This window comes from Accipiter gentilis, unplaced genomic scaffold (assembly GCF_929443795.1).
Source record: "Accipiter gentilis unplaced genomic scaffold, bAccGen1.1, whole genome shotgun sequence".
Classification (NCBI taxonomy): Eukaryota; Metazoa; Chordata; class Aves; order Accipitriformes; family Accipitridae; genus Astur; species Astur gentilis.
In genome coordinates this window covers 4,088-1,127,038 of record NW_026060824.1, presented here as the reverse complement: position 1 = coordinate 1,127,038, position 1,122,951 = coordinate 4,088, and the positions used below count along the sequence as shown (strand labels likewise).

At 50.5% G+C, this 1,122,951-nt stretch overlaps 33 protein-coding genes and 1 long non-coding RNA gene across 47 annotated transcripts; 18 read left to right on the top strand and 16 right to left on the bottom strand.

Moving 5' to 3' along the window:
* Nucleotides 1-19,244: 19,244 nt before the first annotated feature.
* On the bottom strand, nt 19,245-22,917 carry LOC126036798 (uncharacterized). Of its 7 annotated transcripts, XM_049797004.1 has the most exons (6): nt 21,374-21,499; nt 21,167-21,286; nt 20,787-20,957; nt 20,414-20,455; nt 20,160-20,244; nt 19,245-20,055 (listed from the first exon to the last, which is right to left on the bottom strand). In XM_049797004.1, exons 1-6 carry the CDS (start codon nt 21,403-21,405, stop codon nt 19,690-19,692), a joined length of 816 nt encoding a protein of 271 aa, XP_049652961.1. In that variant the 5' UTR covers nt 21,406-21,499; the 3' UTR covers nt 19,245-19,689. The 7 variants fall into 7 exon arrangements, with proteins under 7 accessions (XP_049652961.1, XP_049652958.1, XP_049652957.1 ...); XM_049797001.1 differs by having other exon boundaries at nt 19,245-19,797; nt 20,002-20,055; nt 20,787-22,917; XM_049797000.1 differs by having other exon boundaries at nt 20,787-21,286; nt 21,374-22,917.
* Nucleotides 22,918-75,907: 52,990 nt separating this feature from the next.
* Nucleotides 75,908-89,812, top strand: LOC126036793 (electroneutral sodium bicarbonate exchanger 1-like). Its single transcript, XM_049796992.1, has 23 exons — nt 75,908-76,054; nt 76,507-76,642; nt 76,859-77,019; nt 77,952-78,137; nt 78,246-78,334; nt 78,456-78,613; nt 78,992-79,079; nt 79,585-79,731; nt 79,904-79,995; nt 80,329-80,503; nt 80,640-80,773; nt 81,311-81,556; nt 81,661-81,766; nt 82,683-82,844; nt 83,578-83,691; nt 84,031-84,192; nt 84,803-85,054; nt 85,871-85,939; nt 86,483-86,656; nt 86,756-86,893; nt 87,369-87,469; nt 87,988-88,092; nt 88,363-89,812. The coding sequence occupies exons 1-22, from the start codon at nt 75,937-75,939 to the stop codon at nt 88,073-88,075; spliced, it is 3,096 nt and encodes a 1,031-aa protein (XP_049652949.1). The 5' UTR covers nt 75,908-75,936; the 3' UTR covers nt 88,076-88,092; nt 88,363-89,812.
* On the bottom strand, nt 89,299-91,625 carry LOC126036860 (proline-rich protein 22-like). The gene is made up of 3 exons (XM_049797073.1): nt 91,527-91,625; nt 91,056-91,454; nt 89,299-89,337 (listed from the first exon to the last, which is right to left on the bottom strand). The coding sequence occupies exons 1-3, from the start codon at nt 91,623-91,625 to the stop codon at nt 89,299-89,301; spliced, it is 537 nt and encodes a 178-aa protein (XP_049653030.1).
* A 12,564-nt stretch (nt 91,626-104,189) lies between these two features.
* LOC126036805 (maestro heat-like repeat-containing protein family member 6) lies at nt 104,190-108,142 on the top strand. The gene is made up of 8 exons (XM_049797018.1): nt 104,190-104,261; nt 104,532-104,669; nt 105,271-105,447; nt 105,912-106,067; nt 106,527-106,628; nt 106,939-107,041; nt 107,287-107,343; nt 107,599-108,142. The coding sequence occupies exons 1-8, from the start codon at nt 104,235-104,237 to the stop codon at nt 107,802-107,804; spliced, it is 966 nt and encodes a 321-aa protein (XP_049652975.1). The 5' UTR covers nt 104,190-104,234; the 3' UTR covers nt 107,805-108,142.
* Nucleotides 108,143-115,073: 6,931 nt separating this feature from the next.
* Nucleotides 115,074-127,257, bottom strand: LOC126036787 (electroneutral sodium bicarbonate exchanger 1-like). The gene is made up of 22 exons (XM_049796985.1): nt 127,111-127,257; nt 126,510-126,645; nt 126,133-126,293; nt 125,017-125,202; nt 124,820-124,908; nt 124,541-124,698; nt 124,075-124,162; nt 123,423-123,569; nt 123,159-123,250; nt 122,651-122,825; nt 122,381-122,514; nt 121,598-121,843; nt 121,388-121,493; nt 120,310-120,471; nt 119,472-119,585; nt 118,972-119,133; nt 118,108-118,359; nt 117,227-117,295; nt 116,510-116,683; nt 116,273-116,410; nt 115,694-115,794; nt 115,074-115,173 (listed from the first exon to the last, which is right to left on the bottom strand). The coding sequence occupies exons 1-22, from the start codon at nt 127,226-127,228 to the stop codon at nt 115,086-115,088; spliced, it is 3,096 nt and encodes a 1,031-aa protein (XP_049652942.1). The 5' UTR covers nt 127,229-127,257; the 3' UTR covers nt 115,074-115,085.
* Nucleotides 127,258-133,946: 6,689 nt separating this feature from the next.
* LOC126036791 (electroneutral sodium bicarbonate exchanger 1-like) lies at nt 133,947-146,120 on the bottom strand. The gene is made up of 22 exons (XM_049796989.1): nt 145,988-146,120; nt 145,387-145,522; nt 145,010-145,170; nt 143,894-144,079; nt 143,697-143,785; nt 143,418-143,575; nt 142,952-143,039; nt 142,300-142,446; nt 142,036-142,127; nt 141,528-141,702; nt 141,258-141,391; nt 140,475-140,720; nt 140,265-140,370; nt 139,187-139,348; nt 138,349-138,462; nt 137,849-138,010; nt 136,985-137,236; nt 136,104-136,172; nt 135,387-135,560; nt 135,150-135,287; nt 134,568-134,668; nt 133,947-134,046 (listed from the first exon to the last, which is right to left on the bottom strand). The coding sequence occupies exons 1-22, from the start codon at nt 146,103-146,105 to the stop codon at nt 133,959-133,961; spliced, it is 3,096 nt and encodes a 1,031-aa protein (XP_049652946.1). The 5' UTR covers nt 146,106-146,120; the 3' UTR covers nt 133,947-133,958.
* Nucleotides 146,121-152,822: 6,702 nt separating this feature from the next.
* On the bottom strand, nt 152,823-165,005 carry LOC126036788 (electroneutral sodium bicarbonate exchanger 1-like). Its single transcript, XM_049796986.1, has 22 exons — nt 164,877-165,005; nt 164,263-164,398; nt 163,886-164,046; nt 162,698-162,955; nt 162,573-162,619; nt 162,294-162,451; nt 161,828-161,915; nt 161,176-161,322; nt 160,912-161,003; nt 160,404-160,578; nt 160,134-160,267; nt 159,351-159,596; nt 159,141-159,246; nt 158,063-158,224; nt 157,225-157,338; nt 156,725-156,886; nt 155,861-156,112; nt 154,980-155,048; nt 154,263-154,436; nt 154,026-154,163; nt 153,444-153,544; nt 152,823-152,922 (listed from the first exon to the last, which is right to left on the bottom strand). The coding sequence occupies exons 1-22, from the start codon at nt 164,980-164,982 to the stop codon at nt 152,835-152,837; spliced, it is 3,114 nt and encodes a 1,037-aa protein (XP_049652943.1). The 5' UTR covers nt 164,983-165,005; the 3' UTR covers nt 152,823-152,834.
* Nucleotides 165,006-171,700: 6,695 nt separating this feature from the next.
* Nucleotides 171,701-183,888, bottom strand: LOC126036789 (electroneutral sodium bicarbonate exchanger 1-like). The gene is made up of 22 exons (XM_049796987.1): nt 183,742-183,888; nt 183,141-183,276; nt 182,764-182,924; nt 181,648-181,833; nt 181,451-181,539; nt 181,172-181,329; nt 180,706-180,793; nt 180,051-180,200; nt 179,791-179,882; nt 179,283-179,457; nt 179,013-179,146; nt 178,230-178,475; nt 178,020-178,125; nt 176,942-177,103; nt 176,104-176,217; nt 175,604-175,765; nt 174,740-174,991; nt 173,858-173,926; nt 173,141-173,314; nt 172,904-173,041; nt 172,322-172,422; nt 171,701-171,800 (listed from the first exon to the last, which is right to left on the bottom strand). Exons 1-22 carry the CDS (start codon nt 183,857-183,859, stop codon nt 171,713-171,715), a joined length of 3,099 nt encoding a protein of 1,032 aa, XP_049652944.1. The 5' UTR covers nt 183,860-183,888; the 3' UTR covers nt 171,701-171,712.
* Nucleotides 183,889-190,576: 6,688 nt separating this feature from the next.
* LOC126036842 (electroneutral sodium bicarbonate exchanger 1-like) lies at nt 190,577-192,808 on the bottom strand (the record flags this gene model as incomplete). The annotated part of the gene is made up of 5 exons (XM_049797058.1): nt 190,577-190,676; nt 191,198-191,298; nt 191,789-191,926; nt 192,026-192,199; nt 192,743-192,808. Coding segments are annotated over 5 exons (567 nt in total), but the record flags the coding sequence as incomplete, so codon positions are not given.
* Nucleotides 192,809-209,469: 16,661 nt separating this feature from the next.
* LOC126036785 (electroneutral sodium bicarbonate exchanger 1-like) lies at nt 209,470-221,666 on the bottom strand. The gene is made up of 22 exons (XM_049796983.1): nt 221,520-221,666; nt 220,919-221,054; nt 220,542-220,702; nt 219,426-219,611; nt 219,229-219,317; nt 218,950-219,107; nt 218,484-218,571; nt 217,829-217,978; nt 217,569-217,660; nt 217,061-217,235; nt 216,791-216,924; nt 216,008-216,253; nt 215,798-215,903; nt 214,720-214,881; nt 213,882-213,995; nt 213,382-213,543; nt 212,518-212,769; nt 211,636-211,704; nt 210,919-211,092; nt 210,682-210,819; nt 210,091-210,191; nt 209,470-209,569 (listed from the first exon to the last, which is right to left on the bottom strand). The coding sequence occupies exons 1-22, from the start codon at nt 221,635-221,637 to the stop codon at nt 209,482-209,484; spliced, it is 3,099 nt and encodes a 1,032-aa protein (XP_049652940.1). The 5' UTR covers nt 221,638-221,666; the 3' UTR covers nt 209,470-209,481.
* Nucleotides 221,667-228,355: 6,689 nt separating this feature from the next.
* Nucleotides 228,356-240,554, bottom strand: LOC126036786 (electroneutral sodium bicarbonate exchanger 1-like). Its single transcript, XM_049796984.1, has 22 exons — nt 240,408-240,554; nt 239,807-239,942; nt 239,430-239,590; nt 238,314-238,499; nt 238,117-238,205; nt 237,838-237,995; nt 237,372-237,459; nt 236,720-236,866; nt 236,456-236,547; nt 235,948-236,122; nt 235,678-235,811; nt 234,895-235,140; nt 234,685-234,790; nt 233,607-233,768; nt 232,769-232,882; nt 232,269-232,430; nt 231,405-231,656; nt 230,523-230,591; nt 229,805-229,978; nt 229,568-229,705; nt 228,977-229,077; nt 228,356-228,455 (listed from the first exon to the last, which is right to left on the bottom strand). Exons 1-22 carry the CDS (start codon nt 240,523-240,525, stop codon nt 228,368-228,370), a joined length of 3,096 nt encoding a protein of 1,031 aa, XP_049652941.1. The 5' UTR covers nt 240,526-240,554; the 3' UTR covers nt 228,356-228,367.
* Nucleotides 240,555-247,243: 6,689 nt separating this feature from the next.
* Nucleotides 247,244-259,442, bottom strand: LOC126036784 (electroneutral sodium bicarbonate exchanger 1-like). The gene is made up of 22 exons (XM_049796981.1): nt 259,296-259,442; nt 258,694-258,829; nt 258,317-258,477; nt 257,201-257,386; nt 257,004-257,092; nt 256,725-256,882; nt 256,259-256,346; nt 255,607-255,753; nt 255,343-255,434; nt 254,835-255,009; nt 254,565-254,698; nt 253,782-254,027; nt 253,572-253,677; nt 252,494-252,655; nt 251,656-251,769; nt 251,156-251,317; nt 250,292-250,543; nt 249,410-249,478; nt 248,693-248,866; nt 248,456-248,593; nt 247,865-247,965; nt 247,244-247,343 (listed from the first exon to the last, which is right to left on the bottom strand). Exons 1-22 carry the CDS (start codon nt 259,411-259,413, stop codon nt 247,256-247,258), a joined length of 3,096 nt encoding a protein of 1,031 aa, XP_049652938.1. The 5' UTR covers nt 259,414-259,442; the 3' UTR covers nt 247,244-247,255.
* A 6,689-nt stretch (nt 259,443-266,131) lies between these two features.
* On the bottom strand, nt 266,132-278,303 carry LOC126036792 (electroneutral sodium bicarbonate exchanger 1-like). The gene is made up of 22 exons (XM_049796991.1): nt 278,171-278,303; nt 277,569-277,704; nt 277,192-277,352; nt 276,076-276,261; nt 275,879-275,967; nt 275,600-275,757; nt 275,134-275,221; nt 274,482-274,628; nt 274,218-274,309; nt 273,710-273,884; nt 273,440-273,573; nt 272,657-272,902; nt 272,447-272,552; nt 271,369-271,530; nt 270,531-270,644; nt 270,031-270,192; nt 269,167-269,418; nt 268,286-268,354; nt 267,569-267,742; nt 267,332-267,469; nt 266,753-266,853; nt 266,132-266,231 (listed from the first exon to the last, which is right to left on the bottom strand). Exons 1-22 carry the CDS (start codon nt 278,286-278,288, stop codon nt 266,144-266,146), a joined length of 3,096 nt encoding a protein of 1,031 aa, XP_049652948.1. The 5' UTR covers nt 278,289-278,303; the 3' UTR covers nt 266,132-266,143.
* A 6,260-nt stretch (nt 278,304-284,563) lies between these two features.
* Nucleotides 284,564-1,005,039, bottom strand: LOC126036843 (electroneutral sodium bicarbonate exchanger 1-like). Its single transcript, XM_049797060.1, has 26 exons — nt 1,004,803-1,005,039; nt 897,884-897,952; nt 719,060-719,141; nt 718,220-718,354; nt 717,620-717,755; nt 717,243-717,403; nt 716,125-716,310; nt 715,928-716,016; nt 715,645-715,802; nt 715,180-715,267; nt 714,528-714,674; nt 714,264-714,355; nt 713,757-713,931; nt 713,487-713,620; nt 712,721-712,966; nt 712,511-712,616; nt 711,427-711,588; nt 710,591-710,704; nt 710,091-710,252; nt 709,227-709,478; nt 708,335-708,403; nt 707,619-707,792; nt 707,382-707,519; nt 706,788-706,891; nt 285,002-285,106; nt 284,564-284,731 (listed from the first exon to the last, which is right to left on the bottom strand). The coding sequence occupies exons 1-25, from the start codon at nt 1,005,010-1,005,012 to the stop codon at nt 285,019-285,021; spliced, it is 3,477 nt and encodes a 1,158-aa protein (XP_049653017.1). The 5' UTR covers nt 1,005,013-1,005,039; the 3' UTR covers nt 284,564-284,731; nt 285,002-285,018.
* LOC126036859 (electroneutral sodium bicarbonate exchanger 1-like) lies at nt 385,475-397,619 on the top strand (the record flags this gene model as incomplete). The annotated part of the gene is made up of 21 exons (XM_049797072.1): nt 385,475-385,607; nt 386,074-386,209; nt 386,426-386,586; nt 387,517-387,702; nt 387,811-387,899; nt 388,021-388,178; nt 388,557-388,644; nt 389,150-389,296; nt 389,469-389,560; nt 389,894-390,068; nt 390,205-390,338; nt 390,876-391,121; nt 391,226-391,331; nt 392,248-392,409; nt 393,134-393,247; nt 393,586-393,747; nt 394,360-394,611; nt 395,424-395,492; nt 396,036-396,209; nt 396,309-396,452; nt 397,554-397,619. Coding segments are annotated over exons 1-21 (2,979 nt in total), but the record flags the coding sequence as incomplete, so codon positions are not given.
* On the top strand, nt 403,543-415,319 carry LOC126036794 (electroneutral sodium bicarbonate exchanger 1-like; the record flags this gene model as incomplete). The annotated part of the gene is made up of 21 exons (XM_049796993.1): nt 403,543-403,630; nt 404,336-404,482; nt 404,949-405,084; nt 405,301-405,461; nt 406,392-406,577; nt 406,686-406,774; nt 406,842-407,053; nt 407,432-407,519; nt 408,025-408,171; nt 408,344-408,435; nt 408,769-408,943; nt 409,080-409,213; nt 409,751-409,996; nt 410,101-410,206; nt 411,123-411,284; nt 412,009-412,122; nt 412,461-412,622; nt 413,235-413,486; nt 414,300-414,368; nt 414,912-415,085; nt 415,185-415,319. Coding segments are annotated over 21 exons (3,075 nt in total), but the record flags the coding sequence as incomplete, so codon positions are not given.
* On the top strand, nt 422,428-435,395 carry LOC126036858 (electroneutral sodium bicarbonate exchanger 1-like; the record flags this gene model as incomplete). Its single annotated transcript, XM_049797071.1, has 22 exons — nt 422,428-422,518; nt 423,224-423,370; nt 423,836-423,971; nt 424,188-424,348; nt 425,279-425,464; nt 425,573-425,661; nt 425,783-425,940; nt 426,319-426,406; nt 426,912-427,058; nt 427,231-427,322; nt 427,656-427,830; nt 427,967-428,100; nt 428,638-428,883; nt 428,988-429,093; nt 430,010-430,171; nt 430,896-431,009; nt 431,348-431,509; nt 432,122-432,373; nt 433,187-433,255; nt 433,800-433,973; nt 434,073-434,216; nt 435,330-435,395. Coding segments are annotated over exons 2-22 (2,979 nt in total), but the record flags the coding sequence as incomplete, so codon positions are not given.
* Nucleotides 441,316-454,282, top strand: LOC126036857 (electroneutral sodium bicarbonate exchanger 1-like; the record flags this gene model as incomplete). Its single annotated transcript, XM_049797069.1, has 22 exons — nt 441,316-441,406; nt 442,112-442,258; nt 442,724-442,859; nt 443,076-443,236; nt 444,167-444,352; nt 444,461-444,549; nt 444,671-444,828; nt 445,207-445,294; nt 445,800-445,946; nt 446,119-446,210; nt 446,544-446,718; nt 446,855-446,988; nt 447,526-447,771; nt 447,876-447,981; nt 448,898-449,059; nt 449,784-449,897; nt 450,236-450,397; nt 451,010-451,261; nt 452,075-452,143; nt 452,687-452,860; nt 452,960-453,103; nt 454,217-454,282. Coding segments are annotated over exons 2-22 (2,979 nt in total), but the record flags the coding sequence as incomplete, so codon positions are not given.
* On the top strand, nt 460,194-473,150 carry LOC126036856 (electroneutral sodium bicarbonate exchanger 1-like; the record flags this gene model as incomplete). Its single annotated transcript, XM_049797068.1, has 22 exons — nt 460,194-460,284; nt 460,990-461,136; nt 461,602-461,737; nt 461,954-462,114; nt 463,045-463,230; nt 463,339-463,427; nt 463,549-463,706; nt 464,085-464,172; nt 464,678-464,824; nt 464,997-465,088; nt 465,422-465,596; nt 465,733-465,866; nt 466,404-466,649; nt 466,754-466,859; nt 467,776-467,937; nt 468,662-468,775; nt 469,114-469,275; nt 469,888-470,139; nt 470,955-471,023; nt 471,567-471,740; nt 471,840-471,983; nt 473,085-473,150. Coding segments are annotated over exons 2-22 (2,979 nt in total), but the record flags the coding sequence as incomplete, so codon positions are not given.
* Nucleotides 479,071-492,038, top strand: LOC126036855 (electroneutral sodium bicarbonate exchanger 1-like; the record flags this gene model as incomplete). Its single annotated transcript, XM_049797067.1, has 22 exons — nt 479,071-479,161; nt 479,867-480,013; nt 480,480-480,615; nt 480,832-480,992; nt 481,923-482,108; nt 482,217-482,305; nt 482,427-482,584; nt 482,963-483,050; nt 483,556-483,702; nt 483,875-483,966; nt 484,300-484,474; nt 484,611-484,744; nt 485,282-485,527; nt 485,632-485,737; nt 486,654-486,815; nt 487,540-487,653; nt 487,992-488,153; nt 488,766-489,017; nt 489,831-489,899; nt 490,443-490,616; nt 490,716-490,859; nt 491,973-492,038. Coding segments are annotated over exons 2-22 (2,979 nt in total), but the record flags the coding sequence as incomplete, so codon positions are not given.
* Nucleotides 497,959-510,926, top strand: LOC126036854 (electroneutral sodium bicarbonate exchanger 1-like; the record flags this gene model as incomplete). Its single annotated transcript, XM_049797066.1, has 22 exons — nt 497,959-498,049; nt 498,755-498,901; nt 499,367-499,502; nt 499,719-499,879; nt 500,810-500,995; nt 501,104-501,192; nt 501,314-501,471; nt 501,850-501,937; nt 502,443-502,589; nt 502,762-502,853; nt 503,187-503,361; nt 503,498-503,631; nt 504,169-504,414; nt 504,519-504,624; nt 505,541-505,702; nt 506,427-506,540; nt 506,879-507,040; nt 507,653-507,904; nt 508,718-508,786; nt 509,331-509,504; nt 509,604-509,747; nt 510,861-510,926. Coding segments are annotated over exons 2-22 (2,979 nt in total), but the record flags the coding sequence as incomplete, so codon positions are not given.
* LOC126036853 (electroneutral sodium bicarbonate exchanger 1-like) lies at nt 516,847-529,813 on the top strand (the record flags this gene model as incomplete). The annotated part of the gene is made up of 22 exons (XM_049797065.1): nt 516,847-516,937; nt 517,643-517,789; nt 518,255-518,390; nt 518,607-518,767; nt 519,698-519,883; nt 519,992-520,080; nt 520,202-520,359; nt 520,738-520,825; nt 521,331-521,477; nt 521,650-521,741; nt 522,075-522,249; nt 522,386-522,519; nt 523,057-523,302; nt 523,407-523,512; nt 524,429-524,590; nt 525,315-525,428; nt 525,767-525,928; nt 526,541-526,792; nt 527,606-527,674; nt 528,218-528,391; nt 528,491-528,634; nt 529,748-529,813. Coding segments are annotated over exons 2-22 (2,979 nt in total), but the record flags the coding sequence as incomplete, so codon positions are not given.
* On the top strand, nt 536,535-548,680 carry LOC126036852 (electroneutral sodium bicarbonate exchanger 1-like; the record flags this gene model as incomplete). Its single annotated transcript, XM_049797064.1, has 21 exons — nt 536,535-536,667; nt 537,133-537,268; nt 537,485-537,645; nt 538,576-538,761; nt 538,870-538,958; nt 539,080-539,237; nt 539,616-539,703; nt 540,209-540,355; nt 540,528-540,619; nt 540,953-541,127; nt 541,264-541,397; nt 541,935-542,180; nt 542,285-542,390; nt 543,307-543,468; nt 544,193-544,306; nt 544,645-544,806; nt 545,419-545,670; nt 546,483-546,551; nt 547,094-547,267; nt 547,367-547,510; nt 548,624-548,680. Coding segments are annotated over exons 1-21 (2,970 nt in total), but the record flags the coding sequence as incomplete, so codon positions are not given.
* On the top strand, nt 560,267-562,996 carry LOC126036821 (uncharacterized). The gene is made up of 6 exons (XM_049797029.1): nt 560,267-560,461; nt 560,836-561,032; nt 561,132-561,252; nt 561,377-561,463; nt 562,041-562,145; nt 562,439-562,996. The coding sequence occupies exons 2-6, from the start codon at nt 560,875-560,877 to the stop codon at nt 562,727-562,729; spliced, it is 762 nt and encodes a 253-aa protein (XP_049652986.1). The 5' UTR covers nt 560,267-560,461; nt 560,836-560,874; the 3' UTR covers nt 562,730-562,996.
* Nucleotides 668,401-680,730, top strand: LOC126036851 (electroneutral sodium bicarbonate exchanger 1-like). Its single transcript, XM_049797062.1, has 22 exons — nt 668,401-668,434; nt 668,526-668,573; nt 669,030-669,165; nt 669,382-669,542; nt 670,473-670,730; nt 670,809-670,855; nt 670,977-671,134; nt 671,513-671,600; nt 672,106-672,252; nt 672,857-673,024; nt 673,161-673,294; nt 673,832-674,077; nt 674,182-674,287; nt 675,204-675,365; nt 676,088-676,201; nt 676,540-676,701; nt 677,311-677,562; nt 678,372-678,440; nt 678,984-679,157; nt 679,257-679,394; nt 679,873-679,973; nt 680,495-680,730. Exons 1-22 carry the CDS (start codon nt 668,401-668,403, stop codon nt 680,580-680,582), a joined length of 2,991 nt encoding a protein of 996 aa, XP_049653019.1. The 3' UTR covers nt 680,583-680,730.
* On the top strand, nt 689,133-989,360 carry LOC126036799 (uncharacterized). Of its 2 annotated transcripts, XM_049797006.1 has the most exons (10): nt 689,133-689,643; nt 690,034-690,155; nt 690,527-690,612; nt 690,774-690,896; nt 691,259-691,455; nt 691,555-691,675; nt 691,800-691,886; nt 692,464-692,564; nt 692,862-692,931; nt 989,342-989,360. In XM_049797006.1, exons 2-9 carry the CDS (start codon nt 690,035-690,037, stop codon nt 692,926-692,928), a joined length of 903 nt encoding a protein of 300 aa, XP_049652963.1. In that variant the 5' UTR covers nt 689,133-689,643; nt 690,034; the 3' UTR covers nt 692,929-692,931; nt 989,342-989,360. The 2 variants fall into 2 exon arrangements, with proteins under 2 accessions (XP_049652963.1, XP_049652962.1); XM_049797005.1 differs by lacking the exon at nt 989,342-989,360 and having other exon boundaries at nt 692,464-692,568; nt 692,862-693,410.
* Nucleotides 695,247-699,197, top strand: LOC126036803 (maestro heat-like repeat-containing protein family member 6). The gene is made up of 8 exons (XM_049797015.1): nt 695,247-695,318; nt 695,589-695,726; nt 696,328-696,504; nt 696,969-697,124; nt 697,584-697,685; nt 698,017-698,119; nt 698,365-698,421; nt 698,677-699,197. Exons 1-8 carry the CDS (start codon nt 695,292-695,294, stop codon nt 698,880-698,882), a joined length of 966 nt encoding a protein of 321 aa, XP_049652972.1. The 5' UTR covers nt 695,247-695,291; the 3' UTR covers nt 698,883-699,197.
* On the top strand, nt 699,561-981,507 carry LOC126036835 (U3 small nucleolar RNA-interacting protein 2-like). Of its 3 annotated transcripts, XM_049797047.1 has the most exons (7): nt 699,561-699,571; nt 699,760-699,822; nt 699,937-700,048; nt 700,147-700,226; nt 700,346-700,419; nt 700,517-700,837; nt 981,480-981,507. In XM_049797047.1, exons 3-6 carry the CDS (start codon nt 699,967-699,969, stop codon nt 700,656-700,658), a joined length of 378 nt encoding a protein of 125 aa, XP_049653004.1. In that variant the 5' UTR covers nt 699,561-699,571; nt 699,760-699,822; nt 699,937-699,966; the 3' UTR covers nt 700,659-700,837; nt 981,480-981,507. The 3 variants fall into 3 exon arrangements, with proteins under 3 accessions (XP_049653004.1, XP_049653005.1, XP_049653003.1); XM_049797048.1 differs by lacking the exon at nt 699,561-699,571 and having other exon boundaries at nt 699,761-699,822; nt 700,010-700,048; XM_049797046.1 differs by lacking the exons at nt 699,561-699,571; nt 699,760-699,822 and having other exon boundaries at nt 699,829-700,048.
* LOC126036893 (T-cell activation Rho GTPase-activating protein-like) lies at nt 906,194-908,475 on the bottom strand. The gene is made up of 7 exons (XM_049797110.1): nt 908,326-908,475; nt 907,931-908,092; nt 907,737-907,846; nt 907,197-907,392; nt 906,852-906,969; nt 906,546-906,694; nt 906,194-906,289 (listed from the first exon to the last, which is right to left on the bottom strand). Exons 1-7 carry the CDS (start codon nt 908,473-908,475, stop codon nt 906,194-906,196), a joined length of 981 nt encoding a protein of 326 aa, XP_049653067.1.
* LOC126036850 (uncharacterized) lies at nt 908,953-909,396 on the bottom strand. Its single transcript, XR_007505403.1, has 3 exons — nt 909,358-909,396; nt 909,200-909,253; nt 908,953-908,995 (listed from the first exon to the last, which is right to left on the bottom strand). It is a non-coding gene; the product is annotated as an uncharacterized LOC126036850 (long non-coding RNA).
* On the top strand, nt 963,184-974,956 carry LOC126036797 (electroneutral sodium bicarbonate exchanger 1-like; the record flags this gene model as incomplete). Its single annotated transcript, XM_049796996.1, has 21 exons — nt 963,184-963,262; nt 963,968-964,114; nt 964,579-964,714; nt 964,931-965,091; nt 966,022-966,207; nt 966,316-966,404; nt 966,526-966,683; nt 967,062-967,149; nt 967,655-967,801; nt 967,974-968,065; nt 968,403-968,577; nt 968,714-968,847; nt 969,384-969,629; nt 969,734-969,839; nt 970,756-970,917; nt 971,642-971,755; nt 972,094-972,255; nt 972,869-973,120; nt 973,937-974,005; nt 974,549-974,722; nt 974,822-974,956. Coding segments are annotated over 21 exons (3,012 nt in total), but the record flags the coding sequence as incomplete, so codon positions are not given.
* On the bottom strand, nt 981,451-982,750 carry LOC126036837 (U3 small nucleolar RNA-interacting protein 2-like). 4 transcript variants are annotated; one of them, XM_049797050.1, is made up of 6 exons: nt 982,740-982,750; nt 982,489-982,551; nt 982,263-982,374; nt 982,085-982,164; nt 981,892-981,965; nt 981,451-981,794 (listed from the first exon to the last, which is right to left on the bottom strand). In XM_049797050.1, the coding sequence occupies exons 3-6, from the start codon at nt 982,342-982,344 to the stop codon at nt 981,671-981,673; spliced, it is 360 nt and encodes a 119-aa protein (XP_049653007.1). In that variant the 5' UTR covers nt 982,345-982,374; nt 982,489-982,551; nt 982,740-982,750; the 3' UTR covers nt 981,451-981,670. The 4 variants fall into 4 exon arrangements, with proteins under 4 accessions (XP_049653007.1, XP_049653009.1, XP_049653010.1 ...); XM_049797052.1 differs by lacking the exon at nt 982,740-982,750 and having other exon boundaries at nt 982,263-982,301; nt 982,489-982,517; XM_049797053.1 differs by lacking the exon at nt 982,740-982,750 and having other exon boundaries at nt 982,263-982,298; nt 982,489-982,508.
* Nucleotides 1,005,040-1,010,095: 5,056 nt separating the features above from the next.
* Nucleotides 1,010,096-1,032,346, bottom strand: LOC126036862 (electroneutral sodium bicarbonate exchanger 1-like). Its single transcript, XM_049797075.1, has 9 exons — nt 1,032,312-1,032,346; nt 1,013,822-1,013,850; nt 1,013,211-1,013,346; nt 1,012,834-1,012,994; nt 1,011,718-1,011,903; nt 1,011,521-1,011,609; nt 1,011,242-1,011,399; nt 1,010,807-1,010,863; nt 1,010,096-1,010,123 (listed from the first exon to the last, which is right to left on the bottom strand). Exons 1-9 carry the CDS (start codon nt 1,032,344-1,032,346, stop codon nt 1,010,096-1,010,098), a joined length of 879 nt encoding a protein of 292 aa, XP_049653032.1.
* Nucleotides 1,032,347-1,110,601: 78,255 nt separating this feature from the next.
* Nucleotides 1,110,602-1,111,792, top strand: LOC126036892 (electroneutral sodium bicarbonate exchanger 1-like). 2 transcript variants are annotated; one of them, XM_049797107.1, is made up of 3 exons: nt 1,110,602-1,110,749; nt 1,110,849-1,111,000; nt 1,111,557-1,111,792. In XM_049797107.1, the coding sequence occupies exons 1-3, from the start codon at nt 1,110,603-1,110,605 to the stop codon at nt 1,111,612-1,111,614; spliced, it is 357 nt and encodes a 118-aa protein (XP_049653064.1). In that variant the 5' UTR covers nt 1,110,602; the 3' UTR covers nt 1,111,615-1,111,792. The 2 variants fall into 2 exon arrangements, with proteins under 2 accessions (XP_049653064.1, XP_049653066.1); XM_049797109.1 differs by having other exon boundaries at nt 1,110,849-1,111,004.
* The last annotated feature ends 11,159 nt before the right edge of the window (nt 1,111,793-1,122,951 follow it).

Sequence of the window (1,122,951 nt, the reverse complement as noted above, 5' to 3'; positions counted from 1 at the left end):
ACATTCCCCCGTCTCCAGTAGGCTGGGGGTGGGCAAGATCTTGGGAGGCGACGTAGCCAGGAAGAAGAGGCATCTAGGTAGCAAGTAAATCTTAGGTCCCTTCAGATGCTGGGGACCCTGCGTTCATGCAGCATTGGGCAGACCCCAGATGGATTTTCCCTTGGCACGCTTTACGGTGGAGAAGCGGAGAAGTTCCTCCTTTTGGTCATTCACGGTATTATGCAACTTTTCTTAGAAGAAAACACCTCTGTGCGTAAAGGATGTTCACACGCGGACTTCTCGCTGCACTTTAGGTAACGGCAGGGCCGCGCAGGTGGCGTAATCGCTGGTACCAAGCAGGAGCTGCCTGGAGGCTCCTCTGTTACAGTCAACCAGCTCCGTTTATCCTGCGGCCAAGGGACATGTGTAGGGACGCAGCCTGAAGGCCACGCTGCACGTACAGCGCAGCACAGACCTGCACCCGCTCAGGGTAACTGTTAGGTGGATCCCTAACTCCTGGAGGTACAGTGATCTCCCAGTCAGGATCTCTGCACCAGGCTGTGAAACTGCACGGTAACTCGGGAACCGGAGAAGGTCCAGATCTGGAGGGGATGGTTAACCACAGGGCCTCACGTTGAACCTCCTCTAAGCTCGTCCTGTGCTTACAGGGTTCTCGAGCTTCTCGGGCATCTCCCAGACTGGCCGGTTACTGCCAGCTCCCTCGTTCCTACGTTCCCCTCCCTGCCTGCCTGCCCCACTTTGGCCCCTGCAGCAGCACTCAGCTGAGCACCCTCCGTTGCTCCTGGGGAAAGAGCGTCCTCCTTGCTCTCCGTGGCGTTCCCCCAGCACATGGTGCTGTAGCAAGGACAAGGCAGTCAGATACAGACACAGCCTGTTGAACAGAGCGTCCTGCACGCAGTGCTTCCGATAGAGCAGCTCAGGAGCAATGAGGTGAGCTGGGTGTGCTGCCTCTCACAAAGAGCATTCTACATCGGCGACCTTCCCCGTTGGACCCTCTGCAGCCTCTCTTTTTCCCGGTGTTGTAGGTGTTAGGTTGTGTGGTTAAAGGTTCATCTCCACAAACGCAGAGGAGGACAAAGGAGCAATGGCAGGCAGGGGAACCCCAGTGACCTAGGCAGAGGCAAGGGAGCACCCTGCTGTGGCTTTTGCCAGGGCTGTCACAGGAGAGGGCTCGACCACATTGCCTGGGTATGAGGCTCACCAGACAAGTATTGACTCTCCCTTGCTCACTTCACAGACTGACGGGGGGAATGCGCTTCTGTGGCCATGCCCTGCCTCTGAAGCCCGGCCGTAGACAAAAAACCGGCTCAAACTGTGAAGGTTACCAGGCAACACGTGACTGGGTGCACGTGTGCGGCAAGGTCTGTGCGTGTGAATGTCTGAAACTGAGTTCTGAGCTGTCAAGCAGAAGCCTGCTTCTTGCTACACGCAGCCAGCGTGGGCTGGTTGTAAATTTGGGTAACACCTGGAATAATCAAAAGTGGCGTGTCCCGAATCCTACAGTTAGTAAAGAGCTAGGAGAGAGAAGCCTTAATTTGGAGGCTGATCAGGCATTGTACTGCTCACATAGACAGATTAGGAAAACTGGGGGCGTGGGGTTCCAGAAAGAAGAGGTGGTGTCAAAAAGAAGGGTTCCCAGAAAGAAGAAGGGATCTTGAAGAGAAGCAAGGGACCCAGGAAGGAAAAGGTGAAGATCCTGGCTGGAGGAAATATCCTGGAAGTGGCGGAAGATCTTGGAGACCAGAGAGCCGCGTGGAGACAAGTGCCAGGGGATGCCCAGGGACCTTGACCAGCACCCTGCGAAACTGGTAAGGGCAAGCAGCTGCACAGCAGGAACCAAGGTGACGTTCTGCCTGACCTTCCCGGACCTGCAGTAGCTGGGATAGGGGAGTTGGATCAAGCAACTGCAGGATTCAGTAGGAATGCATTTCACGAAGGTAAAGAGGACACAGCAGTGGCTTGGAAATGCTGGTTGGTTTAATGGTAAAACTGGAATTATTCTGTGAACTGTGCATTCCTTTTAATATGGACTTAATTTAAAATAGCTGCTTTGAAGTTGTTCTGACTTCACCTTAATCGACACCTGCAATCTTCATCATTTTATCTCCTCCAACAGCCAAACCATACCCTGCCCCTCCCCACCCCCTGCAAAAAAAACCCCAAAACCAACCCAGGAAAAGAAAGACTTCAAGGGCAAGCTAGGCAGCAAAGTTGTGCGAGATTGGTCAAACTGCTCAAAGTTTGCCGAGAGATTGGAGCTTGCAATTCAGATGTACGTCGCTCAGCGTGGGGAGGGTAGTACGCACCTTTCACTGGAGTCAGAGGGAAAAACGGGGAGAAGGGAGCTGCAGCGTAAAGAGTAAAGGACCTGACATTCTTAGGAAAACTCTCCTTTTTCTTTCCTTTTCCTTGCTCCTTCGCTTCCAGATCTCCGTGGTCGCAGTTTGTGCTGCCTCACCTCCAGCACAGCGTGCAGAATGAAACGACGGTCACAGAATTCGTCCTCCTGGGGTTCTGCAGCACCCCAGCCCTGCAGCGCTGCCTCTTTGGCCTTTTCTCTGCCCTCTGCTCTGCCACTCTGATGGGAAACGCACTTGTCTTTCTGCTTATCTGCCTGGACTACTGCCTCCACAGCCCCATGTACTTCTTCCTCTGCCACCTCTCCATCGCGGACATCTGCTACGCCTCCAGCAATGTCCCCCATATGCTAAGGAGCCTCCTTGGACAAGGCAGAACCCCCTCCTTTGCTGGGTGTGGGGCACAGAGCCATCTTTATTTAATCTTTGCACTTACAGCGTGCGTGCTGCTGGCCGTCATGTCTCATGTTCGCTACGTGGCAATCTGCCGTCCCCCGCGCTATGCCCTCATCGTGATCTGGAGGCTGCGCCTCACCCTTGCCACATTTCTGTGGGCTTTGGCGTTCGTATTTGGTACACTGCAAGCCTCTCTGGCTTTACACCTGCCTTTCTGTGGCCCCTGCGAGGTTGTCCACTTCTCCTGTGAAATTCTTGCTGTCTCAAAGCTGGCCTGCCCTGCCGCTCCTGCCAATAAAGTCCTGATCTTTGCTGTTTGTGTGTGCTTCTTCCTCTTCCCTTTAGCCTTAATCCTGATTTGCTCCCTGGACAGCCTGGCCACCGATCTGCGCATCCGCTCTGTGCCAGGATGGCACGAAACCACCTCCACGTGTGGCTCCCACCCGACCGTGGTGGGTGTCTTTTATGGAAACGCCATCTTCGTGTACGCGGGGCCCGGGAGCGGTAACTCCTCTGGGAGGGAGAAAGTTCTTTCCCTTTTCTACAGTCTCGTCAGCCCCAGTTTGAACCCCGTCATTGACAGTCGGAGGAACAAGCAGGTGAAGGAAGCCTTGCTGAAGCTTCAGAGAAGGAAGAGGGTCTTTCATTCCGTCTAGCTGGCGCTCTAGGCTTTCACCTGTCTCCTGTCTTTCTGCTCTGTCTTCTTGAGCTCTTGGGGAATGTTAAGTGGTTAAAACGTAACACAACACATGGGTATTCAAATGCATTTGTCTCTTGTTTCTCTGTGCAGTCTGATGAATATCATGACACAAAATGACTCATTCCTTGTATTGCAAATAACTAATTCTTGTTCCTCAGATGCAGCCGTCCTAGACAGGTAGTATGTTTCACCGGAACTGTTGACCCAAGTGGAAAAAACAGTCTTCTCGGTTCTAGCTAGCAGTCAGGATAAACTACTGTGTAGCAGGGTTTTTTTCTGAATCTACCCATTGATCCAATAAGATATTCTTTTTCCTTACCGTATTTGTACCTCTTGTTATCCTCAGGATGCTAGAGCTTCAGCTCTACTGTTAGAAAGAAAAAGAGAGAAAACATGATGCTGCTAATGGGCTTTGCCTCTCAGGAGGGTGAACGAGCCTGTGAAGGGTTTTCTTTCTGCACACTTTTGAGCCTGACACCTCTCATGCAGGAATGTTCTCTATTCTGGAGAGTTTTTGCTCAAAGCAGAGCTGGCTTCTGCCCAGGCACTAAGTTTTCCAAGCGGGAAGGGTCTAGGGGTGCGTGGCTTTAAATAGCTGCCTGGATCCGCATCATAGCTTGTGATTTCATAATGGTCCCTATTGTGTCTCTGGAGTTGGTGCACACTGGGTGCCACTTAGCTCCTCCCGTGAGGGCTACTCCATCAGTCCCTGGGGAATCGGGCCCCTGACTGACCTGGAGGTTCAGTTGTCCCCAAAACCCAGTGACTGACGTGAGGATGAACCCAAACGGGGGTTACAAAATGACACTTCTGGAAGAGTTACAGGTAGCGCGGCCGGGGCTCAAAAGTGCAGTTTTGTGGGTTGGGGTTTTTTTTTCCATTTTGGAAATCACTTTTTTAGACAGGAACCTCAAGAACAAAGCGGGAGGTGGGTTTTTTTTTTGTCTGAAACACTCATCCCTCTCCTGCTGTATTAAATACGTCCAGACTCTCGTGTTATACAGTACAGGTGATGTTATGGGCTGTTTTATTTGCGTATGGGAAGAAAAACCTCCTACAAGTCCGTGGTTTTAGGGCTGTGCCTGAAGGAGGAGGAGGCACGCAGAGGCGTGATGGCTCGTGGACTCGTGTGGATGCAGGGGTGGGTGATGTCTGGGAGGACGTAAGGGAGCTCTCCACCCCCAGCCCCAACTTTTCCCTTCTTGTCATTGCTAAACAGAGACATGACGAGGAGGCAGTGATTGACCGGGGAAGAAGGAGCAACGCTGTCAGTATTTGCTATGAGAAGGAGGAGTTGGAAGGTGAGTCTCTGCTGAGATCCTGGTGGAGGAGCCACTAGCCCAGCGCGTTTTCCCATTGCACAAAGTCTCTCCAGTGTGCCTTGTTGGGTGTCAAATCATGTGCAGCGAAACGTGCCGCGCTTCTCAATAAAGCAACACAGTTATTGTCACATTTTTTACTATTATGGCTTTTTAAATGGAGGGAAAAAGCCTCCCGGGAGGCCACGGTGTGAGTTGTAGCCACGGGGCTTGATAATTCACGGCTTTTTTTCTCGCAGAGGTTGCTCCTGGCTTGGAGAGGTCAGGAGAATCATTTCAGGGCTGCAGACACGGGGCTGTGATTTTCTTTTTTTGTTCTGGAGTTCATTGCAATGGGACTGATTTGATCGTCTCTTGTCGCCTCGTGCCATACAGAGCTTTTGAAAATAATTAGCTCGTGTTGCTGCTTAATGAGCAAGTCTGAGTGTTGTCCAGCCGAAGCTGGAATTTGAGAAGAGGTCCGATACTTTCAGGGCACTTTTAGATGACCCGGAGCCAACACTTGTTGTTGCTGTGTTGTTGCAAAGCTCGAGTAAAATAGGCTTGGAAAAAAGGACGTCCAGTGAAAATAACATTAAGGGAAGCTGGCGTTGCTCCTGGGATTGAACCGTGGCTTAGCAAGGCACCGGCCACCTCAACTATTGCCGCAATGCCGAGAGCGCTGCAAAAACCGCTGCTTTTTCGCAGGCCACCGGACCCTGTACGTGGGCGCGCAGATGCCACTGGTTAGGCAGAGCCACCGGCATCACCGACGCCACAGCCAGAAGCATCGGGAAGGGGAACGGGAGAAGGAGTCTGCCCCGACAGAGCAGGGCTACCACTGTAAGTCCCACCGCGGCATTCGCTAAACTGGGGGCAACGTGGGCACTGGGGCCTTCTGCAAGCACGTCCCCGTGGCTAGTTTGAGTGAGTTGCTGTTCTTCCGAGGGAAAGTGGCCTTATTGAGCAACACCCTCTTTTTCCCAAGTTTTACTTTCTTTTTTTTTTTTTCTTTTTTTTTTTTCTTTTTTTTTGTTTTTTTAAGTGCAGTTAAATGCATAATGGGTTTAGGCTCGTCTTCCTTAGAGGGATCCTGGCTTTAAAAATGGCAATGTGGGGAAGGAAAGCAGCCCATCCTTATGCAGAGGTGGACCAGATGCTTCTCCTTCTTCACGGCTCTGTGCAAGCCCAGAGAGACGCAGAGGAGAGGGCCCAGCCCAGTGTTTATGGCTGCACTGGTGCTGATGGCCACTTTGCACGTGAGGGTGACAAGCTGTGTTCAGGCGCGGTAACGGGATGGGTCTTTGCCTTCTGCCCCCAGGCTCCCCGTCCCAGCGGGTGCAGTTCATTCTCAGGACCAAGGAGGACGAGCAGCACATCCCTCACCACTTGTTCTCCGAGCTGGATGAGATCTGTGTAAAAGAGGGCCGAGATGCCGAGTGGAAGGAAACGGCAAGGTAAATCCCTGCTGCTTTGGCTGCGGTGGGAGAGGAGTCCCCGCACTGGCAGCGCCCGTGGGCTCTGCTTTCTCCTCTCCAGGACGCGAAGCTTTTGCAGCTGCAGGTGGCGGCACGAGGAGCCTTCTCCTCTTGCCACCCCGTGGCTCTGTCAAAGGGGCTGCAGAGCTGGGGCTGTTTTCGTGCAATGGGGCTGATCGCACCCGATGTCCGCAGGTGGCTGAAGTTTGAGGAGGACGTGGAAGATGGCGGCGAGCGCTGGAGCAAGCCCTACGTTGGCACGCTGTCCTTGCACAGCCTCTCCGAGCTGAGGAGCTGCATCAGCAATGGGTCGGTGCTGCTGGACGTTCGTGCCAACAGCATCGAAGAGATTGCAGGTACCGTGGGCACTGCATCTCTCCGGGAATGGCCGAGCTCAGCTCACCACGGTGCTCTTCACTCCCAAATCAAACCCTGCCCCAATGGCACGTCCTTTTCCAGAAGTGCCACTGTGTTTTTCTCATGAGCTGTTTTTGGATGTAGACTGGGCGTGCAACAGTCGCACTGTTTTTTTATTCCAATATGGGGTCCTTTTGAAAGCAGTTTGTGGAGTTGGAGAAGCCACTAGAGAATATTCTGCAGCCAAAAAGGAGCGTGTGTCAGGGCTTAGCAGGCTGCTCTTAGAAATACGGAGTCTGCGTAAGAGCTGAACCACCTTAAAGGAACTATTTCTTACAAGCTGTTTCCTCGCATTCTTTGTTTTACTTTTGCCTTAACATCCAGCATTTAAGAGTTTTAAGGCAGAGTTTCTCTGGCGATGACCAAGCAGTGTATTTCTGTGGGGAAGATACTTGAAGTTAATTGCAAAAGCCACTTTGGAGAAGTTATCTTTGACTGGCAGCAGGTCTCCATTCAGCCCTTTCAAGGGCTGGAGAAGTCGGAGCCGTTCTTAGCATGTTTCTCCCTGGGCTCAGCAAATTGCACTCGATCAGCACGGGAAACTGGGAACGTCTGTGCTATAGATTGCTTATAATTTGGGTAAACGTGTAGAGTCAGAAAGGCCAGGTCGGGCAAGAAAATTGCATTATTTAGAATGGGAAATATTTATCTTAGCGGAATGATGAATAAGCACTTGGATGATGTTTCTTAGCAAAAGAAAATTCTCGTTTTCACTGCAAAGGCTGAACATTATTAAAAGGCCTTGCTATGCAAGGCTGAGCGGGCATTAGGGTGCAGCCTGTGTGGCACAGCCTTCCCTGGGGGCTTTGGGGGTCGGGACTTGTTGGGGTTTCTGCTCTGATGGCTTTGTTTCCCTTTGCCATCCTCAGATATGATCCTGGCCCAGCAAGAACAGTCCACGGAGTTTGACGAGCACGTGCGGGCGCAAGTTCGAGAAGTCCTTCTGAGGAAGCACCACCATCAGAACGAGAAGACAACCAACCTTCTCCCTGCTGTCTGCTCGTTTGCTGATGTGAGCAAGAGGCAGTCGGACCTGCACCTCCTCTACAAGCCAGGTGAGGGTTTCTGCAGGGCTGTGGCCCCATTAGACTTGCCCAGGCAAAGGAGAAGCGTCCCAGTTGCTCCTTGTCCATCTTTCTGAGTGTCTTTCTTTTTCCTACCAGCCCAAACAATCACCCCTTGTCCTTCTCCCACCGCTGCGGAAGCTAAAGATGGGGTGACCCGTGAGAGCAGAGCTATGGATTTAAGCAAGGTGAGACACTCGTAGCTTTCTTAACGCCTTTAGGGCCAGATTTGCTCTTGCAGAGTGTGCTGCAGAGCGCTGTGGGCTTTGCTTTTGGGGTAATTGCCTGAAAATCGCTTGTCGTGCCCAGGCGGAGCTGCACTTGATGAAGAAAATTCCCACCGGGGCTGAAGCATCCAACGTGCTCGTAGGAGAGCTGGATTTCCTTCACCAGCCCATCGTGGCATTTGTCCGCCTGAGCCCGGCTGTCCTCCTCTCAGGCATGACGGAAGTTCCCATCCCAACAAGGTGCGAATGAGAAGCGCAAATTTCTTCCGTAAAAAAGACACCCAACCAAACATCAAGTTGCAGGCATCAGTTTGGTGTCCCAAGGGAACAAGGCTAGTGGGAGGGGGAGCAAGCACGTTTCCCCCACCCACGTCTCCTCGCCTTCATTTCTCCATTCCCTGCTGTAGCTTTTAAACCCATCGGCCAATTGTAATGAAAGTTGGCCCCCAAATTACATTTGCCGTCTGTTTTGAAGAATTTCAAATTCATCGCGGCATCGCTGAGCCTACGTGTCCCGTCTTGAGCCACGCTCTGGGCTGGGAGCTGCCAGGGCTTTCCTTGGGTGCTCTTGGAGCAAAGACACCTTCTTCTCTCTCTCATTTTGTTTTTCTTGCCCAGGTTCCTGTTTGTTTTGCTTGGACCAGAAGGAAAAGCCCATCAGTACCATGAGATCGGCAGGTCCATGGCCACTATCATGACGGATGAGGTGCGACAAGATGAGATAGCTCCGGGTCATTTTTGCCTTTCTTCAGCTCTCCCTGTCTCTGAAGTAGTGAGGAAGAGGATTTGCTGTCCCAGCTGCCCGCAGCTCTCCAAATAGCCCAGCCCTCTTTCTCACCCCAAAGCAAACACGCAGATTTGCATCACCCCACATCCTGGAGGCTGAAATCCCGCCCGGGGTGCATCCTGCACCTCATCCTTCTCGCCGGGGTCCCCAGCACGCTGTCCCCAGTGGTGGCATTGCCAGGGCCAGTAAAACTTCTCTTGCTCTTTAAGCAGAAGGGTATGGTGTGCCGTGGGGGACGGGGGCCTCGTGGGGGAGATGATTACAAGTGCCGTGATGCGCAGATTTTTCCTTTTGGGGGAATATTTCCTGCCCTTTCCAGCAGGGAATTTTGGTGAAAAAGCCTTGCGTTTAGCCAAGAGCTTATTGCACTGGTTAGGACATCCGAGCTGGGTTGTCCTCTCACCAGGTTGTCTTCTATTGGCAGGTTTTCCGTGACGTTGCCTATAAAGCCAAGAACGGGGCTGACCTCGTGGCTGGCATCGACGAGTTTCTGGATCAGGTCACGGTCTTGCCGCCAGGAGAGTGGGATCCATCAATCCGAATCGAGCCCCCGAAAAACGTCCCTTCGCAGGTGGGTGCCACATCGGCGGGAGGCATGAGGGGGATGGGCAGGATGGCTGGGGATGCTGTTCAGGGGCCCAAATTCACAAGGTCCCACTCTGACACAGTCACAGAGCCAGACCAGAAGCAAAACAAGCCAGTGGTTACAAGTCCATAGCTTTATCTCACTTCCATTTTAACAGGAAAAAAGGAAGATGCCAGGAGCTCTTGATGACAGTGCTTCTCACAGCACGCTGGAGAAACACAGTGGCCCTGAACTGCAGCGGACGGGAAGGTGGGAGCTGTAATAGTTTGGGGTTTTTTTCTGTTTGCCTCTCAAATCTGAGCATGCACCTTCCCTTCTAGCAGGTCTTTGGGGTTAGCTGGTTCAGTGAAGGGGCTCCACATTGCCAGCTTGGTCCCCTGGGCTGGGCAGGGGGGAGATCTGGGCAGCTGGGCTCAGCCCCAACCATCACCGTTGCACGCAGGTTTTCTTGATTTGGGCTGAAGGAGAGTGCTTCTTTTTAGCCACGAAAGTTACTCTATGCTTGTGATTGCCCTTCTGCAGCAAAGCAAAGTCGACGTGTTCCTCCAAGAGAACAGACTCTCTTCTTTTTCCTTCCTGCAGGCTCTTTGGAGGTTTGACCCTGGACGTGAAGCGGAAAGCCCCGTGGTTCTGGAGCGACTTCCGGGATGGTCTGAGCCTGCAGTGCCTGGCGTCCTTCCTCTTCCTCTACTGTGCCTGCATGTCCCCTGTCATCACCTTTGGGGGACTGCTGGGGGAGGCGACCAATGGCCACATAGTGAGCACCTCTCTCTGTTGGGGGGGATGGGGGAGGGTAAAACTCAGGCCAAAGTCCCTGCTGCAGTGAACCGGCTTTGGTTTTTGTTTCTCCCTAACGATTTATTTACTCACGGCCGCCTCTCTTCCCCGGACAGAGTGCCATGGAGTCGCTGCTGGGCGCGTCCATGGCCGGCGTGGTGTATTGCCTCTTTGCCGGCCAACCTCTCACCATCCTCGGCAGCACCGGACCCGTCCTGGTGTTTGAGAAGATCCTCTACAAATTCTGCAAGTAAGGCAGGCTGCCGCAGCTGGGTGCTGCGAGAGCCTTCAGAAGGGGGCAGTGATGGAGAAAAGATGCTTTTCTTTTCTTTTTCTTAGGGGTAGTTGCTAGATTTTAGTGACAGTCCTTTTGTTGCGATGGCTTTGATGGGAGATAAACCACCCTTATTGCCATAAGGTTTATTATTAAGCCCCAGCTTGCTGGCAGCAGGTGACTGGGTGCAAACCCAGCTGGTTTCAGTGTTAGGGCGTCAGGGTGATGTGGGAGAACACCACCTGGCCCAAGAGGGACCTGACCTCAAGCAGCCTCCAAGGTGTTAACACGAGATCCGTGTTAAACAGTGGTAACTAAATAATTGGCCTCTCCTGCTGTGGGTCTACACCCTGCACCACAGCCCCGAGGCTCTCTGTAGTAGTACATGGAAACTGCATTTCCCATCCGCAGCCTTGACACGCTCCAAAATTGCTCCCCGTTTTCCCCAAAGGCAGGCATGGCTCAGGGCCTCTTGCTGGCCTTTCCAGCCTTTGTTTCATTCTGCTTTCCCAGGGAATACACGCTCTCCTATCTGTCTCTGCGGGCGTGCATTGGGCTGTGGACTGCCTTCTTGTGCATAGTGCTGGTGGCCACCGACGCCAGCTGTTTGGTGTGCTACGTCACCCGCTTCACGGAAGAAGCCTTTGCCTCCCTCATCTGCATCATCTTCATCTACGAGGCTCTGGAGAAGCTGAGTCACCTGCGAGACACCTACCCTGTGCACATGCACAGCAAGCTGGACTTCCTCACCAGCTACTAGTGGGTTTTTTTCCCCCTGAGAAAGCTGCTGCCCCTTGGCAGGAGCTCTGGGCTGCACCTCCATCACCTTTCCCTTACCCCTGTCTTGGCTTCTCTCCTCCCAGCTGTAAGTGTGAGGCACCGACCCATCCCAGCAACGAAACGCTGCGTTTCTGGGCGAGCAACAAGATCAACGTGTCTGGCATCGCCTGGGAAAACCTCACGGTGACCGTAAGTGCCCCGAGCCACTGCTTCCTCGCGCCGCGTCCATGGGGTCCAGGGGCATTTGCCTGGTGCAAAAGTCAGAGCCCTTCAGGGAATGATGGGCTTCAAACTGTGCTAGTGCTGCTCGGAAAAGTCCTTGCCTAAATGTAGCGTGTGGTTTTAAGCCGCTTGGTCCTGGGGAGGAGAGTCCACCTTGTCAAGTCTACCTGGTCCCCAACGTTGTGGGTAGCAAGTGTCCCCGTCAAGCCTGTTGCAGGACAGTATTTCTGACTGGGAGGAAGGTTAAGTAGTGGGTGGTTTGATTATTGTAGAAGTTGTAGGACTTAAGTTCATGCTTGAAAGGTAGTAGCTGGCCTCCTTAATGGGTTCCTAGTAACTCCAGGCCTTGCTTTCTCGTTCAGTGCTGTCTGTAGGTACGTGCATAAATTTGCTTGTCTGAGCAGCCTCTCAGGCTGTTGTTGCCGGAAGCAGAGCCCGGGCCTAGGGCGGCAGGCTCTTATGGTGGCCTTCATCCCCTCTTGGCCAGGTTCTGCGAGCCCTCCCCTGGGGAGGGACGATCTGTCTCTTCTCCTCCTTTCCTACCATGGTTGTCTTTAGCCCTCCTTCCCTCTTCCCTCTCTCTCTATCCCCAAGAGTTTCCAGTGTTTCCTTCCCCTCTGGTGTCTTCTTTAGCCACGATTGCTCGAATGGCAGGCAGAGGATGTGCCAAGGGTGCGTGGTATGGTGTCCCCTCACATCTCATTTCTCCGCTCTGTAGTTCGATGTGTCACTTGTTCAGCTGCTGCTGCTCATTAAATATAAATCTCTATTGGCAGGAGCAGTTACAGGGTCGTGGATCTTGGACCAAGATCCTCAAAACCCCCAAGCTATGCGAGGTTTCCCTGCCGCACGTGCACTGCCTTTGTGTCCTGACGCTCTGTTTCTCCAGGAATGTCGGTATTTGCGTGGGGAGTTTCAAGGACCTGCCTGTGGACGCGACGGCCCCTACACCCCTGACGTGTTCTTCTGGTGCTGCATCCTCTTCTTCGCCACCTTTGCCCTGTCAAGCTTCTTGAAGAAGTTTAAAACCAGCCGCTACTTTCCAACCAGAGTAAGTAGAAGATGGTGGCCAGTGTCCATCTCCACACTCATTTCCCAAAATGGCTTTCCTGGAGCACTAAGCAGTATTTGCCCTGCCTTGGTCAAGCTGGGAAACGTTGGCCTTGCAGGCCAAGCTCTCCAAGAGCTTGGATGTCCTGCACTCATTTCCATGAGTGCAAAATCATCGTAGCATTTCCCACCTGCCTCGTGACCTGCCCCAGATTGAAGATTTTTGGGGTTTGATTTTTTTTTATTTATTTTTTTTTTCCCTCCTCAGGTAGTAGGAAGTCAGGTTTCCCAAAGTTTTGGGGGTTGGGGTTGTGGGATTTTTTCCCTACCTTCTGTGCATTATGTGCTCGAGCGGAAAGTAGATTCGAATGAGGAGCTTCCTTTTGAGGACTAAAGGATGCCTCAGTGCCTTGTTGCCATTGTAGCTGTGAGTGTAGTTGTAGTGGCAGACATGTGTTTTCTTATTTTTAATATTATTATTATTTTTAGGTTTTGACTTAAACCAACTCTTGTTGGCCTAATTAAGCTTTTTTTATTGTCTGACCCCAGATCTCACAGGGACAAACACAGCAGCAGTATCTAAGCAAGGGATCAGGCTGCATGTGCTCAGAGGGGTGGTGGGATTTGGTTAAGCAGCCTTAATGTTGTGGATGTCCGCAACTCTTGCATCTCACGTTACGGCCCTGTTTGCCATGCCCCTCTCACCTCTGGTTTCTTGCTCCAGGTGCGGTCCACAGTGAGCGACTTTGCTGTTTTCCTCACCATCGTCATCATGGTGCTCCTTGACTTTGTGGCTGGGATCCCATCGCCGAAGCTCCAGGTCCCCCATGCGTTCAAGGTAATGGGGTGTTTTGGCACGTGGGGGTGCCACAAGGTGATGCCGGGGCAGGGCAGGGCTGAGTCTGGAGGAGATGCTGGTGGTGTGACCATCTCCTCTTCCACCTCCAAGTGCCTTGCTTCCTCCTGGAAACGAGAAGATGGCCCCAAAACTAGATACCTACAGGGGAAGTATCTAGAGGTGCTTGCAAAGAGGAGACTGGCACTGCTGAAGCCCCCGGGAGAGGGGGACATGAAGCCAGGGCTGGGAGGTGCTCTGACACAAGGAGGGAGGGGAAAATGAAAGCCAGTGGAGTGCCTGGGCTGGGAGACGATGCTGATGCGTGGGCTTTGTTGCAGCCTACCAGAGACGACCGCGGGTGGTTCATCAACCCCATAGGACCCAACCCTTGGTGGACGGTGTTGGCTGCGCTCGTCCCAGCTCTGCTCTGCACCATCTTGATATTCATGGACCAGCAGATCAGTGCCGTTATTGTGAACAGGAAGGAGCACAAGCTGAAGGTAAGGGCCTGCGAGAGATGACTCCAGCCCCTTCTGGGCTGCAGGTCTGGGGGAAGCTGTTATTCCCAATGCTTTCTGAAGGCATTGGTTTGGGACAAGGTCCGGCTGCGTGGCAGGATGCTCTCCTGGATTAACGATGATGCAGGGAGCAAGTGACAGGGCAGTTCAGATGAGCAACCTTTTGGAGGAGCAAATTAATCTTGGAGCAATAGAGAAGTGCGTTTTTGTTTTAAAATGGCAGCAGCAGCAGGTGTGGGGAATGAATTGTTTTGATGCGCTGCCAGGGATAACTCAGAGTCACACCTTCCTCGCAAGTGGTAGAATTTTCTTTATGAGTGGAAAAAATGGTTTGGTGGTTTTGGGTTGTGGGTTGTTGTATTTTCGAGAAGTATTTATCGCACAAGCTCTGCATATCCATTGTGTCTGAACTCCTGCCAGATTTTCATGCCAGGTGCTTGTGCAAAGCCTGCATACACGCTTGCTTGTTTCCATTTCTTGTTTTGAATTCTGAAGAAGTTGACTTGTGCTCGAGCAGGGTTTGAGTCTGACTTGCGACGTTATCCTTGCTCTTGTGCTATGGGATGCTCTGTTTCTTGTTTTCCTGCCTGCAGAAAGGATGCGGGTACCACCTGGACCTTTTTGTGGTGGCCGTGATGCTCGGGGTGTGCTCTGTGATGGGGCTGCCCTGGTTTGTGGCTGCGACCGTCCTGTCCATCACCCACGTGAATAGCCTCAAAGTAGAGTCTGACTGCTCAGCTCCAGGAGAACAACCCAAGTTTCTGGGGATACGAGAGCAGAGAGTCACTGGCTTGCTGATCTTTGTGCTCATGGGCTGCTCCGTCTTCTTCACTTCTGTGTTAAAGGTGAGAGGAAAATGCAAACCACCCAACAACCGCGAGCTTGTTGGAGGTTACAGAAATACAGTCCCCTCTCTGCAGGCCTGAGTAGTTAGTTGTGGAGCGGAGGAGGAGGAGGAGGTGATCCCAACCCTTGGGGCTTGACCCACGGTGGGAACCAGCCTCAGTTAGGCTTTGCAGCCCTTCAGGCCCCCGTTTGGTGTGCTCGAGGCGAGCGAGCAACGCAACTGCTTGAATTTTTGGGTGTCTTTCAGGCCCGCCCATGTTTATGGGTTACAGTTGAGCATATTCAGACCAGCACATCTGCTGTCTTTCAAACAGGCAGCCCTTTAGTGGCTGCAATTTGCTCCCCAAATGCCCGGGAGCAGCCGTTCCCAGGAGGTAAACACATTGAGGTCATCCCCGTGGGCTTCCTTGCACGTTCCTCCCACAAAGTAATCTCGTCTCTAGGCTAGGAGGAGGCCTGTGGCCTTTGCCTGTTGCCCCAAGAATAGGCAGAAGTGTTTCTTCTACCGCCAGAGAATGCGGCATAGGGTAGCACGGGTGAAATCGCCTGTTTTCCTCCAACCTTTCTGGAAAATAGGATTATTCTGAGGAGAGGTAACTCCCAAGTTCAGCCTAAAGCAGAGCCTTAGCTCACTCGTGCGCACAAAATCTTTAATGGTTAAAATCTGACCCATCTCTAAGCCTGAATGGAAGCTGGAAAGCTTCAAGCAATTTTAGGCAGTGCCTGTGGAAGAGGGTGGTAATACTGAAAATGCAATACAGAACAAGAAACGATTGCATTCTTACTTTTTTTTTTCTTTCCCCCCCCCAGTTTATACCAATGCCTGTGCTTTATGGCGTCTTTCTCTACATGGGTGTGTCGTCGCTCAAAGGAATTCAGGTACGGACTGTTTTACAGCGTGCAGCGTGGCGGCTCCCTGGTATTTTGTCTCTGTAGCAGCAGGGAAAAAAGCAGTGGCATGGGAAAAACTTCTCACAGAGCAAGCAATGAAACTCTTTTGTGTAAGAAAAAGATTGGTGGAGGCACAGGAGGTATATGGGGCTGGGAGGACCAGGCAAGTTCAGCGCTCTCTGTTGCAGGGTTTAGGGCAGGTCAGTGTTTGGTTACGTGAAAGCGGGGGAATTCAGTGCAAAGGGAATGCAGTTTCTACCACTGGTGGAAATCCTCGCGGGGGGATTCAGTGGGCCGAGAATTGCTAATAATGGAATGGCATGGAATAGTTGCCGTTTGGTGGGCAGCTCTCAGGGCCAAGCCGGTTTATAGATGGAGCGAAGGGAAAATGGGTGCTGCTCCCAGGAGGAATGCGGTGGGATCCAGGATTTCTGACGGCAAGCGAGATGCTGCAAAGTGCCTCCACGTCTCGAGAGGGCCAGAAACTTGCCGCAGTCCCAAGGTGGCAACCTTTCCCTTTTATTTTGCAGTTCTTTGATCGCTTGAAGCTGTTTTGGATGCTGGCGAAACACCAGCCGGATTTCATCTACCTGCGGCACGTGCCCTTGCGAAAGGTGCATTTCTTCACGGCGATCCAGCTGACCTGCCTCGTCCTGCTCTGGACCATCAAGGTGTCCCGTGCCGCCATCATCTTTCCCATGATGGTAAGAGCTGCCACCGCTCGGCAGCGGGGTGTTTGCAGCGTTGGAGTGAGAGGTGGCATCGTCTCTGAGCTCACCGCATCTTCCCTCTTATTCATGAAGGTTTTGGCTCTCGTCTTTGTCCGGAAAGCAATGGATTTCTGCTTCTCAAAGCGAGAGCTCAGCTTTCTGGATGACCTTATGCCAGAAAGTAAGAAGAAGTTGGACGATGCCAGAAATGAAGCTGGAGAAGAAGAAGAGGTAAGTCTTGCTGTGTCCTCGGGGCTGGACATCTCCGTGTGGCTGTGAGATTGCCTGTTTCTCTTATAGCTTGTCTGGAAATGTTGGGGGAAGATCAGCACTCAATCGAAATAGATCCCAATAGCCTGTAACTTTTGTAACCTTTGTTTCCTCAAGTAGCAGTGAGCTGAACGCTTGAATACAGGTGTAATTTTTAAAACGAGTCGTTTTTCACAAAGGTCATTATCATTATGATGATTATTATTAGATGATGATGCTGCTGCTGCTGTTGCTGCTGCTGCTGGCAAGATTTGCTCATAATCGAGTTTTGAACACACAATCCCCCTGCCCCGAAATCTTTGGAGTGAACGGTTTCTCCCCTGCTGCACTAATACCTCTAGCTGCCAAGGGGCAGAAGCAGAGGGCAGACTGCTAAGTTTGTGCTGGGCATTCAGCTTATCTCCACTTGGATCAAAGACAGAGAACGTGATTTGTCCCTTTTTTACATCAGGAGTCCAGGAGGGTGATGGAAGCTGCTGCTGCTGCTGCAAGTTCAGTTCAGCTGAACGTGGGGAAGACCAGTGACGTGGATATCCCAAAGCAAAGCAGTGACAGGTAAAGCCCCACCAAGCGCCAGGACCCCCGGCAAGATTAGCTTGAAGGTGTTTGGCAGAGTTTTCTCCCCTTGCCTCTTTGTGGGGCATCCCACAGAAACCAGCAGGCAGCTTGGTGGGAAAATCAAATTCGGGGGCAGGGCTGCAGAAGGTGATTGCAGGGCTCTGACCGCAAGCAGAGTGGCTGCAGCACTCGCGTTTGACCCCCAAACCTTGCCTCATCAGTGCCTTTACGGTAGCTGGAGATCCTCATACTTAACACATGAGGAGTTGCAGGCGTGATCTGTACCAGCAGTGGCTTAGGAACCCGGACCGGGGCTAAGCCCCAGCAAGAGCCTTTGCACAGAGCTGTTGCTCTGCAGCTCCCCGGCTTGCCTCCCAAAACTCCTCATCCAGCAAAACCTCCCACGCTTATGCGGAGCTTTGATTCTCGGGGCTCCGCTGTTCCTCTTGCTGATGCTAATGCCCTTGGCATCAGTTCCCATAATCACGGATTGCTATGCAAAATATTTATTGCAGGACCGATCCTTCTGAGATTGTTATCCTGGATGAAATGTCACAAACGACCGTATGGAAGGCTCTCACTTTGAAGACAGAAACCCTTTGAATCCAGGGAGGAAAAAGGTAAAGGATTGCACGTGAACGTGACCGTGCTCCTCTGCAAGCGACGGCGCACGCCTACGCTTTTCCCACGCTTTGGCCGGCAAAGCTGAGCAAACGGCCTGTCCCTGGGAACAGGCATTGAGGACCGTGGCATGCAAACCAGCTCCTCTCTGCTGGGGTGGTCCCCCAAACAGGGCTGAATGAGCAGCAGCTGGCAGGTCTTCCACTGATGATGCTCTCCCTCTTTTTCTCTTCCCTTCGCCTTTCTCCACTCCCGCTTTTCACGTTTAGGAATCTTGACTTTGAAGGAGAGGAGTGAGAGCGTGACTTGGGGATGTGCCAACGCAGACAGAGGGAGAAAGCGCTTTGTTTCAGTTGGAGGATTCCCATTAAAGCCATGCAGATGTTTTCAGTTATCCTTGGTGTGCTTCAGGCATTCAGTATCTCTAGACCAGCAAGATGAGGTGAAGGTCACAGTCAAGGGGAGTTTGGTGGTGTTAAGTCTGTGTGTGTACGTGCGTGTGGGGGTGTGGGTTTGTAGTGGTAGAGGGACTGCTACTGCTTTATCATTCAGTGCTCTTCTTTTAATACCTAATTCCTCCTCTTTTTTTTTCCTCTTTTTTTCAGATGTAAACTGGGAATGTCCAAAATAATTTTCTGTTATAGTTGATGCATTCTCCACTTTCTTCTTGATCACGACCAGGTTTTTGGTCTGGTTTGGGGTCCTGGCTTTAATTCACTCTTATGTCTCTTACTGGTACGAGAGGGATGCCCTCTGCGGCAGGGCAGCATAGAGAGCGTCCGAGCAGTTGGCCTAAGGTGAAAGAAAAGCATTTGCTCCCTGCGCTCCAGTTTTACCTCTCTTGGTTGGTTTGGTTTTTGTTGTGGTTTTTTTTTTTGCTTTGGCTCTGCCATCAGCCTGGGAGCTGCAAAATGCAGAACTGCCACCTTCTTGTCCCCTGGCTGTAAACTGCATCTAAGGGAGCACTTCAGGTATTTGATTTTGCATACACCGTATGGTCACAGGAGCGGCCAGATGAGACCTGGGGCTCTGTGTCCCTGGGCTGCTCCCTCTGTTGTTCCTCCACTTTCCTTCTGTATTGGATCTGGCTGAGTTGGAGTTCCTTTACCCCACAGCAGCCCTCGTAGTGCTGTGCTCTGTACTGGTAGCTAGAAAGCTGTTGATAACACAGCAGTGTTTTGGCCATGGCAGACAGCCAGAGCACACCCAGACACCCAGGCATCTTCAACGTGGAGGCCACTTCCCACCTCGGCTGGCCAACGCAACGCGCTGCCTACCTTCTTCAAGGACGTCAGCAGTTTGATGCTGACGAAGCCCATCTTGTTCTTCTGGACATGTTTCAGGATGAAAGCATCCTTGGCCAGGTTCTCGTCAGAGAGGTGGAATTCCACCTGGGACACAACCCTCCTGGCCAGCTACCAGTCAGGGACGGAGTAGCTGCAGTCCAAGAGATCAGCCCCCAGAACATCGCTCGCAGGACGACACCGTCCTCCCCGCAGAGGGCTGCCAGGGGCTGTCCAAAGAGCGCCCTGCTGCAGCCAGAGCCCGCCTGCCCTGGCGCCTGGGCAGCAGCCGGGGTCCTCCGCAGAGCAAAGGGCCAGGGCAGTCCCATCCTCCTCCTCCTCCTCCTCCTGCTGCTGATGCTGTTCCCTTCTTCTGAAAAGGAACATGGAGCAAGAGCGCGTCAATGGAGACAGCCGGGCCAGCACTCCTGGAGCCTGCCCTGCCTGCAACACGGTGCTGAGCGGTGAGGCAGGATGGGCAGGGAGCCAGCAGCTGGAACCACAGCTCCAGCTCAGCGTCTCCAGCTCGGAGGCTCCTGAGAGCTGGCGTGCCACCGGGACAACCTGTCCCAGCCCTCGCCCTGCCCTCCTCCAAGCTGTGGGCAGCAGGAGAGGCTCTGGGTCCCCGTAGAACCACGTCCAGCAGCTGCTGCCCAGCGGGTGCCCTTGCTCGTCCAGGTGACGTCCTCCCTTGGGGTGCCGCACCTGCATGGCGACACTCAAGGGACAAGTGAGCACAGCTCAACCATTTGCAGGACAATGCGTTTCTTTCCAGAACTCACCTGGTGAGCGGCAAAGTCCCCCAGCTTTGACAGACGGGGCTGTCGGTGGCCCTTGCTTGGGGTGATCCTGCAAGAAGCGGGCTGCGCTTAGAGAGCAGCCCCGCAGCAGAAAGGGCCACCGGCAAGCTGCCACCCGGCACCAGCAGCCTGAGCGCAGCAGAGCTGGGACCCCCTGCCCTCCCGGGCTCTCTGCCCCACCGGGCAGGTTTCCCCCCAGTGCAGCCAGTGAGGATGTGCTGGCATTCCTGGTGCCTCCCCCACCCATTCTCACCTCTGCCTGGTCCTCCATCAGCCTCTCCAGGCTCCTGGCACTGAATGACCTCCACTGGGCAAGAGAGAAGGAGCGGAGGAAGGTGAGCAGCGATGCCTCTGCTGCTCAGCTGGAGGACCAGGGCTCGGGGACAGAGCCCAGACCGGAGAGACACTCACGGCGTGGCGGCGGCTCAGCTCCTTCTCCAGGGGTCTGAGGGAGGGGAGACGGGTCACGCGGGCTCTCTTTGCTCCTCCTGGTGTCCTGTGCACCGGCAAGGGACAGGGAGAGAGCTGGCTGAGCCCCAAGCTGCCCCTTCTCTCCTTTGAGGCAGCTCTGCCCGAGAGCTGCCCGCAGCCGCGAGGGCACCTCTCCCCAGCTAGGGAGATGTGTAGCCCCCCCAGCTGCGCCTGCAGCATCCCCCCCGGCTTACCCCAGCAGTGTGCCCACCCACAGCTCCTTCAGTGCCTGGGAGCTGCAGAAAGAGAGGAGAACCAGCGTCAGGCCCCGCTGCCCCCCAGCCCGTGGGGAAGGAAGGATTCAGGGGCAGGACGAAGCCCTGCGGGGCAGGACAGAGACACTGCCCAAGCCCTGGCTCCCCGCGTCCTGCCAGAGCAGCTGCTTTTGCCCTTCTCTTCTGGGGACCCAAAGGGCACCAGGGGATGCAGGACCTGGCAATGCCCCCATCCCTCCCTGCCGGCGTGCTTCCCGCTCCCTGCCCAGGCTCTGCACGCAGGGCAGAGGATGGCGTGGGCACGGTTGGGAACCTCTCCTGCCCGGCCATGGGACGTGGCACCACGACTCACCCGAAAGCGGCAACGCAGGAGCCAGTGGGCCAGATGAGGATGATGGAGGTCCTGTCCTCATCGCTGCCTTCCTCCTCCTCTTCTTCCTCCCCCGCCGCCTCCTTTCCGCCGCTCAGCACCCACAGCTGGTCCAGGGCCAGGCGGAGCTGTGGGCGCAGGGTGGTGCCACGTCTGCAGAGAGGAGAGGCAGGCGGTGAGCTGGAGGTGGCCTCCTGGGGGTCCCCCCGGGCAGACCCCCGTCCCCCACCTGCCCTTGAGACGGACATCGATGGGTGCATCCAGCACCACGGTCCCGGGGCCTGGGGCTGGTGCCGGGGTGTCCCTGCCCTGGTGCCAGGGCCAGGGGTGGGGGAAAGGCAGCTGGGCTCTGAGGGTCTTACCGCAGCTTGGCGACCACCACTTCCTCCTGGAGGAGGAGAAGGCGCCTCTCGCTCCTCTTGCGGCCCCGGGTCAGCCGCACGTCCGCGCTCAGCACCGGCTCGGCGTCGGTGAGAGCCTCCCTGCAGAGCAGAGAGCGGCGGGCATGAGAAAGGCCGCCGCGGGTCCCGGCCGTGCCCGCGTGTCCCCGAGGCACAGGGAGAGCCCACCTGGAGCCGCAGCAGCAGTTGGCCTGGCCCATCCTGCCCGGGAGAGGAGGACCCTCGCCGTGGACCAAGGACGCGGGCCAGTCGGCGACAGCGGGGATGGGAAGCGAGGTGCCGGTGCCGGCTCAGTGCTGCTCGGCCAGATCCTGCCTCCTCCCAGCGCTCCTGCGTGCCAGCACAGCTCCGTGCTGCTGTCTCTGGTGGCTGTGGGCTCCAACTGACCAACATTCTGAGCCCAAGGGACGAACATTCTGAGCCCAACGGAAAGTGGGCGGGGCACTGGGGGGAGAGTTCTCTCCAGTATGGCCGGCTCTGCCTGGCACTGGGGAGCCCCGGCCGGGCTGGACGGACCCAGCAGAGGGGAAGGACCACCTACCTCCACCTGTTGCCAATGCTTTCCCTGCTGCAGCCCGGGGTGCACTTGGCCGCCTTTGCCCCAGGGGCACTTTTCTGGCTCGAAATCGGTCAACTTGGCGTCCACCGTGAGCCCAGGTGTCTGCACAGCTGCTTTCCAGCTGGGTGTCCCCCAGCACTTACTGGTGCAAGGGCTTGTTCGTCCGTGCCCAGGTCTCCAGGACTTTGCTCTTCCCCTTGTTGAACTACATGAGGTTCCTGTCAGCCCCTTTCTCCAGCCTGTCAAGATCCCCCTGATTGACAGCAGGACCCTCCGGCGCGTGAGCCTCTCCTCCCGCTTGTGTGCCACAAGCTGCCAGCTGCCCGAGGGTCCACTCTGCCCCATCTCCCAGACCAGGGAATGTGAACAGGTCCGATGTGGGGCAGCGCAGGGGGGCAGACATGCACTTTGGTAGGCCATCACTTGTCACAGGAGGTTCAGAAATTTAGGGGGAAAATCCGTATTGGTTTGGGTATTGTTTACACAGTGCTTCCCCTTTGTATTCCTGCAAGCTCTTAAAAGGTGTTCAAAATGTCTCCTTTGTCATTTGAACGTCACAGCTCTTCACAGTGCTGATGTTGCGTGTAACATTGGATCGGGTTGTACTCTCGCATAGATCGTTAGGTAGTATGGAGCCGAGATTATTAGGTAGAAGATAGCAGATTATCTGCATTAATTGTGCTAACGCCAGCGACAGGAGGTTGCGTCTAGCTCTTGAGCCGAAGGATGAAAATCCAAGGTGTCTATTGAACTCAGTGGGCTATTGACCAGCAGAGTGAATTCACCACGTTCAAAAAAGAAAAGGTACATGAGAAAGGCCTATTCCATCTTGACTGCTACAATGCCTGTTTTTGTGAAGATAAATTATCCATGCCCCTCCTGCCACCCCCTTCCAAAAAAAAGGATAGAGAAAAAAGATTCAACTGCTAGAGCAATGGGGATTTTAATAGCCAAGTAAATTTCCCTAGATCATTCCCATTCAATGAGCCACTTTGTCTGCCTCTACTTGGTACCAACAGAAGACTCTACCTGTGCCCTGCTATGGAAGATGTAGAATTCCTCTCTGATCCAGAACTTTCCACCTACAAGCAAAACCGTGGTGAAGTTTTCCTCCACCTCAACCACCCCCTGGTGCCTCTTCCCCAGGGAAAGTCTTTCCTCTCTCACTCTGTGATCATAGCTGGTCACGGGCAGTGCAAGCCCCAAGCCTCAGCCACCGCCCGAGGCCACCAACCCCCTTTAGCCATAAGCAAGCTCTCAAACTCCTTTTTGGCTGCAGGAGAAGCATTGTTAGTAGAAATGGACGCACACGGCACAGTCTATTCCAGAATAGCCACAGCGGTTAAAAGCTTTCCGTGTCCTGGATTGGTGGTTTTTAGGACCAGCTCCTGGGTGCTGTTGCACGAGGCTAGCGATAGCTCTATTTCATGCAGGTAATTCAGGCTTAATCCTTTGTCCCCACAGGCCCAGCAGCACAGAAAGTCACCGTGGGCTGTGTTTGAGCAGCCCGCTCCACTGGACTTGTGGCAAATGGCCGCATCCCTGCTCTTCTGTTGTCCGCGTAGGGTCCTGGTCAATACAACAAGCTATTTTCCCTGGAAATGACCATCGTGGCTAAAGACAGACTCCTCCTTGTGGACGCCAGCCAAGCTGTGGGAACGTCTCTGGCACCCATGCTGTGCCAGCTTTCAATCCCCAAGAGGCTGGAACTGAGGTGCGTCCAACAGGAAGAAAATTTGCAATTGTTACTGAAAGAGGGGAGCGACCACCGGCACTGAAGAGCCATTCATATCCTGCCGAAAGCCACAGGGAAATGCAAGGTGTGGTGAGCTTAGGCAGGAATACTCCTGTCCGAGGAGCAGCACACTTGGTTACTAAGGCTTTATCACACTTGGGTGATAAGGCTTTATCCTCGGCTTTGCCGCTGTGCTGACCGCTGTGGCTGCTGCCTGTTCTTTCCTGCCATGCTGGCTGCACCCACCTGTGGGGCTGTCCTTGGGAAGGGCACCAGAGCCGAGAAAGCCCCTGGGAGAGGGGCGGGGAGAAGCTCTTCTCCAGAGATTTGCCAGAAGCTCTCCAGAGCATCCCTTTTCCAGCCCATGAGATGCTCTGTGTGACAAGGGAAGGTGCCTGTCGGTCCAAGGGATGAGGCCCTGCAGGGCTCCCATCAGGGTCCTTTGACCTACCCATCTTCCAGGGGCTGGGGGTCTCACGAAGGGCAGAGCCCTGTCCCCCACCTGCCGCTGGGACAGACATTGGTGCATCCAGCCATTAAAACCTGCCGAGGCCAGCTAACTAGGAAAAAGAGAGGAGCCACACTGCGCATGCCCAAAGGGCGGGCACTATGTCAAGGATAATGTAAATAAGTATATGATTAGAACAATATAAGCTTGCCTTGCTGTAGGTAACGGTATGCTCACTAGGAGGAACTACCCCCCCCCCGCCCCGTGCATCCAGCGCTGCAATAAAGAATGCCTGCTTTCTAAAACTCCAAAATCGAGCCTCAGAGTGTTTCTTCAAAGGGATCCTTCATTGTGCATGATCAGGTGTAGGCAGTGCTAAGATAATCAGTTGCAATTATTTTTGCGTATATGTGTACTAATCTGATTAATATGCAATTAGTTATTCTATATAACCTGTTAGTGCTAAAGCTGATACGGTATGCACGCTAGGTGGAACTATACCCCGTGCATCCAGCGCTGCAATAAAGAATGCCTGCTTTCTAAAACTCCAAAATGAGTCTTAGAGAGTTTCTTTGACCGGCTTTTCGGTATCATTATAGAATAAGTAATTGCATATTAATCGAGTATTAGTATACATATACATAAAAATGATCGCAACTGATTTTCTTGGTACTGCCTACATCCGATCATGCGCAATGAAGGATCCCTTTGAGTCGAAGGGCTGCTTTTGCGACCACCGACTCATTGAAGTTCTTGCTGGCTGTCCTTGAAGTCTTTATTCTTGTCCTTGTTCTTTGATCTTGAAGCTTAATGCAGTTTCAATCACATGTGGTCAGATTTCAGCATTGTTCTCATCTAGCAAACAGGAACATCACATCATAAGAGCAAAGAACTGCAAAACTTACGAAGATTTACTAGGTAATCACTTGACTACACTCTTGTAATTATCTCCCCAGTTACCCTTTGCCTCTTGTTTCAACCATAATGTTAATGCATGATCATTTATCAAATCTCACTTAGACAGTCATCTAGCAGCAAACCAGTTTTCATCGAAGGTACAAAATACTAAAACCATAAAAGTTTGAACAAACCACATGAAATGTATGGACATATGCTATCAAGTTCAGTTATACACATTCGATTTCCAAAGTTCTTCCCCCAAACTATTACCGGGAGTCGCTTGTCTCGCACAGTTTCTATCGGGTTGAAGTTCCCCCGCTTCGAATTAAAGGTCCAGTGTTCTTTTCTTCTACAGCACATGCCCAAGGCGGGGGGTGGGGGGGGTGGGTAAGTCTTTTGGTCGTGAACTGAGTCGGTGGTCTGATCTGCCCCCGCTGCCTTTACCTTTCCTCCGGTTATCCAAGATTTTTGCTGACTTTGTGCCTGTTAGCAATTTTTCAACTTCTCGGCACCTCCTGGTGTAATAAGTAATTATAGGTAATTTGCTGATCAAAGAAGTTAAGCAAGGGAAACGAACTTGTTACACCAGATGCGAGAACATCCTGTTTTGACAAGAAAAACTTACCTACAATGTTATTTACTACCGTGAGAACGGAACCTTACAGTCTAGCAGTTGTTTAAAAAAAAATGATATTGGGCTGCAGTATTCTGATACCATGACAACCTATATCCTTGTTTAAATTTATGTAAAATATGTAAGCTTTTGATATACCTTGTGAATTTACCAAAAGTGAGCATAAATCCTGAGGAAGTCACGATTACGGAAGAAGGCGAGGGATGTACTGAAGATGGGAGACCGACCTCGGTGAAAATAAAAGAGACTGCTCAGCTTGCCTAATTTTGCGAGCCTTGGTGGAGCTGCGACTCCCCGGCCGCCCAGCGCGCTGCTTTGTTTTCCTACCTTAATAAATATATAGTGAATACAATTTGAACTCGATTTGTTTCAATTCAAATATAACGCTATAAAAGAAGCTGTCTTGTTTTTCATGGCGCGCATTGTGGTAGAGCAGAAGCTCCCCGTGTGCCAAGCACTGTTTGCTTGCCTTTATTCATTTAATAAATTGTTAACTTTGTTTGGAATCCTGTTTGGGACTAAATTCATTTATAACAGTGACTCCTTTGGAATCCAGTAAGATGAAGGCTTGCTGCACCTCTGCTGAGAGAAGCCTCTTGACTGAGGTGAGCACCATTGCAGCCCTTCGCCGCTCTTCTCGGCATCTGCTCCCTCCCTCTTTCGGTTTTTTTTTGGTTTTTTTTTTGGGGGGGGGGGGGCGGGGTTTGAGGGGCCGCAGGGCCGGCTCCTGGGAGAAGCTGCTCGAAGCTCCCCCGGCTCGGAGCCGGCCCCGCCTCTGGCCCAGGCCGAGCCCCTCAGCGACGGCGGTAGCGCCTCTGGGAGAAGAGATTTCCGAAGGGGAACGCCCCGTGAGGGAGTCGGGGGAGTGGGACGTGAGAGGAACCCCTCTGCGGATCCCGAGGTCAGGGAAGGAGGAGGAGCGGGGGAGGAGGGGATGCCCCCGCAGCCCGCGGGGAGGCGGCAGGCTGTCCCCCCCAGCCCGTGGAGGGGAGCGGGGGAGCGGATGTCCCCCAAAATGGCCGCGGCTCCCGCGCTGGAGCAGGCTGTGACGGAAGGACTGCACCCTGTCTGTGGAAGGGACCCGCGCTGGAGGAGTCTGTGAGGAACTGCAGCCCGCGGGAAGGACCCACGCTGGAGAAGTTGGGGAAGGGCTGTCTCCCGCGGGAGGGAGGGAGGGAGCCCAGGGCGGAGCAGGGGCCGAGCGCGGAGTCCTCCTCCCCCTGAGGAGGAAGGAGCGGCCGAGACAAGGGGTGAGGAGCCGACCCCAGCCCCCGTCCCCGTCCCCTGTTCCCCTGCGCCGCCGGGGGGAGGAGGTGGAGAGAACGGGGAGTGGAGTTGAGGCGGGAAGGCGGGAGGGCTCCCCGGGGGGAAGCTGTTCTCAGGCTGGGTTTTGCTTCCTCGTAGCCTTGTTGTGACTTGATGGGTAGCAGATTACAGGGATTTGGTTTCTTCCCCAGGTTGAGCCTGTCTTAAGTGGGGAGTGACCCCTCCCTGTCCTTCAACTTGATGAGCTGTAAGGCAGGTATTCTGTTCTTGAGCGGTGGGGGGGGAGGAGATCTGACTGAAGGGTGCTAATTGTACTTTGTCAGTGGAGCTAGACTTGCAGATGAGGATGGGTTCTCTGAATGACATGCAAGAGGCGCCTGGCGACTCTTGGAAAGAAATGTACAAAGACCATCCCTAGAAATATTTTGGCATTTGAACGTCTGCTGGGAAAAGTTGAAATTTCAGCAGAAAAGAAGTATGTTTTTTGGATGCAAGTCCTTCAGTGATCTCTCAAGTCTGTAATTTAAGCACTAAGAAACTCAACGATTAATATTGTATGGATTTGGTGCTTTGTTTTGTGGTTCGTTCTTTGGCTTGAAATACAGCCACGCCACTACATGCTAAGCTATAAGTGAATGTGGAGAGGATGGTTTTTACTGAGATGTGAAAACTCCCTGTTCTGTAACCAAATCTTTTTATGGGAAGCATTGTGGTCTTGGGCTTGGAATGAGCTGAAAGGTAGTGCTTATTTCCACTTGGAGCTTTCTTTTGGGTTTTCAGGCTTAATCCCAAACTGGTGGTGATGCAAAGGTGAAAAGTTCAGAGAGCATCTTTGTTTTGCAGACTGCTGAGAGGCTGGACAGTAGGCCTAGGAATGTGTTTTGCTGACTGTCTGGTTTTGCATGGTCTAAATGACAGAACTGCTTGTGGAACACCGTTATCGGTGGGCTGACCGGCAACCTCAAGGAAAGGCCAAAGCCGAGGATCCTCAGTGACCCTAGACCTCCTGAAGAAAGCTCAGCGGATGAACTACCAGCAGTGGACAGTCCTGAGGCATTGGTGAAAACATCTTTCAGGTCTGGCGGATATGAGCTTACTTTGTTTATCCTCGAGAGGATATGCTTTTAAGATTAAGTCTGCAGCGTGGGTTTGGTGGGAGAAATCAGTCCCGAAGGATTCCGCGGTGCTGCGTATCTGTACTGAACAAGAGTGAAAACAGAGGTCCATAAATAATACTGGCTGGACTTGTCCTTTACTTCTCCAACCTCATTAGCCTTCCCAAAAGGTGAAGAACTAGACAGATATAAAGTCTGTAAGTAGTCAAAATGGTCAGGAAAGACAGCTCATTCTAGGAAGATGTCTTTGAAGGTTGGCACTGTTTCTTCTGAAAGTGGTTTAGTGATGAAGACTTGCGCTTTAGGTCAGATGATGTGCTTTATTGATGCGAGGGAGAGCTAACCCTCTTCCTGTTGATGTGATGTCTTGAGAACTGTCTAGCATTAATTTATTTTGCCAAGGAGAAGGATTCTGGCCAGGGGCTTGCAAGCAAGCGGTCGCTGCTGTTGTAAAGTGCGTGATAGATCCTACCTCTTACTTAATCATGTGGACATACAGTTGTCCGATGTTTCTTGGAGGCATGTTTTCTGAAAAAGATTTTCTCAAAGTGAGGTAAACTGGAGAAGCCGAGTGATCTTTGACCAAAATGTGAAAATCGGCGTGCCCAGCAAAAGCGGAGCGAGTGGCAGAATTTATTTTTTCCAAGTGTTTTTCGAGCCTTTTTTTGGTCGCTGTTGAAAACCTATGCTCTACTTTTATAGTAAACACACATGTGTGCAAGCATGAAATGGTTTTTGCTTTGGATAAATTTCTCTTGACTACAGTGATTTTGATTATACCTTAGTCTGTCAAACTTATTTCAGTCTTCGTCTAAGTGTGATTTTGAAGGCGCTGAAGTTCGAGTCGTTGTATTAGGTGGGAATTTCAGATACCTTGTTTATACTGCTTGACATTTAAAAACACGTTACCACAAAGTGAGTTTGTCAGTCTATATAAATGAATCCTGTAATTCCCTGGGGCGTTTTCATCCTTTAATATTTCCATTGAAATGATTCAGGACAAGTGTTTCAGAACCTTTGATGGTTTTCTGGTTTTCTGGTGAGGCGTGGTATTGAATGGCTTTTAAACACTTTGTGTCTCTGGTATTTAAAATGTGTAATTTCAAGAGCTCTAACTCTTTTTCAGCTTTCACTTCTCATACCAGATTCTGGGTACCTGCAGTCCTTAGGTTGCCGTCGTCACGATAATTTCAACCTTTTTATATGGCAAAATAATGTCGGAGCGTTTCAAGTGGCATGATTTGATCATGTGAGTAGGGGTGACTCCTGGAAGCAGTGAGCTTGTACATAGCATGAAGGGTTGGAAAATGTAATTAAGCAAAATAGTTTTGCTCATGCCGTTTAAATGTCTTTATAAACATTACCGAACCTTTGTATTTCAGCAGTAGAGCAATTACTGTACAGTGTGGCATTTTTGGAGGCTTTTATAGATGGGAATCCAAACAAATTGTTGTTACAAAGTAGATTTTAATTGTCTAGTTTCATAAAGAAAGGAAGCCCCGTGCGCGCTTGAGCTGTGCAGGGGAGTGGAAGAGAAGAGGGTACGTTGCAATTACTGTCTAAAGACACGAGAAAATAAAAACACTGTGGTGTTTTTACTGAGTTTGGGATCTTGTTGGTATTATGGTGCAAACTGGGGCTAAGGAGGCAGTGGCAGCTTTTGTATGATGGGCTGCATGTTTGATTCCTCAAGGTCTTCTGTGGGTGGTGATCTTCAAGTGCTTCCGTGACAGAGTTTGCCTGGTGTGCCTGGCAAGCATGGGCTTTCCTTGTTTCTTGTTTACTAAATGGTAGTGGAAGATCTTGCTACCCTGTTGCCTTTTGGGGACTGAAATGTGCTTTCCAAGTTGTCCAGTTCAGCATGTCTTAATTGGGAATCTGTTGGCTGAATCTCAGGGGGTGCGTGGGGCCACGTTGGGCTTGCATGAACTGATTTTACAGAGAGAAAAACCAGGCCTTGCTTTCGAACGTGACTGCTACGAACTGTAAAATCCAGCGACTCCCTTACTAGTTCTGATTGACTGCTGTTGGAGCAGTGTATGGCAAAACTATCCCTTCCATGCACAGCTAGAGAGAGAATGCCTGTCCAGTGTCAAAGGAGTGACGCTTGCTTGTGATTGCGTATCTGTTTATGTGAATACATACAAGCAGCATGAAATCCCAGCTGCCACCTCTTGTATTAGATCTTGTTTTCTACTGTGCGGTACTTATTGTTCTGTAGCTTGGAAAATTCGGAGGAGATCTATGTTTGATTTTGTTCTGCTTCCAGATCTGAGCTTGAAACGCATTTAAACATGGAAGGAGGAATGTGACTATTTCAATCATTTCGGTTGTACTTTTCCTGCGGTAATAATCCATCTTTAAGATGTAAAGCAAAACCCAAATGAAACGAACCCCCTCTCTATACCTCTCTCTATATTGCAGTGAGCAAGCAGTTGTAAGTAATTTTGTGTCTTGACTAGTTCTACTACTCCAGTGCTTAAAATGTAGATTTAAAATCCATTCTCCCTGGCATTTAGTCTTGTTTGCCTAGTAAAGGCAGGGGAGGCCCCAACTTGAATTACATTTGAAAATACAGTGGAATATGGAGAATGGTGGATTATCCCCTTTTGACAAGGGAAAAAAGTACCATGAGACACATAGAAGTGATTAGCTTCTTGGCCCACACTTTATGCAACAAACCCGATATACTGTCTTTCTTTGCACCAATATGCAAGTTCACAATTACAGGGGCTGTGATTCCTTTCTTTTTGAATAGCTGTGCGTGGATCAGCATCCATGTACGCACAATCGTTGGCAGTGGCTGTGGACTGATGCCAGTGTGGAATATTAGGTGGTGGGCGTACAGCCTTGGGAGGGCTGCGTGATCTGGCTGTTGGCTGGAGATGTCAGCGGTTGCTGACACTGAAGCCTGTAACTCGGAAACTCTCTTCCCGGATCTGCTTTTTGATCTGCTTGGTCCCTCTAAAGAGTAGTGGTGCTATTGGTCTTGGTAAGAATTAACAGTGGTAATTACTGAGCTCTTTGGGAGACTGTGTAGTAACTTTACAGGCTGCTTTAGCTTCCGTGTGCTGCTGCCTGGCAGCGCTACCCAAGCAGGCATTTTGATAATGCTGGGCTGGCACCCAGCAGGGGGAGCAGAGAAACCAGGGGCAGTTTGGGTGCTGTTCTCCCAATACCACCTAGAAGTTTGTGGAAGTGCTTTATATTGGAGGATAGGAGAGAAACTGCTGCGTTTGTCCCCAGACTGCTGCCTGGAGTGAACCAAGTCACCAGGGTGGCACTGTTCCAGCGGAAAACTCGATGTGTCCAAGATGTCATCATTTCTGCTAGACTTGTTTGGTTTTGATGTACGGGAGAGACGGGCTGTTCTTTTGAGTCCAAAGACCTGGGACACTGGATTGGGGTGTATGACTGTGGTGGTGCTTATGGGATGTAATGGCTGTGCTGGCTCTTGTGGGAGGAGAGATCCCATGGTACAAGGTGACGGTGACATCCAGGGAGGAGTGGAGATGCTCGTCTGAGACAAAATGTTCAGTGCAAGCTGCCATTCTGTGTGACAGCTGAAGTTGGTCTGGAATCGTGGAGTAGTCCAGCTGGCTCCATCTAGCAGGTGGGGGCTTGGGGCAGCAGTGATTCCAAAGTGACGAGTCAGGGTAGCAGGCAGCTGAACAGTCAGCAGGCGAGGCAAAGACCCTCTGTCCTGTACCAGACAAGCCTTACGGGATACCTGTGTAGCTATACTGAACTAGGAAGTGATATAGATCATCTGTCACTGAGGCCATATGTCCTGGGAACCAGAAAGGCAGATTGAGTTCCTTCAAGGTCAGAGTGTTTTTAAGCTCAAGTCTTGCATGGGTTCTTAATTGCTGTCACCTTTTGTATTGGTTTTGTTTGGCAAGGTTTTGGTAGCGGGGGGGGGTTACAGGGGTGGCTTCTGTAAGAAACTGCTGGAAGCTTCCCCTGTGTTCAAGAGAGAGCGAGCCCATATTAGCCGGCTCTGAGATGGACCCGCCGCCGGCCAAGGCCGAGCCAATCAGTGATAGTGGTAACGCCTCTGTGATAACATTTTTAAGAAGGAAAAAGTTGGGACGGAGAGAAACTGCCGCCGGAGTGAGGAGTGAGAACATGTAAGAGAAACAAGCCTGCGGACACCAAGGTCAGTGAAGAAGGAGGGGGAGGAGATGCTCCAGGCGCCGGAGTGAAGATTCCCCTGCAGCCCGTGGTGAAGACCCTGGTGAGGCAGGCTGTCCCCCTGCAGTCCAGGGAGGTCCACGGTGGAGCAGATCTCCACCTGTAGCCCGTGGAGGACCCCACGCCGGAGCAGGTGGGTTCCCGAAGGAGGCTGTGACCCCGTGGGAACCCCGCGCTGGAGCAGGTTCCTGGCAGGACCTGCGGATCTGTGGAGAGAGGAGCCCACGGAGCAGGCTTTCTGGCAGGACTTGTGACCCCGTGGGGGACCCGCGCTGGAGCAGTGTGCTCCTGAAGGACTGCACACCGTGGAATGGACCCATGCTGGAGCAGTTCGTGAAGAACTGCAGCCCGTGGGAATGGCCCACGTTGGAGGAGTTCGTGGAGGACTGTCTCCCGTGGGTGGGACCCCACGGTGGAGCAGGGGAAGAGTGTGATCAGCCCTCGTCCTGAGGAGGTGAAGCGGCAGAAAATAACGTGTGATGACCATAAACCCCATTCCTGTCCCCCTGTGCCGCTGGGGGGGCTTGGTGGTGAAATCCGGGAGGGTAGTTGTGCCCGGGAAGAAGGGAGGGGTGGTGGGAAGGTGTTCTGAGATTTCATTTTACTTCTCATTACCTTGCTCTGGTTGATTTGTAATAAATTGAGTATGTTTTGCAAATTGAGTCTGTTTTGCCCGTGACGGTAATAGTGAATGATCTCTCATGTCCTTATCTCGACCCGCGAGCCTTTTGTTATATTTTCTCTCCCCTATCCAGCTGAGGATGGGGGAGTGATAGAATGGCTTTGGTGGGCACCTGGTGTTCAGCCAGGGTCAACCCATCACACCTTTCAAAATACTTTGATCTTGAGACTGGTAGCACCCCTGCTAACCTTAATAGCTGCTTTTCCTATGTCAGCTGCAAAGTTTCTTTATCTTTCCAAGGACGGTTTGCTTTGCTTTCCTTATCTGCTCCTGTTCTGCTTTGGGAGTCTTAAATCGCCCTGGCAGCTAATCTTCCTGTCTTTCGGGTTCGGTTGTGAGTGATGTAAAGTGTTGCTCGTGCCAGCTACTGGCCATTTGATCAACAGGATAGAGAGGATGCTGCAGCGCTCCAAATGCAAAAACTTCAGTCACAGCACCGCGTGCTGGGAGTCAGCCCACGAGGCTCAATCATGTGGGTCAAGGTGGCACCAGTGCGAATAAGGGGTATGAGCCGGCCTTCCCCCTACCTTGCCTGAGTCCTAGCAAGAGCCCATCTCTAGTGACCTGGTGGAGAGGGACCTACAGGACTCCTTTAGCACCTCTCATGTTTTGACACTCTCTGGGCAGCACCGAAGCTTGGCTGTAGCTACCTAAGCTAGTATGCGAGGTCTGAAAATCAGAGAGGGAGGTGATGCTCTGCGGGAGAGCTGTGACCATGACTGCCGAAGAACAGGAGTTGAGGGCTAGTCGTGGGGTAGAATAAAGCCCGCCTTCCCTCCCAGGTCTCAGTATTTGTTTATTGCCTTTTTCTTTTGGATTTTCTTCTTGTTTTTTTAAAGAACACACAAAAATGAGAGATGAATCTCACTTGCCCTAACTTGTTAAAAAAAAAAAAAGACATTTTCTCCTTGTTTTTTGTACCCATCTACTGCAGATTCAGGTCTCGCTAAACATTAAAATGTAAGCAGTCTCTCTGAAAACCACCCTTCTCAAGATCTTTTTCAATCCAGACTTGTTATTAGGCACTTTAGTTGGATTAAACTTAAATTCATCGGTGTATTCAAACCTGTTGCTTCTTCCTGTTCTTTATTGGTAGTCATTATGACGAATAAGAAGGGAAAAGTGTTCTGTTCATTAAGGAAATGGCTCCCATATCATTTGTCTCTCTCGTCTCTTCTTTTAATTGTGCCTCCCATCTAGGTGCAAGTCATGCTTTGTGAGAGCTGTGCACTATTTTCTTGGTAGATTGAGTTTTATGAGTCAGAGGGGGAATGATCAGAGGAGAAAGAGATTTATCCCAGTTACTGTTCAAAGGCTGCATTCTCTCTCTCTTTGCGTATATCGACAGGGGTCAAGGAGGAAGGTGTTCTTTCAGGCAGTTGAAAGAGAAATGGACTTGTCTGTCTTTTGGGTTGGGGTTTTTTTTGGTGCCCCAGTGTTCTTGTTCTTCATAGGGTAGATGTATTACTGATGACAAGCAAAGCCAGAGATTCTGTCCCTGTAAATATCGGACACATGAAAAGACCCAAGTTGAGAAATTCAGATGGACTGTGGGTGTCCTAACAGAGCTGTGCCTCAGAAAGGCAGGGAAGAAATCCACTTCCAAGATGGGAATGAGAGTTTGAGCTGAAGCTCCATGGCTAAAGAAAGTCCTGGTAGTAAAGAAGTCCTGCTTTGAGGACTGCCCAATGCCTGTCCTTGACCACCCTTCTCTGCCTGACGTACGTCACGTGAATCTGGTACCATAATAAACTCTGAGCATTTGTTTTGCAGCTGTGCAAGGCTTCCAGGTCTGTCTTTGTAAGCATGCAGATCACCCCCAGTCCTTGACATGGATGATGGTACCCCCACCACACACAGAGGACAAACATATTTTTAAATCCAGATGGTGGTATACCTCTCCAACCACGTGAGTCTCAAACGTCCGTGCAGCACTCCTGTGGGCATACAAGGCTGTTCCTGGGTCTGTGTTTAGTTGCTTGGCTTACCGAAGTTGCTAGCCCAGTCTTCCTTGCAGGTTTTCAGAAGAAACTGTATATGGTCAGGGAGTTGTATATAGGAAAAGACACTAACTTAAGGATAGCCTTTATTGTGATAAGGAAGTGTTTAATAATGCACTACATAGTTGTCTCCACCATGAGCAATTAAAAGCCTCTAGATACTAATATCAAACTGGGATGCCTTGCAATTCCTGTTGACATAATTTTTAGCCTGGTTTCCTAAGGAAAACTGGCTATCCTTTTCCAAAGGAAATTGCTGTATATCTCTCAGTCAGCCTTCCCCTTAAGTTCTTAAGCATAGCTGAACCTGATCAGTAGCTTAACAAAATGGTAGGCATCTCAAAGGTATTGTTGTGGTTTAACCCCAGCCAGCAACTAAGCACCACGCAGCTGCTCACTCACTCCCCCTCCACCCATTGGGATGGGGGAGAAAATTGGGAAAAGAAGTAAAACTCGTGGGTTGAGATAAGAACGATTTAATAGAACAGGAAGGAAGAGACTAATAACGATAAGGATAACACTAATAAAATGACAACAGCAATAATAAAAGGATTGGAATGTACAAATGATGTGCAGTGCAATTGCTCACCACTCGCCGATCGACAGCCAGCTAGTCCCTGAGCAGCGGCTCCCCCCCGCAACTCCCCAGTTCCTATACTAGATGGGACGTCACACGGTATGGAATACCCTGTTGACTACTTTGGGTCAGCTGCCCTGGCGCTGTCCTGTGCCAACTTCTTGTGCCCCTCCAGCTTTCTCGCTGGCTTGTCATGAGAAGCTGAAAAGACCTTGACTTTAGACTAAACACTACGGAGCAACAACTGAAAACATCAGTGTTACCAACATTCTTTGCATGCTGAACTCAAAACATAGCACTGTACCAGCTACTAGGAAGACAGTTAACTCTATCCCAGCTGAAACCAGGACAGGTATTTAGTTCCTCTCTGCTTTGTGAAAACTGCTGGTAGGATAAGAAAGGGTCCCAGTGAAGGAATGGATAGGAGAGAGAGAAGCTGACTTCCCAGAGTTGCTGTCTGGCTGAGCAGTGCTAACATTGTCTCTATGTAATCAGCACATCTGTAGCTGTGAAGGAGGCGCCATATGTGACCACACAAGCAGGCAGGGCACTATTTGGAGGAAAAGCCCAAGGAGAGCAGAGCAGCAGGAGACACAGCAGATCAGAGAATGTGTTGCTGTGGGGAAGGTAGGAAAGCTGTAAAGCACAAGTGCCTAAGAAAGCAGTCACAGCTTGTGCTGCAGCTTTGAGTACTCGAAGTGCTGCTAATGAAAGGTACATTTGTCACTACTGTTATGCTATAAATCGTGTCTAATCACCCTGGTGGAGTGGACCACATCTCTTATTTGGGTAGATGAAGTGAATTCTATGCCATGACCCCCTGGCCTCTTGGCATGTGGTGACACCCAGTGTGGTCTTTCTGTGCACATGCAGAGGTCGAGGGTTTCCTGATGTGAACTGACTGTCCTGGCGTGTCACCTAATGGGGAGGAGCAGCTGGGTTTTCAGGCAGAATGGCACTGGAAAGGGGCTGGTGGCCACCTGGCCTATTCCTCCAGCCTGCAGCTTACCCTTGAAGGGCACTTGGGAGGAGGGGAATGTGGGCTCTTGTTCTGGCAGTCTGTGCATGTCCTGTGGTCCATAAGTTGCTCATCCTGTTATTGAATTAAGGCTGTCATGGTGTATATTTGATTCCCAATGAGAAAAGGGGATAGTGGCTTTCTTAGTCTTGGCAGTCAGAGAGAGTGTGATGAGCTGAGCTAAGTGTCTTTGATGAATTGCTGAAGCTTTGAGTTCTTTAATTTGCATAAGCAAGAAGCATTAAGAAGGCACTCCAAAGGAAATTCCTATACAGTTTCATCTGCTTTTAAATGGCTGGCTGATGGCAATGAAGTTACGTGGTACGTTGTACTGTGATGCTTTCCTAAAAGATGTGGTAAAACATTCTCCAGATCCAATCCAATCAAGGACAGATTTGGTTTGGCTTTGAGACCACAAAACCTGCAAGTAAGAGTTCAGGAATATTTTGAAGGGAACAACAACAATAGCAATCATGCAATGACCCAAAATAATCTTAAGGCTGATGGATAAGAGCTTAATCTTTGCTAAGGTCCTGCGTTTCTTCTTTGTGTGAAGAGCTTTGAAGGAGGAGGAAAAAGGGATACTTAGCTCCAGTTAATTGAGTATGACAATCAGATCTGGAGAGAAACCTGTGTTCCATCTTGGGAAAACACTAGCCATTTATGCATTGAAAGATCAAATTGAGATTTGTTTTTTTGATGAAACCCAAGAGAGAATCTGTTCTAAACATTTACCTGGGACACATTGGAAATCCCCATACCTGTTGCAGGTGTCATGCATCCAATGGATTGAATTGTTGATTCCCCCAGGAATGCTATGACTACCAGCTATGGGTTGCTTGGAGTTCCCTGTTTACACTCCCTGCTCTGTGTATCTCTCTGTTGACCCTGTGCTTTCTGGTGAAGGTTTTGTCTGGTTTGCCTCCCCATGCAGAATGTTTTTTTGTAACTGCTGTATTTTGCTGGAGATTCTTTTGCCAGAAATTCTAAAGTCCAGCCTATCAGTGCCTTTGCAGATAGATAGCAAGGTGTAGGTAAGCTGCCGTGAACTGTCAACACCCCTTACCCACCTAACTTGCTAGTGGCTGTTCTTTATCTGGTTTTTGCCTGTTAGGCTGCCAACTGGCAATTTCTAGAAACTCTTTTATGTAATAGAAGGGTCTAATTTGGAAATTATCGCACTATCCATCTGAGTACTCAGCACATGCTGATGTCAGAGCCGCTGTGCCTGTAGTTTGCAGATGGGGACAATTATTTGTAGTTGTAATAATTTTTGGATCTGAATCTACTGAAGTGTTCACAGCGAGACTGCTAAAGCTATCATGTGTTAGCTGGTTTCCACGTGAACTTTAAAAATGGATCTAAACTTTATAAATTGACTCCGGTTGTTTTGAAACCAGGCCTGTAGTTTAAATTTGCTGTCAGTGCAGCACCAGTACTCTGGCAAAGAGCAATCTTGTATCTTCTTTTGGTGGAAAGGCCTTTATTCTGAGGTGTGGCAATTGACCCAGGAATGTGGGGCTTTGGGTCCCCATTTGTGCCCAGGGCTTCCTTCTGTTACGTATGTAGCTTTGATCTGTCTCTTCTTTCATGTGAGCTCTTGCAGTTCCTTGTCAGAGCAAATTTTCTCTCAGCTCAGCTGAGAAAGGGCTAGACCTGAAGGTGTGTTTCTTTTAAATGACAGCTACTGAAGAGCATTTCCTGTGCAAAGGAAAACTCTCAGAAGCTTCTTTTGCTTCCTCTTAAATGATGTGCGCAAGCAGCATTTAGATCCGTGTGAGCATCTGTAGTTGGAGTTTCTAAGAAGAAGGTAACATTTCTCTTTCCAGTACTTGGAACCTCAGGACTGATTTTTGTCATGTAATTGTCACCAATAGTATCTGCTCCTGAATCAAAAAGATGCTTGTTATCCTTCCGGCTGCTTGTAGCAGTTACAATTAAGTCTGCCCTAATTCCAAGCAGTATTACTCATAATAAAGTAATACTCAGATTCATTCTGAAGATGTTGAGAAAGTTGGATTCCTCTTCTGGCACTGTACCTCCTTGTGAGAGTTTCTTCGCTTCCTAAAGAGTTTTAAAGTTGCTTCTAATATAATTACCTGCAGTGTGTGCAGTACTTGAGTAAAAGAATGAGAGAGTGTAGTAGTGTAAATGGGGTGGGCCAAAATTGGTGTAAATTGGCATAAAACTCAGTTGACTTCTGTGGAGTTATACTGATTTACTGCAGGTGAGTGTGTGGCTTGGTATTTCAAAGCAGTGCTCGTGCACTGAAACGTGCCTCTTTGTTGATTAATGTTGGAAGTCTGCTAAACTTGGCAGAGTGTTTTTGCTGAATCATGAGCGATGCTGTTGAATGATGTGTTAGTCAAAGTGGCCTGGGCTAGATACAGCAAATTCCCATCTGTGGAATGCCCACTGGCTTTCACAAAAACTCCGGGAAGCTCGCAGACTTGGAATGAGTATGGCCTTTAATTGGGCTTTGCGTGTTTGTTCATTGCATTAGTTCTCAGAAAAAACCCAAAAGTGCTTAGTGCTTTTCTGCTTTATAATTTGTTATATAATATAAATAATTGTGTTATCCTGATACATCAGCTCTTCTGCTAGCAAAACTGTCTTAATTTCTTACAAAAACTGCTGTTTGGTATCAACAGAATACAGGCTCCTTAGTTTTGTGTTGCAGCAGAATATCAACCGTATTACTCTCTTTTTTCCAAACTCATTTCATTTTTTTCTGAATTGAGGTTAAACTCAGATTTGTCATCTTCTGTATGTCATTCTTTTTGAAGCAGCGGTACAATAATGAGTGAAAATTTTATAATAGCAGAAATTGATTCAATCTATTTTACACAGATCAGTTTCCGCCCTGGTCGCCCGTGCCCCAGCATGGCTGCGTTATAGCCTATGCAACTGTGGTTTGTGCTGTTTAACGTTAATGACCTGGATGATGGGGCGCAGCGCAAAAGAGGGGGTGTGTTTGGTAGACCTGGTGGGTGTGTTGCCATCCAGAGGGACCTCCACAGGCTGGAGAACTGGGCTGAGAGGAACCTCATGCAGTTCAGCAAGGGGAGGCACAAAGTCCTGCTCCGCGGCAGGGAAAAACCCCATGCCCCAGTATGTGCTGGGGGCTGACTGACTGGAAAGCAGCTTTGCTGAGAAGAAGCTTGGGGTCCTGGCGGACAACAACTTAGACTATGAGCCGGCAATGTGACCTTGCAGCAAAGGTGGCGGCCAACAGCATCCTGGGTGGCATTAGGAAGAGCGTCACCAGCAGGTCCATCTTCTGCTCTGCTCAGCACTGGTGAGGCCACATGTGGAGTGCTGGGTCCAGTTCTGGATTCCGCAGTGCGAGAGAGACAGGAACATACTGGAAAGAGTCCAGCAAAGGATCATGAAGAGACTGGAGCATCTGACATGCAACAGGAGGCCAGGAGAGCTGGGACTGCTCAGCCTGGAGGCAAGAAGGCTTGGGGGAAGCTTATCAATGTAAATACCTGACGGAAGGGAGCACACAAGATGGGGACAGGCTCTTTGCCATAGTGCCTAGTGACAGGACAAGAGGCAGAGGGCAAAAATGGAAATTCAGGAAATACCATTCAAACATAAGAAGCAGCTCTTTTTTTTTTCTTAAGTGGTTATTGGGTTGGATTTGTTGTTGTTTTGGTTTTTTTTTTACTGTGAGGTGTAGCCAGACACTGGCAGAGGTTGTCCAGAGAAGTTGTGGAATCTCCATCCTTGGAGATATTCAGAACATGATGAGACGGAGTCCTGGGCAACCTGCTGTAGCTGACGCTGCTTTGAGCAAGGGGGTTGGACGAGATGATCTCCAGAGGCCCCCTCCAGCCTCAGCATTTCTGTGATTCTGTAGTGGGAACAGCGAAGCTGAATTATCACCCTGTGAGTAAAATCCTAGCATCTGATCTGCATTGCGGATCTGTTGTCTGCATTGCAGATTTTTGTTGCATTGTCTGCACGCATCTGCTGGGTGGAACTCCCTCCAACATCAGTATGAAGTAGAGGTCTGCAGTGCAGATTGACAGCTGGGATTTTTCTCTGGAGCATTTCCCCATCTGTGTTTGAGACAAACCAGGATAACATTTTCACTTTTTTCCTCTGTAAACGGAGTGTTTTGTGAGTTGAGTGTTCCATAGAGAAGTTTATTAAAAGGCAAGCTTCATCTCCCAGTCCTCGAAAAAAAGTGGCACTGAGTTCACAGCTCAGATGCTAGGAAAGAGGAAACTCATGTGACAAGATACTAATACAGGTCTGCAAATGTAATTTAAATTTGTCTGAACAAGTTTCCTCTAAGAAGGGAGGGGAGGTGCAAATGACAGAGACAACTTCCATAGAGAAGCAGTGAAAACTTTTTTATCAGTTCATTGTGAGTTGGGTAATGGTCTTAGTGAGATTATCTGTAGCCTTAGCAAGCATTAGTTCATTTCCAGGGTCAGCCAAATGCTTTGATCTGTTTTGAATCCAAGCCTGGTCGCAGAGGTTGCTGCTTGTTGCTTCTGCAGAAGCATTTCTGGGGGTCCTGCTGAGCTTTCTCTAGGTCTTAAAAAGTGCTGCTTAAATATTGATCTTTGCAGAGATACTAGACTAAGGTGGCATCTATTTTTAACCAGTACTCTCTACTAATGTTGATGTCAACAGAGAACTTGGCCTAAAATACTACATGAGAAATTTTCCAGTGTATTTCCTCCAGCCCTGAGATAAGACAAAGTGATAGGAAAGCAAATAAGCCTGTTCTCTTATTAATCTTTCAATTGCTGAATTTCTGTGTCTGTTGATGTGCAAAATGTGATTATACTTTTCCTTTGTCTTGTCAAAGGTGAAGTCATCTTAATGACACTGCTCTGTCCACAGACACTTTCTTGGGAACTACCTGTTAAATACTTTCAGTAGCTGGCTTCTAAAATTCTCTGGTTTTGTTTGGTTTTGTTGGCCCAGGCATGGCCTCAGATGTGAGACCAGATTCTCTGCCAGTTTTATCCCTGCAGTTTTATCAGAGTACCTGCCTTTAGCAGGGCTGTACCAGTATATGCCTAAGGCAACTAAGATGTCACAAGCTGAATGGCATTAGCTAATGGAGTGCAATTCAGATGGAGAGCAAGGTAATCAATCAACCAGTTCTCTGTTCTCTTCTGAGTGCCTTCATACTTCTGTGGGAATTTCAAGGACTCTGGTGATAGAAACAAAGCACCAGAAGCTAACTTGACTCAAAATTTCAGATGGGTAGCATGAATAGCGACCATCTGTGGTTTGTTTTTTTGGTTTTGAACAGGAGATCTTTTCTGGAGAGGAGGTGAAAGAAACAGGTTTGCTATGTGACCACTGGCTTTGTTGAACTCTGAGACAAAATGCTGGCTTTTGAGGGGCAAGTATGTGCAAATTTTAGAGTAAGTCCCCATGGCTGTAGCTCTGGCTAGACAACTGCACCCATGTTCATGCTGTTTGACATCCCCAGTACAGAAAGGCTGAGTGCTGCGAGGGATCCTTGCTATTCCACAGCACCTGACTACGGTCTGCCTAGTCTTGGAGAGCATTTGTGCCATACTTGACTTCTCTGTAACCATGCGGACCCCAGGGCCACCTCACTGTTACCTTTGTCAATGGCTCTGCCCCATGTCCTCCTTGGCTGTTCTCTGGTGACCACGGAGGGATTATTTTTCAGTGGGATGTTACTAGCAGGACAGGAAAGGCAGGAGGGGTTCAGCTGTTTTGTGAGGGACAGCCAGAGCTGCAGGTAAGAGAGCTGAGGTGACCTGCGGTGACCTCGTCGTGGTCATGGATAACCAGCTGGTTCACATGCAGGGGTCTAGCTCCTGTGCCAGTTTTATGTTGTTGCATTGTGAGATTTTGCGTGATATTTTTTAAAATTTTTTTTGGGTTTGTTTTTTTTGTGATTCTTACTGAACCAAGGCCTGTCACCTCAGGCTGTTTCTGGCAGTGTGACACCAGCATCCCTTGACAGGACTGGATTTGCAGGGCTCGGCTGTGGGCTACATGAGCTGGCACAAAGTCTGGAGTAGTGCCAGGTCTGGGATGAGCTGCCCAGTCCAGAAGGAGAGGGTTGTGGTCATCATCCTCTGTCTGCACCAAACTCACATTACCCTGTGGCCTTCCTTGCTCGGCACCCGCCTGTTCAGTGTCAGCATTGGAGCGTGCAGGTGTGTGAAACTACAGCCCTCTGGCTTGTCCTCGACTTAGCGATGAAACTAACAGTCGCTTTCTGACAGAAGGCCATCCTTGGCTGGGCTGGGCATGTCCACGGGTTCCCTGTTGTGTAGCATCTACTGGAGGATAGTGTCCATTTGTGTGGCAGTTAGCATTTTCCTGGGATGACTGCCATAAGCATTCCATTTATGCTAGCGTCACTGATCAAGTCTGCGTGTTTTAGGGCTTTTGTCTGTCCCGAACTTGTAAGCAGTCAAGACCCAGGTGTTAGTTTAGTCTTGTGAAGCCCAGTGGCAGTTACCTGACCAGCAACCTCCTTGCTTGGTGCCCGTGTTGAGATGACATCATGACTGGTTACGGTGAGGCATCGTTGCATCTAGTTTTCTGGGTCACACTGGCTATAGCATCGTGCTGACCTGGCCATGTAACTACAGTGTTTTGGGCTATGCCTCTTCTCCAGGTGTACATTGACTAGTGATGCTTCAGGTGGCTTGCGTCCAGAAGATGCATCCAAACTACATATGAGTGCCAACTGGAAAGTGCATCAAAAGCCTTCCAGCGTTACTGGAAGCGTTTTTCAAAGCGTTACTGCTTGTCGAACAGAGGCTGGTGCCTTGCTGCAGCCTAGCAGTGTGGACATATGGCCAACTTAGCCTGCAGAGCGGCTCTGAGAAGATCGTCTCAATAGAACCAATGGAGAATTGAGAGAGGATCGCTGCGTTCATTTTATACCTATTTCCTGAAATTTCTTCTTCTCAGCTTTATTCTTCTTGGTCATATATTCTTAAAATGAAACTCTTCTTTACGGGGTAAAAAGACCAGTTCTGGCTCTGTAGTTTCCAGGCAGCATGGATTATATAATGAAATAACCCAATTTAGAAGTATGCAAGTATATTTAGAAGCATGCAAGTAAATGTCTCGTAGCTAAACTTAATATAAAGGTACAGCTAATTGGAAGTAGTATGTTAACACAGAGAATAATGGTGTACTTATTTCCCATTTCACAAGGTAGAAGACAGACTTCAGTTAAATGAAATTGCAATGAAAATGATTATTATTTTGTTGTATTTCTGAGGAAGAAAGTATACCTTGGAAATTTCTCAGGTGATTTTGGAACTTTCTTCTCTTGTGGGTGTTCTTTCAACTTTAAAACATTTTCATCAGAACTTTTTGATGCCTGTAAAAATAGTAATAACGTAGGAGACTAGCAATATTAGATAAACAATTGCCAGTTAAATCAATCTCACTGTTAAAACACAATATGAAAATGTACACTGCAAAGCAGCATGAAAAAAATGCATAGAAAAATGGCAATGCATGATTTTCAGAATCATGTGCTTTGTGGTTTTTACATGCCTGTTTAGTGGTTTGTCCTAGTCCTTACCAAACAGTCGTGTAAGGAACCAGCTTTGCCAAGGACCTTCCCTGCAACACTCTCCTTGGGATACCTAGTTTGTGACAGCAAAAATGGGAATGCCATGGAAAGGAAAATGAGGAATGAGAGGAGGTGGATGGTTTTCTGTGTGTGTGCATGTGTAGGTAGGGAGAGCCCTGGACCATTTCCTGAATGTCAGGCCAGGATCCTGCTGAGAGATGCTGGTGGTCCTGCAGGATAACTCAGCCCTTCGTTCTTCAAGTGCTCTGTCTGTGAGAAGCCTGGAAAAGGTGGCATATGTTGGAAAAGCAGGGCGTGCGGTACCAAGTACCTGCTTTTTTTTTACCCTGATAGGAGAGGAGGATTTGTGGCCTGTCACAGACTGCAAGTTTCCTCTCTAGTGTCAGCAAGTGGGAATTTTGCTCCTTCCAGGGCAATATCGTAGGTTGAGACCTATGAACACACTGCAACAACTCAGCCGGGAGGGAAGCCTGAAACCATACTGAGGGACAAAACTTAGCTGCTAGAAGAAGCATTAGAAACTGGCAGTGAAGTTTGTCATGAACGGGTCCAGTGAGGAACCGGCTATGTTGTGCTCATCTCTGAGGAGATGCAAAACCCACAGCTGAATACTAAGCAAAAAGGGGGAAAAAAGGAGGAGGAAGAAAAAACCAAGCAGCATCGTTTGGAGGAAAGCACGTATTTTTCACTCTCATGTAGAATACAGGAAGTTGGTTTCAAATGTTTTGTTGTTGTCATTACCTCTTTGATAGGAGTAGTTCATGCTGCTACAGGAGAATCACAATTAACACTGATGAGGGTGTGAGGGTAGCGTCCATGATAGGAGGCAGCGCATTCCCCTCTCTCTGTGTTGGCTTGCAGAGCCTCGCTCCTCACTGAGGGCACACAGGCTGCCACACTGCTCTGAGCGTGGAGGCGGGTGATTTTGATGCTGAAGGTCATGCCCAGCTCCTCTTTCATGTGCCACAGGTCTGTGACTAGCTGATGAGTGTAGCTGCCCATTATGTATATGCAACGGGAGAGAAGAGGGCTGTTTTGCTGGGGCTCTACAAAAGCTGTGGACAAGAAGACCCAATGACAGAGGAGCGATAGCTCTGGTAAGCCAGACCTCTACGCAGTGGCTGATGTTAGTGTTTATCTGACTAGTGGGTAGCTGGAAGTGTTGTCAAATGGCAGATAAAACCCTAAAAACGTGCACTGTGACCATCCTTTTAGGATTCGTTGCAAGTAACCATGGGGCTAGGGATGCAAGAAGTCCGTTTTTATTTCCCTGTTGTTCAGTTCAAGAGTGAAATCAGGAATAACTTTTAAGTGAGAGTCAAATGGACTGCAAGCCTGTAGATGAAATACAGGGATGGAGACTCTGACCTTGTCTATCCACAAAATAGCAGTGATTTAGAGATCAGTTTATGAACTTATTACTTGCATCTATTTCATTGAATTCAGTAACTGATGTGTGCAGCATTCCCTTTCTAGCACACCTGGGTGGAAGAAGATGTTATCATGCCAGTTCAGGCACTCCTGCAGCAGCAGGAAATCACGAATAGAATAGCTGTTGTTTTCTTCCTTCGCTTCCTCTAGATGAACATCTGAAGTAAGGCAGAGGGGCATCTTTCCACGCTGTCATTCTGTGTATTTCTCTTTCTTCAGCCTGTTTCCATTGTACTTTAATTTTGTGCAGAAGTGATGGCTTGCCCATGACCCCTGGCTGATGGTTGTTCTCTCATTTGGCCCTTGTCAGGGCAGAAGCAGGCGTACTGTGATTGCTTTACTCACCACGTTAGGCTATCAACCAGCATTTGTTCATCACTTGTGCGCTTGCAGATTTGAAGTTGTCATTCCTTCCATTTGCCACAGTTCTGTTTTCTTTTTTTCTTTTTCTTTTTCTTTTTCTTTTTCTTTTTTTTTTTTTTTAAAGCTTCTGGCACGGGACACAGCCCTCGCTATACTTTAAGTAATCCTCTCTGCACCCTTCCCAAAATTCATGGCTATTATTCAAGAAAGCAAAGAAGGGCTCAATGAACAACACTGAGGCAGAAGGAATGAAGTCCTGACAGTTTATATTTAATGGATGGCATTTTTAAAAATTCCTAATTAAATACCACAACCTTTTCTCATTTCAATTGTTGGCGATAGTTTTGCAGTAGCCCAGTGTGAATTTACTGTTCTCAGGCAAGAGAGGAGCCCTGTTGGTGGGAGAATTGTGCGGGTGGTGTAACACATCGATCTTCCAGCTCACCTTCCTGTTATTCAGATGCCAGAGTTTGTGATCAGTTGTATACAGCAAGTTGCCTATATTTGTGTTTCACATTTTGGTGGCACTTGCAAGATACCTACTGCTATGTGTTAGTCTTGTATTTTGCCACTAGTATGAAATTGCTGCTGAGCTGATTCATCCTTGTGGAGAATGAAGTCATATATGTAAAAAGTAAATTATTTGGCATGTGCTTGACTTGCTACCCTGACTTTTTATGATGTTGTGAGTCAAATTCAGAGTGTTTGTCCTCACCTTCAGTGATCTGGATTGGCTGTAGTTCAAGCTGCAAACGAAGGCTGTGGTCAACAGCCTTCTGGACAGTGGAGCTTTTTCTACAAGTGTACCAGTCTGTATAGAAAATGGAAGTAACGTTAGCTTTCAAGGGTTTTCTGCATTTTAATGGAAACTTACAATTCTGGACAAATCCTGTGTGCAAAGGTGGCTGGGTTAAAATCTAAGAGTGACTCCTAGGCAAACAAGAACAAGGGGAAGTTTGACAGAAACTGGTCCAAATTCATGCAAGCATTTGGATGAGTTAGCACATTTTATTTTTTTTTAATAAACTTGAGGAGATCTTCTTGGCCTCGTTAAGGTATCTTTCAAGGTTGTTAGTTCCTGCAACACAGAGGTTTCTGTAGTCGTCCTGAGCCCTTTCAAGCATGGGCTCTTTGGCTGAGCAACATTAATTGAGGAGTGAGGAGTTTGTGGAGTCTGCTATTAATAGCTGAGTACTAATAAGGTGATCCAGGAGAATGTAATAGTTTATGAGGTTGGGGGGAAGCGGGGTATAAAAGAGGTGCAGGAGGGGAAAATATTCCTCAGGAGAATCATTCTGATTTAGATAAATGGTTCTCATTCCACCTCCCAAAATGTGGGTTAAATATTCAGAACAAGTAATTGTGAAGTAATGGACAAAACCTGACATGCACCTGCTGCATCATGTCTACCTCTTAATGAACAGTAAATGATGCAGCTGCTTTGCCACACTGGGTGTGTTTAGCTACAGAAGTGGGGAGATGGCAATAGAGAGCTGTGATGAGGCTGTGGTAGGTTTCTGTTTTTAACAAAGGCTGCCAAGTGTCAATGTGTAATTTATGATCATTTCAAGAAAGGCTGCTTTTAGATTGAATATAGATGGGAAACAGGTGTGTCCTGTGTGGCAGATTTATGCCCGAAGTCCTGTACTTTTAAGAATATAAGTGAAATTTGAGAACAAGTAATTCTTAAACCATATTTACTCTGTCCACTGTAAGTTAGGAGTAAGTAGGTGCGTATCAGAGTGATAAAGGAGAAGTCAGATGCTGTTAGCTGGTTTTACTGAATGAACCTAGTCTATAGCGTCTCTCTTGGTTCTTCTCCTGGAAGAAGAACCTAGTGCTCTCTTTTTGGCATCTGCATGGAGATACTGTTGCATTTGTTTTTTCCTTGATGGCAATTTTGTTGCCCAGTTGACAGCTTAAGATAATTTCTTCTCTAAGCAAATTGCCTGCAGTTTGCCAAGGGCAGGACTGAGGTTTGTGTGGGAAACCATCTTGGTTGTTGTTCATTGCTGATTCTGTTTGGTGTCAGAGGTCTTTGCTGTGCTGGAGGTCTCACTTTCAGGACAGAGTGACAATTAGAGCAGTCAAAAATTCCCTCCTCCTTTTGAGGTTCCTCGCATGTTGATGCAGCTCCCCAAACGTTTTCCAGAGGCGGGCAGCCATATAATTTGCTGGAAAAGCAGTAAGGTAACCTTCCAGGTGCTTTCTACATTGCTTGTCTTCTCATATCTCTGAGAAGGGATTTGATGGTGGGGAAAAGAAAGCAGACTAGAAGCAGAGAGTACGTGTCATTTTTGCATAGCTTTTTTTTGGTACTGCGGTTCTAGAAGAGGGCAGGGTGTGGTGTGTCAAAGCCAGGGCAGATAAAATGTTAGTACACAAACTTCCTAATTTGTCTTTCCTTCCTGTACAAATAAGCCAATACTTTATCATGCATGAACACAGCTAATGTTGATGAATGGTGAAACCGTGTAGCATGGAGGCAGCAGTGTTTTGGGATTACCATATTCCCCAGTGGATATCTGCAAGTGCTGCAAAAGAAAGAAACAACACGGAGAACATGTAGGATGTGACTGATGCGCCGTTATCCCACGTGCTGCCGAGCAGAGACAGTCTGTGACTTCTGTGTCCAGAGGGACTGTTTATTAAGGAGAAAATGTACAATTGTTTTGTGTCTCCTTCAGGTGGCTTGGATTACGCGGCTTTGCGTGCTCACAGGAGCATAATTCCTCTGGGAATGTCCACCCAAGGAGAACCGATGTGGATGTGCAGAGCTCTGAGGTATCCTGGGAGTTGTGAAGTGGCAGGGCTGCAAGGCAGCAGGAGCATGTCTTTGCTCCCACATGATGCAGAGGGCTGCATGCAGAAACAGAATAGCAAATTATAGATCTTTGTGGGTCCCAAGCAGCGTGAAAAATCTGCCCGTTGTCCTTTTAGGCAGTAGTGGGGTGGAGGAAGAGATCTCCATAGCCATACCTGGTCTATGTTTTTTTTCCATGTGGGCAATGAAAGGATATACCTTGGCATTTTTGAAATCAGCGTTTTCTACTTGTGTGTTTTTCCATCCAGCCTGAATTTTCAGTGATATTAAAGCATCTCTTTACCTTCCCTGGTAATGGAAAAGAGTCTACACTGGCACATATCGCATTGTGCCCACCTCAGGAACATTGCGCTTGGTGAAAAACCTATGATGTAAATGAGCATCCGACTGGTGGATTTACAGGCGAGGGATGTTTTGGAGTTGCACATACAACTGGACTGCTGTAAAACTTAGAGATGTTTTAAAAGTAAAAAAGTGTTTTTAAAACCTGAAATCAGTTGTTTGTTTTGAGTGGGCCCATGTTTAGAGATGGGAATATTGAGTACAGTGTAAACCAGTTGGAATTACAGAAATGAAGGGTCTCACCCAACTGGCTTACCAGTGGTGGAGATGTAAGGATAAAAATGAAACAAATTGCCAGTTAACCTCTTAACAGTTTGTTGTACGTGTGACAGACAAATCACTGATCTACCTGTGCTGATTCCCATTTCTCTATGATTCATGTACAAAACCTCACACTGCAGAGTGCGTGAAAGATGGTCAGCCTTTCAAGCCATATCACTGTGTAATCTTTGTATTAATCACAGAGCAATAACTTGAAATAACATTCAGGGTAGGTGAAAACAGCCTTGGACTCTAGCCTTTCTGTTGTCATCTTCACCTCTGGAAAGAAACTAAAACTATAAGGTGTGTTGCAGTGAAGCTTACACCTTGCAGTAAAGTGAGTAGGTGTATACCTGTTTTCTCATGTTGAGATATGTTTCTTCAGCTATGAAATGACTAACTGATCATTTGAAATGAACACATGCATATGTATTTTAGAATCTGAGGTATGTAGTTACAGGACAGTAAGTTCCATGCTGGTGGATAGCAGTGTAAAGATAATATACAGCAGGTTTTTCCAATAGCTCAGTTAACTTTATGACTAGAAAACTTGCTTCCAACAATTACGAACTGAGATTCAGAAGAAAAAAAGCCATCAGTACAGTGTGAAGTATTTTCAATGCTAAACTGTGTGCATGTGTTTTTCCTTTGGAGGCAGGGCTACAAACCATGCAGAAACACACCAGCATACTTGAAGAGCTGCTGACATTTACTACTTCCTGGTAATTTCTTCTGGAGAAACAAACAAACCCCCCATGAAGCCAAAACACACCCTAAGGGGCAATACACTTGTATTTGTCCAAGTATGTACAAGTGGAGAAGGACTGTTAAGTACTCAGCTCAAAGGAGTCCTCTTAGCTGCAGATTTTTGAAAACAGTTAATAAAAGCAGCAGCTCTTGCTCTTGAGAAGAGTACTGTCCAGTTTCAGAAGGCAAATCCTCTTCTGCTTTCTCCCTTCTCACCCAGTAAATTCACTGTATCACGTGCATCTTAGTCCTGTGTTTGTCTGCGCTGTGGATAGAGGATGCAGCACCCATCCTGGATGCACCAAATGAGACTGTTTTAGCCACCTCGTTAGCCTTTGCACAGGCATTGTCTCACAAAGGCCAGATTCTGTAGGTGTGGGTACCTGTGGGAATCCTCTGTATACCTAAGGGTTGACCAGCTGATGTTGCCAATGAGATGGTATTCAAAGCAAGCTGTGATGAAAATAGCCCTACTAAGATAAGTTGCTCTAAATGAGTATGCGTATATGAAGGAATGAATACTGATAAGCAGTGCAGGTAATTAAGAAAGTGTATAAGAAAGGTCTCTGTGCATACAGAGTGTCTGGCACAGGATGCACGTTAGGCACCTATCCATCAGGTAATTTTAGCAGAGCTTGAACTAAAGCAGACTCCTTTTATTTTCTTTAAAACACTGAGCTTTGTTTTTGTTAATACATCCGCCAAGGTTTTGATTAATTTTAGAAGTCCTGATCTCTAACTTGCCTAGTTTTTCAAGCTAAGGAGAACAAGCTTAATCTATGACTATTTACCTTCTGCAACGTGGTAATACTTTCTACATCAGCTTTTATGGTATGCAATTTGATTATGGAACAGCTGCATAACAGGTTGACTTAAAATCAGTTTTACATGAAGAGGACAAGTTTAGGAGTACAGATACGTAGAGCATATCCATGATGTTTTGCTAACTGAAGGGGACATGCAAGAGCATGCTGTGAAATACCATTCACAAAGATATTTCTAAGTGTACCAAGGCGAAATCGTACCGTACTCAGTGAGCAACCTCAAGTAGGATCCATGGTTCTAGTGCGAGGCAGAGGGGCATATGTGTAACAGCGATGAAATCGTACCCCAAGAAGTTATAAATAATAAGGAAGTTTGGTTAATTGGTGTAAACGGTGAATATTGGCAAACATAACTGCAATACTCTGTCTTGGGAAACGGAGAATGAAAATAGCTCTGGTGCTATTTTGTTGCGAGTTTCTTTGACCTGTGAATCAGCCTGTTGAGCTACAAGACAGCTCTGGAGTAAATTATTGGAATTAAGTTTTTTCAGTTTTTCCCTGGTCCTGTTCAGAGCAGAAGGGATGAGATATATACATAGGTATGTATGTTAGAGTTTTGATAAAATGCACTTAAATCTTGAGCCTGTTAAAACATTTGGTCTCGTGGGGAGCAAAGCTTGGGTCAGTTAATGGGTTCTTGGGTTAGATGATGTCTGTCTGGCATTTGATTGCATTACTTGAAAACCAAATGCATGATTTATTTATCCGCTGTAGAGAAGGAGACATACAGGAACATAGGAAGGCCGAGAATTACATGGACCGCGAAGTATTTTATTTGGGCTTTTGTCCAAAAAAGAAAGTGCCTTTTCAGTAAACTGGTAAGATGTAAGGGCTCAAAAAATCATCGAGAGGGTAAGTCGACCAGACTGAGTGGAATTCTACCAATGATGCGTTCTGTGGTAGCTCTAGTAATATAAGAGGTAGGGTACCCATGTATCAGTGCTATTTTTATTTCTTTAAAAAGATGCTGTTGCCTCGTACTGGAAGGAATCCAAGTCCCATAATGGCCCAACATTCCAAAAGTCGAGGTGGGGAAGATCTGCTAGTGCAAGTAATTAATGAACAGGCAATACCTGGTGAGGGTGTGTTGGTACGGCTGGTGGAAAGCGCTCTCTGTGTGTGCAGTGGACAGTCTCAGCAGTACCCCGCTTCTTTGGAGGCAGAGAACTACGCTGTCGCTCTTGGCATCTGTTTTGTCTGGGGTGTTTTTAGAGGAAACGCGTTTCAAAGTGTACTGCCCTGCTTGCACGTGCTGGAGAGGTAGCTTATGGCTGTTGCTTCCTTGGTAAGGAGAAGGAGGCAGCAGTGCTGTGCGTGGGGTAGGTGTGTAAGCAGGGGGTGAGCTGGCAGCAGGGCTCCTGCCTGCGTACTCCAGCCCCAAGTGTAGCCCTGGCCACAGGTGTCCAGATGTAAGTGTGGGGGCACAGCACGGAGGGAAGGGCCTTGCCCCTGTTGCTCAGAGCCCTTCTGCAAACCCCACGTGTCCCCCACGTCCTGTCCCAGACTGCTTCCCACAGGGAGAATCTTGCCGCCCCGCTCCTTCCAGAAGGTGGAAGGGGAGTGATAACGGAGACTATAGTCGCTAATACAGACTTGCCCAGTGAGTCGTCATTGCAGGCGTCTTTGCGCCTCGCCCTGTTTGGCAGCCCCTCACTGCAGAGCCCCTCGCCCTGCTGCAGAGCCCCTCTTCTGCCCCCTCCCAGGCTCCCGCGCCTTCCAGCTCAAAACTCCTGTCTTCTCTTCCAGCCCCAGCTCCTGACACCGATTTCCAACACTCATCGCCCAGCTGTACTTAGAAAAATGTCGTTTAGAAAAGAGCCCCGCAGCTTAAAAAAGAGGACAAGGCTGAGAAAGATGGACCCATTGTAGACTTTGTCAGGCCCTTTATTTATCCTGTGATTGAGGTTGGGGTGACAGAGGTGTCGAACTCTGCAGAAGAACATTGCTGCTGTGGCAGAAGGTGCTTCAGAGGTAGGAGGCAGCTGGAGCCCGCACGGGCAGCATTTGGAGAGGGCCAAGGGAAAAGGTGCTGGAGAAAGAAGGATGTGTTTCTGCATCTGGTGACCTCTGTGGGATTGTGCTTGTTGTCACAGGGTCATTTACGGTGTTGTTTCAAGGATGGGGTCTTCATGCTTTTAGTCGGTTAGGAAGCCAGCGGTGCTTTAGCTTACATTTCACCTCTTGTTTTTTCTTTCATACTGTCCGTGCAGAGAAAGCGCAGGCTGGATTTAAACTGGGGCTGCTGTTTTCTCCTGGAGATTGGTGAAACTTTCCTTGAACAGAGAGCAAAAGGAATTTGTTGGAACTTTTGCAATAGCAGTGATGTGTCAAGGTTAGAAAAAGTCTAACCATGCATCAGGCTCCAGGGTCTGGCGGTACAGGAGAAAAAAGTTTGCCTGAAAATCAAAAATGTTGTCTCTGGAGTGCAGGAATGCATTTTCCTTTTGACTGTCGTGGGAAATGCAAAGCCAGGAACTGGCCCAGCAGTAAACTGATTTGGGGCTCGATTTCTTCACCCTTACACTGAGCACCTTATTTCAGAGGGCCTATTCGTGAAAGCAGCAGTAGTGCTCACGGAGGAGGATGCTGTTCTGTTCAGTAGAGGGGGCAGAACCGTCCCTTCTGAGGCTGCTTGAGCTACTGCTTGCTTTGTAAAGCAGCACAGCAACCTTCCTTCCCCTCTGCTATCTTCTTTCTTTCTTTCTTTATTAAATAAGTGGGATTTATTTATTAAAAGTGAACCGAAGGATGTGCTGTGAACACCAGATTAACATGGCTATGCAAACGAAGGCCTCTGGTATTTGATAACTTACCTAGTGAGTGTGATTGCCTGGTCACCAGCTGTTAGAGTGAATCCTGGCGGAGAACAGGCAAAGGGGAAAGTCATCACTAGATTAAATAAGAAAGAAGCAAATAAAACCATCAATAACTCGCTAACAAAATACTTACCTCCCTGTCATCCTCAGGAATCCATTTCTTGTAGTTCTGCAATTCACTGTTTTCTCTAGCTGAAGAAATGGTGTAATTATATTAAAAAAAAAAACTGCTGAAAGGATATATCCATCAAATAAAATGTACATAGAATGTCTTCATATGTAATGGTTTTTTTTACCCAGGAATATGAAAGGTACCTTCTTCTAAAACAGCATGGTTGTAGATTAGTTCATGTATTCCTAAATACAGCTAAGTAAGCTGTCAACTTAAAAGATTTGTCTAAGTTAGTAGCATTTCTCTTAAATACAGCCTGTTAATGTTAGCATAAATGAACGGAAGGAGATAAAGAATGCTGTGCGCAACTGTGACACAAGCTACGCTCAGGTGAGACTACTAAAAGAATTAGTAGCCTCAAACAGGAAGGGGGGAATTGATAGCATATTTCCATACATTCTGTATGGTATGTCTAACTATTTTGATGGTTTTAATATTTTGTACCAGCTGTGGAAACTGGTTTGCTGCTAGGTGACTGTAAAAGTGAGATTTGGTAAATAATTGAAGTTTGATTTCACCGGAGCTCTGATTCTTAAAGTCGCTTTCCTTCGCCGTTTTTTAAAATGATGGCTGCATCAGCCGGACAGATGGCACTGTCGAGGGGCTGCAGCTGAGCACCCCCGGTGCTGCTCCAAGCCTGGATGACTCATCTCTCCAAGGCAGCTGCACCCAGGAGCGCTCTGCCACCTGCTCTTCCAGACCCGGCGTTTCTCATTCAAACTGAGATGACGCGTCGTGTTGAGCCACGTGCAAGTAATTTCTATAGGATTGGCTTAACATGCAGTAGTGCCGTCTGCCTGCGCACGGTTGGCTTCCACCGCTGGTCAATGGGAGTCTCTGCTGGCAAATAAAAATGGAATTGAATAGAAGGGAATTGAAAGTCAAAAGGGCCCTGTAATAATTTTAGAGTGCCTGAGGCACCACGCTGAAGCCCTGGCATTATAAATAAGGGTAATGCACTAGAGACTGAATTGCAGTCAAAGCAGCTGTAAGAACGTGGAGTGTGTGCTGAGCTTCTTTAAGGTGCGTGGAGTTAGATTATGATCTGTAGGCAGTGCAGGCAAATCAATATTTGCTCACCGATGTATGTAGTGACCTTAAAGCCTGTGATTAGAAAGGCCGAAGGGATGTGGGGAATGTGAGATGAAGGCTCCAGAGCCAGGAGTGTGAGAGCTGTATTGGAGCAGCCCGACCCTCTGGTTTTCTCAAAATGTTTCCAGGGGCTGAACAGTGGAAGGGGCTGACTGTCGTCCCGGCTCACGGCGTCTCATCTCCTGGACCGTCTGTGTGATGATGTAGTCTGCTGACCTCTTGCTGCATTTCACAGTAATTACATCTACCTAAAATCTGGCGTTTAAAAAAACCCCAAACAAGCCCCTGTTTATGAATATGGTTGGTGGGAGGATGGGAAGAATCCGAATGTCCTGGCTGAGCTCACTGTTCCTGACATAAACTGGAGTAAATCCAGTACTGTCACTGGGCCCGTGAGTGTTAACAGCAGCTCATGGCAAATTGCACGGGCTGCCCCAGAAGGGCTGGAGCTGAGTCGGAGGGTCAGGCAGGGGAAGCGTAAGGGTTGGCCTTGGTGCCTGCTGAAGCTGGGCAGATGCTGTGGGCCAGCCTTGGGACAGCTGGTACAATGGGACGGCTTTAATAGCTCGATGGTGAGGCGTGATGGCAGGGAGGAGAGCGAGCGCTTCTTGAGTTGGGACTCAGTGTCTGATTTCAAGTGCTGGTGGCTGAATTTACCAGCTCAATGCATTTATTCCCTAATAACCCTCTCAGCCACCATAGGCTGCATGTGTCTTGCTTTGTGCCATGTGCAGGATGACAATCCCTTTTTCTGCAAAGGTAAATGGGCTTGGGAAGAACAGCAGTTAAAGGATGCCACTTACTGCTGCGTTTTGGGTGCAGACATATCCACAAATCTTGCTCCCACCAAATTGTAGCATGCATGGAGAGCTTTACTGGTACATGGGTGTAAATCTTCAAGCCCCCAAGCTGAAATGTACCATTTGATAAAGTTTCCAGGCACTTTCTGGCTGGTGCAGTGATTTGTTTTTTTTTTTTTCTTTCTGATTTTTTCTCCCTCCTTGCTGGTCTTACAGCTGCCCAAGGTGCAGCCAGAGAAGTGGAGGAGGGTCCCTGCCTGGCCTGCAGCTCCCTCCCTCGCCATTCTTAGGGTGATTGGGGGTTATTTTGCTGTGTCAGTGAGGCAAAGCTGGGCTCTCCGGGTCTGAGTGCGCTGGGACCCGAGGAAGACCGTGATGGTCTTGAGGCTTTGAAGGGCTGTGCACCGAGCCCTGTCCCCGCTGGAGGGGACGCTGGTGGTGTTCAAGACGAAGGCCTTGCAGCCCTTGTTGTCATGCGTGTCCTTGTCCCCCCCGGCCCCCAAGGTCTGTTGTTGTCGCAGGGGCTCTGTGCTGCTTTCTGCGTGGGGCCGTGTCCGTGAGTCCTGCAGGGACCTGTCTGTCCTGGCTTCCCCACCCCTGGGGAAGGGGAGAGGGGAGTCGTCCGTGTCCCGCCCCACCATTGCCTGCCCCGCTGGTGGTGACTGGGCCCTGGGGGTGGCTGGGTTCCCCTCGTGGCTTGCTGGCTCGGATTGGGGGCTCAGTGGGGCTTTTGCACCTCTTGGGTGCTGTTTCTTGGTGCGCCCTGCTCTCCCTCCCCGTCCCACACAGGCACGGAGCGGTTCTGGAGAAGGAGCTTTTAATTGAAAAGACAAGAGAAAAGGTCCCATCCAAGATGGTCTAACCCCTCCCTACCCCCCTCCCTGGCCCCCCCTTCGACAAATACCCCCCCCCCTCCACTCCCACCCCCCACTCCCCCCATCTCCATCCCTCTCACCCCTGTCTAATCCCCATCCCCCCCTCACACCCTCACATTGGCTGCCAGAGCCCTGCGCTTGCTGGGTGGCATTGGCAAGGAGCTCTGCGCCTGCCTCTTCCTCAGCTTGCCTGCCGTGGCAGGTGGGGACGGTGGCAGGTCCATCCCCGCATCCTGCCACGGCTCCTGGGGCTCCATCCCGCCGCCGTTGACTATTTTGAGGCTCAGCATGGCGTCGCTGAGCTCAGGGATGCAGTAGTCGGGGGTGAGCATCTCCTCAGGCAGCGAGAGCGAGCTGAAGTCGCAGTCGGGGGTGTCTGCGCTGGTGCCACCAGCGTCCCCAGGCATGGGGCTGCTGCTGGGAGCATGCTGGCTGATTGCCAGCCCGCCCAGGGAGCAATCAAAGAGCATTAGGGCCTCTTGGAGAGCCACTTTCTCAGCCACGGCAAGGGCATCTCCAAGGGTTTGGCTGGGGGGGACATCGCTGCCTGGGGGTGCCCCCGCAGGGGTGGCCGCGCTGGAGATGTTGATCTTCGCCAGCTGCCCCTCGATGTGCTGGTAGCTGGGGATGGCTGTCAGCAGCAATGGAGGGTCTGGGGCCACCCCACTCCTCTGATTTTTGTAGGGTGCGAGGTATCGTGGTTGGCCCTGGGGGGTCCCTGTGGCTGCCCAGGCCAGGGGGGCCTCGCAGCCCCCGGGACCCCACAGGGCAGCACCCGGCAGAGAAGCGGCGCCTTGGCCAAGCGTGGCGGTGGCCGGTGGAGGCAGGTCGGTGGTTGTCCACTGGATGCGGAAGACCCGGGGGTCGAAGAGGCAGCCACATGGAGCCCTCTGCAGACCTGTGTGGGTGAGGGGGAGCCGTGCTGGGCCGGGGGAACTGTCCAGGGGCACCCGCCGAGCCAGCCCCGATGGCCGACATCCCCCAGCTCTGGGCCAGGGGCGTGGGGAGCTTGTGGCCGGGGCGATCCCCATGGGGTGAGCCGCTGTGCCGGTGGGACGGGGTTGCAAATCGGGGATGGAGACTCACATCGGGGAGGTGAAAGGGGAGAGGTGGCCCCAAATATTTGGGGAATTCTCTGCAGATGGGTTTTACTGGGCACGCGCCGCCCAGGCGAGGGCAAGGATGCTCACCGGGGCTTGCTGAACCCCCATGCGAAAAGTGCCGGGGGAACGGGTGTGATGGGGATGGCGAAGGTGCCAAAGCAGACTGGGGTGCCATACCTGCTGGTGGTGCCTGGGGGGCCCGGGGTGCAGGGAAGGGCTGCTCCCACGCAGGCAGGCGGCACGGGTTGGCTGAGCCTAAGAGAGAGAGACAGGAGCGATGGCCGGCGGTCACCTCTGCTCTTGCCCCCCAAGAGCGTCCCTGGGCTGCAGGGCTTGGCGTTGGTCCCTACCTCGAGGGTAGAAGGTTTTGGGGAGCACGAATGGCTGGAAAAGCTGGGGTGCCGGCGGGCCCCAGGGCCCAGGCAGTGGGAGCTGCCTTGGTGGCTGCGCCATGGTCCCTTCTGGCTGTTGGCTGCCAAGGACTCTTTGGTGTCTCCGTGGAAGGAATGCGGGGGCTCCCTGTGTTCCGCCCCACCCCCAAGAGCCTCCCCAGCTCCTCCTGGGGGGGAAAGGGTTAAGGGAGGCTGGGGTGCTCCCAGGGCCTACAGGCGGCTCTCGGGGTCTGCGGGTGCAAATGCTCTTTGCTTTCAACAGTATTTTTCCGGTGGGGGAAGAAGAAAAAGTTGATTCAGCCGAGCCGAGTGGGCACCAAGCTGCAGCCGCAGCCTCCTTGCGCCAGATGGCAAATGCGTTTGTGACCGTTGCCTGCGCTTCTGTTCGCTGCGTTGACCGGAGCGAGGTAGAAATAGGAAAAAGGACGTCGAGGGCGTGAAGGAAGGTCACGCGGTGTCGCTCGGTGGCACGCTTTCCCCCAGCCCTCGCTCCAGTAGTGCTGTCAGGTCTTTCAGTCTCCTGCTGGGAAAAGCAGCAGCTCTGGATCCCCCTGGGAGGGGGCGGCGCTTTCCCTGGGTGCATGACACCCAGGAGGAGACGGTACCCGCCGCCGCGTGCTCCCTGAAAAGGACTGGATTCTGCCCAACGTCCGGTGTCGGGGCGCTGGGGCTGTTTGCGCTCTACGGGATCCCAGGGATGGGGTTAGTACATCCCCTCCTCGTGCTTGGAGGATTCGGCGCTAGCAAGGACACCCCAAGGGTACCAAGGACACAGGCCTCTCGCTCCCGCTGTGTGAACAGTGTGTGGCCTGGGGGAGTCGGGACAACTGCCGTGAACCGGAGGCCAAAGATCTCTCCTGGCCTGTATCCTGGTAATCAAAGAGATTGCGCTCTGTTCGTGAGGCACCTCTGGCTGCAAGATTGTGCAAGGCCATGTGCTGCGTAACTTGTGGCAGGGACCGATGCTGGGGGCGTGAAGGCAAGCGCGCTTCTAAAAGCATAAAACTCCGTTTCATTTCAGAGCGCAGCTGAGCCACCCCACTCCTCAAGACTCTGCCATCTGCACCGACCACTGTGGCTGGGACCGGGCAGTGCTGCACATCCCAAAGGCCACCAAGTCACACCCGTGTCCCTGCTGCTTTGCCGGGAGCTTCTGCAATGCAAGCTATGTTCTGGGGGCTGATCTCTTGGACTGCAGCTACTGCATCCCTGACTGGCAGCTGGCCAGGAGGGTTGTGTCCCAGGTGGAATTCCACCTCTCTGACGAGAACCTGGCCAAGGATGCTTTCCTCCTGAAACATGTCTAGAAGAACAAGATGGCCTTCGTCAGCATCAAACCGCTGACGTCCTTGAAGAAGGTAGGCAGCGCGTTTCGTTGGCCAGCCGGGGTGGGAAGTGGCCTCCACGTGGAGGATGCCTGGGTGTCTGGGTGTGCTCTGGCTGTCTGCGGTGAGGTGTACGGGGAGGTCCAGGCTCTGCTCAGGCCGCCTGTGTCCCAGCAAAGTGCTGGTGGTGCAGAGCTGGGTCCTGCTCTCTGCCTTCAACATGCTGCAGCAGTTCTCCACCCAGGGAGGGTGGCTGGGGAAGTTGTGAGCAGTCCTCAAACCCCAAGCCCAGGGCTGGGTTCGCCTCTTCTGCCCGTGGTTCCCCCAGGCTGCTTTGAGAGAGGAGAGCTCGTCCTCCAGCGCTGAGGCTCCTTTACGTTTGGGTTTGGGGCTTTCTCTTTTCTTTTGTTTTTCCTCCTCCTCTTGAGCAGAATAACCCTCTGTGGCCCCCGAGAGCTGCGGGCGGTGGCGGTGCAGCTGCTCAAGGGGACGGAAAAAAAAGGAGTTTCTGCCGGCTGTCCCCGCAGGGAAGGGACCCGCAGCCGCCGGGGGTCTCCCTCCCTCCCTCCCTCCCTCCCAGCCTGGCATGGGTGGCGGGCTGCGACACAGTCCTGCCCGGGCGTTCTTGGCAGCCCCCGGGGCAAGAGGCCCTGGAGGGAGCTTCAGGGAGGTCGGCAGTGGCGTTTCCAGCGCAGACGCGTCCCGTTGGCTCTCCTGCTTTCTTCCCTCGGCTGGGAGAAAGGAGGACGTCCTCGACAGCAGGTACCTGTCGGTTGCCTGAAACCAGGTTTCTTCACGCAGGCAGGCAGGCAGGCATGTGTACGGACTTCAAATCGGCAGGTGAGCGTGTTGAAGCTACAGCCTGCAGTTTGGTGCCTGCCGGTAGCAGTGAGTTCCTAGGAGACCCTCAATTCGGATGGGACGGGGGGTGCTGCTCTTTTCCTGCCCTCTTTCACTGACCGTGAAAGCGGTCGCTTTCGAGGGGCTACTGCGCTTGCACTCGAGTGTAATGGGAGTAATGGGAGCTGTAAAAAGTGCTCCTGTTTCCCTGCCATGTGTGGATTTCGTGCTTCAGTGGGAAAAGAGGCTGGTTTTACTGACGGTGTTTTGAAATTTTATTTAAAGTGTTCAGCTGAGAAGCTCTCGAGCCTCTGTAGTGGTTTAACCCCAGCCGGCAGCTAAGCCCCGCACGGCCGCTCGCTCGCTGCCCCGCAGTGGGAGGAGGGGGAGGATCGGAAGGGTGAATCAACTCGCGGGTTGGGATAAAGATGGTTTAACAAGTAAAAGCTGTGCACGCGAGCAAAGCAAAGTCAGGAATTCAGTCACTGCTTCCCATTGTCTGGCAGGTGTTTAGTTTGCAGGAAAGCAGGGTTCCATCACGCCTAACAGTTACTTGGGCATGTCCCCCCTTCCTTCTTCTTCCCCCAGTTATATTGCTGAGCGTGACATCCTGTGGTCTGGAATATCCCTTGGGTCAGTTGGGGTCACCTGTCCCAGCCTTGTGCTGCCCCCCCCCCCCCCCCCCCCAGCTTCTTGTGCACCCGCAGCCGACTCCCTGGTGGGGTGGGGTGGGGTGAGGAGCAGAAAAGGCCTTGATGCTGGGTAAGCACTGCTTTCAGCACAAATCCAAAACGTAGCCCCGTGCAAGCTACTGTGGGGAAAATTAACTCTCTGCCAGTCAAAACCAGCACAGCCGTGGAGCTCTGTACGCAAAGTATGTCCTTCTTTCTTGGGCTGTCTGCTGGTAGCAATGTGCCTTTTGCTGGCCTGGCAATCTGGCGCTCAAGTGTGGATGTGGAAAGAGTCTTTGGAAACTCTCAGTGGCAGCAGTTGTTTGTTGTGCTCTTGGGATTTTTTCTTTCACAAGGTTCCCCTTGCGCTGCCACTCCTCTTTGTGATGTGTTTGTGACAAACCTGTCCTGTTTGGAAAGAAGAGCGTGCCTCTGCTGCAGGCAGAGGGGCTGAGCAGGCCTTTTAGGATAACTGCTGCTCTCAGTTTCTAGAAGGCACTGTAGTGGCAAGCCTGAGAAAGGAGAGTGAAGGGAGAGTGTTTTAGTCTGTGGTACTGCTGGCATGCAAGGCAGAGAAAGGAAAGCGGCCTTTGGGTGTGCAGGGGACAATGAATAGGAGGGTTGTGGGAGGTAGCAGTTGTGTGGTAAGGCTGCAATGGGAAGTTTGAGTTAGCAGCCAGCAAAGTAACTAAAGCACAGGGTGCTGAGCAGCCTGGTCAGCTGGGGAGGATGTAAATCAAGTGAGGAGGATGGTCCTTTAGAAGTGAAAAAGAGACTTTCCCTGAGGGTATTGCCCTGGAGGAATCTGCTTGTGTCTGCTAGTCAGGCAGACAGAGATGGGCAAGTGCTTTTGTGAGTGGGCAAAACCTTGACCAGCTCAGTTGAGGAGCTCTGGAGCTTTTAGTTTGAGAGGGGACTGGGAATTGCCGGAGGCTGGGATCTGTAATAATTCCAGAAGTTTGAGCTGCTCTGAAAAAGGAGCTGGAGCTGCTTAGGTGTAAGGGTTGTATTTTTAAGCAGGTGCCTCTAGATTGGGTCCTGCTGAAGGAGTGTTCTGTAGGGCTCAAACTTGGTCTGAAACTTTATGAGTTGTTGTTGGGGTGTCAGCCTCTGATAAAAAATGAATAATGATAGTATTCATAAGTATTAATAAAAAAGCAGCGGCTCAGCATAATCTGGCTCCCTGTGTATGTTGTTGCAAGGGTGTGATCATCATCAGACAGCAGTTCAAGGTTGATGCCCTCAGAGCCTTTTGGAAAATGTTCTGAACTGTTGAGGTGAAGTCTCTTTTCAGGTGGTGGCACCCGTGCAGAAACTAGGACTGAGATCCTTTTGAGCCAGGAAGTATCCCTGCATCAGAGGAACAGAACAGTGTCGTGGCATCCCGAAAGGGCTGTTTTCATGCCAGTGAGGTTGCAGCAGGGCTAAAATGCCATAGGCAATGACTCAAGCCTCTGCCTAGAGAGTGGTTTTATGAGTGTGAGTGAATTTGCTTTGGCAATGAGATGTGCACAGGCATTGCCAGGGCCTGGCTTTACTCTGGAAGTGACTGTTGTTAGCTGCTGCAGAATTGAAGAGACTGTGCTATGAACACCACGCCAATTAGGCTGTCTCCAGACCTGAAGCTGCATTAAATCTCGTGCCACACTAGTCTCCTTTTTCCTTTGGAGAAGTAGGCCGAGTCTTTGAAATTCTGCTGCATGACTTTATTTTGGGATGAATTGAAACGCAGTTGTTTCTTTAGCTTTGCTTATTAGCATTCTGCTGGAATAGCGTCAGATCTAGGAGGATTAACCTTCCTCCTTGTTTTGTTCTCTGTGTTGATTTTGGAGAGGAAGGTGTGTTGTCTGTCTTGTGGTGTCGTGTGGTGTTCAGAAGATGCTTGAAATGTTGCTCTTGTCTGTGACCAAGCTCTTTCCCTCAGCGTAATCCCTTTGGACAGCGCTGCCAGTAGTGTGCGTACGTTTCTGAGCAGCCTGCAGGTGTTTGATCTCCTGATGGTAGAGAGAGCACTGCATTTGTTTGAGTTTGGCAGCCTGTCATCGCCCCTTGCTTTCTTCCATTCTTTCCACCCTCTTCTCCTCATTGCCGCTTCAGCATCCCTTCCTGAATCGTACTTTTGTGTCCCTGGTGATTCATGAAGACTTCATGACCACAGCGTGAGTCTTGGGTGGGTGATATCTGTCCTTCTGCTGTGGCGTGCTGTGTAACTCCTTTCATTAACGTGTTCCATATTAAGCAAGGAGAGGGCCTTTCTGAAGAGGAAGGAGAGTTCTCATCTCTGACCGAGTTCTGGCTGGGGCCCCTGAATGTGGAGGATATGAGAATGGCTGGCTGGGGCCCCTGAATGTGGAGGATATGAGAATGGCTGCCTGCCAGACCATATACCAGAGAACACTTGCATGCCGTAATTCCTTACACTCCACCCTATTTCCTTATTTCCAAGTGACACTTGTGCGACATTTGTTTACTTCTGAATGGGTTCAGCTTTCCTTTGAGACTTTCTCTCCCTGTGCATTTTATTGTTGGCCGATACCTGGCAGTGAACAACTTTTGAGAAGCTGGCTTACAAAAGATGTAGTTAATAGTTGGGAAGCTGTGGAAGCCGAGGGACGTTCTTTTAATGACGCCATTACTTTGTGGCCAAGCTTGGTGACAGCTGATGAGTTCTGTTGTTGTCATCTTCTTCCTGAGACAGAAGAAAGCCCCTGCCGTTCCCAAGGAAATGAGACCAATATACTGCCTGTTTAAAAATGCTCCTGTTAGTTAAGTTGAAACAAATCTTCAGAGTACAGTAGTAGCATTGCAAATATTATTGAAGAAAATGTGCTGATTGTAACTGATACAGAAAATTATTGGTTAATTTCTCTTTCTTTTTCAATTTTGAAAATACTGAAAGGTATTCCTAGAAAAAGTTTCCCGTTTATAAAGCAGGCGTTTGTTGGGGCTGAATTACAGTTCCTTTGTAACTGAATTGGGTCAATATTCCGAAAAAGGGGAATATGTTTATTTTTGAAACAGGTCAATACTGCATGTGTTGTGCTGGCAAGGAGGAGGCTTCTTAAATGTAGAACTTGTTAAATTTAAAAGCACACCTCCACTCTCCATAGTATTGCTTCTATGTTAATTCAGGGTTAAGATATTCGTTCACTTCAGTTTCTGTGAATCTGTTAGGGCAGCGTGCTCTAAGGTGATGGGAGGGAGCAGGGGGAAGAAGGGGAGGAGGAAAAGCAAAGTATCTGGAACCTGCTCTTCCATGACTCCTGCAAACTGTAATGTTATTTTTTTTTCCCAAGCCTGAAAACTGTACTTGGCGGTGGGATTGTGGCTATCTTGTTAATATTCTTCCTTCCTTTCTTGTTTTGGCCTCTCCAGGAAGCGATTCGAGTAATCCTCAGTAGTCTTGATGATTTACATCCATTTTCTACAGACCACTATCTTTCTGTGTACCCTTTCTTTCCTACTTGTAAAAGAAAAGGTCCAATGACTTGTATCTGTTGGGCGTTGCTTAATTTGACATTCCTGCCCAGTAGTGCGCAGATCTTTAGCTGGAGTACGACTCCTCTGAGCTTTGCAGTTTTACATTAGCTGAAGATCCTCCTCAGTTGTTGCCTTCACCAGAGAACTGATGTATGTAAAAAGAATGTTTTGCAGTGTTTTCAGATGGCCACCCCTGCGTTCCAAATCTGATTTAGCCAGAGAAAACGAACGTGCATATATAAAGTCCCAGGAAGCCCACGTAATGCGATTGCAAGGAAAGCTAGTGCGTTGTTTCAAAAGGTTAATAAAACGTAAAGCGCTCCTTACAGGCGCAGCAGCGTTGGCCCTCTAGTAGAGAAGACCGCAGTAGTTTTCTTGTAAGGTACATTAGGATTAAGTATTGTAGTTGCTGTAGTGTAAAGGGTTACGGAGAAGTTACTCTCCTGAGGCTGTTGTTGCAGAGAAAAGTAAGTTAGTGGAAGGAGAAGCCTTTTCAGTCCTAAGGTGTGTCAGTTTGTGAATCGGATCAGGCCCTTCGGCATCATCACCTCCCGTGATTCCGAGTGCCCAGGAGTAATGAACACCCGCGTGTTTCTGCCTCCAAGGCATCCCTTTCCAGTCTCGGCAGACTGCGTTATTGCCACCCCTGGTCCTAGCAGGCAAGAACGAGATCATCCTCTTTCTCTGTCAGAAGCTGGTAGGTATGAGAGCAACTTATTCCTGTTACTGCCAGGAAGAGAAAGTAGCCCAGAGCATCGTCAGACAGGAGGCACCCAAACAAAGAAGCCTCGTTGTTGGTTTGCTTCGCTAAAGCGCAGCCAGTTTTGCCTGCGTGCTTGAGGAGGGTTTGATTCACGAGCTTGTATCTCTGGAACTGGGAAGACCATCCACCTGCTCAGGCAGCACCGGGCCCTGCGGAGAACTGCAAGCTCAGAGGCCTGGCGTGATGAGTTGTCCTGCAAGTCTGTGTGTCGGGCTCCTCGCTGTAGCATACCTCTTAGTTAATCGCCAGCTGTGGGAGTCCTTGAAGCCAAACTCAAACGAACAATTTCATCCCTTAAAGGAACCGACTGTGTCATCTAGGCAAATCTTGGGCTCCATCTCCGGTCCTCAGGATGCAAATGGAGTAAAAGTATTCATGTTACCTGTTTCTTCCTGAGGTCAGAGGCACGTAAGGAGACTGCTGCCTGGCGTCACGCATTCGTGCATGCATGAGCTCCTAGGTGTGCGAACTGCACCCCCAGGAAGGAACGTCTGTAACTGTGGTGTTTGTCATGTCAGTTATCTTTTGTCCTCCCATTTTGAACTGTGAAGTGAATGTAATGACGCTAGTCCTGTGAATCCTAGTCCTTTTCAGGTTTAAAAATAATATTTAAAAGAATTACTTTTTAGTTAGGAAAGCTGATGAGGTTTTCTTCACAGGGTTGGGAGAGCCTGGCATGTTGTTTTTTGCGGGAAGATGTCAGGACTGAAGCCAGATGCAGTTAAGGAAACACAATGCTATGAATGCAAGCAACTGATGGGAGAGTGTCACCTGGATGAGTGTTTCTTGTAATGTGTTACTAGCGTATGGTGTCTCCTCACATCTTATTTCTCTGCTCTGTAGTTCGATGTGTCACTTGTTCAGCTGCTGCTGCTCATTAAATATAAATCTCCATTGGCAGGAGCAGTTACAGGGTCGTGGATCTTGGGCCAAGATCCTCAAAACCCCCTAGCTATGCGAGGTTTCCCTGCCGCACGTGCACTGCCTTTGTGTCCTGACGCTCTGTTTCTCCAGGAATGTCGGTATTTGCGTGGGGAGTTTCAAGGACCTGCCTGTGGACGCGACGGCCCCTACACCCCTGACGTGTTCTTCTGGTGCTGCATCCTCTTCTTCGCCACCTTTGCCCTGTCAAGCTTCTTGAAGAAGTTTAAAACCAGCCGCTACTTTCCAACCAGAGTAAGTAGAAGGAGGTGGCCAGTGTCCATCTCCGCACTCGTTTCCCAAAATGGCTTTCCTGGAGCACTAAGCAGTATTTGCCCTGCCTTGGTCAAGCTGGGAAACGTTGGCCTTGCAGGCCAAGCTCTCCAAGAGCTTGGATGTCCCACACTCATTTCCATGAGTGCAAAATCATCGTAGCGTTTCCCACCTGCCTCGTGACCTGCCCCAGATTGAAGATTTTTGGGGTTTGATTTTTTTTTATTTTATTTCTTCTCCTCAGGTAGTAGGAAGTCAGGTTTCCCAAAGTTTTGGGGGTTGGGGTTTTCGGTTTGGTTTTTTTACCCTACCTTCTGCGCATTATGTGCTCGAGTGGAAAGTAGATTCGAATGAGGAGCTTCCTTTTGAGGACTAAAGGATGCCTCAGTGCCTTGTTGCCATTGTAGCTGTGAGTGTAGCTGTAGTGTCAGACATGTGTTTTCTTATTTTTAATATTATTATTATTATTTTTAGATTTTGACTTAAACCAACCCTTGTTGGCCTAGTTAAGCTTTTTTTTATTGTGTGACACCAGATCTCACAGGGACAAACACAGCAGCAGTATCTAAGCAAGGGATCAGGCTGCATGTGCTCAGAGGGGTGGTGGGATTTGGTTAAGCAGCCTTAATGTTGTGGATGTCTGCAACTCTTGCATCTCACGTTACGGCCCTGTTTGCCATGCCCCTCTCACCTCTGGTTTCTCGCCCCAGGTACGGTCCACAGTGAGCGACTTTGCTGTTTTCCTCACCATCGTCATCATGGTGCTCCTTGACTTTGTGGTTGGGATCCCATCGCCGAAGCTCCAGGTCCCCCATGCGTTCAAGGTAACGGGATGTTTTGGCACGGTGGGGGTGCCACAAGGTGATGCCGGGGCAGGGCAGGGCTGAGTCTGGAGGAGATGCTGGTGGTGTGACCATCTCCTCTTCCACCTCCAAGTGCCTTTCTTCCTCCTGGAAACGAGAAGATGGCCCCAAAACTAGATACCTACAGGGGAAGTATCTAGAGGTGCTTGCAAAGAGGAGACTGGCACTGCTGAAGCCCCCGGGAGAGGGGGACATGAAGCCAGGGCTGGGAGGTGCTCTGACACAAGGAGGGAGGGGAAAATGAAAGCCAGTGGAGTGCCTGGGCTGGGAGAAAATGCTGATGTGTGGGCTTTGTTGCAGCCTACCAGAGACGACCGCGGGTGGTTCATCAACCCCATAGGACCCAACCCTTGGTGGACGGTGTTGGCTGCGCTCGTCCCAGCTCTGCTCTGCACCATCTTGATATTCATGGACCAGCAGATCAGTGCCGTTATTGTGAACAGGAAGGAGCACAAGCTGAAGGTAAGGGCCTGCGAGAGATGACTCCAGCCCCTTCTGGGCTGCAGGTCTGGGGAGAAGCTCTTATTCCCGATGCTTTCTGAAGGCATTGGTTTGGGACAAGGTCAAGCTGCATGGCAGGATGCTCTCCTGGATTAACGATGATGCAGGGAGCAAGTGACAGGGCAGTTCAGATGAGCAACCTTTTGGAGGAGCAAATTAATCTTGGAGCAATATAGAAGCGTGTTTTCGTTTTAAAATGGCAGCAGCAGCAGGTGTGGGGAATGAATTGTTTTGATGTGCTGCCAGGGATAACTCAGAGTCACACATTCCTTGCAAGTGGTACAGTTTTCTTTGTGAGTGGAAAAAATGGTTTGGTGGTTTTGGGTTGTGGGTTGTTGTTTTTTGGAGAAGTATTTATCGCACAAGCTCTGCATATCCATTGTTTCTGAACTCCTGCCAGATTTTCATGCCACGTGCTTGTGCAAAGCCTGCATACACCCTTCCTTGTTTCCATTTCTTGTTTTGAATTCTGAAGAAGTTGACTTGTGCTCGAGCAGGGTTTGAGTCTGACTTGCGACGTTATCCTTGCTCTTGTGCTATGGGATGCTCTGTTTCTTGTTTTCCTGCCTGCAGAAAGGATGCGGGTACCACCTGGACCTTTTTGTGGTGGCCGTGATGCTCGGGGTGTGCTCTGTGATGGGGCTGCCCTGGTTTGTGGCTGCGACCGTCCTGTCCATCACCCACGTGAATAGCCTCAAAGTAGAGTCTGACTGCTCAGCTCCAGGAGAACAACCCAAGTTTCTGGGGATACGAGAGCAGAGAGTCACTGGCTTGCTGATCTTTGTGCTCATGGGCTGCTCCGTCTTCTTCACTTCTGTGTTAAAGGTGAGAGGAAAATGCAAACCACCCAACAACTGCGAGCTTGTTGGAGGTTACAGCAAAACACTCCCCTCTCTGCAGGCCTGAGTAGTTAGTTGTGGAGCGGAGGAGGAGGAGGTGATCCCAACCCTTGGGGCTTGACCCACGGTGGGAACCAGCCTCGGTTAGGCTTTGCAGCCCTTCAGGCCCCCGTTTGGTGTGCTCGAGGCGAGCAAGCAACGCAACTGCTTGAATTTTTGGGTGTCTTTCAGGCCCGCCCATGTTTATGGGTTACAGTTGAGCATTTTCAGACCAGCACATCTGCTCTGTTTCAAACAGGCAGCCCTTTAGTGGCTGCAATTTGCTCCCCAAATGCCCCGGAGCAGCCGTTCCCAGGAGCTAAATACACTGAGGTCATCCCCGTGGGCTTCCTTGCACGTTCCTCCCACAAAGTAATCTCGTCTCTAGGCTAAAAGGAGGCCTGTGGCCTTTGCCTGTTGCCCCAAGAATAGGCAGAAGTGTTTCTTCTACCGCCAGAGAATGCGGCATAGGGTAGCACGGGAGAAATCGCCTGTTTTCCTCCAACCTTTCTGGAAAATAGGATTATTCTGAGGAGAGGTAACTCCCAAGTTCAGCCTAAAGCAGAGCCTTAGCTCACTCGTGCGCACAAAATGGCAAAAAAATGGTTAAAATCTGACCCATCTCTAAGCCTGAATGGAAGCTGGAAAGCTTCAAGCAATTTTAGGCAGTGCCTGTGGAAGAGGGTGGTAATACTGAAAATGCAATACAGAAAAAGAAACGATTGCATTCTTTCTTTTTTTTTTTCTCCCCCCCCCCCCCCAGTTTATACCAATGCCTGTGCTTTATGGCGTCTTTCTCTACATGGGTGTGTCGTCGCTCAGAGGAATTCAGGTACGGACTCTTTTACAGCGTGCAGCATGTCGGCTCCCTGGTATTTTGTCTCTGTAGCAGCAGGGAAAAAAGCAGTGGCATGGGAAAAACTTCTCGCAGAGCAAGCAATGAAACTCTTTTGTGTAAAAAAGAGATTGGTGGAGGCACAGGAGGTATATGGGGCTGGGAGGACCAGGCAAGTTCAGCGCTCTCTGTTGCAGGGTTTAGGGCAGGTCAGTGTTTGGTTACGTGAAAGCGGGGGAATTCGGTGCAAAGTGAAGGCATTTTTGTTTCAGTTGGAGGATTGCCATTAAAGCCATGCAGATGTTTTCAGTTATCCTTGGTGTGCTTCAGGCATTCAGTATCTCTAGACCAGCAAGCTGAGGTGAAGGTCACAGTCAAGGGGAGTTTGGTGGTGTTAAGTCTGTGTGCGTACATGCGTGTGGGGGTGTGGGTTTGTAGTGGTAGAGGGACTGCTACTGCTTTATCATTCAGTGCTCTTCTTTTAATACCTAATTCCTCCTCTTTTTTTTTTCCTCTTTTTTCCAAATGTAAACTGGGAATGTCCAAAATAAATTTTCTGTTATATTTGATGCATTCTCCACTTTCTTCTTGATCATGACCGGGTTTTTGGTCTGTTTTGGGGTCCTGGCTTTAATTCACTCTTATGTCTCTTACTGGTACGAGAGGGATGCCCTCTGCGGCAGGGCAGCATAGAGAGCGTCCGAGCAGTTGGCCTAAGGTGAAAGAAAAGCATTTGCTCCCTGCGCTCCAGTTTTACCTCTCTTGGTTGGTTTGTTTTTTGTTGTGGTTTTTTTTTTTGCTTTGGCTCTGCCATCAGCCTGGGAGCTGCGAAATGCAGAACTGCCACCTTCTTGTCCCCTGGCTGTAAACTGCATCTAAGAGAGCACTTCAGGTATTTGATTTTGAATACACTGTATGGTCACAGGAGTGGCCAGATGAGACCTGGGGCTCTGTGTCCCTGGGCTGCCCCCTCTGTTGTTCCTCCACTTTCCTTCTGTATTGGATCTGGCTGAGTTGGAGTTCCTTTACCCCACAGCAGCCCTCGTAGTGCTGTGCTCTGTACTGGTAGCTAGAAAGCTGTTGATAACACAGCAGTGTTTTGGCCATGGCTGAGCAGTGCTGGCACAGCATCAAGGCTGTCTCTCTAACATTCCCCCGTCTCCAGTAGGCTGGGGGTGGGCAAGATCTTGGGAGGCGACGTAGCCAGGAAGAAGAGGCATCTAGGTAGCAAGTAAATCTTAGGTCCCTTCAGATGCTGGGGACCCTGCGTTCATGCAGCATTGGGCAGACCCCAGATGGATTTTCCCTTGGCACACTGTACAGATCCTGCCTGTGGAGAAGTTCCTCCTTTTGGTCATTCACGGTGTTATACAACTTTGCTTAGAAGAAAACATCTCTATGCATAAAGGATGTTCACACGCGGACTTCTTGCTGCACTTTAGGTAACGGCAGGGCCGCGCAGGTGGCGTAATCGCTGGTACCAAGCAGGAGCTGCCTGGAGGCTCCTCTGTTACAGTCAACCAGCTCCGTTTATCCTGCGGCCAAGGGACATGTGTAGGGACGCAGCCTGAAGGCCACGCTGTACGTACAGCGCAGCACAGACCTGCACCCGCTCAGGGTAACTGTTAGGTGGATCCCTAACTCCTGGAGGTACAGTGATCTCCCAGTCAGGATCTCTGCACCAGGCTGTGAAACTGCACGGTAACTCGGGAACCGGAGAAGGTCCAGATCTGGAGGGGATGGTTAACCACAGGGCCTCACGTTGAACCTCCTCTAAGCTCATCCTGTGCTTACAGGGTTCTCGAGCCTCTCGGGCATCTCCCAGACTGGCCGGTTACTGCCAGCTCCCTCGTTCCTGCGTTCCCCTCCCTGCCTGCCTGCCCCACTTTGGCCCCTGCAGCAGCACTCAGCTGAGCACCCTCCGTTGCTCCTGGGGAAAGAGCGTCCTCCTTGCTCTCCGTGGCGTTCCCCCAGCACATGGTGCTGTAGCAAGGACAAGGCAGTCAGATACAGACACAGCCTGTTGAACAGAGCGTCCTGCACGCAGTGCTTCCGATAGAGCAGCTCAGGAGCAATGAGGTGAGCTGGGTGTGCTGCCTCTCACAAAGAGCATTCTACATCGGCGACCTTCCCCGTTGGACCCTCTGCAGCCTCTCTTTTTCCCGGTGTTGTAGGTGTTAGGTTGTGTGGTTAAAGGTTCATCTCCACAAACGCAGAGGAGGACAAAGGAGCAATGGCAGGCAGGGGAACCCCAGTGACCTAGGCAGAGGCAAGGGAGCACCCTGCTGTGGCTTTTGCCAGGGCTGTCACAGGAGAGGGCTCGACCACATTGCCTGGGTATGAGGCTCACCAGACAAGTATTGACTCTCCCTTGCTCACCTCACAGACTGACGGGGGGAATGCGCTTCTGTGGCCATGCCCTGCCTCTGAAGCCCGGCCGTAGACAAAAAACTGGCTCAAACTGTGAAGGTTACCAGGCAACATGTGACTGGGTGCACGTGTGCGGCAAGGTCTGTGCGTGTGAATGTCTGAAACTGAGTTCTGAGCTGTCAAGCAGAAGCCTGCTTCTTGCTACACGCAGCCAGCGTGGGCTGGTTGTAAATTTGGGTAACACCTGGAATAATCAAAAGTGGCGTGTCCCAAATCCTACAGTTAGTAAAGAGCTAGGAGAGAGAAGCCTTAATTTGGAGGCTGATCAGGCATTGTACTGCTCACATAGACAGATTAGGAAAACTGGGGGCGTGGGGTTCCAGAAAGAAGAGGTGGTGTCAAAAAGAAGGGTTCCCAGAAAGAAGAAGGGATCTTGAAGAGAAGCAAGGGACCCGGGAAGGAAAAGGTGAAGATCCTGGCTGGAGGAAATATCCTGGAAGTGGCGGAAGATCTTGGAGACCAGAGAGCCGCGTGGAGACAAGTGCCAGGGGATGCCCAGGGACCTTGACCAGCACCCTGTGAAACTGGTAAGGGCAAGCAGCTGCACAGCAGGAACCAAGGTGACGTTCTGCCTGACCTTCCCGGACCTGCAGTAGCTGGGATAGGGGAGTTGGATCAAGCAACTGCAGGATTCAGTAGGAATGCATTTCACGAAGGTAAAGAGGACACAGCAGTGGCTTGGAAATGCTGGTTGGTTTAATGGTAAAACTGGAATTATTCTGTGAACTGTGCATTCCTTTTAATATGGACTTAATTTAAAATAGCTGCTTTGAAGTTGTTCTGACTTCACCTTAATCGACACCTGCAATCTTCATCATTTTATCTCCTCCAACAGCCAAACCATACCCTGCCCCTCCCCACCCCCTGCAAAAAAAACCCCAAAACCAACCCAGGAAAAGAAAGACTTCAAGGGCAAGCTAGGCAGCAAAGTTGTGCGAGATTGGTCAAACTGCTCAAAGTTTGCCGAGAGATTGGAGCTTGCAATTCAGATGTACGTCGCTCAGCGTGGGGAGGGTAGTACGCACCTTTCACTGGAGTCAGAGGGAAAAACGGGGAGAAGGGAGCTGCAGCGTAAAGAGTAAAGGACGTGACATTCTTAGGAAAACTCTCCTTTTTCTTTCCTTTTCCTTGCTCCTTCGCTTCCAGATCTCCGTGGTCGCAGTTTGTGCTGCCTCACCTCCAGCACAGCGTGCAGAATGAAACGACGGTCACAGAATTCGTCCTCCTGGGGTTCTGCAGCACCCCAGCCCTGCAGCGCTGCCTCTTTGGCCTTTTCTCTGCCCTCTGCTCTGCCACTCTGATGGGAAACGCACTTGTCTTTCTGCTTATCTGCCTGGACTACTGCCTCCACAGCCCCATGTACTTCTTCCTCTGCCACCTCTCCATCGCGGACATCTGCTACGCCTCCAGCAATGTCCCCCGTATGCTAAGGAGCCTCCTTGGACAAGGCAGAACCCCCTCCTTTGCTGGGTGTGGGGCACAGAGCCATCTTTATTTAATCTTTGCACTTACAGCGTGCGTGCTGCTGGCCGTCATGTCTCATGTTCGCTACGTGGCAATCTGCCGTCCCCCGCGCTATGCCCTCATCGTGATCTGGAGGCTGCGCCTCTCACCCTTGCCACGGTTTTGTGGGCTTTGGCGTTCGTATTTGGTACACTGCAAGCCTCTCTGGCTTTACACCTGCCTTTCTGTGGCCCCTGCGAGGTTGTCCACTTCTCCTGTGAAATTCTTGCTGTCTCAAAGCTGGCCTGCCCTGCCGCTCCTGCCAATAAAGTCCTGATCTTTGCTGTTTGTGTGTGCTTCTTCCTCTTGCCTTTAGCCTTAATCCTGATTTGCTCCCTGGACAGCCTGGCCACCGATCTGCGCATCCGCTCTGTGCCAGGATGGCACGAAACCACCTCCACGTGTGGCTCCCACCCGACCGTGGTGGGTGTCTTTTATGGAAACGCCATCTTCGTGTACGCGGGGCCCGGGAGCGGTAACTCCTCTGGGAGGGAGAAAGTTCTTTCCCTTTTCTACAGTCTCGTCAGCCCCAGTTTGAACCCCGTCATTGACAGTCAGAGGAACAAGCAGGTGAAGGAAGCCTTGCTGGAGCTTCAGAGAAGGAAGAGGGTCTTTCATTCCGTCTAGCTGGCGCTCTAGGCTTTCACCTGTCTCCTGTCTTTCTGCTCTTTCTTCTTGAGCTCTTGGGGTATTTCTCACGGAATGTTAAGTGGTTAAAATGTAACACAAGGCATGGTTATTCAAATGCATTTGTCTGTTGTGCAGTCTGATGAATATCATGACACAAAATGACTCATTCCTTGTATTGAAATAACTAATTCTTGTTCCTCAGATGCAGCCGTCCTAGACGGGTAGTATGTTTCACCGGAACTGTTGACCCACGTGGAAAAAACAGTCTTCTCAGTTCTAGCTAGCAGTCAGGATAAACTACTGTGTGGCAGGGTTTTTTTCTGAATCTACCCATTGATCCAATAAGATATTCTTTTTCCCTACCATACTTGTACCTCTTGTTATCCTCAGGATGCTAGAACTTCAGCTCTACTGTTAGAAAAAAAAAGAGAGAAAACTTGATGCTGCTAATGGGCTTTGCCTCTCAGGAGGGTGAACGAGCCTGTGAAGGGTTTTCTTTCTGCACACTTTTGAGCCTGACACCTCTCATGCAGGAATGTTCTCTATTCTGGAGAGTTTTTGCTCAAAGCAGAGCTGGCTTCTGCCCAGGCACTAAGTTTTCCAAGCGGGAAGGGTCTAGGGGTGCGTGGCTTTAAATAGCTGCCTGGATCCGCATCATAGCTTGTGATTTCATAATGGTCCCTATTGTGTCTCTGGAGTTGGTGCACACTGGGTGCCACTTAGCTCCTCCCGTGAGGGCTACTCCATCAGTCCCTGGGGAATCGGGCCCCTGACTGACCTGGAGGTTCAGTTGTCCCCAAAACCCAGTGACTGACGTGAGGATGAACCCAAACGGGGGTTACAAAATGACACTTCTGGAAGAGTTACAGGTAGCGCGGCCGGGGCTCAAAAGTGCAGTTTTGTGGGTTGGGGGTTTTTTTTCCATTTTGGAAATCACTTTTTTAGACAGGAACCTCAAGAACAAAGCGGGAGGTGGGTTTTTTTTTGTCTGAAACACTCATCCCTCTCCTGCTGTATTAAATACGTCCAGATTCTCGTGTTATACAGTACAGGTGATGTTATGGGCTGTTTTATTTGCGTATGGGAAGAAAAACCTCCTACAAGTCCGTAGTTTTAGGGCTGTGCCTGAAGGAGGAGGAGGGCCGCAGAGGCGTGATGGCTCGTAGATTCACGTGGATGCAGGGGTGGATGATGTCTGGGAGGACGTAAGGGAGCTCTCCACCCCCAGCCTCAACTTTTCCCTTCTTGTCATTGCTAAACAGAGACATGACGAGGAGGCAGTGATTGACCGGGGAAGAAGGAGCAACGCTGTCAGTATTTGCTATGAGAAGGAGGAGTTGGAAGGTGAGTCTCTGCTGAGATCCTGGTGGAGGAGCCACTAGCCCAGCACGTTTTCCCATTGCACAAAGTCTCTCCAGTGTGCCTTGTTGGGTGTCAAATCATGTGCAGCGAAACGTGCCGCGCTTCTCAATAAAGCAACACAGTTATTGTCACATTTTTTACTATTATGGCTTTTTCAACGGAGGGAAAAAGCCTCCCGGGAGGCCACGGTGTGAGTTGTAGCCACGGGGCTCGATAATTCACGGCTTTTTTTCTCGCAGAGGTTGCTCCTGGCTTGGAGAGGTCAGGAGAATCATTTCAGGGCTGCAGACACGGGGCTGTGATTTTCTTTTTTTGTTCTGGAGTTCATTGCAATGGGACTGATTTGATCGTCTCTTGTCGCCTCGTGCCATACAGAGCTTTTGAAAATAATTAGCTTGTGTTGCTGCTTAATGAGCAAGTCTGAGTGTTGTCCAGCCGAAGCTGGAATTTGAGAAGAGGTCCGATACTTTCAGGGCACTTTTAGATGACCCGGAGCCAACACTTGTTGTTGCTGTGTTGTTGCAAAGCTCGAGTAAAATAGGCTTGGAAAAAAGGACGTCCAGTGAAAATAACATTAAGGGAAGCTGGCGTTGCTCCTGGGATTGAACCGTGGCTTAGCAAGGCACCGGCCACCTCAACTATTGCCGCAATGCCGAGAGCGCTGCAAAAACCGCTGCTTTTTCGCAGGCCACCGGACCCTGTACGTGGGCGCGCAGATGCCACTGGTTAGGCAGAGCCACCGGCATCACCGACGCCACAGCCAGAAGCATCGGGAAGGGGAACGGGAGAAGGAGTCTGCCCCGACAGAGCAGGGCTACCGCTGTAAGTTCCACCGCGGCATTCGCTAAACTGGGGGCAACGTGGGCACTGGGGCCTTCTGCAGGCAGGTCCCCGTGGCTAGTTTGAGTGAGTTGCTGTTCTTCTGAGGGAAAGTGGCCTTATTGAGCAACACCCTCTTTTTCCCAAGTTTTACTTTGTTTTTTTGTTTTTTTGTTTTGTTTTTTTTTTAATGCAGTTAAATGCATAATGGGTTTAGGCTCGTCTTCCTTAGAGGGATCCTGGCTTTAAAAATGGCAATGTGGGGAAGGAAAGCAGCCCATCCTTATGCAGAGGTGGACCAGATGCTTCTCCTTCTTCACGGCTCTGTGCAAGCCCAGAGAGACGCAGAGGAGAGGGGCCAGCCCAGTGTTTATGGCTGCACTGGTGCTGATGGCCACTTTGCACGTGAGGGTGACAAGCTGTGTTCAGGCGCGGTAACGGGATGGGTCTTTGCCTTCTGCCCCCAGGCTCCCCGTCCCAGCGGGTGCAGTTCATTCTCAGGACCAAGGAGGACGAGCAGCACATCCCTCACCACTTGTTCTCCGAGCTGGATGAGATCTGTGTAAAAGAGGGCCGAGATGCCGAGTGGAAGGAAACGGCAAGGTAAATCCCTGCTGCTTTGGCTGCGGTGGGAGAGGAGTCCCCGCACTGGCAGCGCCCGTGGGCTCTGCTTTCTCCTCTCCAGGACACGAAGCTTTTGCAGCTGCAGGTGGCGGCACGAGGAGCCTTCTCCTCTTGCCACCCCGTGGCTCTGTCAAAGGGGCTGCAGAGCTGGGGCTGTTTTCGTGCAATGGGGCTGATCGCACCCGATGTCCGCAGGTGGCTGAAGTTTGAGGAGGACGTGGAAGACGGCGGCGAGCGCTGGAGCAAGCCCTACGTTGGCACGCTGTCCTTGCACAGCCTCTCCGAGCTGAGGAGCTGCATCAGCAATGGGTCGGTGCTGCTGGACGTTTGTGCCAACAGCATCGAAGAGATTGCAGGTACCGTGGGCACTGCATCTCTCCGGGAATGGCCGAGCTCAGCTCACCACGGTGCTCTTCACTCCCAAATCAAACCCTGCCCCAATGGCACGTCCTTTTCCAGAAGTGCCACTGTGTTTTTCGCATGAGCTGTTTTTGGATGTAGACTGGGCGTGCAACAGTCGCACTGTTTTTTTATTCCAATATGGGGTCCTTTTGAAAGCAGTTTGTGGAGTTGGAGAAGCCACTAGAGAATATTCTGCAGCCAAAAAGGAGCGTGTGTCAGGGCTTAGCAGGCTGCTCTTAGAAATACGGAGTCTGCGTAAGAGCTGAACCTCCTTAAAGGAACTATTTCTTACAAGCTGTTTCCTCGCATTCTTTGTTTTACTTTTGCCTTCACATCCAGCATTTAAGAGTTTTAAGGCAGAGTTTCTCTGGCGATGACCAAGCAGTGTATTTCTGTGGGGAAGATACTTGAAGTTAATTGCAAAAGCCGCTTTGGAGAAGTTATCTTTGACTGGCAGCAGGTCTCCATTCAGCCCTTTCAAGGGCTGGAGAAGTCGGAGCCGTTCTTAGCATGTTTCTCCCTGGGCTCAGCAAATTGCACTCGATCAGCACGGGAAACTCTGGGAACGTCTGTGCTATAGATTGCTTATAATTTGGGTAAACGTGTAGAGTCAGAAAGGCCAGGTCGGGCAAGAAAATTGCATTATTTAGAATGGGAAATATTTATCTTAGCGGAATGATGAATAAGCACTTGGATGATGTTTCTTAGCAAAAGAAAATTCTCGTTTTCGCTGCAAAGGCTGAACATTATTAAAAGGCCTTGCTATGCAAGGCTGAGCGGGCATTAGGGTGCAGCCTGTGTGGCACAGCCTTCCCTGGGGGCTTTGGGGGTCGGGAGTTGTTGGGGTTTCTGCTCTGATGGCTTTGTTTCCCTTTGCCATCCTCAGATCTGATCCTGGCCCAGCAAGAACAGTCCACGGAGTTTGACGAGCACGTGCGGGCGCAAGTTCGAGAAGTCCTTTTGAGGAAGCACCACCATCAGAACGAGAAGACAACCAACCTTCTCCCCGCTGTCTGCTCGTTTGCTGATGTGAGCAAGAGGCAGTCGGACCTGCACCTCCTCTACAAGCCAGGTGAGGGTTTCTGCAGGGCTGTGGCCCCATTAGACTTGCCCAGGCAAAGGAGAAGCGTCCCAGTTGCTCCTTGTCCATCTTTCTGAGTGTCTTTCTTTTTCCTACCAGCCCAAACAATCACCCCTTGTCCTTCTCCCACCGCTGCGGAAGCTAAAGATGGGGTGACCCGTGAGAGCAGAGCTATGGATTTAAGCAAGGTGAGACACTCGTAGCTTTCTTAACGCCTTTAGGGCCAGATTTGCTCTTGCAGAGTGTGCTGCAGAGCGCTGTGGGCTTTGCTTTTGGGGTAATTGCCTGAAAATCGCTTGTCGTGCCCAGGCGGAGCTGCACTTGATGAAGAAAATTCCCACCGGGGCTGAAGCATCCAACGTGCTCGTAGGAGAGCTGGATTTCCTTCACCAGCCCATCGTGGCATTTGTCCGCCTGAGCCCGGCTGTCCTCCTCTCAGGCATGACGGAAGTTCCCATCCCAACAAGGTGCGAATGAGAAGCGCAAAATTCTTCCGTAAAAAAGATACCCAACCAAACATCAAGTTGCAGGCATCAGTTTGGTGTCCCAAGGGAACAAGGCTAGTGGGAGGGGGAGCAAGCACGTTTCCCCCACCCACGTCTCCTCGCCTTCATTTCTCCATTCCCTGCTGTAGCTTTTAAACCCATCGGCCAATTGTAATGAAAGTTGGCCCCCAAATTACATTTGCCGTCTGTTTTGAAGAATTTCAAATTCATCGCGGCATCGCTGAGCCTACGTGTACCGTCTTGAGCCACGCTCTGGGCTGGGAGCTGCCAGGGCTTTCCTTAGGTGCTCTTGGAGCAAAGACACCTTCTTCTCTCTCTCATTTTCTTTTTCTTGCCCAGGTTCCTGTTTGTTTTGCTTGGACCAGAAGGAAAAGCCCATCAGTACCATGAGATCGGCAGGTCCATGGCCACTATCATGACGGATGAGGTGCGACAAGATGAGATAGCTCTGGGTCATTTTTGCCTTTCTTCAGCTCTCCCTGTCTCTGAAGTAGTGAGGAAGAGGATTTGCTGTCCCAGCTGCCCGCAGCTCTCCAAATAGCCCAGCCCTCTTTCTCATCCCAAAGCAAACACGCAGATTTGCATCACCCCACATCCTGGAGGCTGAAATCCCGCCCGGGGTGCATCCTGCACCTCATCCTTCTCGCCGGGGTCCCCAGCACGCTGTCCCCAGTGGTGGCATTGCCAGGGCCAGTAAAACTTCTCTTGCTCTTTAAGCAGAAGGGTATGGTGTGCCATGGGGGACGGGGGCCTCGTGGGGGAGATGATTACAAGTGCCGTGATGCACAGATTTTTCCTTTTGGGGGAATATTTCCTGCCCTTTCCAGCAGGGAATTTTGGTGAAAAAGCCTTGCGTTTAGCCAAGAGCTTATTGCACTGGTTAGGACATCCGAGCTGGGTTGTCCTCTCACCAGGTTGTCTTCTATTGGCAGGTTTTCCGTGACGTTGCCTATAAAGCCAAGAACGGGGCTGACCTCGTGGCTGGCATCGACGAGTTTCTGGATCAGGTCACGGTCTTGCCGCCAGGAGAGTGGGATCCATCAATCCGAATCGAGCCCCCGAAAAACGTCCCTTCGCAGGTGGGTGCCACGTCGGCGGGAGGCGTGAGGGGGATGGGCAGGATGGCTGGGGATGCTGTTCAGGGGCCCAAATTCACAAGGTCCCACTCTGACACAGTCACAGAGCCAGACCAGAAGCAAAACAAGCCAGTGGTTACAAGTCCATAGCTTTATCTTACTTCCATTTTAACAGGAAAAAAGGAAGATGCCAGGAGCTCTTGATGACAGTGCTTCTCACAGCACGCTGGAGAAACACAGTGGGCCTGAACTGCAGCGGACGGGAAGGTGGGAGCTGTAATAGTTTGGGGTTTTTTTCTGTTTGCCTCTCAAATCTGAGCATGCACCTTCCCTTCTAGCAGGTCTTTGGGGTTAGCTGGTTCAGTGAAGGGGCTCCACATTGCCAGCTTGGTCCCCTGGGCTGGGCAGGGGGGAGATCTGGGCAGCTGGGCTCAGCCCCAGCCATCACCGTTGCACGCAGGTTTCCTTGATTTGGGCTGAAGGAGGGTGCTTCTTTTTAGCCACGAGAGTTACTCTATGCTTGTGATTGCCCTTCTGCAGCAAAGCAAAGTCGACGTGTTCCTCCAAGAGAACAGACTCTCTTCTTTTTCCTTCCTGCAGGCTCTTTGGAGGTTTGACCCTGGACGTGAAGCGGAAAGCCCCGTGGTTCTGGAGCGACTTCCGGGATGGTCTGAGCCTGCAGTGCCTGGCGTCCTTCCTCTTCCTCTACTGTGCCTGCATGTCCCCTGTCATCACCTTTGGGGGACTGCTGGGGGAGGCGACCAATGGCCACATAGTGAGCACCTCTCTCTGTTGGGGGGGATGGGGGAGGGTAAAACTCAGGCCAAAGTCCCTGCTGCAGTGAACCGGCTTTGGTTTTTGTTTCTCCCTAACGATTTATTTACTCACGGCCGCCTCTCTTCCCCGGACAGAGTGCCATGGAGTCGCTGCTGGGCGCGTCCATGGCCGGCGTGGTGTATTGCCTCTTTGCCGGCCAACCTCTCACCATCCTCGGCAGCACCGGACCCGTCCTGGTGTTTGAGAAGATCCTCTACAAATTCTGCAAGTAAGGCAGGCTGCCGCAGCTGGGTGCTGCGAGAGCCTTCAGAAGGGGGCAGTGATGGAGAAAAGATGCTTTTCTTTTCTTTTTCTTAGGGGTAGTTGCTAGATTTTAGTGACAGTCCTTTTGTTGCGATGGCTTTGATGGGAGATAATCCACCCTTATTGCCATAAGGTTTATTATTAAGCCCCAGCTTGCTGGCAGCAGGTGACTGGGTGCAAACCCAGCTGGTTTCAGTGTTAGGGCGTCAGGGTGATGTGGGAGAACACCACCTGGCCCAAGAGGGACCTGACCTCAAGCAGCCTCCAAGGTGTTAACACGAGATCCGTGTTAAACAGTGGTAACTAAATAATTGGCCTCTCCTGCTGTGGGTCTACACCCTGCACCACAGCCCCGAGGCTCTCTGTAGTAGTACATGGAAACTGCATTTCCCATCCGCAGCCTTGACACGCTCCAAAATTGCTCCCCGTTTTCCCCAAAGGCAGGCATGGCTCAGGGCCTCTTGCTGGCCTTTCCAGCCTTTGTTTCATTCTGCTTTCCTAGGGAATACACGCTCTCCTATCTGTCTCTGCGGGCGTGCATTGGGCTGTGGACCGCCTTCTTGTGCATAGTGCTGGTGGCCACCGACGCCAGCTGTTTGGTGTGCTACGTCACCCGCTTCACGGAAGAAGCCTTTGCCTCCCTCATCTGCATCATCTTCATCTACGAGGCTCTGGAGAAGCTGAGTCACCTGCGAGACACCTACCCTGTGCACATGCACAGCAAGCTGGACTTCCTCACCAGCTACTAGTGGGTTTTTTTCCCCCTGAGAAAGCTGCTGCCCCGTGGCAGGAGCTCCGGGCTGCACCTCCATCACCTTTCCCTTACCCCTGTCTTGGCTTCTCTCCTCCCAGCTGTAAGTGTGAGGCACCGACCCATCCCAGCAACGAAACGCTGCGTTTCTGGGCGAGCAACAAGATCAACGTGTCTGGCATCGCCTGGGAAAACCTCACGGTGACCGTAAGTGCCCCGAGCCACTGCTTCCTCGCGCCGCGTCCATGGGGTCCAGGGGCATTTGCCTGGTGCAAAAGTCAGAGCCCTTCAGGGAATGATGGGCTTCAAACTGTGCTAGTGCTGCTCGGAAAAGTCCTTGCCTAAATGTAGCGTGTGGTTTTAAGCCGCTTGGTCCTGGGGAGGAGAGTCCACCTTGTCCAGTCTACCCCAACGTTGTGGGTAGCAAGTGTCCCCGTCAAGCCTGTTGCAGGACAGTATTTCTGACTGGGAGGAAGGTTAAGTAGTGGGTGGTTTGATTATTGTAGAAGTTGTAGGACTTAAGTTCATGCTTGAAAGGTAGTAGCTGGCCTCCTTAATGGGTTCCTAGTAACTCCAGGCCTTGCTTTCTCGTTCAGTGCTGTCTGTAGGTACGTGCATAAATTTGCTTGTCTGAGCAGCCTCTCAGGCTGTTGTTGCCGGAAGCAGAGCCCGGGCCTAGGGCGGCAGGCTCTTATGGTGGCCTTCATCCCCTCTTGGCCAGGTTCTGCGAGCCCTCCCCTGGGGAGGGACGATCTGTCTCTTCTCCTCCTTTCCTACCATGGTTGTCTTTAGCCCTCCTTCCCTCTTCCCTCTCTCTCTATCCCCAACAGTTTCCAGTGTTTCCTTCCCCTCTGGTGTCTTCTTTAGCCACGATTGCTCGAATGGCAGGCAGAGGATGTGCCAAGGGTGCGTGGTATGGTGTCCCCTCACATCTCATTTCTCCGCTGTGTAGTTCGATGTGTCACTTGTTCAGCTGCTGCTGCTCATTAAATATAAATCTCTATTGGCAGGAGCAGTTACAGGGTCGTGGATCTTGGACCAAGATCCTCAAAACCCCCTAGCTATGCGAGGTTTCCCTGCCGCACGTGCACTGCCTTTGTGTCCTGACGCTCTGTTTCTCCAGGAATGTCGGTATTTGCGTGGGGAGTTTCAAGGACCTGCCTGTGGACGCGACGGCCCCTACACCCCTGACGTGTTCTTCTGGTGCTGCATCCTCTTCTTCGCCACCTTTGCCCTGTCAAGCTTCTTGAAGAAGTTTAAAACCAGCCGCTACTTTCCAACCAGAGTAAGTAGAAGATGGTGGCCAGTGTCCATCTCCACACTCATTTCCCAAAATGGCTTTCCTGGAGCACTAAGCAGTATTTGCCCTGCCTTGGTCAAGCTGGGAAACGTTGGCCTTGCAGGCCAAGCTCTCCAAGAGCTTGGATGTCCCGCACTCATTTCCATGAGTGCAAAATCATCGTAGCATTTCCCACCTGCCTCGTGACCTGCCCCAGATTGAAGATTTTGGAGGTTTGATTTATTTTATTTTTATTTTTTTTTCTCCTCAGGTAGTAGGAAGTCAGGTTTCCCAAAGTTTTGGGGGTTGGGGTTGTGGGATTTTTTCCCTACCTTCTGTGCATTATGTGCTCGAGCGGAAAGTAGATTCGAATGAGGAGCTTCCTTTTGAGGACTAAAGGATGCCTCAGTGCCTTGTTGCCATTGTAGCTGTGAGTGTAGCTGTAGTGGCAGACATGTGTTTTCTTATTTTTAATATTATTATGAATATTATTATTATTTTTAGGTTTTGACTTAAACCAACCCTTGTCAGCCTAATTAAGCTTTTTTTATTGTCTGACCCCAGATCTCACAGGGACAAACACAGCAGCAGTATCTAAGCAAGGGATCAGGCTGCATGTGCTCAGAGGGGTGGTGGGATTTGGTTAAGCAGCCTTAATGTTGTGGATGTCTGCAACTCTTGCATCTCACCTTACGGCCCTGTTTGCCATGCCCCTCTCACCTCTGGTTTCTTGCTCCAGGTACGGTCCACAGTGAGCGACTTTGCTGTTTTCCTCACCATCGTCATCATGGTGCTCCTTGACTTTGTGGTTGGGATCCCATCGCCGAAGCTCCAGGTCCCCCATGCGTTCAAGGTAACGGGATGTTTTGGCACGGTGGGGGTGCCACAAGGTGATGCCGGGGCAGGGCAGGGCTGAGTCTGGAGGAGATGCTGGTGGTGTGACCATCTCCTCTTCCACCTCCAAGTGCCTTGCTTCCTCCTGGAAACGAGAAGATGGCCCCAAAACTAGATACCTACAGGGGAACTATCTAGAGCTGCTTGCAAGAAGGAGACTGGCACTGCTGAAGCCCCCGGGAGAGGGGGACATGAAGCCAGGGCTGGGAGGTGATCTGACACAGGGAGGGAGGGGAAAATGAAAGCCAGTGGAGTGCCTGGGCTGGGAGACAATGCTGATGCGTGGGCTTTGTTGCAGCCTACCAGAGACGACCGCGGGTGGTTCATCAACCCCATAGGACCCAACCCTTGGTGGACGGTGTTGGCTGCGCTCGTCCCAGCTCTGCTCTGCACCATCTTGATATTCATGGACCAGCAGATCAGTGCCGTTATTGTGAACAGGAAGGAGCACAAGCTGAAGGTAAGGGCCTGTGAGGGATGACTCCAGCCCCTTCTGGGCTGCAGGTCTGGGGAGAAGCTCTTATTCCCGATGCTTTCTGAAGGCATTGGTTTGGGACAAGGTCAGGCTGCGTGGCAGGATGCTCTCCTGGATTAACGATGATGCAGGGAGCAAGTGACAGGGCAGTTCAGATGAGCAACCTTTTGGAGGAGCAAATTAATCTTGGAGCAATAGAAGTGCGTTTTTGTTTTAAAATGGCAGCAGCAGCAGGTGTGGGGAATGAATTGTTTTGATGCGCTGCCAGGGATAACTCAGAGTCACACCTTCCATCCAAGTGGTACAGTTTTCTTTGTGAGTGGAAAAAATGGTTTGGTGGTTTTGGGTTGTGGGTTGTTGTATTTTGGAGAAGTATTTATCGCACAAGCTCTGCATATCCATTGTTTCTGAACTCCTGCCAGATTTTCATGCCACGTGCTTGTGCAAAGCCTGCATACACCCTTCCTTGTTTCCATTTCTTGTTTTGAATTCTGAAGAAGTTGACTTGTGCTCGAGCAGGGTTTGAGTCTGACTTGCGACGTTATCCTTGCTCTTGTGCTATGGGATGCTCTGTTTCTTGTTTTCCTGCCTGCAGAAAGGATGCGGGTACCACCTGGACCTTTTTGTGGTGGCCGTGATGCTCGGGGTGTGCTCTGTGATGGGGCTGCCCTGGTTTGTGGCTGCGACCGTCCTGTCCATCACCCACGTGAATAGCCTCAAAGTAGAGTCTGACTGCTCAGCTCCAGGAGAACAACCCAAGTTTCTGGGGATACGAGAGCAGAGAGTCACTGGCTTGCTGATCTTTGTGCTCATGGGCTGCTCCGTCTTCTTCACTTCTGTGTTAAAGGTGAGAGGAAAATGCAAACCACCCAACAACTGCGAGCTTGTTGGAGGTTACAGCAAAACACTCCCCTCTCTGCAGGCCTGAGTAGTTAGTTGTGGAGCGGAGGAGGAGGAGGTGATCCCAACCCTTGGGGCTTGACCCATGGTGGGAACCAGCCTCGGTTAGGCTTTGCAGCCCTTCAGGCCCCCGTTTGGTGTGCTCGAGACGAGCAAGCAACGCAACTGCTTGAATTTTTGGGTGTCTTTCAGGCCCGCCCATGTTTATGGGTTACAGTTGAGCATATTCAGACCAGCACATCTGCTGTCTTTCAAACAGGCAGCCCTTTAGTGGCTGCAATTTGCTCCCCAAATGCCCCGGAGCAGCCGTTCCCAGGAGCTAAACACACTGAGGTCATCCCCGTGGGCTTCCTTGCACGTTCCTCCCACAAAGTAATCTCGTCTCTAGGCTAAAAGGAGGCCTGTGGCCTTTGCCTGTTGCCCCAAGAATAGGCAGAAGTGTTTCTTCTACCGCCAGAGAATGCGGCATAGGGTAGCACGGGAGAAATCGCCTATTTTCCTCCAACCTTTCTGGAAAATAGGATTATTCTGAGGAGAGGTAACTCCCAAGTTCAGCCTAAAGCAGAGCCTTAGCTCACTCGTGCGCACAAAATGGCAAAAAAATGGTTAAAATCTGACCCATCTCTAAGCCTGAATGGAAGCTGGAAAGCTTCAAGCAATTTTAGGCAGTGCCTGTGGAAGAGGGTGGTAATACTGAAAATGCAATACAGAAAAAGAAACGATTGCATTCTTTCTTTTTTTTTTCTCCCCCCCACCCCCCCAGTTTATACCAATGCCTGTGCTTTATGGCGTCTTTCTCTACATGGGTGTGTCGTCACTCAAAGGAATTCAGGTACGGACTCTTTTACAGCGTGCAGCATGTCGGCTCCCTGGTATTTTGTCTCTGTAGCAGCAGGGAAAAAAGCAGTGGCATGGGAAAAACTTCTCGCAGAGCAAGCAATGAAACTCTTTTGTGTAAAAAAGAGATTGGTGGAGGCACAGGAGGTATATGGGGCTGGGAGGACCAGGCAAGTTCAGCGCTCTCTGTTGCAGGGTTTAGGGCAGGTCAGTGTTTGGTTACGTGAAAAGCGGGGGAATTTGGTGCAAAGGGAAGGCAGTTTCTACCACTGGTGGAAATCCTCGCGGGGGGATTCAGTGGGCCGAGAAATGCTAATAATGGAATGGCATGGAATAGTTGCCGTTTGGTGGGCAGCTCTCAGGGCCAAGCCGGTTTATAGATGGAGCGAAGGGAAAATGGGTGCTGCTCCCAGGAGGAATGCAGTGGGATCCAGGATTTCTGACTGCAAGCGAGATGCTGCAAAGTGCCTCCACGTCTCGAGAGGGCCAGAAACTTGCCGCAGTCCCAAGGTGGCAACCTTTCCCTTTTATTTTGCAGTTCTTTGATCGCTTGAAGCTGTTTTGGATGCCGGCGAAACACCAGCCGGATTTCATCTACCTGCGGCACGTGCCCTTGCGAAAGGTGCATTTCTTCACGGCGATCCAGCTGACCTGCCTCGTCCTGCTCTGGACCATCAAGGTGTCCCGTGCCGCCATCATCTTTCCCATGATGGTAAGAGCTGCCACCGCTCGGCAGCGGGGTGTTTGCAGTGTTGGAGTGAGAGGTGGCATCGTCTCTGAGCTCACCGCATCTTCCCTCTTATTCATGAAGGTTTTGGCTCTCGTCTTTGTCCGGAAAGCGATGGATTTCTGCTTCTCAAAGCGAGAGCTCAGCTTTCTGGATGACCTTATGCCAGAAAGGAAGAAGAAGTTGGACGATGCCAGAAATGAAGCCGGAGAAGAAGAAGAGGTAAGGCTTGCTGTGTCCTCGGGGCTGGACATCTCTGTGTGGCTGTGAGATTGCCTGTTTCTCTTACAGCTTGTCTGGAAATGTTGGGGGAAGATCAGCACTCAATCGAAATAGATCCCAATAGCCTGTAACTTTTGTAACCTTTGTTTCCTCAAGTAGGAGTGAGCTGAACGCTTGAATACAGGTGTAATTTTTAAAACGAGTCGTTTTTCACAAAGGTCATTATCATTATGATGATTATTATTAGATGCTGCTGCTGCTGCTGCTGGCAAGACTTGCTCATAATCGTGTTTTGAACACACAGTCCCCCTGCCCCGAAATCTTTGGAGTGAACGGTTTCTTCCCTGCTGCACTAATACCTATAGCTGCCAAGGGGCAGAAGCGGAGGGCAGACTGCTAAGTTTGTGCTGGGCATTCAGCTTATCTCCACTTTGACCAAAGACAGAGAACGTGATTTGTCCCTTTTTTACATCAGGAGTCCAGGAGGGTGATGGAAGCTGCTGCTGCTGCAAGTTCAGTTCAGCTGCACGTGGGGAAGACCAGTGACGTGGATATCCCAAAGCAAAGCAGTGACAGGTAAAGCTCCACCAAGCGCCAGGAACCCCGGCAAGATTAGCTTGAAGGTGTTTGGCAGAGTTTTCTCCACTTGCCTCTGTGGGGCATCCCACAGAAACCAGCAGGCAGCTTGGTGGGAAAATCAAATTTGGGGGCAGGGCTGCAGGAAGTGATTGCAGGGCTCTGACCGCAAGCAGAGTGGCTGCAGCACTCGCGTTTGACCCCCAAACCTTGCCTCATCAGTGCCTTTACGGTAGCTGGAGATCCTCATACTTACACATGAGGAGTTGCAGGTGTGATCTGTACCAGCAGTGGCTTAGGAACCTGGACCGGGGCTAAGCCCCAGCAAGAGCCTTTGCACAGAGCTGTTGCTCTGCAGCTCCCGGGCTTGCCTCCCAAAACTCCTCATCCAGCAAAATCCCCCACACTTATGCGGAGCTTTGATTCTCGGGGCTCCGCTGTTCCTCTTGCTGATGCTAATGCTCTTGGTGGCATCAGTTCCCATAATCACGGATTGCTATGTAAAATATTTATTGCAGGACTGATCCTTCTGAGATTGTTATCCTGGATGAAATGTCACAAACGACCGTATGGAAGGCTCTCACTTTGAAGACAGAAACCCTTTGAATCCAGGGAGGAAAAAGGTAAAGGATTGCACGTGAACGTGACCGTGCTCCTCTGTAAGTGACGGTGCACACCTACGCTTTTCCCACGCTTTGGCCGGCAAGGCTGAGCAAACGGCCTGTCCCTGGGAACAGGCGTTGAGGACCGTGGCATGCAAACCATCTCCTCTCTGCTGGGGTGGTCCCCCAAACAGGGCTGAATGAGCAGCAGCTGGCAGGTCTTCCACTGATGATGCTCTCCCTCTTTTTCTCTTCCCTTCGCCTTTCCCCACTCCCGCTTTTCACGTTTAGGAATCTTGACTTTGAAGGAGAGGAGTGAGAGCGTGACTCGGGGATGTGCCAACGCAGACAGAGGGAGAAAGCGCTTTGTTTCAGTTGGAGGATTCCCATTAAAGCCATGCAGATGTTTTCAGTTATCCTTGGTGTGCTTCAGGCATTCAGTATCTCTAGACCAGCAAGCTGAGGTGAAGGTCACAGTCAAGGGGAGTTTGGTGGTGTTAAGTCTGTGTGCGTACGTGCGTGTGGGGGTGTGGGTTTGTAGTGGTAGAGGGACTGCTATGGCTTTATCATTCAGTGCTCTTCATTTAATACCCAATTCCTCCTCTTTTTTTTTCTCTGTTTTTCAAATGTTAACTGGGAATGTCCAAAATAATTTTTTGTTATATTTGATGCATTCTCCACTTTCTTTCTTGATCACGACCGGGTTTTTGGTCTGTTTTGGGGTCCTGGCTTTAATTCACTCTTATGTCTCTTACTGGTACGAGAGGGATGCCCTCTGTGGCAGGGCAGCATAGAGAGTGTCCGAGCAGTTGGCCTAAGGTGAAAGAAAAGCATTTGCTCCCTGCGCTCCAGTTTTACCTCTCTTGGTTGGTTTGGTTTTGGGTTTGTTTTTTTTGCTTTGGCTCTGCCATCAGCCTGGGAGCTGCAAAATGCAGAACTGCCACTTTCTTGTCCCCTGGCTGTAAACTGCATCTAAGGGAGCACTTCAGGTATTTGATTTTGAATATACTGTATGGTCACAGGAGCGGCCAGATGAGACCTGGGGCTCTGTGTCCCTGGGCTGCTCCCTCTGTTGTTCCTCCACTTTCCTTCTGTATTGGATCTGGCTGAGTTGGAGTTCCTTTACCCCACAGCAGCCCTCGTAGTGCTGTGCTCTGTACTGGTAGCTAGAAAGCTGTTGATAACACAGCAGTGTTTTGGCCATGGCTGAGCAGTGCTGGCACAGCATCAAGGCTGTCTCTCTAACATTCTCCCCTCCGCAGTAGGCTGGGGGTGGGCAAGATCTTGGGAGGCGACGTAGCCAGGAAGAAGAGGCATCCTGGTAGCAAGTAAATCTTAGGTCCCTTCAGATGCTGGGGACCCTGCATTCATGCAGCATTGGGCAGACCCCAGATGGATTTTCTCTTGGCACACTGTACAGATCCTGCCTGTGGAGAACTTCCTCCTTTTGGTCATTCACAGTGTTATACAACTTTGCTTAGAAGAAAACATCTCTATGCATAAAGGATGTTCGCGCGCGGACTTCTTGCTGCACTTTAGGTAACGGCAGGGCCGCGCAGGTGGCGTAATCGCTGGTACCAAGCAGGAGCTGCCTGGAGGCTCCTCTGTTACAGTCAACCAGATCGGCGAGTGGTGAGCAGTTGCACTGCGCATCATTTGTACATTCCGATCCTTTTATTATTGCTGTTGTCATTTTATTAGTGTTATAATTATCATTAGTAGTTTCTCCTTTTCTGTTCTATTAAACCATTCTTACCTCAACCCACGAGTTTTACTTCTTTTTTTGGATTTTCTCCCCCATCCCACTGGATGGGGGAGGGAGGGGGGGGGGCAGTGAGTGAGCGGCTGGGTGGTGCTTAGTTGCTGGCTGGGGTTAAACCATGATGGAGACAGTCACAGCAGCACAGAATGGATGCTGAAAGGGACCTCTAGAGGTCATCCAGCCCACCTCGGCTGCTCGAGCAGGGCCAGCTGCAGCAGGCTGTGACTCTGCTTCTCGAAGGTTCTATTGGCTGCGTTGCTCCCACGTTGTGGAGCTCGCATGGGAAATGGGCAATGAAGAGGGATGAAGTTTCCAGGCACTTTCTGGCCGGTGCAGTGTTTTTTATTTTTATTTTCCTTCTGATTTTTTCTCCCCCCTTGCTGGTCTTGCAGCTGCCCAAGGTGCAGCCAGAGAAGGGGAGGAGGGTCCCTGCCTGGCCTGCAGCTCCCTCCCTCGCCATTCTTGGGGTGATTTGGGGTTATTTTGCTGTGTCAGTGAGGCAAAGCTGGGCTCTCCGGGGCTCAGTGTGGTGGGACCCGAGGAAGGCCGTGATGGTCTTGAGGCTTTGAAGGGCTGTGCACCGAGCCCTGTCCCCGCTGGAGGGGACGCTGGTGGTGTTCAAGACGAAGACCTTGCAGCCCTTGTTGTCGTGTGTGCCCGTGTCCCCCCCGGCCCCCAAGGTCTGTCGTTGTCGCAGGGGCTCTGTGCTGCTTTCTGCGTGGGGCCGTGTCCGTGAGTCCTGCAGGGACCTGTCTGTCCTGGCTTCCCCACCAAAGGGCTGCTCCCCCTGGGGAAGGGGAGAGGGGAGTTGTCCGTGTCCTGCCCCACCGTTGCCTGCCCCGCTGGTGGTGACTGGGCCCTGGGGGTGTCTCCGTTCCCCTTGGGGCTTGCTGGCTCGGATTTGGGGCTCAGTGGGGCTTTTGCACCTCTTGGGTGCTGTTTCTTGGTGCCCCCTGTGCTCCCTCCCCCTCCCACGTGGGCACCGAGCGGTTCTGGAGAAGGAGCTTTTAATTGAAAAGACAAGAGAAAAGGTCCCATCCAAGCTGGTCTGACCCCTCCCTAGCCCCCCCCGCCCACCCCCCCTGCCATATGCCCCACCCCTCCTCTCCCACCCCCCACTCCCCCATCTCCATCTCACCCCTGTCTGATCCCCCTCCAACCCCCCACTCCCCCTATCTCCATCTCACCCCCGTCTGATCCCCCCTCACACCCTCACATTGGCTGCCAGAGCCCTGCGCTTGCTGGGTGCCATTGGCAAGGAGCTCTGCGCCTGCCTCTTCCTCTTCTTGTCTGCCATGGCAGGTGGGAATGGTGGCAGGTCCATCCTGGCATCCTCCCAAAGCTCCCGGGGCTCAATCCCGATGACGTTGAATATTTCTAGGCTCAGCATGATGTTGCTGAGCTCAGGGATGCAGTAGTCGGGGGTGAGCATCTCCTCAGGCAGTGAGAGTGAGCTGAAGTCGCAGTTGGGGGTGGCTGCGCTGGTGCCACCAGTGTCCTCGGGCACGGAGCTCCTGCTGGAAGCATCCTGGCTGACCCCCACTCCATCCAGGGAGCAATCAAAGAGTACTAGGGCCTCATGGAGAGGCACTTCCTCAGACGCTGCAAGTTTACCTACAGGCTCCCCAAGGGCTTGATTGTGGGGGTCAGCGCAGGGGCTGGGGGGGACGTCGCTGCCTGGGGGTGCCCCCACAGGGGTGGCCATTCCGCAGGTGTTGATCTTGGCCAATGGCCCCTCGATGTCCTCGTAGCCGGGGATGCGTGTTGGCGTCGCTGGGGGGGCTGGGGCCATCCGTCTCCCCTCTCTGCTGGTGCCAGCAGAGTCCCCAGGCATGGGGCCACTGCTGGGACCATCCTGGCTGACCTCCACTCCATCCAGGGAGCAACCGAAGAGCCTTAGGGCCTCTTCCAGGAGCATCTCCTCTGACACTGCAAGGTTGCCTGCAGTGTCCCCAAGGGCTTGGTTGTGGGCAGCAGCGCAGGGGCTGGGGGGGACATTGCTGCCCAGGGGTGCCCCCACAGGGGTGGCCGTGCTGGGGATGTTGATCTGTGCCAACTGCCCCTTGCTGTGCTGGTAGCCAGGGATGGACACTGGCAGCTCCAGAGGTCCTGGGGCCACCCCACACCTCTGATTTTCATAGGGTGCAAGGTATTGTGGTTGGCCCTGGGGGGTCCCTGGGGCTGCCCAGGCCAGGGGGGCCCCGCAGCCCCCGGGACCCCACGGGGCAGCACCCGGCAGAGAAGCGGCGCCTTGGCCGAGCGTGGTGCTGGCCGGTGGAGGCAGGTCGGTGGTTGTCCACTGGATGCAGAAGACCCAGGGGTCGAAGAGGCAGCCACATGGAGCCCTCTGCAGACCTGTGTGGGTGAGGGGGAGCCGTGCTGGGCCAGGCGGACTGTCCAGGGGCACCCGCTGAGCCGGCCCCGATGGCCGACATCCCCCAGCTCTGGGCCAGGGGCGTGGGGAGCTTGTGGCCGGGGCGATCCTCATGGGGTGAGCCGCTGTGCCGGTGGGACGGGGTTGCAAATCGGGGAGGAGACTCGCATCTAGGAGGTGAAAGGGGAGAGGTGGCCCCAAATATTTGGGGAATTCTCTGCAGATGGGTTTTACTGGGCACGCGCCGCCCGGGCGAGGACAAGGATGCTCACCGGGGCTTGCTGAACCCCCATGCGAAAAGTGCCGGGGGAACGGGTGTGATGGGGATGGCAAAGGTGCCAGAGCAGACTGGGGTGCCATACCTGCTGGTGGTGCCTGGGGGGCCTGGGCTGCAGGGAAGGGCTGCTCCCGTGCGGGCAGGCAGCATAGGTTGGCTGAGCCTAAGAGAATGAGACAGGAGCGATGGCCGGCGGTCACCTCTGCTCTTGACCCCCAAGAGCGTCCCTGGGCTGCAGGGGTTGGGGTTGGTCCCTACCTTGAGGGTAGAAGGTTTTGGGGAGCACGAATGGCTGGAAAAGCTGGGGCGCCGGGTGGCCCCAGGGCCCAGGCAGTGGGAGCTGCGTTGGTGGCCGCGCCATGGTCCCTTCTGGCTGTTGGCTGCCAAGGACTCTTTGGCGTCTCCCTGGAAGGAATGCGGGGGCTCCCTGTGTTCCGCCCCACCCCCAAGAGCCTCCCCAGCTCCTCCTGGGCAGGGAAAGGGTTAAGGGAGGCTGGGGTGCCTCTGGGGAGGCACAGATCAACATCCCCAGCACGGCCACCCCTGTGGGGGCACCCCCGGGCAGCGATGTCCACCCCAGCCCCTGCGCTGCCGCCAACAACGAAGCCCTTGGGGACACTGCAGGCGACCTTGCAGTGTCCGAGGAGATGCTCCTGGAAGAGGCCCTAAGGCTCTTCGGTTGCTCCCTGGATAGAGTGGGGGTCAGCCAGGATGCTCCCAGCAGAGGCTCCGTGCCCGGGGATGCTGCTGGCACCAGCACAGACACCCCCGACCGTGACTTCAGCTCGCTCTCGCTGCCTGAGGAGATGCTCACCCCCGACTACTGCATCCCCGAGCTCAGCGACGCCATGGTGAGCCTCAAAATAGTCAACGGCGGCGGGATGGAGCCCCAGGAGCCGTGGCAGCATGCAGGGATAGACCTGCCACCATCCCCACCTGCCACGGCCGGCAAGCGGAGGAAGAGGCAGGCGCAGAGCTCCTTGCCAATGCCACCCAGCAAGCGCAGGGCTCTGGCAGCCAACGTGAGGGTGTGTGTGTGTGGGGGATTAGACAGGGGTGAGAGGGATGGAGATGGGGGGAGTGGGGGGGGTGAGAGAGGAGGGGTGGGGTATATGGCAGGGGGGGTAGGCAGGGGGGGCTAGGGAGGGGTTAGACCAGCTTGGATGGGACCTTTTCTCTTGTCTTTTCCATTAAAAGCTCCTTCTCCAGAACCGCTCCGTGCCTGTGTGGGACGGGGAGGGAGAGCAGGGGGCACCAAGAAACAGCCCCCAAGAGGTGCAAAATCCCCGCTAAGCCTCAGATCCGAGCCAGCAAGCCCCGAGGGGAACCCAGCCATCCCCAGGGCCCAGTCACCACCAGCGGGGCAGGCAACGGTGGGGCGGGACACGGACGACTCCCCTCTCCCCTTCCCCAGGGGGAGCAGCCCTTTGGTGGGGAAGCCAGGACAGACAGGTCCCTGCAGGACTCACAGACACGGCCCCACGCAGAAAGCAGCACAGAGCCCCTGCGACGACGACAGACCTTGGGGGCCGGGGGGGACATGGGCACACACGACAACAAGGGCTGCAAGGCCTTCGTCTTGAACACCACCAGCGTCCCCTCCAGCGGGGACAGGGCTCGGTGCACAGCCCTTCAAAGCCTCAAGACCATCACGGCCTTCCTCGGCTCCCACCACACTCAGCCCCGGAGAGCCCAGCTTTGCCTCACTGACACAGCAAAATAACCCCCAATCACCCCAAGAATGGCGAGGGAGGGAGCTGCAGGCCAGGCAGGGACCCTCCTCCACTGGTCTGGCTGCACCTTGGGCAGCTGCAAGACCAGCAAGGGGGAAGAAAAAATCAGAAGGAAAAAAAATCACTGCACCGGCCAGAAAGTGCCTGGAAACTTCATCCCTCTTCATTGCTCATTCCCCATGCGAACTCCGCAGCCTGGGAGCAACTCAGCCAATAGAACCTTCGAGAAGCAGAGTCACAGCCTGCTGCAGCTGGCCCTGCTCGAGCAGCCGAGGTGGGCTGGATGATCTCTAGAGGTCCCTTTCAGCATCCATTCTGTGCTGCTGTGACTCTGTCTCTGTCGTGGTTTAACCCCAGCCAGCAACTAAGCACCACCCAGCCGCTCACTTACTCCCCCCCCACCCAGTGGGATGAGAGAGAAAATCCAGAAAAAGAAGTAAAACTCGTGGGTTGAGATAAGAATGGTTTAATAGAACAGAAAAGGAGAAACTACTAATGATAATTATAACACTAATAAAATGACAACAGCAATAATAAAAGGAGTGGAATGTACAATTGATGCGCAGTGCAATTGCTCACTACCCGCCAATCGACACCCAGCTAGTCCCCGAGCAGCGATTCCCCCCCACACTCCCCAGTTCCTATACTAGATGGGATGTCGCATGGTATGGAATACCCTGTTGGCCAGTTTGGGTCAGGTGCCCTGGCTGTGTTCTGTGGCAACTCCAGCTTTCTCGCTGGCTGGGCATGAGAAGCTGAAAAATCCTTGACTTTAGTCTAAACACTCCTCGGCAACAACTGCAAACATCAGTGTTATCAAGGTTCTTTGCATACTGAACTCAAAACATAGCACTGTACCAGCTACTAGGAAGACAGTTAACTCTATCCAAGCTGAAACGAGGACACTTTTAACCACTTAACATTCCATGAGAAATACCCCAAGAGCTCAAGAAGACAGAGCAGAAAGACAGGAGACAGGTGAAAGCCTAGAGCGCCAGCTAGACGGAATGAAAGACCCTCTTCCTTCTCTGAAGCTTCAGCAAGGCTTCCTTCACCTGCTTGTTCCTCCGACTGTCAATGACGGGGTTCAAACTGGGGCTGACGAGACTGTAGAAAAGGGAAAGAACTTTCTCCCTCCCAGAGGAGTTACCGCTCCCGGGCCCCGCGTACACGAAGATGGCGTTTCCATAAAAGACACCCACCACGGTCGGGTGGGAGCCACACGTGGAGGTGGTTTCATGCCATCCTGGCACAAAGCGGATGCGCAGATCGGTGGCCAGGCTGTCCAGGGAGCAAATCAGGATTAAGGCTAAAGGGAAGAGGAAGAAGCACACACAAACAGCAAAGATCAGGACTTTATTGGCAGGAGCGGCAGGGCAGGCCAGCTTTGAGACAGCAAGAATTTCACAGGAGAAGTGGACAACCTCGCAGGGGCCACAGAAAGGCAGGTGTAAAGCCAGAGAGGCTTGCAGTGTACCAAATACGAACGCCAAAGCCCACAAAACCGTGGCAAGGGTGAGGCGCATCCTCCAGATCACGGTGAGGGCATAGCGCGGGGGACGGCAGATTGCCACGTAGCGAACATGAGACATGACGGCCAGCAGCACGCACGCTGTAAGTGCAAAGATTAAATAAAGATGGCTCTGTGCCCCACACCCAGCAAAGGAGGGGGTTCTGCCTTGTCCACGGAGGCTCCTTAGCATACGGGGGACATTGCTGGAGGCGTAGCAGATGTCCGCGATGGAGAGGTGGCAGAGGAAGAAGTACATGGGGCTGTGGAGGCAGTAGTCCAGGCAGATAAGCAGAAAGACAAGTGCGTTTCCCATCAGAGTGGCAGAGCAGAGGGCAGAGAAAAGGCCAAAGAGGCAGCGCTGCAGGGCTGGGGTGCTGCAGAACCCCAGGAGGACGAATTCTGTGACCGTCGTTTCATTCTGCATGCTGTGCTGGAGGTGAGGCAGCACAAACTGCGACCACAGAGATCTGGAAGCGAAGGAGCAAGGAAAAGGAAAGAAAAAGGAGAGTTTTCCTAAGAATGTTGCGCAGGAGGAACCGCTGCACCGGCTCACCAGCGCCTGGTTCTGCTTCCCCAGCATGAATGACACGTCTGTCCAGGGCACCTCCCCCAGCACCCAAAACAGACTGCACCCCTGCACAGCGCAGCCCACCCTGCCTGCACCCCCCCATCACTCCAAACCACGCTACACCCGCACAGGGTGCACAAACCTGAACGGCACCACCCAGCTGATCACTGCGCCCACCCCACGGCTGGACCTCCCAGACAAGTGGCCCCCAGCCCCTCACTGACCATCCCTGACCCGTCACTGACCCCATCATTGACCCCAGCACTGAGCCCATCATTGACCCCATCCCTGGACCCATCCCTGGACTCATCATTGACCCCATCCCTGACTCCATCCCTGAGCCTATCATTGACCCCAGCACTGAGCCCATCATCATTGACCCCAGCACTGACTCCATCCCTGGACTCATCCCTGGACCCATCCCTGACCCCATCCCTGACCCCCTCATCGACCCCATCCCTGACCCATCACCAGACCCCTCTCCCCCTCCCCTTTCCCCCTTCCTTCCTTCCTTCCTTCCTTCTTCCCCCGCTCCCCCGTTCCCGTCCCCTTCCCGCCCGTACCCACCTGCCGGCCCCGCCGCCGCTGCCGTCCGCCCTGCTCCCCGCCGCCGGGCCGAGCTCGCCGCAACGGCCCGACCCGCAGCCTCCCGCTGCCCACCGGCCTCTCGCCTTGTTACTGATTTGGTATTGATTTGTTACTAGCTAGAATTAATCATATTCGATTGTAATAGGAATATAGAATTATATAACTCTCTTGCATTTTATACATTCAACCAACTACCAACAGCTGCTGTGAAATCCTCTGTATAACCTTGTACCAAGGCCGGAGGAATTGGCCAAAATCATCTAGTAGGAACATTTAGAACTTAGATAACAAGCTTAAGATTTAAGATAATTTGGATATAGTAGGAGTGTATTATAACCTAGACGAATGTATAAGATGTCAGAATCTCAAATTAATGGCAACTGATCAGTTCTTTATGAAGCAACTTGTAGTTATCTGCCAAGAAACAGTTAGTTACCTGCCAAGGGCCAAACTGCGCAGAATCACCTGAAGGAGGTCAAGAAGCGGACAAGTGAGGAAGACTATGAAAGACCACCAGAGGACTCTAGAAGACCACCGGAGACCTTCCATGCGCATGCGTCAAGGACATTAACATATGCTAATCACTTCCCAGAAAGCTAATGAAGATGCATAACATTTCTCGGAAATCTAATGAATATGAATGAATAAGTTCAATATAAGGTGTGTTGGAGCGGCGGAGGAATGCACGTAAGTCGACCCAATATGAGTGATAGAAGTGATTCAACTTTATTTGCACGGATAGCTCACATTTATACAGTTTGCGATAATTATGCCTACTAGTCCTAATAGGATTGGTACATTGCTAATGTTTATTCATTACTAAAACACACCCACTTGTGATTTGCAGCTATGCGTGTTCCGTAACTTTCTCATGGGAACTTCTTCAAAAGTTACCTACGAAGTTATGCCAAGGTCACACCGTCCCCGTCTTTCTCCTGATAACAGCGAGACCAGCTGTTGTTTTTCTCCCGATATCAGTAAAGCCAGCTATTTTCGGCCAAGGCCTAGTCTTGTTGCTCCAGCTGACATTCTTTCACACAGAACGCTGCTCGCACAACTTTTCCACAGGCCCATGTCCTTTTTCATCAAGCCAATTCCCAACAGAAGGTGTATGATTTGGGTGTTCAGGTGGGCGTGGTTTTTTGAGAGGACTCACCCGCGCACCCGGCCGTCAATAACGAAGGGTCCGCTTATCTACACTAAATCGGTGTCGCTAAGTTCTTTCCTCCGAGTTTTTCGGCAACAGCCTCCCCTCCCGCCCGTCCCCACGCACCGACCCCTCTGTGCCCACGCCACCTCGCTCCCGGCCCCACCACCCCGGGCGTAGCGCGTCCCCCAGCACCCCGGCCCGGGCCCCCGCGCCCGCTCAGACGACCCAGCAGGCCCGGGCTGAGCCCAGCGGGGGCGTAGGCCCCGGGGAGGGGGGGAGGGGGGACTCCCCCCCTCCCTCGTGCCAGCGAACGGCCGATGGAACCCTGCCGCCTGCCGCGGCAGCCGTAACCAGGGCAAGCCAGCAGACCCCAACGGTCGCAGATCGCTGTGGCTGAGCGCACAGGAAGGCCTCTGGTGTCCCGGTGTGCCCACCTGCCTTCGAGCGAGGGGAGCCCGGCGGGCCTTGTCCTGCGCCTCGTGAGGACGAGGGAAGAGCCTCGGCGTGCCTGAGGGGCTGGGGGCTGCTCCCCGGCTCGGCCTGGCCATAGGTGGGGGTGGCACCAGGCCCTGGGAGGGAAGGGACAGAGGACAGAGGGGTGTCTGCGACAAGGGGGATGCCCCCATACAGACAAACCCCAGCCCCATAGCGGGAGGAGGAGGAAGAGGGAGCCAGTCCCGTCCCCCCAGGGCGAGGAGGGGTCCACGTGCTCCGGGGCAGCCAGAGGGCTTCTGGGGAGGGGGGATCAGGGGGCTTAGGGGAGTGACATTGGGGTACTTTGCGACACCCTGTGGCAGCCAGCCCTGCTCCCGCAGTGTCTGGGAGGACAGTGTTGGGACAGGATGGGAGCGAGGAGCCCCTGAGCACAGCCACCTCTGCCCCCACCACCCCTGGGGTGGCAGGGGGTCCTCCTCACCCCTTTCCTCCCTCCCTCCTGCAGGATGGCGGAGAGACCCCCTGGCCACGTTAGGCAGGCCTGGGTGGAGAAGGCTGGAGCTGCCCCGGCTCCCAGATCCAGGCCAAAGCCCCATGAGATGTCCGAGGTCCAGCTGCTGCGGGCAGGTGAGTGTGCGGGTGCTGTGGAGCAGGGGGCTCCCCAGCCTGCCCTGCCTTGTCCTGGGCCAGGCTCACATCCCCCAGCCAGGCTGGCATCAGAGCTCCCACGGCGCAGTGGCCAGGAAGGGAGCTCTGTTCTGGCGTTCCTGGGACAGGGACTCTCCCTGTGCCCTGGTGCCAGCGCATCCCTTACCAGACCACAGCAGGGCCCCCTCCCTGTGCTGCCCTCCAGCATCACACCCTCTCTCCTGGGGCACGCAGGGGACACCGGTGTCCCAGCCTTGAGCAAGGGCTTGTGGCATCCCTGGGAGCTGGGCAGAGGGCTCGGGTTTTCCCTGCTGCTTGCCCCCCAGCCCTTCCTGCTCTCTCTTGGCCAGATCTGTGCTGCTCTGCCTTGGCTTTGCCCAGGGAGGAAGACAATACCCTGGACATCATTCGAGCCTTCCTCAGGAGCAGACCAAAGGTATCCGTGGCCACTTCTATGAGGCTGTGCCCGTGTCTCCCAGCCTGTCTTTCGGCCCCTGTCCCGTGCTCAGAAGGTGCTGGGGGCTGTGCTGGGCCCCCCACCTGGCTGTCTCTCCCCCCTGACGCTGTCTGTCTGTCTGTCTCCTCCCTGGCTGGCAGCAAGAGGCCCAGAAGCTGAGGTTTCTGGCCTCCATCTGCACCGTCTGCAGCACCACCAGCGTGGACTCCGCTGTGTGGGACGTGCTTTACTTCTGCCAGCCGGAGGTGGTGGAGACCATCGAGGTGAGGGGGCGGCCAGTCAGGCTGAGGCAGGGGCAGGGGCAGGGGCAGGGGCAGGGGCAGCAGGCAGCGACACAGCCCCGGGGGCAGATGAGAGCTTGGCCAGGCAGGGGGCTTGCGGATGAGCACTGCTCCAGGTCTCCATCCTTGGAGATGCTCCAAAGCCACCTGGGCGGCCTGGCTGGATGTTTGCAGGTCCCTTGGCCAGCCTGTGGCTCTGTGACGGGCACAGCCCTTCCAGCCATGGGGCTTGGGACCACTGGGTGCCAGGATGGGGGCACCTGGGCTCTGCCAGCCCCACAGGCTCTTGCCGGGCGAAGGAAACTGCCCCATCCTGAGCTGTCCCACGCTGCTGTGCTCCCCAGGTGCTGCTGCAAGAGGAGCCCGCTGGCCCCCAGGGCATTATGGTGCAGCAGCAAGCCATGCTGGCCATCATCTCCATGAGGTACCTGCCCCAGCCCCCAGCTTGGTGGCCCCGATGGCACCGGTCCCAGGTGGGGGGCATCCCCAGTCCTGAGGCAGAGAACGGGGCAGGGGGTGCCACAGGGTTTTCCCCGCAAAGGCAAGTGCCAGTGTGATGGAGGGTTGAGGGGTCCCCCATGGCATGGGGCTCAGCTCAGGTCTCTAAGCCCAGGGTCTGCCTCCTCCTCTGTCCCCGCAGCAGAGCGGGGCTGCTTCTGCAGGAGAAGAAGAACAGCCTCCTGTATGCCTGCTTCTGCAACATCTTCCACCTGCCTCCTCAGGAGGACACTCGGGGCCCTGATGCTTCACTCTACTCCAAGGTGTGCCAGGGGGTGAACCACGGGGAGTTCCCTGGCTGCGAGGCCCCTTCCTGGGCACCGCAGGGCCATGGCCGTCCCCTGCCAGGCTTCCAGGGCTGCCCCCAAGACTCTGTCCCCCTCACAGACCCTGGCCACGATGGACAGCATGCTGCAGGTGCTGGTACGCAGTGCCGGCACCCTTGGCATCGTGGAGCTGCAGAACATCTTGGAGGTCTGACCTTGGCACAGGGTCCCCATGGGCAGTGACCCCTGGCTTGAGCGGTGCCCACCCCCAGCACCTGGTGCAAGGAGGGGGGCAGGGAATGTCTCTCCTTACCAGCCATGCCCCCCACCCACCCCCCTGCCTCCTGGCTCCCGCCAGAGCCCCTTCTCCTGCCCCAGCCCACGCCACCTCTGCAGCCTTGCCCGCTGCCCGTCCTCCCCAACACTGCCTCCCAGATGGACCTGCCTGTCTGGCAAGGGGAGCCCAGCCCTGGGGCTTTCCCCCTCCAGCTTCACCATGGGCCATATCCCAGAGCCCCCACCACAGGTCCCCAGTGAGGTGGTCACCCCAAAGCCTTGGAGTCCTTGGGTGGGAGGCAGAGGGATGTTTTTTGGTGGGGAGTGAATGGAAGGCAGCAGAGGCAGCAGCAGAAGCGGGATGCAGTGACCTGCCTGCCCGCAGCAGGTTGCTGTGAGGGGCAAGAAGGACACATGCCCCATCCCAGGCACTGCCCCAGAGCAAGCCTGGCTGTGCCATGCTGTGCCATGCCACCTCCCTGGCACACCAGCAGCTTTTCTCCTCCCAGCTGCTGCTGCCCTTCACCGATTCCCAGCTGGCAGAGGTGCAGGAGAGGGCCATGGCACGGATCGCCAGGCTGGTGAACTTCATCACCACCTACTCCCTGCCGCAGGTACCGAGCTCCTGGTCTGGGCAGCCCCAGTGCCCTGTCCCTGTGCCCCTGAGCCCCGGCACCTCCCAGGGAAGCTGGGCACCCAGCCAGCAGGTCGGGAGCAGGGGTCTTTGCCCTGCCCCTGTCCTGTCGATGCTCTCTCCCAGGGCAGGGCAGGGCAGGGCAGGGCAGGGCTGCCCCGGGCACAGGCAGGAACCTGGGTCCGGCAGCCCTGCCCTGCTCTTGGCTGCTGCCTAGCTGCTCTGGGAGCAGCTGGGGCTCCCGTTGTGCTCACACTGCCTCTCTTCCCCCAGGTCTGCCCCTGCTTTGCCCAAGCCACGGTCCGCAGGCATCAGTGCTCCAAGACACATCAGTTTGTAATGCTGGGGAAGCTGGTGGGGCACCTCACCCTCTGTTGCACCTGCAAGGACAAGGGGATGCGTCCTGAGGCTGCAGAAGCTCTCTATCACCTGCACACGTTTGTCCTGCAGCAGAGAAGTAAGACAAGCTGTGTCGGGCTGGATCCCCCAGGCACGGGCAGTCAGGGGCCACTCTCCTTGACGAGAGAAAGCCTTATCCAACCTGCCTGCCTGCCTGCAGTCTGAAAAGTCATTTTGCCTTGCCCCCGCTCACAATAGCCCTGGACCCTCCCTGGGTATCTGCTCCCTGGACCTGTCTGGTGCCCTTTTTCTTGGCCAGCAACTTTTCTGCCCAATGCTCTCAGACTGCACTTCCACTTCTGCACCCTCTCTCTAAGCACCCCGTTTTTGCTCCCCCCCAGGCAGGTGGCCCTGGCTGCATGGCACAGAGCAGCTGCAGCTCCAGGAGGACTGGCAAGCAATGAAGCCCTGGCAGCTTTTGAAAATCAGCCACACCCGCAAAATCTTCTCCGTAAGAAGTGCCTTTGGCTCAGTGTGAGTGAAGGGACACCCGATGCGTGGGGATGACAGGGGCTCACGCTGTTCCTGAGCAGGGGCTAGGCAAAGGCCCTCAGGGAGCTTCAGTCCCCTGCGGGACCCTGATGCCCACCATCAGTCTCCTCCCCAGCGCAGCCTGGCTCCGTGCCCCGCTCTCACTGCACAGTCAAGATGCTCTGGGTGATGCTCTGGGTGAGGCAACAAATCTCCCCTCCTCTCCTTCATCCTGCAGATGTTCACAAAATACCTCCAGTCCTCCGACCAGGCAGACATCATCCTCATGGCTATCAAGAGCTTGAGACACCCAAGCGCCTACAGCATCAGGCTGGCTGCCCACATGGTGGATGTCCTTGTGGCGGACCGTGCCTTCCAGCCGGGGCAGGTGAATAGCCCATGGGTGGCACAGCTGATGCTCCAGCCCACTGGGGGACTGTTCCTCCCCTGGCTCTGTGCCTGGCTAGCACTGACGCCGTCTCGAGCTGGCATACCGCACTAGGAACGGAAGCAGCTCCCAGTAGGAGCTGGGGAAATGGCCGCGCTCACCATGCTGACATCCCCACTCCCGCCCGTGTCTCCCCTCCAGGTGCTGAACGTCGTGTGGGCCATCTACAGAAGCCGGCCCTCCGTCAGGGCGGTGGTAGCCCGCAAAAGCCTGGACAGGGCCCTGGTGGTGCTTGTGCGCAAACACCCCAGGGAGTTGGTGGCCAGCCTGCTGCAGTGCTCCCCGACGTGCACCCGGTAAGGGGACCACCAGCCTTTGGGGGCTCCTCTCACACGAGGAGAGGGGCCCCAAGACCCTCCCGAGGGATTTCAGCCCGGCCATCCTCTGGGGTGTCCCTGCTGACAGAGCCCCGTGTCCCTGCAGTGTCGCCAGGGCCATGTGGAGGGCGATGATGTCTGACCTCCGGGCTGCGGACAAGGTGCTGAGGGAGCTGCTCAGCTTGCTGGTGAACCAGTCACTGCGCAAGACCTCCGCCTCCACCAAGGACAACCCGCGCATCCTCTCCCTGGCTGTGAGTTGCTGGACGAAGCCTTGCTGACCTCCGGGGCTGATCTCAGCTGTCCGGGGCCCCTGCTCCCCTTCCCTGCCCGCCCCAAGGCTTGACCTCCCCAGGGGTGAGGGGACATCTCAGCGTCCGGGTGTCTTCTGCAGGCAACCAGGGCGATAAGCGAGATCCTCCTGCAGCCTGTCTGCCTGTGGCAGGTGGAGGCAATTTTCCCCCAGCTTTTCCTGGCGCTGCTTTTCCAAGCGTCATTCACCACGGAGCTGACGCTGCAGGAAGTGCACATCTTCTGGACGGAGCACCGACAGGATCAGCTCACTCCCATCAGGTGCTCCATCCCTTTCCTCTCATCCCTGCCAACCACCCGGAGCCAAGCCAGGGTGGGAGCTAAGCATTTCTCCTTGTGCAGGTCTGCGGTGCAGTCCCTGAAAGTGCTGCTCTGCAGCATGGGCTTTGAGAGCCAGGTACTGGCCATCGAGGCGCAGGGTGGCTGGGACACCCTGCTCAGCTCCCAGACCCACCTCATGGGAGTGCGCATTATCGCCAGGTGAGAGCCCCTTCTCCCTGCTCCTTGGGGACAGGGTACCCCATGCCACCCCCTCCCTTGGGGCTGATGGCAGTGGGGTCCCCATTACTTGGAGAAAGTGGTACAGACTGGCGATGTCCAGGCTGGTGCAAACCCCCAAAAGATGTGCCTGCCTGGCTCAGGCCTGACAGTGCCTCCTTCCCCGTCAGGGAGATGATGAAGATGCCAAGGCGCCTGCGCTCCGCCATCTTCTGCCATCTGGTAGAGCTCCTCCGGACAGAGGACCCCACCTGGCAGATGGTCGCTATGGTCTTCTTCATTGAGGTGAGCCTGATGGCACCAGTCCAAGCTCCCCCCGATGCTCGGTTCTCCCATGCCCACCACTGTGGGGAAAGCTGGGGCAGTGGGTGGGCTCTGGTTGGTACCATGGAGGAGCAGATGAGCAAGCAATGTGCTGTGGTGTGGGGCACGGGGACTCTCTGCAATCCCTGCTGCCTCTCTCTGTCTGGGCTTGGTCTTGCCCTGCGTCCTTGTCCTGAGCTGATGGTTGGAGCCAGCACCACACCTCAGCAGCTCCCACTGCCTGTGTTTCAGATGCTGGACTTTACCAACATCAGTGAAGAGCTGGTCCGTGCCCTGGAAATCTTCCCCATTTATCTGCAGAGCCAGTGCCTGGGGATGCCCAGCCTGGTGCTCAGGGCCATCCTCAGGCTCACCGAGAGGCCTGACACAGTGAGTAGGGGGCAGCCGGGACAGCAGCCCAGGGTGGAACAGTGGGTAACGTGGCAGCTCAGGCTTTCCTGGGCATTGTGGGCTGTGCTGGCTGCTGCCAGCTCTCCTGCCTCCCCGGCCCTCTGCCCCATGGCTGTGCCATGCCAAGGAGAGAAGCAGCAGTGCTGACGGGAACGGGCTCCCACTGCCAGCACGTCCCAGCAGGGATGCTGGCGGCAGAGCAACCGGCCTGAGCGTGGGGTCTGCAGGGCCTGGCCGTGAGGTGTTGAGCCCCAGGGTGAAACACAGCAGCCATGGCAGGGGCTGCTGGCAGCTTGGGCAGCTTTCCAGGCAGCGCCAGTCACCCACCAGCCTATCCAGGGGGGTCTGGTGGAGAAGGGGGCAGCCGAAGGGCTGGCAAGGAGCCAGTGCTGTCTGTCCTCCCCCTCTGTGCCCTGCTCTTCCCATGGGCGTGCTGGTGAGCCCCGTCTGCCGGGACCTTGCCCTCGTAACCTGCACTGCCTGCAGAGAACCCAGTGGGGAGGCCGGTGTTCGTGGAGAGGGTTTTCACCCCTGTGATCGGTGGCTCCTTTACAAAAAGGAGGTGGCATGTCTCACACAGGAAAGGAAAGCCCTTATCCTGCTGCCGTACGTTCTGGACCAGCTGCTGGATGATGACAGTGATGCCAGCGCCGCGGCCCTGCCCGTGCTTGGCAACATGCTCTGGCTGCTGGAGGGGAAGAGACTCAGCCTCACTGCCCTGGCACTGGCTGAAAAGCTCCTGCTGCTTTTCAACAACGTAAGGCTGGGGGAGAGCCCCATGTCCCCCTTCCTGGGCACCTCCATTCACGCCTCCCACTGCAGCCCCTGTGCTCTGCAGGGGGATGCTTTGCCCTGCAGTCCCCAGACCCCATTGCTGCCCTTGGTGGCTCCGTGCTGTGTCACAAACCCCCCACCAAGGACTCACTCCGGCTCGGCCTCCCTGCCGCAGCGGGGGACAGTGGTGGCAGGATGGCAGCAGGCGTGCTGAGCCCCACCAATGCACACCCTGCTCTGACAGCATCCTCCAGCCTTCTGCAGGGCCTCCCTCTCTGGCCCTCAGCCCCGGAGACCCCAGTCTCCCTGGGCAGACCATCTGCATGCCGCAGCTCGCTGCCTTTTGCAGCAGGGCTGCCTGCAGCCATTTTGGGGATGTCTGTCTCCATGTCAGCCCCTTGCTTGCCATGGGCTTGTGGCTGAGGTCCTCCTCCCCTCTTCCCCCAGGAGCTGGACACGGTGCGGGAGCTCTCCATCCATCTCTTCCAAATTGCAACGGGGCTCGTGGTGGGTGCTGAAAAGAAGAAGATGAAGAAGGTGGTGTGGGACAGCCTGCTGCCGCTGCTCTTTCACCTGCATGACCAGGACGAGAGTGTGGCCAAGGTGGGATTCCCAACCTGACTGGTCCTTTGGGGAGGGCAATGCTGACACTGCACTGTGAGGTCTAGCTTGTTGAGTCCCTAGGAACAGGCAGAGCCCCCCTCCCTGCCCACTGCTGCCTTTTTCCTCCTGCTGCCTGGTGGATGGGGAGGTGGGTCCCTTTCCCACCCAGCTCCCTCCACACAGCCCCTGGCATGGGTCCCTGCAGCCCCAGAGACTGGACTACGGCTCCGCAGCAGCCTGGGGCCACCAAAGCTGAAACGCTGAAGCCCCGACAGGCTTCCAGCCAGAGAGGGTGGCTGCCCTCCTCTTCCCCTGGGGTGCTGAACCTGCTGGCAGCATCAGTCCCCAGCTGGTGCGTCTTCCCTGCATGGGCCAGGACAGGCTCTGAGCCCCACCAGGAGGGAGGACACAGGGTCCTGTGCCCCCCATGGTGGTGGTAGCATCTGTGCTGCTCACCAGGCCTCCCAGGAAGCCCTCCGCAGCGCTGGCCAGTTCCTGAAGTGGAGGCAGCTGGTGCGACTGGCCGAGACGGCGCAGGCATGGAGGATCTGCGAGTGCTTGGTAAGCACAGCCCGAACACCCCTGGGATCTGCCCTGGGTAAGCCCTGCCCGTGCCCAGCAGAGGGGACCAAGGGCAGTGTCCCCACAGCTGCATGCACCCTCCTGGAACAGGCTCTGCTCCAGGCTGTCCTCACCTCCGGGGTCCCAAAGGGGACCCCGCCACCAGGATGGCACCCTAGCATTGCCTGGGAGCCCTCTGCTCCCTCCAAACCCCAATGCAGAGAGCTGGGGAGAAGAAGGGTGGTCCTTGGTGGAGGGATGGCCCAACGGGGGGGCCATCCCTGTGCCAACTCTCCACCCTTCTCTCCAGCTGGCCAGGAAGAGGAGCAGGGCCACGTACTACCTGTGGAAGAGCCAGACCTACCTGCGGAGCCCGCAGGAGTCCCTGCGGCTGGAGGCTGTCAGGTTCATCGGTGAGCCCCTAGCCCCAGGGTCCCTTTCTCTGCCAGGGTCCCTGTGTCCCAGTGCAGGACCTGTGGGGCACCCCTTCACTCTCTCCCACTCCTGCCTGCACAGGTAGGGCTGGCAGGAGGCTCATCCATCCCCTCCCCGATGCTGCACCCTGGGGTCAGCCCTCCCCAGGGAACTGCGTGGCCAGACAGGCTGGCCGGTGGGTCCCTGATGGCCAGTGGGTCCCTGACATGCTGTGTCCCCCCAGGACTCCTCGGACGGGATGTGGATGAGCACGAGAACGAGCACAAGTACATCAGAGAGAGTGAGTGAGGGCAGCGGGGAGGAGGAAGGACCTTGGCATGGAGCTCCCCCCCCAGCCTGGGCAAGGGGCGCTCTGCTCCCAGCACATCTGTGGGAAGAGGGGTGTTTCGGGAGGGGCGTATTCCTAACCAGCAGCTTCCAGCTGAGCCATCTGCCCCCTGGTTCCCTCCTGGCCCTGGGAATCATGAGGTGCAATGTGCCCTGCCTGGAAGGGATACGGGGCTGTCACCTCACCTCTGCTGCTTTGTCCCCACAGTCCTTCAAGGCCCAAGCAAAGACACCAGCCCCTTGGTCTCCTCCCTGGCAACTCAGACACTCCTCATCCTGGGACGAGGAAGGCTGAAGTCGAGGTTTAACCTACCACGGCCGAGTTTACAGATGACGAGGGCACGGATGAGGTCACACTCAGTCCCCAGCGAGGACTCTGCTCAGGCAGAGACAACGCTGGAGCCCCAGCCCTAGGATGCTCTGCAGGCTGGGGTATCTCCTCTTCCTGAGGTCTAACAGGAAAGGAGACACCTCAGCTGGAGGAGGACCCGGCAGCCTCCGGAGAGTGGCAGGACAGCCACTCTTTCCAGTGCTCTAGGACAACGCCTGTCCACGCGCTTCATCTTTGCCACAAAGCACCAGCTGCTCTGCTGGGCTGTTGAAACAGAGGGAAGGAGAAGGCCACGCCAAAGCTGAAGCCAAAGTTGAAAGTGAAGCCTTCCCTCCCCTCTGCGGGGCCACGCCGGGGCGAATCCCTTTTTCTGCCTCCCACCGTCCAAGGATCCTGTGCTGCTTTGGGCTGACGTGGCCGAGCTCGGGAGCTACAAAGCCACCAATGCTCTGACTCCAGCAGCATCCTCCCCTCCACGTCCCCAGCAGGAAGGGCAGCTCTGCCTCCTGCCCGCACCGCAAGCTGCGCAGCCACTCCTGCCTGGGGATGTCAGAAGTCACAAGAGCCAGCAGGCCCGGGGGAGTTGTGGTAGCAGAGGGCCCTGCTTGCCACAGCACTTTGCCATCTCCTTCTCCAGGTTCGGGCACCAGGATGTCATCACGGGGCCGGACAGCCTGAGCCGGGAGTGCTGTGTGACGGCAGGGGGCCGGGACGGTACCGTGCGGCTCTGGAAGATCCCGGAGGAGTCGCAGCTTGTGTTTTACGGGCACCAGTAGGTCTGGGGCGGGAGAGGGGGCTGCAGGCAGGGGGGTCAGGCTGGGGCAGCGGTGTGCAGGTGCCAAGCATCACTAGGAGCCTGCCGGCACTGTGGGGATGCTGATGCCCCGGTGAGCCCTTGTCTCCTAAATAGGATCCCAAAGCATGCTCATAACTGATGGCAGTTGCCCCTTCTCTTCACAGGGGCTCCATCGATTGTATCCAGCTCATCAGTGAGGAGCACATGGTGTCAGGCGCCGATGACGGGTGAGCACAGGGCCGGGGTGGTGCCTGGGGTGCGCAGGCGGTGCCCCCCTCGGCCCCCTCGCCCCTTCCCTCCCTGGCAGGTCCCTAGCCCTGTGGGGGCTAACGAAAAAGAAGCCGCTGGCACTGGCCCGGCAGGCACATGGCATGCAGGATGCCCAGGGCCTGCAGCAGCCATACTGGATCTCAGCAGTGGCCGCCCTGCGCAACAGGGACCTCCTGGCTACAGGTGTGTGGCAGCTGCTTTGGAGTGGGGGTGTGGAGAGGGGGGCGTCCTGCTCCCTTACCTGGGTGGGAGTGCATGGCAGTCTTCTCTCTCTGCCCCAGGCTCCCAGAGCGCCAGCGTGAAGCTCTGGAAGTGCGGTGAGGGATTTCGGAAGCTGGAGCCCCTCTGGGACATCCCGTTGGTATGGATGGGGAGGTGGGGGATTGGAGCTGGGCTTGGGGCATCTCTGGGCAGGGGCTCCCCTCCCTGGGCGGCAGGAGGAGGCTGCCAGAGCCCCTCACCCTGCCCTGTCCCCTCCAGGTGGGTTTTGTGAACAGCCTCAAGTTCTCTGCAGCCGGTGACTTCCTGGTGGCTGGCCTTGGACAGGAGCACCGGTACTGTCCCCCCTCCCTGGTGCTGCCCAGGGGCACAGCCCCCCCCTGCTCCTCCAAGGGCTCGGCGGAGGGTAGCCCCCATCTCTCTCATCTGCAGGCTTGGCCGGTGGTGGAGAGTCAAAGAGGCCAAGAACAGCGTCTGCATCGTCCCTCTGAAGCGGAGGGCTGCAGCCCCCAGTCCCGAAGCCCCTGACAGCCCTGAAGCCCCCGACAGCTCCTAGCCCCTGGCCCCAGAGGCGCTGGAGCCAGGTCACCAAACCCCTGTCCCTGGAGCTGCGCCCCGAGTCCTTTGTGCAACCATCTTCCTGGAGCCGGAGGACGTGAGCAGCCCCCTGATCCTGCTCCCCCCCTATCATGATGTGGCTCTGCCCTCTGCGAGGGTCTGCCCCTTTCCCTCAGGTTCAGCCTGACCTGAGCTCTGGAAGAGTCTTATTTAAAAAAAAAAAACAAACCAAACCCACTTTATTTACATAAATTGCAAAATAAAATAATCACACTTTTGCTCACACTAAAACTCTACTCTTAAAAACTCGGTTGGGCTCAGCACAGCAAGGAGCCACAGCAAGGTCGTTGCTAGCAGAGCCTTGTGCTCTTAACACAGCGTTCCATTTTTATAGCTCTCATTTTTATAGCTTAAACCATGATAGAGACAGAGTCACAGCAGCACAGAATGGATGCTGAAAGAGACCTCTAGAGATCATCCAGCCCACCTCGGCTGCTCGAGCAGGGCCAGCTGCAGCAGGCTGTGACTCTGCTTCTCGACGGTTCTATTGGCTGAGTTGCTCCCAGGTTGTGGAGCTCCCATGGGAAATGGGCAATGAAGAGGGATGAAGTTTCCAGGCACTTTCTGGCCGGTGCAGTGATTTTTTTTTTTTTTCCTTCTGATTTTTTCTTCCCCCTTCCTGGTCTTGCGACTGCCCAAGGTGCAGCCAGACAAGCGGAGGAGAGTCCCTGCCTGGCCTGCAGCTCCCTCCCTCGCCATTCTTAGGGTGATTTGGGGTTATTTTGCTGTGTCAGTGAGGCAAAGCTGGGCTCTCCGGGGCTGAGTGCGCTGGGACCCGAGGAAGGCCGTGATGGTCTTGAGGCTTTGAAGGGCTGTGCACCGAGCCCTGTCCCCGCTGGAGGGGACGCTGGTGGTGTTCGAGACGAAGGCCTTGCAGCCCTTCTTGTCGTGTGTGCCCGTGTCCCCCCCGGCCCCCAAGGTCTGTCGTCGTCGCAGGGGCTCTGTGCTGCTTTCTGCATGGGGCCGTGTCCGTGAGTCCTGCAGGGACCTGTCTGTCCTGGCTTCCCCACCAAAGGGCTGCTCCCCCTGGGGAAGGGGACAGGGGAGTTGTTCCCGTTCCCGTCCCCCCCCCACCATAGCCTGCCCCGCTGGTGGTGACTGGGCCCTGGGGGTGGCTGGGTTCCCCTCGGGGCTTGCTGGCTCGGATTTGGGGCTCAGTGGGGCTTTTGCACCTCTTGGGGGCTGTTTCTTGGTGCCCCCTGTGCTCCTTCCCCCTCCCACATAGGCACCGAGCGGTTCTGGAGAAACAGCTTTTAATTGAAAAGACAAGAGAAAATGTCCCATCAAAGCTGGTCTGACTCCTCCCTAGCCCCCCTGCCCACCCCCCCTGCCATATACCCCACCCCTCCTCTCCCACCCCCCCACTCCCCCCATCTCCATCCCTCTCACCCCTGTCTAATCCCCCCCCACACACACACTCTCACGTTGGCTGCCAGAGCCCTGCGCTTGCTGGTTGCCATTGGCAAGGAGCTCTGCGCTTGCCTCTTCCTCCGCTTGCCGGCCGTGGCAGGTGGGGACGGTGGCAGGTCCATCCCCGCATCCTGCCACGGTTCCTGGGGCTCCATCCCACCGCCGTTGACTATTTTGAGGCTCAGCATGGCGTCGCTGAGCTCGGGGATGCAGTAGTCGGGGGTGAGCATCTCCTCAGGCAGCGAGAGCGAGCTGAAGTCGCGGTCGGGGGTGTCTGCGCCGGTGCCACCAGCGTCCTTGGCCACGGAGCTCCTGCTGGGAGCATCCTGGCTGACCCCCACTCCATCCAGGGAGCAACCGAAGAGCCTTAGGGCCTCTTCCAGGAGCATCTCCTCGGACACTGCAAGGTCGCCTGCAGTGTCCCCAAGGGCTTCGTTGTTGGTGGCAGCGCAGGGGCTGGTGTGGACATCGCCGCCCAGGGGTGCCCCCACAGGGGTGGCCGTGCTGGGGATGTTGATCTGTGCCAGCTGCCCCTCGCTGTGCTGGTAGCCAGGGATGGACACTGGCAGCTCCAGAGGGCCTGGGGTCACCCCACTCCTCTGATTTTTGTAGGGTGTGAGGTATCATGGTTGGCCCTGGGGGGCCCCGCAGCCCCCGGGACCCCACAGGGCAGCACCCGACAGAGAATCGGCGCCTTGGCCGAGCGTGGTGCTGGCCGGTGGAGGCAGGTCGGTGGTTGTCCACTGGATGCGGAAGACCCGGGGGTCGAAGAGGCAGCCACATGGAGCCCTCTGCAGACCTGTGTGGGTGAGGGGGAGCCGTGCTGGGCCGGGGGAACTGTCCAGGGGCACCCGCTGAGCCAGCCCCGATGGCCGACATCCCCCAGCTCTGGGCCAGGGGCGTGGGGAGCTTGTGGCCGGGGCAATCCCCACGGGGTGAGCCGCTGTGCCGGTGGGACGGGGTTGCAAATCGGGGAGGAGACTCACATCTAGGAGGTGAAAGGGGAGAGGTGGCCCCAAATATTTGGGGAATTCTCTGCAGATGGGCTTTACTGGGCATGCGCCGCCCAGGTGAGGGCAAGGATGCTCACCGGGGCTTGCTGAACCCCCATGCTAGAAGTGCCGGGGGAACGGGTGTGATGGGGATGGCGAAGGTGCCAAAGCAGACTGGGGTGCCATACCTGCTGGTGGTGCCTGGGGGGCCTGGGCTGCAGGGAAGGGCTGCTCCCGTGCGGGAAGGCGGCACAGGTTGGCCAAGCCAGAGAGAATGAGACAGGAGCGATGACCGGTGGTCACCTCTGCTCTTGCTCCCCAAGAGCGTCCCTGGGCTGCAGGGGTTGGGGTTGGTCCCTACCTCGAGGGTAGAAGGTTTTGGGGAGCACGAATGGCTGGAAAAGCTGGGGCGCCGGGGGGCCCCAGGGCCCAGGCAGTGGGAGCTGCGTTGGTGGCCGCGCCATGGTCCCTTCTGGCTGTTGGCTGCCAAGGACTCTTTGGCGTCTCCCTGGAAGGAATGCGGGGGCTCCCTGTGTTCCGCCCCACCCCCAAGAGCCTCCCCAGCTCCTCCTGGGGAGGGAAAGGGTTAAGGGAGGCTGGGGTGCCCCCGGGGCCTACAGGCAGCTCTTGCGGTCTGCGGGTGCAAATGCTCTTTGCTTTCAACAGTATTTTTCCGGTGGGGGAAGAACAACAAGTTGATTCAGCCGAGCCAAGCGGGGACCAAGCTGCAGCCGCAGCCTCCTTGCGCCAGATGGCAAATGCGTTTGTGACCGTTGCCCGCGCTTCTGTTCGCTGCGTTGACCGGAGCGAGGCAGAAATAGGAAAAAGGACCTCGAGGGCGCAAAGGAAGGTCACGCGGTGTCGCTCAGTGGCACGCTTTCCCCCAGCCCTCGCTCCAGTAGTGCTGTCAGGTCTTTCAGTCTCCTGCTGGGAAAAGCAGCAGCTCTGGATCCCCCTGGGAGGGGGCGGCCCTTTCCCTGGGTGCGTGACACCCCGGAGGAGACGGTACCCGCCGCCGCGTGCTCCCAGAAAAGGACTGGATTCTGCCCAACGTCCGGTGTCGGGGCGCTGGGGCTGTTTGCGCTCTACGGGACCCCAGGGATGGGGTTAGTACATCCCCTCCTCGTGCTTGGAGGATTCGGCGCTAGCAAGGACACCCCAAGGGTAGCAAGGACACAGGCCTCTCGCTCCCGCTGTGTGAACAGTGTGTGGCCTGGGGGAGTCGGGACAACTGCCATGAACCGGAGGCCAAAGATCTCTCCTGGCCTGTATCCTGGTAATCAAAGAGATTGCGCTCTGTTCGTGAGGCACCTCTGGCTGCAAGATTGTGCAAGGCCATGTGCTGTGTAACTTGTGGCAGGGACCGATGCTGGGGGCATGAAGGCAAGTGCGCTTCTAAAAGCATAAAACTCCGTTTCATTTCAGAGCGCAGCTGAGCCACCCCGCTCCTCAAGACTCTGCCATCTGCACCGACCGCTGTGGCTGGGACCGGGCAGTGCTGCACATCCCAAAGGCCACCAAGTCACACCCGTGTCCCTGCTGCTTTGCCGGGAGCTTCTGCGATGCGAGCGATGTTCTGGGGGCCGATCTCTTGGACTGCAGCTACTCCGTCCCTGACCGGCATCTGGCCAGGAGGGTTGCGTCCCAGGTGGAATTCCACCTCTCTGATGAGAACAAGGCCAAGGATGCTTTCCTCCTGAAACATGTCCAGAAGAACAAGATGGGCTTTGTCAGCATCAAACTGCTGCCGTCCTTGAAGAAGGTAGGCAGCGCGTTGCGTTGGCCAGCCGAGGTGGGAAGTGGCCTCCATGTGGAAGATGCCTGGGTGTCTGGGTGTGCTCTGGCTGTCTGCCATGGCCAAAACACTGCTGTGTTATCAACAGCTTTCTAGCTACCAGTACAGAGCACAGCACTACGAGGGCTGCTGTGGGTTAAAGGAACTCCAACTCAGCCAGATCCAATACAGAAGGAAAGTGGAGGAACAACAGAGGGGGCAGCCCAGGGACACAGAGCCCCAGGTCTCATCTGGCCGCTCCTGTGACCATACGGTGTATGCAAAATCAAATACCTGAAGTGCTCCCTTAGATGCAGTTTACAGCCAGGGGACAAGAAGGTGGCAGTTCTGCATTTTGCAGCTCCCAGGCTGATGGCAGAGCCAAAGCAAAAAAAAAAAACCACAACAAAAAACAAACCAACCAAGAGAGGTAAAACTGGAGCGCAGAGAGCAAATGCTTTTCTTTCACCTTAGACCAACTGCTCGGACGCTCTCTATGCTGCCCTGCCGCAGAGGGCATCCCTCTCGTACCAGTAAGAGACATAAGAGTGAATTAAAGCCAGGACCCCGAACCAGACCAAAAACCTGGTCGTGATCAAGAAGAAAGCGGAGAATGCATCAAATATAACAGAAAATTATTTTGGACATTCCCAGTTTACATTTGAAAAAAAGAGGGGAAAAAAAAGAGGAGGAATTAGGTATTAAAAGAAGAGCACTGAATGATAAAGCAGTAGCAGTCCCTCTACCACTACAAACCCACACCCCCACACGCACGTACGCACACAGACTTAACACCACCAAACTCCCCTTGACTGTGACCTTCACCTCAGCTTGCTGGTCTAGAGATACTGAATGCCTGAAGCACACCAAGGATAACTGAAAACATCTGCATGGCTTTAATGGGAATCCTCCAACTGAAACAAAGCGCTTTCTCCCTCTGTCTGCGTTGGCACATCCCCGAGTCACGCTCTCACTCCTCTCCTTCAAAGTCAAGATTCCTAAACGTGAAAAGCGGGAGTGGGGAAAGGCGAAGGGAAGAGAAAAAGAGGGAGAGCATCATCAGTGGAAGACCTGCCAGCTGCTGCTGATTCAGCCCTGTTTGGGGGACCACCCCAGCAGAGAGGAGCTGGTTTGCATGCCACGGTCCTCCCTGCCTGTTCCCAGGGACAGGCCGTTTGCTCAGCCTTGCCGGCCAAAGCGTGGGAAAAGCGTAGATGTGCGCCGTCGCTTGCAGAGTAGCACGGTCACGTTCACGTGCAATCCTTTACCTTTTTCCTCCCTGGATTCAAAGGGTTTCTGTCTTCAAAGTGAGAGCCTTCCATACGGTCATTTGTGACATTTCATCCAGGATAACAATCTCAGAAGGATCAGTCCTGCAATAAATATTTTACATAGCAATCCGTGATTATGGGAACTGATGCCGCCAAGGGCATTAGCATCAGCAAGAGGAACAGCGGAGCCCCGAGAATCAAAGCTCCGCATAAGCGTGGGAGGTTTTGCTGGATGAGGAGTTTTGGGAGGCAAGCCGGGGAGCTGCAGAGCAACAGCTCTGTGCAAAGGCTTTTGCTGGGGCTTAGCCCCGGTCCGGGTTCCTAAGCCACTGCTGGTACAGATCACGCCTGCAACTCCTCATGTGTAAGTATGAGGATCTCCAGCTACCGTAAAGGCACTGATGAGGCAAGGTTTGAGGGTCAAACGCGAGTGCTGCAGCCACTCTGCTTGCGGTCAGAGCCCTGCAATCACTTCCTGCAGCCCTGCCCCCGAATTTGGTTTTCCCACCAAGCTGCCTGCTGGTTTCTGTGGGATGCCCCACAAAGAGGCAAGTGGAGAAAACTCTGCCAAACACCTTCAAGCTAATCTTGCCGGGGGTCCTGGCGCTTGGTGGAGCTTTACCTGTCACTGCTTTGCTTTGGGATATCCACATCACTGGTCTTCCCCACGTTCAGCTGAACTGAACTTGCAGCAGCAGCAGCTTCCATCACCCTCCTGGACTCCTGATGTAAAAAAGGGACAAATCACGTTCTCTGTCTTTGATCAAAGTGGAGATAAGCTGAATGCCCAGCACAAACTTAGCAGTCTGCCCTCCGCTTCTGCCCCTTGGCAGCTATAGGTATTAGTGCAGCAGGGAAGAAACCGTTCACTCCAAAGATTTCGGGGCAGGGGGACTGTGTGTTCAAAACACGATTATGAGCAAGTCTTGCCAGCAGCAGCAGCAGCAGCAGCATCTAATAATAATCATCATAATGATAATGACCTTTGTGAAAAACGACTCGTTTTAAAAATTACACCTGTATTCAAGCGTTCAGCTCACTGCTACTTGAGGAAACAAAGGTTACAAAAGTTACAGGCTATTGGGATCTATTTCGATTGAGTGCTGATCTTCCCCCAACATTTCCAGACAAGCTGTAAGAGAAACAGGCAATCTCACAGCCACACGGAGATGTCCAGCCCCGAGGACACAGCAAGCCTTACCTCTTCTTCTTCTCCGGCTTCATTTCTGGCATCGTCCAACTTCTTCTTCCTTTCTGGCATAAGGTCATCCAGAAAGCTGAGCTCTCGCTTTGAGAAGCAGAAATCCATCGCTTTCCGGACAAAGACGAGAGCCAAAACCTTCATGAATAAGAGGGAAGATGCGGTGAGCTCAGAGACGATGCCACCTCTCACTCCAACACTGCAAACACCCCGCTGCTGAGCGGTGGCAGCTCTTACCATCATGGGAAAGATGATGGCGGCACGGGACACCTTGATGGTCCAGAGCAGGACGAGGCAGGTCAGCTGGATCGCCGTGAAGAAATGCACCTTTCGCAAGGGCACGTGCCGCAGGTAGATGAAATCCGGCTGGTGTTTCGCCGGCATCCAAAACAGCTTCAAGCGATCAAAGAACTGCGAAATAAAAGGGAAAGGTTGCCACCTTGGGACTGCGGCAAGTTTCTGGCCCTCTCGAGACGTGGAGGCACTTTGCAGCATCTCGCTTGCCGTCAGAAATCCTGGATCCCACCGCATTCCTCCTGGGAGCAGCACCCATTTTCCCTTCGCTCCATCTATAAACCGGCTTGGCCCTGAGAGCTGCCCACCAAACGGCAACTATTCTATGCCATTCCATTATTAGCATTTCTCGGCCCACTGAATCCCCCCGCGAGGATTTCCACCAGTGGTAGAAACTGCCTTCCCTTTGCACCAAATTCCCCCGCTTTTCACGTAACCAAACACTGACCTGCCCTAAACCCTGCAACAGAGAGCGCTGAACTTGCCTGGTCCTCCCAGCCCCATATACCTCCTGTACCTCCACCAATCTCTTTTTTACACAAAAGAGTTTCATTGCTTGCTCTGCGAGAAGTTTTTCCCATGCCACTGCTTTTTTCCCTGCTGCTACAGAGACAAAATACCAGGGAGCCAACATGCTGCACGCTGTAAAAGAGTCCGTACCTGAATTCCTCTGAGTGACGACACACCCATGTAGAGAAAGACGCCATAAAGCACAGGCATTGGTATAAACTGGGGGGGGGGAAGAAAAAAAAAAGTAAGAATGCAATCGTTTCTTTTTCTGTATTGCATTTTCAGTATTACCACCCTCTTCCACAGGCACTGCCTAAAATTGCTTGAAGCTTTCCAGCTTCCATTCAGGCTTAGAGATGGGTCAGATTTTAACCATTTTTTTGCCATTTTGTGCGCACGAGTGAGCTAAGGCTCTGCTTTAGGCTGAACTTGGGAGTTACGTCTCCTCAGAATAATCCTATTTTCCAGAAAGGTTGGAGGAAAACAGGCGATTTCACCCGTGCTACCCTATGCCGCATTCTCTGGCGGTAGAAGAAACACTTCTGCCTATTCTTGGGGCAACAGGCAAAGGCCACAGGCCTCCTTTTAGCCTAGAGACGAGATTACTTTGTGGGAGGAACGTTCAAGGAAGCCCACGGGGATGACCTCAGTGTGTTTAGCTCCTGGGAACGGCTGCTCCCGGGCATTTGGGGAGCAAATTGCAGCCAGTAAAGGGCTGCCTGTTTGAAAGACAGCAGATGTGCTGGTCTGAATATGCTCAACTGTAACCCATAAACATGGGCGGGCCTGAAAGACACCCAAAAATTCAAGCAGTTGCGTTGCTTGCTCGCCTCGAGCACACCAAACGGGGGCCTGAAGGGCTGCAAAGCCTAACCGAGGCTGGTTCCCACCGTGGGTCAAGCCCCAAGGGTTGGGATCACCTCCTCCTCCTCCGCTCCACAACTAACTACTCAGGCCTGCAGAGAGGGGACTGTTTTGCTGTAACCTCCAACAAGCTCGCGGTTGTTGGGTGGTTTGCATTTTCCTCTCACCTTTAACACAGAAGTGAAGAAGACGGAGCAGCCCATGAGCACAAAGATCAGCAAGCCAGTGACTCTCTGCTCTCGTATCCCCAGAAACTTGGGTTGTTCTCCTGGAGCTGAGCAGTCAGACTCTACTTTGAGGCTATTCACGTGGGTGATGGACAGGACGGTCGCAGCCACAAACCAGGGCAGCCCCATCACAGAGCACACCCCGAGCATCACGGCCACCACAAAAAGGTCCAGGTGGTACCCGCATCCTTTCTGCAGGCAGGAAAACAAGAAACAGAGCATCCCATAGCACAAGAGCAAGGATAACGTCGCAAGTCAGACTCAAACCCTGCTCGAGCACAAGTCAACTTCTTCAGAATTCAAAACAAGAAATGGAAACAAGCAAGCGTGTATGCAGGCTTTGCACAAGCACGTGGCATGAAAATCTGGCAGGAGTTCAGAAACAATGGATATGCAGAGCTTGTGCGATAAATACTTCTCCAAAAAACAACAACCCACAACCCAAAACCACCAAAACCTTTTTTCCACTCATAAAGAAAATTCTACCACTTGCGAGGAAGGTGTGACTCTGAGTTATCCCTGGCAGCGCATCAAAACAATTCATTCCCCGCACCTGCTGCTGCTGCCATTTTAAAACAAAAACGCACTTCTCTATTGCTCCAAGATTAATTTGCTCCTCCAAAAGGTTGCTCATCTGAACTGCCCTGTCACTTGCTCCCTGCATCATCGTTAATCCAGGAGAGCATCCTGCCACGCAGCCTGACCTTGTCCCAAACCAATGCCTTCAGAAAGCATCGGGAATAAGAGCTTCTCCCCAGACCTGCAGCCCAGAAGGGGCTGGGGTCATCCCTCACAGGCCCTTACCTTCAGCTTGTGCTCCTTCCTGTTCACAATAACGGCACTGATCTGCTGGTCCATGAATATCAAGATGGTGCAGAGCAGAGCTGGGATGAGCGCAGCCAACACCGTCCACCAAGGGTTGGGTCCTATGGGGTTGATGAACCACCCACGGTCGTCTCTGGTAGGCTGCAACAAAGCCCACGCATCAGCATCGTCTCCCAGCCCAGGCACTCCACTGGCTTTCATTTTCCCCTCCCTCCCTGTGTCAGAGCACCTCCCAGCCCTGGCTTCATGTCCCCCTCTCCCGGGGGCTTCAGCAGTGCCAGTCTCCTCTTTGCAAGCACCTCTAGATACTTCCCCTGTAGGTATCTAGTTTTGGGGCCATCTTCTCGTTTCCAGGAGGAAGCAAGGCACTTGGAGGTGGAAGAGGAGATGGTCACACCACCAGCATCTCCTCCAGACTCAGCCCTGCCCTGCCCCGGCATCACCTTGTGGCACCCCCACGTGCCAAAACATCCCGTTACCTTGAACGCATGGGGGACCTGGAGCTTCGGCGATGGGATCCCAACCACAAAGTCAAGGAGCACCATGATGACGATGGTGAGGAAAACAGCAAAGTCACTCACTGTGGACCGTACCTGGGGCGAGAAACCAGAGGTGAGAGGGGCATGGCAAACAGGGCCGTAACGCGAGATGCAAGAGTTGCAGACATCCACAACATTAAGGCTGCTTAACCAAATCCCACCACCCCTCTGAGCACATGCAGCCTGATCCCTTGCTTAGATACTGCTGCTGTGTTTGTCCCTGTGAGATCTGGGGTCAGACAATAAAAAAAGCTTAATTAGGCGGACAAGGGTTGGTTTAAGTCAAAACCTAAAAATAATAATAATAATATTAAAAATAAGAAAACACATGTCTGACACTACAGCTACACTCACAGCTACAATGGCAACAAGGCACTGAGGCATCCTTTAGTCCTCAAAAGGAAGCTCCTCATTCGAATCTACTTTCCGCTCGAGCACATAATGCACAGAAGGTAGGGAAAAAATCCCCCAACCCCAACCCCCAAAACTTTGGGAAACCTGACTTCCTACTACCTGAGGAGAAAAAAAAATAAAAATAAAATAAATCAACCCCCCAAAATCTTCAATCTGGGGCAGGTCACGAGGCATGTGGGAAATGCTACGATGATTTTGCACTCATGGAAATGAGTGCGGGACATCCAAGCTCTTGGAGAGCTTGGCCTGCAAGGCCAACGTTTCCCAGCTTGACCAAGGCAGGGCAAATACTGCTTAGTGCTCCAGGAAAGCCATTTTGGGAAATGAGTGTGGAGATGGACACTGGCCACCATCTTCTACTTACTCTGGTTGGAAAGTAGCGGCTGGTTTTAAACTTCTTCAAGAAGCTTGACAGGGCAAAGGTGGCGAAGAAGAGGATGCAGCACCAGAAGAACACGTCAGGGGTGTAGGGGCCGTCGCGTCCACAGGCAGGTCCTTGAAACTCCCCACGCAAATACCGACATTCCTGGAGAAACAGAGCGTCAGGACACAAAGGCAGTGCACGTGCGGCAGGGAAACCTCGCATAGCTAGGGGGTTTTGAGGATCTTGGTCCAAGATCCACGACCCTGTAACTGCTCCTGCCAATAGAGATTTATATTTAATGAGCAGCAGCAGCTGAACAAGTGACACATTGAACTACACAGCGGAGAAATGAGATGTGAGGGCACACCATACCACGCACCCTTGGCACATTCTCTGCCTGCCATTCGAGCAATCGTGGCTAAAGAAGACACCAGAGGGGAAGGAAACACTGGAAACTCTTGGGGATAGAGAGAGAGGGAAGAGGGAAGGAGGGCTAAAGACAACCATGGTAGGAAAGGAGGAGAAGAGACAGATCGTCCCTCCCCAGGGGAGGTCTTGCAGAACCTGGCCAAGAGGGGATGAAGGCCACCATAAGAGCCTGCCGCCCTAGGCCCGGGCTCTGCTTCCGGCAACAACAGCCTGAGAGGCTGCTCAGACAAGCAAATTTATGCACGTACCTACAGACAGCACTGAACGAGAAAGCAAGGCCTGGAGTTACTAGGAACCCATTAAGGAGGCCAGCTACTACCTTTCAAGCATGAACTTAAGTCCTACAACTTCTACAATAATCAAACCACCCACTACTTAACCTTCCTCCCAGTCAGAAATACTGTCCTGCAACAGGCTTGACGGGGACACTTGCTACCCACAACGTTGGGGTAGACTGGACAAGGTGGACTCTCCTCCCCAGGACCAAGCGGCTTAAAACCACACGCTACATTTAGGCAAGGACTTTTCCGAGCAGCACTAGCACAGTTTGAAGCCCATCATTCCCTGAAGGGCTCTGACTTTTGCACCAGGCAAATGCCCCTGGACCCCATGGACGCGGCACGAGGAAGCAGTGGCTCGGGGCACTTACGGTCACCGTGAGGTTTTCCCAGGCGATGCCAGACACGTTGATCTTGTTGCTCGCCCAGAAACGCAGCGTTTCGTTGCTGGGATGGGTCGGTGCCTCACACTTACAGCGGGGAGGAGAGAAGCCAAGACAGGGGTAAGGGAAAGGTGATGGAGGTGCAGCCCGGAGCTCCTGCCAAGGGGCAGCAGCTTTCTCAGGGGGAAAAAAACCCACTAGTAGCTGGTGAGGAAGTCCAGCTTGCTGTGCATGTGCACAGGGTAGGTGTCTCGCAGGTGACTCAGCTTCTCCAGAGCCTCGTAGATGAAGATGATGCAGATGAGGGAGGCAAAGGCTTCTTCCGTGAAGCGGGTGACGTAGCACACCAAACAGCTGGCGTCGGTGGCCACCAGCACTATGCACAAGAAGGCGGTCCACAGCCCAATGCACGCCCGCAGAGACAGATAGGAGAGCGTGTATTCCCTGGGAAAGCAGAATGAAACAAAGGCTGGAAAGGCCAGCAAGAGGCCCTGAGCCATGCCTGCCTTTGGGGAAAACGGGGAGCAATTTTGGAGCGTGTCAAGGCTGCGGATGGGAAATGCAGTTTCCATGTACTACTACAGAGAGCCTCGGGGCTGTGGTGCAGGGTGTAGACCCACAGCAGGAGAGGCCAATTATTTAGTTACCACTGTTTAACACGGATCTCGTGTTAACACCTTGGAGGCTGCTTGAGGTCAGGTCCCTCTTGGGCCAGGTGGTGTTCTCCCACATCACCCTGACGCCCTAACACTGAAACCAGCTGGGTTTGCACCCAGTCACCTGCTGCCAGCAAGCTGGGGCTTAATAATAAACCTTATGGCAATAAGGGTGGTTTATCTCCCATCAAAGCCATCGCAACAAAAGGACTGTCACTAAAATCTAGCAACTACCCCTAAGAAAAAGAAAAGAAAAGCATCTTTTCTCCATCACTGCCCCCTTCTGAAGGCTCTCGCAGCACCCAGCTGCGGCAGCCTGCCTTACTTGCAGAATTTGTAGAGGATCTTCTCAAACACCAGGACGGGTCCGGTGCTGCCGAGGATGGTGAGAGGTTGGCCGGCAAAGAGGCAATACACCACGCCGGCCATGGACGCGCCCAGCAGCGACTCCATGGCACTCTGTCCGGGGAAGAGAGGCGGCCGTGAGTAAATAAATCGTTAGGGAGAAACAAAAACCAAAGCCGGTTCACTGCAGCAGGGACTTTGGCCTGAGTTTTACCCTCCCCCATCCCCCCCAACAGAGAGAGGTGCTCACTATGTGGCCATTGGTCGCCTCCCCCAGCAGTCCCCCAAAGGTGATGACAGGGGACATGCAGGCACAGTAGAGGAAGAGGAAGGACGCCAGGCACTGCAGGCTCAGACCATCCCGGAAGTCGCTCCAGAACCACGGGGCTTTCCGCTTCACGTCCAGGGTCAAACCTCCAAAGAGCCTGCAGGAAGGAAAAAGAAGAGAGTCTGTTCTCTTGGAGGAACACGTCGACTTTGCTTTGCTGCAGAAGGGCAATCACAAGCATAGAGTAACTTTCGTGGCTAAAAAGAAGCACTCTCCTTCAGCCCAAATCAAGAAAACCTGCGTGCAACGGTGATGGTTGGGGCTGAGCCCAGCTGCCCAGATCTCCCCCCTGCCCAGCCCAGGGGACCAAGCTGGCAATGTGGAGCCCCTTCACTGAACCAGCTAACCCCAAAGACCTGCTAGAAGGGAAGGTGCATGCTCAGATTTGAGAGGCAAACAGAAAAAAAACCCAAACTATTACAGCTCCCACCTTCCCGTCCGCTGCAGTTCAGGGCCACTGTGTTTCTCCAGCGTGCTGTGAGAAGCACTGTCATCAAGAGCTCCTGGCATCTTCCTTTTTTCCTGTTAAAATGGAAGTGAGATAAAGCTATGGACTTGTAACCACTGGCTTGTTTTGCTTCTGGTCTGGCTCTGTGACTGTGTCAGAGTGGGACCTTGTGAATTTGGGCCCCTGAACAGCATCCCCAGCCATCCTGCCCATCCCCCTCATGCCTCCCGCCGACGTGGCACCCACCTGCGAAGGGACGTTTTTCGGGGGCTCGATTCGGATTGATGGATCCCACTCTCCTGGCGGCAAGACCGTGACCTGATCCAGAAACTCGTCGATGCCAGCCACGAGGTCAGCCCCGTTCTTGGCTTTATAGGCAACGTCACGGAAAACCTGCCAATAGAAGACAACCTGGTGAGAGGACAACCCAGCTCGGATGTCCTAACCAGTGCAATAAGCTCTTGGCTAAACGCAAGGCTTTTTCACCAAAATTCCCTGCTGGAAAGGGCAGGAAATATTCCCCCAAAAGGAAAAATCTGCGCATCACGGCACTTGTAATCATCTCCCCCACGAGGCCCCCGTCCCCCACGGCACACCATACCCTTCTGCTTAAAGAGCAAGAGAAGTTTTACTGGCCCTGGCAATGCCACCACTGGGGACAGCGTGCTGGGGACCCCGGCGAGAAGGATGAGGTGCAGGATGCACCCCGGGCGGGATTTCAGCCTCCAGGATGTGGGGTGATGCAAATCTGCGTGTTTGCTTTGGGGTGAGAAAGAGGGCTGGGCTATTTGGAGAGCTGCGGGCAGCTGGGACAGCAAATCCTCTTCCTCACTACTTCAGAGACAGGGAGAGCTGAAGAAAGGCAAAAATGACCCGGAGCTATCTCATCTTGTCGCACCTCATCCGTCATGATAGTGGCCATGGACCTGCCGATCTCATGGTACTGATGGGCTTTTCCTTCTGGTCCAAGCAAAACAAACAGGAACCTGGGCAAGAAAAAGAAAATGAGAGAGAGAAGAAGGTGTCTTTTCTCCAAGAGCACCCAAGGAAAGCCCTGGCAGCTCCCAGCCCAGAGCGTGGCTCAAGACGGGACACATAGGCTCAGCGATGCCGCGATGAATTTGAAATTCTTCAAAACAGACGGCAAATGTAATTTGGGGGCCAACTTTCATTACAATTGGCCGATGGGTTTAAAAGCTACAGCAGGGAATGGAGAAATGAAGGCGAGGAGACGTGGGTGGGGGAAACGTGCTTGCTCCCCCTCCCACTAGCCTTGTTCCCTTGGGACACCAAACTGATGCCTGCAACTTGATGTTTGGTTGGGTGTCTTTTTTACGGAAGAAATTTGCGCTTCTCATTCGCACCTTGTTGGGATGGGAACTTCCGTCATGCCTGAGAGGAGGACAGCCGGGCTCAGGCGGACAAATGCCACGATGGGCTGGTGAAGGAAATCCAGCTCTCCTACGAGCACGTTGGATGCTTCAGCCCCGGTGGGAATTTTCTTCATCAAGTGCAGCTCCGCCTGGGCACGACAAGCGATTTTCAGGCAATTACCCCAAAAGCAAAGCCCACAGCGCTCTGCAGCACACTCTGCAAGAGCAAATCTGGCCCTAAAGGCGTTAAGAAAGCTACGAGTGTCTCACCTTGCTTAAATCCATAGCTCTGCTCTCACGGGTCACCCCATCTTTAGCTTCCGCAGCGGTGGGAGAAGGACAAGGGGTGATTGTTTGGGCTGGTAGGAAAAAGAAAGACACTCAGAAAGATGGACAAGGAGCAACTGGGACGCTTCTCCTTTGCCTGGGCAAGTCTAATGGGGCCACAGCCCTGCAGAAACCCTCACCTGGCTTGTAGAGGAGGTGCAGGTCCGACTGCCTCTTGCTCACATCAGCAAACGAGCAGACAGCGGGGAGAAGGTTGGTTGTCTTCTCGTTCTGATGGTGGTGCTTCCTCAGAAGGACTTCTCGAACTTGCGCCCGCACGTGCTCGTCAAACTCCGTGGACTGTTCTTGCTGGGCCAGGATCATATCTGAGGATGGCAAAGGGAAACAAAGCCATCAGAGCAGAAACCCCAACAAGTCCCGACCCCCAAAGCCCCCAGGGAAGGCTGTGCCACACAGGCTGCACCCTAATGCCCGCTCAGCCTTGCATAGCAAGGCCTTTTAATAATGTTCAGCCTTTGCAGTGAAAACGAGAATTTTCTTTTGCTAAGAAACATCATCCAAGTGCTTATTCATCATTCCGCTAAGATAAATATTTCCCATTCTAAATAATGCAATTTTCTTGCCCGACCTGGCCTTTCTGACTCTACACGTTTACCCAAATTATAAGCAATCTATAGCACAGACGTTCCCAGTTTCCCGTGCTGATCGAGTGCAATTTGCTGAGCCCAGGGAGAAACATGCTAAGAACGGCTCCGACTTCTCCAGCCCTTGAAAGGGCTGAATGGAGACCTGCTGCCAGTCAAAGATAACTTCTCCAAAGTGGCTTTTGCAATTAACTTCAAGTATCTTCCCCACAGAAATACACTGCTTGGTCATCGCCAGAGAAACTCTGCCTTAAAACTCTTAAATGCTGGATGTTAAGGCAAAAGTAAAACAAAGAATGCGAGGAAACAGCTTGTAAGAAATAGTTCCTTTAAGGTGGTTCAGCTCTTACGCAGACTCCGTATTTCTAAGAGCAGCCTGCTAAGCCCTGACACACACTCCTTTTTGGCTGCAGAATATTCTCTAGTGGCTTCTCCAACTCCACAAACTGCTTTCAAAAGGACCCCATATTGGAATAAAAAAACAGTGCGACTGTTGCACGCCCAGTCTACATCCAAAAACAGCTCATGAGAAAAACACAGTGGCACTTCTGGAAAAGGACGTGCCATTGGGGCAGGGTTTGATTTGGGAGTGAAGAGCACCGTGGTGAGCTGAGCTCGGCCATTCCCGGAGAGATGCAGTGCCCACGGTACCTGCAATCTCTTCGATGCTGTTGGCACGAACGTCCAGCAGCACCGACCCATTGCTGATGCAGCTCCTCAGCTCGGAGAGGCTGTGCAAGGACAGCGTGCCAACGTAGGGCTTGCTCCAGCGCTCGCCGCCGTCTTCCACGTCCTCCTCAAACTTCAGCCACCTGCGGACATCGGGTGCGATCAGCCCCATTGCACGAAAACAGCCCCAGCTCTGCAGCCCCTTTGACAGAGCCACGGGGTGGCAAGAGGAGAAGGCTCCTCGTGCCGCCACCTGCAGCTGCAAAAGCTTCGCGTCCTGGAGAGGAGAAAGCAGAGCCCACGGGCGCTGCCAGTGCGGGGACTCCTCTCCCACCGCAGCCAAAGCAGCAGGGATTTACCTTGCCGTTTCCTTCCACTCGGCATCTCGGCCCTCTTTTACACAGATCTCATCCAGCTCGGAGAACAAGTGGTGAGGGATGTGCTGCTCGTCCTCCTTGGTCCTGAGAATGAACTGCACCCGCTGGGACGGGGAGCCTGGGGGCAGAAGGCAAAGACCCATCCCGTTACTGCGCCTGAACACAGCTTGTCACCCTCACGTGCAAAGTGGCCATCAGCACCAGTGCAGCCATAAACACCGGGCTGGCCCCTCTCCTCTGCGTCTCTCTGGGCTTGCACAGAGCCGTGAAGAAGGAGAAGCATCTGGTCCACCTCTGCATAAGGATGGGCTGCTTTCCTTCCCCACATTGCCATTTTTAAAGCCAGGATCCCTCTAAGGAAGACGAGCCTAAACCCATTATGCATTTAACTGCACTTAAAAAAACAAAAAAAAACAAAAAAAAAAATAAAAAAAAAAAAAGAAAGTAAAACTTGGGAAAAAGAGGGTGTTGCTCAATAAGGCCACTTTCCCTCGGAAGAACAGCAACTCACTCAAACTAGCCACGGGGACGTGCTTGCAGAAGGCCCCAGTGCCCACGTTGCCCCCAGTTTAGCGAATGCCGCGGTGGGACTTACAGTGGTAGCCCTGCTCTGTCGGGGCAGACTCCTTCTCCCGTTCCCCTTCCCGATGCTTCTGGCTGTGGCGTCGGTGATGCCGGTGGCTCTGCCTAACCAGTGGCATCTGCGCGCCCACGTACAGGGTCCGGTGGCCTGCGAAAAAGCAGCGTTTTTTGCAGCGCTCTCGGCATTGCGGCAATAGTTGAGGTGGCCGGTGCCTTGCTAAGCCACGGTTCAATCCCAGGAGCAACGCCAGCTTCCCTTAATGTTATTTTCACTGGACGTCCTTTTTTCCAAGCCTATTTTACTCGAGCTTTGCAACAACACAGCAACAACAAGTGTTGGCTCCGGGTCATCTAAAAGTGCCCTGAAAGTATCGGACCTCTTCTCAAATTCCAGCTTCGGCTGGACAACACTCAGACTTGCTCATTAAGCAGCAACACGAGCTAATTATTTTCAAAAGCTCTGTATGGCACGAGGCGACAAGAGACGATCAAATCAGTCCCATTGCAATGAACTCCAGAACAAAAAAAGAAAATCACAGCCCCGTGTCTGCAGCCCTGAAATGATTCTCCTGACCTCTCCAAGCCAGGAGCAACCTCTGCGAGAAAAAAAGCCGTGAATTATCAAGCCCCGTGGCTACAACTCACACCGTGGCCTCCCGGGAGGCTTTTTCCCTCCGTTTAAAAAGCCATAATAGTAAAAAATGTGACAATAACTGTGTTGCTTTATTGAGAAGCGCGGCACGTTTCGCTGCACATGATTTGACACCCAACAAGGCACACTGGAGAGACTTTGTGCAATGGGAAAACGCGCTGGGCTAGTGGCTCCTCCACCAGGATCTCAGCAGAGACTCACCTTCCAACTCCTCCTTCTCATAGCAAATACTGACAGCGTTGCTCCTTCTTCCCCGGTCAATCACTGCCTCCTCGTCATGTCTCTGTTTAGCAATGACAAGAAGGGAAAAGTTGGGGCTGGGGGTGGAGAGCTCCCTTACGTCCTCCCAGACATCACCCACCCCTGCATCCACGCGAGTCCACGAGCCATCACGCCTCTGCGTGCCTCCTCCTCCTTCAGGCACAGCCCTAAAACCACGGACTTGTAGGAGGTTTTTCTTCCCATACGCAAATAAAACAGCCCATAACATCACCTGTACTGTATAACACGAGAGTCTGGACGTATTTAATACAGCAGGAGAGGGATGAGTGTTTCAGACAAAAAAAAAACCCACCTCCCGCTTTGTTCTTGAGGTTCCTGTCTAAAAAAGTGATTTCCAAAATGGAAAAAAAAAACCCAACCCACAAAACTGCACTTTTGAGCCCCGGCCGCGCTACCTGTAACTCTTCCAGAAGTGTCATTTTGTAACGCCCGTTTGGGTTCATCCTCACGTCAGTCACTGGGTTTTGGGGACAACTGAACCTCCAGGTCAGTCAGGGGCCCGATTCCCCAGGGACTGATGGAGTAGCCCTCACGGGAGGAGCTAAGTGGCACCCAGTGTGCACCAACTCCAGAGACACAATAGGGACCATTATGAAATCACAAGCTATGATGCGGATCCAGGCAGCTATTTAAAGCCACGCACCCCTAGACCCTTCCCGCTTGGAAAACTTAGTGCCTGGGCAGAAGCCAGCTCTGCTTTGAGCAAAAACTCTCCAGAATAGAGAACATTCCTGCATGAGAGGTGTCAGGCTCAAAAGTGTGCAGAAAGAAAACCCTTCACAGGCTCGTTCACCCTCCTGAGAGGCAAAGCCCATTAGCAGCATCATGTTTTCTCTCTTTTTCTTTCTAACAGTAGAGCTGAAGCTCTAGCATCCTGAGGATAACAAGAGGTACAAATACGGTAAGGAAAAAGAATATCTTATTGGATCAATGGGTAGATTCAGAAAAAAACCCTGCTACACAGTAGTTTATCCTGACTGCTAGCTAGAACCGAGAAGACTGTTTTTTCCACTTGGGTCAACAGTTCCGGTGAAACATACTACCTGTCTAGGACGGCTGCATCTGAGGAACAAGAATTAGTTATTTGCAATACAAGGAATGAGTCATTTTGTGTCATGATATTCATCAGACTGCACAGAGAAACAAGAGACAAATGCATTTTAATACCCATGTGTTGTGTTACGTTTTAACCACTTAACATTCCCCAAGAGCTCAAGAAGACAGAGCAGAAAGACAGGAGACAGGTGAAAGCCTAGAGCGCCAGCTAGACGGAATGAAAGACCCTCTTCCTTCTCTGAAGCTTCAGCAAGGCTTCCTTCACCTGCTTGTTCCTCCGACTGTCAATGACGGGGTTCAAACTGGGGCTGACGAGACTGTAGAAAAGGGAAAGAACTTTCTCCCTCCCAGAGGAGTTACCGCTCCCGGGCCCCGCGTACACGAAGATGGCGTTTCCATAAAAGACACCCACCACGGTCGGGTGGGAGCCACACGTGGAGGTGGTTTCGTGCCATCCTGGCACAGAGCGGATGCGCAGATCGGTGGCCAGGCTGTCCAGGGAGCAAATCAGGATTAAGGCTAAAGGGAAGAGGAAGAAGCACACACAAACAGCAAAGATCAGGACTTTATTGGCAGGAGCGGCAGGGCAGGCCAGCTTTGAGACAGCAAGAATTTCACAGGAGAAGTGGACAACCTCGCAGGGGCCACAGAAAGGCAGGTGTAAAGCCAGAGAGGCTTGCAGTGTACCAAATACGAACGCCAAAGCCCACAGAAATGTGGCAAGGGTGAGGCGCAGCCTCCAGATCACGATGAGGGCATAGCGCGGGGGACGGCAGATTGCCACGTAGCGAACATGAGACATGACGGCCAGCAGCACGCACGCTGTAAGTGCAAAGATTAAATAAAGATGGCTCTGTGCCCCACACCCAGCAAAGGAGGGGGTTCTGCCTTGTCCAAGGAGGCTCCTTAGCATATGGGGGACATTGCTGGAGGCGTAGCAGATGTCCGCGATGGAGAGGTGGCAGAGGAAGAAGTACATGGGGCTGTGGAGGCAGTAGTCCGGGCAGATAAGCAGAAAGACAAGTGCGTTTCCCATCAGAGTGGCAGAGCAGAGGGCAGAGAAAAGGCCAAAGAGGCAGCGCTGCAGGGCTGGGGTGCTGCAGAACCCCAGGAGGACGAATTCTGTGACCGTCGTTTCATTCTGCACGCTGTGCTGGAGGTGAGGCAGCACAAACTGCGACCACGGAGATCTGGAAGCGAAGGAGCAAGGAAAAGGAAAGAAAAAGGAGAGTTTTCCTAAGAATGTCACGTCCTTTACTCTTTACGCTGCAGCTCCCTTCTCCCCGTTTTTCCCTCTGACTCCAGTGAAAGGTGCGTACTACCCTCCCCACGCTGAGCGACGTACATCTGAATTGCAAGCTCCAATCTCTCGGCAAACTTTGAGCAGTTTGACCAATCTCGCACAACTTTGCTGCCTAGCTTGCCCTTGAAGTCTTTCTTTTCCTGGGTTGGTTTTGGGTTTTTTTTTGCAGGGGGTGGGGAGGGGCAGGGTATGGTTTGGCTGTTGGAGGAGATAAAATGATGAAGATTGCAGGTGTCGATTAAGGTGAAGTCAGAACAACTTCAAAGCAGCTATTTTAAATTAAGTCCATATTAAAAGGAATGCACAGTTCACAGAATAATTCCAGTTTTACCATTAAACCAACCAGCATTTCCAAGCCACTGCTGTGTCCTCTTTACCTTCGTGAAATGCATTCCTACTGAATCCTGCAGTTGCTTGATCCAACTCCCCTATCCCAGCTACTGCAGGTCCGGGAAGGTCAGGCAGAACGTCACCTTGGTTCCTGCTGTGCAGCTGCTTGCCCTTACCAGTTTCGCAGGGTGCTGGTCAAGGTCCCTGGGCATCCCCTGGCACTTGTCTCCACGCGGCTCTCTGGTCTCCAAGATCTTCCGCCACTTCCAGGATATTTCCTCCAGCCAGGATCTTCACCTTTTCCTTCCTGGGTCCCTTGCTTCTCTTCAAGATCCCTTCTTCTTTCTGGGAACCCTTCTTTTTGACACCACCTCTTCTTTCTGGAACCCCACGCCCCCAGTTTTCCTAATCTGTCTATGTGAGCAGTACAATGCCTGATCAGCCTCCAAATTAAGGCTTCTCTCTCCTAGCTCTTTACTAACTGTAGGATTCGGGACACGCCACTTTTGATTATTCCAGGTGTTACCCAAATTTACAACCAGCCCACGCTGGCTGCGTGTAGCAAGAAGCAGGCTTCTGCTTGACAGCTCAGAACTCAGTTTCAGACATTCACACGCACAGACCTTGCCGCACACGTGCACCCAGTCACGTGTTGCCTGGTAACCTTCACAGTTTGAGCCGGTTTTTTGTCTACGGCCGGGCTTCAGAGGCAGGGCATGGCCACAGAAGCGCATTCCCCCCGTCAGTCTGTGAAGTGAGCAAGGGAGAGTCAATACTTGTCTGGTGAGCCTCATACCCAGGCAATGTGGTCGAGCCCTCTCCTGTGACAGCCCTGGCAAAAGCCACAGCAGGGTGCTCCCTTGCCTCTGCCTAGGTCACTGGGGTTCCCCTGCCTGCCATTGCTCCTTTGTCCTCCTCTGCGTTTGTGGAGATGAACCTTTAACCACACAACCTAACACCTACAACACCGGGAAAAAGAGAGGCTGCAGAGGGTCCAACGGGGAAGGTCGCCGATGTAGAATGCTCTTTGTGAGAGGCAGCACACCCAGCTCACCTCCTTGCTCCTGAGCTGCTCTATCGGAAGCACTGCGTGCAGGACGCTCTGTTCAACAGGCTGTGTCTGTATCTGACTGCCTTGTCCTTGCTACAGCACCGTGTGCTGGGGGAACGCCACGGAGAGCAAGGAGGACGCTCTTTCCCCAGGAGCAACGGAGGGTGCTCAGCTGAGTGCTGCTGCAGGGGCCAAAGTGGGGCAGGCAGGCAGGGAGGGGAACGTAGGAACGAGGGAGCTGGCAGTAACCGGCCAGTCTGGGAGATGCCCGAGAAGCTCGAGAACCCTGTAAGCACAGGACGAGCTTAGAGGAGGTTCAACGTGAGGCCCTGTGGTTAACCATCCCCTCCAGATCTGGACCTTCTCCGGTTCCCGAGTTACCGTGCAGTTTCACAGCCTGGTGCAGAGATCCTGACTGGGAGATCACTGTACCTCCAGGAGTTAGGGATCCACCTAACAGTTACCCTGAGCGGGTGCAGGTCTGTGCTGCGCTGTACGTGCAGCGTGGCCTTCAGGCTGCGTCCCTACACATGTCCCTTGGCCGCAGGATAAACGGAGCTGGTTGACTGTAACAGAGGAGCCTCCAGGCAGCTCCTGCTTGGTACCAGCGATTACGCCACCTGCGCGGCCCTGCCGTTACCTAAAGTGCAGCGAGAAGTCCGCGTGTGAACATCCTTTACGCACAGAGGTGTTTTCTTCTAAGAAAAGTTGCATAATACCGTGAATGACCAAAAGGAGGAACTTCTCCGCTTCTCCACCGTAAAGCGTGCCAAGGGAAAATCCATCTGGGGTCTGCCCAATGCTGCATGAACGCAGGGTCCCCAGCATCTGAAGGGACCTAAGATTTACTTGCTACCTAGATGCCTCTTCTTCCTGGCTACGTCGCCTCCCAAGATCTTGCCCACCCCCAGCCTACTGGGGAGCGGGGGAATGTTAGAGAGACAGCCTTGATGCTGTGCCAGCACCGCTCAGCCATGGCCAAAACACTGCTGTGTTATCAACAGCTTTCTAGCTACCAGTACAGAGCACAGCACTACGAGGGCTGCTGTGGGGTAAAGGAACTCCAACTCAGCCAGATCCAATACAGAAGGAAAGTGGAGGAACAACAGAGGGGGCAGCCCAGGGACACAGAGCCCCAGGTCTCATCTGGCCACTCCTGTGACCATACAGTGTATTCAAAATCAAATACCTGAAGTGCTCCCTTAGATGCAGTTTACAGCCAAGGGACAAGAAGGTGGCAGTTCTGCATTTTGCAGCTCCCAGGCTGATGGCAGAGCCAAAGCAAAAAAAACAAACCCAAAACCAAACCAACCAAGAGAGGTAAAACTGGAGCACAGGGAGCAAATGTTTTCTTTCACCTTAGGCCAACTGCTCGGACGCTCTCTATGCTGCCCTGCTGCAGAGGGCATCCCTCTCGTACCAGTAAGAGACATAAGAGTGAATTAAAGCCAGGACCCCAAACCAGACCAAAAACCCGGTCATGATCAAGAAGAAAGTGGAGAATGCATCAACTATAACAGAAAATTATTTTGGACATTCCCAGTTTACATTTGGAAAAAAGAGGGGAAAAAAAAAGAGGAGGAATTAGGTATTAAAAGAAGAGCACTGAATGATAAAGCAGTAGCAGTCCCTCTACCACTACAAACCCACACCCCCACACGCACGTACGCACACAGACTTAACACCACCAAACTCCCCTTGACTGTGACCTTCACCTCAGCTTGCTGGTCTAGAGATACTGAATGCCTGAAGCACACCAAGGATAACTGAAAACATCTGCATGGCTTTAATGGGAATCCTCCAACTGAAACAAAGCGCTTTCTCCCTCTGTCTGCGTTGGCACATCCCCGAGTCACGCTCTCACTCCTCTCCTTCAAAGTCAAGATTCCTAAACGTGAAAAGCGGGAGTGGGGAAAGGCGAAGGGAAGAGAAAAAGAGGGAGAGCATCATCAGTGGAAGACCTGCCAGCTGCTGCTGATTCAGCCCTGTTTGGGGGACCACCCCAGCAGAGAGGAGCTGGTTTACATGCCACGGTCCACAATGCCTGTTCCCAGGGACAGGCCGTTTGCTCAGCCTTGCCGGCCAAAGCGTGGGAAAAGCGTAGGCGTGCGCCGTCGCTTGCAGAGTAGCACGGTCACGTTCACGTGCAATCCTTTACCTTTTTCCTCCCTGGATTCAAAGGGTTTCTGTCTTCAAAGTGAGAGCCTTCCATACGGTCATTTGTGACATTTCATCCAGGATAACAATCTCAGAAGGATCAGTCCTGCAATAAATATTTTACACAGCAATCCGTGATTATGGGAACTGATGCCACCAAGAGCATTAGCATCAGCAAGAGGAACAGCGGAGCCCCGAGAATCAAAGCTCCGCATAAGTGTGGGGGATTTTGCTGGATGAGGAGTTTTGGGAGGCAAGCCCGGGAGCTGCAGAGCAACAGCTCTGTGCAAAGGCTCTTGCTGGGGCTTAGCCCCGGTCCAGGTTCCTAAGCCACTGCTGGTACAGATCACGCCTGCAACTCCTCATGTGTTAAGTATGAGGATCTCCAGCTACCGTAAAGGCACTGATGAGGCAAGGTTTGAGGGTCAAACACGAGTGCTGCAGCCACTCTGCTTGCGGTCAGAGCCCTGCAATCACTTCCTGCAGCCCTGCCCCCAAATTTGGTTTTCCCACCAAGCTGCCTGCTGGTTTCTGTGGGATGCCCCACAAAGAGGCAAGTGGAGAAAACTCTGCCAAACACCTTCAAGCTAATCTTGCCGGGGGTCCTGGCGCTTGGTGGAGCTTTACCTGTCACTGCTTTGCTTTGGGATATCCACATCACTGGTCTTCCCCACGTTCAGCTGAACTGAACTTGCAGCAGCAGCAGCTTCCATCACCCTCCTGGACTCCTGATGTAAAAAAGGGACAAATCACGTTCTCTGTCTTTGATCAAAGTGGAGATAAGCTGAATGCCCAGCACAAACTTAGCAGTCTGCCCTCCGCTTCTGCCCCTTGGCAGCTATAGGTATTAGTGCAGCAGGGAAGAAACCGTTCACTCCAAAGATTTCGGGGCAGGGGGACTGTGTGTTCAAAACACGATTATGAGCAAGTCTTGCCAGCAGCAGCAGCAGCAGCAGCAGCATCTAATAATAATCATCATAATGATAATGACCTTTGTGAAAAACGACTCGTTTTAAAAATTACACCTGTATTCAAGCGTTCAGCTCACTGCTACTTGAGGAAACAAAGGTTACAAAAGTTACAGGCTATTGGGATCTATTTCGATTGAGTGCTGATCTTCCCCCAACATTTCCAGACAAGCTGTAAGAGAAACAGGCAATCTCACAGCCACACGGAGATGTCCAGCCCCGAGGACACAGCAAGCCTTACCTCTTCTTCTTCTCCGGCTTCATTTCTGGCATCGTCCAACTTCTTCTTCCTTTCTGGCATAAGGTCATCCAGAAAGCTGAGCTCTCGCTTTGAGAAGCAGAAATCCATCGCTTTCCGGACAAAGACGAGAGCCAAAACCTTCATGAATAAGAGGGAAGATGCGGTGAGCTCAGAGACGATGCCACCTCTCACTCCAACACTGCAAACACCCCGCTGCTGAGCGGTGGCAGCTCTTACCATCATGGGAAAGATGATGGCGGCACGGGACACCTTGATGGTCCAGAGCAGGACGAGGCAGGTCAGCTGGATCGCCGTGAAGAAATGCACCTTTCGCAAGGGCACGTGCCGCAGGTAGATGAAATCCGGCTGGTGTTTCGCCGGCATCCAAAACAGCTTCAAGCGATCAAAGAACTGCGAAATAAAAGGGAAAGGTTGCCACCTTGGGACTGCGGCAAGTTTCTGGCCCTCTCGAGACGTGGAGGCACTTTGCAGCATCTCGCTTGCCGTCAGAAATCCTGGATCCCACCGCATTCCTCCTGGGAGCAGCACCCATTTTCCCTTCGCTCCATCTATAAACCGGCTTGGCCCTGAGAGCTGCCCACCAAACGGCAACTATTCCATGCCATTCCATTATTAGCATTTCTCGGCCCACTGAATCCCCCCGCGAGGATTTCCACCAGTGGTAGAAACTGCCTTCCCTTTGCACCAAATTCCCCCGCTTTTCACGTAACCAAACACTGACCTGCCCTAAACCCTGCAACAGAGAGCGCTGAACTTGCCTGGTCCTCCCAGCCCCATATACCTCCTGTACCTCCACCAATCTCTTTTTTACACAAAAGAGTTTCATTGCTTGCTCTGCGAGAAGTTTTTCCCATGCCACTGCTTTTTTCCCTGCTGCTACAGAGACAAAATACCAGGGAGCCAACATGCTGCACGCTGTAAAAGAGTCCGTACCTGAATTCCTCTGAGTGACGACACACCCATGTAGAGAAAGACGCCATAAAGCACAGGCATTGGTATAAACTGGGGGGGGGGAAGAAAAAAAAAAGTAAGAATGCAATCGTTTCTTTTTCTGTATTGCATTTTCAGTATTACCACCCTCTTCCACAGGCACTGCCTAAAATTGCTTGAAGCTTTCCAGCTTCCATTCAGGCTTAGAGATGGGTCAGATTTTAACCATTTTTTTGCCATTTTGTGCGCACGAGTGAGCTAAGGCTCTGCTTTAGGCTGAACTTGGGAGTTACGTCTCCTCAGAATAATCCTATTTTCCAGAAAGGTTGGAGGAAAACAGGCGATTTCACCCGTGCTACCCTATGCCGCATTCTCTGGCGGTAGAAGAAACACTTCTGCCTATTCTTGGGGCAACAGGCAAAGGCCACAGGCCTCCTTTTAGCCTAGAGACAAGATTACTTTGTGGGAGGAACGTTCAAGGAAGCCCACGGGGATGACCTCAGTGTGTTTAGCTCCTGGGAACGGCTGCTCCCGGGCATTTGGGGAGCAAATTGCAGCCAGTAAAGGGCTGCCTGTTTGAAAGACAGCAGATGTGCTGGTCTGAATATGCTCAACTGTAACCCATAAACATGGGCGGGCCTGAAAGACACCCAAAAATTCAAGCAGTTGCGTTGCTTGCTCGCCTCGAGCACACCAAACGGGGGCCTGAAGGGCTGCAAAGCCTAACCGAGGCTGGTTCCCACCGTGGGTCAAGCCCCAAGGGTTGGGATCACCTCCTCCTCCTCCGCTCCACAACTAACTAGTCAGGCCTGCAGAGAGGGGACTGTTTTGCTGTAACCTCCAACAAGCTCGCGGTTGTTGGGTGGTTTGCATTTTCCTCTCACCTTTAACACAGAAGTGAAGAAGACGGAGCAGCCCATGAGCACAAAGATCAGCAAGCCAGTGACTCTCTGCTCTCGTATCCCCAGAAACTTGGGTTGTTCTCCTGGAGCTGAGCAGTCAGACTCTACTTTGAGGCTATTCACGTGGGTGATGGACAGGACGGTCGCAGCCACAAACCAGGGCAGCCCCATCACAGAGCACACCCCGAGCATCACGGCCACCACAAAAAGGTCCAGGTGGTACCCGCATCCTTTCTGCAGGCAGGAAAACAAGAAACAGAGCATCCCATAGCACAAGAGCAAGGATAACGTCGCAAGTCAGACTCAAACCCTGCTCGAGCACAAGTCAACTTCTTCAGAATTCAAAACAAGAAATGGAAACAAGCAAGCGTGTATGCAGGCTTTGCACAAGCACGTGGCATGAAAATCTGGCAGGAGTTCAGAAACAATGGATATGCAGAGCTTGTGCGATAAATACTTCTCCAAAAAACAACAACCCACAACCCAAAACCACCAAAACCTTTTTTCCACTCATAAAGAAAATTCTACCACTTGCGAGGAAGGTGTGACTCTGAGTTATCCCTGGCAGCGCATCAAAACAATTCATTCCCCGCACCTGCTGCTGCTGCCATTTTAAAACAAAAACGCACTTCTCTATTGCTCCAAGATTAATTTGCTCCTCCAAAAGGTTGCTCATCTGAACTGCCCTGTCACTTGCTCCCTGCATCATCGTTAATCCAGGAGAGCATCCTGCCACGCAGCCTGACCTTGTCCCAAACCAATGCCTTCAGAAAGCATCGGGAATAAGAGCTTCTCCCCAGACCTGCAGCCCAGAAGGGGCTGGGGTCATCCCTCACAGGCCCTTACCTTCAGCTTGTGCTCCTTCCTGTTCACAATAACGGCACTGATCTGCTGGTCCATAAATATCAAGATGGTGCAGAGCAGAGCTGGGATGAGCGCAGCCAACACCGTCCACCAAGGGTTGGGTCCTATGGGGTTGATGAACCACCCACGGTCGTCTCTGGTAGGCTGCAACAAAGCCCACGCATCAGCATCGTCTCCCAGCCCAGGCACTCCACTGGCTTTCATTTTCCCCTCCCTCCCTGTGTCAGAGCACCTCCCAGCCCTGGCTTCATGTCCCCCTCTCCCGGGGGCTTCAGCAGTGCCAGTCTCCTCTTTGCAAGCACCTCTAGATACTTCCCCTGTAGGTATCTAGTTTTGGGGCCATCTTCTCGTTTCCAGGAGGAAGCAAGGCACTTGGAGGTGGAAGAGGAGATGGTCACACCACCAGCATCTCCTCCAGACTCAGCCCTGCCCTGCCCCGGCATCACCTTGTGGCACCCCCACGTGCCAAAACATCCCGTTACCTTGAACGCATGGGGGACCTGGAGCTTCGGCGATGGGATCCCAACCACAAAGTCAAGGAGCACCATGATGACGATGGTGAGGAAAACAGCAAAGTCGCTCACTGTGGACCGTACCTGGGGCGAGAAACCAGAGGTGAGAGGGGCATGGCAAACAGGGCCGTAACGCGAGATGCAAGAGTTGCAGACATCCACAACATTAAGGCTGCTTAACCAAATCCCACCACCCCTCTGAGCACATGCAGCCTGATCCCTTGCTTAGATACTGCTGCTGTGTTTGTCCCTGTGAGATCTGGGGTCAGACAATAAAAAAAGCTTAATTAGGCGGACAAGGGTTGGTTTAAGTCAAAACCTAAAAATAATAATAATAATATTAAAAATAAGAAAACACATGTCTGACACTACAGCTACACTCACAGCTACAATGGCAACAAGGCACTGAGGCATCCTTTAGTCCTCAAAAGGAAGCTCCTCATTCGAATCTACTTTCCGCTCGAGCACATAATGCACAGAAGGTAGGGAAAAAATCCCCCAACCCCAACCCCCAAAACTTTGGGAAACCTGACTTCCTACTACCTGAGGAGAAAAAAAAATAAAAATAAAATAAATCAACCCCCCAAAATCTTCAATCTGGGGCAGGTCACGAGGCATGTGGGAAATGCTACGATGATTTTGCACTCATGGAAATGAGTGCGGGACATCCAAGCTCTTGGAGAGCTTGGCCTGCAAGGCCAACGTTTCCCAGCTTGACCAAGGCAGGGCAAATACTGCTTAGTGCTCCAGGAAAGCCATTTTGGGAAATGAGTGTGGAGATGGACACTGGCCACCATCTTCTACTTACTCTGGTTGGAAAGTAGCGGCTGGTTTTAAACTTCTTCAAGAAGCTTGACAGGGCAAAGGTGGCGAAGAAGAGGATGCAGCACCAGAAGAACACGTCAGGGGTGTAGGGGCCGTCGCGTCCACAGGCAGGTCCTTGAAACTCCCCACGCAAATACCGACATTCCTGGAGAAACAGAGCGTCAGGACACAAAGGCAGTGCACGTGCGGCAGGGAAACCTCGCATAGCTAGGGGGTTTTGAGGATCTTGGTCCAAGATCCACGACCCTGTAACTGCTCCTGCCAATAGAGATTTATATTTAATGAGCAGCAGCAGCTGAACAAGTGACACATTGAACTACACAGCGGAGAAATGAGATGTGAGGGCACACCATACCACGCACCCTTGGCACATCCTCTGCCTGCCATTCGAGCAATCGTGGCTAAAGAAGACACCAGAGGGGAAGGAAACACTGGAAACTCTTGGGGATAGAGAGAGAGGGAAGAGGGAAGGAGGGCTAAAGACAACCATGGTAGGAAAGGAGGAGAAGAGACAGATCGTCCCTCCCCAGGGGAGGTCTTGCAGAACCTGGCCAAGAGGGGATGAAGGCCACCATAAGAGCCTGCTGCCCTAGGCCCGGGCTCTGCTTCCGGCAACAACAGCCTGAGAGGCTGCTCAGACAAGCAAATTTATGCACGTACCTACAGACAGCACTGAACGAGAAAGCAAGGCCTGGAGTTACTAGGAACCCATTAAGGAGGCCAGCTACTACCTTTCAAGCATGAACTTAAGTCCTACAACTTCTACAATAATCAAACCACCCACTACTTAACCTTCCTCCCAGTCAGAAATACTGTCCTGCAACAGGCTTGACGGGGACACTTGCTACCCACAACGTTGGGGTAGACTGGACAAGGTGGACTCTCCTCCCCAGGACCAAGCGGCTTAAAACCACACGCTACATTTAGGCAAGGACTTTTCCGAGCAGCACTAGCACAGTTTGAAGCCCATCATTCCCTGAAGGGCTCTGACTTTTGCACCAGGCAAATGCCCCTGGACCCCATGGACGCGGCACGAGGAAGCAGTGGCTCGGGGCACTTACGGTCACCGTGAGGTTTTCCCAGGCGATGCCAGACACGTTGATCTTGTTGCTCGCCCAGAAACGCAGCGTTTCGTTGCTGGGATGGGTCGGTGCCTCACACTTACAGCTGGGAGGAGAGAAGCCAAGACAGGGGTAAGGGAAAGGTGATGGAGGTGCAGCCCGGAGCTCCTGCCAAGGGGCAGCAGCTTTCTCAGGGGGAAAAAAACCCACTAGTAGCTGGTGAGGAAGTCCAGCTTGCTGTGCATGTGCACAGGGTAGGTGTCTCGCAGGTGACTCAGCTTCTCCAGAGCCTCGTAGATGAAGATGATGCAGATGAGGGAGGCAAAGGCTTCTTCCGTGAAGCGGGTGACGTAGCACACCAAACAGCTGGCGTCGGTGGCCACCAGCACTATGCACAAGAAGGCGGTCCACAGCCCAATGCACGCCCGCAGAGACAGATAGGAGAGCGTGTATTCCCTGGGAAAGCAGAATGAAACAAAGGCTGGAAAGGCCAGCAAGAGGCCCTGAGCCATGCCTGCCTTTGGGGAAAACGGGGAGCAATTTTGGAGCGTGTCAAGGCTGCGGATGGGAAATGCAGTTTCCATGTACTACTACAGAGAGCCTCGGGGCTGTGGTGCAGGGTGTAGACCCACAGCAGGAGAGGCCAATTATTTAGTTACCACTGTTTAACACAGATCTCGTGTTAACACCTTGGAGGCTGCTTGAGGTCAGGTCCCTCTTGGGCCAGGTGGTGTTCTCCCACATCACCCTGACGCCCTAACACTGAAACCAGCTGGGTTTGCACCCAGTCACCTGCTGCCAGCAAGCTGGGGCTTAATAATAAACCTTATGGCAATAAGGGTGGTTTATCTCCCATCAAAGCCATCGCAACAAAAGGACTGTCACTAAAATCTAGCAACTACCCCTAAGAAAAAGAAAAGAAAAGCATCTTTTCTCCATCACTGCCCCCTTCTGAAGGCTCTCGCAGCACCCAGCTGCGGCAGCCTGCCTTACTTGCAGAATTTGTAGAGGATCTTCTCAAACACCAGGACGGGTCCGGTGCTGCCGAGGATGGTGAGAGGTTGGCCGGCAAAGAGGCAATACACCACGCCGGCCATGGACGCGCCCAGCAGCGACTCCATGGCACTCTGTCCGGGGAAGAGAGGCGGCCGTGAGTAAATAAATCGTTAGGGAGAAACAAAAACCAAAGCCGGTTCACTGCAGCAGGGACTTTGGCCTGAGTTTTACCCTCCCCCATCCCCCCCAACAGAGAGAGGTGCTCACTATGTGGCCATTGGTCGCCTCCCCCAGCAGTCCCCCAAAGGTGATGACAGGGGACATGCAGGCACAGTAGAGGAAGAGGAAGGACGCCAGGCACTGCAGGCTCAGACCATCCCGGAAGTCGCTCCAGAACCACGGGGCTTTCCGCTTCACGTCCAGGGTCAAACCTCCAAAGAGCCTGCAGGAAGGAAAAAGAAGAGAGTCTGTTCTCTTGGAGGAACACGTCGACTTTGCTTTGCTGCAGAAGGGCAATCACAAGCATAGAGTAACTTTCGTGGCTAAAAAGAAGCACTCTCCTTCAGCCCAAATCAAGAAAACCTGCGTGCAACGGTGATGGTTGGGGCTGAGCCCAGCTGCCCAGATCTCCCCCCTGCCCAGCCCAGGGGACCAAGCTGGCAATGTGGAGCCCCTTCACTGAACCAGCTAACCCCAAAGACCTGCTAGAAGGGAAGGTGCATGCTCAGATTTGAGAGGCAAACAGAAAAAAAACCCAAACTATTACAGCTCCCACCTTCCCGTCCGCTGCAGTTCAGGGCCACTGTGTTTCTCCAGCGTGCTGTGAGAAGCACTGTCATCAAGAGCTCCTGGCATCTTCCTTTTTTCCTGTTAAAATGGAAGTGAGATAAAGCTATGGACTTGTAACCACTGGCTTGTTTTGCTTCTGGTCTGGCTCTGTGACTGTGTCAGAGTGGGACCTTGTGAATTTGGGCCCCTGAACAGCATCCCCAGCCATCCTGCCCATCCCCCTCATGCCTCCCGCCGACGTGGCACCCACCTGCGAAGGGACGTTTTTCGGGGGCTCGATTCGGATTGATGGATCCCACTCTCCTGGCGGCAAGACCGTGACCTGATCCAGAAACTCGTCGATGCCAGCCACGAGGTCAGCCCCGTTCTTGGCTTTATAGGCAACGTCACGGAAAACCTGCCAATAGAAGACAACCTGGTGAGAGGACAACCCAGCTCGGATGTCCTAACCAGTGCAATAAGCTCTTGGCTAAACGCAAGGCTTTTTCACCAAAATTCCCTGCTGGAAAGGGCAGGAAATATTCCCCCAAAAGGAAAAATCTGCGCATCACGGCACTTGTAATCATCTCCCCCACGAGGCCCCCGTCCCCCACGGCACACCATACCCTTCTGCTTAAAGAGCAAGAGAAGTTTTACTGGCCCTGGCAATGCCACCACTGGGGACAGCGTGCTGGGGACCCCGGCGAGAAGGATGAGGTGCAGGATGCACCCCGGGCGGGATTTCAGCCTCCAGGATGTGGGGTGATGCAAATCTGCGTGTTTGCTTTGGGGTGAGAAAGAGGGCTGGGCTATTTGGAGAGCTGCGGGCAGCTGGGACAGCAAATCCTCTTCCTCACTACTTCAGAGACAGGGAGAGCTGAAGAAAGGCAAAAATGACCCGGAGCTATCTCATCTTGTCGCACCTCATCCGTCATGATAGTGGCCATGGACCTGCCGATCTCATGGTACTGATGGGCTTTTCCTTCTGGTCCAAGCAAAACAAACAGGAACCTGGGCAAGAAAAAGAAAATGAGAGAGAGAAGAAGGTGTCTTTGCTCCAAGAGCACCCAAGGAAAGCCCTGGCAGCTCCCAGCCCAGAGCGTGGCTCAAGACGGGACACGTAGGCTCAGCGATGCCGCGATGAATTTGAAATTCTTCAAAACAGACGGCAAATGTAATTTGGGGGCCAACTTTCATTACAATTGGCCGATGGGTTTAAAAGCTACAGCAGGGAATGGAGAAATGAAGGCGAGGAGACGTGGGTGGGGGAAACGTGCTTGCTCCCCCTCCCACTAGCCTTGTTCCCTTGGGACACCAAACTGATGCCTGCAACTTGATGTTTGGTTGGGTGTCTTTTTTACGGAAGAAATTTGCGCTTCTCATTCGCACCTTGTTGGGATGGGAACTTCCGTCATGCCTGAGAGGAGGACAGCCGGGCTCAGGCGGACAAATGCCACGATGGGCTGGTGAAGGAAATCCAGCTCTCCTACGAGCACGTTGGATGCTTCAGCCCCGGTGGGAATTTTCTTCATCAAGTGCAGCTCCGCCTGGGCACGACAAGCGATTTTCAGGCAATTACCCCAAAAGCAAAGCCCACAGCGCTCTGCAGCACACTCTGCAAGAGCAAATCTGGCCCTAAAGGCGTTAAGAAAGCTACGAGTGTCTCACCTTGCTTAAATCCATAGCTCTGCTCTCACGGGTCACCCCATCTTTAGCTTCCGCAGCGGTGGGAGAAGGACAAGGGGTGATTGTTTGGGCTGGTAGGAAAAAGAAAGACACTCAGAAAGATGGACAAGGAGCAACTGGGACGCTTCTCCTTTGCCTGGGCAAGTCTAATGGGGCCACAGCCCTGCAGAAACCCTCACCTGGCTTGTAGAGGAGGTGCAGGTCCGACTGCCTCTTGCTCACATCAGCAAACGAGCAGACAGCGGGGAGAAGGTTGGTTGTCTTCTCGTTCTGATGGTGGTGCTTCCTCAGAAGGACTTCTCGAACTTGCGCCCGCACGTGCTCGTCAAACTCCGTGGACTGTTCTTGCTGGGCCAGGATCAGATCTGAGGATGGCAAAGGGAAACAAAGCCATCAGAGCAGAAACCCCAACAAGTCCCGACCCCCAAAGCCCCCAGGGAAGGCTGTGCCACACAGGCTGCACCCTAATGCCCGCTCAGCCTTGCATAGCAAGGCCTTTTAATAATGTTCAGCCTTTGCAGTGAAAACGAGAATTTTCTTTTGCTAAGAAACATCATCCAAGTGCTTATTCATCATTCCGCTAAGATAAATATTTCCCATTCTAAATAATGCAATTTTCTTGCCCGACCTGGCCTTTCTGACTCTACACGTTTACCCAAATTATAAGCAATCTATAGCACAGACGTTCCCAGTTTCCCGTGCTGATCGAGTGCAATTTGCTGAGCCCAGGGAGAAACATGCTAAGAACGGCTCCGACTTCTCCAGCCCTTGAAAGGGCTGAATGGAGACCTGCTGCCAGTCAAAGATAACTTCTCCAAAGTGGCTTTTGCAATTAACTTCAAGTATCTTCCCCACAGAAATACACTGCTTGGTCATCGCCAGAGAAACTCTGCCTTAAAACTCTTAAATGCTGGATGTTAAGGCAAAAGTAAAACAAAGAATGCGAGGAAACAGCTTGTAAGAAATAGTTCCTTTAAGGTGGTTCAGCTCTTACGCAGACTCCGTATTTCTAAGAGCAGCCTGCTAAGCCCTGACACACACTCCTTTTTGGCTGCAGAATATTCTCTAGTGGCTTCTCCAACTCCACAAACTGCTTTCAAAAGGACCCCATATTGGAATAAAAAAACAGTGCGACTGTTGCACGCCCAGTCTACATCCAAAAACAGCTCATGAGAAAAACACAGTGGCACTTCTGGAAAAGGACGTGCCATTGGGGCAGGGTTTGATTTGGGAGTGAAGAGCACCGTGGTGAGCTGAGCTCGGCCATTCCCGGAGAGATGCAGTGCCCACGGTACCTGCAATCTCTTCGATGCTGTTGGCACGAACGTCCAGCAGCACCGACCCATTGCTGATGCAGCTCCTCAGCTCGGAGAGGCTGTGCAAGGACAGCGTGCCAACGTAGGGCTTGCTCCAGCGCTCGCCGCCGTCTTCCACGTCCTCCTCAAACTTCAGCCACCTGCGGACATCGGGTGCGATCAGCCCCATTGCACGAAAACAGCCCCAGCTCTGCAGCCCCTTTGACAGAGCCACGGGGTGGCAAGAGGAGAAGGCTCCTCGTGCCGCCACCTGCAGCTGCAAAAGCTTCGCGTCCTGGAGAGGAGAAAGCAGAGCCCACGGGCGCTGCCAGTGCGGGGACTCCTCTCCCACCGCAGCCAAAGCAGCAGGGATTTACCTTGCCGTTTCCTTCCACTCGGCATCTCGGCCCTCTTTTACACAGATCTCATCCAGCTCGGAGAACAAGTGGTGAGGGATGTGCTGCTCGTCCTCCTTGGTCCTGAGAATGAACTGCACCCGCTGGGACGGGGAGCCTGGGGGCAGAAGGCAAAGACCCATCCCGTTACTGCGCCTGAACACAGCTTGTCACCCTCACGTGCAAAGTGGCCATCAGCACCAGTGCAGCCATAAACACCGGGCTGGCCCCTCTCCTCTGCGTCTCTCTGGGCTTGCACAGAGCCGTGAAGAAGGAGAAGCATCTGGTCCACCTCTGCATAAGGATGGGCTGCTTTCCTTCCCCACATTGCCATTTTTAAAGCCAGGATCCCTCTAAGGAAGACGAGCCTAAACCCATTATGCATTTAACTGAACTTAAAAAAAAAAAAAAAAAAGAAAAAAAAAAGAAAAAAAAAAAAAGAAAGTAAAACTTGGGAAAAAGAGGGTGTTGCTCAATAAGGCCACTTTCCCTCGGAAGAACAGCAACTCACTCAAACTAGCCACGGGGACGTGCTTGCAGAAGGCCCCAGTGCCCACGTTGCCCCCAGTTTAGCGAATGCCGCGGTGGGACTTACAGTGGTAGCCCTGCTCTGTCGGGGCAGACTCCTTCTCCCGTTCCCCTTCCCGATGCTTCTGGCTGTGGCATCGGTGATGCCGGTGGCTCTGCCTAACCAGTGGCATCTGCGCGCCCACGTACAGGGTCCGGTGGCCTGCGAAAAAGCAGCGTTTTTTGCAGCGCTCTCGGCATTGCGGCAATAGTTGAGGTGGCCGGTGCCTTGCTAAGCCACGGTTCAATCCCAGGAGCAACGCCAGCTTCCCTTAATGTTATTTTCACTGGACGTCCTTTTTTCCAAGCCTATTTTACTCGAGCTTTGCAACAACACAGCAACAACAAGTGTTGGCTCCGGGTCATCTAAAAGTGCCCTGAAAGTATCGGACCTCTTCTCAAATTCCAGCTTCGGCTGGACAACACTCAGACTTGCTCATTAAGCAGCAACACGAGCTAATTATTTTCAAAAGCTCTGTATGGCACGAGGCGACAAGAGACGATCAAATCAGTCCCATTGCAATGAACTCCAGAACAAAAAAAGAAAATCACAGCCCCGTGTCTGCAGCCCTGAAATGATTCTCCTGACCTCTCCAAGCCAGGAGCAACCTCTGCGAGAAAAAAAGCCGTGAATTATCAAGCCCCGTGGCTACAACTCACACCGTGGCCTCCCGGGAGGCTTTTTCCCTCCGTTTAAAAAGCCATAATAGTAAAAAATGTGACAATAACTGTGTTGCTTTATTGAGAAGCGCGGCACGTTTCGCTGCACATGATTTGACACCCAACAAGGCACACTGGAGAGACTTTGTGCAATGGGAAAACGCGCTGGGCTAGTGGCTCCTCCACCAGGATCTCAGCAGAGACTCACCTTCCAACTCCTCCTTCTCATAGCAAATACTGACAGCGTTGCTCCTTCTTCCCCGGTCAATCACTGCCTCCTCGTCATGTCTCTGTTTAGCAATGACAAGAAGGGAAAAGTTGGGGCTGGGGGTGGAGAGCTCCCTTACGTCGTCCCAGACATCACCCACCCCTGCATCCACGCGAGTCCACGAGCCATCACGCCTCTGCGTGCCTCCTCCTCCTTCAGGCACAGCCCTAAAACCACGGACTTGTAGGAGGTTTTTCTTCCCATACGCAAATAAAACAGCCCATAACATCACCTGTACTGTATAACACGAGAGTCTGGACGTATTTAATACAGCAGGAGAGGGATGAGTGTTTCAGACAAAAAAAAAACCCACCTCCCGCTTTGTTCTTGAGGTTCCTGTCTAAAAAAGTGATTTCCAAAATGGAAAAAAAAACCCCAACCCACAAAACTGCACTTTTGAGCCCCGGCCGCGCTACCTGTAACTCTTCCAGAAGTGTCATTTTGTAACGCCCGTTTGGGTTCATCCTCACGTCAGTCACTGGGTTTTGGGGACAACTGAACCTCCAGGTCAGTCAGGGGCCCGATTCCCCAGGGACTGATGGAGTAGCCCTCACGGGAGGAGCTAAGTGGCACCCAGTGTGCACCAACTCCAGAGACACAATAGGGACCATTATGAAATCACAAGCTATGATGCGGATCCAGGCAGCTATTTAAAGCCACGCACCCCTAGACCCTTCCCGCTTGGAAAACTTAGTGCCTGGGCAGAAGCCAGCTCTGCTTTGAGCAAAAACTCTCCAGAATAGAGAACATTCCTGCATGAGAGGTGTCAGGCTCAAAAGTGTGCAGAAAGAAAACCCTTCACAGGCTCGTTCACCCTCCTGAGAGGCAAAGCCCATTAGCAGCATCATGTTTTCTCTCTTTTTCTTTCTAACAGTAGAGCTGAAGCTCTAGCATCCTGAGGATAACAAGAGGTACAAATACGGTAAGGAAAAAGAATATCTTATTGGATCAATGGGTAGATTCAGAAAAAAACCCTGCTACACAGTAGTTTATCCTGACTGCTAGCTAGAACCGAGAAGACTGTTTTTTCCACTTGGGTCAACAGTTCCGGTGAAACATACTACCTGTCTAGGACGGCTGCATCTGAGGAACAAGAATTAGTTATTTGCAATACAAGGAATGAGTCATTTTGTGTCATGATATTCATCAGACTGCACAGAGAAACAAGAGACAAATGCATTTGAATACCCATGTGTTGTGTTACGTTTTAACCACTTAACATTCCCCAAGAGCTCAAGAAGACAGAGCAGAAAGACAGGAGACAGGTGAAAGCCTAGAGCGCCAGCTAGACGGAATGAAAGACCCTCTTCCTTCTCTGAAGCTTCAGCAAGGCTTCCTTCACCTGCTTGTTCCTCCGACTGTCAATGACGGGGTTCAAACTGGGGCTGACGAGACTGTAGAAAAGGGAAAGAACTTTCTCCCTCCCAGAGGAGTTACCGCTCCCGGGCCCCGCGTACACGAAGATGGCGTTTCCATAAAAGACACCCACCACGGTCGGGTGGGAGCCACACGTGGAGGTGGTTTCGTGCCATCCTGGCACAGAGCGGATGCGCAGATCGGTGGCCAGGCTGTCCAGGGAGCAAATCAGGATTAAGGCTAAAGGGAAGAGGAAGAAGCACACACAAACAGCAAAGATCAGGACTTTATTGGCAGGAGCGGCAGGGCAGGCCAGCTTTGAGACAGCAAGAATTTCACAGGAGAAGTGGACAACCTCGCAGGGGCCACAGAAAGGCAGGTGTAAAGCCAGAGAGGCTTGCAGTGTACCAAATACGAACGCCAAAGCCCACAGAAATGTGGCAAGGGTGAGGCGCAGCCTCCAGATCACGATGAGGGCATAGCGCGGGGGACGGCAGATTGCCACGTAGCGAACATGAGACATGACGGCCAGCAGCACGCACGCTCTAAGTGCAAAGATTAAATAAAGATGGCTCTGTGCCCCACACCCAGCAAAGGAGGGGGTTCTGCCTTGTCCAAGGAGGCTCCTTAGCATATGGGGGACATTGCTGGAGGCGTAGCAGATGTCCGCGATGGAGAGGTGGCAGAGGAAGAAGTACATGGGGCTGTGGAGGCAGTAGTCCGGGCAGATAAGCAGAAAGACAAGTGCGTTTCCCATCAGAGTGGCAGAGCAGAGGGCAGAGAAAAGGCCAAAGAGGCAGCGCTGCAGGGCTGGGGTGCTGCAGAACCCCAGGAGGACGAATTCTGTGACCGTCGTTTCATTCTGCACGCTGTGCTGGAGGTGAGGCAGCACAAACTGCGACCACGGAGATCTGGAAGCGAAGGAGCAAGGAAAAGGAAAGAAAAAGGAGAGTTTTCCTAAGAATGTCAGGTCCTTTACTCTTTACGCTGCAGCTCCCTTCTCCCCGTTTTTCCCTCTGACTCCAGTGAAAGGTGCGTACTACCCTCCCCACGCTGAGCGACGTACATCTGAATTGCAAGCTCCAATCTCTCGGCAAACTTTGAGCAGTTTGACCAATCTCGCACAACTTTGCTGCCTAGCTTGCCCTTGAAGTCTTTCTTTTCCTGGGTTGGTTTTGGGGTTTTTTTTGCAGGGGGTGGGGAGGGGCAGGGTATGGTTTGGCTGTTGGAGGAGATAAAATGATGAAGATTGCAGGTGTCGATTAAGGTGAAGTCAGAACAACTTCAAAGCAGCTATTTTAAATTAAGTCCATATTAAAAGGAATGCACAGTTCACAGAATAATTCCAGTTTTACCATTAAACCAACCAGCATTTCCAAGCCACTGCTGTGTCCTCTTTACCTTCGTGAAATGCATTCCTACTGAATCCTGCAGTTGCTTGATCCAACTCCCCTATCCCAGCTACTGCAGGTCCGGGAAGGTCAGGCAGAACGTCACCTTGGTTCCTGCTGTGCAGCTGCTTGCCCTTACCAGTTTCGCAGGGTGCTGGTCAAGGTCCCTGGGCATCCCCTGGCACTTGTCTCCACGCGGCTCTCTGGTCTCCAAGATCTTCCGCCACTTCCAGGATATTTCCTCCAGCCAGGATCTTCACCTTTTCCTTCCTGGGTCCCTTGCTTCTCTTCAAGATCCCTTCTTCTTTCTGGGAACCCTTCTTTTTGACACCACCTCTTCTTTCTGGAACCCCACGCCCCCAGTTTTCCTAATCTGTCTATGTGAGCAGTACAATGCCTGATCAGCCTCCAAATTAAGGCTTCTCTCTCCTAGCTCTTTACTAACTGTAGGATTCGGGACACGCCACTTTTGATTATTCCAGGTGTTACCCAAATTTACAACCAGCCCACGCTGGCTGCGTGTAGCAAGAAGCAGGCTTCTGCTTGACAGCTCAGAACTCAGTTTCAGACATTCACACGCACAGACCTTGCCGCACACGTGCACCCAGTCACGTGTTGCCTGGTAACCTTCACAGTTTGAGCCGGTTTTTTGTCTACGGCCGGGCTTCAGAGGCAGGGCATGGCCACAGAAGCGCATTCCCCCCGTCAGTCTGTGAAGTGAGCAAGGGAGAGTCAATACTTGTCTGGTGAGCCTCATACCCAGGCAATGTGGTCGAGCCCTCTCCTGTGACAGCCCTGGCAAAAGCCACAGCAGGGTGCTCCCTTGCCTCTGCCTAGGTCACTGGGGTTCCCCTGCCTGCCATTGCTCCTTTGTCCTCCTCTGCGTTTGTGGAGATGAACCTTTAACCACACAACCTAACACCTACAACACCGGGAAAAAGAGAGGCTGCAGAGGGTCCAACGGGGAAGGTCGCCGATGTAGAATGCTCTTTGTGAGAGGCAGCACACCCAGCTCACCTCCTTGCTCCTGAGCTGCTCTATCGGAAGCACTGCGTGCAGGACGCTCTGTTCAACAGGCTGTGTCTGTATCTGACTGCCTTGTCCTTGCTACAGCACCGTGTGCTGGGGGAACGCCACGGAGAGCAAGGAGGACGCTCTTTCCCCAGGAGCAACGGAGGGTGCTCAGCTGAGTGCTGCTGCAGGGGCCAAAGTGGGGCAGGCAGGCAGGGAGGGGAACGTAGGAACGAGGGAGCTGGCAGTAACCGGCCAGTCTGGGAGATGCCCGAGAAGCTCGAGAACCCTGTAAGCACAGGACGAGCTTAGAGGAGGTTCAACGTGAGGCCCTGTGGTTAACCATCCCCTCCAGATCTGGACCTTCTCCGGTTCCCGAGTTACCGTGCAGTTTCACAGCCTGGTGCAGAGATCCTGACTGGGAGATCACTGTACCTCCAGGAGTTAGGGATCCACCTAACAGTTACCCTGAGCGGGTGCAGGTCTGTGCTGCGCTGTACGTGCAGCGTGGCCTTCAGGCTGCGTCCCTACACATGTCCCTTGGCCGCAGGATAAACGGAGCTGGTTGACTGTAACAGAGGAGCCTCCAGGCAGCTCCTGCTTGGTACCAGCGATTACGCCACCTGCGCGGCCCTGCCGTTACCTAAAGTGCAGCGAGAAGTCCGCGTGTGAACATCCTTTACGCACAGAGGTGTTTTCTTCTAAGAAAAGTTGCATAATACCGTGAATGACCAAAAGGAGGAACTTCTCCGCTTCTCCACCGTAAAGCGTGCCAAGGGAAAATCCATCTGGGGTCTGCCCAATGCTGCATGAACGCAGGGTCCCCAGCATCTGAAGGGACCTAAGATTTACTTGCTACCTAGATGCCTCTTCTTCCTGGCTACGTCGCCTCCCAAGATCTTGCCCACCCCCAGCCTACTGGAGACGGGGGAATGTTAGAGAGACAGCCTTGATGCTGTGCCAGCACCGCTCAGCCATGGCCAAAACACTGCTGTGTTATCAACAGCTTTCTAGCTACCAGTACAGAGCACAGCACTACGAGGGCTGCTGTGGGGTAAAGGAACTCCAACTCAGCCAGATCCAATACAGAAGGAAAGTGGAGGAACAACAGAGGGAGCAGCCCAGGGACACAGAGCCCCAGGTCTCATCTGGCCACTCCTGTGACCATACAGTGTATTCAAAATCAAATACCTGAAGTGCTCCCTTAGATGCAGTTTACAGCCAAGGGACAAGAAGGTGGCAGTTCTGCATTTTGCAGCTCCCAGGCTGATGGCAGAGCCAAAGCAAAAAAAACAAACCCAAAACCAAACCAACCAAGAGAGGTAAAACTGGAGCACAGGGAGCAAATGTTTTCTTTCACCTTAGGCCAACTGCTCGGACGCTCTCTATGCTGCCCTGCTGCAGAGGGCATCCCTCTCGTACCAGTAAGAGACATAAGAGTGAATTAAAGCCAGGACCCCAAACCAGACCAAAAACCCGGTCATGATCAAGAAGAAAGTGGAGAATGCATCAACTATAACAGAAAATTATTTTGGACATTCCCAGTTTACATTTGGAAAAAAGAGGGGGAAAAAAAAGAGGAGGAATTAGGTATTAAAAGAAGAGCACTGAATGATAAAGCAGTAGCAGTCCCTCTACCACTACAAACCCACACCCCCACACGCACGTACGCACACAGACTTAACACCACCAAACTCCCCTTGACTGTGACCTTCACCTCAGCTTGCTGGTCTAGAGATACTGAATGCCTGAAGCACACCAAGGATAACTGAAAACATCTGCATGGCTTTAATGGGAATCCTCCAACTGAAACAAAGCGCTTTCTCCCTCTGTCTGCGTTGGCACATCCCCGAGTCACGCTCTCACTCCTCTCCTTCAAAGTCAAGATTCCTAAACGTGAAAAGCGGGAGTGGGGAAAGGCGAAGGGAAGAGAAAAAGAGGGAGAGCATCATCAGTGGAAGACCTGCCAGCTGCTGCTGATTCAGCCCTGTTTGGGGGACCACCCCAGCAGAGAGGAGCTGGTTTACATGCCACGGTCCACAATGCCTGTTCCCAGGGACAGGCCGTTTGCTCAGCCTTGCCGGCCAAAGCGTGGGAAAAGCGTAGGCGTGCGCCGTCGCTTGCAGAGTAGCACGGTCACGTTCACGTGCAATCCTTTACCTTTTTCCTCCCTGGATTCAAAGGGTTTCTGTCTTCAAAGTGAGAGCCTTCCATACGGTCATTTGTGACATTTCATCCAGGATAACAATCTCAGAAGGATCAGTCCTGCAATAAATATTTTACACAGCAATCCGTGATTATGGGAACTGATGCCACCAAGAGCATTAGCATCAGCAAGAGGAACAGCGGAGCCCCGAGAATCAAAGCTCCGCATAAGTGTGGGGGATTTTGCTGGATGAGGAGTTTTGGGAGGCAAGCCCGGGAGCTGCAGAGCAACAGCTCTGTGCAAAGGCTCTTGCTGGGGCTTAGCCCCGGTCCAGGTTCCTAAGCCACTGCTGGTACAGATCACGCCTGCAACTCCTCATGTGTTAAGTATGAGGATCTCCAGCTACCGTAAAGGCACTGATGAGGCAAGGTTTGAGGGTCAAACACGAGTGCTGCAGCCACTCTGCTTGCGGTCAGAGCCCTGCAATCACTTCCTGCAGCCCTGCCCCCAAATTTGGTTTTCCCACCAAGCTGCCTGCTGGTTTCTGTGGGATGCCCCACAAAGAGGCAAGTGGAGAAAACTCTGCCAAACACCTTCAAGCTAATCTTGCCGGGGGTCCTGGCGCTTGGTGGAGCTTTACCTGTCACTGCTTTGCTTTGGGATATCCACATCACTGGTCTTCCCCACGTTCAGCTGAACTGAACTTGCAGCAGCAGCAGCTTCCATCACCCTCCTGGACTCCTGATGTAAAAAAGGGACAAATCACGTTCTCTGTCTTTGATCAAAGTGGAGATAAGCTGAATGCCCAGCACAAACTTAGCAGTCTGCCCTCCGCTTCTGCCCCTTGGCAGCTATAGGTATTAGTGCAGCAGGGAAGAAACCGTTCACTCCAAAGATTTCGGGGCAGGGGGACTGTGTGTTCAAAACACGATTATGAGCAAGTCTTGCCAGCAGCAGCAGCAGCAGCAGCAGCATCTAATAATAATCATCATAATGATAATGACCTTTGTGAAAAACGACTCGTTTTAAAAATTACACCTGTATTCAAGCGTTCAGCTCACTGCTACTTGAGGAAACAAAGGTTACAAAGGTTACAGGCTATTGGGATCTATTTCGATTGAGTGCTGATCTTCCCCCAACATTTCCAGACAAGCTGTAAGAGAAACAGGCAATCTCACAGCCACACGGAGATGTCCAGCCCCGAGGACACAGCAAGCCTTACCTCTTCTTCTTCTCCGGCTTCATTTCTGGCATCGTCCAACTTCTTCTTCCTTTCTGGCATAAGGTCATCCAGAAAGCTGAGCTCTCGCTTTGAGAAGCAGAAATCCATCGCTTTCCGGACAAAGACGAGAGCCAAAACCTTCATGAATAAGAGGGAAGATGCGGTGAGCTCAGAGACGATGCCACCTCTCACTCCAACACTGCAAACACCCCGCTGCTGAGCGGTGGCAGCTCTTACCATCATGGGAAAGATGATGGCGGCACGGGACACCTTGATGGTCCAGAGCAGGACGAGGCAGGTCAGCTGGATCGCCGTGAAGAAATGCACCTTTCGCAAGGGCACGTGCCGCAGGTAGATGAAATCCGGCTGGTGTTTCGCCGGCATCCAAAACAGCTTCAAGCGATCAAAGAACTGCGAAATAAAAGGGAAAGGTTGCCACCTTGGGACTGCGGCAAGTTTCTGGCCCTCTCGAGACGTGGAGGCACTTTGCAGCATCTCGCTTGCCGTCAGAAATCCTGGATCCCACCGCATTCCTCCTGGGAGCAGCACCCATTTTCCCTTCGCTCCATCTATAAACCGGCTTGGCCCTGAGAGCTGCCCACCAAACGGCAACTATTCCATGCCATTCCATTATTAGCATTTCTCGGCCCACTGAATCCCCCCGCGAGGATTTCCACCAGTGGTAGAAACTGCCTTCCCTTTGCACCAAATTCCCCCGCTTTTCACGTAACCAAACACTGACCTGCCCTAAACCCTGCAACAGAGAGCGCTGAACTTGCCTGGTCCTCCCAGCCCCATATACCTCCTGTACCTCCACCAATCTCTTTTTTACACAAAAGAGTTTCATTGCTTGCTCTGCGAGAAGTTTTTCCCATGCCACTGCTTTTTTCCCTGCTGCTACAGAGACAAAATACCAGGGAGCCAACATGCTGCACGCTGTAAAAGAGTCCGTACCTGAATTCCTCTGAGTGACGACACACCCATGTAGAGAAAGACGCCATAAAGCACAGGCATTGGTATAAACTGGGGGGGGGAAAGAAAAAAAAAAGTAAGAATGCAATCGTTTCTTTTTCTGTATTGCATTTTCAGTATTACCACCCTCTTCCACAGGCACTGCCTAAAATTGCTTGAAGCTTTCCAGCTTCCATTCAGGCTTAGAGATGGGTCAGATTTTAACCATTTTTTTGCCATTTTGTGCGCACGAGTGAGCTAAGGCTCTGCTTTAGGCTGAACTTGGGAGTTACCTCTCCTCAGAATAATCCTATTTTCCAGAAAGGTTGGAGGAAAACAGGCGATTTCACCCGTGCTACCCTATGCCGCATTCTCTGGCGGTAGAAGAAACACTTCTGCCTATTCTTGGGGCAACAGGCAAAGGCCACAGGCCTCCTTTTAGCCTAGAGACAAGATTACTTTGTGGGAGGAACGTTCAAGGAAGCCCACGGGGATGACCTCAGTGTGTTTAGCTCCTGGGAATGGCTGCTCCCGGGCATTTGGGGAGCAAATTGCAGCCACTAAAGGGCTGCCTGTTTGAAAGACAGCAGATGTGCTGGTCTGAATATGCTCAACTGTAACCCATAAACATGGGCGGGCCTGAAAGACACCCAAAAATTCAAGCAGTTGCGTTGCTTGCTCGCCTCGAGCACACCAAACGGGGGCCTGAAGGGCTGCAAAGCCTAACCGAGGCTGGTTCCCACCGTGGGTCAAGCCCCAAGGGTTGGGATCACCTCCTCCTCCTCCGCTCCACAACTAACTACTCAGGCCTGCAGAGAGGGGACTGTTTTGCTGTAACCTCCAACAAGCTCGCGGTTGTTGGGTGGTTTGCATTTTCCTCTCACCTTTAACACAGAAGTGAAGAAGACGGAGCAGCCCATGAGCACAAAGATCAGCAAGCCAGTGACTCTCTGCTCTCGTATCCCCAGAAACTTGGGTTGTTCTCCTGGAGCTGAGCAGTCAGACTCTACTTTGAGGCTATTCACGTGGGTGATGGACAGGACGGTCGCAGCCACAAACCAGGGCAGCCCCATCACAGAGCACACCCCGAGCATCACGGCCACCACAAAAAGGTCCAGGTGGTACCCGCATCCTTTCTGCAGGCAGGAAAACAAGAAACAGAGCATCCCATAGCACAAGAGCAAGGATAACGTCGCAAGTCAGACTCAAACCCTGCTCGAGCACAAGTCAACTTCTTCAGAATTCAAAACAAGAAATGGAAACAAGCAAGCGTGTATGCAGGCTTTGCACAAGCACGTGGCATGAAAATCTGGCAGGAGTTCAGAAACAATGGATATGCAGAGCTTGTGCGATAAATACTTCTCCAAAAAACAACAACCCACAACCCAAAACCACCAAAACCTTTTTTCCACTCATAAAGAAAATTCTACCACTTGCGAGGAAGGTGTGACTCTGAGTTATCCCTGGCAGCGCATCAAAACAATTCATTCCCCGCACCTGCTGCTGCTGCCATTTTAAAACAAAAACGCACTTCTCTATTGCTCCAAGATTAATTTGCTCCTCCAAAAGGTTGCTCATCTGAACTGCCCTGTCACTTGCCCCCTGCATCATCGTTAATCCAGGAGAGCATCCTGCCACGCAGCCTGACCTTGTCCCAAACCAATGCCTTCAGAAAGCATCGGGAATAAGAGCTTCTCCCCAGACCTGCAGCCCAGAAGGGGCTGGGGTCATCCCTCACAGGCCCTTACCTTCAGCTTGTGCTCCTTCCTGTTCACAATAACGGCACTGATCTGCTGGTCCATAAATATCAAGATGGTGCAGAGCAGAGCTGGGATGAGCGCAGCCAACACCGTCCACCAAGGGTTGGGTCCTATGGGGTTGATGAACCACCCACGGTCGTCTCTGGTAGGCTGCAACAAAGCCCACGCATCAGCATCGTCTCCCAGCCCAGGCACTCCACTGGCTTTCATTTTCCCCTCCCTCCCTGTGTCAGAGCACCTCCCAGCCCTGGCTTCATGTCCCCCTCTCCCGGGGGCTTCAGCAGTGCCAGTCTCCTCTTTGCAAGCACCTCTAGATACTTCCCCTGTAGGTATCTAGTTTTGGGGCCATCTTCTCGTTTCCAGGAGGAAGCAAGGCACTTGGAGGTGGAAGAGGAGATGGTCACACCACCAGCATCTCCTCCAGACTCAGCCCTGCCCTGCCCCGGCATCACCTTGTGGCACCCCCACGTGCCAAAACATCCCGTTACCTTGAACGCATGGGGGACCTGGAGCTTCGGCGATGGGATCCCAACCACAAAGTCAAGGAGCACCATGATGACGATGGTGAGGAAAACAGCAAAGTCGCTCACTGTGGACCGTACCTGGGGCGAGAAACCAGAGGTGAGAGGGGCATGGCAAACAGGGCCGTAACGCGAGATGCAAGAGTTGCAGACATCCACAACATTAAGGCTGCTTAACCAAATCCCACCACCCCTCTGAGCACATGCAGCCTGATCCCTTGCTTAGATACTGCTGCTGTGTTTGTCCCTGTGAGATCTGGGGTCAGACAATAAAAAAAGCTTAATTAGGCCGACAAGGGTTGGTTTAAGTCAAAACCTAAAAATAATAATAATAATATTAAAAATAAGAAAACACATGTCTGACACTACAGCTACACTCACAGCTACAATGGCAACAAGGCACTGAGGCATCCTTTAGTCCTCAAAAGGAAGCTCCTCATTCGAATCTACTTTCCGCTCGAGCACATAATGCACAGAAGGTAGGGAAAAAATCCCCCAACCCCAACCCCCAAAACTTTGGGAAACCTGACTTCCTACTACCTGAGGAGAAAAAAAAATAAAAATAAAATAAATCAACCCCCCAAAATCTTCAATCTGGGGCAGGTCACGAGGCATGTGGGAAATGCTACGATGATTTTGCACTCATGGAAATGAGTGCGGGACATCCAAGCTCTTGGAGAGCTTGGCCTGCAAGGCCAACGTTTCCCAGCTTGACCAAGGCAGGGCAAATACTGCTTAGTGCTCCAGGAAAGCCATTTTGGGAAATGAGTGTGGAGATGGACACTGGCCACCATCTTCTACTTACTCTGGTTGGAAAGTAGCGGCTGGTTTTAAACTTCTTCAAGAAGCTTGACAGGGCAAAGGTGGCGAAGAAGAGGATGCAGCACCAGAAGAACACGTCAGGGGTGTAGGGGCCGTCGCGTCCACAGGCAGGTCCTTGAAACTCCCCACGCAAATACCGACATTCCTGGAGAAACAGAGCGTCAGGACACAAAGGCAGTGCACGTGCGGCAGGGAAACCTCGCATAGCTAGGGGGTTTTGAGGATCTTGGTCCAAGATCCACGACCCTGTAACTGCTCCTGCCAATAGAGATTTATATTTAATGAGCAGCAGCAGCTGAACAAGTGACACATTGAACTACACAGCGGAGAAATGAGATGTGAGGGCACACCATACCACGCACCCTTGGCACATCCTCTGCCTGCCATTCGAGCAATCGTGGCTAAAGAAGACACCAGAGGGGAAGGAAACACTGGAAACTCTTGGGGATAGAGAGAGAGGGAAGAGGGAAGGAGGGCTAAAGACAACCATGGTAGGAAAGGAGGAGAAGAGACAGATCGTCCCTCCCCAGGGGAGGTCTTGCAGAACCTGGCCAAGAGGGGATGAAGGCCACCATAAGAGCCTGCTGCCCTAGGCCCGGGCTCTGCTTCCGGCAACAACAGCCTGAGAGGCTGCTCAGACAAGCAAATTTATGCACGTACCTACAGACAGCACTGAACGAGAAAGCAAGGCCTGGAGTTACTAGGAACCCATTAAGGAGGCCAGCTACTACCTTTCAAGCATGAACTTAAGTCCTACAACTTCTACAATAATCAAACCACCCACTACTTAACCTTCCTCCCAGTCAGAAATACTGTCCTGCAACAGGCTTGACGGGGACACTTGCTACCCACAACGTTGGGGTAGACTGGACAAGGTGGACTCTCCTCCCCAGGACCAAGCGGCTTAAAACCACACGCTACATTTAGGCAAGGACTTTTCCGAGCAGCACTAGCACAGTTTGAAGCCCATCATTCCCTGAAGGGCTCTGACTTTTGCACCAGGCAAATGCCCCTGGACCCCATGGACGCGGCACGAGGAAGCAGTGGCTCGGGGCACTTACGGTCACCGTGAGGTTTTCCCAGGCGATGCCAGACACGTTGATCTTGTTGCTCGCCCAGAAACGCAGCGTTTCGTTGCTGGGATGGGTCGGTGCCTCACACTTACAGCTGGGAGGAGAGAAGCCAAGACAGGGGTAAGGGAAAGGTGATGGAGGTGCAGCCCGGAGCTCCTGCCAAGGGGCAGCAGCTTTCTCAGGGGGAAAAAAACCCACTAGTAGCTGGTGAGGAAGTCCAGCTTGCTGTGCATGTGCACAGGGTAGGTGTCTCGCAGGTGACTCAGCTTCTCCAGAGCCTCGTAGATGAAGATGATGCAGATGAGGGAGGCAAAGGCTTCTTCCGTGAAGCGGGTGACGTAGCACACCAAACAGCTGGCGTCGGTGGCCACCAGCACTATGCACAAGAAGGCGGTCCACAGCCCAATGCACGCCCGCAGAGACAGATAGGAGAGCGTGTATTCCCTGGGAAAGCAGAATGAAACAAAGGCTGGAAAGGCCAGCAAGAGGCCCTGAGCCATGCCTGCCTTTGGGGAAAACGGGGAGCAATTTTGGAGCGTGTCAAGGCTGCGGATGGGAAATGCAGTTTCCATGTACTACTACAGAGAGCCTCGGGGCTGTGGTGCAGGGTGTAGACCCACAGCAGGAGAGGCCAATTATTTAGTTACCACTGTTTAACACGGATCTCGTGTTAACACCTTGGAGGCTGCTTGAGGTCAGGTCCCTCTTGGGCCAGGTGGTGTTCTCCCACATCACCCTGACGCCCTAACACTGAAACCAGCTGGGTTTGCACCCAGTCACCTGCTGCCAGCAAGCTGGGGCTTAATAATAAACCTTATGGCAATAAGGGTGGTTTATCTCCCATCAAAGCCATCGCAACAAAAGGACTGTCACTAAAATCTAGCAACTACCCCTAAGAAAAAGAAAAGAAAAGCATCTTTTCTCCATCACTGCCCCCTTCTGAAGGCTCTCGCAGCACCCAGCTGCGGCAGCCTGCCTTACTTGCAGAATTTGTAGAGGATCTTCTCAAACACCAGGACGGGTCCGGTGCTGCCGAGGATGGTGAGAGGTTGGCCGGCAAAGAGGCAATACACCACGCCGGCCATGGACGCGCCCAGCAGCGACTCCATGGCACTCTGTCCGGGGAAGAGAGGCGGCCGTGAGTAAATAAATCGTTAGGGAGAAACAAAAACCAAAGCCGGTTCACTGCAGCAGGGACTTTGGCCTGAGTTTTACCCTCCCCCATCCCCCCCAACAGAGAGAGGTGATCACTATGTGGCCATTGGTCGCCTCCCCCAGCAGTCCCCCAAAGGTGATGACAGGGGACATGCAGGCACAGTAGAGGAAGAGGAAGGACGCCAGGCACTGCAGGCTCAGACCATCCCGGAAGTCGCTCCAGAACCACGGGGCTTTCCGCTTCACGTCCAGGGTCAAACCTCCAAAGAGCCTGCAGGAAGGAAAAAGAAGAGAGTCTGTTCTCTTGGAGGAACACGTCGACTTTGCTTTGCTGCAGAAGGGCAATCACAAGCATAGAGTAACTTTCGTGGCTAAAAAGAAGCACTCTCCTTCAGCCCAAATCAAGAAAACCTGCGTGCAACGGTGATGGTTGGGGCTGAGCCCAGCTGCCCAGATCTCCCCCCTGCCCAGCCCAGGGGACCAAGCTGGCAATGTGGAGCCCCTTCACTGAACCAGCTAACCCCAAAGACCTGCTAGAAGGGAAGGTGCATGCTCAGATTTGAGAGGCAAACAGAAAAAAACCCCAAACTATTACAGCTCCCACCTTCCCGTCCGCTGCAGTTCAGGGCCACTGTGTTTCTCCAGCGTGCTGTGAGAAGCACTGTCATCAAGAGCTCCTGGCATCTTCCTTTTTTCCTGTTAAAATGGAAGTGAGATAAAGCTATGGACTTGTAACCACTGGCTTGTTTTGCTTCTGGTCTGGCTCTGTGACTGTGTCAGAGTGGGACCTTGTGAATTTGGGCCCCTGAACAGCATCCCCAGCCATCCTGCCCATCCCCCTCATGCCTCCCGCCGATGTGGCACCCACCTGCGAAGGGACGTTTTTCGGGGGCTCGATTCGGATTGATGGATCCCACTCTCCTGGCGGCAAGACCGTGACCTGATCCAGAAACTCGTCGATGCCAGCCACGAGGTCAGCCCCGTTCTTGGCTTTATAGGCAACGTCACGGAAAACCTGCCAATAGAAGACAACCTGGTGAGAGGACAACCCAGCTCGGATGTCCTAACCAGTGCAATAAGCTCTTGGCTAAACGCAAGGCTTTTTCACCAAAATTCCCTGCTGGAAAGGGCAGGAAATATTCCCCCAAAAGGAAAAATCTGCGCATCACGGCACTTGTAATCATCTCCCCCACGAGGCCCCCGTCCCCCACGGCACACCATACCCTTCTGCTTAAAGAGCAAGAGAAGTTTTACTGGCCCTGGCAATGCCACCACTGGGGACAGCGTGCTGGGGACCCCGGCGAGAAGGATGAGGTGCAGGATGCACCCCGGGCGGGAGTTCAGCCTCCAGGATGTGGGGTGATGCAAATCTGCGTGTTTGCTTTGGGGTGAGAAAGAGGGCTGGGCTATTTGGAGAGCTGCGGGCAGCTGGGACAGCAAATCCTCTTCCTCACTACTTCAGAGACAGGGAGAGCTGAAGAAAGGCAAAAATGACCCGGAGCTATCTCATCTTGTCGCACCTCATCCGTCATGATAGTGGCCATGGACCTGCCGATCTCATGGTACTGATGGGCTTTTCCTTCTGGTCCAAGCAAAACAAACAGGAACCTGGGCAAGAAAAAGAAAATGAGAGAGAGAAGAAGGTGTCTTTGCTCCAAGAGCACCCAAGGAAAGCCCTGGCAGCTCCCAGCCCAGAGCGTGGCTCAAGACGGGACACGTAGGCTCAGCGATGCCGCGATGAATTTGAAATTCTTCAAAACAGACGGCAAATGTAATTTGGGGGCCAACTTTCATTACAATTGGCCGATGGGTTTAAAAGCTACAGCAGGGAATGGAGAAATGAAGGCGAGGAGACGTGGGTGGGGGAAACGTGCTTGCTCCCCCTCCCACTAGCCTTGTTCCCTTGGGACACCAAACTGATGCCTGCAACTTGATGTTTGGTTGGGTGTCTTTTTTACGGAAGAAATTTGCGCTTCTCATTCGCACCTTGTTGGGATGGGAACTTCCGTCATGCCTGAGAGGAGGACAGCCGGGCTCAGGCGGACAAATGCCACGATGGGCTGGTGAAGGAAATCCAGCTCTCCTACGAGCACGTTGGATGCTTCAGCCCCGGTGGGAATTTTCTTCATCAAGTGCAGCTCCGCCTGGGCACGACAAGCGATTTTCAGGCAATTACCCCAAAAGCAAAGCCCACAGCGCTCTGCAGCACACTCTGCAAGAGCAAATCTGGCCCTAAAGGCGTTAAGAAAGCTACGAGTGTCTCACCTTGCTTAAATCCATAGCTCTGCTCTCACGGGTCACCCCATCTTTAGCTTCCGCAGCGGTGGGAGAAGGACAAGGGGTGATTGTTTGGGCTGGTAGGAAAAAGAAAGACACTCAGAAAGATGGACAAGGAGCAACTGGGACGCTTCTCCTTTGCCTGGGCAAGTCTAATGGGGCCACAGCCCTGCAGAAACCCTCACCTGGCTTGTAGAGGAGGTGCAGGTCCGACTGCCTCTTGCTCACATCAGCAAACGAGCAGACAGCGGGGAGAAGGTTGGTTGTCTTCTCGTTCTGATGGTGGTGCTTCCTCAGAAGGACTTCTCGAACTTGCGCCCGCACGTGCTCGTCAAACTCCGTGGACTGTTCTTGCTGGGCCAGGATCAGATCTGAGGATGGCAAAGGGAAACAAAGCCATCAGAGCAGAAACCCCAACAAGTCCCGACCCCCAAAGCCCCCAGGGAAGGCTGTGCCACACAGGCTGCACCCTAATGCCCGCTCAGCCTTGCATAGCAAGGCCTTTTAATAATGTTCAGCCTTTGCAGTGAAAACGAGAATTTTCTTTTGCTAAGAAACATCATCCAAGTGCTTATTCATCATTCCGCTAAGATAAATATTTCCCATTCTAAATAATGCAATTTTCTTGCCCGACCTGGCCTTTCTGACTCTACACGTTTACCCAAATTATAAGCAATCTATAGCACAGACGTTCCCAGTTTCCCGTGCTGATCGAGTGCAATTTGCTGAGCCCAGGGAGAAACATGCTAAGAACGGCTCCGACTTCTCCAGCCCTTGAAAGGGCTGAATGGAGACCTGCTGCCAGTCAAAGATAACTTCTCCAAAGTGGCTTTTGCAATTTACTTCAAGTATCTTCCCCACAGAAATACACTGCTTGGTCATCGCCAGAGAAACTCTGCCTTAAAACTCTTAAATGCTGGATGTTAAGGCAAAAGTAAAACAAAGAATGCGAGGAAACAGCTTGTAAGAAATAGTTCCTTTAAGGTGGTTCAGCTCTTACGCAGACTCCGTATTTCTAAGAGCAGCCTGCTAAGCCCTGACACACGCTCCTTTTTGGCTGCAGAATATTCTCTAGTGGCTTCTCCAACTCCACAAACTGCTTTCAAAAGGACCCCATATTGGAATAAAAAAACAGTGCGACTGTTGCACGCCCAGTCTACATCCAAAAACAGCTCATGAGAAAAACACAGTGGCACTTCTGGAAAAGGACGTGCCATTGGGGCAGGGTTTGATTTGGGAGTGAAGAGCACCGTGGTGAGCTGAGCTCGGCCATTCCCGGAGAGATGCAGTGCCCACGGTACCTGCAATCTCTTCGATGCTGTTGGCACGAACGTCCAGCAGCACCGACCCATTGCTGATGCAGCTCCTCAGCTCGGAGAGGCTGTGCAAGGACAGCGTGCCAACGTAGGGCTTGCTCCAGCGCTCGCCGCCATCTTCCACGTCCTCCTCAAACTTCAGCCACCTGCGGACATCGGGTGCGATCAGCCCCATTGCACGAAAACAGCCCCAGCTCTGCAGCCCCTTTGACAGAGCCACGGGGTGGCAAGAGGAGAAGGCTCCTCGTGCCGCCACCTGCAGCTGCAAAAGCTTCGCGTCCTGGAGAGGAGAAAGCAGAGCCCACGGGCGCTGCCAGTGCGGGGACTCCTCTCCCACCGCAGCCAAAGCAGCAGGGATTTACCTTGCCGTTTCCTTCCACTCGGCATCTCGGCCCTCTTTTACACAGATCTCATCCAGCTCGGAGAACAAGTGGTGAGGGATGTGCTGCTCGTCCTCCTTGGTCCTGAGAATGAACTGCACCCGCTGGGACGGGGAGCCTGGGGGCAGAAGGCAAAGACCCATCCCGTTACTGCGCCTGAACACAGCTTGTCACCCTCACGTGCAAAGTGGCCATCAGCACCAGTGCAGCCATAAACACTGGGCTGGGCCCTCTCCTCTGCGTCTCTCTGGGCTTGCACAGAGCCGTGAAGAAGGAGAAGCATCTGGTCCACCTCTGCATAAGGATGGGCTGCTTTCCTTCCCCACATTGCCATTTTTAAAGCCAGGATCCCTCTAAGGAAGACGAGCCTAAACCCATTATGCATTTAACTGCACTTAAAAAAACAAAAAAAAAGAAAAAAAAAAAAGAAAAAAAAAAAAAGAAAGTAAAACTTGGGAAAAAGAGGGTGTTGCTCAATAAGGCCACTTTCCCTCGGAAGAACAGCAACTCACTCAAACTAGCCACGGGGACGTGCTTGCAGAAGGCCCCAGTGCCCACGTTGCCCCCAGTTTAGCGAATGCCGCGGTGGGACTTACAGTGGTAGCCCTGCTCTGTCGGGGCAGACTCCTTCTCCCGTTCCCCTTCCCGATGCTTCTGGCTGTGGCGTCGGTGATGCCGGTGGCTCTGCCTAACCAGTGGCATCTGCGCGCCCACGTACAGGGTCCGGTGGCCTGCGAAAAAGCAGCGTTTTTTGCAGCGCTCTCGGCATTGCGGCAATAGTTGAGGTGGCCGGTGCCTTGCTAAGCCACGGTTCAATCCCAGGAGCAACGCCAGCTTCCCTTAATGTTATTTTCACTGGACGTCCTTTTTTCCAAGCCTATTTTACTCGAGCTTTGCAACAACACAGCAACAACAAGTGTTGGCTCCGGGTCATCTAAAAGTGCCCTGAAAGTATCGGACCTCTTCTCAAATTCCAGCTTCGGCTGGACAACACTCAGACTTGCTCATTAAGCAGCAACACGAGCTAATTATTTTCAAAAGCTCTGTATGGCACGAGGCGACAAGAGACGATCAAATCAGTCCCATTGCAATGAACTCCAGAACAAAAAAAGAAAATCACAGCCCCGTGTCTGCAGCCCTGAAATGATTCTCCTGACCTCTCCAAGCCAGGAGCAACCTCTGCGAGAAAAAAAGCCGTGAATTATCAAGCCCCGTGGCTACAACTCACACCGTGGCCTCCCGGGAGGCTTTTTCCCTCCGTTTAAAAAGCCATAATAGTAAAAAATGTGACAATAACTGTGTTGCTTTATTGAGAAGCGCGGCACGTTTCGCTGCACATGATTTGACACCCAACAAGGCACACTGGAGAGACTTTGTGCAATGGGAAAACGCGCTGGGCTAGTGGCTCCTCCACCAGGATCTCAGCAGAGACTCACCTTCCAACTCCTCCTTCTCATAGCAAATACTGACAGCGTTGCTCCTTCTTCCCCGGTCAATCACTGCCTCCTCGTCATGTCTCTGTTTAGCAATGACAAGAAGGGAAAAGTTGGGGCTGGGGGTGGAGAGCTCCCTTACGTCGTCCCAGACATCACCCACCCCTGCATCCACGCGAGTCCACGAGCCATCACGCCTCTGCGTGCCTCCTCCTCCTTCAGGCACAGCCCTAAAACCACGGACTTGTAGGAGGTTTTTCTTCCCATACGCAAATAAAACAGCCCATAACATCACCTGTACTGTATAACACGAGAGTCTGGACGTATTTAATACAGCAGGAGAGGGATGAGTGTTTCAGACAAAAAAAAAAACCCACCTCCCGCTTTGTTCTTGAGGTTCCTGTCTAAAAAAGTGATTTCCAAAATGGAAAAAAAAACCCCAACCCACAAAACTGCACTTTTGAGCCCCGGCCGCGCTACCTGTAACTCTTCCAGAAGTGTCATTTTGTAACGCCCGTTTGGGTTCATCCTCACGTCAGTCACTGGGTTTTGGGGACAACTGAACCTCCAGGTCAGTCAGGGGCCCGATTCCCCAGGGACTGATGGAGTAGCCCTCACGGGAGGAGCTAAGTGGCACCCAGTGTGCACCAACTCCAGAGACACAATAGGGACCATTATGAAATCACAAGCTATGATGCGGATCCAGGCAGCTATTTAAAGCCACGCACCCCTAGACCCTTCCCGCTTGGAAAACTTAGTGCCTGGGCAGAAGCCAGCTCTGCTTTGAGCAAAAACTCTCCAGAATAGAGAACATTCCTGCATGAGAGGTGTCAGGCTCAAAAGTGTGCAGAAAGAAAACCCTTCACAGGCTCGTTCACCCTCCTGAGAGGCAAAGCCCATTAGCAGCATCATGTTTTCTCTCTTTTTCTTTCTAACAGTAGAGCTGAAGCTCTAGCATCCTGAGGATAACAAGAGGTACAAATACGGTAAGGAAAAAGAATATCTTATTGGATCAATGGGTAGATTCAGAAAAAAACCCTGCTACACAGTAGTTTATCCTGACTGCTAGCTAGAACCGAGAAGACTGTTTTTTCCACTTGGGTCAACAGTTCCGGTGAAACATACTACCTGTCTAGGACGGCTGCATCTGAGGAACAAGAATTAGTTATTTGCAATACAAGGAATGAGTCATTTTGTGTCATGATATTCATCAGACTGCACAGAGAAACAAGAGACAAATGCATTTGAATACCCATGTGTTGTGTTACGTTTTAACCACTTAACATTCCCCAAGAGCTCAAGAAGACAGAGCAGAAAGACAGGAGACAGGTGAAAGCCTAGAGCGCCAGCTAGACGGAATGAAAGACCCTCTTCCTTCTCTGAAGCTTCAGCAAGGCTTCCTTCACCTGCTTGTTCCTCCGACTGTCAATGACGGGGTTCAAACTGGGGCTGACGAGACTGTAGAAAAGGGAAAGAACTTTCTCCCTCCCAGAGGAGTTACCGCTCCCGGGCCCCGCGTACACGAAGATGGCATTTCCATAAAAGACACCCACCACGGTCGGGTGGGAGCCACACGTGGAGGTGGTTTCGTGCCATCCTGGCACAGAGCGGATGCGCAGATCGGTGGCCAGGCTGTCCAGGGAGCAAATCAGGATTAAGGCTAAAGGGAAGAGGAAGAAGCACACACAAACAGCAAAGATCAGGACTTTATTGGCAGGAGCGGCAGGGCAGGCCAGCTTTGAGACAGCAAGAATTTCACAGGAGAAGTGGACAACCTCGCAGGGGCCACAGAAAGGCAGGTGTAAAGCCAGAGAGGCTTGCAGTGTACCAAATACGAACGCCAAAGCCCACAGAAATGTGGCAAGGGTGAGGCGCAGCCTCCAGATCACGATGAGGGCATAGCACGGGGGACGGCAGATTGCCACGTAGCGAACATGAGACATGACGGCCAGCAGCACGCACGCTGTAAGTGCAAAGATTAAATAAAGATGGCTCTGTGCCCCACACCCAGCAAAGGAGGGGGTTCTGCCTTGTCCAAGGAGGCTCCTTAGCATATGGGGGACATTGCTGGAGGCGTAGCAGATGTCCGCGATGGAGAGGTGGCAGAGGAAGAAGTACATGGGGCTGTGGAGGCAGTAGTCCGGGCAGATAAGCAGAAAGACAAGTGCGTTTCCCATCAGAGTGGCAGAGCAGAGGGCAGAGAAAAGGCCAAAGAGGCAGCGCTGCAGGGCTGGGGTGCTGCAGAACCCCAGGAGGACGAATTCTGTGACCGTCGTTTCATTCTGCACGCTGTGCTGGAGGTGAGGCAGCACAAACTGCGACCACGGAGATCTGGAAGCGAAGGAGCAAGGAAAAGGAAAGAAAAAGGAGAGTTTTCCTAAGAATGTCAGGTCCTTTACTCTTTACGCTGCAGCTCCCTTCTCCCCGTTTTTCCCTCTGACTCCAGTGAAAGGTGCGTACTACCCTCCCCACGCTGAGCGACGTACATCTGAATTGCAAGCTCCAATCTCTCGGCAAACTTTGAGCAGTTTGACCAATCTCGCACAACTTTGCTGCCTAGCTTGCCCTTGAAGTCTTTCTTTTCCTGGGTTGGTTTTGGGGTTTTTTTTGCAGGGGGTGGGGAGGGGCAGGGTATGGTTTGGCTGTTGGAGGAGATAAAATGATGAAGATTGCAGGTGTCGATTAAGGTGAAGTCAGAACAACTTCAAAGCAGCTATTTTAAATTAAGTCCATATTAAAAGGAATGCACAGTTCACAGAATAATTCCAGTTTTACCATTAAACCAACCAGCATTTCCAAGCCACTGCTGTGTCCTCTTTACCTTCGTGAAATGCATTCCTACTGAATCCTGCAGTTGCTTGATCCAACTCCCCTATCCCAGCTACTGCAGGTCCGGGAAGGTCAGGCAGAACGTCACCTTGGTTCCTGCTGTGCAGCTGCTCGCCCTTACCAGTTTCGCAGGGTGCTGGTCAAGGTCCCTGGGCATCCCCTGGCACTTGTCTCCACGCGGCTCTCTGGTCTCCAAGATCTTCCGCCACTTCCAGGATATTTCCTCCAGCCAGGATCTTCACCTTTTCCTTCCTGGGTCCCTTGCTTCTCTTCAAGATCCCTTCTTCTTTCTGGGAACCCTTCTTTTTGACACCACCTCTTCTTTCTGGAACCCCACGCCCCCAGTTTTCCTAATCTGTCTATGTGAGCAGTACAATGCCTGATCAGCCTCCAAATTAAGGCTTCTCTCTCCTAGCTCTTTACTAACTGTAGGATTCGGGACACGCCACTTTTGATTATTCCAGGTGTTACCCAAATTTACAACCAGCCCACGCTGGCTGCGTGTAGCAAGAAGCAGGCTTCTGCTTGACAGCTCAGAACTCAGTTTCAGACATTCACACGCACAGACCTTGCCGCACACGTGCACCCAGTCACGTGTTGCCTGGTAACCTTCACAGTTTGAGCCGGTTTTTTGTCTACGGCCGGGCTTCAGAGGCAGGGCATGGCCACAGAAGCGCATTCCCCCCGTCAGTCTGTGAAGTGAGCAAGGGAGAGTCAATACTTGTCTGGTGAGCCTCATACCCAGACAATGTGGTCGAGCCCTCTCCTGTGACAGCCCTGGCAAAAGCCACAGCAGGGTGCTCCCTTGCCTCTGCCTAGGTCACTGGGGTTCCCCTGCCTGCCATTGCTCCTTTGTCCTCCTCTGCGTTTGTGGAGATGAACCTTTAACCACACAACCTAACACCTACAACACCGGGAAAAAGAGAGGCTGCAGAGGGTCCAACGGGGAAGGTCGCCGATGTAGAATGCTCTTTGTGAGAGGCAGCACACCCAGCTCACCTCCTTGCTCCTGAGCTGCTCTATCGGAAGCACTGCGTGCAGGACGCTCTGTTCAACAGGCTGTGTCTGTATCTGACTGCCTTGTCCTTGCTACAGCACCATGTGCTGGGGGAACGCCACGGAGAGCAAGGAGGACGCTCTTTCCCCAGGAGCAACGGAGGGTGCTCAGCTGAGTGCTGCTGCAGGGGCCAAAGTGGGGCAGGCAGGCAGGGAGGGGAACGTAGGAACGAGGGAGCTGGCAGTAACCGGCCAGTCTGGGAGATGCCCGAGAAGCTCGAGAACCCTGTAAGCACAGGACGAGCTTAGAGGAGGTTCAACGTGAGGCCCTGTGGTTAACCATCCCCTCCAGATCTGGACCTTCTCCGGTTCCCGAGTTACCGTGCAGTTTCACAGCCTGGTGCAGAGATCCTGACTGGGAGATCACTGTACCTCCAGGAGTTAGGGATCCACCTAACAGTTACCCTGAGCGGGTGCAGGTCTGTGCTGCGCTGTACGTGCAGCGTGGCCTTCAGGCTGCGTCCCTACACATGTCCCTTGGCCGCAGGATAAACGGAGCTGGTTGACTGTAACAGAGGAGCCTCCAGGCAGCTCCTGCTTGGTACCAGCGATTACGCCACCTGCGCGGCCCTGCCGTTACCTGAAGTGCAGCGAGAAGTCCGCGTGTGAACATCCTTTACGCACAGAGGTGTTTTCTTCTAAGAAAAGTTGCATAATACCGTGAATGACCAAAAGGAGGAACTTCTCCGCTTCTCCACCGTAAAGCGTGCCAAGGGAAAATCCATCTGGGGTCTGCCCAATGCTGCATGAACGCAGGGTCCCCAGCATCTGAAGGGACCTAAGATTTACTTGCTACCTAGATGCCTCTTCTTCCTGGCTACGTCGCCTCCCAAGATCTTGCCCACCCCCAGCCTACTGGAGACGGGGGAATGTTAGAGAGACAGCCTTGATGCTGTGCCAGCACCGCTCAGCCATGGCCAAAACACTGCTGTGTTATCAACAGCTTTCTAGCTACCAGTACAGAGCACAGCACTACGAGGGCTGCTGTGGGGTAAAGGAACTCCAACTCAGCCAGATCCAATACAGAAGGAAAGTGGAGGAACAACAGAGGGAGCAGCCCAGGGACACAGAGCCCCAGGTCTCATCTGGCCACTCCTGTGACCATACAGTGTATTCAAAATCAAATACCTGAAGTGCTCCCTTAGATGCAGTTTACAGCCAAGGGACAAGAAGGTGGCAGTTCTGCATTTTGCAGCTCCCAGGCTGATGGCAGAGCCAAAGCAAAAAAAACAAACCCAAAACCAAACCAACCAAGAGAGGTAAAACTGGAGCACAGGGAGCAAATGTTTTCTTTCACCTTAGGCCAACTGCTCGGACGCTCTCTATGCTGCCCTGCTGCAGAGGGCATCCCTCTCGTACCAGTAAGAGACATAAGAGTGAATTAAAGCCAGGACCCCAAACCAGACCAAAAACCCGGTCATGATCAAGAAGAAAGTGGAGAATGCATCAACTATAACAGAAAATTATTTTGGACATTCCCAGTTTACATTTGGAAAAAAGAGGGGAAAAAAAAAGAGGAGGAATTAGGTATTAAAAGAAGAGCACTGAATGATAAAGCAGTAGCAGTCCCTCTACCACTACAAACCCACACCCCCACACGCACGTACGCACACAGACTTAACACCACCAAACTCCCCTTGACTGTGACCTTCACCTCAGCTTGCTGGTCTAGAGATACTGAATGCCTGAAGCACACCAAGGATAACTGAAAACATCTGCATGGCTTTAATGGGAATCCTCCAACTGAAACAAAGCGCTTTCTCCCTCTGTCTGCGTTGGCACATCCCCGAGTCACGCTCTCACTCCTCTCCTTCAAAGTCAAGATTCCTAAACGTGAAAAGCGGGAGTGGGGAAAGGCGAAGGGAAGAGAAAAAGAGGGAGAGCATCATCAGTGGAAGACCTGCCAGCTGCTGCTGATTCAGCCCTGTTTGGGGGACCACCCCAGCAGAGAGGAGCTGGTTTACATGCCACGGTCCACAATGCCTGTTCCCAGGGACAGGCCGTTTGCTCAGCCTTGCCGGCCAAAGCGTGGGAAAAGCGTAGGCGTGCGCCGTCGCTTGCAGAGTAGCACGGTCACGTTCACGTGCAATCCTTTACCTTTTTCCTCCCTGGATTCAAAGGGTTTCTGTCTTCAAAGTGAGAGCCTTCCATACGGTCATTTGTGACATTTCATCCAGGATAACAATCTCAGAAGGATCAGTCCTGCAATAAATATTTTACACAGCAATCCGTGATTATGGGAACTGATGCCACCAAGAGCATTAGCATCAGCAAGAGGAACAGCGGAGCCCCGAGAATCAAAGCTCCGCATAAGTGTGGGGGATTTTGCTGGATGAGGAGTTTTGGGAGGCAAGCCGGGGAGCTGCAGAGCAACAGCTCTGTGCAAAGGCTCTTGCTGGGGCTTAGCCCCGGTCCGGGTTCCTAAGCCACTGCTGGTACAGATCACGCCTGCAACTCCTCATGTGTTAAGTATGAGGATCTCCAGCTACCGTAAAGGCACTGATGAGGCAAGGTTTGAGGGTCAAACACGAGTGCTGCAGCCACTCTGCTTGCGGTCAGAGCCCTGCAATCACTTCCTGCAGCCCTGCCCCCAAATTTGGTTTTCCCACCAAGCTGCCTGCTGGTTTCTGTGGGATGCCCCACAAAGAGGCAAGTGGAGAAAACTCTGCCAAACACCTTCAAGCTAATCTTGCCGGGGGTCCTGGCGCTTGGTGGGGCTTTACCTGTCACTGCTTTGCTTTGGGATATCCACATCACTGGTCTTCCCCACGTGCAGCTGAACTGAACTTGCAGCAGCAGCAGCTTCCATCACCCTCCTGGACTCCTGATGTAAAAAAGGGACAAATCACGTTCTCTGTCTTTGATCAAAGTGGAGATAAGCTGAATGCCCAGCACAAACTTAGCAGTCTGCCCTCCGCTTCTGCCCCTTGGCAGCTATAGGTATTAGTGCAGCAGGGAAGAAACCGTTCACTCCAAAGATTTCGGGGCAGGGGGACTGTGTGTTCAAAACACGATTATGAGCAAGTCTTGCCAGCAGCAGCAGCAGCAGCAGCAGCATCTAATAATAATCATCATAATGATAATGACCTTTGTGAAAAACGACTCGTTTTAAAAATTACACCTGTATTCAAGCGTTCAGCTCACTGCTACTTGAGGAAACAAAGGTTACAAAAGTTACAGGCTATTGGGATCTATTTCGATTGAGTGCTGATCTTCCCCCAACATTTCCAGACAAGCTGTAAGAGAAACAGGCAATCTCACAGCCACACGGAGATGTCCAGCCCCGAGGACACAGCAAGCCTTACCTCTTCTTCTTCTCCGGCTTCATTTCTGGCATCGTCCAACTTCTTCTTCCTTTCTGGCATAAGGTCATCCAGAAAGCTGAGCTCTCGCTTTGAGAAGCAGAAATCCATCGCTTTCCGGACAAAGACGAGAGCCAAAACCTTCATGAATAAGAGGGAAGATGCGGTGAGCTCAGAGACGATGCCACCTCTCACTCCAACACTGCAAACACCCCGCTGCTGAGCGGTGGCAGCTCTTACCATCATGGGAAAGATGATGGCGGCACGGGACACCTTGATGGTCCAGAGCAGGACGAGGCAGGTCAGCTGGATCGCCGTGAAGAAATGCACCTTTCGCAAGGGCACGTGCCGCAGGTAGATGAAATCCGGCTGGTGTTTCGCCGGCATCCAAAACAGCTTCAAGCGATCAAAGAACTGCGAAATAAAAGGGAAAGGTTGCCACCTTGGGACTGCGGCAAGTTTCTGGCCCTCTCGAGACGTGGAGGCACTTTGCAGCATCTCGCTTGCCGTCAGAAATCCTGGATCCCACCGCATTCCTCCTGGGAGCAGCACCCATTTTCCCTTCGCTCCATCTATAAACCGGCTTGGCCCTGAGAGCTGCCCACCAAACGGCAACTATTCCATGCCATTCCATTATTAGCATTTCTCGGCCCACTGAATCCCCCCGCGAGGATTTCCACCAGTGGTAGAAACTGCCTTCCCTTTGCACCAAATTCCCCCGCTTTTCACGTAACCAAACACTGACCTGCCCTAAACCCTGCAACAGAGAGCGCTGAACTTGCCTGGTCCTCCCAGCCCCATATACCTCCTGTACCTCCACCAATCTCTTTTTTACACAAAAGAGTTTCATTGCTTGCTCTGCGAGAAGTTTTTCCCATGCCACTGCTTTTTTCCCTGCTGCTACAGAGACAAAATACCAGGGAGCCAACATGCTGCACGCTGTAAAAGAGTCCGTACCTGAATTCCTCTGAGTGACGACACACCCATGTAGAGAAAGACGCCATAAAGCACAGGCATTGGTATAAACTGGGGGGGGGGAAGAAAAAAAAAAAGTAAGAATGCAATCGTTTCTTTTTCTGTATTGCATTTTCAGTATTACCACCCTCTTCCACAGGCACTGCCTAAAATTGCTTGAAGCTTTCCAGCTTCCATTCAGGCTTAGAGATGGGTCAGATTTTAACCATTTTTTTGCCATTTTGTGCGCACGAGTGAGCTAAGGCTCTGCTTTAGGCTGAACTTGGGAGTTACCTCTCCTCAGAATAATCCTATTTTCCAGAAAGGTTGGAGGAAAACAGGCGATTTCACCCGTGCTACCCTATGCCGCATTCTCTGGCGGTAGAAGAAACACTTCTGCCTATTCTTGGGGCAACAGGCAAAGGCCACAGGCCTCCTTTTAGCCTAGAGACGAGATTACTTTGTGGGAGGAACGTTCAAGGAAGCCCACGGGGATGACCTCAGTGTGTTTAGCTCCTGGGAACGGCTGCTCCCGGGCATTTGGGGAGCAAATTGCAGCCAGTAAAGGGCTGCCTGTTTGAAAGACAGCAGATGTGCTGGTCTGAATATGCTCAACTGTAACCCATAAACATGGGCGGGCCTGAAAGACACCCAAAAATTCAAGCAGTTGCGTTGCTTGCTCGCCTCGAGCACACCAAACGGGGGCCTGAAGGGCTGCAAAGCCTAACCGAGGCTGGTTCCCACCGTGGGTCAAGCCCCAAGGGTTGGGATCACCTCCTCCTCCTCCGCTCCACAACTAACTACTCAGGCCTGCAGAGAGGGGACTGTTTTGCTGTAACCTCCAACAAGCTCGCGGTTGTTGGGTGGTTTGCATTTTCCTCTCACCTTTAACACAGAAGTGAAGAAGACGGAGCAGCCCATGAGCACAAAGATCAGCAAGCCAGTGACTCTCTGCTCTCGTATCCCCAGAAACTTGGGTTGTTCTCCTGGAGCTGAGCAGTCAGACTCTACTTTGAGGCTATTCACGTGGGTGATGGACAGGACGGTCGCAGCCACAAACCAGGGCAGCCCCATCACAGAGCACACCCCGAGCATCACGGCCACCACAAAAAGGTCCAGGTGGTACCCGCATCCTTTCTGCAGGCAGGAAAACAAGAAACAGAGCATCCCATAGCACAAGAGCAAGGATAACGTCGCAAGTCAGACTCAAACCCTGCTCGAGCACAAGTCAACTTCTTCAGAATTCAAAACAAGAAATGGAAACAAGCAAGCGTGTATGCAGGCTTTGCACAAGCACGTGGCATGAAAATCTGGCAGGAGTTCAGAAACAATGGATATGCAGAGCTTGTGCGATAAATACTTCTCCAAAATACAACAACCCACAACCCAAAACCACCAAACCATTTTTTCTACTCACAAAGAAAACTGTACCACTTGGATGGAAGGTGTGACTCTGAGTTATCCCTGGCAGCGCATCAAAACAATTCATTCCCCACACCTGCTGCTGCTGCCATTTTAAAACAAAAACGCACTTCTCTATTGCTCCAAGATTAATTTGCTCCTCCAAAAGGTTGCTCATCTGAACTGCCCTGTCACTTGCTCCCTGCATCATCGTTAATCCAGGAGAGCATCCTGCCACGCAGCCTGACCTTGTCCCAAACCAATGCCTTCAGAAAGCATCGGGAATAAGAGCTTCTCCCCAGACCTGCAGCCCAGAAGGGGCTGGGGTCATCCCTCACAGGCCCTTACCTTCAGCTTGTGCTCCTTCCTGTTCACAATAACGGCACTGATCTGCTGGTCCATAAATATCAAGATGGTGCAGAGCAGAGCTGGGATGAGCGCAGCCAACACCGTCCACCAAGGGTTGGGTCCTATGGGGTTGATGAACCACCCACGGTCGTCTCTGGTAGGCTGCAACAAAGCCCACGCATCAGCATCGTCTCCCAGCCCAGGCACTCCACTGGCTTTCATTTTCCCCTCCCTCCCTGTGTCAGAGCACCTCCCAGCCCTGGCTTCATGTCCCCCTCTCCCGGGGGCTTCAGCAGTGCCAGTCTCCTCTTTGCAAGCACCTCTAGATACTTCCCCTGTAGGTATCTAGTTTTGGGGCCATCTTCTCGTTTCCAGGAGGAAGCAAGGCACTTGGAGGTGGAAGAGGAGATGGTCACACCACCAGCATCTCCTCCAGACTCAGCCCTGCCCTGCCCCGGCATCACCTTGTGGCACCCCCACGTGCCAAAACATCCCGTTACCTTGAACGCATGGGGGACCTGGAGCTTCGGCGATGGGATCCCAACCACAAAGTCAAGGAGCACCATGATGACGATGGTGAGGAAAACAGCAAAGTCGCTCACTGTGGACCGTACCTGGGGCGAGAAACCAGAGGTGAGAGGGGCATGGCAAACAGGGCCGTAACGCGAGATGCAAGAGTTGCAGACATCCACAACATTAAGGCTGCTTAACCAAATCCCACCACCCCTCTGAGCACATGCAGCCTGATCCCTTGCTTAGATACTGCTGCTGTGTTTGTCCCTGTGAGATCTGGGGTCAGACAATAAAAAAAGCTTAATTAGGCGGACAAGGGTTGGTTTAAGTCAAAACCTAAAAATAATAATAATAATATTAAAAATAAGAAAACACATGTCTGACACTACAGCTACACTCACAGCTACAATGGCAACAAGGCACTGAGGCATCCTTTAGTCCTCAAAAGGAAGCTCCTCATTCGAATCTACTTTCCGCTCGAGCACATAATGCACAGAAGGTAGGGAAAAAATCCCCCAACCCCAACCCCCAAAACTTTGGGAAACCTGACTTCCTACTACCTGAGGAGAAAAAAAAATAAAAATAAAATAAATCAACCCCCCAAAATCTTCAATCTGGGGCAGGTCACGAGGCATGTGGGAAATGCTACGATGATTTTGCACTCATGGAAATGAGTGCGGGACATCCAAGCTCTTGGAGAGCTTGGCCTGCAAGGCCAACGTTTCCCAGCTTGACCAAGGCAGGGCAAATACTGCTTAGTGCTCCAGGAAAGCCATTTTGGGAAATGAGTGTGGAGATGGACACTGGCCACCATCTTCTACTTACTCTGGTTGGAAAGTAGCGGCTGGTTTTAAACTTCTTCAAGAAGCTTGACAGGGCAAAGGTGGCGAAGAAGAGGATGCAGCACCAGAAGAACACGTCAGGGGTGTAGGGGCCGTCGCGTCCACAGGCAGGTCCTTGAAACTCCCCACGCAAATACCGACATTCCTGGAGAAACAGAGCGTCAGGACACAAAGGCAGTGCACGTGCGGCAGGGAAACCTCGCATAGCTAGGGGGTTTTGAGGATCTTGGTCCAAGATCCACGACCCTGTAACTGCTCCTGCCAATAGAGATTTATATTTAATGAGCAGCAGCAGCTGAACAAGTGACACATTGAACTACACAGCGGAGAAATGAGATGTGAGGGGACACCATACCACGCACCCTTGGCACATCCTCTGCCTGCCATTCGAGCAATCGTGGCTAAAGAAGACACCAGAGGGGAAGGAAACACTGGAAACTCTTGGGGATAGAGAGAGAGGGAAGAGGGAAGGAGGGCTAAAGACAACCATGGTAGGAAAGGAGGAGAAGAGACAGATCGTCCCTCCCCAGGGGAGGTCTTGCAGAACCTGGCCAAGAGGGGATGAAGGCCACCATAAGAGCCTGCTGCCCTAGGCCCGGGCTCTGCTTCCGGCAACAACAGCCTGAGAGGCTGCTCAGACAAGCAAATTTATGCACGTACCTACAGACAGCACTGAACGAGAAAGCAAGGCCTGGAGTTACTAGGAACCCATTAAGGAGGCCAGCTACTACCTTTCAAGCATGAACTTAAGTCCTACAACTTCTACAATAATCAAACCACCCACTACTTAACCTTCCTCCCAGTCAGAAATACTGTCCTGCAACAGGCTTGACGGGGACACTTGCTACCCACAACGTTGGGGTAGACTGGACAAGGTGGACTCTCCTCCCCAGGACCAAGCGGCTTAAAACCACACGCTACATTTAGGCAAGGACTTTTCCGAGCAGCACTAGCACAGTTTGAAGCCCATCATTCCCTGAAGGGCTCTGACTTTTGCACCAGGCAAATGCCCCTGGACCCCATGGACGCGGCACGAGGAAGCAGTGGCTCGGGGCACTTACGGTCACCGTGAGGTTTTCCCAGGCGATGCCAGACACGTTGATCTTGTTGCTCGCCCAGAAACGCAGCGTTTCGTTGCTGGGATGGGTCGGTGCCTCACACTTACAGCTGGGAGGAGAGAAGCCAAGACAGGGGTAAGGGAAAGGTGATGGAGGTGCAGCCCGGAGCTCCTGCCAAGGGGCAGCAGCTTTCTCAGGGGGAAAAAAACCCACTAGTAGCTGGTGAGGAAGTCCAGCTTGCTGTGCATGTGCACAGGGTAGGTGTCTCGCAGGTGACTCAGCTTCTCCAGAGCCTCGTAGATGAAGATGATGCAGATGAGGGAGGCAAAGGCTTCTTCCGTGAAGCGGGTGACGTAGCACACCAAACAGCTGGCGTCGGTGGCCACCAGCACTATGCACAAGAAGGCGGTCCACAGCCCAATGCACGCCCGCAGAGACAGATAGGAGAGCGTGTATTCCCTGGGAAAGCAGAATGAAACAAAGGCTGGAAAGGCCAGCAAGAGGCCCTGAGCCATGCCTGCCTTTGGGGAAAACGGGGAGCAATTTTGGAGCGTGTCAAGGCTGCGGATGGGAAATGCAGTTTCCATGTACTACTACAGAGAGCCTCGGGGCTGTGGTGCAGGGTGTAGACCCACAGCAGGAGAGGCCAATTATTTAGTTACCACTGTTTAACACGGATCTCGTGTTAACACCTTGGAGGCTGCTTGAGGTCAGGTCCCTCTTGGGCCAGGTGATGTTCTCCCACATCACCCTGACGCCCTAACACTGAAACCAGCTGGGTTTGCACCCAGTCACCTGCTGCCAGCAAGCTGGGGCTTAATAATAAACCTTATGGCAATAAGGGTGGTTTATCTCCCATCAAAGCCATCGCAACAAAAGGACTGTCACTAAAATCTAGCAACTACCCCTAAGAAAAAGAAAAGAAAAGCATCTTTTCTCCATCACTGCCCCCTTCTGAAGGCTCTCGCAGCACCCAGCTGCGGCAGCCTGCCTTACTTGCAGAATTTGTAGAGGATCTTCTCAAACACCAGGACGGGTCCGGTGCTGCCGAGGATGGTGAGAGGTTGGCCGGCAAAGAGGCAATACACCACGCCGGCCATGGACGCGCCCAGCAGCGACTCCATGGCACTCTGTCCGGGGAAGAGAGGCGGCCGTGAGTAAATAAATCGTTAGGGAGAAACAAAAACCAAAGCCGGTTCACTGCAGCAGGGACTTTGGCCTGAGTTTTACCCTCCCCCATCCCCCCCAACAGAGAGAGGTGCTCACTATGTGGCCATTGGTCGCCTCCCCCAGCAGTCCCCCAAAGGTGATGACAGGGGACATGCAGGCACAGTAGAGGAAGAGGAAGGACGCCAGGCACTGCAGGCTCAGACCATCCCGGAAGTCGCTCCAGAACCACGGGGCTTTCCGCTTCACGTCCAGGGTCAAACCTCCAAAGAGCCTGCAGGAAGGAAAAAGAAGAGAGTCTGTTCTCTTGGAGGAACACGTCGACTTTGCTTTGCTGCAGAAGGGCAATCACAAGCATAGAGTAACTTTCGTGGCTAAAAAGAAGCACTCTCCTTCAGCCCAAATCAAGAAAACCTGCGTGCAACGGTGATGGTTGGGGCTGAGCCCAGCTGCCCAGATCTCCCCCCTGCCCAGCCCAGGGGACCAAGCTGGCAATGTGGAGCCCCTTCACTGAACCAGCTAACCCCAAAGACCTGCTAGAAGGGAAGGTGCATGCTCAGATTTGAGAGGCAAACAGAAAAAAACCCCAAACTATTACAGCTCCCACCTTCCCGTCCGCTGCAGTTCAGGCCCACTGTGTTTCTCCAGCGTGCTGTGAGAAGCACTGTCATCAAGAGCTCCTGGCATCTTCCTTTTTTCCTGTTAAAATGGAAGTGAGATAAAGCTATGGACTTGTAACCACTGGCTTGTTTTGCTTCTGGTCTGGCTCTGTGACTGTGTCAGAGTGGGACCTTGTGAATTTGGGCCCCTGAACAGCATCCCCAGCCATCCTGCCCATCCCCCTCATGCCTCCCGCCGATGTGGCACCCACCTGGAAGGGACGTTTTTCGGGGGCTCGATTCGGATTGATGGATCCCACTCTCCTGGCGGCAAGACCGTGACCTGATCCAGAAACTCGTCGATGCCAGCCACGAGGTCAGCCCCGTTCTTGGCTTTATAGGCAACGTCACGGAAAACCTGCCAATAGAAGACAACCTGGTGAGAGGACAACCCAGCTCGGATGTCCTAACCAGTGCAATAAGCTCTTGGCTAAACGCAAGGCTTTTTCACCAAAATTCCCTGCTGGAAAGGGCAGGAAATATTCCCCCAAAAGGAAAAATCTGCGCATCACGGCACTTGTAATCATCTCCCCCACGAGGCCCCTGTCCCCCATGGCACACCATACCCTTCTGCTTAAAGAGCAAGAGAAGTTTTACTGGCCCTGGCAATGCCACCACTGGGGACAGCGTGCTGGGGACCCCGGCGAGAAGGATGAGGTGCAGGATGCACCCCGGGCGGGATTTCAGCCTCCAGGATGTGGGGTGATGCAAATCTGCGTGTTTGCTTTGGGGTGAGAAAGAGGGCTGGGCTATTTGGAGAGCTGCGGGCAGCTGGGACAGCAAATCCTCTTCCTCACTACTTCAGAGACAGGGAGAGCTGAAGAAAGGCAAAAATGACCCGGAGCTATCTCATCTTGTCGCACCTCATCCGTCATGATAGTGGCCATGGACCTGCCGATCTCATGGTACTGATGGGCTTTTCCTTCTGGTCCAAGCAAAACAAACAGGAACCTGGGCAAGAAAAAGAAAATGAGAGAGAGAAGAAGGTGTCTTTGCTCCAAGAGCACCCAAGGAAAGCCCTGGCAGCTCCCAGCCCAGAGCGTGGCTCAAGACGGGACACGTAGGCTCAGCGATGCCGCGATGAATTTGAAATTCTTCAAAACAGACGGCAAATGTAATTTGGGGGCCAACTTTCATTACAATTGGCCGATGGGTTTAAAAGCTACAGCAGGGAATGGAGAAATGAAGGCGAGGAGACGTGGGTGGGGGAAACGTGCTTGCTCCCCCTCCCACTAGCCTTGTTCCCTTGGGACACCAAACTGATGCCTGCAACTTGATGTTTGGTTGGGTATCTTTTTTACGGAAGAATTTTGCGCTTCTCATTCGCACCTTGTTGGGATGGGAACTTCCGTCATGCCTGAGAGGAGGACAGCCGGGCTCAGGCGGACAAATGCCACGATGGGCTGGTGAAGGAAATCCAGCTCTCCTACGAGCACGTTGGATGCTTCAGCCCCGGTGGGAATTTTCTTCATCAAGTGCAGCTCCGCCTGGGCACGACAAGCGATTTTCAGGCAATTACCCCAAAAGCAAAGCCCACAGCGCTCTGCAGCACACTCTGCAAGAGCAAATCTGGCCCTAAAGGCGTTAAGAAAGCTACGAGTGTCTCACCTTGCTTAAATCCATAGCTCTGCTCTCACGGGTCACCCCATCTTTAGCTTCCGCAGCGGTGGGAGAAGGACAAGGGGTGATTGTTTGGGCTGGTAGGAAAAAGAAAGACACTCAGAAAGATGGACAAGGAGCAACTGGGACGCTTCTCCTTTGCCTGGGCAAGTCTAATGGGGCCACAGCCCTGCAGAAACCCTCACCTGGCTTGTAGAGGAGGTGCAGGTCCGACTGCCTCTTGCTCACATCAGCAAACGAGCAGACAGCGGGGAGAAGGTTGGTTGTCTTCTCGTTCTGATGGTGGTGCTTCCTCAGAAGGACTTCTCGAACTTGCGCCCGCACGTGCTCGTCAAACTCCGTGGACTGTTCTTGCTGGGCCAGGATCAGATCTGAGGATGGCAAAGGGAAACAAAGCCATCAGAGCAGAAACCCCAACAAGTCCCGACCCCCAAAGCCCCCAGGGAAGGCTGTGCCACACAGGCTGCACCCTAATGCCCGCTCAGCCTTGCATAGCAAGGCCTTTTAATAATGTTCAGCCTTTGCAGTGAAAACGAGAATTTTCTTTTGCTAAGAAACATCATCCAAGTGCTTATTCATCATTCCGCTAAGATAAATATTTCCCATTCTAAATAATGCAATTTTCTTGCCCGACCTGGCCTTTCTGACTCTACACGTTTACCCAAATTATAAGCAATCTATAGCACAGACGTTCCCAGTTTCCCGTGCTGATCGAGTGCAATTTGCTGAGCCCAGGGAGAAACATGCTAAGAACGGCTCCGACTTCTCCAGCCCTTGAAAGGGCTGAATGGAGACCTGCTGCCAGTCAAAGATAACTTCTCCAAAGTGGCTTTTGCAATTAACTTCAAGTATCTTCCCCACAGAAATACACTGCTTGGTCATCGCCAGAGAAACTCTGCCTTAAAACTCTTAAATGCTGGATGTTAAGGCAAAAGTAAAACAAAGAATGCGAGGAAACAGCTTGTAAGAAATAGTTCCTTTAAGGTGGTTCAGCTCTTACGCAGACTCCGTATTTCTAAGAGCAGCCTGCTAAGCCCTGACACACGCTCCTTTTTGGCTGCAGAATATTCTCTAGTGGCTTCTCCAACTCCACAAACTGCTTTCAAAAGGACCCCATATTGGAATAAAAAAACAGTGCGACTGTTGCACGCCCAGTCTACATCCAAAAACAGCTCATGAGAAAAACACAGTGGCACTTCTGGAAAAGGACGTGCCATTGGGGCAGGGTTTGATTTGGGAGTGAAGAGCACCGTGGTGAGCTGAGCTCGGCCATTCCCGGAGAGATGCAGTGCCCACGGTACCTGCAATCTCTTCGATGCTGTTGGCACAAACGTCCAGCAGCACCGACCCATTGCTGATGCAGCTCCTCAGCTCGGAGAGGCTGTGCAAGGACAGCGTGCCAACATAGGGCTTGCTCCAGCGCTCGCCGCCGTCTTCCACGTCCTCCTCAAACTTCAGCCACCTGCGGACATCGGGTGCGATCAGCCCCATTGCACGAAAACAGCCCCAGCTCTGCAGCCCCTTTGACAGAGCCACGGGGTGGCAAGAGGAGAAGGCTCCTCGTGCCGCCACCTGCAGCTGCAAAAGCTTCGCGTCCTGGAGAGGAGAAAGCAGAGCCCACGGGCGCTGCCAGTGCGGGGACTCCTCTCCCACCGCAGCCAAAGCAGCAGGGATTTACCTTGCCGTTTCCTTCCACTCGGCATCTCGGCCCTCTTTTACACAGATCTCATCCAGCTCGGAGAACAAGTGGTGAGGGATGTGCTGCTCGTCCTCCTTGGTCCTGAGAATGAACTGCACCCGCTGGGACGGGGAGCCTGGGGGCAGAAGGCAAAGACCCATCCCGTTACTGCGCCTGAACACAGCTTGTCACCCTCACGTGCAAAGTGGCCATCAGCACCAGTGCAGCCATAAACACTGGGCTGGCCCCTCTCCTCTGCGTCTCTCTGGGCTTGCACAGAGCCGTGAAGAAGGAGAAGCATCTGGTCCACCTCTGCATAAGGATGGGCTGCTTTCCTTCCCCACATTGCCATTTTTAAAGCCAGGATCCCTCTAAGGAAGACGAGCCTAAACCCATTATGCATTTAACTCCACTTAAAAAAAAAAAAAAAAAAGAAAAAAAAAAGAAAAAAAAAAAAAGAAAGTAAAACTTGGGAAAAAGAGGGTGTTGCTCAATAAGGCCACTTTCCCTCGGAAGAACAGCAACTCACTCAAACTAGCCACGGGGACGTGCTTGCAGAAGGCCCCAGTGCCCACGTTGCCCCCAGTTTAGCGAATGCCGCGGTGGGACTTACAGTGGTAGCCCTGCTCTGTCGGGGCAGACTCCTTCTCCCGTTCCCCTTCCCGATGCTTCTGGCTGTGGCGTCGGTGATGCCGGTGGCTCTGCCTAACCAGTGGCATCTGCGCGCCCACGTACAGGGTCCGGTGGCCTGCGAAAAAGCAGCGTTTTTTGCAGCGCTCTCGGCATTGCGGCAATAGTTGAGGTGGCCGGTGCCTTGCTAAGCCACGGTTCAATCCCAGGAGCAACGCCAGCTTCCCTTAATGTTATTTTCACTGGACGTCCTTTTTTCCAAGCCTATTTTACTCGAGCTTTGCAACAACACAGCAACAACAAGTGTTGGCTCCGGGTCATCTAAAAGTGCCCTGAAAGTATCGGACCTCTTCTCAAATTCCAGCTTCGGCTGGACAACACTCAGACTTGCTCATTAAGCAGCAACACGAGCTAATTATTTTCAAAAGCTCTGTATGGCACGAGGCGACAAGAGACGATCAAATCAGTCCCATTGCAATGAACTCCAGAACAAAAAAAGAAAATCACAGCCCCGTGTCTGCAGCCCTGAAATGATTCTCCTGACCTCTCCAAGCCAGGAGCAACCTCTGCGAGAAAAAAAGCCGTGAATTATCAAGCCCCGTGGCTACAACTCACACCGTGGCCTCCCGGGAGGCTTTTTCCCTCCGTTTAAAAAGCCATAATAGTAAAAAATGTGACAATAACTGTGTTGCTTTATTGAGAAGCGCGGCACGTTTCGCTGCACATGATTTGACACCCAACAAGGCACACTGGAGAGACTTTGTGCAATGGGAAAACGCGCTGGGCTAGTGGCTCCTCCACCAGGATCTCAGCAGAGACTCACCTTCCAACTCCTCCTTCTCATAGCAAATACTGACAGCGTTGCTCCTTCTTCCCCGGTCAATCACTGCCTCCTCGTCATGTCTCTGTTTAGCAATGACAAGAAGGGAAAAGTTGGGGCTGGGGGTGGAGAGCTCCCTTACGTCCTCCCAGACATCACCCACCCCTGCATCCACGCGAGTCCACGAGCCATCACGCCTCTGCGTGCCTCCTCCTCCTTCAGGCACAGCCCTAAAACCACGGACTTGTAGGAGGTTTTTCTTCCCATACGCAAATAAAACAGCCCATAACATCACCTGTACTGTATAACACGAGAGTCTGGACGTATTTAATACAGCAGGAGAGGGATGAGTGTTTCAGACAAAAAAAAACCCACCTCCCGCTTTGTTCTTGAGGTTCCTGTCTAAAAAAGTGATTTCCAAAATGGAAAAAAAAACCCCAACCCACAAAACTGCACTTTTGAGCCCCGGCCGCGCTACCTGTAACTCTTCCAGAAGTGTCATTTTGTAACGCCCGTTTGGGTTCATCCTCACGTCAGTCACTGGGTTTTGGGGACAACTGAACCTCCAGGTCAGTCAGGGGCCCGATTCCCCAGGGACTGATGGAGTAGCCCTCACGGGAGGAGCTAAGTGGCACCCAGTGTGCACCAACTCCAGAGACACAATAGGGACCATTATGAAATCACAAGCTATGATGCGGATCCAGGCAGCTATTTAAAGCCACGCACCCCTAGACCCTTCCCGCTTGGAAAACTTAGTGCCTGGGCAGAAGCCAGCTCTGCTTTGAGCAAAAACTCTCCAGAATAGAGAACATTCCTGCATGAGAGGTGTCAGGCTCAAAAGTGTGCAGAAAGAAAACCCTTCACAGGCTCGTTCACCCTCCTGAGAGGCAAAGCCCATTAGCAGCATCATGTTTTCTCTCTTTTTCTTTCTAACAGTAGAGCTGAAGCTCTAGCATCCTGAGGATAACAAGAGGTACAAATACGGTAAGGAAAAAGAATATCTTATTGGATCAATGGGTAGATTCAGAAAAAAACCCTGCTACACAGTAGTTTATCCTGACTGCTAGCTAGAACCGAGAAGACTGTTTTTTCCACTTGGGTCAACAGTTCCGGTGAAACATACTACCTGTCTAGGACGGCTGCATCTGAGGAACAAGAATTAGTTATTTGCAATACAAGGAATGAGTCATTTTGTGTCATGATATTCATCAGACTGCACAGAGAAACAAGAGACAAATGCATTTGAATACCCATGTGTTGTGTTACGTTTTAACCACTTAACATTCCCCAAGAGCTCAAGAAGACAGAGCAGAAAGACAGGAGACAGGTGAAAGCCTAGAGCGCCAGCTAGACGGAATGAAAGACCCTCTTCCTTCTCTGAAGCTTCAGCAAGGCTTCCTTCACCTGCTTGTTCCTCCGACTGTCAATGACGGGGTTCAAACTGGGGCTGACGAGACTGTAGAAAAGGGAAAGAACTTTCTCCCTCCCAGAGGAGTTACCGCTCCCGGGCCCCGCGTACACGAAGATGGCGTTTCCATAAAAGACACCCACCACGGTCGGGTGGGAGCCACACGTGGAGGTGGTTTCGTGCCATCCTGGCACAGAGCGGATGCGCAGATCGGTGGCCAGGCTGTCCAGGGAGCAAATCAGGATTAAGGCTAAAGGGAAGAGGAAGAAGCACACACAAACAGCAAAGATCAGGACTTTATTGGCAGGAGCGGCAGGGCAGGCCAGCTTTGAGACAGCAAGAATTTCACAGGAGAAGTGGACAACCTCGCAGGGGCCACAGAAAGGCAGGTGTAAAGCCAGAGAGGCTTGCAGTGTACCAAATACGAACGCCAAAGCCCACAGAAATGTGGCAAGGGTGAGGCGCAGCCTCCAGATCACGATGAGGGCATAGCGCGGGGGACGGCAGATTGCCACGTAGCGAACATGAGACATGACGGCCAGCAGCACGCACGCTGTAAGTGCAAAGATTAAATAAAGATGGCTCTGTGCCCCACACCCAGCAAAGGAGGGGGTTCTGCCTTGTCCAAGGAGGCTCCTTAGCATATGGGGGACATTGCTGGAGGCGTAGCAGATGTCCGCGATGGAGAGGTGGCAGAGGAAGAAGTACATGGGGCTGTGGAGGCAGTAGTCCGGGCAGACAAGCAGAAAGACAAGTGCGTTTCCCATCAGAGTGGCAGAGCAGAGGGCAGAGAAAAGGCCAAAGAGGCAGCGCTGCAGGGCTGGGGTGCTGCAGAACCCCAGGAGGACGAATTCTGTGACCGTCGTTTCATTCTGCACGCTGTGCTGGAGGTGAGGCAGCACAAACTGCGACCACGGAGATCTGGAAGCGAAGGAGCAAGGAAAAGGAAAGAAAAAGGAGAGTTTTCCTAAGAATGTCAGGTCCTTTACTCTTTACGCTGCAGCTCCCTTCTCCCCGTTTTTCCCTCTGACTCCAGTGAAAGGTGCGTACTACCCTCCCCACGCTGAGCGACGTACATCTGAATTGCAAGCTCCAATCTCTCGGCAAACTTTGAGCAGTTTGACCAATCTCGCACAACTTTGCTGCCTAGCTTGCCCTTGAAGTCTTTCTTTTCCTGGGTTGGTTTTGGGGTTTTTTTTGCAGGGGGTGGGGAGGGGCAGGGTATGGTTTGGCTGTTGGAGGAGATAAAATGATGAAGATTGCAGGTGTCGATTAAGGTGAAGTCAGAACAACTTCAAAGCAGCTATTTTAAATTAAGTCCATATTAAAAGGAATGCACAGTTCACAGAATAATTCCAGTTTTACCATTAAACCAACCAGCATTTCCAAGCCACTGCTGTGTCCTCTTTACCTTCGTGAAATGCATTCCTACTGAATCCTGCAGTTGCTTGATCCAACTCCCCTATCCCAGCTACTGCAGGTCCGGGAAGGTCAGGCAGAACGTCACCTTGGTTCCTGCTGTGCAGCTGCTCGCCCTTACCAGTTTCGCAGGGTGCTGGTCAAGGTCCCTGGGCATCCCCTGGCACTTGTCTCCACGCGGCTCTCTGGTCTCCAAGATCTTCCGCCACTTCCAGGATATTTCCTCCAGCCAGGATCTTCACCTTTTCCTTCCTGGGTCCCTTGCTTCTCTTCAAGATCCCTTCTTCTTTCTGGGAACCCTTCTTTTTGACACCACCTCTTCTTTCTGGAACCCCACGCCCCCAGTTTTCCTAATCTGTCTATGTGAGCAGTACAATGCCTGATCAGCCTCCAAATTAAGGCTTCTCTCTCCTAGCTCTTTACTAACTGTAGGATTCGGGACACGCCACTTTTGATTATTCCAGGTGTTACCCAAATTTACAACCAGCCCACGCTGGCTGCGTGTAGCAAGAAGCAGGCTTCTGCTTGACAGCTCAGAACTCAGTTTCAGACATTCACACGCACAGACCTTGCCGCACACGTGCACCCAGTCACGTGTTGCCTGGTAACCTTCACAGTTTGAGCCGGTTTTTTGTCTACGGCCGGGCTTCAGAGGCAGGGCATGGCCACAGAAGCGCATTCCCCCCGTCAGTCTGTGAAGTGAGCAAGGGAGAGTCAATACTTGTCTGGTGAGCCTCATACCCAGGCAATGTGGTCGAGCCCTCTCCTGTGACAGCCCTGGCAAAAGCCACAGCAGGGTGCTCCCTTGCCTCTGCCTAGGTCACTGGGGTTCCCCTGCCTGCCATTGCTCCTTTGTCCTCCTCTGCGTTTGTGGAGATGAACCTTTAACCACACAACCTAACACCTACAACACCGGGAAAAAGAGAGGCTGCAGAGGGTCCAACGGGGAAGGTCGCCGATGTAGAATGCTCTTTGTGAGAGGCAGCACACCCAGCTCACCTCCTTGCTCCTGAGCTGCTCTATCGGAAGCACTGCGTGCAGGACGCTCTGTTCAACAGGCTGTGTCTGTATCTGACTGCCTTGTCCTTGCTACAGCACCGTGTGCTGGGGGAACGCCACGGAGAGCAAGGAGGACGCTCTTTCCCCAGGAGCAACGGAGGGTGCTCAGCTGAGTGCTGCTGCAGGGGCCAAAGTGGGGCAGGCAGGCAGGGAGGGGAACGTAGGAACGAGGGAGCTGGCAGTAACCGGCCAGTCTGGGAGATGCCCGAGAAGCTCGAGAACCCTGTAAGCACAGGACGAGCTTAGAGGAGGTTCAACGTGAGGCCCTGTGGTTAACCATCCCCTCCAGATCTGGACCTTCTCCGGTTCCCGAGTTACCGTGCAGTTTCACAGCCTGGTGCAGAGATCCTGACTGGGAGATCACTGTACCTCCAGGAGTTAGGGATCCACCTAACAGTTACCCTGAGCGGGTGCAGGTCTGTGCTGCGCTGTACGTGCAGCGTGGCCTTCAGGCTGCGTCCCTACACATGTCCCTTGGCCGCAGGATAAACGGAGCTGGTTGACTGTAACAGAGGAGCCTCCAGGCAGCTCCTGCTTGGTACCAGCGATTACGCCACCTGCGCGGCCCTGCCGTTACCTAAAGTGCAGCGAGAAGTCCGCGTGTGAACATCCTTTACGCACAGAGGTGTTTTCTTCTAAGAAAAGTTGCATAATACCGTGAATGACCAAAAGGAGGAACTTCTCCGCTTCTCCACCGTAAAGCGTGCCAAGGGAAAATCCATCTGGGGTCTGCCCAATGCTGCATGAACGCAGGGTCCCCAGCATCTGAAGGGACCTAAGATTTACTTGCTACCTAGATGCCTCTTCTTCCTGGCTACGTCGCCTCCCAAGATCTTGCCCACCCCCAGCCTACTGGAGACGGGGGAATGTTAGAGAGACAGCCTTGATGCTGTGCCAGCACCGCTCAGCCATGGCCAAAACACTGCTGTGTTATCAACAGCTTTCTAGCTACCAGTACAGAGCACAGCACTACGAGGGCTGCTGTGGGGTAAAGGAACTCCAACTCAGCCAGATCCAATACAGAAGGAAAGTGGAGGAACAACAGAGGGAGCAGCCCAGGGACACAGAGCCCCAGGTCTCATCTGGCCACTCCTGTGACCATACAGTGTATTCAAAATCAAATACCTGAAGTGCTCCCTTAGATGCAGTTTACAGCCAAGGGACAAGAAGGTGGCAGTTCTGCATTTTGCAGCTCCCAGGCTGATGGCAGAGCCAAAGCAAAAAAAAACAAACCCAAAACCAAACCAACCAAGAGAGGTAAAACTGGAGCACAGGGAGCAAATGTTTTCTTTCACCTTAGGCCAACTGCTCGGACGCTCTCTATGCTGCCCTGCTGCAGAGGGCATCCCTCTCGTACCAGTAAGAGACATAAGAGTGAATTAAAGCCAGGACCCCAAACCAGACCAAAAACCCGGTCATGATCAAGAAGAAAGTGGAGAATGCATCAACTATAACAGAAAATTATTTTGGACATTCCCAGTTTACATTTGGAAAAAAGAGGGGAAAAAAAAAGAGGAGGAATTAGGTATTAAAAGAAGAGCACTGAATGATAAAGCAGTAGCAGTCCCTCTACCACTACAAACCCACACCCCCACACGCACGTACGCACACAGACTTAACACCACCAAACTCCCCTTGACTGTGACCTTCACCTCAGCTTGCTGGTCTAGAGATACTGAATGCCTGAAGCACACCAAGGATAACTGAAAACATCTGCATGGCTTTAATGGGAATCCTCCAACTGAAACAAAGCGCTTTCTCCCTCTGTCTGCGTTGGCACATCCCCGAGTCACGCTCTCACTCCTCTCCTTCAAAGTCAAGATTCCTAAACGTGAAAAGCGGGAGTGGGGAAAGGCGAAGGGAAGAGAAAAAGAGGGAGAGCATCATCAGTGGAAGACCTGCCACCTGCTGCTGATTCAGCCCTGTTTGGGGGACCACCCCAGCAGAGAGGAGCTGGTTTACATGCCACGGTCCACAATGCCTGTTCCCAGGGACAGGCCGTTTGCTCAGCCTTGCCGGCCAAAGCGTGGGAAAAGCGTAGGCGTGCGCCGTCGCTTGCAGAGTAGCACGGTCACGTTCACGTGCAATCCTTTACCTTTTTCCTCCCTGGATTCAAAGGGTTTCTGTCTTCAAAGTGAGAGCCTTCCATACGGTCATTTGTGACATTTCATCCAGGATAACAATCTCAGAAGGATCAGTCCTGCAATAAATATTTTACACAGCAATCCGTGATTATGGGAACTGATGCCACCAAGAGCATTAGCATCAGCAAGAGGAACAGCGGAGCCCCGAGAATCAAAGCTCCGCATAAGTGTGGGGGATTTTGCTGGATGAGGAGTTTTGGGAGGCAAGCCCGGGAGCTGCAGAGCAACAGCTCTGTGCAAAGGCTCTTGCTGGGGCTTAGCCCCGGTCCAGGTTCCTAAGCCACTGCTCGTACAGATCACGCCTGCAACTCCTCATGTGTTAAGTATGAGGATCTCCAGCTACCGTAAAGGCACTGATGAGGCAAGGTTTGAGGGTCAAACACGAGTGCTGCAGCCACTCTGCTTGCGGTCAGAGCCCTGCAATCACTTCCTGCAGCCCTGCCCCCAAATTTGGTTTTCCCACCAAGCTGCCTGCTGGTTTCTGTGGGATGCCCCACAAAGAGGCAAGTGGAGAAAACTCTGCCAAACACCTTCAAGCTAATCTTGCCGGGGGTCCTGGCGCTTGGTGGAGCTTTACCTGTCACTGCTTTGCTTTGGGATATCCACATCACTGGTCTTCCCCACGTTCAGCTGAACTGAACTTGCAGCAGCAGCAGCTTCCATCACCCTCCTGGACTCCTGATGTAAAAAAGGGACAAATCACGTTCTCTGTCTTTGATCAAAGTGGAGATAAGCTGAATGCCCAGCACAAACTTAGCAGTCTGCCCTCCGCTTCTGCCCCTTGGCAGCTATAGGTATTAGTGCAGCAGGGAAGAAACCGTTCACTCCAAAGATTTCGGGGCAGGGGGACTGTGTGTTCAAAACACGATTATGAGCAAATCTTGCCAGCAGCAGCAGCAACAGCATCATCATCATCATCATCTAATAATAATCATCATAATGATAATGACCTTTGTGAAAAACGACTCGTTTTAAAAATTACACCTGTATTCAAGCGTTCAGCTCACTGCTACTTGAGGAAACAAAGGTTACAAAAGTTACAGGCTATTGGGATCTATTTCGATTGAGTGCTGATCTTCCCCCAACATTTCCAGACAAGCTGTAAGAGAAACAGGCAATCTCACAGCCACACGGAGATGTCCAGCCCCGAGGACACAGCAAGCCTTACCTCTTCTTCTTCTCCGGCTTCATTTCTGGCATCGTCCAACTTCTTCTTCCTTTCTGGCATAAGGTCATCCAGAAAGCTGAGCTCTCGCTTTGAGAAGCAGAAATCCATCGCTTTCCGGACAAAGACGAGAGCCAAAACCTTCATGAATAAGAGGGAAGATGCGGTGAGCTCAGAGACGATGCCACCTCTCACTCCAACACTGCAAACACCCCGCTGCTGAGCGGTGGCAGCTCTTACCATCATGGGAAAGATGATGGCGGCACGGGACACCTTGATGGTCCAGAGCAGGACGAGGCAGGTCAGCTGGATCGCCGTGAAGAAATGCACCTTTCGCAAGGGCACGTGCCGCAGGTAGATGAAATCCGGCTGGTGTTTCGCCGGCATCCAAAACAGCTTCAAGCGATCAAAGAACTGCGAAATAAAAGGGAAAGGTTGCCACCTTGGGACTGCGGCAAGTTTCTGGCCCTCTCGAGACGTGGAGGCACTTTGCAGCATCTCGCTTGCCGTCAGAAATCCTGGATCCCACCGCATTCCTCCTGGGAGCAGCACCCATTTTCCCTTCGCTCCATCTATAAACCGGCTTGGCCCTGAGAGCTGCCCACCAAACGGCAACTATTCCATGCCATTCCATTATTAGCATTTCTCGGCCCACTGAATCCCCCCGCGAGGATTTCCACCAGTGGTAGAAACTGCCTTCCCTTTGCACCAAATTCCCCCGCTTTTCACGTAACCAAACACTGACCTGCCCTAAACCCTGCAACAGAGAGCGCTGAACTTGCCTGGTCCTCCCAGCCCCATATACCTCCTGTACCTCCACCAATCTCTTTTTTACACAAAAGAGTTTCATTGCTTGCTCTGCGAGAAGTTTTTCCCATGCCACTGCTTTTTTCCCTGCTGCTACAGAGACAAAATACCAGGGAGCCAACATGCTGCACGCTGTAAAAGAGTCCGTACCTGAATTCCTCTGAGTGACGACACACCCATGTAGAGAAAGACGCCATAAAGCACAGGCATTGGTATAAACTGGGGGGGGGGAAGAAAAAAAAAAGTAAGAATGCAATCGTTTCTTTTTCTGTATTGCATTTTCAGTATTACCACCCTCTTCCACAGGCACTGCCTAAAATTGCTTGAAGCTTTCCAGCTTCCATTCAGGCTTAGAGATGGGTCAGATTTTAACCATTTTTTTGCCATTTTGTGCGCACGAGTGAGCTAAGGCTCTGCTTTAGGCTGAACTTGGGAGTTACGTCTCCTCAGAATAATCCTATTTTCCAGAAAGGTTGGAGGAAAACAGGCGATTTCTCCCGTGCTACCCTATGCCGCATTCTCTGGCGGTAGAAGAAACACTTCTGCCTATTCTTGGGGCAACAGGCAAAGGCCACAGGCCTCCTTTTAGCCTAGAGACAAGATTACTTTGTGGGAGGAACGTTCAAGGAAGCCCACGGGGATGACCTCAGTGTGTTTAGCTCCTGGGAACGGCTGCTCCCGGGCATTTGGGGAGCAAATTGCAGCCAGTAAAGGGCTGCCTGTTTGAAAGACAGCAGATGTGCTGGTCTGAATATGCTCAACTGTAACCCATAAACATGGGCGGGCCTGAAAGACACCCAAAAATTCAAGCAGTTGCGTTGCTTGCTCGCCTCGAGCACACCAAACGGGGGCCTGAAGGGCTGCAAAGCCTAACCGAGGCTGGTTCCCACCGTGGGTCAAGCCCCAAGGGTTGGGATCACCTCCTCCTCCTCCGCTCCACAACTAACTAGTCAGGCCTGCAGAGAGGGGACTGTTTTGCTGTAACCTCCAACAAGCTCGCGGTTGTTGGGTGGTTTGCATTTTCCTCTCACCTTTAACACAGAAGTGAAGAAGACGGAGCAGCCCATGAGCACAAAGATCAGCAAGCCAGTGACTCTCTGCTCTCGTATCCCCAGAAACTTGGGTTGTTCTCCTGGAGCTGAGCAGTCAGACTCTACTTTGAGGCTATTCACGTGGGTGATGGACAGGACGGTCGCAGCCACAAACCAGGGCAGCCCCATCACAGAGCACACCCCGAGCATCACGGCCACCACAAAAAGGTCCAGGTGGTACCCGCATCCTTTCTGCAGGCAGGAAAACAAGAAACAGAGCATCCCATAGCACAAGAGCAAGGATAACGTCGCAAGTCAGACTCAAACCCTGCTCGAGCACAAGTCAACTTCTTCAGAATTCAAAACAAGAAATGGAAACAAGCAAGCGTGTATGCAGGCTTTGCACAAGCACGTGGCATGAAAATCTGGCAGGAGTTCAGAAACAATGGATATGCAGAGCTTGTGCGATAAATACTTCTCCAAAAAACAACAACCCACAACCCAAAACCACCAAAACCTTTTTTCCACTCATAAAGAAAATTCTACCACTTGCGAGGAAGGTGTGACTCTGAGTTATCCCTGGCAGCGCATCAAAACAATTCATTCCCCGCACCTGCTGCTGCTGCCATTTTAAAACAAAAACGCACTTCTCTATTGCTCCAAGATTAATTTGCTCCTCCAAAAGGTTGCTCATCTGAACTGCCCTGTCACTTGCTCCCTGCATCATCGTTAATCCAGGAGAGCATCCTGCCACGCAGCCTGACCTTGTCCCAAACCAATGCCTTCAGAAAGCATCGGGAATAAGAGCTTCTCCCCAGACCTGCAGCCCAGAAGGGGCTGGGGTCATCCCTCACAGGCCCTTACCTTCAGCTTGTGCTCCTTCCTGTTCACAATAACGGCACTGATCTGCTGGTCCATAAATATCAAGATGGTGCAGAGCAGAGCTGGGATGAGCGCAGCCAACACCGTCCACCAAGGGTTGGGTCCTATGGGGTTGATGAACCACCCACGGTCGTCTCTGGTAGGCTGCAACAAAGCCCACGCATCAGCATCGTCTCCCAGCCCAGGCACTCCACTGGCTTTCATTTTCCCCTCCCTCCCTGTGTCAGAGCACCTCCCAGCCCTGGCTTCATGTCCCCCTCTCCCGGGGGCTTCAGCAGTGCCAGTCTCCTCTTTGCAAGCACCTCTAGATACTTCCCCTGTAGGTATCTAGTTTTGGGGCCATCTTCTCGTTTCCAGGAGGAAGCAAGGCACTTGGAGGTGGAAGAGGAGATGGTCACACCACCAGCATCTCCTCCAGACTCAGCCCTGCCCTGCCCCGGCATCACCTTGTGGCACCCCCACGTGCCAAAACATCCCGTTACCTTGAACGCATGGGGGACCTGGAGCTTCGGCGATGGGATCCCAACCACAAAGTCAAGGAGCACCATGATGACGATGGTGAGGAAAACAGCAAAGTCGCTCACTGTGGACCGTACCTGGGGCGAGAAACCAGAGGTGAGAGGGGCATGGCAAACAGGGCCGTAACGCGAGATGCAAGAGTTGCAGACATCCACAACATTAAGGCTGCTTAACCAAATCCCACCACCCCTCTGAGCACATGCAGCCTGATCCCTTGCTTAGATACTGCTGCTGTGTTTGTCCCTGTGAGATCTGGGGTCAGACAATAAAAAAAGCTTAATTAGGCGGACAAGGGTTGGTTTAAGTCAAAACCTAAAAATAATAATAATAATATTAAAAATAAGAAAACACATGTCTGCCACTACAGCTACACTCACAGCTACAATGGCAACAAGGCACTGAGGCATCCTTTAGTCCTCAAAAGGAAGCTCCTCATTCGAATCTACTTTCCGCTCGAGCACATAATGCACAGAAGGTAGGGAAAAAATCCCCCAACCCCAACCCCCAAAACTTTGGGAAACCTGACTTCCTACTACCTGAGGAGAAAAAAAAATAAAAATAAAATAAATCAACCCCCCAAAATCTTCAATCTGGGGCAGGTCACGAGGCATGTGGGAAATGCTACGATGATTTTGCACTCATGGAAATGAGTGCGGGACATCCAAGCTCTTGGAGAGCTTGGCCTGCAAGGCCAACGTTTCCCAGCTTGACCAAGGCAGGGCAAATACTGCTTAGTGCTCCAGGAAAGCCATTTTGGGAAATGAGTGTGGAGATGGACACTGGCCACCATCTTCTACTTACTCTGGTTGGAAAGTAGCGGCTGGTTTTAAACTTCTTCAAGAAGCTTGACAGGGCAAAGGTGGCGAAGAAGAGGATGCAGCACCAGAAGAACACGTCAGGGGTGTAGGGGCCGTCGCGTCCACAGGCAGGTCCTTGAAACTCCCCACGCAAATACCGACATTCCTGGAGAAACAGAGCGTCAGGACACAAAGGCAGTGCACGTGCGGCAGGGAAACCTCGCATAGCTAGGGGGTTTTGAGGATCTTGGTCCAAGATCCACGACCCTGTAACTGCTCCTGCCAATAGAGATTTATATTTAATGAGCAGCAGCAGCTGAACAAGTGACACATCGAACTACACAGCGGAGAAATGAGATGTGAGGGGACACCATACCACGCACCCTTGGCACATCCTCTGCCTGCCATTCGAGCAATCGTGGCTAAAGAAGACACCAGAGGGGAAGGAAACACTGGAAACTCTTGGGGATAGAGAGAGAGGGAAGAGGGAAGGAGGGCTAAAGACAACCATGGTAGGAAAGGAGGAGAAGAGACAGATTGTCCCTCCCCAGGGGAGGGCTCGCAGAACCTGGCCAAGAGGGGATGAAGGCCACCATAAGAGCCTGCCGCCCTAGGCCCGGGCTCTGCTTCCGGCAACAACAGCCTGAGAGGCTGCTCAGACAAGCAAATTTATGCACGTACCTACAGACAGCACTGAACGAGAAAGCAAGGCCTGGAGTTACTAGGAACCCATTAAGGAGGCCAGCTACTACCTTTCAAGCATGAACTTAAGTCCTACAACTTCTACAATAATCAAACCACCCACTACTTAACCTTCCTCCCAGTCAGAAATACTGTCCTGCAACAGGCTTGACGGGGACACTTGCTACCCACAACGTTGGGGTAGACTGGACAAGGTGGACTCTCCTCCCCAGGACCAAGCGGCTTAAAACCACACGCTACATTTAGGCAAGGACTTTTCCGAGCAGCACTAGCACAGTTTGAAGCCCATCATTCCCTGAAGGGCTCTGACTTTTGCACCAGGCAAATGCCCCTGGACCCCATGGACGCGGCACGAGGAAGCAGTGGCTCGGGGCACTTACGGTCACCGTGAGGTTTTCCCAGGCGATGCCAGACACGTTGATCTTGTTGCTCGCCCAGAAACGCAGCGTTTCGTTGCTGGGATGGGTCGGTGCCTCACACTTACAGCTGGGAGGAGAGAAGCCAAGACAGGGGTAAGGGAAAGGTGATGGAGGTGCAGCCCGGAGCTCCTGCCAAGGGGCAGCAGCTTTCTCAGGGGGAAAAAAACCCACTAGTAGCTGGTGAGGAAGTCCAGCTTGCTGTGCATGTGCACAGGGTAGGTGTCTCGCAGGTGACTCAGCTTCTCCAGAGCCTCGTAGATGAAGATGATGCAGATGAGGGAGGCAAAGGCTTCTTCCGTGAAGCGGGTGACGTAGCACACCAAACAGCTGGCGTCGGTGGCCACCAGCACTATGCACAAGAAGGCGGTCCACAGCCCAATGCACGCCCGCAGAGACAGATAGGAGAGCGTGTATTCCCTGGGAAAGCAGAATGAAACAAAGGCTGGAAAGGCCAGCAAGAGGCCCTGAGCCATGCCTGCCTTTGGGGAAAACGGGGAGCAATTTTGGAGCGTGTCAAGGCTGCGGATGGGAAATGCAGTTTCCATGTACTACTACAGAGAGCCTCGGGGCTGTGGTGCAGGGTGTAGACCCACAGCAGGAGAGGCCAATTATTTAGTTACCACTGTTTAACACGGATCTCGTGTTAACACCTTGGAGGCTGCTTGAGGTCAGGTCCCTCTTGGGCCAGGTGGTGTTCTCCCACATCACCCTGACGCCCTAACACTGAAACCAGCTGGGTTTGCACCCAGTCACCTGCTGCCAGCAAGCTGGGGCTTAATAATAAACCTTATGGCAATAAGGGTGGTTTATCTCCCATCAAAGCCATCGCAACAAAAGGACTGTCACTAAAATCTAGCAACTACCCCTAAGAAAAAGAAAAGAAAAGCATCTTTTCTCCATCACTGCCCCCTTCTGAAGGCTCTCGCAGCACCCAGCTGCGGCAGCCTGCCTTACTTGCAGAATTTGTAGAGGATCTTCTCAAACACCAGGACGGGTCCGGTGCTGCCGAGGATGGTGAGAGGTTGGCCGGCAAAGAGGCAATACACCACGCCGGCCATGGACGCGCCCAGCAGCGACTCCATGGCACTCTGTCCGGGGAAGAGAGGCGGCCGTGAGTAAATAAATCGTTAGGGAGAAACAAAAACCAAAGCCGGTTCACTGCAGCAGGGACTTCGGCCTGAGTTTTACCCTCCCCCATCCCCCCCAACAGAGAGAGGTGATCACTATGTGGCCATTGGTCGCCTCCCCCAGCAGTCCCCCAAAGGTGATGACAGGGGACATGCAGGCACAGTAGAGGAAGAGGAAGGACGCCAGGCACTGCAGGCTCAGACCATCCCGGAAGTCGCTCCAGAACCACGGGGCTTTCCGCTTCACGTCCAGGGTCAAACCTCCAAAGAGCCTGCAGGAAGGAAAAAGAAGAGAGTCTGTTCTCTTGGAGGAACACGTCGACTTTGCTTTGCTGCAGAAGGGCAATCACAAGCATAGAGTAACTTTCGTGGCTAAAAAGAAGCACTCTCCTTCAGCCCAAATCAAGAAAACCTGCGTGCAACGGTGATGGTTGGGGCTGAGCCCAGCTGCCCAGATCTCCCCCCTGCCCAGCCCAGGGGACCAAGCTGGCAATGTGGAGCCCCTTCACTGAACCAGCTAACCCCAAAGACCTGCTAGAAGGGAAGGTGCATGCTCAGATTTGAGAGGCAAACAGAAAAAAACCCCAAACTATTACAGCTCCCACCTTCCCGTCCGCTGCAGTTCAGGCCCACTGTGTTTCTCCAGCGTGCTGTGAGAAGCACTGTCATCAAGAGCTCCTGGCATCTTCCTTTTTTCCTGTTAAAATGGAAGTGAGATAAAGCTATGGACTTGTAACCACTGGCTTGTTTTGCTTCTGGTCTGGCTCTGTGACTGTGTCAGAGTGGGACCTTGTGAATTTGGGCCCCTGAACAGCATCCCCAGCCATCCTGCCCATCCCCCTCATGCCTCCCGCCGATGTGGCACCCACCTGCGAAGGGACGTTTTTCGGGGGCTCGATTCGGATTGATGGATCCCACTCTCCTGGTGGCAAGACCGTGACCTGATCCAGAAACTCGTCGATGCCAGCCACGAGGTCAGCCCCGTTCTTGGCTTTATAGGCAACGTCACGGAAAACCTGCCAATAGAAGACAACCTGGTGAGAGGACAACCCAGCTCGGATGTCCTAACCAGTGCAATAAGCTCTTGGCTAAACGCAAGGCTTTTTCACCAAAATTCCCTGCTGGAAAGGGCAGGAAATATTCCCCCAAAAGGAAAAATCTGCGCATCACGGCACTTGTAATCATCTCCCCCACGAGGCCCCCGTCCCCCATGGCACACCATACCCTTCTGCTTAAAGAGCAAGAGAAGTTTTACTGGCCCTGGCAATGCCACCACTGGGGACAGCGTGCTGGGGACCCCGGCGAGAAGGATGAGGTGCAGGATGCACCCCGGGCGGGATTTCAGCCTCCAGGATGTGGGGTGATGCAAATCTGCGTGTTTGCTTTGGGGTGAGAAAGAGGGCTGGGCTATTTGGAGAGCTGCGGGCAGCTGGGACAGCAAATCCTCTTCCTCACTACTTCAGAGACAGGGAGAGCTGAAGAAAGGCAAAAATGACCCGGAGCTATCTCATCTTGTCGCACCTCATCCGTCATGATAGTGGCCATGGACCTGCCGATCTCATGGTACTGATGGGCTTTTCCTTCTGGTCCAAGCAAAACAAACAGGAACCTGGGCAAGAAAAAGAAAATGAGAGAGAGAAGAAGGTGTCTTTGCTCCAAGAGCACCCAAGGAAAGCCCTGGCAGCTCCCAGCCCAGAGCGTGGCTCAAGACGGGACACGTAGGCTCAGCGATGCCGCGATGAATTTGAAATTCTTCAAAACAGACGGCAAATGTAATTTGGGGGCCAACTTTCATTACAATTGGCCGATGGGTTTAAAAGCTACAGCAGGGAATGGAGAAATGAAGGCGAGGAGACGTGGGTGGGGGAAACGTGCTTGCTCCCCCTCCCACTAGCCTTGTTCCCTTGGGACACCAAACTGATGCCTGCAACTTGATGTTTGGTTGGGTATCTTTTTTACGGAAGAATTTTGCGCTTCTCATTCGCACCTTGTTGGGATGGGAACTTCCGTCATGCCTGAGAGGAGGACAGCCGGGCTCAGGCGGACAAATGCCACGATGGGCTGGTGAAGGAAATCCAGCTCTCCTACGAGCACGTTGGATGCTTCAGCCCCGGTGGGAATTTTCTTCATCAAGTGCAGCTCCGCCTGGGCACGACAAGCGATTTTCAGGCAATTACCCCAAAAGCAAAGCCCACAGCGCTCTGCAGCACACTCTGCAAGAGCAAATCTGGCCCTAAAGGAGTTAAGAAAGCTACGAGTGTCTCACCTTGCTTAAATCCATAGCTCTGCTCTCACGGGTCACCCCATCTTTAGCTTCCGCAGCGGTGGGAGAAGGACAAGGGGTGATTGTTTGGGCTGGTAGGAAAAAGAAAGACACTCAGAAAGATGGACAAGGAGCAACTGGGACGCTTCTCCTTTGCCTGGGCAAGTCTAATGGGGCCACAGCCCTGCAGAAACCCTCACCTGGCTTGTAGAGGAGGTGCAGGTCCGACTGCCTCTTGCTCACATCAGCAAACGAGCAGACAGCGGGGAGAAGGTTGGTTGTCTTCTCGTTCTGATGGTGGTGCTTCCTCAGAAGGACTTCTCGAACTTGCGCCCGCACGTGCTCGTCAAACTCCGTGGACTGTTCTTGCTGGGCCAGGATCATATCTGAGGATGGCAAAGGGAAACAAAGCCATCAGAGCAGAAACCCCAACAAGTCCCGACCCCCAAAGCCCCCAGGGAAGGCTGTGCCACACAGGCTGCACCCTAATGCCCGCTCAGCCTTGCATAGCAAGGCCTTTTAATAATGTTCAGCCTTTGCAGTGAAAACGAGAATTTTCTTTTGCTAAGAAACATCATCCAAGTGCTTATTCATCATTCCGCTAAGATAAATATTTCCCATTCTAAATAATGCAATTTTCTTGCCCGACCTGGCCTTTCTGACTCTACACGTTTACCCAAATTATAAGCAATCTATAGCACAGACGTTCCCAGTTTCCCGTGCTGATCGAGTGCAATTTGCTGAGCCCAGGGAGAAACATGCTAAGAACGGCTCCGACTTCTCCAGCCCTTGAAAGGGCTGAATGGAGACCTGCTGCCAGTCAAAGATAACTTCTCCAAAGTGGCTTTTGCAATTAACTTCAAGTATCTTCCCCACAGAAATACACTGCTTGGTCATCGCCAGAGAAACTCTGCCTTAAAACTCTTAAATGCTGGATGTTAAGGCAAAAGTAAAACAAAGAATGCGAGGAAACAGCTTGTAAGAAATAGTTCCTTTAAGGTGGTTCAGCTCTTACGCAGACTCCGTATTTCTAAGAGCAGCCTGCTAAGCCCTGACACACGCTCCTTTTTGGCTGCAGAATATTCTCTAGTGGCTTCTCCAACTCCACAAACTGCTTTCAAAAGGACCCCATATTGGAATAAAAAAACAGTGCGACTGTTGCACGCCCAGTCTACATCCAAAAACAGCTCATGAGAAAAACACAGTGGCACTTGTGTGGCACTTGTCCTTGGAAAAGGACGTGCCATTGGGGCAGGGTTTGATTTGGGAGTGAAGAGCACCGTGGCGAGCTGAGCTCGGCCATTCCCGGAGAGATGCAGTGCCCACGGTACCTGCAATCTCTTCGATGCTGTTGGCACAAACGTCCAGCAGCACCGACCCATTGCTGATGCAGCTCCTCAGCTCGGAGAGGCTGTGCAAGGACAGCGTGCCAACGTAGGGCTTGCTCCAGCGCTCGCCGCCGTCTTCCACGTCCTCCTCAAACTTCAGCCACCTGCGGACATCGGGTGCGATCAGCCCCATTGCACGAAAACAGCCCCAGCTCTGCAGCCCCTTTGACAGAGCCACGGGGTGGCAAGAGGAGAAGGCTCCTCGTGCCGCCACCTGCAGCTGCAAAAGCTTCGCGTCCTGGAGAGGAGAAAGCAGAGCCCACGGGCGCTGCCAGTGCGGGGACTCCTCTCCCACCGCAGCCAAAGCAGCAGGGATTTACCTTGCCGTTTCCTTCCACTCGGCATCTCGGCCCTCTTTTACACAGATCTCATCCAGCTCGGAGAACAAGTGGTGAGGGATGTGCTGCTCGTCCTCCTTGGTCCTGAGAATGAACTGCACCCGCTGGGACGGGGAGCCTGGGGGCAGAAGGCAAAGACCCATCCCGTTACTGCGCCTGAACACAGCTTGTCACCCTCACGTGCAAAGTGGCCATCAGCACCAGTGCAGCCATAAACACTGGGCTGGCCCCTCTCCTCTGCGTCTCTCTGGGCTTGCACAGAGCCGTGAAGAAGGAGAAGCATCTGGTCCACCTCTGCATAAGGATGGGCTGCTTTCCTTCCCCACATTGCCATTTTTAAAGCCAGGATCCCTCTAAGGAAGACGAGCCTAAACCCATTATGCATTTAACTGCACTTAAAAAAACAAAAAAAAAAGAAAAAAAAAAGAAAAAAAAAAAAAGAAAGTAAAACTTGGGAAAAAGAGGGTGTTGCTCAATAAGGCCACTTTCCCTCGGAAGAACAGCAACTCACTCAAACTAGCCACGGGGACGTGCTTGCAGAAGGCCCCAGTGCCCACGTTGCCCCCAGTTTAGCGAATGCCGCGGTGGGACTTACAGTGGTAGCCCTGCTCTGTCGGGGCAGACTCCTTCTCCCGTTCCCCTTCCCGATGCTTCTGGCTGTGGCGTCGGTGATGCCGGTGGCTCTGCCTAACCAGTGGCATCTGCGCGCCCACGTACAGGGTCCGGTGGCCTGCGAAAAAGCAGCGTTTTTTGCAGCGCTCTCGGCATTGCGGCAATAGTTGAGGTGGCCGGTGCCTTGCTAAGCCACGGTTCAATCCCAGGAGCAACGCCAGCTTCCCTTAATGTTATTTTCACTGGACGTCCTTTTTTCCAAGCCTATTTTACTCGAGCTTTGCAACAACACAGCAACAACAAGTGTTGGCTCCGGGTCATCTAAAAGTGCCCTGAAAGTATCGGACCTCTTCTCAAATTCCAGCTTCGGCTGGACAACACTCAGACTTGCTCATTAAGCAGCAACACGAGCTAATTATTTTCAAAAGCTCTGTATGGCACGAGGCGACAAGAGACGATCAAATCAGTCCCATTGCAATGAACTCCAGAACAAAAAAAGAAAATCACAGCCCCGTGTCTGCAGCCCTGAAATGATTCTCCTGACCTCTCCAAGCCAGGAGCAACCTCTGCGAGAAAAAAAGCCGTGAATTATCAAGCCCCGTGGCTACAACTCACACCGTGGCCTCCCGGGAGGCTTTTTCCCTCCGTTTAAAAAGCCATAATAGTAAAAAATGTGACAATAACTGTGTTGCTTTATTGAGAAGCGCGGCACGTTTCGCTGCACATGATTTGACACCCAACAAGGCACACTGGAGAGACTTTGTGCAATGGGAAAACGCGCTGGGCTAGTGGCTCCTCCACCAGGATCTCAGCAGAGACTCACCTTCCAACTCCTCCTTCTCATAGCAAATACTGACAGCGTTGCTCCTTCTTCCCCGGTCAATCACTGCCTCCTCGTCATGTCTCTGTTTAGCAATGACAAGAAGGGAAAAGTTGGGGCTGGGGGTGGAGAGCTCCCTTACGTCCTCCCAGACATCACCCACCCCTGCATCCACGCGAGTCCACGAGCCATCACGCCTCTGCGTGCCTCCTCCTCCTTCAGGCACAGCCCTAAAACCACGGACTTGTAGGAGGTTTTTCTTCCCATACGCAAATAAAACAGCCCATAACATCACCTGTACTGTATAACACGAGAGTCTGGACGTATTTAATACAGCAGGATAGGGATGAGTGTTTCAGACAAAAAAAAACCCCACCTCCCGCTTTGTTCTTGAGGTTCCTGTCTAAAAAAGTGATTTCCAAAATGGAAAAAAAAAAACCCAACCCACAAAACTGCACTTTTGAGCCCCGGCCGCGCTACCTGTAACTCTTCCAGAAGTGTCATTTTGTAACGCCCGTTTGGGTTCATCCTCACGTCAGTCACTGGGTTTTGGGGACAACTGAACCTCCAGGTCAGTCAGGGGCCCGATTCCCCAGGGACTGATGGAGTAGCCCTCACGGGAGGAGCTAAGTGGCACCCAGTGTGCACCAACTCCAGAGACACAATAGGGACCATTATGAAATCACAAGCTATGATGCGGATCCAGGCAGCTATTTAAAGCCACGCACCCCTAGACCCTTCCCGCTTGGAAAACTTAGTGCCTGGGCAGAAGCCAGCTCTGCTTTGAGCAAAAACTCTCCAGAATAGAGAACATTCCTGCATGAGAGGTGTCAGGCTCAAAAGTGTGCAGAAAGAAAACCCTTCACAGGCTCGTTCACCCTCCTGAGAGGCAAAGCCCATTAGCAGCATCATGTTTTCTCTCTTTTTCTTTCTAACAGTAGAGCTGAAGCTCTAGCATCCTGAGGATAACAAGAGGTACAAATACGGTAAGGAAAAAGAATATCTTATTGGATCAATGGGTAGATTCAGAAAAAAACCCTGCTACACAGTAGTTTATCCTGACTGCTAGCTAGAACCGAGAAGACTGTTTTTTCCACTTGGGTCAACAGTTCCGGTGAAACATACTACCTGTCTAGGACGGCTGCATCTGAGGAACAAGAATTAGTTATTTGCAATACAAGGAATGAGTCATTTTGTGTCATGATATTCATCAGACTGCACAGAGAAACAAGAGACAAATGCATTTGAATACCCATGTGTTGTGTTACGTTTTAACCACTTAACATTCCCCAAGAGCTCAAGAAGACAGAGCAGAAAGACAGGAGACAGGTGAAAGCCTAGAGCGCCAGCTAGACGGAATGAAAGACCCTCTTCCTTCTCTGAAGCTTCAGCAAGGCTTCCTTCACCTGCTTGTTCCTCCGACTGTCAATGACGGGGTTCAAACTGGGGCTGACGAGACTGTAGAAAAGGGAAAGAACTTTCTCCCTCCCAGAGGAGTTACCGCTCCCGGGCCCCGCGTACACGAAGATGGCGTTTCCATAAAAGACACCCACCACGGTCGGGTGGGAGCCACACGTGGAGGTGGTTTCGTGCCATCCTGGCACAGAGCGGATGCGCAGATCGGTGGCCAGGCTGTCCAGGGAGCAAATCAGGATTAAGGCTAAAGGCAAGAGGAAGAAGCACACACAAACAGCAAAGATCAGGACTTTATTGGCAGGAGCGGCAGGGCAGGCCAGCTTTGAGACAGCAAGAATTTCACAGGAGAAGTGGACAACCTCGCAGGGGCCACAGAAAGGCAGGTGTAAAGCCAGAGAGGCTTGCAGTGTACCAAATACGAACGCCAAAGCCCACAGAAATGTGGCAAGGGTGAGGCGCAGCCTCCAGATCACGATGAGGGCATAGCGCGGGGGACGGCAGATTGCCACGTAGCGAACATGAGACATGACGGCCAGCAGCACGCACGCTGTAAGTGCAAAGATTAAATAAAGATGGCTCTGTGCCCCACACCCAGCAAAGGAGGGGGTTCTGCCTTGTCCAAGGAGGCTCCTTAGCATATGGGGGACATTGCTGGAGGCGTAGCAGATGTCCGCGATGGAGAGGTGGCAGAGGAAGAAGTACATGGGGCTGTGGAGGCAGTAGTCCGGGCAGATAAGCAGAAAGACAAGTGCGTTTCCCATCAGAGTGGCAGAGCAGAGGGCAGAGAAAAGGCCAAAGAGGCAGCGCTGCAGGGCTGGGGTGCTGCAGAACCCCAGGAGGACGAATTCTGTGACCGTCGTTTCATTCTGCACGCTGTGCTGGAGGTGAGGCAGCACAAACTGCGACCACGGAGATCTGGAAGCGAAGGAGCAAGGAAAAGGAAAGAAAAAGGAGAGTTTTCCTAAGAATGTCAGGTCCTTTACTCTTTACGCTGCAGCTCCCTTCTCCCCGTTTTTCCCTCTGACTCCAGTGAAAGGTGCGTACTACCCTCCCCACGCTGAGCGACGTACATCTGAATTGCAAGCTCCAATCTCTCGGCAAACTTTGAGCAGTTTGACCAATCTCGCACAACTTTGCTGCCTAGCTTGCCCTTGAAGTCTTTCTTTTCCTGGGTTGGTTTTGGGGTTTTTTTTGCAGGGGGTGGGGAGGGGCAGGGTATGGTTTGGCTGTTGGAGGAGATAAAATGATGAAGATTGCAGGTGTCGATTAAGGTGAAGTCAGAACAACTTCAAAGCAGCTATTTTAAATTAAGTCCATATTAAAAGGAATGCACAGTTCACAGAATAATTCCAGTTTTACCATTAAACCAACCAGCATTTCCAAGCCACTGCTGTGTCCTCTTTACCTTCGTGAAATGCATTCCTACTGAATCCTGCAGTTGCTTGATCCAACTCCCCTATCCCAGCTACTGCAGGTCCGGGAAGGTCAGGCAGAACGTCACCTTGGTTCCTGCTGTGCAGCTGCTCGCCCTTACCAGTTTCGCAGGGTGCTGGTCAAGGTCCCTGGGCATCCCCTGGCACTTGTCTCCACGCGGCTCTCTGGTCTCCAAGATCTTCTGCCACTTCCAGGATATTTCCTCCAGCCAGGATCTTCACCTTTTCCTTCCTGGGTCCCTTGCTTCTCTTCAAGATCCCTTCTTCTTTCTGGGAACCCTTCTTTTTGACACCACCTCTTCTTTCTGGAACCCCACACCCCCAGTTTTCCTAATCTGTCTATGTGAGCAGTACAATGCCTGATCAGCCTCCAAATTAAGGCTTCTCTCTCCTAGCTCTTTACTAACTGTAGGATTCGGGACACGCCACTTTTGATTATTCCAGGTGTTACCCAAATTTACAACCAGCCCACGCTGGCTGCGTGTAGCAAGAAGCAGGCTTCTGCTTGACAGCTCAGAACTCAGTTTCAGACATTCACACGCACAGACCTTGCCGCACACGTGCACCCAGTCACGTGTTGCCTGGTAACCTTCACAGTTTGAGCCGGTTTTTTGTCTACGGCCGGGCTTCAGAGGCAGGGCATGGCCACAGAAGCGCATTCCCCCCGTCAGTCTGTGAAGTGAGCAAGGGAGAGTCAATACTTGTCTGGTGAGCCTCATACCCAGGCAATGTGGTCGAGCCCTCTCCTGTGACAGCCCTGGCAAAAGCCACAGCAGGGTGCTCCCTTGCCTCTGCCTAGGTCACTGGGGTTCCCCTGCCTGCCATTGCTCCTTTGTCCTCCTCTGCGTTTGTGGAGATGAACCTTTAACCACACAACCTAACACCTACAACACCGGGAAAAAGAGAGGCTGCAGAGGGTCCAACGGGGAAGGTCGCCGATGTAGAATGCTCTTTGTGAGAGGCAGCACACCCAGCTCACCTCCTTGCTCCTGAGCTGCTCTATCGGAAGCACTGCGTGCAGGACGCTCTGTTCAACAGGCTGTGTCTGTATCTGACTGCCTTGTCCTTGCTACAGCACCATGTGCTGGGGGAACGCCACGGAGAGCAAGGAGGACGCTCTTTCCCCAGGAGCAACGGAGGGTGCTCAGCTGAGTGCTGCTGCAGGGGCCAAAGTGGGGCAGGCAGGCAGGGAGGGGAACGTAGGAACGAGGGAGCTGGCAGTAACCGGCCAGTCTGGGAGATGCCCGAGAAGCTCGAGAACCCTGTAAGCACAGGACGAGCTTAGAGGAGGTTCAACGTGAGGCCCTGTGGTTAACCATCCCCTCCAGATCTGGACCTTCTCCGGTTCCCGAGTTACCGTGCAGTTTCACAGCCTGGTGCAGAGATCCTGACTGGGAGATCACTGTACCTCCAGGAGTTAGGGATCCACCTAACAGTTACCCTGAGCGGGTGCAGGTCTGTGCTGCGCTGTACGTGCAGCGTGGCCTTCAGGCTGCGTCCCTACACATGTCCCTTGGCCGCAGGATAAACGGAGCTGGTTGACTGTAACAGAGGAGCCTCCAGGCAGCTCCTGCTTGGTACCAGCGATTACGCCACCTGCGCGGCCCTGCCGTTACCTAAAGTGCAGCGAGAAGTCCGCGTGTGAACATCCTTTACGCACAGAGGTGTTTTCTTCTAAGAAAAGTTGCATAATACCGTGAATGACCAAAAGGAGGAACTTCTCCGCTTCTCCACCGTAAAGCGTGCCAAGGGAAAATCCATCTGGGGTCTGCCCAATGCTGCATGAACGCAGGGTCCCCAGCATCTGAAGATTTACTTGCTACCTAGATGCCTCTTCTTCCTGGCTACGTCGCCTCCCAAGATCTTGCCCACCCCCAGCCTACTGGAGACGGGGGAATGTTAGAGAGACAGCCTTGATGCTGTGCCAGCACCGCTCAGCCATGGCCAAAACACTGCTGTGTTATCAACAGCTTTCTAGCTACCAGTACAGAGCACAGCACTACGAGGGCTGCTGTGGGGTAAAGGAACTCCAACTCAGCCAGATCCAATACAGAAGGAAAGTGGAGGAACAACAGAGGGAGCAGCCCAGGGACACAGAGCCCCAGGTCTCATCTGGCCACTCCTGTGACCATACAGTGTATTCAAAATCAAATACCTGAAGTGCTCCCTTAGATGCAGTTTACAGCCAAGGGACAAGAAGGTGGCAGTTCTGCATTTTGCAGCTCCCAGGCTGATGGCAGAGCCAAAGCAAAAAAAAACAAACCCAAAACCAAACCAACCAAGAGAGGTAAAACTGGAGCACAGGGAGCAAATGTTTTCTTTCACCTTAGGCCAACTGCTCGGACGCTCTCTATGCTGCCCTGCTGCAGAGGGCATCCCTCTCGTACCAGTAAGAGACATAAGAGTGAATTAAAGCCAGGACCCCAAACCAGACCAAAAACCCGGTCATGATCAAGAAGAAAGTGGAGAATGCATCAACTATAACAGAAAATTATTTTGGACATTCCCAGTTTACATTTGGAAAAAAGAGGGGAAAAAAAAAGAGGAGGAATTAGGTATTAAAAGAAGAGCACTGAATGATAAAGCAGTAGCAGTCCCTCTACCACTACAAACCCACACCCCCACACGCACGTACGCACACAGACTTAACACCACCAAACTCCCCTTGACTGTGACCTTCACCTCAGCTTGCTGGTCTAGAGATACTGAATGCCTGAAGCACACCAAGGATAACTGAAAACATCTGCATGGCTTTAATGGGAATCCTCCAACTGAAACAAAGCGCTTTCTCCCTCTGTCTGCGTTGGCACATCCCCGAGTCACGCTCTCACTCCTCTCCTTCAAAGTCAAGATTCCTAAACGTGAAAAGCGGGAGTGGGGAAAGGCGAAGGGGAGAGAAAAAGAGGGAGAGCATCATCAGTGGAAGACCTGCCACCTGCTGCTGATTCAGCCCTGTTTGGGGGACCACCCCAGCAGAGAGGAGCTGGTTTACATGCCACGGTCCACAATGCCTGTTCCCAGGGACAGGCCGTTTGCTCAGCCTTGCCGGCCAAAGCGTGGGAAAAGCGTAGGCGTGCGCCGTCGCTTGCAGAGTAGCACGGTCACGTTCACGTGCAATCCTTTACCTTTTTCCTCCCTGGATTCAAAGGGTTTCTGTCTTCAAAGTGAGAGCCTTCCATACGGTCATTTGTGACATTTCATCCAGGATAACAATCTCAGAAGGATCAGTCCTGCAATAAATATTTTACACAGCAATCCGTGATTATGGGAACTGATGCCACCAAGAGCATTAGCATCAGCAAGAGGAACAGCGGAGCCCCGAGAATCAAAGCTCCGCATAAGTGTGGGGGATTTTGCTGGATGAGGAGTTTTGGGAGGCAAGCCCGGGAGCTGCAGAGCAACAGCTCTGTGCAAAGGCTCTTGCTGGGGCTTAGCCCCGGTCCAGGTTCCTAAGCCACTGCTCGTACAGATCACGCCTGCAACTCCTCATGTGTTAAGTATGAGGATCTCCAGCTACCGTAAAGGCACTGATGAGGCAAGGTTTGAGGGTCAAACGCGAGTGCTGCAGCCACTCTGCTTGCGGTCAGAGCCCTGCAATCACTTCCTGCAGCCCTGCCCCCAAATTTGGTTTTCCCACCAAGCTGCCTGCTGGTTTCTGTGGGATGCCCCACAAAGAGGCAAGTGGAGAAAACTCTGCCAAACACCTTCAAGCTAATCTTGCCGGGGGTCCTGGCGCTTGGTGGAGCTTTACCTGTCACTGCTTTGCTTTGGGATATCCACATCACTGGTCTTCCCCACGTTCAGCTGAACTGAACTTGCAGCAGCAGCAGCTTCCATCACCCTCCTGGACTCCTGATGTAAAAAAGGGACAAATCACGTTCTCTGTCTTTGATCAAAGTGGAGATAAGCTGAATGCCCAGCACAAACTTAGCAGTCTGCCCTCCGCTTCTGCCCCTTGGCAGCTATAGGTATTAGTGCAGCAGGGAAGAAACCGTTCACTCCAAAGATTTCGGGGCAGGGGGACTGTGTGTTCAAAACACGATTATGAGCAAATCTTGCCAGCAGCAGCAGCAACAGCATCATCATCATCATCATCTAATAATAGTCATCATAATGATAATGACCTTTGTGAAAAACGACTCGTTTTAAAAATTACACCTGTATTCAAGCGTTCAGCTCACTGCTACTTGAGGAAACAAAGGTTACAAAAGTTACAGGCTATTGGGATCTATTTCGATTGAGTGCTGATCTTCCCCCAACATTTCCAGACAAGCTGTAAGAGAAACAGGCAATCTCACAGCCACATGGAGATGTCCAGCCCCGAGGACACAGCAAGCCTTACCTCTTCTTCTTCTCCGGCTTCATTTCTGGCATCGTCCAACTTCTTCTTCCTTTCTGGCATAAGGTCATCCAGAAAGCTGAGCTCTCGCTTTGAGAAGCAGAAATCCATCGCTTTCCGGACAAAGACGAGAGCCAAAACCTTCATGAATAAGAGGGAAGATGCGGTGAGCTCAGAGACGATGCCACCTCTCACTCCAACACTGCAAACACCCCGCTGCTGAGCGGTGGCAGCTCTTACCATCATGGGAAAGATGATGGCGGCACGGGACACCTTGATGGTCCAGAGCAGGACGAGGCAGGTCAGCTGGATCGCCGTGAAGAAATGCACCTTTCGCAAGGGCACGTGCCGCAGGTAGATGAAATCCGGCTGGTGTTTCGCCGGCATCCAAAACAGCTTCAAGCGATCAAAGAACTGCGAAATAAAAGGGAAAGGTTGCCACCTTGGGACTGCGGCAAGTTTCTGGCCCTCTCGAGACGTGGAGGCACTTTGCAGCATCTCGCTTGCCGTCAGAAATCCTGGATCCCACCGCATTCCTCCTGGGAGCAGCACCCATTTTCCCTTCGCTCCATCTATAAACCGGCTTGGCCCTGAGAGCTGCCCACCAAACGGCAACTATTCCATGCCATTCCATTATTAGCATTTCTCGGCCCACTGAATCCCCCCGCGAGGATTTCCACCAGTGGTAGAAACTGCCTTCCCTTTGCACCAAATTCCCCCGCTTTTCACGTAACCAAACACTGACCTGCCCTAAACCCTGCAACAGAGAGCGCTGAACTTGCCTGGTCCTCCCAGCCCCATATACCTCCTGTACCTCCACCAATCTCTTTTTTACACAAAAGAGTTTCATTGCTTGCTCTGCGAGAAGTTTTTCCCATGCCACTGCTTTTTTCCCTGCTGCTACAGAGACAAAATACCAGGGAGCCAACATGCTGCACGCTGTAAAAGAGTCCGTACCTGAATTCCTCTGAGTGACGACACACCCATGTAGAGAAAGACGCCATAAAGCACAGGCATTGGTATAAACTGGGGGGGGGGAAGAAAAAAAAAAAGTAAGAATGCAATCGTTTCTTTTTCTGTATTGCATTTTCAGTATTACCACCCTCTTCCACAGGCACTGCCTAAAATTGCTTGAAGCTTTCCAGCTTCCATTCAGGCTTAGAGATGGGTCAGATTTTAACCATTTTTTTGCCATTTTGTGCGCACGAGTGAGCTAAGGCTCTGCTTTAGGCTGAACTTGGGAGTTACCTCTCCTCAGAATAATCCTATTTTCCAGAAAGGTTGGAGGAAAACAGGCGATTTCACCCGTGCTACCCTATGCCGCATTCTCTGGCGGTAGAAGAAACACTTCTGCCTATTCTTGGGGCAACAGGCAAAGGCCACAGGCCTCCTTTTAGCCTAGAGACAAGATTACTTTGTGGGAGGAACGTTCAAGGAAGCCCACGGGGATGACCTCAGTGTGTTTAGCTCCTGGGAACGGCTGCTCCCGGGCATTTGGGGAGCAAATTGCAGCCAGTAAAGGGCTGCCTGTTTGAAAGACAGCAGATGTGCTGGTCTGAATATGCTCAACTGTAACCCATAAACATGGGCGGGCCTGAAAGACACCCAAAAATTCAAGCAGTTGCGTTGCTTGCTCGCCTCGAGCACACCAAACGGGGGCCTGAAGGGCTGCAAAGCCTAACCGAGGCTGGTTCCCACCGTGGGTCAAGCCCCAAGGGTTGGGATCACCTCCTCCTCCTCCGCTCCACAACTAACTACTCAGGCCTGCAGAGAGGGGACTGTTTTGCTGTAACCTCCAACAAGCTCGCGGTTGTTGGGTGGTTTGCATTTTCCTCTCACCTTTAACACAGAAGTGAAGAAGACGGAGCAGCCCATGAGCACAAAGATCAGCAAGCCAGTGACTCTCTGCTCTCGTATCCCCAGAAACTTGGGTTGTTCTCCTGGAGCTGAGCAGTCAGACTCTACTTTGAGGCTATTCACGTGGGTGATGGACAGGACGGTCGCAGCCACAAACCAGGGCAGCCCCATCACAGAGCACACCCCGAGCATCACGGCCACCACAAAAAGGTCCAGGTGGTACCCGCATCCTTTCTGCAGGCAGGAAAACAAGAAACAGAGCATCCCATAGCACAAGAGCAAGGATAACGTCGCAAGTCAGACTCAAACCCTGCTCGAGCACAAGTCAACTTCTTCAGAATTCAAAACAAGAAATGGAAACAAGCAAGCGTGTATGCAGGCTTTGCACAAGCACGTGGCATGAAAATCTGGCAGGAGTTCAGAAACAATGGATATGCAGAGCTTGTGCGATAAATACTTCTCCAAAATACAACAACCCACAACCCAAAACCACCAAACCATTTTTTCTACTCACAAAGAAAACTGTACCACTTGGATGGAAGGTGTGACTCTGAGTTATCCCTGGCAGCGCATCAAAACAATTCATTCCCCACACCTGCTGCTGCTGCCATTTTAAAACAAAAACGCACTTCTCTATTGCTCCAAGATTAATTTGCTCCTCCAAAAGGTTGCTCATCTGAACTGCCCTGTCACTTGCTCCCTGCATCATCGTTAATCCAGGAGAGCATCCTGCCACGCAGCCTGACCTTGTCCCAAACCAATGCCTTCAGAAAGCATCGGGAATAAGAGCTTCTCCCCAGACCTGCAGCCCAGAAGGGGCTGGGGTCATCCCTCACAGGCCCTTACCTTCAGCTTGTGCTCCTTCCTGTTCACAATAACGGCACTGATCTGCTGGTCCATAAATATCAAGATGGTGCAGAGCAGAGCTGGGATGAGCGCAGCCAACACCGTCCACCAAGGGTTGGGTCCTATGGGGTTGATGAACCACCCACGGTCGTCTCTGGTAGGCTGCAACAAAGCCCACGCATCAGCATCGTCTCCCAGCCCAGGCACTCCACTGGCTTTCATTTTCCCCTCCCTCCCTGTGTCAGAGCACCTCCCAGCCCTGGCTTCATGTCCCCCTCTCCCGGGGGCTTCAGCAGTGCCAGTCTCCTCTTTGCAAGCACCTCTAGATACTTCCCCTGTAGGTATCTAGTTTTGGGGCCATCTTCTCGTTTCCAGGAGGAAGCAAGGCACTTGGAGGTGGAAGAGGAGATGGTCACACCACCAGCATCTCCTCCAGACTCAGCCCTGCCCTGCCCCGGCATCACCTTGTGGCACCCCCACGTGCCAAAACATCCCGTTACCTTGAACGCATGGGGGACCTGGAGCTTCGGCGATGGGATCCCAACCACAAAGTCAAGGAGCACCATGATGACGATGGTGAGGAAAACAGCAAAGTCGCTCACTGTGGACCGTACCTGGGGCGAGAAACCAGAGGTGAGAGGGGCATGGCAAACAGGGCCGTAACGCGAGATGCAAGAGTTGCAGACATCCACAACATTAAGGCTGCTTAACCAAATCCCACCACCCCTCTGAGCACATGCAGCCTGATCCCTTGCTTAGATACTGCTGCTGTGTTTGTCCCTGTGAGATCTGGGGTCAGACAATAAAAAAAGCTTAATTAGGCGGACAAGGGTTGGTTTAAGTCAAAACCTAAAAATAATAATAATAATATTAAAAATAAGAAAACACATGTCTGACACTACAGCTACACTCACAGCTACAATGGCAACAAGGCACTGAGGCATCCTTTAGTCCTCAAAAGGAAGCTCCTCATTCGAATCTACTTTCCGCTCGAGCACATAATGCACAGAAGGTAGGGAAAAAATCCCCCAACCCCAACCCCCAAAACTTTGGGAAACCTGACTTCCTACTACCTGAGGAGAAAAAAAAATAAAAATAAAATAAATCAACCCCCCAAAATCTTCAATCTGGGGCAGGTCACGAGGCATGTGGGAAATGCTACGATGATTTTGCACTCATGGAAATGAGTGCGGGACATCCAAGCTCTTGGAGAGCTTGGCCTGCAAGGCCAACGTTTCCCAGCTTGACCAAGGCAGGGCAAATACTGCTTAGTGCTCCAGGAAAGCCATTTTGGGAAATGAGTGTGGAGATGGACACTGGCCACCATCTTCTACTTACTCTGGTTGGAAAGTAGCGGCTGGTTTTAAACTTCTTCAAGAAGCTTGACAGGGCAAAGGTGGCGAAGAAGAGGATGCAGCACCAGAAGAACACGTCAGGGGTGTAGGGGCCGTCGCGTCCACAGGCAGGTCCTTGAAACTCCCCACGCAAATACCGACATTCCTGGAGAAACAGAGCGTCAGGACACAAAGGCAGTGCACGTGCGGCAGGGAAACCTCGCATAGCTAGGGGGTTTTGAGGATCTTGGTCCAAGATCCACGACCCTGTAACTGCTCCTGCCAATAGAGATTTATATTTAATGAGCAGCAGCAGCTGAACAAGTGACACATTGAACTACACAGCGGAGAAATGAGATGTGAGGGGACACCATACCACGCACCCTTGGCACATCCTCTGCCTGCCATTCGAGCAATCGTGGCTAAAGAAGACACCAGAGGGGAAGGAAACACTGGAAACTCTTGGGGATAGAGAGAGAGGGAAGAGGGAAGGAGGGCTAAAGACAACCATGGTAGGAAAGGAGGAGAAGAGACAGATCGTCCCTCCCCAGGGGAGGTCTTGCAGAACCTGGCCAAGAGGGGATGAAGGCCACCATAAGAGCCTGCTGCCCTAGGCCCGGGCTCTGCTTCCGGCAACAACAGCCTGAGAGGCTGCTCAGACAAGCAAATTTATGCACGTACCTACAGACAGCACTGAACGAGAAAGCAAGGCCTGGAGTTACTAGGAACCCATTAAGGAGGCCAGCTACTACCTTTCAAGCATGAACTTAAGTCCTACAACTTCTACAATAATCAAACCACCCACTACTTAACCTTCCTCCCAGTCAGAAATACTGTCCTGCAACAGGCTTGACGGGGACACTTGCTACCCACAACGTTGGGGTAGACTGGACAAGGTGGACTCTCCTCCCCAGGACCAAGCGGCTTAAAACCACACGCTACATTTAGGCAAGGACTTTTCCGAGCAGCACTAGCACAGTTTGAAGCCCATCATTCCCTGAAGGGCTCTGACTTTTGCACCAGGCAAATGCCCCTGGACCCCATGGACGCGGCACGAGGAAGCAGTGGCTCGGGGCACTTACGGTCACCGTGAGGTTTTCCCAGGCGATGCCAGACACGTTGATCTTGTTGCTCGCCCAGAAACGCAGCGTTTCGTTGCTGGGATGGGTCGGTGCCTCACACTTACAGCTGGGAGGAGAGAAGCCAAGACAGGGGTAAGGGAAAGGTGATGGAGGTGCAGCCCGGAGCTCCTGCCAAGGGGCAGCAGCTTTCTCAGGGGGAAAAAAACCCACTAGTAGCTGGTGAGGAAGTCCAGCTTGCTGTGCATGTGCACAGGGTAGGTGTCTCGCAGGTGACTCAGCTTCTCCAGAGCCTCGTAGATGAAGATGATGCAGATGAGGGAGGCAAAGGCTTCTTCCGTGAAGCGGGTGACGTAGCACACCAAACAGCTGGCGTCGGTGGCCACCAGCACTATGCACAAGAAGGCGGTCCACAGCCCAATGCACGCCCGCAGAGACAGATAGGAGAGCGTGTATTCCCTGGGAAAGCAGAATGAAACAAAGGCTGGAAAGGCCAGCAAGAGGCCCTGAGCCATGCCTGCCTTTGGGGAAAACGGGGAGCAATTTTGGAGCGTGTCAAGGCTGCGGATGGGAAATGCAGTTTCCATGTACTACTACAGAGAGCCTCGGGGCTGTGGTGCAGGGTGTAGACCCACAGCAGGAGAGGCCAATTATTTAGTTACCACTGTTTAACACGGATCTCGTGTTAACACCTTGGAGGCTGCTTGAGGTCAGGTCCCTCTTGGGCCAGGTGATGTTCTCCCACATCACCCTGACGCCCTAACACTGAAACCAGCTGGGTTTGCACCCAGTCACCTGCTGCCAGCAAGCTGGGGCTTGATAATAAACCTTATGGCAATAAGGGTGGTTTATCTCCCATCAAAGCCATCGCAACAAAAGGACTGTCACTAAAATCTAGCAACTACCCCTAAGAAAAAGAAAAGAAAAGCATCTTTTCTCCATCACTGCCCCCTTCTGAAGGCTCTCGCAGCACCCAGCTGCGGCAGCCTGCCTTACTTGCAGAATTTGTAGAGGATCTTCTCAAACACCAGGACGGGTCCGGTGCTGCCGAGGATGGTGAGAGGTTGGCCGGCAAAGAGGCAATACACCACGCCGGCCATGGACGCGCCCAGCAGCGACTCCATGGCACTCTGTCCGGGGAAGAGAGGCGGCCGTGAGTAAATAAATCGTTAGGGAGAAACAAAAACCAAAGCCGGTTCACTGCAGCAGGGACTTTGGCCTGAGTTTTACCCTCCCCCATCCCCCCCAACAGAGAGAGGTGCTCACTATGTGGCCATTGGTCGCCTCCCCCAGCAGTCCCCCAAAGGTGATGACAGGGGACATGCAGGCACAGTAGAGGAAGAGGAAGGACGCCAGGCACTGCAGGCTCAGACCATCCCGGAAGTCGCTCCAGAACCACGGGGCTTTCCGCTTCACGTCCAGGGTCAAACCTCCAAAGAGCCTGCAGGAAGGAAAAAGAAGAGAGTCTGTTCTCTTGGAGGAACACGTCGACTTTGCTTTGCTGCAGAAGGGCAATCACAAGCATAGAGTAACTTTCGTGGCTAAAAAGAAGCACTCTCCTTCAGCCCAAATCAAGAAAACCTGCGTGCAACGGTGATGGTTGGGGCTGAGCCCAGCTGCCCAGATCTCCCCCCTGCCCAGCCCAGGGGACCAAGCTGGCAATGTGGAGCCCCTTCACTGAACCAGCTAACCCCAAAGACCTGCTAGAAGGGAAGGTGCATGCTCAGATTTGAGAGGCAAACAGAAAAAAACCCCAAACTATTACAGCTCCCACCTTCCCGTCCGCTGCAGTTCAGGCCCACTGTGTTTCTCCAGCGTGCTGTGAGAAGCACTGTCATCAAGAGCTCCTGGCATCTTCCTTTTTTCCTGTTAAAATGGAAGTGAGATAAAGCTATGGACTTGTAACCACTGGCTTGTTTTGCTTCTGGTCTGGCTCTGTGACTGTGTCAGAGTGGGACCTTGTGAATTTGGGCCCCTGAACAGCATCCCCAGCCATCCTGCCCATCCCCCTCATGCCTCCCGCCGATGTGGCACCCACCTGGAAGGGACGTTTTTCGGGGGCTCGATTCGGATTGATGGATCCCACTCTCCTGGCGGCAAGACCGTGACCTGATCCAGAAACTCGTCGATGCCAGCCACGAGGTCAGCCCCGTTCTTGGCTTTATAGGCAACGTCACGGAAAACCTGCCAATAGAAGACAACCTGGTGAGAGGACAACCCAGCTCGGATGTCCTAACCAGTGCAATAAGCTCTTGGCTAAACGCAAGGCTTTTTCACCAAAATTCCCTGCTGGAAAGGGCAGGAAATATTCCCCCAAAAGGAAAAATCTGCGCATCACGGCACTTGTAATCATCTCCCCCACGAGGCCCCCGTCCCCCATGGCACACCATACCCTTCTGCTTAAAGAGCAAGAGAAGTTTTACTGGCCCTGGCAATGCCACCACTGGGGACAGCGTGCTGGGGACCCCGGCGAGAAGGATGAGGTGCAGGATGCACCCCGGGCGGGATTTCAGCCTCCAGGATGTGGGGTGATGCAAATCTGCGTGTTTGCTTTGGGGTGAGAAAGAGGGCTGGGCTATTTGGAGAGCTGCGGGCAGCTGGGACAGCAAATCCTCTTCCTCACTACTTCAGAGACAGGGAGAGCTGAAGAAAGGCAAAAATGACCCGGAGCTATCTCATCTTGTCGCACCTCATCCGTCATGATAGTGGCCATGGACCTGCCGATCTCATGGTACTGATGGGCTTTTCCTTCTGGTCCAAGCAAAACAAACAGGAACCTGGGCAAGAAAAAGAAAATGAGAGAGAGAAGAAGGTGTCTTTGCTCCAAGAGCACCCAAGGAAAGCCCTGGCAGCTCCCAGCCCAGAGCGTGGCTCAAGACGGGACACGTAGGCTCAGCGATGCCGCGATGAATTTGAAATTCTTCAAAACAGACGGCAAATGTAATTTGGGGGCCAACTTTCATTACAATTGGCCGATGGGTTTAAAAGCTACAGCAGGGAATGGAGAAATGAAGGCGAGGAGACGTGGGTGGGGGAAACGTGCTTGCTCCCCCTCCCACTAGCCTTGTTCCCTTGGGACACCAAACTGATGCCTGCAACTTGATGTTTGGTTGGGTATCTTTTTTACGGAAGAATTTTGCGCTTCTCATTCGCACCTTGTTGGGATGGGAACTTCCGTCATGCCTGAGAGGAGGACAGCCGGGCTCAGGCGGACAAATGCCACGATGGGCTGGTGAAGGAAATCCAGCTCTCCTACGAGCACGTTGGATGCTTCAGCCCCGGTGGGAATTTTCTTCATGAAGTGCAGCTCCGCCTGGGCACGACAAGCGATTTTCAGGCAATTACCCCAAAAGCAAAGCCCACAGCGCTCTGCAGCACACTCTGCAAGAGCAAATCTGGCCCTAAAGGCGTTAAGAAAGCTACGAGTGTCTCACCTTGCTTAAATCCATAGCTCTGCTCTCACGGGTCACCCCATCTTTAGCTTCCGCAGCGGTGGGAGAAGGACAAGGGGTGATTGTTTGGGCTGGTAGGAAAAAGAAAGACACTCAGAAAGATGGACAAGGAGCAACTGGGACGCTTCTCCTTTGCCTGGGCAAGTCTAATGGGGCCACAGCCCTGCAGAAACCCTCACCTGGCTTGTAGAGGAGGTGCAGGTCCGACTGCCTCTTGCTCACATCAGCAAACGAGCAGACAGCGGGGAGAAGGTTGGTTGTCTTCTCGTTCTGATGGTGGTGCTTCCTCAGAAGGACTTCTCGAACTTGCGCCCGCACGTGCTCGTCAAACTCCGTGGACTGTTCTTGCTGGGCCAGGATCATATCTGAGGATGGCAAAGGGAAACAAAGCCATCAGAGCAGAAACCCCAACAAGTCCCGACCCCCAAAGCCCCCAGGGAAGGCTGTGCCACACAGGCTGCACCCTAATGCCCGCTCAGCCTTGCATAGCAAGGCCTTTTAATAATGTTCAGCCTTTGCAGTGAAAACGAGAATTTTCTTTTGCTAAGAAACATCATCCAAGTGCTTATTCATCATTCCGCTAAGATAAATATTTCCCATTCTAAATAATGCAATTTTCTTGCCCGACCTGGCCTTTCTGACTCTACACGTTTACCCAAATTATAAGCAATCTATAGCACAGACGTTCCCAGTTTCCCGTGCTGATCGAGTGCAATTTGCTGAGCCCAGGGAGAAACATGCTAAGAACGGCTCCGACTTCTCCAGCCCTTGAAAGGGCTGAATGGAGACCTGCTGCCAGTCAAAGATAACTTCTCCAAAGTGGCTTTTGCAATTAACTTCAAGTATCTTCCCCACAGAAATACACTGCTTGGTCATCGCCAGAGAAACTCTGCCTTAAAACTCTTAAATGCTGGATGTTAAGGCAAAAGTAAAACAAAGAATGCGAGGAAACAGCTTGTAAGAAATAGTTCCTTTAAGGTGGTTCAGCTCTTACGCAGACTCCGTATTTCTAAGAGCAGCCTGCTAAGCCCTGACACACGCTCCTTTTTGGCTGCAGAATATTCTCTAGTGGCTTCTCCAACTCCACAAACTGCTTTCAAAAGGACCCCATATTGGAATAAAAAAACAGTGCGACTGTTGCACGCCCAGTCTACATCCAAAAACAGCTCATGAGAAAAACACAGTGGCACTTCTGGAAAAGGACGTGCCATTGGGGCAGGGTTTGATTTGGGAGTGAAGAGCACCGTGGCGAGCTGAGCTCGGCCATTCCCGGAGAGATGCAGTGCCCACGGTACCTGCAATCTCTTCGATGCTGTTGGCACAAACGTCCAGCAGCACCGACCCATTGCTGATGCAGCTCCTCAGCTCGGAGAGGCTGTGCAAGGACAGCGTGCCAACATAGGGCTTGCTCCAGCGCTCGCCGCCATCTTCCACGTCCTCCTCAAACTTCAGCCACCTGCGGACATCGGGTGCGATCAGCCCCATTGCACGAAAACAGCCCCAGCTCTGCAGCCCCTTTGACAGAGCCACGGGGTGGCAAGAGGAGAAGGCTCCTCGTGCCGCCACCTGCAGCTGCAAAAGCTTCGCGTCCTGGAGAGGAGAAAGCAGAGCCCACGGGCGCTGCCAGTGCGGGGACTCCTCTCCCACCGCAGCCAAAGCAGCAGGGATTTACCTTGCCGTTTCCTTCCACTCGGCATCTCGGCCCTCTTTTACACAGATCTCATCCAGCTCGGAGAACAAGTGGTGAGGGATGTGCTGCTCGTCCTCCTTGGTCCTGAGAATGAACTGCACCCGCTGGGACGGGGAGCCTGGGGGCAGAAGGCAAAGACCCATCCCGTTACTGCGCCTGAACACAGCTTGTCACCCTCACGTGCAAAGTGGCCATCAGCACCAGTGCAGCCATAAACACTGGGCTGGCCCCTCTCCTCTGCGTCTCTCTGGGCTTGCACAGAGCCGTGAAGAAGGAGAAGCATCTGGTCCACCTCTGCATAAGGATGGGCTGCTTTCCTTCCCCACATTGCCATTTTTAAAGCCAGGATCCCTCTAAGGAAGACGAGCCTAAACCCATTATGCATTTAACTGCACTTAAAAAAACAAAAAAAAAAGAAAAAAAAAAGAAAAAAAAAAAAAGAAAGTAAAACTTGGGAAAAAGAGGGTGTTGCTCAATAAGGCCACTTTCCCTCGGAAGAACAGCAACTCACTCAAACTAGCCACGGGGACGTGCTTGCAGAAGGCCCCAGTGCCCACGTTGCCCCCAGTTTAGCGAATGCCGCGGTGGGACTTACAGTGGTAGCCCTGCTCTGTCGGGGCAGACTCCTTCTCCCGTTCCCCTTCCCGATGCTTCTGGCTGTGGCGTCGGTGATGCCGGTGGCTCTGCCTAACCAGTGGCATCTGCGCGCCCACGTACAGGGTCCGGTGGCCTGCGAAAAAGCAGCGTTTTTTGCAGCGCTCTCGGCATTGCGGCAATAGTTGAGGTGGCCGGTGCCTTGCTAAGCCACGGTTCAATCCCAGGAGCAACGCCAGCTTCCCTTAATGTTATTTTCACTGGACGTCCTTTTTTCCAAGCCTATTTTACTCGAGCTTTGCAACAACACAGCAACAACAAGTGTTGGCTCCGGGTCATCTAAAAGTGCCCTGAAAGTATCGGACCTCTTCTCAAATTCCAGCTTCGGCTGGACAACACTCAGACTTGCTCATTAAGCAGCAACACGAGCTAATTATTTTCAAAAGCTCTGTATGGCACGAGGCGACAAGAGACGATCAAATCAGTCCCATTGCAATGAACTCCAGAACAAAAAAAGAAAATCACAGCCCCGTGTCTGCAGCCCTGAAATGATTCTCCTGACCTCTCCAAGCCAGGAGCAACCTCTGCGAGAAAAAAAGCCGTGAATTATCAAGCCCCGTGGCTACAACTCACACCGTGGCCTCCCGGGAGGCTTTTTCCCTCCGTTTAAAAAGCCATAATAGTAAAAAATGTGACAATAACTGTGTTGCTTTATTGAGAAGCGCGGCACGTTTCGCTGCACATGATTTGACACCCAACAAGGCACACTGGAGAGACTTTGTGCAATGGGAAAACGCGCTGGGCTAGTGGCTCCTCCACCAGGATCTCAGCAGAGACTCACCTTCCAACTCCTCCTTCTCATAGCAAATACTGACAGCGTTGCTCCTTCTTCCCCGGTCAATCACTGCCTCCTCGTCATGTCTCTGTTTAGCAATGACAAGAAGGGAAAAGTTGGGGCTGGGGGTGGAGAGCTCCCTTACGTCCTCCCAGACATCACCCACCCCTGCATCCACGCGAGTCCACGAGCCATCACGCCTCTGCGTGCCTCCTCCTCCTTCAGGCACAGCCCTAAAACCACGGACTTGTAGGAGGTTTTTCTTCCCATACGCAAATAAAACAGCCCATAACATCACCTGTACTGTATAACACGAGAGTCTGGACGTATTTAATACAGCAGGAGAGGGATGAGTGTTTCAGACAAAAAAAAACCCCACCTCCCGCTTTGTTCTTGAGGTTCCTGTCTAAAAAAGTGATTTCCAAAATGGAAAAAAAAACCCCAACCCACAAAACTGCACTTTTGAGCCCCGGCCGCGCTACCTGTAACTCTTCCAGAAGTGTCATTTTGTAACGCCCGTTTGGGTTCATCCTCACGTCAGTCACTGGGTTTTGGGGACAACTGAACCTCCAGGTCAGTCAGGGGCCCGATTCCCCAGGGACTGATGGAGTAGCCCTCACGGGAGGAGCTAAGTGGCACCCAGTGTGCACCAACTCCAGAGACACAATAGGGACCATTATGAAATCACAAGCTATGATGCGGATCCAGGCAGCTATTTAAAGCCACGCACCCCTAGACCCTTCCCGCTTGGAAAACTTAGTGCCTGGGCAGAAGCCAGCTCTGCTTTGAGCAAAAACTCTCCAGAATAGAGAACATTCCTGCATGAGAGGTGTCAGGCTCAAAAGTGTGCAGAAAGAAAACCCTTCACAGGCTCGTTCACCCTCCTGAGAGGCAAAGCCCATTAGCAGCATCATGTTTTCTCTCTTTTTCTTTCTAACAGTAGAGCTGAAGCTCTAGCATCCTGAGGATAACAAGAGGTACAAATACGGTAAGGAAAAAGAATATCTTATTGGATCAATGGGTAGATTCAGAAAAAAACCCTGCTACACAGTAGTTTATCCTGACTGCTAGCTAGAACCGAGAAGACTGTTTTTTCCACTTGGGTCAACAGTTCCGGTGAAACATACTACCTGTCTAGGACGGCTGCATCTGAGGAACAAGAATTAGTTATTTGCAATACAAGGAATGAGTCATTTTGTGTCATGATATTCATCAGACTGCACAGAGAAACAAGAGACAAATGCATTTGAATACCCATGTGTTGTGTTACGTTTTAACCACTTAACATTCCCCAAGAGCTCAAGAAGACAGAGCAGAAAGACAGGAGACAGGTGAAAGCCTAGAGCGCCAGCTAGACGGAATGAAAGACCCTCTTCCTTCTCTGAAGCTTCAGCAAGGCTTCCTTCACCTGCTTGTTCCTCCGACTGTCAATGACGGGGTTCAAACTGGGGCTGACGAGACTGTAGAAAAGGGAAAGAACTTTCTCCCTCCCAGAGGAGTTACCGCTCCCGGGCCCCGCGTACACGAAGATGGCGTTTCCATAAAAGACACCCACCACGGTCGGGTGGGAGCCACACGTGGAGGTGGTTTCGTGCCATCCTGGCACAGAGCGGATGCGCAGATCGGTGGCCAGGCTGTCCAGGGAGCAAATCAGGATTAAGGCTAAAGGGAAGAGGAAGAAGCACACACAAACAGCAAAGATCAGGACTTTATTGGCAGGAGCGGCAGGGCAGGCCAGCTTTGAGACAGCAAGAATTTCACAGGAGAAGTGGACAACCTCGCAGGGGCCACAGAAAGGCAGGTGTAAAGCCAGAGAGGCTTGCAGTGTACCAAATACGAACGCCAAAGCCCACAGAAATGTGGCAAGGGTGAGGCGCAGCCTCCAGATCACGATGAGGGCATAGCGCGGGGGACGGCAGATTGCCACGTAGCGAACATGAGACATGACGGCCAGCAGCACGCACGCTGTAAGTGCAAAGATTAAATAAAGATGGCTCTGTGCCCCACACCCAGCAAAGGAGGGGGTTCTGCCTTGTCCAAGGAGGCTCCTTAGCATATGGGGGACATTGCTGGAGGCGTAGCAGATGTCCGCGATGGAGAGGTGGCAGAGGAAGAAGTACATGGGGCTGTGGAGGCAGTAGTCCGGGCAGATAAGCAGAAAGACAAGTGCGTTTCCCATCAGAGTGGCAGAGCAGAGGGCAGAGAAAAGGCCAAAGAGGCAGCGCTGCAGGGCTGGGGTGCTGCAGAACCCCAGGAGGACGAATTCTGTGACCGTCGTTTCATTCTGCACGCTGTGCTGGAGGTGAGGCAGCACAAACTGCGACCACGGAGATCTGGAAGCGAAGGAGCAAGGAAAAGGAAAGAAAAAGGAGAGTTTTCCTAAGAATGTCAGGTCCTTTACTCTTTACGCTGCAGCTCCCTTCTCCCCGTTTTTCCCTCTGACTCCAGTGAAAGGTGCGTACTACCCTCCCCACGCTGAGCGACGTACATCTGAATTGCAAGCTCCAATCTCTCGGCAAACTTTGAGCAGTTTGACCAATCTCGCACAACTTTGCTGCCTAGCTTGCCCTTGAAGTCTTTCTTTTCCTGGGTTGGTTTTGGGGTTTTTTTTGCAGGGGGTGGGGAGGGGCAGGGTATGGTTTGGCTGTTGGAGGAGATAAAATGATGAAGATTGCAGGTGTCGATTAAGGTGAAGTCAGAACAACTTCAAAGCAGCTATTTTAAATTAAGTCCATATTAAAAGGAATGCACAGTTCACAGAATAATTCCAGTTTTACCATTAAACCAACCAGCATTTCCAAGCCACTGCTGTGTCCTCTTTACCTTCGTGAAATGCATTCCTACTGAATCCTGCAGTTGCTTGATCCAACTCCCCTATCCCAGCTACTGCAGGTCCGGGAAGGTCAGGCAGAACGTCACCTTGGTTCCTGCTGTGCAGCTGCTTGCCCTTACCAGTTTCGCAGGGTGCTGGTCAAGGTCCCTGGGCATCCCCTGGCACTTGTCTCCACGCGGCTCTCTGGTCTCCAAGATCTTCTGCCACTTCCAGGATATTTCCTCCAGCCAGGATCTTCACCTTTTCCTTCCTGGGTCCCTTGCTTCTCTTCAAGATCCCTTCTTCTTTCTGGGAACCCTTCTTTTTGACACCACCTCTTCTTTCTGGAACCCCACGCCCCCAGTTTTCCTAATCTGTCTATGTGAGCAGTACAATGCCTGATCAGCCTCCAAATTAAGGCTTCTCTCTCCTAGCTCTTTACTAACTGTAGGATTCGGGACACGCCACTTTTGATTATTCCAGGTGTTACCCAAATTTACAACCAGCCCACGCTGGCTGCGTGTAGCAAGAAGCAGGCTTCTGCTTGACAGCTCAGAACTCAGTTTCAGACATTCACACGCACAGACCTTGCCGCACACGTGCACCCAGTCACGTGTTGCCTGGTAACCTTCACAGTTTGAGCCGGTTTTTTGTCTACGGCCGGGCTTCAGAGGCAGGGCATGGCCACAGAAGCGCATTCCCCCCGTCAGTCTGTGAAGTGAGCAAGGGAGAGTCAATACTTGTCTGGTGAGCCTCATACCCAGGCAATGTGGTCGAGCCCTCTCCTGTGACAGCCCTGGCAAAAGCCACAGCAGGGTGCTCCCTTGCCTCTGCCTAGGTCACTGGGGTTCCCCTGCCTGCCATTGCTCCTTTGTCCTCCTCTGCGTTTGTGGAGATGAACCTTTAACCACACAACCTAACACCTACAACACCGGGAAAAAGACAGGCTGCAGAGGGTCCAACGGGGAAGGTCGCCGATGTAGAATGCTCTTTGTGAGAGGCAGCACACCCAGCTCACCTCCTTGCTCCTGAGCTGCTCTATCGGAAGCACTGCGTGCAGGACGCTCTGTTCAACAGGCTGTGTCTGTATCTGACTGCCTTGTCCTTGCTACAGCACCATGTGCTGGGGGAACGCCACGGAGAGCAAGGAGGACGCTCTTTCCCCAGGAGCAACGGAGGGTGCTCAGCTGAGTGCTGCTGCAGGGGCCAAAGTGGGGCAGGCAGGCAGGGAGGGGAACGTAGGAACGAGGGAGCTGGCAGTAACCGGCCAGTCTGGGAGATGCCCGAGAAGCTCGAGAACCCTGTAAGCACAGGACGAGCTTAGAGGAGGTTCAACGTGAGGCCCTGTGGTTAACCATCCCCTCCAGATCTGGACCTTCTCCGGTTCCCGAGTTACCGTGCAGTTTCACAGCCTGGTGCAGAGATCCTGACTGGGAGATCACTGTACCTCCAGGAGTTAGGGATCCACCTAACAGTTACCCTGAGCGGGTGCAGGTCTGTGCTGCGCTGTACGTGCAGCGTGGCCTTCAGGCTGCGTCCCTACACATGTCCCTTGGCCGCAGGATAAACGGAGCTGGTTGACTGTAACAGAGGAGCCTCCAGGCAGCTCCTGCTTGGTACCAGCGATTACGCCACCTGCGCGGCCCTGCCGTTACCTAAAGTGCAGCGAGAAGTCCGCGTGTGAACATCCTTTACGCACAGAGGTGTTTTCTTCTAAGAAAAGTTGCATAATACCGTGAATGACCAAAAGGAGGAACTTCTCCGCTTCTCCACCGTAAAGCGTGCCAAGGGAAAATCCATCTGGGGTCTGCCCAATGCTGCATGAACGCAGGGTCCCCAGCATCTGAAGGGACCTAAGATTTACTTGCTACCTAGATGCCTCTTCTTCCTGGCTACGTCGCCTCCCAAGATCTTGCCCACCCCCAGCCTACTGGAGACGGGGGAATGTTAGAGAGACAGCCTTGATGCTGTGCCAGCACCGCTCAGCCATGGCCAAAACACTGCTGTGTTATCAACAGCTTTCTAGCTACCAGTACAGAGCACAGCACTACGAGGGCTGCTGTGGGGTAAAGGAACTCCAACTCAGCCAGATCCAATACAGAAGGAAAGTGGAGGAACAACAGAGGGAGCAGCCCAGGGACACAGAGCCCCAGGTCTCATCTGGCCACTCCTGTGACCATATGGTGTATTCAAAATCAAATACCTGAAGTGCTCCCTTAGATGCAGTTTACAGCCAAGGGACAAGAAGGTGGCAGTTCTGCATTTTGCAGCTCCCAGGCTGATGGCAGAGCCAAAGCAAAAAAAAACAAACCCAAAACCAAACCAACCAAGAGAGGTAAAACTGGAGCACAGGGAGCAAATGTTTTCTTTCACCTTAGGCCAACTGCTCGGACGCTCTCTATGCTGCCCTGCTGCAGAGGGCATCCCTCTCGTACCAGTAAGAGACATAAGAGTGAATTAAAGCCAGGACCCCAAACCAGACCAAAAACCCGGTCATGATCAAGAAGAAAGTGGAGAATGCATCAACTATAACAGAAAATTATTTTGGACATTCCCAGTTTACATTTGGAAAAAAGAGGGGAAAAAAAAAGAGGAGGAATTAGGTATTAAAAGAAGAGCACTGAATGATAAAGCAGTAGCAGTCCCTCTACCACTACAAACCCACACCCCCACACGCACGTACGCACACAGACTTAACACCACCAAACTCCCCTTGACTGTGACCTTCACCTCAGCTTGCTGGTCTAGAGATACTGAATGCCTGAAGCACACCAAGGATAACTGAAAACATCTGCATGGCTTTAATGGGAATCCTCCAACTGAAACAAAGCGCTTTCTCCCTCTGTCTGCGTTGGCACATCCCCGAGTCACGCTCTCACTCCTCTCCTTCAAAGTCAAGATTCCTAAACGTGAAAAGCGGGAGTGGGGAAAGGCGAAGGGGAGAGAAAAAGAGGGAGAGCATCATCAGTGGAAGACCTGCCACCTGCTGCTGATTCAGCCCTGTTTGGGGGACCACCCCAGCAGAGAGGAGCTGGTTTACATGCCACGGTCCACAATGCCTGTTCCCAGGGACAGGCCGTTTGCTCAGCCTTGCCGGCCAAAGCGTGGGAAAAGCGTAGGCGTGCGCCGTCGCTTGCAGAGTAGCACGGTCACGTTCACGTGCAATCCTTTACCTTTTTCCTCCCTGGATTCAAAGGGTTTCTGTCTTCAAAGTGAGAGCCTTCCATACGGTCATTTGTGACATTTCATCCAGGATAACAATCTCAGAAGGATCAGTCCTGCAATAAATATTTTACACAGCAATCCGTGATTATGGGAACTGATGCCACCAAGAGCATTAGCATCAGCAAGAGGAACAGCGGAGCCCCGAGAATCAAAGCTCCGCATAAGTGTGGGGGATTTTGCTGGATGAGGAGTTTTGGGAGGCAAGCCCGGGAGCTGCAGAGCAACAGCTCTGTGCAAAGGCTCTTGCTGGGGCTTAGCCCCGGTCCAGGTTCCTAAGCCACTGCTCGTACAGATCACGCCTGCAACTCCTCATGTGTTAAGTATGAGGATCTCCAGCTACCGTAAAGGCACTGATGAGGCAAGGTTTGAGGGTCAAACACGAGTGCTGCAGCCACTCTGCTTGCGGTCAGAGCCCTGCAATCACTTCCTGCAGCCCTGCCCCCAAATTTGGTTTTCCCACCAAGCTGCCTGCTGGTTTCTGTGGGATGCCCCACAAAGAGGCAAGTGGAGAAAACTCTGCCAAACACCTTCAAGCTAATCTTGCCGGGGGTCCTGGCGCTTGGTGGAGCTTTACCTGTCACTGCTTTGCTTTGGGATATCCACATCACTGGTCTTCCCCACGTTCAGCTGAACTGAACTTGCAGCAGCAGCAGCTTCCATCACCCTCCTGGACTCCTGATGTAAAAAAGGGACAAATCACGTTCTCTGTCTTTGATCAAAGTGGAGATAAGCTGAATGCCCAGCACAAACTTAGCAGTCTGCCCTCCGCTTCTGCCCCTTGGCAGCTATAGGTATTAGTGCAGCAGGGAAGAAACCGTTCACTCCAAAGATTTCGGGGCAGGGGGACTGTGTGTTCAAAACACGATTATGAGCAAATCTTGCCAGCAGCAGCAGCAACAGCAGCATCATCATCATCATCTAATAATAATCATCATAATGATAATGACCTTTGTGAAAAACGACTCGTTTTAAAAATTACACCTGTATTCAAGCGTTCAGCTCACTGCTACTTGAGGAAACAAAGGTTACAAAAGTTACAGGCTATTGGGATCTATTTCGATTGAGTGCTGATCTTCCCCCAACATTTCCAGACAAGCTGTAAGAGAAACAGGCAATCTCACAGCCACACGGAGATGTCCAGCCCCGAGGACACAGCAAGCCTTACCTCTTCTTCTTCTCCGGCTTCATTTCTGGCATCGTCCAACTTCTTCTTCCTTTCTGGCATAAGGTCATCCAGAAAGCTGAGCTCTCGCTTTGAGAAGCAGAAATCCATCGCTTTCCGGACAAAGACGAGAGCCAAAACCTTCATGAATAAGAGGGAAGATGCGGTGAGCTCAGAGACGATGCCACCTCTCACTCCAACACTGCAAACACCCCGCTGCTGAGCGGTGGCAGCTCTTACCATCATGGGAAAGATGATGGCGGCACGGGACACCTTGATGGTCCAGAGCAGGACGAGGCAGGTCAGCTGGATCGCCGTGAAGAAATGCACCTTTCGCAAGGGCACGTGCCGCAGGTAGATGAAATCCGGCTGGTGTTTCGCCGGCATCCAAAACAGCTTCAAGCGATCAAAGAACTGCGAAATAAAAGGGAAAGGTTGCCACCTTGGGACTGCGGCAAGTTTCTGGCCCTCTCGAGACGTGGAGGCACTTTGCAGCATCTCGCTTGCCGTCAGAAATCCTGGATCCCACCGCATTCCTCCTGGGAGCAGCACCCATTTTCCCTTCGCTCCATCTAGCAACCGGCTTGGCCCTGAGAGCTGCCCACCAAACGGCAACTATTCCATGCCATTCCATTATTAGCATTTCTCGGCCCACTGAATCCCCCCGCGAGGATTTCCACCAGTGGTAGAAACTGCCTTCCCTTTGCACCAAATTCCCCCGCTTTTCACGTAACCAAACACTGACCTGCCCTAAACCCTGCAACAGAGAGCGCTGAACTTGCCTGGTCCTCCCAGCCCCATATACCTCCTGTACCTCCACCAATCTCTTTTTTACACAAAAGAGTTTCATTGCTTGCTCTGCGAGAAGTTTTTCCCATGCCACTGCTTTTTTTCCCTGCTGCTACAGAGACAAAATACCAGGGAGCCAACATGCTGCACGCTGTAAAAGAGTCCGTACCTGAATTCCTCTGAGTGACGACACACCCATGTAGAGAAAGACGCCATAAAGCACAGGCATTGGTATAAACTGGGGGGGGGGAAGAAAAAAAAAAAGTAAGAATGCAATCGTTTCTTTTTCTGTATTGCATTTTCAGTATTACCACCCTCTTCCACAGGCACTGCCTAAAATTGCTTGAAGCTTTCCAGCTTCCATTCAGGCTTAGAGATGGGTCAGATTTTAACCATTTTTTTGCCATTTTGTGCGCACGAGTGAGCTAAGGCTCTGCTTTAGGCTGAACTTGGGAGTTACCTCTCCTCAGAATAATCCTATTTTCCAGAAAGGTTGGAGGAAAACAGGCGATTTCACCCGTGCTACCCTATGCCGCATTCTCTGGCGGTAGAAGAAACACTTCTGCCTATTCTTGGGGCAACAGGCAAAGGCCACAGGCCTCCTTTTAGCCTAGAGACAAGATTACTTTGTGGGAGGAACGTTCAAGGAAGCCCACGGGGATGACCTCAGTGTGTTTAGCTCCTGGGAACGGCTGCTCCCGGGCATTTGGGGAGCAAATTGCAGCCAGTAAAGGGCTGCCTGTTTGAAAGACAGCAGATGTGCTGGTCTGAATATGCTCAACTGTAACCCATAAACATGGGCGGGCCTGAAAGACACCCAAAAATTCAAGCAGTTGCGTTGCTTGCTCGCCTCGAGCACACCAAACGGGGGCCTGAAGGGCTGCAAAGCCTAACCGAGGCTGGTTCCCACCGTGGGTCAAGCCCCAAGGGTTGGGATCACCTCCTCCTCCTCCGCTCCACAACTAACTACTCAGGCCTGCAGAGAGGGGACTGTTTTGCTGTAACCTCCAACAAGCTCGCGGTTGTTGGGTGGTTTGCATTTTCCTCTCACCTTTAACACAGAAGTGAAGAAGACGGAGCAGCCCATGAGCACAAAGATCAGCAAGCCAGTGACTCTCTGCTCTCGTATCCCCAGAAACTTGGGTTGTTCTCCTGGAGCTGAGCAGTCAGACTCTACTTTGAGGCTATTCACGTGGGTGATGGACAGGACGGTCGCAGCCACAAACCAGGGCAGCCCCATCACAGAGCACACCCCGAGCATCACGGCCACCACAAAAAGGTCCAGGTGGTACCCGCATCCTTTCTGCAGGCAGGAAAACAAGAAACAGAGCATCCCATAGCACAAGAGCAAGGATAACGTCGCAAGTCAGACTCAAACCCTGCTCGAGCACAAGTCAACTTCTTCAGAATTCAAAACAAGAAATGGAAACAAGCAAGCGTGTATGCAGGCTTTGCACAAGCACGTGGCATGAAAATCTGGCAGGAGTTCAGAAACAATGGATATGCAGAGCTTGTGCGATAAATACTTCTCCAAAATACAACAACCCACAACCCAAAACCACCAAACCATTTTTTCTACTCACAAAGAAAACTGTACCACTTGGATGGAAGGTGTGACTCTGAGTTATCCCTGGCAGCGCATCAAAACAATTCATTCCCCACACCTGCTGCTGCTGCCATTTTAAAACAAAAACGCACTTCTCTATTGCTCCAAGATTAATTTGCTCCTCCAAAAGGTTGCTCATCTGAACTGCCCTGTCACTTGCTCCCTGCATCATCGTTAATCCAGGAGAGCATCCTGCCACGCAGCCTGACCTTGTCCCAAACCAATGCCTTCAGAAAGCATCGGGAATAAGAGCTTCTCCCCAGACCTGCAGCCCAGAAGGGGCTGGGGTCATCCCTCACAGGCCCTTACCTTCAGCTTGTGCTCCTTCCTGTTCACAATAACGGCACTGATCTGCTGGTCCATAAATATCAAGATGGTGCAGAGCAGAGCTGGGATGAGCGCAGCCAACACCGTCCACCAAGGGTTGGGTCCTATGGGGTTGATGAACCACCCACGGTCGTCTCTGGTAGGCTGCAACAAAGCCCACGCATCAGCATCGTCTCCCAGCCCAGGCACTCCACTGGCTTTCATTTTCCCCTCCCTCCCTGTGTCAGAGCACCTCCCAGCCCTGGCTTCATGTCCCCCTCTCCCGGGGGCTTCAGCAGTGCCAGTCTCCTCTTTGCAAGCACCTCTAGATACTTCCCCTGTAGGTATCTAGTTTTGGGGCCATCTTCTCGTTTCCAGGAGGAAGCAAGGCACTTGGAGGTGGAAGAGGAGATGGTCACACCACCAGCATCTCCTCCAGACTCAGCCCTGCCCTGCCCCGGCATCACCTTGTGGCACCCCCACGTGCCAAAACATCCCGTTACCTTGAACGCATGGGGGACCTGGAGCTTCGGCGATGGGATCCCAACCACAAAGTCAAGGAGCACCATGATGACGATGGTGAGGAAAACAGCAAAGTCGCTCACTGTGGACCGTACCTGGGGCGAGAAACCAGAGGTGAGAGGGGCATGGCAAACAGGGCCGTAACGCGAGATGCAAGAGTTGCAGACATCCACAACATTAAGGCTGCTTAACCAAATCCCACCACCCCTCTGAGCACATGCAGCCTGATCCCTTGCTTAGATACTGCTGCTGTGTTTGTCCCTGTGAGATCTGGGGTCAGACAATAAAAAAAGCTTAATTAGGCGGACAAGGGTTGGTTTAAGTCAAAACCTAAAAATAATAATAATAATATTAAAAATAAGAAAACACATGTCTGACACTACAGCTACACTCACAGCTACAATGGCAACAAGGCACTGAGGCATCCTTTAGTCCTCAAAAGGAAGCTCCTCATTCGAATCTACTTTCCGCTCGAGCACATAATGCACAGAAGGTAGGGAAAAAATCCCCCAACCCCAACCCCCAAAACTTTGGGAAACCTGACTTCCTACTACCTGAGGAGAAAAAAAAATAAAAATAAAATAAATCAACCCCCCAAAATCTTCAATCTGGGGCAGGTCACGAGGCATGTGGGAAATGCTACGATGATTTTGCACTCATGGAAATGAGTGCGGGACATCCAAGCTCTTGGAGAGCTTGGCCTGCAAGGCCAACGTTTCCCAGCTTGACCAAGGCAGGGCAAATACTGCTTAGTGCTCCAGGAAAGCCATTTTGGGAAATGAGTGTGGAGATGGATACTGGCCACCATCTTCTACTTACTCTGGTTGGAAAGTAGCGGCTGGTTTTAAACTTCTTCAAGAAGCTTGACAGGGCAAAGGTGGCGAAGAAGAGGATGCAGCACCAGAAGAACACGTCAGGGGTGTAGGGGCCGTTGCGTCCACAGGCAGGTCCTTGAAACTCCCCACGCAAATACCGACATTCCTGGAGAAACAGAGCGTCAGGACACAAAGGCAGTGCACGTGCGGCAGGGAAACCTCGCATAGCTAGGGGGTTTTGAGGATCTTGGTCCAAGATCCACGACCCTGTAACTGCTCCTGCCAATAGAGATTTATATTTAATGAGCAGCAGCAGCTGAACAAGTGACACATTGAACTACACAGCGGAGAAATGAGATGTGAGGGGACACCATACCACGCACCCTTGGCACATCCTCTGCCTGCCATTCGAGCAATCGTGGCTAAAGAAGACACCAGAGGGGAAGGAAACACTGGAAACTCTTGGGGATAGAGAGAGAGGGAAGAGGGAAGGAGGGCTAAAGACAACCATGGTAGGAAAGGAGGAGAAGAGACAGATCGTCCCTCCCCAGGGGAGGTCTTGCAGAACCTGGCCAAGAGGGGATGAAGGCCACCATAAGAGCCTGCTGCCCTAGGCCCGGGCTCTGCTTCCGGCAACAACAGCCTGAGAGGCTGCTCAGACAAGCAAATTTATGCACGTACCTACAGACAGCACTGAACGAGAAAGCAAGGCCTGGAGTTACTAGGAACCCATTAAGGAGGCCAGCTACTACCTTTCAAGCATGAACTTAAGTCCTACAACTTCTACAATAATCAAACCACCCACTACTTAACCTTCCTCCCAGTCAGAAATACTGTCCTGCAACAGGCTTGACGGGGACACTTGCTACCCACAACGTTGGGGTAGACTGGACAAGGTGGACTCTCCTCCCCAGGACCAAGCGGCTTAAAACCACACGCTACATTTAGGCAAGGACTTTTCCGAGCAGCACTAGCACAGTTTGAAGCCCATCATTCCCTGAAGGGCTCTGACTTTTGCACCAGGCAAATGCCCCTGGACCCCATGGACGCGGCACGAGGAAGCAGTGGCTCGGGGCACTTACGGTCACCGTGAGGTTTTCCCAGGCGATGCCAGACACGTTGATCTTGTTGCTCGCCCAGAAACGCAGCGTTTCGTTGCTGGGATGGGTCGGTGCCTCACACTTACAGCTGGGAGGAGAGAAGCCAAGACAGGGGTAAGGGAAAGGTGATGGAGGTGCAGCCCGGAGCTCCTGCCAAGGGGCAGCAGCTTTCTCAGGGGGAAAAAAACCCACTAGTAGCTGGTGAGGAAGTCCAGCTTGCTGTGCATGTGCACAGGGTAGGTGTCTCGCAGGTGACTCAGCTTCTCCAGAGCCTCGTAGATGAAGATGATGCAGATGAGGGAGGCAAAGGCTTCTTCCGTGAAGCGGGTGACGTAGCACACCAAACAGCTGGCGTCGGTGGCCACCAGCACTATGCACAAGAAGGCGGTCCACAGCCCAATGCACGCCCGCAGAGACAGATAGGAGAGCGTGTATTCCCTGGGAAAGCAGAATGAAACAAAGGCTGGAAAGGCCAGCAAGAGGCCCTGAGCCATGCCTGCCTTTGGGGAAAACGGGGAGCAATTTTGGAGCGTGTCAAGGCTGCGGATGGGAAATGCAGTTTCCATGTACTACTACAGAGAGCCTCGGGGCTGTGGTGCAGGGTGTAGACCCACAGCAGGAGAGGCCAATTATTTAGTTACCACTGTTTAACACGGATCTCGTGTTAACACCTTGGAGGCTGCTTGAGGTCAGGTCCCTCTTGGGCCAGGTGGTGTTCTCCCACATCACCCTGACGCCCTAACACTGAAACCAGCTGGGTTTGCACCCAGTCACCTGCTGCCAGCAAGCTGGGGCTTAATAATAAACCTTATGGCAATAAGGGTGGTTTATCTCCCATCAAAGCCATCGCAACAAAAGGACTGTCACTAAAATCTAGCAACTACCCCTAAGAAAAAGAAAAGAAAAGCATCTTTTCTCCATCACTGCCCCCTTCTGAAGGCTCTCGCAGCACCCAGCTGCGGCAGCCTGCCTTACTTGCAGAATTTGTAGAGGATCTTCTCAAACACCAGGACGGGTCCGGTGCTGCCGAGGATGGTGAGAGGTTGGCCGGCAAAGAGGCAATACACCACGCCGGCCATGGACGCGCCCAGCAGCGACTCCATGGCACTCTGTCCGGGGAAGAGAGGCGGCCGTGAGTAAATAAATCGTTAGGGAGAAACAAAAACCAAAGCCGGTTCACTGCAGCAGGGACTTTGGCCTGAGTTTTACCCTCCCCCATCCCCCCCAACAGAGAGAGGTGCTCACTATGTGGCCATTGGTCGCCTCCCCCAGCAGTCCCCCAAAGGTGATGACAGGGGACATGCAGGCACAGTAGAGGAAGAGGAAGGACGCCAGGCACTGCAGGCTCAGACCATCCCGGAAGTCGCTCCAGAACCACGGGGCTTTCCGCTTCACGTCCAGGGTCAAACCTCCAAAGAGCCTGCAGGAAGGAAAAAGAAGAGAGTCTGTTCTCTTGGAGGAACACGTCGACTTTGCTTTGCTGCAGAAGGGCAATCACAAGCATAGAGTAACTTTCGTGGCTAAAAAGAAGCACTCTCCTTCAGCCCAAATCAAGAAAACCTGCGTGCAACGGTGATGGTTGGGGCTGAGCCCAGCTGCCCAGATCTCCCCCCTGCCCAGCCCAGGGGACCAAGCTGGCAATGTGGAGCCCCTTCACTGAACCAGCTAACCCCAAAGACCTGCTAGAAGGGAAGGTGCATGCTCAGATTTGAGAGGCAAACAGAAAAAAACCCCAAACTATTACAGCTCCCACCTTCCCGTCCGCTGCAGTTCAGGCCCACTGTGTTTCTCCAGCGTGCTGTGAGAAGCACTGTCATCAAGAGCTCCTGGCATCTTCCTTTTTTCCTGTTAAAATGGAAGTGAGATAAAGCTATGGACTTGTAACCACTGGCTTGTTTTGCTTCTGGTCTGGCTCTGTGACTGTGTCAGAGTGGGACCTTGTGAATTTGGGCCCCTGAACAGCATCCCCAGCCATCCTGCCCATCCCCCTCATGCCTCCCGCCGATGTGGCACCCACCTGCGAAGGGACGTTTTTCGGGGGCTCGATTCGGATTGATGGATCCCACTCTCCTGGCGGCAAGACCGTGACCTGATCCAGAAACTCGTCGATGCCAGCCACGAGGTCAGCCCCGTTCTTGGCTTTATAGGCAACGTCACGGAAAACCTGCCAATAGAAGACAACCTGGTGAGAGGACAACCCAGCTCGGATGTCCTAACCAGTGCAATAAGCTCTTGGCTAAACGCAAGGCTTTTTCACCAAAATTCCCTGCTGGAAAGGGCAGGAAATATTCCCCCAAAAGGAAAAATCTGCGCATCACGGCACTTGTAATCATCTCCCCCACGAGGCCCCCGTCCCCCATGGCACACCATACCCTTCTGCTTAAAGAGCAAGAGAAGTTTTACTGGCCCTGGCAATGCCACCACTGGGGACAGCGTGCTGGGGACCCCGGCGAGAAGGATGAGGTGCAGGATGCACCCCGGGCGGGATTTCAGCCTCCAGGATGTGGGGTGATGCAAATCTGCGTGTTTGCTTTGGGGTGAGAAAGAGGGCTGGGCTATTTGGAGAGCTGCGGGCAGCTGGGACAGCAAATCCTCTTCCTCACTACTTCAGAGACAGGGAGAGCTGAAGAAAGGCAAAAATGACCCGGAGCTATCTCATCTTGTCGCACCTCATCCGTCATGATAGTGGCCATGGACCTGCCGATCTCATGGTACTGATGGGCTTTTCCTTCTGGTCCAAGCAAAACAAACAGGAACCTGGGCAAGAAAAAGAAAATGAGAGAGAGAAGAAGGTGTCTTTGCTCCAAGAGCACCCAAGGAAAGCCCTGGCAGCTCCCAGCCCAGAGCGTGGCTCAAGACGGGACACGTAGGCTCAGCGATGCCGCGATGAATTTGAAATTCTTCAAAACAGACGGCAAATGTAATTTGGGGGCCAACTTTCATTACAATTGGCCGATGGGTTTAAAAGCTACAGCAGGGAATGGAGAAATGAAGGCGAGGAGACGTGGGTGGGGGAAACGTGCTTGCTCCCCCTCCCACTAGCCTTGTTCCCTTGGGACACCAAACTGATGCCTGCAACTTGATGTTTGGTTGGGTGTCTTTTTTACGGAAGAAATTTGCGCTTCTCATTCGCACCTTGTTGGGATGGGAACTTCCGTCATGCCTGAGAGGAGGACAGCCGGGCTCAGGCGGACAAATGCCACGATGGGCTGGTGAAGGAAATCCAGCTCTCCTACGAGCACGTTGGATGCTTCAGCCCCGGTGGGAATTTTCTTCATCAAGTGCAGCTCCGCCTGGGCACGACAAGCGATTTTCAGGCAATTACCCCAAAAGCAAAGCCCACAGCGCTCTGCAGCACACTCTGCAAGAGCAAATCTGGCCCTAAAGGCGTTAAGAAAGCTACGAGTGTCTCACCTTGCTTAAATCCATAGCTCTGCTCTCACGGGTCACCCCATCTTTAGCTTCCGCAGCGGTGGGAGAAGGACAAGGGGTGATTGTTTGGGCTGGTAGGAAAAAGAAAGACACTCAGAAAGATGGACAAGGAGCAACTGGGACGCTTCTCCTTTGCCTGGGCAAGTCTAATGGGGCCACAGCCCTGCAGAAACCCTCACCTGGCTTGTAGAGGAGGTGCAGGTCCGACTGCCTCTTGCTCACATCAGCAAACGAGCAGACAGCGGGGAGAAGGTTGGTTGTCTTCTCGTTCTGATGGTGGTGCTTCCTCAGAAGGACTTCTCGAACTTGCGCCCGCACGTGCTCGTCAAACTCCATGGACTGTTCTTGCTGGGCCAGGATCATATCTGAGGATGGCAAAGGGAAACAAAGCCATCAGAGCAGAAACCCCAACAAGTCCCGACCCCCAAAGCCCCCAGGGAAGGCTGTGCCACACAGGCTGCACCCTAATGCCCGCTCAGCCTTGCATAGCAAGGCCTTTTAATAATGTTCAGCCTTTGCAGTGAAAACGAGAATTTTCTTTTGCTAAGAAACATCATCCAAGTGCTTATTCATCATTCCGCTAAGATAAATATTTCCCATTCTAAATAATGCAATTTTCTTGCCCGACCTGGCCTTTCTGACTCTACACGTTTACCCAAATTATAAGCAATCTATAGCACAGACGTTCCCAGTTTCCCGTGCTGATCGAGTGCAATTTGCTGAGCCCAGGGAGAAACATGCTAAGAACGGCTCCGACTTCTCCAGCCCTTGAAAGGGCTGAATGGAGACCTGCTGCCAGTCAAAGATAACTTCTCCAAAGTGGCTTTTGCAATTAACTTCAAGTATCTTCCCCACAGAAATACACTGCTTGGTCATCGCCAGAGAAACTCTGCCTTAAAACTCTTAAATGCTGGATGTTAAGGCAAAAGTAAAACAAAGAATGCGAGGAAACAGCTTGTAAGAAATAGTTCCTTTAAGGTGGTTCAGCTCTTACGCAGACTCCGTATTTCTAAGAGCAGCCTGCTAAGCCCTGACACACACTCCTTTTTGGCTGCAGAATATTCTCTAGTGGCTTCTCCAACTCCACAAACTGCTTTCAAAAGGACCCCATATTGGAATAAAAAAACAGTGCGACTGTTGCACGCCCAGTCTACATCCAAAAACAGCTCATGAGAAAAACACAGTGGCACTTCTGGAAAAGGACGTGCCATTGGGGCAGGGTTTGATTTGGGAGTGAAGAGCACCGTGGTGAGCTGAGCTCGGCCATTCCCGGAGAGATGCAGTGCCCACGGTACCTGCAATCTCTTCGATGCTGTTGGCACAAACGTCCAGCAGCACCGACCCATTGCTGATGCAGCTCCTCAGCTCGGAGAGGCTGTGCAAGGACAGCGTGCCAACGTAGGGCTTGCTCCAGCGCTCGCCGCCGTCTTCCACGTCCTCCTCAAACTTCAGCCACCTGCGGACATCGGGTGCGATCAGCCCCATTGCACGAAAACAGCCCCAGCTCTGCAGCCCCTTTGACAGAGCCACGGGGTGGCAAGAGGAGAAGGCTCCTCGTGCCGCCACCTGCAGCTGCAAAAGCTTCGCGTCCTGGAGAGGAGAAAGCAGAGCCCACGGGCGCTGCCAGTGCGGGGACTCCTCTCCCACCGCAGCCAAAGCAGCAGGGATTTACCTTGCCGTTTCCTTCCACTCGGCATCTCGGCCCTCTTTTACACAGATCTCATCCAGCTCGGAGAACAAGTGGTGAGGGATGTGCTGCTCGTCCTCCTTGGTCCTGAGAATGAACTGCACCCGCTGGGACGGGGAGCCTGGGGGCAGAAGGCAAAGACCCATCCCGTTACTGCGCCTGAACACAGCTTGTCACCCTCACGTGCAAAGTGGCCATCAGCACCAGTGCAGCCATAAACACTGGGCTGGCCCCTCTCCTCTGCGTCTCTCTGGGCTTGCACAGAGCCGTGAAGAAGGAGAAGCATCTGGTCCACCTCTGCATAAGGATGGGCTGCTTTCCTTCCCCACATTGCCATTTTTAAAGCCAGGATCCCTCTAAGGAAGACGAGCCTAAACCCATTATGCATTTAACTGCACTTAAAAAAACAAAAAAAAAGAAAAAAAAAAGAAAAAAAAAAAAAAGAAAGTAAAACTTGGGAAAAAGAGGGTGTTGCTCAATAAGGCCACTTTCCCTCGGAAGAACAGCAACTCACTCAAACTAGCCACGGGGACGTGCTTGCAGAAGGCCCCAGTGCCCACGTTGCCCCCAGTTTAGCGAATGCCGCGGTGGGACTTACAGTGGTAGCCCTGCTCTGTCGGGGCAGACTCCTTCTCCCGTTCCCCTTCCCGATGCTTCTGGCTGTGGCGTCGGTGATGCCGGTGGCTCTGCCTAACCAGTGGCATCTGCGCGCCCACGTACAGGGTCCGGTGGCCTGCGAAAAAGCAGCGTTTTTTGCAGCGCTCTCGGCATTGCGGCAATAGTTGAGGTGGCCGGTGCCTTGCTAAGCCACGGTTCAATCCCAGGAGCAACGCCAGCTTCCCTTAATGTTATTTTCACTGGACGTCCTTTTTTCCAAGCCTATTTTACTCGAGCTTTGCAACAACACAGCAACAACAAGTGTTGGCTCCGGGTCATCTAAAAGTGCCCTGAAAGTATCGGACCTCTTCTCAAATTCCAGCTTCGGCTGGACAACACTCAGACTTGCTCATTAAGCAGCAACACGAGCTAATTATTTTCAAAAGCTCTGTATGGCACGAGGCGACAAGAGACGATCAAATCAGTCCCATTGCAATGAACTCCAGAACAAAAAAAGAAAATCACAGCCCCGTGTCTGCAGCCCTGAAATGATTCTCCTGACCTCTCCAAGCCAGGAGCAACCTCTGCGAGAAAAAAAGCCATGAATTATCAAGCCCCGTGGCTACAACTCACACCGTGGCCTCCCGGGAGGCTTTTTCCCTCCGTTTAAAAAGCCATAATAGTAAAAAATGTGACAATAACTGTGTTGCTTTATTGAGAAGCGCGGCACGTTTTGCTGCACATGATTTGACACCCAACAAGGCACACTGGAGAGACTTTGTGCAATGGGAAAACGCGCTGGGCTAGTGGCTCCTCCACCAGGATCTCAGCAGAGACTCACCTTCCAACTCCTCCTTCTCATAGCAAATACTGACAGCGTTGCTCCTTCTTCCCCGGTCAATCACTGCCTCCTCGTCATGTCTCTGTTTAGCAATGACAAGAAGGGAAAAGTTGGGGCTGGGGGTGGAGAGCTCCCTTACGTCCTCCCAGACATCACCCACCCCTGCATCCACGCGAGTCCACGAGCCATCACGCCTCTGCGTGCCTCCTCCTCCTTCAGGCACAGCCCTAAAACCACGGACTTGTAGGAGGTTTTTCTTCCCATACGCAAATAAAACAGCCCATAACATCACCTGTACTGTATAACACGAGAGTCTGGACGTATTTAATACAGCAGGAGAGGGATGAGTGTTTCAGACAAAAAAAAACCCCACCTCCCGCTTTGTTCTTGAGGTTCCTGTCTAAAAAAGTGATTTCCAAAATGGAAAAAAAAAACCCAACCCACAAAACTGCACTTTTGAGCCCCGGCCGCGCTACCTGTAACTCTTCCAGAAGTGTCATTTTGTAACGCCCGTTTGGGTTCATCCTCACGTCAGTCACTGGGTTTTGGGGACAACTGAACCTCCAGGTCAGTCAGGGGCCCGATTCCCCAGGGACTGATGGAGTAGCCCTCACGGGAGGAGCTAAGTGGCACCCAGTGTGCACCAACTCCAGAGACACAATAGGGACCATTATGAAATCACAAGCTATGATGCGGATCCAGGCAGCTATTTAAAGCCACGCACCCCTAGACCCTTCCCGCTTGGAAAACTTAGTGCCTGGGCAGAAGCCAGCTCTGCTTTGAGCAAAAACTCTCCAGAATAGAGAACATTCCTGCATGAGAGGTGTCAGGCTCAAAAGTGTGCAGAAAGAAAACCCTTCACAGGCTCGTTCACCCTCCTGAGAGGCAAAACCCATTAGCAGCATCATGTTTTCTCTCTTTTTCTTTCTAACAGTAGAGCTGAAGCTCTAGCATCCTGAGGATAACAAGAGGTACAAATACGGTAAGGAAAAAGAATATCTTATTGGATCAATGGGTAGATTCAGAAAAAAACCCTGCTACACAGTAGTTTATCCTGACTGCTAGCTAGAACCGAGAAGACTGTTTTTTCCACTTGGGTCAACAGTTCCGGTGAAACATACTACCTGTCTAGGACGGCTGCATCTGAGGAACAAGAATTAGTTATTTGCAATACAAGGAATGAGTCATTTTGTGTCATGATATTCATCAGACTGCACAGAGAAACAAGAGACAAATGCATTTGAATACCCATGTGTTGTGTTACGTTTTAACCACTTAACATTCCCCAAGAGCTCAAGAAGACAGAGCAGAAAGACAGGAGACAGGTGAAAGCCTAGAGCGCCAGCTAGACGGAATGAAAGACCCTCTTCCTTCTCTGAAGCTTCAGCAAGGCTTCCTTCACCTGCTTGTTCCTCCGACTGTCAATGACGGGGTTCAAACTGGGGCTGACGAGACTGTAGAAAAGGGAAAGAACTTTCTCCCTCCCAGAGGAGTTACCGCTCCCGGGCCCCGCGTACACGAAGATGGCGTTTCCATAAAAGACACCCACCACGGTCGGGTGGGAGCCACACGTGGAGGTGGTTTCGTGCCATCCTGGCACAGAGCGGATGCGCAGATCGGTGGCCAGGCTGTCCAGGGAGCAAATCAGGATTAAGGCTAAAGGGAAGAGGAAGAAGCACACACAAACAGCAAAGATCAGGACTTTATTGGCAGGAGCGGCAGGGCAGGCCAGCTTTGAGACAGCAAGAATTTCACAGGAGAAGTGGACAACCTCGCAGGGGCCACAGAAAGGCAGGTGTAAAGCCAGAGAGGCTTGCAGTGTACCAAATACGAACGCCAAAGCCCACAGAAATGTGGCAAGGGTGAGGCGCAGCCTCCAGATCACGATGAGGGCATAGCGCGGGGGACGGCAGATTGCCACGTAGCGAACATGAGACATGACGGCCAGCAGCACGCACGCTGTAAGTGCAAAGATTAAATAAAGATGGCTCTGTGCCCCACACCCAGCAAAGGAGGGGGTTCTGCCTTGTCCAAGGAGGCTCCTTAGCATATGGGGGACATTGCTGGAGGCGTAGCAGATGTCCGCGATGGAGAGGTGGCAGAGGAAGAAGTACATGGGGCTGTGGAGGCAGTAGTCCGGGCAGACAAGCAGAAAGACAAGTGCGTTTCCCATCAGAGTGGCAGAGCAGAGGGCAGAGAAAAGGCCAAAGAGGCAGCGCTGCAGGGCTGGGGTGCTGCAGAACCCCAGGAGGACGAATTCTGTGACCGTCGTTTCATTCTGCACGCTGTGCTGGAGGTGAGGCAGCACAAACTGCGACCACGGAGATCTGGAAGCGAAGGAGCAAGGAAAAGGAAAGAAAAAGGAGAGTTTTCCTAAGAATGTCAGGTCCTTTACTCTTTACGCTGCAGCTCCCTTCTCCCCGTTTTTCCCTCTGACTCCAGTGAAAGGTGCGTACTACCCTCCCCACGCTGAGCGACGTACATCTGAATTGCAAGCTCCAATCTCTCGGCAAACTTTGAGCAGTTTGACCAATCTCGCACAACTTTGCTGCCTAGCTTGCCCTTGAAGTCTTTCTTTTCCTGGGTTGGTTTTGGGGTTTTTTTTGCAGGGGGTGGGGAGGGGCAGGGTATGGTTTGGCTGTTGGAGGAGATAAAATGATGAAGATTGCAGGTGTCGATTAAGGTGAAGTCAGAACAACTTCAAAGCAGCTATTTTAAATTAAGTCCATATTAAAAGGAATGCACAGTTCACAGAATAATTCCAGTTTTACCATTAAACCAACCAGCATTTCCAAGCCACTGCTGTGTCCTCTTTACCTTCGTGAAATGCATTCCTACTGAATCCTGCAGTTGCTTGATCCAACTCCCCTATCCCAGCTACTGCAGGTCCGGGAAGGTCAGGCAGAACGTCACCTTGGTTCCTGCTGTGCAGCTGCTTGCCCTTACCAGTTTCGCAGGGTGCTGGTCAAGGTCCCTGGGCATCCCCTGGCACTTGTCTCCACGCGGCTCTCTGGTCTCCAAGATCTTCTGCCACTTCCAGGATATTTCCTCCAGCCAGGATCTTCACCTTTTCCTTCCTGGGTCCCTTGCTTCTCTTCAAGATCCCTTCTTCTTTCTGGGAACCCTTCTTTTTGACACCACCTCTTCTTTCTGGAACCCCACGCCCCCAGTTTTCCTAATCTGTCTATGTGAGCAGTACAATGCCTGATCAGCCTCCAAATTAAGGCTTCTCTCTCCTAGCTCTTTACTAACTGTAGGATTCGGGACACGCCACTTTTGATTATTCCAGGTGTTACCCAAATTTACAACCAGCCCACGCTGGCTGCGTGTAGCAAGAAGCAGGCTTCTGCTTGACAGCTCAGAACTCAGTTTCAGACATTCACACGCACAGACCTTGCCGCACACGTGCACCCAGTCACGTGTTGCCTGGTAACCTTCACAGTTTGAGCCGGTTTTTTGTCTACGGCCGGGCTTCAGAGGCAGGGCATGGCCACAGAAGCGCATTCCCCCCGTCAGTCTGTGAAGTGAGCAAGGGAGAGTCAATACTTGTCTGGTGAGCCTCATACCCAGGCAATGTGGTCGAGCCCTCTCCTGTGACAGCCCTGGCAAAAGCCACAGCAGGGTGCTCCCTTGCCTCTGCCTAGGTCACTGGGCTTCCCCTGCCTGCCATTGCTCCTTTGTCCTCCTCTGCGTTTGTGGAGATGAACCTTTAACCACACAACCTAACACCTACAACACCGGGAAAAAGAGAGGCTGCAGAGGGTCCAACGGGGAAGGTCGCCGATGTAGAATGCTCTTTGTGAGAGGCAGCACACCCAGCTCACCTCCTTGCTCCTGAGCTGCTCTATCGGAAGCACTGCGTGCAGGACGCTCTGTTCAACAGGCTGTGTCTGTATCTGACTGCCTTGTCCTTGCTACAGCACCATGTGCTGGGGGAACGCCACGGAGAGCAAGGAGGACGCTCTTTCCCCAGGAGCAACGGAGGGTGCTCAGCTGAGTGCTGCTGCAGGGGCCAAAGTGGGGCAGGCAGGCAGGGAGGGGAACGTAGGAACGAGGGAGCTGGCAGTAACCGGCCAGTCTGGGAGATGCCCGAGAAGCTCGAGAACCCTGTAAGCACAGGACGAGCTTAGAGGAGGTTCAACGTGAGGCCCTGTGGTTAACCATCCCCTCCAGATCTGGACCTTCTCCGGTTCCCGAGTTACCGTGCAGTTTCACAGCCTGGTGCAGAGATCCTGACTGGGAGATCACTGTACCTCCAGGAGTTAGGGATCCACCTAACAGTTACCCTGAGCGGGTGCAGGTCTGTGCTGCGCTGTACGTGCAGCGTGGCCTTCAGGCTGCGTCCCTACACATGTCCCTTGGCCGCAGGATAAACGGAGCTGGTTGACTGTAACAGAGGAGCCTCCAGGCAGCTCCTGCTTGGTACCAGCGATTACGCCACCTGCGCGGCCCTGCCGTTACCTAAAGTGCAGCGAGAAGTCCGCGTGTGAACATCCTTTACGCACAGAGGTGTTTTCTTCTAAGAAAAGTTGCATAATACCGTGAATGACCAAAAGGAGGAACTTCTCCGCTTCTCCACCGTAAAGCGTGCCAAGGGAAAATCCATCTGGGGTCTGCCCAATGCTGCATGAACGCAGGGTCCCCAGCATCTGAAGGGACCTAAGATTTACTTGCTACCTAGATGCCTCTTCTTCCTGGCTACGTCGCCTCCCAAGATCTTGCCCACCCCCAGCCTACTGGAGACGGGGGAATGTTAGAGAGACAGCCTTGATGCTGTGCCAGCACCGCTCAGCCATGGCCAAAACACTGCTGTGTTATCAACAGCTTTCTAGCTACCAGTACAGAGCACAGCACTACGAGGGCTGCTGTGGGGTAAAGGAACTCCAACTCAGCCAGATCCAATACAGAAGGAAAGTGGAGGAACAACAGAGGGAGCAGCCCAGGGACACAGAGCCCCAGGTCTCATCTGGCCACTCCTGTGACCATACAGTGTATTCAAAATCAAATACCTGAAGTGCTCCCTTAGATGCAGTTTACAGCCAAGGGACAAGAAGGTGGCAGTTCTGCATTTTGCAGCTCCCAGGCTGATGGCAGAGCCAAAGCAAAAAAAAACAAACCCAAAACCAAACCAACCAAGAGAGGTAAAACTGGAGCACAGGGAGCAAATGTTTTCTTTCACCTTAGGCCAACTGCTCGGACGCTCTCTATGCTGCCCTGCTGCAGAGGGCATCCCTCTCGTACCAGTAAGAGACATAAGAGTGAATTAAAGCCAGGACCCCAAACCAGACCAAAAACCCGGTCATGATCAAGAAGAAAGTGGAGAATGCATCAACTATAACAGAAAATTATTTTGGACATTCCCAGTTTACATTTGGAAAAAAGAGGGGAAAAAAAAAGAGGAGGAATTAGGTATTAAAAGAAGAGCACTGAATGATAAAGCAGTAGCAGTCCCTCTACCACTACAAACCCACACCCCCACACGCACGTACGCACACAGACTTAACACCACCAAACTCCCCTTGACTGTGACCTTCACCTCAGCTTGCTGGTCTAGAGATACTGAATGCCTGAAGCACACCAAGGATAACTGAAAACATCTGCATGGCTTTAATGGGAATCCTCCAACTGAAACAAAGCGCTTTCTCCCTCTGTCTGCGTTGGCACATCCCCGAGTCACGCTCTCACTCCTCTCCTTCAAAGTCAAGATTCCTAAACGTGAAAAGCGGGAGTGGGGAAAGGCGAAGGGGAGAGAAAAAGAGGGAGAGCATCATCAGTGGAAGACCTGCCACCTGCTGCTGATTCAGCCCTGTTTGGGGGACCACCCCAGCAGAGAGGAGCTGGTTTACATGCCACGGTCCACAATGCCTGTTCCCAGGGACAGGCCGTTTGCTCAGCCTTGCCGGCCAAAGCGTGGGAAAAGCGTAGGCGTGCGCCGTCGCTTGCAGAGTAGCACGGTCACGTTCACGTGCAATCCTTTACCTTTTTCCTCCCTGGATTCAAAGGGTTTCTGTCTTCAAAGTGAGAGCCTTCCATACGGTCATTTGTGACATTTCATCCAGGATAACAATCTCAGAAGGATCAGTCCTGCAATAAATATTTTACACAGCAATCCGTGATTATGGGAACTGATGCCACCAAGAGCATTAGCATCAGCAAGAGGAACAGCGGAGCCCCGAGAATCAAAGCTCCGCATAAGTGTGGGGGATTTTGCTGGATGAGGAGTTTTGGGAGGCAAGCCCGGGAGCTGCAGAGCAACAGCTCTGTGCAAAGGCTCTTGCTGGGGCTTAGCCCCGGTCCAGGTTCCTAAGCCACTGCTCGTACAGATCACGCCTGCAACTCCTCATGTGTTAAGTATGAGGATCTCCAGCTACCGTAAAGGCACTGATGAGGCAAGGTTTGAGGGTCAAACACGAGTGCTGCAGCCACTCTGCTTGCGGTCAGAGCCCTGCAATCACTTCCTGCAGCCCTGCCCCCAAATTTGGTTTTCCCACCAAGCTGCCTGCTGGTTTCTGTGGGATGCCCCACAAAGAGGCAAGTGGAGAAAACTCTGCCAAACACCTTCAAGCTAATCTTGCCGGGGGTCCTGGCGCTTGGTGGAGCTTTACCTGTCACTGCTTTGCTTTGGGATATCCACATCACTGGTCTTCCCCACGTTCAGCTGAACTGAACTTGCAGCAGCAGCAGCTTCCATCACCCTCCTGGACTCCTGATGTAAAAAAGGGACAAATCACGTTCTCTGTCTTTGATCAAAGTGGAGATAAGCTGAATGCCCAGCACAAACTTAGCAGTCTGCCCTCCGCTTCTGCCCCTTGGCAGCTATAGGTATTAGTGCAGCAGGGAAGAAACCGTTCACTCCAAAGATTTCGGGGCAGGGGGACTGTGTGTTCAAAACACGATTATGAGCAAATCTTGCCAGCAGCAGCAGCAACAGCAGCATCATCATCATCATCTAATAATAATCATCATAATGATAATGACCTTTGTGAAAAACGACTCGTTTTAAAAATTACACCTGTATTCAAGCGTTCAGCTCACTGCTACTTGAGGAAACAAAGGTTACAAAAGTTACAGGCTATTGGGATCTATTTCGATTGAGTGCTGATCTTCCCCCAACATTTCCAGACAAGCTGTAAGAGAAACAGGCAATCTCACAGCCACACGGAGATGTCCAGCCCCGAGGACACAGCAAGCCTTACCTCTTCTTCTTCTCCGGCTTCATTTCTGGCATCGTCCAACTTCTTCTTCCTTTCTGGCATAAGGTCATCCAGAAAGCTGAGCTCTCGCTTTGAGAAGCAGAAATCCATCGCTTTCCGGACAAAGACGAGAGCCAAAACCTTCATGAATAAGAGGGAAGATGCGGTGAGCTCAGAGACGATGCCACCTCTCACTCCAACACTGCAAACACCCCGCTGCTGAGCGGTGGCAGCTCTTACCATCATGGGAAAGATGATGGCGGCACGGGACACCTTGATGGTCCAGAGCAGGACGAGGCAGGTCAGCTGGATCGCCGTGAAGAAATGCACCTTTCGCAAGGGCACGTGCCGCAGGTAGATGAAATCCGGCTGGTGTTTCGCCGGCATCCAAAACAGCTTCAAGCGATCAAAGAACTGCGAAATAAAAGGGAAAGGTTGCCACCTTGGGACTGCGGCAAGTTTCTGGCCCTCTCGAGACGTGGAGGCACTTTGCAGCATCTCGCTTGCCGTCAGAAATCCTGGATCCCACCGCATTCCTCCTGGGAGCAGCACCCATTTTCCCTTCGCTCCATCTAGCAACCGGCTTGCCCCTGAGAGCTGCCCACCAAACGGCAACTATTCCATGCCATTCCATTATTAGCATTTCTCGGCCCACTGAATCCCCCCGCGAGGATTTCCACCAGTGGTAGAAACTGCCTTCCCTTTGCACCAAATTCCCCCGCTTTTCACGTAACCAAACACTGACCTGCCCTAAACCCTGCAACAGAGAGCGCTGAACTTGCCTGGTCCTCCCAGCCCCATATACCTCCTGTGACTCCACCAATCTCTTTTTTACACAAAAGAGTTTCATTGCTTGCTCTGCGAGAAGTTTTTCCCATGCCACTGCTTTTTTCCCTGCTGCTACAGAGACAAAATACCAGGGAGCCAACATGCTGCACGCTGTAAAAGAGTCCGTACCTGAATTCCTCTGAGTGACGACACACCCATGTAGAGAAAGACGCCATAAAGCACAGGCATTGGTATAAACTGGGGGGGGGGAAGAAAAAAAAAAAGTAAGAATGCAATCGTTTCTTTTTCTGTATTGCATTTTCAGTATTACCACCCTCTTCCACAGGCACTGCCTAAAATTGCTTGAAGCTTTCCAGCTTCCATTCAGGCTTAGAGATGGGTCAGATTTTAACCATTTTTTTGCCATTTTGTGCGCACGAGTGAGCTAAGGCTCTGCTTTAGGCTGAACTTGGGAGTTACCTCTCCTCAGAATAATCCTATTTTCCAGAAAGGTTGGAGGAAAACAGGCGATTTCACCCGTGCTACCCTATGCCGCATTCTCTGGCGGTAGAAGAAACACTTCTGCCTATTCTTGGGGCAACAGGCAAAGGCCACAGGCCTCCTTTTAGCCTAGAGACAAGATTACTTTGTGGGAGGAACGTTCAAGGAAGCCCACGGGGATGACCTCAGTGTGTTTAGCTCCTGGGAACGGCTGCTCCCGGGCATTTGGGGAGCAAATTGCAGCCAGTAAAGGGCTGCCTGTTTGAAAGACAGCAGATGTGCTGGTCTGAATATGCTCAACTGTAACCCATAAACATGGGCGGGCCTGAAAGACACCCAAAAATTCAAGCAGTTGCGTTGCTTGCTCGCCTCGAGCACACCAAACGGGGGCCTGAAGGGCTGCAAAGCCTAACCGAGGCTGGTTCCCACCGTGGGTCAAGCCCCAAGGGTTGGGATCACCTCCTCCTCCTCCGCTCCACAACTAACTACTCAGGCCTGCAGAGAGGGGACTGTTTTGCTGTAACCTCCAACAAGCTCGCGGTTGTTGGGTGGTTTGCATTTTCCTCTCACCTTTAACACAGAAGTGAAGAAGACGGAGCAGCCCATGAGCACAAAGATCAGCAAGCCAGTGACTCTCTGCTCTCGTATCCCCAGAAACTTGGGTTGTTCTCCTGGAGCTGAGCAGTCAGACTCTACTTTGAGGCTATTCACGTGGGTGATGGACAGGACGGTCGCAGCCACAAACCAGGGCAGCCCCATCACAGAGCACACCCCGAGCATCACGGCCACCACAAAAAGGTCCAGGTGGTACCCGCATCCTTTCTGCAGGCAGGAAAACAAGAAACAGAGCATCCCATAGCACAAGAGCAAGGATAACGTCGCAAGTCAGACTCAAACCCTGCTCGAGCACAAGTCAACTTCTTCAGAATTCAAAACAAGAAATGGAAACAAGCAAGCGTGTATGCAGGCTTTGCACAAGCACGTGGCATGAAAATCTGGCAGGAGTTCAGAAACAATGGATATGCAGAGCTTGTGCGATAAATACTTCTCCAAAATACAACAACCCACAACCCAAAACCACCAAACCATTTTTTCTACTCACAAAGAAAACTGTACCACTTGGATGGAAGGTGTGACTCTGAGTTATCCCTGGCAGCGCATCAAAACAATTCATTCCCCACACCTGCTGCTGCTGCCATTTTAAAACAAAAACGCACTTCTCTATTGCTCCAAGATTAATTTGCTCCTCCAAAAGGTTGCTCATCTGAACTGCCCTGTCACTTGCTCCCTGCATCATCGTTAATCCAGGAGAGCATCCTGCCACGCAGCCTGACCTTGTCCCAAACCAATGCCTTCAGAAAGCATCGGGAATAAGAGCTTCTCCCCAGACCTGCAGCCCAGAAGGGGCTGGGGTCATCCCTCACAGGCCCTTACCTTCAGCTTGTGCTCCTTCCTGTTCACAATAACGGCACTGATCTGCTGGTCCATAAATATCAAGATGGTGCAGAGCAGAGCTGGGATGAGCGCAGCCAACACCGTCCACCAAGGGTTGGGTCCTATGGGGTTGATGAACCACCCACGGTCGTCTCTGGTAGGCTGCAACAAAGCCCACGCATCAGCATCGTCTCCCAGCCCAGGCACTCCACTGGCTTTCATTTTCCCCTCCCTCCCTGTGTCAGAGCACCTCCCAGCCCTGGCTTCATGTCCCCCTCTCCCGGGGGCTTCAGCAGTGCCAGTCTCCTCTTTGCAAGCACCTCTAGATACTTCCCCTGTAGGTATCTAGTTTTGGGGCCATCTTCTCGTTTCCAGGAGGAAGCAAGGCACTTGGAGGTGGAAGAGGAGATGGTCACACCACCAGCATCTCCTCCAGACTCAGCCCTGCCCTGCCCCGGCATCACCTTGTGGCACCCCCACGTGCCAAAACATCCCGTTACCTTGAACGCATGGGGGACCTGGAGCTTCGGCGATGGGATCCCAACCACAAAGTCAAGGAGCACCATGATGACGATGGTGAGGAAAACAGCAAAGTCGCTCACTGTGGACCGTACCTGGGGCGAGAAACCAGAGGTGAGAGGGGCATGGCAAACAGGGCCGTAACGCGAGATGCAAGAGTTGCAGACATCCACAACATTAAGGCTGCTTAACCAAATCCCACCACCCCTCTGAGCACATGCAGCCTGATCCCTTGCTTAGATACTGCTGCTGTGTTTGTCCCTGTGAGATCTGGGGTCAGACAATAAAAAAAGCTTAATTAGGCGGACAAGGGTTGGTTTAAGTCAAAACCTAAAAATAATAATAATAATATTAAAAATAAGAAAACACATGTCTGACACTACAGCTACACTCACAGCTACAATGGCAACAAGGCACTGAGGCATCCTTTAGTCCTCAAAAGGAAGCTCCTCATTCGAATCTACTTTCCGCTCGAGCACATAATGCACAGAAGGTAGGGAAAAAATCCCCCAACCCCAACCCCCAAAACTTTGGGAAACCTGACTTCCTACTACCTGAGGAGAAAAAAAAATAAAAATAAAATAAATCAACCCCCCAAAATCTTCAATCTGGGGCAGGTCACGAGGCATGTGGGAAATGCTACGATGATTTTGCACTCATGGAAATGAGTGCGGGACATCCAAGCTCTTGGAGAGCTTGGCCTGCAAGGCCAACGTTTCCCAGCTTGACCAAGGCAGGGCAAATACTGCTTAGTGCTCCAGGAAAGCCATTTTGGGAAATGAGTGTGGAGATGGACACTGGCCACCATCTTCTACTTACTCTGGTTGGAAAGTAGCGGCTGGTTTTAAACTTCTTCAAGAAGCTTGACAGGGCAAAGGTGGCGAAGAAGAGGATGCAGCACCAGAAGAACACGTCAGGGGTGTAGGGGCCGTCGCGTCCACAGGCAGGTCCTTGAAACTCCCCACGCAAATACCGACATTCCTGGAGAAACAGAGCGTCAGGACACAAAGGCAGTGCACGTGCGGCAGGGAAACCTCGCATAGCTAGGGGGTTTTGAGGATCTTGGTCCAAGATCCACGACCCTGTAACTGCTCCTGCCAATAGAGATTTATATTTAATGAGCAGCAGCAGCTGAACAAGTGACACATTGAACTACACAGCGGAGAAATGAGATGTGAGGGGACACCATACCACGCACCCTTGGCACATCCTCTGCCTGCCATTCGAGCAATCGTGGCTAAAGAAGACACCAGAGGGGAAGGAAACACTGGAAACTCTTGGGGATAGAGAGAGAGGGAAGAGGGAAGGAGGGCTAAAGACAACCATGGTAGGAAAGGAGGAGAAGAGACAGATCGTCCCTCCCCAGGGGAGGTCTTGCAGAACCTGGCCAAGAGGGGATGAAGGCCACCATAAGAGCCTGCTGCCCTAGGCCCGGGCTCTGCTTCCGGCAACAACAGCCTGAGAGGCTGCTCAGACAAGCAAATTTATGCACGTACCTACAGACAGCACTGAACGAGAAAGCAAGGCCTGGAGTTACTAGGAACCCATTAAGGAGGCCAGCTACTACCTTTCAAGCATGAACTTAAGTCCTACAACTTCTACAATAATCAAACCACCCACTACTTAACCTTCCTCCCAGTCAGAAATACTGTCCTGCAACAGGCTTGACGGGGACACTTGCTACCCACAACGTTGGGGTAGACTGGACAAGGTGGACTCTCCTCCCCAGGACCAAGCGGCTTAAAACCACACGCTACATTTAGGCAAGGACTTTTCCGAGCAGCACTAGCACAGTTTGAAGCCCATCATTCCCTGAAGGGCTCTGACTTTTGCACCAGGCAAATGCCCCTGGACCCCATGGACGCGGCACGAGGAAGCAGTGGCTCGGGGCACTTACGGTCACCGTGAGGTTTTCCCAGGCGATGCCAGACACGTTGATCTTGTTGCTCGCCCAGAAACGCAGCGTTTCGTTGCTGGGATGGGTCGGTGCCTCACACTTACAGCTGGGAGGAGAGAAGCCAAGACAGGGGTAAGGGAAAGGTGATGGAGGTGCAGCCCGGAGCTCCTGCCAAGGGGCAGCAGCTTTCTCAGGGGGAAAAAAACCCACTAGTAGCTGGTGAGGAAGTCCAGCTTGCTGTGCATGTGCACAGGGTAGGTGTCTCGCAGGTGACTCAGCTTCTCCAGAGCCTCGTAGATGAAGATGATGCAGATGAGGGAGGCAAAGGCTTCTTCCGTGAAGCGGGTGACGTAGCACACCAAACAGCTGGCGTCGGTGGCCACCAGCACTATGCACAAGAAGGCGGTCCACAGCCCAATGCACGCCCGCAGAGACAGATAGGAGAGCGTGTATTCCCTGGGAAAGCAGAATGAAACAAAGGCTGGAAAGGCCAGCAAGAGGCCCTGAGCCATGCCTGCCTTTGGGGAAAACGGGGAGCAATTTTGGAGCGTGTCAAGGCTGCGGATGGGAAATGCAGTTTCCATGTACTACTACAGAGAGCCTCGGGGCTGTGGTGCAGGGTGTAGACCCACAGCAGGAGAGGCCAATTATTTAGTTACCACTGTTTAACACGGATCTCGTGTTAACACCTTGGAGGCTGCTTGAGGTCAGGTCCCTCTTGGGCCAGGTGGTGTTCTCCCACATCACCCTGACGCCCTAACACTGAAACCAGCTGGGTTTGCACCCAGTCACCTGCTGCCAGCAAGCTGGGGCTTAATAATAAACCTTATGGCAATAAGGGTGGTTTATCTCCCATCAAAGCCATCGCAACAAAAGGACTGTCACTAAAATCTAGCAACTACCCCTAAGAAAAAGAAAAGAAAAGCATCTTTTCTCCATCACTGCCCCCTTCTGAAGGCTCTCGCAGCACCCAGCTGCGGCAGCCTGCCTTACTTGCAGAATTTGTAGAGGATCTTCTCAAACACCAGGACGGGTCCGGTGCTGCCGAGGATGGTGAGAGGTTGGCCGGCAAAGAGGCAATACACCACGCCGGCCATGGACGCGCCCAGCAGCGACTCCATGGCACTCTGTCCGGGGAAGAGAGGCGGCCGTGAGTAAATAAATCGTTAGGGAGAAACAAAAACCAAAGCCGGTTCACTGCAGCAGGGACTTTGGCCTGAGTTTTACCCTCCCCCATCCCCCCCAACAGAGAGAGGTGCTCACTATGTGGCCATTGGTCGCCTCCCCCAGCAGTCCCCCAAAGGTGATGACAGGGGACATGCAGGCACAGTAGAGGAAGAGGAAGGACGCCAGGCACTGCAGGCTCAGACCATCCCGGAAGTCGCTCCAGAACCACGGGGCTTTCCGCTTCACGTCCAGGGTCAAACCTCCAAAGAGCCTGCAGGAAGGAAAAAGAAGAGAGTCTGTTCTCTTGGAGGAACACGTCGACTTTGCTTTGCTGCAGAAGGGCAATCACAAGCATAGAGTAACTTTCGTGGCTAAAAAGAAGCACTCTCCTTCAGCCCAAATCAAGAAAACCTGCGTGCAACGGTGATGGTTGGGGCTGAGCCCAGCTGCCCAGATCTCCCCCCTGCCCAGCCCAGGGGACCAAGCTGGCAATGTGGAGCCCCTTCACTGAACCAGCTAACCCCAAAGACCTGCTAGAAGGGAAGGTGCATGCTCAGATTTGAGAGGCAAACAGAAAAAAACCCCAAACTATTACAGCTCCCACCTTCCCGTCCGCTGCAGTTCAGGCCCACTGTGTTTCTCCAGCGTGCTGTGAGAAGCACTGTCATCAAGAGCTCCTGGCATCTTCCTTTTTTCCTGTTAAAATGGAAGTGAGATAAAGCTATGGACTTGTAACCACTGGCTTGTTTTGCTTCTGGTCTGGCTCTGTGACTGTGTCAGAGTGGGACCTTGTGAATTTGGGCCCCTGAACAGCATCCCCAGCCATCCTGCCCATCCCCCTCATGCCTCCCGCCGATGTGGCACCCACCTGCGAAGGGACGTTTTTCGGGGGCTCGATTCGGATTGATGGATCCCACTCTCCTGGCGGCAAGACCGTGACCTGATCCAGAAACTCGTCGATGCCAGCCACGAGGTCAGCCCCGTTCTTGGCTTTATAGGCAACGTCACGGAAAACCTGCCAATAGAAGACAACCTGGTGAGAGGACAACCCAGCTCGGATGTCCTAACCAGTGCAATAAGCTCTTGGCTAAACGCAAGGCTTTTTCACCAAAATTCCCTGCTGGAAAGGGCAGGAAATATTCCCCCAAAAGGAAAAATCTGCGCATCACGGCACTTGTAATCATCTCCCCCACGAGGCCCCCGTCCCCCATGGCACACCATACCCTTCTGCTTAAAGAGCAAGAGAAGTTTTACTGGCCCTGGCAATGCCACCACTGGGGACAGCGTGCTGGGGACCCCGGCGAGAAGGATGAGGTGCAGGATGCACCCCGGGCGGGATTTCAGCCTCCAGGATGTGGGGTGATGCAAATCTGCGTGTTTGCTTTGGGGTGAGAAAGAGGGCTGGGCTATTTGGAGAGCTGCGGGCAGCTGGGACAGCAAATCCTCTTCCTCACTACTTCAGAGACAGGGAGAGCTGAAGAAAGGCAAAAATGACCCGGAGCTATCTCATCTTGTCGCACCTCATCCGTCATGATAGTGGCCATGGACCTGCCGATCTCATGGTACTGATGGGCTTTTCCTTCTGGTCCAAGCAAAACAAACAGGAACCTGGGCAAGAAAAAGAAAATGAGAGAGAGAAGAAGGTGTCTTTGCTCCAAGAGCACCCAAGGAAAGCCCTGGCAGCTCCCAGCCCAGAGCGTGGCTCAAGACGGGACACGTAGGCTCAGCGATGCCGCGATGAATTTGAAATTCTTCAAAACAGACGGCAAATGTAATTTGGGGGCCAACTTTCATTACAATTGGCCGATGGGTTTAAAAGCTACAGCAGGGAATGGAGAAATGAAGGCGAGGAGACGTGGGTGGGGGAAACGTGCTTGCTCCCCCTCCCACTAGCCTTGTTCCCTTGGGACACCAAACTGATGCCTGCAACTTGATGTTTGGTTGGGTATCTTTTTTACGGAAGAATTTTGCGCTTCTCATTCGCACCTTGTTGGGATGGGAACTTCCGTCATGCCTGAGAGGAGGACAGCCGGGCTCAGGCGGACAAATGCCACGATGGGCTGGTGAAGGAAATCCAGCTCTCCTACGAGCACGTTGGATGCTTCAGCCCCGGTGGGAATTTTCTTCATGAAGTGCAGCTCCGCCTGGGCACGACAAGCGATTTTCAGGCAATTACCCCAAAAGCAAAGCCCACAGCGCTCTGCAGCACACTCTGCAAGAGCAAATCTGGCCCTAAAGGCGTTAAGAAAGCTACGAGTGTCTCACCTTGCTTAAATCCATAGCTCTGCTCTCACGGGTCACCCCATCTTTAGCTTCCGCAGCGGTGGGAGAAGGACAAGGGGTGATTGTTTGGGCTGGTAGGAAAAAGAAAGACACTCAGAAAGATGGACAAGGAGCAACTGGGACGCTTCTCCTTTGCCTGGGCAAGTCTAATGGGGCCACAGCCCTGCAGAAACCCTCACCTGGCTTGTAGAGGAGGTGCAGGTCCGACTGCCTCTTGCTCACATCAGCAAACGAGCAGACAGCGGGGAGAAGGTTGGTTGTCTTCTCGTTCTGATGGTGGTGCTTCCTCAGAAGGACTTCTCGAACTTGCGCCCGCACGTGCTCGTCAAACTCCGTGGACTGTTCTTGCTGGGCCAGGATCATATCTGAGGATGGCAAAGGGAAACAAAGCCATCAGAGCAGAAACCCCAACAAGTCCCGACCCCCAAAGCCCCCAGGGAAGGCTGTGCCACACAGGCTGCACCCTAATGCCCGCTCAGCCTTGCATAGCAAGGCCTTTTAATAATGTTCAGCCTTTGCAGTGAAAACGAGAATTTTCTTTTGCTAAGAAACATCATCCAAGTGCTTATTCATCATTCCGCTAAGATAAATATTTCCCATTCTAAATAATGCAATTTTCTTGCCCGACCTGGCCTTTCTGACTCTACACGTTTACCCAAATTATAAGCAATCTATAGCACAGACGTTCCCAGTTTCCCGTGCTGATCGAGTGCAATTTGCTGAGCCCAGGGAGAAACATGCTAAGAACGGCTCCGACTTCTCCAGCCCTTGAAAGGGCTGAATGGAGACCTGCTGCCCGTCAAAGATAACTTCTCCAAAGTGGCTTTTGCAATTAACTTCAAGTATCTTCCCCACAGAAATACACTGCTTGGTCATCGCCAGAGAAACTCTGCCTTAAAACTCTTAAATGCTGGATGTTAAGGCAAAAGTAAAACAAAGAATGCGAGGAAACAGCTTGTAAGAAATAGTTCCTTTAAGGTGGTTCAGCTCTTACGCAGACTCCGTATTTCTAAGAGCAGCCTGCTAAGCCCTGACACACACTCCTTTTTGGCTGCAGAATATTCTCTAGTGGCTTCTCCAACTCCACAAACTGCTTTCAAAAGGACCCCATATTGGAATAAAAAAACAGTGCGACTGTTGCACGCCCAGTCTACATCCAAAAACAGCTCATGAGAAAAACACAGTGGCACTTCTGGAAAAGGACGTGCCATTGGGGCAGGGTTTGATTTGGGAGTGAAGAGCACCGTGGCGAGCTGAGCTCGGCCATTCCCGGAGAGATGCAGTGCCCACGGTACCTGCAATCTCTTCGATGCTGTTGGCACAAACGTCCAGCAGCACCGACCCATTGCTGATGCAGCTCCTCAGCTCGGAGAGGCTGTGCAAGGACAGCGTGCCAACGTAGGGCTTGCTCCAGCGCTCGCCGCCGTCTTCCACGTCCTCCTCAAACTTCAGCCACCTGCGGACATCGGGTGCGATCAGCCCCATTGCACGAAAACAGCCCCAGCTCTGCAGCCCCTTTGACAGAGCCACGGGGTGGCAAGAGGAGAAGGCTCCTCGTGCCGCCACCTGCAGCTGCAAAAGCTTCGCGTCCTGGAGAGGAGAAAGCAGAGCCCACGGGCGCTGCCAGTGCGGGGACTCCTCTCCCACCGCAGCCAAAGCAGCAGGGATTTACCTTGCCGTTTCCTTCCACTCGGCATCTCGGCCCTCTTTTACACAGATCTCATCCAGCTCGGAGAACAAGTGGTGAGGGATGTGCTGCTCGTCCTCCTTGGTCCTGAGAATGAACTGCACCCGCTGGGACGGGGAGCCTGGGGGCAGAAGGCAAAGACCCATCCCGTTACTGCGCCTGAACACAGCTTGTCACCCTCACGTGCAAAGTGGCCATCAGCACCAGTGCAGCCATAAACACTGGGCTGGCCCCTCTCCTCTGCGTCTCTCTGGGCTTGCACAGAGCCGTGAAGAAGGAGAAGCATCTGGTCCACCTCTGCATAAGGATGGGCTGCTTTCCTTCCCCACATTGCCATTTTTAAAGCCAGGATCCCTCTAAGGAAGACGAGCCTAAACCCATTATGCATTTAACTGCACTTAAAAAAACAAAAAAAAAGAAAAAAAAAAGAAAAAAAAAAAAAAAGAAAGTAAAACTTGGGAAAAAGAGGGTGTTGCTCAATAAGGCCACTTTCCCTCGGAAGAACAGCAACTCACTCAAACTAGCCACGGGGACGTGCTTGCAGAAGGCCCCAGTGCCCACGTTGCCCCCAGTTTAGCGAATGCCGCGGTGGGACTTACAGTGGTAGCCCTGCTCTGTCGGGGCAGACTCCTTCTCCCGTTCCCCTTCCCGATGCTTCTGGCTGTGGCGTCGGTGATGCCGGTGGCTCTGCCTAACCAGTGGCATCTGCGCGCCCACGTACAGGGTCCGGTGGCCTGCGAAAAAGCAGCGTTTTTTGCAGCGCTCTCGGCATTGCGGCAATAGTTGAGGTGGCCGGTGCCTTGCTAAGCCACGGTTCAATCCCAGGAGCAACGCCAGCTTCCCTTAATGTTATTTTCACTGGACGTCCTTTTTTCCAAGCCTATTTTACTCGAGCTTTGCAACAACACAGCAACAACAAGTGTTGGCTCCGGGTCATCTAAAAGTGCCCTGAAAGTATCGGACCTCTTCTCAAATTCCAGCTTCGGCTGGACAACACTCAGACTTGCTCATTAAGCAGCAACACGAGCTAATTATTTTCAAAAGCTCTGTATGGCACGAGGCGACAAGAGACGATCAAATCAGTCCCATTGCAATGAACTCCAGAACAAAAAAAGAAAATCACAGCCCCGTGTCTGCAGCCCTGAAATGATTCTCCTGACCTCTCCAAGCCAGGAGCAACCTCTGCGAGAAAAAAAGCCGTGAATTATCAAGCCCCGTGGCTACAACTCACACCGTGGCCTCCCGGGAGGCTTTTTCCCTCCGTTTAAAAAGCCATAATAGTAAAAAATGTGACAATAACTGTGTTGCTTTATTGAGAAGCGCGGCACGTTTCGCTGCACATGATTTGACACCCAACAAGGCACACTGGAGAGACTTTGTGCAATGGGAAAACGCGCTGGGCTAGTGGCTCCTCCACCAGGATCTCAGCAGAGACTCACCTTCCAACTCCTCCTTCTCATAGCAAATACTGACAGCGTTGCTCCTTCTTCCCCGGTCAATCACTGCCTCCTCGTCATGTCTCTGTTTAGCAATGACAAGAAGGGAAAAGTTGGGGCTGGGGGTGGAGAGCTCCCTTACGTCCTCCCAGACATCACCCACCCCTGCATCCACGCGAGTCCACGAGCCATCACGCCTCTGCGTGCCTCCTCCTCCTTCAGGCACAGCCCTAAAACCACGGACTTGTAGGAGGTTTTTCTTCCCATACGCAAATAAAACAGCCCATAACATCACCTGTACTGTATAACACGAGAGTCTGGACGTATTTAATACAGCAGGAGAGGGATGAGTGTTTCAGACAAAAAAAACCCCCACCTCCCGCTTTGTTCTTGAGGTTCCTGTCTAAAAAAGTGATTTCCAAAATGGAAAAAAAAAACCCAACCCACAAAACTGCACTTTTGAGCCCCGGCCGCGCTACCTGTAACTCTTCCAGAAGTGTCATTTTGTAACGCCCGTTTGGGTTCATCCTCACGTCAGTCACTGGGTTTTGGGGACAACTGAACCTCCAGGTCAGTCAGGGGCCCGATTCCCCAGGGACTGATGGAGTAGCCCTCACGGGAGGAGCTAAGTGGCACCCAGTGTGCACCAACTCCAGAGACACAATAGGGACCATTATGAAATCACAAGCTATGATGCGGATCCAGGCAGCTATTTAAAGCCACGCACCCCTAGACCCTTCCCGCTTGGAAAACTTAGTGCCTGGGCAGAAGCCAGCTCTGCTTTGAGCAAAAACTCTCCAGAATAGAGAACATTCCTGCATGAGAGGTGTCAGGCTCAAAAGTGTGCAGAAAGAAAACCCTTCACAGGCTCGTTCACCCTCCTGAGAGGCAAAGCCCATTAGCAGCATCATGTTTTCTCTCTTTTTCTTTCTAACAGTAGAGCTGAAGCTCTAGCATCCTGAGGATAACAAGAGGTACAAATACGGTAAGGAAAAAGAATATCTTATTGGATCAATGGGTAGATTCAGAAAAAAACCCTGCTACACAGTAGTTTATCCTGACTGCTAGCTAGAACCGAGAAGACTGTTTTTTCCACTTGGGTCAACAGTTCCGGTGAAACATACTACCTGTCTAGGACGGCTGCATCTGAGGAACAAGAATTAGTTATTTGCAATACAAGGAATGAGTCATTTTGTGTCATGATATTCATCAGACTGCACAGAGAAACAAGAGACAAATGCATTTGAATACCCATGTGTTGTGTTACGTTTTAACCACTTAACATTCCCCAAGAGCTCAAGAAGACAGAGCAGAAAGACAGGAGACAGGTGAAAGCCTAGAGCGCCAGCTAGACGGAATGAAAGACCCTCTTCCTTCTCTGAAGCTTCAGCAAGGCTTCCTTCACCTGCTTGTTCCTCCGACTGTCAATGACGGGGTTCAAACTGGGGCTGACGAGACTGTAGAAAAGGGAAAGAACTTTCTCCCTCCCAGAGGAGTTACCGCTCCCGGGCCCCGCGTACACGAAGATGGCGTTTCCATAAAAGACACCCACCACGGTCGGGTGGGAGCCACACGTGGAGGTGGTTTCGTGCCATCCTGGCACAGAGCGGATGCGCAGATCGGTGGCCAGGCTGTCCAGGGAGCAAATCAGGATTAAGGCTAAAGGGAAGAGGAAGAAGCACACACAAACACCAAAGATCAGGACTTTATTGGCAGGAGCGGCAGGGCAGGCCAGCTTTGAGACAGCAAGAATTTCACAGGAGAAGTGGACAACCTCGCAGGGGCCACAGAAAGGCAGGTGTAAAGCCAGAGAGGCTTGCAGTGTACCAAATACGAACGCCAAAGCCCACAGAAATGTGGCAAGGGTGAGGCGCAGCCTCCAGATCACGATGAGGGCATAGCGCGGGGGACGGCAGATTGCCACGTAGCGAACATGAGACATGACGGCCAGCAGCACGCACGCTGTAAGTGCAAAGATTAAATAAAGATGGCTCTGTGCCCCACACCCAGCAAAGGAGGGGGTTCTGCCTTGTCCAAGGAGGCTCCTTAGCATATGGGGGACATTGCTGGAGGCGTAGCAGATGTCCGCGATGGAGAGGTGGCAGAGGAAGAAGTACATGGGGCTGTGGAGGCAGTAGTCCGGGCAGATAAGCAGAAAGACAAGTGCGTTTCCCATCAGAGTGGCAGAGCAGAGGGCAGAGAAAAGGCCAAAGAGGCAGCGCTGCAGGGCTGGGGTGCTGCAGAACCCCAGGAGGACGAATTCTGTGACCGTCGTTTCATTCTGCACGCTGTGCTGGAGGTGAGGCAGCACAAACTGCGACCACGGAGATCTGGAAGCGAAGGAGCAAGGAAAAGGAAAGAAAAAGGAGAGTTTTCCTAAGAATGTCAGGTCCTTTACTCTTTACGCTGCAGCTCCCTTCTCCCCGTTTTTCCCTCTGACTCCAGTGAAAGGTGCGTACTACCCTCCCCACGCTGAGCGACGTACATCTGAATTGCAAGCTCCAATCTCTCGGCAAACTTTGAGCAGTTTGACCAATCTCGCACAACTTTGCTGCCTAGCTTGCCCTTGAAGTCTTTCTTTTCCTGGGTTGGTTTTGGGGTTTTTTTTGCAGGGGGTGGGGAGGGGCAGGGTATGGTTTGGCTGTTGGAGGAGATAAAATGATGAAGATTGCAGGTGTCGATTAAGGTGAAGTCAGAACAACTTCAAAGCAGCTATTTTAAATTAAGTCCATATTAAAAGGAATGCACAGTTCACAGAATAATTCCAGTTTTACCATTAAACCAACCAGCATTTCCAAGCCACTGCTGTGTCCTCTTTACCTTCGTGAAATGCATTCCTACTGAATCCTGCAGTTGCTTGATCCAACTCCCCTATCCCAGCTACTGCAGGTCCGGGAAGGTCAGGCAGAACGTCACCTTGGTTCCTGCTGTGCAGCTGCTTGCCCTTACCAGTTTCGCAGGGTGCTGGTCAAGGTCCCTGGGCATCCCCTGGCACTTGTCTCCACGCGGCTCTCTGGTCTCCAAGATCTTCCGCCACTTCCAGGATATTTCCTCCAGCCAGGATCTTCACCTTTTCCTTCCTGGGTCCCTTGCTTCTCTTCAAGATCCCTTCTTCTTTCTGGGAACCCTTCTTTTTGACACCACCTCTTCTTTCTGGAACCCCACGCCCCCAGTTTTCCTAATCTGTCTATGTGAGCAGTACAATGCCTGATCAGCCTCCAAATTAAGGCTTCTCTCTCCTAGCTCTTTACTAACTGTAGGATTCGGGACACGCCACTTTTGATTATTCCAGGTGTTACCCAAATTTACAACCAGCCCACGCTGGCTGCGTGTAGCAAGAAGCAGGCTTCTGCTTGACAGCTCAGAACTCAGTTTCAGACATTCACACGCACAGACCTTGCCGCACACGTGCACCCAGTCACGTGTTGCCTGGTAACCTTCACAGTTTGAGCCGGTTTTTTGTCTACGGCCGGGCTTCAGAGGCAGGGCATGGCCACAGAAGCGCATTCCCCCCGTCAGTCTGTGAAGTGAGCAAGGGAGAGTCAATACTTGTCTGGTGAGCCTCATACCCAGGCAATGTGGTCGAGCCCTCTCCTGTGACAGCCCTGGCAAAAGCCACAGCAGGGTGCTCCCTTGCCTCTGCCTAGGTCACTGGGCTTCCCCTGCCTGCCATTGCTCCTTTGTCCTCCTCTGCGTTTGTGGAGATGAACCTTTAACCACACAACCTAACACCTACAACACCGGGAAAAAGAGAGGCTGCAGAGGGTCCAACGGGGAAGGTCGCCGATGTAGAATGCTCTTTGTGAGAGGCAGCACACCCAGCTCACCTCCTTGCTCCTGAGCTGCTCTATCGGAAGCACTGCGTGCAGGACGCTCTGTTCAACAGGCTGTGTCTGTATCTGACTGCCTTGTCCTTGCTACAGCACCATGTGCTGGGGGAACGCCACGGAGAGCAAGGAGGACGCTCTTTCCCCAGGAGCAACGGAGGGTGCTCAGCTGAGTGCTGCTGCAGGGGCCAAAGTGGGGCAGGCAGGCAGGGAGGGGAACGTAGGAACGAGGGAGCTGGCAGTAACCGGCCAGTCTGGGAGATGCCCGAGAAGCTCGAGAACCCTGTAAGCACAGGACGAGCTTAGAGGAGGTTCAACGTGAGGCCCTGTGGTTAACCATCCCCTCCAGATCTGGACCTTCTCCGGTTCCCGAGTTACCGTGCAGTTTCACAGCCTGGTGCAGAGATCCTGACTGGGAGATCACTGTACCTCCAGGAGTTAGGGATCCACCTAACAGTTACCCTGAGCGGGTGCAGGTCTGTGCTGCGCTGTACGTGCAGCGTGGCCTTCAGGCTGCGTCCCTACACATGTCCCTTGGCCGCAGGATAAACGGAGCTGGTTGACTGTAACAGAGGAGCCTCCAGGCAGCTCCTGCTTGGTACCAGCGATTACGCCACCTGCGCAGCCCTGCCGTTACCTAAAGTGCAGCGAGAAGTCCGCGTGTGAACATCCTTTACGCACAGAGGTGTTTTCTTCTAAGAAAAGTTGCATAATACCGTGAATGACCAAAAGGAGGAACTTCTCCGCTTCTCCACCGTAAAGCGTGCCAAGGGAAAATCCATCTGGGGTCTGCCCAATGCTGCATGAACGCAGGGTCCCCAGCATCTGAAGGGACCTAAGATTTACTTGCTACCTAGATGCCTCTTCTTCCTGGCTACGTCGCCTCCCAAGATCTTGCCCACCCCCAGCCTACTGGAGACGGGGGAATGTTAGAGAGACAGCCTTGATGCTGTGCCAGCACCGCTCAGCCATGGCCAAAACACTGCTGTGTTATCAACAGCTTTCTAGCTACCAGTACAGAGCACAGCACTACGAGGGCTGCTGTGGGGTAAAGGAACTCCAACTCCGCCAGATCCAATACAGAAGGAAAGTGGAGGAACAACAGAGGGAGCAGCCCAGGGACACAGAGCCCCAGGTCTCATCTGGCCACTCCTGTGACCATACAGTGTATTCAAAATCAAATACCTGAAGTGCTCCCTTAGATGCAGTTTACAGCCAAGGGACAAGAAGGTGGCAGTTCTGCATTTTGCAGCTCCCAGGCTGATGGCAGAGCCAAAGCAAAAAAAAACAAACCCAAAACCAAACCAACCAAGAGAGGTAAAACTGGAGCACAGGGAGCAAATGTTTTCTTTCACCTTAGGCCAACTGCTCGGATGCTCTCTATGCTGCCCTGCTGCAGAGGGCATCCCTCTCGTACCAGTAAGAGACATAAGAGTGAATTAAAGCCAGGACCCCAAACCAGACCAAAAACCCGGTCATGATCAAGAAGAAAGTGGAGAATGCATCAACTATAACAGAAAATTATTTTGGACATTCCCAGTTTACATTTGGAAAAAAGAGGGGAAAAAAAAAGAGGAGGAATTAGGTATTAAAAGAAGAGCACTGAATGATAAAGCAGTAGCAGTCCCTCTACCACTACAAACCCACACCCCCACACGCACGTACGCACACAGACTTAACACCACCAAACTCCCCTTGACTGTGACCTTCACCTCAGCTTGCTGGTCTAGAGATACTGAATGCCTGAAGCACACCAAGGATAACTGAAAACATCTGCATGGCTTTAATGGGAATCCTCCAACTGAAACAAAGCGCTTTCTCCCTCTGTCTGCGTTGGCACATCCCCGAGTCACGCTCTCACTCCTCTCCTTCAAAGTCAAGATTCCTAAACGTGAAAAGCGGGAGTGGGGAAAGGCGAAGGGGAGAGAAAAAGAGGGAGAGCATCATCAGTGGAAGACCTGCCACCTGCTGCTGATTCAGCCCTGTTTGGGGGACCACCCCAGCAGAGAGGAGCTGGTTTACATGCCACGGTCCACAATGCCTGTTCCCAGGGACAGGCCGTTTGCTCAGCCTTGCCGGCCAAAGCGTGGGAAAAGCGTAGGCGTGCGCCGTCGCTTGCAGAGTAGCACGGTCACGTTCACGTGCAATCCTTTACCTTTTTCCTCCCTGGATTCAAAGGGTTTCTGTCTTCAAAGTGAGAGCCTTCCATACGGTCATTTGTGACATTTCATCCAGGATAACAATCTCAGAAGGATCAGTCCTGCAATAAATATTTTACACAGCAATCCGTGATTATGGGAACTGATGCCACCAAGAGCATTAGCATCAGCAAGAGGAACAGCGGAGCCCCGAGAATCAAAGCTCCGCATAAGTGTGGGGGATTTTGCTGGATAAGGAGTTTTGGGAGGCAAGCCCGGGAGCTGCAGAGCAACAGCTCTGTGCAAAGGCTCTTGCTGGGGCTTAGCCCCGGTCCAGGTTCCTAAGCCACTGCTCGTACAGATCACGCCTGCAACTCCTCATGTGTTAAGTATGAGGATCTCCAGCTACCGTAAAGGCACTGATGAGGCAAGGTTTGAGGGTCAAACACGAGTGCTGCAGCCACTCTGCTTGCGGTCAGAGCCCTGCAATCACTTCCTGCAGCCCTGCCCCCAAATTTGGTTTTCCCACCAAGCTGCCTGCTGGTTTCTGTGGGATGCCCCACAAAGAGGCAAGTGGAGAAAACTCTGCCAAACACCTTCAAGCTAATCTTGCCGGGGGTCCTGGCGCTTGGTGGAGCTTTACCTGTCACTGCTTTGCTTTGGGATATCCACATCACTGGTCTTCCCCACGTTCAGCTGAACTGAACTTGCAGCAGCAGCAGCTTCCATCACCCTCCTGGACTCCTGATGTAAAAAAGGGACAAATCACGTTCTCTGTCTTTGATCAAAGTGGAGATAAGCTGAATGCCCAGCACAAACTTAGCAGTCTGCCCTCCGCTTCTGCCCCTTGGCAGCTATAGGTATTAGTGCAGCAGGGAAGAAACCGTTCACTCCAAAGATTTCGGGGCAGGGGGACTGTGTGTTCAAAACACGATTATGAGCAAGTCTTGCCAGCAGCAGCAGCAGCAGCAGCATCTAATAATAATCATCATAATGATAATGACCTTTGTGAAAAACGACTCATTTTAAAAATTACACCTGTATTCAAGCGTTCAGCTCACTGCTACTTGAGGAAACAAAGGTTACAAAAGTTACAGGCTATTGGGATCTATTTCGATTGAGTGCTGATCTTCCCCCAACATTTCCAGACAAGCTGTAAGAGAAACAGGCAATCTCACAGCCACACGGAGATGTCCAGCCCCGAGGACACAGCAAGCCTTACCTCTTCTTCTTCTCCGGCTTCATTTCTGGCATCGTCCAACTTCTTCTTCCTTTCTGGCATAAGGTCATCCAGAAAGCTGAGCTCTCGCTTTGAGAAGCAGAAATCCATCGCTTTCCGGACAAAGACGAGAGCCAAAACCTTCATGAATAAGAGGGAAGATGCGGTGAGCTCAGAGACGATGCCACCTCTCACTCCAACACTGCAAACACCCCGCTGCTGAGCGGTGGCAGCTCTTACCATCATGGGAAAGATGATGGCGGCACGGGACACCTTGATGGTCCAGAGCAGGACGAGGCAGGTCAGCTGGATCGCCGTGAAGAAATGCACCTTTCGCAAGGGCACGTGCCGCAGGTAGATGAAATCCGGCTGGTGTTTCGCCGGCATCCAAAACAGCTTCAAGCGATCAAAGAACTGCGAAATAAAAGGGAAAGGTTGCCACCTTGGGACTGCGGCAAGTTTCTGGCCCTCTCGAGACGTGGAGGCACTTTGCAGCATCTCGCTTGCCGTCAGAAATCCTGGATCCCACCGCATTCCTCCTGGGAGCAGCACCCATTTTCCCTTCGCTCCATCTAGCAACCGGCTTGCCCCTGAGAGCTGCCCACCAAACGGCAACTATTCCATGCCATTCCATTATTAGCATTTCTCGGCCCACTGAATCCCCCCGCGAGGATTTCCACCAGTGGTAGAAACTGCCTTCCCTTTGCACCAAATTCCCCCGCTTTTCACGTAACCAAACACTGACCTGCCCTAAACCCTGCAACAGAGAGCGCTGAACTTGCCTGGTCCTCCCAGCCCCATATACCTCCTGTACCTCCACCAATCTCTTTTTTACACAAAAGAGTTTCATTGCTTGCTCTGCGAGAAGTTTTTCCCATGCCACTGCTTTTTTCCCTGCTGCTACAGAGACAAAATACCAGGGAGCCAACATGCTGCACGCTGTAAAAGAGTCCGTACCTGAATTCCTCTGAGTGACGACACACCCATGTAGAGAAAGACGCCATAAAGCACAGGCATTGGTATAAACTGGGGGGGGGGGAAGAAAAAAAAAAGTAAGAATGCAATCGTTTCTTTTTCTGTATTGCATTTTCAGTATTACCACCCTCTTCCACAGGCACTGCCTAAAATTGCTTGAAGCTTTCCAGCTTCCATTCAGGCTTAGAGATGGGTCAGATTTTAACCATTTTTTTGCCATTTTGTGCGCACGAGTGAGCTAAGGCTCTGCTTTAGGCTGAACTTGGGAGTTACCTCTCCTCAGAATAATCCTATTTTCCAGAAAGGTTGGAGGAAAACAGGCGATTTCACCCGTGCTACCCTATGCCGCATTCTCTGGCGGTAGAAGAAACACTTCTGCCTATTCTTGGGGCAACAGGCAAAGGCCACAGGCCTCCTTTTAGCCTAGAGACAAGATTACTTTGTGGGAGGAACGTTCAAGGAAGCCCACGGGGATGACCTCAGTGTGTTTAGCTCCTGGGAACGGCTGCTCCCGGGCATTTGGGGAGCAAATTGCAGCCAGTAAAGGGCTGCCTGTTTGAAAGACAGCAGATGTGCTGGTCTGAATATGCTCAACTGTAACCCATAAACATGGGCGGGCCTGAAAGACACCCAAAAATTCAAGCAGTTGCGTTGCTTGCTCGCCTCGAGCACACCAAACGGGGGCCTGAAGGGCTGCAAAGCCTAACCGAGGCTGGTTCCCACCGTGGGTCAAGCCCCAAGGGTTGGGATACCTCCTCCTCCTCCGCTCCACAACTAACTACTCAGGCCTGCAGAGAGGGGACTGTTTTGCTGTAACCTCCAACAAGCTCGCGGTTGTTGGGTGGTTTGCATTTTCCTCTCACCTTTAACACAGAAGTGAAGAAGACGGAGCAGCCCATGAGCACAAAGATCAGCAAGCCAGTGACTCTCTGCTCTCGTATCCCCAGAAACTTGGGTTGTTCTCCTGGAGCTGAGCAGTCAGACTCTACTTTGAGGCTATTCACGTGGGTGATGGACAGGACGGTCGCAGCCACAAACCAGGGCAGCCCCATCACAGAGCACACCCCGAGCATCACAGCCACCACAAAAAGGTCCAGGTGGTACCCGCATCCTTTCTGCAGGCAGGAAAACAAGAAACAGAGCATCCCATAGCACAAGAGCAAGGATAACGTCGCAAGTCAGACTCAAACCCTGCTCGAGCACAAGTCAACTTCTTCAGAATTCAAAACAAGAAATGGAAACAAGCAAGCGTGTATGCAGGCTTTGCACAAGCACCTGGCATGAAAATCTGGCAGGAGTTCAGAAACAATGGATATGCAGAGCTTGTGCGATAAATACTTCTCCAAAATACAACAACCCACAACCCAAAACCACCAAACCATTTTTTCTACTCACAAAGAAAACTGTACCACTTGGATGGAAGGTGTGACTCTGAGTTATCCCTGGCAGCGCATCAAAACAATTCATTCCCCACACCTGCTGCTGCTGCCATTTTAAAACAAAAACGCACTTCTCTATTGCTCCAAGATTAATTTGCTCCTCCAAAAGGTTGCTCATCTGAACTGCCCTGTCACTTGCTCCCTGCATCATCGTTAATCCAGGAGAGCATCCTGCCACGCAGCCTGACCTTGTCCCAAACCAATGCCTTCAGAAAGCATCGGGAATAAGAGCTTCTCCCCAGACCTGCAGCCCAGAAGGGGCTGGGGTCATCCCTCACAGGCCCTTACCTTCAGCTTGTGCTCCTTCCTGTTCACAATAACGGCACTGATCTGCTGGTCCATAAATATCAAGATGGTGCAGAGCAGAGCTGGGATGAGCGCAGCCAACACCGTCCACCAAGGGTTGGGTCCTATGGGGTTGATGAACCACCCACGGTCGTCTCTGGTAGGCTGCAACAAAGCCCACGCATCAGCATCGTCTCCCAGCCCAGGCACTCCACTGGCTTTCATTTTCCCCTCCCTCCCTGTGTCAGAGCACCTCCCAGCCCTGGCTTCATGTCCCCCTCTCCCGGGGGCTTCAGCAGTGCCAGTCTCCTCTTTGCAAGCACCTCTAGATACTTCCCCTGTAGGTATCTAGTTTTGGGGCCATCTTCTCGTTTCCAGGAGGAAGCAAGGCACTTGGAGGTGGAAGAGGAGATGGTCACACCACCAGCATCTCCTCCAGACTCAGCCCTGCCCTGCCCCGGCATCACCTTGTGGCACCCCCACGTGCCAAAACATCCCGTTACCTTGAACGCATGGGGGACCTGGAGCTTCGGTGATGGGATCCCAACCACAAAGTCAAGGAGCACCATGATGACGATGGTGAGGAAAACAGCAAAGTCGCTCACTGTGGACCGTACCTGGGGCGAGAAACCAGAGGTGAGAGGGGCATGGCAAACAGGGCCGTAACGCGAGATGCAAGAGTTGCAGACATCCACAACATTAAGGCTGCTTAACCAAATCCCACCACCCCTCTGAGCACATGCAGCCTGATCCCTTGCTTAGATACTGCTGCTGTGTTTGTCCCTGTGAGATCTGGGGTCAGACAATAAAAAAAGCTTAATTAGGCGGACAAGGGTTGGTTTAAGTCAAAACCTAAAAATAATAATAATAATATTAAAAATAAGAAAACACATGTCTGACACTACAGCTACACTCACAGCTACAATGGCAACAAGGCACTGAGGCATCCTTTAGTCCTCAAAAGGAAGCTCCTCATTCGAATCTACTTTCCGCTCGAGCACATAATGCACAGAAGGTAGGGAAAAAATCCCCCAACCCCAACCCCCAAAACTTTGGGAAACCTGACTTCCTACTACCTGAGGAGAAAAAAAAATAAAAATAAAATAAATCAACCCCCCAAAATCTTCAATCTGGGGCAGGTCACGAGGCATGTGGGAAATGCTACGATGATTTTGCACTCATGGAAATGAGTGCGGGACATCCAAGCTCTTGGAGAGCTTGGCCTGCAAGGCCAACGTTTCCCAGCTTGACCAAGGCAGGGCAAATACTGCTTAGTGCTCCAGGAAAGCCATTTTGGGAAATGAGTGTGGAGATGGACACTGGCCACCATCTTCTACTTACTCTGGTTGGAAAGTAGCGGCTGGTTTTAAACTTCTTCAAGAAGCTTGACAGGGCAAAGGTGGCGAAGAAGAGGATGCAGCACCAGAAGAACACGTCAGGGGTGTAGGGGCCGTCGCGTCCACAGGCAGGTCCTTGAAACTCCCCACGCAAATACCGACATTCCTGGAGAAACAGAGCGTCAGGACACAAAGGCAGTGCACGTGCGGCAGGGAAACCTCGCATAGCTAGGGGGTTTTGAGGATCTTGGTCCAAGATCCACGACCCTGTAACTGCTCCTGCCAATAGAGATTTATATTTAATGAGCAGCAGCAGCTGAACAAGTGACACATTGAACTACACAGCGGAGAAATGAGATGTGAGGGGACACCATACCACGCACCCTTGGCACATCCTCTGCCTGCCATTCGAGCAATCGTGGCTAAAGAAGACACCAGAGGGGAAGGAAACACTGGAAACTCTTGGGGATAGAGAGAGAGGGAAGAGGGAAGGAGGGCTAAAGACAACCATGGTAGGAAAGGAGGAGAAGAGACAGATCGTCCCTCCCCAGGGGAGGTCTTGCAGAACCTGGCCAAGAGGGGATGAAGGCCACCATAAGAGCCTGCTGCCCTAGGCCCGGGCTCTGCTTCCGGCAACAACAGCCTGAGAGGCTGCTCAGACAAGCAAATTTATGCACGTACCTACAGACAGCACTGAACGAGAAAGCAAGGCCTGGAGTTACTAGGAACCCATTAAGGAGGCCAGCTACTACCTTTCAAGCATGAACTTAAGTCCTACAACTTCTACAATAATCAAACCACCCACTACTTAACCTTCCTCCCAGTCAGAAATACTGTCCTGCAACAGGCTTGACGGGGACACTTGCTACCCACAACGTTGGGGTAGACTGGACAAGGTGGACTCTCCTCCCCAGGACCAAGCGGCTTAAAACCACACGCTACATTTAGGCAAGGACTTTTCCGAGCAGCACTAGCACAGTTTGAAGCCCATCATTCCCTGAAGGGCTCTGACTTTTGCACCAGGCAAATGCCCCTGGACCCCATGGACGCGGCACGAGGAAGCAGTGGCTCGGGGCACTTACGGTCACCGTGAGGTTTTCCCAGGCGATGCCAGACACGTTGATCTTGTTGCTCGCCCAGAAACGCAGCGTTTCGTTGCTGGGATGGGTCGGTGCCTCACACTTACAGCTGGGAGGAGAGAAGCCAAGACAGGGGTAAGGGAAAGGTGATGGAGGTGCAGCCCGGAGCTCCTGCCAAGGGGCAGCAGCTTTCTCAGGGGGAAAAAAACCCACTAGTAGCTGGTGAGGAAGTCCAGCTTGCTGTGCATGTGCACAGGGTAGGTGTCTCGCAGGTGACTCAGCTTCTCCAGAGCCTCGTAGATGAAGATGATGCAGATGAGGGAGGCAAAGGCTTCTTCCGTGAAGCGGGTGACGTAGCACACCAAACAGCTGGCGTCGGTGGCCACCAGCACTATGCACAAGAAGGCGGTCCACAGCCCAATGCACGCCCGCAGAGACAGATAGGAGAGCGTGTATTCCCTGGGAAAGCAGAATGAAACAAAGGCTGGAAAGGCCAGCAAGAGGCCCTGAGCCATGCCTGCCTTTGGGGAAAACGGGGAGCAATTTTGGAGCGTGTCAAGGCTGCGGATGGGAAATGCAGTTTCCATGTACTACTACAGAGAGCCTCGGGGCTGTGGTGCAGGGTGTAGACCCACAGCAGGAGAGGCCAATTATTTAGTTACCACTGTTTAACACGGATCTCGTGTTAACACCTTGGAGGCTGCTTGAGGTCAGGTCCCTCTTGGGCCAGGTGGTGTTCTCCCACATCACCCTGACGCCCTAACACTGAAACCAGCTGGGTTTGCACCCAGTCACCTGCTGCCAGCAAGCTGGGGCTTAATAATAAACCTTATGGCAATAAGGGTGGTTTATCTCCCATCAAAGCCATCGCAACAAAAGGACTGTCACTAAAATCTAGCAACTACCCCTAAGAAAAAGAAAAGAAAAGCATCTTTTCTCCATCACTGCCCCCTTCTGAAGGCTCTCGCAGCACCCAGCTGCGGCAGCCTGCCTTACTTGCAGAATTTGTAGAGGATCTTCTCAAACACCAGGACGGGTCCGGTGCTGCCGAGGATGGTGAGAGGTTGGCCGGCAAAGAGGCAATACACCACGCCGGCCATGGACGCGCCCAGCAGCGACTCCATGGCACTCTGTCCGGGGAAGAGAGGCGGCCGTGAGTAAATAAATCGTTAGGGAGAAACAAAAACCAAAGCCGGTTCACTGCAGCAGGGACTTTGGCCTGAGTTTTACCCTCCCCCATCCCCCCCAACAGAGAGAGGTGCTCACTATGTGGCCATTGGTCGCCTCCCCCAGCAGTCCCCCAAAGGTGATGACAGGGGACATGCAGGCACAGTAGAGGAAGAGGAAGGACGCCAGGCACTGCAGGCTCAGACCATCCCGGAAGTCGCTCCAGAACCACGGGGCTTTCCGCTTCACGTCCAGGGTCAAACCTCCAAAGAGCCTGCAGGAAGGAAAAAGAAGAGAGTCTGTTCTCTTGGAGGAACACGTCGACTTTGCTTTGCTGCAGAAGGGCAATCACAAGCATAGAGTAACTTTCGTGGCTAAAAAGAAGCACTCTCCTTCAGCCCAAATCAAGAAAACCTGCGTGCAACGGTGATGGTTGGGGCTGAGCCCAGCTGCCCAGATCTCCCCCCTGCCCAGCCCAGGGGACCAAGCTGGCAATGTGGAGCCCCTTCACTGAACCAGCTAACCCCAAAGACCTGCTAGAAGGGAAGGTGCATGCTCAGATTTGAGAGGCAAACAGAAAAAAACCCCAAACTATTACAGCTCCCACCTTCCCGTCCGCTGCAGTTCAGGCCCACTGTGTTTCTCCAGCGTGCTGTGAGAAGCACTGTCATCAAGAGCTCCTGGCATCTTCCTTTTTTCCTGTTAAAATGGAAGTGAGATAAAGCTATGGACTTGTAACCACTGGCTTGTTTTGCTTCTGGTCTGGCTCTGTGACTGTGTCAGAGTGGGACCTTGTGAATTTGGGCCCCTGAACAGCATCCCCAGCCATCCTGCCCATCCCCCTCATGCCTCCCGCCGATGTGGCACCCACCTGCGAAGGGACGTTTTTCGGGGGCTCGATTCGGATTGATGGATCCCACTCTCCTGGCGGCAAGACCGTGACCTGATCCAGAAACTCGTCGATGCCAGCCACGAGGTCAGCCCCGTTCTTGGCTTTATAGGCAACGTCACGGAAAACCTGCCAATAGAAGACAACCTGGTGAGAGGACAACCCAGCTCGGATGTCCTAACCAGTGCAATAAGCTCTTGGCTAAACGCAAGGCTTTTTCACCAAAATTCCCTGCTGGAAAGGGCAGGAAATATTCCCCCAAAAGGAAAAATCTGCGCATCACGGCACTTGTAATCATCTCCCCCACGAGGCCCCCGTCCCCCATGGCACACCATACCCTTCTGCTTAAAGAGCAAGAGAAGTTTTACTGGCCCTGGCAATGCCACCACTGGGGACAGCGTGCTGGGGACCCTGGCGAGAAGGATGAGGTGCAGGATGCACCCCGGGCGGGATTTCAGCCTCCAGGATGTGGGGTGATGCAAATCTGCGTGTTTGCTTTGGGGTGAGAAAGAGGGCTGGGCTATTTGGAGAGCTGCGGGCAGCTGGGACAGCAAATCCTCTTCCTCACTACTTCAGAGACAGGGAGAGCTGAAGAAAGGCAAAAATGACCCGGAGCTATCTCATCTTGTCGCACCTCATCCGTCATGATAGTGGCCATGGACCTGCCGATCTCATGGTACTGATGGGCTTTTCCTTCTGGTCCAAGCAAAACAAACAGGAACCTGGGCAAGAAAAAGAAAATGAGAGAGAGAAGAAGGTGTCTTTGCTCCAAGAGCACCCAAGGAAAGCCCTGGCAGCTCCCAGCCCAGAGCGTGGCTCAAGACGGGACACGTAGGCTCAGCGATGCCGCGATGAATTTGAAATTCTTCAAAACAGACGGCAAATGTAATTTGGGGGCCAACTTTCATTACAATTGGCCGATGGGTTTAAAAGCTACAGCAGGGAATGGAGAAATGAAGGCGAGGAGACGTGGGTGGGGGAAACGTGCTTGCTCCCCCTCCCACTAGCCTTGTTCCCTTGGGACACCAAACTGATGCCTGCAACTTGATGTTTGGTTGGGTGTCTTTTTTACGGAAGAAATTTGCGCTTCTCATTCGCACCTTGTTGGGATGGGAACTTCCGTCATGCCTGAGAGGAGGACAGCCGGGCTCAGGCGGACAAATGCCACGATGGGCTGGTGAAGGAAATCCAGCTCTCCTACGAGCACGTTGGATGCTTCAGCCCCGGTGGGAATTTTCTTCATCAAGTGCAGCTCCGCCTGGGCACGACAAGCGATTTTCAGGCAATTACCCCAAAAGCAAAGCCCACAGCGCTCTGCAGCACACTCTGCAAGAGCAAATCTGGCCCTAAAGGCGTTAAGAAAGCTACGAGTGTCTCACCTTGCTTAAATCCATAGCTCTGCTCTCACGGGTCACCCCATCTTTAGCTTCCGCAGCGGTGGGAGAAGGACAAGGGGTGATTGTTTGGGCTGGTAGGAAAAAGAAAGACACTCAGAAAGATGGACAAGGAGCAACTGGGACGCTTCTCCTTTGCCTGGGCAAGTCTAATGGGGCCACAGCCCTGCAGAAACCCTCACCTGGCTTGTAGAGGAGGTGCAGGTCCGACTGCCTCTTGCTCACATCAGCAAACGAGCAGACAGCGGGGAGAAGGTTGGTTGTCTTCTCGTTCTGATGGTGGTGCTTCCTCAGAAGGACTTCTCGAACTTGCGCCCGCACGTGCTCGTCAAACTCCGTGGACTGTTCTTGCTGGGCCAGGATCATATCTGAGGATGGCAAAGGGAAACAAAGCCATCAGAGCAGAAACCCCAACAAGTCCCGACCCCCAAAGCCCCCAGGGAAGGCTGTGCCACACAGGCTGCACCCTAATGCCCGCTCAGCCTTGCATAGCAAGGCCTTTTAATAATGTTCAGCCTTTGCAGTGAAAACGAGAATTTTCTTTTGCTAAGAAACATCATCCAAGTGCTTATTCATCATTCCGCTAAGATAAATATTTCCCATTCTAAATAATGCAATTTTCTTGCCCGACCTGGCCTTTCTGACTCTACACGTTTACCCAAATTATAAGCAATCTATAGCACAGACGTTCCCAGTTTCCCGTGCTGATCGAGTGCAATTTGCTGAGCCCAGGGAGAAACATGCTAAGAACGGCTCCGACTTCTCCAGCCCTTGAAAGGGCTGAATGGAGACCTGCTGCCAGTCAAAGATAACTTCTCCAAAGTGGCTTTTGCAATTAACTTCAAGTATCTTCCCCACAGAAATACACTGCTTGGTCATCGCCAGAGAAACTCTGCCTTAAAACTCTTAAATGCTGGATGTTAAGGCAAAAGTAAAACAAAGAATGCGAGGAAACAGCTTGTAAGAAATAGTTCCTTTAAGGTGGTTCAGCTCTTACGCAGACTCCGTATTTCTAAGAGCAGCCTGCTAAGCCCTGACACACACTCCTTTTTGGCTGCAGAATATTCTCTAGTGGCTTCTCCAACTCCACAAACTGCTTTCAAAAGGACCCCATATTGGAATAAAAAAACAGTGCGACTGTTGCACGCCCAGTCTACATCCAAAAACAGCTCATGAGAAAAACACAGTGGCACTTCTGGAAAAGGACGTGCCATTGGGGCAGGGTTTGATTTGGGAGTGAAGAGCACCGTGGTGAGCTGAGCTCGGCCATTCCCGGAGAGATGCAGTGCCCACGGTACCTGCAATCTCTTCGATGCTGTTGGCACAAACGTCCAGCAGCACCGACCCATTGCTGATGCAGCTCCTCAGCTCGGAGAGGCTGTGCAAGGACAGCGTGCCAACGTAGGGCTTGCTCCAGCGCTCGCCGCCGTCTTCCACGTCCTCCTCAAACTTCAGCCACCTGCGGACATCGGGTGCGATCAGCCCCATTGCACGAAAACAGCCCCAGCTCTGCAGCCCCTTTGACAGAGCCACGGGGTGGCAAGAGGAGAAGGCTCCTCGTGCCGCCACCTGCAGCTGCAAAAGCTTCGCGTCCTGGAGAGGAGAAAGCAGAGCCCACGGGCGCTGCCAGTGCGGGGACTCCTCTCCCACCGCAGCCAAAGCAGCAGGGATTTACCTTGCCGTTTCCTTCCACTCGGCATCTCGGCCCTCTTTTACACAGATCTCATCCAGCTCGGAGAACAAGTGGTGAGGGATGTGCTGCTCGTCCTCCTTGGTCCTGAGAATGAACTGCACCCGCTGGGACGGGGAGCCTGGGGGCAGAAGGCAAAGACCCATCCCGTTACTGCGCCTGAACACAGCTTGTCACCCTCACGTGCAAAGTGGCCATCAGCACCAGTGCAGCCATAAACACTGGGCTGGCCCCTCTCCTCTGCGTCTCTCTGGGCTTGCACAGAGCCGTGAAGAAGGAGAAGCATCTGGTCCACCTCTGCATAAGGATGGGCTGCTTTCCTTCCCCACATTGCCATTTTTAAAGCCAGGATCCCTCTAAGGAAGACGAGCCTAAACCCATTATGCATTTAACTGCACTTAAAAAAACAAAAAAAAAGAAAAAAAAAAGAAAAAAAAAAAAAAAGAAAGTAAAACTTGGGAAAAAGAGGGTGTTGCTCAATAAGGCCACTTTCCCTCGGAAGAACAGCAACTCACTCAAACTAGCCACGGGGACGTGCTTGCAGAAGGCCCCAGTGCCCACGTTGCCCCCAGTTTAGCGAATGCCGCGGTGGGACTTACAGTGGTAGCCCTGCTCTGTCGGGGCAGACTCCTTCTCCCGTTCCCCTTCCTGATGCTTCTGGCTGTGGCGTCGGTGATGCCGGTGGCTCTGCCTAACCAGTGGCATCTGCGCGCCCACGTACAGGGTCCGGTGGCCTGCGAAAAAGCAGCGTTTTTTGCAGCGCTCTCGGCATTGCGGCAATAGTTGAGGTGGCCGGTGCCTTGCTAAGCCACAGTTCAATCCCAGGAGCAACGCCAGCTTCCCTTAATGTTATTTTCACTGGACGTCCTTTTTTCCAAGCCTATTTTACTCGAGCTTTGCAACAACACAGCAACAACAAGTGTTGGCTCCGGGTCATCTAAAAGTGCCCTGAAAGTATCGGACCTCTTCTCAAATTCCAGCTTCGGCTGGACAACACTCAGACTTGCTCATTAAGCAGCAACACGAGCTAATTATTTTCAAAAGCTCTGTATGGCACGAGGCGACAAGAGACGATCAAATCAGTCCCATTGCAATGAACTCCAGAACAAAAAAAGAAAATCACAGCCCCGTGTCTGCAGCCCTGAAATGATTCTCCTGACCTCTCCAAGCCAGGAGCAACCTCTGCGAGAAAAAAAGCCGTGAATTATCAAGCCCCGTGGCTACAACTCACACCGTGGCCTCCCGGGAGGCTTTTTCCCTCCGTTTAAAAAGCCATAATAGTAAAAAATGTGACAATAACTGTGTTGCTTTATTGAGAAGCGCGGCACGTTTCGCTGCACATGATTTGACACCCAACAAGGCACACTGGAGAGACTTTGTGCAATGGGAAAACGCGCTGGGCTAGTGGCTCCTCCACCAGGATCTCAGCAGAGACTCACCTTCCAACTCCTCCTTCTCATAGCAAATACTGACAGCGTTGCTCCTTCTTCCCCGGTCAATCACTGCCTCCTCGTCATGTCTCTGTTTAGCAATGACAAGAAGGGAAAAGTTGGGGCTGGGGGTGGAGAGCTCCCTTACGTCCTCCCAGACATCACCCACCCCTGCATCCATGCGAGTCCACGAGCCATCACGCCTCTGCGTGCCTCCTCCTCCTTCAGGCACAGCCCTAAAACCACGGACTTGTAGGAGGTTTTTCTTCCCATACGCAAATAAAACAGCCCATAACATCACCTGTACTGTATAACACGAGAGTCTGGACGTATTTAATACAGCAGGAGAGGGATGAGTGTTTCAGACAAAAAAAAAACCCACCTCCCGCTTTGTTCTTGAGGTTCCTGTCTAAAAAAGTGATTTCCAAAATGGAAAAAAAAACCCCAACCCACAAAACTGCACTTTTGAGCCCCGGCCGCGCTACCTGTAACTCTTCCAGAAGTGTCATTTTGTAACGCCCGTTTGGGTTCATCCTCACGTCAGTCACTGGGTTTTGGGGACAACTGAACCTCCAGGTCAGTCAGGGGCCCGATTCCCCAGGGACTGATGGAGTAGCCCTCACGGGAGGAGCTAAGTGGCACCCAGTGTGCACCAACTCCAGAGACACAATAGGGACCATTATGAAATCACAAGCTATGATGCGGATCCAGGCAGCTATTTAAAGCCACGCACCCCTAGACCCTTCCCGCTTGGAAAACTTAGTGCCTGGGCAGAAGCCAGCTCTGCTTTGAGCAAAAACTCTCCAGAATAGAGAACATTCCTGCATGAGAGGTGTCAGGCTCAAAAGTGTGCAGAAAGAAAACCCTTCACAGGCTCGTTCACCCTCCTGAGAGGCAAAGCCCATTAGCAGCATCATGTTTTCTCTCTTTTTCTTTCTAACAGTAGAGCTGAAGCTCTAGCATCCTGAGGATAACAAGAGGTACAAATACGGTAAGGAAAAAGAATATCTTATTGGATCAATGGGTAGATTCAGAAAAAAACCCTGCTACACAGTAGTTTATCCTGACTGCTAGCTAGAACCGAGAAGACTGTTTTTTCCACTTGGGTCAACAGTTCCGGTGAAACATACTACCTGTCTAGGACGGCTGCATCTGAGGAACAAGAATTAGTTATTTGCAATACAAGGAATGAGTCATTTTGTGTCATGATATTCATCAGACTGCACAGAGAAACAAGAGACAAATGCATTTGAATACCCATGTGTTGTGTTACGTTTTAACCACTTAACATTCCCCAAGAGCTCAAGAAGACAGAGCAGAAAGACAGGAGACAGGTGAAAGCCTAGAGCGCCAGCTAGACGGAATGAAAGACCCTCTTCCTTCTCTGAAGCTTCAGCAAGGCTTCCTTCACCTGCTTGTTCCTCCGACTGTCAATGACGGGGTTCAAACTGGGGCTGACGAGACTGTAGAAAAGGGAAAGAACTTTCTCCCTCCCAGAGGAGTTACCGCTCCCGGGCCCCGCGTACACGAAGATGGCGTTTCCATAAAAGACACCCACCACGGTCGGGTGGGAGCCACACGTGGAGGTGGTTTCGTGCCATCCTGGCACAGAGCGGATGCGCAGATCGGTGGCCAGGCTGTCCAGGGAGCAAATCAGGATTAAGGCTAAAGGGAAGAGGAAGAAGCACACACAAACAGCAAAGATCAGGACTTTATTGGCAGGAGCGGCAGGGCAGGCCAGCTTTGAGACAGCAAGAATTTCACAGGAGAAGTGGACAACCTCGCAGGGGCCACAGAAAGGCAGGTGTAAAGCCAGAGAGGCTTGCAGTGTACCAAATACGAACGCCAAAGCCCACAGAAATGTGGCAAGGGTGAGGCGCAGCCTCCAGATCACGATGAGGGCATAGCGCGGGGGACGGCAGATTGCCACGTAGCGAACATGAGACATGACGGCCAGCAGCACGCACGCTGTAAGTGCAAAGATTAAATAAAGATGGCTCTGTGCCCCACACCCAGCAAAGGAGGGGGTTCTGCCTTGTCCAAGGAGGCTCCTTAGCATATGGGGGACATTGCTGGAGGCGTAGCAGATGTCCGCGATGGAGAGGTGGCAGAGGAAGAAGTACATGGGGCTGTGGAGGCAGTAGTCCGGGCAGATAAGCAGAAAGACAAGTGCGTTTCCCATCAGAGTGGCAGAGCAGAGGGCAGAGAAAAGGCCAAAGAGGCAGCGCTGCAGGGCTGGGGTGCTGCAGAACCCCAGGAGGACGAATTCTGTGACCGTCGTTTCATTCTGCACGCTGTGCTGGAGGTGAGGCAGCACAAACTGCGACCACGGAGATCTGGAAGCGAAGGAGCAAGGAAAAGGAAAGAAAAAGGAGAGTTTTCCTAAGAATGTCAGGTCCTTTACTCTTTACGCTGCAGCTCCCTTCTCCCCGTTTTTCCCTCTGACTCCAGTGAAAGGTGCGTACTACCCTCCCCACGCTGAGCGACGTACATCTGAATTGCAAGCTCCAATCTCTCGGCAAACTTTGAGCAGTTTGACCAATCTCGCACAACTTTGCTGCCTAGCTTGCCCTTGAAGTCTTTCTTTTCCTGGGTTGGTTTTGGGGTTTTTTTTGCAGGGGGTGGGGAGGGGCAGGGTATGGTTTGGCTGTTGGAGGAGATAAAATGATGAAGATTGCAGGTGTCGATTAAGGTGAAGTCAGAACAACTTCAAAGCAGCTATTTTAAATTAAGTCCATATTAAAAGGAATGCACAGTTCACAGAATAATTCCAGTTTTACCATTAAACCAACCAGCATTTCCAAGCCACTGCTGTGTCCTCTTTACCTTCGTGAAATGCATTCCTACTGAATCCTGCAGTTGCTTGATCCAACTCCCCTATCCCAGCTACTGCAGGTCCGGGAAGGTCAGGCAGAACGTCACCTTGGTTCCTGCTGTGCAGCTGCTCGCCCTTACCAGTTTCGCAGGGTGCTGGTCAAGGTCCCTGGGCATCCCCTGGCACTTGTCTCCACGCGGCTCTCTGGTCTCCAAGATCTTCTGCCACTTCCAGGATATTTCCTCCAGCCAGGATCTTCACCTTTTCCTTCCTGGGTCCCTTGCTTCTCTTCAAGATCCCTTCTTCTTTCTGGGAACCCTTCTTTTTGACACCACCTCTTCTTTCTGGAACCCCAGACCCCCAGTTTTCCTAATCTGTCTATGTGAGCAGTACAATGCCTGATCAGCCTCCAAATTAAGGCTTCTCTCTCCTAGCTCTTTACTAACTGTAGGATTCGGGACACGCCACTTTTGATTATTCCAGGTGTTACCCAAATTTACAACCAGCCCACGCTGGCTGCGTGTAGCAAGAAGCAGGCTTCTGCTTGACAGCTCAGAACTCAGTTTCAGACATTCACACGCACAGACCTTGCCGCACACGTGCACCCAGTCACGTGTTGCCTGGTAACCTTCACAGTTTGAGCCGGTTTTTTGTCTACGGCCGGGCTTCAGAGGCAGGGCATGGCCACAGAAGCGCATTCCCCCCGTCAGTCTGTGAAGTGAGCAAGGGAGAGTCAATACTTGTCTGGTGAGCCTCATACCCAGGCAATGTGGTCGAGCCCTCTCCTGTGACAGCCCTGGCAAAAGCCACAGCAGGGTGCTCCCTTGCCTCTGCCTAGGTCACTGGGGTTCCCCTGCCTGCCATTGCTCCTTTGTCCTCCTCTGCGTTTGTGGAGATGAACCTTTAACCACACAACCTAACACCTACAACACCGGGAAAAAGAGAGGCTGCAGAGGGTCCAACGGGGAAGGTCGCCGATGTAGAATGCTCTTTGTGAGAGGCAGCACACCCAGCTCACCTCCTTGCTCCTGAGCTGCTCTATCGGAAGCACTGCGTGCAGGACGCTCTGTTCAACAGGCTGTGTCTGTATCTGACTGCCTTGTCCTTGCTACAGCACCATGTGCTGGGGGAACGCCACGGAGAGCAAGGAGGACGCTCTTTCCCCAGGAGCAACGGAGGGTGCTCAGCTGAGTGCTGCTGCAGGGGCCAAAGTGGGGCAGGCAGGCAGGGAGGGGAACGTAGGAACGAGGGAGCTGGCAGTAACCGGCCAGTCTGGGAGATGCCCGAGAAGCTCGAGAACCCTGTAAGCACAGGACGAGCTTAGAGGAGGTTCAACGTGAGGCCCTGTGGTTAACCATCCCCTCCAGATCTGGACCTTCTCCGGTTCCCGAGTTACCGTGCAGTTTCACAGCCTGGTGCAGAGATCCTGACTGGGAGATCACTGTACCTCCAGGAGTTAGGGATCCACCTAACAGTTACCCTGAGCGGGTGCAGGTCTGTGCTGCGCTGTACGTGCAGCGTGGCCTTCAGGCTGCGTCCCTACACATGTCCCTTGGCCGCAGGATAAACGGAGCTGGTTGACTGTAACAGAGGAGCCTCCAGGCAGCTCCTGCTTGGTACCAGCGATTACGCCACCTGCGCGGCCCTGCCGTTACCTAAAGTGCAGCGAGAAGTCCGCGTGTGAACATCCTTTACGCACAGAGGTGTTTTCTTCTAAGAAAAGTTGCATAATACCGTGAATGACCAAAAGGAGGAACTTCTCCGCTTCTCCACCGTAAAGCGTGCCAAGGGAAAATCCATCTGGGGTCTGCCCAATGCTGCATGAACGCAGGGTCCCCAGCATCTGAAGGGACCTAAGATTTACTTGCTACCTAGATGCCTCTTCTTCCTGGCTACGTCGCCTCCCAAGATCTTGCCCACCCCCAGCCTACTGGAGACGGGGGAATGTTAGAGAGACAGCCTTGATGCTGTGCCAGCACCGCTCAGCCATGGCCAAAACACTGCTGTGTTATCAACAGCTTTCTAGCTACCAGTACAGAGCACAGCACTACGAGGGCTGCTGTGGGGTAAAGGAACTCCAACTCCGCCAGATCCAATACAGAAGGAAAGTGGAGGAACAACAGAGGGAGCAGCCCAGGGACACAGAGCCCCAGGTCTCATCTGGCCACTCCTGTGACCATACAGTGTATTCAAAATCAAATACCTGAAGTGCTCCCTTAGATGCAGTTTACAGCCAAGGGACAAGAAGGTGGCAGTTCTGCATTTTGCAGCTCCCAGGCTGATGGCAGAGCCAAAGCAAAAAAAAACAAACCCAAAACCAAACCAACCAAGAGAGGTAAAACTGGAGCACAGGGAGCAAATGTTTTCTTTCACCTTAGGCCAACTGCTCGGACGCTCTCTATGCTGCCCTGCTGCAGAGGGCATCCCTCTCGTACCAGTAAGAGACATAAGAGTGAATTAAAGCCAGGACCCCAAACCAGACCAAAAACCCGGTCATGATCAAGAAGAAAGTGGAGAATGCATCAACTATAACAGAAAATTATTTTGGACATTCCCAGTTTACATTTGGAAAAAAGAGGGGAAAAAAAAAGAGGAGGAATTAGGTATTAAAAGAAGAGCACTGAATGATAAAGCAGTAGCAGTCCCTCTACCACTACAAACCCACACCCCCACACGCACGTACGCACACAGACTTAACACCACCAAACTCCCCTTGACTGTGACCTTCACCTCAGCTTGCTGGTCTAGAGATACTGAATGCCTGAAGCACACCAAGGATAACTGAAAACATCTGCATGGCTTTAATGGGAATCCTCCAACTGAAACAAAGCGCTTTCTCCCTCTGTCTGCGTTGGCACATCCCCGAGTCACGCTCTCACTCCTCTCCTTCAAAGTCAAGATTCCTAAACGTGAAAAGCGGGAGTGGGGAAAGGCGAAGGGGAGAGAAAAAGAGGGAGAGCATCATCAGTGGAAGACCTGCCACCTGCTGCTGATTCAGCCCTGTTTGGGGGACCACCCCAGCAGAGAGGAGCTGGTTTACATGCCACGGTCCACAATGCCTGTTCCCAGGGACAGGCCGTTTGCTCAGCCTTGCCGGCCAAAGCGTGGGAAAAGCGTAGGCGTGCGCCGTCGCTTGCAGAGTAGCACGGTCACGTTCACGTGCAATCCTTTACCTTTTTCCTCCCTGGATTCAAAGGGTTTCTGTCTTCAAAGTGAGAGCCTTCCATACGGTCATTTGTGACATTTCATCCAGGATAACAATCTCAGAAGGATCAGTCCTGCAATAAATATTTTACACAGCAATCCGTGATTATGGGAACTGATGCCACCAAGAGCATTAGCATCAGCAAGAGGAACAGTGGAGCCCCGAGAATCAAAGCTCCGCATAAGCGTGGGAGGTTTTGCTGGATGAGGAGTTTTGGGAGGCAAGCCCGGGAGCTGCAGAGCAACAGCTCTGTGCAAAGGCTCTTGCTGGGGCTTAGCCCCGGTCCGGGTTCCTAAGCCACTGCTGGTACAGATCACGCCTGCAACTCCTCATGTGTAAGTATGAGGATCTCCAGCTACCGTAAAGGCACTGATGAGGCAAGGTTTGGGGTCAAAAGCGAGTGCTGCAGCCACTCTGCTTGCGGTCAGAGCCCTGCAATCACCTTCTGCAGCCCTGCCCCTGAATTTGATTTTCCCACCAAGCTGCCTGCTGGTTTCCACGGGATCCCCCACAAAGAGGCAAGTGGAGAAAACTCTGCCAAACACCTTCAAGCTAAATCTTGCCGGGGGTCCTGGAGCTTGGTGGGGCTTTACCTGTCACTGCTTTGCTTTGGGATATCCACGTCACTGGTCTTCCCCACGTGCAGCTGAACTGAACTTGCAGCAGCAGCAGCTTCCATCACCCTCCTGGACTCCTGATGTAAAAAAGGGACAAATCACGTTCTCTGTCTTTGGTCAAAGTGGAGATAAGCTGAATGCCCAGCACAAACTTAGCAGTCTGCCCTCTGCTTCTGCCCCTTGGCAGCTATAGGTATTAGTGCAGCAGGGGAGAAACCGTTCACTCCAAAGATTTCGGGGCAGGGGGATTGTGTGTTCAAAACTCGATTATGAGCAAATCTTGCCAGCAGCAGCAGCAACAGCAGCAGCAGCAGCAGCATTTAATAATAATCATCATAATGATAATGACCTTTGTGAAAAACGACTCGTTTTAAAAATTACACCTGTATTCAACTGTTCAGCTCACTGCTACTTGAGGAAACAAAGGTTACAACGTGGGATCCAGGCTATTGGGATCTATTTCGATTGGATGCTGATCTTCCCCCAACGTTTCCAGACAAGCTGTAAGAGAAACAGGCAATCTCACAGCCCGACGGAGATGTCCAGCCCTGAGGACCCAGCAAGCCTTACCTCTTCTTCTTCTCCGGCTTCATTTCTGGCATTGAGACGGGGAACCAAAGGAACCTTAGTAGATATAGTAGATTTATGAATGTAGATGGGAATTGTTTAATAATTATCTAGCTTATAATGAAGTTAAAGAAGTTTCAATAGAGGTAGATACGGCCCAAGGGGATGAGAAGTGATGTTTAACGTTTGCATTGTTGAGGCTGACTGGGACAGGAGATAGTCCTTGATAAGAAGCGGCAGTCAACTCCAAGAACCAGCCAAGACTGGCCTTAGGATTTGGACAAATGCCAAGAGACAACTGAGTCTGCGCAGGGACAGAAGGTTAAGGGTTCAGCGTGAAGAAGACATATAGCCTTCATCTTCACGACCACCAGACAACCACCATAAGGAGGCACTGCACAAGCGCAATTGAGAGGAGACTATGGAAATGACTTCCTAGAGCTAATTTTAATAAGACGCGGGGATAGATAATGCCTATGTATAAGCATACTGCGAAACTCTATGTATATGTAACACTTGACTGTATAAATTTAAAGTGAACTGCCAAATCAGGTGCGCATGACCTTGGTGGGACTACCCCCCGTGCTGCCCAGCGCTGAATGAACATACCTACTGATTGTGGAGTCTGTTTTCCGCACATCAGCATCGTCCAACTTCTTCTTCCTTTCTGGCATAAGGTCATCCAGAAAGCTGAGCTCCCGCTTTGAGAAGCAGAAATCCATCGCTTTCCGGACAAAGACGAGAGCCAAAACCTTCACAAATAAGAGGGAAAATGCGGTGAGCTCAGAGATGATGCCACCTCTCACTCCAACGCTGCAAACACCCCGCTGCCGAGCGGCGGCAGCTCTTACCATCATGGGAAAGATGATGGCGGCACGGGACACCTTGATGGTCCAGAGCAGGACAAGGCAGGTCAGCTGGATCGCCGTGAAGAAATGCACCTTTCGCAAGGGCACGTGCCGCAGGTAGATGAAATCCGGCTGGTGTTTCGCCGGCATCCAAAACAGCTTCAAGCGATCAAAGAACTGCAAAATAAAAGGGAAAGGTTGCCACCTTGGGACTGCGGCAAGTTTCTGGCCCTCTCGAGATGTGGAGGCACTTTGCAGCATCTCGCTTGCCGTCAGAAATCCTGGATCCCACCGCATTCCTCCTGGGAGCAGCACCCATTTTCCCTTCGCTCCATCTAGCAACCGGCTTGCCCCTGAGAGCTGCCCACCAAACGGCAACTATTCCATGCCATTCCATTATTAGCAATTCTCGGCCCACTGAATCCCCCCGCGAGGATTTCCACCAGTGGTAGAAACTGCCTTCCCTTTGCACTGAATTCCCCCGCTTTCACGTAACCAAACACTGACCTGCCCTAAACCCTGCAACAGAGAGCGCTGAACTTGCCTGGTCCTCCCAGCCCTATATAACTCCTGTGCCTCCACCAATCTTTTTCTTACACAAAAGAGTTTCATTGCTTGCTCTGCGAGAAGTTTTTCCCATGCCACTGCTTTTTTCCCTGCTGCTACCGAGACAAAATACCAGGGAGACAGCATGCTGCATGCTGTAAAACAGTCCGTACCTGAATTCCTCTGAATGACGACACACCCATGTAGAGAAAGACGCCATAAAGCACAGGCATTGGTATAAACTGGGGGGGGAAAGAAAAAAAAAAAGTAAGAATGCAATCGTTTCTTTTTCTGTATTGCATTTTCAGTATTACCACCCTCTTCCACAGGCACTGCCTAAAATTGCTTGAAGCTTTCCAGCTTCCATTCAGGCTTAGAGATGGGTCAGATTTTAACCATTAAAGATTTTGTGCGCACGAGTGAGCTAAGGCTCTGCTTTAGGCTGAACTTGGGAGTTACCTCTCCTCAGAATAATCCTATTTTCCAGAAAGGTTGGAGGAAAACAGGCGATTTCACCCGTGCTACCCTATGCCGCATTCTCTGGCGGTAGAAGAAACACTTCTGCCTATTCTTGGGGCAACAGGCAAAGGCCACAGGCCTCCTTTTAGCCTAGAGACGAGATTACTTTGTGGGAGGAACGTGCAAGGAAGCCCACGGGGATGACCTCAATGTGTTTACCTCCTGGGAACGGCTGCTCCCGGGCATTTGGGGAGCAAATTGCAGCCAGTAAAGGGCTGCCTGTTTGAAAGACAGCAGATGTGCTGGTCTGAATATGCTCAACTGTAACCCATAAACATGGGCGGGCCTGAAAGACACCCAAAAATTCAAGCAGTTGCGTTGCTCGCTCGCCTCGAGCACACCAAACGGGGGCCTGAAGGGCTGCAAAGCCTAACTGAGGCTGGTTCCCACCGTGGGTCAAGCCCCAAGGGTTGGGATCACCTCCTCCTCCTCCGCTCCACAACTAACTACTCAGGCCTGCAGAGAGGGGACTGTTTTGCTGTAACCTCCAACAAGCTCGCGGTTGTTGGGTGGTTTGCATTTTCCTCTCACCTTTAACACAGAAGTGAAGAAGACGGAGCAGCCCATGAGCACAAAGATCAGCAAGCCAGTGACTCTCTGCTCTCGTATCCCCAGAAACTTGGGTTGTTCTCCTGGAGCTGAGCAGTCAGACTCTACTTTGAGGCTATTCACGTGGGTGATGGACAGGACGGTCGCAGCCACGAACCAGAGCAGCCCCATCACGGAGCACACCCCGAGCATCGCGGCCACCACAAAAAGGTCCAGGTGGTACCCGCATCCTTTCTGCAGGCAGGAAAACAAGAAACAGAGCATCCCATAGCACAAGAGCAAGGATAACGTCGCAAGTCAGACTCAAACCCTGCTCGAGCACAAGTCAACTTCTTCAGAATTCAAAACAAGAAATGGAAACAAGTAAGCGTGTATGCAGGCTTTGCACAAGCACCTGGCATGAAAATCTGGCAGGAGTTCAGACACAATGGATATGCAGAGCTCGTGCGATAAATACTTCAAAAAACAACAAGCCACAACCCAAAACCACCAAAACCTTTTTTCCACTCATAAAGAAAATTCTACCACTTGCGAGGAAGGTGTGACTCTGAGTTATCCCTGGCAGCGCATCAAAACAATTCATTCCCCGCACCTGCTGCTGCTGCCATTTTAAAACAAAAACACGCTTCTATATTGCTCCAAGATTAATTTGCTCCTCCAAAAGGCTGCTCATCTGAACTGCCCTGTCACTTGCTCCCTGCATCATCGTTAATCCAGGAGAGCATCCTGCCACGCAGCCGGACCCTGTCCCAAACCAATGCCTTCAGAAAGCATCGGGAATAAGAGCTTCTCCCCAGACCTGCAGCCCAGAAGGGGCTGGAGTCATCTCTCGCAGGCCCTTACCTTCAGCTTGTGCTCCTTCCTGTTCACAATAACGGCACTGATCTGCTGGTCCATAAATATCAAGATGGTGCAGAGCAGAGCTGGGATGAGCGCAGCCAATACCGCCCACTAAGGGTTGGGACCTATGGGGTTGATGAACCACCCGCGGTCGTCTCTGGTAGGCTGCAACAAAGCCCACGCATCAGCATCGTCTCCCAGCCCAGGCACTCCACTGGCTTTCATTTTCCCCTCCCTCCTTGTGTCAGAGCACCTCCCAGCCCTGGCTTCATGTCCCCCTCTCCCGGGGGCTTCAGCAGTGCCAGTCTCCTCTTTGCAAGCAGCTCTAGATACTTCCCCTGTAGGTATCTAGTTTTGGGGCCATCTTCTCGTTTCCAGGAGGAAGCAAGGCACTTGGAGGTGGAAGAGGAGATGGTCACACCACCAGCATCTCCTCCAGACTCAGCCCTGCCCTGCCCCGGCATCACCTTGTGGCACCCCCACGTGCCAAAACATCCCGTTACCTTGAACGCATGGGGGACCTGGAGCTTCGGCGATGGGTCCACAAAGTCAAGGAGCACCATGATGACGATGGTGAGGAAAACAGCAAAGTCGCTCACTGTGGACCGCACCTGGTGCAAGAAACCAGAGGTGAGAGGGGCATGGCAAACAGGGCCGTAACGTGAGATGCAAGAGTTGCGGACATCCACAACATTAAGGCTGCTTAATCAAATCCCACCACCCCTCTGAGCACATGCAGCCTGATCCCTTGCTTAGATACTGCTGCTGTGTTTGTCCCTGTGAGATCTGGGGTCAGACAATAAAAAAAGCTTAATTAGGCCGACAAGAGTTGGTTTAAGTCAAAACCTAAAAATAATAATAATGATATTAAAAATAAGAAAAGAGATGTCTGCTACTACGCCTACACTCACAGCTACAATGGCAACAAGGCACTGAGGCATCCTTTAGTCCTCAAAAGGAAGCTCCTCATTCGAATCTACTTTCTGCTTGAGCACATAATGCACAGAAGGTAGGGGGAAAAAAACAAACCGAAAACCCCAACCCCCAAAACTTTTGGAAACCTGACTTCCTACTACCTGAGGAGAAAAAAACATATAAAAAAAAAATCAAACCCCAAAAATCTTCAATCTGGGGCAGGTCACGAGGCATGTGGGAAACGCTACGATGATTTTGCACTCATGGAAATGAGTGCGGGACATCCAAGCTCTTGCAGAGCTTGGCCTGCAAGGCCAATGATTCCTAGCTTGATCAAGTCCTAGTTTCTGCATGGGTGCCACCACCTGAAAAGAGAATTAACCTCAACAGTTCAGAACACTTTCCAAAAGCCTCTGAGGGCATCAACCTTGAACTGCTGTCTGATGATGATCACACCCTTGCAACAACGTACACAGGGAGCCAGATTATGCTGAGCCATGGCTTTTTTATTAATACTTATGAATACTGTCATTATTCATTTTTTATCAGAGGCTGAGACAGCAACAACTCATAAAGTTTCAGACCAAGTTTGAGCCCTACAGAACACTCCTTCAGCAGGACCCAATCTAGAGGCACCTGCTTAAAAATACAACCCTTAAACCTAAGCAGCTCCAGCTCCTTTTTCAGAGCAGCTCAAACTTCTGGAATTATTACAGATCGCAGCCTCCAGCAATTCCCAGTCCCCTCTCAAACTAAAAGCTCCAGAGCTCCTCGACTGAGCTGGTCAAGGTTTTGCCCACTCACAGAAGCACTTGCCCATCATCTCTGTCTGCCTGACTAGCAGACACAAGCAGATTCCTCCAGGGCAACACCCTCAGGGAAAGTCTCTTTTTCACTTCTAAAGGACCATCCTCCTCACTTGATTTACATCCTCCCCAGCTGACCAGGCTGCTCAGCACCCTGTGCTTTAGTTACTTTGCTGGCTGCTAACTCAAACTTCCCATTGCAGCCTTACCACACAACTGTTACCTCCCACAACCCTCCTATTCATTGTCCCCTGCACACCCAAAGGCCGCTTTCCTTTCTCTGCCTTGCATGCCAGCAGTACCACACACTAAAACACTCTCCCTTCACTCTCCTTTCTCAGGCTTGCCACTACAGTGCCTTCTAGAAACTGAGAGCAGCAGTTATCCTAAAAGGCCTGCTCAGCCCCTCTACCTGCAGCAGAGGCACGCTCTTCTTTCCAAACAAGAGGACAGGTTTGTCACAAACACATCACAAAGAGGAGTGGCAGCGCAAGGGGAACCTTGTGAAAGAAAAAATCCCAAGAGCACAACAAACAACTGCTGCCACTGAGAGTTTCCAAAGACTCTTTCCACATCCACACTTGAGCGCCAGATTGCCAGGCCAGCAAAAGGCACATTGCTACCAGCAGACAGCCCAAGAAAGAAGGACATACTTTGCATACAGAGCTCCACGGCTGTGCTGGTTTTGACTGGCAGAGAGTTAGTTTTCCCCACAGTAGCTTGCACGGGGCTACGTTTTGGATTTGTGCTGAAAGCAGTGCTTACCCAGCATCAAGGCCTTTTCTGCTCCTCACCCCACCCCACCAGGGAGTCAGCTAGGGGTGCACAAGAAGCTGGGGGGGCACAAGGCTGGGACAGATGACCCCAACTGACCCAAAGGATATTCCAGACCACAGGATGTCACGCTCAGCAATATAACTGGGGGAAGAAGAAGGAAGGGGGGACATGCCCAAGTAACTGTTAGGCGTGATGGAACCCTGCTTTCCTGCAAACTAAACACCTGCCAGACAATGGGAAGCAGTGACTGAATTCCTGACTTTGCTTTGCTCGTGTGCACAGCTTTTACTTATTAAACGGTATTTATCCCAACCCGCGAGATGATTCACCCTTCCGATCCTCTCCCTCCTCCCACTGCGGGGCAGCGAGCGAGCGGCCGTGCGGGGCTTAGCTGCTGGCTGGGGTTAAACCACTACAGAAGCTCGAGAGCTTCTCAGCTGAACGCTTTAAACAAAATTTCAAAACACCGTCAGTAAAACCAGCCTCTTTTCCCACTGAAGCACGAAATCCACGCACGGCACTGGAACAGGAGCGCTTTTTACAGCTCCCATTACTCCCATTACACTCCCGTGCAAGCGCAGTAGCCCCTCGGAAGCGACCGCTTTCACGGTCAGTGAAAGAGGGCAGGAAAAGAGCAGCCCCCCAGTCCCGTCCGAATTGAGGGTCTCCTAGGAACCTAGGAACCTCCTGGTTTCAGGCAACCGACAGGTACCTGCTGTCGAGGACGTCCTCCGTTCTCCCAGCCGAGGGAAGGAAGCAGGAGAGCCAACGGGACGCGACTGCTCTGGAAACGCCACTGCCGACCTCCCTGAAGCTCCCTCCAGGGCCTCTTGCCCCGGGGGCTGCCAAGAACGCCCGGGCAGGACTGTGTCGCAGCCCGCCACCCACGCCAGGCTGGGAGGGAGGGATGGAGGGAGGGAGACCCCCGGCGGCTGCGGGTCCCTTCCCTGCGGGGACAGCCGGCAGAAACTCCTTTCTCTCCACACACAGCCGCACGTCTCCGCGGTGCCCGCCGGCCTCCGCCGGACAGCCACCAGCGGCAGGCAGTCCCCTGCTGCCCCCGCAGCCCCGGGGGCGGCAGGGAGGGGCCGGGGCTGGCCGGGCCTGCGGGGGGAAGGCCGGGACCCGGCGCCCCGGCCTGCCGCGAGGGGAGATGCCGCCACCGCCGCCGCCACCGCCGCCGCCTCAGCCCCGCTGCCGGCCTGCGAGGCCCCCGGGCAGCCCCGGCGCTGGCGACCGCCGGGCAGCCCACCGCTCCACGGACGGGGAGGAGCCCCCGCCACGGCCACCGGCCCCGCCGCGCCCGCCGCCCGCCCTTGCCTCAGGCGGGGCCGGGCCGGGGCTGCGGCCGGAGCGGAGCCGAGGGCAGCCGAGCGCAACCGAGAGGAGCCGAGCCCAGCCGAGAGGAGCCGAGCCCAGACGAAGAGAGGAGCCGAACCGAGCCGAGGGGAGTCGAGCCCAGCCGAAGGGAGCCGAACAGAAACGAGATGAGCCGAAGGGAGCCGAGCCCGGCCCGGGCGCCCCGCCCTCTGCTCCAGCTCCCCACGCTGCTCGGCACTGGCTGCTGCTGCTGCTGCGCTGCAGAGGCAGCTGCATTTTGGGGCTTGGAGCGCTTGGGGTTCCAGCGTGAGCCCGAAGCATCAGAGGAGTTGGCCTGTACCTCGTGGCAGGTCTTGCAGCTGCTTTCAGGGGGGTCTGGGCTCTGCCCAGGCCTCTCGAGTCAACGTTGACTCTGGTGCCTAATGACAGTCTGCTGGCAGTGGCCCTGGGAGCTCAGCCCTTTCTCTCCCCAGTTGCGATGATGTCAGCAAACAAGGACTGTGGTGGTTTCAGCCCAGCCGGCGACCAAGCACCATGAGGCTGCTCGCTCGCTCGCTCCCCCGTGGCTTTGTCCCCGCGGCAGCTGCAGCTGCAGCAGGATCGCGCCGCTTTCCATCCCCAGCGTGCGGGGCAGGGCTGCCCAAACGGAGCCCGAGGGGTCGCGGCCCGCGGGCCGAGACCAGCGGAGAGCCGCCAGGGAAACCGCCGCCTCCGTCCATCGCACGGACGGGAGCCGCAGCAGCCGGAGAACACTCCCGAGTCGTGCCGCTCCCAGGGCAAGCCCAGGCACCGCTTCACGCGTGGGACGTGCCGTGCCGTCCCGAGAGCGGGGCTAGCGGTCAGGATGCTGACCAAGCAGGAGCTCTCCTTCGGCGGGTCCCGGGACATCCCTGCTGAGCTCAGCCGAACCCTCCTTGCTGGGCAGCAGCTGGCAGGACAAAGAAACCCTGGTGGGCGCAGGACAGAGACACGGCGAGAGCGACCTGCCCTTCCCGGGAAAGAGGAGTCAGCCACGGCTCTCCCGGGACTGATGCCCCATGCCCACCCATGCCTTTGCACCAAACAGGCTGGAAAAGGTCCCTGGCTGCTGACCCCAAACGCGCTCCCCCGCAGGAGCTCCCCGGACCCTGCTCGGGGCACCAGGGCTGGGCTCAGGAAGGAGATTTTTCCCCCGGGAAGATTGGCAAAGCAGTGTCGAGGAGCGGGGTTGCTCAGCTGCGCTCTGAAATGAAATCCAGTTTTATGTTTTCACGAGCGCGGTTGCCTTCACGCCCCCGGCATCGGTCCCTGCCACGACTTACAAATTGGCAGCCAGAGGTGCCTCGCCAACAGAGAGCAATCTCTTTCATTAACAGGATACAGGCCGGGAGAGATCTTGGGCCTCCGGTTCACGGCGGTTGTCCCCACTCCCCCAGGCCACACACCGTTCCCACAGCGGGAGCGAGAGGCCTGCGTTCCTACCGAGGGTGTCCTTGGGAGCGCCAAATCCTCCAAGTACCAGGACGGGATGTACTAACCCCATCCCTGTGGAGCACAAACAGCCCCAGCCTCTCCTCATCGGACGTTGTGCAGAACCCAGGCCTTTTCTGGGAGCACGCGGCGGCGGGTACTGTCTCCTCCTGGGTGTCACGCACCCAGGGCAAGCGCGGCCCCCTCCGACGGGGATCCAGAGCTGCTGCTTTTACGACCGCGTGACTAAAAGCCCTGACAGCACTCCTTGAGCCAGGGCTGGGGGAAAGCACGCCACCGAGTGACACCGCGGGACCTTCCTTCGCGCCCTCAAAGCCCTTTCTCCTATTTCTGCGTCACTCCAGCCAAGGCAGCGAACAGAAGCACGGCCAATAGTCACAAATGCGTTGGCCACCTGCCACAAGGAGGCTGTGGCCTCGGCTTGGTCCCCTCTCGGCTCGGCCGAATCAACTGGTTCTTTTTCCCCCACCGGAAAAATACTGTTGAAAGCCAAGAGTATTGGCACCCACGGCCCCTGAGAGCCGCCTCTAGGCCCCAGGGGCCCCCCAGCCTCCCTTAACCCTCTCCCTCCCCAGGAGGAGCTGGGGAGGCTCTTGGGGGGGGGGGGGGGCGGAACACAGGGAGCCCCCGCATTCCTTCCTGGGAGACGCCAAAGAGTCCTTAGCAGCCAACAGCCAGAAGGGACCATGGCGCGGCCACCACGGCAGCTCCCACCGCGTGGGCCCTGGGGCCCCCCGGCGTCCCAGCGTTTTCAGACTTTTGTGCTCCCCGAAACCTTCTACCCTGGAGGTAGGGACCGGTCCCAAGCCCCGCAGCCCAGGGACGCTCGTGGGGGCAAGAGCAGAGCTCACCGCCGGCCACGGCTCCTCTCTCTCTCACTCTCTTAGGCCCAGCCAACCTGTACCATCTGCCCGGGCAGGAGCAGCCCTTCCCTGCAGCCTGGGCACCCCTGCCATGGGGGCCCCTCCAGGCCCCCCAGGCACCACCAGCAGGTATGGCACCCCAGTCTGTTCTGGCACCTTTGGCATCCCTGTCACACCCGTCCCCCCGGCAGTTTTCGCACGGGCGTTCAGCAAGCCCGCGGGAGCACCCTTGCCCTCGCCTGGGTGACGCGTGCCCACTCAAGCCAATCTGCGGAGAACTTCCCAAATATCTGGGGCCACCTCTCCCATTTCACCTCCTAGAAGGGAGTCCCCTCCCCGACGTGCAACCGCGTCCCACCGGCACAGCAGCTCCCCGCGCGCCTGGCGCAGAGCTGGGGCATGGCTTGGTGGGTGCCCCCAGAGAGTCCCCCCGGCCCAGCACGGCTCCCTCTCACCCACACAGGTCTGCAGATGGCTCCGTGGGGCTGCCCCTTCGACCCCCGGCTCTACCACATCCAGTGGACAGCCACCAACCTGCCTCCACCGGCCAGCGCCACGCTCGGCCAAGGCGCTGCTTCTCTGCCAGGGGCTGCCCTCTGGGGGCCCTGGGGCTGCGGGGCCACCCTGGCCTGGGCAGCCCCGGGGGGACCCCAGGGCCAGACACAGTACCTTGCCCCCTACCAACGCCAGGCAAGAGTGGTGGCCCCAGCCCCTACGGCGCTGCCGATCTCCATCCCCACCTACCAGCACATCCAGGGCCAGTTGCTGAAGATCGACACCTCCGGCACGGCCACCCCTGCGGGGGCACCCCCAGGCAGTGACATCCCCCCGGGCAGCAACGTCCCCCCCAGCCCCTCCGCTGCCCCCCACAACCAAGACCTTGGGGACACTGCAGGCGACCTCGAAGTCACTGAGGAGATGCTTCTGCAGGAGGCCCTCAGACTCTTTGGCTACTCCCGGGACGTGGTGGGGGCCAGCCAGGATGGTCCCAGCAGCAGCCCCATACCTGGCAACCCTGCTCACACCAGTGGACAGGGGACAGGGGTGGCCCCGGCCTGCCCAGTGCTGCCGACATGCAGCCCCAGCTACCAGCACATCGAGGGGCAGTCGGCAGAGATCAACACCTCCGGCACGGCCACCCCTGCAGGGGCACCCCCGGGGAGTGACATCCACCCGGGCAGCGACATCCCCCCGGGCAGCGATGTCCCCCCCAGCCCATCCGCTGCCCACCAGAGTCAAGCCCTGGGGGACACTGCAGGTGATCTTGCCGCGTCCGAGGACATGCTTCTTGAAGAGGCCCTCAGATTATTTGAGTGCTCCACGGACGCGGTGGGGGCCAGCCAGGGCTGTCCTAGCAGCAGCCCCGTGCCTGGCCACCCTGGGGGCACCAGCGGAGAGGGGACAGGGGTGGCTCCAGCCTGCCCAGTGATGCCGATATCCATCCCCGGCTACCAGTACATCGACGGGCAGCTGGTAGAGATCGACACCTCCGGCACGGCCACCCCTGCGGGGGCACCCCTGGGCAGCGACATCTCACCGGGCAGCGACGTCCCCCCCAGCCCCTGCGCTGCCCCTCACACACAAGCCCTGGGGGACATCGCAGAGCTCCTTGCAGTGCCTGACCAGGAGCTTCTTGAAGAGGCCCTCAGGCTCCTTGGGTGCTCCCTGGACACGGTGGGGCCCAGCCAGGATGGTCCCAGCAGCAGCCCCGTGCCTGGGGACACCGAGGGCACCGGTGAAGTCACCCCCGACTGGGACTTCAGCCCCTTGTCGCTGCCGGACGAGCTGCTCACCCTCGACTCCTGCATCCCCGAGCTCAGCGACACCACGCTGAGCCTCGACGTATTTAACATCGTCGGGATGGAGCCCCAGGAGCCGCGGAAGGATGCGGGGATGGACCTGCCACCATCCCCGTCTGCCACGGCAGAGCAGCCGAGGAAGAGGCAGGCGCAGAGCTCCTTGCCAATGCCACCCAGCAAGCGCAGGGCTCTGGCAGACGACATGGGGGTGTGAGGGGGGATCAGACGGGGGTGAGATGGAGATAGGGGGAGTGGGGGGTTGGAGGGGGATCAGTCAGGGGTGAGATGGAGACGGGGGGAGTGGGGGGTGGGAGGGGAGGGGGGTGGATTGGTTGGGGGGGGTTGAGGGGGTGGGTGGGAGGCGGGTGGGGGGTAGGGTGGGTTTAGAGCAGCTGTGGTGGGACCTTTTCTTTTGTCTTTCCCATTAAAAGCTCTTTCTCCAGAACCGCTCCGTGCCTGTGTGGGACGGGGAGGGAGCCCGGGGGGCACCGGGAAACAGCCCCCAAGAGGTGCAAAAGCCCCGCCGAGCCCCAGATCCGAGCCACCAAGCCCCGAGGGGAACCCAGCCACCCCCAGGCCTGAGTCACCACCAGCGCGGCAGGCGATGGCGGGGGGGGGGGCGGGACGGGAACGGGAACAACTCCCCTGTCCCCTTCCCCAGGGGAAGCAGCCCTTTGGTGGGGAAGCCAGGACAGACAGGTCCCTGCAGGACTCACGGACACGGCCCCACGCAGAAAGCAGCACGCAGCCCCTGGGACAAGGACAGACCTTGGGGGCCGGGGGGCACACGGACACGCACGACAACAAGGGCTGCAAGGCGTTCGTCTTGAACCCGACCGGCGGGGACAGGGCTCGCTGCAAAGCCCTTCAAAGCCTCAAGACGATCACGCCCTTCCTCGGGTCCCACCGCGCTCAGCCCCGCAGCCCAGCTCTGCCTCACCGACACAGCAAAATAACCCCCAATCACCCCAAGAATGGCGAGGGAGGGAGCTGCGGGCCAGCCAGGGGCCCTCCTCCCCTTCTCTGGCTGCACCTTGGGCAGCCGCAAGACCGGGAAGGGGGGAAAAAATGAATCTCTCAAATCTCAGCACCAGCCAGCAAGTGCCTGGAAAGCTCACCTCTCCTTATTGCCCATTTCCCATCCCAGCTCCACAACCCAGGAGCAAGGCAACCCACGGCACCTTCGAGAAGCAGCCTCACCTGCAGGGTGAGGTCCCCCAGCACCGGGGGGTTGGGGGGGCTGAGCCCCTTCCTTCGGGCAGTCCCAGGGGTGCCGCTGGGGCAGCGGGAGCCGCTCCGGACCCCGGGCAGGCGCAGTCCCGTCGGCGTCAGCACGGCGCAGCTCCCGGTGCCGCTGCTGCTCAGCGTCTCGCCCCGCACGCCGACTCGCCCCAAGCACTGGCCTTGCCCCAAAACTGGCCCTGGAGCCACTGCAACACCACCGCCCGCAGCTCTCGGGGACCACCGAGAGCCCTTCTTCTGCTCGAGAGGAGGAGGAAAAAGGAGAGAACAGAAAAGGAAAAGCCCCAAACCCAAACATCAAGGAGCCTCAGCGCCGGAGGACGAGCTCTCCTCTCCCAAAGCAGCCTGGGGAAACCGTGGCCAGAAGAGCTGAAGCCAGCCCTGGGCTGGCTTTGAGGCAACCAACTGTTCACCGCTTCCCCAGCTGTTCACCCTCCCTGGTTGGAGGACTGCCGCAGCCCATGGAAGGCAGAGAGCAGGGCCCAGCTCTGCACCACCAGCGAGTGCTTTGCTTTGCAGGGACACAGACAGCCTGAGCAGAGCCTGGACCTCCCCGTCCACCTCACCGCAGACAGCCAGAGCACACCCAGCCACCACCGCTCACCACCCAGACTGGACAGACCAGGGAGTCGTGTTTAAGGCGAAATTCCCTCGCGCTAAATTCGGGTGAAACGACACCAAACGACCGGTTAAAGATTGTAGTTAGGACAGAAGCGAACGGAACTGGGGAGGCGTGGAAGCAGGGGGCAGGGTTTCTCACCACAGGAATTGGCATAAGACTACTTCTCTAAACGCTGTAACCACAGACATCAATTCAGGGAAGCAGTGATAGCATATTCCCATACATTCTGTACGGCATGTCTAAATATTTTGATGGTTTTAGTGTTTTGGACCAGCCGTGGAAACTGGTTGGCTGCTAGGTGACTGTAACAGTGAGATTTGGTAAAGAATTGTTAGATTTCTTATCCTAAGGCTATGATTGAAGACAAAAGTATAGCCAAGCCATTAACTAGTAGAGGTAGTTACTCAGAAGTTTTGCAGTTCTTTGCTCTTAGGACTAGATGTTCCTGTACGCTCGATGAGAACAGTGTTGAAAGTGGCCACATGTGATTGAAGCTGCGTTAAGCTTCAAGAGCAAAGGACAAGAATCAAGACTTCAAGGACAGCCAGCAAGAACTTCAAATGGGTCGGTGGTCGCAAAAGCAGCCCTTCGACTCAAATGGATCCTTCCTTGTGCGTGATCAGGTGTAGGCAGTACTGAGATAATCAGTTACAATCATTTTTACGTACGTGTATACTAATCTGATTCATATGCAATTCGTTATTCTAACTAACCTGTTAGCGCTGAAGCTGTGGCATGCACGCGAGGTGGAACTATCCCCCGTGCATCCAGCGCTGCAATAAAGAATGCCTGCTTTCTAAAACTCCAAAACGAGTCTCAGAGAGTTTCTTCGACCGGCTTTTCGGTGTCCTAAGGAGATCCCTCCCGCTGAGTCACGAGGTTCCGAGCAGACCCCCTGGCTTTCTAGACTCCTCCTCAGAGAAGGGCCCAGGGGCGGCTGGATCCACTCTTAGTCTCAGACTTGGTCAACCGTTTATATCTTGAAACGGATGAGGTCTAGGGATTGTGGAAAAGGAAAGAGAGAAGAAGACAGAGAGAGAGAAAGGAAAAGAGAAAGATTTCACCAGTCCTGCTCCAGCGTTGGTTCAGTCAGCCAAGGTGTCCAGTCAGCCTAGGGGTCCAGTCCCGGTGTTCTCGCACGCCCGGGGCTTCAGTTTGTGTCCTTTTATCATCCTTGCCCCTCCTTCGGGCGGGCACCCAAACTCCTCAGGTTAATGAGCAGCTTGTGAGCCTTTGGGCTTGGGGGTCATTTGGGGAGTAACTTCTCCTTGCCTGCAGACATGGCCATTGTTTATCTTTGTACCAGAACAGCTGATCAGAACAGGGAGCTGGGCAGCCTCCAGCACGCCCTCCCCCTCCCGTTGCTGAGGTCTGAGCTGATGGGCTTTTCCCCTTGGTTCCTTGCTGTGCAGGCTTTGTCTTCAAGCAGAACTTGCCCCACCACAGCGTTTGAGACGGTAACTCTTGCAGTCTCTCACAACACCCAGGCATCCTCCACGTGAAGGCCACTTCCCACCCCGGCTGGCCAACGCAACGCGCTGCCTACCTTCTTGAAGGACGGCAGCAGTTTGATGCTGACGAAGCCCATCTTGTTCTTCGGGATGTGTTTCAGGAGGAAAGCATCCTTGGCCAGGTTCTCGTCAGAGAGGGGGAATTCCACCTGGGACACAATCCTCCTGGCCAGCTGCGGGTCGGGGACGCACTTCTCGCAGTCCAGGACATCAGCCCCCAAAACATCGCTCGCAGCGCAGAAGCTCCTGGCAAAGCAGCAGGGACACAGGTGTGAGCTGGTGGCCTTTGGGATGAGCAGCACTGCCCAGTCCCAGCCACAGCGGTCGGTGCAGATGGCAGAGTGTCGAGGAGCGGGGTTGCTCAGCTGCGCTCTGAAATGAAATCCAGTTTTATGTTTTCACGAGCGCGGTTGCCTTCACGCCCCCGGCATCGGTCCCTGCCACGACTTACAAATTGGCAGCCAGAGGTGCCTCGCCAACAGAGAGCAATCTCTTTCATTAACAGGATACAGGCCGGGAGAGATCTTGGGCCTCCGGTTCACGGCGGTTGTCCCCACTCCCCCAGGCCACACACCGTTCCCACAGCGGGAGCGAGAGGCCTGCGTTCCTACCGAGGGTGTCCTTGGGAGCGCCAAATCCTCCAAGTACCAGGACGGGATGTACTAACCCCATCCCTGTGGAGCACAAACAGCCCCAGCCTCTCCTCATCGGACGTTGTGCAGAACCCAGGCCTTTTCTGGGAGCACGCGGCGGCGGGTACTGTCTCCTCCTGGGTGTCACGCACCCAGGGCAAGCGCGGCCCCCTCCGACGGGGATCCAGAGCTGCTGCTTTTACGACCGCGTGACTAAAAGCCCTGACAGCACTCCTTGAGCCAGGGCTGGGGGAAAGCACGCCACCGAGTGACACGGCGGGACCTTCCTTCGCGCCCTCAAAGCCCTTTCTCCTATTTCTGCGTCACTCCAGCCAAGGCAGCGAACAGAAGCACGGCCAATAGTCACAAATGCGTTGGCCACCTGCCACAAGGAGGCTGTGGCCTCGGCTTGGTCCCCTCTCGGCTCGGCCGAATCAACTGGTTCTTTTTCCCCCACCGGAAAAATACTGTTGAAAGCCAAGAGTATTGGCACCCACGGCCCCTGAGAGCCGCCTCTAGGCCCCAGGGGCCCCCCAGCCTCCCTTAACCCTCTCCCTCCCCAGGAGGAGCTGGGGAGGCTCTTGGGGGGGGGTGGGGGTGGAACACAGGGAGCCCCCGCATTCCTTCCTGGGAGACGCCAAAGAGTCCTTAGCAGCCAACAGCCAGAAGGGACCATGGCGCGGCCACCACGGCAGCTCCCACCGCGTGGGCCCTGGGGCCCCCCGGCGTCCCAGCGTTTTCAGACTTTTGTGCTCCCCGAAACCTTCTACCCTGGAGGTAGGGACCGGTCCCAAGCCCCGCAGCCCAGGGACGCTCGCGGGGGCAAGAGCAGAGCTCACCGCCGGCCACGGCTCCTCTCTCTCTCACTCTCTTAGGCCCAGCCAACCTGTACCATCTGCCCGGGCAGGAGCAGCCCTTCCCTGCAGCCTGGGCACCCCTGCCATGGGGGCCCCTCCAGGCCCCCCAGGCACCACCAGCAGGTATGGCACCCCAGTCTGTTCTGGCACCTTTGGCATCCCTGTCACACCCGTCCCCCCGGCAGTTTTCGCACGGGCGTTCAGCAAGCCCGCGGGAGCACCCTTGCCCTCGCCTGGGTGACGCGTGCCCACTCAAGCCAATCTGCGGAGAACTTCCCAAATATCTGGGGCCACCTCTCCCATTTCACCTCCTAGAAGGGAGTCCCCTCCCCGACGTGCAACCGCGTCCCACCGGCACAGCAGCTCCCCGCGCGCCTGGCGCAGAGCTGGGGCATGGCTTGGTGGGTGCCCCCAGAGAGTCCCCCCGGCCCAGCACGGCTCCCTCTCACCCACACAGGTCTGCAGATGGCTCCGTGGGGCTGCCCCTTCGACCCCCGGCTCTACCACATCCAGTGGACAGCCACCAACCTGCCTCCACCGGCCAGCGCCACGCTCGGCCAAGGCGCTGCTTCTCTGCCAGGGGCTGCCCTCTGGGGGCCCTGGGGCTGCGGGGCCACCCTGGCCTGGGCAGCCCCGGGGGGACCCCAGGGCCAGACACAGTACCTTGCCCCCTACCAACGCCAGGCAAGAGTGGTGGCCCCAGCCCCTACGGCGCTGCCGATCTCCATCCCCACCTACCAGCACATCCAGGGCCAGTTGCTGAAGATCGACACCTCCGGCACGGCCACCCCTGCGGGGGCACCCCCAGGCAGTGACATCCCCCCGGGCAGCAACGTCCCCCCCAGCCCCTCCGCTGCCCCCCACAACCAAGACCTTGGGGACACTGCAGGCGACCTCGAAGTCACTGAGGAGATGCTTCTGCAGGAGGCCCTCAGACTCTTTGGCTACTCCCGGGACGTGGTGGGGGCCAGCCAGGATGGTCCCAGCAGCAGCCCCATACCTGGCAACCCTGCTCACACCAGTGGACAGGGGACAGGGGTGGCCCCGGCCTGCCCAGTGCTGCCGACATGCAGCCCCAGCTACCAGCACATCGAGGGGCAGTCGGCAGAGATCAACACCTCCGGCACGGCCACCCCTGCAGGGGCACCCCCGGGGAGTGACATCCACCCGGGCAGCGACATCCCCCCGGGCAGCGATGTCCCCCCCAGCCCATCCGCTGCCCACCAGAGTCAAGCCCTGGGGGACACTGCAGGTGATCTTGCCGCGTCCGAGGACATGCTTCTTGAAGAGGCCCTCAGATTATTTGAGTGCTCCACGGACGCGGTGGGGGCCAGCCAGGGCTGTCCTAGCAGCAGCCCCGGGCCTGGCCACCCTGGGGGCACCAGCGGAGAGGGGACAGGGGTGGCTCCAGCCTGCCCAGTGATGCCGATATCCATCCCCGGCTACCAGTACATCGACGGGCAGCTGGTAGAGATCGACACCTCCGGCACGGCCACCCCTGCGGGGGCACCCCTGGGCAGCGACATCTCACCGGGCAGCGACGTCCCCCCCAGCCCCTGCGCTGCCCCTCACACACAAGCCCTGGGGGACATCGCAGAGCTCCTTGCAGTGCCTGACCAGGAGCTTCTTGAAGAGGCCCTCAGGCTCCTTGGGTGCTCCCTGGACACGGTGGGGCCCAGCCAGGATGGTCCCAGCAGCAGCCCCGTGCCTGGGGACACCGAGGGCACCGGCGCAGCCACCCCCGACTGGGACTTCAGCCCCTTGTCGCTGCCGGACGAGCTGCTCACCCTCGACTCCTGCATCCCCGAGCTCAGCGACACCACGCTGAGCCTCGACGTATTTAACATCGTCGGGATGGAGCCCCAGGAGCCGCGGAAGGATGCGGGGATGGACCTGCCACCATCCCCGTCTGCCACGGCAGAGCAGCCGAGGAAGAGGCAGGCGCAGAGCTCCTTGCCAATGCCACCCAGCAAGCGCAGGGCTCTGGCAGACGACATGGGGGTGTGAGGGGGGATCAGACGGGGGTGAGATGGAGATAGGGGGAGTGGGGGGTTGGAGGGGGATCAGACAGGGGTGAGATGGAGACGGGGGGAGTGGGGGGTGGGAGGGGAGGGGGGTGGATTGGTTGGGGGGGGGGTTGAGGGGGTGGGTGGGAGGCGGGTGGGGGGTAGGGTGGGTTTAGAGCAGCTGTGGTGGGACCTTTTCTTTTGTCTTTCCCATTAAAAGCTCTTTCTCCAGAACCGCTCCGTGCCTGTGTGGGACCGGGAGGGAGCCCGGGGGGCACTAGGAAACAGCCCCCAAGAGGTGCAAAAGCCCCGCCGAGCCCCAGATCCGAGCCACCAAGCCCCGAGGGGAACCCAGCCACCCCCAGGCCTGAGTCACCACCAGCGCGGCAGGCGATGGCGGGGGGGGGCGGGACGGGAACGGGAACGGGAACAACTCCCCTGTCCCCTTCCCCAGGGGAAGCAGCCCTTTGGTGGGGAAGCCAGGACAGACAGGTCCCTGCAGGACTCACGGACACGGCCCCACGCAGAAAGCAGCACAGAGCCCCTGCGACAACGACAGACCTTGGGGGCCGGGGGGACACACAGGCACACATGACAGCAAGACCTGCAAGGCCTTCGTCTTGAACCCGACCGGCGGGGACAGGGCTCGCTGCAAAGCCCTTCAAAGCCTCAAGACGATCATGCCCTTCCTCGGGTCCCAGCGCACTCAGACCCCTAGAGCCCAGCTGTGCCTCACTGACACAGCAAAATAACCCCAAATCACCCCAAGAATGGCGAGGGAGGGAGCTGCGGACCAGGCAGGGACCCTCCTCCGCTTGTCTGGCTGCACCTTGGGCAGCTGCAAGACCGGGAAATTTCGGGAGGGCGGGAGGGGGGCGCGGAAATCAGAAGGAAAAAAAACCAACCAATCCCCAAAAAAATCCCAAATCACTGCACCGGCCAGAAAGTGCCTGGAAACTTTAGCCCTCTTTATTGCCCGTTTCCCATGCTAGCTCCACGACCTGGGAGCAACGCAGCGAACGGCACCTTCGAGAAGCAGCCTCACCTTTCCGTGTCTGGCTTTCAGAAGGTGCAGGGTGAGGTCCCTGTCGGGGCGGTCTCCCAGCACCGCGGGGGGCGGCGGGGGCGGGGGGGCGGGGGGGCGAGCCCCTTCCTTCAGGCAGTCTCAGTGGTGCCGCTGGGGCAGCAGGAGCCGCGCTGGACCCTGGGCAGGCGCAGTGACGTCAGCAACAGAACGGCGCAGCTCCCAGTGCCGCTGCTGGTCAGTGTCTCGCCTCGCACACTGACTCGCCCCAAGCATTGTCCTTGCCCCAAAACCGTCCCCTTGAGCAGCTGCACCGCCACTGCCCACAGCTCTCGGGGGCCACAGAGGGTTATTCTGCTCAAGAGGAGGAGGAAAAACAAAAGAAAAGAGAAAGCCCCAAACCCAAACGTAAAGGAGCCTCAGCGCTGGAGGACGAGCTCTCCTCTCTCAAAGCAGCCTGGGGGAACCACGGGCAGAAGAGGCGAACCCAGCCCTGGGCTTGGGGTTTGAGGACTGCTCACAACTTCCCCAGCCACCCTCCCTGGGTGGAGAACTGCTGCAGCATGTTGAAGGCAGAGAGCAGGACCCAGCTCTGCACCACCAGCACTTTGCTGGGACACAGGAGGCCTGAGCAGAGCCTGGACCTCCCCGTACACCTCACCGCAGACAGCCAGAGCACACCCAGACACCCAGGCATTCTCCACGTGGAGGCCACTTCCCACCCTGGCTGGCCAACGCAACGCGCTGCCTACCTTCTTCAAGGACGTCAGCGGTTTGATGCTGACGAAGGCCATCTTGTTCTTCTGGACATGTTTCAGGAGGAAAGCATCCTTGGCCAGGTTCTCGTCAGAGAGGTGGAATTCCACCTGGGACAAAACCCTCCTGGCCAGCTGCCAGTCAGGGACGCAGTAGCTGCAGTCCAAGAGATCAGCCCCCAGAACATCGCTCGCATCGCAGAAGCTACCAGCTGTCCCAAGGCTGGCCCACAGCATCTGCCCAGCTTCAGCAGGCAGCAAGGCCAACCCTTACGCTTCCCCTGCCTGACCCTCCGACTCAGCTCCAGCCCTTCTGGGGCAGCCCGTGCAATTTGCCATGAGCTGCTGTTAACACTCACGGGCCCAGTGACAGTACTGGATTTACTCCAGTTTATGTCAGGAACAGTGAGCTCAGCCAGGACATTCGGATTCTTCCCATCCTCCCACCAACCTTATTCATAAACAGGGGCTTGTTTGGGGTTTTTTTAAACGCCGGATTTTAGGTAGATGTAATTACTGTGAAATGCAGCAAGAGGTCAGCAGACTACATCATCACACAGACGGTCCAGGAGATGAGACGCCGTGAGCCGGGACGACAGTCAGCCCCCTTCCACTGTTCAGCCCCTGGAAACATTTTGAGAAAACCAGAGGGTCGGGCTGCTCCAATACAGCTCTCACACTCCTGGCTCTGGAGCCTTCATCTCACATTCCCCACATCCCTTCGGCCTTTCTAATCACAGGCTTTAAGGTCACGACATACATCGGTGAGCAAATATTGATTTGCCTGCACTGCCTACAGATCATAATCTAACTCCACGCACCTTAAAGAAGCTCAGCACACACTCCACGTTCTTACAGCTGCTTTGACTGCAATTCAGTCTCTAGTGCATTACCCTTATTTATAATGCCAGGGCTTCAGCGTGGTGCCTCAGGCACTCTAAAATTATTACAGGGCCCTTTTGACTTTCAATTCCCTTCTATTCAATTCCATTTTTATTTGTCAGCAGAGACTCCCATTGACCAGCGGTGGAAGCCAACCGTGCGCAGGCAGACGGCACTACTGCATGTTAAGCCAATCCTATAGAAATTACTTGCACGTGGCTCAACACGACGCGTCATCTCAGTTTGAATGAGAAACGCCGCGTCTGGAAGAGCAGGTGGCAGAGCGCTCCTGGGTGCAGCTGCCTTGGAGAGATGAGTCATCCAGGCTTGGAGCAGCACCGGGGGTGCTCAGCTGCAGCCCCTCGACAGTGCCATCGGTCCGGCTGATGCAGCCATCATTTTAAAAAACGGCGAAGGAAAGCGACTTTAAGAATCAGAGCTCCGGTGAAATCAAACTTCAATTATTTACCAAATCTCACTTTTACAGTCACCTAGCAGCAAACCAGTTTCCACAGCTGGTACAAAATATTAAAACCATCAAAATATTTAGACATACCATACAGAATGTATGGAAATATGCTATCAATTCCCCCCTTCCTGTTTGTGGCTACTAATTCTTTTAGTAGTCTCACCTGAACGTAGCTTGCGTCACAGTTGCGCACAGCATTCTTTATCTCCTTCCGTTCATTTATGCTAACATTAACAGGCTGTATTTAAGAGAAATGCTACTAACTTAGACAAATCTTTAAGTTGACAGCTTACTTAGCTGTATTTAGGAATACATGAACTAATCTACAACCATGCTGTTTTAGAAGAAGGTACCTTTCATATTCCTGGGTAAAAAAAAACATTACATATGAAGACATTCTATGTACATTTTATTTGATGGATATATCCTTTCAGCAGGTTTTTTTTTTAATATAATTACACCATTTCTTCAGCTAGAGAAAACAGTGAATTGCAGAACTACAAGAAATGGATTCCTGAGGATGACAGGGAGGAGGTAAGTATTTTGTTAGCGAGTTATTGATGGTTTTATTTGCTTCTTTCTTATTTAATCTAGTGATGACTTTCCCCTTTGCCTGTTCTCCGCCAGGATTCACTCTAACAGCTGGTGACCAGGCAATCACACTCACTCAGTAAGTTATCAAATACCAGGGGCCTTCGTTTGCATAGCCATGTTAATCTGGTGTTCACAGCACATCCTTCAGTTCACTTTTAATAAATAAATCCCATTTATTTAATAAAGAAAGAAAGAAAGAAAATAGCAGAGGGGAATGAAGGTTGCTGTGCTGCTTTACAAAGCAAGCAGTAGCTCAAGCAGCCTCAGAAGGGACGGTTCTGCCCCCTCTACTGAACAGAACAGCATCCTCCTCCGTGAGCACTACTGCTGCTTTCACGAATAGGCCCTCTGAAATAAGGTGCTCAGTGTAAGGGTGAAGAAATCGAGCCCCAAATCAGTTTACTGCTGGGCCAGTTCCTGGCTTTGCATTTCCCACGACAGTCAAAAGGAAAATGCATTCCAGCACTCCAGAGACAACATTTTTGATTTTCAGGCAAACTTTTTTCTCCTGTACCGCCAGACCCTGGAGCCTGATGCATGGTTAGACTTTTTCTAACCTTGACACATCACTGCTATTGCAAAAGTTCCAACAAATTCCTTTTGCTCTCTGTTCAAGGAAAGTTTCACCAATCTCCAGGAGAAAACAGCAGCCCCAGTTTAAATCCAGCCTGCGCTTTCTCTGCACGGACAGTATGAAAGAAAAAACAAGAGGTGAAATGTAAGCTAAAGTACTGCTGGCTTCCTAACCGACTAAAAGCATGAAGACCCCATCCTTGAAACAACACCGTAAATGACCCTGTGACAACAAGCACAATCCCACAGAGGTCACCAGATGCAGAAACACATCCTTCTTTCTCCAGCACCTTTTCCCTTGGCCCCCTCCAAATGCTGCCCGTGCGGGCTCCAGCTGCCTCCTACCTCTGAAGCACCTTCTGCTACAGCAGCAATGTTCTTCTGCAGAGTTCAACACCTCTGTCACCCCAACCTTAATCACAGGATAAATAAAGGGCCTGACAAAGTCTACAATGGGTCCATCTTTCTCAGCCTTGTCCTCTTTTTTAAGCTGCGGGGCTCTTTTCTAAACGACATTTTTCTAAGTACAGCTGGGAGATGAGTGTTGGAAATCGGTGTCAGGAGCTGGGGCTGGAAGAGAAGACAGGAGTTTTGAGCTGGAAGGCGCGGGAGCCTGGGAGGGGGCAGAAGAGGGGCTCTGCAGCAGGGCGAGGGGCTCTGCAGTGAGGGGCTGCCAAACAGGGCGAGGCGCAAAGACGCCTGCAATGACGACTCACTGGGCAAGTCTGTATTAGCGACTATAGTCTCCGTTATCACTCCCCTTCCACCTTCTGGAAGGAGCGGGGCGGCAAGATTCTCCCTGTGGGAAGCAGTCTGGGACAGGACGTGGGGGACACGTGGGGTTTGCAGAAGGGCTCTGAGCAACAGGGGCAAGGCCCTTCCCTCCGTGCTGTGCCCCCACACTTACATCTGGACACCTGTGGCCAGGGCTACACTTGGGGCTGGAGTACGCAGGCAGGAGCCCTGCTGCCAGCTCACCCCCTGCTTACACACCTACCCCACGCACAGCACTGCTGCCTCCTTCTCCTTACCAAGGAAGCAACAGCCATAAGCTACCTCTCCAGCACGTGCAAGCAGGGCAGTACACTTTGAAACGCGTTTCCTCTAAAAACATCCCAGACAAAACAGATGCCAAGAGCGACAGCGTAGTTCTCTGCCTCCAAAGAAGCGGGGTACTGCTGAGACTGTCCACTGCACACACAGAGAGCGCTTTCCACCAGCCGTACCAACACACCCTCACCAGGTATTGCCTGTTCATTAATTACTTGCACTAGCAGATCTTCCCCACCTCGACTTTCGGAATGTTGGGCCATTATGGGACTTGGATTCCTCCCAGTACCAGGCAACAGCATCTTTTTAAAGAAATAAAAATAGCACTGATACATGGGCACCCTACCTCTTATATTACTAGAGCTACCACAGAACGCATCATTGGTAGAATTCCACTCAGTCTGGTCGACTTACCCTCTCGATGATTTTTTGAGCCCTTACATCTTACCAGTTTACTGAAAAGGCACTTTTTTTTTTTGGACAAAAGCCCAAATAAAATACTTCGCAGTCCATGTAATTCTCGGCCTTCCTACGTTCCTGTATGTCTCCTTCTCTAAAGCGGATAAATAAATCATGCATTTGGTTTTCAAGTAATGCAATCAAATGCCAGACAGACATCATCTAACCCAAGAACCCATTAACTGACCCAAGCTTTGCTCCCCACGAGACCAAATGTTCTAACAGGCTCAAGATTTAAGTGCATTTTATCAAAACTCTAACATACATACCTATGTATATATCTCATCCCTTCTGCTCTGAACAGGACCAGGGAAAAACTGAAAAAACTTAATTCCAATAATTTACTCCAGAGCTGTCTTGTAGCTCAACAGGCTGATTCACAGGTCAAAGAAACTTGCAACAAAATAGCACCAGAGCTATTTTCATTCTCCGTTTCCCAAGACAGCATATTGCAGTTATGTTTGCCAATATTCACCGTTTACACCAATTAACCAAACTTCCTTTATTATTTATAACTTCTTGGGGTACGATTTCATCGCTGTTACACATATGCCCCTCTGCCTCGCACTAGAACCATGGATCCTACTTGAGGTTGCTCACCGAGTACAGTACGATTTCGCCTTGGTACACTTAGAAATATCTTTGTGAATGGTATTTCACAGCATGCTCTTGCATGTCCCCTTCAGTTAGCAAAACATCATGGATATGCTCTACGTATCTGTACTCCTAAACTTGTCCTCTTCATGTAAAACTGATTTTAAGTCAAGCTGTTATGCAGCTGTTCCATAATCAAATTGCATACCATAAAAGCTGATGTACAAAGTATTACCACGTTGCAGAAGGTAAATAGTCATAGATTAAGCTTGTTCTCCTTAGCTTGAAAAACTAGGCAAGTTAGAGATCAGGACTTCTAAAATTAATCAAAACCTTGGCGGATGTATTAACAAAAACAAAGCTCAGTGTTTTAAAGAAAATAAAAGGAGTCTGCTTTAGTTCAAGCTCTGCTAAAATTACCTGATGGATAGGTGCCTAACGTGCATCCTGTGCCAGACACTCTGTATGCACAGAGACCTTTCTTATACACTTTCTTAATTACCTGCACTGCTTATCAGTATTCATTCCTTCATATACGCATACTCATTTAGAGCAACTTATCTTAGTAGGGCTATTTTCATCACAGCTTGCTTTGAATACCATCTCATTGGCAACATCAGCTGGTCAACCCTTAGGTATACAGAGGATTCCCACAGGTACCCACACCTACAGAATCTGGCATTTGTGAGACAATGCCTGTGCAAAGGCTAACGAGGTGGCTAAAACAGTCTCATTTGGTGCATCCAGGATGGGTGCTGCATCCTCTATCCACAGCGCAGACAAACACAGGACTAAGATGCACGTGATACAGTGAATTTACTGGGTGAGAAGGGAGAAAGCAGAAGAGGATTTGCCTTCTGAAACTGGACAGTACTCTTCGCAAGAGCAAGAGCTGCTGCTTTTATTAACTGTTTTCAAAAATCTGCAGCTAAGAGGACTCCTTTGAGCTGAGTACTTAACAGTCCTTCTCCACTTGTACATACTTGGACAAATACAAGTGTATTGCCCCTTAGGGTGTGTTTTGGCTTCATGGGGGGTTTGTTTGTTTCTCCAGAAGAAATTACCAGGAAGTAGTAAATGTCAGCAGCTCTTCAAGTATGCTGGTGTGTTTCTGCATGGTTTGTAGCCCTGCCTCCAAAGGAAAAACACATGCACACAGTTTAGCATTGAAAATACTTCACACTGTACTGATGGCTTTTTTCCTTCTGAATCTCAGTTCGTAATTGTTGGAAGCAAGTTTTCTAGTCATAAAGTTAACTGAGCTATTGGAAAAACCTGCTGTATATTATCTTTACACTGCTATCCACCAGCATGGAACTTACTGTCCTGTAACTACATACCTCAGATTCTAAAATACATATGCATGTGTTCATTTCAAATGATCAGTTAGTCATTTCATAGCTGAAGAAACATATCTCAACGTGAGAAAACAGGTATACACCTACTCACTTAACTGCAAGTTGTAAGCTTCACTGCAACACACCTTATAGTTTTAGTTTCTTTCCAGAGGTGAAGATGACAACAGAAAGGCTAGAGTCCAAGGCTGTTTTCACCTACCCTGAATGTTATTTCAAGTTATTGCTCTGTGATTAATACAAAGATTACACAGTGATATGGCTTGAAAGGCTGACCATCTTTCACGCACTCTGCAGAGTGCAAGGTTTTGTGCACGAATCATAGAGAAATGGGAATCAGCACAGGTAGATCAGTGATTTGTCTGTCACACGTACAACAAAGTGTTAGGTTAACTGGCAATTTGTTTCATTTTTATCCTTACATCTCCACCACTGGTAAGCCAGTTGGGTGAGACCCTTCATTTCTGTAATTCCAACTGGTTTACACTGTACTCAATATTCCCATCTCTAAACATGGGCCCACTCAAAACAAACAATTGATTTCAGGTTTTAAAAACACTTTTTGAGTTTTAAAACATCTCTAAGTTTTACAGCAGTCCAGTTGTATGTGCAACTCCAAAACATCCCTCGCCTGTAAATCCACCAGTCGGATGCTCATTTACATCATAGGTCTTTCACCGAGCGCAATGTTCCTGAGGTGGGCACAATGCGATATGTGCCAGTGTAGACTCTTTTCCATTACCAGGGAAGGTAAAGAGATGCTTTAATATCACTGAAAATTCAGGCTGGATGGGAAAACACACAAGTAGAAAACGCTGATTTCAAAAATGCCAAGGTATATCCTTTCATTGCCCACATGGAAAAAAAACATAGACCAGGTATGGCTATGGAAATCTCTTCCTCCACCCCACTACTGCCTAAAAGGACAACGGGCAGATTTTTCACGCTGCTTGGGACCCACAAAGATCTATAATTTGCTATTATGTTTCTGCATGCAGGCCTCTGCATCATGTGGGAGCAAAGACATGCTCCTGCTGCCTTGCAGCCCTGCCACTTCACAACTCCCAGGATACCTCAGAGCTCTGCACATCCACATCGGTTCTCCTTGGGTGGACATTCCCAGAGGAATTATGCTCCTGTGAGCACGCAAAGCCGCGTAATCCAAGCCACCTGAAGGAGACACAAAACAATTGTACATTTTCTCCTTAATAAACAGTCCCTCTGGACACAGAAGTCACAGACTGTCTCTGCTCGGCAGCACGTGGGATAACTGCGCATCAGTCACATCCTACATGTTCTCCGTGTTGTTTCTTTCTTTTGCAGCACTTGCAGATATCCACTGGGGAATATGGTAATCCCAAAACACTGCTGCCTCCATGCTACACGGTTTCACCATTCATCAACATTAGCTGTGTTCATGCATGATAAAGTATTGGCTTATTTGTACAGGAAGGAAAGACAAATTAGGAAGTTTGTGTACTAACACTTTATCTGCCCTGGCTTTGACACACCACACCCTGCCCTCTTCTAGAACCGCGGTACCAAAAAAAAGCTATGCAAAAATGACACGTACTCTCTGCTTCTAGTCTGCTTTCTTTTCCCCACCATCAAATCCCTTCTCGGAGATATGAGAAGACAAGCAATGTAGAAAGCACCTGGAAGGTTACCTTACTGCTTTTCCAGCAAATTATATGGCTGCCCGCCTCTGGGAAACGTTTGGGGAGCTGCATCAACATGCGAGGAACCTCAAAAAGAGGAGGGAATTTTTGACTGCTCTAATTGTCACTCTGTCCTGAAAGTGAGACCTCCAGCACAGCAAAGACCTCTGACACCAAACAAAATCAGCAATCAACAACAACCAAGATGGTTTCCCACACAAACCTCAGTCCTGCCCTTGGCAAACTGCAGGCAATTTGCTTAGAGAAGAAATTTTCTTAAGCTGTCAACTGGGCAACAAAATTGCCATCAAGGAAAAAACAAATGCAACAGTATCTCCATGCAGATGCCAAAAAGAGAGCACTAGGTTCTTCTTCCAGGAGAAGAACCAAGAGAGACGCTATAGACTAGGTTCATTCAGTAAAACCCGCTAACAGCATCTGACTTCTCCTTTATCACTCTGATACGCACCTACTTACTCCTAACTTACAGTGGACAGAGTAAATATGGTTTAAGAATTACTTGTTCTCAAATTTCACTTATATTCTTAAAAGTACAGGACTTCGGGCATAAATCTGCCACACAGGACACGCCTGTTTCCCATCTATATTCAATCTAAAAGCAGCCTTTCTTGAAATGATCATAAATTACACATTGACACTTGGCAGCCTTTGTTAAAAACAGAAACCTACCACAGCCTCATCACAGCTCTCTGTTGCCATCTCCTCACTTCTGTAGCTAAACACACCCAGTGTGGCAAAGCAGCTGCATCATTTACTGTTCATTAAGAGGTAGACATGATGCAGCAGGTGCATGTCAGGTTTTGTCCATTACTTCACAATTACTTGTTCTGAATATTTAACCCACATTTTGGGAGGCGGAATGAGAACCATTTATCTAAATCAGAATGATTCACCTGCGGAATATTTTCCCCTCCTGCACCTCTTTTATACCCCCCTTCCCCCCAACCTCATAAACTATTACATTCTCCTGGATCACCTTATTAGTACTCAGCTATTAATAGCAGACTCCACAAACTCCTCACTCCTCAATTAATGTTGCTCAGCCAAACAGCCCATGCTTGAAAGGGCTCAGGATGACTACAGAAACCTCTCTGTTGCAGGAACTAACAACCTTGAAAGATACCTTAACGAGGCCAAGAAGATCTCCTCAAGTTTATTAAAAAAAAATAAAATGTGCTAACTCATCCAAATGCTTGCATGAATTTGGACCAGTTTCTGTCAAACTTCCCCTTGTTCTTGGTTGCCTAGGAGTCACTCTTAGATTTTAACCCAGCCACCTTTGCACACAGGATTTGTCCAGAATTGTAAGTTTCCATTAAAATGCAGAAAACCCTTGAAAGCTAACGTTATTTCCATTTTCTATACAGACTGGTACGCTTGTAGAAAAAGCTCCACTGTCCAGAAGGCTGTTGACCACAGCCTTCGTTTGCAGCTTGAACTACAGCCAATCCAGATCACTGAAGGTGAGGACAAACACTCTGAATTTGACTCACAACATCATAAAAAGTCAGGGTAGCAAGTCAAGCACATGCCAAATAATTTACTTTTTACATATATGACTTCATTCTCCACAAGGTTGAAGCAGCTCAGCAGCTATCTCATACTAGTGGCAAAATACAAGACTAACACATAGCAGTAGGTATCTTGCAAGTGCCACCAAAATGTGAAACACAAATATAGGCAACTTGCTGTATACAACTGATCACAAACTCTGGCATCTGAATAACAGGAAGGTGAGCTGGAAGATCGATGTGTTACACCACCCGCACAATTCTCCCACCAACAGGGCTCCTCTCTTGCCTGAGAACAGTAAATTCACACTGGGCTACTGCAAAACTATCACCAACAATTGAAATGAGAAAAGGTTGTGGTATTTAATTAGGAATTTTTAAAAATGCCATCCGTTAAATATAAACTGTCAGGACTTCATTCTTTCTGCCTCAGCGTTGTTCATTGAGCCCTTCTTTGCTTTCTTGAATAATAGCCATGAATTTTGGGAAGGGTGCAGAGAGGATTACTTAAAGTATAGCGAGGGCTGTGTCCCGTGCCAGAAGCTTAAAAAAAAAAAAGAAAAAGAAAAAGAAAAAGAAAAAGAAAAAGAAAAAGAAAAAGAAAAAGAAAAAGAAAAAGAAAAAGAAAAAAGAAAACAGAACTGTGGCAAATGGAAGGAATGACAACTTCAAATCTGCAAGCGCACAAGTGATCAACAAATGCTGGTTGATAGCCTAACGTGGTGAGTAAAGCAATCACAGTACGCCTGCTTCTGCCCTGACAAGGGCCAAATGAGAGAACAACCATCAGCCAGGGGTCATGGGCAAGCCATCGCTTCTGCACAAAATTAAAGTACAATGGAAACAGGCTGAAGAAAGAGAAATACACAGAATGACAGTGTGGAAAGATGCCCCTCTGCCTTACTTCAGATGTTCATCTAGAGGAAGCGAAGGAAGAAAACAACAGCTATTCTATTCGTGATTTCCTGCTGCTGCAGGAGTGCCTGAACTGGCATGATAACATCTTCTTCCACCCAGGTGTGCTAGAAAGGGAATGCTGCACACATCAGTTACTGAATTCAATGAAATAGATGCAAGTAATAAGTTCATAAACTGATCTCTAAATCACTGCTATTTTGTGGGTAGACAAGGTCAGAGTCTCCATCCCTGTATTTCATCTACAGGCTTGCAGTCCATTTGACTCTCACTTAAAAGTTATTCCTGATTTCACTCTTGAACTGAACAACAGGGAAATAAAAACGGACTTCTTGCATCCCTAGCCCCATGGTTACTTGCAACGAATCCTAAAAGGATGGTCACAGTGCACGTTTTTAGGGTTTTATCTGCCATTTGACAACACTTCCAGCTACCCACTAGTCAGATAAACACTAACATCAGCCACTGCGTAGAGGTCTGGCTTACCAGAGCTATTGCTCCTCTGTCATTGGGTCTTCTTGTCCACAGCTTTTGTAGAGCCCCAGCAAAACAGCCCTCTTCTCTCCCGTTGCATATACATAATGGGCAGCTACACTCATCAGCTAGTCACAGACCTGTGGCACATGAAAGAGGAGCTGGGCATGACCTTCAGCATCAAAATCACCCGCCTCCACGCTCAGAGCAGTGTGGCAGCCTGTGTGCCCTCAGTGAGGAGCGAGGCTCTGCAAGCCAACACAGAGAGAGGGGAATGCGCTGCCTCCTATCATGGACGCTACCCTCACACCCTCATCAGTGTTAATTGTGATTCTCCTGTAGCAGCATGAACTACTATCAAAGAGGTAATGACAACAACAAAACATTTGAAACCAACTTCCTGTATTCTACATGAGAGTGAAAAATACGTGCTTTCCTCCAAACGATGCTGCTTGGTTTTTTCTTCCTCCTCCTTTTTTCCCCCTTTTTGCTTAGTATTCAGCTGTGGGTTTTGCATCTCCTCAGAGATGAGCACAACATAGCCGGTTCCTCGCTGGACCTGTTCATGACAAACTTCACTGCCAGTTTCTAATGCTTCTTCTAGCAGCTAAGTTTTGTCCCTCAGTATGGTTTCAGGCTTCCCTCCTGGCTGAGTTGTTGCAGTGTGTTCATAGGTCTCAGCCTACGATATTGCCCTGGAAGGAGCAAAATTCCCACTTGCTGACACTAGAGAGGAAACTTGCAGTCTGTGACAGGCCACAAATCCTCCTCTCCTATCAGGGTAAAAAAAAAAGCAGGTACTTGGTACCGCACGCCCTGCTTTTCCAACATATGCCACCTTTTCCAGGCTTCTCACAGACAGAGCACTTGAAGAACGAAGGGCTGAGTTATCCTGCAGGACCACCAGCATCTCTCAGCAGGATCCTGGCCTGACATTCAGGAAATGGTCCAGGGCTCTCCCTACCTACACATGCACACACACAGAAAACCATCCACCTCCTCTCATTCCTCATTTTCCTTTCCATGGCATTCCCATTTTTGCTGTCACAAACTAGGTATCCCAAGGAGAGTGTTGCAGGGAAGGTCCTTGGCAAAGCTGGTTCCTTACACGACTGTTTGGTAAGGACTAGGACAAACCACTAAACAGGCATGTAAAAACCACAAAGCACATGATTCTGAAAATCATGCATTGCCATTTTTCTATGCATTTTTTTCATGCTGCTTTGCAGTGTACATTTTCATATTGTGTTTTAACAGTGAGATTGATTTAACTGGCAATTGTTTATCTAATATTGCTAGTCTCCTACGTTATTACTATTTTTACAGGCATCAAAAAGTTCTGATGAAAATGTTTTAAAGTTGAAAGAACACCCACAAGAGAAGAAAGTTCCAAAATCACCTGAGAAATTTCCAAGGTTTACTTTCTTCCTCAGAAATACAACAAAATAATAATCATTTTCATTGCAATTTCATTTAACTGAAGTCTGTCTTCTACCTTGTGAAATGGGAAATAAGTACACCATTATTCTCTGTGTTAACATACTACTTCCAATTAGCTGTACCTTTATATTAAGTTTAGCTACGAGACATTTACTTGCATGCTTCTAAATATACAGTTGGGTTATTTCATTTTATAATCCATGCTGCCTGGAAACTACAGAGCCAGAAGTTTGGGTTTTTTCCCTGTAAAGAAGAGTTTCATTTTAAGAATATATGACCAAGAAGAATAAAGCTGAGAAGAAGAAATTTCAGGAAACAGGTATAAAATGAACTCAGCGATCCTCTCTCAACTCTCCATTGCTTCTATTGAGACGATCTTCTCAAAGCCGCTTTGCAGGCTAAGTTGCCCATATGTCCACACTGCCTAGGCTGCAGCAAGGCACCAGCCTTTGTTCGACAAGCAGTTACGCTTTGAAAATCGTGGGCTTTTGATGCACTTTCCAGTTGCCACTCATATGTAGTTTGGATGCATCTTCTGGACACAAGCCACCTGAAGCATCACTAGTCAATGTACACCTGGAGAAGAGGCATAGCCCAAAACACTGTAGTTACATGGCCAGGTCAGCACGATGCTATAGCCAGTGTGACCCAGAAAACTAGATGCAACGATGCCTCACCGTAACCAGTCATGATGTCATCTCAACACGGGCACCAAGCAAGGAGGTTGCTGGTCAGGTAACTGCCACTGGGCTTCACAAGACTAAACTAACACCTGGGTCTTGACTGCTTACAAGTTCGGGACAGACAAAAGCCCTAAAACACGCAGACTTGATCAGTGACGCTAGCATAAATGGAATGCTTATGGCAGTCATCCCAGGAAAATGCTAAGTGCCACACAAATGGACACTATCCTCCAGTAGATGCTACACAACAGGGAACCCGTGGACAAGCCCAGCCCAGCCAAGGATGGCCTTCTGTCAGAAAGCGACTGTTAGTTTCATCGCTAAGTCGAGGACAAGCCAGAGGGCTGTAGTTTGACACACCTGCACGCTCCAAGGCTGACACTGAACAGGCGGGTGCCGAGCAAGGAAGGCCACAGGGTAATGTGAGTTTGGTGCAGACAGAGGATGATGACCACAACCCTCTCCTTCTGGACTGGGCAGCTCATCCCAGACCTGGCACTACTCCAGACTTTCTGCCAGCTCATTTAGCCCACAGCCCAGTCCTGCAAATCCAGTCCTGCCAAGGGATGCTGGTGTCACTCTGCCAGAAACAGCCTGAGGTGACAGGCCTTGGTTCAGTAAGAATCACAAAAAAAACAAACCCAAAAACAATTAAAAAAAAAAAAATCACACAAAATCTCACAATGCAACAACATAAAACTGGCACAGGAGCTAGACCCCTGCATGTGAACCAGCTGGTTATCCATGACCACGACGAGGTCACCGCAGGTCACCTCAGCTCTCTTACCTGCAGCTCTGGCTGTCCCTCACAAAACAGCTGAACCCCTCCTGCCTTTCCTGTCCTGCTAGTAACATCCCACTGAAAAATAATCCCTCCGTGGTCACCAGAGAACAGCCAAGGAGGACACGGGGCAGAGCCACTTACAAAGGTAACAGTGAGGTGGCCCTGGGGTCCGCATGGTTACAGAGAAGTCAAGTATGGCACAAATGCTCTCCAAGACTAGGCAGACCGTAGTCAGGTGCTATGGAATAGCAAGGATCCCTCGCAGCACTCAGCCTTTCTGTACTGGGGATGTCAAACAGCATGAACATGGGTGCAGTTGTCTAGCCAGAGCTACAGACATGGGGACTTACTCTAAAATTTGCACATACTTGCCCCTCAAAAGCCAGCATTTTGTCTCAGAGTTCAACAAAGCCAGTGTTTAGCTCAATGTGGTCACATAGCAAACCTGTTTCTTTCACCCCCTCTCCAGAAAAGATCTCCTATTCAAAACCAAAAAAACAAACCACAGATGGTCGCTGTTCATGCTACCCATCTGAAATTTTGAGTCAAGTTAGCTTTTGGTGCTTTGTTTCTATCACCAGAGTCCTTGAAATTCCCACAGAAGTATGAAGGCACTCAGAAGAGAACAGAGAACTGGTTGATCGGATTACCTTGCTCTCCATCTGAATTGCACTCCATTAGCTAATGCCATTCAGCTTGTGACACCTTAGTTGCCTTAGGCATATACTGGTACAGCCCTGCTAAAGGCAGGTACTCTGATAAAACTGCACGGATAAAACTGGCAGAGAATCTGGTCTCACATCTGAGGCCATGCCTGGGCCAACAAAACCAAACAAAACCAGAGAATTTTAGAAGCCAGCTGCTGAAAGTATTTAACAGGTAGTTCCCAAGAAAGTGTCTGTGGACAGAGGAGTGTCACTAAGATGACTTCACCTTTGACAAGACAAAGGAAAAGTATAATCACATTTTGCATGTCAATAGACACACAAATTCAGCAATTGAAAGATTAATGAGAGAACGGGCTTATTTGCTTTCCTATCACTTTGTCTTATCTCAGGGCTGGAGGAAATACACTAGAAAATGAGTGAGTGGCTGGGTGGTGCTTAGTTGCTGGCTGGGGTTAAACAATACCTTTGAGATGCCTACCATTTTGTTAAGCTACTGATCAAGTTCAGCTATGCTTAAGAACTTAAGGGGAAGGCTGACTGAGAGATATACAGCAATTTCCTTTGGAAAAGGATAGCCAGTTTTCCTTAGGAAACCAGGCTAAAAATTATGCCAACAGGAATTGCAAGGCATCCCAGTTTGATATTAGTATGTAGAGGCTTTTAATCGCTCATGGTGGAGACAACTAAATAGTGCATTATTAAACACTTCCTTATCACAATAAAGGCTATCCTTAAGTTAGTGTCTTTTCCTATATACAACTCTCTGCCCATATACAGTTTCTTCTGAAAACCTGCAAGGAAGACTGGGCTAGCAACTTTGGTAAGCCAAGCAACTAAGCACAGACCCGGGAACAGACTTGTATGCCCACAGGAGTGCCGCACGGACGTTTGAGACTCACGTGGTTGGAGAGGTATACCACCATCTGGATTTAAAAATATGACTGTCCTCTGCGCGTGGTGGAGGTACCGTAGTCCATGTCAAGGACTGGGGGTGATCTGCATGCTTACAAAGACAGACCTGGAAGCCTTGCACAGCTGCAAAACAAATGCTCAGAGTTTATTATGGTACCAGATTCACGTGACGTACGTCAGGCAGAGAAGGGTGGTCAAGGACAGGCATTGGGCAGTCCTCAAAGCAGGACTTCTTTACTACCAGGACTTTCTTTAGCCATGGAGCTTCAGCTCAAACTCTCATCCCCATCTTGGAAGTGGATTTCTTCCCTGCCTTTCTGAGGCACAGCTCTGTTAGGACACCCACAGTCCATCTGAATTTCTCAGCTTGGGTCTTTTCATGTGTCCGATATTTACAGGGACAGAATCTCTGGCTTTGCTTGTCATCAGTAATACATCTATCCTATGAAGAACAAGAACACTGGGGCACCAAAAAAAACCCCAACCCAAAAGACAGACAAGTCCATTTCTCTTTCAACTGCCTGAAAGAACACCTTCCTCCTTGACCCCTGTCGATATACGCAAAGAGAGAGAGAATGCAGCCTTTGAACAGTAACTGGGATAAATCTCTTTCTCCTCTGATCATTCCCCCTCTGACTCATAAAACTCAATCTACCAAGAAAATAGTGCACAGCTCTCACAAAGCATGACTTGCACCTAGAAGGGAGGCACAATTAAAAGAAGAGACGAGAGAGACAAATGATATGGGAGCCATTTCCTTAATGAACAGAACACTTTTCCCTTCTTATTCGTCATAATGACTACCAATAAAGAACAGGAAGAAGCAACAGGTTTGAATACAACACCGATGAATTTAAGTTTAATCCAAGTAAAGTGCCTAATAACAAGTCTGGATTGAAAAAGATCTTGAGAAGGGTGGTTTTCAGAGAGACTGCTTACATTTTAATGTTTAGCGAGACCTGAATCTGCAGTAGATGGGTACAAAAAACAAGGAGAAAATGTCTTTTCTTTTTTTTTTTAACAAGTTAGGGCAAGTGAGATTCATCTCTCATTTTTGTGTGTTCTTTAAAAAAACAAGAAGAAAATCCAAATAAAAAAGACAGTAAACAAATACTGAGACCTGGGAGGGAAGGCGGGCTTTATTCTACCCCACGACTAGCCCTCAACTCCTGTTCTTCGGCAGTCATGGTCACAGCTCTCCCGCAGAGCATCACCTCCCTCTCTGATTTTCAGACCTCGCATACTAGCTTAGGTAGCTACAGCCAAGCTTCGGTGCTGCCCAGAGAGTGTCAAAACGTGAGAGGTGCTAAAGGAGTCCTGTAGGTCCCTCTCAACCAGGTCACTAGAGATGGGCTCTTGCTAGGACTCAGGCAAAGTAGGGGGAAGGCTGGCTCATACCCCTTATTCCCACTGATGCCACCTTGACCCACATGATTGAGCCTCGTGGGCTGACTCCCAGCACGCGGTGCTGTGACTGAAATTTTCGCATTTGGAGCACTGCAGCATCCTCTCTATCCTGTCGATCAAATGGCCAGTAGCTGGCATGAGCAACAGTTTACATCACTCACAACTGAACCTGAAAGACAGGAAGATTAGCTGCCAGGGCGATTTAAGACTCCCAAAGCAGAACAGGAGCAGATAAGGAAAGCAAAGCAAACCATCCTTAGAAAGATAAACAAACTTTGCAGCTGACACAGGAAAAGCAGCTACGAAGGTAAGCAGGGGTGTTACCAGTCTCAAGCTCAAAGTATTTTGAAAGGTGACAGCAGTTAAGAACCCATGCAAGCCTTGAGCTTAAAAACACTCTGACCTTGAAGGAACTCAATCTGCCTTTCTGGTTCCCAGGACATATGGCCTCAGTAACAGATGATCTGTATCATATCTATATCTATACCTATATCATATCTATATCTATATCATATCTATATCTATACCTAGTTCAGTATAGCTACATAGGTATCCCGTAAGGCTTGTCTGGTACAGGACAGAGGGTCTTTGCCTCGCCTGCTGACTGTTCAGCTGCCTGCTACCCTGACTCGTCACTTTGGAATCACTGCTGCCCCAAGCCCCCACGTGCTAGATGGAGCCAGCTGGACTACTCCACGATTCCAGACCAACTTCAGCTGTCACACAGAATGGCAGGTTGCACTGAACATTTTGTCTCAGACCAGCATCTCCACTCCTCCCTGGATGTCACCGTCACCTTGTAGCATGGGATCTCTCCTCCCACGAGATCCAGCACACCCATTACATCCCATAAGCACCACCACAGTCATACACCCCAATCCAGTATCCCAGGTCTTCGGACTCAAAAGAACAGCCCGTCTCTCCCGTACATCGAAACCAAACAAATCTAGCAGAAATGATGACATCTTGGACACATCAAGTTTTCCGCTGGAACAGTGCCACCCTGGTGACTTGGTTCACTCCAGGCAGCAGTCTGGGGACAAATGCAGCAGTTTCTCCCCTATCCTCCAATATAAAGAGCTTCCACAAACTTCTAGGTGGTATTGGGAGAACAGCACCCAAACTGTCTCCCGTTTCTCTGCTCCCCCTGCTGGGTGCCAGCCCAGCATTATCAAAATGCCTGCTTGGGTAGCGCTGCCAGGCAGCAGCACACGGAAGCTAAAGCAGCCTGTAAAGTTACTACACAGTCTCCCAAAGAGCTCAGTAATTACCACTGTTAATTCTTACCAAGACCAATAGCACCACTACTCTTTAGAGGGACCAAGCAGATCAAAAAGCAGATCCGGGAAGAGAGTTTCCGAGTTACAGGCTTCAGTGTCAGCAACCGCTGACATCTCCAGCCAACAGCCAGATCACGCAGCCCTCCCAAGGCTGTACGCCCACCACCTAATATTCCACACTGGCATCAGTCCACAGCCACTGCCAACGACTGTACGTACATGGATGCTGATCCACGCACAGCTATTCAAAAAAGAAAGGAATCACAGCCCCTGTAATTGTGAACTTGCATATTGGTGCAAAGACAGACAGTGGATATATCGGGTTTGTTGCATAAAGTGTGGGCCAAGAAGCTAATCACTTCTATGTGTCTCATGATACTTTTTTTCCCTTGTCAAAAGGGGATAATCCACCATTCTCCATATTCCACTGTATTTTCAAATGTAATTCAAGTTGGGGCCTCCCCTGCCTTTACTAGACAAATAGAATAAATGCCAGGGAGAATGGATTTTAAATCTACATTTTAAGCACTGGAGTAGTAGAACTAGTCAAGACACAAAATTACTTACAACTGCTCGCTCAATGCAATAGAGAGAGAGGTATAGAGAGGGGGTTCGTTTCATTTGGGTTTTGCTTTACATCTTAAAGACGGATTATTACCGCAGGAAAAGTACAACCGAAATGATTGAAGTAGTCACATTCCTCCTTCCATGTTTAAATGCGTTTCAAGCTCAGATCTGGAAGCGGAACAAAAGCACACATAGATCTCCTCCGAATTTTCCAAGCTACAGAACAATAAGTACCGCACAGTAGAAAACAAGATCTAATACAAGAGGTGGCAGCTGGGATTTCATGCTGCTTATATGTATTCACATAAAAAGATATGCAATCACAAGCAAGCATCACTCCTTTGACACTGGACAGGCATTCTCTCTCTAGCTGTGCATGGAAGGGATAGTTTTGCCATACACTGCTCCAACAGCAGTCAATCAGAACTAGTAAGGGAGTCGCTGCATTTTACAGTTCGTAGCAGTCACGTTCGAAAGCAAGGCCTGGTTTTTCTCTCTGTAAAATCAGTTCATGCAAGCCCAACGTGGCCCCACGCACCCCCTGAGATTCAGCCAACAGATTCCCAATTAAGACATGCTGAACTGGACAACTTGGAAAGCACATTTCAGTCCCCAAAAGGCAACAGGGTAGCAAGATCTTCCAGTAGTGTCTAGTAAACAAGAAACAAGGAAAGCCCATGCTTGCCAGGCAATCACTTACCCTCAGACACACCAGGCAAACTCTGTCACGGAAGCACTTGAAGATCACCACCCACAGAAGACCTTGAGGAATCAAACATGCAGCCCATCATACAAAAGATGCTACTGCCTCCTAAGCCCCAGTTTGCACCATAATACCAACAAGATCCCAAACTCAGTAAAAACACCACGGTGTTTTTATTTTCTCGTGTCTTTAGACAGTAATTGCAACATACCCTCTTCTCTTCCACTCCCCTGCACAGCTCAAGCGCGCACGGGGCTTCCTTTCTTTATGAAACTAGACAATTAAAATCTACTTTGTAACAACAATTTGTTTGGATTCCCATCTATAAAAGCCTCCAAAAATGCCACACTGTACAGTAATTCCTCTACCGGTGAAATACAAAGGTTCGGTAACGTTTATAAAGCCATTTAAACTGCATGAGCAAAACTATTTTGCTTCATTACATTTTCCGGCCCTTCATGCTATGTACAAGCTCACTGCTTCCAAGAGTCACCCCTACTCACATGATCAAATCATGCCACTTGAAACGCTCCGACATTATTTTGCCATATAAAAAGGTTGAAATTATCGTGACGACGGCAACCTAAGGACTGCAGGTACCCAGAATCTGGTATGAGAAGTGAAAGCTGAAAAAGAGTTAGAGCTCTTGAAATTACACATTTTAAACACCAGAGACACAAAGTGTTTAAAAGCCATTCAATACCACGCCTCACCAGAAAACCAGAAAACCATCAAAGGTTCTGAAACACTTGTCCTGAATCATTTCAATGGAAATATTAAAGAATGAAAACGCCCCAGGGAATTACAGGATTCATTTATATAGACTGACAAACTCACTTTGTGGTAACGCGTTTTTAAATGTCAAGCAGCATAAACAAGGTATCTGAAATTACCACCTAATACAATGACTTGAACTTCAGCGCCTTCAAAATCACACTTATACGAAGACTGAAATAAGTTTGACAGACTGAGGTATAATCAAAATCACTGTAGTCAAGAGAAATTTATCCAAAGCAAAAACCATTTCATGCTTGCACACATGTGTGTTTACTATAAAAGCAGAGCATAGGTTTTCAACAACGACCAAAAAAAGGCTCAAAAAACACTTGGAAAAAATAAATTCTGCCACTCACTCCGCTTTTGCTGGGCACGCCGATTTTCACATTTTGGTCAAAGATCACTCGGCTTCTCCAGTTTACCTCACTTTGGGAAAATCATTTTCAGAAGACATGCCTCCAAGAAACATCGGACAACTGTACGTCCACATGATTAAATAAGAGGTAGGATCTATCACGCACTTTACAACAGCAGCGACCGCTTGCTTGCAAGCCCCTGGCCAGAATCCTTCTCCTTGGCAAAATAAATTAATGCTAGACAGTTCTCAAGACATCACATCAACAGGAAGAGGGTTAGCTCTCCCTCGCATCAATAAAGCACATCATCTGACCTAAAGCGCAAGTCTTCATCACTAAACCACTTTCAGAAGAAACAGTGCCAACCTTCAAAGACATCTTCCTAGAATGAGCTGTCTTTCCTGACCATTTTGACTACTTACAGACTTTATATCTGTCTAGTTCTTCATCTTTTAGGAAGGCTAATGAGGTCGGAGAAGTAAAGGACAAGTCCAGCCAGTATTATTTATGGACCTCTGTTTTCACTCTTGTTCAGTACAGATACGCAGCACTGCGGAATCCTTCGGGACTGATTTCTCCCACCAAACCCACGCTGCAGACTTAATCTTAAAAGCATATCCTCTCGAGGATAAACAAAGTAAGCTCATATCCGCCAGACCTGAAAGATGTTTTCACCAATGCCTCAGGACTGTCCACTGCTGGTAGTTCATCCGCTGAGCTTTCTTCAGGAGGTCTAGGGTCACTGAGGATCCTCGACTTTGGCCTTTTCTTGAGGTTGCCGGTCAGCCCACCGATAACGGTGTTCCACAAGCAGTTCTGTCATTTAGACCCTGCAAAACCAGACAGTCAGCAAAACACATTGCTAGGCCTACTGTCCAGCCTCTCAGCAGTCTGCAAAACAAAGATGCTCTCTGAACTTTTCACCTTTGCATCACCACCAGTTTGGGATTAAGCCTGAAAACCCAAAAGAAAGCTCCAAGTGGAAATAAGCACTACCTTTCAGCTCATTCCAAGCCCAAGACCACAATGCTTCCCATAAAAAGATTTGGTTTCAGAACAGGGAGTTTTCACATCTCAGTAAAAACCATCCTCTCCACATTCACTTATAGCTTAGCATGTAGTGGCGTGGCTGTATTTCAAGCCAAAGAATGAACCACAAAACAAAGCACCAAATCCATACAATATTAATCGTTGAGTTTCCTAGTGCTTAAATTACAGACTTGAGAGATCACTGAAGGACTCGCATCCAAAAAACATACTTCTTTTCTGCTGAAATTTCAACTTTTCCCAGCAGACGTTCAAATGCCAAAATATTTCTAGGGATGGTCTTTGTACATGTCTTTCCAAGAGTCGCCAGGCGCCTCTTGCATGTCATTCAGAGAACCCATCCTCATCTGCAAGTCTAGCTCCACTGACAAAGTACAATTAGCACCCTTCAGTCAGATCTCCTCCCCCCCCACCGCTCAAGAACAGAATACCTGCCTTACAGCTCATCAAGTTGAAGGACAGGGAGGGGTCACTCCCCACTTAAGACAGGCTCAACCTGGGGAAGAAACCAAATCCCTGTAATCTGCTACCCATCAAGTCACAACAAGGCTACGAGGAAGCAAAACCCAGCCTGAGAACAGCTTCCCCCCGGGGAGCCCTCCCGCCTTCCCGCCTCAACTCCACTCCCCGTTCTCTCCACCTCCTCCCCCCGGCGGCGCAGGGGAACAGGGGACGGGGACGGGGGCTGGGGTCGGCTCCTCACCCCTTGTCTCTGCCGCTCCTTCCTCCTCAGGGGGAGGAGGACTCCGCGCTCGGCCCCTGCTCCGCCCTGGGCTCCCTCCCTCCCTCCCTCCCGCGGGAGACAGCCCTTCCCCAACTTCTCCAGCGTGGGTCCTTCCCGCGGGCTGCAGTTCCTCACAGACTCCTCCAGCGCGGGTCCCTTCCACAGACAGGGTGCAGTCCTTCGGTCACAGCCTGCTCCAGCGCGGGAGCCGCGGCCATTTTGGGGGACATCCGCTCCCCCGCTCCCCTCCACGGGCTGGGGGGGACAGCCTGCCGCCTCCCCGCGGGCTGCGGGGGCATCCCCTCCTCCCCCGCTCCTCCTCCTTCCCTGACCTCGGGATCCGCAGAGGGGTTCCTCTCAGGTCCCACTCCCCCGACTCCCTCACGGGGCGTTCCCCTTCGGAAATCTCTTCTCCCAGAGGCGCTACCGCCGTCGCTGAGGGGCTCGGCCTGGGCCAGAGGCGGGGCCGGCTCCGAGCCGGGGGAGCTTCGAGCAGCTTCTCCCAGGAGCCGGCCCTGCGGCCCCTCAAACCCCGCCACACACACACACACACACACACACACACACAAACCAACAAAAAACCGAAAGAGGGAGGGAGCAGATGCCGAGAAGAGCGGCGAAGGGCTGCAATGGTGCTCACCTCAGTCAAGAGGCTTCTCTCAGCAGAGGTGCAGCAAGCCTTCATCTTACTGGATTCCAAAGGATTAACAAGGAGCCAGCCTTCCCCCTACCTTGCCTGAGTCCTAGCAAGAGCCCATCTCTAGTGACCTGGTGGAGAGGGACCTACAGGACTCCTTTAGCACCTCTCACGTTTTGACACTCTCTGGGCAGCACCGAAGCTTGGCTGTAGCTACCTAAGCTAGTATGCGAGGTCTGAAAATCAGAGAGGGAGGTGATGCTATGTGGGAGAGCTGTGACCATGACCGCAGAAGAACAGGAGTTGAGGGTTAATCATCATCAGAAATCACTCTCCAGCCCATTAACAAACTAAACATTGCACAGGCTCATAGAAGTACACGGGTGACTGTCGTTACATCTGCCTCCATATTAGAGGGATCAGCACTGTAAAAATACCTGCAGTCAGCAAATATTCATGTTGCATTTATGAGCATTTTCATTCCAGTACACACAGTATGAAACAATATTATCCTGGTAGGAAGGCTAGGTAGGTATTCCAGCAAGGAAGACTGCTTTGCTGCTATATTAATACCTTATATTATAGTGCAATAATCCTGTGCTCTACAGAGTCTCAGACTGGTTCATTGGAGGGGGAGGGGGAAGTGTATGGCTTTAAACAGCTTGCAGTATTGGGTCAAAGTAGGCACAGATGTTGCAGCAAATCCTTGAAACAACATAAACTCACCATGCTCATCTGAGCCTATCCAAAAACGTATTCACCGTGGCCATGTAATAAATAATTATAGGTAATTTGCTGATCAAACAAGTTAAGCAAGGGAAACGAACTTGTTACACCAGATGTGAGAACATCCTGTTTTGACAAGAAAAACTTACCTACAGAGTTATTTACTGCCATGAGAACGGAACCTTACAGTCTAGCAGTTGTTTAACAAAAATGCTGATGTTGGGCTGCAGTATTGTGATATCATGACAACCTATATCCTTGTTTAAATTTATGTAAAATATGTAAGCTTTCGATATACCTTGTGAATTTACCAAAAGCGAGCATAAATCCTGAGGAAGTCACGATTACGGAAGAAGGCAAGGGGTGTACCGAAGATGGAGACCGACCTCGGTGAAAATAAAAGAGACTGCTTGGCTTGCCTAATTTCGCGAGCCTTGGTGGAGCTGCGACTCCCCGACCGCCCAGCGCGCTGCTTTGTTTTCCTACCTTAATAAATATATAGTGAATACAATTTGAACTCAATTTGTCTCAATTCAAATATGACACTGGCGTAGGACATTCCCTTCTTCTCAGTCTTTTCGTTCTCCTTCAGGGGCCCAGTCGTTAGCAAGGCATGCCTTGTACAGACAAAGGATCTCTTATTTCACAGGACCTCCTCTTAAGAAAATCCCTCCTCAAGTCCATGGCTTCTCTCTCAAGTCCATCCTCTTTTGTTACTGTGAAATATGTTCATCTGATTCGTGTTAATACAAACACTGCTAATTGTTTAATTATTGCACAATTTACCAGAAATTTGTACAATGTAAATATACATATTCATAAGGTTATTCAATACAAAAACATACATATGCATAAGTGAGGCGGAGTAATTAAAAAGGCTCATGTCAGCAGTTCTAAAATGTATATGTCATCATTGCGCATGCTCAGATTTGTCTTTGGTAGTTGTTTACTTCTTCAGGGGTTCTACCTTCCTCTTCCTCTTCTGTCCTTTAGATGAACTTTAGTCATCTACGCATGCTCTCTTCTTACTAGGCAATTATAACAGTTTTATGGTTGCTTCTCATACATCTTATCTTAGACCTATATTTCAGTTCTTGTTATCACTTCCTTGGTTAACGCATCCGTCCTTGACCAGTACCGGTCCCTGACAAACTTAATCCCTGACAGACACCCGTCCTTGGTAAGCAGTGTTACAAGAATCACATGGTTACGAGAACAAAGGCAGGAGTTCGTATCTTTGCCAGGCCTATCTATTCAAGCAACAAGATTTTGTGATTGTTCATGGTTCCTTCTTACAAACACCAGTCTTTGTCTCATCTGTAAAGTTATAGAGAGACAATCATTGAGCAATTAGCAGTTCGTTCTCTATATCAATACGTCCAGAGTTCCTTCGCTTTTTGCCAAGCCAAAACCGGTTTTGTTGTTAACTATCCTGGAGGAGAACTGAGGCATTTGGATGTGTGCTGGGCCTCAGGGATTGCAGTGCTGGGGATCTCGATGGGCCATTTGTGGTATGCATCTGCTGAGGGGGAGGTGTCTGTTGTGAACTTGTTTGGGTTCTGGTGACCGCAGCTGGTGCTGTGCAAGGTGTCGGCTGTCACACAGCATGTCTGCTGCCTGGTCAGAGACAAGTTTCTAAGCACCCACACAACCAGGAGATGGAGAAGAACACGCCTAGTATGAATATGTAATGGACGTTAGACTATAAAAGAAGCTGTCTTGTTTTTCAGGGCGCGCGTTGTGGTAGAGCAGAAGCTCCCCGCCTGCCCAGCGCTGTTTGCTTGCCTTTATGCATTTAATAAATTGTTAACTTTGTTTGGAATCCTGTTTGGGACTAAATTCATTTATAACAGTGACTCCTTTGGAATCCAGTAAGATGAAGGCTTGCTGCACCTCTGCTGAGAGAAGCCTCTTTGTTACTGATTGGTTATTGATTATGATTATGTTATTTGTTATTGACTAGTTAGTAGCTTTGATTTATTATTGATTTGGTAGTTGTTAGAATAGCTCATGTTTAATAAGAATATAAAATGGTAAGAAGTAGTTTAGCAAAAGTATCTCTATTGTATTTTGCACATTTAATTAACAACCGACAGCTGCTGTGAAACCCTCTGTATAACCCGGTACCAAGGCCGAAGGAATTGGCCAAAATCATCTAGTAGGAACATTTAGAATTTAGATAATAAGTAATAAGAGCATATAGAAGCTTGGGAGCATGCAGAATGTGCTGTATACAATCACAAAAGAATAAGTATTGTCTAAAATTAGTTAACCATAGAAACTTTGACCAATTTGTTAGTATTACAGTGTTTTGTCTTAAGAAACTAAGAGAGATCGTTATGGACCTAGTTCTGTTGCTTAGAAACCCCACTTTGGTCAAGATTCCAGTTAGTAGAATTAAGTAAAATCAACCAATGAATGTTTCAGTATAAGAATATTGATGAAGTGGTGTGACTGAGGGCCAATCATTTGAAAGGTTAAATTTAAGAATTAACGTTGAATGTATTTTATGTAATCAAATACATGATGGCGAAAGTCGTACTGCGCAAAACCACCTGAGAGGTCAACGATCGGACAAAGTGAGGAAGACTATGAAAGACCACCAGAGGACTCTAGAAGACCACCAGAGACCTTCAATGCGCATGTGTAAAGGACATTAACATATGCTAATGACGTCCCAGAAATCTAATGGATATGTATAACGTTTCTCGGAAACCTAATGAATATGAATGAATAAGTTCAAGAGAAGGTGTATGATTTGGGTGTTCAGGTGGGCGTGGTCTTTTGAGAGGACTCACCCGCGCACCCGGCCGTTAATAAAGAAGTGTCTGCTTATCTACACTAAATTGGTGTTGATAAGTTCTTTATTCCGAGTTTTTCGGCAACATCATGACTGAGGTGAGCACCATTGCAGCCCTTCGCCGCTCTTCTCGGCATCTGCTCCCTCCCTCTTTCGGTTTTTTGTTGGTTTGTGTGTGTGTGTGTGTGTGTGTGTGTGTGTGTGTGTGCGGCGGGGTTTGAGGGGCCGCAGGGCCGGCTCCTGGGAGAAGCTGCTCGAAGCTCCCCCGGCTCGGAGCCGGCCCCGCCTCTGGCCCAGGCCGAGCCCCTCAGCGACGGCGGTAGCGCCTCTGGGAGAAGAGATTTCCGAAGGGGAACGCCCCGTGAGGGAGTCGGGGGAGTGGGACGTGAGAGGAACCCCTCTGCGGATCCCGAGGTCAGGGAAGGAGGAGGAGCGGGGGAGTAGGGGATGCCCCCGCAGCCCGCGGGGAGGCGGCAGGCTGTCCCCCCCAGCCCGTGGAGGGGAGCGGGGGAGCGGATGTCCCCCAAAATGGCCGCGGCTCCCGCGCTGGAGCAGGCTGTGACGGAAGGACTGCACCCTGTCTGTGGAAGGGACCCGCGCTGGAGGAGTCTGTGAGGAACTGCAGCCCGCGGGAAGGACCCACGCTGGAGAAGTTGGGGAAGGGCTGTCTCCCGCGGGAGGGAGGGAGGGAGGGAGGGAGCCCAGGGCGGAGCAGGGGCCGAGCGCGGAGTCCTCCTCCCCCTGAGGAGGAAGGAGCGGCAGAGACAAGGGGTGAGGAGCCGACCCCAGCCCCCGTCCCCGTCCCCTGTTCCCCTGCGCCGCCGGGGGGAGGAGGTGGAGAGAACGGGGAGTGGAGTTGAGGCGGGAAGGCGGGAGGGCTCCCCGGGGGGAAGCTGTTCTCAGGCTGGGTTTTGCTTCCTCGTAGCCTTGTTGTGACTTGATGGGTAGCAGATTACACGGATTTGGTTTCTTCCCCAGGTTGAGCCTGTCTTAAGTGGGGAGTGACCCCTCCCTGTCCTTCAACTTGATGAGCTGTAAGGCAGGTATTCTGTTCTTGAGCGGTGGGGGGGGGAGGAGATGTGACTGAAGGGTGCTAATTGTACTTTGTCAGTGGAGCTAGACTTGCAGATGAGGATGGGTTCTCTGAATGACATGCAAGAGGCGCCTGGCGACTCTTGGAAAGACATGTACAAAGACCATCCCTAGAAATATTTTGGCATTTGAACGTCTGCTGGGAAAAGTTGAAATTTCAGCAGAAAAGAAGTATGTTTTTTGGATGCGAGTCCTTCAGTGATCTCTCAAGTCTGTAATTTAAGCACTAGGAAACTCAACGATTAATATTGTATGGATTTGGTGCTTTGTTTTGTGGTTCATTCTTTGGCTTGAAATACAGCCACGCCACTACATGCTAAGCTATAAGTGAATGTGGAGAGGATGGTTTTTACTGAGATGTGAAAACTCCCTGTTCTGAAACCAAATCTTTTTATGGGAAGCATTGTGGTCTTGGGCTTGGAATGAGCTGAAAGGTAGTGCTTATTTCCACTTGGAGCTTTCTTTTGGGTTTTCAGGCTTAATCCCAAACTGGTGGTGATGCAAAGGTGAAAAGTTCAGAGAGCATCTTTGTTTTGCAGACTGCTGAGAGGCTGGACAGTAGGCCTAGCAATGTGTTTTGCTGACTGTCTGGTTTTGCAGGGTCTAAATGACAGAACTGCTTGTGGAACACCGTTATCGGTGGGCTGACCGGCAACCTCAAGAAAAGGCCAAAGCCGAGGATCCTCAGTGACCCTAACCTCCTGAAGAAAGCTCAGCGGATGAACTACCAGCAGTGGACAGTCCTGAGGCATTGGTGAAAACATCTTTCAGGTCTGGCGGATATGAGCTTACTTTGTTTATCCTCGAGAGGATATGCTTTTAAGATTAAGTCTGCAGCGTGGGTTTGGTGGGAGAAATCAGTCCCGAAGGATTCCGCAGTGCTGCGTATCTGTACTGAACAAGAGTGAAAACAGAGGTCCATAAATAATACTGGCTGGACTTGTCCTTTACTTCTCCAACCTCATTAGCCTTCCCAAAAGGTGAAGAACTAGACAGATATAAAGTCTGTAAGTAGTCAAAATGGTCAGGAAAGACAGCTCATTCTAGGAAGATGTCTTTGAAGGTTGGCACTGTTTCTTCTGAAAGTGGTTTAGTGATGAAGACTTGCGCTTTAGGTCAGATGATGTGCTTTATTGATGCGAGGGAGAGCTAACCCTTTTCCTGTTGATGTGATGTCTTGAGAACTGTCTAGGATTAATTTATTTTGCCAAGGAGAAGGATTCTGGCCAGGGGCTTGCGAGCAAGCGGTCGCTGCTGTTGTAAAGTGTGTGATAGATCCTACCTCTTATTTAATCATGTGGACATACAGTTGTCCGATGTTTCTTGGAGGCATGTTTTCTGAAAAAGATTTTCTCAAAGTGAGGTAAACTGGAGAAGCCGAGTGATCTTTGACCAAAATGTGAAAATCGGCGTGCCCAGCAAAAGCGGAGCGAGTGGCAGAATTTATTTTTTCCAAGTGTTTTTTGAGCCTTTTTTTGGTCGCTGTTGAAAACCTATGCTCTACTTTTATAGTAAACACACATGTGTGCAAGCATGAAATGGTTTTTGCTTTGGATAAATTTCTCTTGACTACAGTGATTTTGATTATACCTTAGTCTGTCAAACTTATTTCAGTCTTCGTCTAAGTGTGATTTTGAAGGCGCTGAAGTTCGAGTCGTTGTATTAGGTGGGAATTTCAGATACCTTGTTTATACTGCTTGACATTTAAAAACACGTTACCACAAAGTGAGTTTGTCAGTCTATATAAATGAATCCTGTAATTCCCTGGGGCGTTTTCATCCTTTAATATTTCCATTGAAATGATTCAGGACAAGTGTTTCAGAACCTTTGATGGTTTTCTGGTTTTCTGGTGAGGCGTGGTATTGAATGGCTTTTAAACACTTTGTGTCTCTGGTATTTAAAATGTGTAATTTCAAGAGCTCTAACTCTTTTTCAGCTTTCACTTCTCATACCAGGTTCTGGGTATCTGCAGTCCTTAGGTTGCCGTCGTCACGATAATTTCAACCTTTTTATATGGCAAAATAATGTCGGAGCGTTTCAAGTGGCATGATTTGATCATGTGAGTAGGGGTGACTCTTGGAAGCAGTGAGCTTGTACATAGCATGAAGGGCTGGAAAATGTAATTAAGCAAAATAGTTTTGCTCATGCCGTTTAAATGTCTTTATAAACATTACCGAACCTTTGTATTTCAGCAGTAGAGCAATTACTGTACAGTGTGGCATTTTTGGAGGCTTTTATAGATGGGAATCCAAACAAATTGTTGTTACAAAGTAGATTTTAATTGTCTAGTTTCATAAAGAAAGGAAGCCCCGTGCGCGCTTGAGCTGTGCAGGGGAGTGGAAGAGAAGAAGGTACGTTGCAATTACTGTCTAAAGACACGAGAAAATAAAAACACTGTGGTGTTTTTACTGAGTTTGGGATCTTGTTGGTATTATGGTGCAAACTGGGGCTAAGGAGGCAGTGGCAGCTTTTGTATGATGGGCTGCATGTTTGATTCCTCAAGGTCTTCTGTGGGTGGTGATCTTCAAGTGCTTCCGTGACAGAGTTTGCCTGGTGTGTCTGGTGTGCCTGGCAAGCATGGGCTTTCCTTGTTTCTTGTTTACTAGACACTACTGGAAGATCTTGCTACCCTGTTGCCTTTTGGGGACTGAAATGTGCTTTCCAAGTTGTCCAGTTCAGCATGTCTTAATTGGGAATCTGTTGGCTGAATCTCAGGGGGTGCGTGGGGCCACGTTGGGCTTGCATGAACTGATTTTACAGAGAGAAAAACCAGGCCTTGCTTTCGAACGTGACTGCTACGAACTGTAAAATGCAGCGACTCCCTTACTAGTTCTGATTGACTGCTGTTGGAGCAGTGTATGGCAAAACTATCCCTTCCATGCACAGCTAGAGAGAGAATGCCTGTCCAGTGTCAAAGGAGTGACGCTTGCTTGTGATTGCATCTCTTTTTATGTGAATACATATAAGCAGCATGAAATCCCAGCTGCCACCTCTTGTATTAGATCTTGTTTTCTACTGTGCGGTACTTATTGTTCTGTAGCTTGGAAAATTCGGAGGAGATCTATGTGTGCTTTTGTTCCGCTTCCAGATCTGAGCTTGAAACGCATTTAAACATGGAAGGAGGAATGTGACTATTTCAATCATTTCGGTTGTACTTTTCCTGCGGTAATAATCCGTCTTTAAGATGTAAAGCAAAACCCAAATGAAACGAACCCCCTCTCTATACCTCTCTCTATATTGCAGTGAGCGAGCAGTTGTAAGTAATTTTGTGTCTTGACTAGTTCTACTACTCCAGTGCTTAAAATGTAGATTTAAAATCCATTCTCCCTGGCATTTATTCTATTTGTCTAGTAAAGGCAGGGGAGGCCCCAACTTGAATTACATTTGAAAATACAGTGGAATATGGAGAATGGTGGATTATCCCCTTTTGACAAGGGAAAAAATTACCATGAGACACATAGAAGTGATTAGCTTCTTGGCCCACACTTTATGCAACAAACCCGATATACTGTCTTTCTTTGCACCAATATGCAAGTTCACAATTACAGGGGCTGTGATTCCTTTCTTTTTGAATAGCTGTGCGTGGATCAGCATCCATGTACGCACAATCGTTGGCAGTGGCTGTGGACTGATGCCAGTGTGGAATATTAGGTGGTGGGCGTACAGCCTTGGGAGGGCTGCGTGATCTGGCTGTTGGCTGGAGATGTCAGCGGTTGCTGACACTGAAGCCTGTAACTCGGAACCTCTCTTCCCGGATCTGCTTTTTGATCTGCTTGGTCCCTGTAAAGAGTAGTGGTGCTATTGGTCTTGGTAAGAATTAACAGTGGTAATTACTGAGCTCTTTGGGAGACTGTGTAGTAACTTTACAGGCTGCTTTAGCTTCCGTGTGCTGCTGCCTGGCAGCGCTACCCAAGCAGGCATTTTGATAATGCTGGGCTGGCACCCAGCAGGGGGAGCAGAGAAACGGGAGACAGTTTGGGTGCTGTTCTCCCAATACCACCTAGAAGTTTGTGGAAGTTCTTTATATTGGAGGATAGGGGAGAAACTGCTGCGTTTGTCCCCAGACTGCTGCCTGGAGTGAACCAAGTCACCAGGGTGGCACTGTTCCAGCGGAAAACTCGATGTGTCCAAGATGTCATCATTTCTGCTAGACTTGTTTGGTTTTGATGTACGGGAGAGACGGGCTGTTCTTTTGAGTCCGAAGACCTGGGATACTGGATTGGGGTGTATGACTGTGGTGGTGCTTATGGGATGTAATGGCTGTGCTGGCTTTTGTGGGAGGAGAGATCCCATGGTACAAGGTGACGGTGACATCCAGGAAGGAGTGGAGATGCTCGTCTGAGACAAAATGTTCAGTGCAACCTGCCATTCTGTGTGACAGCTGAAGTTGGTCTGGAATCGTGGAGTAGTCCAGCTGGCTCCATCTAGCACGTGGGGGCTTGGGGCAGCAGTGATTCCAAAGTGACGAGTCAGGGTAGCAGGCAGCTGAACAGTCAGCAGGCGAGGCAAAGACCCTCTGTCCTGTACCAGACAAGCCTTACGGGATACCTGTGTAGCTATACTGAACTAGGAAGTGATATAGATCATCTCTCACTGAGGCCATATGTCCTGGGAACCAGAAAGGCAGATTGAGTTCCTTCAAGGTCAGAGTGTTTTTAAGCTCAAGGCTTGCATGGGTTCTTAATTGCTGTCACCTTTCAAAATACTTTGATCTTGAGACTGGTAGCACCCCTGCTAACCTTAATAGCTGCTTTTCCTATGTCAGCTGCAAAGTTTCTTTATCTTTCCAAGGACGGTTTGCTTTGCTTTCCTTATCTGCTCCTGTTCTGCTTTGGGAGTCTTAAATCGCCCTGGCAGCTAATCTTCCTGTCTTTCAGGTTCGGTTGTGAGTGATGTAAAGTGTTGCTCATGCCAGCTACTGGCCATTTGATCAACAGGATAGAGAGGATGCTGCAGCGCTCCAAATGCGAAAACTTCAGTCACAGCACCGCGTGCTGGGAGTCAGCCCACGAGGCTCAATCATGTGGGTCAAGGTGGCATCAGTGGGAATAAGGGGTATGAGCCAGCCTTCCCCCTACTTTGCCTGAGTCCTAGCAAGAGCCCATCTCTAGTGACCTGGTTGAGAGGGACCTACAGGACTCCTTTAGCACCTCTCATGTTTTGACACTCTCTGGGCAGCACCGAAGCTTGGCTGTAGCTACCTAAGCTAGTATGCGAGGTCTGAAAATCAGAGAGGGAGGTGATGCTCTGCGGGAGAGCTGTGACCATGACTGCCGAAGAACAGGAGTTGAGGGCTAGTCGTGGGGTAGAATAAAGCCCGCCTTCCCTCCCAGGTCTCAGTATTTGTTTATTGCCTTTTTCTTTTGGATTTTCTTCTTGTTTTTTTAAAGAACACACAAAAATGAGAGATGAATCTCACTTGCCCTAACTTGTTAAAAAAAAAAAGAAAAGACATTTTCTCCTTGTTTTTTGTACCCATCTACTGCAGATTCAGGTCTCGCTAAACATTAAAATGTAAGCAGTCTCTCTGAAAACCACCCTTCTCAAGATCTTTTTCAATCCAGACTTGTTATTAGGCACTTTACTTGGATTAAACTTAAATTCATCGGTGTATTCAAACCTGTTGCTTCTTCCTGTTCTTTATTGGTAGTCATTATGACGAATAAGAAGGGAAAAGTGTTCTGTTCATTAAGGAAATGGCTCCCATATCATTTGTCTCTCTCGTCTCTTCTTTTAATTGTGCCTCCCTTCTAGGTGCAAGTCATGCTTTGTGAGAGCTGTGCACTATTTTCTTGGTAGATTGAGTTTTATGAGTCAGAGGGGGAATGATCAGAGGAGAAAGAGATTTATCCCAGTTACTGTTCAAAGGCTGCATTCTCTCTCTCTTTGCATATATCGACAGGGGTCAAGGAGGAAGGTGTTCTTTCAGGCAGTTGAAAGAGAAATGGACTTGTCTGTCTTTTGGGTTGGGGTTTTTTTTGGTGCCCCAGTGTTCTTGTTCTTCATAGGATAGATGTATTACTGATGACAAGCAAAGCCAGAGATTCTGTCCCTGTAAATATCGGACACATGAAAAGACCCAAGCTGAGAAATTCAGATGGACTGTGGGTGTCCTAACAGAGCTGTGCCTCGGAAAGGCAGGGAAGAAATCCACTTCCAAGATGGGAATGAGAATTTGAGCTGAAGCTCCATGGCTAAAGAAAGTCCTGGTAGTAAAGAAGTCCTGCTTTGAGGACTGCCCAATGCCTGTCCTTGACCACCCTTCTCTGCCTGACGTACGTCACGTGAATCTGGTACCATAATAAACTCTGAGCATTTGTTTTGCAGCTGTGCAAGGCTTCCAGGTCTGTCTTTGTAAGCATGCAGATCACCCCCAGTCTTTGACATGGATGATGGTACCCCCACCACACATAGAGGACAAACATATTTTTAAATCCAGATGGTGGTATACCTCTCCAACCACGTGAGTCTCAAACGTCTGTGCAGCACTCCTGTGGGCATACAAGGCTGTTCCTGGGTCTGTGTTTAGTTGCTTGGCTTACCGAAGTTGCTAGCCCAGTCTTCCTTGCAGGTTTTCAGAAGAAACTGTATATGGTCAGGGAGTTGTATATAGGAAAAGACACTAACTTAAGGATAGCCTTTATTGTGATAAGGAAGTGTTTAATAATGCACTACATAGTTGTCTCCACCATGAGCAATTAAAAGCCTCTAGATACTAATATCAAACTGGGATGCCTTGCAATTCCTGTTGGCATAATTTTTAGCCTGGTTTCCTAAGGAAAACTGGCTATCCTTTTCCAAAGGAAATTGCTGTATATCTCTCAGTCAGCCTTCCCCTTAAGTTCTTAAGCATAGCTGAACTTGATCAGTAGCTTAACAAAATGGTAGGCATCTCAAAGGTATTGTTGTGGTTTAACCCCTGCCAGCAACTAAGCACCACGCAGCTGCTCACTCACTCCCCCTCCACCCATTGGGATGGGGGAGAAAATTGGGAAAAGAAGTAAAACTCGTGGGTTGAGATAAGAACGATTTAATAGAACAGGAAGGAAGAGACTAATAACGATAAGGATAACACTAATAAAATGACAACAGCAATAATAAAAGGATTGGAATGTACAAATGATGTGCAGTGCAATTGCTCACCACTCGCCGATCGACAGCCAGCTAGTCCCTGAGCAGCGGCTCCCCCCCGCAACTCCCCAGTTCCTATACTAGATGGGACGTCACACGGTATTGAATACCCTGTTGACTACTTTGGGTCAGCTGCCCTGGTGCTGTCCTGTGCCAACTTCTTGTGCCCCTCCAGCTTTCTCGCTGGCTTGTCATGAGAAGCTGAAAAGACCTTGACTTTAGACTAAACACTACTGAGCAACAACTGAAAACATCAGTGTTACCAACATTCTTTGCATGCTGAACTCAAAACATAGCACTGTACCAGCTACTAGGAAGACAGTTAACTCTATCCCAGCTGAAACCAGGACAGGTATTTAGTTCCTCTCTGCTTTGTGAAAACTGCTGGTAGGATAAGAAAGGGTCCCAGTGAAGGAATGGATAGGAGAGAGAGAAGCTGACTTCCCAGAGTTGCTGTCTGGCTGAGCAGTGCTAACATTGTCTCTATGTAATCAGCACATCTGTAGCTGTGAACGAGGCGCCATATGTGACCACACAAGCAGGCAGGGCACTATTTGGAGGAAAAGCCCAAGGAGAGCAGAGCAGCAGGAGACACAGCAGATCAGAGAATGTGTTGCTGTGGGGAAGGTAGGAAAGCACAAGTAAAGCACAAGTGCCTAAGAAAGCAGTCACAGCTTGTGCTGCAGCTTTGAGTACTCGAAGTGCTGCTAATGAAAGGTACATTTGTCACTACTGTTATGCTATAAATCGTGTCTAATCACCCTGGTGGAGTGGACCACATCTCTTATTTGGGTAGATGAAGTGAATTCTATGCCATGACCCCCTGGCCTTTTGGCATGTGGTGACACCCAGTGTGGTCTTTCTGTGCACATGCAGAGGTCGAGGGTTTCCTGATGTGAACTGACTGTCCTGGCGTGTCACCTAATGGGGAGGAGCAGCTGGGTTTTCAGGCAGAATGGCACTGGAAAGGGGCTGGTGGCCACCTGGCCTATTCCTCCATCCTGCAGCTTACCCTTGAAGGGCACTTGGGAGGAGGGGAATGCGGGCTCTTGTTCTGGCAGTCTGTGCATGTCCTGTGGTCCATAAGTTGCTCATCCTGTTATTGAATTAAGGCTGTCATGGTGTATATTTGATTCCCAATGAGAAAAGGGGATAGTGGCTTTCTTAGTCTTGGCAGTAAGAGAGAGTGTGATGAGCTGAGCTAAGTGTCTTTGATGAATTGCTGAAGCTTTGAGTTCTTTAATTTGCATAAGCAAGAAGCATTAAGAAGGCACTCCAAAGGAAATTCCTATACAGTTTCATCTGCTTTTAAATGGCTGGCTGATGGCAATGAAGTTACGTGGTACGTTGTACTGTGATGCTTTCCTAAAAGATGTGGTAAAACATTCTCCAGATCCAATCCAATCAAGGACAGATTTGGTTTGGCTTTGAGACCACAAAACCTGCAAGTAAGAGTTCAGGAATATTTTGAAGGGAACAACAACAATAGCAATCATGCAATGACCCAAAATAATCTTAAGGCTGATGGATAAGAGCTTAATCTTTGCTAAGGTCCTGCGTTTCTTCTTTGTGTGAAGAGCTTTGAAGGAGGAGGAAAAAGGGATACTTAGCTCCAGTTAATTGAGTATGACAATCAGATCTGGAGAGAAACCTGTGTTCCATCTTGGGAAAACACTAGCCATTTATGCATTGAAAGATCAAATTGAGATTTGTTTTTTTGATGAAACCCAAGAGAGAATCTGTTCTAAACATTTACCTGGGACACATTGGAAATCCCCATACCTGTTGCAGGTGTCATGCATCCAATGGATTGAATTGTTGATTCCCCCAGGAATGCTATGACTACCAGCTATGGGTTGCTTGGAGTTCCCTGTTTACGCTCCCTGCTCTGTGTATCTCTCTGTTGACCCTGTGCTTTCTGGTGAAGGTTTTGTCTGGTTTGCCTCCCCATGCAGAATGTTTTTTTGTAACTGCTGTATTTTGCTGGAGATTCTTTTGCCAGAAATTCTAAAGTCCAGCCTATCAGTGCCTTTGCAGATAGATAGCAAGGTGTAGGTAAGCTGCCGTGAACTGTCAACACCCCTTACCCACCTAACTTGCTAGTGGCTGTTCTTTATCTGGTTTTTGCCTGTTAGGCTGCCAACTGGCAATTTCTAGAAACTCTTTTATGTAATAGAAGGGTCTAATTTGGAAATTATCGCACTATCCATCTGAGTACTCAGCACATGCTGATGTCAGAGCCGCTGTGCCTGTAGTTTGCAGATGGGGACAATTATTTGTAGTTGTAATAATTTTTGGATCTGAATCTACTGAAGTGTTCACAGCGAGACTGCTAAAGCTATCATGTGTTAGCTGGTTTCCACGTGAACTTTAAAAATGGATCTAAACTTTATAAATTGACTCCGGTTGTTTTGAAACCAGGCCTGTAGTTTAAATTTGCTGTCAGTGCAGCACCAGTACTCTGGCAAAGAGCAATCTTGTATCTTCTTTTGGTGGAAAGGCCTTTATTCTGAGGTGTGGCAATTGACCCAGGAATGTGGGCTTTGGGTCCCCATTTGTGCCCAGGGCTTCCTTCTGTTACGTATGTAGCTTTGATCTGTCTCTTCTTTCATGTGAGCTCTTGCAGTTCCTTGTCAGAGCAAATTTTCTCTCAGCTCAGCTGAGAAAGGGCTAGACCTGAAGGTGTGTTTCTTTTAAATGACAGCTACTGAAGAGCATTTCCTGTGCAAAGGAAAACTCTCAGAAGCTTCTTTTGCTTCCTCTTAAATGATGTGCGCAAGCAGCATTTAGATCCGTGTGAGCATCTGTAGTTGGAGTTTCTAAGAAGAAGGTAACATTTCTCTTTCCAGTACTTGGAACCTCAGGACTGATTTTTGTCATGTAATTGTCACCAATAGTATCTGCTCCTGAATCAAAAAGATGCTTGTTATCCTTCCGGCTGCTTGTAGCAGTTACAATTAAGTCTGCCCTAATTCCAAGCAGTATTACTCATAATAAAGTAATACTCAGATTCATTCTGAAGATGTTGAGAAAGTTGGATTCCTCTTCTGGCACTGTACCTCCTTGTGAGAGTTTCTTCGCTTCCTAAAGAGTTTTAAAGTTGCTTCTAATATAATTACCTGCAGTGTGTGCAGTACTTGAGTAAAAGAATGAGAGAGTGTAGTAGTGTAAATGGGGTGGGCCAAAATTGGTGTAAATTGGCATAAAACTCAGTTGACTTCTGTGGAGTTATACTGCTTTACTGCAGGTGAGTGTGTGGCTTGGTATTTCAAAGCAGTGCTCGTGCACTGAAACGTGCCTCTTTGTTGATTAATGTTGGAAGTCTGCTAAACTTGGCAGAGTGTTTTTGCTGAATCATGAGCGATGCTGTTGAATGATGTGTTAGTCAAAGTGGCCTGGGCTAGATACAGCAAATTTCCATCTGTGGAATGCCCACTGGCTTTCACAAAAACTCCGGGAAGCTCGCAGACTTGGAATGAGTATGGCCTTTAATTGGGCTTTGCGTGTTTGTTCATTGCATTAGTTCTCAGAAAAACCCAAAAGTGCTTAGTGCTTTTCTGCTTTATAATTTGTTATATAATATAAATAATTGTGTTATCCTGATACATCAGCTCTTCTGCTAGCAAAACTGTCTTAATTTCTTACAAAAACTGCTGTTTGGTATCAACAGAATACAGGCTCCTTAGTTTTGTGTTGCAGCAGAATATCAACCGTATTACTCTCTTTTTTCCAAACTCATTTCATTTTTTTCTGAATTGAGGTTAAACTCAGATTTGTCATCTTCTGTATGTCATTCTTTTTGAAGCAGCGGTACAATAATGAGTGAAAATTTTATAATAGCAGAAATTGATTCAATCTATTTTACACAGATCAGTTTCCGCCCTGGTCGCCCGTGCCCCAGCATGGCTGCGTTATAGCCTATGCAACTGTGGTTTGTGCTGTTTAACGTTAATGACCTGGATGATGGGGCGCAGCGCAAAAGAGGGGGTGTGTTTGGTAGACCTGGTGGGTGTGTTGCCATCCAGAGGGACCTCCACAGGCTGGAGAACTGGGCTGAGAGGAACCTCATGCAGTTCAGCAAGGGGAGGCACAAAGTCCTGCTCCGCGGCAGGGAAAAACCCCATGCCCCAGTATGTGCTGGGGGCTGACTGACTGGAAAGCAGCTTTGCTGAGAAGAAGCTTGGGGTCCTGGTGGACAACAACTTAGACTATGAGCCGGCAATGTGACCTTGCAGCAAAGGTGGCGGCCAACAGCATCCTGGGTGGCATTAGGAAGAGCGTCACCAGCAGGTCCATCTTCTGCTCTGCTCAGCACTGGTGAGGCCACATGTGGAGTGCTGGGTCCAGTTCTGGATTCCGCAGTGCGAGAGAGACAGGAACATACTGGAAAGAGTCCAGCAAAGGATCATGAAGAGACTGGAGCATCTGACATGCAACAGGAGGCCAGGAGAGCTGGGACTGCTCAGCCTGGAGGCAAGAAGGCTTGGGGGAAGCTTATCAATGTAAATACCTGACGGAAGGGAGCACACAAGATGGGGACAGGCTCTTTGCCATAGTGCCTAGTGACAGGACAAGAGGCAGAGGGCAAAAATGGAAATTCAGGAAATACCATTCAAACATAAGAAGCAGCTCTTTTTTTTTTCTTAAGTGGTTATTGGGTTGGATTTGTTGTTGTTTTGGGTTTTTTTTTACTGTGAGGTGTAGCCAGACACTGGCAGAGGTTGTCCAGAGAAGTTGTGGAATCTCCATCCTTGGAGATATTCAGAACATGATGAGACGGAGTCCTGGGCAACCTGCTGTAGCTGACGCTGCTTTGAGCAAGGGGGTTGGACGAGATGATCTCCAGAGGCCCCCTCCAGCCTCAGCATTTCTGTGATTCTGTAGTGGGAACAGCGAAGCTGAATTATCACCCTGTGAGTAAAATCCTAGCATCTGATCTGCATTGCGGATCTGTTGTCTGCATTGCAGATTTTTGTTGCATTGTCTGCACGCATCTGCTGGGTGGAACTCCCTCCAACATCAGTATGAAGTAGAGGTCTGCAGTGCAGATTGACAGCTGGGATTTTTCTCTGGAGCATTTCCCCATCTGTGTTTGAGACAAACCAGGATAACATTTTAACTTTTTTCCTCTGTAAACGGAGTGTTTTGTGAGTTGAGTGTTCCATAGAGAAGTTTATTAAAAGGCAAGCTTCATCTCCCAGTCCTCGAAAAAAAGTGGCACTGAGTTCACAGCTCAGATGCTAGGAAAGAGGAAACTCATGTGACAAGATACTAATACAGGTCTGCAAATGTAATTTAAATTTGTCTGAACAAGTTTCCTCTAAGAAGGGAGGGGAGGTGCAAATGACAGAGACAACTTCCATAGAGAAGCAGTGAAAACTTTTTTATCAGTTCATTGTGAGTTGGGTAATGGTCTTAGTGAGATTATCTGTAGCCTTAGCAAGCATTAGTTCATTTCCAGGGTCAGCCAAATGCTTTGATGTGTTTTGAATCGAAGCCTGGTCGCAGAGGTTGCTGCTTGTTGCTTCTGCAGAAGCATTTCTGGGGGTCCTGCTGAGCTTTCTCTAGGTCTTAAAAAATGCTGCTTAAATATTGATCTTTGCAGAGATACTAGACTAAGGTGGCATCTATTTTTAACCAGTACTCTCTACTAATGTTGATGTCAACAGAGAACTTGGCCTAAAATACTACATGAGAAATTTTCCAGTGTATTTCCTCCAGCCCTGAGATAAGACAAAGTGATAGGAAAGCAAATAAGCCTGTTCTCTTATTAATCTTTCAATTGCTGAATTTCTGTGTCTGTTGATGTGCAAAATGTGATTATACTTTTCCTTTGTCTTGTCAAAGGTGAAGTCATCTTAATGACACTCCTCTGTCCACAGACACTTTCTTGGGAACTACCTGTTAAATACTTTCAGCAGCTGGCTTCTAAAATTCTCTGGTTTTGTTTGGTTTTGTTGGCCCAGGCATGGCCTCAGATGTGAGACCAGATTCTCTGCCAGTTTTATCCCTGCAGTTTTATCAGAGTACCTGCCTTTAGCAGGGCTGTACCATTATATGTCTAAGGCAACTAAAGTGTCACAAGCTGAATGGCATTAGCTAATGGAGTGCAATTCAGATGGAGAGCAAGGTAATCAATCAACCAGTTCTCTGTTCTCTTCTGAGTGCCTTCATACTTCTGTGGGAATTTCAAGGACTCTGGTGATAGAAACAAAGCACCAAAAGCTAACTTGACTCAAAATTTCAGATGGGTAGCATGAACAGCGACCATCTGTGGTTTGTTTTTTTGGTTTTGAATAGGAGATCTTTTCTGGAGAGGGGGTGAAAGAAACAGGTTTGCTATGTGACCACATTGAGCTAAACACTGGCTTTGTTGAACTCTGAGACAAAATGTTGGCTTTTGAGGGGCAAGTATGTGCAAATTTTAGAGTAAGTGCCCATGGCTGTAGCTCTGGCTAGACAACTGCACCCATGTTCATGCTGTTTGACATCCCCAGTACAGAAAGGCTGAGTGCTGCGAGGGATCCTTGCTATTCCATAGCACCTGACTACGGTCTGCCTAGTCTTGGAGAGCATTTGTGCCATACTTGACTTCTCTGTAACCATGCGGACCCCAGGGCCACCTCACTGTTACCTTTGTCAGTGGCTCTGCCCCGTGTCCTCCTTGGCTGTTCTCTGGTGACCACGGAGGGATTATTTTTCAGTGGGATGTTACTAGCAGGACAGGAAAGGCAGGAGGGGTTCAGCTGTTTTGTGAGGGACAGCCAGAGCTGCAGGTAAGAGAGCTGAGGTGACCTGCGGTGACCTCCTCGTGCTCATGGATAACCAGCTGGTTCACATGCAGGGGTCTAGCTCCTGTGCCAGTTTTATGTTGTTGCATCGTGAGATTTTGCGTGATATTTTTTAAAATTTTTTTGGGGTTTGTTTTTTTTGTGATTCTTACTGAACCAAGGCCTGTCACCTCAGGCTGTTTCTGGCAGAGTGACACCAGCATCCCTTGACAGGACTGGATTTGCAGGGCTCGGCTGTGGGCTACATGAGCTGGCACAAAGTCTGGAGTAGTGCCAGGTCTGGGATGAGCTGCCCAGTCCAGAAGGAGAGGGTTGTGGTCATCATCCTCTGTCTGCACCAAACTCACATTACCCTGTGGCCTTCCTTGCTCGGCACCCGCCTGTTCAGTGTCAGCATTGGAGCGTGCAGGTGTGTGAAACTACAGCCCTCTGGCTTGTCCTCGACTTAGCGATGAAACTAACAGTCGCTTTCTGACAGAAGGCCATCCTTGGCTGGGCTGGGCATGTCCACGGGTTCCCTGTTGTGTAGCATCTACTGGAGGATAGTGTCCATTTGTGTGGCACTTAGCATTTTCCTGGGATGACTGCCATAAGCATTCCATTTATGCTAGCGTCACTGATCAAGTCTGCGTGTTTTAGGGCTTTTGTCTGTCCCGAACTTGTAAGCAGTCAAGACCCAGGTGTTAGTTTAGTCTTGTGAAGCCCAGTGGCAGTTACCTGACCAGCAACCTCCTTGCTTGGTGCCCGTGTTGAGATGACATCATGACTGGTTACGGTGAGGCATCGTTGCATCTAGTTTTCTGGGTCACACTGGCTATAGCATCGTGCTGACCTGGCCATGTAACTACAGTGTTTTGGGCTATGCCTCTTCTCCAGGTGTACATTGACTAGTGATGCTTCAGGTGGCTTGCGTCCAGAAGATGCATCCAAACTACATATGAGTGCCAACTGGAAAGTGCATCAAAAGCCTTCCAGCGTTACTGGAAGCGTTTTTCAAAGCGTTACTGCTTGTTGAACAGAGGCTGGTGCCTTGCTGCAGCCTAGCAGTGTGGACATATGGCCAACTTAGCCTGCAGAGCGGCTCTGAGAAGATCGTCTCAATAGAACCAATGGAGAATTGAGAGAGGATCGCTGAGTTCATTTTATACCTATTTCCTGAAATTTCTTCTTCTCAGCTTTATTCTTCTTGGTCATATATTCTTAAAATGAAACTCTTCTTTACGGGGAAAAAACCCAAACTTCTGGCTCTGTAGTTTCCAGGCAGCATGGATTATATAATGAAATAACCCAATTTAGAAGTATGCAAGTATATTTAGAAGCATGCAAGTAAATGTCTCGTAGCTAAACTTAATATAAAGGTACAGCTAATTGGAAGTAGTATGTTAACACAGAGAATAATGGTGTACTTATTTCCCATTTCACAAGGTAGAAGACAGACTTCAGTTAAATGAAATTGCAATGAAAATGATTATTATTTTGTTGTATTTCTGAGGAAGAAAGTAAACCTTGGAAATTTCTCAGGTGATTTTGGAACTTTCTTCTCTTGTGGGTGTTCTTTCAACTTTAAAACATTTTCATCAGAATTTTTTGATGCCTGTAAAAATAGTAATAACGTAGGAGACTAGCAATATTAGATAAACAATTGCCAGTTAAATCAATGTCACTGTTAAAACACAATATGAAAATGTACACTGCAAAGCAGCATGAAAAAATGCATAGAAAAATGGTAATGCATGATTTTCAGAATCATGTGCTTTGTGATTTTTACATGCCTGTTTAGTGGTTTGTCCTAGTCCTTACCAAACAGTCGTGTAAGGAACCAGCTTTGCCAAGGACCTTCCCTGCAACACTCTCCTTGGGATACCTAGTTTGTGACAGCAAAAATGGGAATGCCATGGAAAGGAAAATGAGGAATGAGAGGAGATGGATGGTTTTCTGTGTGTGTGCATGTGTAGGTAGGGAGAGCCCTGGACCATTTCCTGAATGTCAGGCCAGGATCCTGCTGAGAGATGCTGGTGGTCCTGCAGGATAACTCAGCCCCGGATTGTCTTTGTTCTTCAAGTGCTCTGTCTGTGAGAAGCCTGAAAAAGGTGGCATATGTTGGAAAAGCAGGGCGTGTGGTACCAAGTACCTGCTTTTTTTTTTACCCTGATAGGAGAGGAGGATTTGTGGCCTGTCACAGACTGCAAGTTTCCTCTCTAGTGTCAGCAAGTGGGAATTTTGCTCCTTCCAGGGCAATATCGTAGGTTGAGACCTATGAACACACTGCAACAACTCAGCCAGGAGGGAAGCCTGAAACCATACTGAGGGACAAAACTTAGCTGCTAGAAGAAGCATTAGAAACTGGCAGTGAAGTTTGTCATGAACAGGTCCAGCGAGGAACCGGCTATGTTGTGCTCATCTCTGAGGAGATGCAAAACCCACAGCTGAATACTAAGCAAAAAGGGGGAAAAAAGGAGGAGGAAGAAAAAACCAAGCAGCATCGTTTGGAGGAAAGCACGTATTTTCCACTCTCATGTAGAATACAGGAAGTTGGTTTCAAATGTTTTGTTGTTGTCATTACCTCTTTGATAGGAGTAGTTCATGCTGCTACAGGAGAATCACAATTAACACTGATGAGGGTGTGAGGGTAGTGTCCATGATAGGAGGCAGCACATTCCCCTCTCTCTGTGTTGGCTTGCAGAGCCTCGCTCCTCACTGAGGGCACACAGGCTGCCACACTGCTCTGAGCGTGGAGGCGGGTGATTTTGATGCTGAAGGTCATGCCCAGCTCCTCTTTCATGTGCCACAGGTCTGTGACTAGCTGATGAGTGTAGCTGCCCATTATGTATATGCAACGGGAGAGAAGAGGGCTGTTTTGCTGGGGCTCTACAAAAGCTGTGGACAAGAAGACCCAATGACAGAGGAGCGATAGCTCTGGTAAGCCAGACCTCTACGCAGTGTCTAATGTTAGTGTTTATCTGACCAGTGGGTAGCTGGAAGTGTTGTCAAATGGCAGATAAAACCCTAAAAACGTGCACTGTGACCATCCTTTTAGGATTCGTTGCAAGTAACCATGGGGCTAGGGATGCAAGAAGTCCGTTTTTATTTCCCTGTTGTTCAGTTCAAGAGTGAAATCAGGAATAACTTTTAAGTGAGAGTCAAATGGACTGCAAGCCTGTAGATGAAATACAGGGATGGAGACTCTGACCTTGTCTATCCACAAAATAGCAGTGATTTAGAGATCAGTTTATGAACTTATTACTTGCATCTATTTCATTTCATTCAGTAACTGATGTGTGCAGCATTCCCTTTCTAGCACACCTGGGTGGAAGAAGATGTTATCATGCCAGTTCAGGCACTCCTGCAGCAGCAGGAAATCACGAATAGAATAGCTGTTGTTTTCTTCCTTCGCTTCCTCTAGATGAACATCTGAAGTAAGGCAGAGGGGCATCTTTCCACACTGTCATTCTGTGTATTTCTCTTTCTTCAGCCTGTTTCCATTGTACTTTAATTTTGTGCAGAAGCGATGGCTTGCCCATGACCCCTGGCTGATGGTTGTTCTCTCATTTGGCCCTTGTCAGGGCAGAAGCAGGCGTACTGTGATTGCTTTACTCACCACGTTAGGCTATCAACCAGCATTTGTTCATCACTTGTGCGCTTGCAGATTTGAAGTTGTCATTCCTTCCATTTGCCACAGTTCTGTTTTCTTTTTTTCTTTTTCTTTTATTTTTTCTTTTTCTTTTTCTTTTTCTTTTTTTTTCTTTTTTTTTTTTAAAGCTTCTGGCACGGGACACAGCCCTCGCTATACTTTAAGTAATCCTCTCTGCACCCTTCCCAAAATTCATGGCTATTATTCAAGAAAGCAAAGAAGGGCTCAATGAACAACACTGAGGCAGAAAGAATGAAGTCCTGACAGTTTATATTTAATGGATGGCATTTTTAAAAATTCCTAATTAAATACCACAACCTTTTCTCATTTCAATTGTTGGCGATAGTTTTGCAGTAGCCCAGTGTGAATTTACTGTTCTCAGGCAAGAGAGGAGCCCTGTTGGTGGGAGAATTGTGCGGGTGGTGTAACACATCGATCTTCCAGCTCACCTTCCTGTTATTCAGATGCCAGAGTTTGTGATCAGTTGTATACAGCAAGTTGCCTATATTTGTGTTTCACATTTTGGTGGCACTTGCAAGATACCTACTGCTATGTGTTAGTCTTGTATTTTGCCACTAGTATGAAATTGCTGCTGAGCTGATTCATCCTTGTGGAGAATGAAGTCATATATGTAAAAAGTAAATTATTTGGCATGTGCTTGACTTGCTACCCTGACTTTTTATGATGTTGTGAGTCAAATTCAGAGTGTTTGTCCTCACCTTCAGTGATCTGGATTGGCTGTAGTTCAAGCTGCAAACGAAGGCTGTGGTCAACAGCCTTCTGGACAGTGGAGCTTTTTCTACAAGCGTACCAGTCTGTATAGAAAATGGAAATAACGTTAGCTTTCAAGGGTTTTCTGCATTTTAATGGAAACTTACAATTCTGGACAAATCCTGTGTGGGTTAAAATCTAAGAGTGACTCCTAGGCAACCAAGAACAAGGGGAAGTTTGACAGAAACTGGTCCAAATTCATGCAAGCATTTGGATGAGTTAGCACATTTTATTTTTTTTTAATAAACTTGAGGAGATCTTGTTGGCCTCGTTAAGGTATCTTTCAAGGTTGTTAGTTCCTGCAACAGAGAGGTTTCTGTAGTCATCCTGAGCCCTTTCAAGCATGGGCTGTTTGGCTGAGCAACATTAATTGAGGAGTGAGGAGTTTGTGGAGTCTGCTATTAATAGCTGAGTACTAATAAGGTGATCCAGGAGAATGTAATAGTTTATGAGGTTGGGGGGAAGGGGGGTATAAAAGAGGTGCAGGAGGGGAAAATATTCCTCAGGAGAATCATTCTGATTTAGATAAATGGTTCTCATTCCACCTCCCAAAATGTGGGTTAAATATTCAGAACAAGTAATTGTGAAGTAATGGACAAAACCTGACATGCACCTGCTGCATCATGTCTACCTCTTACTGAACAGTAAATGATGCAGCTGCTTTGCCACACTGGGTGTGTTTAGCTACAGAAGTGGGGAGATGGCAATAGAGAGCTGTGATGAGGCTGTGGTAGGTTTCTGTTTTTAACAAAGGCTGCCAAGTGTCAATGTGTAATTTATGATCATTTCAAGAAAGGCTGCTTTTAGATTGAATATAGATGGGAAACAGGCGTGTCCTGTGTGGCAGATTTATGCCCGAAGTCCTGTACTTTTAAGAATATAAGTGAAATTTGAGAACAAGTAATTCTTAAACCATATTTACTCTGTCCACTGTAAGTTAGGAGTAAGTAGGTGCGTATCAGAGTGATAAAGGAGAAGTCAGATGCTGTTAGCGGGTTTTACTGAATGAACCTAGTCTATAGCGTCTCTCTTGGTTCTTCTCCTGGAAGAAGAACCTAGTGCTCTCTTTTTGGCATCTGCATGGAGATACTGTTGCATTTGTTTTTTCCTTGATGGCAATTTTGTTGCCCAGTTGACAGCTTAAGAAAATTTCTTCTCTAAGCAAATTGCCTGCAGTTTGCCAAGGGCAGGACTGAGGTTTGTGTGGGAAACCATCTTGGTTGTTGTTCATTGCTGATTCTGTTTGGTGTCAGAGGTCTTTGCTGTGCTGGAGGTCTCACTTTCAGGACAGAGTGACAATTAGAGCAGTCAAAAATTCCCTCCTCCTTTTGAGGTTCCTCGCATGTTGATGCAGCTCCCCAAACGTTTTCCAGAGGCGGGCAGCCATATAATTTGTTGGAAAAGCAGTAAGGTAACCTTCCAGGCGCTCTCGACATTGCTTGTCTTCTCATATCTCTGAGAAGGGATTTGATGGTGGGGAAAAGAAAGCAGACTAGAAGCAGACAGTACGTGTCATTTTTGCATAGTTTTTTTTTGGTACTGCGGTTCTAGAAGAGGGCAGGGTGTGGTGTGTCAAAGCCAGGGCAGATAAAGTGTTAGTACACAAACTTCCTAATTTGTCTTTCCTTCCTGTACAAATAAGCCAATACTTTATCATGCATGAACACAGCTAATGTTGATGAATGGTGAAACCGTGTAGCATGGAGGCAGCAGTGTTTTGGGATTACCATATTCCCCAGTGGATATCTGCAAGTGCTGCAAAAGAAAGAAACAACACGGAGAACATGTAGGATGTGACTGATGCGCCGTTATCCCACGTGCTGCCGAGCAGAGACAGTCTGTGACTTCTGTGTCCAGAGGGACTGTTTATTAAGGAGAAAATGTACAATTGTTTTGTGTCTCCTTCAGGTGGCTTGGATTACGCGGCTTTGCGTGCTCACAGGAGCATAATTCCTCTGGGAATGTCCACCCAAGGAGAACCGATGTGGATGTGCAGAGCTCTGAGGTATCCTGGGAGCTGTGAAGTGGCAGGGCTGCAAGGCAGCAGGAGCATGTCTTTGCTCCCACATGAAGCAGAGGGCTGCATGCAGAAACATAATAGCAAATTATAGATCTTTGTGGGTCCCAAGCAGCGTGAAAAATCTGCCCGTTGTCCTTTTAGGCAGTAGTGGGGTGGAGGAAGAGATCTCCATAGCCATACCTGGTCTATGTTTTTTTTCCATGTGGGCAATGAAAGGATATACCTTGGCATTTTTGAAATCAGCGTTTTCTACTTGTGTGTTTTCCCATCCAGCCTGAATTTTCAGTGATATTAAAGCATCTCTTTACCTTCCCTGGTAATGGAAAAGAGTCTACACTGGCACATATCGCATTGTGCCCACCTCAGGAACATTGCGCTCGGTGAAAGACCTATGATGTAAATGAGCATCCGACTGGTGGATTTACAGGCGAGGGATGTTTTGGAGTTGCACATACAACTGGACTGCTGTAAAACTTAGAGATGTTTTAAAACTCAAAAAGTGTTTTTAAAACCTGAAATCAATTGTTTGTTTTGAGTGGGCCCATGTTTAGAGATGGGAATATTGAGTACAGTGTAAACCAGTTGGAATTACAGAAATGAAGGGTCTCACCCAACTGGCTTACCAGTGGTGGAGATGTAAGGATAAAAATGAAACAAATTGCCAGTTAACCTCTTAACACTTTGTTGTACGTGTGACAGACAAATCACTGATCTACCTGTGCTGATTCCCATTTCTCTATGATTCGTGCACAAAACCTTGCACTCTGCAGAGTGCGTGAAAGATGGTCAGCCTTTCAAGCCATATCACTGTGTAATCTTTGTATTAATCACAGAGCAATAACTTGAAATAACATTCAGGGTAGGTGAAAACAGCCTTGGACTCTAGCCTTTCTGTTGTCATCTTCACCTCTGGAAAGAAACTAAAACTATAAGGTGTGTTGCAGTGAAGCTTACACCTTGCAGTTAAGTGAGTAGGTGTATACCTGTTTTCTCATGTTGAGATATGTTTCTTCAGCTATGAAATGACTAACTGATCATTTGAAATGAACACATGCATATGTATTTTAGAATCTGAGGTATGTAGTTACAGGACAGTAAGTTCCATGCTGGTGGATAGCAGTGTAAAGATAATATACAGCAGGTTTTTCCAATAGCTCAGTTAACTTTATGACTAGAAAACTTGCTTCCAACAATTACGAACTGAGATTCAGAAGAAAAAAAGCCATCAGTACAGTGTGAAGTATTTTCAATGCTAAACTGTGTGCATGTGTTTTTCCTTTGGAGGCAGGGCTACAAACCATGCAGAAACACACCAGCATACTTGAAGAGCTGCTGACATTTACTACTTCCTGGTAATTTCTTCTGGAGAAACAAACAAACCCCCCATGAAGCCAAAACACACCCTAAGGGGCAATACACTTGTATTTGTCCAAGTATGTACAAGTGGAGAAGGACTGTTAAGTACTCAGCTCAAAGGAGTCCTCTTAGCTGCAGATTTTTGAAAACAGTTAATAAAAGCAGCAGCTCTTGCTCTTGAGAAGAGTACTGTCCAGTTTCAGAAGGCAAATCCTCTTCTGCTTTCTCCCTTCTCACCCAGTAAATTCACTGTATCACGTGCATCTTAGTCCTGTGTTTGTCTGCGCTGTGGATAGAGGATGCAGCACCCATCCTGGATGCACCAAATGAGACTGTTTTAGCCACCTCGTTAGCCTTTGCACAGGCATTGTCTCACAAATGCCAGATTCTGTAGGTGTGGGTACCTGTGGGAATCCTATGTATACCTAAGGGTTGACCAGCTGATGTTGCCAATGAGATGGTATTCAAAGCAAGCTGTGATGAAAATAGCCCTACTAAGATAAGTTGCTCTAAATGAGTATGCGTATATGAAGGAATGAATACTGATAAGCAGTGCAGGTAATTAAGAAAGTGTATAAGAAAGGTCTCTGTGCATACAGAGTGTCTGGCACAGGATGCACGTTAGGCACCTATCCATCAGGTAATTTTAGCAGAGCTTGAACTAAAGCAGACTCCTTTTATTTTCTTTAAAACACTGAGCTTTGTTTTTGTTAATACATCCGCCAAGGTTTTGATTAATTTTAGAAGTCCTGATCTCTAACTTGCCTAGTTTTTCAAGCTAAGGAGAACAAGCTTAATCTATGACTATATACCTTCTGCAACGTGGTAATACTTTCTACATCAGCTTTTATGGTATGCAATTTGATTATGGAACAGCTGCATAACAGCTTGACTTAAAATCAGTTTTACATGAAGAGGACAAGTTTAGGAGTACAGATACGTAGAGCATATCCATGATGTTTTGCTAACTGAAGGGGACATGCAAGAGCATGCTGTGAAATACCATTCACAAAGATATTTCTAAGTGTACCAAGGCGAAATCGTACTGTACTCGGTGAGCAACCTCAAGTAGGATCCGTGGTTCTAGTGCGAGGCAGAGGGGCATATGTGTAACAGCGATGAAATCGTACCCCAAGAAGTTATAAATAATAAGGAAGTTTGGTTAATTGGTGTAAACGGTGAATATTGGCAAACATAACTGCAATATGCTGTCTTGGGAAACGGAGAATGAAAATAGCTCTGGTGCTATTTTGTTGCAAGTTTCTTTGACCTGTGAATCAGCCTGTTGAGCTACAAGACAGCTCTGGAGTAAATTATTGGAATTAAGTTTTTTCAGTTTTTCCCTGGTCCTGTTCAGAGCAGAAGGGATGAGATATATACATAGGTATGTATGTTAGAGTTTTGATAAAATGCACTTAAATCTTGAGCCTGTTAGAACATTTGGTCTCGTGGGGAGCAAAGCTTGGGTCAGTTAATGGGTTCTTGGGTTAGATGATGTCTGTCTGGCATTTGATTGCATTACTTGAAAACCAAATGCATGATTTATTTATCCGCTTTAGAGAAGGAGACATACAGGAACGTAGGAAGGCCGAGAATTACATGGACTGCGAAGTATTTTATTTGGGCTTTTGTCCAAAAAAAAAAAGTGCCTTTTCAGTAAACTGGTAAGATGTAAGGGCTCAAAAAATGATCGAGAGGGTAAGTCGACCAGACTGAGTGGAATTCTACCAATGATGCGTTCTGTGGTAGCTCTAGTAATATAAGAGGTAGGGTACCCATGTATCAGTGCTATTTTTATTTCTTTAAAAAGATGCTGTTGCCTGGTACTGGGAGGAATCCAAGTCCCATAATGGCCCAACATTCCGAAAGTCGAGGTGGGGAAGATCTGCTAGTGCAAGTAATTAATGAACAGGCAATACCTGGTGAGGGTGTGTTGGTACGGCTGGTGGAAAGCGCTCTCTGTGTGTGCAGTGGACAGTCTCAGCAGTACCCCGCTTCTTTGGAGGCAGAGAACTACGCTGTCGCTCTTGGCATCTGTTTTGTCTGGGATGTTTTTAGAGGAAACGCGTTTCAAAGTGTACTGCCCTGCTTGCACGTGCTGGAGAGGTAGCTTATGGCTGTTGCTTCCTTGGTAAGGAGAAGGAGGCAGCAGTGCTGTGCGTGGGGTAGGTGTGTAAGCAGGGGGTGAGCTGGCAGCAGGGCTCCTGCCTGCGTACTCCAGCCCCAAGTGTAGCCCTGGCCACAGGTGTCCAGATGTAAGTGTGGGGGCACAGCACGGAGGGAAGGGCCTTGCCCCTGTTGCTCAGAGCCCTTCTGCAAACCCCACGTGTCCCCCACGTCCTGTCCCAGACTGCTTCCCACAGGGAGAATCTTGCCGCCCCGCTCCTTCCAGAAGGTGGAAGGGGAGTGATAACGGAGACTATAGTCGCTAATACAGACTTGCCCAGTGAGTCGTCATTGCAGGCGTCTTTGCGCCTCGCCCTGTTTGGCAGCCCCTCACTGCAGAGCCCCTCGCCCTGCTGCAGAGCCCCTCTTCTGCCCCCTCCCAGGCTCCCGCGCCTTCCAGCTCAAAACTCCTGTCTTCTCTTCCAGCCCCAGCTCCTGGCACCGATTTCCAACACTCATCTCCCAGCTGTACTTAGAAAAATGTCGTTTAGAAAAGAGCCCCGCAGCTTAAAAAAGAGGACAAGGCTGAGAAAGATGGACCCATTGTAGACTTTGTCAGGCCCTTTATTTATCCTGTGATTAAGGTTGGGGTGACAGAGGTGTTGAACTCTGCAGAAGAACATTGCTGCTGTAGCAGAAGGTGCTTCAGAGGTAGGAGGCAGCTGGAGCCCGCACGGGCAGCATTTGGAGGGGGCCAAGGGAAAAGGTGCTGGAGAAAGAAGGATGTGTTTCTGCATCTGGTGACCTCTGTGGGATTGTGCTTGTTGTCACAGGGTCATTTACGGTGTTGTTTCAAGGATGGGGTCTTCATGCTTTTAGTCGGTTAGGAAGCCAGCAGTACTTTAGCTTACATTTCACCTCTTGTTTTTTCTTTCATACTGTCCGTGCAGAGAAAGCGCAGGCTGGATTTAAACTGGGGCTGCTGTTTTCTCCTGGAGATTGGTGAAACTTTCCTTGAACAGAGAGCAAAAGGAATTTGTTGGAACTTTTGCAATAGCAGTGATGTGTCAAGGTTAGAAAAAGTCTAACCATGCATCAGGCTCCAGGGTCTGGCGGTACAGGAGAAAAAAGTTTGCCTGAAAATCAAAAATGTTGTCTCTGGAGTGCTGGAATGCATTTTCCTTTTGACTGTCGTGGGAAATGCAAAGCCAGGAACTGGCCCAGCAGTAAACTGATTTGGGGCTCGATTTCTTCACCCTTACACTGAGCACCTTATTTCAGAGGGCCTATTCGTGAAAGCAGCAGTAGTGCTCACGGAGGAGGATGCTGTTCTGTTCAGTAGAGGGGGCAGAACCGTCCCTTCTGAGGCTGCTTGAGCTACTGCTTGCTTTGTAAAGCAGCACAGCAACCTTCATTCCCCTCTGCTATTTTCTTTCTTTCTTTCTTTATTAAATAAATGGGATTTATTTATTAAAAGTGAACCGAAGGATGTGCTGTGAACACCAGATTAACATGGCTATGCAAACGAAGGCCCCTGGTATTTGATAACTTACTGAGTGAGTGTGATTGCCTGGTCACCAGCTGTTAGAGTGAATCCTGGCGGAGAACAGGCAAAGGGGAAAGTCATCACTAGATTAAATAAGAAAGAAGCAAATAAAACCATCAATAACTCGCTAACAAAATACTTACCTCCTCCCTGTCATCCTCAGGAATCCATTTCTTGTAGTTCTGCAATTCACTGTTTTCTCTAGCTGAAGAAATGGTGTAATTATATTAAAAAAAAAACCTGCTGAAAGGATATATCCATCAAATAAAATGTACATAGAATGTCTTCATATGTAATGTTTTTTTTTACCCAGGAATATGAAAGGTACCTTCTTCTAAAACAGCATGGTTGTAGATTAGTTCATGTATTCCTAAATACAGCTAAGTAAGCTGTCAACTTAAAGATTTGTCTAAGTTAGTAGCATTTCTCTTAAATACAGCCTGTTAATGTTAGCATAAATGAACGGAAGGAGATAAAGAATGCTGTGCGCAACTGTGACGCAAGCTACGTTCAGGTGAGACTACTAAAAGAATTAGTAGCCTCAAACAGGAAGGGGGGAATTGATAGCATATTTCCATACATTCTGTATGGTATGTCTAAATATTTTGATGGTTTTAATATTTTGTACCAGCTGTGGAAACTGGTTTGCTGCTAGGTGACTGTAAAAGTGAGATTTGGTAAATAATTGAAGTTTGATTTCACCGGAGCTCTGATTCTTAAAGTCGCTTTCCTTCGCCGTTTTTTAAAATGATGGCTGCATCAGCCGGACCGATGGCACTGTCGAGGGGCTGCAGCTGAGCACCCCCGGTGCTGCTCCAAGCCTGGATGACTCATCTCTCCAAGGCAGCTGCACCCAGGAGCGCTCTGCCACCTGCTCTTCCAGACCCGGCGTTTCTCATTCAAACTGAGATGACGCGTCGTGTTGAGCCACGTGCAAGTAATTTCTATAGGATTGGCTTAACATGCAGTAGTGCCGTCTGCCTGCGCACGGTTGGCTTCCACCGCTGGTCAATGGGAGTCTCTGCTGGCAAATAAAAATGGAATTGAATAGAAGGGAATTGAAAGTCAAAAGGGCCCTGTAATAATTTTAGAGTGCCTGAGGCACCACGCTGAAGCCCTGGCATTATAAATAAGGGTAATGCACTAGAGACTGAATTGCAGTCAAAGCAGCTGTAAGAACGTGGAGTGTGTGCTGAGCTTCTTTAAGGTGCGTGGAGTTAGATTATGATCTGTAGGCAGTGCAGGCAAATCAATATTTGCTCACCGATGTATGTCGTGACCTTAAAGCCTGTGATTAGAAAGGCCGAAGGGATGTGGGGAATGTGAGATGAAGGCTCCAGAGCCAGGAGTGTGAGAGCTGTATTGGAGCAGCCCGACCCTCTGGTTTTCTCAAAATGTTTCCAGGGGCTGAACAGTGGAAGGGGCTGACTGTCGTCCCGGCTCACGGCGTCTCATGTCCTGGACCGTCTGTGTGATGATGTAGTCTGCTGACCTCTTGCTGCATTTCACAGTAATTACATCTACCTAAAATCCGGCGTTTAAAAAAACCCCAAACAAACCCCTGTTTATGAATAAGGTTGGTGGGAGGATGGGAAGAATCCGAATGTCCTGGCTGAGCTCACTGTTCCTGACATAAACTGGAGTAAATCCAGTACTGTCACTGGGCCCGTGAGTGTTAACAGCAGCTCATGGCAAATTGCACGGGCTGCCCCAGAAGGGCTGGAGCTGAGTCGGAGGGTCAGGCAGGGGAAGCGTAAGGGTTGGCCTTGGTGCCTGCTGAAGCTGGGCAGATGCTGTGGGCCAGCCTTGGGACAGCTGGTACAATGGGACGGCTTTAATAGCTCGATGGTGAGGCGTGATGGCAGGGAGGAGAGCGAGCGCTTCTTGAGTTGGGACTCAGTGTCTGATTTCAAGTGCTGGTGGCTGAATTTACCAGCTCAATGCATTTATTCCCTAATAACCCTCTCAGCCACCATAGGCTGCATGTGTCTTGCTTTGTGCCATGTGCAGGATGACAATCCCTTTTTCTGCAAAGGTAAATGGGCTTGGGAAGAACAGCAGTTAAAGGATGCCACTTACTGCTGCGTTTTGGGTGCAGACATATCCACAAATCTTGCTCCCACCAAATTGTAGCATGCATGGAGAGCTTTACTGGTACATGGGTGTAAATCTTCAAGCCCCCAAGCTGAAATGTACCATTTGATAAAGTTTCCAGGCACTTTCTGGCTGGTGCAGTGATTTGTTTTTTTTTTTTTCTTTCTGATTTTTTCTCCCTCCTTGCTGATCTTACAGCTGCCCAAGGTGCAGCCAGAGAAGTGGAGGAGGGTCCCTGCCTGGCCTGCAGCTCCCTCCCTCGCCGTTCTTAGGGTGATTGGGGGTTATTTTGCTGTGTCAGTGAGGCAAAGCTGGGCTCTCCGGGTCTGAGTGCGCTGGGACCCGAGGAAGGCCGTGATGGTCTTGAGGCTTTGAAGGGCTGTGCACCGAGCCCTGTCCCCGCTGGAGGGGACGCTGGTGGTGTTCAAGACGAAGGCCTTGCAGGCCTTGCTGTCATGCGTGTCCTTGTCCCCCCCGACCCCCAAGGTCTGTCGTTGTCCCAGGGGCTCTGTGCTGCTTTCTGCGTGGGGCCGTGTCCGTGAGTCCTGCAGGGACCTGTCTGTCCTGGCCTCCCCACGCCTGGGGAAGGGGAGAGGGGAGTCGTCCGTGTCCCACCCCACCATTGCCTGCCCCGCTGGTGGTGACTGGGCCCTGGGGGTGGCTCCGTTCCCCTCGGGGCTTTCCCCGGCTCGGATCTGGGGCTCAGCGGGGCTTTTGCAACTCTTGGGTGCTGTTTCTTGGTGCCCCCTGCTCTCCCTCTCCGTCCCACACAGGCACGGAGCGGTTCTGGAGAAGGAGCTTTTAATTGAAAAGACAAGAGAAAAGGTCCCATCCAAGCTGGTCTAACCCCTCCCTAGCCCCCTCCCCGGCCCCCCCTTCGACAAATACCCCCCCCTCCACTCCCACCCCCCACTCCCCCCATCTCCATCCCTCTCACCCCTGTCTAATCCCCATCCCCCCCTCACACCCTCACATTGGCTGCCAGAGCCCTGCGCTTGCTGGGTGGCATTGGCAAGGAGCTCTGCGCCTGCCTCTTCCTCAGCTTGCCTGCCGTGGCAGGTGGGGACGGTGGCAGGTCCATCCCGATATCCTGCCACGGCTCCTGGGGCTCCATCCCGCCGCCGTTGACTATTTTGAGGCTCAGCATGGCGTCGCTGAGCTCGGGGATGCAGTAGTCAGGGGTGAGCATCTCCTCAGGCAGCGAGAGCGAGCTGAAGTCGCAGTCGGGGCTGTCTGCGCCGGTGCCACCAGCGTCCCCAGGCATGGGGCTGCTGCTGGGAGCATGCTGGCTGATTGCCAGCCCGCCCAGGGAGCAATCAAAGAGCATTAGGGCCTCTTGGAGAGCCACTTTCTCAGCCACGGCAAGGGCATCTCCAAGGGCTTGGCTGGGGGGGACGTCGCTGCCTGGGGGTGCCCCCGCAGGGTTGGCCGCGCTGGAGATGTTGATCTTCGCCAGCTGCCCCTCGATGTGCTGGTAGCTGGGGCTGCAGGTCGGCAGCACTGGGCAGGCTGGGGCCACCACTCTTGCCTGACGTTGGTAGGGGGCGAGGTACTGTGTCTGGCCCTGGGAGGTCCTTGTGACTGCCCAGGCCAGGGGGGCCCCGCAGCCCCAGGGCCCCCACAGGGCAGCCCCTGGCAGAGAAGCAGCGCCTTGGCTGAGCGTGGCACTGGCCGGTGGAGGCAGGTCGGTGGTTGTCCACTGGATGCGGAAGACCCGGGGGTCGAAGAGGCAGCACATGGAGCCCTCTGCAGACCTGTGTGGGTGAGGGGGAGCTGTGCTGGGCCCGGGTGACTGTCCAGGGGCACCCGCCGAGCCAACATCCCCCAGCTCTGGGCCAGGGGCGTGGGGAGCTTGTGGCCGGGGCAATCCCCACGGGGTGAGCCGCTGTGCCGGTGGGACGGGGTTGCAAATCGGGGAGGAGACTCACATCTAGGAGGTGAAAGGGGAGAGGTGGCCCCAAATATTTGGGGAATTCTCTGCAGATGGGTTTTACTGGGCACGCGCTGCCCGGGCGAGGGCAAGGATGCTCACCGGGGCTTGCTGAACGTCCATGCGAAAAGTGCCGGGGGAATGGGTGTGATGGGGATGGCGAAGGTGCCAGAGCAGACTGGGGTGCCATACCTGCTGGTGGTGCCTGGGGGGCCCGGGGTGCCCGGGCTGCAGGGAAGGGCTGCTCCCGCGTGGGCAGGCGGCACGGGTTGGCTGAGCCTAAGAGAATGAGACAGGAGCGATGGCTGGCGGTCACCTCTGCTCTTGCCCCCCAAGAACGTCCCTGGGCTGCAGGGGTTGGGGTTGGTCCCTACCTCGAGGGTAGAAGGTTTTGCAGAGCACGAATGGCTGGAAAAGCTGGGGCGCCGGGGGGCCCGAGGGCCCAGGCAGTGGGAGCTGCATTGGTGGCCGCGCCATGGTCCTTTCTGGCTGTTGGCTGCCAAGGACTCTTTGGCGTCTCCCAGAAAGGAATGCGGGGGCTCCCTGTGTTCCACCCCACCCCCAAGAGCCTCCCCAGCTCCTCCTGGGGAGGGAAAGGGTTAAGGGAGGCTGGGGTGCCCCCGGGGCCTACAGGCGGCTGTTGGGGTCTGCAGGTGCAAATGCTCTTTGCTTTCAACAGTATTTTTCCGGTGGGGGAAGAAGAACAAGTTGATTCAGCCGAGCCAAGCGGGGACCAAGCTGCAGCCGCAGCCTCCTTGCACCAGATGGCAAATGCGTTTGTGACCGTTACCCGTGCTTCTGTTCGCTGCGTTGACCGGAGTGAGGCAGAAATAGGAAAAAGGGCGCGCACCTCGAGGGCGCGAAGGAAGGTCACGCGGTGTCGCTCGGTGGCACGCTTTCCCCCAGCCCTCGCTCCAGTAGTGCTGTCAGGTCTTTCAGTCTCCTGCTGGGAAAAGCAGCAGTTCTGGATCCCCCTGGGAGGGGGTGGCCCTTTCCCTGGGTGCGTGACACCCCGGAGGAGACGGTACCCACCGCCGCGTGCTCCCAGAAAAGGACTGGATTCTGCCCAACGTCCGGTGTCGGGGCGCTGGGGCTGTTTGCGCTCTACGGGACCCCAGGGATGGGGTTAGTACATCCCCTCCTCGTGCTTGGAGGATTCGGCGCTAGCAAGGACACCCCAAGGGTACCAAGGACACAGGCCTCTCGCTCCCGCTGTGTGAACAGTGTGTGGCCTGGGGGAGTCGGGACAACTGCCGTGAACTGGAGGCCAAAGATCTCTCCTGGCCTGTATCCTGGTAATCAAAGAGATTGCGCTCTGTTCGTGAGGCACCTCTGGCTGCAAGATTGTGCAAGGCCATGTGCTGCGTAACTTGTGGCAGGGACCGATGCTGGGGGCGTGAAGGCAAGCGCGCTTCTAAAAGCATAAAACTCCGTTTCATTTCAGAGCGCAGCTGAGCCACCCCGCTCCTCAAGACTCTGCCATCTGCACCGACCGCTGTGGCTGGGACCGGGCAGTGCTGCACATCCCAAAGGCCACCAAGTCACACCCGTGTCCCTGCTGCTTTGCCGGGAGCTTCTGCGATGCGAGCGATGTTCTGGGGGCTGATCTCTTGGACTGCAGCTACTCTGTCTCGGACCGGCAGCTGGCCAGGAGGGTTGTGTCCCAGGTGGAATTCCACCTCTCTGACGAGAACCTGGCCAAGGATGCTTTCCTCCTGAAACATGTCCAGAAGAACAAGATGGGCTTCGTCAGCATCAAACTGCTGACGTCCTTGAAGAAGGTAGGCAGCGCGTTGCGTTGGCCAGCCGGGGTGGGAAGTGGCCTCCACGTGGAGGATGCCTGGGTGTCTGGGTGTGCTCTGGCTGTGTGTGGTGAGGTGTACGGGGAGGTCCAGGCTCTGCTCAGGCCGCCTGTGTCCCAGCAAAGTGCTGGTGGTGCAGAGCTGGGTCCTGCTCTCTGCCTTCAACGTGCTGCAGCAGTTCTCCACCCAGGGAGGGTGGCTGGGGAAGCGGTGAGCAGTCCTCAAACCCCAAGCCCAGGGCTGGGTTCGCCTCTTCTGCGCGTGGTTCCCCCAGGCTGCTTTGAGAGAGGAGAGCTCGTCCTCCAGCGCTGAGGCTCCTTTACGTTTGGGTTTGGGGCTTTCTCTTTTCTTTTGTTTTTCCTCCTCCTCTTGAGCAGAATAACCCTCTGTGGCCCCCGAGAGCTGTGGGCGGTGGCGGTGCAGCTGCTCAAGGGGACGGTTTTGGGGCAAGGACAATGCTTGGGGCGAGTCAGTGTGCGAGGCGAGACACTGAGCAGCAGCGGCACTGGGAGCTGCGCCGTTCTGTTGCTGACGTCACTGCGCCTGCCCGGGGTCCGGAGCGGCTCCCGCTGCCCCAGCGGCACCCCTGGGACTGCCCGAAGGAAGGGGCTCAGCCCCCCCAACCCCCCGGTGCTGGGGGACCTCACCCTGCAGGTGAGGCTGCTTCTCGAAGGTGCCGTGGGCTGCCTTGCCTCTGGGTTGTGGAGCTGGGATGGGAAATGGGCAATAAGGAGAGGTGAGCTTTCCAGGCACTTGCTGGCTGGTGCTGAGATTTGAGAGATTCATTTTTTCCCCCCTTCCCGGTCTTGCGGCTGCCCAAGGTGCAGCCAGAGAAGGGGAGGAGGGCCCCTGGCTGGCCCGCAGCTCCCTCCCTCGCCATTCTTGGGGTGATTGGGGGTTATTTTGCTGTGTCGGTGAGGCAGAGCTGGGCTGCGGGGCTGAGCGCGGTGGGACCCGAGGAAGGGCGTGATCGTCTTGAGGGTTTGAAGGGCTTTGCAGCGAGCCCTGTCCCCGCCGGTCGGGTTCAAGACGAACGCCTTGCAGCCCTTGTTGTCGTGCGTGTCCGTGTGTCCCCCGGCCCCCAAGGTCTGTCCTTGTCCCAGGGGCTGCGTGCTGCTTTGTGCGTGGGGCCGTGTCCGTGAGTCCTGCAGGGACCTGTCTGTCCTGGCTTCCCCACCAAAGGGCTGCTTCCCCTGGGGAAGGGGACAGGGGAGTTGTTCCCGTTCCCGTCCCGTCCCCCCCCCCGCCATCGCCTGCCGTGCTGGTGGTGACTCAGGCCTGGGGGTGGCTGGGTTCCCCTCGGGGCTTGCTGGCTCGGATCTGGGGCTCGGCGGGGCTTTTGCACCTCTTGGGGGCTGTTTCCCGGTGCCCCCCGGGCTCCCTCCCCGTCCCACACAGGCACGGAGCGGTTCTGGAGAAAGAGCTTTTAATGGGAAAGACAAAAGAAAAGGTCCCACCACAGCTGCTCTAAACCCACCCTACCCCCCACCCGCCTCCCACCCACCCCCTCAACCCCCCCCAACCAATCCACCCCCCTCCCCTCCCACCCCCCACTCCCCCCGTCTCCATCTCACCCCTGACTGATCCCCCTCCAACCCCCCACTCCCCCTATCTCCATCTCACCCCCGTCTGATCCCCCCTCACACCCCCATGTCGTCTGCCAGAGCCCTGCGCTTGCTGGGTGGCATTGGCAAGGAGCTCTGCGCCTGCCTCTTCCTCGGCTGCTCTGCTGTGGCAGACGGGGATGGTGGCAGGTCCATCCCCGCATCCTTCCGCGGCTCCTGGGGCTCCATCCCGACGATGTTAAATACGTCGAGGCTCAGCGTGGTGTCGCTGAGCTCGGGGATGCAGGAGTCGAGGGTGAGCAGCTCGTCCGGCAGCGACAAGGGGCTGAAGTCCCAGTCGGGGGTGACTTCACCGGTGCCCTCGGTGTCCCCAGGCACGGGGCTGCTGCTGGGACCATCCTGGCTGGGCCCCACCGTGTCCAGGGAGCACCCAAGGAGCCTGAGGGCCTCTTCAAGAAGCTCCTGGTCAGGCACTGCAAGGAGCTCTGCGATGTCCCCCAGGGCTTGTGTGTGAGGGGCAGCACAGGGGCTGGGGGGGACGTCGCTGCCCGGTGAGATGTCGCTGCCCAGGGGTGCCCCCGCAGGGGTGGCCGTGCCGGAGGTGTCGATCTCTACCAGCTGCCCGTCGATGTACTGGTAGCCGGGGATGGATATCGGCATCACTGGGCAGGCTGGAGCCACCCCTGTCCCCTCTCCGCTGGTGCCCCCAGGGTGGCCAGGCCCGGGGCTGCTGCTAGGACAGCCCTGGCTGGCCCCCACCGCGTCCGTGGAGCACTCAAATAATCTGAGGGCCTCTTCAAGAAGCATGTCCTCGGACGCGGCAAGATCACCTGCAGTGTCCCCCAGGGCTTGACTCTGGTGGGCAGCGGATGGGCTGGGGGGGACATCGCTGCCCGGGGGGATGTCGCTGCCCGGGTGGATGTCACTCCCCGGGGGTGCCCCTGCAGGGGTGGCCGTGCCGGAGGTGTTGATCTCTGCCGACTGCCCCTCGATGTGCTGGTAGCTGGGGCTGCATGTCGGCAGCACTGGGCAGGCCGGGGCCACCCCTGTCCCCTGTCCACTGGTGTGAGCAGGGTTGCCAGGTATGGGGCTGCTGCTGGGACCATCCTGGCTGGCCCCCACCACGTCCCGGGAGTAGCCAAAGAGTCTGAGGGCCTCCTGCAGAAGCATCTCCTCAGTGACTTCGAGGTCGCCTGCAGTGTCCCCAAGGTCTTGGTTGTGGGGGGCAGCGGAGGGGCTGGGGGGGACGTTGCTGCCCGGGGGGATGTCACTGCCTGGGGGTGCCCCCGCAGGGGTGGCCGTGCCGGAGGTGTCGATCTTCAGCAACTGGCCCTGGATGTGCTGGTAGGTGGGGATGGAGATCGGCAGCGCCGTAGGGGCTGGGGCCACCACTCTTGCCTGGCGTTGGTAGGGGGCAAGGTACTGTGTCTGGCCCTGGGGTCCCCCCGGGGCTGCCCAGGCCAGGGTGGCCCCGCAGCCCCAGGGCCCCCAGAGGGCAGCCCCTGGCAGAGAAGCAGCGCCTTGGCCGAGCGTGGCGCTGGCCGGTGGAGGCAGGTTGGTGGCTGTCCACTGGATGTGGTAGAGCCGGGGGTCGAAGGGGCAGCCCCACGGAGCCATCTGCAGACCTGTGTGGGTGAGAGGGAGCCGTGCTGGGCCGGGGGGACTCTCTGGGGGCACCCACCAAGCCATGCCCCAGCTCTGCGCCAGGCGCGCGGGGAGCTGCTGTGCCGGTGGGACGCGGTTGCACGTCGGGGAGGGGACTCCCTTCTAGGAGGTGAAATGGGAGAGGTGGCCCCAGATATTTGGGAAGTTCTCCGCAGATTGGCTTGAGTGGGCACGCGTCACCCAGGCGAGGGCAAGGGTGCTCCCGCGGGCTTGCTGAACGCCCGTGCGAAAACTGCCGGGGGGACGGGTGTGACAGGGATGCCAAAGGTGCCAGAACAGACTGGGGTGCCATACCTGCTGGTGGTGCCTGGGGGGCCTGGAGGGGCCCCCATGGCAGGGGTGCCCAGGCTGCAGGGAAGGGCTGCTCCTGCCCGGGCAGATGGTACAGGTTGGCTGGGCCTAAGAGAGTGAGAGAGAGAGGAGCCGTGGCCGGCGGTGAGCTCTGCTCTTGCCCCCACGAGCGTCCCTGGGCTGCGGGGCTTGGGACCGGTCCCTACCTCCAGGGTAGAAGGTTTCGGGGAGCACAAAAGTCTGAAAACGCTGGGACGCCGGGGGGCCCCAGGGCCCACGCGGTGGGAGCTGCCGTGGTGGCCGCGCCATGGTCCCTTCTGGCTGTTGGCTGCTAAGGACTCTTTGGCGTCTCCCAGGAAGGAATGCGGGGGCTCCCTGTGTTCCGCCCCCCCCCCCCCCCCAAGAGCCTCCCCAGCTCCTCCTGGGGAGGGAGAGGGTTAAGGGAGGCTGGGGGGCCCCTGGGGCCTAGAGGCGGCTCTCAGGGGCCGTGGGTGCCAATACTCTTGGCTTTCAACAGTATTTTTCCGGTGGGGGAAAAAGAACCAGTTGATTCGGCCGAGCCGAGAGGGGACCAAGCCGAGGCCACAGCCTCCTTGTGGCAGGTGGCCAACGCATTTGTGACTATTGGCCGTGCTTCTGTTCGCTGCCTTGGCTGGAGTGACGCAGAAATAGGAGAAAGGGCTTTGAGGGCGCGAAGGAAGGTCCCGCGGTGTCACTCGGTGGCGTGCTTTCCCCCAGCCCTGGCTCAAGGAGTGCTGTCAGGGCTTTTAGTCACCCGGTCGTAAAAGCAGCAGCTCTGGATCCCCGTCGGAGGGGGCCGCGCTTGCCCTGGGTGCGTGACACCCAGGAGGAGACAGTACCCGCCGCCGCGTGCTCCCAGAAAAGGCCTGGGTTCTGCACAACGTCCGATGAGGAGAGGCTGGGGCTGTTTGTGCTCCACAGGGATGGGGTTAGTACATCCCGTCCTGGTACTTGGAGGATTTGGCGCTCCCAAGGACACCCTCGGTAGGAACGCAGGCCTCTCGCTCCCGCTGTGGGAACGGTGTGTGGCCTGGGGGAGTGGGGACAACCGCCGTGAACCGGAGGCCCAAGATCTCTCCCGGCCTGTATCCTGTTAATGAAAGAGATTGCTCTCTGTTGGCGAGGCACCTCTGGCTGCCAATTTGTAAGTCGTGGCAGGGACCGATGCCGGGGGCGTGAAGGCAACCGCGCTCGTGGAAACATAAAACTGGATTTCATTTCAGAGCGCAGCTGAGCAACCCCGCTCCTCGACACTGCTTTGCCAATCTTCCCGGGGGAAAAATCTCCTTCCTGAGCCCAGCCCTGGTGCCCCGAGCAGGGTCCGGGGAGCTCCTGCGGGGGAGCGCGTTTGGGGTCAGCAGCCAGGGACCTTTTCCAGCCTGTTTGGTGCAAAGGCATGGGTGGGCATGGGGCATCAGTCCCGGGAGAGCCGTGGCTGACTCCTCTTTCCCGGGAAGGGCAGGTCGCTCTCGCCGTGTCTCTGTCCTGCGCCCACCAGGGTTTCTTTGTCCTGCCAGCTGCTGCCCAGCAAGGAGGGTTCGGCTGAGCTCAGCAGGGATGTCCCGGGACCCGCCGAAGGAGAGCTCCTGCTTGGTCAGCATCCTGACCGCTAGCCCCGCTCTCGGGACGGCACGGCACGTCCCACGCGTGAAGCGGTGCCTGGGCTTGCCCTGGGAGCGGCACGACTCGGGAGTGTTCTCCGGCTGCTGCGGCTCCCGTCCGTGCGATGGACGGAGGCGGCGGTTTCCCTGGCGGCTCTCCGCTGGTCTCGGCCCGCGGGCCGCGACCCCTCGGGCTCCGTTTGGGCAGCCCTGCCCCGCACGCTGGGGATGGAAAGCGGCGCGATCCTGCTGCAGCTGCAGCTGCCGCGGGGACAAAGCCACGGGGGAGCGAGCGAGCGAGCAGCCTCATGGTGCTTGGTCGCCGGCTGGGCTGAAACCACCACAGTCCTTGTTTGCTGACATCATCGCAACTGGGGAGAGAAAGGGCTGAGCTCCCAGGGCCACTGCCAGCAGACTGTCATTAGGCACCAGAGTCAACGTTGACTCGAGAGGCCTGGGCAGAGCCCAGACCCCCCTGAAAGCAGCTGCAAGACCTGCCACGAGGTACAGGCCAACTCCTCTGATGCTTCGGGCTCACGCTGGAACCCCAAGCGCTCCAAGCCCCAAAATGCAGCTGCCTCTGCAGCGCAGCAGCAGCAGCAGCCAGTGCCGAGCAGCGTGGGGAGCTGGAGCAGAGGGCGGGGCGCCCGGGCCGGGCTCGGCTCCCTTCGGCTCATCTCGTTTCTGTTCGGCTCCCTTCGGCTGGGCTCGACTCCCCTCGGCTCGGTTCGGCTCCTCTCTTCGTCTGGGCTCGGCTCCTCTCGGCTGGGCTCGGCTCCTCTCGTTTGCGCTCGGCTGCCCTCGGCTCCGCTCCGGCCGCAGCCCCGGCCCGGCCCCGCCTGAGGCAAGGGCGGGCGGCGGGCGCGGCGGGGCCGGTGGCCGTGGCGGGGGCTCCTCCCCGTCCGTGGAGCGGTGGGCTGCCCGGCGGTCGCCAGCGCCGGGGCTGCCCGGGGGCCTCGCAGGCCGGCAGCGGGGCTGAGGCGGCGGCGGCGGCGGCGGCGGTGGCGGCATCTCCCCTCGCGGCAGGCCGGGGCGCCGGGTCCCGGCCTTCCCCCCGCAGGCCCGGCCAGCCCCGGCCCCTCCCTGCCGCCCCCGGGGCTGCGGGGGCAGCAGGGGACTGCCTGCCGCTGGTGGCTGTCCGGCGGAGGCCGGCGGGCACCGCGGAGACGTGCGGCTGTGTGTGGAGAGAAAGGAGTTTCTGCCGGCTGTCCCCGCAGGGAAGGGACCCGCAGCCGCCGGGGGTCTCCCTCCCTCCCTCCCTCCCTCCCAGCCTGGCGTGGGTGGCGGGCTGCGACACAGTCCTGCCCGGGCGTTCTTGGCAGCCCCCGGGGCAAGAGGCCCTGGAGGGAGCTTCAGGGAGGTCGGCAGTGGCGTTTCCAGAGCAGTCGCGTCCCGTTGGCTCTCCTGCTTCCTTCCCTCGGCTGGGAGAACGGAGGACGTCCTCGACAGCAGGTACCTGTCGGTTGCCTGAAACCAGGAGGTTCCTAGGTTCCTAGGAGACCCTCAATTCGGACGGGACTGGGGGGCTGCTCTTTTCCTGCCCTCTTTCACTGACCGTGAAAGCGGTCGCTTCCGAGGGGCTACTGCGCTTGCACGGGAGTGTAATGGGAGTAATGGGAGCTGTAAAAAGCGCTCCTGTTCCAGTGCCGTGCGTGGGTTTCGTGCTTCAGTGGGAAAAGAGGCTGGTTTTACTGACGGTGTTTTGAAATTTTGTTTAAAGCGTTCAGCTGAGAAGCTCTCGAGCTTCTGTAGTGGTTTAACCCCAGCCAGCAGCTAAGCCCCGCACGGCCGCTCGCTCGCTGCCCCGCAGTGGGAGGAGGGAGAGGATCGGAAGGGTGAATCATCTCGCGGGTTGGGATAAATACCGTTTAATAAGTAAAAGCTGTGCACACGAGCAAAGCAAAGTCAGGAATTCAGTCACTGCTTCCCATTGTCTGGCAGGTGTTTAGTTTGCAGGAAAGCAGGGTTCCATCACGCCTAACAGTTACTTGGGCATGTCCCCCCTTCCTTCTTCTTCCCCCAGTTATATTGCTGAGCGTGACATCCTGTGGTCTGGAATATCCTTTGGGTCAGTTGGGGTCATCTGTCCCAGCCTTGTGCCCCCCCAGCTTCTTGTGCACCCCTAGCTGACTCCCTGGTGGGGTGGGGTGAGGAGCAGAAAAGGCCTTGATGCTGGGTAAGCACTGCTTTCAGCACAAATCCAAAACGTAGCCCCGTGCAAGCTACTGTGGGGAAAACTAACTCTCTGCCAGTCAAAACCAGCACAGCCGTGGAGCTCTGTATGCAAAGTATGTCCTTCTTTCTTGGGCTGTCTGCTGGTAGCAATGTGCCTTTTGCTGGCCTGGCAATCTGGCGCTCAAGTGTGGATGTGGAAAGAGTCTTTGGAAACTCTCAGTGGCAGCAGTTGTTTGTTGTGCTCTTGGGATTTTTTCTTTCACAAGGTTCCCCTTGCGCTGCCACTCCTCTTTGTGATGTGTTTGTGACAAACCTGTCCTCTTGTTTGGAAAGAAGAGCGTGCCTCTGCTGCAGGTAGAGGGGCTGAGCAGGCCTTTTAGGATAACTGCTGCTCTCAGTTTCTAGAAGGCACTGTAGTGGCAAGCCTGAGAAAGGAGAGTGAAGGGAGAGTGTTTTAGTGTGTGGTACTGCTGGCATGCAAGGCAGAGAAAGGAAAGCGGCCTTTGGGTGTGCAGGGGACAATGAATAGGAGGGTTGTGGGAGGTAACAGTTGTGTGGTAAGGCTGCAATGGGAAGTTTGAGTTAGCAGCCAGCAAAGTAACTAAAGCACAGGGTGCTGAGCAGCCTGGTCAGCTGGGGAGGATGTAAATCAAGTGAGGAGGATGGTCCTTTAGAAGTGAAAAAGAGACTTTCCCTGAGGGTGTTGCCCTGGAGGAATCTGCTTGTGTCTGCTAGTCAGGCAGACAGAGATGATGGGCAAGTGCTTCTGTGAGTGGGCAAAACCTTGACCAGCTCAGTCGAGGAGCTCTGGAGCTTTTAGTTTGAGAGGGGACTGGGAATTGCTGGAGGCTGCGATCTGTAATAATTCCAGAAGTTTGAGCTGCTCTGAAAAAGGAGCTGGAGCTGCTTAGGTTTAAGGGTTGTATTTTTAAGCAGGTGCCTCTAGATTGGGTCCTGCTGAAGGAGTGTTCTGTAGGGCTCAAACTTGGTCTGAAACTTTATGAGTTGTTGCTGTCTCAGCCTCTGATAAAAAATGAATAATGACAGTATTCATAAGTATTAATAAAAAAGCCATGGCTCAGCATAATCTGGCTCCCTGTGTACGTTGTTGCAAGGGTGTGATCATCATCAGACAGCAGTTCAAGGTTGATGCCCTCAGAGGCTTTTGGAAAGTGTTCTGAACTGTTGAGGTTAATTCTCTTTTCAGGTGGTGGCACCCATGCAGAAACTAGGACTTGATCAAGCTAGGAATCATTGGCCTTGCAGGCCAAGCTCTGCAAGAGCTTGGATGTCCCGCACTCATTTCCATGAGTGCAAAATCATCGTAGCGTTTCCCACATGCCTCGTGACCTGCCCCAGATTGAAGATTTTTGGGGTTTGATTTTTTTTTTATATGTTTTTTCTCCTCAGGTAGTAGGAAGTCAGGTTTCCAAAAGTTTTGGGGGTTGGGGTTTTCGGTTTGTTTTTTTCCCCCTACCTTCTGTGCATTATGTGCTCAAGCAGAAAGTAGATTCGAATGAGGAGCTTCCTTTTGAGGACTAAAGGATGCCTCAGTGCCTTGTTGCCATTGTAGCTGTGAGTGTAGGCGTAGTAGCAGACATCTCTTTTCTTATTTTTAATATCATTATTATTATTTTTAGGTTTTGACTTAAACCAACTCTTGTCGGCCTAATTAAGCTTTTTTTATTGTCTGACCCCAGATCTCACAGGGACAAACACAGCAGCAGTATCTAAGCAAGGGATCAGGCTGCATGTGCTCAGAGGGGTGGTGGGATTTGATTAAGCAGCCTTAATGTTGTGGATGTCCGCAACTCTTGCATCTCACGTTACGGCCCTGTTTGCCATGCCCCTCTCACCTCTGGTTTCTCGCCCCAGGTACGGTCCACAGTGAGCGACTTTGCTGTTTTCCTCACCATCGTCATCATGGTGCTCCTTGACTTTGTGGACCCATCGCCGAAGCTCCAGGTCCCCCATGCGTTCAAGGTAACGGGATGTTTTGGCACGTGGGGGTGCCACAAGGTGATGCCGGGGCAGGGCAGGGCTGAGTCTGGAGGAGATGCTGGTGGTGTGACCATCTCCTCTTCCACCTCCAAGTGCCTTGCTTCCTCCTGGAAACGAGAAGATGGCCCCAAAACTAGATACCTACAGGGGAAGTATCTAGAGCTGCTTGCAAAGAGGAGACTGGCACTGCTGAAGCCCCCGGGAGAGGGGGACATGAAGCCAGGGCTGGGAGGTGCTCTGACACAAGGAGGGAGGGGAAAATGAAAGCCAGTGGAGTGCCTGGGCTGGGAGACGATGCTGATGCGTGGGCTTTGTTGCAGCCTACCAGAGACGACCGCGGGTGGTTCATCAACCCCATAGGTCCCAACCCTTAGTGGGCGGTATTGGCTGCGCTCATCCCAGCTCTGCTCTGCACCATCTTGATATTTATGGACCAGCAGATCAGTGCCGTTATTGTGAACAGGAAGGAGCACAAGCTGAAGGTAAGGGCCTGCGAGAGATGACTCCAGCCCCTTCTGGGCTGCAGGTCTGGGGAGAAGCTCTTATTCCCGATGCTTTCTGAAGGCATTGGTTTGGGACAGGGTCCGGCTGCGTGGCAGGATGCTCTCCTGGATTAACGATGATGCAGGGAGCAAGTGACAGGGCAGTTCAGATGAGCAGCCTTTTGGAGGAGCAAATTAATCTTGGAGCAATATAGAAGCGTGTTTTTGTTTTAAAATGGCAGCAGCAGCAGGTGCGGGGAATGAATTGTTTTGATGCGCTGCCAGGGATAACTCAGAGTCACACCTTCCTCGCAAGTGGTAGAATTTTCTTTATGAGTGGAAAAAAGGTTTTGGTGGTTTTGGGTTGTGGCTTGTTGTTTTTTGAAGTATTTATCGCACGAGCTCTGCATATCCATTGTGTCTGAACTCCTGCCAGATTTTCATGCCAGGTGCTTGTGCAAAGCCTGCATACACGCTTACTTGTTTCCATTTCTTGTTTTGAATTCTGAAGAAGTTGACTTGTGCTCGAGCAGGGTTTGAGTCTGACTTGCGACGTTATCCTTGCTCTTGTGCTATGGGATGCTCTGTTTCTTGTTTTCCTGCCTGCAGAAAGGATGCGGGTACCACCTGGACCTTTTTGTGGTGGCCGCGATGCTCGGGGTGTGCTCCGTGATGGGGCTGCTCTGGTTCGTGGCTGCGACCGTCCTGTCCATCACCCACGTGAATAGCCTCAAAGTAGAGTCTGACTGCTCAGCTCCAGGAGAACAACCCAAGTTTCTGGGGATACGAGAGCAGAGAGTCACTGGCTTGCTGATCTTTGTGCTCATGGGCTGCTCCGTCTTCTTCACTTCTGTGTTAAAGGTGAGAGGAAAATGCAAACCACCCAACAACCGCGAGCTTGTTGGAGGTTACAGCAAAACAGTCCCCTCTCTGCAGGCCTGAGTAGTTAGTTGTGGAGCGGAGGAGGAGGAGGTGATCCCAACCCTTGGGGCTTGACCCACGGTGGGAACCAGCCTCAGTTAGGCTTTGCAGCCCTTCAGGCCCCCGTTTGGTGTGCTCGAGGCGAGCGAGCAACGCAACTGCTTGAATTTTTGGGTGTCTTTCAGGCCCGCCCATGTTTATGGGTTACAGTTGAGCATATTCAGACCAGCACATCTGCTGTCTTTCAAACAGGCAGCCCTTTACTGGCTGCAATTTGCTCCCCAAATGCCCGGGAGCAGCCGTTCCCAGGAGGTAAACACATTGAGGTCATCCCCGTGGGCTTCCTTGCACGTTCCTCCCACAAAGTAATCTCGTCTCTAGGCTAAAAGGAGGCCTGTGGCCTTTGCCTGTTGCCCCAAGAATAGGCAGAAGTGTTTCTTCTACCGCCAGAGAATGCGGCATAGGGTAGCACGGGTGAAATCGCCTGTTTTCCTCCAACCTTTCTGGAAAATAGGATTATTCTGAGGAGAGGTAACTCCCAAGTTCAGCCTAAAGCAGAGCCTTAGCTCACTCGTGCGCACAAAATCTTTAATGGTTAAAATCTGACCCATCTCTAAGCCTGAATGGAAGCTGGAAAGCTTCAAGCAATTTTAGGCAGTGCCTGTGGAAGAGGGTGGTAATACTGAAAATGCAATACAGAAAAAGAAACGATTGCATTCTTACTTTTTTTTTTTCTTTCCCCCCCCAGTTTATACCAATGCCTGTGCTTTATGGCGTCTTTCTCTACATGGGTGTGTCGTCATTCAGAGGAATTCAGGTACGGACTGTTTTACAGCATGCAGCATGCTGTCTCCCTGGTATTTTGTCTCGGTAGCAGCAGGGAAAAAAGCAGTGGCATGGGAAAAACTTCTCGCAGAGCAAGCAATGAAACTCTTTTGTGTAAGAAAAAGATTGGTGGAGGCACAGGAGTTATATAGGGCTGGGAGGACCAGGCAAGTTCAGCGCTCTCTGTTGCAGGGTTTAGGGCAGGTCAGTGTTTGGTTACGTGAAAGCGGGGGAATTCAGTGCAAAGGGAAGGCAGTTTCTACCACTGGTGGAAATCCTCGCGGGGGGATTCAGTGGGCCGAGAATTGCTAATAATGGAATGGCATGGAATAGTTGCCGTTTGGTGGGCAGCTCTCAGGGGCAAGCCGGTTGCTAGATGGAGCGAAGGGAAAATGGGTGCTGCTCCCAGGAGGAATGCGGTGGGATCCAGGATTTCTGACGGCAAGCGAGATGCTGCAAAGTGCCTCCACATCTCGAGAGGGCCAGAAACTTGCCGCAGTCCCAAGGTGGCAACCTTTCCCTTTTATTTTGCAGTTCTTTGATCGCTTGAAGCTGTTTTGGATGCCGGCGAAACACCAGCCGGATTTCATCTACCTGCGGCACGTGCCCTTGCGAAAGGTGCATTTCTTCACGGCGATCCAGCTGACCTGCCTTGTCCTGCTCTGGACCATCAAGGTGTCCCGTGCCGCCATCATCTTTCCCATGATGGTAAGAGCTGCCGCCGCTCGGCAGCGGGGTGTTTGCAGCGTTGGAGTGAGAGGTGGCATCATCTCTGAGCTCACCGCATTTTCCCTCTTATTCGTGAAGGTTTTGGCTCTCGTCTTTGTCCGGAAAGCGATGGATTTCTGCTTCTCAAAGCGGGAGCTCAGCTTTCTGGATGACCTTATGCCAGAAAGGAAGAAGAAGTTGGACGATGCTGATGTGCGGAAAACAGACTCCACAATCAGTAGGTATGTTCATTCAGCGCTGGGCAGCACGGGGGGTAGTCCCACCAAGGTCATGCGCACCTGATTTGGCAGTTCACTTTAAATTTATACAGTCAAGTGTTACATATACATAGAGTTTCGCAGTATGCTTATACATAGGCATTATCTATCCCCGCGTCTTATTAAAATTAGCTCTAGGAAGTCATTTCCATAGTCTCCTCTCAATTGCGCTTGTGCAGTGCCTCCTTATGGTGGTTGTCTGGTGGTCGTGAAGATGAAGGCTATATGTCTTCTTCACGCTGAACCCTTAACCTTCTGTCCCTGCGCAGACTCAGTTGTCTCTTGGCATTTGTCCAAATCCTAAGGCCAGTCTTGGCTGGTTCTTGGAGTTGACTGCCGCTTCTTATCAAGGACTATCTCCTGTCCCAGTCAGCCTCAACAATGCAAACGTTAAACATCACTTCTCATCCCCTTGGGCCGTATCTACCTCTATTGAAACTTCTTTAACTTCATTATAAGCTAGATAATTATTAAACAATTCCCATCTACATTCATAAATCTACTATATCTACTAAGGTTCCTTTGGTTCCCCGTCTCAATGCCAGAAATGAAGCCGGAGAAGAAGAAGAGGTAAGGCTTGCTGGGTCCTCAGGGCTGGACATCTCCGTCGGGCTGTGAGATTGCCTGTTTCTCTTACAGCTTGTCTGGAAACGTTGGGGGAAGATCAGCATCCAATCGAAATAGATCCCAATAGCCTGGATCCCACGTTGTAACCTTTGTTTCCTCAAGTAGCAGTGAGCTGAACAGTTGAATACAGGTGTAATTTTTAAAACGAGTCGTTTTTCACAAAGGTCATTATCATTATGATGATTATTATTAAATGCTGCTGCTGCTGCTGCTGTTGCTGCTGCTGCTGGCAAGATTTGCTCATAATCGAGTTTTGAACACACAATCCCCCTGCCCCGAAATCTTTGGAGTGAACGGTTTCTCCCCTGCTGCACTAATACCTATAGCTGCCAAGGGGCAGAAGCAGAGGGCAGACTGCTAAGTTTGTGCTGGGCATTCAGCTTATCTCCACTTTGACCAAAGACAGAGAACGTGATTTGTCCCTTTTTTACATCAGGAGTCCAGGAGGGTGATGGAAGCTGCTGCTGCTGCAAGTTCAGTTCAGCTGCACGTGGGGAAGACCAGTGACGTGGATATCCCAAAGCAAAGCAGTGACAGGTAAAGCCCCACCAAGCTCCAGGACCCCCGGCAAGATTTAGCTTGAAGGTGTTTGGCAGAGTTTTCTCCACTTGCCTCTTTGTGGGGCATCCCGTGGAAACCAGCAGGCAGCTTGGTGGGAAAATCAAATTCAGGGGCAGGGCTGCAGAAGGTGATTGCAGGGCTCTGACCGCAAGCAGAGTGGCTGCAGCACTCGCTTTTGACCCCAAACCTTGCCTCATCAGTGCCTTTACGGTAGCTGGAGATCCTCATACTTACACATGAGGAGTTGCAGGCGTGATCTGTACCAGCAGTGGCTTAGGAACCCGGACCGGGGCTAAGCCCCAGCAAGAGCCTTTGCACAGAGCTGTTGCTCTGCAGCTCCCGGGCTTGCCTCCCAAAACTCCTCATCCAGCAAAACCTCCCACGCTTATGCGGAGCTTTGATTCTCGGGGCTCCACTGTTCCTCTTGCTGATGCTAATGCTCTTGGTGGCATCAGTTCCCATAATCACGGATTGCTGTGTAAAATATTTATTGCAGGACTGATCCTTCTGAGATTGTTATCCTGGATGAAATGTCACAAATGACCGTATGGAAGGCTCTCACTTTGAAGACAGAAACCCTTTGAATCCAGGGAGGAAAAAGGTAAAGGATTGCACGTGAACGTGACCGTGCTACTCTGCAAGCGACGGCGCACGCCTACGCTTTTCCCACGCTTTGGCCGGCAAGGCTGAGCAAACGGCCTGTCCCTGGGAACAGGCATTGTGGACCGTGGCATGTAAACCAGCTCCTCTCTGCTGGGGTGGTCCCCCAAACAGGGCTGAATCAGCAGCAGGTGGCAGGTCTTCCACTGATGATGCTCTCCCTCTTTTTCTCTCCCCTTCGCCTTTCCCCACTCCCGCTTTTCACGTTTAGGAATCTTGACTTTGAAGGAGAGGAGTGAGAGCGTGACTCGGGGATGTGCCAACGCAGACAGAGGGAGAAAGCGCTTTGTTTCAGTTGGAGGATTCCCATTAAAGCCATGCAGATGTTTTCAGTTATCCTTGGTGTGCTTCAGGCATTCAGTATCTCTAGACCAGCAAGCTGAGGTGAAGGTCACAGTCAAGGGGAGTTTGGTGGTGTTAAGTCTGTGTGCGTACGTGCGTGTGGGGGTGTGGGTTTGTAGTGGTAGAGGGACTGCTACTGCTTTATCATTCAGTGCTCTTCTTTTAATACCTAATTCCTCCTCTTTTTTTTTCCCCTCTTTTTTCCAAATGTAAACTGGGAATGTCCAAAATAATTTTCTGTTATAGTTGATGCATTCTCCACTTTCTTCTTGATCATGACCGGGTTTTTGGTCTGGTTTGGGGTCCTGGCTTTAATTCACTCTTATGTCTCTTACTGGTACGAGAGGGATGCCCTCTGCAGCAGGGCAGCATAGAGAGCGTCCGAGCAGTTGGCCTAAGGTGAAAGAAAACATTTGCTCCCTGTGCTCCAGTTTTACCTCTCTTGGTTGGTTTGGTTTTGGGTTTGTTTTTTTTTGCTTTGGCTCTGCCATCAGCCTGGGAGCTGCAAAATGCAGAACTGCCACCTTCTTGTCCCTTGGCTGTAAACTGCATCTAAGGGAGCACTTCAGGTATTTGATTTTGAATACACTGTATGGTCACAGGAGTGGCCAGATGAGACCTGGGGCTCTGTGTCCCTGGGCTGCTCCCTCTGTTGTTCCTCCACTTTCCTTCTGTATTGGATCTGGCGGAGTTGGAGTTCCTTTATCCCACAGCAGCCCTCGTAGTGCTGTGCTCTGTACTGGTAGCTAGAAAGCTGTTGATAACACAGCAGTGTTTTGGCCATGGCTGAGCGGTGCTGGCACAGCATCAAGGCTGTCTCTCTAACATTCCCCCGTCTCCAGTAGGCTGGGGGTGGGCAAGATCTTGGGAGGCGACGTAGCCAGGAAGAAGAGGCATCTAGGTAGCAAGTAAATCTTAGGTCCCTTCAGATGCTGGGGACCCTGCGTTCATGCAGCATTGGGCAGACCCCAGATGGATTTTCCCTTGGCACGCTTTACGGTGGAGAAGCGGAGAAGTTCCTCCTTTTGGTCATTCACGGTATTATGCAACTTTTCTTAGAAGAAAACACCTCTGTGCGTAAAGGATGTTCACACGCGGACTTCTCGCTGCACTTTAGGTAACGGCAGGGCCGCGCAGGTGGCGTAATCGCTGGTACCAAGCAGGAGCTGCCTGGAGGCTCCTCTGTTACAGTCAACCAGCTCCGTTTATCCTGCGGCCAAGGGACATGTGTAGGGACGCAGCCTGAAGGCCACGCTGCACGTACAGCGCAGCACAGACCTGCACCCGCTCAGGGTAACTGTTAGGTGGATCCCTAACTCCTGGAGGTACAGTGATCTCCCAGTCAGGATCTCTGCACCAGGCTGTGAAACTGCACGGTAACTCGGGAACCAGAGAAGGTCCAGATCTGGAGGGGATGGTTAACCACAGGGCCTCACGTTGAACCTCCTCTAAGCTCGTCCTGTGCTTACAGGGTTCTCGAGCTTCTCGGGCATCTCCCAGACTGGCCGGTTACTGCCAGCTCCCTCGTTCCTACGTTCCCCTCCCTGCCTGCCTGCCCCACTTTGGCCCCTGCAGCAGCACTCAGCTGAGCACCCTCCGTTGCTCCTGGGGAAAGAGCGTCCTCCTTGCTCTCCGTGGCGTTCCCCCAGCACATGGTGCTGTAGCAAGGACAAGGCAGTCAGATACAGACACAGCCTGTTGAACAGAGCGTCCTGCACGCAGTGCTTCCGATAGAGCAGCTCAGGAGCAAGGAGGTGAGCTGGGTGTGCTGCCTCTCACAAAGAGCATTCTACATCGGCGACCTTCCCCGTTGGACCCTCTGCAGCCTCTCTTTTTCCCGGTGTTGTAGGTGTTAGGTTGTGTGGTTAAAGGTTCATCTCCACAAACGCAGAGGAGGACAAAGGAGCAATGGCAGGCAGGGGAAGCCCAGTGACCTAGGCAGAGGCAAGGGAGCACCCTGCTGTGGCTTTTGCCAGGGCTGTCACAGGAGAGGGCTCGACCACATTGCCTGGGTATGAGGCTCACCAGACAAGTATTGACTCTCCCTTGCTCACTTCACAGACTGACGGGGGGAATGCGCTTCTGTGGCCATGCCCTGCCTCTGAAGCCCGGCCGTAGACAAAAAACCGGCTCAAACTGTGAAGGTTACCAGGCAACACGTGACTGGGTGCACGTGTGCGGCAAGGTCTGTGCGTGTGAATGTCTGAAACTGAGTTCTGAGCTGTCAAGCAGAAGCCTGCTTCTTGCTACACGCAGCCAGCGTGGGCTGGTTGTAAATTTGGGTAACACCTGGAATAATCAAAAGTGGCGTGTCCCGAATCCTACAGTTAGTAAAGAGCTAGGAGAGAGAAGCCTTAATTTGGAGGCTGATCAGGCATTGTACTGCTCACATAGACAGATTAGGAAAACTGGGGGTGTGGGGTTCCAGAAAGAAGAGGTGGTGTCAAAAAGAAGGGTTCCCAGAAAGAAGAAGGGATCTTGAAGAGAAGCAAGGGACCCAGGAAGGAAAAGGTGAAGATCCTGGCTGGAGGAAATATCCTGGAAGTGGCAGAAGATCTTGGAGACCAGAGAGCCGCGTGGAGACAAGTGCCAGGGGATGCCCAGGGACCTTGACCAGCACCCTGCGAAACTGGTAAGGGCGAGCAGCTGCACAGCAGGAACCAAGGTGACGTTCTGCCTGACCTTCCCGGACCTGCAGTAGCTGGGATAGGGGAGTTGGATCAAGCAACTGCAGGATTCAGTAGGAATGCATTTCACGAAGGTAAAGAGGACACAGCAGTGGCTTGGAAATGCTGGTTGGTTTAATGGTAAAACTGGAATTATTCTGTGAACTGTGCATTCCTTTTAATATGGACTTAATTTAAAATAGCTGCTTTGAAGTTGTTCTGACTTCACCTTAATCGACACCTGCAATCTTCATCATTTTATCTCCTCCAACAGCCAAACCATACCCTGCCCCTCCCCACCCCCTGCAAAAAAAAACCCAAAACCAACCCAGGAAAAGAAAGACTTCAAGGGCAAGCTAGGCAGCAAAGTTGTGCGAGATTGGTCAAACTGCTCAAAGTTTGCCGAGAGATTGGAGCTTGCAATTCAGATGTACGTCGCTCAGCGTGGGGAGGGTAGTACGCACCTTTCACTGGAGTCAGAGGGAAAAACGGGGAGAAGGGAGCTGCAGCGTAAAGAGTAAAGGACCTGACATTCTTAGGAAAACTCTCCTTTTTCTTTCCTTTTCCTTGCTCCTTCGCTTCCAGATCTCCGTGGTCGCAGTTTGTGCTGCCTCACCTCCAGCACAGCGTGCAGAATGAAACGACGGTCACAGAATTCGTCCTCCTGGGGTTCTGCAGCACCCCAGCCCTGCAGCGCTGCCTCTTTGGCCTTTTCTCTGCCCTCTGCTCTGCCACTCTGATGGGAAACGCACTTGTCTTTCTGCTTATCTGCCCGGACTACTGCCTCCACAGCCCCATGTACTTCTTCCTCTGCCACCTCTCCATCGCGGACATCTGCTACGCCTCCAGCAATGTCCCCCATATGCTAAGGAGCCTCCTTGGACAAGGCAGAACCCCCTCCTTTGCTGGGTGTGGGGCACAGAGCCATCTTTATTTAATCTTTGCACTTACAGCGTGCGTGCTGCTGGCCGTCATGTCTCATGTTCGCTACGTGGCAATCTGCCGTCCCCCGCGCTATGCCCTCATCGTGATCTGGAGGCTGCGCCTCACCCTTGCCACATTTCTGTGGGCTTTGGCGTTCGTATTTGGTACACTGCAAGCCTCTCTGGCTTTACACCTGCCTTTCTGTGGCCCCTGCGAGGTTGTCCACTTCTCCTGTGAAATTCTTGCTGTCTCAAAGCTGGCCTGCCCTGCCGCTCCTGCCAATAAAGTCCTGATCTTTGCTGTTTGTGTGTGCTTCTTCCTCTTCCCTTTAGCCTTAATCCTGATTTGCTCCCTGGACAGCCTGGCCACCGATCTGCGCATCCGCTCTGTGCCAGGATGGCACGAAACCACCTCCACGTGTGGCTCCCACCCGACCGTGGTGGGTGTCTTTTATGGAAACGCCATCTTCGTGTACGCGGGGCCCGGGAGCGGTAACTCCTCTGGGAGGGAGAAAGTTCTTTCCCTTTTCTACAGTCTCGTCAGCCCCAGTTTGAACCCCGTCATTGACAGTCGGAGGAACAAGCAGGTGAAGGAAGCCTTGCTGAAGCTTCAGAGAAGGAAGAGGGTCTTTCATTCCGTCTAGCTGGCGCTCTAGGCTTTCACCTGTCTCCTGTCTTTCTGCTCTGTCTTCTTGAGCTCTTGGGGAATGTTAAGTGGTTAAAACGTAACACAACACATGGGTATTCAAATGCATTTGTCTCTTGTTTCTCTGTGCAGTCTGATGAATATCATGACACAAAATGACTCATTCCTTGTATTGCAAATAACTAATTCTTGTTCCTCAGATGCAGCCGTCCTAGACAGGTAGTATGTTTCACCGGAACTGTTGACCCAAGTGGAAAAAACAGTCTTCTCGGTTCTAGCTAGCAGTCAGGATAAACTACTGTGTAGCAGGGTTTTTTTCTGAATCTACCCATTGATCCAATAAGATATTCTTTTTCCTTACCGTATTTGTACCTCTTGTTATCCTCAGGATGCTAGAGCTTCAGCTCTACTGTTAGAAAGAAAAAGAGAGAAAACATGATGCTGCTAATGGGCTTTGCCTCTCAGGAGGGTGAACGAGCCTGTGAAGGGTTTTCTTTCTGCACACTTTTGAGCCTGACACCTCTCATGCAGGAATGTTCTCTATTCTGGAGAGTTTTTGCTCAAAGCAGAGCTGGCTTCTGCCCAGGCACTAAGTTTTCCAAGCGGGAAGGGTCTAGGGGTGCGTGGCTTTAAATAGCTGCCTGGATCCGCATCATAGCTTGTGATTTCATAATGGTCCCTATTGTGTCTCTGGAGTTGGTGCACACTGGGTGCCACTTAGCTCCTCCCGTGAGGGCTACTCCATCAGTCCCTGGGGAATCGGGCCCCTGACTGACCTGGAGGTTCAGTTGTCCCCAAAACCCAGTGACTGACGTGAGGATGAACCCAAACGGGCGTTACAAAATGACACTTCTGGAAGAGTTACAGGTAGCACGGCCGGGGCTCAAAAGTGCAGTTTTGTGGGTTGGGGGTTTTTTTTCCATTTTGGAAATCACTTTTTTAGACAGGAACCTCAAGAACAAAGTGGGAGGTGGGTTTTTTTTTTGTCTGAAACACTCATCCCTCTCCTGCTGTATTAAATACGTCCAGACTCTCGTGTTATACAGTACAGGTGATGTTATGGGCTGTTTTATTTGCGTATGGGAAGAAAAACCTCCTACAAGTCCGTGGTTTTAGGGCTGTGCCTGAAGGAGGAGGAGGCACGCAGAGGCGTGATGGCTCGTGGACTCGCGTGGATGCAGGGGTGGGTGATGTCTGGGAGGACGTAAGGGAGCTCTCCACCCCCAGCCCCAACTTTTCCCTTCTTGTCATTGCTAAACAGAGACATGACGAGGAGGCAGTGATTGACCGGGGAAGAAGGAGCAACGCTGTCAGTATTTGCTATGAGAAGGAGGAGTTGGAAGGTGAGTCTCTGCTGAGATCCTGGTGGAGGAGCCACTAGCCCAGCGCGTTTTCCCATTGCACAAAGTCTCTCCAGTGTGCCTTGTTGGGTGTCAAATCATGTGCAGCGAAACGTGCCGCGCTTCTCAATAAAGCAACACAGTTATTGTCACATTTTTTACTATTATGGCTTTTTAAACGGAGGGAAAAAGCCTCCCGGGAGGCCACGGTGTGAGTTGTAGCCACGGGGCTTGATAATTCACGGCTTTTTTTCTCGCAGAGGTTGCTCCTGGCTTGGAGAGGTCAGGAGAATCATTTCAGGGCTGCAGACACGGGGCTGTGATTTTCTTTTTTTGTTCTGGAGTTCATTGCAATGGGACTGATTTGATCGTCTCTTGTCGCCTCGTGCCATACAGAGCTTTTGAAAATAATTAGCTCGTGTTGCTGCTTAATGAGCAAGTCTGAGTGTTGTCCAGCCGAAGCTGGAATTTGAGAAGAGGTCCGATACTTTCAGGGCACTTTTAGATGACCCGGAGCCAACACTTGTTGTTGCTGTGTTGTTGCAAAGCTCGAGTAAAATAGGCTTGGAAAAAAGGACGTCCAGTGAAAATAACATTAAGGGAAGCTGGCGTTGCTCCTGGGATTGAACCGTGGCTTAGCAAGGCACCGGCCACCTCAACTATTGCCGCAATGCCGAGAGCGCTGCAAAAAACGCTGCTTTTTCGCAGGCCACCGGACCCTGTACGTGGGCGCGCAGATGCCACTGGTTAGGCAGAGCCACCGGCATCACCGACGCCACAGCCAGAAGCATCGGGAAGGGGAACGGGAGAAGGAGTCTGCCCCGACAGAGCAGGGCTACCACTGTAAGTCCCACCGCGGCATTCGCTAAACTGGGGGCAACGTGGGCACTGGGGCCTTCTGCAAGCACGTCCCCGTGGCTAGTTTGAGTGAGTTGCTGTTCTTCCGAGGGAAAGTGGCCTTATTGAGCAACACCCTCTTTTTCCCAAGTTTTACTTTCTTTTTTTTTTTTTTTCTTTTTTTTTTCTTTTTTTTTGTTTTTTTAAGTGCAGTTAAATGCATAATGGGTTTAGGCTCGTCTTCCTTAGAGGGATCCTGGCTTTAAAAATGGCAATGTGGGGAAGGAAAGCAGCCCATCCTTATGCAGAGGTGGACCAGATGCTTCTCCTTCTTCACGGCTCTGTGCAAGCCCAGAGAGACGCAGAGGAGAGGGGCCAGCCCAGTGTTTATGGCTGCACTGGTGCTGATGGCCACTTTGCACGTGAGGGTGACAAGCTGTGTTCAGGCGCAGTAACGGGATGGGTCTTTGCCTTCTGCCCCCAGGTTCCCCGTCCCAGCGGGTGCAGTTCATTCTCAGGACCAAGGAGGACGAGCAGCACATCCCTCACCACTTGTTCTCCGAGCTGGATGAGATCTGTGTAAAAGAGGGCCGAGATGCCGAGTGGAAGGAAACGGCAAGGTAAATCCCTGCTGCTTTGGCTGCGGTGGGAGAGGAGTCCCCGCACTGGCAGCGCCCGTGGGCTCTGCTTTCTCCTCTCCAGGACGCGAAGCTTTTGCAGCTGCAGGTGGCGGCACGAGGAGCCTTCTCCTCTTGCCACCCCGTGGCTCTGTCAAAGGGGCTGCAGAGCTGGGGCTGTTTTCGTGCAATGGGGCTGATTGCACCCGATGTCCGCAGGTGGCTGAAGTTTGAGGAGGACGTGGAAGACGGCGGCGAGCGCTGGAGCAAGCCCTACGTTGGCACGCTGTCCTTGCACAGCCTCTCCGAGCTGAGGAGCTGCATCAGCAATGGGTCGGTGCTGCTGGACGTTTGTGCCAACAGCATCGAAGAGATTGCAGGTACCGTGGGCACTGCATCTCTCCGGGAATGGCCGAGCTCAGCTCACCACGGTGCTCTTCACTCCCAAATCAAACCCTGCCCCAATGGCACGTCCTTTTCCAGAAGTGCCACTGTGTTTTTCTCATGAGCTGTTTTTGGATGTAGACTGGGCGTGCAACAGTCGCACTGTTTTTTTATTCCAATATGGGGTCCTTTTGAAAGCAGTTTGTGGAGTTGGAGAAGCCACTAGAGAATATTCTGCAGCCAAAAAGGAGTGTGTGTCAGGGCTTAGCAGGCTGCTCTTAGAAATACGGAGTCTGCGTAAGAGCTGAACCACCTTAAAGGAACTATTTCTTACAAGCTGTTTCCTCGCATTCTTTGTTTTACTTTTGCCTTAACATCCAGCATTTAAGAGTTTTAAGGCAGAGTTTCTCTGGCGATGACCAAGCAGTGTATTTCTGTGGGGAAGATACTTGAAGTTAATTGCAAAAGCCGCTTTGGAGAAGTTATCTTTGACTGGCAGCAGGTCTCCATTCAGCCCTTTCAAGGGCTGGAGAAGTCGGAGCCGTTCTTAGCATGTTTCTCCCTGGGCTCAGCAAATTGCACTCGATCAGCACGGGAAACTGGGAACGTCTGTGCTATAGATTGCTTATAATTTGGGTAAACGTGTAGAGTCAGAAAGGCCAGGTCGGGCAAGAAAATTGCATTATTTAGAATGGGAAATATTTATCTTAGCGGAATGATGAATAAGCACTTGGATGATGTTTCTTAGCAAAAGAAAATTCTCGTTTTCACTGCAAAGGCTGAACATTATTAAAAGGCCTTGCTATGCAAGGCTGAGCGGGCATTAGGGTGCAGCCTGTGTGGCACAGCCTTCCCTGGGGGCTTTGGGGGTCGGGACTTGTTGGGGTTTCTGCTCTGATGGCTTTGTTTCCCTTTGCCATCCTCAGATATGATCCTGGCCCAGCAAGAACAGTCCACGGAGTTTGACGAGCACGTGCGGGCGCAAGTTCGAGAAGTCCTTCTGAGGAAGCACCACCATCAGAACGAGAAGACAACCAACCTTCTCCCCGCTGTCTGCTCGTTTGCTGATGTGAGCAAGAGGCAGTCGGACCTGCACCTCCTCTACAAGCCAGGTGAGGGTTTCTGCAGGGCTGTGGCCCCATTAGACTTGCCCAGGCAAAGGAGAAGCGTCCCAGTTGCTCCTTGTCCATCTTTCTGAGTGTCTTTCTTTTTCCTACCAGCCCAAACAATCACCCCTTGTCCTTCTCCCACCGCTGCGGAAGCTAAAGATGGGGTGACCCGTGAGAGCAGAGCTATGGATTTAAGCAAGGTGAGACACTCGTAGCTTTCTTAACGCCTTTAGGGCCAGATTTGCTCTTGCAGAGTGTGCTGCAGAGCGCTGTGGGCTTTGCTTTTGGGGTAATTGCCTGAAAATCGCTTGTCGTGCCCAGGCGGAGCTGCACTTCATGAAGAAAATTCCCACCGGGGCTGAAGCATCCAACGTGCTCGTAGGAGAGCTGGATTTCCTTCACCAGCCCATCGTGGCATTTGTCCGCCTGAGCCCGGCTGTCCTCCTCTCAGGCATGACGGAAGTTCCCATCCCAACAAGGTGCGAATGAGAAGCGCAAATTTCTTCCGTAAAAAAGACACCCAACCAAACATCAAGTTGCAGGCATCAGTTTGGTGTCCCAAGGGAACAAGGCTAGTGGGAGGGGGAGCAAGCACGTTTCCCCCACCCACGTCTCCTCGCCTTCATTTCTCCATTCCCTGCTGTAGCTTTTAAACCCATCGGCCAATTGTAATGAAAGTTGGCCCCCAAATTACATTTGCCGTCTGTTTTGAAGAATTTCAAATTCATCGCGGCATCGCTGAGCCTACGTGTCCCGTCTTGAGCCACGCTCTGGGCTGGGAGCTGCCAGGGCTTTCCTTGGGTGCTCTTGGAGCAAAGACACCTTCTTCTCTCTCTCATTTTGTTTTTCTTGCCCAGGTTCCTGTTTGTTTTGCTTGGACCAGAAGGAAAAGCCCATCAGTACCATGAGATCGGCAGGTCCATGGCCACTATCATGACGGATGAGGTGCGACAAGATGAGATAGCTCCGGGTCATTTTTGCCTTTCTTCAGCTCTCCCTGTCTCTGAAGTAGTGAGGAAGAGGATTTGCTGTCCCAGCTGCCCGCAGCTCTCCAAATAGCCCAGCCCTCTTTCTCACCCCAAAGCAAACACGCAGATTTGCATCACCCCACATCCTGGAGGCTGAAATCCCGCCCGGGGTGCATCCTGCACCTCATCCTTCTCGCCGGGGTCCCCAGCACGCTGTCCCCAGTGGTGGCATTGCCAGGGCCAGTAAAACTTCTCTTGCTCTTTAAGCAGAAGGGTATGGTGTGCCATGGGGGACGGGGGCCTCGTGGGGGAGATGATTACAAGTGCCGTGATGCGCAGATTTTTCCTTTTGGGGGAATATTTCCTGCCCTTTCCAGCAGGGAATTTTGGTGAAAAAGCCTTGCGTTTAGCCAAGAGCTTATTGCACTGGTTAGGACATCCGAGCTGGGTTGTCCTCTCACCAGGTTGTCTTCTATTGGCAGGTTTTCCGTGACGTTGCCTATAAAGCCAAGAACGGGGCTGACCTCGTGGCTGGCATCGACGAGTTTCTGGATCAGGTCACGGTCTTGCCGCCAGGAGAGTGGGATCCATCAATCCGAATCGAGCCCCCGAAAAACGTCCCTTCGCAGGTGGGTGCCACATCGGCGGGAGGCATGAGGGGGATGGGCAGGATGGCTGGGGATGCTGTTCAGGGGCCCAAATTCACAAGGTCCCACTCTGACACAGTCACAGAGCCAGACCAGAAGCAAAACAAGCCAGTGGTTACAAGTCCATAGCTTTATCTCACTTCCATTTTAACAGGAAAAAAGGAAGATGCCAGGAGCTCTTGATGACAGTGCTTCTCACAGCACGCTGGAGAAACACAGTGGGCCTGAACTGCAGCGGACGGGAAGGTGGGAGCTGTAATAGTTTGGGGTTTTTTTCTGTTTGCCTCTCAAATCTGAGCATGCACCTTCCCTTCTAGCAGGTCTTTGGGGTTAGCTGGTTCAGTGAAGGGGCTCCACATTGCCAGCTTGGTCCCCTGGGCTGGGCAGGGGGGAGATCTGGGCAGCTGGGCTCAGCCCCAACCATCACCGTTGCACGCAGGTTTTCTTGATTTGGGCTGAAGGAGAGTGCTTCTTTTTAGCCACGAAAGTTACTCTATGCTTGTGATTGCCCTTCTGCAGCAAAGCAAAGTCGACGTGTTCCTCCAAGAGAACAGACTCTCTTCTTTTTCCTTCCTGCAGGCTCTTTGGAGGTTTGACCCTGGACGTGAAGCGGAAAGCCCCGTGGTTCTGGAGCGACTTCCGGGATGGTCTGAGCCTGCAGTGCCTGGCGTCCTTCCTCTTCCTCTACTGTGCCTGCATGTCCCCTGTCATCACCTTTGGGGGACTGCTGGGGGAGGCGACCAATGGCCACATAGTGAGCACCTCTCTCTGTTGGGGGGGATGGGGGAGGGTAAAACTCAGGCCAAAGTCCCTGCTGCAGTGAACCGGCTTTGGTTTTTGTTTCTCCCTAACGATTTATTTACTCACGGCCGCCTCTCTTCCCCGGACAGAGTGCCATGGAGTCGCTGCTGGGCGCGTCCATGGCCGGCGTGGTGTATTGCCTCTTTGCCGGCCAACCTCTCACCATCCTCGGCAGCACCGGACCCGTCCTGGTGTTTGAGAAGATCCTCTACAAATTCTGCAAGTAAGGCAGGCTGCCGCAGCTGGGTGCTGCGAGAGCCTTCAGAAGGGGGCAGTGATGGAGAAAAGATGCTTTTCTTTTCTTTTTCTTAGGGGTAGTTGCTAGATTTTAGTGACAGTCCTTTTGTTGCGATGGCTTTGATGGGAGATAAACCACCCTTATTGCCATAAGGTTTATTATTAAGCCCCAGCTTGCTGGCAGCAGGTGACTGGGTGCAAACCCAGCTGGTTTCAGTGTTAGGGCGTCAGGGTGATGTGGGAGAACACCACCTGGCCCAAGAGGGACCTGACCTCAAGCAGCCTCCAAGGTGTTAACACGAGATCCGTGTTAAACAGTGGTAACTAAATAATTGGCCTCTCCTGCTGTGGGTCTACACCCTGCACCACAGCCCCGAGGCTCTCTGTAGTAGTACATGGAAACTGCATTTCCCATCCGCAGCCTTGACACGCTCCAAAATTGCTCCCCGTTTTCCCCAAAGGCAGGCATGGCTCAGGGCCTCTTGCTGGCCTTTCCAGCCTTTGTTTCATTCTGCTTTCCCAGGGAATACACGCTCTCCTATCTGTCTCTGCGGGCGTGCATTGGGCTGTGGACCGCCTTCTTGTGCATAGTGCTGGTGGCCACCGACGCCAGCTGTTTGGTGTGCTACGTCACCCGCTTCACGGAAGAAGCCTTTGCCTCCCTCATCTGCATCATCTTCATCTACGAGGCTCTGGAGAAGCTGAGTCACCTGCGAGACACCTACCCTGTGCACATGCACAGCAAGCTGGACTTCCTCACCAGCTACTAGTGGGTTTTTTTCCCCCTGAGAAAGCTGCTGCCCCTTGGCAGGAGCTCCGGGCTGCACCTCCATCACCTTTCCCTTACCCCTGTCTTGGCTTCTCTCCTCCCAGCTGTAAGTGTGAGGCACCGACCCATCCCAGCAACGAAACGCTGCGTTTCTGGGCGAGCAACAAGATCAACGTGTCTGGCATCGCCTGGGAAAACCTCACGGTGACCGTAAGTGCCCCGAGCCACTGCTTCCTCGTGCCGCGTCCATGGGGTCCAGGGGCATTTGCCTGGTGCAAAAGTCAGAGCCCTTCAGGGAATGATGGGCTTCAAACTGTGCTAGTGCTGCTCGGAAAAGTCCTTGCCTAAATGTAGCGTGTGGTTTTAAGCCGCTTGGTCCTGGGGAGGAGAGTCCACCTTGTCCAGTCTACCCCAACGTTGTGGGTAGCAAGTGTCCCCGTCAAGCCTGTTGCAGGACAGTATTTCTGACTGGGAGGAAGGTTAAGTAGTGGGTGGTTTGATTATTGTAGAAGTTGTAGGACTTAAGTTCATGCTTGAAAGGTAGTAGCTGGCCTCCTTAATGGGTTCCTAGTAACTCCAGGCCTTGCTTTCTCGTTCAGTGCTGTCTGTAGGTACGTGCATAAATTTGCTTGTCTGAGCAGCCTCTCAGGCTGTTGTTGCCGGAAGCAGAGCCCGGGCCTAGGGCAGCAGGCTCTTATGGTGGCCTTCATCCCCTCTTGGCCAGGTTCTGCAAGACCTCCCCTGGGGAGGGACGATCTGTCTCTTCTCCTCCTTTCCTACCATGGTTGTCTTTAGCCCTCCTTCCCTCTTCCCTCTCTCTCTATCCCCAAGAGTTTCCAGTGTTTCCTTCCCCTCTGGTGTCTTCTTTAGCCACGATTGCTCGAATGGCAGGCAGAGGATGTGCCAAGGGTGCGTGGTATGGTGTCCCCTCACATCTCATTTCTCCGCTGTGTAGTTCAATGTGTCACTTGTTCAGCTGCTGCTGCTCATTAAATATAAATCTCTATTGGCAGGAGCAGTTACAGGGTCGTGGATCTTGGACCAAGATCCTCAAAACCCCCTAGCTATGCGAGGTTTCCCTGCCGCACGTGCACTGCCTTTGTGTCCTGACGCTCTGTTTCTCCAGGAATGTCGGTATTTGCGTGGGGAGTTTCAAGGACCTGCCTGTGGACGCGACGGCCCCTACACCCCTGACGTGTTCTTCTGGTGCTGCATCCTCTTCTTCGCCACCTTTGCCCTGTCAAGCTTCTTGAAGAAGTTTAAAACCAGCCGCTACTTTCCAACCAGAGTAAGTAGAAGATGGTGGCCAGTGTCCATCTCCACACTCATTTCCCAAAATGGCTTTCCTGGAGCACTAAGCAGTATTTGCCCTGCCTTGGTCAAGCTGGGAAACGTTGGCCTTGCAGGCCAAGCTCTCCAAGAGCTTGGATGTCCCGCACTCATTTCCATGAGTGCAAAATCATCGTAGCATTTCCCACATGCCTCGTGACCTGCCCCAGATTGAAGATTTTGGGGGGTTGATTTATTTTATTTTTATTTTTTTTTCTCCTCAGGTAGTAGGAAGTCAGGTTTCCCAAAGTTTTGGGGGTTGGGGTTGGGGGATTTTTTCCCTACCTTCTGTGCATTATGTGCTCGAGCGGAAAGTAGATTCGAATGAGGAGCTTCCTTTTGAGGACTAAAGGATGCCTCAGTGCCTTGTTGCCATTGTAGCTGTGAGTGTAGCTGTAGTGTCAGACATGTGTTTTCTTATTTTTAATATTATTATTATTATTTTTAGGTTTTGACTTAAACCAACCCTTGTCCGCCTAATTAAGCTTTTTTTATTGTCTGACCCCAGATCTCACAGGGACAAACACAGCAGCAGTATCTAAGCAAGGGATCAGGCTGCATGTGCTCAGAGGGGTGGTGGGATTTGGTTAAGCAGCCTTAATGTTGTGGATGTCTGCAACTCTTGCATCTCGCGTTACGGCCCTGTTTGCCATGCCCCTCTCACCTCTGGTTTCTCGCCCCAGGTACGGTCCACAGTGAGCGACTTTGCTGTTTTCCTCACCATCGTCATCATGGTGCTCCTTGACTTTGTGGTTGGGATCCCATCGCCGAAGCTCCAGGTCCCCCATGCGTTCAAGGTAACGGGATGTTTTGGCACGTGGGGGTGCCACAAGGTGATGCCGGGGCAGGGCAGGGCTGAGTCTGGAGGAGATGCTGGTGGTGTGACCATCTCCTCTTCCACCTCCAAGTGCCTTGCTTCCTCCTGGAAACGAGAAGATGGCCCCAAAACTAGATACCTACAGGGGAAGTATCTAGAGGTGCTTGCAAAGAGGAGACTGGCACTGCTGAAGCCCCCGGGAGAGGGGGACATGAAGCCAGGGCTGGGAGGTGCTCTGACACAGGGAGGGAGGGGAAAATGAAAGCCAGTGGAGTGCCTGGGCTGGGAGACGATGCTGATGCGTGGGCTTTGTTGCAGCCTACCAGAGACGACCGCGGGTGGTTCATCAACCCCATAGGACCCAACCCTTGGTGGACGGTGTTGGCTGCGCTCATCCCAGCTCTGCTCTGCACCATCTTGATATTTATGGACCAGCAGATCAGTGCCGTTATTGTGAACAGGAAGGAGCACAAGCTGAAGGTAAGGGCCTGTGAGGGATGACCCCAGCCCCTTCTGGGCTGCAGGTCTGGGGAGAAGCTCTTATTCCCGATGCTTTCTGAAGGCATTGGTTTGGGACAAGGTCAGGCTGCGTGGCAGGATGCTCTCCTGGATTAACGATGATGCAGGGAGCAAGTGACAGGGCAGTTCAGATGAGCAACCTTTTGGAGGAGCAAATTAATCTTGGAGCAATAGAGAAGTGCGTTTTTGTTTTAAAATGGCAGCAGCAGCAGGTGCGGGGAATGAATTGTTTTGATGCGCTGCCAGGGATAACTCAGAGTCACACCTTCCATCCAAGTGGTACAGTTTTCTTTGTGAGTAGAAAAAATGGTTTGGTGGTTTTGGGTTGTGGGTTGTTGTATTTTGGAGAAGTATTTATCGCACAAGCTCTGCATATCCATTGTTTCTGAACTCCTGCCAGATTTTCATGCCAGGTGCTTGTGCAAAGCCTGCATACACGCTTGCTTGTTTCCATTTCTTGTTTTGAATTCTGAAGAAGTTGACTTGTGCTCGAGCAGGGTTTGAGTCTGACTTGCGACGTTATCCTTGCTCTTGTGCTATGGGATGCTCTGTTTCTTGTTTTCCTGCCTGCAGAAAGGATGCGGGTACCACCTGGACCTTTTTGTGGTGGCCGTGATGCTCGGGGTGTGCTCTGTGATGGGGCTGCCCTGGTTTGTGGCTGCGACCGTCCTGTCCATCACCCACGTGAATAGCCTCAAAGTAGAGTCTGACTGCTCAGCTCCAGGAGAACAACCCAAGTTTCTGGGGATACGAGAGCAGAGAGTCACTGGCTTGCTGATCTTTGTGCTCATGGGCTGCTCCGTCTTCTTCACTTCTGTGTTAAAGGTGAGAGGAAAATGCAAACCACCCAACAACCGCGAGCTTGTTGGAGGTTACAGCAAAACAGTCCCCTCTCTGCAGGCCTGAGTAGTTAGTTGTGGAGCGGAGGAGGAGGAGGTATCCCAACCCTTGGGGCTTGACCCACGGTGGGAACCAGCCTCGGTTAGGCTTTGCAGCCCTTCAGGCCCCCGTTTGGTGTGCTCGAGGCGAGCAAGCAACGCAACTGCTTGAATTTTTGGGTGTCTTTCAGGCCCGCCCATGTTTATGGGTTACAGTTGAGCATATTCAGACCAGCACATCTGCTGTCTTTCAAACAGGCAGCCCTTTACTGGCTGCAATTTGCTCCCCAAATGCCCGGGAGCAGCCGTTCCCAGGAGCTAAACACACTGAGGTCATCCCCGTGGGCTTCCTTGAACGTTCCTCCCACAAAGTAATCTCGTCTCTAGGCTAAAAGGAGGCCTGTGGCCTTTGCCTGTTGCCCCAAGAATAGGCAGAAGTGTTTCTTCTACCGCCAGAGAATGCGGCATAGGGTAGCACGGGTGAAATCGCCTGTTTTCCTCCAACCTTTCTGGAAAATAGGATTATTCTGAGGAGAGGTAACTCCCAAGTTCAGCCTAAAGCAGAGCCTTAGCTCACTCGTGCGCACAAAATGGCAAAAAAATGGTTAAAATCTGACCCATCTCTAAGCCTGAATGGAAGCTGGAAAGCTTCAAGCAATTTTAGGCAGTGCCTGTGGAAGAGGGTGGTAATACTGAAAATGCAATACAGAAAAAGAAACGATTGCATTCTTACTTTTTTTTTTTCTTCCCCCCCCCCAGTTTATACCAATGCCTGTGCTTTATGGCGTCTTTCTCTACATGGGTGTGTCGTCACTCAGAGGAATTCAGGTACGGACTCTTTTACAGCGTGCAGCATGTTGGCTCCCTGGTATTTTGTCTCTGTAGCAGCAGGGAAAAAAGCAGTGGCATGGGAAAAACTTCTCGCAGAGCAAGCAATGAAACTCTTTTGTGTAAAAAAGAGATTGGTGGAGTCACAGGAGGTATATGGGGCTGGGAGGACCAGGCAAGTTCAGCGCTCTCTGTTGCAGGGTTTAGGGCAGGTCAGTGTTTGGTTACGTGAAAAGCGGGGGAATTTGGTGCAAAGGGAAGGCAGTTTCTACCACTGGTGGAAATCCTCGCGGGGGGATTCAGTGGGCCGAGAAATGCTAATAATGGAATGGCATGGAATAGTTGCCGTTTGGTGGGCAGCTCTCAGGGCCAAGCCGGTTGCTAGATGGAGCGAAGGGAAAATGGGTGCTGCTCCCAGGAGGAATGCGGTGGGATCCAGGATTTCTGACGGCAAGCGAGATGCTGCAAAGTGCCTCCACGTCTCGAGAGGGCCAGAAACTTGCCGCAGTCCCAAGGTGGCAACCTTTCCCTTTTATTTCGCAGTTCTTTGATCGCTTGAAGCTGTTTTGGATGCCGGCGAAACACCAGCCGGATTTCATCTACCTGCGGCACGTGCCCTTGCGAAAGGTGCATTTCTTCACGGCGATCCAGCTGACCTGCCTCGTCCTGCTCTGGACCATCAAGGTGTCCCGTGCCGCCATCATCTTTCCCATGATGGTAAGAGCTGCCACCGCTCAGCAGCGGGGTGTTTGCAGTGTTGGAGTGAGAGGTGGCATCGTCTCTGAGCTCACCGCATCTTCCCTCTTATTCATGAAGGTTTTGGCTCTCGTCTTTGTCCGGAAAGCGATGGATTTCTGCTTCTCAAAGCGAGAGCTCAGCTTTCTGGATGACCTTATGCCAGAAAGGAAGAAGAAGTTGGACGATGCCAGAAATGAAGCCGGAGAAGAAGAAGAGGTAAGGCTTGCTGTGTCCTCGGGGCTGGACATCTCCGTGTGGCTGTGAGATTGCCTGTTTCTCTTACAGCTTGTCTGGAAATGTTGGGGGAAGATCAGCACTCAATCGAAATAGATCCCAATAGCCTGTAACTTTTGTAACCTTTGTTTCCTCAAGTAGCAGTGAGCTGAACGCTTGAATACAGGTGTAATTTTTAAAACGAGTCGTTTTTCACAAAGGTCATTATCATTATGATGATTATTATTAGATGCTGCTGCTGCTGCTGCTGCTGGCAAGACTTGCTCATAATCGTGTTTTGAACACACAGTCCCCCTGCCCCGAAATCTTTGGAGTGAACGGTTTCTTCCCTGCTGCACTAATACCTATAGCTGCCAAGGGGCAGAAGCGGAGGGCAGACTGCTAAGTTTGTGCTGGGCATTCAGCTTATCTCCACTTTGATCAAAGACAGAGAACGTGATTTGTCCCTTTTTTACATCAGGAGTCCAGGAGGGTGATGGAAGCTGCTGCTGCTGCAAGTTCAGTTCAGCTGAACGTGGGGAAGACCAGTGATGTGGATATCCCAAAGCAAAGCAGTGACAGGTAAAGCTCCACCAAGCGCCAGGACCCCCGGCAAGATTAGCTTGAAGGTGTTTGGCAGAGTTTTCTCCACTTGCCTCTTTGTGGGGCATCCCACAGAAACCAGCAGGCAGCTTGGTGGGAAAACCAAATTTGGGGGCAGGGCTGCAGGAAGTGATTGCAGGGCTCTGACCGCAAGCAGAGTGGCTGCAGCACTCGTGTTTGACCCTCAAACCTTGCCTCATCAGTGCCTTTACGGTAGCTGGAGATCCTCATACTTAACACATGAGGAGTTGCAGGCGTGATCTGTACGAGCAGTGGCTTAGGAACCTGGACCGGGGCTAAGCCCCAGCAAGAGCCTTTGCACAGAGCTGTTGCTCTGCAGCTCCCGGGCTTGCCTCCCAAAACTCCTTATCCAGCAAAATCCCCCACACTTATGCGGAGCTTTGATTCTCGGGGCTCCGCTGTTCCTCTTGCTGATGCTAATGCTCTTGGTGGCATCAGTTCCCATAATCACGGATTGCTGTGTAAAATATTTATTGCAGGACTGATCCTTCTGAGATTGTTATCCTGGATGAAATGTCACAAATGACCGTATGGAAGGCTCTCACTTTGAAGACAGAAACCCTTTGAATCCAGGGAGGAAAAAGGTAAAGGATTGCACGTGAACGTGACCGTGCTACTCTGCAAGCGACGGCGCACGCCTACGCTTTTCCCACGCTTTGGCCGGCAAGGCTGAGCAAACGGCCTGTCCCTGGGAACAGGCATTGTGGACCGTGGCATGTAAACCAGCTCCTCTCTGCTGGGGTGGTCCCCCAAACAGGGCTGAATCAGCAGCAGGTGGCAGGTCTTCCACTGATGATGCTCTCCCTCTTTTTCTCTCCCCTTCGCCTTTCCCCACTCCCGCTTTTCACGTTTAGGAATCTTGACTTTGAAGGAGAGGAGTGAGAGCGTGACTCGGGGATGTGCCAACGCAGACAGAGGGAGAAAGCGCTTTGTTTCAGTTGGAGGATTCCCATTAAAGCCATGCAGATGTTTTCAGTTATCCTTGGTGTGCTTCAGGCATTCAGTATCTCTAGACCAGCAAGCTGAGGTGAAGGTCACAGTCAAGGGGAGTTTGGTGGTGTTAAGTCTGTGTGCGTACGTGCGTGTGGGGGTGTGGGTTTGTAGTGGTAGAGGGACTGCTACTGCTTTATCATTCAGTGCTCTTCTTTTAATACCTAATTCCTCCTCTTTTTTTTTCCCCTCTTTTTTCCAAATGTAAACTGGGAATGTCCAAAATAATTTTCTGTTATAGTTGATGCATTCTCCACTTTCTTCTTGATCATGACCGGGTTTTTGGTCTGGTTTGGGGTCCTGGCTTTAATTCACTCTTATGTCTCTTACTGGTACGAGAGGGATGCCCTCTGCAGCAGGGCAGCATAGAGAGCATCCGAGCAGTTGGCCTAAGGTGAAAGAAAACATTTGCTCCCTGTGCTCCAGTTTTACCTCTCTTGGTTGGTTTGGTTTTGGGTTTGTTTTTTTTTGCTTTGGCTCTGCCATCAGCCTGGGAGCTGCAAAATGCAGAACTGCCACCTTCTTGTCCCTTGGCTGTAAACTGCATCTAAGGGAGCACTTCAGGTATTTGATTTTGAATACACTGTATGGTCACAGGAGTGGCCAGATGAGACCTGGGGCTCTGTGTCCCTGGGCTGCTCCCTCTGTTGTTCCTCCACTTTCCTTCTGTATTGGATCTGGCTGAGTTGGAGTTCCTTTACCCCACAGCAGCCCTCGTAGTGCTGTGCTCTGTACTGGTAGCTAGAAAGCTGTTGATAACACAGCAGTGTTTTGGCCATGGCTGAGCGGTGCTGGCACAGCATCAAGGCTGTCTCTCTAACATTCCCCCGTCTCCAGTAGGCTGGGGGTGGGCAAGATCTTGGGAGGCGACGTAGCCAGGAAGAAGAGGCATCTAGGTAGCAAGTAAATCTTAGGTCCCTTCAGATGCTGGGGACCCTGCGTTCATGCAGCATTGGGCAGACCCCAGATGGATTTTCCCTTGGCACGCTTTACGGTGGAGAAGCGGAGAAGTTCCTCCTTTTGGTCATTCACGGTATTATGCAACTTTTCTTAGAAGAAAACACCTCTGTGCGTAAAGGATGTTCACACGCGGACTTCTCGCTGCACTTTAGGTAACGGCAGGGCTGCGCAGGTGGCGTAATCGCTGGTACCAAGCAGGAGCTGCCTGGAGGCTCCTCTGTTACAGTCAACCAGCTCCGTTTATCCTGCGGCCAAGGGACATGTGTAGGGACGCAGCCTGAAGGCCACGCTGCACGTACAGCGCAGCACAGACCTGCACCCGCTCAGGGTAACTGTTAGGTGGATCCCTAACTCCTGGAGGTACAGTGATCTCCCAGTCAGGATCTCTGCACCAGGCTGTGAAACTGCACGGTAACTCGGGAACCGGAGAAGGTCCAGATCTGGAGGGGATGGTTAACCACAGGGCCTCACGTTGAACCTCCTCTAAGCTCGTCCTGTGCTTACAGGGTTCTCGAGCTTCTCGGGCATCTCCCAGACTGGCCGGTTACTGCCAGCTCCCTCGTTCCTACGTTCCCCTCCCTGCCTGCCTGCCCCACTTTGGCCCCTGCAGCAGCACTCAGCTGAGCACCCTCCGTTGCTCCTGGGGAAAGAGCGTCCTCCTTGCTCTCCGTGGCGTTCCCCCAGCACATGGTGCTGTAGCAAGGACAAGGCAGTCAGATACAGACACAGCCTGTTGAACAGAGCGTCCTGCACGCAGTGCTTCCGATAGAGCAGCTCAGGAGCAAGGAGGTGAGCTGGGTGTGCTGCCTCTCACAAAGAGCATTCTACATCGGCGACCTTCCCCGTTGGACCCTCTGCAGCCTCTCTTTTTCCCGGTGTTGTAGGTGTTAGGTTGTGTGGTTAAAGGTTCATCTCCACAAACGCAGAGGAGGACAAAGGAGCAATGGCAGGCAGGGGAAGCCCAGTGACCTAGGCAGAGGCAAGGGAGCACCCTGCTGTGGCTTTTGCCAGGGCTGTCACAGGAGAGGGCTCGACCACATTGCCTGGGTATGAGGCTCACCAGACAAGTATTGACTCTCCCTTGCTCACTTCACAGACTGACGGGGGGAATGCGCTTCTGTGGCCATGCCCTGCCTCTGAAGCCCGGCCGTAGACAAAAAACCGGCTCAAACTGTGAAGGTTACCAGGCAACACGTGACTGGGTGCACGTGTGCGGCAAGGTCTGTGCGTGTGAATGTCTGAAACTGAGTTCTGAGCTGTCAAGCAGAAGCCTGCTTCTTGCTACACGCAGCCAGCGTGGGCTGGTTGTAAATTTGGGTAACACCTGGAATAATCAAAAGTGGCGTGTCCCGAATCCTACAGTTAGTAAAGAGCTAGGAGAGAGAAGCCTTAATTTGGAGGCTGATCAGGCATTGTACTGCTCACATAGACAGATTAGGAAAACTGGGGGCGTGGGGTTCCAGAAAGAAGAGGTGGTGTCAAAAAGAAGGGTTCCCAGAAAGAAGAAGGGATCTTGAAGAGAAGCAAGGGACCCAGGAAGGAAAAGGTGAAGATCCTGGCTGGAGGAAATATCCTGGAAGTGGCGGAAGATCTTGGAGACCAGAGAGCCGCGTGGAGACAAGTGCCAGGGGATGCCCAGGGACCTTGACCAGCACCCTGCGAAACTGGTAAGGGCAAGCAGCTGCACAGCAGGAACCAAGGTGACGTTCTGCCTGACCTTCCCGGACCTGCAGTAGCTGGGATAGGGGAGTTGGATCAAGCAACTGCAGGATTCAGTAGGAATGCATTTCACGAAGGTAAAGAGGACACAGCAGTGGCTTGGAAATGCTGGTTGGTTTAATGGTAAAACTGGAATTATTCTGTGAACTGTGCATTCCTTTTAATATGGACTTAATTTAAAATAGCTGCTTTGAAGTTGTTCTGACTTCACCTTAATCGACACCTGCAATCTTCATCATTTTATCTCCTCCAACAGCCAAACCATACCCTGCCCCTCCCCACCCCCTGCAAAAAAAACCCCAAAACCAACCCAGGAAAAGAAAGACTTCAAGGGCAAGCTAGGCAGCAAAGTTGTGCGAGATTGGTCAAACTGCTCAAAGTTTGCCGAGAGATTGGAGCTTGCAATTCAGATGTACGTCGCTCAGCGTGGGGAGGGTAGTACGCACCTTTCACTGGAGTCAGAGGGAAAAACGGGGAGAAGGGAGCTGCAGCGTAAAGAGTAAAGGACCTGACATTCTTAGGAAAACTCTCCTTTTTCTTTCCTTTTCCTTGCTCCTTCGCTTCCAGATCTCCGTGGTCGCAGTTTGTGCTGCCTCACCTCCAGCACAGCGTGCAGAATGAAACGACGGTCACAGAATTCGTCCTCCTGGGGTTCTGCAGCACCCCAGCCCTGCAGCGCTGCCTCTTTGGCCTTTTCTCTGCCCTCTGCTCTGCCACTCTGATGGGAAACGCACTTGTCTTTCTGCTTATCTGCCCGGACTACTGCCTCCACAGCCCCATGTACTTCTTCCTCTGCCACCTCTCCATCGCGGACATCTGCTACGCCTCCAGCAATGTCCCCCATATGCTAAGGAGCCTCCTTGGACAAGGCAGAACCCCCTCCTTTGCTGGGTGTGGGGCACAGAGCCATCTTTATTTAATCTTTGCACTTACAGCGTGCGTGCTGCTGGCCGTCATGTCTCATGTTCGCTACGTGGCAATCTGCCGTCCCCCGCGCTATGCCCTCATCGTGATCTGGAGGCTGCGCCTCACCCTTGCCACATTTCTGTGGGCTTTGGCGTTCGTATTTGGTACACTGCAAGCCTCTCTGGCTTTACACCTGCCTTTCTGTGGCCCCTGCGAGGTTGTCCACTTCTCCTGTGAAATTCTTGCTGTCTCAAAGCTGGCCTGCCCTGCCGCTCCTGCCAATAAAGTCCTGATCTTTGGTGTTTGTGTGTGCTTCTTCCTCTTCCCTTTAGCCTTAATCCTGATTTGCTCCCTGGACAGCCTGGCCACCGATCTGCGCATCCGCTCTGTGCCAGGATGGCACGAAACCACCTCCACGTGTGGCTCCCACCCGACCGTGGTGGGTGTCTTTTATGGAAACGCCATCTTCGTGTACGCGGGGCCCGGGAGCGGTAACTCCTCTGGGAGGGAGAAAGTTCTTTCCCTTTTCTACAGTCTCGTCAGCCCCAGTTTGAACCCCGTCATTGACAGTCGGAGGAACAAGCAGGTGAAGGAAGCCTTGCTGAAGCTTCAGAGAAGGAAGAGGGTCTTTCATTCCGTCTAGCTGGCGCTCTAGGCTTTCACCTGTCTCCTGTCTTTCTGCTCTGTCTTCTTGAGCTCTTGGGGAATGTTAAGTGGTTAAAACGTAACACAACACATGGGTATTCAAATGCATTTGTCTCTTGTTTCTCTGTGCAGTCTGATGAATATCATGACACAAAATGACTCATTCCTTGTATTGCAAATAACTAATTCTTGTTCCTCAGATGCAGCCGTCCTAGACAGGTAGTATGTTTCACCGGAACTGTTGACCCAAGTGGAAAAAACAGTCTTCTCGGTTCTAGCTAGCAGTCAGGATAAACTACTGTGTAGCAGGGTTTTTTTCTGAATCTACCCATTGATCCAATAAGATATTCTTTTTCCTTACCGTATTTGTACCTCTTGTTATCCTCAGGATGCTAGAGCTTCAGCTCTACTGTTAGAAAGAAAAAGAGAGAAAACATGATGCTGCTAATGGGCTTTGCCTCTCAGGAGGGTGAACGAGCCTGTGAAGGGTTTTCTTTCTGCACACTTTTGAGCCTGACACCTCTCATGCAGGAATGTTCTCTATTCTGGAGAGTTTTTGCTCAAAGCAGAGCTGGCTTCTGCCCAGGCACTAAGTTTTCCAAGCGGGAAGGGTCTAGGGGTGCGTGGCTTTAAATAGCTGCCTGGATCCGCATCATAGCTTGTGATTTCATAATGGTCCCTATTGTGTCTCTGGAGTTGGTGCACACTGGGTGCCACTTAGCTCCTCCCGTGAGGGCTACTCCATCAGTCCCTGGGGAATCGGGCCCCTGACTGACCTGGAGGTTCAGTTGTCCCCAAAACCCAGTGACTGACGTGAGGATGAACCCAAACGGGCGTTACAAAATGACACTTCTGGAAGAGTTACAGGTAGCGCGGCCGGGGCTCAAAAGTGCAGTTTTGTGGGTTGGGTTTTTTTTTTCCATTTTGGAAATCACTTTTTTAGACAGGAACCTCAAGAACAAAGCGGGAGGTGGGGGTTTTTTTTGTCTGAAACACTCATCCCTCTCCTGCTGTATTAAATACGTCCAGACTCTCGTGTTATACAGTACAGGTGATGTTATGGGCTGTTTTATTTGCGTATGGGAAGAAAAACCTCCTACAAGTCCGTGGTTTTAGGGCTGTGCCTGAAGGAGGAGGAGGCACGCAGAGGCGTGATGGCTCGTGGACTCGCGTGGATGCAGGGGTGGGTGATGTCTGGGAGGACGTAAGGGAGCTCTCCACCCCCAGCCCCAACTTTTCCCTTCTTGTCATTGCTAAACAGAGACATGACGAGGAGGCAGTGATTGACCGGGGAAGAAGGAGCAACGCTGTCAGTATTTGCTATGAGAAGGAGGAGTTGGAAGGTGAGTCTCTGCTGAGATCCTGGTGGAGGAGCCACTAGCCCAGCGCGTTTTCCCATTGCACAAAGTCTCTCCAGTGTGCCTTGTTGGGTGTCAAATCATGTGCAGCGAAACGTGCCGCGCTTCTCAATAAAGCAACACAGTTATTGTCACATTTTTTACTATTATGGCTTTTTAAACGGAGGGAAAAAGCCTCCCGGGAGGCCACGGTGTGAGTTGTAGCCACGGGGCTTGATAATTCACGGCTTTTTTTCTCGCAGAGGTTGCTCCTGGCTTGGAGAGGTCAGGAGAATCATTTCAGGGCTGCAGACACGGGGCTGTGATTTTCTTTTTTTGTTCTGGAGTTCATTGCAATGGGACTGATTTGATCGTCTCTTGTCGCCTCGTGCCATACAGAGCTTTTGAAAATAATTAGCTCGTGTTGCTGCTTAATGAGCAAGTCTGAGTGTTGTCCAGCCGAAGCTGGAATTTGAGAAGAGGTCCGATACTTTCAGGGCACTTTTAGATGACCCGGAGCCAACACTTGTTGTTGCTGTGTTGTTGCAAAGCTCGAGTAAAATAGGCTTGGAAAAAAGGACGTCCAGTGAAAATAACATTAAGGGAAGCTGGCGTTGCTCCTGGGATTGAACCGTGGCTTAGCAAGGCACCGGCCACCTCAACTATTGCCGCAATGCCGAGAGCGCTGCAAAAAACGCTGCTTTTTCGCAGGCCACCGGACCCTGTACGTGGGCGCGCAGATGCCACTGGTTAGGCAGAGCCACCGGCATCACCGACGCCACAGCCAGAAGCATCGGGAAGGGGAACGGGAGAAGGAGTCTGCCCCGACAGAGCAGGGCTACCACTGTAAGTCCCACCGCGGCATTCGCTAAACTGGGGGCAACGTGGGCACTGGGGCCTTCTGCAAGCACGTCCCCGTGGCTAGTTTGAGTGAGTTGCTGTTCTTCCGAGGGAAAGTGGCCTTATTGAGCAACACCCTCTTTTTCCCAAGTTTTACTTTCTTTTTTTTTTTTTTTCTTTTTTTTTTGTTTTTTTTTGTTTTTTTAAGTGCAGTTAAATGCATAATGGGTTTAGGCTCGTCTTCCTTTGGGGGATCCTGGCTTTAAAAATGGCAATGTGGGGAAGGAAAGCAGCCCATCCTTATGCAGAGGTGGACCAGATGCTTCTCCTTCTTCACGGCTCTGTGCAAGCCCAGAGAGACGCAGAGGAGAGGGGCCAGCCCAGTGTTTATGGCTGCACTGGTGCTGATGGCCACTTTGCACGTGAGGGTGACAAGCTGTGTTCAGGCGCAGTAACGGGATGGGTCTTTGCCTTCTGCCCCCAGGCTCCCCGTCCCAGCGGGTGCAGTTCATTCTCAGGACCAAGGAGGACGAGCAGCACATCCCTCACCACTTGTTCTCCGAGCTGGATGAGATCTGTGTAAAAGAGGGCCGAGATGCCGAGTGGAAGGAAACGGCAAGGTAAATCCCTGCTGCTTTGGCTGCGGTGGGAGAGGAGTCCCCGCACTGGCAGCGCCCGTGGGCTCTGCTTTCTCCTCTCCAGGACGCGAAGCTTTTGCAGCTGCAGGTGGCGGCACGAGGAGCCTTCTCCTCTTGCCACCCCGTGGCTCTGTCAAAGGGGCTGCAGAGCTGGGGCTGTTTTCGTGCAATGGGGCTGATCGCACCCGATGTCCGCAGGTGGCTGAAGTTTGAGGAGGACGTGGAAGACGGCGGCGAGCGCTGGAGCAAGCCCTACGTTGGCACGCTGTCCTTGCACAGCCTCTCCGAGCTGAGGAGCTGCATCAGCAATGGGTCGGTGCTGCTGGACGTTTGTGCCAACAGCATCGAAGAGATTGCAGGTACCGTGGGCACTGCATCTCTCCGGGAATGGCCGAGCTCAGCTCACCACGGTGCTCTTCACTCCCAAATCAAACCCTGCCCCAATGGCACGTCCTTTTCCAGAAGTGCCACTGTGTTTTTCTCATGAGCTGTTTTTGGATGTAGACTGGGCGTGCAACAGTCGCACTGTTTTTTTATTCCAATATGGGGTCCTTTTGAAAGCAGTTTGTGGAGTTGGAGAAGCCACTAGAGAATATTCTGCAGCCAAAAAGGAGTGTGTGTCAGGGCTTAGCAGGCTGCTCTTAGAAATACGGAGTCTGCGTAAGAGCTGAACCACCTTAAAGGAACTATTTCTTACAAGCTGTTTCCTCGCATTCTTTGTTTTACTTTTGCCTTAACATCCAGCATTTAAGAGTTTTAAGGCAGAGTTTCTCTGGCGATGACCAAGCAGTGTATTTCTGTGGGGAAGATACTTGAAGTTAATTGCAAAAGCCACTTTGGAGAAGTTATCTTTGACTGGCAGCAGGTCTCCATTCAGCCCTTTCAAGGGCTGGAGAAGTCGGAGCCGTTCTTAGCATGTTTCTCCCTGGGCTCAGCAAATTGCACTCGATCAGCACGGGAAACTGGGAACGTCTGTGCTATAGATTGCTTATAATTTGGGTAAACGTGTAGAGTCAGAAAGGCCAGGTCGGGCAAGAAAATTGCATTATTTAGAATGGGAAATATTTATCTTAGCGGAATGATGAATAAGCACTTGGATGATGTTTCTTAGCAAAAGAAAATTCTCGTTTTCACTGCAAAGGCTGAACATTATTAAAAGGCCTTGCTATGCAAGGCTGAGCGGGCATTAGGGTGCAGCCTGTGTGGCACAGCCTTCCCTGGGGGCTTTGGGGGTCGGGACTTGTTGGGGTTTCTGCTCTGATGGCTTTGTTTCCCTTTGCCATCCTCAGATATGATCCTGGCCCAGCAAGAACAGTCCACGGAGTTTGACGAGCACGTGCGGGCGCAAGTTCGAGAAGTCCTTCTGAGGAAGCACCACCATCAGAACGAGAAGACAACCAACCTTCTCCCCGCTGTCTGCTCGTTTGCTGATGTGAGCAAGAGGCAGTCGGACCTGCACCTCCTCTACAAGCCAGGTGAGGGTTTCTGCAGGGCTGTGGCCCCATTAGACTTGCCCAGGCAAAGGAGAAGCGTCCCAGTTGCTCCTTGTCCATCTTTCTGAGTGTCTTTCTTTTTCCTACCAGCCCAAACAATCACCCCTTGTCCTTCTCCCACCGCTGCGGAAGCTAAAGATGGGGTGACCCGTGAGAGCAGAGCTATGGATTTAAGCAAGGTGAGACACTCGTAGCTTTCTTAACGCCTTTAGGGCCAGATTTGCTCTTGCAGAGTGTGCTGCAGAGCGCTGTGGGCTTTGCTTTTGGGGTAATTGCCTGAAAATCGCTTGTCGTGCCCAGGCGGAGCTGCACTTCATGAAGAAAATTCCCACCGGGGCTGAAGCATCCAACGTGCTCGTAGGAGAGCTGGATTTCCTTCACCAGCCCATCGTGGCATTTGTCCGCCTGAGCCCGGCTGTCCTCCTCTCAGGCATGACGGAAGTTCCCATCCCAACAAGGTGCGAATGAGAAGCGCAAAATTCTTCCGTAAAAAAGATACCCAACCAAACATCAAGTTGCAGGCATCAGTTTGGTGTCCCAAGGGAACAAGGCTAGTGGGAGGGGGAGCAAGCACGTTTCCCCCACCCACGTCTCCTCGCCTTCATTTCTCCATTCCCTGCTGTAGCTTTTAAACCCATCGGCCAATTGTAATGAAAGTTGGCCCCCAAATTACATTTGCCGTCTGTTTTGAAGAATTTCAAATTCATCGCGGCATCGCTGAGCCTACGTGTCCCGTCTTGAGCCACGCTCTGGGCTGGGAGCTGCCAGGGCTTTCCTTGGGTGCTCTTGGAGCAAAGACACCTTCTTCTCTCTCTCATTTTCTTTTTCTTGCCCAGGTTCCTGTTTGTTTTGCTTGGACCAGAAGGAAAAGCCCATCAGTACCATGAGATCGGCAGGTCCATGGCCACTATCATGACGGATGAGGTGCGACAAGATGAGATAGCTCCGGGTCATTTTTGCCTTTCTTCAGCTCTCCCTGTCTCTGAAGTAGTGAGGAAGAGGATTTGCTGTCCCAGCTGCCCGCAGCTCTCCAAATAGCCCAGCCCTCTTTCTCACCCCAAAGCAAACACGCAGATTTGCATCACCCCACATCCTGGAGGCTGAAATCCCGCCCGGGGTGCATCCTGCACCTCATCCTTCTCGCCGGGGTCCCCAGCACGCTGTCCCCAGTGGTGGCATTGCCAGGGCCAGTAAAACTTCTCTTGCTCTTTAAGCAGAAGGGTATGGTGTGCCATGGGGGACGGGGGCCTCGTGGGGGAGATGATTACAAGTGCCGTGATGCGCAGATTTTTCCTTTTGGGGGAATATTTCCTGCCCTTTCCAGCAGGGAATTTTGGTGAAAAAGCCTTGCGTTTAGCCAAGAGCTTATTGCACTGGTTAGGACATCCGAGCTGGGTTGTCCTCTCACCAGGTTGTCTTCTATTGGCAGGTTTTCCGTGACGTTGCCTATAAAGCCAAGAACGGGGCTGACCTCGTGGCTGGCATCGACGAGTTTCTGGATCAGGTCACGGTCTTGCCGCCAGGAGAGTGGGATCCATCAATCCGAATCGAGCCCCCGAAAAACGTCCCTTCGCAGGTGGGTGCCACATCGGCGGGAGGCATGAGGGGGATGGGCAGGATGGCTGGGGATGCTGTTCAGGGGCCCAAATTCACAAGGTCCCACTCTGACACAGTCACAGAGCCAGACCAGAAGCAAAACAAGCCAGTGGTTACAAGTCCATAGCTTTATCTCACTTCCATTTTAACAGGAAAAAAGGAAGATGCCAGGAGCTCTTGATGACAGTGCTTCTCACAGCACGCTGGAGAAACACAGTGGGCCTGAACTGCAGCGGACGGGAAGGTGGGAGCTGTAATAGTTTGGGGTTTTTTTCTGTTTGCCTCTCAAATCTGAGCATGCACCTTCCCTTCTAGCAGGTCTTTGGGGTTAGCTGGTTCAGTGAAGGGGCTCCACATTGCCAGCTTGGTCCCCTGGGCTGGGCAGGGGGGAGATCTGGGCAGCTGGGCTCAGCCCCAACCATCACCGTTGCACGCAGGTTTTCTTGATTTGGGCTGAAGGAGAGTGCTTCTTTTTAGCCACGAAAGTTACTCTATGCTTGTGATTGCCCTTCTGCAGCAAAGCAAAGTCGACGTGTTCCTCCAAGAGAACAGACTCTCTTCTTTTTCCTTCCTGCAGGCTCTTTGGAGGTTTGACCCTGGACGTGAAGCGGAAAGCCCCGTGGTTCTGGAGCGACTTCCGGGATGGTCTGAGCCTGCAGTGCCTGGCGTCCTTCCTCTTCCTCTACTGTGCCTGCATGTCCCCTGTCATCACCTTTGGGGGACTGCTGGGGGAGGCGACCAATGGCCACATAGTGAGCACCTCTCTCTGTTGGGGGGGATGGGGGAGGGTAAAACTCAGGCCAAAGTCCCTGCTGCAGTGAACCGGCTTTGGTTTTTGTTTCTCCCTAACGATTTATTTACTCACGGCCGCCTCTCTTCCCCGGACAGAGTGCCATGGAGTCGCTGCTGGGCGCGTCCATGGCCGGCGTGGTGTATTGCCTCTTTGCCGGCCAACCTCTCACCATCCTCGGCAGCACCGGACCCGTCCTGGTGTTTGAGAAGATCCTCTACAAATTCTGCAAGTAAGGCAGGCTGCCGCAGCTGGGTGCTGCGAGAGCCTTCAGAAGGGGGCAGTGATGGAGAAAAGATGCTTTTCTTTTCTTTTTCTTAGGGGTAGTTGCTAGATTTTAGTGACAGTCCTTTTGTTGCGATGGCTTTGATGGGAGATAAACCACCCTTATTGCCATAAGGTTTATTATTAAGCCCCAGCTTGCTGGCAGCAGGTGACTGGGTGCAAACCCAGCTGGTTTCAGTGTTAGGGCGTCAGGGTGATGTGGGAGAACACCACCTGGCCCAAGAGGGACCTGACCTCAAGCAGCCTCCAAGGTGTTAACACGAGATCCGTGTTAAACAGTGGTAACTAAATAATTGGCCTCTCCTGCTGTGGGTCTACACCCTGCACCACAGCCCCGAGGCTCTCTGTAGTAGTACATGGAAACTGCATTTCCCATCCGCAGCCTTGACACGCTCCAAAATTGCTCCCCGTTTTCCCCAAAGGCAGGCATGGCTCAGGGCCTCTTGCTGGCCTTTCCAGCCTTTGTTTCATTCTGCTTTCCCAGGGAATACACGCTCTCCTATCTGTCTCTGCGGGCGTGCATTGGGCTGTGGACCGCCTTCTTGTGCATAGTGCTGGTGGCCACCGACGCCAGCTGTTTGGTGTGCTACGTCACCCGCTTCACGGAAGAAGCCTTTGCCTCCCTCATCTGCATCATCTTCATCTACGAGGCTCTGGAGAAGCTGAGTCACCTGCGAGACACCTACCCTGTGCACATGCACAGCAAGCTGGACTTCCTCACCAGCTACTAGTGGGTTTTTTTCCCCCTGAGAAAGCTGCTGCCCCTTGGCAGGAGCTCCGGGCTGCACCTCCATCACCTTTCCCTTACCCCTGTCTTGGCTTCTCTCCTCCCAGCTGTAAGTGTGAGGCACCGACCCATCCCAGCAACGAAACGCTGCGTTTCTGGGCGAGCAACAAGATCAACGTGTCTGGCATCGCCTGGGAAAACCTCACGGTGACCGTAAGTGCCCCGAGCCACTGCTTCCTCGTGCCGCGTCCATGGGGTCCAGGGGCATTTGCCTGGTGCAAAAGTCAGAGCCCTTCAGGGAATGATGGGCTTCAAACTGTGCTAGTGCTGCTCGGAAAAGTCCTTGCCTAAATGTAGCGTGTGGTTTTAAGCCGCTTGGTCCTGGGGAGGAGAGTCCACCTTGTCCAGTCTACCCCAACGTTGTGGGTAGCAAGTGTCCCCGTCAAGCCTGTTGCAGGACAGTATTTCTGACTGGGAGGAAGGTTAAGTAGTGGGTGGTTTGATTATTGTAGAAGTTGTAGGACTTAAGTTCATGCTTGAAAGGTAGTAGCTGGCCTCCTTAATGGGTTCCTAGTAACTCCAGGCCTTGCTTTCTCGTTCAGTGCTGTCTGTAGGTACGTGCATAAATTTGCTTGTCTGAGCAGCCTCTCAGGCTGTTGTTGCCGGAAGCAGAGCCCGGGCCTAGGGCAGCAGGCTCTTATGGTGGCCTTCATCCCCTCTTGGCCAGGTTCTGCAAGACCTCCCCTGGGGAGGGACGATCTGTCTCTTCTCCTCCTTTCCTACCATGGTTGTCTTTAGCCCTCCTTCCCTCTTCCCTCTCTCTCTATCCCCAAGAGTTTCCAGTGTTTCCTTCCCCTCTGGTGTCTTCTTTAGCCACGATTGCTCGAATGGCAGGCAGAGGATGTGCCAAGGGTGCGTGGTATGGTGTCCCCTCACATCTCATTTCTCCGCTGTGTAGTTCAATGTGTCACTTGTTCAGCTGCTGCTGCTCATTAAATATAAATCTCTATTGGCAGGAGCAGTTACAGGGTCGTGGATCTTGGACCAAGATCCTCAAAACCCCCTAGCTATGCGAGGTTTCCCTGCCGCACGTGCACTGCCTTTGTGTCCTGACGCTCTGTTTCTCCAGGAATGTCGGTATTTGCGTGGGGAGTTTCAAGGACCTGCCTGTGGACGCGACGGCCCCTACACCCCTGACGTGTTCTTCTGGTGCTGCATCCTCTTCTTCGCCACCTTTGCCCTGTCAAGCTTCTTGAAGAAGTTTAAAACCAGCCGCTACTTTCCAACCAGAGTAAGTAGAAGATGGTGGCCAGTGTCCATCTCCACACTCATTTCCCAAAATGGCTTTCCTGGAGCACTAAGCAGTATTTGCCCTGCCTTGGTCAAGCTGGGAAACGTTGGCCTTGCAGGCCAAGCTCTCCAAGAGCTTGGATGTCCCGCACTCATTTCCATGAGTGCAAAATCATCGTAGCATTTCCCACATGCCTCGTGACCTGCCCCAGATTGAAGATTTTGGGGGGTTGATTTATTTTATTTTTATTTTTTTTTCTCCTCAGGTAGTAGGAAGTCAGGTTTCCCAAAGTTTTGGGGGTTGGGGTTGGGGGATTTTTTCCCTACCTTCTGTGCATTATGTGCTCGAGCGGAAAGTAGATTCGAATGAGGAGCTTCCTTTTGAGGACTAAAGGATGCCTCAGTGCCTTGTTGCCATTGTAGCTGTGAGTGTAGCTGTAGTGTCAGACATGTGTTTTCTTATTTTTAATATTATTATTATTATTTTTAGGTTTTGACTTAAACCAACCCTTGTCCGCCTAATTAAGCTTTTTTTATTGTCTGACCCCAGATCTCACAGGGACAAACACAGCAGCAGTATCTAAGCAAGGGATCAGGCTGCATGTGCTCAGAGGGGTGGTGGGATTTGGTTAAGCAGCCTTAATGTTGTGGATGTCTGCAACTCTTGCATCTCGCGTTACGGCCCTGTTTGCCATGCCCCTCTCACCTCTGGTTTCTCGCCCCAGGTACGGTCCACAGTGAGCGACTTTGCTGTTTTCCTCACCATCGTCATCATGGTGCTCCTTGACTTTGTGGTTGGGATCCCATCGCCGAAGCTCCAGGTCCCCCATGCGTTCAAGGTAACGGGATGTTTTGGCACGTGGGGGTGCCACAAGGTGATGCCGGGGCAGGGCAGGGCTGAGTCTGGAGGAGATGCTGGTGGTGTGACCATCTCCTCTTCCACCTCCAAGTGCCTTGCTTCCTCCTGGAAACGAGAAGATGGCCCCAAAACTAGATACCTACAGGGGAAGTATCTAGAGGTGCTTGCAAAGAGGAGACTGGCACTGCTGAAGCCCCCGGGAGAGGGGGACATGAAGCCAGGGCTGGGAGGTGCTCTGACACAGGGAGGGAGGGGAAAATGAAAGCCAGTGGAGTGCCTGGGCTGGGAGACGATGCTGATGCGTGGGCTTTGTTGCAGCCTACCAGAGACGACCGTGGGTGGTTCATCAACCCCATAGGACCCAACCCTTGGTGGACGGTGTTGGCTGCGCTCATCCCAGCTCTGCTCTGCACCATCTTGATATTTATGGACCAGCAGATCAGTGCCGTTATTGTGAACAGGAAGGAGCACAAGCTGAAGGTAAGGGCCTGTGAGGGATGACCCCAGCCCCTTCTGGGCTGCAGGTCTGGGGAGAAGCTCTTATTCCCGATGCTTTCTGAAGGCATTGGTTTGGGACAAGGTCAGGCTGCGTGGCAGGATGCTCTCCTGGATTAACGATGATGCAGGGAGCAAGTGACAGGGCAGTTCAGATGAGCAACCTTTTGGAGGAGCAAATTAATCTTGGAGCAATAGAGAAGTGCGTTTTTGTTTTAAAATGGCAGCAGCAGCAGGTGTGGGGAATGAATTGTTTTGATGCGCTGCCAGGGATAACTCAGAGTCACACCTTCCATCCAAGTGGTACAGTTTTCTTTGTGAGTAGAAAAAATGGTTTGGTGGTTTTGGGTTGTGGGTTGTTGTATTTTGGAGAAGTATTTATCGCACAAGCTCTGCATATCCATTGTTTCTGAACTCCTGCCAGATTTTCATGCCACGTGCTTGTGCAAAGCCTGCATACACGCTTGCTTGTTTCCATTTCTTGTTTTGAATTCTGAAGAAGTTGACTTGTGCTCGAGCAGGGTTTGAGTCTGACTTGCGACGTTATCCTTGCTCTTGTGCTATGGGATGCTCTGTTTCTTGTTTTCCTGCCTGCAGAAAGGATGCGGGTACCACCTGGACCTTTTTGTGGTGGCCGTGATGCTCGGGGTGTGCTCTGTGATGGGGCTGCCCTGGTTTGTGGCTGCGACCGTCCTGTCCATCACCCACGTGAATAGCCTCAAAGTAGAGTCTGACTGCTCAGCTCCAGGAGAACAACCCAAGTTTCTGGGGATACGAGAGCAGAGAGTCACTGGCTTGCTGATCTTTGTGCTCATGGGCTGCTCCGTCTTCTTCACTTCTGTGTTAAAGGTGAGAGGAAAATGCAAACCACCCAACAACCGCGAGCTTGTTGGAGGTTACAGCAAAACAGTCCCCTCTCTGCAGGCCTGAGTAGTTAGTTGTGGAGCGGAGGAGGAGGAGGTGATCCCAACCCTTGGGGCTTGACCCACGGTGGGAACCAGCCTCGGTTAGGCTTTGCAGCCCTTCAGGCCCCCGTTTGGTGTGCTCGAGGCGAGCAAGCAACGCAACTGCTTGAATTTTTGGGTGTCTTTCAGGCCCGCCCATGTTTATGGGTTACAGTTGAGCATATTCAGACCAGCACATCTGCTGTCTTTCAAACAGGCAGCCCTTTACTGGCTGCAATTTGCTCCCCAAATGCCCGGGAGCAGCCGTTCCCAGGAGCTAAACACACTGAGGTCATCCCCGTGGGCTTCCTTGAACGTTCCTCCCACAAAGTAATCTCGTCTCTAGGCTAAAAGGAGGCCTGTGGCCTTTGCCTGTTGCCCCAAGAATAGGCAGAAGTGTTTCTTCTACCGCCAGAGAATGCGGCATAGGGTAGCACGGGTGAAATCGCCTGTTTTCCTCCAACCTTTCTGGAAAATAGGATTATTCTGAGGAGAGGTAACTCCCAAGTTCAGCCTAAAGCAGAGCCTTAGCTCACTCGTGCGCACAAAATGGCAAAAAAATGGTTAAAATCTGACCCATCTCTAAGCCTGAATGGAAGCTGGAAAGCTTCAAGCAATTTTAGGCAGTGCCTGTGGAAGAGGGTGGTAATACTGAAAATGCAATACAGAAAAAGAAACGATTGCATTCTTACTTTTTTTTTTTCTTCCCCCCCCCCAGTTTATACCAATGCCTGTGCTTTATGGCGTCTTTCTCTACATGGGTGTGTCGTCACTCAGAGGAATTCAGGTACGGACTCTTTTACAGCGTGCAGCATGTTGGCTCCCTGGTATTTTGTCTCTGTAGCAGCAGGGAAAAAAGCAGTGGCATGGGAAAAACTTCTCGCAGAGCAAGCAATGAAACTCTTTTGTGTAAAAAAGAGATTGGTGGAGTCACAGGAGGTATATGGGGCTGGGAGGACCAGGCAAGTTCAGCGCTCTCTGTTGCAGGGTTTAGGGCAGGTCAGTGTTTGGTTACGTGAAAAGCGGGGGAATTTGGTGCAAAGGGAAGGCAGTTTCTACCACTGGTGGAAATCCTCGCGGGGGGATTCAGTGGGCCGAGAAATGCTAATAATGGAATGGCATGGAATAGTTGCCGTTTGGTGGGCAGCTCTCAGGGCCAAGCCGGTTTATAGATGGAGCGAAGGGAAAATGGGTGCTGCTCCCAGGAGGAATGCGGTGGGATCCAGGATTTCTGACGGCAAGCGAGATGCTGCAAAGTGCCTCCACGTCTCGAGAGGGCCAGAAACTTGCCGCAGTCCCAAGGTGGCAACCTTTCCCTTTTATTTCGCAGTTCTTTGATCGCTTGAAGCTGTTTTGGATGCCGGCGAAACACCAGCCGGATTTCATCTACCTGCGGCACGTGCCCTTGCGAAAGGTGCATTTCTTCACGGCGATCCAGCTGACCTGCCTCGTCCTGCTCTGGACCATCAAGGTGTCCCGTGCCGCCATCATCTTTCCCATGATGGTAAGAGCTGCCACCGCTCAGCAGCGGGGTGTTTGCAGTGTTGGAGTGAGAGGTGGCATCGTCTCTGAGCTCACCGCATCTTCCCTCTTATTCATGAAGGTTTTGGCTCTCGTCTTTGTCCGGAAAGCGATGGATTTCTGCTTCTCAAAGCGAGAGCTCAGCTTTCTGGATGACCTTATGCCAGAAAGGAAGAAGAAGTTGGACGATGCCAGAAATGAAGCCGGAGAAGAAGAAGAGGTAAGGCTTGCTGTGTCCTCGGGGCTGGACATCTCCGTGTGGCTGTGAGATTGCCTGTTTCTCTTACAGCTTGTCTGGAAATGTTGGGGGAAGATCAGCACTCAATCGAAATAGATCCCAATAGCCTGTAACTTTTGTAACCTTTGTTTCCTCAAGTAGCAGTGAGCTGAACGCTTGAATACAGGTGTAATTTTTAAAACGAGTCGTTTTTCACAAAGGTCATTATCATTATGATGATTATTATTAGATGATGATGATGATGCTGCTGTTGCTGCTGCTGCTGGCAAGATTTGCTCATAATCGTGTTTTGAACACACAGTCCCCCTGCCCCGAAATCTTTGGAGTGAACGGTTTCTTCCCTGCTGCACTAATACCTATAGCTGCCAAGGGGCAGAAGCGGAGGGCAGACTGCTAAGTTTGTGCTGGGCATTCAGCTTATCTCCACTTTGATCAAAGACAGAGAACGTGATTTGTCCCTTTTTTACATCAGGAGTCCAGGAGGGTGATGGAAGCTGCTGCTGCTGCAAGTTCAGTTCAGCTGAACGTGGGGAAGACCAGTGATGTGGATATCCCAAAGCAAAGCAGTGACAGGTAAAGCTCCACCAAGCGCCAGGACCCCCGGCAAGATTAGCTTGAAGGTGTTTGGCAGAGTTTTCTCCACTTGCCTCTTTGTGGGGCATCCCACAGAAACCAGCAGGCAGCTTGGTGGGAAAACCAAATTTGGGGGCAGGGCTGCAGGAAGTGATTGCAGGGCTCTGACCGCAAGCAGAGTGGCTGCAGCACTCGTGTTTGACCCTCAAACCTTGCCTCATCAGTGCCTTTACGGTAGCTGGAGATCCTCATACTTAACACATGAGGAGTTGCAGGCGTGATCTGTACCAGCAGTGGCTTAGGAACCTGGACCGGGGCTAAGCCCCAGCAAGAGCCTTTGCACAGAGCTGTTGCTCTGCAGCTCCCGGGCTTGCCTCCCAAAACTCCTCATCCAGCAAAATCCCCCACACTTATGCGGAGCTTTGATTCTCGGGGCTCCGCTGTTCCTCTTGCTGATGCTAATGCTCTTGGTGGCATCAGTTCCCATAATCACGGATTGCTGTGTAAAATATTTATTGCAGGACTGATCCTTCTGAGATTGTTATCCTGGATGAAATGTCACAAATGACCGTATGGAAGGCTCTCACTTTGAAGACAGAAACCCTTTGAATCCAGGGAGGAAAAAGGTAAAGGATTGCACGTGAACGTGACCGTGCTACTCTGCAAGCGACGGCGCACGCCTACGCTTTTCCCACGCTTTGGCCGGCAAGGCTGAGCAAACGGCCTGTCCCTGGGAACAGGCATTGTGGACCGTGGCATGTAAACCAGCTCCTCTCTGCTGGGGTGGTCCCCCAAACAGGGCTGAATCAGCAGCAGGTGGCAGGTCTTCCACTGATGATGCTCTCCCTCTTTTTCTCTCCCCTTCGCCTTTCCCCACTCCCGCTTTTCACGTTTAGGAATCTTGACTTTGAAGGAGAGGAGTGAGAGCGTGACTCGGGGATGTGCCAACGCAGACAGAGGGAGAAAGCGCTTTGTTTCAGTTGGAGGATTCCCATTAAAGCCATGCAGATGTTTTCAGTTATCCTTGGTGTGCTTCAGGCATTCAGTATCTCTAGACCAGCAAGCTGAGGTGAAGGTCACAGTCAAGGGGAGTTTGGTGGTGTTAAGTCTGTGTGCGTACGTGCGTGTGGGGGTGTGGGTTTGTAGTGGTAGAGGGACTGCTACTGCTTTATCATTCAGTGCTCTTCTTTTAATACCTAATTCCTCCTCTTTTTTTTTCCCCTCTTTTTTCCAAATGTAAACTGGGAATGTCCAAAATAATTTTCTGTTATAGTTGATGCATTCTCCACTTTCTTCTTGATCATGACCGGGTTTTTGGTCTGGTTTGGGGTCCTGGCTTTAATTCACTCTTATGTCTCTTACTGGTACGAGAGGGATGCCCTCTGCAGCAGGGCAGCATAGAGAGCGTCCGAGCAGTTGGCCTAAGGTGAAAGAAAACATTTGCTCCCTGTGCTCCAGTTTTACCTCTCTTGGTTGGTTTGGTTTTGGGTTTGTTTTTTTTTGCTTTGGCTCTGCCATCAGCCTGGGAGCTGCAAAATGCAGAACTGCCACCTTCTTGTCCCTTGGCTGTAAACTGCATCTAAGGGAGCACTTCAGGTATTTGATTTTGAATACACTGTATGGTCACAGGAGTGGCCAGATGAGACCTGGGGCTCTGTGTCCCTGGGCTGCTCCCTCTGTTGTTCCTCCACTTTCCTTCTGTATTGGATCTGGCTGAGTTGGAGTTCCTTTACCCCACAGCAGCCCTCGTAGTGCTGTGCTCTGTACTGGTAGCTAGAAAGCTGTTGATAACACAGCAGTGTTTTGGCCATGGCTGAGCGGTGCTGGCACAGCATCAAGGCTGTCTCTCTAACATTCCCCCGTCTCCAGTAGGCTGGGGGTGGGCAAGATCTTGGGAGGCGACGTAGCCAGGAAGAAGAGGCATCTAGGTAGCAAGTAAATCTTAGGTCCCTTCAGATGCTGGGGACCCTGCGTTCATGCAGCATTGGGCAGACCCCAGATGGATTTTCCCTTGGCACGCTTTACGGTGGAGAAGCGGAGAAGTTCCTCCTTTTGGTCATTCACGGTATTATGCAACTTTTCTTAGAAGAAAACACCTCTGTGCGTAAAGGATGTTCACACGCGGACTTCTCGCTGCACTTTAGGTAACGGCAGGGCTGCGCAGGTGGCGTAATCGCTGGTACCAAGCAGGAGCTGCCTGGAGGCTCCTCTGTTACAGTCAACCAGCTCCGTTTATCCTGCGGCCAAGGGACATGTGTAGGGACGCAGCCTGAAGGCCACGCTGCACGTACAGCGCAGCACAGACCTGCACCCGCTCAGGGTAACTGTTAGGTGGATCCCTAACTCCTGGAGGTACAGTGATCTCCCAGTCAGGATCTCTGCACCAGGCTGTGAAACTGCACGGTAACTCGGGAACCGGAGAAGGTCCAGATCTGGAGGGGATGGTTAACCACAGGGCCTCACGTTGAACCTCCTCTAAGCTCGTCCTGTGCTTACAGGGTTCTCGAGCTTCTCGGGCATCTCCCAGACTGGCCGGTTACTGCCAGCTCCCTCGTTCCTACGTTCCCCTCCCTGCCTGCCTGCCCCACTTTGGCCCCTGCAGCAGCACTCAGCTGAGCACCCTCCGTTGCTCCTGGGGAAAGAGCGTCCTCCTTGCTCTCCGTGGCGTTCCCCCAGCACATGGTGCTGTAGCAAGGACAAGGCAGTCAGATACAGACACAGCCTGTTGAACAGAGCGTCCTGCACGCAGTGCTTCCGATAGAGCAGCTCAGGAGCAAGGAGGTGAGCTGGGTGTGCTGCCTCTCACAAAGAGCATTCTACATCGGCGACCTTCCCCGTTGGACCCTCTGCAGCCTCTCTTTTTCCCGGTGTTGTAGGTGTTAGGTTGTGTGGTTAAAGGTTCATCTCCACAAACGCAGAGGAGGACAAAGGAGCAATGGCAGGCAGGGGAAGCCCAGTGACCTAGGCAGAGGCAAGGGAGCACCCTGCTGTGGCTTTTGCCAGGGCTGTCACAGGAGAGGGCTCGACCACATTGCCTGGGTATGAGGCTCACCAGACAAGTATTGACTCTCCCTTGCTCACTTCACAGACTGACGGGGGGAATGCGCTTCTGTGGCCATGCCCTGCCTCTGAAGCCCGGCCGTAGACAAAAAACCGGCTCAAACTGTGAAGGTTACCAGGCAACACGTGACTGGGTGCACGTGTGCGGCAAGGTCTGTGCGTGTGAATGTCTGAAACTGAGTTCTGAGCTGTCAAGCAGAAGCCTGCTTCTTGCTACACGCAGCCAGCGTGGGCTGGTTGTAAATTTGGGTAACACCTGGAATAATCAAAAGTGGCGTGTCCCGAATCCTACAGTTAGTAAAGAGCTAGGAGAGAGAAGCCTTAATTTGGAGGCTGATCAGGCATTGTACTGCTCACATAGACAGATTAGGAAAACTGGGGGCGTGGGGTTCCAGAAAGAAGAGGTGGTGTCAAAAAGAAGGGTTCCCAGAAAGAAGAAGGGATCTTGAAGAGAAGCAAGGGACCCAGGAAGGAAAAGGTGAAGATCCTGGCTGGAGGAAATATCCTGGAAGTGGCAGAAGATCTTGGAGACCAGAGAGCCGCGTGGAGACAAGTGCCAGGGGATGCCCAGGGACCTTGACCAGCACCCTGCGAAACTGGTAAGGGCAAGCAGCTGCACAGCAGGAACCAAGGTGACGTTCTGCCTGACCTTCCCGGACCTGCAGTAGCTGGGATAGGGGAGTTGGATCAAGCAACTGCAGGATTCAGTAGGAATGCATTTCACGAAGGTAAAGAGGACACAGCAGTGGCTTGGAAATGCTGGTTGGTTTAATGGTAAAACTGGAATTATTCTGTGAACTGTGCATTCCTTTTAATATGGACTTAATTTAAAATAGCTGCTTTGAAGTTGTTCTGACTTCACCTTAATCGACACCTGCAATCTTCATCATTTTATCTCCTCCAACAGCCAAACCATACCCTGCCCCTCCCCACCCCCTGCAAAAAAAACCCCAAAACCAACCCAGGAAAAGAAAGACTTCAAGGGCAAGCTAGGCAGCAAAGTTGTGCGAGATTGGTCAAACTGCTCAAAGTTTGCCGAGAGATTGGAGCTTGCAATTCAGATGTACGTCGCTCAGCGTGGGGAGGGTAGTACGCACCTTTCACTGGAGTCAGAGGGAAAAACGGGGAGAAGGGAGCTGCAGCGTAAAGAGTAAAGGACCTGACATTCTTAGGAAAACTCTCCTTTTTCTTTCCTTTTCCTTGCTCCTTCGCTTCCAGATCTCCGTGGTCGCAGTTTGTGCTGCCTCACCTCCAGCACAGCGTGCAGAATGAAACGACGGTCACAGAATTCGTCCTCCTGGGGTTCTGCAGCACCCCAGCCCTGCAGCGCTGCCTCTTTGGCCTTTTCTCTGCCCTCTGCTCTGCCACTCTGATGGGAAACGCACTTGTCTTTCTGCTTATCTGCCCGGACTACTGCCTCCACAGCCCCATGTACTTCTTCCTCTGCCACCTCTCCATCGCGGACATCTGCTACGCCTCCAGCAATGTCCCCCATATGCTAAGGAGCCTCCTTGGACAAGGCAGAACCCCCTCCTTTGCTGGGTGTGGGGCACAGAGCCATCTTTATTTAATCTTTGCACTTACAGCGTGCGTGCTGCTGGCCGTCATGTCTCATGTTCGCTACGTGGCAATCTGCCGTCCCCCGCGCTATGCCCTCATCGTGATCTGGAGGCTGCGCCTCACCCTTGCCACATTTCTGTGGGCTTTGGCGTTCGTATTTGGTACACTGCAAGCCTCTCTGGCTTTACACCTGCCTTTCTGTGGCCCCTGCGAGGTTGTCCACTTCTCCTGTGAAATTCTTGCTGTCTCAAAGCTGGCCTGCCCTGCCGCTCCTGCCAATAAAGTCCTGATCTTTGCTGTTTGTGTGTGCTTCTTCCTCTTCCCTTTAGCCTTAATCCTGATTTGCTCCCTGGACAGCCTGGCCACCGATCTGCGCATCCGCTCTGTGCCAGGATGGCACGAAACCACCTCCACGTGTGGCTCCCACCCGACCGTGGTGGGTGTCTTTTATGGAAACGCCATCTTCGTGTACGCGGGGCCCGGGAGCGGTAACTCCTCTGGGAGGGAGAAAGTTCTTTCCCTTTTCTACAGTCTCGTCAGCCCCAGTTTGAACCCCGTCATTGACAGTCGGAGGAACAAGCAGGTGAAGGAAGCCTTGCTGAAGCTTCAGAGAAGGAAGAGGGTCTTTCATTCCGTCTAGCTGGCGCTCTAGGCTTTCACCTGTCTCCTGTCTTTCTGCTCTGTCTTCTTGAGCTCTTGGGGAATGTTAAGTGGTTAAAACGTAACACAACACATGGGTATTCAAATGCATTTGTCTCTTGTTTCTCTGTGCAGTCTGATGAATATCATGACACAAAATGACTCATTCCTTGTATTGCAAATAACTAATTCTTGTTCCTCAGATGCAGCCGTCCTAGACAGGTAGTATGTTTCACCGGAACTGTTGACCCAAGTGGAAAAAACAGTCTTCTCGGTTCTAGCTAGCAGTCAGGATAAACTACTGTGTAGCAGGGTTTTTTTCTGAATCTACCCATTGATCCAATAAGATATTCTTTTTCCTTACCGTATTTGTACCTCTTGTTATCCTCAGGATGCTAGAGCTTCAGCTCTACTGTTAGAAAGAAAAAGAGAGAAAACATGATGCTGCTAATGGGTTTTGCCTCTCAGGAGGGTGAACGAGCCTGTGAAGGGTTTTCTTTCTGCACACTTTTGAGCCTGACACCTCTCATGCAGGAATGTTCTCTATTCTGGAGAGTTTTTGCTCAAAGCAGAGCTGGCTCCTGCCCAGGCACTAAGTTTTCCAAGCGGGAAGGGTCTAGGGGTGCGTGGCTTTAAATAGCTGCCTGGATCCGCATCATAGCTTGTGATTTCATAATGGTCCCTATTGTGTCTCTGGAGTTGGTGCACACTGGGTGCCACTTAGCTCCTCCCGTGAGGGCTACTCCATCAGTCCCTGGGGAATCGGGCCCCTGACTGACCTGGAGGTTCAGTTGTCCCCAAAACCCAGTGACTGACGTGAGGATGAACCCAAACGGGCGTTACAAAATGACACTTCTGGAAGAGTTACAGGTAGCGCGGCCGGGGCTCAAAAGTGCAGTTTTGTGGGTTGGGTTTTTTTTTTCCATTTTGGAAATCACTTTTTTAGACAGGAACCTCAAGAACAAAGCGGGAGGTGGGGTTTTTTTTTGTCTGAAACACTCATCCCTCTCCTGCTGTATTAAATACGTCCAGACTCTCGTGTTATACAGTACAGGTGATGTTATGGGCTGTTTTATTTGCGTATGGGAAGAAAAACCTCCTACAAGTCCGTGGTTTTAGGGCTGTGCCTGAAGGAGGAGGAGGCACGCAGAGGCGTGATGGCTCGTGGACTCGCGTGGATGCAGGGGTGGGTGATGTCTGGGAGGACGTAAGGGAGCTCTCCACCCCCAGCCCCAACTTTTCCCTTCTTGTCATTGCTAAACAGAGACATGACGAGGAGGCAGTGATTGACCGGGGAAGAAGGAGCAACGCTGTCAGTATTTGCTATGAGAAGGAGGAGTTGGAAGGTGAGTCTCTGCTGAGATCCTGGTGGAGGAGCCACTAGCCCAGCGCGTTTTCCCATTGCACAAAGTCTCTCCAGTGTGCCTTGTTGGGTGTCAAATCATGTGCAGCGAAACGTGCCGCGCTTCTCAATAAAGCAACACAGTTATTGTCACATTTTTTACTATTATGGCTTTTTAAACGGAGGGAAAAAGCCTCCCGGGAGGCCACGGTGTGAGTTGTAGCCACGGGGCTTGATAATTCACGGCTTTTTTTCTCGCAGAGGTTGCTCCTGGCTTGGAGAGGTCAGGAGAATCATTTCAGGGCTGCAGACACGGGGCTGTGATTTTCTTTTTTTGTTCTGGAGTTCATTGCAATGGGACTGATTTGATCGTCTCTTGTCGCCTCGTGCCATACAGAGCTTTTGAAAATAATTAGCTCGTGTTGCTGCTTAATGAGCAAGTCTGAGTGTTGTCCAGCCGAAGCTGGAATTTGAGAAGAGGTCCGATACTTTCAGGGCACTTTTAGATGACCCGGAGCCAACACTTGTTGTTGCTGTGTTGTTGCAAAGCTCGAGTAAAATAGGCTTGGAAAAAAGGACGTCCAGTGAAAATAACATTAAGGGAAGCTGGCGTTGCTCCTGGGATTGAACCGTGGCTTAGCAAGGCACCGGCCACCTCAACTATTGCCGCAATGCCGAGAGCGCTGCAAAAAACGCTGCTTTTTCGCAGGCCACCGGACCCTGTACGTGGGCGCGCAGATGCCACTGGTTAGGCAGAGCCACCGGCATCACCGACGCCACAGCCAGAAGCATCGGGAAGGGGAACGGGAGAAGGAGTCTGCCCCGACAGAGCAGGGCTACCACTGTAAGTCCCACCGCGGCATTCGCTAAACTGGGGGCAACGTGGGCACTGGGGCCTTCTGCAAGCACGTCCCCGTGGCTAGTTTGAGTGAGTTGCTGTTCTTCCGAGGGAAAGTGGCCTTATTGAGCAACACCCTCTTTTTCCCAAGTTTTACTTTCTTTTTTTTTTTTTTCTTTTTTTTTTCTTTTTTTTTGTTTTTTTAAGTGCAGTTAAATGCATAATGGGTTTAGGCTCGTCTTCCTTAGAGGGATCCTGGCTTTAAAAATGGCAATGTGGGGAAGGAAAGCAGCCCATCCTTATGCAGAGGTGGACCAGATGCTTCTCCTTCTTCACGGCTCTGTGCAAGCCCAGAGAGACGCAGAGGAGAGGGGCCAGCCCAGTGTTTATGGCTGCACTGGTGCTGATGGCCACTTTGCACGTGAGGGTGACAAGCTGTGTTCAGGCGCAGTAACGGGATGGGTCTTTGCCTTCTGCCCCCAGGCTCCCCGTCCCAGCGGGTGCAGTTCATTCTCAGGACCAAGGAGGACGAGCAGCACATCCCTCACCACTTGTTCTCCGAGCTGGATGAGATCTGTGTAAAAGAGGGCCGAGATGCCGAGTGGAAGGAAACGGCAAGGTAAATCCCTGCTGCTTTGGCTGCGGTGGGAGAGGAGTCCCCGCACTGGCAGCGCCCGTGGGCTCTGCTTTCTCCTCTCCAGGACGCGAAGCTTTTGCAGCTGCAGGTGGCGGCACGAGGAGCCTTCTCCTCTTGCCACCCCGTGGCTCTGTCAAAGGGGCTGCAGAGCTGGGGCTGTTTTCGTGCAATGGGGCTGATCGCACCCGATGTCCGCAGGTGGCTGAAGTTTGAGGAGGACGTGGAAGACGGCGGCGAGCGCTGGAGCAAGCCCTACGTTGGCACGCTGTCCTTGCACAGCCTCTCCGAGCTGAGGAGCTGCATCAGCAATGGGTCGGTGCTGCTGGACGTTTGTGCCAACAGCATCGAAGAGATTGCAGGTACCGTGGGCACTGCATCTCTCCGGGAATGGCCGAGCTCAGCTCACCACGGTGCTCTTCACTCCCAAATCAAACCCTGCCCCAATGGCACGTCCTTTTCCAGAAGTGCCACTGTGTTTTTCTCATGAGCTGTTTTTGGATGTAGACTGGGCGTGCAACAGTCGCACTGTTTTTTTATTCCAATATGGGGTCCTTTTGAAAGCAGTTTGTGGAGTTGGAGAAGCCACTAGAGAATATTCTGCAGCCAAAAAGGAGTGTGTGTCAGGGCTTAGCAGGCTGCTCTTAGAAATACGGAGTCTGCGTAAGAGCTGAACCACCTTAAAGGAACTATTTCTTACAAGCTGTTTCCTCGCATTCTTTGTTTTACTTTTGCCTTAACATCCAGCATTTAAGAGTTTTAAGGCAGAGTTTCTCTGGCGATGACCAAGCAGTGTATTTCTGTGGGGAAGATACTTGAAGTTAATTGCAAAAGCCACTTTGGAGAAGTTATCTTTGACTGGCAGCAGGTCTCCATTCAGCCCTTTCAAGGGCTGGAGAAGTCGGAGCCGTTCTTAGCATGTTTCTCCCTGGGCTCAGCAAATTGCACTCGATCAGCACGGGAAACTGGGAACGTCTGTGCTATAGATTGCTTATAATTTGGGTAAACGTGTAGAGTCAGAAAGGCCAGGTCGGGCAAGAAAATTGCATTATTTAGAATGGGAAATATTTATCTTAGCGGAATGATGAATAAGCACTTGGATGATGTTTCTTAGCAAAAGAAAATTCTCGTTTTCACTGCAAAGGCTGAACATTATTAAAAGGCCTTGCTATGCAAGGCTGAGCGGGCATTAGGGTGCAGCCTGTGTGGCACAGCTTTCCCTGGGGGCTTTGGGGGTCGGGACTTGTTGGGGTTTCTGCTCTGATGGCTTTGTTTCCCTTTGCCATCCTCAGATATGATCCTGGCCCAGCAAGAACAGTCCACGGAGTTTGACGAGCACGTGCGGGCGCAAGTTCGAGAAGTCCTTCTGAGGAAGCACCACCATCAGAACGAGAAGACAACCAACCTTCTCCCCGCTGTCTGCTCGTTTGCTGATGTGAGCAAGAGGCAGTCGGACCTGCACCTCCTCTACAAGCCAGGTGAGGGTTTCTGCAGGGCTGTGGCCCCATTAGACTTGCCCAGGCAAAGGAGAAGCGTCCCAGTTGCTCCTTGTCCATCTTTCTGAGTGTCTTTCTTTTTCCTACCAGCCCAAACAATCACCCCTTGTCCTTCTCCCACCGCTGCGGAAGCTAAAGATGGGGTGACCCGTGAGAGCAGAGCTATGGATTTAAGCAAGGTGAGACACTCGTAGCTTTCTTAACGCCTTTAGGGCCAGATTTGCTCTTGCAGAGTGTGCTGCAGAGCGCTGTGGGCTTTGCTTTTGGGGTAATTGCCTGAAAATCGCTTGTCGTGCCCAGGCGGAGCTGCACTTGATGAAGAAAATTCCCACCGGGGCTGAAGCATCCAACGTGCTCGTAGGAGAGCTGGATTTCCTTCACCAGCCCATCGTGGCATTTGTCCGCCTGAGCCCGGCTGTCCTCCTCTCAGGCATGACGGAAGTTCCCATCCCAACAAGGTGCGAATGAGAAGCGCAAATTTCTTCCGTAAAAAAGACACCCAACCAAACATCAAGTTGCAGGCATCAGTTTGGTGTCCCAAGGGAACAAGGCTAGTGGGAGGGGGAGCAAGCACGTTTCCCCCACCCACGTCTCCTCGCCTTCATTTCTCCATTCCCTGCTGTAGCTTTTAAACCCATCGGCCAATTGTAATGAAAGTTGGCCCCCAAATTACATTTGCCGTCTGTTTTGAAGAATTTCAAATTCATCGCGGCATCGCTGAGCCTACGTGTCCCGTCTTGAGCCACGCTCTGGGCTGGGAGCTGCCAGGGCTTTCCTTGGGTGCTCTTGGAGCAAAGACACCTTCTTCTCTCTCTCATTTTCTTTTTCTTGCCCAGGTTCCTGTTTGTTTTGCTTGGACCAGAAGGAAAAGCCCATCAGTACCATGAGATCGGCAGGTCCATGGCCACTATCATGACGGATGAGGTGCGACAAGATGAGATAGCTCCGGGTCATTTTTGCCTTTCTTCAGCTCTCCCTGTCTCTGAAGTAGTGAGGAAGAGGATTTGCTGTCCCAGCTGCCCGCAGCTCTCCAAATAGCCCAGCCCTCTTTCTCACCCCAAAGCAAACACGCAGATTTGCATCACCCCACATCCTGGAGGCTGAAATCCCGCCCGGGGTGCATCCTGCACCTCATCCTTCTCGCCGGGGTCCCCAGCACGCTGTCCCCAGTGGTGGCATTGCCAGGGCCAGTAAAACTTCTCTTGCTCTTTAAGCAGAAGGGTATGGTGTGCCATGGGGGACGGGGGCCTCGTGGGGGAGATGATTACAAGTGCCGTGATGCGCAGATTTTTCCTTTTGGGGGAATATTTCCTGCCCTTTCCAGCAGGGAATTTTGGTGAAAAAGCCTTGCGTTTAGCCAAGAGCTTATTGCACTGGTTAGGACATCCGAGCTGGGTTGTCCTCTCACCAGGTTGTCTTCTATTGGCAGGTTTTCCGTGACGTTGCCTATAAAGCCAAGAACGGGGCTGACCTCGTGGCTGGCATCGACGAGTTTCTGGATCAGGTCACGGTCTTGCCGCCAGGAGAGTGGGATCCATCAATCCGAATCGAGCCCCCGAAAAACGTCCCTTCGCAGGTGGGTGCCACATCGGCGGGAGGCATGAGGGGGATGGGCAGGATGGCTGGGGATGCTGTTCAGGGGCCCAAATTCACAAGGTCCCACTCTGACACAGTCACAGAGCCAGACCAGAAGCAAAACAAGCCAGTGGTTACAAGTCCATAGCTTTATCTCACTTCCATTTTAACAGGAAAAAAGGAAGATGCCAGGAGCTCTTGATGACAGTGCTTCTCACAGCACGCTGGAGAAACACAGTGGGCCTGAACTGCAGCGGACGGGAAGGTGGGAGCTGTAATAGTTTGGGGTTTTTTTCTGTTTGCCTCTCAAATCTGAGCATGCACCTTCCCTTCTAGCAGGTCTTTGGGGTTAGCTGGTTCAGTGAAGGGGCTCCACATTGCCAGCTTGGTCCCCTGGGCTGGGCAGGGGGGAGATCTGGGCAGCTGGGCTCAGCCCCAACCATCACCGTTGCACGCAGGTTTTCTTGATTTGGGCTGAAGGAGAGTGCTTCTTTTTAGCCACGAAAGTTACTCTATGCTTGTGATTGCCCTTCTGCAGCAAAGCAAAGTCGACGTGTTCCTCCAAGAGAACAGACTCTCTTCTTTTTCCTTCCTGCAGGCTCTTTGGAGGTTTGACCCTGGACGTGAAGCGGAAAGCCCCGTGGTTCTGGAGCGACTTCCGGGATGGTCTGAGCCTGCAGTGCCTGGCGTCCTTCCTCTTCCTCTACTGTGCCTGCATGTCCCCTGTCATCACCTTTGGGGGACTGCTGGGGGAGGCGACCAATGGCCACATAGTGAGCACCTCTCTCTGTTGGGGGGGATGGGGGAGGGTAAAACTCAGGCCAAAGTCCCTGCTGCAGTGAACCGGCTTTGGTTTTTGTTTCTCCCTAACGATTTATTTACTCACGGCCGCCTCTCTTCCCCGGACAGAGTGCCATGGAGTCGCTGCTGGGCGCGTCCATGGCCGGCGTGGTGTATTGCCTCTTTGCCGGCCAACCTCTCACCATCCTCGGCAGCACCGGACCCGTCCTGGTGTTTGAGAAGATCCTCTACAAATTCTGCAAGTAAGGCAGGCTGCCGCAGCTGGGTGCTGCGAGAGCCTTCAGAAGGGGGCAGTGATGGAGAAAAGATGCTTTTCTTTTCTTTTTCTTAGGGGTAGTTGCTAGATTTTAGTGACAGTCCTTTTGTTGCGATGGCTTTGATGGGAGATAAACCACCCTTATTGCCATAAGGTTTATTATTAAGCCCCAGCTTGCTGGCAGCAGGTGACTGGGTGCAAACCCAGCTGGTTTCAGTGTTAGGGCGTCAGGGTGATGTGGGAGAACACCACCTGGCCCAAGAGGGACCTGACCTCAAGCAGCCTCCAAGGTGTTAACACGAGATCCGTGTTAAACAGTGGTAACTAAATAATTGGCCTCTCCTGCTGTGGGTCTACACCCTGCACCACAGCCCCGAGGCTCTCTGTAGTAGTACATGGAAACTGCATTTCCCATCCGCAGCCTTGACACGCTCCAAAATTGCTCCCCGTTTTCCCCAAAGGCAGGCATGGCTCAGGGCCTCTTGCTGGCCTTTCCAGCCTTTGTTTCATTCTGCTTTCCCAGGGAATACACGCTCTCCTATCTGTCTCTGCGGGCGTGCATTGGGCTGTGGACCGCCTTCTTGTGCATAGTGCTGGTGGCCACCGACGCCAGCTGTTTGGTATGCTACGTCACCCGCTTCACGGAAGAAGCCTTTGCCTCCCTCATCTGCATCATCTTCATCTACGAGGCTCTGGAGAAGCTGAGTCACCTGCGAGACACCTACCCTGTGCACATGCACAGCAAGCTGGACTTCCTCACCAGCTACTAGTGGGTTTTTTTCCCCCTGAGAAAGCTGCTGCCCCTTGGCAGGAGCTCCGGGCTGCACCTCCATCACCTTTCCCTTACCCCTGTCTTGGCTTCTCTCCTCCCAGCTGTAAGTGTGAGGCACCGACCCATCCCAGCAACGAAACGCTGCGTTTCTGGGCGAGCAACAAGATCAACGTGTCTGGCATCGCCTGGGAAAACCTCACGGTGACCGTAAGTGCCCCGAGCCACTGCTTCCTCGTGCCGCGTCCATGGGGTCCAGGGGCATTTGCCTGGTGCAAAAGTCAGAGCCCTTCAGGGAATGATGGGCTTCAAACTGTGCTAGTGCTGCTCGGAAAAGTCCTTGCCTAAATGTAGCGTGTGGTTTTAAGCCGCTTGGTCCTGGGGAGGAGAGTCCACCTTGTCCAGTCTACCCCAACGTTGTGGGTAGCAAGTGTCCCCGTCAAGCCTGTTGCAGGACAGTATTTCTGACTGGGAGGAAGGTTAAGTAGTGGGTGGTTTGATTATTGTAGAAGTTGTAGGACTTAAGTTCATGCTTGAAAGGTAGTAGCTGGCCTCCTTAATGGGTTCCTAGTAACTCCAGGCCTTGCTTTCTCGTTCAGTGCTGTCTGTAGGTACGTGCATAAATTTGCTTGTCTGAGCAGCCTCTCAGGCTGTTGTTGCCGGAAGCAGAGCCCGGGCCTAGGGCAGCAGGCTCTTATGGTGGCCTTCATCCCCTCTTGGCCAGGTTCTGCAAGACCTCCCCTGGGGAGGGACGATCTGTCTCTTCTCCTCCTTTCCTACCATGGTTGTCTTTAGCCCTCCTTCCCTCTTCCCTCTCTCTCTATCCCCAAGAGTTTCCAGTGTTTCCTTCCCCTCTGGTGTCTTCTTTAGCCACGATTGCTCGAATGGCAGGCAGAGGATGTGCCAAGGGTGCGTGGTATGGTGTCCCCTCACATCTCATTTCTCCGCTGTGTAGTTCAATGTGTCACTTGTTCAGCTGCTGCTGCTCATTAAATATAAATCTCTATTGGCAGGAGCAGTTACAGGGTCGTGGATCTTGGACCAAGATCCTCAAAACCCCCTAGCTATGCGAGGTTTCCCTGCCGCACGTGCACTGCCTTTGTGTCCTGACGCTCTGTTTCTCCAGGAATGTCGGTATTTGCGTGGGGAGTTTCAAGGACCTGCCTGTGGACGCGACGGCCCCTACACCCCTGACGTGTTCTTCTGGTGCTGCATCCTCTTCTTCGCCACCTTTGCCCTGTCAAGCTTCTTGAAGAAGTTTAAAACCAGCCGCTACTTTCCAACCAGAGTAAGTAGAAGATGGTGGCCAGTGTCCATCTCCACACTCATTTCCCAAAATGGCTTTCCTGGAGCACTAAGCAGTATTTGCCCTGCCTTGGTCAAGCTGGGAAACGTTGGCCTTGCAGGCCAAGCTCTCCAAGAGCTTGGATGTCCCGCACTCATTTCCATGAGTGCAAAATCATCGTAGCATTTCCCACATGCCTCGTGACCTGCCCCAGATTGAAGATTTTGGGGGGTTGATTTATTTTATTTTTATTTTTTTTTCTCCTCAGGTAGTAGGAAGTCAGGTTTCCCAAAGTTTTGGGGGTTGGGGTTGGGGGATTTTTTCCCTACCTTCTGTGCATTATGTGCTCGAGCGGAAAGTAGATTCGAATGAGGAGCTTCCTTTTGAGGACTAAAGGATGCCTCAGTGCCTTGTTGCCATTGTAGCTGTGAGTGTAGCTGTAGTGTCAGACATGTGTTTTCTTATTTTTAATATTATTATTATTATTTTTAGGTTTTGACTTAAACCAACCCTTGTCCGCCTAATTAAGCTTTTTTTATTGTCTGACCCCAGATCTCACAGGGACAAACACAGCAGCAGTATCTAAGCAAGGGATCAGGCTGCATGTGCTCAGAGGGGTGGTGGGATTTGGTTAAGCAGCCTTAATGTTGTGGATGTCTGCAACTCTTGCATCTCGCGTTACGGCCCTGTTTGCCATGCCCCTCTCACCTCTGGTTTCTCGCCCCAGGTACGGTCCACAGTGAGCGACTTTGCTGTTTTCCTCACCATCGTCATCATGGTGCTCCTTGACTTTGTGGTTGGGATCCCATCGCCGAAGCTCCAGGTCCCCCATGCGTTCAAGGTAACGGGATGTTTTGGCACGTGGGGGTGCCACAAGGTGATGCCGGGGCAGGGCAGGGCTGAGTCTGGAGGAGATGCTGGTGGTGTGACCATCTCCTCTTCCACCTCCAAGTGCCTTGCTTCCTCCTGGAAACGAGAAGATGGCCCCAAAACTAGATACCTACAGGGGAAGTATCTAGAGGTGCTTGCAAAGAGGAGACTGGCACTGCTGAAGCCCCCGGGAGAGGGGGACATGAAGCCAGGGCTGGGAGGTGCTCTGACACAGGGAGGGAGGGGAAAATGAAAGCCAGTGGAGTGCCTGGGCTGGGAGACGATGCTGATGCGTGGGCTTTGTTGCAGCCTACCAGAGACGACCGTGGGTGGTTCATCAACCCCATAGGACCCAACCCTTGGTGGACGGTGTTGGCTGCGCTCATCCCAGCTCTGCTCTGCACCATCTTGATATTTATGGACCAGCAGATCAGTGCCGTTATTGTGAACAGGAAGGAGCACAAGCTGAAGGTAAGGGCCTGTGAGGGATGACCCCAGCCCCTTCTGGGCTGCAGGTCTGGGGAGAAGCTCTTATTCCCGATGCTTTCTGAAGGCATTGGTTTGGGACAAGGTCAGGCTGCGTGGCAGGATGCTCTCCTGGATTAACGATGATGCAGGGAGCAAGTGACAGGGCAGTTCAGATGAGCAACCTTTTGGAGGAGCAAATTAATCTTGGAGCAATAGAGAAGTGCGTTTTTGTTTTAAAATGGCAGCAGCAGCAGGTGTGGGGAATGAATTGTTTTGATGCGCTGCCAGGGATAACTCAGAGTCACACCTTCCATCCAAGTGGTACAGTTTTCTTTGTGAGTAGAAAAAATGGTTTGGTGGTTTTGGGTTGTGGGTTGTTGTATTTTGGAGAAGTATTTATCGCACAAGCTCTGCATATCCATTGTTTCTGAACTCCTGCCAGATTTTCATGCCACGTGCTTGTGCAAAGCCTGCATACACGCTTGCTTGTTTCCATTTCTTGTTTTGAATTCTGAAGAAGTTGACTTGTGCTCGAGCAGGGTTTGAGTCTGACTTGCGACGTTATCCTTGCTCTTGTGCTATGGGATGCTCTGTTTCTTGTTTTCCTGCCTGCAGAAAGGATGCGGGTACCACCTGGACCTTTTTGTGGTGGCCGTGATGCTCGGGGTGTGCTCTGTGATGGGGCTGCCCTGGTTTGTGGCTGCGACCGTCCTGTCCATCACCCACGTGAATAGCCTCAAAGTAGAGTCTGACTGCTCAGCTCCAGGAGAACAACCCAAGTTTCTGGGGATACGAGAGCAGAGAGTCACTGGCTTGCTGATCTTTGTGCTCATGGGCTGCTCCGTCTTCTTCACTTCTGTGTTAAAGGTGAGAGGAAAATGCAAACCACCCAACAACCGCGAGCTTGTTGGAGGTTACAGCAAAACAGTCCCCTCTCTGCAGGCCTGAGTAGTTAGTTGTGGAGCGGAGGAGGAGGAGGTGATCCCAACCCTTGGGGCTTGACCCACGGTGGGAACCAGCCTCGGTTAGGCTTTGCAGCCCTTCAGGCCCCCGTTTGGTGTGCTCGAGGCGAGCAAGCAACGCAACTGCTTGAATTTTTGGGTGTCTTTCAGGCCCGCCCATGTTTATGGGTTACAGTTGAGCATATTCAGACCAGCACATCTGCTGTCTTTCAAACAGGCAGCCCTTTACTGGCTGCAATTTGCTCCCCAAATGCCCGGGAGCAGCCGTTCCCAGGAGCTAAACACACTGAGGTCATCCCCGTGGGCTTCCTTGAACGTTCCTCCCACAAAGTAATCTTGTCTCTAGGCTAAAAGGAGGCCTGTGGCCTTTGCCTGTTGCCCCAAGAATAGGCAGAAGTGTTTCTTCTACCGCCAGAGAATGCGGCATAGGGTAGCACGGGTGAAATCGCCTGTTTTCCTCCAACCTTTCTGGAAAATAGGATTATTCTGAGGAGAGGTAACTCCCAAGTTCAGCCTAAAGCAGAGCCTTAGCTCACTCGTGCGCACAAAATGGCAAAAAAATGGTTAAAATCTGACCCATCTCTAAGCCTGAATGGAAGCTGGAAAGCTTCAAGCAATTTTAGGCAGTGCCTGTGGAAGAGGGTGGTAATACTGAAAATGCAATACAGAAAAAGAAACGATTGCATTCTTACTTTTTTTTTTTCTTTCCCCCCCCCAGTTTATACCAATGCCTGTGCTTTATGGCGTCTTTCTCTACATGGGTGTGTCGTCACTCAGAGGAATTCAGGTACGGACTCTTTTACAGCGTGCAGCATGTTGGCTCCCTGGTATTTTGTCTCTGTAGCAGCAGGGAAAAAAAGCAGTGGCATGGGAAAAACTTCTCGCAGAGCAAGCAATGAAACTCTTTTGTGTAAAAAAGAGATTGGTGGAGGTACAGGAGGTATATGGGGCTGGGAGGACCAGGCAAGTTCAGCGCTCTCTGTTGCAGGGTTTAGGGCAGGTCAGTGTTTGGTTACGTGAAAAGCGGGGGAATTTGGTGCAAAGGGAAGGCAGTTTCTACCACTGGTGGAAATCCTCGCGGGGGGATTCAGTGGGCCGAGAAATGCTAATAATGGAATGGCATGGAATAGTTGCCGTTTGGTGGGCAGCTCTCAGGGCCAAGCCGGTTTATAGATGGAGCGAAGGGAAAATGGGTGCTGCTCCCAGGAGGAATGCGGTGGGATCCAGGATTTCTGACGGCAAGCGAGATGCTGCAAAGTGCCTCCACGTCTCGAGAGGGCCAGAAACTTGCCGCAGTCCCAAGGTGGCAACCTTTCCCTTTTATTTCGCAGTTCTTTGATCGCTTGAAGCTGTTTTGGATGCCGGCGAAACACCAGCCGGATTTCATCTACCTGCGGCACGTGCCCTTGCGAAAGGTGCATTTCTTCACGGCGATCCAGCTGACCTGCCTCGTCCTGCTCTGGACCATCAAGGTGTCCCGTGCCGCCATCATCTTTCCCATGATGGTAAGAGCTGCCACCGCTCAGCAGCGGGGTGTTTGCAGTGTTGGAGTGAGAGGTGGCATCGTCTCTGAGCTCACCGCATCTTCCCTCTTATTCATGAAGGTTTTGGCTCTCGTCTTTGTCCGGAAAGCGATGGATTTCTGCTTCTCAAAGCGAGAGCTCAGCTTTCTGGATGACCTTATGCCAGAAAGGAAGAAGAAGTTGGACGATGCCAGAAATGAAGCCGGAGAAGAAGAAGAGGTAAGGCTTGCTGTGTCCTCGGGGCTGGACATCTCCGTGTGGCTGTGAGATTGCCTGTTTCTCTTACAGCTTGTCTGGAAATGTTGGGGGAAGATCAGCACTCAATCGAAATAGATCCCAATAGCCTGTAACTTTTGTAACCTTTGTTTCCTCAAGTAGCAGTGAGCTGAACGCTTGAATACAGGTGTAATTTTTAAAACGAGTCGTTTTTCACAAAGGTCATTATCATTATGATGATTATTATTAGATGATGATGATGATGCTGCTGTTGCTGCTGCTGCTGGCAAGATTTGCTCATAATCGTGTTTTGAACACACAGTCCCCCTGCCCCGAAATCTTTGGAGTGAACGGTTTCTTCCCTGCTGCACTAATACCTATAGCTGCCAAGGGGCAGAAGCGGAGGGCAGACTGCTAAGTTTGTGCTGGGCATTCAGCTTATCTCCACTTTGATCAAAGACAGAGAACGTGATTTGTCCCTTTTTTACATCAGGAGTCCAGGAGGGTGATGGAAGCTGCTGCTGCTGCAAGTTCAGTTCAGCTGAACGTGGGGAAGACCAGTGATGTGGATATCCCAAAGCAAAGCAGTGACAGGTAAAGCTCCACCAAGCGCCAGGACCCCCGGCAAGATTAGCTTGAAGGTGTTTGGCAGAGTTTTCTCCACTTGCCTCTTTGTGGGGCATCCCACAGAAACCAGCAGGCAGCTTGGTGGGAAAACCAAATTTGGGGGCAGGGCTGCAGGAAGTGATTGCAGGGCTCTGACCGCAAGCAGAGTGGCTGCAGCACTCGTGTTTGACCCTCAAACCTTGCCTCATCAGTGCCTTTACGGTAGCTGGAGATCCTCATACTTAACACATGAGGAGTTGCAGGCGTGATCTGTACGAGCAGTGGCTTAGGAACCTGGACCGGGGCTAAGCCCCAGCAAGAGCCTTTGCACAGAGCTGTTGCTCTGCAGCTCCCGGGCTTGCCTCCCAAAACTCCTCATCCAGCAAAATCCCCCACACTTATGCGGAGCTTTGATTCTCGGGGCTCCGCTGTTCCTCTTGCTGATGCTAATGCTCTTGGTGGCATCAGTTCCCATAATCACGGATTGCTGTGTAAAATATTTATTGCAGGACTGATCCTTCTGAGATTGTTATCCTGGATGAAATGTCACAAATGACCGTATGGAAGGCTCTCACTTTGAAGACAGAAACCCTTTGAATCCAGGGAGGAAAAAGGTAAAGGATTGCACGTGAACGTGACCGTGCTACTCTGCAAGCGACGGCGCACGCCTACGCTTTTCCCACGCTTTGGCCGGCAAGGCTGAGCAAACGGCCTGTCCCTGGGAACAGGCATTGTGGACCGTGGCATGTAAACCAGCTCCTCTCTGCTGGGGTGGTCCCCCAAACAGGGCTGAATCAGCAGCAGGTGGCAGGTCTTCCACTGATGATGCTCTCCCTCTTTTTCTCTCCCCTTCGCCTTTCCCCACTCCCGCTTTTCACGTTTAGGAATCTTGACTTTGAAGGAGAGGAGTGAGAGCGTGACTCGGGGATGTGCCAACGCAGACAGAGGGAGAAAGCGCTTTGTTTCAGTTGGAGGATTCCCATTAAAGCCATGCAGATGTTTTCAGTTATCCTTGGTGTGCTTCAGGCATTCAGTATCTCTAGACCAGCAAGCTGAGGTGAAGGTCACAGTCAAGGGGAGTTTGGTGGTGTTAAGTCTGTGTGCGTACGTGCGTGTGGGGGTGTGGGTTTGTAGTGGTAGAGGGACTGCTACTGCTTTATCATTCAGTGCTCTTCTTTTAATACCTAATTCCTCCTCTTTTTTTTTCCCCTCTTTTTTCCAAATGTAAACTGGGAATGTCCAAAATAATTTTCTGTTATAGTTGATGCATTCTCCACTTTCTTCTTGATCATGACCGGGTTTTTGGTCTGGTTTGGGGTCCTGGCTTTAATTCACTCTTATGTCTCTTACTGGTACGAGAGGGATGCCCTCTGCAGCAGGGCAGCATAGAGAGCGTCCGAGCAGTTGGCCTAAGGTGAAAGAAAACATTTGCTCCCTGTGCTCCAGTTTTACCTCTCTTGGTTGGTTTGGTTTTGGGTTTGTTTTTTTTTGCTTTGGCTCTGCCATCAGCCTGGGAGCTGCAAAATGCAGAACTGCCACCTTCTTGTCCCTTGGCTGTAAACTGCATCTAAGGGAGCACTTCAGGTATTTGATTTTGAATACACTGTATGGTCACAGGAGTGGCCAGATGAGACCTGGGGCTCTGTGTCCCTGGGCTGCTCCCTCTGTTGTTCCTCCACTTTCCTTCTGTATTGGATCTGGCTGAGTTGGAGTTCCTTTACCCCACAGCAGCCCTCGTAGTGCTGTGCTCTGTACTGGTAGCTAGAAAGCTATTGATAACACAGCAGTGTTTTGGCCATGGCTGAGCGGTGCTGGCACAGCATCAAGGCTGTCTCTCTAACATTCCCCCGTCTCCAGTAGGCTGGGGGTGGGCAAGATCTTGGGAGGCGACGTAGCCAGGAAGAAGAGGCATCTAGGTAGCAAGTAAATCTTAGGTCCCTTCAGATGCTGGGGACCCTGCGTTCATGCAGCATTGGGCAGACCCCAGATGGATTTTCCCTTGGCACGCTTTACGGTGGAGAAGCGGAGAAGTTCCTCCTTTTGGTCATTCACGGTATTATGCAACTTTTCTTAGAAGAAAACACCTCTGTGCGTAAAGGATGTTCACACGCGGACTTCTCGCTGCACTTTAGGTAACGGCAGGGCCGCGCAGGTGGCGTAATCGCTGGTACCAAGCAGGAGCTGCCTGGAGGCTCCTCTGTTACAGTCAACCAGCTCCGTTTATCCTGCGGCCAAGGGACATGTGTAGGGACGCAGCCTGAAGGCCACGCTGCACGTACAGCGCAGCACAGACCTGCACCCGCTCAGGGTAACTGTTAGGTGGATCCCTAACTCCTGGAGGTACAGTGATCTCCCAGTCAGGATCTCTGCACCAGGCTGTGAAACTGCACGGTAACTCGGGAACCGGAGAAGGTCCAGATCTGGAGGGGATGGTTAACCACAGGGCCTCACGTTGAACCTCCTCTAAGCTCGTCCTGTGCTTACAGGGTTCTCGAGCTTCTCGGGCATCTCCCAGACTGGCCGGTTACTGCCAGCTCCCTCGTTCCTACGTTCCCCTCCCTGCCTGCCTGCCCCACTTTGGCCCCTGCAGCAGCACTCAGCTGAGCACCCTCCGTTGCTCCTGGGGAAAGAGCGTCCTCCTTGCTCTCCATGGCGTTCCCCCAGCACATGGTGCTGTAGCAAGGACAAGGCAGTCAGATACAGACACAGCCTGTTGAACAGAGCGTCCTGCACGCAGTGCTTCCGATAGAGCAGCTCAGGAGCAAGGAGGTGAGCTGGGTGTGCTGCCTCTCACAAAGAGCATTCTACATCGGCGACCTTCCCCGTTGGACCCTCTGCAGCCTCTCTTTTTCCCGGTGTTGTAGGTGTTAGGTTGTGTGGTTAAAGGTTCATCTCCACAAACGCAGAGGAGGACAAAGGAGCAATGGCAGGCAGGGGAACCCCAGTGACCTAGGCAGAGGCAAGGGAGCACCCTGCTGTGGCTTATGCCAGGGCTGTCACAGGAGAGGGCTCGACCACATTGCCTGGGTATGAGGCTCACCAGACAAGTATTGACTCTCCCTTGCTCACTTCACAGACTGACGGGGGGAATGCGCTTCTGTGGCCATGCCCTGCCTCTGAAGCCCGGCCGTAGACAAAAAACCGGCTCAAACTGTGAAGGTTACCAGGCAACACGTGACTGGGTGCACGTGTGCGGCAAGGTCTGTGCGTGTGAATGTCTGAAACTGAGTTCTGAGCTGTCAAGCAGAAGCCTGCTTCTTGCTACACGCAGCCAGCGTGGGCTGGTTGTAAATTTGGGTAACACCTGGAATAATCAAAAGTGGCGTGTCCCGAATCCTACAGTTAGTAAAGAGCTAGGAGAGAGAAGCCTTAATTTGGAGGCTGATCAGGCATTGTACTGCTCACATAGACAGATTAGGAAAACTGGGGGCGTGGGGTTCCAGAAAGAAGAGGTGGTGTCAAAAAGAAGGGTTCCCAGAAAGAAGAAGGGATCTTGAAGAGAAGCAAGGGACCCAGGAAGGAAAAGGTGAAGATCCTGGCTGGAGGAAATATCCTGGAAGTGGCAGAAGATCTTGGAGACCAGAGAGCCGCGTGGAGACAAGTGCCAGGGGATGCCCAGGGACCTTGACCAGCACCCTGCGAAACTGGTAAGGGCAAGCAGCTGCACAGCAGGAACCAAGGTGACGTTCTGCCTGACCTTCCCGGACCTGCAGTAGCTGGGATAGGGGAGTTGGATCAAGCAACTGCAGGATTCAGTAGGAATGCATTTCACGAAGGTAAAGAGGACACAGCAGTGGCTTGGAAATGCTGGTTGGTTTAATGGTAAAACTGGAATTATTCTGTGAACTGTGCATTCCTTTTAATATGGACTTAATTTAAAATAGCTGCTTTGAAGTTGTTCTGACTTCACCTTAATCGACACCTGCAATCTTCATCATTTTATCTCCTCCAACAGCCAAACCATACCCTGCCCCTCCCCACCCCCTGCAAAAAAAACCCCAAAACCAACCCAGGAAAAGAAAGACTTCAAGGGCAAGCTAGGCAGCAAAGTTGTGCGAGATTGGTCAAACTGCTCAAAGTTTGCCGAGAGATTGGAGCTTGCAATTCAGATGTACGTCGCTCAGCGTGGGGAGGGTAGTACGCACCTTTCACTGGAGTCAGAGGGAAAAACGGGGAGAAGGGAGCTGCAGCGTAAAGAGTAAAGGACCTGACATTCTTAGGAAAACTCTCCTTTTTCTTTCCTTTTCCTTGCTCCTTCGCTTCCAGATCTCCGTGGTCGCAGTTTGTGCTGCCTCACCTCCAGCACAGCGTGCAGAATGAAACGACGGTCACAGAATTCGTCCTCCTGGGGTTCTGCAGCACCCCAGCCCTGCAGCGCTGCCTCTTTGGCCTTTTCTCTGCCCTCTGCTCTGCCACTCTGATGGGAAACGCACTTGTCTTTCTGCTTATCTGCCCGGACTACTGCCTCCACAGCCCCATGTACTTCTTCCTCTGCCACCTCTCCATCGCGGACATCTGCTACGCCTCCAGCAATGTCCCCCATATGCTAAGGAGCCTCCTTGGACAAGGCAGAACCCCCTCCTTTGCTGGGTGTGGGGCACAGAGCCATCTTTATTTAATCTTTGCACTTACAGCGTGCGTGCTGCTGGCCGTCATGTCTCATGTTCGCTACGTGGCAATCTGCCGTCCCCCGCGCTATGCCCTCATCGTGATCTGGAGGCTGCGCCTCACCCTTGCCACATTTCTGTGGGCTTTGGCGTTCGTATTTGGTACACTGCAAGCCTCTCTGGCTTTACACCTGCCTTTCTGTGGCCCCTGCGAGGTTGTCCACTTCTCCTGTGAAATTCTTGCTGTCTCAAAGCTGGCCTGCCCTGCCGCTCCTGCCAATAAAGTCCTGATCTTTGCTGTTTGTGTGTGCTTCTTCCTCTTGCCTTTAGCCTTAATCCTGATTTGCTCCCTGGACAGCCTGGCCACCGATCTGCGCATCCGCTCTGTGCCAGGATGGCACGAAACCACCTCCACGTGTGGCTCCCACCCGACCGTGGTGGGTGTCTTTTATGGAAACGCCATCTTCGTGTACGCGGGGCCCGGGAGCGGTAACTCCTCTGGGAGGGAGAAAGTTCTTTCCCTTTTCTACAGTCTCGTCAGCCCCAGTTTGAACCCCGTCATTGACAGTCGGAGGAACAAGCAGGTGAAGGAAGCCTTGCTGAAGCTTCAGAGAAGGAAGAGGGTCTTTCATTCCGTCTAGCTGGCGCTCTAGGCTTTCACCTGTCTCCTGTCTTTCTGCTCTGTCTTCTTGAGCTCTTGGGGAATGTTAAGTGGTTAAAACGTAACACAACACATGGGTATTCAAATGCATTTGTCTCTTGTTTCTCTGTGCAGTCTGATGAATATCATGACACAAAATGACTCATTCCTTGTATTGCAAATAACTAATTCTTGTTCCTCAGATGCAGCCGTCCTAGACAGGTAGTATGTTTCACCGGAACTGTTGACCCAAGTGGAAAAAACAGTCTTCTCGGTTCTAGCTAGCAGTCAGGATAAACTACTGTGTAGCAGGGTTTTTTTCTGAATCTACCCATTGATCCAATAAGATATTCTTTTTCCTTACCGTATTTGTACCTCTTGTTATCCTCAGGATGCTAGAGCTTCAGCTCTACTGTTAGAAAGAAAAAGAGAGAAAACATGATGCTGCTAATGGGTTTTGCCTCTCAGGAGGGTGAACGAGCCTGTGAAGGGTTTTCTTTCTGCACACTTTTGAGCCTGACACCTCTCATGCAGGAATGTTCTCTATTCTGGAGAGTTTTTGCTCAAAGCAGAGCTGGCTTCTGCCCAGGCACTAAGTTTTCCAAGCGGGAAGGGTCTAGGGGTGCGTGGCTTTAAATAGCTGCCTGGATCCGCATCATAGCTTGTGATTTCATAATGGTCCCTATTGTGTCTCTGGAGTTGGTGCACACTGGGTGCCACTTAGCTCCTCCCGTGAGGGCTACTCCATCAGTCCCTGGGGAATCGGGCCCCTGACTGACCTGGAGGTTCAGTTGTCCCCAAAACCCAGTGACTGACGTGAGGATGAACCCAAACGGGCGTTACAAAATGACACTTCTGGAAGAGTTACAGGTAGCGCGGCCGGGGCTCAAAAGTGCAGTTTTGTGGGTTGGGGTTTTTTTTTCCATTTTGGAAATCACTTTTTTAGACAGGAACCTCAAGAACAAAGCGGGAGGTGGGGTTTTTTTTTGTCTGAAACACTCATCCCTCTCCTGCTGTATTAAATACGTCCAGACTCTCGTGTTATACAGTACAGGTGATGTTATGGGCTGTTTTATTTGCGTATGGGAAGAAAAACCTCCTACAAGTCCGTGGTTTTAGGGCTGTGCCTGAAGGAGGAGGAGGCACGCAGAGGCGTGATGGCTCGTGGACTCGCGTGGATGCAGGGGTGGGTGATGTCTGGGAGGACGTAAGGGAGCTCTCCACCCCCAGCCCCAACTTTTCCCTTCTTGTCATTGCTAAACAGAGACATGACGAGGAGGCAGTGATTGACCGGGGAAGAAGGAGCAACGCTGTCAGTATTTGCTATGAGAAGGAGGAGTTGGAAGGTGAGTCTCTGCTGAGATCCTGGTGGAGGAGCCACTAGCCCAGCGCGTTTTCCCATTGCACAAAGTCTCTCCAGTGTGCCTTGTTGGGTGTCAAATCATGTGCAGCGAAACGTGCCGCGCTTCTCAATAAAGCAACACAGTTATTGTCACATTTTTTACTATTATGGCTTTTTAAACGGAGGGAAAAAGCCTCCCGGGAGGCCACGGTGTGAGTTGTAGCCACGGGGCTTGATAATTCACGGCTTTTTTTCTCGCAGAGGTTGCTCCTGGCTTGGAGAGGTCAGGAGAATCATTTCAGGGCTGCAGACACGGGGCTGTGATTTTCTTTTTTTGTTCTGGAGTTCATTGCAATGGGACTGATTTGATCGTCTCTTGTCGCCTCGTGCCATACAGAGCTTTTGAAAATAATTAGCTCGTGTTGCTGCTTAATGAGCAAGTCTGAGTGTTGTCCAGCCGAAGCTGGAATTTGAGAAGAGGTCCGATACTTTCAGGGCACTTTTAGATGACCCGGAGCCAACACTTGTTGTTGCTGTGTTGTTGCAAAGCTCGAGTAAAATAGGCTTGGAAAAAAGGACGTCCAGTGAAAATAACATTAAGGGAAGCTGGCGTTGCTCCTGGGATTGAACCGTGGCTTAGCAAGGCACCGGCCACCTCAACTATTGCCGCAATGCCGAGAGCGCTGCAAAAAACGCTGCTTTTTCGCAGGCCACCGGACCCTGTACGTGGGCGCGCAGATGCCACTGGTTAGGCAGAGCCACCGGCATCACCGACGCCACAGCCAGAAGCATCGGGAAGGGGAACGGGAGAAGGAGTCTGCCCCGACAGAGCAGGGCTACCACTGTAAGTCCCACCGCGGCATTCGCTAAACTGGGGGCAACGTGGGCACTGGGGCCTTCTGCAAGCACGTCCCCGTGGCTAGTTTGAGTGAGTTGCTGTTCTTCCGAGGGAAAGTGGCCTTATTGAGCAACACCCTCTTTTTCCCAAGTTTTACTTTCTTTTTTTTTTTTTCTTTTTTTTTTTTTTTTTTTTTGTTTTTTTAAGTGCAGTTAAATGCATAATGGGTTTAGGCTCGTCTTCCTTAGAGGGATCCTGGCTTTAAAAATGGCAATGTGGGGAAGGAAAGCAGCCCATCCTTATGCAGAGGTGGACCAGATGCTTCTCCTTCTTCACGGCTCTGTGCAAGCCCAGAGAGACGCAGAGGAGAGGGGCCAGCCCAGTGTTTATGGCTGCACTGGTGCTGATGGCCACTTTGCACGTGAGGGTGACAAGCTGTGTTCAGGCGCAGTAACGGGATGGGTCTTTGCCTTCTGCCCCCAGGCTCCCCGTCCCAGCGGGTGCAGTTCATTCTCAGGACCAAGGAGGACGAGCAGCACATCCCTCACCACTTGTTCTCCGAGCTGGATGAGATCTGTGTAAAAGAGGGCCGAGATGCCGAGTGGAAGGAAACGGCAAGGTAAATCCCTGCTGCTTTGGCTGCGGTGGGAGAGGAGTCCCCGCACTGGCAGCGCCCGTGGGCTCTGCTTTCTCCTCTCCAGGACGCGAAGCTTTTGCAGCTGCAGGTGGCGGCACGAGGAGCCTTCTCCTCTTGCCACCCCGTGGCTCTGTCAAAGGGGCTGCAGAGCTGGGGCTGTTTTCGTGCAATGGGGCTGATCGCACCCGATGTCCGCAGGTGGCTGAAGTTTGAGGAGGACGTGGAAGATGGCGGCGAGCGCTGGAGCAAGCCCTATGTTGGCACGCTGTCCTTGCACAGCCTCTCCGAGCTGAGGAGCTGCATCAGCAATGGGTCGGTGCTGCTGGACGTTTGTGCCAACAGCATCGAAGAGATTGCAGGTACCGTGGGCACTGCATCTCTCCGGGAATGGCCGAGCTCAGCTCGCCACGGTGCTCTTCACTCCCAAATCAAACCCTGCCCCAATGGCACGTCCTTTTCCAGAAGTGCCACTGTGTTTTTCTGATGAGCTGTTTTTGGATGTAGACTGGGCGTGCAACAGTCGCACTGTTTTTTTATTCCAATATGGGGTCCTTTTGAAAGCAGTTTGTGGAGTTGGAGAAGCCACTAGAGAATATTCTGCAGCCAAAAAGGAGCGTGTGTCAGGGCTTAGCAGGCTGCTCTTAGAAATACGGAGTCTGCGTAAGAGCTGAACCACCTTAAAGGAACTATTTCTTACAAGCTGTTTCCTCGCATTCTTTGTTTTACTTTTGCCTTAACATCCAGCATTTAAGAGTTTTAAGGCAGAGTTTCTCTGGCGATGACCAAGCAGTGTATTTCTGTGGGGAAGATACTTGAAGTTAATTGCAAAAGCCACTTTGGAGAAGTTATCTTTGACTGGCAGCAGGTCTCCATTCAGCCCTTTCAAGGGCTGGAGAAGTCGGAGCCGTTCTTAGCATGTTTCTCCCTGGGCTCAGCAAATTGCACTCGATCAGCACGGGAAACTGGGAACGTCTGTGCTATAGATTGCTTATAATTTGGGTAAACGTGTAGAGTCAGAAAGGCCAGGTCGGGCAAGAAAATTGCATTATTTAGAATGGGAAATATTTATCTTAGCGGAATGATGAATAAGCACTTGGATGATGTTTCTTAGCAAAAGAAAATTCTCGTTTTCACTGCAAAGGCTGAACATTATTAAAAGGCCTTGCTATGCAAGGCTGAGCGGGCATTAGGGTGCAGCCTGTGTGGCACAGCCTTCCCTGGGGGCTTTGGGGGTCGGGACTTGTTGGGGTTTCTGCTCTGATGGCTTTGTTTCCCTTTGCCATCCTCAGATATGATCCTGGCCCAGCAAGAACAGTCCACGGAGTTTGACGAGCACGTGCGGGCGCAAGTTCGAGAAGTCCTTCTGAGGAAGCACCACCATCAGAACGAGAAGACAACCAACCTTCTCCCCGCTGTCTGCTCGTTTGCTGATGTGAGCAAGAGGCAGTCGGACCTGCACCTCCTCTACAAGCCAGGTGAGGGTTTCTGCAGGGCTGTGGCCCCATTAGACTTGCCCAGGCAAAGGAGAAGCGTCCCAGTTGCTCCTTGTCCATCTTTCTGAGTGTCTTTCTTTTTCCTACCAGCCCAAACAATCACCCCTTGTCCTTCTCCCACCGCTGCGGAAGCTAAAGATGGGGTGACCCGTGAGAGCAGAGCTATGGATTTAAGCAAGGTGAGACACTCGTAGCTTTCTTAACGCCTTTAGGGCCAGATTTGCTCTTGCAGAGTGTGCTGCAGAGCGCTGTGGGCTTTGCTTTTGGGGTAATTGCCTGAAAATCGCTTGTCGTGCCCAGGCGGAGCTGCACTTGATGAAGAAAATTCCCACCGGGGCTGAAGCATCCAACGTGCTCGTAGGAGAGCTGGATTTCCTTCACCAGCCCATCGTGGCATTTGTCCGCCTGAGCCCGGCTGTCCTCCTCTCAGGCATGACGGAAGTTCCCATCCCAACAAGGTGCGAATGAGAAGCGCAAAATTCTTCCGTAAAAAAGATACCCAACCAAACATCAAGTTGCAGGCATCAGTTTGGTGTCCCAAGGGAACAAGGCTAGTGGGAGGGGGAGCAAGCACGTTTCCCCCACCCACGTCTCCTCGCCTTCATTTCTCCATTCCCTGCTGTAGCTTTTAAACCCATCGGCCAATTGTAATGAAAGTTGGCCCCCAAATTACATTTGCCGTCTGTTTTGAAGAATTTCAAATTCATCGCGGCATCGCTGAGCCTACGTGTCCCGTCTTGAGCCACGCTCTGGGCTGGGAGCTGCCAGGGCTTTCCTTGGGTGCTCTTGGAGCAAAGACACCTTCTTCTCTCTCTCATTTTGTTTTTCTTGCCCAGGTTCCTGTTTGTTTTGCTTGGACCAGAAGGAAAAGCCCATCAGTACCATGAGATCGGCAGGTCCATGGCCACTATCATGACGGATGAGGTGCGACAAGATGAGATAGCTCCGGGTCATTTTTGCCTTTCTTCAGCTCTCCCTGTCTCTGAAGTAGTGAGGAAGAGGATTTGCTGTCCCAGCTGCCCGCAGCTCTCCAAATAGCCCAGCCCTCTTTCTCACCCCAAAGCAAACACGCAGATTTGCATCACCCCACATCCTGGAGGCTGAAATCCCGCCCGGGGTGCATCCTGCACCTCATCCTTCTCGCCGGGGTCCCCAGCACGCTGTCCCCAGTGGTGGCATTGCCAGGGCCAGTAAAACTTCTCTTGCTCTTTAAGCAGAAGGGTATGGTGTGCCATGGGGGACGGGGGCCTCGTGGGGGAGATGATTACAAGTGCCGTGATGCGCAGATTTTTCCTTTTGGGGGAATATTTCCTGCCCTTTCCAGCAGGGAATTTTGGTGAAAAAGCCTTGCGTTTAGCCAAGAGCTTATTGCACTGGTTAGGACATCCGAGCTGGGTTGTCCTCTCACCAGGTTGTCTTCTATTGGCAGGTTTTCCGTGACGTTGCCTATAAAGCCAAGAACGGGGCTGACCTCGTGGCTGGCATCGACGAGTTTCTGGATCAGGTCACGGTCTTGCCGCCAGGAGAGTGGGATCCATCAATCCGAATCGAGCCCCCGAAAAACGTCCCTTCGCAGGTGGGTGCCACATCGGCGGGAGGCATGAGGGGGATGGGCAGGATGGCTGGGGATGCTGTTCAGGGGCCCAAATTCACAAGGTCCCACTCTGACACAGTCACAGAGCCAGACCAGAAGCAAAACAAGCCAGTGGTTACAAGTCCATAGCTTTATCTCACTTCCATTTTAACAGGAAAAAAGGAAGATGCCAGGAGCTCTTGATGACAGTGCTTCTCACAGCACGCTGGAGAAACACAGTGGGCCTGAACTGCAGCGGACGGGAAGGTGGGAGCTGTAATAGTTTGGGGTTTTTTTCTGTTTGCCTCTCAAATCTGAGCATGCACCTTCCCTTCTAGCAGGTCTTTGGGGTTAGCTGGTTCAGTGAAGGGGCTCCACATTGCCAGCTTGGTCCCCTGGGCTGGGCAGGGGGGAGATCTGGGCAGCTGGGCTCAGCCCCAACCATCACCGTTGCACGCAGGTTTTCTTGATTTGGGCTGAAGGAGAGTGCTTCTTTTTAGCCACGAAAGTTACTCTATGCTTGTGATTGCCCTTCTGCAGCAAAGCAAAGTCGACGTGTTCCTCCAAGAGAACAGACTCTCTTCTTTTTCCTTCCTGCAGGCTCTTTGGAGGTTTGACCCTGGACGTGAAGCGGAAAGCCCCGTGGTTCTGGAGCGACTTCCGGGATGGTCTGAGCCTGCAGTGCCTGGCGTCCTTCCTCTTCCTCTACTGTGCCTGCATGTCCCCTGTCATCACCTTTGGGGGACTGCTGGGGGAGGCGACCAATGGCCACATAGTGAGCACCTCTCTCTGTTGGGGGGGATGGGGGAGGGTAAAACTCAGGCCAAAGTCCCTGCTGCAGTGAACCGGCTTTGGTTTTTGTTTCTCCCTAACGATTTATTTACTCACGGCCGCCTCTCTTCCCCGGACAGAGTGCCATGGAGTCGCTGCTGGGCGCGTCCATGGCCGGCGTGGTGTATTGCCTCTTTGCCGGCCAACCTCTCACCATCCTCGGCAGCACCGGACCCGTCCTGGTGTTTGAGAAGATCCTCTACAAATTCTGCAAGTAAGGCAGGCTGCCGCAGCTGGGTGCTGCGAGAGCCTTCAGAAGGGGGCAGTGATGGAGAAAAGATGCTTTTCTTTTCTTTTTCTTAGGGGTAGTTGCTAGATTTTAGTGACAGTCCTTTTGTTGCGATGGCTTTGATGGGAGATAAACCACCCTTATTGCCATAAGGTTTATTATTAAGCCCCAGCTTGCTGGCAGCAGGTGACTGGGTGCAAACCCAGCTGGTTTCAGTGTTAGGGCGTCAGGGTGATGTGGGAGAACATCACCTGGCCCAAGAGGGACCTGACCTCAAGCAGCCTCCAAGGTGTTAACACGAGATCCGTGTTAAACAGTGGTAACTAAATAATTGGCCTCTCCTGCTGTGGGTCTACACCCTGCACCACAGCCCCGAGGCTCTCTGTAGTAGTACATGGAAACTGCATTTCCCATCCGCAGCCTTGACACGCTCCAAAATTGCTCCCCGTTTTCCCCAAAGGCAGGCATGGCTCAGGGCCTCTTGCTGGCCTTTCCAGCCTTTGTTTCATTCTGCTTTCCCAGGGAATACACGCTCTCCTATCTGTCTCTGCGGGCGTGCATTGGGCTGTGGACCGCCTTCTTGTGCATAGTGCTGGTGGCCACCGACGCCAGCTGTTTGGTGTGCTACGTCACCCGCTTCACGGAAGAAGCCTTTGCCTCCCTCATCTGCATCATCTTCATCTACGAGGCTCTGGAGAAGCTGAGTCACCTGCGAGACACCTACCCTGTGCACATGCACAGCAAGCTGGACTTCCTCACCAGCTACTAGTGGGTTTTTTTCCCCCTGAGAAAGCTGCTGCCCCTTGGCAGGAGCTCCGGGCTGCACCTCCATCACCTTTCCCTTACCCCTGTCTTGGCTTCTCTCCTCCCAGCTGTAAGTGTGAGGCACCGACCCATCCCAGCAACGAAACGCTGCGTTTCTGGGCGAGCAACAAGATCAACGTGTCTGGCATCGCCTGGGAAAACCTCACGGTGACCGTAAGTGCCCCGAGCCACTGCTTCCTCGTGCCGCGTCCATGGGGTCCAGGGGCATTTGCCTGGTGCAAAAGTCAGAGCCCTTCAGGGAATGATGGGCTTCAAACTGTGCTAGTGCTGCTCGGAAAAGTCCTTGCCTAAATGTAGCGTGTGGTTTTAAGCCGCTTGGTCCTGGGGAGGAGAGTCCACCTTGTCCAGTCTACCCCAACGTTGTGGGTAGCAAGTGTCCCCGTCAAGCCTGTTGCAGGACAGTATTTCTGACTGGGAGGAAGGTTAAGTAGTGGGTGGTTTGATTATTGTAGAAGTTGTAGGACTTAAGTTCATGCTTGAAAGGTAGTAGCTGGCCTCCTTAATGGGTTCCTAGTAACTCCAGGCCTTGCTTTCTCGTTCAGTGCTGTCTGTAGGTACGTGCATAAATTTGCTTGTCTGAGCAGCCTCTCAGGCTGTTGTTGCCGGAAGCAGAGCCCGGGCCTAGGGCAGCAGGCTCTTATGGTGGCCTTCATCCCCTCTTGGCCAGGTTCTGCAAGACCTCCCCTGGGGAGGGACGATCTGTCTCTTCTCCTCCTTTCCTACCATGGTTGTCTTTAGCCCTCCTTCCCTCTTCCCTCTCTCTCTATCCCCAAGAGTTTCCAGTGTTTCCTTCCCCTCTGGTGTCTTCTTTAGCCACGATTGCTCGAATGGCAGGCAGAGGATGTGCCAAGGGTGCGTGGTATGGTGTCCCCTCACATCTCATTTCTCCGCTGTGTAGTTCAATGTGTCACTTGTTCAGCTGCTGCTGCTCGTTAAATATAAATCTCTATTGGCAGGAGCAGTTACAGGGTCGTGGATCTTGGACCAAGATCCTCAAAACCCCCTAGCTATGCGAGGTTTCCCTGCCGCACGTGCACTGCCTTTGTGTCCTGACGCTCTGTTTCTCCAGGAATGTCGGTATTTGCGTGGGGAGTTTCAAGGACCTGCCTGTGGACGCGACGGCCCCTACACCCCTGACGTGTTCTTCTGGTGCTGCATCCTCTTCTTCGCCACCTTTGCCCTGTCAAGCTTCTTGAAGAAGTTTAAAACCAGCCGCTACTTTCCAACCAGAGTAAGTAGAAGATGGTGGCCAGTGTCCATCTCCACACTCATTTCCCAAAATGGCTTTCCTGGAGCACTAAGCAGTATTTGCCCTGCCTTGGTCAAGCTGGGAAACGTTGGCCTTGCAGGCCAAGCTCTCCAAGAGCTTGGATGTCCCGCACTCATTTCCATGAGTGCAAAATCATCGTAGCATTTCCCACATGCCTCGTGACCTGCCCCAGATTGAAGATTTTGGGGGGTTGATTTATTTTATTTTTATTTTTTTTTCTCCTCAGGTAGTAGGAAGTCAGGTTTCCCAAAGTTTTGGGGGTTGGGGTTGGGGGATTTTTTCCCTACCTTCTGTGCATTATGTGCTCGAGCGGAAAGTAGATTCGAATGAGGAGCTTCCTTTTGAGGACTAAAGGATGCCTCAGTGCCTTGTTGCCATTGTAGCTGTGAGTGTAGCTGTAGTGTCAGACATGTGTTTTCTTATTTTTAATATTATTATTATTATTTTTAGGTTTTGACTTAAACCAACCCTTGTCCGCCTAATTAAGCTTTTTTTATTGTCTGACCCCAGATCTCACAGGGACAAACACAGCAGCAGTATCTAAGCAAGGGATCAGGCTGCATGTGCTCAGAGGGGTGGTGGGATTTGGTTAAGCAGCCTTAATGTTGTGGATGTCTGCAACTCTTGCATCTCGCGTTACGGCCCTGTTTGCCATGCCCCTCTCACCTCTGGTTTCTCGCCCCAGGTACGGTCCACAGTGAGCGACTTTGCTGTTTTCCTCACCATCGTCATCATGGTGCTCCTTGACTTTGTGGTTGGGATCCCATCGCCGAAGCTCCAGGTCCCCCATGCGTTCAAGGTAACGGGATGTTTTGGCACGTGGGGGTGCCACAAGGTGATGCCGGGGCAGGGCAGGGCTGAGTCTGGAGGAGATGCTGGTGGTGTGACCATCTCCTCTTCCACCTCCAAGTGCCTTGCTTCCTCCTGGAAACGAGAAGATGGCCCCAAAACTAGATACCTACAGGGGAAGTATCTAGAGGTGCTTGCAAAGAGGAGACTGGCACTGCTGAAGCCCCCGGGAGAGGGGGACATGAAGCCAGGGCTGGGAGGTGCTCTGACACAGGGAGGGAGGGGAAAATGAAAGCCAGTGGAGTGCCTGGGCTGGGAGACGATGCTGATGCGTGGGCTTTGTTGCAGCCTACCAGAGACGACCGTGGGTGGTTCATCAACCCCATAGGACCCAACCCTTGGTGGACGGTGTTGGCTGCGCTCATCCCAGCTCTGCTCTGCACCATCTTGATATTTATGGACCAGCAGATCAGTGCCGTTATTGTGAACAGGAAGGAGCACAAGCTGAAGGTAAGGGCCTGTGAGGGATGACCCCAGCCCCTTCTGGGCTGCAGGTCTGGGGAGAAGCTCTTATTCCCGATGCTTTCTGAAGGCATTGGTTTGGGACAAGGTCAGGCTGCGTGGCAGGATGCTCTCCTGGATTAACGATGATGCAGGGAGCAAGTGACAGGGCAGTTCAGATGAGCAACCTTTTGGAGGAGCAAATTAATCTTGGAGCAATAGAGAAGTGCGTTTTTGTTTTAAAATGGCAGCAGCAGCAGGTGTGGGGAATGAATTGTTTTGATGCGCTGCCAGGGATAACTCAGAGTCACACCTTCCATCCAAGTGGTACAGTTTTCTTTGTGAGTAGAAAAAATGGTTTGGTGGTTTTGGGTTGTGGGTTGTTGTATTTTGGAGAAGTATTTATCGCACAAGCTCTGCATATCCATTGTTTCTGAACTCCTGCCAGATTTTCATGCCACGTGCTTGTGCAAAGCCTGCATACACGCTTGCTTGTTTCCATTTCTTGTTTTGAATTCTGAAGAAGTTGACTTGTGCTCGAGCAGGGTTTGAGTCTGACTTGCGACGTTATCCTTGCTCTTGTGCTATGGGATGCTCTGTTTCTTGTTTTCCTGCCTGCAGAAAGGATGCGGGTACCACCTGGACCTTTTTGTGGTGGCCGTGATGCTCGGGGTGTGCTCTGTGATGGGGCTGCCCTGGTTTGTGGCTGCGACCGTCCTGTCCATCACCCACGTGAATAGCCTCAAAGTAGAGTCTGACTGCTCAGCTCCAGGAGAACAACCCAAGTTTCTGGGGATACGAGAGCAGAGAGTCACTGGCTTGCTGATCTTTGTGCTCATGGGCTGCTCCGTCTTCTTCACTTCTGTGTTAAAGGTGAGAGGAAAATGCAAACCACCCAACAACCGCGAGCTTGTTGGAGGTTACAGCAAAACAGTCCCCTCTCTGCAGGCCTGAGTAGTTAGTTGTGGAGCGGAGGAGGAGGAGGTGATCCCAACCCTTGGGGCTTGACCCACGGTGGGAACCAGCCTCGGTTAGGCTTTGCAGCCCTTCAGGCCCCCGTTTGGTGTGCTCGAGGCGAGCAAGCAACGCAACTGCTTGAATTTTTGGGTGTCTTTCAGGCCCGCCCATGTTTATGGGTTACAGTTGAGCATATTCAGACCAGCACATCTGCTGTCTTTCAAACAGGCAGCCCTTTACTGGCTGCAATTTGCTCCCCAAATGCCCGGGAGCAGCCGTTCCCAGGAGCTAAACACACTGAGGTCATCCCCGTGGGCTTCCTTGAACGTTCCTCCCACAAAGTAATCTCGTCTCTAGGCTAAAAGGAGGCCTGTGGCCTTTGCCTGTTGCCCCAAGAATAGGCAGAAGTGTTTCTTCTACCGCCAGAGAATGCGGCATAGGGTAGCACGGGTGAAATCGCCTGTTTTCCTCCAACCTTTCTGGAAAATAGGATTATTCTGAGGAGAGGTAACTCCCAAGTTCAGCCTAAAGCAGAGCCTTAGCTCACTCGTGCGCACAAAATGGCAAAAAAATGGTTAAAATCTGACCCATCTCTAAGCCTGAATGGAAGCTGGAAAGCTTCAAGCAATTTTAGGCAGTGCCTGTGGAAGAGGGTGGTAATACTGAAAATGCAATACAGAAAAAGAAACGATTGCATTCTTACTTTTTTTTTTTCTTCCCCCCCCCCAGTTTATACCAATGCCTGTGCTTTATGGCGTCTTTCTCTACATGGGTGTGTCGTCACTCAGAGGAATTCAGGTACGGACTCTTTTACAGCGTGCAGCATGTTGGCTCCCTGGTATTTTGTCTCTGTAGCAGCAGGGAAAAAAGCAGTGGCATGGGAAAAACTTCTCGCAGAGCAAGCAATGAAACTCTTTTGTGTAAAAAAGAGATTGGTGGAGGTACAGGAGGTATATGGGGCTGGGAGGACCAGGCAAGTTCAGCGCTCTCTGTTGCAGGGTTTAGGGCAGGTCAGTGTTTGGTTACGTGAAAAGCGGGGGAATTTGGTGCAAAGGGAAGGCAGTTTCTACCACTGGTGGAAATCCTCGCGGGGGGATTCAGTGGGCCGAGAAATGCTAATAATGGAATGGCATGGAATAGTTGCCGTTTGGTGGGCAGCTCTCAGGGCCAAGCCGGTTTATAGATGGAGCGAAGGGAAAATGGGTGCTGCTCCCAGGAGGAATGCGGTGGGATCCAGGATTTCTGACGGCAAGCGAGATGCTGCAAAGTGCCTCCACGTCTCGAGAGGGCCAGAAACTTGCCGCAGTCCCAAGGTGGCAACCTTTCCCTTTTATTTCGCAGTTCTTTGATCGCTTGAAGCTGTTTTGGATGCCGGCGAAACACCAGCCGGATTTCATCTACCTGCGGCACGTGCCCTTGCGAAAGGTGCATTTCTTCACGGCGATCCAGCTGACCTGCCTCGTCCTGCTCTGGACCATCAAGGTGTCCCGTGCCGCCATCATCTTTCCCATGATGGTAAGAGCTGCCACCGCTCAGCAGCGGGGTGTTTGCAGTGTTGGAGTGAGAGGTGGCATCGTCTCTGAGCTCACCGCATCTTCCCTCTTATTCATGAAGGTTTTGGCTCTCGTCTTTGTCCGGAAAGCGATGGATTTCTGCTTCTCAAAGCGAGAGCTCAGCTTTCTGGATGACCTTATGCCAGAAAGGAAGAAGAAGTTGGACGATGCCAGAAATGAAGCCGGAGAAGAAGAAGAGGTAAGGCTTGCTGTGTCCTCGGGGCTGGACATCTCCGTGTGGCTGTGAGATTGCCTGTTTCTCTTACAGCTTGTCTGGAAATGTTGGGGGAAGATCAGCACTCAATCGAAATAGATCCCAATAGCCTGTAACTTTTGTAACCTTTGTTTCCTCAAGTAGCAGTGAGCTGAACGCTTGAATACAGGTGTAATTTTTAAAACGAGTCGTTTTTCACAAAGGTCATTATCATTATGATGATTATTATTAGATGATGATGATGATGATGCTGTTGCTGCTGCTGCTGGCAAGATTTGCTCATAATCGTGTTTTGAACACACAGTCCCCCTGCCCCGAAATCTTTGGAGTGAACGGTTTCTTCCCTGCTGCACTAATACCTATAGCTGCCAAGGGGCAGAAGCGGAGGGCAGACTGCTAAGTTTGTGCTGGGCATTCAGCTTATCTCCACTTTGATCAAAGACAGAGAACGTGATTTGTCCCTTTTTTACATCAGGAGTCCAGGAGGGTGATGGAAGCTGCTGCTGCTGCAAGTTCAGTTCAGCTGAACGTGGGGAAGACCAGTGATGTGGATATCCCAAAGCAAAGCAGTGACAGGTAAAGCTCCACCAAGCGCCAGGACCCCCGGCAAGATTAGCTTGAAGGTGTTTGGCAGAGTTTTCTCCACTTGCCTCTTTGTGGGGCATCCCACAGAAACCAGCAGGCAGCTTGGTGGGAAAACCAAATTTGGGGGCAGGGCTGCAGGAAGTGATTGCAGGGCTCTGACCGCAAGCAGAGTGGCTGCAGCACTCGCGTTTGACCCTCAAACCTTGCCTCATCAGTGCCTTTACGGTAGCTGGAGATCCTCATACTTAACACATGAGGAGTTGCAGGCGTGATCTGTACCAGCAGTGGCTTAGGAACCTGGACCGGGGCTAAGCCCCAGCAAGAGCCTTTGCACAGAGCTGTTGCTCTGCAGCTCCCGGGCTTGCCTCCCAAAACTCCTCATCCAGCAAAATCCCCCACACTTATGCGGAGCTTTGATTCTCGGGGCTCCGCTGTTCCTCTTGCTGATGCTAATGCTCTTGGTGGCATCAGTTCCCATAATCACGGATTGCTGTGTAAAATATTTATTGCAGGACTGATCCTTCTGAGATTGTTATCCTGGATGAAATGTCACAAATGACCGTATGGAAGGCTCTCACTTTGAAGACAGAAACCCTTTGAATCCAGGGAGGAAAAAGGTAAAGGATTGCACGTGAACGTGACCGTGCTACTCTGCAAGCGACGGCGCACGCCTACGCTTTTCCCACGCTTTGGCCGGCAAGGCTGAGCAAACGGCCTGTCCCTGGGAACAGGCATTGTGGACCGTGGCATGTAAACCAGCTCCTCTCTGCTGGGGTGGTCCCCCAAACAGGGCTGAATCAGCAGCAGGTGGCAGGTCTTCCACTGATGATGCTCTCCCTCTTTTTCTCTCCCCTTCGCCTTTCCCCACTCCCGCTTTTCACGTTTAGGAATCTTGACTTTGAAGGAGAGGAGTGAGAGCGTGACTCGGGGATGTGCCAACGCAGACAGAGGGAGAAAGCGCTTTGTTTCAGTTGGAGGATTCCCATTAAAGCCATGCAGATGTTTTCAGTTATCCTTGGTGTGCTTCAGGCATTCAGTATCTCTAGACCAGCAAGCTGAGGTGAAGGTCACAGTCAAGGGGAGTTTGGTGGTGTTAAGTCTGTGTGCGTACGTGCGTGTGGGGGTGTGGGTTTGTAGTGGTAGAGGGACTGCTACTGCTTTATCATTCAGTGCTCTTCTTTTAATACCTAATTCCTCCTCTTTTTTTTTCCCCTCTTTTTTCCAAATGTAAACTGGGAATGTCCAAAATAATTTTCTGTTATAGTTGATGCATTCTCCACTTTCTTCTTGATCATGACCGGGTTTTTGGTCTGGTTTGGGGTCCTGGCTTTAATTCACTCTTATGTCTCTTACTGGTACGAGAGGGATGCCCTCTGCAGCAGGGCAGCATAGAGAGCGTCCGAGCAGTTGGCCTAAGGTGAAAGAAAACATTTGCTCCCTGTGCTCCAGTTTTACCTCTCTTGGTTGGTTTGGTTTTGGGTTTGTTTTTTTTTGCTTTGGCTCTGCCATCAGCCTGGGAGCTGCAAAATGCAGAACTGCCACCTTCTTGTCCCTTGGCTGTAAACTGCATCTAAGGGAGCACTTCAGGTATTTGATTTTGAATACACTGTATGGTCACAGGAGTGGCCAGATGAGACCTGGGGCTCTGTGTCCCTGGGCTGCTCCCTCTGTTGTTCCTCCACTTTCCTTCTGTATTGGATCTGGCTGAGTTGGAGTTCCTTTACCCCACAGCAGCCCTCGTAGTGCTGTGCTCTGTACTGGTAGCTAGAAAGCTGTTGATAACACAGCAGTGTTTTGGCCATGGCTGAGCGGTGCTGGCACAGCATCAAGGCTGTCTCTCTAACATTCCCCCGTCTCCAGTAGGCTGGGGGTGGGCAAGATCTTGGGAGGCGACGTAGCCAGGAAGAAGAGGCATCTAGGTAGCAAGTAAATCTTCAGATGCTGGGGACCCTGCGTTCATGCAGCATTGGGCAGACCCCAGATGGATTTTCCCTTGGCACGCTTTACGGTGGAGAAGCGGAGAAGTTCCTCCTTTTGGTCATTCACGGTATTATGCAACTTTTCTTAGAAGAAAACACCTCTGTGCGTAAAGGATGTTCACACGCGGACTTCTCGCTGCACTTTAGGTAACGGCAGGGCCGCGCAGGTGGCGTAATCGCTGGTACCAAGCAGGAGCTGCCTGGAGGCTCCTCTGTTACAGTCAACCAGCTCCGTTTATCCTGCGGCCAAGGGACATGTGTAGGGACGCAGCCTGAAGGCCACGCTGCACGTACAGCGCAGCACAGACCTGCACCCGCTCAGGGTAACTGTTAGGTGGATCCCTAACTCCTGGAGGTACAGTGATCTCCCAGTCAGGATCTCTGCACCAGGCTGTGAAACTGCACGGTAACTCGGGAACCGGAGAAGGTCCAGATCTGGAGGGGATGGTTAACCACAGGGCCTCACGTTGAACCTCCTCTAAGCTCGTCCTGTGCTTACAGGGTTCTCGAGCTTCTCGGGCATCTCCCAGACTGGCCGGTTACTGCCAGCTCCCTCGTTCCTACGTTCCCCTCCCTGCCTGCCTGCCCCACTTTGGCCCCTGCAGCAGCACTCAGCTGAGCACCCTCCGTTGCTCCTGGGGAAAGAGCGTCCTCCTTGCTCTCCGTGGCGTTCCCCCAGCACATGGTGCTGTAGCAAGGACAAGGCAGTCAGATACAGACACAGCCTGTTGAACAGAGCGTCCTGCACGCAGTGCTTCCGATAGAGCAGCTCAGGAGCAAGGAGGTGAGCTGGGTGTGCTGCCTCTCACAAAGAGCATTCTACATCGGCGACCTTCCCCGTTGGACCCTCTGCAGCCTCTCTTTTTCCCGGTGTTGTAGGTGTTAGGTTGTGTGGTTAAAGGTTCATCTCCACAAACGCAGAGGAGGACAAAGGAGCAATGGCAGGCAGGGGAACCCCAGTGACCTAGGCAGAGGCAAGGGAGCACCCTGCTGTGGCTTTTGCCAGGGCTGTCACAGGAGAGGGCTCGACCACATTGCCTGGGTATGAGGCTCACCAGACAAGTATTGACTCTCCCTTGCTCACTTCACAGACTGACGGGGGGAATGCGCTTCTGTGGCCATGCCCTGCCTCTGAAGCCCGGCCGTAGACAAAAAACCGGCTCAAACTGTGAAGGTTACCAGGCAACACGTGACTGGGTGCACGTGTGCGGCAAGGTCTGTGCGTGTGAATGTCTGAAACTGAGTTCTGAGCTGTCAAGCAGAAGCCTGCTTCTTGCTACACGCAGCCAGCGTGGGCTGGTTGTAAATTTGGGTAACACCTGGAATAATCAAAAGTGGCGTGTCCCGAATCCTACAGTTAGTAAAGAGCTAGGAGAGAGAAGCCTTAATTTGGAGGCTGATCAGGCATTGTACTGCTCACATAGACAGATTAGGAAAACTGGGGGCGTGGGGTTCCAGAAAGAAGAGGTGGTGTCAAAAAGAAGGGTTCCCAGAAAGAAGAAGGGATCTTGAAGAGAAGCAAGGGACCCAGGAAGGAAAAGGTGAAGATCCTGGCTGGAGGAAATATCCTGGAAGTGGCAGAAGATCTTGGAGACCAGAGAGCCGCGTGGAGACAAGTGCCAGGGGATGCCCAGGGACCTTGACCAGCACCCTGCGAAACTGGTAAGGGCGAGCAGCTGCACAGCAGGAACCAAGGTGACGTTCTGCCTGACCTTCCCGGACCTGCAGTAGCTGGGATAGGGGAGTTGGATCAAGCAACTGCAGGATTCAGTAGGAATGCATTTCACGAAGGTAAAGAGGACACAGCAGTGGCTTGGAAATGCTGGTTGGTTTAATGGTAAAACTGGAATTATTCTGTGAACTGTGCATTCCTTTTAATATGGACTTAATTTAAAATAGCTGCTTTGAAGTTGTTCTGACTTCACCTTAATCGACACCTGCAATCTTCATCATTTTATCTCCTCCAACAGCCAAACCATACCCTGCCCCTCCCCACCCCCTGCAAAAAAAACCCCAAAACCAACCCAGGAAAAGAAAGACTTCAAGGGCAAGCTAGGCAGCAAAGTTGTGCGAGATTGGTCAAACTGCTCAAAGTTTGCCGAGAGATTGGAGCTTGCAATTCAGATGTACGTCGCTCATCGTGGGGAGGGTAGTACGCACCTTTCACTGGAGTCAGAGGGAAAAACGGGGAGAAGGGAGCTGCAGCGTAAAGAGTAAAGGACCTGACATTCTTAGGAAAACTCTCCTTTTTCTTTCCTTTTCCTTGCTCCTTCGCTTCCAGATCTCCGTGGTCGCAGTTTGTGCTGCCTCACCTCCAGCACAGCGTGCAGAATGAAACGACGGTCACAGAATTCGTCCTCCTGGGGTTCTGCAGCACCCCAGCCCTGCAGCGCTGCCTCTTTGGCCTTTTCTCTGCCCTCTGCTCTGCCACTCTGATGGGAAACGCACTTGTCTTTCTGCTTATCTGCCCGGACTACTGCCTCCACAGCCCCATGTACTTCTTCCTCTGCCACCTCTCCATCGCGGACATCTGCTACGCCTCCAGCAATGTCCCCCATATGCTAAGGAGCCTCCTTGGACAAGGCAGAACCCCCTCCTTTGCTGGGTGTGGGGCACAGAGCCATCTTTATTTAATCTTTGCACTTACAGCGTGCGTGCTGCTGGCCGTCATGTCTCATGTTCGCTACGTGGCAATCTGCCGTCCCCCGCGCTATGCCCTCATCGTGATCTGGAGGCTGCGCCTCACCCTTGCCACATTTCTGTGGGCTTTGGCGTTCGTATTTGGTACACTGCAAGCCTCTCTGGCTTTACACCTGCCTTTCTGTGGCCCCTGCGAGGTTGTCCACTTCTCCTGTGAAATTCTTGCTGTCTCAAAGCTGGCCTGCCCTGCCGCTCCTGCCAATAAAGTCCTGATCTTTGCTGTTTGTGTGTGCTTCTTCCTCTTGCCTTTAGCCTTAATCCTGATTTGCTCCCTGGACAGCCTGGCCACCGATCTGCGCATCCGCTCTGTGCCAGGATGGCACGAAACCACCTCCACGTGTGGCTCCCACCCGACCGTGGTGGGTGTCTTTTATGGAAACGCCATCTTCGTGTACGCGGGGCCCGGGAGCGGTAACTCCTCTGGGAGGGAGAAAGTTCTTTCCCTTTTCTACAGTCTCGTCAGCCCCAGTTTGAACCCCGTCATTGACAGTCGGAGGAACAAGCAGGTGAAGGAAGCCTTGCTGAAGCTTCAGAGAAGGAAGAGGGTCTTTCATTCCGTCTAGCTGGCGCTCTAGGCTTTCACCTGTCTCCTGTCTTTCTGCTCTGTCTTCTTGAGCTCTTGGGGAATGTTAAGTGGTTAAAACGTAACACAACACATGGGTATTAAAATGCATTTGTCTCTTGTTTCTCTGTGCAGTCTGATGAATATCATGACACAAAATGACTCATTCCTTGTATTGCAAATAACTAATTCTTGTTCCTCAGATGCAGCCGTCCTAGACAGGTAGTATGTTTCACCGGAACTGTTGACCCAAGTGGAAAAAACAGTCTTCTCGGTTCTAGCTAGCAGTCAGGATAAACTACTGTGTAGCAGGGTTTTTTTCTGAATCTACCCATTGATCCAATAAGATATTCTTTTTCCTTACCGTATTTGTACCTCTTGTTATCCTCAGGATGCTAGAGCTTCAGCTCTACTGTTAGAAAGAAAAAGAGAGAAAACATGATGCTGCTAATGGGCTTTGCCTCTCAGGAGGGTGAACGAGCCTGTGAAGGGTTTTCTTTCTGCACACTTTTGAGCCTGACACCTCTCATGCAGGAATGTTCTCTATTCTGGAGAGTTTTTGCTCAAAGCAGAGCTGGCTTCTGCCCAGGCACTAAGTTTTCCAAGCGGGAAGGGTCTAGGGGTGCGTGGCTTTAAATAGCTGCCTGGATCCGCATCATAGCTTGTGATTTCATAATGGTCCCTATTGTGTCTCTGGAGTTGGTGCACACTGGGTGCCACTTAGCTCCTCCCGTGAGGGCTACTCCATCAGTCCCTGGGGAATCGGGCCCCTGACTGACCTGGAGGTTCAGTTGTCCCCAAAACCCAGTGACTGACGTGAGGATGAACCCAAACGGGCGTTACAAAATGACACTTCTGGAAGAGTTACAGGTAGCGCGGCCGGGGCTCAAAAGTGCAGTTTTGTGGGTTGGGGTTTTTTTTTCCATTTTGGAAATCACTTTTTTAGACAGGAACCTCAAGAACAAAGCGGGAGGTGGGGTTTTTTTTTGTCTGAAACACTCATCCCTCTCCTGCTGTATTAAATACGTCCAGACTCTCGTGTTATACAGTACAGGTGATGTTATGGGCTGTTTTATTTGCGTATGGGAAGAAAAACCTCCTACAAGTCCGTGGTTTTAGGGCTGTGCCTGAAGGAGGAGGAGGCACGCAGAGGCGTGATGGCTCGTGGACTCGCGTGGATGCAGGGGTGGGTGATGTCTGGGAGGACGTAAGGGAGCTCTCCACCCCCAGCCCCAACTTTTCCCTTCTTGTCATTGCTAAACAGAGACATGACGAGGAGGCAGTGATTGACCGGGGAAGAAGGAGCAACGCTGTCAGTATTTGCTATGAGAAGGAGGAGTTGGAAGGTGAGTCTCTGCTGAGATCCTGGTGGAGGAGCCACTAGCCCAGCGCGTTTTCCCATTGCACAAAGTCTCTCCAGTGTGCCTTGTTGGGTGTCAAATCATGTGCAGCGAAACGTGCCGCGCTTCTCAATAAAGCAACACAGTTATTGTCACATTTTTTACTATTATGGCTTTTTAAACGGAGGGAAAAAGCCTCCCGGGAGGCCACGGTGTGAGTTGTAGCCACGGGGCTTGATAATTCACGGCTTTTTTTCTCGCAGAGGTTGCTCCTGGCTTGGAGAGGTCAGGAGAATCATTTCAGGGCTGCAGACACGGGGCTGTGATTTTCTTTTTTTGTTCTGGAGTTCATTGCAATGGGACTGATTTGATCGTCTCTTGTCGCCTCGTGCCATACAGAGCTTTTGAAAATAATTAGCTCGTGTTGCTGCTTAATGAGCAAGTCTGAGTGTTGTCCAGCCGAAGCTGGAATTTGAGAAGAGGTCCGATACTTTCAGGGCACTTTTAGATGACCCGGAGCCAACACTTGTTGTTGCTGTGTTGTTGCAAAGCTCGAGTAAAATAGGCTTGGAAAAAAGGACGTCCAGTGAAAATAACATTAAGGGAAGCTGGCGTTGCTCCTGGGATTGAACCGTGGCTTAGCAAGGCACCGGCCACCTCAACTATTGCCGCAATGCCGAGAGCGCTGCAAAAAACGCTGCTTTTTCGCAGGCCACCGGACCCTGTACGTGGGCGCGCAGATGCCACTGGTTAGGCAGAGCCACCGGCATCACCGACGCCACAGCCAGAAGCATCGGGAAGGGGAACGGGAGAAGGAGTCTGCCCCGACAGAGCAGGGCTACCACTGTAAGTCCCACCGCGGCATTCGCTAAACTGGGGGCAACGTGGGCACTGGGGCCTTCTGCAAGCACGTCCCCGTGGCTAGTTTGAGTGAGTTGCTGTTCTTCCGAGGGAAAGTGGCCTTATTGAGCAACACCCTCTTTTTCCCAAGTTTTACTTTCTTTTTTTTTTTTTCTTTTTTTTTTCTTTTTTTTTTGTTTTTTTAAGTGCAGTTAAATGCATAATGGGTTTAGGCTCGTCTTCCTTAGAGGGATCCTGGCTTTAAAAATGGCAATGTGGGGAAGGAAAGCAGCCCATCCTTATGCAGAGGTGGACCAGATGCTTCTCCTTCTTCACGGCTCTGTGCAAGCCCAGAGAGACGCAGAGGAGAGGGGCCAGCCCAGTGTTTATGGCTGCACTGGTGCTGATGGCCACTTTGCACGTGAGGGTGACAAGCTGTGTTCAGGCGCAGTAACGGGATGGGTCTTTGCCTTCTGCCCCCAGGCTCCCCGTCCCAGCGGGTGCAGTTCATTCTCAGGACCAAGGAGGACGAGCAGCACATCCCTCACCACTTGTTCTCCGAGCTGGATGAGATCTGTGTAAAAGAGGGCCGAGATGCCGAGTGGAAGGAAACGGCAAGGTAAATCCCTGCTGCTTTGGCTGCGGTGGGAGAGGAGTCCCCGCACTGGCAGCGCCCGTGGGCTCTGCTTTCTCCTCTCCAGGACGCGAAGCTTTTGCAGCTGCAGGTGGCGGCACGAGGAGCCTTCTCCTCTTGCCACCCCGTGGCTCTGTCAAAGGGGCTGCAGAGCTGGGGCTGTTTTCGTGCAATGGGGCTGATCGCACCCGATGTCCGCAGGTGGCTGAAGTTTGAGGAGGACGTGGAAGACGGCGGCGAGCGCTGGAGCAAGCCCTACGTTGGCACGCTGTCCTTGCACAGCCTCTCCGAGCTGAGGAGCTGCATCAGCAATGGGTCGGTGCTGCTGGACGTTTGTGCCAACAGCATCGAAGAGATTGCAGGTACCGTGGGCACTGCATCTCTCCGGGAATGGCCGAGCTCAGCTCGCCACGGTGCTCTTCACTCCCAAATCAAACCCTGCCCCAATGGCACGTCCTTTTCCAGAAGTGCCACTGTGTTTTTCTCATGAGCTGTTTTTGGATGTAGACTGGGCGTGCAACAGTCGCACTGTTTTTTTATTCCAATATGGGGTCCTTTTGAAAGCAGTTTGTGGAGTTGGAGAAGCCACTAGAGAATATTCTGCAGCCAAAAAGGAGCGTGTGTCAGGGCTTAGCAGGCTGCTCTTAGAAATACGGAGTCTGCGTAAGAGCTGAACCACCTTAAAGGAACTATTTCTTACAAGCTGTTTCCTCGCATTCTTTGTTTTACTTTTGCCTTAACATCCAGCATTTAAGAGTTTTAAGGCAGAGTTTCTCTGGCGATGACCAAGCAGTGTATTTCTGTGGGGAAGATACTTGAAGTTAATTGCAAAAGCCACTTTGGAGAAGTTATCTTTGACTGGCAGCAGGTCTCCATTCAGCCCTTTCAAGGGCTGGAGAAGTCGGAGCCGTTCTTAGCATGTTTCTCCCTGGGCTCAGCAAATTGCACTCGATCAGCACGGGAAACTGGGAACGTCTGTGCTATAGATTGCTTATAATTTGGGTAAACGTGTAGAGTCAGAAAGGCCAGGTCGGGCAAGAAAATTGCATTATTTAGAATGGGAAATATTTATCTTAGCGGAATGATGAATAAGCACTTGGATGATGTTTCTTAGCAAAAGAAAATTCTCGTTTTCACTGCAAAGGCTGAACATTATTAAAAGGCCTTGCTATGCAAGGCTGAGCGGGCATTAGGGTGCAGCCTGTGTGGCACAGCCTTCCCTGGGGGCTTTGGGGGTCGGGACTTGTTGGGGTTTCTGCTCTGATGGCTTTGTTTCCCTTTGCCATCCTCAGATATGATCCTGGCCCAGCAAGAACAGTCCACGGAGTTTGACGAGCACGTGCGGGCGCAAGTTCGAGAAGTCCTTCTGAGGAAGCACCACCATCAGAACGAGAAGACAACCAACCTTCTCCCCGCTGTCTGCTCGTTTGCTGATGTGAGCAAGAGGCAGTCGGACCTGCACCTCCTCTACAAGCCAGGTGAGGGTTTCTGCAGGGCTGTGGCCCCATTAGACTTGCCCAGGCAAAGGAGAAGCGTCCCAGTTGCTCCTTGTCCATCTTTCTGAGTGTCTTTCTTTTTCCTACCAGCCCAAACAATCACCCCTTGTCCTTCTCCCACCGCTGCGGAAGCTAAAGATGGGGTGACCCGTGAGAGCAGAGCTATGGATTTAAGCAAGGTGAGACACTCGTAGCTTTCTTAACTCCTTTAGGGCCAGATTTGCTCTTGCAGAGTGTGCTGCAGAGCGCTGTGGGCTTTGCTTTTGGGGTAATTGCCTGAAAATCGCTTGTCGTGCCCAGGCGGAGCTGCACTTGATGAAGAAAATTCCCACCGGGGCTGAAGCATCCAACGTGCTCGTAGGAGAGCTGGATTTCCTTCACCAGCCCATCGTGGCATTTGTCCGCCTGAGCCCGGCTGTCCTCCTCTCAGGCATGACGGAAGTTCCCATCCCAACAAGGTGCGAATGAGAAGCGCAAAATTCTTCCGTAAAAAAGATACCCAACCAAACATCAAGTTGCAGGCATCAGTTTGGTGTCCCAAGGGAACAAGGCTAGTGGGAGGGGGAGCAAGCACGTTTCCCCCACCCACGTCTCCTCGCCTTCATTTCTCCATTCCCTGCTGTAGCTTTTAAACCCATCGGCCAATTGTAATGAAAGTTGGCCCCCAAATTACATTTGCCGTCTGTTTTGAAGAATTTCAAATTCATCGCGGCATCGCTGAGCCTACGTGTCCCGTCTTGAGCCACGCTCTGGGCTGGGAGCTGCCAGGGCTTTCCTTGGGTGCTCTTGGAGCAAAGACACCTTCTTCTCTCTCTCATTTTCTTTTTCTTGCCCAGGTTCCTGTTTGTTTTGCTTGGACCAGAAGGAAAAGCCCATCAGTACCATGAGATCGGCAGGTCCATGGCCACTATCATGACGGATGAGGTGCGACAAGATGAGATAGCTCCGGGTCATTTTTGCCTTTCTTCAGCTCTCCCTGTCTCTGAAGTAGTGAGGAAGAGGATTTGCTGTCCCAGCTGCCCGCAGCTCTCCAAATAGCCCAGCCCTCTTTCTCACCCCAAAGCAAACACGCAGATTTGCATCACCCCACATCCTGGAGGCTGAAATCCCGCCCGGGGTGCATCCTGCACCTCATCCTTCTCGCCGGGGTCCCCAGCACGCTGTCCCCAGTGGTGGCATTGCCAGGGCCAGTAAAACTTCTCTTGCTCTTTAAGCAGAAGGGTATGGTGTGCCATGGGGGACGGGGGCCTCGTGGGGGAGATGATTACAAGTGCCGTGATGCGCAGATTTTTCCTTTTGGGGGAATATTTCCTGCCCTTTCCAGCAGGGAATTTTGGTGAAAAAGCCTTGCGTTTAGCCAAGAGCTTATTGCACTGGTTAGGACATCCGAGCTGGGTTGTCCTCTCACCAGGTTGTCTTCTATTGGCAGGTTTTCCGTGACGTTGCCTATAAAGCCAAGAACGGGGCTGACCTCGTGGCTGGCATCGACGAGTTTCTGGATCAGGTCACGGTCTTGCCGCCAGGAGAGTGGGATCCATCAATCCGAATCGAGCCCCCGAAAAACGTCCCTTCGCAGGTGGGTGCCACATCGGCGGGAGGCATGAGGGGGATGGGCAGGATGGCTGGGGATGCTGTTCAGGGGCCCAAATTCACAAGGTCCCACTCTGACACAGTCACAGAGCCAGACCAGAAGCAAAACAAGCCAGTGGTTACAAGTCCATAGCTTTATCTCACTTCCATTTTAACAGGAAAAAAGGAAGATGCCAGGAGCTCTTGATGACAGTGCTTCTCACAGCACGCTGGAGAAACACAGTGGGCCTGAACTGCAGCGGACGGGAAGGTGGGAGCTGTAATAGTTTGGGGTTTTTTTCTGTTTGCCTCTCAAATCTGAGCATGCACCTTCCCTTCTAGCAGGTCTTTGGGGTTAGCTGGTTCAGTGAAGGGGCTCCACATTGCCAGCTTGGTCCCCTGGGCTGGGCAGGGGGGAGATCTGGGCAGCTGGGCTCAGCCCCAACCATCACCGTTGCACGCAGGTTTTCTTGATTTGGGCTGAAGGAGAGTGCTTCTTTTTAGCCACGAAAGTTACTCTATGCTTGTGATTGCCCTTCTGCAGCAAAGCAAAGTCGACGTGTTCCTCCAAGAGAACAGACTCTCTTCTTTTTCCTTCCTGCAGGCTCTTTGGAGGTTTGACCCTGGACGTGAAGCGGAAAGCCCCGTGGTTCTGGAGCGACTTCCGGGATGGTCTGAGCCTGCAGTGCCTGGCGTCCTTCCTCTTCCTCTACTGTGCCTGCATGTCCCCTGTCATCACCTTTGGGGGACTGCTGGGGGAGGCGACCAATGGCCACATAGTGAGCACCTCTCTCTGTTGGGGGGGATGGGGGAGGGTAAAACTCAGGCCAAAGTCCCTGCTGCAGTGAACCGGCTTTGGTTTTTGTTTCTCCCTAACGATTTATTTACTCACGGCCGCCTCTCTTCCCCGGACAGAGTGCCATGGAGTCGCTGCTGGGCGCGTCCATGGCCGGCGTGGTGTATTGCCTCTTTGCCGGCCAACCTCTCACCATCCTCGGCAGCACCGGACCCGTCCTGGTGTTTGAGAAGATCCTCTACAAATTCTGCAAGTAAGGCAGGCTGCCGCAGCTGGGTGCTGCGAGAGCCTTCAGAAGGGGGCAGTGATGGAGAAAAGATGCTTTTCTTTTCTTTTTCTTAGGGGTAGTTGCTAGATTTTAGTGACAGTCCTTTTGTTGCGATGGCTTTGATGGGAGATAAACCACCCTTATTGCCATAAGGTTTATTATTAAGCCCCAGCTTGCTGGCAGCAGGTGACTGGGTGCAAACCCAGCTGGTTTCAGTGTTAGGGCGTCAGGGTGATGTGGGAGAACACCACCTGGCCCAAGAGGGACCTGACCTCAAGCAGCCTCCAAGGTGTTAACACGAGATCCGTGTTAAACAGTGGTAACTAAATAATTGGCCTCTCCTGCTGTGGGTCTACACCCTGCACCACAGCCCCGAGGCTCTCTGTAGTAGTACATGGAAACTGCATTTCCCATCCGCAGCCTTGACACGCTCCAAAATTGCTCCCCGTTTTCCCCAAAGGCAGGCATGGCTCAGGGCCTCTTGCTGGCCTTTCCAGCCTTTGTTTCATTCTGCTTTCCCAGGGAATACACGCTCTCCTATCTGTCTCTGCGGGCGTGCATTGGGCTGTGGACCGCCTTCTTGTGCATAGTGCTGGTGGCCACCGACGCCAGCTGTTTGGTGTGCTACGTCACCCGCTTCACGGAAGAAGCCTTTGCCTCCCTCATCTGCATCATCTTCATCTACGAGGCTCTGGAGAAGCTGAGTCACCTGCGAGACACCTACCCTGTGCACATGCACAGCAAGCTGGACTTCCTCACCAGCTACTAGTGGGTTTTTTTCCCCCTGAGAAAGCTGCTGCCCCTTGGCAGGAGCTCCGGGCTGCACCTCCATCACCTTTCCCTTACCCCTGTCTTGGCTTCTCTCCTCCCAGCTGTAAGTGTGAGGCACCGACCCATCCCAGCAACGAAACGCTGCGTTTCTGGGCGAGCAACAAGATCAACGTGTCTGGCATCGCCTGGGAAAACCTCACGGTGACCGTAAGTGCCCCGAGCCACTGCTTCCTCGTGCCGCGTCCATGGGGTCCAGGGGCATTTGCCTGGTGCAAAAGTCAGAGCCCTTCAGGGAATGATGGGCTTCAAACTGTGCTAGTGCTGCTCGGAAAAGTCCTTGCCTAAATGTAGCGTGTGGTTTTAAGCCGCTTGGTCCTGGGGAGGAGAGTCCACCTTGTCCAGTCTACCCCAACGTTGTGGGTAGCAAGTGTCCCCGTCAAGCCTGTTGCAGGACAGTATTTCTGACTGGGAGGAAGGTTAAGTAGTGGGTGGTTTGATTATTGTAGAAGTTGTAGGACTTAAGTTCATGCTTGAAAGGTAGTAGCTGGCCTCCTTAATGGGTTCCTAGTAACTCCAGGCCTTGCTTTCTCGTTCAGTGCTGTCTGTAGGTACGTGCATAAATTTGCTTGTCTGAGCAGCCTCTCAGGCTGTTGTTGCCGGAAGCAGAGCCCGGGCCTAGGGCAGCAGGCTCTTATGGTGGCCTTCATCCCCTCTTGGCCAGGTTCTGCAAGACCTCCCCTGGGGAGGGACGATCTGTCTCTTCTCCTCCTTTCCTACCATGGTTGTCTTTAGCCCTCCTTCCCTCTTCCCTCTCTCTCTATCCCCAAGAGTTTCCAGTGTTTCCTTCCCCTCTGGTGTCTTCTTTAGCCACGATTGCTCGAATGGCAGGCAGAGGATGTGCCAAGGGTGCGTGGTATGGTGTCCCCTCACATCTCATTTCTCCGCTGTGTAGTTCAATGTGTCACTTGTTCAGCTGCTGCTGCTCATTAAATATAAATCTCTATTGGCAGGAGCAGTTACAGGGTCGTGGATCTTGGACCAAGATCCTCAAAACCCCCTAGCTATGCGAGGTTTCCCTGCCGCACGTGCACTGCCTTTGTGTCCTGACGCTCTGTTTCTCCAGGAATGTCGGTATTTGCGTGGGGAGTTTCAAGGACCTGCCTGTGGACGCGACGGCCCCTACACCCCTGACGTGTTCTTCTGGTGCTGCATCCTCTTCTTCGCCACCTTTGCCCTGTCAAGCTTCTTGAAGAAGTTTAAAACCAGCCGCTACTTTCCAACCAGAGTAAGTAGAAGATGGTGGCCAGTGTCCATCTCCACACTCATTTCCCAAAATGGCTTTCCTGGAGCACTAAGCAGTATTTGCCCTGCCTTGGTCAAGCTGGGAAACGTTGGCCTTGCAGGCCAAGCTCTCCAAGAGCTTGGATGTCCCGCACTCATTTCCATGAGTGCAAAATCATCGTAGCATTTCCCACATGCCTCGTGACCTGCCCCAGATTGAAGATTTTGGGGGGTTGATTTATTTTATTTTTATTTTTTTTTCTCCTCAGGTAGTAGGAAGTCAGGTTTCCCAAAGTTTTGGGGGTTGGGGTTGGGGGATTTTTTCCCTACCTTCTGTGCATTATGTGCTCGAGCGGAAAGTAGATTCGAATGAGGAGCTTCCTTTTGAGGACTAAAGGATGCCTCAGTGCCTTGTTGCCATTGTAGCTGTGAGTGTAGCTGTAGTGTCAGACATGTGTTTTCTTATTTTTAATATTATTATTATTATTTTTAGGTTTTGACTTAAACCAACCCTTGTCCGCCTAATTAAGCTTTTTTTATTGTCTGACCCCAGATCTCACAGGGACAAACACAGCAGCAGTATCTAAGCAAGGGATCAGGCTGCATGTGCTCAGAGGGGTGGTGGGATTTGGTTAAGCAGCCTTAATGTTGTGGATGTCTGCAACTCTTGCATCTCGCGTTACGGCCCTGTTTGCCATGCCCCTCTCACCTCTGGTTTCTCGCCCCAGGTACGGTCCACAGTGAGCGACTTTGCTGTTTTCCTCACCATCGTCATCATGGTGCTCCTTGACTTTGTGGTTGGGATCCCATCGCCGAAGCTCCAGGTCCCCCATGCGTTCAAGGTAACGGGATGTTTTGGCACGTGGGGGTGCCACAAGGTGATGCCGGGGCAGGGCAGGGCTGAGTCTGGAGGAGATGCTGGTGGTGTGACCATCTCCTCTTCCACCTCCAAGTGCCTTGCTTCCTCCTGGAAACGAGAAGATGGCCCCAAAACTAGATACCTACAGGGGAAGTATCTAGAGGTGCTTGCAAAGAGGAGACTGGCACTGCTGAAGCCCCCGGGAGAGGGGGACATGAAGCCAGGGCTGGGAGGTGCTCTGACACAGGGAGGGAGGGGAAAATGAAAGCCAGTGGAGTGCCTGGGCTGGGAGACGATGCTGATGCGTGGGCTTTGTTGCAGCCTACCAGAGACGACCGTGGGTGGTTCATCAACCCCATAGGACCCAACCCTTGGTGGACGGTGTTGGCTGCGCTCATCCCAGCTCTGCTCTGCACCATCTTGATATTTATGGACCAGCAGATCAGTGCCGTTATTGTGAACAGGAAGGAGCACAAGCTGAAGGTAAGGGCCTGTGAGGGATGACCCCAGCCCCTTCTGGGCTGCAGGTCTGGGGAGAAGCTCTTATTCCCGATGCTTTCTGAAGGCATTGGTTTGGGACAAGGTCAGGCTGCGTGGCAGGATGCTCTCCTGGATTAACGATGATGCAGGGAGCAAGTGACAGGGCAGTTCAGATGAGCAACCTTTTGGAGGAGCAAATTAATCTTGGAGCAATAGAGAAGTGCGTTTTTGTTTTAAAATGGCAGCAGCAGCAGGTGTGGGGAATGAATTGTTTTGATGCGCTGCCAGGGATAACTCAGAGTCACACCTTCCATCCAAGTGGTACAGTTTTCTTTGTGAGTAGAAAAAATGGTTTGGTGGTTTTGGGTTGTGGGTTGTTGTATTTTGGAGAAGTATTTATCGCACAAGCTCTGCATATCCATTGTTTCTGAACTCCTGCCAGATTTTCATGCCAGGTGCTTGTGCAAAGCCTGCATACACGCTTGCTTGTTTCCATTTCTTGTTTTGAATTCTGAAGAAGTTGACTTGTGCTCGAGCAGGGTTTGAGTCTGACTTGCGACGTTATCCTTGCTCTTGTGCTATGGGATGCTCTGTTTCTTGTTTTCCTGCCTGCAGAAAGGATGCGGGTACCACCTGGACCTTTTTGTGGTGGCCGTGATGCTCGGGGTGTGCTCTGTGATGGGGCTGCCCTGGTTTGTGGCTGCGACCGTCCTGTCCATCACCCACGTGAATAGCCTCAAAGTAGAGTCTGACTGCTCAGCTCCAGGAGAACAACCCAAGTTTCTGGGGATACGAGAGCAGAGAGTCACTGGCTTGCTGATCTTTGTGCTCATGGGCTGCTCCGTCTTCTTCACTTCTGTGTTAAAGGTGAGAGGAAAATGCAAACCACCCAACAACCGCGAGCTTGTTGGAGGTTACAGCAAAACAGTCCCCTCTCTGCAGGCCTGAGTAGTTAGTTGTGGAGCGGAGGAGGAGGAGGTATCCCAACCCTTGGGGCTTGACCCACGGTGGGAACCAGCCTCGGTTAGGCTTTGCAGCCCTTCAGGCCCCCGTTTGGTGTGCTCGAGGCGAGCAAGCAACGCAACTGCTTGAATTTTTGGGTGTCTTTCAGGCCCGCCCATGTTTATGGGTTACAGTTGAGCATATTCAGACCAGCACATCTGCTGTCTTTCAAACAGGCAGCCCTTTACTGGCTGCAATTTGCTCCCCAAATGCCCGGGAGCAGCCGTTCCCAGGAGCTAAACACACTGAGGTCATCCCCGTGGGCTTCCTTGAACGTTCCTCCCACAAAGTAATCTTGTCTCTAGGCTAAAAGGAGGCCTGTGGCCTTTGCCTGTTGCCCCAAGAATAGGCAGAAGTGTTTCTTCTACCGCCAGAGAATGCGGCATAGGGTAGCACGGGTGAAATCGCCTGTTTTCCTCCAACCTTTCTGGAAAATAGGATTATTCTGAGGAGAGGTAACTCCCAAGTTCAGCCTAAAGCAGAGCCTTAGCTCACTCGTGCGCACAAAATGGCAAAAAAATGGTTAAAATCTGACCCATCTCTAAGCCTGAATGGAAGCTGGAAAGCTTCAAGCAATTTTAGGCAGTGCCTGTGGAAGAGGGTGGTAATACTGAAAATGCAATACAGAAAAAGAAACGATTGCATTCTTACTTTTTTTTTTCTTACCCCCCCCCCCCCAGTTTATACCAATGCCTGTGCTTTATGGCGTCTTTCTCTACATGGGTGTGTCGTCACTCAGAGGAATTCAGGTACGGACTCTTTTACAGCGTGCAGCATGTTGGCTCCCTGGTATTTTGTCTCTGTAGCAGCAGGGAAAAAAGCAGTGGCATGGGAAAAACTTCTCGCAGAGCAAGCAATGAAACTCTTTTGTGTAAAAAAGAGATTGGTGGAGGTACAGGAGGTATATGGGGCTGGGAGGACCAGGCAAGTTCAGCGCTCTCTGTTGCAGGGTTTAGGGCAGGTCAGTGTTTGGTTACGTGAAAAGCGGGGGAATTTGGTGCAAAGGGAAGGCAGTTTCTACCACTGGTGGAAATCCTCGCGGGGGGATTCAGTGGGCCGAGAAATGCTAATAATGGAATGGCATGGAATAGTTGCCGTTTGGTGGGCAGCTCTCAGGGGCAAGCCGGTTGCTAGATGGAGCGAAGGGAAAATGGGTGCTGCTCCCAGGAGGAATGCGGTGGGATCCAGGATTTCTGACGGCAAGCGAGATGCTGCAAAGTGCCTCCACGTCTCGAGAGGGCCAGAAACTTGCCGCAGTCCCAAGGTGGCAACCTTTCCCTTTTATTTCGCAGTTCTTTGATCGCTTGAAGCTGTTTTGGATGCCGGCGAAACACCAGCCGGATTTCATCTACCTGCGGCACGTGCCCTTGCGAAAGGTGCATTTCTTCACGGCGATCCAGCTGACCTGCCTCGTCCTGCTCTGGACCATCAAGGTGTCCCGTGCCGCCATCATCTTTCCCATGATGGTAAGAGCTGCCACCGCTCAGCAGCGGGGTGTTTGCAGTGTTGGAGTGAGAGGTGGCATCGTCTCTGAGCTCACCGCATCTTCCCTCTTATTCATGAAGGTTTTGGCTCTCGTCTTTGTCCGGAAAGCGATGGATTTCTGCTTCTCAAAGCGAGAGCTCAGCTTTCTGGATGACCTTATGCCAGAAAGGAAGAAGAAGTTGGACGATGCCAGAAATGAAGCCGGAGAAGAAGAAGAGGTAAGGCTTGCTGTGTCCTCGGGGCTGGACATCTCCGTGTGGCTGTGAGATTGCCTGTTTCTCTTACAGCTTGTCTGGAAATGTTGGGGGAAGATCAGCACTCAATCGAAATAGATCCCAATAGCCTGTAACTTTTGTAACCTTTGTTTCCTCAAGTAGCAGTGAGCTGAACGCTTGAATACAGGTGTAATTTTTAAAATGAGTCGTTTTTCACAAAGGTCATTATCATTATGATGATTATTATTAGATGCTGCTGCTGCTGCTGCTGCTGGCAAGACTTGCTCATAATCGTGTTTTGAACACACAGTCCCCCTGCCCCGAAATCTTTGGAGTGAACGGTTTCTTCCCTGCTGCACTAATACCTATAGCTGCCAAGGGGCAGAAGCGGAGGGCAGACTGCTAAGTTTGTGCTGGGCATTCAGCTTATCTCCACTTTGATCAAAGACAGAGAACGTGATTTGTCCCTTTTTTACATCAGGAGTCCAGGAGGGTGATGGAAGCTGCTGCTGCTGCAAGTTCAGTTCAGCTGAACGTGGGGAAGACCAGTGATGTGGATATCCCAAAGCAAAGCAGTGACAGGTAAAGCTCCACCAAGCGCCAGGACCCCCGGCAAGATTAGCTTGAAGGTGTTTGGCAGAGTTTTCTCCACTTGCCTCTTTGTGGGGCATCCCACAGAAACCAGCAGGCAGCTTGGTGGGAAAACCAAATTTGGGGGCAGGGCTGCAGGAAGTGATTGCAGGGCTCTGACCGCAAGCAGAGTGGCTGCAGCACTCGTGTTTGACCCTCAAACCTTGCCTCATCAGTGCCTTTACGGTAGCTGGAGATCCTCATACTTAACACATGAGGAGTTGCAGGCGTGATCTGTACGAGCAGTGGCTTAGGAACCTGGACCGGGGCTAAGCCCCAGCAAGAGCCTTTGCACAGAGCTGTTGCTCTGCAGCTCCCGGGCTTGCCTCCCAAAACTCCTTATCCAGCAAAATCCCCCACACTTATGCGGAGCTTTGATTCTCGGGGCTCCGCTGTTCCTCTTGCTGATGCTAATGCTCTTGGTGGCATCAGTTCCCATAATCACGGATTGCTGTGTAAAATATTTATTGCAGGACTGATCCTTCTGAGATTGTTATCCTGGATGAAATGTCACAAATGACCGTATGGAAGGCTCTCACTTTGAAGACAGAAACCCTTTGAATCCAGGGAGGAAAAAGGTAAAGGATTGCACGTGAACGTGACCGTGCTACTCTGCAAGCGACGGCGCACGCCTACGCTTTTCCCACGCTTTGGCCGGCAAGGCTGAGCAAACGGCCTGTCCCTGGGAACAGGCATTGTGGACCGTGGCATGTAAACCAGCTCCTCTCTGCTGGGGTGGTCCCCCAAACAGGGCTGAATCAGCAGCAGGTGGCAGGTCTTCCACTGATGATGCTCTCCCTCTTTTTCTCTCCCCTTCGCCTTTCCCCACTCCCGCTTTTCACGTTTAGGAATCTTGACTTTGAAGGAGAGGAGTGAGAGCGTGACTCGGGGATGTGCCAACGCAGACAGAGGGAGAAAGCGCTTTGTTTCAGTTGGAGGATTCCCATTAAAGCCATGCAGATGTTTTCAGTTATCCTTGGTGTGCTTCAGGCATTCAGTATCTCTAGACCAGCAAGCTGAGGTGAAGGTCACAGTCAAGGGGAGTTTGGTGGTGTTAAGTCTGTGTGCGTACGTGCGTGTGGGGGTGTGGGTTTGTAGTGGTAGAGGGACTGCTACTGCTTTATCATTCAGTGCTCTTCTTTTAATACCTAATTCCTCCTCTTTTTTTTTCCCCTCTTTTTTCCAAATGTAAACTGGGAATGTCCAAAATAATTTTCTGTTATAGTTGATGCATTCTCCACTTTCTTCTTGATCATGACCGGGTTTTTGGTCTGGTTTGGGGTCCTGGCTTTAATTCACTCTTATGTCTCTTACTGGTACGAGAGGGATGCCCTCTGCAGCAGGGCAGCATAGAGAGCATCCGAGCAGTTGGCCTAAGGTGAAAGAAAACATTTGCTCCCTGTGCTCCAGTTTTACCTCTCTTGGTTGGTTTGGTTTTGGGTTTGTTTTTTTTTGCTTTGGCTCTGCCATCAGCCTGGGAGCTGCAAAATGCAGAACTGCCACCTTCTTGTCCCTTGGCTGTAAACTGCATCTAAGGGAGCACTTCAGGTATTTGATTTTGAATACACTGTATGGTCACAGGAGTGGCCAGATGAGACCTGGGGCTCTGTGTCCCTGGGCTGCTCCCTCTGTTGTTCCTCCACTTTCCTTCTGTATTGGATCTGGCTGAGTTGGAGTTCCTTTACCCCACAGCAGCCCTCGTAGTGCTGTGCTCTGTACTGGTAGCTAGAAAGCTGTTGATAACACAGCAGTGTTTTGGCCATGGCTGAGCGGTGCTGGCACAGCATCAAGGCTGTCTCTCTAACATTCCCCCGTCTCCAGTAGGCTGGGGGTGGGCAAGATCTTGGGAGGCGACGTAGCCAGGAAGAAGAGGCATCTAGGTAGCAAGTAAATCTTAGGTCCCTTCAGATGCTGGGGACCCTGCGTTCATGCAGCATTGGGCAGACCCCAGATGGATTTTCCCTTGGCACGCTTTACGGTGGAGAAGCGGAGAAGTTCCTCCTTTTGGTCATTCACGGTATTATGCAACTTTTCTTAGAAGAAAACACCTCTGTGCGTAAAGGATGTTCACACGCGGACTTCTCGCTGCACTTTAGGTAACGGCAGGGCTGCGCAGGTGGCGTAATCGCTGGTACCAAGCAGGAGCTGCCTGGAGGCTCCTCTGTTACAGTCAACCAGCTCCGTTTATCCTGCGGCCAAGGGACATGTGTAGGGACGCAGCCTGAAGGCCACGCTGCACGTACAGCGCAGCACAGACCTGCACCCGCTCAGGGTAACTGTTAGGTGGATCCCTAACTCCTGGAGGTACAGTGATCTCCCAGTCAGGATCTCTGCACCAGGCTGTGAAACTGCACGGTAACTCGGGAACCGGAGAAGGTCCAGATCTGGAGGGGATGGTTAACCACAGGGCCTCACGTTGAACCTCCTCTAAGCTCGTCCTGTGCTTACAGGGTTCTCGAGCTTCTCGGGCATCTCCCAGACTGGCCGGTTACTGCCAGCTCCCTCGTTCCTACGTTCCCCTCCCTGCCTGCCTGCCCCACTTTGGCCCCTGCAGCAGCACTCAGCTGAGCACCCTCCGTTGCTCCTGGGGAAAGAGCGTCCTCCTTGCTCTCCGTGGCGTTCCCCCAGCACATGGTGCTGTAGCAAGGACAAGGCAGTCAGATACAGACACAGCCTGTTGAACAGAGCGTCCTGCACGCAGTGCTTCCGATAGAGCAGCTCAGGAGCAAGGAGGTGAGCTGGGTGTGCTGCCTCTCACAAAGAGCATTCTACATCGGCGACCTTCCCCGTTGGACCCTCTGCAGCCTCTCTTTTTCCCGGTGTTGTAGGTGTTAGGTTGTGTGGTTAAAGGTTCATCTCCACAAACGCAGAGGAGGACAAAGGAGCAATGGCAGGCAGGGGAAGCCCAGTGACCTAGGCAGAGGCAAGGGAGCACCCTGCTGTGGCTTTTGCCAGGGCTGTCACAGGAGAGGGCTCGACCACATTGCCTGGGTATGAGGCTCACCAGACAAGTATTGACTCTCCCTTGCTCACTTCACAGACTGACGGGGGGAATGCGCTTCTGTGGCCATGCCCTGCCTCTGAAGCCCGGCCGTAGACAAAAAACCGGCTCAAACTGTGAAGGTTACCAGGCAACACGTGACTGGGTGCACGTGTGCGGCAAGGTCTGTGCGTGTGAATGTCTGAAACTGAGTTCTGAGCTGTCAAGCAGAAGCCTGCTTCTTGCTACACGCAGCCAGCGTGGGCTGGTTGTAAATTTGGGTAACACCTGGAATAATCAAAAGTGGCGTGTCCCGAATCCTACAGTTAGTAAAGAGCTAGGAGAGAGAAGCCTTAATTTGGAGGCTGATCAGGCATTGTACTGCTCACATAGACAGATTAGGAAAACTGGGGGCGTGGGGTTCCAGAAAGAAGAGGTGGTGTCAAAAAGAAGGGTTCCCAGAAAGAAGAAGGGATCTTGAAGAGAAGCAAGGGACCCAGGAAGGAAAAGGTGAAGATCCTGGCTGGAGGAAATATCCTGGAAGTGGCGGAAGATCTTGGAGACCAGAGAGCCGCGTGGAGACAAGTGCCAGGGGATGCCCAGGGACCTTGACCAGCACCCTGCGAAACTGGTAAGGGCAAGCAGCTGCACAGCAGGAACCAAGGTGACGTTCTGCCTGACCTTCCCGGACCTGCAGTAGCTGGGATAGGGGAGTTGGATCAAGCAACTGCAGGATTCAGTAGGAATGCATTTCACGAAGGTAAAGAGGACACAGCAGTGGCTTGGAAATGCTGGTTGGTTTAATGGTAAAACTGGAATTATTCTGTGAACTGTGCATTCCTTTTAATATGGACTTAATTTAAAATAGCTGCTTTGAAGTTGTTCTGACTTCACCTTAATCGACACCTGCAATCTTCATCATTTTATCTCCTCCAACAGCCAAACCATACCCTGCCCCTCCCCACCCCCTGCAAAAAAAACCCCAAAACCAACCCAGGAAAAGAAAGACTTCAAGGGCAAGCTAGGCAGCAAAGTTGTGCGAGATTGGTCAAACTGCTCAAAGTTTGCCGAGAGATTGGAGCTTGCAATTCAGATGTACGTCGCTCAGCGTGGGGAGGGTAGTACGCACCTTTCACTGGAGTCAGAGGGAAAAACGGGGAGAAGGGAGCTGCAGCGTAAAGAGTAAAGGACCTGACATTCTTAGGAAAACTCTCCTTTTTCTTTCCTTTTCCTTGCTCCTTCGCTTCCAGATCTCCGTGGTCGCAGTTTGTGCTGCCTCACCTCCAGCACAGCGTGCAGAATGAAACGACGGTCACAGAATTCGTCCTCCTGGGGTTCTGCAGCACCCCAGCCCTGCAGCGCTGCCTCTTTGGCCTTTTCTCTGCCCTCTGCTCTGCCACTCTGATGGGAAACGCACTTGTCTTTCTGCTTATCTGCCCGGACTACTGCCTCCACAGCCCCATGTACTTCTTCCTCTGCCACCTCTCCATCGCGGACATCTGCTACGCCTCCAGCAATGTCCCCCATATGCTAAGGAGCCTCCTTGGACAAGGCAGAACCCCCTCCTTTGCTGGGTGTGGGGCACAGAGCCATCTTTATTTAATCTTTGCACTTACAGCGTGCGTGCTGCTGGCCGTCATGTCTCATGTTCGCTACGTGGCAATCTGCCGTCCCCCGCGCTATGCCCTCATCGTGATCTGGAGGCTGCGCCTCACCCTTGCCACATTTCTGTGGGCTTTGGCGTTCGTATTTGGTACACTGCAAGCCTCTCTGGCTTTACACCTGCCTTTCTGTGGCCCCTGCGAGGTTGTCCACTTCTCCTGTGAAATTCTTGCTGTCTCAAAGCTGGCCTGCCCTGCCGCTCCTGCCAATAAAGTCCTGATCTTTGCTGTTTGTGTGTGCTTCTTCCTCTTCCCTTTAGCCTTAATCCTGATTTGCTCCCTGGACAGCCTGGCCACCGATCTGCGCATCCGCTCTGTGCCAGGATGGCACGAAACCACCTCCACGTGTGGCTCCCACCCGACCGTGGTGGGTGTCTTTTATGGAAACGCCATCTTCGTGTACGCGGGGCCCGGGAGCGGTAACTCCTCTGGGAGGGAGAAAGTTCTTTCCCTTTTCTACAGTCTCGTCAGCCCCAGTTTGAACCCCGTCATTGACAGTCGGAGGAACAAGCAGGTGAAGGAAGCCTTGCTGAAGCTTCAGAGAAGGAAGAGGGTCTTTCATTCCGTCTAGCTGGCGCTCTAGGCTTTCACCTGTCTCCTGTCTTTCTGCTCTGTCTTCTTGAGCTCTTGGGGAATGTTAAGTGGTTAAAACGTAACACAACACATGGGTATTCAAATGCATTTGTCTCTTGTTTCTCTGTGCAGTCTGATGAATATCATGACACAAAATGACTCATTCCTTGTATTGCAAATAACTAATTCTTGTTCCTCAGATGCAGCCGTCCTAGACAGGTAGTATGTTTCACCGGAACTGTTGACCCAAGTGGAAAAAACAGTCTTCTCGGTTCTAGCTAGCAGTCAGGATAAACTACTGTGTAGCAGGGTTTTTTTCTGAATCTACCCATTGATCCAATAAGATATTCTTTTTCCTTACCGTATTTGTACCTCTTGTTATCCTCAGGATGCTAGAGCTTCAGCTCTACTGTTAGAAAGAAAAAGAGAGAAAACATGATGCTGCTAATGGGCTTTGCCTCTCAGGAGGGTGAACGAGCCTGTGAAGGGTTTTCTTTCTGCACACTTTTGAGCCTGACACCTCTCATGCAGGAATGTTCTCTATTCTGGAGAGTTTTTGCTCAAAGCAGAGCTGGCTTCTGCCCAGGCACTAAGTTTTCCAAGCGGGAAGGGTCTAGGGGTGCGTGGCTTTAAATAGCTGCCTGGATCCGCATCATAGCTTGTGATTTCATAATGGTCCCTATTGTGTCTCTGGAGTTGGTGCACACTGGGTGCCACTTAGCTCCTCCCGTGAGGGCTACTCCATCAGTCCCTGGGGAATCGGGCCCCTGACTGACCTGGAGGTTCAGTTGTCCCCAAAACCCAGTGACTGACGTGAGGATGAACCCAAACGGGCGTTACAAAATGACACTTCTGGAAGAGTTACAGGTAGCGCGGCCGGGGCTCAAAAGTGCAGTTTTGTGGGTTGGGTTTTTTTTTTCCATTTTGGAAATCACTTTTTTAGACAGGAACCTCAAGAACAAAGCGGGAGGTGGGGGTTTTTTTTGTCTGAAACACTCATCCCTCTCCTGCTGTATTAAATACGTCCAGACTCTCGTGTTATACAGTACAGGTGATGTTATGGGCTGTTTTATTTGCGTATGGGAAGAAAAACCTCCTACAAGTCCGTGGTTTTAGGGCTGTGCCTGAAGGAGGAGGAGGCACGCAGAGGCGTGATGGCTCGTGGACTCGCGTGGATGCAGGGGTGGGTGATGTCTGGGAGGACGTAAGGGAGCTCTCCACCCCCAGCCCCAACTTTTCCCTTCTTGTCATTGCTAAACAGAGACATGACGAGGAGGCAGTGATTGACCGGGGAAGAAGGAGCAACGCTGTCAGTATTTGCTATGAGAAGGAGGAGTTGGAAGGTGAGTCTCTGCTGAGATCCTGGTGGAGGAGCCACTAGCCCAGCGCGTTTTCCCATTGCACAAAGTCTCTCCAGTGTGCCTTGTTGGGTGTCAAATCATGTGCAGCGAAACGTGCCGCGCTTCTCAATAAAGCAACACAGTTATTGTCACATTTTTTACTATTATGGCTTTTTAAACGGAGGGAAAAAGCCTCCCGGGAGGCCACGGTGTGAGTTGTAGCCACGGGGCTTGATAATTCACGGCTTTTTTTCTCGCAGAGGTTGCTCCTGGCTTGGAGAGGTCAGGAGAATCATTTCAGGGCTGCAGACACGGGGCTGTGATTTTCTTTTTTTGTTCTGGAGTTCATTGCAATGGGACTGATTTGATCGTCTCTTGTCGCCTCGTGCCATACAGAGCTTTTGAAAATAATTAGCTCGTGTTGCTGCTTAATGAGCAAGTCTGAGTGTTGTCCAGCCGAAGCTGGAATTTGAGAAGAGGTCCGATACTTTCAGGGCACTTTTAGATGACCCGGAGCCAACACTTGTTGTTGCTGTGTTGTTGCAAAGCTCGAGTAAAATAGGCTTGGAAAAAAGGACGTCCAGTGAAAATAACATTAAGGGAAGCTGGCGTTGCTCCTGGGATTGAACCGTGGCTTAGCAAGGCACCGGCCACCTCAACTATTGCCGCAATGCCGAGAGCGCTGCAAAAAACGCTGCTTTTTCGCAGGCCACCGGACCCTGTACGTGGGCGCGCAGATGCCACTGGTTAGGCAGAGCCACCGGCATCACCGACGCCACAGCCAGAAGCATCGGGAAGGGGAACGGGAGAAGGAGTCTGCCCCGACAGAGCAGGGCTACCACTGTAAGTCCCACCGCGGCATTCGCTAAACTGGGGGCAACGTGGGCACTGGGGCCTTCTGCAAGCACGTCCCCGTGGCTAGTTTGAGTGAGTTGCTGTTCTTCCGAGGGAAAGTGGCCTTATTGAGCAACACCCTCTTTTTCCCAAGTTTTACTTTCTTTTTTTTTTTTTTTCTTTTTTTTTTCTTTTTTTTTGTTTTTTTAAGTGCAGTTAAATGCATAATGGGTTTAGGCTCGTCTTCCTTAGAGGGATCCTGGCTTTAAAAATGGCAATGTGGGGAAGGAAAGCAGCCCATCCTTATGCAGAGGTGGACCAGATGCTTCTCCTTCTTCACGGCTCTGTGCAAGCCCAGAGAGACGCAGAGGAGAGGGGCCAGCCCAGTGTTTATGGCTGCACTGGTGCTGATGGCCACTTTGCACGTGAGGGTGACAAGCTGTGTTCAGGCGCAGTAACGGGATGGGTCTTTGCCTTCTGCCCCCAGGCTCCCCGTCCCAGCGGGTGCAGTTCATTCTCAGGACCAAGGAGGACGAGCAGCACATCCCTCACCACTTGTTCTCCGAGCTGGATGAGATCTGTGTAAAAGAGGGCCGAGATGCCGAGTGGAAGGAAACGGCAAGGTAAATCCCTGCTGCTTTGGCTGCGGTGGGAGAGGAGTCCCCGCACTGGCAGCGCCCGTGGGCTCTGCTTTCTCCTCTCCAGGACGCGAAGCTTTTGCAGCTGCAGGTGGCGGCACGAGGAGCCTTCTCCTCTTGCCACCCCGTGGCTCTGTCAAAGGGGCTGCAGAGCTGGGGCTGTTTTCGTGCAATGGGGCTGATCGCACCCGATGTCCGCAGGTGGCTGAAGTTTGAGGAGGACGTGGAAGACGGCGGCGAGCGCTGGAGCAAGCCCTACGTTGGCACGCTGTCCTTGCACAGCCTCTCCGAGCTGAGGAGCTGCATCAGCAATGGGTCGGTGCTGCTGGACGTTTGTGCCAACAGCATCGAAGAGATTGCAGGTACCGTGGGCACTGCATCTCTCCGGGAATGGCCGAGCTCAGCTCACCACGGTGCTCTTCACTCCCAAATCAAACCCTGCCCCAATGGCACGTCCTTTTCCAGAAGTGCCACTGTGTTTTTCTCATGAGCTGTTTTTGGATGTAGACTGGGCGTGCAACAGTCGCACTGTTTTTTTATTCCAATATGGGGTCCTTTTGAAAGCAGTTTGTGGAGTTGGAGAAGCCACTAGAGAATATTCTGCAGCCAAAAAGGAGTGTGTGTCAGGGCTTAGCAGGCTGCTCTTAGAAATACGGAGTCTGCGTAAGAGCTGAACCACCTTAAAGGAACTATTTCTTACAAGCTGTTTCCTCGCATTCTTTGTTTTACTTTTGCCTTAACATCCAGCATTTAAGAGTTTTAAGGCAGAGTTTCTCTGGCGATGACCAAGCAGTGTATTTCTGTGGGGAAGATACTTGAAGTTAATTGCAAAAGCCACTTTGGAGAAGTTATCTTTGACTGGCAGCAGGTCTCCATTCAGCCCTTTCAAGGGCTGGAGAAGTCGGAGCCGTTCTTAGCATGTTTCTCCCTGGGCTCAGCAAATTGCACTCGATCAGCACGGGAAACTGGGAACGTCTGTGCTATAGATTGCTTATAATTTGGGTAAACGTGTAGAGTCAGAAAGGCCAGGTCGGGCAAGAAAATTGCATTATTTAGAATGGGAAATATTTATCTTAGCGGAATGATGAATAAGCACTTGGATGATGTTTCTTAGCAAAAGAAAATTCTCGTTTTCACTGCAAAGGCTGAACATTATTAAAAGGCCTTGCTATGCAAGGCTGAGCGGGCATTAGGGTGCAGCCTGTGTGGCACAGCCTTCCCTGGGGGCTTTGGGGGTCGGGACTTGTTGGGGTTTCTGCTCTGATGGCTTTGTTTCCCTTTGCCATCCTCAGATATGATCCTGGCCCAGCAAGAACAGTCCACGGAGTTTGACGAGCACGTGCGGGCGCAAGTTCGAGAAGTCCTTCTGAGGAAGCACCACCATCAGAACGAGAAGACAACCAACCTTCTCCCCGCTGTCTGCTCGTTTGCTGATGTGAGCAAGAGGCAGTCGGACCTGCACCTCCTCTACAAGCCAGGTGAGGGTTTCTGCAGGGCTGTGGCCCCATTAGACTTGCCCAGGCAAAGGAGAAGCGTCCCAGTTGCTCCTTGTCCATCTTTCTGAGTGTCTTTCTTTTTCCTACCAGCCCAAACAATCACCCCTTGTCCTTCTCCCACCGCTGCGGAAGCTAAAGATGGGGTGACCCGTGAGAGCAGAGCTATGGATTTAAGCAAGGTGAGACACTCGTAGCTTTCTTAACGCCTTTAGGGCCAGATTTGCTCTTGCAGAGTGTGCTGCAGAGCGCTGTGGGCTTTGCTTTTGGGGTAATTGCCTGAAAATCGCTTGTCGTGCCCAGGCAGAGCTGCACTTCATGAAGAAAATTCCCACCGGGGCTGAAGCATCCAACGTGCTCGTAGGAGAGCTGGATTTCCTTCACCAGCCCATCGTGGCATTTGTCCGCCTGAGCCCGGCTGTCCTCCTCTCAGGCATGACGGAAGTTCCCATCCCAACAAGGTGCGAATGAGAAGCGCAAAATTCTTCCGTAAAAAAGATACCCAACCAAACATCAAGTTGCAGGCATCAGTTTGGTGTCCCAAGGGAACAAGGCTAGTGGGAGGGGGAGCAAGCACGTTTCCCCCACCCACGTCTCCTCGCCTTCATTTCTCCATTCCCTGCTGTAGCTTTTAAACCCATCGGCCAATTGTAATGAAAGTTGGCCCCCAAATTACATTTGCCGTCTGTTTTGAAGAATTTCAAATTCATCGCGGCATCGCTGAGCCTACGTGTCCCGTCTTGAGCCACGCTCTGGGCTGGGAGCTGCCAGGGCTTTCCTTGGGTGCTCTTGGAGCAAAGACACCTTCTTCTCTCTCTCATTTTCTTTTTCTTGCCCAGGTTCCTGTTTGTTTTGCTTGGACCAGAAGGAAAAGCCCATCAGTACCATGAGATCGGCAGGTCCATGGCCACTATCATGACGGATGAGGTGCGACAAGATGAGATAGCTCCGGGTCATTTTTGCCTTTCTTCAGCTCTCCCTGTCTCTGAAGTAGTGAGGAAGAGGATTTGCTGTCCCAGCTGCCCGCAGCTCTCCAAATAGCCCAGCCCTCTTTCTCACCCCAAAGCAAACACGCAGATTTGCATCACCCCACATCCTGGAGGCTGAAATCCCGCCCGGGGTGCATCCTGCACCTCATCCTTCTCGCCGGGGTCCCCAGCACGCTGTCCCCAGTGGTGGCATTGCCAGGGCCAGTAAAACTTCTCTTGCTCTTTAAGCAGAAGGGTATGGTGTGCCATGGGGGACGGGGGCCTCGTGGGGGAGATGATTACAAGTGCCGTGATGCGCAGATTTTTCCTTTTGGGGGAATATTTCCTGCCCTTTCCAGCAGGGAATTTTGGTGAAAAAGCCTTGCGTTTAGCCAAGAGCTTATTGCACTGGTTAGGACATCCGAGCTGGGTTGTCCTCTCACCAGGTTGTCTTCTATTGGCAGGTTTTCCGTGACGTTGCCTATAAAGCCAAGAACGGGGCTGACCTCGTGGCTGGCATCGACGAGTTTCTGGATCAGGTCACGGTCTTGCCGCCAGGAGAGTGGGATCCATCAATCCGAATCGAGCCCCCGAAAAACGTCCCTTCGCAGGTGGGTGCCACATCGGCGGGAGGCATGAGGGGGATGGGCAGGATGGCTGGGGATGCTGTTCAGGGGCCCAAATTCACAAGGTCCCACTCTGACACAGTCACAGAGCCAGACCAGAAGCAAAACAAGCCAGTGGTTACAAGTCCATAGCTTTATCTCACTTCCATTTTAACAGGAAAAAAGGAAGATGCCAGGAGCTCTTGATGACAGTGCTTCTCACAGCACGCTGGAGAAACACAGTGGGCCTGAACTGCAGCGGACGGGAAGGTGGGAGCTGTAATAGTTTGGGGTTTTTTTCTGTTTGCCTCTCAAATCTGAGCATGCACCTTCCCTTCTAGCAGGTCTTTGGGGTTAGCTGGTTCAGTGAAGGGGCTCCACATTGCCAGCTTGGTCCCCTGGGCTGGGCAGGGGGGAGATCTGGGCAGCTGGGCTCAGCCCCAACCATCACCGTTGCACGCAGGTTTTCTTGATTTGGGCTGAAGGAGAGTGCTTCTTTTTAGCCACGAAAGTTACTCTATGCTTGTGATTGCCCTTCTGCAGCAAAGCAAAGTCGACGTGTTCCTCCAAGAGAACAGACTCTCTTCTTTTTCCTTCCTGCAGGCTCTTTGGAGGTTTGACCCTGGACGTGAAGCGGAAAGCCCCGTGGTTCTGGAGCGACTTCCGGGATGGTCTGAGCCTGCAGTGCCTGGCGTCCTTCCTCTTCCTCTACTGTGCCTGCATGTCCCCTGTCATCACCTTTGGGGGACTGCTGGGGGAGGCGACCAATGGCCACATAGTGAGCACCTCTCTCTGTTGGGGGGGATGGGGGAGGGTAAAACTCAGGCCAAAGTCCCTGCTGCAGTGAACCGGCTTTGGTTTTTGTTTCTCCCTAACGATTTATTTACTCACGGCCGCCTCTCTTCCCCGGACAGAGTGCCATGGAGTCGCTGCTGGGCGCGTCCATGGCCGGCGTGGTGTATTGCCTCTTTGCCGGCCAACCTCTCACCATCCTCGGCAGCACCGGACCCGTCCTGGTGTTTGAGAAGATCCTCTACAAATTCTGCAAGTAAGGCAGGCTGCCGCAGCTGGGTGCTGCGAGAGCCTTCAGAAGGGGGCAGTGATGGAGAAAAGATGCTTTTCTTTTCTTTTTCTTAGGGGTAGTTGCTAGATTTTAGTGACAGTCCTTTTGTTGCGATGGCTTTGATGGGAGATAAACCACCCTTATTGCCATAAGGTTTATTATTAAGCCCCAGCTTGCTGGCAGCAGGTGACTGGGTGCAAACCCAGCTGGTTTCAGTGTTAGGGCGTCAGGGTGATGTGGGAGAACACCACCTGGCCCAAGAGGGACCTGACCTCAAGCAGCCTCCAAGGTGTTAACACGAGATCCGTGTTAAACAGTGGTAACTAAATAATTGGCCTCTCCTGCTGTGGGTCTACACCCTGCACCACAGCCCCGAGGCTCTCTGTAGTAGTACATGGAAACTGCATTTCCCATCCGCAGCCTTGACACGCTCCAAAATTGCTCCCCGTTTTCCCCAAAGGCAGGCATGGCTCAGGGCCTCTTGCTGGCCTTTCCAGCCTTTGTTTCATTCTGCTTTCCCAGGGAATACACGCTCTCCTATCTGTCTCTGCGGGCGTGCATTGGGCTGTGGACCGCCTTCTTGTGCATAGTGCTGGTGGCCACCGACGCCAGCTGTTTGGTGTGCTACGTCACCCGCTTCACGGAAGAAGCCTTTGCCTCCCTCATCTGCATCATCTTCATCTACGAGGCTCTGGAGAAGCTGAGTCACCTGCGAGACACCTACCCTGTGCACATGCACAGCAAGCTGGACTTCCTCACCAGCTACTAGTGGGTTTTTTTCCCCCTGAGAAAGCTGCTGCCCCTTGGCAGGAGCTCCGGGCTGCACCTCCATCACCTTTCCCTTACCCCTGTCTTGGCTTCTCTCCTCCCAGCTGTAAGTGTGAGGCACCGACCCATCCCAGCAACGAAACGCTGCGTTTCTGGGCGAGCAACAAGATCAACGTGTCTGGCATCGCCTGGGAAAACCTCACGGTGACCGTAAGTGCCCCGAGCCACTGCTTCCTCGTGCCGCGTCCATGGGGTCCAGGGGCATTTGCCTGGTGCAAAAGTCAGAGCCCTTCAGGGAATGATGGGCTTCAAACTGTGCTAGTGCTGCTCGGAAAAGTCCTTGCCTAAATGTAGCGTGTGGTTTTAAGCCGCTTGGTCCTGGGGAGGAGAGTCCACCTTGTCCAGTCTACCCCAACGTTGTGGGTAGCAAGTGTCCCCGTCAAGCCTGTTGCAGGACAGTATTTCTGACTGGGAGGAAGGTTAAGTAGTGGGTGGTTTGATTATTGTAGAAGTTGTAGGACTTAAGTTCATGCTTGAAAGGTAGTAGCTGGCCTCCTTAATGGGTTCCTAGTAACTCCAGGCCTTGCTTTCTCGTTCAGTGCTGTCTGTAGGTACGTGCATAAATTTGCTTGTCTGAGCAGCCTCTCAGGCTGTTGTTGCCGGAAGCAGAGCCCGGGCCTAGGGCAGCAGGCTCTTATGGTGGCCTTCATCCCCTCTTGGCCAGGTTCTGCAAGACCTCCCCTGGGGAGGGACGATCTGTCTCTTCTCCTCCTTTCCTACCATGGTTGTCTTTAGCCCTCCTTCCCTCTTCCCTCTCTCTCTATCCCCAAGAGTTTCCAGTGTTTCCTTCCCCTCTGGTGTCTTCTTTAGCCACGATTGCTCGAATGGCAGGCAGAGGATGTGCCAAGGGTGCGTGGTATGGTGTCCCCTCACATCTCATTTCTCCGCTGTGTAGTTCAATGTGTCACTTGTTCAGCTGCTGCTGCTCATTAAATATAAATCTCTATTGGCAGGAGCAGTTACAGGGTCGTGGATCTTGGACCAAGATCCTCAAAACCCCCTAGCTATGCGAGGTTTCCCTGCCGCACGTGCACTGCCTTTGTGTCCTGACGCTCTGTTTCTCCAGGAATGTCGGTATTTGCGTGGGGAGTTTCAAGGACCTGCCTGTGGACGCGACGGCCCCTACACCCCTGACGTGTTCTTCTGGTGCTGCATCCTCTTCTTCGCCACCTTTGCCCTGTCAAGCTTCTTGAAGAAGTTTAAAACCAGCCGCTACTTTCCAACCAGAGTAAGTAGAAGATGGTGGCCAGTGTCCATCTCCACACTCATTTCCCAAAATGGCTTTCCTGGAGCACTAAGCAGTATTTGCCCTGCCTTGGTCAAGCTGGGAAACGTTGGCCTTGCAGGCCAAGCTCTCCAAGAGCTTGGATGTCCCGCACTCATTTCCATGAGTGCAAAATCATCGTAGCATTTCCCACATGCCTCGTGACCTGCCCCAGATTGAAGATTTTGGGGGGTTGATTTATTTTATTTTTATTTTTTTTTCTCCTCAGGTAGTAGGAAGTCAGGTTTCCCAAAGTTTTGGGGGTTGGGGTTGGGGGATTTTTTCCCTACCTTCTGTGCATTATGTGCTCGAGCGGAAAGTAGATTCGAATGAGGAGCTTCCTTTTGAGGACTAAAGGATGCCTCAGTGCCTTGTTGCCATTGTAGCTGTGAGTGTAGCTGTAGTGTCAGACATGTGTTTTCTTATTTTTAATATTATTATTATTATTTTTAGGTTTTGACTTAAACCAACCCTTGTCCGCCTAATTAAGCTTTTTTTATTGTCTGACCCCAGATCTCACAGGGACAAACACAGCAGCAGTATCTAAGCAAGGGATCAGGCTGCATGTGCTCAGAGGGGTGGTGGGATTTGGTTAAGCAGCCTTAATGTTGTGGATGTCTGCAACTCTTGCATCTCGCGTTACGGCCCTGTTTGCCATGCCCCTCTCACCTCTGGTTTCTCGCCCCAGGTACGGTCCACAGTGAGCGACTTTGCTGTTTTCCTCACCATCGTCATCATGGTGCTCCTTGACTTTGTGGTTGGGATCCCATCGCCGAAGCTCCAGGTCCCCCATGCGTTCAAGGTAACGGGATGTTTTGGCACGTGGGGGTGCCACAAGGTGATGCCGGGGCAGGGCAGGGCTGAGTCTGGAGGAGATGCTGGTGGTGTGACCATCTCCTCTTCCACCTCCAAGTGCCTTGCTTCCTCCTGGAAACGAGAAGATGGCCCCAAAACTAGATACCTACAGGGGAAGTATCTAGAGGTGCTTGCAAAGAGGAGACTGGCACTGCTGAAGCCCCCGGGAGAGGGGGACATGAAGCCAGGGCTGGGAGGTGCTCTGACACAGGGAGGGAGGGGAAAATGAAAGCCAGTGGAGTGCCTGGGCTGGGAGACGATGCTGATGCGTGGGCTTTGTTGCAGCCTACCAGAGACGACCGTGGGTGGTTCATCAACCCCATAGGACCCAACCCTTGGTGGACGGTGTTGGCTGCGCTCATCCCAGCTCTGCTCTGCACCATCTTGATATTTATGGACCAGCAGATCAGTGCCGTTATTGTGAACAGGAAGGAGCACAAGCTGAAGGTAAGGGCCTGTGAGGGATGACCCCAGCCCCTTCTGGGCTGCAGGTCTGGGGAGAAGCTCTTATTCCCGATGCTTTCTGAAGGCATTGGTTTGGGACAAGGTCAGGCTGCGTGGCAGGATGCTCTCCTGGATTAACGATGATGCAGGGAGCAAGTGACAGGGCAGTTCAGATGAGCAACCTTTTGGAGGAGCAAATTAATCTTGGAGCAATAGAGAAGTGCGTTTTTGTTTTAAAATGGCAGCAGCAGCAGGTGTGGGGAATGAATTGTTTTGATGCGCTGCCAGGGATAACTCAGAGTCACACCTTCCATCCAAGTGGTACAGTTTTCTTTGTGAGTAGAAAAAATGGTTTGGTGGTTTTGGGTTGTGGGTTGTTGTATTTTGGAGAAGTATTTATCGCACAAGCTCTGCATATCCATTGTTTCTGAACTCCTGCCAGATTTTCATGCCACGTGCTTGTGCAAAGCCTGCATACACGCTTGCTTGTTTCCATTTCTTGTTTTGAATTCTGAAGAAGTTGACTTGTGCTCGAGCAGGGTTTGAGTCTGACTTGCGACGTTATCCTTGCTCTTGTGCTATGGGATGCTCTGTTTCTTGTTTTCCTGCCTGCAGAAAGGATGCGGGTACCACCTGGACCTTTTTGTGGTGGCCGTGATGCTCGGGGTGTGCTCTGTGATGGGGCTGCCCTGGTTTGTGGCTGCGACCGTCCTGTCCATCACCCACGTGAATAGCCTCAAAGTAGAGTCTGACTGCTCAGCTCCAGGAGAACAACCCAAGTTTCTGGGGATACGAGAGCAGAGAGTCACTGGCTTGCTGATCTTTGTGCTCATGGGCTGCTCCGTCTTCTTCACTTCTGTGTTAAAGGTGAGAGGAAAATGCAAACCACCCAACAACCGCGAGCTTGTTGGAGGTTACAGCAAAACAGTCCCCTCTCTGCAGGCCTGAGTAGTTAGTTGTGGAGCGGAGGAGGAGGAGGTGATCCCAACCCTTGGGGCTTGACCCACGGTGGGAACCAGCCTCGGTTAGGCTTTGCAGCCCTTCAGGCCCCCGTTTGGTGTGCTCGAGGCGAGCAAGCAACGCAACTGCTTGAATTTTTGGGTGTCTTTCAGGCCCGCCCATGTTTATGGGTTACAGTTGAGCATATTCAGACCAGCACATCTGCTGTCTTTCAAACAGGCAGCCCTTTACTGGCTGCAATTTGCTCCCCAAATGCCCGGGAGCAGCCGTTCCCAGGAGCTAAACACACTGAGGTCATCCCCGTGGGCTTCCTTGAACGTTCCTCCCACAAAGTAATCTCGTCTCTAGGCTAAAAGGAGGCCTGTGGCCTTTGCCTGTTGCCCCAAGAATAGGCAGAAGTGTTTCTTCTACCGCCAGAGAATGCGGCATAGGGTAGCACGGGTGAAATCGCCTGTTTTCCTCCAACCTTTCTGGAAAATAGGATTATTCTGAGGAGAGGTAACTCCCAAGTTCAGCCTAAAGCAGAGCCTTAGCTCACTCGTGCGCACAAAATGGCAAAAAAATGGTTAAAATCTGACCCATCTCTAAGCCTGAATGGAAGCTGGAAAGCTTCAAGCAATTTTAGGCAGTGCCTGTGGAAGAGGGTGGTAATACTGAAAATGCAATACAGAAAAAGAAACGATTGCATTCTTACTTTTTTTTTTTCTTCCCCCCCCCCAGTTTATACCAATGCCTGTGCTTTATGGCGTCTTTCTCTACATGGGTGTGTCGTCACTCAGAGGAATTCAGGTACGGACTCTTTTACAGCGTGCAGCATGTTGGCTCCCTGGTATTTTGTCTCTGTAGCAGCAGGGAAAAAAGCAGTGGCATGGGAAAAACTTCTCGCAGAGCAAGCAATGAAACTCTTTTGTGTAAAAAAGAGATTGGTGGAGTCACAGGAGGTATATGGGGCTGGGAGGACCAGGCAAGTTCAGCGCTCTCTGTTGCAGGGTTTAGGGCAGGTCAGTGTTTGGTTACGTGAAAAGCGGGGGAATTTGGTGCAAAGGGAAGGCAGTTTCTACCACTGGTGGAAATCCTCGCGGGGGGATTCAGTGGGCCGAGAAATGCTAATAATGGAATGGCATGGAATAGTTGCCGTTTGGTGGGCAGCTCTCAGGGCCAAGCCGGTTTATAGATGGAGCGAAGGGAAAATGGGTGCTGCTCCCAGGAGGAATGCGGTGGGATCCAGGATTTCTGACGGCAAGCGAGATGCTGCAAAGTGCCTCCACGTCTCGAGAGGGCCAGAAACTTGCCGCAGTCCCAAGGTGGCAACCTTTCCCTTTTATTTCGCAGTTCTTTGATCGCTTGAAGCTGTTTTGGATGCCGGCGAAACACCAGCCGGATTTCATCTACCTGCGGCACGTGCCCTTGCGAAAGGTGCATTTCTTCACGGCGATCCAGCTGACCTGCCTCGTCCTGCTCTGGACCATCAAGGTGTCCCGTGCCGCCATCATCTTTCCCATGATGGTAAGAGCTGCCACCGCTCAGCAGCGGGGTGTTTGCAGTGTTGGAGTGAGAGGTGGCATCGTCTCTGAGCTCACCGCATCTTCCCTCTTATTCATGAAGGTTTTGGCTCTCGTCTTTGTCCGGAAAGCGATGGATTTCTGCTTCTCAAAGCGAGAGCTCAGCTTTCTGGATGACCTTATGCCAGAAAGGAAGAAGAAGTTGGACGATGCCAGAAATGAAGCCGGAGAAGAAGAAGAGGTAAGGCTTGCTGTGTCCTCGGGGCTGGACATCTCCGTGTGGCTGTGAGATTGCCTGTTTCTCTTACAGCTTGTCTGGAAATGTTGGGGGAAGATCAGCACTCAATCGAAATAGATCCCAATAGCCTGTAACTTTTGTAACCTTTGTTTCCTCAAGTAGCAGTGAGCTGAACGCTTGAATACAGGTGTAATTTTTAAAACGAGTCGTTTTTCACAAAGGTCATTATCATTATGATGATTATTATTAGATGATGATGATGATGCTGCTGTTGCTGCTGCTGCTGGCAAGATTTGCTCATAATCGTGTTTTGAACACACAGTCCCCCTGCCCCGAAATCTTTGGAGTGAACGGTTTCTTCCCTGCTGCACTAATACCTATAGCTGCCAAGGGGCAGAAGCGGAGGGCAGACTGCTAAGTTTGTGCTGGGCATTCAGCTTATCTCCACTTTGATCAAAGACAGAGAACGTGATTTGTCCCTTTTTTACATCAGGAGTCCAGGAGGGTGATGGAAGCTGCTGCTGCTGCAAGTTCAGTTCAGCTGAACGTGGGGAAGACCAGTGATGTGGATATCCCAAAGCAAAGCAGTGACAGGTAAAGCTCCACCAAGCGCCAGGACCCCCGGCAAGATTAGCTTGAAGGTGTTTGGCAGAGTTTTCTCCACTTGCCTCTTTGTGGGGCATCCCACAGAAACCAGCAGGCAGCTTGGTGGGAAAACCAAATTTGGGGGCAGGGCTGCAGGAAGTGATTGCAGGGCTCTGACCGCAAGCAGAGTGGCTGCAGCACTCGTGTTTGACCCTCAAACCTTGCCTCATCAGTGCCTTTACGGTAGCTGGAGATCCTCATACTTAACACATGAGGAGTTGCAGGCGTGATCTGTACGAGCAGTGGCTTAGGAACCTGGACCGGGGCTAAGCCCCAGCAAGAGCCTTTGCACAGAGCTGTTGCTCTGCAGCTCCCGGGCTTGCCTCCCAAAACTCCTCATCCAGCAAAATCCCCCACACTTATGCGGAGCTTTGATTCTCGGGGCTCCGCTGTTCCTCTTGCTGATGCTAATGCTCTTGGTGGCATCAGTTCCCATAATCACGGATTGCTGTGTAAAATATTTATTGCAGGACTGATCCTTCTGAGATTGTTATCCTGGATGAAATGTCACAAATGACCGTATGGAAGGCTCTCACTTTGAAGACAGAAACCCTTTGAATCCAGGGAGGAAAAAGGTAAAGGATTGCACGTGAACGTGACCGTGCTACTCTGCAAGCGACGGCGCACGCCTACGCTTTTCCCACGCTTTGGCCGGCAAGGCTGAGCAAACGGCCTGTCCCTGGGAACAGGCATTGTGGACCGTGGCATGTAAACCAGCTCCTCTCTGCTGGGGTGGTCCCCCAAACAGGGCTGAATCAGCAGCAGGTGGCAGGTCTTCCACTGATGATGCTCTCCCTCTTTTTCTCTCCCCTTCGCCTTTCCCCACTCCCGCTTTTCACGTTTAGGAATCTTGACTTTGAAGGAGAGGAGTGAGAGCGTGACTCGGGGATGTGCCAACGCAGACAGAGGGAGAAAGCGCTTTGTTTCAGTTGGAGGATTCCCATTAAAGCCATGCAGATGTTTTCAGTTATCCTTGGTGTGCTTCAGGCATTCAGTATCTCTAGACCAGCAAGCTGAGGTGAAGGTCACAGTCAAGGGGAGTTTGGTGGTGTTAAGTCTGTGTGCGTACGTGCGTGTGGGGGTGTGGGTTTGTAGTGGTAGAGGGACTGCTACTGCTTTATCATTCAGTGCTCTTCTTTTAATACCTAATTCCTCCTCTTTTTTTTTCCCCTCTTTTTTCCAAATGTAAACTGGGAATGTCCAAAATAATTTTCTGTTATAGTTGATGCATTCTCCACTTTCTTCTTGATCATGACCGGGTTTTTGGTCTGGTTTGGGGTCCTGGCTTTAATTCACTCTTATGTCTCTTACTGGTACGAGAGGGATGCCCTCTGCAGCAGGGCAGCATAGAGAGCGTCCGAGCAGTTGGCCTAAGGTGAAAGAAAACATTTGCTCCCTGTGCTCCAGTTTTACCTCTCTTGGTTGGTTTGGTTTTGGGTTTGTTTTTTTTTGCTTTGGCTCTGCCATCAGCCTGGGAGCTGCAAAATGCAGAACTGCCACCTTCTTGTCCCTTGGCTGTAAACTGCATCTAAGGGAGCACTTCAGGTATTTGATTTTGAATACACTGTATGGTCACAGGAGTGGCCAGATGAGACCTGGGGCTCTGTGTCCCTGGGCTGCTCCCTCTGTTGTTCCTCCACTTTCCTTCTGTATTGGATCTGGCTGAGTTGGAGTTCCTTTACCCCACAGCAGCCCTCGTAGTGCTGTGCTCTGTACTGGTAGCTAGAAAGCTGTTGATAACACAGCAGTGTTTTGGCCATGGCTGAGCGGTGCTGGCACAGCATCAAGGCTGTCTCTCTAACATTCCCCCGTCTCCAGTAGGCTGGGGGTGGGCAAGATCTTGGGAGGCGACGTAGCCAGGAAGAAGAGGCATCTAGGTAGCAAGTAAATCTTAGGTCCCTTCAGATGCTGGGGACCCTGCGTTCATGCAGCATTGGGCAGACCCCAGATGGATTTTCCCTTGGCACGCTTTACGGTGGAGAAGCGGAGAAGTTCCTCCTTTTGGTCATTCACGGTATTATGCAACTTTTCTTAGAAGAAAACACCTCTGTGCGTAAAGGATGTTCACACGCGGACTTCTCGCTGCACTTTAGGTAACGGCAGGGCTGCGCAGGTGGCGTAATCGCTGGTACCAAGCAGGAGCTGCCTGGAGGCTCCTCTGTTACAGTCAACCAGCTCCGTTTATCCTGCGGCCAAGGGACATGTGTAGGGACGCAGCCTGAAGGCCACGCTGCACGTACAGCGCAGCACAGACCTGCACCCGCTCAGGGTAACTGTTAGGTGGATCCCTAACTCCTGGAGGTACAGTGATCTCCCAGTCAGGATCTCTGCACCAGGCTGTGAAACTGCACGGTAACTCGGGAACCGGAGAAGGTCCAGATCTGGAGGGGATGGTTAACCACAGGGCCTCACGTTGAACCTCCTCTAAGCTCGTCCTGTGCTTACAGGGTTCTCGAGCTTCTCGGGCATCTCCCAGACTGGCCGGTTACTGCCAGCTCCCTCGTTCCTACGTTCCCCTCCCTGCCTGCCTGCCCCACTTTGGCCCCTGCAGCAGCACTCAGCTGAGCACCCTCCGTTGCTCCTGGGGAAAGAGCGTCCTCCTTGCTCTCCGTGGCGTTCCCCCAGCACATGGTGCTGTAGCAAGGACAAGGCAGTCAGATACAGACACAGCCTGTTGAACAGAGCGTCCTGCACGCAGTGCTTCCGATAGAGCAGCTCAGGAGCAAGGAGGTGAGCTGGGTGTGCTGCCTCTCACAAAGAGCATTCTACATCGGCGACCTTCCCCGTTGGACCCTCTGCAGCCTCTCTTTTTCCCGGTGTTGTAGGTGTTAGGTTGTGTGGTTAAAGGTTCATCTCCACAAACGCAGAGGAGGACAAAGGAGCAATGGCAGGCAGGGGAAGCCCAGTGACCTAGGCAGAGGCAAGGGAGCACCCTGCTGTGGCTTTTGCCAGGGCTGTCACAGGAGAGGGCTCGACCACATTGCCTGGGTATGAGGCTCACCAGACAAGTATTGACTCTCCCTTGCTCACTTCACAGACTGACGGGGGGAATGCGCTTCTGTGGCCATGCCCTGCCTCTGAAGCCCGGCCGTAGACAAAAAACCGGCTCAAACTGTGAAGGTTACCAGGCAACACGTGACTGGGTGCACGTGTGCGGCAAGGTCTGTGCGTGTGAATGTCTGAAACTGAGTTCTGAGCTGTCAAGCAGAAGCCTGCTTCTTGCTACACGCAGCCAGCGTGGGCTGGTTGTAAATTTGGGTAACACCTGGAATAATCAAAAGTGGCGTGTCCCGAATCCTACAGTTAGTAAAGAGCTAGGAGAGAGAAGCCTTAATTTGGAGGCTGATCAGGCATTGTACTGCTCACATAGACAGATTAGGAAAACTGGGGGCGTGGGGTTCCAGAAAGAAGAGGTGGTGTCAAAAAGAAGGGTTCCCAGAAAGAAGAAGGGATCTTGAAGAGAAGCAAGGGACCCAGGAAGGAAAAGGTGAAGATCCTGGCTGGAGGAAATATCCTGGAAGTGGCAGAAGATCTTGGAGACCAGAGAGCCGCGTGGAGACAAGTGCCAGGGGATGCCCAGGGACCTTGACCAGCACCCTGCGAAACTGGTAAGGGCAAGCAGCTGCACAGCAGGAACCAAGGTGACGTTCTGCCTGACCTTCCCGGACCTGCAGTAGCTGGGATAGGGGAGTTGGATCAAGCAACTGCAGGATTCAGTAGGAATGCATTTCACGAAGGTAAAGAGGACACAGCAGTGGCTTGGAAATGCTGGTTGGTTTAATGGTAAAACTGGAATTATTCTGTGAACTGTGCATTCCTTTTAATATGGACTTAATTTAAAATAGCTGCTTTGAAGTTGTTCTGACTTCACCTTAATCGACACCTGCAATCTTCATCATTTTATCTCCTCCAACAGCCAAACCATACCCTGCCCCTCCCCACCCCCTGCAAAAAAAACCCCAAAACCAACCCAGGAAAAGAAAGACTTCAAGGGCAAGCTAGGCAGCAAAGTTGTGCGAGATTGGTCAAACTGCTCAAAGTTTGCCGAGAGATTGGAGCTTGCAATTCAGATGTACGTCGCTCAGCGTGGGGAGGGTAGTACGCACCTTTCACTGGAGTCAGAGGGAAAAACGGGGAGAAGGGAGCTGCAGCGTAAAGAGTAAAGGACCTGACATTCTTAGGAAAACTCTCCTTTTTCTTTCCTTTTCCTTGCTCCTTCGCTTCCAGATCTCCGTGGTCGCAGTTTGTGCTGCCTCACCTCCAGCACAGCGTGCAGAATGAAACGACGGTCACAGAATTCGTCCTCCTGGGGTTCTGCAGCACCCCAGCCCTGCAGCGCTGCCTCTTTGGCCTTTTCTCTGCCCTCTGCTCTGCCACTCTGATGGGAAACGCACTTGTCTTTCTGCTTATCTGCCCGGACTACTGCCTCCACAGCCCCATGTACTTCTTCCTCTGCCACCTCTCCATCGCGGACATCTGCTACGCCTCCAGCAATGTCCCCCATATGCTAAGGAGCCTCCTTGGACAAGGCAGAACCCCCTCCTTTGCTGGGTGTGGGGCACAGAGCCATCTTTATTTAATCTTTGCACTTACAGCGTGCGTGCTGCTGGCCGTCATGTCTCATGTTCGCTACGTGGCAATCTGCCGTCCCCCGCGCTATGCCCTCATCGTGATCTGGAGGCTGCGCCTCACCCTTGCCACATTTCTGTGGGCTTTGGCGTTCGTATTTGGTACACTGCAAGCCTCTCTGGCTTTACACCTGCCTTTCTGTGGCCCCTGCGAGGTTGTCCACTTCTCCTGTGAAATTCTTGCTGTCTCAAAGCTGGCCTGCCCTGCCGCTCCTGCCAATAAAGTCCTGATCTTTGCTGTTTGTGTGTGCTTCTTCCTCTTGCCTTTAGCCTTAATCCTGATTTGCTCCCTGGACAGCCTGGCCACCGATCTGCGCATCCGCTCTGTGCCAGGATGGCACGAAACCACCTCCACGTGTGGCTCCCACCCGACCGTGGTGGGTGTCTTTTATGGAAACGCCATCTTCGTGTACGCGGGGCCCGGGAGCGGTAACTCCTCTGGGAGGGAGAAAGTTCTTTCCCTTTTCTACAGTCTCGTCAGCCCCAGTTTGAACCCCGTCATTGACAGTCGGAGGAACAAGCAGGTGAAGGAAGCCTTGCTGAAGCTTCAGAGAAGGAAGAGGGTCTTTCATTCCGTCTAGCTGGCGCTCTAGGCTTTCACCTGTCTCCTGTCTTTCTGCTCTGTCTTCTTGAGCTCTTGGGGAATGTTAAGTGGTTAAAACGTAACACAACACATGGGTATTCAAATGCATTTGTCTCTTGTTTCTCTGTGCAGTCTGATGAATATCATGACACAAAATGACTCATTCCTTGTATTGCAAATAACTAATTCTTGTTCCTCAGATGCAGCCGTCCTAGACAGGTAGTATGTTTCACCGGAACTGTTGACCCAAGTGGAAAAAACAGTCTTCTCGGTTCTAGCTAGCAGTCAGGATAAACTACTGTGTAGCAGGGTTTTTTTCTGAATCTACCCATTGATCCAATAAGATATTCTTTTTCCTTACCGTATTTGTACCTCTTGTTATCCTCAGGATGCTAGAGCTTCAGCTCTACTGTTAGAAAGAAAAAGAGAGAAAACATGATGCTGCTAATGGGTTTTGCCTCTCAGGAGGGTGAACGAGCCTGTGAAGGGTTTTCTTTCTGCACACTTTTGAGCCTGACACCTCTCATGCAGGAATGTTCTCTATTCTGGAGAGTTTTTGCTCAAAGCAGAGCTGGCTTCTGCCCAGGCACTAAGTTTTCCAAGCGGGAAGGGTCTAGGGGTGCGTGGCTTTAAATAGCTGCCTGGATCCGCATCATAGCTTGTGATTTCATAATGGTCCCTATTGTGTCTCTGGAGTTGGTGCACACTGGGTGCCACTTAGCTCCTCCCGTGAGGGCTACTCCATCAGTCCCTGGGGAATCGGGCCCCTGACTGACCTGGAGGTTCAGTTGTCCCCAAAACCCAGTGACTGACGTGAGGATGAACCCAAACGGGCGTTACAAAATGACACTTCTGGAAGAGTTACAGGTAGCGCGGCCGGGGCTCAAAAGTGCAGTTTTGTGGGTTGGGTTTTTTTTTTCCATTTTGGAAATCACTTTTTTAGACAGGAACCTCAAGAACAAAGCGGGAGGTGGGGGTTTTTTTTGTCTGAAACACTCATCCCTCTCCTGCTGTATTAAATACGTCCAGACTCTCGTGTTATACAGTACAGGTGATGTTATGGGCTGTTTTATTTGCGTATGGGAAGAAAAACCTCCTACAAGTCCGTGGTTTTAGGGCTGTGCCTGAAGGAGGAGGAGGCACGCAGAGGCGTGATGGCTCGTGGACTCGCGTGGATGCAGGGGTGGGTGATGTCTGGGAGGACGTAAGGGAGCTCTCCACCCCCAGCCCCAACTTTTCCCTTCTTGTCATTGCTAAACAGAGACATGACGAGGAGGCAGTGATTGACCGGGGAAGAAGGAGCAACGCTGTCAGTATTTGCTATGAGAAGGAGGAGTTGGAAGGTGAGTCTCTGCTGAGATCCTGGTGGAGGAGCCACTAGCCCAGCGCGTTTTCCCATTGCACAAAGTCTCTCCAGTGTGCCTTGTTGGGTGTCAAATCATGTGCAGCGAAACGTGCCGCGCTTCTCAATAAAGCAACACAGTTATTGTCACATTTTTTACTATTATGGCTTTTTAAACGGAGGGAAAAAGCCTCCCGGGAGGCCACGGTGTGAGTTGTAGCCACGGGGCTTGATAATTCACGGCTTTTTTTCTCGCAGAGGTTGCTCCTGGCTTGGAGAGGTCAGGAGAATCATTTCAGGGCTGCAGACACGGGGCTGTGATTTTCTTTTTTTGTTCTGGAGTTCATTGCAATGGGACTGATTTGATCGTCTCTTGTCGCCTCGTGCCATACAGAGCTTTTGAAAATAATTAGCTCGTGTTGCTGCTTAATGAGCAAGTCTGAGTGTTGTCCAGCCGAAGCTGGAATTTGAGAAGAGGTCCGATACTTTCAGGGCACTTTTAGATGACCCGGAGCCAACACTTGTTGTTGCTGTGTTGTTGCAAAGCTCGAGTAAAATAGGCTTGGAAAAAAGGACGTCCAGTGAAAATAACATTAAGGGAAGCTGGCGTTGCTCCTGGGATTGAACCGTGGCTTAGCAAGGCACCGGCCACCTCAACTATTGCCGCAATGCCGAGAGCGCTGCAAAAAACGCTGCTTTTTCGCAGGCCACCGGACCCTGTACGTGGGCGCGCAGATGCCACTGGTTAGGCAGAGCCACCGGCATCACCGACGCCACAGCCAGAAGCATCGGGAAGGGGAACGGGAGAAGGAGTCTGCCCCGACAGAGCAGGGCTACCACTGTAAGTCCCACCGCGGCATTCGCTAAACTGGGGGCAACGTGGGCACTGGGGCCTTCTGCAAGCACGTCCCCGTGGCTAGTTTGAGTGAGTTGCTGTTCTTCCGAGGGAAAGTGGCCTTATTGAGCAACACCCTCTTTTTCCCAAGTTTTACTTTCTTTTTTTTTTTTTTCTTTTTTTTTTCTTTTTTTTTGTTTTTTTAAGTGCAGTTAAATGCATAATGGGTTTAGGCTCGTCTTCCTTAGAGGGATCCTGGCTTTAAAAATGGCAATGTGGGGAAGGAAAGCAGCCCATCCTTATGCAGAGGTGGACCAGATGCTTCTCCTTCTTCACGGCTCTGTGCAAGCCCAGAGAGACGCAGAGGAGAGGGGCCAGCCCAGTGTTTATGGCTGCACTGGTGCTGATGGCCACTTTGCACGTGAGGGTGACAAGCTGTGTTCAGGCGCAGTAACGGGATGGGTCTTTGCCTTCTGCCCCCAGGCTCCCCGTCCCAGCGGGTGCAGTTCATTCTCAGGACCAAGGAGGACGAGCAGCACATCCCTCACCACTTGTTCTCCGAGCTGGATGAGATCTGTGTAAAAGAGGGCCGAGATGCCGAGTGGAAGGAAACGGCAAGGTAAATCCCTGCTGCTTTGGCTGCGGTGGGAGAGGAGTCCCCGCACTGGCAGCGCCCGTGGGCTCTGCTTTCTCCTCTCCAGGACGCGAAGCTTTTGCAGCTGCAGGTGGCGGCACGAGGAGCCTTCTCCTCTTGCCACCCCGTGGCTCTGTCAAAGGGGCTGCAGAGCTGGGGCTGTTTTCGTGCAATGGGGCTGATCGCACCCGATGTCCGCAGGTGGCTGAAGTTTGAGGAGGACGTGGAAGACGGCGGCGAGCGCTGGAGCAAGCCCTACGTTGGCACGCTGTCCTTGCACAGCCTCTCCGAGCTGAGGAGCTGCATCAGCAATGGGTCGGTGCTGCTGGACGTTTGTGCCAACAGCATCGAAGAGATTGCAGGTACCGTGGGCACTGCATCTCTCCGGGAATGGCCGAGCTCAGCTCACCACGGTGCTCTTCACTCCCAAATCAAACCCTGCCCCAATGGCACGTCCTTTTCCAGAAGTGCCACTGTGTTTTTCTCATGAGCTGTTTTTGGATGTAGACTGGGCGTGCAACAGTCGCACTGTTTTTTTATTCCAATATGGGGTCCTTTTGAAAGCAGTTTGTGGAGTTGGAGAAGCCACTAGAGAATATTCTGCAGCCAAAAAGGAGTGTGTGTCAGGGCTTAGCAGGCTGCTCTTAGAAATACGGAGTCTGCGTAAGAGCTGAACCACCTTAAAGGAACTATTTCTTACAAGCTGTTTCCTCGCATTCTTTGTTTTACTTTTGCCTTAACATCCAGCATTTAAGAGTTTTAAGGCAGAGTTTCTCTGGCGATGACCAAGCAGTGTATTTCTGTGGGGAAGATACTTGAAGTTAATTGCAAAAGCCACTTTGGAGAAGTTATCTTTGACTGGCAGCAGGTCTCCATTCAGCCCTTTCAAGGGCTGGAGAAGTCGGAGCCGTTCTTAGCATGTTTCTCCCTGGGCTCAGCAAATTGCACTCGATCAGCACGGGAAACTGGGAACGTCTGTGCTATAGATTGCTTATAATTTGGGTAAACGTGTAGAGTCAGAAAGGCCAGGTCGGGCAAGAAAATTGCATTATTTAGAATGGGAAATATTTATCTTAGCGGAATGATGAATAAGCACTTGGATGATGTTTCTTAGCAAAAGAAAATTCTCGTTTTCACTGCAAAGGCTGAACATTATTAAAAGGCCTTGCTATGCAAGGCTGAGCGGGCATTAGGGTGCAGCCTGTGTGGCACAGCTTTCCCTGGGGGCTTTGGGGGTCGGGACTTGTTGGGGTTTCTGCTCTGATGGCTTTGTTTCCCTTTGCCATCCTCAGATATGATCCTGGCCCAGCAAGAACAGTCCACGGAGTTTGACGAGCACGTGCGGGCGCAAGTTCGAGAAGTCCTTCTGAGGAAGCACCACCATCAGAACGAGAAGACAACCAACCTTCTCCCCGCTGTCTGCTCGTTTGCTGATGTGAGCAAGAGGCAGTCGGACCTGCACCTCCTCTACAAGCCAGGTGAGGGTTTCTGCAGGGCTGTGGCCCCATTAGACTTGCCCAGGCAAAGGAGAAGCGTCCCAGTTGCTCCTTGTCCATCTTTCTGAGTGTCTTTCTTTTTCCTACCAGCCCAAACAATCACCCCTTGTCCTTCTCCCACCGCTGCGGAAGCTAAAGATGGGGTGACCCGTGAGAGCAGAGCTATGGATTTAAGCAAGGTGAGACACTCGTAGCTTTCTTAACGCCTTTAGGGCCAGATTTGCTCTTGCAGAGTGTGCTGCAGAGCGCTGTGGGCTTTGCTTTTGGGGTAATTGCCTGAAAATCGCTTGTCGTGCCCAGGCGGAGCTGCACTTGATGAAGAAAATTCCCACCGGGGCTGAAGCATCCAACGTGCTCGTAGGAGAGCTGGATTTCCTTCACCAGCCCATCGTGGCATTTGTCCGCCTGAGCCCGGCTGTCCTCCTCTCAGGCATGACGGAAGTTCCCATCCCAACAAGGTGCGAATGAGAAGCGCAAATTTCTTCCGTAAAAAAGACACCCAACCAAACATCAAGTTGCAGGCATCAGTTTGGTGTCCCAAGGGAACAAGGCTAGTGGGAGGGGGAGCAAGCACGTTTCCCCCACCCACGTCTCCTCGCCTTCATTTCTCCATTCCCTGCTGTAGCTTTTAAACCCATCGGCCAATTGTAATGAAAGTTGGCCCCCAAATTACATTTGCCGTCTGTTTTGAAGAATTTCAAATTCATCGCGGCATCGCTGAGCCTACGTGTCCCGTCTTGAGCCACGCTCTGGGCTGGGAGCTGCCAGGGCTTTCCTTGGGTGCTCTTGGAGCAAAGACACCTTCTTCTCTCTCTCATTTTCTTTTTCTTGCCCAGGTTCCTGTTTGTTTTGCTTGGACCAGAAGGAAAAGCCCATCAGTACCATGAGATCGGCAGGTCCATGGCCACTATCATGACGGATGAGGTGCGACAAGATGAGATAGCTCCGGGTCATTTTTGCCTTTCTTCAGCTCTCCCTGTCTCTGAAGTAGTGAGGAAGAGGATTTGCTGTCCCAGCTGCCCGCAGCTCTCCAAATAGCCCAGCCCTCTTTCTCACCCCAAAGCAAACACGCAGATTTGCATCACCCCACATCCTGGAGGCTGAAATCCCGCCCGGGGTGCATCCTGCACCTCATCCTTCTCGCCGGGGTCCCCAGCACGCTGTCCCCAGTGGTGGCATTGCCAGGGCCAGTAAAACTTCTCTTGCTCTTTAAGCAGAAGGGTATGGTGTGCCATGGGGGACGGGGGCCTCGTGGGGGAGATGATTACAAGTGCCGTGATGCGCAGATTTTTCCTTTTGGGGGAATATTTCCTGCCCTTTCCAGCAGGGAATTTTGGTGAAAAAGCCTTGCGTTTAGCCAAGAGCTTATTGCACTGGTTAGGACATCCGAGCTGGGTTGTCCTCTCACCAGGTTGTCTTCTATTGGCAGGTTTTCCGTGACGTTGCCTATAAAGCCAAGAACGGGGCTGACCTCGTGGCTGGCATCGACGAGTTTCTGGATCAGGTCACGGTCTTGCCGCCAGGAGAGTGGGATCCATCAATCCGAATCGAGCCCCCGAAAAACGTCCCTTCGCAGGTGGGTGCCACATCGGCGGGAGGCATGAGGGGGATGGGCAGGATGGCTGGGGATGCTGTTCAGGGGCCCAAATTCACAAGGTCCCACTCTGACACAGTCACAGAGCCAGACCAGAAGCAAAACAAGCCAGTGGTTACAAGTCCATAGCTTTATCTCACTTCCATTTTAACAGGAAAAAAGGAAGATGCCAGGAGCTCTTGATGACAGTGCTTCTCACAGCACGCTGGAGAAACACAGTGGGCCTGAACTGCAGCGGACGGGAAGGTGGGAGCTGTAATAGTTTGGGGTTTTTTTCTGTTTGCCTCTCAAATCTGAGCATGCACCTTCCCTTCTAGCAGGTCTTTGGGGTTAGCTGGTTCAGTGAAGGGGCTCCACATTGCCAGCTTGGTCCCCTGGGCTGGGCAGGGGGGAGATCTGGGCAGCTGGGCTCAGCCCCAACCATCACCGTTGCACGCAGGTTTTCTTGATTTGGGCTGAAGGAGAGTGCTTCTTTTTAGCCACGAAAGTTACTCTATGCTTGTGATTGCCCTTCTGCAGCAAAGCAAAGTCGACGTGTTCCTCCAAGAGAACAGACTCTCTTCTTTTTCCTTCCTGCAGGCTCTTTGGAGGTTTGACCCTGGACGTGAAGCGGAAAGCCCCGTGGTTCTGGAGCGACTTCCGGGATGGTCTGAGCCTGCAGTGCCTGGCGTCCTTCCTCTTCCTCTACTGTGCCTGCATGTCCCCTGTCATCACCTTTGGGGGACTGCTGGGGGAGGCGACCAATGGCCACATAGTGAGCACCTCTCTCTGTTGGGGGGGATGGGGGAGGGTAAAACTCAGGCCAAAGTCCCTGCTGCAGTGAACCGGCTTTGGTTTTTGTTTCTCCCTAACGATTTATTTACTCACGGCCGCCTCTCTTCCCCGGACAGAGTGCCATGGAGTCGCTGCTGGGCGCGTCCATGGCCGGCGTGGTGTATTGCCTCTTTGCCGGCCAACCTCTCACCATCCTCGGCAGCACCGGACCCGTCCTGGTGTTTGAGAAGATCCTCTACAAATTCTGCAAGTAAGGCAGGCTGCCGCAGCTGGGTGCTGCGAGAGCCTTCAGAAGGGGGCAGTGATGGAGAAAAGATGCTTTTCTTTTCTTTTTCTTAGGGGTAGTTGCTAGATTTTAGTGACAGTCCTTTTGTTGCGATGGCTTTGATGGGAGATAAACCACCCTTATTGCCATAAGGTTTATTATTAAGCCCCAGCTTGCTGGCAGCAGGTGACTGGGTGCAAACCCAGCTGGTTTCAGTGTTAGGGCGTCAGGGTGATGTGGGAGAACACCACCTGGCCCAAGAGGGACCTGACCTCAAGCAGCCTCCAAGGTGTTAACACGAGATCCGTGTTAAACAGTGGTAACTAAATAATTGGCCTCTCCTGCTGTGGGTCTACACCCTGCACCACAGCCCCGAGGCTCTCTGTAGTAGTACATGGAAACTGCATTTCCCATCCGCAGCCTTGACACGCTCCAAAATTGCTCCCCGTTTTCCCCAAAGGCAGGCATGGCTCAGGGCCTCTTGCTGGCCTTTCCAGCCTTTGTTTCATTCTGCTTTCCCAGGGAATACACGCTCTCCTATCTGTCTCTGCGGGCGTGCATTGGGCTGTGGACCGCCTTCTTGTGCATAGTGCTGGTGGCCACCGACGCCAGCTGTTTGGTATGCTACGTCACCCGCTTCACGGAAGAAGCCTTTGCCTCCCTCATCTGCATCATCTTCATCTACGAGGCTCTGGAGAAGCTGAGTCACCTGCGAGACACCTACCCTGTGCACATGCACAGCAAGCTGGACTTCCTCACCAGCTACTAGTGGGTTTTTTTCCCCCTGAGAAAGCTGCTGCCCCTTGGCAGGAGCTCCGGGCTGCACCTCCATCACCTTTCCCTTACCCCTGTCTTGGCTTCTCTCCTCCCAGCTGTAAGTGTGAGGCACCGACCCATCCCAGCAACGAAACGCTGCGTTTCTGGGCGAGCAACAAGATCAACGTGTCTGGCATCGCCTGGGAAAACCTCACGGTGACCGTAAGTGCCCCGAGCCACTGCTTCCTCGTGCCGCGTCCATGGGGTCCAGGGGCATTTGCCTGGTGCAAAAGTCAGAGCCCTTCAGGGAATGATGGGCTTCAAACTGTGCTAGTGCTGCTCGGAAAAGTCCTTGCCTAAATGTAGCGTGTGGTTTTAAGCCGCTTGGTCCTGGGGAGGAGAGTCCACCTTGTCCAGTCTACCCCAACGTTGTGGGTAGCAAGTGTCCCCGTCAAGCCTGTTGCAGGACAGTATTTCTGACTGGGAGGAAGGTTAAGTAGTGGGTGGTTTGATTATTGTAGAAGTTGTAGGACTTAAGTTCATGCTTGAAAGGTAGTAGCTGGCCTCCTTAATGGGTTCCTAGTAACTCCAGGCCTTGCTTTCTCGTTCAGTGCTGTCTGTAGGTACGTGCATAAATTTGCTTGTCTGAGCAGCCTCTCAGGCTGTTGTTGCCGGAAGCAGAGCCCGGGCCTAGGGCAGCAGGCTCTTATGGTGGCCTTCATCCCCTCTTGGCCAGGTTCTGCAAGACCTCCCCTGGGGAGGGACGATCTGTCTCTTCTCCTCCTTTCCTACCATGGTTGTCTTTAGCCCTCCTTCCCTCTTCCCTCTCTCTCTATCCCCAAGAGTTTCCAGTGTTTCCTTCCCCTCTGGTGTCTTCTTTAGCCACGATTGCTCGAATGGCAGGCAGAGGATGTGCCAAGGGTGCGTGGTATGGTGTCCCCTCACATCTCATTTCTCCGCTGTGTAGTTCAATGTGTCACTTGTTCAGCTGCTGCTGCTCATTAAATATAAATCTCTATTGGCAGGAGCAGTTACAGGGTCGTGGATCTTGGACCAAGATCCTCAAAACCCCCTAGCTATGCGAGGTTTCCCTGCCGCACGTGCACTGCCTTTGTGTCCTGACGCTCTGTTTCTCCAGGAATGTCGGTATTTGCGTGGGGAGTTTCAAGGACCTGCCTGTGGACGCGACGGCCCCTACACCCCTGACGTGTTCTTCTGGTGCTGCATCCTCTTCTTCGCCACCTTTGCCCTGTCAAGCTTCTTGAAGAAGTTTAAAACCAGCCGCTACTTTCCAACCAGAGTAAGTAGAAGATGGTGGCCAGTGTCCATCTCCACACTCATTTCCCAAAATGGCTTTCCTGGAGCACTAAGCAGTATTTGCCCTGCCTTGGTCAAGCTGGGAAACGTTGGCCTTGCAGGCCAAGCTCTCCAAGAGCTTGGATGTCCCGCACTCATTTCCATGAGTGCAAAATCATCGTAGCATTTCCCACATGCCTCATGACCTGCCCCAGATTGAAGATTTTGGGGGGTTGATTTATTTTATTTTTATTTTTTTTTCTCCTCAGGTAGTAGGAAGTCAGGTTTCCCAAAGTTTTGGGGGTTGGGGTTGGGGGATTTTTTCCCTACCTTCTGTGCATTATGTGCTCGAGCGGAAAGTAGATTCGAATGAGGAGCTTCCTTTTGAGGACTAAAGGATGCCTCAGTGCCTTGTTGCCATTGTAGCTGTGAGTGTAGCTGTAGTGTCAGACATGTGTTTTCTTATTTTTAATATTATTATTATTATTTTTAGGTTTTGACTTAAACCAACCCTTGTCCGCCTAATTAAGCTTTTTTTATTGTCTGACCCCAGATCTCACAGGGACAAACACAGCAGCAGTATCTAAGCAAGGGATCAGGCTGCATGTGCTCAGAGGGGTGGTGGGATTTGGTTAAGCAGCCTTAATGTTGTGGATGTCTGCAACTCTTGCATCTCGCGTTACGGCCCTGTTTGCCATGCCCCTCTCACCTCTGGTTTCTCGCCCCAGGTACGGTCCACAGTGAGCGACTTTGCTGTTTTCCTCACCATCGTCATCATGGTGCTCCTTGACTTTGTGGTTGGGATCCCATCGCCGAAGCTCCAGGTCCCCCATGCGTTCAAGGTAACGGGATGTTTTGGCACGTGGGGGTGCCACAAGGTGATGCCGGGGCAGGGCAGGGCTGAGTCTGGAGGAGATGCTGGTGGTGTGACCATCTCCTCTTCCACCTCCAAGTGCCTTGCTTCCTCCTGGAAACGAGAAGATGGCCCCAAAACTAGATACCTACAGGGGAAGTATCTAGAGGTGCTTGCAAAGAGGAGACTGGCACTGCTGAAGCCCCCGGGAGAGGGGGACATGAAGCCAGGGCTGGGAGGTGCTCTGACACAGGGAGGGAGGGGAAAATGAAAGCCAGTGGAGTGCCTGGGCTGGGAGACGATGCTGATGCGTGGGCTTTGTTGCAGCCTACCAGAGACGACCGTGGGTGGTTCATCAACCCCATAGGACCCAACCCTTGGTGGACGGTGTTGGCTGCGCTCATCCCAGCTCTGCTCTGCACCATCTTGATATTTATGGACCAGCAGATCAGTGCCGTTATTGTGAACAGGAAGGAGCACAAGCTGAAGGTAAGGGCCTGTGAGGGATGACCCCAGCCCCTTCTGGGCTGCAGGTCTGGGGAGAAGCTCTTATTCCCGATGCTTTCTGAAGGCATTGGTTTGGGACAAGGTCAGGCTGCGTGGCAGGATGCTCTCCTGGATTAACGATGATGCAGGGAGCAAGTGACAGGGCAGTTCAGATGAGCAACCTTTTGGAGGAGCAAATTAATCTTGGAGCAATAGAGAAGTGCGTTTTTGTTTTAAAATGGCAGCAGCAGCAGGTGTGGGGAATGAATTGTTTTGATGCGCTGCCAGGGATAACTCAGAGTCACACCTTCCATCCAAGTGGTACAGTTTTCTTTGTGAGTAGAAAAAATGGTTTGGTGGTTTTGGGTTGTGGGTTGTTGTATTTTGGAGAAGTATTTATCGCACAAGCTCTGCATATCCATTGTTTCTGAACTCCTGCCAGATTTTCATGCCACGTGCTTGTGCAAAGCCTGCATACACGCTTGCTTGTTTCCATTTCTTGTTTTGAATTCTGAAGAAGTTGACTTGTGCTCGAGCAGGGTTTGAGTCTGACTTGCGACGTTATCCTTGCTCTTGTGCTATGGGATGCTCTGTTTCTTGTTTTCCTGCCTGCAGAAAGGATGCGGGTACCACCTGGACCTTTTTGTGGTGGCCGTGATGCTCGGGGTGTGCTCTGTGATGGGGCTGCCCTGGTTTGTGGCTGCGACCGTCCTGTCCATCACCCACGTGAATAGCCTCAAAGTAGAGTCTGACTGCTCAGCTCCAGGAGAACAACCCAAGTTTCTGGGGATACGAGAGCAGAGAGTCACTGGCTTGCTGATCTTTGTGCTCATGGGCTGCTCCGTCTTCTTCACTTCTGTGTTAAAGGTGAGAGGAAAATGCAAACCACCCAACAACCGCGAGCTTGTTGGAGGTTACAGCAAAACAGTCCCCTCTCTGCAGGCCTGAGTAGTTAGTTGTGGAGCGGAGGAGGAGGAGGTGATCCCAACCCTTGGGGCTTGACCCACGGTGGGAACCAGCCTCGGTTAGGCTTTGCAGCCCTTCAGGCCCCCGTTTGGTGTGCTCGAGGCGAGCAAGCAACGCAACTGCTTGAATTTTTGGGTGTCTTTCAGGCCCGCCCATGTTTATGGGTTACAGTTGAGCATATTCAGACCAGCACATCTGCTGTCTTTCAAACAGGCAGCCCTTTACTGGCTGCAATTTGCTCCCCAAATGCCCGGGAGCAGCCGTTCCCAGGAGCTAAACACACTGAGGTCATCCCCGTGGGCTTCCTTGAACGTTCCTCCCACAAAGTAATCTTGTCTCTAGGCTAAAAGGAGGCCTGTGGCCTTTGCCTGTTGCCCCAAGAATAGGCAGAAGTGTTTCTTCTACCGCCAGAGAATGCGGCATAGGGTAGCACGGGTGAAATCGCCTGTTTTCCTCCAACCTTTCTGGAAAATAGGATTATTCTGAGGAGAGGTAACTCCCAAGTTCAGCCTAAAGCAGAGCCTTAGCTCACTCGTGCGCACAAAATGGCAAAAAAATGGTTAAAATCTGACCCATCTCTAAGCCTGAATGGAAGCTGGAAAGCTTCAAGCAATTTTAGGCAGTGCCTGTGGAAGAGGGTGGTAATACTGAAAATGCAATACAGAAAAAGAAACGATTGCATTCTTACTTTTTTTTTTTCTTCCCCCCCCCCAGTTTATACCAATGCCTGTGCTTTATGGCGTCTTTCTCTACATGGGTGTGTCGTCACTCAGAGGAATTCAGGTACGGACTCTTTTACAGCGTGCAGCATGTTGGCTCCCTGGTATTTTGTCTCTGTAGCAGCAGGGAAAAAAAGCAGTGGCATGGGAAAAACTTCTCGCAGAGCAAGCAATGAAACTCTTTTGTGTAAAAAAGAGATTGGTGGAGGTACAGGAGGTATATGGGGCTGGGAGGACCAGGCAAGTTCAGCGCTCTCTGTTGCAGGGTTTAGGGCAGGTCAGTGTTTGGTTACGTGAAAAGCGGGGGAATTTGGTGCAAAGGGAAGGCAGTTTCTACCACTGGTGGAAATCCTCGCGGGGGGATTCAGTGGGCCGAGAAATGCTAATAATGGAATGGCATGGAATAGTTGCCGTTTGGTGGGCAGCTCTCAGGGCCAAGCCGGTTTATAGATGGAGCGAAGGGAAAATGGGTGCTGCTCCCAGGAGGAATGCGGTGGGATCCAGGATTTCTGACGGCAAGCGAGATGCTGCAAAGTGCCTCCACGTCTCGAGAGGGCCAGAAACTTGCCGCAGTCCCAAGGTGGCAACCTTTCCCTTTTATTTCGCAGTTCTTTGATCGCTTGAAGCTGTTTTGGATGCCGGCGAAACACCAGCCGGATTTCATCTACCTGCGGCACGTGCCCTTGCGAAAGGTGCATTTCTTCACGGCGATCCAGCTGACCTGCCTCGTCCTGCTCTGGACCATCAAGGTGTCCCGTGCCGCCATCATCTTTCCCATGATGGTAAGAGCTGCCACCGCTCAGCAGCGGGGTGTTTGCAGTGTTGGAGTGAGAGGTGGCATCGTCTCTGAGCTCACCGCATCTTCCCTCTTATTCATGAAGGTTTTGGCTCTCGTCTTTGTCCGGAAAGCGATGGATTTCTGCTTCTCAAAGCGAGAGCTCAGCTTTCTGGATGACCTTATGCCAGAAAGGAAGAAGAAGTTGGACGATGCCAGAAATGAAGCCGGAGAAGAAGAAGAGGTAAGGCTTGCTGTGTCCTCGGGGCTGGACATCTCCGTGTGGCTGTGAGATTGCCTGTTTCTCTTACAGCTTGTCTGGAAATGTTGGGGGAAGATCAGCACTCAATCGAAATAGATCCCAATAGCCTGTAACTTTTGTAACCTTTGTTTCCTCAAGTAGCAGTGAGCTGAACGCTTGAATACAGGTGTAATTTTTAAAACGAGTCGTTTTTCACAAAGGTCATTATCATTATGATGATTATTATTAGATGATGATGATGATGCTGCTGTTGCTGCTGCTGCTGGCAAGATTTGCTCATAATCGTGTTTTGAACACACAGTCCCCCTGCCCCGAAATCTTTGGAGTGAACGGTTTCTTCCCTGCTGCACTAATACCTATAGCTGCCAAGGGGCAGAAGCGGAGGGCAGACTGCTAAGTTTGTGCTGGGCATTCAGCTTATCTCCACTTTGATCAAAGACAGAGAACGTGATTTGTCCCTTTTTTACATCAGGAGTCCAGGAGGGTGATGGAAGCTGCTGCTGCTGCAAGTTCAGTTCAGCTGAACGTGGGGAAGACCAGTGATGTGGATATCCCAAAGCAAAGCAGTGACAGGTAAAGCTCCACCAAGCGCCAGGACCCCCGGCAAGATTAGCTTGAAGGTGTTTGGCAGAGTTTTCTCCACTTGCCTCTTTGTGGGGCATCCCACAGAAACCAGCAGGCAGCTTGGTGGGAAAACCAAATTTGGGGGCAGGGCTGCAGGAAGTGATTGCAGGGCTCTGACCGCAAGCAGAGTGGCTGCAGCACTCGTGTTTGACCCTCAAACCTTGCCTCATCAGTGCCTTTACGGTAGCTGGAGATCCTCATACTTAACACATGAGGAGTTGCAGGCGTGATCTGTACGAGCAGTGGCTTAGGAACCTGGACCGGGGCTAAGCCCCAGCAAGAGCCTTTGCACAGAGCTGTTGCTCTGCAGCTCCCGGGCTTGCCTCCCAAAACTCCTCATCCAGCAAAATCCCCCACACTTATGCGGAGCTTTGATTCTCGGGGCTCCGCTGTTCCTCTTGCTGATGCTAATGCTCTTGGTGGCATCAGTTCCCATAATCACGGATTGCTGTGTAAAATATTTATTGCAGGACTGATCCTTCTGAGATTGTTATCCTGGATGAAATGTCACAAATGACCGTATGGAAGGCTCTCACTTTGAAGACAGAAACCCTTTGAATCCAGGGAGGAAAAAGGTAAAGGATTGCACGTGAACGTGACCGTGCTACTCTGCAAGCGACGGCGCACGCCTACGCTTTTCCCACGCTTTGGCCGGCAAGGCTGAGCAAACGGCCTGTCCCTGGGAACAGGCATTGTGGACCGTGGCATGTAAACCAGCTCCTCTCTGCTGGGGTGGTCCCCCAAACAGGGCTGAATCAGCAGCAGGTGGCAGGTCTTCCACTGATGATGCTCTCCCTCTTTTTCTCTCCCCTTCGCCTTTCCCCACTCCCGCTTTTCACGTTTAGGAATCTTGACTTTGAAGGAGAGGAGTGAGAGCGTGACTCGGGGATGTGCCAACGCAGACAGAGGGAGAAAGCGCTTTGTTTCAGTTGGAGGATTCCCATTAAAGCCATGCAGATGTTTTCAGTTATCCTTGGTGTGCTTCAGGCATTCAGTATCTCTAGACCAGCAAGCTGAGGTGAAGGTCACAGTCAAGGGGAGTTTGGTGGTGTTAAGTCTGTGTGCGTACGTGCGTGTGGGGGTGTGGGTTTGTAGTGGTAGAGGGACTGCTACTGCTTTATCATTCAGTGCTCTTCTTTTAATACCTAATTCCTCCTCTTTTTTTTTCCCCTCTTTTTTCCAAATGTAAACTGGGAATGTCCAAAATAATTTTCTGTTATAGTTGATGCATTCTCCACTTTCTTCTTGATCATGACCGGGTTTTTGGTCTGGTTTGGGGTCCTGGCTTTAATTCACTCTTATGTCTCTTACTGGTACGAGAGGGATGCCCTCTGCAGCAGGGCAGCATAGAGAGCGTCTGAGCAGTTGGCCTAAGGTGAAAGAAAACATTTGCTCCCTGTGCTCCAGTTTTACCTCTCTTGGTTGGTTTGGTTTTGGGTTTGTTTTTTTTTGCTTTGGCTCTGCCATCAGCCTGGGAGCTGCAAAATGCAGAACTGCCACCTTCTTGTCCCTTGGCTGTAAACTGCATCTAAGGGAGCACTTCAGGTATTTGATTTTGAATACACTGTATGGTCACAGGAGTGGCCAGATGAGACCTGGGGCTCTGTGTCCCTGGGCTGCTCCCTCTGTTGTTCCTCCACTTTCCTTCTGTATTGGATCTGGCTGAGTTGGAGTTCCTTTACCCCACAGCAGCCCTCGTAGTGCTGTGCTCTGTACTGGTAGCTAGAAAGCTGTTGATAACACAGCAGTGTTTTGGCCATGGCTGAGCGGTGCTGGCACAGCATCAAGGCTGTCTCTCTAACATTCCCCCGTCTCCAGTAGGCTGGGGGTGGGCAAGATCTTGGGAGGCGACGTAGCCAGGAAGAAGAGGCATCTAGGTAGCAAGTAAATCTTAGGTCCCTTCAGATGCTGGGGACCCTGCGTTCATGCAGCATTGGGCAGACCCCAGATGGATTTTCCCTTGGCACGCTTTACGGTGGAGAAGCGGAGAAGTTCCTCCTTTTGGTCATTCACGGTATTATGCAACTTTTCTTAGAAGAAAACACCTCTGTGCGTAAAGGATGTTCACACGCGGACTTCTCGCTGCACTTTAGGTAACGGCAGGGCCGCGCAGGTGGCGTAATCGCTGGTACCAAGCAGGAGCTGCCTGGAGGCTCCTCTGTTACAGTCAACCAGCTCCGTTTATCCTGCGGCCAAGGGACATGTGTAGGGACGCAGCCTGAAGGCCACGCTGCACGTACAGCGCAGCACAGACCTGCACCCGCTCAGGGTAACTGTTAGGTGGATCCCTAACTCCTGGAGGTACAGTGATCTCCCAGTCAGGATCTCTGCACCAGGCTGTGAAACTGCACGGTAACTCGGGAACCGGAGAAGGTCCAGATCTGGAGGGGATGGTTAACCACAGGGCCTCACGTTGAACCTCCTCTAAGCTCGTCCTGTGCTTACAGGGTTCTCGAGCTTCTCGGGCATCTCCCAGACTGGCCGGTTACTGCCAGCTCCCTCGTTCCTACGTTCCCCTCCCTGCCTGCCTGCCCCACTTTGGCCCCTGCAGCAGCACTCAGCTGAGCACCCTCCGTTGCTCCTGGGGAAAGAGCGTCCTCCTTGCTCTCCGTGGCGTTCCCCCAGCACATGGTGCTGTAGCAAGGACAAGGCAGTCAGATACAGACACAGCCTGTTGAACAGAGCGTCCTGCACGCAGTGCTTCCGATAGAGCAGCTCAGGAGCAAGGAGGTGAGCTGGGTGTGCTGCCTCTCACAAAGAGCATTCTACATCGGCGACCTTCCCCGTTGGACCCTCTGCAGCCTCTCTTTTTCCCGGTGTTGTAGGTGTTAGGTTGTGTGGTTAAAGGTTCATCTCCACAAACGCAGAGGAGGACAAAGGAGCAATGGCAGGCAGGGGAAGCCCAGTGACCTAGGCAGAGGCAAGGGAGCACCCTGCTGTGGCTTTTGCCAGGGCTGTCACAGGAGAGGGCTCGACCACATTGCCTGGGTATGAGGCTCACCAGACAAGTATTGACTCTCCCTTGCTCACTTCACAGACTGACGGGGGGAATGCGCTTCTGTGGCCATGCCCTGCCTCTGAAGCCCGGCCGTAGACAAAAAACCGGCTCAAACTGTGAAGGTTACCAGGCAACACGTGACTGGGTGCACGTGTGCGGCAAGGTCTGTGCGTGTGAATGTCTGAAACTGAGTTCTGAGCTGTCAAGCAGAAGCCTGCTTCTTGCTACACGCAGCCAGCGTGGGCTGGTTGTAAATTTGGGTAACACCTGGAATAATCAAAAGTGGCGTGTCCCGAATCCTACAGTTAGTAAAGAGCTAGGAGAGAGAAGCCTTAATTTGGAGGCTGATCAGGCATTGTACTGCTCACATAGACAGATTAGGAAAACTGGGGGCGTGGGGTTCCAGAAAGAAGAGGTGGTGTCAAAAAGAAGGGTTCCCAGAAAGAAGAAGGGATCTTGAAGAGAAGCAAGGGACCCAGGAAGGAAAAGGTGAAGATCCTGGCTGGAGGAAATATCCTGGAAGTGGCGGAAGATCTTGGAGACCAGAGAGCCGCGTGGAGACAAGTGCCAGGGGATGCCCAGGGACCTTGACCAGCACCCTGCGAAACTGGTAAGGGCAAGCAGCTGCACAGCAGGAACCAAGGTGACGTTCTGCCTGACCTTCCCGGACCTGCAGTAGCTGGGATAGGGGAGTTGGATCAAGCAACTGCAGGATTCAGTAGGAATGCATTTCACGAAGGTAAAGAGGACACAGCAGTGGCTTGGAAATGCTGGTTGGTTTAATGGTAAAACTGGAATTATTCTGTGAACTGTGCATTCCTTTTAATATGGACTTAATTTAAAATAGCTGCTTTGAAGTTGTTCTGACTTCACCTTAATCGACACCTGCAATCTTCATCATTTTATCTCCTCCAACAGCCAAACCATACCCTGCCCCTCCCCACCCCCTGCAAAAAAAACCCCAAAACCAACCCAGGAAAAGAAAGACTTCAAGGGCAAGCTAGGCAGCAAAGTTGTGCGAGATTGGTCAAACTGCTCAAAGTTTGCCGAGAGATTGGAGCTTGCAATTCAGATGTACGTCGCTCAGCGTGGGGAGGGTAGTACGCACCTTTCACTGGAGTCAGAGGGAAAAACGGGGAGAAGGGAGCTGCAGCGTAAAGAGTAAAGGACCTGACATTCTTAGGAAAACTCTCCTTTTTCTTTCCTTTTCCTTGCTCCTTCGCTTCCAGATCTCCGTGGTCGCAGTTTGTGCTGCCTCACCTCCAGCACAGCGTGCAGAATGAAACGACGGTCACAGAATTCGTCCTCCTGGGGTTCTGCAGCACCCCAGCCCTGCAGCGCTGCCTCTTTGGCCTTTTCTCTGCCCTCTGCTCTGCCACTCTGATGGGAAACGCACTTGTCTTTCTGCTTATCTGCCCGGACTACTGCCTCCACAGCCCCATGTACTTCTTCCTCTGCCACCTCTCCATCGCGGACATCTGCTACGCCTCCAGCAATGTCCCCCATATGCTAAGGAGCCTCCTTGGACAAGGCAGAACCCCCTCCTTTGCTGGGTGTGGGGCACAGAGCCATCTTTATTTAATCTTTGCACTTACAGCGTGCGTGCTGCTGGCCGTCATGTCTCATGTTCGCTACGTGGCAATCTGCCGTCCCCCGCGCTATGCCCTCATCGTGATCTGGAGGCTGCGCCTCACCCTTGCCACATTTCTGTGGGCTTTGGCGTTCGTATTTGGTACACTGCAAGCCTCTCTGGCTTTACACCTGCCTTTCTGTGGCCCCTGCGAGGTTGTCCACTTCTCCTGTGAAATTCTTGCTGTCTCAAAGCTGGCCTGCCCTGCCGCTCCTGCCAATAAAGTCCTGATCTTTGCTGTTTGTGTGTGCTTCTTCCTCTTGCCTTTAGCCTTAATCCTGATTTGCTCCCTGGACAGCCTGGCCACCGATCTGCGCATCCGCTCTGTGCCAGGATGGCACGAAACCACCTCCACGTGTGGCTCCCACCCGACCGTGGTGGGTGTCTTTTATGGAAACGCCATCTTCGTGTACGCGGGGCCCGGGAGCGGTAACTCCTCTGGGAGGGAGAAAGTTCTTTCCCTTTTCTACAGTCTCGTCAGCCCCAGTTTGAACCCCGTCATTGACAGTCGGAGGAACAAGCAGGTGAAGGAAGCCTTGCTGAAGCTTCAGAGAAGGAAGAGGGTCTTTCATTCCGTCTAGCTGGCGCTCTAGGCTTTCACCTGTCTCCTGTCTTTCTGCTCTGTCTTCTTGAGCTCTTGGGGAATGTTAAGTGGTTAAAACGTAACACAACACATGGGTATTAAAATGCATTTGTCTCTTGTTTCTCTGTGCAGTCTGATGAATATCATGACACAAAATGACTCATTCCTTGTATTGCAAATAACTAATTCTTGTTCCTCAGATGCAGCCGTCCTAGACAGGTAGTATGTTTCACCGGAACTGTTGACCCAAGTGGAAAAAACAGTCTTCTCGGTTCTAGCTAGCAGTCAGGATAAACTACTGTGTAGCAGGGTTTTTTTCTGAATCTACCCATTGATCCAATAAGATATTCTTTTTCCTTACCGTATTTGTACCTCTTGTTATCCTCAGGATGCTAGAGCTTCAGCTCTACTGTTAGAAAGAAAAAGAGAGAAAACATGATGCTGCTAATGGGCTTTGCCTCTCAGGAGGGTGAACGAGCCTGTGAAGGGTTTTCTTTCTGCACACTTTTGAGCCTGACACCTCTCATGCAGGAATGTTCTCTATTCTGGAGAGTTTTTGCTCAAAGCAGAGCTGGCTTCTGCCCAGGCACTAAGTTTTCCAAGCGGGAAGGGTCTAGGGGTGCGTGGCTTTAAATAGCTGCCTGGATCCGCATCATAGCTTGTGATTTCATAATGGTCCCTATTGTGTCTCTGGAGTTGGTGCACACTGGGTGCCACTTAGCTCCTCCCGTGAGGGCTACTCCATCAGTCCCTGGGGAATCGGGCCCCTGACTGACCTGGAGGTTCAGTTGTCCCCAAAACCCAGTGACTGACGTGAGGATGAACCCAAACGGGCGTTACAAAATGACACTTCTGGAAGAGTTACAGGTAGCGCGGCCGGGGCTCAAAAGTGCAGTTTTGTGGGTTGGGGTTTTTTTTTCCATTTTGGAAATCACTTTTTTAGACAGGAACCTCAAGAACAAAGCGGGAGGTGGGGTTTTTTTTTGTCTGAAACACTCATCCCTCTCCTGCTGTATTAAATACGTCCAGACTCTCGTGTTATACAGTACAGGTGATGTTATGGGCTGTTTTATTTGCGTATGGGAAGAAAAACCTCCTACAAGTCCGTGGTTTTAGGGCTGTGCCTGAAGGAGGAGGAGGCACGCAGAGGCGTGATGGCTCGTGGACTCGCGTGGATGCAGGGGTGGGTGATGTCTGGGAGGACGTAAGGGAGCTCTCCACCCCCAGCCCCAACTTTTCCCTTCTTGTCATTGCTAAACAGAGACATGACGAGGAGGCAGTGATTGACCGGGGAAGAAGGAGCAACGCTGTCAGTATTTGCTATGAGAAGGAGGAGTTGGAAGGTGAGTCTCTGCTGAGATCCTGGTGGAGGAGCCACTAGCCCAGCGCGTTTTCCCATTGCACAAAGTCTCTCCAGTGTGCCTTGTTGGGTGTCAAATCATGTGCAGCGAAACGTGCCGCGCTTCTCAATAAAGCAACACAGTTATTGTCACATTTTTTACTATTATGGCTTTTTAAACGGAGGGAAAAAGCCTCCCGGGAGGCCACGGTGTGAGTTGTAGCCACGGGGCTTGATAATTCACGGCTTTTTTTCTCGCAGAGGTTGCTCCTGGCTTGGAGAGGTCAGGAGAATCATTTCAGGGCTGCAGACACGGGGCTGTGATTTTCTTTTTTTGTTCTGGAGTTCATTGCAATGGGACTGATTTGATCGTCTCTTGTCGCCTCGTGCCATACAGAGCTTTTGAAAATAATTAGCTCGTGTTGCTGCTTAATGAGCAAGTCTGAGTGTTGTCCAGCCGAAGCTGGAATTTGAGAAGAGGTCCGATACTTTCAGGGCACTTTTAGATGACCCGGAGCCAACACTTGTTGTTGCTGTGTTGTTGCAAAGCTCGAGTAAAATAGGCTTGGAAAAAAGGACGTCCAGTGAAAATAACATTAAGGGAAGCTGGCGTTGCTCCTGGGATTGAACCGTGGCTTAGCAAGGCACCGGCCACCTCAACTATTGCCGCAATGCCGAGAGCGCTGCAAAAAACGCTGCTTTTTCGCAGGCCACCGGACCCTGTACGTGGGCGCGCAGATGCCACTGGTTAGGCAGAGCCACCGGCATCACCGACGCCACAGCCAGAAGCATCGGGAAGGGGAACGGGAGAAGGAGTCTGCCCCGACAGAGCAGGGCTACCACTGTAAGTCCCACCGCGGCATTCGCTAAACTGGGGGCAACGTGGGCACTGGGGCCTTCTGCAAGCACGTCCCCGTGGCTAGTTTGAGTGAGTTGCTGTTCTTCCGAGGGAAAGTGGCCTTATTGAGCAACACCCTCTTTTTCCCAAGTTTTACTTTCTTTTTTTTTTTTTCTTTTTTTTTTCTTTTTTTTTTGTTTTTTTAAGTGCAGTTAAATGCATAATGGGTTTAGGCTCGTCTTCCTTAGAGGGATCCTGGCTTTAAAAATGGCAATGTGGGGAAGGAAAGCAGCCCATCCTTATGCAGAGGTGGACCAGATGCTTCTCCTTCTTCACGGCTCTGTGCAAGCCCAGAGAGACGCAGAGGAGAGGGGCCAGCCCAGTGTTTATGGCTGCACTGGTGCTGATGGCCACTTTGCACGTGAGGGTGACAAGCTGTGTTCAGGCGCAGTAACGGGATGGGTCTTTGCCTTCTGCCCCCAGGCTCCCCGTCCCAGCGGGTGCAGTTCATTCTCAGGACCAAGGAGGACGAGCAGCACATCCCTCACCACTTGTTCTCCGAGCTGGATGAGATCTGTGTAAAAGAGGGCCGAGATGCCGAGTGGAAGGAAACGGCAAGGTAAATCCCTGCTGCTTTGGCTGCGGTGGGAGAGGAGTCCCCGCACTGGCAGCGCCCGTGGGCTCTGCTTTCTCCTCTCCAGGACGCGAAGCTTTTGCAGCTGCAGGTGGCGGCACGAGGAGCCTTCTCCTCTTGCCACCCCGTGGCTCTGTCAAAGGGGCTGCAGAGCTGGGGCTGTTTTCGTGCAATGGGGCTGATCGCACCCGATGTCCGCAGGTGGCTGAAGTTTGAGGAGGACGTGGAAGATGGCGGCGAGCGCTGGAGCAAGCCCTATGTTGGCACGCTGTCCTTGCACAGCCTCTCCGAGCTGAGGAGCTGCATCAGCAATGGGTCGGTGCTGCTGGACGTTTGTGCCAACAGCATCGAAGAGATTGCAGGTACCGTGGGCACTGCATCTCTCCGGGAATGGCCGAGCTCAGCTCGCCACGGTGCTCTTCACTCCCAAATCAAACCCTGCCCCAATGGCACGTCCTTTTCCAGAAGTGCCACTGTGTTTTTCTGATGAGCTGTTTTTGGATGTAGACTGGGCGTGCAACAGTCGCACTGTTTTTTTATTCCAATATGGGGTCCTTTTGAAAGCAGTTTGTGGAGTTGGAGAAGCCACTAGAGAATATTCTGCAGCCAAAAAGGAGCGTGTGTCAGGGCTTAGCAGGCTGCTCTTAGAAATACGGAGTCTGCGTAAGAGCTGAACCACCTTAAAGGAACTATTTCTTACAAGCTGTTTCCTCGCATTCTTTGTTTTACTTTTGCCTTAACATCCAGCATTTAAGAGTTTTAAGGCAGAGTTTCTCTGGCGATGACCAAGCAGTGTATTTCTGTGGGGAAGATACTTGAAGTTAATTGCAAAAGCCACTTTGGAGAAGTTATCTTTGACTGGCAGCAGGTCTCCATTCAGCCCTTTCAAGGGCTGGAGAAGTCGGAGCCGTTCTTAGCATGTTTCTCCCTGGGCTCAGCAAATTGCACTCGATCAGCACGGGAAACTGGGAACGTCTGTGCTATAGATTGCTTATAATTTGGGTAAACGTGTAGAGTCAGAAAGGCCAGGTCGGGCAAGAAAATTGCATTATTTAGAATGGGAAATATTTATCTTAGCGGAATGATGAATAAGCACTTGGATGATGTTTCTTAGCAAAAGAAAATTCTCGTTTTCACTGCAAAGGCTGAACATTATTAAAAGGCCTTGCTATGCAAGGCTGAGCGGGCATTAGGGTGCAGCCTGTGTGGCACAGCCTTCCCTGGGGGCTTTGGGGGTCGGGACTTGTTGGGGTTTCTGCTCTGATGGCTTTGTTTCCCTTTGCCATCCTCAGATATGATCCTGGCCCAGCAAGAACAGTCCACGGAGTTTGACGAGCACGTGCGGGCGCAAGTTCGAGAAGTCCTTCTGAGGAAGCACCACCATCAGAACGAGAAGACAACCAACCTTCTCCCCGCTGTCTGCTCGTTTGCTGATGTGAGCAAGAGGCAGTCGGACCTGCACCTCCTCTACAAGCCAGGTGAGGGTTTCTGCAGGGCTGTGGCCCCATTAGACTTGCCCAGGCAAAGGAGAAGCGTCCCAGTTGCTCCTTGTCCATCTTTCTGAGTGTCTTTCTTTTTCCTACCAGCCCAAACAATCACCCCTTGTCCTTCTCCCACCGCTGCGGAAGCTAAAGATGGGGTGACCCGTGAGAGCAGAGCTATGGATTTAAGCAAGGTGAGACACTCGTAGCTTTCTTAACGCCTTTAGGGCCAGATTTGCTCTTGCAGAGTGTGCTGCAGAGCGCTGTGGGCTTTGCTTTTGGGGTAATTGCCTGAAAATCGCTTGTCGTGCCCAGGCGGAGCTGCACTTGATGAAGAAAATTCCCACCGGGGCTGAAGCATCCAACGTGCTCGTAGGAGAGCTGGATTTCCTTCACCAGCCCATCGTGGCATTTGTCCGCCTGAGCCCGGCTGTCCTCCTCTCAGGCATGACGGAAGTTCCCATCCCAACAAGGTGCGAATGAGAAGCGCAAAATTCTTCCGTAAAAAAGATACCCAACCAAACATCAAGTTGCAGGCATCAGTTTGGTGTCCCAAGGGAACAAGGCTAGTGGGAGGGGGAGCAAGCACGTTTCCCCCACCCACGTCTCCTCGCCTTCATTTCTCCATTCCCTGCTGTAGCTTTTAAACCCATCGGCCAATTGTAATGAAAGTTGGCCCCCAAATTACATTTGCCGTCTGTTTTGAAGAATTTCAAATTCATCGCGGCATCGCTGAGCCTACGTGTCCCGTCTTGAGCCACGCTCTGGGCTGGGAGCTGCCAGGGCTTTCCTTGGGTGCTCTTGGAGCAAAGACACCTTCTTCTCTCTCTCATTTTGTTTTTCTTGCCCAGGTTCCTGTTTGTTTTGCTTGGACCAGAAGGAAAAGCCCATCAGTACCATGAGATCGGCAGGTCCATGGCCACTATCATGACGGATGAGGTGCGACAAGATGAGATAGCTCCGGGTCATTTTTGCCTTTCTTCAGCTCTCCCTGTCTCTGAAGTAGTGAGGAAGAGGATTTGCTGTCCCAGCTGCCCGCAGCTCTCCAAATAGCCCAGCCCTCTTTCTCACCCCAAAGCAAACACGCAGATTTGCATCACCCCACATCCTGGAGGCTGAAATCCCGCCCGGGGTGCATCCTGCACCTCATCCTTCTCGCCGGGGTCCCCAGCACGCTGTCCCCAGTGGTGGCATTGCCAGGGCCAGTAAAACTTCTCTTGCTCTTTAAGCAGAAGGGTATGGTGTGCCATGGGGGACGGGGGCCTCGTGGGGGAGATGATTACAAGTGCCGTGATGCGCAGATTTTTCCTTTTGGGGGAATATTTCCTGCCCTTTCCAGCAGGGAATTTTGGTGAAAAAGCCTTGCGTTTAGCCAAGAGCTTATTGCACTGGTTAGGACATCCGAGCTGGGTTGTCCTCTCACCAGGTTGTCTTCTATTGGCAGGTTTTCCGTGACGTTGCCTATAAAGCCAAGAACGGGGCTGACCTCGTGGCTGGCATCGACGAGTTTCTGGATCAGGTCACGGTCTTGCCGCCAGGAGAGTGGGATCCATCAATCCGAATCGAGCCCCCGAAAAACGTCCCTTCGCAGGTGGGTGCCACATCGGCGGGAGGCATGAGGGGGATGGGCAGGATGGCTGGGGATGCTGTTCAGGGGCCCAAATTCACAAGGTCCCACTCTGACACAGTCACAGAGCCAGACCAGAAGCAAAACAAGCCAGTGGTTACAAGTCCATAGCTTTATCTCACTTCCATTTTAACAGGAAAAAAGGAAGATGCCAGGAGCTCTTGATGACAGTGCTTCTCACAGCACGCTGGAGAAACACAGTGGGCCTGAACTGCAGCGGACGGGAAGGTGGGAGCTGTAATAGTTTGGGGTTTTTTTCTGTTTGCCTCTCAAATCTGAGCATGCACCTTCCCTTCTAGCAGGTCTTTGGGGTTAGCTGGTTCAGTGAAGGGGCTCCACATTGCCAGCTTGGTCCCCTGGGCTGGGCAGGGGGGAGATCTGGGCAGCTGGGCTCAGCCCCAACCATCACCGTTGCACGCAGGTTTTCTTGATTTGGGCTGAAGGAGAGTGCTTCTTTTTAGCCACGAAAGTTACTCTATGCTTGTGATTGCCCTTCTGCAGCAAAGCAAAGTCGACGTGTTCCTCCAAGAGAACAGACTCTCTTCTTTTTCCTTCCTGCAGGCTCTTTGGAGGTTTGACCCTGGACGTGAAGCGGAAAGCCCCGTGGTTCTGGAGCGACTTCCGGGATGGTCTGAGCCTGCAGTGCCTGGCGTCCTTCCTCTTCCTCTACTGTGCCTGCATGTCCCCTGTCATCACCTTTGGGGGACTGCTGGGGGAGGCGACCAATGGCCACATAGTGAGCACCTCTCTCTGTTGGGGGGGATGGGGGAGGGTAAAACTCAGGCCAAAGTCCCTGCTGCAGTGAACCGGCTTTGGTTTTTGTTTCTCCCTAACGATTTATTTACTCACGGCCGCCTCTCTTCCCCGGACAGAGTGCCATGGAGTCGCTGCTGGGCGCGTCCATGGCCGGCGTGGTGTATTGCCTCTTTGCCGGCCAACCTCTCACCATCCTCGGCAGCACCGGACCCGTCCTGGTGTTTGAGAAGATCCTCTACAAATTCTGCAAGTAAGGCAGGCTGCCGCAGCTGGGTGCTGCGAGAGCCTTCAGAAGGGGGCAGTGATGGAGAAAAGATGCTTTTCTTTTCTTTTTCTTAGGGGTAGTTGCTAGATTTTAGTGACAGTCCTTTTGTTGCGATGGCTTTGATGGGAGATAAACCACCCTTATTGCCATAAGGTTTATTATTAAGCCCCAGCTTGCTGGCAGCAGGTGACTGGGTGCAAACCCAGCTGGTTTCAGTGTTAGGGCGTCAGGGTGATGTGGGAGAACATCACCTGGCCCAAGAGGGACCTGACCTCAAGCAGCCTCCAAGGTGTTAACACGAGATCCGTGTTAAACAGTGGTAACTAAATAATTGGCCTCTCCTGCTGTGGGTCTACACCCTGCACCACAGCCCCGAGGCTCTCTGTAGTAGTACATGGAAACTGCATTTCCCATCCGCAGCCTTGACACGCTCCAAAATTGCTCCCCGTTTTCCCCAAAGGCAGGCATGGCTCAGGGCCTCTTGCTGGCCTTTCCAGCCTTTGTTTCATTCTGCTTTCCCAGGGAATACACGCTCTCCTATCTGTCTCTGCGGGCGTGCATTGGGCTGTGGACCGCCTTCTTGTGCATAGTGCTGGTGGCCACCGACGCCAGCTGTTTGGTGTGCTACGTCACCCGCTTCACGGAAGAAGCCTTTGCCTCCCTCATCTGCATCATCTTCATCTACGAGGCTCTGGAGAAGCTGAGTCACCTGCGAGACACCTACCCTGTGCACATGCACAGCAAGCTGGACTTCCTCACCAGCTACTAGTGGGTTTTTTTCCCCCTGAGAAAGCTGCTGCCCCTTGGCAGGAGCTCCGGGCTGCACCTCCATCACCTTTCCCTTACCCCTGTCTTGGCTTCTCTCCTCCCAGCTGTAAGTGTGAGGCACCGACCCATCCCAGCAACGAAACGCTGCGTTTCTGGGCGAGCAACAAGATCAACGTGTCTGGCATCGCCTGGGAAAACCTCACGGTGACCGTAAGTGCCCCGAGCCACTGCTTCCTCGTGCCGCGTCCATGGGGTCCAGGGGCATTTGCCTGGTGCAAAAGTCAGAGCCCTTCAGGGAATGATGGGCTTCAAACTGTGCTAGTGCTGCTCGGAAAAGTCCTTGCCTAAATGTAGCGTGTGGTTTTAAGCCGCTTGGTCCTGGGGAGGAGAGTCCACCTTGTCCAGTCTACCCCAACGTTGTGGGTAGCAAGTGTCCCCGTCAAGCCTGTTGCAGGACAGTATTTCTGACTGGGAGGAAGGTTAAGTAGTGGGTGGTTTGATTATTGTAGAAGTTGTAGGACTTAAGTTCATGCTTGAAAGGTAGTAGCTGGCCTCCTTAATGGGTTCCTAGTAACTCCAGGCCTTGCTTTCTCGTTCAGTGCTGTCTGTAGGTACGTGCATAAATTTGCTTGTCTGAGCAGCCTCTCAGGCTGTTGTTGCCGGAAGCAGAGCCCGGGCCTAGGGCAGCAGGCTCTTATGGTGGCCTTCATCCCCTCTTGGCCAGGTTCTGCAAGACCTCCCCTGGGGAGGGACGATCTGTCTCTTCTCCTCCTTTCCTACCATGGTTGTCTTTAGCCCTCCTTCCCTCTTCCCTCTCTCTCTATCCCCAAGAGTTTCCAGTGTTTCCTTCCCCTCTGGTGTCTTCTTTAGCCACGATTGCTCGAATGGCAGGCAGAGGATGTGCCAAGGGTGCGTGGTATGGTGTCCCCTCACATCTCATTTCTCCGCTGTGTAGTTCAATGTGTCACTTGTTCAGCTGCTGCTGCTCATTAAATATAAATCTCTATTGGCAGGAGCAGTTACAGGGTCGTGGATCTTGGACCAAGATCCTCAAAACCCCCTAGCTATGCGAGGTTTCCCTGCCGCACGTGCACTGCCTTTGTGTCCTGACGCTCTGTTTCTCCAGGAATGTCGGTATTTGCGTGGGGAGTTTCAAGGACCTGCCTGTGGACGCGACGGCCCCTACACCCCTGACGTGTTCTTCTGGTGCTGCATCCTCTTCTTCGCCACCTTTGCCCTGTCAAGCTTCTTGAAGAAGTTTAAAACCAGCCGCTACTTTCCAACCAGAGTAAGTAGAAGATGGTGGCCAGTGTCCATCTCCACACTCATTTCCCAAAATGGCTTTCCTGGAGCACTAAGCAGTATTTGCCCTGCCTTGGTCAAGCTGGGAAACGTTGGCCTTGCAGGCCAAGCTCTCCAAGAGCTTGGATGTCCCGCACTCATTTCCATGAGTGCAAAATCATCGTAGCATTTCCCACATGCCTCGTGACCTGCCCCAGATTGAAGATTTTGGGGGGTTGATTTATTTTATTTTTATTTTTTTTTCTCCTCAGGTAGTAGGAAGTCAGGTTTCCCAAAGTTTTGGGGGTTGGGGTTGGGGGATTTTTTCCCTACCTTCTGTGCATTATGTGCTCGAGCGGAAAGTAGATTCGAATGAGGAGCTTCCTTTTGAGGACTAAAGGATGCCTCAGTGCCTTGTTGCCATTGTAGCTGTGAGTGTAGCTGTAGTGTCAGACATGTGTTTTCTTATTTTTAATATTATTATTATTATTTTTAGGTTTTGACTTAAACCAACCCTTGTCCGCCTAATTAAGCTTTTTTTATTGTCTGACCCCAGATCTCACAGGGACAAACACAGCAGCAGTATCTAAGCAAGGGATCAGGCTGCATGTGCTCAGAGGGGTGGTGGGATTTGGTTAAGCAGCCTTAATGTTGTGGATGTCTGCAACTCTTGCATCTCGCGTTACGGCCCTGTTTGCCATGCCCCTCTCACCTCTGGTTTCTCGCCCCAGGTACGGTCCACAGTGAGCGACTTTGCTGTTTTCCTCACCATCGTCATCATGGTGCTCCTTGACTTTGTGGTTGGGATCCCATCGCCGAAGCTCCAGGTCCCCCATGCGTTCAAGGTAACGGGATGTTTTGGCACGTGGGGGTGCCACAAGGTGATGCCGGGGCAGGGCAGGGCTGAGTCTGGAGGAGATGCTGGTGGTGTGACCATCTCCTCTTCCACCTCCAAGTGCCTTGCTTCCTCCTGGAAACGAGAAGATGGCCCCAAAACTAGATACCTACAGGGGAAGTATCTAGAGGTGCTTGCAAAGAGGAGACTGGCACTGCTGAAGCCCCCGGGAGAGGGGGACATGAAGCCAGGGCTGGGAGGTGCTCTGACACAGGGAGGGAGGGGAAAATGAAAGCCAGTGGAGTGCCTGGGCTGGGAGACGATGCTGATGCGTGGGCTTTGTTGCAGCCTACCAGAGACGACCGTGGGTGGTTCATCAACCCCATAGGACCCAACCCTTGGTGGACGGTGTTGGCTGCGCTCATCCCAGCTCTGCTCTGCACCATCTTGATATTTATGGACCAGCAGATCAGTGCTGTTATTGTGAACAGGAAGGAGCACAAGCTGAAGGTAAGGGCCTGTGAGGGATGACCCCAGCCCCTTCTGGGCTGCAGGTCTGGGGAGAAGCTCTTATTCCCGATGCTTTCTGAAGGCATTGGTTTGGGACAAGGTCAGGCTGCGTGGCAGGATGCTCTCCTGGATTAACGATGATGCAGGGAGCAAGTGACAGGGCAGTTCAGATGAGCAACCTTTTGGAGGAGCAAATTAATCTTGGAGCAATAGAGAAGTGCGTTTTTGTTTTAAAATGGCAGCAGCAGCAGGTGTGGGGAATGAATTGTTTTGATGCGCTGCCAGGGATAACTCAGAGTCACACCTTCCATCCAAGTGGTACAGTTTTCTTTGTGAGTAGAAAAAATGGTTTGGTGGTTTTGGGTTGTGGGTTGTTGTATTTTGGAGAAGTATTTATCGCACAAGCTCTGCATATCCATTGTTTCTGAACTCCTGCCAGATTTTCATGCCACGTGCTTGTGCAAAGCCTGCATACACGCTTGCTTGTTTCCATTTCTTGTTTTGAATTCTGAAGAAGTTGACTTGTGCTCGAGCAGGGTTTGAGTCTGACTTGCGACGTTATCCTTGCTCTTGTGCTATGGGATGCTCTGTTTCTTGTTTTCCTGCCTGCAGAAAGGATGCGGGTACCACCTGGACCTTTTTGTGGTGGCCGTGATGCTCGGGGTGTGCTCTGTGATGGGGCTGCCCTGGTTTGTGGCTGCGACCGTCCTGTCCATCACCCACGTGAATAGCCTCAAAGTAGAGTCTGACTGCTCAGCTCCAGGAGAACAACCCAAGTTTCTGGGGATACGAGAGCAGAGAGTCACTGGCTTGCTGATCTTTGTGCTCATGGGCTGCTCCGTCTTCTTCACTTCTGTGTTAAAGGTGAGAGGAAAATGCAAACCACCCAACAACCGCGAGCTTGTTGGAGGTTACAGCAAAACAGTCCCCTCTCTGCAGGCCTGAGTAGTTAGTTGTGGAGCGGAGGAGGAGGAGGTGATCCCAACCCTTGGGGCTTGACCCACGGTGGGAACCAGCCTCGGTTAGGCTTTGCAGCCCTTCAGGCCCCCGTTTGGTGTGCTCGAGGCGAGCAAGCAACGCAACTGCTTGAATTTTTGGGTGTCTTTCAGGCCCGCCCATGTTTATGGGTTACAGTTGAGCATATTCAGACCAGCACATCTGCTGTCTTTCAAACAGGCAGCCCTTTACTGGCTGCAATTTGCTCCCCAAATGCCCGGGAGCAGCCGTTCCCAGGAGCTAAACACACTGAGGTCATCCCCGTGGGCTTCCTTGAACGTTCCTCCCACAAAGTAATCTTGTCTCTAGGCTAAAAGGAGGCCTGTGGCCTTTGCCTGTTGCCCCAAGAATAGGCAGAAGTGTTTCTTCTACCGCCAGAGAATGCGGCATAGGGTAGCACGGGTGAAATCGCCTGTTTTCCTCCAACCTTTCTGGAAAATAGGATTATTCTGAGGAGAGGTAACTCCCAAGTTCAGCCTAAAGCAGAGCCTTAGCTCACTCGTGCGCACAAAATGGCAAAAAAATGGTTAAAATCTGACCCATCTCTAAGCCTGAATGGAAGCTGGAAAGCTTCAAGCAATTTTAGGCAGTGCCTGTGGAAGAGGGTGGTAATACTGAAAATGCAATACAGAAAAAGAAACGATTGCATTCTTACTTTTTTTTTTTCTTCCCCCCCCCCAGTTTATACCAATGCCTGTGCTTTATGGCGTCTTTCTCTACATGGGTGTGTCGTCACTCAGAGGAATTCAGGTACGGACTCTTTTACAGCGTGCAGCATGTTGGCTCCCTGGTATTTTGTCTCTGTAGCAGCAGGGAAAAAAGCAGTGGCATGGGAAAAACTTCTCGCAGAGCAAGCAATGAAACTCTTTTGTGTAAAAAAGAGATTGGTGGAGGTACAGGAGGTATATGGGGCTGGGAGGACCAGGCAAGTTCAGCGCTCTCTGTTGCAGGGTTTAGGGCAGGTCAGTGTTTGGTTACGTGAAAAGCGGGGGAATTTGGTGCAAAGGGAAGGCAGTTTCTACCACTGGTGGAAATCCTCGCGGGGGGATTCAGTGGGCCGAGAAATGCTAATAATGGAATGGCATGGAATAGTTGCCGTTTGGTGGGCAGCTCTCAGGGCCAAGCCGGTTTATAGATGGAGCGAAGGGAAAATGGGTGCTGCTCCCAGGAGGAATGCGGTGGGATCCAGGATTTCTGACGGCAAGCGAGATGCTGCAAAGTGCCTCCACGTCTCGAGAGGGCCAGAAACTTGCCGCAGTCCCAAGGTGGCAACCTTTCCCTTTTATTTCGCAGTTCTTTGATCGCTTGAAGCTGTTTTGGATGCCGGCGAAACACCAGCCGGATTTCATCTACCTGCGGCACGTGCCCTTGCGAAAGGTGCATTTCTTCACGGCGATCCAGCTGACCTGCCTCGTCCTGCTCTGGACCATCAAGGTGTCCCGTGCCGCCATCATCTTTCCCATGATGGTAAGAGCTGCCACCGCTCAGCAGCGGGGTGTTTGCAGTGTTGGAGTGAGAGGTGGCATCGTCTCTGAGCTCACCGCATCTTCCCTCTTATTCATGAAGGTTTTGGCTCTCGTCTTTGTCCGGAAAGCGATGGATTTCTGCTTCTCAAAGCGAGAGCTCAGCTTTCTGGATGACCTTATGCCAGAAAGGAAGAAGAAGTTGGACGATGCCAGAAATGAAGCCGGAGAAGAAGAAGAGGTAAGGCTTGCTGTGTCCTCGGGGCTGGACATCTCCGTGTGGCTGTGAGATTGCCTGTTTCTCTTACAGCTTGTCTGGAAATGTTGGGGGAAGATCAGCACTCAATCGAAATAGATCCCAATAGCCTGTAACTTTTGTAACCTTTGTTTCCTCAAGTAGCAGTGAGCTGAACGCTTGAATACAGGTGTAATTTTTAAAACGAGTCGTTTTTCACAAAGGTCATTATCATTATGATGATTATTATTAGATGATGATGATGATGATGCTGTTGCTGCTGCTGCTGGCAAGATTTGCTCATAATCGTGTTTTGAACACACAGTCCCCCTGCCCCGAAATCTTTGGAGTGAACGGTTTCTTCCCTGCTGCACTAATACCTATAGCTGCCAAGGGGCAGAAGCGGAGGGCAGACTGCTAAGTTTGTGCTGGGCATTCAGCTTATCTCCACTTTGATCAAAGACAGAGAACGTGATTTGTCCCTTTTTTACATCAGGAGTCCAGGAGGGTGATGGAAGCTGCTGCTGCTGCAAGTTCAGTTCAGCTGAACGTGGGGAAGACCAGTGATGTGGATATCCCAAAGCAAAGCAGTGACAGGTAAAGCTCCACCAAGCGCCAGGACCCCCGGCAAGATTAGCTTGAAGGTGTTTGGCAGAGTTTTCTCCACTTGCCTCTTTGTGGGGCATCCCACAGAAACCAGCAGGCAGCTTGGTGGGAAAACCAAATTTGGGGGCAGGGCTGCAGGAAGTGATTGCAGGGCTCTGACCGCAAGCAGAGTGGCTGCAGCACTCGCGTTTGACCCTCAAACCTTGCCTCATCAGTGCCTTTACGGTAGCTGGAGATCCTCATACTTAACACATGAGGAGTTGCAGGCGTGATCTGTACGAGCAGTGGCTTAGGAACCTGGACCGGGGCTAAGCCCCAGCAAGAGCCTTTGCACAGAGCTGTTGCTCTGCAGCTCCCGGGCTTGCCTCCCAAAACTCCTCATCCAGCAAAATCCCCCACACTTATGCGGAGCTTTGATTCTCGGGGCTCCGCTGTTCCTCTTGCTGATGCTAATGCTCTTGGTGGCATCAGTTCCCATAATCACGGATTGCTGTGTAAAATATTTATTGCAGGACTGATCCTTCTGAGATTGTTATCCTGGATGAAATGTCACAAATGACCGTATGGAAGGCTCTCACTTTGAAGACAGAAACCCTTTGAATCCAGGGAGGAAAAAGGTAAAGGATTGCACGTGAACGTGACCGTGCTACTCTGCAAGCGACGGCGCACGCCTACGCTTTTCCCACGCTTTGGCCGGCAAGGCTGAGCAAACGGCCTGTCCCTGGGAACAGGCATTGTGGACCGTGGCATGTAAACCAGCTCCTCTCTGCTGGGGTGGTCCCCCAAACAGGGCTGAATCAGCAGCAGGTGGCAGGTCTTCCACTGATGATGCTCTCCCTCTTTTTCTCTCCCCTTCGCCTTTCCCCACTCCCGCTTTTCACGTTTAGGAATCTTGACTTTGAAGGAGAGGAGTGAGAGCGTGACTCGGGGATGTGCCAACGCAGACAGAGGGAGAAAGCGCTTTGTTTCAGTTGGAGGATTCCCATTAAAGCCATGCAGATGTTTTCAGTTATCCTTGGTGTGCTTCAGGCATTCAGTATCTCTAGACCAGCAAGCTGAGGTGAAGGTCACAGTCAAGGGGAGTTTGGTGGTGTTAAGTCTGTGTGCGTACGTGCGTGTGGGGGTGTGGGTTTGTAGTGGTAGAGGGACTGCTACTGCTTTATCATTCAGTGCTCTTCTTTTAATACCTAATTCCTCCTCTTTTTTTTTCCCCTCTTTTTTCCAAATGTAAACTGGGAATGTCCAAAATAATTTTCTGTTATAGTTGATGCATTCTCCACTTTCTTCTTGATCATGACCGGGTTTTTGGTCTGGTTTGGGGTCCTGGCTTTAATTCACTCTTATGTCTCTTACTGGTACGAGAGGGATGCCCTCTGCAGCAGGGCAGCATAGAGAGCGTCCGAGCAGTTGGCCTAAGGTGAAAGAAAACATTTGCTCCCTGTGCTCCAGTTTTACCTCTCTTGGTTGGTTTGGTTTTGGGTTTGTTTTTTTTTGCTTTGGCTCTGCCATCAGCCTGGGAGCTGCAAAATGCAGAACTGCCACCTTCTTGTCCCTTGGCTGTAAACTGCATCTAAGGGAGCACTTCAGGTATTTGATTTTGAATACACTGTATGGTCACAGGAGTGGCCAGATGAGACCTGGGGCTCTGTGTCCCTGGGCTGCTCCCTCTGTTGTTCCTCCACTTTCCTTCTGTATTGGATCTGGCTGAGTTGGAGTTCCTTTACCCCACAGCAGCCCTCGTAGTGCTGTGCTCTGTACTGGTAGCTAGAAAGCTGTTGATAACACAGCAGTGTTTTGGCCATGGCTGAGCGGTGCTGGCACAGCATCAAGGCTGTCTCTCTAACATTCCCCCGTCTCCAGTAGGCTGGGGGTGGGCAAGATCTTGGGAGGCGACGTAGCCAGGAAGAAGAGGCATCTAGGTAGCAAGTAAATCTTCAGATGCTGGGGACCCTGCGTTCATGCAGCATTGGGCAGACCCCAGATGGATTTTCCCTTGGCACGCTTTACGGTGGAGAAGCGGAGAAGTTCCTCCTTTTGGTCATTCACGGTATTATGCAACTTTTCTTAGAAGAAAACACCTCTGTGCGTAAAGGATGTTCACACGCGGACTTCTCGCTGCACTTTAGGTAACGGCAGGGCCGCGCAGGTGGCGTAATCGCTGGTACCAAGCAGGAGCTGCCTGGAGGCTCCTCTGTTACAGTCAACCAGCTCCGTTTATCCTGCGGCCAAGGGACATGTGTAGGGACGCAGCCTGAAGGCCACGCTGCACGTACAGCGCAGCACAGACCTGCACCCGCTCAGGGTAACTGTTAGGTGGATCCCTAACTCCTGGAGGTACAGTGATCTCCCAGTCAGGATCTCTGCACCAGGCTGTGAAACTGCACGGTAACTCGGGAACCGGAGAAGGTCCAGATCTGGAGGGGATGGTTAACCACAGGGCCTCACGTTGAACCTCCTCTAAGCTCGTCCTGTGCTTACAGGGTTCTCGAGCTTCTCGGGCATCTCCCAGACTGGCCGGTTACTGCCAGCTCCCTCGTTCCTACGTTCCCCTCCCTGCCTGCCTGCCCCACTTTGGCCCCTGCAGCAGCACTCAGCTGAGCACCCTCCGTTGCTCCTGGGGAAAGAGCGTCCTCCTTGCTCTCCGTGGCGTTCCCCCAGCACATGGTGCTGTAGCAAGGACAAGGCAGTCAGATACAGACACAGCCTGTTGAACAGAGCGTCCTGCACGCAGTGCTTCCGATAGAGCAGCTCAGGAGCAAGGAGGTGAGCTGGGTGTGCTGCCTCTCACAAAGAGCATTCTACATCGGCGACCTTCCCCGTTGGACCCTCTGCAGCCTCTCTTTTTCCCGGTGTTGTAGGTGTTAGGTTGTGTGGTTAAAGGTTCATCTCCACAAACGCAGAGGAGGACAAAGGAGCAATGGCAGGCAGGGGAACCCCAGTGACCTAGGCAGAGGCAAGGGAGCACCCTGCTGTGGCTTTTGCCAGGGCTGTCACAGGAGAGGGCTCGACCACATTGCCTGGGTATGAGGCTCACCAGACAAGTATTGACTCTCCCTTGCTCACTTCACAGACTGACGGGGGGAATGCGCTTCTGTGGCCATGCCCTGCCTCTGAAGCCCGGCCGTAGACAAAAAACCGGCTCAAACTGTGAAGGTTACCAGGCAACACGTGACTGGGTGCACGTGTGCGGCAAGGTCTGTGCGTGTGAATGTCTGAAACTGAGTTCTGAGCTGTCAAGCAGAAGCCTGCTTCTTGCTACACGCAGCCAGCGTGGGCTGGTTGTAAATTTGGGTAACACCTGGAATAATCAAAAGTGGCGTGTCCCGAATCCTACAGTTAGTAAAGAGCTAGGAGAGAGAAGCCTTAATTTGGAGGCTGATCAGGCATTGTACTGCTCACATAGACAGATTAGGAAAACTGGGGGCGTGGGGTTCCAGAAAGAAGAGGTGGTGTCAAAAAGAAGGGTTCCCAGAAAGAAGAAGGGATCTTGAAGAGAAGCAAGGGACCCAGGAAGGAAAAGGTGAAGATCCTGGCTGGAGGAAATATCCTGGAAGTGGCGGAAGATCTTGGAGACCAGAGAGCCGCGTGGAGACAAGTGCCAGGGGATGCCCAGGGACCTTGACCAGCACCCTGCGAAACTGGTAAGGGCGAGCAGCTGCACAGCAGGAACCAAGGTGACGTTCTGCCTGACCTTCCCGGACCTGCAGTAGCTGGGATAGGGGAGTTGGATCAAGCAACTGCAGGATTCAGTAGGAATGCATTTCACGAAGGTAAAGAGGACACAGCAGTGGCTTGGAAATGCTGGTTGGTTTAATGGTAAAACTGGAATTATTCTGTGAACTGTGCATTCCTTTTAATATGGACTTAATTTAAAATAGCTGCTTTGAAGTTGTTCTGACTTCACCTTAATCGACACCTGCAATCTTCATCATTTTATCTCCTCCAACAGCCAAACCATACCCTGCCCCTCCCCACCCCCTGCAAAAAAAACCCCAAAACCAACCCAGGAAAAGAAAGACTTCAAGGGCAAGCTAGGCAGCAAAGTTGTGCGAGATTGGTCAAACTGCTCAAAGTTTGCCGAGAGATTGGAGCTTGCAATTCAGATGTACGTCGCTCATCGTGGGGAGGGTAGTACGCACCTTTCACTGGAGTCAGAGGGAAAAACGGGGAGAAGGGAGCTGCAGCGTAAAGAGTAAAGGACCTGACATTCTTAGGAAAACTCTCCTTTTTCTTTCCTTTTCCTTGCTCCTTCGCTTCCAGATCTCCGTGGTCGCAGTTTGTGCTGCCTCACCTCCAGCACAGCGTGCAGAATGAAACGACGGTCACAGAATTCGTCCTCCTGGGGTTCTGCAGCACCCCAGCCCTGCAGCGCTGCCTCTTTGGCCTTTTCTCTGCCCTCTGCTCTGCCACTCTGATGGGAAACGCACTTGTCTTTCTGCTTATCTGCCCGGACTACTGCCTCCACAGCCCCATGTACTTCTTCCTCTGCCACCTCTCCATCGCGGACATCTGCTACGCCTCCAGCAATGTCCCCCATATGCTAAGGAGCCTCCTTGGACAAGGCAGAACCCCCTCCTTTGCTGGGTGTGGGGCACAGAGCCATCTTTATTTAATCTTTGCACTTACAGCGTGCGTGCTGCTGGCCGTCATGTCTCATGTTCGCTACGTGGCAATCTGCCGTCCCCCGCGCTATGCCCTCATCGTGATCTGGAGGCTGCGCCTCACCCTTGCCACATTTCTGTGGGCTTTGGCGTTCGTATTTGGTACACTGCAAGCCTCTCTGGCTTTACACCTGCCTTTCTGTGGCCCCTGCGAGGTTGTCCACTTCTCCTGTGAAATTCTTGCTGTCTCAAAGCTGGCCTGCCCTGCCGCTCCTGCCAATAAAGTCCTGATCTTTGCTGTTTGTGTGTGCTTCTTCCTCTTGCCTTTAGCCTTAATCCTGATTTGCTCCCTGGACAGCCTGGCCACCGATCTGCGCATCCGCTCTGTGCCAGGATGGCACGAAACCACCTCCACGTGTGGCTCCCACCCGACCGTGGTGGGTGTCTTTTATGGAAACGCCATCTTCGTGTACGCGGGGCCCGGGAGCGGTAACTCCTCTGGGAGGGAGAAAGTTCTTTCCCTTTTCTACAGTCTCGTCAGCCCCAGTTTGAACCCCGTCATTGACAGTCGGAGGAACAAGCAGGTGAAGGAAGCCTTGCTGAAGCTTCAGAGAAGGAAGAGGGTCTTTCATTCCGTCTAGCTGGCGCTCTAGGCTTTCACCTGTCTCCTGTCTTTCTGCTCTGTCTTCTTGAGCTCTTGGGGAATGTTAAGTGGTTAAAACGTAACACAACACATGGGTATTCAAATGCATTTGTCTCTTGTTTCTCTGTGCAGTCTGATGAATATCATGACACAAAATGACTCATTCCTTGTATTGCAAATAACTAATTCTTGTTCCTCAGATGCAGCCGTCCTAGACAGGTAGTATGTTTCACCGGAACTGTTGACCCAAGTGGAAAAAACAGTCTTCTCGGTTCTAGCTAGCAGTCAGGATAAACTACTGTGTAGCAGGGTTTTTTTCTGAATCTACCCATTGATCCAATAAGATATTCTTTTTCCTTACCGTATTTGTACCTCTTGTTATCCTCAGGATGCTAGAGCTTCAGCTCTACTGTTAGAAAGAAAAAGAGAGAAAACATGATGCTGCTAATGGGCTTTGCCTCTCAGGAGGGTGAACGAGCCTGTGAAGGGTTTTCTTTCTGCACACTTTTGAGCCTGACACCTCTCATGCAGGAATGTTCTCTATTCTGGAGAGTTTTTGCTCAAAGCAGAGCTGGCTTCTGCCCAGGCACTAAGTTTTCCAAGCGGGAAGGGTCTAGGGGTGCGTGGCTTTAAATAGCTGCCTGGATCCGCATCATAGCTTGTGATTTCATAATGGTCCCTATTGTGTCTCTGGAGTTGGTGCACACTGGGTGCCACTTAGCTCCTCCCGTGAGGGCTACTCCATCAGTCCCTGGGGAATCGGGCCCCTGACTGACCTGGAGGTTCAGTTGTCCCCAAAACCCAGTGACTGACGTGAGGATGAACCCAAACGGGCGTTACAAAATGACACTTCTGGAAGAGTTACAGGTAGCGCGGCCGGGGCTCAAAAGTGCAGTTTTGTGGGTTGGGTTTTTTTTTTCCATTTTGGAAATCACTTTTTTAGACAGGAACCTCAAGAACAAAGCGGGAGGTGGGGGTTTTTTTTGTCTGAAACACTCATCCCTCTCCTGCTGTATTAAATACGTCCAGACTCTCGTGTTATACAGTACAGGTGATGTTATGGGCTGTTTTATTTGCGTATGGGAAGAAAAACCTCCTACAAGTCCGTGGTTTTAGGGCTGTGCCTGAAGGAGGAGGAGGCACGCAGAGGCGTGATGGCTCGTGGACTCGCGTGGATGCAGGGGTGGGTGATGTCTGGGAGGACGTAAGGGAGCTCTCCACCCCCAGCCCCAACTTTTCCCTTCTTGTCATTGCTAAACAGAGACATGACGAGGAGGCAGTGATTGACCGGGGAAGAAGGAGCAACGCTGTCAGTATTTGCTATGAGAAGGAGGAGTTGGAAGGTGAGTCTCTGCTGAGATCCTGGTGGAGGAGCCACTAGCCCAGCGCGTTTTCCCATTGCACAAAGTCTCTCCAGTGTGCCTTGTTGGGTGTCAAATCATGTGCAGCGAAACGTGCCGCGCTTCTCAATAAAGCAACACAGTTATTGTCACATTTTTTACTATTATGGCTTTTTAAACGGAGGGAAAAAGCCTCCCGGGAGGCCACGGTGTGAGTTGTAGCCACGGGGCTTGATAATTCACGGCTTTTTTTCTCGCAGAGGTTGCTCCTGGCTTGGAGAGGTCAGGAGAATCATTTCAGGGCTGCAGACACGGGGCTGTGATTTTCTTTTTTTGTTCTGGAGTTCATTGCAATGGGACTGATTTGATCGTCTCTTGTCGCCTCGTGCCATACAGAGCTTTTGAAAATAATTAGCTCGTGTTGCTGCTTAATGAGCAAGTCTGAGTGTTGTCCAGCCGAAGCTGGAATTTGAGAAGAGGTCCGATACTTTCAGGGCACTTTTAGATGACCCGGAGCCAACACTTGTTGTTGCTGTGTTGTTGCAAAGCTCGAGTAAAATAGGCTTGGAAAAAAGGACGTCCAGTGAAAATAACATTAAGGGAAGCTGGCGTTGCTCCTGGGATTGAACCGTGGCTTAGCAAGGCACCGGCCACCTCAACTATTGCCGCAATGCCGAGAGCGCTGCAAAAAACGCTGCTTTTTCGCAGGCCACCGGACCCTGTACGTGGGCGCGCAGATGCCACTGGTTAGGCAGAGCCACCGGCATCACCGACGCCACAGCCAGAAGCATCGGGAAGGGGAACGGGAGAAGGAGTCTGCCCCGACAGAGCAGGGCTACCACTGTAAGTCCCACCGCGGCATTCGCTAAACTGGGGGCAACGTGGGCACTGGGGCCTTCTGCAAGCACGTCCCCGTGGCTAGTTTGAGTGAGTTGCTGTTCTTCCGAGGGAAAGTGGCCTTATTGAGCAACACCCTCTTTTTCCCAAGTTTTACTTTCTTTTTTTTTTTTTCTTTTTTTTTTCTTTTTTTTTTGTTTTTTTAAGTGCAGTTAAATGCATAATGGGTTTAGGCTCGTCTTCCTTAGAGGGATCCTGGCTTTAAAAATGGCAATGTGGGGAAGGAAAGCAGCCCATCCTTATGCAGAGGTGGACCAGATGCTTCTCCTTCTTCACGGCTCTGTGCAAGCCCAGAGAGACGCAGAGGAGAGGGGCCAGCCCAGTGTTTATGGCTGCACTGGTGCTGATGGCCACTTTGCACGTGAGGGTGACAAGCTGTGTTCAGGCGCAGTAACGGGATGGGTCTTTGCCTTCTGCCCCCAGGCTCCCCGTCCCAGCGGGTGCAGTTCATTCTCAGGACCAAGGAGGACGAGCAGCACATCCCTCACCACTTGTTCTCCGAGCTGGATGAGATCTGTGTAAAAGAGGGCCGAGATGCCGAGTGGAAGGAAACGGCAAGGTAAATCCCTGCTGCTTTGGCTGCGGTGGGAGAGGAGTCCCCGCACTGGCAGCGCCCGTGGGCTCTGCTTTCTCCTCTCCAGGACGCGAAGCTTTTGCAGCTGCAGGTGGCGGCACGAGGAGCCTTCTCCTCTTGCCACCCCGTGGCTCTGTCAAAGGGGCTGCAGAGCTGGGGCTGTTTTCGTGCAATGGGGCTGATCGCACCCGATGTCCGCAGGTGGCTGAAGTTTGAGGAGGACGTGGAAGACGGCGGCGAGCGCTGGAGCAAGCCCTATGTTGGCACGCTGTCCTTGCACAGCCTCTCCGAGCTGAGGAGCTGCATCAGCAATGGGTCGGTGCTGCTGGACGTTTGTGCCAACAGCATCGAAGAGATTGCAGGTACCGTGGGCACTGCATCTCTCCGGGAATGGCCGAGCTCAGCTCGCCACGGTGCTCTTCACTCCCAAATCAAACCCTGCCCCAATGGCACGTCCTTTTCCAGAAGTGCCACTGTGTTTTTCTGATGAGCTGTTTTTGGATGTAGACTGGGCGTGCAACAGTCGCACTGTTTTTTTATTCCAATATGGGGTCCTTTTGAAAGCAGTTTGTGGAGTTGGAGAAGCCACTAGAGAATATTCTGCAGCCAAAAAGGAGCGTGTGTCAGGGCTTAGCAGGCTGCTCTTAGAAATACGGAGTCTGCGTAAGAGCTGAACCACCTTAAAGGAACTATTTCTTACAAGCTGTTTCCTCGCATTCTTTGTTTTACTTTTGCCTTAACATCCAGCATTTAAGAGTTTTAAGGCAGAGTTTCTCTGGCGATGACCAAGCAGTGTATTTCTGTGGGGAAGATACTTGAAGTTAATTGCAAAAGCCACTTTGGAGAAGTTATCTTTGACTGGCAGCAGGTCTCCATTCAGCCCTTTCAAGGGCTGGAGAAGTCGGAGCCGTTCTTAGCATGTTTCTCCCTGGGCTCAGCAAATTGCACTCGATCAGCACGGGAAACTGGGAACGTCTGTGCTATAGATTGCTTATAATTTGGGTAAACGTGTAGAGTCAGAAAGGCCAGGTCGGGCAAGAAAATTGCATTATTTAGAATGGGAAATATTTATCTTAGCGGAATGATGAATAAGCACTTGGATGATGTTTCTTAGCAAAAGAAAATTCTCGTTTTCACTGCAAAGGCTGAACATTATTAAAAGGCCTTGCTATGCAAGGCTGAGCGGGCATTAGGGTGCAGCCTGTGTGGCACAGCCTTCCCTGGGGGCTTTGGGGGTCGGGACTTGTTGGGGTTTCTGCTCTGATGGCTTTGTTTCCCTTTGCCATCCTCAGATATGATCCTGGCCCAGCAAGAACAGTCCACGGAGTTTGACGAGCACGTGCGGGCGCAAGTTCGAGAAGTCCTTCTGAGGAAGCACCACCATCAGAACGAGAAGACAACCAACCTTCTCCCCGCTGTCTGCTCGTTTGCTGATGTGAGCAAGAGGCAGTCGGACCTGCACCTCCTCTACAAGCCAGGTGAGGGTTTCTGCAGGGCTGTGGCCCCATTAGACTTGCCCAGGCAAAGGAGAAGCGTCCCAGTTGCTCCTTGTCCATCTTTCTGAGTGTCTTTCTTTTTCCTACCAGCCCAAACAATCACCCCTTGTCCTTCTCCCACCGCTGCGGAAGCTAAAGATGGGGTGACCCGTGAGAGCAGAGCTATGGATTTAAGCAAGGTGAGACACTCGTAGCTTTCTTAACTCCTTTAGGGCCAGATTTGCTCTTGCAGAGTGTGCTGCAGAGCGCTGTGGGCTTTGCTTTTGGGGTAATTGCCTGAAAATCGCTTGTCGTGCCCAGGCGGAGCTGCACTTGATGAAGAAAATTCCCACCGGGGCTGAAGCATCCAACGTGCTCGTAGGAGAGCTGGATTTCCTTCACCAGCCCATCGTGGCATTTGTCCGCCTGAGCCCGGCTGTCCTCCTCTCAGGCATGACGGAAGTTCCCATCCCAACAAGGTGCGAATGAGAAGCGCAAAATTCTTCCGTAAAAAAGATACCCAACCAAACATCAAGTTGCAGGCATCAGTTTGGTGTCCCAAGGGAACAAGGCTAGTGGGAGGGGGAGCAAGCACGTTTCCCCCACCCACGTCTCCTCGCCTTCATTTCTCCATTCCCTGCTGTAGCTTTTAAACCCATCGGCCAATTGTAATGAAAGTTGGCCCCCAAATTACATTTGCCGTCTGTTTTGAAGAATTTCAAATTCATCGCGGCATCGCTGAGCCTACGTGTCCCGTCTTGAGCCACGCTCTGGGCTGGGAGCTGCCAGGGCTTTCCTTGGGTGCTCTTGGAGCAAAGACACCTTCTTCTCTCTCTCATTTTCTTTTTCTTGCCCAGGTTCCTGTTTGTTTTGCTTGGACCAGAAGGAAAAGCCCATCAGTACCATGAGATCGGCAGGTCCATGGCCACTATCATGACGGATGAGGTGCGACAAGATGAGATAGCTCCGGGTCATTTTTGCCTTTCTTCAGCTCTCCCTGTCTCTGAAGTAGTGAGGAAGAGGATTTGCTGTCCCAGCTGCCCGCAGCTCTCCAAATAGCCCAGCCCTCTTTCTCACCCCAAAGCAAACACGCAGATTTGCATCACCCCACATCCTGGAGGCTGAAATCCCGCCCGGGGTGCATCCTGCACCTCATCCTTCTCGCCGGGGTCCCCAGCACGCTGTCCCCAGTGGTGGCATTGCCAGGGCCAGTAAAACTTCTCTTGCTCTTTAAGCAGAAGGGTATGGTGTGCCATGGGGGACGGGGGCCTCGTGGGGGAGATGATTACAAGTGCCGTGATGCGCAGATTTTTCCTTTTGGGGGAATATTTCCTGCCCTTTCCAGCAGGGAATTTTGGTGAAAAAGCCTTGCGTTTAGCCAAGAGCTTATTGCACTGGTTAGGACATCCGAGCTGGGTTGTCCTCTCACCAGGTTGTCTTCTATTGGCAGGTTTTCCGTGACGTTGCCTATAAAGCCAAGAACGGGGCTGACCTCGTGGCTGGCATCGACGAGTTTCTGGATCAGGTCACGGTCTTGCCGCCAGGAGAGTGGGATCCATCAATCCGAATCGAGCCCCCGAAAAACGTCCCTTCGCAGGTGGGTGCCACATCGGCGGGAGGCATGAGGGGGATGGGCAGGATGGCTGGGGATGCTGTTCAGGGGCCCAAATTCACAAGGTCCCACTCTGACACAGTCACAGAGCCAGACCAGAAGCAAAACAAGCCAGTGGTTACAAGTCCATAGCTTTATCTCACTTCCATTTTAACAGGAAAAAAGGAAGATGCCAGGAGCTCTTGATGACAGTGCTTCTCACAGCACGCTGGAGAAACACAGTGGGCCTGAACTGCAGCGGACGGGAAGGTGGGAGCTGTAATAGTTTGGGGTTTTTTTCTGTTTGCCTCTCAAATCTGAGCATGCACCTTCCCTTCTAGCAGGTCTTTGGGGTTAGCTGGTTCAGTGAAGGGGCTCCACATTGCCAGCTTGGTCCCCTGGGCTGGGCAGGGGGGAGATCTGGGCAGCTGGGCTCAGCCCCAACCATCACCGTTGCACGCAGGTTTTCTTGATTTGGGCTGAAGGAGAGTGCTTCTTTTTAGCCACGAAAGTTACTCTATGCTTGTGATTGCCCTTCTGCAGCAAAGCAAAGTCGACGTGTTCCTCCAAGAGAACAGACTCTCTTCTTTTTCCTTCCTGCAGGCTCTTTGGAGGTTTGACCCTGGACGTGAAGCGGAAAGCCCCGTGGTTCTGGAGCGACTTCCGGGATGGTCTGAGCCTGCAGTGCCTGGCGTCCTTCCTCTTCCTCTACTGTGCCTGCATGTCCCCTGTCATCACCTTTGGGGGACTGCTGGGGGAGGCGACCAATGGCCACATAGTGAGCACCTCTCTCTGTTGGGGGGGATGGGGGAGGGTAAAACTCAGGCCAAAGTCCCTGCTGCAGTGAACCGGCTTTGGTTTTTGTTTCTCCCTAACGATTTATTTACTCACGGCCGCCTCTCTTCCCCGGACAGAGTGCCATGGAGTCGCTGCTGGGCGCGTCCATGGCCGGCGTGGTGTATTGCCTCTTTGCCGGCCAACCTCTCACCATCCTCGGCAGCACCGGACCCGTCCTGGTGTTTGAGAAGATCCTCTACAAATTCTGCAAGTAAGGCAGGCTGCCGCAGCTGGGTGCTGCGAGAGCCTTCAGAAGGGGGCAGTGATGGAGAAAAGATGCTTTTCTTTTCTTTTTCTTAGGGGTAGTTGCTAGATTTTAGTGACAGTCCTTTTGTTGCGATGGCTTTGATGGGAGATAAACCACCCTTATTGCCATAAGGTTTATTATTAAGCCCCAGCTTGCTGGCAGCAGGTGACTGGGTGCAAACCCAGCTGGTTTCAGTGTTAGGGCGTCAGGGTGATGTGGGAGAACACCACCTGGCCCAAGAGGGACCTGACCTCAAGCAGCCTCCAAGGTGTTAACACGAGATCCGTGTTAAACAGTGGTAACTAAATAATTGGCCTCTCCTGCTGTGGGTCTACACCCTGCACCACAGCCCCGAGGCTCTCTGTAGTAGTACATGGAAACTGCATTTCCCATCCGCAGCCTTGACACGCTCCAAAATTGCTCCCCGTTTTCCCCAAAGGCAGGCATGGCTCAGGGCCTCTTGCTGGCCTTTCCAGCCTTTGTTTCATTCTGCTTTCCCAGGGAATACACGCTCTCCTATCTGTCTCTGCGGGCGTGCATTGGGCTGTGGACCGCCTTCTTGTGCATAGTGCTGGTGGCCACCGACGCCAGCTGTTTGGTGTGCTACGTCACCCGCTTCACGGAAGAAGCCTTTGCCTCCCTCATCTGCATCATCTTCATCTACGAGGCTCTGGAGAAGCTGAGTCACCTGCGAGACACCTACCCTGTGCACATGCACAGCAAGCTGGACTTCCTCACCAGCTACTAGTGGGTTTTTTTCCCCCTGAGAAAGCTGCTGCCCCTTGGCAGGAGCTCCGGGCTGCACCTCCATCACCTTTCCCTTACCCCTGTCTTGGCTTCTCTCCTCCCAGCTGTAAGTGTGAGGCACCGACCCATCCCAGCAACGAAACGCTGCGTTTCTGGGCGAGCAACAAGATCAACGTGTCTGGCATCGCCTGGGAAAACCTCACGGTGACCGTAAGTGCCCCGAGCCACTGCTTCCTCGTGCCGCGTCCATGGGGTCCAGGGGCATTTGCCTGGTGCAAAAGTCAGAGCCGTTCAGGGAATGATGGGCTTCAAACTGTGCTAGTGCTGCTCGGAAAAGTCCTTGCCTAAATGTAGCGTGTGGTTTTAAGCCGCTTGGTCCTGGGGAGGAGAGTCCACCTTGTCCAGTCTACCCCAACGTTGTGGGTAGCAAGTGTCCCCGTCAAGCCTGTTGCAGGACAGTATTTCTGACTGGGAGGAAGGTTAAGTAGTGGGTGGTTTGATTATTGTAGAAGTTGTAGGACTTAAGTTCATGCTTGAAAGGTAGTAGCTGGCCTCCTTAATGGGTTCCTAGTAACTCCAGGCCTTGCTTTCTCGTTCAGTGCTGTCTGTAGGTACGTGCATAAATTTGCTTGTCTGAGCAGCCTCTCAGGCTGTTGTTGCCGGAAGCAGAGCCCGGGCCTAGGGCAGCAGGCTCTTATGGTGGCCTTCATCCCCTCTTGGCCAGGTTCTGCAAGACCTCCCCTGGGGAGGGACGATCTGTCTCTTCTCCTCCTTTCCTACCATGGTTGTCTTTAGCCCTCCTTCCCTCTTCCCTCTCTCTCTATCCCCAAGAGTTTCCAGTGTTTCCTTCCCCTCTGGTGTCTTCTTTAGCCACGATTGCTCGAATGGCAGGCAGAGGATGTGCCAAGGGTGCGTGGTATGGTGTCCCCTCACATCTCATTTCTCCGCTGTGTAGTTCAATGTGTCACTTGTTCAGCTGCTGCTGCTCATTAAATATAAATCTCTATTGGCAGGAGCAGTTACAGGGTCGTGGATCTTGGACCAAGATCCTCAAAACCCCCTAGCTATGCGAGGTTTCCCTGCCGCACGTGCACTGCCTTTGTGTCCTGACGCTCTGTTTCTCCAGGAATGTCGGTATTTGCGTGGGGAGTTTCAAGGACCTGCCTGTGGACGCGACGGCCCCTACACCCCTGACGTGTTCTTCTGGTGCTGCATCCTCTTCTTCGCCACCTTTGCCCTGTCAAGCTTCTTGAAGAAGTTTAAAACCAGCCGCTACTTTCCAACCAGAGTAAGTAGAAGATGGTGGCCAGTGTCCATCTCCACACTCATTTCCCAAAATGGCTTTCCTGGAGCACTAAGCAGTATTTGCCCTGCCTTGGTCAAGCTGGGAAACGTTGGCCTTGCAGGCCAAGCTCTCCAAGAGCTTGGATGTCCCGCACTCATTTCCATGAGTGCAAAATCATCGTAGCATTTCCCACATGCCTCGTGACCTGCCCCAGATTGAAGATTTTGGGGGGTTGATTTATTTTATTTTTATTTTTTTTTCTCCTCAGGTAGTAGGAAGTCAGGTTTCCCAAAGTTTTGGGGGTTGGGGTTGGGGGATTTTTTCCCTACCTTCTGTGCATTATGTGCTCGAGCGGAAAGTAGATTCGAATGAGGAGCTTCCTTTTGAGGACTAAAGGATGCCTCAGTGCCTTGTTGCCATTGTAGCTGTGAGTGTAGCTGTAGTGTCAGACATGTGTTTTCTTATTTTTAATATTATTATTATTATTTTTAGGTTTTGACTTAAACCAACCCTTGTCCGCCTAATTAAGCTTTTTTTATTGTCTGACCCCAGATCTCACAGGGACAAACACAGCAGCAGTATCTAAGCAAGGGATCAGGCTGCATGTGCTCAGAGGGGTGGTGGGATTTGGTTAAGCAGCCTTAATGTTGTGGATGTCTGCAACTCTTGCATCTCGCGTTACGGCCCTGTTTGCCATGCCCCTCTCACCTCTGGTTTCTCGCCCCAGGTACGGTCCACAGTGAGCGACTTTGCTGTTTTCCTCACCATCGTCATCATGGTGCTCCTTGACTTTGTGGTTGGGATCCCATCGCCGAAGCTCCAGGTCCCCCATGCGTTCAAGGTAACGGGATGTTTTGGCACGTGGGGGTGCCACAAGGTGATGCCGGGGCAGGGCAGGGCTGAGTCTGGAGGAGATGCTGGTGGTGTGACCATCTCCTCTTCCACCTCCAAGTGCCTTGCTTCCTCCTGGAAACGAGAAGATGGCCCCAAAACTAGATACCTACAGGGGAAGTATCTAGAGGTGCTTGCAAAGAGGAGACTGGCACTGCTGAAGCCCCCGGGAGAGGGGGACATGAAGCCAGGGCTGGGAGGTGCTCTGACACAGGGAGGGAGGGGAAAATGAAAGCCAGTGGAGTGCCTGGGCTGGGAGACGATGCTGATGCGTGGGCTTTGTTGCAGCCTACCAGAGACGACCGTGGGTGGTTCATCAACCCCATAGGACCCAACCCTTGGTGGACGGTGTTGGCTGCGCTCATCCCAGCTCTGCTCTGCACCATCTTGATATTTATGGACCAGCAGATCAGTGCCGTTATTGTGAACAGGAAGGAGCACAAGCTGAAGGTAAGGGCCTGTGAGGGATGACCCCAGCCCCTTCTGGGCTGCAGGTCTGGGGAGAAGCTCTTATTCCCGATGCTTTCTGAAGGCATTGGTTTGGGACAAGGTCAGGCTGCGTGGCAGGATGCTCTCCTGGATTAACGATGATGCAGGGAGCAAGTGACAGGGCAGTTCAGATGAGCAACCTTTTGGAGGAGCAAATTAATCTTGGAGCAATAGAGAAGTGCGTTTTTGTTTTAAAATGGCAGCAGCAGCAGGTGTGGGGAATGAATTGTTTTGATGCGCTGCCAGGGATAACTCAGAGTCACACCTTCCATCCAAGTGGTACAGTTTTCTTTGTGAGTAGAAAAAATGGTTTGGTGGTTTTGGGTTGTGGGTTGTTGTATTTTGGAGAAGTATTTATCGCACAAGCTCTGCATATCCATTGTTTCTGAACTCCTGCCAGATTTTCATGCCACGTGCTTGTGCAAAGCCTGCATACACCCTTCCTTGTTTCCATTTCTTGTTTTGAATTCTGAAGAAGTTGACTTGTGCTCGAGCAGGGTTTGAGTCTGACTTGCGACGTTATCCTTGCTCTTGTGCTATGGGATGCTCTGTTTCTTGTTTTCCTGCCTGCAGAAAGGATGCGGGTACCACCTGGACCTTTTTGTGGTGGCCGTGATGCTCGGGGTGTGCTCTGTGATGGGGCTGCCCTGGTTTGTGGCTGCGACCGTCCTGTCCATCACCCACGTGAATAGCCTCAAAGTAGAGTCTGACTGCTCAGCTCCAGGAGAACAACCCAAGTTTCTGGGGATACGAGAGCAGAGAGTCACTGGCTTGCTGATCTTTGTGCTCATGGGCTGCTCCGTCTTCTTCACTTCTGTGTTAAAGGTGAGAGGAAAATGCAAACCACCCAACAACCGCGAGCTTGTTGGAGGTTACAGCAAAACAGTCCCCTCTCTGCAGGCCTGAGTAGTTAGTTGTGGAGCGGAGGAGGAGGAGGTGATCCCAACCCTTGGGGCTTGACCCACGGTGGGAACCAGCCTCGGTTAGGCTTTGCAGCCCTTCAGGCCCCCGTTTGGTGTGCTCGAGGCGAGCAAGCAACGCAACTGCTTGAATTTTTGGGTGTCTTTCAGGCCCGCCCATGTTTATGGGTTACAGTTGAGCATATTCAGACCAGCACATCTGCTGTCTTTCAAACAGGCAGCCCTTTACTGGCTGCAATTTGCTCCCCAAATGCCCGGGAGCAGCCGTTCCCAGGAGCTAAACACACTGAGGTCATCCCCGTGGGCTTCCTTGAACGTTCCTCCCACAAAGTAATCTTGTCTCTAGGCTAAAAGGAGGCCTGTGGCCTTTGCCTGTTGCCCCAAGAATAGGCAGAAGTGTTTCTTCTACCGCCAGAGAATGCGGCATAGGGTAGCACGGGTGAAATCGCCTGTTTTCCTCCAACCTTTCTGGAAAATAGGATTATTCTGAGGAGAGGTAACTCCCAAGTTCAGCCTAAAGCAGAGCCTTAGCTCACTCGTGCGCACAAAATGGCAAAAAAATGGTTAAAATCTGACCCATCTCTAAGCCTGAATGGAAGCTGGAAAGCTTCAAGCAATTTTAGGCAGTGCCTGTGGAAGAGGGTGGTAATACTGAAAATGCAATACAGAAAAAGAAACGATTGCATTCTTACTTTTTTTTTTCTTCCCCCCCCCCAGTTTATACCAATGCCTGTGCTTTATGGCGTCTTTCTCTACATGGGTGTGTCGTCACTCAGAGGAATTCAGGTACGGACTCTTTTACAGCGTGCAGCGTGTCGGCTCCCTGGTATTTTGTCTCGGTAGCAGCAGGGAAAAAAGCAGTGGCATGGGAAGAACTTCTCGCAGAGCAAGCAATGAAACTCTTTTGTGTAAGAAAAAGATTGGTGGAGGTACAGGAGGTATATGGGGCTGGGAGGACCAGGCAAGTTCAGCGCTCTCTGTTGCAGGGTTTAGGGCAGGTCAGTGTTTGGTTACGTGAAAGCGGGGGAATTCGGTGCAAAGGGAAGGCAGTTTCTACCACTGGTGGAAATCCTCGCTGGGGGATTCAGTGGGCCGAGAATTGCTAATAATGGAATGGCATGGAATAGTTGCCGTTTGGTGGGCAGCTCTCAGGGCCAAGCCGGTTTATAGATGGAGCGAAGGGAAAATGGGTGCTGCTCCCAGGAGGAATGCGGTGGGATCCAGGATTTCTGACGGCAAGCGAGATGCTGCAAAGTGCCTCCACGTCTCGAGAGGGCCAGAAACTTGCCGCAGTCCCAAGGTGGCAACCTTTCCCTTTTATTTCGCAGTTCTTTGATCGCTTGAAGCTGTTTTGGATGCCGGCGAAACACCAGCCGGATTTCATCTACCTGCGGCACGTGCCCTTGCGAAAGGTGCATTTCTTCACGGCGATCCAGCTGACCTGCCTCGTCCTGCTCTGGACCATCAAGGTGTCCCGTGCCGCCATCATCTTTCCCATGATGGTAAGAGCTGCCACCGCTCAGCAGCGGGGTGTTTGCAGCGTTGGAGTGAGAGGTGGCATCGTCTCTGAGCTCACCGCATCTTCCCTCTTATTCATGAAGGTTTTGGCTCTCGTCTTTGTCCGGAAAGCGATGGATTTCTGCTTCTCAAAGCGAGAGCTCAGCTTTCTGGATGACCTTATGCCAGAAAGGAAGAAGAAGTTGGACGATGCCAGAAATGAAGCCGGAGAAGAAGAAGAGGTAAGGCTTGCTGTGTCCTCGGGGCTGGACATCTCCGTGTGGCTGTGAGATTGCCTGTTTCTCTTACAGCTTGTCTGGAAATGTTGGGGGAAGATCAGCACTCAATCGAAATAGATCCCAATAGCCTGTAACTTTTGTAACCTTTGTTTCCTCAAGTAGCAGTGAGCTGAACGCTTGAATACAGGTGTAATTTTTAAAACGAGTCGTTTTTCACAAAGGTCATTATCATTATGATGATTATTATTAGATGATGATGATGATGCTGCTGTTGCTGCTGCTGCTGGCAAGATTTGCTCATAATCGTGTTTTGAACACACAGTCCCCCTGCCCCGAAATCTTTGGAGTGAACGGTTTCTTCCCTGCTGCACTAATACCTATAGCTGCCAAGGGGCAGAAGCGGAGGGCAGACTGCTAAGTTTGTGCTGGGCATTCAGCTTATCTCCACTTTGATCAAAGACAGAGAACGTGATTTGTCCCTTTTTTACATCAGGAGTCCAGGAGGGTGATGGAAGCTGCTGCTGCTGCAAGTTCAGTTCAGCTGAACGTGGGGAAGACCAGTGATGTGGATATCCCAAAGCAAAGCAGTGACAGGTAAAGCTCCACCAAGCGCCAGGACCCCCGGCAAGATTAGCTTGAAGGTGTTTGGCAGAGTTTTCTCCACTTGCCTCTTTGTGGGGCATCCCACAGAAACCAGCAGGCAGCTTGGTGGGAAAACCAAATTTGGGGGCAGGGCTGCAGGAAGTGATTGCAGGGCTCTGACCGCAAGCAGAGTGGCTGCAGCACTCGCGTTTGACCCTCAAACCTTGCCTCATCAGTGCCTTTACGGTAGCTGGAGATCCTCATACTTAACACATGAGGAGTTGCAGGCGTGATCTGTACGAGCAGTGGCTTAGGAACCTGGACCGGGGCTAAGCCCCAGCAAGAGCCTTTGCACAGAGCTGTTGCTCTGCAGCTCCCGGGCTTGCCTCCCAAAACTCCTCATCCAGCAAAATCCCCCACACTTATGCGGAGCTTTGATTCTCGGGGCTCCGCTGTTCCTCTTGCTGATGCTAATGCTCTTGGTGGCATCAGTTCCCATAATCACGGATTGCTGTGTAAAATATTTATTGCAGGACTGATCCTTCTGAGATTGTTATCCTGGATGAAATGTCACAAATGACCGTATGGAAGGCTCTCACTTTGAAGACAGAAACCCTTTGAATCCAGGGAGGAAAAAGGTAAAGGATTGCACGTGAACGTGACCGTGCTACTCTGCAAGCGACGGCGCACGCCTACGCTTTTCCCACGCTTTGGCCGGCAAGGCTGAGCAAACGGCCTGTCCCTGGGAACAGGCATTGTGGACCGTGGCATGTAAACCAGCTCCTCTCTGCTGGGGTGGTCCCCCAAACAGGGCTGAATCAGCAGCAGGTGGCAGGTCTTCCACTGATGATGCTCTCCCTCTTTTTCTCTCCCCTTCGCCTTTCCCCACTCCCGCTTTTCACGTTTAGGAATCTTGACTTTGAAGGAGAGGAGTGAGAGCGTGACTCGGGGATGTGCCAACGCAGACAGAGGGAGAAAGCGCTTTGTTTCAGTTGGAGGATTCCCATTAAAGCCATGCAGATGTTTTCAGTTATCCTTGGTGTGCTTCAGGCATTCAGTATCTCTAGACCAGCAAGCTGAGGTGAAGGTCACAGTCAAGGGGAGTTTGGTGGTGTTAAGTCTGTGTGCGTACGTGCGTGTGGGGGTGTGGGTTTGTAGTGGTAGAGGGACTGCTACTGCTTTATCATTCAGTGCTCTTCTTTTAATACCCAATTCCTCCTCTTTTTTTTTCTCTTTTTTTCAAATGTAAACTGGGAATGTCCAAAATAATTTTTTCTTATATTTGATGCATTCTCCACTTTCTTTCTTGATCACGACCGGGTTTTTGGTCTGTTTTGGGGTCCTGGCTTTAATTCACTCTTATGTCTCTTACTGGTACGAGAGGGATGCCCTCTGTGGCAGGGCAGCATAGAGAGCGTCCGAGCAGTTGGCCTAAGGTGAAAGAAAAGCATTTGCTCCCTGCGCTCCAGTTTTACCTCTCTTGGTTGGTTTGGTTTTGGGTTTGTTTTTTTTGCTTTGGCTCTGCCATCAGCCTGGGAGCTGCAAAATGCAGAACTGCCACCTTCTTGTCCCCTGGGTGTAAACTGCATCTAAGGGAGCACTTCAGGTATTTGATTTTGAATACACCGTATGGTCACAGGAGTGGCCAGATGAGACCTGGGGCTCTGTGTCCCTGGGCTGCTCCCTCTGTTGTTTCTCCGCTTTCCTTCTGTATTGGATCTGGCTGAGTTGGAGTTCCTTTACCCCACAGCAGCCCTCGTAGTGCTGTGCTCTGTACTGGTAGCTAGAAAGCTGTTGATAACACAGCAGTGTTTTGGCCATGGCTGAGCGGTGCTGGCACAGCATCAAGGCTGTCTCTCTAACATTCTCCCCTCCCCAGTAGGCTGGGGGTGGGCAAGATCTTGGGAGGCGACGTAGCCAGGAAGAAGAGGCATCTAGGTAGCAAGTAAATCTTAGGTCCCTTCAGATGCTGGGGACCCTGCATTCATGCAGCATTGGGCAGACCCCAGATGGACTTTCCCTTGGCACACTGTACAGATCCTGCCTGTGGAGAAGTTCCTCCTTTTGGTCATTCACGGTGTTATACAACTTTTCTTAGAAGAAAACATCTCTATGCGTAAAGGATGTTCGCGCGCGGACTTCTTGCTGCACTTTAGGTAACGGCAGGGCCGCGCAGGTGGCGTAATCGCTGGTACCAAGCAGGAGCTGCCTGGAGGCTCCTCTGTTACAGTCAACCAGATCGGCGAGTGGTGAGCAGTTGCACTGCGCATCATTTGTACATTCCGATCCTTTTATTATTGCTGTTGTCATTTTATTAGTGTTATAATTATCATTAGTAGCTTCTCCTTTTCTGTTCTATTAAACCATTCTTACCTCAACCCACGAGTTTTACTTCTTTTTCTGGATTTTCTCCCCCATCCCACTGGATGGGGGAGGGAGGGGGGGGGGCAGTGAGTGAGCGGCTGGGTGGTGCTTAGTTGCTGGCTGGGGTTAAACCATGATGGAGACAGTCACAGCAGCACAGAATGGATGCTGAAAGGGACCTCTAGAGGTCATCCAGCCCAACTCGGCTGCTCGAGCAGGGCCAGCTGCAGCAGGCTGTGAGTCTGCTTCTCGAAGGTTCTATTGGCTGAGTTGCTCCCAGGCTGCGGAGTTCGCATGGGGAATGAGCAATGAAGAGGGATGAAGTTTCCAGGCACTTTCTGGCCGGTGCAGTGTTTTTTATTTTTATTTTCCTTCTGATTTTTTCTCCCCCCTTGCTGGTCTTGCAGCTGCCCAAGGTGCAGCCAGACAAGTGGAGGAGGGTCCCTGCCTGGCCTGCAGCTCCCTCCCTCGCCATTCTTGGGGTGATTTGGGGTTATTTTGCTGTGTCAGTGAGGCAAAGCTGGGCTCTCCGGGGCTGAGTGCGCTGGGACCCGAGGAAGGCCGTGATGGTCTTGAGGCTTTGAAGGGCTGTGCACCGAGCCCTGTCCCCGCTGGAGGGGACCCTGGTGGTGTTCGAGACGAAGGCCTTGCAGGCCTTGCTGTTGTGTGTGCCTGTGTCCCCCCTGGCCCCCGAGGTCTGTCGTTGTTGCAGGGGCTCTGTGCTGCTTTCTGCATGGGGCCGTGTCCGTGAGTCCTGCAGGGACCTGTCTGTCCTGGCTTCCCCACCAAAGGGCCGCTCCCCTTGGGGAAGGGGAGAGGGGAGTCGTCTGCGTCCTGCCCCACCGTTGCCTGCCCCGCTGGTGGTGACTGGGCCCTGGGGGTGTCTCCGTTCCCCTTGGGGCTTGCTGGCTCGGATTTGGGGCTCAGTGGGGCTTTTGCACCTCTTGGGTGCTGTTTCTTGGTGCCCCCTGTGCTCCCTCCCCCTCCCACGTGGGCACCGAGCGGTTCTGGAGAAACAGCTTTTAATTGAAAAGATAAGAGAAAAGGTCCCATCCAAGCTGGTCTGACCCCTCCCTAGCCCCCCCCGCCCACCCCCCCTGCCATATGCCCCACCCCTCCTCTCCCACCCCCCACTCCCCCATCTCCATCTCACCCCTGTCTGGTCCCCCTCCCACCCCCCACTCCCCCCATCTCCATCTCACCCCCGTCTGATCCCCCCTCACACCCCCATGTCGTCTGCCAGAGCCCTGCGCTTGCTGGGTGCCGTTGGCAAGGAGCTCTGCGCCTGCCTCTTCCTCTTCTTGTCTGCCGTGGCAGGTGGGAATGGTGGCAGGTCCATCCTGGCATCCTCCCAAAGCTCCCGGGGCTCAATCCCGATGACGTTGAATATTTCTAGGCTCAGCATGATGTCGCTGAGCTCAGGGATGCAGTAGTCGGGGGTGAGCATCTCCTCAGGCAGTGAGAGCGAGCTGAAGTCGCAGTTGGGGGTGGCTGCGCTGGTGCCACCAGCGTCCTCGGGCACGGAGCTCCTGCTGGAAGCATCCTGGCTGACCCCCACTCCATCCAGGGAGCAATCAAAGAGTACTAGGGCCTCATGGAGAGGCACTTTCTCAGACGCTGCAAGTTCACCTACAGGCTCCCCAAGGGCTTGATTGTGGGGGTCAGCGCAGGGGCTGGGGGGGACGTCGCTGCCTGGGGGTGCCCCCACAGGGGTGGCCATTCCGCAGGTGTTGATCTTGGCCAGTGGCCCCTCGATGTCCTCGTAGCCGGGGATGCGTGTTGGCGTCGCTGGGGGGGCTGGGGCCATCCGTCTCCCCTCTCTGCTGGTGCCAGCAGAGTCCCCAGGCATGGGGCCACTGCTGGGACCATCCTGGCTGACCTCCACTCCATCCAGGGAGCAACCGAAGAGCCTTAGGGCCTCTTCCAGGAGCATCTCCTCGGACACTGCAAGGTTGCCTGCAGTGTCCCCAAGGGCTTGGTTGTGGGCAGCAGCGCAGGGGCTGGGGGGGACATTGCTGCCCAGGGGTGCCCCCACAGGGGTGGCCGTGCTGGGGATGTTGATCTGTGCCAGCTGCCCCTCGCTGTGCTGGTAGCCAGGGATGGACACTGGCAGCTCCAGAGGGCCTGGGGCCACCCCACACCTCTGATTTTCATAGGGTGCAAGGTATTGTGGTTGGCCCTGGGGGGTCCCTGGGGCTGCCCAGGCCAGGGGGGCCCCGCAGCCCCCGGGACCCCACAGGGCAGCACCTGGCAGAGAAGCGGCGCCTTGGCCGAGCGTGGCGGTGGCTGGTGGAGGCAGGTCGGTGGTTGTCCACTGGATGCGGAAGACCCGGGGGTCGAAGAGGCAGCCACATGGAGCCCTCTGCAGACCTGTGTGGGTGAGGGGGGAGCCGTGCTGGGCCGGGGGAACTGTCCAGGGGCACCTGCCGAGCCGGCCCCGATGGCCGACATCCCCCAGCTCTGGGCCAGGGGCGTGGGGAGCTTGTGGCCGGGGCGATCCCCAAGGGGTGAGCCGCTGTGCCGGTGGGACGGGGTTGCAAATCGGGGAGGAGACTCGCATCTAGGAGGTGAAAGGGGAGAGGTGGCCCCAAATATTTGGGGAATTCTCTGCAGATGGGTTTTACTGGGCACGCGCCGCCCGGGCGAGGGCAAGGATGCTCACCGGGGCTTGCTGAACCCCCATGCGAAAAGTGCCGGGGGAACGGGTGTGATGGGGATGGCGAAGGTGCCAGAGCAGACTGGGGTGCCATACCTGCTGGCGGTGCCTGGGGTGCCCGGGGTGCAGGGAAGGGCTGCTCCCGTGCGGGCAGGCGGCACAGGTTGGCCGAGCCTGAGAGAATGAGACAGGAGCGATGGCCAGCGGTCACCTCTGCTCTTGCCCCCCAAGAGCGTCCCTGGGCTGCAGGGGTTGGCGTTGGTCCCTACCTCGAGGGTAGAAGGTTTTGGGGAGCAAAAATGGCTGGAAAAGCTGGGGTGCCGGGGGGCCCCAGGGCCCAGGCAGTGGGAGCTGCATTGGTGGCCGCGCCATGGTCCCTTCTGGCTGTTGGCTGCCAAGGACTCTTTGGCGTCTCCCTGGAAGGAATGCGGGGGCTCCCTGTGTTCCGCCCCACCCCCAAGAGCCTCCCCAGCTCCTCCTGGGGAGGGAAAGGGTTAAGGGAGGCTGGGGTGCCTCCGGGGAGGCACAGATCAACATCCCCAGCACGGTCACCCCTGTGGGGGCACCCCCGGGCAGCGATGTCCACCCCAGCCCCTGCGCTGCCGCCAACAACGAAGCCCTTGGGGACACTGCAGGCGACCTTGCAGTGTCCGAGGAGATGCTCCTGGAAGAGGCCCTAAGGCTCTTCGGTTGCTCCCTGGATAGAGTGGGGGTCAGCCAGGATGCTCCCAGCAGAGGCTCCGTGCCCGGGGATGCTGCTGGCACCAGCACAGACACCCCCGACCGCGACTTCAGCTTGCTCTCGCTGCCTGAGGAGATGCTCACCCCCGACTACTGCATCCCCGAGCTCAGCGACGCCATGCTGAGCCTCAAAATAGTCAACGGCGGCGGGATGGAGCCCCAGGAGCCGTGGCAGCATGCAGGGATAGACCTGCCACCATCCCCACCTGCCACGGCCGGCAAGCGGAGGAAGAGGCAGGCGCAGAGCTCCTTGCCAATGGCACCCAGCAAGCGCAGGGCTCTGGCAGCCAATGTGAGGGTGTGTGTGTGTGGGGGGGATTAGACAGGGGTGAGAGGGATGGAGATGGAGGGAGTGGGGGGGGGGGGTGAGAGAGGAGGGGTGGGGTATATGGCAGGGGGGGGTAGGCGGGGGGGGGCTAGGGAGGGGTTAGACCAGCTTGGATGGGACCTTTTCTCTTGTCTTTTCCATTAAAAGCTCCTTCTCCAGAACTGCTCGGTGCCTGTGTGGGACGGGGAGGGAGAGCAGGGGGCACCAAGAAACAGCCCCCAAGAGGTGCAAAATCCCCGCTGAGCCTCAGATCTGAGCCAGCAAGCCCCGAGGGGAACCCAGCCACCCCCAGGGCCCAGTCACCACCAGCGGGGCAGGCAACGGTGGGGCGGGACGCGGACGACTCCCCTCTCCCCTTCCCCAGGGGGAGCAGCCCTTTGGTGGGGAGGCCAGGACAGACAGGTCCCTGCAGGACTCACGGACACGGCCCCACGCAGAAAGCAGCACAGAGCCCCTGCGACGACGACAGACCTTGGGGGCCGGGGGGGACACGGGCACACACGACAACAAGGGCTGCAAGGCCTTCGTCTTGAACACCACCAGCGTCCCCTCCAGCGGGGACAGGGCTCGGTGCACAGCCCTTCAAAGCCTCAAGACCATCACGGCCTTCCTCGGGTCCCAGCGCACTCAGCCCCGGAGAGCCCAGCTTTGCCTCACTGACACAGCAAAATAACCCCAAATCACCCCAAGAATGGCGAGGGAGGGAGCTGCAGGCCAGGCAGGGACCCTCCTCCACTGGTCTGGCTGCACCTTGGGCAGCTGCAAGACCAGCAAGGGGGAAGAAAAAATCAGAAGGAAAAAAAAATCACTGCACCAGCCAGAAAGTGCCTGGAAACTTCATCCCTCTTCATTGCTCATTCCCCATGCGAACTCCGCAGCCTGGGAGCAACTCAGCCAATAGAACCTTCGAGAAGCAGACTCACAGCCTGCTGCAGCTGGCCCTGCTCGAGCAGCCGAGGTGGGCTGGATGATCTCTAGAGGTCCCTTTCAGCATCCATTCTGTGCTGCTGTGACTCTGTCTCTGTCGTGGTTTAACCCCAGCCAGCAACTAAGCACCACCCAGCCGCTCACTTACTCCCCCCCCACCCAGTGGGATGGGGGAGAAAATCCAGAAAAAGAAGTAAAACTCGTGGGTTGAGATAAGAATGGTTTAATAGAACAGAAAAGGAGAAACTACTAATGATAATTATAACACTAATAAAATGACAACAGCAATAATAAAAGGAGTGGAATGTACAATTGATGCGCAGTGCAATTGCTCACTACCCGCCAATCGACACCCAGCTAGTCCCCGAGCAGCGATTCCCCCCCACACTCCCCAGTTCCTATACTAGATGGGATGTCGCATGGTATGGAATACCCTGTTGGCCGGTTTGGGTCAGGTGCCCTGGCTGTGTTCTGTGGCAACTCCAGCTTTCTCGCTGGCTGGGCATGAGAAGCTGAAAAATCCTTGACTTTAGTCTAAACACTCCTCGGCAACAACTGCAAACATCAGTGTTATCAAGGTTCTTTGCATACTGAACTCAAAACATAGCACTGTACCAGCTACTAGGAAGACAGTTAACTCTATCCAAGCTGAAACGAGGACACTTTTAACCACTTAACATTCCATGAGAAATACTGCAAGAGCTCAAGAAGAAAGAGCAGAAAGACAGGAGACAGGTGAAAGCCTAGAGCGCCAGCTAGACGGAATGAAAGACCCTCTTCCTTCTCTGAAGCTTCAGCAAGGCTTCCTTCACCTGCTTGTTCCTCCGACTGTCAATGACGGGGTTCAAACTGGGGCTGACGAGACTGTAGAAAAGGGAAAGAACTTTCTCCCTCCCAGAGGAGTTACCGCTCCCGGGCCCCGCGTACACGAAGATGGCGTTTCCATAAAAGACACCCACCACGGTCGGGTGGGAGCCACACGTGGAGGTGGTTTCGTGCCATCCTGGCACAGAGCGGATGCGCAGATCGGTGGCCAGGCTGTCCAGGGAGCAAATCGGGATTAGGGCTAAAGGGAAGAGGAAGAAGCACACACAAACAGCAAAGATCAGGACTTTATTGGCAGGAGCGGCAGGGCAGGCCAGCTTTGAGACAGCAAGAATTTCACAGGAGAAGTGGACAACCTCGCAGGGGCCACAGAAAGGCAGGTGTAAAGCCAGAGAGGCTTGCAGTGTACCAAATACGAACGCCAAAGCCCACAAAACCGTGGCAAGGGTGAGGCGCAGCCTCCAGATCACGGTGAGGGCATAGCGCGGGGGACGGCAGATTGCCACGTAGCGAACATGAGACATGACGGCCAGCAGCACGCACGCTGTAAGTGCAAAGATTAAATAAAGATGGCTCTGTGCCCCACACCCAGCAAAGGAGGGGGTTCTGCCTTGTCCACGGAGGCTCCTTAGCATACGGGGGACATTGCTGGAGGCGTAGCAGATGTCCGCGATGGAGAGGTGGCAGAGGAAGAAGTACATGGGGAGGCAGTAGTCCAGGCAGATAAGCAGAAAGACAAGTGCGTTTCCCATCAGAGTGGCAGAGCAGAGGGCAGAGAAAAGGCCAAAGAGGCAGCGCTGCAGGGCTGGGGTGCTGCAGAACCCCAGGAGGACGAATTCTGTGACCGTCGTTTCATTCTGCACGCTGTGCTGGAGGTGAGGCAGCACAAACTGCGACCACGGAGATCTGGAAGCGAAGGAGCAAGGAAAAGGAAAGAAAAAGGAGAGTTTTCCTAAGAATGTTGCGCAGGAGGAACCGCTGCACCGGCTCACCAGCGCCTGGTTCTGCTTCCCCAGCATGAATGACACGTCTGTCCAGGGCACCTCCCCCAGCACCCAAAACAGACTGCACCCCTGCACAGCGCAGCCCACCCTGCCTGCACCCCCCCATCACTCCAAACCACGCTACACCCGCACAGGGTGCACAAACCTGAACGGCACCACCCAGCTGATCACTGCGCCCACCCCACGGCTGGACCTCCCAGACAAGTGGCCCCCAGCCCCTCACTGACCATCCCTGACCCGTCACTGACCCCATCATTGACCCCAGCACTGAGCCCATCATTGACCCCATCCCTGGACCCATCCCTGGACTCATCATTGACCCCATCCCTGACTCCATCCCTGAGCCTATCATTGACCCCAGCACTGAGCCCATCATCATTGACCCCAGCACTGACTCCATCCCTGGACCCATCCCTGACCCCATCCCTGACCCCCTCATCGACCCCATCCCTGACCCATCACCAGACCCCTCTCCCCCTCCCCTTTCCCCCTTCCTTCCTTCCTTCCTTCCTTCTTCCCCCGCTCCCCCGTTCCCGTCCCCTTCCCGCCCGTACCCACCTGCCGGCCCCGCCGCCGCTGCCCTCCGCCCTGCTCCCCGCCGCCGGGCCGAGCTCGCCGCAACGGCCCGACCCGCAGCCTCCCGCTGCCCACTGGCCTCTCGCCTTGTTACTGATTTGGTATTGATTTGTTATTAGCTAGAATTAATCATATTCGATTGTAATAGGAATATAGAATTATATAACTCTCTTGCATTTTATACATTCAACCAACTACCAACAGCTGCTGTGAAATCCTCTGTATTAACCTTGTACCAAGGCCGGAGGAATTGGCCAAAATCATCTAGTAGGAACATTTAGAACTTAGATAACAAGCTTAAGATTTAAGATAATTTGGATATAGTAGGAGTGTATTATAACCTAGACGAATGTATAAGATGTCAGAATCTCAAATTAATGGCAACTGATCAGTTCTTTATGAAGCAACTTGTAGTTATCTGCCAAGAAACAGTTAGTTACCTGCCAAGGGCCAAACTGCGCAGAATCACCTGAAGGAGGTCAAGAAGCGGACAAGTGAGGAAGACTATGAAAGACCACCAGAGGACTCTAGAAGACCACCGGAGACCTTCCATGCGCATGCGTCAAGGACATTAACATATGCTAATCACTTCCCAGAAAGCTAATGAAGATGCATAACATTTCTCGGAAATCTAATGAATATGAATGAATAAGTTCAATATAAGGTGTGTTGGAGCGGCGGAGGAATGCACGTAAGTCGACCCAATGTGAGTGATAGAAGTGATTCAACTTTATTTGCACGGATAGCTCACATTTATACAGTTTGCGATAATTATGCCTACTAGTCCTAATAGGATTGGTACATTGCTAATGTTTATTCATTACTAAAACACACCCACTTGTGATTTGCAGCTATGCGTGTTCCGTAACTTTCTCATGGGAACTTCTTCAAAAGTTACCTACGAAGTTATGCCAAGGTCACACCGTCCCCGTCTTTCTCCTGATAACAGCGAGACCAGCTGTTGTTTTTCTCCCGATATCAGTAAAGCCAGCTATTTTCGGCCAAGGCCTAGTCTTGTTGCTCCAACTGACATTCTTTCACACAGAACTCTGCTCGCACAACTTTTCCACAGGCCCATGTCCTTTTTCATCAAGCCAATTCCCAACAGAAGGTGTATGATTTGGGTGTTCAGGTGGGCGTGGTTTTCTGAGAGGACTCACCCGCGCACCCGGCCGTCAATAACGAAGGGTCCGCTTATCTACACTAAATCGGTGTCGCTAAGTTCTTTCCTCCGAGTTTTTCGGCAACAGCCTCCCCTCCCGCCCGTCCCCACGCACCGACCCCTCTGTGCCCACGCCACCTCGCTCCCGGCCCCACCACCCCGGGCGTAGCGCGTCCCCCAGCACCCCGGCCCGGGCCCCCGCGCCCGCTCAGACGACCCAGCAGGCCCGGGCTGAGCCCAGCGGGGGCGTAGGCCCCGGGGAGGGGGGGAGGGGGGACTCCCCCCCTCCCTCGTGCCAGCGAACGGCCGATGGAACCCTGCCGCCTGCCGCGGCAGCCGTAACCAGGGCAAGCCAGCAGACCCCAACGGTCGCAGATCGCTGTGGCTGAGCGCACAGGAAGGCCTCTGGTGTCCCGGTGTGCCCACCTGCCTTCGAGCGAGGGGAGCCCGGCGGGCCTTGTCCTGCGCCTCGTGAGGACGAGGGAAGAGCCTCGGCGTGCCTGAGGGGCTGGGGGCTGCTCCCCGGCTCGGCCTGGCCATAGGTGGGGGTGGCACCAGGCCCTGGGAGGGAAGGGACAGAGGACAGAGGGGTGTCTGCGACAAGGGGGATGCCCCCATACAGACAAACCCCAGCCCCATAGCGGGAGGAGGAGGAAGAGGGAGCCAGTCCCGTCCCCCCAGGGCGAGGAGGGGTCCACGTGCTCCGGGGCAGCCAGAGGGCTTCTGGGGAGGGGGGATCAGGGGGCTTAGGGGAGTGACATTGGGGTACTTTGCGACACCCTGTGGCAGCCAGCCCTGCTCCCGCAGTGTCTGGGAGGACAGTGTTGGGACAGGATGGGAGCGAGGAGCCCCTGAGCACAGCCACCTCTGCCCCCACCACCCCTGGGGTGGCAGGGGGTCCTCCTCACCCCTTTCCTCCCTCCCTCCTGCAGGATGGCGGAGAGACCCCCTGGCCACGTTAGGCAGGCCTGGGTGGAGAAGGCTGGAGCTGCCCCGGCTCCCAGATCCAGGCCAAAGCCCCATGAGATGTCCGAGGTCCAGCTGCTGCGGGCAGGTGAGTGTGCGGGTGCTGTGGAGCAGGGGGCTCCCCAGCCTGCCCTGCCTTGTCCTGGGCCAGGCTCACATCCCCCAGCCAGGCTGGCATCAGAGCTCCCACGGCGCAGTGGCCAGGAAGGGAGCTCTGTTCTGGCGTTCCTGGGACAGGGACTCTCCCTGTGCCCTGGTGCCAGCGCATCCCTTACCAGACCACAGCAGGGCCCCCTCCCTGTGCTGCCCTCCAGCATCACACCCTCTCTCCTGGGGCACGCAGGGGACACCGGTGTCCCAGCCTTGAGCAAGGGCTTGTGGCATCCCTGGGAGCTGGGCAGAGGGCTCGGGTTTTCCCTGCTGCTTGCCCCCCAGCCCTTCCTGCTCTCTCTTGGCCAGATCTGTGCTGCTCTGCCTTGGCTTTGCCCAGGGAGGAAGACAATACCCTGGACATCATTCGAGCCTTCCTCAGGAGCAGACCAAAGGTATCCGTGGCCACTTCTATGAGGCTGTGCCCGTGTCTCCCAGCCTGTCTTTCGGCCCTTGTCCCGTGCTCAGAAGGTGCTGGGGGCTGTGCTGGGCCCCCCACCTGGCTGTCTCTCCCCCCTGACACTGTCTGTCTGTCTGTCTCCTCCCTGGCTGGCAGCAAGAGGCCCAGAAGCTGAGGTTTCTGGCCTCCATCTGCACCGTCTGCAGCACCACCAGCGTGGACTCCGCTGTGTGGGACGTGCTTTACTTCTGCCAGCCGGAGGTGGTGGAGACCATCGAGGTGAGGGGGCGGCCAGTCAGGCAGGGGCAGGGGCAGGGGCAGGGGCAGGGGCAGCAGGCAGCGACACAGCCCCGGGGGCAGATGAGAGCTTGGCCAGGCAGGGGGGTTGCGGATGAGCACTGCTCCAGGTCTCCATCCTTGGAGATGCTCCAAAGCCACCTGGGCGGCCTGGCTGGATGTTTGCAGGTCCCTTGGCCAGCCTGTGGCTCTGTGACGGGCACAGCCCTTCCAGCCATGGGGCTTGGGACCACTGGGTGCTGGGTGGGAAGGGGGTGCCAGGATGGGGGCACCTGGGCTCTGCCAGCCCCACAGGGTCTTGCCAGGCGAAGGAAACTGCCCCATCCTGAGCTGTCCCACGCTGCTGTGCTCCCCAGGTGCTGCTGCAAGAGGAGCCCGCTGGCCCCCAGGGCATTATGGTGCAGCAGCAAGCCATGCTGGCCATCATCTCCATGAGGTACCTGCCCCAGCCCCCAGCTTGGTGGCCCCGATGGCACCGGTCCCAGGTGGGGGGCATCCCCAGTCCTGAGGCAGAGAACGGGGCAGGGGGTGCCACAGGGTTTTCCCCGCAAAGGCAAGTGCCAGTGTGATGGAGGGTTGAGGGGTCCCCCATGGCATGGGGCTCAGCTCAGGTCTCTAAGCCCAGGGTCTGCCTCCTCCTCTGTCCCCGCAGCAGAGCGGGGCTGCTTCTGCAGGAGAAGAAGAACAGCCTCCTGTATGCCTGCTTCTGCAACATCTTCCACCTGCCTCCTCAGGAGGACACTCGGGGCCCTGATGCTTCACTCTACTCCAAGGTGTGCCAGGGGGTGAACCACGGGGAGTTCCCTGGCTGCGAGGCCCCTTCCTGGGCACCGCAGGGCCATGGCCGTCCCCTGCCAGGCTTCCAGGGCTGCCCCCAAGACTCTGTCCCCCTCACAGACCCTGGCCACGATGGACAGCATGCTGCAGGTGCTGGTACGCAGTGCCGGCACCCTTGGCATCGTGGAGCTGCAGAACATCTTGGAGGTCTGACCTTGGCACAGGGTCCCCATGGGCAGTGACCCCTGGCTTGAGCGGTGCCCACCCCCAGCACCTGGTGCAAGGAGGGGGGCAGGGAATGTCTCTCCTTACCAGCCATGCCCCCCACCCACCCCCCTGCCTCCTAGCTCCCGCCAGAGCCCCTTCTCCTGCCCCAGCCCACGCCACCTCTGCAGCCTTGCCCGCCGCCCGTCCTCCCCAACACTGCCTCCCAGATGGACCTGCCTGTCTGGCAAGGGGAGCCCAGCCCTGGGGCTTTCCCCCTCCAGCTTCACCATGGGCCATATCCCAGAGCCCCCACCACAGGTCCCCAGTGAGGTGGTCACCCCAAAGCCTTGGAGTCCTTGGGTGGGAGGCAGAGGGATGTTTTTTGGTGGGGAGTGAATGGAAGGCAGCAGAGGCAGCAGCAGAAGCGGGATGCAGTGACCTGCCTGCCCGCAGCAGGTTGCTGTGAGGGGCAAGAAGGACACATGCCCCATCCCAGGCACTGCCCCAGAGCAAGCCTGGCTGTGCCATGCTGTGCCATGCCACCTCCCTGGCACACCAGCAGCTTTTCTCCTCCCAGCTGCTGCTGCCCTTCACCGATTCCCAGCTGGCAGAGGTGCAGGAGAGGGCCATGGCACGGATCGCCAGGCTGGTGAACTTCATCACCACCTACTCCCTGCCGCAGGTACCGAGCTCCTGGTCTGGGCAGCCCCAGTGCCCTGTCCCTGTGCCCCTGAGCCCCGGCACCTCCCAGGGAAGCTGGGCACCCAGCCAGCAGGTCGGGAGCAGGGGTCTTTGCCCTGCCCCTGTCCTGTCGATGCTCTCTCCCAGGGCAGGGCAGGGCAGGGCAGGGCAGGGCTGCCCCGGGCACAGGCAGAAACCTGGGTCCGGCAGCCCTGCCCTGCTCTTGGCTGCTGCCTAGCTGCTCTGGGAGCAGCTGGGGCTCCCGTTGTGCTCACACTGCCTCTCTTCCCCCAGGTCTGCCCCTGCTTTGCCCAAGCCACGGTCCGCAGGCATCAGTGCTCCAAGACACATCAGTTTGTAATGCTGGGGAAGCTGGTGGGGCACCTCACCCTCTGTTGCACCTGCAAGGACAAGGGGATGCGTCCTGAGGCTGCAGAAGCTCTCTATCACCTGCACACGTTTGTCCTGCAGCAGAGAAGTAAGACAAGCTGTGTCGGGCTGGATCCCCCAGGCACGGGCAGTCAGGGGCCACTCTCCTTGACGAGAGAAAGCCTTATCCAACCTGCCTGCCTGCCTGCAGTCTGAAAAGTCATTTTGCCTTGCCCCCGCTCACAATAGCCCTGGACCCTCCCTGGGTATCTGCTCCCTGGACCTGTCTGGTGCCCTTTTTCTTGGCCAGCAACTTTTCTGCCCAATGCTCTCAGACTGCACTTCCACTTCTGCACCCTCTCTCTAAGCACCCCGTTTTTGCTCCCCCCCAGGCAGGTGGCCCTGGCTGCATGGCACAGAGCAGCTGCAGCTCCAGGAGGACTGGCAAGCAATGAAGCCCTGGCAGCTTTTGAAAATCAGCCACACCCGCAAAATCTTCTTGGTAAGAAGTGCCTTTGGCTCAGTGTGAGTGAAGGGACACCCGATGCGTGGGGATGACAGGGGCTCACGCTGTTCCTGAGCAGGGGCTAGGCAAAGGCCCTCAGGGAGCTTCAGTCCCCTGCGGGACCCTGATGCCCACCATCAGTCTCCTCCCCAGCGCAGCCTGGCTCCGTGCCCCGCTCTCACTGCACAGTCAAGATGCTCTGGGTGATGCTCTGGGTGAGGCAACAAATCTCCCCTCCTCTCCTTCATCCTGCAGATGTTCACAAAATACCTCCAGTCCTCCGACCAGGCAGACATCATCCTCATGGCTATCAAGAGCTTGAGACACCCAAGCGCCTACAGCATCAGGCTGGCTGCCCACATGGTGGATGTCCTTGTGGCGGACCGTGCCTTCCAGCCGGGGCAGGTGAATAGCCCATGGGTGGCACAGCTGATGCTCCAGCCCACTGGGGGACTGTTCCTCCCCTGGCTCTGTGCCTGGCTAGCACTGACGCCGTCTCGAGCTGGCATACCGCACTAGGAACGGAAGCAGCTCCCAGTAGGAGCTGGGGAAATGGCCGCGCTCACCATGCTGACATCCCCACTCCCGCCCGTGTCTCCCCTCCAGGTGCTGAACGTCGTGTGGGCCATCTACAGAAGCCGGCCCTCCGTCAGGGCGGTGGTAGCCCGCAAAAGCCTGGACAGGGCCCTGGTGGTGCTTGTGCGCAAACACCCCAGGGAGTTGGTGGCCAGCCTGCTGCAGTGCTCCCCGACGTGCACCCGGTAAGGGGACCACCAGCCTTTGGGGGCGCCTCTCACACGAGGAGAGGGGCCCCAAGACCCTCCCGAGGGATTTCAGCCCGGCCATCCTCTGGGGTGTCCCTGCTGACAGAGCCCCGTGTCCCTGCAGTGTCGCCAGGGCCATGTGGAGGGCGATGATGTCTGACCTCCGGGCTGCGGACAAGGTGCTGAGGGAGCTGCTCAGCTTGCTGGTGAACCAGTCACTGTGCAAGACCTCCGCCTCCACCAAGGACAACCCGCGCATCCTCTCCCTGGCTGTGAGTTGCTGGACGAAGCCTTGCTGACCTCCGGGGCTGATCTCAGCTGTCCGGGGCCCCTGCTCCCCTTCCCTGCCCGCCCCAAGGCTTGACCTCCCCAGGGGTGAGGGGACATCTCAGCGTCCGGGTGTCTTCTGCAGGCAACCAGGGCGATAAGCGAGATCCTCCTGCAGCCTGTCTGCCTGTGGCAGGTGGAGGCAATTTTCCCCCAGCTTTTCCTGGCGCTGCTTTTCCAAGCGTCATTCACCACGGAGCTGACGCTGCAGGAAGTGCACATCTTCTGGACGGAGCACCGACAGGATCAGCTCACTCCCATCAGGTGCTCCATCCCTTTCCTCTCATCCCTGCCAACCACCCGGAGCCAAGCCAGGGTGGGAGCTAAGCATTTCTCCTTGTGCAGGTCTGCGGTGCAGTCCCTGAAAGTGCTGCTCTGCAGCATGGGCTTTGAGAGCCAGGTACTGGCCATCGAGGCGCAGGGTGGCTGGGACACCCTGCTCAGCTCCCAGACCCACCTCATGGGAGTGCGCATTATCGCCAGGTGAGAGCCCCTTCTCCCTGCTCCTTGGGGACAGGGTACCCCATGCCACCCCCTCCCTTGGGGCTGATGGCAGTGGGGTCCCCATTACTTGGAGAAAGTGGTACAGACTGGCGATGTCCAGGCTGGTGCAAACCCCCAAAAGATGTGCCTGCCTGGCTCAGGCCTGACAGTGCCTCCTTCCCCGTCAGGGAGATGATGAAGATGCCAAGGCGCCTGCGCTCCGCCATCTTCTGCCATCTGGTAGAGCTCCTCCGGACAGAGGACCCCACCTGGCAGATGGTCGCTATGGTCTTCTTCATTGAGGTGAGCCTGATGGCACCACTCCAAGCTCCCCCCGATGCTCAGTTCTCCCATGCCCACCACTGTGGGGAAAGCTGGGGCAGTGGGTGGGCTCTGGTTGGTACCATGGAGGAGCAGAGGAGCAAGCAATGTGCTGTGGTGTGGGGCACGGGGACTCTCTGCAATCCCTGCTGCCTCTCTCTGTCTGGGCTTGGTCTTGCCCTGCGTCCTTGTCCTGAGCTGATGGTTGGAGCCAGCACCACACCTCAGCAGCTCCCACTGCCTGTGTTTCAGATGCTGGACTTTACCAACATCAGTGAAGAGCTGGTCCGTGCCCTGGAAATCTTCCCCATTTATCTGCAGAGCCAGTGCCTGGGGATGCCCAGCCTGGTGCTCAGGGCCATCCTCAGGCTCACCGAGAGGCCTGACACAGTGAGTAGGGGGCAGCCGGGACAGCAGCCCAGGGTGGAACAGTGGGTAACGTGGCAGCTCAGGCTTTCCTGGGCATTGTGGGCTGTGCTGGCTGCTGCCAGCTCTCCTGCCTCCCCGGCCCTCTGCCCCATGGCTGTGCCATGCCAAGGAGAGAAGCAGCAGTGCTGACGGGAACGGGCTCCCACTGCCAGCACGTCCCAGCAGGGATGCTGGCGGCAGAGCAACCGGCCTGAGCGTGGGGTCTGCAGGGCCTGGCCGTGAGGTGTTGAGCCCCAGGGTGAAACACAGCAGCCATGGCAGGGGCTGCTGGCAGCTTGGGCAGCTTTCCAGGCAGCGCCAGTCACCCACCAGCCTATCCAGGGGGGTCTGGTGGAGAAGGGGGCAGCCGAAGGGCTGGCAAGGAGCCAGTGCTGTCTGTCCTCCCCCTCTGTGCCCTGCTCTTCCCATGGGCGTGCTGGTGAGCCCCGTCTGCCGGGACCTTGCCCTCGTAACCTGCACTGCCTGCAGAGAACCCAGTGGGGAGGCCGGTGTTCGTGGAGAGGGTTTTCACCCCTGTGATCGGTGGCTCCTTTACAAAAAGGAGGTGGCATGTCTCACACAGGAAAGGAAAGCCCTTATCCTGCTGCCGTACGTTCTGGACCAGCTGCTGGATGATGACAGTGATGCCAGCGCCGCGGCCCTGCCCGTGCTTGGCAACATGCTCTGGCTGCTGGAGGGGAAGAGACTCAGCCTCACTGCCCTGGCACTGGCTGAAAAGCTCCTGCTGCTTTTCAACAACGTAAGGCTGGGGGAGAGCCCCATGTCCCCCTTCCTGGGCACCTCCATTCACGCCTCCCACTGCAGCCCCTGTGCTCTGCAGGGGGATGCTTTGCCCTGCAGTCCCCAGACCCCATTGCTGCCCTTGGTGGCTCCGTGCTGTGTCACAAACCCCCCACCAAGGACTCACTCCGGCTCGGCCTCCCTGCCGCAGCGGGGGACAGTGGTGGCAGGATGGCAGCAGGCGTGCTGAGCCCCACCAATGCACACCCTGCTCTGACAGCATCCTCCAGCCTTCTGCAGGGCCTCCCTCTCTGGCCCTCAGCCCCGGAGACCCCAGTCTCCCTGGGCAGACCATCTGCATGCCGCAGCTCGCTGCCTTTTGCAGCAGGGCTGCCTGCAGCCATTTTGGGGATGTCTGTCTCCATGTCAGCCCCTTGCTTGCCATGGGCTTGTGGCTGAGGTCCTCCTCCCCTCTTCCCCCAGGAGCTGGACACGGTGCGGGAGCTCTCCATCCATCTCTTCCAAATTGCAACGGGGCTCGTGGTGGGTGCTGAAAAGAAGAAGATGAAGAAGGTGGTGTGGGACAGCCTGCTGCCGCTGCTCTTTCACCTGCATGACCAGGACGAGAGTGTGGCCAAGGTGGGATTCCCAACCTGACTGGTCCTTTGGGGAGGGCAATGCTGACACTGCACTGTGAGGTCTAGCTTGTTGAGTCCCTAGGAACAGGCAGAGCCCCCCTCCCTGCCCACTGCTGCCTTTTTCCTCCTGCTGCCTGGTGGATGGGGAGGTGGGTCCCTTTCCCACCCCGCTCCCTCCACACAGCCCCTGGCATGGGTCCCTGCAGCCCCAGAGACTGGACTACGGCTCCGCAGCAGCCTGGGGCCACCAAAGCTGAAACGCTGAAGCCCCGACAGGCTTCCAGCCAGAGAGGGTGGCTGCCCTCCTCTTCCCCTGGGGTGCTGAACCTGCTGGCAGCATCAGTCCCCAGCTGGTGCGTCTTCCCTGCATGGGCCAGGACAGGCTCTGAGCCCCACCAGGAGGGAGGACACAGGGTCCTGTGCCCCCCATGGTGGTGGTAGCATCTGTGCTGCTCACCAGGCCTCCCAGGAAGCCCTCCGCAGCGCTGGCCAGTTCCTGAAGTGGAGGCAGCTGGTGCGACTGGCCGAGACGGCGCAGGCATGGAGGATCTGCGAGTGCTTGGTAAGCACAGCCCGAACACCCCTGGGATCTGCCCTGGGTAAGCCCTGCCCGTGCCCAGCAGAGGGGACCAAGGGCAGTGTCCCCACAGCTGCATGCACCCTCCTGGAACAGGCTCTGCTCCAGGCTGTCCTCACCTCCGGGGTCCCAAAGGGGACCCCGCCACCAGGATGGCACCCTAGCATTGCCTGGGAGCCCTCTGCTCCCTCCGAACCCCAATGCGGAGAGCGGAGAGCTGGGAATGTCCTGCTGGGGAGAAGAAGGGTGGTCCTTGGTGGAGGGATGGCCCAACGGGGGGGCCATCTCTGTGCCAACTCTGCACCCTTCTCTCCAGCTGGCCAGGAAGAGGAGCAGGGCCACGTACTACCTGTGGAAGAGCCAGACCTACCTGCGGAGCCCGCAGGAGTCCCTGCGGCTGGAGGCTGTCAGGTTCATCGGTGAGCCCCTAGCCCCAGGTCCCTTTCTCTGCCAGGGTCCCTGTGTCCCAGTGCAGGACCTGTGGGGCACCCCTTCACTCTCTCCCACTCCTGCCTGCACAGGTAGGGCTGGCAGGAGGCTCATCCATCCCCTCCCCGATGCTGCACCCTGGGGTCAGCCCTCCCCAGGGAACTGTGTGGCCAGACAGGCTGGCCGGTGGGTCCCTGATGGCCAGTGGGTCCCTGACATGCTGTGTCCCCCCAGGACTCCTTGGACGGGATGTGGATGAGCACGAGAACGAGCACAAGTACATCAGAGAGAGTGAGTGAGGGCAGCGGGGAGGAGGAAGGACCTTGGCATGGAGCTCCCCCCCCAGCCTGGGCAAGGGGGGCTCTGCTCCCAGCACATCTGTGGGAAGAGGGGTGTTTCGGGAGGGGCGTATTCCTAACCAGCAGCTTCCAGCTGAGCCATCTGCCCCCTGGTTCCCTCCTGGCCCTGGGAATCATGAGGTGCAATGTGCCCTGCCTGGAAGGGATATGGGGCTGTCACCTCACCTCTGCTGCTTTGTCCCCACAGTCCTTCAAGGCCCAAGCAAAGACACCAGCCCCTTGGTCTCCTCCCTGGCAACTCAGACACTCCTCATCCTGGGACGAGGAAGGCTGAAGTCGAGGTTTAACCTACCACGGCCGAGTTTACAGATGACGAGGGCACGGATGAGGTCACACTCAGTCCCCAGCGAGGACTCTGCTCAGGCAGAGACAACGCTGGAGCCCCAGCCCTAGGATGCTCTGCAGGCTGGGGTATCTCCTCTTCCTGAGGTCTAACAGGAAAGGAGACACCTCAGCTGGAGGAGGAGGACCCGGCAGCCTCCGGAGAGTGGCAGGACAGCCACTCTTTCCAGTGCTCTAGGACAACGCCTGTCCACGCGCTTCATCTTTGCCACAAAGCACCAGCTGCTCTGCTGGGCTGTTGAAACAGAGGGAAGGAGAAGGCCACGCCAAAGCTGAAGCCAAAGTTGAAACTGAAGCCTTCCCTCCCCTCTGCGGGGCCACGCCGGGGCGAATCCCTTTTTCTGCCTCCCACCGTCCAAGGATCCTGTGCTGCTTTGGGCTGACGTGGCCGAGCTCGGGAGCTACAAAGCCACCAATGCTCTGACTCCAGCAGCATCCTCCCCTCCACGTCCCCAGCAGGAAGGGCAGCTCTGCCTCCTGCCCGCACCGCAAGCTGCGCAGCCACTCCTGCCTGGGGATGTCAGAAGTCACAAGAGCCAGCAGGCCCGGGGGAGTTGTGGTAGCAGAGGGCCCTGCTTGCCACAGCACTTTGCCATCTCCTTCTCCAGGTTCGGGCACCAGGATGTCATCACGGGGCTGGACAGCCTGAGCCGGGAGTGCTGTGTGACGGCAGGGGGCCGGGACGGTACCGTGCGGCTCTGGAAGATCCCGGAGGAGTCGCAGCTTGTGTTTTACGGGCACCAGTAGGTCTGGGGCGGGAGAGGGGGCTGCAGGCAGGGGGGTCAGGCTGGGGCAGCGGTGTGCAGGTGCCAAGCATCACTAGGAGCCTGCCGGCACTGTGGGGATGCTGATGCCCCGGTGAGCCCTTGTCTCCTAAATAGGATCCCAAAGCATGCTCGTAACTGATGGCAGTTGCCCCTTCTCTTCACAGGGGCTCCATCGATTGTATCCAGCTCATCAGTGAGGAGCACATGGTGTCAGGCGCCGATGACGGGTGAGCACAGGGCCGGGGTGGTGCCTGGGGTGCGCAGGCGGTGCCCCCCTCGGCCCCCTCGCCCCTTCCCTCCCTGGCAGGTCCCTAGCCCTGTGGGGGCTAACGAAAAAGAAGCCGCTGGCACTGGCCCGGCAGGCACATGGCATGCAGGATGCCCAGGGCCTGCAGCAGCCATACTGGATCTCAGCAGTGGCCGCCCTGCGCAACAGGGACCTCCTGGCTACAGGTGTGTGGCAGCTGCTTTGGAGTGGGGGTGTGGAGAGGGGGGCGTCCTGCTCCCTTACCTGGGTGGGAGTGCATGGCAGTCTTCTCTCTCTGCCCCAGGCTCCCAGAGCGCCAGCGTGAAGCTCTGGAAGTGCGGTGAGGGATTTCGGAAGCTGGAGCCCCTCTGGGACATCCCGTTGGTATGGATGGGGAGGTGGGGGATTGGAGCTGGGCTTGGGGCATCTCTGGGCAGGGGCTCCCCTCCCTGGGCGGCAGGAGGAGGCTGCCAGAGCCCCTCACCCTGCCCTGTCCCCTCCAGGTGGGTTTTGTGAACAGCCTCAAGTTCTCTGCAGCCGGTGACTTCCTGGTGGCTGGCCTTGGACAGGAGCACCGGTACTGTCCCCCCTCCCTGGTGCTGCCCAGGGGCACAGCCCCCCCCTGCTCCTCCAAGGGCTCGGCGGAGGGTAGCCCCCATCTCTCTCATCTGCAGGCTTGGCCGGTGGTGGAGAGTCAAAGAGGCCAAGAACAGCGTCTGCATCGTCCCTCTGAAGCGGAGGGCTGCAGCCCCCAGTCCCGAAGCCCCCGACAGCCCTGAAGCCCCCGACAGCTCCTAGACCCTGGCCCCAGAGGCGCTGGAGCCAGGTCACCAAACCCCTGTCCCTGGAGCTGCACCCCGAGTCCTTTGTGCAACCATCTTCCTGGAGCCGGCAGGACGTGAGCAGGGGGTGTCGCATGGCCCCCTGATCCTGCTGGCCCCCCTATCATGATGTGGCTCTGCCCTCTGCGAGGGTCTGCCGCTTTCCCTCAGGTTCAGCCTGACCTGAGCTCTGGAAGAGTCTTATTTAAAAAAAAACACAAACCAAACCCACTTTATTTACATAAATTACAAAATAAAATAATCACACTTTTGCTCACACTAAAAATCTACTCTTAAAAACTCGGTTGGGCTCAGCACAGCAAGGAGCCACAGCAAGGTCTTCAGTGCCTGCACTGGAAACTCTGCGTATACTCTGGCCAGGGAGCACCGCAGACACCCTTCCTTCCACGGGCCCCCAGTTTCCAAGAGAGCCCATGCCTCCAGCGGGTCCCAAGCGCCCTACCCAGCCAGGAGCACGGCACAGACCAGTGCGTTTAAAGCTTCTCCCGGAGGAGCCCGTGCAGCCTGAGTCGTTGAAGAGGGCGGTAGCTGAGAGCCTTGTGGAGGATGTCCTGAGGTGTGCGGCGCCAGGGCCACAGAGCCCCCAGGCAGCTCCCCCAGGCAGAGAATAAAGAGTTTGCTCCCAAGGGCTTGGCTGTGCCTACATTTATTGATGCCAGGCCATACTGTGTCTGGGTGTTTTCCCTGCAAAGTTTTCCCTCGTCTTCCTCCCTCCTACAGCCTCGGTCAGGCCAAGACCCAGTTCTACAGGGAATCTTAAGTAGGGACGAGAAAAGGAGTCAATGTTTCTGCCTTGTTTAGAAAGCTTTGTGGCTGGGCTATTGGAGGGGCTGGTCCAGCTCTGCAAAGCTGTACTCATGCCTTCTGTGAGTCCCATAGGTGGGCGCTGTTGAAGGCTGCGCCTTGTTCTGTGCGTTTATTCTCTTGTCCCCTCACGACCTCCTGATGGGCCTTGGGGTTCCTACCCAGGCCCGTTGGTGGTCCTGTGTCACGGTAGAGACGGACACGACAAGTAACAGATCATGCAAAATGGCTCCTTTGTTGTTCTAACACACCTTTTTATCCCCTACTTCGGAGTATGTGTTAGTATATGATTGGTTTAGTTAGTAACTAACAATTCATGATTGGTGAGTTTGTCAGGACGGTTCTTCTTATCGCTATCTTGTTTTTGTACCGCTCTTCTCGGATCTTCCCGGACTTTCAAGGATACACTACAATCTGCTCAAGGTCACACTGTTCTCGAACTGTCAGGCATTCCGTAGACCCGTTGCATCCCCCGACAGTCCTGTCTGTGTCGCAACAAGGGACTGGCCTTCAAAATGAGGCTTTGGGCCCTAAGAGAAGGGTTTGGAGCATAAAAATGAGGGTTTGGAAACTCAGGATGTGGCTTGGACCCTGAAAACGACTGGCCGGATCCTAAAAATGAGGCTTTGGAGACTGAAAATGGGAGTTCGGCAGCTAAAAAAGTGGCCTTGGGCTCTAAAAAGGAGACTTTGCCAACTGCAAGGGAGCCCGTGGACCCTCAAAATGGGGGTTTGGAGCCTGAAATGGGGCTCTGGAAGCCAAAACTAAGACTTTGGGAAGGGAAAACAAGGCTTTCTGCCCTGTAAGTGTAACTTTGGAGCCTAAAAGCGTGGCTTTCTGCCTTAAAGCTGAGGGTTTAAACCCTCCAAGTGAAACTGTGGGCCCTAAAGAACAGCTATGGGTCATAAAAGGCCAAAAGGTTCGGACCAGAACAATGAGGACTTTGGCCCTCCAGATGAGGCTTTGGGCACTAAAAATGGCGGGGGAGATGCTACATGTGACCCTTTGGGCTCTGCAAAGGAGGGGAACCTATTGGTGTCGATAGGGCCCCAAGACATGAGGCTTTGGTCCCAAAGAGAGGGCTTGGGTCACTCCAGGGGAGGCCCTCAGCTGTTAAAAGAGGCCTTTGGACTCTCCAATGGAGGGTTTGGGCCCTAAGAGTGGGGCTTTGGAAATGAAACGGAGGCTTTGAACCCTGCATTAGGTTTTGTGCCTTCAAGGGATGCTTCAGTACCAAAAACAAGGGCTTTGCGCCCTAGAAATGGGTCTTTGGAAGCTCCAAATGAGGGGTTGTGCGTTAAACAAGAGATGCCTTGCACCCCAGATGAGGAGCTTGGCCTCTAAAATGAGGCTTTGGGCCCTCCAATTGAATATTTGGACCCTCAAAATGAGGCCTTGGGCTCTCCCTAGTTGCAGACTGGATCCTAAAAATGAGCCTATGGTCCCTGGCAAGGAGGCTCTGTTCCCTGAAAAGGAGGCTTTGGAAGGTAAAGAATGAGGCTTGAGGCTCTAACGGTGGGGTTTGTGCTGTAAAAGGAAGGTTTCGACTTTAAAAATGGGTATTTGGGCCCTTGCAATGAGGCTTCAGGACCCTAAAAATGAAGGGGTGGATTGTGGAAACGATTTTTGGACCCCGAAAAGGAGGCATTGGGCCCTAAAACTGAGGTTCGGAGCCTCAAAATTTGAGTTTAGAAACAAGGTTGTGGAGCCTGAAATGGGGCTCTGAAGTTTATAAATAAAGCTTTGGACCATGAAAATGAGGATTTGTTCACAAAAAAGAAGGGTTGGGACGCGAAAAGGAGTATTTGGACAGTCAAAAGGAGGCTTCGGGACAGAAAAATATGTACTTGGGCCTTATAAACGAAGCTGTGTACTCTAAAAAGTGGCCTTCAGTCCTAAAGCGTTCAGTCTTCTATTGGGATGCTCCCTGTGGGACAGGAGGACAATTGCTTTGAGCTGCCTCTATTTCAGGAAGGATTACCTACATTTGCCTTCCATCTGAAATACTGCTTAGTGCAACTTGTTGGGTTGTTTGTTTTTTTTTAAATTGGGGAAGTGTGTGTGAACAGCTGAGTACTAGTATACAGTGAATTACCTTCCCCTGCTGAGAGTAAATGGGTTACCAAACGGCAACTATTCCATGCCATTCCATTATTAGCATTTCTCGGCCCACTGAATCCCCCAGCGAGGATTTCCACCAGTGGTAGAAACTGCCTTCCCTTTGCACTGAATTCCCCCGCTTTCACGTAAACAAACACTGACCTGCCCTAAACCCTGCAACAGAGAGCGCTGAACTTGCCTGGTCCTCCCAGCCCTATATACCTCCTGTGCCTCCACCAATCTTTTTCTTACACAAAAGAGTTTCATTGCTTGCTCTTTGAGAAGTTTTTCCCATGCCACTGCTTTTTTCCCTGCTGCTACAGAGACAAAATACCAGGGAGACGACATGCTGCACGCTGTAAAAGAGTCCGTACCTGAATTCCTCTGAGCGACGACACACCCATGTAGAGAAAGACGCCATAAAGCACAGGCATTGGTATAAACTGGGGCAGGGGGGGGGGAAGAAAAAAAAAAGAAAGAATGCAATCGTTTCTTTTTCTGTATTGCATTTTCAGTATTACCACCCCCTTCCACAGGCACTGCCTAAAATTGCTTGAAGCTTTCCAGCTTCCATTCAGGCTTAGAGATGGGTCAGATTTTAACCATTAAAGATTTTGTGCGCACGAGTGAGCTAAGGCTCTGCTTTAGGCTGAACTTGGGAGTTACCTCTCCTCAGAATAATCCTATTTTCCAGAAAGGTTGGAGGAAAACAGGCGATTTCACCCGTGCTACCCTATGCCGCATTCTCTGGCGGTAGAAGAAACACTTCTGCCTATTCTTGGGGCAACAGGCAAAGGCCACAGGCCTCCTCCTAGCCTAGAGACGAGATTACTTTGTGGGAGGAACGTGCAAGGAAGCCCACGGGGATGACCTCAGTGTGTTTAGCTCCTGGGAACGGCTGCTCCGGGGCATTTGGGGAGCAACTTGCAGCCACTAAAGGGCTGCCTGTTTGAAAGACAGCAGATGTGCTGGTCTGAATATGCTCAACTGTAACCCATAAACATGGGCGGTCCTGAAAGACACCCAAAAATTCAAGCAGTTGCGTTGCTTGCTCGCCTCGAGCACACCAAACGGGGGCCTGAAGGGCTGCAAAGCCTAACCGAGGCTGGTTCCCACCGTGGGTCAAGCCCCAAGGGTTGGGATCACCTCCTCCTCCGCTCCACAACTAACTACTCAGGCCTGCAGAGAGGGGACTGTTTTTCTGTAACCTCCAACAAGCTTGCGGTTGTTGGGTGGTTTGCATTTTCCTCTCACCTTTAACACAGAAGTGAAGAAGACGGAGCAGCCCATGAGCACAAAGATCAGCAAGCCAGTGACTCTCTGCTCTCGTATCCCCAGAAACTTGGGTTGCTCTCCTGGAGCTGAGCAGTCAGACTCTACTTTAAGGCTATTCACGTGGGTGATGGACAGGACGGTCGCAGCCACAAACCAGGGCAGCCCCATCACAGAGCACACCCCGAGCATCTCTGCCACCACGAAAAGGTCCAGGTGGTACCCGCATCCTTTCTGCAGGCAGGAAAACAAGAAACAGAGCATCCCATAGCACAAGAACAAGGATAACGTCGCAAGTCAGACTCAAACCCTGCTCGAGCACAAGTCAACTTCTTCAGAATTCAAAACAAGAAATGGAAACAAGTAACGGTGTATGCAGGCTTTGCACAAGCACCTGGCATGAAAATCTGGCAGTTCAGACACAATGGATATGCAGAGCTTGTGCAATACATACTTCTCCAAAAAAAAAAACCAACCCACAACCCAAAAGCACCAAACCATTTTTTCCACTCACAAAGAAAATTCTACCACTTGCAAGGAATGTGTGACTCTGAGTTATCCCTGGCAGCGCATCAAAACAATTCATTCCCCACACCTGCTGCTGCTGCCATTTTAAAACAAAAACGCGCTTCTATATTGCTCCAAGATTAATTTGCTCCTCCAAAAGGTTGCTCATCTGAACTGCCCTGTCACTTGCTCCCTGCATCATCGTTAATCCAGGAGAGCATCCTGCCACGCAGCCTGACCTTGTCCCAAACCAATGTCTTCAGAAAGCATCGGGAATAAGAGCTTCTCCCCAGACCTGCAGCCCAGAAGGGGCTGGGGTCATCCCTCACAGGCCCTTACCTTCAGCTTGTGCTCCTTCCTGTTCACAATAACAGCACTGATCTGCTGGTCCATGAATATCAAGATGGTGCAGAGCAGAGCTGGGACGAGCGCAGCCAACACCGTCCACCAAGGGTTGGGTCCTATGGGGTTGATGAACCACCCGCGGTCGTCTCTGGTAGGCTGCAACAAAGCCCACACATCAGCATCGTCTCCCAGCCCAGGCACTCCACTGGCTTTCATTTTCCCCTCCCTCCCTGTGTCAGAGCACCTCCCAGCCCTGGCTTCATGTCCCCCTCTCCCGGGGGCTTCAGCAGTGCCAGTCTCCTCTTTGCAAGCACCTCTAGATAGTTCCCCTGTAGGTATCTAGTTTTGGGGCCATCTTCTCGTTTCCAGGAGGAAGCAAGGCACTTGGAGGTGGAAGAGGAGATGGTCACACCACCAGCATCTCCTCCAGACTCAGCCCTGCCCTGCCCCGGCATCACCTTGTGGCACCCCCATGTGCCAAAACACCCCATTACCTTGAACGCATGGGGGACCTGGAGCTTCGGCGATGGGATCCCAACCACAAAGTCAAGGAGCACCATGATGACGATGGTGAGGAAAACAGCAAAGTCGCTCACTGTGGACCGTACCTGGGGCGAGAAACCAGAGGTGAGAGGGGCATGGCAAACAGGGTCGTAAGGTGAGATGCAAGAGTTGCAGACATCCACAACATTAAGGCTGCTTAACCAAATCCCACCACCCCTCTGAGCACATGCAGCCTGATCCCTTGCTTAGATACTGCTGCTGTGTTTGTCCCTGTGAGATCTGGTGTCAGACAATAAAAAAAAGCTTAACTAGGCCAACAAGGGTTGGTTTAAGTCAAAACCTAAAAATAATAATAATAATAATATTAAAAATAAGAAAACACATGTCTGCCACTACAGCTACACTCACAGCTACAATGGCAACAAGGCACTGAGGCATCCTTTAGTCCTCAAAAGGAAGCTCCTCATTCGAATCTACTTTCCACTCGAGCACATAATGCGCAGAAGGTAGGGTAAAAAAACCAAACCGAAAACCCCAACCCCCAAAACTTTGGGAAACCTGACTTCCTACTACCTGAGGAGAAGAAAAAAAATAAAAAAAAAAATCAAACCCCAAAAATCTTCAATCTGGGGCAGGTCACGAGGCAGGTGGGAAACGCTACGATGATTTTGCACTCATGGAAATGAGTGTGGGACATCCAAGCTCTTGGAGAGCTTGGCCTGCAAGGCCAACGTTTCCCAGCTTGACCAAGGCAGGGCAAATACTGCTTAGTGCTCCAGGAAAGCCATTTTGGGAAATGAGTGTGGAGATGGACACTGGCCACCATCTTCTACTTACTCTGGTTGGAAAGTAGCGGCTGGTTTTAAACTTCTTCAAGAAGCTTGACAGGGCAAAGGTGGCGAAGAAGAGGATGCAGCACCAGAAGAACACGTCAGGGGTGTAGGGGCCGTCACGTCCACAGGCAGGTCCTTGAAACTCCCCACGCAAATACCGACATTCCTGGAGAAACAGAGCGTCAGGACACAAAGGCAGTGCACGTGCGGCAGGGAAACCTCGCATAGCTAGGGGGTTTTGAGGATCTTGGCCCAAGATCCACGACCCTGTAACTGCTCCTGCCAATGGAGATTTATATTTAATGAGCAGCAGCAGCTGAACAAGTGACACATCGAACTACAGAGCGGAGAAATGAGATGTGAGGAGACACCATACGCTAGTAACACATTACAAGAAACACTCATCCAGGTGACACTCTCCCATCAGTTGCTTGCATTCATAGCATTGTGTTTCCTTAACTGCATCTGGCTTCAGTCCTGACATCTTCCCACAAAAAACAACATGCCAGGCTCTCCCAACCCTGTGAAGAAAACCTCATCAGCTTTCCTAACTAAAAAGTAATTCTTTTAAATATTATTTTTAAACCTGGAAAGGACTAGGATTCACAGGACTAGCGTCATTACATTCACTTCACAGTCCTCCTCAAAATGGGAGGACAAAAGATAATTGACATGACAAACGCCACAGTTGCAGACGTTCCTTCCTGGGGGTGCAGTTCGCACACCTAGGAGCTCATGCATGCACGAATGCGTGACGCCAGGCAGCAGTCTCCTTACGTGCCTCTGACCTCAGGAAGAAACAGGTAACATGAATACTTTTACTCCATTTGCATCCTGAGGACCAGAGATGAAGCCCAAGATTTGCCTAGATGACACAGTCAGTTCCTTTAAGGGATGAAATTGTTCGTTTGAGTTTGGCTTCAAGGACTCCCACAGCTGGCGATTAACTAAGAGGTATGCTACAGCGAGGAGCCCGACACACAGACTTGCAGGACAACTCATCACGCCAGGCCTCTGAGCTTGCAGTTCTCCGCAGGGCCCGGTGCTGCCTGAGCAGGTGGATGGTCTTCCCAGTTCCAGAAATATAAGCTCGTGAATCAAACCCTCCTCAAGCACGCAGGCAAAACTGACTGCGCTTTAGCGAAGCAAACCAACAACGAGGCTTCCTTTGTTTGGGTGCCTCCTGTCTGACGATGCTCTGGGCTACTTTCTCTTCCTGGCAGTAACAGGAATAAGTTGCTCTCATACCTACCAGCTTCTGACAGAGAAAGAGGATGATCTCGTTCTTGCCTGCTAGGACCAGGGGTGGCAATAACGCAGTCTGCCGAGACTGGAAAGGGATGCCTTGGAGGCAGAAACACGTGGGTGTTCATTACTCCTGGGCACTCGGAATCACGGGAGGTGATGATGCCGAAGGGCCTGATCCGATTCACAAACTGACACACCTTAGGACTGAAAAGGCTTCTCCTTCCACTAACTTACTTTTCTCTGCAACAACAGCCTCAGGAGAGTAACTTCTCCGTAACCCTTTACACTACAGCAACTACAATACTTAATCCTAATGTACCTTACAAGAAAACTACTGCGGTCTTCTCTACTAGAGGGCCAACGCTGCTGCGCCTGTAAGGAGCGCTTTACGTTTTATTAACCTTTTGAAACAACGCACTAGCTTTCCTTGCAATCGCATTACGTGGGCTTCCTGGGACTTTATATATGCACGTTCGTTTTCTCTGGCCAAATCAGATTTGGAACGCAGGGGTGGCCATCTGAAAACACTGCAAAACATTCTTTTTACATACATCAGTTCTCTGGTGAAGGTAACAACTGAGGAGGATCTTCAGCTAATGTAAAACTGCAAAGCTCAGAGGAGTCGTACTCCAGCTAAAGATCTGCGCACTACTGGGCAGGAATGTCAAATTAAGCAATGCCCAACAGATACAAGTCATTGGACCTTTTCTTTTACAAGTAGGAAAGAAGGGGTACACAGAAAGATAGTGGTCTGTAGAAAATGGATGTAAATCATCAAGATTTCCGAGGATTACTCGAATCGCTTCCTGGAGAGGCCAAAACAAGAAAGGAAGGAAGAATATTAACAAGATAGCCACAATCCCACCGCCAAGTACAGTTTTCAGGCTTGGGAAAAAAAAATAAAATTACAGTTTGCAGGAGTCAGAGCAGGTTCTAGATATTTTGCTTTTCCTCCTCCCCTTCTTCCCCCTGCTCCCTCCCATCACCTTAGAGCACGCTGCCCTAACAGATTCACAGAAACTGAAGTGAACGAATATCTTAACCCTGAATTAACATAGAAGCAATACTATGGAGAGTGGAGGTGTGCTTTTAAATTTAACAAGTTCTACATTTAAGAAGCCTCCTCCTTGCCAGCACAACACATGCAGTATTGACCTGTTTCAAAAATAAACATATTCCCCTTTTTCGGAATATTGACCCAATTCAGTTACAAAGGAACTGTAATTCAGCCCCAACAAACGCCTGCTTTATAAACGGGAAACTTCTTCTAGGAATACCTTTCAGTATTTTCAAAATTGAAAAAGAAAGATGAATTAACCAATAATTTTCTGTATCAGTTACAATCAGCACATTTTCTTCAATAATATTTGCAATGCTACTACTGTACTCTGAAGATTTGTTTCAACTTAACTAACAGGAGCATTTTTAAACAGGCAGTATATTGGTCTCATTTCCTCGGGAACGGCAGGGGCTTTCTTCTGTCTCAGGAAGAAGATGACAACAACAGAACTCATCAGCTGTCACCAAGCTTGGCCACAAAGTAATGGCGTCATTAAAAGAACGTCCCCTGGCTTCCACAGCTTCCCAACTATTAACTACATCTTTTGTAAGCCAGCTTCTCAAAAGTTGTTCACTGCCAGGTATCGGCCAACAATAAAATGCACAGGGAGAGAAAGTCTCAAAGGAAAGCTGAACCCATTCAGAAGTAAACAAATGTCGCACAAGTGTCACTTGGAAATAAGGAAATAGGGTGGAGTGTAAGGAATTACGGCATGCAAGTGTTCTCTGGTATATGGTCTGGCAGGCAGCCATTCTCATATCCTCCACATTCAGGGGCCCCAGCCAGAACTCGGTCAGAGATGAGAACTCTCCTTCCTCTTCAGAAAGGCCCTCTCCTTGCTTAATATGGAACACGTTAATGAAAGGAGTTACACAGCACGCCACAGCAGAAGGACAGATATCACCCACCCAAGACTCACGCTGTGGTCATGAAGTCTTCATGAATCACCAGGGACACAAAAGTACGATTCAGGAAGGGACGCTGAAGAGGGTGGAAAGAATGGAAGAAAGCAAGGGGCGATGACAGGCTGCCAAACAAAAACAAATGCAGTGCTCTCTCTACCATCAGGAGATCAAACACCTGCAGGCTGCTCAGAAACGTACGCACACTACTGGCAGCGCTGTCCAAAGGGATTACGCTGAGGGAAAGAGCTTGGTCACAGACAAGAGCAACATTTCAAGCATCTTCTGAACACCACACGACACCACAAGACAGACAACACACCTTCCTCTCCAAAATCAACACAGAGAACAAAACAAGGAGGAAGGTTAATCCTCCTAGATCTGACGCTATTCCAGCAGAATGCTAATAAGCAAAGCTAAAGAAACAACTGCGTTTCAATTCATCCCAAAATAAAGTCATGCAGCAGAATTTCAAAGACTCGGCCTACTTCTCCAAAGGAAAAAGGAGACTAGTGTGGCACGAGATTTAATGCAGCTTCAGGTCTGGAGACAGCTTAATCGGCGTGGTGTTCATAGCCCAGTCTCTTCAATTCTGCAGCAGATAACACTCACTTCCAGAGTAAAGCCAGGCCCTGGCAATGCCTGTGCACATCTCATTGCCAAAGCAAATTCACTCACACTCATAAAACCACTCTCTAGGCAGAGGCTTGAGTCATTGCCTATGGCATTTTAGCCCTGCTGCAACCTCACTGGCATGAAAACAGCCCTTTCGGGATGCCACGACACTGTTCTGTTCCTCTGATGCAGGGATACTTCCTGGCTCAAAAGGATCTCAGTCCTAGTTTCTGCACGGGTGCCACCACCTGAAAAGAGACTTCACCTCAACAGTTCAGAACATTTTCCAAAAGCCTCTGAGGGCATCAACCTTGAACTGCTGTCTGATGATGATCACACCCTTGCAACAACATACACAGGGAGCCAGATTATGCTGAGCCACGGCTTTTTTATTAATACTTATGAATACTATCATTATTCATTTTTTATCAGAGGCTGAGACACCAACAACAACTCATAAAGTTTCAGACCAAGTTTGAGCCCTACAGAACACTCCTTCAGCAGGAGCCAATCTAGAGGCACCTGCTTAAAAATACAACCCTTAAACCTAAGCAGCTCCAGCTCCTTTTTCAGAGCAGCTCAAACTTCTGGAATTATTACAGATAGCAGCCTCCGGCAATTCCCAGTCCCCTCTCAAACTAAAAGCTCCAGAGCTCCTCAACTGAGCTGGTCAAGGTTTTGCCCACTCACAAAAGCACTTGCCCATCATCTCTCTCTGCCTGACTAGCAGACACAAGCAGATTCCTCCAGGGCAATACCCTCAGGGAAAGTCTCTTTTTCACTTCTAAAGGACCATCCTCCTCACTTGATTTACATCCTCCCCAGCTGACCAGGCTGCTCAGCACCCTGTGCTTTAGTTACTTTGCTGGCTGCTAACTCAAACTTCCCATTGCAGCCTTACCACACAACTGCTACCTCCCACAACCCTCCTATTCATTGTCCCCTGCACACCCAAAGGCTGCTTTCCTTTCTCTGCCTTGCATGCCAGCAGTACCACAGACTAAAACACTCTCCCTTCACTCTCCTTTCTCAGGCTTGCCACTACAGTGCCTTCTAGAAACTGAGAGCAGCAGTTATCCTAAAAGGCCTGCTCAGCCCCTCTGCCTGCAGCAGAGGCACGCTCTTCTTTCCAAACAACACGACAGGTTTGTCACAAACACGTCGCAAAGAGGAGTGGCAGCGCAAGGGGAACCTTGTGAAAGAAAAAATCCCAAGAGCACAACAGACAACTGCTGCCACTGAGAGTTTCCAAAGACTCTTTCCACATCCACACTTGAGCGCCAGATTGCCAGGCCAGCAAAAGGCACATTGCTACCAGCAGACAGCCCAAGAAAGAAGGACATACTTTGCGTACAGAGCTCCACGGCTGTGCTGGTTTTGACTGGCAGAGAGTTAATTTTCCCCACAGTAGCTTGCACGGGGCTACGTTTTGGATTTGTGCTGAAAGCAGTGCTTACCCAGCATCAAGGCCTTTTCTGCTCCTCACCCCACCCCACCCCACCAGGGAGTCGGCTGCGGGTGCACAAGAAGCTGGGGGGGGGGGGGGGGGGGGCAGCACAAGGCTGGGACAGGTGACCCCAACTGACCCAAGGGATATTCCAGACCACAGGATGTCACGCTCAGCAATATAACTGGGGGAAGAAGAAGGAAGGGGGGACATGCCCAAGTAACTGTTAGGCGTGATGAAACCCTGCCTTCCTGCAAACTAAACACCTGCCAGACAATGGGAAGCAGTGACTGAATTCCTGACTTTGCTTTGCTCGCGTGCACAGCTTTTAGTTGTTAAACCATCTTTATCCCAACCCGCGAGTTGATTCACCCTTCCGATCCTCTCCCTCCTCCCACTGCGGGGCAGCGAGCGAGCGGCCGTGCGGGGCTTAGCTGCCGGCTGGGGTTAAACCACTACAGAGGCTCGAGAGCTTCTCAGCTGAACGCTTTAAACAAAATTTCAAAACACCGTCAGTAAAACCAGCCTCTTTTCCCACTGAAGCACGAAATCCACACATGGCAGGGAAACAGGAGCGCTTTTTACAGCTCCCATTACTCCCATTACACTCCCGTGCAAGTGCAGTAGCCCCTCGGAAGCGACCGCTTTCACGGTCAGTGAAAGAGGGCAGGAAAAGAGCAGCCCCCCCCGTCCCGTCCGAATTGAGGGTCTCCTAGGAACCTCCTGGTTTCAGGCAACCGACAGGTACCTGCTGTCGAGGACGTCCTCCGTTCTCCCAGCCGAGGGCAGGAAGCAGGAGAGCCAACGGGACGCGACTGCTCTGGAAACGCCACTGCCGACCTCCCTGAAGCTCCCTCCAGGGCCTCTTGCCCCGGGGGCTGCCAAGAACGCCCGGGCAGGACTGTGTCGCAGCCCGCCACCCACGCCAGGCTGGGAGGGAGGGAGGGAGGGAGGGAGACCCCCGGCGGCTGCGGGTCCCTTCCCTGCGGGGACAGCCGGCAGAAACTCCTTTCTCTCCACACACAGCCGCACGTCTCCGCGGTGCCCGCCGGCCTCCGCCGGACAGCCACCAGCGGCAGGCAGTCCCCTGCTGCCCCCGCAGCCCCGGGGGCGGCAGGGAGGGGCCGGGGCTGGCCGGGCCTGCGGGGGGAAGGCCGGGACCCGGCGCCCCGGCCTGCCGCGAGGGGAGATGCCGCCACCGCCGCCGCCGCCGCCTCAGCCCCGCTGCCGGCCTGCGAGGCCCCCGGGCAGCCCCGGCGCTGGCGACCGCCGGGCAGCCCACCGCTCCACGGACGGGGAGGAGCCCCCGCCACGGCCACCGGCCCCGCCGCGCCCGCCGCCCGCCCTTGCCTCAGGCGGGGCCGGGCCGGGGCTGCGGCCGGAGCGGAGCCGAGGGCAGCCGAGCGCAACCGAGAGGAGCCGAGCCCAGCCGAGAGGAGCCGAGCCCAGACGAAGAGATGAGCCGAACCGAGCCGAGGGGAGTCGAGCCCAGCCGAAGGGAGCCGAGCCCAGCCGAAGGGAGCCGAACAGAAACGAGATGAGCCGAAGGGAGCCGAGCCCGGCCCGGGCGCCCCGCCCTCTGCTCCAGCTCCCCACGCTGCTCGGCACTGGCTGCTGCTGCGCTGCAGAGGCAGCTGCATTTTGGGGCTTGGAGCGCTTGGGGTTCCAGCGTGAGCCCGAAGCATCAGAGGAGTTGGCCTGTACCTCGTGGCAGGTCTTGCAGCTGCTTTCAGGGGGGTCTGGGCTCTGCCCAGGCCTCTCGAGTCAACGTTGACTCTGGTGCCTAATGACAGTCTGCTGGCAGTGGCCCTGGGAGCTCAGCCCTTTCTCTCCCCAGTTGCGATGATGTCAGCAAAAAAGGACTGTGGTGGTTTCAGCCCAGCCGGCGACCAAGCACCACGAGGCTGCTCGCTCGCTCGCTCCCCCGTGGCTTTGTCCCCGCGGCAGCTGCAGCTGCAGCAGGATCGCGCCGCTTTCCATCCCCAGCGTGCGGGGCAGGGCTGCCCAAACGGAGCCCGAGGGGTCGCGGGCCGAGACCAGCGGAGAGCCGCCAGGGAAACCGCCGCCTCCGTCCATCGCACGGACGGGAGCCGCAGCAGCCGGAGAACGCTCCCGAGTCGTGCCGCTCCCAGGGCAAGCCCAAGCACCGCTTCACGCGTGGGACGTGCCGTGCCGTCCCGAGAGCGGGGCTAGCGGTCAGGATGCTGACCAAGCAGGAGCTCTCCTTCGGCGGGTCCCGGGACATCCCTGCTGAGCTCAGCCGAACCCTCCTTGCTGGGCAGCAGCTGGCAGGACAAAGAAACCCGGGTGGGCGCAGGACAGAGACACGGCGAGAGCGACCTGGCCTTCCCGGGAAAGAGGAGTCAGCCACGGCTCTCCCGGGACTGATGCCCCACACCCACCCGCGCCTTTGCACCAAACAGGCTGGAAAAGGTCCCTGGCTGCTGACACCAAACGCGCTTCCCCGCAGGAGCTCCCCGGACCCTGCTCGGGGCACCAGGGCTGGGCTCAGGAAGGAGTTTTTTCCCCCGGGAAGATTGGCAAAGCAGTGTCGAGGAGCGGGGTTGCTCAGCTGCGCTCTGAAATGAAATCCAGTTTTATGTTTTCACGAGCGCGGTTGCCTTCACGCCCCCGGCATCGGTCCCTGCCACGACTTACAAATTGGCAGCCAGAGGTGCCTCGCCAACAGAGAGCAATCTCTTTCATTAACAGGATACAGGCCGGGAGAGATCTTGGGCCTCCGGTTCACGGCGGTTGTCCCCACTCCCCCAGGCCACACACCGTTCCCACAGCGGGAGCGAGAGGCCTGCGTTCCTACCGAGGGTGTCCTTGGGAGCGCCAAATCCTCCAAGTACCAGGACGGGATGTACTAACCCCATCCCTGTGGAGCACAAACAGCCCCAGCCTCTCCTCATCGGACGTTGTGCAGAACCCAGGCCTTTTCTGGGAGCACGCGGCGGCGGGTACTGTCTCCTCCTGGGTGTCACGCACCCAGGGCAAGCGCGGCCCCCTCCGACGGGGATCCAGAGCTGCTGCTTTTACGACCGCGTGACTAAAAGCCCTGACAGCACTCCTTGAGCCAGGGCTGGGGGAAAGCACGCCACCGAGTGACACCGCGGGACCTTCCTTCGCGCCCTCAAAGCCCTTTCTCCTATTTCTGCGTCACTCCAGCCAAGGCAGCGAACAGAAGCACGGCCAATAGTCACAAATGCGTTGGCCACCTGCCACAAGGAGGCTGTGGCCTCGGCTTGGTCCCCTCTCGGCTCGGCCGAATCAACTGGTTCTTTTTCCCCCACCGGAAAAATACTGTTGAAAGCCAAGAGTATTGGCACCCACAGCCCCTGAGAGCCGCCTCTAGGCCCCAGGGGCCCCCCAGCCTCCCTTAACCCTCTCCCTCCCCAGGAGGAGCTGGGGAGGCTCTTGGGGGGGGGGGGGGGGGGCGGAACACAGGGAGCCCCCGCATTCCTTCCTGGGAGACGCCAAAGAGTCCTTAGCAGCCAACAGCCAGAAGGGACCATGGCGCGGCCACCATGGCAGCTCCCACCGCGTGGGCCCTGGGGCCCCCCGGCGTCCCAGCGTTTTCAGACTTTTGTGCTCCCCGAAACCTTCTACCCTGGAGGTAGGGACCGGTCCCAAGCCCCGCAGCCCAGGGACGCTCGTGGGGGCAAGAGCAGAGCTCACCGCCGGCCACGGCTCCTCTCTCTCTCACTCTCTTAGGCCCAGCCAACCTGTACCATCTGCCCGGGCAGGAGCAGCCCTTCCCTGCAGCCTGGGCACCCCTGCCATGGGGGCCCCTCCAGGCCCCCCAGGCACCACCAGCAGGTATGGCACCCCAGTCTGTTCTGGCACCTTTGGCATCCCTGTCACACCCGTCCCCCCGGCAGTTTTCGCACGGGCGTTCAGCAAGCCCGCGGGAGCACCCTTGCCCTCGCCTGGGTGACGCGTGCCCACTCAAGCCAATCTGCGGAGAACTTCCCAAATATCTGGGGCCACCTCTCCCATTTCACCTCCTAGAAGGGAGTCCCCTCCCCGACGTGCAACCGCATCCCACCGGCACAGCAGCTCCCCGCGCGCCTGGCGCAGAGCTGGGGCATGGCTTGGTGGGTGCCCCCAGAGAGTCCCCCCGGCCCAGCACGGCTCCCTCTCACCCACACAGGTCTGCAGATGGCTCCGTGGGGCTGCCCCTTCGACCCCCGGCTCTACCACATCCAGTGGACAGCCACCAACCTGCCTCCACCGGCCAGCGCCACGCTCGGCCAAGGCGCTGCTTCTCTGCCAGGGGCTGCCCTGTGGGGGCCCTGGGGCTGCGGGGCCACCCTGGCCTGGGCAGCCCCGGGGGGACCCCAGGGCCAGACACAGTACCTTGCCCCCTACCAACGCCAGGCAAGAGTGGTGGCCCCAGCCCCTACGGCGCTGCCGATCTCCATCCCCACCTACCAGCACATCCAGGGCCAGTTGCTGAAGATCGACACCTCCGGCACGGCCACCCCTGCGGGGGCACCCCCAGGCAGTGACATCCCCCCGGGCAGCAACGTCCCCCCCAGCCCCTCCGCTGCCCCCCACAACCAAGACCTTGGGGACACTGCAGGCGACCTCGAAGTCACTGAGGAGATGCTTCTGCAGGAGGCCCTCAGACTCTTTGGCTACTCCCGGGACGTGGTGGGGGCCAGCCAGGATGGTCCCAGCAGCAGCCCCATACCTGGCAACCCTGCTCACACCAGTGGACAGGGGACAGGGGTGGCCCCGGCCTGCCCAGTGCTGCCGACATGCAGCCCCAGCTACCAGCACATCGAGGGGCAGTCGGCAGAGATCAACACCTCCGGCACGGCCACCCCTGCAGGGGCACCCCCGGGGAGTGACATCCACCCGGGCAGCGACATCCCCCCGGGCAGCGATGTCCCCCCCAGCCCATCCGCTGCTCACCAGAGTCAAGCCCTGGGGGACACTGCAGGTGATCTTGCCGCGTCCGAGGACATGCTTCTTGAAGAGGCCCTCAGATTATTTGAGTGCTCCACGGACGCGGTGGGGGCCAGCCAGGGCTGTCCTAGCAGCAGCCCCGGGCCTGGCCACCCTGGGGTCACCAGCGGAGAGGGGACAGGGGTGGCTCCAGCCTGCCCAGTGATGCCGATATCCATCCCCGGCTACCAGTACATCAACGGGCAGCTGGTAGAGATCGACACCTCCGGCACGGCCACCCCTGCGGGGGCACCCCTGGGCAGCGACATCTCACCGGGCAGCGACATCCCCTCGGGCAGCGACGTCCCCCCCAGCCCCTGCGCTGCCCCTCACACACAAGCCCTGGGGGACATCGCAGAGCTCCTTGCAGTGCCTGACCAGGAGCTTCTTGAAGAGGCCCTCAGGCTCCTTGGGTGCTCCCTGGACACGGTGGGGCCCAGCCAGGATGGTCCCAGCAGCAGCCCCGTGCCTGGGGACACCGAGGGCACCGGCGCAGCCACCCCCGACTGGGACTTCAGCCCCTTGTCGCTGCCGGATGAGCTGCTCACCCTCGACTCCTGCATCCCCGAGCTCAGCGACACCACGCTGAGCCTCGACGTATTTAACATCGTCGGGATGGAGCCCCAGGAGCCGCGGAAGGATGCGGGGATGGACCTGCCACCATCCCCGTCTGCCACGGCAGAGCAGCCGAGGAAGAGGCAGGCGCAGAGCTCCTTGCCAATGCCACCCAGCAAGCGCAGGGCTCTGGCAGACGACATGGGGGTGTGAGGGGGGATCAGACGGGGGTGAGATGGAGATGGGGGGAGTGGGGGGTTGGAGGGGGATCAGACAGGGGTGAGATGGAGACGGGGGGAGTGGGGGGTGGGAGGGGAGGGGGGTGGATTGGTTGGGGGGGGTTGAGGGGGTGGGTGGGAGGCGGGTGGGGGGTAGGGTGGGTTTAGAGCAGCTGTGGTGGGACCTTTTCTTTTGTCTTTCCCATTAAAAGCTCTTTCTCCAGAACCGCTCCGTGCCTGTGTGGGACGGGGAGGGAGCCCGGGGGGCACCGGGAAACAGCCCCCAAGAGGTGCAAAAGCCCCGCCGAGCCCCAGATCCGAGCCACCAAGCCCCGAGGGGAACCCAGCCACCCCCAGGCCTGAGTCACCACCAGCGCGGCAGGCGATGGCGGGGGGGGGCGGGACGGGAACGGGAACGGGAACAACTCCCCTGTCCCCTTCCCCAGGGGAAGCAGCCCTTTGGTGGGGAAGCCAGGACAGACAGGTCCCTGCAGGACTCACGGACACGGCCCCACGCAGAAAGCAGCACAGAGCCCCTGCGACAAGGACAGACCTTGGGGGCCGGGGGGACACACGGGCACACATGACAGCAAGACCTGCAAGGCCTTCGTCTTGAACCCGACCGGCGGGGACAGGGCTCGCTGCAAAGCCCTTCAAAGCCTCAAGACGATCATGCCCTTCCTCGGGTCCCAGCGCACTCAGACCCCTAGAGCCCAGCTGTGCCTCACTGACACAGCAAAATAACCCCAAATCACCCCAAGAATGGCGAGGGAGGGAGCTGCGGACCAGGCAGGGACCCTCCTCCGCTTGTCTGGCTGCACCTTGGGCAGCTGCAAGACCGGGAAATTTCGGGAGGGTGGGAGGGGGCCGCGGAAATCAGAAGGAAAAAAAAACCAACCAATCCCCAAAAAAATCCCAAATCACTGCACCGGCCAGAAAGTGCCTGGAAACTTTAGCCCTCTTTATTGCCCGTTTCCCATGCTAGCTCCACGACCTGGGAGCAACGCAGCGAACGGCACCTTCGAGAAGCAGCCTCACCTTTCCGTGTCTGGCTTTCAGAAGGTGCAGGGTGAGGTCCCTGTCGGGGCGGTCTCCCAGCACCGCGGGGGGCGGCGGGGGCGGGGGGGCGGGGGGGCGAGCCCCTTCCTTCAGGCAGTCTCAGTGGTGCCACTGGGGCAGCAGGAGCCGCGCTGGACCCCGGGCAGGCGCAGTGACGTCAGCAACAGAACGGCGCAGCTCCCAGTGCCGCTGCTGCTCAGTGTCTCGCCTCGCACACTGACTCGCCCCAAGCATTGTCCTTGCCCCAAAACCGTCCCCTTGAGCAGCTGCACCGCCACTGCCCACAGCTCTCGGGGGCCACAGAGGGTTATTCTGCTCAAGAGGAGGAGGAAAAACAAAAGAAAAGAGAAAGCCCCAAACCCAAACGTAAAGGAGCCTCAGCGCTGGAGGACGAGCTCTCCTCTCTCAAAGCAGCCTGGGGGAACCACGGGCAGAAGAGGCGAACCCAGCCCTGGGCTTGGGGTTTGAGGACTGCTCACAACTTCCCCAGCCACCCTCCCTGGGTGGAGAACTGCTGCAGCATGTTGAAGGCAGAGAGCAGGACCCAGCTCTGCACCACCAGCACTTTGCTGGGACACAGGCGGCCTGAGCAGAGCCTGGACCTCCCCGTACACCTCACCGCAGACAGCCAGAGCACACCCAGACACCCAGGCATCCTCCACGTGGAGGCCACTTCCCACCCTGGCTGGCCAACGCAATGCGCTGCCTACCTTCTTCAAGGACGTCAGCGGTTTGATGCTGATGAAGGCCATCTTGTTCTTCTGGACATGTTTCAGGAGGAAAGCATCCTTGGCCAGGTTCTCGTCAGAGAGGTGGAATTCCACCTGGGACACAACCCTCCTGGCCAGATGCCGGTCAGGGACGGAGTAGCTGCAGTCCAAGAGATCAGCCCCCAGAACATCGCTCGCATCGCAGAAGCTCCCGGCAAAGCAGCAGGGACACGGGTGTGACTTGGTGGCCTTTGGGATGTGCAGCACTGCCCGGTCCCAGCCACAGCGGTCGGTGCAGATGGCAGAGTCTTGAGGAGCGGGGTGGCTCAGCTGCGCTCTGAAATGAAACGGAGTTTTATGCTTTTAGAAGCGCGCTTGCCTTCACGCCCCCAGCATCGGTCCCTGCCACAAGTTACGCAGCACATGGCCTTGCACAATCTTGCAGCCAGAGGTGCCTCACGAACAGAGCGCAATCTCTTTGATTACCAGGATACAGGCCAGGAGAGATCTTTGGCCTCCGGTTCACGGCAGTTGTCCCGACTCCCCCAGGCCACACACTGTTCACACAGCGGGAGCGAGAGGCCTGTGTCCTTGCTACCCTTGGGGTGTCCTTGCTAGCGCCGAATCCTCCAAGCACGAGGAGGGGATGTACTAACCCCATCCCTGGGATCCCGTAGAGCGCAAACAGCCCCAGCGCCCCGACACCGGACGTTGGGCAGAATCCAGTCCTTTTCTGGGAGCACGCAGCGGCGGGTACCGTCTCCTCTGGGGTGTCACGCACCCAGGGAAAGGGCCGCCCCCTCCCAGGGCGATCCAGAGCTGCTGCTTTTCCCAGCAGGAGACTGAAAGACCTGACAGCACTACTGGAGCGAGGGCTGGGGGAAAGCGTGCCACTGACCGACACCGCGTGACCTTCCTTCGCGCCCTCAAAGCCCTTTCTCCTATTTCTGCCTCGCTCCGGTCAACGCAGCGAACAGAAGCACGGGTAACGGTCACAAACGCATTTGCCATCTGGCGCAAGGAGGCTGCGGCTGCAGCCTGGTCCCTGCTTGGCTCGGCTGAATCAACTTGTTCTTCTTCCCCCACCGGAAAAATACTGTTGAAAGCAAAGAGCATTTGCACCCGCAGACCCCAAGAGCCGCCTGTAGGCCCTGGGGGCACCCCAGCCTCCCTTAACCCTTTCCCTCCCCAGGAGGAGCTGGGGAGGCTCTTGGGGTGGGGCGGAACACAGGGAGCCCCCGCATTCCTTCCGGGGAGACGCCAAAGAGTCCTTAGCAGCCAACAGCCAGAAGGGACCATGGCGCGGCCACCAACGCAGCTCCCACTGCCTGGGCCCTGAAGCCCCCCGGCGCCCCAGCTTTTCCAGCCATTCGTGCTCCACAAAACCTTCTACCCTTGAGGTAGGGACCAACCCCAACCCCTGCAGCCCAGGAACGCTCTTGGGGGGCAAGAGCAGAGGTGACCGCCGGCCATCGCTCCTGTCTCATTCTCTTAGGCTCAGCCAACCCGTGCCGCCTGCCCACGAGGGAGCAGCCCTTCCCTGCAGCCCGGGCACCCCGGGCTCCCCAGGCACCACCAGCAGGTATGGCACCCCAGTCTGCTCTGGCACCTTCGCCATCCCCATCACACCCGTTCCCCCGGCACTTTTCGCATGGGGGTTCAGCAAGCCCCGGTGAGCATCCTTGCCCTCGCCCAGGCGGCGCGTGCCCAGTAAAGCCCATCTGCAGAGAATTCCCCAAATATTTGGGGCCACCTCTCCCCTTTCACCTCCTAGATGTGAGTCTCCTCCCCGATTTGCAACCCCGTCCCACCGGCTCACCCCGTGGGGATTGCCCCGGCCACAAGCTCCCCACGCCCCTGGCCCAGAGCTGGGGGATGTCGGCCATCGGGGCCGGCTCGGCGGGTGCCCCTGGACAGTCACCCCGGCCCAGCACGGCTCCCCCTCACCCACACAGGTCTGCAGAGGGCTCCATGTGGCTGCCTCTTTGACCCCCGGGTCTTCCGCATCCAGTGGACAACCACCGACCTGCCTCCACCGGCCAGCGCCACGCTCGGCCAAGGCGCTGCTTCTCTGCCAGGGGCTGCCCTGTGGGGGCCCTGGGGCTGCGGGGCCCCCCTGGCCTGGGCAGCTCCGGAGACCCCCCAGGGCCAGCCACAGTACCTCGCCCCCTACCAACGTCAGGCAAGAGTGGTGGCCCCAGCCTGCCCAGTGCTGCCGACATGCAGCCCCAGCTACCAGCACATCGAGGGGCAGCTGGCGAAGATCAACATCTCCAGCGCGGCCAACCCTGCGGGGGCACCCCCAGGCAGCGACGTCCCCCCCAGCCAAGCCCTTGGAGATGCCCTTGCCGTGGCTGAGAAAGTGGCTCTCCAAGAGGCCCTAATGCTCTTTGATTGCTCCCTGGGCGGGCTGGCAATCAGCCAGCATGCTCCCAGCAGCAGCCCCATGCCTGGGGACGCTGGTGGCACCGGCGCAGACAGCCCCGACTGTGACTTCAGCTCGCTCTCGCTGCCTGAGGAGATGCTCACCCCTGACTACTGCATCCCCGAGCTCAGCGACACCACGCTGAGCCTCAAAATAGTCAACGGCGGCGGGATGGAGCCCCAGGAGCCGTGGCAGGATGTGGGGATGGACCTGCCACCGTCCCCACCTGCCACGGCAGGCAAGCTGAGGAAGAGGCAGGCGCAGAGCTCCTTGCCAATGCCACCCAGCAAGCGCAGGGCTCTGGCAGCCAATGTGAGGGTGTGAGGGGGGGATGGGGATTAGACAGGGGTGAGAGGGATGGAGATGGGGAGAGTGGGGGGTGGGAGTGGAGGGGGGGGTATTTGTCGAAGGGGGGGCCGGGGAGGGGGGTAGGGAGGGGTTAGACCAGCTTGGATGGGACCTTTTCTCTTGTCTTTTCAATTAAAAGCTCCTTCTCCAGAACCGCTCCGTGCCTGTGTGGGACGGGGTGGGAGAGCAGGGGGCACCAAGAAACAGCACCCAAGAGTTGCAAAAGCCCCGCTGAGCCCCAGATCCGAGCCGGGGAAAGCCCTGAGGGGAACCCAGCCACCCCCAGGGCCCAGTCACCACCAGCGGGGCAGGCAATGGTGGGGCGGGACGCAGACGACTCCCCTCTCCCCTTCCCCAGGGGAAGCAGCCCTTTGGTGGGGAAGCCAGGACAGACAGGTCCCTGCAGGACTCACGGACACGGCCCCACGCAGAAAGCAGCACAGAGCCCCTGTGACAACGACAGACCTTGGGGGCCGGGGGGGACACGGACACGCATGACAGCAAGGCCTGCAAGGCCTTCGTCTTGAACACCACCAGCGTCCCCTCCAGCGGGGACAGGGCTCGGTGCACAGCCCTTCAAAGCCTCAAGACCATCACGGCCTTCCTCGGGTCCCAGCACACTCAGACCGGAAAGCCCAGCTTTGCCTCACTGACACAGCAAAATAACCCCCAATCACCCTAAGAACGGCGAGGGAGGGAGCTGCAGGCCAGGCAGGGACCCTCCTCCCCTTCTCTGGCTGCACCTTGGGCAGCTGTAAGACCAGCAAGGAGGGAGAAAAAATCAGAAAGAAAAAAAAAAAAAAAAAAAAAATCACTGTACCAGCCAGAAAGTGCCTGGAAACTTTATCAAATGGTACATTTCAGCTTGGGGGCTTGAAGATTTACACCCATGTACCAGTAAAGCTCTCCATGCATGCTACAATTTGGTGGGAGCAAGATTTGTGGATATGTCTGCACCCAAAACGCAGCAGTAAGTGGCATCCTTTAACTGCTGTTCTTCCCAAGCCCATTTACCTTTGCAGAAAAAGGGATTGTCATCCTGCACATGGCACAAAGCAAGACACATGCAGCCTATGGTGGCTGAGAGGGTTATTAGGGAATAAATGCATTGAGCTGGTAAATTCAGCCACCAGCACTTGAAATCAGACACTGAGTCCCAACTCAAGAAGCGCTCGCTCTCCTCCCTGCCATCACGCCTCACCATCGAGCTATTAAAGCCGTCCCATTGTACCAGCTGGCCCAAGGCTGGCCCACAGCATCTGCCCAGCTTCAGCAGGCACCAAGGCCAACCCTTACGCTTCCCCTGCCTGACCCTCCGACTCAGCTCCAGCCCTTCTGGGGCAGCCCGTGCAATTTGCCATGAGCTGCTGTTAACACTCACGGGCCCAATGACAGTACTGGATTTACTCCAGTTTATGTCAGGAACAGTGAGCTCAGCCAGGACATTCGGATTCTTCCCATCCTCCCACCAACCTTATTCATAAACAGGGGCTTGTTTGGGGTTTTTTTAAACGCCGGATTTTAGGTAGATGTAATTACTGTGAAATGCAGCAAGAGGTCAGCAGACTACATCATCACACAGACAGTCCAGGAGATGAGACACCGTGAGCCGGGACGACAGTCAGCCCCTTCCACTGTTCAGCCCCTGGAAACATTTTGAGAAAACCAGAGGGTCGGGCTGCTCCAATACAGCTCTCACACTCCTGGCTCTGGAGCCTTCATCTCACATTCCCCACATCCCTTCGGCCTTTCTAATCACAGGCTTTAAGGTCACTACATACATCGGTGAGCAAATATTGATTTGCCTGCACTGCCTACAGATCATAATCTAACTCCACGCACCTTAAAGAAGCTCAGCACACACTCCACGTTCTTACAGCTGCTTTGACTGCAATTCAGTCTCTAGTGCATTACCCTTATTTATAATGCCAGGGCTTCAGCGTGGTGCCTCAGGCACTCTAAAATTATTACAGGGCCCTTTTGACTTTCAATTCCCTTCTATTCAATTCCATTTTTATTTGCCAGCAGAGACTCCCATTGACCAGCGGTGGAAGCCAACCGTGCGCAGGCAGACGGCACTACTGCATGTTAAGCCAATCCTATAGAAATTACTTGCACGTGGCTCAACACGACGCGTCATCTCAGTTTGAATGAGAAACGCCGGGTCTGGAAGAGCAGGTGGCAGAGCGCTCCTGGGTGCAGCTGCCTTGGAGAGATGAGTCATCCAGGCTTGGAGCAGCACCGGGGGTGCTCAGCTGCAGCCCCTCGACAGTGCCATCTGTCCGGCTGATGCAGCCATCATTTTAAAAAACGGCGAAGGAAAGCGACTTTAAGAATCAGAGCTCCGGTGAAATCAAACTTCAATTATTTACCAAATCTCACTTTTACAGTCACCTAGCAGCAAACCAGTTTCCACAGCTGGTACAAAATATTAAAACCATCAAAATATTTAGACATACCATACAGAATGTATGGAAATATGCTATCAATTCCCCCCTTCCTGTTTGAGGCTACTAATTCTTTTAGTAGTCTCACCTGAGCGTAGCTTGCGTCACAGTTGCGCACAGCATTCTTTATCTCCTTCCGTTCATTTATGCTAACATTAACAGGCTGTATTTAAGAGAAATGCTACTAACTTAGACAAATCTTTAAGTTGACAGCTTACTTAGCTGTATTTAGGAATACATGAACTAATCTACAACCATGCTGTTTTAGAAGAAGGTACCTTTCATATTCCTGGGTAAAAAAAAAACATTACATATGAAGACATTCTATGTACATTTTATTTGATGGATATATCCTTTCAGCAGTTTTTTTTTTTAATATAATTACACCATTTCTTCAGCTAGAGAAAACAGTGAATTGCAGAACTACAAGAAATGGATTCCTGAGGATGACAGGGAGGAGGTAAGTATTTTGTTAGCGAGTTATTGATGGTTTTATTTGCTTCTTTCTTATTTAATCTAGTGATGACTTTCCCCTTTGCCTGTTCTCCGCCAGGATTCACTCTAACAGCTGGTGACCAGGCAATCACACTCACTCAGTAAGTTATCAAATACCAGGGGCCTTCGTTTGCATAGCCATGTTAATCTGGTGTTCACAGCACATCCTTCAGTTCACTTTTAATAAATAAATCCCATTTATTTAATAAAGAAAGAAAGAAAGAAAATAGCAGAGGGGAATGAAGGTTGCTGTGCTGCTTTACAAAGCAAGCAGTAGCTCAAGCAGCCTCAGAAGGGACGGTTCTGCCCCCTCTACTGAACAGAACAGCATCCTCCTCCGTGAGCACTACTGCTGCTTTCACGAATAGGCCCTCTGAAATAAGGTGCTCAGTGTAAGGGTGAAGAAATCGAGCCCCAAATCAGTTTACTGCTGGGCCAGTTCCTGGCTTTGCATTTCCCACGACAGTCAAAAGGAAAATGCATTCCTGCACTCCAGAGACAACATTTTTGATTTTCAGGCAAACTTTTTTCTCCTGTACCGCCAGACCCTGGAGCCTGATGCATGGTTAGACTTTTTCTAACCTTGACACATCACTGCTATTGCAAAAGTTCCAACAAATTCCTTTTGCTCTCTGTTCAAGGAAAGTTTCACCAATCTCCAGGAGAAAACAGCAGCCCCAGTTTAAATCCAGCCTGCGCTTTCTCTGCATGGACAGTATGAAAGAAAAAACAAGAGGTGAAATGTAAGCTAAAGTACTGCTGGTTTCCTAACCGACTAAAAGCATGAAGACCCCATCCTTGAAACAACACCGTAAATGACCCTGTGACAACAAGCACAATCCCACAGAGGTCACCAGATGCAGAAACACATCCTTCTTTCTCCAGCACCTTTTCCCTTGGCCCCCTCCAAATGCTGCCCGTGCGGGCTCCAGCTGCCTCCTACCTCTGAAGCACCTTCTGCTACAGCAGCAATGTTCTTCTGCAGAGTTTGACACCTCTGTCACCCCAACCTTAATCACAGGATAAATAAAGGGCCTGACAAAGTCTACAATGGGTCCATCTTTCTCAGCCTTGTCCTCTTTTTTAAGCTGCGGGGCTCTTTTCTAAATGACATTTTTCTAAGTACAGCTGGGAGATGAGTGTTGGAAATCGGTGCCAGGAGCTGGGGCTGGAAGAGAAGACAGGATTTTTGAGCTGGAAGGCGCGGGAGCCTGGGAGGGGGCAGAAGAGGGGCTCTGCAGCAGGGCGAGGGGCTCTGCAGTGAGGGGCTGCCAAACAGGGCAAGTCTGTATTAGCGACTATAGTCTCCGTTATCACTCCCCTTCCACCTTCTGGAAGGAGCGGGGCGGCAAGATTCTCCCTGTGGGAAGCAGTCTGGGACAGGACGTGGGGGACACGTGGGGTTTGCAGAAGGGCTCTGAGCAACAGGGGCAAGGCCCTTCCCTCCGTGCTGTGCCCCCACACTTACATCTGGACACCTGTGGCCAGGGCTACACTTGGGGCTGGAGTACGCAGGCAGGAGCCCTGCTGCCAGCTCACCCCCTGCTTACACACCTACCCCACGCACAGCACTGCTGCCTCCTTCTCCTTACCAAGGAAGCAACAGCCATAAGCTACCTCTCCAGCACGTGCAAGCAGGGCAGTACACTTTGAAACGCGTTTCCTCTAAAAACATCCCAGACAAAACAGATGCCAAGAGCGACAGCGTAGTTCTCTGCCTCCAAAGAAGCGGGGTACTGCTGAGGCTGTCCACTGCACACACAGAGAGCGCTTTCCACCAGCCGTACCAACACACCCTCACCAGGTATTGCCTGTTCATTAATTACTTGCACTAGCAGATCTTCCCCACCTCGACTTTTGGAATGTTGGGCCATTATGGGACTTGGATTCCTTCCAGTACCAGGCAACAGCATCTTTTTAAAGAAATAAAAATAGCACTGATACATGGGTACCCTACCTCTTATATTACTAGAGCTACCACAGAACGCATCATTGGTAGAATTCCACTCAGTCTGGTCGACTTACCCTCTCGATGATTTTTTGAGCCCTTACATCTTACCAGTTTACTGAAAAGGCACCTTTTTTTTTGGACAAAAGCCCAAATAAAATACTTCGCAGTCCATGTAATTCTCGGCCTTCCTACGTTCCTGTATGTCTCCTTCTCTAAAGCGGATAAATAAATCATGCATTTGGTTTTCAAGTAATGCAATCAAATGCCAGACAGACATCATCTAACCCAAGAACCCATTAACTGACCCAAGCTTTGCTCCCCACGAGACCAAATGTTTTAACAGGCTCAAGATTTAAGTGCATTTTATCAAAACTCTAACATACATACCTATGTATATATCTCATCCCTTCTGCTCTGAACAGGACCAGGGAAAAACTGAAAAAACTTAATTCCAATAATTTACTCCAGAGCTGTCTTGTAGCTCAACAGGCTGATTCACAGGTCAAAGAAACTTGCAACAAAATAGCACCAGAGCTATTTTCATTCTCCGTTTCCCAAGACAGCATATTGCAGTTATGTTTGCCAATATTCACCGTTTACACCAATTAACCAAACTTCCTTATTATTTATAACTTCTTGGGGTACGATTTCATCGCTGTTACACATATGCCCCTCTGCCTCGCACTAGAACCATGGATCCTACTTGAGGTTGCTCACCGAGTACAGTACGATTTCGCCTTGGTACACTTAGAAATATCTTTGTGAATGGTATTTCACAGCATGCTCTTGCATGTCCCCTTCAGTTAGCAAAACATCATGGATATGCTCTACGTATCTGTACTCCTAAACTTGTCCTCTTCATGTAAAACTGATTTTAAGTCAAGCTGTTATGCAGCTGTTCCATAATCAAATTGCATACCATAAAAGCTGATGTAGAAAGTATTACCACGTTGCAGAAGGTAAATAGTCATAGATTAAGCTTGTTCTCCTTAGCTTGAAAAACTAGGCAAGTTAGAGATCAGGACTTCTAAAATTAATCAAAACCTTGGCGGATGTATTAACAAAAACAAAGCTCAGTGTTTTAAAGAAAATAAAAGGAGTCTGCTTTAGTTCAAGCTCTGCTAAAATTACCTGATGGATAGGTGCCTAACGTGCATCCTGTGCCAGACACTCTGTATGCACAGAGACCTTTCTTATACACTTTCTTAATTACCTGCACTGCTTATCAGTATTCATTCCTTCATATAGGCATACTCATTTAGAGCAACTTATCTTAGTAGGGCTATTTTCATCACAGCTTGCTTTGAATACCATCTCATTGGCAACATCAGCTGGTCAACCCTTAGGTATACAGAGGATTCCCACAGGTACCCACACCTACAGAATCTGGCCTTTGTGAGACAATGCCTGTGCAAAGGCTAACGAGGTGGCTAAAACAGTCTCATTTGGTGCATCCAGGATGGGTGCTGCATCCTCTATCCACAGCGCAGACAAACACAGGACTAAGATGCACGTGATACAGTGAATTTACTGGGTGAGAAGGGAGAAAGCAGAAGAGGATTTGCCTTCTGAAACTGGACAGTACTCTTCTCAAGAGCAAGAGCTGCTGCTTTTATTAACTGTTTTCAAAAATCTGCAGCTAAGAGGACTCCTTTGAGCTGAGTACTTAACAGTCCTTCTCCACTTGTACATACTTGGACAAATACAAGTGTATTGCCCCTTAGGGTGTGTTTTGGCTTCATGGGGGGTTGGTTTGTTTCTCCAGAAGAAATTACCAGGAAGTAGTAAATGCCAGCAGCTCTTCAAGTATGCTGGTGTGTTTCTGCATGGTTTGTAGCCCTGCCTCCAAAGGAAAAACACATGCACACAGTTTAGCATTGAAAATACTTCACACTGTACTGATGGCTTTTTTCCTTCTGAATCTCAGTTCGTAATTGTTGGAAGCAAGTTTTCTAGTCATAAAGTTAACTGAGCTATTGGAAAAACCTGCTGTATATTATCTTTACACTGCTATCCACCAGCATGGAACTTACTGTCCTGTAACTACATACCTCAGATTCTAAAATACATATGCATGTGTTCATTTCAAATGATCAGTTAGTCATTTCATAGCTGAAGAAACATATCTCAACGTGAGAAAACAGGTATACACCTACTCACTTAACTGCAAGGTGTAAGCTTCACTGCAACACACCTTATAGTTTTAGTTTCTTTCCAGAGGTGAAGATGACAACAGAAAGGCTAGAGTCCAAGGCTGTTTTCACCTACCCTGAATGTTATTTCAAGTTATTGCTCTGTGATTAATACAAAGATTACACAGTGATATGGCTTGAAAGGCCGACCATCTTTCACGCACTCTGCAGTGTGAGGTTTTGTATATGAAACATAGAGAAATGGGAAACAGCACAGGTAGATCAGTGATTTGTCTGTCACACATACAACAAAGTGTTAAGAGGTTAACTGGCAATTTGTTTCATTTTTATCCTTACATCTCCACCACTGGTAAGCCAGTTGGGTGAGACCCTTCATTTCTGTAATTCTAACTGGTTTACACTGTACTCAATATTCCCATCTCTAAACATGGGCCCACTCAAAACAAACAACTGATTTCAGGTTTTAAAAACACTTTTTTACTTTTAAAACATCTCTAAGTTTTACAGCAGTCCAGTTGTATGTGCAACTCCAAAACATCCCTCGCCTGTAAATCCACCAGTCGGATGCTCATTTACATCATAGGTCTTTCACCAAGCGCAATGTTCCTGAGGTGGGCACAATGCGATATGTGCCAGTGTAGACTCTTTTCCATTACCAGGGAAGGTAAAGAGATGCTTTAATATCACTGAAAATTCAGGCTGGATGGGAAAACACACAAGTAGAAAACGCTGATTTCAAAAATGCCAAGGTATATCCTTTCATTGCCCACATGGAAAAAAAACATAGACCAGGTATGGCTATGGAGATCTCTTCCTCCACCCCACTACTGCCTAAAAGGACAACGGGCAGATTTTTCACGCTGCTTGGGACCCACAAAGATCTATAATTTGCTATTATGTTTCTGCATGCAGCCCTCTGCATCATGTGGGAGCAAAGACATGCTCCTGCTGCCTTGCAGCCCTGCCACTTCACAGCTCCCAGGATACCTCAGAGCTCTGCACATCCACATCGGTTCTCCTTGGGTGGACATTCCCAGAGGAATTATGCTGCTGTGAGCACGCAAAGCCGCGTAATCCAAGCCACCTGAAGGAGACACAAAACAATTGTACATTTTCTCCTTAATAAACAGTCCCTCTGGACACAGAAGTCACAGACTGTCTCTGCTCGGCAGCACGTGGGATAACGGCGCATCAGTCACATCCTACATGTTCTCCGTGTTGTTTCTTTCTTTTGCAGCACTTGCAGATATCCACTGGGGAATATGGTAATCCCAAAACACTGCTGCCTCCATGCTACACGGTTTCACCATTCATCAACATTAGCTGTGTTCATGCATTATAAAGTACTGGCTTATTTGTACAGGAAGGAAAGACAAATTAGGAAGTTTGTGTACTAACACTTTATCTGCCCTGGCTTTGACACACCACACCCTGCCCTCTTCTAGAACCGCAGTACCAAAAAAAAACTATGCAAAAATGACACGTACTCTCTGCTTCTAGTCTGCTTTCTTTTCCCCACCATCAAATCCCTTCTCATAGATATGAGAAGACAAGCAATGTCGAGAGCGCCTGGAAGGTTACCTTACTGCTTTTCCAACAAATTATATGGCTGCCCGCCTCTGGGAAATGTTTGGGGAGCTGCATCAATATGCAAGGAACCTCAAAAGGAGGAGGGAATTTTTGACTGCTCTAATTGTCACTCTGTCCTGAAAGTGAGACCTCCAGCACAGCAAAGACCTCTGACACCAAACAGAATCAGCAATGAACAACAACCAAGATGGTTTCCCACACAAACCTCAGTCCTGCCCTTGGCAAACTGCAGGCAATTTGCTTAGAGAAGAAATTTTCTTAAGCTGTCAACTGGGCAACAAAATTGCCATCAAGGAAAAAACAAATGCAACAGTATCTCCATGCAGATGCCAAAAAGAGAGCACTAGGTTCTTCTTCCAGGAGAAGAACCAAGAGAGACGCTATAGACTAGGTTCATTCAGTAAAACCCGCTAACAGCATCTGACTTCTCCTTTATCACTCTGATACGCACCTACTTACTCCTAACTTACAGTGGACAGAGTAAATACGGTTTAAGAATTACTTGTTCTCAAATTTCACTTATATTCTTAAAAGTACAGGACTTCGGGCATAAATCTGCCACACAGGACACGCCTGTTTCCCATCTATATTCAATCTAAAAGCAGCCTTTCTTGAAATGATCATAAATTACACATTGACACTTGGCAGCCTTTGTTAAAAACAGAAACCTACCACAGCCTCATCACAGCTCTCTATTGCCATCTCCCCACTTCTGTAGCTAAACACACCCAGTGTGGCAAAGCAGCTGCATCATTTACTGTTCATTAAGAGGTAGACATGATGCAGCAGGTGCATGTCAGGTTTTGTCCATTACTTCACAATTACTTGTTCTGAATATTTAACCCACATTTTGGGAGGTGGAATGAGAACCATTTATCTAAATCAGAATGATTCTCCTGAGGAATATTTTCCCCTCCTGCACCTCTTTTATACCCCCCTTCCCCCCAACCTCATAAACTATTACATTCTCCTGGATCACCTTATTAGTACTCAGCTATTAATAGCAGACTCCACAAACTCCTCACTCCTCAATTAATGTTGCTCAGCCAAACAGCCCATGCTTGAAAGGGCTCAGGATGACTACAGAAACCTCTCTGTTGCAGGAACTAACAACCTTGAAAGATACCTTAACGAGGCCAAGAAGATCTCCTCAAGTTTATTAAAAAAAAATAAAATGTGCTAACTCATCCAAATGCTTGCATGAATTTGGACCAGTTTCTGTCAAACTTCCCCTTGTTCTTGTTTGCCTAGGAGTCACTCTTAGATTTTAACCCACACAGGATTTGTCCAGAATTGTAAGTTTCCATTAAAATGCAGAAAACCCTTGAAAGCTAACGTTATTTCCATTTTCTATACAGACTGGTACACTTGTAGAAAAAGCTCCACTGTCCAGAAGGCTGTTGACCACAGCCTTCGTTTGCAGCTTGAACTACAGCCAATCCAGATCACTGAAGGTGAGGACAAACACTCTGAATTTGACTCACAACATCATAAAAAGTCAGGGTAGCAAGTCAAGCACATGCCAAATAATTTACTTTTTACATATATGACTTCATTCTCCACAAGGATGAATCAGCTCAGCAGCAATTTCATACTAGTGGCAAAATACAAGACTAACACATAGCAGTAGGTATCTTGCAAGTGCCACCAAAATGTGAAACACAAATATAGGCAACTTGCTGTATACAACTGATCACAAACTCTGGCATCTGAATAACAGGAAGGTGAGCTGGAAGATCGATGTGTTACACCACCCGCACAATTCTCCCACCAACAGGGCTCCTCTCTTGCCTGAGAACAGTAAATTCACACTGGGCTACTGCAAAACTATCGCCAACAATTGAAATGAGAAAAGGTTGTGGTATTTAATTAGGAATTTTTAAAAATGCCATCCATTAAATATAAACTGTCAGGACTTCATTCTTTCTGCCTCAGTGTTGTTCATTGAGCCCTTCTTTGCTTTCTTGAATAATAGCCATGAATTTTGGGAAGGGTGCAGAGAGGATTACTTAAAGTATAGCGAGGACTGTGTCCCGTGCCAGAAGCTTTAAAAAAAAAAAAAGAAAAAGAAAAAGAAAAAGAAAAAGAAAAAGAAAAAGAAAAAGAAAAAGAAAAAGAAAAAGAAAAAGAAAAAGAAAAAGAAAAAGAAAAAATGAAAGAAAAAGAAAAAAAGAAAACAGAACTGTGGCAAATGGAAGGAATGACAACTTCAAATCTGCAAGCGCACAAGTGATGAACAAATGCTGGTTGATAGCCTAACGTGGTGAGTAAAGCAATCACAGTACGCCTGCTTCTGCCCTGACAAGGGCCAAATGAGAGAACAACCATCAGCCAGGGGTCATGGGCAAGCCATCACTTCTGCACAAAATTAAAGTACAATGGAAACAGGCTGAAGAAAGAGAAATACACAGAATGACAGTGTGGAAAGATGCCCCTCTGCCTTACTTCAGATGTTCATCTAGAGGAAGCGAAGGAAGAAAACAACAGCTATTCTATTCGTGATTTCCTGCTGCTGCAGGAGTGCCTGAACTGGCATGATAACATCTTCTTCCACCCAGGTGTGCTAGAAAGGGAATGCTGCACACATCAGTTACTGAATTCAATGAAATAGATGCAAGTAATAAGTTCATAAACTGGTCTCTAAATCACTGCTATTTTGTGGATAGACAAGGTCAGAGTCTCCATCCCTGTATTTCATCTACAGGCTTGCAGTCCATTTGACTCTCACTTAAAAGTTATTCCTGATTTCACTCTTGAACTGAACAACAGGGAAATAAAAACGGACTTCTTGCATCCCTAGCCCCATGGTTACTTGCAACGAATCCTAAAAGGATGGTCACAGTGCACGTTTTTAGGGTTTTATCTGCCATTTGACAACACTTCCAGCTACCCACAAGTCAGATAAACACTAACATCAGCCACTGCGTAGAGGTCTGGCTTACCAGAGCTATCGCTCCTCTGTCATTGGGTCTTCTTGTCCACAGCTTTTGTAGAGCCCCAGCAAAACAGCCCTCTTCTCTCCCGTTGCATATACATAATGGGCAGCTACACTCATCAGCTAGTCACAGACCTGTGGCACATGAAAGAGGAGCTGGGCATGACCTTCAGCATCAAAATCACCCGCCTCCACGCTCAGAGCAGTGTGGCAGCCTGTGTGCCCTCAGTGAGGAGCGAGGCTCTGCAAGCCAACACAGAGAGAGGGGAATGCGCTGCCTCCTATCATGGACGCTACCCTCACACCCTCATCAGTGTTAATTGTGATTCTCCTGTAGCAGCATGAACTACTCCTATCAAAGAGGTAATGACAACAACAAAACATTTGAAACCAACTTCCTGTATTCTACATGAGAGTGAAAAATACGTGCTTTCCTCCAAACGATGCTGCTTGGTTTTTTCTTCCTCCTCCTTTTTCCCCCCTTTTTGCTTAGTATTCAGCTGTGGGTTTTGCATCTCCTCAGAGATGAGCACAACATAGCCGGTTCCTCACTGGACCTGTTCATGACAAACTTCACTGCCAGTTTCTAATGCTTCTTCTAGCAGCTAAGTTTTGTCCCTCAGTATGGTTTCAGGCTTCCCTCCCGGCTGAGTTGTTGCAGTGTGTTCATAGGTCTCAACCTACGATATTGCCCTGGAAGGAGCAAAATTCCCACTTGCTGACACTAGAGAGGAAACTTGCAGTCTGTGACAGGCCACAAATCCTCCTCTCCTATCAGGGTAAAAAAAAAAGCAGGTACTTGGTACCACACGCCCTGCTTTTCCAACATATGCCACCTTTTTCAGGCTTCTCACAGACAGAGCACTTGAAGAACAAAGACAATCCGGGGCTGAGTTATCCTGCAGGACCACCAGCATCTCTCAGCAGGATCCTGGCCTGACATTCAGGAAATGGTCCAGGGCTCTCCCTACCTACCACATGCACACACACAGAAAACCATCCACCTCCTCTCATTCCTCATTTTCCTTTCCATGGCATTCCCATTTTTGCTGTCACAAACTAGGTATCCCAAGGAGAGTGTTGCAGGGAAGGTCCTTGGCAAAGCTGGTTCCTTACACGACTGTTTGGTAAGGACTAGGACAAACCACTAAACAGGCATGTAAAAATCACAAAGCACATGATTCTGAAAATCATGCATTACCATTTTTCTATGCATTTTTTCATGCTGCTTTGCAGTGTACATTTTCATATTGTGTTTTAACAGTGAGATTGATTTAACTGGCAATTGTTTATCTAATATTGCTAGTCTCCTACGTTATTACTATTTTTACAGGCATCAAAAAATTCTGATGAAAATGTTTTAAAGTTGAAAGAACACCCACAAGAGAAGAAAGTTCCAAAATCACCTGAGAAATTTCCAAGGTTTACTTTCTTCCTCAGAAATACAACAAAATAATAATCATTTTCATTGCAATTTCATTTAACTGAAGTCTGTCTTCTACCTTGTGAAATGGGAAATAAGTACACCATTATTCTCTGTGTTAACATACTACTTCCAATTAGCTGTACCTTTATATTAAGTTTAGCTACGAGACATTTACTTGCATGCTTCTAAATATACTTGCATACTTCTAAATTGGGTTATTTCATTATATAATCCATGCTGCCTGGAAACTACAGAGCCAGAACTGGTCTTTTTCCCCCGTAAAGAAGAGTTTCATTTTAAGAATATATGACCAAGAAGAATAAAGCTGAGAAGAAGAAATTTCAGGAAATAGGTATAAAATGAACGCAGCGATCCTCTCTCAATTCTCCATTGGCTCTATTGAGACGATCTTCTCAGAGCCGCTCTGCAGGCTAAGTTGGCCATATGTCCACACTGCTAGGCTGCAGCAAGGCACCAGCCTCTGTTCGACAAGCAGTAACGCTTTGAAAAACGCTTCCAGTAACGCTGGAAGGCTTTTGATGCACTTTCCAGTTGGCACTCATATGTAGTTTGGATGCATCTTCTGGACGCAAGCCACCTGAAGCATCACTAGTCAATGTACACCTGGAGAAGAGGCATAGCCCAAAACACTGTAGTTACATGGCCAGGTCAGCACGATGCTATAGCCAGTGTGACCCAGAAAACTAGATGCAACGATGCCTCACCGTAACCAGTCATGATGTCATCTCAACACGGGCACCAAGCAAGGAGGTTGCTGGTCAGGTAACTGCCACTGGGCTTCACAAGACTAAACTAACACCTGGGTCTTGACTGCTTACAAGTTCGGGACAGACAAAAGCCCTAAAACACGCAGACTTGATCAGTGACGCTAGCATAAATGGAATGCTTATGGCAGTCATCCCAGGAAAATGCTAAGTGCCACACAAATGGACACTATCCTCCAGTAGATGCTACACAACAGGGAACCCGTGGACATGCCCAGCCCAGCCAAGGATGGCCTTCTGTCAGAAAGCGACTGTTAGTTTCATCGCTAAGTCGAGGACAAGCCAGAGGGCTGTAGTTTCACACACCTGCACGCTCCAATGCTGACACTGAACAGGCGGGTGCCGAGCAAGGAAGGCCACAGGGTAATGTGAGTTTGGTGCAGACAGAGGATGATGACCACAACCCTCTCCTTCTGGACTGGGCAGCTCATCCCAGACCTGGCACTACTCCAGACTTTCTGCCAGCTCATGTAGCCCACAGCCGAGCCCTGCAAATCCAGTCCTGCCAAGGGATGCTGGTGTCACTCTGCCAGAAACAGCCTGAGGTGACAGGCCTTGGTTCAGTAAGAATCACAAAAAAAACAAACCCCAAAAAAATTTTAAAAAATATCACGCAAAATCTCACGATGCAACAACATAAAACTGGCACAGGAGCTAGACCCCTGCATGTGAACCAGCTGGTTATCCATGACCACGACGAGGTCACCGCAGGTCACCTCAGCTCTCTTACCTGCAGCTCTGGCTGTCCCTCACAAAACAGCTGAACCCCTCCTGCCTTTCCTGTCCTGCTAGTAACATCCCACTGAAAAATAATCCCTCCGTGGTCACCAGAGAACAGCCAAGGAGGACATGGGGCAGAGCCATTGACAAAGGTAACAGTGAGGTGGCCCTGGGGTCCGCATGGTTACAGAGAAGTCAAGTATGGCACAAATGCTCTCCAAGACTAGGCAGACCGTAGTCAGGTGCTGTGGAATAGCAAGGATCCCTCGCAGCACTCAGCCTTTCTGTACTGGGGACGTCAAACAGCATGAACATGGGTGCAGTTGTCTAGCCAGAGCTACAGACATGGGGACTTACTCTAAAATTTGCACATACTTGCCCCTCAAAAGCCAGCATTTTGTCTCAGAGTTCAACAAAGCCAGTGTTTAGCTCAATGTGGTCACATAGCAAACCTGTTTCTTTCACCTCCTCTCCAGAAAAGATCTCCTGTTCAAAACCAAAAAAACAAACCACAGATGGTCGCTATTCATGCTACCCATCTGAAATTTTGAGTCAAGTTAGCTTCTGGTGCTTTGTTTCTATCACCAGAGTCCTTGAAATTCCCACAGAAGTATGAAGGCACTCAGAAGAGAACAGAGAACTGGTTGATCGATTACCTTGCTCTCCATCTGAATTGCACTCCATTAGCTAATGCCATTCAGCTTGTGACATCTTAGTTGCCATAGGCATATACTGGTACAGCCCTGCTAAAGGCAGGTACTCTGATAAAACTGCAGGGATAAAACTGGCAGAGAATCTGGTCTCACATCTGAGGCCATGCCTGGGCCAACAAAACCAAACAAAACCAGAGAATTTTAGAAGCCAGCTACTGAAAGTATTTAACAGGTAGTTCGCAAGAAAGTGTCTGTGGACAGAGGAGTGTCATTAAGATGACTTCACCTTTGACAAGACAAAGGAAAAGTATAATCACATTTTGCACATCAACAGACACAGAAATTCAGCAATTGAAAGATTAATAAGAGAACAGGCTTATTTGCTTTCCTATCACTTTGTCTTATCTCAGGGCTGGAGGAAATACACTGGAAAATTTCTCACGTAGTATTTTAGGCCAAGTTCTCTGTTGACATCAACATTAGTAGAGAGTACTGGTTAAAAATAGATGCCACCTTAGTCTAGTATCTCTGCAAAGATCAATATTTAAGCAGCATTTTTTAAGACCTAGAGAAAGCTCAGCAGGACCCCCAGAAATGCTTCTGCAGAAGCAACAAGCAGCAACCTCTGCGACCAGGCTTGGATTCAAAACACATCAAAGCATTTGGCTGACCCTGGAAATGAACTAATGCTTGCTAAGGCTACAGATAATCTCACTAAGACCATTACCCAACTCACAATGAACTGATAAAAAAGTTTTCACTGCTTCTCTATGGAAGTTGTCTCTGTCATTTGCACCTCCCCTCCCTTCTTAGAGGAAACTTGTTCAGACAAATTTAAATTACATTTGCAGACCTGTATTAGTATCTTGTCACATGAGTTTCCTCTTTCCTAGCATCTGAGCTGTGAACTCAGTGCCACTTTTTTTCGAGGACTGGGAGATGAAGCTTGCCTTTTAATAAACTTCTCTATGGAACACTCAACTCACAAAACACTCCATTTACAGGGGAAAAAAGTTAAAATGTTATCCTGGTTTGTCTCAAACACAGATGGGGAAATGCTCCAGAGAAAAATCCCAGCTGTCGATCTGCACTGCAGACCTCTACTTCATACTGATGTTGGAGGGAGTTCCACCCAGCAGATGCGTGCAGACAATGCAACAAAAATCTGCAATGCAGACAACAGATCCGCAATGCAGATCAGATGCTAGGATTTTACTCACAGGGTGATAATTCAGCTTCGCTGTTCCCACTACAGAATCACAGAAATGCTGAGGCTGGAGGGGGCCTCTGGAGATCATCTCGTCCAACCCCCTTGCTCAAAGCAGCGTCAGCTACAGCAGGTTGCCCAGGACTCCGTCTCATCATGTTCTGAATATCTCCAAGGATGGAGATTCCACAACTTCTCTGGACAACCTCTGCCAGTGTCTGGCTACACCTCACAGTAAAAAAAACCCAAAACAACAACAAATCCAACCCAATAACCACTTAAGAAAAAAAAAAAGAGCTTCTTCTTATGTTTGAATGGTATTTCCTGAATTTCCATTTTTGCCCTCTGCCTCTTGTCCTGTCACTAGGCACTATGGCAAAGAGCCTGTCCCCATCTTGTGTGCTCCCTTCCGTCAGGTATTTACATTGATAAGCTTCCCCCAAGCCTTCTTGCCTCCAGGCTGAGCAGTCCCAGCTCTCCTGGCCTCCTGTTGCATGTCAGATGCTCCAGTCTCTTCATGATCCTTTGCTGGACTCTTTCCAGTATGTTCCTGTCTCTCTCGCACTGCGGAATCCAGAACTGGACCCAGCACTCCACATGTGGCCTCACCAGTGCTGAGCAGAGCAGAAGATGGACCTGCTGGTGACGCTCTTCCTAATGCCACCCCGGATGCTGTTGGCCGCCACCTTTGCTGCAAGGTCACATTGCCGGCTCATAGTCTAAGTTGTTGTCCACCAGGACCCCAAGCTTCTTCTCAGCAAAGCTGCTTTCCAGTCAGTCAGCCCCCAGCACATACTGGGGCATGGGGTTTTTCCCTGCCGCGGAGCAGGACTTTGTGCCTCCCCTTGCTGAACTGCATGAGGTTCCTCTCAGCCCAGTTCTCCAGCCTGTGGAGGTCCCTCTGGATGGCAACACACCCACCAGGTCTACCAAACACACCCCCTCTTTTGCGCTGTGCCCCATCATCCAGGTCATTAATGTTAAACAGCACAAACCACAGTTGCATAGGCTATAACGCAGCCATGCTGGGGCACGGGCGACCAGGGCGGAAACTGATCTGTGTAAAATAGATTGAATCAATTTCTGCTATTATAAAATTTTCACTCATTATTGTACCGCTGCTTCAAAAAGAATGACATACAGAAGATGACAAATCTGAGTTTAACCTCAATTCAGAAAAAAATGAAATGAGTTTGGAAAAAAGAGAGTAATACGGTTGATATTCTGCTGCAACACAAAACTAAGGAGCCTGTATTCTGTTGATACCAAACAGCAGGTTTTGTAAGAAATTAAGACAGTTTTGCTAGCAGAAGAGCTGATGTATCAGGATAACACAATTCTTTATATTATATAACAAATTATAAAGCAGAAAAGCACTAAGCACTTTTGGGTTTTTTCTGAGAACTAATGCAATGAACAAACACGCAAAGCCCAATTAAAGGCCATACTCATTCCAAGTCTGCGAGCTTCCCGGAGTTTTTGTGAAAGCCAGTGGGCATTCCACAGATGGGAATTTGCTGTATCTAGCCCAGGCCACTTTGACTAACACATCATTCAACAGCATCGCTCATGATTCAGCAAAAACACTCTGCCAAGTTTAGCAGACTTCCAACATTAATCAACAAAGAGGCACGTTTCAGTCCACGAGCACTGCTTTGAAATACCAAGCCACACACTCACCTGCAGTAAATCAGTATAACTCCACAGAAGTCAACTGAGTTTTATGCCAATTTACACCAATTTTGGCCCACCCCATTTACACTACTACACTCTCTCATTCTTTTACTCAAGTACTGCACACACTGCAGGTAATTATATTAGAAGCAACTTTAAAACTCTTTAGGAAGCGAAGAAACTCTCACAAGGAGGTACAGTGCCAGAAGAGGAATCCAACTTTCTCAACATCTTCAGAATGAATCTGAGTATTACTTTATTATGAGTAATACTGCTTGGAATTAGGGCAGACTTAATTGTAACTGCTACAAGCAGCCGGAAGGATAACAAGCATCTTTTTGATTCAGGAGCAGATACTATTGGTGACAATTACATGACAAAAATCAGTCCTGAGGTTCCAAGTACTGGAAAGAGAAATGTTACCTTCTTCTTAGAAACTCCAACTACAGATGCTCACACGGATCTAAATGCTGCTTGCGCACATCATTTAAGAGGAAGCAAAAGAAGCTTCTGAGAGTTTTCCTTTGCACAGGAAATGCTCCTCAGTAGCTGTCATTTAAAAGAAACACACCTTCAGGTCTAGCCCTTTCTCAGCTGAGCTGAGAGAAAATTTGCTCTGACAAGGAACTGCAAGAGCTCACATGAAAGAAGAGACAGATCAAAGCTACATACGTAACAGAAGGAAGCCCTGGGCACAAATGGGGACCCAAAGCCCACATTCCTGGGTCAATTGCCACACCTCAGAATAAAGGCCTTTCCACCAAAAGAAGATACAAGATTGCTCTTTGCCAGAGTACTGGTGCTGCACTGACAGCAAATTTAAACTACAGGCCTGGTTTCAAAACAACCGGAGTCAATTTATAAAGTTTAGATCCATTTTTAAAGTTCACGTGGAAACCAGCTAACACATGATAGCTTTAGCAGTCTCGCTGTGAACACTTCAGTAGATTCAGATCCAAAAATTATTACAACTACAAATAATTGTCCCCATCTGCAAACTACAGGCACAGCGGCTCTGACATCAGCATGTGCTGAGTACTCAGATGGATAGTGTGATAATTTCCAAATTAGACCCTTCTATTACATAAAAGAGTTTCTAGAAATTGCCAGTTGGCAGCCTAACAGGCAAAAACCAGATAAAGAACAGCCACTAGCAAGTTAGGTGGGTAAGGGGTGTTGACAGTTCACGGCAGCTTACCTACACCTTGCTATCTATCTGCAAAGGCACTGATAGGCTGGACTTTAGAATTTCTGGCAAAAGAATCTCCAGCAAAATACAGCAGTTACAAAAAAACATTCTGCATGGGGAGGCAAACCAGACAAAACCTTCACCAGAAAGCACAGGGTCAAAAGAGAGATACACGGAGCAGGGAGTGTAAACAGGGAACTCCAAGCAACCCATAGCTGGTAGTCATAGCATTCCTGGGGGAATCAACAATTCAATCCATTGGATGCATGACACCTGCAACAGGTATGGGGATTTCCAATGTGTCCCAGGTAAATGTTTAGAACAGATTCTCTCTTGGGTTTCATCAAAAAAACAAATCTCAATTTGATCTTTCAATGCATAAATGGCTAGTGTTTTCCCAAGATGGAACACAGGTTTCTCTCCAGATCTGATTGTCATACTCAATTAACTGGAGCTAAGTATCCCTTTTTCCTCCTCCTTCAAAGCTCTTCACACAAAGAAGAAACGCAGGACCTTAGCAAAGATTAAGCTCTTATCCATCAGCCTTAAGATTATTTTGGGTCATTGCATGATTGCTATTGTTGTTGTTCCCTTCAAAATATTCCTGAACTCTTACTTGCAGGTTTTGTGGTCTCAAAGCCAAACCAAATCTGTCCTTGATTGGATTGGATCTGGAGAATGTTTTACCACATCTTTTAGGAAAGCATCACAGTACAACGTACCACGTAACTTCATTGCCATCAGCCAGCCATTTAAAAGCAGATGAAACTGTATAGGAATTTCCTTTGGAGTGCCTTCTTAATGCTTCTTGCTTATGCAAATTAAAGAACTCAAAGCTTCAGCAATTCATCAAAGACACTTAGCTCAGCTCATCACACTCTCTCTGACTGCCAAGACTAAGAAAGCCACTATCCCCTTTTCTCATTGGGAATCAAATATACACCATGACAGCCTTAATTCAATAACAGGATGAGCAACTTATGGACCACAGGACATGCACAGACTGCCAGAACAAGAGCCCGCATTCCCCTCCTCCCAAGTGCCCTTCAAGGGTAAGCTGCAGGCTGGAGGAATAGGCCAGGTGGCCACCAGCCCCTTTCCAGTGCCATTCTGCCTGAAAACCCAGCTGCTCCTCCCCATTAGGTGACACGCCAGGACAGTCAGTTCACATCAGGAAACCCTCGACCTCTGCATGTGCACAGAAAGACCACACTGGGTGTCACCACATGCCAAGAGGCCAGGGGGTCATGGCATAGAATTCACTTCATCTACCCAAATAAGAGATGTGGTCCACTCCACCAGGGTGATTAGACACGATTTATAGCATAACAGTAGTGACAAATGTACCTTTCATTAGCAGCACTTCGAGTACTCAAAGCTGCAGCACAAGCTGTGACTGCTTTCTTAGGCACTTGTGCTTTACAGCTTTCCTACCTTCCCCACAGCAACACATTCTCTGATCTGCTGTGTCTCCTGCTGCTCTGCTCTCCTTGGGCTTTTCCTCCAAATAGTGCTCTGCCTGCTTGTGTGGTCACATATGGCGCCTCCTTCACAGCTACAGATGTGCTGATTACATAGAGACAATGTTAGCACTGCTCAGCCAGACAGCAACTCTGGGAAGTCAGCTTCTCTCTCTCCTATCCATTCCTTCACTGGGACCCTTTCTTATCCTACCAGCAGTTTTCACAAAGCAGAGAGGAACTAAATACCTGTCCTGGTTTCAGCTGGGATAGAGTTAACTGTCTTCCTAGTAGCTGGTACAGTGCTATGTTTTGAGTTCAGCATGCAAAGAATGTTGGTAACACTGATGTTTTCAGTTGTTGCTCAGTAGTGTTTAGTCTAAAGTCAAGGTCTTTTCAGCTTCTCATGACAAGCCAGCGAGAAAGCTGGAGGGGCACAAGAAGTTGGCACAGGACAGCGCCAGGGCAGCTGACCCAAAGTAGTCAACAGGGTATTCCATACCGTGTGACGTCCCATCTAGTATAGGAACTGGGGAGTTGCGGGGGGGAGCCGCTGCTCAGGGACTAGCTGGCTGTCGATCGGCGAGTGGTGAGCAATTGCACTGCACATCATTTGTACATTCCAATCCTTTTATTATTGCTGTTGTCATTTTATTAGTGTTATCCTTATCGTTATTAGTCTCTTCCTTCCTGTTCTATTAAATCGTTCTTATCTCAACCCACGAGTTTTACTTCTTTTCCCAATTTTCTCCCCCATCCCAATGGGTGGAGGGGGAGTGAGTGAGCAGCTGCGTGGTGCTTAGTTGCTGGCTGGGGTTAAACCACAACAATACCTTTGAGATGCCTACCATTTTGTTAAGCTACTGATCAAGTTCAGCTATGCTTAAGAACTTAAGGGGAAGGCTGACTGAGAGATATACAGCAATTTCCTTTGGAAAAGGATAGCCAGTTTTCCTTAGGAAACCAGGCTAAAAATTATGTCAACAGGAATTGCAAGGCATCCCAGTTTGATATTAGTATCTAGAGGCTTTTAATTGCTCATGGTGGAGACAACTATGTAGTGCATTATTAAACACTTCCTTATCACAATAAAGGCTATCCTTAAGTTAGTGTCTTTTCCTATATACAACTCCCTGACCATATACAGTTTCTTCTGAAAACCTGCAAGGAAGACTGGGCTAGCAACTTCGGTAAGCCAAGCAACTAAACACAGACCCAGGAACAGCCTTGTATGCCCACAGGAGTGCTGCACGGACGTTTGAGACTCACGTGGTTGGAGAGGTATACCACCATCTGGATTTAAAAATATGTTTGTCCTCTATGTGTGGTGGGGGTACCATCATCCATGTCAAGGACTGGGGGTGATCTGCATGCTTACAAAGACAGACCTGGAAGCCTTGCACAGCTGCAAAACAAATGCTCAGAGTTTATTATGGTACCAGATTCACGTGACGTACGTCAGGCAGAGAAGGGTGGTCAAGGACAGGCATTGGGCAGTCCTCAAAGCAGGACTTCTTTACTACCAGGACTTTCTTTAGCCATGGAGCTTCAGCTCAAACTCTCATCCCCATCTTGGAAGTGGATTTCTTCCCTGCCTTTCTGAGGCACAGCTCTGTTAGGACACCCACAGTCCATCTGAATTTCTCAGCTTGGGTCTTTTCATGTGTCCGATATTTACAGGGACAGAATCTCTGGCTTTGCTTGTCATCAGTAATACATCTATCCTATGAAGAACAAGAACAGTGGGGCACCAAAAAAAACCCCAACCCAAAAGACAGACAAGTCCATTTCTCTTTCAACTGCCTGAAAGAACACCTTCCTCCTTGACCCCTGTGGATATACGCAAAGAGAGAGAGAATGCAGCCTTTGAACAGTAACTGGGATAAATCTCTTTCTCCTCTGACCATTCCCCCTCTGACTCATAAAACTCAATCTACCAAGAAAATAGTGCACAGCTCTCACAAAGCATGACTTGCACCTAGAAGGGAGGCACAATTAAAACAAGAGACAAGAGAGACAAATGATATGGGAGCCATTTCCTTAATGAACAGAACACTTTTCCCTTATTATTCGTCATAATGACTACCAATAAAGAACAGGAAGAAGCAACAGGTTTGAATACAACACCGATGAATTTAAGTTTAATCCAAGTAAAGTGCCTTATAACAAGTCTGGATTGAAAAAGATGCTGAGAAGGGTGGTTTTCAGAGAGACTGCTTACATTTTAATGTTTAGCGAGACCTGAATCTGCAGTAGATGGGTACAAAAAACAAGGAGAAAATTTCCTTTTTTTTTTTTTTTTTTTTTTTAACAAGTTAGGGCAAGTGAGATTCATCTCTCATTTTTGTGTGTTCTTTAAAAAAACAAGAAGAAAATCCAAATAAAAAAGGCAATAAACAAATACTGAGACCTGGGAGGGAAGGCGGGCTTTATTCTACCCCACGACTAGCCCTCAACTCCTGTTCTTCTGCGGTCATGGTCACAGCTCTCCCACATAGCATCACCTCCCTCTCTGATTTTCAGACCTCACATACTAGCTTAGGTAGCTACAGCCAAGCTTCGGTGCTGCCCAGAGAGTGTCAAAACGTGAGAGGTGCTAAAGGAGTCCTGTAGGTCCCTCTCCACCAGGTCACTAGAGATGGGCTCTTGCTAGGACTCAGGCAAAGTAGGGGGAAGGCTGGCTCATACCCCTTATTCCCACTGATGCCACCTTGACCCACATGATTGAGCCTCGTGGGCTGACTCCCAGCACGCGGTGCTGTGACTGAAATTTTCGCATTTGGAGCACTGCAGCATCCTCTCTATCCTGTTGATCAAATGGCCAGTAGCTGGCATGAGCAACAGTTTACATCACTCACAACTGAACCTGAAAGGCAGGAAGATTAGCTGCCAGGGCGATTTAAGACTCCCAAAGCAGAACAGGAGCAGATAAGGAAAGCAAAGCAAACCATCCTTAGAAAGATAAACAAACTTTGCAGCTGACACAGGAAAAGCAGCTATGAAGGTAAGCAGGGGTGTTACCAGTCTCAAGCTCAAAGTATTTTGAAAGGTGACAGCAGTTAAGAACCCATGCAAGCCTTGAGCTTAAAAACACTCTGACCTTGAAGGAACTCAATCTGCCTTTCTGGTTCCCAGGACATATGGCCTCAGTAACAGATGATCTATATCATATCTATATCTATACCTATATCATATCTATATCTATATCATATCTATATCTATACCTAGTTCAGTATAGCTACATAGGTATCCCGTAAGGCTTGTCTGGTACAGGACAGAGGGTCTTTGCCTCGCCTGCTGACTGTTCAGCTGCCTGCTACCCTGACTCGTCACTTTGGAATCACTGCTGCCCCAAGCCCCCACGTGCTAGATGGAGCCAGCTGGACTACTCCACGATTCCAGACCAACTTCAGCTGTCACACAGAATGGCAGCTTGCACTGAACATTTTGTCTCAGACGAGCATCTCCACTCCTCCCTGGATGTCACCGTCACCTTGTAGCATGGGATCTCTCCTCCCACGAGATCCAGCACACCCATTACATCCCATAAGCACCACCACAGTCATACACCCCAATCCAGTATCCCAGGTCTTCGGACTCAAAAGAACAGCCCGTCTCTCCCGTACATCGAAACCAAACAAGTCTAGCAGAAATGATGACATCTTGGACACATCGAGTTTTCCGCTGGAACAGTGCCACCCTGGTGACTTGGTTCACTCCAGGCAGCAGTCTGGGGACAAACGCAGCAGTTTCTCCCCTATCCTCCAATATAAAGAACTTCCACAAACTTCTAGGTGGTATTGGGAGAACAGCACCCAAACTGTCTCCCGTTTCTCTGCTCCCCCTGCTGGGTGCCAGCCCAGCATTATCAAAATGCCTGCTTGGGTAGCGCTGCCAGGCAGCAGCACACGGAAGCTAAAGCAGCCTGTAAAGTTACTACACAGTCTCCCAAAGAGCTCAGTAATTACCACTGTTAATTCTTACCAAGACCAATAGCACCACTACTCTTTAGAGGGACCAAGCAGATCAAAAAGCAGATCCGGGAAGAGAGTTTCCGAGTTACAGGCTTCAGTGTCAGCAACCGCTGACATCTCCAGCCAACAGCCAGATCACACAGCCCTCCCAAGGCTGTACGCCCACCACCTAATATTCCACACTGGCATCAGTCCACAGCCACTGCCAACGACTGTACGTACATGGATGCTGATCCACGCACAGCTATTCAAAAAAGAAAGGAATCACAGCCCCTGAAATTGTGAACTTGCATATTGGTGCAAAGACAGACAGTGGATATATCGGGTTTGTTGCATAAAGTGTGGGCCAAGAAGCTAATCACTTCTATGTGTCTCATGATACTTTTTTTCCCTTGTCAAAAGGGGATAATCCACCATTCTCCATATTCCACTGTATTTTCAAATGTAATTCAAGTTGGGGCCTCCCCTGCCTTTACTAGACAAATAGAATAAATGCCAGGGAGAATGGATTTTAAATCTACATTTTAAGCACTGGAGTAGTACAACTAGTCAAGACACAAAATTACTTACAACTGCTCGCTCACTGCAATAGAGAGAGAGGTATAGAGAGGGGGTTCGTTTCATTTGGGTTTTGCTTTACATCTTAAAGACGGATTATTACCGCAGGAAAAGTACAACCGAAATGATTGAAGTAGTCACATTCCTCCTTCCATGTTTAAATGCGTTTCAAGCTCAGATCTGGAAGCGGAACAAAAGCACACATAGATCTCCTCCGAATTTTCCAAGCTACAGAACAATAAGTACCGCACAGTAGAAAACAAGATCTAATACAAGAGGTGGCAGCTGGGATTTCATGCTGCTTATATGTATTCACATAAAAAGATATGCAATCACAAGCAAGCGTCACTGCTTTGACACTGGACAGGCATTCTCTCTCTAGCTGTGCATGGAAGGGATAGTTTTGCCATACACTGCTCCAACAGCAGTCAATCAGAACTAGTAAGGGAGTCGCTGCATTTTACAGTTCGTAGCAGTCACGTTCGAAAGCAAGGCCTGGTTTTTCTCTCTGTAAAATCAGTTCATGCAAGCCCAACGTGGCCCCACGCACCCCCTGAGATTCAGCCAACAGATTCCCAATTAAGACATGCTGAACTGGACAACTTGGAAAGCACATTTCAGTCCCCAAAAGGCAACAGGGTAGCAAGATCTTCCAGTAGTGTCTAGTAAACAAGAAACAAGGAAAGCCCATGCTTGCCAGGCAATCACTTACCCTCAGACACACCAGGCAAAATCTGTCACGGAAGCACTTGAAGATCACCACCCACAGAAGACCTTGAGGAATCAAACATGCAGCCCATCATACAAAAGATGCTACTGCCTCCTAAGCCCCAGTTTGCACCATAATACCAACAAGATCCCAAACTCAGTAAAAACACCACGGTGTTTTTATTTTCTCGTGTCTTTAGACAGTAATTGCAACATACCCTCTTCTCTTCCACTCCCCTGCACAGCTCAAGCGCGCACGGGGCTTCCTTTCTTTATGAAACTAGACAATTAAAATCTACTTTGTAACAACAATTTGTTTGGATTCCCATCTATAAAAGCCTCCAAAAATGCCACACTGTACAGTAATTCCTCTACCGGTGAAATACGAAGGTTCGGTAACGTTTATAAAGCCATTTAAACTGCATGAGCAAAACTATTTTGCTTCATTACATTTTCCGGCCCTTCATGCTATGTACAAGCTCACTGCTTCCAAGAGTCACCCCTACTCACATGATCAAATCATGCCACTTGAAACGCTCCGACATTATTTTGCCATATAAAAAGGTTGAAATTATCGTGACGACGGCAACCTAAGGACTGCAGGTACCCAGAATCTGGTATGAGAAGTGAAAGCTGAAAAAGAGTTAGAGCTCTTGAAATTACACATTTTAAACACCAGAGACACAAAGTGTTTAAAAGCCATTCAATACCACGCCTCACCAGAAAACCAGAAAACCATCAAAGGTTCTGAAACACTTGTCCTGAATCATTTCAATGGAAATATTAAAGAATGAAAACGCCCCAGGGAATTACAGGATTCATTTATATAGACTGACAAACTCACTTTGTGGTAACGCGTTTTTAAATGTCAAGCAGCATAAACAAGGTATCTGAAATTACCACCTAATACAACGACTTGAACTTCAGCGCCTTCAAAATCACACTTATACGAAGACTGAAATAAGTTTGACAGACTGAGGTATAATCAAAATCACTGTAGTCAAGAGAAATTTATCCAAAGCAAAAACCATTTCATGCTTGCACTCATGTGTGTTTACTATAAAAGCAGAGCATAGGTTTTCAACAACGACCAAAAAAAGGCTCAAAAAACACTTGGAAAAAATAAATTCTGCCACTCACTCCGCTTTTGCTGGGCACGCCGATTTTCACATTTTGGTCAAAGATCACTCGGCTTCTCCAGTTTACCTCACTTTGGGAAAATCATTTTCAGAAGACATGCCTCCAAGAAACATCGGACAACTGTACGTCCACATGATTAAATAAGAGGTAGGATCTATCACGCACTTTACAACAGCAGCGACCGCTTGCTTGCAAGCCCCTGGCCAGAATCCTTCTCCTTGGCAAAATAAATTAATGCTAGACAGTTCTCAAGACATCACATCAACAGGAAAAGGGTTAGCTCTCCCTCGCATCAATAAAGCACATCATCTGACCTAAAGCGCAAGTCTTCATCACTAAACCACTTTCAGAAGAAACAGTGCCAACCTTCAAAGACATCTTCCTAGAATGAGCTGTCTTTCCTGACCATTTTGACTACTTACAGACTTTATATCTGTCTAGTTCTTCATCTTTTAGGAAGGCTAATGAGGTCGGAGAAGTAAAGGACAAGTCCAGCCAGTATTATTTATGGACCTCTGTTTTCACTCTTGTTCAGTACAGATACGCAGCACTGCGGAATCCTTCGGGACTGATTTCTCCCACCAAACCCACGCTGCAGACTTAATCTTAAAAGCATATCCTCTCGAGGATAAACAAAGTAAGCTCATATCCGCCAGACCTGAAAGATGTTTTCACCAATGCCTCAGGACTGTCCACTGCTGGTAGTTCATCCGCTGAGCTTTCTTCAGGAGGTCTAGGGTCACTGAGGATCCTCGGCTTTGGCCTTTTCTTGAGGTTGCCGGTCAGCCCACCGATAACGGTGTTCCACAAGCAGTTCTGTCATTTAGACCCTGCAAAACCAGACAGTCAGCAAAACACATTCCTAGGCCTACCGTCCAGCCTCTCAGCAGTCTGCAAAACAAAGATGCTCTCTGAACTTTTCACCTTTGCATCACCACCAGTTTGGGATTAAGCCTGAAAACCCAAAAGAAAGCTCCAAGTGGAAATAAGCACTACCTTTCAGCTCATTCCAAGCCCAAGACCACAATGCTTCCCATAAAAAGATTTGGTTTCAGAACAGGGAGTTTTCACATCTCACTAAAAACCATCCTCTCCACGTTAACTTAGAGCTTAGCATGTAGTGGCGTGGCTGTATTTCAAGCCAAAGAACGAACCACAAAACAAAGCACCAAATCCATACAATATTAATCATTGAGTTTCCTAGTGCTTAAATTACAGACTTGAGAGATCACTGAAGGACTCGCATCCAAAAAACATACTTCTTTTCTGCTGAAATGTCAACTTTTCCCAGCAGACGTTCAAATGCCAAAATATTTCTAGGGCTGGTCTTTGTACATGTCTTTCCAAGAGTCGCCAGGCGCCTCTTGCATGTCATTCAGAGAACCCATCCTCATCTGCAAGTCTAGCTCCACTGACAAAGTACAATTAGCACCCTTCAGTCAGATCTCCTCCCCCCCCCCCCACCGCTCAAGAACAGAATACCTGCCTTACAGCTCATCAAGTTGAAGGACAGGGAGGGGTCACTCCCCACTTAAGACAGGCTCAACCTGGGGAAGAAAACAAATCCGTGTAATCTGCTACCCATCAAGTCACAACAAGGCTACGAGGAAGCAAAACCCAGCCTGAGAACAGCTTCCCCCCGGGGAGCCCTCCCGCCTTCCCGCCTCAACTCCACTCCCCGTTCTCTCCACCTCCTCCCCCCGGCGGCGCAGGGGAACAGGGGACGGGGACGGGGGCTGGGGTCGGCTCCTCACCCCTTGTCTCGGCCGCTCCTTCCTCCTCAGGGGGAGGAGGACTCCGCGCTCGGCCCCTGCTCCGCCCTGGGCTCCCTCCCTCCCTCCCTCCCTCCCGCGGGAGACAGCCCTTCCCCAACTTCTCCAGCGTGGGTCCTTCCCGCGGGCTGCAGTTCCTCACAGACTCCTCCAGCGCGGGTCCCTTCCACAGACAGGGTGCAGTCCTTCCGTCACAGCCTGCTCCAGCGCGGGAGCCGCGGCCATTTTGGGGGACATCCGCTCCCCCGCTCCCCTCCACGGGCTGGGGGGGACAGCCTGCCGCCTCCCCGCGGGCTGCGGGGGCATCCCCTCCTCCCCCGCTCCTCCTCCTTCCCTGACCTCGGGATCCGCAGAGGGGTTCCTCTCACGTCCCACTCCCCCGACTCCCTCACGGGGCGTTCCCCTTCGGAAATCTCTTCTCCCAGAGGCGCTACCGCCGTCGCTGAGGGGCTCGGCCTGGGCCAGAGGCGGGGCCGGCTCCGAGCCGGGGGAGCTTCGAGCAGCTTCTCCCAGGAGCCGGCCCTGCGGCCCCTCAAACCCCGCCGCACACACACACACACACACACACACACACACCCACCCCAACAAAAAACCGAAAGAGGGAGGGAGCAGATGCCGAGAAGAGCGGCGAAGGACTGCAATGGTGCTCACCTCAGTCAAGATGTTGCCGAAAAACTCGGAATAAAGAACTTATCAACACCAATTTAGTGTAGATAAGCAGACACTTCTTTATTAACGGCCGGGTGCGCGGGTGAGTCCTCTCAAAAGACCACGCCCACCTGAACACCCAAATCATACACCTTCTCTTGAACTTATTCATTCATATTCATTAGGTTTCCGAGAAACGTTATACATATCCATTAGATTTCTGGGACGTCATTAGCATATGTTAATGTCCTTTACACATGCGCATTGAAGGTCTCTGGTGGTCTTCTAGAGTCCTCTGGTGGTCTTTCATCGTCTTCCTCACTTTGTCCGATAGTTGACCTCTCAGGTGGTTTTGCGCAGTACGACTTTCGCCATCATGTATTTGATTACATAAAATACATTCAATGTTAATTCTTAAATTTAACCTTTCAAATGATTGGCCCTCAGTCACACCACTTCATCAATATTCTTATACTAAAACATTCATTGGTTGATTTTACTTAATTCCACTAACTGGAATCTTGACCAAAGTGGGGTTTCTAAGCAACAGAACTAGGTCCATAACGATCTCTCTTAGTTTCTTAAGACAAAACACTGTAATACTAACAAATTGGTCAAAGTTTCTATGGTTAACTAATTTTAGACAATACTTATTCTTTTGTGATTGTATACAGCACATTCTGCATGCTCCCAAGCTTCTATATGTTCTTATTACTTATTATCTAAATTCTAAATGTTCCTACTAGATGATTTTGGCCAATTCCTTCGGCCTTGGTACCGGGTTATACAGAGGGTTTCACAGCAGCTGTGGGTTGTTAATTAAATGTGCAAAATACAATAGAGATACTTTTGCTAAACTACTTCTTACCATTTTATATTCTTATTAAACATGAGCTATTCTAACAACTACCAAATCAATAATAAATCAAAGCTACTAACTAGTCAATAACAAATAACATAATCATAATCAATAACCAATCAGTAACAAAGAGGCTTCTCTCAGCAGAGGTGCAGCAAGCCTTCATCTTACTGGATTCCAAAGGAGTCACTGTTATAAATGAATTTAGTCCCAAACAGGATTCCAAACAAAGTTAACAATTTATTAAATGCATAAAGGCAAGCAAACAGCGCTGGGCAGGCGGGGAGCTTCTGCTCTACCACAACGCGCGCCCTGAAAAACAAGACAGCTTCTTTTATAGTCTAACGTCCATTCCATATTCATACTAGGCGTGTTCTTCTCCATCTCCTGGTTGTGTGGGTGCTTAGAAACTTGTCTCTGACCAGGCAGCAGACATGCTGTGTGACAGCCGACACCTTGCACAGCACCAGCTGCGGTCACCAGAACCCAAACAAGTTCACAACAGACACCTCCCCCTCAGCAGATGCATACCACAAATGGCCCATCGAGATCCCCAGCACTGCAATCCCTGAGGCCCAGCACACATCCAAATGCCTCAGTTCTCCTCCAGGATAGTTAACAACAAAACCGGTTTTGGCTTGGCAAAAAGCGAAGGAACTATGGACGTATTGATATAGAGAACGAACTGCTAATTGCTCAATGATTGTCTCTCTATAACTTTACAGATGAGACAAAGACTGGTGTTTGTAAGAAGGAACCATGAACAATCACAAAATCTTGTTGCTTGAATAGATAGGGCTGGCAAAGATACGAACTCCTGCCTTTGTTCTCGTAACCATGTGATTCTTGTAACACTGCTTACCAAGGACTGGTGTCTGTCAGGGATTAAGTTTGTCAGGGACCGGTACTGGTCAAGGACGGATGCGTTAACCAAGGAAGTGATAACAAGAACTGAAGTATAGGTCTAAGATAAGATGTATGAGAAGCAACCATAAAACTGTTATAATTGCCTAGTAAGAAGAGAGCATGCGTAGATGACTAAAGTTCATCTAAAGGACAGAAGAGGAAGAGGAAGGTAGAACCCCTGAAGAAGTAAACAACTACCAAAGACAAATCTGAGCATGCGCAATGATGACATATACATTTTAGAACTGCTGACATGAGCCTTTTTAATTACTCCGCCTCACTTATGCATATGTATGTTTTTGTATTGAATAACCTTATGAATATGTATATTTACATTGTACAAATTTCTGGTAAATTGTGCAATAATTAAACAATTAGCATTGTTTGTATTAACACGAATCAGATGAACATATTTCACAGTAACAAAAGAGGATGGACTTGAGAGAGAAGCCATGGACTTGAGGAGGGATTTTCTTAAGAGGAGGTCCTGTGAAATAAGAGATCCTTTGTCTGTACAAGGCATGCCTTGCTAACGACTGGGCCCCTGAAGGAGAACGAAAAGACTGAGAAGAAGGGAATGTCCTACGCCAGTGTCATATTTGAATTGAGACAAATTGAGTTCAAATTGTATTCACTATATATTTATTAAGGTAGGAAAACAAAGCAGCGCGCTGGGCGGTCGGGGAGTCGCAGCTCCACCAAGGCTGGCGAAATTAGGCAAGCCAAGCAGTCTCTTTTATTTTCACCGAGGTCGGTCTCCATCTTCGGTACACCCCTTGCCTTCTTCCGTAATCGTGACTTCCTCAGGATTTATGCTCGCTTTTGGTAAATTCACAAGGTATATCGAAAGCTTACATATTTTACATAAATTTAAACAAGGATATAGGTTGTCATGATATCACAATACTGCAGCCCAACATCAGCATTTTTTTTAAACAACTGCTAGACTGTAAGGTTCCGTTCTCATGGCAGTAAATAACTCCGTAGGTAAGTTTTTCTTGTCAAAACAGGATGTTCTCACATCTGGTGTAACAAGTTCGTTTCCCTTGCTTAACTTGTTTGATCAGCAAATTACCTATAATTATTTATTACATGGCCACGGTGAATACGTTTTTGGATAGGCTCAGATGAGCATGGTGAGTTTATGTTGTTTCAAGGATTTGCTGCAACATCTGTGCCTACTTTGACCCAATACTGCAAGCTGTTTAAAGCCATACACTTCCCCCTCCCCCTCCAATGAACCAGTCTGAGACCCTGTAGAGCACAGGATTATTGCACTATAATATAAGGTATTAATATAGCAGCAAAGCAGTGTTCCTTGCTGGAATACCTACCTAGCCTTCCTACCAGGATAATATTGTTTCATACTGTGTGTACTGGAATGAAAATGCTCATAAATGCAACATGAATATTTGCTGACTGCAGGTATTTTTACAGTGCTGATCCCTCTAATATGGAGGCAGATGTAACGACAGTCACCCGTGTACTTCTATGAGCCTGTGCAATGTTTAGTTTGTTAATGGGCTGGAGAGTGATTTCTGATGATGATTAACCCTCAACTCCTGTTCTTCTGCGGTCATGGTCACAGCTCTCCCGCATAGCATCACCTCCCTCTCTGATTTTCAGACCTCACATACTAGCTTAGGTAGCTACAGCCAAGCTTCGGTGCTGCCCAGAGAGTGTCAAAACGTGAGAGGTGCTAAAGGAGTCCTGTAGGTCCCTCTCCACCAGGTCACTAGAGATGGGCTCTTGCTAGGACTCAGGCAAGGTAGGGGGAAGGCTGGCTCCTTGTTAATCCTTTGGAATCCAGTAAGATGAAGGCTTGCTGCACCTCTGCTGAGAGAAGCCTCTTGACTGAGGTGAGCACCATTGCAGCCCTTCGCCGCTCTTCTCGGCATCTGCTCCCTCCCTCTTTCGGTTTTTTGTTGGTTTTTTTTTTTTGTGTGTGTGTGTGTGTGTGTGGCGGGGTTTGAGGGGCCGCAGGGCCGGCTCCTGGGAGAAGCTGCTCGAAGCTCCCCCGGCTCGGAGCCGGCCCCGCCTCTGGCCCAGGCCGAGCCCCTCAGCGACGGCGGTAGCGCCTCTGGGAGAAGAGATTTCCGAAGGGGAACGCCCCGTGAGGGAGTCGGGGGAGTGGGACGTGAGAGGAACCCCTCTGCGGATCCCGAGGTCAGGGAAGGAGGAGGAGCGGGGGAGGAGGGGATGCCCCCGCAGCCCGCGGGGAGGCGGCAGGCTGTCCCCCCCAGCCCGTGGAGGGGAGCGGGGGAGCGGATGTCCCCCAAAATGGCCGCGGCTCCCGCGCTGGAGCAGGCTGTGACGGAAGGACTGCACCCTGTCTGTGGAAGGGACCCGCGCTGGAGGAGTCTGTGAGGAACTGCAGCCCGCGGGAAGGACCCACGCTGGAGAAGTTGGGGAAGGGCTGTCTCCCGCGGGAGGGAGGGAGGGAGGGAGGGAGCCCAGGGCGGAGCAGGGGCCGAGCGCGGAGTCCTCCTCCCCCTGAGGAGGAAGGAGCGGCAGAGACAAGGGGTGAGGAGCCGACCCCAGCCCCCGTCCCCGTCCCCTGTTCCCCTGCGCCGCCGGGGGGAGGAGGTGGAGAGAACGGGGAGTGGAGTTGAGGCGGGAAGGCGGGAGGGCTCCCCGGGGGGAAGCTGTTCTCAGGCTGGGTTTTGCTTCCTCGTAGCCTTGTTGTGACTTGATGGGTAGCAGATTACACGGATTTGGTTTCTTCCCCAGGTTGAGCCTGTCTTAAGTGGGGAGTGACCCCTCCCTGTCCTTCAACTTGATGAGCTGTAAGGCAGGTATTCTGTTCTTGAGCGGTGGGGGGGGAGGAGATCTGACTGAAGGGTGCTAATTGTACTTTGTCAGTGGAGCTAGACTTGCAGATGAGGATGGGTTCTCTGAATGACATGCAAGAGGCGCCTGGCGACTCTTGGAAAGAAATGTACAAAGACCATCCCTAGAAATATTTTGGCATTTGAACGTCTGCTGGGAAAAGTTGACATTTCAGCAGAAAAGAAGTATGTTTTTTGGATGCGAGTCCTTCAGTGATCTCTCAAGTCTGTAATTTAAGCACTGAGAAACTCAACGATTAATATTGTATTGATTTGGTGCTTTGTTTTGTGGTTCGTTCTTTGGCTTGAAATACAGCCACGCCACTACATGCTAAGCTCTAAGTTAACGTGGAGAGGATGGTTTTTAGTGAGATGTGAAAACTTCCTGTTCTGAAACCAAATCTTTTTATGGGAAGCATTGTGGTCTTGGGCTTGGAATGAGCTGAAAGGTAGTGCTTATTTCCACTTGGAGCTTTCTTTTGGGTTTTCAGGCTTAATCCCAAACTGGTGGTGATGCAAAGGTGAAAAGTTCAGAGAGCATCTTTGTTTTGCAGACTGCTGAGAGGCTGGACGGTAGGCCTAGGAATGTGTTTTGCTGACTGTCTGGTTTTGTAGGGTCTAAATGACAGAACTGCTTGTGGAACACCGTTATCGGTGGGCTGACCGGCAACCTCAAGAAAAGGCCAAAGTCGAGGATCCTCAGTGACCCTAGACCTCCTGAAGAAAGCTCAGCGGATGAACTACCAGCAGTGGACAGTCCTGAGGCATTGGTGAAAACATCTTTCAGGTCTGGCGGATATGAGCTTACTTTGTTTATCCTCGAGAGGATATGCTTTTAAGATTAAGTCTGCAGCGTGGGTTTGGTGGGAGAAATCAGTCCCGAAGGATTCCGCAGTGCTGCGTATCTGTACTGAACAAGAGTGAAAACAGAGGTCCATAAATAATACTGGCTGGACTTGTCCTTTACTTCTCCAACCTCATTAGCCTTCCTAAAAGATGAAGAACTAGACAGATATAAAGTCTGTAAGTAGTCAAAATGGTCAGGAAAGACAGCTCATTCTAGGAAGATGTCTTTGAAGGTTGGCACTGTTTCTTCTGAAAGTGGTTTAGTGATGAAGACTTGCGCTTTAGGTCAGATGATGTGCTTTATTGATGCGAGGGAGAGCTAACCCTTTTCCTGTTGATGTGATGTCTTGAGAACTGTCTAGCATTAATTTATGTTGCCAAGGAGAAGGATTCTGGCCAGGGGCTTGCAAGCAAGCGGTCGCTGCTGTTGTAAAGTGCGTGATAGATCCTACCTCTTATTTAATCATGTGGACGTACAGTTGTCCGATGTTTCTTGGAGGCATGTCTTCTGAAAATGATTTTCCCAAAGTGAGGTAAACTGGAGAAGCTGAGTGATCTTTGACCAAAATGTGAAAATCGGCGTGCCCAGCAAAAGCAGAGTGAGTGGCAGCATTTATTTTTTCCAAGTGTTTTTTGAGCCTTTTTTTGGTCGTTGTTGAAAACCTATGCTCTGCTTTTATAGTAAACACACATGTGTGCAAGCATGAAATGGTTTTTGCTTTGGATAAATTTCTCTTGACTACAGTGATTTTGATTATACCTTAGTCTGTCAAACTTATTTCAGTCTTCGTCTAAGTGTGATTTTGAAGGCGCTGAAGTTCGAGTCGTTGTATTAGGTGGGAATTTCAGATATCTTGTTTATGCTGCTTGACATTTAAAAACGCATTACCACAAAGTGAGTTTGTCAGTCTATATAAATGAATCCTGTAATTCCCTGGGGCGTTTTCATTCTTTAATATTTCCATTGAAATGATTCAGGACAAGTGTTTCAGAACCTTTGATGGTTTTCTGGTTTTCTGGTGAGGCGTGGTATTGAATGGCTTTTAAACACTTTGTGTCTCTGGTGTTTAAAATGTGTAATTTCAAGAGCTCTAACTCTTTTTCAGCTTTCACTTCTCATACCAGATTCTGGGTACCTGCAGTCCTTAGGTTGCCGTCGTCACGATAATTTCAACCTTTTTATATGGCAAAATAATGTCGGAGCGTTTCAAGTGGCATGATTTGATCATGTGAGTAGGGGTGACTCTTGGAAGCAGTGAGCTTGTACATAGCATGAAGGGCCGGAAAATGTAATGAAGCAAAATAGTTTTGCTCATGCAGTTTAAATGGCTTTATAAACATTACCGAACCTTTGTATTTCACCGGTAGAGGAATTACTCTACAGTGTGGCATTTTTGGAGGCTTTTATAGATGGGAATCCAAACAAATTGTTGTTACAAAGTAGATTTTAGTTGTCTAGTTTCATAAAGAAAGGAAGCCCCGTGCGCGCTTGAGCTGTGCAGGGGAGTGGAAGAGAAGAGGGTATGTTGCAATTACTGTCTAAAGACACGAGAAAATAAAAACACCGTGGTGTTTTTACTGAGTTTGGGATCTTGTTGGTATTATGGTGCAAACTGGGGCTTAGGAGGCAGTAGCATCTTTTGTATGATGGGCTGCATGTTTGATTCCTCAAGGTCTTCTGTGGGTGGTGATCTTCAAGTGCTTCCGTGACAGATTTTGCCTGGTGTGTCTGAGGGTAAGTGATTGCCTGGCAAGCATGGGCTTTCCTTGTTTCTTGTTTACTAGACACTACTGGAAGATCTTGCTACCCTGTTGCCTTTTGGGGACTGAAATGTGCTTTCCAAGTTGTCCAGTTCAGCATGTCTTAATTGGGAATCTGTTGGCTGAATCTCAGGGGGTGCGTGGGGCCACGTTGGGCTTGCATGAACTGATTTTACAGAGAGAAAAACCAGGCCTTGCTTTCGAACGTGACTGCTACGAACTGTAAAATGCAGCGACTCCCTTACTAGTTCTGATTGACTGCTGTTGGAGCAGTGTATGGCAAAACTATCCCTTCCATGCACAGCTAGAGAGAGAATGCCTGTCCAGTGTCAAAGGAGTGACGCTTGCTTGTGATTGCATATCTTTTTATGTGAATACATATAAGCAGCATGAAATCCCAGCTGCCACCTCTTGTATTAGATCTTGTTTTCTACTGTGCGGTACTTATTGTTCTGTAGCTTGGAAAATTCGGAGGAGATCTATGTGTGCTTTTGTTCCGCTTCCAGATCTGAGCTTGAAACGCATTTAAACATGGAAGGAGGAATGTGACTACTTCAATCATTTCGGTTGTACTTTTCCTGCGGTAATAATCCGTCTTTAAGATGTAAAGCAAAACGCAAATGAAACGAACCCCCTCTCTATACCTCTCTCTCTATTGCAGTGAGCGAGCAGTTGTAAGTAATTTTGTGTCTTGACTAGTTCTACTACTCCAGTGCTTAAAATGTAGATTTAAAATCCATTCTCCCTGGCATTTATTCTATTTGTCTAGTAAAGGCAGGGGAGGCCCCAACTTGAATTACATTTGAAAATACAGTGGAATATGGAGAATGGTGGATTATCCCCTTTTGACAAGGAAAAAAAAGTATCATGAGACACATAGAAGTGATTAGCTTCTTGGCCCACACTTTATGCAACAAACCCGATATATCCACTGTCTGTCTTTGCACCAATATGCAAGTTCACAATTTCAGGGGCTGTGATTCCTTTCTTTTTTGAATAGCTGTGCGTGGATCAGCATCCATGTACGTACAATCGTTGGCAGTGGCTGTGGACTGATGCCAGTGTGGAATATTAGGTGGTGGGCGTACAGCCTTGGGAGGGCTGCGTGATCTGGCTGTTGGCTGGAGATGTCAGCGGTTGCTGACACTGAAGCCTGTAACTCGGAAACTCTCTTCCCGGATCTGCTTTTTGATCTGCTTGGTCCCTGTAAAGAGTAGTGGTGCTATTGGTCTTGGTAAGAATTAACAGTGGTAATTACTGAGCTCTTTGGGAGACTGTGTAGTAACTTTACAGGCTGCTTTAGCTTCCGTGTGCTGCTGCCTGGCAGCGCTACCCAAGCAGGCATTTTGATAATGCTGGGCTGGCACCCAGCAGGGGGAGCAGAGAAACGGGAGACAGTTTGGGTGCTGTTCTCCCAATACCACCTAGAAGTTTGTGGAAGTGCTTTATATTGGAGGATAGGGGAGAAACTGCTGCGTTTGTCCCCAGACTGCTGCCTGGAGTGAACCAAGTCACCAGGGTGGCACTGTTGCAGCGGAAAACTCGATGTGTCCAAGATGTCATCATTTCTGCTAGACTTGTTTGGTTTCGATGTACGGGAGAGACGGGCTGTTCTTTTGAGTCCGAAGACCTGGGATACTGGATTGGGGTGTATGACTGTGGTGGTGCTTATGGGATGTAATGGCTGTGCTGGCTTTTGTGGGAGGAGAGATCCCATGGTACAAGGTGACGGTGACATCCAGGGAGGAGTGGAGATGCTCGTCTGAGACAAAATGTTCAGTGCAAGCTGCCATTCTGTGTGACAGCTGAAGTTGGTCTGGAATCGTGGAGTAGTCCAGCTGGCTCCATCTAGCACGTGGGGGCTTGGGGCAGCAGTGATTCCAAAGTGACGAGTCAGGGTAGCAGGCAGTTGAACAGTCAGCAGGCGAGGCAAAGACCCTCTGTCCTGTACCAGACAAGCCTTACGGGATACCTATGTAGCTATACTGAACTAGGTATAGATATAGATATAATATAGATATAGATACGATATAGGTATAGATATAGATATAATATAGATCATCTGTTACTGAGGCCATATGTCCTGGGAACCAGAAAGGCAGATTGAGTTCCTTCAAGGTCAGAGTGTTTTTAAGCTCAAGGCTTGCATGGGTTCTTAATTGCTGTCACCTTTCAAAATACTTTGAGCTTGAGACTGGTAACACCCCTGCTTACCTTAATAGCTGCTTTTCCTGTGTCAGCTGCAAAGTTTGTTTATCTTTCTAAGGATGGTTTGCTTTGCTTTCCTTATCTGCTCCTGTTCTGCTTTGGGAGTCTTAAATCGCCCTGGCAGCTAATCTTCCTGTCTTTCAGGTTCAGTTGTGAGTGATGTAAACTGTTGCTCATGCCAGCTACTGGCCATTTGATCGACAGGATAGAGAGGATGCTGCAGTGCTCCAAATGCGAAAATTTCAGGCACAGCACCGCGTGCTGGGAGTCAGCCCACGAGGCTCAATCATGGGGGTCAAGGTGGCATCAGTGGGAATAAGGGGTATGAGCCGGCCTTCCCCCTACTTTGCCTGAGTCCTAGCAAGAGCCCATCTCTAGTGACCTGGTGGAGAGGGACCTACAGGACTCCTTTAGCACCTCTCATGTTTTGACACTCTCTGGGCAGCACCGAAGCTTGGCTGTAGCTACCTAAGCTAGTATGTGAGGTCTGAAAATCAGAGAGGGAGGTGATGCTATGTGGGAGAGCTGTGACCATGACCGCAGAAGAACAGGAGTTGAGGGCTAGTCGTGGGGTAGAATAAAGCCCGCCTTCCCTCCCAGGTCTCAGTATTTGTTTATTGCCTTTTTTATTTGGATTTTCTTCTTGTTTTTTTAAAGAACACACAAAAATGAGAGATGAATCTCACTTGCCCTAACTTGTTAAAAAAAAAAAAAAAAAAAAAAGGACATTTTCTCCTTGTTTTTTGTACCCATCTACTGCAGATTCAGGTCTCGCTAAACATTAAAATGTAAGCAGTCTCTCTGAAAACCACCCTTCTCAGCATCTTTTTCAATCCAGACTTGTTATAAGGCACTTTACTTGGATTAAACTTAAATTCATCGGTGTTGTATTCAAACCTGTTGCTTCTTCCTGTTCTTTATTGGTAGTCATTATGACGAATAAGAAGGGAAAAGTGTTCTGTTCATTAAGGAAATGGCTCCCATATCATTTGTCTCTCTTGTCTCTTGTTTTAGTTGTGCCTCCCTTCTAGGTGCAAGTCATGCTTTGTGAGAGCTGTGCACTATTTTCCTGGTAGATTGAGATTTATGAGTCAGAGGGGGAATGATCAGAGGAGAAAGAGATGTATCCCAGTTACTGTTCAAAGGCTGCATTCTCTCTCTCTTTGTGTATATCCACAGGGGTCCAGGAGGAAGGTGTTTTTTCAGGCAGTTGAAAGAGAAATGGACTTCTCTGCCTTTTGAGTTGGGGTTTTTTTTAGTGTCCCAGTCTTCTTGTTCTTCAGAGGATAGATGTATTACTGATGACAAGCAAAGCCAGAGATTCTGTCCCTGTAAATATCGGACACATGAAAAGACCCAAGTTGAGAAATTCAGATGGACTGTGGGTGTCCTAACAGAGCTGTGCCTCGGAAAGGCAGGGAAGAAATCCACTTCCAAGATGGGGATGAGAGTTTGAGCTGAAGCTCCATGGCTAAAGAAAGTCCTGGTAGTAAAGAAGTCCTGCTTTGAGGACTGCCCAATGCCTGTCCTTGACCACCCTTCTCTGCCTGACGTACGTCACGTGAATCTGGTACCATAATAAACTCTGAGCATTTGTTTTGCAGCTGTGCAAGGCTTCCAGGTCTGTCTTTGTAAGCATGCAGATCACCCCCAGTCCTTGACATGGATGATGGTACCCCCACCACACATAGAGGACAAACATATTTTTAAATCCAGATGGTGGTATACCTCTCCAACCACGTGAGTCTCAAACATCCGTGCAGCACTCCTGTGGGCATACAAGTCTGTTCCTGGGTCTGTGCTTAGTTGCTTGGCTTACCAAAGTTGCTAGCCCAGTCTTCCTTGCAGGTTTTCAGAAGAAACTGTATATGGGCAGAGAGTTGTATATAGGAAAAGACACTAACTTAAGGATAGCCTTTATTGTGATAAGGAAGTGTTTAATAATGCACTATTTAGTTGTCTCCACCATGAGCAATTAAAAGCCTCTACATACTAATATCAAACTGGGATGCCTTGCAATTCCTGTTGGCATAATTTTTAGCCTGGTTTCCTAAGGAAAACTGGCTATCCTTTTCCAAAGGAAATTGCTGTATATCTCTCAGTCAGCCTTCCCCTTAAGTTCTTAAGCATAGCTGAACTTGATCAGTAGCTTAACAAAATGGTAGGCATCTCAAAGGTATTGTTTAACCCCAGCCAGCAACTAAGCACCACCCAGCCACTCACTCATTTTCTAGTGTATTTCCTCCAGCCCTGAGATAAGACAAAGTGATAGGAAAGCAAATAAGCCCGTTCTCTCATTAATCTTTCAATTGCTGAATTTGTGTGTCTATTGACATGCAAAATGTGATTATACTTTTCCTTTGTCTTGTCAAAGGTGAAGTCATCTTAGTGACACTCCTCTGTCCACAGACACTTTCTTGGGAACTACCTGTTAAATACTTTCAGCAGCTGGCTTCTAAAATTCTCTGGTTTTGTTTGGTTTTGTTGGCCCAGGCATGGCCTCAGATGTGAGACCAGATTCTCTGCCAGTTTCATCCCTGCAGTTTTATCAGAGTACCTGCCTTTAGCAGGGCTGTACCAGTATATGCCTAGGGCAACTAAGGTGTCACAAGCTGAATGGCATTAGCTAATGGAGTGCAATTCAGATGGAGAGCAAGGTAATCCGATCAACCAGTTCTCTGTTCTCTTCTGAGTGCCTTCATACTTCTGTGGGAATTTCAAGGACTCTGGTGATAGAAACAAAGCACCAAAAGCTAACTTGACTCAAAATTTCAGATGGGTAGCATGAACAGCGACCATCTGTGGTTTGTTTTTTTGGTTTTGAATAGGAGATCTTTTCTGGAGAGGGGGTGAAAGAAACAGGTTTGCTATGTGACCACATTGAGCTAAACACTGGCTTTGTTGAACTCTGAGACAAAATGCTGGCTTTTGAGGGGCAAGTATGTGCAAATTTTAGAGTAAGTCCCCATGGCTGTAGCTCTGGCTAGACAACTGCACCCATGTTCATGCTGTTTGACATCCCCAGTACAGAAAGGCTGAGTGCTGCGAGGGATCCTTGCTATTCCACAGCACCTGACTACGGTCTGCCTAGTCTTGGAGAGCATTTGTGCCATACTTGACTTCTCTGTAACCATGCGGACCCCAGGGCCACCTCACTGTTAACCTTTGTAAGTGGCTCTGCCCTGTGTCCTCCTTGGCTGTTCTCTGGTGACCACGGAGGGATTATTTTTCAGTGGGATGTTACTAGCAGGACAGGAAAGGCAGGAGGGGTTCAGCTGTTTTGTGAGGGACAGCCAGAGCTGCAGGTAAGAGAGCTGAGGTGACCTGCGGTGACCTCCTCATGCTCATGGATAACCAGCTGGTTCCCATGCAGGGGTCTAGCTCCTGTGCCAGTTTTATGTTGTTGCATTGTGAGATTTTGTGTGATTTTTTTTTTTAATTGTTTTTGGGTTTGTTTTTTTTGTGATTCTTACTGAACCAAGGCCTGTCACCTCAGGCTGTTTCTGGCAGAGTGACACCAGCATCCCTTGGCAGGACTGGATTTGCAGGACTGGGCTGTGGGCTAAGTGAGCTGGCAGAAAGTCTGGAGTAGTGCCAGGTCTGGGATGAGCTGCCCAGTCCAGAAGGAGAGGGTTGTGGTCATCATCCTCTGTCTGCACCAAACTCACATTACCCTGTGGCCTTCCTTGCTCGGCACCCACCTGTTCATTGTCAGCATTGGAGCGTGCAGGTGTGTGAAACTGCAGCCCTCTGGCTTGTCCTCGACTTTGCGATGAAACTAACAGTCGCTTTCTGACAGAAGGCCATCCTTGGCTGGGCTGGGCTTGTCCACGGGTTCCCTGTTGTGTAGCATCTACTGGAGGATAGTGTCCATTTGTGTGGCACTTAGCATTTTCCTGGGATGACTGCCATAAGCATTCCATTTATGCTAGCGTCACTGATCAAGTCTGCGTGTTTTAGGGCTTTTGTCTGTCCCGAACTTGTAAGCAGTCAAGACCCAGGTGTTAGTTTAGTCTTGTGAAGCCCAGTGGCAGTTACCTGACCAGCAACCTCCTTGCTTGGTGCCCGTGTTGAGATGACATCATGACTGGTTACGGTGAGGCATCGTTGCATCTAGTTTTCTGGGTCACACTGGCTATAGCATCGTGCTGACCTGGCCATGTAACTACAGTGTTTTGGGCTATGCCTCTTCTCCAGGTGTACATTGACTAGTGATGCTTCAGGTGGCTTGCGTCCAGAAGATGCATCCAAACTACATATGAGTGCCAACTGGAAAGTGCATCAAAAGCCCACTATTTTCAAAGCGTAACTGCTTGTCGAACAAAGGCTGGTGCCTTGCTGCAGCCTAGGCAGTGTGGACATATGGGCAACTTAGCCTGCAAAGCGGCTTTGAGAAGATCGTCTCAATAGAAGCAATGGAGAGTTGAGAGAGGATCGCTGAGTTCATTTTATACCTGTTTCCTGAAATTTCTTCTTCTCAGCTTTATTCTTCTTGGTCATATATTCTTAAAATGAAACTCTTCTTACAGGGAAAAAACCCAAACTTCTGGCTCTGTAGTTTCCAGGCAGCATGGATTATAAAATGAAATAACCCAACTGTATATTTAGAAGCATGCAAGTAAATGTCTCGTAGCTAAACTTAATATAAAGGTACAGCTAATTGGAAGTAGTATGTTAACACAGAGAATAATGGTGTACTTATTTCCCATTTCACAAGGTAGAAGACAGACTTCAGTTAAATGAAATTGCAATGAAAATGATTATTATTTTGTTGTATTTCTGAGGAAGAAAGTATACCTTGGAAATTTCTCAGGTGATTTTGGAACTTTCTTCTCTTGTGGGTGTTCTTTCAACTTTAAAACATTTTCATCCGAATTTTTTTGATGCCTGTAAAAATAGTAATAACGTAGGAGACTAGCAATATTAGATAAACAATTGTCAATTAAATCAATCTCACTGTTAAAACACAATATGAAAATGTACACTGCAAAGCAGCATGAAAAAAATGCATAGAAAAATGGCAATGCATGATTTTCAGAATCATGTGCTTTGTGGTTTTTACATGCCTGTTTAGTGGTTTGTCCTAGTCCTTACCAAACAGTCGTGTAAGGAACCAGCTTTGCCAAGGACCTTCCTTGCAACACTCTCCTTGGGATACCTAGTTTGTGACAGCAAAAATGGGAATGCCGTGGAAAGGAAAATGAGGAATGAGAGGAGGTGGATGGTTTTCTGTGTGTGTGCATGTGTAGGTAGGGAGAGCCCTGGACCATTTCCTGAATGTCAGGCCAGGATCCTGCTGAGAGATGCTGGTGGTCCTGCAGGATAACTCAGCCCCGGATTGTCTTTGTTCTTCAAGTGCTCTGTCTGTGAGAAGCCTGGAAAAGGTGGCATATGTTGGAAAAGCAGGGCGTGCGGTACCAAGTACCTGCTTTTTTTTTACCCTGATAGGAGAGGAGGATTTGTGGCCTGTCACAGACTGCAAGTTTCCTCTCTAGTGTCAGCAAGTGGGAATTTTGCTCCTTCCAGGGCAATATCGTAGGTTGAGACCTATGAACACACTGCAACAACTCAGCCGGGAGGGAAGCCTGAAACCATACTGAGGGACAAAACTTAGCTGCTAGAAGAAGCATTAGAAACTGGCAGTGAAGTTTGTCATGAACAGGTCCAGTGAGGAACCGGCTATGTTGTGCTCATCTCTGAGGAGATGCAAAACCCACAGCTGAATACTAAGCAAAAAGGGGGAAAAAAGGAGGAGGAAGAAAAAACCAAGCAGCATCGTTTGGAGGAAAGCACGTATTTTTCACTCTCATGTAGAATACAGGAAGTTGGTTTCAAATGTTTTGTTGTTGTCATTACCTCTTTGATAGGAGTAGTTCATGCTGCTACAGGAGAATCACAATTAACACTGATGAGGGTGTGAGGGTAGCGTCCATGATAGGAGGCAGCGCATTCCCCTCTCTCTGTGTTGGCTTGCAGAGCCTCGCTCCTCACTGAGGGCACACAGGCTGCCACACTGCTCTGAGCGTGGAGGCGGGTGATTTTGATGCTGAAGGTCATGCCCAGCTCCTCTTTCATGTGCCACAGGTCTGTGACTAGCTGATGAGTGTAGCTGCCCATTATGTATATGCAACGGGAGAGAAGAGGGCTGTTTTGCTGGGGCTCTACAAAAGCTGTGGACAAGAAGACCCAATGACAGAGGAGCGATAGCTCTGGTAAGCCAGACCTCTACGCAGTGGCTGATGTTAGTGTTTATCTGACTAGTGGGTAGCTGGAAGTGTTGTCAAATGGCAGATAAAACCCTAAAAACGTGCACTGTGACCATCCTTTTAGGATTCGTTGCAAGTAACCATGGGGCTAGGGATGCAAGAAGTCCGTTTTTATTTCCCTGTTGTTCAGTTCAAGAGTGAAATCAGGAATAACTTTTAAGTGAGAGTCAAATGGACTGCAAGCCTGTAGATGAAATACAGGGATGGAGACTCTGACCTTGTCTATCCACAAAATAGCAGTGATTTAGAGATCAGTTTATGAACTTATTACTTGCATCTATTTCATTGAATTCAGTAACTGATGTGTGCAGCATTCCCTTTCTAGCACACCTGGGTGGAAGAAGATGTTATCATGCCAGTTCAGGCACTCCTGCAGCAGCAGGAAATCACGAATAGAATAGCTGTTGTTTTCTTCCTTCGCTTCCTCTAGATGAACATCTGAAGTAAGGCAGAGGGGCATCTTTCCACACTGTCATTCTGTGTATTTCTCTTTCTTCAGCCTGTTTCCATTGTACTTAATTTTGTGCAGAAGTGATGGCTTGCCCATGACCCCTGGCTGATGGTTGTTCTCTCATTTGGCCCTTGTCAGGGCAGAAGCAGGCGTACTGTGATTGCTTTACTCACCACGTTAGGCTATCAACCAGCATTTGTTGATCACTTGTGCGCTTGCAGATTTGAAGTTGTCATTCCTTCCATTTGCCACAGTTCTCTTTTCTTTTTTTCTTTTTCTTTTATTTTTTCTTTTTCTTTTTCTTTTTCTTTTTCTTTTTCTTTTTCTTTTTTTAAAGCTTCTGGCACGGGACACAGCCCTCGCTATACTTTAAGTAATCCTCTCTGCACCCTTCCCAAAATTCATGGCTATTATTCAAGAAAGCAAAGAAGGGCTCAATGAACAACACTGAGGCAGAAAGAATGAAGTCCTGACAGTTTATATTTAATGGATGGCATTTTTAAAAATTCCTAATTAAATACCACAACCTTTTCTCATTTCAATTGTTGGCGATAGTTTTGCAGTAGCCCAGTGTGAATTTACTGTTCTCAGGCAAGAGAGGAGCCCTGTTGGTGGGAGAATTGTGCGGGTGGTGTAACACATAGAGATCTTCCAGCTCACCTTCCTGTTATTCAGATGCCAGAGTTTGTGATCAGTTGTATACAGCAAGTTGCCTATATTTGTGTTTCACATTTTGGTGGCACTTGCAAGATACCTACTGCTATGTATTAGTCTTGTATTTTGCCACTAGTATGAGATTGCTGCTGAGCTGCTTCAACCTTGTGGAGAATGAAGTCATATATGTAAAAAGTAAATTATTTGGCATGTGCTTGACTTGCTACCCTGACTTTTTATGATGTTGTGAGTCAAATTCAGAGTGTTTGTCCTTACCTTCAGTGATCTGGATTGGCTGTAGTTCAAGCTGCAAACGAAGGCTGTGGTCAACAGCCTTCTGGACAGTGGAGCTTTTTCTACAAGCGTACCAGTCTGTATAGAAAATGGAAATAACGTTAGCTTTCAAGGTTTTTCTGCATTTTAATGGAAACTTACAATTCTGGACAAATCCTGTGTGCAAAGGTGGCTGGGTTAAAATCTAAGAGTGACTCCTAGGCAAACAAGAACAAGGGGAAGTTTGACAGAAACTGGTCCAAATTCATGCAAGCATTGAGATGAGTTAGTGCGGAGAGTTTCGAGCAGGGAAGACACAGAACACTCAATATGAGATCCTGCAAGCGTCTTCAATCTTTATTTCTAACAGGGTTCTTTTATATGATTTCTGTAACATATGCCTACTAGCCATTCTCTTATTGGTTACATGATAAAAAGGTTACACTCACTCACATACTGCACGTACTCGCGGTCATCAGCTACTTATTTTTACATTTCTTTAACCACAACTTCTCTTCACCAAGTTCCTTACTTTCGTCGCCGTCTTGTCTCAGCAGAAATCTTCTTGCTTGCACAGCACCTACACAGACTTGTGACCCTGTTCCATTAACCATTCCTCAACAAGTTAGCACATTTTATTTTTTTTTAATAAACTTGAGGAGATCTTCTTGGCCTCGTTAAGGTATCTTTCAAGGTTGTTAGTTCCTGCAACACAGAGGTTTCTGTAGTCATCCTGAGCCCTTTCAAGCATGGGCTCTTTGGCTGAGCAACATTAATTGAGGAGTGAGGAGTTTGTGGAGTCTGCTATTAATAGCTGAGTACTAATAAGGTGATCCAGGAGAATGTAATAGTTTATGAGGTTGGGGGGAAGGGGGGTATAAAAGAGGTGCAGGAGGGGAAAATATTCCGCAGGTGAATCATTCTGATTTAGATAAATGGTTCTCATTCCGCCTCCCAAAATGTGGGTTAAATATTCAGAACAAGTAATTGTGAAGTAATGGACAAAACCTGACATGCACCTGCTGCATCATGTCTACCTCTTAATGAACAGTAAATGATGCAGCTGCTTTGCCACACTGGGTGTGTTTAGCTACAGAAGTGAGGAGATGGCAACAGAGAGCTGTGATGAGGCTGTGGTAGGTTTCTGTTTTTAACAAAGGCTGCCAAGTGTCAATGTGTAATTTATGATCATTTCAAGAAAGGCTGCTTTTAGATTGAATATAGATGGGAAACAGGCGTGTCCTGTGTGGCAGATTTATGCCCGAAGTCCTGTACTTTTAAGAATATAAGTGAAATTTGAGAACAAGTAATTCTTAAACCATATTTACTCTGTCCACTGTAAGTTAGGAGTAAGTAGGTGCGTATCAGAGTGATAAAGGAGAAGTCAGATGCTGTTAGCTGGTTTTACTGAATGAACCTAGTCTATAGCGTCTCTCTTGGTTCTTCTCCTGGAAGAAGAACCTAGTGCTCTCTTTTTGGCATCTGCATGGAGATACTGTTGCATTTGTTTTTTCCTTGATGGCAATTTTGTTGCCCAGTTGACAGCTTAAGAAAATTTCTTCTCTAAGCAAATTGCCTGCAGTTTGCCAAGGGCAGGACTGAGGTTTGTGTGGGAAACCATCTTGGTGGTTGTTCATTGCTGATTTTGTTTGGTGTCAGAGGTCTTTGCTGTGCTGGAGGTCTCACTTTCAGGACAGAGTGACAATTAGAGCAGTCAAAAATTCCCTCCTCCTTTTGAGGTTCCTTGCATGTTGATGCAGCTCCCCAAACGTTTCCCAGAGGTGGGCAGCCATATAATTTGCTGGAAAAGCAGTAAGGTAACCTTCCAGGTGCTTTCTACATTGCTTGTCTTCTCATATCTCCGAGAAGGGATTTGGTGGTGGGGAAAAGAAAGCAGACTAGAAGCAGAGAGTACGTGTCATTTTTGCATAGCTTTTTTTTGGTACCGCGGTTCTAGAAGAGGGCAGGGTGTGGTGTGTCAAAGCCAGGGCAGATAAAGTGTTAGTACACAAACTTCCTAATTTGTCTTTCCTTCCTGTACAAATAAGCCAGTACTTTATAATGCATGAACACAGCTAATGTTGATGAATGGTGAAACCGTGTAGCATGGAGGCAGCAGTGTTTTGGGATTACCATATTCCCCAGTGGATATCTGCAAGTGCTGCAAAAGAAAGAAACAACACGGAGAACATGTAGGATGTGACTGATGCGCCGTTATCCCACGTGCTGCCGAGCAGAGACAGTCTGTGACTTCTGTGTCCAGAGGGACTGTTTATTAAGGAGAAAATGTACAATTGTTTTGTGTCTCGTTCAGGTGGCTTGGATTACGCGGCTTTGCGTGCTCACAGCAGCATAATTCCTCTGGGAATGTCCACCCAAGGAGAACCGATGGGGATGTGCAGAGCTCTGAGGTGTCCTGGGAGTTGTGGAGTGGCAGGGCTGCAAGGCAGCAGGAGCATGTCTTTGCTCCCGCATGATGCAGAGGGCTGCATGCAGAAACATAACAGCAAATTATAGATTTTGTGGGTCCCAAGCAGCGTGAAAAATCTGCCCGTTGTCCTTTTAGGGAGTAGTGGGGTGGAGGAAGAGATCTCCATAGCCATACCTGGTCTATGGGTTTTTTCCATGTGGGCAACGAAAGGATATGCCTTGGCATTTTTGAAATCAGCATTTTCTACTTGTGTGTTTTTCCATCCAGCCTGAATTTTCAGTGATATTAAAGCATCTCTTTACCTTCCCTGGTAATGGAAAAGAGTCTACACTGGCACATATCGCATTGTGCCCACCTCAGGAACATTGCGCTCGGTGAAAGACCTATGATGTAAATGATCATCCGACTGGTGGATTTACAGGCGAGGGATGTTTTGGAGTTGCACATACAACTGGACTGCTGTAAAACTTAGAGATGTTTTAAAACTCAAAAAGTGTTTTTAAAACCTGAAATCAGTTGTTTGTTTTGAGTGGGCCCATGTTTAGAGATGGGAATATTGAGTACAGTGTAAACCAGTTGGAATTACAGAAATGAAGGGTCTCACCCAACTGGCTTACCAGTGGTGGAGATGTAAGGATAAAAATGAAACAAATTGCCAGTTAACCTCTTAACACTTTGTTGTACGTGTGACAGACAAATCACTGATCTACCTGTGCTGATTCCCATTTCTCTATGATTCGTGCACAAAACCTTGCACTCTGCAGAGTGCGTGAAAGATGGTCAGCCTTTCAAGCCATATCACTGTGTAATCTTTGTATTAATCACAGAGCAATAACTTGAAATAACATTCAGGGTAGGTGAAAACAGCCTTGGACTCTAGCCTTTCTGTTGTCATCTTCACCTCTGGAAAGAAACTAAAACTATAAGGTGTGTTGCAGTGAAGCTTACACCTTGCAGTTAAGTGAGTAGGTGTATACTTGTTTTCTCACGTTGAGATATGTTTCTTCAGCTATGACATGAATAACTGATCATTTGAAATGAACACATGCATATGTATTTTATAATCTGAGGTATGTAGTTACAGGAAAGTAAGTTCCACGCTGGTGGATAGCAGTGTAAAGATAGTACACAGCAGGTTTTTCCAATAGCTCAGTTAACTTTATGACTAGAAAACTTGCTTCCAACAATTACGAACTGAGATTCAGAAGAAAAAAAGCCATCAGTACAGTGTGAAGTATTTTCAATGCTAAACTGTGTGCATGTGTTTTTCCTTTGGAGGCAGGGCTACAAACCATGCAGAAACACACCAGCATACTTGAAGAGCTGCTGACATTTACTACTTCCTGGCAATTTCTTCTGGAGAAACAAACAAACCCCCCATGAAGCCAAAACACACCCTCAGGGGCAATACCCTTGTATTTGTCAAGTATGTACAAGTGGAGAAGGACTGTTAAGTACTCAGCTCAAAGGAGTCCTCTTAGCTGCAGATTTTTGAAAACAGTTAATAAAAGCAGCAGCTCTTGCTCTTGAGAAGAGTACTGTCCCGTTTCAGAAGGCAAATCCTCTTCTGCTTTCTCCCTTCTCACCCAGTAAATTCACTGTATCACGTGCATCTTAGTCCTGTGTTTGTCTGCGCTGTGGATAGAGGATGCAGCACCCATCCTGGATGCACCAAATGAGACTGTTTTAGCCACCTCGTTAGCCTTTGCACAGGCATTGTCTCACAAATGCCAGATTCTGTAGGTGCGGGTACCTGTGGGAATCCTATGTATACCTAAGGGTTGACCAGCTGATGTTGCCAATGAGATGGTATTCAAAGCAAGCTGTGATGAAAATAGCCCTACTAAGATAAGTTGCTTGAAATGAGTATGCCTATATGAAGGAATGAATACTGATAAGCAGTGCAGGTAATTAAGAAAGTGTATAAGAAAGGTCTCTGTGCATACAGAGTGTCTGGCACAGGATGCACGTTAGGCACCTATCCATCAGGTAATTTTAGCAGAGCTTGAACTAAAGCAGACTCCTTTTATTTTCTTTAAAACACTGAGCTTTGTTTTTGTTAATACATCCGCCAAGGTTTTGATTAATTTTAGAAGTCCTGATCTCTAACTTGCCTAGTTTTTCAAGCTAAGGAGAACAAGCTTAATCTATGACTATTTACCTTCTGCAACGTGGTAATACTTCCTACATCAGCTTTTATGGTATGCAATTTGATTATGGAACAGCTGCATAACAGCTTGACTTAAAATCAGTTTTACAGAAAGAGGACAACTTTAGGAGTACAGATACGTAGAGCATATCCATGATGTTTTGCTAACTGAAGGGGACATGCAAGAGCATGCTGTGAAATACCATTCACAAAGATATTTCTAAGTGTACCAAGGCGAAATCGTACTGTACTCGGTGAGCAACCTCGAGTAGGATCCATGGTTCTAGTGCGAGGCAGAGGGGCATATGTGTAAAAGCGATGAAACTGTACCCCAAGAAGTTATAAATAATAAGGAAGTTTGGGTAATTGGTGTAAACGGTGAATATTGGCAAACATAACTGCAATACTCTGTCTTGGGAAACGGAGAATGAAAATAGCTCTGGTGCTATTTTGTTGCGAGTTTCTTTGACCTGTGAATCAGCCTGTTGAGCTACAAGACCACTCTGGAGTAAATTATTGGAATTAAGTTTTTTCAGTTTTTCCCTGGTCCTGTTCAGAGCAGAAGGGATGAGATATATATATAGGTATGTATGTTAGAGTTTTGATAAAATGCACTTAAATCTTGAGCCTGTTAAAACATTTGGTCTCGTGGGGAGCAAAGCTTGGGTCAGTTAATGGGTCCTTGGGTTAGATGATGTCTGTCTGGCATTTGGTTGCATTACTTGAAAACCAAATGCATGATTTATTTATCCGCTATAGAGAAGGAGACATACAGGAACGTAGGAAGGCCGAGAATTACATGGACTGCGAAGTATTTTATTTGGGCTTTTGTCCAAAAAAGAAAGTGCCTTTTCAGTAAACTGGTAAGATGTAAGGGCTCAAAAAATGATCGAGAGGGTAAGTCGACCAGACTGAGTGGAATTCTACCAATGATGCGTTCTGTGGTAGCTCTAGTAATATAAGAGGTAGTGTACCCATGTATCAGTGCTATTTTTATTTCTTTAAAAAGATGCTGTTGCCTGGTACTGGAAGGAATCCAAGTCCCATAATGGCCCAACATTCCAAAAGTCGAGGTGGGGAAGATCTGCTAGTGCAAGTAATTAATGAACAGGCAATACCTGGTGAGGGTGTGTTGGTACGGCTGGTGGAAAGCGCTCTCTGTGTGTGCAGTGGACAGTCTCAGCAGTACCCCGCTTCTTTGGAGGCAGAGAACTACACTGTCGCTCTTGGCATCTGTTTTGTCTGGGGTGTTTTTAGAGGAAACGCGTTTCAAAGTGTACTGCCCTGCTTGCACGTGCTGGAGAGGTAGCTTATGGCTGTTGCTTCCTTGGTAAGGAGAAGGAGGCAGCAGTGCTGTGCGTGGGGTAGGTGTGTAAGCAGGGGGTGAGCTGGCAGCAGGGCTCCTGCCTGCGTACTCCAGCCCCAAGTGTAGCCCTGGCCACAGGTGTCCAGATGTAAGTGTGGGGGCACAGCACGGAGGGAAGGGCCTTGCCCCTGTTGCTCAGAGCCCTTCTGCAAACCCCACGTGTCCCCCACGTCCTGTCCCAGACTGCTTCCCACAGGGAGAATCTTGCCGCCCCGCTCCTTCCAGAAGGTGGAAGGGGAGTGATAACGGAGACTATAGTCGCTAATACAGACTTGCCCTGTTTGGCAGCCCCTCACTGCAGAGGCCCTCGCCCTGCTGCAGAGCCCCTCTTCTGCCCCCTCCCAGGCTACCGCGCCTTCCAGCTCAAAACTCCTGTCTTCTCTTCCAGCCCCAGCTCCTGACACCGATTTCCAACACTCGTCTCCCAGCTCTACTTAGAAAAATGTCGTTTAGAAAAGAGCCCCGCAGCTTAAAAAAGAGGACAAGGCTGAGAAAGATGGACCCATTGTAGACTTTGTCAGGCCCTTTATTTATCCTGTGATTGAGGTTGGGGTGACAGAGGTGTCGAACTCTGCAGAAGAACATTGCTGCTGTGGCAGAAGGTGCTTCAGAGGTAGGAGGCAGCTGGAGCCCGCACGGGCAGCATTTGGAGGGGGCCAAGGGAAAAGGTGCTGGAGAAAGAAGGATGTGTTTCTGCATCTGGTGACCTCTGTGGGATTGTGCTTGTTGTCACAGGGTCATTTACGGTGTTGTTTCAAGGATGGGGTCTTCATGCTTTTAGTCGGTTAGGAAGCCAGCGGTGCTTTAGCTTACATTTCACCTCTTGTTTTTTCTTTCATACTGTCCGTGCAGAGAAAGCGCAGGCTGGATTTAAACTGGGGCTGCTGTTTTCTCCTGGAGATTGGTGAAACTTTCCTTGAACAGAGAGCAAAAGGAATTTGTTGGAACTTTTGCAATAGCAGTGATGTGTCAAGGTTAGAAAAAGTCTAACCATGCATCAGGCTCCAGGGTCTGGCGGTACAGGAGAAAAAAGTTTGCCTGAAAATCAAAAATGTTGTCTCTGGAGTGCAGGAATGCATTTTCCTTTTGACTGTCGTGGGAAATGCAAAGCCAGGAACTGGCTCAGCAGTAAACTGATTTGGGGCTCGATTTCTTCACCCTTACACTGAGCACCTTATTTCAGAGGGCCTATTCGTGAAAGCAGCAGTAGTGCTCACGGAGGAGGATGCTGTTCTGTTCAGTAGAGGGGGCAGAACCGTCCCTTCTGAGGCTGCTTGAGCTACTGCTTGCTTTGTAAAGCAGCACAGCAACCTTCATTCCCCTCTGCTATTTTCTTTCTTTCTTTCTTTCTTTATTAAATAAATGGGATTTATTTATTAAAAGTGAACTGAAGGATGTGCTGTGAACACCAGATTAACATGGCTATGCAAACGAAGGCCCCTGGTATTTGATAACTTACTGAGTGAGTGTGATTGCCTGGTCACCAGCTGTTAGAGTGAATCCTGGCGGAGAACAGGCAAAGGGGAAAGTCATCACTAGATTAAATAAGAAAGAAGCAAATAAAACCATCAATAACTCGCTAACAAAATACTTACCTCCTCCCTGTCATCCTCAGGAATCCATTTCTTGTAGTTCTGCAATTCACTGTTTTCTCTAGCTGAAGAAATGGTGTAATTATATTAAAAAAAAACACTGCTGAAAGGATATATCCATCAAATAAAATGTACATAGAATGTCTTCATATGTAATGTTTTTTTTTACCCAGGAATATGAAAGGTACCTTCTTCTAAAACAGCATGGTTGTAGATTAGTTCATGTATTCCTAAATACAGCTAAGTAAGCTGTCAACTTAAAAGATTTGTCTAAGTTAGTAGCATTTCTCTTAAATACAGCCTGTTAATGTTAGCATAAATGAACGGAAGGAGATAAAGAATGCTGTGCGCAACTGTGACGCAAGCTACGCTCAGGTGAGACTACTAAAAGAATTAGTAGCCTCAAACAGGAAGGGGGGAATTGATAGCATATTTCCATACATTCTGTATGGTATGTCTAAATATTTTGATGGTTTTAATATTTTGTACCAGCTGTGGAAACTGGTTTGCTGCTAGGTGACTGTAAAAGTGAGATTTGGTAAATAATTGAAGTTTGATTTCACCGGAGCTCTGATTCTTAAAGTCGCTTTCCTTCGCCGTTTTTTAAAATGATGGCTGCATCAGCCGGACAGATGGCACTGTCGAGGGGCTGCAGCTGAGCACCCCCGGTGCTGCTCCAAGCCTGGATGACTCATCTCTCCAAGGCAGCTGCACCCAGGAGCGCTCTGCCACCTGCTCTTCCAGACGCGGCGTTTCTCATTCAAACTGAGATGACGCGTCGTGTTGAGCCACGTGCAAGTAATTTCTATAGGATTGGCTTAACATGCAGTAGTGCCGTCTGCCTGCGCACGGTTGGCTTCCACCGCTGGTCAATGGGAGTCTCTGCTGGCAAATAAAAATGGAATTGAATAGAAGGGAATTGAAAGTCAAAAGGGCCCTGTAATAATTTTAGAGTGCCTGAGGCACCACGCTGAAGCCCTGGCATTATAAATAAGGGTAATGCACTAGAGACTGAATTGCAGTCAAAGCAGCTGTAAGAACGTGGAGTGTGTGCTGAGCTTCTTTAAGGTGCGTGGAGTTAGATTATGATCTGTAGGCAGTGCAGGCAAATCAATATTTGCTCACCGATGTATGTCGTGACCTTAAAGCCTGTGATTAGAAAGGCCGAAGGGATGTGGGGAATGTGAGATGAAGGCTCCAGAGCCAGGAGTGTGAGAGCTGTATTGGAGCAGCCCGACCCTCTGGTTTTCTCAAAATGTTTCCAGGGGCTGAACAGTGGAAGGGGCTGACTGTCGTCCCGGCTCACGGCGTCTCATCTCCTGGACCGTCTGTGTGATGATGTAGTCTGCTGACCTCTTGCTGCATTTCACAGTAATTACATCTACCTAAAATACGGCGTTTAAAAAAACCCCAAACAAACCCCTGTTTATGAATAAGGTTGGTGGGAGGATGGGAAGAATCCGAATGTCCTGGCTGAGCTCACTGTTCCTGACATAAACTGGAGTAAATCCAGTACTGTCACTGGGCCCGTGAGTGTTAACAGCAGCTCATGGCAAATTGCACGGGCTGCCCCAGAAGGGCTGGAGCTGAGTCGGAGGGTCAGGCAGGGGAAGCGTAAGGGTTGGCCTTGGTGCCTGCTGAAGCTGGGCAGATGCTGTGGGCCAGCCTTGGGACAGCTGGTACAATGGGACGGCTTTAATAGCTCGATGGTGAGGCGTGATGGCAGGGAGGAGAGCGAGCGCTTCTTGAGTTGGGACTCAGTGTCTGATTTCAAGTGCTGGTGGCTGAATTTACCAGCTCAATGCATTTATTCCCTAATAACCCTCTCAGCCACCATAGGCTGCATGTGTCTTGCTTTGTGCCATGTGCAGGATGACAATCCCTTTTTCTGCAAAGGTAAATGGGCTTGGGAAGAACAGCAGTTAAAGGATGCCACTTACTGCTGCGTTTTGGGTGCAGACATATCCACAAATCTTGCTCCCACCAAATTGTAGCATGCATGGAGAGCTTTACTGGTACATGGGTGTAAATCTTCAAGCCCCCAAGCTGAAATGTACCATTTGATAAAGTTTCCAGGCACTTTCTGGCTGGTGCAGTGATTTGTTTGTTTTTTTTTTTCTTTCTGATTTTTTCTCCCTCCTTGCTGGTCTTACAGCTGCCCAAGGTGCAGCCAGAGAAGTGGAGGAGGGTCCCTGCCTGGCCTGCAGCTCCCTCCCTCGCCATTCTTAGGGTTATTGGGGGTTATTTTGCTGTGTCAGTGAGGCAAAGCTGGGCTCTCCGGGTCTGAGTGCGCTGGGACCCGAGGAAGGCCGTGATGGTCTTGAGGCTTTGAAGGGCTGTGCACCGAGCCCTGTCCCCGCTGGAGGGGACGCTGGTGGTGTTCAAGACGAAGGCCTTGCAGGCCTCGCTGTCATGCGTGTCCTTGTCCCCCCCGGCCCCCAAGGTCTGTCGTTGTCGCAGGGGCTCTGTGCTGCTTTCTGCGTGGGGCCGTGTCCGTGAGTCCTGCAGGGACCTGTCTGTCCTGGCTTCCCCACCCCTGGGGAAGGGGAGAGGGGAGTCGTCCGTGTCCCGCCCCACCATTGCCTGCCCCGCTGGTGGTGACTGGGCCCTGGAGGTGGCTGGGTTCCCCTCGTGGCTTGCTGGCTCGGATTGGGGGCTCAGTGGGGCTTTTGCACCTCTTGGGTGCTGTTTCTTGGTGCCTCCTGCTCTCCCTCCCCGTCCCACACAGGCACGGAGCGGTTCTGGAGAAGGAGCTTTTAATTGAAAAGACAAGAGAAAAGGTCCCATCCAAGCTGGTCTAACCCCTCCCTAGCCCCCTCCCCGGCCCCCCCTTCGACAAATACCCCCCCCTCCACTCCCACCCCCCAGTCCCCCCATCTCCATCCCTCTCACCCCTGTCTAATCCCCACCCCCCTCTCACACCCTCACATTGGCTGCCAGAGCCCTGCGCTTGCTGGGTGGCATTGGCAAGGAGCTCTGCGCCTGCCTCTTCCTCAGCTTGCCTGCCGTGGCAGGTGGGGACGGTGGCAGGTCCATCCCCGCATCCTGCCACGGCTCCTGGGGCTCCATCCCGCCGCCGTTGACTATTTTGAGGCTCAGCATGGCGTCGCTGAGCTCAGGGATGCAGTAGTCGGGGGTGAGCATGTCCTCAGGCAGCGAGAGCGAGCTGAAGTCGCAGTCGGGGGTGTCTGCGCCGGTGCCACCAGCATCCCCAGGCATGGGGCTGCTGCTGGGAGCATGCTGGCTGATTGCCAGCCCGCCCAGGGAGCAATCAAAGAGCCTTAGGGCCTCTTGGAGAGCCACTTTCTCAGCCACGGCAAGGGCATCTCCAAGGGCTTGGCTGGGGGGGACGTCGCTGCCTGGGGGTGCCCCCGCAGGGGTGGCCGCGCTGGAGATGTTGATCTTCGCCAGCTGCCCCTCGATGCGCTGGTAGCTGGGGATGGCTGTCAGCAGCAATGGAGGGTCTGGGGCCACCCCACTCCTCTGATTTTTGTAGGGTGCGAGGTATCGTGGTTGGCCCTGGGGGGTCCCTGTGGCTGCCCAGGCCAGGGGGGCCCCGCAGCCCCCGGGACCCCACAGGGCAGCACCCGGCAGAGAAGCGGCGCCTTGGCCGAGCGTGGCGCTGGCCGGTGGAGGCAGGTCGGTGGTTGTCCACTGGATGCGGAAGACCCGGGGGTCGAAGAGGCAGCCACATGGAGCCCTCTGCAGACCTGTGTGGGTGAGGGGGAGCCGTGCTGGGCCGGGGGGACTGTCCAGGGGCACCCACCGAGCCGGCCCCGATGGCCGACATCCCCCAGCTCTGGGCCAGGGGCGTGGGGAGCTTGTGGCCGGGGCGATCCCCACGGGGTGAGCCGCTGTGGCGGTGGGACGGGGTTGCAAATCGGGGATGGAGACTCACATCGGGGAGGTGAAAGGGGAGAGGTGGCCCCAAATATTTGGGGAATTCTCTGCAGATGGGTTTTACTGGGCACGCGCCGCCCAGGCGAGGGCAAGGATGCTCACCGGGGCTTGCTGAACCCCCATGCGAAAAGTGCCGGGGGAACGGGTGTGATGGGGATGGCGAATGTGCCAGAGCAGACTGGGGTGCCATACCTGCTGGTGGTGCCTGGGGGGCCCGGGGTGCAGGGAAGGGCTGCTCCCACGCAGGCAGGCGGCACAGGTTGGCCGAGCCTGAGAGAATGAGACAGGAGCGATGGCCGGCGGTCACCTCTGCTCTTGCCCCCCAAGAGCGTCCCTGGGCTGCAGGGCTTGGCGTTGGTCCCTACCTCGAGGGTAGAAGGTTTTGGGGAGCACGAATGGCTGGAAAAGCTGGGGTGCCGGCGGGCCCCAGGGCCCAGGCAGTGGGAGCTGCCTTGGTGGCTGCGCCATGGTCCCTTCTGGCTGTTGGCTGCCAAGGACTCTTTGGTGTCTCCCTGGAAGGAATGCGGGGGCTCCCTGTGTTCCGCCCCACCCCCAAGAGCCTCCCCAGCTCCTCCTGGGGGGGAAAGGGTTAAGGGAGGCTGGGGTGCTCCCAGGGCCTACAGGCGGCTCTCGGGGTCTGCGGGTGCAAATGCTCTTTGCTTTCAACAGTATTTTTCCGGTGGGGGAAGAAGAAAAAGTTGATTCAGCCGAGCCGAGTGGGCACCAAGCTGCAGCCGCAGCCTCCTTGCGCCAGATGGCAAATGCGTTTGTGACCGTTGCCTGCGCTTCTGTTCGCTGCGTTGACCGGAGCGAGGTAGAAATAGGAAAAAGGACGTCGAGGGCGTGAAGGAAGGTCACGCGGTGTCGCTCGGTGGCACGCTTTCCCCCAGCCCTCGCTCCAGTAGTGCTGTCAGGTCTTTCAGTCTCCTGCTGGGAAAAGCAGCAGCTCTGGATCCCCCTGGGAGGGGGCGGCGCTTTCCCTGGGTGCATGACACCCAGGAGGAGACGGTACCCGCCGCCGCGTGCTCCCAGAAAAGGACTGGATTCTGCCCAACGTCCGGTGTCGGGGCGCTGGGGCTGTTTGCGCTCTACGGGATCCCAGGGATGGGGTTAGTACATCCCCTCCTCGTGCTTGGAGGATTCGGCGCTAGCAAGGACACCCCAAGGGTACCAAGGACACAGGCCTCTCGCTCCCGCTGTGTGAACAGTGTGTGGCCTGGGGGAGTCGGGACAACTGCCGTGAACCGGAGGCCAAAGATCTCTCCTGGCCTGTATCCTGGTAATCAAAGAGATTGCGCTCTGTTCGTGAGGCACCTCTGGCTGCAAGATTGTGCAAGGCCATGTGCTGCGTAACTTGTGGCAGGGACCGATGCTGGGGGCGTGAAGGCAAGCGCGCTTCTAAAAGCATAAAACTCCGTTTCATTTCAGAGCGCAGCTGAGCCACCCCGCTCCTCAAGACTCTGCCATCTGCACCGACCGCTGTGGCTGGGACCGGGCAGTGCTGCACATCCCAAAGGCCACCAAGTCACACCCGTGTCCCTGCTGCTTTGCCGGGAGCTTCTGCAATGCAAGCTATGTTCTGGGGGCTGATCTCTTGGACTGCAGCTACTGCATCCCTGACTGGCAGCTGGCCAGGAGGGTTGTGTCCCAGGTGGAATTCCACCTCTCTGACGAGAACCTGGCCAAGGATGCTTTCCTCCTGAAACATGTCCAGAAGAACAAGATGGCCTTCGTCAGCATCAAACTGCTGCCGTCCTTGAAGAAGGTAGGCAGCGCGTTGCGTTGGCCAGCCGGGGTGGGAAGTGACCTCCACGTGGAGGATGCCTGGCTGTCTGGGTGTGCTCTGGCTGTCTGCGGTGAGGTCTACGGGGAGGTCCAGGCTCTGCTCAGGCTGCCTGTGTCCCGGCAAAGCGCTGGTGGTGCAGAGCTGGGTCCTGCTCTCTGCCTTCAACGTGCTGCAGCAGTTCTCCACCCAGGGAGGGTGGCTGGGGAAGCGGTGAGCAGTCCTCAAACCCCAAGCCCAGGGCTGGGTTCGCCTCTTCTGCCCGTGGTTCCCCCAGGCTGCTTTGAGAGAGGAGAGCTTGTCCTCCAGCGCTGAGGCTCCTTGACGTTTGGGTTTGGGGCTTTCTCTTTTCTTTTGTTTTTCCTCCTCCTCTTGAGCAGAATAACCCTCTGTGGCCCCCGAGAGCTGCGGGCGGTGGCTGTGCAGCTGCTCAAGGGGACGGAAAAAAAAGGAGTTTCTGCTGGCTGTCCCCGCAGGGAAGGGACCCGCAGCCGCCGGGGGTCTCCCTCCCTCCCTCCCTCCCTCCCAGCCTGGCGTGGGTGGCGGGCTTCGACACAGTCCTGCCCAGGCGTTCTTGGCAGCCCCCCGGGCAAGAGGCCCTGGAGGGAGCTTCAGGGAGGTCGGCAGTGGCGTTTCCAGCGCAGACGCGTCCCGTTGGCTCTCCTGCTTCCTTCCCTCGGCTGGGAGAAAGGAGGACGTCCTCGACAGCAGGTACCTGTCAGTTGCCTGAAACCAGGTTTCTTCACGCAGGCAGGCAGGCAGGCATGTGTACGGACTTCAAATCGGCAGGTGAGCGTGTTGAAGCTACAGCCTGCAGTTTGGTGCCTGCCGGTAGCAATGAGTTCCTAGGAGACCCTCAATTCGGACGGGACAGGGGGTGCTGCTCTTTTCCTGCCCTCTTTCACTGACCGTGAAAGCGGTCGCTTCCGAGGGGCTACTGTGCTTGCACGGGAGTGTAATGGGAGTAATGGGAGCTGTAAAAAGCGCTCCTGTTTCCCTGCCATGTGTGGATTTTGTGCTTCAGTGGGAAAAGAGGCTGGTTTTACTGACGGTGTTTTGAAATTTTATTTAAAGTGTTCAGCTGAGAAGCTCTCGAGCCTTTGTAGTGGTTTAACCCCAGCCGGCAGCTAAGCCCCGCACGGCTGCTCGCTCGCTGCCCCGCAGTGGGAGGAGGGGGAGGATCGGAAGGGTGAATCAACTCGCGGGTTGGGATAAAGATGGTTTAACAAGTAAAAGCTGTGCACGCGAGCAAAGCAAAGTCAGGAATTCAGTCACTGCTTCCCATTGTCTGGCAGGTGTTTAGTTTGCAGGCAAGCAGGGTTCCATCACGCCTAACAGTTACTTGGGCATGTCCCCCCTTCCTTCTTCTTCCCCCAGTTATATTGCTGAGCGTGACATCCTGTGGTCTGGAATATCCCTTGGGTCAGTGTGGGTCACCTGTCCCAGCCTTGTGCTGCCCCCCCCCCCCCCCCAGCTTCTTGTGCACCCGCAGCCGACTCCCTGGTGGGGTGGGGTGGGGTGAGGAGCAGAAAAGGCCTTGATGCTGGGTAAGCACTGCTTTCAGCACAAATCCAAAACGTAGCCCCGTGCAAGCTACTGTGGGGAAAATTAACTCTCTGCCAGTCAAAACCAGCACAGCCGTGGAGCTCTGTACGCAAAGTATGTCCTTCTTTCTTGGGCTGTCTGCTGGTAGCAATGTGCCTTTTGCTGGCCTGGCAATCTGGCGCTCAAGTGTGGATGTGGAAAGAGTCTTTGGAAACTCTCAGTGGCAGCAGTTGTCTGTTGTGCTCTTGGGATTTTTTCTTTCACAAGGTTCCCCTTGCGCTGCCACTCCTCTTTGCGACGTGTTTGTGACAAACCTGTCCTGTTTGGAAAGAAGAGCGTGCCTCTGCTGCAGGCAGAGAGGCTGAGCAGGCCTTTTAGGATAACTGCTGCTCTCAGTTTCTAGAAGGCACTGTAGTGGCAAGCCTGAGAAAGGAGAGTGAAGGGAGAGTGTTTTAGTCTGTGGTACTGCTGGCATGCAAGGCAGAGAAAGGAAAGCGGCCTTTGGGTGTGCAGGGGACAATGAATAGGAGGGTTGTGGGAGGTAACAGTTGTGTGGTAAGGCTGCAATGGGAAGTTTGAGTTAGCAGCCAGCAAAGTAACTAAAGCACAGGGTGCTGAGCAGCCTGGTCAGCTGGGGAAGATGTAAAACAAGTGAGGAGGATGGTCCTTTAGAAGTGAAAAAGAGACTTTCCCTGAGGGTGTTGCCCTGGAGGAATCTGCTTGTGTCTGCTAGTCAGGCAGGCAGACAGAGATGATGGGCAAGTGCTTTTGTGAGTGGGCAAAACCTTGACCAGCTCAGTCAAGGAGCTCTGGAGCTTTTAGTTTGAGAGGGGACTGGGAATTGCTGGAGGCTGCGATCTGTAATAATTCCAGAAGTTTGAGCTGCTCTGAAAAAGGAGCTGGAGCTGCTTAGGTGTAAGGGTTGTATTTTTAAGCAGGTGCCTCTAGATTGGGTCCTGCTGAAGGAGTGTTCTGTAGGGCTCAAACTTGGTCTGAAACTTTATGAGTTGTTGTTGGTGTCTCAGCCTCTGATAAAAAATGAATAATGATAGTATTCATAAGTATTAATAAAAAAGCCGTGGCTCAGCATAATCTGGCTCCCTGTGTACGTTGTTGCAAGGCTGTGATCATCATCAGACAGCAGTTCAAGGTTGATGCCCTCAGAGGCTTTTGGAAAATGTTCTGAACTGTTGAGGTTAAGTCTCTTTTCAGGTGGTGGCACCCGTGCAGAAACTAGGACTGAGATCCTTTTGAGCCAGGAAAGTATCCCTGCATCACAGGAACAGAACAGTGTCGTGGCATCCCGAAAGGGCTGTTTTCATGCCAGTGAGGTTGCAGCAGGGCTAAAATGCCATAGGCAATGACTCAAGCCTCTGCCTAGAGAGTGGTTTTATGAGTGTGAGTGAATTTGCTTTGGCAATGAGATGTGCACAGGCATTGCCAGGGCCTGGCTTTACTCTGGAAGTGAGTGTTAGCTGCTGCAGAATTCAAGAGACTGGGCTATGAACACCATGCCGATTAGGCTGTCTCCAGACCTGAAGCTGCATTAAATCTCGTGCCACACTAGTCTCCTTTTTCCTTTGGAGAAGTAGGCCGAGTCTTTGAAATTCTGCTGCATGACTTTATTTTGGGATGAATTGAAACGCAGTTGTTTCTTTAGCTTTGCTTATTAGCATTCTGCTGGAATAGCGTCAGATCTAGCTTGTTTTGTTCTCTGTGTTGATTTTGGAGAGGAAGGTGTGTTGTCTGTCTTGTGGTGTCGTGTGGTGTTCAGAAGATGCTTGAAATGTTGCTCTTGTCTGTGACCAAGCTCTTTCCCTCAGCGTAATCCCTTTGGACAGTGCTGCCAGTAGTGTGCGTACGTTTCTGAGCAGCCTGCAGGTGTTTGATCTCCTGATGGTAGAGAGAGCACTGCATTTGTTTTTGTTTGGCAGCCTGTCATCGCCCCTTGCTTTCTTCCATTCTTTCCACCCTCTTCAGCGTCCCTTCCTGAATCGTACTTTTGTGTCCCTGGTGATTCATGAAGACTTCATGACCACAGCGTGAGTCTTGGGTGGGTGGTATCTGTCCTTCTGCTGTGGCGCGCTGTGTAACTCCTTTCATTAACTTGTTCCATATTAAGCGAGGAGAGGGCCTTTCTGAAGAGGAAGGAGAGTTCTCATCTCTGACCGAGTTCTGGCTGGGGCCCCTGAATGTGGAGGATATGAGAATGGCTGCCTGCCAGACCATATACCAGAGAACACTTGCATGCCGTAATTCCTTACACTCCACCCTATTTCCTTATTTCCAAGTGACACTTGTGCGACATTTGTTTACTTCTGAATGGGTTCAGCTTTCCTTTGAGACTTTCTCTCCCTGTGCATTTTATTGTTGGCCGATACCTGGCAGTGAACAACTTTTGAGAAGCTGGCTTACAAAAGATGTAGTTAATAGTTGGGAAGCTGTGGAAGCCAGGGGACGTTCTTTTAATGACGCCATTACTTTGTGGCCAAGCTTGGTGACAGCTGATGAGTTCTGTTGTTGTCATCTTCTTCCTGAGACAGAAGAAAGCCCCTGCCGTTCCCGAGGAAATGAGACCAATATACTGCCTGTTTAAAAATGCTCCTGTTAGTTAAGTTGAAACAAATCTTCAGAGTACAGTAGTAGCATTGCAAATATTATTGAAGAAAATGTGCTGATTGTAACTGATACAGAAAATTATTGGTTAATTTCTTTTTCTTTTTCAATTTTGAAAATACTGAAAGGTATTCCTAGAAAAAGTTTCCCGTTTATAAAGCAGGCGTTTGTTGGGGCTGAATTACAGTTCCTTTGTAACTGAATTGGGTCAATATTCCGAAAAAGGGGAATATGTTTATTTTTGAAACAGGTCAATACTGCATGTGTTGTGCTGGCAGGGAGGAGGCTTCTTAAATGTAGAACTTGTTAAATTTAAAAGCACACCTCCACTCTCCATAGTATTGCTTCTATGTTAATTCAGGGTTAAGATATTCGTTCACTTCAGTTTCTGTGAATCTGTTAGGGCAGCGTGCTCTAAGGTGATGGGAGGGAGCAGGGGGAAGAAGGGGAGGAGGAAAAGCAAAATATCTAGAACCTGCTCTGACTCCTGCAAACTGTAATTTTATTTTTTTTTCCCAAGCCTGAAAACTGTACTTGGCGGTGGGATTGTGGCTATCTTGTTAATATTCTTCCTTCCTTTCTTGTTTTGGCCTCTCCAGGAAGCGATTCGAGTAATCCTCGGAAATCTTGATGATTTACATCCATTTTCTACAGACCACTATCTTTCTGTGTACCCCTTCTTTCCTACTTGTAAAAGAAAAGGTCCAATGACTTGTATCTGTTGGGCATTGCTTAATTTGACATTCCTGCCCAGTAGTGCGCAGATCTTTAGCTGGAGTACGACTCCTCTGAGCTTTGCAGTTTTACATTAGCTGAAGATCCTCCTCAGTTGTTGCCTTCACCAGAGAACTGATGTATGTAAAAAGAATGTTTTGCAGTGTTTTCAGATGGCCACCCCTGCGTTCCAAATCTGATTTGGCCAGAGAAAACGAACGTGCATATATAAAGTCCCAGGAAGCCCACGTAATGCGATTGCAAGGAAAGCTAGTGCGTTGTTTCAAAAGGTTAATAAAACGTAAAGCGCTCCTTACAGGCGCAGCAGCGTTGGCCCTCTAGTAGAGAAGACCGCAGTAGTTTTCTTGTAAGGTACATTAGGATTAAGTATTGTAGTTGCTGTAGTGTAAAGGGTTATGGAGAAGTTACTCTCCTGAGGCTGTTGTTGCAGAGAAAAGTAAGTTAGTGGAAGGAGAAGCCTTTTCAGTCCTAAGGTGTGTCAGTTTGTGAATCGGATCAGGCCCTTCGGCATCATCACCTCCCGTGATTCCGAGTGCCCAGGAGTAATGAACACCCGCGTGTTTCTGCCTCCAAGGCATCCCTTTCCAGTCTCGGCAGACTGCGTTATTGCCACCCCTGGTCCTAGCAGGCAAGAACGAGATCATCCTCTTTCTCTGTCAGAAGCTGGTAGGTATGAGAGCAACTTATTCCTGTTACTGCCAGGAAGAGAAAGTAGCCCAGAGCATCGTCAGACAGGAGGCACCCAAACAAAGGAAGCCTCGTTGTTGGTTTGCTTCGCTAAAGCGCAGCCAGTTTTGCCTGCGTGCTTGCGGAGGGTTTGATTCACGAGCTTATATTTCTGGAACTGGGAAGACCATCCACCTGCTCAGGCAGCACCGGGCCCTGCGGAGAACTGCAAGCTCAGAGGCCTGGCGTGATGAGTTGTCCTGCAAGTCTGTGTGTCGGGCTCCTCGCTGTAGCATACCTCTTAGTTAATCGCCAGCTGTGGGAGTCCTTGAAGCGAAACTCAAACGAACAATTTCATCCCTTAAAGGAACTGACTGTGTCATCTAGGCAAATCTTGGGCTTCATCTCTGCTCCTCAGGATGCAAATGGAGTAAAAGTATTCATGTTACCTGTTTCTTCCTGAGGTCAGAGGCACGTAAGGAGACTGCTGCCTGGCGTCACGCATTCGTGCATGCATGAGCTCGTAGGTGTGCGAACTGCACCCCCAGGAAGGAACGTCTGCAACTGTGGCGTTTGTCATGTCAATTATCTTTTGTCCTCCCATTTTGAGGAGGACTGTGAAGTGAATGTAATGACGCTAGTCCTGTGAATCCTAGTCCTTTCCAGGTTTAAAAATAATATTTAAAAGAATTACTTTTTAGTTAGGAAAGCTGATGATGTTTTCTTCACAGGGTTGGGAGAGCCTGGCATGTTGTTTTTTGCAGGAAGATGTCAGGACTGAAGCCAGATGCAGTTAAGGAAACACAATGCTATGAATGCAAGCAACTGATGGGAGAGTGTCACCTGGATGAGTGTTTCTTGTAATGTGTTACTAGCGTATGGTGTCTCCTCACATCTCATTTCTCCGCTCTGTAGTTCGATGTGTCACTTGTTCAGCTGCTGCTGCTCATTAAATATAAATCTCCATTGGCAGGAGCAGTTACAGGGTCGTGGATCTTGGACCAAGATCCTCAAAACCCCCTAGCTATGCGAGGTTTCCCTGCCGCACGTGCACTGCCTTTGTGTCCTGACGCTCTGTTTCTCCAGGAATGTCGGTATTTGCGTGGGGAGTTTCAAGGACCTGCCTGTGGACGCGACAGCCCCTACACCCCTGACGTGTTCTTCTGGTGCTGCATCCTCTTCTTCGCCACCTTTGCCCTGTCAAGCTTCTTGAAGAAGTTTAAAACCAGCCGCTACTTTCCAACCAGAGTAAGTAGAAGGAGGTGGCCAGTGTCCATCTCCGCACTCGTTTCCCAAAATGGCTTTCCTGGAGCACTAAGCAGTATTTGCCCTGCCTTGGTCAAGCTGGGAAACGTTGGCCTTGCAGGCCAAGCTCTCCAAGAGCTTGGATGTCCCACACTCATTTCCATGAGTGCAAAATCATCGTAGCGTTTCCCACCTGCCTCGTGACCTGCCCCAGATTGAAGATTTTTGGGGTTTGATTTTTTTTTTATTTTTTTTCTTCTCCTCAGGTAGTAGGAAGTCAGGTTTCCCAAAGTTTTGGGGGTTGGGGTTTTCGGTTTGGTTTTTTTCCCCTACCTTCTGCGCATTATGTGCTCGAGTGGAAAGTAGATTCGAATGAGGAGCTTCCTTTTGAGGACTAAAGGATGCCTCAGTGCCTTGTTGCCATTGTAGCTGTGAGTGTAGCTGTAGTGGCAGACATGTGTTTTCTTATTTTTAATATTATTATTATTATTATTATTTTTAGATTTTGACTTAAACCAACCCTTGTTGGCCTAGTTAAGCTTTTTTTTATTGTCTGACACCAGATCTCACAGGGACAAACACAGCAGCAGTATCTAAGCAAGGGATCAGGCTGCATGTGCTCAGAGGGGTGGTGGGATTTGGTTAAGCAGCCTTAATGTTGTGGATGTCTGCAACTCTTGCATCTCACCTTACGGCCCTGTTTGCCATGCCCCTCTCACCTCTGGTTTCTCGCCCCAGGTACGGTCCACAGTGAGCAACTTTGCTGTTTTCCTCACCATCGTCATCATGGTGCTCCTTGACTTTGTGGTTGGGATCCCATCGCCGAAGCTCCAGGTCCCCCATGCGTTCAAGGTAATGGGGTGTTTTGGCACATGGGGGTGCCACAAGGTGATGCCGGGGCAGGGCAGGGCTGAGTCTGGAAGAGATGCTGGTGGTGTGACCATCTCCTCTTCCACCTCCAAGTGCCTTGCTTCCTCCTGGAAACGAGAAGATGGCCCCAAAACTAGATACCTACAGGGGAAGTATCTAGAGCTGCTTGCAAAGAGGAGACTGGCACTGCTGAAGCCCCCGGGAGAGGGGGACATGAAGCCAGGGCTGGGAGGTGCTCTGACACAAGGAGGGAGGGGAAATGAAAGCCAGTGGAGTGCCTGGGCTGGGAGACAATGCTGATGTGTGGGCTTTGTTGCAGCCTACCAGAGACGACCGCGGGTGGTTCATCAACCCCATAGGACCCAACCCTTGGTGGACGGTGTTGGCTGCGCTCGTCCCAGCTCTGCTCTGCACCATCTTGATATTCATGGACCAGCAGATCAGTGCTGTTATTGTGAACAGGAAGGAGCACAAGCTGAAGGTAAGGGCCTGCGAGAGATGACTCCAGCCCCTTCTGGGCTGCAGGTCTGGGGAGAAGCTCTTATTCCCGATGCTTTCTGAAGGCATTGGTTTGGGACAAGGTCAAGCTGCGTGGCAGGATGCTCTCCTGGATTAACGATGAAGCAGGGAGCAAGTGACAGGGCAGTTCAGATGAGCAACCTTTTGGAGGAGCAAATTAATCTTGGAGCAATAGAAGTGCGTTTTTGTTTTAAAATGGCAGCAGCAGCAGGTGTGGGGAATGAATTGTTTTAATGTGCTGCCAGGGATAACTCAGAGTCACACATTCCTTGCAAGTGGTAGAATTTTCTTTATGAGTGGAAAAAATGGTTTGGTGGTTTTGGGTTGTGGGTTGTTGTATTTTGGAGAAGTATTTATCGCACAAGCTCTGCATATCCATTGTGTCTGAACTCCTGCCAGATTTTCAGGCCAGGTGCTTGTGCAAAGCCTGCATACACGCTTACTTGTTTCCATTTCTTGTTTTGAATTCTGAAGAAGTTGACTTGTGCTCGAGCAGGGTTTGAGTCTGACTTGCGACGTTATCCTTGCTCTTGTGCTATGGGATGCTCTGTTTCTTGTTTTCCTGCCTGCAGAAAGGATGCGGGTACCACCTGGACCTTTTTGTGGTGGCCGTGAAGCTCGGGGTGTGCTCTGTGATGGGGCTGCCCTGGTTTGTGGCTGCGACCATCCTGTCCATCACCCACGTGAATAGCCTCAAAGTAGAGTCTGACTGCTCAGCTCCAGGAGAACAACCCAAGTTTCTGGGGATACGAGAGCAGAGAGTCACTGGCTTGCTGATCTTTGTGCTCATGGGCTGCTCCGTCTTCTTCACTTCTGTGTTAAAGGTGAGAGGAAAATGCAAACCACCCAACAACCGCGAGCTTGTTGGAGGTTACAGCAAAACAGTCCCCTCTCTGCAGGCCTGAGTAGTTAGTTGTGGAGCGGAGGAGGAGGAGGTGATCCCAACCCTTGGGGCTTGACCCACGGTGGGAACCAGCCTCGGTTAGGCTTTGCAGCCCTTCAGGCCCCCGTTTGGTGTGCTCGAGGCGAGCAAGCAACGCAACTGCTTGAATTTTTGGGTGTCTTTCAGGCCCGCCCATGTTTATGGGTTACAGTTGAGCATATTCAGACCAGCACATCTGCTGTCTTTCAAACAGGCAGCCCTTTAGTGGCTGCAATTTGCTCCCCAAATGCCCGGGAGCAGCCGTTCCCAGGAGCTAAACACACTGAGGTCATCCCCGTGGGCTTCCTTGCACGTTCCTCCCACAAAGTAATCTCGTCTCTAGGCTAAAAGGAGGCCTGTGGCCTTTGCCTGTTGCCCCAAGAATAGGCAGAAGTGTTTCTTCTACCGCCAGAGAATGCGGCATAGGGTAGCACGGGTGAAATCGCCTGTTTTCCTCCAACCTTTCTGGAAAATAGGATTATTCTGAGGAGAGGTAACTCCCAAGTTCAGCCTAAAGCAGAGCCTTAGCTCACTCGTGCGCACAAAATGGCAAAAAAATGGTTAAAATCTGACCCATCTCTAAGCCTGAATGGAAGCTGGAAAGCTTCAAGCAATTTTAGGCAGTGCCTGTGGAAGAGGGTGGTAATACTGAAAATGCAATACAGAAAAAGAAACAATTGCATTCTTTCTTTTTTTTTGCTTCCCCCCTGCCCCAGTTTATACCAATGCCTGTGCTTTATGGCGTCTTTCTCTACATGGGTGTGTCGTCGCTCAGAGGAATTCAGGTACGGACTCTTTTACAGCGTGCAGCATGTCGGCTCCCTGGTATTTTGTCTCTGTAGCAGCAGGGAAAAAAGCAGTGGCATGGGAAAAACTTCTCGCAGAGCAAGCAATGAAACTCTTTTGTGTAAGAAAAAGATTGGTGGAGGCACAGGAGGTATATGGGGCTGGGAGGACCAGGCAAGTTCAGCGCTCTCTGTTGCAGGGTTTAGGGCAGGTCAGTGTTTGGTTACGTGAAAGCGGGGGAATTCAGTGCAAAGTGAAGGCATTTTTGTTTCAGTTGGAGGATTCCCATTAAAGCCATGCAGATGTTTTCAGTTATCCTTGGTGTGCTTCAGGCATTCAGTATCTCTAGACCAGCAAGCTGAGGTGAAGGTCACAGTCACGGGGAGTTTGGTGGTGTTAAGTCTGTGTGCGTACGTGCGTGTGGGGGTGTGGGTTTGTAGTGGTAGAGGGACTGCTATGGCTTTATCATTCAGTGCTCTTCATTTAATACCCAATTCCTCCTCTTTTTTTTTTTCCTCTTTTTTCCAAATGTAAACTGGGAATGTCCAAAATAAATTTTCTGTTATATTTGATGCGTTCTCCACTTTCTTCTTCATCACGACCGGGTTTTTGGTCTGTTTTGGGGTCCTGGCTTTAATTCACTCTTATGTCTCTTACTGGTACAAGAGGGATGCCCTCTGTGGCAGGGCAGCATAGAAAGCATCCAAGCAGTTGGCCTAAGGTGAAAGAAAAGCATTTGCTCCCTGCGCTCCAGTTTTACCTCTCTTGGTTGGTTTGGTTTGGGGTTTGTTTTTTTTCGCTTTGGCTCTGCCATCAGCCTGGGAGCTGCAAAATGCAGAACTGCCACCTTCTTGTCCCCTGGCTGTAAACTGCATCTAAGGGAGCACTTCAGGTATTTGATTTTGAATACACTGTATGGTCACAGGAGCGGCCAGATGAGACCTGGGGCTCTGTGTCCCTGGGCTGCCCCCTCTGTTGTTCCTCCACTTTCCTTCTGTATTGGATCTGGCTGAGTTGGAGTTCCTTTACCCCACAGCAGCCCTCGTAGTGCTGTGCTCTGTACTGGTAGCTAGAAAGCTGTTGATAACACAGCAGTGTTTTGGCCATGGCTGAGCAGTGCTGGCACAGCATCAAGGCTGTCTCTCTAACATTCCACCGTCTCCAGTAGGCTGGGGGTGGGCAAGATCTTGGGAGGCGATGTAGCCAGGAAGAAGAGGCATCTAGGTAGCAAGTAAATCTTAGGTCCCTTCAGATGCTGGGGACTCTGCATTCATGCAGCATTGGGCAGACCCCAGATGGATTTTCTCTTGGCACACTTTACGGTGGAGAAGCGGAGAAGTTCCTCCTTTTGGTCATTCACGGTATTATGCAACTTTGCTTAGAAGAAAACATCTCTATGCGTAAAGGATGTTCACACGCGGACTTCTCGCTGCACTTTAGGTAACGGCAGGGCCGCGCAGGTGGCGAAATCACTGGTACCAAGCAGGAGCTGCCTGGAGGCTCCTCTGTTACAGTCAACCAGCTCCGTTTATCCTGCGGCCAAGGGACATGTGTAGGGACGCAGCCTGAAGGCCACGCTGCATGTACAGCGCAGCACAGACCTGCACCCGCTCAGGGTAACTGTTAGGTGGATCCCTAACTCCTGGAGGTACAGTGATCTCCCAGTCAGGATCTCTGCACCAGGCTGTGAAACTGCACGGTAACTCGGGAACCGGAGAAGGTCCAGATCTGGAGGGGATGGTTAACCACAGGGCCTCACGTTGAACCTCCTCTAAGCTCGTCCTGTGCTTACAGGGTTCTCGAGCCTCTCGGGCATCTCCCAGACTGGCCGGTTACTGCCAGCTCCCTCGTTCCTGCGTTCCCCTCCCTGCCTGCCTGCCCCACTTTGGCCCCTGCAGCAGCACTCAGCTGAGCACCCTCCGTTGCTCCTGGGGAAAGAGCGTCCTCCTTGCTCTCCGTGGCGTTCCCCCAGCACACGGTGCTGTAGCAAGGACAAGGCAGTCAGATACAGACACAGCCTGTTGAACAGAGCGTCCTGCACGCAGTGCTTCCGATAGAGCAGCTCAGGAGCAAGGAGGTGAGCTGGGTGTGCTGCCTCTCACAAAGAGCATTCTACATCGGCGACCTTCCCCGTTGGACCCTCTGCAGCCTCTCTTTTTCCCGGTGTTGTAGGTGTTAGGTTGTGTGGTTAAAGGTTCATCTCCACAAACGCAGAGGAGGACAAAGGAGCAATGGCAGGCAGGGGAACCCCAGTGACCTAGGCAGAGGCAAGGGAGCACCCTGCTGTGGCTTTTGCCAGGGCTGTCACAGGAGAGGGCTCGACCACATTGCCTGGGTATGAGGCTCACCAGACAAGTATTGACTCTCCCTTGCTCACCTCACAGACTGACGGGGGGAATGCGCTTCTGTGGCCATGCCCTGCCTCTGAAGCCCGGCCGTAGACAAAAAACTGGCTCAAACTGTGAAGGTTACCAGGCAACACGTGACTGGGTGCACGTGTGCGGCAAGGTCTGTGCATGTGAATGTCTGAAACTGAGTTCTGAGCTGTCAAGCAGAAGCCTGCTTCTTGCTACACGCAGCCAGCGTGGGCTGGTTGTAAATTTGGGTAACACCTGGAATAATCAAAAGTGGCGTGTCCCGAATCCTACAGTTAGTAAAGAGCTAGGAGAGAGAAGCCTTAATTTGGAGGCTGATCAGGCATTGTACTGCTCACATAGACAGATTAGGAAAACTGGGGGCGTGGGGTTCCAGAAAGAAGAGGTGGTGTCAAAAAGAAGGGTTCCCAGAAAGAAGAAGGGATCTTGAAGAGAAGCAAGGGACCCAGGAAGGAAAAGGTGAAGATCCTGGCTGGAGGAAATATCCTGGAAGTGGCGGAAGATCTTGGAGACCAGAGAGCCGCGTGGAGACAAGTGCCAGGGGATGCCCAGGGACCTTGACCAGCACCCTGCGAAACTGGTAAGGGCAAGCAGCTGCACAGCAGGAACCAAGGTGACGTTCTGCCTGACCTTCCCGGACCTGCAGTAGCTGGGATAGGGGAGTTGGATCAAGCAACTGCAGGATTCAGTAGGAATGCATTTCACGAAGGTAAAGAGGACACAGCAGTGGCTTGGAAATGCTGGTTGGTTTAATGGTAAAACTGGAATTATTCTGTGAACTGTGCATTCCTTTTAATATGGACTTAATTTAAAATAGCTGCTTTGAAGTTGTTCTGACTTCACCTTAATCGACACCTGCAATCTTCATCATTTTATCTCCTCCAACAGCCAAACCATACCCTGCCCCTCCCCACCCCCTGCAAAAAAAACCCCAAAACCAACCCAGGAAAAGAAAGACTTCAAGGGCAAGCTAGGCAGCAAAGTTGTGCGAGATTGGTCAAACTGCTCAAAGTTTGCCGAGAGATTGGAGCTTGCAATTCAGATGTACGTCGCTCAGCGTGGGGAGGGTAGTACGCACCTTTCACTGGAGTCAGAGGGAAAAACGGGGAGAAGGGAGCTGCAGCGTAAAGAGTAAAGGACCTGACATTCTTAGGAAAACTCTCCTTTTTCTTTCCTTTTCCTTGCTCCTTCGCTTCCAGATCTCCGTGGTCGCAGTTTGTGCTGCCTCACCTCCAGCACAGCGTGCAGAATGAAACGACGGTCACAGAATTCGTCCTCCTGGGGTTCTGCAGCACCCCAGCCCTGCAGCGCTGCCTCTTTGGCCTTTTCTCTGCCCTCTGCTCTGCCACTCTGATGGGAAACGCACTTGTCTTTCTGCTTATCTGCCCGGACTACTGCCTCCACAGCCCCATGTACTTCTTCCTCTGCCACCTCTCCATCGCGGACATCTGCTACGCCTCCAGCAATGTCCCCCATATGCTAAGGAGCCTCCTTGGACAAGGCAGAACCCCCTCCTTTGCTGGGTGTGGGGCACAGAGCCATCTTTATTTAATCTTTGCACTTACAGCGTGCGTGCTGCTGGCCGTCATGTCTCATGTTCGCTACGTGGCAATCTGCCGTCCCCCGCGCTATGCCCTCACCGTGATCTGGAGGCTGCGCCTCACCCTTGCCACGGTTTTGTGGGCTTTGGCGTTCGTATTTGGTACACTGCAAGCCTCTCTGGCTTTACACCTGCCTTTCTGTGGCCCCTGCGAGGTTGTCCACTTCTCCTGTGAAATTCTTGCTGTCTCAAAGCTGGCCTGCCCTGCCGCTCCTGCCAATAAAGTCCTGATCTTTGCTGTTTGTGTGTGCTTCTTCCTCTTGCCTTTAGCCTTAATCCTGATTTGCTCCCTGGACAGCCTGGCCACCGATCTGCGCATCCGCTCTGTGCCAGGATGGCACGAAACCACCTCCACGTGTGGCTCCCACCCGACCGTGGTGGGTGTCTTTTATGGAAACGCCATCTTCGTGTACGCGGGGCCCGGGAGCGGTAACTCCTCTGGGAGGGAGAAAGTTCTTTCCCTTTTCTACAGTCTCGTCAGCCCCAGTTTGAACCCCGTCATTGACAGTCGGAGGAACAAGCAGGTGAAGGAAGCCTTGCTGAAGCTTCAGAGAAGGAAGAGGGTCTTTCATTCCGTCTAGCTGGCGCTCTAGGCTTTCACCTGTCTCCTGTCTTTCTGCTCTGTCTTCTTGAGCTCTTGGGGAATGTTAAGTGGTTAAAACGTAACACAACACATGGGTATTCAAATGCATTTGTCTCTTGTTTCTCTGTGCAGTCTGATGAATATCATGACACAAAATGACTCATTCCTTGTATTGCAAATAACTAATTCTTGTTCCTCAGATGCAGCCGTCCTAGACAGGTAGTATGTTTCACCGGAACTGTTGACCCAAGTGGAAAAAACAGTCTTCTCGGTTCTAGCTAGCAGTCAGGATAAACTACTGTGTAGCAGGGTTTTTTTCTGAATCTACCCATTGATCCAATAAGATATTCTTTTTCCTTACCGTATTTGTACCTCTTGTTATCCTCAGGATGCTAGAGCTTCAGCTCTACTGTTAGAAAGAAAAAGAGAGAAAACATGATGCTGCTAATGGGCTTTGCCTCTCAGGAGGGTGAACGAGCCTGTGAAGGGTTTTCCTTCTGCACACTTTTGAGCCTGACACCTCTCATGCAGGAATGTTCTCTATTCTGGAGAGTTTTTGCTCAAAGCAGAGCTGGCTTCTGCCCAGGCACTAAGTTTTCCAAGCGGGAAGGGTCTAGGGGTGCGTGGCTTTAAATAGCTGCCTGGATCCGCATCATAGCTTGTGATTTCATAATGGTCCCTATTGTGTCTCTGGAGTTGGTGCACACTGGGTGCCACTTAGCTCCTCCCGTGAGGGCTACTCCATCAGTCCCTGGGGAATCGGGCCCCTGACTGACCTGGAGGTTCAGTTGTCCCCAAAACCCAGTGACTGACGTGAGGATGAACCCAAACGGGGGTTACAAAATGACACTTCTGGAAGAGTTACAGGTAGCGCGGCCGGGGCTCAAAAGTGCAGTTTTGTGGGTTGGGTTTTTTTTTTCCATTTTGGAAATCACTTTTTTAGACAGGAACCTCAAGAACAAAGTGGGAGGTGGGGTTTTTTTTGTCTGAAACACTCATCCCTCTCCTGCTGTATTAAATACGTCCAGACTCTCGTGTTACACAGTACAGGTGATGTTATGGGCTGTTTTATTTGCGTATGGGAAGAAAAGCCTCCTACAAGTCCGTGGTTTTAGGGCTGTGCCTGAAGGAGGAGGAGGCACGCAGAGGCGTGATGGCTCGTGGACTCGCGTGGATGCAGGGGTGGGTGATGTCTGGGAGGACGTAAGGGAGCTCTCCACCCCCAGCCTCAACTTTTCCCTTCTTGTCGTTGCTAAACAGAGACATGACGAGGAGGCAGTGATTGACCGGGGAAGAAGGAGCAACGCTGTCAGTATTTGCTATGAGAAGGAGGAGTTGGAAGGTGAGTCTCTGCTGAGATCCTGGTGGAGGAGCCACTAGCCCAGCGCGTTTTCCCATTGCACAAAGTCTCTCCAGTGTGCCTTGTTGGGTGTCAAATCATGTGCAGCGAAACGTGCCGCGCTTCTCAATAAAGCAACACAGTTATTGTCACATTTTTTACTATTATGGCTTTTTAAACGGAGGGAAAAAGCCTCCCGGGAGGCCACGGTGTGAGTTGTAGCCACGGGGCTTGATAATTCACGGCTTTTTTTCTCGCAGAGGTTGCTCCTGGCTTGGAGAGGTCAGGAGAATCATTTCAGGGCTGCAGACACGGGGCTGTGATTTTCTTTTTTTGTTCTGGAGTTCATTGCAATGGGACTGATTTGATCGTCTCTTGTCGCCTCGTGCCATACAGAGCTTTTGAAAATAATTAGCTTGTGTTGCTGCTTAATGAGCAAGTCTGAGTGTTGTCCAGCCGAAGCTGGAATTTGAGAAGAGGTCCGATACTTTCAGGGCACTTTTAGATGACCCGGAGCCAACACTTGTTGTTGCTGTGTTGTTGCAAAGCTCGAGTAAAATAGGCTTGGAAAAAAGGACGTCCAGTGAAAATAACATTAAGGGAAGCTGGCGTTGCTCCTGGGATTGAACCGTGGCTTAGCAAGGCACCGGCCACCTCAACTATTGCCGCAATGCCGAGAGTGCTGCAAAAACCGCTGCTTTTTCGCAGGCCACCGGACCCTGTACGTGGGCGCGCAGATGCCACTGGTTAGGCAGAGCCACCGGCATCACCGACGCCACAGCCAGAAGCATCGGGAAGGGGAACGGGAGAAGGAGTCTGCCCCGACAGAGCAGGGCTACCGCTGTAAGTTCCACCGCGGCATTCGCTAAACTGGGGGCAACGTGGGCACTGGGGCCTTCTGCAGGCAGGTCCCCGTGGCTAGTTTGAGTGAGTTGCTGTTCTTCTGAGGGAAAGTGGCCTTATTGAGCAACACCCTCTTTTTCCCAAGTTTTACTTTGTTTTTTTGTTTTGTTTTTTTTTTAATGCAGTTAAATGCATAATGGGTTTAGGCTCGTCTTCCTTAGAGGGATCCTGGCTTTAAAAATGGCAATGTGGGGAAGGAAAGCAGCCCATCCTTATGCAGAGGTGGACCAGATGCTTCTCCTTCTTCACGGCTCTGTGCAAGCCCAGAGAGACGCAGAGGAGAGGGGCCAGCCCGGTGTTTATGGCTGCACTGGTGCTGATGGCCACTTTGCACGTGAGGGTGACAAGCTGTGTTCAGGCGCGGTAACGGGATGGGTCTTTGCCTTCTGCCCCCAGGCTCCCCGTCCCAGCGGGTGCAGTTCATTCTCAGGACCAAGGAGGACGAGCAGCACATCCCTCACCACTTGTTCTCCGAGCTGGATGAGATCTGTGTAAAAGAGGGCCGAGATGCCGAGTGGAAGGAAACGGCAAGGTAAATCCCTGCTGCTTTGGCTGCGGTGGGAGAGGAGTGCCCGCACTGGCAGCGCCCGTGGGCTCTGCTTTCTCCTCTCCAGGACGCGAAGCTTTTGCAGCTGCAGGTGGTGGCACGAGGAGCCTTCTCCTCTTGCCACCCCGTGGCTCTGTCAAAGGGGCTGCAGAGCTGGGGCTGTTTTCGTGCAATGGGGCTGATCGCACCCGATGTCCGCAGGTGGCTGAAGTTTGAGGAGGACGTGGAAGACGGCGGCGAGCGCTGGAGCAAGCCCTACGTTGGCACGCTGTCCTTGCACAGCCTCTCCGAGCTGAGGAGCTGCATCAGCAATGGGTCGGTGCTGCTGGACGTTTGTGCCAACAGCATCGAAGAGATTGCAGGTACCGTGGGCACTGCATCTCTCCGGGAATGGCCGAGCTCAGCTCGCCACGGTGCTCTTCACTCCCAAATCAAACCCTGCCCCAATGGCACGTCCTTTTCCAGAAGTGCCACTGTGTTTTTCTCATGAGCTGTTTTTGGATGTAGACTGGGCGTGCAACAGTCGCACTGTTTTTTTATTCCAATATGGGGTCCTTTTGAAAGCAGTTTGTGGAGTTGGAGAAGCCACTAGAGAATATTCTGCAGCCAAAAAGGAGCGTGTGTCAGGGCTTAGCAGGCTGCTCTTAGAAATAAGGAGTCTGCGTAAGAGCTGAACCTCCTTAAAGGAACTATTTCTTACAAGCTGTTTCCTCGCATTCTTTGTTTTACTTTTGCCTTCACATCCAGCATTTAAGAGTTTTAAGGCAGAGTTTCTCTGGCGATGACCAAGCAGTGTATTTCTGTGGGGAAGATACTTGAAGTTAATTGCAAAAGCCGCTTTGGAGAAGTTATCTTTGACTGGCAGCAGGTCTCCATTCAGCCCTTTCAAGGGCTGGAGAAGTCGGAGCCGTTCTTAGCATGTTTCTCCCTGGGCTCAGCAAATTGCACTCGATCAGCACGGGAAACTGGGAACGTCTGTGCTATAGATTGCTTATAATTTGGGTAAACGTGTAGAGTCAGAAAGGCCAGGTCGGGCAAGAAAATTGCATTATTTAGAATGGGAAATATTTATCTTAGCGGAATGATGAATAAGCACTTGGATGATGTTTCTTAGCAAAAGAAAATTCTCGTTTTCGCTGCAAAGGCTGAACATTATTAAAAGGCCTTGCTATGCAAGGCTGAGCGGGCATTAGGGTGCAGCCTGTGTGGCACAGCCTTCCCTGGGGGCTTTGGGGGTCGGGAGTTGTTGGGGTTTCTGCTCTGATGGCTTTGTTTCCCTTTGCCATCCTCAGATATGATCCTGGCCCAGCAAGAACAGTCCACGGAGTTTGACGAGCACGTGCGGGCGCAAGTTCGAGAAGTCCTTCTGAGGAAGCACCACCATCAGAACGAGAAGACAACCAACCTTCTCCCCGCTGTCTGCTCGTTTGCTGATGTGAGCAAGAGGCAGTCGGACCTGCACCTCCTCTACAAGCCAGGTGAGGGTTTCTGCAGGGCTGTGGCCCCATTAGACTTGCCCAGGCAAAGGAGAAGCGTCCCAGTTGCTCCTTGTCCATCTTTCTGAGTGTCTTTCTTTTTCCTACCAGCCCAAACAATCACCCCTTGTCCTTCTCCCACCGCTGCGGAAGCTAAAGATGGGGTGACCCGTGAGAGCAGAGCTATGGATTTAAGCAAGGTGAGACACTCGTAGCTTTCTTAACGCCTTTAGGGCCAGATTTGCTCTTGCAGAGTGTGCTGCAGAGCGCTGTGGGCTTTGCTTTTGGGGTAATTGCCTGAAAATCGCTTGTCGTGCCCAGGCGGAGCTGCACTTGATGAAGAAAATTCCCACCGGGGCTGAAGCATCCAACGTGCTCGTAGGAGAGCTGGATTTCCTTCACCAGCCCATCGTGGCATTTGTCCGCCTGAGCCCGGCTGTCCTCCTCTCAGGCATGACGGAAGTTCCCATCCCAACAAGGTGCGAATGAGAAGCGCAAATTTCTTCCGTAAAAAAGATACCCAACCAAACATCAAGTTGCAGGCATCAGTTTGGTGTCCCAAGGGAACAAGGCTAGTGGGAGGGGGAGCAAGCACGTTTCCCCCACCCACGTCTCCTCGCCTTCATTTCTCCATTCCCTGCTGTAGCTTTTAAACCCATCGGCCAATTGTAATGAAAGTTGGCCCCCAAATTAAATTTGCCGTCTGTTTTGAAGAATTTCAAATTCATCGCGGCATCGCTGAGCCTACGTGTCCCGTCTTGAGCCACGCTCTGGGCTGGGAGCTGCCAGGGCTTTCCTTGGGTGCTCTTGGAGCAAAGACACCTTCTTCTCTCTCTCATTTTGTTTTTCTTGCCCAGGTTCCTGTTTGTTTTGCTTGGACCAGAAGGAAAAGCCCATCAGTACCATGAGATCGGCAGGTCCATGGCCACTATCATGACGGATGAGGTGCGACAAGATGAGATAGCTCTGGGTCATTTTTGCCTTTCTTCAGCTCTCCCTGTCTCTGAAGTAGTGAGGAAGAGGATTTGCTGTCCCAGCTGCCCGCAGCTCTCCAAATAGCCCAGCCCTCTTTCTCATCCCAAAGCAAACACGCAGATTTGCATCACCCCACATCCTGGAGGCTGAAATCCCGCCCGGGGTGCATCCTGCACCTCATCCTTCTCGCCGGGGTCCCCAGCACGCTGTCCCCAGTGGTGGCATCGCCAGGGCCAGTAAAACTTCTCTTGCTCTTTAAGCAGAAGGGTATGGTGTGCCATGGGGGACGGGGGCCTCGTGGGGGAGATGATTACAAGTGCCGTGATGCACAGATTTTTCCTTTTGGGGGAATATTTCCTGCCCTTTCCAGCAGGGAATTTTGGTGAAAAAGCCTTGCGTTTAGCCAAGAGCTTATTGCACTGGTTAGGACATCCGAGCTGGGTTGTCCTCTCACCAGGTTGTCTTCTATTGGCAGGTTTTCCGTGACGTTGCCTATAAAGCCAAGAACGGGGCTGACCTCGTGGCTGGCATCGACGAGTTTCTGGATGAGGTCACGGTCTTGCCGCCAGGAGAGTGGGATCCATCAATCCGAATCGAGCCCCCGAAAAACGTCCCTTCGCAGGTGGGTGCCACATCGGCGGGAGGCGTGAGGGGGATGGGCAGGATGGCTGGGGATGCTGTTCAGGGGCCCAAATTCACAAGGTCCCACTCTGACACAGTCACAGAGCCAGACCAGAAGCAAAACAAGCCAGTGGTTACAAGTCCATAGCTTTATCTTACTTCCATTTTAACAGGAAAAAAGGAAGATGCCAGGAGCTCTTGATGACAGTGCTTCTCACAGCACGCTGGAGAAACACAGTGGGCCTGAACTGCAGCGGACGGGAAGGTGGGAGCTGTAATAGTTTGGGGTTTTTTTCTGTTTGCCTCTCAAATCTGAGCATGCACCTTCCCTTCTAGCAGGTCTTTGGGGTTAGCTGGTTCAGTGAAGGGGCTCCACATTGCCAGCTTGGTCCCCTGGGCTGGGCAGGGGGGAGATCTGGGCAGCTGGGCTCAGCCCCAGCCATCACCGTTGCACGCAGGTTTCCTTGATTTGGGCTGAAGGAGAGTGCTTCTTTTTAGCCACGAGAGTTACTCTATGCTTGTGATTGCCCTTCTGCAGCAAAGCAAAGTCGACGTGTTCCTCCAAGAGAACAGACTCTCTTCTTTTTCCTTCCTGCAGGCTCTTTGGAGGTTTGACCCTGGACGTGAAGCGGAAAGCCCCGTGGTTCTGGAGCGACTTCCGGGATGGTCTGAGCCTGCAGTGCCTGGCGTCCTTCCTCTTCCTCTACTGTGCCTGCATGTCCCCTGTCATCACCTTTGGGGGACTGCTGGGGGAGGCGACCAATGGCCACATAGTGAGCACCTCTCTCTGTTGGGGGGGATGGGGGAGGGTAAAACTCAGGCCAAAGTCCCTGCTGCAGTGAACCGGCTTTGGTTTTTGTTTCTCCCTAACGATTTATTTACTCACGGCCGCCTCTCTTCCCCGGACAGAGTGCCATGGAGTCGCTGCTGGGCGCGTCCATGGCCGGCGTGGTGTATTGCCTCTTTGCCGGCCAACCTCTCACCATCCTCGGCAGCACCGGACCCGTCCTGGTGTTTGAGAAGATCCTCTACAAATTCTGCAAGTAAGGCAGGCTGCCGCAGCTGGGTGCTGCGAGAGCCTTCAGAAGGGGGCAGTGATGGAGAAAAGATGCTTTTCTTTTCTTTTTCTTAGGGGTAGTTGCTAGATTTTAGTGACAGTCCTTTTGTTGCGATGGCTTTGATGGGAGATAAACCACCCTTATTGCCATAAGGTTTATTATTAAGCCCCAGCTTGCTGGCAGCAGGTGACTGGGTGCAAACCCAGCTGGTTTCAGTGTTAGGGCGTCAGGGTGATGTGGGAGAACACCACCTGGCCCAAGAGGGACCTGACCTCAAGCAGCTTCCAAGGTGTTAACACGAGATCCGTGTTAAACAGTGGTAACTAAATAATTGGCCTCTCCTGCTGTGGGTCTACACCCTGCACCACAGCCCCGAGGCTCTCTGTAGTAGTACATGGAAACTGCATTTCCCATCCGCAGCCTTGACACGCTCCAAAATTGCTCCCCGTTTTCCCCAAAGGCAGGCATGGCTCAGGGCCTCTTGCTGGCCTTTCCAGCCTTTGTTTCATTCTGCTTTCCCAGGGAATACACGCTCTCCTATCTGTCTCTGCGGGCGTGCATTGGGCTGTGGACCGCCTTCTTGTGCATAGTGCTGGTGGCCACCGACGCCAGCTGTTTGGTGTGCTACGTCACCCGCTTCACGGAAGAAGCCTTTGCCTCCCTCATCTGCATCATCTTCATCTACGAGGCTCTGGAGAAGCTGAGTCACCTGCGAGACACCTACCCTGTGCACATGCACAGCAAGCTGGACTTCCTCACCAGCTACTAGTGGGTTTTTTTCCCCCTGAGAAAGCTGCTGCCCCTTGGCAGGAGCTCCGGGCTGCACCTCCATCACCTTTCCCTTACCCCTGTCTTGGCTTCTCTCCTCCCAGCTGTAAGTGTGAGGCACCGACCCATCCCAGCAACGAAACGCTGCGTTTCTGGGCAAGCAACAAGATCAACGTGTCTGGCATCGCCTGGGAAAACCTCACGGTGACCGTAAGTGCCCCGAGCCACTGCTTCCTCACGCCGCGTCCATGGGGTCCAGGGGCATTTGCCTGGTGCAAAAGTCAGAGCCCTTCAGGGAATGATGGGCTTCAAACTGTGCTAGTGCTGCTCGGAAAAGTCCTTGCCTAAATGTAGCGTGTGGTTTTAAGCCGCTTGGTCCTGGGGAGGAGAGTCCACCTTGTCCAGTCTACCCCAACGTTGTGGGTAGCAAGTGTCCCCGTCAAGCCTGTTGCAGGACAGTATTTCTGACTGGGAGGAAGGTTAAGTAGTGGGTGGTTTGATTATTGTAGAAGTTGTAGGACTTAAGTTCATGCTTGAAAGGTAGTAGCTGGCCTCCTTAATGGGTTCCTAGTAACTCCAGGCCTTGCTTTCTCGTTCAGTGCTGTCTGTAGGTACGTGCATAAATTTGCTTGTCTGAGCAGCCTCTCAGGCTGTTGTTGCCGGAAGCAGAGCCCGGGCCTAGGGCGGCAGGCTCTTATGGTGGCCTTCATCCCCTCTTGGCCAGGTTCTGCGAGCCCTCCCCTGGGGAGGGACGATCTGTCTCTTCTCCTCCTTTCCTACCATGGTTGTCTTTAGCCCTCCTTCCCTCTTCCCTCTCTCTCTATCCCCAAGAGTTTCCAGTGTTTCCTTCCCCTCTGGTGTCTTCTTTAGCCACGATTGCTCGAATGGCAGGCAGAGGATGTGCCAAGGGTGCGTGGTATGGTGTCCCCTCACATCTCATTTCTCCGCTGTGTAGTTCGATGTGTCACTTGTTCAGCTGCTGCTGCTCATTAAATATAAATCTCTATTAGCAGGAGCAGTTACAGGGTCGTGGATCTTGGACCAAGATCCTCAAAACCCCTTAGCTATGCGAGGTTTCCCTGCCGCACGTGCACTGCCTTTGTGTCCTGACGCTCTGTTTCTCCAGGAATGTCGGTATTTGCGTGGGGAGTTTCAAGGACCTGCCTGTGGACGCGACGGCCCCTACACCCCTGACGTGTTCTTCTGGTGCTGCATCCTCTTCTTCGCCACCTTTGCCCTGTCAAGCTTCTTGAAGAAGTTTAAAACCAGCCGCTACTTTCCAACCAGAGTAAGTAGAAGATGGTGGCCAGTGTCCATCTCCACACTCATTTCCCAAAATGGCTTTCCTGGAGCACTAAGCAGTATTTGCCCTGCCTTGGTCAAGCTGGGAAACGTTGGCCTTGCAGGCCAAGCTCTCCAAGAGCTTGGATGTCCCGCACTCATTTCCATGAGTGCAAAATCATCGTAGCATTTCCCACTTGCCTCGTGACCTGCCCCAGATTGAAGATTTTTGGGGGTTGATTTATTTTATTTTTATTTTTTTTTCTCCGCAGGTAGTAGGAAGTCAGGTTTCCCAAAGTTTTGGGGGTTGGGGGATTTTTTCCCTACCTTCTGTGCATTATGTGCTCGAGCGGAAAGTAGATTCAAATGAGGAGCTTCCTTTTGAGGACTAAAGGATGCCTCAGTGCCTTGTTGCCATCCATTGTAGCTGTGAGTGTAGCTGTAGTGGCAGACATGTGTTTTCTTATTTTTAATATTATTATTATTATTTTTAGGTTTTGACTTAAACCAACCCTTGTCGGCCTAATTAAGCTTTTTTTATTGTCTGACCCCAGATCTCACAGGGACAAACACAGCAGCAGTATCTAAGCAAGGGATCAGGCTGCATGTGCTCAGAGGGGTGGTGGGATTTGGTTAAGCAGCCTTAATGTTGTGGATGTCTGCAACTCTTGCATCTCACGTCACGGCCCTGTTTGCCATGCCCCTCTCACCTCTGGTTTCTCGCCCCAGGTACGGTCCACAGTGAGTGACTTTGCTGTTTTCCTCACCATCGTCATCATGGTGCTCCTTGACTTTGTGGTTGGGATCCCATCGCCGAAGCTCCAGGTCCCCCATGCGTTCAAGGTAACGGGATGTTTTGGCACGTGGGGGTGCCACAAGGTGATGCCGGGGCAGGGCAGGGCTGAGTCTGGAAGAGATGCTGGTGGTGTGACCATCTCCTCTTCCACCTCCAAGTGCCTTGCTTCCTCCTGGAAACGAGAAGATGGCCCCAAAACTAGATACCTACAGGGGAACTATCTAGAGCTGCTTGCAAGGAGGAGACTGGCACTGCTGAAGCCCCCGGGAGAGGGGGACATGAAGCCAGGGCTGGGAGGTGCTCTGACACAAGGAGGGAGGGGAAAATGAAAGCCAGTGGAGTGCCTGGGCTGGGAGACGATGCTGATGCGTGGGCTTTGTTGCAGCCTACCAGAGACGACCGCGGGTGGTTCATCAACCCCATAGGACCCAACCCTTGGTGGACGGTGTTGGCTGCGCTCGTCCCAGCTCTGCTCTGCACCATCTTGATATTCATGGACCAGCAGATCAGTGCCGTTATTGTGAACAGGAAGGAGCACAAGCTGAAGGTAAGGGCCTGCGAGAGATGACCCCAGCCCCTTCTGGGCTGCAGGTCTGGGGAGAAGCTCTTATTCCCGATGCTTTCTCAAGGCATTGGTTTGGGACAAGGTCAAGCTGCGTGGCAGGATGCTCTCCTGGATTAACGATGATGCAGGGAGCAAGTGACAGGGCAGTTCAGATGAGCAACCTTTTGGAGGAGCAAATTAATCTTGGAGCAATATAGAAGCGTGTTTTTGTTTTAAAATGGCAGCAGCAGCAGGTGTGGGGAATGAATTGTTTTGATGCGCTGCCAGGGATAACTCAGAGTCACACCTTCCATCCAAGCGGTACAGTTTTCTTTGTGAGTAGAAAAAATGGTTTGGTGGTTTTGGGTTGTGGGTTGTTGTTTTTTGGAGAAGTATTTATCGCACAAGCTCTGCATATCCATTGTGTCTGAACTGCCAGATTTTCATGCCACGTGCTTGTGCAAAGCCTGCATACACCCTTCCTTGTTTCCATTTCTTGTTTTGAATTCTGAAGAAGTTGACTTGTGCTCGAGCAGGGTTTGAGTCTGACTTGCGACGTTATCCTTGCTCTTGTGCTATGGGATGCTCTGTTTCTTGTTTTCCTGCCTGCAGAAAGGATGCGGGTACCACCTGGACCTTTTTGTGGTGGCCGTGATGCTCGGGGTGTGCTCTGTGATGGGGCTGCCCTGGTTTGTGGCTGCGACCGTCCTGTCCATCACCCACGTGAATAGCCTCAAAGTAGAGTCTGACTGCTCAGCTCCAGGAGAACAACCCAAGTTTCTGGGGATACGAGAGCAGAGAGTCACTGGCTTGCTGATCTTTGTGCTCATGGGCTGCTCCGTCTTCTTCACTTCTGTGTTAAAGGTGAGAGGAAAATGCAAACCACCCAACAACCGCGAGCTTGTTGGAGGTTACAGAAATACAGTCCCCTCTCTGCAGGCCTGAGTAGTTAGTTGTGGAGCGGAGGAGGAGGAGGTGATCCCAACCCTTGGGGCTTGACCCACGGTGGGAACCAGCCTCGGTTAGGCTTTGCAGCCCTTCAGGCCCCCGTTTGGTGTGCTCGAGGCGAGCGAGCAACGCAACTGCTTGAATTTTTGGGTGTCTTTCAGGCCCGCCCATGTTTATGGGTTACAGTTGAGCATATTCAGACCAGCACATCTGCTGTCTTTCAAACAGGCAGCCCTTTACTGGCTGCAATTTGCTCCCCAAATGCCCGGGAGCAGCCGTTCCCAGGAGCTAAACACACTGAGGTCATCCCCGTGGGCTTCCTTGAACGTTCCTCCCACAAAGTAATCTTGTCTCTAGGCTAAAAGGAGGCCTGTGGCCTTTGCCTGTTGCCCCAAGAATAGGCAGAAGTGTTTCTTCTACCGCCAGAGAATGCGGCATAGGGTAGCACGGGTGAAATCGCCTGTTTTCCTCCAACCTTTCTGGAAAATAGGATTATTCTGAGGAGAGGTAACTCCCAAGTTCAGCCTAAAGCAGAGCCTTAGCTCACTTCGTGCGCACAAAATCTTTAATGGTTAAAATCTGACCCATCTCTAAGCCTGAATGGAAGCTGGAAAGCTTCAAGCAATTTTAGGCAGTGCCTGTGGAAGAGGGTGGTAATACTGAAAATGCAATACAGAAAAAGAAACGATTGCATTCTTACTTTTTTTTTTCTTTCCCCCCCCCAGTTTATACCAATGCCTGTGCTTTATGGCGTCTTTCTCTACATGGGTGTGTCGTCACTCAGAGGAATTCAGGTACGGACTCTTTTACAGCGTGCAGCATGTCGGCTCCCTGGTATTTTGTCTCTGTAGCAGCAGGGAAAAAAGCAGTGGCATGGGAAAAACTTCTCGCAGAGCAAGCAATGAAACTCTTTTGTGTAAAAAAGAGATTGGTGGAGGTACAGGAGGTATATGGGGCTGGGAGGACCAGGCAAGTTCAGCGCTCTCTGTTGCAGGGTTTAGGTCAGGTCAGTGTTTGGTTACGTGAAAAGCGGGGGAATTCGGTGCAAAGGGAAGGCAGTTTCTACCACTGGTGGAAATCCTCGCGGGGGGATTCAGTGGGCCAAGAATTGCTAATAATGGAATGGCATAGAATAGTTGCCGTTTGGTGGGCAGCTCTCAGGGGCAAGCCGGTTGCTAGATGGAGCGAAGGGAAAATGGGTGCTGCTCCCAGGAGGAATGCGGTGGGATCCAGGATTTCTGACGGCAAGCGAGATGCTGCAAAGTGCCTCCACGTCTCGAGAGGGCCAGAAACTTGCCGCAGTCCCAAGGTGGCAACCTTTCCCTTTTATTTTGCAGTTCTTTGATCGCTTGAAGCTGTTTTGGATGCCGGCGAAACACCAGCCGGATTTCATCTACCTGCGGCACGTGCCCTTGCGAAAGGTGCATTTCTTCACGGCGATCCAGCTGACCTGCCTCGTCCTGCTCTGGACCATCAAGGTGTCCCGTGCCGCCATCATCTTTCCCATGATGGTAAGAGCTGCCGCCGCTCGGCAGCGGGGTGTTTGCAGTGTTGGAGTGAGAGGTGGCATCGTCTCTGAGCTCACCGCATCTTCCCTCTTATTCATGAAGGTTTTGGCTCTCGTCTTTGTCCGGAAAGCGATGGATTTCTGCTTCTCAAAGCGAGAGCTCAGCTTTCTGGATGACCTTATGCCAGAAAGGAAGAAGAAGTTGGACAATGCCAGAAATGAAGCCGGAGAAGAAGAAGAGGTAAGGCTTGCTGTGTCCTCGGGGCTGGACATCTCTGTGTGGCTGTGAGATTGCCTGTTTCTCTTACAGCTTGTCTGGAAATGTTGGGGGAAGATCAGCACTCAATCGAAATAGATCCCAATAGCCTGTAACTTTTGTAACCTTTGTTTCCTCAAGTAGGAGTGAGCTGAACGCTTGAATACAGGTGTAATTTTTAAACCGAGTCGTTTTTCACAAAGGTCATTATCATTATGATGATTATTATTAGATGCTGCTGCTGCTGCTGCTGCTGGCAAGACTTGCTCATAATCGTGTTTTGAACACACAGTCCCCCTGCCCCGAAATCTTTGGAGTGAACGGTTTCTTCCCTGCTGCACTAATACCTATAGCTGCCAAGGGGCAGAAGCGGAGGGCAGACTGCTAAGTTTGTGCTGGGCATTCAGCTTATCTCCACTTGGATCAAAGACAGAGAACGTGATTTGTCCCTTTTTTACATCAGGAGTCCAGGAGGGTGATGGAAGCTGCTGCTGCTGCAAGTTCAGTTCAGCTGCACGTGGGGAAGACCAGTGACGTGGATATCCCAAAGCAAAGCAGTGACAGGTAAAGCTCCACCAAGCGCCAGGAACCCCGGCAAGATTAGCTTGAAGGTGTTTGGCAGAGTTTTCTCCACTTGCCTCTTTGTGGGGCATCCCACAGAAACCAGCAGGCAGCTTGGTGGGAAAATCAAATTTGGGGGCAGGGCTGCAGGAAGTGATTGCAGGGCTCTGACCGCAAGCAGAGTGGCTGCAGCACTCGCGTTTGACCCCCAAACCTTGCCTCATCAGTGCCTTTACGGTAGCTGGAGATCCTCATACTTAACACATGAGGAGTTGCAGGCGTGATCTGTACCAGCAGTGGCTTAGGAACCTGGACCGGGGCTAAGCCCCAGCAAGAGCCTTTGCACAGAGCTGTTGCTCTGCAGCTCCCGGGCTTGCCTCCCAAAACTCCTCATCCAGCAAAATCCCCCACACTTATGCGGAGCTTTGATTCTCGGGGCTCCGCTGTTCCTCTTGCTGATGCTAATGCTCTTGGTGGCATCAGTTCCCATAATCACGGATTGCTATGTAAAATATTTATTGCAGGACTGATCCTTCTGAGATTGTTATCCTGGATGAAATGTCACAAATGACCGTATGGAAGGCTCTCACTTTGAAGACAGAAACCCTTTGAATCCAGGGAGGAAAAAGGTAAAGGATTGCACGTGAACGTGACCGTGCTCCTCTGCAAGCGACGGCGCACACCTACGCTTTTCCCACGCTTTGGCCGGCAAGGCTGAGCAAACGGCCTGTCCCTGGGAACAGGCAGGGAGGACCGTGGCATGCAAACCAGCTCCTCTCTGCTGGGGTGGTCCCCCAAACAGGGCAACATCAGCAGCAGCTGGCAGGTCTTCCACTGATGATGCTCTCCCTCTTTTTCTCTTCCCTTTGCCTTTCCCCACTCCCGCTTTTCACGTTTAGGAATCTTGACTTTGAAGGAGAGGAGTGAGAGCGTGACTCGGGGATGTGCCAACGCAGACAGAGGGAGAAAGCGCTTTGTTTCAGTTGGAGGATTCCCATTAAAGCCATGCAGATGTTTTCAGTTATCCTTGGTGTGCTTCAGGCATTCAGTATCTCTAGACCAGCAAGCTGAGGTGAAGGTCACAGTCAAGGGGAGTTTGGTGGTGTTAAGTCTGTGTGCGTACGTGCGTGTGGGGGTGTGGGTTTGTAGTGGTAGAGGGACTGCTACGGCTTTATCATTCAGTGCTCTTCATTTAATACCCAATTCCTCCTCTTTTTTTTTCTCTTTTTTTCAAATGTAAACTGGGAATGTCCAAAATAATTTTTTGTTATATTTGATGCATTCTCCACTTTCTTGATCACGACCGGGTTTTTGGTCTGTTTTGGGGTCCTGGCTTTAATTCACTCTTATGTCTCTTACTGGTACGAGAGGGATGCCCTCTGTGGCAGGGCAGCATAGAGAGCGTCCGAGCGGTTGGCCTAAGGTGAAAGAAAAGCATTTGCTCCCTGCGCTCCAGTTTTACCTCTCTTGGTTGGTTTGGTTTTGGGTTTGTTTTTTTTGCTTTGGCTCTGCCATCAGCCTGGGAGCTGAAAAATGCAGAACTGCCACTTTCTTGTCCCCTGGCTGTAAACTGCATCTAAGGGAGCACTTCAGGTATTTGATTTTGAATACACCGTATGGTCACAGGAGCGGCCAGATGAGACCTGGGGCTCTGTGTCCCTGGGCTGCTCCCTCTGTTGTTTCTCCGCTTTCCTTCTGTATTGGATCTGGCTGAGTTGGAGTTCCTTTACCCCACAGCAGCCCTCGTAGTGCTGTGCTCTGTACTGGTAGCTAGAAAGCTGTTGATAACACAGCAGTGTTTTGGCCATGGCTGAGCAGTGCTGGCACAGCATCAAGGCTGTCTCTCTAACATTCTCCCCTCCCCAGTAGGCTGGGGGTGGGCAAGATCTTGGGAGGCGACGTAGCCAGGAAGAAGAGGCATCCTGGTAGCAAGTAAATCTTAGGTCCCTTCAGATGCTGGGGACCCTGCGTTCATGCAGCATTGGGCAGACCCCAGATGGATTTTCCCTTGGCACACTGTACAGATCCTGCCTGTGGAGAACTTCCTCCTTTTGGTCATTCACGGTGTTATACAACTTTTCCTAGAAGAAAACATCTCTATGCATAAAGGATGTTCACGCGCGGACTTCTTGCTGCACTTTAGGTAACGGCAGGGCCGCGCAGGTGGCGTAATCGCTGGTACCAAGCAGGAGCTGCCTGGAGGCTCCTCTGTTACAGTCAACCAGATCGGCGAGTGGTGAGCAGTTGCACTGCGCATCATTTGTACATTCCGATCCTTTTATTATTGCTGTTGTCATTTTATTAGTGTTATAATTATCATTAGTAGTTTCTCCTTTTCTGTTCTATTAAACCATTCTTACCTCAACCCACAAGTTTTACTTCTTTTTCTGGATTTTCTCCCCCATCCCACTGGATGGGGGAGGGAGGGGGGGGGGGCAGTGAGTGAGCGGCTGGGTGGTGCTTAGTTGCTGGCTGGGGTTAAACCATGATGGAGACAGTCACAGCAGCACAGAATGGATGCTGAAAGGGACCTCTAGAGGTCATCCAGCCCACCTCGGCTGCTCGAGCAGGGCCAGCTGCAGCAGGCTGTGACTCTGCTTCTCGAAGGTTCTATTGGCTGCGTTGCTCCCACGTTGTGGAGCTCGCATGGGAAATGGGCAATGAAGAGGGATGAAGTTTCCAGGCACTTTCTGGCCGGTGCAGTGTTTTTTATTTTTATTTTCCTTCTGATTTTTTCTCCCCCCTTGCTGGTCTTGCAGCTGCCCAAGGTGCAGCCAGAGAAGGGGAGGAGGGTCCCTGCCTGGCCTGCAGCTCCCTCCCTCGCCATTCTTGGGGTGATTTGGGGTTATTTTGCTGTGTCAGTGAGGCAAAGCTGGGCTCTCCGGGGCTGAGTGTGGTGGGACCCGAGGAAGGCCGTGATGGTCTTGAGGCTTTGAAGGGCTGTGCACCGAGCCCTGTCCCCGCTGGAGGGGACCCTGGTGGTGTTCGAGACGAAGGCCTTGCAGGCCTTGCTGTTGTGTGTGCCTGTGTCCCCCCCGGCCCCCAAGGTCTGTCGTTGTTGCAGGGGCTCTGTGCTGCTTTCTGCGTGGGGCCGTGTCCGTGAGTCCTGCAGGGACCTGTCTGTCCTGGCTTCCCCACCAAAGGGCTGCTCCCCCTGGGGAAGGGGAGAGGGGAGTCATCCGCGGCCTGCCCCGCTGGTGGTGACTGGGCCCTGGGGGTGTCTCCGTTCCCCTTGGGGCTTGCTGGCTCGGATTTGGGGCTCAGTGGGGCTTTTGCACCTCTTGGGTGCTGTTTCTTGGTGCCCCCTGTGCTCCCTCCCCGTCCCACACAGGCACCGAGCGGTTCTGGAGAAACAGCTTTTAATTGAAAAGACAAGAGAAAAGGTCCCATCCAAGCTGGTCTGACCCCTCCCTAGCCCCCCCCGCCCACCCCCCCTGCCATATGCCCCACCCCTCCTCTCCCACCCCCCACTCCCCCATCTCCATCTCACCCCCGTCTGATCCCCCCTCACACCCTCACGTTGGCTGCCAGAGCCCTGCGCTTGCTGGGTGCCATTGGCAAGGAGCTCTGCACCTGCCTCTTCCTCTTCTTGTCTGCCATGGCAGGTGGGAATGGTGGCAGGTCCATCCTGGCATCCTCCCAAAGCTCCCGGGGCTCAATCCCGATGACGTTGAATATTTCTAGGCTCAGCATGATGTCGCTGAGCTCGGGGATGCAGTAGTCGGGGGTGAGCATCTCCTCAGGCAGTGAGAGCGAGCTGAAGTCGCAGTTGGGGGTGGCTGCGCTGGTGCCACCAGTGTCCTCGGGCACGGAGCTCCTGCTGGAAGCATCCTGGCTGACCCCCACTCCATCCAGGGAGCAATCAAAGAGTACTAGGGCCTCATGGAGAGGCACTTTCTCAGATGCTGCAAGTTCACCTACAGGCTCCCCAAGGGCTTGATTGTGGGGGTCAGCGCAGGGGCTGGGGGGGACGTCGCTGCCTGGGGGTGCCCCCACAGGGGTGGCCATTCCGCAGGTGTTGATCTTGGCCAGTGGCCCCTCGATGTCCTCGTAGCCGGGGATGCGTGTTGGCATCGCTGGGGGGGCTGGGGCCATCCGTCTCCCCTCTCTGCTGGTGCCAGCAGAGTCCCCAGGCATGGGGCCACTGCTGGGACCATCCTGGCTGACCTCCACTCCATCCAGGGAGCAACCGAAGAGCCTTAGGGCCTCTTCCAGGAGCATCTCCTCGGACACTGCAAGGTTGCCTGCAGTGTCCCCAAGGGCTTGGTTGTGGGCAGCAGCGCAGGGGCTGGGGGGCACATTGCTGCCCAGGGGTGCCCCCACAGGGGTGGCCGTGCTGGGGATGTTGATCTGTGCCAACTGCCCCTCGCTGTGCTGGTAGCCAGGGATGGACACTGGCAGCTCCAGAGGGCCTGGGGCCACCCCACACCTCTGATTTTCATAGGGTGCAAGGTATGGGTGGCCCTGGGGGGTCCCTGGGGCTGCCCAGGCCAGGGGGGCCCCGCAGCCCCCGGGACCCCACAGGGCAGCACCCGGCAGAGAAGCGGCGCCTTGGCCGAGCGTGGCGGTGGCCGGTGGAGGCAGGTCGGTGGTTGTCCACTGGATGTGGAAGACCCGGGGGTCGAAGAGGCAGCCACATGGAGCCCTCTGCAGACCTGTGTGGGTGAGGGGGAGCTGAGCTGGGCCCGGGTGACTGTCCAGGGGCACCCGCCGAGCCGACATCCCCCAGCTCTGGGCCAGGGGCGTGGGGAGCTTGTGGCCGGGGCGATCCCCACGGAGTGAGCCGCTGTGCCGGTGGGACGGGGTTGCAAATCAGGGAGGAGACTCACATCTAGGAGGTGAAAGGGGAGAGGTGGCCCCAAATATTTGGGGAATTCTCTGCAGATGGGTTTTACTGGGCACGCGCCGCCCGGGCGAGGGCAAGGATGCTCACCGGGGCTTGCTGAACCCCCATGCGAAAAGTGCCGGGGGAATGGGTGTGATGGGGATGGCGAAGGGGCCAGAGCAGACTGGGGTGCCATACCTGCTGGTGGTGCCTGGGGGGCCCGGGGTGCAGGGAAGGGCTGCTCCCGTGCGGGCAGGCGGCACAGGTTGGCCGAGCCTGAGAGAATGAGACAGGAGCGATGGCTGGCGGTCACCTCTGCTCTTGCCCCCCAAGAGCGTCCCTGGGCTGCAGGGCTTGGCGTTGGTCCCTACCTCGAGGATAGAAGGTTTTGGGGAGCACGAATGGCTGGAAAAGCTGGGGCACCGGGGGGCCCCAGGGCCCAGGCAGTGGGAGCTGCGTTGGTGGCCGCGCCATGGTCCCTTCTGGCTGTTGGCTGCCAAGGACTCTTTGGCGTCTCCCTGGAAGGAATGCGGGGGCTCCCTGTGTTCCGCCCCACCCCCAAGAGCCTCCCCAGCTCCTCCTGGGGAGGGAAAGGGTTAAGGGAGGCTGGGGTGCCTCCAGGGAGGCACAGATCAACATCCCAAGCACGGCCACCCCTGTGGGGGCACCCCCGGGCAGCGATGTCCACCCCAGCCCCTGCGCTGCCGCCAACAACGAAGCCCTTGGGGACACTGCAGGCGACCTTGCAGTGTCCGAGGAGATGCTCCTGGAAGAGGCCCTAAGGCTCTTCGGTTGCTCCCTGGATAGAGTGGGGGTCAGCCAGGATGCTCCCAGCAGAGGCTCCGTGCCCGGGGATGCTGCTGGCACCAGCACAGACACCCCCGACCGCGACTTCAGCTCGCTCTCGCTGCCTGAGGAGATGCTCACCCCTGACTACTGCATCCCCGAGCTCAGCGACGCCATGCTGAGCCTCAAAATAGTCAACGGCAGCGGGATGGAGCCCCAGGAGCCGTGGCAGCATGCAGGGATAGACCTGCCACCATCCCCACCTGCCACGGCCGGCAAGCGGAGGAAGAGGCAGGCGCAGAGCTCCTTGCCAATGGCACCCAGCAAGCGCAGGGCTCTGGCAGCCAACGTGAGGGTGTGTGTGTGTGTGGGGGGGATTAGACAGGGGTGAGAGGGATGGAGATGGGAGGAGGGGGGGGGGGGGTGAGAGAGGAGGGGTGGGGTATATGGCAGGGGGGGTAGGCGGGGGGGGGCTAGGGAGGGGTTAGACCAGCTTGGATGGGACCTTTTCTCTTGTCTTTTCAATTAAAAGCTCCTTCTCCAGAACTGCTCGGTGCCTGTGTGGGACGGGGAGGGAGAGCAGGGGGCACCAAGAAACAGCCCCCAAGAGGTGCAAAATCCCCGCTGAGCCTCAGATCCGAGCCAGCAAGCCCCGAGGGGAACCCAGCCACCCCCAGGGCCCAGTCACCACCAGCGGGGCAGGCAACGGTGGGGCGGGACGCGGACGACTCCCCTCTCCCCTTCCCCAGGGGGAGCAGCCCTTTGGTGGGGAAGCCAGGACAGACAGGTCCCTGCAGGGCTCACGGACACGGCCCCACGCAGAAAGCAGCACAGAGCCCCTGCGACGACGACAGACCTTGGGGGCCGGGGGGGACACGGGCACACACAACAACAAGGGCTGCAAGGCCTTCGTCTTGAACACCACCAGCGTCCCCTCCAGCGGGGACAGGGCTCGGTGCACAGCCCTTCAAAGCCTCAAGACCATCACGGCCTTCCTCGGGTCCCACCACACTCAGCCCCGGAGAGCCCAGCTTTGCCTCACTGACACAGCAAAATAACCCCAAATCACCCCAAGAATGGCGAGGGAGGGAGCTGCAGGCCAGGCAGGGACCCTCCTCCCCTTCTCTGGCTGCACCTTGGGCAGCTGCAAGACCAGCAAGGGGGAAGAAAAAATCAGAAGGAAAAAAAAATCACTGCACCAGCCAGAAAGTGCCTGGAAACTTCATCCCTCTTCATTGCTCATTCCCCATGCGAACTCCGCAGCCTGGGAGCAACTCAGCCAATAGAACCTTCGAGAAGCAGACTCACAGCCTGCTGCAGCTGGCCCTGCTCGAGCAGCCGAGGTGGGCTGGATGATCTCTAGAGGTCCCTTTCAGCATCCATTCTGTGCTGCTGTGACTCTGTCTCTGTCGTGGTTTAACCCCAGCCAGCAACTAAGCACCACCCAGCCGCTCACTCACTCCCCCCCCACCCAGTGGGATGAGAGAGAAAATCCAGAAAAAGAAGTAAAACTCGTGGGTTGAAATAAGAATGGTTTAATAGAACAGAAAAGGAGAAACTACTAATGATAATTATAACACTAATAAAATGACAACAGCAATAATAAAAGGATTGGAATGTACAAATGATGCGCAGTGCAATTGCTCACTACCCACCAATCGACACCCAGCTAGTCCCCGAGCAGCGATTCCCCCCCCCACTCCCCAGTTCCTATACTAGATGGGATGTCGCATGGTATGGAATACCCTTTGGCCAGTTTGGGTCAGGTGCCCTGGCTGTGTTCTGTGGCAACTCCAGCTTTCTCGCTGGCTGGGCATGAGAAGCTGAAAAATCCTTGACTTTAGTCTAAACACTCCTCGGCAACAACTGCAAACATCAGTGTTATCAAGGTTCTTTGCATACTGAACTCAAAACATAGCACTGTACCAGCTACTAGGAAGACAGTTAACTCTATCCAAGCTGAAACGAGGACACTTTTAACCACTGAACATTCCATGAGAAATACCCCAAGAGCTCAAGAAGAAAGAGCAGAAAGAAAGGAGACAGGTGAAAGCCTAGAGCGCCAGCTAGACGGAATGAAAGACCCTCTTCCTTCTCTGAAGCTTCAGCAAGGCTTCCTTCACCTGCTTGTTCCTCCGACTGTCAATGACGGGGTTCAGACTGGGGCTGACGAGACTGTAGAAAAGGGAAAGAACTTTCTCCCTCCCAGAGGAGTTACCGCTCCCGGGCCCCGCGTACACGAAGATGGCGTTTCCATAAAAGACACCCACCATGGTCGGGTGGGAGCCACACGTGGAGGTGGTTTCATGCCATCCTGGCACAGAGCGGATGCGCAGATCGGTGGCCAGGCTGTCCAGGGAGCAAATCGGGATTAGGGCTAAAGGGAAGAGGAAGAAGCACACACAAACAGCAAAGATCAGGACTTTATTGGCAGGAGCGGCAGGGCAGGCCAGCTTTGAGACAGCAAGAATTTCACAGGAGAAGTGGACAACCTCGCAGGGGCCACAGAAAGGCAGGTGTAAAGCCAGAGAGGCTTGCAGTGTACCAAATACGAACGCCAAAGCCCACAAAACCGTGGCAAGGGTGAGGCGCAGCCTCCAGATCACGATGAGGGCATAGCGCGGGGGACGGCAGATTGCCACGTAGCGAACATGAGACATGACGGCCAGCAGCACGCACGCTGTAAGTGCAAAGATTAAATAAAGATGGCTCTGTGCCCCACACCCAGCAAAGGAGGGGGTTCTGCCTTGTCCACGGAGGCTCCTTAGCATACGGGGGACATTGCTGGAGGCGTAGCAGATGGCCGCGATGGAGAGGTGGCAGAGGAAGAAGTACATGGGGAGGCAGTAGTCCAGGCAGATAAGCAGAAAGACAAGTGCGTTTCCCATCAGAGTGGCAGAGCAGAGGGCAGAGAAAAGGCCAAAGAGGCAGCGCTGCAGGGCTGGGGTGCTGCAGAACCCCAGGAGGACGAATTCTGTGACCGTCGTTTCATTCTGCACGCTGTGCTGGAGGTGAGGCAGCACAAACTGCGACCACGGAGATCTGGAAGCGAAGGAGCAAGGAAAAGGAAAGAAAAAGGAGAGTTTTCCTAAGAATGTTGCGCAGGAGGAACCGCTGCACCGGCTCACCAGCGCCTGGTTCTGCTTCCCCAGCATGAATGACACGTCTGTCCAGGGCACCTCCCCCAGCACCCAAAACAGACTGCACCCCTGCACAGCGCAGCCCACCCTGCCTGCACCCCCCCATCACTCCAAACCACGCTACACCCGCACAGGGTGCACAAACCTGAACGGCACCACCCAGCTGATCACTGCGCCCACCCCACGGCTGGACCTCCCAGACAAGTGGCCCCCAGCCCCTCACTGACCATCCCTGACCCGTCACTGACCCCATCATTGACCCCAGCACTGAGCCCATCATTGACCCCATCCCTGGACCCATCCCTGGACTCATCATTGACCCCATCCCTGACTCCATCCCTCGACCCATCCCTGGACCCATCCCTGACCCCATCATCGAACCCACCCCTGACCCCATCATCGACCCCATCCCATCGAGCTCGCCGCAACGGCCCGACCCGCAGCCTCCCGCTGCCCACCGGCCTCTCGCCTCCCCTCCCGCCCGTCCCCACGCACCGACCCCTCTGTGCCCACGCCACCTCGCTCCCGGCCCCACCACCCCGGGCGTAGCGCGTCCCCCAGCACCCCGGCCCGGGCCCCCGCGCCCGCTCAGACGACCCAGCAGGCCCGGGCTGAGCCCAGCGGGGGCGTAGGCCCCGGGGAGGGGGGGAGGGGGGACTCCCCCCCTCCCTCGTGCCAGCGAACGGCCGATGGAACCCTGCCGCCTGCCGCGGCAGCCGTAACCAGGGCAAGCCAGCAGACCCCAACGGTCGCAGATCGCTGTGGCTGAGCGCACAGGAAGGCCTCTGGTGTCCCGGTGTGCCCACCTGCCTTCGAGCGAGGGGAGCCCGGCGGGCCTTGTCCTGCGCCTCGTGAGGACGAGGGAAGAGCCTCGGCGTGCCTGAGGGGCTGGGGGCTGCTCCCCGGCTCGGCCTGGCCATAGGTGGGGGTGGCACCAGGCCCTGGGAGGGAAGGGACAGAGGACAGAGGGGTGTCTGCGACAAGGGGGATGCCCCCATACAGACAAACCCCAGCCCCATAGCGGGAGGAGGAGGAAGAGGGAGCCAGTCCCGTCCCCCCAGGGCGAGGAGGGGTCCACGTGCTCCGGGGCAGCCAGAGGGCTTCTGGGGAGGGGGGATCAGGGGGCTTAGGGGAGTGACATTGGGGTACTTTGCGACACCCTGTGGCAGCCAGCCCTGCTCCCGCAGTGTCTGGGAGGACAGTGTTGGGACAGGATGGGAGCGAGGAGCCCCTGAGCACAGCCACCTCTGCCCCCACCACCCCTGGGGTGGCAGGGGGTCCTCCTCACCCCTTTCCTCCCTCCCTCCTGCAGGATGGCGGAGAGACCCCCTGGCCACGTTAGGCAGGCCTGGGTGGAGAAGGCTGGAGCTGCCCCGGCTCCCAGATCCAGGCCAAAGCCCCATGAGATGTCCGAGGTCCAGCTGCTGCGGGCAGGTGAGTGTGCGGGTGCTGTGGAGCAGGGGGCTCCCCAGCCTGCCCTGCCTTGTCCTGGGCCAGGCTCACATCCCCCAGCCAGGCTGGCATCAGAGCTCCCACGGCGCAGTGGCCAGGAAGGGAGCTCTGTTCTGGCGTTCCTGGGACAGGGACTCTCCCTGTGCCCTGGTGCCAGCGCATCCCTTACCAGACCACAGCAGGGCCCCCTCCCTGTGCTGCCCTCCAGCATCACACCCTCTCTCCTGGGGCACGCAGGGGACACCGGTGTCCCAGCCTTGAGCAAGGGCTTGTGGCATCCCTGGGAGCTGGGCAGAGGGCTCGGGTTTTCCCTGCTGCTTGCCCCCCAGCCCTTCCTGCTCTCTCTTGGCCAGATCTGTGCTGCTCTGCCTTGGCTTTGCCCAGGGAGGAAGACAATACCCTGGACATCATTCGAGCCTTCCTCAGGAGCAGACCAAAGGTATCCGTGGCCACTTCTATGAGGCTGTGCCCGTGTCTCCCAGCCTGTCTTTCGGCCCCTGTCCCGTGCTCAGAAGGTGCTGGGGGCTGTGCTGGGCCCCCCACCTGGCTGTCTCTCCCCCCTGACGCTGTCTGTCTGTCTGTCTCCTCCCTGGCTGGCAGCAAGAGGCCCAGAAGCTGAGGTTTCTGGCCTCCATCTGCACCGTCTGCAGCACCACCAGCGTGGACTCCGCTGTGTGGGACGTGCTTTACTTCTGCCAGCCGGAGGTGGTGGAGACCATCGAGGTGAGGGGGCGGCCAGTCAGGCTGAGGCAGGGGCAGGGGCAGGGGCAGGGGCAGGGGCAGCAGGCAGCGACACAGCCCCGGGGGCAGATGAGAGCTTGGCCAGGCAGGGGGGTTGCGGATGAGCACTGCTCCAGGTCTCCATCCTTGGAGATGCTCCAAAGCCACCTGGGCGGCCTGGCTGGATGTTTGCAGGTCCCTTGGCCAGCCTGTGGCTCTGTGACGGGCACAGCCCTTCCAGCCATGGGGCTTGGGACCACTGGGTGCCAGGATGGGGGCACCTGGGCTCTGCCAGCCCCACAGGCTCTTGCCGGGCGAAGGAAACTGCCCCATCCTGAGCTGTCCCACGCTGCTGTGCTCCCCAGGTGCTGCTGCAAGAGGAGCCCGCTGGCCCCCAGGGCATTATGGTGCAGCAGCAAGCCATGCTGGCCATCATCTCCATGAGGTACCTGCCCCAGCCCCCAGCTTGGTGGCCCCGATGGCACCGGTCCCAGGTGGGGGGCATCCCCAGTCCTGAGGCAGAGAACGGGGCAGGGGGTGCCACAGGGTTTTCCCCGCAAAGGCAAGTGCCAGTGTGATGGAGGGTTGAGGGGTCCCCCATGGCATGGGGCTCAGCTCAGGTCTCTAAGCCCAGGGTCTGCCTCCTCCTCTGTCCCCGCAGCAGAGCGGGGCTGCTTCTGCAGGAGAAGAAGAACAGCCTCCTGTATGCCTGCTTCTGCAACATCTTCCACCTGCCTCCTCAGGAGGACACTCGGGGCCCTGATGCTTCACTCTACTCCAAGGTGTGCCAGGGGGTGAACCATGGGGAGTTCCCTGGCTGCGAGGCCCCTTCCTGGGCACCGCAGGGCCATGGCCGTCCCCTGCCAGGCTTCCAGGGCTGCCCCCAAGACTCTGTCCCCCTCACAGACCCTGGCCACGATGGACAGCATGCTGCAGGTGCTGGTACGCAGTGCCGGCACCCTTGGCATCGTGGAGCTGCAGAACATCTTGGAGGTCTGACCTTGGCACAGGGTCCCCATGGGCAGTGACCCCTGGCTTGAGCGGTGCCCACCCCCAGCACCTGGTGCAAGGAGGGGGGCAGGGAATGTCTCTCCTTACCAGCCATGCCCCCCACCCACCCCCCTGCCTCCTGGCTCCCGCCAGAGCCCCTTCTCCTGCCCCAGCCCACGCCACCTCTGCAGCCTTGCCCGCCGCCCGTCCTCCCCAACACTGCCTCCCAGATGGACCTGCCTGTCTGGCAAGGGGAGCCCAGCCCTGGGGCTTTCCCCCTCCAGCTTCACCATGGGCCGTATCCCAGAGCCCCCACCACAGGTCCCCAGTGAGGTGGTCACCCCAAAGCCTTGGAGTCCTTGGGTGGGAGGCAGAGGGATGTTTTTTGGTGGGGAGTGAATGGAAGGCAGCAGAGGCAGCAGCAGAAGCGGGATGCAGTGACCTGCCTGCCCGCAGCAGGTTGCTGTGAGGGGCAAGAAGGACACATGCCCCATCCCAGGCACTGCCCCAGAGCAAGCCTGGCTGTGCCATGCTGTGCCATGCCACCTCCCTGGCACACCAGCAGCTTTTCTCCTCCCAGCTGCTGCTGCCCTTCACCGATTCCCAGCTGGCAGAGGTGCAGGAGAGGGCCATGGCACGGATCGCCAGGCTGGTGAACTTCATCACCACCTACTCCCTGCCGCAGGTACCGAGCTCCTGGTCTGGGCAGCCCCAGTGCCCTGTCCCTGTGCCCCTGAGCCCCGGCACCTCCCAGGGAAGCTGGGCACCCAGCCAGCAGGTCGGGAGCAGGGGTCTTTGCCCTGCCCCTGTCCTGTCGATGCTCTCTCCCAGGGCAGGGCAGGGCAGGGCAGGGCAGGGCTGCCCCGGGCACAGGCAGGAACCTGGGTCCGGCAGCCCTGCCCTGCTCTTGGCTGCTGCCTAGCTGCTCTGGGAGCAGCTGGGGCTCCCGTTGTGCTCACACTGCCTCTCTTCCCCCAGGTCTGCCCCTGCTTTGCCCAAGCCACGGTCCGCAGGCATCAGTGCTCCAAGACACATCAGTTTGTAATGCTGGGGAAGCTGGTGGGGCACCTCACCCTCTGTTGCACCTGCAAGGACAAGGGGATGCGTCCTGAGGCTGCAGAAGCTCTCTATCACCTGCACACGTTTGTCCTGCAGCAGAGAAGTAAGACAAGCTGTGTCGGGCTGGATCCCCCAGGCACGGGCAGTCAGGGGCCACTCTCCTTGACGAGAGAAAGCCTTATCCAACCTGCCTGCCTGCCTGCAGTCTGAAAAGTCATTTTGCCTTGCCCCCGCTCACAATAGCCCTGGACCCTCCCTGGGTATCTGCTCCCTGGACCTGTCTGGTGCCCTTTTTCTTGGCCAGCAACTTTTCTGCCCAATGCTCTCAGACTGCACTTCCACTTCTGCACCCTCTCTCTAAGCACCCCGTTTTTGCTCCCCCCCAGGCAGGTGGCCCTGGCTGCATGGCACAGAGCAGCTGCAGCTCCAGGAGGACTGGCAAGCAATGAAGCCCTGGCAGCTTTTGAAAATCAGCCACACCCGCAAAATCTTCTCGGTAAGAAGTGCCTTTGGCTCAGTGTGAGTGAAGGGACACCCGATGCGTGGGGATGACAGGGGCTCACGCTGTTCCTGAGCAGGGGCTAGGCAAAGGCCCTCAGGGAGCTTCAGTCCCCTGCGGGACCCTGATGCCCACCATCAGTCTCCTCCCCAGCGCAGCCTGGCTCCGTGCCCCGCTCTCACTGCACAGTCAAGATGCTCTGGGTGATGCTCTGGGTGAGGCAACAAATCTCCCCTCCTCTCCTTCATCCTGCAGATGTTCACAAAATACCTCCAGTCCTCCGACCAGGCAGACATCATCCTCATGGCTATCAAGAGCTTGAGACACCCAAGCGCCTACAGCATCAGGCTGGCTGCCCACATGGTGGATGTCCTTGTGGCGGACCGTGCCTTCCAGCCGGGGCAGGTGAATAGCCCATGGGTGGCACAGCTGATGCTCCAGCCCACTGGGGGACTGTTCCTCCCCTGGCTCTGTGCCTGGCTAGCACTGACGCCGTCTCGAGCTGGCATACCGCACTAGGAACGGAAGCAGCTCCCAGTAGGAGCTGGGGAAATGGCCGCGCTCACCATGCTGACATCCCCACTCCCGCCCGTGTCTCCCCTCCAGGTGCTGAACGTCGTGTGGGCCATCTACAGAAGCCGGCCCTCCGTCAGGGCGGTGGTAGCCCGCAAAAGCCTGGACAGGGCCCTGGTGGTGCTTGTGCGCAAACACCCCAGGGAGTTGGTGGCCAGCCTGCTGCAGTGCTCCCCGACGTGCACCCGGTAAGGGGACCACCAGCCTTTGGGGGCGCCTCTCACACTAGGAGAGGGGCCCCAAGACCCTCCCGAGGGATTTCAGCCCGGCCATCCTCTGGGGTGTCCCTGCTGACAGAGCCCCGTGTCCCTGCAGTGTCGCCAGGGCCATGTGGAGGGCGATGATGTCTGACCTCCGGGCTGCGGACAAGGTGCTGAGGGAGCTGCTCAGCTTGCTGGTGAACCAGTCACTGCGCAAGACCTCCGCCTCCACCAAGGACAACCCGCGCATCCTCTCCCTGGCTGTGAGTTGCTGGACGAAGCCTTGCTGACCTCCGGGGCTGATCTCAGCTGTCCGGGGCCCCTGCTCCCCTTCCCTGCCCGCCCCAAGGCTTGACCTCCCCAGGGGTGAGGGGACATCTCAGCGTCCGGGTGTCTTCTGCAGGCAACCAGGGCGATAAGCGAGATCCTCCTGCAGCCTGTCTGCCTGTGGCAGGTGGAGGCAATTTTCCCCCAGCTTTTCCTGGCGCTGCTTTTCCAAGCGTCATTCACCACGGAGCTGACGCTGCAGGAAGTGCACATCTTCTGGACGGAGCACCGACAGGATCAGCTCACTCCCATCAGGTGCTCCATCCCTTTCCTCTCATCCCTGCCAACCACCCGGAGCCAAGCCAGGGTGGGAGCTAAGCATTTCTCCTTGTGCAGGTCTGCGGTGCAGTCCCTGAAAGTGCTGCTCTGCAGCATGGGCTTTGAGAGCCAGGTACTGGCCATCGAGGCGCAGGGTGGCTGGGACACCCTGCTCAGCTCCCAGACCCACCTCATGGGAGTGCGCATTATCGCCAGGTGAGAGCCCCTTCTCCCTGCTCCTTGGGGACAGGGTACCCCATGCCACCCCCTCCCTTGGGGCTGATGGCAGTGGGGTCCCCATTACTTGGAGAAAGTGGTACAGACTGGCGATGTCCAGGCTGGTGCAAACCCCCAAAAGATGTGCCTGCCTGGCTCAGGCCTGACAGTGCCTCCTTCCCCGTCAGGGAGATGATGAAGATGCCAAGGCGCCTGCGCTCCGCCATCTTCTGCCATCTGGTAGAGCTCCTCCGGACAGAGGACCCCACCTGGCAGATGGTCGCTATGGTCTTCTTCATTGAGGTGAGCCTGATGGCACCAGTCCAAGCTCCCCCCGATGCTCGGTTCTCCCATGCCCACCACTGTGGGGAAAGCTGGGGCAGTGGGTGGGCTCTGGTTGGTACCATGGAGGAGCAGATGAGCAAGCAATGTGCTGTGGTGTGGGGCACAGGGACTCTCTGCAATCCCTGCTGCCTCTCTCTGTCTGGGCTTGGTCTTGCCCTGCGTCCTTGTCCTGAGCTGATGGTTGGAGCCAGCACCACACCTCAGCAGCTCCCACTGCCTGTGTTTCAGATGCTGGACTTTACCAACATCAGTGAAGAGCTGGTCCGTGCCCTGGAAATCTTCCCCATTTATCTGCAGAGCCAGTGCCTGGGGATGCCCAGCCTGGTGCTCAGGGCCATCCTCAGGCTCACCGAGAGGCCTGACACAGTGAGTAGGGGGCAGCCGGGACAGCAGCCCAGGGTGGAACAGTGGGTAACGTGGCAGCTCAGGCTTTCCTGGGCATTGTGGGCTGTGCTGGCTGCTGCCAGCTCTCCTGCCTCCCCGGCCCTCTGCCCCATGGCTGTGCCATGCCAAGGAGAGAAGCAGCAGTGCTGACGGGAACGGGCTCCCACTGCCAGCACGTCCCAGCAGGTATGCTGGCGGCAGAGCAACCGGCCTGAGCGTGGGGTCTGCAGGGCCTGGCCGTGAGGTGTTGAGCCCCAGGGTGAAACACAGCAGCCATGGCAGGGGCTGCTGGCAGCTTGGGCAGCTTTCCAGGCAGCGCCAGTCACCCACCAGCCTATCCAGGGGGGTCTGGTGGAGAAGGGGGCAGCCGAAGGGCTGGCAAGGAGCCAGTGCTGTCTGTCCTCCCCCTCTGTGCCCTGCTCTTCCCATGGGCGTGCTGGTGAGCCCCGTCTGCCGGGACCTTGCCCTCGTAACCTGCACTGCCTGCAGAGAACCCAGTGGGGAGGCCGGTGTTCGTGGAGAGGGTTTTCACCCCTGTGATCGGTGGCTCCTTTACAAAAAGGAGGTGGCATGTCTCACACAGGAAAGGAAAGCCCTTATCCTGCTGCCGTACGTTCTGGACCAGCTGCTGGATGATGACAGTGATGCCAGCGCCGCGGCCCTGCCCGTGCTTGGCAACATGCTCTGGCTGCTGGAGGGGAAGAGACTCAGCCTCACTGCCCTGGCACTGGCTGAAAAGCTCCTGCTGCTTTTCAACAACGTACGGCTGGGGGAGAGCCCCATGTCCCCCTTCCTGGGCACCTCCATTCACGCCTCCCACTGCAGCCCCTGTGCTCTGCAGGGGGATGCTTTGCCCTGCAGTCCCCAGACCCCATTGCTGCCCTTGGTGGCTCCGTGCTGTGTCACAAACCCCCCACCAAGGACTCACTCCGGCTCGGCCTCCCTGCCGCAGCGGGGGACAGTGGTGGCAGGATGGCAGCAGGCGTGCTGAGCCCCACCAATGCACACCCTGCTCTGGCAGCATCCTCCAGCCTTCTGCAGGGCCTCCCTCTCTGGCCCTCAGCCCCGGAGACCCCAGTCTCCCTGGGCAGACCATCTGCATGCCGCAGCTCGCTGCCTTTTGCAGCAGGGCTGCCTGCAGCCATTTTGGGGATGTCTGTCTCCATGTCAGCCCCTTGCTTGCCATGGGCTTGTGGCTGAGGTCCTCCTCCCCTCTTCCCCCAGGAGCTGGACACGGTGCGGGAGCTCTCCATCCATCTCTTCCAAATTGCAACGGGGCTCGTGGTGGGTGCTGAAAAGAAGAAGATGAAGAAGGTGGTGTGGGACAGCCTGCTGCCGCTGCTCTTTCACCTGCATGACCAGGACGAGAGTGTGGCCAAGGTGGGATTCCCAACCTGACTGGTCCTTTGGGGAGGGCAATGCTGACACTGCACTGTGAGGTCTAGCTTGTTGAGTCCCTAGGAACAGGCAGAGCCCCCCTCCCTGCCCACTGCTGCCTTTTTCCTCCTGCTGCCTGGTGGATGGGGAGGTGGGTCCCTTTCCCACCCAGCTCCCTCCACACAGCCCCTGGCATGGGTCCCTGCAGCCCCAGAGACTGGACTACGGCTCCGCAGCAGCCTGGGGCCACCAAAGCTGAAACGCTGAAGCCCCGACAGGCTTCCAGCCAGAGAGGGTGGCTGCCCTCCTCTTCCCCTGGGGTGCTGAACCTGCTGGCAGCATCAGTCCCCAGCTGGTGCGTCTTCCCTGCATGGGCCAGGACAGGCTCTGAGCCCCACCAGGAGGGAGGACACAGGGTCCTGTGCCCCCCATGGTGGTGGTAGCATCTGTGCTGCTCACCAGGCCTCCCAGGAAGCCCTCCGCAGCGCTGGCCAGTTCCTGAAGTGGAGGCAGCTGGTGCGACTGGCCGAGACGGCGCAGGCATGGAGGATCTGCGAGTGCTTGGTAAGCACAGCCCGAGCACCCCTGGGATCTGCCCTGGGTAAGCCCTGCCCGTGCCCAGCAGAGGGGACCAAGGGCAGTGTCCCCACAGCTGCATGCACCCTCCTGGAACAGGCTCTGCTCCAGGCTGTCCTCACCTCCGGGGTCCCAAAGGGGACCCCGCCACCAGGATGGCACCCTAGCATTGCCTGGGAGCCCTCTGCTCCCTCCGAACCCCAATGCGGAGAGCGGAGAGCTGGGAATGTCCTGCTGGGGAGAAGAAGGGTGGTCCTTGGTGGAGGGATGGCCCAACGGGGGGGCCATCTCTGTGCCAACTCTGCACCCTTCTCTCCAGCTGGCCAGGAAGAGGAGCAGGGCCACGTACTACCTGTGGAAGAGCCAGACCTACCTGCGGAGCCCGCAGGAGTCCCTGCGGCTGGAGGCTGTCAGGTTCATCGGTGAGCCCCTAGCCCCAGGGTCCCTTTCTCTGCCAGGGTCCCTGTGTCCCAGTGCAGGACCTGTGGGGCACCCCTTCACTCTCTCCCACTCCTGCCTGCACAGGTAGGGCTGGCAGGAGGCTCATCCATCCCCTCCCCGATGCTGCACCCTGGGGTCAGCCCTCCCCAGGGAACTGTGTGGCCAGACAGGCTGGCTGGTGGGTCCCTGATGGCCAGTGGGTCCCTGACATGCTGTGTCCCCCCAGGACTCCTCGGACGGGATGTGGATGAGCACGAGAACGAGCGCAAGTACATCAGAGAGAGTGAGTGAGGGCAGCGGGGAGGAGGAAGGACCTTGGCATGGAGCTCCCCCCCCAGCCTGGGCAAGGGGGGCTCTGCTCCCAGCACATCTGTGGGAAGAGGGGTGTTTCGGGAGGGGCGTATTCCTAACCAGCAGCTTCCAGCTGAGCCATCTGCCCCCTGGTTCCCTCCTGGCCCTGGGAATCATGAGGTGCAATGTGCCCTGCCTGGAAGGGATATGGGGCTGTCACCTCACCTCTGCTGCTTTGTCCCCACAGTCCTTCAAGGCCCAAGCAAAGACACCAGCCCCTTGGTCTCCTCCCTGGCAACTCAGACACTCCTCATCCTGGGACGAGGAAGGCTGAAGTCGAGGTTTAACCTACCACGGCCGAGTTTACAGATGACGAGGGCACGGATGAGGTCACACTCAGTCCCCAGCGAGGACTCTGCTCAGGCAGAGACAACGCTGGAGCCCCAGCCCTAGGATGCTCTGCAGGCTGGGGTATCTCCTCTTCCTGAGGTCTAACAGGAAAGGAGACACCTCAGCTGGAGGAGGACCCGGCAGCCTCCGGAGAGTGGCAGGACAGCCACTCTTTCCAGTGCTCTAGGACAACGCCTGTCCATGCGCTTCATCTTTGCCACAAAGCACCAGCTGCTCTGCTGGGCTGTTGAAACAGAGGGAAGGAGAAGGCCACGCCAAAGCTGAAGCCAAAGTTGAAACTGAAGCCTTCCCTCCCCTCTGCGGGGCCACGCCGGGGCGAATCCCTTTTTCTGCCTCCCACCGTCCAAGGATCCTGTGCTGCTTTGGGCTGACGTGGCCGAGCTCGGGAGCTACAAAGCCACCAATGCTCTGACTCCAGCAGCATCCTCCCCTCCACGTCCCCAGCAGGAAGGGCAGCTCTGCCTCCTGCCCGCACCGCAAGCTGCGCAGCCACTCCTGCCTGGGGATGTCAGAAGTCACAAGAGCCAGCAGGCCCGGGGGAGTTGTGGTAGCAGAGGGCCCTGCTTGCCACAGCACTTTGCCATCTCCTTCTCCAGGTTCGGGCACCAGGATGTCATCACGGGGCCGGACAGCCTGAGCCGGGAGTGCTGTGTGACGGCAGGGGGCCGGGACGGTACCGTGCGGCTCTGGAAGATCCCGGAGGAGTCGCAGCTTGTGTTTTACGGGCACCAGTAGGTCTGGGGCGGGAGAGGGGGCTGCAGGCAGGGGGGTCAGGCTGGGGCAGCGGTGTGCAGGTGCCAAGCATCACTAGGAGCCTGCCGGCACTGTGGGGATGCTGATGCCCCGGTGAGCCCTTGTCTCCTAAATAGGATCCCAAAGCATGCTCATAACTGATGGCAGTTGCCCCTTCTCTTCACAGGGGCTCCATCGATTGTATCCAGCTCATCAGTGAGGAGCACATGGTGTCAGGCGCCGATGACGGGTGAGCACAGGGCCGGGGTGGTGCCTGGGGTGCGCAGGCGGTGCCCCCCTCGGCCCCCTCGCCCCTTCCCTCCCTGGCAGGTCCCTAGCCCTGTGGGGGCTAACGAAAAAGAAGCCGCTGGCACTGGCCCGGCAGGCACATGGCATGCAGGATGCCCAGGGCCTGCAGCAGCCATACTGGATCTCAGCAGTGGCCGCCCTGCGCAACAGGGACCTCCTGGCTACAGGTGTGTGGCAGCTGCTTTGGAGTGGGGGTGTGGAGAGGGGGGCGTCCTGCTCCCTTACCTGGGTGGGAGTGCATGGCAGTCTTCTCTCTCTGCCCCAGGCTCCCAGAGCGCCAGCGTGAAGCTCTGGAAGTGCGGTGAGGGATTTCGGAAGCTGGAGCCCCTCTGGGACATCCCGTTGGTATGGATGGGGAGGTGGGGGATTGGAGCTGGGCTTGGGGCATCTCTGGGCAGGGGCTCCCCTCCCTGGGCGGCAGGAGGAGGCTGCCAGAGCCCCTCACCCTGCCCTGTCCCCTCCAGGTGGGTTTTGTGAACAGCCTCAAGTTCTCTGCAGCCGGTGACTTCCTGGTGGCTGGCCTTGGACAGGAGCACCGGTACTGTCCCCCCTCCCTGGTGCTGCCCAGGGGCACAGCCCCCCCCTGCTCCTCCAAGGGCTCGGCGGAGGGTAGCCCCCATCTCTCTCATCTGCAGGCTTGGCCGGTGGTGGAGAGTCAAAGAGGCCAAGAACAGCCTCTGCATCGTCCCTCTGAAGCGGAGGGCTGCAGCCCCCAGTCCCGAAGCCCCTGACAGCCCTGAAGCCCCCGACAGCTCTGAAGCCCCCGACATCTCCTAGCCCCTGGCCCCAGAGGCGCTGGAGCCAGGTCACCAAACCCCTGTCCCTGGAGCTGCACCCCGAGTCCTTTGTGCAACCATCTTCCTGGAGCCGGAGGACGTGAGCAGCCCCCTGATCCTGCTGGCCCCCCTATCATGATGTGGCTCTGCCCTCTGCGAGGGTCTGCCCCTTTCCCTCAGGTTCAGCCTGACCTGAGCTCTGGAAGAGTCTTATTTAAAAAAAACAACAAACCAAACCCACTTTATTTACATAAAATAAAAAATAAAATAATCACACTTTTGCTCACACTAAAAATCTACTCTTAAAAACTCGGTTGGGCTCAGCACAGCAAGGAGCCACAGCAAGGTCATTGCTAGCAGAGCCTTGTGCTCTTAACACAGCGTTCCATTTTTATAGCTCTCATTTTTATAGCTTAAACCATGATAGAGACAGAGTCACAGCAGCACAGAATGGATGCTGAAAGAGACCTCTAGAGATCATCCAGCCCACCTCGGCTGCTCGAGCAGGGCCAGCTGCAGCAGGCTGTGACTCTGCTTCTCGAAGGTTCTATTGGCTGCGTTGCTCCCACGTTGTGGAGCTCGCATGGGAAATGGGCAATGAAGAGGGATGAAGTTTCCAGGCACTTTCTGGATGGTGCAGTGATTTTTTTTTTTTTTTTTTTCCTTCTGATTTTTTCTCCCCCCTTCCTGGTCTTGCGGCTGCCCAAGGCGCAGCCAGACAAGTGGAGGAGGGTCCCTGCCTGGCCTGCAGCTCCCTCCCTCGCCATTCTTGGGGTGATTTGGGGTTATTTTGCTGTGTCAGTGAGGCAGAGCTGGGCTCTCCGGGGCTGAGGTCAGTGGGACCCGAGGAAGGCCATGATGGTCTTGAGGCTTTGAAGGGCTGTGCACCGAGCCCTGTCCCCGCTGGAGGGGACACTGGTGGTGTTCAAGACGAAGGCCTTGCAGGCCTTGCTGTCGTGTGTGCCCGTGTCCCCCCCGGCCCCCAAGGTCTATCGTTGTTGCAGGGGCTCTGTGCTGCTTTCTGCGTGGGGCTGTGTCCGTGAGTCCTGCAGGGACCTGTCTGTCCTGGCTTCCCCACCAAAGGGCTGCTCCCCCTGGGGAAGGGGACAGGGGAGTTGTTCCCATTCCCGTCCCCCCCCCACCATCGCCTGCCCCGCTGGTGGTGACTGGGCCCTGGGGGTGGCTGGGTTCCCCTCGTGGCTTGCTGGCTCGGATTTGGGGCTCAGTGGGGCTCTTGCACTTCTTGGGTGCTGTTTCTTGGTGCCCCTGTGCTCCCTCCCCTTCCCACATAGGCACCGAGTGGTTCTGGAGAAACAGCTTTTAATTGAAAAGACAAGAGAAAAGGTCCCATCCAAGCTGGTCTGACCCCTCCCTAGCCCCCCCCGCCCACCCCCCCTGCCATATACCCCACCCCTCCTCTCCCACCCACCCCCACTCCCCCCATCTCCATCCCTCTCACCCCTGTCTAATCCCCCCACACACACACCCTCACGTTGGCTGCCAGAGCCCTGTGCTTGCTGGGTGCCATTGGCAAGGAGCTCTGCACCTGCCTCTTCCTCGGCTGCTCTGCCGTGGCAGACGGGGACGGTGGCAGGTCCATCCCCGCATCCTGCCACGGCTCCTGGGGCTCCATCCCGCCGCCGTTGACTATTCTGAGGCTCAGCGTGGTGTCGCTGAGCTCGGGGATGCAGTAGTCAGGGATGAGCATCTCCTCAGGCAGCGAGAGCGAGCTGAAGTCGCGGTCGGGGGTGTCTGCGCTGGTGCCACCAGCGTCCTCGGGCACGGAGCTCCTGCTGGGAACATCCTGGCTGACCCCCACTCCATCCAGAGAGCAACCGAAGAGCCTTAGGGCCTCTTCCAGGACCATCTCCTCGGACACTGCAAGGTCGCCTGCAGTGTCCCCAAGGGCTTCGTTGTTGGTGGCAGCGCAGGGGCTGGTGTGGACATCGCCGCCCGGGGGTGCCCCCACAGGGGTGGCCGTGCTGGGGATGTTGATCTGTGCCAGCTGCCCCTCGCTGTGCTGGTAGCCAGGGATGGACACTGGCAGCTCCAGAGGGTCTGGGGCCACCCCACTCCTCTGATTTTTGTAGGGTATGAGGTATCATGGTTGGCCCTGGGGGGTCCCGCAGCCCCCGGGACCCCACAGGGCAGCACCCGGCAGAGAAGCGGCGCCTTAGCCGAGCGTGGCGGTAGCCGGTGGAGGCAGGTCGGTGGTTGTCCACTGGATGCGGAAGACCCGGGGGTCGAAGAGGCAGCCACATGGAGCCCTCTGCAGACCTGTGTGGGTGAGGGGGAGCCGTGCTGGGCCGGGGGGACTGTCCAGGGGCACCCGCTGAGCCGGCCCCGATGGCCGACATCCCCCAGCTCTGGGCCAGGGGCGTGGGGAGCTTGTGGCCAGGGCGATCCCCACGGGGTGAGCCGCTGTGCCGGTGGGACGGGGTTGCAAATCGGGGAGGAGACTCACATCTAGGAGGTGAAAGGGGAGAGGTGGCCCCAAATATTTGGGGAATTCTCTGCAGATGGGCTTTACTGGGCACGCGCCGCCCAGGCGAGGGCAAGGATGCTCACCGGGGCTTGCTGAACCCCCATGCGAAAAGTGCCGGGGGAACGGGTGTGATGGGGATGGCGAAGGGGCCAGAGCAGACTGGGGTGCCATACCTGCTGGTGGTGCCTGGGGTGCCCGGGGTGCAGGGAAGGGCTGCTCCCATGCGGGCAGGCGGCACAGGTTGGCTGAGCCTGAGAGAATGAGACAGGAGCGATGGCCGGCGGTCACCTCTGCTCTTGCCCCCCAAGAGCGTCCCTGGGCTGCCGGGGTTGGGGTTGGTCCCTACCTCGAGGGTAGAAGGTTTTGGGGAGCACGAATGGCTGGAAAAGCTGGGGCGCCGGGGGGCCCCAGGACCCAGGCAGTGGGAGCTGCGTTGGTGGCCGCGCCATGGTCCCTTCTGGCTGTTGGCTGCCAAGGACTCTTTGGTGTCTCTGCGGAAGGAATGCGGGGGCTCCCTGTGTTCCGCCCCACCCCCAAGAGCCTCCCCAGCTCCTCCTGGGGAGGGAAAGGGTTAAGGGAGGCTGGGGTGCCCCCGGGGCCTACAGGCGGCTCTTGGGGTCTGCGGGTGCAAATGCTCTTTGCTTTCAACAGTATTTTTCTGGTGGGGGAAGAAGAACAAGTTGATTCAGCCGAGCCAAGCGGGGACCAAGCTGCAGCCGCAGCCTCCTTGCGCCAGATGGCAAATGCGTTTGTGACCGTTGCCCGCACTTCTGTTCGCTGCGTTGACCGGAGCGAGGCAGAAATAGGAAAAGTACGTCGAGGGCACGAAGGAAGGTCACGCGGTGTCGCTCGGTGGCACGCTTTCCCCCAGCCCTCGCTCCAGTAGTGCTGTCAGGTCTTTCAGTCTCCTGCTGGGAAAAGCAGCAGTTCTGGATCCCCCTGGGAGGGGGTGGCCCTTTCCCTGGGTGCGTGACACCCCGGAGGAGACGGTACCCGCCGCCGCGTGCTCCCAGAAAAGGACTGGATTCTGCCCAACGTCCGGTGTCGGGGCGCTGGGGCTGTTTGCGCTCTACGGGACCCCAGGGATGGGGTTAGTACATCCCCTCCTCGTGCTTGGAGGATTCGGCGCTAGCAAGGACACCCCAAGGGTACCAAGGACACAGGCCTCTCGCTCCCACTGTGTGAACAGTGTGTGGCCTGGGGGAGTCGGGACAACTGCCGTGAACCGGAGGCCAAAGATCTCTCCTGGCCTGTATCCTGGTAATCAAAGAGATTGCGCTCTGTTCGTGAGGCACCTCTGGCTGCAAGATTGTGCAAGGCCATGTGCTGCGTAACTTGTGGCAGGGACCGATGCTGGGGGCGTGAAGGCAAGCGCGCTTCTAAAAGCATAAAACTCCGTTTCATTTCAGAGCGCAGCTGAGCCACCCCGCTCCTCAAGACTCTGCCATCTGCACCGACCGCTGTGGCTGGGACCGGGCAGTGCTGCACATCCCAAAGGCCACCAAGTCACACCCGTGTCCCTGCTGCTTTGCCGGGAGCTTCTGCGATGCGAGCGATGTTTTGGGGGCTGATCTCTTGGACTGCAGCTACTCCGTCCCTGACCGGCAGCTGGCCAGGAGGGTTGTGTCCCAGGTGGAATTCCACCTCTCTGACGAGAACCTGGCCAAGGATGCTTTCATCCTGAAACATGTCCAGAAGAACAAGATGGGCTTCGTCAGCATCAAACTGCTGACGTCCTTGAAGAAGGTAGGCAGCGCGTTGCGTTGGCCAGCCGAGGTGGGAAGTGGCCTCCACGTTGAAGATGCCTGGGTGTCTGGGTGTGCTCTGGCTGTCTGCCATGGCCAAAACACTGCTGTGTTATCAACAGCTTTCTAGCTACCAGTACAGAGCACAGCACTACGAGGGCTGCTGTGGGGTAAAGGAACTCCAACTCAGCCAGATCCAATACAGAAGGAAAGTGGAGGAACAACAGAGGGAGCAGCCCAGGGACACAGAGCCCCAGGTCTCATCTGGCCGCTCCTGTGACCATACGGTGTATGCAAAATCAAATACCTGAAGTGCTCCCTTAGATGCAGTTTACAGCCAGGGGACAAGAAGGTGGCAGTTCTGCATTTTGCAGCTCCCAGGCTGATGGCAGAGCCAAAGCAAAAAAAAAAAACACAACAAAAAACAAACCAACCAAGAGAGGTAAAACTGGAGCGCAGGGAGCAAATGCTTTTCTTTCACCTTAGGCCAACTGCTCGGACGCTCTCTATGCTGCCCTGCCGCAGAGGGCATCCCTCTCGTACCAGTAAGAGACATAAGAGTGAATTAAAGCCAGGACCCCAAACCAGACCAAAAACCTGGTCGTGATCAAGAAGAAAGTGGAGAATGCATCAACTATAACAGAAAATTATTTTGGACATTCCCAGTTAACATTTGGAAAAAAGAGAAAAAAAAAGAGGAGGAATTAGGTATTAAAAGAAGAGCACTGAATGATAAAGCAGTAGCAGTCCCTCTACCACTACAAACCCACACCCCCACACGCACGTACACACACAGACTTAACACCACCAAACTCCCCTTGACTGTGACCTTCACCTCATCTTGCTGGTCTAGAGATACTGAATGCCTGAAGCACACCAAGGATAACTGAAAACATCTGCATGGCTTTAATGGGAATCCTCCAACTGAAACAAAGCGCTTTCTCCCTCTGTCTGCGTTGGCACATCCCCAAGTCACGCTCTCACTCCTCTCCTTCAAAGTCAAGATTCCTAAACGTGAAAAGCGGGAGTGGGGAAAGGCAAAGGGAAGAGAAAAAGAGGGAGAGCATCATCAGTGGAAGACCTGCCAGCTGCTGCTCATTCAGCCCTGTTTGGGGGACCACCCCAGCAGAGAGGAGCTGGTTTGCATGCCACGGTCCTCAATGCCTGTTCCCAGGGACAGGCCGTTTGCTCAGCTTTGCCGGCCAAAGCGTGGGAAAAGCGTAGGCGTGCGCTGTCGCTTGCAGAGGAGCACGGTCACGTTCACGTGCAATCCTTTACCTTTTTCCTCCCTGGATTCAAAGGGTTTCTGTCTTCAAAGTGAGAGCCTTCCATACGGTCGTTTGTGACATTTCATCCAGGATAACAATCTCAGAAGGATCAGTCCTGCAATAAATATTTTACATAGCAATCCGTGATTATGGGAACTGATGCCAAGGGCATTAGCATCAGCAAGAGGAACAGCGGAGCCCCGAGAATCAAAGCTCCGCATAAGCGTGGGAGGTTTTGCTGGATGAGGAGTTTTGGGAGGCAAGCCGGGGAGCTGCAGAGCAACAGCTCTGTGCAAAGGCTTTTGCTGGGGCTTAGCCCCGGTCCGGGTTCCTAAGCCACTGCTGGTACAGATCACGCCTGCAACTCCTCATGTGTAAGTATGAGGATCTCCAGCTACCGTAAAGGCACTGATGAGGCAAGGTTTGGGGGTCAAACGCGAGTGCTGCAGCCACTCTGCTTGCGGTCAGAGCCCTGCAATCACCTCCTGCAGCCCTGCCCCCGAATTTGATTTTCCCACCAAGCTGCCTGCTGGTTTCTGTGGGATGCCCCACAAAGAGGCAAGGGGAGAAAACTCTGCCAAACACCTTCAAGCTAATCTTGCCGGGGGTCCTGGCGCTTGGTGGGGCTTTACCTGTCACTGCTTTGCTTTGGGATATCCACGTCACTGGTCTTCCCCACGTTCAGCTGAACTGAACTTGCAGCAGCAGCAGCAGCTTCCATCACCCTCCTGGACTCCTAATGTAAAAAAGGGACAAATCACGTTCTCTGTCTTTGATCCAAGCGGAGATAAGCTGAATGCCCAGCACAAACTTAGCAGTCTGCCCTCTGCTTCTGCCCCTTGGCAGCTATAGGTATTAGTGCACCAGGGGAGAAACCGTTCACTCCAAAGATTTCGGGGCAGGGGGATTGTGTGTTCAAAACTCGATTATGAGCAAATCTTGCCAGCAGCAGCAGCAACAGCAGCAGCATCATCATCATCTAATAATAATCATCATAATGATAATGACCTTTGTGAAAAACGACTCGTTTTAAAAATTACACCTGTATTCAAGCGTTCAGCTCACTGCTACTTGAGGAAACAAAGGTTACAAAAGTTACAGGCTATTGGGATCTATTTCGATTGAGTGCTGATCTTCCCCCAACATTTCCAGACAAGCTATAAGAGAAACAGGCAATCTCACAGCCCGACGGAGATGTCCAGCCCCGAGGACCCAGCAAGCCTTACCTCTTCTTCTTCTCCAGCTTCATTTCTGGCATCGTCCAACTTCTTCTTCCTTTCTGGCATAAGGTCATCCAGAAAGCTGAGCTCTCGCTTTGAGAAGCAGAAATCCATTGCTTTCCGGACAAAGACGAGAGCCAAAACCTTCACGAATAAGAGGGAAGATGCGGTGAGCTCAGAGACGATGCCACCTCTCACTCCAACGCTGCAAACACCCCGCTGCCGAGCGGCGGCAGCTCTTACCATCATGGGAAAGATGATGGCGGCACGGGACACCTTGATGGTCCAGAGCAGGACGAGGCAGGTCAGCTGGATCGCCGTGAAGAAATGCACCTTTTGCAAGGGCACGTGCCGCAGGTAGATGAAATCCGGCTGGTGTTTCGCCGGCATCCAAAACAGCTTCAAGCGATCAAAGAACTGCAAAATAAAAGGGAAAGGTTGCCACCTTGGGACTGCGGCAAGTTTCTGGCCCTCTCGAGACGTGGAGGCACTTTGCAGCATCTCGCTTGCCGTCAGAAATCCTGGATCCCACCGCATTCCTCCTGGGAGCAGCACCCATTTTCCCTTCGCTCCATCTAGCAACCGGCTTGCCCCTGAGAGCTGCCCACCAAACGGCAACTATTCCATGCCATTCCATTATTAGCAATTCTCGGCCCACTGAATCCCCCCGCGAGGATTTCCACCAGTGGTAGAAACTGCCTTCCCTTTGCACCAAATTCCCCCGCTTTCACGTAACCAAACACTGACCTGCCCTAAACCCTGCAACAGAGAGCGCTGAACTTGCCTGGTCCTCCCAGCCCTATATACCTCCTGTGCCTCCACCAATCTTTTTCTTACACAAAAGAGTTTCATTGCTTGCTCTGTGAGAAGCTTTTCCCATGCCACTGCTTTTTTCCCTGCTGCTACAGAGACAAAATACCAGGGAGCCAACATGCTGCATGCTGTAAAAGAGTCCGTACCTGAATTCCTCTGAGCGACGACACACCCATGTAGAGAAAGACGCCATAAAGCACAGGCATTGGTATAAACTGGGGGGGGGGGGGGGGGGGGGAAGCAAAAAAAAAGAAAGAATGCAATCGTTTCTTTTTCTGTATTGCATTTTCAGTATTACCACCCTCTTCCACAGGCACTGCCTAAAATTGCTTGAAGCTTTCCAGCTTCCATTCAGGCTTAGAGATGGGTCAGATTTTAACCATTTTTTTGCCATTTTGTGCGCACGAGTGAGCTAAGGCTCTGCTTTAGGCTGAACTTGGGAGTTACCTCTCCTCAGAATAATCCTATTTTCCAGAAAGGTTGGAGGAAAACAGGCGATTTCACCCGTGCTACCCTATGCCGCATTCTCTGGCGGTAGAAGAAACACTTCTGCCTATTCTTGGGGCAACAGGCAAAGGCCACAGGCCTCCTTTTAGCCTAGAGACGAGATTACTTTGTGGGAGGAACGTGCAAGGAAGCCCATGGGGATGACCTCAGTGTGTTTACCTCCTGGGAACGGCTGCTCCCGGGCATTTGGGGAGCAAATTGCAGCCAGTAAAGGGCTGCCTGTTTGAAAGACAGCAGATGTGCTGGTCTGAATATGCTCAACTGTAACCCATAAACATGGGCGGGCCTGAAAGACACCCAAAAATTCAAGCAGTTGCATTGCTTGCTCGCCTCGAGCACACCAAACGGGGGCCTGAAGGGCTGCAAAGCCTAACTGAGGCTGGTTCCCACCGTGGGTCAAGCCCCAAGGGTTGGGATCACCTCCTCCTCCTCCGCTCCACAACTAACTACTCAGGCCTGCAGAGAGGGGAGTGTTTTGCTGTAACCTCCAACAAGCTCGCGGTTGTTGGGTGGTTTGCATTTTCCTCTCACCTTTAACACAGAAGTGAAGAAGACGGAGCAGCCCATGAGCACAAAGATCAGCAAGCCAGTGACTCTCTGCTCTCGTATCCCCAGAAACTTGGGTTGCTCTCCTGGAGCTGAGCAGTCAGACTCTACTTTGAGGCTATTCACGTGGGTGATGGACAGGACGGTCGCAGCCACAAACCAGGGCAGCCCCATCACGGAGCACACCCCGAGCATCACGGCCACCACAAAAAGGTCCAGGTGGTACCCGCATCCTTTCTGCAGGCAGGAAAACAAGAAACAGAGCATCCCATAGCACAAGAGCAAGGATAACGTCGCAAGTCAGACTCAAACCCTGCTCGAGCACAAGTCAACTTCTTCAGAATTCAAAACAAGAAATGGAAACAAGGAAGGGTGTATGCAGGCTTTGCACAAGCACCTGGCATGAAAATCTGGCAGGAGTTCAGACACAATGGATATGCAGAGCTTGTGCGATAAATACTTCTCGAAAATACAACAACCCACAACCCAAAACCACCAAACCATTTTTTCCACTCATAAAGAAAATTCTACCACTTGCGAGGAAGGTGTGACTCTGAGTTATCCCTGGCAGCGCATCAAAACAATTCATTCCCCACACCTGCTGCTGCTGCCATTTTAAAACAAAAACGCACTTCTCTATTGCTCCAAGATTAATTTGCTCCTCCAAAAGGTTGCTCATCTGAACTGCCCTGTCACTTGCTCCCTGCATCATCGTTAATCCAGGAGAGCATCCTGCCATGCAGCTTGACCTTGTCCCAAACAAATGCCTTCAGAAAGCATCGGGAATAAGAGCTTTTCCCCAGACCTGCAGCCCAGAAGGGGCTGGAGTCATCTCTCGCAGGCCCTTACCTTCAGCTTGTGCTCCTTCCTGTTCACAATAACGGCACTGATCTGCTGGTCCATGAATATCAAGATGGTGCAGAGCAGAGCTGGGATGAGCGCAGCCAACACCGTCCACCAAGGGTTGGGTCCTACAGGGTTGATGAACCACCCGCGGTCGTCTCTGGTAGGCTGCAACAAAGCCCACGCATCAGCATCGTCTCCCAGCCCAGGCACTCCACTGGCTTTCATTTTCCCCTCCCTCCTTGTGTCAGAGCACCTCCCAGCCCTGGCTTCATGTCCCCCTCTCCCGGGGGCTTCAGCAGTGCCAGTCTCCTCTTTGCAAGCACCTCTAGATACTTCCCCTGTAGGTATCTAGTTTTGGGGCCATCTTCTCGTTTCCAGGAGGAAGCAAGGCACTTGGAGGTGGAAGAGGAGATGGTCACACCACCAGCATCTCCTCCAGACTCAGCCCTGCCCTGCCCTGGCATCACCTTGTGGCACCCCCATGTGCCAAAACACCCCATTACCTTGAACGCATGGGGGACCTGGAGCTTCGGCGATGGGATCCCAACCACAAAGTCAAGGAGCACCATGATGACAATGGTGAGGAAAACAGCAAAGTCGCTCACTGTGGACCGCACCTGGAGCAAGAAACCAGAGGTGAGAGGGGCATGGCAAACAGGGCCGTAATGTGAGATGCAAGAGTTGCGGACATCCACAACATTAAGGCTGCTTAACCAAATCCCACCACCCCTCTGAGCACATGCAGCCTGATCCCTTGCTTAGATACTGCTGCTGTGTTTGTCCCTGTGAGATCTGGGGTCAGACAATAAAAAAAGCTTAATTAGGCTGACAAGAGTTGGTTTAAGTCAAAACCTAAAAATAATAATAATATTAAAAATAAGAAAACACATGTCTGCCACTACAACTACACTCACAGCTACAATGGCAACAAGGCACTGAGGCATCCTTTAGTCCTCAAAAGGAAGCTCCTCATTCGAATCTACTTTCCGCTCGAGCACATAATGCACAGAAGGTAGGGAAAAAATCCCACAACCCCAACCACCAAAACTTTGGGAAACCTGACTTCCTACTACCTGAGGAGGGAAAAAAAAAAAAATAAAAAAAAATCAAACCCCAAAAATCTTCAATCTGGGGCAGGTCACGAGGCAGGTGGGAAATGCTACGATGATTTTGCACTCATGGAAATGAGTGCAGGACATCCAAGCTCTTGGAGAGCTTGGCCTGCAAGGCCAACGTTTCCCAGCTTGACCAAGGCAGGGCAAATACTGCTTAGTGCTCCAGGAAAGCCATTTTGGGAAATGAGTGTGGAGATGGACACTGGCCACCATCTTCTACTTACTCTGGTTGGAAAGTAGCGGCTGGTTTTAAACTTCTTCAAGAAGCTTGACAGGGCAAAGGTGGCGAAGAAGAGGATGCAGCACCAGAAGAACACGTCAGGGGTGTAGGGGCCGTCGCGTCCACAGGCAGGTCCTTGAAACTCCCCACGCAAATACCGACATTCCTGGAGAAACAGAGCGTCAGGACACAAAGGCAGTGCACGTGCGGCAGGGAAACCTCGCATAGCTAAGGGGTTTTGAGGATCTTGGTCCAAGATCCACGACCCTGTAACTGCTCCTGCCAATGGAGATTTATATTTAATGAGGAGCAGCAGCTGAACAAGTGACACATCGAACTACACAGCGGAGGAATGAGATGTGAGGGCACACCATACCACGCACCCTCGTCACATCCTCTGCCTGCTATTCGAGCAATCGTGGCTAAAGAAGACACCAGAGGGGAAGGAAACACTGGAAACTCTTGGGGATAGAGAGAGAGGGAAGAGGGAAGGAGGGCTAAAGACAACCATGGTAGGAAAGGAGGAGAAGAGACAGATCGTCTCTCCCCAGGGGAGGGCTCGCAGAACCTGGCCAAGAGGGGATGAAGGCCACCATAAGAGCCTGCCGCCCTAGGCCCGGGCTCTGCTTCCGGCAACAACAGCCTGAGAGGCTGCTCAGACAAGCAAATTTATGCACGTACCTACAGACAGCACTGAACGAGAAAGCAAGGCCTGGAGTTACTAGGAACCCATTAAGGAGGCCAGCTACTACCTTTCAAGCATGAACTTAAGTCCTACAACTTCTACAATAATCAAACCACCCACTACTTAACCTTCCTCCCAGTCAGAAATACTGTCCTGCAACAGGCTTGACGGGGACACTTGCTACCCACAACGTTGGGGACCAGGTAGACTGGACAAGGTGGACTCTCCTCCCCAGGACCAAGCGGCTTAAAACCACACGCTACATTTAGGCAAGGACTTTTCCGAGCAGCACTAGCACAGTTTGAAGCCCATCATTCCCTGAAGGGCTCTGACTTTTGCACCAGGCAAATGCCCCTGGACCCTATGGACGCGGCGCGAGGAAGCAGTGGCTCGGGGCACTTACGGTCACCGTGAGGTTTTCCCAGGCGATGCCAGACACGTTGATCTTGTTGCTCGCCCAGAAACGCAGCGTTTCGTTGCTGGGATGGGTCGGTGCCTCACACTTACAGCTGGGAGGAGAGAAGCCAAGACAGGGGTAAGGGAAAGGTGATGGAGGTGCAGCCCGGAGCTCCTGCCAAGGGGCAGCAGCTTTCTCAGGGGGAAAAAAACCCACTAGTAGCTGGTGAGGAAGTCCAGCTTGCTGTGCATGTGCACAGGGTAGGTGTCTCGCAGGTGACTCAGCTTCTCCAGAGCCTCGTAGATGAAGATGATGCAGATGAGGGAGGCAAAGGCTTCTTCCGTGAAGCGGGTGACGTAGCACACCAAACAGCTGGCGTCGGTGGCCACCAGCACTATGCACAAGAAGGCGGTCCACAGCCCAATGCACGCCCGCAGAGACAGATAGGAGAGCGTGTATTCCCTGGGAAAGCAGAATGAAACAAAGGCTGGAAAGGCCAGCAAGAGGCCCTGAGCCATGCCTGCCTTTGGGGAAAACGGGGAGCAATTTTGGAGCGTGTCAAGGCTGCGGATGGGAAATGCAGTTTCCATGTACTACTACAGAGAGCCTCGGGGCTGTGGTGCAGGGCGTAGACCCACAGCAGGAGAGGCCAATTATTTAGTTACCACTGTTTAACACGGATCTCGTGTTAACACCTTGGAGGCTGCTTGAGCCAGGTGGTGTTCTCCCACATCACCCTGACGCCCTAACACTGAAACCAGCTGGGTTTGCACCCAGTCACCTGCTGCCAGCAAGCTGGGGCTTAATAATAAACCTTATGGCAATAAGGGTGGTTTATCTCCCATCAAAGCCATCGCAACAAAAGGACTGTCACTAAAATCTAGCAACTACCCCTAAGAAAAAGAAAAGAAAAGCATCTTTTCTCCATCACTGCCCCCTTCTGAAGGCTCTCGCAGCACCCAGCTGCGGCAGCCTGCCTTACTTGCAGAATTTGTAGAGGATCTTCTCAAACACGAGGACGGGTCCGGTGCTGCCGAGGATGGTGAGAGGTTGGCCGGCAAAGAGGCAATACACCACGCCGGCCATGGACGCGCCCAGCAGCGACTCCATGGCACTCTGTCCGGGGAAGAGAGGCGGCCGTGAGTAAATAAATCGTTAGGGAGAAACAAAAACCAAAGCCGGTTCACTGCAGCAGGGACTTTGGCCTGAGTTTTACCCTCCCCCATCCCCCCCAACAGAGAGAGGTGCTCACTATGTGGCCATTGGTCGCCTCCCCCAGCAGTCCCCCAAAGGTGATGACAGGGGACATGCAGGCACAGTAGAGGAAGAGGAAGGACGCCAGGCACTGCAGGCTCAGACCATCCCGGAAGTCGCTCCAGAACCACGGGGCTTTCCGCTTCACGTCCAGGGTCAAACCTCCAAAGAGCCTGCAGGAAGGAAAAAGAAGAGAGTCTGTTCTCTTGGAGGAACACGTCGACTTTGCTTTGCTGCAGAAGGGCAATCACAAGCATAGAGTAACTCTCGTGGCTAAAAGAAGCACTCTCCTTCAGCCCAAATCAAGAAAACCTGCGTGCAACGGTGATGGTTGGGGCTGAGCCCAGCTGCCCAGATCTCCCCCCTGCCCAGCCCAGGGGACCAAGCTGGCAATGTGGAGCCCCTTCACTGAACCAGCTAACCCCAAAGACCTGCTAGAAGGGAAGGTGCATGCTCAGATTTGAGAGGCAAACAGAAAAAAACCCCAAACTATTGAAGCTCCCACCTTCCCGTCCGCTGCAGTTCAGGCCCACTGTGTTTCTCCAGCGTGCTGTGAGAAGCACTGTCATCAAGAGCTCCTGGCATCTTCCTTTTTTCCTGTTAAAATGGAAGTAAGATAAAGCTATGGACTTGTAACCACTGGCTTGTTTTGCTTCTGGTCTGGCTCTGTGACTGTGTCAGAGTGGGACCTTGTGAATTTGGGCCCCTGAACAGCATCCCCAGCCATCCTGCCCATCCCCCTCACGCCTCCCGCCGATGTGGCACCCACCTGCGAAGGGACGTTTTTCGGGGGCTCGATTCGGATTGATGGATCCCACTCTCCTGGCGGCAAGACCGTGACCTCATCCAGAAACTCGTCGATGCCAGCCACGAGGTCAGCCCCGTTCTTGGCTTTATAGGCAACGTCACGGAAAACCTGCCAATAGAAGACAACCTGGTGAGAGGACAACCCAGCTCGGATGTCCTAACCAGTGCAATAAGCTCTTGGCTAAACGCAAGGCTTTTTCACCAAAATTCCCTGCTGGAAAGGGCAGGAAATATTCCCCCAAAAGGAAAAATCTGTGCATCATGGCACTTGTAATCATCTCCCCCACGAGGCCCGCGTCCCCCATGGCACACCATACCCTTCTGCTTAAAGAGCAAGAGAAGTTTTACTGGCCCTGGCAATGCCACCACTGGGGACAGCGTGCTGGGGACCCCGGCGAGAAGGATGAGGTGCAGGATGCACCCCGGGCGGGATTTCAGCCTCCAGGATGTGGGGTGATGCAAATCTGCGTGTTTGCTTTGGGGTGAGAAAGAGGGCTGGGCTATTTGGAGAGCTGCGGGCAGCTGGGACAGCAAATCCTCTTCCTCACTACTTCAGAGACAGGGAGAGCTGAAGAAAGGCAAAAATGACCCAGAGCTATCTCATCTTGTCGCACCTCATCCGTCATGATAGTGGCCATGGACCTGCCGATCTCATGGTACTGATGGGCTTTTCCTTCTGGTCCAAGCAAAACAAACAGGAACCTGGGCAAGAAAAACAAAATGAGAGAGAGAAGAAGGTGTCCTTGCTCCAAGAGCACCCAAGAAAAGCCCTGGCAGCTCTCAGCCCAGAGCGTGGCTCAAGACGGGACACGTAGGCTCAGCGATGCCGCGATGAATTTGAAATTCTTCAAAACCGACGGCAAATGTAATTTGGGGGCCAACTTTCATTACAATTGGCCGATGGGTTTAAAAGCTACAGCAGGGAATGGAGAAATGAAGGCGAGGAGACGTGGGTGGGGGAAACGTGCTTGCTCCCCCTCCCGCTAGCCTTGTTTCCTTGGGACACCAAACTGATGCCTGCAACTTGATGTTTGGTTGGGCGTCTTTTTCATGGAAAAAATTGCGCTTCTCATTCGCACCTTGTTGGGATGGGAACTTCCGTCATGCCTGAGAGGAGGACAGCCGGGCTCAGGCGGACAAATGCCACGATGGGCTGGTGAAGGAAATCCAGCTCTCCTACGAGCACGTTGGATGCTTCAGCCCCGGTGGGAATTTTCTTCATCAAGTGCAGCTCCGCCTGGGCACGACAAGCGATTTTCAGGCAATTACCCCAAAAGCAAAGCCCACAGCGCTCTGCAGCACTGCAGCACTGCAAGAGCAAATCTGGCCCTAAAGGCGTTAAGAAAGCTACGAGTGTCTCACCTTGCTTAAATCCATAGCTCTGCTCTCACGGGTCACCCCATCTTTAGCTTCCGCAGCGGTGGGAGAAGGACAAGGGGTGATTGTTTGGGCTGGTAGGAAAAAGAAAGACACTCAGAAAGATGGACAAGGAGCAACTGGGACGCTTCTCCTTTGCCTGGGCAAGTCTAATGGGGCCACAGCCCTGCAGAAACCCTCACCTGGCTTGTAGAGGAGGTGCAGGTCCGACTGCCTCTTGCTCACATCAGCAAACGAGCAGACAGCGGGGAGAAGGTTGGTTGTCTTCTCGTTCTGATGGTGGTGCTTCCTCAGAAGGACTTCTCGAACTTGCGCCCGCACGTGCTCGTCAAACTCCGTGGACTGTTCTTGCTGGGCCAGGATCATATCTGAGGATGGCAAAGGGAAACAAAGCCATCAGAGCAGAAACCCCAACAAGTCCCGACCCCCAAAGCCCCCAGGGAAGGCTGTGCCACACAGGCTGCACCCTAATGCCCGCTCAGCCTTGCATAGCAAGGCCTTTTAATAATGTTCAGCCTTTGCAGCGAAAACGAGAATTTTCTTTTGCTAAGAAACATCATCCAAGTGCTTATTCATCATTCCGCTAAGATAAATATTTCCCATTCTAAATAATGCAATTTTCTTGCCCGACCTGGCCTTTCTGACTCTACACGTTTACCCAAATTATAAGCAATCTATAGCACAGACGTTCCCAGAGTTTCCCGTGCTGATCGAGTGCAATTTGCTGAGCCCAGGGAGAAACATGCTAAGAACGGCTCCGACTTCTCCAGCCCTTGAAAGGGCTGAATGGAGACCTGCTGCCAGTCAAAGATAACTTCTCCAAAGCGGCTTTTGCAATTAACTTCAAGTATCTTCCCCACAGAAATACACTGCTTGGTCATCGCCAGAGAAACTCTGCCTTAAAACTCTTAAATGCTGGATGTGAAGGCAAAAGTAAAACAAAGAATGCGAGGAAACAGCTTGTAAGAAATAGTTCCTTTAAGGAGGTTCAGCTCTTACGCAGACTCCGTATTTCTAAGAGCAGCCTGCTAAGCCCTGACACACGCTCCTTTTTGGCTGCAGAATATTCTCTAGTGGCTTCTCCAACTCCACAAACTGCTTTCAAAAGGACCCCATATTGGAATAAAAAAACAGTGCGACTGTTGCACGCCCAGTCTACATCCAAAAACAGCTCATGAGAAAAACACAGTGGCACTTCTGGAAAAGGACGTGCCATTGGGGCAGGGTTTGATTTGGGAGTAAAGAGCACCGTGGCGAGCTGAGCTCGGCCATTCCCGGAGAGATGCAGTGCCCACGGTACCTGCAATCTCTTCGATGCTGTTGGCACAAACGTCCAGCAGCACCGACCCATTGCTGATGCAGCTCCTCAGCTCGGAGAGGCTGTGCAAGGACAGCGTGCCAACGTAGGGCTTGCTCCAGCGCTCGCCGCCGTCTTCCACGTCCTCCTCAAACTTCAGCCACCTGCGGACATCGGGTGCGATCAGCCCCATTGCACGAAAACAGCCCCAGCTCTGCAGCCCCTTTGACAGAGCCACGGGGTGGCAAGAGGAGAAGGCTCCTCGTGCCGCCACCTGCAGCTGCAAAAGCTTCGCGTCCTGGAGAGGAGAAAGCAGAGCCCACGGGCGCTGCCAGTGCGGGGACTCCTCTCCCACCGCAGCCAAAGCAGCAGGGATTTACCTTGCCGTTTCCTTCCACTCGGCATCTCGGCCCTCTTTTACACAGATCTCATCCAGCTCGGAGAACAAGTGGTGAGGGATGTGCTGCTCGTCCTCCTTGGTCCTGAGAATGAACTGTACCCGCTGGGACGGGGAGCCTGGGGGCAGAAGGCAAAGACCCATCCCGTTACCGCGCCTGAACACAGCTTGTCACCCTCACGTGCAAAGTGGCCATCAGCACCAGTGCAGCCATAAACACCGGGCTGGCCCCTCTCCTCTGCGTCTCTCTGGGCTTGCACAGAGCCGTGAAGAAGGAGAAGCATCTGGTCCACCTCTGCATAAGGATGGGCTGCTTTCCTTCCCCACATTGCCATTTTTAAAGCCAGGATCCCTCTAAGGAAGACGAGCCTAAACCCATTATGCATTTAACTGCATTAAAAAAAAAACAAAACAAAAAAACAAAAAAACAAAGTAAAACTTGGGAAAAAGAGGGTGTTGCTCAATAAGGCCACTTTCCCTCGGAAGAACAGCAACTCACTCAAACTAGCCACGGGGATGTGCTTGCAGAAGGCCCCAGTGCCCATGTTGCCCCCAGTTTAGCGAATGCCGCGGTGGAACTTACAGCGGTAGCCCTGCTCTGTCGGGGCAGACTCCTTCTCCCGTTCCCCTTCCCGATGCTTCTGGCTGTGGCGTCGGTGATGCCGGTGGCTCTGCCTAACCAGTGGCATCTGCGCGCCCACGTACAGGGTCCGGTGGCCTGCGAAAAAGCAGCGGTTTTTGCAGCACTCTCGGCATTGCGGCAATAGTTGAGGTGGCCGGTGCCTTGCTAAACCACGGTTCAATCCCAGGAGCAACGCCAGCTTCCCTTAATGTTATTTTCACTGGACGTCCTTTTTTCCAAGCCTATTCTACTCGAGCTTTGCAACAACACAGCAACAACAAGTGTTGGCTCCGGGTCATCTAAAAGTGCCCTGAAAGTATCGGACCTCTTCTCAAATTCCAGCTTCGGCTGGACAACACTCAGACTTGCTCATTAAGCAGCAACACAAGCTAATTATTTTCAAAAGCTCTGTATGGCACGAGGCGACAAGAGACGATCAAATCAGTCCCATTGCAATGAACTCCAGAACAAAAAAAGAAAATCACAGCCCCGTGTCTGCAGCCCTGAAATGATTCTCCTGACCTCTCCAAGCCAGGAGCAACCTCTGCGAGAAAAAAAGCCGTGAATTATCGAGCCCTGTGGCTACAACTCACACCGTGGCCTCCCGGGAGGCTTTTTCCCTCCGTTTAAAAAGCCATAATAGTAAAAAATGTGACAATAACTGTGTTGCTTTATTGAGAAGCGCGGCACGTTTCGCTGCACATGATTTGACACCCAACAAGGCACACTGGAGAGACTTTGTGCAATGGGAAAACGCGCTGGGCTAGTGGCTCCTCCACCAGGATCTCAGCAGAGACTCACCTTCCAACTCCTCCTTCTCATAGCAAATACTGACAGCGTTGCTCCTTCTTCCCCGGTCAATCACTGCCTCCTCGTCATGTCTCTGTTTAGCAACGACAAGAAGGGAAAAGTTGAGGCTGGGGGTGGAGAGCTCCCTTACGTCCTCCCAGACATCACCCACCCCTGCATCCACGCGAGTCCACGAGCCATCACGCCTCTGCGTGCCTCCTCCTCCTTCAGGCACAGCCCTAAAACCACGGACTTGTAGGAGGCTTTTCTTCCCATACGCAAATAAAACAGCCCATAACATCACCTGTACTGTGTAACACGAGAGTCTGGACGTATTTAATACAGCAGGAGAGGGATGAGTGTTTCAGACAAAAAAAACCCCACCTCCCACTTTGTTCTTGAGGTTCCTGTCTAAAAAAGTGATTTCCAAAATGGAAAAAAAACCCCCAACCCACAAAACTGCACTTTTGAGCCCCGGCCGCGCTACCTGTAACTCTTCCAGAAGTGTCATTTTGTAACCCCCGTTTGGGTTCATCCTCACGTCAGTCACTGGGTTTTGGGGACAACTGAACCTCCAGGTCAGTCAGGGGCCCGATTCCCCAGGGACTGATGGAGTAGCCCTCACGGGAGGAGCTAAGTGGCACCCAGTGTGCACCAACTCCAGAGACACAATAGGGACCATTATGAAATCACAAGCTATGATGCGGATCCAGGCAGCTATTTAAAGCCACGCACCCCTAGACCCTTCCCGCTTGGAAAACTTAGTGCCTGGGCAGAAGCCAGCTCTGCTTTGAGCAAAAACTCTCCAGAATAGAGAACATTCCTGCATGAGAGGTGTCAGGCTCAAAAGTGTGCAGAAGGAAAACCCTTCACAGGCTCGTTCACCCTCCTGAGAGGCAAAGCCCATTAGCAGCATCATGTTTTCTCTCTTTTTCTTTCTAACAGTAGAGCTGAAGCTCTAGCATCCTGAGGATAACAAGAGGTACAAATACGGTAAGGAAAAAGAATACCTTATTGGATCAATGGGTAGATTCAGAAAAAAACCCTGCTACACAGTAGTTTATCCTGACTGCTAGCTAGAACCGAGAAGACTGTTTTTTCCACTTGGGTCAACAGTTCCGGTGAAACATACTACCTGTCTAGGACGGCTGCATCTGAGGAACAAGAATTAGTTATTTGCAATACAAGGAATGAGTCATTTTGTGTCATGATATTCATCAGACTGCACAGAGAAACAAGAGACAAATGCATTTGAATACCCATGTGTTGTGTTACGTTTTAACCACTTAACATTCCCCAAGAGCTCAAGAAGACAGAGCAGAAAGACAGGAGACAGGTGAAAGCCTAGAGCGCCAGCTAGACGGAATGAAAGACCCTCTTCCTTCTCTGAAGCTTCAGCAAGGCTTCCTTCACCTGCTTGTTCCTCCGACTGTCAATGACGGGGTTCAAACTGGGGCTGACGAGACTGTAGAAAAGGGAAAGAACTTTCTCCCTCCCAGAGGAGTTACCGCTCCCGGGCCCCGCGTACACAAAGATGGCGTTTCCATAAAAGACACCCACCACGGTCGGGTGGGAGCCACACGTGGAGGTGGTTTCGTGCCATCCTGGCACAGAGCGGATGCGCAGATCGGTGGCCAGGCTGTCCAGGGAGCAAATCGGGATTAGGGCTAAAGGGAAGAGGAAGAAGCACACACAAACAGCAAAGATCAGGACTTTATTGGCAGGAGCGGCAGGGCAGGCCAGCTTTGAGACAGCAAGAATTTCACAGGAGAAGTGGACAACCTCACAGGGGCCACAGAAAGGCAGGTGTAAAGACAGAGAGGCTTGCAGTGTACCAAATACAAACGCCAAAGCCCACAGAAATGTGGCAAGGGTGAGGCGCAGCCTCCAGATCACGATGAGGGCATAGCGCGGGGGACGGCAGATTGCCACGTAGCGAACATGAGACATGACGGCCAGCAGCACGCACGCTGTAAGTGCAAAGATTAAATAAAGATGGCTCTGTGCCCCACACCCAGCAAAGGAGGGGGTTCTGCCTTGTCCAAGGAGGCTCCTTAGCATACGGGGGACATTGCTGGAGGCGTAGCAGATGTCCGCGATGGAGAGGTGGCAGAGGAAGAAGTACATGGGGCTGTGGAGGCAGTAGTCCAGGCAGATAAGCAGAAAGACAAGTGCGTTTCCCATCAGAGTGGCAGAGCAGAGGGCAGAGAAAAGGCCAAAGAGGCAGCGCTGCAGGGCTGGGGTGCTGCAGAACCCCAGGAGGACGAATTCTGTGACCGTCGTTTCATTCTGCACGCTGTGCTGGAGGTGAGGCAGCACAAACTGCGACCACGGAGATCTGGAAGCGAAGGAGCAAGGAAAAGGAAAGAAAAAGGAGAGTTTTCCTAAGAATGTCACGTCCTTTACTCTTTACGCTGCAGCTCCCTTCTCCCCGTTTTTCCCTCTGACTCCAGTGAAAGGTGCGTACTACCCTCCCCACGCTGAGCGACGTACATCTGAATTGCAAGCTCCAATCTCTCGGCAAACTTTGAGCAGTTTGACCAATCTCGCACAACTTTGCTGCCTAGCTTGCCCTTGAAGTCTTTCTTTTCCTGGGTTGGTTTTGGGGTTTTTTTTGCAGGGGGTGGGGAGGGGCAGGGTATGGTTTGGCTGTTGGAGGAGATAAAATGATGAAGATTGCAGGTGTCGATTAAGGTGAAGTCAGAACAACTTCAAAGCAGCTATTTTAAATTAAGTCCATATTAAAAGGAATGCACAGTTCACAGAATAATTCCAGTTTTACCATTAAACCAACCAGCATTTCCAAGCCACTGCTGTGTCCTCTTTACCTTCGTGAAATGCATTCCTACTGAATCCTGCAGTTGCTTGATCCAACTCCCCTATCCCAGCTACTGCAGGTCCGGGAAGGTCAGGCAGAACGTCACCTTGGTTCCTGCTGTGCAGCTGCTTGCCCTTACCAGTTTCGCAGGGTGCTGGTCAAGGTCCCTGGGCATCCCCTGGCACTTGTCTCCACGCGGCTCTCTGGTCTCCAAGATCTTCCGCCACTTCCAGGATATTTCCTCCAGCCAGGATCTTCACCTTTTCCTTCCTGGGTCCCTTGCTTCTCTTCAAGATCCCTTCTTCTTTCTGGGAACCCTTCTTTTTGACACCACCTCTTCTTTCTGGAACCCCACGCCCCCAGTTTTCCTAATCTGTCTATGTGAGCAGTACAATGCCTGATCAGCCTCCAAATTAAGGCTTCTCTCTCCTAGCTCTTTACTAACTGTAGGATTCGGGACACGCCACTTTTGATTATTCCAGGTGTTACCCAAATTTACAACCAGCCCACGCTGGCTGCGTGTAGCAAGAAGCAGGCTTCTGCTTGACAGCTCAGAACTCAGTTTCAGACATTCACACGCACAGACCTTGCCGCACACGTGCACCCAGTCACGTGTTGCCTGGTAACCTTCACAGTTTGAGCCAGTTTTTTGTCTACGGCCGGGCTTCAGAGGCAGGGCATGGCCACAGAAGCGCATTCCCCCCGTCAGTCTGTGAGGTGAGCAAGGGAGAGTCAATACTTGTCTGGTGAGCCTCATACCCAGGCAATGTGGTCGAGCCCTCTCCTGTGACAGCCCTGGCAAAAGCCACAGCAGGGTGCTCCCTTGCCTCTGCCTAGGTCACTGGGGTTCCCCTGCCTGCCATTGCTCCTTTGTCCTCCTCTGCGTTTGTGGAGATGAACCTTTAACCACACAACCTAACACCTACAACACCGGGAAAAAGAGAGGCTGCAGAGGGTCCAACGGGGAAGGTTGCCGATGTAGAATGCTCTTTGTGAGAGGCAGCACACCCAGCTCACCTCCTTGCTCCTGAGCTGCTCTATCGGAAGCACTGCGTGCAGGACGCTCTGTTCAACAGGCTGTGTCTGTATCTGACTGCCTTGTCCTTGCTACAGCACCGTGTGCTGGGGGAACGCCACGGAGAGCAAGGAGGACGCTCTTTCCCCAGGAGCAACGGAGGGTGCTCAGCTGAGTGCTGCTGCAGGGGCCAAAGTGGGGCAGGCAGGCAGGGAGGGGAACGCAGGAACGAGGGAGCTGGCAGTAACCGGCCAGTCTGGGAGATGCCCGGGAGGCTCGAGAACCCTGTAAGCACAGGACGAGCTTAGAGGAGGTTCAACGTGAGGCCCTGTGGTTAACCATCCCCTCCAGATCTGGACCTTCTCTGGTTCCCGAGTTACCATGCAGTTTCACAGCCTGGTGCAGAGATCCTGACTGGGAGATCACTGTACCTCCAGGAGTTAGGGATCCACCTAACAGTTACCCTGAGCGGGTGCAGGTCTGTGCTGCGCTGTACGTACAGCATAGCCTTCAGGCTGCATCCCTACACATGTCCCTTGGCCGCAGGATAAACGGAGCTGGTTGACTGTAACAGAGGAGCCTCCAGGCAGCTCCTGCTTGGTACCAGCGATTACGCCACCTGCGCGGCCCTGCCGTTACCTAAAGTGCAGCAAGAAGTCCGCGCGTGAACATCCTTTATGCATAGAGATGTTTTCTTCTAAGCAAAGTTGTATAACACCGTGAATGACCAAAAGGAGGAACTTCTCCACAGGCAGGATCTGTACAGTGTGCCAAGGGAAAATCCATCTGGGGTCTGCCCAATGCTGCATGAACGCAGGGTCCCCAGCATCTGAAGGGACCTAAGATTTACTTGCTACCAGGATGCCTCTTCTTCCTGGCTACGTCGCCTCCCAAGATCTTGCCCACCCCCAGCCTACTGGGGAGCGGGGGAATGTTAGAGAGACAGCCTTGATGCTGTGCCAGCACTGCTCAGCCATGGCCAAAACACTGCTGTGTTATCAACAGCTTTCTAGCTACCAGTACAGAGCACAGCACTACGAGGGCTGCTGTGGGGTAAAGGAACTCCAACTCAGCCAGATCCAATACAGAAGGAAAGTGGAGGAACAACAGAGGGGGCAGCCCAGGGACACAGAGCCCCAGGTCTCATCTGGCCACTCCTGTGACCATACAGTGTATTCAAAATCAAATACCTGAAGTGCTCCCTTAGATGCAGTTTACAGCCAGGGGACAAGAAGGTGGCAGTTCTGCATTTTGCAGCTCCCAGGCTGATGGCAGAGCCAAAGCAAAAAAAAAAACCACAACAAAAAACAAACCAACCAAGAGAGGTAAAACTGGAGCGCAGGGAGCAAATGCTTTTCTTTCACCTTAGGCCAACTGCTCGGACGCTCTCTATGCTGCCCTGCCGCAGAGGGCATCCCTCTCGTACCAGTAAGAGACATAAGAGTGAATTAAAGCCAGGACCCCAAAACAGACCAAAAACCCGGTCATGATCAAGAAGAAAGTGGAGAATGCATCAAATATAACAGAAAATTTATTTTGGACATTCCCAGTTTACATTTGGAAAAAAGAGGAAAAAAAAAAAGAGGAGGAATTAGGTATTAAAAGAAGAGCACTGAATGATAAAGCAGTAGCAGTCCCTCTACCACTACAAACCCACACCCCCACACGCACGTACGCACACAGACTTAACACCACCAAACTCCCCTTGACTGTGACCTTCACCTCAGCTTGCTGGTCTAGAGATACTGAATGCCTGAAGCACACCAAGGATAACTGAAAACATCTGCATGGCTTTAATGGGAATCCTCCAACTGAAACAAAAATGCCTTCACTTTGCACTGAATTCCCCCGCTTTCACGTAACCAAACACTGACCTGCCCTAAACCCTGCAACAGAGAGCGCTGAACTTGCCTGGTCCTCCCAGCCCTATATACCTCCTGTGCCTCCACCAATCTTTTTCTTACACAAAAGAGTTTCATTGCTTGCTCTGCGAGAAGTTTTTCCCATGCCACTGCTTTTTTCCCTGCTGCTACAGAGACAAAATACCAGGGAGCCAACATGCTGCACGCTGTAAAAGAGTCCGTACCTGAATTCCTCTGAGCAACGACACACCCATGTAGAGAAAGACGCCATAAAGCACAGGCATTGGTATAAACTGGGGGGGGGGGGGAAAGAAAAAAAAAAGTAAGAATGCAATCGTTTCTTGTTCTGTATTGCATTTTCAGTATTACCACCCTCTTCCACAGGCACTGCCTAAAATTGCTTGAAGCTTTCCAGCTTCCATTCAGGCTTAGAGATGGGTCAGATTTTAACCATTAAAGATTTTGTGCGCACGAGTGAGCTAAGGCTCTGCTTTAGGCTGAACTTGGGAGTTACCTCTCCTCAGAATAATCCTATTTTCCAGAAAGGTTGGAGGAAAACAGGCGATTTCACCCGTGCTACCCTATGCCGCATTCTCTGGCGGTAGAAGAAACACTTCTGCCTATTCTTGGGGCAACAGGCAAAGGCCACAGGCCTCCTTTTAGCCTAGAGACGAGATTACTTTGTGGGAGGAACGTGCAAGGAAGCCCATGGGGATGACCTCAGTGTGTTTAGCTCCTGGGAACGGCTGCTCCGGGGCATTTGGGGAGCAACTTGCAGCCACTAAAGGGCTGCCTGTTTGAAAGACAGCAGATGTGCTGGTCTGAATATGCTCAACTGTAACCCATAAACATGGGCGGGCCTGAAAGACACCCAAAAATTCAAGCAGTTGCGTTGCTTGCTCGCCTCGAGCACACCAAACGGGGGCCTGAAGGGCTGCAAAGCCTAACCGAGGCTGGTTCCCACCGTGGGTCAAGCCCCAAGGGTTGGGATCACCTCCTCCTCCTCCGCTCCACAACTAACTACTCAGGCCTGCAGAGAGGGGAGTGTTTTGCTGTAACCTCCAACAAGCTCGCGGTTGTTGGGTGGTTTGCATTTTCCTCTCACCTTTAACACAGAAGTGAAGAAGACGGAGCAGCCCATGAGCACAAAGATCAGCAAGCCAGTGACTCTCTGCTCTCGTATCCCCAGAAACTTGGGTTGTTCTCCTGGAGCTGAGCAGTTAGACTCTACTTTGAGGCTATTCACGTGGGTGATGGACAGGACGGTCGCAGCCACAAACCAGGGCAGCCCCATCACAGAGCACACCCCGAGCATCACGGCCACCACAAAAAGGTCCAGGTGGTACCCGCATCCTTTCTGCAGGCAGGAAAACAAGAAACAGAGCATCCCATAGCACAAGAGCAAGGATAACGTCGCAAGTCAGACTCAAACCCTGCTCGAGCACAAGTCAACTTCTTCAGAATTCAAAACAAGAAATGGAAACAAGGAAGGGTGTATGCAGGCTTTGCACAAGCACCTGGCATGAAAATCTGGCAGGAGTTCAGAAACAATGGATATGCAGAGCTTGTGCGATAAATACTTCTCCAAAAAACAACAACCCACAACCCAAAACCACCAAACCATTTTTTCCACTCACAAAGAAAACTGTACTACTTGCAAGGAATGTGTGACTCTGAGTTATCCCTGGCAGCACATCAAAACAATTCATTCCCCACACCTGCTGCTGCTGCCATTTTAAAACGAAAACACGCTTCTCTATTGCTCCAAGATTAATTTGCTCCTCCAAAAGGTTGCTCATCTGAACTGCCCTGTCACTTGCTCCCTGCATCATCGTTAATCCAGGAGAGCATCCTGCCATGCAGCTTGACCTTGTCCCAAACCAATGCCTTCAGAAAGCATCGGGAATAAGAGCTTCTCCCCAGACCTGCAGCCCAGAAGGGGCTGGAGTCATCTCTCACAGGCCCTTACCTTCAGCTTGTGCTCCTTCCTGTTCACAATAACGGCACTGATCTGCTGGTCCATGAATATCAAGATGGTGCAGAGCAGAGCTGGGACGAGCGCAGCCAACACCGTCCACCAAGGGTTGGGTCCTATGGGGTTGATGAACCACCCGCGGTCGTCTCTGGTAGGCTGCAACAAAGCCCACGCATCAGCATCGTCTCCCAGCCCAGGCACTCCACTGGCTTTCATTTTCCCCTCCCTCCTTGTGTCAGAGCACCTCCCAGCCCTGGCTTCATGTCCCCCTCTCCCGGGGGCTTCAGCAGTGCCAGTCTCCTCTTTGCAAGCACCTCTAGATACTTCCCCTGTAGGTATCTAGTTTTGGGGCCATCTTCTCGTTTCCAGGAGGAAGAAAGGCACTTGGAGGTGGAAGAGGAGATGGTCACACCACCAGCATCTCCTCCAGACTCAGCCCTGCCCTGCCCCGGCATCACCTTGTGGCACCCCCATGTGCCAAAACACCCCATTACCTTGAACGCATGGGGGACCTGGAGCTTCGGCGATGGGATCCCAACCACAAAGTCAAGGAGCACCATGATGATGATGGTGAGGAAAACAGCAAAGTCGCTCACTGTGGACCGTACCTGGAGCGAGAAACCAGAGGTGAGAGGGGCATGGCAAACAGGGCCGTGACGTGAGATGCAAGAGTTGCAGACATCCACAACATTAAGGCTGCTTAACCAAATCCCACCACCCCTCTGAGCACATGCAGCCTGATCCCTTGCTTAGATACTGCTGCTGTGTTTGTCCCTGTGAGATCTGGGGTCAGACAATAAAAAAAAGCTTAACTAGGCCAACAAGGGTTGGTTTAAGTCAAAATCTAAAAATAATAATAATAATATTAAAAATAAGAAAACACATGTCTGCCACTACAGCTACACTCACAGCTACAATGGATGGCAACAAGGCACTGAGGCATCCTTTAGTCCTCAAAAGGAAGCTCCTCATTCGAATCTACTTTCCACTCGAGCACATAATGCGCAGAAGGTAGGGTAAAAAAAACCAAACCGAAAACCCCAACCCCCAAAACTTTGGGAAACCTGACTTCCTACTACCTGAGGAGAAGAAAAAAAATAAAAAAAAATCAAACCTCCAAAATCTTCAATCTGGGGCAGGTCACGAGGCAGGTGGGAAACGCTACAATGATTTTGCACTCATGGAAATGAGTGTGGGACATCCAAGCTCTTGGAGAGCTTGGCCTGCAAGGCCAACGTTTCCCAGCTTGACCAAGGCAGGGCAAATACTGCTTAGTGCTCCAGGAAAGCCATTTTGGGAAACGAGTGTGGAGATGGACACTGGCCACCTCCTTCTACTTACTCTGGTTGGAAAGTAGCGGCTGGTTTTAAACTTCTTCAAGAAGCTTGACAGGGCAAAGGTGGCGAAGAAGAGGATGCAGCACCAGAAGAATACATCAGGGGTGTAGGGGCCATCGCGTCCACAGGCAGGTCCTTGAAACTCCCCACGCAAATACCGACATTCCTGGAGAAACAGAGCGTCAGGACACAAAGGCAGTGCACGTGCGGCAGGGAAACCTCGCATAGCTAGGGGGTTTTGAGGATCTTGGCCCAAGATCCACGACCCTGTAACTGCTCCTGCCAATGGAGATTTATATTTAATGAGCAGCAGCAGCTGAACAAGTGACACATCGAACTACAGAGCGGAGAAATAAGATGTGAGGAGACACCATACGCTAGTAACACATTACAAGAAACACTCATCCAGGTGACACTCTCCCATCAGTTGCTTGCATTCATAGCATTGTGTTTCCTTAACTGCATCTGGCTTCAGTCCTGACATCTTCCCGCAAAAAACAACATGCCAGGCTCTCCCAACCCTGTGAAGAAAACATCATCAGCTTTCCTAACTAAAAAGTAATTCTTTTAAATATTATTTTTAAACCTGAAAAGGACTAGGATTCACAGGACTAGCGTCATTACATTCACTTCACAGTTCAAAATGGGAGGACAAAAGATAACTGACATGACAAACACCACAGTTACAGACGTTCCTTCCTGGGGGTGCAGTTCGCACACCTAGGAGCTCATGCCTGCAAGAATGGGTGACGCCAGGCAGCAGTCTCCTTACGTGCCTCTGACCTCAGGAAGAAACAGGTAACATGAATACTTTTACTCCATTTGCATCCTGAGGACCGGAGATGGAGCCCAAGATTTGCCTAGATGACACAGTCGGTTCCTTTAAGGGATGAAATTGTTCGTTTGAGTTTCGCTTCAAGGACTCCCACAGCTGGCGATTAACTAAGAGGTATGCTACAGCGAGGAGCCCGACACACAGACTTGCAGGACAACTCATCACGCCAGGCCTCTGAGCTTGCAGTTCTCCGCAGGGCCCGGTGCTGCCTGAGCAGGTGGATGGTCTTCCCAGTTCCAGAAATACAAGCTCGTGAATCAAACCCTCCGCAAGCACGCAGGCAAAACTGGCTGCGCTTTAGCGAAGCAAACCAACAACGAGGCTTCCTTTGTTTGGGTGCCTCCTGTCTGACGATGCTCTGGGCTACTTTCTCTTCCTGGCAGTAACAGGAATAAGTTGCTCTCATACCTACCAGCTTCTGACAGAGAAAGAGGATGATCTCGTTCTTGCCTGCTAGGACCAGGGGTGGCAATAACGCAGTCTGCCGAGACTGGAAAGGGATGCCTTGGAGGCAGAAACACGCGGGTGTTCATTACTCCTGGGCACTCGGAATCACGGGAGGTGATGATGCCGAAGGGCCTGATCCGATTCACAAACTGACACACCTTAGGACTGAAAAGGCTTCTCCTTCCACTAACTTACTTTTCTCTGCAACAACAGCCTCAGGAGAGTAACTTCTCCGTAACCCTTTACACTACAGCAACTACAATACTTAATCCTAATGTACCTTACAAGAAAACTACTGCGGTCTTCTCTACTAGAGGGCCAACGCTGCTGCGCCTGTAAGGAGCGCTTTACGTTTTATTAACCTTTTGAAACAACGCACTAGCTTTCCTTGCAATCGCATTACGTGGGCTTCCTGGGACTTTATATATGCACGTTCGTTTTCTCTGGCTAAATCAGATTTGGAACGCAGGGGTGGCCATCTGAAAACACTGCAAAACATTCTTTTTACATACAGCAGTTCTCTGGTGAAGGCAACAACTGAGGAGGATCTTCAGCTAATGTAAAACTGCAAAGCTCAGAGGAGTCGTACTCCAGCTAAAGATCTGCGCACTACTGGGCAGGAATGTCAAATTAAGCAATGCCCAACAGATACAAGTCATTGGACCTTTTCTTTTACAAGTAGGAAAGAAAGGGTACACAGAAAGATAGTGGTCTGTAGAAAATGGATGTAAATCATCAAGATTTCCGAGGATTACTCGAATCGCTTCCTGGAGAGGCCAAAACAAGAAAGGAAGGAAGAATATTAACAAGATAGCCACAATTCCACCGCCAAGTACAGTTTTCAGGCTTGGGAAAAAAAAATAACATTACAGTTTGCAGGAGTCAGAGCAGGTTCTAGATATTTTGCTTTTCCTCCTCCCCTTCTTCCCCCTGCTCCCTCCCATCACCTTAGAGCACGCTGCCCTAACAGATTCACAGAAACTGAAGTGAACGAATATCTTAACCCTGAATTAACATAGAAGCAATACTATGGAGAGTGGAGGTGTGCTTTTAAATTTAACAAGTTCTACATTTAAGAAGCCTCCTCCTTGCCAGCACAACACATGCAGTATTGACCTGTTTCAAAAATAAACATATTCCCCTTTTTCGGAATATTGACCCAATTCAGTTACAAAGGAACTGTAATTCAGCCCCAACAAACGCCTGCTTTATAAACGGGAAACTTTTTCTAGGAATACCTTTCAGTATTTTCAAAATTGAAAAAGAAAAAGAAATTAACCAATAATTTTCTGTATCAGTTACAATCAGCACATTTTCTTCAATAATATTTGCAATGCTACTACTGTACTCTGAAGATTTGTTTCAACTTAACTAACAGGAGCATTTTTAAACAGGCAGTATATTGGTCTCATTTCCTCGGGAACGGCAGGGGCTTTCTTCTGTCTCAGGAAGAAGATGACAACAACAGAACTCATCAGCTGTCACCAAGCTTGGCCACAAAGTAATGGCGTCATTAAAAGAACATCCCTCGGCTTCCACAGCTTCCCAACTATTAACTACATCTTTTGTAAGCCAGCTTCTCAAAAGTTGTTCACTGCCAGGTATCGGCCAACAATAAAATGCACAGGGAGAGAAAGTCTCAAAGGAAAGCTGAACCCATTCAGAAGTAAACAAATGTCGCACAAGTGTCACTTGGAAATAAGGAAATAGGGTGGAGTGTAAGGAATTACGGCATGCAAGTGTTCTCTGGCATATAGTCTGGCAGGCAGCCATTCTCATATCCTCCACATTCAGGGGCCCCAGCCAGAACTCGGTCAGAGATGAGAACTCTCCTTCCTCTTCAGAAAGGCCCTCTCCTCGCTTAATATGGAACACGTTAATGAAAGGAGTTACACAGCACGCCACAGCAGAAGGACAGATATCACCCACCCAAGACTCACGCTGTGGTCATGAAGTCTTCATGAATCACCAGGGACACAAAAGTACGATTGAGGAAGGGATGCTGAAGCGGCAATGAGGAGAAGAGGGTGGAAAGAATGGAAGAAAGCAAGGGGCGATGACAGGCTGCCAAACTCAAACAAATGCAGTGCTCTCTCTACCATCAGGAGATCAAACACCTGCAGGCTGCTCAGAAACGTACGCACACTACTGGCAGCGCTGTCCAAAGGGATTACGCTGAGGGAAAGAGCTTGGTCACAAACAAGAGCAACATTTCAAGCATCTTCTGAACACCACACGACACCACAAGACAGACAACACACCTTCCTCTCCAAAATCAACACAGCGAACAAAACAAGCAGGAAGGTTAATCCTCCTAGATCTGACGCTATTCCAGCAGAATGCTAATAAGCAAAGCTAAAGAAACAACTGCGTTTCAATTCATCCCAAAATAAAGTCATGCAGCAGAATTTCAAAGACTCGGCCTACTTCTCCAAAGGAAAAAGGAGACTAGTGTGGCACGAGATTTAATGCAGCTTCAGGTCTGGAGACAGCCTAATTGGTGTGGTGTTCATAGCACAGTCTCTTCAATTCTGCAGCAGCTAACAACAGTCACTTCCAGAGTAAAGCCAGGCCCTGGCAATGCCTGTGCACATCTCATTGCCAAAGCAAATTCACTCACACTCATAAAACCACTCTCTAGGCAGAGGCTTGAGTCATTGCCTATGGCATTTTAGCCCTGCTGCAACCTCACTGGCATGAAAACAGCCCTTTCGGGATGCCACGACACTGTTCTGTTCCTGTGATGCAGGGATACTTCCTGGCTCAAAAGGATCTCAGTCCTAGTTTCTGCACGGGTGCCACCACCTGAAAAGAGACTTCACCTCAACAGTTCAGAACATTTTCCAAAAGCCTCTGAGGGCATCAACCTTGAACTGCTGTCTGATGATGATCACACCCTTGCAACAACATACACAGGGAGCCAGATTATGCTGAGCCGCTGCTTTTTTATTAATACTTATGAATACTATCATTATTCATTTTTTATCAGAGGCTGAGACAGCAACAACTCATAAAGTTTCAGACCAAGTTTGAGCCCTACAGAACACTCCTTCAGCAGGACCCAATCTAGAGGCACCTGCTTAAAAATACAACCCTTACACCTAAGCAGCTCCAGCTCCTTTTTCAGAGCAGCTCAAACTTCTGGAATTATTACAGATCCCAGCCTCCGGCAATTCCCAGTCCCCTCTCAAACTAAAAGCTCCAGAGCTCCTCAACTGAGCTGGTCAAGGTTTTGCCCACTCACAAAAGCACTTGCCCATCTCTGTCTGCCTGACTAGCAGACAAAAGCAGATTCCTCCAGGGCAATACCCTCAGGGAAAGTCTCTTTTTCACTTCTAAAGGACCATCCTCCTCACTTGTTTTACATCCTCCCCAGCTGACCAGGCTGCTCAGCACCCTGTGCTTTAGTTACTTTGCTGGCTGCTAACTCAAACTTCCCATTGCAGCCTTACCACACAACTGTTACCTCCCACAACCCTCCTATTCCTTGTGCCCTGCACACCCAAAGGCCGCTTTCCTTTCTCTGCCTTGCATGCCAGCAGTACCACAGACTAAAACACTCTCCCTTCACTCTCCTTTCTCAGGCTTGCCACTACAGTGCCTTCTAGAAACTGAGAGCAGCAGTTATCCTAAAAGTCCTGCTCAGCCTCTCTGCCTGCAGCAGAGGCACGCTCTTCTTTCCAAACAGGACAGGTTTGTCACAAACATGTTGGAAAGAGGAGTGGCAGCGCAAGGGGAACCTTGTGAAAGAAAAAATCCCAAGAGCACAACAAACAACTGCTGCCACTGAGAGTTTCCAAAGACTCTTTCCACATCCACACTTGAGCGCCAGATTGCCAGGCCAGCAAAAGGCACATTGCTACCAGCAGACAGCCCAAGAAAGAAGGACATACTTTGCGTACAGAGCTCCACGGCTGTGCTGGTTTTGACTGGCAGAGAGTTAATTTTCCCCACAGTAGCTTGCACGGGGCTACGTTTTGGATTTGTGCTGAAAGCAGTGCTTACCCAGCATCAAGGCCTTTTCTGCTCCTCACACCACCCCACCCCACCAGGGAGTCGGCTGCGGGCGCACAAGAAGCTGGGGGTGGGGGCACAAAACTGGGACAGGTGACCCCAACTGACCTAAAGGATATTCCAGACCACAGGATGTCACGCTCAGCAATATAACTGGGGGAAGAAGAAGGAAGGGGGGACATGCCCAAGTAACTGTTAGGCGTGATGGAACCCTGCTTTCCTGCAAACTAAACGCCTGCCAGACAATGGGAAGCAGTGACTGAATTCCTGACTTTGCTTTGCTCGCGTGCACAGCTTTTAGTTGTTAAACCATCTTTATCCCAACCCGCGAGTTGATTCACCCTTCCGATCCTCCCCCTCCTCCCACTGCGGGGCAGCGAGCGAGCAGCCGTGCGGGGCTTAGCTGCCGGCTGGGGTTAAACCACTACAAAGGCTCGAGAGCTTCTCAGCTGAACACTTTAAATAAAATTTCAAAACACCGTCAGTAAAACCAGCCTCTTTTCCCACTGAAGCACGAAATCCACACATGGCAGGGAAACAGGAGCGCTTTTTACAGCTCCCATTACTCCCATTACACTCCCGTGCAAGCGCAGTAGCCCCTCGGAAGCGACCGCTTTCACGGTCAGTGAAAGAGGGCAGGAAAAGAGCAGCACCCCCCGTCCCATCCGAATTGAGGGTCTCCTAGGAACTCACTGCTACCGGCAGGCACCAAACTGCAGGCTGTAGCTTCAACACGCTCACCTGCCGATTTGAAGTCCGTACACATGCCTGCCTGCCTGCCTGCGTGAAGAAACCTGGTTTCAGGCAACTGACAGGTACCTGCTGTCGAGGACGTCCTCCGTTCTCCCAGCCGAGGGAAGGAAGCAGGAGAGCCAGCGGGACGCGACTGCTCTGGAAACGCCACTGCCGACCTCCCTGAAGCTCCCTCCAGGGCCTCTTGCCCCGGGGGCTGCCAAGAACGCCCGGGCAGGACTGTGTCGCAGCCCGCCACCCACGCCAGGCTGGGAGGGAGGGAGGGAGGGAGGGAGACCCCCGGCGGCTGCGGGTCCCTTCCCTGCGGGGACAGCCGGCAGAAACTCCTTTTTTTTCCGTCCCCTTGAGCAGCTGCACCGCCACCGCCCGCAGCTCTCGGGGGCCACAGAGGGTTATTCTGCTCAAGAGGAGGAGGAAAAACAAAAGAAAAGAGAAAGCCCCAAACCCAAACGTCAAGGAGCCTCAGCGCTGGAGGACGAGCTCTCCTCTCTCAAAGCAGCCTGGGGGAACCACGGGCAGAAGAGGCGAACCCAGCCCTGGGCTTGGGGTTTGAGGACTGCTCACCGCTTCCCCAGCCACCCTCCCTGGGTGGAGAAGTTCTGCAGCACGTTGAAGGCAGAGAGCAGGACCCAGCTCTGCACCACCAGCGCTTTGCCGGGACACAGGCAGCCTGAGCAGAGCCTGGACCTCCCCGTAGACCTCACCGCAGACAGCCAGAGCACACCCAGACAGCCAGGCATCCTCCACGTGGAGGTCACTTCCCACCCCGGCTGGCCAACGCAACGCGCTGCCTACCTTCTTCAAGGACGTCAGCGGTTTGATGCTGACGAAGGCCATCTTGTTCTTCTGGACATGTTTCAGGAGGAAAGCATCCTTGGCCAGGTTCTCGTCAGAGAGGTGGAATTCCACCTGGGACACAACCCTCCTGGCCAGCTGCCAGTCAGGGATGCAGTAGCTGCAGTCCAAGAGATCAGCCCCCAGAACATAGCTTGCATTGCAGAAGCTCCCGGCAAAGCAGCAGGGACACGGGTGTGACTTGGTGGCCTTTGGGATGTGCAGCACTGCCCGGTCCCAGCCACAGCGGTCGGTGCAGATGGCAGAGTCTTGAGGAGCGGGGTGGCTCAGCTGCGCTCTGAAATGAAATGGAGTTTTATGCTTTTAGAAGCGCGCTTGCCTTCACGCCCCCAGCATCGGTCCCTGCCACAAGTTACGCAGCACATGGCCTTGCACAATCTTGCAGCCAGAGGTGCCTCACGAACAGAGCGCAATCTCTTTGATTACCAGGATACAGGCCAGGAGAGATCTTTGGCCTCCGGTTCACGGCAGTTGTCCCGACTCCCCCAGGCCACACACTGTTCACAGAGCGGGAGCGAGAGGCCTGTGTCCTTGGTACCCTTGGGGTGTCCTTGCTAGCGCCGAATCCTCCAAGCACGAGGAGGGGATGTACTAACCCCATCCCTGGGATCCCGTAGAGCGCAAACAGCCCCAGCGCCCCGACACCGGACGTTGGGCAGAATCCAGTCCTTATCAGGGACCACGCGGCGGCGGGTACCGTCTCCTCCGGGGTGTCATGCACCCAGGGAAAGCGCCGCCCCCTCCCAGGGGGATCCAGAGCTGCTGCTTTTCCCAGCAGGAGACTGAAAGACCTGACAGCACTACTGGAGCGAGGGCTGGGGGAAAGCGTGCCACCGAGCGACACCGCGTGACCTTCCTTCACGCCCTCGATGTCCTTTTTCCTATTTCTACCTCGCTCCGGTCAACGCAGCGAACAGAAGCGCAGGCAACGGTCACAAACGCATTTGCCATCTGGCGCAAGGAGGCTGCGGCTGCAGCTTGGTGCCCACTCGGCTCGGCTGAATCAACTTTTTCTTCTTCCCCCACCGGAAAAATACTGTTGAAAGCAAAGAGCATTTGCACCTGCAGACCCCAACAGCCGCCTGTAGGCCCTGGGAGCACCCCAGCCTCCCTTAACCCTTTCCCCCCCAGGAGGAGCTGGGGAGGCTCTTGGGGGTGGGGCGGAACACAGGGAGCCCCCGCATTCCTTCCGCGGAGACACCAAAGAGTCCTTGGCAGCCAACAGCCAGAAGGGACCATGGCGCAGCCACCAAGGCAGCTCCCACTGCCTGGGCCCTGGGGCCCCCCGGCACCCCAGCTTTTCCAGCCATTCGTGCTCCCCAAAACCTTCTACCCTCGAGGTAGGGACCAACCCCAACCCCGGCAGCCCAGGGACGCTCTTGGGGGGCAAGAGCAGAGGTGACCGCCGGCCATCGCTCCTGTCTCATTCTCTCAGGCTCGGCCAACCTGTGCCGCCTGCCTGCGTGGGAGCAGCCCTTCCCTGCACCCCGGGCCCCCCAGGCACCACCAGCAGGTATGGCACCCCAGTCTGCTTTGGCACCTTCGCCATCCCCATCACACCCGTTCCCCCGGCACTTCTCGCATGGGGGTTCAGCAAGCCCCGGTGAGCACCCTTGCCCTCGCCTGGGCGGCGCGTGCCCAGTAAAACCCATCTGCAGAGAATTCCCCAAATATTTGGGGCCACCTCTCCCCTTTCACCTCCCCGATGTGAGTCTCCATCCCCGATTTGCAACCCCGTCCCACCGGCACAGCGGCTCACCCCATGGGGATCGCCCTGGCCACAAGCTCCCCACGCCCCTGGCCCAGAGCTGGGGGATGTCAGCCATCGGGGCTGGCTCAGCGGGTACCCCTGGACAGTTCCCCCGGCCCAGCACGGCTCCCCCTCACCCACACAGGTCTGCAGAGGGCTCCATGTGGCTGCCTCTTCGACCCCCGGGTCTTCCGCATCCAGTGGACAACCACCAACCTGCCTCCACCGGCCACTGCCACGCTTGGCCAAGGCGCCGCTTCTCTGCCGGGTGCTGCCCTGTGGGGTCCCGGGGGCTGCGGGGCCCCCTGGCCTGGGCAGCCACAGGGACCCCCCAGGGCCAACCACGATACCTCGCACCCTACAAAAATCAGAGGAGTGGGGTGGCCCCAGACCCTCCATTGCTGCTGACAGCCATCCCCAGCTACCAGCACATCGAGGGGCAGCTGGCGAAGATCAACATCTCCAGCACGGCCACCCCTGCGGGGGCACCCCCAGGCAGCGACGTCCCCCCCAGCCAAGCCCTTGGAGATGCCCTTGCCGTGGCTGAGAAAGTGGCTCTCCAAGAGGCCCTAATGCTCTTTGATTGCTCCCTGGGCGGGCTGGCAATCAGCCAGCATGCTCCCAGCAGCAGCCCCATGCCTGGGGACGCTGGTGGCACCGCCGCAGACAGCCCCGACTTGGACTTCAGCTCGCTCTCGCTGCCTGAGGAGATGCTCACCCCCGACTACTGCATCCCTGAGCTCAGCGACGCCATGCTGAGCCTCAAAATAGTCAATGGCGGCGGGATGGAGCCCCAGGAGCCGTGGCAGGATGCGGGGATGGACCTGCCACCGTCCCCACCTGCCACGGCAGGCAAGCTGAGGAAGAGGCAGGCGCAGAGCTCCTTGCCAATGCCACCCAGCAAGCGCAGGGCTCTGGCAGCCAATGTGAGGGTGTGAGGGGGGGATGGGGATTAGACAGGGGTGAGAGGGATGGAGATGGGGGGAGTGGGGGGTGGGAGTGGAGGGGGGGGTATTTGTCGAAGGGGGGGGCCGGGGAGGGGGGTAGGGAGGGGTTAGACCAGCTTGGATGGGACCTTTTCTCTTGTCTTTTCAATTAAAAGCTCCTTCTCCAGAACCGCTCCGTGCCTGTGTGGGACGGGGAGGGAGAGCAGGGGGCACCAAGAAACAGCACCCAAGAGGTGCAAAAGCCCCGCTGAGCCCCCAATCCGAGCCAGCAAGCCACGAGGGGAACCCAGCCACCCCCAGGGCCCAGTCACCACCAGCGGGGCAGGCAATGGTGGGGCGGGACACGGACGACTCCCCTCTCCCCTTCCCCAGGGGTGGGGAAGCCAGGACAGACAGGTCCCTGCAGGACTCACGGACACGGCCCCACGCAGAAAGCAGCACAGAGCCCCTGCGACAACGACAGACCTTGGGGGCCGGGGGGGACAAGGACACGCATGACAGCAAGGCCTGCAAGGCCTTCGTCTTGAACACCACCAGCGTCCCCTCCAGCGGGGACAGGGCTCGGTGCACAGCCCTTCAAAGCCTCAAGACCATCACGGCCTTCCTCGGGTCCCAGCGCACTCAGACCCGGAGAGCCCAGCTTTGCCTCACTGACACAGCAAAATAACCCCCAATCACCCTAAGGATGGCGAGGGAGGGAGCTGCAGGCCAGGCAGGGACCCTCCTCCACTTCTCTGGCTGCACCTTGGGCAGCTGTAAGACCAGCAAGGAGGGAGAAAAAATCAGAAAGAAAAAAAAAAAAACAAATCACTGCACCAGCCAGAAAGTGCCTGGAAACTTTATCAAATGGTACATTTCAGCTTGGGGGCTTGAAGATTTACACCCATGTACCAGTAAAGCTCTCCATGCATGCTACAATTTGGTGGGAGCAAGATTTGTGGATATGTCTGCACCCAAAACGCAGCAGTAAGTGGCATCCTTTAACTGCTGTTCTTCCCAAGCCCATTTACCTTTGCAGAAAAAGGGATTGTCATCCTGCACATGGCACAAAGCAAGACACATGCAGCCTATGGTGGCTGAGAGGGTTATTAGGGAATAAATGCATTGAGCTGGTAAATTCAGCCACCAGCACTTGAAATCAGACACTGAGTCCCAACTCAAGAAGCGCTCGCTCTCCTCCCTGCCATCACGCCTCACCATCGAGCTATTAAAGCCGTCCCATTGTACCAGCTGTCCCAAGGCTGGCCCACAGCATCTGCCCAGCTTCAGCAGGCACCAAGGCCAACCCTTACGCTTCCCCTGCCTGACCCTCCGACTCAGCTCCAGCCCTTCTGGGGCAGCCCGTGCAATTTGCCATGAGCTGCTGTTAACACTCACGGGCCCAGTGACAGTACTGGATTTACTCCAGTTTATGTCAGGAACAGTGAGCTCAGCCAGGACATTCGGATTCTTCCCATCCTCCCACCAACCTTATTCATAAACAGGGGTTTGTTTGGGGTTTTTTTAAACGCCGTATTTTAGGTAGATGTAATTACTGTGAAATGCAGCAAGAGGTCAGCAGACTACATCATCACACAGACGGTCCAGGAGATGAGACGCCGTGAGCCGGGACGACAGTCAGCCCCTTCCACTGTTCAGCCCCTGGAAACATTTTGAGAAAACCAGAGGGTCGGGCTGCTCCAATACAGCTCTCACACTCCTGGCTCTGGAGCCTTCATCTCACATTCCCCACATCCCTTCGGCCTTTCTAATCACAGGCTTTAAGGTCACGACATACATCGGTGAGCAAATATTGATTTGCCTGCACTGCCTACAGATCATAATCTAACTCCACGCACCTTAAAGAAGCTCAGCACACACTCCACGTTCTTACAGCTGCTTTGACTGCAATTCAGTCTCTAGTGCATTACCCTTATTTATAATGCCAGGGCTTCAGCGTGGTGCCTCAGGCACTCTAAAATTATTACAGGGCCCTTTTGACTTTCAATTCCCTTCTATTCAATTCCATTTTTATTTGCCAGCAGAGACTCCCATTGACCAGCGGTGGAAGCCAACCGTGCGCAGGCAGACGGCACTACTGCATGTTAAGCCAATCCTATAGAAATTACTTGCACGTGGCTCAACACGACGCGTCATCTCAGTTTGAATGAGAAACGCCGGGTCTGGAAGAGCAGGTGGCAGAGCGCTCCTGGGTGCAGCTGCCTTGGAGAGATGAGTCATCCAGGCTTGGAGCAGCACCGGGGGTGCTCAGCTGCAGCCCCTCGACAGTGCCATCTGTCCGGCTGATGCAGCCATCATTTTAAAAAACGGCGAAGGAAAGCGACTTTAAGAATCAGAGCTCCGGTGAAATCAAACTTCAATTATTTACCAAATCTCACTTTTACAGTCACCTAGCAGCAAACCAGTTTCCACAGCTGGTACAAAATATTAAAACCATCAAAATATTTAGACATACCATACAGAATGTATGGAAATATGCTATCAATTCCCCCCTTCCTGTTTGAGGCTACTAATTCTTTTAGTAGTCTCACCTGAGCGTAGCTTGCGTCACAGTTGCGCACAGCATTCTTTATCTCCTTCCGTTCATTTATGCTAACATTAACAGGCTGTATTTAAGAGAAATGCTACTAACTTAGACAAATCTTTAAGTTGACAGCTTACTTAGCTGTATTTAGGAATACATGAACTAATCTACAACCATGCTGTTTTAGAAGAAGGTACCTTTCATATTCCTGGGTAAAAAAAACCATTACATATGAAGACATTCTATGTACATTTTATTTGATGGATATATCCTTTCAGCAGGTTTTTTTTTAATATAATTACACCATTTCTTCAGCTAGAGAAAACAGTGAATTGCAGAACTACAAGAAATGGATTCCTGAGGATGACAGGGAGGAGGTAAGTATTTTGTTAGCGAGTTATTGATGGTTTTATTTGCTTCTTTCTTATTTAATCTAGTGATGACTTTCCCCTTTGCCTGTTCTCCGCCAGGATTCACTCTAACAGCTGGTGACCAGGCAATCACACTCACTAGGTAAGTTATCAAATACCAGGGGCCTTCGTTTGCATAGCCATGTTAATCTGGTGTTCACAGCACATCCTTCAGTTCACTTTTAATAAATAAATCCCATTTATTTAATAAAGAAAGAAAGAAAGAAAATAGCAGAGGGGAAGGAAGGTTGCTGTGCTGCTTTACAAAGCAAGCAGTAGCTCAAGCAGCCTCAGAAGGGACGGTTCTGCCCCCTCTACTGAACAGAACAGCATCCTCCTCCGTGAGCACTACTGCTGCTTTCACGAATAGGCCCTCTGAAATAAGGTGCTCAGTGTAAGGGTGAAGAAATCGAGCCCCAAATCAGTTTACTGCTGAGCCAGTTCCTGGCTTTGCATTTCCCACGACAGTCAAAAGGAAAATGCATTCCTGCACTCCAGAGACAACATTTTTGATTTTCAGGCAAACTTTTTTCTCCTGTACCGCCAGACCCTGGAGCCTGATGCATGGTTAGACTTTTTCTAACCTTGACACATCACTGCTATTGCAAAAGTTCCAACAAATTCCTTTTGCTCTCTGTTCAAGGAAAGTTTCACCAATCTCCAGGAGAAAACAGCAGCCCCAGTTTAAATCCAGCCTGCGCTTTCTCTGCATGGACAGTATGAAAGAAAAAACAAGAGGTGAAATGTAAGCTAAAGTACTGCTGGTTTCCTAACCGACTAAAAGCATGAAGACCCCATCCTTGAAACAACACCGTAAATGACCCTGTGACAACAAGCACAATCCCACAGAGGTCACCAGATGCAGAAACACATCCTTCTTTCTCCAGCACCTTTTCCCTTGGCCCCCTCCAAATGCTGCCCGTGCGGGCTCCAGCTGCCTCCTACCTCTGAAGCACCTTCTGCTACAGCAGCAATGTTCTTCTGCAGAGTTTGACACCTCTGTCACCCCAACCTTAATCACAGGATAAATAAAGGGCCTGACAAAGTCTACAATGGGTCCATCTTTCTCAGCCTTGTCCTCTTTTTTAAGCTGCGGGGCTCTTTTCTAAACGACATTTTTCTATGTACAGCTGGGAGATGAGTGTTGGAAATCGGTGCCAGGAGCTGGGGCTGGAAGAGAAGACAGGAGTTTTGAGCTGGAAGGCGCGGGAGCCTGGGAGGGGGCAGAAGAGGGGCTCTGCAGCAGGGCGAGGGGCTCTGCAGTGAGGGGCTGCCAAACAGGGCAAGTCTGTATTAGCGACTATAGTCTCCGTTATCACTCCCCTTCCACCTTCTGGAAGGAGCGGGGCGGCAAGATTCTCCCTGTGGGAAGCAGTCTGGGACAGGACGTGGGGGACACGTGGGGTTTGCAGAAGGGCTCTGAGCAACAGGGGCAAGGCCCTTCCCTCCGTGCTGTGCCCCCACACTTACATCTGGACACCTGTGGCCAGGGCTACACTTGGGGCTGGAGTACGCAGGCAGGAGCCCTGCTGCCAGCTCACCCCCTGCTTACACACCTACCCCACGCACAGCACTGCTGCCTTCTTCTCCTTACCAAGGAAGCAACAGCCATAAGCTACCTCTCCAGCACGTGCAAGCAGGGCAGTACACTTTGAAACGCGTTTCCTCTAAAAACATCCCAGACAAAACAGATGCCAAGAGCGACAGTGTCGTTCTCTGCCTCCAAAGAAGCGGGGTACTGCTGAGGCTGTCCACTGCACACACAGAGAGCGCTTTCCACCAGCCGTACCAACACACCCTCACCAGGTATTGCCTGTTCATTAATTACTTGCACTAGCAGATCTTCCCCACCTCGACTTTTGGAATGTTGGGCCATTATGGGACTTGGATTCCTTCCAGTACGAGGCAACAGCATCTTTTTAAAGAAATAAAAATAGCACTGATACATGGGTACCCTACCTCTTATATTACTAGAGCTACCACAGAACGCATCATTGGTAGAATTCCACTCAGTCTGGTCGACTTACCCTCTCGATGATTTTTTGAGCCCTTACATCTTACCAGTTTAATGAAAAGGCACCTTTTTTTTTGGACAAAAGCCCAAATAAAATACTTCGCAGTCCATGTAATTCTCGGCCTTCCTACGTTCCTGTATGTCTCCTTCTCTAAAGCGGATAAATAAATCATGCATTTGGTTTTCAAGTAATGCAACCAAATGCCAGACAGACATCATCTAACCCAAGGACCCATTAACTGACCCAAGCTTTGCTCCCCACGAGACCAAATGTTTTAACAGGCTCAAGATTTAAGTGCATTTTATCAAAACTCTAACATACATACCTATGTATATATCTCATCCCTTCTGCTCTGAACAGGACCAGGGAAAAACTGAAAAAACTTAATTCCAATAATTTACTCCAGAGCTGTCTTGTAGCTCAACAGGCTGATTCACAGGTCAAAGAAACTTGCAACAAAATAGCACCAGAGCTATTTTCATTCTCCGTTTCCCAAGACAGCATATTGCAGTTATGTTTGCCAATATTCACCGTTTACACCAATTAACCAAACTTCCTTATTATTTATAACTTCTTGGGGTACGATTTCATCGCTGTTACACATATGCCCCTCTGCCTCGCACTAGAACCATGGATCCTACTTGAGGTTGCTCACCGAGTACAGTACGATTTCGCCTTGGTACACTTAGAAATATCTTTGTGAATGGTATTTCACAGCATGCTCTTGCATGTCCCCTTCAGTTAGCAAAACATCATGGATATGCTCTACGTATCTGTACTCCTAAACTTGTCCTCTTCATGTAAAACTGATTTTAAGTCAAGCTGTTATGCAGCTGTTCCATAATCAAATTGCATACCATAAAAGCTGATGTAGGAAGTATTACCACGTTGCAGAAGGTAAATAGTCATAGATTAAGCTTGTTCTCCTTAGCTTGAAAAACTAGGCAAGTTAGAGATCAGGACTTCTAAAATTAATCAAAACCTTGGCGGATGTATTAACAAAAACAAAGCTCAGTGTTTTAAAGAAAATAAAAGGAGTCTGCTTTAGTTCAAGCTCTGCTAAAATTACCTGATGGATAGGTGCCTAACGTGCATCCTGTGCCAGACACTCTGTATGCACAGAGACCTTTCTTATACACTTTCTTAATTACCTGCACTGCTTATCAGTATTCATTCCTTCATATAGGCATACTCATTTAGAGCAACTTATCTTAGTAGGGCTATTTTCATCACAGCTTGCTTTGAATACCATCTCATTGGCAACATCAGCTGGTCAACCCTTAGGTATACAGAGGATTCCCACAGGTACCCACACCTACAGAATCTGGCATTTGTGAGACAATGCCTGTGCAAAGGCTAACGAGGTGGCTAAAACAGTCTCATTTGGTGCATCCAGGATGGGTGCTGCATCCTCTATCCACAGCGCAGACAAACACAGGACTAAGATGCACGTGATACAGTGAATTTACTGGGTGAGAAGGGAGAAAGCAGAAGAGGATTTGCCTTCTGAAACTGGACAGTACTCTTCTCAAGAGCAAGAGCTGCTGCTTTTATTAACTGTTTTCAAAAATCTGCAGCTAAGAGGACTCCTTTGAGCTGAGTACTTAACAGTCCTTCTCCACTTGTACATACTTGGACAAATACAAGTGTATTGCCCCTTAGGGTGTGTTTTGGCTTCATGGGGGGTTTGTTTGTTTCTCCAGAAGAAATTACCAGGAAGTAGTAAATGTCAGCAGCTCTTCAAGTATGCTGGTGTGTTTCTGCATGGTTTGTAGCCCTGCCTCCAAAGGAAAAACACATGCACACAGTTTAGCATTGAAAATACTTCACACTGTACTGATGGCTTTTTTTCTTCTGAATCTCAGTTCGTAATTGTTGGAAGCAAGTTTTCTAGTCATAAAGTTAACTGAGCTATTGGAAAAACCTGCTGTATATTATCTTTACACTGCTATCCACCAGCATGGAACTTACTGTCCTGTAACTACATACCTCAGATTCTAAAATACATATGCATGTGTTCATTTCAAATGATCAGTTATTCATTTCATAGCTGAAGAAACATATCTCAACGTGAGAAAACAGGTATACACCTACTCACTTAACTGCAAGGTGTAAGCTTCACTGCAACACACCTTATAGTTTTAGTTTCTTTCCAGAGGTGAAGATGACAACAGAAAGGCTAGAGTCCAAGGCTGTTTTCACCTACCCTGAATGTTATTTCAAGTTATTGCTCTGTGATTAATACAAAGATTACACAGTGATATGGCTTGAAAGGCTGACCATCTTTCACGCACTCTGCAGAGTGCAAGGTTTTGTGCACGAATCATAGAGAAATGGGAATCAGCACAGGTAGATCAGTGATTTGTCTGTCACATGTACAACAAAGTGTTAAGAGGTTAACTGGCAATTTGTTTCATTTTTATCCTTACATCTCCACCACTGGTAAGCCAGTTGGGTGAGACCCTTCATTTCTGTAATTCCAACTGGTTTACACTGTACTCAATATTCCCATCTCTAAACATGGGCCCACTCAAAACAAACAACTGATTTCAGGTTTTAAAAACACTTTTTTACTTTTAAAACATCTCTAAGTTTTACAGCAGTCCAGTTGTATGTGCAACTCCAAAACATCCCTCGCCTGTAAATCCACCAGTCGGATGCTCATTTACATCATAGGTCTTTCACCAAGCGCAATGTTCCTGAGGTGGGCACAATGCGATATGTGCCAGTGTAGACTCTTTTCCATTACCAGGGAAGGTAAAGAGATGCTTTAATATCACTGAAAATTCAGGCTGGATGGGAAAACACACAAGTAGAAAACGCTGATTTCAAAAATGCCAAGGTATATCCTTTCATTGCCCACATGGAAAAAAAACATAGACCAGGTATGGCTATGGAGATCTCTTCCTCCACCCCACTACTGCCTAAAAGGACAACGGGCAGATTTTTCACGCTGCTTGGGACCCACAAAGATCTATAATTTGCTATTATGTTTCTGCATGCAGCCCTCTGCATCATGTGGGAGCAAAGACATGCTCCTGCTGCCTTGCAGCCCTGCCACTTCACAACTCCCAGGATACCTCAGAGCTCTGCACATCCCCATCGGTTCTCCTTGGGTGGACATTCCCAGAGGAATTATGCTGCTGTGAGCACGCAAAGCCGCGTAATCCAAGCCACCTGAAGGAGACACAAAACAATTGTACATTTTCTCCTTAATAAACAGTCCCTCTGGACACAGAAGTCACAGACTGTCTCTGCTCGGCAGCACGTGGGATAACGGCGCATCAGTCACATCCTACATGTTCTCCGTGTTGTTTCTTTCTTTTGCAGCACTTGCAGATATCCACTGGGGAATATGGTAATCCCAAAACACTGCTGCCTCCATGCTACACGGTTTCACCATTCATCAACATTAGCTGTGTTCATGCATGATAAAGTATTGGCTTATTTGTACAGGAAGGAAAGACAAATTAGGAAGTTTGTGTACTAACACTTTATCTGCCCTGGCTTTGACACACCACACCCTGCCCTCTTCTAGAACCGCAGTACCAAAAAAAAACTATGCAAAAATGACACGTACTCTCTGCTTCTAGTCTGCTTTCTTTTCCCCACCATCAAATCCCTTCTCATAGATATGAGAAGACAAGCAATGTCGAGAGCGCCTGGAAGGTTACCTTACTGCTTTTCCAACAAATTATATGGCTGCCCGCCTCTGGGAAATGTTTGGGGAGCTGCATCAATATGCAAGGAACCTCAAAAGGAGGAGGGAATTTTTGACTGCTCTAATTGTCACTCTGTCCTGAAAGTGAGACCTCCAGCACAGCAAAGACCTCTGACACCAAACAGAATCAGCAATGAACAACAACCAAGATGGTTTCCCACACAAACCTCAGTCCTGCCCTTGGCAAACTGCAGGCAATTTGCTTAGAGAAGAAATTTTCTTAAGCTGTCAACTGGGCAACAAAATTGCCATCAAGGAAAAAACAAATGCAACAGTATCGCCATGCAGATGCCAAAAAGAGAGCACTAGGTTCTTCTTCCAGGAGAAGAACCAAGAGAGACGCTATAGACTAGGTTCATTCAGTAAAACCCGCTAACAGCATCTGACTTCTCCTTTATCACTCTGATACGCACCTACTTACTCCTAACTTACAGTGGACAGAGTAAATACGGTTTAAGAATTACTTGTTCTCAAATTTCACTTATATTCTTAAAAGTACAGGACTTCGGGCATAAATCTGCCACACAGGACACGCCTGTTTCCCATCTATATTCAATCTAAAAGCAGCCTTTCTTGAAATGATCATAAATTACACATTGACACTTGGCAGCCTTTGTTAAAAACAGAAACCTACCACAGCCTCATCACAGCTCTCTATTGCCATCTCCCCACTTCTGTAGCTAAACACACCCAGTGTGGCAAAGCAGCTGCATCATTTACTGTTCATTAAGAGGTAGACATGATGCAGCAGGTGCATGTCAGGTTTTGACCATTACTTCACAATTACTTGTTCTGAATATTTAACCCACATTTTGGGAGGTGGAATGAGAACCATTTATCTAAATCAGAATGATTCTCCTGAGGAATATTTTCCCCTCCTGCACCTCTTTTATACCCCCCTTCCCCCCAACCTCATAAACTATTACATTCTCCTGGATCACCTTATTAGTACTCAGCTATTAATAGCAGACTCCACAAACTCCTCACTCCTCAATTAATGTTGCTCAGCCAAAGAGCCCATGCTTGAAAGGGCTCAGGATGACTACAGAAACCTCTGTGTTGCAGGAACTAACAACCTTGAAAGATACCTTAACGAGGCCAAGAAGATCTCCTCAAGTTTATTAAAAAAAAATAAAATGTGCTAACTCATCCAAATGCTTGCATGAATTTGGACCAGTTTCTGTCAAACTTCCCCTTGTTCTTGTTTGCCTAGGAGTCACTCTTAGATTTTAACCCACACAGGATTTGTCCAGAATTGTAAGTTTCCATTAAAATGCAGAAAACCCTTGAAAGCTAACGTTATTTCCATTTTCTATACAGACTGGTACACTTGTAGAAAAAGCTCCACTGTCCAGAAGGCTGTTGACCACAGCCTTCGTTTGCAGCTTGAACTACAGCCAATCCAGATCACTGAAGGTGAGGACAAACACTCTGAATTTGACTCACAACATCATAAAAAGTCAGGGTAGCAAGTCAAGCACATGCCAAATAATTTACTTTTTACATATATGACTTCATTCTCCACAAGGATGAATCAGCTCAGCAGCAATTTCATACTAGTGGCAAAATACAAGACTAACACATAGCAGTAGGTATCTTGCAAGTGCCACCAAAATGTGAAACACAAATATAGGCAACTTGCTGTATACAACTGATCACAAACTCTGGCATCTGAATAACAGGAAGGTGAGCTGGAAGATCTATGTGTTACACCACCCGCACAATTCTCCCACCAACAGGGCTCCTCTCTTGCCTGAGAACAGTAAATTCACACTGGGCTACTGCAAAACTATCACCAACAATTGAAATGAGAAAAGGTTGTGGTATTTAATTAGGAATTTTTAAAAATGCCATCCATTAAATATAAACTGTCAGGACTTCATTCTTTCTGCCTCAGTGTTGTTCATTGAGCCCTTCTTTGCTTTCTTGAATAATAGCCATGAATTTTGGGAAGGGTGCAGAGAGGATTACTTAAAGTATAGCGAGGGCTGTGTCCCGTGCCAGAAGCTTTAAAAACAAAAAAAAAAAAAAAGAAAAAGAAAAAGAACAAGAAAAAAAGAAAAAGAAAAAGAAAAAGAAAAAGAAAAAGAAAAAATAAAAGAAAAAGAAAAAAAGAAAAGAGAACTGTGGCAAATGGAAGGAATGACAACTTCAAATCTGCAAGCGCACAAGTGATGAACAAATGCTGGTTGATAGCCTAACGTGGTGAGTAAAGCAATCACAGTACGCCTGCTTCTGCCCTGACAAGGGCCAAATGAGAGAACAACCATCAGCCAGGGGTCATGGGCAAGCCATCACTTCTGCACAAAATTAAAGTACAATGGAAACAGGCTGAAGAAAGAGAAATACACAGAATGACAGTGTGGAAAGATGCCCCTCTGCCTTACTTCAGATGTTCATCTAGAGGAAGCGAAGGAAGAAAACAACAGCTATTCTATTCGTGATTTCCTGCTGCTGCAGGAGTGCCTGAACTGGCATGATAACATCTTCTTCCACCCAGGTGTGCTAGAAAGGGAATGCTGCACACATCAGTTACTGAATTCAATGAAATAGATGCAAGTAATAAGTTCATAAACTGATCTCTAAATCACTGCTATTTTGTGGATAGACAAGGTCAGAGTCTCCATCCCTGTATTTCATCTACAGGCTTGCAGTCCATTTGACTCTCACTTAAAAGTTATTCCTGATTTCACTCTTGAACTGAACAACAGGGAAATAAAAACGGACTTCTTGCATCCCTAGCCCCATGGTTACTTGCAACGAATCCTAAAAGGATGGTCACAGTGCACGTTTTTAGGGTTTTATCTGCCATTTGACAACACTTCCAGCTACCCACTAGTCAGATAAACACTAACATCAGCCACTGCGTAGAGGTCTGGCTTACCAGAGCTATCGCTCCTCTGTCATTGGGTCTTCTTGTCCACAGCTTTTGTAGAGCCCCAGCAAAACAGCCCTCTTCTCTCCCGTTGCATATACATAATGGGCAGCTACACTCATCAGCTAGTCACAGACCTGTGGCACATGAAAGAGGAGCTGGGCATGACCTTCAGCATCAAAATCACCCGCCTCCACGCTCAGAGCAGTGTGGCAGCCTGTGTGCCCTCAGTGAGGAGCGAGGCTCTGCAAGCCAACACAGAGAGAGGGGAATGCGCTGCCTCCTATCATGGACGCTACCCTCACACCCTCATCAGTGTTAATTGTGATTCTCCTGTAGCAGCATGAACTACTCCTATCAAAGAGGTAATGACAACAACAAAACATTTGAAACCAACTTCCTGTATTCTACATGAGAGTGAAAAATACGTGCTTTCCTCCAAACGATGCTGCTTGGTTTTTTCTTCCTCCTCCTTTTTTCCCCCTTTTTGCTTAGTATTCAGCTGTGGGTTTTGCATCTCCTCAGAGATGAGCACAACATAGCCGGTTCCTCACTGGACCTGTTCATGACAAACTTCACTGCCAGTTTCTAATGCTTCTTCTAGCAGCTAAGTTTTGTCCCTCAGTATGGTTTCAGGCTTCCCTCCTGGCTGAGTTGTTGCAGTGTGTTCATAGGTCTCAACCTACGATATTGCCCTGGAAGGAGCAAAATTCCCACTTGCTGACACTAGAGAGGAAACTTGCAGTCTGTGACAGGCCACAAATCCTCCTCTCCTATCAGGGTAAAAAAAAAAGCAGGTACTTGGTACCACACGCCCTGCTTTTCCAACATATGCCACCTTTTTCAGGCTTCTCACAGACAGAGCACTTGAAGAACAAAGACAATCCGGGGCTGAGTTATCCTGCAGGACCACCAGCATCTCTCAGCAGGATCCTGGCCTGACATTCAGGAAATGGTCCAGGGCTCTCCCTACCTACCACATGCACACACACAGAAAACCATCCATCTCCTCTCATTCCTCATTTTCCTTTCCATGGCATTCCCATTTTTGCTGTCACAAACTAGGTATCCCAAGGAGAGTGTTGCAGGGAAGGTCCTTGGCAAAGCTGGTTCCTTACACGACTGTTTGGTAAGGACTAGGACAAACCACTAAACAGGCATGTAAAAACCACAAAGCACATGATTCTGAAAATCATGCATTACCATTTTTCTATGCATTTTTTCATGCTGCTTTGCAGTGTACATTTTCATATTGTGTTTTAACAGTGAGATTGATTTAACTGGCAATTGTTTATCTAATATTGCTAGTCTCCTACGTTATTACTATTTTTACAGGCATCAAAAAATTCTGATGAAAATGTTTTAAAGTTGAAAGAACACCCACAAGAGAAGAAAGTTCCAAAATCACCTGAGAAATTTCCAAGGTTTACTTTCTTCCTCAGAAATACAACAAAATAATAATCATTTTCATTGCAATTTCATTTAACTGAAGTCTGTCTTCTACCTTGTGAAATGGGAAATAAGTACACCATTATTCTCTGTGTTAACATACTACTTCCAATTAGCTGTACCTTTATATTAAGTTTAGCTACGAGACATTTACTTGCATGCTTCTAAATATACTTGCATACTTCTAAATTGGGTTATTTCATTATATAATCCATGCTGCCTGGAAACTACAGAGCCAGAACTGGTCTTTTTCCCCCGTAAAGAAGAGTTTCATTTTAAGAATATATGACCAAGAAGAATAAAGCTGAGAAGAAGAAATTTCAGGAAATAGGTATAAAATGAACGCAGCGATCCTCTCTCAATTCTCCATTGCTTCTATTGAGACAATCTTCTCAGAGCCGCTCTGCAGGCTAAGTTGGCCATATGTCCACACTGCTAGGCTGCAGCAAGGCACCAGCCTCTGTTCGACAAGCAGTAACGCTTTGAAAAACGCTTCCAGTAACGCTGGAAGGCTTTTGATGCACTTTCCAGTTGGCACTCATATGTAGTTTGGATGCATCTTCTGGACGCAAGCCACCTGAAGCATCACTAGTCAATGTACACCTGGAGAAGAGGCATAGCCCAAAACACTGTAGTTACATGGCCAGGTCAGCACGATGCTATAGCCAGTGTGACCCAGAAAACTAGATGCAACGATGCCTCACCGTAACCAGTCATGATGTCATCTCAACACGGGCACCAAGCAAGGAGGTTGCTGGTCAGGTAACTGCCACTGGGCTTCACAAGACTAAACTAACACCTGGGTCTTGACTGCTTACAAGTTCGGGACAGACAAAAGCCCTAAAACACGCAGACTTGATCAGTGACGCTAGCATAAATGGAATGCTTATGGCAGTCATCCCAGGAAAATGCTAAGTGCCACACAAATGGACACTATCCTCCAGTAGATGCTACACAACAGGGAACCCGTGGACATGCCCAGCCCAGCCAAGGATGGCCTTCTGTCAGAAAGCGACTGTTAGTTTCATCGCTAAGTCGAGGACAAGCCAGATGGCTGTAGTTTCACACACCTGCACGCTCCAATGCTGACAATGAACAGGCGGGTGCCGAGCAAGGAAGGCCACAGGGTAATGTGAGTTTGGTGCAGACAGAGGATGATGACCACAACCCTCTCCTTCTGGACTGGGCAGCTCATCCCAGACCTGGCACTACTCCAGACTTTGTGCCAGCTCATGTAGCCCACAGCCGAGCCCTGCAAATCCAGTCCTGTCAAGGGATGCTGGTGTCACTCTGCCAGAAACAGCCTGAGGTGACAGGCCTTGGTTCAGTAAGAATCACAAAAAAAACAAACCCCAAAAAAATTTTAAAAAATATCACGCAAAATCTCACGATGCAACAACATAAAACTGGCACAGGAGCTAGACCCCTGCATGTGAACCAGCTGGTTATCCATGACCACGACGAGGTCACCGCAGGTCACCTCAGCTCTCTTACCTGCAGCTCTGGCTGTCCCTCACAAAACAGCTGAACCCCTCCTGCCTTTCCTGTCCTGCTAGTAACATCCCACTGAAAAATAATCCCTCCGTGGTCACCAGAAAACAGCCAAGGAGGACACGGGGCAGAGCCACTTACAAAGGTAACAGTGAGGTGGCCCTGGGGTCCGCATGGTTACAGAGAAGTCAAGTATGGCACAAATGCTCTCCAAGACTAGGCAGACCGTAGTCAGGTGCTGTGGAATAGCAAGGATCCCTCGCAGCACTCAGCCTTTCTGTACTGGGGATGTCAAACAGCATGAACATGGGTGCAGTTGTCTAGCCAGAGCTACAGCCATGGGGACTTACTCTAAAATTTGCACATACTTGCCCCTCAAAAGCCAGCATTTTGTCTCAGAGTTCAACAAAGCCAGTGTTTAGCTCAATGTGGTCACATAGCAAACCTGTTTCTTTCACCTCCTCTCCAGAAAAGATCTCCTGTTCAAAAACAAAAAAACAAACCACAGATGGTCGCTATTCATGCTACCCATCTGAAATTTTGAGTCAAGTTAGCTTTTGGTGCTTTGTTTCTATCACCAGAGTCCTTGAAATTCCCACAGAAGTATGAAGGCACTCAGAAGAGAACAGAGAACTGGTTGATTGATTACCTTGCTCTCCATCTGAATTGCACTCCATTAGCTAATGCCATTCAGCTTGTGACATCTTAGTTGCCTTAGGCATATACTGGTACAGCCCTGCTAAAGGCAGGTACTCTGATAAAACCGCAGGGATAAAACTGGCAGAGAATCTGGTCTCACATCTGAGGCCATGCCTGGGCCAACAAAACCAAACAAAACCAGAGAATTTTAGAAGCCAGCTGCTGAAAGTATTTAACAGGTAGTTCCCAAGAAAGTGTCTGTGGACAGAGGAGTGTCATTAAGATGACTTCACCTTTGACAAGACAAAGGAAAAGTATAATCACATTTTGCACATCAACAGACACAGAAATTCAGCAATTGAAAGATTAATAAGAGAACAGGCTTATTTGCTTTCCTATCACTTTGTCTTATCTCAGGGCTGGAGGAAATACACTGGAAAATTTCTCATGTAGTATTTTAGGCCAAGTTCTCTGTTGACATCAACATTAGTAGAGAGTACTGGTTAAAAATAGATGCCACCTTAGTCTAGTATCTCTGCAAAGATCAATATTTAAGCAGCATTTTTTAAGACCTAGAGAAAGCTCAGCAGGACCCCCAGAAATGCTTCTGCAGAAGCAACAAGCAGCAACCTCTGCGACCAGGCTTCGATTCAAAACAGATCAAAGCATTTGGCTGACCCTGGAAATGAACTAATGCTTGCTAAGGCTACAGATAATCTCACTAAGACCATTACCCAACTCACAATGAACTGATAAAAAAGTTTTCACTGCTTCTCTATGGAAGTTGTCTCTGTCATTTGCACCTCCCCTCCCTTCTTAGAGGAAACTTGTTCAGACAAATTTAAATTACATTTGCAGACCTGTATTAGTATCTTGTCACATGAGTTTCCTCTTTCCTAGCATCTGAGCTGTGAACTCAGTGCCACTTTTTTTCGAGGACTGGGAGATGAAGCTTGCCTTTTAATAAACTTCTCTATGGAACACTCAACTCACAAAACACTCCGTTTACAGAGGAAAAAAGTGAAAATGTTATCCTGGTTTGTCTCAAACACAGATGGGGAAATGCTCCAGAGAAAAATCCCAGCTGTCAATCTGCACTGCAGACCTCTACTTCATACTGATGTTGGAGGGAGTTCCACCCAGCAGATGCGTGCAGACAATGCAACAAAAATCTGCAATGCAGACAACAGATCCGCAATGCAGATCAGATGCTAGGATTTTACTCACAGGGTGATAATTCAGCTTCGCTGTTCCCACTACAGAATCACAGAAATGCTGAGGCTGGAGGGGGCCTCTGGAGATCATCTCGTCCAACCCCCTTGCTCAAAGCAGCGTCAGCTACAGCAGGTTGCCCAGGACTCCGTCTCATCATGTTCTGAATATCTCCAAGGATGGAGATTCCACAACTTCTCTGGACAACCTCTGCCAGTGTCTGGCTACACCTCACAGTAAAAAAAAACCCAAAACAACAACAAATCCAACCCAATAACCACTTAAGAAAAAAAAAAGAGCTGCTTCTTATGTTTGAATGGTATTTCCTGAATTTCCATTTTTGCCCTCTGCCTCTTGTCCTGTCACTAGGCACTATGGCAAAGAGCCTGTCCCCATCTTGTGTGCTCCCTTCCGTCAGGTATTTACATTGATAAGCTTCCCCCAAGCCTTCTTGCCTCCAGGCTGAGCAGTCCCAGCTCTCCTGGCCTCCTGTTGCATGTCAGATGCTCCAGTCTCTTCATGATCCTTTGCTGGACTCTTTCCAGTATGTTCCTGTCTCTCTCGCACTGCGGAATCCAGAACTGGACCCAGCACTCCACATGTGGCCTCACCAGTGCTGAGCAGAGCAGAAGATGGACCTGCTGGTGACGCTCTTCCTAATGCCACCCAGGATGCTGTTGGCCGCCACCTTTGCTGCAAGGTCACATTGCCGGCTCATAGTCTAAGTTGTTGTCCACCAGGACCCCAAGCTTCTTCTCAGCAAAGCTGCTTTCCAGTCAGTCAGCCCCCAGCACATACTGGGGCATGGGGTTTTTCCCTGCCGCGGAGCAGGACTTTGTGCCTCCCCTTGCTGAACCGCATGAGGTTCCTCTCAGCCCAGTTCTCCAGCCTGTGGAGGTCCCTCTGGATGGCAACACACCCACCAGGTCTACCAAACACACCCCCTCTTTTGCGCTGTGCCCCATCATCCAGGTCATTAACGTTAAACAGCACAAACCACAGTTGCATAGGCTATAACGCAGCCATGCTGGGGCACAGGCGACCAGGGCGGAAACTGATCTGTGTAAAATAGATTGAATCAATTTCTGCTATTATAAAATTTTCACTCATTATTGTACCGCTGCTTCAAAAAGAATGACATACAGAAGATGACAAATCTGAGTTTAACCTCAATTCAGAAAAAAATGAAATGAGTTTGGAAAAAAGAGAGTAATACGGTTGATATTCTGCTGCAACACAAAACTAAGGAGCCTGTATTCTGTTGATACCAAACAGCAGTTTTTGTAAGAAATTAAGACAGTTTTGCTAGCAGAAGAGCTGATGTATCAGGATAACACAATTATTTATATTATATAACAAATTATAAAGCAGAAAAGCACTAAGCACTTTTGGGTTTTTTCTGAGAACTAATGCAATGAACAAACACGCAAAGCCCAATTAAAGGCCATACTCATTCCAAGTCTGCGAGCTTCCCGGAGTTTTTGTGAAAGCCAGTGGGCATTCCACAGATGGGAATTTGCTGTATCTAGCCCAGGCCACTTTGACTAACACATCATTCAACAGCATCGCTCATGATTCAGCAAAAACACTCTGCCAAGTTTAGCAGACTTCCAACATTAATCAACAAAGAGGCACGTTTCAGTGCACGAGCACTGCTTTGAAATACCAAGCCACACACTCACCTGCAGTAAATCAGTATAACTCCACAGAAGTCAACTGAGTTTTATGCCAATTTACACCAATTTTGGCCCACCCCATTTACACTACTACACTCTCTCATTCTTTTACTCAAGTACTGCACACACTGCAGGTAATTATATTAGAAGCAACTTTAAAACTCTTTAGGAAGCGAAGAAACTCTCACAAGGAGGTACAGTGCCAGAAGAGGAATCCAACTTTCTCAACATCTTCAGAATGAATCTGAGTATTACTTTATTATGAGTAATACTGCTTGGAATTAGGGCAGACTTAATTGTAACTGCTACAAGCAGCCGGAAGGATAACAAGCATCTTTTTGATTCAGGAGCAGATACTATTGGTGACAATTACATGACAAAAATCAGTCCTGAGGTTCCAAGTACTGGAAAGAGAAATGTTACCTTCTTCTTAGAAACTCCAACTACAGATGCTCACACGGATCTAAATGCTGCTTGCGCACATCATTTAAGAGGAAGCAAAAGAAGCTTCTGAGAGTTTTCCTTTGCACAGGAAATGCTCCTCAGTAGCTGTCATTTAAAAGAAACACACCTTCAGGTCTAGCCCTTTCTCAGCTGAGCTGAGAGAAAATTTGCTCTGACAAGGAACTGCAAGAGCTCACATGAAAGAAGAGACAGATCAAAGCTACATACGTAACAGAAGGAAGCCCTGGGCACAAATGGGGACCCAAAGCCCACATTCCTGGGTCAATTGCCACACCTCAGAATAAAGGCCTTTCCACCAAAAGAAGATACAAGATTGCTCTTTGCCAGAGTACTGGTGCTGCACTGACAGCAAATTTAAACTACAGGCCTGGTTTCAAAACAACCGGAGTCAATTTATAAAGTTTAGATCCATTTTTAAAGTTCACGTGGAAACCAGCTAACACATGATAGCTTTAGCAGTCTCGCTGTGAACACTTCAGTAGATTCAGATCCAAAAATTATTACAACTACAAATAATTGTCCCCATCTGCAAACTACAGGCACAGCGGCTCTGACATCAGCATGTGCTGAGTACTCAGATGGATAGTGCGATAATTTCCAAATTAGACCCTTCTATTACATAAAAGAGTTTCTAGAAATTGCCAGTTGGCAGCCTAACAGGCAAAAACCAGATAAAGAACAGCCACTAGCAAGTTAGGTGGGTAAGGGGTGTTGACAGTTCACGGCAGCTTACCTACACCTTGCTATCTATCTGCAAAGGCACTGATAGGCTGGACTTTAGAATTTCTGGCAAAAGAATCTCCAGCAAAATACAGCAGTTACAAAAAAACATTCTGCATGGGGAGGCAAACCAGACAAAACCTTCACCAGAAAGCACAGGGTCAAAAGAGAGATACACAGAGCAGGGAGTGTAAACAGGGAACTCCAAGCAACCCATAGCTGGTAGTCATAGCATTCCTGGGGGAATCAACAATTCAATCCATTGGATGCATGACACCTGCAACAGGTATGGGGATTTCCAATGTGTCCCAGGTAAATGTTTAGAACAGATTCTCTCTTGGGTTTCATCAAAAAAACAAATCTCAATTTGATCTTTCAATGCATAAATGGCTAGTGTTTTCCCAAGATGGAACACAGGTTTCTCTCCAGATCTGATTGTCATACTCAATTAACTGGAGCTAAGTATCCCTTTTTCCTCCTCCTTCAAAGCTCTTCACACAAAGAAGAAACGCAGGACCTTAGCAAAGATTAAGCTCTTATCCATCAGCCTTAAGATTATTTTGGGTCATTGCATGATTGCTATTGTTGTTGTTCCCTTCAAAATATTCCTGAACTCTTACTTGCAGGTTTTGTGGTCTCAAAGCCAAACCAAATCTGTCCTTGATTGGATTGGATCTGGAGAATGTTTTACCACATCTTTTAGGAAAGCATCACAGTACAACGTACCACGTAACTTCATTGCCATCAGCCAGCCATTTAAAAGCAGATGAAACTGTATAGGAATTTCCTTTGGAGTGCCTTCTTAATGCTTCTTGCTTATGCAAATTAAAGAACTCAAAGCTTCAGCAATTCATCAAAGACACTTAGCTCAGCTCATCACACTCTCTCTGACTGCCAAGACTAAGAAAGCCACTATCCCCTTTTCTCATTGGGAATCAAATATACACCATGACAGCCTTAATTCAATAACAGGATGAGCAACTTATGGACCACAGGACATGCACAGACTGCCAGAACAAGAGCCCGCATTCCCCTCCTCCCAAGTGCCCTTCAAGGGTAAGCTGCAGGCTGGAGGAATAGGCCAGGTGGCCACCAGCCCCTTTCCAGTGCCATTCTGCCTGAAAACCCAGCTGCTCCTCCCCATTAGGTGACACGCCAGGACAGTCAGTTCACATCAGGAAACCCTCGACCTCTGCATGTGCACAGAAGGACCACACTGGGTGTCACCACATGCCAAGAGGCCAGGGGGTCATGGCATAGAATTCACTTCATCTACCCAAATAAGAGATGTGGTCCACTCCACCAGGGTGATTAGACACGATTTATAGCATAACAGTAGTGACAAATGTACCTTTCATTAGCAGCACTTCGAGTACTCAAAGCTGCAGCACAAGCTGTGACTGCTTTCTTAGGCACTTGTGCTTTACAGCTTTCCTACCTTCCCCACAGCAACACATTCTCTGATCTGCTGTGTCTCCTGCTGCTCTGCTCTCCTTGGGCTTTTCCTCCAAATAGTGCCCTGCCTGCTTGTGTGGTCACATATGGCGCCTCGTTCACAGCTACAGATGTGCTGATTACATAGAGACAACGTTAGCACTGCTCAGCCAGACAGCAACTCTGGGAAGTCAGCTTCTCTCTCTCCTATCCATTCCTTCACTGGGACCCTTTCTTATCCTACCAGCAGTTTTCACAAAGCAGAGAGGAACTAAATACCTGTCCTGGTTTCAGCTGGGATAGAGTTAACTGTCTTCCTAGTAGCTGGTACAGTGCTATGTTTTGAGTTCAGTATGCAAAGAATGTTGGTAACACTGATGTTTTCAGTTGTTGCTCAGTAGTGTTTAGTCTAAAGTCAAGGTCTTTTCAGCTTCTCATGACAAGCCAGCGAGAAAGCTGGAGGGGCACAAGAAGTTGGCACAGGACAGCGCCAGGGCAGCTGACCCAAAGTAGTCAACAGGGTATTCCATACCGTGTGACGTCCCATCTAGTATAGGAACTGGGGAGTTGTGGGGGGGAGCCGCTGCTCAGGGACTAGCTGGCTGTCGATCGGCGAGTGGTGAGCAATTGCACTGCACACCGTTTGTAAATTCCAATCCTTTTATTATTGCTGTTGTCATTTTATTAGTGTTATCCTTATCGTTATTAGTCTCTTCCTTCCTGTTCTATTAAATCGTTCTTATCTCAACCCACGAGTTTTACTTCTTTTCCCAATTTTCTCCCCCATCCCAATGGGTGGAGGGGGAGTGAGTGAGCAGCTGCGTGGTGCTTAGTTGCTGGCTGGGGTTAAACCACAACAATACCTTTGAGATGCCTACCATTTTGTTAAGCTACTGATCAAGTTCAGCTATGCTTAAGAACTTAAGGGGAAGGCTGACTGAGAGATATACAGCAATTTCCTTTGGAAAAGGATAGCCAGTTTTCCTTAGGAAACCAGGCTAAAAATTATGTCAACAGGAATTGCAAGGCATCCCAGTTTGATATTAGTATCTAGAGGCTTTTAATTGCTCATGGTGGAGACAACTATGTAGTGCATTATTAAACACTTCCTTATCACAATAAAGGCTATCCTTAAGTTAGTGTCTTTTCCTATATACAACTCCCTGACCATATACAGTTTCTTCTGAAAACCTGCAAGGAAGACTGGGCTAGCAACTTCGGTAAGCCAAGCAACTAAACACAGACCCAGGAACAGCCTTGTATGCCCACAGGAGTGCTGCACGGACGTTTGAGACTCACGTGGTTGGAGAGGTATACCACCATCTGAATTTAAAAATATGTTTGTCCTCTATGTGTGGTGGGGGTACCATCATCCATGTCAAGGACTGGGGGTGATCTGCATGCTTACAAAGACAGACCTGGAAGCCTTGCACAGCTGCAAAACAAATGCTCAGAGTTTATTATGGTACCAGATTCACGTGACGTACGTCAGGCAGAGAAGGGTGGTCAAGGACAGGCATTGGGCAGTCCTCAAAGCAGGACTTCTTTACTACCAGGACTTTCTTTAGCCATGGAGCTTCAGCTCAAACTCTCATCCCCATCTTGGAAGTGGATTTCTTCCCTGCCTTTCTGAGGCACAGCTCTGTTAGGACACCCACAGTCCATCTGAATTTCTCAACTTGGGTCTTTTCATGTGTCCGATATTTACAGGGACAGAATCTCTGGCTTTGCTTGTCATCAGTAATACATCTATCCTATGAAGAACAAGAACACTGGGGCACCAAAAAAAACCCCAACCCAAAAGACAGACAAGTCCATTTCTCTTTCAACTGCCTGAAAGAACACCTTCCTCCTTGACCCCTGTCGATATACGCAAAGAGAGAGAGAATGCAGCCTTTGAACAGTAACTGGGATAAATCTCTTTCTCCTCTGATCATTCCCCCTCTGACTCATAAAACTCAATCTACCAAGAAAATAGTGCACAGCTCTCACAAACCATGACTTGCACCTAGAAGGGAGGCACAATTAAAACAAGAGACAAGAGAGACAAATGATATGGGAGCCATTTCCTTAATGAACAGAACACTTTTCCCTTCTTATTCGTCATAATGACTACCAATAAAGAACAGGAAGAAGCAACAGGTTTGAATACACCGATGAATTTAAGTTTAATCCAACTAAAGTGCCTAATAACAAGTCTGGATTGAAAAAGATCTTGAGAAGGGTGGTTTTCAGAGAGACTGCTTACATTTTAATGTTTAGCGAGACCTGAATCTGCAGTAGATGGGTACAAAAAACAAGGAGAAAATGTCTTTTCTTTTTTTTTTTAACAAGTTAGGGCAAGTGAGATTCATCTCTCATTTTTGTGTGTTCTTTAAAAAAACAAGAAGAAAATCCAAATAAAAAAGGCAATAAACAAATACTGAGACCTGGGAGGGAAGGCGGGCTTTATTCTACCCCACGACTAGCCCTCAACTCCTGTTCTTCGGCAGTCATGGTCACAGCTCTCCCGCAGAGCATCACCTCCCTCTCTGATTTTCAGACCTCGCATACTAGCTTAGGTAGCTACAGCCAAGCTTCGGTGCTGCCCAGAGAGTGTCAAAACATGAGAGGTGCTAAAGGAGTCCTGTAGGTCCCTCTCCACCAGGTCACTAGAGATGGGCTCTTGCTAGGACTCAGGCAAGGTAGGGGGAAGGCCGGCTCATACCCCTTATTCCCACTGATGCCACCTTGACCCACATGATTGAGCCTCGTGGGCTGACTCCCAGCACGCGGTGCTGTGACTGAAGTTTTCGCATTTGGAGCGCTGCAGCATCCTCTCTATCCTGTTGATCAAATGGCCAGTAGCTGGCACGAGCAACACTTTACATCACTCACAACCGAACCCGAAAGACAGGAAGATTAGCTGCCAGGGCGATTTAAGACTCCCAAAGCAGAACAGGAGCAGATAAGGAAAGCAAAGCAAACCGTCCTTGGAAAGATAAAGAAACTTTGCAGCTGACATAGGAAAAGCAGCTATTAAGGTTAGCAGGGGTGCTACCAGTCTCAAGATCAAAGTATTTTGAAAGGTGACAGCAATTAAGAACCCATGCAAGCCTTGAGCTTAAAAACACTCTGACCTTGAAGGAACTCAATCTGCCTTTCTGGTTCCCAGGACATATGGCCTCAGTGACAGATGATCTATATCACTTCCTAGTTCAGTATAGCTACACAGGTATCCCGTAAGGCTTGTCTGGTACAGGACAGAGGGTCTTTGCCTCACCTGCTGACTGTTCAGCTGCCTGCTACCCTGACTCGTCACTTTGGAATCACTGCTGCCCCAAGCCCCCACGTGCTAGATGGAGCCAGCTGGACTACTCCACGATTCCAGACCAACTTCAGCTGTCACACAGAATGGCAGGTTGCACTGAACATTTTGTCTCAGACCAGCATCTCCACTCCTCCCTGGATGTCACCGTCACCTTGTACCATGGGATCTCTCCTCCCACAAGAGCCAGCACAGCCATTACATCCCATAAGCACCACCACAGTCATACACCCCAATCCAGTGTCCCAGGTCTTTGGACTCAAAAGAACAGCCCGTCTCTCCCGTACATCAAAACCAAACAAGTCTAGCAGAAATGATGACATCTTGGACACATCGAGTTTTCCGCTGGAACAGTGCCACCCTGGTGACTTGGTTCACTCCAGGCAGCAGTCTGGGGACAAACGCAGCAGTTTCTCTCCTATCCTCCAATATAAAGCACTTCCACAAACTTCTAGGTGGTATTGGGAGAACAGCACCCAAACTGCCCCTGGTTTCTCTGCTCCCCCTGCTGGGTGCCAGCCCAGCATTATCAAAATGCCTGCTTGGGTAGCGCTGCCAGGCAGCAGCACACGGAAGCTAAAGCAGCCTGTAAAGTTACTACACAGTCTCCCAAAGAGCTCAGTAATTACCACTGTTAATTCTTACCAAGACCAATAGCACCACTACTCTTTACAGGGACCAAGCAGATCAAAAAGCAGATCCGGGAAGAGAGTTTCCGAGTTACAGGCTTCAGTGTCAGCAACCGCTGACATCTCCAGCCAACAGCCAGATCACACAGTCCTCCCAAGGCTGTACGCCCACCACCTAATATTCCACACTGGCATCAGTCCACAGCCACTGCCAACGATTGTGCGTACATGGATGCTGATCCACGCACAGCTATTCAAAAAGAAAGGAATCACAGCCCCTGTAATTGTGAACTTGCATATTGGTGCAAAGAAAGACAGTATATCGGGTTTGTTGCATAAAGTGTGGGCCAAGAAGCTAATCACTTCTATGTGTCTCATGGTACTTTTTTCCCTTGTCAAAAGGGGATAATCCACCATTCTCCATATTCCACTGTATTTTCAAATGTAATTCAAGTTGGGGCCTCCCCTGCCTTTACTAGGCAAACAAGACTAAATGCCAGGGAGAATGGATTTTAAATCTACATTTTAAGCACTGGAGTAGTAGAACTAGTCAAGACACAAAATTACTTACAACTGCTTGCTCACTGCAATATAGAGAGAGGTATAGAGAGGGGGTTCGTTTCATTTGGGTTTTGCTTTACATCTTAAAGATGGATTATTACCGCAGGAAAAGTACAACTGAAATGATTGAAATAGTCACATTCCTCCTTCCATGTTTAAATGCGTTTCAAGCTCAGATCTGGAAGCAGAACAAAATCAAACATAGATCTCCTCCGAATTTTCCAAGCTACAGAACAATAAGTACCGCACAGTAGAAAACAAGATCTAATACAAGAGGTGGCAGCTGGGATTTCATGCTGCTTGTATGTATTCACATAAACAGATACGCAATCACAAGCAAGCGTCACTCCTTTGACACTGGACAGGCATTCTCTCTCTAGCTGTGCATGGAAGGGATAGTTTTGCCATACACTGCTCCAACAGCAGTCAATCAGAACTAGTAAGGGAGTCGCTGCATTTTACAGTTCGTAGCAGTCACGTTCGAAAGCAAGGCCTGGTTTTTCTCTCTGTAAAATCAGTTCATGCAAGCCCAACGTGGCCCCACGCACCCCCTGAGATTCAGCCAACAGATTCCCAATTAAGACATGCTGAACTGGACAACTTGGAAAGCACATTTCAGTCCCCAAAAGGCAACAGGGTAGCAAGATCTTCCAGTAGTGTCTAGTAAACAAGAAACAAGGAAAGCCCATGCTTGCCAGGCACACCAGACACACCAGGCAAACTCTGTCACGGAAGCACTTGAAGATCACCACCCACAGAAGACCTTGAGGAATCAAACATGCAGCCCATCATACAAAAGCTGCCACTGCCTCCTTAGCCCCAGTTTGCACCATAATACCAACAAGATCCCAAACTCAGTAAAAACACCACAGTGTTTTTATTTTCTCGTGTCTTTAGACAGTAATTGCAACGTACTCTCTTCTCTTCCACTCCCCTGCACAGCTCAAGCGCGCACGGGGCTTCCTTTCTTTATGAAACTAGACAATTAAAATCTACTTTGTAACAACAATTTGTTTGGATTCCCATCTATAAAAGCCTCCAAAAATGCCACACTGTACAGTAATTGCTCTACTGCTGAAATACAAAGGTTCGGTAATGTTTATAAAGACATTTAAACGGCATGAGCAAAACTATTTTGCTTAATTACATTTTCCAACCCTTCATGCTATGTACAAGCTCACTGCTTCCAAGAGTCACCTCTACTCACATGATCAAATCATGCCACTTGAAACGCTCCGACATTATTTTGCCATATAAAAAGGTTGAAATTATCGTGACGACGGCAACCTAAGGACTGCAGATACCCAGAACCTGGTATGAGAAGTGAAAGCTGAAAAAGAGTTAGAGCTCTTGAAATTACACATTTTAAATACCAGAGACACAAAGTGTTTAAAAGCCATTCAATACCACGCCTCACCAGAAAACCAGAAAACCATCAAAGGTTCTGAAACACTTGTCCTGAATCATTTCAATGGAAATATTAAAGGATGAAAATGCCCCATGGAATTACAGGATTCATTTATATAGACTGACAAACTCACTTTGTGGTAACGTGTTTTTAAATGTCAAGCAGTATAAACAAGGTATCTGAAATTACCACCTAATACAACGACTCGAACTTCAGCGCCTTCAAAATCACACTTAGACGAAGACTGAAATAAGTTTGACAGACTAAGGTATAATCAAAATCACTGTAGTCAAGAGAAATTTATCCAAAGCAAAAACCATTTCATGCTTGCACACATGTGTGTTTACTATAAAAGTAGAGCATAGGTTTTCAACAGCGACCAAAAAAAGGCTCAAAAAACACTTGGAAAAAATAAATTCTGCCACTCGCTCCGCTTTTGCTGGGCACGCCGATTTTCACATTTTGGTCAAAGATCACTCGGCTTCTCCAGTTTACCTCACTTTGAGAAAATCTTTTTCATAAGACATGCCTCCAAGAAACATCGGACAACTGTATGTCCACATGATTAAGTAAGAGGTAGGATCTATCACGCACTTTACAACAGCAGCGACCGCTTGCTTGCAAGCCCCTGGCCAGAATCCTTCTCCTTGGCAAAATAAATTAATGCTAGACAGTTCTCAAGACATCACATCAACAGGAAGAGGGTTAGCTCTCCCTCGCATCAATAAAGCACATCATCTGACCTAAAGCGCAAGTCTTCATCACTAAACCACTTTCAGAAGAAACAGTGCCAACCTTCAAAGACATCTTCCTAGAATGAGCTGTCTTTCCTGACCATTTTGACTACTTACAGACTTTATATCTGTCTAGTTCTTCACCTTTTGGGAAGGCTAATGAGGTTGGAGAAGTAAAGGACAAGTCCAGCCAGTATTATTTATGGACCTCTGTTTTCACTCTTGTTCAGTACAGATACGCAGCACTGCGGAATCCTTCGGGACTGATTTCTCCCACCAAACCCACGCTGCAGACTTAATCTTAAAAACATATCCTCTCGAGGATAAACAAAGTAAGCTCATATCCGCCAGACCTGAAAGATGTTTTCACCAATGCCTCAGGACTGTCCACTGCTGGTAGTTCATCCGCTGAGCTTTCTTCAGGAGGTCTAGGGTCACTGAGGATCCTCGGCTTTGGCCTTTCCTTGAGGTTGCCGGTCAGCCCACCGATAACGGTGTTCCACAAGCAGTTCTGTCATTTAGACCCTGCAAAACCAGACAGTCAGCAAAACACATTGCTAGGCCTACTGTCCAGCCTCTCAGCAGTCTGCAAAACAAAGATGCTCTCTGAACTTTTCACCTTTGCATCACCACCAGTTTGGGATTAAGCCTGAAAACCCAAAAGAAAGCTCCAAGTGGAAATAAGCACTACCTTTCAGCTCATTCCAAGCCCAAGACCACAATGCTTCCCATAAAAAGATTTGGTTACAGAACAGGGAGTTTTCACATCTCAGTAAAAACCATCCTCTCCACATTCACTTATAGCTTAGCATGTAGTGGCGTGGCTGTATTTCAAGCCAAAGAACGAACCACAAAACAAAGCACCAAATCCATACAATATTAATCATTGAGTTTCTTAGTGCTTAAATTACAGACTTGAGAGATCACTGAAGGACTCGCATCCAAAAAACATACTTCTTTTCTGCTGAAATTTCAACTTTTCCCAGCAGACATTCAAATGCCAAAATATTTCTAGGGATGGTCTTTGTACATGTCTTTCCAAGAGTCGCCAGGCGCCTCTTGCATGTCATTCAGAGAACCCATCCTCATCTGCAAGTCTAGCTCCACTGACAAAGTACAATTAGCACCCTTCAGTCAGATCTCCTCCCCCCCCACCGCTCAAGAACAGAATACCTGCCTTACAGCTCATCAAGTTGAAGGACAGGGAGGGGTCACTCCCCACTTAAGACAGGCTCAACCTGGGGAAGAAACCAAATCCCTGTAATCTGCTACCCATCAAGTCACAACAAGGCTACGAGGAAGCAAAACCCAGCCTGAGAACAGCTTCCCCCCGGGGAGCCCTCCCGCCTTCCCGCCTCAACTCCACTCCCCGTTCTCTCCACCTCCTCCCCCCGGCGGCGCAGGGGAACAGGGGACGGGGACGGGGGCTGGGGTCGGCTCCTCACCCCTTGTCTCTGCCGCTCCTTCCTCCTCAGGGGGAGGAGGACTCCGCGCTCGGCCCCTGCTCCGCCCTGGGCTCCCTCCCTCCCTCCCGCGGGAGACAGCCCTTCCCCAACTTCTCCAGCATGGGTCCTTCCCGCGGGCTGCAGTTCCTCACAGACTCCTCCAGCGCGGGTCCCTTCCACAGACAGGGTGCAGTCCTTCCGTCACAGCCTGCTCCAGCGCGGGAGCCGCGGCCATTTTGGGGGACATCCGCTCCCCCGCTCCCCTCCACGGGCTGGGGGGGACAGCCTGCCGCCTCCCCGCGGGCTGCGGGGGCATCCCCTCCTCCCCCGCTCCTCCTCCTTCCCTGACCTCGGGATCCGCAGAGGGGTTCCTCTCACGTCCCACTCCCCCGACTCCCTCACGGGGCGTTCCCCTTCGGAAATCTCTTCTCCCAGAGGCGCTACCGCCGTCGCTGAGGGGCTCGGCCTGGGCCAGAGGCGGGGCCGGCTCCGAGCCGGGGGAGCTTCGAGCAGCTTCTCCCAGGAGCCGGCCCTGCGGCCCCTCAAACCCCGCCCCCCCCCCCCCCCCACACACACAATAAAAAAAAAAAACAAAAAAAAAACGAAAGAGGGAGGGAGCAGATGCCGAGAAGAGCGGCGAAGGGCTGCAATGGTGCTCACCTCAGTCAAGAGGCTTCTCTCAGCAGAGGTGCAGCAAGCCTTCATCTTACTGGATTCCAAAGGATTAACAAGGAGCCAGCCTTCCCCCTACCTTGCCTGAGTCCTAGCAAGAGCCCATCTCTAGTGACCTGGTGGAGAGGGACCTACAGGACTCCTTTAGCACCTCTCACGTTTTGACACTCTCTGGGCAGCACCGAAGCTTGGCTGTAGCTACCTAAGCTAGTATGTGAGGTCTGAAAATCAGAGAGGGAGGTGATGCTATGCGGGAGAGCTGTGACCATGACCGCAGAAGAACAGGAGTTGAGGGTTAATCATCATCAGAAATCACTCTCCAGCCCATTAACAAACTAAACATTGCACAGGCTCATAGAAGTACACGGGTGACTGTCGTTACATCTGCCTCCATATTAGAGGGATCAGCACTGTAAAAATACCTGCAGTCAGCAAATATTCATGTTGCATTTATGAGCATTTTCATTCCAGTACACACAGTATGAAACAATATTATCCTGGTAGGAAGGCTAGGTAGGTATTCCAGCAAGGAACACTGCTTTGCTGCTATATTAATACCTTATATTATAGTGCAACAATCCTGTGCTCTACAGGGTCTCAGACTGGTTCATTGGAGGGGGAGGGGGAAGTGTATGGCTTTAAACAGCTTGCAGTATTGGGTCAAAGTAGGCACAGATGTTGCAGCAAATCCTTGAAACAACATAAACTCACCATGCTCATCTGAGCCTATCCAAAAACGTATTCACCGTGGCCATGTAATAAATAATTATAGGTAATTTGCTGATCAAACAAGTTAAGCAAGGGAAACGAACTTGTTACACCAGATGTGAGAACATCCTGTTTTGACAAGAAAAACTTACCTACGGAGTTATTTACTGCCATGAGAACGGAACCTTACAGTCTAGCAGTTGTTTAAAAAAAATGCTGATGTTGGGCTGCAGTATTGTGATATCATGACAACCTATATCCTTGTTTAAATTTATGTAAAATATGTAAGCTTTCGATATACCTTGTGAATTTACCAAAAGCGAGCATAAATCCTGAGGAAGTCACGATTACGGAAGAAGGCAAGGGGTGTACCGAAGATGGAGACCGACCTCGGTGAAAATAAAAGAGACTGCTTGGCTTGCCTAATTTCGCCAGCCTTGGTGGAGCTGCGACTCCCCGACCGCCCAGCGCGCTGCTTTGTTTTCCTACCTTAATAAATATATAGTGAATACAATTTGAACTCAATTTGTCTCAATTCAAATATGACACTGGCGTAGGACATTCCCTTCTTCTCAGTCTTTTCGTTCTCCTTCAGGGGCCCAGTCGTTAGCAAGGCATGCCTTGTACAGACAAAGGATCTCTTATTTCACAGGACCTCCTCTTAAGAAAATCCCTCCTCAAGTCCATGGCTTCTCTCTCAAGTCCATCCTCTTTTGTTACTGTGAAATATGTTCATCTGATTCGTGTTAATACAAACAATGCTAATTGTTTAATTATTGCACAATTTACCAGAAATTTGTACAATGTAAATATACATATTCATAAGGTTATTCAATACAAAAACATACATATGCATAAGTGAGGCGGAGTAATTAAAAAGGCTCATGTCAGCAGTTCTAAAATGTATATGTCATCATTGCGCATGCTCAGATTTGTCTTTGGTAGTTGTTTACTTCTTCAGGGGTTCTACCTTCCTCTTCCTCTTCTGTCCTTTAGATGAACTTTAGTCATCTACGCATGCTCTCTTCTTACTAGGCAATTATAACAGTTTTATGGTTGCTTCTCATACATCTTATCTTAGACCTATATTTCAGTTCTTGTTATCACTTCCTTGGTTAACGCATCCGTCCTTGACCAGTACCGGTCCCTGACAAACTTAATCCCTGACAGACACCCGTCCTTGGTAAGCAGTGTTACAAGAATCACATGGTTACGAGAACAAAGGCAGGAGTTCGTATCTTTGCCAGCCCTATCTATTCAAGCAACAAGATTTTGTGATTGTTCATGGTTCCTTCTTACAAACACCAGTCTTTGTCTCATCTGTAAAGTTATAGAGAGACAATCATTGAGCAATTAGCAGTTCGTTCTCTATATCAATACGTCCAGAGTTCCTTCTCTTTTTGCCAAGCCAAAACCGGTTTTGTTGTTAACTATCCTGGAGGAGAACTGAGGCATTTGGATGTGTGCTGGGCCTCAGGGATTGCAGTGCTGGGGATCTCGATGGGCCATTTGTGGTATGCATCTGCTGAGGGGGAGGTGTCTGTTGTGAACTTGTTTGGGTTCTGGTGACCGCAGCTGGTGCTGTGCAAGGTGTCGGCTGTCACACAGCATGTCTGCTGCCTGGTCAGAGACAAGTTTCTAAGCACCCACACAACCAGGAGATGGAGAAGAACACGCCTAGTATGAATATGTAATGGACGTTAGACTATAAAAGAAGCTGTCTTGTTTTTCAGGGCGCGCGTTGTGGTAGAGCAGAAGCTCCCCGCCTGCCCAGCGCTGTTTGCTTGCCTTTATGCATTTAATAAATTGTTAACTTTGTTTGGAATCCTGTTTGGGACTAAATTCATTTATAACAGTGACTCCTTTGGAATCCAGTAAGATGAAGGCTTGCTGCACCTCTGCTGAGAGAAGCCTCTTTGTTACTGATTGGTTATTGATTATGATTATGTTATTTGTTATTGACTAGTTAGTAGCTTTGATTTATTATTGATTTGGTAGTTGTTAGAATAGCTCATGTTTAATAAGAATATAAAATAGTAAGAAGTAGTTTAGCAAAAGTATCTCTATTGTATTTTGCACATTTAATTAACAACCGACAGCTGCTGTGAAACCCTCTGTATAACCCGGTACCAAGGCTGAAGGAATTGGCCAAAATCATCTAGTAGGAACATTTAGAATTTAGATAATAAGTAATAAGAACATACAGAAGCTTGGGAGCATGCAGAATGTGCTGTATACAATCACAAAAGAATAAGTATTGTCTAAAATTAGTTAACCATAGAAACTTTGACCAATTTGTTAGTATTACAGTGTTTTGTCTTAAGAAACTAAGAGAGATCGTTATGGACCTAGTTCTGTTGCTTAGAAACCCCACTTTGGTCAAGATTCCAGTTAGTGGAATTAAGTAAAATCAACCAATGAATGTTTTAGTATCAGAATATTGATGAAGTGGTGTGACTGAGGGCCAATCATTTGAAAGGTTAAATTTAAGAATTAACATTGAATGTATTTTATGTAATCAAATACATGATGGCGAAAGTCGTACTGCGCAAAACCACCTGAGAGGTCAACTATCGGACAAAGTGAGGAAGACTATGAAAGACCACCAGAGGACTCTAGAAGACCACCAGAGACCTTCAATGCGCATGTGTAAAGGACATTAGCATATGCTAATGACGTCCCAGAAATCTAATGGATATGTATAACGTTTCTCGGAAACCTAATGAATATGAATGAATAAGTTCAAGAGAAGGTGTATGATTTGGGTGTTCAGGTGGGCGCGGTCTTTTGAGAGGACTCACCCGCGCACCCGGCCGTTAATAAAGAAGTGTCTGCTTATCTACACTAAATTGGTGTTGATAAGTTCTTTATTCCGAGTTTTTCGGCAACATCATGACTGAGGTGAGCACCATTGCAGCCCTTCGCCGCTCTTCTCGGCATCTGCTCCCTCCCTCTTTCGGTTTTTTGTTGGGGGGGGGTGGGTGGGGGGGTGTGTGTGTGTGGCGGGGTTTGAGGGGCCGCAGGGCCGGCTCCTGGGAGAAGCTGCTCGAAGCTCCCCCGGCTCGGAGCCGGCCCCGCCTCTGGCCCAGGCCGAGCCCCTCAGCGACGGCGGTAGCGCCTCTGGGAGAAGAGATTTCCGAAGGGGAACGCCCCGTGAGGGAGTCGGGGGAGTGGGACGTGAGAGGAACCCCTCTGCGGATCCCGAGGTCAGGGAAGGAGGAGGAGCGGGGGAGGAGGGGATGCCCCCGCAGCCCGCGGGGAGGCGGCAGGCTGTCCCCCCCAGCCCGTGGAGGGGAGCGGGGGAGCGGATGTCCCCCAAAATGGCCGCGGCTCCCGCGCTGGAGCAGGCTGTGACGGAAGGACTGCACCCTGTCTGTGGAAGGGACCCGCGCTGGAGGAGTCTGTGAGGAACTGCAGCCCGCGGGAAGGACCCACGCTGGAGAAGTTGGGGAAGGGCTGTCTCCCGCGGGAGGGAGGGAGCCCAGGGCGGAGCAGGGGCCGAGCGCGGAGTCCTCCTCCCCCTGAGGAGGAAGGAGCGGCAGAGACAAGGGGTGAGGAGCCGACCCCAGCCCCCGTCCCCGTCCCCTGTTCCCCTGCGCCGCCGGGGGGAGGAGGTGGAGAGAACGGGGAGTGGAGTTGAGGCGGGAAGGCGGGAGGGCTCCCCGGGGGGAAGCTGTTCTCAGGCTGGGTTTTGCTTCCTCGTAGCCTTGTTGTGACTTGATGGGTAGCAGATTACAGGGATTTGGTTTCTTCCCCAGGTTGAGCCTGTCTTAAGTGGGGAGTGACCCCTCCCTGTCCTTCAACTTGATGAGCTGTAAGGCAGGTATTCTGTTCTTGAGCGGTGGGGGGGGAGGAGATCTGACTGAAGGGTGCTAATTGTACTTTGTCAGTGGAGCTAGACTTGCAGATGAGGATGGGTTCTCTGAATGACATGCAAGAGGCGCCTGGCGACTCTTGGAAAGACATGTACAAAGACCATCCCTAGAAATATTTTGGCATTTGAACGTCTGCTGGGAAAAGTTGACATTTCAGCAGAAAAGAAGTATGTTTTTTGGATGCGAGTCCTTCAGTGATCTCTCAAGTCTGTAATTTAAGCACTGAGAAACTCAACGATTAATATTGTATTGATTTGGTGCTTTGTTTTGTGGTTCGTTCTTTGGCTTGAAATACAGCCACGCCACTACATGCTAAGCTCTAAGTTAACGTGGAGAGGATGGTTTTTAGTGAGATGTGAAAACTCCCTGTTCTGAAACCAAATCTTTTTATGGGAAGCATTGTGGTCTTGGGCTTGGAATGAGCTGAAAGGTAGTGCTTATTTCCACTTGGAGCTTTCTTTTGGGTTTTCAGGCTTAATCCCAAACTGGTGGTGATGCAAAGGTGAAAAGTTCAGAGAGCATCTTTGTTTTGCAGACTGCTGAGAGGCTGGACGGTAGGCCTAGGAATGTGTTTTGCTGACTGTCTGGTTTTGTAGGGTCTAAATGACAGAACTGCTTGTGGAACACCGTTATCGGTGGGCTGACCGGCAACCTCAAGAAAAGGCCAAAGTCGAGGATCCTCAGTGACCCTAGACCTCCTGAAGAAAGCTCAGCGGATGAACTACCAGCAGTGGACAGTCCTGAGGCATTGGTGAAAACATCTTTCAGGTCTGGCGGATATGAGCTTACTTTGTTTATCCTCGAGAGGATATGCTTTTAAGATTAAGTCTGCAGCGTGGGTTTGGTGGGAGAAATCAGTCCCGAAGGATTCCGCAGTGCTGCGTATCTGTACTGAACAAGAGTGAAAACAGAGGTCCATAAATAATACTGGCTGGACTTGTCCTTTACTTCTCCGACCTCATTAGCCTTCCTAAAAGATGAAGAACTAGACAGATATAAAGTCTGTAAGTAGTCAAAATGGTCAGGAAAGACAGCTCATTCTAGGAAGATGTCTTTGAAGGTTGGCACTGTTTCTTCTGAAAGTGGTGTAGTGATGAAGACTTGCGCTTTAGGTCAGATGATGTGCTTTATTGATGCGAGGGAGAGCTAACCCTTTTCCTGTTGATGTGATGTCTTGAGAACTGTCTAGCATTAATTTATGTTGCCAAGGAGAAGGATTCTGGCCAGGGGCTTGCAAGCAAGCGGTCGCTGCTGTTGTAAAGTGCGTGATAGATCCTACCTCTTATTTAATCATGTGGACGTACAGTTGTCCGATGTTTCTTGGAGGCATGTCTTCTGAAAATGATAAAAGCAGCAGCTCTTGCTCTTGAGAAGAGCACTGTCCAGTTTCAGAAGGCAAATCCTCTTCTGCTTTCTCCCTTCTCACCCAGTAAATTCTTGGGACACAGCCCTCGCTATACTTTAAGTAATCCTCTCTGCACCCTTCCCAAAATTCATGGCTATTATTCAAGAAAGCAAAGAAGGGCTCAATGAACAACACTGAGGCAGAAAGAATGAAGTCCTGACAGTTTATATTTAATGGATGGCATTTTTAAAAATTCCTAATTAAATACCACACAACCTTTTCTCATTTCAATTGTTGGTGATAGTTTTGCAGTAGCCCAGTGTGAATTTACTGTTCTCAGGCAAGAGAGGAGCCCTGTTGGTGGGAGAATTGTGCGGGTGGTGTAACACATAGAGATCTTCCAGCTCACCTTCCTGTTATTCAGATGCCAGAGTTTGTGATCAGTTGTATACAGCAAGTTGCCTATATTTGTGTTTCACATTTTGGTGGCACTTGCAAGATACCTACTGCTATGTATTAGTCTTGTATTTTGCCACTAGTATGAGATTGCTGCTGAGCTGCTTCAACCTTGTGGAGAATGAAGTCATATATGTAAAAAGTAAATTATTTGGCATGTGCTTGACTTGCTACCCTGACTTTTTATGATGTTGTGAGTCAAATTCAGAGTGTTTGTCCTCACCTTCAGTGATCTGGATTGGCTGTAGTTCAAGCTGCAAACGAAGGCTGTGGTCAACAGCCTTCTGGACAGTGGAGCTTTTTCTACAAGCGTACCAGTCTGTATAGAAAATGGAAATAACGTTAGCTTTCAAGGGTTTTCTGCATTTTAATGGAAACTTACAATTCTGGACAAATCCTGTGTGCAAAGGTGGCTGGGTTAAAATCTAAGAGTGACTCCTAGGCAAACAAGAACAAGGGGAAGTTTGACAGAAACTGGTCCAAATTCATGCAAGCATTGAGATGAGTTAGCACATTTTATTTTTTTTTAATAAACTTGAGGAGATCTTCTTGGCCTCGTTAAGGTATCTTTCAAGGTTGTTAGTTCCTGCAACACAGAGGTTTCTGTAGTCATCCTGAGCCCTTTCAAGCATGGGCTCTTTGGCTGAGCAACATTAATTGAGGAGTGAGGAGTTTGTGGAGTCTGCTATTAATAGCTGAGTACTAATAAGGTGATCCAGGAGAATGTAATAGTTTATGAGGTTGGGGGGAAGGGGGGTATAAAAGAGGTGCAGGAGGGGAAAATATTCCGCAGGTGAATCATTCTGATTTAGATAAATGGTTCTCATTCCGCCTCCCAAAATGTGGGTTAAATATTCAGAACAAGTAATTGTGAAGTAATGGACAAAACCTGACATGCACCTGCTGCATCATGTCTACCTCTTAATGAACAGTAAATGATGCAGCTGCTTTGCCACACTGGGTGTGTTTAGCTACAGAAGTGAGGAGATGGCAACAGAGAGCTGTGATGAGGCTGTGGTAGGTTTCTGTTTTTAACAAAGGCTGCCAAGTGTCAATGTGTAATTTATGATCATTTCAAGAAAGGCTGCTTTTAGATTGAATATAGATGGGAAACAGGCGTGTCCTGTGTGGCAGATTTATGCCCAAAGTCCTGTACTTTTAAGAATATAAGTGAAATTTGAGAACAAGTAATTCTTAAACCATATTTACTCTGTCCACTGTAAGTTAGGAGTAAGTAGGTGCGTATCAGAGTGATAAAGGAGAAGTCAGATGCTGTTAGCTGGTTTTACTGAATGAACCTAGTCTATAGCGTCTCTCTTGGTTCTTCTCCTGGAAAAAGAACCTAGTGCTCTCTTTTTGGCATCTGCATGGCGATACTGTTGCATTTGTTTTTTCCTTGATGGCAATTTTGTTGCCCAGTTGACAGCTTAAGAAAATTTCTTCTCTAAGCAAATTGCCTGCAGTTTGCCAAGGGCAGGACTGAGGTTTGTGTGGGAAACCATCTTGGTGGTTGTTCATTGCTGATTTTGTTTGGTGTCAGAGGTCTTTGCTGTGCTGGAGGTCTCACTTTCAGGACAGAGTGACAATTAGAGCAGTCAAAAATTCCCTCCTCCTTTTGAGGTTCCTTGCATGTTGATGCAGCTCCCCAAACGTTTCCCAGAGGCGGGCAGCCATATAATTTGCTGGAAAAGCAGTAAGGTAACCTTCCAGGTGCTTTCTACATTGCTTGTCTTCTCATATCTCCGAGAAGGGATTTGATGGTGGGGAAAAGAAAGCAGACTAGAAGCAGAGAGTACGTGTCATTTTTGCATAGCTTTTTTTTGGTACCGCGGTTCTAGAAGAGGGCAGGGTGTGGTGTGTCAAAGCCAGGGCAGATAAAGTGTTAGTACACAAACTTCCTACTTTGTCTTTCCTTCCTGTACAAATAAGCCAGTACTTTATAATGCATGAACACAGCTAATGTTGATGAATGGTGAAACCGTGTAGCATGGAGGCAGCAGTGTTTTGGGATTACCATATTCCCCAGTGGATATCTGCAAGTGCTGCAAAAGAAAGAAACAACACGGAGAACATGTAGGATGTGACTGATGCGCCGTTATCCCACGTGCTGCCGAGCAGAGACAGTCTGTGACTTCTGTGTCCAGAGGGACTGTTTATTAAGGAGAAAATGTATAATTGTTTTGTGTCTCCTTCAGGTGGCTTGGATTACGCGGCTTTGCGTGCTCACAGCAGCATAATTCCTCTGGGAATGTCCACCCAAGGAGAACCGATGGGGATGTGCAGAGCTCTGAGGTGTCCTGGGAGTTGTGGAGTGGCAGGGCTGCAAGGCAGCAGGAGCATGTCTTTGCTCCCGCATGATGCAGAGGGCTGCATGTAGAAACATAACAGCAAATTATAGATTTTGTGGGTCCCAAGCAGCGTGAAAAATCTGCCCGTTGTCCTTTTAGGGAGTAGTGGGGTGGAGGAAGAGATCTCCATAGCCATACCTGGTCTATGGGTTTTTTCCATGTGGGCAACGAAAGGATATGCCTTGGCATTTTTGAAATCAGCATTTTCTACTTGTGTGTTTTTCCATCCAGCCTGAATTTTCAGTGATATTAAAGCATCTCTTTACCTTCCCTGGTAATGGAAAAGAGTCTACACTGGCACATATCGCATTGTGCCCACCTCAGGAACATTGCGCTCGGTGAAAGACCTATGATGTAAATGATCATCCGACTGGTGGATTTACAGGCGAGGGATGTTTTGGAGTTGCACATACAACTGGACTGCTGTAAAACTTAGAGATGTTTTAAAACTCAAAAAGTGTTTTTAAAACCTGAAATCAGTTGTTTGTTTTGAGTGGGCCCATGTTTAGAGATGGGAATATTGAGTACAGTGTAAACCAGTTGGAATTACAGAAATGAAGGGTCTCACCCAACTGGCTTACCAGTGGTGGAGATGTAAGGATAAAAATGAAACAAATTGCCAGTTAACCTCTTAACACTTTGTTGTACGTGTGACAGACAAATCACTGATCTACCTGTGCTGATTCCCATTTCTCTATGATTCGTGCACAAAACCTTGCACTCTGCAGAGTGCGTGAAAGATGGTCAGCCTTTCAAGCCATATCACTGTGTAATCTTTGTATTAATCACAGAGCAATAACTTGAAATAACATTCAGGGTAGGTGAAAACAGCCTTGGACTCTAGCCTTTCTGTTGTCATCTTCACCTCTGGAAAGAAACTAAAACTATAAGGTGTGTTGCAGTGAAGCTTAAACCTTGCAGTTGAGTGAGTAGGTGTATACTTGTTTTCTCACGTTGAGATATGTTTCTTCAGCTATGACATGAATAACTGATCATTTGAAATGAACACATGCATATGTGTTTTATAATCTGAGGTATGTAGTTACAGGAAAGTAAGTTCCACGCTGGTGGATAGCAGTGTAAAGATAGTACACAGCAGGTTTTTCCAATAGCTCAGTTAACTTTATGACTAGAAAACTTGCTTCCAACAATTACGAACTGAGATTCAGAAGAAAAAAAGCCATCAGTACAGTGTGAAGTATTTTCAATGCTAAACTGTGTGCATGTGTTTTTCCTTTGGAGGCAGGGCTACAAACCATGCAGAAACACACCAGCATACTTGAAGAGCTGCTGACATTTACTACTTCCTGGTAATTTCTTCTGGAGAAACAAACAAACCCCCCATGAAGCCAAAACACACCCTCAGGGGCAATACCCTTGTATTTGTCAAGTATGTACAAGTGGAGAAGGACTGTTAAGTACTCAGCTCAAAGGAGTCCTCTTAGCTGCAGATTTTTGAAAACAGTTAATAAAAGCAGCAGCTCTTGCTCTTGAGAAGAGTACTGTCCCGTTTCAGAAGGCAAATCCTCTTCTGCTTTCTCCCTTCTCACCCAGTAAATTCACTGTATCACGTGCATCTTAGTCCTGTGTTTGTCTGCGCTGTGGATAGAGGATGCAGCACCCATCCTGGATGCACCAAATGAGACTGTTTTAGCCACCTCGTTAGCCTTTGCACAGGCATTGTCTCACAAATGCCAGATTCTGTAGGTGCGGGTACCTGTGGGAATCCTATGTATACCTAAGGGTTGACCAGCTGATGTTGCCAATGAGATGGTATTCAAAGCAAGCTGTGATGAAAATAGCCCTACTAAGATAAGTTGCTTGAAATGAGTATGCGTATATGAAGGAATGAATACTGATAAGCAGTGCAGGTAATTAAGAAAGTGTATAAGAAAGGTCTCTGTGCATACAGAGTGTCTGGCACAGGATGCACGTTAGGCACCTATCCATCAGGTAATTTTAGCAGAGCTTGAACTAAAGCAGACTCCTTTTATTTTCTTTAAAACACTGAGCTTTGTTTTTGTTAATACATCCGCCAAGGTTTTGATTAATTTTAGAAGTCCTGATCTCTAACTTGCCTAGTTTTTCAAGCTAAGGAGAACAAGCTTAATCTATGACTATTTACCTTCTGCAACGTGGTAATACTTCCTACATCAGCTTTTATGGTATGCAATTTGATTATGGAACAGCTGCATAACAGCTTGACTTAAAATCAGTTTTACAGAAAGAGGACAACTTTAGGAGTACAGATACGTAGAGCATATCCATGATGTTTTGCTAACTGAAGGGGACATGCAAGAGCATGCTGTGAAATACCATTCACAAAGATATTTCTAAGTGTACCAAGGCGAAATCGTACTGTACTCGGTGAGCAACCTCGAGTAGGATCCATGGTTCTAGTGCGAGGCAGAGGGGCATATGTGTAAAAGCGATGAAACTGTACCCCAAGAAGTTATAAATAATAAGGAAGTTTGGGTAATTGGTGTAAACGGTGAATATTGGCAAACATAACTGCAATACTCTGTCTTGGGAAACGGAGAATGAAAATAGCTCTGGTGCTATTTTGTTGCGAGTTTCTTTGACCTGTGAATCAGCCTGTTGAGCTACAAGACAGCTCTGGAGTAAATTATTGGAATTAAGTTTTTTCAGTTTTTCCCTGGTCCTGTTCAGAGCAGAAGGGATGAGATATATACATAGGTATGTATGTTAGAGTTTTGATAAAATGCACTTAAATCTTGAGCCTGTTAAAACATTTGGTCTCGTGGGGAGCAAAGCTTGGGTCAGTTAATGGGTCCTTGGGTTAGATGATGTCTGTCTGGCATTTGGTTGCATTACTTGAAAACCAAATGCATGATTTATTTATCCGCTATAGAGAAGGAGACATACAGGAACGTAGGAAGGCCGAGAATTACATGGACTGCGAAGTATTTTATTTGGGCTTTTGTCCAAAAAAGAAAGTGCCTTTTCATTAAACTGGTAAGATGTAAGGGCTCAAAAAATGATCGAGAGGGTAAGTCGACCAGACTGAGTGGAATTCTACCAATGATGCGTTCTGTGGTAGCTCTAGTAATATAAGAGGTAGTGTACCCATGTATCAGTGCTATTTTTATTTCTTTAAAAAGATGCTGTTGCCTGGTACTGGAAGGAATCCAAGTCCCATAATGGCCCAACATTCCAAAAGTCGAGGTGGGGAAGATCTGCTAGTGCAAGTAATTAATGAACAGGCAATACCTGGTGAGGGTGTGTTGGTACGGCTGGTGGAAAGCGCTCTCTGTGTGTGCAGTGGACAGTCTCAGCAGTACCCCGCTTCTTTGGAGGCAGAGAACTACACTGTCGCTCTTGGCATCTGTTTTGTCTGGGGTGTTTTTAGAGGAAACGCGTTTCAAAGTGTACTGCCCTGCTTGCACGTGCTGGAGAGGTAGCTTATGGCTGTTGCTTCCTTGGTAAGGAGAAGGAGGCAGCAGTGCTGTGCGTGGGGTAGGTGTGTAAGCAGGGGGTGAGCTGGCAGCAGGGCTCCTGCCTGCGTACTCCAGCCCCAAGTGTAGCCCTGGCCACAGGTGTCCAGATGTAAGTGTGGGGGCACAGCACGGAGGGAAGGGCCTTGCCCCTGTTGCTCAGAGCCCTTCTGCAAACCCCACGTGTCCCCCACGTCCTGTCCCAGACTGCTTCCCACAGGGAGAATCTTGCCGCCCCGCTCCTTCCAGAAGGTGGAAGGGGAGTGATAACGGAGACTATAGTCGCTAATACAGACTTGCCCTGTTTGGCAGCCCCTCACTGCAGAGGCCCTCGCCCTGCTGCAGAGCCCCTCTTCTGCCCCCTCCCAGGCTCCCGCGCCTTCCAGCTCAAAACTCCTGTCTTCTCTTCCAGCCCCAGCTCCTGACACCGATTTCCAACACTCGTCTCCCAGCTCTACTTAGAAAAATGTCGTTTAGAAAAGAGCCCCGCAGCTTAAAAAAGAGGACAAGGCTGAGAAAGATGGACCCATTGTAGACTTTGTCAGGCCCTTTATTTATCCTGTGATTGAGGTTGGGGTGACAGAGGTGTCGAACTCTGCAGAAGAACATTGCTGCTGTGGCAGAAGGTGCTTCAGAGGTAGGAGGCAGCTGGAGCCCGCACGGGCAGCATTTGGAGGGGGCCAAGGGAAAAGGTGCTGGAGAAAGAAGGATGTGTTTCTGCATCTGGTGACCTCTGTGGGATTGTGCTTGTTGTCACAGGGTCATTTACGGTGTTGTTTCAAGGATGGGGTCTTCATGCTTTTAGTCGGTTAGGAAGCCAGCGGTGCTTTAGCTTACATTTCACCTCTTGTTTTTTCTTTCATACTGTCCGTGCAGAGAAAGCGCAGGCTGGATTTAAACTGGGGCTGCTGTTTTCTCCTGGAGATTGGTGAAACTTTCCTTGAACAGAGAGCAAAAGGAATTTGTTGGAACTTTTGCAATAGCAGTGATGTGTCAAGGTTAGAAAAAGTCTAACCATGCATCAGGCTCCAGGGTCTGGCGGTACAGGAGAAAAAAGTTTGCCTGAAAATCAAAAATGTTGTCTCTGGAGTGCAGGAATGCATTTTCCTTTTGACTGTCGTGGGAAATGCAAAGCCAGGAACTGGCTCAGCAGTAAACTGATTTGGGGCTCGATTTCTTCACCCTTACACTGAGCACCTTATTTCAGAGGGCCTATTCGTGAAAGCAGCAGTAGTGCTCACGGAGGAGGATGCTGTTCTGTTCAGTAGAGGGGGCAGAACCGTCCCTTCTGAGGCTGCTTGAGCTACTGCTTGCTTTGTAAAGCAGCACAGCAACCTTCATTCCCCTCTGCTATTTTCTTTCTTTCTTTCTTTCTTTATTAAATAAATGGGATTTATTTATTAAAAGTGAACTGAAGGATGTGCTGTGAACACCAGATTAACATGGCTATGCAAACGAAGGCCCCTGGTATTTGATAACTTACTGAGTGAGTGTGATTGCCTGGTCACCAGCTGTTAGAGTGAATCCTGGCAGAGAACAGGCAAAGGGGAAAGTCATCACTAGATTAAATAAGAAAGAAGCAAATAAAACCATCAATAACTCGCTAACAAAATACTTACCTCCTCCCTGTCATCCTCAGGAATCCATTTCTTGTAGTTCTGCAATTCACTGTTTTCTCTAGCTGAAGAAATGGTGTAATTATATTAAAAAAAAACACTGCTGAAAGGATATATCCATCAAATAAAATGTACATAGAATGTCTTCATATGTAATGTTTTTTTTTACCCAGGAATATGAAAGGTACCTTCTTCTAAAACAGCATGGTTGTAGATTAGTTCATGTATTCCTAAATACAGCTAAGTAAGCTGTCAACTTAAAAGATTTGTCTAAGTTAGTAGCATTTCTCTTAAATACAGCCTGTTAATGTTAGCATAAATGAACGGAAGGAGATAAAGAATGCTGTGCGCAACTGTGACGCAAGCTACGTTCAGGTGAGACTACTAAAAGAATTAGTAGCCTCAAACAGGAAGGGGGGAATTGATAGCATATTTCCATACATTCTGTATGGTATGTCTAAATATTTTGATGGTTTTAATATTTTGTACCAGCTGTGGAAACTGGTTTGCTGCTAGGTGACTGTAAAAGTGAGATTTGGTAAATAATTGAAGTTTGATTTCACCGGAGCTCTGATTCTTAAAGTCGCTTTCCTTCGCCGTTTTTTAAAATGATGGCTGCATCAGCCGGACAGATGGCACTGTCGAGGGGCTGCAGCTGAGCACCCCCGGTGCTGCTCCAAGCCTGGATGACTCATCTCTCCAAGGCAGCTGCACCCAGGAGCGCTCTGCCACCTGCTCTTCCAGACCCAGCGTTTCTCATTCAAACTGAGATGACGCGTCGTGTTGAGCCACGTGCAAGTAATTTCTATAGGATTGGCTTAACATGCAGTAGTGCCGTCTGCCTGCGCACGGTTGGCTTCCACCGCTGGTCAATGGGAGTCTCTGCTGGCAAATAAAAATGGAATTGAATAGAAGGGAATTGAAAGTCAAAAGGGCCCTGTAATAATTTTAGAGTGCCTGAGGCACCACGCTGAAGCCCTGGCATTATAAATAAGGGTAATGCACTAGAGACTGAATTGCAGTCAAAGCAGCTGTAAGAACGTGGAGTGTGTGCTGAGCTTCTTTAAGGTGCGTGGAGTTAGATTATGATCTGTAGGCAGTGCAGGCAAATCAATATTTGCTCACCGATGTATGTCGTGACCTTAAAGCCTGTGATTAGAAAGGCCGAAGGGATGTGGGGAATGTGAGATGAAGGCTCCAGAGCCAGGAGTGTGAGAGCTGTATTGGAGCAGCCCGACCCTCTGGTTTTCTCAAAATGTTTCCAGGGGCTGAACAGTGGAAGGGGCTGACTGTTGTCCCGGCTCACGGCGTCTCATCTCCTGGACCGTCTGTGTGATGATGTAGTCTGCTGACCTCTTGCTGCATTTCACAGTAATTACATCTACCTAAAATACGGCGTTTAAAAAAACCCCAAACAAACCCCTGTTTATGAATAAGGTTGGTGGGAGGATGGGAAGAATCCGAATGTCCTGGCTGAGCTCACTGTTCCTGACATAAACTGGAGTAAATCCAGTACTGTCACTGGGCCCGTGAGTGTTAACAGCAGCTCATGGCAAATTGCACGGGCTGCCCCAGAAGGGCTGGAGCTGAGTCGGAGGGTCAGGCAGGGGAAGCGTAAGGGTTGGCCTTGGTGCCTGCTGAAGCTGGGCAGATGCTGTGGGCCAGCCTTGGGACAGCTGGTACAATGGGACGGCTTTAATAGCTCGATGGTGAGGCGTGATGGCAGGGAGGAGAGCGAGCGCTTCTTGAGTTGGGACTCAGTGTCTGATTTCAAGTGCTGGTGGCTGAATTTACCAGCTCAATGCATTTATTCCCTAATAACCCTCTCAGCCACCATAGGCTGCATGTGTCTTGCTTTGTGCCATGTGCAGGATGACAATCCCTTTTTCTGCAAAGGTAAATGGGCTTGGGAAGAACAGCAGTTAAAGGATGCCACTTACTGCTGCGTTTTGGGTGCAGACATATCCACAAATCTTGCTCCCACCAAATTGTAGCATGCATGGAGAGCTTTACTGGTACATGGGTGTAAATCTTCAAGCCCCCAAGCTGAAATGTACCATTTGATAAAGTTTCCAGGCCCTTTCTGGCTGGTGCAGTGATTTGTTTTTTTGTTTTTTTTTTTTCTGATTTTTTCTCCCTCCTTGCTGGTCTTACAGCTGCCCAAGGTGCAGCCAGAGAAGGGGAGGAGGGTCCCTGCCTGGCCTGCAGCTCCCTCCCTCGCCGTTCTTAGGGTGATTGGGGGTTATTTTGCTGTGTCAGTGAGGCAAAGCTGGGCTCTCCGGGTCTGAGTGCGCTGGGACCCGAGGAAGGCCATGATGGTCTTGAGGCTTTGAAGGGCTGTGCACCGAGCCCTGTCCCCGCTGGAGGGGACGCTGGTGGTGTTCAAGACGAAGGCCTTGCAGGCCTTGCTGTCATGCGTGTCCTTGTCCCCCCCGGCCCCCAAGGTCTGTCGTTGTCGCAGGGGCTCTGTGCTGCTTTCTGCGTGGGGCCGTGTCCGTGAGTCCTGCAGGGACCTGTCTGTCCTGGCCTCCCCACGCCTGGGGAAGGGGAGAGGGGAGTCATCCGCGTCCTGCCCCACCATTGCCTGCCCCGCTGGTGGTGACTGGGCCCTGGGGGTGGCTCCGTTCCCCTCGGGGCTTTCCCCGGCTCGGATCTGGGGCTCAGCGGGGCTTTTGCAACTCTTGGGTGCTGTTTCTTGGTGCCCCCTGCTCTCCCTCCCCGTCCCACACAGGCACGGAGCGGTTCTGGAGAAGGAGCTTTTAATTGAAAAGACAAGAGAAAAGGTCCCATCCAAGCTGGTCTAACCCCTCCCTAGCCCCCTCCCCGGCCCCCCCTTCGACAAATACCCCCCCCTCCACTCCCACCCCCCACTCCCCCCATCTCCATCCCTCTCACCCCTGTCTAATCCCCATCCCCCCCTCACACCCTCACACTGGCTGCCAGAGCCCTGCGCTTGCTGGGTGGCATTGGCAAGGAGCTCTGCGCCTGCCTCTTCCTCAGCTTGCCTGCCGTGGCAGGTGGGGACGGTGGCAGGTCCATCCCGATATCCTGCCACGGCTCCTGGGGCTCCATCCCGCCGCCGTTGACAATTTTGAGGCTCAGCATGGCGTCGCTGAGCTCGGGGATGCAGTAGTCAGGGGTGAGCATCTCCTCAGGCAGCGAGAGCGAGCTGAAGTCGCAGTCGGGGCTGTCTGCGCCGGTGCCACCAGCCTCCCCAGGCATGGGGCTGCTGCTGGGAGCATGCTGGCTGATTGCCAGCCCGCCCAGGGAGCAATCAAAGAGCCTTAGGGCCTCTTGGAGAGCCACTTTCTCAGCCACGGCAAGGGCATCTCCAAGGGCTTGGCTGGGGGGGACGTCGCTGCCTGGGGGTGCCCCCGCAGGGTTGGCCGCGCTGGAGATGTTGATCTTCGCCAGCTGCGCCTCGATGTGCTGGTAGCTGGGGCTGCATGTCGGCAGCACTGGGCAGGCTGGGGCCACCACTCTTGCCTGACGTTGGTAGGGGGCGAGGTACTGTGTCTGGCCCTGGGAGGTCCTTGTGACTGCCCAGGCCAGGGGGGCCCCGCAGCCCCAGGGCCCCCACAGGGCAGCCCCTGGCAGAGAAGCAGCGCCTTGGCCGAGCGTGGCGCTGGCCGGTGGAGGCAGGTCGGTGGTTGTCCACTGGATGCGGAAGACCCGGGGGTCGAAGAGGCAGCCACATGGAGCCCTCTGCAGACCTGTGTGGGTGAGGGGGAGCTGTGCTGGGCCGCGGTGACTGTCCAGGGGCACCCGCCGAGCCGACATCCCCCAGCTCTGGGCCAGGGGCGTGGGGAGCTTGTGGCCGGGGCAATCCCCACGGGGTGAGCCGCTGTGCCGGTGGAACGGGGTTGCAAATCGGGGAGGAGACTCGCATCAAGGAGGTGAAAGGGGAGAGGTGGCCCCAAATATTTGGGGAATTCTCTGCAGATGGGTTTTTACTGGGCACGCGCCGCCCGGGCGAGGGCAAGGATGCTCACCGGGGCTTGCTGAACCCCCATGCGAAAAGTGCTGGGGGAATGGGTGTGATGGGGATGGCGAAGGGGCCAGAGCAGACTGGGGTGCCATACCTGCTGGTGGTGCCTGGGGGGCCCGGGGTGCCCGGGCTGCAGGGAAGGGCTGCTCCCGCGTGGGCAGGCGGCACGGGTTGGCTGAGCCTAAGAGAATGAGACAGGAGCGATGGCCGGCGGTCACCTCTGCTCTTGCCCCCCAAGAACGTCCCTGGGCTGCAGGGGTTGGGGTTGGTCCCTACCTCGAGGGTAGAAGGTTTTGGGGAGCACGAATGGCTGGAAAAGCTGGGGCACCGGGGGGCCCCAGGGCCCAGGCAGTGGGAGCTGCACTGGTGGCCACGCCATGGTCCCTTCTGGCTGTTGGCTGCCAAGGACTCTTTGGCGTCTCCGCGGAAGGAATGCGGGGGCTCCCTGTGTTCCGCCCTACCCCCAAGAGCCTCCCCAGCTCCTCCTGGGGAGGGAGAGGGTTAAGGGAGGCTGGGGTGCCCCCGGGGCCTACAGGCGGCTCTTGGGGTCTGTGGGTGCAAATGCTCTTTGCTTTCAACAGTACTTTTCCGGTGGGGGAAGAAGAACAAGTTGATTCAGCCGAGCCAAGCGGGGACCAAGCTGCAGCCGCAGCCTCCTTGCGCCAGATGGCAAATGCGTTTGTGACCGTTACCCGCGCTTCTGTTCGCTGCGTTGACCGGAGCGAGGCAGAAATAGGAAAAAGGACCTCGAGGGCGCGAAGGGTCTGAGTGCGCTGGGACCCGAGGAAGGCCGTGATGGTCTTGAGGCTTTGAAGGGCTGTGCACCGAGCCCTGTCCCCGCTGGAGGGGACGCTGGTGGTGTTCAAGACAAAGGCCTTGCAGGTCTTGCTGTCATGTGTGCCCGTGTGTCCCCCCGGCCCCCAAGGTCTGTCATTGTCGCAGGGGCTCTGTGCTGCTTTCTGCGTGGGGCCGTGTCCGTGAGTCCTGCAGGGACCTGTCTGTCCTGGCTTCCCCACCAAAGGGCTGCTTCCCCTGGGGAAGGGGACAGGGGAGTTGTTCCCGTTCCCGTCCCGCCCCCCCCCCCCGCCATCGCCTGCCGTGCTGGTGGTGACTCAGGCCTGGGGGTGGCTGGGTTCCCCTCGGGGCTTGCTGGCTCGGATCTGGGGCTCGACGGGGCTTTTGCACCTCTTGGGGGCTGTTTCCCGGTGCCCCCCGGGCTCCCTCCCCGTCCCACACAGGCACGGAGCGGTTCTGGAGAAAGAGCTTTTAATGGGAAAGACAAAAGAAAAGGTCCCACCACAGCTGCTCTAAACCCACCCTAACCCCCACCTGCCTCCCACCCACCCCCTCACCCCCCCCAACCAGTCCACTCCCTCCCCTCCCACCCCCCACTCCCCCCATCTCCATCTCACCCCCGTCTGATCCCCCCTCACACCCCCATGTCGTCTGCCAGAGCCCTGCGCTTGCTGGGTGGCATTGGCAAGGAGCTCTGCGCCTGCCTCTTCCTCGGCTGCTCTGCCGTGGCAGACGGGGATGGTGGCAGGTCCATCCCCGCATCCTTCCGCGGCTCCTGGGGCTCCATCCCGACGATGTTAAATACGTCGAGGCTCAGCGTGGTGTCGCTGAGCTCGGGGATGCAGGAGTCGAGGGTGAGCAGCTCGTCCGGCAGCGACAAGGGGCTGAAGTCCCAGTCGGGGGTGGCTGCGCCGGTGCCCTCGGTGTCCCCAGGCACGGGGCTGCTGCTGGGACCATCCTGGCTGGGCCCCACCGTGTCCAGGGAGCACCCAAGGAGCCTGAGGGCCTCTTCAAGAAGCTCCTGGTCAGGCACTGCAAGGAGCTCTGCGATGTCCCCCAGGGCTTGTGTGTGAGGGGCAGCGCAGGGGCTGGGGGGGACGTCGCTGCCCGGTGAGATGTCGCTGCCCAGGGGTGCCCCCGCAGGGGTGGCCGTGCCGGAGGTGTCGATCTTCAGCAACTGGCCCTGGATGTGCTGGTAGGTGGGGATGGAGATCGGCAGCGCCGTAGGGGCTGGGGCCACCACTCTTGCCTGGCGTTGGTAGGGGGCAAGGTACTGTGTCTGGCCCTGGGGTCCCCCCGGGGCTGCCCAGGCCAGGGTGGCCCCGCAGCCCCAGGGCCCCCAGAGGGCAGCCCCTGGCAAAGAAGCAGCGCCTTGGCCGAGCGTGGCGCTGGCCGGTGGAGGCAGGTTGGTGGCTGTCCACTGGATGTGGTAGAGCCGGGGGTCGAAGGGGCAGCCCCACGGAGCCATCTGCAGACCTGTGTGGGTGAGAGGGAGCCGTGCTGGGCCGGGGGGACTCTCTGGGGGCACCCACCAAGCCATGCCCCAGCTCTGCGCCAGGCGCGCGGGGAGCTGCTGTGCCGGTGGGACGCGGTTGCACGTCGGGGAGGGGACTCCCTTCTAGGAGGTGAAATGGGAGAGGTGGCCCCAGATATTTGGGAAGTTCTCCGCAGATTGGCTTGAGTGGGCACGCGTCACCCAGGCGAGGGCAAGGGTGCTCCCGCGGGCTTGCTGAACGCCCGTGCGAAAACTGCCGGGGGGACGGGTGTGACAGGGATGCCAAAGGTGCCAGAACAGACTGGGGTGCCATACCTGCTGGTGGTGCCTGGGGGGCCTGGAGGGGCCCCCATGGCAGGGGTGCCCAGGCTGCAGGGAAGGGCTGCTCCTGCCCGGGCAGATGGTACAGGTTGGCTGGGCCTAAGAGAGTGAGAGAGAGAGGAGCCGTGGCCGGCGGTGAGCTCTGCTCTTGCCCCCACGAGCGTCCCTGGGCTGCGGGGCTTGGGACCGCTCCCTACCTCCAGGGTAGAAGGTTTTGGGGAGCACAAAAGTCTGAAAACGCTGGGACGCCGGGGGGCCCCAGGGCCCACGCGGTGGGAGCTGCCGTGGTGGCCGCGCCATGGTCCCTTCTGGCTGTTGGCTGCTAAGGACTCTTTGGCGTCTCCCAGGAAGGAATGCGGGGGCTCCCTGTGTTCCACCCCCCCCCCCCAAGAGCCTCCCCAGCTCCTCCTGGGGAGGGAGAGGGTTAAGGGAGGCTGGGGGGCCCCTGGGGCCTAGAGGCGGCTCTCAGGGGCCGTGGGTGCCAATAGTCTTGGCTTTCAACAGTATTTTTCCGGTGGGGGAAAAAGAACCAGTTGATTCGGCCGAGCCGAGAGGGGACCAAGCCGAGGCCACAGCCTCCCTGTGGCAGGTGGCCAACGCATTTGTGACTATTGGCCGTGCTTCTGTTCGCTGCCTTGGCTGGAGTGACGCAGAAATAGGAGAAAGGGCTTTGAGGGCGCGAAGGAAGGTCCCGCGGTGTCACTCGGTGGCGTGCTTTCCCCCAGCCCTGGCTCAAGGAGTGCTGTCAGGGCTTTTAGTCACCGGGTCGTAAAAGCAGCAGCTCTGGATCCCCGTCGGAGGGGGCCGCGCTTGCCCTGGGTGCGTGACACCCAGGAGGAGACAGTACCCGCCGCCGCGTGCTCCCAGAAAAGGCCTGGGTTCTGCACAACGTCCGATGAGGAGAGGCTGGGGCTGTTTGTGCTCCACAGGGATGGGGTTAGTACATCCCGTCCTGGTACTTGGAGGATTTGGCGCTCCCAAGGACACCCTCGGTAGGAACGCAGGCCTCTCGCTCCCGCTGTGGGAACGGTGTGTGGCCTGGGGGAGTGGGGACAACCGCCGTGAACCGGAGGCCCAAGATCTCTCCCGGCCTGTATCCTGTTAATGAAAGAGATTGCTCTCTGTTGGCGAGGCACCTCTGGCTGCCAATTTGTAAGTCGTGGCAGGGACCGATGCCGGGGGCGTGAAGGCAACCGCGCTCGTGGAAACATAAAACTGGATTTCGTTTCAGAGCGCAGCTGAGCAACCCCGCTCCTTGACACTGCTTTGCCAATCTTCCCGGGGGAAAAAACTCCTTCCTGAGCCCAGCCCTGGTGCCCCGAGCAGGGTCCGGGGAGCTCCTGCGGGGGAGCGCGTTTGGGGTCAGCAGCCAGGGACCTTTTCCAGCCTGTTTGGTACAAAGGCATGGGTGGGCGTGGGGCATCAGTCCCGGGAGAGCCGTGGCTGACTCCTCTTTCCCGGGAAGGGCAGGTCGCTCTTGCCGTGTCTCTGTCCTGCGCCCACCCGGGTTTCTTTGTCCTGCCAGCTGCTGCCCAGCAAGGAGGGTTCGGCTGAGCTCAGCAGGGATGTCCCGGGACCCGCCGAAGGAGAGCTCCTGCTTGGTCAGCATCCTGACCGCTAGCCCCGCTCTCGGGACGGCACGGCACGTCCCACGCGTGAAGCGGTGCCTGGGCTTGCCCTGGGAGCGGCACGACTCGGGAGCGTTCTCCGGCTGCTGCGGCTCCCGTCCGTGCGATGGACGGAGGCGGCGGTTTCCCTGGCGGCTCTCCGCTGGTCTCGGCCCGCGGGCCGCGACCCCTCGGGCTCCGTTTGGGCAGCCCTGCCCCGCACGCTGGGGATGGAAAGCGGCGCGATCCTGCTGCAGCTGCAGCTGCCGCGGGGACAAAGCCACGGGGGAGCGAGCGAGCGAGCAGCCTCGTGGTGCTTGGTCGCCGGCTGGGCTGAAACCACCACAGTCCTTGTTTGCTGACATCACGCAACTGGGGAGAGAAAGGGCTGAGCTACCAGGGCCACTGCCAGCAGACTGTCATTAGGCACCAGAGTCAACGTTGACTCGAGAGGCCTGGGCAGAGCCCAGACCCCCCTGAAAGCAGCTGCAAGACCTGCCACGAGGTACAGGCCAACTCCTCTGATGCTTCGGGCTCACACTGGAACCCCAAGCGCTCCAAGCCCCAAAATGCAGCTGCCTCTGCAGCGCAGCAGCAGCAGCAGCCAGTGCCGAGCAGCGTGGGGAGCTGGAGCAGAGGGGGGGGGCGCCCGAGCCGGGCTCGGCTCCCTTCGGGTCCACTCGGCTCCCTTCGGCTCCCCTCGGCTCGGTTCGGCTCCTCTCGGTTGCGCTCGGCTCCCTTCGGCTCATCTCTTCGTCTGGGCTCGGCTCCTCTCGGTTGGGCTCGGCTCGGTTCGGCTCCTCTCGTTTGTGCTCGGCTCCCCTCGGCTCCGCTCGGCTCCTCTCGTTTGCGCTCGGCTGCCCTCGGCTCCGCTCCGGCCGCAGCCCCGGCCCGGCCCCGCCTGAGGCAAGGGCGGGCGGCGGGCGCGGCGGGGCCGGTGGCCGTGGCGGGGGCTCCTCCCCGTCCGTGGAGCGGTGGGCTGCCCGGCGGTCGCCAGCGCCGGGGCTGCCCGGGGGCCTCGCAGGCCGGCAGCGGGGCTGAGGCGGCGGCGGCGGTGGCGGCATCTCCCCTCGCGGCAGGCCGGGGCGCCGGGTCCCGGCCTTCCCCCCGCAGGCCCGGCCAGCCCCGGCCCCTCCCTGCCGCCCCCGGGGCTGCGGGGGCAGCAGGGGACTGCCTGCCGCTGGTGGCTGTCCGGCGGAGGCCGGCGGGCACCGCGGAGACGTGCGGCTGTGTGTGGAGAGAAAGGAGTTTCTGCCGGCTGTCCCCGCAGGGAAGGGACCCGCAGCCGCCGGGGGTCTCCCTCCCTCCCTCCCTCCCTCCCTCCCAGCCTGGCGTGGGTGGTGGGCTGCGACACAGTTCTGCCCGGGCGTTCTTGGCAGCCCCCGGGGCAAGAGGCCCTGGAGGGAGCTTCAGGGAGGTCGGCAGTGGCGTTTCCAGAGCAGTCGCGTCCCGTTGGCTCTCCTGCTTCCTTCCCTCGGCTGGGAGAACGGAGGACGTCCTCGACAGCAGGTACCTGTCGGTTGCCTGAAACCAGGAGGTTCCTAGGAGACCCTCAATTCGGATGGGACGGGGGGGGCTGCTCTTTTCCTGCCCTCTTTCACTGACCGTGAAAGCGGTCGCTTCCGAGGGGCTACTGCGCTTGCACGGGGGTGTAATGGGAGTAATGGGAGCTGTAAAAAGCGCTCCTGTTTCCCTGCCATGTGTGGATTTTGTGCTTCAGTGGGAAAAGAGGCTGGTTTTACTGACGGTGTTTTGAAATTTTATTTAAAGCGTTCAGCTGAGAAGCTCTCGAGCCTCTGTAGTGGTTTAACCCCAGCCGGCAGCTAAGCCCCGCACGGCCGCTCGCTCGCTGCCCCGCAGTGGGAGGAGGGAGAGGATCGGAAGGGTGAATCAACTCGCGGGTTGGGATAAAGATGGTTTAACAAGTAAAAGCTGTGCACACGAGCAAAGCAAAGTCAGGAATTCAGTCACTGCTTCCCATTGTCTGGCAGGTGTTTAGTTTGCAGGAAAGCAGGGTTCCATCACGCCTAACAGTTACTTGGGCATGTCCCCCTGTATTGGTTTTGTTTGGCAATGTTTTGGTAGCGGGGGGGGGGGGGGTTACAGGGGTGGCTTCTGCAAGAAGCTGCTGGAAGCTTCCCCTGTGTTCGAGAGAGAGAGAGCCCATACTAGCCGGCTCTAAGATGGATCCGCCGCTGGCCAAGGCCGAGCCAATCAGTGATAGTGGTAACGCCTCTATGATAACATTTTTAAGAAGGAAAAAAAAGTTGGGACGGAGAGAAACTGCCGCCGGAGTGAGGAGTGAGAACATGTAAGAGAAACAAGCCTGCGGACACCAAGGTCAGTGAAGAAGGAGGGGGAGGAGATGCTCCAGGCGCTGGAGCGAAGATTCCCCTGCAGGCCGTGGTGAAGACCCTGGTGAGGCAGGCTGTCCCCCTGCAGTCCAGGGAGGTCCACGGTGGAGCAGATATCCACCTGTAGCCCGGGGAGGACCCCACGCCGGAGCAGGTGGGTTCCCGAAGGAGGCTGTGACCCCGTGGGAACCCCGCGCTGGAGCAGGCTCCTGGCAGGACCTGCGGATCTGTGGAGAGAGGAGTCCACGGAGCAGGTTTTCTGGCAGGACTTGTGACCCCGTGGGGGACCCGCGCTGGAGCAGTGTGCTCCTGAAGGACTGCACACTGTGGAATGGACCCATGCTGGAGCAGTTCGTGAAGAACTGCAGCCCGTGGGAATGGCCCACGTTGGAGGAGTTTCGTGGAGGACTGTCTCCCGTGGGTGGGACCCCACGCTGGAGCAGGGGAAGAGTGTGATCAGCCCTCGTCCTGAGGAGGTGAAGCGGCAGAAAATAACGTGTGATGACCATAAACCCCATCCCTGTCCCCCTGTGCCGCTGGGGGTCTTGGTGGTGAAATCCGGGAGTGTAGTTGTGCCCGGGAAGAAGGGAGGTGTGGTGGGAAGGTGTTCTGAGATTTCATTTTATTTCTCATTACCTTGCTCTGGTTGACTTGTAATAAATTGAGTTAATTTTGCAAACTGAGTCTGTTTTGCCCGTGACGGTAATAGTGAACAATCTCTCCTGTCCTTATCTCGACCCGCGAGCCTTTTGTTATATTTTCTCTCCCCTATCCAGCTGAGGATGGGGGAGTGATAGAATGGCTTTGGTGGGCACCTGGTGTTCAGCCAGGGTCAACCCATCACACCCCCCTTCCTTCTTCTTCCCCCAGTTATATTGCTGAGCGTGACATCCTGTGGTCTGGAATATCCTATCAATAAAGCAATCTATACAGTTCAGTTGTACATATTCAATTTCCAAACTTCTTCCCAAAACTATTGCTGGGAGTCGCTTATCTCACACAGTTTCTATCAGGTTGAAGTTCCCCTGCTTCAAATTAAAGGTCTAGTGTTCTTTTCTTCTACAGCGCTTGCTCAAGGAAAGTGGGGGGGTAAGCCTTTTTGGTGTGGAATTGAGTTGGTGGTCATGATCTCCCCCTGCCACCTTTCTTTACCTTTCCTCCAGTTTTCGAAGATGTTTCTGACTTCATACCTATTAGCAATTATTCAACTTTTTGGCGCCTCCTGGGGTAGGATGTTCCCTTCTTCTCAGTCTTTTAGTTCTTCTTCAGGGGCACAGTTGTTAGCAAGGCATGCGTTGATCATACAAAGGGGATCTTGTTTCACAAGAGTTTTGTGGCCTTTTTCGTGTGGCTTAAGTACATAATTTCTTAAGTACATCATTTCCCCCTGTGGTGGGTTGACCCTGGCTGGATGCCAGGTGCCCACCAAAGCCGTTCTATCACTCCCCCTCCTCAGCTGGACAGGAGAGAGAAAATATAACAAAGAGCTTGTGGGTCGAGATAAGGACAGGAGAGATCACTCACCAATTACCGTCACAGGCAAAAGAGACTCCGCTTGGGGAAAATTAACTCAGTTTATTACAAATCAACCAGAGCAGGGTAATGAGAAATACAACCAAATCTCAGAGCACCTTCCCTCCACCCCTCCCTTCTTCCTGGGCACAACTTCACTCCCGGATTCCCTACCAACCCCCCCCAGTGGCACAGGGGGACGGGGAATGGGGTTTACGGTCAGTTCATCACACGTTATTGTGATACTTTCCAAACCAACTGTTGTGGTTTCAGCCCGGCCGGTAACAAAGGACCACGCAGCCGCTCGCTCACTCCTCCTTCCCCCTCCGGTGGGATGGGGAGGAGACGGAGGAGAGAAAAGGAAAAAAAGAAACTGGAACCTCGAGGGTTGAGATAAAGGCAGTTTACTGGGACAAACACAAAGAGATTACAACAACAACAACGGCACTAATGAAAAAAAAAAAATATACAAAAAGAGTGATGCACAATGCAACTGCTCACCACCCAGGACCCGACGCTCCGCCACTTCCCCCACCGAAAACAGAGCCCACCCCCCGGCCCGCTCCCCATTTATATACTGGGCAGGATGTCACATGGTATGGAATAGCTCCTTGGCTAGTTCAGGTCAGCTGCCCCGGCTATGCCCCCACCTCCCAGGTTCCTGTAAAAATTAACTCTATCCCAGCTGAACCCAGGACACCAACCAAGAAAGGTAAAACTGGAGCGCAGGGAGCAAATGCTTTTCTTTCACCTTAGGCCAACTGCTCGGACGCTCTCCATGCTGCCCTGCCACAGAGGGCATCCCTCTTGTACCGGTAAGAGACATAAGAGTGAATTAAAGCCAGGACCCCAAACCAGACCAAAAACCCGGTCGTGATCAAGAAAGAAAGTGGAGAATGCATCAACTATAGCAGAAAATTATTTTGGACATTCCCAGTTTACATTTCGAAAAAAGAGGGAAAAAAAAAGAGGAGGAATTAGGTATTAAAAGAAGAGCACTGAATGATAAAGCAGTAGCAGTCCCTCTACCACTACAAACCCACACCCCCACACGCACGTACGCACACAGACTTAACACCACCAAACTCCCCTTGACTGTGACCTTCACCTCAGCTTGCTGGTCTAGAGATACTGAATGCCTGAAGCACACCAAGGATAACTGAAAACATCTGCATGGCTTTAATGGGAATCCTCCAACTGAAACAAAGCGCTTTCTCCCTCTGTCTGCGTTGGCACATCCCCGAGTCACGCTCTCACTCCTCTCCTTCAAAGTCAAGATTCCTAAACGTGAAAAGCGGGAGTGGGGAAAGGCGAAGGGAAGAGAAAAAGAGGGAGAGCATCATCAGTGGAAGACCTGCCAGCTGCTGCTGATTCAGCCCTGTTTGGGGGACCACCCCAGCAGAGAGGAGATGGTTTGCATGCCACGGTCCTCCCTGCCTGTTCCCAGGGACAGGCCATTTGCTCAGCCTTGCCGGCCAAAGCGTGGGAAAAGCGTAGGTGTGCGCCATCGCTTGCAGAGTAGCACGGTCACGTTCACGTGCAATCCTTTACCTTTTTCCTCCCTGGATTCAAAGGGTTTCTGTCTTCAAAGTGAGAGCCTTCCATACGGTCGTTTGTGACATTTCATCCAGGATAACAATCTCAGAAGGATCAGTCCTGCAATAAATATTTTACATAGCAATCCGTGATTATGGGAACTGATGCCAAGGGCATTAGCATCAGCAAGAGGAACAGCGGAGCCCCGAGAATCAAAGCTCCGCATAAGCGTGGGAGGTTTTGCTGGATGAGGAGTTTTGGGAGGCAAGCCGGGGAGCTGCAGAGCAACAGCTCTGTGCAAAGGCTTTTGCTGGGGCTTAGCCCCGGTCCGGGTTCCTAAGCCACTGCTGGTACAGATCACGCCTGCAACTCCTCATGTGTAAGTATGAGGATCTCCAGCTACCGTAAAGGCACTGATGAGGCAAGGTTTGGGGGTCAAACGCGAGTGCTGCAGCCACTCTGCTTGTGGTCAGAGCCCTGCAATCACCTCCTGCAGCCCTGCCCCCGAATTTGATTTTCCCACCAAGCTGCCTGCTGGTTTCTGTGGGATGCCCCACAAAGAGGCAAGGGGAGAAAACTCTGCCAAACACCTTCAAGCTAATCTTGCCGGGGGTCCTGGCGCTTGGTGGGGCTTTACCCGTCACTGCTTTACTTTGGGATATCCACGTCACTGGTCTTCCCCACGTTCAGCTGAACTGAACTTGCAGCAGCAGCTTCCATCACCCTCCTGGGCTCCTGATGTAAAAAAGGGACAAATCACGTTCTCTGTCTTTGATCCAAGTGGAGATAAGCTGAATGCCCAGCACAAACTTAGCAGTCTGCCCTCCGCTTCTGCCCCTTGGCAGCTATAGGTATTAGTGCAGCAGGGGAGAAACCGTTCACTCCAAAGATTTCGGGGCAGGGGGATTGTGTGTTCAAAACACGATTATGAGCAAATCTTGCCAGCAGCAGCAGCAACAGCAGCAGCAGCATCATCATCTAATAATAATCATCATAATGATAATGACCTTTGTGAAAAACGACTCGTTTTAAAAATTACACCTGTATTCAAGCGTTCAGCTCACTGCTACTTGAGGAAACAAAGGTTACAAAAGTTACAGGCTATTGGGATCTATTTCGATTGAGTGCTGATCTTCCCCCAACGTTTCCAGACAAGCTATAAGAGAAACAGGCAATCTCACAGCCCGACGGAGATGTCCAGCCCCGAGGACCCAGCAAGACTTAACTCTTCTTCTTCTCCAGCTTCATTTCTGGCATCGTCCAACTTCTTCTTCCTTTCTGGCATAAGGTCATCCAGAAAGCTGAGCCCCTGCTTTGAGAAGCAGAAATCCATCGCTTTCCGGACAAAGACGAGAGCCAAAACCTTCACGAATAAGAGGGAAGATGCGGTGAGCTCAGAGACGATGCCACCTCTCACTCCAACGCTGCAAACACCCCGCTGCCGAGCGGCGGCAGCTCTTACCATCATGGGAAAGATGATGGCGGCACGGGACACCTTGATGGTCCAGAGCAGGACGAGGCAGGTCAGCTGGATCGCCGTGAAGAAATGCACCTTTTGCAAGGGCACGTGCCGCAGGTAGATGAAATCCGGCTGGTGTTTCGCCGGCATCCAAAACAGCTTCAAGCGATCAAAGAACTGCAAAATAAAAGGGAAAGGTTGCCACCTTGGGACTGCGGCAAGTTTCTGGCCCTCTCGAGATGTGGAGGCACTTTGCAGCATCTCGCTTGCCGTCAGAAATCCTGCATCCCACCGCATTCCTCCTGGGAGCAGCACCTATTTTCCCTTCGCTCCATCTAGCAACCGGCTTGCCCCTGAGAGCTGCCCACCAAACGGCAACTATTCCATGCCATTCCATTATTAGCATTTCTCGGCCCACTGAATCCCCCCGCAAGGATTTCCACCAGTGGTAGAAACTGCCTTCCCTTTGCACTGAATTCCCCCGCTTTCACGTAACCACACACTGATCTGCCCTAAACCCTGCAACAGAGAGCGCTGAACTTGCCTGGTCCTCCCAGCCCTATATACCTCCTGTACCTCCACCAATCTTTTTCTTACACAAAAGAGTTTCATTGCTTGCTCTGCGAGAAGTTTTTCCCATGCCACTGCTTTTTTCCCTGCTGCTACCGAGACAAAATACCAGGGAGCCGACACGCTGCACGCTGTAAAAGAGTCCGTACCTGAATTCCTCTGAGCGACGACACACCCATGTAGAGAAAGACGCCATAAAGCACAGGCATTGGTATAAACTGGGGGGGGGGGGGGAGAAAAAAAAAAGTAAGAATGCAGTCGTTTCCCAGACAATGCCCAGATGTGTTTCAGGCGCTGGCACGGGCCAGGAGCCAAGCGAGATAGGCAATCTGAATGGTGCCACCCTTGTTTGGTAGGTAAGGGAGTTCAGGTGCATGGATGTGAATCATACCATGTTATTTGACCTCAGAACCATTGAACAGCTTCTTTCCTCTTTAATTTCCTGCTGTATGTATTGTAGACATACTGCCTCGTGGTTATAGAGAATAAACCTACTTCCTATGGAAAATAATTATTACAACTAGTTTGACAGACATTTGTAAGTGAAAGATAATGTATAAAATAGCAATAAGTTAAATATATTGACATGAATGTGCTTCCTTTTGGCTTCACTGATAAGAAAGAGATAAACTGGCTTCTCTCTGGCTTTGATTTTGGCATACTCTGATATACAAAGTGTCGGTTACTCTGTGGTTTGCAAATGAATTCAGAATATGTATGTTTTTTAAATTTTTAGCCAGTAACCTTTTCCAGTTACCCCCCATCTACAGTTTCCACATCAGTTATGGGTGAAAAGGGGTTGTCAGTAGTTAGTTATCTACAGGACTTAGTGCAAACTTCGTGTTCTTCGTTATACAAAATGCACACTTGAATATCCTAGAATGAATCAAACCCTTTCCGTCTCTATTCTGCAATTTAGTTTATTCCACATTGTTTCCATAGCTGTACAAACTAAAGCAGTCCTATGCGAGAATGGCAAAGACTTCAGCATGTGACTCCAGAAGCAAGTGGACTTTTGAGGCTATTACTCTGCCATGTAGTCCCTTCTCAGCGTCATGTGTGCATTAAGACACAATCGTGTTCATGGCTTGAAATGTCCCCTAGTGGTTTTTGAAAATTTGTATCTTCTCTTCTGTCCTGATCATTGTTTCTTTCACTATGTTTCCTTAAAGACTGAACCATGGAAGATGAATTTTCTGCTTTGTAAGAAGGCCTTAGCCTCTTGAACACGCACTTCATTTAATGAGGTTTATTATAGTTAATCAACCTTATATGTATACTTTTATTCTCTAGATAAACTAGTTTGAGATAGGTGCTTGCAAAAAATTCCTCTTCATGTAGACTTTAAAAGGAAGTTTTAAGAAGCTTATATCCTTACCAGGTTAATACTGGGATCTCAGTGAAAGACAGCAGGAAGTAAGAATTTCATAGTTGTTAAGCAAGAAATGCAAGATCTCAGCTGTTATGTCTGACAGTTATCTGATGGCAGAACAGACATTTTACTTCCATTGGCAAAGATACATCCAGAGTTCTCTACAAAGGAAGATAGAATAGTCCATGCTAATGGTGAGATCCTAGTCACCCAAGACACAAGTTTTAGAACCTTAAGAAAATTATATTATTTATTTCATCTTCAAAAGGATGACTTTTTAAATTTATTTATTTTTTTCTCAGAGCCTTCCAGGTTCCCTTCCACTCCCCTCAAAACAGGATTTTACATGGTCAAGAAAGTCATAGTTTAAATCCATGGGATATCATAGCTTCTTTGGAAGAAATAGTACAATTTCAGATTACTTTAATGAGAACTTATGAATGCCACTGAACCCTGGGAGACTTTTGTTTTAATGTGGAAATTTTGATATGCGAGGAAACAGGCAGGTGTCTAATCAGTTCTTCATAAGCTCACTTTAAGCCACTTTAACAAAACTAAATACATTATAATGGCATATTGCATGAAAATGAACAGGAAATTAAAGAGGTTATGAAAGAACATTATTAAATATGAATATAAAAGGAAATCTTCTGTGTATGAAACAAAAAACCCTCCTAGATTAAAAACTGAGAGTTATGCTTCACTAATTCTATCAGCTGTCTTTCACATGGGAATGAAAGATAATACAAAGCCCAGAAGTACTGATATGTACCGAATCCTCAGTTAATAAAGAAGTTTATTGATTACAAATGGAACTGTGCCAAACTGGAAAAAAATGATAAATTGCTAATTTAATAACCAGCATAGCTCTACTTAAGAGTTTTCTGATTCAATTGGTGATTGTATGCCATTAATGTAGTTCTCAGAAGTACAGCCAGAAGTCAACAGTGTGTTCAAGAATAAGGCATGGACCAAATAATATCACCTGACAGTGAGAAACTGTTCCTGGAAACATGATGCCTTTTCAGGCAAAGGCTATTTTTTTAACAGTTATGATTATTATAATTCTGAAATATATAGAAAATGCAGAATATCAATCTACACACCTATTTTAGAACTTTATTTTGAAATATCTGCTTCTTACCATTCTCTTATTTATTTCTTCTTGTAGAATATAATCTTAGGAGTCTAGTTTTCATTGAAAACTAACTGTTCATTAAAAAAAGTGTTTTATCCCCAGTATAAAAATCTAGTAAAACATTTCAAAATTATCTAAGTGAATTAAGGAACAAAGTTGCATTTAAAATGTTACAGTAGGCACATGAAAACCCAAGTGCTATTGAATGTTATTTCTCTAGTCAGTTATTATCCATCGCAATAGAAAGATTTATGTGGAAAATTAGATTTCAGCTTCTTTTTAAAAGTTGCTCTACAAAGCATTTTTATTTTCTCTAAAGAGCTGAAAAGCATTTTTCTGGAAGTTTTAGCTTAAATTCATTGTGTTCTTCTTCACCCCTCTTTCCATAGCATATTTAGGGGGTGGGTTTCATAACTCAATTAAATTTCTGATGATGACTGTCACCAAGAGCAGGACAACTGTATTGTTACCACAGAACATAAGCTACTTAGGTGTAGGTGTAAAATGTCTGCACTATGCATGTCAGGAGGTATCATTTTCAATTAAAAAAATAAAATATTTCACTAACTAAATCAGTTTTGTTAACCAAAAGCCATGTACACTTTTCCTTGAGCATTAGTCAGAGTGGTGTACAAAAAGGTTAACCAATAAAAAGGACAAGCTTGACTGCATAGAAAAAGTCATGTCCTGGAGGCCAATATGGCAAATTGCAGAAAGAAAGGAGGGAGGATCAGGCCTTGGTAAGAATTAGAGCATGTGTGATGAAGACATGGTGGAAGGGATTTGGGCCTGATTAAAATATAAGATTAAAGCAAGAACAAAATCATATGTGAGCAATGAAGAGTAGTCAGTGGGGATTTATACTCATATGGTTCTCTGAAAAAGTATTTTGGGGATGTGCGCTAACTTAGGAGCTCTGAAATCTTGACACTGGTTTATAAGAACAGGGCTGAGTTTCTTTTTCCTTCTTTCATACGTGCTATTCACTCATCCTTGTAATACACAGCTGACTTCACGGCTAGAGCTTAGTTACCATTTATCAAAGCTGCCCAAGCAGTGCACTCTTGTTTATAATACAAGTGCAGTCTCTCAAGTGAATTACTGTTTTTATTTTTCTTTGAAGCTATCTATTATCTTATGGTAGGGTACCATGTGAAACGTAAGTGGGGAACTTACAAGCTTGCATTCAGCACTACCAAACAACGTACTATTGTCATGCAAATGGCTTTCAGGTCAATTTGTCTGTCCTTACTCTCTGATGCATCCCTTTGCATGGTAGGCCTCTTGCCTTTATCTTCAGAGGAACTATGGCAATTTTTTTTGAGTCTTAGACTGGGAGTTAGAGACCAACCCCTACACTTACCAGTCACACTACATATGTCTATTCCTCTGCAGCTGACGTACTCTGCTTCATCATCACCTTTGACCAGCATCTAAAAGCAAGATTTTTAAATAACAGCATACGTACATTGGCTTTGTTCTAATTTATTCCCTCAGTGAAGTTCTCCTCTTAACTGACAAACAAAAATGAAGTACTTACACTATATGAGCCTTTATTCCTGTTTTAGTTTGGAGTAGTACTGTGGTTTCCATTATTGTCCCCCTCATTGTACATTGCTCACAAATTGATTTTTGTGCTTCTGAAATAAATTACTTTCTGAGGACATTAAAATGGAAACTTCAAATCTGATGCTTACCGAATAATCTCTATCCTAAAATGCAGAGGTAATGGTCTGAACCAGTGAGTGATGCCTGAATAGCTCTGGAACACAGGCATGCTGGGAACATGGTGAAACTAAATGTAGTTCAAAGCAAAGCTGCTGAATTTCACAGAGTGTAGTTATAGAGGTCTCAATACGAACTACTTTAATCTGTTGGTTCACTTCTTTTCCACCAGTTTACTTGCTAATGTTCAGAAAACAAAGATCTTTCTGAAGTTCTGTTCTAGTGTTATTCTTCTAGCTCATGAATTCTCTGATAATAGATGTTTGTTTAAGAAAGCCTAACACTGTTAAAAATTGCATGAGCCCATTGCTGACTTTTTATTTTAGAGCTCCTTACCAAAGTTTCCTAATGTTTCACGCTATCTTCCAGGGAATCCAACAGACTCTATCAAACAGAATTTCTGTTCCATGGTTTGGATGGTTCAAACAATTTATTCCTAATAGCTGTAATTATTGACCTAATATCTTTACCTCTTTGAAGACCTAATGTCTTTATGTCATTATTGAAATTCTCTTTGTATTAGTCAACAGTCTTATTCAAGCACCTACATCATATGGATAGAGGTCTAATTATGAAATTTGATATCTCTGCATATTTATATATGCTAGCACATTTTCAGTTGTTTTATGATTTGTAAGTAACAGTTTGTATTACCAATTGATGCAAAATATTCAACTCTTCTGTGGTATTTTTCTTCTTTACCTGTGGGGAGTGCCTAAAAAATAATTCATATTTTCTGCAGTAAATATTTCTCAAAATTACCGTACAGCTTTCTATATGATATCTGATTCAGATTGTTCTAACTGTCTTATAGTTCCTTCCTTTTTTATTTATTAAGTAGCAAAACCCCTCTATTGGAACTTAAAATCTTATCATTTCCTTTATGAAGGAAAATGTCACTGCTTTGGAAAGTTAGAGAAAGAAAGAAATTCTGAGCAATATGGCTTCCCCCCTATCTATTCTGCTACATAAACTGATGTTATATTTCATTTTAAAGGCAGGTAGAATTAGAATACATAATAATTCAGTACCATTTCAAGATCTCAATCACCTATTTCCTTCATTAGAGCTACCTACAGTGGGCAGTTGTCCTGTCAACCGTCTTATTTTCTCATTCAGGAATATTTCTGTAGCTTCATGACACAATTGTGAGTAACCCTGCCTGACAGAAAGCTAATTTTCTCTGTTATTGTTTTAAACTCTGTTACTAGAATGAAAAACTCCGATCTTTGCTTTTAAAATGTATACTGACTACAAATGCTGACTTCTCCAAAGGAGCCATTTTTGAGAGGATTTCTGATACTGCAGAACAAACATGGAAAATAAGTGACTGTTGGACACGCAGTAGAGTAACTTTGCAATTTAATACTAAGCAGATACTGTATTTCATTTATTATTTTTTAATGATGTGGGAGTTTTAATAGTTATGGGTCTATCTGTGTCTTAATATAAAACACGTATCAAAATGTGTGCACAATATCAGGAGGAAACAAACATAATATTTTCAATATTCCTTATTTCTGAATTGTGTGGTATTATGGACCACATAAAAACATACAACATATTTAGAGTTCGTAACACATTATTACAATGAACATACATAAATACAAAAATTAGTTTTTATTCTTGAAGTATTTAGCTGAGTCTAAAATAGGTATGGTACCAATATGACATACTCTTCTTTCCAAGACTACTTCAATGCCAAAACATGAAAAATGAAAAGGGCTTGCTAAATTGCAGTGGTAAATAATCTCAGGTTTAGAAGACAAACATTCTGGGACTAGATCCTTACCTATATGGTGCGTGAAGTATGTTTTGCAGTGAATAGGAAAAGCATCTGCATTTGTGCTTATATGATCACCCTGTTAGCTGAGCTCTTGTTTTACTGCTGTTGGATTTAACAAAACTTCATAGCACCTTAAGCTATAGCAGTTCTCAGCTGCTGGAAACAGCACAGTAAGACAATGTTGAAATGGTAAAGGGCTATGCTGAAGTTCAGATGGCATGAAGCAGAGGCAATATGTACTATGTAGCAGTGAATTGTCACATGAGGGCATATGGGGACACTATATACAAAATCTGATGCAATAGTGTTTTGAGTCTGTGTTCAACAGACAAAATCACGATAGTGCAATTTCTCCCACCTTCCCTTTGAGAGGGGTCCCTGAAGTGAATTACATCCCAAACCATGGCTAGGTATGGAGAGCAAAAATAGTTCAGAGCTTGGGAGCAAGCAAAGAAATCAGCTGTTTTGACACAGGGTTTAAGATTACTCTTCAAATACCTTTTATTTAGCAGACACTACATCTTTGTCACTTATTTCACAAGAATTTAACCTATGTGTTCAGTAGAGATTTTTGTTTTTACAGCAGATTAATGATCTTTTATAACAGAGTATAGTCTCTTCATATTTGCTTTTATTGCATATTATTCTCCCCCACCTTTTCTCCACACACACTCCATTTTATTCCAAATGTTTTGAACTATGTGTTTCTGTCTGTTGCCTATAAGATAACCACTAACATTGTCCTTGTCTTATCACTCTTTTTTTTCCACAGTTGGTTCCATGAGCTACCAATAGACATTTATTTGCTCCATCTATAACTTACCTCCTAAACTCTTGACCTTAACTTTTATTGAACTTTAAAGTTTGCAGACTATTTCAGATCTGAAGAAAGCTTGGAAGAAAAAAATATCAACCAAATCTTTTCCACCTTTACCAAATTATTCTAGTAAAAACATATTATTTCCAACTACGCAGCTTGTCCTGGGTGCCTAGCCTATCACAGCTATATTAATATTAACAATTTTGTTTCTTTCAGTTATAAAAAAAGTAACTAAACATATTTTTCCTATACAAGGAAGTTTTTGAGAAGTGTTGACTTTGCCGAGTGCTCTGAGATTCTCAGAGATGAATTACTTTATCTTAGTCAAGTATAGACCAATTAATACAAAATGTGTTCCTATTCACTACATACATAAGTCTTAAAAGTGAGTATGAAAATAATATGAAGCTAATAATGCATCACTTCCTTGTCTGTATAACTTCAGCAACACAGAAATGAAAAAGTCCTTATATAGTAACACTGTACCATGTGACTGGGGAGGAAATAGAAGGCACATGCTCCACAGAGCAATTTTAATAAAGATGTATTTATAGAAATTTATTTATAAATTGTCATTAGAATGCTTAAGTGTTATACTGCCACATAGGTTATTGATGGTTACTTTGTCAAAGATAGTTAAATTCCTTGATAGCGGCACTCATCAAATTACAAACAACGTCACAAAATGAGATGGTCGGTCCAAATTGTATAACCTTTCTTAGGTGCTTTTTGTAAAAGCATTAAAAGCTTCCAGCAGATGACTTTACAGATCAATGAGAGGGGTTCCTGTGAAAAACAGCAATCTATTTTATCTTTTGGAAAGCATATATCTACTCTGGAGGCTACCCCTCTGTTATTCCACTCTGGTGTTTCACAAAAATAAAATTTCCAAATCATGTTAAAGCATAGGAAGTACTACAAAGAAGAAATGCAAACATAATTCCTGCTTTATGTATTTATCATCATGAAAAAAAAATCAAGACGTTGAAAAAGTTATAAAGAGTAATATATTTATGATGTGTTTATAATACAAGAACATAGTAGAAACGTAGAAGAAAATGTGGCATGTAACAGAAAATAACCTTGTGACAAAACTCAGAGAGGTGAGGAAATAGATACTCCTTGCTTAATGAAAAATTTGAGTTAGTAATATGCTAGTAGATACAATGAATTTCTAAAGTTTTTAAAAAGCTTAAGAAAAATACAAAAGACAAATAAGAACAGTCACATTGCATAATATACCAAGTTCCTCATTGAATCCTTTAGTTAATTTTCCCATTTCATCCACAAGCCACACCTGTCAAAGGCAATCAATGCAGTGCTGCCTGCTTGCTGAAGCAGTGCCAGTTCCTAACAGTTATATATAAGCCAGCTAGAAGTAGATGGCCTATTAATATTCTTGAATTGGTATCTTGTGACAGAAGCATATAAATTTCCCAAATAATTGCTATCAGGTTAAGTGGAAGGTTCATTCCATTTATTAAATGAATATGTTGCTGCATTTCTCTTCAGTAAGGCACAGTAATTGAACAGCATAATAATAAATGTGTAAGTCTCTATTTTAAACCAGGACTCCTTTTAACTTAGCAGATATTCCACGGAGCAATTTGCCTGTGTTAGTAGACATGTTATTAGGTATAAGTTTAGAAAAGTTTTACATTTGTCTGTATATCCATTTAAAAAAAATCTCAGTGCATAATCATTAGATTTAGAGTAAGAAAATAATTTAAGGCCTATGATACGTTATTACCATAGTCTAATTGCTGGATAGTCAAAGTCATGCCTTTGCTCCCTGCCATAGTCCTGTGGGCTATTTAAGATAGTAAAGTTTACATAACCAGTAAGACTTTTTGCAATCTGATTCCTTGAACATATGTTATTCCTGCTACCATCATCCAGTGTGCACCACTTCCCTGGTTTTGGCTGAAGAAGCTGAACAGCTGAATTCCAGAAAGAAAATCAAGTATTGGGTAGTTCTACCTGCCTAATCATTATCCAAGAACTTAGCATTCTTTCACAAGAGGAAATATTTCCATAGTTAAGAAGAGGATTTTTAGAATAATTTTGGACTGTGTATATTATTTTCTGTTTTAAAACCCCAAATTCTTCTAAACTTAAGACATTACAGGTGAGACATATTGAAGTTACTTGATGTATCTGACTGCTTTGCACATTGTGTCTGATATATCTTTGACATGTCATTGTCCAAATAATTATTAGTAGGCTATTCCTGGTTTATTGTTTTACACCACAGTGGATTTGAGATAATTCAAACTGATTCATGTGTAGTGGCTGTAGAACCATTTCAAGACATATATAATTTTGTATGATATTAAATAACAGACATCGTTGGGATTTGAGTCATAACACTGAAGCTATTCTCATAGAGTGATCCTTTTAGAATGATAAGGTAGGTGGTTGTTACTCAGCATTGAAAAAATCAGCAGGAGGTTATTTAATGAGCTATTAACTCTTGACTGTTGATTCTTCAGTTAGAAAATCGACAACGACTTCTTTAATATTTGCAAAGTGCAGGGAAGCAATTTTGTTACTAAGGTATTCCAGTTTTGCTTGCAGACTTTTTCAACAGATGTTAGTTGGTGTAGAAACCTAATTCCATGTGAGGTTAAACCTGAAATAAATAGCCAGTCCAGTTTTGACAAAAGTGACTTTGACTATGTTTAAAAACTAGTAAGACACATGTTGTTTCATCTTCTGACTGGTGCAGTTGTCCTCAGCCTTATTTTTTTTGTAGCAAGAAATGCTAATTCATATACAGTGATAGTGATGGGGAAATACCTGTACTTTAAATTACACTGAAGTTTGTTCTATTAATAGTTTTACCTGCTAATTAACTTGAAAAAAAAAAAAAAAAAAAGGATTAGAAGATCAAGTTGTTGTTAATAAATCTTCAAGAAGTCTGTTGTTATTTGGAATAGTATTTGTTGTGGCATTACATTACATGATTTTTCTTAAACCATGTACATACCTTGTATCATGCATAACTTACATCAGGAAATACAAAAGCCTGCCTTCCATTCTATGTAATAATGTCTGCTTTTTGTGTTTGTTAACACAGTATTACCCTTAAAAAGTAATGTATAGTGGTTTAACTATGTGACATCTGCTGAAGTCAATCAGTTGGACTGTTTTATCACTCTAATGTAATATGGTTCCACTCAAATTAATAGTTATTCCAGTGTCAAACTCTGAAAAGATGCCTTAGCTATTGGATAACATATGACTTAGCCATATATGCTTTGAAAAAATTCCCAGGGACAGTCCACCTAGAGTGAACACGCATTTTTCTTCCCCTCTCTCCCCATTGAAAAGGAACAAAAATTTTAAAAGCTTGGCTATGTGTATAAATATATGTGAGATGCAATTTTTTGTTATGTTGTTCATTTTCAACCATTTTAATGATTAGTCTATACCATTTTGGGGGTTATCTAACCATCCATGAAGATTAGCCTGCAGCTAGTTTGTGTGTAACTTTGCTGGTATTTTTAAGGCTTGCTTTTAGCTGTAAAACTATTGGATGTTTTGGGCGATGCTATGTGTGAAAATGCATTCAACACAATGCTGTGTTTGCACTAACTATTTGGAAAACAAAAGAATTTAATTCAGTACCTTTAATTATATCAAGTTTCAATCTAGTTAGTGGTATTTTTAATCATGCCCTGGATATGTCACTTAAGATACAGAAATTATTCAACAAAAAATAGTCTTACTTTCAACCTCTGTATTAAGATGTTGGACAATCATTTGGAGAATGAAATCTTTCTACTTAAAAGTCAATAGAAAAAATTCTCATTGACCAACTGTGATCAAGATTTTTATTTGGGAAGTCTTATTTGTGCCATCAGCTGATTTATATTTTATGAAACAAACCTAATCAGCAAGTGATTAATATAAATTGTCTATAAGGTCCTGATCAAATCTGTAATTATCAGCTGCACTACTCGTACTGAACAATTAGTAAAACTGGCAATTTATTCAACAGAAAAAATTTCAAGAAGCTTTAAAATCATATTGCCTTTTACATTGTTTTGGGGTTATTTAAAAGATTTTATTCTGATGTCATGTTTATGAGTGTGAAGATGCTGGTAAGAAGACTTACAAAAAATTAGAAGATTCATGAGTAATATTATATCTGTGAGCTCCAGTCAGAAATTAAAATAGTTTTTGTATTATGAAGTGAACAAGTTTTAGCATTTCATGTTCTTGATTTTGCCAGTGTTGGACTTGCTGACTGCCAGTCAGTGAGGCTCAGGCAGACATAAAGTAATTGTATTCAGAGTGAGAACATGACCTTACAAAGTGCACAGACTGAGTCAGACACAGTACCTGGAGGAAAAAGTTCAGGGGCTACTATGATGCCTCTGTAGAACTGTAGGCATTGTCTCAGGACGTTGGGGACTTTCTTTGTCAATCCCCTCATTTTCTTAAGGTGCTGCTTGGTGACAGAAAATGTTTTTCCCTCCTCTGTAACTTGCTTTGTAAGGTAGTTTCTGTGGTGGCAGTAAATATGAGCATAACTGAGGTTAAGGTTTTAAGAACTTTCTGTCATTTCTGCCTTCTTGCTTTTTCTTATTGGGCTTATGCCAATTTCATTCCTTTTATTCTAAGTGTCTGAGCTCTGCTCTCAAGCTGACAACAGATATGGGCTATATCAAATTCCAGCACAACACATCCAACGTATCATTTGGTTTTACTTTATTTTGATGGCACTGAAATACATGTAAATGATTAAATATATACTGCCTTTTTAATATAATGAACTAATTCTTACAAAATTAATTCCATTTAATTACTTGGAATGGACAAAACTTTATACTTCCCACACAGTAAACGACTGAGTTCTTTCTTATGTCAAGAATGTAGCTTTCCAGTGTCAGCAGAAGACTGGTGTTGGAATTGCAGGCTATTCAAAGTGGTTTGCCTTCATTAGTGTTTCAGCTGGGATCAGGAATGCATTTTCAAGCAAATCTCACTGTTGTTCCCACTTAAGAAAGTTTGCATCTTAGATAATTCTCAAAGTTCATAGACTTGTGAAAGGAAATACATTGCCATTAATGCACTGCAGTTGATAGCAGAGGTTTTTACTCATTAATGTAGACATAACTCGCATTAGGGTACCAGAATTCCAGTTCCACCTGACACAGTTTAAATGGTTTCTTTCTTTTTTAGGCACTTTCATGCTTTTTTTATGATTATATAATAATTCTAGCTGTATTTTGACTGAAATGAACTGTAGTATGTCTTTGATATAAACAGTAGTAGTAAAACATGCTCTAAGAGAAAAACGCACCAGTCCGAATATAAAAATAGAACCAAATATTCCACTTGTATTCTGTCTTGCTAATTAGTGGACACCTTTGCTAAATAAACACTGTTTTGTCAAATAGGAAATATTGTTTTAAGTGACTATTTTTTTTCCTGGTTTTGACTTTGGTTGCCTACAACAAAAATCCCTGTAGCTGCACATAAAAATAACTCTACTACCCAAATTCAGAAGTTTTGGCAATAGTGTGCCCAGTTATTTGTTAGAAAGGAAAGGGAAAGAAAAAGAAGGAGAGAAAGAAAGATAAAGGGAAAAAAATATTTTTGTGACCTTTTCTAGGAATCATAAATAATAGGATTAGTTGCCACACAAACAACAAATATTTCCCTGCTTGAAGTATTTTAGAGCAAGGGCAGCAGTAGCAGCAACAAGAATTCTTGTGTTCAGAATGAATAACTGTATGCAGGTACTTATTAGTCAACACAGGAGCTGAGTCAAGCCTGACAAGATGTCACTGCACCTACTGACCTACAGTGTGTTTATCTTAATATTGTTATTTTTGCTTACATGTTATGAAAAAGATCCCTACTTTTCTCACAATGATTTATCCAGTACAACAGAATATTATATGTCTTATGTGAAATAGTTTTGACAGTAGTGGCACAAAACACATCATAAAATGACAAAGACCAGTCCCAGTGTTGCCTGAAATATGTAATGTCTAAGCTTACTTTTCTTGTTCTACCGTTCCTAGGATAGATCTTGAGGACGACATTCAAAGTTGTTTCTGGCAAACACCTCCTTTCGCTTCCAGTGACCTTTCTAAGTAAAGTGAGACTGTTTATTACATGATATGAAGAATTCTAATCAGTGAATTTAAGAGCTTAATAATTTGGCTCACACATATGTTGTTTCATACAGTTTAAATACCTACAACTAGATTTTCCAGTGGGACCAAGTAGTTTCATAATGACACAATATTGGACTTAGTGTCCACAGGAAAAGACAGTTTTCAGTTTTAAGCATAAGACGTGTGGTGAGTGAACAGTCAGGAGGAAAAGGGTATGTGTAACATGCTTTTTAGGTAAAGGTCAGGTTCGTTATGCTAGACCAAACATCATGGTTTAAGCAGCCATGATAGCATAATTGCACAGAGGGCAGAAGATGTGCAGAAATGGCACACATAGCACTCCTATGTTCTAAATCATAAATAGCTACTTACTGTGTACTACTCGTTTGTCATTTTTGCTACCTCTGAGCTTTATTAATCACTTTTGCTTCCTGAAATGCTGTTCTTCTTTTCTGTCCATAGACAATTTCCCACATGTCTTGGACTATGAATCCTGAGTGTTAATAATCCAATCAAAATTTACACTCACCTCCAATTACAATTTTTTTTTTTTTTTTTTAATTCAGAAAGAAGAGAAGAAATAGATAGCTTAAGAAAACTTTTGGTTGTAATTTTACTCAAATGAGGAATTTATAGAAGCTTTTCTTTGGGTAGATGTTGATAGCCACAACTTTATATAACTTGTTGAGAAAAAGAATTTTCACAAAGGTTTTGGTTTTTTTTTTTATTAAAGCTGATATATTTGGCTGAGATGCATCAATTTCAAAGAAACTTATTGAGATTTATGAAAGAGAGACTGAAAATACTGCCTTCTCAATTGATTAGCTAGTAGGTAAGTCCATGTCCAGAATTACCTGGTCAACTAGTTAGTCTGAATATTGGATTCGAATTTGGGATTGTGTTAAATAAATATAAAAAAATATTGTTTGTCTTAATAGCCTTAAGCTGTCAGCAGCTCTTCCAGTATCTGAACTCTGAGAAGTTAGCTTTTTTCCTGATATTTTATAACACTGTGTTAGTCTACTTTTTAAAGTTTTCATGTTAACACAGGCTACAAATAAAAAACAAAACCACTTATCAAGGTACTTCAAGACCTAATAAGTTTAAACATAGCCCTTCGATTGTTCATGGTTTTAAAAGACATGAAAGATATCCTGGGAGAAGGAAGTAACATTTTTGTAGAGATTGATACAGTGCAACTACAAAATGCTACTGATAATCTCAGCATTTCTGATTAGATGTGATGTTATCCTGTTTTTGGCTGGGATAGAGTTAATCTTCCTATTAGTTGGTATAGTGTTATTTTTTGGGTTCTGTATGAGAAGAATGTTGATAACACGCTGATGTTTTCAGTTGCTCCCAAGTAATGTTTAGATTAAGTCAATGATTTTTTGGCTTCTCATGCCCAGCCAGCAAAAAGGCTGGAGGACCACAAGAAGTTGGGAGGGGACACAGACAGGACAGCTGACCCAAACTGGCCAAAGGGGTATTCCATACCATGGGATGTCATGCCTAGTAGTTGCCAGGGAGTTGGCCTGGGAGGCGGTCACCTCTTAGGAGCTAATGGGGCATTGGTCAGCAAGTGGTGAGCAGTTGCACTGTGCATCACTTGTTTTGAATATTCCAATCCTATTATTATTGTTGTTGTTGTTATTGTTATTATTACTGTCATTTCAATATTGCTATTATTATCATTATTCTTTTTTTTTCTATTCTATTAAACTATTCTTAACTCAGCCCATGACTTTTACATTTTTTCCGATTCTCTCCCTCATCCCACTGGGTGGGGGGAGTGAGTGAGCAGCTGCCTGGTGCTTAGCTGTTGGCTGGGGTTAAACTGCAACATATATGAAACAGAGACTGACATCTAGACAATATGTAGTCTATACTAGTGTGCTAAATATCAAAATTCAAGGGTGCATATGTTGTTAATCAATCAGTGGCCATTAAAAACCAACCAACCAACCAACCAACAAACAAACCACCCTTTGCTATTTTAGAAAAAAAAAAACAAAACAAAACATTTTATTTTGCTATGCTATAGCTAAATACAAAGCAACCTTTTAAAAATTTAACGTTTGCTGTCCAATGGTCATATGGTTTAAAATTCGTCTTTCTACTTTTCTCACTCTTTTTATCATAAAAGGCCTGATGTTTGCTTCAGGGAAAATATTTCAGTGATTTTTTTCCCCCTTTCTTATGTTAAGCCTTACTTCTGAGAAAAAAAGAAGAAAAGGAAAGAAATTGGAATCTTGGTCTAAAATTTTTAAGATGTTCAGTTACAGTCATATTAAATATATTCATTGTGTCATTGAGCTTGAGGAGTTTCACAGAAACCTTTTAAAATGTGTGGCATTGTGCATCTGCTAGAGAAATATGTTGTCTCAGGTTTCCAGTCTGTTGCATTTCTGCTGTTTAGGTATTCCCTCCTTGTCAATCCGGACTTCCGATGTTGCTCATTGTATAATCAGGTACATTTTTATTAGTGTGTCTGCAAATTCCAAGGTGACAGAATTCCCAATTGGATGCAAAACACTCTCTGCTCAGACTCAAAAAAACATTTGCAAAAGCTGTATAATGGTTGCAGTCTGTGATTAGTCATACTGGCATAGAATAATCTTAGTTCTGAATTGCTCATTCTCTTTCTTATGTCTCTGAATATTGTACTTTGATTCAAGGCTAGCAGTAGGAAGAGGTAGTGACATCAGAAACAAGAGATCTCTTGCTTCTTAAACCAAACAACTACTATCTGATATAGGCAAGGTGATCTTGCCCCTTTTTGAAGCCACCTCAGTAACCTTCAAACTACATGTGGTATGAAGTCCACGAGAGGTATCAGTCTCTATCTATTATGGCTTGTCCGTTTCTTATTAAATCCATGTAGGAACATGCTAAACAAGGCCTCTGTAGAAGTTTTTAAGGGATATGCAAAGCTGCTTTGTGTAGAAAGAGATGTCCCTCATGCACTGAAAAATACATTGCCAATATTATAGTCTTCTCAAAAAAAAAAAAAAAGGCAAGGGTACTTACTGCTTTTCACTCTGCCTTAAGTAGTCATGGAACTGTTTCAAAACAGGAGCAGTCTTGATATTAAAAGTACACAGAGCCTTAATTATACTCAGAGGTTGCCTATAGAACAACAAAACAAATGTCTCCACAATAGTTTTTTGCCCTTTGCCCCTGACTTGTGGCTATGTAGCACTCAAAGTAAAATATATATACCTGCTATGTAAGTAAAATAATAACTGCCATAAAAGATGAAAGAAAGACCACTTCTGTGTCCTTTTTAAGATAGCTAATATTCTATTATAAAATATCTTGCTGAAGATAACTCATCTGTTCTTATTATTAAATTGATTTTTCTCAGTGGAAATCACGTTCCTCAGTTTTACCATTACAAAGCCCATGCATTCCTTTTCTTCCCTTAGTTCTTGGTTGATGACACATCATTTTTTGATTCTTCATTTTTGATTATTTCTGTTGTATATCACAAAGCTGAGCACAATATGCCTATGAGTTGAAAAGCAAGTGTTACATTGTCACTTGCTCCTGTTTTGTGCTTTGGAGAAATCCAAGTAATACAACCAGTAAGAAAAACAAACAAACAAAACTCAAATGAAATCTGTCTCTTAAATAATTCTTTACAACTCTCAACCTAATTCTTTTGTGACAGATGGACTTTTGTTTTTAGTATCTTGAACTATATTTTTAAAACTGGTATTTTCCTTCTGTGTACTTTCCTCTGGTGTCTTTTTAATATACACAGATGTAGCAAAACATCAGTATACTGTGCATTAGAAAACATAGTTACATCAGCTCATATAAACTACATGAAAGTAATGAAAATTTCTTTCATAGAGGGAATGGTAATCCTGCTTATGCCAAATCCATTTCTGGAATAGAAGAGCATTGACAACAGTAGCATAAATAGAAGATGCTGTGTAGCTCCCATCCCCTTAGGAATGGCACGTAAAACACTGCAAGTCTAATTAGATCTCAGGAGACTAGGAAACCCCATTTGACTGTCAATTTAAAGACAGCAGTGCCAGAGCACTTTTATTTCCAAAGGCTTAGAATTGTGAGTTATCTTTGCATCAGTTGTGTGAATTCAGAATATGATATTTACTGAAAGTCCATATCAGTACATTTCGCATTGTAAGGAAAAACATGCCCTGTCTTTTTAGTATTCATGTTAGCAGACTGAAAGACAAGAAAACAACATGCAAATCTAGAAAAAGAAATATACGGCTACCCACTATTAAAAGAAATACATTAGTGACCTTAATTGCACAAGTTTGTGTTTAAAGTGTAGCTCACACACATTCTCAACTCTAATGTTCAAGAAACATCTTTACTCTGCAATACATATATGTATACATACATATTGAAATAATTTTAACACTGAACTAATTTGAAAACTTTCTTATTCTTTTTACAGTTGAGATTTCTGACTAGCATAGAATGAATCTTTTACATTTGTTGTGGTTTAAACCCAGCCAGCAACTAAGCACTATGCTGCCACTCACTCAATCCCCCCCACCCCTGCCACTGGGATGGGGGAGAAAATCAGGAAAAGAAGTAAAACTCGTGGGCTGAGATAAGAACGGTTTAATAGAACAGAAAAGAAGAAACTAATAATGATAATGATAACACTAATACAATGACAATGACAACGATAATAAAAGGATTGGAATGTACAAATGATGCGCAGGGCAATTGCTCACCATGCGCCAAACAACACCCAACTAGTCCCCGAGGGGCGATTCCTCCCGCCCCCACTCCCCCCAGTTTCTGTACTAGATGTGATGTCCCATGGTATGGAATACCACATTGGACACTTTGGGTCAGCTGCCCTGGCTGTGTCCTGTGCCAACTTCTTGTGTCCCTCCAGCTTTCTCGCTGGCTGGGCATGAGAAGCTGAAAAATCCTTGACTATAGTCTAAACACTACTGAGCAACAACTGAAAACATCAGTGTTATCAACATTCTTTGCATACCGAACTCAAAACACAGCACTGTACCAGCTACTAGGAAGACAATTAACTCTATCCCAGCTGAAACCAAGACAAGATTATTATTAAAACAAATATATATTTATTTTAAATTTGGGGTTTGGTTTACCACCAATTAGTAAAATACAGTACGTAGAGTCAGATACTGTTTGCATAGATGCAGATGCTTCATGATACAAAACTTTGAAAATTTTATATATTTGGCTGCAATGTGGACTTCTGGTATTGCTTCCTTTGATTTGGTCTGGCTTCAAGGAACAATGGGACTGGAGGAAAAAGAGAAGGACTATCAGATCATAGGATAATTTGGGTTGAGAAAGACCTCAACTTGAGGGGGAGATATTTGGGGTTGTCTTCAAAGTTTATTAACAATTACTCCATTACATTCTCCAGGTCTTTGATAAAGATGTTAAAAATGTCTCTGGATCTGATCCAGCTGCTGAAACAATAAATCTGCAGAATACAAAGGATATGAACATGCTATGTCTAGAAGCTGGAACTGTGTCCCTTCTCAGCTCTAATGATTAGTAGGAAAGCTTCCCCACCCCTATATGATTTCCTGGGATTTTGTTGATGACAGATCTAAGCAAATTGGAGTTTATGGACTGATTTATCTGTTGTATTAAAACACCTCTAAGGTGAAAGGAAGTGTGGATGGAGAGAAGTTAAGCCTGCAATTTTTCAGCGATAGCTTAATCCAGAGTGGACCAATAGGTTTAGGATTTAGATTGCTAAGAGTTCTCCCAGATGGTGATGCTCTGGGTTCAGGAACTTCTTAAAAATATAATGGCAAACATACTGCATCACTGCAATGGTCCATCTAACCTGTTTCTGAGAGCAAAATGATGCCTAACAGAAAGTAGAGAAACAGGATGAACATACATGATACTTTTCCTCAGTACTCTCAAACCCCAAACAAATGTTGTATCTATTGTAACATCATTGGCTATAATAATTACCCAATCTATAGTATAATCCATTTTTCTCCAACTTCTTTTAGCAAGCACAATCAGAACTTGGTGTAGTAATAACTAAAAAGGTAGTTTTAGTTCTTGTAGGATATGACTCATGTCTGTGTTACACCATATACCCCATGGTTGTCCTTTTGCCTCTCAGGACTTGCATGCTTGTGTATGCACATAGACTTTGCAATTATATCTAACTGAAGCTAAATTCAAGCTTATTGTCAGCCCTTAATATCAAAAAGGGACAGTAGAAAGGCCATGTTGTGAGCAGTAAAATGGATGCTAAGGAGGGGAGGAGCAGGCAGGGAAGGGGAGGAAAGATAAGACCTCAGTGTGGCATTGGATAATTTTAAGCTATTAGTTTAGTAAGTTACTGAAAATGTGTAACAACAGTTCACAGAGAACTATTCTGAAAATCGATCATTAAGCTAGGCAAAATCCCAACAAACACACAAACCCCCGAACAGGCCTTTCGGTGTGCATGTTTGCACTGAAAGTTAACTGTCACTAGGGAAGTTCTTCTTAAATGTATCATAAGTGTAATAAAAATTAGTTTCTTCAACCATTGGCACTTCAACTCTATTGACTAAACTAAGTAAAATAAAGTAGCTCATACAACCATAGCTGATTCTTTGTTCTGTGATCTATTGTTTGTTCAAAGAAAGCTAAGCTTCATCAAGTAAGATTGTCTTTGCAAAGTGAGAAGGTATATTCCTTTTTTACCTTCAGGAGACTAAAAGCTAATCTGAAAGGTTATAAACCATTAATAACTTATAATGGTGACAAAACACTCAAAGAGAAGCTATTATGAAAACAGGAAAAGCTGAATTCTAACGTGCTTGGCTCTCTCACCTCCAGCCAGAGTGTCTGACATTTTAATGAAACCACATTACATTTTTAAAAAATCAAATATGTTTAGGGCAATTGTTTATAACATAGGAACACAGATTGTTGAAATGTTAAATTATTTTGCCAGAATATGGTAAAAACTTGAAGCTGAGCGCTGGGACTACTTACTTAACTTAGAGTAATGCAGGGGCAGTTAATGAATTAATGCCAATTTTCAGTAGCTGGAGAGTAGTTAGTGAACATTGTATTGTTAATTATTCTGTGCAGACTCTCTTCACTTGGAATTAAAATAAATGAAAGGATGGCATCCTGTGTTTCATAGTAATTTTCCATTTGATCCTGTAATCAAAACTGATATTAGATTTTCTCAGTTTGTTGCTCTGAGATGCACCAGTTTGAAATAAAATTGCTCTAGTCAGTAAATAAAGGTAACATAACCTTGATACAAAATATGACTAAAATCAAATATGAATATGAACTTGTTCCTACATTTTTTCCTGGTTGTTTTCTTAGCAGTGCTATAGGTACTTGTGTGTCCCCTAATCCAGTTAATGTTCCCTGTGTGTAAGCTCTGTATTAAAAGGAAACTATGAGTCTGTTCTGACCTTCTGGGTTGCTGCTTCTGTAACATCGTTTGCTTGAAGGTAAGCGTACCTCCTTATCTTCCTCCTTTGCCTCCCAGCCACTACAGTGAAGGAACCCTTTGCGGTATCCTGGATCTGCTGACAAGGTATGAATGAATTAAACAGCAGGAATCTATAAATCTTATCTGCCTCCTCTGTAGATTGTTCTTGTTTTTACATACAGTCACAAAGCAACAGTTTGGGACAATGTAGGAAGGGAAAGAAACTTAAAAAAATATATGCTTGTATGTGTTTACACTTGTTTGTACATACTGATGGATCATGTATTACAGATTCCTTATCTCCTCTAAGGGAGGCTTACTACATCACCTCAGCTGTCTGATATGAAACACATTAGCAACAAATCCTTCTCTTTTCTCTAAGAAGAGATACTTTGTTTTTGCAGTAAATATTGTAGAAAAAAAATATGAACTATACTGGAATACCAGTTAGAACTTGACACGTTGCTCTGTTACTCTAGTTTTACACTGACATAATTTTTCAAATGTCAGTGAAGTTACTGTAGCATGAAACCAAAGCAATACAATAGAGATTTAACACTGATTCTAGGTAGTCCTTCTCAGTGCTGTATTGTCAGTGAATTTGGCAAATAATTCCACAAAATTAAGTGCCAGCTGATTGCTGTGTTGTTAATGTTCATGTTAGTCTCCCATGACATTCTCTTCATAAGCTATCTCAATTCCTCTAAAGAATTGCTTTAGTGTAGCATGAACAACTACAGAACATAAGATTTTTTCAAATATATTCAGTACTCCCAATAGATTGTAAATTAAGAGTTATTCCATAATTACAAATAAAACCAAAGTCAACCAGCCCTCAATGAAACAGTAGGGTTCTGTTCTTCTCTCTGTATCTGTCAGGAAGTGGTTTTCAAAGGCTTCAATTTTAATAAAAACGTTTCTGAGTTCTCTTTGTGCACTTGAATACTAACATTTCAGATGGATATTATTGACTAGTTCATAAATATCTTGGTCATGTGCATGACTTTAATATGAGCTGAAGACAACTAAGTGAAAATTTAACTAACTTGAAATTTAACTCCATTGGAATATTTGCTTAACCAGAAGAACATAAAAATATTGGGAAATTCAGTTGTACAAATCTTTTTTGTTGCTTATGCACAGAGGACAGGTCCACAGGGTATGATTATGACATAAAGTGATTTGAAAGCACTGTAGAAAGGACTACACAAGATAATATCAAGGAGATAAAGGGAGGAAAAAGAACTGAATACTTCTGAAATTCATTCATTCTTAGTAGGAACTTAAAATCACCCAAATCACCTTTGAAGCCAGCATTCAAGTGGCAAATTGAAGATGAGGTGCAAGACAGATGTTGTAAGGAATCGGCAGTTAACACACGAGCTCCGTAAGAGTACAGAAATCATAGTTTTCTTCTCAGATCATGACAAGAGACAATATGAAGGAGAAGTTCTGGATTTTTCCCCCTTTCTTCAGTGACCCAAAAGAAGAAATAAATAAATAATTTAACCATTTAAAGAAGTGCCTCGTAAACTTAAAAAAAAAAAAAAAAAAAGAATAGGGAAAAATTTAGGCTTACTTTAGGCTTTCAAGTAGTCATTCTTATAGTCGAATAAATGCAGTCAAAAAGATTAGAGCATCTCCAGCTGATACAGATGTTATCTGTGTCATTGTAACCAAGTAGAAACAGAATGGCTTGCTGCTCATAGACACACAATAGAGTGTTGTCAATAAGTACAGTTTGATTTGATAAGTAATATTAGTAACAGTGGCACTGACCATTAACTTTCTGTGTACTTATTTAGGGAGATAGCAACATTACAGACAGAGAGACTGAGAAGCAGCCCAATTCTTGGAGGTCTTCAAACAGATCTCTTAGGGACTGTGCAATAAAAATGTACCACAAAGAGTTACAGAGCTCCCTCACAATGAGGATTCTCTGCACATAGTGAAATGTGAAATTTTTTGTAATTAGTAAAAAAATGTTGTGATAGAAAGCTTGCACTGTGTCCCCCTGCAGTCATGTAGTTGTCTTAAAACAGCATAAACTCAGTAACAGATTTGTTAAATTATGCAGGAACTGTTTCACAGTCATTCTGCAAATGATTGTGCTAATTGATGAATAGAGTCGATGCAGACAAAAAGCAGGTTTGTATTCTTCCTAGATCGCTACTACCTCACAGTGAATATATTCTGTCTTTCATGAGGTGTAATGCATTTGTTCGTACATGGTAATATTTTGCATCACAGTTACAAACTTTTAGATTGTACCAGGATTTGTGTAGACACTTATCTATATTTCAACTAAATTGTTGCCTTTTGTATGTTCTTATCATCTGGTGAACAGTTTTAGCATAGTTCACACACCATTATCATTATTATTATTAATGTAATTTTAAAACTCTAATTAAGTAGTTTATTCATTACTTTTGTTATTACTATCTAACAAATGAATTTTTCATATTTCTCTTATAATACTTTCATAACACTTTTACTTTCAAAGAATTATCTAACAAGCAAGTGTAATTTTCTACTGAGAGGGCTGGAGATTAAATATCCTAACGAGACCTTCCCTTTAGAGGGCTACAAATATCTTAACCAGAAATAATTTATGAGTTTCTCCCATTTTTTACAAAGATAATCTGATTCTTTTATTAATTCTTCATATCACTGATATTATTTGAAAATGTTTATTTTGTGACTTGGTATTTACCAAGCTTATGGCTTTAATTTTATGTATAAATGTATATTTATTACTATGTATTTTATGTAAGTATAAAATACTCATATTCTATTCCAAACAAAGGAAATAAAAACTTGGTATCTGTTTTCTGTTCCTGGAGACAATGACCTCGTCTCTAAAACTGTGGTGATACTCCACAGACCATGTGCTACAAACTTCCCCATTAAGGATGGGAGACATTCAGTGTTAACTTATTCAAATCAGAGCAAATAATTTGAAGTCTGTCTTAGCAATGGACATGTGTATGGGAAGAGAAAAATGAGAGAGAGAAAATGGTTTGAAGGCATTATTATGCTTGTTCTGCAATGACTAATAACATGGCAGCTGTTTATTTAGAGCTTTAGTACAAGGCATGTGAGCTCAATAATTATTTTTTAAAAATCTCATGCTTTCTGTATTTAGGTATATTCATGGTCTTTGTCAGAAAAGAATTCTGTGTTTATGTGTGTTAGTAGACTGTCAGGATTATGTTACAGTTATGTTGTGGATAATGAAGTTAAACCTAGGTGTCCTTTTTCAAGAAAAAATAATTTAATTCCAATATCAAATTAGCACAGACACTTACTGATCCTTTTTCAAATACAGTTTATGCAGATATTACTTACAAATAATTTGTACTTTACTTAGCAGACCTGTGACTAAAGTATTTTTTTTAGATTTGATTGATAAAATGTCACCCTGTCTTAGTGATATTAGCATACAGCTGAGAGTAGCTTTCTGTAGCTAGAGTCATTCAGATCTCCAAAAATGGAGTCAACCCTGTGACATCTTTCTCACTGCTGACCTCCTGACGTCAGATCCCAGGAAGAAGTGTGATGTTGATGCAAATCACTAGGAAAGCAACTTCAGGTTTAATGCTTATACAGCTAATGTAATCTTGATACATGAGTTTACCAGGTACAGGAATATCTCTCAATATAACCTTGAACAGATTGCCTTTTGATACTCTACATCATTCTCACATATTTTTGCAGAAGAAGGGATAAAAGCACTAACTAACCTCATCCGTAAATCTTCCTGGAAGAACAGTGTTTCTTTAGAGATTAATAATTGAAATGATCCAAGAAATATTCAAAAGTAAGTAACTCACAGTTGAGTCACAACACAGGAATCATGGAGTTCACTCATCGAGAACAGAATATATCAGGGATTACTGAGTCCTTAAGTCTTTGAGAAAAATTGTTAAAAGTTGTCTCAATCACCATCTGATCTCTTTGGACACCTAAAATGAGCCAATGATTCCACTCTGTACTCTGGGAATAAATATTTGGTAAGGAAAAGGGTGTTCTCAGTGGTGTTTATGCAGTGATAGTTATGACCCTCTTTCTGCACGCTCTGTTAACATTATTAAAACAAAGATCACACACTGTCAGAAATCCTTGATTCAAGGCAAGCTTCTTACCACAGAGGATTGTGATGTTGTTCGTTTTCCATCTGGACCTGTGAATCTTGTAGTTGGGATTGTCCAGTGGCTAAAAGTGTCCAATTTAGCCTAGGGTTTAAGATACTCTCTTGGGAAGAGCAAATCTGTCCAGGTGGAACTGACATCCTTGTTATTTCTCAAAACCAGACAGCTACTGTGAAACAAGGTGGGTGGGTGTGGGAAAAGTCTTCTTTCTCTTAGCTGCTCATATCTAGAACAGGATTTAATGGGAAACTCAGGATCAGAAATTCAGCCACACTGTGCTTACTTTTTCTTTTAATGTGGCTTTTGCAGCTTTCTGTCCAGCCTTTGAAGCACTGAATTGCTTCATAGAAGTATTAGTTGTAGCTGAAATGGAGAAGTGCAGGTGCCTCACTTTGACTCTTTCCAATGTTCCTTTGGAGCAACAAGCTTCTTCCAGTTTTTCACTGGGGATTTTAGGGTGGGGAAGCTGCAAGAACAAAATTATGCTGCTCTGTGACATAAACTGTAAAGGATTTTTTCTTAGTGGGATTGGTGCAGAATGACAAAATTAATGCATTTATCTTTCTCCATTTTGCCACCTGTAATGATTTCCTTTGGAAGAAACCTCAGGGGGGAAAAAAAAAAAAAAGGGATAGAGGGGAGCATGTTAGGGCATTCTCCAAGAAAGTTGCTGGTGTTACCAGAGTGAAGGCAAGGAAATTAGGGTGCTTCTTGGACCCCTACATATAACATGTATTCAATACGTTTACAAAATATACTTTTTTCATTTGTAAGCATAAATGTATTAAGCAAGGTGCATTTGTAGACATCTAAGACATATTGTTGCTTTTAGAAAATTTCATCAATATGCAAATTGTGTCAAAGCTAATTCTAGCAAAAATGAAAAGCTTTAAGGAAATATAATATTGTGCTTTAAATGGTTTCAGTTTATAAAATGTTATAATAAAATTAATGTGGGTATTATAAAACATGTACAAATAAATATTGTGGTACTATGATTAATAGCAAAATAGAAAATGATTGCAGTCTACTGAATGGTACACTCTATGGTTAAGGATTTGGATATATGGGAACATGTTTGGTTTTGATTTACAGTATTAACAATCTTCTCCTTACGCTGACTTACACAATTGCTTGGTCATATGATAAGGAACTGGTGCACATAACTATTCATTCAACACCTGCCCAGGTTTTGGCTAACACGCAGCCCACGCTTAGGCTCCATGTACATTGGGAGCAGCGCCATTAGATCCACCTGAAAGCAGCACGTAGGCAGGACATGATGGCCAGGAAGGACTAAAGATCATTATGCAGCCACTATCAAGCATAGCTTGCTGTCTCCTGCAGCCATAATCCTTGCACACTGATTGTCTGGCAGTTTCTTCAGAATCCACTAATTTACAGAAACAGTATAGACCCAACTTCCAAGCTGCAAGGTATGATTGCATCAGCTTACGCAAAAAGCTTTTGGAGTGGATCCAACAGGGCTGCTGGGGCTTTTGTGGTTCCTTGTGTGATACAGCGGACACCTGCACCCTAATGGAGGAGGAAGGGTGCGCTCTCACCCTCAGCTGGGTTAGGATTTTGTTCATCGGTATGCAAGTTAGTTACAAGTTGCGAGGTACAAATTGCAAGTTAGGAGGTATGAAATAGAGAACTTGTGAGCTAGAAACCTCATAATTAAGTGATGAATTAGTGAATTCATGTGTTAGACTAGTCTGTATGAAGGGGATTGACCACTTTTTTGTCATGTTTGTTTTCTTTCCTAATGAGCACTTCAAGTAGAGTTTAAGTGACAGAATACATTGTCCTGTAAATTTGAGAGCTCCAAACAGACTGTGACAGTGCAGACAATGAAATAGTGGGGGGTGGGGGAGGGAAGCTGTTTCGGCACAGAATAGAAATCACTGCCTTTTTTCAACGTTAATTTGAAATAAAAATACATGCAGTCTTTGCTTTAGCATTGATTTTCAGTTCCAATCTCTGATAAGAATTTAAACAGGTTATACTTTCATTCATTAAAACAATCATGTTAGAAAAGACTTCACACAGGGAGGGGCATATGATCCTTCTTTTCATCTTTTTGTCATCTTTGACCCTTATTACAAAGTAAGAAAAGAGTATGGATAGCATCTGAATGTTCAAAAAACTTGAATGTGTTAACTTTTAAAAGCTGGGTAGTCATAAGATAACAAATACATTATTGATATAGCTTGTTTACAGCACTGTATTTATTAGAATTTTAATTAAATATTTGAAAGTTCTGTAATCCCCTAATTTATTATTACCTTGTAAGTCCTTCTTATTAACCCTTTTATACAGGCGTATGTGTTTCATGTTCTTTTGAGATTCTCAGTGTTGTCACAAATCTCGTAAGAAGGAATCTTGTTATAAAGGTCCTAAAATACCCTTGTCTCCAGCAATCTTCCCAGTGACAGATGATTTCAACCTTGGGAACGTTAGCCAGTGTACACCTTTAGTTAATCTCTTTCTCTACAGCAACAGTCGCAAGATCTCTTTGAACAATATGCTCACATAAAAACACTCTAGGTATGAACTCCAATCACTGGATAAGGGGTTTTACATTTGGACCTTTATGGTGTTTGAAGACACTAACCTCAGGGGCAAAACAGATTAGGGTGCGCTGTTCATACTTCAATCTGGTTCAGAATTTTCTCTTTAAGTGAGTTGTCATTTTAAAATATTGCTTGACAAAGCCTGGTGATTTCATTAAAAAAAACCTGTTTTGACTGAAGTTTAATAAAACCCTGATGGAATTTTAGAAGAGATCTTGCTTATAGCTGATGAACTTCCAGGAACCTTCAGTCTTACTTGTTCTGCAGTTCAGGCCGCCTTCTCCCTGTGCTGCTCCTGAACAATGCTGGCACCCTCAGGGCTTCTACCCTGTAGAGTCCAGGCTTCCCAGTGGTATTGGTTGCCACTGACTGTAAGGTTATGGGAAGACACCTGTGTCTGACCTGACTGTAACTTTTGAAAGTTAATGAAGCTATGTTAAATTATGACATTATTTAATTTCAGTCTTAGTTCATAGGGGAATAATAGCATGTAAAACACTGGTTTGTAAGAGATGTTGTGTAACAGGAAATCTTTATTTGAAAAACACTGCTCTCACAAAATCTTGTCAGCCTTGGTTACCCAAAAAACTCCCAAATCCAAACCAATCAAAAAACAGAACAAGGGTACACATTTTACAGAATTTTATGCATACATTTGAAGAAATTATTCTCAGGTTAAAACATAGGAAAGAACAAAGTGACCTAAAGTGGATTACACACAGAGTCACAAATCTTCTGACGATTCATAATTTAGAAGCAAAATGAAAAAAAAAAACCATCATGGAAACTCTTCATCCTCATTTTTCACCAAATTCCTGTGCTATGAATCAAATGTTACCTTTACCAGGCAATTTTGCAGGAAAGGGAATTTGGCTACATATTTAGCTAACAGGTCTTTATTTAGAGGCATAACAGTAAAAGCAGAATATTGACATTTTTTATCTGTGTAGGAGGTTGAAGCTTATAACGGCTGGTGTAGTAGAGGGTTTGTGAATCCACACCAAGAAGTTGCAAGGGCATCTAGTGTATCCCACATGTGAAGGAGTTAGGGGAAGTGCCAAGGAAACACACTGAAGTGAGAATGAGTCTGGTTTAGTGTACACTTCAGTACTTTTTCCTCTTGGTTTTCACAATATTTTTTCAGTCTTTCAGATTCTGAGCATATGTTTTATTCTAAATTTTTCTACCTTGGCCTCAGGGGAGAAAATCTCACTGTCACCAAGGGGCAGGAGGATAGGAAGAGAACAGATGGAAGGGGAAGAGATGGAGGATTTAAATGCAATTCTGCCAATTCAGTCATTATGTATAAGCAGGGATGTGGAACTTGCATATTAGTTTACTCTGCATCTCAGGTGGTAGAAATAAACTGTGGGAAGACTGTGAAGGCTAATCCAATGTGTACTCTTCTTAATTTTTAAAAAAATAATTTCTAAAATACCATCTCAAGTCCCAGATGACTTCCCATTTTTTTCTAACCACTTAGAAGAGGGGAGAAAGGGGCATGACTGCCAAATAATCAGTGGTTTTAAACAATATGGATAGAACAGCTGAGACCTTGGAGGATAGAAGAAACATTGAGGTAGGGGTTGACAAGTAGATTGTGAAGCTTTGGACAGACTCTTTTGGAATATGTGTATGACAAATAAATCAAAGAAGTGGGAAACTTTAGCAAGTACATGACAGAAGTCTGGACTATTTCTAGGGATCATACCTAATAACATTTCTTGTTCTTGTGTGACAACTGAAATTTCAAAAATTAAGGAACTTGATGTAGAAGTTAGTTTACTAACTAGCAAACATTTGGTTTTCTAATGAAAAATACATGAGGAATTTTGCAGGTGATAATTTTTACAAATCCCTTAATACCTTGTTAAGATATTAAGCAAATTTAGAGGAAATTGTGAGAAAACATATTCTGTCTGATTTTCTGCTTCCTGCATGCTACATTAAATGACTATTTTCTGCATGTCTAGTATGCTGATCAGGATCAGGATATATACTCTTCTGGTGTGACCTTCCTTGAAATATTAGGCATATCAGTTACAAGTGGCAGAATGAAACCAAAAAGAAGTCTACCCCAAACAGTATAAATAAATCTACGGGAAGGTCATGCCATGTTTCATTTACACATTAGCCTGTAAGATAACACTGGCCAAATCAGTGATAGAGGATGGAAGGGAGGAGTTATTTGCTACTGGTTCCTGTTTTATCTTGTAATACCACAAAACTACTAGACATTTTCATTCTCTGAACTCTTAAATTTTATGTTCTTAGAAAGACTAAAAGAAAATCTTACAGCTGAAAAATAAAACTATAATTAAGAAGAAGATATTGGTGAAAATAAAAAAGACATAGCACTTGATTTTGAGTTGATTCCCATATCATGATTATCACAATACCCTACAAGGAAGAGAAGTTTCAAAGGGCTGCAAAGTGAGAAAAGGCAGGTTATTCTTTTCTTAGCTATCTGGGATGATAGTCTATCTAAGCTACAGTAAGCATACTATTAAGACAGAACATTCAAGAGAGAAAGAAGAAAGTAGTGGTGAAGGGAAGAGAGGCAAAAGATAGCAAAATCATCATCAGTAAGCAATTCTACATTTCTCTGGTGCCCTTAATCAAATATATATGAAACTTTATAAACTTACAATGTTAAACTTCCTGTCCTGTCATTGTGTGACTTAACATATAATCTGGTTTGGTTTCTCCTTCCAAATTGACCGATCACTTATAGAAGATACTAGTCTGACGTAATTCAAGACTGAAATAGCAGTATTTTCTACAGTACGTGTCAAGCTCAGAATGACCATCTCTGCCACCAAAATAAAAGGAATGCAGATACTCGGTCTGGCCTCAGGGTGCATGGCATGTCAGTGACATTATGACTGCAGTCTTTGTAGTTTAAATATGTTTGTACTGGTATCATTCTCAAACCAAACCCACTTTTTTTGCACAGACAAGGTGATAACTATGGCTAGATGCTACGATGGTGTTTCCAAGTGTCCTAGTTTCAGCTGGGATAGAGTTAACTGTCTTCCTAGTAGCTGGGACGGTGCTGTGTTTTGAGTTCAGTATGTGAAGAATGTTGATAACACTGATGTTTTCAGGTGGTGCTAAGTAGTGTATAGTCTAAAGTCAAGGATTTTTCAGTTTCTCTTGCCCAGCCAGCGAGAAAGCTGGAGGGGCACAAGAAGTTGGCACAGGACACAGCCAGGGCACCTGACCCAAAATGTCCAACGGGGTATTCCATACCATGGGACGTCACATCCAGTATAGAAACTGGGGGGAGTGGGGGCAGGGAATCGCCGCTCGGGGACTGGCTGAGTGTTGGTCGGCAGGTGGTGAGCGATTGCCCTGCGCATCACTTGTACATTCCAATCCTTTTATTATTGTTGTTGTCATTTTATTAGTGTTATCATTATCATTATCATTATTAGTTTCTTCTTTTTTTGTTCTATTAAACCGTTCTTATCTCAACCTACGGGTTTTGCTTCTTTTCCTGATTTTCTCCCCCATCCCACTTGGGGGGGGGGGGGGGAGGGTAGTGGGGTGAGTGAGCGGCTGTGTAGTGCTTAGTTGCTGGCTGGGGTTAAACCACGACACCAAGCACTGACTTATTAGATTTGAACTGAAAACTCATGTGCAGTATATATCGTCATTCTGTAGCACAGAACCCTATTTTCTGTGAAAAATTATTTAATCTCAAATCAATGAGCAGATATTGTAGAGACTCCTGCAGACTCAGGCAGTTATTTAAGAAGTTTCTGCTTTTTTTTCTTAGGAACTGCTTCTCCAACTGAAGGTACTGCCTGCTCAGTTGTCTAAGTGGAGCTAACTGTGTGGGTTTTCTTCTGTCTTGTTCAATAAAAAGTAAACAACTTTAGTTTAAATTGGTAATGAAATTATTTTACTTTGCATATGGATGAATAAGAAACACATGTGACTGAAAATAATCCAATTTAATTTGACCATGTGTGTTACTTTGTCAAACTTTCCTGCATTTTGTGAGTTACACTAAGCAAGTAAGGTAAATCGCATTCTACTGCTATTTTTAATGAAGATATAAAATAGTTGCCTGAGTCATATCAGGCATAACAGCTGTCATTCTCCCCACATAGCTGAAAAGGACAACATTTTTTCCTACTAGGGTGATTGTGTGATGGCAACAATCACATAGCTTTAAGATTCCCCTTGTATTTCAAAAGAAATGTTGGATAATGTATTATTCTGATTAGACAACAGCAGTCTCTCTCCTAATAGTTCAATGTGTTCTTTTAGCCCTTTCGATGAGAAGATATATTGTAATGATACATGAGCAAGAAAAAAAATATTGTACTTAAAATATTTGCCTTCATTATCTTACTCCCCTTAAGAATTTGATTCTGCATGGTAATAAACAAGCCCTGTTCATTCCTGTGATAATACTGAATAGGCAATATATTTTTCCAGTTTCAGCAGAAATAGTAAGTTTTTATATAAATAGAAGAACTTTGTGACCAATACTGTCTTTATTGTGGTGGTAGAACCTTGTCTGAAGAATTCTGGTTTGGCAACACTGACAGTTTCTCCCATCATGTATAACATGGCTACCTGATCTCAAAGTTTTGCTTTAAGCTTATCATTAAGTTTTACCACACAAAAAATAGAAAACAATGGTCAAATACAGAACATACCCTATTTTACAGATTGGAAGTCAGGCATAATGAAGGTAAAATCATAATATGGTAATATTGTGTCACTGAATGTCTTAAAGGAAGACAGAAAAAAGTTTCCTCCAAACATTTAAAAATCAAGCTTGTTCTTATAAGTAATATAGATTCAATATACTGTACCTCACTACTATAAAATGGCCTGACAGAAAGAAATGCAATGAAGTATAAAAGATACCAAGCAGATACAGTACCTTTTCTAAAGGAAGAGTCACTGAGTGCCTATAAAAATTCCCATAAAAATGATCTTATTGCTCAGTTTAGCAACAGTTTCCAAGACCCTTCCCTGGAAAAATCACTTGAAATGTACCAATAACAGACATCATATTCAATCTGGAATTTTTAGGAATAGAATTTTAAATTAAATAAGTACAAATACTAACAACCTGGAAAAAATAATTAAAAATATGCATGCAGTGCCTTAGAAGAGAGATTGTCCGAGTTCTCAGTCAGTGTGCCTCACAATAGGCAAGCAGATTCTTCCCTTGCTTTTAAAACATTTGTGTTTTGCTGTTTTAACCAGTATTAGGGAAAGGTGGAATTCAAGGGCAGTATAAGTTGAGTACACACATTTAGTATATTTATTCTTTAAAAAATTCTGCACACCGTCTCTCTGAACTGAAGATTAAAATACACGTTAGGTCAAATTGTTTGACTTGCAAGACACATCAGGATTCTCAACCAACTTTTTCTTGTTTCCCAGTTACTTGAAGTGTAACAGGAGATTTTTCTGTCCACTAGTTCATAGCTTGTTCCTTAGAAATGGGGGGTGGGACATAAGTTACATTAAGTTACATTATGAGTGTACAGGAAAAAAAATTGCTGCATTCATAAAGTATGCCTGCATTTACCATGAGTGATCTCTTTATGCAACTGTTACTCATAATGGATAATAAATTAGTCAATATATAGTCCCGCTGATGTGAACTAAGGTAGTTCTTCAGAACAATTCTTACATAGTGGTTTGGGATTTTTTTAATGTTTAAAATTTCTTTTCTGCTGGTACAGTTTCTGTAAAGATGCAACAGTTGAATTGTTTCTCTACATTATGTAGTGACATATTTCAATAATTTTCAATCAGAACAAGTCTAAAAAAGAGTGCTGAAGAAGTCCTTGACAGTTCCTGTGCCTTAAATGTAAGTAGTAAGTAGGTATGACTCTCTTATTACTAGGAGTGCAAGACGCAAGTAGTATCATGGGAGACTGCCCTCATTCTCCGTACAGAAGTACATTATCAGTTCAGTTCACATGTCCAAGGAAAGCCACAGCAAAAATTCATTGAAGGAAGATATCCTTAGGACATTCCGTGTTTCTGTGTATATTCAGATATCATGATGTAAGGTATATATATTCCTAAAAACCTACCAGTGAAAAAATATTTGAAATGATTGGTGACTGTGAAGCTTGATAAGGTAGTTACTCCAATCAGTGTAGAAATCACAATTAAAGGAATGAAGTGAGTTTAGTGACAGCTCAGGAGCTGAGCCAAAAAGGGAGCAGGATGGAGAAGGAAGAAGTAGGCAGGGTGCTAGTGAAAAGGCTTTGTTTAGAGGTGTTGATAAATTGTAGTTGATTGAATGAAGCCTGAATGAAGGACTGAGACTACTGATACAGGTAAGAGTTTGAAAACCTTGAAATTTAATAAATTGAGATTAATATTCCTGCACATTCACATGTCATAGAAGATTTTATTAACAGTAACAACATCTGACTGTAAGCGAGATGGAGGTCTGTTGAGAGGCAATTGGAAATTTTGTTTGTTCCAGCTAAATGGTGGCAAGGCTACTACATTCATATGTAGCTACTAGAATTTTGCAAATATGCTCCCTCAGCAAATTTGCAGGTGATATTAAATTAAGGGAAGTGGTGTACCTGCTGAACAATAAAGTTTCAATCCAAAGCAACCTTGAGAAAACTGTATATTGGGGACAACAGAACTCTTATGACATTGAATACAGAGATGTGTTAATTTGAGAAGCAGTAATTCCACATATCACTATAACCTGGGTACTGTCTGGCTAACCTTGCTAAACCAGATCTGGGCATTTCAGTACTGAATATGTGCCAGCAGTGTGCTCTCAGTTCAAACAAACAAAACCAGATAGCAGGTTACTTTACGTTGAGCAAGTCTGAGGAAGGTTCTTCTTCTTTACTCAGTGCTCGCAAGACTGCAGCAAAAATACTATGCCCAGTCTAGGACCTTCCAGTTCAAGAGTGACATTAAAAACAGTAAAGCAACTCAGATGGCTGGGCACCTAAAGTACTGGACTCCAAACTTTTTTGTTTCTGCATCCATATAATTAACAATTTTTGAGCACGCATCCCAAATATATGTATATTTATTATTTATTAATTATATGGATGTACTACTGTACTCATATACATTATAAAACCCACACAAAAATGGAAATGGATGAGACAAAGGTGAAATAAATATCATTATTATTAAAGTATTATTTTATTTTACTTATTTAACAGTGGTACAAAAAAACCCCTTCCTTCCTGTACCTCAATGGATTGTCTAGCACACCCATGCACCCTAGTTTGGAGACTATGGACCTAGACCACGGAAGGAGAGGATGAGGGAGCTTGGTTTGTTTACTACAATGAAGAGGAGACAAAGGGAATCATTTTAATGGTAGCTTTTGCTTACTTGAAGAAAGGTTACAGGGCTGAGGAAACAAACACTTCTCCCACAGGGGCCCATGGTATAATAAAGGGCAGTTCCACAACTTTTAGCTTGGGAGAGCCAGGCTAGTTTTTAGAAAGCAATTCGTTACCATGGGGTCTGTGCAGGACTAGCATGGATCACCAGAGAGGTTGTTCAAACTCCACACCTCAAAGCTGTCAAGATTTGGCCCACAAAAGGCATAGCTGACCTGACCTAATATTGCGGATAGCCCAGCTTCAGAGTGGGTGAAATGATCCCCAGAAGTCTCTTTAAACTAATATTTCTATGATTCAGTGCCTTAGTTTTAAAGGAAAAAAAAAAGTGAGATAAAGCTTGATGAATATGTAGAACTACTCTCCAGTTTGGTTGACTAGTGTGTGCGAGTGTCTTATACAAGAATGATTTTTCTGACTTTGACCAAAAGTCTATATCTAGCTCTTTCCATGAATGTCCAGTAGCAGGTATCTCAGGTATCTAAAGAAGAACTAGGAATGAGGAAGCAAAGTAGTGGTACTTTTCTTAATAAAGTCTTCTTCAGTGATTTGTAGCTTGGAGACTTTCTGAACTAAAAGTGTTATCTGTGTGCTTTATAATTCCTGTCCAGTAGTATGGGCCCATCTATAAATTTATGGAAATCTGCTATGAGTTTTCATAGTTCAGAATATGCAAAGCTTTTTTATAACAATACCTCCTAACAAATAAAGGCAAATGTATATTTTTTTTTGTGCAAACAAAGTCCCATTAGCTGTTAAGATTATTATTCTTTTCTTCATTTGTTCTACCAGAAAACAAGTCTGAACTGGGTATTAAGATACTGTTTTTTAATCCTATGATACTTTATGCTTTTCTGAATATTGACATATACTATTTTATAAGGATAGAGGAGTATCTAGGGCTTACTGAAAATATCTGCTAGCAGCTATGCAGGAATACCAGTTGTCAAATAAGCAAACTGTTCTTTTATAACGTGGAACAATTTTTTTGGTGAGGGAGTAGGAACTTACAGTCACACATTTTTTGCTTATATAGGTATGGCTGTATGAACATTTTCTGCAAAGAAGAAGGAAGAAATGTACAATTCTGTTGATAGGATATCAAAAAGTTATGTAATGCTGAGTTTTGAAAAGTAATGATGAAAAAAGAGGCTCAAAATGCAATTTCCATTTTTGTGAGTGATTGCACTTCGTCTGCTTTAAAACTACATGGAAAGCAATATATATTTAAATTTTCCATAAAATAGAGTTTTGCTCACAAATTTTAGTTTTAAAGATGTTCTGTTAGCATTATATTTAGAGTATTATCTTAATATTGGCCTTTTTGACAATAGGTGCTATGATATATACCAGATAAAATTTCCTTTCTGCTTTAATGTGTAGCTAATTGTAGCTTAAGTCCTCATTCCATAGCCTTTTATAGATTGAAATACAGCTAACGATAAGGATTATAAATAAGAGATCCTGCTTCCTTCATCTGACGGACTGTGAAATACTTAGGTTTAAATACATGTGCAGTATATGACTGAACTTCAAAATGAAGTAAATGCAAAGATCAGCGTAGTATTTCTAAACTTTGGGTTTGCACTGCTCAGAGGGAGGATTATATTTTCCCTAATACATTTTAAGGGGCCTAAGAATAAAGCAAGTTTATTTCTCTTTTCTTCATTATAGAGGAAAGTTTATCTTCAATAGCTGTACCATACTTCTTTCACACAGCTTTTGGTAACTTACACAACTGAGGTGGTTCTCCTGCTTTATAAATAATTAACCTACAAAACCATAAATACTTGTATTTGCTACTGTGAGCTAACTTTTGAAATCCAACTGTGAAAGTAGAAATGCTGAATTTTGGGAATGAAAACTTGACAAGGAAATTGGACACTGGGAAACATGTCAGATGTGTCTTCAACAAAAAGTTGGCTCAGTTTGAATATTAACAAAAAGATGAATTAATTTAGTTAGTTATACAGATTTGCCAGATTGTGACAGTGATCTCTGTAGACCAGATCCATCAAGCACCTCTGAGAGTTTATTACAAATATGTATGTATGCTTGTATCTATAACAATTGCCCACAGTATTCTGATAGCATGGACAGAAATTAATAAAATTATCAAATTAAACAAACTCATGTTATGCAGGGAGAGTACAAAGCCTACATGGAATAAACAGACAAAACTTTCCTGCTGAAGAGATTGTTGTGAGTATACGCCTAGGTTTTCTTCCCCCCCACCCCGCTTAATGGCAGAAGTCAATTGAGTCAGTTCCCAAGCAAGTCATATATTTCCACTAAGAAAATGCTGACCTTAAATCAAGGCTTAAGGGAAGGAGTGACCCAGCTTATGTTGGAGAATTAGGGGAGAAAAACACATATATTTCTACAGAAAAAATATGGAAAAAGTAATCACTATTTAAATCAGATTTTCAGTGCCCACTCAGTCAGTCCATGGTTCAGTACGTTTGCTGTTTATACAGACAGGCTCCACTTGCATTGCAGTTCTTCTTAAAAAAAAGTATCAGTCAGCTAAGATTTTAACATTTCTAAGCATGTGTTTACTACATGAACTGGTCTGAATTCTGCTTTCCCAGCAGCAATTGCTTTTGTCAGTTGTGTAGTATGACATATGTATCTTAAGATGAATGGTTCAGACAGATATTGTTAGTCTATTTATTCACGGCAATCTACTGAATGTTGGTGTAGCTCTATGGGGCCTTTAGCTACAACAGATAGCTAAACTGTCCTGTTAGCTATTAGAAGAGAAAGAAAAGAGACAGCAACAGCCTGTCAAAGCGGTAAACCAGGTGTGTGCTCTTCTGTGCATCATAACAATCCTCCAGGCAAGCAACAAAAAGTAAAGAAGGATGTGGTTTCAGGGACAGGGTCTGTCAAATTTAAACTCTTCCTGCCGCTTCCCCAGAAAGTATCTAGGACATCTGGAGATATTTTTATTGCTTGCAAAAGTTCTTGTTGATTGAGTTCCAAACTGTTTTTCTACTGTTGAAAAAAAAAAAAAAAAAGGAAATACTAACCTGGAGAGGTCTGCTTTTCTCACAGTGAACACAAATGTGGAAATGAAAAGCTTAGTGAAAGGCTGATGTTTGTAGTTAACATATTTCATGACACATGAGTATAAATGTGCTCAGATTGTTAACGAAAACTACATGTGCAAATCTGGCAGAGAAAATACTAAGAACTAGTGTCTGAAATATCTGTTGTATTTGTCCTCAGTCAGCTTACCCTGTTGACTGAAAGCTGGCTATAGAAGGGAAATAGGAAAACACTGATCCAGGAAAAATAAATAGATAAGAGCATTTGGTTGTTGAAATCTTACTTTTCAAATATGTGTGGAAAATTTTGTTTTTTCCTGAATGTTTTTACAGCAGTTTAAAGTACAAAGAAGTTTTAGCTAATAGATTGTTACAGACTTTTAAAACTACAAGCAGAATAAATGATAATAACTTAAGCCTCCCTTCCTCTTCCATGGTTGGCTTTGTTTTTCTCCTTATCTGAGTCAGATGTCTCCAAAATCCAACCTTCTTTGCTCTAGAATATAGCAGCAATTTTTTACAGTTTTAGGTTTGGGGGTTTTTTTTGGGGGGGGTGGGGGTGGTGGTTTTTTTTCTGTTGAGTATTACTTGGTCAGACTGACTTGTATTTTTGCTTTTGTGTATGTGTATGTATATGAAGGAAAATGTAAAGGTAGTTGCTTTTATGATAAAAAGTTTCAGGACATACAAATTCCTACATGAATAAAAATATGAAATGCAGCCCTGTCACCTGCATTATCCAGTCGCATTTCTTTTTTTCTTTTATTTTTAAATAATATGTAGTTATATTAGACTTTGTCTTGAACTTTCTTTTTCACAATAGATAGATAATCTCTACTGAGGAAGTATGGAGCTCACATCCTGGGGAGAATCTTGTGACCAAGCGCGCTGTGGAACTTCAAAGAACTGTGGCAGTTGTTTTCATGAAATTGCTGTATTTCTTCATTTTTTTAAATTGTCTTTGTATTTCTAGAAGCAGCTCATACAGCATGAAGTTAGTACAAATTACACTTCTAGTTATTAGTAATATTGGCTAATTAACTCACTTGTCATTATTTGTCTATCTATAGTTCTCCACTGTGGGAGAAAACTTGCCATGTGAACAGGAAGAACATAATTCCTGTTTGTTTGTACAGCAGAAAAGCAAACATATGCTTATTGCATATGTCTGTAACCTAAATGACCTGAGACTGCTTTGGCCATGAAGTCAAGTGATATATTAACATGTCTGATCTAAACTAGCAGGAATACATCCTTTCTCAAAACACATCCCACACAATTTTCTGCCTCTGGCATATATGTCCATATTTCTGTATCATGACAGGTGATGGTGGCCTACTACACCTATAACTTATCACATACTTATTTCTTACATCCTCCCTACTTCATGATCTGGATGGCTTTGTCACCCTGGACAACCAAAGGTTCCCTGCTGGAAGTTAGTGGAAGAAGCCTCCCTTCGTCCACATTTCTCTGCTACCTCTGCTGCATGCTGAACCTATGCTACTTGAGGACCTGAGTGATTGCTGTCTCACCCTAGTATGCTGAACAAAGCCCAGGAGTCTCCACCATACCATGCATATCTGTAATCCATTGTATCAGCAGTTATGCACAGGACATGGCACAGTAGCATAGCAGCTTGCTATGCACACGTAATTTTTGACAAATGCTGCTCTATCTGCTGCAGTTTCTGTGGGAGACTGTCTTTGTGTTGCAGTGACAGATTCATGCCACTCTCTGTCCTGAGTCTGTCCATGGTCAGCAAGATTCTGACCCCAAGACATGTAGGTTACCTTCTTCACCCTCTCCTATTTGCAGGAACAGAAGAGTTTTCACTCACCAGAGTCTGACTTCAGGTCTGATCCCATTCCAGCGCTCAGCTCTCCCTCACTTGGGATCTCCTGAAGAGATATCTGAGGTAGCAGTGCCTCTCATGGCGTATGATGAATCTGAAAAGAGAGCCTAGCATTGTTGGCTTGGCAGTCTTAAGTAGACTCCATCAAGGACTGACGTCCTTCCTTTTCAACATAGTCGTGTTAATGTAGACAGCACTGCTTAGCAGAACTAGAGCAGGGGGTCAGGTTGCATACCTCCATATAGCTAATCCCTGTGCTGTGGTGGGGTATTAATAACCACCATGTCTCCCTCCAGGCTTCTTCCTATTTGATATTCATACTGAGAGGCTCTTGGCCTATGCTAAACCTCCTTAACTTTTGCCCAGTTCTATACAAGAATCCACAAGGACTCCATCCTTGGGTGTCTTCTTTTTGACTCTTACACAAGCAATAATGAACGTCTTAACTATGACATTTTAGGCATCTCAGTCAGCCCAGACAATTGAACCTTGGGGGCATGCTGAATAGATATGGCATTATCTGTACCAACACTACAGATATTCCCTGGTCTGGGTCAATCCTCAGACCCTTCTGGGCATTGGGTGGGAAAGTGCTGTCAGGTGGGAACAGGCTAAAACTGTACTAAGAAGCATTTTGACACTCAGTATGGATAGTAGCTGAGCATCAGTACCCAGACCCACATTTTGGCATTGTTTAATTTACTACTGTGGACTTAGCTGATGGGGAAAAAATTTTCAGTAAGGACAACCTGAAAACTTCCATTTAAAAATCATCAGTCTGCAACTTTTTCTCCAGAAATAACTGCTTGCAATCTCCCTAATTATAGTTTGCTTTGCTTTTGCTGAACCATCTTGCTGAGGAACTGTGGTAACATCTGGCTTTCAGTTGCTTTTAATCTAGTTTTATATGAGTCCTGAGTATAGTTTGAGAAATATACTCAAATTGCTATTAATCATGGGTAAGGTGTAATAAAATACTTTGGTCCTATCAGTTGCCTGTATTAGCATTGATCCCAGAATGGCACTGGAACACCTTTAAAGCAAATAAGGCATAAACGCAGTCTTTGAGTGCTTTCACTCTGAAAGCTTCAAGAAGTTGGAAAAGTGCTCTAACTTTGCCTAATGAAATGTTCATCTTCTATCTTTTATTCATTTGCTTTTATTCATTTGATGAGAATTGCAGAGCCATTTGTGCATAACCACTATCCATTTGAACTTTAAATATGTCTCCTCAAGCAAACACAAGAAAGTGTCCACTGGGTAACATGTAGATTGTGATTACTATGGGAGTTCTTTGCCTTTATAAAATTTTTTTAAAAGCAAGAACTGCTATGTGGCTGACATGAATTAAATGATACAAATTTAATGAAACAGCATACACTGAAGTGTGTGCTGAGTTAAAGTAGTCTTTCCTACTTATTAGTGGGTTGCACTATTATACAATTTTATATAGGGGAAGGTAAAGACTTGTTACGCTGAGTTCTTCTTTCTAAGCTCTCCCACCCACTCTAGAACAAATGCAAGGTACAGACTTCAACAGTTTGATATAAGTGAGGCTCATCTGAGCCAAAGGAAAACAGAAGCATACAGAACAAATAGCAATAAGGTGCCTTGTATATATAAATGGCAATAAAAACACCTACCTGCATTAAATGAGAACCTGCTAATATGAGATTTGAAGCATGTCCTATAAAACATTCCAAGCATGTTACAAGGTAACAGTCCATTTTGTGAGTATGTTTTTTACTTAAATATTGCTATGAAGTAAAGTATCTGTTGACAGTAGGCTTCTCTGATCCTGTTTCTAGGGAGTTTAATTATAATCCGTTACCAGAATTTGTCACAGCTGTCTTGCTTCTTCATCCACAAATCATCATAGTTCCCTTTTTTTAAGTTATAAAGAAAATGTCCTTTCAGTGTGACCTCTTCTTGGGTTTTATTCCTTTTGTGATCTCTTAAAAATAGGACCAATAAATTTGACTGTGTGCATCAAAATATTTTGTAGTCAACCAAGAGAATGAAATTGGGAAAAGAGCATTTTGGAGGCTAATATCCTTGTGGAACATTTGGTTAGGATGAGAATACTTCCAGATCACATAGCTTTAAGTCAGGTGGACATGCTATTTGCAGGTTAGCTATGTGCACAGGCAGATCCTGACTGTCCCTTTTACTTAGGATCATGCACAGTGGAACAATTTCCACTCTTTTGGAAGTTAGGCTATTGTAACTAAAAAGAGAAAATAGCCCTGTGTCCTTTCCTAGTGCTGTCAAAATGTGTACAGTATGGCCAAGAGTGATTGTTGAAAGACATTCCTAATGTATAGTTGCATGGGAAAAGTTCTGATGGTTCCCTGGGCTCCTTCCAGGTACATCCAGGTTTTCATCAGCTTTTATAATCTTAAACTAATAGAATTGTACCAAGTGTACTTAGTCTGGAGAAAATAAGGACATAAAAATTGAAGTAATATAACCTATAAAGAAGCTATAAATACATGTATATATTTAAGTTCAGGTAACATAATTAAATGGTACATTTATATCTATAAATTAAAGCAATTCTCAAAGCAAGCACACAAGGAATTGAGCATCAGATTTCCATTCATTTTTGAATCATCACTGGGTGTTTAGTATCTGTCGTCTTTTGGACAATTAACTCAAACTCTCTATTGTACTCCAACAAATTTGCACCATGTGGAATTTCAGCAGAGACACTGCAGGATCAGCATATTAATGCTGAGGACAAGCTTGACAGGTCTGGGGGATGGATGGATGGTCCAGGGAACATCATCCCAAAGTTCTGTTTCATCAATCACAATTAAAAAAAAAAAAAAAAAAAAAAAAATTGCTCTGAGAAGCTGAAAATAGCCTAAGTGGTTATTTGGTTCCCATTTCATATTAATCAAAACTGTTTATTTCACAAAAAGGGGAAAAAACCAGCCTAGCCATTTCACTAGAGCTGGCTTTTACAAGAGTGTTGCACTTCCCACATTCATAGAAGCAGGAACATCTAACCAAGCATTGGGGCAGCGCAGGCCATGGTCAGAAATTTCAGGCATGAACAATAAGCAGTTTTAAGTCAATCAGAAAGTTTGTGTACATTTCAAGCAAAGTTTGAGGATTAAGTTTAAGTGCAATGTTTTCAAGTAAAGATGATAGCTAGTTAATATTTCTATTTATCTTTTGGGTTGCTTTTTAAATGCTATTTTACATTGACAGCCTATGTTTTGCCTTTACAGCAGTATCTACGTGATAACTTCAGAATCTAAGTATTGTTTATTATTACTTTTTGAAATTCTTCAGAGAGTTGACTTCTGAATTTTGATTTTAACCATATGTATGTTTCACCACCACCTACTAGTAAGGCTAACTGCAGAAAAATGTTCTAGTTAAGAGACAAAAACCCACAAGGTTTTAACTTACTCATGAATAATTTTTTTTTTTTTTTTTTTTTTTTCTTGATAATGAGTGAAAGAGAAGCAAAGAGTTGGTTTCTGAACTGAATGTAACAACATCTGAATTGTTTTGGGTTTTGTTTTGGTTTGGTTTGGGTTTTTTTTCAGTTTACTGCATTAGCTAGACAGCAGAAAAATTTATTTAGCCTGTTTAGATGCTTGCATCATATATTGTTCTAATCTACAAAAGGATACTGTGTATAAGATCTTGTGAAAGATAAATTGCATTGAAGAATGCTAACTGGTTGTGAAAGCGAAGAGAGGGTGGTTTACACCTCCCTGAAGTAACAGGTTGCTTTTTAGGGGGTGAAAGGCAAGCGAAGTCTCCTACTGTAACAAATGTGTAGGTAACTGTGGCAGATAACAGTTTAATTAAAAAGAGGAAAAATATCCTCTACCTAAGGATGGAGGAAAAAAGAGAAGGATTTTTGTAGTAAGTATTAGCAGTGTAAACTCTCTGAAAGATCTGTAGAGATTAGTTCCAACTTCCACAATGCCAAAATGCCTACACAGAAGCAGAAACCAAGATTGCCACCTTTTCAGGAAGGCAAGAGGCATCTCTTTTGTAACTTCAGTTAAGCTGTGGGGGTGGTTTTGTTTCTTTCTTAAGACTTTTATAAATATTTTGAACTGTGCTTTATGGTTTGGATATTACAGATAAATGCTTTTCATGTCCCATTTGTCTTAACCTGGCATTATGTGTAATTTAAATTAACTGGACTACAGAAGGGCTCTTATCGTTCAAGGATTTGATGATTTTAAAAAGTAGGACCTGCAGCAACAGAGTGCATTTCCATTTCAGTACAAGTCAGAGGTAAATCATCACAAAGGCCTGAAAAATCAAGTAATCTCCAGGCAATTGTTGGTGACCTTGAAGTCTTCTGGTATACAATAATAGCATTATGTAAACACTTGAACCTCCAGATCACAAGAAGAGTGTCCCAGAAGTGTACTCCCAAGTACCAATTTTAGAGAATTACTTCTAAAACTTTTTAAAAAATACAGTAGTATAAGCACTCCTCAGTTCCTGGGAATTTTTAATTTGAAAAGTTCAGAAGGCCTTAAGGTTTTTATGGTCATTTTTATTGCCATGGACATCAATAGAATGCTTTAAAAAAATCACAGTTTGTGAAGATCTGCAGATAGCAGCTAAATACACGCAGAATATTTTGCTGAAGTAGTGTTCCATGCCTGATTTAAAGGAAATCCATGCATGTTTCTAACCTCTCCTTCCCCCTGTGAACTTTGGCAAGAGACAAACATAATTTTGAAGGCAATATTAGCTAGTGTCATTGCAGTCCTTCAATATCATCAGGAATGCCAGCTAATGGGAAAGACATGTCAGAAACTGTTGTTGGGTATGTAAACTGGTAATGAATCAGAGAACTGTAAAGCTAGAGTATAATGGCACAGAAGAGAGCAGAGTAAGCAAAGCTTCTTGCAAAACTGCTGTAAGATCCACTACTCATTCTCTGCTTGTGTCCTGGTTGTCCTTCCCATTTGTAATCACAGTGATGGTCTCTAAGGTCCAGTTCTCAAAGAAACAATTTGGTTCCAAGCCTATAAAACAAGGACGAATAAAAAAAAAAAAGCATAACAAATCAAACCTAAGAAGGTAGAGTAACCATGGAATCCATCAGACTTTTAGTGGTTAATCAGCTATAGCATTTATAGCTCAGCTTGGGTAATATGAAACAAGATCTCTCTTCTTCATAGTGCTAACTCATCTACCATTCTGTACTCATGAAAGTTCATAGCCTGTTTAAATACCTCTGTAAGCAACTATCTGGAAAGAGCAATTTGCAGATGCAGTCTGCAAATATGGAAAAAGGTTGAACTGTGTAGCTGTGATTCAATCACACTCTTTCTGATATATTCCCAAATATTTTTGGCTGATGTGAGACAAGAGTAACCTACCACAAACCAGCCTTAAATTGAAAGAAAAAGGTTGTTTACAATAGACAGAAAGTAATTTTCTCAGTTATATTCTTTAGGTGGCACCTTTGGATGCTGTTTATATTTTTAACTATTTTAAACATTGTTTTTCAAAATACTAATATGATACCAAGGTGACTCAGAATTCATTTGAGCTACATTTTTACCCATTCCTGGTACTGTTCTCAAACTTCTTTTTATTACTGGATGACAAGGACACAGAGGTAATGTACTTACTGAGAAAAAGGAAAAGTTGCCTTTCTCTTTTATTACTTACTGAATTTTAGATTGCTTGGATACCAGTATGCAAAGCCAAAATAAAACTAGAACCATATAACCTTCACTATTTTTGTTTGCTGTGGCAGAATCCATAAAATCTCTTATTTTCTTTTATTAAAGATGCATGTTTTTCTAACCTTGAACAAGAAATTGCTGAAACAAAGAGATCAACTTTTACTGAAGTATAGATACTGGACTTGTAATGTACCTGCGTTGCTTGCACAATACTAGGATTAACAAATGCATAAACAATGATAACAGAAAGCAGTGTTGGTAGTTAGTGAAGTTGAGCCAAACTTTCAATTATTTAAATGATGAGTTTTGTCATAGTTTAACCCCAGCCAGAAACTAAGCACCTTGGTGCCGCTCACTCAAACCCCCCAACCCCACAGAGTGAGATGGAGGAGAAAATCGGGAAAAGAAGTAAAACTCGTGGGCTGAGATAAGAACGGTTTAATAGAACAGAAAAGAAGAAACTAATAATGATAATGATAACACTAATAAAAGGACAACAGCAATAATAAAAGGATTGGAACGTACAAATGATGTGCAGTGCAATTGCTCACCAAGCGCCGATCAACAATCAGCTAGTCCCCGAGTGGTGATTCCTCCAGCCCCCACTCCCCCCAGTTTCTATACTAGATGTGATGTCCCATGGTATGGAATACCCCGTTGGCCAGTTTGGGTCAGGTGCCCTGGCTGTGTCCTGTGCCAACTTCTTGTGTCCCTCCAGCTTTCTCGCTGGCTGGGCTTGAGAAGCTGAAAAACCCTTGACCTTAGTCTAAACACTACTTAGCAACAACTGAAAACATCAGTGTTATCAACATTATTCTGATACTAAATCCAACACATAACACTATACCAGCTACCAGGAAGACAATTAACTCTATCGCAGCTGAAACCAGGACACTATCCACTCATGAGATGTTTCTTATGGAAATTTTGTGAGAAGAAACAGTATTTTACAAACTTGCAGTCATCTAAGTTCAGTGACTGCAATGTCCCTAATCCTCTGTGGGGCATGTATGCCAGTTGGGAACCTTACCCTGCTTCTGGTTCTTAATATCTTGATGTTTAACCAAACATGTGGCACAATCTAAGATGTTAAGATTAGAGAATTCCAAAATTCTTTCTCTTTGGTTTCAGATTGTCAAAATACTTATAACACCCTGCACCCACACATTAGCAAACGTATGCTTCCATTCTAATTGAATTTTGCTTGCCTGCCATCTAGTATGAAGGAATCCAAAACCATTAATCTAGTGTTGTTCTGAATACAGAATTACTTTTGAGACCCTATTAACCCTTTCTCCTCCTAGCAATAACATCAATTCCATATGTCCCAGAGAAAAGTATTCCTGAAGAAAATCTACATGACCATAGAAAGCAAAGCTTGGCTGCTCTTGTCACAATAGTAATTCTTATTACGGGTTTTAGTAGGCATTTAAAACATTTTAATTAGAGCTGTTAAAGATGCCTTTCTGAATATTCAGCAGCTAATAGGAAAAGACTTGCTAACCCAGAGTATAATAGCAAGTAATACGAGGATGCTGGTGACATAAGTTAGTTGCTTGATCACCATGATATAATATGCATTATTTACCAGTGATGATGCAATATCTCCATTAGAAACAATTATTTAGTAACATGTTAATGCTGCTGTTTTATCTCTTGGTAACTATGCTGTAAACCAGTGAATTCATGTCCTCATTATATTCAAGTATCTCAGTTAATATGTAGATATTTTCTAACAATTTCAATGCTCTTTGTGAGAATATTTTTACAGATAGCTTCTTGGGTTACAAATAAATCATTTTACTAACATATATGAGCTACACCTGCATTTGAGAATTATTTTATATTCAGTAATGTAGGTGTTCTGAGTTCTTTTTGATTATTTTAAAATTTTAATCCAGTAATGTACTAACCGTAATGTGCCATACTGAAAGATACACTGAACTCTAAAGAGATTTCTAAACCAGGTTATCATGAAGCTTTCTTTACTGGGAACTTTTTTATAATTTGCAAGGTCGGACTCATTAGAAGGAACAAATTTATTGTCTCTCTATATGATAGAATGATACAAGTAAACCATCAGATCACATGAAAGTTAATTCTGAGTGTTTAAATGCACACACCTGTATTATCTCTACATTTAAAAAAGTTTCTATTACTATTTGCTTTTGTAAAAGTGCTAGAACCTGTATGAAACTTATACTGCAGGTCGCTGCACTATAAAGCAATGCTTTTACATGGAATCATAACCAAATATATTATAAATCATGTTTCTACTATTAGTCTTTATTATTTCTATTACTAAATGTAGCATACAGCAATTGCCCAGAATGATAGATTAGTCAGCCATATAGCTGACATCATTAGGCATATTACAGTGTAATGTACAGAAAAGCAACCTCAGCTCTCAACACCAATTTCTTTACATAATTGCTTTAGTAAATCAGCTCTACTTGTGCCACATTTTGTATTAATGTAAAATAATTAATGCAAGAAAAAGCACTACAATGAACAAAAACCCAGATGGAACTGTGTTCAATAGGGCTTTATTTAGCAAAATAAAGCATGCCGCTAGGCAATTTCAAGGTAAAATGTGTAATTTACTGAATGTTCTTACACAGAGTTAGTAGCAAGACTTTATTCCACTATTCAGTAAAATTGGTAAATAATGTCAATTTTGTAGATCAGCAAATAATAAAATATAACTACACCTGAGGTGGCATTTATATCCACTAGCTGGGCTTGTGCAATGTTTCTATGAAACATTATACGTAAGTTCTAGCCATTAGTTAATGTCCAATAACAATGGATTTTGAAAATATTATCTTACTTCCCTTTATGAGAAAAACTGAACTAAGTAATTCCTGACTTTCCTGAAATTGTGACACATAGCAGCTATTGCAATTTTATCTATAGAGCACTCATTGAGACTCCATGTAGATGTGATTCATAACATGGAGGAGAAACTACCCATGTTATTAGATTAGAAAGTATTTGGGTGCTTCAAATGCCACTGGATTCCTATAGTGACCAAACAGTTTTGTAATCTTAGTATTTTTTCAGTGTTTTGGACAAATGTACCGTTCCTAGTGCACACAAAATGTGTTGAATATGTAATTTTAAGATGTAAAGTTAGCACATTTTCATCTTCTTGGTATGCATTAGTGAAAATTAATGCATACCACAGTGACTCAGAAGGGTATTTCCTGATGGAAGAAAATAAATGTCAAGTTCAAGAGAGTTCAGCCTAAAACTCCTAACACAATTTAATCTGAGATCTGAGATGAGCACTTTTGGGTTCCATTGCACACACAAAAACACAACACTCAGTGTCCCTTCTAACATATGTAAAGAGTAAATAATTTTTTTAAGAACCCTAAAATCTGTTGGAGTTATGTACATCTGATTTAATGGTATTATTTGTGTCCCTCTCACTGGAATGACCACTGCATGATTAATTTCATAACGCAGCACAGTTTTATTGTCAGGTTCTGCAATATCACAAAACTTTATTCCCATTTACTTACTGTTAATTCTTTCGTAAGTGTTATCTGTGCCACTCCAATACGTGCAGAAAGGTTTCTAATTACCTGTGTTTAGAAGATTTTCTATTTTATTTTAAAAGCTGGAAGCTACTTGCAATGCATTACTATAATAATAGCGCTTTGGCAGGAACTGAAACTGATTCACGGAGTGGCTGATGTTGGAAGTGACATCTGTTGAAGAGGTCATCTTGTCCAATGTCTCTGGTCAAGCAGGCTCTGATAGAACACATTGACCAGGACCCTTTCCAGGCAGCTTTTGAAGATCTCCAAGGGTGGAGATCTTCACTGGTTGCCACTTGAAAGATCCTGGTTCCATCTAATTTGAACCCTTTCTTTTCATATTTAAATGCATGGATAATTTATCAGATAAGCCTTCTTTTCTCTAGGATAAACAGTACCCATGTCTTTTAAAATTTGTTCCTACGTGAGATGCCTAAATGCCCATCATCACCTAAGCAACTGTGGGCTGAATTTGCTTTAGTAGCACCATCTCTCTCTAGTCCTGGGGAGCCCAGCAGTGAGCACAGAAACAGACAACATGTACCTGGAAGAGCAGAGCAATCCCCTCCTGTCTGCCCACCACAGCCATGAGGTCTTGGGCTGGAGGCATGGGGCTGCTTTTAGAGAGAAGTGTCAGAGAAAGGCTGAGACTAATGTGACCAGAGAATGACCAGGGACGTCTGGGTGTGCAGGCACCAGCAGGAGGACCCAACAGGGCTGGGGCTGTCAGCATGGCCTGTGTCTGTGGCAGGTGGACAATGCACAGGTCTTCAGGATCTGCACCCTGCCAACTGGTCAAAGTACCTGGACAGCCCCACGTTGGTGCTTGGAAGTCAGAGGCTGGGAGAGCACAAGGGATATGTTGCCTGTTACATCACTTTAATGATGTAATGAAATCATTGTATTTTGCACTTCCCCTTGTTCAACTTCTTGGAGCTCCTGCCTTGACAGGGTACAACCCTAGGCTGATGCAGACAGCAGCACGGAGTCATGACTTTCTGCAGGAGGAGGAATTTGGGTGCCACTGTAGCGAGGCTGCACCCAGCAGTGCAGGCTGGTAGGAAAGCAGAGCCCCAGGACGTGGGAACAGAGGTGCGGTGAGGAGGAGGATGAGCCTGGGGTGATGAGTGGTGGGGCAAGGGCTGGTCCTGGAGAGCTCCCAGCTGGAAACATCTGCCCAGAGAGCATCTGCCTTTGGGGGCGATCAATGAAATTACCTGGCAGGCATAGAAGAACCCATCAGCATTAATAACCCAGTCCTCCCAGCAAAAAAGAAAATAAGGGCAAGGATAGCAATGCCACCTGTGCTGTTCGTAACACCGAGACATTTTTTCTGTAGTTTTCATGCATTTATTTTATTTGGATAATCGGATTTAGAGGTTCAGGAGCCCTTAAGAGCTGATGCATGCCCCAGCTGATGGCCCAGGCCTGGTCCATCCCCTGAGGCATCCTCCAGGGTCGTCAGTGTGGTGCTCGCATCTTGTTGGCTGTAGGGTCCTCAGAACTGCTGGTCCTTCTCTTTGGGGCTCGCCGTGGCCTCGCAGGGGAGCGTTCACTGCCCTGGCTGGAAGTGGAAAGCCTGGGCACAGGCTCCCCTGACTCCTCCTGGGGCATTTCTTGCTCTGGCAGTGATGGCAATGGGAGCAGAGGAGTGGCTGCTGGGAGCCCCACCAATGGCAGTGAACGAGGTGCTGGTAAGCTCATCCATGCTGGATCTCGCTGGGCTGGTCCGGGGCTGGGAGACCCTCCTGCGAGCACAGCAGACGGAGGGCCTCCCTGCTGCACCGTCGCACGGCAACGCGGATAAGCTGTTGCACGAATGTAACCGTGTGGTTTTGGAGGGAGACCCCCAGTGTTCGTACCAGCAGCTCTCCATCCACCCCGTGATTGGTAAGGATAGCCGTAATGGTGTCCTCCACCATTGCTGCCTCCGCCCAGTTGTTCCTAAAGATCTGCCTCAGCCTCTGCTGGACCCAAGGAAGCAGGGTCTGGAGGAGTGTCGGATGGTCCCGGAAAAGAATCACCCATTCCTCAGGCTGGAGGCCTCCCACAGGAGCCCTGGGCACCTCTTCCACAGCCCATGGTTGGGGTGCTCCAGACTGACCGAGGTCACGGGAGGCTGGGTGTCTGGGAGCTCCTCCTGCCTGGTGGACGATGACTGATGGTGTAATGACATGCTCCATGTAATCATCGTCTGCCTGCACCGAGTGCAAGATGGAGAGGATCCTCCTCTTGCAGAGGGGGCACTCAGGCTTGTTCTCAGCCCACCGCAGGATGCACGCATAGCAAAACTGGTGGAGGCATGGCATAACAAAGCTGGCCTCCTCCCAGCTGTCCAGGCAGATGGGACAGCGCTTCTCTAGTTCCGTGGCCATGCTCTCCACGTGCGGTGGTGGGCTGGGGGGAGCTGGTGATGATGAGCCGCTCCCTCTCACCAGCACTGTAGCAGCCGATATTGCGCTAGGAAAGGAAGAGAGGTCACAACTGTTGGCTGGCCTGGGGAGGGGTGGAAGTGCCCAGGTCCGTCAAGAAGGAAACCCTCCCAGCTCCCCAGGGTGAGGCGTCCCCTCCCAGCTCACCTCTGCTGCTGCAAGTGTAGCTCCTGGGTGCCCCGGCTGCCTGGAGCTGGCAGGGCCGGGGAAAATCCTTCGATGGCTCTGGGATCGGGCACTGAGAGCTGCAAGGAGCAACTCCCCGAGCACGACACCAGCGCCAAGGCCTCGCTCAGCACTCCAAACCTCGCGATCTGCTCAGCTGGAGTGCAGGTACGAACTGACTGGGAGGAGCCTCAGCACCCGAATATAAAGCAGTGAGGGTTGCATGGTCACAGTCTGTGGCTCAGAGGTGTCACAATCATTGCTGGGTGACGTCACGACAGGCCCAGCAATGCTGCGGCCCCAGCGCACGTGTCTGGGGTTACCACAGCACCACTGCCCGCTCCATCCCCGCCTCTCTTGTCTCTCAGCATGGGTATTTCACACCAGGCGTGGAGGCCTCGGCCGTGTCTTCTCAGGGACATGTCAGGTCACTCTGGCCAGGGCAGACATCTCCAGGCACCTCTGTTTGTAAAGACTGAGGCAAAGGTGGCATTCAGTACTTCAGCCTTTTCCTGTGTCCTGGATCACCAGGTCTTGTGCCTCATTCAGCAGCAGGACCACATTTTCTCTACTCTTCTCTTTACCACTTATGGATTTAGAGAAGCCCTTCTTGTTGCCTTTGGCATCCCTTGTCAGATTCAGTCCTAGGTAGACTTTGGCTTTCCTAGCCGTGCGTTCTTCCGTTAGTGTCTTTGTATTTCTCCCAGGTTACCTGTCTCTGCTTCTGCCTTCTACACAGATGTATACACTTCTTTTTCGAGTCTTGTGAGGAGGTCCTTATCATCCACGCAGGCCTTCTGACATTTTTGCCCAATTTCTTACTCACTGGGATGGCTTACTCTTCATCTTGGAGGAGGTGATTATTGAATATCAGCCAACTTTCTTTGGGCTCTCTTTCTTCCAGGGCTTTATCCCATAGGACTCCTTTAAGCATATCACTTAAAAGTCCGAAGTTGTGATCTTGCTTTTTGCCCTTCTCCCTTCTCTCAGGATCCTGAACTCCACCATGTCATGGTCACTGCAGCCCAAGGCTGCCTTTGACCTTGATGTCCCCAACAAGCCCCTTTTTGTTGTTGATTATGAGGTCCGTTACAGCACATCTCCTCTTTGTCTCCTGTCACTTTTGTCAGAAACATGCCATCAATGCTCTTTAGGAGTCACCTTGATTGCTTGTGCACAGCTGTGTCATTTCTTCAGCAGTTATTGAATTTCCTCAACCAGACCAGGGCCTGAAAACACAAGGCTACTTCAGGCTGTCTGTAGAAGGCCTCATCCAGCCTATAGCAGACACCCACCACCATGTCATCCATACTAGTCGTCTTTGTCAGGATTCCAGTTGTCAGGCCTGCCTGGATGGAAAGCAATCCTACTTAGTCCAGCTAAAAAGAATACTTTCCAACTAATGCAACACTATTGTTGTTAATTTCCTAACCAATTAGTGTAACACTATTGAATATTTATTTGATCAGTAATAGTTTGTGTGCCTGAAAATTCTCAAGAATTTGACCCTAAGCTTTAAAATAACAGAATTAATGGTTTTGAAAAATTTTGCAAAACTAATTTTGAGAAGTAATAGCAGCCATGCAGATTACTGCAATTTACTACATAGGCTGCAAAACTAACAAAAACCCGTGATTTTTTCAAGATTTTCTTAATATGCAAAGGTTATGAGCTTTCTCTTAGACCTAATGAAAGTCCATTAACAGGCCTAAACTTCCTCTCCAGCGTGACTGCCTGTCAAGTCTGGATAATAGTGAAAACTGAGTTAGAGCAAAACTCGTGATATCTTTGTCAACTGTTGTTCAGCTGATCTTGTGCTTCACTGATTTTGGTAGATTCCATGATGTGAAATTTCCTAAGCTTCAACTTTTTTAGACAATAGCTATTGGGCATATTTTTTTAATTGACAAAAACTCTGTCACTGGGAAAGCTAATCTATGCATGGAAGAAAATCGGATGCATTAAATATAGCCTCTTACTCAAGAGTAGGTGGAAAGAACTGAAGAAGCAACATCTCCTACCTTGCCAGTTAGAAAAATAAAATTGCAGAAGATGTGAAAGTGGAAAAACACTTATCCTAAATTGTGTTTTCTAGCCTTGGCTTGGGTTGGATAGACAACAGCAGGAAGCTTCACTTGTTAGATGTAACAGAGTAATAATTGTTCCCATTGACTTTCTGGAAACAACACTGACTTTTTATCTGAGTTCACTCTAAAGAAAGTATGCTGGACAGACATGACCATTGTTACTTTTTTCTTCTGGGCATGAAAAAAAAAGAAAAGGCAATCTCAACAGTTTCTGAGAGCTGGTGAAAATACACAGTTTATAGGCAGTAACCAGAAATGGATTTCCTCACTGCTAATTATGGTAGTGATCTGAATATCCCGGACAAAGATACTCAGTTAGTGCCAGGAACCTTTCATCATCAAAACTACAAGATCCACATCTCCTCTGACATACGATGTCTATGTAGGGATAACATTGCATAGTAATGTTATTGCTGTGCTACGTACATCAAAGGTTTGAGGTCTGGTCAGTGTTTGTGCTTCTCTGGTGACCATGAGGTATGGATGTTAGTCTCCTAATGCCCAAAGAGACAAAAGCTTCAACTGATGATCTTCCCATGTATGGCCTTGCCATCAGCAGTGGCCAAGTTGCTCTGGAAGAGCCATAGTAACAGTGCATGTGAGAGGACAAATGATGTTACATCCCTCCACAAGTGGCCAAGAGAATATGATCCCAAATTTCTGCTTTTCAAGAAAGGCTTGCAAATTTGGACAGGTTTAATGAAAAGCAGTACATTTCTTCTAATCTTTCAATTTAATGTGCCTCATGAAACATTATTACATTCTGGTAGATTGTGTTTTTCTGCTTGTTTTGTATTACTCAAGGCCAATGTTTAAACTATAAATGTTTTGTACTCTGTGTTCTTAAAGGAGCTGAACTGCTGGGTTAAATTAGTCATGTTAATTAATTTATAATAGTAGGGGTAGAAAATAAACTAGTAGCCTATTTAACTTCACCATTTGGAGATTAAGGACATAATCTGATACTATCCCAAAACTGAAAAGAATATTTTACTACTTATGCCAGTGCATAGTTCAAAGAAAGATGGAAACATTTGCCTTCAGCAAGAAATATAAACCTTGATAAAAGACAAAAGTCTTCTATATTGTAACATTTTTCAAAAAGTGAATAATAATAAATCAGATCTAGTTTTGTTATAAAATTCTTCATTGAAAAACATTAAGCCTGAAGTGAAACAAAAACAAAAACAAAAAAATCAATAAAATATTTTTTCCAAGTCAGAAAAAAAGTGCAGCTGTAGAGCTTTACAAATGTGTCCCATCTTTGCTGATATAAATTGTTCTTAAATGTATATGGCAGTTTTACTAAAGACTTGAACTGACTTCCAGATGTTAATATAAGTCAATTCTAAACACATGCAGGGAATATTTTTATATTAGACTAGTCTAAAAGGAAATATGAGTAGATTTTTACATCGATAAAAGCCATTTGGACATCTGCAGAAAAGGACACAACAGTTTCTTTTCCAAAAATAAAATCTGAACCCACAATACTGATATGAGCTCTTTTCATGTAGAAGAAGATGTTGAAAACTATCTATGCTTTTTTGGCCTTTCTAAAACAAAGCTTAGACAGTTTTTGGTCTATTTTGGAAAAGAATGCTCTAAGTTCTACTTTCCTTTTCAACAACTTAGTTTTCTGTACTCCCAGTCTAACCATGTATCATTACATCTTCTTGTGGCTTAAAAATAAGAATATTGTCATAGTCCAACAAAAGCAAGTGATTTATGAACAATGTAGGTATTATGCTGTAAATTGTGTATACCAGTTTAACTTTAGTTATTAAGTTAATAACTAAATACTAAGAAATGTGATCCTGAGCACTCACAGGTTTGAACCCTCTAAAGGATTGTTGCTCCTTCTCTCCCATGGGAATATCAGAGGTTTAAAGTGCTTCAACATGACTGCTAAGCTAACTAATGCTGATCAAAGCATTGCTTCAACTATTAATGTGGCTAGTACTAGAGTTTTTTATCTAATTGTGCCTACCAATGCATTGTGTTGAAAGCAGACTTGCCAAAGCTTTCCTCACTCAATTCTCCTTGTTAAACATCTCTGTAAAGGAAGATGTGAGAAAGTACCACCTGAAAGGTCAATGTTGCACTAGTGATGTGTCACACTTTATAAGTTGGTAATCAGGGTTTCTACAGTGTCTGAATAGAGAAATCTGTAGGTGGATTATGATTACCTTAAGTTCAATGCAAGAAGGATGAGGTTAACTACTGGGGGGAGGAAGCCTTTCAAATACACAGCATCTGAGAGAAGAGTGGTTGGGAATATTTACTCTTTCTGGCTGGCAAGAGAATTGGAGAAATCTTCATGCCCATCTATTCATGCTGGACTCTCCTATGGTGTTTTCATCTCTTCCATTCCCATGATGAAATACTCAAAGTATTCAGTCTCATAGAGTATGAGAAAGAGGTCACAGAATATGGTACAGAAATGCCACAGGCAGTATAAAATATGTGTTTAAGTGTGGCTACCTGTACTGGGTCTGCATGTCAAGATTTTGGTAGCAGTGGGGCTATAGGGGTGGCCTCTGTGAGAAGGTGCTAGAAGCTTCCCCTATGTCCAACACAGCCAGTGCCAGATGTCTCTAAGCTGCGCCTGCTGCTGGCCAAGTCTAAGCCCATCAGAGATGGTGATAGCACCTCTGTGATAACATAGTTAAGAAGTGGGAAAACAAAACTGCTGGGCAACAGTAGCCAGAGGAAAGGAGTAAGAATATATGAGAGAAGCAACTCTGCAGGCACTAAGATCAGTGAAGAAGGAGGGGCAGGAGGTGGTCCAGGTGCCAGAGCAGAGATTCTTCTGCAGCCCGTGGTGAAGACCATAGTGAGGCAGGCTGTCGCCCTGCACCCCATGGAGGTTTACAGTGGAGCAGATATCCACCTGCAGCCTGTGGAGGACACCACGCCAGAGCAGGAGAATGCCCGAAGGAGGCTGTGACCCCGTGGGAAGCACACGCTGGAGCAGGTTCCTGGCAGGACCTGTGGCCCCGTGGAGAGAGAAGCCCACACTGGAGCAGGTTTTCTGGCAGGACTTGTGACCCCGCAGGGGACCCACACTGGAGCAGTCTGTGCCTGAAGGACTGCACGCTGTGGAGGGGACCCATGCTGGAGCAGTTTGTGAAGAACAGCGGCATGTGGGAAGGACTCATGTTGGAGAAATTCGTGGAGGACTATGTCCTGTGGGAGGGACCCCATGCTGGAGCAGGGGAAGTGTGTGTTGAATCCTGCCCTCCTGAGAAGGAAGGAGCAGCAGGAAAAACATGTGATGAACTGACCACAACCCCCATTCCCCCTCTCTTTGTGCTGCTCAGGGGGAGGAGGTAGAGAAAATCAGAGTAAAGTTAAGCTCTTGAAGTAGGCAGGGGTGGGGGGAAGGTGTTTTAAGATTTGGTTTTATTTCCCATTATCCTACTTTGATTTGATTGGTAATAAATTAATATTTTTCCTCAAGTTGAGTTTGTTTTGACCATGATGGTAATTGCTGAGTGATCTCTCCCCGTCCTTATCTTGACCCAAGAGCCTTTCTTTCTATTTTCTCTCCCCTGCCCAGCTGAGGAGGGGGAGTGATAGAGCAGCTTTGGTGGGCGCCTGGTGTCCAGAGAGGTTCAACCCACCACAGTACTGAATATATGAGTCACTTGGGGTTGGCTTATCCATACATTTCCCTAGAGTGTAGCAAAAACTTAATATCAAAGGAGAACTGCAAAGTAAGTAAATTGCAAAGTCTTCAATTTTATTGCAAGTAGAAGTCTTCTGAAGATTGGACATGTGGAGTAATTTAGAATGAGGAAGGGCATAAGTTTTCATTACCAGTGGACACTCTTCAAAATATGTCTTGCCCTACTGCAAGAAATTGGACTAATCTTCTCGAAAGATAGTGCAGAAGTAGTTAAAAATTTTAAAAGAGAGCTAGAATACCTAAGTAAAAATCGTTGTAAGTTTTTATGCCTGCAATCAATGTATCTCAATGGGCACAATTGAGCAGTGAGATGTAGCTGAAAATATATGATGGAATGTCCTTGTACATTCATTTTTGTGGAGAACTTGAACATGTGTACTAATGAGTGAACTCTTTGCCAGCAAATGCAGCTGCGTTTACTGGAAATTTTGTCTAGAACCAAATTCAACATTTACTAGTCACATTGTCAGGAAATATGGAAAATCAGTTTGAAAGCAAACATTAGATATCCTAAAAGTTTATTCTGAACAAAAAATCCAGACAATAGCTGCAGTTAAAAGTTTACTCATCTGAGCTTAATTTCCAAACTCGTGAAATTTATCCCTCCATTTTAAAAGGTCACTATGCTTTTTCTGCTTAATAGAAGATAGCTGTGAATGCATTACTTTTGTGGAAGTCGTTGCTCTAGGGTGCAGTAGATATTAATTTACTTCACAATATGTGTTTTGAGGGAAATTTTAAGACTTTGCTATGTGTTCTGGAGGATACATTTTCTGCGATAATTTCCATCCCAAAATGCAGAAAAGCAATATGGTAAAGATTTCATTCAAAGTTATTCTGGGCAGCTGTGTAAAAAAGGAAATTCCTCCTCATTCCCTCTGAAAGCATCTACTTTTCTTTATCTTCAGTAACATCTAACAAAATAAATTACCAAATAATCAAATATACAAACCAGCTACAATATGTTGTGAAAGAGTAGACATGTCTTCCTTTTTCATGTACTTGATATGAGAAAACATACTGTGGAAAACCGCAGCTACATATTAATAACATTGAAATGCAAGTGCTGATTTCTGGTGACTAAAACTCAAGTTGGTAAAAGCTAGTAATAATTTGCATGAGATCTTTGCTATTTAAAAAGATAGTAAGAAACAAATAGGATGAAATATTGTGTGATTGTGTGCAAACCAGTATTATATTAATGTACAACTGTATATTTTATGATCTAATTTAGCAGAATTGTTACTTACATGAAACACACAGGTAGCAGGAATTTTTCTCTTAGAGGCCTTCTGTGCTGGGTTGACACTGGCCAGATGCTGGATCCCCACCCAGCCAGTCTCTTACTCCCTCTCGTGAGCAGGACAGGGGTAGGAAATAAGATAAAAATTTGACAGGTCAAGATAAAGACAGGGAGATCGCTTACCAGTTATTCTCATGGGGAATACAAACTCAACTTGGAGAAAATTCATTTATTATAAACTAAAATGGAGTTGTACGGTGAGGAAAAAAGAGAAAAGCTAAAATACCTTCCACTTCTCCCCAGGCTCAACTTCACTCCTTCATCCCCAGCTTCTCGGCCTCCCTTTCTCCAAGCAGCAGAGTGGGATGGGGAATGGGGGTCGTGGTCAGTTCATAACACTTCAACCCTGCTGTTCCTTTCTTTCCACACCTTTCCTCTGCTCCACTGGGGGATCTGCAACAGGCAGCAGTTCCTTAGGGAATATCCATCTGGTCTGGCATGGGGTCCTCCGCAAGCTGCAGTGTGGATACCTGTTCCAATGCCCGGAGAACCTCCTCACCCTCCTTCTCTGGTTTTGGGGTCTGCAGTGTTGTTTCTCACACATTCGTTTTCTTCATTCCTCGCACTGCTGGGTAGTGGTTTGCGCTTTCTTAAAGATGCTTTCACACTGACACACCGCTGTCGTGTCCCACAGGGAGGGTGGAGTGACTAAGATTTGCAAATCTCCTCAGTGTGGATTAAGGTGAGATAACACTCAAGGTCCGTACATAAACATCAACTTTAATAGAAGATTTCTGTAGAAAAAATATTCTGTAAATGTTGGCCCCCTCACAGTTATATCTAGCTAAGCTAGGCAGCTTTATAGGAAATCAAGGTAGGCCTTGTGTCACTTAACAACTTTAAGAGGAAGTGGGGAGAGAGATAGAGAGGAAAAGAGAGAGAGAGATCACCAGTCCTGGATCCAGCATTGCAGCCTCCAACAGTGGTATTTGGTGTAGAGCGCCCCAGACACTCCTATGTGCCCCTATTTGTTGGCCTCATGTCCTAGACTTCTGGAACCTTCTCTCTCCCCAGTTCCAGGAGCAGTTGAAACACCAGTTGGTCAAGAGAAGTGACACCAGGCCCCTCCCCATAACTTCCTGGTTTAGGGTGGATTTGAGGATTCCTGAGAAGGCAAACATGCACACACTGACTAGAAGGGGAAAAGGCAAGCATTTATTAACTACAGATGTGCATTATGCTAAGGGTATCTTGTAAAGCAAGTTAACATACCAACCCGAGGGCTGTAAGGAAGATAGACCACCCATACATTTGTCTTGTGCTGCGAGCTCAGCCCAGCAATCGGTAGGTGCCAGCTTTACATGGGCATCCCCACAGAGGCAATGCTGGCCTTGCTGTACACCAGCCCGATGGTCTCGGGAAAAATCCTGGTATTTATTCCTTTGCAGATGAACGGGTTTTGGCACACGTGGCCAGAGGGTGCCAAAACACACCTCGGTTGTAACATAGGGAGCCTGTGACGCATGTGCTCGCTGGCCAGGCACACTGCACGAGCCATAGCTACCATGTCTATTGGTTCATGGGCTTTGTACATGCGACATATTGTCATCATCCAGCAGTCATGCGCCAATCATGCACACAGCTGTGCTGTGCAACAGCCTGCTGCCTGTCCTCCCCCAGTATCGCTCAGCTCTCTTATCTCTGTGGTCAGCATTCCAAGCAACAGGCAACAAACCATCTATTTTCTGTGCTGACTGAGTTTTTCTTGGCTATCTACCTCTCCCTCCCGCAGCGTTAATCCGTGGACCAAAATCCCATCTTTTAACCCATCTGTATACACTTCCATTTTCGGGCTTCTGGATCCTTCTCTCGAGCATTGTCCAGTCTCACAGTACAGTCACTTGGGGCTTGTCCCTTACAACTGGCTTGGCTGTGGGTCTTCATATTTTATGTTAAATGAATCAAAAATGTTGAGTTACGGAAGAGATACACTCTACACAGAGCAAAGTGAGTTTGTGTCAAATCACACAGAGGACTGCGTATGATTTTGACTTGGTATTAAAAATAGCTAGGCTTGAACAGTGTATGGGGCTGCTTCTATTCGATTCTCAGTCTAGCATTAGTCATAGGTGATTTTTATATTTTGGATAGATAAACAATTGCTATTTCATCTTCCTCTTTCTTTTATGTTTCGTACTGTGCTGACCTACAACTTAAGTTAAAACCACTGGGAGGAAAATGGTGGTGGAGGTGGGAGAATTGTGTTGAGAAAAGAAAGAAACACTGAAGACATATCAGCTGAGGTCCATTGCTCAAAGTCTTTCTCTACATCAGAAGAAATATTATATAAATGTTCTCGAGACCAAAATTTTATGCCTAAGACTTTGAGAACACCAAATTCAAGCACAGTTCAATGCACTCTTCAGTGCTGTTTTAGAAATGAACAGACTTCAACTGTAGCAATGCACATGCAGAATGACAATGGGGGAAAAGAGCTCCCCTCTTCGCTTTGGCCATTGAATTAAAAAACATCAGAGTCAATTAGTTAAAACTCTTAAACTGAACTACGGAAGTTCTGCTGCTGTAAGAGTGACAGGCAAAATAGACAAGGAAGACAGCAAAGAGGAGAGGATTTTACCTTTTTTCAGTCTTAAAAAGAAGAACCAAAAATAAATACATTAATATAATATTTAAACATCAGTACAGAGAAAATTATTAATTTACAAGTGTTATCCTATTCTTTTTTAAGGTGCCTATTATAATTGTGATAGTCTGTTAATCCTAAATATTGCAGTGTTCAGAATTTTTTAGCCAGCATAAAATAATTTTTATGTTTGCAATTCTGATTTATAAGCTAAAAGTGCTCTGCTTTATTTTTACAGGCTCCCCCCAGATATTTTCACTTTTTTGGTTCATAATTCTTTTATAATACTATTCGTTTTATTTTATACTTTTGTCACTTTGATATCTTAAAATGCCATTTCTAAACAAAGGTGCACTACAGTGGGGAAAAAATATAGGGTAGAAGACATAATGAGGCAATATCTCTGAGAAGTCAAGAAATCAAGAATAACTATGGAATTGAGTTATGTATTAAAGTAAATTTTAAGTGCTAATTGTATTTAAAGTATATAATACATATGAGGTATGCCCAAAGTTTGCAGAATTCACCATCATGGATTTGAATATTTCCATAATGCAGATGTGTACACCTAAGTTTTAAAGTTTCACTATGTTTCCATTGCTTTCAAAAATAATTTTGCATTTAATTTCTGTTTCTCAGTTTCTTCACCTCTGACATTTCAAGAAATGACATGAAAGCAACATGCCACAATGGCTTCTATTATTCTTGAAGGTCAGTATTTTCTGTAAACAGTGGAAGTGGGATGGAAAGTGATCATTATAGCCTTGGCTGTGTCTAAAGGATTCTTTGGTTTTGTTCATCATTTGCTATTTTCCAGCGACCCACATCATACTCTACAGGAGCAAAAGCACCTAAGCATCTGCAGTCCCGGACAGTTTCTCTGCATTAGCAACAGGTAATCTTATAGCTGCCACAAATGAGATTGTCAATTTAGTCTATGTAACGAAGGTAGTAATTGTTTTCTACTTATGCATTTAATTATTTGCATGCTTAGTTTCACAGAACCCGTTCTTTAATCAGACATAAATATATATTTATCCTGGAAGTATTTCTACAAGGCTCTATATCTGAGCTCTTCTCTGAGCTCTGATTCACAGCACTGTGTTCTCGTCTCTTGCTCATAAACAGTTTCTCTGTTAGGCTGTCCTCCTTAGCTCTCCAATTTTGCTACGTCTGAAGATCTGGGAGGCTGTTGTGATCATGAGATGCAAAACCTAAGCTGCTTTCTTTCCCTTCCTGTGTGTACGTAATTCTGGACCCATTCAATTGCCTTCAGAATTACAATGTTACAGACTTGGCCTTGATTATGCTAAAAATTGCTTAATCACTTTACAGAAGCTGAGTCTCAGTAATCAAGTTTGGCATTATAAAATCATACAATACCACATAATTATGGTTAAATAGTGATGAATATATTATTATGTATTTGTTGTATATAAGAATCATTCAGATAAATAGGAATCTGGATAATAAGGTGACAGTAAAATAATTCATACTAAGATGTCATAATGTCATTTCCATAGGTGAAACTGAGTTAAAGAAACAAAATAAGATATCTCTTACAGCTTACAGTAGCATAGCTTTTCCACTAAAACCTGAGACCTATGGACAGTGTTTGTCCCTTTTAAAAGATTTATTCCCAAATCACTTTTCTATTTAATTTGTATTTTACAAGTTTCTGTTAGCAATATGGAATTAATGACTACAGAAACCAGTGTATAGGTTTAAGTCAGTCAACACTATATTGAAACACATCATTTTTATGATAACAATAAGAGGGAAATCTGAAGGACTTCAAGGTGCAGAATATTACAGTTAAGCTGGAAAAAAAATGGAACAATATGAAACATTTTCATTTATATTGAAAACAGATTAATAGTCCTGACTGTAAAAGACACTCATGGAGTACAGATATGAGGACTTAAAATAGTGAGTGTATATTTTTTACAGTGTACACAGCTAACAATCCATACCTGTCTATTTATAGCCATCCATATAATTTTCCAATTTAACCTGAACATGTAACTCAATCTAAAATTGTATTGCGTAGTATATTTAGATATGTTTACCTATACATATTTTGTCACTATATATAGCTGTAAATTCATAAGCTGGAAGAGAGACTTCAAAATTTCTTACAGACCAGAACAAAAGACAGCAAGAGTGTGGTTTATTTTTTTTCCTTTCATCACTTAAAGATTACAGTTTATATTTTTTTTCCTCTCTTTCTACCACAGATTGCAAAAAGTAATCACATTGGTTTTTACTTCATGTGGTTTTGCTAACATTGATTCCAAGTTCTTTTTTCATGAAGTTGATCAAAGTAAATGTGAAATTACTAAATCTGAGAATAGCACAAAGATCATTGAATTGTTGGGTGATGAGGAAGATAAGACGGATTTATGGATGATCTTTTCTTCTAGAAACAGTAACTGAAAACAATGAGGGATCTTAACTTTTTTTCCTAATAGATCTGATGATGTACACTGCAGATGACATGTCAATAAACAAAGAGACTACTGGTCTAACCCGTGCAGCAATTCTGACATTGCCAGAAAGTAATTTGGTTGTTTAAATTATAAATTGCATTGTCCAGAATGCTTATAAACTATGCACATTTATTAAATAAGTTGAGTTGATGTCAGCTTTCATTAGGGAAAGAGAACTCAATAAGGAAACTAAAGATTGAATATGTCCTCATTCAAGCAGAGTAATTAGCTAATTCCATCCATGATAGAGCAAAGAAAAATTCAGATTGAATCTAAAATCTAATGAGTCAAAAGTTACAAGAATCTGCTAAATTAATCTTACAGTTGGACTACCCATCAGTATACGAAAGGGTGTACTATCTTAAAATTGATTACGGATGGTCATGTTGATCAGGGAAATAATAGCCGCTAAGCTAAAATTTTTTGCACACTACCACATCTAAGGCTAGTATCTTATGAATGTATTGCAGTTGGCGACCACCCCAGATGCACTGAAAAATAAATTATCCTAGACAAGGCAAAATGCTGCAGAATACCTATGTTTAAAACCATAAATTACACTAAATATGGAGATGTAATACAAATAACTTATGTCTGGAGACTGCTTAAAAGTAACAGTGGGTATTGGAATTCTGTATAAATTCATACATAACTTTCAGACTAATTTGGGGGTGAATTTAGAATGGTTGTTATACATAAAGTTCTCTAAAATAGTCTTCTGATTTCTCAGTGTGAATACCATTTGAGACACTTGACAGTGTTGTTAATAAAGTCTACGTGAATAACAAAACCTATTGCAATTTGTAATAAAATTTAGCTACCTACAATGGCAATGAAAAGCTAATGCAGTTATGAATATAAATTAGATATGTTTTGCATCTTCAATTTATTAAATTGCAATAGTTTAATTACTTGTACAATAAATTACATGATTGTTTAATGAGAACTGGGAGTAATTATGTTAATTGTTGCTTGCCATTGTATATCAAAAGGAGATAGTGTTTTCTTGACAAAACCACTTTGCACAATTATTATTTTACACGGAGGTACCAGAGAAGATCCATAGTTAAAGTAGTGTCAAGATTTATATTTAAAAGGTTTTACTGAACTACCACTGAATTCAAAAACTCTTTCTATTGTTTTAGATGGTTGTTGGAGTGGATCCCAAGTAAGATTAGAACTTATTAAAACTCTTACAAAGTAATTAGACAGTTCCCTCCTCTCCTTCCCTTTGTGTTCTTTCTCTTTAAAAATGCAGATCCATGAAATCATCAACAACAGGTTTAGTTAATGGGTAACCATCTTACAGTCTGGCAGCAGAAAAAAGGCGGCATTAGGAAGGGATGGGAAGTTCTAGTTAAAAGTTGCTTATTGTTATATAATACCTTAGCTTCCAAACAGAAAATGTCTTCTGTTTATTAAGTCACGTGTTTGTGGTTTTGTTTTTTCACATGGTACTATGTTTCAAGGTTTTAGAGGAAATTCCAAGTGCCATCTATCCAATATTGAGGCTTTTTTAAACTTGTGGTTTTTTTATCATGGGCTTTACTTCCAGGAAACCGTGAGTTTCTATTTTGAAGTCTTTTTCATGCAGAGTGTTTTGTGGGCCTTTTAAAAGCCTCTCTGGTTGGAGACGCAATAGAATTTAGGACAATCTTTTGAGGGGAAGGCTTATAATTTAAAGATTTCCTAGTCAAACCTTATGAACGTGTCTCAGATGGAGAAATGCCTAATCATGGAACTGAAAAGGACCCAGATGTGGAATAAAAATCTGTTTGGGATGTGATAGTTAGGTGAAGTTCATGCACCCAAACCTACCTGTCACATCAGATGACAAGTTCAGGATGTGATTTGTGTGCAGAAATCTTGTGTCTGATTAAAAGAAGTAGAATGAGAAAAGTCCAGGACACAGTAAGAGAAGTCTTGACTGATTTTCTTCTGACAAAAGATGATGTCTGATGTCCATTGTAACACTGTAAGAAGGACAGCCTAACATCCTGCAATAGATGTTTAGCTCTAGCAAAACAGAATATAACTGATAAAGATTGCCAGTTGTGAGCTAGAAGGGAAGATGCTGAGTCCATTGCTAATTATTATGGTAAATGAAGAGAAGACTCCATTAACTACAGTCTCTCAGGATAGGGGAAATAGTCTCTTCCCTTGAGACTCACCTTATGAATTAAACCAGGATTACATCCTGGGTTTGGCCTATTGAGCAGAATAACCCAGTAAGGCTGTATTTAGCAAGGCATGGGTTTTTGCTGATTTGCAGAAATCCAGACTTATTTTGGATTGGTCAGGTAACGAGAAGTGGGTCAGAGGATCAAAACTATGTCTTATGTCTGACTTTCCTTAACTTTTAATATCTAGGTCATTAAAATTGTTTAAACTTTTTCTTCTATTAAGTTTAAAACTCCTCCTCCCCCCCCCCCCCCCCCCACAATTATTTTAAGCCTACTCCTTTGGTTTTGTTCTACTGCTTTTACTGCCCTACAGTGTATCTGTGATTTCTCAAGTATCATGGGTCAGAATAGCTTTATAGGGTTAGACCAAGGAAACATTTACGCCAAGAGCATCTATAAAGAGCGGCTGAGAGGAGGCAATACATTACTTTTCTTCTGAATTTTTCCAGTGTCCAGTTACCTGCAGTTCAGAGCTCCTCTTGTGGGAGTTGATGATTCTGTATTTAGTAACCTTCCACAGGGGTTTCTTCCAGATACTTTTCAGTCTTTCCTGAACTTGCCTATTAGGAATCAGTACTGCAGGTGTACTACAGAAGAAGCATTCTGTGGAAGTACACACTTTTCTTTGTTCTGAACCAGTTGATTCCCCTTAACTGCTGTGTTTAAGGCGATAGTGGAAAAGTATTCCTCATGGTTATGATTTCTCTAGATATTCCCCAGAAAAACAGAGCAGAAATTCAGTCTTTTCAAGACTGAAGAGTTTTAGCCGGCTTAGTTGTTCCTTGTATATAAACCATTCCAAGCCTCTGAACATTCTTGTTTCCTTTAAAACTTTTTACAGACAGCTTTAAGTATGTGCAGATACAGTTTCTACTTATTTGCTGAGCACATAGGTCACCTGACTTCACATTAATTAGGTATGTTTTTGTTCTCTTCCTTGCTGCTCTTTCTCCTAGTTCGCCCCAAAGAGATGTCAGGCTTAGGGGCCTGATGATTAGATCTCTTTGCAAACCTTTTAAAAAAAAAAAAAAAAAAAAAAAAAAAAAAAAAAAAAAGAGGAAAATAAGGCAGCATATAGGTATACTGTCTTCTAGTTCTTGAGTACCAAGAGACAGTAAGTGAGCAGTCAAAGTTCATATTTTATCTTTGAATTCTTTCAAAACTGTTTCATAAATGCTCTCCCATCCTTGTAACTTATTACTGCCATTTTTATCTGTTTGTTAGATGGCTTCTTCCTGCAGTTTCTTTAAGTTCAAACAGATCCCCGGAGTTCCTATGGGGGAGGTTGCCAGCATAGGAATCTTCCAAATTTCTTCTGCAATGAACAGAGAATACTTTTAGAATTTCCACAGTAACCTTATCTTCTCTGAATGTTCCTTGTGCAGCTTGATCAGGATCTGGCCCTAAAGACAGCCTGGTGGGCTTCTTGCTCCTGAAGCATTTGGAGGAAAAGTTCTTATTGGTTTTGGCTGGTTTTACTAGCTACATCACAAACTCTTGGACAGCCTTATTGTGCTTTTACATTTAATCTGTCACAGTTTGATTCTTGCTATTGTAGTCATTTGAACTTGTGTCCAGATTTTTGAAGCGTGACCTCTATTTTCTAATAATCTTCCTTACCCTGCTGTTTAGCCATATTGCATTTGTGCTTTCTCAAGTTTTTTTCTGTCAGGTGGCATCTACTGACCTGTGCTTCTTGAAGGATGCCCTTAAGTGTTCTTCATGACTTTGCTAAAGGTTTCATTCTCCTAGTTATCCTTTTTCTCCTTTTTCTCTTTTCTTACTTTTTTTTCTTTTTTTTTAAAGTAAGTTTCCTAATTTTTATGCCTTCAAATTGAATTTTAAATTCACCTAGGTTACAGAAATTTTGTGAAGATTTATCTCTGTAGTGGTCCATTTCTAGCAATGATAGAAAGCTTGAAATCCTGTGATCTCATACTCAGAAAAAAAGGCTGTTTAGTATGTTTACTTAAGCAGTTGCCCACTTCTAATCACCTGAAAAATGTCAGGAGGTGAAGTATTTCTACATACAATTAAATGTATGAACTCACAAAACCTGGTTTCCCAGTGGGCTTAGTAACATGTATTCCAAAGGTAGCGTATTCAAAATCCTTATAAAGCACATAAGAAAAGAGAATTCAAAGATTTTAAGGACTGGAGAAAGAGGGATAAGGGAGTTACTGGTAATTCATGTTCACAGGAGGCAAAAATACTTTCTGTGGGGTCTTAGGGAAGATCAGTGACTAACTTCAGCAGGTAAAATTTTATTTCAGAATAATGGTGTTTCTAGGAGGACTTTCTTGTTTTCTAACAGGAGTTTGCAGAAGCAACTGTTAAGTGTCCTTGAGTAATATATATTCTTAATATACATGCACATTACATAAAAACACATGCAATGTTCCTTAATTTGCTTGGTCTTTCTTAACAAAAATACATCATTACTGTAGCCAGAACGAACTGTAGTCCTTAATGAAACGTAGCTCATTTAAGCAGGTGTTGGATTTTTTTAAAAGATGGATATTAAATATCAGTCTAATTTTAATTGGGAAGGAGAATTCTGCAGCTGACAAGATGGGGACTCTGTAAGACTACTAAAACCTGTAAAAGTACAAATTATTTTAACAATAATTGCAAATCCCATTGCCACAGGAAAACTAACATGGTTTTGAGTTGTCTGTTAAGAGATACAACCAATGAGAATTTTAGGTATGAGTCTGTATAGCTATTATAAAATTCATAGAAAAAAATCAGAACATAAAATGAAGGAAAAAAGGGTGAGACCATTTCTGATAAGCTGTTCTTTGTTAAATATTTGTGGTAACAATTTTAGCTTGAAATGGATCCCCTAGAGTGACCTGTTTATCCAGTAAGATTTAAGGAATCTCTGTTGTGGAGAAACATCAAATGGGACAATTCCTTATAATAAAATTAAAAACAGTTATGAGAACTCTGTAATTTTTAATAATTTTCTCTTAAATAAATAGTGTAGTAAGGCTTTCTATCACTCTGATGTAGAATTCTTCTGAACCATTTAGACTTTTTTATTTTGATGTGTGTTTGTGAAATTTTGTTAATTTCTGCAGGATTGTCCTATAAGATATTGATTATGTTATTCAAGCTCACATTACTGTTATCTACTTTTTGACTATATCAGTTAAAAAGTAAGGAGATGTGTGGACTCCATGGCAGTTATAAAATACCTCCTGCTTATAATCTGAAGTTAAGCGTTTTAACTGATAATGAAGTTCCTCTGGTAGCTATCTGCTGTGTTTCAAAATCTCTCTCTATGCTACAGAACTGGATAGTATCAGACATATCTCTCCTATTGTCTTCTCCAATTCTTCTTTAGCCTGTATCACTGTAAAGGTCCAGGATGGATCAGAGAGTTAAGGTGTATCTTACATCTCCGAGCATCTAGATGGGGTGGGATTCTTCAGTAAGAACAAAAAAAAAAGGTGTGGGATGACATTCAGTTAGTAGCATATCTATTGGCTGGCTTCTGATAGAGGACAGTTTGCCTCAGGTGAGTTTGCTGTAGGCCAGATTACTGGCAGCATGGGTGCACTAATACTCCTGTGGTGGTACAAAGGAATTTTGGTTTTGGCCTTCTTGGGGAAAGGAATGAAAGAAGGAATAGGTAATAAGTACAGTAGTAAGAACCTGCTGAGGAAAAGCAAGCTAATAAAAATGAGTGAAATCCTGGCACTATTGAGGTTAGTAGCAAAAATACCATGCTCTGAAAAATGCCTCATATTCATTCAGTGGTAAGAACAGTATTATTAATAATACTTAATATAAATGACAATTTCTCTCATATGACAAATCTTTGACTCTTTGAACTTAGTTGAGGAGAAAATTATGCAGATGCATAGTAATTGTGCAGTTCATGGACCTTAGTTCACTTGGAAAGAAAGAGCTGACTTTATGATACAAAATACAGATGATAATAGCTGTTAAGTGTGTTTAGTTAAGTTTGGCTAACCAAAAGAAACCTGATCCCCAAACAGGTTAAGTCAAAGATGTATTGGAAAAATGTCTCAAAACCAGAATACTTTGAATCGAGTAAACAAAGACTAGCAGCAAATATACATACCTTGCTCTAGGGAAGCAAAACTTTGTTAGGAACTTATACAATGAAGAAACTGTGTTAATCTATTACTTTAATGTCAGAAAAATACTAAAATCTAAGTAATGGTGGATATGAATATGTACTTGAATTTGTTTCAATTTAAATTTAATCTTATACATGAGGCAATATGCTACTAATTAAACAACAGTGTAACTGCCAATTTTTTTGGTTTGTTAAAATATTTGGGCAGTTTTGTCAATGTGACCTTTCTTAAGGATCTGAAATATGCTAAACTAAACTATAACGTTTCTGTCAGAATAGCTAATATTGTAAATTGTAGCATAGTTTACTCTTGATGGCAGACAGTCTTCTTCCAGTTTGAAACATTTTTCTTTTCTGTTGGTGAACTGAAAATTAAGAGTCAGGTGTATTTAAGTACTGTGTATAGTTCTGCAGAAATATTGTCCTGTATTTTCATACAAGATTGGATTTTATGTGTCACAAGATAGCACACAAATGACAAATTGTGTTTATCACTGCTTGTGGATTTATTTATTTATTTATTTATTTATTGTTAGGGATTGCTAGCATCAATTTACAGATATAACTATATTGCACAGTTTGCATTTTGCATGGTGGCAATGTCCAGCTGGGTGAACCATTGTACACCCTAGTTAATCAGGGTGAAAATAATGTTTTGGGGGGACAGCTTTTTTTGGTTGCTTCTCAAGTCAAATTTGAATTATAGTCTAGGATTTAAAAAGCAAAACTTGATAACCACTTCCATCAAGTAACATAACTACGTCATGATAGGCAAATTTGGGGAATTCTAAAACTTATATTATTGATTTATCAATACAGGCTGAGGGATGTAGAGATTGAGTGCAGCCCTGCAGAGAAGGACTTGGGAATACTGATGGATGAAAAATTGGACATAGGCTGTCAACGTGCACTCGCAGCCCAGAAAGCCAGCTGTATCCTGGGCTGCATCAAAAGAAGTGTGGGCAGCAGGTTGAGGGAGGTGATTCTGCCCCTCCACTCTCGTGAGACCCCACCTGGTGACCTGCATCCAGGTACAGGAAAGGCATGTAGCTGTTTGAGTGGGTCCAGAGGCGGGCCACAAAAATGTTCAGAGGGATGGGACACCTCTCCCATGAAGAAAGGCTGAGAGATTTGGGGTTATTCAGGCTGGAGAAAAGTAGGCTCCAAGGAGACCTTATTGCAGCCTTTCAATATATAAAGGGGCTTATAAGAAAGACAGAGAAAGACGTTTTACCAAGGCCCGTAGTGACAGGACAAGAGATTTAGATTTCCACTGGGCATAAGGAAGACTTTTTTAATGATGACGGTACTGAGACACTGGAACAGGTTGCCCAGAGAAGTTGTGGATGCCCCGTCCCTGGAAGTGTTCAAGGTCAGATTGGATGGAGATTTGAGAAATCTAATCTAGTGGAAGATGTCCCTTCCCTATGCCAGGGTGACTGGACTAGGTGATCTTTGATGGTTCCTTCCAACCCAAACCATTCCATGATTCTGTGTGTTGAAATTTTTTTTTCAAATCCAGATATAATACTAAACCAAGAATGAAATAGCTTTTGTAAGTTCAGTGTCACACACACACACACAAAAAGTGACTCTCGTTGGAGATTTCAATTTGTTTTTTTAATGAATTTACCAAAACTTTGCAGAAAGAACCACAGTATCAGGTCTATAGTGAAGAAATACAATGCTTTATGCTGACTTGCTCATTTGAAAAAGTGTCAGAAAATCAATTAATTTAAATCAAACATCTCACATCAAATATATTACAGGAAATTACTACCTCTGAAATAAAATAACACCAAAGCAAAGATAATCTATTTCTAATACTATTTTGGAATAACTGATGGCTTAATCTTATTCTTGAAAGCTACTAGGGAGGCAATTTCTGAAACCTTTTGCTTGGCTGCTACTTGTTTTGAAGAGGTACAGCTGTGAAGAATCTTTGTTATTTAACATGCTGAATATGACTATTACAAAATTTGTCTCACAGATACTTCTATAGCAGCAAAACAGTGAAACCTGAGAGGGACAGAAGGAAAAAAAAAATAAAAAATAATCCAACTTGATGAAAATATGTAGTCACAAAGTAATTAACATATCAAATTTTATCTGCAGAGTTCTCTGTAGCATACAGCTTTGCAAGATCCTTTTCATTGGTATAGCACAGCAGGAACAGACAACAGTTTACAAAACAATGCAAGACTTTCCAGACTTTCCTACAAAAGATTTACAATCTAAATTAAGACATCTGAAAAATGTATGCATAAACACTACAAAAACCATATGTTTCCATACCAGCTTGACAAAGTTATGGAATTATGCCTTTTATTGGTGTGAAGCAGCCATCTATAATTTTGTCCCCATCTAGGGGGACAGAGGTCAGTATGAAGGATAAGAGAAAGTAATAGTGAGGCAGGGGAAGGTATTTGTACAGCTATGAATGAAGTGTGGCAGGAAACTAGGATGGGGACAAGGAAGCAATTAGATGAACCTTCAACTTGAAGATGAGAAGCAGATCTTTCTGGATGCAGAACAACCTTGGGAAGAAGGGAATGGATAACATGCTGAGTATAGAGAAAAAGTTTTCTTTTTGCATTGTAAATAAAGCCTGGAAGATGCTGAATGTAAAACTCAAGGTCTCTTCAAAGTGCTAGTTGTGCATTATTTTCCCCTTAAATAATGTTATGTGCATCAGATCCCTGGTTCTTCTGTGCATCCTGTTTGCTGGAAGGTGAACACTGAAGAATGCACTGCAAACAGGGTATTACATGAGCAATCGTTCATATTTTTTCTTTCATCTTGCAGGAAATGCTAGCAACATGAGTAAGTTTGGCCAAAGAGCAACAACCAGATTCACCCTTGAGTTCACAGATAAATTGGAAATACAGGGCTTTTCTGCAAACTGTATAGATCTGTAAGAAGCAGGATGCAGTACGTCTTCTAAAACACTTCCAAGTAACCCTGTAAACTGCAGGTCTAGAGGGAAGGAAAGAAGGCCTGGCAGCCAGTAGGTTTGGTCTTTTTTTTCTGATCAAATATGTTTTACAGTTGCTTTTTTCAGCTGTAATATCCTCTCCCTTGTTAATTTATAATTTATGCATCTTAAGTCTTTGCTATTGTTCTTCCACGAGTATGCTTCTTGGTGGTCCTGCAGAATCCTGCAGAGATTAAATGCATTTCTTTGTTTCTCAAAATCATTTTCTTATTTTATAATGTATGGATCCACACAGGACACAGTTTTATTAACATTTAGGCATAAACTCCTGCTTTCCTGAAAATTTGGTGTATACATAATATATATTAACTGTGTTTTCAGTAGTTACTTATTCAGTGCAGTACCATGGCAAATTTTTGTAACTTTACTATATTTCATCACTTTATTAGTACCTCATGATACCTTGCTGAATTATGCTTTGCTTTGATGGAGACGAGTTGAACAAGTCTAGACTTTTAGAGTTAGGAAAGGGTTTCTCTTAGTGTTTTGATCAATACCACTTTTACAGTATGTGGTGGGTTGACCCTGGCTGGATGCCAGGTACCCACGAAAGCTGCTCTATCACTCCTCGCCTCAGCTGGACAGGGAGAGAAAATACAACAAAAGGCTTGCGGGTCGAGATAAGGACAGGGAGAGATCACTCAACCAATTCCCGCCACAGGCAAAACAGACTTGTCTTGGCGAAAATTAACTTAATTTATTGGCAATCAACCAGATTAAGGTAATGAGAAACAAACCCAAATCTTAAAACACCTTCCCCCCACCCCTCCCTTCTTCCCAGGCACAGCTTCACTCCTGGATTCTCTACCCACCCCTGCCGGCAGCACAGGGACATGGGGAATGGGTGTTACGGTCAGTTCATCACGTGTGATTTCTGCTGCTTCATCCTCCTGAGGGGCAGGACTCCTCGCACTCTTGTCCTGCTTCAGCATGGGGTCCCTCCCACAGGACACAGTCTTCCACGAACTACTCCAGTGTGGGTCCTTCCAACAGGCTGCAGTTCTTCACAAACTGCTCCAGCACAGGTCCCTTCCACAGCGTGCAGTCCTTCAGGCACAGACTGCTCCAGTGTGGGTCCCCTGTGGCGTCACAAGACCTGCCAGAAAACCTGCTCCAGGGTGGGCTCCTATCTCCATGGGGCCACAGGTCCTGCCAGGAGCCTGCTCCAGTGTGGGCTTCCCACGGGGTCACAGCCTCCTTCGGGCACCCTCCTGCTCTGGCATGGCATCTTCCTGCTCCGGTACGGCATCCTCCACGGGCTGCAGGTGGATATCTACTCCACGGTGGACCTCCGTGGGCTGCAGGGAACAGCCTGCCTCACCACGGGCTGCAGAGGAATCTCTGCTCCGGCTCCTGGAGCACCTCCTCCCCCTCTTTCTGCACTGACCTTGGTGTCTGCAGAGTGGTTTCTCTTATGTGTTCTCACTCCTCTCTCCTGCTGCCATTTCTGTGCCCACTGCAACTTTTTTTCCCTTCTTAAATCCGTTATCCCAGAGGCACTACCACTATCACTGATGGGCGTCTGTCTCGGAGCCAGCTGGCATTGGCTTTGCCAGACATAGGGGAAGCTTCTAGCAGCTTCTCACAGAAGGCACCCCTGTAACTCCCCCACTATCAGAACCTTGACGCACAAATCCAATACGCAGTACTATCAAATTAAGTGTTCCAGACTACCATTCCAGTATCACATTTTGTGATGACACTACTGTCAAAATTCTAGCTCGTGAACACTGTTCCACAGATTCGTCCAACAAAACACAAAATCCTTTGCACCTCAGGTGACAAGAAACCAGGATGTGAGTTTTGGCCAGTTAGAGGATATTCAATGAAATTAGAAGAATTCTCAGCATCAGGTTCATTTCAAGGGAAATGCTGTAACTGCATTCTTCTTTTCTTTTTTACACAGGATGTATCCCAAAATCCTCTCAATAATTTTTATGCCTAATTTGCATAGTTGTCTTTTTTTTGTTGCTGTTATTTGCCTCATTCATTTCTCTGTCATTCTGAGGAGTTTTAGAAACCAGGATTTTCACAAAATACTGCTTTTTGCCATGGTGAGAAGAAAAAAACATGGAGATACTTATCACATTCCAAAAAACTTTCCTTTTTCAGAAATACCTTGTCCACTTTGATTACGCAGGAGATAATGGTACCGTTTCCTGTTCTTTCAGTGTTTTTCCACCTTTCGTCTTTTACATTTATGGGCAGTTGTAGAATTACTCATATACTGAAAATTTACATCAGTCTAACAACTTTGTTTTCAAAAGTATGATTACATTAAAATATTTGTTTACCTGCTGCACTTTAGATTGAACAATACAAGGCTCAGCCCAAAATCCTTATATTTGTTCTTCTGCTGTACTGTGGAGCTGTTTGCTGTTGTGAATAGATCATTTTGGCCTTCTCTACCAAATTTCAATCTAGGTCCTGTCTGTCAGAGATGCTATAATAATATGTTTTACTATATTTCCAAAATATGTCAACAGTAGTGATGAGTTGATCTCTTCTGTAAATCTGTCCTGTACACATTTACTCATCTTTCAAGAACGTTTTTATGGTCTGAGCAGAGAATGTAGAAGTAACTGGGGCCTTTCATAAGAAGAAAAGTTCTCCAAAATGCAAGAGGTTATTACAGACTCACACTCCTGTGTTTATTAACAGTACATGCTCTGCATTTTGCCAATACAAGTTGATTGGATAGTAGGAAAAATAAATGCTTAAGATTACAGTGTTGTCACTTCTCTGAGAATGAAGTGAACTTTAGGAAGGAATATAAGCACTGGACAGGCTTCAAATTACATAACTAGTTATTAAGAACAAATGATGCAATGTTTCATCATTTTTGATTAAACTTTTCTGAAAAATTTCTGCCTTTATAGATGCATCTTTAGGCTAATGATTTGATTCTGCTTCGTAAAAAGTTTCTGGAAAAGATTCTCTGTAAGACGTTAATGAAGATAAAGATTTGTTCTCTAAATTATATTAATATTAATTATTTTAAATGCATAAATTATTCATTAGTAATCAAAGTTTCAAATATCAGTTCTGTTAGCTTATAACTAATTGGAAAAAAAAGATTAGTGAAATGTGGTAATTAAACAAGAAAAACTTCTTATGAAAATTACTATAAAATAGTTATTTGATAGTGCATAATACTGTCGATAAACATTTGGCTTTAGAAGAGGATTTAGAAGAAATGTATTTTACACTGAGAACACAAAAGCATTGAAAGCCATGTTAACATACTTCACCTGCTTTTTAAAACTAATAAACTTAAAAAGTAGGTGGAGCATCTTGCCATGGTTATCAATGGCTTATATATACAGCATATATAAGAAAAAAGCAGCTGTGATGTGTGAGCATTTGTTTTAATAGGACAACTGGGCAAAATTCTGCATGTCTTTGAAAGGAAAATGTCCCTGATGATCTATGACACTTTTCTAGATGGTGATAAATATTGTATTTTAAGGTGAGTATTTTAATTTAGCTACAGCTACAGCACCTTTCTAGGTCTGACAGGAAACAATATGTGATTATCATTCTCTCAGTTCTGGACACTTCAATAGGCAAAAAGATAGCTGTACATCCTGACATATCCTATATATCCTATTTATTTTTCCTTTATTTTATTAAAGCAGCATAAAGTGCAAGAAACTAAGAAAACAGACAGATCTCTGCTTCTTTTTGCACTATAATTCCTGAAGACATGATGTAAAATATGAGGTTAAACTAACCAAATGCTTTTCTTCCCATACTGATTTGTTTTAACGTTAAAACTTTCTCAGCTTCTCTGCAATGATGAATCCACTTTGAGAACAACCTACCCTGATGCATTCAAGCTCAAGTGAATATTCACATGCTGTTTTTGCCAGCTACCACTTAGCTCTACTCAGCCCTGCTGAGAAGCATTCAGTCTTCATTCTTGCCGGTTGTGAAACTCACTGTCACGGAAGGAGGTTATGGTCTCCCTACCTTGTTTTCTGTATATTAAACTACATTTATCAGCTATAGTAGTTGTCCCCTTTTCCTTTACCTTCTCCCTCTCACTCACTTTCTGTACAACAATATGCAACACGCGAATATGGTAGGGAAAGATTGAAATAAAATTTGTGTTCCGGTCATAAAGAATTGAGAAAAGTTATTTCTAATGGTTTATGTAAATTTTATTTAAAGTACCTGTATCTTAATTTTCTAGCTGGCACAAGTTACGTTTAGTCTTTAATTAGTGAATATTCACTCCTCTTTCTTACAGCATTAGACTTACAATTGTACACATTATTGGATACTTAGAAATTCATGACTGACCCATAGAGTTGTATTCTCTTGTACTGCCCATTCGTAACTGGGTTTAGGTGCATTACTCCTTGAATTTCCAGTTAGTAAAAATAGGACAGATAAACACTATGGCTTAAGAACATTTCTAGTTTTTAACCAATTACTGAAAATGCTAGATTCAAAGATCGTATAGCCGTTTGAGTGAATGTAGTTTCTTGTAACAAATACAAAAGAAACATTTTACAAATCAATTACTTTGCAGCTAAGAAAACTATGGCCTTCTGTTGTGGTTAGTCAATCCAAAAGCCTTCCTCTTTTATTGTTAAATCATATACCTTTTTTTTTTTTTTTTTTTTTTGCCCCCCACGAAGATGTTTCTGCAATGGCACAAGGTGATTACTAACTGTGATCTATTAAATACATAGCTCATTGTGTCATAAGATGAAATCATTGACCTCTTCAAATATCTGCACGTCATCTGATAGAGCAGTTTGGGAGTACCAACACAAAATGTGAATTAAGAAATCCATTAGTTAATTGATTGTTAAATTATTTTGAAAACTTATGAAAAAAAATCCTTCAAATTTTGCCTACGTTGTGCTGGAAGAGAAAACAATCATTAGTGTATATTTCAAGTCTGTTCCTCAAAACCAATCATAAAAACATCAGTCTTTTCCTTTGCCTGGTAGAATGGTTAAATATGATCAGTGGATGGGTTGTTGTTTATTTCTTACACAAGGATCTGTCCTGGTTTTTTTATTTTTTTACATTTATTCCTTACACAAAAAAAACCCCAATGAAACAAACAAACAAAAACCACTCACAAGCAACAGCAGCAGTTACACTCTTTTAAAAGTTTCTTTTACTGAGCTATTTAATGAATGTATGGAAAGGTGGGGCAACCTTTGCTTTGAGAGACTCTAGATCACTGTGGTCAGTTCAATGAAAAGTAGTGTGCAACATGATTCTTGTTTAAAACAAAACCAGGACAGGCTAGGGAATAAAATAAAGTTGCTATTATTTAGATCTCTATTATACAAAGCCTTGCATGTAGTGCTGACACATACTTCAGGTGCATATGAACTGGAATAGAAGATGTGGCAAGAATGTAGAAATTCCAAGGAAATGTATGTTCTTTTACAATAAAACAAGTTAACAATGAATATTTCATCATTTAAAAAATGCTTTAAGGGAACAAGATTTAGCAAAGTGTTATCTCATTCATTGTCAACTAAAAACTGGTCATGCCATTTCTTAATTTCATTCGGGGGTAAAAACAATGTTTTAGAATCAGCAATAAAATACTAGAGCTGTGTGTATGTGTTCATTTTAGTATTGGAATTTGCTTCAGTAATAGGTTACTTAGCTAAATAATATAACTTCATTTTTGAATATGTTGCATAATTTTGTAACCATTGATCACTAACATAAAGTTCACAAATGAAAAACACTATGATGAAATATCTTACATCACTTATTATGAAGAATTTAAATTATATTGTTAAATAATGATTTTAAAGGTCTGCAGTTATTATAACAATAATTTGTATTACATTAGACATTGAAAATTGCACTATTTTGGACCTCAACAAGAATAGACTGTGTCTCTTTCCCCCCCCCATTTTTTCTCTCTTTTCTGATGTATCCACCTTGGTTTTTTAGGATTAGATAGTGCTTGTCTCAAAGTAATTGGTAGAATTCTACCTTTTCTCTGCCACATCAAAGTACTTGTTGGCAGAAGTGTAAAAGTAAGCATTCTTCCTTGGATGGAAATGCAGTTGGGTAATAGATTTCTGTTTGTGGCTCAGACTCTCTCTGTAGCAACACCAGTCCCCAGGGTTGTTTTATACATATATATATATATATGTGTGTGTGTGTGTGTATGCATATATTTAGTCCTTGTCATGCTATATTCTTCTCCTTCTGTAGTGCTTCTTAAGTCTTTCTTTCTCACCCCCTTCAGTGAAAAGGATCATTCTATATCTACGACATTTTGTCAAGCAGACAACATCATTTTCTCTGAGAGAATCTCAGTGTTCAAAGGCAGAATATTAATATATATCAAAAGCAGCTAATGGCCCATGTTACATGTTAAACCCCAGTTATAGTATTTGGATACCGTAGGTAAAAATCTGCAAAGGTGGCAACACTCACTAAACACTTAAAGCATACTGGAGAGTTAGGCACTAGTCTTCAGTCATCTCTTAGCATCTTTAGCATTTTTGTATGAAAATCAGTGCTAGTGCACTGCTTCAATTCATATTATTAATAACACATAGCCATTCTTGTTTTCTTAATATTTTATCTTCTTAGATTAAGAAAGAAAATTTTAAAATCATGTTGTGTCTAGGATCATTCATGGATTTTACACTAGTATTTTTATAGTCTCTAAACAAGGATACTTTATGTAATCAAATCGCTTAATACAGCATTTTACATTTTGGTACTGTAGATCTGAATTTTTTTTCAAAGATTCTAAAATAATTTCCTGTATAATTAGGCACTTCCACCAGATGTTTAGCAAATACATTTTTAGATCTGGGAGTCCTTGGCTTCACATATGTTGTGCTCATTCAATTTTTTCTATTCCTTCAAATTTCTAGTATAGCAAAAACATGTAAGAAATTAATTCTGGTTTATTGTCTGAGAATTTTCCATTAGAAAATAAAAACATGTTTATAATAAACAGTGATGTTATTATATGAATCAGTCTATATTTTCCTCTTACCTTCTCTCAGTTGTTGCTATTTTGAACCTGATATTTTGCATTTCACTGAAAAATGTTTAATGTTTTCCTAAATCATTGCCTTAAAGTGAGGGTGGCAAGAGATGAAGAATGCACCTTAAAATTCAATTTTTTCCTTAGAAATTTGTCCCTGTGTCTCACCTGTTTAAAAAAAAAAAAAAAAAAAACAAAACCAGCTTTAATACCCTACTGTACTGCTTCCACACGTGGATTCTTCTGTCAGTTCCCCAAAGTCTTTAGTAGGGCTTCCCAGTTAGCTCATGTTTACACCTTGTTATTGAAACACCTTTTTCTGCCTTTTATAAGGTGTTGCCCCCAAGTACTGGACCGTCTCCATTTTTTAAATCTTAAATGCAGCAACTAAAACTAGCTATTCTGGTTTTGGTCTCAGTGAAGCTGAATATTGCTATAAAATTAAACTTTTAACTTCATTTCTTGTCCATACATCTTTGGATCACCTTAAAGCTTATTGCTACAGTGTGTGATCAGGAAGTCATGATGTAATCTATCCCTTTTTAATGAAAAATAGGCCTCATGTACAATCTGATCTTCATTTCACTCTTTAACAGAAGCATAAAGTAAAGAAAATTTGGAAACTTAGTGTTCAGGCTATATGGAACCAGCATGCTGAAATTTCCTTTTCTTCTCCTTTTGCATTTTGTTTTATATATCATTCTGGAATTTTGCTATATATGATATAAACATATATATATTTATGTATATGCTGCTTGCAGGATGCTTAGCTAGCTGATCCATACAATAAAGAGAATGAAGACCAATTTTCAGCTATAATTTCTTTGAGTCTATCAGATTAAGAAACATGACAGAGTCCTTTTTATAGAAAAGATAAATTCTGTGTATGCAGCGATATAAAATATGCATTTCTACCCCAAAACACCTGGTCCAAGATCTCTCTTCTTCTGCTGCTGACAGAATTATTTTTTGGAATATTGCCTTTTCCCCTACATTTTTCTGATTTGAAGTTACTGAAAAAAGTGTAAATGTGTAAAGCATAGAAGAATTTTTGAAATTGTCTGCCGGCCTTGTGGTAAGGTCTAAAAAATTTTTTTAAATCATAAATTGTGGTGAGCAAGGGGGGCAGGCCAGGAAAAGAGCAGACTATGGAAAATTCAGTTCTAATCCATAAAGCAAGTGGTAACTAGTATCTGCTTTAGACAATTAGATCAGATCCATTTCCATGGATTTATGAAGATTTCTCAACAGAAAAGCTTTTTTACACAGCAAAAGGAGTGCCTTTTACAAAACAGTAACAAAATTAAAATTGTATGACACAACATCATTTTTATTTGTAATCCAGTTGTTGTTGATCAGGGGGACATTTCTGGAGGTTTTTATTTCCACCCACATTTTTTAATGTATTTTCTATTTGAAGTAAAAATAGTTTTAAAAATTTATATGATGACATCTGTGAACTATAGTGGAACAGTTCTTTTCACAAAGGTTCACAGAGGACACATATTTAAAGTACACAACAGCTACAAGGAAACCTGATGGTGACTTGGAGTTCTTGCACTGTTATGGTTGAGATACAATTTGTGCTGGCGTTAAAGGTTGGTCTGTAGGGAAGGTGACAAAATTCTATATCTGAATTGAATCTGAGGTATGGTTTACTTGATTTTTTATATGATAAGCTGCATGTTCTTATTACTTACCAACTTACAGTGTACAAATGATGCATATAATTTTTTTGGTAACTGACTGTCAGTACTCTAGGGCAACAAAAGCTTGGTTTGGACTTGATTTTTAAATACTCTAGGAAAAAATCTGGTAGACAAATAAATAAAGGTTCTCATATTCCAGCAGATTTAGCTCCAAACCAAGGACTAAAGTCAGTTATTCTAACTGCTAAGGAATGTAATATTTTTATGAGATATTTAAGGAACAGCACAATTACATGATTCTAAATGAACTTGTGCAGATGTAAAAGACCTGGAAAGACCAAACAGTTGTTGAAGCATTACTTGAAACGGTTAGAGATGAACAGATATTCCTACAAGATGTTTGGGTTTTTTCAGCAGATATTTTTCAGAAACATTACAAGGAATCAAGTGCACAAATGTTTCCAGAGGACTTTTTTAGCATGGTTCTCCCTCATGGAATTATTGTGACTATATTTGCAAAAGACCTTAGAACCTGTTAAGCCTTTTCTTAAAATGGAGAGTTGTCTACTAGAAAAATGTTGGCATATATGCTAGCTTGTATTTCAAGGTGACTTCTCAACACTGGATAGACCCTTACAAAAAAACATAAACAATGTAACTTTCAGTAGAATGACTGTTAGAATATACATCCTTCAGAAGACAATGCCAGGTCATCTGTTATAATCACTGATGGAGAGAGTCTGGTCCAAAGACCAAATGGTCAGACATTGCACTGACTTTAACAGAACATTGTAGAACTTGAGGAATATTAACACTGCATAGAGGGGCAGAATGTCCTCAAGTTGCTGTTGAATACTTATCAGGAGCTGAGGCATGTGACAGATGATCTAACACAGATGTTCATTTCATGGACATAGCTAGGGGTCATAAAATCTACCAATGGTGAAAATGTTTATGTTTCATAACCAACAAGCCAAGCTCCATCAAAATTACTGCTGCTGAACAGAAAATTAAAAAAAATATATATGAAAATAAGTTACATGACACTATTCTTGATACTATTTGTAAACCCTGCTTCTTCAAGCTAACCCTAAGACCTCTGTGAAGAAATAGAATTCTCAAATTATTTACTGAAGAACCACATAATTTCCAGCAGTGTCTAAGCTTTCCTGGCAATGTGTAGAAAAGTGTTATCATGACTGAAGACATTGCTTTGCCTTCAGTGAAATAATTTTTTCCCTGCAGTTTAGAAAATTGGAACCAGTGAAGATTTAAAAACCTTAATGTAGTACATTCTTGGGTTGGTGCATGCAGAAAATTGATAGTAGGCCATTCAAATCTAGGACCAGCCAAAAGAAACTGAGGAGCATAAAATGAAGTAAACCAAACACACTTCAAATGATAGGAGGCCTTTTGCCAAATCTTTCAGAATACACCTGTATGTTCCTAAACGTTCAATAACCAAGGTCTACAAATGCCAATTTTTATCATTTGTGCCAGAAAGTGTATAATGGACCTGACCTAGCTTTCATGAAATAGTGCTCTTTCTTTTATTGTTGCATTGCTGCAAAACGTAAGGAGCAAAATGCCTGATAAATAAATCCTTTAGGCAGAATCTAACAAACAGTGGCCAGACAGCTGACCCTAGAAGGGATTTGAACAGTCAGTGGGGAACCAGTTCATTGACATAATCTCAGAAGTTATGAAATGTCTATTTCTGATAAACCTATACATGCGTATGCATTATTAACAGACAAACTTCACAGATGTGTTTGCAAGTTACAAACCTCAGCAGGGAAAAGACTTACAATTGAGACAAGGGCAAGTGGGATTAAAAAAATGAATATTAAAGCAGTGGGAGAAAAATAAGAATTCTGATGTTTGAAATACGCATTTGATGCCATTGGTACATATTGCAACACTAACAGTAAGTTAGCTGTTAAGTAGGTATACATACTGAAATGTGGATGGGGGTAGAGGCACTGTATCAGAAACATTGTCTGGTAGTAGTTGCTTTTAGCCTTTAGAAAAAGTGCTGACACTGAAGTGAAATGAGAAATACAAAAAAGAAGAGATTAGAGATTCAAAAAGTTGCAAGTTTGCAATACGTCTGAAGACTTTCAGAAATTACTGGTTTTTTTTAATATTAGTAAGTGGTGAGGCACAGAAAACTTAATATTATTTCATATAAATACAAGTGTATTCATACTGGATGAAGAAGCATTAACTCTGGCTTTGTGCAAGCACAGCACAAGTACAAAGGCAGGTTAAATTTTTGTCATGCTGAATCTGAATAGATCTAAATATAAATAGCACCTTTTAATCATGCTCCTGGGAAGAAGAACAATGCTTCGAAGCTGAAATGTAGTTTATAAATTTTGAACACAAAAAAATTCCTAGGTCGCCTCATAAAAAAGTGACAAATATAAAGATTATAGAGGCAGTTTATTGTTTACATGATGAATGATGCGGCTGTCTGTCATGGTTTAAACCCAGCCAGCAACTGAGCACCCCGCAGCTGCCCACTCACTCCCCCCCATCCAGTGGGATGGGGGAGAAAATCGGGAAAAAGAAGTAAAACTCGTCAGTTGAGATAAAAACGGTTTAATAGAACAAAAAAGAAGAAACTAATAATTACAATGATAACACTAATAAAATGACATCAGCAATAATGAAAGGATTAGATTGTCCAAATGATGCGCAGGGCAATTGCTCACCACCCGCTGATCGACACCCTGTCAGTCCCCCAGCGGCGATTCCCCACCCCCACTTCCCAGTTCCTATACTGGATGTGACGTCCCATGGTATGGAATACACCGTTGGCCAGTTTGGGTCAGGTGCCCTGGCTGTGTCCTGTGCCAACTTCTTGTGCCCCTCCAGCTCTCTCGCTGGCTGGACATGAGAAGCTGAAAAATCCTTGATTTTAGACTAAACACTACTGAGCAACAACTGCAAACATCAGTGTTATCAACATTCTTCGCATACTGAACTCAAAACAGCACCGTACCAGCTACTAGGAAGACAGTTAACTCTATCCCAGCTGAAACCAGGACACTGTCTTGAGATACCTTTTTCCTAATGCTAAAAGTCTTTTTCTAGGTGGAATCTGACATAAATCTCTCTGGTTTACCACATAGAAGTAACCAATTAAATACTAACTCTCCTCTTCTTTGTAGCTCTGATGTTCACTTTCTGAAAAGTTCCAGATTTCTTCACCAGGTCTTCTGCAGGTCTGCCGATACTTAAGCCCCTAAACAGCACATATATTAAGTCAAAGAATTTCTAATTCATATGTGTTTTAAAATGTACACCACCATGGATTCAGAAATGTTTCTAACTATCCTACCACATGACATATTTTACTGATCTTTCTTTTATACCTGAAGAGGAATGTATGCGAGAATAGTCAGATTTTAGGCCCTTTAGTCCATTTTATCTTATAGTGTTGAAACAATGGAACTATAAAGCTGTTCTTTCTGCCAGACAATATGTTTCATGGACCAAAGTGCCTGATTAGAAATAATAAACAGAACTTTTTCTCCAAATGCAGCTTCTATTTTTGGAAAGTGGCTACTTCTGTTTTCTGTGTCTTTATTGCTATAGTAATATTAATTTTCTACGTTAAGCACGAAGATAAGACTCTTGATAGCTACAGCAGAGTATGAAATTAATCTTTCTTTACACAGAGAAAGTGAGGAGAAAAAAGAAGCTTTTGAATAAAGCAATAAACCCTTTTGGCAAAGATCATAGGATTGACAGTAGTTCTTTTTTCAATGTGTCTGCCAGGTCAGAAGGAATATTCCTCAACCTTTATAAATTGTCTGCAAATCTAGATATCTCCATATCTAGATATCTGACAAGTAAGCAGCAGTATGAAGCTGTAATGCTTAGGTGTGAGGTGTTACAATTGTTAGTACCACTGCTAAAAAAGACTGCATTGGAAGTCTCCCCTCCATAGGGCTGTGTGCGAAATGTCTGTTTGTATTGAATTTCTTTGTGGATTCCTTTACATTAAGACACTGCAATAAACTGGGGAAAAAAAAAAAAAAAAGAAAAAAAAAAAAAGAGATTCTTTTCCTTTCTGAATAAATTCTGATTTTTACACATTCCTTTAAAAATAACTGGCTTTGCATGATCTCATTTAATGGTGTGGATTGCTGCCAGCTGCCTTTCACTGTTATTTTATTGTCCATGGGCCTGCTCTGTCCCTCCATACCCCATTCTTTATAGGGGACTTTCAGGAATAAAATTTAACACTTTTAACATTCTAAGTAAATTGTGAAAATAGGTTTTGATTGATATACTAGCTGGTAAACATGGCGTAGAACTTCATGCTCACAGATTATGATAGCTTTGGCAGATATTTTGCCTATATCTTTCCACTGAACTTTGGCTGTTAACCTTTTCTGGGAATGATGATCCTGTAGGATGAGTCCTCACTTAAGCACAACAAGGGATTTGGCAGAAGATTCCTAAGGGCTTAAGTAGAAGATTCTTCTGATTGAAAGTGTATCTTGCAATTTATTTTCAACTTTGCTAATTGCTTTCAAGTCAGTTGCCTGATGGACAGTGATGTTTTTCTCATGGTCCCATCTTGTTAGTCCTGCCACATTACAATCTTCATGTTTTCTGAGATGTAGAATTTTGGAGTCAGTTTCTGTGCACTGGTTGCTAAACATGCTTCTGCACATACCTTTACCTCAGCGGCTGTCACAAACACTGCAGAATTATGCAGGCATAATGGGAGGATCTGTATATCATCCCTCAGTGCTTTTGTTCCCTTAATCCCTTTTTGTAGCAGAGTTATGAAACTTATGATATCTGAATTAAAAACCTTGAATGAAATAAATCTTCACTGCATCCAAATGCTCTTGCATTTTACCACTGCTTCTGTTACAACAGGCTTTTTGAAATTTCTTAACTTTGTACACCCTTGGTCTAGAACTTGGAAACAGTTCATGTAGGACACAGCAAAGGAATCATGGAGGGATTTCCCCTTCAGCTTGTGTATTAAAACCAATTTTTTATTATTATTATTATTATTATTTTTATTAGTGTTTTGTAGTCTTTTAGATTATGTAACATTCCTGGGGCAGTAGCTATCTTACTAATAGCCTGGAGAAGGAGAGTGGGTAGAATGTGCCCAGACATTACTGACCCATAGCTTATTTAAGAGAGAACTTTAATATCTTCTCGATTGTTTTTTTGTAATTGGAAATGGGTATGTGAATTACCAGGTCAGCTGCCACCTTTTGTTTCTGACTCAATTTTCAGCAACTGTCTGTAGAGGAGAAAAATTCCTTTTCAGTGAGGCAATGTGTAATGATGAAAAAGAAGCCTTTCTTTGCACTAAACTGTGTATGTTGTACCAGCATATAAACTGACAACAATTTAAACAAATTCATGGCTTATGACTGAGAGCAGACATGCTGGAAAATAACAACTCTGTAAAAAAAATTGATTTGGGGTATCTGATACTCAGCTTTACTTTGAGAAATGTTGTGATGAGTGCCTGCCTTCCATCTGTCTTGTCGTTGTGATGGCACTTGACAGTCTGTTTGCAGAGAAGTGAAATTAAATTTGCAGTGTTGTTTTTGAGAATATATCACAGACATACCTGTGAGTCACTTATTCTCTGCAAATTCTTCTGAAGGACTAAGGTCCTGTTAAAACTGTGGAAGTTCGAAGTCACATATGGGAGGGTATGATCTTTAGTTTACCCTTGTACATGTTGGGCCAAATATGGACTAGATCCAGCCTCCCCAGAAATGAATGATTTAGTTTATAATTTTATTTATTATCAATAAACATGAAAATAACCAACAGATTTAATTTTTGAACTTCAAACATCCTACCATTATTAATAAATATTAATATTAATATTATTTTTAAAATTGTTGTTGTTATATAATCTTGCTTTTTTTCTGTACCTAATAATGTGTTGCTTTTACAGTGCTTATCTTGTAGATTTTGCCAGACTGTTGATGAAGTGGCACCAACAAAGTTAGTAGTCTAGAACGACTAATACTAGGAACCAAAAAAATCACTAACACAAATGCCCCGAAGTACAGATGTTTCATTGCAACAATAACAAGTGCAGGAAGGTAAAACCGCATGTTTTCATAAAAATCAAACGTGTTAAAATGAAAGAGAGGTTGAGATTTCTAAAAAAAAAATACAGAAAATCACAAATGTATAGATTTGACAATATTTATTTTGAGATAAGAAGCTTGCTATTTTAATGATTGCTTTACTGCCTTACTATTAACTATCCTATACAAAAACAATTATTTTCTCTACTTGATTAAAAATACTGTCAGAAGATTAATTCTTGACAGAGAAATCTAAGCATGGATATGCATGATTCTTTCCAGAAATTGTTCAACCCATATCAGGTTTATCTGTGCCAGACATATTGTGTGCTCTAATATCTTAGCCACCAGTATTTGAGCAGCTCCATATAGCAGAAAGAATGTCTCCCATACGGGACGAAAGCATTTCAGCTCCAGTAGGTTTGTTGGTACATTTTAAAGTGACATAGAAGAGTTAGAAGTTCTTTAATTGCATTTTTATTCCAGTGTTATGTTTATAACAAAAAAATATCAGGCTAGAGATAAAAACCATTAATAAGTATGTGTATTAGCATTTTTGTCTGTAAGGTGAAATGCAAGCATTTTGTTCTGGGTTTTTTTTGTCAAAAAGCCAAATTATGTAGAAGTCAAGAACAAGATTAAAGATTTGTTCAACTAGTAACAGCACAACTTCTTAACTCCACTATATGTTTCATTTACAGGCTAGCTAGAAGCTCATCAAAGTTTATGTGGCTCCACTGTCCCGTCAGAGTGTCTGCTTTTCTCATAATCTTTGTGTGACAAAGGCCTTTATAAGAATCTGCTTTTGTGTAATATCATGCTTATATAAAGCTACATGGTATAAATTTGCAAGCGTTATTCATTTTGTGAGGCAACATGACCTAGATCCTTTGCTAATAATATGGTATAATTCCTTTGTCAACATAGCTTTGCTGTTTGCAGTAACTGAGGACCTGTAACCTAGTGATTACAGAACATTTCAATTCAGTCATTAGATGAGAAAAAATCCCAACATATTTACCCATCTCTGCTCTTATTTAACAGTTACGAAGGGAAACCTCTATCTGAATCAGAAGGTTAGGTAGCAATTATGGAGCACTGTACCTACCACAGTTACAGTCTCAGTCAAACTTCCTTAACTTCTTTCTTAGGAGACCGCCCTTTTGGGGATATTCTTGGTTTTATAACTTCCCATTTCAAGGTTCTGTTTTTGTAAAAGTGATGCTTTAAGTTGTAGCTATTTTTCATCAAACACGCAATTTATTATGTTGTGATTTGTAATAATGTTGTACTGCCTCAATATAGGACAGTATTTCTATTAGTGAGATAGATGTAGTTAGGAATATAGCAATCTAGCATAGCAGCAGTCAAAGAATTTTCATGGTTATTTGTTTATTTTACATACATACTGATGACTGTGTGTATGTGTGTATGTATATGCAAACATATACTATGTGACATAGTGAAAGAGAGCTTACAGAACAAGGAAACCTGCAGATATTTATTGGGTTTTCCTTTCAGCTGGAGTAATGTGAATGAAACTAAGGGGGGTTAAATTTCATGTATCAAAACCAGAGAAGAGGAACTGAGGCATAAGCTGACGGTAGCTTCAACATATGTGATTTGGCATATATGTAGTATTAACATATGTGGTGCATGATCTGACAAATGTAGATGGTGAGGAGTCTGTATCTTTCTATTCAATAAAAAGCAGCGCAACATAAACACAGAAATTATATAACACTAGTGATAAAGAAGGCAGAGGTGTTTCCACAAGCTGATGACCACCTACTAGCTACTGACAGAAAGGTGGCTTGCAAACTGGTCAGAAGTTTGTAACTGTTACAGTAGATATTTTATGAAAGCAGTGTCGATGTTCACATTTTACAGAATGATTTTTTTCCTAGTTATAGAAGCAAACGTGTCTTAAAGCCATAAAGGAAATCTGTCTTAGGATTCAGCCTGCTGCCTTTCAGTTCAGAACTCTCTTCCATTAAGTTAAATGGAATCAGAGTCAAGCTTTTAATAATGTGTACTGTGGGAAACCTAGGAAGAATGGTCAATAATGTCATCAAGAATTTTCAGTTCCAAATGCTAGTGATCTCTCAGGAGCAACTGAGGCAGCAGATTCCTTTTATATGAGAATCTGTGATTGACACAACAGAGTACAACAGAATGAGGCACATAAATATTTCCTAGTGATGTTTGATTACAGCAGTAGAATGATACTACACATTCAAGGAGTGTGATAGGTAGGCTTTTAGCAGGTTGAAATGTCTCTTATTTTATTGCATCTAATAACTATCATAACATGTATTTCATGCAAAAATACGGTCAACAGAAAAAAAGAACTCAAACAAAATTAGTGTCTGTGTACTTCTCTCTATCAGAGAGGTGCTGTATAAGTTCTGCTTTCCTTTGGACTGCTATTAAAAAAAAAAAATCAGTCTCAATTATTAGCCTAGAAAGCTAGGCCATACACACCATAAGTAGTCATGTCTTTGTTATTCAAATGCATTTAGTCCATTCTTTTACTCTTTTTTTTTTTTTTTTTTAAATTTGCAAAACATAGTTATAACTAATACAGCCAGCTACATCAAATGGAAAGTTTTCATCAAGATAGAACATTCATCAGAATTGCAATGAGGCCTACAAGGGAGAAGGGCAAAGAATTGGGAGGTGATTAAGAGAAGACATATAAGACAATGTCCCCTCTGAAGCCCACATGGTGCCTCTTTGCACTATCATTTATGCATCGGTATATATTTATTATTATGTATCATTTTTCAGATATTCATAGATGAATAACTTGCTAATTTCTGTGGAAAATAAGAAACATTTCTTTTGAGAACTTCTTGACTATATTCTTTACTACATTGATCATTGTGGAGATCAGTTATTTTGGAAAATCTGTTGTGATTTCACATACAGTTCTGCACATAGATGTCATACAAAGTATGTGTGTGTATGTTTTCTCCATTGCAGTGAAAATGTATGTAATATACTAGCAACAGAAAGAAGTTCTTAGATATATGACACATGTTTGTAAAAATTTAAGACAAATTAAGAGGAAAATGTAACTCACCTCTCATTCAAAAAAACCCAGTGCAACCCAACGCAAAACAAAATAAAACGCTAAGCTGAGGAGGAAAGTTTTAGGGGAAGATCAAGGAAAGAAATGTGAAAAATTGCTAAAAAAAATGATTGCATTTCTGGAATTTGGCAGCCATGTTGCCACATAGTCATTTGACTGCAAGTTCAATGCTCACTCAAGCAGAAGAGTTCAGAGCTTAAAATTATTCTATATTTTGAGTCCTCAAAACCTAAAGCTGAGTTTTCAGTTTGGCATGTGTGACTTAAGGCATAAATATTAAGGTTTACACCTTAAACTGGAATATCTGTCTAGTTTTGTCAGAAAATAGGAGTTAAGAGAGCAAGTGAAAGTTGCAGACTCCCCTTGCAGTTTGTGTTCTTAGGACTGGATCAGAAAGGATGGTGTAAGATACTGTTTTACTCACAGAAACCTCAGAAAAAGCTTCACTTTGAAGTCTGACAGTAAGCTAATTTTCTTTGCATGATAAAATTTTCACAAGGTTTAGTTGACTTCCTTTAAAGAAAATCCCTTACTAGGAGTTTAGAACTATGTGGGATACTGTGTCTCGAGATTCCAGAATGTTGGTGTTAAAGAGCTAACATCAACTGTATCAACCTTAACAGGCTTTGTTTTCTTGGCAACTGAACTACTTAGTAAGTTTAATTCAGTGTACTTGTTACTTGACTGATTTAGTAACTGGAGTTATATTTTGGCTTTAATCTGAAAATTGGATCATTCAGTTTGTAGTTTTTACATAGTTTACAATAGTGAGAATTTTCCTTTCAACTGAGAGCATAGGTCAGGATGCTGTTATGTGTTTACAGACAAGCAACTACCTGTTTACATCTAAGTTAAATTTCACATCTCTCTAAAAGCTCAAAAGAGGAATTCTGATATGTATTCCCTTTTTGTTCTAACCAATGGTGTCAAAAAATGATGCACAGATAATTTTCCACTTAATCTCCCAATGGATTATCAAGGAAAAGAAGTCTTTTGGCTATTCTAGGACATTGCTTGTATTTACTTCGGTGCAAATACTTGCTAACTTCAGAAAATGCAGTTGGATGTTGGCTGATGATAGGTAGCACACTGTGTCTTCTGTACCTCCTAAAATCCCCTCCAGCTGTGATTATGCCACGTATTTTCTCGTGCTCTTTTGAAGTTTCCAATGTACCTACAGTGATTAAATATTATTTCTTGAGATTGTAAGATGTTCTTATTGTTTTTTTTTTATTGAGAGATGTGAGAAACACAAATTGTTTCTTTGAAAAAACAGCTCTTTGAAAAACATGAATGAGTTAGTCTCCTTCTGTGCATTGCTTTGTTGTCCTACTTGTAAAGACTGTGAAAAGGATGTCTCTGAGCACTAGGTGGCTTTCTCTCAACATTGCCCTTAAGGCTTATGCACACTGGTGGGGTGCTGGTTCCAAAAATAACAGAATTGAATTTACATAAGCTTTTGTTCTGCCAGTTAGGTCAGTCATGAATAAGTCCTTTCTTGCTGCATTAGTTCATATCTTGGGTTTCAAGCCTTTCCTTCAATTAAATTCTGCTGCTTTGAAAACTTAACGACTTACTTTATTTGTGTAGCTTTGAGACCTCTCAAGAACCCCTTCAAGGCAGTCATTTTGCAAAGTAAACAGAGAGCAAATGGGCTTTACAAAAGCAGTCTTCTCTCCTTATCCTTCTTCTGGATTGTAACTGAATCTGCTGAAATCCAAGCTGATTTAATCATATACTTAGTCATATTTTATACCCCATACCTAGGAAATTTTGTTTAACTGCTCTGCAAGACCACAGGTCTTGAGCCCAAACTTTTACATATCAAGTTGTATTTTTAACTACCATTTTTCAAGTAATTTCTAAGCATTCATAAGTGTAGGCTGCTTTCTAAAAAAAGTCTCTTTTCAAAGCATAAAACATAAATGTAACACTTTGAAATATCTGCTGATATAAAGTTTTACAGAACATAGATGAGTGCTAAAACTCAAGTTATAGACAAAGAATAACAGCAGAGTTCTTTGTTGACTGTTTTATCACAGTGCAGTCCAATGCTAAAATATTACATACAGAGTTGTCAGAGTGTTTCAGATCTATTCCTTTTTCTTTCATCAGTTTTCTTCTAATAAGGCTGGCTAGAAAACAAGGGTTCTGTTTTTTTATGTACGCTTGGAAGCTTTGAAAATTTCTGTTCTGCAATGAGATGACTGAGATATTTATTTTCCTTGAAATAGTCTCCTCCAGAGAGAAGACTGATAATAACAAAAAGTTAAGTTCTTACAAGCGTTTTCTGGGATATGGAGTATTCACAACTTGTCTCTCTCTTGAACATGACTTATAACTTGAGTATTCCTCAATGTCACGGTTTAACCCCAGTTAGTAACTAAGCACCATGCAGCTGCTCACTCACTTCCCCCCAACCCAGTGGGGTGGGGGAGAGAATCGGGGAAAAAAAGTAAAACTCGTGGGTTGAGATAAGAACAGTTTACTAGAAAAGAAAGGAATAACACAATAAAGATAATAACAGTAATAAAATGACAATAATAATAATAAAAGAATTGGAATATACAAACCAACTGATGCACAATGCAATTGCCCACCACCCGCTGACCGACACCCAGTTAGTTCCCGAGCAGTGATCTCCCTACCCTGGCCCAACTCCACCCAGTCTATATAATGGGCATGACATCACATGGTATGGAATACCCCTTTGACCAGTTTGGGTCAGCTGTCCTGGCTGTGTCGCCTCCCAACATCTTATGCCCCTCCAGCCTTCTTGCTCGCTGGGCAGGAGAAGCTGAAAAAATCCCTTGACTTAGTATAAACACTACTTGGCAACAACTGAAAACATTAGTGTGTTATCAATATTCTTCTCATACTAAATCCAAAACATAACACTATACCAGCTACTAGAAAAAAAACCAACAAACCTCTATCCCAGCCGAAACCAGGACACTCAACATCAATTTGTAATTTTTCAGGCCAAGTCTATTCCTTGTCTTTGTCCAACCAGTCCATCTCGGCCATGAGAATTTCCTATAGAATTTTTTTCAGCAGAAAAAAATTTAAAATTAAACTTTATTTTAAAAATAGAAAGAAATCATCTCTTGCTCTTAATCACTAGTGTTTTTTGCATAGGTGATATATTTTGTAGAAAAATTTTCCTTTAACAGTGCTTTTATTATTAAGGATTTCAAGACCTGTGTGTATTTAATAAATAAGTAAATAAGGCCCACTTCCTAATACTGCCATTTATTTAAAAAAAAAAAAAAAAAAAAAAAAAAGAAAAAGAATACAACCTGTATTTCATTCAGAATTCCAGAATAGTTTGAGATTAAAGAAATATGCATACATTCTTTAGTTAGTTTTTAGTTAGTGTAAATAAGAGTGAGATTGTACTGTAATAATTTTATCTTATGTCTTAAGTCTCAGAGAAATATGTTTCATAAATATTTCAAAGTGTCAAACTAAACACTTTAGGTTAGGTTGCAATTTATTAGTCTTTATTGCAACTTAAGCAAAAAATGCTTTGCATTCCTTCAAAGCTTCCTTTTCACCTGAACAGCTTTAGTCTGTGGCTTTTTTTTTTTTTTTTTAATTTTCCATTTTATGAAGTCCTTTCTTTAAGGCTGAAATGTTTTTTAACTTAAAAGAATTTATCTTAAAAATATTTGTTTAGAATTCTGTATTTGCTCTTTTACCAAATTGTCCTTTGACTTGAATAGTAATAATAAAAATTGGATACTTCCATATCTGCTTGCTAGGGGGTCCCAAATATTCCTTTCAAAATGAATATATAATGTTCTTCATTTTTATTTTGTAGTCTTGCTACACTCAAGGTCACTTCAACTTTTTCTTTTGTCCATTTTTATCGTACAGGTACATCATCAGAGTTTTTACTAGAATGGTGTCACGGTTTAACCTGGCAGGCAGCTAAACACCACACAGCCACCTGCCAATTCCCCCCCAACAGTGGGTTGGGGAGGAGAACCGGAAAAAAAAGTAACACTCATGGTTTGAGATAAAGATGGTTTAACAGGTAAAGCAAAAGCCGTGAAAGCAAGCGAAGCGAAACAAGAAATTAATTCACCATTTCCCATCGGGAGGCAGGTGTTCAGCCATCTCCAGGAAAGCAGGGCTCCATCATGTGTTACCGTTACTTGGGAAGACAAATGCCATACCTCCAAACATCCCCTCCTCCCTTCTTCTTCCCCCAGCTTTATATTGCTAAGCATGACATCATATGGTGTGGAATATCCCTTTGATCAGCTGTCCCAGCTGTGCCCCCTCCAAACTTCTTGTGCCCCCAAGCCTACTTGCTGGTGGGCTGGGGTGAGAGGCTGAAAAGGCCCTGACTCTGTGTGAGCACTGCTCAGCAGTAAGAAAACCATTCCTGCAGTAAGAAAACCATTCCTGTATTAATACTGTTTTCAGCAAAAATCCACAACATAGCCCCATACTAGATACTATGAAGAAAATTAACTCTATCGCAGCCAAAACCAGGACATGGAAATAATAGAAGCGGTTACATATTTTTTTATAAATACAGGATAATCTAACTTTAAAATTTGTGCCTAACATTCATTCCACCCTAAGAGTTTTGAATCAAGGATGAATTAAAAGCTTACAGTCATGGCTGTCTTTGAGATGTTTATATAGCACTGGACTAATATTACATTAGTGTTATGAGATTTATGCCTTCAAAATGGCAAAATGGATAAATCTTGTCTTTAACCTTTTAGCACTGAATAACAACAGAACTCATAAATTTCCTGATACAAAATGGGCTATACACCAAAGTGGAGAAAAAAGAGTTTTGAGAGTCCACTACTATGTAGGACATCTAATTTTCCTATCTCTCTCTTTCTTTTCTTCTTTCTTTCTTCTCAGATGGAGTGAAAAATTGCTGCTACTATGTAGATTGAGATTAAAGACCTATTTCCAGCAGTACTCAATTCTAGGTGTGTTCTCTGATGTTAGGTTGCAGGATTACCTCTTTCTTTGTAACTGTGTACACCTATAGAGTGGGCATAGGTGTGTTTTCACATAATTAGACGAGTCCTTCACCTCCTTTTACACTAATTCTATTTTAGAGATGGGCAAGAGGATCTCATAAAACCAGCAATGAGCACAGTACTCCATCCCTGGAGATGTTTATCTGGACTTGAGCTCTCCACACAGAGAAGCAGACATTACTATTGCAGACTTGCAGTTATCTTCCAGAAATTCATCTGATTAATCTGATTCACAGCAAGACAGTAGGACACAGGTGTCTGGTCACCCGTTTTCCAGAGTAAGCTTGGAAATTAACTTTTCCGATATACAATTCTCCATGCAAGAACGTTAGTGTGTTAAAAGCATTTTTAAAGCATATTGGCAGACCAGGTTTTGAAAAAGCCTCATAATTTAAGAAATGCTGGAGATTAATTCTTAAAAAAAATGAATGCGCTAGCCAGTGCCTCACCACTTTAAACCAAATGCTTTGTCTAGTAGTTCTGGAGGCCCTGTTTCTGTGTCTTTTCTGTTACTGTTGTCAGTTTGTGTGCCTCCTAGTACGCAACTCAAAGACTGCTTGGGGATCAATGGAGAAGTAAGATCTTGGAGGCCAAGTCATCAGCAGGGAATCCAGCCCTTGTGGCCATGGTTTTCATTTCTCAACTCTGCAGAATCAGAGTCCTCTTCTGCGGTTGCATTTTTTTCTTTTTTCTTTTCCCTTGGCATACTGTACCATTTTATGTAGCATCTGTGTCTACCTTGGAAACATGCTGTATGAAACCTTCTTTCTAAGGGAATGCTCATTGTTCCATGAAATATGTTGTCTCTTAAGCCTTCCTTGATAATGATATGGTATTTTGAAAGTGATATAATAAAATATTTTGCTTAGCAACATTCCTGTTGCTAATAAGCACTGAAAATTTTATCTTCTTGTAAAGGAGATAGTTCTGCTTAAATTCTTCCTCTTTCTTTTTATTTCAAACTTCAGAAACTTCCTCCTGTGAAAATTTGTGCAAGGATCCCAGAGTAAGATGGTTTCCTTCTTGCTCCTCTATCTCACTTTCTAGACTGCTTTGGTATTTTTAGGTACTGTATTTGATAAATATATAAGCTCCAACCCTAGACATTCCTGGAGGGAGCCAGGACTCAGATACTGAAGAATGTTTCTTCAGTAACTATAATTATGAATATAGATGTGATTAAATTTTTTCTTAACATTTCTCAGACACTATTAACACTTTACTGGCCTTGCTTCTTTTGTTACTATTAACATTTGAAAAGCTTTATTTGATTAAACTTTGGTATTAGGAAATCAAGAGGTCTTACCCTCCAAAGCATATTCATACACAACTTGCGACATTATTCTATAAGCCAGTGTTTTCAAATCACAAAGGTCAGGCTATTATTCACATTGGTTTTGAAAGGTTTTGTTAACGTTTAACCATAAAGCTTTCCAAACGGGAAATGTAACTAATGTGAAAAATATTCTGAATAAGTATTTTGAATTGATATTTGCATAGACATATTTGCACAATTAATATAAGGGTCTTATTTTTGAGAGAACAATATAAGGGTTATCCAGTTAATGTTTTTGGAAAATGTCAATTCTATGCATACTTCATTCATCTGCACATGACATTATCTCTGAAATTTACAAGAGTAAAAAATGAACCAGTATAGTAGGAGCTATAATTTCCCAAGATTTTAATGTAGACCGTTGTCCAGTCACATTGATACTTTTATGGACTATTTCTTCACTATGGAAACTTGTATCCTAACTGTCTTAAACATGAGACTAAATAATTATACTTATTAGTTCCTGTGATGGGTTGACCCTGGCTGGATGCCAGGTGCCCACCAAAGCTGCTCTATCACTCCCCCATCCTCAGCTGGACAGGGGAGAGAAAAATATAACAAAAAGCTTGCGGGTTGAGATAAGGACAGGAGAGATCATTCACTAATTACCGTCACGGGCAAAACAGACTCAGCTTGGGGAAAATTAACTCAATTTATTACAAATCAACCAGAGTAAGGTAATGAGAAATAAAACCAAATCTCAGAACACCTTCCCTCCATCCCTCCCTTCTTCCTGGGCACAACTTCACTCCTGGATTTCTTCACCAAGCCCCCCCAGCGTCACAAGGGGGACAGGGATGGGGTTTACGGTCATCACACGTTATTTTCTGCCGCCTCTAATCCTCAGGGGGAGGGCTCATCACATTCTTCCCCTGCTCCAGCATAGGGGCCCACCCATGGGAGAGAGTCCTCCATGAACTTCTCCAACATGGGCCCTTCCCATGGGCTGCAGTTCTTCACAAACTTCTCCAGCATGGGTCCCTTCCCACAGTGTGCAGTCCTTCAGGAGCACACTCCTCCAGTGCGGGTCCCCCACAGGGTCACAAGTCCTGCCAGTAAAACCTGCTCCGTGGGCTCCTCTCTCCACAGATCTGCAGGTCCTGCCAGGAACCTGCTCCAGCGCGGGGTTCCCACGGCGTCACAGCCTCCTTTGGGAACCCACCTGCTTCGGCGTGGGGTCCTCCCCGGGCTGCAGGTGGAGATCTGCTCCACCGTGGACCTCCCTGGGCTGCAGGGGGACAGACTGCCTCACCAGGGTCTTCACCACGGGCTTCAGGGGAATCTCTGCTCCGCCGCCTGGGGCACCTCCTTCTTCACTGACCTTGGTGTCTGCAGGGCTGTTTCTCTTACATGTTCTCACTCCTTGCTCCGGCGGCTGTTTCTCCGCGTCCCAACTTTTTTTCCTTCTTAAAAATGTTATCACAGAGGCGTTACCACTATCGCTGATTGGCTTGGCCTTGGCCAGCAGTGGGTCCTTCTTAGAGCCAGCTGGTATGGGCTCTTTCGAACACAGGGGAAGCTTCCAGCAGCTTCTTACAGAAGCCACGCCTGTAACCCCCCCCCCCAGCTACCAAAACCTTGCCAGACAAAACCAATACAGTTCCTTAAATCTTCTTCCTTTTTCTTTTATGTGAATTTATGCTAATTTGTGTCCTGAAAGCCATTTCTCTATTACTTAAACTGAGTTCTCCTCTTCCAGCTAAGGAAGAAGGTTCAGCCATCCAGGCTTTTGTGGCTACCTGAATTTTGTAGTTGGCTGTAATTTTTGATTTTGTAATTTTTGTAATTTTGGGGGGGGCTAGGGAGGGGTCAGACCAGCTTGGATGGGACCTTTTCTCTTAACTTTTCAATTAAAAGCTGTTTCTCCAGAACTGCTCGGTGCCCATGTGGGAGGGGGAGGGAGCACAGGGGGCACCAAGAAACAGCACCCAAGAGGTGCAAAAGCCCCACTGAGCCCCAAATCCGAGCCAGCAAGCCCCAAGGGGAACGGAGACACCCCCAGGGCCCAGTCACCACCAGCGGGGCAGGCAACGGTGGGGCGGGACGCGGACGACTCCCCTCTCCCCTTCCCCAGGGGGAGCAGCCCTTTGGTGGGGAAGCCAGGACAGACAGGTCCCTGCAGGACTCACGGACACGGCCCCACGCAGAAAGCAGCACAGAGCCTCTGCGACAACGACAGACCTTGGGGGCCGGGGGGGACACGGGCACACACGACAACAAGGGCTGCAAGGCCTTCGTCTTGAACACCACCAGCGTCCCCTCCAGCGGGGACAGGGCTCGGTGCACAGCCCTTCAAAGCCTCAAGACCATCATGGCCTTCCTCGGGTCCCACCACACTCAGCCCCGGAGAGCCCAGCTTTGCCTCACTGACACAGCAAAATAACCCCAAATCACCCCAAGAATGGCGAGGGAGGGAGCTGCAGGCCAGGCAGGGACCCTCCTCCACTTCTCTGGCTGCACCTTGGGCAGCTGCAAGACCAGCAAGGGGGGAGAAAAAATCAGAAGGAAAATAAAAATAAAAATCACTGCACCGGCCAGAAAGTGCCTGGAAACTTCATCCCTCTTCATTGCCCATTTCCCATGCGAGCTCCACAACGTGGGAGCAACGCAGCCAATAGAACCTTCGAGAAGCAGACTCACAGCCTGCTGCAGCTGGTCCTGCTCGAGCAGCCGAGGTGGGCTGGATGACCTCTAGAGGTCCCTTTCAGCATCCATTCTGTGCTGCTGTGACTGTCTCCATCATGGTTTAACCCCAGCCAGCAACTAAGCACCACCCAGCCGCTCACTCACTGCCCCCCCCTCCCTCCCCCATCCAGTGGGATGGGGGAGAAAATCCAGAAAAAGAAGTAAAACTCGTGGGTTGAGGTAAGAATGGTTTAATAGAACAGAAAAGGAGAAACTACTAATGATAATTATAACACTAATAAAATGACAACAGCAATAATAAAAGGATCGGAATGTACAAATGATGCGCAGTGCAACTGCTCACCACTCGCCGATCTGGTTGACTGTAACAGAGGAGCCTCCAGGCAGCTCCTGCTTGGTACCAGCGATTACGCCACCTGCGCGGCCGTGCCGTTACCTAAAGTGCAGCAAGAAGTCCGCGCGCGAACATCCTTTATGCATAGAGATGTTTTCTTCTAGGAAAAGTTGTATAACACCGTGAATGACCAAAAGGAGGAACTTCTCCACAGGCAGGATCTGTACAGTGTGCCAAGAGAAAATCCATCTGGGGTCTGCCCAATGCTGCATGAATGCAGGGTCCCCAGCATCTGAAGGGACCTAAGATTTACTTGCTACCAGGATGCCTCTTCTTCCTGGCTACGTCGCCTCCCAAGATCTTGCCCACCCCCAGCCTACTGGGGAGGGGAGAATGTTAGAGAGACAGCCTTGATGCTGTGCCAGCACTGCTCAGCCATGGCCAAAACACTGCTGTGTTATCAACAGCTTTCTAGCTACCAGTACAGAGCACAGCACTACGAGGGCTGCTGTGGGGTAAAGGAACTCCAACTCAGCCAGATCCAATACAGAAGGAAAGCAGAGAAACAACAGAGGGAGCAGCCCAGGGACACAGAGCCCCAGGTCTCATCTGGCCGCTCCTGTGACCATATGGTGTATCCAAAATCAAATACCTGAAGTGCTCCCTTAGATGCAGTTTACAGCCAGGGGACAAGAAAGTGGCAGTTCTGCATTTTGCAGCTCCCAGGCTGATGGCAGAGCCAAAGCAAAAAAAACAAACCCAAAACCAAACCAACCAAGAGAGGTAAAACTGGAGCGCAGGGAGCAAATGCTTTTCTTTCACCTTAGGCCAACTGCTCGGACGCTCTCTATGCTGCCCTGCCACAGAGGGCATCCCTCTCGTACCAGTAAGAGACATAAGAGTGAATTAAAGCCAGGACCCCAAAACAGACCAAAAACCCGGTCATGATCAAGAAGAAAGTGGAGAATGCATCAACTATAGCAGAAAATTATTTTGGACATTCCCAGTTTACATTTGGAAAAAAGAGGGAAAAAAAAAAAAGTGGAGGAATTAGGTATTAAAAGAAGAGCACTGAACGATAAAGCAGTAGCAGTCCCTCTACCACTACAAACCCACACCCCCACACGCACGTACGCACACAGACTTAACACCACCAAACTCCCCTTGACTGTGACCTTCACCTCAGCTTGCTGGTCTAGAGATACTGAATGCCTGAAGCACACCAAGGATAACTGAAAACATCTGCATGGCTTTAATGGGAATCCTCCAACTGAAACAAAAATGCCTTCACTTTGCACTGAATTCCCCCGCTTTCACGTAACCAAACACTGACCTGCCCTAAACCCTGCAACAGAGAGCGCTGAACTTGCCTGGTCCTCCCAGCCCCATATACCTCCTGTGCCTCCACCAATCTTTTTCTTACACAAAAGAGTTTCATTGCTTGCTCTGCGAGAAGTTTTTCCCATGCCACTGCTTTTTTCCCTGCTGCTACAGAGACAAAATACCAGGGAGCCGACATGCTGCACGCTGTAAAAGAGTCCGTACCTGAATTCCTCTGAGCGACGATACACCCATGTAGAGAAAGACGCCATAAAGCACAGGCATTGGTATAAACTGGGGCAGGGGGGAAGCAAAAAAAAAGAAAGAATGCAATTGTTTCTTTTTCTGTATTGCATTTTCAGTATTACCACCCTCTTCCACAGGCACTGCCTAAAATTGCTTGAAGCTTTCCAGCTTCCATTCAGGCTTAGAGATGGGTCAGATTTTAACCATTTTTTTGCCATTTTGTGCGCACGAGTGAGCTACGGCTCTGCTTTAGGCTGAACTTGGGAGTTACCTCTCCTCAGAATAATCCTATTTTCCAGAAAGGTTGGAGGAAAACAGGCGATTTCACCCGTGCTACCCTATGCCGCATTCTCTGGCGGTAGAAGAAACACTTCTGCCTATTCTTGGGGCGACAGGCAAAGGCCACAGGCCTCCTTTTAGCCTAGAGACGAGATTACTTTGTGGGAGGAACGTGCAAGGAAGCCCACAGGGATGACCTCAATGTGTTTAGCTCCTGGGAACAGCTGCTCCCGGGCATTTGGGGAGCAAATTGCAGCCACTAAAGGGCTGCCTGTTTGAAAGACAGCAGATGTGCTCGTCTGAATATGCTCAACTGTAACCCATAAACATGGGCGGGCCTGAAAGACACCCAAAAATTCAAGCAGTTGTGTTGCTCGCTCGCCTCGAGCACACCAAACGGGGGCCTGAAGGGCTGCAAAGCCTAACCGAGGCTGGTTCCCACCGTGGGTCAAGCCCCAAGGGTTGGGATCACCTCCTCCTCCTGCGCTCCACAACTAACTACTCAGGCTTGTAGAGAGGGGACTGTTTTGCTGTAACCTCCAATAAGCTCGCAGTTGTTGGGTGGTTTGCATTTTCCTCTCACCTTTAACACAGAAGTGAAAAAGACGGAGCAGCCCATGAGCACAAAGATCAGCAAGCCAGTGACTCTCTGCTCTCGTATCCCCAGAAACTTGGGTTGTTCTCCTGGAGCTGAGCAGTCAGACCCTACTTTGAGGCTATTCACGTGGGTGATGGACAGGATGGTCGCAGCCACAAACCAGAGCAGCCCCATCACAGAGCACACCCCGAGCATCACGGCCACCACAAAAAGGTCCAGGTGGTACCCGCATCCTTTCTGCAGGCAGGAAAACAAGAAACAGAGCATCCCATAGCACAAGAGCAAGGATAACGTCGCAAGTCAGACTCAAACCCTGCTCGAGCACAAGTCAACTTCTTCAGAATTCAAAACAAGAAATGGAAACAAGCAAGCGTGTATGCAGGCTTTGCACAAGCACCTGGCATGAAAATCTGGCAGGAGTTCAGACACAATGGATGTGCAGAGCTCGTGCGATAAATACTTCAAAAAACAACAAGCCACAACCCAAAACCACCAAACCATTTTTTCCACTCATAAAGAAAATTCTACCACTTGCGAGGAAGGTGTGACTCTGAGTTATCCCTGGCAGCGCATCAAAACAATTCATTCCCCGCACCTGCTGCTGCTGCCATTTTAAAACAAAAACACTCTTCTATATTGCTCCAAGATTAATTTGCTCCTCCAAAAGGCTGCTCATCTGAACTGCCCTGTCACTTGCTCCCTGCATCATCGTTAATCCAGGAGAGCATCCTGCCACGCAGCCGGACCTTGTCCCAAACCAATGCCTTCAGAAAGCATCGGGAATAAGAGCTTCTCCCCAGACCTGCAGCCCAGAAGGGGCTGGGGTCATCTCTCGCAGGCCCTTACCTTCAGCTTGTGCTCCTTCCTGTTCACAATAACGGCACTGATCTGCTGGTCCATGAATATCAAGATGGTGCAGAGCAGAGCTGGGACGAGCACAGCCAACACCGCCCACCAATGGTTGGGACCTATGGGGTTGATGAACCACCCGCGGTCATCTCTGGTAGGCTGCAACAAAGCCCACGCATCAGCATCGTCTCCCAGCCCAGGCACTCCACTGTCTTTCATTTTCCCCTCCCTCCCTGTGTCAGAGCACCTCCCAGCCCTGGCTTCATGTCCCCCTCTCCCGGGGGCTTCAGCAGTGCCAGTCTCCTCTTTGCAAGCACCTCTAGATACTTCCCCCGTAGGTATCTAGTTTTGGGGCCATCTTCTCGTTTCCAGGAGGAAGCAAGGCACTTGGAGGTGGAAGAGGAGATGGTCACACCACCAGCATCTCCTCCAGACTCAGCCCTGCCCTGCCCCGCCATCACCTTGTGGCACCCCCACGTGCCAAAACATCCCGTTACCTCGAACGCATAGGGGACCTGGAGCTTCGGCGATGGGATCCCAACCACAAAGTCAAGGAGCACCATGATGACGATGGTGAGGAAAACAGCAAAGTCGCTCACTGTGGACCGCACCTGGAGCAAGAAACCAGAGGCGAGAGGGGCATGGCAAACAGGGCCGTAACGTGAGATGCAAGAGTTGCAGACATCCACAACATTAAGGCTGCTTAACCAAATCCCACCACCCCTCTGAGCACATGCAGCCTGATCCCTTGCTTAGATACTGCTGCTGTGTTTGTCCCTGTGAGATCTGGGGTCAGACAATAAAAAAAAGCTTAATTAGGCCGACAAGGGTTGGTTTAAGTCAAAACCTAAAAATAATAATAATGATATTAAAAATAAGAAAAGAGATGTCTGCTACTACACCTACACTCACAGCTACAATGGCAACAAGGCACTGAGGCATCCTTTAGTCCTCAAAAGGAAGCTCCTCATTCGAATCTACTTTCTGCTTGAGCACATAATGCACAGAAGGTAGGGGGAAAAAAACAAACCGAAAACCCCAACCCCCAAAACTTTGGGAAACCTGACTTCCTACTACCTGAGGAGAAAAAACATATAAAAAAAAAATCAAACCCCCAAAATCTTCAATCTGGGGCAGGTCACGAGGCATGTGGGAAACGCTACAATGATTTTGCACTCATGGAAATGAGTGCGGGACATCCAAGCTCTTGCAGAGCTTGGCCTGCAAGGCCAATGATTCCTAGCTTGATCAAGTCCTAGTTTCTGCACGGGTGCCACCACCTGAAAAGAGAATTAACCTCAACAGTTCAGAACATTTTCCAAAAGCCTCTGAGGGCATCAACCTTGAACTGCTGTCTGATGATGATCACACCCTTGCAACAACGTACACAGGGAGCCAGATTATGCTGAGCCACGGCTTTTTTATTAATACTTATGAATACTGTCATTATTCATTTTTTATCAGAGGCTGAGACACCAACAACTCATAAAGTTTCAGACCAAGTTTGAGCCCTACAGAACACTCCTTCAGCAGGACCCAATCTAGAGGCACCTGCTTAAAAATACAACCCTTACACCTAAGCAGCTCCAGCTCCTTTTTCAGAGCAGCTCAAACTTCTGGAATTATTACAGATAGCAGCCTCCAGCAATTCCCAGTCCCCTCTCAAACTAAAAGCTCCAGAGCTCCTTGACTGAGCTGGTCAAGGTTTTGCCCACTCACAGAAGCACTTGCCCATCATCTCTGTCTGCCTGACTAGCAGACACAAGCAGATTCCTCCAGGGCAACACCCTCAGGGAAAGTCTCTTTTTCACTTCTAAAGGACCATCCTCCTCACTTGATTTACATCCTCCCCAGCTGACCAGGCTGCTCAGCACCCTGTGCTTTAGTTACTTTGCTGGCTGCTAACTCAAACTTCCCATTGCAGCCTTACCACACAACTGTTACCTCCCACAACCCTCCTATTCCTTGTGCCCTGCACACCCAAAGGCCGCTTTCCTTTCTCTGCCTTGCATGCCAGCAGTACCACAGACTAAAACACTCTCCCTTCACTCTCCTTTCTCAGGCTTGCCACTACAGTGCCTTCTAGAAACTGAGAGCAGCAGTTATCCTAAAAGGCCTGCTCAGCCCCTCTGCCTGCAGCAGAGGCACGCTCTTCTTTCCAAACAACACGACAGGTTTGTCACAAACACGTCGCAAAGAGGAGTGGCAGCGCAAGGGGAACCTTGTGAAAGAAAAAATCCCAAGAGCACAACAAACAACTGCTGCCACTGAGAGTTTCCAAAGACTCTTTCCACATCCACACTTGAGCGCCAGATTGCCAGGCCAGCAAAAGGCACATTGCTACCAGCAGACAGCCCAAGAAAGAAGGACATACTTTGCGTACAGAGCTCCACGGCTGTGCTGGTTTTGACTGGCAGAGAGTTAATTTTCCCCACAGTAGCTTGCACGGGGCTACGTTTTGGATTTGTGCTGAAAGCAGTGCTTACCCAGCATCAAGGCCTTTTCTGCTCCTCACCCCACCCCACCCCACCAGGGAGTCGGCTGCGGGTGCACAAGAAGCTGGGGGGGGGGGGGGGGGCAGCACAAGGCTGGGACAGATGACCCCAACTGACCCAAGGGATATTCCAGACCACAGGATGTCACGCTCAGCAATATAACTGGGGGAAGAAGAAGGAAGGGGGGACATGCCCAAGTAACTGTTAGGCGTGATGGAACCCTGCTTGCCTGCAAACTAAACACCTGCCAGACAATGGGAAGCAGTGACTGAATTCCTGACTTTGCTTTGCTCGCGTGCACAGCTTTTAGTTGTTAAACCATCTTTATCCCAACCCGCGAGTTGATTCACCCTTCCGATCCTCTCCCTCCTCCCACTGCGGGGCAGCGAGCGAGCGGCCGTGCGGGGCTTAGCTGCCGGCTGGGGTTAAACCACTACAGAGGCTCGAGAGCTTCTCAGCTGAACGCTTTAAACAAAATTTCAAAACACCGTCAGTAAAACCAGCCTCTTTTCCCACTGAAGCACGAAACCCACGCACGGCACTGGAACAGGAGCGCTTTTTACAGCTCCCATTACTCCCATTACACTCCCGTGCAAGCGCAGTAGCCCCTCGGAAGCGACCGCTTTCACGGTCAGTGAAAGAGGGCAGGAAAAGAGCAGCCCCCCCCGTCCCATCCCAATTTAGGGTCTCCTAGGAACCTCCTGGTTTCAGGCAACCGACAGGTACCTGCTGTCGAGGACGTCCTCCGTTCTCCCAGCCGAGGGAAGGAAGCAGGAGAGCCAACGGGACGCGACTGCTCTGGAAACGCCACTGCCGACCTCCCTGAAGCTCCCTCCAGGGCCTCTTGCCCCGGGGGCTGCCAAGAACGCCCGGGCAGGACTGTGTCGCAGCCCGCCACCCACGCCAGGCTGGGAGGGAGGGAGGGAGGGAGGGAGACCCCCGGCGGCTGCGGGTCCCTTCCCTGCGGGGACAGCCGGCAGAAACTCCTTTCTCTCCACACACAGCCGCACGTCTCCGCGGTGCCCTCCGGCCTCCGCCGGACAGCCACCAGCGGCAGGCAGTCCCCTGCTGCCCCCGCAGCCCCGGGGGCGGCAGGGAGGGGCCGGGGCTGGCCGGGCCTGCGGGGGGAAGGCCGGGACCCGGCGCCCCGGCCTGCCGCGAGGGGAGATGCCGCCACCGCCGCCGCCGCCGCCGCCTCAGCCCCGCTGCCGGCCTGCGGGGCCCCCGGGCAGCCCCGGCGCTGGCGACCGCCGGGCAGCCCACCGCTCCACGGACGGGGAGGAGCCCCCGCCACGGCCACCGGCCCCGCCGCGCCCGCCGCCCGCCCTTGCCTCAGGCGGGGCCGGGCCGGGGCTGCGGCCGGAGCGGAGCCGAGGGCAGCCGAGCGCAAACGAGAGGAGCCGAGCGGAGCCGAGGGGAGCCGAGCGCAGGCGAGAGGAGCCGAACCGAGCCGAGCCCAGCCGAGAGGAGCCGAGCCCAGACGAAGAGATGAGCCGAAGGGAGCCGAGCGCAGCCGAGAGGAGCCGAACCGAGCCGAGGGGAGCCGAAGGGAGCCGAGTGGACCCGAAGGGAGCCGAGCCCGGCTCGGGCGCCCCCCCCTCTGCTCCAGCTCCCCACGCTGCTCGGCACTGGCTGCTGCTGCGCTGCAGAGGCAGCTGCATTTTGGGGCTTGGAGCGCTTGGGGTTCCAGCGTGAGCCCGAAGCATCAGAGGAGTTGGCCTGTACCTCGTGGCAGGTCTTGCAGCTGCTTTCAGGGGGGTCTGGGCTCTGCCCAGGCCTCTCGAGTCAACGTTGACTCTGGTGCCTAATGACAGTCTGCTGGCAGTGGCCCTGGGAGCTCAGCCCCTTCTCTCCCCAGTTGCGTGATGTCAGCAAACAAGGACTGTGGTGGTTTCAGCCCAGCTGGCGACCAAGCACCACGAGGCTGCTCGCTCGCTCGCTCACTCCCCCGTGGCTTTGTCCCCGCGGCAGCTGCAGCTGCAGCAGGATCGCGCCGCTTTCCATCCCCAGCGTGCGGGGCAGGGCTGCCCAAACGGAGCCCGAGGGGTCGCGGCCCGCGGGCCGAGACCAGCGGAGAGCCGCCAGGGAAACCGCCGCCTCCGTCCATCGCACGGACGGGAGCCGCAGCAGCCGGAGAACGCTCCCGAGTCGTGCCGCTCCCAGGGCAAGCCCAGGCACCGCTTCACGCGTGGGACGTGCCGTGCCGTCCCGAGAGCGGGGCTAGCGGTCAGGATGCTGACCAAGCAGGAGCTCTCCTTCGGCGGGTCCCGGGACATCCCCGCTGAGCTCAGCCGAACCCTCCTCGCTGGGCAGCAGCTGGCAGGACAAAGAAACCCGGGTGGGCGCAGGACAGAGACACGGCGAGAGCGACCTGCCCTTCCCGGGAAAGAGGAGTCAGCCACGGCTCTCCCGGGACTGATGCCCCACGCCCACCCGTGCCTTTGCACCAAACAGGCTGGAAAAGGTCCCTGGCTGCCGACCCCAAACGCGCTCCCCCGCAGGAGCTCCCCGGACCCTGCTCGGGGCACCAGGGCTGGGCTCAGGAAGGAGTTTTTTCCCCCGGGCAGATTGGCACAGCTCCCGGGGGGAGTTTCCCCTTCCTCTGCAGCACTGAGCACAGCCCCTTGCCGGGGTCCTCGGGGCCATTTCTGGCCAGCGAGTCCCTGCTGTTGCAGGAGCAGGAGTCCAGCTGTGCCCTCCAGCCCTCTGCCTCTCTTGGCAGGGGAACCTCACGCACCTCCACGTCTCCAGGTCACCTGCAAAACAAGGAGCCTCAAGGAAGCCGACTTTGCCCTGGTGCTTTTAAGCTGGCACACTGCCGTGGGGAGAAGAGAAAGCCGGGGAGTGGGGGGGTGTCTTATCTATCTATCTATACCAATCTATCTAAACCTGCTGGGAGGGAATGAAGATGAGGGAGCCAGGCTCTTCTCAAGAGTGCCCACTGAGAGCACCAGCGGCAACAGGCACAAATTAAAACACATGATATGCTCCAGCTGCACTTGAGAAAACAACTTTTTCCTGTCGACGTGGTCAAACACTGGCACAGGTTGCCCAGGGAGTTTGCGGAGTCTCCGTCCTTGGCGATGTTCAAAACCCAAGGGCACATTGTCCCGGGCAACCTGCTCTAGGTGAGCCTGCTTGAGCAGGCGGGTTGGACCAGAGGAACTCTACAGGTCCCTTCCAACCTCCACCCTCCTGTGTGAGTCCGTGCTTTGGTTTCACTCCTAAAGCACCTGAACTCAGCCCTGATGCCTGCGGTAAAGGATGCTGGGACAAGGCAAGATCCCAGACTCCTCCCCGAGGACTCGTCACAAAACCCCATCTACCTACTCCAGAATATCGTATGGCAGACACACTCAGAAGAGAGAAAAGATCCTTTTATTGCAAACATCAACTGCAGTGAGGGGCGGGCCTGGGAGTCACAGGGCTTCAGCCAGTAACAGGGAAACGGCACCTACAAGGACAGAGTCAGAGAGCACTGATAAACCCACAAAGGCAGGAATAGGCATGACTCGCTTCCCCTTTCTTTGGGGAACACCGTTGATGAGGAATTGTTCATAGCCCAGAAGAGAGAGCTATGGCTGGCATCAACCAGGGGACGGCTCTGGCGCCTTATCCCCACGGGAAATGCCCTTAGAGACCTGCATGCGTGCACAGATGCACAGGGCCCCTGTGCCACGCAGCAGGGCTCGATGGGGAGCCCCTGGGGAGCGGCCATGGAGTTATTTCCAAGCCCCGCGCAGCACCGTCCCTTGCCAGCGGGTCGGACTGACTTGCAGCAGCGGTGAGAGTTGGGAAAGATGGGCAGCAGAGCCTGGTACACACCTGGGCTTCCTGAACTGCTGGACCTTCCTGCTTCTTTTAAGTCCCCATCTCTTTCTCTCTTCCTTCTTTTCTTTTCTCGTTGGCATTCCCTCTCCTCTGCCCAGGCCTGTTTTCTCTTTCTTTTCTTTCCGTTTTCCTTTTCCTGGGGGGAGCCTGCAAACCTTTCCATCCCACAGTATGATTAGGGAGGTAAAGCCAGGATCAACTAGAATCAGTTCTTGATTTACCCAAAGCTGACTCATTTTACCTTCTTTCTTCTGAAATGCTCTTTAGTCCTTCTGTGCATCCCAGGGAGTCTACTGTGGTCCCTGGGGTGGCTGGAGCCAAAGCAACGGGTGCCTACAACAGAAATGTCAGAGTCAGCAGGTGGCAAGGGACACCCTGGAGTAGCAGGCGACTCTTTGGCAAAATGCTGCCTTAGCCCTACAGAGAAGATCCCTTTGGCTGGTTTGCATTAGCCCTTTCTTCCAAGGGCCTCACTTTGGAACACAGGATTCACACGGGTGTGTGACACTCGGTTTGTTTCTGGCAGCTCAACAAACACAGGGATACCGTGTCTCGGGTAGGAGGGTAGCTCCTGATGGAGCTGCCATACCTCTGCCGTTTCGGACTCCACCACCGCGTCTCCCCCAGCTTCTTTGAGGACGTCCAGCACAGAGGCAGGTGGTGTGTGCAGCAAGGCCTCTGCCTGGTGGTCCTTGACTGCTCTGCCTGCAGGGCCACTTTGCTCTTCCAAATGCAGGTCTAGAAAGGAAAAGCACGTGCAGCAAATTGACTCCTTGGAAGTAAAGCACACCTAAAACAAAACCCACCCAAAGCCCTGCACCAGCTGTCTTCTTGATGCTGACGGTTCTGGTACCCTAAGCCCCAGCCTGTGACAGCCCTCAGTTCCTCCTCGTACCTGTGGCTCTGTCCATGGGTGCTGGCGACTCCCCGGCTGATGGACAGGAGCGGCCAGCCATCTCCTCCACAAAGATGTCACCGCAGTTTTCAATGAGAAACGCCACCAGCACGTTCACCTGCACACATCAAACCCTCAGTCTCAACCCAGGTGCCTGAAAATGTGTCACGCAGCCTTTCCCCCTCCCGACCCTTGCCTCTGCGCAGGAGGCTGTGGTTGTGGGGCTGCTCTTGCAGGCAGCCACCCCACCAGCATTTGCTCAAGAGAGGAGGCAGCCAGGGCCCTCTGAGCAGCCAAGCTCGGATGGGCCGGCAAGGCTGCAGCCGGCTGCTCGGTACAGCGCACCTTCTCAGTCACCGCCAGCATGGCCTCGAGGGGGAGCAGGTCCTCGTGAGGTGGGCTCAGCAGATTTGGCCCAAGGCAGATGGCCAGGTTGCTGGCGCTCATTCTGCTGCTGGAGGCGTTGTGGCCGATGTGCTGGAGGAGGGCCAGCAGCCGCTTGAGGAGGAGGAGATTGGCTCCAGGCAACTTCTCGGCCACCCTGAGGGAGCAGGAGGAACTCAACGTTAATAGAGAAGATGCTGCCCACAGCCATCCCTGAAGCTTGCCCAACGCAGGTGGGTTGCGCAGCTTTCCGGGTGCTCTCAGCCAGCGGTCAGTGCTCCTGCACTTCAGGAAGGAAGCACAGCGTTGCTGCCCAGCTCCTCATTTCACCCAAGCCCAGGCAAGGGAAGGCTCCCTCTCCATTTCCCCTGAAATCTAAGCCCACCCCAGCAAAAGCAAGTTGTCAGAAGACACAGCCTTTTAAGGAGACTGTCCCTTTTCAGGCAAGTCCTAGGCCTCTACCAGTCCCTCCTCAACAGGCAGGCTGCTGCCCACACTTACGCTTTCAGCTCTTCAACCTTCTCCTCCTTGCCGCTCTTCTGCATCGCTGCCATCCAGTCCTCGTAGAGGTCTGTCACGAGGAGCTTGGCGGGGATGCTTCGGAGGAAGTCCTGCAATGCCAGGGGCTCCAGGTGAGCCTCTGAACACTGCAGGCCAGGCAGGAGCTCTTCCAGCTGCAGGTCGGAAGCACTCACCTTCAAGATGACGGCCAGCAGCAGCGCAGGCTGGCTGCCCAGGTCGACATCCGCACCGTGGTCCAGGGCCTCCCTCAGCTCACGAAACTCTGTCCCGCCGGCAGCTCTTCGGAATATCCCTTCTGTCGACGGTCCTTCCTTGTGCAGGACAGCCAGCATCTCCTGCAGCAGGGGCAGGAGGACAGTTGTTTGGCTGAGAAGCTGCCTTCCAACAGCAGCGACCAAAGCACTACCCCAGATCCTGCTCCTTGCCCCCCGCAAAGGGGGCTGGCACCAGAAGCGTCTTCTGGGGGTGAAGGGCCCAATCCCCCATCCCCAGAGCTCCTGGGGACACCCACCTCCCCTCTGGAGCAGCCGGAGGGAGGGCTGGGGACCCCCTGCCCAGGCTGGCTTACCTGGATGGGCTGGGGCAGGGAGCCGTCCTCCCCGCAGAGGGCTGCCAGGGGCTGTCCAAAGAGCGCCCTGCTGCAGCCGGAGCCCGCCTGCCCTGGCGCCTGGGCAGCAGCCGGGGTCCTCCGCAGAGCAAAGGGCCAGGGCAGTCCCATCCTCCTCCTCCTCCTCTTCCTGCTGCTGATGCTGTTCCCTTCTTCTGAAAAGGAACATGGAGCAAGAGCGCGTCAATGGAGACAGCCGGGCCAGCACTCCTGGAGCCTGCCCTGCCTGCAACACGGTGCTGAGCGGTGAGGCAGGATGGGCAGGGAGCCAGCAGCTGGAACCACAGCTCCAGCTCAGCGTCTCCAGCTCGGAGGCTCCTGAGAGCTGGCGTGCCACCGGGACAACCTGTCCCAGCCCTTGCCCTGCCCTTCTCCAAGCTGTGGGCAGCAGGAGAGGCTCTGGGTCCCCGTAGAACCACGTCCAGCAGCTGCTGCCCAGCGGGTGCCCTTGCTCGTCCAGGTGACGTCCTCCCTTGGGGTGCCGCACCTGCATGGCGACACTCAAGGGACAAGTGAGCACAGCTCAACCATTTGCAGGACAATGCGTTTCTTTCCGGAACTCACCTGGTGAGCGGCAAAGTCCCCCAGCTTTGACAGACGGGGCTGTCGGTGGCCCTTGCTTGGGGTGATCCTGCAAGAAACGGGCTGCGCTTAGAGAGCAGCCCCGCAGCAGAAAGGGCCACCGGCAAGCTGCCACCCGGCACCAGCAGCCTGAGCGCAGCAGAGCTGGGACCCCCTGCCCTCCCGGGCTCTCTGCCCCACCGGGCAGGTTTCCCCCCAGTGCAGCCAGTGAGGATGTGCTGGCATTCCTGGTGCCTCCCCCACCCATTCTCACCTCTGCCTGGTCCTCCATCAGCCTCTCCAGGCTCCTGGCACTGAATGACCTCCACTGGGCAAGAGAGAAGGAGCGGAGGAAGGTGAGCAGCGATGCCTCTGCTGCTCAGCTGGAGGACCAGGGCTCGGGGACAGAGCCCAGACCGGAGAGACACTCACGGCGTGGCGGCGGCTCAGCTCCTTCTCCAGGGGTCTGAGGGAGGGGAGACAGGTCACGCGGGCTCTCTTTGCTCCTCCTGGTGTCCTGTGCACCGGCAAGGTACAGGGAGAGAGCTGGCTGAGCCCCAAGCTGCCCCTTCTCTCCTTTGAGGCAGCTCTGCCCGAGAGCTGCCCGCAGCCGCGAGGGCACCTCTCCCCAGCTAGGGAGATGTGTAGCCCCTCCGGCTGCGCCTGCAGCATCCCCCCCGGCTTACCCCAGCAGTGTGCCCACCCACAGCTCCTTCAGTGCCTGGGAGCTGCAGAAAGAGAGGAGAACCAGCGTCAGGCCCCGCTGCCCCCCAGCCCGTGGGGAAGGAAGGATTCAGGGGCAGGACGAAGCCCTGCGGGGCAGGACAGAGACACTGCCCAAGCCCTGGCTCCCCGCGTCCTGCCAGAGCAGCTGCTTTTGCCCTTCTCTTCTGGGGACCCAAAGGGCACCGGGGGATGCAGGACCTGGCAATGCCCCCATCCCTCCCTGCCGGCGTGCTTCCCGCTCCCTGCCCAGGCTCTGCACGCAGGGCAGAGGATGGTGTGGGCACGGTTGGGAACCTCTCCTGCCCGGCCATGGGACGTGGCACCACGACTCACCCGAAAGCGGCAACGCAGGAGCCAGTGGGCCAGATGAGGATGATGGAGGTCCTGTCCTCATCGCTGCCTTCCTCCTCCTCTTCTTCCTCCCCCGCCGCCTCCTTTCCGCCGCTCAGCACCCACAGCTGGTCCAGGGCCAGGCGGAGCTGTGGGCGCAGGGTGGTGCCACGTCTGCAGAGAGGAGAGGCAGGCGGTGAGCTGGAGGTGGCCTCCTGGGGGTCCCCCCGGGCAGACCCCCGTCCCCCACCTGCCCTTGAGACGGACATCGATGGGTGCATCCAGCACCACGGTCCCGGGGCCTGGGGCTGGTGCCGGGGTGTCCCTGCCCTGGTGCCAGGGCCAGGGGTGGGGGAAAGGCAGCTGGGCTCTGAGGGTCTTACCGCAGCTTGGCGACCACCACTTCCTCCTGGAGGAGGAGAAGGCGCCTCTCGCTCCTCTTGCGGCCCCGGGTCAGCCGCACGTCCGCGCTCAGCACCGGCTCGGCGTCGGTGAGAGCCTCCCTGCAGAGCAGAGAGCGGCGGGCATGAGAAAGGCCGCCGCGGGTCCCGGCCGTGCCCGCGTGTCCCCGAGGCACAGGGAGAGCCCACCTGGAGCCGCAGCAGCAGTTGGCCTGGCCCATCCTGCCCGGGAGAGGAGGACCCTCGCCGTGGACCAAGGACGCGGGCCAGTCGGCGACAGCGGGGATGGGAAGCGAGGTGCCGGTGCCGGCTCAGTGCTGCTCGGCCAGATCCTGCCTCCTCCCAGCGCTCCTGCGTGCCAGCACAGCTCCGTGCTGCTGTCTCTGGTGGCTGTGGGCTCCAACTGACCAACATTCTGAGCCCAAGGGACGAACATTCTGAGCCCAACGGAAAGTGGGCGGGGCACTGGGGGGAGAGTTCTCTCCAGTATGGCCGGCTCTGCCTGGCACTGGGGAGCCCCGGCCGGGCTGGACGGACCCAGCAGAGGGGAAGGACCACCTACCTCCACCTGTTGCCAATGCTTTCCCTGCTGCAGCCCGGGGTGCACTTGGCCGCCTTTGCCCCAGGGGCACTTTTCTGGCTCGAAATCGGTCAACTTGGCGTCCACCGTGAGCCCAGGTGTCTGCACAGCTGCTTTCCAGCTGGGTGTCCCCCAGCACTTACTGGTGCAAGGGCTTGTTCGTCCGTGCCCAGGTCTCCAGGACTTTGCTCTTCCCCTTGTTGAACTACATGAGGTTCCTGTCAGCCCCTTTCTCCAGCCTGTCAAGATCCCCCTGATTGACAGCAGGACCCTCCGGCGCGTGAGCCTCTCCTCCCGCTTGTGTGCCACAAGCTGCCAGCTGCCCGAGGGTCCACTCTGCCCCATCTCCCAGACCAGGGAATGTGAACAGGTCCGATGTGGGGCAGCGCAGGGGGGCAGACATGCACTTTGGTAGGCCATCACTTGTCACAGGAGGTTCAGAAATTTAGGGGGAAAATCCGTATTGGTTTGGGTATTGTTTACACAGTGCTTCCCCTTTGTATTCCTGCAAGCTCTTAAAAGGTGTTCAAAATGTCTCCTTTGTCATTTGAAGGTCACAGCTCTTCACAGTGCTGATGTTGCGTGTAACATTGGATCGGGTTGTACTCTCGCATAGATCGTTAGGTAGTATGGAGCCGAGATTATTAGGTAGAAGATAGCAGATTATCTGCATTAATTGTGCTAACGCCAGCGACAGGAGGTTGCGTCTAGCTCTTGAGCCGAAGGATGAAAATCCAAGGTGTCTATTGAACTCAGTGGGCTATTGACCAGCAGAGTGAATTCACCACGTTCAAAAAAGAAAAGGTACATGAGAAAGGCCTATTCCATCTTGACTGCTACAATGCCTGTTTTTGTGAAGATAAATTATCCATGCCCCTCCTGCCACCCCCTTCCAAAAAAAAGGATAGAGAAAAAAGATTCAACTGCTAGAGCAATGGGGATTTTAATAGCCAAGTAAATTTCCCTAGATCATTCCCATTCAATGAGCCACTTTGTCTGCCTCTACTTGGTACCAACAGAAGACTCTACCTGTGCCCTGCTATGGAAGATGTAGAATTCCTCTCTGATCCAGAACTTTCCACCTACAAGCAAAACCGTGGTGAAGTTTTCCTCCACCTCAACCACCCCCTGGTGCCTCTTCCCCAGGGAAAGTCTTTCCTCTCTCACTCTGTGATCATAGCTGGTCACGGGCAGTGCAAGCCCCAAGCCTCAGCCACCGCCCGAGGCCACCAACCCCCTTTAGCCATAAGCAAGCTCTCAAACTCCTTTTTGGCTGCAGGAGAAGCATTGTTAGTAGAAATGGACGCACACGGCACAGTCTATTCCAGAATAGCCACAGCGGTTAAAAGCTTTCCGTGTCCTGGATTGGTGGTTTTCAGGACCAGCTCCTGGGTGCTGTTGCACAAGGCTAGCGATAGCTCTATTTCATGCAGGTAATTCAGGCTTAATCCTTTGTCCCCACAGGCCCAGCAGCACAGAAAGTCACCGTGGGCTGTGTTTGAGCAGCCCGCTCCACTGGACTTGTGGCAAATGGCCGCATCCCTGCTCTTCTGTTGTCCGCGTAGGGTCCTGGTCAATACAACAAGCTGTTTTCCCTGGAAATGACCATCGTGGCTAAAGACAGACTCCTCCTTGTGGACGCCAGCCAAGCTGTGGGAACGTCTCTGGCACCCATGCTGTGCCAGCTTTCAATCCCCAAGAGGCTGGAACTGAGGTGCGTCCAACAGGAAGAAAATTTGCAATTGTTACTGAAAGAGGGGAGCGACCACCGGCACTGAAGAGCCATTCATATCCTGCCGAAAGCCACAGGGAAATGCAAGGTGTGGTGAGCTTAGGCAGGAATACTCCTGTCCGAGGAGCAGCACACTTGGTTACTAAGGCTTTATCACACTTGGGTGATAAGGCTTTATCCTCGGCTTTGCCGCTGTGCTGACCGCTGTGGCTGCTGCCTGTTCTTTCCTGCCATGCTGGCTGCACCCACCTGTGGGGCTGTCCTTGGGAAGGGCACCAGAGCCGAGAAAGCCCCTGGGAGAGGGGCGGGGAGAAGCTCTTCTCCAGAGATTTGCCAGAAGCTCTCCAGAGCATCCCTTTTCCAGCCCATGAGATGCTCTGTGTGACAAGGGAAGGTGCCTGTCGGTCCAAGGGATGAGGCCCTGCAGGGCTCCCATCAGGGTCCTTTGACCTACCCATCTTCCAGGGGCTGGGGGTCTCACGAAGGGCAGAGCCCTGTCCCCCACCTGCCGCTGGGACAGACATTGGTGCATCCAGCCATTAAAACCTGCCGAGGCCAGCTAACTAGGAAAAAGAGAGGAGCCACACTGCGCATGCCCAAAGGGCGGGCACTATGTCAAGGATAATGTAAATAAGTATATGATTAGAACAATATAAGCTTGCCTTGCTGTAGGTAACGGTATGCTCACTAGGAGGAACTACCCCCCCTGCCCCCCCGTGCATCCAGCGCTGCAATAAAGAATGCCTGCTTTCTAAAACTCCAAAATCGAGCCTCAGAGTGTTTCTTCAAAGGGATCCTTCATTGTGCATGATCAGATGTAGGCAGTGCTAAGATAATCAGTTGCAATTATTTTTGCGTATATGTGTACTAATCTGATTAATATGCAATTAGTTATTCTATATAACCTGTTAGTGCTAAAGCTGATACGGTATGCACGCTAGGTGGAACTATACCCCGTGCATCCAGCGCTGCAATAAAGAATGCCTGCTTTCTAAAACTCCAAAATGAGTCTTAGAGAGTTTCTTTGACCGGCTTTTCGGTATCATTATAGAATAAGTAATTGCATATTAATCGAGTTTTAGTATACATATACATAAAAATGATCGCAACTGATTTTCTTGGTACTGCCTACATCCGATCATGCGCAATGAAGGATCCCTTTGAGTCGAAGGGCTGCTTTTGCGACCACCGACTCATTGAAGTTCTTGCTGGCTGTCCTTGAAGTCTTTATTCTTGTCCTTGTTCTTTGATCTTGAAGCTTAATGCAGTTTCAATCACATGTGGTCAGATTTCAGCATTGTTCTCATCTAGCAAACAGGAACATCACATCATAAGAGCAAAGAACTGCAAAACTTACGAAGATTTACTAGGTAATCACTTGACTACACTCTTGTAATTATCTCCCCAGTTACCCTTTGCCTCTTGTTTCAACCATAATGTTAATGCATGATCATTTATCAAATCTCACTTAGACAGTCATCTAGCAGCAAACCAGTTTTCATCGAAGGTACAAAATACTAAAACCATAAAAGTTTGAACAAACCACATGAAATGTATGGACATATGCTATCAAGTTCAGTTATACACATTCGATTTCCAAAGTTCTTCCCCCAAACTATTACCGGGAGTCGCTTGTCTCGCACAGTTTCTATCGGGTTGAAGTTCCCCCGCTTCGAATTAAAGGTCCAGTGGTCTTTTCTTCTACAGCACATGCCCAAGGCAGGGGGTGGGGGGGGTGGGTAAGTCTTTTGGTCGTGAACTGAGTCGGTGGTCTGATCTGCCCCCGCTGCCTTTACCTTTCCTCCGGTTATCCAAGATTTTTGCTGACTTTGTGCCTATTAGCAATTTTTCAACTTCTCGGCACCTCCTGGTGTAATAAGTAATTATAGGTAATTTGCTGATCAAAGAAGTTAAGCAAGGGAAAAGAACTTGTTACACCAGATGCGAGAACATCCTGTTTTGACAAGAAAAACTTACCTACAATGTTATTTACTGCCGTGAGAACGGAACCTTACAGTCTAGCAGTTGTTTAAAAAAAAAAGATATTGGGCTGCAGTATTCTGATACCATGACAACCTATATCCTTGTTTAAATTTATGTAAAATATGTAAGCTTTTGATATACCTTGTGAATTTACCAAAAGTGAGCATAAATCCTGAGGAAGTCACGATTACGGAAGAAGGCGAGGGATGTACTGAAGATGGGAGACCGACCTCGGTGAAAATAAGAGACTGCTCAGCTTGCCTAATTTTGCGAGCCTTGGTGGAGCTGCGACTCCCCGGCCGCCCAGCGCGCTGCTTTGTTTTCCTACCTTAATAAATATATAGTGAATACAATTTGAACTCGATTTGTTTCAATTCAAATATAACGCTATAAAAGAAGCTGTCTTGTTTTTCACGGCGCGCGTTGTGGTAGAGCAGAAGCTCCCCGCCTGCCCAGCACTGTTAGCTTGCCTTTATTCATTTAATAAATTGTTAACTTTGTTTGGAATCCTGTTTGGGACTAAATTCATTTATAACAGTTACTCCTTTGGAATCCAGTAAGATGAAGGCTTGCTGCACCTCTGCTGAGAGAAGCCTCTTGACTGAGGTGAGCACCATTGCAGTCCTTCGCCGCTCTTCTCGGCATCTGCTCCCTCCCTCTTTCGGTTTTTTGTTGGGGGGGGTGTGTGTGTGTGTGTGTGGCGGGGTTTGAGGGGCCGCAGGGCCGGCTCCTGGGAGAAGCTGCTCGAAGCTCCCCCGGCTCGGAGCCGGCCCCGCCTCTGGCCCAGGCCGAGCCCCTCAGCGACGGCGGTAGCGCCTCTGGGAGAAGAGATTTCCGAAGGGGAACGCCCCGTGAGGGAGTCGGGGGAGTGGGACGTGAGAGGAACCCCTCTGCGGATCCCGAGGTCAGGGAAGGAGGAGGAGCGGGGGAGGAGGGGATGCCCCCGCAGCCCGCGGGGAGGCGGCAGGCTGTCCCCCCCAGCCCGTGGAGGGGAGCGGGGGAGCGGATGTCCCCCAAAATGGCCGCGGCTCCCGCGCTGGAGCAGGCTGTGACGGAAGGACTGCACCCTGTCTGTGGAAGGGACCCGCGCTGGAGGAGTGTGTGAGGAACTGCAGCCCGCGGGAAGGACCCACGCTGGAGAAGTTGGGGAAGGGCTGTCTCCCGCGGGAGGGAGGGAGGGAGGGAGCCCAGGGCGGAGCAGGGGCCGAGCGCGGAGTCCTCCTCCCCCTGAGGAGGAAGGAGCGGCAGAGACAAGGGGTGAGGACCCGACCCCAGCCCCCGTCCCCGTCCCCTGTTCCCCTGCGCCGCCGGGGGGAGGAGGTGGAGAGAACGGGGAGTGGAGTTGAGGCGGGAAGGCGGGAGGGCTCCCCGGGGGGAAGCTGTTCTCAGGCTGGGTTTTGCTTCCTCGTAGCCTTGTTGGGTAGCAGATTACACGGATTTGGTTTCTTCCCCAGGTTGAGCCTGTCTTAAGTGGGGAGTGACCCCTCCCTGTCCTTCAACTTGATGAGCTGTAAGGCAGGTATTCTGTTCTTGAGCGGTGGGGGGGGAGGAGATCTGACTGAAGGGTGCTAATTGTACTTTGTCAGTGGAGCTAGACTTGCAGATGAGGATGGGTTCTCTGAATGACATGCAAGAGGCGCCTGGCGACTCTTGGAAAGACATGTACAAAGACCAGCCCTAGAAATACTTTGGCATTTGAACGTCTGCTGGGAAAAGTTGAAATTTCAGCAGAAAAGAAGTATGTTTTTTGGATGCGAGTCCTTCAGTGATCTCTCAAGTCTGTAATTTAAGCACTGAGAAACTCAACGATTAATATTGTATGGATTTGGTGCTTTGTTTTGTGGTTCGTTCTTTGGCTTGAAATACAGCCACGCCACTACATGCTAAGCTCTAAGTTAACGTGGAGAGGATGGTTTTTAGTGAGATGTGAAAACTCCCTGTTCTGAAACCAAATCTTTTTATGGGAAGCATTGTGGTCTTGGGCTTGGAATGAGCTGAAAGGTAGTGCTTATTTCCACTTGGAGCTTTCTTTTGGGTTTTCAGGCTTAATCCCAAACTGGTGGTGATGCAAAGGTGAAAAGTTCAGAGAGCATCTTTGTTTTGCAGACTGCTGAGAGGCTGGACGGTAGGCCTAGGAATGTGTTTTGCTGACTGTCTGGTTTTGCAGGGTCTAAATGACAGAACTGCTTGTGGAACACCGTTATCGGTGGGCTGACCGGCAACCTCAAGAAAAGGCCAAAGCCGAGGATCCTCAGTGACCCTAGACCTCCTGAAGAAAGCTCAGCGGATGAACTACCAGCAGTGGACAGTCCTGAGGCATTGGTGAAAACATCTTTCAGGTCTGGCGGATATGAGCTTACTTTGTTTATCCTCGAGAGGATATGCTTTTAAGATTAAGTCTGCAGCGTGGGTTTGGTGGGAGAAATCAGTCCCGAAGGATTCCGCAGTGCTGCGTATCTGTACTGAACAAGAGTGAAAACAGAGGTCCATAAATAATACTGGCTGGACTTGTCCTTTACTTCTCCGACCTCATTAGCCTTCCTAAAAGATGAAGAACTAGACAGATATAAAGTCTGTAAGTAGTCAAAATGGTCAGGAAAGACAGCTCATTCTAGGAAGATGTCTTTGAAGGTTGGCACTGTTTCTTCTGAAAGTGGTGTAGTGATGAAGACTTGCGCTTTAGGTCAGATGATGTGCTTTATTGATGCGAGGGAGAGCTAACCCTCTTCCTGTTGATGTGATGTCTTGAGAACTGTCTAGCATTAATTTATTTTGCCAAGGAGAAGGATTCTGGCCAGGGGCTTGCAAGCAAGCGGTCGCTGCTGTTGTAAAGTGCGTGATAGATCCTACCTCTTATTTAATCATGTGGACGTACAGTTGTCTGATGTTTCTTGGAGGCATGTCTTCTGAAAATGATTTTCCCAAAGTGAGGTAAACTGGAGAAGCCGAGTGATCTTTGACCAAAATGTGAAAATCGGCGTGCCCAGCAAAAGCGGAGTGAGTGGCAGAATTTATTTTTTCCAAGTGTTTTTTGAGCCTTTTTTTGGTCGTTGTTGAAAACCTATGCTCTGCTTTTATAGTAAACACACATGTGTGCAAGCATGAAATGGTTTTTGCTTTGGATAAATTTCTCTTGACTACAGTGATTTTGATTATACCTCAGTCTGTCAAACTTATTTCAGTCTTCGTCTAAGTGTGATTTTGAAGGCGCTGAAGTTCAAGTCGTTGTATTAGGTGGTAATTTCAGATACCTTGTTTATGCTGCTTGACATTTAAAAACGCGTTACCACAAAGTGAGTTTGTCAGTCTATATAAATGAATCCTGTAATTCCCTGGGGCGTTTTCATTCTTTAATATTTCCATTGAAATGATTCAGGACAAGTGTTTCAGAACCTTTGATGGTTTTCTGGTTTTCTGGTGAGGCGTGGTATTGAATGGCTTTTAAACACTTTGTGTCTCTGGTGTTTAAAATGTGTAATTTCAAGAGCTCTAACTCTTTTTCAGCTTTCACTTCTCATACCAGATTCTGGGTACCTGCAGTCCTTAGGTTGCCGTCGTCACGATAATTTCAACCTTTTTATATGGCAAAATAATGTCGGAGCGTTTCAAGTGGCATGATTTGATCATGTGAGTAGGGGTGACTCTTGGAAGCAGTGAGCTTGTACATAGCATGAAGGGCCGGAAAATGTAATGAAGCAAAATAGTTTTGCTCATGCAGTTTAAATGGCTTTATAAACGTTACCGAACCTTTGTATTTCACCGGTAGAGGAATTACTGTACAGTGTGGCATTTTTGGAGGCTTTTATAGATGGGAATCCAAACAAATTGTTGTTACAAAGTAGATTTTAATTGTCTAGTTTCATAAAGAAAGGAAGCCCCGTGCGCGCTTGAGCTGTGCAGGGGAGTGGAAGAGAAGAGGGTATGTTGCAATTACTGTCTAAAGACACGAGAAAATAAAAACACCGTGGTGTTTTTACTGAGTTTGGGATCTTGTTGGTATTATGGTGCAAACTGGGGCTTAGGAGGCAGTAGCATCTTTTGTATGATGGGCTGCATGTTTGATTCCTCAAGGTCTTCTGTGGGTGGTGATCTTCAAGTGCTTCCGTGACAGATTTTGCCTGGTGTGTCTGAGGGTAAGTGATTGCCTGGCAAGCATGGGCTTTCCTTGTTTCTTGTTTACTAGACACTACTGGAAGATCTTGCTACCCTGTTGCCTTTTGGGGACTGAAATGTGCTTTCCAAGTTGTCCAGTTCAGCATGTCTTAATTGGGAATCTGTTGGCTGAATCTCAGGGGGTGCGTGGGGCCACGTTGGGCTTGCATGAACTGATTTTACAGAGAGAAAAACCAGGCCTTGCTTTCGAACGTGACTGCTACGAACTGTAAAATGCAGCGACTCCCTTACTAGTTCTGATTGACTGCTGTTGGAGCAGTGTATGGCAAAACTATCCCTTCCATGCACAGCTAGAGAGAGAATGCCTGTCCAGTGTCAAAGGAGTGATGCTTGCTTGTGATTGCATATCTTTTTATGTGAATACATATAAGCAGCATGAAATCCCAGCTGCCACCTCTTGTATTAGATCTTGTTTTCTACTGTGCGGTACTTATTGTTCTGTAGCTTGGAAAATTCGGAGGAGATCTATGTGTGCTTTTGTTCCGCTTCCAGATCTGAGCTTGAAACGCATTTAAACATGGAAGGAGGAACGTGACTACTTCAATCATTTCGGTTGTACTTTTCCTGCAGTAATAATCCGTCTTTAAGATGTAAAGCAAAACCCAAATGAAACGAACCCCCTCTCTATACCTCTCTCTCTATTGCAGTGAGCGAGCAGTTGTAAGTAATTTTGTGTCTTGACTAGTTCTACTACTCCAGTGCTTAAAATGTAGATTTAAAATCCATTCTCCCTGGCATTTATTCTATTTGTCTAGTAAAGGCAGGGGAGGCCCCAACTTGAATTACATTTGAAAATACAGTGGAATATGGAGAATGGTGGATTATCCCCTTTTGACAAGGGAAAAAAAGTATCATGAGACACATAGAAGTGATTAGCTTCTTGGCCCACACTTTATGCAACAAACCCGATATATCCACTGTCTGTCTTTGCACCAATATGCAAGTTCACAATTTCAGGGGCTGTGATTCCTTTCTTTTTTGAATAGCTGTGCGTGGATCAGCATCCATGTACGTACAGTCGTTGGCAGTGGCTGTGGACTGATGCCAGTGTGGAGTATTAGGTGGTGGCCGTACAGCCTTGGGAGGGCTGCGTGATCTGGCTGTTGGCTGGAGATGTCAGCGGTTGCTGACACTGAAGCCTGTAACTCGGAAACTCTCTTCCCGGATCTGCTTTTTGATCTGCTTGGTCCCTCTAAAGAGTAGTGGTGCTATTGGTCTTGGTAAGAATTAACAGTGGTAATTACTGAGCTCTTTGGGAGACTGTGTAGTAACTTTACAGGCTGCTTTAGCTTCCGTGTGCTGCTGCCTGGCAGCGCTACCCAAGCAGGCATTTTGATAATGCTGGGCTGGCACCCAGCAGGGGGAGCAGAGAAACCAGGGGCAGTTTGGGTGCTGTTCTCCCAATACCACCTAGAAGTTTGTGGAAGTGCTTTATATTGGAGGATAGGAGAGAAACTGCTGCGTTTGTCCCCAGACTGCTGCCTGGAGTGAACCAAGTCACCAGGGTGGCACTGTTCCAGCGGAAAACTCGATGTGTCCAAGATGTCATCATTTCTGCTAGACTTGTTTGGTTTCGATGTACGGGAGAGACGGGCTGTTCTTTTGAGTCCAAAGACCTGGGACACTGGATTGGGGTGTATGACTGTGGTGGTGCTTATGGGATGTAATGGCTGTGCTGGCTTTTGTGGGAGGAGAGATCCCATGGTACAAGGTGACGGTGACATCCAGGGAGGAGTGGAGATGCTGGTCTGAGACAAAATGTTCAGTGCAACCTGCCATTCTGTGTGACAGCTGAAGTTGGTCTGGAATCGTGGAGTAGTCCAGCTGGCTCCATCTAGCACGTGGGGGCTTGGGGCAGCAGTGATTCCAAAGTGACGAGTCAGGGTAGCAGGCAGCTGAACAGTCAGCAGGTGAGGCAAAGACCCTCTGTCCTGTACCAGACAAGCCTTACGGGATACCTGTGTAGCTATACTGAACTAGGAAGTGATATAGATCATCTGTCACTGAGGCCATATGTCCTGGGAACCAGAAAGGCAGATTGAGTTCCTTCAAGGTCAGAGTGTTTTTAAGCTCAAGGCTTGCATGGGTTCTTAATTGCTGTCACCTTTCAAAATACTTTGATCTTGAGACTGGTAGCACCCCTGCTAACCTTAATAGCTGCTTTTCCTATGTCAGCTGCAAAGTTTCTTTATCTTTCCAAGGACGGTTTGCTTTGCTTTCCTTATCTGCTCCTGTTCTGCTTTGGGAGTCTTAAATCGCCCTGGCAGCTAATCTTCCTGTCTTTCGGGTTCGGTTGTGAGTGATGTAAAGTGTTGCTCGTGCCAGCTACTGGCCATTTGATCAACAGGATAGAGAGGATGCTGCAGCGCTCCAAATGCGAAAACTTCAGTCACAGCACCGCGTGCTGGGAGTCAGCCCACGAGGCTCAATCATGTGGGTCAAGGTGGCATCAGTGGGAATAAGGGGTATGAGCCGGCCTTCCCCCTACTTTGCCTGAGTCCTAGCAAGAGCCCATCTCTAGTGACCTGGTGGAGAGGGACCTACAGGACTCCTTTAGCACCTCTCATGTTTTGACGCTCTCTGGGCAGCACCGAAGCTTGGCTGTAGCTACCTAAGCTAGTATGCGAGGTCTGAAAATCAGAGAGGGAGGTGATGCTCTGCGGGAGAGCTGTGACCATGACTGCCGAAGAACAGGAGCTGAGGGCTAGTCGTGGGGTAGAATAAAGCCCGCCTTCCCTCCCAGGTCTCAGTATTTGTTTATTGCCTTTTTCTTTTGGATTTTCTTCTTGTTTTTTTAAAGAACACACAAAAATGAGAGATGAATCTCACTTGCCCTAACTTGTTAAAAAAAAAAAGAAAAGACATTTTCTCCTTGTTTTTTGTACCCATCTACTGCAGATTCAGGTCTCGCTAAACATTAAAATGTAAGCAGTCTCTCTGAAAACCACCCTTCTCAGCATCTTTTTCAATCCAGACTTGTTATTAGGCACTTTAGTTGGATTAAACTTAAATTCATCGGTGTATTCAAACCTGTTGCTTCTTCCTGTTCTTTATTGGTAGTCATTATGACGAATAAGAAGGGAAAAGTGTTCTGTTCATTAAGGAAATGGCTCCCATATCATTTGTCTCTCTTGTCTCTTCTTTTAATTGTGCCTCCCTTCTAGGTGCAAGTCATGCTTTGTGAGAGCTGTGCACTATTTTCTTGGTAGATTGAGTTTTATGAGTCAGAGGGGGAATGATCAGAGGAGAAAGAGATTTATCCCAGTTACTGTTCAAAGGCTGCATTCTCTCTCTCTCTGCGTATATCGACAGGGGTCAAGGAGGAAGGTGTTCTTTCAGGCAGTTGAAAGAGAAATGGACTTGTCTGTCTTTTGGGTTGGGGTTTTTTTTGGTGTCCCAGTCTTCTTGTTCTTCATAGGATAGATGTATTACTGATGACAAGCAAAGCCAGAGATTCTGTCCCTGTAAATATCGGACACATGAAAAGACCCAAGTTGAGAAATTCAGATGGACTGTGGGTGTCCTAACAGAGCTGTGCCTCAGAAAGGCAGGGAAGAAATCCACTTCCAAGATGGGGATGAGAGTTTGAGCTGAAGCTCCATGGCTAAAGAAAGTCCTGGTAGTAAAGAAGTCCTGCTTTGAGGACTGCCCAATGCCTGTCCTTGACCACCCTTCTCTGCCTGACGTACGTCACGTGAATCTGGTACCATAATAAACTCTGAGCATTTGTTTTGCAGCTGTGCAAGGCTTCCAGGTCTGTCTTTGTAAGCATGCAGATCACCCCCAGTCCTTGACATGGATGATGGTACCCCCACCACACATAGAGGACAAACATATTTTTAAATCCAGATGGTGGTATACCTCTCCAACCACGTGAGTCTCAAACGTCCGTGCAGCACTCCTGTGGGCATACAAGGCTGTTCCTGGGTCTGTGTTTAGTTGCTTGGCTTACCGAAGTTGCTAGCCCAGTCTTCCTTGCAGGTTTTCAGAAGAAACTGTATATGGTCAGGGAGTTGTATATAGGAAAAGACACTAACTTAAGGATAGCCTTTATTGTGATAAGGAAGTGTTTAATAATGCACTACATAGTTGTCTCCACCATGAGCAATTAAAAGCCTCTAGATACTAATATCAAACTGGGATGCCTTGCAATTCCTGTTGACATAATTTTTAGCCTGGTTTCCTAAGGAAAACTGGCTATCCTTTTCCAAAGGAAATTGCTGTATATCTCTCAGTCAGCCTTCCCCTTAAGTTCTTAAGCATAGCTGAACCTGATCAGTAGCTTAACAAAATGGTAGGCATCTCAAAGGTATTGTTGTGGTTTAACCCCAGCCAGCAACTAAGCACCACGCAGCTGCTCACTCACTCCCCCTCCACCCATTGGGATGGGGGAGAAAATTGGGAAAAGAAGTAAAACTCGTGGGTTGTGATAAGAACGATTTAATAGAACAGGAAGGAAGAGACTAATAACGATAAGGATAACACTAATAAAATGACAACAGCAATAATAAAAGGATTGGAATGTACAAATGATGTGCAGTGCAATTGCTCACCACTCGCCGATCGACAGCCAGCTAGTCCCTGAGCAGCGGCTCCCCCCCGCAACTCCCCAGTTCCTATACTAGATGGGACGTCACACGGTATGGAATACCCTGTTGACTACTTTGGGTCAGCTGCCCTGGCGCTGTCCTGTGCCAACTTCTTGTGCCCCTCCAGCTTTCTCGCTGGCTTGTCATGAGAAGCTGAAAAGACCTTGACTTTAGACTAAACACTACTGAGCAACAACTGAAAACATCAGTGTTACCAACATTCTTTGCATGCTGAACTCAAAACATAGCACTGTACCAGCTACTAGGAAGACAGTTAACTCTATCCCAGCTGAAACCAGGACAGGTATTTAGTTCCTCTCTGCTTTGTGAAAACTGCTGGTAGGATAAGAAAGGGTCCCAGTGAAGGAATGGATAGGAGAGAGAGAAGCTGACTTCCCAGAGTTGCTGTCTGGCTGAGCAGTGCTAACATTGTCTCTATGTAATCAGCACATCTGTAGCTGTGAAGGAGGCGCCATATGTGACCACACAAGCAGGCAGGGCACTATTTGGAGGAAAAGCCCAAGGAGAGCAGAGCAGCAGGAGACACAGCAGATCAGAGAATGTGTTGCTGTGGGGAAGGTAGGAAAGCTGTAAAGCACAAGTGCCTAAGAAAGCAGTCACAGCTTGTGCTGCAGCTTTGAGTACTCGAAGTGCTGCTAATGAAAGGTACATTTGTCACTACTGTTATGCTATAAATCGTGTCTAATCACCCTGGTGGAGTGGACCACATCTCTTATTTGGGTAGATGAAGTGAATTCTATGCCATGACCCCCTGGCCTCTTGGCATGTGGTGACACCCAGTGTGGTCCTTCTGTGCACATGCAGAGGTCGAGGGTTTCCTGATGTGAACTGACTGTCCTGGCGTGTCACCTAATGGGGAGGAGCAGCTGGGTTTTCAGGCAGAATGGCACTGGAAAGGGGCTGGTGGCCACCTGGCCTATTCCTCCAGCCTGCAGCTTACCCTTGAAGGGCACTTGGGAGGAGGGGAATGCGGGCTCTTGTTCTGGCAGTCTGTGCATGTCCTGTGGTCCCTAAGTTGCTCATCCTGTTATTGAATTAAGGCTGTCATGGTGTATATTTGATTCCCAATGAGAAAAGGGGATAGTGGCTTTCTTAGTCTTGGCAGTCAGAGAGAGTGTGATGAGCTGAGCTAAGTGTCTTTGATGAATTGCTGAAGCTTTGAGTTCTTTAATTTGCATAAGCAAGAAGCATTAAGAAGGCACTCCAAAGGAAATTCCTATACAGTTTCATCTGCTTTTAAATGGCTGGCTGATGGCAATGAAGTTACGTGGTACGTTGTACTGTGATGCTTTCCTAAAAGATGTGGTAAAACATTCTCCAGATCCAATCCAATCAAGGACAGATTTGGTTTGGCTTTGAGACCACAAAACCTGCAAGTAAGAGTTCAGGAATATTTTGAAGGGAACAACAACAATAGCAATCATGCAATGACCCAAAATAATCTTAAGGCTGATGGATAAGAGCTTAATCTTTGCTAAGGTCCTGCGTTTCTTCTTTGTGTGAAGAGCTTTGAAGGAGGAGGAAAAAGGGATACTTAGCTCCAGTTAATTGAGTATGACAATCAGATCTGGAGAGAAACCTGTGTTCCATCTTGGGAAAACACTAGCCATTTATGCATTGAAAGATCAAATTGAGATTTGTTTTTTTGATGAAACCCAAGAGAGAATCTGTTCTAAACATTTACCTGGGACACATTGGAAATCCCCATACCTATTGCAGGTGTCATGCATCCAATGGATTGAATTGTTGATTCCCCCAGGAATGCTATGACTACCAGCTATGGGTTGCTTGGAGTTCCCTGTTTACACTCCCTGCTCTGTGTATCTCTCTTTTGACCCTGTGCTTTCTGGTGAAGGTTTTGTCTGGTTTGCCTCCCCATGCAGAATGTTTTTTTGTAACTGCTGTATTTTGCTGGAGATTCTTTTGCCAGAAATTCTAAAGTCCAGCCTATCAGTGCCTTTGCAGATAGATAGCAAGGTGTAGGTAAGCTGCCGTGAACTGTCAACACCCCTTACCCACCTAACTTGCTAGTGGCTGTTCTTTATCTGGTTTTTGCCTGTTAGGCTGCCAACTGGCAATTTCTAGAAACTCTTTTATGTAATAGAAGGGTCTAATTTGGAAATTATCGCACTATCCATCTGAGTACTCAGCACATGCTGATGTCAGAGCCGCTGTGCCTGTAGTTTGCAGATGGGGACAATTATTTGTAGTTGTAATAATTTTTGGATCTGAATCTACTGAAGTGTTCACAGCGAGACTGCTAAAGCTATCATGTGTTAGCTGGTTTCCACGTGAACTTTAAAAATGGATCTAAACTTTATAAATTGACTCCGGTTGTTTTGAAACCAGGCCTGTAGTTTAAATTTGCTGTCAGTGCAGCACCAGTACTCTGGCAAAGAGCAATCTTGTATTTTCTTTTGGTGGAAAGGCCTTTATTCTGAGGTGTGGCAATTGACCCAGGAATGTGGGCTTTGGGTCCCCATTTGTGCCCAGGGCTTCCTTCTGTTACGTATGTAGCTTTGATCTGTCTCTTCTTTCATGTGAGCTCTTGCAGTTCCTTGTCAGAGCAAATTTTCTCTCAGCTCAGCTGAGAAAGGGCTAGACCTGAAGGTGTGTTTCTTTTAAATGACAGCTACTGAGGAGCATTTCCTGTGCAAAGGAAAACTCTCAGAAGCTTCTTTTGCTTCCTCTTAAATGATGTGCGCAAGCAGCATTTAGATCCGTGTGAGCATCTGTAGTTGGAGTTTCTAAGAAGAAGGTAACATTTCTCTTTCCAGTACTTGGAACCTCAGGACTGATTTTTGTCATGTAATTGTCACCAATAGTATCTGCTCCTGAATCAAAAAGATGCTTGTTATCCTTCCGGCTGCTTGTAGCAGTTACAATTAAGTCTGCCCTAATTCCAAGCAGTATTACTCATAATAAAGTAATACTCAGATTCATTCTGAAGATGTTGGAAAGTTGGATTCCTCTTCTGGCACTGTACCTCCTTGTGAGAGTTTCTTCGCTTCCTAAAGAGTTTTAAAGTTGCTTCTAATATAATTACCTGCAGTGTGTGCAGTACTTGAGTAAAAGAATGAGAGAGTGTAGTAGTGTAAATGGGGTGGGCCAAAATTGGTGTAAATTGGCATAAAACTCAGTTGACTTCTGTGGAGTTATACTGATTTACTGCAGGTGAGTGTGTGGCTTGGTATTTCAAAGCAGTGCTCGTGCACTGAAACGTGCCTCTTTGTTGATTAATGTTGGAAGTCTGCTAAACTTGGCAGAGTGTTTTTGCTGAATCATGAGCGATGCTGTTGAATGATGTGTTAGTCAAAGTGGCCTGGGCTAGATACAGCAAATTCCTATCTGTGGAATGCCCACTGGCTTTCACAAAAACTCCGGGAAGCTCGCAGACTTGGAATGAGTATGGCCTTTAATTGGGCTTTGCGTGTTTGTTCATTGCATTAGTTCTCAGAAAAACCCCAAAAGTGCTTAGTGCTTTTCTGCTTTATAATTTGTTATATAATATAAATAATTGTGTTATCCTGATACATCAGCTCTTCTGCTAGCAAAACTGTCTTAATTTCTTACAAAACCTGCTGTTTGGTATCAACAGAATACAGGCTCCTTAGTTTTGTGTTGCAGCAGAATATCAACCGTATTACTCTCTTTTTTCCAAACTCATTTCATTTTTTTCTGAATTGAGGTTAAACTCAGATTTGTCATCTTCTGTATGTCATTCTTTTTGAAGCAGCGGTACAATAATGAGTGAAAATTTTATAATAGCAGAAATTGATTCAATCTATTTTACACAGATCAGTTTCCGCCCTGGTCGCCCGTGCCCCAGCATGGCTGCGTTATAGCCTATGCAACTGTGGTTTGTGCTGTTTAACATTAATGACCTGGATGATGGGGCACAGCGCAAAAGAGGGGGTGTGTTTGGTAGACCTGGTGGGTGTGTTGCCATCCAGAGGGACCTCCACAGGCTGGAGAACTGGGCTGAGAGGAACCTCATGCAGTTCAGCAAGGGGAGGCACAAAGTCCTGCTCCGCGGCAGGGAAAAACCCCATGCCCCAGTATGTGCTGGGGGCTGACTGACTGGAAAGCAGCTTTGCTGAGAAGAAGCTTGGGGTCCTGGTGGACAACAACTTAGACTATGAGCCGGCAATGTGACCTTGCAGCAAAGGTGGCGGCCAACAGCATCCTGGGTGGCATTAGGAAGAGCGTCACCAGCAGGTCCATCTTCTGCTCTGCTCAGCACTGGTGAGGCCACATGTGGAGTGCTGGGTCCAGTTCTGGATTCCGCAGTGCGAGAGAGACAGGAACATACTGGAAAGAGTCCAGCAAAGGATCATGAAGAGACTGGAGCATCTGACATGCAACAGGAGGCCAGGAGAGCTGGGACTGCTCAGCCTGGAGGCAAGAAGGCTTGGGGGAAGCTTATCAATGTAAATACCTGACGGAAGGGAGCACACAAGATGGGGACAGGCTCTTTGCCATAGTGCCTAGTGACAGGACAAGAGGCAGAGGGCAAAAATGGAAATTCAGGAAATACCATTCAAACATAAGAAGCAGCTCTTTTTTTTTTTCTTAAGTGGTTATTGGGTTGGATTTGTTGTTGTTTTGTTTTTTTTTTTACTGTGAGGTGTAGCCAGACACTGGCAGAGGTTGTCCAGAGAAGTTGTGGAATCTTCATCCTTGGAGATATTCAGAACATGATGAGATGGAGTCCTGGGCAACCTGCTGTAGCTGACGCTGCTTTGAGCAAGGGGGTTGGACGAGATGATCTCCAGAGGCCCCCTCCAGCCTCAGCATTTCTGTGATTCTGTAGTGGGAACAGCGAAGCTGAATTATCACCCTGTGAGTAAAATCCTAGCATCTGATCTGCATTGCGGATCTGTTGTCTGCATTGCAGATTTTTGTTGCATTGTCTGCACGCATCTGCTGGGTGGAACTCCCTCCAACATCAGTATGAAGTAGAGGTCTGCAGTGCAGATTGACAGCTGGGATTTTTCTCTGGAGCATTTCCCCATCTGTGTTTGAGACAAACCAGGATAACATTTTCACTTTTTTCCTCTGTAAACGGAGTGTTTTGTGAGTTGAGTGTTCCATAGAGAAGTTTATTAAAAGGCAAGCTTCATCTCCCAGTCCTCGAAAAAAAGTGGCACTGAGTTCACAGCTCAGATGCTAGGAAAGAGGAAACTCATGTGACAAGATACTAATACAGGTCTGCAAATGTAATTTAAATTTGTCTGAACAAGTTTCCTCTAAGAAGGGAGGGGAGGTGCAAATGACAGAGACAACTTCCATAGAGAAGCAGTGAAAACTTTTTTATCAGTTCATTGTGAGTTGGGTAATGGTCTTAGTGAGATTATCTGTAGCCTTAGCAAGCATTAGTTCATTTCCAGGGTCAGCCAAATGATTTGATCTGTTTTGAATCGAAGCCTGGTCGCAGAGGTTGCTGCTTGTTGCTTCTGCAGAAGCATTTCTGGGGGTCCTGCTGAGCTTTCTCTAGGTCTTAAAAAATGCTGCTTAAATATTGATCTTTGCAGAGATACTAGACTAAGGTGGCATCTATTTTTAACCAGTACTCTCTACTAATGTTGATGTCAACAGAGAACTTGGCCTAAAATACTACATGAGAAATTTTCCAGTGTATTTCCTCCAGCCCTGAGATAAGACAAAGTGATAGGAAAGCAAATAAGCCTGTTCTCTTATTAATCTTTCAATTGCTGAATTTCTGTGTCTGTTGATGTGCAAAATGTGATTATACTTTTCCTTTGTCTTGTCAAAGGTGAAGTCATCTTAATGACACTCCTCTGTCCACAGACACTTTCTTGGGAACTACCTGTTAAATACTTTCAGCAGCTGGCTTCTAAAATTCTCTGGTTTTGTTTGGTTTTGTTGGCCCAGGCATGGCCTCAGATGTGAGACCAGATTCTCTGCCAGTTTTATCCCTGCAGTTTTATCAGAGTACCTGCCTTTAGCAGGGCTGTACCAGTATATGCCTAAGGCAACTAAGATGTCACAAGCTGAATGGCATTAGCTAATGGAGTGCAATTCAGATGGAGAGCAAGGTAATCAATCAACCAGTTCTCTGTTCTCTTCTGAGTGCCTTCATACTTCTGTGGGAATTTCAAGGACTCTGGTGATAGAAACAAAGCACCAGAAGCTAACTTGACTCAAAATTTCAGATGGGTAGCATGAACAGCGACCATCTGTGGTTTGTTTTTTTGTTTTTGAACAGGAGATCTTTTCTGGAGAGGAGGTGAAAGAAACAGGTTTGCTATGTGACCACATTGAGCTAAACACTGGCTTTGTTGAACTCTGAGACAAAATGCTGGCTTTTGAGGGGCAAGTATGTGCGAATTTTAGAGTAAGTCCCCATGGCTGTAGCTCTGGCTAGACAACTGCACCCATGTTCATGCTGTTTGACATCCCCAGTACAGAAAGGCTGAGTGCTGCGAGGGATCCTTGCTATTCCACAGCACCTGACTACGGTCTGCCTAGTCTTGGAGAGCATTTGTGCCATACTTGACTTCTCTGTAACCATGCGGACCCCAGGGCCACCTCACTGTTACCTTTGACAATGGCTCTGCCCCATGTCCTCCTTGGCTGTTCTCTGGTGACCACGGAGGGATTATTTTTCAGTGGGATGTTACTAGCAGGACAGGAAAGGCAGGAGGGGTTCAGCTGTTTTGTGAGGGACAGCCAGAGCTGCAGGTAAGAGAGCTGAGGTGACCTGCGGTGACCTCCTCGTGCTCATGGATAACCAGCTGGTTCACATGCAGGGGTCTAGCTCCTGTGCCAGTTTTATGTTGTTGCATCGTGAGATTTTGCGTGATATTTTTTAAAATTTTTTTGGGGGTTGTTTTTTTTGTGATTCTTACTGAACCAAGGCCTGTCACCTCAGGCTGTTTCTGGCAGTGTGACACCAGCATCCCTTGACAGGACTGGATTTGCAGGGCTCGGCTGTGGGCTACATGAGCTGGCAGAAAGTCTGGAGTAGTGCCAGGTCTGGGATGAGCTGCCCAGTCCAGAAGGAGAGGGTTGTGGTCATCATCCTCTGTCTGCACCAAACTCACATTACCCTGTGGCCTTCCTTGCTTGGCACCCGCCTGTTCAGTGTCAGCATTGGAGCGTGCAGGTGTGTGAAACTACAGCCATCTGGCTTGTCCTCGACTTAGCGATGAAACTAACAGTCGCTTTCTGACAGAAGGCCATCCTTGGCTGGGCTGGGCTTGTCCACGGGTTCCCTGTTGTGTAGCATCTACTGGAGGATAGTGTCCATTTGTGTGGCACTTAGCATTTTCCTGGGATGACTGCCATAAGCATTCCATTTATGCTAGCGTCACTGATCAAGTCTGCGTGTTTTAGGGCTTTTGTCTGTCCCGAACTTGTAAGCAGTCAAGACCCAGGTGTTAGTTTAGTCTTGTGAAGCCCAGTGGCAGTTACCTGACCAGCAACCTCCTTGCTTGGTGCCCGTGTTGAGATGACATCATGACTGGTTACGGTGAGGCATCGTTGCATCTAGTTTTCTGGGTCACACTGGCTATAGCATCGTGCTGACCTGGCCATGTAACTACAGTGTTTTGGGCTATGCCTCTTCTCCAGGTGTACATTGACTAGTGATGCTTCAGGTGGCTTGCGTCCAGAAGATGCATCCAAACTACATATGAGTGCCAACTGGAAAGTGCATCAAAAGCCTTCCAGCGTTACTGGAAGCGTTTTTCAAAGCGTTACTGCTTGTCGAACAGAGGCTGGTGCCTTGCTGCAGCCTAGCAGTGTGGACATATGGCCAACTTAGCCTGCAAAGCGGCTTTGAGAAGATCGTCTCAATAGAACCAATGGAGAATTGAGAGAGGATCGCTGCGTTCATTTTATACCTATTTCCTGAAATTTCTTCTTCTCAGCTTTATTCTTCTTGGTCATATATTCTTAAAATGAAACTCTTCTTTACGGGGGAAAAAGACCAGTTCTGGCTCTGTAGTTTCCAGGCAGCATGGATTATATAATGAAATAACCCAATTTAGAAGTATGCAAGTATATTTAGAAGCATGCAAGTAAATGTCTCGTAGCTAAACTTAATATAAAGGTACAGCTAATTGGAAGTAGTATGTTAACACAGAGAATAATGGTGTACTTATTTCCCATTTCACAAGGTAGAAGACAGACTTCAGTTAAATGAAATTGCAATGAAAATGATTATTATTTTGTTGTATTTCTGAGGAAGAAAGTATACCTTGGAAATTTCTCAGGTGATTTTGGAACTTTCTTCTCTTGTGGGTGTTCTTTCAACTTTAAAACATTTTCATCAGAATTTTTTGATGCCTGTAAAAATAGTAATAACGTAGGAGACTAGCAATATTAGATAAACAATTGCCAGTTAAATCAATCTCACTGTTAAAACACAATATGAAAATGTACACTGCAAAGCAGCATGAAAAAAATGCATAGAAAAATGGCAATGCATGATTTTCAGAATCATGTGCTTTGTGGTTTTTACATGCCTGTTTAGTGGTTTGTCCTAGTCCTTACCAAACAGTCGTGTAAGGAACCAGCTTTGCCAAGGACCTTCCTTGCAACACTCTCCTTGGGATACCTAGTTTGTGACAGCAAAAATGGGAATGCCATGGAAAGGAAAATGAGGAATGAGAGGAGGTGGATGGTTTTCTGTGTGTGTGCATGTGTAGGTAGGGAGAGCCCTGGACCATTTCCTGAATGTCAGGCCAGGATCCTGCTGAGAGATGCTGGTGGTCCTGCAGGATAACTCAGCCCTTTGTTCTTCAAGTGCTCTGTCTGTGAGAAGCCTGGAAAAGGTGGCATATGTTGGAAAAGCAGGGCGTGCGGTACCAAGTACCTGCTTTTTTTTTACCCTGATAGGAGAGGAGGATTTGTGGCCTGTCACAGACTGCAAGTTTCCTCTCTAGTGTCAGCAAGTGGGAATTTTGCTCCTTCCAGGGCAATATCGTAGGTTGAGACCTATGAACACACTGCAACAACTCAGCCGGGAGGGAAGCCTGAAACCATACTGAGGGACAAAACTTAGCTGCTAGAAGAAGCATTAGAAACTGGCAGTGAAGTTTGTCATGAACGGGTCCAGTGAGGAACCGGCTATGTTGTGCTCATCTCTGAGGAGATGCAAAACCCACAGCTGAATACTAAGCAAAAAGGGGGAAAAAAGGAGGAGGAAGAAAAAACCAAGCAGCATCGTTTGGAGGAAAGCACGTATTTTTCACTCTCATGTAGAATACAGGAAGTTGGTTTCAAATGTTTTGTTGTTGTCATTACCTCTTTGATAGGAGTAGTTCATGCTGCTACAGGAGAATCACAATTAACACTGATGAGGGTGTGAGGGTAGCGTCCATGATAGGAGGCAGCGCATTCCCCTCTCTCTGTGTTGGCTTGCAGAGCCTCGCTCCTCACTGAGGGCACACAGGCTGCCACACTGCTCTGAGCGTGGAGGCGGGTGATTTTGATGCTGAAGGTCATGCCCAGCTCCTCTTTCATGTGCCACAGGTCTGTGACTAGCTGATGAGTGTAGCTGCCCATTATGTATATGCAACGGGAGAGAAGAGGGCTGTTTTGCTGGGGCTCTACAAAAGCTGTGGACAAGAAGACCCAATGACAGAGGAGCGATAGCTCTGGTAAGCCAGACCTCTACGCAGTGGCTGATGTTAGTGTTTATCTGACTAGTGGGTAGCTGGAAGTGTTGTCAAATGGCAGATAAAACCCTAAAAACGTGCACTGTGACCATCCTTTTAGGATTCGTTGCAAGTAACCATGGGGCTAGGGATGCAAGAAGTCCGTTTTTATTTCCCTGTTGTTCAGTTCAAGAGTGAAATCAGGAATAACTTTCAAGTGAGAGTCAAATGGACTGCAAGCCTGTAGATGAAATACAGGGATGGAGACTCTGACCTTGTCTATCCACAAAATAGCAGTGATTTAGAGATCAGTTTATGAACTTATTACTTGCATCTATTTCATTGAATTCAGTAACTGATGTGTGCAGCATTCCCTTTCTAGCACACCTGGGTGGAAGAAGATGTTATCATGCCAGTTCAGGCACTCCTGCAGCAGCAGGAAATCGCGAATAGAATAGCTGTTGTTTTCTTCCTTCGCTTCCTCTAGATGAACATCTGAAGTAAGGCAGAGGGGCATCTTTCCACACTGTCATTCTGTGTATTTCTCTTTCTTCAGCCTGTTTCCATTGTACTTTAATTTTGTGCAGAAGTGATGGCTTGCCCATGACCCCTGGCTGATGGTTGTTCTCTCATTTGGCCCTTGTCAGGGCAGAAGCAGGCGTACTGTGATTGCTTTACTCACCACGTTAGGCTATCAACCAGCATTTGTTCATCACTTGTGCGCTTGCAGATTTGAAGTTGTCATTCCTTCCATTTGCCACAGTTCTGTTTTCTTTTTTTCTTTTTCTTTTTCTTTTTCTTTTTCTTTTTCTTTTTCTTTTTCTTTTTTTTTTTTTTAAAGCTTCTGGCACGGGACACAGCTCTCGCTATACTTTAAGTAATCCTCTCTGCACCCTTCCCAAAATTCATGGCTATTATTCAAGAAAGCAAAGAAGGGCTCAATGAACAACACTGAGGCAGAAAGAATGAAGTCCTGACAGTTTATATTTAATGGATGGCATTTTTAAAAATTCCTAATTAAATACCACAACCTTTTCTCATTTCAATTGTTGGCGATAGTTTTGCAGTAGCCCAGTGTGAATTTACTGTTCTCAGGCAAGAGAGGAGCCCTGTTGGTGGGAGAATTGTGCGGGTGGTGTAACACATAGATCTTCCAGCTCACCTTCCTGTTATTCAGATGCCAGAGTTTGTGATCAGTTGTATACAGCAAGTTGCCTATATTTGTGTTTCACATTTTGGTGGCACTTGCAAGATACCTACTGCTATGTGTTAGTCTTGTATTTTGCCACTAGTATGAAATTGCTGCTGAGCTGATTCATCCTTGTGGAGAATGAAGTCATATATGTAAAAAGTAAATTATTTGGCATGTGCTTGACTTGCTACCCTGACTTTTTATGATGTTGCGAGTCAAATTCAGAGTGTTTGTCCTCACCTTCAGTGATCTGGATTGGCTGTAGTTCAAGCTGCAAACGAAGGCTGTGGTCAACAGCCTTCTGGACAGTGGAGCTTTTTCTACAAGTGTACCAGTCTGTATAGAAAATGGAAGTAACGTTAGCTTTCAAGGGTTTTCTGCATTTTAATGGAAACTTACAATTCTGGACAAATCCTGTGTGCAAAGGTGGCTGGGTTAAAATCTAAGAGTGACTCCTAGGCAACCAAGAACAAGGGGAAGTTTGACAGAAACTGGTCCAAATTCATGCAAGCATTTGGATGAGTTAGCACATTTTTTTTTTTTTTAATAAACTTGAGGAGATCTTCTTGGCCTCGTTAAGGTATCTTTCAAGGTTGTTAGTTCCTGCAACAGAGAGGTTTCTGTAGTCATCCTGAGCCCTTTCAAGCATGGGCTCTTTGGCTGAGCAACATTAATTGAGGAGTGAGGAGTTTGTGGAGTCTGCTATTAATAGCTGAGTACTAATAAGGTGATCCAGGAGAATGTAATAGTTTATGAGGTTGGGGGGAAGCGGGGTATAAAAGAGGTGCAGGAGGGGAAAATATTCCTCAGGAGAATCATTCTGATTTAGATAAATGGTTCTCATTCCACCTCCCAAAATGTGGGTTAAATATTCAGATCAAGTAATTGTGAAGTAATGGACAAAACCTGACATGCACCTGCTGCATCATGTCTACCTCTTAATGAACAGTAAATGATGCAGCTGCTTTGCCACACTGGGTGTGTTTAGCTACAGAAGTGGGGAGATGGCAATAGAGAGCTGTGATGAGGCTGTGGTAGGTTTCTGTTTTTAACAAAGGCTGCCAAGTGTCAATGTGTAATTTATGATCATTTCAAGAAAGGCTGCTTTTAGATTGAATATAGATGGGAAACAGGTGTGTCCTGTGTGGCAGATTTATGCCCGAAGTCCTGTACTTTTAAGAATATAAGTGAAATTTGAGAACAAGTAATTCTTAAACCATATTTACTCTGTCCACTGTAAGTTAGGAGTAAGTAGGTGCGTATCAGAGTGATAAAGGAGAAGTCAGATGCTGTTAGCGGGTTTTACTGAATGAACCTAGTCTATAGCGTCTCTCTTGGTTCTTCTCCTGGAAGAAGAACCTAGTGCTCTCTTTTTGGCATCTGCATGGAGATACTGTTGCATTTGTTTTTTCCTTGATGGCAATTTTGTTGCCCAGTTGACAGCTTAAGAAAATTTCTTCTCTAAGCAAATTGCCTGCAGTTTGCCAAGGGCAGGACTGAGGTTTGTGTGGGAAACCATCTTGGTTGTTGTTCATTGCTGATTCTGTTTGGTGTCAGAGGTCTTTGCTGTGCTGGAGGTCTCAATTTCAGGACAGAGTGACAATTAGAGCAGTCAAAAATTCCCTCCTCCTTTTGAGGTTCCTCGCATGTTGATGCAGCTCCCCAAATGTTTTCCAGAGGCAGGCAGCCATATAATTTGTTGGAAAAGCAGTAAGGTAACCTTCCAGGCGCTCTCGACATTGCTTGTCTTCTCATATCTCTGAGAAGGGATTTGATGGTGGGGAAAAGAAAGCAGACTAGAAGCAGAGAGTACGTGTCATTTTTGCATAGCTTTTTTTTGGTACTGCGGTTCTAGAAGAGGGCAGGGTGTGGTGTGTCAAAGCCAGGGCAGATAAAGTGTTAGTACACAAACTTCCTAATTTGTCTTTCCTTCCTGTACAAATAAGCCAATACTTTATCATGCATGAACACAGCTAATGTTGATGAATGGTGAAACCGTGTAGCATGGAGGCAGCAGTGTTTTGGGATTACCATATTCCCCAGTGGATATCTGCAAGTGCTGCAAAAGAAAGAAACAACACGGAGAACATGTAGGATGTGACTGATGCGCAGTTATCCCACGTGCTGCCGAGCAGAGACAGTCTGTGACTTCTGTGTCCAGAGGGACTGTTTATTAAGGAGAAAATGTACAATTGTTTTGTGTCTCCTTCAGGTGGCTTGGATTACGCGGCTTTGCGTGCTCACAGGAGCATAATTCCTCTGGGAATGTCCACCCAAGGAGAACCGATGGGGATGTGCAGAGCTCTGAGGTATCCTGGGAGTTGTGAAGTGGCAGGGCTGCAAGGCAGCAGGAGCATGTCTTTGCTCCCACATGATGCAGAGGGCTGCATGCAGAAACATAATAGCAAATTATAGATCTTTGTGGGTCCCAAGCAGCGTGAAAAATCTGCCCGTTGTCCTTTTAGGCAGTAGTGGGGTGGAGGAAGAGATCTCCATAGCCATACCTGGTCTATGTTTTTTTTCCATGTGGGCAATGAAAGGATATACCTTGGCATTTTTGAAATCAGCGTTTTCTACTTGTGTGTTTTTCCATCCAGCCTGAATTTTCAGTGATATTAAAGCATCTCTTTACCTTCCCTGGTAATGGAAAAGAGTCTACACTGGCACATATCGCATTGTGCCCACCTCAGGAACATTGCGCTTGGTGAAAGACCTATGATGTAAATGAGCATCCGACTGGTGGATTTACAGGCGAGGGATGTTTTGGAGTTGCACATACAACTGGACTGCTGTAAAACTTAGAGATGTTTTAAAACTCAAAAAGTGTTTTTAAAACCTGAAATCAGTTGTTTGTTTTGAGTGGGCCCATGTTTAGAGATGGGAATATTGAGTACAGTGTAAACCAGTTAGAATTACAGAAATGAAGGGTCTCACCCAACTGGCTTACCAGTGGTGGAGATGTAAGGATAAAAATGAAACAAATTGCCAGTTAACCTCTTAACAGTTTGTTGTACGTGTGACAGACAAATCACTGATCTACCTGTGCTGATTCCCATTTCTCTATGATTCATGTACAAAACCTCACACTGCAGAGTGCGTGAAAGGTGGTCAGCCTTTCAAGCCATATCACTGTGTAATCTTTGTATTAATCACAGAGCAATAACTTGAAATAACATTCAGGGTAGGTGAAAACAGCCTTGGACTCTAGCCTTTCTGTTGTCATCTTCACCTCTGGAAAGAAACTAAAACTATAAGGTGTGTTGCAGTGAAGCTTACAACTTGCAGTAAAGTGAGTAGGTGTATACCTGTTTTCTCATGTTGAGATATGTTTCTTCAGCTATGAAATGACTAACTGATCATTTGAAATGAACACATGCATATGTATTTTAGAATCTGAGGTATGTAGTTACAGGACAGTAAGTTCCATGCTGGTGGATAGCAGTGTAAAGATAATATACAGCAGGTTTTTCCAATAGCTCAGTTAACTTTATGACTAGAAAACTTGCTTCCAACAATTACGAACTGAGATTCAGAAGAAAAAAAGCCATCAGTACAGTGTGAAGTATTTTCAATGCTAAACTGTGTGCATGTGTTTTTCCTTTGGAGGCAGGGCTACAAACCATGCACAAACACACAAGCATACTTGAAGAGCTGCTGACATTTACTACTTCCTGGTAATTTCTTCTGGAGAAACAAACAAACCCCCCATGAAGCCAAAACACACCCTAAGGGGCAATACACTTGTATTTGTCCAAGTATGTACAAGTGGAGAAGGACTGTTAAGTACTCAGCTCAAAGGAGTCCTCTTAGCTGCAGATTTTTGAAAACAGTTAATAAAAGCAGCAGCTCTTGCTCTTGAGAAGAGTACTGTCCAGTTTCAGAAGGCAAATCCTCTTCTGCTTTCTCCCTTCTCACCCTGTAAATTCACTGTATCACGTGCATCTTAGTCCTGTGTTTGTCTGCGCTGTGGATAGAGGATGCAGCACCCATCCTGGATGCACCAAATGAGACTGTTTTAGCCACCTCGTTAGCCTTTGCACAGGCATTGTCTCACAAATGCCAGATTCTGTAGGTGCGGGTACCTGTGGGAATCCTATGTATACCTAAGGGTTGACCAGCTGATGTTGCCAATGAGATGGTATTCAAAGCAAGCTGTGATGAAAATAGCCCTACTAAGATAAGTTGCTCTAAATGAGTATGCCTATATGAAGGAATGAATACTGATAAGCAGTGCAGGTAATTAAGAAAGTTTATAAGAAAGGTCTCTGTGCATACAGAGTGTCTGGCACAGGATGCACGTTAGGCACCTATCCATCAGGTAATTTTAGCAGAGCTTGAACTAAAGCAGACTCCTTTTATTTTCTTTAAAACACTGAGCTTTGTTTTTGTTAATACATCCGCCAAGGTTTTGATTAATTTTAGAAGTCCTGATCTCTAACTTGCCTAGTTTTTCAAGCTAAGGAGAACAAGCTTAATCTATGACTATTTACCTTCTGCAACGTGGTTAATACTTTCTACATCAGCTTTTATGGTATGCAATTTTATTATGGAACAGCTGCATAACAGCTTGACTTAAAATCAGTTTTACAGAAAGAGGACAAGTTTAGGAGTACAGATACGTAGAGCATATCCATGATGTTTTGCTAACTGAAGGGGACATGCAAGAGCATGCTGTGAAATACCATTCACAAAGATATTTCTAAGTGTACCAAGGCGAAATCGTACTGTACTCGGTGAGCAACCTCAAGTAGGATCCATGGTTCTAGTGCGAGGCAGAGGGGCATATGTGTAACAGCGATGAAATCGTACCCCAAGAAGTTATAAATAATAAGGAAGTTTGGTTAATTGGTGTAAACGGTGAATATTGGCAAACATAACTGCAATATGCTGTCTTGGGAAACGGAGAATGAAAATAGCTCTGGTGCTATTTTGTTGCGAGTTTCTTTGACCTGTGAATCAGCCTGTTGAGCTACAAGACAGCTCTGGAGTAAATTATTGGAATTAAGTTTTTTCAGTTTTTCCCTGGTCCTGTTCAGAGCAGAAGGGATGAGATATATCCATAGGTATGTATGTTAGAGTTTTGATAAAATGCACTTAAATCTTGAGCCTGTTAAAACATTTGGTCTCGTGGGGAGCAAAGCTTGGGTCAGTTAATGGGTTCTTGGGTTAGATGATGTCTGTCTGGCATTTGATTGCATTACTTGAAAACCAAATGCATGATTTATTTATCCGCTTTAGAGAAGGAGACATACAGGAACATAGGAAGGCCGAGAATTACATGGACTGCGAAGTATTTTATTTGGGCTTTTGTCCAAAAAAGAAAGTGCCTTTTCAGTAAACTGGTAAGATGTAAGGGCTCAAAAAATCATCGAGAGGGTAAGTCGACCAGACTGAGTGGAATTCTACCAATGATGCGTTCTGTGGTAGCTCTAGTAATATAAGAGGTAGGGTACCCATGTATCAGTGCTATTTTTATTTCTTTAAAAAGATGCTGTTGCCTCGTACTGGGAGGAATCCAAGTCCCATAATGGCCCAACATTCCGAAAGTCGAGGTGGGGAAGATCTGCTAGTGGAAGTAATTAATGAACAGGCAATACCTGGTGAGGGTGTGTTGGTACGGCTGGTGGAAAGCGCTCTCTGTGTGTGCAGTGGACAGTCTCAGCAGTACCCCGCTTCTTTGGAGGCAGAGAACGACACTGTCGCTCTTGGCATCTGTTTTGTCTGGGATGTTTTTAGAGGAAACGCGTTTCAAAGTGTACTGCCCTGCTTGCACGTGCTGGAGAGGTAGCTTATGGCTGTTGCTTCCTTGGTAAGGAGAAGGAGGCAGCAGTGCTGTGCGTGGGGTAGGTGTGTAAGCAGGGGGTGAGCTGGCAGCAGGGCTCCTGCCTGCGTACTCCAGCCCCAAGTGTAGCCCTGGCCCCAGGTGTCCAGATGTAAGTGTAGGGGCACAGCACGGAGGGAAGGGCCTTGCCCCTGTTGCTCAGAGCCCTTCTGCAAACCCCACGTGTCTCCCACGTCCTGTCCCAGACTGCTTCCCACAGGGAGAATCTTGCCGCCCCGCTCCTTCCAGAAGGTGGAAGGGGAGTGATAACGGAGACTATAGTCGCTAATACAGAGTTGCCCAGTGAGTCGTCATCGCAGGCGTCTTTGCGCCTCGCCCTGTTTGGCAGCCCCTCACTGCAGAGCCCCTCGCCCTGCTGCAGAGCCCCTCTTCTGCCCCCTCCCAGGCTCCCGCGCCTTCCAGCTCAAAACTCCTGTCTTCTCTTCCAGCCCCAGCTCCTGGCACCGATTTCCAACACTCATCTCCCAGCTGTACTTAGAAAAATGTCGTTCAGAAAAGAGCCCCGCAGCTTAAAAAAGAGGACAAGGCTGAGAAAGATGGACCCATTGTAGACTTTGTCAGGCCCTTTATTTATCCTGTGATTGAGGTTGGGGTGACAGAGGTGTCGAACTCTGCAGAAGAACATTGCTGCTGTGGCAGAAGGTGCTTCAGAGGTAGGAGGCAGCTGGAGCCCGCACGGGCAGCATTTGGAGGGGGCCAAGGGAAAAGGTGCTGGAGAAAGAAGGATGTGTTTCTGCATCTGGTGACCTCTGTGGGATTGTGCTTGTTGTCACAGGGTCATTTACGGTGTTGTTTCAAGGATGGGGTCTTCATGCTTTTAGTCGGTTAGGAAGCCAGCGGTGCTTTAGCTTACATTTCACCTCTTGTTTTTTCTTTCATACTGTCCGTGCAGAGAAAGCGCAGGCTGGATTTAAACTGGGGCTGCTGTTTTCTCCTGGAGATTGGTGAAACTTTCCTTGAACAGAGAGCAAAAGGAATTTGTTGGAACTTTTGCAATAGCAGTGATGTGTCAAGGTTAGAAAAAGTCTAACCATGCATCAGGCTCCAGGGTCTGGCGGTACAGGAGAAAAAAGTTTGCCTGAAAATCAAAAATGTTGTCTCTGGAGTGCTGGAATGCATTTTCCTTTTGACTGTCGTGGGAAATGCAAAGCCAGGAACTGGCCCAGCAGTAAACTGATTTGGGGCTCGATTTCTTCACCCTTACACTGAGCACCTTATTTCAGAGGGCCTATTCGTGAAAGCAGCAGTAGTGCTCACGGAGGAGGATGCTGTTCTGTTCAGTAGAGGGGGCAGAACCGTCCCTTCTGAGGCTGCTTGAGGTACTGCTTGCTTTGTAAAGCAGCACAGCAACCTTCCTTCCCCTCTGTTATTTTCTTTCTTTCTTTCTTTATTAAATAAGTGGGATTTATTTATTAAAAGTGAACCGAAGGATGTGCTGTGAACACCAGATTAACATGGCTATGCAAACGAAGGCCTCTGGTATTTGATAACTTACCTAGTGAGTGTGATTGCCTGGTCACCAGCTGTTAGAGTGAATCCTGGCGGAGAACAGGCAAAGGGGAAAGTCATCACTAGATTAAATAAGAAAGAAGCAAATAAAACCATCAATAACTCGCTAACAAAATACTTACCTCCCTGTCATCCTCAGGAATCCATTTCTTGTAGTTCTGCAATTCACTGTTTTCTCTAGCTGAAGAAATGGTGTAATTATATTAAAAAAAAAACTGCTGAAAGGATATATCCATCAAATAAAATGTACATAGAATGTCTTCATATGTAATGGTTTTTTTTACCCAGGAATATGAAAGGTACCTTCTTCTAAAACAGCATGGTTGTAGATTAGTTCATGTATTCCTAAATACAGCTAAGTAAGCTGTCAACTTAAAAGATTTGTCTAAGTTAGTAGCATTTCTCTTAAATACAGCCTGTTAATGTTAGCATAAATGAACGGAAGGAGATAAAGAATGCTGTGCGCAACTGTGACGCAAGCTACGTTCAGGTGAGACTACTAAAAGAATTAGTAGCCTCAAACAGGAAGGGGGGAATTGATAGCATATTTCCATACATTCTGTATGGTATGTCTAAATATTTTGATGGTTTTAATATTTTGTACCAGCTGTGGAAACTGGTTTGCTGCTAGGTGACTGTAAAAGTGAGATTTGGTAAATAATTGAAGTTTGATTTCACTGGAGCTCTGATTCTTAAAGTCGCTTTCCTTCGCCGTTTTTTAAAATGATGGCTGCATCAGCCGGACAGATGGCACTGTCGAGGGGCTGCAGCTGAGCACCCCCGGTGCTGCTCCAAGCCTGGATGACTCATCTCTCCAAGGCAGCTGCACCCAGGAGCGCTCTGCCACCTGCTCTTCCAGACCCGGCGTTTCTCATTCAAACTGAGATGACGCGTCGTGTTGAGCCACGTGCAAGTAATTTCTATAGGATTGGCTTAACATGCAGTAGTGCCGTCTGCCTGCGCACGGTTGGCTTCCACCGCTGGTCAATGGGAGTCTCTGCTGACAAATAAAAATGGAATTGAATAGAAGGGAATTGAAAGTCAAAAGGGCCCTGTAATAATTTTAGAGTGCCTGAGGCACCACGCTGAAGCCCTGGCATTATAAATAAGGGTAATGCACTAGAGACTGAATTGCAGTCAAAGCAGCTGTAAGAACGTGGAGTGTGTGCTGAGCTTCTTTAAGGTGCGTGGAGTTAGATTATGATCTGTAGGCAGTGCCGGCAAATCAATATTTGCTCACCGATGTATGTAGTGACCTTAAAGCCTGTGATTAGAAAGGCCGAAGGGATGTGGGGAATGTGAGCTGAAGGCTCCAGAGCCAGGAGTGTGAGAGCTGTATTGGAGCAGCCCGACCCTCTGGTTTTCTCAAAATGTTTCCAGGGGCTGAACAGTGGAAGGGGCTGACTGTCATCCGGGCTCACGGCGTCTCATCTCCTGGACCATCTGTGTGATGATGTAGTCTGCTGACCTCTTGCTGCATTTCACAGTAATTACATCTACCTAAAATCTGGCGTTTAAAAAAACCCCAAACAAGCCCCTGTTTATGAATAAGGTTGGTGGGAGGATGGGAAGAATCCGAATGTCCTGGCTGAGCTCACTGTTCCTGACATAAACTGGAGTAAATCCAGTACTGTCACTGGGCCCGTGAGTGTTAACAGCAGCTCATGGCAAATTGCACGGGCTACCCCAGAAGGGCTGGAGCTGAGTCGGAGGGTCAGGCAGGGGAAGCGTAAGGGTTGGCCTTGGTGCCTGCTGAAGCTGGGCAGATGCTGTGGGCCAGCCTTGGGACAGCTGGTACAATGGGACGGCTTTAATAGCTCGATGGTGAGGCGTGATGGCAGGGAGGAGAGCGAGCGCTTCTTGAGTTGGGACTCAGTGTCTGATTTCAAGTGCTGGTGGCTGAATTTACCAGCTCAATGCATTTATTCCCTAATAACCCTCTCAGCCACCATAGGCTGCATGTGTCTTGCTTTGTGCCATGTGCAGGATGACAATCCCTTTTTCTGCAAAGGTAAATGGGCTTGGAAAGAACAGCAGTTAAAGGATGCCACTTACTGCTGCGTTTTGGGTGCAGACATATCCACAAATCTTGCTCCCACCAAATTGTAGCATGCATGGAGAGCTTTACTGGTACATGGGTGTAAATCTTCAAGCCCCCAAGCTGAAATGTACCATTTGATAAAGTTTCCAGGCACTTTCTGGCTGGTGCAGTGATTTGTTTTTTTTTTTTTCTTTCTGATTTTTTCTCCCTCCTTGCTGGTCTTACAGCTGCCCAAGGTGCAGCCAGAGAAGTGGAGGAGGGTCCCTGCCTGGCCTGCAGCTCCCTCCCTCGCCATTCTTAGGGTTATTGGGGGTTATTTTGCTGTGTCAGTGAGGCAAAGCTGGGCTCTCCGGGTCTGAGTGCGCTGGGACCCGAGGAAGGCCGTGATGGTCTTGAGGCTTTGAAGGGCTGTGCACCGAGCCCTGTCCCCGCTGGAGGGGACGCTGGTGGTGTTCAAGACGAAGGCCTTGCAGGCCTCGCTGTCATGCGTGTCCTTGTCCCCCCCGGCCCCCAAGGTCTGTTGTTGTCGCAGGGGCTCTGTGCTGCTTTCTGCGTGGGGCCGTGTCCGTGAGTCCTGCAGGGACCTGTCTGTCCTGGCTTCCCCACCCCTGGGGAAGGGGAGAGGGGAGTCGTCCGTGTCCCGCCCCACCATTGCCTGCCCCGCTGGTGGTGACTGGGCCCTGGGGGTGGCTGGGTTCCCCTCGTGGCTTGCTGGCTCGGATTGGGGGCTCAGTGGGGCTTTTGCACCTCTTGGGTGCTGTTTCTTGGTGCCCCCTGCTCTCCCTCCCCGTCCCACACAGGCACGGAGCGGTTCTGGAGAAGGAGCTTTTAATTGAAAAGACAAGAGAAAAGGTCCCATCCAAGATGGTCTAACCCCTCCCTACCCCCCTCCCTGGCCCCCCCTTCGACAAATACCCCCCCCTCCACTCCCACCCCCCACTCCCCCCATCTCCATCCCTCTCACCCCTGTCTAATCCCCATCCCCCCTCACACCCTCACATTGGCTGCCAGAGCCCTGCGCTTGCTGGGTGGCATTGGCAAGGAGCTCTGCGCCTGCCTCTTCCTCAGCTTGCCTGCCGTGGCAGGTGGGGACGGTGGCAGGTCCATCCCCGCATCCTGCCACGGCTCCTGGGGCTCCATCCCGCCGCCGTTGACTATTTTGAGGCTCAGCATGGCGTCGCTGAGCTCAGGGATGCAGTAGTCGGGGGTGAGCATCTCCTCAGGCAGCGAGAGCGAGCTGAAGTCGCAGTCGGGGGTGTCTGCGCTGGTGCCACCAGCGTCCCCAGGCATGAGGCTGCTGCTGGGAGCATGCTGGCTGATTGCCAGCCCGCCCAGGGAGCAATCAAAGAGCATTAGGGCCTCTTGGAGAGCCACTTTCTCAGCCATGGCAAGGGCATCTCCAAGGGCTTGGCTGGGGGGGACATCGCTGCCTGGGGGTGCCCCCGCAGGGGTGGCCGCGCTGGAGATGTTGATCTTCGCCAGCTGCCCCTCGATGTGCTGGTAGCTGGGGATGGCTGTCAGCAGCAATGGAGGGTCTGGGGCCACCCCACTCCTCTGATTTTTGTAGGGTGCGAGGTATCGTGGTTGGCCCTGGGGGGTCCCTGTGGCTGCCCAGGCCAGGGGTGCCCCGCAGCCCCCAGGACCCCACAGGGCAGCACCCGGCAGAGAAGTGGTGCTTTGGCCGAGCGTGGCGGTGGCCGGTGGAGGCAGGTCGGTGGTTGTCCACTGGATGTGGTAGAGCCGGGGGTCGAAGAGGCGGTCACATGGAGCCCTCTGCAGACCTGTGTGGGTGAGGGGGAGCCGTGCTGGGCCGAGGGAACTGTCCAGGGGCACCTGCCGAGCCGGCCCCGATGGCCGACATCCCCCAGCTCTGGGCCAGGGGCGTGGGGAGCTTGTGGCCGGGGCGATCCCCACGGGGTGAGCCGCTGTGCCGGTGGGACGGGGTTGCAAATCGGGGATGGAGACTCACATCGGGGAGGTGAAAGGGGAGAGGTGGCCCCAAATATTTGGGGAATTCTCTGCAGATGGGTTTTACTGGGCACGCGCCGCCCAGGCGAGGGCAAGGATGCTCACCGGGGCTTGCTGAACCCCCATGCGAAAAGTGCCGGGGGAACGGGTGTGATGGGGATGGCGAAGGTGCCAAAGCAGACTGGGGTGCCATACCTGCTGGTGGTGCCTGGGGGGCCGGGGTGCAGGGAAGGGCTGCTCCCACGCAGGCAGGCGGCACAGGTTGGCCGAGCCTGAGAGAATGAGACAGGAGCGATGGCCGGCGGTCACCTCTGCTCTTGCCCCCCAAGAACGTCCCTGGGCTGCAGGGCTTGGCGTTGGTCCCTACCTCGAGGGTAGAAGGTTTTGGGGAGCACGAATGGCTGGAAAAGCTGGGGTGCCGGGGGGCCCCAGGGCCCAGGCAGTGGGAGCTGCCTTGGTGGCTGCGCCATGGTCCCTTCTGGCTGTTGGCTGCCAAGGACTCTTTGGTGTCTCCCCGGAAGGAATGCGGGGGCTCCCTGTGTTCCGCCCCACCCCCAAGAGCCTCCCCAGCTCCTCCTGGGGGGGAAAGGGTTAAGGGAGGCTGGGGTGCTCCCAGGGCCTACAGGCGGCTCTCGGGGTCTGCGGGTGCAAATGCTCTTTGCTTTCAACAGTATTTTTCCGGTGGGGGAAGAACAACAAGTTGATTCAGCCGAGCCGAGTGGGCACCAAGCTGCAGCCGCAGCCTCCTTGCGCCAGATGGCAAATGCGTTTGTGACCGTTGCCTGCGCTTCTGTTCGCTGCGTTGACCGGAGCGAGGTAGAAATAGGAAAAAGGACGTCGAGGGCGTGAAGGAAGGTCACGCGGTGTCGCTCGGTGGCACGCTTTCCCCCAGCCCTCGCTCCAGTAGTGCTGTCAGGTCTTTCAGTCTCCTGCTGGGAAAAGCAGCAGCTCTGGATCCCCCTGGGATGGGGCGGCGCTTTCCCTGGGTGCATGACACCCAGGAGGAGACGGTACCCGCCGCCGCATGCTCCCTGAAAAGGACTGGATTCTGCCCAACGTCCGGTGTCGGGGCGCTGGGGCTGTTTGCGCTCTACGGGACCCCAGGGATGGGGTTAGTACATCCCCTCCTCGTGCTTGGAGGATTCGGCGCTAGCAAGGACACCCCAAGGGTACCAAGGACACAGGCCTCTCGCTCCCGCTGTGTGAACAGTGTGTGGCCTGGGGGAGTCGGGACAACTGCCGTGAACCGGAGGCCAAAGATCTCTCCTGGCCTGTATCCTGGTAATCAAAGAGATTGCGCTCTGTTCGTGAGGCACCTCTGGCTGCAAGATTGTGCAAGGCCATGTGCTGCGTAACTTGTGGCAGGGACCGATGCTGGGGGCGTGAAGGCAAGCGCGCTTCTAAAAGCATAAAACTCCGTTTCATTTCAGAGCGCAGCTGAGCCACCCCACTCCTCAAGACTCTGCCATCTGCACCGACCACTGTGGCTGGGACCGGGCAGTGCTGCACATCCCAAAGGCCACCAAGTCACACCCGTGTCCCTGCTGCTTTGCCGGGAGCTTCTGCAATGCAAGCTATGTTCTGGGGGCTGATCTCTTGGACTGCAGCTACTGCATCCCTGACTGGCAGCTGGCCAGGAGGGTTGTGTCCCAGGTGGAATTCCACCTCTCTGACGAGAACCTGGCCAAGGATGCTTTCCTCCTGAAACATGTCCAGAAGAACAAGATGGCCTTCGTCAGCATCAAACCGCTGACGTCCTTGAAGAAGGTAGGCAGCGCGTTGCGTTGGCCAGCCGGGGTGGGAAGTGGCCTCCACGTGGAGGATGCCTGGGTGTCTGGGTGTGCTCTGGCTGTCCGCGGTGAGGTGTACGGGGAGGTCCAGGCTCTGCTCAGGCTGCCTGTGTCCCGGCAAAGCGCTGGTGGTGCAGAGCTGGGTCCTGCTCTCTGCCTTCAACGTGCTGCAGAACTTCTCCACCCAGGGAGGGTGGCTGGGGAAGCGGTGAGCAGTCCTCAAACCCCAAGCCCAGGGCTGGGTTCGCCTCTTCTGCCCGTGGTTCCCCCAGGCTGCTTTGAGAGAGGAGAGCTCGTCCTCCAGCGCTGAGGCTCCTTTACGTTTGGGTTTGGGGCTTTCTCTTTTCTTTTGTTTTTCCTCCTCCTCTTGAGCAGAATAACCCTCTGTGGCCCCCGAGAGCTGCGGGCGGTGGCGGTGCAGCTGCTCAAGGGGACGGAAAAAAAAGGAGTTTCTGCCGGCTGTCCCCGCAGGGAAGGGACCCGCAGCCGCCGGGGGTCTCTCTCCCTCCCTCCCTCCCTCCCAGCCTGGCATGGGTGGCGGGCTGCGACACAGTCCTGCCCGGGCGTTCTTGGCAGCCCCCGGGGCAAGAGGCCCTGGAGGGAGCTTCAGGGAGGTCGGCAGTGGCGTTTCCAGCGCAGACGCGTCCCGTTGGCTCTCCTGCTTTCTTCCCTCGGCTGGGAGAAAGGAGGACGTCCTCGACAGCAGGTACCTGTCGGTTGCCTGAAACCAGGTTTCTTCACGCAGGCAGGCAGGCAGGCATGTGTACGGACTTCAAATCGGCAGGTGAGCGTGTTGAAGCTACAGCCTGCAGTTTGGTGCCTGCCGGTAGCAGTGAGTTCCTAGGAGACCCTCAATTCGGATGGGACGGGGGGTGCTGCTCTTTTCCTGCCCTCTTTCACTGACCGTGAAAGCGGTCGCTTCCAAGGGGCTACTGCGCTTGCACGCGAGTGTAATGGGAGTAATGGGAGCTGTAAAAAGTGCTCCTGTTTCCCTGCCATGTGTGGATTTCGTGCTTCAGTGGGAAAAGAGGCTGGTTTTACTGACGGTGTTTTGAAATTTTATTTAAAGTGTTCAGCTGAGAAGCTCTCGAGCCTTTGTAGTGGTTTAACCCCAGCCAGCAGCTAAGCCCCGCACGGCTGCTCGCTCGCTGCCCCGCAGTGGGAGGAGGGGGAGGATCGGAAGGGTGAATCAACTCGCGGGTTGGGATAAAGATGGTTTAACAAGTAAAAGCTGTGCACGCGAGCAAAGCAAAGTCAGGAATTCAGTCACTGCTTCCCATTGTCTGGCAGGTGTTTAGTTTGCAGGAAAGCAGGGTTCCATCACGCCTAACAGTTACTTGGGCATGTCCCCCCTTCCTTCTTCTTCCCCCAGTTATATTGCTGAGCGTGACATCCTGTGGTCTGGAATATCCCTTGGGTCAGTTGGGGTCACCTGTCCCAGCCTTGTGCTGCCCCCCCCCCCCCCAGCTTCTTGTGCACCCGCAGCCGACTCCCTGGTGGGGTGGGGTGAGGAGCAGAAAAGGCCTTGATGCTGGGTAAGCACTGCTTTCAGCACAAATCCAAAACGGAGCCCCGTGCAAGCTACTGTGGGGAAAATTAACTCTCTGCCAGTCAAAACCAGCACAGCCGTGGAGCTCTGTACGCAAAGTATGTCCTTCTTTCTTGGGCTGTCTGCTGGTAGCAATGTGCCTTTTGCTGGCCTGGCAATCTGGCGCTCAAGTGTGGATGTGGAAAGAGTCTTTGGAAACTCTCAGTGGCAGCAGTTGTTTGTTGTGCTCTTGGGATTTTTTCTTTCACAAGGTTCCCCTTGCGCTGCCACTCCTCTTTGTGATGTGTTTGTGACAAACCTGTCCTGTTTGGAAAGAAGAGCGTGCCTCTGCTGCAGGCAGAGGGGCTGAGCAGGCCTTTTAGGATAACTGCTGCTCTCAGTTTCTAGAAGGCACTGTAGTGGCAAGCCTGAGAAAGGAGAGTGAAGGGAGAGTGTTTTAGTCTGTGGTACTGCTGGCATGCAAGGCAGAGAAAGGAAAGTGGCCTTTGGGTGTGCAGGGGACAATGAATAGGAGGGTTGTGGGAGGTAGCAGTTGTGTGGTAAGGCTGCAATGGGAAGTTTGAGTTAGCAGCCAGCAAAGTAACTAAAGCACAGGGTGCTGAGCAGCCTGGTCAGCTGGGGAGGATGTAAATCAAGTGAGGAGGATGGTCCTTTAGAAGTGAAAAAGAGACTTTCCCTGAGGGTATTGCCCTGGAGGAATCTGCTTGTGTCTGCTAGTCAGGCAGACAGAGATGGGCAAGTGCTTTTGTGAGTGGGCAAAACCTTGACCAGCTCAGTTGAGGAGCTCTGGAGCTTTTAGTTTGAGAGGGGACTGGGAATTGCCGGAGGCTGGGATCTGTAATAATTCCAGAAGTTTGAGCTGCTCTGAAAAAGGAGCTGGAGCTGCTTAGGTGTAAGGGTTGTATTTTTAAGCAGGTGCCTCTAGATTGGGTCCTGCTGAAGGAGTGTTCTGTAGGGCTCAAACTTGGTCTGAAACTTTATGAGTTGTTGTTGGGGTGTCAGCCTCTGATATAAATGAATAATGATAGTATTCATAAGTATTAATAAAAAAGCAGCGGCTCAGCATAATCTGGCTCCCTGTGTATGTTGTTGCAAGGGTGTGATCATCATCAGACAGCAGTTCAAGGTTGATGCCCTCAGAGGCTTTTGGAAAATGTTCTGAACTGTTGAGGTGAAGTCTCTTTTCAGGTGGTGGCACCCGTGCAGAAACTAGGACTGAGATCCTTTTGAGCCAGGAAGTATCCCTGCATCAGAGGAACAGAACAGTGTCGTGGCATCCCGAAAGGGCTGTTTTCATGCCAGTGAGGTTGCAGCAGGGCTAAAATGCCATAGGCAATGACTCAAGCCTCTGCCTAGAGAGTGGTTTTATGAGTGTGAGTGAATTTGCTTTGGCAATGAGATGTGCACAGGCATTGCCAGGGCCTGGCTTTACTCTGGAAGTGAGTGTTGTTAGCTGCTGCAGAATTGAAGAGACTGTGCTATGAACACCACGCCAATTAGGCTGTCTCCAGACCTGAAGCTGCATTAAATCTCGTGCCACACTAGTCTCCTTTTTCCTTTGGAGAAGTAGGCCGAGTCTTTGAAATTCTGCTGCATGACTTTATTTTGGGATGAATTGAAACGCAGTTGTTTCTTTAGCTTTGCTTATTAGCATTCTGCTGGAATAGCGTCAGATCTAGGAGGATTAACCTTCCTCCTTGTTTTGTTCTCTGTGTTGATTTTGGAGAGGAAGGTGTGTTGTCTGTCTTGTGGTGTCGTGTGGTGTTCAGAAGATGCTTGAAATGTTGCTCTTGTCTGTGACCAAGCTCTTTCCCTCAGCGTAATCCCTTTGGACAGCGCTGCCAGTAGTGTGCGTAGGTTTCTGAGCAGCCTGCAGGTGTTTGATCTCCTGATGGTAGAGAGAGCACTGCATTTGTTTGAGTTTGGCAGCCTGTCATCGCCCCTTGCTTTCTTCCATTCTTTCCACCCTCTTCTCCTCATTGCCGCTTCAGCATCCCTTCCTGAATCGTACTTTTGTGTCCCTGGTGATTCATGAAGACTTCATGACCACAGCGTGAGTCTTGGGTGGGTGATATCTGTCCTTCTGCTGTGGCGTGCTGTGTAACTCCTTTCATTAACGTGTTCCATATTAAGCGAGGAGAGGGCCTTTCTGAAGAGGAAGGAGAGTTCTCATCTCTGACCGAGTTCTGGCTGGGGCCCCTGAATGTGGAGGATATGAGAATGGCTGCCTGCCAGACCATATACCAGAGAACACTTGCATGCCGTAATTCCTTACACTCCACCCTATTTCCTTATTTCCAAGTGACACTTGTGCGACATTTGTTTACTTCTGAATGGGTTCAGCTTTCCTTTGAGACTTTCTCTCCCTGTGCATTTTATTGTTGGCCGATACCTGGCAGTGAACAACTTTTGAGAAGCTGGCTTACAAAAGATGTAGTTAATAGTTGGGAAGCTGTGGAAGCCGAGGGACGTTCTTTTAATGACGCCATTACTTTGTGGCCAAGCTTGGTGACAGCTGATGAGTTCTGTTGTTGTCATCTTCTTCCTGAGACAGAAGAAAGCCCCTGCCGTTCCCAAGGAAATGAGACCAATATACTGCCTGTTTAAAAATGCTCCTGTTAGTTAAGTTGAAACAAATCTTCAGAGTACAGTAGTAGCATTGCAAATATTATTGAAGAAAATGTGCTGATTGTAACTGATACAGAAAATTATTGGTTAATTTCTCTTTCTTTTTCAATTTTGAAAATACTGAAAGGTATTCCTAGAAAAAGTTTCCCGTTTATAAAGCAGGCGTTTGTTGGGGCTGAATTACAGTTCCTTTGTAACTGAATTGGGTCAATATTCCGAAAAAGGGGAATATGTTTATTTTTGAAACAGGTCAATACTGCATGTGTTGTGCTGGCAAGGAGGAGGCTTCTTAAATGTAGAACTTGTTAAATTTAAAAGCACACCTCCACTCTCCATAGTATTGCTTCTATGTTAATTCAGGGTTAAGATATTCGTTCACTTCAGTTTCTGTGAATCTGTTAGGGCAGCGTGCTCTAAGGTGATGGGAGGGAGCAGGGGGAAGAAGGGGAGGAGGAAAAGCAAAATATCTGGAATCTGCTCTGACTCCTGCAAACTGTAATGTTATTTTTTTTTCCCAAGCCTGAAAACTGTACTTGGCGGTGGGATTGTGGCTATCTTGTTAATATTCTTCCTTCCTTTCTTGTTTTGGCCTCTCCAGGAAGCGATTCGAGTAATCCTCGGAAATCTTGATGATTTACATCCATTTTCTACAGACCACTATCTTTCTGTGTACCCTTTCTTTCCTACTTGTAAAAGAAAAGGTCCAATGACTTGTATCTGTTGGGCGTTGCTTAATTTGACATTCCTGCCCAGTAGTGCGCAGATCTTTAGCTGGAGTACGACTCCTCTGAGCTTTGCAGTTTTACATTAGCTGAAGATCCTCCTCAGTTGTTGCCTTCACCAGAGAACTGATGTATGTAAAAAGAATGTTTTGCAGTGTTTTCAGATGGCCACCCCTGCGTTCCAAATCTGATTTAGCCAGAGAAAACGAACGTGCATATATAAAGTCCCAGGAAGCCCACGTAATGCGATTGCAAGGAAAGCTAGTGCGTTGTTTCAAAAGGTTAATAAAACGTAAAGCGCTCCTTACAGGCGCAGCAGCGTTGGCCCTCTAGTAGAGAAGACCGCAGTAGTTTTCTTGTAAGGTACATTAGGATTAAGTATTGTAGTTGCTGTAGTGTAAAGGGTTACGGAGAAGTTACTCTCCTGAGGCTGTTGTTGCAGAGAAAAGTAAGTTAGTGGAAGGAGAAGCCTTTTCAGTCCTAAGGTGTGTCAGTTTGTGAATCGGATCAGGCCCTTCGGCATCATCACCTCCCGTGATTCCGAGTGCCCAGGAGTAATGAACACCCGCGTGTTTCTGCCTCCAAGGCATCCCTTTCCAGTCTCGGCAGACTGCGTTATTGCCACCCCTGGTCCTAGCAGGCAAGAACGAGATCATCCTCTTTCTCTGTCAGAAGCTGGTAGGTATGAGAGCAACTTATTCCTGTTACTGCCAGGAAGAGAAAGTAGCCCAGAGCATCGTCAGACAGGAGGCACCCAAACAAAGGAAGCCTCGTTGTTGGTTTGCTTCGCTAAAGCGCAGCCAGTTTTGCCTGCGTGCTTGCGGAGGGTTTGATTCACGAGCTTGTATCTCTGGAACTGGGAAGTCCATCCACCTGCTCAGGCAGCACCGGGCCCTGCGGAGAACTGCAAGCTCAGAGGCCTGGCGTGATGAGTTGTCCTGCAAGTCTGTGTGTCGGGCTCCTCGCTGTAGCATACCTCTTAGTTAATCGCCAGCTGTGGGAGTCCTTGAAGCCAAACTCAAACGAACAATTTCATCCCTTAAAGGAACCGACTGTGTCATCTAGGCAAATCTTGGGCTCCATCTCTGGTCCTCAGGATGCAAATGGAGTAAAAGTATTCATGTTACCTGTTTCTTCCTGAGGTCAGAGGCACGTAAGGAGACTGCTGCCTGGCGTCACGCATTCGTGCAGGCATGAGCTCCTAGGTGTGCGAACTGCACCCCCAGGAAGGAACGTCTGTAACTGTGGTGTTTGTCATGTCAGTTATCTTTTGTCCTCCCATTTTGAACTGTGAAGTGAATGTAATGACGCTAGTCCTGTGAATCCTAGTCCTTTTCAGGTTTAAAAATAATATTTAAAAGAATTACTTTTTAGTTAGGAAAGCTGATGAGGTTTTCTTCACAGGGTTGGGAGAGCCTGGCATGTTGTTTTTTGCGGGAAGATGTCAGGACTGAAGCCAGATGCAGTTAAGGAAACACAATGCTATGAATGCAAGCAACTGATGGGAGAGTGTCACCTGGATGAGTGTTTCTTGTAATGTGTTACTAGCGTATGGTGTCTCCTCACATCTTATTTCTCTGCTCTGTAGTTCGATGTGTCACTTGTTCAGCTGCTGCTGCTCATTAAATATAAATCTCCATTGGCAGGAGCAGTTACAGGGTCGTGGATCTTGGGCCAAGATCCTCAAAACCCCCTAGCTATGCGAGGTTTCCCTGCCGCACGTGCACTGCCTTTGTGTCCTGACGCTCTGTTTCTCCAGGAATGTCGGTATTTGCGTGGGGAGTTTCAAGGACCTGCCTGTGGACGCGATGGCCCCTACACCCCTGACGTGTTCTTCTGGTGCTGCATCCTCTTCTTCGCCACCTTTGCCCTGTCAAGCTTCTTGAAGAAGTTTAAAACCAGCCGCTACTTTCCAACCAGAGTAAGTAGAAGATGGTGGCCAGTGTCCATCTCCGCACTCGTTTCCCAAAATGGCTTTCCTGGAGCACTAAGCAGTATTTGCCCTGCCTTGGTCAAGCTGGGAAACGTTGGCCTTGCAGGCCAAGCTCTCCAAGAGCTTGGATGTCCCACACTCATTTCCATGAGTGCAAAATCATCGTAGCGTTTCCCACCTGCCTCGTGACCTGCCCCAGATTGAAGATTTTTGGGGTTTGATTTTTTTTTATTTTATTTCTTCTCCTCGGGTAGTAGGAAGTCAGGTTTCCCAAAGTTTTGGGGATTGGGGTTTTCGGTTTGGTTTTTTTACCCTACCTTCTGCGCATTATGTGCTCGAGTGGAAAGTAGATTCGAATGAGGAGCTTCCTTTTGAGGACTAAAGGATGCCTCAGTGCCTTGTTGCCATTGTAGCTGTGAGTGTAGCTGTAGTGTCAGACATGTGTTTTCTTATTTTTAATATTATTATTATTATTTTTAGATTTTGACTTAAACCAACCCTTGTTGGCCTAGTTAAGCTTTTTTTTATTGTGTGACACCAGATCTCACAGGGACAAACACAGCAGCAGTATCTAAGCAAGGGATCAGGCTGCATGTGCTCAGAGGGGTGGTGGGATTTGGTTAAGCAGCCTTAATGTTGTGGATGTCCGCAACTCTTGCATCTCACGTTACGGCCCTGTTTGCCATGCCCCTCTCACCTCTGGTTTCTCGCCCCAGGTACGGTCCACAGTGAGCGACTTTGCTGTTTTCCTCACCATCGTCATCATGGTGCTCCTTGACTTTGTGGTTGGGATCCCATCGCCGAAGCTCCAGGTCCCCCATGCGTTCAAGGTAACGGGATGTTTTGGCACGGTGGGGGTGCCACAAGGTGATGGCGGGGCAGGGCAGGGCTGAGTCTGGAGGAGATGCTGGTGGTGTGACCATCTCCTCTTCCACCTCCAAGTGCCTTTCTTCCTCCTGGAAACGAGAAGATGGCCCCAAAACTAGATACCTACAGGGGAAGTATCTAGAGGTGCTTGCAAAGAGGAGACTGGCACTGCTGAAGCCCCCGGGAGAGGGGGACATGAAGCCAGGGCTGGGAGGTGCTCTGACACAAGGAGGGAGGGGAAAATGAAAGCCAGTGGAGTGCCTGGGCTGGGAGAAAATGCTGATGTGTGGGCTTTGTTGCAGCCTACCAGAGACGACCGCGGGTGGTTCATCAACCCCATAGGACCCAACCCTTGGTGGACGGTGTTGGCTGCGCTCGTCCCAGCTCTGCTCTGCACCATCTTGATATTCATGGACCAGCAGATCAGTGCCGTTATTGTGAACAGGAAGGAGCACAAGCTGAGGTAAGGGCCTGCGAGAGATGACTCCAGCCCCTTCTGGGCTGCAGGTCTGGGGGAAGCTGTTATTCCCAATGCTTTCTGAAGGCATTGGTTTGGGACAAGGTCCGGCTGCGTGGCAGGATGCTCTCCTGGATTAACGATGATGCAGGGAGCAAGTGACAGGGCAGTTCAGATGAGCAACCTTTTGGAGGAGCAAATTCATCTTGGAGCAATATAGAAGCGTGTTTTTGTTTTAAAATGGCAGCAGCAGCAGGTGTGGGGAATGAATTGTTTTGATGCGCTGCCAGGGATAACTCAGAGTCACACCTTCCTCACAAGTGGTAGAATTTTCTTTATGAGTGGAAAAAATGGTTTGGTGGTTTTGGGTTGTGGGTTGTTGTATTTTCGAGAAGTATTTATCGCACAAGCTCTGCATATCCATTGTGTCTGAACTCCTGCCAGATTTTCATGCCAGGTGCTTGTGCAAAGCCTGCATACACGCTTGCTTGTTTCCATTTCTTGTTTTGAATTCTGAAGAAGTTGACTTGTGCTCGAGCAGGGTTTGAGTCTGACTTGCGACGTTATCCTTGCTCTTGTGCTATGGGATGCTCTGTTTCTTGTTTTCCTGCCTGCAGAAAGGATGCGGGTACCACCTGGACCTTTTTGTGGTGGCCGTGATGCTCGGGGTGTGCTCTGTGATGGGGCTGCCCTGGTTTGTGGCTGCGACCGTCCTGTCCATCACCCACGTGAATAGCCTCAAAGTAGAGTCTGACTGCTCAGCTCCAGGAGAACAACCCAAGTTTCTGGGGATACGAGAGCAGAGAGTCACTGGCTTGCTGATCTTTGTGCTCATGGGCTGCTCCGTCTTCTTCACTTCTGTGTTAAAGGTGAGAGGAAAATGCAAACCACCCAACAACTGCGAGCTTGTTGGAGGTTACAGCAAAACACTCCCCTCTCTGCAGGCCTGAGTAGTTAGTTGTGGAGCGGAGGAGGAGGAGGTGATCCCAACCCTTGGGGCTTGACCCACGGTGGGAACCAGCCTCAGTTAGGCTTTGCAGCCCTTCAGGCCCCCGTTTGGTGTGCTCGAGGCGAGCAAGCAACGCAACTGCTTGAATTTTTGGGTGTCTTTCAGGCCCGCCCATGTTTATGGGTTACAGTTGAGCATTTTCAGACGAGCACATCTGCTCTGTTTCAAACAGGCAGCCCTTTAGTGGCTGCAATTTGCTCCCCAAATGCCCGGGAGCAGCCGTTCCCAGGAGCTAAATACACTGAGGTCATCCCCGTGGGCTTCCTTGCACGTTCCTCCCACAAAGTAATCTCGTCTCTAGGCTAGGAGGAGGCCTGTGGCCTTTGCCTGTTGCCCCAAGAATAGGCAGAAGTGTTTCTTCTACCGCCAGAGAATGCGGCATAGGGTAGCACGGGTGAAATCGCCTATTTTCCTCCAACCTTTCTGGAAAATAGGATTATTCTGAGGAGAGGTAACTCCCAAGTTCAGCCTAAAGCAGAGCCTTAGCTCACTCGTGCGCACAAAATGGCAAAAAAATGGTTAAAATCTGACCCATCTCTAAGCCTGAATGGAAGCTGGAAAGCTTCAAGCAATTTTAGGCAGTGCCTGTGGAAGAGGGTGGTAATACTGAAAATGCAATACAGAAAAAGAAACGATTGCATTCTTTCTTTTTTTTTGCTCCCCCCCCCCCCACCCCCCCACCCCAGTTTATACCAATGCCTGTGCTTTATGGCATCTTTCTCTACATGGGTGTGTCGTTGCTCAGAGGAATTCAGGTACGGACTCTTTTACAGCGTGCAGCATGTTGGCTCCCTGGTATTTTGTCTCTGTAGCAGCAGGGAAAAAAGCAGTGGCATGGGAAAAACTTCTCACAGAGCAAGCAATGAAACTCTTTTGTGTAAGAAAAAGATTGGTGGAGGCACAGGAGGTATATAGGGCTGGGAGGACCAGGCAAGTTCAGCGCTCTCTGTTGCAGGGTTTAGGGCAGGTCACGTTTAGGGTTTGGTTACGTGAAAGCGGGGGAATTCAGTGCAAAGTGAAGGCATTTTTGTTTCAGTTGGAGGATTCCCATTAAAGCCATGCAGATGTTTTCAGTTATCCTTGGTGTGCTTCAGGCATTCAGTATCTCTAGACCAGCAAGCTGAGGTGAAGGTCACAGTCAAGGGGAGTTTGGTGGTGTTAAGTCTGTGTGCGTACGTGCGTGTGGGGGTGTGGGTTTGTAGTGGTAGAGGGACTGCTACTGCTTTATCATTCAGTGCTCTTCTTTTAATACCTAATTCCTCCTCTTTTTTTTTTCCTCTTTTTTCCAAATGTAAACTGGGAATGTCCAAAATAAATTTTCTGTTATAGTTGATGCATTCTCCACTTTCTTCTTGATCACGACCAGGTTTTTGGTCTGTTTTGGGGTCCTGGCTTTAATTCACTCTTATGTCTCTTACTGGTACGAGAGGGATGCCCTCTGCGGCAGGGCAGCATAGAGAGCGTCCGAGCAGTTGGCCTAAGGTGAAAGAAAAGCATTTGCTCCCTGCGCTCCAGTTTTACCTCTCTTGGTTGGTTTGTTTTTTGTTGTGTTTTTTTTTTTTGCTTTGGCTCTGCCATCAGCCTGGGAGCTGCGAAATGCAGAACTGCCACCTTCTTGTCCCCTGGCTGTAAACTGCATCTAAGGGAGCACTTCAGGTATTTGATTTTGAATACACTGTATGGTCACAGGAGTGGCCAGATGAGACCTGGGGCTCTGTGTCCCTGGGCTGCTCCCTCTGTTGTTTCTCCGCTTTCCTTCTGTATTGGATCTGGCTGAGTTGGAGTTCCTTTACCCCACAGCAGCCCTCGTAGTGCTGTGCTCTGTACTGGTAGCTAGAAAGCTGTTGATAACACAGCAGTGTTTTGGCCATGGCTGAGCAGTGCTGGCACAGCATCAAGGCTGTCTCTCTAACATTCCCCCGTCTCCAGTAGGCTGGGGGTGGGCAAGATCTTGGGAGGCGACGTAGCCAGGAAGAAGAGGCATCTAGGTAGCAAGTAAATCTTAGGTCCCTTCAGATGCTGGGGACCCTGCATTCATGCAGCATTGGGCAGACCCCAGATGGATTTTCCCTTGGCACACTGTACAGATCCTGCCTGTGGAGAAGTTCCTCCTTTTGGTCATTCACGGTGTTATACAACTTTGCTTAGAAGAAAACATCTCTATGCATAAAGGATGTTCACGCGCGGACTTCTTGCTGCACTTTAGGTAACGGCAGGGCCGCGCAGGTGGCGTAATCGCTGGTACCAAGCAGGAGCTGCCTGGAGGCTCCTCTGTTACAGTCAACCAGCTCCATTTATCCTGCGGCCAAGGGACATGTGTAGGGACGCAGCCTGAAGGCCACGCTGTACGTACAGCGCAGCACAGACCTGCACCCGCTCAGGGTAACTGTTAGGTGGATCCCTAACTCCTGGAGGTACAGTGATCTCCCAGTCAGGATCTCTGCACCAGGCTGTGAAACTGCACGGTAACTCGGGAACCGGAGAAGGTCCAGATCTGGAGGGGATGGTTAACCACAGGGCCTCACGTTGAACCTCCTCTAAGCTCGTCCTGTGCTTACAGGGTTCTCGAGCCTCTCGGGCATCTCCCAGACTGGCCGGTTACTGCCAGCTCCCTCGTTCCTGTGTTCCCCTCCCTGCCTGCCTGCCCCACTTTGGCCCCTGCAGCAGCACTCAGCTGAGCACCCTCCGTTGCTCCTGGGGAAAGAGCGTCCTCCTTGCTCTCCGTGGCGTTCCCCCAGCACACGGTGCTGTAGCAAGGACAAGGCAGTCAGATACAGACACAGCCTGTTGAACAGAGCGTCCTGCACGCAGTGCTTCCGATAGAGCAGCTCAGGAGCAAGGAGGTGAGCTGGGTGTGCTGCCTCTCACAAAGAGCATTCTACATCGGCGACCTTCCCCGTTGGACCCTCTGCAGCCTCTCTTTTTCCCGGTGTTGTAGGTGTTAGGTTGTGTGGTTAAAGGTTCATCTCCACAAACGCAGAGGAGGACAAAGGAGCAATGGCAGGCAGGGGAACCCCAGTGACCTAGGCAGAGGCAAGGGAGCACCCTGCTGTGGCTTTTGCCAGGGCTGTCACAGGAGAGGGCTCGACCACATTGCCTGGGTATGAGGCTCACCAGACAAGTATTGACTCTCCCTTGCTCACCTCACAGACTGACGGGGGGAATGCGCTTCTGTGGCCATGCCCTGCCTCTGAAGCCCGGCCGTAGACAAAAAACTGGCTCAAACTGTGAAGGTTACCAGGCAACACGTGACTGGGTGCACGTGTGCGGCAAGGTCTGTGCGTGTGAATGTCTGAAACTGAGTTCTGAGCTGTCAAGCAGAAGCCTGCTTCTTGCTACACGCAGCCAGCGTGGGCTGGTTGTAAATTTGGGTAACACCTGGAATAATCAAAAGTGGCGTGTCCCGAATCCTACAGTTAGTAAAGAGCTAGGAGAGAGAAGCCTTAATTTGGAGGCTGATCAGGCATTGTACTGCTCACATAGACAGATTAGGAAAACTGGGGGCGTGGGGTTCCAGAAAGAAGAGGTGGTGTCAAAAAGAAGGGTTCCCAGAAAGAAGAAGGGATCTTGAAGAGAAGCAAGGGACCCGGGAAGGAAAAGGTGAAGATCCTGGCTGGAGGAAATATCCTGGAAGTGGCGGAAGATCTTGGAGACCAGAGAGCCGCGTGGAGACAAGTGCCAGGGGATGCCCAGGGACCTTGACCAGCACCCTGCGAAACTGGTAAGGGCGAGCAGCTGCACAGCAGGAACCAAGGTGACGTTCTGCCTGACCTTCCCGGACCTGCAGTAGCTGGGATAGGGGAGTTGGATCAAGCAACTGCAGGATTCAGTAGGAATGCATTTCACGAAGGTAAAGAGGACACAGCAGTGGCTTGGAAATGCTGGTTGGTTTAATGGTAAAACTGGAATTATTCTGTGAACTGTGCATTCCTTTTAATATGGACTTAATTTAAAATAGCTGCTTTGAAGTTGTTCTGACTTCACCTTAATCGACACCTGCAATCTTCATCATTTTATCTCCTCCAACAGCCAAACCATACCCTGCCCCTCCCCACCCCCTGCAAAAAGAACCCCAAAACCAACCCAGGAAAAGAAAGACTTCAAGGGCAAGCTAGGCAGCAAAGTTGTGCGAGATTGGTCAAACTGCTCAAAGTTTGCCGAGAGATTGGAGCTTGCAATTCAGATGTACGTCGCTCAGCGTGGGGAGGGTAGTACGCACCTTTCACTGGAGTCAGAGAGAAAAACAGGGAGAAGGGAGCTGCAGCGTAAAGAGTAAAGGACGTGACATTCTTAGGAAAACTCTCCTTTTTCTTTCCTTTTCCTTGCTCCTTCGCTTCCAGATCTCCGTGGTCGCAGTTTGTGCTGCCTCACCTCCAGCACAGTGTGCAGAATGAAACGACGGTCACAGAATTCGTCCTCCTGGGGTTCTGCAGCACCCCAGCCCTGCAGCGCTGCCTCTTTGGCCTTTTCTCTGCCCTCTGCTCTGCCACTCTGATGGGAAACGCACTTGTCTTTCTGCTTATCTGCCTGGACTACTGCCTCCACAGCCCCATGTACTTCTTCCTCTGCCACCTCTCCATCGCGGACATCTGCTATACCTCCAGCAATGTCCCCCGTATGCTAAGGAGCCTCCGTGGACAAGGCAGAACCCCCTCCTTTGCTGGGTGTGGGGCACAGAGCCATCTTTATTTAATCTTTGCACTTACAGCGTGCGTGCTGCTGGCCGTCATGTCTCATGTTCGCTACGTGGCAATCTGCCGTCCCCCGCGCTATGCCCTCATCGTGATCTGGAGGCTGCGCCTCACCCTTGCCACGGTTTTGTGGGCTTTGGCGTTCGTATTTGGTACACTGCAAGCCTCTCTGGCTTTACACCTGCCTTTCTGTGGCCCCTGCGAGGTTGTCCACTTCTCCTGTGAAATTCTTGCTGTCTCAAAGCTGGTCTGCCCTGCCGCTCCTGCCAATAAAGTCCTGATCTTTGCTGTTTGTGTGTGCTTCTTCCTCTTCCCTTTAGCCTTAATCCTGATTTGCTCCCTGGACAGCCTGGCCACCGATCTGCGCATCCGCTCTGTGCCAGGATGGCACGAAACCACCTCCACGTGTGGCTCCCACCCGACCGTGGTGGGTGTCTTTTATGGAAACGCCATCTTTGTGTACGCGGGGCCCGGGAGCGGTAACTCCTCTGGGAGGGAGAAAGTTCTTTCCCTTTTCTACAGTCTCGTCAGCCCCAGTCTGAACCCCGTCATTGACAGTCAGAGGAACAAGCAGGTGAAGGAAGCCTTGCTGGAGCTTCAGAGAAGGAAGAGGGTCTTTCATTCCGTCTAGCTGGCGCTCTAGGCTTTCACCTGTCTCCTGTCTTTCTGCTCTTTCTTCTTGAGCTCTTGGGGTATTTCTCACGGAATGTTAAGTGGTTAAAATGTAACACAAGGCATGGTTATTCAAATGCATTTGTCTGTTGTGCAGTCTGATGAATATCATGACACAAAATGACTCATTCCTTGTATTGAAATAACTAATTCTTGTTCCTCAGATGCAGCCGTCTTAGACGGGTAGTATGTTTCACCGGAACTGTTGACCCACGTGGAAAAAACAGTCTTCTCAGTTCTAGCTAGCAGTCAGGATAAACTACTGTGTGGCAGGGTTTTTTTCTGAATCTACCCATTGATCCAATAAGATATTCTTTTTCCCTACCATACTTGTACCTCTTGTTATCCTCAGGATGCTAGAACTTCAGCTCTACTGTTAGAAAAAAAAAGAGAGAAAACATGATGCTGCTAATGGGCTTTGTCTCTCAGGAGGGTGAACGAGCCTGTGAAGGGTTTTCCTTCTGCACACTTTTGAGCCTGACACCTCTCATGCAGGAATGTTCTCTATTCTGGAGAGTTTTTGCTCAAAGCAGAGCTGGCTTCTGCCCAGGCACTAAGTTTTCCAAGCGGGAAGGGTCTAGGGGTGCGTGGCTTTAAATAGCTGCCTGGATCCGCATCATAGCTTGTGATTTCATAATGGTCCCTATTGTGTCTCTGGAGTTGGTGCACACTGGGTGCCACTTAGCTCCTCCCGTGAGGGCTACTCCATCAGTCCCTGGGGAATCGGGCCCCTGACTGACCTGGAGGTTCAGTTGTCCCCAAAACCCAGTGACTGACGTGAGGATGAACCCAAACGGGGGTTACAAAATGACACTTCTGGAAGAGTTACAGGTAGCGCGGCCGGGGCTCAAAAGTGCAGTTTTGTGGGTTGGGGTTTTTTTTTCCATTTTGGAAATCACTTTTTTAGACAGGAACCTCAAGAACAAAGCGGGAGGTGGGGTTTTTTTTGTCTGAAACACTCATCCCTCTCCTGCTGTATTAAATACGTCCAGACTCTCGTGTTATACAGTACAGGTGATGTTATGGGCTGTTTTATTTGCGTATGGGAAGAAAAACCTCCTACAAGTCCGTAGTTTTAGGGCTGTGCCTGAAGGAGGAGGAGGCACGCAGAGGCGTGATGGCTCGTAGATTCACGTGGATGCAGGGGTGGATGATGTCTGGGAGGACGTAAGGGAGCTCTCCACCCCCAGCCCCAACTTTTCCCTTCTTGTCATTGCTAAACAGAGACATGACGAGGAGGCAGTGATTGACCGGGGAAGAAGGAGCAACGCTGTCAGTATTTGCTATGAGAAGGAGGAGTTGGAAGGTGAGTCTCTGCTGAGATCCTGGTGGAGGAGCCACTAGCCCAGCACGTTTTCCCATTGCACAAAGTGTCTCCAGTGTGCCTTGTTGGGTGTCACATCACGTGCAGCAAAACATGCCGCGCTTCTCAATAAAGCAACACAGTTATTGTCACAGTTTTTACTATTATGGCTTTTTAAACGGAGGGAAAAAGCCTCCCGGGAGGCCACGGTGTGAGTTGTAGCCACGGGGCTCGATAATTCACGGCTTTTTTTCTCGCAGAGGTTGCTCCTGGCTTGGAGAGGTCAGGAGAATCATTTCAGGGCTGCAGACACGGGGCTGTGATTTTCTTTTTTTGTTCTGGAGTTCATTGCAATGGGACTGATTTGATCGTCTCTTGTCGCCTCGTGCCATACAGAGCTTTTGAAAATAATTAGCTTGTGTTGCTGCTTAGTGAGCAAGTCTGAGTGTTGTCCAGCCGAAGCTGGAATTTGAGAAGAGGTCCGATACTTTCAGGGCACTTTTAGATGACCCGGAGCCAACACTTGTTGTTGCTGTGTTGTTGCAAAGCTCGAGTAAAATAGGCTTGGAAAAAAGGACGTCCAGTGAAAATAACATTAAGGGAAGCTGGCGTTGCTCCTGGGATTGAACCGTGGCTTAGCAAGGCACCGGCCACCTCAACTATTGCCGCAATGCCGAGAGCGCTGCAAAAAACGCTGCTTTTTCGCAGGCCACCGGACCCTGTACGTGGGCGCGCAGATGCCACTGGTTAGGCAGAGCCACCGGCATCACCGACGCCACAGCCAGAAGCATCGGGAAGGGGAACGGGAGAAGGAGTCTGCCCCGACAGAGCAGGGCTACCACTGTAAGTCCCACCGCGGCATTCGCTAAACTGGGGGCAACGTGGGCACTGGGGCCTTCTGCAAGCACGTCCCCGTGGCTAGTTTGAGTGAGTTGCTGTTCTTCCGAGGGAAAGTGGCCTTATTGAGCAACACCCTCTTTTTCCCAAGTTTTACTTTCTTTTTTTTTTTTTCTTTTTTTTTTCTTTTTTTTTGTTTTTTTAAGTGCAGTTAAATGCATAATGGGTTTAGGCTCGTCTTCCTTAGAGGGATCCTGGCTTTAAAAATGGCAATGTGGGGAAGGAAAGCAGCCCATCCTTATGCAGAGGTGGACCAGATGCTTCTCCTTCTTCACGGCTCTGTGCAAGCCCAGAGAGACGCAGAGGAGAGGGGCCAGCCCAGTGTTTATGGCTGCACTGGTGCTGATGGCCACTTTGCACGTGAGGGTGACAAGCTGTGTTCAGGCGCAGTAATGGGATGGGTCTTTGCCTTCTGCCCCCAGGCTCCCCGTCCCAGCGGGTGCAGTTCATTCTCAGGACCAAGGAGGACGAGCAGCACATCCCTCACCACTTGTTCTCCGAGCTGGATGAGATCTGTGTAAAAGAGGGCCGAGATGCCGAGTGGAAGGAAACGGCAAGGTAAATCCCTGCTGCTTTGGCTGCGGTGGGAGAGGAGTCCCCGCACTGGCAGCGCCCGTGGGCTCTGCTTTCTCCTCTCCAGGACGCGAAGCTTTTGCAGCTGCAGGTGGCGGCACGAGGAGCCTTCTCCTCTTGCCACCCCGTGGCTCTGTCAAAGGGGCTGCAGAGCTGGGGCTGTTTTCGTGCAATGGGGCTGATCGCACCCGATGTCCGCAGGTGGCTGAAGTTTGAGGAGGACGTGGAAGACGGCGGCGAGCGCTGGAGCAAGCCCTACGTTGGCACGCTGTCCTTGCACAGCCTCTCCGAGCTGAGGAGCTGCATCAGCAATGGGTCGGTGCTGCTGGACGTTTGTGCCAACAGCATCGAAGAGATTGCAGGTACCGTGGGCACTGCATCTCTCCGGGAATGGCCGAGCTCAGCTCACCACGGTGCTCTTCACTCCCAAATCAAACCCTGCCCCAATGGCACGTCCTTTTCCAGAAGTGCCACTGTGTTTTTCTCATGAGCTGTTTTTGGATGTAGACTGGGCGTGCAACAGTCGCACTGTTTTTTTATTCCAATATGGGGTCCTTTTGAAAGCAGTTTGTGGAGTTGGAGAAGCCACTAGAGAATATTCTGCAGCCAAAAAGGAGCGTGTGTCAGGGCTTAGCAGGCTGCTCTTAGAAATACGGAGTCTGCGTAAGAGCTGAACCTCCTTAAAGGAACTATTTCTTACAAGCTGTTTCCTCGCATTCTTTGTTTTACTTTTTCCTTCACATCCAGCATTTAAGAGTTTTAAGGCAGAGTTTCTCTGGCGATGACCAAGCAGTGTATTTCTGTGGGGAAGATACTTGAAGTTAATTGCAAAAGCCGCTTTGGAGAAGTTATCTTTGACTGGCAGCAGGTCTCCATTCAGCCCTTTCAAGGGCTGGAGAAGTCGGAGCCGTTCTTAGCATGTTTCTCCCTGGGCTCAGCAAATTGCACTCGATCAGCACGGGAAACTGGGAACGTCTGTGCTATAGATTGCTTATAATTTGGGTAAACGTGTAGAGTCAGAAAGGCCAGGTCGGGCAAGAAAATTGCATTATTTAGAATGGGAAATATTTATCTTAGCGGAATGATGAATAAGCACTTGGATGATGTTTCTTAGCAAAAGAAAATTCTCGTTTTCGCTGCAAAGGCTGAACATTATTAAAAGGCCTTGCTATGCAAGGCTGAGCGGGCATTAGGGTGCAGCCTGTGTGGCACAGCCTTCCCTGGGGGCTTTGGGGGTCGGGACTTGTTGGGGTTTCTGCTCTGATGGCTTTGTTTCCCTTTGCCATCCTCAGATATGATCCTGGCCCAGCAAGAACAGTCCACGGAGTTTGACGAGCACGTGCGGGCGCAAGTTCGAGAAGTCCTTCTGAGGAAGCACCACCATCAGAACGAGAAGACAACCAACCTTCTCCCCGCTGTCTGCTCGTTTGCTGATGTGAGCAAGAGGCAGTCGGACCTGCACCTCCTCTACAAGCCAGGTGAGGGTTTCTGCAGGGCTGTGGCCCCATTAGACTTGCCCAGGCAAAGGAGAAGCGTCCCAGTTGCTCCTTGTCCATCTTTCTGAGTGTCTTTCTTTTTCCTACCAGCCCAAACAATCACCCCTTGTCCTTCTCCCACCGCTGCGGAAGCTAAAGATGGGGTGACCCGTGAGAGCAGAGCTATGGATTTAAGCAAGGTGAGACACTCGTAGCTTTCTTAATGCCTTTAGGGCCAGATTTGCTCTTGCAGAGTGTGCTGCAGAGCGCTGTGGGCTTTGCTTTTGGGGTAATTGCCTGAAAATCGCTTGTCGTGCCCAGGCGGAGCTGCACTTGATGAAGAAAATTCCCACCGGGGCTGAAGCATCCAACGTGCTCGTAGGAGAGCTGGATTTCCTTCACCAGCCCATCGTGGCATTTGTCCGCCTGAGCCCGGCTGTCCTCCTCTCAGGCATGACGGAAGTTCCCATCCCAACAAGGTGCGAATGAGAAGCGCAAATTTCTTCCGTAAAAAAGACACCCAACCAAACATCAAGTTGCAGGCATCAGTTTGGTGTCCCAAGGGAACAAGGCTAGCGGGAGGGGGAGCAAGCACGTTTCCCCCACCCACGTCTCCTCGCCTTCATTTCTCCATTCCCTGCTGTAGCTTTTAAACCCATCGGCCAATTGTAATGAAAGTTGGCCCCCAAATTACATTTGCCGTCTGTTTTGAAGAATTTCAAATTCATCGCGGCATCGCTGAGCCTACGTGTCCCGTCTTGAGCCACGCTCTGGGCTGGGAGCTGCCAGGGCTTTCCTTGGGTGCTCTTGGAGAAAAGACACCTTCTTCTCTCTCTCATTTTCTTTTTCTTGCCCAGGTTCCTGTTTGTTTTGCTTGGACCAGAAGGAAAAGCCCATCAGTACCATGAGATCGGCAGGTCCATGGCCACTATCATGACGGACGAGGTGCGACAAGATGAGATAGCTCTGGGTCATTTTTGCCTTTCTTCAGCTCTCCCTGTCTCTGAAGTAGTGAGGAAGAGGATTTGCTGTCCCAGCTGCCCGCAGCTCTCCAAATAGCCCAGCCCTCTTTCTCACCCCAAAGCAAACACGCAGATTTGCATCACCCCACATCCTGGAGGCTGAAATCCCGCCCGGGGTGCATCCTGCACCTCATCCTTCTCGCCGGGGTCCCCAGCACGCTGTCCCCAGTGGTGGCATCGCCAGGGCCAGTAAAATTTCTCTTGCTCTTTAAGCAGAAGGGTATGGTGTGCCATGGGGGACGGGGGCCTCGTGGGGGAGATGATTACAAGTGCCGTGATGCACAGATTTTTCCTTTTGGGGGAATATTTCCTGCCCTTTCCAGCAGGGAATTTTGGTGAAAAAGCCTTGCGTTTAGCCAAGAGCTTATTGCACTGGTTAGGACATCCGAGCTGGGTTGTCCTCTCACCAGGTTGTCTTCTATTGGCAGGTTTTCCGTGACGTTGCCTATAAAGCCAAGAACGGGGCTGACCTCGTGGCTGGCATCGACGAGTTTCTGGATGAGGTCACGGTCTTGCCGCCAGGAGAGTGGGATCCATCAATCCGAATCGAGCCCCCGAAAAACGTCCCTTCGCAGGTGGGTGCCACATCGGCGGGAGGCGTGAGGGGGATGGGCAGGATGGCTGGGGATGCTGTTCAGGGGCCCAAATTCACAAGGTCCCACTCTGACACAGTCACAGAGCCAGACCAGAAGCAAAACAAGCCAGTGGTTACAAGTCCATAGCTTTATCTTACTTCCATTTTAACAGGAAAAAAGGAAGATGCCAGGAGCTCTTGATGACAGTGCTTCTCACAGCACGCTGGAGAAACACAGTGGGCCTGAACTGCAGCGGACGGGAAGGTGGGAGCTGTAATAGTTTGGGGTTTTTTTCTGTTTGCCTCTCAAATCTGAGCATGCACCTTCCCTTCTAGCAGGTCTTTGGGGTTAGCTGGTTCAGTGAAGGGGCTCCACATTGCCAGCTTGGTCCCCTGGGCTGGGCAGGGGGGAGATCTGGGCAGCTGGGCTCAGCCCCAACCATCACCGTTGCACGCAGGTTTTCTTGATTTGGGCTGAAGGAGGGTGCTTCTTTTTAGCCACGAGAGATGGCTACTCTATGCTTGTGATTGCCCTTCTGCAGCAAAGCAAAGTCGACGTGTTCCTCCAAGAGAACAGACTCTCTTCTTTTTCCTTCCTGCAGGCTCTTTGGAGGTTTGACCCTGGACGTGAAGCGGAAAGCCCCGTGGTTCTGGAGCGACTTCCGGGATGGTCTGAGCCTGCAGTGCCTGGCATCCTTCCTCTTCCTCTACTGTGCCTGCATGTCCCCTGTCATCACCTTTGGGGGACTGCTGGGGGAGGCGACCAATGGCCACATAGTGAGCACCTCTCTCTGTTGGGGGGGATGGGGGAGGGTAAAACTCAGGCCAAAGTCCCTGCTGCAGTGAACCGGCTTTGGTTTTTGTTTCTCCCTAACGATTTATTTACTCACGGCCGCCTCTCTTCCCCGGACAGAGTGCCATGGAGTCGCTGCTGGGCGCGTCCATGGCCGGCGTGGTGTATTGCCTCTTTGCCGGCCAACCTCTCACCATCCTCGGCAGCACCGGACCCGTCCTTGTGTTTGAGAAGATCCTCTACAAATTCTGCAAGTAAGGCAGGCTGCCGCAGCTGGGTGCTGCGAGAGCCTTCAGAAGGGGGCAGTGATGGAGAAAAGATGCTTTTCTTTTCTTTTCTTAGGGGTAGTTGCTAGATTTTAGTGACAGTCCTTTTGTTGCGATGGCTTTGATGGGAGATAAACCACCCTTATTGCCATAAGGTTTATTATTAAGCCCCAGCTTGCTGGCAGCAGGTGACTGGGTGCAAACCCAGCTGGTTTCAGTGTTAGGGCGTCAGGGTGATGTGGGAGAACACCACCTGGCCCAAGAGGGACCTGACCTCAAGCAGCCTCCAAGGTGTTAACACGAGATCCGTGTTAAACAGTGGTAACTAAATAATTGGCCTCTCCTGCTGTGGGTCTACACCCTGCACCACAGCCCCGAGGCTCTCTGTAGTAGTACATGGAAACTGCATTTCCCATCCGCAGCCTTGACACGCTCCAAAATTGCTCCCCGTTTTCCCCAAAGGCAGGCATGGCTCAGGGCCTCTTGCTGGCCTTTCCAGCCTTTGTTTCATTCTGCTTTCCCAGGGAATACACGCTCTCCTATCTGTCTCTGCGGGCGTGCATTGGGCTGTGGACCGCCTTCTTGTGCATAGTGCTGGTGGCCACCGACGCCAGCTGTTTGGTGTGCTACGTCACCCGCTTCACGGAAGAAGCCTTTGCCTCCCTCATCTGCATCATCTTCATCTACGAGGCTCTGGAGAAGCTGAGTCACCTGCGAGACACCTACCCTGTGCACATGCACAGCAAGCTGGACTTCCTCACCAGCTACTAGTGGGTTTTTTTCCCCCTGAGAAAGCTGCTGCCCCTTGGCAGGAGCTCCGGGCTGCACCTCCATCACCTTTCCCTTACCCCTGTCTTGGCTTCTCTCCTCCCAGCTGTAAGTGTGAGGCACCGACCCATCCCAGCAACGAAACGCTGCGTTTCTGGGCGAGCAACAAGATCAACGTGTCTGGCATCGCCTGGGAAAACCTCACGGTGACCGTAAGTGCCCCGAGCCACTGCTTCCTCGCGCCGCGTCCATGGGGTCCAGGGGCATTTGCCTGGTGCAAAAGTCAGAGCCCTTCAGGGAATGATGGGCTTCAAACTGTGCTAGTGCTGCTCGGAAAAGTCCTTGCCTAAATGTAGCGTGTGGTTTTAAGCCGCTTGGTCCTGGGGAGGAGAGTCCACCTTGTCCAGTCTACCCCAACGTTGTGGGTAGCAAGTGTCCCCGTCAAGCCTGTTGCAGGACAGTATTTCTGACTGGGAGGAAGGTTAAGTAGTGGGTGGTTTGATTATTGTAGAAGTTGTAGGACTTAAGTTCATGCTTGAAAGGTAGTAGCTGGCCTCCTTAATGGGTTCCTAGTAACTCCAGGCCTTGCTTTCTCGTTCAGTGCTGTCTGTAGGTACGTGCATAAATTTGCTTGTCTGAGCAGCCTCTCAGGCTGTTGTTGCCGGAAGCAGAGCCCGGGCCTAGGGCGGCAGGCTCTTATGGTGGCCTTCATCCCCTCTTGGCCAGGTTCTGCGAGCCCTCCCCTGGGGAGGGACGATCTGTCTCTTCTCCTCCTTTCCTACCATGGTTGTCTTTAGCCCTCCTTCCCTCTTCCCTCTCTCTCTATCCCCAAGAGTTTCCAGTGTTTCCTTCCCCTCTGGTGTCTTCTTTAGCCACGATTGCTCGAATGGCAGGCAGAGGATGTGACGAGGGTGCGTGGTATGGTGTCCCCTCACATCTCATTTCTCCGCTGTGTAGTTCGATGTGTCACTTGTTCAGCTGCTGCTGCTCATTAAATATAAATCTCTATTGGCAGGAGCAGTTACAGGGTCGTGGATCTTGGACCAAGATCCTCAAAACCCCTTAGCTATGCGAGGTTTCCCTGCCGCACGTGCACTGCCTTTGTGTCCTGACGCTCTGTTTCTCCAGGAATGTCGGTATTTGCGTGGGGAGTTTCAAGGACCTGCCTGTGGACGCGACGGCCCCTACACCCCTGACGTGTTCTTCTGGTGCTGCATCCTCTTCTTCGCCACCTTTGCCCTGTCAAGGTTCTTGAAGAAGTTTAAAACCAGCCGCTACTTTCCAACCGGAGTAAGTAGAAGATGGTGGCCAGTGTCCATCTCCACACTCATTTCCCAAAATGGCTTTCCTGGAGCACTAAGCAGTATTTGCCCTGCCTTGGTCAAGCTGGGAAACGTTGGCCTTGCAGGCCAAGCTCTCCAAGAGCTTGGATGTCCCGCACTCATTTCCATGAGTGCAAAATCATCGTAGCATTTCCCACCTGCCTCGTGACCTGCCCCAGATTGAAGATTTTTGGGGGTTGATTTATTTTATTTTTATTTTTTTTTCTCCTCAGGTAGTAGGAAGTCAGGTTTCCCAAAGTTTTGGGGGTTGGGGTTGGGGGATTTTTTCCCTACCTTCTGTGCATTATGTGCTCGAGCGGAAAGTAGATTCGAATGAGGAGCTTCCTTTTGAGGACTAAAGGATGCCTCAGTGCCTTGTTGCCATTGTAGCTGTGAGTGTAGTTGTAGTGGCAGACATGTGTTTTCTTATTTTTAATATTATTATTATTATTTTTAGGTTTTGACTTAAACCAACCCTTGTCTGCCTAATTAAGCTTTTTTTATTGTCTGACCCCAGATCTCACAGGGACAAACACAGCAGCAGTATCTAAGCAAGGGATCAGGCTGCATGTGCTCAGAGGGGTGGTGGGATTTGGTTAAGCAGCCTTAATGTTGTGGATGTCTGCAACTCTTGCATCTCACGTTACGGCCCTGTTTGCCATGCCCCTCTCACCTCTGGTTTCTCACCCCAGGTACGGTCCACAGTGAGCGACTTTGCTGTTTTCCTCACCATCGTCATCATGGTGCTCCTTGACTTTGTGGTTGGGATCCCATCGCCGAAGCTCCAGGTCCCCCATGCGTTCAAGGTAACGGGATGTTTTGGCACGTGGGGGTGCCACAAGGTGATGCCGGGGCAGGGCAGGGCTGAGTCTGGAGGAGATGCTGGTGGTGTGACCATCTCCTCTTCCACCTCCAAGTGCCTTGCTTCCTCCTGGAAATGAGAAGATGGCCCCAAAACTAGATACCTACAGGGGAAGTATCTAGAGGTGCTTGCAAAGAGGAGACTGGCACTGCTGAAGCCCCCGGGAGAGGGGGACATGAAGCCAGGGCTGGGAGGTGCTCTGACACAGGGAGGGAGGGGAAAATGAAAGCCAGTGGAGTGCCTGGGCTGGGAGACAATGCTGATGTGTGGGCTTTGTTGCAGCCTACCAGAGACGACCGCGGGTGGTTCATCAACCCCATAGGACCCAACCCTTGGTGGACGGTGTTGGCTGCGCTCATCCCAGCTCTGCTCTGCACCATCTTGATATTTATGGACCAGCAGATCAGTGCCGTTATTGTGAACAGGAAGGAGCACAAGCTGAAGGTAAGGGCCTGTGAGGGATGACCCCAGCCCCTTCTGGGCTGCAGGTCTGGGGAGAAGCTCTTATTCCCGATGCTTTCTGAAGGCATTGGTTTGGGACAAGGTCAGGCTGCGTGGCAGGATGCTCTCCTGGATTAACGATGATGCAGGGAGCAAGTGACAGGGCAGTTCAGATGAGCAACCTTTTGGAGGAGCAAATTAATCTTGGAGCAATAGAGAAGTGCGTTTTTGTTTTAAAATGGCAGCAGCAGCAGGTGTGGGGAATGAATTGTTTTGATGCGCTGCCAGGGATAACTCAGAGTCACACCTTCCATCCAAGTGGTACAGTTTTCTTTGTGAGTAGAAAAAAATGGTTTGGTGGTTTTGGGTTGTGGGTTGTTGTTTTTTGGAGAAGTATTTATCGCACAAGCTCTGCATATCCATTGTTTCTGAACTCCTGCCAGATTTTCATGCCAGGTGCTTGTGCAAAGCCTGCATACACCCTTCCTTGTTTCCATTTCTTGTTTTGAATTCTGAAGAAGTTGACTTGTGCTCGAGCAGGGTTTGAGTCTGACTTGCGACGTTATCCTTGCTCTTGTGCTATGGGATGCTCTGTTTCTTGTTTTCCTGCCTGCAGAAAGGATGCGGGTACCACCTGGACCTTTTTGTGGTGGCCGTGATGCTCGGGGTGTGCTCTGTGATGGGGCTGCCCTGGTTTGTGGCTGCGACCGTCCTGTCCATCACCCACGTGAATAGCCTCAAAGTAGAGTCTGACTGCTCAGCTCCAGGAGAACAACCCAAGTTTCTGGGGATACGAGAGCAGAGAGTCACTGGCTTGCTGATCTTTGTGCTCATGGGCTGCTCCGTCTTCTTCACTTCTGTGTTAAAGGTGAGAGGAAAATGCAAACCACCCAACAACCGCGAGCTTGTTGGAGGTTACAGAAATACAGTCCCCTCTCTGCAGGCCTGAGTAGTTAGTTGTGGAGCGGAGGAGGAGGAGGTGATCCCAACCCTTGGGGCTTGACCCACGGTGGGAACCAGCCTCGGTTAGGCTTTGCAGCCCTTCAGGCCCCCGTTTGGTGTGCTCGAGGCGAGCAAGCAACGCAACTGCTTGAATTTTTGGGTGTCTTTCAGGCCCGCCCATGTTTATGGGTTACAGTTGAGCATATTCAGACCAGCACATCTGCTGTCTTTCAAACAGGCAGCCCTTTAGTGGCTGCAATTTGCTCCCCAAATGCCCCGGAGCAGCCGTTCCCAGGAGCTAAATACACTGACGTCATCCCCGTGGGCTTCCTTGCACGTTCCTCCCACAAAGTAATCTCGTCTCTAGGCTAAAAGGAGGCCTGTGGCCTTTGCCTGTTGCCCCAAGAATACGCAGAAGTGTTTCTTCTACCACCAGAGAATGCGGCATAGGGTAGCACGGGTGAAATCGCCTGTTTTCCTCCAATCTTTCTGGAAAATAGGATTATTCTGAGGAGAGGTAACTCCCAAGTTCAGCCTAAAGCAGAGCCTTAGCTCACTCGTGCGCACAAAATGGCAAAAAAATGGTTAAACTCTGACCCATCTCTAAGCCTGAATGGAAGCTGGAAAGCTTCAAGCAATTTTAGGCAGTGCCTGTGGAAGAGGGTGGTAATACTGAAAATGCAATACAGAAAAAGAAACGATTGCATTCTTTCTTTTTTTTTTTCTCCCCCCCCCCCCCCAGTTTATACCAATGCCTGTGCTTTATGGCGTCTTTCTCTACATGGGTGTGTCGTCACTCAGAGGAATTCAGGTACGGACTTTTTTACAGCGTGCAGCATGTCGGCTCCCTGGTATTTTGTCTCTGTAGCAGCAGGGAAAAAAGCAGTGGCATGGGAAAAACTTCTCGCAGAGCAAGCAATGAAACTCTTTTGTGTAAAAAAGAGATTGGTGGAGGCACAGGAGGTATATGGGGCTGGGAGGACCAGGCAAGTTCAGCGCTCTCTGTTGCAGGGTTTAGGGCAGGTCAGTGTTTGGTTACGTGAAAAGCGGGGGAATTTGGTGCAAAGGGAAGGCAGTTTCTACCACTGGTGGAAATCCTCGCGGGGGGATTCAGTGGGCCGAGAAATGCTAATAATGGAATGGCATGGAATAGTTGCCGTTTGGTGGGCAGCTCTCAGGGGCAAGCCGGTTGCTAGATGGAGCGAAGGGAAAATGGGTGCTGCTCCCAGGAGGAATGCAGTGGGATCCAGGATTTCTGACAGCAAGCGAGATGCTGCAAAGTGCCTCCACGTCTCGAGAGGGCCAGCAACTTGCCGCAGTCCCAAGGTGGCAACCTTTCCCTTTTATTTTGCAGTTCTTTGATCGCTTGAAGCTGTTTTGGATGCCGGCGAAACACCAGCCGGATTTCATCTACCTGCGGCACGTGCCCTTGCGAAAGGTGCATTTCTTCACGGCGATCCAGCTGACCTGCCTCGTCCTGCTCTGGACCATCAAGGTGTCCCGTGCCGCCATCATCTTTCCCATGATGGTAAGAGCTGCCACCGCTCGGCAGCGGGGTGTTTGCAGTGTTGGAGTGAGAGGTGGCATCGTCTCTGAGCTCACCGCATCTTCCCTCTTATTCATGAAGGTTTTGGCTCTCGTCTTTGTCCGGAAAGCGATGGATTTCTGCTTCTCAAAGCGAGAGCTCAGCTTTCTGGATGACCTTATGCCAGAAAGGAAGAAGAAGTTGGACGATGCCAGAAATGAAGCCGGAGAAGAAGAAGAGGTAAGGCTTGCTGTGTCCTCGGGGCTGGACATCTCCGTGTGGCTGTGAGATTGCCTGTTTCTCTTACAGCTTGTCTGGAAATGTTGGGGGAAGATCAGCACTCAATCGAAATAGATCCCAATAGCCTGTAACTTTTGTAACCTTTGTTTCCTCAAGTAGCAGTGAGCTGAACGCTTGAATACAGGTGTAATTTTTAAACCGAGTCGTTTTTCACAAAGGTCATTATCATTATGATGATTATTATTAGATGCTGCTGCTGCTGCTGCTGCTGGCAAGACTTGCTCATAATCGTGTTTTGAACACACAGTCCCCCTGCCCCGAAATCTTTGGAGTGAACGGTTTCTTCCCTGCTGCACTAATACCTATAGCTGCCAAGGGGCAGAAGCGGAGGGCAGACTGCTAAGTTTGTGCTGGGCATTCAGCTTATCTCCACTTTGATCAAAGACAGAGAACGTGATTTGTCCCTTTTTTACATCAGGAGTCCAGGAGGGTGATGGAAGCTGCTGCTGCTGCAAGTTCAGTTCAGCTGAACGTGGGGAAGACCAGTGATGTGGATATCCCAAAGCAAAGCAGTGACAGGTAAAGCTCCACCAAGCGCCAGGACCCCCGGCAAGATTAGCTTGAAGGTGTTTGGCAGAGTTTTCTCCACTTGCCTCTTTGTGGGGCATCCCACAGAAACCAGCAGGCAGCTTGGTGGGAAAACCAAATTCGGGGGCAGGGCTGCAGGAAGTGATTGCAGGGCTCTGACCGCAAGCAGAGTGGCTGCAGCACTCGCGTTTGACCCTCAAACCTTGCCTCATCAGTGCCTTTACGGTAGCTGGAGATCCTCATACTTACACATGAGGAGTTGCAGGCGTGATCTGTACCAGCAGTGGCTTAGGAACCCGGACCGGGGCTAAGCCCCAGCAAAAGCCTTTGCACAGAGCTGTTGCTCTGCAGCTCCCCGGCTTGCCTCCCAAAACTCCTCATCCAGCAAAACCTCCCACGCTTATGCGGAGCTTTGATTCTCGGGGCTCCGCTGTTCCTCTTGCTGATGCTAATGCCCTTGGCGGCATCAGTTCCCATAATCACGGATTGCTATGTAAAATATTTATTGCAGGACTGATCCTTCTGAGATTGTTATCCTGGATGAAATGTCACAAATGACCGTATGGAAGGCTCTCACTTTGAAGACAGAAACCCTTTGAATCCAGGGAGGAAAAAGGTAAAGGATTGCACGTGAACGTGACCGTGCTCCTCTGCAAGCGACGGCGCACATCTACGCTTTTCCCACGCTTTGGCCGGCAAGGCTGAGCAAACGGCCTGTCCCTGGGAACAGGCAGGGAGGACCGTGGCATGCAAACCAGCTCCTCTCTGCTGGGGTGGTCCCCCAAACAGGGCTGAATCAGCAGCAGCTGGCAGGTCTTCCACTGATGATGCTCTCCCTCTTTTTCTCTTCCCTTCGCCTTTCCCCACTCCCGCTTTTCACGTTTAGGAATCTTGACTTTGAAGGAGAGGAGTGAGAGCGTGACTCGGGGATGTGCCAACGCAGACAGAGGGAGAAAGCGCTTTGTTTCAGTTGGAGGATTCCCATTAAAGCCATGCAGATGTTTTCAGTTATCCTTGGTGTGCTTCAGGCATTCAGTATCTCTAGACCAGCAAGCTGAGGTGAAGGTCACAGTCAAGGGGAGTTTGGTGGTGTTAAGTCTGTGTGCGTACGTGCGTGTGGGGGTGTGGGTTTGTAGTGGTAGAGGGACTGCTACTGCTTTATCATTCAGTGCTCTTCTTTTAATACCTAATTCCTCCTCTTTTTTTTCCCCTCTTTTTTTCAAATGTAAACTGGGAATGTCCAAAATAATTTTCTGTTATATTTGATGCATTCTCCACTTTCTTCTTGATCACGACCAGGTTTTTGGTCTGGTTTGGGGTCCTGGCTTTAATTCACTCTTATGTCTCTTACTGGTACAAGAGGGATGCCCTCTGCGGCAGGGCAGCATAGAGAGCGTCCGAGCAGTTGGTCTAAGGTGAAAGAAAAGCATTTGCTCTCTGCGCTCCAGTTTTACCTCTCTTGGTTGGTTTGTTTTTTGTTGTGGTTTTTTTTTTTTGCTTTGGCTCTGCCATCAGCCTGGGAGCTGCAAAATGCAGAACTGCCACCTTCTTGTCCCCTGGCTGTAAACTGCATCTAAGGGAGCACTTCAGGTATTTGATTTTGCATACACCGTATGGTCACAGGAGCGGCCAGATGAGACCTGGGGCTCTGTGTCCCTGGGCTGCCCCCTCTGTTGTTCCTCCACTTTCCTTCTGTATTGGATCTGGCTGAGTTGGAGTTCCTTTAACCCACAGCAGCCCTCGTAGTGCTGTGCTCTGTACTGGTAGCTAGAAAGCTGTTGATAACACAGCAGTGTTTTGGCCATGGCAGACAGCCAGAGCACACCCAGACACCCAGGCATCTTCCACATGGAGGCCACTTCCCACCTCGGCTGGCCAACGCAACGCGCTGCCTACCTTCTTCAAGGACGGCAGCAGTTTGATGCTGACAAAGCCCATCTTGTTCTTCTGGACATGTTTCAGGAGGAAAGCATCCTTGGCCTTGTTCTCATCAGAGAGGTGGAATTCCACCTGGGACGCAACCCTCCTGGCCAGATGCCGGTCAGGGACGGAGTAGCTGCAGTCCAAGAGATCGGCCCCCAGAACATCGCTCGCATCGCAGAAGCTCCCGGCAAAGCAACAGGGACACGGGTGTGACTTGGTGGCCTTTGGGATGTGCAGCACTGCCCGGTCCCAGCCACAGCGGTCGGTGCAGATGGCAGAGTCTTGAGGAGCGGGGTGGCTCAGCTGCGCTCTGAAATGAAACGGAGTTTTATGCTTTTAGAAGCGCACTTGCCTTCATGCCCCCAGCATCGGTCCCTGCCACAAGTTACACAGCACATGGCCTTGCACAATCTTGCAGCCAGAGGTGCCTCACGAACAGAGCGCAATCTCTTTGATTACCAGGATACAGGCCAGGAGAGATCTTTGGCCTCCGGTTCATGGCAGTTGTCCCGACTCCCCCAGGCCACACACTGTTCACACAGCGGGAGCGAGAGGCCTGTGTCCTTGCTACCCTTGGGGTGTCCTTGCTAGCGCCGAATCCTCCAAGCACGAGGAGGGGATGTACTAACCCCATCCCTGGGGTCCCGTAGAGCGCAAACAGCCCCAGCGCCCCGACACCGGACGTTGGGCAGAATCCAGTCCTTTTCTGGGAGCACGCGGCGGCGGGTACCGTCTCCTCCGGGGTGTCACGCACCCAGGGAAAGGGCCGCCCCCTCCCAGGGGGATCCAGAGCTGCTGCTTTTCCCAGCAGGAGACTGAAAGACCTGACAGCACTACTGGAGCGAGGGCTGGGGGAAAGCGTGCCACTGAGCGACACCGCGTGACCTTCCTTTGCGCCCTCGAGGTCCTTTTTCCTATTTCTGCCTTGCTCCGGTCAACGCAGCGAACAGAAGTGCGGGCAACGGTCACAAACGCATTTGCCATCTGGCGCAAGGAGGCTGCGGCTGCAGCTTGGTCCCCGCTTGGCTCGGCTGAATCAACTTGTTGTTCTTCCCCCACCGGAAAAATACTGTTGAAAGCAAAGAGCATTTGCACCCGCAGACCGCAAGAGCTGCCTGTAGGCCCCGGGGGCACCCCAGCCTCCCTTAACCCTTTCCCTCCCCAGGAGGAGCTGGGGAGGCTCTTGGGGGTGGGGCGGAACACAGGGAGCCCCCGCATTCCTTCCAGGGAGACGCCAAAGAGTCCTTGGCAGCCAACAGCCAGAAGGGACCATGGCGCGGCCACCAACGCAGCTCCCACTGCCTGGGCCCTGGGGCCCCCCGGCGCCCCAGCTTTTCCAGCCATTCGTGCTCCCCAAAACCTTCTACCCTCGAGGTAGGGACCAACCCCAACCCCTGCAGCCCAGGGACGCTCTTGGGGAGCAAGAGCAGAGGTGACCACCGGTCATCGCTCCTGTCTCATTCTCTCTGGCTTGGCCAACCTGTGCCGCCTTCCCGCACGGGAGCAGCCCTTCCCTGCAGCCCAGGCCCCCCAGGCACCACCAGCAGGTATGGCACCCCAGTCTGCTTTGGCACCTTCGCCATCCCCATCACACCCGTTCCCCCGGCACTTCTAGCATGGGGGTTCAGCAAGCCCCGGTGAGCATCCTTGCCCTCACCTGGGCGGCGCATGCCCAGTAAAGCCCATCTGCAGAGAATTCCCCAAATATTTGGGGCCACCTCTCCCCTTTCACCTCCTAGATGTGAGTCTCCTCCCCGATTTGCAACCCCGTCCCACCGGCACAGCGGCTCACCCCGTGGGGATTGCCCCGGCCACAAGCTCCCCACGCCCCTGGCCCAGAGCTGGGGGATGTCGGCCATCGGGGCCGGCTCAGCGGGTGCCCCTGGACAGTTCCCCCGGCCCAGCACGGCTCCCCCTCACCCACACAGGTCTGCAGAGGGCTCCATGTGGCTGCCTCTTCGACCCCCGGGTCTTCCGCATCCAGTGGACAACCACCGACCTGCCTCCACCGGCCAGCACCACGCTCGGCCAAGGCGCCGATTCTCTGTCGGGTGCTGCCCTGTGGGGTCCCGGGGGCTGCGGGGCCCCCCAGGGCCAACCATGATACCTCACACCCTACAAAAATCAGAGGAGTGGGGTGACCCCAGGCCCTCTGGAGCTGCCAGTGTCCATCCCTGGCTACCAGCACAGCGAGGGGCAGCTGGCACAGATCAACATCCCCAGCACGGCCACCCCTGTGGGGGCACCCCTGGGCGGCGATGTCCACACCAGCCCCTGCGCTGCCACCAACAACGAAGCCCTTGGGGACACTGCAGGCGACCTTGCAGTGTCCGAGGAGATGCTCCTGGAAGAGGCCCTAAGGCTCTTCGGTTGCTCCCTGGATGGAGTGGGGGTCAGCCAGGATGCTCCCAGCAGGAGCTCCGTGGCCAAGGACGCTGGTGGCACCGGCGCAGACACCCCCGACCGCGACTTCAGCTCGCTCTCGCTGCCTGAGGAGATGCTCACCCCCGACTACTGCATCCCCGAGCTCAGCGACGCCATGCTGAGCCTCAAAATAGTCAACGGCGGTGGGATGGAGCCCCAGGAACCGTGGCAGGATGCGGGGATGGACCTGCCACCGTCCCCACCTGCCACAGCAGGCAAGCGGAGGAAGAGGCAAGCGCAGAGCTCCTTGCCAATGGCAACCAGCAAGCGCAGGGCTCTGGCAGCCAACGTGAGAGTGTGTGTGTGGGGGGGGATTAGACAGGGGTGAGAGGGATGGAGATGGGGGGAGTGGGGGGGTGGGAGAGGAGGGGTGGGGTATATGGCAGGGGGGGTGGGCAGGGGGGCTAGGGAGGAGTCAGACCAGCTTTGATGGGACATTTTCTCTTGTCTTTTCAATTAAAAGCTGTTTCTCCAGAACCGCTCGGTGCCTATGTGGGAGGGGGAAGGAGCACAGGGGGCACCAAGAAACAGCCCCCAAGAGGTGCAAAAGCCCCACTGAGCCCCAAATCCGAGCCAGCAAGCCCCGAGGGGAACCCAGCCACCCCCAGGGCCCAGTCACCACCAGCGGGGCAGGCTATGGTGGGGGGGGGACGGGAACGGGAACAACTCCCCTGTCCCCTTCCCCAGGGGGAGCAGCCCTTTGGTGGGGAAGCCAGGACAGACAGGTCCCTGCAGGACTCACGGACACGGCCCCATGCAGAAAGCAGCACAGAGCCCCTGCGACGACGACAGACCTTGGGGGCCGGGGGGGACACGGGCACACACGACAAGAAGGGCTGCAAGGCCTTCGTCTTGAACACCACCAGCGTCCCCTCCAGCGGGGACAGGGCTCGGTGCACAGCCCTTCAAAGCCTCAAGACCATCACGGCCTTCCTCGGGTCCCAGCGCACTCAGCCCCGGAGAGCCCAGCTTTGCCTCACTGACACAGCAAAATAACCCCAAATCACCCTAAGAATGGCGAGGGAGGGAGCTGCAGGCCAGGCAGGGACTCTCCTCCGCTTATCTGGCTGCACCTTGGGCAGTCGCAAGACCAGGAAGGGGGAAGAAAAAATCAGAAGGAAAAAAAAAAAAAATCACTGCACCGGCCAGAAAGTGCCTGGAAACTTCATCCCTCTTCATTGCCCATTTCCCATGCGAGCTCCACAACCTGGGAGCAACTCAGCCAATAGAACCGTCGAGAAGCAGAGTCACAGCCTGCTGCAGCTGGCCCTGCTCGAGCAGCCGAGGTGGGCTGGATGATCTCTAGAGGTCTCTTTCAGCATCCATTCTGTGCTGCTGTGACTCTGTCTCTATCATGGTTTAAGCTATAAAAATGAGAGCTATAAAAATGGAACGCTGTGTTAAGAGCACAAGGCTCTGCTAGCAACGACCTTGCTGTGGCTCCTTGCTGTGCTGAGCCCAACCGAGTTTTTAAGAGTAGAGTTTTAGTGTGAGCAAAAGTGTGATTATTTTATTTTGCAATTTATGTAAATAAAGTGGGTTTGGTTTGTTTTTTTTTTTTAAATAAGACTCTTCCAGAGCTCAGGTCAGGCTGAACCTGAGGGAAAGGGGCAGACCCTCGCAGAGGGCAGAGCCACATCATGATAGGGGGGCCAGCAGGATCAGGGGGCTGCTCACGTCCTCCGGCTCCAGGAAGATGGTTGCACAAAGGACTCGGGGCGCAGCTCCAGGGACAGGGGTTTGGTGACCTGGCTCCAGCGCCTCTGGGGCCAGGGGCTAGGAGCTGTCGGGGGCTTCAGGGCTGTCAGGGGCTTCGGGACTGGGGGCTGCAGCCCTCCGCTTCAGAGGGACGATGCAGACGCTGTTCTTGGCCTCTTTGACTCTCCACCACCGGCCAAGCCTGCAGATGAGAGAGATGGGGGCTACCCTCCGCCGAGCCCTTGGAGGAGCAGGGGGGGGCTGTGCCCCTGGGCAGCACCAGGGAGGGGGGACAGTACCGGTGCTCCTGTCCAAGGCCAGCCACCAGGAAGTCACCGGCTGCAGAGAACTTGAGGCTGTTCACAAAACCCACCTGGAGGGGACAGGGCAGGGTGAGGGGCTCTGGCAGCCTCCTCCTGCCGCCCAGGGAGGGGAGCCCCTGCCCAGAGATGCCCCAAGCCCAGCTCCAATCCCCCACCTCCCCATCCATACCAACGGGATGTCCCAGAGGGGCTCCAGCTTCCGAAATCCCTCACCGCACTTCCAGAGCTTCACGCTGGCGCTCTGGGAGCCTGGGGCAGAGAGAGAAGACTGCCATGCACTCCCACCCAGGTAAGGGAGCAGGACGCCCCCCTCTCCACACCCCCACTCCAAAGCAGCTGCCACACACCTGTAGCCAGGAGGTCCCTGTTGCGCAGGGCGGCCACTGCTGAGATCCAGTATGGCTGCTGCAGGCCCTGGGCATCCTGCATGCCATGTGCCTGCCGGGCCAGTGCCAGCGGCTTCTTTTTCGTTAGCCCCCACAGGGCTAGGGACCTGCCAGGGAGGGAAGGGGCGAGGGGGCCGAGGGGGGCACCGCCTGCGCACCCCAGGCACCACCCCGGCCCTGTGCTCACCCGTCATCGGCGCCTGACACCATGTGCTCCTCACTGATGAGCTGGATACAATCGATGGAGCCCCTGTGAAGAGAAGGGGCAACTGCCATCAGTTATGAGCATGCTTTGGGATCCTATTTAGGAGACAAGGGCTCACCGGGGCATCAGCATCCCCACAGTGCCGGCAGGCTCCTAGTGATGCTTGGCACCTGCACACCGCTGCCCCAGCCTGACCCCCCTGCCTGCAGCCCCCTCTCCCGCCCCAGACCTACTGGTGCCCGTAAAACACAAGCTGCGACTCCTCCGGGATCTTCCAGAGCCGCACGGTACCGTCCCGGCCCCCTGCCGTCACACAGCACTCCCGGCTCAGGCTGTCCAGCCCCGTGATGACATCCTGGTGCCCGAACCTGGAGAAGGAGATGGCAAAGTGCTGTGGCAAGCAGGGCCCTCTGCTACCACAACTCCCCCGGGCCTGCTGGCTCTTGTGACTTCTGACATCCCCAGGCAGGAGTGGCTGCGCAGCTTGCGGTGCGGGCAGGAGGCAGAGCTGCCCTTCCTGCTGGGGACGTGGAGGGGAGGATGCTGCTGGAGTCAGAGCATTGGTGGCTTTGTAGCTCCCGAGCTCGGCCACGTCAGCCCAAAGCAGCACAGGATCCTTGGACGGTGGGAGGCAGAAAAAGGGATTCGCCCCGGCGTGGCCCCGCAGAGGGGAGGGAAGGCTTCACTTTCAACTTTGGCTTCAGCTTTGGCGTGGCCTTCTCCTTCCCTCTGTTTCAACAGCCCAGCAGAGCAGCTGGTGCTTTGTGGCAAAGATGAAGCGCGTGGACAGGCGTTGTCCTAGAGCACTGGAAAGAGTGGCTGTCCTGCCACTCTCCGGAGGCTGCCGGGTCCTCCTCCAGCTGAGGTGTCTCCTTTCCTGTTAGACCTCAGGAAGAGGAGATACCCCAGCCTGCAGAGCATCCTAGGGCTGGGGCTCCAGCGTTGTCTCTGCCTGAGCAGAGTCCTCGCTGGGGACTGAGTGTGACCTCATCCGTGCCCTCGTCATCTGTAAACTCGGCCGTGGTAGGTTAAACCTCGACTTCAGCCTTCCTCGTCCCAGGATGAGGAGTGTCTGAGTTGCCAGGGAGGAGACCAAGGGGCTGGTGTCTTTGCTTGGGCCTTGAAGGACTGTGGGGACAAAGCAGCAGAGGTGAGGTGACAGCCCCATATCCCTTCCAGGCAGGGCACATTGCACCTCATGATTCCCAGGGCCAGGAGGGAACCAGGGGGCAGATGGCTCAGCTGGAAGCTGCTGGTTAGGAATACGCCCCTCCCGAAACACCCCTCTTCCCACAGATGTGCTGGGAGCAGAGCCCCCCTTGCCCAGGCTGGGGGGGGAGCTCCATGCCAAGGTCCTTCCTCCTCCCCGCTGCCCTCACTCACTCTCTCTGATGTACTTGTGCTCGTTCTCGTGCTCATCCACATACCGTCCGAGGAGTCCTGGGGGGACACAGCATGTCAGGGACCCACTGGCCATCAGGGACCCACCAGCCAGCCTGTCTGGCCACACAGTTCCCTGGGGAGGGCTGACCCCAGGGTGCAGCATCGGGGAGGGGATGGATGAGCCTCCTGCCAGCCCTACCTGTGCAGGCAGGAGTGGGAGAGAGTGAAGGGGTGCCCCACAGGTCCTGCACTGGGACACAGGGACCCTGGCAGAGAAAGGGACCCTGGGGCTAGGGGCTCACCGATGAACCTGACAGCCTCCAGCCGCAGGGACTCCTGCGGGCTCCGCAGGTAGGTCTGGCTCTTCCACAGGTAGTACGTGGCCCTGCTCCTCTTCCTGGCCAGCTGGAGAGAAGGGTGCAGAGTTGGCACAGAGATGGCCCCCCCGTTGGGCCATCCCTCCACCAAGGACCACCCTTCTTCTCCCCAGCAGGACATTCCCAGCTCTCCGCTCTCCGCATTGGGGTTCGGAGGGAGCAGAGGGCTCCCAGGGCAATGCTAGGGTGCCATCCTGGTGGCGGGGTCCCCTTTGGGACCCCGGAGGTGAGGACAGCCTGGAGCAGAGCCTGTTCCAGGAGGGTGCATGCAGCTGTGGGGACACTGCCCTTGGTCCCCTCTGCTGGGCACGGGCAGGGCTTACCCAGGGCAGATCCCAGGGGTGCTCAGGCTATGCTTACCAAGCACTCGCAGATCCTCCATGCCTGCGCCGTCTCGGCCAGTCGCACCAGCTGCCTCCACTTCAGGAACTGGCCAGCGCTGCGGAGGGCTTCCTGGGAGGCCTGGTGAGCAGCACAGATGCTACCACCACCATGGGGGGCACAGGACCCTGTGTCCTCCCTCCTGGTGGGGCTCAGAGCCTGTCCTGGCCCATGCAGGGAAGACGCACCAGCTGGGGACTGATGCTGCCAGCAGGTTCAGCACCCCAGGGGAAGAGGAGGGCAGCCACCCTCTCTGGCTGGAAGCCTGTCGGGGCTTCAGCGTTTCAGCTTTGGTGGCCCCAGGCTGCTGCGGAGCCGTAGTCCAGTCTCTGGGGCTGCAGGGACCCATGCCAGGGGCTGTGTGGAGGGAGCTGGGTGGGAAAGGGACCCACCTCCCCATCCACCAGGCAGCAGGAGGAAAAAGGCAGCAGTGGGCAGGGAGGGGGGCTCTGCCTGTTCCTAGGGACTCAACAAGCTAGACCTCACAGTGCAGTGTCAGCATTGCCCTCCCCAAAGGACCAGTCAGGTTGGGAATCCCACCTTGGCCACACTCTCGTCCTGGTCATGCAGGTGAAAGAGCAGCGGCAGCAGGCTGTCCCACACCACCTTCTTCATCTTCTTCTTTTCAGCACCCACCACGAGCCCCGTTGCAATTTGGAAGAGATGGATGGAGAGCTCCCGCACCGTGTCCAGCTCCTGGGGGAAGAGGGGAGGAGGACCTCAGCCACAAGCCCATGGCAAGCAAGGGGCTGACATGGAGACAGACATCCCCAAAATGGCTGCAGGCAGCCCTGCTGCAAAAGGCAGCGAGCTGCGGCATGCAGATGGTCTGCCCAGGGAGACTGGGGTCTCCGGGGCTGAGGGCCAGAGAGGGAGGCCCTGCAGAAGGCTGGAGGATGCTGTCAGAGCAGGGTGTGCATTGGTGGGGCTCAGCACGCCTGCTGCCATCCTGCCACCACTGTCCCCCGCTGCGGCAGGGAGGCCGAGCCGGAGTGAGTCCTTGGTGGGGGGTTTGTGACACAGCACGGAGCCACCAAGGGCAGCAATGGGGTCTGGGGACTGCAGGGCAAAGCATCCCCCTGCAGAGCACAGGGGCTGCAGTGGGAGGCGTGAATGGAGGTGCCCAGGAAGGGGGACATGGGGCTCTCCCCCAGCCGTACGTTGTTGAAAAGCAGCAGGAGCTTTTCAGCCAGTGCCAGGGCAGTGAGGCTGAGTCTCTTCCCCTCCAGCAGCCAGAGCATGTTGCCAAGCACGGGCAGGGCCGCGGCGCTGGCATCACTGTCATCATCCAGCAGCTGGTCCAGAACGTACGGCAGCAGGATAAGGGCTTTCCTTTCCTGTGTGAGACATGCCACCTCCTTTTTGTAAAGGAGCCACCGATCACAGGGGTGAAAACCCTCTCCACGAACACCGGCCTCCCCACTGGGTTCTCTGCAGGCAGTGCAGGTTACGAGGGCAAGGTCCCGGCAGACGGGGCTCACCAGCACGCCCATGGGAAGAGCAGGGCACAGAGGGGGAGGACAGACAGCACTGGCTCCTTGCCAGCCCTTCGGCTGCCCCCTTCTCCACCAGACCCCCCTGGATAGGCTGGTGGGTGACTGGCGCTGCCTGGAAAGCTGCCCAAGCTGCCAGCAGCCCCTGCCATGGCTGCTGTGTTTCACCCTGGGGCTCAACACCTCACGGCCAGGCCCTGCAGACCCCACGCTCAGGCCGGTTGCTCTGCCGCCAGCATCCCTGCTGGGACGTGCTGGCAGTGGGAGCCCGTTCCCGTCAGCACTGCTGCTTCTCTCCTTGGCATGGCACAGCCATGGGGCAGAGGGCCGGGGAGGCAGGAGAGCTGGCAGCAGCCAGCACAGCCCACAATGCCCAGGAAAGCCTGAGCTGCCACGTTACCCACTGTTCCACCCTGGGCTGCTGTCCCGGCTGCCCCCTACTCACTGTGTCAGGCCTCTCGGTGAGCCTGAGGATGGCCCTGAGCACCAGGCTGGGCATCCCCAGGCACTGGCTCTGCAGATAAATGGGGAAGATTTCCAGGGCACGGACCAGCTCTTCACTGATGTTGGTAAAGTCCAGCATCTGAAACACAGGCAGTGGGAGCTGCTGAGGTGTGGTGCTGGCTCCAACCATCAGCTCAGGACAAGGACGCAGGGCAAGACCAAGCCCAGACAGAGAGAGGCAGCAGGGATTGCAGAGAGTCCCCGTGCCCCACACCACAGCACATTGCTTGCTCATCTGCTCCTCCATGGTACCAACCAGAGCCCACCCACTGCCCCAGCTTTCCCCACAGTGGTGGGCATGGGAGAACCGAGCATCGGGGGGAGCTTGGAGTGGTGCCATCAGGCTCACCTCAATGAAGAAGACCATAGCGACCATCTGCCAGGTGGGGTCCTCTGTCCGGAGGAGCTCTACCAGATGGCAGAAGATGGCGGAGCGCAGGCGCCTTGGCATCTTCATCATCTCCCTGACGGGGAAGGAGGCACTGTCAGGCCTGAGCCAGGCAGGCACATCTTTTGGGGGTTTGCACCAGCCTGGACATCGCCAGTCTGTACCACTTTCTCCAAGTAATGGGGACCCCACTGCCATCAGCCCCAAGGGAGGGGGTGGCATGGGGTACCCTGTCCCCAAGGAGCAGGGAGAAGGGGCTCTCACCTGGCGATAATGCGCACTCCCATGAGGTGGGTCTGGGAGCTGAGCAGGGTGTCCCAGCCACCCTGCGCCTCGATGGCCAGTACCTGGCTCTCAAAGCCCATGCTGCAGAGCAGCACTTTCAGGGACTGCACCGCAGACCTGCACAAGGAGAAATGCTTAGCTCCCACCCTGGCTTGGCTCCGGGTGGTTGGCAGGGATGAGAGGAAAGGGATGGAGCACCTGATGGGAGTGAGCTGATCCTGTCGGTGCTCCGTCCAGAAGATGTGCACTTCCTGCAGCGTCAGCTCCGTGGTGAATGACGCTTGGAAAAGCAGCGCCAGGAAAAGCTGGGGGAAAATTGCCTCCACCTGCCACAGGCAGACAGGCTGCAGGAGGATCTCGCTTATCGCCCTGGTTGCCTGCAGAAGACACCCGGACGCTGAGATGTCCCCTCACCCCTGGGGAGGTCAAGCCTTGGGGCGGGCAGGGAAGGGGAGCAGGGGCCCCGGACAGCTGAGATCAGCCCCGGAGGTCAGCAAGGCTTCGTCCAGCAACTCACAGCCAGGGAGAGGATGCGCGGGTTGTCCTTGGTGGAGGCGGAGGTCTTGCGCAGTGACTGGTTCACCAGCAAGCTGAGCAGCTCCCTCAGCACCTTGTCCGCAGCCCGGAGGTCAGACATCATCGCCCTCCACATGGCCCTGGCGACACTGCAGGGACACGGGGCTCTGTCAGCAGGGACACCCCAGAGGATGGCCGGGCTGCAATCCCTCGGGAGGGTCTTGGGGCCCCTCTCCTCGTGTGAGAGGAGCCCCCAAAGGCTGGTGGTCCCCTTACCGGGTGCACGTCGGGGAGCACTGCAGCAGGCTGGCCACCAGCTCCCTGGGGTGTTTGCGCACAAGCACCACCAGGGCCCTGTCCAGGCTTTTGCGGGCTACCACCGCCCTGACGGAGGGCCGGCTTCTGTAGATGGCCCACACGACGTTCAGCACCTGGAGGGGAGACACGGGCGGGAGTGGGGATGTCAGCATGGTGAGCGCGGCCATTTCCCCAGCTCCTACTGGGAGCTGCTTCCGTTCCTAGTGCGGTATGCCAGCTCGAGACGGCGTCAGTGCTAGCCAGGCACAGAGCCAGGGGAGGAACAGTCCCCCAGTGGGCTGGAGCATCAGCTGTGCCACCCATGGGCTATTCACCTGCCCCGGCTGGAAGGCACGGTCCGCCACAAGGACATCCACCATGTGGGCAGCCAGCCTGATGCTGTAGGCGCTTGGGTGTCTCAAGCTCTTGATAGCCATGAGGATGATGTCTGCCTGGTCGGAGGACTGGAGGTATTTTGTGAACATCTGCAGGATGAAGGAGAGGAGGGGAGATTTGTTGCCTCACCCAGAGCATCACCCAGAGCATCTTGACTGTGCAGTGAGAGCGGGGCACGGAGCCAGGCTGCGCTGGGGAGGAGACTGATGGTGGGCATCAGGGTCCCGCAGGGGACTGAAGCTCCCTGAGGGCCTTTGCCTAGCCCCTGCTCAGGAACAGCGTGAGCCCCTGTCATCCCCACGCATCGGGTGTCCCTTCACTCACACTGAGCCAAAGGCACTTCTTACCGAGAAGATTTTGCGGGTGTGGCTGATTTTCAAAAGCTGCCAGGGCTTCATTGCTTGCCAGTCCTCCTGGAGCTGCAGCTGCTCTGTGCCATGCAGCCAGGGCCACCTGCCTGGGGGGGAGCAAAAACGGGGTGCTTAGAGAGAGGGTGCAGAAGTGGAAGTGCAGTCTGAGAGCATTGGGCAGAAAAGTTGCTGGCCAAGAAAAAGGGCACCAGACAGGTCCAGGGAGCAGATACCCAGGGAGGGTCCAGGGCTATTGTGAGCGGGGGCAAGGCAAAATGACTTTTCAGACTGCAGGCAGGCAGGCAGGTTGGATAAGGCTTTCTCTCGTCAAGGAGAGTGGCCCCTGACTGCCCGTGCCTGGGGGATCCAGCCCGACACAGCTTGTCTTACTTCTCTGCTGCAGGACAAACGTGTGCAGGTGATAGAGAGCTTCTGCAGCCTCAGGACGCATCCCCTTGTCCTTGCAGGTGCAACAGAGGGTGAGGTGCCCCACCAGCTTCCCCAGCATTACAAACTGATGTGTCTTGGAGCACTGATGCCTGCGGACCGTGGCTTGGGCAAAGCAGGGGCAGACCTGGGGGAAGAGAGGCAGTGTGAGCACAACGGGAGCCCCAGCTGCTCCCAGAGCAGCTAGGCAGCAGCCAAGAGCAGGGCAGGGCTGCCGGACCCAGGTTCCTGCCTGTGCCCGGGGCAGCCCTGCCCTGCCCTGCCCTGCCCTGCCCTGGGAGAGAGCATCGACAGGACAGGGGCAGGGCAAAGACCCCTGCTCCCGACCTGCTGGCTGGGTGCCCAGCTTCCCTGGGAGGTGCCGGGGCTCAGGGGCACAGGGACAGGGCACTGGGGCTGCCCAGACCAGGAGCTCGGTACCTGCGGCAGGGAGTAGGTGGTGATGAAGTTCACCAGCCTGGCGATCCGTGCCATGGCCCTCTCCTGCACCTCTGCCAGCTGGGAATCGGTGAAGGGCAGCAGCAGCTGGGAGGAGAAAAGCTGCTGGTGTGCCAGGGAGGTGGCATGGCACAGCATGGCACAGCCAGGCTTGCTCTGGGGCAGTGCCTGGGATGGGGCATGTGTCCTTCTTGCCCCTCACAGCAACCTGCTGCGGGCAGGCAGGTCACTGCATCCCGCTTCTGCTGCTGCCTCTGCTGCCTTCCATTCACTCCCCACCAAAAAACATCCCTCTGCCTCCCACCCAAGGACTCCAAGGCTTTGGGGTGACCACCTCACTGGGGACCTGTGGTGGGGGCTCTGGGATATGGCCCATGGTGAAGCTGGAGGGGGAAAGCCCCAGGGCTGGGCTCCCCTTGCCAGACAGGCAGGTCCATCTGGGAGGCAGTGTTGGGGAGGACGGGCGGCGGGCAAGGCTGCAGAGGTGGCGTGGGCTGGGGCAGGAGAAGGGGCTCTGGCGGGAGCCAGGAGGCAGGGGGGTGGGTGGGGGGCATGGCTGGTAAGGAGAGACATTCCCTGCCCCCCTCCTTGCACCAGGTGCTGGGGGTGGGCACCGCTCAAGCCAGGGGTCACTGCCCATGGGGACCCTGTGCCAAGGTCAGACCTCCAAGATGTTCTGCAGCTCCACGATGCCAAGGGTGCCGGCACTGCGTACCAGCACCTGCAGCATGCTGTCCATCGTGGCCAGGGTCTGTGAGGGGGACAGAGTCTTGGGGGCAGCCCTGGAAGCCTGGCAGGGGACGGCCATGGCCCTGCGGTGCCCAGGAAGGGGCCTCGCAGCCAGGGAACTCCCCGTGGTTCACCCCCTGGCACACCTTGGAGTAGAGTGAAGCATCAGGGCCCCGAGTGTCCTCCTGAGGAGGCAGGTGGAAGATGTTGCAGAAGCAGGCATACAGGAGGCTGTTCTTCTTCTCCTGCAGAAGCAGCCCCGCTCTGCTGCGGGGACAGAGGAGGAGGCAGACCCTGGGCTTAGAGACCTGAGCTGAGCCCCATGCCATGGGGGACCCCTCAACCCTCCATCACACTGGCACTTGCCTTTGCGGGGAAAACCCTGTGGCACCCCCTGCCCCGTTCTCTGCCTCCCTCTCAGACCCAGGACTGGGGATGCCCCCCACCTGGGACCGGTGCCATCGGGGCCACCAAGCTGGGGGCTGGGGCAGGTACCTCATGGAGATGATGGCCAGCATGGCTTGCTGCTGCACCATAATGCCCTGGGGGCCAGCGGGCTCCTCTTGCAGCAGCACCTGGGGAGCACAGCAGCGTGGGACAGCTCAGGATGGGGCAGTTTCCTTCGCCCGGCAAGAGCCTGTGGGGCTGGCAGAGCCCAGGTGCCCCCATCCTGGCACCCAGTGGTCCCAAGCCCCATGGCTGGAAGGGCTGTGCCCGTCACAGAGCCACAGGCTGGCCAAGGGACCTGCAAACATCCAGCCAGGCCGCCCAGGTGGCTTTGGAGCATCTCCAAGGATGGAGACCTGGAGCAGTGCTCATCCGCAACCCCCCTGCCTGGCCAAGCTCTCATCTGCCCCCGGGGCTGTGTCGCTGCCTGCTGCCCCTGCCCCTGCCCCTGCCCCTGCCCCTGCCTCAGCCTGACTGGCCGCCCCCTCACCTCGATGGTCTCCACCACCTCCGGCTGGCAGAAGTAAAGCACGTCCCACACAGCGGAGTCCACGCTGGTGGTGCTGCAGACGGTGCAGATGGAGGCCAGAAACCTCAGCTTCTGTGCCTCTTGCTGCCAGCCAGGGAGGAGACAGACAGACAGACAGCGTCAGGGGGGAGAGACAGCCAGGTGGGGGGCCCAGCACAGCCCCCAGCACCTTCTGAGCACGGGACAGGGGCCGAAAGACAGGCTGGGAGACACGGGCACAGCCTCATAGAAGTGGCCACGGATACCTTTGGTCTGCTCCTGAGGAAGGCTCGAATGATGTCCAGGGTATTGTCTTCCTCCCTGGGCAAAGCCAAGGCAGAGCAGCACAGATCTGGCCAAGAGAGAGCAGGAAGGGCTGGGGGGCAAGCAGCAGGGAAAACCCGAGCCCTCTGCCCAGCTCCCAGGGATGCCACAAGCCCTTGCTCAAGGCTGGGACACCGGTGTCCCCTGCGTGCCCCAGGAGAGAGGGTGTGATGCTGGAGGGCAGCACAGGGAGGGGGCCCTGCTGTGGTCTGGTAAGGGATGCGCTGGCACCAGGGCACAGGGAGAGTCCCTGTCCCAGGAACGCCAGAACAGAGCTCCCTTCCTGGCCACTGCGCCGTGGGAGCTCTGATGCCAGCCTGGCTGGGGGATGTGAGCCTGGCCCAGGACAAGGCAGGGCAGGCTGGGGAGCCCCCTGCTCCACAGCACCCGCACACTCACCTGCCCGCAGCAGCTGGACCTCGGACATCTCATGGGGCTTTGGCCTGGATCTGGGAGCCGGGGCAGCTCCAGCCTTCTCCACCCAGGCCTGCCTAATGTGGCCAGGGGGTCTCTCCGCCATCCTGCAGGAGGGAGGGAGGAAAGGGGTGAGGAGGACCCCCTGCCACCCCAGGGGTGGTGGGGGCAGAGGTGGCTGTGCTCAGGGGCTCCTCGCTCCCATCCTGTCCCAACACTGTCCTCCCAGACACTGCGGGAGCAGGGCTGGCTGCCACAGGGTGTCGCAAAGTACCCCAATGTCACTCCCCTAAGCCCCCTGATCCCCCCTCCCCAGAAGCCCTCTGGCTGCCCCGGAGCACGTGGACCCCTCCTCGCCCTGGGGGGACGGGACTGGCTCCCTCTTCCTCCTCCTCCCGCTATGGGGCTGGGGTTTGTCTGTATGGGGGCATCCCCCTTGTCGCAGACACCCCTCTGTCCTCTGTCCCTTCCCTCCCAGGGCCTGGTGCCACCCCCACCTATGGCCAGGCCGAGCCGGGGAGCAGCCCCCAGCCCCTCAGGCACGCCGAGGCTCTTCCCTCGTCCTCACGAGGCGCAGGACAAGGCCCGCCGGGCTCCCCTCGCTCGAAGGCAGGTGGGCACACCGGGACACCAGAGGCCTTCCTGTGCGCTCAGCCACAGCGATCTGCGACCGTTGGGGTCTGCTGGCTTGCCCTGGTTACGGCTGCCGCGGCAGGCGGCAGGGTTCCATCGGCCGTTCGCTGGCACGAGGGAGGGGGGGAGTCCCCCCTCCCCCCCTCCCCGGGGCCTACGCCCCCGCTGGGCTCAGCCCGGGCCTGCTGGGTCGTCTGAGCGGGCGCGGGGGCCCGGGCCGGGGTGCTGGGGGACGCGCTACGCCCGGGGTGGTGGGGCCGGGAGCGAGGTGGCGTGGGCACAGAGGGGTCGGTGCGTGGGGACGGGCGGGAGGGGAGGCGAGAGGCCGGTGGGCAGCGGGAGGCTGCGGGTCGGGCCGTTGCGGCGAGCTCGATGGGATGGGGTCGATGATGGGGTCAGGGGTGGGTTCGATGATGGGGTCAGGGATGGGTCCAGGGATGGGTCCAGGGATGGAGTCAGGGATGGGGTCAATGATGAGTCCAGGGATGGGTCCAGGGATGGGGTCAATGATGGGCTCAGTGCTGGGGTCAATGATGGGGTCAGTGACGGGTCAGGGATGGTCAGTGAGGGGCTGGGGGCCACTTGTCTGGGAGGTCCAGCCGTGGGGTGGGCGCAGTGATCAGCTGGGTGGTGCCGTTCAGGTTTGTGCACCCTGTGCGGGTGTAGCGTGGTTTGGAGTGATGGGGGGGTGCAGGCAGGGTGGGCTGCGCTGTGCAGGGGTGCAGTCTGTTTTGGGTGCTGGGGGAGGTGCCCTGGACAGACGTGTCATTCATGCTGGGGAAGCAGAACCAGGCGCTGGTGAGCCGGTGCAGCGGTTCCTCCTGCGCAACATTCTTAGGAAAACTCTCCTTTTTCTTTCCTTTTCCTTGCTCCTTCGCTTCCAGATCTCCGTGGTCGCAGTTTGTGCTGCCTCACCTCCAGCACAGCGTGCAGAATGAAACGACGGTCACAGAATTCGTCCTCCTGGGGTTCTGCAGCACCCCAGCCCTGCAGCGCTGCCTCTTTGGCCTTTTCTCTGCCCTCTGCTCTGCCACTCTGATGGGAAACGCACTTGTCTTTCTGCTTATCTGCCTGGACTACTGCCTCCACAGCCCCATGTACTTCTTCCTCTGCCACCTCTCCATCGCGGACATCTGCTACGCCTCCAGCAATGTCCCCCGTATGCTAAGGAGCCTCCGTGGACAAGGCAGAACCCCCTCCTTTGCTGGGTGTGGGGCACAGAGCCATCTTTATTTAATCTTTGCACTTACAGCGTGCGTGCTGCTGGCCGTCATGTCTCATGTTCGCTACGTGGCAATCTGCCGTCCCCCGCGCTATGCCCTCATCGTGATCTGGAGGCTGCGCCTCACCCTTGCCACGGTTTTGTGGGCTTTGGCGTTCGTATTTGGTACACTGCAAGCCTCTCTGGCTTTACACCTGCCTTTCTGTGGCCCCTGCGAGGTTGTCCACTTCTCCTGTGAAATTCTTGCTGTCTCAAAGCTGGCCTGCCCTGCCGCTCCTGCCAATAAAGTCCTGATCTTTGCTGTTTGTGTGTGCTTCTTCCTCTTCCCTTTAGCCCTAATCCCGATTTGCTCCCTGGACAGCCTGGCCACCGATCTGTGCATCCGCTCTGTGCCAGGATGGCACGAAACCACCTCCACGTGTGGCTCCCACCCGACCGTGGTGGGTGTCTTTTATGGAAATGCCATCTTCGTGTACGCGGGGCCCGGGAGCGGTAACTCCTCTGGGAGGGAGAAAGTTCTTTCCCTTTTCTACAGTCTCGTCAGCCCCAGTTTGAACCCCGTCATTGACAGTCGGAGGAACAAGCAGGTGAAGGAAGCCTTGCTGAAGCTTCAGAGAAGGAAGAGGGTCTTTCATTCCGTCTAGCTGGCGCTCTAGGCTTTCACCTGTCTCCTGTCTTTCTGCTCTTTCTTCTTGAGCTCTTGGGGTATTTCTCATGGAATGTTAAGTGGTTAAAAGTGTCCTCGTTTCAGCTTGGATAGAGTTAACTGTCTTCCTAGTAGCTGGTACAGTGCTATGTTTTGAGTTCAGTATGCAAAGAACCTTGATAACACTGATGTTTGCAGTTGTTGCCGAGGAGTGTTTAGACTAAAGTCAAGGATTTTTCAGCTTCTCATGCCCAGCCAGCGAGAAAGCTGGAGTTGCCACAGGACACAGCCAGGGCACCTGACCCAAACCGGCCAACAGGGTATTCCATACCATGCAACGTCCCATCTAGTATAGGAACGGGGGAGTGGGGGGGAAATCGCTGCTCGGGGACTAGCTGGGTGTGAATGGTGGGTGGTGAGCAATTGCACTGCGCATCATTTGTACATTCCGATCCTTTTATTATTGCTGTTGTCATTTTATTAGTGTTATAATTATCATTAGTAGTTTCTCCTTTTCTGTTCTATTAAACCATTCTTATCTCAACCCACGAGTTTTACTTCTTTTTCTGGATTTTCTGTCTCATCCCACTGGGTGGGGGGGGAGTGAGTGAGCGGCTGGGTGGTGCTTAGTTGCTGGCTGGGGTTAAACCATGATGGAGACAGTCACAGCAGCACAGAATGGATGCTGAAAGGGACCTCTAGAGGTCATCCAGCCCACCTCGGCTGCTCGAGCAGGGCCAGCTGCAGCAGGCTGTGACTCTGCTTCTCGAAGGTTCTATTGGCTGAGTTGCTCCCACGTTGTGGAGCTCGCATGGGAAATGGGCAATGAAGAGGGATGAAGTTTCCAGGCACTTTCTGGCTGGTGCAGTGATTTTTTTTTCCTTCTGATTTTTTCTTCCCCCTTGCTGGTCTTGCAGCTGCCCAAGGTGCAGCCAGAGAAGGGGAGGAGGGTCCCTGCCTGGCCTGCAGCTCTCTCCCTCGCCATTCTTGGGGTGATTGGGGGTTATTTTGCTGTGTCAGTGAGGCAAAGCTGGGCTCTCCGGGGCTGAGTGCGCTGGGACCCGAGGAAGGCCGTGATGGTCTTGAGGCTTTGAAGGGCTGTGCACCGAGCCCTGTCCCCGCTGGAGGGGACGCTGGTGGTGTTCAAGACGAAGGCCTTGCAGCCCTTGTTGTCGTGTGTGCCCGTGTCCCCCCCGGCCCCCAAGGTCTGTCGTCGTCGCAGGGGCTCTGTGCTGCTTTCTGCGTGGGGCCGTGTCCGTGAGTCCTGCAGGGACCTGTCTGTCCTGGCTTCCCCACCAAAGGGCTGCTCCCCCTGGGGAAGGGGAGAGGGGAGTCGTCCGAGTCCCGCCCCACTGTTGCCTGCCCCGCTGGTGGTGACTGGGCCCTGGGGGTGGCTGGGTTCCCCTCGGGGCTTGCTGGCTCGGATCTGAGGCTTAGCGGGGATTTTGCACCTCTTGGGTGCTGTTTCTTGGTGCCCCCTGCTCTCCCTCCCCGTCCCACACAGGCACGGAGCGGTTCTGGAGAAGGAGCTTTTAATTGAAAAGACAAGAGAAAAGGTCCCATCCAAGCTGGTCTAACCCCTCCCTAGCCCCCCCCGCCTACCCCCCCTGCCATATACCCCACCCCTCCTCTCTCACCCCCCCCCCCACTCCCCCCATCTCCATCCCTCTCACCCCTGTCTAATCCCCCCCCCACACACACACCCTCACGTTGGCTGCCAGAGCCCTGCGCTTGCTGGGTGCCATTGGCAAGGAGCTCTGCGCCTGCCTCTTCCTCCGCTTGCCGGCCGTGGCAGGTGGGGATGGTGGCAGGTCTATCCCTGCATGCTGCCACGGCTCCTGGGGCTCCATCCCGCCGCCGTTGACTATTTTGAGGCTCAGCATGGCGTCGCTGAGCTCGGGGATGCAGTAGTCGGGGGTGAGCATCTCCTCAGGCAGCGAGAGCAAGCTGAAGTCGCGGTCGGGGGTGTCTGTGCTGGTGCCAGCAACATCCCCGGGCACGGAGCCTCTGCTGGGAGCATCCTGGCTGACCCCCACTCTATCCAGGGAGCAACCGAAGAGCCTTAGGGCCTCTTCCAGGAGCATCTCCTCGGACACTGCAAGGTCGCCTGCAGTGTCCCCAAGGGCTTGGTTGTTGGCGGCAGCGCAGGGGCTGGGGTGGACATCGCTGCCCGGGGGTGCCCCCACAGGTGTGACCGTGCTGGGGATGTTGATCTGTGCCTCCCCGGGGGCACCCCAGCCTCCCTTAACCCTTTCCCTCCCCAGGAGGAGCTGGGGAGGCTCTTGGGGGTGGGGCGGAACACAGGGAGCCCCCGCATTCCTTCCACGGAGACGCCAAAGAGTCCTTGGCAGCCAACAGCCAGAAGGGACCATGGCGCGGCCACCAATGCAGCTCCCACTGCCTGGGCCCTGGGGCCCCCCGGCGCCCCAGCTTTTCCAGCCATTCGTGCTCCCCAAAACCTTCTACCCTCGAGGTAGGGACCAACCCCAACCTCTGCAGCCCAGGGACGCTCTTGGGGGGCAAGAGCAGAGGTGACCGCCGGCCATCGCTCCTGTCTCATTCTCTTAGGCTCAGCCAACCTGTACCGCCTGCCCGCATGGGAGCAGCCCTTCCCTGCAGCCCGGGCACCCCAGGCACCACCAGCAGGTATGGCACCCCAGTCTGCTCTGGCACCTTTGCCATCCCCATCACACTCGTTCCCCCGGCACTTTTCGCATGGGGGTTCAGCAAGCCCCGGTGAGCATCCTTGCCCTCGCCCGGGCGGCGCGTGCCCAGTAAAACCCATCTGCAGAGAATTCCCCAAATATTTGGGGCCACCTCTCCCCTTTCACCTCCTAGATGCGAGTCTCCTCCCCGATTTGCAACCCCGTCCCACCGGCACAGCGGCTCACCCCGTGGGGATGGCACCGGCCACAAGCTCCCCACGCCCCTGGCCCAGAGCTGGGGGATGTCGGCCATCGGGGCCGGCTCGGCGGGTGCCCCTGGACAGTCCCCCCGGCCCAGCACGGCTCCCCCTCACCCACACAGGTCTGCAGAGGGCTCCATGTGGCTGCCTCTTCGACCCCCGGGTCTTCCGCATCCAGTGGACAACCACCGACCTGCCTCCACCGGCCACCGCCACGCTCGGCCAAGGCGCCACTTCTCTGCCGGGTGCTGCCCTGTGGGGTCCCGGGGGCTGCGGGGCCCCCCTGGCCTGGGCAGCCCCAGGGACCCCCCAGGGCCAACCACAATACCTTGCACCCTATGAAAATCAGAGGTGTGGGGTGGCCCCAGGCCCTCTGGAGCTGCCAGTGTCCATCCCTGGCTACCAGCACAGCGAGGGGCAGTTGGCACAGATCAACATCCCTAGCACGGCCACCCCTGTGGGGGCACCCCTGGGCAGCAATGTCCCCCCCAGCCCCTGCGCTGCTGCCCACAACCACGCCCTTGGGGACACTGCAGGCAACCTTGCAGTGTCCGAGGAGATGCTCCTGGAAGAGGCCCTAAGGCTCTTCGGTTGCTCCCTGGATGGAGTGGATGTCAGCCAGGATGGTCCCAGCAGTGGCCCCATGCCTGGGGACTCTGCTGGCACCAGCAGAGAGGGGAGACGGATGGCCCCAGCCCCCCCAGCGACGCCAACACGCATCCCCGGCTACGAGGACATCGAGGGGCCACTGGCCAAGATCAACACCTGCGGAATGGCCACCCCTGTGGGGGCACCCCCAGGCAGCGACGTCCCCCCCAGTCCCTGCGCTGACCCCCACAATCAAGCCCTTGGGGAGCCTGTAGGTGAACTTGCAGCGTCTGAGAAAGTGCCTCTCCATGAGGCCCTAGTACTCTTTGATTGCTCCCTGGATGGAGTGGGGGTCAGCCAGGATGCTTCCAGCAGGAGCTCCGTGCCCGAGGACACTGGTGGCACCAGCGCAGCCACCCCCAACTGCGACTTCAGCTCGCTCTCACTGCCTGAGGAGATGCTCACCCCCGACTACTGCATCCCTGAGCTCAGCGACATCATGCTGAGCCTAGAAATATTCAACGTCATCGGGATTGAGCCCCGGGAGCTTTGGGAGGATGCCAGGATGGACCTGCCACCATTCCCACCTGCCATGGCAGACAAGAAGAGGAAGAGGCAGGCGCAGAGCTCCTTGCCAACGGCACCCAGCAAGCGCAGGGCTCTGGCAGCCAATGTGAGGGTGTGAGGGAGGATCAGACGGGGGTGAGATGGAGATGGGGGAGTGGGGAGTGGGAGAGGAGGGGTGGGGCATATGGCAGGGGGGGTGGGCGGGGGGGGCTAGGGAGGGGTCAGACCAGCTTGGATGGGACCTTTTCTCTTATCTTTTCAATTAAAAGCTGTTTCTCCAGAACCGCTCGGTGCCCACGTGGGAGGGGGAGGGAGCACAGGGGGCACCAAGAAACAGCACCCAAGAGGTGCAAAAGCCCCACTGAGCCCCAAATCCGAGCCAGCAAGCCCCAAGGGGAACGGAGACACCCCCAGGGCCCAGTCACCACCAGCGGGGCAGGCAACGGTGGGGCAGGACGCGTACAACTCCCCTCTCCCCTTCCCCAGGGGGAGCAGCCCTTTGGTGGGGAAGCCAGGACAGACAGGTCCCTGCAGGACTCACGGACACGGCCCCACGCAGAAAGCAGCACAGAGCCCCTGCAACAACGACAGACCTTGGGGGCCGGGGGGGACACAGGCACACACGACAGCAAGGCCTGCAAGGCCTTCGTCTCGAACACCACCAGGGTCCCCTCCAGCGGGGACAGGGCTCGGTGCACAGCCCTTCAAAGCCTCAAGACCATCACGGCCTTCCTCGGGTCCCACCACACTCAGCCCCGGAGAGCCCAGCTTTGCCTCACTGACACAGCAAAATAACCCCAAATCACCCCAAGAATGGCGAGGGAGGGAGCTGCAGGCCAGGCAGGGACCCTCCTCCCCTTCTCTGGCTGCACCTTGGGCAGCTGCAAGACCAGCAAGGGGGGAGAAAAAATCAGAAGGAAAATAAAAATAAAAAACACTGCACCGGCCAGAAAGTGCCTGGAAACTTCATCCCTCTTCATTGCCCATTTCCCATGCGAGCTCCACAACGTGGGAGCAACGCAGCCAATAGAACCTTCGAGAAGCAGACTCACAGCCTGCTGCAGCTGGCCCTGCTCGAGCAGCCGAGGTGGGCTGGATGACCTCTAGAGGTCCCTTTCAGCATCCATTCTGTGCTGCTGTGACTGTCTCCATCATGGTTTAACCCCAGCCAGCAACTAAGCACCACCCAGCCGCTCACTCACTGCCCCCCCCCCCCTCCCCCATCCAGTGGGATGGGGGAGAAAATCCAGAAAAAGAAGTAAAACTCGTGGGTTGAGATAAGAATGGTTTAATAGAACAGAAAAGGAGAAACTACTAATGATAATTATAACACTAATAAAATGACAACAGCAATAATAAAAGGATCGGAATGTACAAATGATGCGCAGTGCAACTGCTCACCACTCGCCGATCTGGTTGACTGTAACAGAGGAGCCTCCAGGCAGCTCCTGCTTGGTACCAGCGATTACGCCACCTGCGCGGCCCTGCCGTTACCTAAAGTGCAGCAAGAAGTCCGCGCGCGAACATCCTTTACGCATAGAGATGTTTTCTTCTAAGAAAAGTTGTATAACACCGTGAATGACCAAAAGGAGGAACTTCTCCACAGGCAGGATCTGTACAGTGTGCCAAGAGAAAATCCATCTGGGGTCTGCCCAATGCTGCATGAATGCAGGGTCCCAAGCATCTGAAGGGACCTAAGATTTACTTGCTACCAGGATGCCTCTTCTTCCTGGCTACGTCGCCTCCCAAGATCTTGCCCACCCCCAGCCTACTGGGGAGGGGAGAATGTTAGAGAGACAGCCTTGATGCTGTGCCAGCACTGCTCAGCCATGGCCAAAACACTGCTGTGTTATCAACAGCTTTCTAGCTACCAGTACAGAGCACAGCACTACGAGGGCTGCTGTGGGGTAAAGGAACTCCAACTCAGCCAGATCCAATACAGAAGGAAAGCGGAGAATCAACAGAGGGAGCAGCCCAGGGACACAGAGCCCCAGGTCTCATCTGGCCGCTCCTGTGACCATATGGTGTATCCAAAATCAAATACCTGAAGTGCTCCCTTAGATGCAGTTTACAGCCAGGGGACAAGAAGGTGGCAGTTCTGCATTTTGCAGCTCCCAGGCTGATGGCAGAGCCAAAGCAAAAAAAACAAACCCAAAACCAAACCAACCAAGAGAGGTAAAACTGGAGCGCAGGGAGCAAATGCTTTTCTTTCACCTTAGGCCAACTGCTCGGACGCTCTCTATGCTGCCCTGCCACAGAGGGCATCCCTCTAGTACCAGTAAGAGACATAAGAGTGAATTAAAGCCAGGACCCCAAAACAGACTAAAAACCCGGTCGTGATCAAGAAAGAAAGTGGAGAATGCATCAAATATAACAGAAAATTATTTTGGACATTCCCAGTTTACATTTGAAAAAAAGAGAAAAAAAAAGAGGAGGAATTGGGTATTAAATGAAGAGCACTGAATGATAAAGCCATAGCAGTCCCTCCACCACTACAAACCCACACCCCCACACGCACGTACACACACAGACTTAACACCACCACACTCCCCTTGACTGTGACCTTCAACTCAGCTTGCTGGTCTAGAGATACTGAATGCCTGAAGCACACCAAGGATAACTGAAAACATCTGCATGGCTTTAATGGGAATCCTCCAACTGAAACAAAGCGCTTTCTCCCTCTGTCTGCGTTGGCACATCCCCGAGTCATGCTCTCACTCCTCTCCTTCAAAGTCAAGATTCCTAAACGTGAAAAGCGGGAGTGGGGAAAGGCGAAGGGAAGAGAAAAAGAGGGAGAGCATCATCAGTGGAAGACCTGCCAGCTGCTGCTGATTCAGCCCTGTTTGGGGGACCACCCCAGCAGAGAGGAGCTGGTTTGCATGCCACGGTCCTCCCTGCCTGTTCCCAGGAACAGGCCGTTTGCTCAGCCTTGCCGGCCAAAGCGTGGGAAAAGCGTAGGTGTGCGCCGTCGCTTGCAGAGTAGCACGGTCACGTTCACGTGCAATCCTTTACCTTTTTCCTCCCTGGATTCAAAGGGTTTCTGTCTTCAAAGTGAGAGCCTTCCATACGGTCGTTTGTGACATTTCATCCAGGATAACAATCTCAGAAGGATCAGTCCTGCAATAAATATTTTACATAGCAATCCGTGATTATGGGAACTGATGCCACCAAGAGCATTAGCATCAGCAAGAGGAACAGCGGAGCCCCGAGAATCAAAGCTCCGCATAAGTGTGGGGGATTTTGCTGGATGAGGAGTTTTGGGAGGCAAGCCCGGGAGCTGCAGAGCAACAGCTCTGTGCAAAGGCTCTTGCTGGGGCTTAGCCCCGGTCCAGGTTCCTAAGCCACTGCTGGTACAGATCACGCCTGCAACTCCTCATGTGTTAAGTATGAGGATCTCCAGCTACCGTAAAGGCACTGATGAGGCAAGGTTTGAGGGTCAAACGCGAGTGCTGCAGCCACTCTGCTTGCGGTCAGAGCCCTGCAATCACTTCCTGCAGCCCTGCCCCCAAATTTGATTTTCCCACCAAGCTGCCTGCTGGTTTCTGTGGGATGCCCCACAAAGAGGCAAGTGGAGAAAACTCTGCCAAACACCTTCAAGCTAATCTTGCCGGGGTTCCTGGCGCTTGGTGGAGCTTTACCTGTCACTGCTTTGCTTTGGGATATCCACGTCACTGGTCTTCCCCACGTTCAGCTGAACTGAACTTGCAGCAGCAGCAGCTTCCATCACCCTCCTGGACTCCTGATGTAAAAAAGGGACAAATCACGTTCTCTGTCTTTGATCCAAGTGGAGATAAGCTGAATGCCCAGCACAAACTTAGCAGTCTGCCCTCCGCTTCTGCCCCTTGGCAGCTATAGGTATTAGTGCAGCAGGGAAGAAACTGTTCACTCCAAAGATTTCGGGGCAGGGGGATTGTGTGTTCAAAACACGATTATGAGCAAATCTTGCCAGCAGCAGCAGCAGCAGCAGCAGCATCATCTAATAATAATCATCATAATGATAATGACCTTTGTGAAAAACGAGTCGTTTTAAAAATTACACCTGTATTCAAGCGTTCAGCTCACTGCTACTTGAGGAAACAAAGGTTACAAAAGTTACAGGCTATTGGGATCTATTTCGATTGAGTGCTGATCTTCCCCCAACATTTCCAGACAAGCTGTAAGAGAAACAGGCAATCTCACAGCCCGACGGAGATGTCCAGCCCCGAGGACACAGCAAGCCTTACCTCTTCTTCTTCTCCGGCTTCATTTCTGGCATCGTCCAACTTCTTCTTCCTTTCTGGCATAAGGTCATCCAGAAAGCTGAGCTCTCGCTTTGAGAAGCAGAAATCCATCGCTTTCCGGACAAAGACGAGAGCCAAAACCTTCATGAATAAGAGGGAAGATGCGGTGAGCTCAGAGACGATGCCACCTCTCACTCCAACACTGCAAACACCCCAATGCCGAGCGGTGGCAGCTCTTACCATCATGGGAAAGATGATGGCGGCACGGGACACCTTGATGGTCCAGAGCAGGACGAGGCAGGTCAGCTGGATCGCCGTGAAGAAATGCACCTTTCGCAAGGGCACGTGCCGCAGGTAGATGAAATCCGGCTGGTGTTTCGCCGGCATCCAAAACAGCTTCAAGCGATCAAAGAACTGCGAAATAAAAGGGAAAGGTTGCCACCTTGGGACTGCAGCAAGTTTCTGGCCCTCTCGAGACGTGGAGGCACTTTGCAGCATCTCGCTTGCCGTCAGAAATCCTGGATCCCACTGCATTCCTCCTGGGAGCAGCACTCATTTTCCCTTCGCTCCATCTATAAACCGGCTTGGCCCTGAGAGCTGCCCACCAAACGGCAACTATTCCATGCCATTCCATTATTAGCATTTCTCGGCCCACTGAATCCCCCCGCGAGGATTTCCACCAGTGGTAGAAACTGCCTTCCCTTTGCACCAAATTCCCCCGCTTTTCACGTAACCAAACACTGACCTGCCCTAAACCCTGCAACAGAGAGCGCTGAACTTGCCTGGTCCTCCCAGCCCCATATACCTCCTGTGCCTCCACCAATCTCTTTTTTACACAAAAGAGTTTCATTGCTTGCTCTGCGAGAAGTTTTTCCCATGCCACTGCTTTTTTCCCTGCTGCTACAGAGACAAAATACCAGGGAGTCGACATGCTGCACGCTGTAAAAGAGTCCGTACCTGAATTCCTTTGAGCGACGACACACCCATGTAGAGAAAGACGCCATAAAGCACAGGCATTGGTATAAACTGGGGGGCGGAAAGAAAAAAAAAAGTAAGAATGCAATCGTTTCTTGTTCTGTATTGCATTTTCAGTATTACCACCCTCTTCCACAGGCACTGCCTAAAATTGCTTGAAGCTTTCCAGCTTCCATTCAGGCTTAGAGATGGGTCAGATTTTAACCATTTTTTTGCCATTTTGTGCGCACGAGTGAGCTAAGGCTCTGCTTTAGGCTGAACTTGGGAGTTACCTCTCCTCAGAATAATCCTATTTTCCAGAAAGGTTGGAGGAAAATAGGCGATTTCACCCGTGCTACCCTATGCCGCATTCTCTGGCGGTAGAAGAAACACTTCTGCCTATTCTTGGGGCAACAGGCAAAGGCCACAGGCCTCCTTTTAGCCTAGAGACGAGATTACTTTGTGGGAGGAACGTGCAAGGAAGCCCACGGGGATGACCTCAGTGTGTTTAGCTCCTGGGAACGGCTGCTCCGGGGCATTTGGGGAGCAAATTGCAGCCAGTAAAGGGCTGCCTGTTTGAAAGACAGCAGATGTGCTGGTCTGAATATGCTCAACTGTAACCCATAAACATGGGCGGGCCTGAAAGACACCCAAAAATTCAAGCAGTTGCGTTGCTTGCTCGCCTCGAGCACACCAAACGGGGGCCTGAAGGGCTGCAAAGCCTAACCGAGGCTGGTTCCCACCGTGGGTCAAGCCCCAAGGGTTGGGATCACCTCCACCTCCTCCGCTCCACAACTAACTACTCAGGCCTGCAGAGAGGGGAGTGTTTTGCTGTAACCTCCAACAAGCTCGCGGTTGTTGGGTGGTTTGCATTTTCCTCTCACCTTTAACACAGAAGTGAAGAAGACGGAGCAGCCCATGAGCACAAAGATCAGCAAGCCAGTGACTCTCTGCTCTCGTATCCCCAGAAACTTGGGTTGTTCTCCTGGAGCTGAGCAGTCAGACTCTACTTTGAGGCTATTCACGTGGGTGATGGACAGGACGGTCGCAGCCACAAACCAGGGCAGCCCCATCACAGAGCACACCCCGAGCATCACGGCCACCACAAAAAGGTCCAGGTGGTACCCGCATCCTTTCTGCAGGCAGGAAAACAAGAAACAGAGCATCCCATAGCACAAGAGCAAGGATAACGTCGCAAGTCAGACTCAAACCCTGCTCGAGCACAAGTCAACTTCTTCAGAATTCAAAACAAGAAATGGAAACAAGTAAGCGTGTATGCAGGCTTTGCACAAGCACGTGGCATGAAAATCTGGCAGGAGTTCAGAAACAATGGATATGCAGAGCTTGTGCGATAAATACTTCTCCAAAAAACAACAACCCACAACCCAAAACCACCAAACCATTTTTTCCACTCACAAAGAAAACTGTACCACTTGGATGGAAGGTGTGACTCTGAGTTATCCCTGGCAGCACATCAAAACAATTCATTCCCCACACCTGCTGCTGCTGCCATTTTAAAACAAAAACGCACTTCTATTGCTCCAAGATTAATTTGCTCCTCCAAAAGGTTGCTCATCTGAACTGCCCTGTCACTTGCTCCCTGCATCATCATTAATCCAGGAGAGCATCCTGCCACACAGCCTGACCTTGTCCCAAACCAATGCCTTCAGAAAGCATCGGGAATAAGAGCTTCTCCCCAGACCTGCAGCCCAGAAGGGGCTGGAGTCATCCCTCACAGGCCCTTACCTTCAGCTTGTGCTCCTTCCTGTTCACAATAACGGCACTGATCTGCTGGTCCATGAATATCAAGATGGTGCAGAGCAGAGCTGGGACGAGCGCAGCCAACACCGTCCACCAAGGGTTGGGTCCTATGGGGTTGATGAACCACCCGCGGTCGTCTCTGGTAGGCTGCAACAAAGCCCACGCATCAGCATCGTCTCCCAGCCCAGGCACTCCACTGGCTTTCATTTTCCCCTCCCTCCCTGTGTCAGAGCACCTCCCAGCCCTGGCTTCATGTCCCCCTCTCCCGGGGGCTTCAGCAGTGCCAGTCTCCTCCTTGCAAGCAGCTCTAGATAGTTCCCCTGTAGGTATCTAGTTTTGGGGCCATCTTCTCGTTTCCAGGAGGAAGCAAGGCACTTGGAGGTGGACGAGGAGATGGTCACACCACCAGCATCTCCTCCAGACTCAGCCCTGCCCTGCCCCGGCATCACCTTGTGGCACCCCCACGTGCCAAAACACCCTATTACCTTGAACGCATGGGGGACCTGGAGCTTCGGCGATGGGATCCCAACCACAAAGTCAAGGAGCACCATGATGACGATGGTGAGGAAAACAGCAAAGTCGCTCACTGTGGACCGTACCTGGGGCGAGAAACCAGAGGTGAGAGGGGCATGGCAAACAGGGCCGTAACGTGAGATGCAAGAGTTGCGGACATCCACAACATTAAGGCTGCTTAACCAAATCCCACCACCCCTCTGAGCACATGCAGCCTGATCCCTTGCTTAGATACTGCTGCTGTGTTTGTCCCTGTGAGATCTGGGGTCAGACAATAAAAAAAGCTTAATTAGGCAGACAAGGGTTGGTTTAAGTCAAAACCTAAAAATAATAATAATAATAATATTAAAAATAAGAAAACACATGTCTGACACTACAGCTACTCTCACAGCTACAATGGCAACAAGGCACTGAGGCATCCTTTAGTCCTCAAAAGGAAGCTCCTCATTCGAATCTACTTTCCGCTCGAGCACATAATGCACAGAAGGTAGGGAAAAAATCCCACAACCCCAACCCCCAAAACTTTGGGAAACCTGACTTCCTACTACCTGAGGAGAAAAAAAAATAAAAATAAAATAAATCAACCCCCCAAAATCTTCAATCTGGGGCAGGTCACGAGGCAGGTGGGAAATGCTACGATGATTTTGCACTCATGGAAATGAGTGCGGGACATCCAAGCTCTTGGAGAGCTTGGCCTGCAAGGCCAACGTTTCCCAGCTTGACCAAGGCAGGGCAAATACTGCTTAGTGCTCCAGGAAAGCCATTTTGGGAAATGAGTGTGGAGATGGACACTGGCCACCATCTTCTACTTACTCTGGTTGGAAAGTAGCGGCTGGTTTTAAACTTCTTCAAGAAGCTTGACAGGGCAAAGGTGGCGAAGAAGAGGATGCAGCACCAGAAGAACACGTCAGGGGTGTAGGGGCCGTCGCGTCCACAGGCAGGTCCTTGAAACTCCCCACGCAAATACCGACATTCCTGGAGAAACAGAGCGTCAGGACACAAAGGCAGTGCACGTGCGGCAGGGAAACCTCGCATAGCTAGGGGGTTTTGAGGATCTTGGTCCAAGATCCACGACCCTGTAACTGCTCCTGCCAATAGAGATTTATATTTAATGAGCAGCAGCAGCTGAACAAGTGACACATTGAACTACACAGCGGAGAAATGAGATGTGAGGGGACACCATACCACGCACCCTTGGCACATCCTCTGCCTGCCATTCGAGCAATCGTGGCTAAAGAAGACACCAGAGGGGAAGGAAACACTGGAAACTCTTGGGGATAGAGAGAGAGGGAAGAGGGAAGGAGGGCTAAAGACAACCATGGTAGGAAAGGAGGAGAAGAGACAGATCGTCCCTCCCCAGGGGAGGGCTCGCAGAACCTGGCCAAGAGGGGATGAAGGCCACCATAAGAGCCTGCCGCCCTAGGCCCGGGCTCTGCTTCCGGCAACAACAGCCTGAGAGGCTGCTCAGACAAGCAAATTTATGCACGTACCAACAGACAGCACTGAACGAGAAAGCAAGGCCTGGAGTTACTAGGAACCCATTAAGGAGGCCAGCTACTACCTTTCAAGCATGAACTTAAGTCCTACAACTTCTACAATAATCAAACCACCCACTACTTAACCTTCCTCCCAGTCAGAAATACTGTCCTGCAACAGGCTTGACGGGGACACTTGCTACCCACAACGTTGGGGACCAGGTAGACTGGACAAGGTGGACTCTCCTCCCCAGGACCAAGCGGCTTAAAACCACACGCTACATTTAGGCAAGGACTTTTCCGAGCAGCACTAGCACAGTTTGAAGCCCATCATTCCCTGAAGGGCTCTGACTTTTGCACCAGGCAAATGCCCCTGGACCCCATGGACGCGGCGCGAGGAAGCAGTGGCTCGGGGCACTTACGGTCACCGTGAGGTTTTCCCAGGCGATGCCAGACACGTTGATCTTGTTGCTCGCCCAGAAACGCAGCGTTTCGTTGCTGGGATGGGTCGGTGCCTCACACTTACAGCTGGGAGGAGAGAAGCCAAGACAGCGGTAAGGGAAAGGTGATGGAGGTGCAGCCCGGAGCTCCTGCCAAGGGGCAGCAGCTTTCTCAGGGGGAAAAAAACCCACTAGTAGCTGGTGAGGAAGTCCAGCTTGCTGTGCATGTGCACAGGGTAGGTGTCTCGCAGGTGACTCAGCTTCTCCAGAGCCTCGTAGATGAAGATGATGCAGATGAGGGAGGCAAAGGCTTCTTCCGTGAAGCGGGTGACGTAGCACACCAAACAGCTGGCGTCGGTGGCCACCAGCACTATGCACAAGAAGGCGGTCCACAGCCCAATGCACGCCCGCAGAGACAGATAGGAGAGCGTGTATTCCCTGGGAAAGCAGAATGAAACAAAGGCTGGAAAGGCCAGCAAGAGGCCCTGAGCCATGCCTGCCTTTGGGGAAAACGGGGAGCAATTTTGGAGCGTGTCAAGGCTGCGGATGGGAAATGCAGTTTCCATGTACTACTACAGAGAGCCTCGGGGCTGTGGTGCAGGGTGTAGACCCACAGCAGGAGAGGCCAATTATTTAGTTACCACTGTTTAACACGGATCTCGTGTTAACACCTTGGAGGCTGCTTGAGGTCAGGTCCCTCTTGGGCCAGGTGGTGGTCTCCCACATCACCCTGACGCCCTAACACTGAAACCAGCTGGGTTTGCACCCAGTCACCTGCTGCCAGCAAGCTGGGGCTTAATAATAAACCTTATGGCAATAAGGGTGGTTTATCTCCCATCAAAGCCATCGCAACAAAAGGACTGTCACTAAAATCTAGCAACTACCCCTAAGAAAAGAAAAGAAAAGCATCTTTTCTCCATCACTGCCCCCTTCTGAAGGCTCTCGCAGCACCCAGCTGCGGCAGCCTGCCTTACTTGCAGAATTTGTAGAGGATCTTCTCAAACACCAGGACGGGTCCGGTGCTGCCGAGGATGGTGAGAGGTTGGCCAGCAAAGAGGCAATACACCACGCCGGCCATGGACGCGCCCAGCAGCGACTCCATGGCACTCTGTCCGGGGAAGAGAGGCGGCCGTGAGTAAATAAATCGTTAGGGAGAAACAAAAACCAAAGCCGGTTCACTGCAGCAGGGACTTTGGCCTGAGTTTTATCCTCCCCCATGCCCCCCAACAGAGAGAGGTGCTCACTATGTGGCCATTGGTCGCCTCCCCCAGCAGTCCCCCAAAGGTGATGACAGGGGACATGCAGGCACAGTAGAGGAAGAGGAAGGACGCCAGGCACTGCAGGCTCAGACCATCCCGGAAGTCGCTCCAGAACCACGGGGCTTTCCGCTTCACGTCCAGGGTCAAACCTCCAAAGAGCCTGCAGGAAGGAAAAAGAAGAGAGTCTGTTCTCTTGGAGGAACACGTCGACTTTGCTTTGCTGCAGAAGGGCAATCACAAGCATAGAGTAACTTTCGTGGCTAAAAAGCAGCACTCTCCTTCAGCCCAAATCAAGAAAACCTGCGTGCAACGGTGATGGTTGGGGCTGAGCCCAGCTGCCCAGATCTCCCCCCTGCCCAGCCCAGGGGACCAAGCTGGCAATGTGGAGCCCCTTCACTGAACCAGCTAACCCCAAAGACCTGCTAGAAGGGAAGGTGCATGCTCAGATTTGAGAGGCAAACAGAAAAAAACCCCAAACTATTACAGCTCCCACCTTCCCGTCCGCTGCAGTTCAGGCCCACTGTGTTTCTCCAGCGTGCTGTGAGAAGCACTGTCATCAAGAGCTCCTGGCATCTTCCTTTTTTCCTGTTAAAATGGAAGTAAGATAAAGCTATGGACTTGTAACCACTGGCTTGTTTTGCTTCTGGTCTGGCTCTGTGACTGTGTCAGAGTGGGACCTTGTGAATTTGGGCCCCTGAACAGCATCCCCAGCCATCCTGCCCATCCCCCTCACGCCTCCCGCTGATGTGGCACCCACCTGTGAAGGGACGTTTTTCGGGGGCTCGATTCGGATTGATGGATCCCACTCTCCTGGCGGCAAGACCGTGACCTCATCCAGAAACTCGTCGATGCCAGCCACGAGGTCAGCCCCGTTCTTGGCTTTATAGGCAACGTCACGGAAAACCTGCCAATAGAAGACAACCTGGTGAGAGGACAACCCAGCTCGGATGTCCTAACCAGTGCAATAAGCTCTTGGCTAAACGCAAGGCTTTTTCACCAAAATTCCCTGCTGGAAAGGGCAGGAAATATTCCCCCAAAAGGAAAAATCTGTGCATCACGGCACTTGTAATCATCTCCCCCACGAGGCCCCCGTCCCCCATGGCACACCATACCCTTCTGCTTAAAGAGCAAGAGAAGTTTTACTGGCCCTGGCGATGCCACCACTGGGGACAGCGTGCTGGGGACCCCGGCGAGAAGGATGAGGTGCAGGATGCACCCCGGGCGGGATTTCAGCCTCCAGGATGTGGGGTGATGCAAATCTGCGTGTTTGCTTTGGGGTGAGAAAGAGGGCTGGGCTATTTGGAGAGCTGCGGGCAGCTGGGACAGCAAATCCTCTTCCTCACTACTTCAGAGACAGGGAGAGCTGAAGAAAGGCAAAAATGACCCAGAGCTATCTCATCTTGTCGCACCTCGTCCGTCATGATAGTGGCCATGGACCTGCCGATCTCATGGTACTGATGGGCTTTTCCTTCTGGTCCAAGCAAAACAAACAGGAACCTGGGCAAGAAAAACAAAATGAGAGAGAGAAGAAGGTGTCCTTGCTCCAAGAGCACCCAAGAAAAGCCCTGGCAGCTCCCAGCCCAGAGCGTGGCTCAAGACGGGACACGTAGGCTCAGCGATGCCGCGATGAATTTGAAATTCTTCAAAACAGACGGCAAATGTAATTTGGGGGCCAACTTTCATTACAATTGGCCGATGGGTTTAAAAGCTACAGCAGGGAATGGAGAAATGAAGGCGAGGAGACGTGGGTGGGGGAAACGTGCTTGCTCCCCCTCCCGCTAGCCTTGTTCCCTTGGGACACCAAACTGATGCCTGCAACTTGATGTTTGGTTGGGTGTCTTTTTTACGGAAGAAATTTGCGCTTCTCATTCGCACCTTGTTGGGATGGGAACTTCCGTCATGCCTGAGAGGAGGACAGCCGGGCTCAGGCGGACAAATGCCACGATGGGCTGGTGAAGGAAATCCAGCTCTCCTACGAGCACGTTGGATGCTTCAGCCCCGGTGGGAATTTTCTTCATGAAGTGCAGCTCCGCCTGGGCACGACAAGCGATTTTCAGGCAATTACCCCAAAAGCAAAGCCCACAGCGCTCTGCAGCACACTCTGCAAGAGCAAATCTGGCCCTAAAGGCGTTAAGAAAGCTACGAGTGTCTCACCTTGCTTAAATCCATAGCTCTGCTCTCACGGGTCACCCCATCTTTAGCTTCCGCAGCGGTGGGAGAAGGACAAGGGGTGATTGTTTGGGCTGGTAGGAAAAAGAAAGACACTCAGAAAGATGGACAAGGAGCAACTGGGACGCTTCTCCTTTGCCTGGGCAAGTCTAATGGGGCCACAGCCCTGCAGAAACCCTCACCTGGCTTGTAGAGGAGGTGCAGGTCCGACTGCCTCTTGCTCACATCAGCAAACGAGCAGACAGCGGGGAGAAGGTTGGTTGTCTTCTCGTTCTGATGGTGGTGCTTCCTCAAAAGGACTTCTCGAACTTGCGCCCGCACGTGCTCGTCAAACTCCGTGGACTGTTCTTGCTGGGCCAGGATCATATCTGAGGATGGCAAAGGGAAACAAAGCCATCAGAGCAGAAACCCCAACAAGTCCCGACCCCCAAAGCCCCCAGGGAAGGCTGTGCCACACAGGCTGCACCCTAATGCCCGCTCAGCCTTGCATAGCAAGGCCTTTTAATAATGTTCAGCCTTTGCAGCGAAAACGAGAATTTTCTTTTGCTAAGAAACATCATCCAAGTGCTTATTCATCATTCCGCTAAGATAAATATTTCCCATTCTAAATAATGCAATTTTCTTGCCCGACCTGGCCTTTCTGACTCTACACGTTTACCCAAATTATAAGCAATCTATAGCACAGACGTTCCCAGTTTCCCGTGCTGATCGAGTGCAATTTGCTGAGCCCAGGGAGAAACATGCTAAGAACGGCTCCGACTTCTCCAGCCCTTGAAAGGGCTGAATGGAGACCTGCTGCCAGTCAAAGATAACTTCTCCAAAGCGGCTTTTGCAATTAACTTCAAGTATCTTCCCCACAGAAATACACTGCTTGGTCATCGCCAGAGAAACTCTGCCTTAAAACTCTTAAATGCTGGATGTTAAGGAAAAAGTAAAACAAAGAATGCGAGGAAACAGCTCGTAAGAAATAGTTCCTTTAAGGAGGTTCAGCTCTTACGCAGACTCCGTATTTCTAAGAGCAGCCTGCTAAGCCCTGACACACGCTCCTTTTTGGCTGCAGAATATTCTCTAGTGGCTTCTCCAACTCCACAAACTGCTTTCAAAAGGACCCCATATTGGAATAAAAAAACAGTGCGACTGTTGCACGCCCAGTCTACATCCAAAAACAGCTCATGAGAAAAACACAGTGGCACTTCTGGAAAAGGACGTGCCATTGGGGCAGGGTTTGATTTGGGAGTGAAGAGCACCGTGGTGAGCTGAGCTCGGCCATTCCCGGAGAGATGCAGTGCCCACGGTACCTGCAATCTCTTCGATGCTGTTGGCACAAACGTCCAGCAGCACCGACCCATTGCTGATGCAGCTCCTCAGCTCGGAGAGGCTGTGCAAGGACAGCGTGCCAACGTAGGGCTTGCTCCAGCGCTCGCCGCCGTCTTCCACGTCCTCCTCAAACTTCAGCCACCTGCGGACATCGGGTGCGATCAGCCCCATTGCACGAAAACAGCCCCAGCTCTGCAGCCCCTTTGACAGAGCCACGGGGTGGCAAGAGGAGAAGGCTCCTCGTGCCGCCACCTGCAGCTGCAAAAGCTTCGCGTCCTGGAGAGGAGAAAGCAGAGCCCACGGGCGCTGCCAGTGCGGGGACTCCTCTCCCACCGCAGCCAAAGCAGCAGGGATTTACCTTGCCGTTTCCTTCCACTCGGCATCTCGGCCCTCTTTTACACAGATCTCATCCAGCTCGGAGAACAAGTGGTGAGGGATGTGCTGCTCGTCCTCCTTGGTCCTGAGAATGAACTGCACCCGCTGGGACGGGGAGCCTGGGGGCAGAAGGCAAAGACCCATCCCGTTACCGCGCCTGAACACAGCTTGTCACCCTCACGTGCAAAGTGGCCATCAGCACCAGTGCAGCCATAAACACCGGGCTGGCCCCTCTCCTCTGCGTCTCTCTGGGCTTGCACAGAGCCGTGAAGAAGGAGAAGCATCTGGTCCACCTCTGCATAAGGATGGGCTGCTTTCCTTCCCCACATTGCCATTTTTAAAGCCAGGATCCCTCTAAGGAAGACGAGCCTAAACCCATTATGCATTTAACTGCACTTAAAAAAACAAAAAAAAAGAAAAAAAAAAGAAAAAAAAAAAAGAAAGTAAAACTTGGGAAAAAGAGGGTGTTGCTCAATAAGGCCACTTTCCCTCGGAAGAACAGCAACTCACTCAAACTAGCCACGGGGACGTGCTTGCAGAAGGCCCCAGTGCCCACGTTGCCCCCAGTTTAGCGAATGCCGCGGTGGGACTTACAGTGGTAGCCCTGCTCTGTCGGGGCAGACTCCTTCTCCCGTTCCCCTTCCCGAAGCTTCTGGCTGTGGCGTCGGTGATGCCGGTGGCTCTGCCTAACCAGTGGCATCTGCGCGCCCACATACAGGGTCCGGTGGCCTGCGAAAAAGCAGCGTTTTTTGCAGCGCTCTCGGCATTGCGGCAATAGTTGAGGTGGCCGGTGCCTTGCTAAGCCACAGTTCAATCCCAGGAGCAACGCCAGCTTCCCTTAATGTTATTTTCACTGGACGTCCTTTTTTCCAAGCCTATTTTACTCGAGCTTTGCAACAACACAGCAACAACAAGTGTTGGCTCCGGGTCATCTAAAAGTGCCCTGAAAGTATCGGACCTCTTCTCAAATTCCAGCTTCGGCTGGACAACACTCAGACTTGCTCATTAAGCAGCAACACGAGCTAATTATTTTCAAAAGCTCTGTATGGCACGAGGCGACAAGAGACGATCAAATCAGTCCCATTGCAATGAACTCCAGAACAAAAAAAGAAAATCACAGCCCCGTGTCTGCAGCCCTGAAATGATTCTCCTGACCTCTCCAAGCCAGGAGCAACCTCTGCGAGAAAAAAAGCCGTGAATTATCGAGCCCCGTGGCTACAACTCACACCGTGGCCTCCCGGGAGGCTTTTTCCCTCCGTTTAAAAAGCCATAATAGTAAAAAATGTGACAATAACTGTGTTGCTTTATTGAGAAGTGCGGCACGTTTCGCTGCACATGATTTGACACCCAACAAGGCACACTGGAGAGACTTTGTGCAATGGGAAAACGTGCTGGGCTAGTGGCTCCTCCACCAGGATCTCAGCAGAGACTCACCTTCCAACTCCTCCTTCTCATAGCAAATACTGACAGCGTTGCTCCTTCTTCCCCGGTCAATCACTGCCTCCTCGTCATGTCTCTGTTTAGCAACGACAAGAAGGGAAAAGTTGAGGCTGGGGGTGGAGAGCTCCCTTACGTCCTCCCAGACATCACCCACCCCTGCATCCACGCGAGTCCACGAGCCATCACGCCTCTGCGTGCCTCCTCCTCCTTCAGGCACAGCCCTAAAACCACGGACTTGTAGGAGGTTTTTCTTCCCATACGCAAATAAAACAGCCCATAACATCACCTGTACTGTATAACACGAGAGTCTGGACGTATTTAATACAGCAGGAGAGGGATGAGTGTTTCAGACAAAAAAAAACCCACCTCCCGCTTTGTTCTTGAGGTTCCTGTCTAAAAAAGTGATTTCCAAAATGGAAAAAAAAACCCCAACCCACAAAACTGCACTTTTGAGCCCCGGCCGCGCTACCTGTAACTCTTCCAGAAGTGTCATTTTGTAACCCCCGTTTGGGTTCATCCTCACGTCAGTCACTGGGTTTTGGGGACAACTGAACCTCCAGGTCAGTCAGGGGCCCGATTCCCCAGGGACTGATGGAGTAGCCCTCACGGGAGGAGCTAAGTGGCACCCAGTGTGCACCAACTCCAGAGACACAATAGGGACCATTATGAAATCACAAGCTATGATGCGGATCCAGGCAGCTATTTAAAGCCACGCACCCCTAGACCCTTCCCGCTTGGAAAACTTAGTGCCTGGGCAGAAGCCAGCTCTGCTTTGAGCAAAAACTCTCCAGAATAGAGAACATTCCTGCATGAGAGGTGTCAGGCTCAAAAGTGTGCAGAAGGAAAACCCTTCACAGGCTCGTTCACCCTCCTGAGAGGCAAAGCCCATTAGCAGCATCATGTTTTCTCTCTTTTTTTTTCTAACAGTAGAGCTGAAGTTCTAGCATCCTGAGGATAACAAGAGGTACAAATATGGTAGGGAAAAAGAATATCTTATTGGATCAATGGGTAGATTCAGAAAAAAACCCTGCCACACAGTAGTTTATCCTGACTGCTAGCTAGAACTGAGAAGACTGTTTTTTCCACGTGGGTCAACAGTTCCGGTGAAACATACTACCCGTCTAGGACGGCTGCATCTGAGGAACAAGAATTAGTTATTTCAATACAAGGAATGAGTCATTTTGTGTCATGATATTCATCAGACTGCACAACAGACAAATGCATTTGAATAACCATGCCTTGTGTTACATTTTAACCACTTAACATTCCGTGAGAAATACCCCAAGAGCTCAAGAAGACAGAGCAGAAAGACAGGAGACAGGTGAAAGCCTAGAGCGCCAGCTAGACGGAATGAAAAACCCTCTTCCTTCTCTGAAGCTCCAGCAAGGCTTCCTTCACCTGCTTGTTCCTCTGACTGTCAATGACGGGGTTCAGACTGGGGCTGACGAGACTGTAGAAACGGGAAAGAACTTTCTCCCTCCCAGAGGAGTCACCGCTCCCGGGCCCCGCGTACACAAAGATGGCGTTTCCATAAAAGACACCCACCACGGTCGGGTGGGAGCCACACGTGGAGGTGGTTTCGTGCCATCCTGGCACAGAGCGGATGCACAGATCGGTGGCCAGGCTGTCCAGGGAGCAAATCGGGATTAGGGCTAAAGGGAAGAGGAAGAAGCACACACAAACAGCAAAGATCAGGACTTTATTGGCAGGAGCGGCAGGGCAGGCCAGCTTTGAGACAGCAAGAATTTCACAGGAGAAGTGGACAACCTCGCAGGGGCCACAGAAAGGCAGGTGTAAAGCCAGAGAGGCTTGCAGTGTACCAAATACGAACGCCAAAGCCCACAAAACCGTGGCAAGGGTGAGGCGCAGCCTCCAGATCACGATGAGGGCATAGCGCGGGGGACGGCAGATTGCCACGTAGCGAACATGAGACATGACGGCCAGCAGCACGCACGCTGTAAGTGCAAAGATTAAATAAAGATGGCTCTGTGCCCCACACCCAGCAAAGGAGGGGGTTCTGCCTTGTCCACGGAGGCTCCTTAGCATACGGGGGACATTGCTGGAGGCGTAGCAGATGTCCGCGATGGAGAGGTGGCAGAGGAAGAAGTACATGGGGCTGTGGAGGCAGTAGTCCAGGCAGATAAGCAGAAAGACAAGTGCGTTTCCCATCAGAGTGGCAGAGCAGAGGGCAGAGAAAAGGCCAAAGAGGCAGCGCTGCAGGGCTGGGGTGCTGCAGAACCCCAGGAGGACGAATTCTGTGACCGTCGTTTCATTCTGCACGCTGTGCTGGAGGTGAGGCAGCACAAACTGCGACCACGGAGATCTGGAAGCGAAGGAGCAAGGAAAAGGAAAGAAAAAGGAGAGTTTTCCTAAGAATGTCACGTCCTTTACTCTTTACGCTGCAGCTCCCTTCTCCCCGTTTTTCCCTCTGACTCCAGTGAAAGGTGCGTACTACCCTCCCCACGCTGAGCGACGTACATCTGAATTGCAAGCTCCAATCTCTCGGCAAACTTTGAGCAGTTTGACCAATCTCGCACAACTTTGCTGCCTAGCTTGCCCTTGAAGTCTTTCTTTTCCTGGGTTGGTTTTGGGGTTTTTTTTGCAGGGGGTGGGGAGGGGCAGGGTATGGTTTGGCTATTGGAGGAGATAAAATGATGAAGATTGCAGGTGTCGATTAAGGTGAAGTCAGAACAACTTCAAAGCAGCTATTTTAAATTAAGTCCATATTAAAAGGAATGCACAGTTCACAGAATAATTCCAGTTTTACCATTAAACCAACCAGCATTTCCAAGCCACTGCTGTGTCCTCTTTACCTTCGTGAAATGCATTCCTACTGAATCCTGCAGTTGCTTGATCCAACTCCCCTATCCCAGCTACTGCAGGTCCGGGAAGGTCAGGCAGAACGTCACCTTGGTTCCTGCTGTGCAGCTGCTCGCCCTTACCAGTTTCGCAGGGTGCTGGTCAAGGTCCCTGGGCATCCCCTGGCACTTGTCTCCACGCGGCTCTCTGGTCTCCAAGATCTTCCGCCACTTCCAGGATATTTCCTCCAGCCAGGATCTTCACCTTTTCCTTCCTGGGTCCCTTGCTTCTCTTCAAGATCCCTTCTTCTTTCTGGGAACCCTTCTTTTTGACACCACCTCTTCTTTCTGGAACCCCACGCCCCCAGTTTTCCTAATCTGTCTATGTGAGCAGTACAATGCCTGATCAGCCTCCAAATTAAGGCTTCTCTCTCCTAGCTCTTTACTAACTGTAGGATTCGGGACACGCCACTTTTGATTATTCCAGGTGTTACCCAAATTTACAACCAGCCCACGCTGGCTGCGTGTAGCAAGAAGCAGGCTTCTGCTTGACAGCTCAGAACTCAGTTTCAGACATTCACACGCACAGACCTTGCCGCACACGTGCACCCAGTCACGTGTTGCCTGGTAACCTTCACAGTTTGAGCCGGTTTTTTGTCTACGGCCGGGCTTCAGAGGCAGGGCATGGCCACAGAAGCGCATTCCCCCCGTCAGTCTGTGAAGTGAGCAAGGGAGAGTCAATACTTGTCTGGTGAGCCTCATACCCAGGCAATGTGGTCGAGCCCTCTCCTGTGACAGCCCTGGCAAAAGCCACAGCAGGGTGCTCCCTTGCCTCTGCCTAGGTCACTGGGGTTCCCCTGCCTGCCATTGCTCCTTTGTCCTCCTCTGCGTTTGTGGAGATGAACCTTTAACCACACAACCTAACACCTACAACACCGGGAAAAAGAGAGGCTGCAGAGGGTCCAACGGGGAAGGTCGCCGATGTAGAATGCTCTTTGTGAGAGGCAGCACACCCAGCTCACCTCCTTGCTCCTGAGCTGCTCTATCGGAAGCACTGCGTGCAGGACGCTCTGTTCAACAGGCTGTGTCTGTATCTGACTGCCTTGTCCTTGCTACAGCACCGTGTGCTGGGGGAACGCCACGGAGAGCAAGGAGGACGCTCTTTCCCCAGGAGCAACGGAGGGTGCTCAGCTGAGTGCTGCTGCAGGGGCCAAAGTGGGGCAGGCAGGCAGGGAGGGGAACACAGGAACGAGGGAGCTGGCAGTAACCGGCCAGTCTGGGAGATGCCCGAGAGGCTCGAGAACCCTGTAAGCACAGGACGAGCTTAGAGGAGGTTCAACGTGAGGCCCTGTGGTTAACCATCCCCTCCAGATCTGGACCTTCTCTGGTTCCCGAGTTACCGTGCAGTTTCACAGCCTGCTGCAGAGATCCTGACTGGGAGATCACTGTACCTCCAGGAGTTAGGGATCCACCTAACAGTTACCCTGAGCGGGTGCAGGTCTGTGCTGCGCTGTACGTACAGCGTGGCCTTCAGGCTGCGTCCCTACACATGTCCCTTGGCCGCAGGATAAATGGAGCTGGTTGACTGTAACAGAGGAGCCTCCAGGCAGCTCCTGCTTGGTACCAGCGATTACGCCACCTGCGCGGCCCTGCCGTTACCTAAAGTGCAGCAAGAAGTCCGCGCGTGAACATCCTTTATGCATAGAGATGTTTTCTTCTAAGAAAAGTTGTATAACACCGTGAATGACCAAAAGGAGGAACTTCTCCACAGGCAGGATCTGTACAGTGTGCCAAGGGAAAATCCATCTGGGGTCTGCCCAATGCTGCATGAACGCAGGGTCCCCAGCATCTGAAGGGACCTAAGATTTACTTGCTACCTAGATGCCTCTTCTTCCTGGCTACGTCGCCTCCCAAGATCTTGCCCACCCCCAGCCTACTGGGGAGCGGGGGAATGTTAGAGAGACAGCCTTGATGCTGTGCCAGCACTGCTCAGCCATGGCCAAAACACTGCTGTGTTATCAACAGCTTTCTAGCTACCAGTACAGAGCACAGCACTACGAGGGCTGCTGTGGGGTAAAGGAACTCCAACTCAGCCAGATCCAATACAGAAGGAAAGCGGAGAAACAACAGAGGGAGCAGCCCAGGGACACAGAGCCCCAGGTCTCATCTGGCCACTCCTGTGACCATACAGTGTATTCAAAATCAAATACCTGAAGTGCTCCCTTAGATGCAGTTTACAGCCAGGGGACAAGAAGGTGGCAGTTCTGCATTTCGCAGCTCCCAGGCTGATGGCAGAGCCAAAGCAAAAAAAAAAACCACAACAAAAAACAAACCAACCAAGAGAGGTAAAACTGGAGCGCAGGGAGCAAATGCTTTTCTTTCACCTTAGGCCAACTGCTCGGACGCTCTCTATGCTGCCCTGCCGCAGAGGGCATCCCTCTCGTACCAGTAAGAGACATAAGAGTGAATTAAAGCCAGGACCCCAAACCAGACCAAAAACCTGGTCGTGATCAAGAAGAAAGTGGAGAATGCATCAACTATAACAGAAAATTTATTTTGGACATTCCCAGTTTACATTTGGAAAAAAGAGGAAAAAAAAAAGAGGAGGAATTAGGTATTAAAAGAAGAGCACTGAATGATAAAGCAGTAGCAGTCCCTCTACCACTACAAACCCACACCCCCACACGCACGTACGCACACAGACTTAACACCACCAAACTCCCCTTGACTGTGACCTTCACCTCAGCTTGCTGGTCTAGAGATACTGAATGCCTGAAGCACACCAAGGATAACTGAAAACATCTGCATGGCTTTAATGGGAATCCTCCAACTGAAACAAAAATGCCTTCACTTTGCACTGAATTCCCCCGCTTTCACGTAACCAAACACTGACCTGCCCTAAACCCTGCAACAGAGAGCGCTGAACTTGCCTGGTCCTCCCAGCCCTATATACCTCCTGTGCCTCCACCAATCTTTTTCTTACACAAAAGAGTTTCATTGCTTGCTCTGTGAGAAGTTTTTCCCATGCCACTGCTTTTTTCCCTGCTGCTACAGAGACAAAATACCAGGGAGCCAACATGCTGCACGCTGTAAAAGAGTCCGTACCTGAATTCCTCTGAGCAACGACACACCCATGTAGAGAAAGATGCCATAAAGCACAGGCATTGGTATAAACTGGGGTGGGGGGGTGGGGGGGGGGGAAGCAAAAAAAAAGAAAGAATGCAATCGTTTCTTTTTCTGTATTGCATTTTCAGTATTACCACCCTCTTCCACAGGCACTGCCTAAAATTGCTTGAAGCTTTCCAGCTTCCATTCAGGCTTAGAGATGGGTCAGATTTTAACCATTTTTTTGCCATTTTGTGCGCACGAGTGAGCTAAGGCTCTGCTTTAGGCTGAACTTGGGAGTTACCTCTCCTCAGAATAATCCTATTTTCCAGAAAGGTTGGAGGAAAATAGGCGATTTCACCCGTGCTACCCTATGCCGCATTCTCTGGCGGTAGAAGAAACACTTCTGCCTATTCTTGGGGCAACAGGCAAAGGCCACAGGCCTCCTTTTAGCCTAGAGACGAGATTACTTTGTGGGAGGAACGTGCAAGGAAGCCCACGGGGATGACCTCAGTGTATTTAGCTCCTGGGAACGGCTGCTCCGGGGCATTTGGGGAGCAAATTGCAGCCACTAAAGGGCTGCCTGTTTGAAACAGAGCAGATGTGCTCGTCTGAAAATGCTCAACTGTAACCCATAAACATGGGCGGGCCTGAAAGACACCCAAAAATTCAAGCAGTTGCGTTGCTTGCTCGCCTCGAGCACACCAAACGGGGGCCTGAAGGGCTGCAAAGCCTAACTGAGGCTGGTTCCCACCGTGGGTCAAGCCCCAAGGGTTGGGATCACCTCCTCCTCCTCCGCTCCACAACTAACTACTCAGGCCTGCAGAGAGGGGACTGTTTTGCTGTAACCTCCAACAAGCTCGCAGTTGTTGGGTGGTTTGCATTTTCCTCTCACCTTTAACACAGAAGTGAAGAAGACGGAGCAGCCCATGAGCACAAAGATCAGCAAGCCAGTGACTCTCTGCTCTCGTATCCCCAGAAACTTGGGTTGTTCTCCTGGAGCTGAGCAGTCAGACTCTACTTTGAGGCTATTCACGTGGGTGATGGACAGGACGGTCGCAGCCACAAACCAGGGCAGCCCCATCACGGAGCACACCCCGAGCATCACGGCCACCACAAAAAGGTCCAGGTGGTACCCGCATCCTTTCTGCAGGCAGGAAAACAAGAAACAGAGCATCCCATAGCACAAGAGCAAGGATAACGTCGCAAGTCAGACTCAAACCCTGCTCGAGCACAAGTCAACTTCTTCAGAATTCAAAACAAGAAATGGAAACAAGCAAGCGTGTATGCAGGCTTTGCACAAGCACCTGGCATGAAAATCTGGCAGGAGTTCAGACACAATGGATATGCAGAGCTTGTGCGATAAATACTTCTCGAAAATACAACAACCCACAACCCAAAACCACCAAACCATTTTTTCCGCTCATAAAGAAAATTCTACCACTTGTGAGGAAGGTGTGACTCTGAGTTATCCCTGGCAGCGCATCAAAACAATTCATTCCCCACACCTGCTGCTGCTGCCATTTTAAAACAAAAACGCACTTCTCTATTGCTCCAAGATTAATTTGCTCCTCCAAAAGGTTGCTCATCTGAACTGCCCTGTCACTTGCTCCCTGCATCATCGTTAATCCAGGAGAGCATCCTGCCACGCAGCCGGACCTTGTCCCAAACCAATGCCTTCAGAAAGCATTGGGAATAACAGCTTCCCCCAGACCTGCAGCCCAGAAGGGGCTGGAGTCATCTCTCGCAGGCCCTTACCTTCAGCTTGTGCTCCTTCCTGTTCACAATAACGGCACTGATCTGCTGGTCCATGAATATCAAGATGGTGCAGAGCAGAGCTGGGACGAGCGCAGCCAACACCGTCCACCAAGGGTTGGGTCCTATGGGGTTGATGAACCACCCGCGGTCGTCTCTGGTAGGCTGCAACAAAGCCCACACATCAGCATTTTCTCCCAGCCCAGGCACTCCACTGGCTTTCATTTTCCCCTCCCTCCTTGTGTCAGAGCACCTCCCAGCCCTGGCTTCATGTCCCCCTCTCCCGGGGGCTTCAGCAGTGCCAGTCTCCTCTTTGCAAGCACCTCTAGATACTTCCCCTGTAGGTATCTAGTTTTGGGGCCATCTTCTCGTTTCCAGGAGGAAGAAAGGCACTTGGAGGTGGAAGAGGAGATGGTCACACCACCAGCATCTCCTCCAGACTCAGCCCTGCCCTGCCCCGCCATCACCTTGTGGCACCCCCACCGTGCCAAAACATCCCGTTACCTTGAACGCATGGGGGACCTGGAGCTTCGGCGATGGGATCCCAACCACAAAGTCAAGGAGCACCATGATGACGATGGTGAGGAAAACAGCAAAGTCGCTCACTGTGGACTGTACCTGGGGCGAGAAACCAGAGGTGAGAGGGGCATGGCAAACAGGGCCGTAACGTGAGATGCAAGAGTTGCGGACATCCACAACATTAAGGCTGCTTAACCAAATCCCACCACCCCTCTGAGCACATGCAGCCTGATCCCTTGCTTAGATACTGCTGCTGTGTTTGTCCCTGTGAGATCTGGTGTCACACAATAAAAAAAAGCTTAACTAGGCCAACAAGGGTTGGTTTAAGTCAAAATCTAAAAATAATAATAATAATATTAAAAATAAGAAAACACATGTCTGACACTACAGCTACACTCACAGCTACAATGGCAACAAGGCACTGAGGCATCCTTTAGTCCTCAAAAGGAAGCTCCTCATTCGAATCTACTTTCCACTCGAGCACATAATGCGCAGAAGGTAGGGTAAAAAAACCAAACCGAAAACCCCAATCCCCAAAACTTTGGGAAACCTGACTTCCTACTACCTGAGGAGAAGAAATAAAATAAAAAAAAATCAAACCCCCAAAATCTTCAATCTGGGGCAGGTCACGAGGCAGGTGGGAAACGCTACGATGATTTTGCACTCATGGAAATGAGTGTGGGACATCCAAGCTCTTGGAGAGCTTGGCCTGCAAGGGCAACGTTTCCCAGCTTGACCAAGGCAGGGCAAATACTGCTTAGTGCTCCAGGAAAGCCATTTTGGGAAACGAGTGCGGAGATGGACACTGGCCACCATCTTCTACTTACTCTGGTTGGAAAGTAGCGGCTGGTTTTAAACTTCTTCAAGAAGCTTGACAGGGCAAAGGTGGCGAAGAAGAGGATGCAGCACCAGAAGAACACGTCAGGGGTGTAGGGGCCATCGCGTCCACAGGCAGGTCCTTGAAACTCCCCACGCAAATACCGACATTCCTGGAGAAACAGAGCGTCAGGACACAAAGGCAGTGCACGTGCGGCAGGGAAACCTCGCATAGCTAGGGGGTTTTGAGGATCTTGGCCCAAGATCCACGACCCTGTAACTGCTCCTGCCAATGGAGATTTATATTTAATGAGCAGCAGCAGCTGAACAAGTGACACATCGAACTACAGAGCAGAGAAATAAGATGTGAGGAGACACCATACGCTAGTAACACATTACAAGAAACACTCATCCAGGTGACACTCTCCCATCAGTTGCTTGCATTCATAGCATTGTGTTTCCTTAACTGCATCTGGCTTCAGTCCTGACATCTTCCCGCAAAAAACAACATGCCAGGCTCTCCCAACCCTGTGAAGAAAACCTCATCAGCTTTCCTAACTAAAAAGTAATTCTTTTAAATATTATTTTTAAACCTGAAAAGGACTAGGATTCACAGGACTAGCGTCATTACATTCACTTCACAGTTCAAAATGGGAGGACAAAAGATAACTGACATGACAAACACCACAGTTACAGACGTTCCTTCCTGGGGGTGCAGTTCGCACACCTAGGAGCTCATGCCTGCACGAATGCGTGACGCCAGGCAGCAGTCTCCTTACGTGCCTCTGACCTCAGGAAGAAACAGGTAACATGAATACTTTTACTCCATTTGCATCCTGAGGACCAGAGATGGAGCCCAAGATTTGCCTAGATGACACAGTCGGTTCCTTTAAGGGATGAAATTGTTCGTTTGAGTTTGGCTTCAAGGACTCCCACAGCTGGCGATTAACTAAGAGGTATGCTACAGCGAGGAGCCCGACACACAGACTTGCAGGACAACTCATCACGCCAGGCCTCTGAGCTTGCAGTTCTCCGCAGGGCCCGGTGCTGCCTGAGCAGGTGGATGGACTTCCCAGTTCCAGAGATACAAGCTCGTGAATCAAACCCTCCGCAAGCACGCAGGCAAAACTGGCTGCGCTTTAGCGAAGCAAACCAACAACGAGGCTTCCTTTGTTTGGGTGCCTCCTGTCTGACGATGCTCTGGGCTACTTTCTCTTCCTGGCAGTAACAGGAATAAGTTGCTCTCATACCTACCAGCTTCTGACAGAGAAAGAGGATGATCTCGTTCTTGCCTGCTAGGACCAGGGGTGGCAATAACGCAGTCTGCCGAGACTGGAAAGGGATGCCTTGGAGGCAGAAACACGCGGGTGTTCATTACTCCTGGGCACTCGGAATCACGGGAGGTGATGATGCCGAAGGGCCTGATCCGATTCACAAACTGACACACCTTAGGACTGAAAAGGCTTCTCCTTCCACTAACTTACTTTTCTCTGCAACAACAGCCTCAGGAGAGTAACTTCTCCGTAACCCTTTACACTACAGCAACTACAATACTTAATCCTAATGTACCTTACAAGAAAACTACTGCGGTCTTCTCTACTAGAGGGCCAACGCTGCTGCGCCTGTAAGGAGCGCTTTACGTTTTATTAACCTTTTGAAACAACGCACTAGCTTTCCTTGCAATCGCATTACGTGGGCTTCCTGGGACTTTATATATGCACGTTCGTTTTCTCTGGCTAAATCAGATTTGGAACGCAGGGGTGGCCATCTGAAAACACTGCAAAACATTCTTTTTACATACATCAGTTCTCTGGTGAAGGCAACAACTGAGGAGGATCTTCAGCTAATGTAAAACTGCAAAGCTCAGAGGAGTCGTACTCCAGCTAAAGATCTGCGCACTACTGGGCAGGAATGTCAAATTAAGCAACGCCCAACAGATACAAGTCATTGGACCTTTTCTTTTACAAGTAGGAAAGAAAGGGTACACAGAAAGATAGTGGTCTGTAGAAAATGGATGTAAATCATCAAGATTTCCGAGGATTACTTGAATCGCTTCCTGGAGAGGCCAAAACAAGAAAGGAAGGAAGAATATTAACAAGATAGCCACAATCCCACCGCCAAGTACAGTTTTCAGGCTTGGGAAAAAAAAATAACATTACAGTTTGCAGGAGTCAGAGCAGATTCCAGATATTTTGCTTTTCCTCCTCCCCTTCTTCCCCCTGCTCCCTCCCATCACCTTAGAGCACGCTGCCCTAACAGATTCACAGAAACTGAAGTGAACGAATATCTTAACCCTGAATTAACATAGAAGCAATACTATGGAGAGTGGAGGTGTGCTTTTAAATTTAACAAGTTCTACATTTAAGAAGCCTCCTCCTTGCCAGCACAACACATGCAGTATTGACCTGTTTCAAAAATAAACATATTCCCCTTTTTCGGAATATTGACCCAATTCAGTTACAAAGGAACTGTAATTCAGCCCCAACAAACGCCTGCTTTATAAACGGGAAACTTTTTCTAGGAATACCTTTCAGTATTTTCAAAATTGAAAAAGAAAGAGAAATTAACCAATAATTTTCTGTATCAGTTACAATCAGCACATTTTCTTCAATAATATTTGCAATGCTACTACTGTACTCTGAAGATTTGTTTCAACTTAACTAACAGGAGCATTTTTAAACAGGCAGTATATTGGTCTCATTTCCTCGGGAACGGCAGGGGCTTTCTTCTGTCTCAGGAAGAAGATGACAACAACAGAACTCATCAGCTGTCACCAAGCTTGGCCACAAAGTAATGGCGTCATTAAAAGAACGTCCCTCGGCTTCCACAGCTTCCCAACTATTAACTACATCTTTTGTAAGCCAGCTTCTCAAAAGTTGTTCACTGCCAGGTATCGGCCAACAATAAAATGCACAGGGAGAGAAAGTCTCAAAGGAAAGCTGAACCCATTCAGAAGTAAACAAATGTCGCACAAGTGTCACTTGGAAATAAGGAAATAGGGTGGAGTGTAAGGAATTACGGCATGCAAGTGTTCTCTGGTATATGGTCTGGCAGGCAGCCATTCTCATATCCTCCACATTCAGGGGCCCCAGCCAGCCATTCTCATATCCTCCACATTCAGGGGCCCCAGCCAGAACTCGGTCAGAGATGAGAACTCTCCTTCCTCTTCAGAAAGGCCCTCTCCTCGCTTAATATGGAACACGTTAATGAAAGGAGTTACACAGCACGCCACAGCAGAAGGACAGATATCACCCACCCAAGACTCACGCTGTGGTCATGAAGTCTTCATGAATCACCAGGGACACAAAAGTACGATTCAGGAAGGGATGCTGAAGCGGCAATGAGGAGAAGAGGGTGGAAAGAATGGAAGAAAGCAAGGGGCGATGACAGGCTGCCAAACTCAAACAAATGCAGTGCTCTCTCTACCATCAGGAGATCAAACACCTGCAGGCTGCTCAGAAACGTACGCACACTACTGGCAGCGCTGTCCAAAGGGATTACGCTGAGGGAAAGAGCTTGGTCACAGACAAGAGCAACATTTCAAGCATCTTCTGAACACCACACGACACCACAAGACAGACAACACACCTTCCTCTCCAAAATCAACACAGAGAACAAAACAAGGAGGAAGGTTAATCCTCCTAGATCTGACGCTATTCCAGCAGAATGCTAATAAGCAAAGCTAAAGAAACAACTGCGTTTCAATTCATCCCAAAATAAAGTCATGCAGCAGAATTTCAAAGACTCGGCCTACTTCTCCAAAGGAAAAAGGAGACTAGTGTGGCACGAGATTTAATGCAGCTTCAGGTCTGGAGACAGCCTAATTGGCGTGGTGTTCATAGCACAGTCTCTTCAATTTTGCAGCAGCTAACAACAGTCACTTCCAGAGTAAAGCCAGGCCCTGGCAATGCCTGTGCACATCTCATTGCCAAAGCAAATTCACTCACACTCATAAAACCACTCTCTAGGCAGAGGCTTGAGTCATTGCCTATGGCATTTTAGCCCTGCTGCAACCTCACTGGCATGAAAACAGCCCTTTCGGGATGCCACGACACTGTTCTGTTCCTCTGATGCAGGGATACTTCCTGGCTCAAAAGGATCTCAGTCCTAGTTTCTGCACGGGTGCCACCACCTGAAAAGAGACTTCACCTCAACAGTTCAGAACATTTTCCAAAAGCCTCTGAGGGCATCAACCTTGAACTGCTGTCTGATGATGATCACAGCCTTGCAACAACATACACAGGGAGCCAGATTATGCTGAGCCGCTGCTTTTTTATTAATACTTATGAATACTATCATTATTCATTTTTTATCAGAGGCTGAGACACCAACAACAACTCATAAAGTTTCAGACCAAGTTTGAGCCCTACAGAACACTCCTTCAGCAGGACCCAATCTAGAGGCACCTGCTTAAAAATACAACCCTTACACCTAAGCAGCTCCAGCTCCTTTTTCAGAGCAGCTCAAACTTCTGGAATTATTACAGATCCCAGCCTCCGGCAATTCCCAGTCCCCTCTCAAACTAAAAGCTCCAGAGCTCCTCAACTGAGCTGGTCAAGGTTTTGCCCACTCACAAAAGCACTTGCCCATCTCTGTCTGCCTGACTAGCAGACACAAGCAGATTCCTCCAGGGCAATACCCTCAGGGAAAGTCTCTTTTTCACTTCTAAAGGACCATCCTCCTCACTTGTTTTACATCCTCCCCAGCTGACCAGGCTGCTCAGCACCCTGTGCTTTAGTTACTTTGCTGGCTGCTAACTCAAACTTCCCATTGCAGCCTTACCACACAACTGTTACCTCCCACAACCCTCCTATTCATTGTCCCCTGCACACCCAAAGGCCGCTTTCCTTTCTCTGCCTTGCATGCCAGCAGTACCACAGACTAAAACACTCTCCCTTCGCTCTCCTTTCTCAGGCTTGCCACTACAGTGCCTTCTAGAAACTGAGAGCAGCAGTTATCCTAAAAGGCCTGCTCAGCCCCTCTGCCTGCAGCAGAGGCACGCTCTTCTTTCCAAACAAGAGGACAGGTTTGTCACAAACACGTCGCAAAGAGGAGTGGCAGCGCAAGGGGAACCTTGTGAAAGAAAAAATCCCAAGAGCACAACAAACAACTGCTGCCACTGAGAGTTTCCAAAGACTCTTTCCACATCCACACTTGAGCGCCAGATTGCCAGGCCAGCAAAAGGCACATTGCTACCAGCAGACAGCCCAAGAAAGAAGGACATACTTTGCGTACAGAGCTCCACGGCTGTGCTGGTTTTGACTGGCAGAGAGTTAATTTTCCCCACAGTAGCTTGCACGGGGCTACGTTTTGGATTTGTGCTGAAAGCAGTGCTTACCCAGCATCAAGGCCTTTTCTGCTCCTCACCCCACCCCACCCCACCAGGGAGTCGGCTGCGGGCGCACAAGAAGCTGGGGCGGGGGGGGAGGGGGGGGGCACAAAACTGGGACAGGTGACCCCAACTGACCTAAAGGATATTCCAGACCACAGGATGTCACGCTCAGCAATATAACTGGGGGAAGAAGAAGGAAGGGGGGACATGCCCAAGTAACTGTTAGGCGTGATGGAACCCTGCTTTCCTGCAAACTAAACACCTGCCAGACAATGGGAAGCAGTGACTGAATTCCTGACTTTGCTTTGCTCGCGTGCAAAGCTTTTACTTGTTAAACCATCTTTATCCCAACCCGCGAGTTGATTCACCCTTCCGATCCTCCCCCTCCTCCCACTGCGGGGCAGCGAGCGAGCAGCCGTGCGGGGCTTAGCTGCCGGCTGGGGTTAAACCACTACAAAGGCTCGAGAGCTTCTCAGCTGAACACTTTAAATAAAATTTCAAAACACCGTCAGTAAAACCAGCCTCTTTTCCCACTGAAGCACGAAATCCACACATGGCAGGGAAACAGGAGCGCTTTTTACAGCTCCCATTACTCCCATTACACTCGCGTGCAAGCGCAGTAGCCCCTTGGAAGCGACCGCTTTCACGGTCAGTGAAAGAGGGCAGGAAAAGAGCAGCACCCCCCGTCCCATCCGAATTGAGGGTCTCCTAGGAACTCACTGCTACCGGCAGGCACCAAACTGCAGGCTGTAGCTTCAACACGCTCACCTGCCGATTTGAAGTCCGTACACATGCCTGCCTGCCTGCCTGCGTGAAGAAACCTGGTTTCAGGCAACCGACAGGTACCTGCTGTCGAGGACGTCCTCCTTTCTCCCAGCCGAGGGAAGAAAGCAGGAGAGCCAACGGGACGCGTCTGCGCTGGAAACGCCACTGCCGACCTCCCTGAAGCTCCCTCCAGGGCCTCTTGCCCCGGGGGCTGCCAAGAACGCCCGGGCAGGACTGTGTCGCAGCCCGCCACCCATGCCAGGCTGGGAGGGAGGGAGGGAGGGAGAGAGACCCCCGGCGGCTGCGGGTCCCTTCCCTGCGGGGACAGCCGGCAGAAACTCCTTTTTTTTTCCGTCCCCTTGAGCAGCTGCACCGCCACCGCCCGCAGCTCTCGGGGGCCACAGAGGGTTATTCTGCTCAAGAGGAGGAGGAAAAACAAAAGAAAAGAGAAAGCCCCAAACCCAAACGTAAAGGAGCCTCAGCGCTGGAGGACGAGCTCTCCTCTCTCAAAGCAGCCTGGGGGAACCACGGGCAGAAGAGGCGAACCCAGCCCTGGGCTTGGGGTTTGAGGACTGCTCACCGCTTCCCCAGCCACCCTCCCTGGGTGGAGAACTGCTGCAGCACGTTGAAGGCAGAGAGCAGGACCCAGCTCTGCACCACCAGCGCTTTGCCGGGACACAGGCAGCCTGAGCAGAGCCTGGACCTCCCCGTACACCTCACCGCGGACAGCCAGAGCACACCCAGACACCCAGGCATCCTCCACGTGGAGGCCACTTCCCACCCCGGCTGGCCAACGCAACGCGCTGCCTACCTTCTTCAAGGACGTCAGCGGTTTGATGCTGACGAAGGCCATCTTGTTCTTCTGGACATGTTTCAGGAGGAAAGCATCCTTGGCCAGGTTCTCGTCAGAGAGGTGGAATTCCACCTGGGACACAACCCTCCTGGCCAGCTGCCAGTCAGGGATGCAGTAGCTGCAGTCCAAGAGATCAGCCCCCAGAACATAGCTTGCATTGCAGAAGCTCCCGGCAAAGCAGCAGGGACACGGGTGTGACTTGGTGGCCTTTGGGATGTGCAGCACTGCCCGGTCCCAGCCACAGTGGTCGGTGCAGATGGCAGAGTCTTGAGGAGTGGGGTCGCTCAGCTGCGCTCTGAAATGAAACGGAGTTTTATGCTTTTAGAAGCGCGCTTGCCTTCATGCCCCCAGCATCGGTCCCTGCCACAAGTTACGCAGCACATGGCCTTGCACAATCTTGCAGCCAGAGGTGCCTCACGAACAGAGCGCAATCTCTTTGATTACCAGGATACAGGCCAGGAGAGATCTTTGGCCTCCGGTTCACGGCAGTTGTCCCGACTCCCCCAGGCCACACACTGTTCACACAGCGGGAGCGAGAGGCCTGTGTCCTTGGTACCCTTGGGGTGTCCTTGCTAGCGCCGAATCCTCCAAGCACGAGGAGGGGATGTACTAACCCCATCCCTGGGATCCCGTAGAGCGCAAACAGCCCCAGCGCCCCGACACCGGACGTTGGGCAGAATCCAGTCCTTTTCAGGGAGCACGCGGCGGCGGGTACCGTCTCCTCCTGGGTGTCATGCACCCAGGGAAAGCGCCGCCCCATCCCAGGGGGATCCAGAGCTGCTGCTTTTCCCAGCAGGAGACTGAAAGACCTGACAGCACTACTGGAGCGAGGGCTGGGGGAAAGCGTGCCACCGAGCGACACCGCGTGACCTTCCTTCACGCCCTCGACGTCCTTTTTCCTATTTCTACCTCGCTCCGGTCAACGCAGCGAACAGAAGCGCAGGCAACGGTCACAAACGCATTTGCCATCTGGCGCAAGGAGCCTGCGGCTGCAGCTTGGTGCCCACTCGGCTCGGCTGAATCAACTTGTTCTTCTTCCCCCACCGGAAAAATACTGTTGAAGGCAAAGAGCATTTGCACCCGCAGACCCCGAGAGCCGCCTGTAGGCCCTGGGAGCACCCCAGCCTCCCTTAACCCTTTCCCCCCCAGGAGGAGCTGGGGAGGCTCTTGGGGTGGGGCGGAACACAGGGAGCCCCCGCATTCCTTCCGGGGAGACACCAAAGAGTCCTTGGCAGCCAACAGCCAGAAGGGACCATGGCGCAGCCACCAAGGCAGCTCCCACTGCCTGGGCCCTTGGGCCCCCCGGCACCCCAGCTTTTCCAGCCATTCGTGCTCCCCAAAACCTTCTACCCTCGAGGTAGGGACCAACCCCAACCCCGGCAGCCCAGGGACGCTCTTGGGGGGCAAGAGCAGAGGTGACCGCCGGCCATCGCTCCTGTCTCATTCTCTCAGGCTCGGCCAACCTGTGCCGCCTGCCTGCGTGGGAGCAGCCCTTCCCTGCACCCCGGGCCCCCCAGGCACCACCAGCAGGTATGGCACCCCAGTCTGCTTTGGCACCTTCGCCATCCCCATCACACCCGTTCCCCCGGCACTTTTCGCATGGGGGTTCAGCAAGCCCCGGTGAGCATCCTTGCCCTCGCCTGGGCGGCGCGTGCCCAGTAAAACCCATCTGCAGAGAATTCCCCAAATATTTGGGGCCACCTCTCCCCTTTCACCTCCCCGATGTGAGTCTCCATCCCCGATTTGCAACCCCGTCCCACCGGCACAGCGGCTCACCCCGTGGGGATCGCCCCGGCCACAAGCTCCCCACGCCCCTGGCCCAGAGCTGGGGGATGTCGGCCATCGGGGCCGGCTCGGCAGGTGCCCCTGGACAGTTCCCTCGGCCCAGCACGGCTCCCCCTCACCCACACAGGTCTGCAGAGGGCTCCATGTGACCGCCTCTTCGACCCCCGGCTCTACCACATCCAGTGGACAACCACCGACCTGCCTCCACCGGCCACCGCCACGCTCGGCCAAAGCGCCACTTCTCTGCCGGGTGCTGCCCTGTGGGGTCCTGGGGGCTGCGGGGCACCCCTGGCCTGGGCAGCCACAGGGACCCCCCAGGGCCAACCACGATACCTCGCACCCTACAAAAATCAGAGGAGTGGGGTGGCCCCAGACCCTCCATTGCTGCTGACAGCCATCCCCAGCTACCAGCACATCGAGGGGCAGCTGGCGAAGATCAACATCTCCGGCGCGGCCACCCCTGCGGGGGCACCCCCAGGCAGCGATGTCCCCCCCAGCCAAGCCCTTGGAGATGCCCTTGCCGTGGCTGAGAAAGTGGCTCTCCAAGAGGCCCTAATGCTCTTTGATTGCTCCCTGGGCGGGCTGGCAATCAGCCAGCATGCTCCCAGCAGCAGCCCCAAGCCTGGGGACGCTGGTGGCACCAGCGCAGACACCCCCGACTGCGACTTCAGCTCGCTCTCGCTGCCTGAGGAGATGCTCACCCCCGACTACTGCATCCCTGAGCTCAGCGACGCCATGCTGAGCCTCAAAATAGTCAACGGCGGCGGGATGGAGCCCCAGGAGCCGTGGCAGGATGCGGGGATGGACCTGCCACCGTCCCCACCTGCCACGGCAGGCAAGCTGAGGAAGAGGCAGGCGCAGAGCTCCTTGCCAATGCCACCCAGCAAGCGCAGGGCTCTGGCAGCCAATGTGAGGGTGTGAGGGGGGGATGGGGATTAGACAGGGGTGAGAGGGATGGAGATGGGGGGAGTGGGGGGTGGGAGTGGAGGGGGGGGTATTTGTCGAAGGGGGGGCCAGGGAGGGGGGTAGGGAGGGGTTAGACCATCTTGGATGGGACCTTTTCTCTTGTCTTTTCAATTAAAAGCTCCTTCTCCAGAACCGCTCCGTGCCTGTGTGGGACGGGGAGGGAGAGCAGGGGGCACCAAGAAACAGCACCCAAGAGGTGCAAAAGCCCCACTGAGCCCCCAATCCGAGCCAGCAAGCCACGAGGGGAACCCAGCCACCCCCAGGGCCCAGTCACCACCAGCGGGGCAGGCAATGGTGGGGCGGGACACGGACGACTCCCCTCTCCCCTTCCCCAGGGGTGGGGAAGCCAGGACAGACAGGTCCCTGCAGGACTCACGGACACGGCCCCACGCAGAAAGCAGCACAGAGCCCCTGCGACAACAACAGACCTTGGGGGCCGGGGGGGACACGGACACGCATGACAGCAAGGCCTGCAAGGCCTTCGTCTTGAACACCACCAGCGTCCCCTCCAGCGGGGACAGGGCTCGGTGCACAGCCCTTCAAAGCCTCAAGACCATCACGGCCTTCCTCGGGTCCCAGCGCACTCAGACCCGGAGAGCCCAGCTTTGCCTCACTGACACAGCAAAATAACCCCCAATCACCCTAAGAATGGCGAGGGAGGGAGCTGCAGGCCAGGCAGGGACCCTCCTCCACTTCTCTGGCTGCACCTTGGGCAGCTGTAAGACCAGCAAGGAGGGAGAAAAAATCAGAAAGAAAAAAAAAAAAACAAATCACTGCACCAGCCAGAAAGTGCCTGGAAACTTTATCAAATGGTACATTTCAGCTTGGGGGCTTGAAGATTTACACCCATGTACCAGTAAAGCTCTCCATGCATGCTACAATTTGGTGGGAGCAAGATTTGTGGATATGTCTGCACCCAAAACGCAGCAGTAAGTGGCATCCTTTAACTGCTGTTCTTTCCAAGCCCATTTACCTTTGCAGAAAAAGGGATTGTCATCCTGCACATGGCACAAAGCAAGACACATGCAGCCTATGGTGGCTGAGAGGGTTATTAGGGAATAAATGCATTGAGCTGGTAAATTCAGCCACCAGCACTTGAAATCAGACACTGAGTCCCAACTCAAGAAGCGCTCGCTCTCCTCCCTGCCATCACGCCTCACCATCGAGCTATTAAAGCCGTCCCATTGTACCAGCTGTCCCAAGGCTGGCCCACAGCATCTGCCCAGCTTCAGCAGGCACCAAGGCCAACCCTTACGCTTCCCCTGCCTGACCCTCCGACTCAGCTCCAGCCCTTCTGGGGTAGCCCGTGCAATTTGCCATGAGCTGCTGTTAACACTCACGGGCCCAGTGACAGTACTGGATTTACTCCAGTTTATGTCAGGAACAGTGAGCTCAGCCAGGACATTCGGATTCTTCCCATCCTCCCACCAACCTTATTCATAAACAGGGGCTTGTTTGGGGTTTTTTTAAACGCCAGATTTTAGGTAGATGTAATTACTGTGAAATGCAGCAAGAGGTCAGCAGACTACATCATCACACAGACGGTCCAGGAGATGAGACGCCGTGAGCCCGGATGACAATCAGCCCCTTCCACTGTTCAGCCCCTGGAAACATTTTGAGAAAACCAGAGGGTCGGGCTGCTCCAATACAGCTCTCACACTCCTGGCTCTGGAGCCTTCAGCTCACATTCCCCACATCCCTTCGGCCTTTCTAATCACAGGCTTTAAGGTCACTACATACATCGGTGAGCAAATATTGATTTGCCGGCACTGCCTACAGATCATAATCTAACTCCACGCACCTTAAAGAAGCTCAGCACACACTCCACGTTCTTACAGCTGCTTTGACTGCAATTCAGTCTCTAGTGCATTACCCTTATTTATAATGCCAGGGCTTCAGCGTGGTGCCTCAGGCACTCTAAAATTATTACAGGGCCCTTTTGACTTTCAATTCCCTTCTATTCAATTCCATTTTTATTTGTCAGCAGAGACTCCCATTGACCAGCGGTGGAAGCCAACCGTGCGCAGGCAGACGGCACTACTGCATGTTAAGCCAATCCTATAGAAATTACTTGCACGTGGCTCAACACGATGCGTCATCTCAGTTTGAATGAGAAACGCCGGGTCTGGAAGAGCAGGTGGCAGAGCGCTCCTGGGTGCAGCTGCCTTGGAGAGATGAGTCATCCAGGCTTGGAGCAGCACCGGGGGTGCTCAGCTGCAGCCCCTCGACAGTGCCATCTGTCCGGCTGATGCAGCCATCATTTTAAAAAACGGCAAAGGAAAGCGACTTTAAGAATCAGAGCTCCAGTGAAATCAAACTTCAATTATTTACCAAATCTCACTTTTACAGTCACCTAGCAGCAAACCAGTTTCCACAGCTGGTACAAAATATTAAAACCATCAAAATATTTAGACATACCATACAGAATGTATGGAAATATGCTATCAATTCCCCCCTTCCTGTTTGAGGCTACTAATTCTTTTAGTAGTCTCACCTGAACGTAGCTTGCGTCACAGTTGCGCACAGCATTCTTTATCTCCTTCCGTTCATTTATGCTAACATTAACAGGCTGTATTTAAGAGAAATGCTACTAACTTAGACAAATCTTTTAAGTTGACAGCTTACTTAGCTGTATTTAGGAATACATGAACTAATCTACAACCATGCTGTTTTAGAAGAAGGTACCTTTCATATTCCTGGGTAAAAAAAACCATTACATATGAAGACATTCTATGTACATTTTATTTGATGGATATATCCTTTCAGCAGTTTTTTTTTTTAATATAATTACACCATTTCTTCAGCTAGAGAAAACAGTGAATTGCAGAACTACAAGAAATGGATTCCTGAGGATGACAGGGAGGTAAGTATTTTGTTAGCGAGTTATTGATGGTTTTATTTGCTTCTTTCTTATTTAATCTAGTGATGACTTTCCCCTTTGCCTGTTCTCCGCCAGGATTCACTCTAACAGCTGGTGACCAGGCAATCACACTCACTAGGTAAGTTATCAAATACCAGAGGCCTTCGTTTGCATAGCCATGTTAATCTGGTGTTCACAGCACATCCTTCGGTTCACTTTTAATAAATAAATCCCACTTATTTAATAAAGAAAGAAAGAAAGAAAATAACAGAGGGGAAGGAAGGTTGCTGTGCTGCTTTACAAAGCAAGCAGTAGCTCAAGCAGCCTCAGAAGGGACGGTTCTGCCCCCTCTACTGAACAGAACAGCATCCTCCTCCGTGAGCACTACTGCTGCTTTCACGAATAGGCCCTCTGAAATAAGGTGCTCAGTGTAAGGGTGAAGAAATCGAGCCCCAAATCAGTTTACTGCTGGGCCAGTTCCTGGCTTTGCATTTCCCACGACAGTCAAAAGGAAAATGCATTCCAGCACTCCAGAGACAACATTTTTGATTTTCAGGCAAACTTTTTTCTCCTGTACCGCCAGACCCTGGAGCCTGATGCATGGTTAGACTTTTTCTAACCTTGACACATCACTGCTATTGCAAAAGTTCCAACAAATTCCTTTTGCTCTCTGTTCAAGGAAAGTTTCACCAATCTCCAGGAGAAAACAGCAGCCCCAGTTTAAATCCAGCCTGCGCTTTCTCTGCACGGACAGTATGAAAGAAAAAACAAGAGGTGAAATGTAAGCTAAAGCACCGCTGGCTTCCTAACCGACTAAAAGCATGAAGACCCCATCCTTGAAACAACACCGTAAATGACCCTGTGACAACAAGCACAATCCCACAGAGGTCACCAGATGCAGAAACACATCCTTCTTTCTCCAGCACCTTTTCCCTTGGCCCCCTCCAAATGCTGCCCGTGCGGGCTCCAGCTGCCTCCTACCTCTGAAGCACCTTCTGCCACAGCAGCAATGTTCTTCTGCAGAGTTCGACACCTCTGTCACCCCAACCTCAATCACAGGATAAATAAAGGGCCTGACAAAGTCTACAATGGGTCCATCTTTCTCAGCCTTGTCCTCTTTTTTAAGCTGCGGGGCTCTTTTCTAAACGACATTTTTCTAAGTACAGCTGGGCGATGAGTGTTGGAAATCGGTGTCAGGAGCTGGGGCTGGAAGAGAAGACAGGAGTTTTGAGCTGGAAGGCGCGGGAGCCTGGGAGGGGGCAGAAGAGGGGCTCTGCAGCAGGGCGAGGGGCTCTGCAGTGAGGGGCTGCCAAACAGGGCGAGGCGCAAAGACCCCTGCGATGACGACTCACTGGGCAAGTCTGTATTAGCGACTATAGTCTCCGTTATCACTCCCCTTCCACCTTCTGGAAGGAGCGGGGCGGCAAGATTCTCCCTGTGGGAAGCAGTCTGGGACAGGACGTGGGGGACACGTGGGGTTTGCAGAAGGGCTCTGAGCAACAGGGGCAAGGCCCTTCCCTCCGTGCTGTGCCCCCACACTTACATCTGGACACCTGTGGCCAGGGCTACACTTGGGGCTGGAGTACGCAGGCAGGAGCCCTGCTGCCAGCTCACCCCCTGCTTACACACCTACCCCACGCACAGCACTGCTGCCTCCTTCTCCTTACCAAGGAAGCAACAGCCATAAGCTACCTCTCCAGCACGTGCAAGCAGGGCAGTACACTTTGAAACGCGTTTCCTCTAAAAACATCCCAGACAAAACAGATGCCAAGAGCGACAGTGTCGTTCTCTGCCTCCAAAGAAGTGGGGTACTGCTGAGGCTATCCACTGCACACACAGAGAGCGCTTTCCACCAGCCGTACCAACACACCCTCACCAGGTATTGCCTGTTCATTAATTACTTGCACTAGCAGATCTTCCCCACCTTGACTTTCGGAATGTTGGGCCATTATGGGACTTGGATTCCTCCCAGTACGAGGCAACAGCATCTTTTTAAAGAAATAAAAATAGCACTGATACATGGGTACCCTACCTCTTATATTACTAGAGCTACCACAGAATGCATCATTGGTAGAATTCCACTCAGTCTGGTCGACTTACCCTCTCGATCATTTTTTGAGCCCTTACATCTTACCAGTTTACTGAAAAGGCACTTTTTTTTTTTGGACAAAAGCCCAAATAAAATACTTCGCAGTCCATGTAATTCTCGGCCTTCCTATGTTCCTGTATGTCTCCTTCTCTAAAGCGGATAAATAAATCATGCATTTGGTTTTCAAGTAATGCAATCAAATGCCAGACAGACATCATCTAACCCAAGAACCCATTAACTGACCCAAGCTTTGCTCCCCACGAGACCAAATGTTTTAACAGGCTCAAGATTTAAGTGCATTTTATCAAAACTCTAACATACATACCTATATATATATCTCATCCCTTCTGCTCTGAACAGGACCAGGGAAAAACTGAAAAAACTTAATTCCAATAATTTACTCCAGAGCTGTCTTGTAGCTCAACAGGCTGATTCACAGGTCAAAGAAACTTGCAACAAAATAGCACCAGAGCTATTTTCATTCTCCGTTTCCCAAGACAGCATATTGCAGTTATGTTTGCCAATATTCACCGTTTACACCAATTAACCAAACTTCCTTATTATTTATAACTTCTTGGGGTACAGTTTCATCGCTGTTACACATATGCCCCTCTGCCTCGCACTAGAACCATGGATCCTACTTGAGGTTGCTCACCGAGTACAGTACGATTTCGCCTTGGTACACTTAGAAATATCTTTGTGAATGGTATTTCACAGCATGCTCTTGCATGTCCCCTTCAGTTAGCAAAACATCATGGATATGCTCTACGTATCTGTACTCCTAAAGTTGTCCTCTTTCTGTAAAACTGATTTTAAGTCAAGCTGTTATGCAGCTGTTCCATAATCAAATTGCATACCATAAAAGCTGATGTAGAAAGTATTACCACGTTGCAGAAGGTAAATAGTCATAGATTAAGCTTGTTCTCCTTAGCTTGAAAAACTAGGCAAGTTAGAGATCAGGACTTCTAAAATTAATCAAAACCTTGGCGGATGTATTAACAAAAACAAAGCTCAGTGTTTTAAAGAAAATAAAAGGAGTCTGCTTTAGTTCAAGCTCTGCTAAAATTACCTGATGGATAGGTGCCTAACGTGCATCCTGTGCCAGACACTCTGTATGCACAGAGACCTTTCTTATAAACTTTCTTAATTACCTGCACTGCTTATCAGTATTCATTCCTTCATATAGGCATACTCATTTAGAGCAACTTATCTTAGTAGGGCTATTTTCATCACAGCTTGCTTTGAATACCATCTCATTGGCAACATCAGCTGGTCAACCCTTAGGTATACATAGGATTCCCACAGGTACCCACACCTACAGAATCTGGCATTTGTGAGACAATGCCTGTGCAAAGGCTAACGAGGTGGCTAAAACAGTCTCATTTGGTGCATCCAGGATGGGTGCTGCATCCTCTATCCACAGCGCAGACAAACACAGGACTAAGATGCACGTGATACAGTGAATTTACTGGATGAGAAGGGAGAAAGCAGAAGAGGATTTGCCTTCTGAAACTGGACAGTACTCTTCTCAAGAGCAAGAGCTGCTGCTTTTATTAACTGTTTTCAAAAATCTGCAGCTAAGAGGACTCCTTTGAGCTGAGTACTTAACAGTCCTTCTCCACTTGTACATACTTGGACAAATACAAGTGTATTGCCCCTTAGGGTGTGTTTTGGCTTCATGGGGGGTTTGTTTGTTTCTCCAGAAGAAATTACCAGGAAGTAGTAAATGTCAGCAGCTCTTCAAGTATGCTGGTGTGTTTCTGCATGGTTTGTAGCCCTGCCTCCAAAGGAAAAACACATGCACACAGTTTAGCATTGAAAATACTTCACACTGTACTGATGGCTTTTTTCCTTCTGAATCTCAGTTCGTAATTGTTGGAAGCAAGTTTTCTAGTCATAAAGTTAACTGAGCTATTGGAAAAACCTGCTGTATATTATCTTTACACTGCTATCCACCAGCATGGAACTTACTGTCCTGTAACTACATACCTCAGATTATAAAATACATATGCATGTGTTCATTTCAAATGATCAGTTAGTCATTTCATAGCTGAAAAAACATATCTCAACATGAGAAAACAGGTATACACCTACTCACTTTACTGCAAGGTGTAAGCTTCACTGCAACACACCTTATAGTTTTAGTTTCTTTCCAGAGGTGAAGATGACAACAGAAAGGCTAGAGTCCAAGGCTGTTTTCACCTACCCTGAATGTTATTTCAAGTTATTGCTCTGTGATTAATACAAAGATTACACAGTGATATGGCTTGAAAGGCTGACCACCTTTCACGCACTCTGCAGTGTGAGGTTTTGTACATGAATCATAGAGAAATGGGAATCAGCACAGGTAGATCAGTGATTTGTCTGTCACACGTACAACAAACTGTTAAGAGGTTAACTGGCAATTTGTTTCATTTTTATCCTTACATCTCCACCACTGGTAAGCCAGTTGGGTGAGACCCTTCATTTCTGTAATTCTAACTGGTTTACACTGTACTCAATATTCCCATCTCTAAACATGGGCCCACTCAAAACAAACAACTGATTTCAGGTTTTAAAAACACTTTTTGAGTTTTAAAACATCTCTAAGTTTTACAGCAGTCCAGTTGTATGTGCAACTCCAAAACATCCCTCGCCTGTAAATCCACCAGTCGGATGCTCATTTACATCATAGGTCTTTCACCAAGCGCAATGTTCCTGAGGTGGGCACAATGCGATATGTGCCAGTGTAGACTCTTTTCCATTACCAGGGAAGGTAAAGAGATGCTTTAATATCACTGAAAATTCAGGCTGGATGGAAAAACACACAAGTAGAAAACGCTGATTTCAAAAATGCCAAGGTATATCCTTTCATTGCCCACATGGAAAAAAAACATAGACCAGGTATGGCTATGGAGATCTCTTCCTCCACCCCACTACTGCCTAAAAGGACAACGGGCAGATTTTTCACGCTGCTTGGGACCCACAAAGATCTATAATTTGCTATTATGTTTCTGCATGCAGCCCTCTGCATCATGTGGGAGCAAAGACATGCTCCTGCTGCCTTGCAGCCCTGCCACTTCACAACTCCCAGGATACCTCAGAGCTCTGCACATCCACATAGGTTCTCCTTGGGTGGACATTCCCAGAGGAATTATGCTCCTGTGAGCACGCAAAGCCGCGTAATCCAAGCCACCTGAAGGAGACACAAAACAATTGTACATTTTCTCCTTAATAAACAGTCCCTCTGGACACAGAAGTCACAGACTGTCTCTGCTCGGCAGCACGTGGGATAACTGCGCATCAGTCACATCCTACATGTTCTCCGTGTTGTTTCTTTCTTTTGCAGCACTTGCAGATATCCACTGGGGAATATGGTAATCCCAAAACACTGCTGCCTCCATGCTACACGGTTTCACCATTCATCAACATTAGCTGTGTTCATGCATTATAAAGTATTGGCTTATTTGTACAGGAAGGAAAGACAAATTAGGAAGTTTGTGTACTAACACTTTATCTGCCCTGGCTTTGACACACCACACCCTGCCCTCTTCTAGAACCGCAGTACCAAAAAAAAGCTATGCAAAAATGACACGTACTCTCTGCTTCTAGTCTGCTTTCTTTTCCCCACCATCAAATCCCTTCTCAGAGATATGAGAAGACAAGCAATGTCGAGAGCGCCTGGAAGGTTACCTTACTGCTTTTCCAACAAATTATATGGCTGCCTGCCTCTGGAAAACATTTGGGGAGCTGCATCAACATGCGAGGAACCTCAAAAGGAGGAGGGAATTTTTGACTGCTCTAATTGTCACTCTGTCCTGAAATTGAGACCTCCAGCACAGCAAAGACCTCTGACACCAAACAGAATCAGCAATGAACAACAACCAAGATGGTTTCCCACACAAACCTCAGTCCTGCCCTTGGCAAACTGCAGGCAATTTGCTTAGAGAAGAAATTTTCTTAAGCTGTCAACTGGGCAACAAAATTGCCATCAAGGAAAAAACAAATGCAACAGTATCTCCATGCAGATGCCAAAAAGAGAGCACTAGGTTCTTCTTCCAGGAGAAGAACCAAGAGAGACGCTATAGACTAGGTTCATTCAGTAAAACCCGCTAACAGCATCTGACTTCTCCTTTATCACTCTGATACGCACCTACTTACTCCTAACTTACAGTGGACAGAGTAAATATGGTTTAAGAATTACTTGTTCTCAAATTTCACTTATATTCTTAAAAGTACAGGACTTCGGGCATAAATCTGCCACACAGGACACACCTGTTTCCCATCTATATTCAATCTAAAAGCAGCCTTTCTTGAAATGATCATAAATTACACATTGACACTTGGCAGCCTTTGTTAAAAACAGAAACCTACCACAGCCTCATCACAGCTCTCTATTGCCATCTCCCCACTTCTGTAGCTAAACACACCCAGTGTGGCAAAGCAGCTGCATCATTTACTGTTCAGTAAGAGGTAGACATGATGCAGCAGGTGCATGTGAGGTTTTGTCCATTACTTCACAATTACTTGTTCTGAATATTTAACCCACATTTTGGGAGGTGGAATGAGAACCATTTATCTAAATCAGAATGATTCTCCTGCGGAATATTTTCCCCTCCTGCACCTCTTTTATACCCCCCTTCCCCCCAACCTCATAAACTATTACATTCTCCTGGATCACCTTATTAGTACTCAGCTATTAATAGCAGACTCCACAAACTCCTCACTCCTCAATTAATGTTGCTCAGCCAAACAGCCCATGCTTGAAAGGGCTCAGGACGACTACAGAAACCTCTGTGTTGCAGGAACTAACAACCTTGAAAGATACCTTAACGAGGCCAAGAAGATCTCCTCAAGTTTATTAAAAAAAAATAAAATGTGCTAACTCATCCAAATGCTTGCATGAATTTGGACCAGTTTCTGTCAAACTTCCCCTTGTTCTTGGTTGCCTAGGAGTCACTCTTAGATTTTAACCCAGCCACCTTTGCACACAGGATTTGTCCAGAATTGTAAGTTTCCATTAAAATGCAGAAAAACCTTGAAAGCTAACGTTATTTCCATTTTCTATACAGACTGGTACGCTTGTAGAAAAAGCTCCACTGTCCAGAAGGCTGTTGACCACAGCCTTCGTTTGCAGCTTGAACTACAGCCAATCCAGATCACTGAAGGTGAGGACAAACACTCTGAATTTGACTCACAACATCATAAAAAGTCAGGGTAGCAAGTCAAGCACATGCCAAATAATTTACTTTTTACATATATGACTTCATTCTCCACAAGGATGAATCAGCTCAGCAGCAATTTCATACTAGTGGCAAAATACAAGACTAACACATAGCAGTAGGTATCTTGCAAGTGCCACCAAAATGTGAAACACAAATATAGGCAACTTGCTGTATACAACTGATCACAAACTCTGGCATCTGAATAACAGGAAGGTGAGCTGGAAGATCGATGTGTTACACCACCCGCACAATTCTCCCACCAACAGGGCTCCTCTCTTGCCTGAGAACAGTAAATTCACACTGGGCTACTGCAAAACTATCGCCAACAATTGAAATGAGAAAAGGTTGTGGTATTTAATTAGGAATTTTTAAAAATGCCATCCATTAAATATAAACTGTCAGGACTTCATTCTTTCTGCCTCAGTGTTGTTCATTGAGCCCTTCTTTGCTTTCTTGAATAATAGCCATGAATTTTGGGAAGGGTGCAGAGAGGATTACTTAAAGTATAGCGAGGGCTGTGTCCCGTGCCAGAAGCTTTAAAAAAAGAAAAAGAAAAAGAAAAAGAAAAAGAAAAAGAAAAAGAAAAAGAAAAAGAAAAAAAGAAAAGAGAACTGTGGCAAATGGAAGGAATGACAACTTCAAATCTGCAAGCGCACAAGTGATCAACAAATGCTGGTTGATAGCCTAACGTGGTGAGTAAAGCAATCACAGTACGCCTGCTTCTGCCCTGACAAGGGCCAAATGAGAGAACAACCATCAGCCAGGGGTCATGGGCAAGCCATCACTTCTGCACAAAATTAAAGTACAATGGAAACAGGCTGAAGAAAGAGAAATACACAGAATGACAGTGTGGAAAGATGCCCCTCTGCCTTACTTCAGATGTTCATCTAGAGGAAGCGAAGGAAGAAAACAACAGCTATTCTATTCGTGATTTCCTGCTGCTGCAGGAGTGCCTGAACTGGCATGATAACATCTTCTTCCACCCAGGTGTGCTAGAAAGGGAATGCTGCACACATCAGTTACTGAATTCAATGAAATAGATGCAAGTAATAAGTTCATAAACTGATCTCTAAATCACTGCTATTTTGTGGATAGACAAGGTCAGAGTCTCCATCCCTGTATTTCATCTACAGGCTTGCAGTCCATTTGACTCTCACTTAAAAGTTACTCCTGATTTCACTCTTGAACTGAACAACAGGGAAATAAAAACGGACTTCTTGCATCCCTAGCCCCATGGTTACTTGCAACGAATCCTAAAAGGATGGTCACAGTGCACGTTTTTAGGGTTTTATCTGCCATTTGACAACACTTCCAGCTACCCACTAGTCAGATAAACACTAACATCAGCCACTGCGTAGAGGTCTGGCTTACCAGAGCTATCGCTCCTCTGTCATTGGGTCTTCTTGTCCACAGCTTTTGTAGAGCCCCAGCAAAACAGCCCTCTTCTCTCCCGTTGCATATACATAATGGGCAGCTACACTCATCAGCTAGTCACAGACCTGTGGCACATGAAAGAGGAGCTGGGCATGACCTTCAGCATCAAAATCACCCGCCTCCACGCTCAGAGCAGTGTGGCAGCCTGTGTGCCCTCAGTGAGGAGCGAGGCTCTGCAAGCCAACACAGAGAGAGGGGAATGCGCTGCCTCCTATCATGGACGCTACCCTCACACCCTCATCAGTGTTAATTGTGATTCTCCTGTAGCAGCATGAACTACTCCTATCAAAGAGGTAATGACAACAACAAAACATTTGAAACCAACTTCCTGTATTCTACATGAGAGTGAAAAATACGTGCTTTCCTCCAAACAATGCTGCTTGGTTTTTTCTTCCTCCTCCTTTTTTCCCCCTTTTTGCTTAGTATTCAGCTGTGGGTTTTGCATCTCCTCAGAGATGAGCACAACATAGCCGGTTCCTCACTGGACCTGTTCATGACAAACTTCACTGCCAGTTTCTAATGCTTCTTCTAGCAGCTAAGTTTTGTCCCTCAGTATGGTTTCAGGCTTCCCTCCCGGCTGAGTTGTTGCAGTGTGTTCATAGGTCTCAACCTACGATATTGCCCTGGAAGGAGCAAAATTCCCACTTGCTGACACTAGAGAGGAAACTTGCAGTCTGTGACAGGCCACAAATCCTCCTCTCCTATCAGGGTAAAAAAAAAGCAGGTACTTGGTACCGCACGCCCTGCTTTTCCAACATATGCCACCTTTTCCAGGCTTCTCACAGACAGAGCACTTGAAGAACGAAGGGCTGAGTTATCCTGCAGGACCACCAGCATCTCTCAGCAGGATCCTGGCCTGACATTCAGGAAATGGTCCAGGGCTCTCCCTACCTACACATGCACACACACAGAAAACCATCCACCTCCTCTCATTCCTCATTTTCCTTTCCATGGCATTCCCATTTTTGCTGTCACAAACTAGGTATCCCAAGGAGAGTGTTGCAAGGAAGGTCCTTGGCAAAGCTGGTTCCTTACACGACTGTTTGGTAAGGACTAGGACAAACCACTAAACAGGCATGTAAAAACCACAAAGCACATGATTCTGAAAATCATGCATTGCCATTTTTCTATGCATTTTTTTCATGCTGCTTTGCAGTGTACATTTTCATATTGTGTTTTAACAGTGAGATTGATTTAACTGGCAATTGTTTATCTTATATTGCTAGTCTCCTACGTTATTACTATTTTTACAGGCATCAAAAAGTTCTGATGAAAATGTTTTAAAGTTGAAAGAACACCCACAAGAGAAGAAAGTTCCAAAATCACCTGAGAAATTTCCAAGGTATACTTTCTTCCTCAGAAATACAACAAAATAATAATCATTTTCATTGCAATTTCATTTAACTGAAGTCTGTCTTCTACCTCGTGAAATGGGAAATAAGTACACCATTATTCTCTGTGTTAACATACTACTTCCAATTAGCTGTACCTTTATATTAAGTTTAGCTACGAGACATTTACTTGCATGCTTCTAAATATACTTGCATACTACTAAATTGGGTTATTTCATTATATAATCCATGCTGCCTGGAAACTACAGAGCCAGAACTGGTCTTTTTCCCCCGGAAAGAAGAGTTTCATTTTAAGAATATATGACCAAGAAGAATAAAGCTGAGAAGAAGAAATTTCAGGAAATAGGTATAAAATGAACGCAGCGATCCTCTCTCAATTCTCCATTGGTTCTATTGAGACGATCTTCTCAGAGCCGCTCTGCAGGCTAAGTTGGCCATATGTCCACACTGCTAGGCTGCAGCAAGGCACCAGCCTCTGTTCGACAAGCAGTAACGCTTTGAAAAACGCTTCCAGTAACGCTGGAAGGCTTTTGATGCACTTTCCAGTTGGCACTCATATGTAGTTTGGATGCATCTTCTGGACACAAGCCACCTGAAGCATCACTAGTCAATGTACACCTGGAGAAGAGGCATAGCCCAAAACACTGTAGTTACATGGCCAGGTCAGCACGATGCTATAGCCAGTGTGACCCAGAAAACTAGATGCAACGATGCCTCACCGTAACCAGTCATGATGTCATCTCAACACGGGCACCAAGCAAGGAGGTTGCTGGTCAGGTAACTGCCACTGGGCTTCACAAGACTAAACTAACACCTGGGTCTTGACTGCTTACAAGTTCGGGACAGACAAAAGCCCTAAAACACGCAGACTTGATCAGTGACGCTAGCATAAATGGAATGCTTATGGCAGTCATCCCAGGAAAATGCTAAGTGCCACACAAATGGACACTATCCTCCAGTAGACGCTACACAACAGGGAACCCGTGGACATGCCCAGCCCAGCCAAGGATGGCCTTCTGTCAGAAAGCGACTGTTAGTTTCATCGCTAAGTCGAGGACAAGCCAGAGGGCTGTAGTTTCACACACCTGCACGCTCCAATGCTGACACTGAACAGGCGGGTGCCGAGCAAGGAAGGCCACAGGGTAATGTGAGTTTGGTGCAGACAGAGGATGATGACCACAACCCTCTCCTTCTGGACTGGGCAGCTCATCCCAGACCTGGCACTACTCCAGACTTTGTGCCAGCTCATGTAGCCCACAGCCCAGTCCTGCAAATCCAGTCCTGTCAAGGGATGCTGGTGTCACTCTGCCAGAAACAGCCTGAGGTGACAGGCCTTGGTTCAGTAAGAATCACAAAAAAAACAACCCCAAAAAAAATTTTAAAAAATATCACGCAAAATCTCATGATGCAACAACATAAAACTGGCACAGGAGCTAGACCCCTGCATGTGAACCAGCTGGTTATCCATGAGCATGAGGAGGTCACCGCAGGTCACCTCAGCTCTCTTACCTGCAGCTCTGGCTGTCCCTCACAAAACAGCTGAACCCCTCCTGCCTTTCCTGTCCTGCTAGTAACATCCCACTGAAAAATAATCCCTCCGTGGTCACCAGAGAACAGCCAAGGAGGACATGGGGCAGAGCCATTGACAAAGGTAACAGTGAGGTGGCCCTGGGGTCCGCATGGTTACAGAGAAGTCAAGTATGGCACAAATGCTCTCCAAGACTAGGCAGACCGTAGTCAGGTGCTGTGGAATAGCAAGGATCCCTCGCAGCACTCAGCCTTTCTGTACTGGGGATGTCAAACAGCATGAACATGGGTGCAGTTGTCTAGCCAGAGCTACAGCCATGGGGACTTACTCTAAAATTTGCACATACTTGCCCCTCAAAAGCCAGCATTTTGTCTCAGAGTTCAACAAAGCCAGTGTTTAGCTCAATGTGGTCACATAGCAAACCTGTTTCTTTCACCCCCTCTCCAGAAAAGATCTCCTGTTCAAAAACAAAAAAACAAACCACAGATGGTCGCTGTTCATGCTACCCATCTGAAATTTTGAGTCAAGTTAGCTTCTGGTGCTTTGTTTCTATCACCAGAGTCCTTGAAATTCCCACAGAAGTATGAAGGCACTCAGAAGAGAACAGAGAACTGGTTGATTGATTACCTTGCTCTCCATCTGAATTGCACTCCATTAGCTAATGCCATTCAGCTTGTGACATCTTAGTTGCCATAGGCATATACTGGTACAGCCCTGCTAAAGGCAGGTACTCTGATAAAACTGCAGGGATAAAACTGGCAGAGAATCTGGTCTCACATCTGAGGCCATGCCTGGGCCAACAAAACCAAACAAAACCAGAGAATTTTAGAAGCCAGCTACTGAAAGTATTTAACAGGTAGTTCGCAAGAAAGTGTCTGTGGACAGAGCAGTGTCATTAAGATGACTTCACCTTTGACAAGACAAAGGAAAAGTATAATCACATTTTGCACATCAACAGACACAGAAATTCAGCAATTGAAAGATTAATAAGAGAACAGGCTTATTTGCTTTCCTATCACTTTGTCTTATCTCAGGGCTGGAGGAAATACACTGGAAAATTTCTCATGTAGTATTTTAGGCCAAGTTCTCTGTTGACATCAACATTAGTAGAGAGTACTGGTTAAAAATAGACGCCACCTTAGTCTAGTATCTCTGCAAAGATCAATATTTAAGCAGCATTTTTTAAGACCTAGAGAAAGCTCAGCAGGACCCCCAGAAATGCTTCTGCAGAAGCAACAAGCAGCAACCTCTGCGACCAGGCTTCGATTCAAAACAGATCAAAGCATTTGGCTGACCCTGGAAATGAACTAATGCTTGCTAAGGCTACAGATAATCTCACTAAGACCATTACCCAACTCACAATGAACTGATAAAAAAGTTTTCACTGCTTCTCTATGGAAGTTGTCTCTGTCATTTGCACCTCCCCTCCCTTCTTAGAGGAAACTTGTTCAGACAAATTTAAATTACATTTGCAGACCTGTATTAGTATCTTGTCACATGAGTTTCCTCTTTCCTAGCATCTGAGCTGTGAACTCAGTGCCACTTTTTTTCGAGGACTGGGAGATGAAGCTTGCCTTTTAATAAACTTCTCTATGGAACACTCAACTCACAAAACACTCCGTTTACAGAGGAAAAAAGTTAAAATGTTATCCTGGTTTGTCTCAAACACAGATGGGGAAATGCTCCAGAGAAAAATCCCAGCTGTCAATCTGCACTGCAGACCTCTACTTCATACTGATGTTGGAGGGAGTTCCACCCAGCAGATGCGTGCAGACAATGCAACAAAAATCTGCAATGCAGACAACAGATCCGCAATGCAGATCAGATGCTAGGATTTTACTCACAGGGTGATAATTCAGCTTCGCTGTTCCCACTACAGAATCACAGAAATGCTGAGGCTGGAGGGGGCCTCTGGAGATCATCTCGTCCAACCCCCTTGCTCAAAGCAGCGTCAGCTACAGCAGGTTGCCCAGGACTCCGTCTCATCATGTTCTGAATATCTCCAAGGATGGAGATTCCACAACTTCTCTGGACAACCTCTGCCAGTGTCTGGCTACACCTCACAGTAAAAAAAAAACCAAAACAACAACAAATCCAACCCAATAACCACTTAAGAAAAAAAAAAGAGCTTCTTCTTATGTTTGAATGGTATTTCCTGAATTTCCATTTTTGCCCTCTGCCTCTTGTCCTGTCACTAGGCACTATGGCAAAGAGCCTGTCCCCATCTTGTGTGCTCCCTTCCGTCAGGTATTTACATTGATAAGCTTCCCCCAAGCCTTCTTGCCTCCAGGCTGAGCAGTCCCAGCTCTCCTGGCCTCCTGTTGCATGTCAGATGCTCCAGTCTCTTCATGATCCTTTGCTGGACTCTTTCCAGTATGTTCCTGTCTCTCTCGCACTGCGGAATCCAGAACTGGACCCAGCACTCCACATGTGGCCTCACCAGTGCTGAGCAGAGCAGAAGATGGACCTGCTGGTGACGCTCTTCCTAATGCCACCCAGGATGCTGTTGGCCGCCACCTTTGCTGCAAGGTCACATTGCCGGCTCATAGTCTAAGTTGTTGTCCACCAGGACCCCAAGCTTCTTCTCAGCAAAGCTGCTTTCCAGTCAGTCAGCCCCCAGCACATACTGGGGCATGGGGTTTTTCCCTGCCGCGGAGCAGGACTTTGTGCCTCCCCTTGCTGAACTGCATGAGGTTCCTCTCAGCCCAGTTCTCCAGCCTGTGGAGGTCCCTCTGGATGGCAACACACCCACCAGGTCTACCAAACACACCCCCTCTTTTGCGCTGTGCCCCATCATCCAGGTCATTAACGTTAAACAGCACAAACCACAGTTGCATAGGCTATAACGCAGCCATGCTGGGGCACGGGCGACCAGGGCGGAAACTGATCTGTGTAAAATAGATTGAATCAATTTCTGCTATTATAAAATTTTCACTCATTATTGTACCGCTGCTTCAAAAAGAATGACATACAGAAGATGACAAATCTGAGTTTAACCTCAATTCAGAAAAAAATGAAATGAGTTTGGAAAAAAGAGAGTAATACGGTTGATATTCTGCTGCAACACAAAACTAAGGAGCCTGTATTCTGTTGATACCAAACAGCAGTTTTTGTAAGAAATTAAGACAGTTTTGCTAGCAGAAGAGCTGATGTATCAGGATAACACAATTATTTATATTATATAACAAATTATAAAGCAGAAAAGCACTAAGCACTTTTGGGTTTTTTCTGAGAACTAATGCAATGAACAAACACGCAAAGCCCAATTAAAGGCCATACTCATTCCAAGTCTGCGAGCTTCCCGGAGTTTTTGTGAAAGCCAGTGGGCATTCCACAGATGGGAATTTGCTGTATCTAGCCCAGGCCACTTTGACTAACACATCATTCAACAGCATCGCTCATGATTCAGCAAAAACACTCTGCCAAGTTTAGCAGACTTCCAACATTAATCAACAAAGAGGCACGTTTCAGTGCACGAGCACTGCTTTGAAATACCAAGCCACACACTCACCTGCAGTAAATCAGTATAACTCCACAGAAGTCAACTGAGTTTTATGCCAATTTACACCAATTTTGGCCCACCCCATTTACACTACTACACTCTCTCATTCTTTTACTCAAGTACTGCACACACTGCAGGTAATTATATTAGAAGCAACTTTAAAACTCTTTAGGAAGCGAAGAAACTCTCACAAGGAGGTACAGTGCCAGAAGAGGAATCCAACTTTCTCAACATCTTCAGAATGAATCTGAGTATTACTTTATTATGAGTAATACTGCTTGGAATTAGGGCAGACTTAATTGTAACTGCTACAAGCAGCCGGAAGGATAACAAGCATCTTTTTGATTCAGGAGCAGATACTATTGGTGACAATTACATGACAAAAATCAGTCCTGAGGTTCCAAGTACTGGAAAGAGAAATGTTACCTTCTTCTTAGAAACTCCAACTACAGATGCTCACACGGATCTAAATGCTGCTTGCGCACATCATTTAAGAGGAAGCAAAAGAAGCTTCTGAGAGTTTTCCTTTGCACAGGAAATGCTCCTCAGTAGCTGTCATTTAAAAGAAACACACCTTCAGGTCTAGCCCTTTCTCAGCTGAGCTGAGAGAAAATTTGCTCTGACAAGGAACTGCAAGAGTTCACATGAAAGAAGAGACAGATCAAAGCTACATACGTAACAGAAGGAAGCCCTGGGCACAAATGGGGACCCAAAGCCCACATTCCTGGGTCAATTGCCACACCTCAGAATAAAGGCCTTTCCACCAAAAGAAGATACAAGATTGCTCTTTGCCAGAGTACTGGTGCTGCACTGACAGCAAATTTAAACTACAGGCCTGGTTTCAAAACAACCGGAGTCAATTTATAAAGTTTAGATCCATTTTTAAAGTTCACGTGGAAACCAGCTAACACATGATAGCTTTAGCAGTCTCGCTGTGAACACTTCAGTAGATTCAGATCCAAAAATTATTACAACTACAAATAATTGTCCCCATCTGCAAACTACAGGCACAGCGGCTCTGACATCAGCATGTGCTGAGTACTCAGATGGATAGTGCGATAATTTCCAAATTAGACCCTTCTATTACATAAAAGAGTTTCTAGAAATTGCCAGTTGGCAGCCTAACAGGCAAAAACCAGATAAAGAACAGCCACTAGCAAGTTAGGTGGGTAAGGGGTGTTGACAGTTCACGGCAGCTTACCTACACCTTGCTATCTATCTGCAAAGGCACTGATAGGCTGGACTTTAGAATTTCTGGCAAAAGAATCTCCAGCAAAATACAGCAGTTACAAAAAAACATTCTGCATGGGGAGGCAAACCAGACAAAACCTTCACCAGAAAGCACAGGGTCAAAAGAGAGATACACAGAGCAGGGAGTGTAAACAGGGAACTCCAAGCAACCCATAGCTGGTAGTCATAGCATTCCTGGGGGAATCAACAATTCAATCCATTGGATGCATGACACCTGCAACAGGTATGGGGATTTCCAATGTGTCCCAGGTAAATGTTTAGAACAGATTCTCTCTTGGGTTTCATCAAAAAAACAAATCTCAATTTGATCTTTCAATGCATAAATGGCTAGTGTTTTCCCAAGATGGAACACAGGTTTCTCTCCAGATCTGATTGTCATACTCAATTAACTGGAGCTAAGTATCCCTTTTTCCTCCTCCTTCAAAGCTCTTCACACAAAGAAGAAACGCAGGACCTTAGCAAAGATTAAGCTCTTATCCATCAGCCTTAAGATTATTTTGGGTCATTGCATGATTGCTATTGTTGTTGTTCCCTTCAAAATATTCCTGAACTCTTACTTGCAGGTTTTGTGGTCTCAAAGCCAAACCAAATCTGTCCTTGATTGGATTGGATCTGGAGAATGTTTTACCACATCTTTTAGGAAAGCATCACAGTACAACGTACCACGTAACTTCATTGCCATCAGCCAGCCATTTAAAAGCAGATGAAACTGTATAGGAATTTCCTTTGGAGTGCCTTCTTAATGCTTCTTGCTTATGCAAATTAAAGAACTCAAAGCTTCAGCAATTCATCAAAGACACTTAGCTCAGCTCATCACACTCTCTCTTACTGCCAAGACTAAGAAAGCCACTATCCCCTTTTCTCATTGGGAATCAAATATACACCATGACAGCCTTAATTCAATAACAGGATGAGCAACTTATGGACCACAGGACATGCACAGACTGCCAGAACAAGAGCCCGCATTCCCCTCCTCCCAAGTGCCCTTCAAGGGTAAGCTGCAGGCTGGAGGAATAGGCCAGGTGGCCACCAGCCCCTTTCCAGTGCCATTCTGCCTGAAAACCCAGCTGCTCCTCCCCATTAGGTGACACGCCAGGACAGTCAGTTCACATCAGGAAACCCTCGACCTCTGCATGTGCACAGAAAGACCACACTGGGTGTCACCACATGCCAAGAGGCCAGGGGGTCATGGCATAGAATTCACTTTATCTACCCAAATAAGAGATGTGGTCCACTCCACCAGGGTGATTAGACACGATTTATAGCATAACAGTAGTGACAAATGTACCTTTCATTAGCAGCACTTCGAGTACTCAAAGCTGCAGCACAAGCTGTGACTGCTTTCTTAGGCACTTGTGCTTTACAGCTTTCCTACCTTCCCCACAGCAACACATTCTCTGATCTGCTGTGTCTCCTGCTGCTCTGCTCTCCTTGGGCTTTTCCTCCAAATAGTGCCCTGCCTGCTTGTGTGGTCACATATGGCGCCTCGTTCACAGCTACAGATGTGCTGATTACATAGAGACAATGTTAGCACTGCTCAGCCAGACAGCAACTCTGGGAAGTCAGCTTCTCTCTCTCCTATCCATTCCTTCACTGGGACCCTTTCTTATCCTACCAGCAGTTTTCACAAAGCAGAGAGGAACTAAATACCTGTCCTGGTTTCAGCTGGGATAGAGTTAACTGTCTTCCTAGTAGCTGGTACAGTGCTATGTTTTGAGTTCAGCATGCAAAGAATGTTGGTAACACTGATGTTTTCAGTTGTTGCTCAGTAGTGTTTAGTCTAAAGTCAAGGTCTTTTCAGCTTCTCATGACAAGCCAGCGAGAAAGCTGGAGGGGCACAAGAAGTTGGCACAGGACAGCGCCAGGGCAGCTGACCCAAAGTAGTCAACAGGGTATTCCATACCGTGTGACGTCCCATCTAGTATAGGAACTGGGGAGTTGCGGGGGGGAGCCGCTGCTCAGGGACTAGCTGGCTGTCGATCGGCGAGTGGTGAGCAATTGCACTGCACATCATTTGTACATTCCAATCCTTTTATTATTGCTGTTGTCATTTTATTAGTGTTATCCTTATCGTTATTAGTCTCTTCCTTCCTGTTCTATTAAATCGTTCTTATCTCAACCCACGAGTTTTACTTCTTTTCCCAATTTTCTCCCCCATCCCAATGGGTGGAGGGGGAGTGAGTGAGCAGCTGCGTGGTGCTTAGTTGCTGGCTGGGGTTAAACCACAACAATACCTTTGAGATGCCTACCATTTTGTTAAGCTACTGATCAAGTTCAGCTATGCTTAAGAACTTAAGGGGAAGGCTGACTGAGAGATATACAGCAATTTCCTTTGGAAAAGGATAGCCAGTTTTCCTTAGGAAACCAGGCTAAAAATTATGTCAACAGGAATTGCAAGGCATCCCAGTTTGATATTAGTATCTAGAGGCTTTTAATTGCTCATGGTGGAGACAACTATGTAGTGCATTATTAAACACTTCCTTATCACAATAAAGGCTATCCTTAAGTTAGTGTCTTTTCCTATATACAACTCCCTGACCATATACAGTTTCTTCTGAAAACCTGCAAGGAAGACTGGGCTAGCAACTTCGGTAAGCCAAGCAACTAAACACAGACCCAGGAACAGCCTTGTATGCCCACAGGAGTGCTGCACGGACGTTTGAGACTCACGTGGTTGGAGAGGTATACCACCATCTGGATTTAAAAATATGTTTGTCCTCTATGTGTGGTGGGGGTACCATCATCCATGTCAAGGACTGGGGGTGATCTGCATGCTTACAAAGACAGACCTGGAAGCCTTGCACAGCTGCAAAACAAATGCTCAGAGTTTATTATGGTACCAGATTCACGTGACGTACGTCAGGCAGAGAAGGGTGGTCAAGGACAGGCATTGGGCAGTCCTCAAAGCAGGACTTCTTTACTACCAGGACTTTCTTTAGCCATGGAGCTTCAGCTCAAACTCTCATCCCCATCTTGGAAGTGGATTTCTTCCCTGCCTTTCTGAGGCACAGCTCTGTTAGGACACCCACAGTCCATCTGAATTTCTCAGCTTGGGTCTTTTCATGTGTCCGATATTTACAGGGACAGAATCTCTGGCTTTGCTTGTCATCAGTAATACATCTATCCTATGAAGAACAAGAACACCGGGGCACCAAAAAAAACCCCAACCCAAAAGACAGACAAGTCCATTTCTCTTTCAACTGCCTGAAAGAACACCTTCCTCCTTGACCCCTGTGGATATACGCAAAGAGAGAGAGAATGCAGCCTTTGAACAGCAACTGGGATAAATCTCTTTCTCCTCTGATCATTCCCCCTCTGACTCATAAAACTCAATCTACCAAGAAAATAGTGCACAGCTCTCACAAAGCATGACTTGCACCTAGAAGGGAGGCACAATTAAAAGAAGAGACAAGAGAGACAAATGATATGGGAGCCATTTCCTTAATGAACAGAACACTTTTCCCTTCTTATTCGTCATAATGACTACCAATAAAGAACAGGAAGAAGCAACAGGTTTGAATACAACACCGATGAATTTAAGTTTAATCCAAGTAAAGTGCCTTATAACAAGTCTGGATTGAAAAAGATGCTGAGAAGGGTGGTTTTCAGAGAGACTGCTTACATTTTAATGTTTAGCGAGACCTGAATCTGCAGTAGATGGGTACAAAAAACAAGGAGAAAATGTCCTTTTTTTTTTTTTTTTTTTTTTAACAAGTTAGGGCAAGTGAGATTCATCTCTCATTTTTGTGTCTTCTTTAAAAAAACAAGAAGAAAATCCAAATAAAAAAGGCAATAAACAAATACTGAGACCTGGGAGGGAAGGCGGGCTTTATTCTACCCCACGACTAGCCCTCAACTCCTGTTCTTCTGCGGTCATGGTCACAGCTCTCCCACATAGCATCATCTCCCTCTCTGATTTTCAGACCTCACATACTAGCTTAGGTAGCTACAGCCAAGCTTCGGTGCTGCCCAGAGAGTGTCAAAACGTGAGAGGTGCTAAAGGAGTCCTGTAGGTCCCTCTCCACCAGGTCACTAGAGATGGGCTCTTGCTAGGACTCAGGCAAAGTAGGGGGAAGGCTGGCTCATACCCCTTATTCCCACTGATGCCACCTTGACCCACATGATTGAGCCTCGTGGGCTGACTCCCAGCACGCGGTGCTGTGACTGAAATTTTCGCATTTGGAGCACTGCAGCATCCTCTCTATCCTGTCGATCAAATGGCCAGTAGCTGGCATGAGCAACAGTTTACATCACTCACAACTGAACCTGAAAGACAGGAAGATTAGCTGCCAGGGCGATTTAAGACTCCCAAAGCAGAACAGAAGCAGATAAGGAAAGCAAAGCAAACCATCCTTAGAAAGATAAACAAACTTTGCAGCTGACACAGGAAAAGCAGCTATGAAGGTAAGCAGGGGTGTTACCAGTCTCAAGCTCAAAGTATTTTGAAAGGTGACAGCAGTTAAGAACCCATGCAAGCCTTGAGCTTAAAAACACTCTGACCTTGAAGGAACTCAATCTGCCTTTCTGGTTCCCAGGACATATGGCCTCAGTAACAGATGATCTATATCATATCTATATCTATACCTATATCATATCTATATCTATATCATATCTATATCTATACCTAGTTCAGTATAGCTACATAGGTATCCCGTAAGGCTTGTCTGGTACAGGACAGAGGGTCTTTGCCTCGCCTGCTGACTGTTCAGCTGCCTGCTACCCTGACTCGTCACTTTGGAATCACTGCTGCCCCAAGCCCCCACGTGCTAGATGGAGCCAGCTGGACTACTCCACGATTCCAGACCAACTTCAGCTGTCACACAGAATGGCAGGTTGCACTGAACATTTTGTCTCAGACGAGCATCTCCACTCCTCCCTGGATGTCACCGTCACCTTGTAGCATGGGATCTCTCCTCCCACGAGATCCAGCACACCCATTACATCCCATAAGCACCACCACAGTCATACACCCCAATCCAGTATCCCAGGTCTTCGGACTCAAAAGAACAGCCCGTCTCTCCCGTACATCGAAACCAAACAAATCTAGCAGAAATGATGACATCTTGGACACATCGAGTTTTCCGCTGGAACAGTGCCACCCTGGTGACTTGGTTCACTCCAGGCAGCAGTCTGGGGACAAACGCAGCAGTTTCTCCCCTATCCTCCAATATAAAGAACTTCCACAAACTTCTAGGTGGTATTGGGAGAACAGCACCCAAACTGTCTCCCGTTTCTCTGCTCCCCCTGCTGGGGTGCCAGCCCAGCATTATCAAAATGCCTGCTTGGGTAGCGCTGCCAGGCAGCAGCACACGGAAGCTAAAGCAGCCTGTAAAGTTACTACACAGTCTCCCAAAGAGCTCAGTAATTACCACTGTTAATTCTTACCAAGACCAATAGCACCACTACTCTTTACAGGGACCAAGCAGATCAAAAAGCAGATCCGGGAAGAGAGTTTCCGAGTTACAGGCTTCAGTGTCAGCAACCGCTGACATCTCCAGCCAACAGCCAGATCACGCAGCCCTCCCAAGGCTGTACGCCCACCACCTAATATTCCACACTGGCATCAGTCCACAGCCACTGCCAACGACTGTACGTACATGGATGCTGATCCACGCACAGCTATTCAAAAAAGAAAGGAATCACAGCCCCTGAAATTGTGAACTTGCATATTGGTGCAAAGACAGACAGTGGATATATCGGGTTTGTTGCATAAAGTGTGGGCCAAGAAGCTAATCACTTCTATGTGTCTCATGATACTTTTTTTCCCTTGTCAAAAGGGGATAATCCACCATTCTCCATATTCCACTGTATTTTCAAATGTAATTCAAGTTGGGGCCTCCCCTGCCTTTACTAGACAAATAGAATAAATGCCAGGGAGAATGGATTTTAAATCTACATTTTAAGCACTGGAGTAGTAGAACTAGTCAAGACACAAAATTACTTACAACTGCTCGCTCACTGCAATAGAGAGAGAGGTATAGAGAGGGGGTTCGTTTCATTTGGGTTTTGCTTTACATCTTAAAGACGGATTATTACCGCAGGAAAAGTACAACCGAAATGATTGAAGTAGTCACATTCCTCCTTCCATGTTTAAATGCGTTTCAAGCTCAGATCTGGAAGCGGAACAAAAGCACACATAGATCTCCTCCGAATTTTCCAAGCTACAGAACAATAAGTACCGCACAGTAGAAAACAAGATCTAATACAAGAGGTGGCAGCTGGGATTTCATGCTGCTTATATGTATTCACATAAAAAGATATGCAATCACAAGCAAGCGTCACTCCTTTGACACTGGACAGGCATTCTCTCTCTAGCTGTGCATGGAAGGGATAGTTTTGCCATACACTGCTCCAACAGCAGTCAATCAGAACTAGTAAGGGAGTCGCTGCATTTTACAGTTCGTAGCAGTCACGTTCGAAAGCAAGGCCTGGTTTTTCTCTCTGTAAAATCAGTTCATGCAAGCCCAACGTGGCCCCACGCACCCCCTGAGATTCAGCCAACAGATTCCCAATTAAGACATGCTGAACTGGACAACTTGGAAAGCACATTTCAGTCCCCAAAAGGCAACAGGGTAGCAAGATCTTCCAGTAGTGTCTAGTAAACAAGAAACAAGGAAAGCCCATGCTTGCCAGGCAATCACTTACCCTCAGACACACCAGGCAAAATCTGTCACGGAAGCACTTGAAGATCACCACCCACAGAAGACCTTGAGGAATCAAACATGCAGCCCATCATACAAAAGATGCTACTGCCTCCTAAGCCCCAGTTTGCACCATAATACCAACAAGATCCCAAACTCAGTAAAAACACCACGGTGTTTTTATTTTCTCGTGTCTTTAGACAGTAATTGCAACATACCCTCTTCTCTTCCACTCCCCTGCACAGCTCAAGCGCGCACGGGGCTTCCTTTCTTTATGAAACTAGACAATTAAAATCTACTTTGTAACAACAATTTGTTTGGATTCCCATCTATAAAAGCCTCCAAAAATGCCACACTGTACAGTAATTCCTCTACCGGTGAAATACAAAGGTTCGGTAACGTTTATAAAGCCATTTAAACTGCATGAGCAAAACTATTTTGCTTCATTACATTTTCCGGCCCTTCATGCTATGTACAAGCTCACTGCTTCCAAGAGTCACCCCTACTCACATGATCAAATCATGCCACTTGAAACGCTCCGACATTATTTTGCCATATAAAAAGGTTGAAATTATCGTGACGACGGCAACCTAAGGACTGCAGGTACCCAGAATCTGGTATGAGAAGTGAAAGCTGAAAAAGAGTTAGAGCTCTTGAAATTACACATTTTAAACACCAGAGACACAAAGTGTTTAAAAGCCATTCAATACCACGCCTCACCAGAAAACCAGAAAACCATCAAAGGTTCTGAAACACTTGTCCTGAATCATTTCAATGGAAATATTAAAGAATGAAAACGCCCCAGGGAATTACAGGATTCATTTATATAGACTGACAAACTCACTTTGTGGTAACGCGTTTTTAAATGTCAAGCAGCATAAACAAGGTATCTGAAATTACCACCTAATACAACGACTTGAACTTCAGCGCCTTCAAAATCACACTTAGACGAAGACTGAAATAAGTTTGACAGACTGAGGTATAATCAAAATCACTGTAGTCAAGAGAAATTTATCCAAAGCAAAAACCATTTCATGCTTGCACACATGTGTGTTTACTATAAAAGCAGAGCACAGGTTTTCAACAACGACCAAAAAAAGGCTCAAAAAACACTTGGAAAAAATAAATTCTGCCACTCGCTCCGCTTTTGCTGGGCACGCCGATTTTCACATTTTGGTCAAAGATCACTCGGCTTCTCCAGTTTACCTCACTTTGGGAAAATCATTTTCAGAAGACATGCCTCCAAGAAACATCGGACAACTGTACGTCCACATGATTAAATAAGAGGTAGGATCTATCACGCACTTTACAACAGCAGCGACCGCTTGCTTGCAAGCCCCTGGCCAGAATCCTTCTCCTTGGCAAAATAAATTAATGCTAGACAGTTCTCAAGACATCACATCAACAGGAAAAGGGTTAGCTCTCCCTCGCATCAATAAAGCACATCATCTGACCTAAAGCGCAAGTCTTCATCACTACACCACTTTCAGAAGAAACAGTGCCAACCTTCAAAGACATCTTCCTAGAATGAGCTGTCTTTCCTGACCATTTTGACTACTTACAGACTTTATATCTGTCTAGTTCTTCATCTTTTAGGAAGGCTAATGAGGTCGGAGAAGTAAAGGACAAGTCCAGCCAGTATTATTTATGGACCTCTGTTTTCACTCTTGTTCAGTACAGATACGCAGCACTGCGGAATCCTTCGGGACTGATTTCTCCCACCAAACCCACGCTGCAGACTTAATCTTAAAAGCATATCCTCTCGAGGATAAACAAAGTAAGCTCATATCCGCCAGACCTGAAAGATGTTTTCACCAATGCCTCAGGACTGTCCACTGCTGGTAGTTCATCCGCTGAGCTTTCTTCAGGAGGTCTAGGGTCACTGAGGATCCTCGGCTTTGGCCTTTCCTTGAGGTTGCCGGTCAGCCCACCGATAACGGTGTTCCACAAGCAGTTCTGTCATTTAGACCCTGCAAAACCAGACAGTCAGCAAAACACATTCCTAGGCCTACCGTCCAGCCTCTCAGCAGTCTGCAAAACAAAGATGCTCTCTGAACTTTTCACCTTTGCATCACCACCAGTTTGGGATTAAGCCTGAAAACCCAAAAGAAAGCTCCAAGTGGAAATAAGCACTACCTTTCAGCTCATTCCAAGCCCAAGACCACAATGCTTCCCATAAAAAGATTTGGTTTCAGAACAGGGAGTTTTCACATCTCACTAAAAACCATCCTCTCCACGTTAACTTAGAGCTTAGCATGTAGTGGCGTGGCTGTATTTCAAGCCAAAGAACGAACCACAAAACAAAGCACCAAATCCATACAATATTAATCATTGAGTTTCCTAGTGCTTAAATTACAGACTTGAGAGATCACTGAAGGACTCGCATCCAAAAAACATACTTCTTTTCTGCTGAAATGTCAACTTTTCCCAGCAGACGTTCAAATGCCAAAATAGTTCTAGGGCTGGTCTTTGTACATGTCTTTCCAAGAGTCGCCAGGCGCCTCTTGCATGTCATTCAGAGAACCCATCCTCATCTGCAAGTCTAGCTCCACTGACAAAGTACAATTAGCACCCTTCAGTCACATCTCCTCCCCCCCCACCGCTCAAGAACAGAATACCTGCCTTACAGCTCATCAAGTTGAAGGACAGGGAGGGGTCACTCCCCACTTAAGACAGGCTCAACCTGGGGAAGAAACCAAATCCCTGTAATCTGCTACCCATCAAGTCACAACAAGGCTACGAGGAAGCAAAACCCAGCCTGAGAACAGCTTCCCCCCGGGGAGCCCTCCCGCCTTCCCGCCTCAACTCCACTCCCCGTTCTCTCCACCTCCTCCCCCCGGCGGCGCAGGGGAACAGGGGACGGGGACGGGGGCTGGGGTCGGGTCCTCACCCCTTGTCTCTGCCGCTCCTTCCTCCTCAGGGGGAGGAGGACTCCGCGCTCGGCCCCTGCTCCGCCCTGGGCTCCCTCCCTCCCTCCCTCCCTCCCTCCCTCCCGCGGGAGACAGCCCTTCCCCAACTTCTCCAGCGTGGGTCCTTCCCGCGGGCTGCAGTTCCTCACAGACTCCTCCAGCGCGGGTCCCTTCCACAGACAGGGTGCAGTCCTTCCGTCACAGCCTGCTCCAGCGCGGGAGCCGCGGCCATTTTGGGGGACATCCGCTCCCCCGCTCCCCTCCACGGGCTGGGGGGGACAGCCTGCCGCCTCCCCGCGGGCTGCGGGGGCATCCCCTCCTCCCCCGCTCCTCCTCCTTCCCTGACCTCGGGATCCGCAGAGGGGTTCCTCTCACGTCCCACTCCCCCGACTCCCTCACGGGGCGTTCCCCTTCGGAAATCTCTTCTCCCAGAGGCGCTACCGCCGTCGCTGAGGGGCTCGGCCTGGGCCAGAGGCGGGGCCGGCTCCGAGCCGGGGGAGCTTCGAGCAGCTTCTCCCAGGAGCCGGCCCTGCGGCCCCTCAAACCCCGCCGCACACACACACACACACACACACAAACCAACAAAAAACCGAAAGAGGGAGGGAGCAGATGCCGAGAAGAGCGGCGAAGGGCTGCAATGGTGCTCACCTCAGTCAAGAGGCTTCTCTCAGCAGAGGTGCAGCAAGCCTTCATCTTACTGGATTCCAAAGGATTAACAAGGAGCCAGCCTTCCCCCTACCTTGCCTGAGTCCTAGCAAGAGCCCATCTCTAGTGACCTGGTGGAGAGGGACCTACAGGACTCCTTTAGCACCTCTCACGTTTTGACACTCTCTGGGCAGCACCGAAGCTTGGCTGTAGCTACCTAAGCTAGTATGTGAGGTCTGAAAATCAGAGAGGGAGGTGATGCTCTGCGGGAGAGCTGTGACCATGACCGCAGAAGAACAGGAGTTGAGGGTTAATCATCATCAGAAATCACTCTCCAGCCCATTAACAAACTAAACATTGCACAGGCTCATAGAAGTACACGGGTGACTGTCGTTACATCTGCCTCCATATTAGAGGGATCAGCACTGTAAAAATACCTGCAGTCAGCAAATATTCATGTTGCATTTATGAGCATTTTCATTCCAGTACACACAGTATGAAACAATATTATCCTGGTAGGAAGGCTAGGTAGGTATTCCAGCAAGGAAGACTGCTTTGCTGCTATATTAATACCTTATATTATAGTGCAATAATCCTGTGCTCTACAGAGTCTCAGACTGGTTCATTGGAGGGGGAGGGGGAAGTGTATGGCTTTAAACAGCTTGCAGTATTGGGTCAAAGTAGGCACAGATGTTGCAGCAAATCCTTGAAACAACATAAACTCACCATGCTCATCTGAGCCTATCCAAAAACGTATTCACCGTGGCCATGTAATAAATAATTATAGGTAATTTGCTGATCAAACAAGTTAAGCAAGGGAAACGAACTTGTTACACCAGATGTGAGAACATCCTGTTTTGACAAGAAAAACTTACCTACAGAGTTATTTACTGCCATGAGAACGGAACCTTACAGTCTAGCAGTTGTTTAAAAAAAATGCTGATGTTGGGCTGCAGTATTGTGATATCATGACAACCTATATCCTTGTTTAAATTTATGTAAAATATGTAAGCTTTCGATATACCTTGTGAATTTACCAAAAGCGAGCATAAATCCTGAGGAAGTCACGATTACGGAAGAAGGCAAGGGGTGTACCGAAGATGGAGACCGACCTCGGTGAAAATAAAAGAGACTGCTTGGCTTGCCTAATTTCGCGAGCCTTGGTGGAGCTGCGACTCCCCGACCGCCCAGCGCGCTGCTTTGTTTTCCTACCTTAATAAATATATAGTGAATACAATTTGAACTCAATTTGTCTCAATTCAAATATGACACTGGCGTAGGACATTCCCTTCTTCTCAGTCTTTTCGTTCTCCTTCAGGGGCCCAGTCGTTAGCAAGGCATGCCTTGTACAGACAAAGGATCTCTTATTTCACAGGACCTCCTCTTAAGAAAATCCCTCCTCAAGTCCATGGCTTCTCTCTCAAGTCCATCCTCTTTTGTTACTGTGAAATATGTTCATCTGATTCGTGTTAATACAAACAATGCTAATTGTTTAATTATTGCACAATTTACCAGAAATTTGTACAATGTAAATATACATATTCATAAGGTTATTCAATACAAAAACATACATATGCATAAGTGAGGCGGAGTAATTAAAAAGGCTCATGTCAGCAGTTCTAAAATGTATATGTCATCATTGCGCATGCTCAGATTTGTCTTTGGTAGTTGTTTACTTCTTCAGGGGTTCTACCTTCCTCTTCCTCTTCTGTCCTTTAGATGAACTTTAGTCATCTACGCATGCTCTCTTCTTACTAGGCAATTATAACAGTTTTATGGTTGCTTCTCATACATCTTATCTTAGACCTATATTTCAGTTCTTGTTATCACTTCCTTGGTTAACGCATCCGTCCTTGACCAGTACCGGTCCCTGACAAACTTAATCCCTGACAGACACCCGTCCTTGGTAAGCAGTGTTACAAGAATCACATGGTTACGAGAACAAAGGCAGGAGTTCGTATCTTTGCCAGCCCTATCTATTCAAGCAACAAGATTTTGTGATTGTTCATGGTTCCTTCTTACAAACACCAGTCTTTGTCTCATCTGTAAAGTTATAGAGAGACAATCATTGAGCAATTAGCAGTTCGTTCTCTATATCAATACGTCCAGAGTTCCTTCGCTTTTTGCCAAGCCAAAACCGGTTTTGTTGTTAACTATCCTGGAGGAGAACTGAGGCATTTGGATGTGTGCTGGGCCTCAGGGATTGCAGTGCTGGGGATCTCGATGGGCCATTTGTGGTATGCATCTGCTGAGGGGGAGGTGTCTGTTGTGAACTTGTTTGGGTTCTGGTGACCGCAGCTGGTGCTGTGCAAGGTGTCGGCTGTCACACAGCATGTCTGCTGCCTGGTCAGAGACAAGTTTCTAAGCACCCACACAACCAGGAGATGGAGAAGAACACGCCTAGTATGAATATGTAATGGACGTTAGACTATAAAAGAAGCTGTCTTGTTTTTCAGGGCGCGCGTTGTGGTAGAGCAGAAGCTCCCCGCCTGCCCAGCGCTGTTTGCTTGCCTTTATGCATTTAATAAATTGTTAACTTTGTTTGGAATCCTGTTTGGGACTAAATTCATTTATAACAGTGACTCCTTTGGAATCCAGTAAGATGAAGGCTTGCTGCACCTCTGCTGAGAGAAGCCTCTTTGTTACTGATTGGTTATTGATTATGATTATGTTATTTGTTATTGACTAGTTAGTAGCTTTGATTTATTATTGATTTGGTAGTTGTTAGAATAGCTCATGTTTAATAAGAATATAAAATGGTAAGAAGTAGTTTAGCAAAAGTATCTCTATTGTATTTTGCACATTTAATTAACAACCCACAGCTGCTGTGAAACCCTCTGTATAACCCGGTACCTAGGCCGAAGGAATTGGCCAAAATCATCTAGTAGGAACATTTAGAATTTAGATAATAAGTAATAAGAACATATAGAAGCTTGGGAGCATGCAGAATGTGCTGTATACAATCACAAAAGAATAAGTATTGTCTAAAATTAGTTAACCATAGAAACTTTGACCAATTTGTTAGTATTACAGTGTTTTGTCTTAAGAAACTAAGAGAGATCGTTATGGACCTAGTTCTGTTGCTTAAAAACCCCACTTTGGTCAAGATTCCAGTTAGTGGAATTAAGTAAAATCAACCAATGAATGTTTTAGCATAAGAATATTGATGAAGTGGTGTGACTGAGGGCCAATCATTTGAAAGGTTAAATTTAAGAATTAACATTGAATGTATTTTATGTAATCAAATACATGATGGCGAAAGTCGTACTGCGCAAAACCACCTGAGAGGTCAACGATCGGACAAAGTGAGGAAGACTATGAAAGACCACCAGAGGACTCTAGAAGACCACCAGAGACCTTCAATGCGCATGTGTAAAGGACATTAACATATGCTAATGACGTCCCAGAAATCTAATGGATATGTATAACTTTTCTCGGAAACCTAATGAATATGAATGAATAAGTTCAAGAGAAGGTGTATGATTTGGGTGTTCAGGTGGGCGTGGTCTTTTGAGAGGACTCACCCGCGCACCCGGCCGTTAATAAAGAAGTGTCTGCTTATCTACACTAAATTGGTGTTGATAAGTTCTTTATTCCGAGTTTTTCGGCAACATCTTGACTGAGGTGAGCACCATTGCAGCCCTTCACCGCTCTTCTCGGCATCTGCTCCCTCCCTCTTTCGGTTTTTTGTTGGTTTTTGTGTGTGTGTGTGGGGGGGGGGGGGCGGGGTTTGAGGGGCCGCAGGGCCGGCTCCTGGGAGAAGCTGCTCGAAGCTCCCCCGGCTCGGAGCCGGCCCCGCCTCTGGCCCAGGCCGAGCCCCTCAGCGACGGCGGTAGCGCCTCTGGGAGAAGAGATTTCCGAAGGGGAACGCCCCGTGAGGGAGTCGGGGGAGTGGGACGTGAGAGGAACCCCTCTGCGGATCCCGAGGTCAGGGAAGGAGGAGGAGCGGGGGAGGAGGGGATGCCCCCGCAGCCCGCGGGGAGGCGGCAGGCTGTCCCCCCCAGCCCGTGGAGGGGAGCGGGGGAGCGGATGTCCCCCAAAATGGCCGCGGCTCCCGCGCTGGAGCAGGCTGTGACGGAAGGACTGCACCCTGTCTGTGGAAGGGACCCGCGCTGGAGGAGTCTGTGAGGAACTGCAGCCCGCGGGAAGGACCCACGCTGGAGAAGTTGGGGAAGGGCTGTCTCCCGCGGGAGGGAGGGAGCCCAGGGCGGAGCAGGGGCCGAGCGCGGAGTCCTCCTCCCCCTGAGGAGGAAGGAGCGGCAGAGACAAGGGGTGAGGAGCCGACCCCAGCCCCCGTCCCCGTCCCCTGTTCCCCTGCGCCGCCGGGGGGAGGAGGTGGAGAGAACGGGGAGTGGAGTTGAGGCGGGAAGGCGGGAGGGCTCCCCGGGGGGAAGCTGTTCTCAGGCTGGGTTTTGCTTCCTCGTAGCCTTGTTGTGACTTGATGGGTAGCAGATTACACGGATTTGGTTTCTTCCCCAGGTTGAGCCTGTCTTAAGTGGGGAGTGACCCCTCCCTGTCCTTCAACTTGATGAGCTGTAAGGCAGGTATTCTGGTCTTGAGCGGTGGGGGGGGAGGAGATCTGACTGAAGGGTGCTAATTGTACTTTGTCAGTGGAGCTAGACTTGCAGATGAGGATGGGTTCTCTGAATGACATGCAAGAGGCGCCTGGCGACTCTTGGAAAGACATGTACAAAGACCATCCCTAGAAATATTTTGGCATTTGAACGTCTGCTGGGAAAAGTTGAAATTTCAGCAGAAAAGAAGTATGTTTTTTGGATGCGAGTCCTTCAGTGATCTCTCAAGTCTGTAATTTAAGCACTGAGAAACTCAACGATTAATATTGTATGGATTTGGTGCTTTGTTTTGTGGTTCGTTCTTTGGCTTGAAATACAGCCACGCCACTACATGCTAAGCTCTAAGTTAACGTGGAGAGGATGGTTTTTAGTGAGATGTGAAAACTTCCTGTTCTGAAACCAAATCTTTTTATGGGAAGCATTGTGGTCTTGGGCTTGGAATGAGCTGAAAGGTAGTGCTTATTTCCACTTGGAGCTTTCTTTTGGGTTTTCAGGCTTAATCCCAAACTGGTGGTGATGCAAAGGTGAAAAGTTCAGAGAGCATCTTTGTTTTGCAGACTGCTGAGAGGCTGGACGGTAGGCCTAGGAATGTGTTTTGCTGACTGTCTGGTTTTGCAGGGTCTAAATGACAGAACTGCTTGTGGAACACCGTTATCGGTGGGCTGACCGGCAACCTCAAGGAAAGGCCAAAGCCGAGGATCCTCAGTGACCCTAACCTCCTGAAGAAAGCTCAGCGGATGAACTACCAGCGGACAGTCCTGAGGCATTGGTGAAAACATCTTTCAGGTCTGGCGGATATGAGCTTACTTTGTTTATCCTCGAGAGGATATGCTTTTAAGATTAAGTCTGCAGTGTGGGTTTGGTGGGAGAAATCAGTCCCGAAGGATTCCGCAGTGCTGCGTATCTGTACTGAACAAGAGTGAAAACAGAGGTCCATAAATAATACTGGCTGGACTTGTCCTTTACTTCTCCAACCTCATTAGCCTTCCCAAAAGGTGAAGAACTAGACAGATATAAAGTCTGTAAGTAGTCAAAATGGTCAGGAAAGACAGCTCATTCTAGGAAGATGTCTTTGAAGGTTGGCACTGTTTCTTCTGAAAGTGGTTTAGTGATGAAGACTTGCGCTTTAGGTCAGATGATGTGCTTTATTGATGCGAGGGAGAGCTAACCCTTTTCCTGTTGATGTGATGTCTTGAGAACTGTCTAGGATTAATTTATTTTGCCAAGGAGAAGGATTCTGGCCAGGGGCTTGCGAGCAAGTGGTCGCTGCTGTTGTAAAGTGTGTGATAGATCCTACCTCTTACTTAATCATGTGGACATACAGTTGTCCGATGTTTCTTGGAGGCATGTTTTCTGAAAAAGATTTTCTCAAAGTGAGGTAAACTGGAGAAGCCGAGTGATCTTTGACCAAAATGTGAAAATCGGCGTGCCCAGCAAAAGCGGAGCGAGTGGCAGAATTTATTTTTTCCAAGTGTTTTTCGAGCCTTTTTTTGGTCGCTGTTGAAAACCTATGCTCTGCTTTTATAGTAAACACACATGTGTGCAAGCATGAAATGGTTTTTGCTTTGGATAAATTTCTCTTGACTACAGTGATTTTGATTATACCTTAGTCTGTCAATCTTATTTCAGTCTTCGTCTAAGTGTGATTTTGAAGGCGCTGAAGTTCGAGTCGTTGTATTAGGTGGGAATTTCAGATACCTTGTTTATACTGCTTGACATTTAAAAACACGTTACCACAAAGTGAGTTTGTCAGTCTATATAAATGAATCCTGTAATTCCATGGGGCGTTTTCATCCTTTAATATTTCCATTGAAATGATTCAGGACAAGTGTTTCAGAACCTTTGATGGTTTTCTGGTTTTCTGGTGAGGCGTGGTATTGAATGGCTTTTAAACACTTTGTGTCTCTGGTATTTAAAATGTGTAATTTCAAGAGCTCTAACTCTTTTTCAGCTTTCACTTCTCATACCAGGTTCTGGGTATCTGCAGTCCTTAGGTTGCCGTCGTCACGATAATTTCAACCTTTTTATATGGCAAAATAATGTCGGAGCGTTTCAAGTGGCATGATTTGATCATGTGAGTAGGGGTGACTCTTGGAAGCAGTGAGCTTGTACATAGCATGAAGGGCTGGAAAATGTAATTAAGCAAAATAGTTTTGCTCATGCCGTTTAAATGTCTTTATAAACATTACCGAACCTTTGTATTTCAGCAGTAGAGCAATTACTGTACAGTGTGGCATTTTTGGAGGCTTTTATAGATGGGAATCCAAACAAATTGTTGTTACAAAGTAGATTTTAATTGTCTAGTTTCATAAAGAAAGGAAGCCCCGTGCGCGCTTGAGCTGTGCAGGGGAGTGGAAGAGAAGAGGGTACGTTGCAATTACTGTCTAAAGACACGAGAAAATAAAAACACTGTGGTTTTTTTACTGAGTTTGGGATCTTGTTGGTATTATGGTGCAAACTGGGGCTAAGGAGGCAGTGGCAGCTTTTGTATGATGGGCTGCATGTTTGATTCCTCAAGGTCTTCTGTGGGTGGTGATCTTCAAGTGCTTCCGTGACAGAGTTTGCCTGGTGTGTCTGGTGTGCCTGGCAAGCATGGGCTTTCCTTGTTTCTTGTTTACTAGACACTACTGGAAGATCTTGCTACCCTGTTGCCTTTTGGGGACTGAAATGTGCTTTCCAAGTTGTCCAGTTCAGCATGTCTTAATTGGGAATCTGTTGGCTGAATCTCAGGGGGTGCGTGGGGCCACGTTGGGCTTGCATGAACTGATTTTACAGAGAGAAAAACCAGGCCTTGCTTTCGAACGTGACTGCTACGAACTGTAAAATGCAGCGACTCCCTTACTAGTTCTGATTGACTGCTGTTGGAGCAGTGTATGGCAAAACTATCCCTTCCATGCACAGCTAGAGAGAGAATGCCTGTCCAGTGTCAAAGGAGTGACGCTTGCTTGTGATTGCATCTCTTTTTATGTGAATACATATAAGCAGCATGAAATCCCAGCTGCCACCTCTTGTATTAGATCTTGTTTTCTACTGTGCGGTACTTATTGTTCTGTAGCTTGGAAAATTCGGAGGAGATCTATGTGTGCTTTTGTTCCGCTTCCAGATCTGAGCTTGAAACGCATTTAAACATGGAAGGAGGAATGTGACTATTTCAATCATTTCGGTTGTACTTTTCCTGCGGTAATAATCCGTCTTTAAGATGTAAAGCAAAACCCAAATGAAACGAACCCCCTCTCTATACCTCTCTCTCTATTGCAGTGAGCGAGCAGTTGTAAGTAATTTTGTGTCTTGACTAGTTCTACTACTCCAGTGCTTAAAATGTAGATTTAAAATCCATTCTCCCTGGCATTTATTCTATTTGTCTAGTAAAGGCAGGGGAGGCCCCAACTTGAATTACATTTGAAAATACAGTGGAATATGGAGAATGGTGGATTATCCCCTTTTGACAAGGGAAAAAAGTACCATGAGACACATAGAAGTGATTAGCTTCTTGGCCCACACTTTATGCAACAAACCCGATATACTGTCTTTCTTTGCACCAATATGCAAGTTCACAATTACAGGGGCTGTGATTCCTTTCTTTTTGAATAGCTGTGCGTGGATCAGCATCCATGTACGCACAATCGTTGGCAGTGGCTGTGGACTGATGCCAGTGTGGAATATTAGGTGGTGGGCGTACAGCCTTGGGAGGGCTGCGTGATCTGGCTGTTGGCTGGAGATGTCAGCGGTTGCTGACACTGAAGCCTGTAACTCGGAACCTCTCTTCCCGGATCTGCTTTTTGATCTGCTTGGTCCCTGTAAAGAGTAGTGGTGCTATTGGTCTTGGTAAGAATTAACAGTGGTAATTACTGAGCTCTTTGGGAGACTGTGTAGTAACTTTACAGGCTGCTTTAGCTTCCGTGTGCTGCTGCCTGGCAGCGCTACCCAAGCAGGCATTTTGATAATGCTGGGCTGGCACCCCAGCAGGGGGAGCAGAGAAACGGGAGACAGTTTGGGTGCTGTTCTCCCAATACCACCTAGAAGTTTGTGGAAGTTCTTTATATTGGAGGATAGGGGAGAAACTGCTGCGTTTGTCCCCAGACTGCTGCCTGGAGTGAACCAAGTCACCAGGGTGGCACTGTTCCAGCGGAAAACTCGATGTGTCCAAGATGTCATCATTTCTGCTAGATTTGTTTGGTTTCGATGTACGGGAGAGACGGGCTGTTCTTTTGAGTCCGAAGACCTGGGATACTGGATTGGGGTGTATGACTGTGGTGGTGCTTATGGGATGTAATGGCTGTGCTGGCTTTTGTGGGAGGAGAGATCCCATGGTACAAGGTGACGGTGACATCCAGGAAGGAGTGGAGATGCTCGTCTGAGACAAAATGTTCAGTGCAACCTGCCATTCTGTGTGACAGCTGAAGTTGGTCTGGAATCGTGGAGTAGTCCAGCTGGCTCCATCTAGCAGGTGGGGGCTTGGGGCAGCAGTGATTCCAAAGTGACGGGTCAGGGTAGCAGGCAGCTGAACAGTCAGCAGGCGAGGCAAAGACCCTCTGTCCTGTACCAGACAAGCCTTATGGGATACCTGTGTAGCTATACTGAACTAGGAAGTGATATAGATCATCTCTCACTGAGGCCATATGTCCTGGGAACCAGAAAGGCAGATTGAGTTCCTTCAAGGTCAGAGTGTTTTTAAGCTCAAGGCTTGCATGGGTTCTTAACTGCTGTCACCTTTCAAAATACTTTGATCTTGAGACTGGTAGCACCCCTGCTAACCTTAATAGCTGCTTTTCCTATGTCAGCTGCAAAGTTTCTTTATCTTTCCAAGGACGGTTTGCTTTGCTTTCCTTATCTGCTCCTGTTCTGCTTTGGGAGTCTTAAATCGCCCTGGCAGCTAATCTTCCTGTCTTTCAGGTTCGGTTGTGAGTGATGTAAAGTGTTGCTCGTGCCAGCTACTGGCCATTTGATCAACAGGATAGAGAGGATGCTGCAGCGCTCCAAATGCGAAAACTTCAGTCACAGCACCGCGTGCTGGGAGTCAGCCCACGAGGCTCAATCATGTGGGTCAAGGTGGCATCAGTGGGAATAAGGGGTATGAGCCAGCCTTCCCCCTACTTTGCCTGAGTCCTAGCAAGAGCCCATCTCTAGTGACCTGGTGGAGAGGGACCTACAGGACTCCTTTAGCACCTCTCATGTTTTGACACTCTCTGGGCAGCACCGAAGCTTGGCTGTAGCTACCTAAGCTAGTATGCGAGGTCTGAAAATCAGAGAGGGAGGTGATGCTCTGCGGGAGAGCTGTGACCATGACTGCCGAAGAACAGGAGTTGAGGGCTAGTCGTGGGGTAGAATAAAGCCCGCCTTCCCTCCCAGGTCTCAGTATTTGTTTATTGCCTTTTTCTTTTGGATTTTCTTCTTGTTTTTTTAAAGAACACACAAAAATGAGAGATGAATCTCACTTGCCCTAACTTGTTAAAAAAAAAAAGAAAAGACATTTTCTCCTTGTTTTTTGTACCCATCTACTGCAGATTCAGGTCTCGCTAAACATTAAAATGTAAGCAGTCTCTCTGAAAACCACCCTTCTCAAGATCTTTTTCAATCCAGACTTGTTATTAGGCACTTTAGTTGGATTAAACTTAAATTCATCGGTGTATTCAAACCTGTTGCTTCTTCCTGTTCTTTATTGGTAGTCATTATGACGAATAAGAAGGGAAAAGTGTTCTGTTCATTAAGGAAATGGCTCCCATATCATTTGTCTCTCTTGTCTCTTGTTTTAATTGTGCCTCCCTTCTAGGTGCAAGTCATGCTTTGTGAGAGCTGTGCACTATTTTCTTGGTAGATTGAGTTTTATGAGTCAGAGGGGGAATGGTCAGAGGAGAAAGAGATTTATCCCAGTTACTGTTCAAAGGCTGCATTCTCTCTCTCTTTGCATATATCGACAGGGGTCAAGGAGGAAGGTGTTCTTTCAGGCAGTTGAAAGAGAAATGGACTTCTCTGCCTTTTGGGTTGGGGTTTTTTTTGGTGCCCCAGTGTTCTTGTTCTTCATAGGATAGATGTATTACTGATGACAAGCAAAGCCAGAGATTCTGTCCCTGTAAATATCGGACACATGAAAAGACCCAAGCTGAGAAATTCAGATGGACTGTGGGTGTCCTAACAGAGCTGTGCCTCGGAAAGGCAGGGAAGAAATCCACTTCCAAGATGGGAATGAGAGTTTGAGCTGAAGCTCCATGGCTAAAGAAAGTCCTGGTAGTAAAGAAGTCCTGCTTTGAGGACTGCCCAATGCCTGTCCTTGACCACCCTTCTCTGCCTGACGTACGTCACGTGAATCTGGTACCATAATAAACTCTGAGCATTTGTTTTGCAGCTGTGCAAGGCTTCCAGGTCTGTCTTTGTAAGCATGCAGATCACCCCCAGTCTTTGACATGGATGATGGTACCCCCACCACACATAGAGGACAAACATATTTTTAAATCCAGATGGTGGTATACCTCTCCAACCACGTGAGTCTCAAACGTCTGTGCAGCACTCCTGTGGGCATACAAGGCTGTTCCTGGGTCTGTGTTTAGTTGCTTGGCTTACCGAAGTTGCTAGCCCAGTCTTCCTTGCAGGTTTTCAGAAGAAACTGTATATGGTCAGGGAGTTGTATATAGGAAAAGACACTAACTTAAGGATAGCCTTTATTGTGATAAGGAAGTGTTTAATAATGCACTACATAGTTGTCTCCACCATGAGCAATTAAAAGCCTCTAGATACTAATATCAAACTGGGATGCCTTGCAATTCCTGTTGGCATAATTTTTAGCCTGGTTTCCTAAGGAAAACTGGCTATCCTTTTCCAAAGGAAATTGCTGTATATCTCTCAGTCAGCCTTCCCCTTAAGTTCTTAAGCATAGCTGAACTTGATCAGTAGCTTAACAAAATGGTAGGCATCTCAAAGGTATTGTTGTGGTTTAACCCCTGCCAGCAACTAAGCACCACGCAGCTGCTCACTCACTCCCCCTCCACCCATTGGGATGGGGGAGAAAATTGGGAAAAGAAGTAAAACTCGTGGGTTGAGATAAGAACGATTTAATAGAACAGGAAGGAAGAGACTAATAACGATAAGGATAACACTAATAAAATGACAACAGCAATAATAAAAGGATTGGAATGTACAAATGATGTGCAGTGCAATTGCTCACCACTCGCCGATCGACAGCCAGCTAGTCCCTGAGCAGCGGCTCCCCCCCCGCAACTCCCCAGTTCCTATACTAGATGGGACGTCACACGGTATGGAATACCCTGTTGACTACTTTGGGTCAGCTGCCCTGGCGCTGTCCTGTGCCAACTTCTTGTGCCCCTCCAGCTTTCTCGCTGGCTTGTCATGAGAAGCTGAAAAGACCTTGACTTTAGACTAAACACTACTGAGCAACAACTGAAAACATCAGTGTTACCAACATTCTTTGCATGCTGAACTCAAAACATAGCACTGTACCAGCTACTAGGAAGACAGTTAACTCTATCCCAGCTGAAACCAGGACAGGTATTTAGTTCCTCTCTGCTTTGTGAAAACTGCTGGTAGGATAAGAAAGGGTCCCAGTGAAGGAATGGATAGGAGAGAGAGAAGCTGACTTCCCAGAGTTGCTGTCTGGCTGAGCAGTGCTAACATTGTCTCTATGTAATCAGCACATCTGTAGCTGTGAACGAGGCGCCATATGTGACCACACAAGCAGGCAGGGCACTATTTGGAGGAAAAGCCCAAGGAGAGCAGAGCAGCAGGAGACACAGCAGATCAGAGAATGTGTTGCTGTGGGGAAGGTAGGAAAGCACAAGTAAAGCACAAGTGCCTAAGAAAGCAGTCACAGCTTGTGCTGCAGCTTTGAGTACTCGAAGTGCTGCTAATGAAAGGTACATTTGTCACTACTGTTATGCTATAAATCGTGTCTAATCACCCTGGTGGAGTGGACCACATCTCTTATTTGGGTAGATGAAGTGAATTCTATGCCATGACCCCCTGGCCTTTTGGCATGTGGTGACACCCAGTGTGGTCTTTCTGTGCACATGCAGAGGTCGAGGGTTTCCTGATGTGAACTGACTGTCCTGGCGTGTCACCTAATGGGGAGGAGCAGCTGGGTTTTCAGGCAGAATGGCACTGGAAAGGGGCTGGTGGCCACCTGGCCTATTTCTCCAGCCTGCAGCTTACCCTTGAAGGGCACTTGGGAGGAGGGGAATGCGGGCTCTTGTTCTGGCAGTCTGTGCATGTCCTGTGGTCCATAAGTTGCTCATCCTGTTATTGAATTAAGGCTGTCATGGTGTATATTTGATTCCCAATGAGAAAAGGGGATAGTGGCTTTCTTAGTCTTGGCAGTCAGAGAGAGTGTGATGAGCTGAGCTAAGTGTCTTTGATGAATTGCTGAAGCTTTGAGTTCTTTAATTTGCATAAGCAAGAAGCATTAAGAAGGCACTCCAAAGGAAATTCCTATACAGTTTCATCTGCTTTTAAATGGCTGGCTGATGGCAATGAAGTTACGTGGTACGTTGTACTGTGATGCTTTCCTAAAAGATGTGGTAAAACATTCTCCAGATCCAATCCAATCAAGGACAGATTTGGTTTGGCTTTGAGACCACAAAACCTGCAAGTAAGAGTTCAGGAATATTTTGAAGGGAACAACAACAATAGCAATCATGCAATGACCCAAAATAATCTTAAGGCTGATGGATAAGAGCTTAATCTTTGCTAAGGTCCTGCGTTTCTTCTTTGTGTGAAGAGCTTTGAAGGAGGAGGAAAAAGGGATACTTAGCTCCAGTTAATTGAGTATGACAATCAGATCTGGAGAGAAACCTGTGTTCCATCTTGGGAAAACACTAGCCATTTATGCATTGAAAGATCAAATTGAGATTTGTTTTTTTGATGAAACCCAAGAGAGAATCTGTTCTAAACATTTACCTGGGACACATTGGAAATCCCCATACCTATTGCAGGTGTCATGCATCCAATGGATTGAATTGTTGATTCCCCCAGGAATGCTATGACTACCAGCTATGGGTTGCTTGGAGTTCCCTGTTTACACTCCCTGCTCTGTGTATCTCTCTTTTGACCCTGTGCTTTCTGGTGAAGGTTTTGTCTGGTTTGCCTCCCCATGCAGAATGTTTTTTTGTAACTGCTGTATTTTGCTGGAGATTCTTTTGCCAGAAATTCTAAAGTCCAGCCTATCAGTGCCTTTGCAGATAGATAGCAAGGTGTAGGTAAGCTGCCGTGAACTGTCAACACCCCTTACCCACCTAACTTGCTAGTGGCTGTTCTTTATCTGGTTTTTGCCTGTTAGGCTGCCAACTGGCAATTTCTAGAAACTCTTTTATGTAATAGAAGGGTCTAATTTGGAAATTATCGCACTATCCATCTGAGTACTCAGCACATGCTGATGTCAGAGCCGCTGTGCCTGTAGTTTGCAGATGGGGACAATTATTTGTAGTTGTAATAATTTTTGGATCTGAATCTACTGAAGTGTTCACAGCGAGACTGCTAAAGCTATCATGTGTTAGCTGGTTTCCACGTGAACTTTAAAAATGGATCTAAACTTTATAAATTGACTCCGGTTGTTTTGAAACCAGGCCTGTAGTTTAAATTTGCTGTCAGTGCAGCACCAGTACTCTGGCAAAGAGCAATCTTGTATCTTCTTTTGGTGGAAAGGCCTTTATTCTGAGGTGTGGCAATTGACCCAGGAATGTGGGCTTTGGGTCCCCATTTGTGCCCAGGGCTTCCTTCTGTTACGTATGTAGCTTTGATCTGTCTCTTCTTTCATGTGAGCTCTTGCGGTTCCTTGTCAGAGCAAATTTTCTCTCAGCTCAGCTGAGAAAGGGCTAGACCTGAAGGTGTGTTTCTTTTAAATGACAGCTACTGAAGAGCATTTCCTGTGCAAAGGAAAACTCTCAGAAGCTTCTTTTGCTTCCTCTTAAATGATGTGCGCAAGCAGCATTTAGATCCGTGTGAGCATCTGTAGTTGGAGTTTCTAAGAAGAAGGTAACATTTCTCTTTCCAGTACTTGGAACCTCAGGACTGATTTTTGTCATGTAATTGTCACCAGTAGTATCTGCTCCTGAATCAAAAAGATGCTTGTTATCCTTCCGGCTGCTTGTAGCAGTTACAATTAAGTCTGCCCTAATTCCAAGCAGTATTACTCATAATAAAGTAATACTCAGATTCATTCTGAAGATGTTGAGAAAGTTGGATTCCTCTTCTGGCACTGTACTTCCTTGTGAGAGTTTCTTCGCTTCCTAAAGAGTTTTAAAGTTGCTTCTAATATAATTACCTGCAGTGTGTGCAGTACTTGAGTAAAAGAATGAGAGAGTGTAGTAGTGTAAATGGGGTGGGCCAAAATTGGTGTAAATTGGCATAAAACTCAGTTGACTTCTGTGGAGTTATACTGATTTACTGCAGGTGAGTGTGTGGCTTGGTATTTCAAAGCAGTGCTCGTGCACTGAAACGTGCCTCTTTGTTGATTAATGTTGGAAGTCTGCTAAACTTGGCAGAGTGTTTTTGCTGAATCATGAGCGATGCTGTTGAATGATGTGTTAGTCAAAGTGGCCTGGGCTAGATACAGCAAATTCCCATCTGTGGAATGCCCACTGGCTTTCACAAAAACTCCGGGAAGCTCGCAGACTTGGAATGAGTATGGCCTTTAATTGGGCTTTGCGTGTTTGTTCATTGCATTAGTTCTCAGAAAAAACCCAAAAGTGCTTAGTGCTTTTCTGCTTTATAATTTGTTATATAATATAAAGAATTGTGTTATCCTGATATATCAGCTCTTCTGCTAGCAAAACTGTCTTAATTTCTTACAAAAACTGCTGTTTGGTATCAACAGAATACAGGCTCCTTAGTTTTGTGTTGCAGCAGAACATCAACCGTATTACTCTCTTTTTTCCAAACTCATTTCATTTTTTTCTGAATTGAGGTTAAACTCAGATTTGTCATCTTCTGTATGTCATTCTTTTTGAAGCAGCGGTACAATAATGAGTGAAAATTTTATAATAGCAGAAATTGATTCAATCTATTTTACACAGATCAGTTTCCGCCCTGGTCGCCCGTGCCCCAGCATGGCTGCGTTATAGCCTATGCAACTGTGGTTTGTGCTGTTTAACGTTAATGACCTGGATGATGGGGCACAGCGCAAAAGAGGGGGTGTGTTTGGTAGACCTGGTGGGTGTGTTGCCATCCAGAGGGACCTCCACAGGCTGGAGAACTGGGCTGAGAGGAACCTCATGCAGTTCAGCAAGGGGAGGCACAAAGTCCTGCTCCGCGGCAGGGAAAAACCCCATGCCCCAGTATGTGCTGGGGGCTGACTGACTGGAAAGCAGCTTTGCTGAGAAGAAGCTTGGGGTCCTGGTGGACAACAACTTAGACTATGAGCCGGCAATGTGACCTTGCAGCAAAGGTGGCGGCCAACAGCATCCTGGGTGGCATTAGGAAGAGCGTCACCAGCAGGTCCATCTTCTGCTCTGCTCAGCACTGGTGAGGCCACATGTGGAGTGCTGGGTCCAGTTCTGGATTCCGCAGTGCGAGAGAGACAGGAACATACTGGAAAGAGTCCAGCAAAGGATCATGAAGAGACTGGAGCATCTGACATGCAACAGGAGGCCAGGAGAGCTGGGACTGCTCAGCCTGGAGGCAAGAAGGCTTGGGGGAAGCTTATCAATGTAAATACCTGACGGAAGGGAGCACACAAGATGGGGACAGGCTCTTTGCCATAGTGCCTAGTGACAGGACAAGAGGCAGAGGGCAAAAATGGAAATTCAGGAAATACCATTCAAACATAAGAAGCAGCTCTTTTTTTTTTCTTAAGTGGTTATTGGGTTGGATTTGTTGTTGTTTTGGTTTTTTTTTTACTGTGAGGTGTAGCCAGACACTGGCAGAGGTTGTCCAGAGAAGTTGTGGAATCTCCATCCTTGGAGATATTCAGAACATGATGAGACGGAGTCCTGGGCAACCTGCTGTAGCTGACGCTGCTTTGAGCAAGGGGGTTGGACGAGATGATCTCCAGAGGCCCCCTCCAGCCTCAGCATTTCTGTGATTCTGTAGTGGGAACAGCGAAGCTGAATTATCACCCTGTGAGTAAAATCCTAGCATCTGATCTGCATTGCGGATCTGTTGTCTGCATTGCAGATTTTTGTTGCATTGTCTGCACGCATCTGCTGGGTGGAACTCCCTCCAACATCAGTATGAAGTAGAGGTCTGCAGTGCAGATTGACAGCTGGGATTTTTCTCTGGGGCATTTCCCCATCTGTGTTTGAGACAAACCAGGATAACATTTTCACTTTTTTCCTCTGTAAACGGAGTGTTTTGTGAGTTGAGTGTTCCATAGAGAAGTTTATTAAAAGGCAAGCTTCATCTCCCAGTCCTCGAAAAAAAGTGGCACTGAGTTCACAGCTCAGATGCTAGGAAAGAGGAAACTCATGTGACAAGATACTAATACAGGTCTGCAAATGTAATTTAAATTTGTCTGAACAAGTTTCCTCTAAGAAGGGAGGGGAGGTGCAAATGACAGAGACAACTTCCATAGAGAAGCAGTGAAAACTTTTTTATCAGTTCATTGTGAGTTGGGTAATGGTCTTAGTGAGATTATCTGTAGCCTTAGCAAGCATTAGTTCATTTCCAGGGTCAGCCAAATGCTTTGATGTGTTTTGAATCGAAGCCTGGTCGCAGAGGTTGCTGCTTGTTGCTTCTGCAGAAGCATTTCTGGGGGTCCTGCTGAGCTTTCTCTAGGTCTTAAAAAATGCTGCTTAAATATTGATCTTTGCAGAGATACTAGACTAAGGTGGCATCTATTTTTAACCAGTACTCTCTACTAATGTTGATGTCAACAGAGAACTTGGCCTAAAATACTACATGAGAAATTTTCCAGTGTATTTCCTCCAGCCCTGAGATAAGACAAAGTGATAGGAAAGCAAATAAGCCTGTTCTCTTATTAATCTTTCAATTGCTGAATTTCTGTGTCTGTTGATGTGCAAAATGTGATTATACTTTTCCTTTGTCTTGTCAAAGGTGAAGTCATCTTAATGACACTCCTCTGTCCACAGACACTTTCTTGGGAACTACCTGTTAAATACTTTCAGCAGCTGGCTTCTAAAATTCTCTGGTTTTGTTTGGTTTTGTTGGCCCAGGCATGGCCTCAGATGTGAGACCAGATTCTCTGCCAGTTTTATCCCTGCAGTTTTATCAGAGTACCTGCCTTTAGCAGGGCTGTACCATTATATGTCTAAGGCAACTAAAGTGTCACAAGCTGAATGGCATTAGCTAATGGAGTGCAATTCAGATGGAGAGCAAGGTAATCCGATCAACCAGTTCTCTGTTCTCTTCTGAGTGCCTTCATACTTCTGTGGGAATTTCAAGGACTCTGGTGATAGAAACAAAGCACCAAAAGCTAACTTGACTCAAAATTTCAGATGGGTAGCATGAACAGCGACCATCTGTGGTTTGTTTTTTTGGTTTTGAATAGGAGATCTTTTCTGGAGAGGGGGTGAAAGAAACAGGTTTGCTATGTGACCACATTGAGCTAAACACTGGCTTTGTTGAACTCTGAGACAAAATGTTGGCTTTTGAGGGGCAAGTATGTGCAAATTTTAGAGTAAGTGCCCATGTCTGTAGCTCTGGCTAGACAACTGCACCCATGTTCATGCTGTTTGACATCCCCAGTACAGAAAGGCTGAGTGCTGCGAGGGATCCTTGCTATTCCATAGCACCTGACTACGGTCTGCCTAGTCTTGGAGAGCATTTGTGCCATACTTGACTTCTCTGTAACCATGCGGACCCCAGGGCCACCTCACTGTTACCTTTGTCAGTGGCTCTGCCCCGTGTCCTCCTTGGCTGTTCTCTGGTGACCACGGAGGGATTATTTTTCAGTGGGATGTTACTAGCAGGACAGGAAAGGCAGGAGGGGTTCAGCTGTTTTGTGAGGGACAGCCAGAGCTGCAGGTAAGAGAGCTGAGGTGACCTGCGGTGACCTCCTCGTGCTCATGGATAACCAGCTGGTTCACATGCAGGGGTCTAGCTCCTGTGCCAGTTTTATGTTGTTGCATCGTGAGATTTTGCGTGATATTTTTTAAAATTTTTTTGGGGTTTGTTTTTTTGTGATTCTTACTGAACCAAGGCCTGTCACCTCAGGCTGTTTCTGGCAGAGTGACACCAGCATCCCTTGACAGGACTGGATTTGCAGGGCTCGGCTGTGGGCTACATGAGCTGGCAGAAAGTCTGGAGTAGTGCCAGGTCTGGGATGAGCTGCCCAGTCCAGAAGGAGAGGGTTGTGGTCATCATCCTCTGTCTGCACCAAACTCACATTACCCTGTGGCCTTCCTTGCTCGGCACCCGCCTGTTCAGTGTCAGCATTGGAGCGTGCAGGTGTGTGAAACTACAGCCCTCTGGCTTGTCCTCGACTTAGCGATGAAACTAACAGTCGCTTTCTGACAGAAGGCCATCCTTGGCTGGGCTGGGCATGTCCACGGGTTCCCTGTTGTGTAGCATCTACTGGAGGATAGTGTCCATTTGTGTGGCACTTAGCATTTTCCTGGGATGACTGCCATAAGCATTCCATTTATGCTAGCGTCACTGATCAAGTCTGCGTGTTTTAGGGCTTTTGTCTGTCCCGAACTTGTAAGCAGTCAAGACCCAGGTGTTAGTTTAGTCTTGTGAAGCCCAGTGGCAGTTACCTGACCAGCAACCTCCTTGCTTGGTGCCCGTGTTGAGATGACATCATGACTGGTTACGGTGAGGCATCGTTGCATCTAGTTTTCTGGGTCACACTGGCTATAGCATCGTGCTGACCTGGCCATGTAACTACAGTGTTTTGGGCTATGCCTCTTCTCCAGGTGTACATTGACTAGTGATGCTTCAGGTGGCTTGCGTCCAGAAGATGCATCCAAACTACATATGAGTGCCAACTGGAAAGTGCATCAAAAGCCTTCCAGCGTTACTGGAAGCGTTTTTCAAAGCGTTACTGCTTGTCGAACAGAGGCTGGTGCCTTGCTGCAGCCTAGCAGTGTGGACATATGGCCAACTTAGCCTGCAGAGCGGCTCTGAGAAGATCGTCTCAATAGAACCAATGGAGAATTGAGAGAGGATCGCTGAGTTCATTTTATACCTATTTCCTGAAATTTCTTCTTCTCAGCTTTATTCTTCTTGGTCATATATTCTTAAAATGAAACTCTTCTTTACGGGGGAAAAAGACCAGTTCTGGCTCTGTAGTTTCCAGGCAGCATGGATTATATAATGAAATAACCCAATTTAGAAGTATGCAAGTATATTTAGAAGCATGCAAGTAAATGTCTCGTAGCTAAACTTAATATAAAGGTACAGCTAATTGGAAGTAGTATGTTAACACAGAGAATAATGGTGTACTTATTTCCCATTTCACAAGGTAGAAGACAGACTTCAGTTAAATGAAATTGCAATGAAAATGATTATTATTTTGTTGTATTTCTGAGGAAGAAAGTAAACCTTGGAAATTTCTCAGGTGATTTTGGAACTTTCTTCTCTTGTGGGTGTTCTTTCAACTTTAAAACATTTTCATCAGAATTTTTTGATGCCTGTAAAAATAGTAATAACGTAGGAGACTAGCAATATTAGATAAACAATTGCCAGTTAAATCAATCTCACTGTTAAAACACAATATGAAAATGTACACTGCAAAGCAGCATGAAAAAATGCATAGAAAAATGGTAATGCATGATTTTCAGAATCATGTGCTTTGTGATTTTTACATGCCTGTTTAGTGGTTTGTCCTAGTCCTTACCAAACAGTCGTGTAAGGAACCAGCTTTGCCAAGGACCTTCCCTGCAACACTCTCCTTGGGATACCTAGTTTGTGACAGCAAAAATGGGAATGCCATGGAAAGGAAAATGAGGAATGAGAGGAGATGGATGGTTTTCTGTGTGTGTGCATGTGTAGGTAGGGAGAGCCCTGGACCATTTCCTGAATGTCAGGCCAGGATCCTGCTGAGAGATGCTGGTGGTCCTGCAGGATAACTCAGCCCCGGATTGTCTTTGTTCTTCAAGTGCTCTGTCTGTGAGAAGCCTGAAAAAGGTGGCATATGTTGGAAAAGCAGGGCGTGTGGTACCAAGTACCTGCTTTTTTTTTTACCCTGATAGGAGAGGAGGATTTGTGGCCTGTCACAGACTGCAAGTTTCCTCTCTAGTGTCAGCAAGTGGGAATTTTGCTCCTTCCAGGGCAATATCGTAGGTTGAGACCTATGAACACACTGCAACAACTCAGCCAGGAGGGAAGCCTGAAACCATACTGAGGGACAAAACTTAGCTGCTAGAAGAAGCATTAGAAACTGGCAGTGAAGTTTGTCATGAACAGGTCCAGTGAGGAACCGGCTATGTTGTGCTCATCTCTGAGGAGATGCAAAACCCACAGCTGAATACTAAGCAAAAAGGGGGAAAAAAGGAGGAGGAAGAAAAAACCAAGCAGCATCGTTTGGAGGAAAGCACGTATTTTCCACTCTCATGTAGAATACAGGAAGTTGGTTTCAAATGTTTTGTTGTTGTCATTACCTCTTTGATAGGAGTAGTTCATGCTGCTACAGGAGAATCACAATTAACACTGATGAGGGTGTGAGGGTAGCGTCCATGATAGGAGGCAGCACATTCCCCTCTCTCTGTGTTGGCTTGCAGAGCCTCGCTCCTCACTGAGGGCACACAGGCTGCCACACTGCTCTGAGCGTGGAGGCGGGTGATTTTGATGCTGAAGGTCATGCCCAGCTCCTCTTTCATGTGCCACAGGTCTGTGACTAGCTGATGAGTGTAGCTGCCCATTATGTATATGCAACGGGAGAGAAGAGGGCTGTTTTGCTGGGGCTCTACAAAAGCTGTGGACAAGAAGACCCAATGACAGAGGAGCGATAGCTCTGGTAAGCCAGACCTCTACGCAGTGGCTGATGTTAGTGTTTATCTGACCAGTGGGTAGCTGGAAGTGTTGTCAAATGGCAGATAAAACCCTAAAAACGTGCACTGTGACCATCCTTTTAGGATTCGTTGCAAGTAACCATGGGGCTAGGGATGCAAGAAGTCCGTTTTTATTTCCCTGTTGTTCAGTTCAAGAGTGAAATCAGGAATAACTTTTAAGTGAGAGTCAAATGGACTGCAAGCCTGTAGATGAAATACAGGGATGGAGACTCTGACCTTGTCTATCCACAAAATAGCAGTGATTTAGAGACCAGTTTATGAACTTATTACTTGCATCTATTTCATTGAATTCAGTAACTGATGTGTGCAGCATTCCCTTTCTAGCACACCTGGGTGGAAGAAGATGTTATCATGCCAGTTCAGGCACTCCTGCAGCAGCAGGAAATCATGAATAGAATAGCTGTTGTTTTCTTCCTTCGCTTCCTCTAGATGAACATCTGAAGTAAGGCAGAGGGGCATCTTTCCACACTGTCATTCTGTGTATTTCTCTTTCTTCAGCCTGTTTCCATTGTACTTTAATTTTGTGCAGAAGCGATGGCTTGCCCATGACCCCTGGCTGATGGTTGTTCTCTCATTTGGCCCTTGTCAGGGCAGAAGCAGGCGTACTGTGATTGCTTTACTCGCCACGTTAGGCTATCAACCAGCATTTGTTCATCACTTGTGCGCTTGCAGATTTGAAGTTGTCATTCCTTCCATTTGCCACAGTTCTGTTTTCTTTTTTTCTTTTTCTTTTATTTTTTCTTTTTCTTTTTCTTTTTCTTTTTCTTTTTTTTTTCTTTTTTTTTTTTAAAGCTTCTGGCACGGGACACAGCCCTCGCTATACTTTAAGTAATCCTCTCTGCACCCTTCCCAAAATTCATGGCTATTATTCAAGAAAGCAAAGAAGGGCTCAATGAACAACACTGAGGCAGAAAGAATGAAGTCCTGACAGTTTATATTTAACGGATGGCATTTTTAAAAATTCCTAATTAAATACCACAACCTTTTCTCATTTCAATTGTTGGTGATAGTTTTGCAGTAGCCCAGTGTGAATTTACTGTTCTCAGGCAAGAGAGGAGCCCTGTTGGTGGGAGAATTGTGCGGGTGGTGTAACACATCGATCTTCCAGCTCACCTTCCTGTTATTCAGATGCCAGAGTTTGTGATCAGTTGTATACAGCAAGTTGCCTATATTTGTGTTTCACATTTTGGTGGCACTTGCAAGATACCTACTGCTATGTGTTAGTCTTGTATTTTGCCACTAGTATGAAATTGCTGCTGAGCTGATTCATCCTTGTGGAGAATGAAGTCATATATGTAAAAAGTAAATTATTTGGCATGTGCTTGACTTGCTACCCTGACTTTTTATGATGTTGTGAGTCAAATTCAGAGTGTTTGTCCTCACCTTCAGTGATCTGGATTGGCTGTAGTTCAAGCTGCAAACGAAGGCTGTGGTCAACAGCCTTCTGGACAGTGGAGCTTTTTCTACAAGCGTACCAGTCTGTATAGAAAATGGAAATAACGTTAGCTTTCAAGGTTTTTCTGCATTTTAATGGAAACTTACAATTCTGGACAAATCCTGTGTGGGTTAAAATCTAAGAGTGACTCCTAGGCAACCAAGAACAAGGGGAAGTTTGACAGAAACTGGTCCAAATTCATGCAAGCATTTGGATGAGTTAGCACATTTTATTTTTTTTTAATAAACTTGAGGAGATCTTCTTGGCCTCGTTAAGGTATCTTTCAAGGTTGTTAGTTCCTGCAACAGAGAGGTTTCTGTAGTCATCCTGAGCCCTTTCAAGCATGGGCTGTTTGGCTGAGCAACATTAATTGAGGAGTGAGGAGTTTGTGGAGTCTGCTATTAATAGCTGAGTACTAATAAGGTGATCCAGGAGAATGTAATAGTTTATGAGGTTGGGGGGAAGGGGGGTATAAAAGAGGTGCAGGAGGGGAAAATATTCCTCAGGAGAATCATTCTGATTTAGATAAATGGTTCTCATTCCACCTCCCAAAATGTGGGTTAAATATTCAGAACAAGTAATTGTGAAGTAATGGACAAAACCTGACATGCACCTGCTGCATCATGTCTACCTCTTACTGAACAGTAAATGATGCAGCTGCTTTGCCACACTGGGTGTGTTTAGCTACAGAAGTGGGGAGATGGCAATAGAGAGCTGTGATGAGGCTGTGGTAGGTTTCTGTTTTTAACAAAGGCTGCCAAGTGTCAATGTGTAATTTATGATCATTTCAAGAAAGGCTGCTTTTAGATTGAATATAGATGGGAAACAGGCGTGTCCTGTGTGGCAGATTTATGCCCGAAGTCCTGTACTTTTAAGAATATAAGTGAAATTTGAGAACAAGTAATTCTTAAACCATATTTACTCTGTCCACTGTAAGTTAGGAGTAAGTAGGTGCGTATCAGAGTGATAAAGGAGAAGTCAGATGCTGTTAGCGGGTTTTACTGAATGAACCTAGTCTATAGCGTCTCTCTTGGTTCTTCTCCTGGAAGAAGAACCTAGTGCTCTCTTTTTGGCATCTGCATGGAGATACTGTTGCATTTGTTTTTTCCTTGATGGCAATTTTGTTGCCCAGTTGACAGCTTAAGAAAATTTCTTCTCTAAGCAAATTGCCTGCAGTTTGCCAAGGGCAGGACTGAGGTTTGTGTGGGAAACCATCTTGGTTGTTGTTCATTGCTGATTCTGTTTGGTGTCAGAGGTCTTTGCTGTGCTGGAGGTCTCACTTTCAGGACAGAGTGACAATTAGAGCAGTCAAAAATTCCCTCCTCCTTTTGAGGTTCCTCGCATGTTGATGCAGCTCCCCAAACGTTTTCCAGAGGCGGGCAGCCATATAATTTGTTGGAAAAGCAGTAAGGTAACCTTCCAGGCGCTCTCGACATTGCTTGTCTTCTCATATCTCTGAGAAGGGATTTGATGGTGGGGAAAAGAAAGCAGACTAGAAGCAGAGAGTACGTGTCATTTTTGCATAGTTTTTTTTTGGTACTGCGGTTCTAGAAGAGGGCAGGGTGTGGTGTGTCAAAGCCAGGGCAGATAAAGTGTTAGTACACAAACTTCCTAATTTGTCTTTCCTTCCTGTACAAATAAGCCAATACTTTATCATGCATGAACACAGCTAATGTTGATGAATGGTGAAACCGTGTAGCATGGAGGCAGCAGTGTTTTGGGATTACCATATTCCCCAGTGGATATCTGCAAGTGCTGCAAAAGAAAGAAACAACACGGAGAACATGTAGGATGTGACTGATGCGCAGTTATCCCACGTGCTGCCGAGCAGAGACAGTCTGTGACTTCTGTGTCCAGAGGGACTGTTTATTAAGGAGAAAATGTACAATTGTTTTGTGTCTCCTTCAGGTGGCTTGGATTACGCGGCTTTGCGTGCTCACAGGAGCATAATTCCTCTGGGAATGTCCACCCAAGGAGAACCGATGTGGATGTGCAGAGCTCTGAGGTATCCTGGGAGTTGTGAAGTGGCAGGGCTGCAAGGCAGCAGGAGCATGTCTTTGCTCCCACATGATGCAGAGGCCTGCATGCAGAAACATAATAGCAAATTATAGATCTTTGTGGGTCCCAAGCAGCGTGAAAAATCTGCCCGTTGTCCTTTTAGGCAGTAGTGGGGTGGAGGAAGAGATCTCCATAGCCATACCTGGTCTATGTTTTTTTTCCATGTGGGCAATGAAAGGATATACCTTGGCATTTTTGAAATCAGCGTTTTCTACTTGTGTGTTTTCCCATCCAGCCTGAATTTTCAGTGATATTAAAGCATCTCTTTACCTTCCCTGGTAATGGAAAAGAGTCTACACTGGCACATATCGCATTGTGCCCACCTCAGGAACATTGCGCTCGGTGAAAGACCTATGATGTAAATGAGCATCCGACTGGTGGATTTACAGGCGAGGGATGTTTTGGAGTTGCACATACAACTGGACTGCTGGAAAACTTAGAGATGTTTTAAAACTCAAAAAGTGTTTTTAAAACCTGAAATCAGTTGTTTGTTTTGAGTGGGCCCATGTTTAGAGATGGGAATATTGAGTACAGTGTAAACCAGTTGGAATTACAGAAATGAAGGGTCTCACCCAACTGGCTTACCAGTGGTGGAGATGTAAGGATAAAAATGAAACAAATTGCAAGTTAACCTCTTAACACTTTGTTGTATGTGTGACAGACAAATCACTGATCTACCTGTGCTGTTTCCCATTTCTCTATGTTTCATATACAAAACCTCACACTGCAGAGTGCGTGAAAGATGGTCGGCCTTTCAAGCCATATCACTGTGTAATCTTTGTATTAATCACAGAGCAATAACTTGAAATAACATTCAGGGTAGGTGAAAACAGCCTTGGACTCTAGCCTTTCTGTTGTCATCTTCACCTCTGGAAAGAAACTAAAACTATAAGGTGTGTTGCAGTGAAGCTTACACCTTGCAGTTAAGTGAGTAGGTGTATACCTGTTTTCTCATGTTGAGATATGTTTCTTCAGCTATGAAATGACTAACTGATCATTTGAAATGAACACATGCATATGTATTTTAGAATCTGAGGTATGTAGTTACAGGACAGTAAGTTCCATGCTGGTGGATAGCAGTGTAAAGATAATATACAGCAGGTTTTTCCAATAGCTCAGTTAACTTTATGACTAGAAAACTTGCTTCCAACAATTAGGAACTGAGATTCAGAAGAAAAAAAGCCATCAGTACAGTGTGAAGTATTTTCAATGCTAAACTGTGTGCATGTGTTTTTCCTTTGGAGGCAGGGCTACAAACCATGCAGAAACACACCAGCATACTTGAAGAGCTGCTGACATTTACTACTTCCTGGTAATTTCTTCTGGAGAAACAAACAAACCCCCCATGAAGCCAAAACACACCCTAAGGGGCAATACACTTGTATTTGTCCAAGTATGTACAAGTGGAGAAGGACTGTTAAGTACTCAGCTCAAAGGAGTCCTCTTAGCTGCAGATTTTTGAAAACAGTTAATAAAAGCAGCAGCTCTTGCTCTTGAGAAGAGTACTGTCCAGTTTCAGAAGGCAAATCCTCTTCTGCTTTCTCCCTTCTCACCCAGTAAATTCACTGTATCACGTGCATCTTAGTCCTGTGTTTGTCTGCGCTGTGGATAGAGGATGCAGCACCCATCCTGGATGCACCAAATGAGACTGTTTTAGCCACCTCGTTAGCCTTTGCACAGGCATTGTCTCACAAATGCCAGATTCTGTAGGTGTGGGTACCTGTGGGAATCCTATGTATACCTAAGGGTTGACCAGCTGATGTTGCCAATGAGATGGTATTCAAAGCAAGCTGTGATGAAAATAGCCCTACTAAGATAAGTTGCTCTAAATGAGTATGCGTATATGAAGGAATGAATACTGATAAGCAGTGCAGGTAATTAAGAAAGTGTATAAGAAAGGTCTCTGTGCATACAGAGTGTCTGGCACAGGATGCACGTTAGGCACCTATCCATCAGGTAATTTTAGCAGAGCTTGAACTAAAGCAGACTCCTTTTATTTTCTTTAAAACACTGAGCTTTGTTTTTGTTAATACATCCGCCAAGGTTTTGATTAATTTTAGAAGTCCTGATCTCTAACTTGCCTAGTTTTTCAAGCTAAGGAGAACAAGCTTAATCTATGACTATTTACCTTCTGCAACGTGGTAATACTTTCTACATCAGCTTTTATGGTATGCAATTTGATTATGGAACAGCTGCATAACAGCTTGACTTAAAATCAGTTTTACATGAAGAGGACAAGTTTAGGAGTACAGATACGTAGAGCATATCCATGATGTTTTGCTAACTGAAGGGGACATGCAAGAGCATGCTGTGAAATACCATTCACAAAGATATTTCTAAGTGTACCAAGGTGAAATCGTACTGTACTCGGTGAGCAACCTCAAGTAGGATCCATGGTTCTAGTGCGAGGCAGAGGGGCATATGTGTAACAGCGATGAAATCGTACCCCAAGAAGTTATAAATAATAAGGAAGTTTGGTTAATTGGTGTAAACGGTGAATATTGGCAAACATAACTGCAATATGCTGTCTTGGGAAACGGAGAATGAAAATAGCTCTGGTGCTATTTTGTTGCAAGTTTCTTTGACCTGTGAATCAGCCTGTTGAGCTACAAGACAGCTCTGGAGTAAATTATTGGAATTAAGTTTTTTCAGTTTTTCCCTGGTCCTGTTCAGAGCAGAAGGGATGAGATATATACATAGGTATGTATGTTAGAGTTTTGATAAAATGCACTTAAATCTTGAGCCTGTTAGAACATTTGGTCTCGTGGGGAGCAAAGCTTGGGTCAGTTAATGGGTTCTTGGGTTAGATGATGTCTGTCTGGCATTTGATTGCATTACTTGAAAACCAAATGCATGATTTATTTATCCGCTTTAGAGAAGGAGACATACAGGAACGTAGGAAGGCCGAGAATTACATGGACTGCGAAGTATTTTATTTGGGCTTTTGTCCAAAAAAAAAAAGTGCCTTTTCAGTAAACTGGTAAGATGTAAGGGCTCAAAAAATGATCGAGAGGGTAAGTCGACCAGACTGAGTGGAATTCTACCAATGATGCGTTCTGTGGTAGCTCTAGTAATATAAGAGGTAGGGTACCCATGTATCAGTGCTATTTTTATTTCTTTAAAATGATGCTGTTGCCTCGTACTGGGAGGAATCCAAGTCCCATAATGGCCCAACATTCCGAAAGTCGAGGTGGGGAAGATCTGCTAGTGCAAGTAATTAATGAACAGGCAATACCTGGTGAGGGTGTGTTGGTACGGCTGGTGGAAAGCGCTCTCTGTGTGTGCAGTGGACAGTCTCAGCAGTACCCCGCTTCTTTGGAGGCAGAGAACTACGCTGTCGCTCTTGGCATCTGTTTTGTCTGGGATGTTTTTAGAGGAAACGCGTTTCAAAGTGTACTGCCCTGCTTGCACGTGCTGGAGAGGTAGCTTATGGCTGTTGCTTCCTTGGTAAGGAGAAGGAGGCAGCAGTGCTGTGCGTGGGGTAGGTGTGTAAGCAGGGGGTGAGCTGGCAGCAGGGCTCCTGCCTGCGTACTCCAGCCCCAAGTGTAGCCCTGGCCACAGGTGTCCAGATGTAAGTGTGGGGGCACAGCACGGAGGGAAGGGCCTTGCCCCTGTTGCTCAGAGCCCTTCTGCAAACCCCACGTGTCCCCCACGTCCTGTCCCAGACTGCTTCCCACAGGGAGAATCTTGCCGCCCCGCTCCTTCCAGAAGGTGGAAGGGGAGTGATAACGGAGACTATAGTCGCTAATACAGACTTGCCCAGTGAGTCGTCATTGCAGGCGTCTTTGCGCCTCGCCCTGTTTGGCAGCCCCTCACTGCAGAGCCCCTCGCCCTGCTGCAGAGCCCCTCTTCTGCCCCCTCCCAGGCTCCCGCGCCTTCCAGCTCAAAACTCCTGTCTTCTCTTCCAGCCCCAGCTCCTGACACCGATTTCCAACACTCATCTCCCAGCTGTACTTAGAAAAATGTCGTTTAGAAAAGAGCCCCGCAGCTTAAAAAAGAGGACAAGGCTGAGAAAGATGGACCCATTGTAGACTTTGTCAGGCCCTTTATTTATCCTGTGATTAAGGTTGGGGTGACAGAGGTGTTGAACTCTGCAGAAGAACATTGCTGCTGTGGCAGAAGGTGCTTCAGAGGTAGGAGGCAGCTGGAGCCCGCACGGGCAGCATTTGGAGGGGGCCAAGGGAAAAGGTGCTGGAGAAAGAAGGATGTGTTTCTGCATCTGGTGACCTCTGTGGGATTGTGCTTGTTGTCACAGGGTCATTTACGGTGTTGTTTCAAGGATGGGGTCTTCATGCTTTTAGTCGGTTAGGAAGCCAGCAGTACTTTAGCTTACATTTCACCTCTTGTTTTTTCTTTCATACTGTCCGTGCAGAGAAAGCGCAGGCTGGATTTAAACTGGGGCTGCTGTTTTCTCCTGGAGATTGGTGAAACTTTCCTTGAACAGAGAGCAAAAGGAATTTGTTGGAACTTTTGCAATAGCAGTGATGTGTCAAGGTTAGAAAAAGTCTAACCATGCATCAGGCTCCAGGGTCTGGCGGTACAGGAGAAAAAAGTTTGCCTGAAAATCAAAAATGTTGTCTCTGGAGTGCTGGAATGCATTTTCCTTTTGACTGTCGTGGGAAATGCAAAGCCAGGAACTGGCCCAGCAGTAAACTGATTTGGGGCTCGATTTCTTCACCCTTACACTGAGCACCTTATTTCAGAGGGCCTATTCGTGAAAGCAGCAGTAGTGCTCACGGAGGAGGATGCTGTTCTGTTCAGTAGAGGGGGCAGAACCGTCCCTTCTGAGGCTGCTTGAGCTACTGCTTGCTTTGTAAAGCAGCACAGCAACCTTCATTCCCCTCTGCTATTTTCTTTCTTTCTTTCTTTATTAAATAAATGGGATTTATTTATTAAAAGTGAACTGAAGGATGTGCTGTGAACACCAGATTAACATGGCTATGCAAACGAAGGCCCCTGGTATTTGATAACTTACTGAGTGAGTGTGATTGCCTGGTCACCAGCTGTTAGAGTGAATCCTGGCGGAGAACAGGCAAAGGGGAAAGTCATCACTAGATTAAATAAGAAAGAAGCAAATAAAACCATCAATAACTCGCTAACAAAATACTTACCTCCTCCCTGTCATCCTCAGGAATCCATTTCTTGTAGTTCTGCAATTCACTGTTTTCTCTAGCTGAAGAAATGGTGTAATTATATTAAAAAAAAAACCTGCTGAAAGGATATATCCATCAAATAAAATGTACATAGAATGTCTTCATATGTAATGTTTTTTTTTACCCAGGAATATGAAAGGTACCTTCTTCTAAAACAGCATGGTTGTAGATTAGTTCATGTATTCCTAAATACAGCTAAGGAAGCTGTCAACTTAAAGATTTGTCTAAGTTAGTAGCATTTCTCTTAAATACAGCCTGTTAATGTTAGCATAAATGAACGGAAGGAGATAAAGAATGCTGTGCGCAACTGTGACGCAAGCTACGTTCAGGTGAGACTACTAAAAGAATTAGTAGCCTCAAACAGGAAGGGGGGAATTGATAGCATATTTCCATACATTCTGTATGGTATGTCTAAATATTTTGATGGTTTTAATATTTTGTACCAGCTGTGGAAACTGGTTTGCTGCTAGGTGACTGTAAAAGTGAGATTTGGTAAATAATTGAAGTTTGATTTCACCGGAGCTCTGATTCTTAAAGTCGCTTTCCTTCGCCGTTTTTTAAAATGATGGCTGCATCAGCCGGACCGATGGCACTGTCGAGGGGCTGCAGCTGAGCACCCCCGGTGCTGCTCCAAGCCTGGATGACTCATCTCTCCAAGGCAGCTGCACCCAGGAGCGCTCTGCCACCTGCTCTTCCAGACGCGGCGTTTCTCATTCAAACTGAGATGACGCGTCGTGTTGAGCCACGTGCAAGTAATTTCTATAGGATTGGCTTAACATGCAGTAGTGCCGTCTGCCTGCGCACGGTTGGCTTCCACCGCTGGTCAATGGGAGTCTCTGCTGGCAAATAAAAATGGAATTGAATAGAAGGGAATTGAAAGTCAAAAGGGCCCTGTAATAATTTTAGAGTGCCTGAGGCACCACGCTGAAGCCCTGGCATTATAAATAAGGGTAATGCACTAGAGACTGAATTGCAGTCAAAGCAGCTGTAAGAACGTGGAGTGTGTGCTGAGCTTCTTTAAGGTGCGTGGAGTTAGATTATGATCTGTAGGCAGTGCAGGCAAATCAATATTTGCTCACCGATGTATGTCGTGACCTTAAAGCCTGTGATTAGAAAGGCCGAAGGGATGTGGGGAATGTGAGATGAAGGCTCCAGAGCCAGGAGTGTGAGAGCTGTATTGGAGCAGCCCGACCCTCTGGTTTTCTCAAAATGTTTCCAGGGGCTGAACAGTGGAAGGGGCTGAGTGTCGTCCCGGCTCACGGCGTCTCATCTCCTGGACCATCTGTGTGATGATGTAGTCTGCTGACCTCTTGCTGCATTTCACAGTAATTACATCTACCTAAAATGGCGTTTAAAAAAACCCCAAACAAGCCCCTGTTTATGAATAAGGTTGGTGGGAGGATGGGAAGAATCCGAATGTCCTGGCTGAGCTCACTGTTCCTGACATAAACTGGAGTAAATCCAGTACTGTCATTGGGCCTGTGAGTGTTAACAGCAGCTCATGGCAAATTGCACGGGCTGCCCCAGAAGGGCTGGAGCTGAGTCGGAGGGTCAGGCAGGGGAAGCGTAAGGGTTGGCCTTGGTGCCTGCTGAAGCTGGGCAGATGCTGTGGGCCAGCCTTGGGACAGCTGGTACAATGGGACGGCTTTAATAGCTCGATGGTGAGGCGTGATGGCAGGGAGGAGAGCGAGCGCTTCTTGAGTTGGGACTCAGTGTCTGATTTCAAGTGCTGGTGGCTGAATTTACCAGCTCAATGCATTTATTCCCTAATAACCCTCTCAGCCACCATAGGCTGCATGTGTCTTGCTTTGTGCCATGTGCAGGATGACAATCCCTTTTTCTGCAAAGGTAAATGGGCTTGGGAAGAACAGCAGTTAAAGGATGCCACTTACTGCTGCGTTTTGGGTGCAGACATATCCACAAATCTTGCTCCCACCAAATTGTAGCATGCATGGAGAGCTTTACTGGTACATGGGTGTAAATCTTCAAGCCCCCAAGCTGAAATGTACCATTTGATAAAGTTTCCAGGCACTTTCTGGCTGGTGCAGTGATTTGTTTTTTTTTTTTTCTTTCTGATTTTTTCTCCCTCCTTGCTGATCTTACAGCTGCCCAAGGTGCAGCCAGAGAAGTGGAGGAGGGTCCCTGCCTGGCCTGCAGCTCCCTCCCTCGCCGTTCTTAGGGTGATTGGGGGTTATTTTGCTGTGTCAGTGAGGCAAAGCTGGGCTCTCCGGGTCTGAGTGCGCTGGGACCCGAGGAAGGCCGTGATGGTCTTGAGGCTTTGAAGGGCTGTGCACCGAGCCCTGTCCCCGCTGGAGGGGACGCTGGTGGTGTTCAAGACGAAGGCCTTGCAGGCCTTGCTGTCATGCGTGTCCTTGTCCCCCCCGGCCCCCAAGGTCTGTCGTTGTCCCAGGGGCTCTGTGCTGCTTTCTGCGTGGGGCCGTGTCCGTGAGTCCTGGAGGGACCTGTCTGTCCTGGCGTCCCCACCCCTGGGGAAGGGGAGAGGGGAGTCGTCCGTGTCCCACCCCACCATTGCCTGCCCCGCTGGTGGTGACTGGGCCCTGGGGGTGGCTCCGTTCCCCTCGGGGCTTTCCCCAGCTCGGATCTGGGGCTCAGCGGGGCTTTTGCAACTCTTGGGTGCTGTTTCTTGGTGCCCCCTGCTCTCCCTCTCCGTCCCACACAGGCACGGAGCGGTTCTGGAGAAGGAGCTTTTAATTGAAAAGACAAGAGAAAAGGTCCCATCCAAGCTGGTCTAACCCCTCCCTAGCCCCCTCCCCGGCCCCCCCTTCGACAAATACCCCCCCCTCCACTCCCACCCCCCACTCCCCCCATCTCCATCCCTCTCACCCCTGTCTAATCCCCATCCCCCCCTCACACCCTCACATTGGCTGCCAGAGCCCTGCGCTTGCTGGGTGGCATTGGCAAGGAGCTCTGCGCCTGCCTCTTCCTCAGCTTGCCTGCCGTGGCAGGTGGGGACGGTGGCAGGTCCATCCCGATATCTTGCCACGGCTCCTGGGGCTCCATCCCGCCGCCGTTGACTATTTTGAGGCTCAGCATGGCGTCGCTGAGCTCGGGGATGCAGTAGTCAGGGGTGAGCATCTCCTCAGGCAGCGAGAGCGAGCTGAAGTCGCAGTCGGGGCTGTCTGCGCCGGTGCCACCAGCGTCCCCAGGCATGGGGCTGCTGCTGGGAGCATGCTGGCTGATTGCCAGCCCGCCCAGGGAGCAATCAAAGAGCATTAGGGCCTCTTGGAGAGCCACTTTCTCAGCCACGGCAAGGGCATCTCCAAGGGCTTGGCTGGGGGGGACGTCGCTGCCTGGGGGTGCCCCCGCAAGGTTGGCCGCGCTGGAGATGTTGATCTTCGCCAGCTGCCCCTCGATGTGCTGGTAGCTGGGGCTGCAGGTCGGCAGCACTGGGCAGGCTGGGGCCACCACTCTTGCCTGACGTTGGTAGGGGGCGAGGTACTGTGTCTGGCCCTGGGAGGTCCTTGTGACTGCCCAGGCCAGGGGGGCCCCGCAGCCCCAGGGCCCCCACAGGGCAGCCCCTGGCAGAGAAGCAGCGCCTTGGCCGAGCGTGGCACTGGCCGGTGGAGGCAGGTCGGTGGTTGTCCACTGGATGTGGAAGACCCGGGGGTCGAAGAGGCAGCACATGGAGCCCTCTGCAGACCTGTGTGGGTGAGGGGGAGCTGTGCTGGGCCCGGGTGACTGTCCAGGGGCACCCGCCGAGCCAACATCCCCCAGCTCTGGGCCAGGGGCGTGGGGAGCTTGTGGCCGGGGCGATCCCCACGGGGTGAGCCGCTGTGGCGGTGGGACGGGGTTGCAAATCGGGGAGGAGACTCACATCTAGGAGGTGAAAGGGGAGAGGTGGCCCCAAATATTTGGGGAATTCTCTGCAGATGGGTTTTACTGGGCACGCGCTGCCCGGGCGAGGGCAAGGATGCTCACCGGGGCTTGCTGAACGTCCATGCGAAAAGTGCCGGGGGAATGGGTGTGATGGGGATGGCGAAGGTGCCAGAGCAGACTGGGGTGCCATACCTGCTGGTGGTGCCTGGGGGGCCCGGGGTGCCCGGGCTGCAGGGAAGGGCTGCTCCCGCGTGGGCAGGCGGCACGGGTTGGCTGAGCCTAAGAGAATGAGACAGGAGCGATGGCCGGCGGTCACCTCTGCTCTTGCCCCCCAAGAACGTCCCTGGGCTGCAGGGGTTGGGGTTGGTCCCTACCTCGAGGGTAGAAGGTTTTGGGGAGCACGAATGGCTGGAAAAGCTGGGGCGCCGGGGGGCCCGAGGGCCCAGGCAGTGGGAGCTGCATTGGTGGCCGCGCCATGGTCCTTTCTGGCTGTTGGCTGCCAAGGACTCTTTGGCGTCTCCCAGGAAGGAATGCGGGGGCTCCCTGTGTTCCACCCCACCCCCAAGAGCCTCCCCAGCTCCTCCTGGAGAGGGAAAGGGTTAAGGGAGGCTGGGGTGCCCCCGGGGCCTACAGGCGGCTGTTGGGGTCTGCAGGTGCAAATGCTCTTTGCTTTCAACAGTATTTTTCCGGTGGGGGAAGAAGAACAAGTTGATTCAGCCGAGCCAAGCGGGGACCAAGCTGCAGCCGCAGCCTCCTTGCACCAGATGGCAAATGCGTTTGTGACCGTTGCCCGCACTTCTGTTCGCTGCGTTGACCGGAGCGAGGCAGAAATAGGAAAAAGGGCGCGCACCTCGAGGGCGCGAAGGAAGGTCACGCGGTGTCGCTCGGTGGCACGCTTTCCCCCAGCCCTCGCTCCAGTAGTGCTGTCAGGTCTTTCAGTCTCCTGCTGGGAAAAGCAGCAGTTCTGGATCCCCCTGGGAGGGGGTGGCCCTTTCCCTGGGTGCGTGACACCCCGGAGGAGACGGTACCCACCGCCGCGTGCTCCCAGAAAAGGACTGGATTCTGCCCAACGTCCGGTGTCGGGGCGCTGGGGCTGTTTGCGCTCTACGGGACCCCAGGGATGGGGTTAGTACATCCCCTCCTCGTGCTTGGAGGATTCGGCGCTAGCAAGGACACCCCAAGGGTACCAAGGACACAGGCCTCTCGCTCCCGCTGTGTGAACAGTGTGTGGCCTGGGGGAGTCGGGACAACTGCCGTGAACCGGAGGCCAAAGATCTCTCCTGGCCTGTATCCTGGTAATCAAAGAGATTGCGCTCTGTTCGTGAGGCACCTCTGGCTGCAAGATTGTGCAAGGCCATGTGCTGCGTAACTTGTGGCAGGGACCGATGCTGGGGGCGTGAAGGCAAGCGCGCTTCTAAAAGCATAAAACTCCGTTTCATTTCAGAGCGCAGCTGAGCCACCCCGCTCCTCAAGACTCTGCCATCTGCACCGACCGCTGTGGCTGGGACCGGGCAGTGCTGCACATCCCAAAGGCCACCAAGTCACACCCGTGTCCCTGCTGCTTTGCCGGGAGCTTCTGCGATGCGAGCGATGTTTTGGGGGCTGATCTCTTGGACTGCAGCTACTCCGTCCCGGACCGGCAGCTGGCCAGGAGGGTTGTGTCCCAGGTGGAATTCCACCTCTCTGACGAGAACCTGGCCAAGGATGCTTTCCTCCTGAAACATGTCCAGAAGAACAAGATGGGCTTCGTCAGCATCAAACTGCTGACGTCCTTGAAGAAGGTAGGCAGCGCGTTGCGTTGGCCAGCGGGGGTGGGAAGTGGCCTCCACGTGGAGGATGCCTGGGTGTCTGGGTGTGCTCTGGCTGTGTGTGGTGAGGTGTACGGGGAGGTCCAGGCTCTGCTCAGGCCGCCTGTGTCCCAGCAAAGTGCTGGTGGTGCAGAGCTGGGTCCTGCTCTCTGCCTTCAACGTGCTGCAGCAGTTCTCCACCCAGGGAGGGTGGCTGGGGAAGCGGTGAGCAGTCCTCAAACCCCAAGCCCAGGGCTGGGTTCGCCTCTTCTGCCCGTGGTTCCCCCAGGCTGCTTTGAGAGAGGAGAGCTCGTCCTCCAGCGCTGAGGCTCCTTTACGTTTGGGTTTGGGGCTTTCTCTTTTCTTTTGTTTTTCCTCCTCCTCTTGAGCAGAATAACCCTCTGTGGACCCCGAGAGCTGTGGGCGGTGGCGGTGCAGCTGCTCAAGGGGACGGTTTTGGGGCAAGGACAATGCTTGGGGCGAGTCAGCGTGTGAGGCGAGACACTGAGCAGCAGCGGCACTGGGAGCTGCGCCGTTCTGTTGCTGACGTCACTGCGCCTGCCCGGGGTCCGGAGCGGCTCCCGCTGCCCCAGCGGCACCCCTGGGACTGCCCGAAGGAAGGGGCTCAGCCCCCCCAACCCCCCGGTGCTGGGGGACCTCACCCTGCAGGTGAGGCTGCTTCTCGAAGGTGCCGTGGGCTGCCTTGCCTCTGGGTTGTGGAGCTGGGATGGGAAATGGGCAATAAGGAGAGGTGAGCTTTCCAGGCACTTGCTGGCTGGTGCTGAGATTTGAGAGATTCATTTTTTCCCCCCTTCCCGGTCTTGCGGCTGCCCAAGGTGCAGCCAGAGAAGGGGAGGAGGGCCCCTGGCTGGCCCGCAGCTCCCTCCCTCGCCATTCTTGGGGTGATTGGGGGTTATTTTGCTGTGTCGGTGAGGCAGAGCTGGGCTGCGGGGCTGAGCGCGGTGGGACCCGAGGAAGGGCGTGATCGTCTTGAGGGTTTGAAGGGCTTTGCAGCGAGCCCTGTCCCCGCCGGTCGGGTTCAAGACGAACGCCTTGCAGCCCTTGTTGTCGTGCGTGTCCGTGTGTCCCCCGGCCCCCAAGGTCTGTCCTTGTCCCAGGGGCTGCGTGCTGCTTTGTGCGTGGGGCCGTGTCCGTGAGTCCTGCAGGGACCTGTCTGTCCTGGCTTCCCCACCAAAGGGCTGCTTCCCCTGGGGAAGGGGACAGGGGAGTTGTTCCCGTTCCCGTCCCGCCCCCCCCCCCGCCATCGCCTGCCGCGCTGGTGGTGACTCAGGCCTGGGGGTGGCTGGGTTCCCCTCGGGGCTTGCTGGCTCGGATCTGGGGCTCGGCGGGGCTTTTGCACCTCTTGGGGGCTGTTTCCCGGTGCCCCCCGGGCTCCCTCCCCGTCCCACACAGGCACGGAGCGGTTCTGGAGAAAGAGCTTTTAATGGGAAAGACAAAAGAAAAGGTCCCACCACAGCTGCTCTAAACCCACCCTACCCCCCACCCGCCTCCCACCCACCCCCTCAACCCCCCCCAACCAATCCACCCCCCTCCCCTCCCACCCCCCACTCCCCCCGTCTCCATCTCACCCCTGTCTGATCCCCCCTCACACCCCCATGTCGTCTGCCAGAGCCCTGCGCTTGCTGGGTGGCATTGGCAAGGAGCTCTGCGCCTGCCTCTTCCTCGGCTGCTCTGCTGTGGCAGACGGGGATGGTGGCAGGTCCATCCCCGCATCCTTCCGCGGCTCCTGGGGCTCCATCCCGACGATGTTAAATACGTCGAGGCTCAGCGTGGTGTCGCTGAGCTCGGGGATGCAGGAGTCGAGGGTGAGCAGCTCGTCCGGCAGCGACAAGGGGCTGAAGTCCCAGTCGGGGGTGACTTCACCGGTGCCCTCGGTGTCCCCAGGCACGGGGCTGCTGCTGGGACCATCCTGGCTGGCCCCCACCGTGTCCAGGGAGCACCCAAGGAGCCTGAGGGCCTCTTCAAGAAGCTCCTGGTCAGGCACTGCAAGGAGCTCTGCGATGTCCCCCAGGGCTTGTGTGTGAGGGGCAGCGCAGGGGCTGGGGGGGACGTCGCTGCCCGGTGAGATGTCGCTGCCCAGGGGTGCCCCCGCAGGGGTGGCCGTGCCGGAGGTGTCGATCTCTACCAGCTGCCCGTCGATGTACTGGTAGCCGGGGATGGATATCGGCATCACTGGGCAGGCTGGAGCCACCCCTGTCCCCTCTCCGCTGGTGCCCCCAGGGTGGCCAGGCCCGGGGCTGCTGCTAGGACAGCCCTGGCTGGCCCCCACCGCGTCCGTGGAGCACTCAAATAATCTGAGGGCCTCTTCAAGAAGCATGTCCTCGGACGCGGCAAGATCACCTGCAGTGTCCCCCAGGGCTTGACTCTGGTGGGCAGCGGATGGGCTGGGGGGGACATCGCTGCCCGGGGGGATGTCGCTGCCCGGGTGGATGTCACTCCCCGGGGGTGCCCCTGCAGGGGTGGCCGTGCCGGAGGTGTTGATCTCTGCCGACTGCCCCTCGATGTGCTGGTAGCTGGGGCTGCATGTCGGCAGCACTGGGCAGGCCGGGGCCACCCCTGTCCCCTGTCCACTGGTGTGAGCAGGGTTGCCAGGTATGGGGCTGCTGCTGGGACCATCCTGGCTGTCCCCCACCACTTCCCGGGAGTAGCCAAAGAGTCTGAGGGCCTCCTGCAGAAGCATCTCCTCAGTGACTTCGAGGTCGCCTGCAGTGTCCCCAAGGTCTTGGTTGTGGGGGGCAGCGGAGGGGCTGGGGGGGACGTTGCTGCCCGGGGGGATGTCACTGCCTGGGGGTGCCCCCGCAGGGGTGGCCGTGCCAGAGGTGTCGATCTTCAGCAACTGGCCCTGGATGTGCTGGTAGGTGGGGATGGAGATCGGCAGCGCCGTAGGGGCTGGGGCCACCACTCTTGCCTGGCGTTGGTAGGGGGCAAGGTACTGTGTCTGGCCCTGGGGTCCCCCCGGGGCTGCCCAGGCCAGGGTGGCCCCGCAGCCCCAGGGCCCCCAGAGGGCAGCCCCTGGCAGAGAAGCAGCGCCTTGGCCGAGCGTGGCGCTGGCCGGTGGAGGCAGGTTGGTGGCTGTCCACTGGATGTGGTAGAGCCGGGGGTCGAAGGGGCAGCCCCACGGAGCCATCTGCAGACCTGTGTGGGTGAGAGGGAGCCGTGCTGGGCCGGGGGGACTCTCTGGGGGCACCCACCAAGCCATGCCCCAGCTCTGCGCCAGGCGCGCGGGGAGCTGCTGTGCCGGTGGGACGCGGTTGCACGTCGGGGAGGGGACTCCCTTCTAGGAGGTGAAATGGGAGAGGTGGCCCCAGATATTTGGGAAGTTCTCCGCAGATTGGCTTGAGTGGGCACGCGTCACCCAGGCGAGGGCAAGGGTGCTCCCGCGGGCTTGCTGAACGCCCGTGCGAAAACTGCCGGGGGGACGGGTGTGACAGGGATGCCAAAGGTGCCAGAACAGACTGGGGTGCCATACCTGCTGGTGGTGCCTGGGGGGCCTGGAGGGGCCCCCATGGCAGGGGTGCCCAGGCTGCAGGGAAGGGCTGCTCCTGCCCGGGCAGATGGTACAGGTTGGCTGGGCCTAAGAGAGTGAGAGAGAGAGGAGCCGTGGCCGGCGGTGAGCTCTGCTCTTGCCCCCACGAGCGTCCCTGGGCTGCGGGGCTTGGGACCGGTCCCTACCTCCAGGGTAGAAGGTTTCGGGGAGCACAAAAGTCTGAAAACGCTGGGACGCCGGGGGGCCCCAGGGCCCACGCGGTGGGAGCTGCCGTGGTGGCCGCGCCATGGTCCCTTCTGGCTGTTGGCTGCTAAGGACTCTTTGGCGTCTCCCAGGAAGGAATGCGGGGGCTCCCTGTGTTCCGCCCCCCCCCCCCCCCCAAGAGCCTCCCCAGCTCCTCCTGGGGAGGGAGAGGGTTAAGGGAGGCTGGGGGGCCCCTGGGGCCTAGAGGCGGCTCTCAGGGGCCGTGGGTGCCAATACTCTTGGCTTTCAACAGTATTTTTCCGGTGGGGGAAAAAGAACCAGTTGATTCGGCCGAGCCGAGAGGGGACCAAGCCGAGGCCACAGCCTCCTTGTGGCAGGTGGCCAACGCATTTGTGACTATTGGCCGTGCTTCTGTTCGCTGCCTTGGCTGGAGTGACGCAGAAATAGGAGAAAGGGCTTTGAGGGCGCGAAGGAAGGTCCCGCGGTGTCACTCGGTGGCGTGCTTTCCCCCAGCCCTGGCTCAAGGAGTGCTGTCAGGGCTTTTAGTCACCCGGTCGTAAAAGCAGCAGCTCTGGATCCCCGTCGGAGGGGGCCGCGCTTGCCCTGGGTGCGTGACACCCAGGAGGAGACAGTACCCGCCGCCGCGTGCTCCCAGAAAAGGCCTGGGTTCTGCACAACGTCCGATGAGGAGAGGCTGGGGCTGTTTGTGCTCCACAGGGATGGGGTTAGTACATCCCGTCCTGGTACTTGGAGGATTTGGCGCTCCCAAGGACACCCTCGGTAGGAACGCAGGCCTCTCGCTCCCGCTGTGGGAACGGTGTGTGGCCTGGGGGAGTGGGGACAACCGCTGTGAACCGGAGGCCCAAGATCTCTCCCGGCCTGTAACCTGTTAATGAAAGAGATTGCTCTCTGTTGGCGAGGCACCTCTGGCTGCCAATTTGTAAGTCGTGGCAGGGACCGATGCCGGGGGCGTGAAGGCAACCGCGCTCGTGAAAACATAAAACTGGATTTCATTTCAGAGCGCAGCTGAGCAACCCCGCTCCTCGACACTGCTTTGCCAATCTTCCCGGGGGAAAAATCTCCTTCCTGAGCCCAGCCCTGGTGCCCCGAGCAGGGTCCGGGCAGCTCCTGCGGGGGAGCGCGTTTGGGGTCAGCAGCCAGGGACCTTTTCCAGCCTGTTTGGTGCAAAGGCATGGGTGGGCGTGGGGCATCAGTCCCGGGAGAGCCGTGGCTGACTCCTCTTTCCCGGGAAGGGCAGGTCGCTCTCGCCGTGTCTCTGTCCTGCGCCCACCCGGGTTTCTTTGTCCTGCCAGCTGCTGCCCAGCAAGGAGGGTTCGGCTGAGCTCAGCAGGGATGTCCCGGGACCCGCCGAAGGAGAGCTCCTGCTTGGTCAGCATCCTGACCGCTAGCCCCGCTCTCGGGACGGCACGGCACGTCCCACGCGTGAAGCGGTGCCTGGGCTTGCCCTGGGAGCGGCACGACTCGGGAGCGTTCTCCGGCTGCTGCGGCTCCCGTCCGTGCGATGGACGGAGGCGGCGGTTTCCCTGGCGGCTCTCCGCTGGTCTCGGCCCGCGGGCCGCGACCCCTCGGGCTCCGTTTGGGCAGCCCTGCCCCGCACGCTGGGGATGGAAAGCGGCGCGATCCTGCTGCAGCTGCAGCTGCCGCGGGGACAAAGCCACGGGGGAGCGAGCGAGCGAGCAGCCTCGTGGTGCTTGGTCGCCGGCTGGGCTGAAACCACCACAGTCCTTGTTTGCTGACATCATCGCAACTGGGGAGAGAAAGGGCTGAGCTCCCAGGGCCACTGCCAGCAGACTGTCATTAGGCACCAGAGTCAACGTTGACTCGAGAGGCCTGGGCAGAGCCCAGACCCCCCTGAAAGCAGCTGCAAGACCTGCCACGAGGTACAGGCCAACTCCTCTGATGCTTCGGGCTCACGCTGGAACCCCAAGCGCTCCAAGCCCCAAAATGCAGCTGCCTCTGCAGCGCAGCAGCAGCAGCAGCCAGTGCCGAGCAGCGTGGGGAGCTGGAGCAGAGGGGGGGGCGCCCGGGCCGGGCTCGGCTCCCTTCGGCTCATCTCGTGTCTGTTCGGCTCCCTTCGGCTGGGCTCGACTCCCCTCGGCTCGGTTCGGCTCCTCTCTTCGTCTGGGCTCGGCTCCTCTCGGCTGGGCTCGGCTCCTCTCGGTTGCGCTCGGCTGCCCTCGGCTCCGCTCGGGCCGCAGCCCCGGCCCGGCCCCGCCTGAGGCAAGGGCGGGCGGCGGGCGCGGCGGGGCCGGTGGCCGTGGCGGGGGCTCCTCCCCGTCCGTGGAGCGGTGGGCTGCCCGGCGGTCGCCAGCGCCGGGGCTGCCCGGGGGCCTCGCAGGCCGGCAGCGGGGCTGAGGCGGCGGCGGCGGCGGTGGCGGCATCTCCCCTCGCGGCAGGCCGGGGCGCCGGGTCCCGGCCTTCCCCCCGCAGGCCCGGCCAGCCCCGGCCCCTCCCTGCCGCCCCCGGGGCTGCGGGGGCAGCAGGGGACTGCCTGCCGCTGGTGGCTGTCCGGCGGAGGCCGGCGGGCACCGCGGAGACGTGCGGCTGTGTGTGGAGAGAAAGGAGTTTCTGCCGGCTGTCCCCGCAGGGAAGGGACCCGCAGCCGCCGGGGGTCTCCCTCCCTCCCTCCCTCCCTCCCTCCCAGCCTGGCGTGGGTGGCGGGCTGTGACACAGTCCTGCCCGGGCGTTCTTGGCAGCCCCCGGGGCAAGAGGCCCTGGAGGGAGCTTCAGGGAGGTCGGCAGTGGCGTTTCCAGAGCAGTCGCGTCCCGTTGGCTCTCCTGCTTCCTTCCCTCGGCTGGGAGAACGGAGGACGTCCTCGACAGCAGGTACCTGTCGGTTGCCTGAAACCAGGAGGTTCCTAGGAGACCCTCAATTCGGACGGGACTGGGGGGCTGCTCTTTTCCTGCCCTCTTTCACTGACCGTGAAAGCGGTCGCTTCCGAGGGGCTACTGCGCTTGCACGGGAGTGTAATGGGAGTAATGGGAGCTGTAAAAAGCGCTCCTGTTCCAGTGCCGTGGGTGGGTTTCGTGCTTCAGTGGGAAAAGAGGCTGGTTTTACTGACGGTGTTTTGAAATTTTGTTTAAAGCGTTCAGCTGAGAAGCTCTCGAGCTTCTGTAGTGGTTTAACCCCAGCCAGCAGCTAAGCCCCGCACGGCCGCTCGCTCGCTGCCCCGCAGTGGGAGGAGGGAGAGGATCGGAAGGGTGAATCATCTCGCGGGTTGGGATAAATACCGTTTAATAAGTAAAAGCTGTGCACACGAGCAAAGCAAAGTCAGGAATTCAGTCACTGCTTCCCATTGTCTGGCAGGTGTTTAGTTTGCAGGAAAGCAGGGTTCCATCACGCCTAACAGTTACTTGGGCATGTCCCCCCTTCCTTCTTCTTCCCCCAGTTATATTGCTGAGCGTGACATCCTGTGGTCTGGAATATCCTTTGGGTCAGTTGGGGTCATCTGTCCCAGCCTTGTGCCCCCCCAGCTCCTTGTGCACCCCTAGCTGACTCCCGGGTGGGGTGGGGTGAGGAGCAGAAAAGGCCTTGATGCTGGGTAAGCACTGCTTTCAGCACAAATCCAAAACGTAGCCCCGTGCAAGCTACTGTGGGGAAAACTAACTCTCTGCCAGTCAAAACCAGCACAGCCGTGGAGCTCTGTATGCAAAGTATGTCCTTCTTTCTTGGGCTGTCTGCTGGTAGCAATGTGCCTTTTGCTGGCCTGGCAATCTGGCGCTCAAGTGTGGATGTGGAAAGAGTCTTTGGAAACTCTCAGTGGCAGCAGTTGTTTGTTGTGCTCTTGGGATTTTTTCTTTCACAAGGTTCCCCTTGCGCTGCCACTCCTCTTTGTGATGTGTTTGTGACAAACCTGTCCTCTTGTTTGGAAAGAAGAGCGTGCCTCTGCTGCAGGTAGAGGGGCTGAGCAGGCCTTTTAGGATAACTGCTGCTCTCAGTTTCTAGAAGGCACTGTAGTGGCAAGCCTGAGAAAGGAGAGTGAAGGGAGAGTGTTTTAGTCTGTGGTACTGCTGGCATGCAAGGCAGAGAAAGGAAAGCGGCCTTTGGGTGTGCAGGGGACAATGAATAGGAGGGTTGTGGGAGGTAACAGTTGTGTGGTAAGGCTGCAATGGGAAGTTTGAGTTAGCAGCCAGCAAAGTAACTAAAGCACAGGGTGCTGAGCAGCCTGGTCAGCTGGGGAGGATGTAAATCAAGTGAGGAGGATGGTCCTTTAGAAGTGAAAAAGAGACTTTCCCTGAGGGTGTTGCCCTGGAGGAATCTGCTTGTGTCTGCTAGTCAGGCAGACAGAGATGATGGGCAAGTGCTTCTGTGAGTGGGCAAAACCTTGACCAGCTCAGTCGAGGAGCTCTGGAGCTTTTAGTTTGAGAGGGGACTGGGAATTGCTGGAGGCTGCGATCTGTAATAATTCCAGAAGTTTGAGCTGCTCTGAAAAAGGAGCTGGAGCTGCTTAGGTTTAAGGGTTGTATTTTTAAGCAGGTGCCTCTAGATTGGGTCCTGCTGAAGGAGTGTTCTGTAGGGCTCAAACTTGGTCTGAAACTTTATGAGTTGTTGGTGTCTCAGCCTCTGATAAAAAATGAATAATGACAGTATTCATAAGTATTAATAAAAAAGCCGTGGCTCAGCATAATCTGGCTCCCTGTGTACGTTGTTGCAAGGGTGTGATCATCATCAGACAGCAGTTCAAGCTTGATGCCCTCAGAGGCTTTTGGAAAGTGTTCTGAACTGTTGAGGTTAATTCTCTTTTCAGGTGGTGGCACCCATGCAGAAACTAGGACTTGATCAAGCTAGGAATCATTGGCCTTGCAGGCCAAGCTCTGCAAGAGCTTGGATGTCCCGCACTCATTTCCATGAGTGCAAAATCATCGTAGCGTTTCCCACATGCCTCGTGACCTGCCCCAGATTGAAGATTTTTGGGGTTTGATTTTTTTTTTATATGTTTTTTTCTCCTCAGGTAGTAGGAAGTCAGGTTTCCAAAAGTTTTGGGGGTTGGGGTTTTCGGTTTGTTTTTTTCCCCCTACCTTCTCTGCATTATGTGCTCAAGCAGAAAGTAGATTCGAATGAGGAGCTTCCTTTTGAGGATTAAAGGATGCCTCAGTGCCTTGTTGCCATTGTAGCTGTGAGTGTAGGCGTAGTAGCAGACATCTCTTTTCTTATTTTTAATATCATTATTATTATTTTTAGGTTTTGACTTAAACCAACTCTTGTCGGCCTAATTAAGCTTTTTTTATTGTCTGACCCCAGATCTCACAGGGACAAACACAGCAGCAGTATCTAAGCAAGGGATCAGGCTGCATGTGCTCAGAGGGGTGGTGGGATTTGATTAAGCAGCCTTAATGTTGTGGATGTCCGCAACTCTTGCATCTCACGTTACGGCCCTGTTTGCCATGCCCCTCTCACCTCTGGTTTCTTGCACCAGGTGCGGTCCACAGTGAGCGACTTTGCTGTTTTCCTCACCATCGTCATCATGGTGCTCCTTGACTTTGTGGACCCATCGCCAAAGCTCCAGGTCCCCCATGCGTTCAAGGTAACGGGATGTTTTGGCACGTGGGGGTGCCACAAGGTGATGCCGGGGCAGGGCAGGGCTGAGTCTGGAGGAGATGCTGGTGGTGTGACCATCTCCTCTTCCACCTCCAAGTGCCTTGCTTCCTCCTGGAAACGAGAAGATGGCCCCAAAACTAGATACCTACGGGGGAAGTATCTAGAGGTGCTTGCAAAGAGGAGACTGGCACTGCTGAAGCCCCCGGGAGAGGGGGACATGAAGCCAGGGCTGGGAGGTGCTCTGACACAAGGAGGGAGGGGAAAATGAAAGCCAGTGGAGTGCCTGGGCTGGGAGACAATGCTGATGTGTGGGCTTTGTTGCAGCCTACCAGAGACGACCGCGGGTGGTTCATCAACCCCATAGGTCCCAACCCTTAGAGGGCGGTATTGGCTGCGCTCATCCCAGCTCTGCTCTGCACCATCTTGATATTTATGGACCAGCAGATCAGTGCCGTTATTGTGAACAGGAAGGAGCACAAGCTGAAGGTAAGGGCCTGCGAGAGATGACTCCAGCCCCTTCTGGGCTGCAGGTCTGGGGAGAAGCTCTTATTCCCGATGCTTTCTGAAGGCATTGGTTTGGGACAGGGTCCGGCTGCGTGGCAGGATGCTCTCCTGGATTAACGATGATGCAGGGAGCAAGTGACAGGGCAGTTCAGATGAGCAACCTTTTGGAGGAGCAAATTAATCTTGGAGCAATATAGAAGCGTGTTTTTGTTTTAAAATGGCAGCAGCAGCAGGTGCGGGGAATGAATTGTTTTGATGCGCTGCCAGGGATAACTCAGAGTCACACCTTCCTCGCAAGTGGTAGAATTTTCTTTATGAGTGGAAAAAAGGTTTTGGTGGTTTTGGGTTGTGGGTTGTTGTTTTCTGAAGTATTTATCGCACGAGCTCTGCATATCCATTGTGTCTGAACTCCTGCCAGATTTTCATGCCAGGTGCTTGTGCAAAGCCTGCATACACGCTTACTTGTTTCCATTTCTTGTTTTGAATTCTGAAGAAGTTGACTTGTGCTCGAGCAGGGTTTGAGTCTGACTTGCGACGTTATCCTTGCTCTTGTGCTATGGGATGCTCTGTTTCTTGTTTTCCTGCCTGCAGAAAGGATGCGGGTACCACCTGGACCTTTTTGTGGTGGCCGCGATGCTCGGGGTGTGCTCCGTGATGGGGCTGCTCTGGTTCGTGGCTGCGACCGTCCTGTCCATCACCCACGTGAATAGCCTCAAAGTAGAGTCTGACTGCTCAGCTCCAGGAGAACAACCCAAGTTTCTGGGGATACGAGAGCAGAGAGTCACTGGCTTGCTGATCTTTGTGCTCATGGGCTGCTCCGTCTTCTTCACTTCTGTGTTAAAGGTGAGAGGAAAATGCAAACCACCCAACAACCGCGAGCTTGTTGGAGGTTACAGCAAAACAGTCCCCTCTCTGCAGGCCTGAGTAGTTAGTTGTGGAGCGGAGGAGGAGGAGGTGATCCCAACCCTTGGGGCTTGACCCACGGTGGGAACCAGCCTCGGTTAGGCTTTGCAGCCCTTCAGGCCCCCGTTTGGTGTGCTCGAGGCGAGCGAGCAACGCAACTGCTTGAATTTTTGGGTGTCTTTCAGGCCCGCCCATGTTTATGGGTTACAGTTGAGCATATTCAGACCAGCACATCTGCTGTCTTTCAAACAGGCAGCCCTTTACTGGCTGCAATTTGCTCCCCAAATGCCCGGGAGCAGCCGTTCCCAGGAGGTAAACACATTGAGGTCATCCCCGTGGGCTTCCTTGCACGTTCCTCCCACAAAGTAATCTCGTCTCTAGGCTAAAAGGAGGCCTGTGGCCTTTGCCTGTTGCCCCAAGAATAGGCAGAAGTGTTTCTTCTACCGCCAGAGAATGCGGCATAGGGTAGCACGGGTGAAATCGCCTGTTTTCCTCCAACCTTTCTGGAAAATAGGATTATTCTGAGGAGAGGTAACTCCCAAGTTCAGCCTAAAGCAGAGCCTTAGCTCACTCGTGCGCACAAAATGGCAAAAAAATGGTTGAAATCTGACCCATCTCTAAGCCTGAATGGAAGCTGGAAAGCTTCAAGCAATTTTAGGCAGTGCCCATGGAAGAGGGTGGTAATACTGAAAATGCAATACAGAAAAAGAAACGATTGCTTTCTTCCTTTTTTTTTTTCTTTCCCCCCCCAGTTTATACCAATGCCTGTGCTTTATGGCGTCTTTCTCTACATGGGTGTGTCGTCATTCAGAGGAATTCAGGTACGGACTGTTTTACAGCATGCAGCATGCTGTCTCCCTGGTATTTTGTCTCGGTAGCAGCAGGGAAAAAAGCAGTGGCATGGGAAGAACTTCTCGCAGAGCAAGCAATGAAACTCTTTTGTGTAAGAAAAAGATTGGTGGAGGCACAGGAGGTATATGGGGCTGGGAGGACCAGGCAAGTTCAGCGCTCTCTGTTGCAGGGTTTAGGGCAGGTCAGTGTTTGGTTACGTGAAAGCGGGGGAATTCAGTGCAAAGGGAAGGCAGTTTCTACCACTGGTGGAAATCCTCGCGGGGGGATTCAGTGGGCCAAGAATTGCTAATAATGGAATGGCATGGAATAGTTGCCGTTTGGTGGGCAGCTCTCAGGGGCAAGCCGGTTGCTAGATGGAGCGAAGGGAAAATGGGTGCTGCTCCCAGGAGGAATGCGGTGGGATCCAGGATTTCTGACGGCAAGCGAGATGCTGCAAAGTGCCTCCACATCTCGAGAGGGCCAGAAACTTGCCGCAGTCCCAAGGTGGCAACCTTTCCCTTTTATTTTGCAGTTCTTTGATCGCTTGAAGCTGTTTTGGATGCCGGCGAAACACCAGCCGGATTTCATCTACCTGCGGCACGTGCCCTTGCGAAAGGTGCATTTCTTCACGGCGATCCAGCTGACCTGCCTTGTCCTGCTCTGGACCATCAAGGTGTCCCGTGCCGCCATCATCTTTCCCATGATGGTAAGAGCTGCCGCCGCTCGGCAGCGGGGTGTTTGCAGCGTTGGAGTGAGAGGTGGCATCGTCTCTGAGCTCACCGCATTTTCCCTCTTATTCGTGAAGGTTTTGGCTCTCGTCTTTGTCCGGAAAGCGATGGATTTCTGCTTCTCAAAGCGGGAGCTCAGCTTTCTGGATGACCTTATGCCAGAAAGGAAGAAGAAGTTGGACGATGCTGATGTGCGGAAAACAGACTCCACAATCAGTAAGATTGTAAAGTAGGTATGTTCATTCAGCGCTGGGCAGCACGGGGGGTAGTCCCACCAAGGTCATGCGCACCTGATTTGGCAGTTCACTTTAAATTTATACAGTCAAGTGTTACATATACATAGAGTTTCGCAGTATGCTTATACATAGGCATTATCTATCCCCGCTTCTTATTAAAATTATCTCTAGGAAGTCATTTCCATAGTCTCCTCTCAATTGCGCTTGTGCAGTGCCTCCTTATGGTGGTTGTCTGGTGGTCGTGAAGATGAAGGCTATATGTGTTCTTCACGCTGAACCCTTAACCTTCTGTCCCTGCGCAGACTCAGTTGTCTCTTGGCATTTGTCCAAATCCTAAGGCCAGTCTTGGCTGGTTCTTGGAGTTGACTGCCGCTTCTTATCAAGGACTATCTCCTGTCCCAGTCAGCCTCAACAATGCAAACGTTAAACATCACTTCTCATCCCCTTGGGCCGTATCTACCTCTATTGAAACTTCTTTAACTTCATTATAAGCTAGATAATTATTAAACAATTCCTATCTACATTCATAAATCTACTATATCTACTAAGGTTCCTTTGGTTCCCCGTCTCAATGCCAGAAATGAAGCCGGAGAAGAAGAAGAGGTAAGGCTTGCTGGGTCCTCAGGGCTGGACATCTCCGTCGGGCTGTGAGATTGCCTGTTTCTCTTACAGCTTGTCTGGAAACGTTGGGGGAAGATCAGCATCCAATCGAAATAGATCCCAATAGCCTGGATCCCACGTTGTAACCTTTGTTTCCTCAAGTAGCAGTGAGCTGAACAGTTGAATACAGGTGTAATTTTTAAAACGAGTCGTTTTTCACAAAGGTCATTATCATTATGATGATTATTATTAAATGCTGCTGCTGCTGTTGCTGCTGCTGCTGGCAAGATTTGCTCATAATCGTGTTTTGAACACACAATCCCCCTGCCCCGAAATCTTTGGAGTGAACGGTTTCTCCCCTGCTGCACTAATACCTATAGCTGCCAAGGGGCAGAAGCAGAGGGCAGACTGCTAAGTTTGTGCTGGGCATTCAGCTTATCTCCACTTTGACCAAAGACAGAGAACGTGATTTGTCCCTTTTTTACATCAGGAGTCCAGGAGGGTGATGGAAGCTGCTGCTGCTGCAAGTTCAGTTCAGCTGCACGTGGGGAAGACCAGTGACGTGGATATCCCAAAGCAAAGCAGTGACAGGTAAAGCCCCACCAAGCTCCAGGACCCCCGGCAAGATTTAGCTTGAAGGTGTTTGGCAGAGTTTTCTCCACTTGCCTCTTTGTGGGGGATCCCGTGGAAACCAGCAGGCAGCTTGGTGGGAAAATCAAATTCAGGGGCAGGGCTGCAGAAGGTGATTGCAGGGCTCTGACCGCAAGCAGAGTGGCTGCAGCACTCGCTTTTGACCCCAAACCTTGCCTCATCAGTGCCTTTACGGTAGCTGGAGATCCTCATACTTACACATGAGGAGTTGCAGGCGTGATCTGTACCAGCAGTGGCTTAGGAACCCGGACCGGGGCTAAGCCCCAGCAAGAGCCTTTGCACAGAGCTGTTGCTCTGCAGCTCCCGGGCTTGCCTCCCAAAACTCCTCATCCAGCAAAACCTCCCACGCTTATGCGGAGCTTTGATTCTCGGGGCTCCACTGTTCCTCTTGCTGATGCTAATGCCCTTGGCATCAGTTCCCATAATCACGGATTGCTATGTAAAATATTTATTGCAGGACTGATCCTTCTGAGATTGTTATCCTGGATGAAATGTCACAAACGACCATATGGAAGGCTCTCACTTTGAAGACAGAAACCCTTTGAATCCAGGGAGGAAAAAGGTAAAGGATTGCACGTGAACGTGACCGTGCTCCTCTGCAAGCGACGGCGCACACCTACGCTTTTCCCACGCTTTGGCCGGCAAGGCTGAGCAAACGGCCTGTCCCTGGGAACAGGCATTGTGGACCGTGGCATGCAAACCAGCTCCTCTCTGCTGGGGTGGTCCCCCAAACAGGGCTGAATCAGCAGCAGGTGGCAGGTCTTCCACTGATGATGCTCTCCCTCTTTTTCTCTTCCCTTCGCCTTTCCCCACTCCCGCTTTTCACGTTTAGGAATCTTGACTTTGAAGAAGAGGAGTGAGAGCGTGACTCGGGGATGTGCCAACGCAGACAGAGGGAGAAAGCGCTTTGTTTCAGTTGGAGGATTCCCATTAAAGCCATGCAGATGTTTTCAGTTATCCTTGGTGTGCTTCAGGCATTCAGTATCTCTAGACCAGCAAGCTGAGGTGAAGGTCACAGTCAAGGGGAGTTTGGTGGTGTTAAGTCTGTGTGCGTACGTGCGTGTGGGGGTGTGGGTTTGTAGTGGTAGAGGGACTGCTACTGCTTTATCATTCAGTGCTCTTCTTTTAATACCTAATTCCTCCTCTTTTTTTTTCCCCTCTTTTTTCCAAATGTAAACTGGGAATGTCCAAAATAATTTTCTGTTATAGTTGATGCATTCTCCACTTTCTTCTTGATCATGACCGGGTTTTTGGTCTGGTTTGGGGTCCTGGCTTTAATTCACTCTTATGTCTCTTACTGGTACGAGAGGGATGCCCTCTGCAGCAGGGCAGCATAGAGAGCGTCCGAGCAGTTGGCCTAAGGTGAAAGAAAACATTTGCTCCCTGTGCTCCAGTTTTACCTCTCTTGGTTGGTTTGGTTTTGGGTTTGTTTTTTTTGCTTTGGCTCTGCCATCAGCCTGGGAGCTGCAAAATGCAGAACTGCCACCTTCTTGTCCCTTGGCTGTAAACTGCATCTAAGGGAGCACTTCAGGTATTTGATTTTGAATACACTGTATGGTCACAGGAGTGGCCAGATGAGACCTGGGGCTCTGTGTCCCTGGGCTGCTCCCTCTGTTGTTCCTCCACTTTCCTTCTGTATTGGATCTGGCTGAGTTGGAGTTCCTTTACCCCACAGCAGCCCTCGTAGTGCTGTGCTCTGTACTGGTAGCTAGAAAGCTGTTGATAACACAGCAGTGTTTTGGCCATGGCTGAGCGGTGCTGGCACAGCATCAAGGCTGTCTCTCTAACATTCCCCCGTCTCCAGTAGGCTGGGGGTGGGCAAGATCTTGGGAGGCGACGTAGCCAGGAAGAAGAGGCATCTAGGTAGCAAGTAAATCTTAGGTCCCTTCAGATGCTGGGGACCCTGCGTTCATGCAGCATTGGGCAGACCCCAGATGGATTTTCCCTTGGCACGCTTTACGGTGGAGAAGCGGAGAAGTTCCTCCTTTTGGTCATTCACGGTATTATGCAACTTTTCTTAGAAGAAAACACCTCTGTGCGTAAAGGATGTTCACACGCGGACTTCTCGCTGCACTTTAGGTAACGGCAGGGCCGCGCAGGTGGCGTAATCGCTGGTACCAAGCAGGAGCTGCCTGGAGGCTCCTCTGTTACAGTCAACCAGCTCCGTTTATCCTGCGGCCAAGGGACATGTGTAGGGACGCAGCCTGAAGGCCACGCTGCACGTACAGCGCAGCACAGACCTGCACCCGCTCAGGGTAACTGTTAGGTGGATCCCTAACTCCTGGAGGTACAGTGATCTCCCAGTCAGGATCTCTGCACCAGGCTGTGAAACTGCACGGTAACTCGGGAACCGGAGAAGGTCCAGATCTGGAGGGGATGGTTAACCACAGGGCCTCACGTTGAACCTCCTCTAAGCTCGTCCTGTGCTTACAGGGTTCTCGAGCTTCTCGGGCATCTCCCAGACTGGCCGGTTACTGCCAGCTCCCTCGTTCCTACGTTCCCCTCCCTGCCTGCCTGCCCCACTTTGGCCCCTGCAGCAGCACTCAGCTGAGCACCCTCCGTTGCTCCTGGGGAAAGAGCGTCCTCCTTGCTCTCCGTGGCGTTCCCCCAGCACATGGTGCTGTAGCAAGGACAAGGCAGTCAGATACAGACACAGCCTGTTGAACAGAGCGTCCTGCACGCAGTGCTTCCGATAGAGCAGCTCAGGAGCAAGGAGGTGAGCTGGGTGTGCTGCCTCTCACAAAGAGCATTCTACATCGGCGACCTTCCCCGTTGGACCCTCTGCAGCCTCTCTTTTTCCCGGTGTTGTAGGTGTTAGGTTGTGTGGTTAAAGGTTCATCTCCACAAACGCAGAGGAGGACAAAGGAGCAATGGCAGGCAGGGGAACCCCAGTGACCTAGGCAGAGGCAAGGGAGCACCCTGCTGTGGCTTTTGCCAGGGCTGTCACAGGAGAGGGCTCGACCACATTGCCTGGGTATGAGGCTCACCAGACAAGTATTGACTCTCCCTTGCTCACTTCACAGACTGACGGGGGGAATGCGCTTCTGTGGCCATGCCCTGCCTCTGAAGCCCGGCCGTAGACAAAAAACCGGCTCAAACTGTGAAGGTTACCAGGCAACACGTGACTGGGTGCACGTGTGCGGCAAGGTCTGTGCGTGTGAATGTCTGAAACTGAGTTCTGAGCTGTCAAGCAGAAGCCTGCTTCTTGCTACACGCAGCCAGCGTGGGCTGGTTGTAAATTTGGGTAACACCTGGAATAATCAAAAGTGGCGTGTCCCGAATCCTACAGTTAGTAAAGAGCTAGGAGAGAGAAGCCTTAATTTGGAGGCTGATCAGGCATTGTACTGCTCACATAGACAGATTAGGAAAACTGGGGGCGTGGGGTTCCAGAAAGAAGAGGTGGTGTCAAAAAGAAGGGTTCCCAGAAAGAAGAAGGGATCTTGAAGAGAAGCAAGGGACCCAGGAAGGAAAAGGTGAAGATCCTGGCTGGAGGAAATATCCTGGAAGTGGCGGAAGATCTTGGAGACCAGAGAGCCGCGTGGAGACAAGTGCCAGGGGATGCCCAGGGACCTTGACCAGCACCCTGCGAAACTGGTAAGGGCAAGCAGCTGCACAGCAGGAACCAAGGTGACGTTCTGCCTGACCTTCCCGGACCTGCAGTAGCTGGGATAGGGGAGTTGGATCAAGCAACTGCAGGATTCAGTAGGAATGCATTTCACGAAGGTAAAGAGGACACAGCAGTGGCTTGGAAATGCTGGTTGGTTTAATGGTAAAACTGGAATTATTCTGTGAACTGTGCATTCCTTTTAATATGGACTTAATTTAAAATAGCTGCTTTGAAGTTGTTCTGACTTCACCTTAATCGACACCTGCAATCTTCATCATTTTATCTCCTCCAACAGCCAAACCATACCCTGCCCCTCCCCACCCCCTGCAAAAAAAACCCCAAAACCAACCCAGGAAAAGAAAGACTTCAAGGGCAAGCGAGGCAGCAAAGTTGTGCGAGATTGGTCAAACTGCTCAAAGTTTGCCGAGAGATTGGAGCTTGCAATTCAGATGTACGTCGCTCAGCGTGGGGAGGGTAGTACGCACCTTTCACTGGAGTCAGAGGGAAAAACGGGGAGAAGGGAGCTGCAGCGTAAAGAGTAAAGGACCTGACATTCTTAGGAAAACTCTCCTTTTTCTTTCCTTTTCCTTGCTCCTTCGCTTCCAGATCTCCGTGGTCGCAGTTTGTGCTGCCTCACCTCCAGCACAGCGTGCAGAATGAAACGACGGTCACAGAATTCGTCCTCCTGGGGTTCTGCAGCACCCCAGCCCTGCAGCGCTGCCTCTTTGGCCTTTTCTCTGCCCTCTGCTCTGCCACTCTGATGGGAAACGCACTTGTCTTTCTGCTTATCTGCCCGGACTACTGCCTCCACAGCCCCATGTACTTCTTCCTCTGCCACCTCTCCATCGCGGACATCTGCTACGCCTCCAGCAATGTCCCCCATATGCTAAGGAGCCTCCTTGGACAAGGCAGAACCCCCTCCTTTGCTGGGTGTGGGGCACAGAGCCATCTTTATTTAATCTTTGCACTTACAGCGTGCGTGCTGCTGGCCGTCATGTCTCATGTTCGCTACGTGGCAATCTGCCGTCCCCCGCGCTATGCCCTCATCGTGATCTGGAGGCTGCGCCTCACCCTTGCCACATTTCTGTGGGCTTTGGCGTTCGTATTTGGTACACTGCAAGCCTCTCTGGCTTTACACCTGCCTTTCTGTGGCCCCTGCGAGGTTGTCCACTTCTCCTGTGAAATTCTTGCTGTCTCAAAGCTGGCCTGCCCTGCCGCTCCTGCCAATAAAGTCCTGATCTTTGCTGTTTGTGTGTGCTTCTTCCTCTTGCCTTTAGCCTTAATCCTGATTTGCTCCCTGGACAGCCTGGCCACCGATCTGCGCATCCGCTCTGTGCCAGGATGGCACGAAACCACCTCCACGTGTGGCTCCCACCCGACCGTGGTGGGTGTCTTTTATGGAAACGCCATCTTCGTGTACGCGGGGCCCGGGAGCGGTAACTCCTCTGGGAGGGAGAAAGTTCTTTCCCTTTTCTGCAGTCTCGTCAGCCCCAGTTTGAACCCCGTCATTGACAGTCGGAGGAACAAGCAGGTGAAGGAAGCCTTGCTGAAGCTTCAGAGAAGGAAGAGGGTCTTTCATTCCGTCTAGCTGGCGCTCTAGGCTTTCACCTGTCTCCTGTCTTTCTGCTCTGTCTTCTTGAGCTCTTGGGGAATGTTAAGTGGTTAAAACGTAACACAACACATGGGTATTCAAATGCATTTGTCTCTTGTTTCTCTGTGCAGTCTGATGAATATCATGACACAAAATGACTCATTCCTTGTATTGCAAATAACTAATTCTTGTTCCTCAGATGCAGCCGTCCTAGACAGGTAGTATGTTTCACCGGAACTGTTGACCCAAGTGGAAAAAACAGTCTTCTCGGTTCTAGCTAGCAGTCAGGATAAACTACTGTGTAGCAGGGTTTTTTTCTGAATCTACCCATTGATCCAATAAGATATTCTTTTTCCTTACCGTATTTGTACCTCTTGTTATCCTCAGGATGCTAGAGCTTCAGCTCTACTGTTAGAAAGAAAAAGAGAGAAAACATGATGCTGCTAATGGGCTTTGCCTCTCAGGAGGGTGAACGAGCCTGTGAAGGGTTTTCTTTCTGCACACTTTTGAGCCTGACACCTCTCATGCAGGAATGTTCTCTATTCTGGAGAGTTTTTGCTCAAAGCAGAGCTGGCTTCTGCCCAGGCACTAAGTTTTCCAAGCGGGAAGGGTCTAGGGGTGCGTGGCTTTAAATAGCTGCCTGGATCCGCATCATAGCTTGTGATTTCATAATGGTCCCTATTGTGTCTCTGGAGTTGGTGCACACTGGGTGCCACTTAGCTCCTCCCGTGAGGGCTACTCCATCAGTCCCTGGGGAATCGGGCCCCTGACTGACCTGGAGGTTCAGTTGTCCCCAAAACCCAGTGACTGACGTGAGGATGAACCCAAACGGGCGTTACAAAATGACACTTCTGGAAGAGTTACAGGTAGCGCGGCCGGGGCTCAAAAGTGCAGTTTTGTGGGTTGGGGTTTTTTTTTCCATTTTGGAAATCACTTTTTTAGACAGGAACCTCAAGAACAAAGCGGGAGGTGGGTTTTTTTTTTGTCTGAAACACTCATCCCTCTCCTGCTGTATTAAATACGTCCAGACTCTCGTGTTATACAGTACAGGTGATGTTATGGGCTGTTTTATTTGCGTATGGGAAGAAAAACCTCCTACAAGTCCGTGGTTTTAGGGCTGTGCCTGAAGGAGGAGGAGGCACGCAGAGGCGTGATGGCTCGTGGACTCGCGTGGATGCAGGGGTGGGTGATGTCTGGGAGGACGTAAGGGAGCTCTCCACCCCCAGCCCCAACTTTTCCCTTCTTGTCATTGCTAAACAGAGACATGACGAGGAGGCAGTGATTGACCGGGGAAGAAGGAGCAACGCTGTCAGTATTTGCTATGAGAAGGAGGAGTTGGAAGGTGAGTCTCTGCTGAGATCCTGGTGGAGGAGCCACTAGCCCAGCGCGTTTTCCCATTGCACAAAGTCTCTCCAGTGTGCCTTGTTGGGTGTCAAATCATGTGCAGCGAAACGTGCCGCGCTTCTCAATAAAGCAACACAGTTATTGTCACATTTTTTACTATTATGGCTTTTTAAACGGAGGGAAAAAGCCTCCCGGGAGGCCACGGTGTGAGTTGTAGCCACGGGGCTTGATAATTCACGGCTTTTTTTCTCGCAGAGGTTGCTCCTGGCTTGGAGAGGTCAGGAGAATCATTTCAGGGCTGCAGACACGGGGCTGTGATTTTCTTTTTTTGTTCTGGAGTTCATTGCAATGGGACTGATTTGATCGTCTCTTGTCGCCTCGTGCCATACAGAGCTTTTGAAAATAATTAGCTCGTGTTGCTGCTTAATGAGCAAGTCTGAGTGTTGTCCAGCCGAAGCTGGAATTTGAGAAGAGGTCCGATACTTTCAGGGCACTTTTAGATGACCCGGAGCCAACACTTGTTGTTGCTGTGTTGTTGCAAAGCTCGAGTAAAATAGGCTTGGAAAAAAGGACGTCCAGTGAAAATAACATTAAGGGAAGCTGGCGTTGCTCCTGGGATTGAACCGTGGCTTAGCAAGGCACCGGCCACCTCAACTATTGCCGCAATGCCGAGAGCGCTGCAAAAACCGCTGCTTTTTCGCAGGCCACCGGACCCTGTACGTGGGCGCGCAGATGCCACTGGTTAGGCAGAGCCACCGGCATCACCGACGCCACAGCCAGAAGCATCGGGAAGGGGAACGGGAGAAGGAGTCTGCCCCGACAGAGCAGGGCTACCACTGTAAGTCCCACCGCGGCATTCGCTAAACTGGGGGCAACGTGGGCACTGGGGCCTTCTGCAAGCACGTCCCCGTGGCTAGTTTGAGTGAGTTGCTGTTCTTCCGAGGGAAAGTGGCCTTATTGAGCAACACCCTCTTTTTCCCAAGTTTTACTTTCTTTTTTTTTTTTTCTTTTTTTTTTTCTTTTTTTTTGTTTTTTTAAGTGCAGTTAAATGCATAATGGGTTTAGGCTCGTCTTCCTTAGAGGGATCCTGGCTTTAAAAATGGCAATGTGGGGAAGGAAAGCAGCCCATCCTTATGCAGAGGTGGACCAGATGCTTCTCCTTCTTCACGGCTCTGTGCAAGCCCAGAGAGACGCAGAGGAGAGGGGCCAGCCCAGTGTTTATGGCTGCACTGGTGCTGATGGCCACTTTGCACGTGAGGGTGACAAGCTGTGTTCAGGCGCAGTAACGGGATGGGTCTTTGCCTTCTGCCCCCAGGCTCCCCGTCCCAGCGGGTGCAGTTCATTCTCAGGACCAAGGAGGACGAGCAGCACATCCCTCACCACTTGTTCTCCGAGCTGGATGAGATCTGTGTAAAAGAGGGCCGAGATGCCGAGTGGAAGGAAACGGCAAGGTAAATCCCTGCTGCTTTGGCTGCGGTGGGAGAGGAGTCCCCGCACTGGCAGCGCCCGTGGGCTCTGCTTTCTCCTCTCCAGGACGCGAAGCTTTTGCAGCTGCAGGTGGCGGCACGAGGAGCCTTCTCCTCTTGCCACCCCGTGGCTCTGTCAAAGGGGCTGCAGAGCTGGGGCTGTTTTCGTGCAATGGGGCTGATCGCACCCGATGTCCGCAGGTGGCTGAAGTTTGAGGAGGACGTGGAAGACGGCGGCGAGCGCTGGAGCAAGCCCTACGTTGGCACGCTGTCCTTGCACAGCCTCTCCGAGCTGAGGAGCTGCATCAGCAATGGGTCGGTGCTGCTGGACGTTTGTGCCAACAGCATCGAAGAGATTGCAGGTACCGTGGGCACTGCATCTCTCCGGGAATGGCCGAGCTCAGCTCACCACGGTGCTCTTCACTCCCAAATCAAACCCTGCCCCAATGGCACGTCCTTTTCCAGAAGTGCCACTGTGTTTTTCTCATGAGCTGTTTTTGGATGTAGACTGGGCGTGCAACAGTCGCACTGTTTTTTTATTCCAATATGGGGTCCTTTTGAAAGCAGTTTGTGGAGTTGGAGAAGCCACTAGAGAATATTCTGCAGCCAAAAAGGAGCGTGTGTCAGGGCTTAGCAGGCTGCTCTTAGAAATACGGAGTCTGCGTAAGAGCTGAACCACCTTAAAGGAACTATTTCTTACAAGCTGTTTCCTCGCATTCTTTGTTTTACTTTTGCCTTAACATCCAGCATTTAAGAGTTTTAAGGCAGAGTTTCTCTGGCGATGACCAAGCAGTGTATTTCTGTGGGGAAGATACTTGAAGTTAATTGCAAAAGCCACTTTGGAGAAGTTATCTTTGACTGGCAGCAGGTCTCCATTCAGCCCTTTCAAGGGCTGGAGAAGTCGGAGCCGTTCTTAGCATGTTTCTCCCTGGGCTCAGCAAATTGCACTCGATCAGCACGGGAAACTGGGAACGTCTGTGCTATAGATTGCTTATAATTTGGGTAAACGTGTAGAGTCAGAAAGGCCAGGTCGGGCAAGAAAATTGCATTATTTAGAATGGGAAATATTTATCTTAGCGGAATGATGAATAAGCACTTGGATGATGTTTCTTAGCAAAAGAAAATTCTCGTTTTCACTGCAAAGGCTGAACATTATTAAAAGGCCTTGCTATGCAAGGCTGAGCGGGCATTAGGGTGCAGCCTGTGTGGCACAGCCTTCCCTGGGGGCTTTGGGGGTCGGGACTTGTTGGGGTTTCTGCTCTGATGGCTTTGTTTCCCTTTGCCATCCTCAGATATGATCCTGGCCCAGCAAGAACAGTCCACGGAGTTTGACGAGCACGTGCGGGCGCAAGTTCGAGAAGTCCTTCTGAGGAAGCACCACCATCAGAACGAGAAGACAACCAACCTTCTCCCCGCTGTCTGCTCGTTTGCTGATGTGAGCAAGAGGCAGTCGGACCTGCACCTCCTCTACAAGCCAGGTGAGGGTTTCTGCAGGGCTGTGGCCCCATTAGACTTGCCCAGGCAAAGGAGAAGCGTCCCAGTTGCTCCTTGTCCATCTTTCTGAGTGTCTTTCTTTTTCCTACCAGCCCAAACAATCACCCCTTGTCCTTCTCCCACCGCTGCGGAAGCTAAAGATGGGGTGACCCGTGAGAGCAGAGCTATGGATTTAAGCAAGGTGAGACACTCGTAGCTTTCTTAACGCCTTTAGGGCCAGATTTGCTCTTGCAGAGTGTGCTGCAGAGCGCTGTGGGCTTTGCTTTTGGGGTAATTGCCTGAAAATCGCTTGTCGTGCCCAGGCGGAGCTGCACTTCATGAAGAAAATTCCCACCGGGGCTGAAGCATCCAACGTGCTCGTAGGAGAGCTGGATTTCCTTCACCAGCCCATCGTGGCATTTGTCCGCCTGAGCCCGGCTGTCCTCCTCTCAGGCATGACGGAAGTTCCCATCCCAACAAGGTGCGAATGAGAAGCGCAAATTTCTTCCGTAAAAAGACACCCAACCAAACATCAAGTTGCAGGCATCAGTTTGGTGTCCCAAGGGAACAAGGCTAGTGGGAGGGGGAGCAAGCACGTTTCCCCCACCCACGTCTCCTCGCCTTCATTTCTCCATTCCCTGCTGTAGCTTTTAAACCCATCGGCCAATTGTAATGAAAGTTGGCCCCCAAATTACATTTGCCGTCTGTTTTGAAGAATTTCAAATTCATCGCGGCATCGCTGAGCCTACGTGTCCCGTCTTGAGCCACGCTCTGGGCTGGGAGCTGCCAGGGCTTTCCTTGGGTGCTCTTGGAGCAAAGACACCTTCTTCTCTCTCTCATTTTCTTTTTCTTGCCCAGGTTCCTGTTTGTTTTGCTTGGACCAGAAGGAAAAGCCCATCAGTACCATGAGATCGGCAGGTCCATGGCCACTATCATGACGGATGAGGTGCGACAAGATGAGATAGCTCCGGGTCATTTTTGCCTTTCTTCAGCTCTCCCTGTCTCTGAAGTAGTGAGGAAGAGGATTTGCTGTCCCAGCTGCCCGCAGCTCTCCAAATAGCCCAGCCCTCTTTCTCACCCCAAAGCAAACACGCAGATTTGCATCACCCCACATCCTGGAGGCTGAAATCCCGCCCGGGGTGCATCCTGCACCTCATCCTTCTCGCCGGGGTCCCCAGCACGCTGTCCCCAGTGGTGGCATTGCCAGGGCCA

Bases quoted from the DNA above. Each gene is read 5' to 3' on its own strand.
- LOC126036798 (XM_049796998.1), bottom strand. From the start codon at position 21,598: ATGTTGGTCAGTTGGAGCCCACAGCCACCAGAGACAGCAGCACGGAGC. The intron at 20,245-20,413 runs GTAAGCCGGGGG...GCCGGTGCACAG, and splicing joins TGGGTGGGCACACTGCTGGG to GACACCAGGAGGAGCAAAGA. The intron at 20,056-20,159 runs GTGAGTGTCTCT...TCTCTTGCCCAG, and splicing joins AGCTGAGCCGCCGCCACGCC to TGGAGGTCATTCAGTGCCAG.
- LOC126036793 (XM_049796992.1), top strand. From the start codon at position 75,937: ATGCCACTGGTTAGGCAGAGCCACCGGCATCACCGACGCCACAGCCAG. The intron at 78,138-78,245 runs GTGAGGGTTTCT...TTTTCCTACCAG, and splicing joins GCACCTCCTCTACAAGCCAG to CCCAAACAATCACCCCTTGT. The intron at 87,470-87,987 runs GTAAAGCTCCAC...TATTTATTGCAG, and splicing joins CCAAAGCAAAGCAGTGACAG to GACTGATCCTTCTGAGATTG.
- LOC126036860 (XM_049797073.1), bottom strand. From the start codon at position 91,625: ATGGCCCCAGCCCCCCCAGCGACGCCAACACGCATCCCCGGCTACGAG. The intron at 91,455-91,526 runs GTGGGGGCACCC...GCCCTTGGGGAG, and splicing joins CCTGCGGAATGGCCACCCCT to CCTGTAGGTAAACTTGCAGC. The intron at 89,338-91,055 runs GCCAATGTGAGG...GCCCACCCCCAG, and splicing joins GCAAGCGCAGGGCTCTGGCA to CCTACTGCGGAGGGGAGAAT.
- LOC126036805 (XM_049797018.1), top strand. From the start codon at position 104,235: ATGGTCGCTATGGTCTTCTTCATTGAG. The intron at 104,262-104,531 runs GTGAGCCTGATG...CCTGTGTTTCAG, and splicing joins CTATGGTCTTCTTCATTGAG to ATGCTGGACTTTACCAACAT. The intron at 107,344-107,598 runs GTGAGTGAGGGC...TTGTCCCCACAG, and splicing joins GCACAAGTACATCAGAGAGA to TCCTTCAAGGCCCAAGCAAA.
- LOC126036787 (XM_049796985.1), bottom strand. From the start codon at position 127,228: ATGCCACTGGTTAGGCAGAGCCACCGGCATCACCGACGCCACAGCCAG. The intron at 121,844-122,380 runs GTAAGGCAGGCT...CTGCTTTCCCAG, and splicing joins ATCCTCTACAAATTCTGCAA to GGAATACACGCTCTCCTATC. The intron at 116,411-116,509 runs GTAAGAGCTGCC...TTATTCATGAAG, and splicing joins CCATCATCTTTCCCATGATG to GTTTTGGCTCTCGTCTTTGT.
- LOC126036791 (XM_049796989.1), bottom strand. From the start codon at position 146,105: ATGCCACTGGTTAGGCAGAGCCACCGGCATCACCGATGCCACAGCCAG. The intron at 138,463-139,186 runs GTAAGTAGAAGA...TTCTCGCCCCAG, and splicing joins GCCGCTACTTTCCAACCAGA to GTACGGTCCACAGTGAGCGA. The intron at 137,237-137,848 runs GTAAGGGCCTGT...TCCTGCCTGCAG, and splicing joins GGAAGGAGCACAAGCTGAAG to AAAGGATGCGGGTACCACCT.
- LOC126036788 (XM_049796986.1), bottom strand. From the start codon at position 164,982: ATGCCACTGGTTAGGCAGAGCCACCGGCATCACCGACGCCACAGCCAG. The intron at 161,916-162,293 runs GTGCGAATGAGA...TTTCTTGCCCAG, and splicing joins GAAGTTCCCATCCCAACAAG to GTTCCTGTTTGTTTTGCTTG. The intron at 160,579-160,911 runs GTGGGAGCTGTA...TCCTTCCTGCAG, and splicing joins GAACTGCAGCGGACGGGAAG to GCTCTTTGGAGGTTTGACCC.
- LOC126036789 (XM_049796987.1), bottom strand. From the start codon at position 183,859: ATGCCACTGGTTAGGCAGAGCCACCGGCATCACCGACGCCACAGCCAG. The intron at 179,883-180,050 runs GTGCCACATCGG...CCATTTTAACAG, and splicing joins AAAACGTCCCTTCCAGGTGG to GAAAAAAGGAAGATGCCAGG. The intron at 173,315-173,857 runs GTACGGACTCTT...TTTATTTCGCAG, and splicing joins CGTCACTCAGAGGAATTCAG to TTCTTTGATCGCTTGAAGCT.
- LOC126036785 (XM_049796983.1), bottom strand. From the start codon at position 221,637: ATGCCACTGGTTAGGCAGAGCCACCGGCATCACCGACGCCACAGCCAG. The intron at 219,108-219,228 runs GTGAGACACTCG...TGTCGTGCCCAG, and splicing joins GAGCTATGGATTTAAGCAAG to GCGGAGCTGCACTTCATGAA. The intron at 216,254-216,790 runs GTAAGGCAGGCT...CTGCTTTCCCAG, and splicing joins ATCCTCTACAAATTCTGCAA to GGAATACACGCTCTCCTATC.
- LOC126036786 (XM_049796984.1), bottom strand. From the start codon at position 240,525: ATGCCACTGGTTAGGCAGAGCCACCGGCATCACCGACGCCACAGCCAG. The intron at 239,943-240,407 runs GCGGCATTCGCT...TTCTGCCCCCAG, and splicing joins CTACCACTGTAAGTCCCACC to GCTCCCCGTCCCAGCGGGTG. The intron at 236,123-236,455 runs GTGGGAGCTGTA...TCCTTCCTGCAG, and splicing joins GAACTGCAGCGGACGGGAAG to GCTCTTTGGAGGTTTGACCC.
- LOC126036784 (XM_049796981.1), bottom strand. From the start codon at position 259,413: ATGCCACTGGTTAGGCAGAGCCACCGGCATCACCGACGCCACAGCCAG. The intron at 248,867-249,409 runs GTACGGACTCTT...TTTATTTCGCAG, and splicing joins CGTCACTCAGAGGAATTCAG to TTCTTTGATCGCTTGAAGCT. The intron at 247,966-248,455 runs GTAAGGCTTGCT...TTTTTACATCAG, and splicing joins AAGCCGGAGAAGAAGAAGAG to GAGTCCAGGAGGGTGATGGA.
- LOC126036792 (XM_049796991.1), bottom strand. From the start codon at position 278,288: ATGCCACTGGTTAGGCAGAGCCACCGGCATCACCGACGCCACAGCCAG. The intron at 275,758-275,878 runs GTGAGACACTCG...TGTCGTGCCCAG, and splicing joins GAGCTATGGATTTAAGCAAG to GCGGAGCTGCACTTGATGAA. The intron at 266,854-267,331 runs GTAAGGCTTGCT...TTTTTACATCAG, and splicing joins AAGCCGGAGAAGAAGAAGAG to GAGTCCAGGAGGGTGATGGA.
- LOC126036821 (XM_049797029.1), top strand. From the start codon at position 560,875: ATGGTGCAGCAGCAAGCCATGCTGGCCATCATCTCCATGAGGTACCTG. The intron at 561,253-561,376 runs GTGTGCCAGGGG...TCCCCCTCACAG, and splicing joins ATGCTTCACTCTACTCCAAG to ACCCTGGCCACGATGGACAG. The intron at 562,146-562,438 runs GTACCGAGCTCC...CTCTTCCCCCAG, and splicing joins CCACCTACTCCCTGCCGCAG to GTCTGCCCCTGCTTTGCCCA.
- LOC126036851 (XM_049797062.1), top strand. From the start codon at position 668,401: ATGCCGAGAGTGCTGCAAAAACCGCTGCTTTTTC. The intron at 669,543-670,472 runs GTACCGTGGGCA...TGCCATCCTCAG, and splicing joins CAGCATCGAAGAGATTGCAG to ATATGATCCTGGCCCAGCAA. The intron at 675,366-676,087 runs GTAAGTAGAAGA...TTCTCGCCCCAG, and splicing joins GCCGCTACTTTCCAACCAGA to GTACGGTCCACAGTGAGTGA.
- LOC126036799 (XM_049797005.1), top strand. From the start codon at position 690,035: ATGGCGGAGAGACCCCCTGGCCACGTTAGGCAGGCCTGGGTGGAGAAG. The intron at 690,156-690,526 runs GTGAGTGTGCGG...TCTCTTGGCCAG, and splicing joins GGTCCAGCTGCTGCGGGCAG to ATCTGTGCTGCTCTGCCTTG. The intron at 691,676-691,799 runs GTGTGCCAGGGG...TCCCCCTCACAG, and splicing joins ATGCTTCACTCTACTCCAAG to ACCCTGGCCACGATGGACAG.
- LOC126036803 (XM_049797015.1), top strand. From the start codon at position 695,292: ATGGTCGCTATGGTCTTCTTCATTGAG. The intron at 696,505-696,968 runs GTACGGCTGGGG...CTCTTCCCCCAG, and splicing joins TCCTGCTGCTTTTCAACAAC to GAGCTGGACACGGTGCGGGA. The intron at 697,686-698,016 runs GTAAGCACAGCC...CCTTCTCTCCAG, and splicing joins GGAGGATCTGCGAGTGCTTG to CTGGCCAGGAAGAGGAGCAG.
- LOC126036835 (XM_049797047.1), top strand. From the start codon at position 699,967: ATGCAGGATGCCCAGGGCCTGCAGCAGCCATACTGGATCTCAGCAGTG. The intron at 700,049-700,146 runs GTGTGTGGCAGC...TCTCTGCCCCAG, and splicing joins CAGGGACCTCCTGGCTACAG to GCTCCCAGAGCGCCAGCGTG. The intron at 700,420-700,516 runs GTACTGTCCCCC...TCTCATCTGCAG, and splicing joins GGCCTTGGACAGGAGCACCG to GCTTGGCCGGTGGTGGAGAG.
- LOC126036893 (XM_049797110.1), bottom strand. From the start codon at position 908,475: ATGGGACTGCCCTGGCCCTTTGCTCTGCGGAGGACCCCGGCTGCTGCC. The intron at 907,393-907,736 runs GTAAGTGTGGGC...CTGCTCCCTCAG, and splicing joins AAGGTTGAAGAGCTGAAAGC to GGTGGCCGAGAAGTTGCCTG. The intron at 906,695-906,851 runs GTACGAGGAGGA...TTTCCTTTCTAG, and splicing joins ACCCATGGACAGAGCCACAG to ACCTGCATTTGGAAGAGCAA.
- LOC126036837 (XM_049797050.1), bottom strand. From the start codon at position 982,344: ATGCAGGATGCCCAGGGCCTGCAGCAGCCATACTGGATCTCAGCAGTG. The intron at 982,165-982,262 runs GTGTGTGGCAGC...TCTCTGCCCCAG, and splicing joins CAGGGACCTCCTGGCTACAG to GCTCCCAGAGCGCCAGCGTG. The intron at 981,795-981,891 runs GTACTGTCCCCC...TCTCATCTGCAG, and splicing joins GGCCTTGGACAGGAGCACCG to GCTTGGCCGGTGGTGGAGAG.
- LOC126036843 (XM_049797060.1), bottom strand. From the start codon at position 1,005,012: ATGCTCGGGGTGTGCTCTGTGATGGGGCTGCCCTGGTTTGTGGCTGCG. The intron at 715,268-715,644 runs GTGCGAATGAGA...TTTCTTGCCCAG, and splicing joins GAAGTTCCCATCCCAACAAG to GTTCCTGTTTGTTTTGCTTG. The intron at 707,793-708,334 runs GTACGGACTCTT...TTTATTTTGCAG, and splicing joins CGTCGCTCAGAGGAATTCAG to TTCTTTGATCGCTTGAAGCT.
- LOC126036862 (XM_049797075.1), bottom strand. From the start codon at position 1,032,346: ATGGAGACTCACATCGGGGAGGTGAAAGGGGAGAG. The intron at 1,013,851-1,032,311 runs GTGGCCCCAAAT...ACGGGAGAAGGA, and splicing joins GGGGAGGTGAAAGGGGAGAG to GTCTGCCCCGACAGAGCAGG. The intron at 1,012,995-1,013,210 runs GTAAATCCCTGC...CGATGTCCGCAG, and splicing joins GAGTGGAAGGAAACGGCAAG to GTGGCTGAAGTTTGAGGAGG.
- LOC126036892 (XM_049797107.1), top strand. From the start codon at position 1,110,603: ATGCCGGCGAAACACCAGCCGGATTTCATCTACCTGCGGCACGTGCCC. The intron at 1,110,750-1,110,848 runs GTAAGAGCTGCC...TTATTCGTGAAG, and splicing joins CCATCATCTTTCCCATGATG to GTTTTGGCTCTCGTCTTTGT. The intron at 1,111,001-1,111,556 runs GTAGGTATGTTC...ATATCTACTAAG, and splicing joins ACAATCAGTAAGATTGTAAA to GTTCCTTTGGTTCCCCGTCT.